The following is a 1,019,892-nucleotide window of genomic DNA, read 5'->3' on the forward strand; positions in this document are numbered from 1 at the left end:
CTGGGGGTTGGCCGGCCCGGCCAGGCGCGGCGCTGGGGGGCGGGTTTCGGCAGCGCGGCACTGGGGAGGGGTGTTACGGCGGGGCGGCGCTCTTTTTTTTGCCTGGGGCAGCAAAAAAGTTAGACCCGTCCCTGATGGTGCTAAGGTTTTTTTTAAAGCCATCCTTACATCCTTGTGACTCTGCACTATTGTTAACACTGGAGTGGCCCCTGGCCTAATTTACGCAGACATGAGGCGCTGTCCGAGTTACAACAGCCTGTGCCCTGCTGCTTCTGGGTGACTGGGCTGCCCAGAATTTCTACAGTGCTGTTATGCTATCTCACTTTTGGCACGGCCTTCCCATCCTTAACCTCTACTATGCACCCTATCCCAGAGCTTGTGACAGGGTCCTCTAAGGACAGCTAGTTGCTGTCTTCCTCAGTTCTTACACCAGGAGAATTCTGTACTGGCTGGATCCAGAGCTTAAGACTCCTTTTATGCCAATCCAGCCCTTTTACCCAACATAATGGGGTCAGAAGGGAGGTGAGAATCTCACCCAATATGTATTAGAACAGACCATAAAACGCAAAAAAAAATTAATTAAATTTCCAAGCTATGTTTTTGCAGAGTTCAAAATGGGACCATTTTTAAAAAATCATTTTTGCATTTTGGGGTTTTTCCCCTTTCTCTCTTTCTATTTTTTTCCTTTTTGCTGCATAGTGAAATAATATGAATATCCAGACTATTTTTTCAGATTTTCATTTTCTTCTCTAACTTTTAAAAACGTCTTCACCTTCATAATAGTTAGAAGGTGGACAAGAGGAGGGAGAGAGGAAAAAATGAGGGGTGAAAAACCTCACAACAAAATTGATTTACATTCACTGGCAAAAAAGGAAACGAAAATACTTTCCCTCTTTTTTTCCCCACATGGGAAAAGTGAACTTGGTTGGTTGTAATGGAATAGTGAAATAAGTAACCATTTCTCTTTTGAAAAAACAAAAATGACGCACAGTAATCACAGTTTTAGGGGGTGGGGGGAATTAAAATAGAGGGGTTTTTGTTCCCTTCCACATACATTTTCTCTCAATTATCTCCAAGAGAGAGAAGGGAATTTTACAATTGTGAAATGAGAATTCTTTTGGGGGAAAGACTTTTTTCATTGAAAATGAATTTTTCCCCACACAAAAATGTGTTTGATTAAACTGTTTTTTGTTTTTTTGTTTTTTGTTTTTACAAACTTCTCATAAAAAAAATTCCAACCATCTCTATCATCTGTCTTTTTTCCTTCCACTCAGACAGGCAGGGGAAGGATGTGGGGAGATGGAGACAACTTTTATGGGGAGGAGTTAAAGGTAAGGGGGACAGCCTAAGGGGGAGTGCGGTTGCTGGGCAACAGGTAGCCTGGAGATCACTGGAATAAACCTGGAAGAAGGGCTGCTATAGGGTTACATTAACTCCTGCTTCTTTTCCCATTAGTTTTTGACTCTCAGGACAGTTCTGCCCTGGCTTTTCCCATCCCTGGCCTTCTGCTCCCTCTAAGGGCCCACAGGAACTTCTCCAGTTACATGCATGAGCTCCTTCCTACCCATGCCTGTGGGGCAATGAGGCTGCTGCCTCTGAGCCACTCTAGAGGTCTGGGAAGTGTCATGGGAAGCAGAGGATGCTTGCTCAACACTAATGCTTTGCAACAAGGTTGCTCTCCTATCCCTCTCAAAATATAATCCCATCCTGGCTTCCTGCAGCCAGCCCAAATGAGAAGAGAGGGTTAAAACAATTGACCACTCACCCCTTCCATACAGTGCAGCTTGTCTGGGGAGTCAGAAGGTAAGATCTGCATTTCTTCCTCAGAGTCTACCAACTGGTTCTTCTCTGCAGGAAGCCCCTAGACCCTGTACTTTTTATCTCCCTTCATAGCTGCCTTCCTCTGGAAGCCTTGGCTTTAAAGGCTTCCCTGTTCATGAGGTGTTGCCCTCAGCTGCCTCTGGCAGCAATAACAGTGGATAAGAATAGTGTCATGGTAGGCCTTTATCAGGAGCTTCTCCCCTTTCCTTCTAGTCAACTCTGTGGCACTTTCCAGACTTGCTTGAAGGAGGATTATGTAGAGTGGATGAGGAAAGGGGAACATTAAATGGTATGGAGAAAAAAGGAAACCCAACTCCACCGCTAATTCCACTTCACTACAAAAGCACATCTCTCTTCAGATAAAAACAGTTTTCTCCAAGCTTGTCAATTTTTTCTATTTGATGACCACATGTAAGTCTATAGAGATGCAGAGTGAAATGAGGAGAGTTCATTTCACTGTGGGGAGCTCAATGGGTGTTTTCTGTAAGGTCATCAGACATCCTTGAAAGATTTTTGGAGGGAAAATGACATGAGGGGAACCATGGGAAGCATGAAAGAAGAATTAATATAATAACACAATGGTTCTTTGCTAGCATACTTGTCCTCCCACTGACTGGCGGTTCAAATCCCACAGCATGGTTTGGGCTCGTAACCAGTGTTGTCTAGGGCTGGTTGAAAATTTTCCATCAAAACTGTTTACTAAAAGAGAAGTTGGGGAATTTATTTATTTATTTTGCTAAACTAGCCTTTCACAGAGAGTGTCTGCTTTGCATGGATTTTTTCCCCCCAACAATATTGGGAACCAAAAAATTATAGGTTGTCAGCTGAATGCCAAAACCTTTCAATTCAATTCTGAAATGCCACTGCATGGGAGTTGTAGTTTGCATTGCCTCATGCTCCCAATCTTCTTTAAGGGCCAGGCTTTCCAGCCAGTCTTCACCTTCCATGGTGTACCTCCTACCCTCACCAACAAGGAGAGACCATGGTACATCATGTAGTCCACCGAGGGAGTCTGTAATTGTTACTCATGGATACCTTCGGCATAATAGTACTGTACCATATGCAACTAAATAATATTTTATGTTTTATAGAATAGACAGAGTTCAGACAGCTAATAGGGCCCTTCAGCTGGGAAACCTTAAAAATGCAAATTGTTAAAATCCTTAGCCCTGAAGCAGAGAGAGAGAGACTCAGTGTCTGTAGGGGAGCACACTAGATTTCATTCCCAGATGCTATTGGGATAAGTTTAAGTCTGCCTAAGACTTGAGGAAAATAAGACTAAGCTTTAGGTAAGAAAATATGCATATAGGCTTCCTGCTGTTTAACCCTTTTATTTCCAATTTCTATATGTCAGGGGTGGCTGAACTTACTGACCCTCCGAGACAATCTTCAGAAGTTCGAGAGATGGGGCGCACCTGCCGGGACTTGGGGCTCCAACCATGCAAAATGCACCTGCTGGGGCTTCAGCCCTGCTCCTCCTGAAGCCCTGAGCCCTAGCAGGCGTGCCCTGAGACACACACCCTGTGGGGCAGAAGTCCTCTAAACTCCCCCCAGTCTGGTAGGTGGAGAATGGGAGGAATGTGAGGGGGGGCCTGCAAGCTGCACTTTAATTGTAAAAGAGCCGCATGTGGCTTGCGGGCTGTGGTTTGGTCACCCTTGTTGTATGCCTATGGATAAATAAATAATACTTTGCTTTGAAGAAGCTGTTCTGAGTCACTGCATTTTCCTAATGGCCACAGCTCCTGAAGGCACCCAACCCAGCTGGGGCTGCTGAGGAAACATACCCAGTAACCTGGGGTGCTGTAGCCTTGAGACTTAGTCGAAAAGTGGAAAGAATCATGGGAGTCCTCTCTGAGAGAAGTGCAGGTGCTGGGCCTATTGTTTGGAAAAGGTGGCCATGGGAAGACAGAGAGGACAAAGATGTGGATAACCCAGAACCATAACACTAGATATACACCGGATTTGGCTAAAATTCCTTGGTATTTGGAAGATGTTTAGAATAATGGATGATGATAGTGATTTGGATAATTGAGGTTTTATTGATTGAAACTTTGAAAAAAGCAAACACTAAAACTGAAGATGAGAAGAAACACTCAATTTTATAGGTTTCAGAGTAGCAGCCGTGTTAGTCTGTATCCGCAAAAAGAACAGGAGTATTTGTGGCTCCTTAGAGACTAATAAATTTATTAGAGCATAATTTTATAATAGATCCTAAACTATGAAGTGGAAAGGTGTGTGATGCATATATCCTTTGGAGAGGGAAGGAATATAGGGAACAGGAATGGTAGAGCTAAATTTTCACAAGAGAACTTGAGGACTAGAGCAAGTGATGTGTGTCTGTATAATAGTCTTAGCTTAAGGAAGGGCAAGTTCATCTTCAGGCGCACTTTTGCAGACTATAGGGTTGTCATGCCAGTACCCTTGCAGACCCTGGGGCAGATGTGCAGTCCAATAAAGCACTCCCAACCGCAAGATGAAAGGAGTGGAGCGCACGGAGTGTACAATTTTAGTAGAGAGGCTGTTGGCAGGCATGCAGGCAATCCATCAATCCACCACCAGATAAGCGAGTGTGTGACTTTTTTACAAAGGCTTAGGGCAGGTGAGTAAGGCAGGCAACAAGTTGGCAGCTAAGCCTATCGCTCTATGTTGAAAAAAAAAATCCCTCCAGCACCACTAAGATGTACTTTGTTTTAGTTCAGTGTGATGGGGTGCGCTTTCTACACTGGCCCTGAAAGAGCCAAATTAGGCCAGGTGGGCCCAAACAGCTGCAAATGGGGGAGCTTTAGGCTGGAGGCAGCTAATAAGAGAGAAGCTCACCTGTGAGGGACAGGTGGGGGTTCTACAAAAGACAGGAAATTGGAAGCTTCCAGGGGGGCTCCAGGGAAGGAAGCTGTAGTCATTCCGGGGGGATTGTAGAGATGAGTTGCCTGAAGTTACTCCCTGGGAGGAGGGAGTGAAGGGACTGGCAAACCCAGAGAAGTGGGGAAGGTCAGAAGATACTGAAGTGCCTCAGAGAAAGGCAGCAAGGGGCAGGGAATGGACCTTGGCTGCTGTGTATGGCAGTGTTTTTCAAACCGTGGGTCGTGACCCACTACTGGGTTGCAGCATGTAAGGAGCTGGGTCGCCTTGCTCCGGTCAGCACTGCTGACTGGGATGTTTAAAGCCCCGGTGGCGGTGCTGCCCAGCTAAGGCAGGCTAGTGCCTACCTTTTCCGACACCGCGCTGTGCCCCGGAAGTGGCCAGCAGCGGGTCCGGCTTGTAGGCAGGGGGGCCATGGGGCTCCACGCACTGCTCCCGCCTCGAGCACCAGCTCCACACTCCCATTGGCCGGTTGCCGGCCGATGGGAACTGGGCGGCAGCGCCTGCTGGCGAGAGTTGCACAGAGCCGCTTGCGTACCTCCGCCTAGGAGCCAGACCTGCTGCTGTCTGCTTCCGGGACACAGCACGGTCTGCAGTGCACCTGGGCTGCGCTGCTGACTGGGAGCCGCTGGGAGCCTGCACCCCAAACCCCTCATTCCCAGCCCAGAGCCCTGACCCCCTCTCATACCCCTGCCCCAGCCCAGAGCCCCCTCCCACAACCTGAACCCCCTCATTCCTGGCCCCACCCTGTAGTCCTCACCCCCAACCCTGAGCCCCTACCACACCCCCTCATCCCCAACTCCGTTGTATCACGGGCATCAACAATTTTCTTCAACTGGGTCCTCAGGAATAAAGTTTGAATACCACTGGCGTAGGGAGTCCCAAAGCAGGAACCCAGAGTAGAGTGTGAGCCTGGGTGCCCCTGCCAGTCACTGTGGGAGTGGCACCATGAGGCAGTGAAGCAGAAGACTGTTTGAGACACACTCCCACTCCACAATAGTGACCTGGCCATAGGGCTGAGTCAGGAAGAGGATACTGCGGTTACTGGAATGAGAGAAGCGCTGCAGAGGAGAAACTGATGGGGTGGAATGGCTGGAAGGGGTGTCTGCCTGATGGAGCTAATCCACTGAACTGCTAGGAGGCTGTGCCATTCATCGGGGAGTAGGGCAACCCCGTCACATCCACTTACCTGCCAGTGTGTGACAAACTAAACATGATTCAAGACCCAAATATAGTGACAGCTGACAAAAACAACAGGAAGTAAAAGATTTAAGGGTGAATTCTGACAATATCACAGGCACATCTAGATGTTAGGAATGACAGCTGTTACCTAATCACTGAGAGTTAACAATGCTTTCCAAGGAACTTTTTGTATGAAGACCTCTTAACATTTTAAATTATAAATATGCAGGAAAGATGGTGTGAGACCACAGCCTGTCTCTGAACTGAGGCCAGTCGAATTCCTAGTACTCCAGTCAGGAGACATTCCTTGCATTTTCAGCAGAACCTGAAATAGATTTCAGTTAATATGAAATGCAAAGCAATACAGAGTAGAATGATTGCACTGGTCTGTAATGCAGTTAAGTGTTTCCAATACCCGTTTTTCTTATTAAAAAGAGCCTTTTCTAAGCACCCAGGTGGAGATCACAGGATAAGTAGATGTGTAATGTATTACACACACTATTCCACTAGGCATATTCTATTACAGGTGAGAGGGGCTTGGAAATGGAGTCTTCCAGGTCAATGCATTTCCATTTGAGAGAAACTGTTTTATAATTAAGATTGTATCAGCATTTCCATTACAAACCTCTGTTTTAAAACTCACTCTAGAACTAAACTTGGCTTAACAGCTCTCTGTCTAGAAGCAACCTGTTTTTTCAGATTTAAAAAGAAAACTCCAGTGTAGGCATTCTGAAGTTAGACCAGAGTAATGCCAAATTAGACGTTTGTGGTAAGGCTGAATCATGAACATTTACGCATACGCAGTAACTTTTCGAGAAGGTTGATCAGGTACATGAGGGATGAAGATGCTAAATATCTGCTACTGTGTACCTGCTACACAGGTAGGGGCCTCAGCAGAGACAGATGCATCCTGGAGGTGAATGCCTGGGTGCGAGGATGGTGTCGCCAGGAGGGCTTCGGCTTCCTTGACCACAGGATGCTGTTCCAGGAAGGACTGCTAAGCAGAGATGGGGTCCACCTATAGAGGAAGGGGAAGAGCATATTTGGCTACAGGCTGGCTAACCTAGTGAGGAGGGCTTTAAACTAGGTTCAACAGGGGCAGGTGACCAAAGCCCACAGGTAAGTCAAAAACATGGAGACCTGGGAGAAGGGTTGGAATCTGGGGGGAGCATGGGCTGTTATAGCAGAAATAAGGGAGAGACAAGACAGAGCTGCGGGGGGGGGGGTGTCAAATCAGTATCTTAGATGTCTGTATACTAATGTGAGTAGTGTAGGGAATAAGCAGGAAGAACTTGAAATGCTTGTAAATAAACACAACTATGAGATAGTTGGCATCACAGAGACCTGGAGGGATAATACGCATGACTGGAATATTGGTACAGAAGGGTACAGCTTTCTCAGGAAGGACGGGCAGGGAAAAAAGGGAGGAGGTGTTGCCTTATATATTAAAAATGAATGCACTTGGACTAAGGTTGAGATAGAAATAAGAGGCAGACTTGTTGAAGGTCTCTGGGTAAGGATAAAAGGGGTAAAAAACAAGGGTGATGTCATGGTAGGGGTCTACTACAGACCACCTAACCAGGAAGAAGAGGTGGATGAGGCTTTTTTTAAAAACAACTAACAAAATCATCCAAAGCACAGGACTTGGTGGTGATGGGGGACTTCAATTACCCAGACATCTGTTGGGAAAATAACACAGCAGGGCACAGATTATCAAACAAGTTCTTGGAATGTATTGGAGACAATTTTTTATTTCAGAAGGTGGAGAAAGATAGTAGGGGGAGGCTGTTCTAGATTTGATTTTGACGAATAGGGAAGAACTGGTTGAGAATTTGAAAGTGGAAGGCAACTTGGGTGAAAGGGATCATGAAATGGTAGAGTTCATGATTCTAAGGACTGGTAGGAGGGAGAACAGCACAATAAAGACAATGGATTTCAAGAAGGCAGACTTTAGCAAACTCGGAGTTGGTAGGTAAAATCCCATGGGAAGCAAGTCTACAGGGAAAAACAATTGAAGACAGCTGGCAGTTTTTCAGACATTATTAAGGGCACAAGAGCAAACTATCCCACTGCATAGGAAAGATAGGAAGAATGGCAAGAGACCACCCTGGGTTAACCAGGAGATCTTCAATGATCTAAAACTCAAAAAGAGTCCTACAAAAAGTGGAAAATTGGTCAAATTACAAAGGATGAATATAAACAAATAACACAAGTATGTAGGGACAAAATTAGAAAGGCCAAGGCACAAAACGAGATCAAACTAGCTAGGGACATAAAGGGTAACAAGAAAACATTCTACAAATACATTAGAAGCAAGAGGAAGACCAAGGACAGAGTAGGCCCATTACTCAATGAGGGGTGGAAAAGACAATAACAGAAAATGTGGAAATGGCAGAGGTGCTTAATGACTTCTTTGTTTCAGTTTTCACCAAGAAGGTTGCAGGCAATTGGACGTCTAACATAGTGAATGCCAGTGAAAATGAGGTAGGATCAGAGTCTAAAATAGGAAAAGAACAAGTCAAAAATTACACAAGTTAGATGTCTTCAAATCACTGGGGCTTGATGAAATCCATCCTAGAATACTCAAGGAGCTGACTGAGGAGATATCTGAGCCATTAGCAATTATCTTTGAAAAGTCATGGAAGACGGGACATTCCAGAAGACTGGAAAGGGGGATATATAGTGCCCATCTGTGACGGTACCTCCCATAAGGCTTTATGGAAATATGCTTAGAATGTGTTTTATGCTACATATGCCATGTAACATATCTCAAAGGTTATGATCTACTGAATCTATTAATCCTATTTGTATGCATGTATCATTTTTGTATTCAAAGTTATGAATATTGGCTTGATTTCTAAATAACCTTAGTAGAGCATTTGGTCAGTTCCTGGAGAAAGGAATGCTGAACTTAAGTACCTAATCAAGAGACAGTTAAAGGACAATGAATCTTGGAATGCTCCAATCCACATAAGAAGTCTACCTGAGGACGTTCAAGGTAGCATGTGACCCATGGCTGCTACCTGGTAAGAAACTGTGAGTCATGCATGGACATGTGACTTGCCCAGGTGACTCCATCTTGAAGCTGGACTTTGCAGAGGAGTGAGGAAGGGGTCTTTTGGTTTAAGTTGGACATTAGGAAAAACTTCCTATCTGTCAGAGTGGTTAAGCACTGGATTAAATTACCTAGGGAGGTTGTGGAATCTCCATTATTGGGGATTTTTAAGAGCAGGTTGGACAAACACCTGTCAGGGATGGTCTAGATAATACTTAGTCCTACCTTGAGTGCAGGGGACTGGACTAGATGACCTCTTGATGTCCCTTCCAGTTCTATGATTCTATGATTCTACTATCTTGACACTGCTAGAAAATTCAAAAGACAGGTGAGAAGCAGTGATGAGGGAGAAACCTCAAAACTTAAATATTTTCATGCCTCTTGTGTTCCCGCCAGCTCAGCAGCATAGGGCTGAGTCAGTATTCATGCATAAAGCCTCCATGAAACAGCCAAGATGCTGCAGGTGTCAGTATTGTAAATTCATAGATAATACCTGTAACAAAGTAAGTACTCCCCCAAAATGGTGAAAGAGGGCAGTAGGCTTCTATGGGAGATGAAAAATTGATTGTCTGGCTATTATTGTCATTTAAAGATCTCTTAGCGCTTTTTGAAACAGTAATTATACTGGAAAAATGGTATAACTTAATAGTAATAATAATTACCACCTTGTCCTGACCAAATATTAATGTGGGTAACTGTATCCTTAAATTCACTCTGCTGTTTTAGTTGGGTTAAGCTTTTCACTTGCTATCCAAAAGACTTTGAAGTTTTTCTCTGCATCGTCGCAGTTGCTCCATTTCACTTTGGAGGCATTTGCAACTCATTGAAAGTAAGGCTGGACTCATGGTCAGCCTAGTTCAATTTCCTACTCTGCCAGACTTCGTGTGACCCTGGGCTAGGTGCTTTTGAAAATTTTACATTAGTCTCTCTGTGCCTCAGCTCTCCATCTGTAAAATGTGGATGATAGCACTTCCCTAACTAACTCTTGTGTTAAGGATAAATACATTAAAATTGTGACATTCTCACATAATAGGCTAATGAGAGGGTCCCATTATCAGTACTTAAGATAAGTAGATATCTCAGTTTGTGATTTCTTGTATATAGTTAGTCTTTTGGTGTGTGACACATTTGGTGGTCCCTTGAGATGAAAGGAGCTATACAAGTTTAAAAATTGTATTAAAGTTCATGTTTAAAATTAAATATACACAAGTTAAGAGGGAAGGTACTGTACAGCTGGGGTCTGGCTTGAGTTATGAGGGATTACAGGTATCGGTTATAAGAATGAAGAGATACATACATATCACATAACCAGCATAGACCCAGATTAGGGTGCGGGAGTTTTTAGAGCGTCAGTGGATAAGTGGGCTCAGGTACGCCACCCATGGAATGTATTAAGAGTCCAAGTCAGTATCGGTGTAGTGAATAAGTACATGGGTGGGGTGCGTCCCTTGGTTCGTCAGGGAAGGAAGTGAGTTATTTCCCTGGTCGGCGGTCTCAATTACTCAATGTGGTATTGACGGTGTCCTGTGATGTGTTCAGTATCTATGTCTCTGGACCACTGCTATACTCAGCCCTTAACATATATGTCCATTTTGGCTGATGTCTCTATGTTATATACATACTCAATAAACCTTGTCCACCACTCTATGCACCTTGACTTTCAATTCTTTATTAATTGTGAGAGAGATGCTTAGGAAAACTTTGAGGAAACATTTTTTTCTGCAGAATTTGCTGTTAAATAGAAATTGAAATGTTCTTGGAGGGTTGAATTGTTTGAATTAAATTCCACCAGAAACCTGCCTGGTTTCTTGCTAGTCCACCTAGGTTCCCTAAGTTGCCTGAATGCCCATCTGGCAGGTTGTCACCATTGTGGGCAGCTTGGGAAGCCTCAGAAATGTTCAGATGAAAATTTTGGAACTTTTGGCTTCTTCCCACATTAGAATGAAACCAAATTTTGAAATCTTGAAATCCTCCATTAAATTGAATTACTGCAATCTACCTAGCTCTAATTCTTTGTGTTTTCTCCAAGAAGTTAAAGATTTGCATAATAAATAATCCAATGTCCTTTGGTGTTGAAACCAAGTGGAAGTTCAGATTCAGTATTGTTTTATAATTTAAGATGCCATCAACACCTTCCCTTGATTGGGTCCCAGCTTTACACCAGAGACCCAATCTCCGTGTTTAATCTAAAAGTTAACAGTTTGCACAGGATGCCTTTTTCTAATTTGTAAAGCAGCCAGAGATTCAACCTTTACATAAAAGGTACTGAATAAATCCATCTGGCTGTTAATGGCACTATAGTATGGGGAACACAAGATAATACTGACAATTGTCCTCAATTTATCTGTATTCCAGAAATGTTGAGGTTATGCCCTGTGTCAAGTGAGTGTCAATGCATTTTGAGTTGGAAATCTGTAGGGACTGTAAAATATGTAAACTTTGTTTTCTTCTTTAGGAAATATTTCTGTAACTGTTGAGGAATTAAACCAGAGGTCTAATCTATAAAGTCAATTCAAATGGCTAGTCACTCTGAACTGCTTATCTTAGAAATTTGCTTAAGAACTTTAAAAGGATTGTAAATATAATCATTGAATATTTTGAGATGTTGAGCATTTGCTAAGTTCAAAAGGCATAATTTATTTATTTTGAATGTGTGTTCTGAAAGCCTGTGTGGGGTGAGCCAGAAAGGCCAGATCTAAGCGGGAAGTAAATTCCATAAAAAGTTGAAAAATTGCTTTAAACATTAAAAAGCAGAAATGTACTGATCAGTACTTGTGCTTAGAAATACTATCCACTGTAACTACTGTCATAGTAATGCACCAACATGAGTGTTGCCTGCCAGCAGACCGCATCGGAGATCCAACATATTGCTTAAAGCCATAGTAGATCTGAGTCTGACCCCAAAAGTTTTCAAATTTGAGTGTGGTCCTAGGCAATTATCTCATGTACGCTATCAAAGGAGTGGCTAGTGCTCTGATTATCCACAGAACACACAAAGCTATCACTTGTAGCTAGGAAATAAGTCCTAGCATTTGTCTGATGAAAGGGAATGTACAAGCGCTGAAGCATGTGAGTGCTAAGTTATCAAGGTGGCTGAAAGCTCAATAGTTAGAACAGCCTCTTAAAATTTTTGAACTTAATGAAAGATCCTCAATTATAAAGCTCTCTGCCTTTGACACTTCAGTATCCATCTCCATTTTCTCTTTCTTTACAGAGAGACAGTGATTAAAGATTCATTCTAAACATAAAACAAGTGATCAATGGCAGCTGGCAGTTGCCATTGTTCCTTTCTCTGAAAGGTTTACAGTGCGTGTGAGGAGCAGCAAAGCTTGAACAATGAGTGGCTGGGTTAGGTTCTGCTTTTGCTTTTGCTTATACTGTACACAGTGTATCTTTTTATTTTTCATATTTATCTCACAGAGATGAGACTTTGGAGTTTGAGAGTTTGGCATTGACAGTTCCAGAAAAGATGTGATGCAAGAGCGAAACCAAACTTTTAATTCAGTGAATTTGTTTAAAACAGAACAAACTGGCTGTATTTTTAATCAAATTTGTCATTAGCAGTCTTGCCAACCCAAGCATTCAGAAACCATGAGTCAGAGCCCCCAAAATAATTGAGACTGGCTTAAAAGTAATGAGAACAAAATAATACTATTTTGGCAGTTCTATTTGCCTTCTGGTCTTTTGAGCCTTTTGGTTTTGCTTTTCCAAGCTTTTCTCTGTAACCATGAAGACTGGAGGCTTACTTTGTTCTTTAACGGAAAGCTGAGATTCTCACATAATGACTCCAAGAACTGGGACCTGATGAAAAAAACAAAGTTGTAATGAAAAAGGTGCCGGGGCTCAAGCTAGCCAGCCAGAGAGTGGCGGCTCCTGGCCAGGCATCCAGCTTTGAAGGCAGCACCGTCACCAGCAGCAGCAGCGCAGAAGTAAGGGTGGCATGATATGGTGTATTGCCGTCCTTATTTCTGTGCTGCTGCTGGTGGCAGCACTGCCTTCAGAGCGGGACAGCCAGAGAGTGGTGGCTGCAGGCCAGGACCCCAGAGGTGCTGGGGCTAGGAACTGCCAAGCCTATAGGTGCCAGGGCTCAGCCCCAGCACAAATTAAGTACTGATTTTCATGTATTGGTTTTTAAATATGAGTGTTCCTATAAGTTCACACGTGTAAGACACTAGTATTCTATTCTAGTTCTTGAACAAGTAAATCTGCTCTTGGCAACACAGATAGTTGGTTTTATGTTTCAGTTCTTCTCTATCCTCTTAACCAAACCCTAAGCAGAGGGCACAAGATCTTCTTCCCTTTTGTACTATCCCATTTAAAGCTTCAGTGCCTTAGAGCTGGTTAGTAGTTGTGGTAAAGTAGTGGTCCACAGTAATGGTGCCAGTCAAGAATATTAGCTCTTCAGGGCATGGAAAAGTTGTAAATTACTGTGTAAAGCATGATGGAAAATTTATATAAAGATTTTTCATCACTTTTAGTCCAGATTTTTTTTGGAGGGGGGACCCACAAATAGGCATCCAGATAAGTAGCCTGAATTTCAAAAGTTCGGAGAGCCCAGAAGCTTCCATTGTCAGTGAGAGAAACTGGCTGCTTGGCCTTTAAGAAAATTAGCATCTATGGGTTTAGGAACATAAACGAAGGCTTGTATTTGTGAAAATCTTGGCCTTGGAGAATGTCACTTGAATTTCTCCCTATGTAAAGAATCTGTTGTTTCCTTTTGTCTCATAATAGTCTGATAGTGGCTGCCAACGCTTTATGTTGCATGTATACTGCTATCACTTGTTAGTGTCCAAAGCACAAGATGGTTAAAAAACACCTTTCCCATTTTATCCCATGGAACTGACTGCTACCTTCCAGATGTACATGTACAATTCTCTTAAGGTTTTAAGAGAAGGTATTTCTTTTGCTCATAATAAAAGTCCAAAGTAGGTGATGAGCAAAGTTCCATCCAACTATAAAAGTAAGAGTTGTGTTATTACTGTATTAAAATGTGCTGCCTATGCAACTCCCAAGGAAGGTACAACTGAAGCAAGATATTGTTTAAAAATATTTAAACGGATTCACACTTGTGATAGGGTTTATAGGCCTTACACAGATGAGGAGGGGGCCAGAGAGGGCCTAGCAGCACGGCTAACCCCATTCCTCTGGCGCTGTCAATCAGTCAGCAGCATGGGGGAGCAGGATTGCTGTAAGCAGCAGACTGCAGGAGTGACTTACTCCTGAAGCTGTGGAGGGAACTCCTAGGAAGGAGCCTTCACCCTGATGCTGAGGAGCGTGCAGTGGCAAGGCACTCCCAGGGTAAGGCAGACAGGCTGATCCTGTCCCAGCCAGAGTGATTTCCCCAAATCCATTGTGCTGGGGCTGGATCGTTGCCAGCACTGCAGATTCGCTGCTCCCGCCCTCCACCCCCCTTTCTGGGACTTCAGGGAGTGTGTGTCCCTGGAGGTGAGGAGGCTTGTGACTTTCATTTTGATCCCCCAGCCAGAGAGACTTAAGGAGGCTCACAAAGGGCAAATAGTAGGAAAGTGGGACCGGGTTGTGACCACCCAGTGTAGCTAAGTGGTCAGGTTCCCCCTGCTTCCCTTGAGGAAGGAACCACCAGGGACTCCATTACAGCACCAGATAACCTCATTGAGTTAAAAAGCCATGTTACTTTAGTATTCATGAGCACAGCATTGCAGAATACTGTTATCTAAACTACTTTTAGGATCTTAAAACATTGGAGATATTTGAGTGTAGGTCAATGAGGATCAAATAACATCCTATCAATCCTTACGACATATAAGCTGAGAGAGAATTTGCTGTGTGCTTGCTCACACAAATTGGGCACATAGCATACGCTGACTTGTACAGCAAAAGCTAGAGTGCGCTACACAAGTTTCACTGAGAAACGCAGTTCTCAATTTTTAATTCTCAGAAATGCAGCGATGCAGCTGAGGGCATAATGTTAAGCAGCTTAAGGTAAATGAGAAGGCTAAAGGAGACCAAAAAAAGATGATATCCATGCCAGAGGAACTCTCATTTAACTGCATTTTTGCATTATGTTCACACCGAAGTGGCCTGCAGCACTATTTTGCATCAGAAACTAGTCTCATAGAAGAAGCCCTTGTAGTCCTACGAAGATGACCTACCATGAAGTTGGAGGGGAATGTATTCTAGATGTCAAAGCATAACTGTGTGTGTCTCTATTGCCTTCCATCACTTACAGTACTTGCCTACCCAGAGAAGATAGGGGCATGGAAGAGTTTTGTATTTAGATAGCATTCTGTCTTTTGGAAACATAACACTTGTAAACTGTTTTGGTAAGATGCGACAGTTCTTTAACACCAGTTGCAATGGCCCCATTTTAGATTCTTACTTTTTATTTGAGCTAATCTCCTATATTTGCTGCTACTAGATGCACATTTTGTCTGCTTCCAGCCCTTCTGGTAAAGGAAGAAATAGAAATTCCTGCTATACATGAGCTATGTAAGGGCTAAATGTTGTTGTAATATGCGTGCATCTGCTTGGCTTTGATTGAAATCCTGTGCTGTTTCTACAACCCTTCATTCCTTGCAGGATTCTCCATCCTCCCAACTAAAATATAAGGATTTCCATAAATTCTTTTGCCAAAGAGTTTCAGTATGTAGAAACAGCAAAGGAGGAAGTGAACATGAAGAAGTTGGCTGGATGGTTACCATCTTGGTAACTTGCTGAGTGCTAGTCAAACGATTACTATGCAAGCTAAAGTTCCTCCTTTCCCCCAAATAGATGACATCAGTGCTGTCAGTTGTTTTAACATGGTATGCAATCATAGGTAGCTAAAGCTAGTGGTAATGAATGCATACCAACATGTTTCATACTTTCTTACTACTCACAAGAACGAAGCATCCATTAAAGGGGTGAATAGATGTTGTGATATGCATTTGCAATCCACAATAATACTGTATCCAAAGCTAGGTAGACCAACCTCAACATGCCTATTTTAAGGATACCATACTAGTAGTAGTATGCGTTAGTTTGTGATTGTGTGAAATCTCCAGCATTGATACTCGCACACTTCCCATTCAATAAATGGGAAAATCCATGTCTGGGAAAATCCCCATCAAGAGTTGTGATAGGTATGGTATGTCTCATGGTAAAGTAGATGAGCATTCTGTGAGGTATTAAAATAATTCTGGATCTTTGTTTGAAGACAGGAAGGTAGTGTGCAAACAGAATAAAGTCCAGATCAGTTATATATATTCTAGGTGCTTTCCAGGAATCAGTTTCACAAAGCTGCAAACAGCTATGAACAATTTTAGCTGGAAGAATTTAATCAGAAAAATGAATGGTAATTGGGTATTATTTAAGAACACTTTACTAGCTGACCAAAAAAAAAACCACAATTGAAGAAGGCCATATTGATTTAAAAACTGGCCTGGTTTAGAGGGGAAGTCAAGGCAGCTATAAAATAATGTAACCTGGGTACAAGCAGACGATGTGTTTTAGTATGGCTAATTGTCAATATCTAGTAACAAAGAAGGTAAGCTATACTAATGGATGGGGACTCGAGTCTGGGAAGCAGTGACTCTAAAAAGAGATGGGAGTTGTGGTGGATAATCAGCTGAACCTGAGCTCCCTCTGATGCTGTAGCCCAAAGGCCTAATGCATGAACAAGGGAATCTTGAGTAGGAGTAGAGAGGTTCTTTTGCCTTTGTATCTGGCAATGGTGTGACTGCTGCTGGAATACTGTGCCTGGTTCTGGTGTCCATAGTTGAAGAAGGATGCCAATAAATTGGAGAGGGTTCAGAGAAGAGCCACATGAATGATTTAAGGATTAGAAAACGTGCCTTATAGGGCTAGACTGAAAGAGCTCAGTCTGCTTAACGTAACAAAGAGATGGTTAAGGGTGACTTTATCACAGTTTATTAAGTACCTACCTGGGAAACAAATGTTTGACAAAGGGTTCTTCAATCTAGCTGATATCTAGCTGGTATAACACAGTCCAGTGGCTTAGAGGCAACCCCCATATTTCTGCCAGTGCTGAACTGCACTTGCCCTGCTCAGCCTGCTGGTGGGGAAGGAGGGCTCTGTGTCTCCCCTCAGCACATTTCCGGCTCACTCGGCCCCTCCTCCCGGCAGCCAAGCCTGGGCAGGGAGCGGAGGGGGTGCTATGGAGCCGCTTCTCATGCCGGCTGACTCGGCTCAGGGTCCCTGCCTCTGTGCAGCGTGGCAGCTGCCTGCAAGAGTGTCCAGCTGGGGAGGCACCAGCAACCCACACCCTTCACTCCCCACCCAGCACAGCTGTCGGCAGGGGCGGCTCCAGGCACGAGCGCACCAAGCACCTGCCTGGGGCGGCAAGCCGCGGGGGGCAGTGTGCCGGTCGCCATGAGGGCGGCAATCAGGCTGCCTTCGGCGGCATGCCTGCGGGAGGTCTGCCAGTCCCGCGGCTTCGGTGGCAATTTGGCGGCGGGTATGCTGAAGGTGCAGGACCGGCAGACCTCCAGCAGCCATGCCGCTGAATCCGCGTTACCAGCGGACCTCCCGCAGGCATGCTGCCGAAAGCTGCCTGACTGCCGTGCTTGGGGCGGCAAAATACATAGAGCCGCCCCTGGCTGCCGGGGACAGGCTCTGAGTGAGCCAGAAACGTGCCAGAGAGAGGAGCAGCGGGAGGACAGAGACCCCCCTGCAGGCAACTCTGTTGGGGAACAGTGCGGCGGCCCCATGCTGGACACAGGATGGGGGGTTGCTGGGGAAGGTGTCAGGAGCAGGGTCCCTCTGTTCAGCCAGAGGTAGGGGCATTGCCTGTGCCCCTCCCGCAGCTGAGGTGTCCGCAAAGGCATGGGAGCTCCAGGGAGACACTGGTGCTGAGAGTTGCCCCAGCCTGGACCAGAGGCACGTGCTCCCTGCTCCTGTGGCCCCAGGAGTCAGCGGGATTGGCTGCCCTGGCCCAGGGAGATGGAAGCTTCCTCCCAGAGGTGGCACAGCACCTCCCCCCCTTTACATTGTACCTCCCCACTACCAGCAGGTGCGAGTCATCTCTGTCATGGCTGGAAGTTGAAGCTAGACAAATTCAGATGGGAAATAAGGGGTAATTTTTCTAACAGTGAGGGTAATTAACCACTGGAACAACTTAACAAGGGCCATGGTGAATTCTCCATCACTGACCATTTTAAAATCCAGATTGGATGTTTTTCTAAAAGATCTGCTCTCGGAATTATTTTGGGGAAGTTCTCGGGCCTGTGTGATATGCAAGTTCAGATTAGCTGATGGCAATGGTCCCTTCTGGCCTTGGAATCTATGAATCATAACACACGTCCCTATTGAAATAAAAGAGATCCCTTCTTTCTATAACGATCTGGAGATGAAGAATTCAGGTGAAGGACATTTAGGTAAGTTACGAAGCTTATTGCCATATCCCCTACCATCCTCTGGCAGGTGTATAACTTTGTGTTGAGACATGTTTTTGATGCTTCGTTGCTATCACTCTTTTCAAAATTTCTTTCCAGTAGTGACTTGTCTGTAGCCCTTCTTGGAAAAGAGACATACTAAACATTTTCATCATAACCCCAGGGTACCAGTTTCTTGAAACAGCTTAGCATTATTGTATTTGTATAGTATTCAATTTGCTTTCAGGTGCCAAGCCTGCTTTTTACTTCTTTGCAAACAGAAAAATAGAACACATTTAAATGTCACTCTTCACTTGACTTTTTGAGACCCATTTTGTTGCTTTTAACTAGCACAGTAAATAATCTCTGCAGTTTGATGTCCTGTATTACTGTCAGGGAGAGGGATGCCCAGTGTAAGCTTTCAATTTGAGGAACACAACTAAGCTCCTTATAGAAGAGACTGCTTTTTATGTATTTATTTTTAAATTTGCCGTTAGTGAATTTATTCCTTGAGAAATATGATGGCTTGGCAGTTCTAGAGCTGCCAGCCCTGTTTATCCAGAGAGGATAGCTTAACAGACACAGCCTCCGGTCTGAAACACCTACCCCCCTGAATCCACAGTTCAAACCCTAGCATGGGCAATTGAGCCTTTCATCCTACCAAGGCAGAAAAATTAAATTTCATGCTATTCACTTGGTGAGGGTCTTCAGATGTTATCTGCTTTTTGGTAGTTTGTATTGCAGGAGTTTGCCATGGTGCCTTTGTCCAACATTTTCCTTTCCCTTTTATATTGTGTTGTGTGCAATTCACCCGTTGGTTACTACCTTGACTGTGTTTGAATGAAGCAGTGTGCAAGTAGTTTGAAAACTTCTTGATGAAAGCTGCTGTACAAATGCAACATATACGGTAACTATCCACGGGATATGGACATTAGGGATAGTAACAGCACAAGCTGCCCTTTGCAGGCACTGTGATTAGCCCTGCCATGGAGGGATCTATTTATAGGAAGTAACTTCCATGCCTGTTCCCTCTTAGGCCTTTCTACTGCGGCCATCAGCAAATGTGCTAGTGTGGTGATGGTTTTGTATTGTGAATGCATGTTCATTTCATATAGGCCAATTGATATTCATTAGGGACTTGAACCTGCTCTCAATGAAGTCAATAGCTAATTTTGCATTGAGTTCAGTGAAAGCAGGATCAGGGAAAGATGGAAGCAACTTTTCATAGACAACTAACCTCAGCTGGGCATGAATTTGTGGTGACCTGGCAGTGAAAATGAGTGAACCACTGAGTTATTCTTGGTCATGGTGTGGGTAGAGGGTAAGAAAGTAGTAGGGCTGGTGGACTCAGGATATAGGTACTAATATAGGGGCAGAGTCAAGTGGCTCATCCAAGTCTTAACTGAAGTACATTTTCCTAGGGGGCTGATGGTCTTTTGTTGCCGTTTTGAGAGAGAAATAGCTGTGTGCTTTTTGAGGACTTCATTCAAAAAATAAGCAAGCAAATATAAAACTAAACAGGCATGTCACACTAAATTACTGTAACTTCGCTACATTTATTAAAATAAAATACAATAATCTAATCAAGGTGACAACTGGAATTAAGTCAACAAGTTCACAATGGCATTGAGTGGGATCACCACCAATTGATCAAGTCATCAAATGAATGCAGGAGATAATCAGATCATGAGGTCAATGCAATATGTGGTCAGTCTATGCATATACTAACCCTGGAAGCTTAAGGAGACCTGGTTTCTTTCTCAGCTCTTGAAGTATTACCCAGACCCCTTTTAAAGTACCACTCGGTGATGTACTTGGCTGTCTTCCCTCACAGTGAATTCCCTGCTTTTAATACAGGAGTGATCACAGCTCGTGATTCCCTTTACAAGCAGAGTGGTTTGATGGTGATGCTTTTAATAACCCAGAGGTATGCAGTGTGGTCTCAGGTACAACCTGCTTAGAATTTGGGTTACTAAATAATTAATGGTGTTTTCCTAATACCAGTTTTTATGCACATACAGTTAGTTAAACAGACATACACATTCACACCTTAAAAAGTGTTAGAAAAATCAATAATAATAGTTGTGAGCATCCCCAAGACTATATCAACATAAGGAAACACAAGAAAAGGAATCTCCTCTCCTGCTCACTGCATCTATGGAACATCAGAGGCAGGATCTGCAGTTCAGGGGATCTTGATGTTAAAAGTCAAGGTGAATGTGGAAGATGTCATCTTCCCCTCTGGACACCAGAAGACTGAAAACAGATTGATTACCCCTACTTTCCCTGGGCTAGTCCTAAATAAAGAGGAGATTAAGATGACCACAGAACGTGTTAGCCTGTCCAGCTAGTTGCTCTGAGGAAGCTGGTTGGCCAGTGTAAGGTGTTGTCTCTGACAGGAACTGTGGTCATTTTGGTCTCCTCTTTACTTAGGACTAGCCCTGGGAAAGTAGGGACATGAGCCTTTTTTTGTCTTCTGGGGGCCAGAGGGGAAGGTGACATTTTCTGCGTTTACCTTGATTTTTAAGGTTGCAATTCTAGCTGGTTACACCCAATGGCACCTTCCCAGAGGTTCTCTATGCAATTCAAGGCATCAAAAGTCTTGCACACCAACAGCGTGGTCAAATGCTGAGCAGGAGTGAGCTGGCTTGACGACCGACCTTTATTTAATTTGGAAAGCTCCCCTTTTCAACTGGCAGTTTTTACAATACCCATCTTAGACCTCAAGCGTGTGATTACTCCAAAAATACCAAAACCCTGGGATCAATAGGAGAGAATTCCAAAGAAACCACTTCAACCTTCTCCTTTGGAGTTAAGAGTTAATGGATGCAGCTGGCTCCAAGTCTACAGAGGCTTTGCCACCTTTGTGGACATGACTTACGGGCCAAAGAAAACTGTCATCGGTTCTCACCCACTCACACATCTCACTCTCTCAGCATGTCTCTGAGGGCCTCCTAGCCACAGTAAGGAATTAGGGAACTGACAGTTTGTGGCTTAGCGTGGGTGAAAGGTTGCCTTGCGTTGACAGTGTCTAAAGGCATGGCTGCTTTTAAGATTCCTTTAATATAAATCTCTTTGAAGCTAAAGCAAATTAAAGTTTATACATGCTGTGCCATGCTCATCCCTCACCATGTCCTGATCCTGTACAGTGGAATGCAGATTTCATTCATTAAATACAAGTGAGTTCAGTGACTTCTCCATATAATTTCTAGCCCTCTATAACTGCTCTGTTTCTGACTGCCAGTATACCATTGTACCATTAGAAGACTGACTAGAACAAATGAGACATACTGTTGGGGGCGGAGGAGGAATTATCTGTGTTTTCACTAAATGTTCCAATCCTTAGAGGGCTGCAATACAGAAGCAATAGCCAAAAGATATTAATATACATTCATCACTGTCTCATACTACAGGTGGAATTAAAATCATGGATGCGCTGTTGAACTAAATCTGAAAACAAACATGGTACCTGCCTACACAAGTGCCTTTAATCAGATTTTTAAGCAGTAATTTCCCCTCTGTTGATATTCACCCCTTCTTGTCAACTGTTGAGAATAGGCCACTTCCACCTTGATTGAATTGGCCTCGTTAGCACTGACCCCCGACTTGGTAAGGCAACTCCCATCTTTTCATGTGCTGTAATATATATACTGCTTCCTGTATTTTTCACTCCATGCATCTGATGAAGTGGGTTTTAGCCCACGAAAGCTTATGCCCAAATAAATTTGTTTGTCTGTAAGGTGCCACAAGGACTCCTCGTTGTTTTTGCTGATACAGACTAATATGGCTACCACTCTGAACCTTTAATCAGATTGTTAGCTGATGCTTAAAACTGTTCACAGGATGGGAAGTTTGTGATTTTTCTTTAGGAATTTTTCTCCCTGTAACTTTATTAAATTTCATTGAGTGGCTCTGAACTGCTGGTACTGGGGACAAAAGAAGGGGTGGCTACCAATAACTGAGACATGGGCCCAGTGCACTAACTATTCACCTCTTGATTCCTGAAATGAAATCCTGGTCTTGGACTCAAGTGAAAATGAGTGCTGTAGTGTTAGCTTAGTTTCCCATATGTCCACATCATTAACTCATCCCTTGCCGTTGGGGTATAATGGACAATCTTGTGCAGGGCTGGCTCCAGCTTTTTTGCTGACCCAAGTGGTGAAGAGAAAAAAAAAAAAAAAAGCCGTGATTGGCGGCACTTCGGCGGCTGCTCTACAGCGCCACTTCATCCTTCGGCGGCAATTCAGCGGCTGGTCCTTCCCTCCGAGAGGGACTGAGGGACCCGCCGCCAAAGACCCAGATGTGCCGCCCCCTTCCATGGGCCACCCCAAGCACCAACTTGCTGCACTGGTGCCTGGAGCCGGCCCTGATCTTGTGAACACGGGATCTGTAACTGAACCAATTTACCAGCATTCCAATAGTTGCGTGTCACCTCTGTGTATGCTGAAGCCCAGCCAGAGGTGTTCAAGCAGCAGCCGGCAAGCTCCCTTCACTGCCATGTGCTCTCCAGAATGAAATTGGTCTACACTTTAATCCCCAGAAGTGACCTACGCAGGGGCAAGTGGCAAGAGATCATAAGGAAACTTGTGTTGCCTTTGCCTTCATCATGGATAAACTAAGACCTTCTGTAAGCATTAAAATTTGCTAGGGAGAAAAAGAACAGCTGGGGAAAATACAGCTGAGCTATCCATAAGCATGTTGTTTGGGGGATTGGGTATAACCTCACTGAAGATAGTAAGTGTAACAGCTGTCCTTCATTCAAGATAAATGTAATAAGCCATAAAGTTCCTTTATTGAATAGATAGCTGAAACAATAGGTGTCACCACTAGAAACACAGGCCACAGCAAGGCTAGTGAGGAAATTGAGCTAGGTGGGCAGGTTTGACTAGGGGCCGAATGCGAAGGCAGGGCACTGGGTATTGCTGTAGGAGGCTGTGTGAGAGAGAAGCAGCAGCAAACACCACAGAAGCATACAAAGAAGGCAGTAAGGAAGCCCCAGAGACACCAGAGAAGCTCTTGTAGCATGACCCTGAGAAAAAGCTGAGAGCACGCTTAGTGCACTGGCTATAAAAGGGCTTGGAACTGGGAGAAAAGATTTCTACATGTTCAGCAAAAGAGGACTTTATGTACATTCTTAATAAACAAACAGGATTGTATCAAAAATGCCTGATTCCATCATTTTCTCCTCCTAATGGAAGTGACTTGCAAGATTCTGAATACTGTCTAACAGCTTGGGTCAAAAGGAGTAATTATCAGAAAGATACAGGGATTCAGGCTGTCCAAGGAGGACTGCATTCCTTTTAGAAGAGAAGGTTGAGGGGAACTCCTCCTAAGGCCCGAAAAATGGAGGTCATAGGCACAATAAGGTTGTTGAATCAATGTCAAAATGTAGGAAGCAGTCGTCTAAGGGAGGAAACCGTGGCTTTGGCTTGAAGTGTGCGGCGACAGTTCTGTTCCTAGCTCTGCCATTGACTTGCTGTGTGAATATAGGCAGGTCACTTATTGTTTCTTTGCCTCAGTTTATATGAGTAAAAAATTAACATACTGAAATAGGCATGTAGTATTTGCTATTTCACTGGGGTATTGAAGCATAATTCATATGTGTAAAGTACTTTGAGATCCTCAAGATGGAAGGTTCTTAATAAATGTAAAGTATAATAACAAGTGAATGAGTTAAATGCTGAAGGAATCTACGTGGAAGATTTCTCCATAGTTGATTTATGGATAGGGTGACCAGATGTCTCGTTTTTAAAGGGACAGTCCTGTTTTTGGGGACTTTTTCTTATATAGGTACCTATTACCCCCCCACCCCCATCCCGTTTTTTCACAGTTGCTATCTGGTCACCCTATCTGTGGAACAACCAAGCAAATGCAATGACACAAGTTTGAAAGTGTTCAATGTTCTAGACAAGTATTTGGAAAGACAAGTGAGCTCCAACAACTAAAGACAGACATATTGGGGGATAGACTTAGCTGGATTGCATAACCCTTTTCTGTCTTAAGTCCTCTCTATGTCTGTTTCTAAGCATTTTAGCAAAAATGTGAACACTAGACCATCCAAACCACATTCTGTGCACATTTTACAACATGAATGACTGCACCACACCTTTAAGTGGGGGAAAGAGCGTGGGGGGGGGTGTTGTCGAGCTTGCCGGGGGAGAGGGAATAGGGCTTTATGGGCAGTGGGAGTGGGGGTTATGAGGCTCAGAAGCTTCTGCAAAAAGGGGATTGGGTCAGTGTGGTGACGCTGACTTATCCCTAGGGACCGGAAGGATTGGGGAGTTCACAAAATGCAAGCCCTGAGGGAGAAGCCCCTTTTTCCCAGACCTAAGGTGACCAGATGTCCCGTTTTTAAAGGGACAGTCCTGTTTTTTGGGACTTTTTCTTATATAGGCACCTATTCTCCCCCCACCCCCCCCCGTTTTTTTCACAGTTGCTATCTGGTCACCCTACCCAGACCAGGTGGAGCAGCACCTGCCCTCCCTCCCCTTGAGGTGGCAAAAATACCAGGTTTGGTCCGGACCTGTGTGGGCATTGCACTAGCCGCTCCTTTTTAGGGGAGCTGGGAAGATTGGCCTTGGTGGGTTCGAGTTTTTTTCACCTTCCCTACAGTGGGTTCAGGGAGGACTTTGTTATGGTGAGTAGGGAAGGGCGTTAGACTATGATGTCACAGCTCATTATGCAAGTGTGGGGCAGATGTCCAGTGCAGGTACATACACCGTGAAGCTATACAGTGATTGGATAAATGGTTTGCTAAAGGACTTAAAAAACGAAGTGTTGGTTAAAGGTGCAGAGCCGGGGAGGGTTCAGGGCTCTTATGACTGGTATGGCAGGGAGCCAACCCTCTTTCTTATAGCAGTGGGTTGGCTGGGGGACCTGAATGAAAAAAGGGGGGGCTGGTGGAAGCCCCCCAGGTAGTTATTGAATGAACAAGGAGTTACCTGCCCTGTACACTTTTATCTGCTGGGTAGACCCAGATATCTAATAATAAAGTTGCAGCCTGATTAAAATCATATCAAATGTCACTTTCAGGATAGCTGGCCCATGTTCGCAAGAAATTTCCAGTCCCATCACCTTATTACTTACTTTGGTAGTATGAAGAATAGCTTTGCCTGTTAGCTGAACAGCCCTAAAGGCCATCCAGACTCTGTTCTTTTACAAGAGACCTCAAATGGCAAATTTTCAATTTGAATAGGCCACTAAATCAACAACAGGAAGTGTAAAATCGATCCACTCTCATATATGGAGAAGATATGAGCGAAAAAGCGGTTGAATCTAAATAAGAGTATGACATTAAGAATTTTTCACGAGCAATACAGATTGTAGGATTTTTAGGTAAGTGGGTAAAAGCACCCTTTTAATATCCAATAGTAATGGCAATGTATGTTAAGGTCTCTGCTACCTGGTTTAAAGAAGGAAAATACCTGAGTAAACTAAGGTAGAATTAATTCCTAAGTAACAGAACAGTGTGCATCAAGGCTTACTTGTTGAATGCACAAAGTGACATGTGACTTGACAATTCAAATGTTCAATTGATAGTTAATTCAGAACCAAGAGGTAATGACTTCGATCCTGATACCCAAACTGAATTTTCATGTATCAATTATTGTGTTAGCCAGAGACTGGGAGCCAACACTTCAAAAGGCTCAACAGCAGTAGTTGCTGTTTAGTAGAGACTAAACCTGTCTCTGTGCAGGAGCGGCGCCAGGGTTTTTGGCGCCCTAGGCAGGGGTCCTTCCGCGCTCCCGGTCGTCGTCGGCAATTCTGCGGTGGGGGGGTCCTTCCGCGCTCCCGGTCTTCGGGGCACTTCGGCGGCAGGTCTCGGAGCGAGTGAAGGACCCGCCGCAGAATTGCCGCCGAAGACCCGGAGCGCGGAAGGACCCCCCGCCGCTGAATTGCCGCCGAAGGCGGCAAAATGCCGCCCCCCCCCCAAATCCTAGTGCCCTAGGAGACCGCCTAGGTCGCCTAAATGGAAGCGCCGGCCCTGTCTGTGCAGTTCCTTCTTTGTTCTGAGATTAAATAATACACACACAGATTTAATATAGCATTAAGCAAAGCTCAAGTTTTGAGGAGTGGAGCCATTTCCAGTTACTGAAGTCACTTTGGTTGACATTTGAATAATTATCTACAAAATTTCTAAGAAAAGTGTGATTTCTATCTTTGGGTCAGTCTTGACATCTAAGCAATAGCCAGGCCTCTTGCAAAAGGAGCTTGAATTTGCATGGTTCAGAAATTCTGCAGTATACCCTAGAAGATTCCTGTATCTATAACCCACATTCTTTAATGTGTAGGTAGTCATTATCATTGATGGACAATTTCCATGTCTCATACAGGCTTCCCAACAAGAATAATTTGGATCAAAAGTACCACTCTTACAAGTCTTCAAGCTAGAGGTAATGAACAAGGCTGGTGTTGGCCTATTGGCCACTTTTAGCAAGCAGATTGACTTCTTTATCTGAAACACATTATTAATTACTGTTTGTATTATGGTAGTTAGCTCCTAGAGGTCCCAATCAGGGATTAGGGCCCCATTGTGGTAGTCACTGTTCACATACATTAAAAGAAGGCTCTGCCCCAAGGAACTTAAAATCAATGTGTAAAATGAGAGACAAAAGGTGGATACAAGAAACAGACGGAGGAATACACAGTAACAATTGGATGATTGTAAGTGTAATATACAATGGTCACGGCATACTAAAAGCCTTGCTATCATCCAGTGTTTTGTAGGAATCGTGGCAGAAATGACTTTTAAGGAGAGATTTGAAGATTAGTATAGTATACACTAAACCTCAGACACCTGTGACAGCTGGGAACTGACAGGAGACAACTCATACATCAAATCCACAAGACAAAAACGATTTTAAATGAATTGCTGTGCTATCAATTTAGTGAGGTGAGATGGAAGCTGGAAACTGGCTGGATTTACCCTCTGCCCTATATTTTATTTGTGTAAACAATATACAAAACGTTTTAGCAAATGTGGATATCTGTTTCAGCTCCAGAGATGATGGCCCCATTTTCAGTGGGTTTCACACTTGTCCGAGCTGAGCCTGGTACTTGCACACACACACGTCAATTTGTTTATGGCGAAGCAGAATGGTGTGTGTGTGCAAAATGGATGTGACACCTCTAAGTCTTAATAGAAATTGTATGTTTAATAATGGGCTCAAATTCTGCATCCTTGCAGCTACTTAACACCCCCACCCCCATAACTATGTCACAATTTTGGTTTGGATATCTGGCTCAAAGAAAGACTAAGAGAACATCTGTGCATAACTTAATTATGAGTGACTTATCAAATTTGCATCCAAAATACAAAATCGATTGCTTGGACTTCTCCTCCTATAGGATTTCACCTCCTTGCACCCAGCTCCCAAAACAGCATATTATATTTAACAAAATTCTAAATGTGTCTGTATAGAATTCATAAGTTTTGATGTTGGGGGAAAAAAAGATCAGGTCTTCCCAGGCCCCAAATGCTGTTTACAAATAACAGCCAACGGTGAACCTTCAGGCTATGCCCACAGACATTTAAAGTAGGGCTGTCAATTAATTTGCAGTTAACTCATGTGATTAACTCAAAAAAATTAATCACGTTTAAAAAAATTAATCACGATTAATCACAGTTTTAATTGCACTGTTAAACAATAGAAAACCAATTGAAATTTAGTAAATATTTTTGGATGTTTTTCTACATTTTCAAATATATTGATTTAAATTACAACACAGAATACAAAGTGTACAGTGCTCACTTTATAGTATTATTTTTATTACAAATATTTGCATTGTAAAAATGATAAAAGTAATAGTATCTTTCAATTCACCTCATACAAGTACCATAATGCAGTCTCTTTATCGCGAAAGTGCAACTTACAAATGTGATTTTTTTGTTACATAACTGCACTCAAAAACAAAACAATGTAAAACTTTAGAGCCTACAAGTCCACTCAGTCTTCCTTCTTATTCAGCCAGTCACACAGACAAACAAGTTTGTTTATATTTACGGGAGATAATACTGCCAGCTTCTTATTTACAATGTCACCTGAAAGTGAGAACAGGCGTTCGCATGGCACTGTTGTAGCCGGCATTGCAAGGTATTTGTGTGCCAGATATGCTAAACATTCGTATGTCCCTTCATGCTTTGGCCACCATTCCAAAGGACATGCTTCCATGCTAATGATGCTTGTTAAAAAATTACATTTTGTCTGAAATCCTTGGGGGAGAATATTATGTCTCTTGCTCTGTTTCGCCATATTCTGCCATGTATTTCATATTATAGCAGTCTTGGATGATGACCCTGCACATGTTCTTTTTAAGAACACTTTCATTGCAGATTTGACAAAATGCAAAGAAGGTACCAATGTGATATTTCTAAAGATAGCTACAGCACTCGACCGAAGGTTTAAGAATCTGACGCGCCTTCCAAAATCTGAGAGAGACGAGGTGTGGAGCATGCTTTCAGAAGTCTTAAAAGAGCAACACTCTGATGCGGAAACTACAGAACCCGAACCACCAAAAAAGAAAATCAACCTTCTGCTGGTGGCATCTGACTCAGATGATGAAAGTGAACATGCGTCAGTCTGCACAGCTTTGGATCTTTATTGAGCAGAACCCATCATCAGCCTGGACTCGTGACCTCTGGAATGGTGGTTGAAGATGAAGGGACACATGAATCTTTAGCACATCTGGCACATAATTATCTTGCAACGCTGGCTACGACAGTGCCATGTGAACGCCTGTTCTCACTTTCAGGTGATGTAAACAAAAAGCGGACAGCATTATCTCCTGCAAATGTAAATTAAACTTGTTTGTCTGAGTTTGACTGGCTGAACCAAGAAGTAGGACTGAGTGGACTTGTAGGCTCTGAAGTTCTACATTGTTTTATTTTTGAATGCAATTATTTTTTGCACATAATTCTATATTTGTAACTTCAACTTTCATGATAAAGAGATTGCATTGCAGTACCTGTATGAGGTGAATTGAAAAACACTATTTCTTTTGTTTTTTACAGCACAATTACTTGTAATAAAAATAAATATAAAGTGAGCACTGTACACTTTGTATTTTGTTGTGATTGAAATCAATATATTTGAAAATGTAGAAAAAAATCCAAAAATATTTAAATAAATGGTATTCTATTATTGTTTCAGTGCGATTAATCACGATTAATTTTTTAAATCGCTTGACAGCCCTAATTTAAAGTGATTTGAGTTATTTCATGGCCAATAGCCCATAAATTATAGGGTGAAACTGATGAGTTTGTGCAAGATTCCTTGAAGAAGATAGGAGAATAACCTTATAATAAAGGAGAACGTAAAAAGATGAGAGAGGAAATATATTACTGTGTCACAGAACAGGCCAACAACTTATGATTCTTCTGTAAATAAATAATTGCATCTTATCTATGAGCCAAGCAACCACCAAATTTACATTTTAAATGGGCAAAAATTGATTTAGTCTTCTTTCTGGGTGCATGCATGTTATTCTTCATTAATGTTAATAGAAGTTTTGTGCACTCATCAAGAAGAAATGTAAACCCACAGTTGTGGTGGCCAGATGTTTTAGACATTATCCACAGGACAACCTTTTAAACTAGACTTGAAACTTTGTTTTGGTTTAAATTTCCATGAGTGTGTATGTGAAAGTAGTAGACTTTGGTTACAAGAAGGAGCCCAGTCTTAAGATATCAGGGTTGGAAGGGACCTCAGGAGGTCATCTAGTCTAACCCCTTGCTCAGAGCAAAACCAATCCGCAGACAGATTTTTGCCCTAGATCCCTAAATAGCCCCCTCAAGGATTGAACTCACAACCCTGGGTTTAGCAGGTCAATGCTCAAACCACTGAGCTATCCCACCCAGTCTCTTACTGTGTAAAGGTCAATTAGAAGGATATAATCATCACTGTGTCAGCATTTCATGCTGTTGTACAAAATGTTTGTTTCTTCTGCAAAGTGAGTGTCGACACATGATGTGAGGAAATCATCTTTTTATGTGTGCCTGGCTTTTCCTTGCTCTTCTCTACAACTGGCTGTAAAAGATGCATAAAAGCTCATCTGTGTGAAAGAGAAATTATTTTTCTTTTGTTTCATTGAGAGAGAACTGCTACTCTCTCTGCTACCTCCCAAATAATGAATCAGGAAGTTTGTACAACCCAATTCTACAATATTAATCTCCAGCGAACACAGCACTTTGGTCACTTGCATCTTTTTATATTCATCAGTTGTCATGCTTGCATCCACTTTAAGTTGTTTTTAAAAATACCCCCCCCCCAAAAAAAAACACAACCCCCCCCCCCCAAAACCCTCCATTTGGCCAAAGTCTTGCATGCTATCTGTACATGCTGGACTGCAAGGTGATTCATGAACACGATCAAGCATTTAGTTCAAGCTGTACAATTAGCAAGTTGTAAAAACACGTTGATATGTAATAAACACTTTAAAATGAAGCGTAAGCCATTATCTCAAGGCGTTGGTGTCCGTTGCTTAAACCATATGTTCTATGAAGGAGAAAGTTATCACGAAAAGTGGTTGCCAAGATTTTTTCTCTGGAAGTGAGAAATACTCTGTACAGATTTATGTGCAGTCCAGTTCTACAGGTACGCAGCAGCCCACCCAGCTGCTTAATTCTCCTGCACCCTAACCTTGTGCATCACGATTCCGTTCCAGAACTGCCCATTTTAGCTCTGGGAGACAACAATTGTAACTTAAATTTTCAAATTTAAGCACTTTCAAGTGTCTTTACACACAGATACTAATTTTAATAGATAAGAACGATAGTGCCTCTTTCCCAAAATGTTCTTTCCCCATTAAGTGACTGTGTGCAACTGGCTAACATTTGAAGCCAATATTTCTATCATACTCTGAATCAAAAAGGAGATATTTGTTTGTGACTATTAACACACTCACTTTGGGAGAACTGCCCTGGTAGGAGGGATCTTGCATTTTATTATTGCATAACAATGGGAAAGAGAGACAGTTCCTGAAAATAAATGAGTGAAGAGAGAGCTATATCCCTATAGTCCACATTTTCTCAAGGCTGTGATGATCTAAAGGCAAGTGATAACCTTGAGCTACTGCACAGGCTAGATAAGAATTTTGGAGATAAAGTAACTATTTCTGCCTTGACAAATGGAGCTGTCCCCGCAGTCCCAGGTAAAATCACAGAGTTAGAAGGGACCGCAAGAGTCATTTAGTCTAACCTCATGCCAAGATGCAGCATTTGTTGTGTCTAAACCATCCAAGACAGATGGCTATCCAGCCTCCTCTTTGAAAATCTCCAGTGTAGGAGCTTCCACAACCTCCCTAGGCAATCTGTTCCATTGTCCTCCTGTTCTTACAGTTAGCAAGATTTTCCTGAGATTTAATCTAAATCTGTCATGCTGTAGTTTGAGCCCATTGCCTCTTGTCCTGCTCTCTGTGGCAAGAGAACAACTTTCCTCCATCTTTTTTATGGCAGCCTTTCAAGTATTTGGAGACTGCTATCATGTCTTCCTTTAATCTCCTCTTTTCCAAACTAAACATACCCAGTTCCTTCAGCCTTTGCTCATATGGCTTGCATTCCATCCCTTTGATCATCTTTGTTGCTCACATCTGGATCCTTAGATTTCACACATGTATGTATTTGTAATATAATTTAAAAAAATGCAAAACCAAAAAGAGGTTAGCTGGTTGCTTTTTCCTAACATAATGGTATTAACCTATGCTTGGTAATTGAATACCAGGAATAAAAGGTACTCAACCTTTGCCATTGAGACCCCAAGGGGTTGTTTTATCCATTACTAATCCTTATATTAAAAAATTGCTGTAAGTTGCTCATTACTATTTCCAGTGATGCTTCCTCAAGCTCGGAACAACACCACATGGACTTGCAGAAGAGCTAACTCCTCCTACAAGAGCTAACATCTTCCAGGACCTTGTAGTTACAAGCAAGGCAAACACAGTCCATTCTCTATATCTGGATATCAATAAAAGGGCCGGACATTTAGAGTGAGGAATAGCACTGATGTAAAGCTGAAGTGGTTAAAATTCAAATACTTTTTCAAAATGTATCATGGGTTTTTGGTGTTTTACCTGATCTTTATTGTTATTACATATATTAGTGATCACATTTTTCCCATTGTTTCTATTTTTCTCCTAAGTGTTTGGTTATGGTGGGGAGGAGGAGGGAAGCCATAGTGTTGGAGGATTACATGTTCTCTTATAGCTACCAGAGTATGTGTCTTAAAGAAGAAATGGCTTGAATGATGCCAGCATTTGGTCCAGCAGTGAAGGAATGTGCTTGACACACTAAAAACGGTTAATAGACTTTTGGCTTGGTGGAGGAGAGAAGGAAGAGTTGGGGAAGTTTAACATGTCACCTGTTCCCAGGAACTGAGGCATCAGAGATTGGTTTGAATGTTTGTGGCTATGATGGTGAAGAGGAATTGGGAAGAAAAGGATCAGAGTTGCAGGATTTCAGAGGATGGGTAAAGATGGTGTTTGTGGAATTTAGAAGTATTTGATTGAGTTTAGAGCAGAGGTCCCTAAACTGTGGGCCGCGTCCCCCTACGGGGAACAGAGGAACTTTCGGGGGAGGGGCACAGCGGAGTCCGGGATAAACACCATGGGGTTAGGGGGAGGAAGTACCACCCAGCTCAGCTCCGCCCACAGCCCCGTTCCTGGCTCCCAGCTCCACCCGCAGACCCAGTCCCAGCTTCACCTGTGGTCCTAGCCTCTGCCCCCTTACCCCTGTCTGGGTCCCCCAACCCTGGAGCCGCAGCCCTGGGTGCAGTTAGGTAATGGGGGACAAAATACTGAAAAGTTTGGGGACCACTGGTTTAGAGAGTAGGGACAGAGTGAAAATGGAGGAAAAAAGCTTAGTGTTTTGTAATCATACACAAGTTTCAGCGCTTGGGTTCAGATACTGTAACTTGTAAATTTGTCTCTGCTCCCAAGTGGAGACACATTCAAGTTATGACCTCATCAAAAGAGAAAATGCTAATATAGCTGCTGGCAAGGTAGTTAGGACCTCTTGTGTGGAGTACATGAAAAAAATACCTGGTATAGGATCTCATAACTGAGGTTGATCATCATGGATGAGTGAGGAGATTAATGTCAGAAGACATGAACCACCATTGTGTATTTGTACTGTTTGTGCATGGGCTCAGAGTATGTATTTTGATTTTTCTCTGACTCTTCTGCAACACTGAATCTGTTCTGAATGAGAATGCTGGAGAATTAAGTGATTGGATTGTGTCCAAATAAAGGTTATGAATACTGTTAGCTCATGTGTTGTTAGTGTAAAACTTGATCATTGCTGTAATAGTAATACATGTGGAGAAGTATTAGCCTAGAAATAATTACAGAAAGGTCCTGAAAACTCTCAAATTCACATAGGAAGGGGAAGATGTCTGTTGAATAGGAACTTGATATCACTCTGCAATGCACAACAAGTGGAATTTATTCTTCAAGACTGTTTATTATATTTGAAATATTGGCATGGGATGACTCCAATTTTTTAAAGTTAATCATCTGTTTAATTCTATTATCCTATCTCCTTGGGTTTTATTTTTATAAAGGTATTTTGGGACTGACCCTGGGACTCCTTTCACAGGCAAAATTCTCATTAAAACTAATGGGAGTTTTGCTTGTGACAGGACTGCTGGATTTAGCTTAAGATTTAACCTCCTGGTATATTAAAACTGTTATCATTAAGCAGTATGTCATCTGGGTTCTAAGGATTTATATTTCATTAAATCAACCACTCTATACCACAAGCAATTAGTTTTTTTTTTTTAAGTAAATGAGACTAGGATAAGACAAAAACTATCTTTATAATGGACCCAGAAGAGACGCTACAGTCCAAACACCCCTGAACTTTGGCTTGGATTCCAATTTTATTCCAGATCTGAGTTTTGTGGCTCAGGCCCATCTTTAATAATAATGGAAAGGACCTATCATGTTTTGAGCCAGCAGAGAAAGTAGAAACCCTAATACAATAGAGACGCTGACACTAGCAGTGCGGATACATAAGAAATATTGATCAAGAATATCATGCTAGTTTGTGTTCTCCTAAGCAAGAAAAACATTCTTTTTTTCCAGATGGGAAAGGACAAAAATTGGTAGAGGGAGAAACTATATTTCCCGGTTTCTAGAGCTAGTTGGGACTTTTCCAATGAACATTTTAGTTGGAAAATGCAAAACCTAAACTGTTGGCAGGAAAGAGTCAGTTTTGATGAATCTCCTGATACAAAAAAGTTTGAGATTTTAGAAATGGGATTTTTTAAACCAAGTTCTTTGTTTTTCAATATGAGGCAACTTGTTTTGAAATGATAATTAATTAATCAAAAAGTTTCATTTTGATTTTGATCTTAAGCTGATCCAAAATTATTTTCAGATTCGTTCATAAAAGTTTTGGAAGTTTCAATTTTGTCCCAATTTGGTATGTGGAAAATATTTCAAAAATCTGAAACTCTTGTGGAGCTGAAAAACTATAAAAACTATTTCCTATCCAGCTTCTAGAAGCAGATTACTAACAATGGGGTGAGCAATACACACAGATGGTTGGGAGAAGTACACGAGTCCTTTTTGAAACCATAAATAAAGATGAAGTAATCTGGAAATGTCTTGTTTTTATGCAAATACTCACTAAGGGCCTGATCATGGAGGTGTTTCTATTCAGTGTATGTTTCTCAACATAAGCAGTGCGATGCTAGGTAATAGTGAAATACAAAAGTAGGTAAGTACTGCATTTAACAGTAGGGAAATGGGAAGATGCAAATAGGAGGCATTTCTTATTACTGTCCCTAAAATAGTTGGGTCTATTCTGAGGTACCATTGCTCCCATAGGGATCTATCTGTATAGGTGTGGTTGCAGGTCTGGCACTTAAGCCATAACACATTGATTTTGTTAGTCTAGCTCTTTCCCTTACCAGTAACGGTTTTCTCTTATGCTTTTCTAAAGTATGGGGGGAAAGCGTACAGCAATAAAGTCTGGATTATGGACAATAATAAATAGCAAAGTAGATACTTGGGAGTAAAATCTGATCTAATTAAGCTAGACTGCATCTGGTTTTCAGTTTCACCTCTGGTGACACCATACTCCTCTGAGCAAGAAGTTCTGGTTGGCTTATCCTCTGAAAAGGTTTTTTAACAAATGCAATATTATGCATGTAAGAGGAACTTTAAAACATGTAATTTTATTCAATATATGATCTTACCAGTTATGGTTTTATGCAGAATATCCAGGAGCCTTTCCAGTATGGTGTGACTATATGGTAAAGTAACTTGGAACAGGAGGCAATAGATTTACCCATAGCTATATATTTCCTAATTAAAAATCTGAGGTCAAAATACTTTGGTGACTTTCAAATCATCATTTTGTAATCATTGTTCCTCAATTTTGGGGTTAACATAGGCATTACTATATTCTGAATTTTCAAATGCAATAAATTAAACATCCGCTGCACGGTTTAAAAAAAAAATCTGATAAGGTGCAAACTTCCATTAAATAATGCCCACAGCAGATTTAACTGCCTTTGGCTTTGCCTCCAGCTTTGAGACTGTCCAACTGTTGATACCCAATGAGTGCACATTTCCATGGTTTTTAGAACATTAATATGCCAAAATGCATATACAACCAATTTGAGTATATTGGATAAAATAAGTTACCTAACTTTCTTACGAGAAACCCAAACAGTGAATTTACCTAATTATACTGAAATGGAATCTCCAGCCAATCAGAGTGAGCAGTTGCTGTCGAGTTACTGATAGAGAGCTGTACAGTTTTTTTCCTGTTTGTCAATTCCATACAGTCTGATTGGTGTGTTTCAGTTGCATAATTGTTATATGGTGATTTCTGAATTAATATGTAGTATGTGAATCGGTGTAATTTAGCAGGCATGAATGCCAATCAGAATGCAGAGGGATGATTTTCATTGCTGTACTGTCACTTCTGAATAACCATAACTTGGGAATCTACAGATCTCTTGATTCTGGCTAGTGTAATCTTTCTGCTGCGATTGATCCTGTACTCAGATTTTCAGAGCCTAAACACTACATCATCTTAGAGAGAAGGGAGGGAGGATGGGACCCAAAAAGCAAAGAAAATGGCCTCTAACCACAGGTTAAAAAAACCCTCCCAAACAGACTTTGCTTTTTCTTCCCATTCCTCTCTCTCCATCCCAGCTTCCCCCATATCCACGTTCCCCACATCTCTAGAATAACTGTCACTTATTAGTATTTTCAAATCCTGTTGTAAAACATGCACATATCAGTTCTGGGGACAAGAACCTTGGTTACCTGTAAAGAGGGAAGGGGTCAGACAGTAGAGAAGGAGGAATGGAGTGTGTGGCCTAATTGTTTATTTCCCTCCTCTCTTTGACTTACGACTTCCTAAGATACCTGTGAGAAATGTTATATATCAAGTATTCACTACTTAGAAAGATGAAATAAAAGATGAAAAAGGCATTGAAACCCCCCTAATGTCCTAAACTGGGCTGCTGTGCTGGATTACACTCTGCCAGGCTGAGTTACAGCACACTTCTGACATGCTTCTGTTAATCATAGTAACTGAGGAGTTCTTTGCTTGAACTCCTTGTTTCAAACCCTGGTGCATCAGCAGTTGCTAAGTGAGCTTCCGAAGTGACATTTTGTCTTAACTTTTGTATTTTATGATTACATCGTAAATCTCTCCCCAAACCCCAACCTCCTTTATTCTTTGTGTAAAATTTGGCTCATTTTTACAAGTGGCCATAATGAAACTCATTAGTATTGGTAAGACTTAGCTGCTGCAGGCTTCCTTAGAGCAAAGCCATACTAATGCTGGCTACTATTCCATTGGCGTGTGCTCTTCATTAATGCAAGGTCATTTCCACTTCCTTCTCTCATTTCTCCCTATGGCAATGCTTCCCCCAGTAGGTCATCTGGGGGGGGGGGAGTTCTCCCCCTTTTTCTTGATGTGCTGTGGTGTTATAAAATTAAAGAATCCTGTCTCCTAAGTAATAGCTACCAGCACACCCCTAGTCCCAATCTAGTGTCGTTTCTATTTAAACAGGAGCCTATCTACTTAAGACATACGAGCCAAAGCGTAACATCCCGCCTTTCCCAGTAAAGCCCTAGGAAATTAATGGACTTTGCAGAGTGGCCTGAAGGCTATCAAAGTTGTGTTCCATTGGACCCAGGTAAGGAGACTGAGTGCCAAATTAAAAAGTCTCCTGGCTGAAAATGCCATGCCACCAGCCAACCCTCGCTTCCAAGACAGGGCTTGTAGCTCAAGCACATCCTCTGCACACAGCTCTGGCAGTGTCACATAGGCGCGGCGGCAGTCACTGGGACAGCACTGTCATTCAGGGCTTCTTTGCTTTAACAGCACGTAAGCTAATACGTAAGCAGTCTAGAGGCAGACCTTGAACCACAGGTGTGACGTGCTCTGCGTCAAGCTCCACTGAGAGAGCAAACTGCTGCATTGTACATTAGTTCAATTTTCCAAATGGTCTTGAGGTGTAACACATGGAAGCAGAGTAATCTCAATGTGACTGCAGTGTGGATAACTGCAGTGAGGTCTGCATCTGAAAAAAAAGTCTGCACCCTTCTCAATAAGCAGAGGTCAAAAAGCAGTGCTGGCCTCCAGTAGCAGCTGAGGCATTTAACATTATTTCACCTTTGTGATCAATGGTGGGGTGCATTTCCCTAATCAAAGGAACTGATATCACCACCACAGGTTGCTTTCGCCATCCTACAAGCTTTACCTCAGTCTGACCAGGGGACAGCCTCAGCCAGTTGGCTTTTTCAATTGTCCATTTCAGCCAGATATTGAGTCAAACCCTCAACTATTCCCGTTTGGCCAGGTGAGATGCAGGCAGAGCTGAGTGCCACCAACATTAGAGCTCACAGTTTGTTACCCTCCTGACTTCCTTGTATGTGCGTGCAACAGAAGAGGTGACCACAACACACTCCTGCAATACCCCTCTTGGGAGAGCCATTAGGGCAGAAGAGCAATTTCCAACACACGGCCCCTCTGGCACATCTCAGAAAGAAGGGATGGGATCCACTTGTGCAACTCCGTTTCCCCTGCAATGGATTATAGGCTTGCCACCAATGTGGACATGATCAGTGGTATTAAAAGCAGCTGACACACCTAGAAGAATCTGCATGAACATGTGAGGTGAAAACCTGGCCCCCACTAAATTCAATGGCAAAATTTCTTTGATTTGAATGGAGCCAGGATGTCACCCGTGTTCTTCATCTGCATGAGGAAATCATTGATCATTCCAACAAGCACAGCTTCAGGCCAGGGCAGGCACCAGGCACCCAAGCACATGCTTGGGGCGGCACCTGGTAAGGGGCGGCGGGGGGAGCGCCGCGCGGCGCGGCATTCCGCGGGGGGCGGGCTCCGGCGGCGCGGCGCTCGGCGGGGGGGGTGGTGCGGCGTTCGGCGGGGGGGCGGCGCGGGCGCGGCGCTGGGGGGGGGGGGGGGTGTTCCGGCGGTGCTCGGCGGGGGGCGGGGGCGGGCTCGGGCTCCGGCGGCGCGTGGCGTGGCGCTGGGGGGGTGTTCCAGCGGCGCTCGGCGGGGGGGGCGGGCTCCGGTGGCACGGCGCTCGGGGTTCCGGGGGCGGGCTCCAGCGGCGCGGCGCTCGGCGGGGGGGTTCGGGGGGCGGCGCTTTTTTTTTGCTGCTTGGGGCAGCAAAAAAGTTAGAGCCGGCCCTGCTTCAGGCACACACAATCCTGAAATCAAACTGACTGAGGTCAAAGAGACGATACTTGGATTGAGGACTCCAGATATTGCCATAGATGCTTTGCCTTAATCTTTACAAAAAGCTTTGGCCAAAAATGCATGTTTTTCTATAGTTTGAGATCATCCATTTCAAAAGACGACAAAGCAGCTGGCTGCTTATCTTCGCAGAATAGATGTGTAAAGCAAAGGTTGGAAATGGTGGTGACATGGTGAACTGTTTGCACCACCTTTGCATTTGTGAGTGCCCTGGTTGGACTGGACAGACTAAATACAAGGGGATTGGTTTCACTTGAGTTAATATTTTGAATTCAACTAGTGAAGCAACTTTTGCATGGAACTCAAGGAACTTTAATGCCTTGTTCAGGCATTGTTTACTTGACAGGCTAAAAACCGCTCCACAGCTTGAGCTCCTAGAGGACAAAATTTGTTTCATACCTTGAGGGTATACAATCCCAGGTCAGCAGATGGCCCTATGATTATTATTTCCAACCTGTCTTACCTGACCATTCCTTCCCTGTATGAACAGCTGTTTCATTCACTTCAGTGCAACCCAGCCGGATGGGCTATTTTTCTTCTGCCCTTTTCTTTGCACATTACATAAATCTTTTTTTTCTTTTTGACCTGGCCTGCAGTTCCATCCACCTGTGCATGCCTTGAGCAATATATAACTTTTGCCAGCTTTGCTTGCCTTTACGAGCTACAGCTTTTTAAACCACACTTTTTTTCAATACTGCTGAATTGGCACATTAATTGTGTCCAGTTTATGGTTTTCAATTTTAATATAGTGTCACAATTTCAGATCCTTAGTTGTTCTCAAGATAGGAAAGGCAAGGATTAAGGTTGCTCGTGCATAATTAAATTAGTCCCTGGTGTGTTAGTATTATACATATAATTACATGATTGCATACCATTTTTTCACAGGGCCCCTGCCTCATTCAGTGTGCAGGATGGATAGTGCTCACTGAATAAGTAGCATGGGCCATACCTTATTTACTGCACACTAGTCAAATCCTGCTCTGAATACAGACTTATTTCCTCATGGGCTTTTTTATGGTGCTTATCAATTGTAGCATCAGCATCCTTCACAGATATTAATCTATCTTCATAACACTTGTGTGAGAGAAGGTGGTGGTATTATTCATGTTTTGCAGATGAGAAACTGAGCCACAGACCCTAATATCAAAAGCATACATTAATCTTGGGCACCCAATTTGAGACACTTAGGAGCCGATTTTCCAAAATATTTCACATGATATAGTGTTTTATAATGTTCAAAGCACAGCACCTGTTGCAGCTGCAAGTGCTCAGCACGTCTGCAAATCAGACCCCAGGTGTCCAGTCAGGCACCCATAAAATGAGGAACACAATGAGTGACCACCTGTGGAAATTTCCAGTGACTTGCCCAGCATCACATAGGAACTTAGTAGCAGAGATAAGGATAGAATCCAATTCTCCAGGGACACATTCAAATGCTTCAACTGTGAGGCCCTCGTTTCTCTTCCTGCAATCCCCTGCTTCATTCACTACACACAATCAAATTTCTGCAACAAATAAGGCAAGGATCCTACAGACAACTGCCTCCTTCACTATACAACCCTAATTGATTCCCTGGGCACTGCCCATTCTCTATACATGATCACATAATTAAAAGGCTGTCTTAGAAAGCATATTCACAGTGGGGCTGAATTAAGGATCCATGGACATTTCCTAATTTTTGAGTGTTCGACTTGGCATCCTTAATGTTTCTTTAATGTAGTTTTTAATATGTAATTATCTGTTTTTATAAATACAAATTTAAAAAATAAAAATTCGATCATGTCGAGCCTGCTGATTCACCTATGATTCATCAGGGATATAAACTTTAGGTCTTGAGCTAACTGATAGCAGTAGTAGGTTGTCATCTATGTGGGCCAGCCAGTAAAGGGAGATGAGGCACACATTTTGACAGTGACTTTCGCTGCTGTTTGCTGCCAGAAGAGGATGCTGAGACTCAGAAGTCTTGGATTCTATTCCTGATTCTGAGAGGTGTACTCTAATGCTTCCAGAGCCTTCTTCTAGTGCCTCTAGCTTAGCTTGACCACTTCTGCCCCGGTGCCTCCAGTCTGTCCTTTGCCCAATCTCAGCCTTACCTTGGCCCAGCACCAGTCTCTCTTCCCCCTACCATTCCTTGTCTCAGGATCCCCCCTTTGAGGAACTGCTCTTCGCCCACCTACCTGCCAATCAGCCTACTTCTGCTTCTCTTCCTCCTCACTGTGTGGGCACCAACTGGGGGAGAACTGAGAATGCAGGAGAGACTTTCCTGCTCTGTTCCTGTGCCTGGCACCACAGCCAGGGCCGGCTCCAGGCACCAGCTTGTCAAGCAGGTGCTTGGGGCAGCTGCTCCGGAGAGGGGCGGCATGTCCAGGTATTCGGCGGCAATTCGGCCGACGGTCCCTCACTCCGCCTGGGAGCGAAGGACCTCCCGCCGAATTGCTGCTGCAGATCGCGATCGCGGCTTTTTTTTGTTTTGGCTGCTTGGGGCGGCCAAAACCCTGGAGCCGGCCCTGACCACAGCAGCACTTGACAGGGAAAGTCCGGTTTGGCCCCTGCAGCCTTGGCTGAAGCATGCTTAGTCTCTCTGTGGGATGATGCATGCTCATCTTGGTTGCCATGCAGGAGTTGGTTGGGAATGAAGAATGCTCAGTGCAGATAGAATCTTGGGAGAATTTAGCTGCTATACACTCGACTGAGCTTGTGCAGACTGCTTTTGATTGGAGGCTTATAACGTGACAAATTTGTGTGAATTTTCACAAGGACAGAAGGAGAGCTATCCCTGACATCAAGGCAAACTCCTTGCCAAATTCCAAGTCCCTGCTCCAGAGCATGGAAGCACTAAAGCTTGTCAACAAAACAGTTGTATGAAATTTAATATGCACAAAACATATTTTTTTCCATTACCATATTCTCTGCTTAGCTGTTTTTGCTGAAGTTTATAATAAAATTCAGCTGGAGGCTAACAACCAGCATGGGACATTTCAACCTGCATGGTTTGTCTAGCAAAAGGTAGAAACAACTGAAAACAGGGTCTTCTAACGGAAGTGTTTGGCAACCTTAACTAAAGGCAATATTACCTGAGCAGCCTCTAATAATGCCTATTTCATTAACTTCTTACTGTCACTTTCTTGAGACTTCGCAGAATCCCTCTGACATCCTCATGTACATGTTGAAGAGAACAGGTGACCAAGACACAAACTCCTGACATACTCCACCTGGGAGAGCCCTTAGGGCAAAAGAGCAATTACCCAATAGTACCAGGCCATTATTCACTGATCTCAATTGATCCCCAGATACTCATGTTGTGATATAATTGCTATCCGACATTACATTGATCTTCAGGGTTATTTTTTGTTGTGAACTCTTACTATCTGTGTGGGGTTTTTTGGGGGGGAAGAGGGATCCACATTAAATGCTTTGCTGTAGAACCTTTATCCACTTGCAAACTCTGGCAGCAATTGCTTTTATGTAACTTGAACCGCAAATAAGGATATATTTGATACAAACTAATCCTAAAAAAGGGCCTGATGAAGAGTTATAATCTTCTTTCTTCTGAGAGTTTAGCGGAGTCCCACATTAAATATCAGCCTGTACTGCCCCACTTGTGCTACGTAAATAATAAGGAAAAATAATTAGCAACCATGCTAATAAAAACCCGAAAAAGCCCAGCTTCTGATTTTAATCCCGGTCTTGTCTCAGCATCTACGGTGACTTGGACAGCACCAGACGTACGCTACTTTACTGACCCTAATTTTGTACCGCGGTTAAAAGTATGTGTGCACATAAAACCCCATGAAATTCAAAATAACTGACAAGTTTGAGGCCTAAAAGACAGTATGGGAAACAAGGGATAGAAAGCTTTCCAGAAAGGTCTCGGAGGAGCAGTCAGCATAATTTAATATATATAATGTGTGTGTGTGGGAGGCTACATATATTAAAAATTCTATCCACATCTCTGCTTCTCTTACATTTAGAGACATGAGTATGAAATAGGGAGGTAGCCCTGACTGTGAAACGTTATGTTTGAAATATAATGTAGTGGAGAGAAACACACAAGTTTTTATAGATGATTTAACCAGGGGACTTAAAAGTGTTACTGAATATTTTTATAGTAAATTGAGAGGTAAAAAAATATAAATTTGTGTCTCAGGCACCAATGGACAAACTCAGCAGTCTTGTGCTGTGTATAACTCTTTTTGGAAGACAGACTGGTAAAGATAGAAAATTAATTATACATAATATGAACAAGAAAGTTGAAAGAAACAAGTTTATCTATGTTGATTAATAAGTTGAATTTTGGAGAGGCGTGGACATACATCATGAAAGTGAAATCTGTTTGCAGAACAGGGTCAGTAACCCTGCATAGTCCCCACAGATGAAGCATCCAGCATGTGTTGAGGTTTTTAAGTGTAATGTTAGCTGGTCAGGTAGCGCAGTCTCTTCTCTCTGAAGCCACATGAATAGAAAGAAAATGATTTCCAGTATTCTTCGAGGAATGACCTGGATTTAAATTTCTGTGACTGATGGACTATACAAGCCCCACACTGAGCAATACAGGGCTAATGAGCTATTGTGGGCCCACTACACCTGTGAGAGATGTCAGACTTGGAGGGAGTTTAAAAAGGGGAAGCACTGCACAGTGGTGGCAGACCAGAGAGAAGTTTAGGCCTCCAGTCCTCAACTCCTGGAGCAAGGACTGGCTGAAGGTAAGAGCTCCTTGAACTACTGCTGCCTGATGGCTCTACCCGGAAGGGAGGGAAGGCCTAATGTTGATCTACTTTTGATGGGACTCTTCTTCCATATTAGTCTGTGAGCCTAGTTGGGGCTACAGCTTCACAGAAGCCCTCTGAAGAAAGAGATCCTTCCCATACATTCCCATTGGCATTCATCCAAGAGTTCTGAAAGAACTCAAATGTGAAGTTGCGGAACTATTAACTAAGGTTTGTAACCTGTCCATTAAATCGGCTTCTGTACCCAATGACTAGAAGTTAGCTAATGTAACGCCAATATTTAAAAAGGGCTCTAGAGGTGATCCCAGCAATTACAGACCGGTAAGTCTAACGTCAGTACCGGGCAAATCAGTCGAAACAATAGTTAAGAATAAAATTGTCAGACACATAGAAAAACATAAACTGTTGAGCAATAGTCAACATGGTTTCTGTAAAGGGAAATCATGTCTTACTAATCTATTAGAGTTCTTAGAAGGGGTCAACAAACATGTGGACAAGGGGGATCCAGTGGACATAGTGTACTTAGATTTCCAGAAAGCCTTTGACAAGGTCCCTCACCAAAGGCTCTTACGTAAATTAAGCTGTCATGGGATAAAAGGGAAGGTCCTTTCATGGATTGAGAACTGGTTAAAAGACAGGGAACAAAGGGTAGGAATTAATGGTAAATTCTCAGAATGGAGAGGGGTAACTAGTGGTGTTCCCCAAGGGTCAGTCCTCGGACCAATCCTATTCAACTTATTCATAAATGATCTGGAGAAAGGGGTAAACAGTGAGGTCACAAAGTTAGCAGATGATACTAAACTGCTCAAGATAGTTAAGACCGAAGCAGACTGTGAAGAACTTCAAAAAGATCTCACAAAACTAAGTGATTGGGCAACAAAATGGCAAATGAAATTTAATGTGGATAAATGTAAAGTAATGCACATTGGAAAAAATAACCCCAACTATACATACAATATGATGGGGGCTAATTTAGCTACAACGAGTCAGGAAAAAGATCTTGGAGTCGTGGATAGTTCTCTGAAGACGTCCACGCAGTGTGCAGAGGCGGTCAAAAAAAGCAAACAGGATGTTAGGAATCATTAAAAAGGGGATAGAGAATAAGACTGAGAATATATTATTGCCCTTATATAAATCAATGGTACGCCCACATCTCAAATACTGCGTACAGATGTGGTCTCCTCATTTCAAAAAAGATATACTGGCACTAGAAAAGGTTCAGAAAAGGGCAACTAAAATGATTAGGGGTTTGGAACGGGTCCCATATGAGGAGAGATTAAAGAGGCTAGGACTCTTCAGCTTAAAAAAGAGGAGACTAAGGGGGGGATATGATAGAGGTATATAAAATCATGAGTGAAGTGGATAAGGAAAAGTTATTTACTTATTCCCATAATACAAGAACTAGGGGTCACCAAATGAAATTAATAGGCAGCAGGTTTAAAACAAACAAAAGGAAGTTCTTCTTCACACAGTGCACAGTAAACTTGTGGAACTCCTTACCTGAGGAGGTTGTGAAGGCTAGGACTATAACAGCGTTTAAAAGAGAACTGGATAAATTCATGGAGGTTAAGTCCATTAATGGTTATTAGCCAGGATGGGTAAGGAATGGTGTCCCTAGCCTCTGTTTGTCAGAGGGTGGAGATGGATGGCAGGAGAGAGATCACTTGATCATTGCCTGTTAGGTTCACTCCCTCTGGGGCACCTGGCATTGGCCACTGTCGGTAGACAGTATACTGGGCTAGATGGACCTTTGGTCTGACCCGGTACGGCCGTTCTTATACCCTTGGGACAATTCGTGTGCGTTGATTGCTTTTTGTGTTAGTTGACAACCCTGAAAGGGGTGGACTGTTCAGGGTTGAGCAGGAAGACTGAGTTTCTTATAACTGGACTGGTGTGGTGGAACACCCAAATGTCACAGAATAGAGGTTGGGTGAATAACAATATAGGCCCTGTCCTGTATACCCTACATATACAAATCTCCCATCAACCTGTAGAGAAGATGTATATGCTGAAGACAAGCATGATTTAGACCTGTGGAAATAACTTACTTAAGTTTATTTCTTTTGGTCTTTGTACATTTTTTTCCTGTGCTACCTTGTTAAAGGGCAAACTCCACTGTCTTCTGTGACTCTAATAGTGTAAGAAGGCCATAAACATTGCCCTAGCATGCTTTAAATTGGCAGATCCTGAAAGTTTGAACTGTGCCTATCATTATAAGGGAAAGGTGAAATAACTCAAAATATTCCCACTGCAGTTCTAAAGCCTATTGTCCAGGCTGAGAATCTGAAATGCAACCTCCCACCTTGAACAATAACTTCTGGGTGACTCACAGGAGATTGAGATTTTACTAGACTTGTACAAAAATGTCACAAATTGCTTTCAATTGTCCAAGAGAGAACTCAGAATGAGAAACAAATGGTTTTCTAAAACAGTTTAGATAGCGAGTTGGCTGGCTAGGGGTCATATCCTGCAGATCCAAGACTGGGAGTCCAGAGAGAAGGGTTTCATTCTAAGCTCTGCTGCTGACTTGCTGTATGATCTTGGGCAAGTCAGTTTCTTTGTTGGAAAGTGAATAGTTTCCTGGTCCACAGTTTCTCTTCCTATTAGATTTTCCTGAATTAGATGGCTGTATGTAAGGATTCCCCTAGAGTGCTGCTACTGTGTAGTCAAATTTCAGGCTTGGTTGCAAGACACATGATGGGATGTAGACCCCTCACAAGGCCTGAGGGTGTTAAGGTGGCTAGCTGGGCCAATTAACTGTTTAGGCTGCACCTGGAGGAGGGGCCAGGGAGCAATGAGGGCTAATTAAAGAGGAAGCTCAGCTAGACAAGAACAGGACTGCTTGTTATGGCATCCCTTGGCTGGAACCCACTGTAGAGGGCAGGCCTGGGTTCCCCTATCAGCCACTGAGGAAGTGGCACCGTTAAAGGGCAGTGAAAGAGAAGACTGCCAGGGACAGTGAGTCCTGAGAAAATTTGATGCATGCAATTTCGCTGGAAGGGGAAAAAACACAGTGACCTGGCTGGATCCAAGCCACGAAGATGGGGCAGTCAAGTCTACAGAGCACAAGACTGGGAGAGTGATACAGAGCAACCATAGGAAGGGTCATTGGCCCAGCAGAGTTAATCCCCAGACACAACCCGAAGGAGGCGCTCCAGCTGTGAGTAGAGCGCCTCATGACATCATGGAACTGAGAACACAAAAGTGACTGGAATGGTGCCCTGTTATGTAACCTCTATGCCAGGGTGGGCAAACTACGGCCCGCGGGCCGGATCCAGCCCCTCAGGGCTTTGGATCCAGCCCATGGGATTGCCATCCCAGTCCGGGAAGCAGCCGGTACCACGTCCCTGCGCCCCTAGGGGAGGGGAGGCAGAGGGCTCCGTGCGCTGCTCTTGCCTGTGGGTACCTCCCCTGAAGCTCCCATTGGCCGGGAACGGGGCACTGCGGCCAATGGGAGCTTCGGGGGAGGTACCCAGCATGCAGAGCCCTCTGCCCCCCTCCCCCAGGGGCTGCAGGGACGTGGTGCCAGCCGCTTCCCGGAGCAGCACAGGGCCGGGCCCAGGGCAGAGAACCCTGCCCTGGCCCGCTGCACGCCATTGCCACCCCAGCCACTCCAGGCAAGCAGCACTGTGCCAGAGTCCGCAGCCCAATCCCCTGCCCTGAGCCCCCTGCTGCACCCCTCCTGCACCCCACACCCCAGCCCTGAGCCCCCGCTGCACCTCGCACCCCTCCTGCACTACTGCCCTGAGCCGCCTCCCACACTGCATCCCCTCCTGCACCCCAACCCCATTCCCTGAGCACCCTTGTGCACCCTGCACCCCTCCTCTGCCCCAACCCCTTGCCCTGAGCCCCTTCCTGCACACTGCACCCCCTCCCACACCCCGCATCCCCTCCCACACCCTAACCCCCCGCCCCAGCCCTACATTCATGGCCCTGCATGCTATTTCCCCACCCAGATGTGGCCCTCGGGCCAAAAAGTTTGCCCACCCCTGCTCTGTGCTCACCGTACCTTTTGTCATAGCTATTAACTTTTCTGACAAAATCATATTTCTCCTGCTGTTAGCCCTGTAGAGCAAATACAGCTAGGACAGAACCCAGGTTCCAGTTTGACAATTCTGCTGATGATGCATGAGGCAGCTGTGTTCCAACTGCAGAAGCTTTTGCCAGTGATAACACAGGAGGCAGAGAAAGCAGCCTGATTTTGAGCATCCATGCTGAGTTTGCTGTTCTGACAAGTTGGGCATGGAGGGGGAATATATTTGGATTTTAAAACTGAGTTAAGTTGATATGGAAATCATTGAAAGAGGGGGGTGGGGAAGTATGAAAGCTCACTACTGAAGGTTGATTTCAGTCACTTTTCTTACTAGCATTATATTTCAAACTTGCATCAGCTGGGAGAAGGAAAAAAAAAACACTAAACTTGATATACCTCATGCCTTGGTTTTGGTTTTAAAGCCACAAATCAAAACTTATCTTCAGTGCATGCTACTCAAAAAATTTCATCTGGAAGCTAAAATATTATGACAATGTATAGGGCACGTTGTCCCTTCATATATGATGATCTAGAATAGTACCAATTTTCTTGCTATTGGGTTTGGTATATTGTAAGGCACTGCACTTGGCTTCGTACTCCTCTCAGCCCCATGGAGCCCCCTCATTTTTAGTGAGAATCCTCATTTTAAAGAAGCCGACTCTGAGGGTTTCCTGACGTATACAATTTCAGGAGCTGATCTAGTTAGTTCTGTTTCATTTAGTAAACTAATCACACGTATCCTAGGTATTTCTAATGGGTCCTGTGATATCTAGTGTTTTTCAAGTAAAAGATGTGGGAAAGATGCATGTATGTATGTGTGCGCCCTTTGGGGGGCACTTAAATTTTCAAATATTCACCACCATTCTCTTGATTACAAGTACTATAGCTTTGTGAGACAAGTTCTCCTCTCCCTAGAGACTATCGTTTGTGTCACAGCCATTCCTGTTTTGTGGTATGACATGCTATCCTGGCACGAGGGGAAAATATTCTTCACTCATCAGTGGTCTCTGTCAAAAGAGTTGCAAAAACAGATAGAGAAATTCTTCTCGGAGGCAGTCGAACTTGTTTGTGGCAATTTGGAATTGTGAGAGGGAGATACGATACTGTTTGCCTTTTATGCATTTTACTTAGGGGGAAAAAACCACACCGAAAATAGCTCTGCAGCTCATGGATTTTCTGAACATCTTCCATCCAACTATCCTTCAGTGTTAGGACTTTACAGAGCTTATTGGAATGTCCAATGCAGGAAACAAAGCAGACAATGTGTTTTCTTTGTTTGGGACACACTGGGGTGCTCAGATAAGACACAGTTCAGTGAAATACAAAGTAGATGAAGTCAGAAAGCAGACCGGAGGTCTATTTACTTATTCACGAATTGAAAGTGTTTGGGCAAGTAGCAATCCTTTTGTAGAGTTGGCATGTGTCTGAGACACCTGGGTTATAAGAGGTGATTTTTAGTTATGCCCTCAATGCCTAATTTAAAAACACAAGACTCCATTGCATCTGCTTTTCAAGTATACGGAATGTTAAAATCCTTGTGATTTTGTCATTAACTGAAATTCTCTTCTTTTTTTTTTCCTGGCACTGTCAGAGGTTTAACTGAAAACATGTGGACATTGTGTCAGCTTGGAGCTTCCCCTTTTCTCTTCCAGAGCAAGGGGAGTGGTGGTGGATAGTGATAGGAGTCACACTATGTCCAGCTTCTGTTCTTCCTCCTCCCACCCCCTCCATTTTACTTGCTGTGGTTGTGGTGGGGAGAATCCTCCACACTGGGTGGAAGTCTCCTTATTTTCTCTCTGTTCTGTCTGACTGGCCAGCTGTGATTTCTTTGTTCTGTTCTTTTTTGTAAGGAGCCTAATTGGAAGGTTTCACAGCCCTAGTTATGCTCCGCCTGCTTGGATACTCAGACTGCAGTGTTTGGATCCCAGCACTGGACTCAGGTGCTTTTAAGCTTCCCTTGGTCTGAGTAATCTCCAGCACCGTATCTTTCTATGGTCTACTTCCTAAGCATAGCCATACTATCTGTTACCTCTTCTGGAAGTGGGACCTCATAGTTCAGCTGTCCTAGTTCCCCAGGATCAGTGCTGAACTCCCCCAAGACACCCCAGTAGCTTAAGCACACTCTTTCCTAGGTTCCCAGCCTTGCAGGCACTCTGGTTTAGAGCTTACACCTTCGGGGACATGTGATAGACATAGATTTGCAGAAGGATTTCTTAAAACAATCACCCTTTTTACTTTAAACAGCACAAGACCCGAAGAAGAACTCTGTATAAGCTCGAAAGCTTGTCTCTCTCACAAACCAAAATTGGTCCAATAAAAGATATTACCTCAACCATCTTGTCTTTGATAGCCTGGGATCAACATGGCTACAACAACACTACGTAGCACAAGAGATACACTGATCTAGGCAAAACAACAAACACCTGTACGCTATTATCTGCCTCAGTTTCCTCACCACTTTCGAGCATTCTTGAGGACCTGGTCAGCATCTTCTAAGGAGTTGAGTATCTTTCCTCTCCTCTTTTCCACTTGCACATGTCTTCTCTTCCAGAATATGGAGTCTTTCTTCTTGGCCTATGCAGTCAATGTTCTCCAACTCCTTTGACAGTCAAAAAGGTTCCCCCTCATTCCAGGTACCTGCCCCTTTGTTCCTCCAAGTCCCGTTCACAACTTTTCAGTCTTTTTGTTTGTAAAGGATGTCAACGCCTCAGTCTTTGTTCCCCTTCTTTTGAAATTCCAGTCCTTCTCCTTTAGCGATCAGGTTTCCCTGGGCTTCAGACATCCATTGTTCTATTCATGCACAGCCTATTAACCTGTTGATGATAGCTCTTAATGAGAATCAAATTCAGAGAAAGACATTCAGGCACCACTTCCCTCCCCTAAGCACCAGGAGTATAAGGTAAGAATATAGTACAAATAACTGGGCTTCACTGCCCTGCCCACTTTGACCCCAAAACCCTCTGTCCCAGTTGAAGTGAACACCACCTGTATTGAGGGCTGCCCAAAAGTGTGTGTGTGTGTGTGTGTGTGTGTGTGAGAGAGAGAGAGCAGTTTGCCCTTCGGCCCCCATTTGAGAAGACCCTCAAACCAAGTGATGTTGTGACTCCATAGATGGAGAGGCAGATGGGCCAAACCTGAGTAGTTCTGGATCTCACTTGAGCCACTTGAAATGTCGGGAGTAGGAAATTAATCTTAAGGGCTTAAACACACAGTTGATAATATCAAACAGTAGAGATAAGAGTGAGTGTTAGATCCTGGGAGGAGATGTTGAATAGAGCCAGATGCAGACAGATCCCTGCAGGATCCCACTCTATATGCCCTTCCAGCCTGGCTATGAACCATTGATAACTGCTCTGAGTATGGTTTTCCAACCAGTTGTACACCCACCTTCTGGTATGTTCGTCAATATTTCCCTAGTTTTTGCTTATGAAAAGGCCATGTGAGACCTACTAAAGTCAAGATATATCACATCTATTGCTTCCTCACTCTCCACAAGGATTGTTACCCTGTCAGTGAATGAGGAGAGGATGATTACACATGATTTCTTCTTGACAAATCCATGCTGATTGTTAATTATCACCATATTATTTCTAGGTGCTTACAAATTGATTGTTTGCTCCATTATCTTTCTGGATGCTGAAGTTAAGCTGGTCGATCACACACACACACTCTCTCTCTCTCTCTCTCTCTCATGTTAATAAATGGCTATTTTTATATGCAGCTTCCTGGCCTTGAATTTATCCATCCTTCTGAAACCAGTGGGGGTAGTGGGTTCTTGGTATAGGTCTAAGAATGCTATTGATTTTTACTTGTATCCTCTTTATTGTTCTGATATTCTTTTATAGAAATACTACAACACATGGTCTTATTTTTAATAGCTATTTAACCCCTTGGATTCTGCAGGTTGGCCAAAATCTCTTTACAATGAGACATAACACTGGGAAATCTCATCACAAACATTACTAAGGAAGATAAATGTGCACATCTTGGGAAGTACACGTTATGGGCCCCTTGCACTTTGTTATGCCTTCATGTGGCATAAGGATACATGAGACCTTGTGAGAGCAAGAAAAGGGAGAACTAGCTTGAAACTCATCCCTGTTCCTAACCAGTGTCATCTCAGTAATATTCACCCTCTCTAGAAGATCTGTTCTACATACACAATTAACAAGGACATTGGAATTTAATATAAATTCAATATACATAACTTTTTCTTCATCCATTGATCTGGATTGCTTATCAAATAATTGTACCTCCAATAAAAATATTTGCTAATGATTCTTATCTTCGTTACAAAAAGCTTTATCAGCCATCTTTTATAAACACAGCAGTGGCAGCCTAAACCAAGATTCACATTATATAACTTCACTTATATAGTAAAATGAAAAATTCAGATTAGAAATGGACATTGCACTAGAGAAAAACCATACGGAAGGCTCTTTTGAAATGCCTCTCTCGTGGCAGCTAGGACTGTTGAAATTAAAACTGCAACCGCCCTGACTTTCATGGAGTTGTCTATTATCCCACAAACCTATTATTGGACACTAGCAGCATCCCAAAGTATCTAAAGGTCAACATGCAATCACAACATGAAGTTATGTGGCTATGCAGTGACAATCTTCATGATTTTATTGTAGAAGTCACAGTGGAAAAACCAGCAAACAAAGCGAGGATGGAGGGAAAGGTTAAAAACAGAATGTCAGCATGACATTTCAATAGAAATTGATTGCTTTTAGTGGCTTGCTTTAGTAGTTTAAGTTATTTTAAACTATTTTTCTTGTCGCTTTATAATACTAAAACACAAATATGAAACCATGCAATAAAAACTAATAATGAAAACATTAATACAGGAGGTGAATAAGAGACTCTTAAACTAAGTATTTTGTTGAAGTTTCAGATACTTTGAACTACTTTTAATGAATATTAATGGGAATGGGACATAGGGTTATAAAACCAGGAAACCAAACTTTAGAAAGATAAGAATTTAACACAAAATCTTATTAAAAATAATTGATGCGAATGTAATAATGCATTTCCAAGTCTTTAAGAGAAAAAAATTTCTCTTTGAATTTAAGGTCAGGGTAGTTACCCTCTTAAATGCCAGCTCAGCCACTGTTGTACCATTTCTAGCTCCCATTAAGCATTGAAAATGTATCTTAGGAAGCTTTCCATTTCCTTAATTTAGTTCTGTTAACAGGGAGCAAAAGTCAAAAGGGGCATGTACTAGCTGAACTGCTATTTGAACTCAATGATGGTAACCTGAATAACATGGAACAAGCAAGCTACTAGGAATAGTGTATTATCCCATGTATATGTAATGTCATTAAACTGGAATAGAAATTTTTAGACAAAGACTAGAAATAAAATGCAACATCTGTCTAAGCTCTGTTACCTTAACCACCAATATAACAGAAACCCTTTTACTTGGCTTTGCACAAAGGATTAGAATTTTAACTAGATAGAGTTCTTACTCCCAGTATCTACATGTGTCTATGGCCAAATACACTCTGCACTGATAGTTGGGGGTGTGGGAATGACTTATGAATGAGATGAAGGATCTATGGTTTAATGGAGGAACAGCACAGTGGCCTTGGCAGGGCCGGCTCTAACTTTTTTGCTGCCCCAAGCAGCAAAAAAAAGCGCCACCCCCCGAACCCCCCCGCCGAGTGCCGCGCCGCTGGAGCCCACCCCCCCCCACCGAGCGCCCCTGGAACCCCGAGCGCCGCGCCCCGCCGAGTGCCGCGCTGCCGGAACACCCCCCCCCCCGCCGAGCGCCGCGCCCCGCGCCGCCCCCCCACCGAGCACCGCGCCGCCGGAGCCCGCCCCCCCCTGAAGAATGCCGCGCCGCGCCGCGCTCCCCCCGCCGCCCCTTACCAGGTGCTGCCCCAAGCATGTGCTTGGGTGCCTGGAGCCGGCCCTGGGCCTTGGGGATGACCATCTCTCTGAAGCTACAGCAGGAATCACGAAGCAGCCAGTTACCCTGGCACTCCATATACAAACAGAAGAGAATTCCTTCCCTTCTGCACACTTCCCCCAAGTGGATGGTACTAGGTCCAATGCCAGCCATTCAGACTGTGTTCTGAGGCCAAGTTTTGGAAACAGCTAATAGAAGGTTTTATGCTATAAATACTGCCCACCTGCCCAGAGACTGGATATGCTTGTACCTATAAATCATGACCAATATTTTTGAGCTTTAGTCCTGAAATCCTTGGGCCGAATATTTGTGACAAAAATACCCTGTTTAGAGGATACTTTCCAAGAGTCCTCAAGTGGAACTCATTACCTGGAAACTTAGTTCCTTCTCTCTCACTCACAAGTTTAGGGTTACCCTGACTGCATCAAGTGTTGCATGGTTATGAGCTGTAAATAAGTTTGCAGCTTCCATTTGGGGGATCTTCTTTCTCATTTTCCTGCTAGAACCCTCAAAGTAAAGTATAGCAGACTAACAAATATACCAAGAACAACAAGACAAGCACTTGCTCAAATAATATCAGCTTTGATTGATTAATTCCCAGCATTTTCATGCTTTACCGGGGCATTTCTGAGGGGCCTTATTCTTATAATTCCTTACAGCAATTTTACACTGACTGACTTCATTGTAGTTGTTCCAGAGTTACACCATCGAGAGATCAGAACCAAACACCCATAGGGTTAGGCCTCATCTAAATTAGTTGCTGATGTGAAACTAATTAGGGATTAATTGGCTAATATCTAAAAATTATGGATTAGTGTTTATATAGTTCAGTGCTTTGAAAATGTAAGTTGCTGTATAAGTACGATTATTTGTCAACGAATAGTGTTTCTATTGCTCTTAATTACTGACTGCATACTGTAGTCTCTGCCACCTACATGTTTCTTCATGGTCCCTTCTGTCTGTATAGTCACTGATTACGGATCAGATCATCCCATCTCATAGAAGAGTTCAGAGAGGAAAAGGGAAGCATTTATGGGGAAGTATCTGCATCTCACAACTAGAGCTGTAAGGGAGAGTCCGTCCCCCCCTACAGCCCAGAACGGATGAGTGTCCGGCAGGGGTACACCTGTTGTCATAACTATAAAGGGAAGGGTAACAGCCCTCCTGTGTACCATACTATAATCCCTCCTGGCCAGAGACACCAAAATCCTTTTACCTGTTTCCCCACTCTGAACTTTAGGGTACAGATGTGGGGGCCTGCATGAAAACTTCTAAACTTAACTACCAGCTTAGATCTGGTCCACTGCCACCACTCCCAATGTGCTATTTCCCTTCCCTGGATAGCCTTGAGAGACTCTTCACCAATTCCCTGGTGAATACAGATCCAAACCCCTTGGATCTTAAAACAAGGAGAAATTAACCATCCCCCCTCCTCTCTCCCACCAACTCCTGGTGTATCAAGATCCAACCCCCTTTGATCCAAAAAAACAGGGAAAATCAATCAGGTTTTTAAAAAGAAGGCTTTTAATTAAAGAAAAAGGTAAAAATCATCTCTGTAAAATCAGGATGGAAAATAACTTTACAGGGTAATCAAACTTAAAGAGCCCAGAGGACCCCCCTCTAGGCTTAGGTTCAAAGTTACAGCAAACAGAGGTAAACACCCTAGTAAAAGGTACATTTACAAGTTGAGAAAACAAAGATAAAAACTACCACGCCTTGCCTGGCTGTACTTACAAGTTTGAAATATGAGAGCCTGGATTGATGTCTGGTCCCTCTTAGTCCCAAGAGCGAACAACCACCAAAACAAAGAGCCCAAACAAAAACCTTCCGCCACCAAGATTTGAAAGTATCTTGTCCCCTTATTGGTCCTTTGGGTCAGGTGTCAGCCAGGTTACCTGAGCTTCTTAACCCTTTAAAGGTAAAAGGATTTTGGTGTCTCTGGCCAGGAGGGATTATAGTATGGTACACTGGAGGGCTGTTACCCTTCCCTTTATAGTTATAACATCTGTGAAATCACAAGATGCAAAGATTTCACTCACTCCCTAACCATATAGGGAACAGGGCCCTCTCCAATATTCTGACACTTCCCTTCTTCATTGGCTCTTTCCTCCCAAACCCTCACCCCTTCAAAGATGGATAGATAGCACAGAAAGGGAGTTTAGGGTGTTTGGCACATTAACTCTTGTGCAGATGAGAGATGTGTATGTTCTGCCTACCTAAAATTCTCACCCTAGTTCTACAGGGATAAGGTATTCACTTCTTGCACTAAACTGTTAAGCAGTGTTAATTTGCACTCTCAAAGAGCTGGCTGTGTTTCAATGGTTTTCATTAATTAAGTCATTCCTATGATGAGTTTTCAACCTAAATGTGTGCCCTCATCTTGCACTAAACTTTTAAGCAGTATGATTATTAGTTAATTAAGGTCAGAAAATGAAAGCATTGGGCCAGACCTGGTGGTGGTGAGATTCTCGCTCTTCTTTCCATAATTAAGGAAGAGTTGTAAGAGTGCATAGGCTTTTTTTTTTTTTTAAGTCACGCTAGGTGTGATTTAACAACATGGACTAGGTACATACAACTAGTGAAAACCCAAGATCAATTAATACAAAATAAATCAGATTTAGGTTTAGAACAACTTTTCAAGCTTTATAGACTACCCTGCACCAGTCCAAAGTCTTAAAGCAGTAGACCATAGCAATATTACATAGTGATATTGCTGAGCACACTTAAGACATGCCAACACTGCAGAAATGTTTATTAAAGGTAGCACTTTACCCCAAATTCCCTTCTTGAAAATCTTTTAGTTTGTTGAAAACTCTGACAAATGAGCAAAAGAAAATCTTGTGGTAAATAACTTTTCATAGGAAGAAAATGCTGGTATCTAAAGCTTTTTTTTTTTTTTAAACAAAAAATACCTTTTTCCAGTATTGGCAAACTCAAGATTCCAAAAACAATCAAATCTTTAGCAAGGAAAAATATTTGAAAAATGTTAAGGACAGTTACATGCTAGAACAGACCATACCCAAGAAAACTTCCTTAAACAGGAGAATTCCTACAGAACAACAGCTAAAGCAGACTCATGCCAAGTCCCCTATTGTTTCCAAGTTACACAAATAAACTAGCAACCCAGTAATGAAAGTATCTCAGATAATTTACACACAATGAGCTCCTGAGTCACACTTCTGAGTCTTCCTCTTGCCACAACAGTGAGCTCTGAACTAGCCCACAGCATACTGTTTGTAAGCACTCTGATTAATTCAATCAAACGATTTCAGATGGCTGCAGTTTCAACAACAGATTTGTTCCCTTGACAATAAGCTGACATGATATAGACCCCCATACAAGACAATTTCAAGGCACTGTTGTAGAAAACAACAGTTTGATACAATATTCCTCCTCAACCTTATAGTGAGCAATGCAACTACCAACAACTGTGCAGACCTACAAATGATCAGGTGATGTGTGTGTTAAATGAGGATAGTGTTAACAACATATGCAAAATGTTCATTTTGTCTGTGCTACTTTGTATTTTTATGGCAGAGCCCTTGCTTATATTGCCATATCAGTGGGGACCAACAGGTACCAGAGCTCAGAATCCGCAATGGAAAGCTGCACAAAAAGGACTGATCCTGACAGAAAAATTTACATTAATGACAAACTTCATCGAAGACGATATAAATAGCTAATTTGCCAAACTCTCCTTTCATAAGCTATCAAAACTGTGTGCGCCAGGGTATTTGTTCCCCACTCCGGGAAGCCCTACTGCCTTGGTGCACCTCCCCCGAAGAATGTGTCCTGGCCTGGGGAAGGGAGTTTACACCTGCAAGAGCTGCCTATGCAGGCCACCCAGGATCATCAGTAGGCAAAACCAGTGAGAAGTGGGCCTCCCTCCACTAGAAGGGCTTGGAGCAGACAGAAGGCAATCAGGGCCCAACATATGCAATACAAAGGGCTGCCTGCTTCTGCATAGGGTCAGTTCTTGGTTGGGATGGGGAGGGCTTTGACTGCACCTTTTTGACTGATGTCAAGTATCAGAGGGGTAGACGTGTTAGTCTGAATCTGTAAAAAGCAACAGAGGGTCCTGTGGCACCTTTGAGACTAACTTCTGTTAGTCTCAAAGGTGCCACAGGACCCTCTGTTGCTTTTTGACTGAGTTAACAGAAGGCGGTTTTGTTTACACCTTGTGGAATTGAAAGTCCAAGTCACCACATTGAGTCTGGACCTCAGTTTAAGTGCTGTAAAAATTAAAGGGAGCTTGCTTCAGGAGGTGTTCTGTTGGTTCAGCTGAACCCATGACGCTTACCAATAAGGAAATGGTGAAAGGCTAGAAATACTGTTTAAGCTTTTAGGGTCTGAATGCAAAGGCTAAACAATTCATATCCCATTTAAATTATACTTCCAGTGGAAGAAGCAACCTAACTAAATAAATGTAGCAAAAGGATCTCATTTAAGAACAGACAGCAGGATATTTAAATCTGTGGCCCCATGCCTCCATTGTCTCTTGTTGATTTTTGTGATCTACCATTCAGTTTACCTAAATGTATTCATCTCTAACAAAACTAGTATAATTAAATAACTGAGCTCTGAAATGCTTAGTCATGAAACTGATGTTGTGGAAAACTGGATACATGTTAAGGAGTTGAATCCCCAACACCATTTGAAGCTTTTTGCAAGATACCCTATGTTGTCTCTACTGCAGGGTTTTAATCACACATTTTAAAAGGCAGTGGCACATGTTTGAGTGCTCCAGTATCTGTTAACCATCTACTAAGCATCCAAGTGTATTGCTATTAGTCATCCACAGGCCTTTTTCTCAGAAGCTCTTGTCTTTATGGCTGTCTCTACACTATGCTAATTATGCCTTACTGACAAAGCCACACTAGTATTGAACATGGTTAGCTGTAAAAGTAGGCAAGGATGAGATCCATTCAGCTAGCACTGTTTCAGTAACCACTATTAATGACTAAGACTTATCAGCAATGGGTGTTTGTCCAGTACAGACAGAGACTCAGGTTTTGTCTATGTACCCTGCTTGGGAGTGCCACTATTATTCCTGCTTGTAGTGAAGTCAGAGTGGCTTCAACTTAGGGTATGTCTACACTACGAAATTAGGTCGAATTTATAGAAGCCGGTTTTATACAGTCGATTGTGTGTGTCCCCACATAAAATGCTCTAAGTGCATTAAGTCGGCGGACCGCGTCCACAGTACCGAGCCTAGCATCGACTTCCGGAGCGTTGCACTGTGGGTAGCTATCCCACAGTTCCCGCAGTCTCCGCCGCCCATTGGAATTCTGGGTTGAGATCCCAATGCCTGATGATGCAAAAACAGTGTCGCGGGGGGTTCTGGGTACATGTTGTCAGGCCCCTCCCCCTTCATCAGAGCAACGGCAGACAATCGATTTGCGCCTTTTTACCTGGGTTACCTGTGCAGACAACATACCATGGCAAGCATGGAGCCCGCTCAGCTCAGCTCAGCTCAGCTCACTGTCACCATATGTCATCTGGGTGCCGGCAGATGTGGTACTGCATTGCTACACAGCAGCAGCTAATTGCCTTTTGGCAGTAGACGGTGCAGTATGACTGGTAGCCGTCATCGGCTATCTGGGTGCTGGCAGATGTGGGGCTGCATTGCTATACAGCAGCAGCTCCTTGCCTTTTGGCAGTAGATGGTGTATTATGACTGGTATCCATCGTCGTCTTATTTCTCAGTGAGTTCGATCAGAGGCACCTGGGCAGACATGTTTTGTCTCCTGGAGACTCAGTCCTGCCGGCAGTCCTATTGAACTGTCTTGACGATGATAGCTAGCAGTCGTAGTACAGCATCTTCTGCCAAGCACCCAGAAGATGCTGATGGCTAGGAGTCATGCTGCACCGTCTGCTGCCAGCTTAAGATGTAAAAAATAGATGGATCAGATTTGTTCTGTATTCATTTGCTTCCCCCTCCCTCCGTGAAATCAACGGCCTGCTAAACCCAGGGTTTTGAGTTCAATCTTTGGGGGGGCCATTCTGTGTGACAGTTGTTTGTGTTTCTCCCTGACGCACAAACACCTTTGTTGATTTTAATTCCTTGTACCTGTAAGCCATGTCATCACTCGCCCCCCCTCCCTCCATCAGACAATAGTTTCGCGCCTTTTTTCAGCCCAGACGCCATAGCACTGGGATCATGGAGCCCGCTCAGATCACCGCGGCAATTATGAGCACTATGAACACCATGCGCATTGTCCTGGAGTATATGCAGAGCCAGAACATGCCAAAGCAAAACCAGGCGAGGAGGCAATTGCAGCGCGGCGACGAGAGTGATGAGGAAATTGACATGGACATAGACCTCTCACAAAGTACAGGCCCCAGCAATGTGCAAATCATGGTGTTACTGGGGCAGGTTCATGCCGTGGAACGCCAATTCTGGGCCCGGGAAACAAGCACAGACTGGTGGGACCTCATCGTGTTGCAGGTGTGGGACAATTCCCAGTGGCTGCGAAACTTTTGCATGCGTAAGGGCACTTTCATGGAACTTTGTGACTTGCTTTCCCCTGCCCTGAAGTGGCAGAATACCAGGATGAGAGCAGCCCTCACAGTTGAGAAAGCGAGTGGCGATAGCCCTGTGGAAGCTTGCAATGCCAGACAGCTACCGGTCAGTCGGGAATCAATTTGGAGTGGGCAAATCTACTGTGGGGGCTGCTGTGATCCAAGTAGCCAACGCAATCAAAGACCTGCTGATATCAAGGGTAGTGACTCTGGGAAATGTGCAGGTCATAGTGGATGGCTTTGCTGCAATGGGATTCCCAAACTGTGGTGGGGTGATAGACAGAACCCATATCCCTATCTTGTCACCGGAGCACCAAGCCACCGAGTACATAAACCGCAAGGGGTACTTTTCAATGCTGCTGCAAGCCCTGGTGGATCACAAGGGACGTTTCACTAACATCAATGTGGGATGGCCGGGAAAGGTACATGATGCTCGCATCTTCAGGAACTCTGGTCTGTTTCAAAAGCTGGAGGAAGGGACTTTCTTCCCAGACCAGAAAATAACCGTTGGGGATGTTGAAATGCCTATCATTATCCTTGGAGACCCAGCCTACCCCTTAATGCCATGGCTCATGAAGCCGTACACAGGCAGCCTGGACAGTAGTCAGGACCTGTTCAACTATAGGCTGAGCAAGTGCCGAATGGTGGTGGAATGTGCATTTGGACATTTAAAAGCGCGCTGGCGCAGCTTACTGACTCAGATAGATCTCAGCGAAGCCAATATTCCAATTGTTATTGCTGCTTGCTGTGCACTCCACAATATCTGTGAGAGTAAGGGGGAGACATTTATGTCGGGGTGGGAGGTTGAGGCAAATTACGCGCAGCCAGACACCAGGGCAGTTAGAAGAGTACAGCAGGGTGCGGTGCGCATCAGAGAAGCTTTGAAAACCAGTTTTGTGACTGGCCAGGCTACGGTGTGAAACTTCTGTTTTGTTTCTCCTTGATGAACCCTCCGCCCCCCCCCCCCCCCGGTTCACTCTACTTCCCTGTAAACTAGCCCCCCTCCCTTCCCCCCTTCGAGTACCACTTGCAGAGGCAATAAAGTCATTGTTACTTCACATTCATGCATTCTTTATTAATTCATCACACAACTAGGGGGATAACTGCCAAGGTAGCCCGGGAGGGGTGGGGAGGAGGGAAAGAAAAGGACACACTGCAGTTTAAAACTTTAACTCTTACTGAAGGCCAGCCTTCTGATGCTCGGGCAATCATCTGGGGTGGAGTGACTGGGTGGCCGGAGGCCCCCCCCCACCGCGTTCTTGGGCGTCTGGGTGAGGAGGCTATGGAACTTGGGGAGGAGGGCTGTTGGTTACACAGGGGCTGTAGCGGTGGTCTCTGCTCCTGCTGCCTTTCCTGCAGCTCAACCATACGCTAGAGCATATCAGTTTGATGCTCCAGCAGCCAGAGCATCGACTCTTGCCTTCTGTCAGCAAGCTGACGCCACCTATCCTCTTCAGCCCGCCACTTGCTCTCTTCAGCCCGCGATTCAGCCCGCCACCTCTCCTCTCATTCATATTGTGCTTTTTTGCACTCTGACATTGACTGCCTCCACACATTCTGCTGTGTTCTGTCAGCGTGGGAGGACATCTGGAGCTCTGAGAACATATCATCCCGAGTCCGCCGTTTTCTCCTTCTAATCTTCACTAGCCTCTGTGAAGGAGAAACATTTGCAGCTGGTGGAGGAGAAGGGAGAGGTGGTTAAAAAAGACACATTTTAGAGAACAATGGGTACACTCTTTCACGTTAAATTTTGCTGTTCACATTACACAGCACATGTGCTTTCGTTACAAGGTCGCATTTTTCCTCTTATATTGAGGGCCTGCCGGTTTGGTGTGAGAGATCACTCACGCAGTGCCAGGCAACAGATTTCGGCTTGCAGGCAGCCATGGTAAGCCACAGTCTTTTGGCTTTTTTAACCTTCTTAACATGTGGGAATGGTTTCAAACAGTAGCGCCCTCATTTCCCATACCAAGCACCCGTTGGGTTGGCCATTTAAAATGGGTTTGCAATGTAAAAGGAGGGGCTGCGGTTTCCGGGTTAACATGCAGCACAAACCCAGCTACCCCCCCCCCCCACACACACCCAATTCTCTGGGATGATCACTTCACCCCTCCCCCCCACCGCGTGGCTAACATCGGGGAACATTTCTGTTCAGCCGAGCAGGAACGGGCACCTCTGAATGTCCCCTTAATAAAATCACCCCATTTCAACCAGGTGACAGTGAATGATATCACTCTCCTGAGGATAACAAAGAGAGATAAGGAATGGATGTTGTCTGCATGCCAGCAAACACCGGGACCATACGCTGCCATGATTTGTTATGCAATGATTCCAGACTACGTGCTACTGGCCTGGTGTGGTAAAGTGTCCTACCATGGCGGACGGGATAAGGCAGCTCTCCCCAGAAACCTTTTGCAAAGGCTTTGGGAGTACATGAAGGAGAGCTTTCTGGAGATGTCCCTGGAGGATTTCCGCTCCATCCCCATACACGTTAACAGACTTTTCCAGTAGCTGTACTGGCCGTGATTGCCAGGGCAAATTAATTATTAATCATTAAACACGCTTGCTTTTAAACCATGTGTAATATTTACAAAGGTACACTCACCAGAGGTCCCTTGTGCGCCCTCCGGGTCTGGGAGCACGCCTTGGGTGAGTTCGGGGGTTACTGGTTCCAGGTCCAGGGTGATGAACATATCCTGGCTGTTGGGGAAACCGGTTTCTCCGCTTCCTTGCTGTGAGCTATCTTCATTGTCTTCATCATCATCTTCCTCATACCCCGAAACCGCTTCCCTGTTGCGTGATTCTCCATTGATGGAGTCAAAGCACATGGTTGGGGTAGTGGTGGCTGCACCCCCTAGCATCGCATGCAGCTCCGCGTAGAAGCGGCATGTTTGCGGCTCTGCCCCGGACCTTCCGTTTGCCTCTCTGGCTTTGTGGTAGGCTTGCCTTAGCTCCTTAATTTTCACGCGGCACTGCTGTGCGTCCCTGTTATGGCCTCTGTCCTTCATGGCCTTTGAGACTTTTTCTAATATTTTGCCATTTCGTTTACTGCTACGGAGTTCAGCTAGCACTGATTCGTCTCCCCATATGGCAAGCAGATCCCGTACCTCCCGTTCTGTCCATGCTGGAGCTCTTTTGCGATCCTGGGACTCCATCATGGTTACCTGTGCTGATGAGCTCTGCGTGGTCACCTGTGCTCTCCACGCTGGGCAAACAGGAAATGAAATTCAAAAGTTCGCGGGGCTTTTCCTGTCTACCTGGTCAGTGCATCTGAATTGAGAGTGCTGTCCAGAGCGGTTACAATGAAGCACTGTGGGATAGCTCCCGGAGGCCAATAACGTTGAATTCCGTCCACATTACCCCAAATCCTACCCACAAAGGCCGATTTTAGCGCTAATCCCCTCGTCGGAGGTGGAGTAAAGAAACCAGTTTAAAGGGCCCTTTAAGTCAAAAAAAGGGCTTCGTCGTGTGGACGTGTCCAGGCTTAATTCGATTTAACGCTGCTAAATTCGACCTAAACTCGTAGTGTAGACCAGGCCTTACAGGCAGAAGTGGTCCCCTTAAGGCAGAAAAAAAAATTGTTAGAAGTAACAAAATATGGAGTGCCTGGGCTGTGAGATTTTACTAGTGTGCCAAGGGAAGCAAAAGTATTATGGAATATCCCCAGATCAGCTATTGGGTGTAGCAGTTCAGATAAAACTGCAAGTCCCCCTCTTCCCCCCCAAATGGATAAATACCACAAAATTTCTGTTCAGTTTCCAAGCTAGGCCACTTAGGTTTGGGGGATTTGTTTTTTTTAAACTTTGTTTCCCTAACTACACCCACTTAGATGGTCTCTTCCCACACAAAGCCAGAGTGTGAATCTGTTTTCTCATGGGAGCAAGCTTGGCAGCTAGGACACTAGATCCTCCTTTCCTGGCAAGGGCTACCTTTGTCTGTTGCCTGTGCCATACTGTTACCTTGGCACTATTGGCACTTGGAAGATTGTGTTACTGGATCCTTCCCATTTGACTCATAGATAGAGGGTTAGTCATAGACTACTTAAAGACTTTTTAACATCTGGGCTCACCCACTGTTTTCTAGAACACTGGTGGATGGTTTCACTTCCCCTGCATGACTGCAGCCATCAAAACACACACACACACTCACACACACACTCTTTTCATTGCAAAGCACACAACACCTTTAATCTATATATGTTCATTCCCCATAGAATGTAAGATGCAATAGGAATTGTGTAATGAGAATGCAGAAGGTGTGAAAACTCATGTGTGTTGCTCATTAATTAGTCAAGTCCCCAGCTGTCTTCCTCATCCAAGGCTGCTAGCTGGCTGTTTTAGGATTTTTTTGCAAAGGGAAACTTGCACCATGCACCGAGCTTGCGTTAAAAAGGATTTTGTGTCTGCAGTATTTTACTTGTACCTCTCAGTATTCAATGCCTCTGATCAATGTCTCCTGTGCTAAAGCTCCATGGAAAGCTTTGGAGAACTTCCTGGTCACATGGTGCTGACGGCTCCTTTGTTTCTGCTCAAAACTGCACTAAGGTATAGATGAAAAGATAAATGATATTAGGGAATTCATGTATCTGCACAGGAAACTGCTGTTTCCATAGGGATGTTATGAGTATGAGAAGGAAGAAGGATGGCTCGTATACATATGAATATCAAAGGAAATGGTCCATGAGACAATTGTTATACAATGATATGGTTAACCCTTTTTAAAAAACAAAAAACAAAAAAACCTCTATTGATTTATATTACAATCATGCTTGCAGACCCCAATTGTCATCAGTCCAGTTGTGCTAGGCACTACACAAACAGATAGTAAGAGACAGTCCATGCCCCGAAGAGCTCACGGTCATCATCATCCCAGCTCATCAGTAAATCTCAGAGCACTTTACAAAGGAGGTCAGTTTCATTGACTGGCAAAGAGTCAGAGTAAGGCAGTATTATTCCCATTTAATAGATAGAAAAATAAGGCAGAGGTGGGAAGTGATTTGCCCCAAAGTTGCACAGTGTCTGTAGCAGAGACAAAAAGTTAATCCAGATCTCAGAGATCCAGTCCAGTGCCTTAACCAAGAGACTACTGTTCCTCTTTGGCCTCAAACAATTTCATTGTTAACTATAATTACTGATTTATACACAATTGTTAAAATTCCTTAAAACAGGATACAAAGTGGCATTGATAGTAGGCTGGTTCCTTTATCATTGTGTGTGTGGGATTATATACACAACACCCGCACCCATTATAGTTTTCATGGTAAGGGCTGTTTCCTGATCCAAATAAATACTCAGCTTTCTTTAATGGTAATTGCAAAAGTCACCATTGACATTCACAGACTTCTCACGAACCTTTTATTTTTAATCAAAACCACACACACAGTAGAAATTAATCCAAAATTAAGCAGGGCACTTTGCTGAGACATGTCTTTCTGCAAAGTAAACGAAGCTTAATTGCTCTCTTTTTAAGCCTACCATTGATAAAGGCCTACCCAACCTGTAAGGGTACCATTCAGAAATGCTTTTCAATTGTTTAGGTCTTCTTCTTTTACCAAATTTGTATGAAGGACAATCTTGAGCCATCTGGTGCCTATTTAATTTTTAACCACCTCTCACTTGGAATATTTATTTCTTTATACTTATTTTGTCTTAACAAATTGGCCATAAGCTAAACCGCACCATCTGTGACTTCCAGTAAATACAACTGTTACTAATGAAATTACCCAGCTTCATCATTTTGATTTAAATGCTTTGCCTGCTTTTTCTATGACCTTTCATTGCTTGCCATCAAATAACAGCTTTCACACATTTAGATACATGTTCATGTAGGTCAGGCTTCAGGAATAAATCTTATCTGTGAATCTGAAGAAGCTTGGCCAAGCTTGCTCAGCAGGTTGGCATAAGAGACCACAGCCAGGGCCATGCTAAGAAATCATTATGGCATTTGTGCCCATCCAGCTAGGGGCTCGAACACTGTGTGTGTATCATGCTCCAGGGCAGATCCCCTGCCATGTGACCAATTGGTCACTGTTCCTTGTTTCCTTGCCTCCCATTTGTTAGACTGACTGTATTAATGATTCTAGAAGCTGAAGGCCATTCTTTTGGCTCCTCATTCTCACTTTCAATAAAAGGACTCATTTGACCAGATTGAGCAACAGTAAAGTCACAACAAAGATTTGGAATCTTACCTTAGGAAAAGTGTACCATGAATATGGGACATACATAAAGGGAAGAGATGTTTAATGACAGTTAAATATGAGTTTTTGCAAACATTTATATTGTACTTCTCAAATAGTTTCCTGTGTGATTAATATGTACATACAGGAATCAATTCATCCTCCCCCTGAATCACCAGCTCCAATCCCTTCAGCACGCTGGTGTTTCCTTGTAGGTCTCTCATCCATGCACTGAGTATGTTACCATAGGCAGTGATCATCTTGTGACATCTAATGACATTGCAGCCTGAGCTGCCATTGCTACACTCAGAGATTTGATCCAGTCGTCACCTCTGTGGATGCACATTCACTCAAAAAAATCAGCCACTGAAAATTGTTGTGTGGCTGATGTGACAAAGAGTGGCTAGCACAACACAAACTTTTACAAAAACACACAATGATCCAGGTTCAGCTACTATAGAAATTGTCCATGCTATACACAGAAAGAACACTCGTATATAGTTTCCTGCTTGGATACCATGGAGCTAACAGAACAAAGTCTCAGCTAGTGTAAATCTGGTGAAGCCAGTGGAACTAATCAAATTTACATTAGATGAGGATCTGGTGTCAATAATATCAAACCTGAGAATGCAGTAAAGTTCTGCAATGGAGGGCCTCCTTGTGGTTGGATCTGGGAATTAGCTCTTTTCAGGTCAGATGCCCCCGGTTGCTTACACCAGCCCACCCCTCTCCAAGACACGGTGCTCCCGCTTTGGGAGGGAGCCCTCCTGTCAGATCGCTGGATAGTCCTCCCCTTCTAGGTTATCCAAGTCCCACTTGATCCACTGTCCACATGCCTTTTCAGACAGTCTGCTGATCAAAGGCCAGGTCCTGTGCCATTTTCCCAGCATCTGGTAGGGGAACCAGGCACACCCCCTACTCCAGATTCCAGTCCAGTGACCCTATGTCCATCAACAAGAGTCTGCTCATGCCCAGGACCTGTCGCTACTCCCATGGACTTCTTCCTAACTTATAGGCCCCCACCTCTAACTTAGAGGCCCCCACCTCTGGGTTTACCGGTCCAAACACCCTTCTTCCAGAGACTAATTGTAGACTCCTCCTTCTCTCTTTCCAGACATCATAGCCTCAAAGAAACCTCCCAGGGAGTGACTGCAAACTACTGCCCCTGCAGTCCCCTTCTGGTCTCCACTTCATCCCGTCATACAGGCCCAACCTGCCCCTTCTCAGATGAACTTCATCTTCCATTAGGCTTTATTGAGCCATGGCAGTCCAGGTGCAGTATATAAGGTCAATTGATCTAATTTAACCTACTCTGCCTTATGTGGGGTGTACACCCCATCACGAGCTCATGAAACCAGATGCATGTGGAATAGGAAAATAAACTGAAGAGTTCATTCTGATTGCTCTTTCAGTTACCCCAAATCAAGGTGTAGAACTATGAAGCACAGGTAAATCACTGCGTATTTTAAATCAAGGCATAGGAGTTTGAACAGACCAGCATGGTAAATAAGCTCCTCTTCAACAGTGACAACAAAAGCCTTTAGAAACTTGAAAACCTCAGAAGAGCTTAAATAAAATGAATTGTGGGTTTGAAATTTGACAACTTCTCCTCTGAAGCTGTGTCAGAGTGGATATAGAGATATTATATTGTAAAATGAAAGGTCTTAAAAATTGCCTTCTCTGTGTTCCTCTACTCTCATTAGCAGGTGTCAATTCTGATCACCACAGTGAGCCGAAATTTGAGCCAATGCTTCAGTTTTGTACATATAAAATTGCATACACAAATGGGCCATGTCTATTTAACTACAAATCTCCCTTATATTCAGCCTGCTCCTCTTCTCATTGGATTCATTTAGGGATGTTGTAATCTACTGTTTACATCACTGCTGTTCAGGCTGAGACAAAGGGTTATGATATCACAAAAATGTAACTCTTGGTAATTTTACTAAATGAACCAGGCTAGAGGGCTCATCAGCAAGTAGGCGGGTTATGTTTCTACAGGGATACCATGGTAGTCAGATGGATAAAGGGCAAACACCTAAGGGAAGATGGCGTTACAATGGAGTTTTTGATAAAATATAAAGGTTTGTCAGACTGAGGCAGGGCTTGTGTAAAGAATATGTCTGGGGAAGGTGAATCACCTCTGTAACATTGCACTTGTCTCGCTTAGATTTCCAAGAAGGCTGTGGATGCCAGCTAGACTTCACTCATGACAGCACCATGCTCCCTTGCCAGTTTTCAGCAAAATATATATTGTTAAACATGCTGTTCACCAAACTGCAGTCCACGGGAGTTGCAGGTGCTCTTAGAATTTGGCCTATACGTACTGAATTCATTTTCACTAGCGCAGCCAAAGTTCAATGCTTAATAAGCACAATATTTACAATAATCAATAATTAATTACACTGAATCCAACAAGTGTTTTTCTTTTCAGCGTTAGATTCCACAGCATTGAGGAGTTGAACCACTATTCTGAATTTTATGAAAAATAGCAGAAAGCAAGGATAATTTTTCTTCAAGTGCACTGTAAAGAAGATATCTTGCTGGAATATGACTTCTGGCAGCAGAACATGCTCCGTGATATCTGAAGACATGAATATTTTAGTATCAGAGGGGTAGCCGTGTTAATCTGTATCCACAAAAACAACGAGGAGTCCGGTGGCACCTTAAAGACTAACAGATTTATTTGGGCATACATCTGAAGAAGTGGGTTTTTTACCCACGAAAAAATAAATAACCCAAATAAATCTGTTAGTCTTTAAGGTGCCACCGGACTCCTCATTGTTTTTATTAATATTTTAAAGTTTCAAATCTATTTAGAGACAAAACTGCAAGGGCAACAGTATGGACAGCATTGTTCATCTGGAGAGACTTCTGAGAGTCAGCAGTAAGTTTAGTATTCAGCCTGTGGGAACAGTTAAGGCTGGTCAGAATGAAGGGTGATATATTGCTGCTAGTGGATCGACTTGCTGTGTGTATATTTACAGCACACAAATCCTGTGATCTAGAAAATGAAAAATTCCAGCAAAGAGGACCCCCGATACCTATTAAATATGCTTGAAAGTATTTTAGATATGTAATGTACAGTATACAAAGAAAGCCCGAATATTTAGGCTGCAGATGTCTTGTAGATTTTGAATTAGTTTCCTATTATACATATATACACACTTGCAATTGGATGATCACAAAAATTCATGACTTTCCTTCCACAGCACCATTTTGTATTTGAGTTGAATATTCAAGAGAAAATTGTACTTGCACAGCTATTCATGAAAAGTGAATTTTAAGATTACAGACTAAAGCACTGTAATTGATAACATTATATTTTACATGGGATGGAACGCAACAAGAGGAAAAGGGCTCCCAAATCAACTTGCAAAGCCCAAGCACAAAGACAATTAGACCCTTCACAGCTAAGACTATTCATGTTCGTTCCATAACTGTGTGTCAACAATTGTAGTTATAACAGAAAATTGCAATGCAATTTGGTATATTTTATTACATGGAACTCTGCTTACCCTAAAAAGATAAGGTTCCCTAACCCCCCTGTTAGAGCCAGACACACATGCAGTTAAACATGCCTGAATGATTACGATGCGGTCAAATTTTTACATCATAACAGCATACTACATTCAATATGAGATTTCAGATGTAAACTCATTCAGCTCAGAGATCTGACAACTGCATGTATTTTCTAGGTGTGAAGAGAACATTATATAGGGTATATTAGAAATCGTTAATCTATTTTATCAGATATACCTCCAAGAGTCTCAGTGTTGCACTGTTCTCTTCACTGTCTCCTGATGTCTGACAGCTATATGTATCCAATCAGTGAACAAATACCCTGGCACCAATCACAACTAACAAATATATCTTGAAATTTGTATATCAAATGTATACAGACAATTGTTTATAATGAACCCACAGAAAAAAGAGCTTCACAAAAAGGTGTTAAATAACTTTGAATGATTTAGAGGAAATCAGATTCAAATATTTCATAAGCAGTAGAAAGGGGCTAAGTTTGTTGAGAAAATTATTTCATAATCTTTATTATACAACAACTGTTGTCATTCCATGGTCTGTCGAACACTAGTGGTCTGTGGTGCCCTTCTTGGGGTTTCACATGATGAAACAGTGGAGAGTTGGACTGATGGGAGGGAAAGAGGGTCTATTGAGGTGACTTCTGTTATGAAACATTCTGTTATGAAACCCGTTCTACAAGGCACACAGTGTTCTATCATCAACGAAACCACAACACACACCCCTTCTAATTAAATTCACATTACACAATGCCCAGCCAGAATTGTTTTACACAGAAACCATTAAAGTAGAGAGGTTTATACAGGCATCAAGAGGTTTTGAGGTGGAACAAAAAAAGGGCGCAAAGACTTGTTTGTTTATATGTGCATGTAACAGGATGACTGGGTTCCTCCATTGACCCACCCTAGGTTGGAACCCTGCAGATAAATGCTAGTTGATTCTACTGATCCATTGCAACAGGAGCTGCATTTTAACTCCACCCCACCTATGAGAGGGTAGGGGTGTGTGAAGCCCTTTGAGGTCCCCCGCTGGAGGCCTCATGGTCCTACCCCCCCCCCCAGGAGAGGAGCAGTGAAGGTGGGTCCTCCAGGCCTGCGTAGAAAGGGTTTAGGGAAGCAGCCAATCAGAGCACAGCAGGCTCCGACAAAAGGAGCTACAGGGCTTGAGCAGGTCAGTTCCTGACTGGGACCTGTGTGGTAAGGAAGGGTGCTCTGCCCTGGTCACAGGAGCTTGAGAGATAAGCAAAAGTTGAGTTCTGACTGCATTTTGCTCTTTGCAAGGAGAGAGCAGACTTGAGAACTATAATCATAAAGTAATAACTGAGACATGAGAGAAGAAGCCCAGGGAAAACAATAGCAGCTAATTGAAGGAGTTGAAGGGAGCAGTATGTGACAGCTGTTCAGAGGATTCCTGGGTTCGGACCTGGGATAGTGGGCAGTCCTGGGTTCCCCCCACCGGCCAGTGAAGACCCCGGTGAGGGCTGACCAGGCCCAGAGATGGGGCTGAAGATCCTGGTGAGGACTAACCATTTGTTGAACTTTGTTACCCCAGAAGGGGTTCATCGATTATTGACTGTGTGACTTGGCCAAAGGGTTGAGCCATGGAAGACCCGCCCATCAAGGGCAACGACCTACAGGGGGTGCCAGAACCAAAAAAAAGGTTACAGCATCAAACCCAGCCCACAAGAGGCACTGACGAGAGGTGAGTATGCCCCGTCACAGGCTGTTTCAATGAGTGGAAGGTATTGAGTCCAAGACAGAGGTTTCTGCAGAGAAACTCTAAGAACAGCTAAGATTATAGAGGAAATTAAGGCTAAGAATGAAAGATTTTTGTTATTTGAGGTAGCGGTAAAGAAAATCCAGGGTAAGTTTGGACTAAATACATAGTGGGGACTCTGCTGTTATGATCGCTGTTGGAGCATGAGACAGTTTTGAGGCACCAGGGGGCTGAAGTATAACCAAGCATTATAGTGAAACACACAGCAAACTAGTTCAAATATCTAGTGATAATTCACAATAGCATTTTTTTTCCAGATTGTTCTTACTTAAAGTTCCATTTAAAATCCCAGTCTAAGCAGAATTTTAATACTTATCAAAACTGCCATACAATTTTATTTGCAATCCCATTAAGGGAGAGATATATGTTAATTGTTGCAAAGTTATAAAGGCCCTTAAATTACAGTTACTTAACTAGTTGAAGCAGCTGGGCTTGCTAAAACAACAGGAAGTAATCTGTTAAATGCTGACAGTGGTCGTGAAACTGATATTTTATTTAGATGTCCTTGCAGCATAGAGAGAAAGATCTGAAATCATGTTTATAGTCTGCATGCAATAGAAATATAAGCAATGGTGTATATTTTGGCAGGTAGTGTTGAGATTTAGTTGTAGTAATTCAGAGTGTTGCTTCAGGGCCTCTATGTTGCTTTGGGCATAAAGCTGTATTATAAATTATAGCACACAAAGCTGAATCTGACCTACCAGTTGGTGCATAATAAACTGACTTAATTCTGAATATTAACTACATATTGTGGCCTTAAGGTTTTCTGCTCTCTAATTGTAGCACTGAATTATACAAGAATCTTTCTCTTGGGTGAAACCTATATATATATCTATATAAATTTCTCAGTCATAATACTATACAGAAAGGAACAGTTGCAATAGATAACACTGGGAGAATATATTAATCTTAAATATTTGTTATTGTATGCAGATTAAGATAAGTGTTGAATATTGCTAAGTACGTGAGGCAATTTTTGAAACTTGGTGGTGGTATTTTTGTCTTGTTGAAGTGTCAGGACCCGAATAAATCATTTGAATACCCGGAGAACATTAGCAGTGATGATTATGAACAGAGAAAATGTCCTGATTATAATTGTACAGTATTTCAGGTTGTGTCAGAACCTGTTTTATGAATTAGTATTTTAATAGATTCTAACTTGGCTTTAAAACTTTGCCCTAAGCTGAACTATACCATAAACTATTTCAGCCCTGGTGAAAATATTTTTTTGCTGATTTTCTTTAAAATAGTTTAACTAGATGTTTTTTTTAATTTCATTTCAAGTGAAGAGCTTTTTGCTATGGACCAATAGTACATATTAGCATAGCTGGTAACATATTCTTCCACTAGTAAAGCTAGAGGAATAGATAGTTTCCATGTGATGCTGAAGACAGAGAATGTTTCTTCAAGTGATGACTCCTATGTTTCACTGTGGGTACACGTCCGCTCCATGCATTTGAGACCCAAAGATTCTTGCTAGCAGTGTCCTTTGGTCTGTGCCTGTACCCCTCTCCTCCTCGTACTCTGAACCAAGGTCATAAGGAGTGGTGTGGACCAATCACCTCTCCAGTTCCTTTCTGCTGCCCATGGTCTGAGATTGAAGCTCTTCACTGTCTGCAGCATTAGCTAGCTTCTTCAGTCTAACTGTTATCTGTATATAGTTTTTAGATCATAGTTTTAGATAAGTATAGTTTTTAGTGGTCAGAGTTTCGGGGCTCCGCTTACCTGAACACCTTCCCCTGTATGGGATGACTAATATGCCCCAAATCCCATGATTCAACAACTGTGTATCCTGCCCTTGGGGCTTCCTGGTCAAAAATGACCACCTCAAGAACCTCTTATTGACTCTGGGAAGCTCACATCTCCACAAAGTGCAGCATTTGCCAACACTTTCCTTGCCAAACTCATCAAGCCCATGAATATAGGCTGTGAAGATTCCTAATGGATTGTGCTATGAGGCCCCAGTCAGGCCCTGGCCCATCAGCTCCCTCCTTCTCCATACATCGGGCAGAGGCACTGAGAAGGGCTCCAGGGCTGATAGGATTAGATCAAAGGACACCTTCAAACAGGAGTGTGAGGAGGTAGGAAACACTCACAAAAATTAGAGAGATCCTCCTCCACATCCTCAGTCAAGAACAGGACATCTTCTCCGACACCCTCCAAGCTGGGTGAGATGCTGTGCCCTGGTATAGGAGAGTCAGGAGCTCACAAGGACCACAATACTGTTCTTCTAGTTCCAAAGGACAAAAGTGCCCTGAAATGCATGCTATCTACAGGCGTGGGACTGTCCCAGGTACCAGGGAGGGAAAAACAGTGGAAACCTCCTACCCTGAGGGCACTGATCCACTATGTAAAGGAGTTGCCTGTATCGAAGACCAGGACAAAATCAACACTGCCAGTGCCACCAAAAGAAAGGAGTCTGTCCTGCTCCTTTGTGTCATGGGATAGATACACCGCCCCTGAGGACATTGCCTTCTGTGTTGCTGGAATCCCTGTAGTGGAACGAGCAGCTGACGGCGGAGCAAGTGGCTGACAGAGCAGCTGGCAGAGTGAGTGGGCAGCAGAGCGGCCAATAGCGGAGCAAGCAACCAACAGCAGTGTGAGCAACCAACTTGCTCTGCCAGCTGCTCCACAAACAAAACCTGGACAAACTAGTCTCTGTCCCCCACAGGTATGGGCTTCTCTCTCCTGGTGGGATTACAAAGATGTAGTATGGGTGAGTGGCGGGGTATCTCTTTCATATCTCTCCCTCCCACAAAAAAAAAGATCACCGAGAACTCCCTACTAGGGTGGGGAGTCTACCTGGACAAAGAGGTAATGCAAAGTACATGGACCCTCCAAGGATACCCGTTACACATAACCCCCCTGGAGCTATGGGCAGTATGAGACCTGCAAACTATTCATACAGTTTGTTCAGACCTTGCATGTCCAATTCATGTCACACAACATGACAGCTGTGTCTTACATCAGCACTCAAGGAAGAGTAAGATCCATCCCTCTTTGACGTCCCTCTTCTGGAAATCTGCAGAGTGGCAATGTATGGCTCTGTTTATACCTTTATGAAACATTATGACTTGGTGCAGACTTCTTCAGCTGATAGAGGACTATTCTGCTGAAGGATGCAATCAGTGGTACAGCAGGGGTCCTCGCACTCTCCCCTCCAATGAACACTGTTTGTGAATCACCCATATAGTAGAGTGCACATAGGGACCATCGCTCTTAGAAGAAAAAAACGTTTCTAACCTTGTGCAGTTACTGAAATTCTTTTGAGATGTGTGGTCCCTGTCTGTATTCCATTATCCACCCTCCTTCCCCTCTGCTGTGAAGCCTTATCCTAGGACATTCATGGTGGAAAGGTAACTAGAGAAGCGGTTGGTCCTCACTGCCCCTTTATACCCTCAATTTGGAGCACAAGGAGGAGAGGGGCCTGGGCACAGACCAATGGACACTGCTAGCAAGAATCTTCCAGTCTGAGGTGCATAGATGCATGCTAGTGCACAGTGGAATACAGATAGGGACTACACATTTTTAAGAACTCCAGTTACTGTATGAAAGAAAAATATTACTGCAAGAAGCTTAAAAAAACTGTAAAGAAGTTAGGTACTTACTAAAGTGACAGAGAAACTGGGTAAGAGTGTTGGTGCCAATTAAGATTTGTTAAAATATATACTAGAAATAAAGCTAATAAACTAATAGCAGCATTCTGTTAGAGCCTTGGGGATCATCTTTATTTGTCATTCCCATAACTTAGCATCTAACTCTTCAGGTCTTCTGAAATAGAGGACAGCAGTGAAAATGGGAACCCAACCCGCACACTTTCTATCTTAGTATGGATTGGTTCTGATGCTATGATTAGATAACTGTTGAAATATTTGTGATTCAAAACCTTTCTTCTTAAAGAAGATTATTATTATTTGCCTTGTGGTAGCACCTAGGAGCCTTAGTTATGGACCAGGACCCCGTTGTGCTATGTGCTGTACAAACACAGGACAAAACCACGGTCCCTGCCCTAACGGGTTTACAATCTAATCGGCAGTTTATTACCAAAGGTGGCCAAAACACACACTAAGAGTATTATTTGTAAGAAATTAATTTCCCTTAGTAAATGATTCACCAACCAATCCTGATTTTTAGGATAAGGACATGGGAACAGACATGTATGCTGAGGTATGATTAAATACAAAGATGCTCAGGCCTGCCCGGGTATCCTGGCTGCTGAAAGCCAAAGTACCCGTTCCCCCTCCTGCATGCAGGGAGGTAGGAGAGATGAGATATGGGAAATCCCAGGCTGTTTGTGGCATGCAAGCATATCCCCTAGCTGTGCAATGTCATGCTCTGGGCCCAGGCCCAAATAGCCCACTGGGGTTCAGGGATCTCGCATCAGGTCCTTTTTTAATCCCTCAGCTGCACTGGAATCCAGAGCCGTAACTAAGCATTTTAGTGCCCAGGGCGAGCAAGCATACTGGCCCCCCCGACTGTTTTATTCATCACTTTTTCCACCAAGAGGTGACTCATGGGGGGGTGCATGTGGGTCATGTGCCCCCCCAGATTTTTTGGTTGTGACCCACCTAGTCCAGACAGGCTGGGGGGCCTGCTGAGGTGAGTTGGGGTGGAGGTGATGCTCCCTCCCTGAGCTCTGCCACATGGGGCTTTATGTATCTCCTCTGTTTCTGCCCATTTTTTCACACCAGCAGCTTGGCGCCATGGGCTGCTGCCTCACTCACACCACCCTGGTTATGGCCCTGCTGGAATCTGCCAAACTTGTGAGAGTGCAATTTAAACTCTCAAAACCAAGTGTCTGAGGTGCTGGATAGAAAGTGAAAACACCCACACAGCAATTTACCTATTTTGCCAAATGGGAGAAATCCCCTCCAGTCTCCAAACACTTGATAACCAGACTAACCCCTGACCTCATAAGAGGCCCATCTCACTAGAAAGGGTTGGGGCTGGAACAGAACCCAAAATGGCTACTCCCCAGCAGCAAGAGCAGAGTCCAAAATGGCTACTCACAAACAGAAGCTAGTACTTCTGTGGGCATGACAGGCTTTTTTACCTGTAACCATGTGGGATAGGCCTCCCCACTGCACTGGGAGTAAGGGGAAGAGCGAACAAGAAAGAAGCAGCATCCTCCTTCCTTCCACATTATGCTCATGCTGCAGGGAGGGATGTACATGTCTCTGTTTCCATGTCTGCATGCTTTTAGCCCCATCCACTCCTGTTCTCCAGGATTTTCTCATCCACCTCTCCACTACCCAGAGGGTGTGAGAAGTGGGATGTCCCCATTGCTTCTGGATCCATCAAAGACACATCCTGGCTAGCGAGGTGAGGATTGTTTCTAAGCATCTGCTAAGCAGTTTGAATAAATAATAGGTAGGCTTGGAAAGATTAGATTTTTTTCTGGTCAATGTTGGTAAACATTAATTTCATCATACACACCCCAACGAAAAAATCCTTCAATCAATACTCTCAATTTACAGATGGGGGAAGTAAGAAAAGTGCTGCTTGAAAACTTGTTAGAATTTGATTTAGGGATAATTACTTTCTATATTTTTGACTTGTGATGTTGATAACTTGTTTTAGTGGGTATAAAGCTTTAACTTTTTGAATCTCAGTGTCTACTGTCATTAAAAGCATCAAAAAGTCCTGTGGCACCTTATAGACTAACAGACGTATACGGATACGTCTGTTAGTCTATAAGGTGCCACAGGACTCTTTGCTGCTTTTACAGATCCAGACTAACACGGCTACCCCTTTGATACTGTCATTAAATAATTGTCTGATTGCACCCCATAATCTCCTTCAAGTTTGGAAATTTAAATTGATAATCTAAAAAACAATTAAAAATAAACACTGCCATTACCTGTCAAAATGTTTAAAAAAAGATTGAATTCTGCCAAGCCTACCTATGGGCAATCTCAAACAATTCACTTGCAACTATTTGAAATTCATTTTTGCATATAGTGTAACTGCCCACCAAAGTGATCAGGAGAATAACAAATTGTGAATTTCCAGTCCAACTTTCTGAGGAACACTAAAATTAATTGAAATTTCAGATATGAGAACATTTTCATGAATACCCAGCAGTGGTCAGAATACTTGTGAATAACCAATATGCCCTTGTGAGTCATAGCAAACTAAACTTTAGTTTGTAGAAAACATTGTTGAATCAGCTTTTAACTATTTGTGAAAAAGAGACCCAGATAGTACTTTTTCCTTTCCTTAACTTCTTACAATATTTTGCCAGGAAATATAACCTATTGCGATATTATGGTCTTGTTTTGAGTAGTGCCTTGGTGAGAAGCATATGACAAGCAGCAATATACCCCGTCATTTTGAGGCACATCATCCATCATAAATATTTAAAACAATTATTAATCAAAATAGCTGTATACATGCTTCAGGTGATCAGCAACCAAAGCCTTAAGAACTCTGATTTTTAAATTGGCTTTTGTAGTCTTTTTCCCTGCCCCTTCTTGCAGATGGGATAATCACAGGCTACCTGCTATGATCTAAGATTCCTTCTATCAGCAGCCAAGTTGTCATCTTGAAATTTCAAACTTCTTAAGGAGTTGCACTTATTTGTAGGCCTCATGGATGTTGGAATTTTTCGAGAAGATGCTTGGCTCTGAGAATTAGCATTATGAACTATGGTCTTGAGGCTCTGTGTGAGGATCCATGAGTCTCGAACCCAGATCCACTGGTCTGGAATCTGGGTCCACGGGTTCTCAGGCAATCATTGCATCCCACCTGCCATCTGGCAACTTGCTAGTAATTAGAAGGCTGAGTAGCTAATGGAAAACTGGCCCCACCAGGGGCACCACTCACGGGTTTCATGATTGGAGGAGTGCCAGGCCCCACTGATGGTCCAGCGGCACAGTTTAAGCCAGAAGGAGGCACAGGAAGTCTGGACAACAGGGTCAATTCCTTGCTGGCTGCTACATAGAACCCTGCCTTTTTGTCTTGTTCCTCTTTCCTGCCTTGTTCCTGATCTAGGGGGGTCTCCAACTCGAGCTTTGACTCTAGGCTCAACTCTCTCTTGCTCGCCTCCCGACTCTGGCTCTGACCCTTGGCTCAGCTCCTGACTCTGGCCACTAGGGCTGACCACCCCAGCCTCAGTCGCAACACCTTGAGAATTCTTTGTACGTAGAGGGGAATAGAAAAAGATGCATGAAGAAAAAGCTTATTCTTACTTGATTCTTAACAGAAACTTGAACATGTTGTTATTTAAAACCAAAATATTTTGGGTGGGTAGTAATGCAGAGTCCAGCTGTCCATTCACTGAATTTTAAAGTCTCATCTGAAACTCTGTCTCTACCTTGAGAAAATGAAAAGCACTCAGTTCTGCTTGGAATATCAGTTTGCAGTTCCAGATATTTCAGACCTGAAGCTTAGACCTGTACTAAACTTCAGGTGAAGTTCTGCAATGGGAACAACATAAAGCGGGTAGTGATTTCTCATCTTGACTACTTCCTGTCAGGCAGGTTTGTTGGTTGGTTTGTTCTTTTATTATGTGCTGACAATTGCATGGTGTAAGAAAATAACAAGTGATATCTATAGCTTATGATCCAGGCTTCATGTGCTCTTATGTATATCTTAAAATATAATTGTAAAGTTTCTAATAGTGGGGCTGTTTACCACATGTTTGCATTGGACTAGGTTTTGAGTAAGGTAATATCCTGAGTGAAAGAGGGAGGCTATCCCACTGTTGCATAGTATGTTGTGTAATGTGTTGCTCAGAATATGTCATTGCTAGCCAGTGATTTAGGTGCTGAAGTACCTGTATCCTTGAAAAGCCCCAATGAGCTGCTGTGGAAGCTGGGTACTGTATTTATTAAAAAGTCTAGGTACAGGTTTTATCGCAGTTGTGGGAGTTTATTATTGAAACGATCTCCCAGGCAGGGACACAAATTTGCAATTTTGATCTGTAAGAGGGACATGAAAAGAAGCATTGTTGAGGTCAGTTGTAGGAAGCCAGCCACCTGGCTGTAAAAACATGTTAGTTTAGACCAGTGGTTATCAACCAAGGGTTCATGTACTGCTGGGAGTATGCAGAGGTCTTCCAGGGGGTACATCATCTCATCTAGATATTTGCTTAGTTTTACAACAGGCTACTGAAAAAGCACTAGCAAAGTCAGTACAAACTAAAATTTCATACAGATTATGACTTATTTACACTGCTCTATATACTATATACTGAAATGAATGTACAATATTTATATTCCAATTTATTTAATAATTATGGTAATGAGAATATAAGCAATTTTTCAGTAATAGTGTGCTGGGACACTTTTGTATGTTGTAAGTAAGGGTATGTCTACACTACCTGCCAGATCAGCAGGTAGCGATCAATCTCTCGGGGATTGATTTATCGCGTGTAGTGTAGACGCGATAAATGGATCCCCGATCGATCCATTGCTACCTGCCGATCCGGCGGGTAGTGTAGATGTACCCTTAGTGAGGTGAAATTTGGCATACGCAAAACAAATCAGCCTTCTGAAAGTGGTACAGTAGTCTGGAAAGGCTGAGAACTACTCATCTAGATCAGTGGTTCTCAAAGCCGGTCCGCCGCTTGTTCAGGGAAAGCCTCTGGTGGGCCGGGCCTGTTTGTTTATCTGCTGCGTCCGCAGGTTTGGCCGATCGCGGCTCCCATTGGCCGCGGTTTGCCACTCCAAGCCAAAGGGGGCTGCGGGAAGCGGCGCGGGCCGAGGGTTGTGCTGGCCGCCCTTCCTGCAGTCCCCATTGGCTTGGAGCGGCGAACCGTAGCCAGTGGGAGCCGTTATCGGCCGAACCTGCGGACGCGGCCGGTAAACAAACCGGCCCGGCCTGCCAGGGGCTTTCCTTGAACAAGCGGCGGACCGGCTTTGAGAACCACTGATCTAGATCACTTGTGAACACACTGAATAAAGCGTTTGTTTTGGAATGGAATGGAATTTTTGTGTGTGTGACTCAAATGCACCCTGAAAATAGGTCCCAGCCTACAGAAAGGGAGAAAAAATGAAATGTGAATGAAGTTAAAAGTAAAAAAGCAAGAAACACACTCACAAGCGAGAACAATAGAGGGACACTGGGGCTGTGGTTAACAATTTGCACAGCCTTCCAAACCCATCTGAGTTTGAGTTAAGCATTCTTTAAAATGCAACCAAGTTAACAAACTTTTAACCCATATGGGCTAAAGCTCTAGTTTGTAAAGCCATAAGATCCAACCTTGCAAGGTCAATGGGTATGAGGGTTATCAGCCCTGCAGATAATCAGGCTTATAATTCCGATCAGGTGTTTTAAGGAGCCATACAAGTTCCCTAGCAACCTCTCCTGAAGGAAGATAGACCTCTACCAAAGGCCGTGGCTTAACTTATTCAGAAACCCAGGTAGCTCTGCTAAGTATTCTTACTGGACATGTGCGCCAAATTAGGCCTGCTCACTCACTCCTATCTGTAATCATGACTTGGTTCTGTATTTTGGAGTAAGAAAACTATTCACCGTTGTGCATCTCCTGATGGAAGTTTTGCCAAACAGCAAAACATCCCCAGACCACTGATGAAATTGTGACACCTTCGTGATGATGGGAGTTCTTGAAGTTAACTTTTTGAAGAATCCAAATATTAAACCCACTAGAACTAAGTGAGCCTGGGCAAATAAAATTAACTGTAAATTTCTAGACCAGGGGTCGGCAACCTACAGCACGTGTGCCAAACACGGCACACGAGCCGATTTTGAGTGGCACGCTGCCTGCCCGGTGAGAGGAGGAGGAGGGGCGGAGAGGCCGGAAAGCGCCACGCTGGGGGAAGAAGCGGGGGAGGAGGGAAGCTTGGCTGCCACAGGACCAAGCTTCTGCCTCCTGCCCCAGCAGGGGAGAGCAGTGGGGGGGGTCCCAACCCCCTGCCCCCCTCAGCCCCCCCCCGCCCACCGCTCTCCCCTGCGGGGGCAGGAGGCAGAAGCTTGGTCCTGCGGCAGCCAAGCTTCCCCCCTCCCCCGCTTCTTCCCACAGCATGGTGCATTCCGGCCCCTCGTCCTCCCCCTCCCTCTCCCTGCCGGCGATGGCCCTTGCGAGGGGGAGGGGGAGCGGAGCAGAGCCGAGCGGCAGCGTGCTCGCTGCTCCATAGAGCAGGCAGAGAGAGGTAGGGACGGGCCTGGGGGAAGGGGGTGGAACAGGGCATATCCCTCCCAGCCCCCTGCCATGAGCCGCTCAGGGCAGGGGGCTGGGAGCACCCCCACGAGCCAAGCACCCCAGCCTTCTGCCCTGCACCCCCCCCACACCTCCAAGCCCTCTGCCCTGATCCCCCCCCACACCCAGCCTTCTGCCCTGCACCCCCACACCCGCCAGCCTTTTGCCCTGACCCCTGAATCCCCCCACACCCCCAGCCTTCTGCCCTGAACCCCCCACATCCCCACTGCCCTCTGCCCTGACCTCTGAACCCCCCCCCCAGTCTTCTGCCCTGACCCCTGAACCCCCCCCCCCCAGGTCTGGGGTCCCGGCTGCCGGCCCCTTGCCAGCTGGCGTCCCGGCCACAGGCCCTGCTCAGCCCGCTGCAGACCTAGGTGAACAGAACCCCAGGCTGGAAGCGGGCTGAGCAGGCTGGTGGCATAAGATCAGCATTTTAATTTAATTTTAAATGAAGCTTCTTAAACATTTTGAAAACCTTGTTTACTTTACATACAACAATAGTTTAGTTATATGATATAGACTTAGAGAGAGACACCTTCTAAAAAACGTTAACATGTATTACCGGCACGCGAAACCTTAAATTAAAGTGAATAAATGAAGACTCGGCACAGCACTTCTGAAAGGTTGCCTACCCCTGTTCTAGACCAAGAGGCTTTGGAGACAAGTTTTTGCAGAGGTTAAATTTCACCCATTTTAAAATCTCGTAACCTTAACCAATTAGCCTGAAATGTGTAATTGCCCCGGGTCCCATCCTCAAATCCTCCTGTGAATGGAGAACTCACAGGGGCATTTGAGCCAAAGGGAATGCTTAAGGGGTGATAAAAATAATTAAAATAGAAAGCTTCACACAGTGGCAACTACAGAGAAACTGTTTTCTCTTCTCATTTAAAAGCAGCAGGCTTTTAAAATTTCAGTTAGAACAACTGGGAGAAATTTAAGTGAGGATATTGATTAATGATCTGTTCAATTATGGAACCAAGTTACTTAGGGATAGCTTAAGTTTCAAGATATTACACAAACATATATGTACGCATATGTATATAAAATGTAAGCTGTTTAGAGGATGGTGTAGCAATTTGATACTCTGAGCCCAGATGGAGCTGCAAAGATAAGGAAGTGTCAGACAGATCATCTGTATTTGTAAATCGTCCATCTGCAGAGAGGAAGTACTTGAACCTACTTTTCAGCTAGCCTTATTTTTGATATTGGCAAAAATAGAAAGCATTAACTGGCATCAGGTTGGGAGTTTCTGTAAATTCTCTTCAATAACTGTTATACAGTTTTAATCTTGTTTACTTCTTTATAGGCCAAAACAAAAGAAGCTTATTGGGGACCTGGAACTATGTGTTATGTATGCATTGCATTTAGCATGCTGTGAGCCTTACTGTAGCAAAAACAAATAATGTCTGTATTGTGCATGCGTGGTCTGCGGTTACAGGGAGGCACCAGATGGCGGTATTATAGATAACCTCACTAGTTCTGTTCAGCTGAATATAGAGCAGTGGCTCTCAAACTTTTTTACTGGTGACCCCTTTCACATAGCAAGACTCTGAGTGTGACACCCCCGCCCTATAAATTAAAAACACTTTTTAATATATTTAACACCATTATAAATGCTGGCGGCAAAGCGGGGTTTGGGGTAGAGCTCGTGACCCCCCCCATGTAATAACCTCGCGATCCCCAGTTTGAGAACCCCTGATATAGAGAATGAGAAACAAATGCTTTAATGGGGGTTGTGGCCAATTTCATCTACCTATTTATAGTTGGATTTTTACAACTTTTCACATTCTCTTTCACTTTGCAGCTCATGGGCAGTTCAGTTTATCCCATTTTTGCCACCTGCTTTCCTTTTGTTCTTTGGTTTGTTGCTTGCCGGCTTGTACATGTAACAATACCCTGTGGCTGGGTCACTGAACACAGGACCTCTGGATCTAAAAGCACTAGTTTAAACTGCTTGGGCTAAACAGTCACAAACATTTACTCTTTGAGTTTTTCCTTCTGTACACTGCTTTCTCTTTAGACATGAGATTGTGCCATTTCATGTTTCCTAGCTGTGTCTACTGCTTTATTTAAATCACGCTCAGGAGCGATTAAAGAAATGCATTTTCTTTTAAATACATGTAAAATGAATGCCATATCTACTTCTCCAAGTGATATTAAATCTACTCTGGACAAATCTAGGATTTTTAACATGCCAGCTATTCACTTGGCCCCAATCCTGCCACATGCTGAGCATCTTGTGAGAGGTGCTGATCTGCCTGAGCGCTCTCTGAAGCTGACATGTCCTGAGGATGCGCAGCAATTTACAGGACTGGCCACTTAAAGGGAAGAATGTTCCAGTCCTGTATAATATGATCTCTGCTTTCAAAAAGTAAGAATGGCACTTACTCATTCCAAACTGCATTGTATGCCTGCCTTTTTTTGCAACCTCTGGTAATATGCCAATACACAGAATGGCAACTGGAAATATTTCTTTTTCATGGATTTGCTATAATGCTTCATGAAATCATGCAATAAATATAGACCATGCAATTTTGTTTGGTGCTTTTGTGTATGCTTTTCTTTAGGGCAGCCCCTAGACGTTTTTGAGGCAGATTTAAAATGGTTAGTAATTGCCATTTGGGAGTGATAAAATGAGAGTAGGTGGTACTCTTTAAAAACATTGACTGGGCATGTGGTATTCAAACAGTTAACCTTAAAGCCAGTATGATTGTATAGTACCCCTCACAATGGGGCACGATCACAATTCTGGCCTTTGAGTACTACCACCATACAAATAACACTAATGGTAGTTCATTTTTTAACTTAGGAAGGCTGCTGGCATTGGCTTTATATAGCATGTTTAAATCAACCAGATATGAACCCTTAATCAGAACTGTTCATGGAGTGAAGGGCTAATCAGCATAAACCAGAATAACAAAAATCAGACCCTGTATTTATTTATATACAAAAATAATGAAGCATTAAGGAAGGACACTTGGAATATTTTTTCTTTCAGTAAAGTGCACTTACTCAACTTTTCTTAAACAAAAACAGTTATGCACAAATGCAAGGTAACCTTAAAGACAGTATGATTCAAAACTATACATAGTAGCATAAAATATAGGAACCAAAAAAGTAATCAAAGAATGACATGCAAATGCTTTGCAAAAACCAAGTCATGGACACCACCTCATTCTTCCGCCTCCCAGTACCTCCTTAGCAGTCTCGTGTATCTCTCATTTTGTAAAATTGTGTTCCTCCAGATAAGACATGCATTTATTTCCATATTATCTTCATTTTTATCTTTATTATTTGTATCCAATAGTACCCAAAGATTGCACTAGGTGCTGCACTAAACCATAGGAAGAGACAGTCCTTGCCCCCAAAGAGCTTGCAGGCTAAATAGTCAAGATAGGTTAAACGGGAAATAGAGGAGAAGGGATGTGACCAGAGTGCCACAGCATATCAGTGGGATTGCTGGGAATAGAATCCAGGTCTTCTAAATCCAATCCCATCAATAGACAACACAGCCTCAATTTTATGAGTAAGATATTCATAAGAAGCAACATACTATTCTTTTTTTTAAAAAAGGAATATAAGAGATTTTCTGTCTTCTAAGGAACAATCTCTTTGCATAACAAAGGGCAATTTCACTTCCTTTAAAAATACTTTGTAGCCTTATGAGTTGAAGAACAATCCTGCAGCAAATATTCTGAGTTGATTGCTAATTTATGAGGCCATGCTATTTCTACAGTATAACATGTGAACAAAAATTTGTTGTAGTAGGACATGACAATTAGTGTGTGAAAATTTACATCGCTGTTTCCCAAACGGCACCCTCATATCATTGTCTGCAGTGTTGTTGTAGCTGTGTCAGTCCCAGGGTATTAGAGACACAAGGTGGGTGAGGCAATATCTTTTATTGGACCAACTTCTGTTGGTGAGAGACAGACAAGCTTTCGAGCTTACACAGAGCTATCTCATCAACAGAAGCGCGAAGCTGCGGAAAAGCCTATGGTTCTTAGCCGTAATGGATGGAACCATTTGGAAGGTGGCTTGGCTTTTTATTGTATGGTAGGATCCAGACTATGATTGTGGACAATTGTTCGTATATCTCAAACTTTCTCTTCTGTGAGACACCATAGGGCGATATCATAGGCACACCCTGCTTTTTTACATTGTCCCAAGAACTTCTGTTTGGCACACCTTGAGTGTACCTTTTTTCATATCATTCTGTTTGGATGTTTGTCACTATACAAGGTTTGTTCAATATGTAGTGCTGTATTAAGTAGAATTTGTGTTTTGTTCACCAGGGAAAAGCAGTTCAGTGAATAAGTGTTCACTGTGATGAACAATGTTTGGAGTGAACAGAGAAGCTGAGTAGAGTGTAGACATTATCAAAGCTGTTTCTTCAGAGTAAATGTTAATGACAGTGCCCAGGAGTGCACGATAAACTCATTAGAACAATAAGTTGCAAAAAAAAAAAAAAAAGGCCACTCTGAAAAGTGCTTATATGTTGAGTCAGAAGCTGTCAATTATTTTTAAAATTTACTTTTCTCATTTGCATGACTATTTTGCAACCGTAAAGTGTCACCACAATATGGTCATTTTATTAATTATAAAAATTTCCATATGAAATGTTACTAGAATTTCTTGTAAATGTTACTAGAATTGCTTCCCCTTTCACAAACCTTCACAAACAAACAGGTTTTTATGAGGAAAAGTAATTTCTTGTGAATAATCCACCCTAGCTGCATTCAGGGCCGGCTCCAGGCACCAGCCCACCAAGCTGGTGCTTGGGGCGGCACCTGGAGGGGGGCGGCGCAGCGCAGCGCTCCGTCCCGAGAGCGGAGCCCCGGCCGGGCTCGCCGCCCTCCCCCCGGCGCTGCCTCTGGCCGCCGGGGAGAGAGCGGAGCCCCGGCCGGGCTCGCCGCCCTCCCCCCGGCGCTGCCTCTGGCCGCCGGGGAGAGAGCGGAGCCCCGGCCGGGCTCGCCGCCCTCCCCCCGGCGCTGCCTCTGGCCGCCAGGGAGAGAGCGGAGCCCCGGCCGGGCTCGCCGCCCTCCCCCCGGCGCTGCCTCTGGCCGCCGGGGAGAGAGCGGAGCCCCGGCCGGGCTCGCCGCCCTCCCCCCGGCGCTGCCTCTGGCCGCCGGGGAGAGAGCGGAGCCCCGGCCGGGCTTGCTGCCCTCCCCCTGGCGCTCTGGCCGCCGGGAAGAGCGGAGCCCCGGCGGGGCTCGCCGCCCTCCCCCCAGCGCAGCCCCTGGCCCCCGGGGAGAGCGGAGCCCCGGCGGGGCTCGCCGCCCTCCCCCCGGCGCTCTGGCCCCCGGGGAGAGCGGAGCCCCGGTGGGGCTCGCTGCCCTCCCCCCCGGCGCTCTGGCCGCCGGGGCTCCGCTCTCCCCTGCGGGGCTCGCCGCCCTCCCCTGCCGGGGGGAGGCGGCAGGAGGCTTTTTTGCCTGGGGCGGCAAAAAAGCCAGAGCCGGCCCTGGCTGCATTAATGATTAAAATGATAAAACATGTACTTCTAATCTCAGCAAAGAGTAAAGATTTAAATAAGGAATTCTAGGCTACTCAGGATATTAGATACATTACATATATTATTAAAAAATAATAGAGACAAATTCATAAGGGAGAATAGAATCATAACAATTGGGCATTCGTTGTAGGAGGGAAAGAAATTACCTTTTCCTTTTAGATACACAGCGTGATTTCAGACCTGTAAGCCAGGTTGCTGAAATACAAATTTAGATGCATGGAACTTGACAGAGATGACAGATTTTCACATCTGGAAAACCGGATAATAACAACAATTCAGTTCATGTAGAAGGAATGAAAATTATGTTTTCAATTTTGATGCATGGCAGGAGCTCTAGATGAGCAGATACAAACTTCAGTTTGTATGAGTTGACTATTTTTAAAAAAAAGTGACAGGAAAGAAATAATAGTTGGGGGAAATTGCCTTTTGTTGACTTCAGAAAGAAATCTTATGACTTTTTTCCCCCTTTGCTGCTAGCAATGTAGATCATATGTAGTATGGTAAGTGATTAGTTCCCTCCAGCCACTTGATAAACTGCAAGGTGACTGAAATGCTAACATATCTAAGCCTATCAAGCAGCAAATTAACCAATTTGTTGTATACACTGCACATGTGCACCTGCTAATTCAAAACGCTGATGCATCAAAGAGAATCTAGGCTGCCCAAAGAAGTAAGCTCTGGCCCATTTCTTTGATACGTGACTTGTTCTAACTTTGATGTTACTAAATAATTTTTTTCTATTCACTTTTAATTTGAACAATAATGGTTTATGACTTGAGTGCTACCTGTGATTTCCACTGTGCTGAGGATCATTGCAACACATATGCCCCAAATATAGGGAAAATATAGACATCAAAGGAAAACCACAGGAGGATGTGAGCAGCATCTTAGAAAAAACAAAGAGTTAGAACAAAAAAAAACTGTAGGTAAGGATAAGCTCACTTAAAATGTCATAGACTGTGTATATTTAATACAGTAAAAGTGACATTTTTTTCAGCTTAAAACATGTGAATAGGAAAAATTGCAGCCATAATAAATATTGTATGAAAAACTGTCAAATAACATTAAAGCCTTGACAAACCCAGGAAAACAGGGAACTTCAGTTGATGCTGCCACTGTACTTTTTGTACAGCCTTCTACCCTTGTTCTACATGCAGAACTCACCAACTTCAATAGGAGTTTAGCATACAGGGTGGATGAACTCAGATGCCACAGTGATGCATGTGTGAATAGACTAGCCCACGGCCCAGTTACATCATTATGGATACATGGTATTACAACACACCTGCTCTGTAATTCCAGGGCATGACATGATGGCAGGCTGAGAATGGAGAATTAAAAAAAGAAGCCAAACTACTAACAATTATTTCAAAAGTAGTTAAGTGCCTAACAATTTGTCACAAAAGTGGTTATAGATATAAAATCAGTGCTATGGTGCGATGGTGGGGGCAGTAGAAGAGGTGAGACTTGCAGAAGGGCTAAATAAAACAGCTATTGCAGGAGATGACCCCAGTGTGAGCTGGACTTAATGACACTGTAAATCACACCATCGATGCTTCAGACTAGGGCTGTCACGTGATTAAACAAATTAATTGTGATTAAACAATAATAGAATACCAATTAAATTAAATATTTTTGCATGTTTTTCTACATTTTCAAATATATCGATTTCAATCCAACACAAAATTTCAGAGGGGTAGCCGTGTTAGTCTGTATCGGTAAAAACAACGAGGAGTCCTTGTGGCACCTTAGAGACTAACAAATTTAGTTGGACATAACCTTTCATGGGCTATAACCCACTTCATCAGATGCATGGAGTGGAAAATACAGTAAGCAGGTATAAATATACAGCACATGAAAAGATGGGAGTTGCCTTACCAAGTGGGGGGTCAGTGCTAATGAGGCCAATTCAATTAGGGTGGATGAGGCCCATTCCCAACAGTTGACAAGATGGGGTGAGTATCAACAGAGGGGAAATTATTTTTTGTAGTGACCCAGCCACTCCCAGTCTTTATTCAGGCCTAATTTGATGGTGTCAAGTTTGCAAATTAATTCCAGTTCTGCAGTATCTCACTGAAGTCTGTTTTTGGATCTCTTGTGTGGACTGGTCCAGGCTAAGGTTGATGGTGAGGTGGAAATTGTTGAAATCCTGGTGGAATTCCTCAAGGGCCTTCTTCCCATGGATCCAGATGATGAAGAGGTCATCAGTGTAGTGCAAGGAGAGTAGGGGCGCTAGGGGACGAGAGCTGAGGAAGCGCTATTCTAAGTCAGACATAAAAATGTTGGCATACTGTGGGGCTATGTGGGTACCCATAGCAGTGCCGCTGACTTGAAGGTATAAATCGTCCCCAAATCTGAGATAGTTGTGGGTGAGGACAAAGTCACAAAGCTCAGCCACTAGGTTTGCCGTGACATTAATCAGGGATACTGTTCCTGACGGCTTGTAGTCCATCTTTGTGTGGAATGTTGGTGTAGAGGGCTTCTACATCCATTGTGGCTAGGATGGTGTTTTCTGGAAGATTGCCAATGGATTGTAGTTTCCTCAGGAAGTCAGTAGTGTCTTGAAGATAGCTGGGAGTGCTGGTAGCGTAGGGCCTGAGGAGAGAGTCCATATAGTCAGACAATCCTGCTGTCAGGGTGCCAATGCCTGAGGTGATGGGGCATCCAGGATTCCCAGGTTTATGGATCTTGGGTAGCAGCTAGAATACCCCTGGTCGGGGCTTTCGGGGTGTGTCTGTGTAGATTTGTTCCTGTGCTTCTTTAGGGAGTTTCTTGAGCAGATGGTGCAGTTTCTTTTGGTAACCCTCAGTGGGATCAGAGGGTAATGGCCTGTAGAATGTAGTGTCAGAGAGTTGCCTAGCAGCCTCTCGTTCATACTCTGACCTATTCATGATGACTATAGCACTTCCTTTATCAACCTTTTTGATTATAATGTCAGAGTTGTTTCTGAGGCTGTGGATGGCGTTGTGTTCTTCACGGCTGAGGTAATGGGGCAAGTGATGCTGCTTTTCCACAATTTCAGCTCATGCCCATCGGCAGAAACACTCTATGTAGAAGTCCAGTCTGTTGTTTCGACCGTCAGGAGTCCATGCAGAATCCTTCTTGTAGCGTTTCTGTGGGTTAGTGTGCTGTTCACTGGTGTGGTGGAAATATTCCTTGAGTTGGAGATGATGAAAGTAGGATTCCAGGTCACCGCACAACTGTATCATGTTTGTGGGGGTGGTGGGGCAGAAGGAGAGGCCCCGAGATAGGACAGACTCTTCTGCTGCACCAAGAGTATAGCTGGCTAGATTAACAATAGTGTTGGGTGAGTTAAGGGTACCACTGTTGTGGCCCCTTGTGACATGCAGGAGTTTAGATAGTTTAGTGTCCTTTTTCCTCTGTAGAGAAGCAAAGTGTGTGTTGTAAATGGCTTGTCTAGTTTTTGTAAAGTCCAGCCACGAGGAAGTTTGTGTGGAAAGTTGGTTTTCTATGAGAATCTCCAGTTTTGAGAGCTCACTCTTGATCTTCTCCTGTTTGCTGTATAGGATGTTGATCAGGTGGTTCCGCAGTTTCTTTGGGAGTGTGTGGCATAATTTCTCCTCTTTCATGCTCCAGCCTCTATCCTGCTCAAGCCTCTGGACTATAAACTTATACTAATGGGAGCATTCTAACCAACAGACTGAGGACCTTCCATTGATTTGGAAGCAACCAGAGACTTATCAAGCCAGCAGTTTATTCCATCACTGCTACAAGCGTGAACCAAGAACTCTGCAATTACTGAAGTCTCTCTTTATCCCCGTTAACCTTGACAAGAATGGAAATGTGAAATCAACCAGTAATAAATGTGAATAAAGAGGCAGACGGCAATGTGATATATACCATCATGTCCCAGCAATGCCCCTCTGCCATGTATATTGGCCAAACCGGACAGTCTCTACGCAAAAGAATAAATGGACACAAATCAGACATCAATAATTGTGACATTCAAAAACCAGTAGGAGAGCACTTCAATCTCCCTGGGCACTCAGTAACAGACTTAAAAGTGGCCATTCTTCAACAAAAAAACTTCAATTGGTATTCTATTGTTTAACAGTGCGATTAATCATGATTAATTTTTTAAATCGCGATAAAAATTTTTGAGTTAATCGTGTGAATTAACGGCGGTTAATTGACAGCCCTACTTTAGACACTTAAATAATGAACATAGAATAGATAATGATCGCCTATGGGCTCTAAAGCAGATGTTACTTTCAAATATAATACTGTAGTTTTATAATAAGCTCCCTTTTAGTTAAACTAGACAAGCCCCATGTGGGTTGGTACGCGACTGAGAGGCTGGGTGGAATGATTGTGTGTCAGCCCAAGCACATATGCTTGCAGAGAAATTTTTATGGTATTTTATAGTTCAAAATTGCACATTAGTTTGGGATAGTCTTTGGAAAGCAGTCTGGTTGAAGGTTTGAACATAACTTCCAGAACTCCGGCAGAGTAGCTCATACCATATTCTCAGTGCCAATGGTCATGTTATCCATCTTAGCTGATTACACTGAAATGAATGAAGTGCTTATATTATAAATAAAAAGAAATTAAGAATGTCTTTGATCTTTCTTTTCACTTCTTCACAAACAAAGAATTAAACCTTTCCAGAAGTCTAAGACCAGCTTGGCATTCTTTATACTTAACATAATAGCAAACATATTACACCATTTTTGATTTCCATTCTAATTATATTTATGGACGTTAAAATCCTTTTCTTTCAAAGGACTCCATGCATATGCATCTTGGAAAACTTTGACTTTTGTTTTTGCTCCCTTTTCCCTTTCTTCCTCTTCAGCAATTAGCCTTTTGCTTTTTCCCCTGTACCTATTAATAGCCTTTGTATTCTATCATTTTAACCTTAAAAAGCTAATTAAAAATAGAAAGCATGCTTTCAAAGCATTGAATTACAAAGTGCAATGGTTCACTGTTTAGATGGATTATGATAAAAATGAGACTCAACATCAATTTTAAGGCAGCAAGGAGAAAGTAAATAAAATAATTGACATGTATTTTAGTGTCCTTGTTCTTTAAAAAAACACCACACTGTTCTTCATGGTTTCAACAGTGATACTCAAGATATTTACTCTACTATATAGTCTTGTTTTAATGTAAGGATGGATAGGGTAGTGAAGGCAGAAAGCAGATGGGAGAGAGGCTTTTTCTTTTGCTCTCCTACACCTCTAGAATTCACTCCAAAGTCAATGAGTTGTGTACACATATCTGACAGTAGGGCTGTGTCCTGTATTTTTCTGTAAAAAATCTGACTATTGTCCTAAAGCCTGTTTAACGATTAAGGACTAGGTTTTTAAAGCTGTTTAAAATTTCTAAAGCTGCTGCATTCACTGTTGCAACACCTAACTGATTTAGGAGTCTAAATGTCATTTTCAAATGGATTCAGGCAATTACGAGCCTAAATCCCACTGACTGGACTTTACACTCAAGTGCCTAAATCCTGTTTGAAAATGAGATTTAGGCTCCTAAATCAGTTACGCGTTGAGAAGCTGAGTGCAGCAATGCCTAAATATCTTTAAAAATCTGGGGCTAATAATCATACATTCTCGGGCTGTTTTAATCCATTTATTTTCCAAAATAGTGAATGTTTAAGGACCAATTGCTTTTCTGAATTAAGCCGATTAATAGTCTATTCAGTGAAATATGAAACTGCCGTGATACAGTTAAGCCCAAGCACCCAGATTCTCCCTTGAATTGCTGACTGAGCAATTGTCACATCACTACTCTGCATGGGTGTTTAGATAAGTTCCTCCGGTGTTACCCACTGTGAGGGAAAGAACTTAGCATTGCTGTGTGCCACCTCATCAGACAGAGCTCTGTACTGCTTTACATTCTTACCACCCCCCAGTCTTACTTGGCACATAAAGTTGTTGAAATTTCCTGTCTGTGCTGTCATAAAACCCAGTGCAGCTACCAGGGCTGGGTTTCAAAGTCTCACTCTCTAGGTAGAGCCAGTTTGACAAAGCTGACTGCCGAATTCTTCACTTTATATATCGTGGATCACTGTGTTGTAATTCAATCTGAAGTATTTTCCTGCCATTAAGAATACAGTCTATCCATAGACCAGATTTCAACAGAAGCTGCGTGAGGTAGTGTGTTCGGTCACAGAACCATATATTTGTTCTCTTTCTGTTGGTATACTGTGTTAAAAGTAAAGTGCATGTTATAAAGGAGATTATAAAAGACCAGAAATGAGTTGGAAGCTGAAATATAAATAATTTCCTTTACTACCAAATCTGTATCCCAAAGGGCCTATCACAATCTGTCTCCACAAATGCTTTAGAGAGTTAAGTAATAAAGTTACAAAGTTAAAATGAAAGTGGAGGGAGAGAAATTGCATATAAGTAAGGGAGAAAAGCCTTTTGATGCTGGATTTTTCAGACTCAAAACTTAGATGAATGAGGACTGAGCTTCCTTAGACTGCTTTGGAATACAGTACATGAACTCTATCGGAAAGTATAAGGACATATTCAATGTAACCTTCACATCTGCAGTTTTTGAGTAAGCTGCTTGCTAATAATGTGGAAAACTTCAAACTGTCTCCAAGTATTAAAGCATCAAGCCAAATGGAAACGGAATGACTTATTAAGATGTTAGCACTATGTAAGTGACCTCCTTGATGTGACATTTGTTTGGCAGAAGAAGCACGTCCAGCAGATGTTTAGTATTAAAATCTGTTTGAGAGGCAGCCTTTCTGTAGGAGACAACTGCAGGAAAACTTCTATACAACAGGCTCCCTGCCCCCAACAAATACTAATAAACCAATATATAGCGGCAGATGATGGTTGGGTCCCTTTGATTGAAGTGTGGAATTGAGAGCTTGGATTTTGGGTTTCTGCTCCTGGTTCCATCATAAACTTCCTATGTGACCTTGGGGAAGTCACGTAACCTCTTTGAGCCTCAGTTTCCATACCTGTAAAATGGGATTTTGTTTTACCTTACTGGGGTATTAAAACTTAATTAATAATTTTTATAAAGTGATTTGACATCCTCTGATGAGAAGTAATAGTGTTTGTGAACCATTACATAGATATGTCTTTGCTTGAAGGGCATTCTTGTGACAGCAGTAATATTTCCTGTCCTGTGGCGAAAAGCGGACAATGCATAGCCTTTGCCTCTCCAAAGAGTCTCTTACTAAGTAGAATAGATGACCAGAGCACAATGTAACTTATGTATCCCTAAAACATAAATAAATAAAAGTTGAAACTGTTTAGTTTTCTCTCTTGATTAGGAAATGACTCTATTGAACAGGTCATTCCACTCTCATTTCATTGGTTCTGTATATTCCCATGGGGCTACAGTTGCCTGACATATTTGCATATGAAAGAGTTTAAGTATGTTAGTAAAAATGTTTTTTTTCACATCTTTGGAGTGTTCTCCACATGTGCAGACTGCAAGCTGCAAAAACCCACGTAAAGTAGATATGATATTACTTTGGATGGAGCTCCATGTCCAATGACAATATTAACAGGTTGAGTCTTGATGTCTTCTGATTACTCTTTAAATGTGGCTCAGTACTTTCCAGTGCTATGACTTTACTACTCTGAGTGCACACATAGGGAGAATCTACTTTGACAATTAAAAGATCAAGCTTGCCTGATTATCCCACAATTAGTTTTTGGGCTGTGGATATTAAGTAATTAAAAATAAAAGCTTCTTTCTGGATTAGAGAGTAGATATTAAGTGACTATAATAGAGACTAGGGAAAGTCTTTTGTTGTACCTGGGCAAATGAGTTAGCATAAAAACACAAAACAAATTTTGCCTGTGTTTCAATATGAAATATTCCTGCTTCATAGGTATTTCATGCACATTTAACTTTAGGGCTGTGAAACAGCCCACAAGGGAAGGATAAACATTTTCATGTGAAAACATTTTATTTTTCACACAGCTCAGCTAAGAATGACATCAAGGAAACATGATGGCTCCCCAAAGAAGTAGATTGGACACCAATGACTGTAGTGTAATCACTTCCAGACAGAGCGACAGCTTGACAATGCCATTGATAATCAGCCTCATGCTAGAGATGGTGACAGTGGGAATTCTTTGTGGGTATTTCCCCTCTGTATGATTTTGTCGCATGTGGGCAGATTATTTCTGAAGGTATTGAGTATTCTTTCCAAAAAATCTAGCAATTGTGAAAGTTCCACTAAATTCCTAAAATATAATTTAGTGAAGTTTGTTATCAAAGTATCTGCATCTTGGTTGGCCGCCTTCAAGTGGATGAACTGAGGAGTGTGAGAATCAGAAATGGTCATGAAGTCACTCTTAAGGGTCTTATTAAATGCACCATATTTCTGCGTAATCTCGTATGCAAATATAAATTCATCTACTATCTCTATATTGACAACTGACAAATCTACCTCTCTACTCCTACGTTGTCTTCTTCTGTCCAAAATAAATTTTCAGCCTGTATCTTTGACATCTCTTTTGTGGATGCCTATCAGAGCAAGCTCAACATGGCTAACTCAGAGTTCTTAATCTCCTCTCCTCATCTCTTTTTTCCTCAGGCCTATAACCTGGGTGTCATCTTCAACTTGGACCTCCATCTTGATCCTCACATTCAGGCTATGCCTAAATCTTGCAGATTTTCTTGGCATAACATCTCTAAGATGCATCCTTTCCTATTCATCCATGAAGCTAAAATGCTCATCCAGGCTCTTGTGATCTCATATCTCGATTACTGCAACATCGTTTTGTCAGGCCTTGACAAATGTTATCTTTCCCAGCCTATAACCAGAATGTTGCCACAAAGGTGATTGTCCTAACCTGTTCCTTTGACTAGGTCAACCCTGCCCCAGCTATCACTCCTCTTTAGCATCAAACATAAAGTACACCTTTTCACTATCAAGGTTCTTCACAAACTATCCCTGTCCTATTAATTCACTATCAAAAATGCCAAATCTTGCCCTCAATCCATCCATGATGCCAGCCTCCACTGCCCACTTGTTCAACTTTCAAACATGCTCCTTTGTGCTTTCTCCCTTGCTTCCCCTCATGCTAGAGAGGAGCTCCTGTAAACCTCTGCAAAGCGACTTCATTATTCTCTAACAAATCCTGCCTTAAACTCTCATTTTCTGATGTCTACAAAAAAATTGACAACTGTTAGGTCACTTGTGTGCTGACACGCTGGCCAATATTGTCTTGGTTCCTTGTATTCCTGCATCTGTCTGTCTGTCTCCATCTGTTGTCTCTTGTCTGTTCTTTGTCAGGGACTGTATTTATATGTTTCTGTACAGTGCCTAGTGCAATGGGGTCCTGGTCCATGATGAGGGCTTCTAGGTGACACTGCAGTGCTGATAATAGTAATAATTGCCCTGTCTTAGTTTATTTCACCTGAGAGTTTAAGTAGGTACAAGATAATTGTGTATTAATAAATCCAGTTAGTGAAACCATCACTGAATATAATGTTGCATTCCCTGATTGGAATGTAAAATTCCAAATGTAAATATACTAGGAAAAAATACATTTGAAAATGTGGGTCTGGTTCAGTATGGCTTCTCTACACTGCACTATTAAGGGATGTGCATACCACCACTTTTATCTGGCTCCAGGGAGATGACCCCACTAAACTGAGATGTTCTACTGGTATAGAGCCAACATAAAGTCTTCTCCACACCCTATCTCCCTGTTTCCAGCCTTTGCTGCATAGACCTCTTATACTGACACCTGACAGTGTAAGCTAAAGCAGCCTTTGGACTGTGATTTGCCCTGCCCACAGTGGTTTCAGAATGCAACAGTTTCATGCAACGTTCGTGCACAAACCTGTCTAGGTTTGTGTGACATGCTCCTTGCTTGTAACTGGGCAGTTGGTTCATGGTATCACAGATTTAAAAAGACACTACGATTTTAAGTTCAAATATTACCTGTCTCAAAATTACTGGGTCAGGACAACCATCTGGAATGTAAAAATACTCACTCAAAACTGAGAAATTAGTGATTTAGTTTTAAGTCTTGTTTTGTGCTCCCTCTGCTGGTACCACAGCTAAATGAGAAATGATTCCAAGAGCCATCCTTTTCATCAATCAATGATGCTCTTGTACAAAGATACTTTGGCATAACAGGTGATCTGTATTCTGGAGCCTGAAGCTGAGGTTGTAGTTAAAATGAAGTTACGTGAATTGAAGTTCCTTTTAAAAAAAAAATGATGTGAGGGGGATGAGAGGTTGGAAATTGGAGTAGCCAAATGGAAAAGGACCAAATTAGTACAAGAAAAATGTTTGTAAAATTATTACAAGTGATAGGTTAAGCGGGGATTGCAAATTATTTTAAAATTACTTGGTAGAATCACTTTCTGTTTCACTGTACTGTTGGAATGTAACTATGGTACTTCAACTTAATCTTCAGCTGCTGGATAATTAATCATTGGCATTAGAGAGATGTTGACCTTAGAGTGACATACTCTGCACTTGATCCACATGCAGAGATATTTTTGAATGTTTGACTCGAGGACAGCCTATGCGGGAGAGAATTAAATCTAAAGCAGAGCTCAGTCTCCATGTAGAACACTATTGAATGTCTATGGACAGTTATTAGGTCTAGTCCTGGTTCCTTAATGTTCCTCTTGTTCTGCAGGGGATTTATTGCAGGGCGGGAAATCTCATTGAATAGCATCGAGACTCTGCCTAAATAAATAACCCCCCTTCAGCATGGCAAGTGCACCATTTAAGGCTACAGGACTGTAGACACTTTCATGCCACACTGGTACTTCTTGCTGTCCAGACACGTTGCCCTTACCTGCCCTAAGTACCTGTAACTGCCTACATGGTGCTCCTGATCTTTTGTATTTTATTTATAAGCTTCTCTGTGGTACTATGCTGATGTGCATCTTGCAAACAAGGCTGAAAAAATTATTAGTACATCCCTGTGAGGTAGTGACATACTATTACTATCCTTATTTTACAAGTAGGAAAACTGGAGGCTCAAAGAGAATCAAGTAATAGAGGAAATTTCTGGCAGAGCCAGAAATAAAACTCCTATCACTCAGAGTTTGTCACTTTTTGGATCAGACCAATATCTTGTCTCTCACAATGGCCCAGGTGCTTCAGAGAATGGTGCAAGAAACTGTTCTGACAGTTATAAATACCTTGCTCATCAGAAAAGTTACTTCCTAGCCCCATTAGCCAGCAATTACAGACCGGTAAGTCTAACGTCAGTACCGGGCAAATTAGTTGAAACAATCGTAAAGAATAAAATCGTCAGACACATAGAAGAACATAACTTGTTGGGCAAAAGTCAACATGGTTTCTGTAAAGGGAAATCATGTCTTACTAATCTATTAGAGTTCTTTGAAGGGGCAACAAACATGTGGACAAGGGGGATCCAGTGGACATAGTATACTTAGATTTCCAGAAAGCCTTTGACAACGTCCCTCACCAAAGGCTCTTATGTAAATTAAGTTGTCATGGATTGAGAACTGGTTAAAAGACAGGGAACAAAGAGTAGGAATAAATGGTAAATTTTCAGAATGGAGAGGGGTAATTAGTGGTGTTCCCCAAGGGTCAGTCCTAGGACCAATCCTATTCAACTTATTCATAAATGATCTGGAGAAACGGGTAAACAGTGAGGTGGCAAAGTTTGCAGATGATACTAAACTGCTCAAGATAGTTAAGACCGAAGCAGACTGTGAAGAACTTCAAAAAGATCTCACAAAACTAAGTGATTGGGCAACAAAATGGCAAATGAAATTTAATGTGGATAAATGTAAAGTAATGCACATTGGAAAAAATAACCCCAACTGTACATACAATATGATGGGGGCTAATTTAGCTACCACTAATCAGGAAAGAGATCTTGGAGTCATCGTGGATAGTTCTCTGAAGACGTTCACACAATGTGCAGCGGCAGTCAAAAAAGCAAACAGGATGTTAGGAATCATTAAAAAAGGGATAGAGAATAAGACAGAGAATATCTTATTGCCCTTATATAAATCCATGGTACGCCCACATCTTGAATACTGCATACAGATGTGGTCTCCTCATCTCAAAAAAGATATACTGGCATTAGAAAAAGTTCAGAAAAGGGCAACTAAAATGATTAGGGGCTTGGAACGGATCCCATATGAGGAGAGATTAAAGAGGCTAGGACTTTTCAGCTTGGAAAAGAGGAGACTAAGGGGGGATATGATAGAGGTATATACAATCATGAGTGGTGTGGAGAAAGTGAATAAGGAAAAGTTAATTACATGTTCCTATAATATAAGAACTAGGGGGCAACAAATGAAATTAATGGGCAGCAGGTTTAAAACAAATAAAAGGAAGTTCTTCTTCACACAGCGCATGGTCAACCTGTGGAACTCCTTGCCTGAGGAGGTTGTGAAGGCTAGGACAATAACAGCATTTAAAAGAGAACTAGATAAATTCATGGAGGTTAAGTCCATTAATGGCTATTAGCCAGGATGTGTAAGGAATGGTGTCACTCCCTCTGGGGCACCTGGCATTGGCCACTGTCGGTAGACAGGATACTGGGCTGGATGGCCCTTTGGTCTGACCCAGTATGGCCGTTCTTATGTTCTTATGTTGGTGTATGCCTTGAAGCATGAGGGTTTATGTCAGAGACAAAAGTCTTGATGATTTTCAATATGGATATTCTTTATAGCCTTTCTTGAATTTTGCTAAACTCAGCCTGTCTTTGTAGCAGTAAGATCCATAGGCTAATTGTGAGTCATATAGGAAAGTATTTCCTTTTATCTGTTTAGAGTTTGTCAGCATTCATTTTCATTGAATATTTCCTCATTCTTCTATTCATTCTCATATAATAAAAGTTCCTGACCTGTTTTCTCTATGCTGTTCATTATTTTGTATACTTTTATTACATCCCCTCACATCATCTCTTTCCAATCAATTTTTATTTTGAGTTTTATAATCTTTGTGACAAGTATCAGGGGGTAGCCGTGTTAGTCTGTAGCCACAAAAACAACAAGGAGTCTGGTGGCACCTTAAAGACTAACAGATTTATTTGGGCATAAGCTTTCATGGGTAAAACCCACTTCTTCAGATGCATGGAATGAAAATTACAGACCTTTGTGAATCTTTGTGATCATTCTCACTGTTAGCTGAAATAGAGGAGGTACAAGTAGGTAAATCCTTGAGAACTGAACACAATATTCCAGGTGAGGCCATCCCCTTGATTTATATGATGGAATTAGAATATTTTCCAATACATTTTCTGTCATCTTCCTTATGTATATTAACTTTGTTTACCTTTTTGACCACAGCTACAAGCTTGGCAGAGGTCTTCACTGAGCTGTCCATAGTTATGCCCAGGTCTTTTCCTGAGGTGCTACAGTTAATTTAGAGCCCAGTAAGGTGCCTGAGTAATTCAAATTACTCCCTGTAATATGCATTATTATGCATTTGCCAACACTGAATTTTATTTGCCAACATGTTGACCATTCACCTAGCTTGGACAGGTCTCTCTAAAGTTCATCACACTCTTCTCCAGTCTTAACTAACCTAAATAATTTGTCATCTGCATATTTCCCATTTCACTGCTTATTCCATTTTCCAGATCACAGATGGGTAGACTGGGCAGAGTGAGAATATCTGAGCAGATAGGAACCCAGGTTGGGGAATAGTTATCAGGCTGATGTTGGCTCAGGTTTGGGAACTTGTAGTGATATCTGTATGGCTAAGAAGTGGGTAGGGGAGCATATCCTCAGTTCCCCTCCCCGTCCATTTTGACCACTGTGTAGAAGAAGGGTCCCTATGACCATTCGGTACTATACCTGCTTTGTTTCAATTCCCTTTTCTCAGGTTCAGCATATAGCCCTTCTACCACTAGACGCAGAGCTTCATTGACACCAATGTTGTCCGAATGGCTTTTCTCCTATTTTCTAACTAATGGAGTTGAGAGCCCTGAGACAGCTTGTCGTTGTGTTCATCAGCCATAAATATAAATATGCCACACTCACCTTGATTTCATGGAGGACAACTGCACAAAAGCAATTCAATGACTCAAGACTCTATCAAAGCAATCCTCTGAGTTATCATGCTAGGATTTACTGTTGTGCTTATCAGGACATTATAATTCAGTTTTCATTATTTTTTGTTTATAAACAATGATTTATGACACTACAGCACTTGTTCTATTGATACTGCATTGTTACTTTTGAGAACATTTCTTCAAGCTTGTAGACCTCCCAGCAGTGCAATAAAGATTGTATAGATAATGGAACTGGAATTGATAGAGACCTTTGAACTTACTAGCTGCTATCACTACAAAGTTTGGTATGACAAATGGTTAAGGTCGGCAGTGTAAAACCAGGAATGATGAATAATTAAAGCTAATAAAAGACTTGACCTGACTCCCAATGAAGGCATTGGCCGTGTTTCTATCCATTTCAATGGGAGTTGGAGAGGCCGTAAAGGTATTGACTGAAGATCAATACTTCTTTGTAAGCTAAATGAAGAATCCAGTTAAAATAATATCCCAGCAATACCTTGATTCTAAATCTATTCACAATTGATTTAAAAGTATTACTTTTTTGTTTGAGTAACAATTTCATGGCACAAGCTTCAGATTTTCTCCTCTCTTGTATTCAATTCATGACCATTAGTACAGGAAGCATCCTGAATTATGCCTACTGAAGATGATCTTATACAGTTGGATCCCTTAAATGTACTTAAAGCAACAGACACTGGTTTATTTTAATCCAGCTGCTTCTAGAGATTGTAAAGAGAATCCTTTTGCTGACAGGTGGCAGAAAAAAAAATCACAACTATGCTCAGGTTTTATTAAAAGTGCTTTATAGGTGTAACTACCCTAGTTGGATCGCACAGTAAATCTGCATATTAGACCTACAAGAGTCTCTTAATTATTAAAATATTGCATTATAATATTAAAAAGTAGTATGAGGAAAGTCTGTAAAAGTAACTCACAAAAAATGACCCTGTTAGGTTGTTCAGCAGTTCAAGTTTAATTACAACTAGAGGAAGGATCATAAACCATCAAAATAGACACTTGACATGCTTAGAAGGCAGCTTACTAAATATAAACATGTTCCCAGACAAAAACCTTTCATTTTGTTAAAAGAAAGGAAAACTTAAGTTGCAGTCAAAAATTTTTTTAAGTGTTGCAATGCACAACTGGTATCCACTGAACAACCCTACTCGTGTGCCACTTGCAGAGCAACTAGAAACTGAGTAACACTTACGCATAATTCAGTCTAAGTTTAGATCAGTTTCTGCCTCCACTACTTTCTCCTCAAAAGAGTCTTACTCTTCACTGTACAGTGGTTGCAAATACTCCAGTTGTCTTGATGTAGATATATTTTGCCATGTAATGAGTTGAAATCCAGAATAAATTCCTGGTCACAAAGGGTGAATATGTTGCCAATCATAAAAAGGCAAGTAGATGGAAAGCAAGTACCTCTATATCTATAAACCGCCCTCCTAAATGATCTTAAGATGGTTACATAGGTTATACTCAATATGTACACACATTACAGAATTTTACGGCTTGCTAAGCGGGGGTTACCCCATGGAGATATGTCAAACATCACGTAGTTCTGGAATGTTTATCATTTATTACTTCAAATTTTAAAATTACACCTATATGTGGTACTCAGTGGGAATTTTGCCTATATAGTACAGAATCGGGCCCCACGGTAAAAATGTTTAGAATTAAATACATAAAGAGTAATCTAAAATTGATGGCCATAGTACAACACACAACAGGCCTATCACCTTGTACTGCACAATGTTTACAGTAAATACTGGAGTATATAAAGTCTATCAAGGAGCTAATACTCATGGGATGAAAGGGTCGGTTTCAAATGAAACTGCTGATGGAACCTAAGTATTAACATGGATTACCAACATGGATCACCTTGGGGTGACATGAGGTGATATTTTCACTAGTTAATTATAATTAAAAAATTACTGTGGGACAGAGTGTGATACCTCTGCGCACACTGAATTTATTCTATGAGTTGTCCCATTAAGGTCAATAGACTATATATGGAGTAAGCTACCCCTTCATATCCATAAGAATATCAAAATTTGGCTCTATCTACTTAAACAGCTAGAGTCTAGATTTCTTTGTTTGTAGTTTGTTGCCAAATAGGATTTTTAGTGTTGTGGGAAATACTAGGACTTTAGTTATTGAGAAACTTCTGACAGCTGCTTGTTCAGTGACGGGTATTTATTTCCCATCAATATTGTAGAGTGCCCCCATTTGCACAAGTAAACATTAACAGTATAAGGTTAGAATGGTGTTTAATCACTGGATTTGAAGTCATTCGTTATGAGAAGGCCTTACGGGTGCTCTGTAGTAAAAATTTCATTAAGCAAGTCACTCTGAGACTTGACTTAGCTTCCCAGAAGTTATTTAGAAGGGGGAGTGTCGAGGAGATGCATATGGTGGTGCCACTGGAGCCATGGAAATGCCATCCTTTTACTATTGCTGCTTCCTATTTATTAAGAAAAACTTTGCTTCTGTTAATGTCTTGAATCTCATACAATCCCTTAATATGTGTGAGTGAGAGAGAGAGAGGGAGAGAGAGAAGAGAGAATGCCTAATTTTCGGTCTTTGTTATAATAAATTCTGGTATCAGCCATTTAGTCCTTGGCAAATTTAGGTTAGGAGATTGTGCCAAGCTCTCCCTTTCTCTTAAATATTTACATTAATTTTCTGGTTTTTTTTTACTGTCAGAGGTGACAGCACATTCTTCTTAGTTGTTTGTAGCTTACTTTGAAACAAATACCTGAGAGTTTGGGCTTGACACCATTGCTGCTAGACAGCTCACTTTGGGATTTTTTTTTTTATGAGTGCTCTTGAAGGGGGGACAAGAATTCTCCAAAAATCATCAGTGGCATGATCATTCCCCACATAGGTGGAGAGGTGTTGCACGTACCACTGCCTTGATCGACCCCTGGCCTGAGAGTAGGATTTGGTGATGGTGAAACTATCTGTTCCACCTTGTATTTAGCTGTGACACTCTGAGTATCTGTCCCAGACCTGAAGAAGAGCTCAGCATAGCTTGCAAGCTTGTCTCTTTCACCAACAGAAGTTGGTCCAATAAAAAAATTACCTCCCCCATCTTATGTCTCTAGCTGCTACATGGTCATTTCTGAAGAGGTAGGAACTCTCTTGGGATAGATGGTGCATTCAACCTATGCAGAGCATTGCTGGTGCACTCAAATCTAATCTGAACATTTCAGTGCCAGCCCATTGCTTGCTACTTAAGATTTTGGTCTTAAAAATCTTTCTAATAGGCATTAACCAGATGTTTCAACTACAGCTACACAGATGTGTATGAATACAGAATAAACTTTATCTTCTTTTCCCTCTTTCCCCCCCCCAAAAAAAAAGTTTTCTTGGCAGAGAAGACGTTATGTTGTAAAAAGCTTGAGTGAGTTGTGAAAAGCTTTATATTACTTACTAGGAGAAGCTTGTCTCTGCAGCACTTGTATGCTCCTTTGGTTATTTTTACTCGCAAAGAGCTTTTTCCCCCCATTCTTCAGCTGCTGGACAAGATGGTGTTCATTTGGCTTCAGTTCTGACACAAGATAAATGAGCTTTGGGCCCTCAGTGATTCACTCTGGCTGCCAGAGGGTTCCAAAATAGCAAACTATTTTTCATAACCGCAATGTGATATGAAGTGAGTTGCAGCAGGTGCGCTAACATACACCACAGCCGTCTGTGGAGTGGGGAATTCATTAAGTTTCCTTGTTTGTCCAAAAAGAGTCACCTTTCTCAGTGACTAGTGTTTTGTCTTTGCTGGGTTAAGAGCCTCTCATGACACTGGGTAGAGCATTCATTTGGGTTAGGTAACGATGTGATTGCTGCTACAGCAAGTGCGTATTTTAAATGATGATGTGTATTTAATTTGTCCAATTTGTGAAGAAATGTTCTTATTCAGCAGCATGAACTTTTTACTTTCCTCTTCAATGGTCTTCTGCCTTTTTTCCCAAAAGAGAGAATAAAATGGACTTACTAGTTAGGTGTATATCTCAGGGATCATTTATATATTTGCTGCAAATATAACTTTCTGTGATGCTTTAGAAAAACCTACAGATAAAATTTGAAATAATTGACAAAATGCTCTTGATATTTAGGAATCTTCTTACTTCAGTCCTCCTCCTTTAAATGGAAATCGGGATGTTCTATGCCCTATCAATTCCATGACGTTAAATATGTTTTAGATATTTCTTCGAAGATGAAGTGTTGAACCAAAAGGTACTCTGTAGTTCACCTTGTAAATAGATACAGCTAGGTATTGAAGCACCCTAGAGGAATCCGCTCACAGCTGGGAAACAGGAAGTCTTCAATTCTAATCCAGGTTTTGTCACTAACTCCTTGTCACAAGTCACACATAGACTTTCTGTCTCAGTTTCCCCATTCATAACATGGGGATGATAATGCTTATCCACTTATCAGGGATGTGAAGAACAAGCACTGATCTCTGTGCAGGCAGATGCCTGAGGCTGGCTGGAGCCTCACGGAATTCAGTGGGGTTCCACAGAAACATGGGTCTTGCAGGATTGGGGCTTGAATACAGAATGTTTGTACACTTGTGCAAAGGTGCAAAGCACTATATAAATCCTACAGTGTGGTGATTATTATTTTATTCCAGGTCTTTTCCAGGTGAGAGTTTGTTTAGAAGAAATCTGTAGATAGATGTAAAACATATATATGTTTAAATCTATGAAATATAAATGGGAGGGGGGAGATAAATACAATCAAGTAGTCCATACGCATCTATGCATGTTGTGTAATGGTTATGTGGTAGTATATTGTAACTGAAGGTACAAGACCCAGCCTCCTGCCTTAAAATACATCTTAATCTAGAAACAGCTTTGTTCCCTGCAGAGCCTGAAGTACGTGGTGCGTGAACAAATTAATGCCACTGTTTATTTTGGAGGCCCCAGTCATAAAATACAATTAAATATGTTGCAAATTCTCATATGCTACTTCTAGTTTTCAGTTTGTTTTTTACTGCATTGCAGGGGAGAAACAAGGCTAATGAATTGCTAGAATTTAGCTAACAGAACCTTAACCAAAACAAGTCCCTGTGGTATAAAAACAAGGTTTGCTTTTTGACTATCCAGTGAAGCATGAATATATTTTGCATGTATTCAAGTGCAGCTTTGGTCTTTTGCATAGTGAAGCAGTTGATAAGTGCAACATTACACAGGAAACTCGGGCTAATTGAACTGGTCTTATTGGCAAGTTTTGTTTTGCGATTTCTTAAAAATTCAGAAGAGAATGAAGTTGTAATAGAAAATCATATGCAATAAATCTATTTAACTCTTGGAGCAGCTATGAGTGGGCCTGAAATTCAGTGACTAGCTTCCCAAATAAAGAGTCTTTCCCAGATTTGAAAGACCAGCTATAGTTCAAAGCCAATGGTGCCATAAATTTTGAGATTAGGATTTGCACATGTTCAGTTAGTTTAGTTGAGTGTGGTTTCACAAACAGCATGGTCTAGTCATCAGAACCCAGATTGCCTGACTGTCAGTCCTATGATTTCTTAGCATTGACACTGACCAAGGACTTGGATAATATGGCAATGGGCATGTGTATAAAAACCTGTATACACAGATTTCCCACGTGACCGTGGACAAGTAACGTAACCTTTTCTGGGCTGCAGTTGCCTTACTGGTGAGTTGAGGATACTGCTTCCTTACACTGAGAAGGGGCTCAGGTTACTCGATAGGAAAAGTTGGGCTTGTCCCATTTTTGCTACTTTCTGATGTATGAAAAAGGCTTGAAAGGTTTTCACTTCTCCCTGCCCCCCATTTTATTAGAAATTCAGATCCCAATATTTCTGTGGTGACTAGTTAGCATAACAGCAATATAAGAGAGAAGAGACTTGAAAACTAGCCAACTGAGGGGAAGCAGATTTTTATTTACCGGTAATTTATTTAATTAAGTTATTCATTAGAATGTTTTAAACAGTTTCATGTCAGTGTTAGACATTTGTGAGTAGGGGGTTGGAAGACATCTTTGGTATAGATACATCACCCTGTTCTTTCAGTTAAGGTATGAGAGATCACGGTAAACATTATGTTGTTACTTTAACCAGCATAGTGTTAAACTATCCTATGGCGAAGTCTTGCAAAAGCCTGGCTTGCCTTCCGTATTCTGTTTGGTAGTTCTTGATCTAGGAAACTGTCACTTGAGATGATGCTGTCCAGGGATGTAAAGTGGCTGACATTCTGTAGTTTTCTACCACTGACAGTAATTTTTGGCTAAGTGCTAATGGGGCTGGTTGGAAGAGGTCTTAAGTTTTTTCTAGGCTGATGGTGAGTCTGAACTATTCAGCTGCTTCTGACTGCCTCCTGCCAGGCACTCTGGCCAATCTCCAGAAGAAGACTTTGGATTTTTTCTGGCCAGGGCTGCAGTGGGTCTCTACGGGAAAGGATGGCAGACAGGGCCTGCTCTGCCTCTGCAGTCAGGTCCAAGTTTTCTGTCTCCAGGCGCTGCAGAGACTCCTTCATGGAGCAGGTAGTCCGGCGAGGAGCGCGTTGGTGCATGCCTTCCTCCACTACCTCCGAGGGTTCCAATACGACCGGCAGCTCCTCTGTCTCCACCTAAGGGGTCACCCGTGAGACCTTTCCAAGCTGCCAATCTTTTACCCAGACCTCCTCAGGACCTGGAAGCTAATATGAGTGACCTAGTCAGTGGCAGTCACCGAGGGCGAGGACCTCCTCACAGAGCTCCTGCTACACAGCCCTCAGCTCAGTGTGCAGATGGCGGAGTTTCCCTTGGTATGCCAGAGACTGGTCCTGGCTGGCACCACCAGGATCAGAGACATCCTGGACTATGACCAGAGGGACTGGGTGGACCCTGTGGTGCTTGTTTGGCACATAGGGCTCTCCACCCCTCATGTGCTCTGTTGTGTACTCCAGGAGGTGAGGGCAGCCTTATCGCATGCCTCTCGCATTTTCCTTGAGTGGGTCCTGCAGAAGGGTTCTCTCTGCCCTCTCCTCACCCTGCCCCTACAGACCGTACCATCAGGCCTCTCCCCACAAGCTTCCCCAGCCACACCCATCCATCATCTAAACTGTGAGACATGCAGCCAGTCCATCTCCAAGCCACGCCCAAGAAACAAGTCCTTGTTCATGCTCCGCACCTTTCACTTCCTCACCCTTGTATCGCACCCTGACACCAATTGGGAGGACCTCTGATCACCCAAGGAGGACGAGTAACCCCGGTGAGCTAATCCATATTTCGTTCTGGTCCCACGGCCTGCCAGGGATATTAGTTGGTGGTCCTTCATGGAGCCATGAGCATGGGTGTGTACCTGGCCTGGTTCATTACCTCCCCCAACTCCTGCTCCTTCTGAGGTGAGAGAGAGACCCTAGCACACACTTATATCAAATGCACCAGGTTGCAGCCCCTTTTCCGGCTCCTCCAGAACTTCATCCTCTGGTTCTGGCTGCACTTCTCCCCACATCTCCTGCTTTGCTTGCACCTCACCCGTGGCCCCATAAAGTCGCAAGACCTCCTCATCAACTTCCTCCTGGCACTGGCCATCCACCATACCAGGAGGAGGCAGCTGGACCAGGGGTGCTCTGAGACAGTGGGGTATACATCCAATCCTCCCTCAAATCACATCTCCGAGCAGAGTTCCTCTGGGCCGTGTCCCCTGGCTCCCTGGATGCCTTTGAGGAGTAGTGGGTGCTATCCAGGTTCTCTGCTCAGGGTCCCCCTCTGGCTCCCTGATTTTATACTTGTGACCCTCTCTTACGTCCCTGTTTTTCATTTGTTGTTCCTCATAATCATTTGATGCCTGGGTCCTGTGGCTTCTCCCATTATGCAGGGGGAGGGGCCTCTAAATGTGTGTGGGTGGAAGCCCACCCATCTCCAGTGCTTCAATAGGTGCCTCTGAGAACCTGTCAAGGATAAGCTATAGGTCACTTTCATTATGACTAAAGTACAATCATTTGCAAAAAGGGCTTTGCATGGGAGTTCCTCAAGGACTTTTGTCTTTGTAGTAATCTTTTGGAGACTGAAGAGTTTCCCATCAGTTCTGTACCTTATGTAGATGCCCTTTTGAAGGTTTTTTAGTTGCGTAATTCACAATGGCTGCTTAGCCCTGGTCTACACTGGGGCGGGGGGGGGGTCAACCTAAGATACGCCGACTTCAGCTACGCGAATAGCATAGCTGAAGTCGGCATATCTTAGGTCAACTTACCTGGCCATGAGGACGGTGGCGAGTCAACCACTGCCGCTCCCCCGTCGACTCCACTTCCGCCTCTCACAAGCTGGAGTTCCGGAGTCGACGGGGAGCGCGGTCAGGGATCGATTTATCCGCGTCTAGACGAGACGCGTTAAATCGATCCCCGATAGATTGATCACTACCCGCCGATCCGGCATGTAGTGAAGACCTGCCCTAAGAAGAGACCAAAGAGGACTGGTCAGGGCCGGTGCAAGGATGTTTCCCGCCCTAGGCGAAACTTCCACCTTGCGCCCTCCCCCCTCTCTGAGCCCTGCGGCAGCTCCCCACCCCCCCTCCACCCTGAGGCGCCCCCCCCACGGCAGCACCCCACCCCGCCCTCCGCCCTGAGGCGCCCTTCCCCCTGCGGCAGCTCCCCACCCCCCCTCCGCCCTGTGGTGCCCCCCCTGCGGCAGCTCCCAACCCCCCTGCCCTAAGGCTCCCCCGCGTGGCAGCTCCCCACCCCCACTTCCACCCTGAGGCGCCTCCCCCATGGCAGCTCCCCCCCGGCCTGGGGAGCCATGTGGCAGCTCCCCACCCCAGCTCACCTCTGCTCTGCCCCCTCCCCAAGCCCTGCGGCAGCTCCCCACACCCCCCCCCCTCCGCCCTGAGGCGCCCCCGCCTGCGGCTGCTCCCGACCCCCCCCACCCTGAGCCCCCCCCCCCCTCCGGCAGCTCCCCACCCCCCCGCCCTATGGTGTCCCCCCCGCGGCAGCTTCCCACCCCTGCCCGGTGAGCCACGCGGCAGCTCCCCACCCCAGCTCACCTCTGTTCCGCCCCCTCCCCAAGCCCTGCGGCAGCTCCCCACACCCCCCTCCGCCCTGAGGCACCCCCCCCCCGGGGCAGCTGCCCCCCGGCCCGGGGAGCCGTACGGCAGCTCCCCACCCCAGCTTACCTCTGCTCCGCCTCCTCCCGGAGCACGCTGTTGCTGCTCCACTTCTCCAGCCTCCCAGGCTTGCGGTGCCAATCAGCTGTTTGGCGCCGCAAGCCTGGGAGGGAGAGAAGCAGAGCGGGGCGGCGTGCTCAGGGGAGGAGGCGGAGCAGAGGTGAGCTGGGGCGGGGAGTGGTTCCCCTGTGTGCTGCCCCCCCTTACTTGCCGCAGGAGGCCCTCCCCATGCCCCCCTGCCCCAGCTCACCTCCACTCCACTGCCGCTCTGGAGTGCGCTTTTGTCCGCCCCCAACCACTTGGCGCCCTAGGCAGCCGCCTAGTTTGCCTAGTGGTTGCACTGGCCCTGAGACTGGTGCAAGCACACAGCCTTGTTTCACCCCACTGGAAATAGGGAATGGTTAAGAGAGGTCACCATCTGAGAACAGCTGGCCAGTCATGTCTTTGTGAAATTGACATGATGTTCAAGAATTTGGTGGGGCACCCAAACTTTTTTAGGATTTTCCAGAGGCCTTTTCTGCTCATAGTGTCAAATGCTCTTTTTAGATCATTGAAGACAGCATGCAGTTCCATACTTTCTTCAGTTCATTTTTCTTGAAGCTGTCTCAAAATGAAAATTTCAACTGTGGTGCTCCAACCTGATCTAAATCCACCCTGAGTCTTTGGTAGAAGCCTCTCTGGTACTCTTTTGACAAGCCAATTGAGTAAAATAAGAGTGCAGTTTTCATTACCTGCAGAGAGCAGAGAGGTACGTCGGTAGCTGCCACTGTCAGATTTGTTGCTTTTATTTTTGTATAGTGTAGCTATGATTGCATCTTTGAAATCGTGGGAAATGTGCTCAGATTCCCAGATATCCTTAATAATGTGATGTAGATAGTTGACAGTTTGGGGGCCTTCAAGATTAAAGATTTCAGCTGGTATGCTATCTTTGCCTGGTGATTTACCTGACTTCATTTGTTTGAGAGCTTTTTGCACTTCCTCAATAGTAGGTACTTTTATCATGTATGGGGTGCAGGGTTAGTTCCTTGAGCACCTGGGAGTTGACAGTAAAGTGCTCCACCCATATTTCGGAGATGCCTCTCTTGATCTTGATTAAGGTGGATCCATCTGAACTCTTTTGTGGAGCTGGTCCCAATTTCAAAGGGCCATAAATGGCCTTTAGGGAGTCATAAAATAACTTTGTTATTATATTGTTGTAATACACATATGGGGCATAGGGCTGTGTGCCCTGTGAATGAGGATTGCCTCCTATTTTTTATTTTATTTAATCTTTTAGTAATAAATTCCCAGATTTGACAATACTGCTTTTTATTAATTGGGGATCCCAGGCATGTCACTTGTGCATACCCAGGTAGGTTCCAAACAGGCTACTGTTACCATACAACAAGGCCTGAGTGGAAAGCTTAGGTCCTTTCATGTTGATATCTATTCTGCTTATGCTGCTGTGTATTTACAAACAATCAAAACAAAAAGCTCTCCTTGTTTCCTTTAAACAGAGAAATATAATTGCAAACATAAATAGTTTGTCCCTCTTCTGTTCATTGATCTAGCACTTTCCATCCAAGGATCTCATAGCCCTTTCTCTACTCCCTGTATGTGTTTCTCCTTTTGCAATCATTGTCGTCTGTGGGTCCATCCGCCTCCTGCCTCTTGCCCATGGAGAAAGGGAACAGGAATTACAGGGAGCATCTCTCTCCTTTTTCTAGGCAGCAGCAGGTGCTTGGAGGGGAAGCAAGCATATGTATTCTCATGCATCACAGGGGGACAGGTTTCTCTCTCTGTGAGCAAAATCCTTGGACTTCAACATTTTCTACTATGCAGACATGGTAGCCAGTTTCCAGTTGTCTACAGTATTCTAATATTCAACCAATTTTTTCCCCAAACCTGGCCTACTTAGTGAAGGTCTGCATATACGTATGTAAAAGATAGAATTTGGCCAAAGCTATTTAGTCGACATATCTCTCTGCTTGAGACCTCTTCATCATGACATACAATAATCTCATTTGGTGTATGCTATGGAGAGATTGCAATGCAGATCTCATTTAATGTTATACGTTTTGTCTAAAATATGAAATCCTGCATGGTTCTATTATGAAGTCAATCTCCCTCCACTCCATCTTCATCATAATGCAGCCTCTGCTCCCCACCTCATCCTTTGTTCATAACCATACAGGGCAAGATACATCATTGTAGCATTTACTATTTGGAAGGCAGAGCACACACCATTTTCTGCGCCCAGTTGTGCTCTTAGATTGGAAACAATGCCACCTGCAGCTCTAAATACCCTGCACTCTCATTATAACACCATCCTTTAAACCCAATCATTTTAGGAGTTATCAAAAGGTGTTATTACAGAAGTACCTACTGTAGTTAATGTTGTGTCAGCACTTTCATTTTGAAGCACTATTTATTGGAGTTACGGCGAGACCATCAAAATTATTCTGGGAAGGCATTTTGATGTAGAAGATTGCTCAATGTGTGAGGGGAATTTGATTTTAAAAGGGCTCTATCGAATGGTACTAAACTTAATATGAACAGCAATGTTTTTATTAATTGTTTTAAATTTAAATGAGCAAAGAGATTTGGGGGATTTAAGCAGCTAAGCAGTCCCCTGCGGGGTAGGAAATCTAAACAGACCAGAATTGTGCATCAGAAGGAAAGAGCACCCTCGTTCCTCCCAACAAAGACAGGATGAAGCACTAGAGGACGTGAACTTAATGGAGCAATCTCAAATCACCAGAAGGGATAAAGTAGATCTTAGAGATCTTGTCTAATTTCTGTGATCCGCAAAGTGAAAAAGGACATACACCAAAGTTAAAATGAGCAGTCTAAGTCCATTGAGTATAGTCAAATGCAAGCAGTGTAGACATAGAAGTAATGGTGGCATTTAAATCGGTAAGGAAGATGTTCAATAAGAAAACAGAGAGGTTATTTTCAAGAAATTGATTATGCTATTGGCACTGATGATTTAACTACTTTCCAGAAACTTAGGAACCAACTGGCCTTGTGCTCATGTCAATGAACAGAGATCAAAACCAATGTTTTTCAAGTGTGTCCTTGCACAGTGTATGTGGACATACACATTAAGCATAGGCATTCATGATGCTCATACAAGATTGGGGCAGAGTTCTGGGTGCTCAAGACTATTTGGGCACTCTTAACCCCAACTTGAGTTGGGAAATTTTTCTGCCTTAATCTTGCTCACATAAAATTTCACATGCATGTAGACACACATGCTTTTGAAAATTTGGCTCAGATATCCCTGTTGATAATATTGGATCTAATATCAGCCTTTGGCACTGTTGATTATAAGGTGCTGCTCATTCACCTACATTAACAAGTAATCTTCAGTGGAATCATTTTTAGAAGGCTTAATTCATTGCTCTGACAGATTCCATGAGATGTGTGTAATTAATTACTCCCCTTGCTCAAGGTCTCTGAGGCCCTGGGATGGGAAAGGGGGCGGAAATGTCAGACATTAAGAGCTGAGATGTCCTTGGTATGCTCATGGAATCCAGGGCTATGTCTCTTTTTTAACAAGCTTGGATGGGGAAAGTGTTCTTGCTTTCTCACTGTCTGGCTGTGGCAGGGACTTGATGATGATAACTTGCTGGTTAAGTCTCAAGCCAGGTAGATGGAGATGATGCTCATTTAACAAAAGCCATTTCTATCTGTAAATACTTGGGAGATACTCAGAGGTCATGGTGAGGTGAGCCATATGAGTACCTGGATGGATATGAAAGCACCTAAAAGGCTGCTGGCATGTTGAAAATAAATAATAGCAATAGTAATAACAATAACAGGCAGGTATTTTGAGGAGCTGATGGACAGGGACCCCAAACTTTGTTAAAAGTTTATCCACCAAGTAGCATACAACCTTGGGGTCCTACAAGACCCCTTTCTACTCATTATATCCCTAATAGCTGTGGCTGAAAATGATTTTTTTCATATTTGCCAAACCAGGAAAATGTATTTTCCTCCAGAATCCATCCCTAGCTATGGTTATCGATATCTGTCACCTCCAGAATAGACTACTGCAATACATTCTTTTTGGTCTTCCCCTGAGGGACATCCAGAAGCTATATATAGAATGTTGTGGACCAATAACAGCAGATTACACTAGTATTCTGCACCTTTCCCCCACTGCCAATCTAGTACCAGTAGTAGTAGATTGTCTCTTGGGTATCTGGCATAACTATTGTGAGTTGAAGTTATTTTGGATTATGGACATCAAGGCTGAATTGGTAGGGGCAAGGGGCTAGGCATTCTCTAAGAGTGTCCTCCACCATGGAATGTATTCTGGATGAACATCCATTGTAGCCAAGTCTCAGCAGTTTCTGTTTGGGATTGCATCTCTGTACAGTCTTTCTTTCCTGACTCTTATGTCCTGGCTGGCCACCCTGGCACAATCAGGGTTCGGTTTCCTTATTTTAAGTTGTTTCAGAAAAAGTGAAGAGGAGGGTATTGTTCCAGATTTTGAGAGACGTTTATCAATTGTAATATGTAAAGAATACCTACATATTGCAGTGATGGGTTTGTTAAAAATATACATAATACAGTTATAAATTATGCCCTCAGATCCGCGAGTATCCAGTCCCTCCCACTGAGGTCAATGCAAGTTGCATGCATGTATCGGAGAGCACAACTTGGCCCTTGGTTTCCTAATCTGCAAGTGATCTGAGTGCTGAAAAAAATTAATGGGAATTGAGCCTTCTTGTGATCATAATGCAAATATGGCTTGAATATAAATAAAAAAACTCTGGGCCTATTGTTTCTTAGGAATAAATTCCATGGCAAAGTTAGTGCCAAAGTTAGTGTTTATGCATTAAATTTGTTTGACTAATATGAGCACATCCTAGATTTTTAATCTTCATTCTGAATTTCCTTTCCTTGTAAATTTTAATAGGAAACAAGACAGATGAGCTGCAGACTAAAATAATGTCGTTCTTCTGTCCTTAACTCTTCCAGTTGTACTTAAACCTCAAAACATATTAAGGAGCATGGTGAATTAGAGAGCACTGAGAAATAACTATAAAATCATGACAATTCTCTTCAGTCTCAACAAATGACATTTCAAAATGTGATACTGAAAGACTATTGCAGAGTGGTTTTCCCATCCTGAACTCTCTCTTCCAGGCTCTTTACAGAGTTGTTCCTTTAAACAGGTTTCAGGTACATTTTCTCATTACCTCGCAATAATGCGGAGGTTCAGGAAGTGTGGTACGTGGTCTATAGTGTTTTACTGAGAGCTGGGCTGGTCGGATGCTGCTGCCTGTCATTTGTTTTTTGTTTGGCTGAGGGAAAGGCAGATGGAAGGGGGAACAAGAATAGGGCAATGGGCTGGGAGGCAGGAGAGCAGGTTCCATTCCCAGTTCTGCCACTGCTGTGTGACTTTGAGCAATCACTGCACCCCTCTCGGCCTCTGTTTACCATCCCATTCTGTCTTCTCTAAACACTTTGGGGGCAGACACTAATTCTGTGTGTCTGGCCATCACCCTAAGCAAAGCCAACCTCCTTTCTGAGGCTGTTGCACTACAGGAGAAAAGCCCTATGCCCATTTTTTTGGTACAAAGAGGACAAGTGAAAGTACAAGAGGAGACGGGGTGCCACTAATTCCACTAATGGGAATGGACTGGAACGGGGGGCATAACATCCTTTCTGGAGACTTGCCTTTGTGCTCTCAGTGATACCAACTGACTCCACAACAAAACCAGCTTATTAAAGGAAGGACAGAGTTTCTCCCTGCTCCCTCCTGTGTGAAACTCTCATCAACAACCACCACCATCACCCACCAACTGGTCCTTTTAAAATGTTGCAACCTGAGTCCCACATGGGCGCTGCCAACCTTTTTATTTGTATTAGTATTATTATAACGGTGAGCAGCTGTAATTGAAGTTATCAAACTAGGTGAACAAGTTAGCAAAACAACCCCTCCTCAGCAATTCCCATTATACCTCCCATTGCCTAAGGGCGGACCACACACTGGCGTGATGGATGTGTGGCCGATCGGCTATTCTTTCTCACCTTGCCTCCTCAGTCTTTTTCATTGTTGTTGTTTTTAACCCACCATGTGTTGTTGATGTGCCTGAAATGATCACAAAGGTGTCGGAGACATACATATTATCCTTATCATCATTGCTAAAAAAAGGTGCTTTTTTTACCTGTGGGTAACCAGCGTAGCATGAGTTATCCCCAGATTAAAAAACACAGTAAAGAAGACAAGGTGTTTTACCTTGAACTGGTGGTAAAATGAGACAAGGTCAGCATGGTATCTCCCCATCTGTGGTGACCTCATCTAGTGCCTTGTCTTCACTGTGTTTTTCACCTGGGGATAGCTCACACATGGCAGTTACACAGAGGTAAAAAATGCACCTTTTTTTAGCAGAGAAATGAGGCATAACAATTCTGCAGCAGTAACTATCTGCACGGTATATAATATAATCTCTAAACTAGTGGGGCTCCCTTGCTCAAGAGCAGCATGTAGCTCTTGCCGGGTGTGTAACTTTTGGGTGTTCCACTTGATGTATCAGGGAGTAGGGGACAAACTAATCAAATGGGAGTGGTGGAATTTCCTTCTACCCTATAGGGGATGATAGAAAGGAATTGCTGGGGTCTTTCTATAGCTAAGAGTGCAGTGCCTCTCCTATCTGATAAGTCGGATGAGAGGAGGAGCAGGAAAGATTCCTTTGTCTCTATCCTTCTCCCTCAGCCAGGAGGCTAAAGGAAAGAGGGTAAAGTCTCCTCTTTCCCATCAACAAAGGATCACAGGCACTGGAGATGGCAGAGACCATTTAGACCATCCAGTCCAGGTCCTTGCAGATGTAGAGTTCTTCCCTACAGTAGTTTTTCCATAGTCTCATAAGAGCTTGAGATGGAAAAAGGCCTATTGGAGATAAAAATGAGAAAGGAGGGAGAACTCCTCTCTCCACACATCCAGGACTATTTGAGGAGAGAGAATCCCAGCTGTCAAGTGATACTGCATGATTGTATTTGTGCAACGTTGTGATAACACTTAAATCATGATGCAAGGTTAGGAGGGATTATGATGTGTCATTCCAGCTGTTAAACGTTGAGTACCACTGATCTAAACAATAGCACAATTGTCTGTAATGTTAGACAGTATTGGCTGCCCAAAAATGTAGTTAAGTTTGACTGGCGGTGACTCTTCCAGAATAGCAGATGTGTGTGTGTATATATACGTAAACCTCAGAAAACCAGAAAACAGTGTTCAGGTACTCGCGAGCCCTACCCTGCAACCTTAACTCTGCCCTCTTTGGTGTTGTTTTGTCTACGGGGGAAAAAAAGGGGGTGTCTTACCACATATCAGCTAACAAAATTAACCTCATTTTCACCATTGGCCCTATCTATCCTTGAGCAACACAAAGCACAGCAATTTTCAAGACAATCCAAGTAAGTGTGTGGAATTTAGAGAACTTAGAGATAAATCAGCAGTTCAACAGTAAGCGAGTCTCAACCTTAACTAGACTAGGGCAGTAGTACCATTATAATATCAAGTTGTACATAAGACTGGTCACCAAACACATTCTTTCCATGCTGGTTCTACTAGCAGAGTTTTATCTAATGCTCTTTACAACTATGTTACAAAGAAACCACATGGACGCAGTTAGGCCCCAAATAACTGTTCGCTAACTATTCTCAAATACGCAAGGCCTAGCAGCATACATACTATTGCGCTGACTGGTTTACGGCAGCTTCTAAAACCTAGAACACAGCGAGGCCCACTAGAAAGCTCACAAACTCTTTAAATAAAGGTATACTGCCCTATTCCTAGATCCTAAGAGTAAAAAGGAAATGGTAGAGGAAGTTCAGAAGCCAACTAGATCTATTCCTAGTGTAAAATGTTGTCCTGTATTTAGTTACTAAAGTTATGTCTACACTAGAAACGTACGTCGACCTATATTGGTGCAGTGGTGCATGTCCACAGTACCCTCCTTGGGTTGGTGGTGAGCGTCCTCACCTGGAGCTCTTCCACTGACCTAAGAGGGATAGTGTGGGGAGCAGAGAGCCTGGTCTCTCAGCCTCGCTGGCAGCATCCTGCTGAGAGCCCAGCTGCCCCAGAGGCTCCTGGGCTCCGGGAGGGCTTCCCGAGCGGGGTCTCTCTCCCCTCCCTGCCATGAACTTGACAAGACAGCCAAGAGCTTATATAAGGGACACACTGTCTACGGAGACACTGAGTCACCCTAACTACAGTGACATAAGCCTTATGCCTCTCGTGGAGGTGGAGTTATGCCTGTGTAGTAGGGCACTTAGGGCTGGTCTACACTAATGCTGTAAGTCGACCTAAGTTACGCTAGTTCAATTATGTGACTTGCGTAACTGAAGTCGACATAACTTAGGTCAACTTACAGCGGTGTCTACACTGCACTATGTTGATGGGAAATCCTCTCCCGTCAACATAGCTTCCGCCTCTCGGGGAGGTGGAGTACTGATGTAGATGGGAGAGCGCTCTCCCATCGACTTAGTGTGTCTTCACCAGACCCGCTAAATCGACCCCTCTGCAGCAATCTCAGTGGTGCTGATTTAGCCAGTAGCGTAGACATCGCCTTACATCAGTGGGAGGAAGGCTGTAGTGTAGACACTTATATAATTAGGTCGACATAAGCTGCCTTATGTAGACCTAACTGTAGTGTAGACCAGCCTGAAGGCCTACTTGTGCACCTATAAAAAGGAATAAGAGCACTTTTGTCCCCCAGAAGCTCCCATAGTTCTGTGAGACAATATTTCAGAGTCTACCCTATTAATAAAAACCCACATGAGGCAATTCTGTCTTTGAAATGTCAAAATATATAGATCATTTGGCTTTGCTTTTTGTATGTTTTATTTTCAAATACCCTCCTCTGTGATGCTCTGGGTTTTTGAATGTGAAAAATAGTTTTTACCTGCCAACAAAGCTATAAAACACACAAAGAAATGTTTTGCCTGGTAAATGCATGTGAAAATGATTAATTATACTTAGCAGAAAATCTGTTAGAGAATTCAGACCACAGGTGCATGTGCGTTTTCTCTTCCTACTTTCAGACATGCTCTCACATTCCCTGATGTTCTTGTCTCTCTAATTCCTCCTCCACTCAGTGAGTGTTACTGTACGTGAGCAGTGAAGGATTTCTTGGGGCAAAATTGTCCTGTAGTACAGATTTCTCTCTCTCTCCCTCTTCCCATCTCTCCCTGTTTGTGGTCTCAGAGTAATGTGCAGCAACAGCTGAGCTGTTTTTCTGAACTTCCTATATTGTTTAGTCATTTTCTCAATTTTGTTTTTTCACAAAGTTGTTGCATTTCCAGACATGGATTCAGCTCCTGAGCTTGTGTAATTAACTACAAAAACCTGTTCTAATTTGACACACTCTCTCACCATCTGTCTACATTGCAGTTGAAGCCCAGGGTTTGAATTCTGGCTAAAGCCTAACCCCGCTTTCATTTACACACAAATTGCAATAACCCAGTGCTTGGACCCATGGTCTCAGGACCCCATGGGGATGAAGGTCAAGTCTGAGTCAAGCTGGGACCCAGGTTTAAGCCCTATTGTTTTGCAGTTTGGATGCAGCCCACTGGACTCATGCTCTGGGAGTCTGCCAAAAGTATCCCATGGGACAACTTTCTTTGTGCTCAAGTTTTCCCACAAAGAGCAAGAGCAACCACATTTTGGGAGGGTGGTAGGAAGTCTGGGATATGGATGGCTGGACTCGGGCCCACATAATGCAGTGTAGACACTGGAGCCCTAGGTTGGGACCCACAGTTCAACAATTCCTAATCAAGGGTTACAAATGAGTATGGATGCTCAAACCCTTGGTAAACAAACCCAGGGTCTGCTAACTTGAGTTCTACTAAACCAGAGTTTACATTGCAGTGTAGACAGACCATCAGTCTCTTCTCTTTTTGAGTTAAAACATCCTGCCCCTCTGCCCTCAGAATTATGGGCAAAAATCTACTCACAACTCACCCATATTGCAGCCAACAAATTTATAGATTTGCAATTCAACAGCAAATGTATTGTGAGGGGCAGGATAATATACTTGTCAGAGTGTGTGTTGCTGTTATGGATTTAGATATTCCCACTTTCTCATGCTGAATGTTGTTTGCTCTTTCTCTGTTTCCAGCAAGGTCAGTTATCCACTGCTAGCAGTACCCTATAGGCCCTAAAATATAAAGCTATTGTGGCAAAAAATTTTTTTATAAATCAGTGCCTAAAGTTAAGTTCCTAAATCTACATTTATGCTCTTTAATAAATGGCCTGATGTTCCAGTCTGAACTTGGGACGCAACGAAAATCAGTGGGAACTGCTTGGATGCTCAGCAGTTTGGTAAATGAGGCCACTTATTTAAGAGTCTCTAAATAAATAGTTATGAAAATTTTGGTGTAAGAAGGAGTAAATGAAGTCCTGACATTAAGAGGCACAAAAATGGAGACAGATTTCCTAAATTAACTCTTTTTAGGCATTTTTAAATTACTGTAGTTTCCTGGCAAGAAAGGAATAAGATCTCCTCTCCATAGGAAATACATTCAAACATTGGAGTGGTAGTGTCACTTCAAATATTTGCTATTGGGACATGCTATATTAAAATATTCAAGTAACTTCCCTTAATTTCCTCTATCTTATTTTGAAACAGTCTGCTTTTTTTGGAGGGGCCTGTTTTCTCCAACAGGCATCCTCAACAGCTTAATTTTTCATGGCTATGTGTCTTCTTAGAGTATAAGGGATGTTTGAATGAAGGCACAGTATTGATCTTGCTTACCTCTGAATGCTCATATCAACCAGTTTAGGCTTACAGCTGAATCAATAAGGGCTTGAGACAGTGAAGAGCATTAAGGAAGACCGTTTCAGATGAATGTTTTTCTTCTCACTTATTTTTAAAGAAACTAGTATATGGTTCCAGGCAGCTGGCAAATTAGTTAGTCTCTCTCTTTGTGAGGAGAAAAGGTTCAGAGTAATGACTCAGTAAATGAATATGTTAATTCTCACTTCATTGTGAACTTGAATGTGACATGAAAGCAAAGAGTAACAAGTATCTGAGACATTGTGACATGGTTCAGTGGTTGGGGCATGGAAAATTGGAGGATGTTAGACCTGGGGTCTCTTTCTTGCTCAGCTACTGACTTGCTTTGTGGCTAAGAGCAAGTCACTTAACCTGTCTGCCTCAGTTTCCTCATGTCATAATGATACTCGCCATCTCCTTTGAAGTTCTTTGCAATCTCTAGAAGAAAAATGCTAAATATCATTATATGCTGCCCAAGCATGGAAAGGACTGGAAATAGTATTTGTAACCAGTGACAACGTCCTCGTGTTCTGTTGCACATGAGGCCCCCGTTCAGCAAAATACTTATGCACATTCTTAACTTTAATGTATCTTTTGAACATCTGTGGTACATGAGTAATCCCATCTCTGTTAACATAAGTTACTCATATGCTTAGCTCAAGCCACATGCTTAAGTTCTTTGCTAAACTGGGCCCATTACCTACTGAGCTAAGTGGGCTTCTGAGGAGTTAAATGATTATTTTTATAGATCCACATGAAAGCACCTGCTAAACTGTCAATACATATTTTAAGTACTTTAAAAACTGAAGAATAAGAGGGATGTTGTCTATTCATTTCGTGACGAAAAGGAAATAAATAGTTTGGGATCAATAAAGCCTAAATTCTCCCCCGCACCTTATTTAAGATACAACAAAGCCAACAGCCATGGTATCTCTTCATTCACTGTCAATGAGCAAAGAACAGGAGATGTGTCCCAGTAGTTGGGCCTTGTAGCGGAATGGACACCTGCTCCTGCCCTGAGGGGTTTAAAACAGCCCTAGGAGAAGGCTGTTGCAGGGAGAAGCAACTACCTAGGCTGATTGGGGAAGTAGCCGCAGCTGGGCCACGCCCCAATCAGGCCTCAGCTGGCCTGTATAAAGAGGCTGGGAGCCAAAAGCTCAGCAGTCTCTCCCTGCACTTAGAGAGAGAAGGGCCTGGCTGTAGGGAGTAGAGACAGGGTACCCGAGTGGAGCAGGGCTGGGGAGCTCTAGCCTAGAAAGCCTCAGGCTGTGGCCTAGCATTGGGCTAAGGGGTACTGGGGGTGCAGAGGGCAGCCCAGAGGTAGGCTGAGGCAGCAGATCCAAATCCTCCTTGCCAGTGACGAGTAGGCTGATACTGCAGTCTGCCCCAGGTGTGGGGCTAGATGATGACTGGCAGTAGCCTTACACTGAGGTGAGGTGGGATTAGTGGGTGGGGGTTCCTCTTGGTGGGGAGACCCAGAGAGAGATTGGGGTACTGCCAGGGGGGCAGCACCCAAGTCAAGGGCACTGGGGTCTGGGAGGGCCATGGGGGGCCAACAGGTGGGACACCTGGCCTGCAGAGGGTGCTCTGGATGCTGGTGAGCTAATTCCCGAGATGACCAGCAGGAGGCGCCGCAGGGGTGAGTCTGACCCCTTACAGGCCTCAACTTTTTACTCTCTGTTAAAATACAGACATGATCTAAAACCCTTAGACAAGACAGAATACCTTCTCAACTTTACTAGATGTGATGGTGCAAAATGAAATATTGTGGGCTTCCTGGCTGAAAATATAGTAGCCAACACTACAGAGCAGCTGCTAGAAAACTGAGTGGGAAAGTGGTAAAATGTATTCTGAGTTAGCTGTAGTGTAGCATCTAAATGTTTTTTTAAAAGGGAGGAAGGATTGAAGAACTTTCCCAAGGTGAATGATTTTGTAGATTATTGATTTGGGCAGCAGTTTATTTAAACATTAAAACTCTGAATGAAGCAAGTTACCCTGAAGAAAAATGTCAGGTGTAGAACTTGTTCCAGCTAACTGTTCAGCCTCTGAGGACTTTGTAAACTGTCCAGATATATTTATTAAAGACAATACTTTCTTGAGGAAAAAATAGATTTCCCCCCCTCCAGAGTACACCAGAGTATTTTCTGAAGTGAATGTTTGAAGTTAGTGGTTTGTTGCCATCACAGTTATAGTAACTCTGTATTGTGGTTGCTTCAACATACCAAAAAAACTTTGTTTTCAAGTCAATGGCATTAGAGGGAAAAAAGGAAAACTTAAACTTGTATCAATAAATAGCAACAGTTGTACTGTGGGCACTGAAAGGAATTACTAGGACAGTGCACCAGGCTGCTGTGATATGTGGATACTATACTAATCGTATGTAGATAGGGCATATCATCCAAAGATGTAGCATTGGTGGTAAGCAGCATCATTAGTTTTATGGACTGGTTGAAAATGAAGGCACTAGAATCTTGAACTCTTATTCAGAGTTACGTTGAAGAAATAAAATCAAGGCAATTTAGTATTGAAAGGGATTTGGGGACAGCCAAGTGAATATCTGTTCTTTATTCCACTGAGGATCAAATGTTGGTCCCTGACCACAGCTGGGCAAAGGGGAACTGGATCCTCAACTTGGAGCTAGCGAATGGAGAAGTACTCATGTAGGCTTTCTGTGGTTGCTGCTGCATTATACCGCTTCATAAGCCCCCACATCCAATATTCAGTCTTTAGACACTGATTTTGGCTATTGAGCAGTATTCATGCTATGTGTCTGCTCTGACACAAATTGACCAGCTGTGGGCCTGCTGCTAAGACCACTGTCAAGCTATAAAATCAATGGAACTTCTGCCTCAGTGAGGGCTGAAAGATTAGTTCCTATGGCTCAATTCCTCAAATATATTTAGGCACCTAAATTTCATCAATTTCAATAGGAGTTAGGTGCCTAAACACACTTGAAGATCTGCGCCTATGTGGGTTTTTTAATGTGACAGCCATGTACTTCATCTGCACTTTAGAATATCAAAATCTAACCTCCAAACTTTCAAGTATTTGCATTGCTGGATTAGCCACACACACTTCCCATGAAAGCCGAGAGGAGTCTGAATCACATTTCTTTAAGAACATAGGGGCTTAATGTTCAAAGATTCTGAAGGGACCCATCATAGTCACAGGGTGGGGTGTGGAAGACTTGAGTGAACTCACTGTACCTCTTCACAGTGTGATTATAAGAGCTGGGGTTTTTTCCAGTGCTGTATGTTCCTAACTGCTGCAACTCTTAATTGTGTAATAGTTGTAAAGTAATTTGAGAGAATCTGATAAAAGATGCTACATGCTATTTTAATGTGCAAATTATTACTATTAATAGAAGCCTTGGGTCTTCAGGACTATGAGTCTGGCACTCTTCATACACAATAAATTTACTTAACAGTTGCAAGATCCAGTCATTTTAAAAAATTGCCTATGTGAGTACTTACACAATTGTGATATGAGCCACTAAGATATGATGTCAACATTGGTACTTCTCTACCTTTTTTTTTTTTTTCTTTTCTTTGTATCTTTTCTTTGGGGTTCAAAAAAGAACTAGATAAATTCCTGGAGGATAGGTCCATCAATGGCTATTAGCCAGGATGAGCAGGGATGGCATCCCTAGCCTCTGTTGCCAGAAGCTGGGAATGAGCGAAAGGGAATGGATCACTTGATTACCTGTTTTTTCCGTCTGGGGCACCTGGCATTGGCCACTGTAAGAAGACAGAATATTGGCCTAGATGGACCTTTGGTCTGACCCAGTGTGATGTTCCCCTGGTGTTATCGGGACTGGTGATCTGCTACGTCACTCCAATCCTTGACTCTGGGAGCCAGCCTTACCCTGCTCTGCTGTGAGAACCCCCACTCCTGGGCTGCTGATGGCTAAATATACCGGCATTCTCTAGCTGCCTTAAACTTCTCTGGAGCAGTGCTGAGCAGCCAGAGTATACTGGCAAATTAAGGTGGATTTACAGCTGCTTTGTTTCACCAAATAGCAGTGAAAAGCAGATAGTCCATACACCTTGATTTCTCTCTCCCTCCCTCCCGCACTCCACATTCCCCTGGGCTGGCCGCACACACAGTTACACAACATAGGTTATCTCTCCCTCCTGGCCGCTGATAGATTTGGTGCCACAGATAGCTTTTGAAAAGAAGTATTTAGGATTAATGGTAATCTCCCTCCCGACCCCCATCCCCCCGCCATAGCTAAAAGTTTGTCAGCAGAGGCTAGTGCATAAAGTCTTCCCCAGCAGAGAAAATCAAAGAATTGTCCCCCTTAAATATGGCCCCAAAGACCGTGAAACCAGCAAAGATGGTGGGTACCTATTGTGTTAGGACACTCAATCCCACTGAGAACAAGATGTCTTTCTCAAAAGCCCACCTGAGAGCAGTCTGAAAACCACAGCTGTCATTTTGAAAGAGGGTGGTTCTTGTGGAATTCTCTGTAGAAGACCATTACTCTTCAGCCTCTGCTGAAGAAGAAACTTTCACTTTTGAAGAATAATGGGGAAAATTTCCATTAATCCTAAAACAAACAAACAAAATGTAGCTCATGCGTAAGATTTCAGTGAGCTGAATCTATTTGGTAAGTTTGAAAAACCTACCTCCTGTTGTTAAAATCATTTGGGGGGGTGTCTGACATGGGATGCTAAATTTTTTCAAGGACCTATTTTTAATTGAACTCCAAGCTAATTAAGAGATTTATTTGGAAACTCAGTGCTGAAAGATTAAGTACTGTAATCTAAGAGTAGATGCACTGTGGCATTCTTACATAAAGAGGTTGAATCCCTGCTTTCAGTGCTAAACCCAATTTATTCTTAATTATGGATCCTCACTTGATTCCTCCATAATTATTAATGTTACAATAGAGTCTAAAGGCACCAAGAGATAAGAGGCCCCAGTGTGCTAAGAGCTGGACAAACATATAAGACCGTCCCTGCCCCAAAAAGCACAGGAAGAGGGGTGGAATGACTTGGCCAATGACACACAGTCAGTGGCTGAGCCAGGATTAGAACACAAGGTTTCATAGCACCAATGCAGTCTAGTGCCCCTGTCTTGTGGACTACGTGGGTGCCCCTTAATGCATTCAGACGGCACTTATATTTCTTTCCAGGTTATGGTATAACAAGAAGGTTTTTCTTTCGGTTTGATTCTCCCTTCCCAACCTGTCTTACTCTGTAGTTGTTGTTTTTTCCTCAGTGAAGTTGCTCGTTTATACAGATATGATAGCAAAATCTGGCCCATTATTTTAAATGGGCCTCCAAGAAGATGAAGAAATGCCAAAAAATTACATTTCCCCCCATCTTTCTCTATGCAGGAAGCAGGATGTAGACTTATTAAAATCCCACAACTGAATTCACTTAAAATATCCTAGCAAGGGGGAGTTTGTCTGACAGGCCAATTCTAGAAAACGTCTATTGTCTAACTCATTAAGACACATTTTTGACAGGCTGGATCTTATTTAAGCTCAGTGTTTTATACACAAGCTAATAATTTAATTTTCTTCCAGTGAAATGAAATATGCTGAGGGGCGGGGGAACATGACTGGAAAACATGAACAAAAAAAAGCTAGCAGTTCAGTGTTAAGTTGAAACAAGTTTGAGACAGCAGTCATTTTGTCTGGGGGAAAAATATGTTCCAGGCTAAATAGATATACAGGGCCTCAGCCCAGGAGCACGTACTTTGTTTGTGTTTTACAGATTGTAAAAATCATGAGCGCTGCCGTTTCTGTGTAAAACAGAACCTAGAACCACTTTCCTCCTTCTAACTAAAACAAAACCCTTTTTATTTTCAATAAAAGTAGTTAGAAGAAAACAACAAACGATACAGCAGCATAATATGACAACTCACCATCCAGTTAGAGGTTAGATTCTGGCACCCTTTCCACATTTGAAACAAATGGTTTAGAAATCTAAATTCTCAATAGTCTCCAAGATAGTGAGGTTTTAGTAGGAATTGCTGTGTACATGCAGTAAGTAGATGGAGATGTAATACATAGCCTATAGTAAAGATAAAATCCTGGCTCTCTTACATGCCCTGGACATATTGGGGTCGGGAAGGGTAAGACTTCAGAGAGCCTTTTCATTTCCCTGACACGTATTAATGCAGGGGCCTGGTTATGAGATACCTAGCAAGTGTCATGCATCTAGGCAGCCCCATCACAATCCTGCAGCACAGACTGAGTGTCACCCATTCCGCCGGGCTACAGGAATGGCCTGCAATTGCTGCTGAGCAGGTATCCAAACTGCCCCTGCTGGAGGCAGGGAGTTGCTGACACTGCTCTACAGCCAAAATGCTTCTGAAATAAATGTAGTCAAACTTTACTAATTCGGGGTCGCTGAGAACGAAAATGATGCTTAAAATTGTTGATTGGCTCTAGTTTTCAAGATATGCTATTGGGTCAGTATATACGACCCTTGACTTGGGAATGGCAGAGGATAAGTGAGTTATAAAGGGAAGGGATCTCAATTTAAACCAGAAATGACTAAAATACATCTTTGACTGGGTTTGGACAGTACTTGCTTTTTAGGCAAAACAATGAATGATGCAATCTGAAGCTGGTATTGCGTCATACATGATATGAATTGCATCATGTTATTCCTAGAAGTCATGGATATGCAATCATAACGAAGCTTACATCACTCTGCTGAACAAATTGCCCTATATCAGCTCTAGAAATCATACAGTGTCGTGCTCTCTTATTTGTCAGTGTTTGATTTTGCAAAGGGACACATTTCTGTTTAGCCAAAGTGAGCAGAGATGCCTCGTACTTGTGTGAACAGTGCAGATAACTTCTGCTATGTTTGTGGTGAAGTGACTTTTGCATCACAAAAGCGCAGTATAACCACTATGGTTAAGAAAGCCTATCACCTTTATTTTGGCTGCAAAATTGGAGATCAGGACAAGAGGTGGGCCCCACACATATGCTGCAACACTTGGGCAACAAATCTTCGCCAGTGGTTGAACAGGAAAAGGAAATCCTATGCCTTTTGCAGTGCCAATGATTTGGAGAGAGCCAACAGATCATACCAGCAATTGTTACTTCTGCATGGTGCCTCCAGTTGGGAAAGGTGTGTCAAAGAAGAAAAAGTGGACTGTGCATAACATTCCATCAGCTATACGCCCAGTACCCCACGGAGAAGGACTGCCGGTTCCTGATGCACCAGAATCATTCTCACTTGAGTCAGACGAGGAAGAGGAACAGGATGAAACTTCTGGTCCTGAACCATCAATGTCACAGGACCCACATTTTCTCCCATCCTCCTCCTCTGAACCACACCTCATAACACAAGGTGAACTGAAAGACCTTGTCAGGGATTTGGAACTACCCAAGAGTAAGGCAGAGCTGTTGGGCTCCAGACTACAGCAGTGGAATCTCCTGGCAGGTGATGTTAGGGTTTCCATGTTCCATGACCGTCAAAAGGATCTTGTCCCATTCTTCTTCATGGAAGGTGATCTTGAAGCCTGCAACAACATCGATGGTGTGATGGCAGCCCTCAACATCGTTCACTCATAGACTCATAGATTTTAAGGTCAGAAGGGACCATTGTGGTCATCTAGTCTGACCTCCCGCATGATGCAGGCCACAAAAGCTGACCCACCCACTTTCCCTTAACTCAGCTGTTGAAGTCTGCAGATCGTGATATAAAGACTTCAAGTCGCAGAGAATCCTCCAGCTTGCGACCCCTGCCCTATGCTGCGGAGGAAGGCGAAAAACCTCCAGGGCCTCTGCCAATCTACCCTGGAGGAAAATTCCTTCCCAACCCCAAATATGGCGATCAGTAGAACCCCGAGCATACAGGCAAGAATCTCCAGCCGGACCCTCATTTTACCAGCGATGGCACGTTATTGCCTAATTGACTGACTAAAATCACGTTATCCCATCAAACCATTCCCTCCATGAACTTATCTAGCCTAATCTTGAAGCCAGGGAGGTCTTTCGCCCCCACCGTTTCCCTCGGAAGGCTGTTCCAAAATTTCACCCCTCTGACGGTTAGAAACCTTCGTCTAATTTCAAGCCTAAACTTCCCCATGGCCAGTTTATATCCATTCGTTCTCGTGTCCACATTAGTACTGAGCTGAAATAATTCCTCTCCCTCCCTGGATCACGATCCAGATGACTGGAGACTGTTCATTGATTCATCGAAGACGAGTCTTAAAGCTGTTTTACTGCATAATAGCAATGTTTTGCCATCAATTCCAGTTGGTCATGCAGTCCATATGAAGGAAACTTATGACAACATGAAACAACTTTTGAGGTGCATAAACTTTGACCAACATCAGTGGCAGCTTTGTGGCGATTTGAAGGTTGTTGCTCTCTTGCTTGGTCTGCAGACTGGATACACAAAGTACTGCTGTTTTCTCTGCGAATGGGATAGTCGTGCAAGAGATTCCCACTACATCAAGAAAGATTGGCCACTCCGACAGTCATTGGAGCCTGGGAGGAAAAGTGTTCAGCATCCACCACTTGTTGAATCAAGGAAGATTTTGTTACCACCTTTACACATCAAGCTGGGTCTGATGAAGAACTTTGTCAAGCCTTTGACAAAACACAAGCAGCTTTCAAGTACCTCCGTGGAAAATTTCCAAGGTTAAGTGAAGCTAAGATAAAGGAAGGTCTTTTTGTTGGTCCTCAGATTCGTGAACTTCTTCGAGATGATGCATTTGACCATGCACTGCGTGGCAAGGAAAAGACGGCATGGAAAGCCTTCCAGTTAGTGGCAATAAATTTTCTCGGAAACAACAAAGCAGACAACTACAGGTTGTTGGTGGAAAACCTCCTCAAGGCATACAAAAGCCTTGGTTGCAACATGTCACTAAAGATACATTTTTTTGCACTCTCATCTAGATTTTTTTCCACCGAACTGCGGAGCAGTGAGCGACGAGCACGGCGAGCGATTTCACCAGGACATTGCAACAATGAAGAAACGCCATCAGGGCAAATGGAGCCCATCAATGCTTGCAGACTATTGCTGGACAGTGACAAGAGATGCTCCATTTAATCAGGGCCGGCTCCAGGCACCAGCCCACCAAGCTTGTGCTTGGGGCAGCACCTGGAGGGGGGCGGCGCGGCGCTCCCGCTCTCTCCGCCGGGGAGAGCGGAGCCCCGGACGGGCTCGCCGCCCTGCCCCCAGCGGTCTGGCTGCTGGGGAGAGCGGAGCCCCGGCCGGGCTCACCGCCCTCCCCTGCCGTGCTGGGGGGGGGGGGGGGGGCGGCGGGAGGCTTTTTTGCCTGGGGCGGCAAAAAAGCCAGAGCCGGCCCTGCATTTAATGAATACAAGAGACAAACCAAGAAGCGCCGAGTAGACACTGAATAGGACTAAACTATGTACATAATAGTTTTTTGCCTTTTGTTTCATAATAAATTTTATTTATATAACCCTTTTGCTGATTTTTAAAGTGTTACATAAACAGGACAGGTGAAATATCATGTAAAGCAACCATAAACACATGAAAAGACCTAGGTTTACAATTTATCATTAAAACTCTATCTACACAATATACATAGACATAAAATGTAAAAACTTAAATATCTTAGAAACAGTAGCCAATCCGTTGTTTTAATTGTCATATTTGAATTCAGCACATCAAAATACATAATAAATAGCACATTTTATCTCTGAAGCAGACGACTTCTCAAATTGTAGACCAGTGTGAGAGGAGGAGGCAAATGGAGACAGCAGGGATAGGTTGGGGGGGACTGAGTACATGTCCCAGGCTTTCCTAACCAGCAACCAATAAGTTCCCCATCCGGACACTCCTGGCCCCCTCAACTATCTGTCCCCCTCTCTCCTCAGCCACCAGCTCCAGCTACCAAACAGCCCCTTCCCAACTGTCCTCTTGAACACATCAACAAACCTACTTTTTCCCAAGAACACCCATTCAGCTGCTCCCTTTACTCAATTTCTATCCTTAGCTACCTCCAGAAACCCTGCTTCCCTTAGCTGCCATCCTCTTTCCCCCACCACCCTCTCACTCCCCTAGTGCTCCCATCTTCCGACCAGACACCCTTGCAAATCAAACTGCCCTGACTTTCTCCCCACAACAGTCCTATACCTGTCAGCTTCCACACAGCTGCCATATTCTGGGCAGCTCCATAACCGACCCCCACCATTGCTTGAGGCAGAGTGTATTGTCCTTAGGCTGGAGTTTTATAGTCTGTTTATATTTGCATGTTGGAAAAATTATAATTAGTCTGCATATTAACAAATATTTTGCATAAAACACAAAACTTGGCAGATGTGAATGAAGAGCATGAGATATGGTGCTCTAGATATCTCCCTTCCTTTGAACCATCTTCACTCCCCTGCACCCGCTCCTCACCTGCACTCCCACAGCATGCATCATATTAGAATAGCCAGAATTTGGTCCTGAATTTATTATGCAGATATAGTGGTGTTATATATGTGCACTGCATACTGTGTGAGAATGCATAAACCTATATGGTTTAGGTCCTGGTTATCCCAGAAACAGCATCTCTCCTCATGCTCTATTCCAACAAATGAAATCTGCTACGGTGCTAGATTTATCCCATGTTAAAAAACCAAAACACACACAAGCATGCCTTAGTTGTTAAGGTCACTTACGTTAATTTCCTTCCCATGCAATCACTAAAAATCCAGGACCACTATCCTGACCAGCCTCAACTCTTATTACTGCCACCCCACCTCAAAACACTTCAGCTCCATAGCAAACTCCCAATCCCTGCCACCATAGATCCACCATAGTGCTCATATCCAACTGATCAAAATAGCATTTAAATACATAAACTCAACTCCAGCCTCAGCAAAATTGTAATCTTACAGACACTTTTACTCTAGAAGTGTATCTATAATGTGTTATTACTACCTAAGAAAAGCCTTGGATTTGTAATGATGATAACTAATATATTCTGAAGTGGGATCACTTCACACCGCATCACTAGAATGGAATCCCCTCTGGGGTAGAATGCAGTGTCTATCTGAGAGTGCACAGCAACACTACATAAGTTTAGCACATGAAATAGAGATACTGTATCTCTCAAACTTGATTTCGAAGTGGGCTAGGAAATGGGGGTTACCATCTCTGTTTGTAGAAAAATAAAATTACCATTGGTACTTTAATGACCTCATGTGAATGGCATTTAAGTTGCAGTTGATCCAAAAGGTAGTGGACACTGGATTTGCTATTCTGCTGGGGTGCTGATTCAGTAATGACTCAACACGAAGGTTGCAATCTACCTCCCCAATGCTTCCTACAGCATCTTGAGTTTTCTGTGAGGTCTTGGGTTCAAATACTGTCCCACCCCAGCCCTGCCTCTCTTGTGAGAGAGTCTGTTTACTAGTTAGTCTTATGAAAAAGGAGGAACATGGGTAGAGTGCCTAAAATCAGGAGCAGCTCTAACTCCATAAATATTATAGCCTGCAGATAAGCTGCCAAAAGATGTTTTACACTTCTGAAGTAGTTTTAAAAATTGCAACTCCTACTATTCTGTTTCCAAGTTTTAAAAAGATGGATTTGTTCAATTACAACACTTTTTTCTGAGGAAAATAATGGCAAATCAAGTCATGTAATGTATCTCATCATAAATTTCAAAAATTATACTGTTTCAATCACATCCCTGCTATAAATTTTAAGAATAATTATTCATCTCTTTTGCTGAGTAGGAGGAGAAGGTCTGACTGTCCTTGGGAAGAATCAACAATGCTTCAAGAGACTCTGTTCTAACTCTTCATGGACTTGAGCCATGATGATGAGAACCTAAACATGGGTGTGTTTGGAATCAGGGTTCTGGGTTAGGCCCATCACATAGGCAGTCCTAACCACAGCATTTAAATCTGAAACTGCATTTGAAGATTTGCAAAGATCAGTGGTTACGTCTGATTCAAATTCATGTCAATTTATAACTAATATCAGGTTGTCTGATGCAAGTGGGTTTGTAGTCTATTTTTCCTATATGCCCTCAGTGAAACCAAGAAGGTTTCTTCCCATATTCCCATCTTTTAACCCTCCCACAGCAAAAAAAGTGATCAGACTGTGGTCTGCATCTCCCAAAGGCAGAAAGGACTGGAATCTGACAGTGCATGGGCACTCCCTCTCCTCAGGGACTCGCTCAGCCTAGAAAGTGGGAAAGCAAAGTTCAGGCCTGAACCAGAATCTCCCACAAGACAGTTCAGAGTCCTAGAAACCTGAGTCAGCCTCAGACTTGAGTTTTCAGTGGAGACCTCTACTTTATACTGATTTTAACATGCTTGTTGAGTTTTAAGTGGCACAATCAGTATTGTCAATATTCGCTGGTAAGTACTAGGCACAGTAAAAACCCAACTTCTAGTTAAATAGAAAGGGGTTTGCCTACATGAAATGGAGACAGTTTCAATTTTTATGGGTAAAAAGAAAATAAATGCTATTATGTACTACCCATTTGTCACATTTAAATATGATGTATTAGGACCATGGCCCTTTGAATAGCAAGTATGCAGCTGTGCAAATAGCCACATTATTTGCCCTTGTCAGGTTGCATCAGTCAAAACAAAAATGTGGCCTTCTACGCCTGAGTTGCTCTGCCCGCTTTTGTGATTCCCTTGTTTGTTCCTATGCTGTTGGCCATAAAAGGATAGAGTGGGAGCCAGTCAGAGGAAACTTTATCCATACTGAGGACAGCAGCAAGGGCAAGAATCAATAGCCAACTTTTCCCGACCTTTACTGTGTGGATACAATGCTGTTTCTACTGACCTGGACTGGCTGGGTTACTATTAGGAGCAGCATGCCATTGATAAACTGCTTCCCTCCTATGGGCCTTGAGAGCTCCGTCAGAGAGGGGACAGTAGATAGCACAGCAAGAGCCATGATGCTTGCAGTGAGGGGAGGCTGGAAGATGGCTGCTACTGTGCAGCTGCAAGGGACTCCACCAATGGCTGCACAATAGCTTCTCAAGCAGCAGGGGAAAGGGTTCATTGCAGATCCACAGGTGTGATAGGTTGTGCCCCTTCCTCACTCAACAACCTGAAACCTCTCCCACTTCCTGGACAATTGCCAGGACACTCTGACGCCGGCCAGCAGTTTCCTGGCTTCTCTGCTGAAATGGTTTCCTGAATCAGGGCCATAAGAACTGCAGCGGGTTTCTACATGGAAGGGATTATCCACAGGGCCAGTGCAAGGAAGTTTGGCGCCCTAGGCGAAACTTCCATCTTGCGCCCCCCCGCCTCCCAGCCCTGCGGCAGCTCCCCGCCCCCCCCCCCCGCCCTGAGGCGCGCCCCCCCCCCGTGGCAGCTCCCCCTTGCCCTGAGGCGCCCCCACCCCCAAATTTGGGTCTGGACAAGAGACAAAAGCAGCAGAGTCCCTGCCTCAAGGAGTTTACAACACATGAAGGTTTATTGATAATGATCTATTTTTGCCCCCATATCTACCCTGGTTGAACTCCCAGCCCTAAGTCTAGGACCACACCCTGCTCCTACACCGGAGCAAGTGCTGCTCCGGATTTACTCCAGTGTCCTGAGCTCCCCCACCCATTGCCTGGCCCTGGTGCAGAGGGTGAGTGGCTGCTGTCTCTGGGAAGGGTCTTTGGCAGGTGGCAGCCAGGGGCAGAGGACAGGAGCGGGAGCCCGGAGCAGGGCAGTGCCATGTGAACGTGCTGCCTTCGGAGTAAGGGGTGGGCGCAGGATGCTCTCACCTGTCTCCGGCAGGTTGCTCAGCACAAACTCCTTGGCCGCAGCCACGTCCCGCTCCCGGGTGACATCCAGCGGCAGTACCCGCAGGTGGCCGAAGCCGGAGGTGGCTTCCTGCAGCAGCCGCTGCGCCCCTTCCCTGCCCGGGCAAAGGCAGCCGGCGAAGACTGTGAAGTCCAGGCGGTGTAGGCGCAGCGCCAGCAGGTGCCCGAAGCCGCTGTTGCAGCTGGTGATGAGCACCGCCCGGCCGGCGGGCTGCAGCGCTGCCTGCCGCAGGAGCCTGGCCAGCAGCGCCAGGGCCAGCAGCGCCAGGGCCAGCAGCAGCGTGGTCGCTTCCCACATGGTGGCTGCGCAGGAGCGGTGCCAGGGTTTTTGCGGCCCCCTAGGTGGGGGGTCCTTCCACGCTCCTAGTCTTCGGGGCACTTTGGCGGCGGGTCCCAGAGCAAGTGAAGGACCCGCCGCAGAATTGCCGCAGAAGACCCGGAGCGCGGAAGGACCCCCGCCGCAGAATTGACGCCGAGGGCGGCAAAATGGCGCCCCCCCAAATCCTGGCGCCCTAGGCGACCGCCTAGGTCACCTAAATGGAAGCACCGGCCCTGATTATCCAGCTTCAAGCCCCCATTTCAGCAAAGGACTGAAGCACATGCTTAACTTGAAAGATGTACTGGAGCCCATTGACTTCAGAAGAACTTAAAGCGTGTTTTTGAAGTGCTTTTCCAAACAGGGATGCTTTCCTGAATTGTGGCCAGAATGAATAGATCTCAGAGTTAAATAAGTTCTAGTAGAATGGCTACCCATCTTCCACCTAAATATAGCTTTGAACTAAAAGCAGAGAAGTTAAGCTATCATGAAAGCTAGGCTGTTCTTACTATTTGGGAAGGTGGGGAGTAAGAAAGTAAAAATGTGCAAGTTTAACCAAAAAAAGCATACGGCATCCTTATGTCACATCTAACCATTTTTTTTAATGTAGGGAATAAAAAATTGCTTAGGTTGATCACTCATGTCTACAAACTTACAAGTGAATTTTGAGTTATCCAGCCAAAACCAAACAGAATTAAAAACCCAGTATAAAAATCACAAATTGAATTGGTTGGCTATATTTCTCCTTCAGTATCTCAGACATCAGTGATGATTAGGGGCTAATAAATCCTTCAATATTATCCCACATGTATTCTAGTGTGGAAATATTACTTTACGAGTTAAATGACCTCAAATGAGCCATTATAAACAGGCATAGTGGCAAGAAGGTTTCATTTCACTTTGCGTTCTCAGCCCCTTGGTTACTGTTGCTTGGAATGTAAAAGTATCTGGAATTCCATGAGTTTTCCAGTAAAGTTTGTACACTTTCTTTGCTGTACAACTGTATAGCCCAGTTTTCTGCAGCTTGGTCCATTTTCATTTTTATTTGCTGGATATTTGTTTTGCTCCTCATGTCTACTTCTTCCAGAGCAGGTTTTTGAATGATAGCATAATGTGAACTGTGGGTCTTCTGCCACTGTATTAAGGTGCTTTCATCTGTAGTTAATATGGAAATCACATGTAGCATAATTTAGTCATGGTTTCTGTTTGCTGTAGGCAAGTTGCAGGGGATATAGCCATAACTGCATATTTCAGGGTTCATCACATGGTCTTGAGAGATGTGGGGGAAGCTTGGTAAACTCAGGACCAATCGGGCGGGCTTCTGCAGTCCACCCCTGCCCAAATTCTGCCCATTCCCCGTGCACAGTGGAAGCATAGCAGAGCATTCTAGACTGCCTTGTAGTGAGGGGGAGGAGTTGAGATGCTGAATACCCTTCACTGGTATTAATTTCAGTGGGAGTTGGTTTCTCTCAGTCTTTTCCTGGATTGGTCCTCACTCAGTAGTGAAACCAAGTCCAGATGTTTGGAACAGCTCTTCCCAATTACACTGTAAATATTTCAACATATTGCCACCACTAGTTTTATAAAACTAATGCTATCATTCCAGTTTCACTGGCTTGGGGATCCTCTATCATAGATTTCAGATAAGCACTGAACAGCAATATGGATGACCATTTGTTTAGTATTATCTCTTGAGGTCCCTTCCAACTCTACATTTCTATGATTGTGTCTCCAGTTGTACATCTATATAAACTGTAAGCAAAATGGAGTTTATTATGGGTGGATTATTCTTGCAAACACAATGGCTGGGTCTACCCTAGCGTACTTGTGCTAATATATCCAAGCAAGGCTACCAATCTTTCAACTCCTCTGGTAAAATTGGGAATGCTAGAGTAGACTGGGTTCTAGGCAATCACAGCACTGTGTTGTCTAAACCGCATCACTGCAAGTTTACGCAGTATGGTGATTAAAATTCTAGCAGCTGTCTGGAGCCCTGTCTATGCTGGCGCTACTGCTGTTGCTATGATCAGTGATAAGTGAAATGGTGGCTAGCAAGAGGGGGAAATTTTATACCACAGGCAAGACTACATTGTCGCATTCTGACCTCCCTTAAACTAGTTTTAGACCATTGTAGCTCCATGGACTGTGAATTACTTCTGACGTATGCCAGTGTAAATAATTGGAACAAAACGGTTGGATTTATTATACCACCCTAAATGGTAGATGATTACCAGAGCTGAGCAAATAATTTATTTTTCAAATGAAAACTGAATGTTTAAGTTTACAAAACAAAAAATTGGGAAGAAAAAAAAAAAAAGCTTGTTTGAGTCAAACAAAACATTTTGAATGTCAGTTTGAATTGACATTTTCTATATGGACTGGTTTGACATTTTCTAAAATTGTTTTCAGGGGTGTTTTGGGTGGGGGATGGTTTTTTGTTTTTTCGTTGGTTTGTTTGTTTTTTTTGAGCAAAATTATTTACCAGATTTGACCCAAATTCTCAAATGGTTCTGGTGCCCCCAAAATGCATATTTTGGTGAATTTACTGTTGGCCAAAATAATTTTGCCCAGCTGTACTAATAATCACAAAAAAATTAACAGCAGACATTTCCGATTACCTCAGACCAGTTACACTGGATTGACATTGCTGTATCTGAGAGCACAATCAGACTTGGAGTATGTGTAGAATTTTTCAATGTTTCTTGACATTTATTGTGTGTGTTTGTTTGTTTTTTCTTAATTTGTTACTCTAAATGTTTCTCAATTAAACAAAATAACCCCAAATTACTGATTTATTTGCTAGCATTATTTTTCCTTACCTTTCTTCAGTCTGTTTAATCTTTGCATAGACTGATTTATCTTCCCCACTTCCATTTTAATTCCTCTATCTCACACTTGGCTACCTAAGTAAAACATTTCCCCCTTTGGGATTTCATAGCCGCTTGATTCAGAATTTCACTTTTATGAAAAACCTTTAAAACATCATGGATAATCAAATGAAATGATGAAATAGTCCCCTAAGGAAAAACATACTTCAATTTGTAAAATATTCCCTCCAGATGTCTTAGAAAATGTTCCCTCTCCTCATGCAATTCCCACTAGCAGTACAACATGCTTTGCATTTGTAGATCATTTTACTAAGTGATAGGCATTAGAACTCTTTAAAAACTCCATAATCTTTCACTTGCACTCTGTTTCACCTAAGGGATTTCTTTTGGGGACAGTTACCCTCAGAGATGGGAGTGGATACAAATCTGTTTTTTACGCTAGACTAAGTGCTGCTACATAGAGCCATATTTTCAAAGGGCTGCCTTAGATATGCAAATCAGGTAATTTTACATGCAAATAAGTAGACCAGTACTCACTTTATTTGTGAATATTAATATGAGGGGTTGTTCTTGCATATGTTGCCAGTGCAGTTAAGGGGGTTCTTTTGAAAACCTGGCCCATACACCTTAGCTGCATGGTTGGATGTATGAATGCAAGTGTTTCAGATCTGATGCATGTCTTAGAATATGAATAGTTTAAGTAAAGCAGCACAGTGTAGAGTGAGACCAAATTAAAACCCTAGAAACAAATGCTGAATCCATTTTTTTTAAATCTCAGACCTGTATATCAGGCAGAACACTGGCTCTGGACACTCCAGAATTTGGCAGTTTAAATTCTAGATGTCAAACTAACCTTTGCAAATATTGTGGAGTATTCAAAGTCAGTGACCAAGTCTGGCCCTTTATAGAATATCCCTGATTTTCAGTAAATTCAGACCCAAAACTCAGACTTGTTCCAATCTGGAGTTTTGGGTTCAGGCCCATCCTTGTCATGTAATAAGCCTGTTCATAATCTAGGAAGTTGGAAACTACCAAATTAAAGCTCTCATTGTCTCGATAGCTGCATACCCTGCAGATGCTCTGGGAGCTGCAATGTGGCTCTGTAATTCTGATTTTGGTCCTACACAGCTTCCAAGACTCGTCTGCTGGACGGGGGCTCCACCATCTCATATCTGGCAGATAACAATGTGCTGAGGATTCAGGCCCATTATGGATGGATAAAGTTTAAGCCTTACTTGGACATTTGCATACTTAGTTATTTTAATGTAAAAAGTGAAATTTTGCAAGCTAGCAATACAATAACTTACCTATCGGTGTAAAAATCTGACATCATGCTTTACAAATCAGTGACACATATGGCCTGGTCCCGAGAGGTCCTGAATTCCCTTATTTCCCATTGACTTTGGATCAAAGCAAGTAACAGACAGCAGAAAGAAAAGATCCTATTCAATATCAACCTCCTTGGCTAGCTCCATAAAAGAAAAACAACCCCACAGAAATACGTTTGCTGTGTCTGAGTGTATATGTTAACCTGTGTATTACAGAGTTGTAATAGATCTAATTGGGCAGGCATTAGCAGTAGTAGCTGAACGTAGGATTTTTGTCTAGTGGGAAAGTACAACGGGGAATTGCAACTGTATTGGTCACATCCCTAGTAGTGAAATGATGCATTTCTGTAGTGGTTCAGCGGCAGGGTTCCTCCCACTCCGGGTCCATGGGAAGCCAGTTGGCCTCACTACGTCGCTGGACGTTGCCTATCATGGGGAATTAGCAGCGCAGCAAGAGTCTCTAACTCGGGCCTGTAGTCAGAGGCTGAGCAACAAACGCAGTTAGCCCAAGCCCTCATGCTGGGTGAGGTAATGAGTCTATAGCTCAGGCCTGCTTCAGGGCTGAGCAGCAAGCACAGTTAGGGCCACAAAGGTCTAGGGTTCGGGCCTGTGGTCAGGGCCGAGCAGCAAGGGGTTTGGGCATCCTAGCTCCGGCGGATGGTTGACAAACACTGGCTCCTTGGCCTAGAGAGGGAGAGACTGGTACCCCAGGGTTGGGGTGGCGGCGGGGGTGCAGGCCCACATACTCCACTGCACCTCGGCCCAGGGCCCTAACAGTGGCAGCGGGATTTGCCACTGGGTCAGCGGGGATCCTGACCGCAACACGCTGACCTATGTTCAGGCAGTGCTGCAGCCAGACAAGGGTGAGCTGTCCCATGGCCACTTCCTAACTCCCCCTCGGGTTGTACCTGTGTCTGTAGAGGGTTGTCCAGATCATCCGGGTAGAAGGCCCGTGGTAGTGCTGGCAGCTCCTTTGCGGTCGGGTCAGCATACGGCTCTGGCCAGTCCTCAGGTCCCCAGGGGCCAGCAGCAGTCTCCCAACTTGGGAGCAAGCAGGAGGCATCTGGCTCCTCCAGCAGCTGCAGCCCAACTGAGCTTTCAAACCCGTCTTTTATACTTCTTGTCCTGCCCACTGACTTCCAGCGGGAGGGGTGAGCATGGCCTGGCTCTGCCCAGCAGGCTCAGTGAGGGGTTCCCCCCCCCTCTGGGTCCATGGGAGGCCACTCTGCCTCACTACAATTTCCTATGTTCTTGTGTTTCTGAGTATATATCAAGAGTGCCCAGAGTGCTCCCTTTGGTTGTGGAGTTCATATAAAACCAAATTGTAAATATATAGTACTATTAGTTACACACACGCATCATAATGTAGGGATGCATATGTGTATGTGCACGTGCCCACATACTCACACATATTTCCCTCACTGTTCTGCTTTGGCTAGATCTACCACCTTTCAAGAGTTGACTTATTTCGGGTAGTGTCCCCTAGCTGTGAATTTGATGCACACCCTCTCTTCCTAAGCAGAACATGTTTAATGACAAGTGTGTTATGGGAGAATTGTGGCCTCCAGATCGGGGCATGGAGGGAGCTCTCCGTACACAGATTTACCCCTCTTCCATTAAGAAAGAGGTGAATAGGGCAGCTAAGACAAGGGAAACAGAGGCCCCTGTCAGGCTCAAGACTCAGGCCCAAGCCTCTAGGGTCGCTGTATTGGGTAGCCTGAGAGAAGCACAATACCCATGGTATTTCTGAGTGAAGGTGCATATATAATTCTAGATCAGCCCTACACACAAGATACCAGTTTCTATCAGACATGCCAAACCCGTGGAAAAAACACAGAGATTGGGCTTGGTTTTGGCTTAATTGGCTTGTGAGTTGCTTGTTGGCTAGTTTTTGGTTTGTAGCTTGTTGCTTGTTTGGCTTGTACCTTGTTGCTTGTTGTAGCTTGTTGCTTCTTTTTTTTGATCGGCTCTCGGTAAGCAGGGGCAAGGGGCAAGCAGGGGCGAGAGTCGGGGTGCACAGCGGGCCTTCCACAGTCCCAGAGTGCATGCCGGGGGGATCTAGTCACATAGAGTGTTGGGTTCTTAGGGATTTACTTGTTTTGGCCTTGTTTTCAAATGGGATTAGTTTGATTTTTGGCTTATTGTGAAAGTCGGGGTGCTTATTTACCATGTGAAAGTTGGCAACTATGGTTTCTATATATGGACTTTGGATGCAGTACGTTCATCTTTACAGAGCTCTCTGAATTCTTTGTCATACTGACACCTGCCAACAAACATACTTGCTTGACCATATACTTTTTGTATAGACTTCCCTATAGTTAATGGAAACTGTCAGTTAGTTTTGACTCAAAGTGAGAAGGCTGAACTCTGGTCAGTTACCTAGGTGTAAGTTTGGGTGAGCAGAATGTACCCAGGTTTTGTATTGAAAGAGTTTGCCATAATTGCAAAAAAAAAGTTGAAGTAATATTTGTTGGCATTTAAACTTTTCCCTGCATGCCAACCAGCGTGGTGCACAAGATCCAAACTCACTCACCTATTTTAGTGTTTGAAGCAGAGTGAAATGTAAATAACAGACAATCAGCATGAAGCATGACAAGGGACTTTTAATAATTTATTATAATACAACTTCCTCTAATAAACAAATGCTTTATTAAGATAGGGTTTTTTTTTTAAATCCACAAATGAGTGGGGGGTAGATTATACAAGGTCAAAGTCTAATTGTGTGAGTCTCATAAGGCTATAAAAGGTGCTCTCAACCCCTATTGATCCATAAGAAGGAAAGGCTAAGAATTAGATGCAATAGGTATTTCCTGCAGGCTGGGATTATTGTGTCTTCACTATTGCTGAACTAGTCTCTTTGCTGTCTTTCTTCAGAACCTGGTGATTTGTGCAGTTGATGGGATGGGAGAGGACTGCTCTCCCACTAGGAAATGTTCCAGATAGATGAGCCAAAGGTCAGGTCTACACTACAAATTTATATCAGTATAATCCACACCCATGTGCGACGTAGTTATACCAACCTAACCCTCCATGTAGACAGCACTGTATTGACTACCATCTCTCACGTAGGCAGATTAACTACACCGATGGGAGAGCTCTGTCCCCTTGGCATAGGGAGTGTCTTCACTTAAGCACTACAGCCGCGCTGATGCAGCATTTAAAGTGTAGCTGTGCCCTAAATCTAACAGTGCCCTTGTGTTACTAAGAGGAAAGAAAACAAAGTTTGTCACATTTAGCTGCCTTTTCCTACTGTGACTAGTGCTTAAGGAAGGTCTTTAGCCATCTCTGCTGTACCCTTAATCACACTGTCAAATGCCATAGAGGTTGCAATATGATTTGGAGACATTTCCTGTGTTTACATCTCATCATTCATGGAAGCTAGAGGGATCTCTGTTCCCACTCTGCGGTATATACAGCAGATTGATCACTCTAGCATCTGAGCACAAACTGAGATGCAGCCAATCCACTGAAGTATCTTACAGATACCATTAGATGTGATTATTGCCCGAAGATAAAATAGGAAGGGACCTAGGCTCTCAAAGTGTATCCACCACCCTCCCTCAGGGCAGCAGGCCTCCAAGGGAATAGCTAGCCTGTTGTATGGAAAAGAGACAGCATGGGCACCCTCCCATCCTCACCATGTTCCCTTTGGATGTTTAAGGTCTCAATCTTACAGTGCACGATGGGTGTGGGAGACTTTCATGGGATCCAGGAAGGAAAGGCTAAGTCATGGAGTCACTGTTCCCTGCATTCTCTGCCACCCTTTCACTATATCCACGTGTTCTCCCTTATGAAGGCTGAACTGGCAGGGAGCAGTGGGGCTTTAAGTTAATAATAGTACTGTCACTATGGTCTGTGTAGTACCTTTAAAACAAAGCAGAAAAGACTGAGGTGAATGGAGCTGCACTTACAGCCCCACCTTGTATTCTCCTTCCCTTGTTTATATAGCTATTTGTTCCCTTCCTAGAGTTGTTGGGTTCATGCTTTCTGAAATGAGAGGCTAGCAGCTGAAATCAAAATCACTGTCTTGACTTCTCACCATAAAAGTTGTTCAATCTCAATATGGCTGTTTGAATTCAATCGGTCACACAACCGGACACACTTCCCAAAATAAGTCAGCTGGCCAATCCTCCAAGGTGACGTCCACCCTCTTCTTCTCTGAAGACCAATAGCAATGGCCCAGCATCTTGCAGGGAGGACCCAGAGTAAGGGCCTCATCCTCCTGAAAGTGGAAGTGATCACTTGTCTTCTCTGGCTATAAGAGAAACCACTAGTTATTGTCCCTAGTGTTGTGCCCGTGTGTCAGGGGTTTCACTATTCTTTATATTGTAGTAGCACCTAAGAAATCCAGGTCTCCGTTGTGCTAGGAGCTGTACAAATACAGGACAAAAAGAGGGTCCCTGCCCCAAAAAGCTTACAAGGTAAGCATAAGACAACAGGTGGGTACAGACCGACAGGATCACAAGATAACAGCTAAGGCTTAATTTAACCATTAATTGAAGGTTTTTCTGTTTCCTGGGCTAGTATCTTTGTAATCACTGAGTTCCTACCCCAATTCTGAACTACCCACTCGCCAAACCAAAGAGAGTCATGCTTTCTGGGTTTTGGTTATTAATAAAAAATATTAATCCCAAAATACTACCGGAAGCTCCAGGCTAAGCTTTCCCTTCAGGTTTTGCAGCTCCTAGGGTTTGTTTCCCCAAGGTCTGCTTGTCCTAAACCCTAGTTTCCTTCATCGCTATGAAGGATGCTCCCACCTCATTTATATCCACGTGTGACAGCACACCAGCTATGCTAGTGTGTCAGCAGAACCTACTTAACACTTTCCCTGCAGGATCAACAACAACTAACAGGCGCGGGTATTTCAAGCAAACACTGCCAGCCTGTTACACACTTATATTTATCTACAATAGTTCCTCCAGGTAGAGTCATTAGGTAGGTTGATCATACGTGATGCCCAAGATTTGTGATCTCAGAGGCCTTGGAGAATCTCTGACTTGAACCTTCACTTCATCTCAGCAGAGTAATTAAAGAAGTGAATGCAGATAATGATGTACATGTAAATATAGTGTCTAAACACTTATCTTGGATTTTGTCACAGCTTGAAATATATAACTAGCCCGCTGCTTCCAGTTCTCAGCTGCACTATCATTTTATTTAGCTGTTTGTTAGTCTCCTATGCTATTTACAGACACTTGGATACTACAGCTCAGCTTCCAGTGTGGTTCTGCTCATTGTCATCATAAGTTTATATTAAAGCAGGACAGTCACTAACTGATTTCTTATATCACAACTCCAGTAAAGCTGTGCACGTCTAAGGCTATTACTGTAATAATCAAAGATCAACATTTTCAACGATGGATTCTTAAAGTCAGACACATATCCGTACTTAGACACCTAAATATGGGGCCTGGTTTCCACTGGAACTGAGCACCTGCAACTTCCTCTTAAAGTTAGAGTGAGTTGTCGGTGCTTAACAACTTTTGTTAATTAGGTACTATACTTTAGGAACTTCAGTTTGAAAATTGCAACTCAGCATGTTTTAAAATAAGAGGCTGACAGTGAAAAGCAATTTGAAAATAAGGGGTCAGAACTGTGATCGGCACTTGAGAAACAAGCATGAGCCCTGAACAAAAATTCATTATGTTCTAAATTAAGAGAAAATTAGCCTGGAAGTTATGCAATAAAAGTTGAGCACTCTAGATTAATAGAGGGTTTTTTTTTGTTAGTCTTTCCCATGTAACTCTCCTGTTAAGTGAACATTCACAATGGAAACAGTCTAGAGTATCCTATTGTTTCTGGTCATGCCACACCATCTCTTTACATTGGTCTCTATTTGCAGAATTACCCAGCTGAGTGATTAACAAAAACAATAGGTAAAATATATTGTGTACAGCAGAACCAATGTATATGTGTTGGCAAACAACTACTATGAGTTTAGCTTGACTTCTTAAGTAAAACTATTAATTACATGTTATTGTGCTGCACATTGATGAATTTCTTTGTGGTAGAAGAATTGTGCACATTTCGCTTGATATTAAAGCCTTTTCTCTTTGATGGTGGTAGTTAAAAAACAAAGACAAAATATGACTGTCAGAACTGAGGTTTGTTTTTTTTTCCTGAGAAGACATAATTTATAAATTAGAAGCAGTATGTCTAAGCTAAGAATAAGCTGGCAGGTGGTCTTCTGAACTATGGTATGAATTTTGTCAAATATGATATGAAAAACATCATCTTTTCCCAGAAGAATGAGTGTTTTTTCTAGTTTCTTCACATCACTCAGAGCCTGAGCCTGCAATCTTTCTTCACTCATGAGTAATCTTTACTCACTGGAGTCAGTAGGACTGCTCCTGTGAATAAAGATTTCGGAGACTAAGCTTTTGGTTCACATTTAAGACTAAACTTAAGCCCATTTTGGCTTCAGCAGTTAGCCAGAATTCAGGTCCGGGAAGGGGTATTTCCATTAGGATGAGAAATCAATTATGTGGGCCAGGCCTATTCTAGGTATAATCTTGGTTATTTACAAAAAATGTACATAAAGTCCTGTTTGCCTGAACACAGTGGAAACAAACAGAAGCAGGCAATGTCCTTGCTCAGAAATCCCCACGTCTGCCCCTCCAATGAGCTCTGTACTACAGAAGTTCTGTGTCTCTGCTTCCCCTTAGGGTCACTACCCATCCTGGCTGTCTGCCTCTGACACACTCAGGCTACATCTACATGTTTGTGAGTGTATAGGATTGTATGTGTACTTTTCTGCCATAACCCTCCTATTGTCCACATCTGTAGCCCTGAAGGACAATATAGTGTGGGAAAGCTAGCATGCATGAGGGGTGTGAGTATGTACATGACCCTGTACCTATTTCATAGTGCAATATGGACAGGAACAAGGGGTGTGTAATGAGTTACATGTATCAATAGTCCTCCAGTGCCATCCCCATAATGCATTGAACCCTTTGCTGCCTGACCCTTACCCAAAGTTATAAAGGTCCCCCCCCCACACACACACACACACCATTGCCAGTGATAGTAGAGACCTGAACTGAGCATTGAAGATCAGTTCTTCCTTGAACTGTATTGATGAGCACTAGCAATCATGGATCATGTTCCAAGAGCTGCCTCCTGGTCTGTGGAGCATACCTGGATGCTGATCAGTATGTGGCCGAGTGCACTGTCCTCCATGACTTCGCCCATACCAGCAGGAACATACCGCTGTACCAGGAGATTGTGTGGAAGGTGAAGGAGGCAAGCACTCACCAGACTCCATCCCACCACAGGATGCTGTGCTGAAGGGTGAACAACTCTACCAATCACTCCAGCAGGAGATCTAGTTGGACTGAGTGCTCTCACGGGCTGAGAGTACTGAGTCTGAAATGACTCATGACCTCCTCCTCAAACCTGCTGTGCTCCTCATATGGTGGGACACCAATGAGGGGCAGGGTGAGGAGGCAGCCCGCACCTTGCAGGAAGTCCCGGAGGAAGCCCTGGGAGACCCGGAAGAAGAGGAGTACATTATTCTGTACTTCTACCTGGTGGACGTGGTTGAGGACAGCCCCCTAAGGAGCCTGAAGATGACACTGAGCCACGGCAGGAAACAGATTCCAAAGCCATTAAGTTACAATAGTCCCACACACTCCCTGGCAATATCCCCTCTTGTTCCAATAATATATGCCTCAAGCTGGCTCCCCACCACACCACATGGTCCCTGAGCAAGACAAGGCTGTAAAGCAGTTATTTAATTGAAGTCCCATGAACCACTGTGTCTGTGCATTCCTTGGCCAGCACTCTGAACAATGCTAGGCCCTGGGACCTGTGGACCAGTGGGGGAGGGATGGCTGAAGGAAGGGAGGGGCAGGTTCTGAAAGATTTAACCTATGGAGCCTATGCCAGCATAGCCCCCTAGTGTAGACACAGCAATAGAAGACGTTTCTGTGCAGTGTAGGAACACCACCTCCTTGAATGACGTTAGCTATGCTGAAAAAAGCACTCTTCTGTCAGAGCAGCTGCATCTAAACTAGGGGTTTTGTTGGCATTTGTCAATCAGTGGTGTGTTTTTCACACCCTTGATCAACATAGCAAAGCAATAAGTTTTAAGTGTAGATCTAGCCACAGTCTGCAACTGATATTTTAGCCCCTGAATTTCAACAAGGGAAACCCCTGTTAATATTTCTAGGTTTTGCTCTAGTTTGCTATTATCTTGGACAGTCACCATCTTTGTTTGCAGTTACATACAGTTTTTACTATAGAGAGAGCCTTGAAAGCCTCCAAGAGTGCTCGTCCCACCCATTGGTTTTAACAAGGTCAGTGTCCTCTAGGTGGCAGCCCATAAAGCGCTATTCATTCTATGAAGTCTGGTTGGGTTTAGGTGTATGACGTAATAATGATCCAATAGGGCAATGATAATCTAATACCTCAGTTGAGCTCGCCAAAAAAGCGTGTAGAATATTTAGTTATTCACAAAAGGCCTAATCCAATTATTTAAAGACTTCCATTGATTAGGGTTGTGCCCTGAATTCAGAAAAGTGAGCATGTAGTAGTTTAAACTTACTGTGTTGTTTGACATTTCCCATTCTAAAGTACCAGAGAAACATTCTCTGAGCAGGCATTACTTATTTTTGTGAATATGCGTCGTTTAGCCAGATATACCACTATACTCTGCTTAAAAGAAGTGTCCGTTTCATAATGTATAATATAACATAATATAAAATATAATGGTATATAATAGTGTTAAGAACCAGGAATAAGAACAGAAGAATCCATTTAATGTCAAGCAAGAATGCACATGGATATTGATGAATATTGCTTTACCACCCAGTCAGCCAATCCTGGTGCAGTTGCAAGATTAAGATTAAGATGTTACTGTCTTTGAGGAACAGTGCCATTGATTAACAGCCAAAGGTGTGGCCTGCTTTCCATGCCCTACTCCTCAATCCTATGTTCTAGGAAGACAAGTAAAATGGTTGGTGGTGGTTTTCAGACAACCACTATAAACTGGGCAACATTTAAAACATACCACAGCACCAAAAATCACCCTGGCCTGGTATTAATCCCAATTTAAGGTATGGAAACAGCTTCCCTTAAAGCAAATACAGCCCTATCTAACACATCCCAATGCTGTAAATCCTAAAAAGTCCTGAGACCCAAATTTAAAAAATAAAACAAACCAAGGTGCTTTTTTCCATGGTTGCAGGTGATACGGAGAGTCCAGAGAATGTCTTTCTCAAATGTGTAGTTAAAACATCCTCCATCCATGAATTGGATCAAGTTTGACACTTTCTGGTTGTTAGCATTGCTCTTGTAGCCATGTTGGTCCTAAGATATGTGAGAAAAAAGGTGAGTGAGGTAATATCTTTTATTGGACCACCTTCTGTTGGTGAAAAACTCAGAGAAAAGCTTTTGAGCTCCACAGAGCTCTTCTTTGGGTTTGGGAAAGGTACTCAGAGCATCACAGCTAAATACAAGGTGGAACAGATCCTTGTGTTTTACAGTCTGGTCAAATAAAAGATATTACTTCACCCACCTTGTCTCTTTCCTGGTTGTCAGGCTGAATATCCAAACTTTAAGAGTTTGAATGTACCTCTGTAGAAGTTGTCCCCTCGTTTTCTCTCTTTCCCCCCCCCACCCCCCCCGCCATCCGAAGCAGTAAAATATTTGATTGGTGGATTTTTTAATCTTTGTTAATTTGAAGGTTTGCTTCTCATTACCTTGCACTTTACTGCTGTTTCCTCTAAAACCCAATTTTAGCCTGGCTGACTTCAGTGTCTGAATCACAGTCTGAAGCTTTGCGGTTTGTTCCCAATTCCTGCAGCAGAAGATTGCACTTTAAATAGCTTTGTTGTTCCTCTATTTCATCAAGGAGCTGAGTTAGGTTTCCTGATCTGTTGTTGGGTGCTTGTTCCTTGTGGTTGCACACGATGACGTTTCATGGTACAAAGTTCTTTTTGCTGCTTGTATTCTGTCTTGGTACTGATACATTCAGGATTTAAAACAGAATAATATATCAGATCAGTGGCTTTACAATCTTTTATCTAAAAGTTTATTAAAATTACAGGTGGCTGAAATTTTTCATCCCCAGGTGTTTTGATGAAAAATAGCTTCTCCCCCCCCCCCATATATGAATTTTAAATGAACATTTAAATTTCTTTCAAAAATTTCTATTTTGGAATGAAAAAGTTGACGATTTTTTTAAAGGGATCGCCCCCCTTTCTTTCAATGCCCACCCAATGCCCCTGCACCAACACATATACAAACACATACACTCCTTTTCTAGTGGCAAAACAGAACACCAAAAAAAGGTGTGGAGCAGGGGTAGGCAACCTATGGCACGCATGCCGAAGGCGGCATGCGAGCTGATTTTCAGTGGCACTCACACTGCCCAGCTCCTGGCCACCAGTCCGGGGGACTCTGCATTTTAATTTAATTTTAAATTAAGCTTCTTAAACATTTTAAAAACCTTATTTACTTTACATACAGCAACAGTTTAGTTATATATTATAGACTTAGAGAAAGAGACCTTCTAAAAATGTTAAAATGTATTACTGGCACACGAAACCTTAAATTAGAGTGAATAAATGAAGACTCGGCACACCACTTCTGAAAGGTTGCCGACCCCTGGTGTGGAGAATGAAGAGAAGGAGGGAAATCACCCAAACCAGAAAATATGAATGGAAAACTTGGGGAGGGAAAGCATTACCACAAAATATATTTAATGTGTTTCAATGAACTCTTGTTAAAATTAGCTGAAAGTATAATATTGTGGCATCAGTATCTCTGAGCTTTGTGTGGCACCTCTGCCCTCCTCTTGATATTTTTAGCACTACTTCTCCTTTTATGTCTTTCTGTTCTTCCCAGGTGAGGTTGCATTATAGGACAAAGTACCTTTCTCTGTGACTCTCCTGTTTTCCACTGCCCTTTAGTGGCTCTTGGCACTTTTCCTTGAAGCACTAAAATGAGTTTTACCGGTATCCAAGCTTCAGGCACCATACTGCCAGAAGTCTCTCATGACACTGGGGATCACAGGAGCTACAAAGAACTCTGAGTTCTTTTGAGAGGCATGATTATGCAGTGGTTGTCATGCTTTGTGTCTTTACGCTGTGTGTTTTCGTGCTACTAAGGGAGAGGTGAATGGGGAAAGAGTTAATGTCAGCTCTAGAGCCATGAGAACAGACAGAGTCCTAGCAGCATACATTGCCTGGGGCCAGGCTCCCACTTGGCATCTCTGGTGTTGTTGCCTTTGCTAATCCCTTTTGGGTTGGCTGCATGTGGTCCCAGTGTAGAGTAAAAGAGTGGAGTGACCTTCCACCTCTGTTAGAGGTTGTTAGCTAAAGACAGTTAAAATGGCAGTACTGTTAATATTGCAATCATCCTGATAAAGGGATTGGAGGTCATACCTGAGACACTTGAGCTAATTGGGTGCTGTGGAATTCACAAAGGAGAGACAGATTAAAACCTGAATCACATGAACCCTCATTTAGATACCACTGCAGAATAGGCAGAGTGTTCTCTGCCCACCCCACCCTCTATTTATCTTTTGCTCAGAAAATGTTGTTGAATTTTAAGAACAGCTATCAAACATGCATAGACAATATTGAAAAATTCAGTCACCGAATAATACATCTTCAAAAAGAAAAATGTTACCAGGATTATGTCCTGTTATAAGATATTTTCCATCACCAAATATGAAGAGCTCTTGCATTTTCTAGTCTAAAGTCTTGTGGTCATTCCAATGTTATCTTGTATTGTCCCAATCCAGTAACAGTAAAAGCTGTTTTTTTTCTTGTTTTGCCAATTAGTGCATGTTTGATAGGGAAGCTGGCTGTTGGTTAAAGCATGTTTCTGGGTTGTTTATCCTAAGATAATAGCCCAGGCTAACAAGATGCTGAGTTATCACATATGGAAAAATAATTCATAGTGAATTAAATATGAAAGAATGGAGTAAATCTTCTGACTCTCAAATATTTAGAGTTAGTTTTGTCTTATTTAAAGCCAGTTGGGTCAACAAAATTGCATAAAGATGGTTTGATATAACAGGTATATGTTTTTTTTAATCCTTCTCATGATGAAAATTACATGTTTGGACCTTACACATATCATGAAAAGATAATTTCTGTATTAGAAAATACTGTTAGTTGATTACTGTTAACGTTGAGCTTTGACGACCAAAGTTATCCCTAGAGTAACTCCCCTGACTTCAGTGAATTTACATCAGGTATGAATTTGGTCCAGTGACTTTATGTGAGCAATCTAACTGGAATGTGTGGCCCTTAAACTTGCTATGAATTCCACATGGAGCTGCACATTCTGTTCATAGCAGGACCAGGACCTAAAATTGTTGCTAAATTCATTGATAAGTGTCTCTTCAACCGGTCTTTCTGCACTGGTAAGAGGATTCAGAAATATATTTGAACCAGTGAGTATTCTCTACATTGAAGATGTACAAATTTGCAAAACAAAATCAATCTTACTGCTCTTCAGGGTTCTGATAGTGGTCATTCCACATTACAGTTATCTTCTGGATGACATAAATTCACCACTCCTTGTGAAGAATATTGAAGAAAAAAATTAAACTTTCTCTTACTGTAAGTGTATTATTTGGGGTTTATATATATTTAAATTTTGTCTGTTGCAAGTGCAATAACATGTCTGAAATAGAGAAAGTGATATTGTTATAAGAACATCTAGCAACCATTCAATATGCTAACTGGATTAGTCAGGTAAAGTTAATGGCTTGAAAATTCAATTTTCAATGGTACTTCATTTTTTCTTTTTTAAAGAAATTTCTTTTTGCAAGTACTTAAAGATGAATTTACTTTTAAATAATGGGACTAAATCTACCAGCGAGAGTACTATAAAGCCAACACGCTTGTGGGTATTAAATCATCTTTATGCAGTTTTTATGGTGTCCATTTGATGCAATGCAATGCAAAAAAAACAAACAAACCCCAAACAAAACAAAATTGAGATCTGGAGACTTGAGACTAAGCCAGAAGATTTAAACATCCACTTTCCTATTTTATTTCATTTTTCCATGCTTTACTCCCATTGTAAATCATCTTTTCATAGGAAACATCAGATGGCTCACATTTATTAGTAATATTGAGGTGGCTCTTTTTTTTTTTTTTAAAGACTGTCTGGGAGGATTTCAATAAGGAAACAGTTAAGGACTCAGCTGCATTCTCATATTTTAAAGGGCATGCAGTAAATTGAGAAGGAGAAAACTACAGCATGTTAATGGCATGTATTTATAGTATGGAGATTCTGCCTTACAGTATTTTCACTGTATTTCTGAGAATCTCTTCTATCAGTTGTTGTATCTACAGAGTGAACATTTTTCTGTCAATTTTTTTTAGTGAAATGGCATTTTATTTTTAGATGAAAGACCCACTGAGCCCCATCTGCCAGAGTGGTGAAACCCAGCGGAACAGCAACAGCACATCAGAATAGGTAACACTGTTTGTCTAGAATTCAGCAAACTATTTCTCACAGCCAACCCATGACTTTGTGAATGGGGCAGCAGACAAGGGGTTATATGAACTCACGTACGTTGGAGCACAAACATGTCACAGCTGATTTTAATCCTTAAGCCACTTTTTGTTTTGAAGGTTCTTGTTTGATGCAAGTACCTAAATTTAGCCATATTTTTGTCAGCTAGAAACTATGTTACAGAAAAGAAGGCTAGCAAATCTCAGCAATGTCACACTTTATTAGTCATGCAAGCACTTAAAAGCAAGGTTGGACACATAATTCCAGAGATTTGTGGTGGCAGTTCTTTAAAAATGCCACATTGAGCCTTTTAGGATTTGCCTCCTGAAACTGGACAAGTTATAGCATTAAATTTTATGAACAATGCAGCTTTTTTATGTTTGGAAAAAAGAATATTTAAATCCCAAAGAAAACCTCAGCTGGTGATGCGTGCTCCTTTTTGCTACGACATTGAGTCCATCACATTTTCTATCAAGTTCAAAGGAAGAAAAATTTTATTTTCTGATACTTTGCTATCTTACTTGGGTAACTTATATAGACTGTCAATGCAGGTTGAGTTACACAAATAAGCTAAACTGAACCCTGGCATCAAGTTTTAAACATTCTCCCTCTATATTTTTTTAGTCTGGCTATCTGTCATTGTTGCATTGTTCTATTCATAATGTTAGAGGCCAGAAGACATGCTATGCTGTTAGACAGCAGTTTCAGATACTGCAGCTCTAAAAAGGAGCTTAAAAGCACAAAGCAGTTCTGTTGCTTCTATGTCAAGTAAGGATGTATTAAAATGAATAAATAAAATAATAGTGCCATGTCTATCATTTTGAGTTGCCCACCATGGTGAGTGCAAAGGAGAATAGCTAATCAGATGTTTTTATTTTTTTCTTTATCCTGTCCTGTCTTTTTAAGTTCTCTTAAGGTTACACAGAATTGATATTAGAGATTTAAAATCACAGGCTCACCAAATATCTCCAGCCCCAATGTCCTTGAGCCTATTATTTCTTTCCATTACATAATGTGCTGCTATTTAACCAAAGAGAGGTAGTGAGCATGCTAACAAACAGCAATATAACAAATAGAATAAAAAGGGGGGGAGATAGCAATTGATATCAATTTTCTGCACTTCATAACTTCCAATTTATAAGGGAAGTTAAGGACATCAGGGAAAAATCTCTGGCTGGCAGGGCAAAGGGCAATAGGGAGTTTTTAAACGATATTAGGAACAAAAGAAATCCTAGCAATGGTATAGACCCATGACTAGATGGAGATGATAAAACTTGTTAATGATGTAGAAAAGGCAGCAGTGTTCCATCAATATTTTTGTTCAGTATTTGGAAGGAAACAGGATGATGTACTGGAATTATGAGGATGATGAAGTACTTTGCAGCCCATTAGTAACTGAAAAGAATGTTAGACCACAGTGGGCTAACATTTTAAAATCAGCAGGCCCAGAAAGCTTGCATCAAAGAGTTCTCTCAGAAGATGTCGGGCCTGCTGATGTTAATTTGTAATCAACTTGGAATATCTAGGAAATTCCAGAAGACTCAAAGAGTGCTAATGTTGTGCCAATATTCTGAAAGGACAAGCAGGATGACCAGGGTAATTATACACTGGTTAACCTGACATCAGTCCTGGGCAAAATAATGGAAAAAAATATACAGGATTCAACTGATGCCAGTCAACATGGTTTTATGGAAAACAGATCTTGTCAAACCTGATTTCATTCTTTGATGAGATTGTGTTTGGTTGATAAAGGTAATTGTGTAGATGTAATATACATAGATTTTTGTAAGGTGTTTGACTTAATACTGCCTGACACTCTGATTAAAAAATTAGCACTATAGAATATTAATAGAGCACACATTAAATGCATTAAGTACCGGACTGATAAATCTTTAAAGGTAGTTGTCAATGGGGAATCATCACTGAATCGGGGTGTTTCTAGTGGGATTCTGCAGGGATCGGTAAGAGGCCTGATGCTATTGAGCATTTTTATCAATGATCTGGAAGTAAGTATAAAATCACTGCTGATAAAACGTGCAGATGAGACACAGATTGGTTGAATGGTTAATAATAAAGAGTACAGAGGATGATCTGCCTCTCTCAGTAAATTGGGCCTATTTACATTTGATTGTATTAAAACACATTTGGTTTGACGTTTAAACATCTAGGAACAAGGAATGCAGGCCAAACCTACAGAAAGGGGGACTGTATCCTGGATAGCTGCAGCTCTGAAAAGGCTTTAGGGGTTATATTGGACAAACAACTGAATGTGAGCTCCAGTGTGATGCTGTGGCAAAAAGAACTAATGCAATTATTGGATGTATAAACAGGGAAGTAGAGAGGTGATTTTTACTTCTCTATACGACATTAGTGAGACAATATTAGAATACTGCATCCAGTACTGGTGACCACACTTTAAAAAAAATATTGAAAAACTGGAGCAGGTGCAAAGAAGAGGCACAAAAACTGTGCGTCTGGAGAAAACAACTTACAACAAGAGACTTAGGGCTTGTCTACACAGCAAGTTAGTGCATGGCAAGCCAGGATGTGACTCTACAGTGCACTAGCTTGCTGTACCCTCACGGGACATGTGGAACCTGTAATAGCACACTGAAAGTTCCTATAGAAGTACATCAAACCACACAGTTGAACTTGTAGTGTGCTGAAGCAGGGTCCACAAGGCCATTTTCACTATATTGGAACAATACGTTGGGATGACAAGGAGAGCCACAAAATGTAAAGCCATGCACATGGAGGACAAAATGAACAATATAAAAGCTATAAATACAGATCAGGACATGGGAATAAAGGACTTGTCAACGGTAACTAAATTATGATGACACTGGGCCAAATTCATGAATATCGAACAATTAAATTCAATTTTTTTTACCCCTTCCCCAGTGATAGGACTAAGGCTTCCACTTTCACATAGTATTCTGTTCCAAAAACTGCAACTATGAAACATCAGCATCAGAGAATTGCACTTAACGTGGTTCCCAGTAACAGATTTACAAAGGCAGCACAATGTGAAGTTGTAGGGAATTGAAGCCTTGAGGCTGTTATCAGCATCCCTTGATCCCTACCTGGTTACAGAACCTCATCTTTCTGTGCCAAATCCCATTAGGATACCCCAAAATGACAGATGGCTGTGCCTAGCTGCCATTCGGCACAGATGTGATCCCAGTTTTTGGATAAACAATAGAGTTTGTATGTAGTAACCTAAATTTTCCTGGCATAAATGTAATGAATGCCATGATACAAGTAATGCAGGTGGTTAGTTGTCTGTTTGGGGGGCTTTTTTATATTGTGAATCAGGGCTTTTGTACATGAGAAAGTTATCTCATTATAAGGTAATGTGTGAATTTTAAACCCCCATAGTTAAAGCAGTTTAACCCCCTGTGTAGATACTCTTACTCTGGCATGAGTGACTTTTCTTTTTTCCAATTTAGCTTATGTCACTTTTGGAAGCAATTTAAACTAAGCTGCCAAAAGCCATTCATATTCTAGAATAAGAATGTCCACACAGGTACTCTTACCAGTATTATTATAACTGGTGAAACTTTTCCATGTAGACAAGCCCTCCATTTAAAAAAAAAAAATTATTCAACTAATTGTTAGTAAATGTTTCATCATGTTGTAAATATAGGGTTCTTAAAAATATGGCAAACTGGCCCAGCTAGTGTGTAATAATCTAGTCTTCTCCATCATACAGTTGATAAATAGTGGATGTTAATACAAAATAATCATTGACTACACCATGGTCAAAGTGCCTTGCTGTTATAGGATCATATTGTGACTCTTAACCATGGCTCTGGCTGGCGACCAGGGTGGACCTGTGTGATGTCAGCAGGAGCACTACAGAGGGATTGTGCCTTCTTCATACCTCACTTTCTTGGAGTCTTTTACCCCAGGGCATTAGCAATGGATGGTTCCTATGATTGGAAGGGTGCAAGGTCTGTGATTTATGGCTGGAGGACACTTCATGCTTTCTCTGCTTACCTTTTACATCCACCCAGCTGCCAACCACAATCTGGCTACTGTGTGGTATTTGCCCACTTTCTAATGGCAAGTGCTTGTAGTAGAGCTTATTCTGTAAGGGGACAAATACACACTTAAGAGCACATGGCCCAGACTCTCAAAGTGACTAGTGATTTTGGGTGTTCAAGCTGAAACACCTTAAAGGGACTTCCTTTTCCAAAAATGCTGAACCACTTGACCTCTGAAAATCAGACCTCTTTAAGGTGTCTCGGCTTGTACACACAAAATCACTAGTCACTTTGAAAATTTAGGCCAAATGTGAATATTCATCAAAACACAAAATATTGTGCATGTGTTATACATGTATCTTACTTTTGCATTTGATGTTCAAATGGAACTCGCCTGTTTCTAGTATCTAGATGTGAATCCTGTTTAACTGCAGAAGTAAAGCTCTTCATTTTACTCTCAAAAAGATAATGCACAGCTTACACAGGTAGCATACAAACTCAGAATGCATGCAACAAATAAATGAGAAGAGTTGTTTTCAGAAATACAGTTTGCTACAGAATTAAGATGGAAAAGTTGTGCTTTCTGGGAAAGATGAGAAATATTATTTCTTAAGGGAATTGACAAAGGAGCCCTGCTGTTATTGAAGATGATGGAAATTTTCAGTCAATTCAGTGGGGAAGAATTAGGTCCTAAATAAGATACTGAAAACAGTAGTCAATGAATCCCAGTAGTGGCTGACTGTGCTAGGGGACCAAACTTTAATATTTCCCCACCAGTAAAATATGGGGAAATGATAATTTCTTAGCTCAGCACAGAAATACTTACCAATTGATTTCTGCAGCTCTGTTGTGAACAGTTGGACATGCTTGTTAACTTTCAAATAAGTCAAATAAACCTTCCATTTACCAAAGCAACCATTTCTGGACTTCACTCCTTTTGAAAAGGAAGAATGTAGAACCATGCTACCAGCCAATGTACATGGCCAAAATCGTAGTTGTGGGCTCTGCTGATGAAGTATTTGAGTCCAATCCCGCTCCAAAATGAAATAATACAGGAAAACTTGAAGGACTGTGCATTGTAATATACTTAAAAAAACAAAAAACAAAACAGAACAAACTTTTAGTTCTGCGTTGTCATTGTCCCTATATGTAGTGCACTTCAGGCTGTGCATGTGTTCCATGCATCAAGGCCAGAGATTTTTCCCTTGAGGTGTCTGTCTGGTCTGCACATGCACACCTGCTTGCATCATGCTCTGCACTGAGGGAATAAAGGGGGCTGCCGGACCACCACCAGCTTAGTTTTTTCTTACTGCTTGTAGTCTAGGATGGAGTGTTGACTTCTTCCGCCTTTCTCTGTAAATAATTTTTAAAAGTCTTTTTTAAAGTTCATAGTAAGCTATTTTTTTGGTAGAGTGAGTTAGGAGATAGTTTTAGGGATTCGATTCCCTACTTTTGGAAACCCTCTCGCCAGGCCAGGGAGCTGTTGCTGTTAACTCCCTTCCCCAACCTTCCTATGATTGCAGGAGAGCATATCAAGGATCTTCAACTTAAAAAATTGCATGAAGTAACCCAAACCTTTCACGATCATGGACTTCCATGAAACCTGCTTGTCTTGCCTGGGGAAAACTCACATCCCTTCTAGGTTCAGTATCTGCAGGTTTTTCCTGAGTAGGACTAAGCAGTCCAGGGAGTTTGGGCTCTAAAATTTCTTCATGGAGAAAGACATGAAGGCAAGAACAACCTCTGACTGGGGAGACACCCCTGTATGTTGGCCTGAAGGAAGTAAGAGTGGCCCTTTTTTGGTCCTGGATAGCTCAATTCCTACACTCCCACCACTGGCTCTGAGAGACTCAGGAGAACAGAGACAGAGCAAATACACTATTCCCATAAGGACAAGAGGGAAGGCTCCCCATCCAAGCCCTCTAAAAGGAACAGAAATACCCATCTCCTACGAAGTCATGCTCCAAGGCGGGACCATCTGGTTCCAGGAAGAGCCGGAGTGGGAGTTTCTGCAGAACCAAAACCTTCACTGGTACCACCAGATCCAGCGCTCTCTACAAGCTATGGAAATGACTCAACATTGGCTTGCTTCCTGGCTCCAGAACACTTTCTATTACTCCTGGAACCAGAGTCACCTTTCCTTTCAAGACTTCAGTGTCTGGTCCCAGGACTTCAGCCAGTACCGGTATCACTACAGTACTCCACTCTGCTCCTGTCTACAAGTAAGGGTCAAGCCAGACTGTCACTGGTACTGTCAATGAGTAGAGACAAGTCTTCACCACCTCCTCGGATACCAGTGGCTTCTCCACTAGATCTGGGCTCTGAATAGTCAAAGTCGGAACAGGTCTGTAACAGACACCCACTCCCAAACTATCCCCCAGGGAGCACCTGGAGGGGATTGAGCCCAGATGGGACATCAGGAGTCTCCAGGGTATCTCGCTACTCTCATTCAAGAGAATATCCCCCTCTACAGCCAGTAGTACCCATCACCCTGGGGCCCTGCAGTGAGGGGAATATGAGATTCCACAGTGGCAGTACTGGGCCTTGAAGATTCTCAAGACTACTGCCCAATATGCCCACCTTGTAACACAAGGAACTCAAGCAGATCTAGGGCTCCAAGAGTAGAGGAGGGACGTCTTCAGCCTCCTAAAGAGGCCCAACTTCAGCAGCATTAGCAGACAAGCAACAGGAACAAGAGGAATCTATGCTTGTGACCTCTTCTCTTTTTCCCCAGATGAGGTTGAGGTTCCAGCTTCCCCACCATGCCTTGGTGATCCTAAAGCCTTCAGAGTCACTTCAGATCCCCATGGAAGCAGTTCAGGAGGCACCATGCAAACTGCTGGATATCTTGCATAGCTTGGCTCTGAGTATAGTAGCACTTCCTAGTAATGTGGCTATCCTCAAACCTGCCAGGGCCCACTGGCAGACACCTGCCATGATCCCACCAGTATCTATGTGGACTGAAAAGATGTATCTTGTACCAGCAAAAAGGTTGGAGTACTATTCGCTCACCCACCTCCCAAAGCATTGGTAGTGTCAGTGGCCACCGAGCATAGCAGACGGAGACAACTCAAGGCCATGCCACATAAGAAAGGCATTTTTCTCAGCCTCCCTGCAGTTTCAAGTCTCAAACTGCTAAGCTCTGATGGCCAAGTATGATTTTATCATCTGAAAGATTGGCAAAGCCAGCCAATCAGGTGCCCCAGTATGTTAGAGACTAGTTCCAGGCCCTGACTGATGAAAGAAATCTGGCGATGAAATCAACACTTCATACTGGCTTGGACATAGCAGACATGGTGGCAAGGTCCATGCTGACTGCTGGTGTGATGAGACTTTCATTGTGACACTCCTTTTTGGGAATCTCTAAGGAGGTTCAAGCTGGCAGAGGACCTTCCATTTGAGTGTGATGCTCTGTTCACTGCAAAGACGGATGAGTGTCTCCACTCATAAAGAGACTTCCAAGCCACATTGCAATCGCTGGGTATTTACACACCTTCACTCAAGAAGAAATCCAGTAAGCCGCAATTTAGATGACCAGCCCTTACATACTTTTTATCTTCAGAAACAGTATGTTAGCATCAAAGGACAAACAGAAAGGGTGCATGAGGTCAACAATCTTTCACTTCCCAACCACTACCACTCTCAAAACCAGCATTTTCATTGGACCTTTGAGAACCACACACAATTTGTCCCTCTGGATCTGTACAACCCCTATGGTATTTCCCCTCCGATTGAAGGCTGAATTTCCAACTACCTATTTGCCTGGATGCAAACCATGTTGAACAGATAGGGTACACCATCCAGTTCTCTTCCATCCCCAGTCCCCACCCCCTGTCCTCCTTCAGGGACCCATTTCACAAGAGGATTATTCTGCAGGAGGTAGAGGTTCTCCTTGAACTGGAAGCAATAGAACTAGAATCTCCCGCAGCAACAGAAATGGGTTTATACTTGAAGTACTTCCTCATCTCCAAGAGGACAGGGAGATAGAGACCCATTCTGGACCTCATGGAACTGAACAATTTCATCCGCTGTGTAGCATTCAGAATGGTGACCTGCCATCCATCCATAGAGCCAGACAATTGGTTCACAGCTGTCTGTCTCAAAGATGCCTACTTTCATGTGGACATTCATCCAGCACACAGGAGATTTCTAAGATTTCTGGTGGGCCCCTTTGGGCTCTGAGTGGTGCTAAAAGCATTTACCAATGTGCTGTTGGTGGTGGCAACTCACTTTCATTGACAAGGGACAATAGCTTTATTTAGCTGATTGGCTCCTGAAGAGACAATCACACCAAGAAACAAGAGAAGCAACCACTGTACTTCTAGATCGCTTTGAGATATTGGGTCTCAGAGTGAACCTAGAGAATTCCACCCTGGAACCCTCACAGTGAATAGAATGTATTGGGGGAAGGCTGGATACTGTAACGGCCAGGGCATACTTACCAGACAACTGCTTCCTTTCCATCATTGGGCTTATAAAGTGAATCCATACAAGCTGTAGTTTCTGTGCTGACCTGCATGGCACTTCGGGGTTATATAGCCCCAAGTACTTATGTGACACTGTTTGCGAAGCTTCACCTGAGATGTCTACAAGCCTAGTTGTGGATTATCTATACTCTAGCAAACATAGTCTTGACTTGCAAGTTTCTAATTCCCCAAAGGGTCTTAGCCTCCGTTACTTGTTGGGAGGACAGAGGAAAGGTATATGTGGGGGCACTGTTCAGCTTCCCAGTTCCAACAAAGACTATAACCACAGATGCTTCCCTCTTAGGGTGAGGAGCATGCATGGAGGGACAAGTTTCCCAAAGAAAGTGGTCCCCTCAGAAGTCTATGCTTCACATCAATGTGTAGGAGCTAAGAGCTGTCCGATTGGTCTGTAAACAATTCCCTCTTGCATCTGTAGCCAGTCAATCCAGGTGTTATCAGATGCTATCATGGCGTCTATTATATCAACAAGTACAGAAGAGCACACTCTTCACAGCTCTGCATGGAGGCTGTTGCACTTTGGAACTGATAGATTCTCATTTAGGTTACCCTGACTCCTACCAAGGGTGTGCAACACCTTGGCAGATTATCTGAGCAGACATTTCTCCACAGAACACAAGTGAGCGCTGTACAGTCCAACTCTCCAGGAGGTGTTTCAGGTGTGGTATCTCCCATCCACAGATCTCTTCATGTCCCATGTGAACATGTGCAAGGAGTTTTGCTCCAGGAGGGTTGCAGCCCAGCCTCTCTGGGTGATGTGTTTCTCATGCAATGGTCAGGAGCTTTGCAACACCCATTTCCCCAAATTACCTTATTACTTCAACTGTTGAGGAAAATAAGATAAGACAAAGTACAAATTATCCTTATAGCACCAGGCTGGGCCCCCACAATTCTGGTACACTATGCGTCTGCAACCAACCTCCCCTCTGCCTTCCTTTGATACATCAACTATTAACCCAGGACCAATGATGGACTTGCCACCCGAACCAAGCCATGCTTCACCTGATGACATGGTATTTGGATGGATGTCAGAGATAGAAAAGGTCTGTTCAGCTGATGTCCGGGTTATCCTGAGAAGCAGTAAGAAATGTTACGAAAAAAAGTGCAAAAGATTTGTTTTGATGTGACCAGTGAGGAAGCTCTCCTTTTATGGGCAAAAATTCCAGATGTACTACTAGACTACCTCTTTCTCTTAAAATCCTGGGGGCTGCCTAGTAGTTCCCTCAGGCTACACGTGGCAGTCATCCATGTGTTTCATCTACCAGTAGACACCTATTCTGTATTTTCCTACCCTGTCAGTGCCCACTTCTTGAAGGTATGATTCAAGTCTTCCTTCTGGTGGCAAAGTCTGTACCAGCCAGGGACTTGAACCTTGTTTTAGCAACCCTGACTAAGTCACTTTTCAAGCCTCTGGCATCCTGCCCTCTACGTCTCTCTATGAAGGGACAATACAAATGTCTACACTTGTAGACAAGTTATTACAAGGGGAGTGACCTATCTCTTTGGTTTTTCAGAGGAGTAATCTAGGAAAACAAAATTACAAGGGAATCTGGAAACATTGCCTCAAACTGTCAAATTCAATACACTGCTGATATTTTAAAATCTATGATGAGTGCCACAATATCATGCTGATATTGCTGGTAGAGTACAGTATATAATCAAGGTTGTTACATGTGAGTATAGCAAGGTTCTCATCAGGCAGTACAAAGATAAAATACCCATTAAGAAGAACTTAAAAATCTAAAGCCCCTGTTCTGCAATGTGTTCTGTACAAGTTAATGACTTACTTGTGGTCCTGTTTGGTCGTATAAATGGACCATAAGTTCATGGCAAGATTGGGCCATAAAAAACAAGTGATATATAAAGGATGTCGAAGGGTACAATCAAACTTAGTATTTATACAAATGTGCACAATTTCTGTTTCTTGTTGCTTTTTTGAAGGAACAGAAGGCAGTGGACGGGAGGGTTACAATAATGCAAGACTGGAGCCTTCAAGGGCTGGGATGGGAATTTTGGTGTCCTAGCAGAGTGAAAAGGACAATCTTACAAATGTTATGGAGCAAGAAGCAGCAAGATTTGAATTTTGGTTCCCCAGATACTCAAATAGTTTACTCCACTTCTGCTGTGACCCCCTTTGGGGGTAGGTTATGAAATGATATAAGGTATATGCAAATCTGTGCCATATATCTGAAAAACAAAATAAAAGAAAATCAATTGATCTGTCCCTCCCTACTATGTAGATCAGCATCATGCTTGTAGTATGAATACATACACACAACACAGCAGAATTCTGGGACACAATGGACAAGCATAAACCAGCCATCTGTGATGTCCAAGAAATGCAGCGGGGAATGGGAGGGGAGAGAGAGAGTTTGAAATCACATAGGTGTGGAATGCTCTTTGACCCCTAATGTTTGGAATAAAGGAGCACATAAAACTTGCCCATATATTTAGCTACCTTTAAGAAAAACAAACAAACAAACAAAACACCTTGCTGGTCATGTTGAACTCGTACTCTCCTTAATGTTACAACAGCACAAAATATCTTTAGAGCCATGTAAAACGTTTTGTATTTGATTTCCAGCCTGGTTGGAATCCCAGCCTCACTTTTGGTGACTGCTATTTCGCAGGCACAAATTAGCATTTATTGAGCTAGCTATCTGAAATACAGGCTCAGACAGATCTCTGAAAGGTATCACACTGCACCCACAACTATTTACTTATGCACAGTGCAGGCTCCAGAAGGGAGGCTAGGCTTTTTAAATTTGAGCTCACATGTGTCAAGTAGAAGAAACAGAGACAAACTGCTTCCTGACTTTTTTAAAAAATACAGAGCAGTTTCAAGTTTCACAGTAATGAAACACAGCACACACACTTTAATAGCCATCCTGCTTAACAAAATGACTCCAAAACAAGAGTATAGTGAGGAGCAGCAGAAATATAATGCCTTTTTTAAAAAAGCAGCTGGCTCTTATTGACGTGATCAGCTGCACTCAGACTCATAAGAGAGAACTTGAACAGAGGAAAATCTCTGACCTACAATTTGAAGAAAATGTTGGGGTTGTAGTGGAAAAAACTTGGCTTATTAGCTTTATTAATTGGAATACTTAGGTTGTTTAGATTGAGCATTTTAAAGTGTTGTTTTGTTGCTTGTTATTAAAACTTGACCATGTAATTTAAAGAAGTTTGTGGATGATTTCCTGGCCTCTGATGGGATTGTCCTGTCTAGATATTCTTAAATCAGCCCTGCCAAAGTAAACTTAGTTTGGGGTTTCTTCCAATACTTGTAAAGTATCATTTTTGGTTGTTGGAATGCACCAGGTTTGACCAAGAGTCAGGTATTTTAAAAACATTTCCCCAAAACTTCCAGAATTGTGTTTAACCACCCCACCCTCCTACAAGGTATTGCTTTCTCCCGCATATTGTTCTACTTTGTTAAAAACCTCCAGTTTACTTTTTGGGAATTAAGTATCCAAACACTTCCAGCAAATGGTTACAGTTTTGATTAGCCTCAAACGCCACCAAATTTGGATCCAGACTCAGATTCTGAAAACCTCAAATTGTGAAGCTCTTCAGAGCTGGAGTTGTGAATGGCCCGATCTAAACTATTTTTTTCCTTAAATGTTAAAGCAAATGAATTGAATACTCAGTCCTGTAATCCTTTTTGGTGAGCATACATACACACCCCTATTACATGGTTATCACAAACTAAGAAGAGCAATTTTTGTGAGCGCCTGTTTACAAGATAATACTGCATGTCACAGCATCACAGTTATCAGCTACACAGCTCATTTCAGCTATACTTGACTCGTCACCATGGTATCCGAAAGCTTCTGAACTGACATGGCTTTTTTGTAGGAGGCCTTTTACAAGTATAAAGCAATTCAGAAATATTTTTAATTCTGTCATTTGAACCAAACTGAAGTACTTAAAAAATATTGAACCCTGTCTATGGATGATTTTTACCCAGCTACGAAGTATTTCATGCTTAGAGCATGCATCATACTGAAACTTTTAGGTTAATATACTTGTAATGTATTTTCAATACATGTATGCAGTACAAGCATTCTGAGCTGCCAACAGATGGTGCTGGTGTGACTTACACTTATCTTGCCCAATATGCAAATCTAGCTTCAGGCAAAGGGTTTTAGGGCTTACCTCTGTGCACATAGTTATGAAGCATCATGAATTGATAGCAGGAGATTGTTGTTAGGATTTTGTCAGGTTTTTAAGGGATTTCAGATAGCTGTGTTGTGCCCAGAGAAAAGTGCTAGAAAGCAGGTAGGGTTAGTATTGGGAATGGCCTTAGGGGTTTTGATCCTAGGAGAAGCATAAGCACATATATATAAAAACCCAGTATGTGCTCTCGCTGAATATCACTAGTTTTCCTCTATCTCTACACACCCTTAATTTCCTCTAGTCTTCTCTTCCCTACCTGCGACCACCCTAATGCACCAGGGGAATTTGCCACAGCATACCTATCTGTGTGGCTTTTGGGTCTCTGGTGATGCCCCTGCATGAATGAGGAAGCCAGGGGATGGAGTTTTCAAAACCTAAAGTGGAGGTTTGGGGAGTAGATGGCACCCTGCAGAGACAGGTGTGTTAGAGTCTGGGGCCTATATAGCTGCACTGGTCTAAGGGTGCCACAGGTAAGCGTAGCCTGTTAAATCATCCAGACTTTGTGTTTGGAGCTACAGGGAGAAGGATTGGGTGGGACAAAGGGAAGAAGACTGTGACACCCATGTCACTCAGTGGAATCTTAGCCCAGTAATTCATTTATACATATGTAGCTTCACTCCAGAAATTAGTTACCAATGGCAGTACCGAGTCTCATGGGAGTTGTACTTGTTTTGTAGCTGCACAGTGCAGCTAAGTTGGAACTTTGGTACTGTCATGAACACTGACAACAGGAAGGGAAGATGCTTGTAACTTTAGCATGCTTTTTCCTCCGCTATTGTCCTGTTCAGTTTCATATGGCTCTGATACACATGGTAGTTGTATCTTGATGCTACCTTTAGTAAAATAATCTACAGAAAAGCTTGAAGGTGAATAACTCCCATCCATCATTGGATAGTATCTTACTATACCATTCATTAGAGTGGTTAGATAGTATTGGGTATTAATTCCAAAAGTACTGTGAGAAAAATGCATTAATTTATTTAATCCATCAGAAAGTATCATTTATGGGAGTTCTCTTTACAATTAAAAAAACCTTCAACCCATTACAATTGTTATATTTACATGTTTTATATATTTTAAAAAAATATTTGATTTTGGTGCAATTGATCAGAATAAATAGAAGGAGAGATGCATTTGTAGTCTTATTCTCTTTGAGATAAAATTGCTAAATGCATCAGTGATGATGTTTTTGAAAGTGAATGTAGAGAACATTCTGAATTAAATATTCATGTTTAAGCTTTTATAGGCAATCCAAATAAAGCTTTTGTGTTTTTTTTCCACTAAACAAAGCAGGCTTAATTTTACTCAGCCAAATTTAACAGGTTTTGGCTCAGTAGGTACTAAACTGTGGTTTTATGGGGAAAAGTGCTAGTAGTCTATGATCTTAACTCTGTTGTACAACTCAGAAGGGCAGGGCCAAGATGGCTTAATCTGAGCTATGCACCTCTCAAGCTGCAGAGGTTATACTGCTGTACACCTTGCCCCCAAACTGCACCAGTCCCCAGTGGATCATCCAGCAGTCCAGGATAATTGAAATGCAGAGCACTCCAGTCACATACCCTTTCCTCCTCAGTAAAACGGGACGGTGGTGGTGACCCGCATAGGACTATTACTGTAGCCCTACACCAGGGAAATGCACCTGCACTAGGAATGTTCTTGGTTCCTGCCTTCCAAGAGGAGTGGCATCAAGAGCTCAGAATGCAGTCCTGAATCAGGGCCCGTCTGTTAATTGCTTTCAAAATGGAACAGCAAGTGGTAAACCTTCCTAGGAATGCTGTTAGTTACAAGCATGGTTAACATAGTTAATTAATTACAAATGATGTATGCAATTATTACTGAGAAAAGGAACTTAAAAGCATAAAAACTAATGAGGAAAGGAACTACAGGAGCACAAACTCCAAAGACATCAGTTATCGTTCTTCACTGATATTCTTCACATTAAATTGTGAATGTTTTTACCCAATAAATGTCTGACTTTCAGAAACATGCAGATATATGACTAGCTTGAAAAATCATACACAAGAAACAGATAGGAAGAGCCTTTCAATTTTTGTCTTCATGGTGCATATACCTTAATGATACCCTGCTATGAGACAGAATGTTTGGTATCTGGTTGTACTGAATTATTTGAATAAGCTACGATCAAACAATGGTGGTTTATAATACAGGGGTATTTAGTTATAATTATAACTTTAATTATATTGAGGAATGGTACAAATGTCTTTCTCGCTTTCCTTCTTTTAAAATCTGAATGCCATTAAACATTTGAACCTGGATTGAAATTATAAAATCATCACAAAATTAATAAAACAAACAAGCTTGTGATTTAAATATCTTCCACCCAACTTTTCTCGGGAGTGGTGGGTAATTTTATACTTAAAAAACAAGTGGGAGTTGCTTGAATTTGAAAGTAATGAAGTTAAATTACCTTTTAGTACTCAATCATAATTAAACCTTGAATATCTGATAGCCTAGCCTCAGCAGCAAACGTGACTGTCCAAGTTTGCCTGAAATGTGCCTCACTTGTAGATTGTAGACCCTAGATCCATAAACTATAACATGCCATGAAAAAAATAATCAACCAGTTCAAAATGTTCAAAAATAATGAGTTAAGCCCCACAAAATCATGATTGGCTTAAATCATGTGATTTAAAACGAAATGGGTTTGTTTATTTGCCTCTGTTATTTCAGGTTTAGGGTTCAAATTGTCAAGCTTTCTCCAGCACAGAAGGCCTAGAAACTTTTCTTTTAGATGAAAGCTGAGATTCTCTCATAGTTACAGGACTCCAGTAGCTGGGGCTTCGAGAGACTCCAAATATCACACAACTCTCAATAAAAACTGAGAGAGTTGGTAAACCACTTCAAATAATACTTTTGAGGGTAGTGTATATATATATATATATATATATATATATATATATATATATATATATATATATATATATATAATGTGTGTGTGTGTGTGTGTGTGTATGTGTGTGTGACATTAAAATAAACTGCTCACAAAGTTACCAAGTTTTTGATTTTAATATAAAGCTAAATCTACTTTTATAAATATTCCAGTATGTCTTCATAATAGATCTGCCAGCCCTGAAAGAGCAACATCACACAATCCAGCTATATATATAATTAGTTTTACTTGATTAATATAAAAGAGAAGCACAGTACAGAAAACTGGTGGTATTCTCTTTGCTGCTGTTAGGAGTGTGCTTGGATAGGAAGAAAGCGGATACACTGGTGGTACAGCTACACTGGAATGAGAGACCTGCAGCACGGCTGCCCCTGGCCTGGGTCAGCTGACTTGGGATCATGGGGCTCGGACTGTGGGTCTAAACATTGCTGTGTAGACGTTCGGGCTCTGAGGCCTCCCCCGATGTGGGGTTCTAGACCCTGGGCTCCAGCCCAAGCCCAAATGTCTACACTGCAATTAAACATCCCCATAGCCCAAACCCCACAAGCCCAAGTCAGTTGACACAGGGCACTTATGGGTGTTTAATTGCAGTGTTGGCATCCGAAAGTGAACAAAACCACCAAAAACTTGAAGGTAATTATAACTAGCAATACCAAATACACATGTAGGGTGAAATTCACCTCTGAGAAGAAGGGGCACACTCAGGGCTTATGCACCACTTAACTTCCATGTAAATATTCAAATTAGGATTTCATATTTTTTTTTTAAGTTGCATTAAAAAGACTAGGGATCTTAATTTTCTTCTCATCCATAAGATGGCAGTTAGCAGGAAAGGCTCAGTGTCCAAACTGAAAGACTGCTTGCGTGTTTGCATATTCTAAAGCTGCAGCTTTGGTTGGTTTGTTATTTATTTATTGCCCAGTGTGCTAAGAACACCATACGAGCAAATAAAGAAGCAAGGTCACTGTTGTAAGGAGTTTACAAGCTAAACTGACAATGAACATGGGATAAGAACTGATAGGATTTTTTTCTTGCAGAAAATTTCAACTTTTTGGCAAAAAATGGAAGTATTTTGGCTGTAAACTGCAATATTTCAGCTGAGAGCCAAAATAGTTCAATTTGGAAATGCTGCCGCAGTGCCTCCTGTGAACTGTACTTGAGGAACTTCATATTCCTCTTGGTCTTCTACATGCTGGGATTCCTGGTCGGTCTGTATCTCCCAAGATGCACTATGGTCTCTCATCTTAGTGAAAGGAAGCAGTGTATCATGGGATAACCAATCCAACTGTGGGATCTGACCCATAGAAGAGAATGGGGACATGAGGAAACCAAACTACAACTCCCATGAGTCACTGCTGTGGCATTTCCAAATCAAAATATTTGTTGTTGGGCATTCAGTTTTTTCATGACAAACTGAAACTTTCCTTGGAAACAAGATACTTCTATTGATCAAATTTGGTCAAAAACAGTTATCTGACAAAACAATTTTGACAGAAAAGTTTTGGTAATGGGATGTTATGTGGGATGCAACAAAAGCAAGCTGATCCAGATGTGGAGATTGGAAAGTATTTTTTTTTTACTTATTTAAAAATGTAATGTGTTGTAAAGTCTTCCTCACCATGGTAAGTGGAGTTAATAGGCTTTGTGGAAATATATTGTAATGATTAGGAAGAAGAGTTATACCACTTGGATGGAGCAAAGGGGCTAGGTCAGGGGTCGGCAACGTTCGGCACGTGGCTCGCCAGGGTAAGCACCCTAGCGGGCCGGGCCAGTTTATTTACCTGCTGACGCGGCAGGTTCGGCCGATCGCGGCCCCCTCTGGCCGCGGTTCACCGTCCCGGGCCAATGGGGGCGGCGGGAAGTAGCGCGGGCTGAGGGATGTGCTGGCCGCGGCTTCCCGCCACCCCCATTGGCCTGGGACGGCGAACCGCAGCCAGTGGGGGCCGCGATCGGCCGAACCTGCCGCATCAGCAGGTAAATAAACTGGCCCGGCCCGCTAGGGTGCTTACCCTGGCGAGCCGTGTGCCGAACATTGCCGACCCCTGGGCTAGGTGAAGAATGGAAATGGACAAGAGCAAAGAAACAGGCAGACATTAAGTTGCAATTCCAGGGCAAGGACAAAGATAAATTTCCTACACCATGTCCTTTCTAATGAATGAAATAACAGGTTCACTCAGCTGCCTTATACCAGTGGTTCTCAACCAGGGGTATGCATATCTCTGCGGATACGCAGAGGTCTTCTAGGGGGTAAATCAACTCATCTAGATATTTGCCTGGTTTTACAACAGGCTACATAAAAGCACTAGCGAAGTCAGTACAAACTAAAATTTCATACAGACATTGACTTGTTTCTACCGCTTTATATACTATACACTGAAATATAAGTACAATATTTATATCAAATTGATTTATTTTATAATTATATGGTAAAATGAGAAAGTAAGCAATTTTTCAGTACTAGTGTGCTGGGACACTTGTATTTTTATGTCTGATTTTATTAGCAATTAGTTTTTAGGTGAGATGAAACTTGGGGGGAAGGGGAGTACAGAAGACAAATCAAACTCCTGAAAGGAGTATGGTAGTCTGGAAAGGTTGAGAGCCACTGCCCTAGACAAGCAGATTAGATTGATGATGGTGGCTTGCTGTGAAGCAGTTAACAATTTTGGCCTTGAAGTGGTTTATATACAGGCTTCAAAGCTGACATGCTAAAGCAAAGAATGGGAGGCCAAGGCACTTCTCTATGTAATACTGTTTTAAAGTCTGTTCTGTTGCAGATGCAAAAAGAAATGTTTGCCATCTTCTCAACGAGAACGGCTATAACTTGTTCTTTTTAGTGAAAATTGAGATTCTGTCTTGCTCTGGAGGGAGGTCTTCAGGAAAACCTTTAGTTCATAGATTATATGGGTTTTCTGAATGCACGGGGTTTTACTTTCCTAGGCTTCAGTTCATCATGGCCAAAAGAAACTGCAGGCTGACAGTTGTCTGTCTCTTGTGCTGTGTTACTCTGACATTCAAGCTGTCTGTTTTCCATTCAGTTGCACTGTGAGTCTGACATGAGCACTTGGTAAAGAAAATAGGAACTGTTAAGAACCTGATGCTCATAACATCCATCCAGTGGAGGGTTGCTCCTGGCATCAGGTGGTCAGGTTCAAAAGATCAGCCTCTTATAACAATGCTATGCCATTTTTAGCCTCTGATGCATAGTAATAGGTTGGCAACTGACTGTGATAGGATTATAGGACTTCTGGGTGAATCGTACAGTGTGTTCCTTTACTGTGCACTATATTACACTATAATATTCAATAAATATACTATTGAAAAGCTGAACATTCTTTTCCACTTGATATTAACAAAAAGACAGCTTACCGTACATTAAAGGACAGATCACATCATTATGTGATCAGTAGTTGTCTACAGACTTTGGTACAACATTGAAAGAACAGGGTATATAGGTTCAGTACTTCTTGTGCCATGCTTTTGAAATAACTGATGGCTATTAGGTGCTTGATTACTTTCTTTTTAATGAATTCCATCATGTTCGGAAATAAAGTATTAAATGAAGAATGTAAAGCTTCTTTGCCTTTGCTGTTCAATTGTAAAGAAATGAAATTGCCTGCTCCCCCCCCCCTTTTTTGTGGGGGGGATGCAGGGGGTAAGTGTTCCGCAACCTGAATGCTACAAAAAGTATTGTCAATGTATGCATATAATGTGATATACTAATATTACTTGAAATGCGAGGGCAAAATTAATACTGCTGGTACCGTGGTTAAGGTGTGTGATGAATTATATCTCAAGCATTTGAAGCATTTTTTTATACACCAGATCTGAGCACTTTTACACTTCACACCGGCCGGTATTTAAAAATGATTGATTAAACTGACATTATCTGAGAAGACTGCCACTGCGCTATTCTGCCATGTCACAGGAACAATATCTCAATTTAATAGAATAGATGGCAAGTTACAAAACTACCAGGTTTATATCCTTCTGAATTAAGTTGGAAAAACATACACAACCTTCCAGCTAGTAATTGTGTAGGGGTAAGGAGGGGGAAGTCTCAAAGAGGAGAAGAGAGGGGAGGGATTGAAGGATGAATATGGTACAACAAACAGATGTGGCAATTTGTTTTATAACATAGTCAGAAAATGCTACTTAAAATATCTCATTTGTATTCTGTGTCAATGTAATAGATGTAAATCTTTCAGTGAGTTATTAAATACAGTATACATTTGTGTTGGCAAGTACAAAAAGCACATGATCCATGAAAAGGTCACAGTGATTTTTTAGGGGTGAATGATGGGATTTTCTGGACTTGTTCAGAGTAGCCTCACATTTTAGTTAATTTGTTCTCTGCCTTTCCCTTTGACATTTTATTGCTTCATAGGTGGGTTTTTTTTTTTTTTTTTTTTTTTTTTAAGTTCTCATCATACACATCATGGTAACTGATCAGTGAAATATCTGCTATTGAAACTTGCTTGCTGTATAAAATAGTGATATGTCACAAATAGGGCAATTGTAAAATCCCCAAAGTCTTCTAGTGAATTTCCTGAGAAATAGCAGGTAATAGAGGACCTAAGGCCTGATCCAGAGAGTTGGTGAGTACTTGCAGCTCTGATTGAGGAATGAGAATTATAGGATCAGGTCTTTATTACATCAAGAGGACAGTTGACTTCAATGGGACTACATGGGCATAGGCAGAGTTTGGCCAATCTTTATAAAGAACAGGAAGAACATATTTTCAAATTATTCTGGAAAAGGTGTAAAATTGGTCATCCGATAACAGTTTTAAATTATCTAATTATTTAAATTATTATTATTTTAAATTTAAATTTTACGTTCCATAAATATGATGACTGCTAGGGACAAGAGTAACTACTAATAAAAAGAATTAAGGGAAGCACATATTTTAATGTCTGTATGTCTTACATGAGGAGTTCTATAGATAACATGGGGAACAAATTTCTTTTGTTTGCTAGTAGGTATTGACTTCTGTTCTGCAGAAGGTCTGGTTATGTGGACCAATTCTTGACTCAGAATTCAGTTCCTGTTTCTTTCACACGTTTGTCTGCTGACTTCTGAGCTGAAGCATTCTACATCATCTATTTTTCTAGAATGTGGTGCCTCTAGGAATGATTTTATTTCATGGAGAAGAAAATAGCATTCAGCTATGGTGAAATATAGGCACAGATCCTGCCTGTATAGGTTCTTATATGGCCTCTATCACTGTAGTATTTAGTAAAATATTGGCATCACCCAGAAATGACCGTGTATTTCCATATTAGGACATAACTCTCACTTCATCATTCAAACCTGTAACAATTTGATTTTGCTGAAAAGTCTTTGGAATAGCTTTTATTTTTAATAGCAAAAATATGTCCTTTTAAAGTATTCTGCCTAATAATGAGCTTATAGATCAGTTAATCTGCAATCTATACTGTGATTTATTTCAGTATCTGCACATTTGTTAATATCAGTAGCTGTCCCATTCTATCTTACTTATTTGATTCACTGCATCCATTATCATTTGAAATCTCACTTAAAAGGATTAATACTCTGAACTCTAATTTTTGATATAGTCCGAGAAGTTCATCTCCAGACTTCAGAACCCTTGTGGAAAGAATCAAAACAATCACACAAAGCTCTTTGACAGACCCAAAGTTTGAATTTTCTGGGAGCTGCTGCCTTTTGCTCTCTTGGCTGCCATGCAGGAAGTTATGACACCTTTAAGATCACACAGCAAGATAGAAATCAGATGCAGTTAAAATCCCAAACTGGCCTTGTTTCCAGTCCTTTGCTCTAACCATTGGACAGTGCAGACTCGCTTGTGGGTATCATATCTTGCTTGGTAGCTACTATGTGAATTTTATGCTGCAAGTTATATCTTTTTCTTTTAACTTTACTAAATGTTGAAAGTATGCACACATAGTTGTCCACGTCTCTCTCTGCCTTACTTGCTGGTTCATAATACTGTATTCCCGAAACCCCAAAATCCATCTCCCTTGAGCTTGAGAAGCTGAAGACTTCAGAAGTGATTCTTTATCCTGCATGAGTAATAGTGTGTCTATATATACATATCTGTGTGTTTATGTGTGTCTCTGTGTGTATACGCATTACTGTGTTCTGCAGTAGTTGTCTAAAAGAGCATAATTTACAGTAATACTGCATCATATGGGGCTATTTATATTTAATGGTGTAGCCTGACCTATAGATTATGTATTGATTATATTGATTACTTAAGAATTCCCAGTTATCACTTTGAGGGTTGATAGGTTCTTGTCCCAAGATCAGGTCCAGTATTATGAAAATTACTATATAGTTGGGAACTCCGAGGTGCATGGTTGCAAAACTCATACTACAGGAACTCTTCTATATTTACAATAATGTATTAATACATGTAGCAAAGTCACAAACACTCCAGCTCAATAAGGTAAATAGAAATAATACAGAATGTACATCTAAACATCCATACTTTCCACATTCCTTGCAGAACAACCTGAAATGTTAGCCATTATCTTCCTCTTCACCATCACCTTCCTCATCATCATTTGAAGCCATCATTCTGGCACCTCCCAAGGGCTACATTTTTCTCTTCTACTGCCCACAGGCTTGGATACAACTTTATAATATTTTACGCTGACACCACTATGGCTAATGCATATTCAGTAAGGGTTTCTCCCCTCTTCCTTAGACTCATAGACTCAAAGGTCAGAAGGGACCAATATGACCATCTAGTCTGACCTCCCGCATGATGCAGGCCACAAAAGCTGACCCACCCACTCCTGGAATAATTCTCTCCCTTGACTCAGCTGTTGAAGTCCCCAAATCATGATTTGAAGACTTCAAGTCGCATAGAATCCTCCAGCCAGCGACCCCTGCCCCATGCTGCGGAGGAAGGCGAAAAACCTCCAGGGCCTTTGCCAATCTACCCTGGAGGAAAATTCCTTCCCAACCCCAAATATGGCGATCAGCAGAACCCCGAGCATGCGGGCAAGATTCTCCAGCCAGACCCGCATTGACCATTGATACTAATTACCTGTGATGGCACGTTATTGACCTATTGACTAAAATCACGTTATCCCATCAAACCATCCCCTCCATAAACTTATCAAGCTTAATCTTAAAGCCAGAGAGATCTTTCGCCCCCACCGTGTCCCTCGGAAGGGTGTTCCAGAACTTCACCCCTCTGACGGTTAGAAACCGTCATCTAATTTCAAGCCTAAACTTCCCGACGGCCAGTTTATATCCATTTGTTCTCGTGTCCACATTAGTACTGAGCTGAAATAATTCCTCTCCCTCCCTGGTATTTATCCCTCTGATATATTTAAAGAGAGCAATCATATCCCCTCTCAGCCTTCTTTTGGTTAGGGTAAACAAACCAAGCTCCTCGAGTCTCCTTTCATACGACAGGTTTTCCATTCCTCGGATCATCCTAGTGGCCCTTCTCTGCACCCGTTCCAGTTTGAGTTCATCCTTTTTAAACATGGGAGACCAGAACTGCACACAGTACTCCAAATGAGGTCTCACCAGTGCCTTGTATAACGGAAGCAGCACCTCCTTATCCCTACTAGAAATACCTTGCCTAATGCATCCCAAGACCGCATTAGCTTTTTTCACGGCCACATCACATTGCCGACTCATAGTCATCCTGCGATCAACCAGGACTCCGAGGTCCTTCTCCTCCTCCGTTACTTCTAACCGATGCCTCCCCAGCTTATAACTAAAATTCTTGTTAGTCATCCCTAAATGCATCACCTTACACTTTTCACTATTGAATTTCATCCTATTACTATTACTCCAATTTACAAGGTCATCCAAGTCTCCCTGCAGGATATCCCGATCCTTCTCCGAATTGGCAATACCTCCCAACTTTGTGTCATCCGCAAACTTTATCAGCCCAATCCTACATTCGGTTCCGAGGTCAGTAATAAATAGATTAAATAAAATCGGACCCAAAACCGAACCGTGAGGAACCCCACTGGTGACCTCCTTCCAACCTGACAGCTCACCTTTCAGTACTACCCGCTGCAGTCTCCCCTTTAACCAGTTCTTTATCCACCTCTGGATTTTCATATCGATCCCCATCTTTTCCAATTTAACCAATAATTCCTCATGAGGTACCGTATCAAACGCTTTACTGAAATCGAGGTATATTAGATCCACCGCATTTCCTTTATCTAAAAAATCTGTTACTTTCTCAAAGAAGGAGATCAGGTTGGTTTGGCATGATCTGCCTTTCGTAAAGCCATGTTGTAATTTGTCCCAATTGCCATTGACCTCAAGGTCATTAACTACTTTCTCCTTCAAAAATTTTTCCAAGACCTTGCATATTACAGATGTTAAACTAACAGGCCTGTAGTTACCCGGGTCACTTTTTCTCCCCTTCTTGAAAATAGGAACCACATTAGCTATTCTCCAGTCCAACGGTACCACCCCCGAGTTTACAGATTCATTAAAAATTATTGCTAATTATTGCTTGCAATTTCTCGCGCCAGTTCCTTTAATATTCTCGGATGAAGATCATCCGGTCCGCCCGATTTAGTCCCGTTAAGCTGTTCGAGTTTGGCTTCTACCTCGGATACGGTAATGTCAACCCCCCCTCCTTTATTCCCCTCTGTCACGCTACCTATATTCCTAAACCCTTCATTAGCCTCATTAAAGACCGATGCAAAATATTCGTTTAGACATTGTGCCATGCCCAGATTATCCTTAATCTCCACTCCATCTACAGTCTTCAGCGGTCCCACTTCTTCTTTCTTTGTTTTCTTCCTATTTATATGGCTATAAAACCTCTTGCTATTGGTTTTAATTCCCCTCGCAAGGTCCAACTCTACACTGCTTTTGGCCTTTCTCACTCCATCTCTACATGCTCTGACCTCAATAAGGTAGGTTTCTTTGTCGATCCCTCCCCTCTTTCACTCTTTGTACGCTTTCTGTTTTTTCTTAATCACCCCTCTGAGACACTCATTCATCCAGCTCGGTCTAAATCTCCTGCCTATGATCCGTTTTCCCTTTCTCGGGATACAGGCCTCCGACAGCTCCTGCAACTTCAACTTGAAATAATCCCAGGAGCCTTCTGCCTTATTTGTATTTCCTCATCCTATAATGTTGAGGTTTCGTCCTTCTATAGGTTAATATATTAACTTATTATCATATACATCAGGGGCCGGCAACGTTCGGCACGCGGCTCTCCAGGGTAAGCACCCTGGCGGGCCGGGCCAGTTTTATTTACCTGCTGACGCGGCAGGTTCGGCCGATCGCGGCCCCGACTGGCCGCGGTTTGCCGTCCCGGGCCAATGGGGGCGGCAAGAAGCCGCGGCCAGCACATCGCTCGCCCGCGCCACTTCTCGCTGCCCCCATTGGCCCGGGATGGCGAACTGCGGCCAGTGGGGGCCGCGATCGGCCGAACCTGCCACGTCAGCAGGTAAATAAAACTGGCCCGGCCCGCCAGGGTGCCTACCCTGGCGAGCCGCGTGCCAAACGTTGCTGACCCCTGATATACATCAATTAGTTGTCATGGCACTCTTGCAGTTGGATGTTCTTTCCAAAAGTTTCCAAAAGCTGGTGTAAGCTTGTGTTTCTATGGTTGGCTGATATCATTATGGACCACATAGGATATAGGCTCGTAAGTTCCTTGCATTGCTGCTGAATATAATAAAGACAGAATAACAACTTAAGGCAAGGCAGTGAATATAATAAAGGCAAGCTAGTCCTATGGGCTACAATGGTTATACAATAGAACTCAGGACTAAGAGCTAATGTTTACCCTAGCTGTCAGTCCCTGACTTAGAAAGACCTGGGAATTGAGTGGATATGGTCCAGATAACTCAGGAGCCCTGTTTGTTCTCCATGTAACATCCTAGTCTCATAATTATCTTATTTCATCATTCTCTATGCATTCCTTCTATCTGTTCTCTGACTAAACCAATGAACTCTCTTTCGCCTCTTCAGTTCTCCTTCTTTTTCATGTTCATTTTATTTTAAAAGCTAATATTCTCTTTTCTTTCCTCCTTTGTTGGACTTGGGTTGTGATTGGTGCAAGAACTTTCCATTGTGAACTCCCGCATTAGCTTGTTTTTTTCCTGAGATTTTGATGCGACTCTGCTGGAGTCCCTTCACAGTCATGTTTTACAATATGAGTGTCCCATCTGGCCCAGCTAATATTTCAACTTAATCGGTCTGCTGAGCATGGTGGCAGCAGCAAAGGGTATTACAAAGACTGGAAAACCAATTGAAGTACAGTTATCCTCTGAAAAGTTACTTAAAATAAAGCATCGTGGGGTTCCACACTTATTTTCTCTTAATGACTTTGTCAGTTCTGTTCACTTTACAAATCACATAATGACTTTTTTCCCCCTACTGGCTGACTCCAGTGACTGAATAGTTTAGTGCTACTGTATCTCATAGATAAAGGAGTTAAATAACTCACATATTAGAAGCCTATATTCTTGCTGCTGACGTTCCTGGGTTTGATCCCCACTGATAACTCCAGGGTACCTATGTGTATGTGTGTGTCCGTGGCATGTGACAAAATTAGCTGTGTGGACTTGGGAAGCTCTTTGTTTCTCTTACTAATTTCAAATGTAATTCAGCAATCACTTGCTAGATACCTTGGCTAAGATTCTTACCCTGATACAGGCCCCATTCACCTGGAGCTGTAGAAAAGCCAGGTTTATATCTTTAATGAGAAAGGGGAAGAGAGAAAATGATCGGAAGCATAGTCTTGTGGTTATGGCACTGCACTTAGAGTCGGGAGATTTGAGTGCAGTTCCTCACTCGACACAGTCTCCTTGTGTGACCTTGGGCAAGTCACTTAATCTCCTAGTGTAAGTCTTAGCTGTTTAGATTCTAAGCTCTTTGGCACAGGAACAGTTTCTTACTACGTACGTACAGCATTTAGCACAATCTGACCTGCCTGGGCCCTATGTGCTACTGTAATACAGAAAATAATAACAACAGAACTAGAATTTAAACATTTAAATCTGAGTTAAGGGTGTCTGTGCAAACAATGGGGGGCTCACACATAAACTCAGCAAACTGGACCGAGGATTGACCATCAATCCATGCCTTTTCTGCCTCACAACGTCCTCCCTAGTATTACTGGTCTTTCCTTCAGAATTCAGTGGACAGTTAGGTTACTGATGTGCGTTTCCCAATAAAATCCGGCAGGCTCTTATCAAGTTGACTTGGCTCTGCAATAATAATGATGAACCTCTTTTATAGCTGTTTTCATCAGTACATGTCACAATGCTTTGCAAAGGTGGTAAGTGTCATTTATAATGCAAGAAACTATTGACTCAGTAACGTCAACAGATAGGGTGTGTGAGATGGTGTCAGTTTTACATAGCTACCTTTTTGGCCATCACTACCATTAGCTGAATGGGAAGGAAACAATGTATTGTGTACACTTTAGCAGGAATAGAATCCAGGGCCTTTTAAGGTGTGGGACTTTTTCACTGGGAATAAATGAGTAACTCCAGTAGCTGTTAGCAGTAGTGGGCCTTCATGCTCTATGTGGACTGGCCATTAGAACGCAACTCGTTGCACAGTTACCCCAAGGATATAATCCAGATGGTGTTTACACCAATATTAAAATGCTAATCCCTACCAGCCCTATATTATGTAAGACCCCAGCATACAAGAAAGATAAAGCAAGCTGCAGGGAATAGGCTAAATATTACCATTTTTAAACTATGTAAATGATTGGGAAAGATAAACACCAGCAATGTACTCCTTTTCTGTATACCTTTCAAAGCAGAGAATTAGCCCAAAGTAAATTTAGCAGATAAAACAAGTATTAGTATTTTTGTACATTTCCTATTCCTGCTGCTGCAATAAGATATTTTTAAGTCCCTAAAATGTGTAGCATTGGCCCTAATGAATATTCTTATGGAAGCTCAAAAATATTTAATAGAATACTATGGTATGTAGTTCTGCATACAGATGTATTATCATAACATTAACAATTATTCTCATTCCAATTCAAGTGACATTTAAACATGCTTAATCCTGAATCTTTATGCATTATTTTACAGATCACTAAAACAGATGCAAGCAAATGTACTGTAAACTGCAGATTTTATGTCCCCAACTTTTGGGCTATGTCGTAATTTGCTTTGTTTTCACCACCAGCTTCATTCACTGCTTTAGTTTATATCACTTTTTCACTAGCTGTTTGTCACATATTTTTAATTTCCAACTGCACTTACTATAAAGCAATAATGATCATGAGGAGGAGGAGTAAATACGTTTCTTGGTCTTTCTGAAGCTCAGGATCATTTTCTCTTTCGTTATATAGTTCCAGTCTTCAAGAAACATATCCTTAATCTTAAAGAAATGTTCAGTATTGGCTGTACACAAACAGCAAATCTTTCTTCCCATTTCATACTCAAAGATAATAAGCTGATTCACACTGCTTGAAGCAGCAAAGTATGAAACTGGACTAGGTTGCATTTTACAGCTTAATCTATTATATATTTTGTTCTCCTTTTAAAAAAGATTCATGGCCACTTAAATGTACGTGTGTACATAGAGTAAGTATTTTATGTAGTTATATTTCTTTTACTGATTAGAGGTCTTGTTTTTCTGAATCTGAAACCAAAAATAAGGCTTTTTAAAAAAAATTAGAAAGAGCATACTAAATGGGGAGAGACTGTATCAAAATGAAGCAAACTGTCAGGAATCTATTCATATAAGTAGTTTTTAGCAAAAACAGGATATCAAGGAATACTGTCAACTATATTTGGCATTTCTGGAGCAGGAAAAATGTGGGTGCTTCATTAAAGACCAGCATAGTGAAAAGGGAAAGAGAATGTTGAGCCTCTATCAGGAATGTCCTTGAAATGAATATAGGTGATCTGAAAGGTATGGTCATATCATTGTGGTATTGTGTAATATCTTCAACAACAACAACAACATTATTTCTTTGTTTAAAGAGCAGTAAGCTGTAAATAATCTATGGGAATGTTGAAATGCCATGCACAAAATTATTTTTGATCAAAGTGAAGACCATAAAATATTAATCTTTTTAATACACATGAAATTAAACATAGTGAAAACCATATTTAGATCCTTTTGTGTCCCCTCACCACATAATAATGATTTAAAAAATATATCCTGGCCAGAGTTCTAAAGATGATTTTAGATTATCAGATATAAAATGGCCAATTTTAAAATTGTACTTAATCAAATAATTTATGCAACAAAGCATACCTGTGTATCTCTTCTCCAACTACACACAATAAAACCATAAACACTAATCTTTATGAAGAAACAGTAATATTTAGTAAATATTCTGTATCAAGAGCCCACTACTGCATGCTCAGTCTTCCATTTTTCTTGCTTTCCCAAAACTACTATGAAAGCTAGTGAACGTGGAATTGCAGGGTCAGCCTCCAAAATGACACTCAATAGAAAATGTTCCACCAATGCAGTGTGGTGGCATTGTAAATTTAAAATCTAAATGTCTAACAGATGTATTTGGTATTTAAGCAAAGGCTTTTTAAGCCTAGTGAACCTATCTCTTAAAGACTAGTTTCCTTTTTGAAGGCGAGGGGGAAAGAATGTTCTGCCTGCGGAAAAGGTGTGTTGCAGTAGCTATTCTCTGGGTTGCCATGAGGCCAGGAGCGACCATAACACACTCATTCTTGTAGTGGATACTAGGTGTATGGTAAAGATAACCCTTCCTGGCATATAGCATGCTGTTGGTTCTGCTTTTCTTCTGATCCTTTGAGAAGGACTGAGTTTGTGAAATAATGGGGGGTGTTCCATCCTCCTGATTGCAGATGATGTAAGGTACATTGATGTTGGCCAAATTGTGGGTGTCAGGGGGGTAAAAAAAGGCTGAGAAGGCAGCCAAGAATGAAGGCTTGGCTAAAGACCATAACTGAATGCTTAAAAGCCCCTCTCTCCAGCTCTGCTGTGGGGTGGGGGGAAAGAAGAGCATTACTTTTTTTATTGTGTTCCTTGTCTGGTGCTGCTTTTCTCTTTCTCCTTTTCTGTGCCATGCCACACAGAACCCCTTGAGCATGTTAAAGAAGCCAAAATTGAAACTACAATGGGGGGGAAATAGTGTGTCCAGTCCCCATGGTGTGGTGAATTGGCCCAAAAGCTAATACCACCCATATGCAGAATGAGGCGCTTGCTGCTGCAAGCCTTTGTTTCGTTGCCAGTGTTATATTCAGTCCTACGGATACCATTCCTGAAAACATCTCCCAAACACCAGCTGTAAATGCAGTTACTAAATGCCCACATCATAAAAGCACTTCTAAATGCAAATGGCCCAGTTTTCTTTTGTATATAAAACCATGGGGTGGGGAGTGTGTATAAATCATTTTCAGTTTGGTTATGATTGATGGACTGTCCTCCGTACCAGAGGGGAAATAGAAAAGAAGGAAGTCAAAGCCTCTGATTTCTGTTTCAGTGACAGCCAGGCACATACATCTGTGCACAGAATTTGGCACTCCGTAAGGCTGAATTTGCCAAACCAACCCAAGCAATTGGTGTAACAGGGCTCTCCTGAAATGCATGGAAAAAAGACAGTAAAGCTCTGTTGATCTGAACAGAATGAGATGTAAGGAACGTATTTAGATAACAACCAGGGTTATCTTGAAGGTTAATGTAGGTTATCCAAGTAAGTTATCCATCAGGGTTAAATTGGTGTCTTTGCAATGCAAATGATGCTTGTAAGGGAGACTTGACTGATGATGTTATTTATTTGGATTTTGTTAATGGCCAAAGGCCCCATTGTGCTAACACATAGGAAGACATGGATTCCCAACTTCAGAGTCCTTACAATATAATTCCAGACATTGCTCAGTTCACTCAAGTGCTAACAATAAGGAAGCTAAGAGAGGCAGAAGAAGGGTTACGGGCATAATAATGTAAAAAGATATGACTGTAATATTAGTTATTGTCAGCATCATACTATGTGGTTTGGGCACAGAGGAAACTACTTAACACACATACACATCTGGGAAACATATTGACTGGTGGTGGTTATGGGAAGGGGAGAAAAGAGCTACTGTCTTGGTTTTGTCATGACCTTTTGTTTGGTGTTGTATTAACAACAATACGGGTACTTAGAGCCCTGGCTAGTCATTGTCAATACTGACAATCCAGAGTGTTTCAATATCATGAGCCAGGCCCCAAAAATCATGACATTGGTTTGAAAATCTTGAAATGTAAAAAAAAAATACATTTTTGATTTCCTTTACTTACTTTCTGGTATTTGTTATGCATTGGGATGGCATTTTCAAGCTTTTCTCCACAATAATAATGGCTAGAAATTTGAGCACTTTTTAAAATGAACGTTGAAATCCGAGCATTTTCACATCATTCCAGGAGCACAAATATTGCAAGGCTTACAATAAAATCATGAGAGTTGGCACCACTGCATTAGTGTTGCATTTAAATAGACCACTGCAAGGTTCAGGGATTGCTGATGAGAGTTCCATGCTGCCATTGGGGAGAGGCAGTCTTGCCAACTCCCTCCCCCCACACACACATCTTTTTTAACATGCAGTGTTTGGAAAGATGGGGAGAAAGTATATAGCGGAGAGAAATAAAAAAAAACAAATAATGTTAGCGCAATCTCTAAATGTTTTGTATAGATGATTGTTAGAGCTGGATGGAAAATTATTTTTTTTCTGCTGAAAATGTTGACAAAAATAAAAAAAAAAGTCTTATTCAAAATTTTCTATGAAAATTGTGACTTCTTGACAAAAAAATAAAAAACTGACAAATGAAAACAAGCACAACGTTGGGTTTTTTTGGAAATGTTGTTGTGGTGCCTCAAGGGAGTTGTAGTTTGGGGTCTGATTCCCCATTTTCCTCTCTGGGCTGAGCTTCCATGGTGCGCTGTTGTCTCCCCTCTTGCTGAGGTGCTATGGTGTGTCAACTTCAGAGTTGTTGTTCGGCTAGGAAGCCCACTCATGGAGAACAGGGGCATGTATTGCCCAAACTTCAACTCCCAAGAGGCACCACAGTGACGCTTCAAGAAAATTCTGTTCAGGCATTTTTGCCAATGCCAGGGACATTTCTGAAGCAGGGGCGGCTCTAGCTTTTTTGCTGCCCCAAGCACGGCAGGCAGGCTGCCTTCGGCGGCGCGCCTGCGGGAGGTCCGCCGGTCCCGCGGATTCGGGGCCATGCCTACGGGAGGTCCGCCGGTCCTGCGCGGCTTTGGCGTACCCGCCGCCGAAGCCGCGGGACCGGCGGACCTCCCGCAGGCATGCCGCCAAAGGCTGCCTGACTGCCGCCCTTGCAGGGACCGGCAGGGCGCCCCCCGCGGCTTGCCGCCCCAGGCACGCGCTTGGAGCGCTGGTGCCTGGAGCTGCTGCTCTTCTGAAGAGAAATTTTTGGTTTGGAGCCAAAGGTTACTGCATTTCAGATGAAAAACAAACACTTTTCAGTTTGGGGGAGGGGTGTTAGCTTTTTGATGAAAAGTTCATTTTCTGCAGGAAGGGGATTCTTTTTGTGAAATGTGTAGTTTAGTCCAAAAAAATCTGATGGAAAATTTTCCACTTGCCATAGTGTTCATACCTGAATAGTTCTTCAAAAACAAATACACACTGTCTTCACCTATTCTACCTCACTGCCCTAACCCCCACCACTACCTCCCTGTGCACTGATCAGATTATGAACCATCACCTATTTCTAAAACCAAACTTCAGTCAACTGTTTAAAAAGTTTAGACAAGTTTGGAGGGAATATTTTTTTTGCTTCCAGTTTCTGTCTGTAAAGAAAGAGCCTGCTCTCCTAAAATTTACAGCCCAATTTCTTAATCTCAAAAGCTTGTATAGTTGGAGTAAGCATCTGACCTGTTGGATGCTTATCTAAACTGAACCAGATCATTTCAAGCTTTACCTGCTGGTGATCGGGTATATATCTCTGAATGTCACACCTACACTTTAACACTTCTGCAGATGCCTGTTTTGAAGGGCAAAGAAAATAGATACCAAAACTCTTTTATAAAGTAACAAAATCCAAAACAAAGTTAAAGCATGATCCTTAGTTTTAAGGGGAAGGGAGTTCAAAAGGAAATACTTGAAATAGCCTCTTTGACTTTAATGAGCTAGGAAAGGCAGCATTAGAAGACGCAGGGTTCACGTTACTCACTTTACCCGAAAGCTCATGCTCCTATATGTCTGTTAGTCTATAAGGTGCCACAGGACGCTTTGCTGCTTTTACAGATCCAGACTAACACGGCTACCCCTTTGATACTTTACTCATATTGAAGCCAGCGGGAGCTTTGCCTTCTTGTGAGCATTTTCTTGTGGATAGGTTGCTGGATCAGAAGTCAGAAGTCCTAGGTTCTGTCACTGGCTCTGCCACTGATCTGTTGTATGAGCTTGGACAAGTCACTTTCTTCAACAATTTCTCTCCCTCTTTGGTACTGACAAATAATTATTGCCTCTTTTGTTATTGTCTTGATTTAATTGTCAAGTAGCCCCAGGTTTTGTGTCCTCATCAAGGCACCCTAGTAATTAGTAATGTGCACCATGGCTATCTAAACTTACCTCCACGGTCATAGTACCTAGAACTAGTCAGGACATTTTCATTGGAATGGTTTTTCTGATAGAAAATGCCCTTTTTGCAAAATCTGAATTTTCCGTATCAAAATATTTCAGTTTTCAGGAAAATCAAAATGATGGGTTCCTCAGCTGCCCAGACGGAGAAAGGTCTTGTCATCTTCACTTCCTGCTCACAGTCAGAAAGTGAGATGGACAGAAGTCTTCAGGAGGGTTGCCAAGACTTAGTCCCTTGACTCTTTGCCTCTCTGGTTCTCGGGCTAGAGAGAGAGAGAGATGGGGTGCTCCTCCTCCCTCTTTTCCCGTCTCCAGCTCTGGGGCGGAAGAGGCTGAGCACCCCAGCTCTCTGCTTCTCCAGCAGCCAAAGTGAAATTGACAGGAGTCGACCAGGCGGGCACCTGGGAAACCAAAGAAATCCATTTTCGGGACTCCCAAGATGGATCCTTTTCTTGAAATCCCTTCCTGTGAAACATTTTGCGGTTTTGACTTTTTTTAGCCTGGTTTGGGACAACTTTTTTTTTTTTTCCCCCAAAAATGTGAGATTTTTCATGGCAAGGGATTTCCATTTTCTGGCCTGTTCTCACAGTGACCCAGTGATAGAACATGGCATTGCTTTGTCCTTTAAAGGACTGCTATAGTTCCATTTGCAGCAGTTGTCTCCCCTGTACTATTCACTTTCAGATCCAAAAACAGAAAATCCTATTGCAGATTTTCATTTTGTGTTTGTAGAAATAAATTTTACAGCTGTTTTTTTTTTGTTTTCATAAAACTCAGTTTTTTAAATAATACCCATTATTTAAATGGGTATTTCTTTTCACATCACAGCCAGACAGTGACAAAGGAATTGTACAGGTGTCTCTCACTGAGACAATGTAATTGTTAAGTTTGCTGGCATCCTGCTTGCTTAGTCTCTGTCAAGACAGACAGCAGTATGAAGTGTTACTTGAGCGAGAGTTTTTCACACCCAGCAAATGGCTAAGAGTGTCTGTAGCTGGGACACTAGCAGCTGTCAGTGCAGAATTTGAGATCTGGTGAACTGAGATCTTTGCTATCCCCTGGGCTGTTTGTCTTTGGCCTTCTGTAACTTTCCTCATCTGATTTATAATGGTTTGTGAGATAGATGCTACTTGAGCAAATCTTTTCTTGTTTGTACACAAGCTGGCTGTGTAACTAGCCAAGACTGTAGCAGCCTCATCAACCTCTGTCTGTGGCCCAACAACACTAGAGTGAGACAGAGCACCACACTGAGTGGGTGTGGGTTACCCCTGCTACATACTTGACGGACCAGTTGGTAAACTGCGCTGCCTGACAGAGTACAAGTACATGTATTGGGACTCGCTACTCAGTGACTTGTCCCTGTGCTATAGCACGAGGGGAAGAGAAGGCACAAGGATCTTTTCCCCACCTCGCATCTTGTACTGCACAATCGCAACCCTTGTGTTTCCTGAGTGCAAGAGCTGGTTCTGGTAGCTCCCAATACACCCAAAGGAGGTACAGTGAGGATGCAGTCAGAGCCCAGCTCTTCCTCCTCCCCTGTCCTTGACCATGAGAACTGAACTCGTAGTAGGAGAGAGCACGTTTTCATGGGGTGGAAAAATTAAGAGTTGAGTGCTTCCTCAGAGCCTCAAAAGGGATTCTGGCTGACTTATTTGGACACTGGGAAAAAGCTGGTCATGAAGTTTCTAGAGGGACTTTGCTGCTTCTCACCAGCTGAAGCACACTCTCAAGCTTAAATAGCATGTGCACATAATAATGTGATGTCCTGGTCCGCAGCAATTAAATTTTCAGCTTTTGCAACAGCAAGCAAACAGAAGAACCCAATAAGTTTTTTAACTGAATGATTCTCAGTAATGTAGGATACACTGAGACCCAGTGTGTATTTAGCTGCTTTGTTTTGATCACACTAACAATCAGTAATGGTCGATATTTTCCCTCACAAATAGCTGCTGCATTTTCTGAAAGTGTTTTAGTGGTAAGGTCCCATTGGGAGGTGGTGCATCACAGTGATTTCAAAAAGGCTCAACTTGACCAGTCAGATTGTAGTTTTGGAGAGTTGATGGCCCAGCCCTGCTAGTGCATGAGAAGTCCCAAACCTGCTCTCTTTCATCCTGTAATCTTATTCTTAGCCCATAACCTGAAACTTCATTGAGGCCTTTTGTCATCTTCTGCTCATTTTTTAAATCTGGCTCAAATTTGTTGACAAGTTCTATTAGACCGGGAAAAATTACCATCAATATTATGAAATCACCTGAAGACAGGGTGTCCTGCTGAGCACTGCCTAATAGCAAATAGCTGCTCCACCATGCTTTCCTGGTACTGTTTTCCCATTTTAGTAACCTTTGATTGTGGCTGTCGCTTTTGCAAGGCTTATAAAGGCTGATTTCTAGCTCCAACTATGTGTGCATATCTCCCTATGTTGTCTGTATGCTTAGGCAATCACTCATGTTGACATAAAATTTCCCTTGTTCTTCCAGGTGAGAGACCCTCTAGTCATTACATTAATTTGAACAGTTTAAGAATGATCAACAGCAAAAGCAGAAAACATCATTTCTTATTTTAAATAAACAATTCATCTTCTTACAATGGCTACCCCCACCACTTGAGTTTCTTACATATTACGCCATAAATTTATGCTTTCAATAAGCTATAACCTCGTGGATATTTCATAATTCTTTGGATTGCATCCTTGGCAACAATTCTGATTTCCAGCTTGGCATTAATTATGCTGTCCAAGTAGCTGTGATCAGATGGATGGGGTTGTGATCAGATGTAGGTAACATAGTTTGAACATCACTATTATGGGAGATATCTTTCAGTAAACCAGTGGAAAAAAATCTTCCTCTCTCCATGTTGGATTGTTCTTTTGTTCCTTAACAATATGGATGTTGTTAGATTTCAGCAAAGCACATTTTTTATCAGCAGCAAATGGGAGAAAGGAATCAGAAATCATAGGGGATGCTAAACTTCCTTAGGGTGACCAGATGTCCTGATTTTATAGGGACAGTCCCGATTTTGGGGGCTTTTTCTTATATAGGCTCCTATTACCCCCCACCCCCGTCCCGATTTTTTACACTTGCTATCTGGTCACCCTAAACTTCTTTCATATGATTTCAGTGCTTCCTCTGTCCTATTCTTCTCCCAGTAGTTTATTCTTACTGCAAAGATCCTTTTTTGATGTTTTAGAAATGAGTTTCATTCAGTCTTAATCTTCTGAAAGTATTTTTTTAAATGATTTCTTTTCCATCTCTGATTTTAGGATTATTTTCTCATGTAACTAACATTGTCCAAAGAAGCCAGTCTATTCGATCTCTCTAGGAATGGGTGGAGCCCCATGTCTCAACAAAACAAAACAAAAATGCAGGTCTACAAAAGAACAAGATCAAATAATTACAGGGGGAGAGAGAATGCACAAACAGGGATTGAAATACAGGTCATAAATTCAAAATCAGGGGACACAAAGGGGATACGAAGCAGAGAACCTCAGACAACACCCACTGCTCTGAGAGATAATCTAGGGAATTGGTGGATGCCACCCGAAGGAACTCTGCCCAATATGAGACTGAAGGAATGATGGGAAATAGGCCTGGCAGTTTGTCCTCATATCGTGTATATCATGAGTAAACACAGTGCAAGCTGACATTGCCCTGACAATGAGCTCTCCCCTTCCTTGGAGAAAGGGCCTTCAGAAACGAGAGGGTAATTAACGCCTTCATAGCCAATGCTGAAAGTCCCGGAAACATGTGCAGGTTCATCTCCTCTGATCTACTAAAGAGACACTCTGAATTATTTTAATAGTTTTGTACACAAGTCTTGGCTCCAGTCATTGATTTAAATGTACAATGTCTTGCCAACAATATTCGGAGAGATATCGGGAGGCGGGAGGGAGTTCTTATGAATAAGATACAACCCCTTTCAAATAAATTCAACATTAATAGCTTATCTCCTACCACCAATTACTTAAAAGCAACAGGATGTTTTGAGACAAGTATTGAATTATTATCAAAATGTCTCAGTCTCTCAACTCACACTTTGACACATTCTATAGGGAATTTATTTCTTTAGCCAGAGGTATGGAATTGAGGATTCCACTCAGTAACTTCCCACTCAAGTTATAGATTTTCTGTTGGAGAAAATAAAAACATACTCATATACAGCTATAATTAAAATGTGTGGCTGTGTTTTGGCATCTGTTCTTTCTTTTGATTAAAGATTTCAAATAAATAATAATAAGGGCAGTGTTTATGACTACAGCTAGTTTTGGGTAGTGATTTACAGTTTGGGAGGCTGGTATTACTATATTCCTTTAAAATCTATAAGAATAGTTCTTTACTAAATGGTTCACAAAATGTAACTATTTTATGGGCTCTGGCCTGGGTTTCTAGAGTATCTGAATCTAAACGTACAGTAACTCGTCACTTAAAGTCGTCCCGGTTAACGTTGTTTCGTTGTTAAGTTGCTGATCAATTAGGGAACATGCTCGTTTAAAGTTGTGCAATGCTCCCTTCTAATGCCATTTGGCAGCCGCCTGCTATGTCCACTGCTTGCAGGAAGAGCAGCCCGTTGGAGCTAGCTGGTGGGGGCTTGGAACCAGGGTGGACCGGCAACCCCCTATCAGCTCCCCCTATCAGCTCCCCGCTCCCCTAAGTTCCCTGTGCAGCAGCTGCCCAGCAGGCTATCAATTGCCGGCAGTTCAGCTGTCCCTCCCCCCACTGCCATGTGCTGCTCCTGCCCTCTGCCTTGGAGCTGCTCCCCGAGACTCCTGCTTGCTGTGTGGGGGGGGGGAGGAGAGAAAGGGGGGCTGTCAGGGTGTCCCCCTCCCCCCGCTTCTGCACCCTGCTTACCCCATCTTCCATAGAGCAGGGGGGACAGACGACAGGGCTCAGGATGGAGGGAGCTTGCTGGCAGCAGCTGCGGTCTCAGCAAGCTGATCTAATTAACAAGGCAGTGTACTTAAGAGTAGGGTCAGTGTACTTAAAGGGGAAATGTGCATCTCTCTCTCACACACACACACACACACACACACACACACACACACACACACACACACACACACACGGTGTGTGTCTCTGTCTCTGTCTGCGATGCTGTCTCCCCTCCTTCCATTCCTGCTGCCTTGTAGAGTGTGAGAGTTAACCCTTGAGGGCTCAGCCAATTGCTAGTTCATCATTTAGCAGCAAGGCATTCCCTGGGAAATATCCCACCCTCTGACTCCTCCACCTCAGCCAAGCTTCACAATTATCATCACTGTGTACCAGTATTAAATTGTTTGTTTAAAACTTATACTGTGTGTGTGTGTGTGTGTGTGTGTGTGTGTGTGTATATATATATATATATATATATATATAGTCTTTTGTCTGGTGAAAAAAATTCCCTGGAACCTAACCCCCTCATTTACATTAATTCTTATGGGGAAATTGGATTCGCTTAACATCGTTTCGCTTAAAGTCGCATTTTTCAGGAACATAACTACAACGTTAAGTGAGGAGTTACTATATTAAATCAGACTAATTATGACTAATTCCTAAAAGGTATCAAATGTTGACACAAATTCAGCATTATTAAGGTGGAAATTTTCAAAGGCACAGTTAGGTACTTAACTTAACCCATTGTGCATTTGAAAAATGCCCTTTAAATTCTGAATCAGTATTGTCTCATTGGAGCATGGTTTTTCACTACCTATTTAGACAAAACTAAGATCTCAGAAACAATGATAAAATATTCCTTATAACTTTTACAGCCGGGCAAGTAATGGGCAAAATCTTTATTGAATATTTCAGTTTTGAAATTGATTCACTTTGGAGTTGGTACCTTTTTAGTGTCATTTTCCTCCAACATTTGAGTTATCAGTTTGAATGTCACAAATTGTAGTGGCACTGTTAGCACACACATTTTAAAGCTTTCTATTGTATTTGAAAGTGCGTTGCATGCTCACCTGATCAAATAGTAAATACCATTTGACATATCTGACAAATCACAGCTAAGTAACACAGCTCAGAGTTTGATTATTCAGGATCCACAGAAATATGTGATAAGATATTCATCACATTCGAATAAGGACTATATATGAGGAAATAATGATCTTTTCATTGGTAGTCTATGAAGTGGAAGAGGCTGAATTCAATGAATAAGTTACTTGCTGTGAATTACTTGCTTAGCTCAGAAAACAATGTTGAATCTTTAAAAAGCAGCACTAAATTCTTGGGTGAATGGAATTTTAAAAGCATCTGGTTTGGATGTATCTGTATTAAGTTCTTTGACCAAATGTGAATGTTTCTTCCAGTAATGCACTAATGAGAAGAAAAAAACTTAAATCTCTAAGGGCAAATCCTGATCCCATTGAAGGGGGGAGGGATAGCTCAGTGGGGGGGGAGGGATAGCTCAGTGGTTTGAGCATTGGCCTGCTAAACCCAGGGTTGTGAGTTCAATCCTTGAGGGGGCCACTTGGGGATCTGGGGCAAAAATCAGTACTTGGTCCTGCTAGTGAAGGCAGGGGGCTGGACTCGATGACCTTTCAAGGTCCCTTCCAGTTCTAGGAGATAGGATATCTCCATTAATTTATTTTTATTTTATTTAAGTCAATGGGAGTTTTGCCATTGACTTAAATAGGAACAAAATTCTGCTGTAATTGTATTGCAGCAGCTGGATGGTGTGGGTAGCAAATTTCCCAACTGTTTTACTGGAAGCCAAGAAGGCAGATTCTTTCAAATAAGCTCCCCATACATCTAGGTTCTATGTGGTACCACTAACTGCATGCTATAAGTCAGAGACTAACTGCCAGAAAGATTGACATTACATAGGGTATGTCTTCACTACCTGCCGGATCGGCGGGTAGTAACCGATCTATCGGGGATAGATCCCCGAACGCGCTCCCCGTCGACTCCGGAACTCCTCCAGAGCGAGAGGTGGTAGTGGTGTCGACGGGGGAGCCGCGGCCGTCAGTCCTGCGCCGTGAGGACCCAAGGTAAATCGATCTAAGATACATCAACTTCAGCTATGCTATTCACGTAGCTGAAGTTGCGTATCTTAGATCGATTTCCCCCCCCCCAGTGTAGACCAGCCCATAGTGCCTAAATTCCTTTTAGTTACTGTAGTGAATTTACATTTTCAGAACGTTTCCAGTTGCAGAATTCACAGATGCAGGAGCCTAGTGATAGGAATGTTTTATTGCTATGCAAGCTAAGACTATGAAGAAGGTAGTATATTAAGAGCTCTAATGCTGCAGGGCATCAGATGATGCCTTTCATAGTTTATGTAAGAACCCTGCTCCTTCTGTAGAGTGCTGCATAACTGGCTGGGGTGACTGTAGAGGAGTTTGCCCTAGTCAGTGGCCACTGTCAAAACAGGCTACTAAAGCAGATGGACCAGTACTCTGATCCAGAAAGATAATTTCTGTCTTAACTATCCATCCCTTCACTCCCACACGCTGTGCATACTGTATCTGTGTACCTTTTTGTTGTTAAAGACATAATACCCAGCTCTTGTATAGCATTTTTCATGAGCAGATCTCAAAGTGCTTCTACAGAAATGGAAACTGAGGCACAGAATAGGGAAATTACTTGCCCAAGGTCACCTAGCCAGCCAGAGGTGGAGCCAGGAATAAAACCCATGTTTCCCCATCCCAGGCCGGTACTTTATCCATTAGGCCACATTCCTCTGTGTTCTAGACATGTGGATGTTGGGGTAGAGAAGACTATGATCTGGAGTCATCATTTTACTCAAATTTTCATGTCACTTCTTCAATGTTCTGTTTTTTCTTTTAAATCCAGTTAGATATTACTTCAGTTGTTTGTTATAGCTGTTTTCAAGCAAGGTTGATGCTAAATGACAATACTTAAATATAGATCTAAACTCCATGTCTGAAAAGAGAGAATTTTTTTTTTAACACAGTTTTGGCCCTCAGGTTCTTAAATCAATTTTGTCTGGTTATAGCTTTTAATTTATATGTACTGAGTGTTCCAACCTCACGTATTTTGAGCATAAGATATAGAATGAGCGTTCAATCTAAAAATGTAGATTCATTGCTATGACTCAGAGAAACTGAATTACCATATCATAAAGTCCTGGTAATCTGTCTTTCCCAGGGCACCTACAGTTTTCACCATCTGCTCATATCGATTTTTTCCCTTTGCCAACTATAGTAGTCAGCTCTTTGAGACAGTGTTTTTTTTTATTGTTTTACAGATCTGGGATCATATGATGGGCATAGAAACAGGCAGAAGATGCACCAGAAGTCTTTCCAACATCAACTACTGTATCCTCATATTTAAGAGAACATTATGCTCTGTGTGTTGCTCATCCAAAGCTTCCTACATTGTGGTTTGTAGATGAGCTAGCTTCATGTGGCTTCTCTGATTGTTCGTCTCTGGGAGCCATCTTGTTTTAGAATGCACAATTCCTGAGAGCTCAAGATGCCACTTTGTGCCCTTTCTATGTGCTCTTCTGGGGCTGGAGAATATCTTACAGCATGTGGACTTCATCATATTCCAATGTCCTGTGCTAGATCGGACTGGGAATACCTTTATGGTATTGGGAAATGCCTTTTGGGAAATGCCACTGCAGCACTTTCAAAACTTAAAAAAAAAAAAAAAATTTAGCTGCCTTATTATGGAAGTAATTTTACAAATCTTCCTTAAAATATTGTCTCTTAGTGTATCAGTGTCGTAGCCCCTTTAAAGTGAGGTGCCTCTACCAATGGTCAGAGGGGAGAAGTCATCACCTCAGTAGGTGGTAACTGTACCCTTTCGTGCGTAGCTGCCACTGAACCAAAGCATCTCTGCTGATGTCCTATTGGTATTTGGAGGCTAATGGGGTTTGGTTGGGTTTCAGATGCCTCTAAGAAATAAAGCCATTATGCCCTTGGATCACTCTAATTGTAGCCAATTTGGACATGAGCTTTTTTTGCCCGAGTCACCCTTCATCTTCTTTGTAGCTATCCAGTCAGAAATTGAGATGAATTCACCAATACTTCTACATTCCTTATGTTCACCCTACTTGAAGGACGGTTTTTATTGGGGAGAATTTTAACTTCATGTTGACAAGTATATTACATCCACATGTGTAAGAGTTTGCACCAGAAGTGCTTACACACTCATTGAATCCGTTCACAAATCAAAATCCTGGGACTTGACTGCTGAATAGCAACTAATCAACACAGTTTGATTAGTGAACATGTAACACTAACGCTTGAATAATCCAGATTTGGGAAAAATAGTCTACAAATAATTGAATCATTTTCAATAATGAAAAAAATCAAGGAAATTGTGGTCTGCTTGTGGTTATTTTTGCAAAGAGAGGCCACATTTATTCTATTATTCCCTCAGTTCTAGTTAATTTTATTATACAGCTATTATGTGAAAGTTTGTGCCATGTAAACTAGAAGACATTTCAAGAAAGGAATAGTTAAATAAATACGGTGAAATAGGTGCAATTTGCTTTTTTGTCATTTTCCTTTCCAAGCAGAAGAATTCACCTATCACTTGGGTCAACTTTGCCTCAGGCAAATACTTTCATTGTTGGTGGTGGTGGTGTTTTTTTTGTTGTTGTTGTTTTTGTTTTTTTTACTTTCATAGCAGAAAGTGCATCAGTGATAGAGGTGCAGGTTAAAGATGGAATTCAATTTGCTATGCAGTGACGGTTACCAGAGCTCAGTGTCACAGCCAGGGAAATGTGGCAGGCAAGGTCATGTAGGCCTTGAAAGAAAAATAAAAAAAAAATACTAAATAGAATTCACTAAACAGAGTTGTTTTTAAAAATATTTGGCAGGAGACATTCATGGAGTCGTTAAGGTTAACTCTCTATTCTAAATCCAATTATTACCAGCTTAGATGATGCTGTATCCTCATCTTACTTTAGTTCTCTTCTACTCTAAAGTTTGCCTTTTTGAGCTTTGTTTGTACTTCATGGATTTTGGAAACTCTCTGTTTTACTGGCCCATATTTCTTTTGTGCAAAACTCCTGTGACATCTATGCAAAATTGTCTTGGAAAATGTATCGGCCCAGACACACAATATTCTGTCCTACCTCTTGATGATGGTTGATAAAATGAATGTCTCAATCACCGAATAAATGTTTGTTACTAGTACTTTTGCAAGGCTGGAGTACAGTACATAGACAATACAATACATAGACGCCAATCTCCTGAGTTGCAGGCTTTAATAGCATGTTAAAATACTAAAACTTCTAAATTCCAACACAAAAATTCTGCTCTGTAAGTACATACTGAACCCTGAAAATTGTACTGAGCAACAAATACCAAATGACATGGGACAAAGGAAACCAATGAGACAGATTCTCCAGCTATGATTATAAGGGTATGTCTACACTACGAAATTAGGTCAATTTTATAGAAGTTGATTTTTAGAAAACGATTTTATACAGTCGATTGTGTATGTCCCCACTAAGCGCATTAAGTTGACAGAGTGCGTCCTCACTACCGTGGCTAGCATCGACTCACGGTTCCAGCCGAATGGCTAGTCTACACTACCCGCCCGGATCGGCGGGTAGAAATCGATCTCTCGGGGATCGATTTATCGCGTCTCATCTAGACGGATAAATCAATCCCCGAAACGACGCCGCTTACTCCCACCTCGTCAGGAGGAGTAAGCGCCGTCGACGGGGGAGCCGCAGCGGTCGATTTGCCGCCGTCCTCACAGCAGGATGGCACTAGGGGGACCATAAGGGAAAATAGAAACAGACAGGAGTTGCGAATACAGGGAACAGGGGATAGATTGGTAGATCGCACTGTCACCAGGCAAAGGCAGGTTTATGTGATTGGGGACTCCTTACTGAGGAGGTTAGACAGGCCTGTGACCAGGGCGGACCCAGAGAACAGAAGGGTGTGCTGTCTACCGGGAGCTAAGATACGGGATGTGGACCTGCAGTTGAAAAGGATCCTAAAAGGATCCTTGATCATCCTTCACGTAGGAACGAATGACACGGCTAGGTTCTCACTAGAGAGAATCAAGGGAGATTATGCCAGGCTGGGGAAGACGCTTAAGGAAGTCGAGGCTCAGATTATCTTCAGTGGGATTCTGCCTGTTCCTAGAGAAGGACAGCAAAGGGCTGACAGAATTGGGAGGATAAATAGCTGGCTAAGGGAGTGGTGCTATAAGGAGGGCTTTGGGATGTATGGCCACTGGGAGGCTTTCGGGGACAGACAGCTGTTCTCGCGGGATGGACTTCACCTGAGTAGGGAAGGAAATAGACTTCTGGGAGGGAGGCTGGCTCGTCTCATCAAAAGGGCTTTAAACTAGGAATTTGGGGGAGACGGTTGGGAGATGTCCAGTTAATCTCCACGCCAGATTCAAACACTGAAAAGGAGGGTGAAGAGATAAGCACAGATATAGGTAGGGGTAAGGGATTAGACATAAGAAGGAGGGGGAGGATGGACAGTACGGGGTCCGTACCAAATTGCATAACTAATGGGAGAAAGGATAAACAGCATACAGTAAGATGTTTATACACCAATGCAAGAAGCCTAGGTAACAAAATGGAGGAATTGGAGCTCCTGGTCCAAGATATGAAACCGGATATTGTAGGAATAACCGAAACATGGTGGAACGGTAGTCATGACTGGAGTACAGGTATGGAAGGGTATGTGCTATTTAGGAATGACCGGAACAAAGGTAAAGGTGGGGGAGTGGCATTGTATGTCAATAATGAGGTAAACTGTAAAGAAATAATAACTGATGGAATGGATAAGACAAAGTCTGTCTGGGCAATAATCACACTGGGTAAAAGAACTACTACAGCCTCCCCTGGGATAGTGCTTAGGGTGTGCTATAGACCACCGGGATCTAGCCTGGAAGCAGACAGAGAACTATTTAATGTTTTTAGGGAAGTAAAAACTAATAAGAACTGTGTAATCATGGGAGACTTTAACTTCCCGGATATAGACTGGGGAACAAATGCTAGTAACAATAATAGGGCTCAGATGTTCCTAGACATGCTAGCAGATGAATTCCTTCATCAAGTAGTAGCTGAACCGACGAGGGGGGATGCCATTTTAGATTTGGTTTTGGTGAGTAGTGAGGACCTCGTTGAGGAAATGGTTGTAGGGGACAACCTTGGCTCGAGTGACCATGAGCTAATTCAGTTCAAACTAAATGGAAGGATTAACAGAATTAAAACTGTGACTAAGGTTTACGATTTCAGAAAGGCCAACTTTAATAAATTAAGGCAACTACTTAGGGAAGTGGATTGGGCTAACATATTTAGGAATCTAAAGGCAGATGGCGCCTGGGATTATTTCAAGTTGAAGTTGCATGAGCTGTCCGAGGCCTGTATCCCGAGAAAGGGAAAACGGTTAGTAGGCAGGAGATTTAGACCTAGCTGGATGACCGAGCGTCTCAAAGGGGAGATTAAGAAAAAACAGAAAGCGTACAAAGAATGGAAGAGGGGAGGGATCAGCAAGGAAACCTACCTTATTGAGGTCAGAGCATGTAGAGATGCAGTGAGAAAGGCCAAAAGCCGTGTAGAGTTGGACCTTGCGAGGGGAATTAAAACCAATAGTAAGAGGTTTTACAGCCATATAAATAGGAAGAAAACAAAGAAAGAGGAAGTGGGACCGCTGAAGAATGTACATGGAGTGGAGATTAAGGATAATCTAGGCATGGCAGAATATCTAAATGAATATTTTGCATCGGTCTTTAATAAGGCTAATGAAGGGCTTAGGAATAGAGGCAGCAGGACAGAGGGGAATAAAGGAGGGGGGGTTGACATTACCGTATCAGAGGTGGAAGCCAAACTTGAACAGCTAAACGGGACTAAATCGGGCGGACCAGATGATCTTCAACCTAGAATATTGAAGGAACTGGCGCGAGAAATTGCAAGCAATAATTAGCAATAATTTTTAATGAATCTGTAAACTCGGGGGTGGTACCGTTGGACTGGAGAATAGCTAATGTGGTTCCTATTTTCAAGAAGGGGAGAAAAAGTGACCCGGGTAACTACAGGCCTGTTAGTTTAACATCTGTAATATGCAAGGTCTTGGAAAAAATTTTGAAGGAGAAAGTAGTTAAGGACCTTGAGGTGAATGGCAGTTGGGACAAATTACAGCATGGGTTTACGAAAGGCAGATCGTGCCAAACCAACCTGATCTCCTTCTTTGAGAAAGTAACAGACTTTCTAGATAAAGGAAATGTGGTGGATCTAATTTACCTCGATTTTAGTAAAGCGTTTGATACAGTACCGCATGAGGAATTATTGGTTAAATTGGAAAAGATGGGGATCGATATGAAAATCCAGAGGTGGATAAAGAACTGGTTAAAGGGGAGACTGCAGCGGGTAGTACTGAAAGGTGAGCTGTCAGGTTGGAAGGAGGTCACCAGTGGGGTTCCTCAAGGTTCGGTTTTGGGTCCGATTTTATTTAATCTATTTATTACTGACCTCGGAACCGAATGTAGGATTGGGCTGATAAAGTTTGCGGATGACACAAAGTTGGGAGGTATTGCCAATTCGGAGAAGGATCGGGATATCCTGCAGGGAGACTTGGATGACCTTGTAAATTGGAGTAATAGTAATAGGATGAAATTTAATAGTGAGAAGTGTAAGGTGATGCAATTAGGGATGCCTAACAAGAATTTTAGTTATAAGCTGGGGACGCATCGGTTGGAAGTAACGGAGGAGGAGAAGGACCTCAGAGTCCTGGTTGACCGCAGGATGACTATGAGTCGGCAATGTGACGTGGCCATGAAAAAAGCTAATGTGGTCTTGGGATGCATTAGGCGAGGTATTTCTAGTAGGGACAAGGAGGTGCTGCTTCTGTTATACAAGGCACTGGTGAGACCTCATTTGGAGTACTGTGTGCAGTTCTGGTCTCCTATGTTTAAAAAGGATGAACTCAAACTGGAACGGGTACAGAGAAGGGCCACTAGGATGATCCGAGGAATGGAAAACCTTTCCTATGAAAGGAGACTCGAGGAGCTCAGTTTGTTTAGCCTAACCAAAAGAAGGCTGAGGGGGGATATGATTGCTCTCTTTAAATATATCAGAGGGATAAATACCAGGGAGGGAGAGGAATTATTTCAGCTCAGTACTAATGTGGACACGAGAACAAATGGATATAAACTGGCTGTGGGGAAGTTTAGGCTTGAAATTAGATGAAGGTTTCTAACCATCAGAGGGGTGAAATTTTGGAACAGCCTTCCGAGGGAAACAGTGGGGGCGAAAGACCTCTCTGGCTTTAAGATTAGGCTAGATAAGTTTATGGAGGGAATGGTTTGATGGGATAACGTGATTTTAGTCAATTAGGCAATAACGTGCCATCGCTGGTAAAATGAGGGTCCGGCTGGAGAATCTTGCCTGTATGCTCGGGGTTCTACTGATCGCCATATTTGGGGTCGGGAAGGAATTTTCCTCCAGGGTAGATTGGCAGAGGCCCTGGAGGTTTTTCGCCTTCCTCCGCAGCATGGGGCAGGGGTCCCAAGCTGGAGGATTCTCTGCGACTTGAAGTCTTTAAATCACGATCTGGAGACTTCAACAGCTGAGTTAAGGGAAAGTGGGTGGGTCAGCTTTTGTGGCCTGCATCATGCGGGAGGTCAGACTAGATGACCATAATGGTCCCTTCTGACCTTAAAGTCTATGAGTCTATGAATAGGATACGCCGAATTCAGCTACGCTATTCGCGTACCTGAATTTGCGTATCTTAAATCGACCCCCCCCCCTTAGTGTAGACCTAGCCTAAGTCCGAATGTCTACACCACAATTAAACAGCCTGTTAGCACAAGCCCCTCAAGCCTGAGTCAGCTGGTACAGGCCAGCAGCAGGTTTTGAATTGCCGTGTAGATGTACCCTTAGAGCACCGATGCTCTGTGGAGCCATGCATAATGGTTCACATAATGATACATTTGGTGAACCAACCTGACAGTGGCTGACTGGTGTCCTCAGAGGAGAGATGGGTCCCACAAGAGAATCTCTGTGTTGCTAAGAGGCTCTCGGGGGGTGGGGTAGAGTTCCTGCATTAAGCAGTTAGACAAGGATTCCCAGGTTTGCCTTAACAATTGTCTCCTTTAGGATTTATGATAAAAAAATTAAAAACCCAAAACCTATGGGACGTACTGCAGGAAAACTTTTCTGTGTATATATTTTAAAAGAAGAGCATAAGAGCCTTTCTAGTGCTCTTTGGGGAAAAACACTTCATATAGCCAAAAATAAAATATCTTAAAAAATAAATGCCAAAAAGAGAGTATGAAAATATGACTACCATTCACACCTAGTATTAATGATTTAAAACAAGCAGGGAAAGGAAAGTATTAATTATCTATGGAATTACTTATTATCCAGGGACTCTAAACTAGCTCATGGAAAGTATCTCATGTATCACTCCTAACTTCTATATAACACTTTTCATCAGTAGGTGTCAAAGCACATTGCAAAGGAGGTCAGTATCTTTACCCCTATTTTACAGATGGAGAAACTGAGGTACAGAGAACACAGTGACTTGCCCAAGGTCAGTAGCGGAGATAGGAATAGACTCGAGGCCTCCTAAGTCCCAATTCATTGCTCTAGCTAATAGGCACCATTTCCTCCATTTTAATATAAAAAATATTTAGCATGGAAGCCTCTTCTCATGAAATCAATTCCCCCTCCCCATACACAGATGAGAACTGTAACTGTCAGTTGGAGCTATGCTAACTGGAACTGTGATTTGTTCATTGTAGTGCATTTGTATAATTGGAGATTTTCATGCCTTTTCAGCATCTGAGCTTCATTATCTGAGTTGACTGTGGATCAAGTGCCCGAGGCACTTCCTGCAGCAGGGCCAAAAGCAACGTAAGGGCTGTAGTTCTGATCCATAGAAAAATAAGAGTGACAAACTCTGCACGGGAGGATTCCATGTTTCTATGAAAGCTGCCCAAACTTTTGCTGTTCAACATGTTTGGTGAGGGTGGTGGTTATAAACTTGTTGAACAGTGAGTCTCAACTCTATTCCTCCTTATGCTTGGTAGTGATTGTATGCAAACCAGCTGTACTGGAGATCTGGCTACTCAGTGAGCGTGAGGTTTCTGTTTGTTCTCTGCGTTGTGAATGAAGTTTTTGTTCATACTGCTCAACTTACATCATTCTCCCAGGCAATTCTCTTTGTGGGTTTTGCTGTTGCTGTACCTAGATTCTTGTCTGCCCTATATCTGAGAGAGGGAGAAAAACAAGAGGTCTCTACAGAAAAAAATAGAGCAGCATTTCAAACAAAGGGACATAAAGCTTACCAGAATCACATGCTGATACTTCCCAAGAAAAAACATGGGGAAACAATTAAAACATGAACCATTTCACAGTTGGGGGAGGGGGAGGAACTTGCACCAATGTTTTTTAAAGAAGCAAACAAATTCTGGGAAATATGTGCCTAGCACATTTAAGTGCCATAAAGACTAATGTAAAGATCCAGTGATACCAATCCATCTGCATTTTATTTAAAAATAAAGTGAGGAGGACAACCCTTGGGATAAGCATGTTCTGCGGAACATTCTGGCAGAGATGCATTGATACTGGAGGCACTGGTTCAAGTAGCTCTGCTGGAGCTCCTACTGCTGTAGGGGTGAGAAATAGGATGCCAAAGTGTGGGGAGGGTCAGACACACCTGGGATGTGGATGTCTCGATGTGGCGAGGGTACACAGTGGGGCTGCCAGAGATTGGACTGTAATGGGGAGGGCATAAGTAAAAGGTATTAACATTAGAGATATTTTTCTACAATATGAAATCTCTGCCCTTTACCCTTTCAAGACAAATGTATTGAATCCCAGGGATTTTGTCATATGGGTGGGAAGTCAGACAGTTGAGAGTTTAAATCATGAGACTCTGTCTGCTCTGCATGGACATGGGAGATTTCCATATCTCTTTTAATATGCATCTAGATTTGTCCACTTTTCATTGGACAGAATTTCACTTCAGTCCATTTGGGTTGAATTCCAACCCAGAGATGGCTCTATATCAGTACTTCTGTATAGATAGAGACAGTACTTTCTCTAGTGCTTTGTGATCATTCAAAATGAAAGGCAATATATTAAGATAAAATAGCATTTATTTTAATTGATTCTGACTCTAAAGAGATTAGAATTCCATCAAGTGAAGGTTTGTCAGATATATGGGTAACTTTACAAGAAGTACAATGTGTAATACTGCAATAGAAAACTTTCCATTTTCTTAATTTTATTTTGTTTGTCAATACGTAGAGTGTATTGAAATCACCTCATTTATGATTATATGGAATAGTCAATTATTCTAATAGTGTTGTCATTTCTTATTGGAGAACAATTGACAGTTCATAGTCCATAGACAAAAATCTATTCTTCCTAGGAATGACTGGAAAAAAGGGAGAGACTATCAGTATTCAGTGCCTTCCATTCTTGTTGGCTTAGTAATATTTGTCTGAATCTGTAACTCTGGGGGTTGGTGTATGTGAGGGGGGCAGGAGTATTGAGAGAGATCTGGAAATGAAAAAGCTTAGGCAAGCATGGCATTAAGAGCAGACAAAACTATAGGTCAGTGGCTGGCAGATGGTATTGTGAGCTGAGGAGGCTGAAGGCAGATGGCACTGACAGCGTGGACAAGGCAGAAATTTTGGCTACAGAAAGGGAGCTTTGGAAAGATATTAGATGTCTGTCTATCCTGATGATTTCACTGTTGAACTTGGACATACTACATGTTTTTGACCAGACATATTCAAGAGATAGAGAAGGGGACAAGCTTCACTGGTATAGAAAGGGAAAGGGGCATAAAACAGGGAAAGGAGGGCTTTGTAGTTTGGCTAGTGCCTTACCAAAGGCTGACCATTCATTGGCTGTAAGTAACAAGAAAGACTATGTAACTGACATGTAACTTTATGATTACCAGTGAAGATCCTTCTGTCTCCTTCCCTGTTACTGAACTAATTACACTTTCCTTATGCAACACTAGCAAATGAAATCATTCCAATTATTCACATTTCTTTCTTTTCATTTATCTGTGTTTCCTTTTGTGCCATGCAATCTTTCTCCTCATCCCCTGTGATGGTGTCTGTCACACTTTCATTTGCAACACAATTTCCTCTTTGGCAGCTTGTTCATTCTTCTGATTAGCTTAGAGCCTACAACAAAATTCTGACTAAGGTACTGGATATGATCAGTGTGAATGTGTACATAACTCCGAATGTGTGTGTGTATAATAGTCTACTTGGATTTCCATGGTGACAGGTGACCTAAGAACCTAGGTAGATGATAAGTATGTGAACACAGATATTTCAAAAGCCAAATGCTTTTAGATATGAATTAGGAATAAGGGAAACAGTTCATATAAAATAAGAACCCTCCTGAAATGTCATCCAGATGCAAACCATAGTTTTTAAGGTTCAAAATTGTTTGTTCTGTTGATTTTGTTTTTTTGTGCACCTCAAAATGTTAAAATATCAACAAAGCAGGTATTAGGGAAGGTACAAAGAATTTCATTAGGGAATGTTGGTTGGTTGGTTTGTGTCTTTCCCCCCTCCCCCCCCCCCCCCCATTAGACTTTTAGGTCAAAGAGTCAGGGGTTTCAGAAAAGCAGTTAGATTATTGGCTGGGTGCTGATCATGTTACATGTTGGTATTCTAGGTGGCTTTAGGGGGAGGGGAGGGGGAAAGTGCTGCCTGGAGAAAAAAAATTAGGCCGCTCACTCAAAAATGCTGAGGTCAACTCAGGAAACTGTCCCGAAACAGAGGAGTTTGGATCCAAATCTCAATTTATACAAAGTTCAGTGGAGTTGTAAATTGTCATTCTTGTTAGGATTTCCCTCGCAGAGATGGGCCTGAGCCAAAATGTTTGAATTCAGACCCGAGCTTCCTTAGATCTTAAGGACCTGCACCTGAACTGGAAAACCAGATCCATCTCTACTTTTGAGGTTCACCTATCACTACTATGAACTTGCTCCCCTGGGTGTCATGATAATAGGTAACAGAATCTTTCAAGAGCTCTACTTACAGCCAATAAGTAACTCTTGCTTTGCCTCATTATCCCTGCTGAAAGAAATGTTACAGCTGCAATTGTTTGTTGCTTTACAAATTACAAATATACTGTAAGCATTAACGTTCTGTGGGACTCAGACAGCACCAGCTATTTACAATATTCTCCTTCTGAAATACAGTTTGAATTTAATGTTGGTACAATCCCTTTGTTGTTGTTATCTTCCCAAGCTTTTCCCGACTCTCTCTAAGTTGGCAATATGGCTTTAATTGAAACTTATTGACTACAGTGATAATTGCAGTACCTGAGAAGTGTAGTTCACACTAAGAATATCTTGTTAAGTTGGCTGGCTTCTTCATGACAAGTATGGAACTTCAAAACTTTACTTTGCAAAAGAAAAGTACTAAATAGCAGTAGAACCATTGTAAGAATAGTATTAATAATTGTGTGAATGTTACATAAACAGGAATATATACTGCAGTGGTAAACATAAAAAAGTCAACCTTTGCTGGCCATTATATGTCAGTAGTATGTCTGATATTACGGAATGTCCCAATATTAATAATAGGGAATACTTTAGTATTTAGTGGGTAACCACTGATTAATGCTGACTTATTGTGGGGACCAATGTAGTGTAGAATTATGAAGTCAGTGGATAGATTTTCAAAGGAGCTGAGCTCCCTCTTAAGCAATTAAAGGCGCTCATTTAAGCAATTAAATCAAGTGGCCAGATTTACAGGCGTACTCAGCAGCTCATACTGGGAACAACAGACGCTGTTGGGTCCTGAGATCTTCTGAAAATCTGGCCTTCTCTTCCTCCATCTAAAACCCTTTCACCTTACCACTTTTTATTTCAAAGAGCGGACTGAAAGTTTGGAAATGCCGATGCAAAAGTTGTAGTATCGTCTATTCCATTTACAATCTCTGCTGGTGATGCTCAGAGTTGATAAATACAAAGTAAATGTTTATGCAATACATAATCTTGAGAACTATTTACATCAACAAGAGTCTGGAGAACCATGCATGTGTCAAATTCTGCAGAGTTTAAGTACCAGGCAGTCATCAAGTCACCATTCCCTGCTGTCCATTCTCAGCTTTGGCAATCAGAGGCTAGGGACACTCAGACCATAGGGATGCATGCCTGACCATCTGGGCTAACAGCCATTGATGGACCTATCCTCCATAAATTTATCTAGTCCCTTTTTTGAATCCCATAATAGTTTTGGCTTTCACAACATCCCCTGGTAATGAGTTCCACAGGTTGACTGTGTGTTGTGTGAATTACTTTCTTTTTTTTAAAACCTGCTGTGTATTAAATTAATTGGTTGACCCTTGGTTCTAGTGTTATATTTACTTTCTCCACACCACTCATGATTTTTTAGACCTCTATCATATCCCTTCTTAGTCTTCTCTCTTCCAAGCTGGAAAGAACCAGTCTTTTTAATCTCTCCTCATACAGAAGCTGTACATTATCCTTAATTATTTTTGTTGCCCTTCTCTGTACCTATTCCATTTCTAATGTATCTTTTTTGAGATGGGGTGAACAAATCTGCATGCCGCATTCAAGGTGTAGGCATACCATGGATTTATATAGTGACATTATGATCATTTCTTATTATCTATCCCTTTCCTAATGGTTCCTAACATTGTTAGCTTTTTTGACTGCTGCTGCACATTGAGTGGATATTTTCAGAGAATTATCCACAGTGACTCCAAGACCTCTTTCTTGAGTGGTAACAGCTAAGTTAGATCCCATCGTTTTGTATGTATAGTTGAGATTGTTTTCCAATGTTGCATCTATCAACACTGAATTTCATTTGCCATTTTGTTGCCCAGTCACTCAGTTTTGTGAGATCCCTTTTTAACTCTTCGCGGTCTGCCTTGGATTTAACTATCTTGAGTAATTTCGTATCTTGTATTGTCTCTGAAGCCTTTTTTAAAACAATTGGCATCACATTAGCTATCCTCCAGTCATCTGGTACAGAAGCTGATTTAAATGATAGGTTATATACCATAGTTAGTAGTTCTGTAATTTCATATTTCAGTTCATTCAGAACTCTTGAGTGAATACCATCAGGTCCTGGTGATTTATTACTGTTTAATGTATCAATTTGTTCCAAAATCTCCTCTACTGACGCCTCAATCTGGGACAGTTCCTCAGATTTGTCACCTAAAAAGAATGGCTCATGTATGGGAATCTCCCTCACATCCTCTGCAGTGAAGACTGATGCAAATCATTCATTTAGCATCTCCACAATGGCCTTATCTTCCTTGAGTGCTCCTTTAGCACCTTGATCATCCAATGGCCCCTCTGGTTGTTTGTCAGTCTTCCTGCTTCTGATATATTTAACAAACAATTTGCTGTTAGTTTTTGAATCTTTGGTTAGCTACTCTTCAAATTCTTTTTTGGCCTGCCTAATTATACTTTTACATGTGACTTGCCAGAGTTTATGCTCCTTTTAATTTTCCTCAGTAGGATTTCATTTCCAATTTTTAAAGGATGCCTTTTTTTTTTTTTTTTTTTTTTTGCCTCTAACCATTTCTTTTACTTGTATTTAGCCATGGTGGCACTTTTGGTCCTCTTACTATGTGAAGTCTTTCTCACGCTTGTACTGACAGAACTCAGAAGTGCAGAAACAAGTAAAAAAACTGCAAAAAATAAATGTATCACCTTTTAAAAGGCTCAGTTTGGATACTGGGAGAAAGTGTGGGGTTCTTTATATGAATTGTGTAGCCCATCCCTACATGGAATAATATGAGTTTTACTTTCCATGGCTTCACACACAATGTATTTGCAAGTGTTAATTCACTGTGAAAATTCTGCTTACATAATGCCACTTAAAAATTTGGCAGGTGGCCCTGAAGCCCAGCTGTGGTTCTGAACCCAGACTTCAGTGATAATGCTTTAGCCTGTGATTGGCTGACATTTTAAATTTGGAGTAGAACAGGAAGGTGCTCACAAGCTGGCAGGGTGAAATCTGTGTGTTTTGCTTTATTAATGAAAACTATGCATGAACTGGAAAAATTCCTGATATTTCACCAAATCAAAATCTGAAATGAAACTTCACCCTACAACAGACAGGGAAGAGAATGAGCCATAGAAACAAATTTAGCTTGAAACTCTTTCCAAGATTTTGCTGATCACTAGGGAGGGGGAACTTCTAAAGGTTGGGAGATAGGTTTGGTTTGAGCATTCATAGGGTTCGATACAATATCTAATTAAAGTATTCAACACATTTAAGCCTGAAAAACTGGGGTATAAAACTGGCTTTCTGAGTTATTTTCAGTGCTTCCTGTCGTTCTTAGAAAATCCTTTTTCTCCTAGTATTTTGGCACTTTCTCATTCCAATCCTGGCTGCAAACAAAAAGTATATCACACAAGCAGAACTTGTCCTTTGACATTTAGCTCCCATCCTCACCGCATTAAGCAACTGTGCATGCTGCTTTAAGGCTGAAAAACTCAGCCAGGTTTTGCCTTTTTGTGAAACTTAGCTCTTCATTTTCACTTTCTATCCGTACTTTACACAACTGTATTTCAGCTGATCTTTGAAAACCGCCGGCCTCCTCTTTTTTTACCTTCTGGTGTCAATCTTGATTTTCTGTTGTTGAATTGTACATAACAAGAATATTTAGTTCTTCTTCGAGTGCTTGCTCATATCGATTCCAATTAGGTGTGCGTGCGCCGCGTGCACGATCGTCGGAGAATTTTCTACCCTAGCAACACCCGGTGGGTCGGCTGTGGAGCCCCCTGGAGTAGCGCCTTCATGGCGCTGGATATATACCCCAGCCGACCCAGCGCCCCCTAAATTCCTTCTTACTGCCCGTGACGGTCGTTGGAACTGTGGAGCGCGGCATAGCTGTTCTCCACTCTCCCTAGCTTTACTCGTTAGTTCTTGTAGATAGTTGTTGGTTATATTCTTTAGATTAGTAGTTCGTTGTTAACAGTTTTGTAGAGTAGTTTTAAATAGTTAGCGGGGGTTAAGGGGGCTATTATCCCCCCTTTTCCCCCCGTCGCGCAGCCGGGCTCATGCACAAGGCTCCTGGCTTTAAGCCGTGCGCGACCTGTGCTAAGCCTATGCCAACGGGAGACCCTCACGACTCTTGTCTGAAGTGTTTAGGGGAGTCTCACCAGACGGACAAGTGTAAGATCTGCAAGGCTTTCAGGCCCAGGACCAAAAAGGAGCAGGACTTTAGACTTAAGCAGCTCCTTATGGAGGCGGCACTTAGCCCAGATCTCCCTTCGGCGCGCCAAGTTCCGGCACCGAGTGCCTCGGTGCGCAGCGCCCCAGCAGCACCCTCCAGTACTGCACCGCGAGCAGATGCAGATAAGGCCCCACGGCACCGTCCTCCCTTGGCACCGCGTCCGCCGCAAGCCCCTCGGCGCCGTTCCCTGTCTCCGGGACATAAAAGACCCCATAAGACCCAGGACGCTGCCGTCCAACAGGCACCGGCTCCCCCCGCACCGGTGGTAGAGCCGCGTCCGGCTTCGGAGCGCCAGAGGGTGCAGGCTTCGTCAACACCGTTGACTCCGGCACCGGTTGTAGGGCCGTTGAGTCCGGTGCGGACTGGCTCACTGTCTCATCCTGTGGTTGAGCCCTGTCTCCCTTCTACACCGGAGACTTTTGCAACGGCGAAAGACCTCATCGCCCTCACGGAGCCGGCGCCGTCTCAGCCCGCGGCACCGCATCCCCTTCGCACGGTGCAATCCAGGGGCAAGCCTGCCCTGATACACCCCCCATCTCCGAGCGTGGACTCGCGGCACCGCTCCGGGTCTCGGAGCAGGTCCCGATGCCGCTCGCAGTCCCGGCACCGATCTTCATCTCGGCGCCGGTCGTACTCGCAGCCCAGATCTTCCTCCTGGCACCGGTCTACTTCTCGGCACTGACCTGAGCATCGGTACCGGTCAGAGTCCAGACGCAGTTCCCGGCACCGGTATGAGCGCCGCTCCCGTTCGCGAGGCCGCTCCCGGCACCGAGTCTACAGACGGTCTTCGTCTTCGCGATCCAGATCTGGATCCTGGTACCGGCATGGCCATCGGCACCATTCTCGATCCCAGTACCGCTCACCGGCACCGCGCAGAGACCGCTCGCCTGTGGACCGGCACCGCTCGGCACCGTACCAGGACGAGCCCCTGCAACCACGCTCGGCACCGCCCTGGCCCTCAAGATCGGCGTCTCGCTCGTCGGAAGGGGCTTCCTGATCAGCATACCCTGCTCAGGGTCAGGCTGCAGACAACTTGGGTCATTGGCAGGAGGAGGCAGAGGACCCTAGACAGGACCCTGCACATTGGTCCTTCTGGACCCCATGGGCATATCACCAAGCTCAAGGGGCTCCACCAGCGGCCTCTCGCTCGGCACACTCTGAGCCCAGGGTACCTGAGGCCACCATCTCCCGGCCCCCCCCAGGGGGCATGGAGGCTCCAGTGCTGACACCCACGCAGGCCCCAGACCCCAGTGTAGGGGATCCTGCACATCAGGGACCCTTGGAGCCGGACCCTCATCTGGATCCTTTACCCCCTGAGGCACCCTTCTCATCCTCCCCAGATGAGGCGGTGGCGGGTACAACATCCTCAGGCCCAATAGACCTCTGTGCCCACCAAGACTTGTTGCGTAGGGTGGCACGGAACATGGACCTACAGGCTGAGGAGATAGTGGAGGTGGAGGACCCGGTGGTGAGCATCCTCTCAGCTGATGCCGCATCCCGGGTGGCGTTGCCCATTATTCGTACAATCCAGGCTAACGCTAATGCCATATGGCAAACCCCGGCCTCCATCCCTCCCACTGCCAGAGGTGTAGAGAGGAAGTACTTTGTCCCCTCTAAAGACCATGAGTACCTCTATACACACCCTCCGCCGTGTTCACTAGTAGTCTCCTCAGTAAACGCAAGAGAGCATCATGGTCAGCAGGCAGCAGCGCCCAAATCGAAGGACGCCAAACACTTCGATTTGTTTGGGCGCAAGGTTTACTCAGCGGGGAGTCTGCAGCTCAGAGCCGCAAACCAACAGGCGCTCTTGAGTCAGTACAATTACAACTCATGGAATTCCATGGGTAAATTTAAAGAGTTGGTCCCCCAGGACTCGAGGGAAGAGTTCGGGGCCCTAGTGGAGGAAGCTAAAAAGGTGGCTAGGACCTCCTTGCAGGCCTCCCTGGACATAGCGGACTCCGCCGCCAGGACACTAGCGTCTGGGATAGCCATGAGACGCGTCTCCTGGCTCCAGGTTTCAGGGTTACCGCCAGAACTGCAGCAGACCCTGCAAGATCTGCCGTTCAAGGGCCAGGGGTTGTTCTCGGACAAGACGGACTCTCGGTTGCAGAGCCTCAAGGACTCCAGAACCATCATGCGCTCCCTGGGGATGCATGTCCCAGGTCCCCAGCACAGGCCCTTTAGGCCCCAGCCACAAAGGTTCTACCCTCCTCCTCCTTGTCCGAGACAGGACTTCCCCAGAAGGCGGGGACGAGGTGGTAGACGGAGGTCGACCGGCCCCCAACCCGGTCAGAACCAAGGCCCTCCTAGACCACCTTCAGGACATAGGCAAAATTTTTGAAGGTGCGCTCGAGAACGGCATGCCAGCCACTACCCAGGATCCATTTCCTTTCTTTCGGGATCGCCTCTCCCGTTTCCACTGTGCTTGGTCCCTTATAACCTCGGACCGTTGGGTCCTTCGCACGGTGGAGTGGGGATACGCTCTCCAGTTTTCTTCGTTCCCCCCCCCACCCCTCCTCCCCGTCCCTCTTCAGGGACCCTTCTCACGAGCATCTCCTTACACAGGAGGTTTTTGGGCTCCTCTCTATGGGGGCCATAGAGGAGGTTCCGCCAGAGTTAAGGGGCAAGGGGTTTTACTCCCACTACTTCCTGATCCCCAAAGCAAAAGGGGGTCTGCGACCCATTTTAGACTTACGCGGACTCAACAAATTCATAGTAAAGTTAAAGTTCCGCATGGTCTCCTTGGGGACCATCATCCCTTCCCTGGTTCCTGGAGACTGGTATGCCGCCCTCGACATGAAGGACACATATTTTCATATAGCAATCTACCCCCCACACAGGCGCTTCCTTCGATTTGTAGTAAACAATGTGCACTACCAATTTGCCGTCCTTCCCTTCGGCTTGTCCGCGGCTCCGAGAGTGTTCACCAAATGTATGGCTGTCGTGGCAGCATACCTTCGTTGACAAAAGATACAGGTGTTCCGGTATCTAGACGACTGGCTGGTGCGCAGCCGCACCAGGGAGCAAGTTCAAGCTCACGTCCAGATAATACTACAAACATTCCACGAGTTAGGCATTCTGCTCAACAAAGAAAAGTCCACTCTGGAGCCAACCCAGAGAATAGAGTTTATTGGGGCAGTCTTAGACTCCAGACTCGCCCGAGCTCTTCTACCAGACACTCGGTTTCACACCATCACAAACATCATCCACGGACTCCAGGTCTTCCTGATCACCACAATAAGGACGTGCCTCGGCCTGTTGGGACACATGGCCTCTTGCACTTACGTAACCAGGCATGCCAGACTTCGGCTTCGCCAACTTCAGGCCTGGGTATCTTTGGTGTACCGTCCTTATCGGGACAACCTGAACATGGTGGTCACGGTTCCGAACTCGGTCTTGACCTCTCTCACCTGGTGGCTGGATCACAAGGCGGTTTGCGCAGGAGTGCCATTTCACGCCCCACAACCCTCCCTGCACCTGGTCACGGATGCTTCATCTCTAGGTTGGGTCGCTCACCTCGGGGAGCACCATACCCAGGGCCTGTGGACCGCATCCCAACTAGCTCTGCACATCAATGTTCGAGAGCTGATGGCGGTGCGCCTAGCCTGTCAGGCATTTCTCGGTCTCCTACATGGCCGTTGTGTGTCAGTCCTCACAGACAACACCACGGCCATGTTCTACATCAACAAGCAAGGAGGAGCCCGGTTGTCTCTCCTATGCCAAGAGGCCATTCGCCTGTGGGAGTTCTGCATTGCCCACTTGATACACCTCATGGCATCGTTCCTCCCTGGAGTCCAGAACACTCTAGCGGACCGTCTCAGCAGATCCTTCCAGACGCACGAGTGGTCGATTCGCCCGGATATCATCCATTCCATCTTCCAGAGGTGGGGATTTCCCCAGGTCGACCTGTTCGCCTCACGAGCCAACAGGAAGTGCCACGTGTTCTGCTCCCTCCAAGGGCGATCTCCAGGCTCCCTGTCGGACGCTTTCCTCCTATCGTGGAGAGACCAGCTGTTCTACGCTTTCCCTCCATTCCCACTGGTCCACAGGGTACTGCTCAAGCTACGCAGAGACAAGGCACGTATGATTCTAGTCGCTCCAGCTTGGCCAAGACAGCACTGGTACACCATGCTTCTGGAGCTATTGGTACAAACTCCGATCACGCTTCCCTTGTGCCCAGACTTGATCTCTCAGGACCACAGCCGACTCTGTCACCCCAACCTGCAATCGCTCCACCTTACGGCATGGATGCTCCATGGCTGAATCGGGCAGAGCTACGATGCTCACATCCCGTGCAACAGATTCTGCTGGGAAGTAGGAAGCCCTCTACACGGACCACTTACTTAGCTAAGTGGAAGCGTTTCTCCTGTTGGTGCGAGCAGCGAGCCACGCCCCCCTTGCAGGTGTCAATTCCACTTATCCTTGAATATCTCCTATCCCTAAAACAGCAGGGCTTGGCGATATCTTCGGTCAGGGTTCACCTGGCCGCTATATCGGCGTTCCACCCAGGAGAACACGCTTCCTCTGTCTTCTCTAACCCGATGGTCGTCAGATTCCTCAAGGGCTTACACCGTCTATACCCACAGCAACATCAACCGGTTCCGGCGTGGGATCTTAACCTGGTTCTCTCCAAGCTCACAGGGCCCCCGTTCAAGCCATTGGCTACCTGCTCACTCCTTTACCTATCTTGGAAGACAGCCTTCCTTGTAGCCATCACTTCAGCAAGGCGTGTTTCTGAAATCAGGGCGCTCACGTCTGAGCCTCCATACACAGTCTTCCATAAAGACAAGGTGCAGCTTCGCCCCCACCCTGCCTTTCTTTCCAAGGTGGTATCAGCTTTTCATGTGAACCAGGATATATTTCTCCCGGTCTTCCATCCTAAGCCACACGCCACGTGCCAAGACCAGCGTATGCACTCCTTGGACGTACGCAGGGCCCTTGCTTTCTATATTGAGCGTACGAAGCCGTTTAGGAAGATGACGCAACTCTTCGTTGCAGTGGCCGACCGGATGAAAGGCTTACCGGTCTCCTCGCAACGTCTCTCCTCTTGGATCACGTCCTGCATTCGTGCTTGCTACGACCTGGCCGGTGCCCCAACGCCACGCCTCACCGCCCACTCCACGAGGGCCCAAGCCTCCTCAACTGCCTTCCTGGCTCACGTCCCGATCCAGGACATTTGTAGAGCGGTGGTTTGGTCATTGGTCCACACCTTCGCCGCTCACTTTGCGCTTGTACAGCAGTCTAGAAACGATGCTGCATTCGGATCAGCGGTTTTGCACTCAGCGATGTCTCACTCTGACCCCACCGCCTAGGTAAGGCTTGGTAGCCACCTACTTGGAATCGATATGAGCAAGCACTCGAAGAAGAAAAAACGGTTACTCACCTTTGTAACTGTTGTTCTTCGAGATGTGTTGCTCATATCCATTCCAAACCTGCCCCCCTTCCCCACTGTCGGAGTAGCCGGCAAGAAGGAACTGAGGGGGTGCTGGGTCGGCTGGGGTATATATCCAGCGCCATGAAGGCGCCACTCCAGGGGGCTCCACAGCCGACCTACCGGGTGTTGCTAGGGTAGAAAATTCTCCGACGATCGTGCACGCGGCGTGCGCACACCTAATTGGAATGGATATGAGCAACACATCTCGAAGAACAACAGTTACAAAGGTGAGTAACCGTTTTTTTTCACTTAGAAATAAGTTCCAGTTGATTTTTATTTCATTTTAAATGTTGACTTTTAAAAGATGGAGGGACTTTTCTTACCATTAAAATGTAATGAAAGTCCATATTTGGAATTACAAATATAAAATCAATGCAATATCATTAATAAGCTAACCTTTAGGAAAAACACCATAACATTTTTGGTTTGTTTAGTATGATTGAGAGTATAATAAAAGGAATTAAAGAAATGTCAGTCTAATAAAGTTCAGAGGAGTGGTGTGAATTATTCATAACAAAATGCTACTCAGAATTCAAAGGTTTTTCATGTTAATTCACAAATGATTCAATTGGGAAAATTTTGCAGTAGTGCTGATGTGCAAATTCTCAAAAAACTGAAACTAACTAATATTTAGTGAATTGGCCAACTCTGGAGGTAAAAATGGACCCATTTTTTCAAGAATAAATGTCTTTTGCACCAAATACATATGACAATAAACCCACATGTCTGAATACTTGAAATGCAAAAATACATTATGAACTATCCATTTTGTAGTAATGGGAAATAAAGCATAATTTCGGTAAAGTGAAAGCATGTGACATAAATTGGTGGGTATTGCAGCTCATCTCTGGAAAAAAAATTGTGAATGTTGCAGAGCTTTAATTATTAGCTAACTAGATTCAAGATGGATCTGTATGTAAGCAAAACAATAGACAAAAAGAGTATTATGCAGAGCACAGCATGCCTCTAGCCACTGTTTGTTCCATTTCATTTGCAGCTACTCATAACAAGATGCTAGTTTAGCTTGGCATATATATACATCATTATTTTATAATTCAAGTAATGATTCTAGATTTTGCAATACAAAATTCTGCTATAGGTCAGGAATATATACAATATTCAATATACATGATATATATTGTATATATTGTATATACTGTATAAAATAATTCTTCTGAGTAAAGTTTAGAATCTGGTGACTGCCAATTTCTCTCTAATAAATTATTTCTGGTTTATATTTCATTGCAATAGATTAGATTTTTAAACTGAAATAAATTTTGTAGCTGAAATTCCTGAGCGAAGAGAACTTTGTGATTTGTTTATAAAATGCTGATAATATACACATACTTAATTCATTCAACTATCTTCATAAAGATTCAAATAACACTTGAAATCGCTGGGATTCATAATATTTAGGATTACTAAATTCCATGCTATTATCTAAACTATTATTTAAACTCTGCAAGATGTATCTGTAGAATCTTTGAGTCCAGAACTTTGTCTTCAAGGTTCAGTCATCAAAGTGCTAGTAAAGTAATATGTATTGTGAACATGGATATTTTGTGCATTGTGATGGAATAGAATTTTTCTCTAAGGCTAGGTCTACACTGCAGCGGGGGTCCGACCTAAGATACGCAACTTCAGCTACGTGAATACCGTAGCTGAAGTTGCGTATTTTAGGTCGGCTTACCTGGCGGTGAGGACGCGGGAAAGTCGACCGCTGCCGCGCCGCCGCCGACTCCGCTGCCGCCTCCTGCCGAGGTGGATTTCCGGAGTCGACGGCAGAGCGATCAGGGATCGATTTTACCGCGTCTTCACTAGACGCGGTAAGTCGATCCCCGATAAACCGATTGCTACCCGCCGGATCGGCGGGTAGTGAAGACAAAGCCTAAGATATTGCATTGGTGAAGTTCATGGACCTCATCCTGCAGCTCTTATGTAACTTGGCCGATCACATATGACAAACTGGGGGAGGAGGAGGTTCTCTTAATCTGTTTCCACCCCATTTCCTGCATTTTTGTGTGTGTCCATTTCAATTGTAAACTCTTTAGGACAGAGACCCTGAGCAGGCATTTTTGTTTCTAAAGCACCTACTACACTGTAAACACTTCACAAATATAGCTAACATCTTTCTACTGATAAGTACAACTTAATTCCACCCTGAAATCTTGGTGATATATATTATTTTTAAATTAAATAACTTTAGAAATGTATGCATTGTTTTTTTCATCCCAGTGTAAGCAATTTTGTAGACGACATGGCACATATGAAAGAATCCTATTGCTTTGTGCAACTACTGAGGGTGTTTATTTGTAGAACAAATGGCATGTATAGCTCATCAAACATACATTTGTAATCACACTTGAAATTCAGTAGCATATTCCTGCTGCATGTCAGCACTCAGAAATATAAATTGACCTCTCTGGAATGGCTCACATAAATTCTTAAGAAAACCACCAGAGAAAAAGGATGTCGTTTTCAACCAAGATGCACCTATCAGAGAAGAAACTTTGCTGCAGCAGAAACAGTCACAAAACCTCACTGATGTGCTGGAGAGGTGGATTTTCTTCTCCTTCCCCCCTTAAAATCAGTTATATGGAGATGGGGGCCATATGGATGATCTCATACAAAAAATGAACACGTGGCAGACCATAACCATAAAACCCAGAGAGAGAAACTAACAGGCTAATGAGGAATGGGAGGAAGAGTTGTATCACAAGTTATAGCCTGTGTATGGAGAGGAAAGGACCTCATGAGGACAAGGGTCATACCTTGGCACTGAAGTGCTAAGCTCTCATTGCTGCATAGTGAGTGTATATCAGGATATTGGTGTAATAGAAAATAAATCCAGCGATGACTGGAAGTCTGGTAATGACCCTAGCTCCTAGATTTGAGCACTTTTTCTCACCCTGCTCCCCCCATTTCTGCATTGTTTCCCAACTGTTCTCTATTTTACCATGTTCATGGTTAGCAGAGGCAATATGGAAGTAATTCACTGTACTTATTATCTCTGGGGTTTCTGTGGTGATGGTTTGGACAGCAAGCTGTTGGTTACTTGTTACTTTTCTGCTGCTAGGTGAACAGCATGACAGGGAAACCATAGAGTGAGCATCGGGCCGACACTTCTCCCAACTTTTATGACATGGTCCTTCTTTTCCCCAGCCCCAGGGGCCTCAGGGCTGGCTCCTCAGAGCAGTCTTTCAAAGTCAGAAACCCAGAAGCAAGAATGGTGGAGGCTTATGTGAAGGGTTGCCCCCAGGGTGCCACCTGGAATTGGGGTATCACTGAGCCCTCTGACCCACCAGCCTGGGCTCCCTCCCTCTCACACTGTGCTGCTGTGACAAGCTGCAAAGCCCTCCAAGCTTGCATTTTCACCACCATTCACACAGGTAGGGACACACCCAGCTGCAGTTACATGCAGGCACTGTAACCACCAGCCTCCCAGGCAAGGACCCCAGAGCAGTACCATCCTGCCCTGGTCAAATCTGGCCAGTATATGGTTTAATACCTGGTCCGCCTCTCCCTCAGTGTGAAGAGGACCATGCACACTTGTGGTAACCAAGCTGAGATTTTCCCCAGACTTAGTCAAACACACACTGGTTTGGATTAAAACATAAAATAAGTTTATTAACTACAAAAGATAGATTTTAAGTGATTATAGGTGATAGCAAACAGATCAAAGCAGATTACTTAGTAAATAAACAAAAACGCAAACTGATCTGAACATACTAGCTGAATTAGCAAATTCTCACTCTGAGTGATAAACAGGCTGGCAGATTCTTAAGGCGGTGGGTGAAATTTTCCTGGGGAACATATCCTAATTATATGACAGTGGTGAATAAGGGGTGCCAGGGTATCACAGCTTAAACTCCAAACTACTCAAGAAGGGGTAATGAGGTAAAGAATAAACTTTTGAAAGTAGAATGAAAAGAAATAGTCTGTATGACTGCAAGAAAGTAATCTGTCATAACTTGAAATTTGTGCTATCCCCAATGGAATCAGGATGGCCTGCGCTTGTGAAAGGGGTATTAAATTGTGATCGTATTTTAGATTCACTGTAAATGTAGGTGAAAGGTGAAATGTATTCATGTCTGTTTTAAATGGTACTATTCTGGAATGTTAAGCAATATTCAGCTCCTATGAGCTAAGCACTGTACGTATACATACTAAATTCTGTAATTAAAAACAATTGCCAGTATAAATAGAGCAATACTACATTTTATGCATCTACATTAAAATAGTGAGCTGTGACAAACTTGGAAAATAAGCCACAAATATCCCAAACACCCGCTGACAACACAACTGCCTTATTATTTGGTTAGCCACATAAGTGCACATGATGCTTTATAAAGAAGTACGAAGATAGGATCCCTGCTCTGAGGGACTAGCTTTTTCCTGTTAGACTGAAGCACAATAAAAGAGCAACAGACTATAGTGAGCAAGTGGGACTTGTCTGGAATGCGCGTCACACTGAGATACGCATCTTTCCCAAATATCTGCCTTGCCAGTCATTACCTATATCTCTTGGAGGCCTAGTTCCAGTTTCTAGTGTTCGCAAAGTAAGACTACCACAATTACACAATGGAAGACTAGATGTCAGTGTTATCTTAAGTCCTGACTGAGATTTATAAACACAGATGGGGAAGGGACATGATCAAATTCACTATCATAACTGTCTGGCAAAGAGTCATGAAAAAATCTGACACTTTCTCCTTTCTTTATTGCCTGGCTAATGCTGTCAAGGGAAGGTCATCTGACTCCTACCCATCAGTACAGGAAGGTGATAAATGTGTCAGATCAGATTTTGTGCTATCTTCCCCCTTGTAAACACTTTCTTTTGCTGTTCGTTGAGTTGTTTTTTTGTTTTGTTTTGTTTCGTTTTCATATTTTTTCTCTATATCAGGAAAGTAGTTGAAACATGAGAATTTCCACACACACCCTCATTAAGCATTTTGATTTATGTTGAAACTTGCATGTACTGTGTTTGTTTATTTTTTGCATAGGCTGACATAGTGGATGCACAACCCAGAGTTGGAGTGTGAGCTCTATCAATGGAGGGAAGTTGCAGGAGGGAATGTTTTTTCCAGTGCAGTTTTCCTGCTTAGACTCAAAGTCACATTGACAGGCTTAGAAGGGGCGCAGCATCTATTTGTGCGCGTTCAATAGACAAATTGTGGTCATTTTGGGGTGGGAGGGTGTTTCAGGGGAACAGTGGTGTTTTGTTTTGGAGAAATGAAAATACTGAGTCAGGAAATAATGAGACAAGTTATCTCCTGTGCTAAGGCACTGCTTGGGGTATCAGGAATCCACTCCCAGCTTCCTGATTCTCAGGTCCAGGTCTGGCCCCAACACCACCTGGAGTACTACTGGGCAGTTTCTAATTCTCTGATTGGCTCCAGGAACTGTAATTTACCCCATGATAGTGCAGGATTTGCTTAGTGCAAAGGGAGATTCTCCCTGCCCTGCTATATCCTCAGCACACTTCCTATGCCAGAAAGCAGGAGAGTTGCAGACTCCAGCTGCAGTATGTATTTCTGCTGGCCATTTTGAGATGCCATATGCATAGTCCAAAGAGTCCATGTCAAGCCTTGAGAATCTGGCCTTAAGAATCTGGGCAAGAATTAAAGGAATACCTGTCCTAGAAGCTTCTGGAAAAGTTGCCTTAAAAAAATTAACCCATTCATGGCCACTTCACAATGTTTGGTGGAAAAAGAGCAGATGCCTTGTCACTTGAAGGCAGCGAGACCTACAATAAGGTGTAAATAGAGCAGCGTAACGGGTACATTAGCATGTTTGTTTGTGGGTTGAGGGTCTTGTTTTAAAAGGTACAGTGGAAAAAAAACAATTGAAGAATATGGAAAGCTTTCCGTTGTCTTTGGAACAGACTGCAAATGATTGAATGTGTTGGGATAAAAGAGAATAAATATTTAAATCTGCTTTGCAAAATTTTAATCAATCATTCACCTGGGTGAGTATTTTTTTGATGAGCAAGTAAAATACCATTAAATGTTTTTATCATCAACATGGCAAAAGGAGTCTGAATAAAGCGTCTTAGATGTTGAATTCTCATGACAACTTTACAAGGTTGATTTAAAGCCACTGTGTGCTTTAGCCAATCAAAAGTTGAAAAATTTCAAACTTTCTCGCTTTTTTATTCTATTAGAAAGTTCATATGTTTATAATAGATTTCAAGCTGGGGAGGAAGTGTGCATCTATGGATAAGGGCTTGGGACAGCAGGCTTCTATCCTTGCCTCTGTGTGCCTCTGGTTCCCCTCCTGCCATTTCTCTAGTTAAGACTCTAAACTTTTCAAAGTAGCGACTATCTCTTACAGTGCCTAGCACAATGGGGCCTCCTATGGTTACCATAATACAAACCAGTGTACCTTCTTTTGAACTTGATTCCACAACAAACAAAAGAGAAAAGTTGGAGAAGCTGTCTGAGGGGGTCCCTTGAAATAACAACAAAACCTCTCTGAAATAACAGCATTAATCATCACATTTGGGGATTGATAAATCTAATAACCAGGCAAAGAAGTCTGAAAATGTTGTGGTTCAAGCATGCTAAGAAATTTTAACTGCTTTACTTAATTAATTAATTACTTTCATTTTGAATTCTCTGCCACGTGCCTGGCTGCCTCTTTTCTTTTCCATTTTTTTTTCACTTTCTCACATTTTGAAGGCTACTGGGTTGTTGTTGGAGGGTGGGGGGGCAGTTTATTTTTTGGTTTTGGCATTATAGAGAACACTAAAACTCATTCTTAGAAAAAAATGAAAGTTTTTCCCTTATGAAGGGTAATCTCTTATTATCCTGACCTTCCTGATTATGCCCTTGGAGAAAATATTGAGGGCTACTTGAACTGTAACATCTCCAATGGAGACCAATTTTTCAGGCTCATCGTTGTAGTCATTCATCAGCTTCAATGAGGGAATCCTGACTTCTGGTGCCTTAGAGGTAATATGTCACTGGAGTGAAAGTGCTATTAAAGGGCTTTGCGGCAAATCTGCTATAGGAGTTTTCATGTATTAAACAGCTGTTTTAAAATTTATTTCAAATTTTCATAAGGATCCTCTCAGGTCACGGTTGTATGTTATTTTATGGTGGAAATAAAACTGTCTAGTCAGTGTGAGTCTAAAGGAACATGTTTCATTTTGTCCTGTGCTCTGAAGAAGCACATTAGAATCAAGAGGATTTCAAAGGTCTGTATTAGTGCATAGTGAAACTATTATTAATGGTGAGTTAGTTATTACTGGAAAAAGCATTCATGACCATTTGTTCAAATAAATTGTGTGTTTTCTTTGATGGTATTCACAGCATCTTCTATTCACTTCACACAAACAATTATATGAGTGAGTTTTTGTTTGCAATAATACTTCTGGAAAGAGAATTTTGAAATTACTTAGTCACGTAAATATTTGGGGCAAAGTTTGTGTCGGCCATCTTGAATGTAATAATCTGAATAATCTGAGTAATCATGAAATCAAGGCCCTGTTTGAACTACAACCTTTGGCTGACACAAGAGACGTCAGCATAAAGCTGCTGCTGCAGTTAGTACATTGCTTGTGTGCCTGCATACTTGGCTCCTTGCTTCAGTGCTGCACATACTTACCAGGAGTGCTTGTATTAATGCACAGCACAGTGCAACATGGGTAGTACCCCAGTCTGAAGCCCACCATCATCCAGCGCACTATTTTGGCAATGCTTGGTGAGGCAGAAATGAGTTGCATAAGGGTGACTAGTAGCAAGGGCTCAGCTTGCCAGAGTGCAACTGTCTCCATCCTATGTCATCTAGATCCCATAACTTTTGTGCCTCTTTAAAAAATCCCATGAATCCACACCGACCTCCTTGCTGTCAAGGTGGCTGTTATACACCAGCCACCTTGACAGCACCAAGGAAAGATTCAACTACAAACATTCAGCAGGTGCAAAATGACAGCTGAATGAGCTTCTGGTAGATTGAAGGGACACCGGCACTGTTTACTCACAAGAATGGATCTCAGTGGGGGGGTGGGGGGGAACATCCCAATTGTTGTAGCTGCCTGCTGCATCCTGCACAATATTCATGAAGCACAGAGGGAAAAGTTGCTGATAGGTAGAGGGCAGAGGTGGAGCGTCTGTCTGCTGAGTTTGAACAATGGTTTGAACAACGGGCCATTATCAGAGCTCGATACAGACCAATACAGCTCTGGGATACTTTGAAAAAGCACTTTAACAGTGAGCCACAGTAATGCATTGTGGTGTACTTTGCTCTGCCTGGCCCTGCTGTTTCGGGCTCTGTTAGGAATTGTGTGGTACTTGGAGCACATCTATGAATTTAACACTGTCGATGCACCGATTAATGTTGCGGTGCTTGCTGTACATTCATTATTATTACACTGTTTGTCACTGATCCTATGAGTTGAGTCACACTGTGAAGTAACAAGTAAGTGGGTGCTTTGAGAACTGCTAGGCACTCTACAGCATGTGTTGGGAATTATAAAGATGAAATATTTTCCAAATAGAATTTTATTCAGTAACAAAACCAGTGCAAAAATCTGTTCAATTTAAAAGCAAGTACATTACAACTTTATATATTAATGGAACAGAATTTAAGAAAGGGAAAGAAAATTCATGTCCATTTTAGCTACACATACAGCAACCGTGGGTCCGTTTAAGTGAAGCTGTGGTTACCCTTACCATTCCCTAGTGTGGAGTGGGTGGGAAAGGAATTTGGCTCCTGATGCCACATGGAATGTTGAGAGGGTGGGGCTGAAGGGAGGTGCTGTAATGGAGTTGTCCCTGGACTGCAAAGGGAGGTGAGTCTGTGGTTGTTGAACCTGTAGGACCAGACGAGTCTGCAGCATCTGTGTTTGCTGCTGGATAAGCCCCATTATGTCCTGGTGCATCTCTCTCTTCTTTTCCTGCTGGGACCCCTGGGACTTTCTCCTGCCTGCTCTTTCTTTCTGCATATAGACTCCAATGTTTACCTTCTAGGCCCTTTGATCACGGTGTCATACAGCACTGGCTTGCAGGATCCCACTGAATATCATCCCAAGTCCTCTGTTTTCTCCTCCTCATCTGGTTCAGGCGTTCCAAGGATGTGGAGGGGGTGCTCCTGAAGACTGCAATGGCAGCAGCTACAGATAAAACACACAGAGGTAACATTGTCCGTGTTGTTGCATTGGGAAACAAAAGTTAAGGTTCAGAATGCCCTTCCCTTGCTCCCCTAAAGTTTTACACAAGACATAATTATTGACACTTCTGCTTTGGAAGTGGACTCTTCTGTTGGTAAGAAAGACAAGCTTTCGAGCTTATACAACTTGAACTCTCTGTAAGCTCAAAAACTTGTCTCTCTCACCAATAGAAGTTGGTCCAATAAAAGATATCTCTCCCACCTTGTCTCTCTAATCTCTGCTGAAGTCAATGTTTGTGCACATACTGATATCAGCATGTAGAACAGTTTCTCAAACTGGGGCCGCCGCTTGTGTAGGGAAAGCCCTTGGCGGGCCGGGCCGGTTTGTTTACCTGCCCCATCTGCAGGTCCGGCCGATCGCGGCTCCCACTGGCCGCAGTTCGCTGCTCCAGGCCAATGGGGGCTGCGGGAAGCAGCAGCCAGTACGTCCCTCGGCCCACACCACTTCCAGCAGCCCCCATTGGCCTGGAGCAGCGAACTGCAGCCAGTGGGAGCCGTGATCAGACGGACCTGCAGACAGGGTAGATAAACAAACCGGCCCAGCCCTCCAGGGGCTTTCCCTACACAGGCGGCAGCCCCAGTTTGAGAAACACTGATGTAGAATGACTTCTCTTCTCCCTTTTAATCCTATCCATTAAAACAGTGTGTCTACTGCTGCTTTGTATACCCAACCCCACTTGTACTCATGGTGGATTTTGAACCTGAGACCCAAGGTGCTAAAGGCATATGTTTCTACCACTTGAGCCATAGCAGTCCATTAGTGGACCAGCCATTTGTAGGATCAAAGATGCACACTCTCATAGTATGGGTTGTGAATGTTTGTGAGTACGAGTGTGTTCACAAAACATTCTTGCAAACAGTATTTGTCAAAGTCTACATATTATATCTAAGCAGCTAATATAATTTTAATGTCATAAGTCAACATTTCTGTCAAGGCTTTAATGGGTTATTTGGTTCTTCACACAAATTATTAGTAACATTCTGCTATATGTTTAAATGCATCAGCCTTAGAAAATTATGGCTAGGCATCAGGGTTGGGGTCTGCACTTGGGTGCATGGTTGCTGGTACATAAAATTTACTTGGCTAGATATACCCTGTAAGGTTATCGGCGGGTAAAATATATAGTATTTGGTAACCTCCCAGTGCTTACAGAAGATTATAATTACTATATGAAAGTTTGAAAGAAAACCTTGAACATTACAGCATAACAAAGCATATTGGACAAAAATCCACATAATTAATTAATTAATTTTAGAGTGTGACATGCAAGACAAAATATATGGCAATTCAATTCAGAAGTCAAGAACTCATCAGAAAGGGAGGAATAGAGCCAACCAGAGCTGGATGATGGAAGAGCAGTAGCACTGAATAATTTATGAAACAACACAGCAGAGTACATGTACTGGTCGGAAGCCTCTTTAAAGCCTTATTAATAGATGACAAAGTTCAATCAATTCTGCTATTAATGAGTCTTTAGAAAGAAGGATGTTGGAGAATGTGTTTGTGATGCAGAATAAAGAATTAATATGAGTTAAAAGGTCAAGTATCTCTCACATCAAATATGAATGATCAGGAACAAAAAAAACGCAGGACAAGTATATGGTTGATAAAACATAAGGTAGCAAAGGCAAATGTGGCCTTTATTATAGCTTTGATTGTTTAAGGGTCTGTCTACGGTGTTGCTAAGGTGTTTATAAACTCTGCTAAAACCTGTCCAACAAGTTCTCAACCCAAAGGAATACAAAACAAAGTGTAACGTAGAATAAATGTGGGTACAGTACTCATAGGTGAAATCGACATACAGGAACTTTACATACAAGTTTTCTTAGGGATAGAAATCCAGATTGTTACAAATGCGTGTCCCTCAAAATCTGAGACAAGCCAATAGAAAATGGTATCCAGGAAAAGCCTAGAGAGCCCAGCAGCAAAATAGTCATGTGACAGATCCACAGGCAAATCCAAAGCCACTTGAGTCTACCACGAAAGAAGATGTTGCTGCTAAAATGTCTTCTGCAGCATGGCATTCAGAGCCTCTGAGTGCTGTCCAGAGACAGTGGGGAGAAACTACATACCCTGAGGAGGTGAACAGCAGTTAATCAGAAGATTTACTTGTAAACTAAAATCCAAATTATTGAAAACAGTTGAGCAGAGGATTTTGATTAGGAATTCAAGATATTTTTGCTTATGATGAAATGATACTTTGAAATAAATTTACAAATCTGTGTATACCTGCCATAGGCATGCAAATATCTATGGTTTCTGCAAACCCAATGTTGTATCCACACCCATCTACAGATGCATGAGGAATGAAATTAAAAACACACATTGGCCTAAATCAAGCGTGAACACATGTAGTTGTGTGCTTATGATTTTGAAAATATGGCCCATTATTATCAGTCTGAAATTGGACTCTGGTTTAACTATATGCTGACCTCAGTGTCTGTGAGAATGGGTTTTGTACTTGATTCAGGAAAATGGAACCTGTGGAGTCTTCAAAGTTTTTGCTAACCAGAACAATGTTTGTGACAGTAGCGGAGCTAGGAGTGGAAATTTGTATGGGCCCTGACTTTCGGGTGAGCGGGCAATGTCAGGCTTTGTCTATCACCCAAATCTCCACTCCTAGCTATGCCACTGGCCTGCAGGCAGGGGGCTGGCGGCCAGGGGAAGGGAAGGGAGCCAGGCAGAGGAGAGCACGGAAGCGTGGAGGAGGACAGGTAGGAGTAGGCCATGCACATGTGCGTCCAAGGCCACTGTATGGGGGGGGGGGGGCAGATTAACCCACCACCACCCAAAACAAAAACCAGCCACTTTTTATTGATATTTTGCAGACTTTGGGAACCTAAAAGGAGAAATCTATTATGTTGCAGCATTGACCGTTTCGCAGGGTGAGAGTGGATAGTATCAACCTTTTGGTGCCACTTATGTATGGAGATATACCTATCTCATAGAACTGGAAGGGACCCCAAAAAGGTCATTGAGTCCAGCCCCTTGCCTTCACTAGCAGGACCAAGTACTGATTTTTGCCCCAGATCCCTAAGTGGCCCCCTCAAGGATTGAACTCACAACCCTGGGTTTAGCAGGCCAATGCTCAAACCACTGAGCTATCCCTTGGTGGCTCCTGTCACAGTGAGGATGGGGATGTTGTTGACACAGTTACTGCAGTCCTGGGGAGAGCTATAGAGTAGCCCAGGCAGGTGGAGTGTGTGTCTGGCAAGAGGGAGAGAGGGGGTGCAGGAGAGAGAGGGGGAGTGATGGCCGTGGTTTCCTCCAGCCTGGGAGCTCGGCTCCTCCCATTGTGCTGTGCCACTGCCTGCCAAGAGGGCTCCGTGCTGCTCCTGTCCGACCCGCCTGCAGGTGAATTGAAAGTCATTGGCGAGGAGGGAAGGACGCAAGCTGCTGGGTGTCCCCTGCTCAAATTTGGGTGGGCCGGGATGCTAAGTGGGTGGACCGCAGCCCACCCAGGCCCATCTGTAGCTATGCCCCTGGTTTGTGATCTGGAGTGCAACAGGAGGTCAGACCGTCACCGGATGAATTCTATATGATGTGAGGCAATGTCATGGGCTGAATCAATATCCACTCACGTAGCAGTGCTTACACTCCCAACAAGGGGAACTTTGAGAGGGGGAGTGTGTGAGGTTGGACAAAAATGGAGAAATGTGTTGATGGAACTGGATTTCAATACCAATTTACCTGGCAAATGCTTTGGGACCAAATGTGCCTTTAGACATGCATTGGTTTATTCCTGAGAGGGAATTAAAGTGAAGTTTTGATGTGAGTCCAAAACATTTAATTTAGGGGGACCAAATCCTTTTGGCCTTACTCAAATGAACAATCTCATTGGTTTCAAGTCTGGCCTGCTGGGGTTGACCATGTATCTGAAAGATTCTGCAAGCCTCCCAAATCTCTCTGAATTTCTGTATGAGTGTCTTGTGTAATTCAGAGGCTGGAATTACAAAAGGGAGAATGGTGTAGATAGAGACTCATAACTAACCGTTGCAAAACTCAGGTTTACAATTACCACTCTAAATAAATGGGAGGTTGAACGTGACCTCCCCTTCCAATAGTCAGAGTCCTTGCTGGACATTATGGTTTATTTAAAATCAATCAGTGCTTTACAGACCAGGAAAGTTTGGTCTGCCTGAGAGCCTGCAATCTGATTTTAGTTTTGAACATGACACGGGAGTGGGACAAGACAAAAAGCAGGTTAAATGGTGGGAAAGGACAAGCAAGTAAACTGAATAGGGGAGTGAGCCTTTCTGTGAGCAGTTGGAATGGGAATCCTGGGGGCTGTATGTTGGTTGGCACTGAGCTGGAGCACAAAGGCCTTTGTAACCCACTTACCAGACCACAATTTCTCTCTAAAATGGGGTGAGTGAGTGGAGTTGCTGTGGCAGCATTTGGAGAGCACTGAGGATCAGCCAAATCTGGCTCCATCAGCGCAGTGCAGGAAGAAAGTTCATTCAAATATGACAATGGTGAGTTGATGGTGATACAGCCCAAAACCACGAGGCCCTTTACAGATGAATATTAACTGTACCTGAAAGCAAATAGGAAATTAGTACAATCTATGACACACAGGTACAACGTTCTCCCTTTGGCCATCCACTTGAGTTTGTAGCAGATTTGAAATTCTTATGGTGAATTTTTAGTAGATTTGAAATTTTTCAGCAGCTTCCTTTAAATTAAACAATGGGAGAGTTTTTTAAAATAATGTATGCAAATGAACAGCCAATTAGAGCAGTAGTCCCGAGTCTGTTATTTGGATAGTATTTGAAGTTTATTTGACACGGTCCTTTTGTTCTCAGTTTTTGATATGACACAGATTGACGTCCACAATGGACAGATCGCTGCAATGTAGAAATTACCATGGAAAAACAAGAAGTTCGGGCAGCTGAGCAGAGAGTATTTGGGGACTTACCGGCACTTGTTGTGGTGTAAGGAGTAATTTGGGATTCTGGAGTAAGCGCATTAGCTGGATGTTTCCACTATAAACACTGAAATAGTTAACAATGTAGGTTTCAGGCTTAACACCCCCACTGAAATATATGTATAGTTCATATTGATCTGTGCTATTGTTTCAGGCAGTCTACAGACTTGGAAGAGAACATAGCATGGGTTTCCACTTAGTTAATGTTTTCAAGGTTATCTTTGCAACCAGGAAAAACTAGGCCAGGTGCACACAACAAATTTTTGCCAGTATGCCTATGTCTATCAGGGTTGTTGATGAGGGATTATTTCTGATTGACATAATTATGCTAGTGAAAGCCCCTAGTGCAGACATAGTTATACCAGAAAAACTGTGCATTTGCAGGTATATCTTATTTCACCTGAGTGGGGTGGGGGTACACCTTCCTTGGCTGACAGTCGTTAAAAGTCGGTGTCTGGTTTTTGGGTCTTCCATTGTTTCTTAAGTGTGCCCCATTCATATGAGTTGATTCCATTCAGTTCTTGATGGTGTATTTGCATCCCACCCATGCACACATTTGCCTACGTGATTCAAAAAACCATCTCTTATTCCCTGTGGCCCAGAGGAGAAATTAACCCCTTCACACTCGGTGGCAATACAGACTGAGTGGGTAAACCGAGTCACTTGGCTTGTTCATAAAATATTACAAACATTTCAACATTCTCCACATCAGTGAAGTGCTCCTAATATAGACCTAGCTTTGTGTGTGTGTGTGTGTGTGCGTGCGCACATTCGTGTGCTCACATTCTGGTGCAGTCTGTGGCAAAGGGTGGATTTCTTTCATTACAAAATACACAAGGTCCTGCCTGCGGCCCACTCCATTAAGAAGGTGGGCATTCTGCACCAGCTGAAGTTTCAAGGTTTTATGGGATAGTGGATGTAGAGTAGTGAAGCAATCCTGTAAGTGGGGGGGGGGGGGGGGGAGGGTGCAGGGAAAGAAGAAGCAGGAATGCATAGTTAATTGTGGCCAGGTGGATATTGGAAAGATGTTTGCAGTCCTGATGCTAAGAGTAGATGGGAAAAGTCACTTAGGTGAAGAAAACCTCTTCCTGTAACTGAAGTCTGTTTCAGGATCATACATTAATCCTGGCTTTAGGTGGAGTAATACTTTGGAGCAGCTGTGGATGAGTAACCAATAGCAGCTGGCTGCCAAGATGTGTCTTTAACACATATATGTGCTAATGTAAATGACCTAATGCATTTCTAAGCACTCAAAAACATTATGTGGATTTGGGAAAACCCCTGAAATTTTAATTCCATAAGCAAAATATTATTTTGGCAGTGGATGACAGAAATAATCCCGCTCCCCTATGTTTCATACTTTTGAAATTGAAATTAGTGTACAGTCATTTTCCAGCCAGTACTGAAATTTCACAAGAGAACCATTTGAGTATGTGTCAACTGAAGTATACAGGGCAGCAAAGAATTTTGCATGAACTTGGAAATTGCAGTTTTCTGGGAAATGTGAATTAGAATGAAGTTGACTTTTGACCTGTTTTTGGAGCATCTCACTTGAGAAAAGAGAACAGAGTGGAAATAGTGAAAAGGGGGAAAAACTGAAAAGGGGGGTGACAACATTTTGTGGCTTGTGCTAATCAAGTCACAGTTATGTTACATGCCTAAATTTTGGGGCTGTGGCCTGCCAGGAGGCTGTGTCATGTCACACTTAGTTTATAGGTCCTCTCTCAGGGTTTAGAGTTTGGCTTTTGAGCAGTCAGCATGTAGTGCATCTGCTACAAGAAGAAAAGAAAAGTGTATATAAAGCTCTGTGACTGTATTTGGGTATAGCCCTAGTATGTTAGCAACTCAAATTCAGGGATACTAGTCCCTACAAGAAATCTGAACCTAACTGAAGATCATAGGGATGGGATTATGAATTGTTACAACAGATGGATATTATCAGGGATGCTGGTTTGGTTGATAAACTATGGGGAATCCTCAAATAGGGAAACATTGTTTTTGCTGCTCTTTTTTTTGTCAGAGTAATGTGTGTCATAAGTAGCTAATACTTCATTTTTGAACATGTATTTGTTTAAATAACTGGAACATGACCCTGTTTACGTAGGATTTTAATACAATGAGAATAGTGCAACATCATTTAGAAATCTTAAGGGCTTTAGGCATTAATAACATAATGCTGTACCTGTAGCAGAAGCATGAGGCATAACAGGCCACAAGAATTAGTTCAGGGGTCTGACTTAGGATCCAGGGAGGACTAGCCCTTCCCTGTGCTGCACAGTTGTGGCTCCTGGGGCTTTTATGCCATGGAGATATGCCAACAACATCTAAGTAGATTCATCGATTCCAAGGCCCGGAGGGACCATTGTGATCACCAATACATTAATGAAGTTTCTGCAAACTTGTCCCAAAAGTTTAGACCAGATTTCAAATACATCCTCAGGGATATCTTGACATATTTATAATATCTGAAGGGGCTTGTTCTTAGGGGAAGCACAGCTTGAGGAATGGCACTTTTTCACACTAAAAAAGTATTATATACTAATGAGACCTATATTAAATATCTGAATATCAACTCTTTTTTATAAATGACTGAAGAGACGGTTTGTAGACACGTAATTGGAAGGAAAAGAAGAATATTGGAAAACTATTCAATCAGATACAAAAGGATTGCTTAGGTACCTGAGTGGCAAATAGAAGGCAGCTGTATTAATGCAGATCTTCTAGCAGAATGAGCTACGATGTGAGGAATAAAAGGAGAAACATGATTATTTCTGATTCTCAGTCTTTGTCCTTGGTTTTGTGTAGCACAATGGTCAAAAAAAGTGAGAGAGCGAAATGTCTGAGTTGTTGCAGAAAAAAAGCCAATGCTTAATTGGAATTTACATTAAAGAAGGCAAGAAAGAAGCTATGGGTAGTGAATGCTTCTGCTTGTAGAGTAGAGTGAAATATTTGCAGCTAAACTGAACACACGTTAAATATTCCTCTCTTTCCAAACTCTCCAAAATCCCACCCTGTATTTTCACAGGCACCCAACTCCCACTGACTTTCACTGGCAATTGGGCAACTCCCTATCTCCTTGGAAATCCTAGCCACAGTGATTAAAAAGTATTTTCTCTATTATTTGTTCACCCACTTATAGTAAAGGGTGTTAACCAGGATGACTTGAGCTATTCTGCCTGTTCTACTCACATAGGCTTTGGGGCCAGATTTGCCCACCAGATCACTGCAAATCCAGATGCTGGGCCACCAAAGTAGGAAATTCTCCCGGGGGAGACTGTTTCAGTACAAAATTGCAGCAATTTCTTTTCTGGCAAGTGACATAGCCAGGGGAGCAATGTGCTGACTGACTGAGTCTCCTTAGAGAGACACGGTGGGTGAAGTAATATCTTCTATTGGATCAACTTCTATTGGTGAGAGAGACAAGCTTTCAAGCTACACAGAGCTCTTCTTCAGGTCTGGGAAAGGTAATAAGAGTATCACAGCTAAATACAAGATCAAACAGATAGTTTAGCATAAGTAGTTTATACACATTCTACAGGACCATTCAAGGTGTGGTCCATTAACACTACTGCAGTCATAGGACAAAAATGGGGGTTAGTGGGTTACAGATTGTTGTAATAAGCCATAAATCCAGTGTCTTTATTAAGACCATTATTTTTAGCATCTAGCAAAGTTATGAATTTAAACTCCCAGGCTTGTCTTTTGAAAGCATTGTGCAGGTTTCCTTTGAGGATGATAGGTCAGAAACAGAGTGATCACTTTTTATGAAATGTCTTCACCCACGGGTGATAGGGTGTTTTTGTCTTTTTTCATTTTCCTGTGTGAATTCATTCAAGAGTGTAGTTATTGTCTGGTTTCACCCATATAGTTGTTATTGGGGCATTTAGTGCACTGGATAAGGTACACCACATGTTGTGATAGGTGTGTGCAGGATCCATGGATCTTGAAAGGTGTATCATGGAGGGAGTTCATCATTGTGGCAGTGGAGATATGTCTGCAGGTTTTCCATCTGTTGTTCTGGGAGGGTCTGGTGCTGCTTTGAGTTGGTGTGTCCTGGTCTGTAGGGAGCTTACTTCTGATGACGAGCTTGGACAGGTTGCGGGGGGCGGGAGTTGTTCGAAGGCCAGAAGAGAGGGTTCAAGAACGGTGAGGCTCTTACTGACTTGTAGCACAAACCCTGAAGAACTGAATCCCTCATTCAGTGTGTAGGCCCCTTTTGGTTCAAAACTTCGATTGGCACCTATGCCAAGCAGAGTGAATCTGGTCCTTGTGTCTGTAACAGTACATAATTGAGGCCTGACTAGCCACAGTCTTGCTTAATTCCCCCTTGAGTTGAGGGAACTAATTGAATGAAGTTTATTGCCTTGGTTTAATCCCCTTGATTTTCAGACAGGGAACTGATTGTGGCTTCCTCTACTTATTGAGTTTCCTTTTTAGTATTAGATTCTAAAACTAAATGTGCTGCTGCTTATTACCACAATGGCATTTGAACCCAGCCCCCTGAGAAATACCAGAGTTCTCTTCTCTTAAACTGAGGCAGGAGGGGGGAGACTCCTCACAAAATGAAGAGGGTGAATAGCACAGAAATAGCTTTATAGTCTCACACTTTGTCTTGCACAACTCTTTTCTCCCCAAGAGTCACCATTATCAAGGTATCGCATTATGCTGTCCACTTCCCAAGCACACAGTTCTGTTCGCAGGTCTCAAAGAGGTGCCACTCAAGAATCCAAAACTAGTTGTCCGTAGTTAACCAGGATGATTAGTCAGTCAGCAAATTTACTTGCCTGAACAAGAGACTGTGATACAAGTTGTTGCCGGGATTATGAGGTGGCTGCTGTTGCCACTATGTCTGGAAATCCTGTTACATAAGTACACTGTTACAGAGCAGTTAGCAATGGCAAGAAGGAGCAGTAGAGTTGGCTGATTTTCAAAAGTTATTCAACCAAAAAAGAACAGTATTTTTGGAAAACTTTGGAAAACTTCTGGTAGTTTTCACTGTGGGGAATGTTATATCTCTCTTGATGATCACAACAGGCAGGTGGACAAATTTGTTGAATTATTGTCTCTATACATGTGAGCACCCAGTGGGTTATCTTTGAAGGAGGAAACTTTGAGAGAGAAGAGGAGGAGGGTTAGTACTCGAGGGCAGGATGCCGGGCTGTGCATATGCAACTTCAGGATGCCACATACTGTGTGACAATCTTTTGCACAGTCTGAGGCAGTCTGAGTGGGTGCCCAGTTCTCCTCCCTGAGAGGCCACAGACACTGGGCTGGGTACAGTGCATGACGGTGGGTAGCCTGCTTTGTGCCAGGCCAGCCAAATATAATTGTGTATATAATGATTCCTGTCTTTCAAAGCTAGAGAATGCACAGCTGCTCCAATATCTATGAGCATATTTCAAGGAAAAACTGTCTCCTTTTTCTTCGCAAGTGAGAGAGACAGAGATCGAGCCTCTGTCTGAAACTTCACGACAAAGTTCCATTTTGGGAGCGTGAAACCATCCTAAGTGAAACAGGAAAAAATGTTTACCATGGAGCCATGCTAATTAGCTTGTAAGGCATGTCGAAAACCTAAGGTGCTATAGAATGCTAAGAATCAAGTGGCTTTGCATATTACTCCATGTGGCTCTTCACTGGCATTTCAAGAAGACTCTGTTCAACTTGATGACAGTTGTCCCAGGAAGTGGCAAATTCAAATGAGGACAAATGGAGAGATGCACACACAAGTGTTAGAGACACTGACTGTCACCTGGCTTGTCAAAATCAGTGACAGACATTGAATAGCTCAACTTGGGTTGAGTTCTAAGCAATGCAACTTTTGTAAAGCTATTTGGATTAATAGTAACTATTTACTTACAGCAAACTTGTTTGTCGTCCCTCACCCCACCCGCTGGCTAAATCCCACCCATGGTGAATGATGCATTCTCTTCAACAGGAATCCTGGTAAAAGCAGGAATCCTCACAGTGAACCAGTGTGTGATGCTCTGTGATGCATGGTTTGCTTGTCCTCTAAGTAGGAGCAAAGTTCCCGCAGGCAGCCAGGTGGTGGTGTTTTGCCCAAGGATCTCACAGGCTACATAGGCAGGACATAAGACAGCAAAGCAGGGCAAGCAATCTGTGGAGTATGGAAACTATGAGGGTTACATCATATAGAACTATTTAATGTATACATCTTATGAGTTTTCTTATGAGCTGGATATATGGTTCTAGGTGTTGTAGATGATGGAAATAATCCCATAAAATATCATGTGTTAGTCCTGTAGTTTGATGGAACAAAGTTTGGCAAGTGGACAGGCGTATACATCCTTCCTCTAATGTATACCTCTACCCCGATATAACGCTGTCCTCGGGAGCCAAAAAATCTTACCGTGTTATAGGTGAAACCGCGTTATATCGAACTTGCTTTGATCCGCCGGAGTGCGCAGCCCTGCCCCCCCAGAGCACTGCATTATATCCGAATTCGTGTTATATCGGGTCGCGTTATATCAGGGTAGAGGTGTATCACTTTTCCTTTGGGGTTGTAGTTCCTTGGTGAATTAGCCAGGTGTGATTCCCAGTGCACAAAGGTGTTACCATAGAGGAATTCTACCTAACTCGCTCTGGGGCAGAGGTGGGGAAACAACTCCTTTACCCCTTGCACATCAGTGTAGCAGAGAACAGGTGTCAGCCCTAAATGTGTGTTATTGTTTTGTGAATCTTGATGTACGGGTTATGCTACAGCTTTATTGCATTCGTACAGTACTGTATAAAGAGGTAATGGAAAGCTCTGATCATGTGCCCCAGCTTGAGCTCTGCTTATCATATTTAAAAACAGACATTTCCCTAAGGTATCAGAGAACAGAAATAATACTGTATTTTATAGAGTGAGAAAATGAAGTTTCCAGTGAGAATGCTTAAAAAGCTCCAGAGATATTACTGAATTTACTGGTATTCCCCTTTATAAGTATAAAGAATCCTCTGAAACCTCATGACCTCTCCAACCCAGAATGAATTTTTTATGTGCGTATACTGTAGGCTACTTGAAAACAGCATTCTCCCTCTTAGCAACCTCTTTGTCCATTAAAAGTTGAAGTAATAGAAATAATGATGAAGTTGGACTGATTTACTTCTTTCTTGTAAAGTTATGATATTTGCAAATAACAAAATCAGAATTGGAAAGAGAAATATAGGAGCCTGAACTTACCATAAATGTGATTGAATAGTTATTACCAAGAGGCATTGATGTAATGAGTTTGAATATTCTCCAAACAGTTCCAACATTCTTATGAAAAATTTAAGGAAATACCATGTTGAGCACTTTCAAATGTATTATAAAAAACCTCCAATAAAATCAGACGGAAGCTAACTGAAAAATCTCTTACAATATAACAATAACAGTCCTTTCTACATGCCTATAGTACTATGCAGTTGGTTGGCAGTTTTTTAGGGAAGAAGAAGGTGGAAAATACTAGCTTTCTTATTATGAACATTAAATTAGAAACCTGTTTTTCAGTGGTTGCTACTTACTTGACATCCTGACAGGCCCCTTTTTCATGCTGCACTATTAAATAAAATAAAACAAAGAGAAGGAAACATTATTTTTGTTCATCTCTCTACATGATCCCAAGGTGCTCAGTAAGTGCCTCCCTTTGGTACTTCTAAGTTAACATGCTAAAACTATAAATAATGCTTTTACTGTTCAGTTGAGCCCTTCTTTAATTATGGAGAGACACTAGTTTCTCCATAGTTAAAATGGGAAGCTAGCTTGATTTTTTTGACCTGTAACAATGCTTTGCACTTCTGTAGCGCTCTCCATAAGAGCACCTCCACAAGCTTGACAATCATTAACAAATTTAGCCTGCCAGCTCTCCTGTGAGGTAGATAAGTACTGCATTAGCATTGCTAGTTTACAAATGGGGAAACTGAGAGGTCTGATTATTGCTGCTATACAGTATGGAAAGGCACTTCCCAAAACATACCCGAGACATGCTTGCCCTGAAGAGATTATAACCTAATTAAATACATTACAAAAGAAATGGATGCAAGAGAACAAAGGGGGTGGGTTGAGTGAAAGGAGCACATGGTTACAATATCACTTGGTTGCTTTGAGAGTGGGGTACACATGTCAGTACTCAAGTTCTGAATTTTGTTTGGCGAGAGAGTGGTTTTTAGCTGCTGTGGTCTTTGCAAAATTAAAAAAAGAGAATTAGGAGATGGGTGAGAAACAGAATAGACCAGGATGTAGTGAGGTTGGGCAGCTGAGGGGCCACAGTGATAGAAAAGTTGTAGGATGAAGGAAGATCATCCATCAATGGCAGTAGAGCAAATGAGAAAAAAAGTCCAGAGTCCTAGGTTTAACGTTGGATGAATATGATATCTGGAGGTTCTGAAAGTCACTCTGAATCTGGGTAGAGCTGGAATTCCCTGATTTATTCCATGTAACTTCGTAGCTAGTACTGGCTGCTTTAGTGAAAGAGCTCTGAGGATGCATGGCTTCCCCAAAGTTCACCCCCACATGCTGACCTTGGCAGGAGCTGCTGCCCATTGAATGGGGAAGGAGAGGCTGCTAAGTGGAATCTTGTCCTTGGCTCCCCTCTAGTTCAGACCTACCCTTGGTATCCTCAGATTTCTTGAGCCTTGGAGTTGGAAAATTACCCTTTAAATGATGTTCCTTTTCCAGATTACTCTGAGATATCTAGCATAGAAGAAATAAATTGGTTTGTGATGAGATCAGTTATACGGCCTGTGGAAGCATCTGTAATCCCTCTTCTGCAAGCAGAATCCTTTTGCAATGTTTCCAGCTCTGTGATTTTATCATGACCCTTATGATATTTGGTGTATTCCTTAAGTTTTTAAGGAGCGTGTGATTAGGTGACAGTCTCAGTTTGCATTTTTTAAAATAAATATTAGCCTTCAAGGTTCCAGAGAAAAGCTAAGAAAATCTGACCCAAGGGTATCACAAAGATTCACAAAACAGAAGGTAAATAAAAAGAATCTAAAATATATACATATATTTTTTTAATCTCATGATTTTTTAATGCTTGGGGCTGGCAATACTCCTTTTGGATTGTTGCTGGATTGTCACATACAGGGGCACCCATTTGGATTGGATGAAAATGGTCACACATGTTTGCTTTGCTGCTTGTACTTTTGCAGTATGTTGTACCTTTGGCACCAACTGATGTTTCAGGTGCTTTTCGATATCAATACAGCTTCATTCTGTACCTGAAGAGTGCTCACTGAGTTCCCTGGGTTATAGAATCAGTCCCTTACCACCATGGTTTGATTCTATGCTAGGTTAAATACAGAGCTGCCTTTAAAGGCTCTGTAAACTACTTAAGCCTTCAGTACCATTATCAGTATGTGCTGATAAATTTCTCTAGGAGCTTGAGTGCTACATTTTAGTTTTCTACTGTAACATGCTACTGGGTTTTAAAATACACAGAGGGTTGATCTTTCTCTCAAAGTGAAGGTCTTGCAACAGAACTTAAATTATTATGTAGTATTGCATGTGTATATGAAGGAGAGAACAGACCCTTATCTAATTTGTCCAAAAAACAAGTGACTATTCTGCAACTAAGAAGTCTGGTCACTAGCACCACTTAATGTCAAATGCTTCTCCATCATATGATTTAAAGGACTATAGTACACTCGATAATTGTATTGGCAGGAAGCATTTGTATTTCTATGAAGCATGTGTGTTTTGCATTCAGGAGTATACCTTAACATTGCTCTTAGAAGGATTGTCATTTTTAAAATATGTTTTGTCCTGCTTTTGAAACACATTTAATCTTTTCCCCATTAATCTGCTTTCCCTAAACCTTTCCCTAATTCTTCTTCGAGGATTCCCCACCTGCTGTGCAAGCTACACAACATAGTGAATCTAATCATGTCTGGAATTATTTTATCATTTTAATCCATATTTTTGTATTATTTGCTTTCCAAAGTCTTAGATATAAATTGTACTGTGCTAAGCAATGGTGGGAGTTAGTCTCTTTCTGAAAAGGCTATGATTATGTAGATAAGATAATAAATTGATTATGTTCTGGAATATAGTGTTAGCCTTCCATGTAAGCTAAGCTTGATTCTTAGATTTGTTGAATTTATTTTAGACTTCAAATTGTACTTCCATTGAGCAACAACCCCCTCCCCCGTGCATTTAATTGTTAATATTAAGAAGGTTTGCTTTAATATTTAAAACATTTTCTGTCATAGACTCCACGCTATTGTCACTTTGAATTTGTTCATGCTGTGTTCATATACATTTTTTTCATATGTTTTTTTCTGGGAAGCTTTATAAAATAATTAAAATGAAGACAACGACATTGCCTATTTTCTCAAAAATTATTAATAGCACTAATTTAACTTACTTAGGTACAAAACATAATATCTTGGCTTCAAATAACACAGGAAACCAGTCTTAATTCAAATTAAGGGCTATATACTGGGCCAGACTTGGATTTTTGATGGGAATACTCTGGATTTTTGATGGTGTAACAGAGATTAGAGTTTGGTCCAATGTCCCCAATTCTTCTGCATGGAACTCCCGTTATATATGCTGAACAAGCGCATTATTCAGTTTACATTTTTGCATGATGGGAAGGGCAGATTCCTTGTGGCTTTGACTTACAACATATAACAACAAGGCTGTTGCTCCTGTATTACTTTGATATGTGATGTTTTCCTTATGGGCACCAGGTAATATGAAACACCTAAAATAAAATTATATATAGATACCTAAGCTTTTGCTATTAACAGCAGTTCTGGTGCAGGTGTCATAAAGAAATAGCCCTGGAGGCTCCGTACTGTTTCCTTCAATAGATTTCACTGTGGTTCCAGGGTAATTTACTCATTCAAGGTTGTCTTTTTTTTCCTCTACTTTTTATATCAGCTGAAGGAATGCTCAGCAACTTTAGCTACTGATCATCCATGTAAGTATAAAGGTCTAGTACTGCTCCTTCTGATGTGTTTTATAAAATATAACTTAGCAAAATCCTCCTGTAAACTCATCACTAACACACTGTAAACAGTTTGTAAAGGCCTATGATTTCTGCTATTTTAATTCTGAGTGGGGCATTAGGGGTCCAGCCACATTTCATTATCCATCTGAATAAGTTTTTCAATTTAGAGCTCTCTGCCTAACAATGAGCACTAAATTATGACTAGATTCTTTCCCTGCCTAGTGGGAACACTAAATAGATAAATAAAAATCATTGCAGAATAATTGTAGGTGCTGTGGGCTCAACGCCAAACCAGGCCATTTCAGCCTTTGAGCCTTGTCTGTCTGTTTTTTTCCCCATCGTAATAGGGTATTCAATTATAATCTTTTCTGTGCGTGCACAGTGGAGGTTTGCATACAATGGCCTAGGGGCATTATTAATCTCAATGCATTTGGAGAGTGAATGAAAGACTAAAGGGTTAGGGGGCAAATCTCTTTCCCTTAAAGCTGTATTCATCACTTAGGGTCTTTTTCAAATTGTACTCTTCCCCACCCCCCACCCCTACCCCCCACCCTTCCTTGGAGCGTAAGCTGGAAATGACTCCAGAAGTTACAGGACAATGAAAGCATTAGCACAGGGATTATGGATCTTCATGTTCACGGGGGGGGGGGGGCCTGCTCCTGGCAGCAGGGTATGGAGGTTTAAATGCACCACTGAACTAGTGCTTCCTACTGGATAATGAGTCAACAACAGTATAATTCAGTGACAGAGCTTTCTGTGCTAATAAGGGGGTGCACTAGGTAATTTCTAGAGTGGGGCAAATAATAGATCGTTGCATAAATGCCTAAATAGAATTCATAGCAAATAACATATTCCACTAATTTTGCTTATTATAGTTCAAAAACTGCCTTACAGCAGCTTATGATTTTCTTGAATTTATTAATTACTCAAAATTATCTGAATACTTTCTGTGCATAATTCTTAGATTGCATATGGCTTGTGAGCACTTCATTGTAAGAGTCCAAAGTTAGCAATATGGGGTGATATTTTCAAAAGCACCATAGCAATTGGAAGCAGAAGATCCCATTGGAAGTCATTGCCACCCCTGAAACTGTATGGGCTGGTTTTGACTGGACATGTATGTCACATCATATGTGCTTTCTTTGCCTGTCTAAAAGAAAACAAATTAGAATCCGGTTTCACCACTAATCATAGAATCATAAAACTGGAAGGGGCCTCGAGAGATCATCTAGTCCAGTCCCCTGCACTCATGGCAGGACTAAGTATTATCTAGACCATTCCTGACAGGTGTTTGTCTAACTCGCTCTTAAAAATCTCCAATGATGGAGATTCCACAACCTCCCTGGGCAATTTATTCCAGTGTTTTTCCTAATGTCCAACCCATTGCTTCTTGTCCTATCCTCAGAGGTTAAGAAAAACAATTTGTTTTCCTCCTCCTTGTAACAACCTTTTACATACTTGAAAACTGTTATCATGTCCCCTCTCAGTATTCTCTTTTCCAGACTAAACAAACCCAACTTTTTCAATCTTCCCTCATAGGTCATGTTTTCTAGACCTTTAATAATTTTTGTCACTCTTCTCTGGACTCTCTCCAGTTTGTCCACATCCTTCCAGAAATGTGGCACCCAGAACTGGACACAATACTCCAGCTGAGGCCTAATCGGAGCGGAGTAGAGCAGAAGAATTACTTCTCGTGTCTTGCTTACAACACTCCTGCTAATACATCCCAGAATGATGTTCGCTTTTTTTGCAACAGTGTTACACTGTTGACTCATATTTAGTTTGTGGTCCACTATGACCCCCAAATCCCTTTCCATGGTACACCCTCCTAGGCAGTCATTTCCCCATTTTGTATGTGTGCAACTGATTGTTCCTTCCTAAATGGAGTACTTTGCATTAGTCCTTATTGAATTTCATCCTGTTTACTTCAGACCATTTCTCCAGTTTGTCCAGGTCATTTTGAATTTTAATCCTATCCACCAAAGCACTTGCAACCCCTCCCAACTTAGTATTGTCTGCAAACTTTATAAGTGTACTCCGTATGCCATTATCTAAATCATTGATGAAGATATTAAACAGAACCAGACCCAGAACTGATCCCTGACGGACCCCACTCGTTATGCCCTTCCAGCATGACTGTGAAACACTGATAACTACTCTCTGGGAATGGTTTTTCAACCAGTTTTGCACACATCTTATAATAGCTCCATCTAGGTTGCATTCCCCTAGTTTGTTTATGAGAAGGTCATGCAAGACAGTATCAAAAACTTTACTAAAGTCAAGATAGACCACGTCTACCGCTCCCACGCTTCCCCCATCCACAAGCTTGTTACCCTGTCAAAGAAAGCTATCAAGTTGGTTTGACATGATTTGTTTTTGACAAATCCATGCTGACTGTTACTTATCACCTTATTATCTTCTAGATGTTTGCAAATTGATTGCTTAATTATTTGCTCCATTATCTTTCTGGGTACAGAAGTTAAACTGACTGGTCTGTAATTCCCAGGGTTGTCCTAATTTCCCTTTTTATAGATTGGCACTATATTTGCCCTTTTCCACACTTCTGGAATCTCTCCCGTCTTCCATGACTTTTCAAAGATAATCGCTAATGGCTCAGATATCTCCTCTGTCAGCTCCTTGAGTATTGTGGGATGCATTTCATCAGGCCCTGGTGACTGGAAGACATCTAATTTGTCCAAGTAATTTTTAACTTGTTCTTTCCCTATTTTAGCTCTTTTGATCCTACCTCATTTTCATTGGCATTCACTATGTTACACATCCAATCACCACCAACCTTCTTGGTGAAAACCGAAACAAAGAGGTCATTAAGTACCTCTGCCATTTCCACATTTTCTGTTGTTATTTCCCCCCCCTCATTGAGTAACGGGCCTACCCTGTCCTTAGTCTTCCTCTTGCTTCTAATGTATTTGTAGAAAGTATTCTTGTTACCCTTTATGTCTCTAGCTAGTTTGATCTCGTTTTGTGCCTTGGCCTTTCTAATTTTGTCCCTACATACTTGTGTTACTTGTTTATATTCATCCTTTGTAATTTGATCTAGTTTCCACTTTTTGTAGGACTATTTTTGATTCTAAGATCATTGAAGATCTCCTGGTTAAGCCAGGGTGATCTCTTGCCATACTTCCTATCTTTCCTGTGCACTGGGATAGTTTGCTCTTGTGTCCTTAATAATGTCTCTTTGAAAAACTGCCAACTGTCTTCTATTGTTTTTCCCCTTAGACTTTCTTCCCATGGGCTCTTACCTACCAACTCATTGAAATCCATTGTCTTCATTTTGCTGTTCTCCTTCCTACCATTCCTTAGAATCATGAACTCTATCATTTCATGATCACTTTCACCCAAGCTGCCTTCCACTTTCAAATTCTCAACCAGTTTCTCCCTATTTGTCAAAATCAAATCTAGAACAGCCTCTCCCCTAGTAGATGTCTCCACCTTCTGAAATAAAAAATTATCTCCAATACATTCCAAGAACTTATTGGATAATCTGTGCCCTGCTGTTATTTTTCCAACAGGTGCTTGGGTAGTTGAAGTCCCCCATCACCTCCAAGTCCTGTGCTTTGGATGATTTTGTTAGTTGTTTAAAAAAAGCCTCATCCACCTCTTCTTCCTGGTTAGGTGGTCTGTAGTAGACCCCTACCATGACATCATCCTTGTTTTTTACCCCTTTTATCCTTACCCAGAGACTTTCAACAAGTCTGTCTTCTATTTCCATTTCAACCCTCAGTCCGAGTATATACATTTTTAATATATAAGGCAACACCTCCTCCCATTTTAGCCTGCCTGTCCTTCCTGAGCAAGCTGTACTCTTCTGTACCAATATTCCAGTCATGCATATTATCCCCTCTATGTCTCTGTGATGCCAACTGTTTCATAGTTGTTTATTTATGAGCATTTTGAGTTCTTCCTGTTTGTTCCCCATATTTCTCACCTTAGTATACAGATATCTAAGATACTGATTTGATTTCCCCCTCCAGTTCTGTCTTGTCTCTCCTTTATTCCTTCTATAACAGCCCTTGCTCCCCCCAAATTCCAAACCTACTCCCGGGTCTCCATGTTCTTGACTTACCTGTGGGCTTTGGTCACCTGTCCCCTTCTAAGCTAGTTTAAAGCCCTCCTCACTAGGTTAGCCAGTCTGTATTCAAATATGCTCTTCCCCTTCCTCAATCGTGGACCCCATCTCTGCTTAGCAGTCCTTCTTCTTGGAACAACATCCCGTGGTCAAGGAAGCCGAAGCCCTCCTGATGACACCATCTTCACAGTCAGGCATTCACCTCCAGGATGCATCTGTCTCTGCCTGAGCCCCTACCCTTGATCGGAAGTATCGAAGAGAACACCACCTGCGCTCCAAACTCCTTCACCCGTACTCCCAGAGCCCTGTAGTCACTTCTGATCTAATGAGGGTCATATCTTGCAGTATCATTAGTGTCCACATGTATGAGTAGCATGTGGTAGTAGTCAGAGGGCCAGATGATCCTCAACAATCCCTCCATAACATCTCGCATACGGGCCCCTGGCAGGCAGCAGTGCCTTCCGGGATGCCATGTCAGGGCGACAGATGGGTGCCTCCATCCCCCTCAGAAGAGAGTCACCAACCACCACTACCCTATGTTTCCTCCTCGGAGTGGTGGCTGCAATCCTCCCAGCCTTGGGGGTACGTGGCTTCTCCTCCTCCTTTGGGGGTGATTCCTCATCACTCGTTGCAAAGGCAGCATATCAGTTTTCCATCACCATGGTGGGTGGGTTGCGAGTAGTGGTGGAGCACTGCGTGCTGCCAGGAGTAACCGGCTGCCAGTGCCCTCCCTGTGACAGAGCCTTATCCTCCTCCCTCAGTGGTGTGACAGCAGTCCTCGCTAGCTGGATAGCGTCCTCAGCCTTGGATGTCTCCATGTGAATACTCTTGAGGAATTCCTCGTGGGCACGGATGCTCCTCAGCCTAGCCACCTCCCCCTGTAGCTCTCCCACCTGCTTCCTGAGAGATTCCACCAGCAGGCACCTTTCGCACTGGATGGTCCCCCCAGCCGGCTTTCTGAGAGTGGGGAATGCAGTCCACAGTCTCTGCAAATCCACACCAGGATCTGGGTAGAGGCATCCACGATTAGGTTGTCTGTCTGGATACAGGTGCAGGTGGAGAAGACAGGAGCAGCGTTGGCACTGGCAATGCGGCCCTTCCTAATCATAGCGACTATATTACAACTCCCTCCTTCAAACTGCCCTGTTTGCAGTCCCCTGTTTGCTAGCTCCCCTTGGTCACTGAGCCTCTGGCTTTTAAGGCCTTCTCTCCGAGGTCAGCCCTACCCCCTTATTAATCACAGAGGGGGAGGGTGATCACAAGGCTGATTGAGGCTGATCAAAGATGATCAATGATGATCCAGGGAACAAAGGCTCCAACAGTCCCCAGACACACAATCTCAACTGATCCAGTAACTGAAATAACTGAAATAACCTGAAAGAGAAAGAAACACACAAACAGCCAAACAAACTCACTCACCCCAAAGTTAGTACTCTCACCTTGTTCATTCAGCAGGGGAATCTCCTTCTTCCCCTCTCAAACTCCCCTGTTTGCGGTGAACTCAAGTTCATGAATTCAAAGATGACTCTGAATTTTCTATAACAATGGCTTAGGGGGTTGGATAAATCATTTGGGGGAACTGGCTGCTTCTACAGAGTTCAGGGGTGTTTGGATGCAGGATTTGGGCCAATTTCTAACAAACTTGGTAGGGATGTAAGTAAAGAAAACTGATGAGAGGTGAACGAATAATAAATGTAGAGTAGTTAGTAGTTTGGGATTTTTATTACTTAATTTCCACATTACATTTTTTCTTACCAAAGAAATGATTCTTCACCATGCATTAGCTGAAAACACAATGCAGTTTGTACAGGCGACCATCATTAGTAGAAACCTTCCCAAAACATTGAGTAAAATGTTTCTCCTTCTTTATTAAGCTACTGATTATTGTTATCAGGCCTGAGAGTGCTTTAAATAAATCTTAGTGTTGCTTAAAGGAGGTTTCAACATATATTGAACTTACATGGGAACAGTAAAGATAAGGGAATAATGATTTCTCTATCTCTTTGTTTTACTTTGGATATTTTTCTGAATATCAAGGCCTGGACTTTTTGTTAAACAATTTTGACTGAAGGTTTGTGACTGAAATTGATCTAGTTCAGTGTGTTGAAGAGGTGGGGAAGGATTCTGGATACTTCTGAACATAAGTCTTTCCACATACACGTCGTGACCCCAACTGGAGTGCCCTCCTGCTGCAGATCGTATCATGACAGGCATGCCTGCCTCAGTTTCCCCTTTGAGGGATTTCCCCTTGTAAATCTACTTCAGGGTCTCTTGCTTAAATAATGTCCCTCTACGAGGCTGGATTATTACCAAACAGCTCATTGAATTATCAACAAAAGACGCAGACATAGTCTATTTCCCACACCCAGTGGAAACAGTCCTCAAAACCCCATTCTTCCCAGTGGGCATCCCAACCAGACCCTCCATTGGGAATCCTTCCATGCCACAGTCCAGTGTCTTCTGCCATACCTTGGTTCTTTGTCGGTCCTCTTCTCTCCTTCTGCCACGACAGCCGCCCCGGTTCTTCCAGCTGAAATGAAACCCCCTTTTCCCAGCAGGAACCTTCACAGCCTTTCTGCTGGGAGCTCATCCTTGGAACATTCCTCACTGTTCCCCTGGGTCCTTCTCTCTGGCACGGAGAAGTCAGTGGATAACCCTCTCCACTGCTCCCCTGCCTTCAGACCTCTGCGGCCCTCAGCTTCAGCTCCCTGGCTTAGAACTGGTAGGTAGGCATTTCCCTCTGCTGCTGCTCCTGCCTCCAGCCCTGGGTCTCTGCCTTGGGGAGGTCAGCCAGCAAACCCCTCTTCCTGCTCGCCTTGCCTTCAGCATTCCCCCAGTAAACACCTTCCAGCTCCGGCAGCCAGTGCCAGGTTTACAGTGGCGCCAGTGACGCCATGGAGCTGGGCCCATGCTCAGAAGGGGCCCCAGCCTGCTCTGCTTGCACTGTGCCCTGAGATCCCACCAGCCCGCTGGCTCCCCCCACCCTGCCCACCACTTGCTCCTCTCGGCCTACCCTCCAGCCGGCCAAGGGCTCCTCTTCACTCCCTGGCCCCATCCGCCGGCTTCTCTCTGCCCCCTGGCCAGACCCCAGTGCACTTCCAGCTTCGGGTAGTCTCTGCTTCCCACCACCTGTGGGGCCCCACCTGTCTCCCCGGAGCTGAGCCGCCTGGGACTGGTGCAGAAGCCTGGCCAGTCTCTGCCAGTTGTGAGGGGGACAGTGTGGGGGCCTTGACTGGGCCCCTCTAGGTGAGTGGGTCCTGAGGGAACCCGGACGGGGCAGGCCCTGGCCTGGCTGATTGCACCACTCCCGAGGGGCCGGAGCGATTCCCCGCCCTGGGACCAGCCCTGGCTGCACTGGCAGCTTAGCTTGGCAGACAGTTGCCTCCCAGCAGGGCCAGTGAGAGCGGCCGGGAGGCAGGGCATGGGGGAGTGGGTGTCTGGAGGGCCTTCGGGGGTGGGGGTCCTGGGCTGTGAGGAGGTGGGGAAAACCTGTGTGTGCTGGGGCACTAGGGAGTGGGGGGTTTGTGTGGGGTGCTGGGAGTTGTGGTGGGGCTGGTGGCAGGGGGGCGCTGGGCAGGGGTGGTGTTGTGCAGGGCGCTGTGCATTTGTGGCAGGGTCTGGGGGGCGCTGGATATAGTGGGTCCAGGAGGGCTCTGGCCATAGGGAATCGGGGGGATGTTCCAGTATTGGGGAGGGGGGCTGTGTGGCATGGCATGGGCCCACCCCTGAGGGGAAGGGGCATGCTTGCTGCACAGGGCTGGGCGGGCCACTGTGCGTCTGGCAACTGCCAGTTTGTAAATAGTGCCCTCACACTGGGCTGGGTGGAGCAGGGCCGCCGCTGCCATGCCATGCCCCTGGCCAGCCGCTCACTTAGAGACTGACCCCCATGCACCATGCTCCATTGCCCCCATGGGGGCCCACAAATATGTTGGGTGCCAGGCCCACAAAAGGTTAATCCGGCTCTGCCAGCAGCTCTCCTCTGCCCTTCCTGATTCTCACTCAGGCAGCTCTGATCACTTGCTGTGCCCCACCCCCCGCTTCTCTGATTCTCCCATATCATTTTATAGCCCCAGGTGCTGCTCTGCCCTCTTAACTGGCCAAGTGGGAGCACCTGTTCTGGCACAGGGGCGCTGGACCTACTTCATTTATAGGGGCCAGCCACCTTGTGATGCATACACTACTAGTTTTCTGTTGTTGAACTGTACGGTGCAGCTCTCTAAGTATTCACAGTTGTATCTCTTGCGTGACTTTGTGTAGCTTCATGGGATAGCCACTAACCAGGGCTATTAGACAAGAATGGATGTTAATAAGCCTTGACCACACTGAATCTTTGGTGTGCAAAATTCATGGGCACGTTCCTCATTGAAAGCACACAATTTAATTTCAGAGGCTAAGATTTTCAAGGAGCCTAGGAGTTCAATGGGATATGGATGCCTACCTCCCTAAGGCTCCTTGGAAAATCCCAGCTTCACAGTTTAGCTCCCTATCCTGTCTATACATGGTGCTACAGTAGAAAAACAGTAGAAGCTGTTTTAGTTGATAATTTATTACACACATGCAGTAGGTCCTGGGCTCCACGGAAAAAGTTGTTGCTCAGTATTTTGAAGGGTCTTTCCTTTTCAAACACCATACATAGACTAGGTCGTTGCCTCCCCCCATGTACCTCTTCAGTGCTTCCCCCTTCTTCTGAAAATGAACTTGCTCAGAGCTTCCCTAAATGCCCTAGTAAGGGTTAGGTAGTTTCCAGACTGACAGTGATACAGGGAAGATCCTGAAAGGCCCCTGTGACAGAGGGTAAGGAGTGAGTACCTATTGAGAAGCTGGGGAAGGGTGGGTGCAAGCCTGCCCTCATCTAAAGGCCCCTCCTCCAGCCTAAGGGGAGGAGCTGCTGAACCCAGCTCTTAACTGGAATTGGGGGACAACCAATGAAAAACAGGGACGGGAGTGAGGGTCACAGGTTCAAAATCAGGAATCCAGAAGTGGACACGAAGCAGCGAACCCCGGACAGCACTCACTGCTCCTCAGAGGCATCCAGGGAGCCAGCGATGCAACCCAGATGAATTCTGCCTGGATACGTGAGCCAAGGGAGGAGTGAAAATAGGCCCTACAGTCACAGAGCATCTCCTTGTCCAGCATCCTCCTACTGCAGTGTTTCCCAAACTTGGGACACCGTTTGTGATGGGAAAGCCCCTGGCAGGCCGGGCCGGTTTGTTTACTTGCTGCGTCCGCAGGTCCGGCTGATCGCAGCTCCCACTGGCCGCGGTTCACTGCTCCAGGCCAATGGGAGTGGCGGGAAGTGGCGGCCAGTACGTCCCTCGGCCCGCACCACTTCCAGCAGCTCCCATTGGCCTGGAGCAGCGAACCGCGGCCAGTGGAAGCTGCGATCGGCCAGACCTGCGGACGCAGCAGGTAAACAAACTGGCCAGGCCGGCCAGGGGCTTTCCCTACACAAGCGCCGTCCCAAATTTGGGAAACACTGTCCTACTGGTATGATGGATGGCCACCTTGCCAGAACCAGGAGGAGGTTGACGAGAAGGTTCTCGCAACTTCATAGGGTCATGGATGGGATTTGCGTAAATCTGAAGATGCGGGGGAAAGTGCAGCCAGAACCTAAGGAGAAGGTTCTGGAGGAGCCAGAAAAGGGGCTGCAACCTGGCACACTCAAGGTAGATGTGTGCCAGGGTCTCCCTTACGCCTCAGAAGGGCCAGGCGTCCAGGAGGGGGGTAAACAGCACCAGGTACCTGTCTGTGCTCACAGCTCCATGAAGGAACCATCTGGCCATGGGAGCAGGGTGGAATACAGACTGGTCCGCCAGGGTTACTCACCTTCCACAGGTGGTAGGAGGTCCCGCCACTTGGAATCAGGAGGCAGGAGCCTGATGACAAGGTCCAGAGGGCCAGGGTAAGAGGCGGGCAGGGAGAACCCTCCTGTAGGACCTGTTCAAGGAAGATGCGAGAGGCAGGCGGTAAGGCTGCCCTCACCTCCTGGAGTATGCGCCAGGTCCCATACCATGAGGAGCATGTCATTGGCATATGCTGACAGGAACACCCATGTCTGTGGCTCATGGAGCACCAACCCCATCAACTTCCTGTGGAGAAGACAGAGGAAGAGCTCAATAGCCAAAGTGTACAGTTGGCCTGACAGCAGACAGCCTTGATGCACCCCTTGCCTGAAGCTGACAGGTTCAGTCAAGGTACAGTTGAGCTTGCCCAGACACTCCGTGGAAGTGTTCAGCACCTAAAGAAAGCCCACAAACCAGAGCCCAAAGCTGAATGCTCGCAGAGTGCCCAGGAGATACCCATAGTCCACCCTGTCCAATGCCTTCTCCTGGTCCAGGGACAGGAGGGTGAACGACAGACCATCCCTATACCTGAGTGTAGGAGATCCCTGACCCAATAAAGATTATCAAAGATGGTACGGCCTGAGACAGTGTAGGTCTGGTTGGGATGAACCACATCCGCCAGCACGGACCCCAGCTGCAGCAAGATGATCTTCGCTACAACCTTGTAGTCTGTGCGGAGGAGCAAGATAGGACATCAATTCCAAAGGTCACAGAGGTCCCCCATCTTGGGCAGCAGGTCAAGCATGGCTCACCTGCATGACAGGAGGAGCACCCCGCTCCCCAAAGACTCAGTCCAGACGATGGCGAGGTCCCAGCCAAGGATGTCCAAGAATGCGTGGTAGATCTCCACAGTCAGTCCGTCGATGCCTGGGGTTTATTGGTGGGCATCAGACAGAGGGCTTCTGAGAACTCAGCCAGAGTGAGAGGCAGCTCCAGCAAGTACCGGTTGTGTGTGCTGACTGTTGGGAATCCGTCCCAGAGCACCCCGCATTGGTCAGAGCCAGGGAGAAGAGGCTGGCTTAGAATGCCCTGGCCTGACCTGCATCTCCACAGGATCTGTGAGGGGGTCCTGTCCCCTGCCAGGAGGCAGGTGAGGTGCTTCTTGGCCCCCCTCCTTTTCTCTAGGACATAGAAGAAGCTGGAGCCACAATCCATCTCCCTCTCTTTGCATTCTCTTAACCTTCCTTTCAGTGGCTTTCCCTTCACCCAAAGGTGTTAAGGCCATCTGCTCTATTAATCTCTTTCACCACACCTTCCACCTAACCCTCTAGAATGGGTAGCTCATTCCTCTGTTCTTTCTACCTCCTATTATGTAAGGGAAGGAAAGGAATGGTATTGCACTCTCCTGACCAGCCACTCCCACCCCACTCAGAGGTGATTAATGTTGGAAGTGACCCCTTTTTCTTTCACTATCCCCGATCCACTACAGAGAGAAGGGGTCCATCTATTGAAATGTTAATACAGTAGATCTTTTGGCAGAGTTCAGAACATATTTATGGACCCTTTGCCTGATCTTAATTTATAGTTTCAATGGCAGACCCCAAGAGGGCTTGGATCTAGGAATCCATGGTCAATATATCTATGGTTGTAGAGTATGAACTGAATGACCTCGCTCACCACCATGACAGTGTGACGTGACACTTGCATCTCCTCTGGCAAGTAGGGCAAATGTAAAAAAAATCAGGGATCCCAGACGGAGTTAGCTGCTATGCTGAAACCGGTCTCCTAATGGAACAACATGAAGATTGTGTGTGTTCAATATTGCATTCAGTTTTTTTACATAACTAATTAAAATCCAAATCTTCTCTTTGTCCCTGGAAAATTACTGAAAAATTCAAGAAGAAAAATCAACAAGTTTTCCTATAACAAATTAAATTACTCTGTAGCCCCAGAACATTTTACAGTCAGTACTGCCCCCTGAGAAATCATCCTTCTGAAATATTGATGACATGAAGAATGCTAATGTTGTAGAAAATATTAACTATTATTGCAGACTACAAACGAATTAGATATATAATTTAGGTCATAAGCCAGAATATGGTCTTCTAATATCTATTGCATGTTTTTCAATCATGAACTGCTTTTATATTACTTATATTCTGTTTTGATTTTAGAGAAAATATTTTTAAAAGTATACAGCTTCACCAAAAATTATACAATGTTACCAAATCTACAGACCTCTGAATGTTGTTGTCTAAAGTGTAGATGCTGTGATACTGTGCCAAACACTTCTATATGTAATTTTAGCTGTCAGCATGCTAGAAGCATCGTCAGCTGGAGAAGGATTATGACCTTTTCTTATTCTGTTCAATGAATTTGGTTCTAAGCCTCACTCTTAGCATTACAAAACTACTTGTTCGCCTTCTCCCAATCTTCCCATGCAAGTCCAGTGCTCGCTTTGAGAAGATGGCCATCTATACCACCGCCTCAAAACACAAGGTAGTATTTACCATGACTTGCAGTGAACTCAGTCCTTTCCACCTGTCTTATACTCTGGAAATCTTAAAATGATTATTCACATTTCAAGACTATCTTCTCAATAAAATCTCTCAAAACTGTAAAGCTCACTTGGCATATCCAAGTGGTAACCTTGAGGGAATTCCCGTTCTTATGTTGCCTCGCTAGTGGGGTTTTTTTTTAGGGAGGTTTATCCATGTGAGTGATACAGGATGGTTCTAACTCAACTACAAGAATAGAAATTATATTTTAAATGAGTAAACCATCCTCAGTCATGTTACTTAACCTCCATGTGGGAAGATATGGGTGTAGCTTTGTTAGCATGGCTGCATCTACTAACAAAGAATGACTTTTTAAAAACTTATGTGTGGTTCCATACTCAATCACAGTGACTATAAAGCTTGCAGACTTCCTCACTGAAAGTCTTCATGCCTGACTACTAGTAAACCAGGATTATACAGTATCTGATTTAACCTGGATAATACTTTAACAGTGTCTTCTGCATAAAAGCTTTAACATTTCACATCAAGACTGTGATTTACTTACCATCTGCTCAGAGGTCTGTCATCAACAGAAATGATTTCTGATTCCCTTCAGATGACTGGAATTTGGCAGGGTTCTGGTAAACAGTCTATAACCTTGAAGATGAGGAGCATACAGTAACTCACACATATCAATTAACCTTTTAAAGTGGCTTAATTGACTCTCTCTAAATGAAGTCTGCAAGTCCGCCAGGTTTTTCATGACTTTCTACACGAGTCAGAGAGAAAACATTCAGTGAGACCTGAAGGGCAATGAGAAAATTTCATCACTGTTTTGTCTTCACTGTCTTCTGGTCCTTCCCCAAAAATCATCCTTAAGGTACTTGTTTTCCCTTATATCTGTCTTCCTCAAGATTGCTGCAGTGGACAAAGTTTATGGTGAGTCCTTTTGGAAATTTTGTCCTGGGAATACAAATGTTTGGCAGAAAGTCATAAGCAACTTCACTGGCTATTTTGTGGAACCAAATTGGTCCAATAAAGTAGGAAGAATAATTTGGGCTCAGTTTCTGACTGTGGCTTTGAACAAACCACTTGACCTTGCTCCCCAATCTACCAAACTTTAATAATAGTCTGATGTTTCAAGAGGTATAATAATTTAATACTATATATTTCCCAGGGTGTCAAGCTGAAAAGCAGAAAGGAAATGAATGTCTTCTGCTTAAGTTTAAAGAACAAAGGAATGTTTCTGTGCAGGGAACTGCAGAAAGATTATGCTAAATGGTGGCCCAAGACTTATGTTTAGATACTCGTCAGACAAACAAGCCAATATTAGATGGCTTCATTTAAGGCATAAGAGCAGAAGGAGTGGCCAGAAAATAAGAGACTGTAGCTTAGACCAAAATTCCAAATGTAAGGCAAGAAAAGCTCCATCAATCTGACTGGCATCCAGTAGTTCATCAAGGTAGAACTGTAGTTAGACTTCTTTCGTGCCAGTCAAAATTGCAGCTGTATTTGGTACTAGATGTACTTGATTAAATAATAAAAGGGTGTACAGAAGAGTGGCCAACTACCCCATAGCAGCACATCCACTTAGATACTATGCTGGACTATTTATAGGGCAAATGTTTTTGATTTCAGTAGATGCCCATTCTAAATGGCCTGAGGTATCTTTTATCAATTCAACTAGTTCAGTGCAGTGTAAGTGCAGTGTAAAGACTCCCATTTTCAAGGACACGGGTTCCTGAACAGATTGTAAATGACAGTTGAACTCAATGGATATGCTTAATCCTGAGTACAGTTTTCCTGAGAAGCTAAATTACAAAAACTAAAGCCCTTTTTACTTCTCCACAGATTGAATTCTGTCTACATTTCACAGTCTCTGCTCAGGGAACAGAATGGGAGACCTTGGCCAAACATCCATTGAGGAAGAAGCTGCAGAATAGGGAATAGCACTGCTACCACAAATTACCAATCTTCAGTGATCCTTAATCTCAATCATTTTAAGTGCTATTTTACCTGAAAATGAATGTATTTATTCCTTCAGATGTGTTTTTTTCACTTTATGGTCATATAAAAAAGACAAGGCATTCAGAATCTAGCAGCCAGCACTCCACACCTATCAGGAGGTGTGCAGAATCTGAGCACGAAATGATATTAGATATACTGATTTCTCTGAGATTTCACTGGGATTTTAACCTAGAGTCTCTTGCATCTTAAGTGAGGCTCAGACCCCAGGGCAGCAGGCCAGCTATACACAGGCACACTAGAATGATTTTAGCTTTGATAATATTCAAGTAGCAGAAAAGGGGCTTTCTGATAAAAATCTGAACTTCTCCACTAAGTCTCAAGTTTTATATTACATGCTTTCCCTAAACAATAACAACAACAATCCTCCAACTGTCTTATTTTATTATTTACCACAGTCAGATTTGGGACAATCCAAAATATGACTAACATTACCATGAGAAGAATCTGAAGATGGAAAATACGATGCATCCTTGTTAAATCTCACAGTACCGGTCCATACTACTTCATACTGCCAAAATGAGAATGCTCAGGTGAATGCTGAGTAAGGCGAGGCTACACAGTGAAATGGTATGAGCCATGATGCAGGTAGCCCTTATCATGGAAAAGTTGAAGGAGTATTGGTAACTGAGAAGGCTGGGTCATATGAGATGATGAGATTGGGATATGTTGGCCAGAAAGTACAAGACCTAATAGTCACAGGACAAAGACAACAAGACCTAGAAAAAGGTGGTTTGAGACCCTGAAGGAGAATATGAAGAAGATTGATATTAGCTTGGAAGACACACTTGACAAGAATGCTTGGACGTGAAGAGCAAGATCACCAACCCCAATTGACTGGACAAGCCAAAAGTGGTGAAGAATGCAATCCATTGTAATAATCCACTACAGAGGCATGTACTTCAGTTTATACTCAGTACAATAACAGGAAGTGACTAAGCAAAACCAGGAAGGATTTTTTACTAGGCACAAAGATAACCTTCTAGCTTGGTTAACCCACCACAGAAAATTCAATCAGCCCCTTGCAAGAGGTGTAGTGAAGATCTGACGGCTGTTGAGCTAACTTCTACCTATTACATCACGTGTCTTTTGCCTTGTGGGTTCTTACCTGTTGGTAAGTACCTCTAGTACCTGCTTAGAGGTACCTTATAGTGCAGTGTGCTTGTTAAGCTCCAAACTACATACTAGGAGGATTTCCAGGCATGCTGCATGTGCTGGGTCATGTCCCAGAGCTACCAAATTCAAAATAGCCAACAATAGTAGACTCAGCACTGTCTCTGCTGACAGAATGGAAGAGAGAACAGAGTCAACCTCAGACTCTTGCTGAAAGGATTGCAGAGAGATAGTTTAACTAACCCAAATAGCCAAAACTCATGATAAAAGACTTTCATAGTGGGTGGAGGACATAGAACCTACCTTTAAAGCCTTAAGCAAATGGCAATGCCTAGCCTCTCATCTCCAGGGTGTTACTCCCTGGGGTGACATAGAGGAAGACTCCACTACTGCAAAGTGTGTGTGTGTGTGCGCACACGCGTGCAGAAAGAAGGGCTCAGGAAGAAGGCCTTCTCAAATATTCAAAGACTTGTCAAGATGGCTGGGTGCTTATTCACAGTGCATACTCCAAGGCTTACCCATCATTAGGAAATGATGACTTTTAGACTTAGTCTTTTAGACTAAGTAGGAGTTCTAATTAAGGCACTTTATTATTATTTTATTACAGTATCATCTAGAGATTGGGGGCCCCAGTGTGTGAGGCAATGTACAAACACATGGCAAGAGATAGGGCTTAAAGTCTAAATAAACAAGACTGACAAAGGGTAGGAGAAAGGTTATCTCTATTTTCTCAGATGGCAAACGGAGGCACACAAGAGCTCGGTGTCAGAACTGAGAACTGGACCTAGATTTTCAGTGCCAGCCCAGTAATTTAGCCACAGGACTATCCTTTCTCTCTACTTGTATGCAGCTAGAATCACTCTGAATGCAAGAGAAGATGCCTTTCTAAATGCTTAATACTCCAAAACATTCTGCAATAATCTCTGGGGTGGAGTTATCAAGATTAGAATTTGGACGTCAATGTTTAATGACATTCTGCACAATATACAGTAATTGAATTCTATATTAAAAATTTAAGCTGAATTACATAACTTTAAATGGAATCCAGGTGCAGTAACAACTTTTTGCATTGTTTATATGAATTCCAGACTATGTATCAGCACTGCAATTAATCCATAATGAGGACTGGCATACAACACCATAATGACTCTAAAGAAGTCATAAAGTATTGTGGTATTCATTAGCTTTTTCTGTAGTGCTCGTGATTGACATAGTGAATTTCTTTTTACTGCAAATTGATTTGAGGTATCCATTAATGAATGTCACCTTGCTACTGATGGGTGTTTAAAAGAAGCCACTCTGAAGATATATTATGCTTGAAACCCTTAAAGGAACGTGTCTATTACTGCACAAATAGAGTTTGCAAGTATCTGTTTGTATTCTGAACCACTGTTAGCTGCTTAGACTGTGAATGTGACTCTTTGTTTATGGACACTTGTGAGAACAGGTTTGTGTTTATCTATGTGGGAAATGATGGTACTTTGTATGAATGGCTGTATGTGTACATAAACAATACTGTGCACGAGAGAGAGAGAGAGTGTTTTTGCCGTTTATTGTTCATCATTTCTTATTCTTGTATTTAAATAGTTTCAGTGATCCAGTCAGAGAGGAGAAACAATGCTTTGTGACCCAGCTGTCAAACATGTGCAGCACAAACAGTCTCCGTGAATGCTCCAAGAATAACCTGTAAAGCTGTAAAATGTTCAAAATCTTTGGTAAATAGTTTGGAATAACTAATATATTTTGAGGTAAGCAGTATCAGTTTGGGAACAGAAAAAAAGTTAAATTCATAAGAAACTTATTGGAAACAAGTAATTCAACAAGCTGTTGTCTGAATAAAGCACCTTAACTCATATTGATCTTGAATTGTACTCGGGTGCCTAACTCCCTTAGGCTCATTTGAAAATCTTAGTCCTAATCTTGACTAGGTACTTCTAGTTCAGCATGTGACAAAGTGCTTGATGATGTTGTAGAAGTGCAATAAAAATAGATGGATATGGAGAATCCTAGAAAGAAAACGGAACATACAGTCATAAATCCGGCCTCTCTTTGTGAGAAAGGAGAATCAGATTAGGGGGACAGTTTTTCTTTAAATGAAAGTTTAGAACAAACAATATCTTAAATTATCTTGCTCCCACTTATATCTCTGCCCTTGTTTTTCTAGGTGCTCAATCTCTAGGTTCTTCACAAGTCTTCCTTCAACTCAGTCTCCCACCCTTGTCTTTATGTTTCCTACCATGCTGCCCACCATGCATCGAACCCACTATCTTCTCAGTCTTCAGGTGGTCTCCTCTCTCCTCCTTGGAACCTCTGCAAACAATCCCTTCTCCCTTCTGATCACTAACAGTCCTCATGCCACGCCTCCTCCAAGCTGTTCTCCTGTTTTACCTTTTCTTTAGATTGTAAATTCTTCAGGGCAGAGATCATGCCACACTTAAGTTTGTAAAGTGTTACATAAATACAGTGCTATATAAATGTTTTGTAATAATAATAGAAAATCATCCAGGTAGGATAATATGAAATCTCAGGTTTAGGGAGTAAATCTACACAGTGGGTCAGATCCTCTATCACAATCTGGCACTTCGAGCTGCCTGAGTGGTGCAAAGGAGCAGGCCCGCTGACAGCAATTCCGGGCCCCAAAGGCAGAACAGTCAATGGGCCTCCTGGAAAGGGATGGCCTGGCGTGGCATCGCCATATGGGTGTGGAGCTGGACCACGTGTGGCAGCTCGTGCACGCACACATAAGCTGTGCCTGCATGGACGCGGTCCACCTGACATTTGGGCTGTGCTGCATCTGTGCTGGCTAGTGCCCAGCAAGCTGCCGGCTGCACTAATGGGCGCGCTCTTCCAGCCAGGGCCGGATTAACCTTTTGTGGGCCCAGTGCCAAACATATTTGTGGGCCCCCATGGGGGCAATGGAGCATGGCGCAGGGAGGTCAGTACCTGGAGCGAGGGGCCGGCCAGGGGCAATGGGACAGGGCATGGCATGGTGGGGCCAGCCCCGCTCCACCCAGCCCAGTGCGAGGGCACTGTTTACAAATCAACAGCTGCCAGATGCACACTGGCCCACCTGGCCCAGTGTGCTTTCAGTATGCCCCTTCCCTCAGGGGCCGTGCCACACAGCCCCCGCACCCAAAAGCGCCCGACTCCCTATGCCCAGCATCCCCACGCTCCGAGACCTCCCCACAGAACCCACCACCACAAATGCACAGAACCCTATCATAGAAGATTAGGGTTGGAAGAGACCTCAGGAGGTCATCTAGTCCAACCCCCTGCTCAAAGCAGGACCAACCCCAACTAAATCATCCCAGCCAGGGCTTTGTCAAGCCGGGCCTTAGAAACCTCCAAGGATGGAGATTCCACCACCTCCCTAGGTAACCCTTTCCAGTGCTTCACCACCCTCCTAGTGAAATAGTTTTGCCTGATATCCAACCTAGACCTCCCCCACTGCAACTTGAGACCATCGCTCCTTGTTCTGTCATTTGCCACCACTGCGAACAGCCTAGCTCCATTCTCTTTGGAACGCCCCTTCAGGTAGTTGAAGGCTGCTATTAAATTCCCCCTCACTCTTCTCTTCTCCAGACTAAATAACCCCAGTTCCCTCAGCCTCTCCTCCATAAGTCATGTGCCCCAGCCCCCTAATAATTTTTGTTGCCCTCTGATAGACTCTCTCCAATTTGTCCACATCCTTTCTGTAGTGGGGGTCCCAAAACTGGACACAGTACTCCAGATGTGGCCTCACCAATGCCGAATAGAGGGGAATGATCACTTCCCTCGATCTGCGAGCAATGCTCCTACTAATGCAGCCCAATATGCCGTTAGCCTTCTTGGCAACAAGGGCACACTGCTGACTCATATCCAGCTTCTCGTCCACTGTAATCCCCAGGTCCTTTTCTGCAGAACTCCCTTTTCTGCACCCCGCACACCACCACCCCTGCCCAGAGCCCACCACGCCCGCCCACAGCCCCACCACAACTGCCTAGCACCCCACACAGAACCCCCACTCCCTAGCACTCCAACACACAGAGATCTGGGCCATAGCAAGAGATGCCCATAGAGCCCAGGCTGCTGTGGGGACTCCTGGATCCTCCACCATGAGGGTCACCAGCAGAGAGAGGTAATGCAAGGAGTAGGCTGCGGGAGACAGGAGCTCCTGGAAGGAGGTGGGTTTATAGGCCCATGGGCCAGGGGGACTAGGCGTTTTGGAAGGGTGGGAAGCTTCAGTTTCAGATTTTGCTCCAGGCCCACCCCCCCAACTTCTGTGCTTAACACCACAAGGAACACTAAAACTGACCAGCTACATGGGGCACCAGGATGGAAACACAACTCACCACAGCATAGAGATGTGAGTCTCTGTGTCACTAGCCACACACACACAGAATTCCTTCTTCCTGTTCACTTGAACTTAAAACAACTGCTTCCCATTAGGTCCTTGCACTATTTATATTTTCCAGAGGAAGATCTGCAGGTCCTGGTTTCATACACTTGCACCTCAGTGACATTAATAATGTCACTTAGTTAATAACACCACCTTACCAGCCCCCCTGAGTGAGAGACAGCACGTAGTTGTGCTTCCTTGTGTTCATATCAGGTACTGAATTGTGACTCAATCAGTATTTTGTCTTTTCCTCCCCTCCCTCTTGCTCCGCTCAGGGAAATAAGCTCCACCAGCCCTTTTTCTGGCACAACTTACTTCCCCCAAACATGCTGTCTGCCCTGCACTCCCCTTCCTCTCTCTCCATGTGCAGAATTGTAAGGTGATGCCTTTCTGATCTCTTACTTCTCACTGTGGGCACAATGTAGGCAGCCCACATCTTGGAAAAGGGCTGCCCACATAAAGAAGTGGAATTTCTACACTCCTCATGTATCCTTTGCTGAATTCGGGTACAGCCTTGGAGCCAATTATATTAACATTTATTCTTATTAGTACAATTGCTAGAAAGCAGAAACAGCAGAGGACTAACAAATGCCATCTCTTCCTCATCACCTTTTTTCTAGTTTCATATTTAACACCTTCCTCCCCCACCCCACCCCCGCTAAGAAAAAGTAGCGAGGCTAGAACTAACCTGTTTCCCTCATGCCTGCATTCTTTACTCAGGGCCAAATCTCCTTTGAAATCAATGGGAGTTGTTTGTCCTAGAACCTGTTTCCCCCTGCCCACACCGCAGCTTCTGCCAGGGCTCCGGGGCTTCCCCGCCTGGCACGGCATCTACTGGGGCTCAGGGCTTCCCTCCACCCTGCCCTGTGGTGTCTGCCTGGGCTGGGGCTTTCCCTCGCCCGCCTACGCACCTGCCTGGCGCGGCTTCTGCCAGGGCACCCAGGCGAGCTTGGGGCTTCTTCCGCCCCGTGGCTTTGGCTGTCTATCTGCTGGGGTGCCCAGTTTTTCGGGGGCCCCAAATTGGCCGGGGGTGGCCTGGGCATGGGCCCCATTGGCCTGGGCATTAATCTTCATGGCTCCCAGTCCCTCGCAGCACCCGCTGCCCCATGCCAGTTCCTACCTGGTTGATCTCCCAGGGGCTGGAGTGAAGCCCTCCCACCCCTCAGCCAACCAGCGGGCAGGCCGAGAGGAGCAAGCGGTGGGCGGGGAGAGGGGACAGGCAGGTGGGGCTTCTGCTCCCCTCCCTTTTTTTTTTTTAAAGTCCCGTCTGTGCTGCAGCGGCGGCAGTTGGGGGCCCCCGGGCCCTTTTAAATCGCACAGGCCCCTGGGCAATTGCCCCTTTTGCCCCTCCACCCGTCAGCGGACCTGCAAATGAGCTAAGCATTGCCTCAGCATAAACACAGCCAAGTATTGCCTCAGCATAGAGAGTTAGTCAGGGGAAGGAGGAGGCATGAGTGGAGGGAGCTCAGCTCCACTTTACTGATCCTCAACTGATATATAGTTCTTTTGGGATCTTATGCTGATAGCATAAATTAGAGCAGCCATAAGGCTGCTCTAACTCCATGTTGGGCCAATGCAGATAAGTTTCAGACACAGGGAGATGTAACCAGCTATTGGATGCCCCGTCCTTCTCCTATTTGCCTGCACATTGAGTGGAGTTCTGGTGCAGGAAAGAATCTGCACCACCATCTCTTTTAATATTCTAATAGTCTTCTTGGGTCTTAGAGATACAACAGGGTAATTATTTCCTAAGCACCTTGTGACATTGCACTCCATATGATTTTATGAAAATATGCTAATAAGTGTGAATATAATGTAACTGGAATATGCTTCATGCAAAAGGTCTCTTGTAAGGTATCATTACAAAGCTTATAATCTACTGAGTGTGTTCATCCTATTTGTATGAATGTATCATTCTTGTATCTGAAACTAGGAATATAAAATATAACTCTGAGGTCCTATTGTAGTTATGCAAAGTGTGGGCCATTAATGGTAGTTTAGACTCTTGATGGCTCCCATCAACTAGGACAATTGACTGTAGATGGTTCTGTTTACTTGCAAGCCATCCTGTGAGTCAGGCTGGGAAGAATGAAGGCTTGGGGTATCCCAGGACATGTGACCATGTCACCTGGTACTGGAATCCATCTTAAACCTGGTGTTTTTCCAGTTAGAAGGAGCTGTGGGGACCCAGAGAGACAAAAGGTTTCCACCTTGTGCCAAAGGTATATAAGGGGGTGGAACAGAACAAAGGAGGCTGCAGTCATGAGAAATCCCCTAGCTACCACCTGAGCTGGAACAAGGACTGTATCAGGGGAAAGGATTGGGCCCAAACTAGAAAGAAGTCTAGTCTGTGAAAGAAGCTCATTGGAACATCTCTGAGGGTGAGGTTTCATCTGTAATCGGTTTCTTACTGTATTGGGCTTAGACTTGGATGTTTTTGTTTTATTTTGCTTGGTAATTTACTTTGTTCTGTCTGTTATTACTTGAAACCACTTAAATCCTACTTTTTATATTTAATAAAATCACTTTTGCTTATAAATTAACCCAGAGTAAGTAATTAATTCCTGGGGGAGCAAACAGCTGTGCATATCTCTCGATCAGTGTTATAGAGGGCGGATAATTTATGAGTTTACCCTGTATAAGCTTTATACAGAGTAAAACAGATTTATTCAGGGTTTGGATCCCATTGGGTACTGGGTTTCTGGGTGCTAGAGACAGGAGCACTTCGTAAGCTGTTTTCAGTTAAGTCTGCAGCTTTAGGGGGCTGTGGTTCAGACCTGGGTCTGTGTTTGCAGCAGGCTAGTGTATCTGGCTCAACAAGACAGGGTACTGAAGTCCCAAGTTGGCAGGGAAAACGGGCTCAGAGGTAGTCTCAGCACATCAGGTGGCAGTCCCAAGGAGGTCTCTGTGACCCAACCCGTCACACACCTAACATTCTTTAAATACATTTTTTTCTATTTAATTTTCTAAATAGCTAATAATCTTTATCAAATGTCCTAGGTAGGTTTCCCCAATTTACTTTTTCATTTGAAAGACTCTTGCAATCTCCAGAGCTCCAGTAGTATTAGCTGTTTTTATTGAACATTTGGACACCAACCCAGTTTCTACTTCACCTTCAAATGAGGTGATCTTCTGTTTAAAGTCCTCCATTGATCTTCTCTCTTTTTAAAATTTCTCCAAAATGCATGAGAACAGCCTGAAAATATATAAATTAGGCTTGTAGAAAATTCCCCTTTCTCTGCCAAAAAGGCATATCCAGAAGGTAATGCAATCCAGTCATGAAGCTTGGGGTAAGTACTTGCTATCTTAACTATTTATAACATTTCTGCTACTTTTTTGTGATCTAAATACTAATCTCTGAATCTTGTGTTGCACTTCACAAAGTGATTTCTGTCCAGTGGGTGACTTTTAAACCCAAGTACAGGATTAGAATAATGGAAATTTTGAAATTTTGGTTTGGTAGGGTTTTTTTGCAGTATTCAATGCTTTCTTTTCATTTAACTCTTGCAACTCTAACTTCTGCTTTATTTGCAATTTTGAGATGTTACTTGCACATCAAAACCATGAACAAATTTCATGCAAGTTATGCGAAAACCATCTTCATTCAGAAAATGGGTCTGTTAAATGTAATTTCTGCAGAAGTGAGTCAAATTTTGCATAAGGAAAAAATCTTCCATTCTGGCTAGTTTCACATTTTTTCCTCATTAATTTTTTGCACACTTCCAGCATAATCAAAATCTATCATGGGCAGTGAGTAACATTCTGTTTACAGAAAAATTCCTTTTTAAATTTTGTTGGGAGAATGTATTCTTCACTTGCCTCATTGTGTAAAGCTGCTGATACAGAATCAAAATGGTATTCACCGCCTCTTTAGAGGTAGGGAGTAAGAGCATCTCTCTAATCTCCTTGGTATTCTTCTGGTTTAAGGATATATAAACTTAATGATGCTGTTACTGTATAGTATGGATTTTGATATGCTTCATGGAAAGGACAGGAAGAGGTTGTCAAATATAGTGTTGCTCCTCAGTCACACTTGGTTTCAAGGAAGACTTCTGAAACAAAGTATAATAACATCACTGTATTTCAAAGGAGAATTAAACAAAGCATTAACAAAAGGTGCCACAAAAAAGGCAGCAAAAAGCAAGTAGGGACAGGAATGCACAAATAAAAAATTGGGGAGAAAAAACACCAAGTAGATATTAACGTCTGGGTTCATTTCAGATGAAGAAGCTCAAACTATCTTGGAATGTGTTCTAAAGAAAGTTTTCAGTTCTCTCTAATATATGCTGTTTTATTACAATCCAAAACTCTAGGTGTGGCTGGGAACAAATATGATTGTACTAACAAGGCAGCTCCAACGAGGTAATCTGGGACTAATCAACTCAATAGGCGTTAAAGTAACACAATGATGGTTCTCAGGGTATAGGGCCAGTGAAAGTAAATGACACTGAGAATATTACATTGCAGAGAAGTCCCACTATAAACGTCTCAAGAAACAATTCAAAGTGCAATTATGATTCTCCATTGCCATGGATGCTTGTGTAAGCGGGAGAATGGTTCCGCTATTGTGGGGAACTTTCCTGGCTTCTGCACTACCCCGGTGAAGTGGGCTAGCGAAAGGATCTGAGTCCTCGCTCCCACTCCCTTTACCCAGAGGCCGTCCTGCCCTTGAGGGCTCCCCTTCCACTCTCCTGTCTGGCAGAGTCCTCGTAACCCCAACAAGGCTGGGCCACTGAATGTTAGTAAGGGGGCAACAGTCCCCTTACACTTGGGTCTTCACTTATATCACTAAGACAAGGACCCTACTTAAAATCTTAATGAGACCAAAAAACAGACTATGGGGTGAGGGAAGGCATGTTTCAGGTATGTGACATGCCTGGATTATGTTTGTCATGTGTTGTACCTCCAGTGTATCTTTAATAATATTTTATAATTCATATTTATAACTGGTATTGAAGGCAAGAGAGTAGGAGAAGACTGTTAGTGCCAGAGAGGAAAAAAAGCCAAAATAAATTATTCTAGGTGCAACTTAAGGAGGCCACTAAGCAGCCTGGCACACAGGAGAGGGAAAGGAAGCTATTGCAGGAATAGGGACGTGCTGGATAAAGGGGTAGTAACTTCCAGTGAAGAGCCTAGTCAGAGAATCTGATGACCGAGCACATGGCTAGGACTGGGTTTAAGAGAATGGGCTTGATTCTCTTCTGTTAGTCCAATACCAGTATAAACCTGTAAATCATTGATGTTATTCCATCCTTAAACTCATGTGGGTCCAGTAGATGTAGCTTTTCATTAGTCACATATAATCCTGGAGAGCCTTATTACACTTAACAAAATAAACAATAATAAAGATCACTCAGTTTGATAACCAGAAGATTTAAAACATCTGTTTGCGGGCAATAATGTTGGCCGGCAGCAATTTAAGATTAGGTAGGTGAGCAAATTGCTCTACACCATAAATTGAGCTAACTTAGTTCAGTGCCTCATAGCAGTAAATGAAGCATTAGAGGGATTGCTAAAGTATGTAAGGCCCAAGAGGTGATAGTTCAAATTTACAAGAGGCTGGATGAAGAAGCCTGTATGTTAAAGGCAATTGACTATTTTATCCTTGTTAACAATAGAAAGAACAGTAAATAATTGAAGTCTGGTGGGCTAAAACTAATAAAGCAAGCTATCAGAAATACAGCTAATTAAACAAGATAGAAAAATCGGCACTGAAGTAAAGTAACCTATGATAAAATCAATTTTAGCAACATGAGCTGCCAAGAAGAGAGAGATTTCAACCTTAATTTTAAAAAGATGCAGTTTAAGTAGCACATGGTGCCTTGGTGATGGAGGCGTTTAACACTTAAAATATGGCAGCTAGAGGTTTTTGCTTCATGCATCTTTCAGGCAATCTCTGGGACAGGGAGAAGATGTAATCCTACATAGTATAGAATACAACCAGGGACAGGAATACTTAAAATATTGGTAAAATGTGCCAGACCATGACTGTGTATTCCTGATTTGTGCTACAAGTAAACAAAGCAATTTTTTAATCTATTCATTGACTTTGTTGCAACTGATGGAAAGACTTTGCAATCAGCGAAATATGTTCCAATCATTACTTTCTCAACAGAAATGGAGCAGCAGCCTGTACCAGCTGGAGACTTTGCAGAGCCCTGTTGTGCAAACCAGCCAATAAAGAATTACAGTAATCTAATCCTGAAGGAGAGACGAAAGTGTAAATTGCCTTTTCAAAGTTTCCTGAGATGGAAATGACAACCGCTTGGCAATGGCCTTTTCAAATGGTAGCAAGATGATCTCGCTGTGGAGATGAAATACTTCTCAAAGGTCTAACGTGAATCTCAAACATTTCTGATGACTGAGAAAATAACTTGATTGCAAACTGAAGAATTGTTTGGTGAAGAAAAAAGCTTCTATGAACTTCGCAGCTGAGAAGCAGCATATCTGTCTTGTCCAGATGGACTGGACATCCACCAAGAATGATGCTAGCACTCATGTTACATGGCATGTATGTCTATGAGAATTATACACAAGTATTAGAGATAGGCAAACTCTGTGCACTGCCTGCTTAGTGACTCACCCACTTCCTTGCTGGAATCTAACATGGATTTCCTCTCTCTCTAGTGTAAAGCGTTCATCACTGAACAACTTCTTTGGGCTGAGAAAGGAAGTTCCTCTCAGGATTCACTTGGATATCAGCAACTACAGAGCAAGAAAAAAATATCAGGTCTCGTGGCCTCCATTCTGTGCAGACTTTTGGGCTGAGCATTTGGGCAATTTGTTATCCTTGTTATCTGGATGACACAGATAAAAACCCCATCTTGAAAATTTTTCTTTTAATATTTTGTTGTTTGTAATGTGATTTTTCATCCTCGTTCAGAGTGTTTTTAAGAGTGGATGTTCCATCTAATGCAATGATCAGGCCCCTCTGGCCACTGTTGGGAGATTTATTATTAGAATTTTACACGTGTTTGGTCTGAGGGTGTGAGGAATAGGCAGCAACACTAAATAATTATTTAGTATAACCAACAAGGCAAACATCCAGAAGTCACTAAAAAACCTCACTGAAGATTAACTACTTTCTGAGACATCTCTCTAATGATGTGGATATTACTCAATAAAATTTGTAGTAACTGATGTATAATGTAGAAACTATTGCAAAAAAATCAATCTGGAATTGGCAAGGGAGTTGTTCTATGCTGAATAAGGGGCAAACTGATCCTAGTATAACTCCACTGAAGTTATTCACTCCAAGTAATTAATTGTCTGAAAATTTTAATTTAATTTAATTAATTGTCTAAAATACTTTAAGGGTATTTGTGTAGATGTAGATTCTTTCACACTTAAAAAGAACAGTCAGCTTGTAAATCAAATTTCCGCTGGAACCATTTTGTAACTGCAATTGTTACATGCAGCTCCTAAGATTATGGCTCTTTCACTGGCTTGTCAATTTGCATCATTCTCATGCACTACTTTGGGGGGGAGCTTCCCTGCATGTTTTTTCCTCAGGCTTAGGAAAAAAGGGTGTTCCAAGTAACATTCAGCAAAGCTGAAACTTTGAAGACAGGTGTGTTCGCAGAGAGAGAGCGGGGGAAGGAGAACTGGGCCTAAGCATGTCTGATGATGGTATGCTCAGGTTTGCCCAGGTGTTGCATCCAAAAATTTATTTTAAAAAAATTGTAATGTTCAAGTGAATTGATCCTGTGAGATCTTGAAGAGCCAAGGATGGGTCAGTATCTGAAATAATGCATAATAACTTGGGAAGTTAATAACTATGGAGGATGGATGTTAGAACGGCAACTACATACCAATAAGTCAAGGAGTCCATTTTACATAATACGTAAATACACTTCAATTCTGCTTGCTTTTTAATTTTACCATGCATTCCAACATTCTGGAAGTAAGTAGGCATGTGATGGGGTGTACTCCCCACACGGGTCCTGAGAAAATTAATTAAGCCCAATTAACCTATTGATGCCACATGGAGGAGGAGCCAGGGAACAGGGCTTGATTAATCAGACATGAGGCTCAGCTGGACAGGAACAGGAGGGGCCTGTATAAAGCCAAGTAGCTGGCAACTGAAGGGGATGAAGGAAGGTGTGTTGGGACTATAGAGGGCAGTCCACAGTTACTTCCGGTGAGGAGGGAGTTGGGAGGCTGGCAAACCCAAAGATGGGGGAAGCCAAGAAGGTAGGAGAAGGCTAATAGGAAAAGCAGCAAGGAAAAGGAGTGCAGACGTTGGCTGCTGATTAGAGGACCCCTGAACTGGAACCCAGAGTAGAGGGTGAGCCTGGGTTCCCCGACCAGCCACTGGAGATGTGGCACAGACCAGGCAGAGGACAGTGGACTGCCTGGGATGATTTGTTCTGGAAAGACTTTGTTAACCTTCTCCTGGCCCCCCGAAAGAGGAACTATGTAGAGACCCAGCCAGAGGGCTGAGTCACGAAGAGGAGGCTGCAGTTCCTGGATCAAGAGGGGTCTAGAGGGTGAGAGGACAATGGGAGAGTCACTGCCAGAGGAGGGACCAGCGCCTGGCCGGAGCTAATCCCCAAAGCGACCAGGATGAGGCGCCATCATCAGTGAGTGGACCCCATGACAAGGCATTATTTCAGCCTGAAGTTAAAATTTACATCTGTATTTCCAATGCTATCTTTCATGGGCCAGCATAAAATCCTGGCAGCATGTCTTCCTTTGAGAGCTTCTCCTACCAACATAGCTACCGCCTCTCATGGAGGTAGATTTATTATGCCGACGGGAGAGCTCTCTCCCATTGGCATAGGGTGCAGCTGAACCAATGTAGCACATATTGTGTAAACTAACCCTTAGTCTGTAGGAAATAAAAGGCACAGAAAGATGAAAGATCTATCAAGATACAGAAGAAATGAGGATGAGAGGAGAGAAAAGAATGACAGCTGAGAAAAAAACTTTCATCTTATCTGTGAGATGTTATCTTATAGAAAACCTGTTTTTTGAATCCATGAATAAATGGTAATTTTGCTGGACCTGACCTCACCTGCTGCCTGCCCCAGATACAACCTGTTTGGTTGCTTATGTATATCCTCTGTGTGTGTTTATAGACAGAGTTGGCAGTAATGCTCAAGTTAAGATTGACTAACACTTTCTATTATTCACCAGACAATAACTATTAAGGTTGAAATTTTCCATGCTCATCTCTGACTCAGATTCTTTTTGGCAAACTTTCAGCAAAATGATTGTCATTTCTAGGAATGATATAGGGGACAAATATATTTATTTGCTCAGGTGTATTCTTACGGTTTTGCTCGGAATTTTTATCACTCCATGCTTAGGAGCAGGAACTTCAAACTTGATAAGAGGGCCATCCTGGGGTCAGAGGTCATTTGTTGTTCCCATAAAAATCCACTCAAATCTGGCCATACTACAAGTCTTAGAAAATTGCTATTTGCACGTGTTTGGTAGGGGCTTGTTAGAGTTGGTCAGCAAAATTCCCCCTAAGATTCTTTCTGTTGAGTGTGCTCCAGTCTCTGAGAACTCAGTGAATATGCTGCAGGGAGCAGGACTTTCACTGCAGTTGATTCTCCTAGATGCCAGGTGCTGCTGGACACAGGAATTAAGAGCAAAGATGCTGCCTCTGCTGTGTTCTTAATGATCGCCCAGCTGATGAGCAGGTAGCATAAAGAAGAAAGGACAACCTCATTGGAAAGCAGAGAGGTGGGGAACAGAGAGAGAGAGAGAAGAGGAATAGAATCATAGAATATCAAGGTTGGAAGGGACCTCAGGAGATCATCTAGTCCAACCCCCTGCTCAAAGCAGGACCAATTCCCAGACAGATTTTTGCCCCAGATCCCTAAGTGGCCCCCCTCAAGGATTGAACTCACAACCTTGGGTTTAGCAGGCCAATGCTCAAACCACTGAGCTATCCCTCCCCCCTTGTGCAATATATTGGAAGAGATGGGGCAGAAGGATCTGCAAGCACTAGAGCAAACTCTCCTCCAGAGTCTGCAAGTATCTTTGAAACCAACTGGCAAAATGTCTTATTCCCCCTCTAGTGGGTGGTCCAAATAGAGAGAAACTTGCTACTGCTGCCAATTACTCCATTAAGTCAAGCAGACAAGAGGTCTATGATGTGGATCTAAAGGCTGCAACCCTGCTTATGACCCATGCTGAGGGGCAATATGATTCCCCATGACAGAATTTTGTGGGGAGTGGGATTCAGTTTATAAAAAATTCAGAAATCACATACAAACATCTGTTAAAAGAACATAAGGTTACCCATACAATCTTTATTCATTTCCCCCCCCCCTTGTGCAAGTGCATTATGAGACAGTCTTTAATTCCATGATCACAAGATCCCTGCCTCATACTGTGCACGATATAGACCTGCTCTGGGTTATGTTGTGAAGGAGCCTGTTGTCTGTAAGACCCCTGCTTTGTTTGTTCCAGAAGCTGGAAGGTGTGTAGTGAATAAAGTAGAGGACTGGAAGAAGAGAAAGTACGGTCTCATGGTTAAGACAATTGTACGCTGCCCTGGGAAGTTGGATTCTATCCTTGCCCGTGCTACAGAACTCCTGTGTGATACTAGACAAGTCACTTAAACCAAACTCATCACAGGTGGTCACTTGTTGCATGTTCCTCATGTTCTAGGTGCCCAACTTTTTGAAACACCTCACCCCTGCGGTGCTAAACACTAAAAACTGCAATTGAAATCAAAGGGAACTGCACTTTGAATGTAAAATGTGCTGAGTACTCTGAAAAATCACATTGTAGGTATCTCAAAATGGGAACCCAAAGTAAACTAACATTTGACAATTTTGTCATTAATCTCCTTCTGCCTCAGGTCCCATCTGTAAAATGGGGTAATAATACCATATTCCTTTCCAGGGGTGTTGTGAAGATAAATTCATTAATGAGCACCATACAAAAATCCATAAGGAAATTAATAATTCTGCATTCAGTGCAGGGTTTAAATGGCATACAGCAAATAAGGTCTGATGGCACACATTGAATAATAAGGATAAAAAGAAATATTAAATGACTCAGAGGTCCAGTGGAAAGAAGACATGTGTAGCTAAAGTCATACAAACAAGGGGGGCTGAATTAAGTGGCATTTCCCTACTTTTGAGTGCTTCACTTTGCAGCTTTACACTCTTCGAACCGTTTCGGTTTGGGTTTGGGTGGTTGGTTGTTTAATAAATCACCTTAATTTTGGACTAAAAATCTGAACAGTAGCAAAAAGGTGGTACTGTAGAGGAACACTGTGTAAATTAAAATTTGGCCCCAAATTATGATTTTTGCTAAAACAAGCTTTTATAAAACCTAAAATGCATGATTCCTTTCAAAATTCCTATTGAAAGACTGGTTTTAAAAGTTTTCTGCAGTGTTTGCAACCCAGACATGACAGTACTAAGAACTTTGAAAATGAACAATAACCATACTTGAAACTTTGACTAAGGGCCTATCTAAACACAAAGTTCTAATACTTTACCTGTACTTGTCTGATAAAGAGGTACAGACCCCCTAGAGTGGATGCAATTATAATGGTATGTGTAGCTTTTTACAGTATGGTAAAAAAAATTACACTCCTACCTGACATGATAGTGGTATAAGAACTGTGTAGCCCAGGCCTAAATGTCCAAGATGAATAAATAGTGAAAAGTAAAGTAGATTTTTAAAAATCTTCCATGCTTGGTGGAGCAGGTGCTGAGGTCCACCCAGTGCAGGATTAGAGCCCTTAATTTACATTAGGTGGGGCCGACCCTGTAAACCCTCATTCATGTGAGTAGTTCTTAACAGGACCACCTCCTCTGAGCAAGGATTTATGCCAATGATTTTTATATTGAATATTTGAATGCATTACAACTAACAAAACAAAGTGCCGTGGAACTGCTGGTACTTCTTGCTTTTGGTTGGGTTGATAATACAGAGAAAAGAACCTTTCTTACAGTAATTCAGTGCTTCTGGGTGGAACTCAGAAGTGTAGGTATGTGGTTAAAAATAACTTAATTAATATTCAGTGTTTTTAATGCCTTTAAAAAGTTTCAGTTCCTGTCTGATTTCAGAAGAGCTATTACCATCCTTCCTCTTGCAAGATCCTTGTCCATTTCTGAACATGTTCATGAGGTTTAAAGCCTCAGTGTATTCAAACTTTTATTAAATATGGTAGATCAAGAAGCTTTCTTCAGAAATATTATCTGGTAGAGACAGTGCAAGACAACTAACCGCCAGAATTAATGTTACTCTATGAGTTACATTAGCTGACTGAGTGCTTCAGCTTGAGATGTAAGTGAGCTTTTACTTTTGATATTTCTATTTATCTGAAAACAGAAGCACCTTGTAGTATACTTCATAAAGTTCTTCCTGGTTTGTTATCCATGTAAAGGACTACAAATGTCACAGCAGCAACTTGCTTTTGTAACACGAAATGGGGTGAGATGTGGCTGTGGTGAGAATGTTATGCATTATAGAACATCCCAGCCACCTGCATGTGCATGAGGTGCTCTAAAACAGAAATGTGCAAAGTAGTGCTTGGCCTACCAAATCAAAGTTCTATGGAAAGGATAATACATTTTACCGTTCTTGGGAATACAAAGTTGACTAATAACCTACGCAAGGAAAAAGAAACAAAACCACAACGCCCTGAGAGATGAATGCAAGGAGTGCTGTTTTTTCTACAGTTCTTTGAAGAGTATTTTAGACAAGATTTTACAGTGTTCATAATCTTGGACTTTTTAAAAGGAATGGGGAATGGATTGATTGGCATGGTGTGTTTGTTTTAAGTAGGTAGACTTGAATCAGAAAGTTAGGGAAAATTCAGATCCAAAAAGTTTGGGGGTGGGAGTGTTCAAAGGTTTTGCTTCATCCCATTGGGGATAGGAATAAACTATCTGAACTAATCTGGGTATTTGTTATCTTAAATTTGGAAAGAACAAGGAATTTAACTTGGATCATGTTGAAGTATGGGTTGGGACTGGGCAGTTTAGTGTGTTTTGTATTATGTATTGTATATTGTGCTGTTTTTTGATGCTTCATGGGTTTGAGATTTGTGCTATTAAAAAAAAGTGGTATCCGATTTTGTGAGATTCTGAGCCCTCAACTCCCATTAATTCAGTAGGAGCTGAAGGTGTTCAGCTGCAGGATTGACCCCAATCTCTATTTCTAAGATTGGATTGAATGTCAATGAGGTAACTTAAGCCATGTACAGTGATGTAGGATATATCTGAGCAATTCCTTATCCATTTGCACTTTGACTGTGACTCCTTGAAAAAATGTTGCATATTAATGCATTAAGCACTCCCAGAAGTAGTTCTCTCCAAGGAAACTGTATCAGGCAGGAATGAATTAAGAAAAAATACAGCAGGCAGCGTCAGCATCAGGAAGAAAAGCAGCAAGGTCAAGACCAATTGCAGGAGACAAAGTTGAGTTTCTCATGAAATGTTTCCATTGTAAAGTGTTAGGATATTGCAGAACATTAACTATATATGTAATATGTATGTTGCATTCTTTCTAGTTTCCAACTGGAAACATTTTAGGGTCATTCCTCCCTAAATAAGAATTCTTTATCATATAGGGCTTGTAGCAAATGGGTAAGATACCAGAAGGAAAATGCATTTACTTAATTAATTTTTGGGTCTGGTTGTATTCCCATTAAAGTTAATTGCAGAGCTCCTATTGATTTCAGAGAAACCTAGATCAGGCCCACAAAAGATGCTTCCTAAGAAGGAGAAACCAGTTTTATAAGCAATATACAAAAACTGATCATATTAATTTTAGCAACAAATTAAATTAAAAACCTTTAAAATGTATTAGCAAAATCTAATGTTAAACATGGCTGAATTCTGTGCAAAATAAGGAATCTAAAACTGTTTACATTTTTAAATTTCATATTATTAATTTTATACATTTTTCTATGGATGATTTTTTCTGGCAGAAATATACACAAAAATACATGAATACTGGAGACTATTTGTGAAAATCAAACTCTGAATGCATAAACATGAGATTTTGTATCAGAAAGCTTCTACAGACAACACAGCTCAGATATCAAATAGTCTCTTATGCATAAACAATTCACTTAGACCAATAATTATTTGTTCGAATTGTAGAGTGAATATTTTAGAATAATAAATTCATTTGAGGAAATTGAAATCTGCTTATGGACAACTTGAAAAAAAAAGAATTATTTGACTGCCCTAACACTCCCATATATATATAACTAGAGCTATATGATCCTTTTGCAGTGATACCCAAAAACCACCTGAAAATCAGCTAGCTTTGGGTTCACAGGTGGGGGTGGGAGGAATCCAAGTGGGCCTTATAAATGTTTGGCACAACTTAAAGCCATACATGTCTATCTGCTAAGACCCAAATGTGAGATGCAGACCCAAAGTGCAAGAAGCAAAAGAAAAAAAATAGTCATACAGAAAATGTAAAATGTCATGATTCCTTCCCTTAGTGTAAATAACCTCATATAATGTCAGTTTTATTATTGTTTTACACATATAATTTTCAACAGTGGGGGAATGACACATTTTGGTGGTACATGGGTAACTTGGAGAATAAAATGAATGACATAGACTATCAGGGTTGGATGGGACCTTGGGAAGTCATCTAGTCCAAGCCCCTGCTCAAAGCAGGCCCAATCCCCAGACAGATTTTTGCCCCAGAGCCCTAAATGGCCTCCTCAAGGACTGAACTCACAACAGTGGGTTTAGCAGGCCAATGCTCAAACCACTGAGCTATCCCTCCCCTCAGGTGCCAGACTGGGGGGGGACACTACTAGGACCCAGAGTGTAGAAAATTGTGTCTGCTCCTGGTGCATATGTATTCTCTCTGCTCTAGATGCACAGAGATGGAGGAGTGCTGTGCTGGAGGAAGGAGGTCACAAGAGACATAACAGGCAGGCAGGAGAAAAGGTGAGAGGGAATAACAGAAAGCAGCAGGAGCTGCAGGGAGAGAGAGGAGGAGGAGCCTCTTATGTACCTCTCTAGCACCCCCAGGAGACTGGACTGATTAACACCAGCTTCTCAGGGAGCTTCCTGCTGCTTCCCTGAACCCACTTGAGGAGAACAGGCAATCAACTGAAGTAGTAGGAGCCAGTTAGGCCCTTAAGACACTGATATCTTCCCTCACTCAGGCCCTGCTACCAGCCTGCTTATTTGTCCCCTTCAATTGAGTGTTGAGAGCCACTATAGCTGGCACAGAACAGCAGTCATGAGTGAAAGAAGAAAACGCCCCTCTGGGGCAGCATTCAGAAAAAGAAAGAAAGCAAAGGAAGCTTTTCTATCTAAGCAGGAAGGAGCTCTCCTGAGATACATAGACTGGACTGCACACCTGACATCAGCCATACAGAACAAATATCCCTGCAATGGCGACTGTCAGAGAGCATTTTCTAGAATTTATTGACATTGATGATACTACAGGAGCTGATATGACAAATGTGCTTCTTAAAAAGCTGGAAGATACAGGAATTGCGATAGCTGACATGAGAGGTCAGGCCTACCATAATGGTGCCAAGATAAGAGGAAAGAACAGAGGAGTGCATGGCTCCGAGAGTTAAACCCTCGAGCTTTTTTTTGTCCCATGCAGTTCTCTTTCATTGAACTTGGTGGTCAGTGATGCAGCATCAGCTTTTAGTAAGGCAGCTGAATTTTTTAATGTAATTCAAAGCATTTATGTATTTTTCTCTGCAACTCATCGATGGCAAATTTTGAAGCAACATCTGGGAACATGCTCTCTGATACTGAAACCACTGAGTGCCACACGATGAGAAAGTTGAGTGGAGGCGATAAAGCCTAACAAACACCAAATTGGGAAGATAGATGATGCCATAGTTCCCATTATGTAGGCTAATGCTATGACAGGAACTGTTCGTGGGAGAACAGTGGCAGAGGGAAATGGAATCACCAGAAACATACATAACTTCAAATTTCTGTGTGGCTTAGTGTTGTGGCATGACCTACTATTGTAAGCAAGAGACTCCAAGGTGTTGACCTTGATATATCTGGAGCAATGGAACAACTGGACAAAGCAAAGCCATATCTACAGTCTTACCAGTCAGATGAGGGATTTCAAAACGTTCTGAAGAGTGCATAGAAGTTGGCAGAGGAACTTCACACTGAAGCTATTTTCCCACCCATTCAAGAATACAAGAGTCACCGAAGAAGAAGACATTTTGATTACGAGGCACGGGATAATCCCATAAGAGACCTCAAACAACAATTCAAAGTTGAATTCTTTAACAAAGTGCTAGATTGTGCAATACAGTCAGTTGAAGAACGTTTCATGCAGCTCAAGGAACACAGCAGTATATTTGGGATGTTGTATGATATTCCAAAACTCCTCACTATACCTGAAGAAGACCTACACTAGCAATGCAGGGCACTAGAGACAGTGTTGACACATGATGACATGCACGATATTGATGCAAGTGATTTAGGTGATGAACTGAAAGCCCTTTCAAGATACATTTCAGAAGGATCAACTCCAAAGGCTGTTCTGAAATATATGTGCACAAATAAGATGAGCACCCTCTTTCCAAATGCTTTTGTTGCTCTGCGCATACTTCTAACACTTCCTGTAACAGTTGCAAGTGGACAACGCAGCTTCTCCAAGCTGAAGTTAATAAAAACACATCTGCGCTCCACAATGACACAGGAGAGGCTGGTCAGCCTTGCAACCATCTCAACAGAGCATGAGCTGGCCCGGACTGTGGACCTTCAGCAGGAAGCAGTTCAAATCTTTGCAACCACTTTAATTATTCAAACAGATAAAAATGCCAGTGTTTACTATGCAGATAAGAAAAGTTACATTTGCTGTTCAGGTGTTTGAAAGTTAAGTGTTACTTAAAATTTTTGAACCAGGCATTTTAAGTTGTTAGTTCTCCTTTATTGGGGTAGGTAGCAGAGCAGTACCATGAGAGGAGTAGAACAGGAAGAAGGCAGAATTGAGACCTTTCAAAGTTTTGGCCCAAGCAAGGGGGCATGGGGGCGACATTTGAGCTCCCCGCCTCAGATGCCAAAATGTTGTGGGCCAGCCCTGTGAGGTGGAACTGAGTGCTCAGGACCTCAGAAATTAAGCCCTTTGAGTCTGGATGAGTTGTAGTTCACAATGAGGAAGAAGAACAAACCAAAGGGGAAACATGTAGAATCTCTCTCTTTAGCACCTCCCCCTTTCATCGGCTGCTTAGCTGACAGGCCTGCAGACTTCCTATATTTAAAGGTATGGTGCTATCCAATTTGTTGTATGGGTGTGAGATCTAGATTTGGTACAGGCATCACATCAAGCTTCTAGATAAGGTTCATTTATGACACCTGCATGCCTCAAATAGCAGCATAAAGTTACCAATAATGAGAGCTTGGAAAACAGCCACTCCAAGGAATTGAAGACATGCTCATTGCATTACAGCTACGCTGGGCTGGTCATGGGTTGAGGATGGATGACACCAGAATGCCAAAGCAGTTGCTGTATGGCAAACTGAAAGTGGGTACCCACACGTGAGGCATCCAGAAGAAATGCTTCAAGGACACTTTGAAGCATAACGTGAAGCAATGCAACATTGACATCAACAGCTGGAAGTTGTCAGCAAGAGATAGATCAGGCTGGCGAGGAACAGTCAGCGATGGGGTTATTCAGTTTGAGATTAATCACTGGATGGCTCTTGAGGCACAGAGGCTGAGTCATAAACAACGGCAGATTCAGTGGGCACAGTCAGTTATCCCTTCCTCAACACTGAGCTACATATGCGCTCAATCCAGAAAGGACTACCACTCCTGCATCAGCTTTTTTAGGCACAATCATACTCGCAAGGTCTAATACCATCATCTGCAACATCTTCAGTGATGAAGGGCAACAATAGTCGATAATAGAACATACACTATGGTGCTTCCTTCTGGTTTTGATATGCAACTTACACCCTGCTTTATTTATAAGGTGAATTGAGAGAAACTGCATTATTAATTTTTCTCTTCTACTCTCTGAATAGGTTTGTCATTGTTACTTTCTCTACTATACATAGCCTCTCAGCCTCAAAGCAGTTTTAAGCAGCAGAAGCGCATAAATTATTTATTGTGTATATATGTAAAAATTGAGGTGTGAAAAATCCCGTGAATGCCAGTCAAATTAACTGGGTAACTTAAAGCAAGTATGTACTTGCATAACCTATTTTATATTATTAAAAATAATGGAGCTAGCCTTGACTTCTTAAAAATGTTAATAAAATTGCTAACTATATACTTTGCAGCTTGTTATAAATGACAAATATTGAGATTTTTTTTTTAATTAAGCACTTAACACTTTTTATACATTCTCAACAAGATTATTATAGGGAGAAACATTTATCAGTACAAAAAAATAAGGCTAGGGTGTAATGTAAACCAGAAACAAGCAAGGGCATTCTAAGATGAGACTGCCCCATAACTCTGTGCCTAAACTCTGGAGGATCCATTATCATTACAGTTAGGGTTGCTGGACCATATTATATATGCTCAGAGGTTCAGCTGTAACTAATACAATAGTTAGTAACCATTTAGTAGCTGTGGAGTAAATGGAGAGCTGTCAACTGGTGGAACGACTCAACAATGACCCAACCCAACTGCAATGAGTAAGACTCTTTTAAAAATTATTTTGGGTAGGGATTGTATCTCGGTTACATGTGTATATAGTGGCTAGCACAATACAGCCTTATGGGCTACTGCAACATGAATAATAAAAGTTTATATGTACTAATAATGAAGGAAAATAAAACAATTTATTTAGCGTGTGCATAGTCGTCTAGCCGAGCGATGGCATCTTCAGTGGCGTGATGCAGGTCTTCTAGGCCACCGCTGACCCTAGTCAGCAGGCATCCATCGACAATGTGCGTCATCGTCTGTATTGCACCGCAGCTGCGCAAAGAGGTGTCACAAAAGCCCCAGCGATACTGGTTGGCTGCATAGAGACCTTGCCCGGTCTTGAACCTGTTCAACAGGGACCACTGATGACGGGGCAGGTCAAAACCAGGCGGGCAGATTGTGGGGTCGGCGACGAGGGACTGGTTAGGGATTATAACAGATATCCATTCCTCTCGCCAGAGTGTTTCCACCTACCATCCTGGCGTGGCGGATGAGACCATAATGGGCAACATGATGGCAAACGTGCAGCTGGTGGTTTAAAAAGGTCATTGTGCAGAGGCAGGCTTGGGTTGGCGCATACTTACTCCAGGAACTTGCCAGTGGCAACTTCTCGTCTGATATGAGAAGGAGCAATATTGCTCAGAACTGGAAGCCATGGGAGTGGAGTTGGATGCAGGGTGGCGGCATGTAACTGCGTATCCATCAATTTGGTGTGTAACGATCGACTCCAAACTGGTGCACAGTACTCCCCCACCGAATACGAGGTGGCAAGAGCTGACGGCAGAGTTGGAGCACTGGCACCCCATGACGAACCTGCCAGTTTACTAAGAAGATTGTTACACATCTTAACTTTAGCTGCTGTCTTCTTCAGGTGGGCATGGTAACTCAGTGTGCGGTCTAAGGTCACACCTAGACAGACCGGTTCTACTTCATGCTTCACCTTCTGACCATTCAGATAAACATTCAGTTCTCGGGTTGCACTGGTATGATGAAGATGGAACAAACTGGAGACTGTTTTTATGAAGCTTGGCTGGAGGCACCAAGTCTTACAGAAGTCAGCTAACTTTACCATGTCCCGGTTTAAGGTGGCATCAAGCTCGTGAAACGTCCAGGCCTGGGTACTGCAACAGATGTCGTCTGCGTAAATGAACTTTTGTGACTCCGTTGTTGGCAGGTCATTCATGTAAAGGTTGAATAGGGCTGGAGAAAGCACAGAGCCCTGGGGTAACCCATTGCTCTGTCGTTTCCAAGCACTTGTCTTCTCCCCCATATGAACTCTGAACTGTCTGTCATGGAGGAACAGTTCAATGATGCCTGTGACCCAAGGTAGCAGGACCCGTGATACCTTCACAAGCAGGCCAGTGTGCCATACCGTAACATACGCTGCTGTTAGATCGATGAAAACAGCACCTAATTTCAAGTTTCTCTGGAAGCCATTTTCAACAAATGTGGTCAGCGCGAGACATTGGTAAAACAATGAAAAAGTGAACAGAAAACTGTAGAATAGGGTGACCAGATGTCCCGATTTTATAGGGACAGTCCCAATTTTTGGGTCTTTTTCTTATATAGGCTTCTATTATCCCCTACCCCCGTCCCGATTTTTCAAATTTGCTGTCTGGTCACCCTGCTGTAGAAGGTGGAGTGGTGAACTCAGTCCGTTGGTTTCTAGATTGGAGATTTACCCTTGAATATTCTCGCCACTCTTACAGCTGTTGGTTTTTGTTTTTTTTTTGGAGGGTATATGTGAGGGGAGTACTGAGCTGGAGTTAGTCTCTTCTTATCCAGGACCAAGCCATGCTTCTGCAGCCTATCACAGCCCTATAATTTATTTAGCTTATTTTGGGAAAAATTGTTCTTTTCCAAGTATTATTATGGCCTACCATTAATGTCATTATCAGCCAGTAATTGTAAATTATACAGCAGCTTTCACATGAGAGTCCAAAGCACCCATACAACTACAGAAACTGATTACAAATGATATAGAGCAGTGGTTCTCAACCAGGAGTATGCATAGCATACTGGATACAATAGATGTTTTCCAGGGGGGTACATCAACTCATCTAGATATTTGCCTAGTTTTACAACAGGCCACATAAAAAGCACTAGCAAAGTCAGTACAAACTAAAATTTCATACAAACAATGACTTGTTTATTCTGCTCTATATACAATACACTAAAATTTATATTTATATTCCAATTGATTTCTTTTATAATTCTATGGAAAAAATGAAAAAGTAAGGAATTTTTCAATAATAGTCTGCTGTGATACTTTTTTTTTATTTTTATGTCTGATTTTGTAAACAAATAGTTTTTAAGTGAGGTGAAGCGTGGGGGTATGCAAGACAAATCAGACTCCTGAAAAGGGTACAGTAGTCTGGAAAGGTTGAGAGCCACTGATATAGAGCAGTTACTTCACCCATCACTGAAATGCAGCAGCCCCAGGGATGGAAGTTGGCAGTACTCTTCCATCAGTGTACACCAATAACACTGATCTATAATTTTTGAGAAGTCGTCTGCTTCAGAGATAAAATGTGCTATTTATTATGTATTTTGATTTGCTGAATTCAAATATGACAATTAAAACAACTGATTGGCTACTGTTTCTAAGATATTTAAGTTTTTACATTTTATGTCTATGTATATTGTGTAGATAGTAGAGTTTTAATCATAAATTGTAAACCTAGGTCTTTTCATGTGTTTATGGTTGCTTTACATGATAATATTTCACCTGTCCTTTTTATGTAACACTTTAAAAATCAGCAAAAGGGTTATATAAATACAATTTATTATGAAACAAAAGGCAAAAAACTATTATGCACATAGTTTAGTCCTATTCAGTGTCTACTCGGCGCTTCTTGGCTTGTCTCTTGTATTCATTAAATGGAGCATCTCTTGTCACTGTCCAGCAATAGTCTGCAAGCATTGATGGGCTCCATTTGCCCTGATAGCGTTTCTCCATTGTTGCAATGTCCTGGTGAAATCGCTCGCCATGCTCGTCGCTCACTGCTCCGCAGTTCGGTGGGGGAAAAAATCTAGATGAGAGTGCAAAAAATGTATCTTTAGTGACATGTTGCAACCAAGGCTTTTGTATGCCTTGAGGAGGTTTTCCACCAACAACTTGTAGTTGTCTGCCTTGTTGTTTCTGAGAAAATTTATTGCCACTAACTGGAAGGCTTTCCATGCCGTCTTTTCCTTGCCACGCAGTGCATGGACAAATGCATCATCTGGAAGAAGTTCACGAATCTGAGGACCAACAAAGACACCTTCCTTTATCTTAGCTTCACTTAACCTTGGAAATTTTCCACGGAGGTACTTGAAAGCTGCTTGTGTTTTGTCAATGGCCTTGACAAAGTTCTTCATCAGCCAGCTTAATGTGTAAGGGTGGTAACAAAATCTTCCTTGATTCAACAAGTGGTGGATGCTGAACACTTTTCCTCCCAGGCTCCAATGATTGTCGGAGTGGCCAATCTTTCTTGATGTAGTGGGAATCTCTTGCATGACTATCCCATTCGCAGAGAAAACAGCAGTACTTTGTGTATCCAGTCTGCAGACCAAGCAAGAGAGCAACAACCTTCAAATCGCCACAAAGCTGCCACTGATGTTGGTCATAGTTTATGCACCTCAAAAGTTGTTTCATGTTGTCATACGTTTCCTTCATATGGACTGCATGACCAACTGGAAAAGATGGCAAAACATTGCCATTATGCAGTAAAACAGCTTTAAGACTCGTCTTCGATGAATCAATGAACAGTCTCCACTCATCTGGATTGTGAACGATGTTGAGGGCTGACATCACACCATCGATGTTGTTGCAGGCTACAAGATCACCTTCCATGAAGAAGAATGGGACAAGATCCTTTTGACGGTCACGGAACATGGAAACCCTAACATCACCTGCCAGGAGATTCCACTGCTGTAGTCTGGAGCCCAACAGCTCTGCCTTACTCTTGGGTAGTTCCAAATCTCTGACAAGGTCATTCAGTTCACCTTGTGTTATGAGGTGTGGTTCAGAGGAGGAGGATGGGAGAAAATGTGGGTCCTGTGACATTGATGGTTCAGGACCAGAAGTTTCATCCTCTTCCTCTTCCTCTTCTGACTCAAGTGAGAATGATTCTGGTGCATCAGGAACTGGCAGTCCTTCTCCGTGGGGTACTGGGCGTATAGCTGATGGAATGTTTGGATAATGCACAGTCCACTTTTTCTTCTTTGACACACCTTTCCCAACTGGAGGCACCATGCAGAAGTAACAATTGCTGGTATGATCTGTTGGCTCTCTCCAAATCATTGGCACTGCAAAAGGCATAGATTTCCTTTTCCTGTTCAACCACTGGCGAAGATTTGTTGCACAAGTGTTGCAGCATATGTGTGGGGCCCACCTCTTGTCCTGATCTCCAATTTTGCAGCCAAAATAAAGGTGATAGGCTTTCTTAACCATAGTGGTTATACTGCGCTTTTGTGATGCAAAAGTCACTTCACCACAAACATAGCAGAAGTTATCTGCACTGTTCACACAAGTACGAGGCATCTCTGCTCACTTTGGCTAAACAGAAATGTGTCCCTTTGCAAAATCAAACACTGACAAATAAGAGAGCACGACACTGTGTGATTTCTAGAGCTGATATAGGGCAATTTGTTCAGCAGAGTGATGTAAGCTTCGTTATGATTGCATCATCCATGACTTCTAGGAATAACATGATGCAATTCATATCATGTATGACACAATACCAGCTTCAGATTGCATCATTCACTGTTTTGCCTAAAAAGCAAGTACTGTCCAAACCCAGTCATAGATTTATTCATAGATCCAGTCAAAGATGTATTTTAGTCATTTCTGGTTTAAATTGAGATCCCTTCCCTTTATAACTCACTTATCCTCCGCCATTCCCAAGTCAAGGGTCGTATATACTGACCCAATAGCATATCTTGAAAACTAGAGCCAATCAACAATTTTAAGCATCATTTTCGTTCTCAGTGACCCAGAATTAGTAAAGTTTGACTACATTTATTTCAGAAGCATTTTGGCTGTAGAGCAGTGTAATATATAATTCTTCTGGACACAGAACAATGCTTTCCCCTGAAGGAGAATATTGGGTAAGTGAATCATTTACCCAATCAGAGTTTAGTTAGGACGTTGAAACTCAAATGCTTAAGTAGACATGTTTGGATTCCACAAGGAGTGCAGTATAAATGTCCTTAATGCCTAGACACTTCACCCTCTGTGCTTGTGAAAAGGCCCTGGGGATTGTTGATGACCACAGACAATGAGAACTTTAACTTTCATCTCATGTTGATGTGGGGGAGTGGCCAGAGAATAGCTCCAAGAATGATTAAAGGATTAGAACACATGCCCATGATAGACTCAAGGAGCTCAAGCTTAAAAAAGTGAAGATTAAAGGGTGACTTGATCACCATCTATAAGTACGTACATGGGGAACAAAAACGTTATCATGGGCTCTTCAAGCTAGCAGAAAAAGGTTTAACAAGGACAAACGGATGGAAGTTGAAGCTAGACAAATTCAAACTGGAAATAAGGTGCTTAACCCTGAGGGTTATTAAACACTAGAACAATTTACTGAGGGGTGTGGTCAATTCTCCATCACTGGCCATATTTAAATTAAGATTGGAGGTTTTTCTAAAATATCTGTGCTAGTTCAAACAAATTACCTTGTGGGAGCTCTAGGACTTGTGTTATGGTGGAAGCCAGACTAGATGATCAAAATGGGCTCTTCGGGCTTTAGAATTTATAAGTCTTATGATCAGTTACCGCCATCAGAGCCTAGAAACCAAAAACAGCGGCTCATCTTTCGAACTGTTTGTTATGGGAACTGTAGTGAGGCACACGGTGGGCCCCTCTGGTTTCGGCCCCTGTTGCCCTCTCCAATCAGTCAGGAATGCCTCAGCTTGATGCAAAACCAGTGTTCTTTATTTACAGTTGTTTTCCCACCACCCCTTTCCACCTATGTACAGGTTTCGCAGCCAACTTTGCCAAGTGCAGGCCTTGCCAGCAACAGACCAGAAGGCTCCCGGTTCCCACCTCCCCCCATGCCTGGCCTTTCTCTTCCCTCTTTCCTCCATTCCTTCTGGCTTCCTCCCAGCCTTTATAGCCCTGGCTAATGAGGCTGGCAGGTGCTGCCCGTTACCATAGACACAGGGCTATCCAACCAGCCCCAATCAAGGGATTGGGGCTGGAGTGACAGGGGCTGATTAAGTGCTTCTCACTCAGCCAGGGCCGGCTCCAGCATTTCTGCCGCCCCAAGCAAAAAAAAAAAAAAAAAAAAAAAGCCGCGATCAGCAGTTCAGCGACAGGTCCTTCGCTCCTAGAGGGAGTGAGGGACCTGCCGCCCCCGAATTGCCGCAGGTGCTGCCCCTCTCCCTTGGCCGCCCCAAGCACCTGCTTGTTAAGTTGGTGCCTGGAGCCGGCCCTGCACTCAGCACCCTGTCACAGGAATGTTAGGGGCCAAATTTTGCCTGGTTTGCATGTATGGAGCCCCAGTAAAGTCAATATGGTCACATGAGCGAAAATAAGAGCAGAATTTATGTTTATAACTTGAAGGCTCCACTCTACTCTGTAGAACTTAATATCGTAGTGACTGACTACTATAAAGAACTCCATACACAGAGTGGCAATCACCCCGTCACCTCTACCTTTCTAAGCACAATCCAGGCAAGAATTTTTGTGTCATTTTTTTTTTGCTTTGTGAGCTACTGTTTTATTAAATATAGCTTTTCCCACTGTATTTTGCAGTAGCTGCAATTTCCTAGTGCTTTTAAGATGTAGCCCCACGTACATGACACTGCAGTAATCCAGTCTTCCAAGTGACAAAGATATTGAATAATTGTGTCAAGGTCCACATCCAAAAGATAAGGTTGAAACCTTGTTGCAAATCACCAGTGATTAAAAATATTCTTTGCAGCTGTTGCTATTTGGACATCCAGAGCTTCTAGAATCCAAAAAGATCCCCTAGTTGTGAAGCCAAGTAAGCAGCAGTACCCTGCTCATCTCAGTTGTAGGTGCTGACATCTCTGCTGTTTCTTCTAGTTTCTTTCCCCAAATCCCACATTTCCTTGCCCAAAGCTGCCCTGTATTAGACGTTCCATACATTTACCAGCTGCTGTGTCCGGTATCTTCTCTCAAGGGTGAAGAATGTTATCTGATCATGACCCTGCATTGCAATTCATGCTGTTTAAGCAAGGTCAGTGCCTAATGAAGTCTATATTATTGATTGATTTTTATTATGGAGAAGCTCTCTCTGATTTTGCATGTGTAGCTAAGACCTGGTCTCTACTGATAGATTATTAGCCTGTATGACTGTGGATGGTACTCTGTTCGATCTGAATTGAGAGAGGGTCATGGATGGTTTGCTTGTACCTGGCCTTAATTGGAGAAGGTCTACGGTACCTCCAGAACCGCAACATGACTCTTCCTCTTTCCTTTTCAGCATACTGTGACTGACTTTCCTTCCTTTGCTCTGCAACAATATTTTAAAGCACATAGCCTCTTCCTCAACCAGTATATTTAATAAAAATATTACACACACAATAAAAATGAACACATATAAAGTTATTTGCACCAAAGCAAATTAGAAATGAATAGAACTGAAAGAATTACTAAATAAAACTTCTATTAAATTAATAGAAAACAAAATTTGAATAAGCGAAAAAGTGAAGCTATTTCACATACAGTCTTCTACCATAACAGTTTAACTCATAGATGGAGTCTAAATGACTTAGGTGCTTTTGAAAATTTTATTCTGTATTTAATTGTGTCTCTCAGTCCCATTTTCAAAAGCAACCTCGAAGCCTTTTTTGAAATGGGACTTGGACACTTCTGGAAATGTTACTCCATGGTTTGCAAACAACCAGAATCACTATCACCACCCAAAAATGAATTTATAGTTTTCATTCCTAACAAGAGTGACACAAATAATATACCTTTATATGAATTACATGAACATCCTTTATCCTGATCTTCTAGTGCCAGAGATTGTCCCAATGCAGTCTAGAATTATCAAGATGGGAGAAAAGAGAAACCTCTTCTGATTTAAAAAGTCAAAATTTGGTAGGAAATAAAATATTAGTATCAATCCCCAAAGAAATGAGAATTTTTGAGCAACTTTTTCTTTGGGCTTAGGTAGCTTGAGTAATATCTAGGAAAATAAGTATTTTCTCCTCTTGATTCAAACTATTTCCCTGATACATCCAAACTTTACTCATAATGTGATCTACATTCTGACCAAAATAAACAGCAATATATGAGTTAGTTGACACACTGTGCCTTACCCAATTGTCATTTACACCAAACTGGCATAAGTCCATTGATTTGACTGTATTTATTCCTGATTTACACAAGTGGAACTGAGAACAAAATTACTGTTGAGTTACTGCATGGTTCTGTTGAGAAAGATGCAGAATTAAAAGGAAGCATAAATATATTTGATATCTGCAAAGACAGATAATACTTCCTCCAGAAAGGAGACTGTAGCAAAAGAATGAAGGTTTTACAGAGAACATCTCCATTACTCCTCCTAGGGAGACATAATGCTTGATGATCTCCCCAAACTATTTTCCATTTTCTCTGTTTTGATTATAACTGCTTTTCCTTTGTGAGCACCAAAATCCACCATTTCCCCTCCAAGTTTTTAAGATCCCTCGTCAGCTTGCAATCCCACCTGCCGCTTCCAGGGACCTAAATGGTGCATAGAATTTGTGTGGGCCTTCTGAGCAGATTTTGCCTCCTGTGAATATTCAACAGATGAAAAATTCTCCATTACTTCAGCTTTTTTATTTTTAGGGCATCGTTTTAGAGACATCTTAACAAAAAGTAGCGGAAAGCATCCAAAACACCCACTCTAATTAAAGTATGGAAAAAGAGCTACCTTTGAGCTCATGAAGTGTAATTAAATTCAGTGCTTCTTAAAAGCGTATATGTAGAGTAAAATAAAATAGAAAGCAATATGCTAATCACTAAAGCATCCATCAGCCCATATCCCTATAGCCCTATACTTTCTTAGAACTTCTTAAAGACCAAGAGTGATTCAAAATTACCCTTGAAAGTCCTCAGCTGGAGTATCCGTCTAAGCAGAAACATAAAAGGGGGTTGCAGCAGATCAATTGGGTAACACCCCAGCTCAGCAGTTCCACTTCACCCCTCTGAGCGCTTCAGTAGCAGAAAACTTGTCAAACAGCAACTCAAACACAGCCCATCTCATTAGCACAAGTCCCCAATGAAACATCAATTGGGCAGGCAGCAGATTCACCAGTTCCTGCTCCTCAGCATCTTCAGCTTGATAAATCAATATGTAGCTTAAAAGTTATCCTGGCTGGACAATACCAAAAATAAGACATCACCTCCTTAATTCAATGCTTAGGCCACTGTAATATTAGGCTGACCATAGTTACTGTACATATTTTTTTCTAACATTAGTGTGACAATCAGGGTCCAAACACAACCAGGGGAGAACAGGGGCTGAACACCAAAGAGTAAGCAATTGAATCAACTGGTTGCATACATTGATATTGTGTATAAAAATATGTCGTCAGGTCTTTTATGAAAGCTTGTAATGTTCTGTACTTGGTCATTATGAGATAGACGTACGACTGTCGTTATGACTGTATGTATTTGTGCATGTTTAGAGCTGTGCTGCAACATTCAGCTCCACCTCACAGAAGGGCAATGAAGCAGTCAGGCAATGTGAAAACTGATCAAAGGGGAAGGTGCAAAGCATGCTAGACTGTTAAACCTTTTGTTTATTTTTACCCCAAGCAGGTCGCAAACTGTGTGGAGTGCCGCTGCCCAAGGGAACTGATAACCATGGGCTGTTTTCACATCTCTGGGGGTAACAAACCATAGGGGGAAAAGTGCAAGTGTCTGGTAGTAAAGAACTTGGGGTAGATGGACTTTGGGGACACATGGGACTGGAAGGGTTGTTTGGGTCCCCCTGTAAGGAGTAACTGGGCTCGTGAGAGCCAGGGTCGGACCTGATGCTTGTGGACTGGCTAATGGTGTCAGGGCTCTGAGCCATAGCAGCATAGCATTAAGGCACCCAAAGTTACATGGCAAGTGGTGACAAAGCTCCTTAGTGGTCTGGGTCATGCCCAAAATGCCACAAATAGAAACCTAGATGGTGTATGGCTTAGGCCCTACTAACCTGAGATTTCTTTCTCTCACTGTGTCATTCCACCACATTCAGCATCACTCTATGCGCAAGCTGAAGCCCCACTGGATATGGGAGAAGGGCTACTCTCTGTGCGTTCTCTGGGAGGACATTCCAGACCTTCGTTTGTAATATTCCCAACTGGGGACTTTCAGGGTGTGCTGCAAAACTCCTTCCCCCTGCCAGCCTCCCCGCCCCCAGGTATTTGAGAACAGTCTCTGGATTGCAAGGGTGGGGAATTGCTGAAGTGGAAGGGAGCAATGGAAGTTGTGAAATTGCCTGGTTTGCTAGTTATAGGTTATATTGCATTTTGCTGCTGTACTTCTTGGGTCTCAGGTTTTTTTGTGTTATTAAGTAATGTTGCAGATAGGTGACCTCTTTAGCATTTTCTGTGAATCTAAGGGTATGTCTACACTACGAGGGTAGTTCGATTTCTCTTAAATCGAAAATGTAGAATCGATATTGCAAAGTCGAACGTGTGTGTCCACACTAAGGACAGTAATTCGACTTTGTGAGTCCACACTAACGGGGAAAGCGTCGACATTGGAAGCGGTGCACTGTGGGCAGCTATCCCACAGTTCCCGCAGTCCCCGCTGCCCATTGGAATTCTGGGTCGAGCCGCCAATGCCTTCTGGGTAAAAAAAAAAGGGTCAAGGGTGCTTTTGGGTAATTGTCGTCATCCGTCCGTCACTACCGCCCTCCCTCCCTCCCTGAAAGCGCCGGCGGGAAATCAGTTCGCGCAATTTTCCGGTCAGTGACAGCGCGAACGCCACAGCACTGCGAGCATGGAGCCCGCTGCGACCATCGCTGCAGTTGTGGCCGTTGTCAACGCCTCGCAGCTTATCATCCACCTTTCCCAGAGGCAGATGCAGATAAATCAGGCGAGGAGGCTACGGCACCGCGGTGAGGGCCTGAAGTCTGAGAGTAGCACAGACCTGTCAGAAAGCACGGGACCCAGCGCCGAGGACATCACGGTGGCAATGGGTCATGTGGATGTTGTGGAACGGCGATTCTGGGCACGGGAAACAAGCACGGACTGGTGGGACCGCATAGTGCTGCAGGTCTGGGACGAATCCCAGTGGCTGCGAAACTTTCGCATGCGGAAGGGGACTTTCCTTGAACTTTGTGAGTTGCTGTCCCCTGCCCTGAAGCGCAAGGACACCCGGATGCGAGCAGCCCTGACTGTCCAGAAGCGAGTGGCCATAGCCCTCTGGAAGCTTGCAACGCCAGACAGCTACCGGTCTGTCGCGAACCAGTTTGGCGTGGGCAAATCTACCGTGGGGGTTGTTGTGATGCAAGTAGCCAACGCAATCGTTAAGGTACTGCTCTCAAAGGTAGTGACCCTGGGAAACGTGGAGGTCATCATAGATGGCTTCGCCACGATGGGATTCCCAAACTGCGGTGGGGCTATAGATGGAACTCACATCCCTATCCTGGGACCGGAGCACCAGGCCAGCCAGTACATTAACAGAAAGGGCTACTTTTCAATGGTGCTGCAAGCACTGGTGGACCATCGGGGACGTTTTACAAACATCAACGTCGGATGGCCGGGCAAGGTTCATGACGCTCGCGTCTTCAGGAACTCTGGTCTGTTTAGACGGCTGCAGGAAGGTATTTACTTCCCGGACCACAAAATAAGTCTTGGGGATGTGGAGATGCCTACAGTGATCCTTGGGGACCCAGCCTACCCGCTAATGCCCTGGCTCATGAAGCCCTATACTGGCGCCCTGGACACTGAAAAAGAACTGTTCAACTACCGGCTGAGCAAGTGCAGAATGGTGGTGGAGTGTGCTTTTGGCCGTCTCAAGGGGAGATGGAGAAGCTTACTGACTCGCTGTGATCTCAGCGAAACCAATATCCCCATTGTTATAGCAGCTTGCTGTGTGCTCCACAATCTCTGTGAGAGCAAGGGGGAGACCTTTATGGAGGGGTGGGAGGTTGAGGCAAATAGCCTGGCATCTGATTACGCCCAGCCAGACAGCCGGGCGATTAGAAGAGCCCAGCGGGACGCGCTGTGCATCCGGGAGGCTTTGAAAGCTAGGTTCCACAGTGAGCAGGGTAACCAGTGACTTTTAAGGTTCTGTACAGACAAGCTGAACCTGCCCCCGTTTCTTTACCCAGTTAATGTTGACTATCCTCTCCAGTTACAGACCCCCTCCACCCCCTTCCAAAAAAATAAAATCAGTTTTATTTTGTTAATGAACACCGTTGTCTTTATTACTGTTTTCGCGGGAATGTTTTAAACCGGGGATGCAGACTGTGGTGGGGAGCGGGTGTAGTGTACTGATGCAAATGATCCTTCTAAACTCCAGGAATGACAGGATTCGCAGTGGCGGACTGGTTGTTTCAACGGAGCCTGCCAGCCCTCCTGAGCGGGACTGCGTGTATGTGGGGGCTATGTGACTTTATGGCAGGGGGAGGAGGGTTACAGATCCCCTGCTGCGTGGCTCTGTGATCCAGGACAAGGACCGCTGCATAAGATCTGTAACTGCCCTCCCCCGCCACAAAGTCACAGAGCAACCCCCCACCCCACGCACAGAACATGAAAACCACCTCCCAGACTGACCAGGGTAACTAGTCACTGCACTGTGTACGTGCCCTGCTGCTGGACCTGCCCCCGCCTCTGTACCCTGCTAAAGGTGACTGTCCTGTCCAATTACCAAGCCCCTTCCCCCCCTTCAGACAGACTCTCCCACAAAAGAACATGATTGAAACAGTAATGAACAGAAACGTATTTTTTATTAACAACCACACATGAAACTGGGGGGTGAAACTTGGACGGGGGCTTGGGTGAGGCGGGCAGGAAAGGACTTTTCAAATTTTGGGGAATGACAGCCTTCTGGTGCTTGAGCAGTCTGCAGGGGTCGAGTGAGAGTTTTCACGGACTCTGCCGCCCCTCCTTCTTTGGACTTTGGGCGAGGGGGGTATGGGACTTGGTGGCGGGGGAGTGCGGTTACTGATAGACTGCAGCGGGGCTCTGTCCTCCTGCCTCCGTTCCTGCAGAACATCAACAAGGCGCCGGAGCGTGTCCGTTTGCTCCCTCAGAAGTCCAAGCAGCATTTGAGTCGCCTGCTGGTCTTCCTGCCGCCACCTCTCCTAACGTTCCATGTGTGTCCGGTGCATTTGGGACAAATTCTCCCTCAAATGGTTCTGCTGTGCTGCCTGGGCTCGGGAGCAGCCCATTAGTTCTGAGAACATGTCCTCTCGCGTCTTCTTCTTTCTCCGCCTAATGTGCACTAGCCTCTGGGAGTGTGATGCCAGGCTGGGTTGGGAGACAGTCGCAGATGTGGCTGTGGGAATGAGAAAAAGGTAGTGAATTCCTCCGAAACATACATGTAGTTGTGAACAAAGAACATAGTCTTTCTCTGTGAACAAGACCATGCACCGCACCTATCACATGTGCACTCAGGACAAGGTCGAATTTTCGGACCTCGCCTTCAGTGCCTGGGGTCTTGCACTGCCGATCTGGGAAGTGGAGCAGGACACCGGAATTTCTGTAGCAGGCAGACATGGTAAGCCGTAGACTTGTGGCTGCTTAAAACTTTAGTAGTACCACTGGCCTCCATTCACATTGAAAGCAATGCCAGTCTCTGCTGCCAGCAATCGGCCAAGCATGAACTCTGGCCCTGTCCCACCCCCTCGCGGATGTCCCAGGGAAAGATCCCTGTATGCTGCCCCTCTCCCGCCTCCACCGCATGGCTGTAAACCAGCGGTTACAGTTCTGTAAAGGAACTTGCAAGCAGTCCCAATACTAACAGTCCCCTACCTAATTCAAAGCAGGTCATCATGAGCGACATAACAATAATGAGGATCTCGGACAGCGATAAGGAAAGGATGCTTTGGGAAAGCCTGCAAAGACCAGGGCCCTATGCCGCCATGCTGTGCAAGGCAATGATCCCGGAGTACTTGAGGATCTCCTGGCGCGGGAACGTCTCCTACTTCGGAGGACCCAATAAGGCCGCTCTCCCCAGGAACCTGATGAACAGGCTTTCCCATTACCTCCAGGAGAGCTTCCTCGAGATGTCCGTGGAGGATTTCAGCTCTATCCCCGGACATATAGACCGGATTTTAATATAGCTGCAGTGGCAGGGACTAAAGAGTGGAGCAGCTTGGGCAGCAGAATCATGCACAACCGGACACTGTTAGATTTTTTTTAAATAGTTGGAACTGAATACTTAAGCGCCCAGGGTAAAGAAATCATGAAGAACACATTGTTCTTATTCTTAATATTCCAGTTTTGTTAAAAATAAATGTTTAGATGTTTAAAACACTTACTGCTTGATCCTTCCCCTGAATCTGTGTCCGGGTTAAATGCTGGGGAGGGTTGGTAGGGGATCTCTGTAAGGGTGATGAAGAGCTCCTGGCTGTCGGGGAAATCAGCTTGGTAAGCGCTGTCGACTGCCTCGTCCTCCTCATCTCCTTTCTCATCTTCCCCGTCCGCTAACATGTCCGAGGAAGCGGCCGTCGACAATATCCCATCCTCAGAGTCCACGGTCAGTGGTGGGGTAGTGGTGGCGGCCGCACCTAGGATGGAATGCAGTGCCTCGTAGAAACGGGATGTGTGGGGCTGGGCTCCGGATCGTCCGTTTGCCTCTTTGGTCTTCTGGTAGCCTTGTCTCAGCTCCTTGATTTTCGCGCGGCACTGCGTTGCATCCCGGCTGTATCCTCTCTCTGCCATGGCTTTAGAGATCTTCTCATAGATCTTTGCGTTCCGTCTTTTGGAGCGCAGCTCGGAAAGCACGGACTCATCGCCCCACACAGAGATCAGATCCAAGACTTCCCAATCAGTCCATGCTGGGGCCCTCTTTCTATTCTGGGATTGCACGGCCATCTCTGCTGGAGAGCTCTGCATCGGTGCCAGTGCTGCTGAGCTCGCCACGATGTCCAAACAGGAAATGAGATTCAAACTGCCCAGACAGGAAAAGGAATTCAAATTTTCCCGGGGCTTTTCCTGTGTGGCTGGTCAGAGCATCCGAGCTGGACTGCTGTCCAGAGCGTCAACAGAGTGGTGCACTGTGGGATAGCTCCCGGAGCTATTACCGTCGATTTCCATCCACACCAAGCCTAGGTAACAAAATGGAGGAATTGGAGCTCCTGGTCCAAGAAATGAAACCTGATATCATAGGAATAACCGAAACATGGTGGAACTGTAGTCATGACTGGAGTACAGGTATGGAAGGGTATGTGCTGTTTAGGAATGACCGGAAAAAAGGTAAAGGTGGGGGTGTGGCACTGTATGTCAATAATGAGCGAAAATGTAAAGAAATAATAAGTGATGGAATGGATAAGACAGAGTCTGTCTGGGCAATGATTACACTGGGTAAAAGAACTACTAGAGCCTCCCCTGAGATACTGCTTGGGCTGTGCTATAGACCGCCGGGATCTAGCCTGGATGCGGACAGAGAACTATTTAATGTTTTTAAGGAAGTAAAAACTAATAAGAGCTGTGTAATCATGGGGGACTTTAACTTCCCGGACATAGATTGGGGAACAAATGCTAGTAACAATAATAGGGCTCAGATGTTCCTAGACGTGCTAGCAGATGAATTCCTTCATCAAGTAGTAGCTGAACCGACGAGGGGGGATGCCATTTTAGATTTGGTGCTGGTGAGTAGTGAGGACCTCGTTGAGGAAATGGTAGTAGGGGACAACCTTGGCTCGAGTGACCATGAGCTAATTCGGTTTAAACTAAATGGAAGGATTAACAGAAATAAAACTGTGACTAAGGTTTACGATTTCAAAAAGGCCAACTTTAATAAATTAAGGCAACTACTTAGGGAAGTGGATTGGGCTAACATACTTAGAGAGCTAAAGGCAGATGAGGCCTGGGATTATTTCAAGCTGAAGTTGCACGAGCTGTCCGAGGCCTGTATCCCGAGAAAGGGGAAACGGTTAGTAGGCAGGAGAATTAGACCTAGCTGGATGAGCGGGCGTCTCAAAGGGGCGATTAAGAAAAAACAGAAAGCGTACAAAGAATGGAAGAGGGGACAGATCGGCAAGGAAACCTACCTTATTGAGGTCAGAGCATGTAGGGATGCGGTGAGAAAGGCCAAAAGCCGTGTAGAGTTGGACCTCGCGAGGGGAATTAAATCCAATAGTAAGAGGTTTTATAGCCATATAAATAGGAAGAAAACAAAGAAAGAGGAAGTGGGACCGCTGAAGCATGTAGATGGAGTGGAGATTAAGGATAATCTAGGCATGGCACAATATCTAAATGAATATTTTGCGTCGGTGTTTAATAAGGCTAATGAAGGGCTTAGGAATAGAGGGAGCGGGACAGAGGGGAATAAAGGAGGGGCGATTGCAATTACAGTATCAGAGGTGGAAGCCAAACTTGACCAGCTAAATGGGACTAAATCGGGCGGACCGGATGATCTCCATCCTAGAATATTGAAGGAGCTGGCGCGAGAAATTGCAAGCCCCTTGGCGATAATTTTTAATAAATCTGTAAACTCGGGGGTGGTACCGATGGACTGGAAAATAGCTAATGTGGTTCCTATTTTTAAGAAGGGGAAAAAAAGTGACCCGGGTAACTACAGGCCTGTTAGTTTAACTTCTGTAGTATGCAAGGTCTTGGAAAAAATTTTGAAGGAAAAAGTAGTTAAGGACCTTGAGGTGAATGGCAATTGGGACAAATTACAACATGGGTTTACGAAAGGAAGATCGTGCCAAACCAACTTGATCTCCTTCTTTGAGAAAGTAACAGACCTTCTAGATAAAGGAAATGCGGTGGATCTAATTTACCTCGATTTTAGTAAAGCGTTTGATACTGTGCCGCACGAGGAATTATTGGTTAAATTGGAAAAGATGGGGATCGATATGAAATTCCAGAGGTGGATAAAGAACTGGTTAAAGGGGAGACTGCAGCGGGTAGTACTGAAAGGTGAACTGTCGGGTTGGACGGAGGTCACCAGTGCGGTTCCTCAAGGTTCGGTTTTGGGTCCGATTTTATTCAATCTATTCGTTACTGACCTCGGAACCGAATGTAGGAGTGGGCTGATAAAGTTTGCGGATGACACAAAGTTGGGAGGTATTGCCAATTCGGAGAAGGATCGGGATATTCTGCAGGGAGACTTGGATGACCTTGTAAATTGGAGTAACAATAATAGGATGAGATTTAATAGTGAGAAGTGTAAGGTGATGCATTTAGGGATGACTAATAAGAATTTTAGTTATAAGTTAGGGACGCATAGGTTGGAAGTGACGGAGGAGGAGAAGGACCTCGGAGTCCTGGTTGATCGCAGGATGACTATGAGTCGGCAATGTGACGTGGCTGTGAAAAAAGCTAATGCGATTTTGGGATGCGTTAGGCGAGGTATTTCTAGTAGGGACAGGGAGGTGCTGCTTCCGTTATACAAGGCGCTGGTGAGACCTCATTTGGAGTACTGTGTGCAGTTCTGGTCTCCTATGTTTAAAAAGGATGAACTCAAACTGGAACAGGTACAGAGAAGGGCCACTAGGATGATCCGAGGAATGGAAAACCTTTCCTATGAAAGGAGACTCGAGGAGCTCGGTTTGTTTAGCCTAACCAAAAGAAGGCTGAGGGGGGATATGATTGCTCTCTTTAAATATATCAAAGGGATTAATACCAAGGAGGGAGAGGAATTATTTCAGCTCAGTAGTAATGTGGACACGAGAACGAATGGATATAAACTGGCCGTGGGGAAATTTAGGCTTGAAATTAGAAGAAGGTTTCTAACCGTCAGAGGGGTGAAATTTTGGAACAGCCTTCCGAGGGAAACGGTGGGGGCGAAAGACCTTTCTGGCTTCAAGATTAGGCTTGATAAGTTTATGGAGGGAATGGTTTGAAGGGATAACGTGATTTTAGTCAATTAGGCATTAACGTGCCATCGCGGGTAAAATGAGGGTCCGGCTGTAGAATCTTGCCTGTATGCTCGGGGTTCTGCAGATCGCCATATTTGGGGTCGGGAAGGAATTTTCCTCCAGGGTAGATTGGCAGAGGCCCTGGAGGTTTTTCGCCTTCCTCCGCAGCATAGGGCAGGGGTCGCAGGCTGGAAGATTCTGTTGTGGGTGGGTCAGCTTTTGTGGCCTGCATCATGCGGGAGGTCAGACTAGATGACCATATTGGTCCCTTCTGACCTTAAAGTCTATGAGTCTATAATTCGATATGGCCATGTCGAATTTAGCGCTACTCCCCTCGTTGGGGAGGAGTACAGAAGTCGAATTTAAGAGACCTCTATGTCGAACTAAATAGCCTCGTGGTGTGGACGGGTGCAGGGTTAATTCGATGTAACGGCGCTAAATTCGACATAAACGCCTAGTGTAGACCAGGCCTAAGGAAATAACAACATTCTTCTGGTGCGTGCAGCTTCCCACAGTCAGTCTAAGGTCACTAGTGGAGACTGGCAGAGGGAGCAGCAGCTGCCTTGTTAAGGCGCTTCTATGAGCGTGCACACATTCTAAAATTGCAGTTTCTGGGGTAGAGCAGGAAGGGGCCAGTGAAAAGTTTGCATGTCTAACTGCAATTTTTCTCTCGATCTTTTCTAACAGAACAGAAGCTTGGCATTATAACAAATGCCACGGTAAACTGAACTACTGTATATGCACAGCTCTGAATGATTCCGCCTATACTTTGCAAACAGCTAGTAATTTGCATGACTACTTGGGCCATTGCAGAATTTTGTTCACTAGCTTCATCTCTTCGGTGCTTTTTATGTGTCTTAATATTTTTGTAGGTTTCTTCTAACTACAATATGGACTTACCTTTTTGTAGCCCCAGCTACTCTGAGCTCTAGAATGCTTTTCCTTCAGTGATTAGATATTTGAATTTTTACCACCTTTGTCAACTGGTGCTAGTGAGGTTATACACATAATAGTATGGACTTACAAATGCTTGATGCTCATGCCTTATGGAAACAGGTACACCACCTTGTGAGCTATCTGTGTTAAGATCGTGCTAAAACATGGTTGTGATTTCTGACAAGCAAAGAACCAGCTGCAGTAGTGACACAGTCAGTGACCAAACAATGTAAAATTTCACAGTTTCTCCATAATTAGTGTAGCTAAAATAGAAATGTTAAATGTGGTACTTTAAGTTCAGAAATATTGACACAATAGTCAACCCCACCTCTTTGAATAATGGGCTATGACATCACTGTTCCAGTTGAGATTGGAAGTAAAATAAAGAAGAAAATAAAAGAACAAAGAAAAAGAAATCCTCTGCAACCACAAAGCATCCCTGGCACTGATGAGTCAGGATTAATGTCCTGTAATGGTAAGGAGAGAGGTTCCAACTGGAGCCCCACCGCTTTTTGTATCTCCATTCAGGGTCCATATGGAACTGACTTAGTAATTAGTCAGGCAGCCAAGTTTCTGCTGAACAAGTCAAAAAGGCCTATTCCACATCCTGAAGGCCTGCATACTGTTTAGGCATCTTTAGTTTCAAAGGGTCAACACTGGCATGCTACAAAAGACATCTTTAAGGGAAGTTTGTCTAGAATTTTGACAGATGTTGTTATGTAGCTTAATTCCTATTTAGATTGTAAACTCATTTTGTTCTGTAAATTTCCTTACAGTTAAAGCACATTATTCTGTCAGATACAATTTCAGTCTCTTCCAGTGAGAGAGGAAACCTTGGGTCAGATTCATCAAAAAGGGATAACAGATTGTTTTAAGGTGTTGCATTCTAATGAATAACTGGCTCTTATTCATTATTTATCTACTTCAGAAGTTTTACGAATAGCTTGAAAGCTAATTACTGAATTTCTCTATTTGTGGAGAAAGTGCTTTAAGAAAGTAGAGCCAGGTGAATACCCTCCCCAGTACTAAAGTATGGCTGAATCTTAACATTAAGAACAGAGCAAAACATAAGAGAAACAATAGCTTACCACCCCCCAGGAAAGTCAGGAAGACTTAACTTCTTCAGAACCCCAGGTGGGTATGTCTGTCTATCTGTTTGTCTGTCAGTCAGTCTGTTCCCCACAGACAGCTCTCTGATGTCTGGCCACAGAGAGACTTTTTTAATTCAGAGGTTCTCAACTGGGGAAGTGCATCAAACTTTCTAGGGTGGCATGGCAAGCCGAGCCAAATTGCCTGCTGGCCTGAGGATGGAGGACAGGCTGCAGTTTGTGCTCTGAATGAATCCCAGGGCTGTTTCACAGAGCCCCACCCTCACAGGAAAGCCACAATTAGCCTGTGGTTTTGTCAATCACCGTAGCTCTGGGACGGAGGGAGCTCCCCATGAGCCTGTGACAGGGAGTTCTGACCCAGGTGAGTGGGGAAAGGGACTTCTGGACTAGGGGGCAGGTGGTAGAACAGGAAACCTCACCCCTCCCAGGAGAATTTGCTCCATGTGGCCTCCCCTTCCTCATCCTCTCTCTGACTGCTCCACTGTCCCTAGAGGCAGGGGCCATGGACAGATGATTGAGGGTAAAGGGCACAGCCAGGACATTCGCAGCTGGGGCACTGCCAGGTGGGGTTGGGGCAGTATGGAGGTGGAGGCAAGTGCTGCCAGCTGATCTGGGGGGGTTTAGGAAGTGGGGGCACTGCCGGGTGTGAGGGCACTGTCAGGTGAATTGGAGGGGGGAGCCTGGGGACTGGGGGGCAGTGCTGAATGGTGTAGGATATAACAACAACACATGCTCCTAAAATAGATGGATTTTTAAGGTTAAAATGTAAATATCAAAGAGCTGCCAGGGGCCAAGTGGCCCCTGGACTCCCGCTGAAAGTTGCCCTCCCCCAGTGAAATCTGAAATGGCAGCCTTGCCCTCTGTCATGACTTGGGGAGGAAGAGGGAGGCTCCAATTAATTTTAATAAAATGCTAAGCTGGGGCATGATTCAAAAGAGATTGAGAAAAACTGTTTTAAGTGTTTGTGGACCTTTTGATCTGTTTGCTCCCAGCATTGACCAACCGAGTCTTGTAACGTGGCTGGCGCATGGAAATAGTGCCTTCACAGCTGATAGCTCAGGCATTGTCCTTTACTGACCCTCCAGGTCTTTACCAGGAGGTTGCTTATGTAGGTTACCTTCCTGCTTGTTTCCTAATAGCACTGCTATTAAACTAAACCAAATATGCATCCAGTAAGCATAATACATGTTTAGAACCTTGCTAAATAAGGGCTTAAATATTTTCTATGATTTTCTATTTCAGTCATCAACAGAAGGACACAAGTACATTGCTATAGCATTCTAAAGTGATTGGTAAAATGTTCCATTCCATTCCATTGTGTTGTATAAAGACTGAATCTTCTCAAGATTGGTCAAAATGTTTCCCTAAAATTAAACTCTTAAGCCAAACTGAGCCCAGAATTTCACTCCTTATTTAGACAAAACTCTTTTTCCCCCCAATCAATGGAGAGTCTTGCCTAAGTAAGGAGGGCAAGATTGAACCCCTTTAAAGTACAAACCAATGCAAATCTTTTGGATAAGTTACTTAGCAGGTTCTCAATGTGTGCATTCAACACGACCAGGGCTGGCTCCAGGCACCAGCAAACCAAGCAGGTGCTTGGGGCGGCACATTTTCAGGGGCGGCATTCCAGCCAGCCTTTTTTTTTTTTGCGCTTGTGGCAGCAAAAGCCTAGAGCCGGCCCTGGCAGCAGCAGTGCGTCCTGCACGGGGGGCGCCCTGGGGCCGCTGCGGTTCGCGTTGGGGAGCAGCGCCCACACCTTATGGCCGGGCGGGCTCCGAGCATGGGACACTCGGGCTGGGGGCCGCCCCACGGGGCACATGGAGCCGCCTGCAGGTGCCGCAGGGTGGCCGCCCCCCAGCGCCACAGCCGGGGCTGGGTGAAGCGGCCCGAGCCACCCAGGGACTGCGGCAGGGCAGCCAGGAACAGCAGCAGCAGCGGGGCTATAGTGGGAACCGGTGCCCGGAGCGCTGTCGTGCGGGGCCCACATCCCGCTCTCCGGGGCCCCGCTCCCTCTGGGGCTGCCCTGCCCCAGCTCCTCAGCCCTCTGCTGGGCGGTCCCCTGGCTCTGCCGTCCTGGGTCCTGGCCGGTCCTGGAGGCGGGAGCCCTAGCTGGAGGGACCCTGGGCTGAGGCGCAGGCCGGGAGCCCCGCTGCCTACCCTGAGCCTGCCAGCGCAGGACCGGCTGGAGGCGAGGGGGAAAGCGGGCGGAGTCAGCACTGGTGGGGAGGAGAGCCCAGCGCTGGGGCAGCAGGGGAGTGTGGGAGGAGGGAGAGCCCAGGGGTTGGGGCGATAGGGGGTGCGGGTGGGGGGGAGAACCCAGCTCTGGGGCGGCAGGGGGTGCGGGTGGCGGGGGGAGAGCCCAGGGCTGGGGCAGCAGGGAGGTGCGGGGGGAGCCCAGGGCTGAGGTAGGGGGCAGCCAAAATTTTTTTTGCTTGGGGTGGCAAAAAACCTAGAGCCAGCCCTGAACATGACACGCTGAAGTCTTATTCCTCCGCTGCTGTAAATCACCATAACTCCATTAACCTCAAATGTTTGGGTACCTACATTATTTGCATGCCCCCCACATCAGATGTGTGTGCACACAAATATTGATTGTTTATGGCCAAATGGGGCGCACTGACATCTGTTTGCCTGATTTGGGAGAGGAAATACCTTTTCATGAACAAATCCAAATTTCTGGGTATGCAAAACCTAGGGCACTTAGTTTTGGGCTTGGCAATGTAGAGCCCAGATTGAGAGAGAAGGACATTCATTTGAAAACATAATGTGAAGTATGAGGAAATGTTAAGAGAGCACGTGTATTAAAAATGCCCAGTTTTCAACCATTCTTTAAAAAATTAAGGATTCTTCACTAATCATTCTGTATGTACTTTCCAAAAATAGATTTTTCCTAAAGATTTTATGACCAATTTAGGACCCATTCCAACATATCTTTCCTCGTGGGAATAAGGTTTTGTGGAATTGGGGTCTTAAAAAAGATATTCTCATCCAAATTCCATAGTTCTGTGGAAAAACCTACTACGGTAATCAACAGATTCATTTGGGTCAAAAACAGAGCTGAGCTGTTTACTTATCTTTAATTATAAGCGGTTAAACAAGGAGAACAGACTTGCAGTTCTTACTGAACTTTAAAAAGATGTGGTTTGTGTAAGCTGAAAATTAATAAGGGATTTTTAATTCCAACATCCCAGGCCAAGTCTGTTTATTCCCCAAGGAAAGGGGAGGGCTATGAGATCAGGTCAGAAGGAATATAAACTTTGTATTACACAAAGCTGACACTTTGAGCACCAGTGCATAGCAAGAGTCCATTTTGTGGGGTTTTTTTAATTTATTTTGTGGTAGAGCCCAATTTTTATTTATGTTGTGGTAGAGCCCAAAAGCCACATTCAGGATTGGGAGGCTCCATTGTGTCACATAGAGGAAGGCAAGGTTCCTGAATATCACCTGAACACTTTCAAGTAGAAAAATATTAACAGTAATTTGGTGGCAGGCACAAAATGACTCCCCTTTGCCTTGTTTATTTAGTTGGAATGATTTATTAGCGAATACTATTAATTTCAGGAGAACGTCATACTTTTTACCCCTCCCTCTTCTCCATTTTTATTAGAGGGACAAAAAAAATTCACAACAAAAGGCATATTACTTATTCTGAGTGTTTTGGCATATTGAAAATGGGATTATTTTGCCAAAACTTCACAACATTTTGTCTTATTTTGGAGGTGGGGGATTGAAAATGGAAACCTTTTAAAACTGACAGACTAAATGGACACATTTCATAAGGCAAGATTTTGAAGCTATTTTTCCTGTTGGAAATGTAAAGTTTCACATATTCTCAAAATGAAAATATCTGATTCCAAAGAAACACAATTGTTGAGGGTTGCAAAATCACTGACGGCAACTTTTTCTGTATCATATATTCACATATCACAGTTTCAAACACTTCCATCTATGAAGAGCTTCACCACTACCTCTGGGAAATGAATAAAAGAACTTAAAACATATTTGTGATTTAGCTTAATCTTCTAACATGCACCTATTGAAAACCTCTTAGTAGATCTGTGTTTTCCATTGTTGTTGCAAGTATATATTGATTATGCCTCAATTTAATTGAAAGCAACAAAGCCTTGCATGGAATTAGTCCTTAAGTGAGCGAACATTTTTTTCCCTTTGAAAATTATCCAGTGAGCACATGCAAAATGCATCTTCATACGGTTTTGTGACAATGCTATAATTTATCCTTCACTTGAATATTTAATATCAACATGAAGGTCTCATGAAGCTATAAATCAGGGCTCAGGAAAGGCTGAACAGAAGCCCCAGTGGTGTAAGTACTGGGAAAATGTCAATGCAAGTCTACAGATGATATACAATATGAGGCAAGGCAAAATGATGTCAGTGTAAAGTGAATAGCTTAACAACTGTTGAACTTTCTTAACTATTTGTTTAGAGTATTGGATATCTGAAGGTGAGGGCAAATACTGGAATCCATGCTAAGGTGAGAACAATAGTATAATGTTGTCACTTAAAGTTTGACTTCTCTGAGTGAGTAATGGGAAGTCCGTGTTGATGAATTTATGTGAGCAGTGGCAAAAAAATGTTGGGGGGAAAAGTCTATGGCTGTTTTATTATGAATGTAACCATGGGCAAACTTATTCTTATTAATGGCTATAGCTTTATAATGCCAGGCAAAAATTAGAGTCTATCTTTAGATAGGTAATGAGTTGACTTTAATTCACCCATTGAGTTGTCACCTTAGTAGAATTTTCTGCATTTTTATCTTTAAGGGTTTTCCCTGAGCTGCTGCTTTGCAGTACCTTTGACTGATAGCTACATTTCTACAATATAAACAAATAGAATATGGGAAACTTCTTCATTGCAGAAGCAATGTAAGCATAGAAGTCCCACTCAGAAAGCCTCTCATGCAGTACGGAAGATAGGATAGCAAAAGCATAGCACATAATCTGGTACACTTGAAGAGCTCAAATGGAAAAGTATCTTGAGGTTCTTTCTTTTCCTTTACAAGTTCAGTTCAACTGTATGGGTAACCCTAAAATGTCTCTATCACAGTATTCAAACATAAGCTAAAACAAACTTGTGTAGGGAAAGGTTTTTTTATTCTGCATATAAAAGCTGAAAGCCAACTATTTTTTTAAATGAGAATGTCTGAGCTATGTTAATGGGAGTTTTCTGCATAGTTTGTTTTTACTTTTAAGTAATGACTTTAGCTGTAAGAAAAGTGATGATTCCCTCTAGAGGGAAAAAAAAAGAAGAAACCTAACTTTCCTATTTAACTGCATTGACATTGTGTTCTTGGAAAGGTTTTTCTACTGCATATAACTGGGTTCTCTTTAGTGGAGGGTGGTAAACCCACACTGACAATTTTGAAGAGAACTCTGTCTGTGTTCTTTGAATCAGAGTAATGAAGACTTAAAGAAACAGTGAGTTATTTTTACATTTAATTTGCATAATTCAAGATGTAACAAGAGTCCCATCAGATGAGTAGCTCAAGATAGTTATTTTGTTACCAATCTTTTCCAGCTTCTTGAAATTAAAGTTGATATACGATTACCCCCAAAAAACAAAACAAAAAAAACCCTAGAAAATATTTAAAACTAAACCTGAGGCCTTTGTTAGAGTTTCTCCTTCGACTGGTATGGGGGGAAGAAGGGACCGGATATGCTGCCATCTGGTTTCTGTCTTTGTCTTTGTCTTCGATTTCTACGGTTTATTGTCATTTAGATAATTATTCCAAAATAGATTCTTTATTTGGTTATTTATTCATTTGTTGTGATAGGTGTTGGCTTCATGGCCCTAGACATACAAGTTGGTCATTTATTCAATGGTATGGCTAGGTCCTTCACCCCACTCTATCCCTAAAGCTGGCTCAGCTGGCCCAGTAGATGATTCCTCCTGCCTAAGGGTGTCCTTGGACAGCCCCGGTACAGGAGATGCATTCAGTCAATAGGATATATGACCAGAACTTCTCTATGTTCCACGGATGCTTGGCCCTGGAATTTCCTCTTGGGGAGCTGTTCTAATTTACAGCAGAGTCCTGGGCCAATCCAGGTTTGTTCTGGGGCCACAAATGTGCTTTAAAGCTACTTTTACACATCTTGGCCAGACTGGAGGATCTGGCCCAAAGATGTGAGCCATCAGACACCTCCTAAGGACCAAAATCATCGTCTGAACCATAACTGTACAGCATCACTCTGGCCTACTGTTTATGGCCCATCAATTCGCAGAGCACACATTCTGAATTTGAAGGTTTTGAAGGACCAACTCCAGGGATGAGAGAGTAGTTGCATCCTGATTTCTAAGGAAGACTTGGAGCCTATGCTGAGAATATTAATAAGGGGTCTGGTTTTCATGATGTGGACATATGTCTACTGGGAATTGGACCGAAGTCACCGACTCTTTGTATGTAGGCTATCAAGCAGCCACTAGATACTTCATTACACACTAGGCATATAGAAAACATCATGGTGAAAACAAATCACAGGAATCCTGCCTGTTTTCTTACTATTATAACTGTCGTTATGTATGGTCAGTAGCTACTTTCCTCTTCTCTCACTCATCTCTATACATGGGAGAAAATAACCTTCTTTTCCTGCCTTGTAAACCTTCGACACACTGGAATTATTATATCTATTATGAGTGAGTCTTCCTCCTTGCAAGCACAGATTTGTGGGTGTGAGTGTGCGCATGCGTGCACTGCCTGATGCTTCAGACTCAGAACATGCATGCAATGTATTTATCATCTAAAAGTAACAAACACAAGGAACCCTGACATTAATAGTATCTTATATGGTAATGCACTGCCTGCAGATCCTTTAGGTTGTCAGTACATGAAGAACTCCCTGTTCATATCCTCCTCCCCACCCCCACCCCCGCAAAAGTTTTCTAACTACCTGAAAGCCTGGTAACAAGACCTGATTGCATACTGTAGCTCATGTCAGCTGTGTGAAACTAGAGCAAAAATAATCAGATGATCACTCAAATAACGAAGCCCAGTTGCTTGACTTTGGCATCTCACTAGGTAAGAATATATATGTTTATTTCCAGTGCAAATGTAATGACTGAGTGGATTTTCCATTTTACGTTTCAGATGCAGTCTTCCTATGTGCTGTTTCCCTGGCTCTAACCTGGTGAGGTTAAGTTCTCTAAAAGTTACATAGAACGGAGGACATATATTTTCAATAACTTTTGCCCTGCTAGATGACCTTTGCACACAGTGGATAGCTTCCTTCTTTTATTTTAAAAAAATGTATATTTTACTAGCTACCATGTTCAATAAATTAAATTAAGCCCAATATTATGTAAAAGCTGAATAATTAATTAAAATTAAAATTGCAGTTTTCAACTCTGTCTTTGTGACATAATTCAATTTTAATGCTAATCTAAACCCCAACATCTCAGTTTTGTGCTTGTGCTGAAGAGACTGATGGGGAGTGTAATTTTTTGGTTCAGACATTAGGAGTGCAATTTCTAAAGTTTTAGGCTAGCTGAAACACAAAATACTGTTAATGAAGAGGACTCAGTGGGGGGGTGGGAGGGCAGGCTTGCCTCCTCAACATCATCCCCATCCCCAATAGGAACCCATAAAAGCCCCTCTGCCAGAGCTCTACAGGTTTGTGACTTCAGGTAGGTTGAAAAGTGCAGTTGTTTCTTTTTAATAGTCTTTCTTTTCATACGCCTCGGAAATTCCAGGTACATTCTGTGGAGAATATTAAGGTTGTGCAGTTAAGCAACAGATTCAGGAAATACCAAAACTACCACTAAGTGTTTAGTCTTCACTCTGCCTCCTTGGGTGGATGCATTACAACATGGCCTATGGAATTATTGCCTTGATTACATATGTATATGCTGTTTTTCGAGCAATACAATGTAAAGTACCATTTTTACAGCCTTACATTATATGCAGGACTAGGAATACTGATGAAGATATACACTAATCTTTCTGCTTTTACATACTGTTGGTTTATCAATGTAAAGTTTTTCTTATTTTGAATACAACTGAACTTTCCAAGTGAGTTTGAACTATTTGAGTTTTTAAGATCTCCCCTGTAACAGTGCGGACTCACCCCGCAAAGAAAAAGTAACTTGGAACACATTGACTCTCTGATAAGATATTTAGGAGGAGTATCACTGGCAAAGCTCAATGGGAGCATGATAGGCACTCAGTACAATTTGAGAAATATATGCATAGGTAATGCTAAGAACTCTATTATGACAATGCAGCTACTTTTCCTATATCCCAGCTTTAAATCCCCTCAAAAGTTTGCTAGCCCAACTATATTTTGCAAAAACCTTTGTACAAAAGGTGCTAATTATCATTCAGACTTAATGGGTATGCCAACTATTTGAATTACATAACAACACTGCATTTGGGGAAATGGCTAGTCAACGGAAACTGTGTTAAAACTAAGATATATGAAAGGGATTTAATTAAAAACAAACAATAACAATTAAAACTTAAATAGAGTTTGAGCTCTGAAATCTTTTAGAAATGGCCTCTCTTTTTCTGGTCTTCATTAAAATACCTAATTTTTCCCTCTTCTAAGGAGAAAAAATTCATACTTTAAGATTTTCTTATCCATGCCTCACTTGGTTCATCTGATAGTTTGGGTTTGACAAAAGCTGTATTGCTCTTCACAATTCAATTAGCTCAACTTTGTGGGAGGAAGAGTCATAGAGTCATAGACTTTAAGATCAGAAGGGACCATTATGATCTTCTAGTCCAGGGGTCGGCAACCTTTCAGAAGTGGTGTGCTGAGTCTTCATTTATTCACTCTAATTTAAGGTTTTGCGTGCCAGTAATACATTTTAACATTTTTAGAAGGTCTCTTTCTATAAGTCTATAATATATAACTAAACTGTTGTTGTATGTAAAGTATATAAGGTTTTTAAAATGTTTAAGAAGCTTCATTTAAAATTAAGTTAAAATGCAGAGCTCCCCGGACCGGTGGCCAGGACCCGGGCAGTGTGAGTGCCACTGAAAATCAGCTTGAGGGCCGCCTTCAGCATGTGTGCCATAGGTTGCCTACCCTGGTCTAGTCTGACCTCCTGCACAACGCAGGCCACAGAATCTCACCCACCCATTCCTGTAATAAACCCCTAACCTAGGTCTGAGCTGTTGAAGTCCTCAAATCATGGTTTAAAGACTTCAAGGTGCAGAGAAACTTCCAGCAAGTGACCCTTGCCCCATGCTGCAGAGGAAGGCGAAAAAACCCCAGGGCCTCTGCCAATCTGCCCTGGAGGAAAATTCCTTCCCAACCCCAAATATGGTGATCAGCTAAACCCTCAGCATGTGGGCAAGACTCACCAGCCAGACACCCAGGAAATAATTTTCTGTAGTAACTCAGATCCCACCCCATCTAACAGTCCATCACAGGCCATTGGGCATATTTACCGCTAATAGTCAAAGATCAATTAATTGCCAAAATTAGGCTATCCCATCATACCATCCCCTCCACAAACGTATCAAGTTTAGTCTTGAAGCCAGATATGTCTTTTGCCCCCACTGCTCCCCTTGGAAGGCTGTTCCAGAACTTCACTCCTCTGATGGTTAGAAACCTTCATCTAATTTCAAGTCTAAACTTCCTGATGGCCAGTTATACCCATTTGTTCTTGTGTCCACATTGGTACTGAGCTTAAATAATTCCTCTCCCTCCCTGGTATTTATCCCTCTGATATATTTGTAGAGAGCAATCATATCTCCCCTCAGGCTTCTTTTGGTTAGGCTAAACAAGCTAAGCTCTTTGAGTCTCCTTTCATAAGACAGGTTTTCCATTCCTCGGATCATCCCAGTAGCCCTTCTCTGTACCTGTTTCAGTTTGAATTCATCCTTCTTAAACATGGGAGACCAGAACTGCACACAGTATTCCAGATGAGGTCTCACCAGTGCCTTGTATAATGGTACTAACATCTTATCTCTACTGGAAATACCTCGCCTGATGCATCCCAAGACCGCATTAGCTTTTTTCACGGCCATATCACATTGGCAGCTCATAGTCATGCTGTGATCAACCAATACTCCAAGGTCCTTCTCCTCCTCTTACTTCCAACTGATGCATCCCCAGTTTATAACAAAAATTCTTGTTATTAATTCCTAAATGCATGACCTTGAACTTTTCACTATTAAATTTCATCCTATTACTGTTACTCCAGTTTACAAAGTCATCCAGATCTTCCTGTATGATATCCCGGTCCTTCTCTGTATTGGCAATACCTCCCAGCTTTGTCATCCGCAAACTTTATTAGCACACTCCCACTTTTTGTGCCAAGAGGCTTGTCTCCAATTGTATGGAACCTCATAAAGCTGCTCAGTTTCCTACAGGATGATATTCAGTAATTTATGAACAAATTGCAGGAAAACAGCAGTGAAAGAAAAGGTATTGAGAAAGCCAACTGTGGGAGACAGAGATGACTGTGCCATTTCCCTTACTTCAGTGAGAAAGGCTATTGGTCTGTTAGAAATACGTTGATGTTGTTACTGTTCACCCTTTACATCAGAAGATATTGAATGTGAATATGGTCACTAGTATATTGATGCGTGCTAAAGAACGAATTTGGTTTACATATTCTCTGTTTCAGCCATTTTCAGAAATAAATGAGGAATCCAGTAAGGATCCAAATCCAAACTGCAGGAGCGGGAAGTGAAAGTAGTGGCTTATCAAGCAATGAGCTTGTTGAAGGAAGACTAGTGGGTTATACTGTGAGTTTGCAGGGCATAGAGGAGACTACTGCAAAAAAGAATCTAACCAGTGACTTCTGCTGAGCTGTATCTGAGGCCAGCAGCCCACACTTCTGCTTCATTTAGGGGCTGAGGAAAGAGCACCCATCATTATATAAATGATATTTAGTTACATTTGTAGGTGTTCATGTATAGTTACCAATACAAATGAAGAGGCTTTAATAATTTAGTCACAATGCTTCTCCCTACCCCTTTACATTGCTCTCCTTTTATTTTCCAATTTTTTCTCCTTTATCCTAGAGCAGATGTTTAAAATTCTGCTAAAGTAATGTCTTATTTAATTACTGGCAAATGTTTGAGTTCCAGACATGTAACCAGCATTTTTTGCTAGAGATTAGTGGGTTGGGTAAGTTACAGAAAGTTGTTTTCAGGTACAGACAGGTAGCAGATATTTCATGTGGAAGCCATGTCTGCTATTGTAATTGCAATGCCAACTTTAACCAGCAAAACAATTTCAATTAAGTTATATAAATCATTAAAATACACACCTGAGGATATGGCAGCAAAGAATGGCTGCACACAATGCAAGTGCTTATTTTAAGAGGGAATTATGTAAAGGTGAGTATATCCTTAGTATTGCCAAGATAAATTCATATAGTCGTCTCCATATGAACTGACGCATTTGAAGACCCATCACAGGTCCCTCTCCATCAATGACTGAAATTAGCTTCTCCTGACTATCTACTACTCTCCCCCACCATCTCCAACATCTAACTCCTTTCCTGCAATCCTTGTCATCTCTCCGGCTTTGCAACCTGTAGAAACCCACCTCCTGATACGCACTGGGAAGCTAATAGGATGCAGCCAATGAGCAGTTCCCTAAGCAGGGAAAGGATAAGGCTGGCTAGAGCCCATCCTGTGCTTTGGCCTGATCTCATTGGAGTACAGTGGGAACACAGAAGGAAGTTGTGGGACAGTGCAGTAGCTGGTGTGTGAGTATACAATAGTGTGGCATTCCTTAAAGTTAAAGCATCTAAATGGCTGCATTAGTCATGTAGCGTTATGTGGCTCAAATTCAGAATGTGTGTTCTGCGAATTGATGGGCCATAAACAGTAGGCCAGGGTGATGCTGTCTAGTTATTGTTCAAATGATGATTTTAGTCCTTAGGAGGTGTCTGGTTGCCAAACTTTGGCCTGCCCCACCCTATAGCTGCTGATGATACATGCTGCCTGTTGTGTTTGATGGCTACATGCATTATTCCTTCTCTGTCAGTTATGCTACTATGTCACCACCTTGACAGTGTACCTACATTATTTCACACTGTGGATGTGCATTGCTCCAACACCTGTGGGTTCATTTCTGTGTTCTGCAGACATTGTTCCAATAATTAATATATGCAGTGATACTTGGATTACACAATTTCTTCCCAAAATGAATGATAGTTTATGCAAAGGTCCCAACTTCTCTGACATAGCATCTACAAAATCAGCAGCAAAATGCATGCAATTTTATTTTTTATATATCTTGCTATGAGAAATATGCCATTACAGAAAGTTGTCAGGGGTGGTCCTGGGTTTAGTGGGGCCACAGGGAAATAACATCTGCAGGAACTTATGTAGCGCCTTCTCCAACCAAACATTTCTCCCCACCTTCCTCTGCATACATATCTGTGCCAGCAACACCATCTCACCTGTTTAAAGAAGTTCCCTGGACCATAGAGAAGGATCCTGGCTTCCTACATGGTCCTGACAACCACAAATGGAAGAGGAATTTAACGTTCAGTACAAAGCATGAGACAGGTCATTCAGGGAACTGATTTTTCTGCCATGGCTCATTTCCACAAGTATCTGAAAGGCCTACAGATAGAGAACTGGGGGTGGCTTGGGGCTTAGCGCATGGTGTGTTGTGTGGTGAGGAGGACTACTCGGGGCTCTATAAGTAGTGTGACCATATTTACCAAAGTAAAATTGGGACACCTCTCAGAGCTGGCCTGAGCTGCCTGGCATCACCGCTCGCCTGAGCCCCCCCTCCCATCCTACGCAGAGCTATCCTGAGCCACCTGGTGTTGCTGCTTGCCCAAACTCCATGCTACCCAGGACTGGGGCTGATTGCCTGAGCCTCGCACTGCCCTGGGCTGACTGCCTGAGCCTCGCCGCCCAGTGTCTCATGTCGCCACTGGCCTCCCTAAATGTTCCTCCATGCCCCCCTAAGGGGGAACAGCCCACTCTTTGGGCAAAAGTGGGCATTTGTTCTTGTCAACTGATCAGAGCAACTTGCAACTGGCGAGACCAAATGGGACAAATGCCCACGTTTGCCAAAAAAGTCAGGACACGGTTTTAAAAAAGGGACTGTCCTGACCAAAACTGTATGTATGGTCACTTTATCTATAAGTCACATGGGTCTAAGGCTGGCTATGGGCCTAGTGATACTTAATGTACCTAGAGCTGGCTGAAACAGGAATTTTGGTTCATAAAAAATGTTGGTATTTTGCAATTTGCTTTTGTTCTGAATCGGGACAAAAGCCAATTGACTTGAAATTTCTTGTGAACTGAAGACCCTTGAAAATTTTGTTTTGGAAACAGTGAAAAATGGTGTTCCCAAAAGGAAATCTTTGGAAACAGCCGGGAATCCGGGACTGGCAATGGAAATTTGCTTGTGTTTTTACTAAAGTTTCATCAAATTTGTAGTAGATTTGGCCAACAGTTTGTTTCAGCAAATCAGCACTTTTGGAAAAAAACATTGTTTTCTTGGGAAATTTCTGACCAACTCTAATTATATCACTATATATAAATCCGGCTGGCCACTTGACCTTAGGGATTGACAGTGTGGGGGAATGTTTATTAGAATAATGTACCTCTGCTCTTCTCCCTCTTCAAATCCATTTCTTTTCTTTCCCCATTGCCACCTTTGCTTCTTTCCTAATACTCCTTTCCTTTCAGTCACTGAAATCCAGTGCTGCTGGCACTATTGGTAGAGGGACTTATGTGGGATCCAAAAATAGGCTTTTTTATTGTTCCTAATTATTTTCACTAATCTTGAGAAAATAATACTGGTCCTGCCAGTGCAATATCAGCTCAAAATGTAGCCCTCCTTCCATCAGGTCTTTGCTTTGTTTAAGGATATTTGGCTGTAGCTTAAGCCTTCCCTAGGGAATGATGAAGTTGCAGGCAGACAACTTCACTTGGGTAGTCACAAAATCGGTCAGAGAAGCATGGAAATGGTGTCTAAGGGTTCCTGGGGAAGAAGAGAGGTGTATGTGTCTGTGTCTGTGGCCTCCCACTGACCTTGTGTATGCGGTAGTGAAGTGGGCTCAGCTGCTTGCTTGTTTGTTCCATGCTAGAGCTTGCAAGATCAACAAGGGCTGCTTGATAGCAGCCTAGTTAGGGAGCTAATTTGAGCAATAATCTGTTTCAGTGCCCCTGACATAATGCCCCATAGTCTGACTGCAGTAATGGTTGTTTCTCCCCAATTATATAAAATGTGAGGAAGCTCCTGCTGCTATTGTTTCTCTGACACTGAAATTAGGTTCTCCCGAGGCTTTGTCTTCTGTTTTTACTGAGCAACAGGGCCGCCTTTTCCATTTCTTGTGTGGATGTTTCTGAAACACTCCAGTAAAGAGATATTGCCTTTTGAGCTGTTACTTTAGGCTCTAGCCCTGCCTTAGCTGATTCTTGCTCCTAGTGAGTTAGAGAGGAGAGGTGGTGTTGAGAGAGAATCTCTCTTGTGCATTAATTCAAATCCCTGTTACAAACACTAGCATTTTCTCCTCTGGTCTGTTTCCCCTTATTTTTAGTTTTTGAAGAAACCTCATTTTCCAACAACCAAACCCTACTGTACATTGTCCTACCATAGCCTTCAATGCCACACTCTCTTCTTTTTTCTCCCCTAAAAGGAACACAATAACTTTTTGATTTGTTTAGTTTTGCAAGCAGAAAAAATGAACGCTACATGAAAAATATTTATCCATAAATAGGATGAGTGTATTCAATCTCTGTTTGCGTGTGTGTGTGTACATATATATATATATATATATATATATATATATAAATAATCAACAAACAAAGATCCCTGGTTATTGAAAGTACACCTCTACCCCGATAGAACGCTGTCCTCGGGAGCCAAAAAATCTTAGTGCGTTATAGGTGAAACCGCGTTATATCGAACTTGCTTAGATCCGCTGGAGCACGCAGCCCCGCCCTCCTGGAGCACTGCTTTACTGTGTTATATCCGAATTCGTGTTATATCAGGTCGCGTTATATCGGGGTAGAGGTGTATATGGTATTCTAAAAGCATCGTGTCCTGCAAACACTCATGTGCGTAATCCTTACCCTCAGATGTAGTCCCATTGTATCCAGTGCTGGTGAAAGGCATTGGTTTGATAGTCTTGAGGACTGAAGTCCTCTTTTTCTGAACAAGGCAAGCTTCCCAACATACATTGCCTTGTCAGCAGGCCTCAACCTGGATCTGGGAGGTGGGAGAAACTTTTGTTAGGGGTAACAGGTGGTTCAGTTTCTGTGGTGTATGCAATTCTTAGTTTCTTTTCTGAGTCTGCCAGTTAGTAAAAAGAGAGTCATGATGTAGGAAGTTGCAACTCAAACCCACTAAACTTGCACCATAGAGGGGCCACCAAACATCCATTAGATCGGAACAACTTCTGATCCCTACTAAGCTGAGCTGGTCTCAGAATGGTGATGCAAGTGAAAAAGCTTTATAGCCTTTGGGGGCAATGAATGGTGAGGTTATTAAATAAAGTTCTGACCTTCTGGAGTTTATGCATTCTCTGGGAACAAAGGCAAAATCGTTCTTATGCTGCTCTCTGTCTCCTCTTAACATACACTACAATCTCAGTTCAGCCCCATGGTATGTTTGCATTGGGATATGTTTTTCCCCCCCCTGCATAGGTGGTCAGCGGGTTTAAACCCAGGACCTTCAGATCCACAGCCAAGATATTTTACACGTGAGCTAAAAGAACAACCGGCAGTAGAGTAGGATGTTGTCCAATTTCTGAACAGGGCCCTAGAGCTGTACATGTCAAACAGCATGTCATAGAACATGAGAGACAGTTGTGAATGTTGGCTGTTGGGATTCATGGGTTCTTTTCCAGGCTCTGATGCAGGGCATGGTGTAGTGGTTGGACTAATGCTTACAAACAGTATACCCAAGCACATAGATTTGTCACTTTGAGCCTGAAAGGCAGTTTGGCTGAGATTTGCCTGTCATAGTCGAGGTGTGTTTTGTTCCCAATTCTGGCTACTGTGGTTGTGTAAAACTCATGTTATCTTGTAAAAGAGGGTGATTGATAGTTGTCTGCTTTCTGGGATGGGGAATACAGGGGACTCGCATCTTACGCGGGGGTTAGGTTCTAATGTCAGCGCGTAAGGTGAAAATCGTGTATAGTCAAAATTACCCTTGAAAAATCCTTTAAATCGCCCATAAAATACAGTATACTGTACATGGTTTTGTGTATACAACCCTGTACAGTAATACTGTATGTATAAATGTATAATGTATACAGTAATGTACAGTATATAATAAAGGGTACATATGCAAAATATAATTTTACAGTATTTTTAATTACATAAAAGAGAGAGAGAGAGAGATGGAAGAATGAAAGAATAAAAAAGGAAAACAGTAAACCTAACCACTCCATTCATCCTGGACATTCTTGCTAGTCTACGACGACTATGATAGTGGTGATACGATGACTATGACAATGGTGATGTGATGACGATGATTAGTACAGCGCCCGTATGTTGAACGATGAGACGATGAAGATGGGTGCTGTACACACTCCGATGATTAGTCTTCCTCTTCCCCTGATAACACTATTGGAGGGGTCATCAGGGCTTGATGTCGATCCAGGAGACGGAGGTGACGGAGAGCGAGTCGTAGACGAAGTGGTTGATTCTGGTTCAGCTTGAGAAATTGATTGCGTAGGCTAATCTGCTGCTGGTTGTTTTTCTTGAAAAACATGGTGATCAGCAACTGTTGCTGTTGTCTCTTGAGCTGCTCAAACATTTCTTGATATGGTCTCAAATCGTCTGTAATACTACGTGTGATTTTGAGGCTTTGTTCCATAGAGGGATCGTATCCAGAAATTAAATCATTCAAGTGTTTTGCTGCTTGGAACACTTCAGCAAATTTACCTTTTAGGGCACGGGGATTTGTAGCCCTGTAGAGCAAGCCCGGCTTTATTAAATGCCCAGCCACATTGCCACAAAACAACACAGTCACACGGTCTTTAGCTGCTTTGAAGCCAGGGGCTTGTCTTTCTGATTTCGAAGTGTAAGTGCGGTTAGGCATTTTTTTTCCAGAAGAGCCCAGTCTCAACAGCATTAAAAACTTGTTCCGGAAGATAGCCCTTTTCTTCTATGATTTTCTTTAATTGTTCGGGGTAGGCTTTTGCTGCCTCTTCATTGGCAGATGCAGCTTCACCAGTAATCTGCACGTTTTTGAGGTTGAAGCGGTTCCTAAAACTGTTAAGCCAACCTTGCCTGGCTTTGAATTCCTTCTCATCAGAAGGCTGTCCCTCTTCGGCAGGAGGTTTGAACAGCGCGTAGAGGCTAAGAGCCTTTTCTCACAACGTGTTGCCATCGATAGGCACATGTTTATGGTTCATGTCTTCCAGCCCTAAGTTTAATGCCTTTTCAGTCTTCACTAAAGTCTTATCACGCACCTGGCTCGTCACCTTAGCAGTTATTGGAGCACTTGATGCCACGGCTTGATGAATTTCTCTCTCTTGAATCTTGATGGCACGGATGCTAGATTCGTTGCGGCCATATTTATGCGCCATGTTGGAGACTGACATATCGTCTCTCAATAAGTCCAATACAGCCAGTTTTTCTTCCAGCGTTGGAACAGATTGCTGTTTCTTCGGTTGAGCACCAGATGAAGTAGTTGGCTTGTGTTTAGGGGTCATGTTGTACGAAAAATACGTATCTTTAAACACTAGAATCACACTCAGTGCGGTGAGATGCTCACACTATGAGAGGGAACTGAGATCGACAGAGGGAACAGCAGATTCACGTCTCTCATCTCACGCTCACTCCGGGGCATACGCTCATTGAGTGGAATGGTGGGCGGAATCGCCCGCACTACTGTATTTAAATTGTTATTTTTCTTTTTTTTTGCCGCGCGCGTATAGTTGAATTCACGTAAGTTAAATGCGCGTATGATGCGACTCCACTGTATGAGGCCTTGGTCAGTAATAAAGGTTATGATGAGCAGCAGAAATATATTTTAGAAGAAATGAGACTGCAACTTATGGTCTTCTAGCTCCCAACTGTTGGCACCTTCCCCTAGGCTAAAAGGTATTTCACTGGAAAGTGTCTTAATTTGGTGTATGTGAGAGAAGGGGATGGGGACTGTGTGAGATTTTGCTTGTTGTGCAGGTGTGTGCCAGAGCTGCTAAATGGGTGAGTCTCACATGAGTTGTGCGACACCTGCCCCACCTGGCATGCCCTGCTGCTGCTTCAGCACCTATCCTGGCAAGGAAGTCTCTGCTGTGGTGGCTTTTCCTCTTCCAGGGGCCCTCGCTGGAAAGGGGGAGGGCACAACAGAGTGGGTGACCATGTCCAGGAGCCCTGGAAGGTATGGGGGGGGGAAGAGGACCTGGTACAGGGGGAGGTAGTGATGGGACTTCATTCCCCCCCCCCCCACACACACACACAGACTGGCAGCTGCTGCAGCAGCCTCAGCCTCATGCCCTGCTAGCAGGGAGCTGGGGACCTAAATCTCAAGGGAGGCTATTCCTGCTCAGGCCCTGGGGAGGGAAGCTGCCAGGGGGGTGGCAGGGTGCACTCTGCCCAGTGCTGGATTTCCCCTCCCCTGTCCCACTTCACCCCGCTACTGCCTCAGCCCTGGGCCCTGTCCGGGGAGGAGGGAATTGCCCGAACCCCTGGGGAGAGGGGGGGCTTTGCTGGGGGCCATTCCTGGCCGAGCCCGTGGGGGCGGGACACGCGTGGTACCAAGGGGAGCAGCCCGCTCCCTGACCCACAAGCCGGGTGCCTTGGCCTGGGCGTGTCCCCGCCGGCGGTGCAGCGAGAGCCCCCCGCCCCCCGTGTCGGGGCTGGGCAGCCCGCGCCGCGCGTGGCGGCGAAGGCGGGGGGACGCGGGGCTCTCGCTAGCGCTGCCTGTGGTCACAGCCCGGCGCGCTCGCCTCCCATCCGGCTCCGACTCGCGCTCTCCCCGCTGCAGCCGCCGCCGCCGCCGACCATAGAGTCGCGCTGCAAACAGAAGATAGAGGGAGTGCAGGAGCTCGCCATCTCCAAGCCATCTACAGCGGGAAAAACATGGAGTCCGCTCCGGCAGCCCCCGATCCAGCCGCCACCGAGCCGGGCAGCAGCGTCTCCGAGCCGGCCGCCGGCGCCAGGGACACCCCGGTCAACCTGGAGCCTGCCCGGAAAAGCGAAGCGCCGGCTCCAGTCCGCAGGCAGAGCTACTCCAGCAGCAGCGGCAGCAGAGGTAGGGAGACTTGGGGAAGGGGGAGCGCTGGGATAGGGAGGGTGGGAATAGAGAGAGGGGGGTAGGAGAGAAGGGCGAAATGCAGCAATTAAACCACCGGGGATAAACCAGGGGATATATTGGGAGCTGGGCACAAAAAAGCAACTCCCCACTCCATGAAATCTGGCAAACTTTTACAGCTCCTTTTAATTGCTGAGGGAGGAGGGACAGACCGGAGGAAAAATATTGAAAGAGAGAGAGGGCTGCTCGGTGCTTTCCCGTTTCCCCGTTTATCGCCTGCAAAACTCAGATGGGAACTATGCCCCTGAAATTACATAATTAAAACACAAAACAACCCCCCAGCAGGATCATTAGAATTCAAGAAAACAAACTTTTAAAGCTGCAGTGTCCTTCTCCCTCACCCTTTCCTTTTCTCCCTGCTTTTGACAGTTTCTTCTCTGATGTGTTGAGGTTTGTTGTTGGAATGGGGGAGTTTTATGTGATCTCGCTGATTAATTAGGAGGTTGCCGATCTGCGATTTACTGCTCCACTCTTTCGCATGCTGTGTTTTTTTAATTTGTTTCTTCGGTGTGTTTAAAAAAAAAATCCCTCCCAAAAGTTGATGCTGATGCTCTCCTGGCGTTTCTTGAAGGTGCACAACTTTGCAGAGAAGGCTCTTCCTGATCTCATGGATTTTCCTCCCCTCCACCCCCAGTCACAAGATATTGCAAACAAATTTTAAAAAGCCTTTAATTGCTGGTTTAATGATGACCTAAGCATTCTCATGATACAAACCGCATGTTTAATGTACGGGCAGCGAGAAACGTGTGCTGGCCAGTTTAAGTTCGGCATTGTTTATAGCATTACCTGTCCACTTTTACTGAAAGTAACGACAGCATTGTATGCTAACTGTTCGCTACTGTAGAGGGAGGGAGAGACCCGCTGCCCCCCTTTCCCCATTGCACAGGAGCGGTTAAAGTCGATGGGTTTTAAATATATTTAGGGTTTGTGGGGGGGGGGGGGGGGGAAGCGAGAGGGACAAAAATGCCGCTTTAATTCCCGCTGTCAATAATTTATAAATCGCTGCTATTATCCAGGGGGAACTGACTCGGCAGGATCGTTGGGTGATGGGTGGAAACTAAATAAAAATACATATACTGATCTGTTAAAGAAATGACAGCCAGGCTGGCGCACACAGTCCTCGCATGGCTCCGGGGTCCTGTGCCAGCTGCCGGCTGATTGCAGGGAGTCGGGGAACGTTTTCAGGTGGTGCGGGGGAAAAGCCGATTCCTCCCGGAGTGTGTGATTTTTGTTGTTGTTGTTTGGAATATGGCTGATCATGTGTTGGCTTGTGTTTTACAGTATTTTTCCCATTTTGGCCACGCCCCCTTTCCAGGCAGCTTCCCACTCAGGGAATCCGAGTACAGTAAAAGCCAGCAAGATGACACACGCTGAAACATTTAATTAGAGGCAATTTCCGAATAATGACCGCGCAGTTATGCAAATGCACGGGGGAGGAGGGTGGTGAGGAAGAGCTGGCTCTGGAGAAGACGGGAAGATGGGGAAGGTTTTTGTGTGCAGAAAGCTTTTGGCTGCAAAGAATATATTTAGAGCTTGAGACAGTGGATTTGGAATGCAAGCCGATTATGTAACAAGGTTAATCAGAACCACTAGAGAAAATTTCCTTAATAATGCTAAGGAGTTTTCTGAATGTTTTCAAAGCGGCCGTAGTTTGTGGTTGTTACACAACCTCCCCCTCCTCAGTTGCTTCAATCTGCTTTAATTGTCATTGCTGGCATATAATGACTTTTAGGGGTGGGAGGGGTGGGGAGAGAGGGATGGCAACCTTCAGATTAGTCTTGCGATGTTGTAACTTTTAGACCTTACATTATGTAATGGACTACTAGTAAGGTATGTATGTATCCAAAGGGGAGATGGCAATATTTCTGATGATGAGGGTGATTCTGAATCGTTTAGGCTTTGCTACCGCTAACCTGCTGACCCATATGTCCCTCCTCCCCCTTGTGTAGCATTAAATAAGGGAGGGGGGGGGGGTTAAACACACACACACTGCACGCAAGCACTAGGTTATGTAACAATCTGAATGAAAAAAACGAAGGTCAGTGATGGAAGCATCCATGCAGCAATGCAATACCAAAAGCCCCTGGAAATTGTCTTTAGAGTCTTTAATATCTGAGAGAATGTATGCTTTTTTAGGGACAATAATTGTTTGTGCCTTGTAGGGGGTGAGGGTATGGATAGGAATGATTTAAAGAAGGAAACTGTTTTGGGTTTAGGGATGATGTAATGGAGTTGGTAGGAAATACAAATCTGCTCCTAGATTGCAAACAGTAAGAAAATTGGAGCTGGCATTCAGGATTAATGTTGCATAAATTACAGTATTGAAAATAAGTTGACCTATACGCTAGGTGATTATGCCTTTCTAATATTTAAAAGGTGAAGGTCTGTAACTTTGCAAGAAAATACCAGAGAATTGTAATTAACGTTTTTAGCCTGTTTGAAAGCAGGACGTAGATGGAGACATTGGGTGAAATTGAGGCACCTGACTTGTGATTTATTTATTTATTTAAACCTGAGGCTGGTTTAATGCTTTTTTCATATCAAGGGAAAATATATTATATGGAAATCTTCTTGACATTGGGATGACCTCGCAATGCATGACTAGCACATGTATGCGTACAGGTAAAAAGAATAGCCCTGTAACACAGGTAAATTCCAAATCATGTGTTCGTGTACATGTTCAACACATCAACTAATCTCTTAGGTTGTTATCCCGCAATGTGCTCCATGGAGGCAGATCCAGACACACATGCAGGTCAGTTTGCAGAATTGGTACCCAGAAAAGCATTCCTTGATTTTTAAATCAATAAAGTTAAGACACTGGAAATATTTCTTCTGTATCATCTATTTTAGAAGCTGCTACTGTTGCAAACCTGTACTCAGGGCTGTGCAGCTAAACTAGCTGTTCTTAACAGGGAATTTGAGAAAATAAAGAATTGAAGAAAAGGGTAGTCGATGAGACTCTGGGAAAAAAAAGATGGTGAGAGGTTAGATTCTTAACTGCAGCTTTAATTACTGTAACATTTGAAATACTGTATCTCTTGATACATCTTATATATCTGGCATGTCAGATCCCTAAATAGCTTTATTTTATTTTTACTTTTGCTAACGGGTGGGTATTTTTACTTTTGTTCTAAGGGGTCGGTGTTTATTATAACAATTAATTCTTGTGCTTTTAGATATCAAAAGCAGTTGCAAAGCAAGTAGTATTATAAAAGTGTGTGTGTGACTGAGAGAGAGATCACCTGTGGACTGGTGGTATTGAGTAATGTTATTGAGTAGTGTGGAAGAATAATGACACACTAGGTTGAAAAAAGTGGCCAACAGTCAGATAAAAAGCCTGATATTTTCAAATAAAGATGTTGTTGTCACCTCCTCTAGTTGTTTATTTTAACCTAAGGGCAGTAGATTTCCAGTTTTCCATTAGGTTAAACTCTAATCCATACGTGTTTGTACAGATGTTCTCAGATGTCTTCATAGCATGCACTGACTTCATTGACTACTTTGCACACCCTAGTCACAATTGCATATACCACTTCCGTTTTCATCTGCAGTCATAGAATATTCCTAAGGCAACTACAGCTGTTGCTTACATGTAAAGTAATATTAGGAGAGTATTTTAGATATATATAATATATAAATTATTGAGCATCTGGAAACAAAGAGAAGCCAGAATCATGTGACCAGCCAGCTGTTTGTGGATCATCAGGAAGTGCTCCACACACCACAGTCTAAGATTCTCAGTGTTATTACCTCCTTCTAAAAATGAACATATTTGAAAAAATGATAACAAATGTTGGACTGGGCTCTCTGTTATCCCATCAAAGCTTAAATGCTGCGTTTTCATTTTTTAAATCTGAAATATCAGTTGTCCTAATTTCAGGAGCCAAGTTCTTGTTCTCTAGGCTTTTTTCTCACCTTTTGTCATCTATAATATGTCAATCAACTGCAGTAGTTTTCCAAGGGCTGCCGAGGGGCTTGTGTTGTACTGTCCTGAAGTTTCTCCCCTGTCTGTCTATCAGACCTAGGACTAGAAAGCAAAATATTATTTTTTCTTTTCTGGGCTGTTACTCTGTTTTTTTGCACTGTCAGTAAGTGGGGGGTGCGGGGGGGAAAGATGTTTCCTCTCTGTTGAGAGAAGATACAGAAATTGTTTAGTAAAATTTCCTATTCATGTCCCCCAATGCATTTTTCAGGTATCTTGTTAGGAAAGTTGAACATTTTAAAGGCAGCATTCATGTTGTTGGAGGACATTGTATTAAATGTTTTGTGGTGGTGATTGCCGTACTTCTTTGAACAGAAAGCTATACGCACATAGGAGGCAGTTTCCTGAACCCTTACTGATGAATATTGAGTGTCTGCTTGCATTTCCCAATCCCTTGTTGGGACTTGGGTTTTTGTTGTCACCACTTGAGACTAATGATATCCTGATTTTTATTGTATTTAATTTTTTGCACTGTGCTGTGAGTAATTTGATTATAACATCAATGAATAGTGGCATCAGCCCTTTATTTCACAGCTCCATCTGCAGTTGCACACTTAGCAAATATTTCAGATGTTCTAAACAGAATATTTGTGATTTAACAAAATTTGTCAGTTTAGTGCGTGATCTTTGCATTTTCAAGTTTTGAGTATTCTCTTTAAATTTTCAGAACACTTTTCTCACACCGAGTGCTGTTCTGGAAGCACTGCTTCTGATTTAGGACTATAGATTTGCCTGTTGGGTAAATGAGATGTACTATGAAGCATCTGAAAGAAAACCCCAATCATTTAGTTTTAAACCTTCGTAGCATAAGAGCAATAATACCACTTTTGCATTATTTTCTCAGGATCAGTCCTGTTCCCTTGTTGCAATAAAACCATAACTTAGTCTTTTATGTTATTGACTTGAAAAGTATCTCAGTGGCTCGTAAACCAGTAAAGAACACATTTGGTAATGGAGATTAATTGGCAATATGACTATTATAGCTCAGGTTATAGAACTATATTTGAGTGGTAGGACAGTTTTGGCTGTTGAAAGTTGTCTGATTTTTTTCTGCTGTTTGTTTCCAACTGTAAAGAAATTTGGCCTTGGGAAAATATGGAGTAACTCCATTGAGGTTTATGGAGTAACTCCATTGAGGTTAATGGAGTTAGTCCAGATTTACCCAACTGCAATGAAGAGAAGAATCTAGCCCTAAGGTTTTATAATGTCTAAAATTAACCTTAAAATGATTTCATTATCAATACTTAAGATTGAGTATTTTGAGTTATTTAAGGTTGTAAGATAATGGGTCCAAAAAACTGGGAAGTGAAAGTACTCTGGGGAAAAATATTAAAATTCATTAAAATATGTTGATAAATGATAGATTTAATATGTTTGAGAAAGAGAAACTGGTACCACCAAGTTCAGCACGCATAATTAATTTAAAAGTTTCAGTTAGCTTTAATATTGTTTGTTAATTTTGACGTTTATCAACAAATTTGGGTAAATGCCTTAAGTGTAACCTATATAATAGAATCAATGTCTTTCAGTTTAAAATAATTATGAAATAATTGTTCTAAAGTACTTCTTGGTTTTTTTTTTTAAATACATTTTTCTTTATGTTAGGCTTGGTGCTGACTGTATTAAGGACTGGGTTTAAAAACCATAGGTATATTGCATTTTGAACATAATTGAAATGGAAAAAAGGAAGGGAAATGCACTTCCTTTTTTAAACAAAATTCCTAAAATCACTTTATATTTTTTAAGTTCATTAGGTATATTTTAAGTGATTATTTTGGCAAGTTCAGACACAGTTACTGTATATTTCACCAAAAAAGGGGGTACATTTAGATAATGCAAAATATTTCTTAGTTAGAAAACATTGTGTGTAATTTTTGCTACCTGTTTGGGGTGTGAACTTTCTGCTGCCGCTTCAGTTTTTTTGAGTAGCATAGAATGAAATTGAGTAAATTTCGCATGTGTTGAAAATATTTTAATATGGTACATTTCTGTTGTTCGTTGTGGTGCAGTCGTGTTTTAGAGGTTGAGTTTCAAATTTCTCAAATGATGGGGCTTTCACCACTTACCTTGGGAAACCCTTCAACACTGTGTCATGTTTTCCTGATACTCTGTTTAACATATCTTTCATCCCATTTGTCCTCATCTTTTTCATTTGAACCTCAATTTTTCTCACTGCATGCTATTCCATTCCTCCTCCTTAGTCATCGTTCATGTCTTTTAAAAATATTTACTCAGGCATCAGTCCATCTCACTCTAACTCTCTCCCCCCACCCCAAACTCCTTCCAATTGGGCAATAAATAAGAGAGATTTCCTTTTGTCACCTACAAGAAATTCAAACTCAGCAGAGAAACCACCCCTGTCAATCTGATAGCTGCCAAGTTGTGTGCAGCTCCATTTGTGACATTTCTCATGAATGACAGAAGTCACTGATTGGGGCAGGGTGCGTGGGATGGGGGGAAGTAGTCGCATTAGCGCATGGACATGGCAATGGGGGTGTGTGATAGGTGGGGGGCTAGGGATGCTGGGGTGCCTGAAAGGTGGAAAGGTTGCTGATGTGTCTGGTATGGGCGGGTGCAGGTGACAGCTTCGGACCCAGTGTCCCGCACCCACAAGCGATGTGGGTAGTTGCAGGTGTTTATCTGAAGAGGGTATCTGGGTGGAAGAATCTTGGGCCAGTATTCTGTCCTTCTTTTGCCTTCTGTCCTTGCCAGCTGCTGCCATTGCCATCTTTTGCTGCTGTCTCCTCCTCTTCCTCTATTCGGATCTAGGGGAACTGCTGTTGCTGGCTGTGAGGAGCAATTGCAGGCCATCCCTTCAGTCCAGTGGATATATGAGGATCCAGCTGGGTTGCGAGGATGCATGCAGGACTGCCAGATATGGCTGAATTCTGTTCTAGAAACCTAGCTTGCAGTGATGCAGGTGTCTCTACTCATGATGGTGTTGTATTGCAATGTCTGATGCAGTGTCATGGTAGAATTACTTGATCCATGGACAAGAAAAAAAGTTATTAGAAGAGGGATTTGTAAATTATGTCGGAATGTAACAGTCTCCCTAAAGTTTCCTCTGTGAAACCTTCATTTCCCCAAAAACTACATAAATTCAAAGCTTAGCCCTACGTCTTCAGAAAGTTAATGAATTTTTCAAGTTAGCATGGGACCAATTTTGAGTGAAAATCGGCCAATGGAAAATTCAGTTTCACAAAGTTCTGATGGGTGAAATGGGTGAAACTTGCAAATTCTAACCAAATTTCACATTTTTTATTTTTTGGGTTTGTTTTAATACTGGTTGTCCATTCTCCCTAACTGAAAGTGAAGAGGAGGTTGGCATGAACTTTTGTGAGATCTGAACTTCCACACTGAGCACTGCTCTCTCTGTCTACAAACTTCAGTTGAACACTTCAGCATACCTGTTATTGGTCTGTGCTGATGCACCACTACCTACTGTTATGCGTTTATGTCAATAGGAGTTACATATGTAAATTACGTCTTCTTTATGAAGTTGCTATTTGTGTGTGCTTGTGTTATAACACTTTAAATCTCCTAGTTATTCCTGCCCTAATAGCATCTTTCCTTTGGAAGGCTCCTCAGGTACTTTAAACACTGTACTGCTATCAGGAACAACTTCAATTGTTGTTGAAATCCAGTCACTTCTTGTGTGGAATTTGAAAGCTATATAATAGCACAGATAGGACAGGAAGTGAAGAATACCATCCCTGGCTGGAACACCGAAGGAGTTTAGCTAGCTAGAATGTAGTTACCCAGTCAAGACACTGGGATGAACAGCTGTATTCCTGTGGAAGAAGTCTTAGCAATCTTCCATGACTGTGTATGTTATTACATCTCACCAGAAAGACAGAACTTCTAGCAGCACAGTACACTCTAACATCAGTAATCAGTGCTGTCTCAGATGGAAGAGTGCTGTCTACTAAATCATGACTACTAGTTCTGTAAGCTTCTTTGGATATGTCTGCATTCATTCACTGAGCAACTCCAAGCCTGACTGGGTTTTGAGACCTGACAACATTGAAGCTGGAAGTGGTATGTCTGCAGGTCCTGCTTTCATTGACTTTATTAAACAGATTTCTATGCAAAGTTACTTTCTTTAATAGCGTGGTACAAAGCATGGTACTAAATGCCCTGATATTACCAGAGGCTTTAAGAAGCTTGTCATGAAGCATGTGTTGATGTTAAAGCAATGTGATTTTTTTCTTTTTTGGGGTATGGGGAAAGTCTGTGGCTGTTACCCAACCTACTTAATTTCTTCTTCTCGCATAAGCCCTCTTCCCCCCAACCCCCCAAATAATCACATAAACAGAAGCTTCTGCAGTTAAGGGACAACAGTTAAAATTCACGCTCAACCAAATGTACATAAATGATCCAGTACTGGTGTCCCACTGTGGAGTCTTTCATTTGTAATTTAATCTAACAATTTCCATACACTTCTAAAGCAGCACACTATGAAACTGGCAACTTCTGAGAAATTGCTGTGCTGTTACAAACAGTGTTTGAGCTGGCATTATAGCAGCATGAATAGATGGTGCGATGGAGAACAAAGTTAGTGGCTGAACCAGAGCTGAGAGAAATTGCTAGCAGAAGGTGAGAAAGCAGAGTTGGATTATGATAACCTCCCTTGTAGAATCAAATTAAATCTTGTTAAAGGTTTTATTGATCTTAGTTTGTAGTTGTACCATGCATTTACCGCACATAGGTACATGAGATTAATGAGGCAGATGTTCTGATCCAGGAGTGAAAAACTACAGTGCTGCTGTTTTTAAAATGTTTTATTTTGTACATGTTGTAGGATAGTTTATGTTTATGCACTTTAATTCCATGCCCACTCAAATATGTTGGAGGCATCTAATATGTAGCAATAATGGAAATACAGTTAAAATGTAAGAACATAATATTATACTAAAATGTGTTTGAGCAGTAAGCACCCATTTTCTCTAATTTGTATTTCCCAGAGACAGTCAGAATTTGTAGTATACAGCAGTATTCTCATAGGAAGAGAGTGTCTGTGTAAAGAATAATGTATGTATATCTGATCATGTGGAGCTAGCTTTTGAAGGTAGTACATGCACACTGTCTGATCTGTTGCCCCTAGCTCCATAGCTTCCCAGAGTAGACATCATTGCACACAGTGGGAATCACTAGTAGATGCATGCTTTTAGATATTTTAGATCTCACTATGCATTAAATGCTTAATGAAATACATTACAACTTACCAGTTGCCATAAAAAAAATTGGCTTGAAGGGAAAAAAAAAAGTGTGTGTGTGTGTGTTTGTGTGTGAAACCAATGGAAAAAAGTAAACCTTGATATGCAGTGGGGTATATGGGATATGCTTGAGTACAACTTTTGGTATCTGAGCCATCACCTACCTACCCAATGGAAATTAAGATTTGGCAGCATTTAGAGGGCAGTTTGTCTGTGTACATGTGCAGTAAGGTATAAACAGGCTGCTGAAACACACATACAGTTGTGGACATGGTGGGGAAAATGAAATTATGTATTAATAGAGTTTTACTTGACTGCTTTGACACTGGTACAAGGTCTGTGATATCAAGAATAAAATCAAGGCCAAGGCTTGTGAAACACAGGTTGTAGGATTTCCCCCCTCTCCCCGTCATATGAGTGTGAGAGTATTTTAAATTGAGATTTTTCCTTTTTGATCACCTGTGAATGGAAAACAGTGGCTATTCGTATGGAACTTACAAACTGATAGACTATTTTGCCAAGCAAAGTCTGTCAGTTGTGCACCAGTGATTGCCAAGTACTACTGTAAGTAAGGACAGAGAGAAATGGTTTTAACTATGCTTTTGAAAGAAGACTCGGAATTTGCTAAGACAAGCTAATATACAACTTTTGTTAATACTTTTCTTGAAGTCATAAATCTGTCAGCACAAAACATACTCTAAAACCTGTGTATATTAAAAAATAAAATGAAACAAATCCCAAAGAAAATGGGGTGTACCAGAAAGTCTTCTCTCCACGCATAATGTTTTATGTGCATAATTTTAGATAAGAGTTTTGTTAGTCATTTGCAGTGTGGAAGTTGCAGATAGTTGGCCTTGAAAGTAATATAGGACCAAAAAGTGATCTTTTTAAAATTTCTAATCGGGTAATGAATGTACTCTAGATTTTTAACATCTGATGTTGAACCACAGTGTGCTGAGACAATAAATATAATTTATGTTGGATCTAGCTAAAAACAGATGTAGCAACTATTTCCATGGCTGTTCCCTGGTGCTGATACACAGAAAAATTGTAAATGAAAAAACCGCACAGTAATTTCAAACTCTGTTAAATACACGCGCGCTCTCTCTCTCTCTCTCTCTCTTTCCAAGTAATTGGCTGACCATTAGGAAAGTACAAAACAAACAGCAAAAGAGATGTTATTTTAATACTTCTAAGACCCTGTTTATAAGCAACAGATAACTTTAAAAAATATTTGAAAATGTCCCATTAAATATCCTCTTGATTTTTATTACTGTGTCGGTGGTGACATTTTATTTCATATTGAAATCGCAGTATACTTCCTTAACCGTATTAACCATAATTCCATGGAAAATCAGTGTGCAGGAGATCCAACTTCTGGTTAGTAGTTGGTCATGCAGTACCAACGTGAAAACAAATCTTGGCTTCTAGATTGGGAGTGTTTTACATTCCTAACTAGGGCTTCAATCCTGCAAACGCTTAAGCACATGCTTAACTTCATGCACGGTGAGCTGCCCCACTGAAGTCAGTGGCACCACTCACAATGTGTAAAGTTAAGCATGTCCATTGATGTTTGTAGGATAGAGGCTGAGGTCTGCTACTAGTTAAGAATCACACTTTAAAGTAATTTTGGGGAAATAACAAGCTTCTGAGTAACATGAACAAGTGTTTGGAAAACAGGTGAATTGTATTTTATTTCATGGGTTTGTAACTACTTTGCAGGACCTACTGTTATCATGCCATAATACTGCCTCCCTGATAGTACTGTGCCTCTGGTGCTGGTATTGTTATACAATAAGGAAGGATTGTGTTATGGTATAGGATGTAGAACCTGAATTGTGCTTGTGTAACACTATTTATGGTATTTGACTATTGGCCAGTTTTTTGTTTCAGGGAAGTCCTGTCCCCTTTGCTCCAAGAAGGCAGAAGAAAGGCTGTTTCTGTTTTCTGACTGGAGAGACAGGCTGCAGAGAGCCCAGAGGGATTCTGCATCCACTCAGACCCTGTGGCTGTGGAGCAGAGTGCCCTAATGGTGCTGTGAGCTCAAACGCACAAGGAGGGTTTGCAGACAGGTTGGGGGCATAGCCAGTGAATCTGTCCATTGCATGGCTCCATTGACTTGAAACGCTGTGTAGGAGGCAGTGAAGGGAAGCAGGCTCCATACAAAATTGCCCCAGGAATGACTTGGCTGCTGAGGCAACCCAGTTAGTTGGGTTCTGTTCCTCCAGAATTTCCCTCATGGAGCAAAGCTTGCTTGTGCAGTGTTTGCTCCATACAACAGGTTTTGGCCTGGAGGGCTTAATTCTGCCCTGGCATGTGCATCCACAGTTCTGGGGATAGAACCTGACAAAACACTTCTGCTTTATCTCTTTCATTTTTTCAGGTGGGTGGGTTATTTCTAAAGACCTATTTTTTCCAAACTCATCTGTACGATTACATACTTTGCATCTTTTTAAAAAATGTTTGGCTCTGGTTTTTGAGCTATTTGCAGTTGTTCATGCTTTTGACCATATAACTTCTCACTAAAAGGACCATGTCCCACTGAGCAGTGTCTCAAGGATATCCTAGCTATGGTGAATATCAGTATTTTAACAAGCCCTTACAAAGCAAAGCCTGCCTCCATTGGATCAGTGCGGCGATAGGCTACTCCACTCCCGAAAGAACATTTGGTTTCTCTCTCAAACCACATTCGCCTGCATCCCAGCTAGTTGGGGAGGGGAAGCTCATTGCAATAGTGTGAACGAGACATAAAGATACTGGGCAGACCCAGACTGAACAGCTCAGCATGTGGGCTGTCAGAATTTGCTTACTTTAATTGGAACTGGTGCATTTTGCCCCTCTGACAGGCTTCTCTGTCTTTGCCTACGTCTACACTAGAAGCACTACAGGGACATAGCAGCAGCGCTGCGGTTACACTGCTTTGTGCTGACACTTACTACAGCTGTGGAAGGTTTTTTTCCATTGCTATAGTAAATCCACCCCTTCAAGAGGCAGTATCTAGGTCAGAGGAAGAAGTCTACTTCTATCAGGGATATATGGGTGTCTATACTGGGGCTTAGGTTGGCTTAATTGTATCTCTCAGCTGTAGCCTTAGGCGTGTCAGAGGCAGGCAAGCTGGCTTACATCTCCCAACCCACCTCTTATCCTTCTCTGCCAAGCTTGAAACTGCAAGAGTGGTTTGCCTGGGATCTTTCGGTTGCTGCCTCTCCTCTGCACTCCCCCTGCCTATCCTGCCGCCTCCTCCTTTTCTCAGCAGAGGCTGCAGAACTAGGATGTCTTCAGGGACTTAGATAAAGGGTGGTCAGTTGTTGGGTAGGGGCATGTGCGAGCCTTTCTGGTACCTCTGAAAGATGCTCAGAAAATATTTGCTGAGCTGCTTGTCTCCACCTGTGGCAGTCCTGGCAGAGCTTTGAGACAGTGCACACTGGAGGCGTTTGAGAGGGTGAGAGAGAATTAGAACAGCCAGCAGTAGGAAAACTTGGGTTATGGGCAAGGGAACCATGAGAGAGCAACAGCGTGATTGTGGGATGGTATTGGAGAAGCCAGGACACCCGAGAGAGGGTATTGAAAAGGCCCAAAGGAAGCTAAGAGTATAGAACAGTGTGTGACGGATTGTCACCCCTGCAGTGCAGTCGGGGAGCTGTGGGGACCACTGCGCCCCCCTAAGACACACAAGTGGGTTTGGGGACACAGCCAGCCTCACCCAGGCCTTGTTATCACCCAACACTACAGCAGGTGCTGCCGCTCACCCAAAATGGGCTACCTGAGTGCAACCAGCAGACAGCAGCCAATTTCTCAGCTCCCTAGGCATGCGCCCCCGTCCTGTGGAGTAGAAACCCAAAATTGTACCGTCTTGCACTGCACAGAGATTGGTACAATGTAAGCTCGTAGAGTTTGCCCCTCCCTTAATGTGGAGAGGAAATGCAACAGCCCCAGCCCCTGCTCCTTGAGCTAAGATTCCCAAGCACTTCACTCCAAACTTACTGGTTAAGATAATGCATAAAACACGTTTATGAACTACAAAAGATTTTAAGTGATAGCAAACAGATCAAAACAGATTACCTAGTAAATAAACAAAAATGCAAAGTAAATTTAACATCCTAGAAGGACAGGATTTGAATTAACAATCTCTCACCCTGACTGATGATTAGGGCTGTCAAGCGATTAAAAAAATTAATCGTGATTAATTGTGTGATTAATTGCACTGTTAATAATAGAATACCATTTAAATATTTTTGGATGTTTTCTACCTTTTAAAATATATTGATTTCAATTACAACACATAATACAATGTGTACAGGGCTCACTTTATATTTATTTTGATTACAAGTATTTGTACTATTAAAAAAAACAAAAATAGTATTTTTTCAATTCAACTAATACAAGTACTGTAGTGCAATCTGTTTATCATGAAAGTTCAACTTACAATTATAGAATTATGTATAATTATGTAAAAAACAACAACCCTGCATTCAAAAACAAAACAATACAAAATTTTAGAGCCTGTAAGTCCACTCAGTCCTACTTCTTGTTCAGCTAATCGCTCAGACAAACAAGTTTGTTTACATTTGCAGGAGATAATGCTGCCCACTTCTTATTTACAATATTACCTGAAAGTGAGAACAGGTGTTCTCATGGCACTGTTGTAGCTGGTGTCGCAAGATATTTACATGTCAGATGCGCTAAAGATTCATATGTGCCTTCATACTTCAACCACCATTCCAGGGGACATGCGTCCATGCTGATGACTGGTTCTGCTCAATAACAATCCAAAGCAGTGTGGACCGACGCATGTTCCTTTTCATTATCTGAGTCAGATGCCACCAGCAGAAGGTTGATTTTCTTTTTTGGTGGTTCAGGTTCTGTAGTTTCCACATAGGAGTGTTGCTCTTTTAAGACTTCTGAAAGCATGCTCCACACCTCGTCCCTCTCGGATTTTGGAAGATACTTCAGATTCTTAAACCTTGGGTCAAGTGCTGCAGTTATCATTAGTAATCTCACATTGGTACCTTCTTTGCGTTTTGTCAAATCTGAAGTGAAAGTGTTCTTAAAATGAACAACATGTGGTGGATCATCATCCAGGACTGCTATAACATGAAATATATGGCAGACTGTGGGTAAAATAGAGCCAGAGAGATACAATTCTGCCCCAAGGAGTTCAGTCACAAATTTAATTAACGCATTATTTTTTTTAACGAGTGTCATCAGCATGGAAGCATGTCTTCTGGACTGTTGGCCGAAGCATGAAGGGGCATACGAATGTTTAGCATATCTGGCATGTAAATACCTTGCAATGCCGACTACAAAAGTCCCATGAGAACGCCTATTTTCACTTTCTGGTGACGTAAATAAGAAGTGGGCAGCATTATCTCCCATAAATGTAAACAAACTTGTTTGTCTTAGCGATTGGCTGAACGAGAAGTAGGATTGAGTGGACTTGTAGGCTCTAAAGTTTTGCATTGTTTTGTTGTTGAGTGCAGTTATGTAACAAAAAAAATCTACATTTGTAAGTTGCACTTTCACGATAAAGAGATTGCACTACAGTACTTGTATGAGGTGAATTGAAAAATACTATTTCTTTTGTTTATCATTTTTACAGTGCAAATATTTGTAATAAAAATTATACATTTTGATTTCAATTACAACACAGAATACAATATATATGAAAATGTAGAAAAACATCCAAACTATTTAATAAATTTCAATTGGTATTCTGTTGTTTAACAGTGTGGTTAATCGCGATTGACTCAAAAAAATTAATTGCTGTTAAAAAAATGAATGTGAGTTAACTGCGATTAATGGACAGCCCTACTCATGATACAGGCAGGCTTGCAGATTCTCAAGGCACAAGATGCACTTGCTTTGCAGTATCCCCACCCCTGTTCCAAGTCCTTTTCTTTTGGAGCTTCTCCTAGGTGCTCAGTTTTGGGGGAGTGAAGAACAATCAGTGATGTCACTCTCTGCCTAATATAGCATTAGCACATGGTGGGAACCCTTTGTTCCAAACTTAGTTTCCAGACCAGCTTGTGGAAAAACACACACCCTCAAAATGGAGTCCAGAGTCATGTGGGCTGGTCATGTGCCCTTGGAGAGTCATAGCAGCCTTTGTTTACAAGCTGGCCAAACTGTCCACAGGAAGGCTCACCAGGCAGGGGGAAAGCTTTTCCTAAGGCCTATTGTTTTCCCTAATGACCCATTACCCTATTGGGCCCTTCACAACCAACTATTTAGACTGGAAAAACAACGAGGAGTCCGGTGGCACCTTAAAGACTAATAGATTTATTTGGGCATAAGCTTTCCTGGGTAAAAAGCTCACTTCTTCAGATGCATAGAGTGAAAATTACAGATGCAGGCAATATACTGACACATGAAGAGAAGGGAGTTACCTTACAAGTGGAGAACCAGTGTTGACAGGGCCAATCAATCAGGGTGGATGTGGTCCATTCCCAATAATTGATGAGGAGATGTCAATACCAAGAGAGGGGAAATTGCTTCTGTAGTGAGCCACTCCCAGTCCCTATTCAAGCCCAAATTAATGGTGTTAAATTTGCAAATGAATTGTAGCTCTGCAGTTTCTCTCTGAAGTCTGTTTTTGAAGTTTTTTGTTGTTGAAGTATGGCTACTTTTAAATCTGTTACAGAATGTCCACAGAGATTGAAGTGTTCTCCTACTGGCTTTTGTATGTTACCATTCCTGATGTCTGAGGTAGGCCAGTGCTCGCTTATAGACAGCCCCTCAACCTGAAGCAAATACTCACCAGCAGCTACACACCACAGAAACACTAACCAGGAACCAATCTCTGTAACTAACCCCGTTGCCTACTCTGTCCCCATATCTACTCTAGCAATACCATCAGAGGACCCATTCACCTGCACATCTACTAATGTGATACATTCCATCATGTGCCAGCAATGCCCCTCTGCCATGTACATTGGCCAAACCAGACAGTCTCTACGTAAAAGAATAAATGGACACAAATCAGACATTGTGGGACTGCAGCCCAGGCCCCCGAGCCCCACTACCTGGGGCTGAAGCCAAAGCCTGAGCAAGTTAGTGTCACGGTGCCCCCTATGCAGTGTGGGGCCCTGGGCAATTGCCCTTCTTACCCACCCCCTAACACCGGCCCTGGCTTTTATATGCAGAAAAAACAGTTGTTGTGGCACAGCTGGGCCATGTAGTTTTTATAGCGGGGGGGGGGGGGGGAGCGGGGAGCGGGGCTCAGAAAGCAAAAGGTTGAGAACTCCTGGCATAGAGAACTGAGGAATGGAGATGGCACTGGATTGACTGGGGAAGCAGAGGGAATTGGAGAAGCTGAGGCATCTATTAAAAAAAAAAAAAAATTCAATTGATCCATTGCCTCTGCACAGCTCTCATTTTGTAAATGATGACCTTGTCTTTACTCTGAAGTGCAACAGAATGTGCTTTAATGCATGATGAGGTCTCAAATACTTGCTGCTTACAGCTTTGCTCCAGCACCCCATTGTTTCCAATGAGCTTTGACTAAATGCTTTCACTGTAGATATTGTGCTAACGTGTTATATGAATTATTTGTCTTATCACAGTGCTGGGAAATTAGAGGCCCTTTCCCACAGAGTGTTAAGCAGATTAAAATGAAAGGCTGTTTTTATGGTCCAGGAGCAATGCAAATATTAGGAAAATATTTTGTTGTGATCTAACAGTAGGGTGCTGTAAGACGGCTTTATGAGCAAATGCATTTTGTAACCTAAAAGCTGAGATCAGCCCCCAAGGTTCCTTCAAAGATATTTTTATTTTATTCTCTGGTGCTTCTTAAAGCAAAGGGAAAGGTTTAGGATTGGGTGATACTTGTTGGATGACTTTTTTGTTGTCTTTTCAGATTTTGCTTTTTTTGGCAGCAGTTCAGGTAGTTCTTCCGAACCTTCTCAGTAAGTTAAGGCCAGATCCATCCTCTTCCATTAGGCCATGCTCATTTCCCCCTCCCCCCGGAAAGTATAGTGGAGCCTAGTACTAGCTGTGTTTTGTTGTTGTTTTTAAGAGAGCTCTGAACAGAAACCATTTAAAACCTAGTGAAGAGATGGTTCTGCTGAACTACAGACTAAATCCAATATTTTTGTTACTCCAGCTACTCTATTACTTGAATGGATCTGCCCCATGTGCTACCCCTTTGCTTATGGGTGTGGGTAGAATATAATCTTACTTTCAGTGATATTTTATATTCGTCTACTTAGTCTAATCTTATTGTTAGTGTCTCAAAGGATCTTTAGTGTCTTAGACATTTATATTTTAGCTACTCCTCTCTGCAGTATTTGGTACAAAAATGGTCTAAAGCTATAATGAAATTTCTGCAGGTAGTGGGAGGGAGGGCAGGAAATGAAGTCACTGTGCAGATATTTAAGATACAATGAATTTTGTATTGCCTTAGAGCAATAGTTTTAATTATAAGACCAATACTATTGTATTACGCACAGTAGGGGACAGAGTAATGATAGCATGTTAGAGTTAAGGTTGCACATTTCCTAACCTCAATTCTTAACTAGGGGATAACTTTGTTTTCCCTCCTCTTCTTCTACTCTCCCCCTTTCCCTCCTCCCCCGGGTGTGGGAAATAAAAACAATATATATTTGTGTGTGTGTGTGTGTGTGTGTGTGTGTATTGTATGTGTGTTTGTAACATCGCCATGTGGGGGTCTTCTGAGTAGTTTTCCAACTTTTCTTGGCCTTAGAAAGGCCAGAACGTATCTCTTAAAACTTTTGACTGGTGGTTTTTTTTTTTACAAGGCTTTCATTTTTCAATATTTTGTTTTAAGCATGAATATCTCTGCTCACAATAGTTATTTCATAAAAACACTGTGGAACACACACTGTATTTAAGGTACTGCCTTAACAAATGGCATCTTAGTGTTTTACCCACGTAAAGAAAACGTGGTCACACAGAGGAATAAAGAGAGCCCTTAGAAGGATATAGACATGATCATAAATTCAGGTTATGCATCGTTAGTGGACCTGGCTCATGAATATTCCAAATGACAAAGTGCATGTTCCTTAGAATTTGTTTAACACTTCACATGGTGAAGAAACTGTGAATGTAGGTACTGCAGAGAGTGCAGGGCACTTCCTGGAACAACATATTCAATCCTCTGGATAGTGGGCTTCCACAGAATTAATGTATACAAAGGGGTAGTGGAAGCATTTTGAAAAATTCAAAGCAGCACTATTGAGGTTGCTCAACAGCAATGAATTAAATTGCTAATGGCAGGTGGTGGGATTGAGCCTACTCACTTACAGCATTTGATTTGTCTGTAGGTACATTTCTTGTAGGAAGCTGCAGGTGCCACGGCCCTACTTTATATGAACCCTCATTTGCAGGGTTACAAGTCCCCACTTGGTAGACTCAGACAGTCTGATCAAACTGCTGCCGCTTCAAAAGAATGCTAGGGACACTGAGCCCCACCAATGGTAGAGTGATGTTCATTGCTCTTCTTACAGTGTGCCGTGCTATGCAGTGTGTGTGGTTTCATGATTACTGGGAGCTCTGTTCAATGCAAACACACTGTTGAATCAGGATGTCTGCTACTTTTTCAAGGCCCTGGTTCAGGCATGTCACAAGTTTCCCTCCTGAAAACTCCTCCACTCTTCCCAAACCATCCCCCTCCCCCTCCAAACTACAAACATATTGCCTATAGTGTTTTCTTCAACCCATTGTCAGACTGAGCCTCTCATGGCATAAGAGCTTGGAGCAGGTGATGAATCTTTGGACCCCAATGAATGGGTTGATTTTCTGGGGACGCTGAGGTAGGTGGGTCAGATTTGCTTGAATCAGCTCTTCCAAGTCGACTTTCTGCCACTAAGATTCACTGCCTAGGTTCTGCTGATGGAACCCAGGCAGTGAATCGCGCTTGTGAATAGATGAGTCTGGGAATGGGGACAATAGAATTCTACATTCACTCTTCTTCCTACCCTGCTTCTGAGCTTAATTTATTATTAATAAATTATGGCTGAGATCACATATCTGTATGATATTTGGAAGGACAGGGGGTTTGTTTGCATTGAGGAAGTGGGAGAAGTAGGAACTGCATCTTGTACCTAAGTATTTTAAAGCTAAATAAGGACATTAATATGATCAAATGTGAGCACCTGTATTTTACCCAGTGATTATTCCATCATGCCCAACAACATAAGTTTGAATAAATCCTTTCTTGCAGAAAGACATTCAATCTTAATTTAAAGACTCCAAGTGATGGAGAATTGACTACATGCCTGGGTAATCTGGTCCAATGATTAATACCTCACTATTAAAATGTGCATTTTATTTCCAGTTTGAATTTTGTTGATGTGCACTTCCAGCCAATGGATTTGGCTGGTAGATTAAAGAGTCCTCAAAAGTCTCAGGAGAACCAACGTGTATCCTTTTGACTGTATATTTTCTCCAGCTTCTCTCATTCCGACTACTTTCTGAATTAAAATTCCCTTCTTTTGAAAAAGAAATGTTTTCTGAAACTTGTTTTTTCACTTTTACAATACACACAAACACCTTGTCCTTTTGAACTAGTCAAAAGGACATGCATTGCTTCTCAAAAGCCTTAAAATGCTTCTGCTGCTTTTCTGTCTGGGTCTTGCTAACGCAAACTATTGTCAGATAGTATGTGTTAAATCTGCAGTGAAACCATTGATTTCTCTTTTTCTTTTTTGGAAGGATGAGAGTGGGATAAAGGGGAGGAGATCAGAATCTTAACCCTTATCCGTCCTAAAATAATAGTAAATAAGCATTCAGAAAGGGTGTGAAATCATTTTTTTAACATCTAAATAAAAGATATATAAAATATTTTGTTGCAAAGTAGTAGCAGAACAGTCTCAGCTAGATTTTTCCAAAGAGCTCAGCAGTTCCCATTGTTTTCAAAGTAAAGTTTTAAGTGAAATATTTTTATTCCTGCAAGAGGGGGCAAGGAAGTATTAGGAAAGTAAAGATCTACTTGATTGGTATGTACACTGGTACTATCGTTGTTCTCAATGAGTGCTGCTAGATGCTGAGGACTCTTGAAAATCTGTACCCAATTTTATTTTCAAAATGTAAGAGATGGGTTTTGGAAAGGAAGATAGAGGTATCAAATTTATAGAACTATGCTCCATTTATTAGCCAATAAAAAGCCCACGTATAGAGATTTCATTCAAATGCAGGACTCTGGCATATAACAAGAGTCTTTTTATTAAATAATTTAATAACAGTAAAGAAAGCTTTAGAAAAATAACAAATGCAAGGGATGTGGTATCCTATTAGCAAAGATCATCTCCCAGGCTGGTTTTTTTAATTGACAAAATTATAACAAATGATGGACCATTGGGTTCAACATGTTGTAATGACCAATTAATGGAAACAGGTTTTACTTCAGAAAATTGATGTGGCAAACAACTAGAGCAGATGCAAGTACATTGACAAATTGCTAAATTGATGTACTGTAGTGCTGCTTCTGAAAGACAAACAGCTGCGCAGGTTTTTTTGGTAAGTGGTTTTTTTTTTTTTTTTTTTTTTTTTTTTGCACTATCAGGATAAGTGCTGGTGATGCCACTAAGCCAAATATTAGTCTAGTAGATGTTTATTTTACTAATTTGTTGCATGTTCTGTTAATACATTTGAAAGTGTAATAGACGAAGCATTTCCTTTCACTGTGCACTAACAAAGACTATGGGGTTCATCTGCGTCTCGTGTTGGAGTTGTGTTTCTCTTCCCTGTTTTGTCTCTTCCTAGTTGTTCATATTTCAGTTCTCTCACCCTCAGGTGCTTCTTATTTATTTATTCTTAAACATCTTGTTCCCCAATTTACAGGGAAGGTTGTTTTTCAGCACGAGTAAACTTCTTGATAGTATAACAAAATTTAGCTTTGCTCCCTGCTGTCCTAACTAGCTTCCTTCTGGGTAGACAAAAACACACGGATTTGACAAGTAACTTTGGCTGATTGTTAAAAGCAAGCTATGATTATGAAATGGCAGTATGCACTACCAATTCTGAATAGTAAAGAGGTATTATCTGCTGTTCCTTGGAAAAACAACTCCAGCTCCAATCAATACTTGAATAACAGGAGTTATTAGTGGAATTATTCTTGAAGATGCCTTGGCCATACAATTAGGGTTTTTTGCTAGGGATCTGACCTATTGGCTTTTTTTCTATTTTCCAGACTCACAATATGGGGGGAGAGGAGGCTGTTTTTCTGTAGTAGAATCCCTTAGATTGTATTTTACACCCCATAAAAGTAAGTACTGGATGCAGAATAATTGTAAAAGGCAATTTTGGATTAAATTCTATGGCCCAATGGAATTTAATAGGTGAAACGGAGAATGGAATTTAGCCCAGTGCATATGAAGTCTGGCTTGAACATCATATACTTGGGAGTCATGATAATGAACACGACAATGAGTCTGAGGAGCTCCATGAATATTTCATGATTTTTCGCTTGTTTGTCATTTTATTTTGACAACTGTAAAAAGTAAAAGTGGTACCAGATCCTTTCTTTAAATGTTGGCTCTGGGTATATTAAATGTATTACACTATAAAATAGACATGAAATACAAATAATAGAATGCAACACAGACCTCTTGATTCCTATAGTGCAAAATCAACAATTGCTTTCAAATGAGCTCCTTAATAGCAAAAGCTGTGCTTTTCTACGATCCTTGGCACATTACAGGATCATAAATCATGACCCTGTAATGTACTGCCAGGTTACTTTAAAGAAATCTTATTTCTAGCACACTTGCTGTGCATGTTGTATCTGACTCTGTTCTGTTTTTAGATGTCAGAATATTTGTTATTAAAGTAAAAAAAGTCACTGAATATGGACTCTCTTCTTAGCATCTTAGTTATCAGGACTGAATTAAAGAGCACTCGTCACTGTTAGACAGGGAATGTTAATAACCAAAGTTATTGCTGAAGATGTAATCTGATATGGGACATACAAGTCCTTCAGAACTCAATATGGAAACCATCCTGGGGCAGAAACATTCTGCTTTTTACACCAGATAATTGCCCTATCATCCTTGTAAATTATATTGAGAAGTATAAAGTCTATGAAGCCAAATACTACAGGCAGGAAAGTAGAAAGAGTCCTTTTGAATCTTAGGTAGTTGAAGCAGAAATCCTGTAGAGTCAGTAAGTGTTCCCCTCTAGTCTGAGGGGTGGCAGTCTGAGAGCAGTGTTTGTGTGACAACTAATTAATGAGCTAATTAAAGGGACTCAAAAAATGGGTTGGGAAAGAGACGGAGATGGGAGGACCTGTCCTGGGAGACTTCTGATGCATGGAAATCAGATGAGTGAGTTTTATGTACTCTACAGGTTTTGAGATTGCTCAGGTGTTTAATTTTGACTGTAGATACTATGAGCCATATGTCCATGACTCTGGACTGCAATATTTTATTGAGAGTCATAAGCACGATAAAATAAATCCAGCCTCCTTGAAGATGGTTTATTCAGTCATCTAATCTGCTCAGAAAGTCTGGGTTTACAGTAGCACTGATCCCCATCTCTTCCATAGCAGTCATGAAGTCCTAATCATTTACCTGTTGGCTTGTAAGGAAACTATTACTGTATTATTCACTTTCAACAGGATACTCTTTCTAAGGGTATCCATAGGAAAGAGTACTAGAAGCTAATAAACAATGCCCTGTATTGCTTCACTTTCCACAGTATAACTTTCATAGGGTGCTGTAATGAGACTATTTTTCAGACATGCATGCTTGATACTCTCCCATCCAGATTATAGAATGCAATTTAGATCACCTAACAGTGATGTCAATTCATAGTTGAACGTTCAGAATGGGTGAACTAATCTGGGGGGCTCCTTTCCCCAACTCACAAACCTTCACTGTAAAGTTAAATTGAAACCAAATCAAACTTGTACTGAGATTTAAAAAAAAGTTTATTTTTTTCATTATTTTCTCACATCTTTTGCATTTTTGGGGTTCAGGACTGAAAGTGTAAGTGCCAAATGTCAAGAGTGAGTTGTCAAGTTATTTCCAGCCCAAGTTTTGCAGATATAAGGTGTTTGGATAAGTTAGATAAATTTTGTGTATGTACTGGTATTTGCCAATGCTTATGCAAACTGAACCTGCACTCTCTCTGAACACTGTATCTTGAAACTGATCCATCTTTTGTGTTAATGATGATACTAATAATAGTAAAGAAATTGTGTTGTGTTACTTTACTATTCCTTTCATATGTTGTCTCGTTCTTTAGTTTTTGTCTTGAGTTGTAAACTCTTCTGAGCAGGGAATCTGTCTTTGTTTTGCATAGCGCCATCTGTGTATACCTGTGTTGCTATAAAAATTAGCAATGTAAGGTAGGCTCCCCGATCCTTGTATATGTCCCCAAATAAATGGCAGAATTTCCAAAAGTGCTAGGCATTGTCAACACTCCAGTCAAGTTAGGTGCTCCTGATTTGCTCTTAGTGACAGAAGACCAAGTTCTTGGTAATGCAGACAGAGTCCTTCCTTTCTCATAAATGGCAGACATTCCTTACAGGTTTGATACAGTACTCGCAGTCACATCATTCTCACAATTATCCACTATTAAATTATGGCATCAGAGTCTGGGGGGGTGCACTGGGCACACCTTTCTTAGGAGACTTAGGTTAAAAACTGGTTTAGGTCATAAAAGAAATTACTGATATAAACTGAGATACCAGCCCCCTTCCCCTGCCACAAATGTCTCTATATTGGGAAATATTTTGGATTAAACAAAATGGAAGGATGTTTCCAGTTGTGTGTGTGTGTGTGTGTGTGTGTGTGTGTGTGTGTGTGAGAGAGAGAGAGAGAGAAAACTTAAATTCCTAATGGTGGTTTTCAGGACCCATAACACTGCTCTACAGCCAAAATGCTTCTGAAATAAATGTAGTCAAACTTTACTAATTCTGGGTCACTGAGAACGAAAATGATGCTTAAAATTGTTGATTGGCTCTAGTTTTCAAGATATGCTATTGGGTCAGTATATACGACCCTTGACTTGGGAATGGCGGAGGATAAGTGAGTTATAAAGGGAAGGGATCTCAATTTAAACCAGAAATGACTAAAATACATCTTTGACTGGATCTATGAATAAATCTATGACTGGGTTTGGACAGTACTTGCTTTTTAGGCAAAACAGTGAATGATGCAATCTGAAGCTGGTATTGTGTCATACATGATATGAATTGCATCATGTTATTCCTAGAAGTCATGGATGATGCAATCATAACGAAGCTTACATCACTCTGCTGAACAAATTGCCCTATATCAGCTCTAGAAATCACACAGTGTCGTGCTCTCTTATTTGTCAGTGTTTGATTTTGCAAAGGGACACATTTCTGTTTAGCCAAAGTGAGCAGAGATGCCTCGTACTTGTGTGAACAGTGCAGATAACTTCTGGTATGTTTGTGGTGAAGTGACTTTTGCATCACAAAAGCGCAGTATAACCACTATGGTTAAGAAAGCCTATCACCTTTATTTTGGCTGCAAAATTGGAGATCAGGACAAGAGGTGGGCCCCACACATATGCTGCAACACTTGGGCAACAAATCTTCGCCAGTGGTTGAACAGGAAAAGGAAATCTATGCCTTTTGCAGTGCCAATGATTTGGAGAGAGCCAACAGATCATACCAGCAATTGTTACTTCTGCATGGTGCCTCCAGTTGGGAAAGGTGTGTCAAAGAAGAAAAAGTGGACTGTGCATTATCCAAACATTCCATCAGCTATACGCCCAGTACCCCACGGAGAAGGACTGCCGGTTCCTGATGTACCAGAATCATTCTCACTTGAGTCAGAAGAGGAAGAGGATGAAACTTCTGGTCCTGAACCATCAATGTCACAGGACCCACATTTTCTCCCATCCTCCTCCTCTGAACCACACCTCATAACACAAGGTGAACTGAATGACCTTGTCAGGGAATTGGAACTACCCAAGAGGAAGGCAGAGCTGTTGGGCTCCAGACTACAGCAGTGGAATCTCCTGGCAGGTGATGTTAGGGTTTCCATGTTTCGTGACCGTCAAAAGGATCTTGTCCCATTCTTCTTCATGGAAGGTGTTCTTGTAGCCTGCAACAACATCGATGGTGTGATGGCAGATGAGTGGAGACTGTTCATTGATTCATCCAAGACGAGTCTTAAAGCTGTTTTACTGCATATTGGCAATGTTTTGCCATCAATTCCAGTTGGTCATGCAGTCCATATGAAGGAAACCTATGACAACATGAAACAACTTTTGAGGTGCATAAACTATGACCAACATCAGTGGCAGCTTTGTGGCGATTTGAAGGTTGTTGCTCTCTTGCTTGGTCTGCAGACTGGATACACAAAGTACTGCTGTTTTCTCTGCGAATGGGATAGTCGTGCAAGAGATTCCCACTACATCAAGAAAGATTGGCCACTCCGACAGTCATTGGAGCCTGGGAGGAAAAGTGTTCAGCATCCACCACTTGTTGAATCAAGGAAGATTTTGTTACCACCCTTACACATCAAGCTGGGTCTGATGAAGAACTTTGTCAAGGCCATTGACAAAACACAAGCAGCTTTCAAGTACCTCCGTGGAAAATTTCCAAGGTTAAGTGAAGCTAAGATAAAGGAAGGTGTCTTTGTTGGTCCTCAGATTTGTGAACTTCTTCGAGATGATGCATTTGACCATGCACTGCGTGGCAAGGAAAAGACGGCATGGAAAGCCTTCCAGTTAGTGGCAATAAATTTTCTCGGAAACAACAAGGCAGACAACTACAAGTTGTTGGTGGAAAACCTCCTCAAGGCATACAAAAGCCTTGGTTGCAACATGTCACTAAAGATACATTTTTTGCACTCTCATCTAGATTTTTTTCCACCGAACTGCGGAGCAGTGAGCAACGAGCACGGCGAGCAATTTCACCGGGACATTGCAACAATGGAGAAACGCTATCAGGGCAAATGGAGCCCATCAATGCTTGCAGACTATTGCTGGACAGTGACAAGAGATGCTCCATTTAATGAATACAAGAGACAAGCCAAGAAGCGCCGAGTAGACACTGAATAGGACTAAACTATGTACATAATAGTTTTTTGCCGTTTGTTTCATAATACATTTTATTTATATAACCCTTTTGCTGATTTTTAAAGTGTTACATAAACAGGACAGGTGAAATATTATCATGTAAAGCAACCATAAACACATGAAAAGACCTAGGTTTACAATTTATGATTAAAACTCTACTATCTACACAATATACATAGACATAAAATGTAAAAACTTAAATATCTTAGAAACAGTAGCCAATCAGTTGTTTTAATTGTCATATTTGAATTCAGCACATCAAAATACATAATAAATAGCACATTTTATCTCTGAAGCAGACGACTTCTCAAAAATTGTATACCAGTGTAATTAAGGTACACTTGTACAGCTGCCATTGGAGTCGATGCATGCACATCTAAGGACAAAATCTGGCCCTTTATTCCCATATGTTGTGTCACAGATGCTAGTGAGCGCCCCTTCCTGTCACCCACCAGGGCTGCTGCTTGGGGAATCCAAGCCCTGTGTTTTGGATCCCCTGAGGTGTGTTAAATTCCTGGAGCCTGAACAAAGTCCAGCCACTGCCCCAATCTTGGGGTACCTAGGCATACTCTCAGGGTGCAGACCCTCTGTGTGTTTGAACCTGGTGTCCCACCACTTAGCCCCCCTGGAGAGCAGCATTGACCCGTTAGACTCCTCAGTACTTAAACACACCCCTCTTCCAGAACGCCAACAAAGAGGTGTGAAGCTTCTGATTTACAGTTTAACATCTCAGGGGCACGCAGCAATTGTGAAGGAGTTAACACACACATATTTGGTACAGTATAACAACTTTATGCTCTTTTATCCTTATTCATATAATACACAGGAGAGTATAGATGAGAGAAAACAGCAAAACATCCTAACGGCAGCGTCCCTCATTAGTTCACCCCTCCCTTGGCAGTCCTTGGGGGATCATCTGTGTTCTGTCAGGCCTGCAGGGTCCTCTGCCCCCTTGCTTACCCTGCCCCTGCAGTAGCTTCCCTCATCCTAATCTGGTGCAAAACAGCTCTCTCCTCCAGTTCTCTCCTTTATAGACTCCTGCTGGGGTTATCTGCTTCTTTTGTTCTCCGAACTAGAGCAAAGTCACTGACCAAGGTATTTTACTTTGAATAGAGGATCGCTGTGAGTTGATTGCTCACCATTGGCTCTGGCCTGGCAGACATGACACAATCCTGCTAATTGAGGGTTGGTCCACGTACATGTCGTCTTCCCATGACACACTAATTTAATGGTACAATTTCATGCAATCTTCCACAATTCAGAAGTGGTTCCGAGGACCCCCAAATCATCATATAATGTAGAAACAAATCATGGGGATTAATATTTATATTTACTATATTTTAACAGTTTGCGGTTTCTATGTAATTAGAATAATTATTCTATTTGAAATTTCCATTTTTTCCTTTAAAGCACCAAAACCTCTCCACTTTTGTCTCTCCCTATTTCTGTTCCTCCTAAGAATGAATAGTTTTGCACTGTAAACACTCATGGGTTGATCGACTTTAAAGATTGGTAGATCATGACCAGGTGCCCCGGCAAGTTGTAAAGCTGAGACTGCTAAATTTACTTGGCAACTTTGTTTTAAAACAAGGAAAAAGTAGCTTTGAAAGAGAGACTGCTTTATGTGGGTTAGTTCCATGTGTATTTCAAGGGCTTGAGAACTTATTGAAGAAACTACAATTGTGGAATTAATTTTCAATGATTTACGACTTGAGCTAGCTGCCAAAGAGTTTACTTAGGTAAGTGTGGATGCTAAGGATGAAGGGGAAAGGGAACGAAAAGATGGAGAAGAGAGCCCTATATTATGTTACAAGTTTATTTCCCTTGCCTTCCATCTCCTTCTGCAGACTCTTAAGCAACCTCCTTGTCAGTTTGTTTTTCAACTACCTTTTCCTAACCTGAATTTCAGCTTTTGTTTTCCATGTAACCATGGAATTCTTGTAACCTGGATTAAAGATGAAAAGAGCTAATTTGTCTGTCTTGCTGGGCTAAATTAATCTTTAATTTGCCTTTGCTTAGTTGCAGCCCCATAAATGGTCTCACCCGACTTTTAGAGAAGCTTAAAGATCACTAGATACATGTAACTTCATGGTACATTTAAGAAAACCCCAAAGTCTTGAGTTGTTTCACCTACCTTTGATTTAAGATGATGAGGTTGAAACAGTTGATGGGTTGTAATGTGGATACAAAATTCATTCTGACCTGGTTGCATATTCTCGTTAATATGGAAATCTTAAGGATTTTTCTCTCCCCCACCTTTGGATCCAAGGATTATTTATATTTCCCCGCCCCCTTTCATAGCACCAGTGATGGCAGTCATTGCTGAGTATGATGCTGCGTCTGTAACTGAGGGGTTGGTTACAGTTACATGTATATCCATCCACCAGTTTAGTTCTGCAAAGTAGCTTTAATTCTTTCATTTTTACCACTACAGATAGAACACAAATCTGTGAATTTTCCAGCAATCACATGGCATCCTACACCTCCACTCTAATTGGTAAATTACCTGACTAGATCTGCTGAGAACTGAAACTAAAGCTTCACCCAGGGCAGCATTATCTGCTTTCTCCTGTTTGCACTGCATTCTTCTGTTATGCCACAATATAACGCTCACAATGAAAAACTGTATCTAAAGCAGAAGAATCACTTCAAAATTTATTCTAGTTTTGAGGCTTGCAGTATGGATTTAATTTACCATGAAAATGTTTTTCTTTTTATTTCATTGCTATCAAAGTGAGAAATGTATCTGTCTCTCCCCGCCTCCCCATATTCAGAGGAATGGGATTGTGCTGTGTAGTTTCAATGTATGTGTTGAATTTTAGGGCCATTGAAGATTTAATTCAGGAATGATTTAATTAGGGATCCAGAGAACTGGATTCAACTTATCCTTAAGTGTTGACTGTCCTGGGAGATGCTCTGGCAGATGGTTAGTTCAAAGTGAGTTTACCTTGGGCTCAGTTGCTTTAGACTGACAGCTTTTTTTACTCAATTAAATGAGACAACTGTCAAAAGAACAGACTCTGAGTTGATGCAAATAACTATGCAGCACTGATAAAGCTTAAATGTGTTCCTTGAGTCAGCTGAAACTGTCAGGTGCTTTCAGTAACTAGTTCAGCCAGCCAAAAAGGCACACTGGTATGCAAAAAGAAAATGTTAGGAGGCACCTAAAAATAAAACAAGCCTGGGTTTGTGTTACCTTTCTTTCTTGGTTTCATTTGTTACATACTAGTATGGAATGTTGGGGTTCTGTTGTATTTTTTTGCACTTGCTTTTGAGCCCTTTTAAGTAAGTTACATCAGGATTCATTTACTTACCTTGTGGAGTTTATTTTTTGTTAGGGTGCACAAATGCCTTGGGGTGCAAGTGCATAAAGATGAGCTATTAATAATAACAATAATAATAATAATATCCTTTTTATTGCTGTTATGTCAGACAGTCCTTAACCTAAGTCCCTTGTCTGTGAATTTTCAGTTGATTCCAAATGAATTAATTTTATTCCCCAGCAATTATAGCCAAAAACTATGATGTATGCAGCTAAAATCCAGTCCTTCCCCGACCCTTAGAAATGAACTAAAATTTTTTTTCCAGGTGCTGATTCTTAACAGTAAGTCAGCCCCCAGGGTTTGTGGTTTCTACTGTCCAGTCCCTACATCCTCCCTCTCAGATCAGATCAGCCTTACTGCTGGGATCTGCTTCTGTTCATGACTTGAGTTCTCTGCACCAGATTTTGCTCCAGGAGGAATAACAGTGGAAATTTAGCAGATAAAGTGGTAGGCCAAGTGCTGCTGTTGAGCAAGGGGGAAGCCAGCTGTTTGGCTTTGAACTGAAGATGAGCTGCTGTCCTCTGAAGATCCTGTTGTCTCCAGGTTGTGAGAGGAAAGGCCGAGGTCATCTTGCTGAGTGGGAAATTAGGGGAAGTGAGAGAACCAAGGGCTGCAGGAGAGAAGTCTCAAAATGGGGTGAGGGGTGTGTGGGGGTCTTGGCTTGTGTGTGGAATCCACTGTCTCTGGATGTTGAAGTGGGGTGTGGCTGAAATTACTCTTATAAGGTTGAATAAGCGTTTATACTAGTGGATGCTTATCCAAACCATAGTTTCCCCATTAGTGTTGTACACTGACTGAGCATGGACAGCAGTTGAGTTAGTGTAATAAAAAAGCAAGCTCTTGCTCCCACAACTCTGCCTGGAAATTTCAGTTGAGAAAAGGCAAAAGCCATTTTATTTTTTAAAGGCTATATCATTTCTTCAAGGGAAAAGGGGATGGGTTCATGCTGCCGATATCAGATGGGGAAGATCCTCTAGTTCACATTTTGTATGCCCTCGGAATGCTGCTCATGCCACATTTATGACTATTAACTCTCCATAGGCTGTAGCGATGACATAGAATGGTGGCCAATAAACAGATTTGCTTGCAGGGCTGCATATTTTTATAAATGGAGAAGTTTGTCTGGCTGGTATAGGATTTGACTGAGAGAATCCAGTGTAGCCGTGCAAGTCAGAGGATCCTTTAATACATGTTTATAGAAATGTACCAGGAAAATTTTTATAAATGCAGTAACATTCTTCAATAAAATACCTGCCCAACATGGGAGGTCGGAGCACTTGTTTCCAGCTCATGCCTCACAATGTATCACAGGCATTCAGCTCTCCAGTATATAACTATACAGCTTATGTGTTATTACTTATGTATGAACCAGGGAATGAGACCTTGAATGTTCCTCTTTGGATACATCCTACTTGTCAGCCTGATGCCAACTCCCTGATTTACTGTGTAACAGCTTTGAGAATTCTTGTCTCACGGAATTACATTTTCCTGTTTCTCTCATGCTCTACAGTAAACCCGTGTTAGAACTATGTGCTAGAAAAAATAGAATTGTACAATATATACAGTAGATTTTATAAAGGAAATTTAATCTCTCTAATAGTTAGGAGGAATATATTTAAAACTTCAATCTCCCTGGCTAAGATAGACTCCAAGACCAGTGAATGCCAAGTGACTTGCAGGACTCATCCTGAGTGGTGGAGAGTGGTCTCAGATCAGGGTTCAGGGGAAAAAAAGACTCCTCCCAGAATAAAGCCCAGTCCGTGAGTTCTGTAAGTTTTTTACAGGTTTTGAACTTCAGTAGATAAATTTTATATGAACATAATTTTTATATTAGAGCCATTAAGATTTATTATCAGTCAGTGAATGAAAATGTTAACTACTCTGACAGGTAAAGAAGAAGTGATGAGAACATCAGAGAAGCCGAGAGGGAAAGGGGAGAATGTGAAATCCTCGGTAACTGGGGCGAGGGGTGTAGCTTCTGGATCATCAGTATACGAATGTCTGATTCAATATGCCTGAAATTGAAAGAGGTGGTAGGAATGGAGCGATAAAATGGAGAAAAAGGTAATGCTACTAGTTAAAATGTAAGAACTGACATGAGTTAAGTGGTAAGGATTTGTGGTCATTTTAAAAATAAAAAGCAGAAAATCATTTGAGCCCAGCACAGGCTGAAGAAGTTGACATGTGCCTGATTGAACATAATCCTGAGTTCCTTTCTTTTTTTTCTAGCATTTTCATTAGAGGTCCATATTTCTTTCCCAAATTTTTCAAAGGAGACTGAATCACAGTTCATTGTAGTAAAATGTTAGAAATGAAAACAAGGAAGAAATGACTTAAATAATTTTGTCAAATTTTAGAAAACCTGCATTATTGTCCAGCTAGCTCTCCATGAAACAAACATGTTTTTAACACATTTGGATTGGTTTGACTGAAACCTCATAATAGGTTAATTGCTGAAAAGAGCATCTAGGCCTACCACTCATGTCTCTGCCTTTAGATCCTAGTACACTCTAATCTATCTAATTATTAGCTTCAGGACTTGATTATTGTCTACTTATGTTTTATTTATGGAATTGCAGGTTATTCATTTTGGGCAATATATATATACCTGTTTGAGTAATAAATATATTTGCATCACATAGCATGTGTTTTCCATTTCATTTGGTAAAACTTTGGATTTTTTCCATTTTATTTTCTGGAAGAAAAATAGTGATATTTCTTTTGGGTTGGGTAAAATCACAATGCCAGTGGCAACTCCCAGAAAAGCTGTCATACCTGCCTCAAGAGTGCAACATCATTCTGATAGGCAAAGGGACATCCACAGATGGCTGTCTTTAAAATATACTAAATCATATGTAGATGGATCCTTGGTACATCCTTTCATAATGCCTTGATCAGGAGGTTTTAGCTTGTGATTTTTTTTTTTTAAGCACAGTTACTTTGAATACTTTTCCTTTGGAACAGATTAATGTAAAGATACCATGGCATTTTCTATTCTAAACTGCACATATCGGAACATTGTATTAATGACAAGACTCCTTACTGCTCTTGAAAAAGGGAATGCATGTGTTAGTGGAACATTGCAGTGTTTCATAGACTGAAGAGTCCAAGGGACCCTGGTGATCTGGAATGCTGGATAAAAGATAAGGATGGAAAAGTGCCCTCAGGTATGTCTGTGGGACACCTTAGCTGGTCATCTAAGGTAGAATTGTAATCACATGTGTTCCTGCACTTACACTAAGGCCCTATTACCCTGCTAGAGCAGCGTAAAAAGGCCTTAAAATGATAAGAGAATCAGGTGCATGTATGTTTAAGTCTATTTCAACTGTGGGTTTTTGTATACAGTCTGTACTTCCTTTCCTTTAATGTTCATCTCCATACTTATACATTTTTGACTTTTTTTTTTTACTGTAATGTTATTGTTTGGGTTACATGTGTGCATTTGAGTGCTAACTAGCCAACTTCAGTTAAAGGTAACCCAGTGTTTTGTCTGGTAATAAATAAAATAAAGAAAAGAGACTCACAGAGATTAGCCATAACTCTGTCATTGGGATGTGCTAGTTGTAAGTGCTAAAGCAGTTTCATAACAATGCTAATAGTATACTCCTGTTCTCATTATAAAGCTCCCTGTTATGACATATTCTCTATACAAGTGCTTACACTTTGGCTCATAACTGTATTAAACCCCATAAGTATCTATATTGCCAACGCCTGCTGTTTGAATGCAGGTGGAGGGAAATGTGGCCAGCTTCGTAAATGAACAACCGTGCTCTTGTCAGGATTCATTGTTCTCAAACTTGCTATTAGAATGGCTAATGCGACCGTGTTTCTGTGACAAGCAGAATGTTGCCTTACAAAACGCGATGTCTGAGTGACCTATCTGATTCTTTCCGTGGAACCTCTGCCCTCCCCCATCACAAACAAACAGGGTGATATGTCTTTAAATTTCTATTATTTCACATGGCCTTCTCTAGCAACAGATCTCTGTCCTGAACCTGCAAAGTTAAATTTACCCAGAATGACAACTGTATACTCAGGGTTTAGTTACATAACAGCAGTTGCTGCGTTTCACGTTGCACTAATCCAAATACACTGATAAAACGGCCCATGAAAAAGCTGTCTGTTTTCAAGGTATTTACATAGGTGATAGGATAATGTGCCTTTTAATTTTCCTTTTACATTGTCAAAATTATGCCCATTATCTTGCATTTTGTGCTGTCCGGTGACTTATTTAAGATTTTAATTGTTAAATTAGCAGATGAGTGATACATAATTTTGTTTATACATTTTTTCACCTGACAGAATAAATTATGTCCCTTCCCCCATACACGCTTAATACCATTACCTGATCCTTTATGGTGCTGCAAGAGGGAAAAAATGCACTTCAGCTTTTGTATACTGTTGTGGGACTACTCTTAACACTGTTCATATGGAGAAGTTTCAAAACAGCACTGGGAAGAGCATCCCTGGACTACAGTTTCAAAAAGTTACATCTGGGTGCTCAGAAGTCATGGTGGTCATATAATCTATTGAGTATTCTATTATTTATAGGTTATGGCTCAAAATTTTGAACACTACTGAGATTGTGCGCCAGTCAGTTCTGTTTGTGAGCGCACACCTTCCAATTCCAATGTTTGCTCCAAATTTTCATTTGTTTAATCAGATGACAAGCCCTCCCTTGCACTCCTGATGTCGATGAAATGTTCTAGGGGTGTACAGAGTTGGGTTTTGGATTCATGCAGCTTGAGGTTGGTTTGTCTTCTCTTCCCTAAGGCTTCCCCTTCTCCATTCCTGCATCCTTGCTGAGTCTATAGTTGCCTTTCTCACCCCACTGATGCCTTGAACTCCTCTTCGGTGGTGGTGGTTTTATTTGTTTTGTCCTAACGTTGTGCTTGGCACTTGTACAGGAAACAAAAATAAAGACTGTCCATGCTATTAAGAGCTTGCAGGCTGAAGGACTGTACCTTAGATGATCCCATGTGAATGATGTCTCTAGTCTCTGGCAATGTGCCCATGGTCTGCAGTGGGGCCTGGCAGTGCTCCATTAGAATCTCTCATGCTCTAGTGCACAGTGTACTGTTAGGCTAACTTCATAAGGAAAGCCACAGAGTGTGAGAGAGAGCTGAGCACAACTGTGTCAGGGGCCCAGGATAAAATTGCAGGCACACTGTCTTAGGCAAGACCTCCCATGCTACGATCACTAGGGGATAGGTCTTGGGTGTCATGAAGGGAAGTCTCAGGAGGATGAGGAGAGGGAACTTAAAGCCAAGTTGTGGGGCTATTGGAGTTTTCCATAAGCCTGACAGCATAACACAGACGTGGAAGTGGATAGGCACGTGCTAATATTTAGGAAACGGTCATTGGCTACTCAGATTTATTCATATCTTTGAATACAAAAGCAATGTTGGGTGCTATGAATGAGAGCACTTCAGGCAAATGGACACCTCAGAAAAACTTCAATTAAATGTCCAGAACTTTCTCTCACTGTTTGTTTAAATACAATTTACCTGTGTTGATAAGCATAAATAACAGGAATTAATGACTGAAAGTCAAATGTTCAGGTATTATTAATATTGATTTGGTAACAAATCATGTGCACAGGCCTTACAAAGTAACGTTGAGTTAAATAGACATGCATTGGTCTTGGATAGCATACATTGACATAATTACCCTGAACATGTTACATGCTGACCTATGAGCTAATAGCCATTATACACCTCTTCTTTACATATAGGCTTTTTATTTAGGGATCAGTGAATGTTTTTATTTACAAACTAAAATTCCATATGGTTACGTTGGCATTGATAGTATCATCCCTGGAAAAGAACACATGGTTCACAGCCCTTGTACTTACCTGTGGACATCACCTTGGCTGGAAGGATAGGTGAACTCAGGTCCCTCGTGGCTGATCCATCATTAGCAATGTTCCCATAAAAAACGAAGTCTCGCCATGTCTACACCCAAAATTCACTCCTAAGCTAGTTTCAGATTTTCATATAAAACTGTCAATTCACTTACCTATATTTCTTCTGAAGCCTCATGTCTCTTGCGAGCTGAGGAGACTTCATTCCCTCGACATGCAATGAACATTGGCATTTTACTTGCAAATAACTAAACTAATTAGAAAATCATGTGGACTGTTCGTTACTATAGCAGAACGAGTCCAAGGTCAAGTTATTTAATCTGAATATCTCTAAGTCTAAGTGGACTTCTGACTGTATCCTCGTCGATCCATTGACACAGCTTCCTCCCCCACACTAGGAGAGGACTGCCTTTACGAGGGCACAGGGGTCCTTTCAAGAGGTATTCCTGCTTGATGTTTGCAGGGTATCTACTTGGAGTTCCATCCTCACATTCTTGAGACATTAGGCCTTCGTCCTGGACTCCTCCACTAACCCATCAATTGGGACAGCAGTTTTACAAATAGCTATACCTCCTGTATCCTTACACCCTCCTCCGTTCTGAGTACTGCTAGTCAGTCACCCACCATGGGCATACACTTAGGGACCAGCACTCAAAGACGAAAGGGAAGTTACTTACCTTATTGCAATTGGAGTTCTTTGAGATGTGTGGGCCGTCTCTGTTCTGCTAGCTGCCCTCGTTCCCCTCTGCTTGGATTATGACTCAATTCACAGTAGAGAAAGAACTGAAGAGGAGGTTGGTCCACTCCGCCCCTCATATCCTCAAGGCAGAGCATGAGGAGAGGAGGGTCACAGGCATGGACCAACAGACGCTGCTTGCAAGAATCCTCCAGTCCCAAGGGCCTGGAGTGCATGTGTACCCACAGTGGAATACATCTAGGGACTGCACATCTCCAAGAACTCTACTTACAATAAAAGGGAAGCTTACTTATTCTCTGTTCTCAGTGAGCACACGTTTACCCTCCCATTCATATTAATAGACATTGCACACATGCAGCAACTAAGGTATCAACAGACTCTTTAGCTTCTGTCTTTGATTTTTTATTTTACTGAGATTTCAAGTGCTTCATACCGTTACTTGTGCTCCAGCATGAAATTCCATGTAAGCAGTCCTTTTAGTGACATTTCATTATTACTAGTTCCAGTCATAGCCAGAACTTGGACTCAGGAGAATGTAGGGGAAAGGAAAAAAGTAATCCAAACGATATGAATCTAATAAAAAGTTTTGTTTAACTTTGGAGTGAGGTTTTTGTTCATTCATGTCTGTCCAAACTCATTCAACTCTACCTAATAAATTTACAAATCCAGTGCTGCAGGAGCAAATTTATAATGAGCAATTTGGACTTTAAAATGAAACATCCCAAATAGTAGAACAATATAGATTCAAGTCCAAAATGCATCAAGAGCAGAATCAATTGATTTCACGATTTTGCTCCCAAAAGAGGGCAGGAAAACAAAAGGGGGAAATAAGTCATGGGCTTGCTCCCTCTCTGAGGGTATGAGAGGGATGTGATTCTCAAAGATAACACCACTTTTGGCTCTTCCAGGGAGTCTTGTATGTGTTGGGGTTTAGATTATAAACTTCCCAAGACCATGATTCTCTTTGTGTTCCGTGTAACACTGAGTGCCGTGGAGGCACTTAAGGGAGATTTTCTAAGGCACAAAAAGATACACAACTATTGACAACAAACTTTTATTTATGCCTGTGAAACCACTTCCTCCTAAATAAATGCATTTATTATTTGTTATTGAGAATGGAATTGTGTGTAGCCTAATGTTCGAGTTCTAAAATGTGGTGCTGTGGGTTGGTGCAGTTTTTCTTCACTGTTTTGTAGCTGAGCAAGTAGCGCTAGCATTGGGAGGTTTTTTTTTTGTTTTTTTTCCGACAAGCTGACCGTCCTTATGTTATTCTTATGAGGTATCAGAATGTGAAGTTACCTGTATAACTCTCACGTTGTTATAGCTGAAATAATAGTACAGGCTCTTTGACTTTGTGTATTGAAGTTTCCTTGAATTTTGTGGATGTCTGAAAACAAATATAGTCCTTTCTCTTTCTCACTTCCCCCATTTTAAGGTTAGTTTTCTTTAGGGTATCTCCTCATGCCTGCTGATCTGATAAAGCTGACTTAATTAAAAATATTACCATTGGATCATACGGTTCTTTCTGAGTTAGATCCATAAGGGTCCTTCTCCACTGGGAAATTATTTACTTCAGAACTTGAGAGGATAGCCTTGGCTGTCTTTTGTTTAACATTGCTGCTTTAAAGCTTTCTACCAGATAAATATTTTTCCAGGTCCTTTATTGCAAGTGCACTGTTACTCTGAGATAACCATGTGATAGCTGAGTTGTACAGGATGGACTGTAGAATGTTGTTCTGACTGGACAGTTGTATTGCAAAGGAGACATAACTATGTATTTTAGGAGTTGAGGTATGGACCCAGTCTCTGTAGATCTCTCTCATTCTCCTTTTAACAATTCCCCAATGGCTTGATTGTAGGAACCGTGCAAGATCTTTGTATACTGACGTAATTTCCCCCCCTTTTTCGAGGGGGGAAAAATAAAGCAGTTATCCTCTTCCATCTTATCTGCCAATTTCATATAAGGGCAGTGATCCTGATCTGCTTGAGGTGTAGCATGAAGTATTTTTTGCATCCTAGTGAAATAGGCTATTGTGTTTCAGATTGGGGGAGGCAGGGCAGAATGCTGTAATGGAGTCATAGAACTTTGTGGTATTCTAGTGTGGGAGAGGATGCAGTGTGGCCTAGTGAGTAGGACACGAGACTTGCAGTCAGGAGATCTGAGTTCTGTTCCTAGCTCTGCCACTAAACTATCATGTCACTTTGGGTGAGTCACTTCACCTCCATGCCCTGGTTTCCCTTCTTATCCTTTGTCTATCTTCTTTTGTTTAACCTGTATGCTCTTTGGGACAAGGACTGTCACTTACTATGGCTAGCGCAATCCGTGGATGTGGTTGGGACCTCTCTGCACTACTTGGATACAAATAATAAATAATGATGATAATAGTATTGCATATCTTCTGATTATACTGATACATTACTTCAGCAGGAATTAATTCTTTCAGCATGTGTATGTACATTACTCTTTGATCTTAGTGTGCCTAAACAAAGACAAAAGGGGGTTTATTAAACATGTTAGCTAACATGTTTTAACTGAATCATTAGTAAACCTTCTTGTAGACAGGGCAAGTTGTATTCTACCATATTTTAGCCGGTTGAAGTGAACCCTTCAACCATCTAATGTGTTAAAATACAACTTGCCCTGTCTGTGCTAGGGTTATAAAATGTGGTCATTTTTATCCTATTTAAGACATACCATAGGAAATGGGGCATTCCATGCATACCTTGAATAATGGGCACAACTCACCTTTATTCTCTCTCTCCTTCCTTTTAAAAGCTGTAATTCACAGGATAATAGGATTTGCTGGCAATAGACACTATTTGATGCTAAGATTCTGGTCAACTGAACAAGACTGTATTTGGGAATAACAGTAATGATAACTTCTGTTTCCTGAAGCATGCAATTTAATTCCGTTGCTTCCACCTATATTATTGTGCACAAAAATAAATACGGTTCTTTCTCAGAACATTATTTTAAGGTGGTCACTTGATGCTGATTCCAGCTTTGAGGCCAAATCCTGCTCACTTCACTCATGCAAGCAACCCCATTAAAGTGAGAAATGTGAACAGGCTTTGTCCCCCAATCTTGTCTATTTTTGTTCTCATGGGACGTGACTGCTGTAGCTCAGACTATGTTAAATGCTAGCATGTAGGGAGCATTATTTTTCATGATGCTCCCTCCCTCATAATTAAAATTCATGAGCAGTTCCCCAGAGAGCCACCTGAGGTAACTTAGTCTTTTCAGCATGCCATTAATATACAGGAACACTGTAGACAGACATTTGGCTGTGTTCACTTTTCCTCACTCTTCCCTGGCTGGCCGCCTGTACGTGTTATGAAACAGAACAACCGAAATCTGGACAATTTATATTTCGGTATTGACGGGATAGTCTCTCTTCCCCTGTCACTTCACATTAAGGACCTGCCACTAATAAAACTAATTAATAACTGTTGGCTCTGCACAGAATAGTTGAACTCCCTAAAGCTGGCACTGTGCCACTACAGCTTTTGAAAGAAGTGTTTCATCTTAGTCAGGGACAGGATGAATATTTCTCCACACTTCTAATTGGACAAAGTGCCTTTCAAATTCCCTGCCATTTCGAAGATAGCAGATAAGTAGGCTATAGACACACCAGATAGGATCACCTCTCCATAGTCCTGAGATAGGAAATGAGTGTGAGATGGGAAGAACTATGGTTTCTTTTCTCGTTTCCCCACCATAATAGCATCAGGATGGGGCAAAAGCTGAATATGACTCACAATACATACCTGTTTATCCTAACCAGGCTTTTCATCTTCAAATCCCTCTTCTCTGCTGTCCTTCTGCTCGTGGCAGAAAGGCAGACCATAGTGGCATTGGCGATCTGGGATGTCATTGCAGATATGTTTGTATCCAAGCTGATCTCTTTTAAAAATGTGAATGTGGTACTGGCTGACAGCTCTGAAGGCTCAAGTCCTCTATCAGGTCCAGCATGGGCAGCTGTGATGCTTTCCTGACATCGCTCCCACCAGTGTGCTTAATCCTGAAGGACCAGTGCTAGAGGGAATACAGTTTTAAATGGAGCTGGCCAGAGAATTTCTGTCAAAGAAATTTTGATGAAAAACATAGCGCTCTGTGTGTGTGTGTGTGTGTGTGTGTGCAAAACAACCACTTTGAATTTTCTGAGTTATTCTAGCCCTAAAGCTTCTATGTGTATGCAGGCCTCAAGCTTCCTTGTCTGTTCAGTCCTTGGTCTTTCTGCTGAATCTACCAATTGCGGTGGGTGATGATTTTTAAAATGAATTTATTTTTGAGGGGAAGGTTACAGAGGGGAAAGGTTACAGGCATGTTGGAAGAACTGAAGAGAATCCATAGTAGGGGTAATACTGTACTGATATTAATATCCCGTCACGTACAGAATACGTGAGCTCCTTGCTTTTCTTTCCTACCAGTTTACTGTCAACATAAGAGACTTCTCATTTATCATAGAATCAAAGAATCATAGGGCTAGAAGGAACCGCAAGGGTCATCGAGTCTAACCCCCTGCCAAGATGCAGGATTTGTTGTGTCTAAACCTTCCAAGATAGATGGCTACCCAGCCTCCTTTTGAAAACCTCCAGTGAAGGAGCTTCCACGACCTCCCTAGGCAGTCTGTTCCATTGTCCTACTGTTCTTACGGTTAGGAAGTTTTTCCTGAGATTTAATCTAAATCTGCTGTGCTGTTGTTTTGAACCCATTGCCTCTTGATTTGCCCTCTGTGGCAAGAGAACAACTTTCCTCCATCTTTTTTATGGCAGCCTTTCAAGTATTTGAAGACTGCTATCATGTCCCCCTTAATCTCCTCTTTTCCAAACTAAACATACCCAGTTCCTTCAGCCTTTGCTCAAATGGCTTGCATTCCATCCCTTTGATCATCTTTGTCACTCACCTCTGGATCCTTTCCAGTTTTTCTACATCCTTCTATACACTGGTGACCAAAACTGCAGAGTACTTCAGCTGAAGCCTAGCCAGCGGTACTGTCATGTCCCATGATTTGCATGCTATGCCTCTGTTAACGCAACCTAAAATTGCATTTGCTTTTTTTTTTTTTTTTTTGCAACAGCATACACTGTTGACTCATTTTGATGTTGTGATCCACTGCAACTCCCAGATGCTTCGTGCAGTGCTGCTGCCAAGCCACTTATCCCCCATTCTTTATTGGTGCATTTGGTTTTTCTTCCCTAAGTGTAGCACTTTACATTTGTCTTTGTTGAATTTCATTATTAATAATGTGACATAAATGTGCATGGTGCTTCACCAACAAAGATGAATTGTCTATCAGCAGGAACTTTCTGTGTAAGTTAAACAAAGAAAACTGGAGGAGGTGACAAACGCTGAGATGGGGGATGGAAAAGGATGACAACAGTAAGAACATCCGATAGCTTAAGTGGGTAATGTGCACATGTGAAGTTTTGGTAAATTTTGGGGGTCCTACGATTAATACACAGGAATACATTATCTAGGCTGTGTTCACTTTGCCTCACACCTCTCATCATTCCCAATGCTACAGCTCCAGAGGGTGTAACTAACATGATTCAGGTTCTAGAACATAAAGGCAAGGAGAGCTTTAGTCTAACAATAATGGCTCTGTCATCAGGAGGGAAAACATTGGCAAATAGATGGAAAAAAGCAATCATTCTATAAAGCTCTCTCTGTCCTTATTATCATTGACATGCTAACAGATGTGAGGCAGTTACAATCAAATTCTAATCTTTTATACCGATGCAGATCTGGAGTTATTACATTGACTCTAGTAAAGTTATTTTGGATTTTTACCAGTGTAACTGTGAGCAAAATTTGCCTCCTGGTTTTGTTGCCTAATAAACTTGTAAGGCTCAAATACTAAATGAATGAAAGGACAGCAGCAATCCACACAGACATTCTAATGGTCCTGGAAAAGTAACTGCTGTGTTAAGTTCTATATCATGCTGTCAAAAAAAAAATATGAGTCCCTAAATCCCAGCTATATTTCTTCCCTTGTCTCACTCCTCCAATACTCCTCCTTGACTTTATGCCTTAATCTTTTTCAGCGGAGCAGCCAGTTGGCAGCCTCATGGTCCCAGAAAATATAGCTTTTCCCAGCATAAATAAGAGAGTGGCTGGAATAATAACGGATACTTCTTACTCAAGAAGCTTTCATGTATTGCCATCTCCCTCAATTTAGTCAGGAATAAGGACATGGAAGAGGACCATGTCTCTAACAGGGTAACGTATCTTGCATTGAGCGAGCTGCTCCCGGCATTCTATCCTGGTCTCTGAAGTGAGAGAGACTGCACAAGTGGGATGCTTTGGGCATTACCCGGACCACTAAGGGGTTCTGTCACTGCCTGCCTTGTACCCTGGGGATGCCTTAATGCTGTGCTACTATGGCTCAGATGCCTGACACTAGTAGCCTGCCAACAAGCACAGAGTCTCACCCTGGCTTCCACCAGTCTAGTTACTCCTTTCAGAGTGACACCAATAGCCCTTGCAAGTCCCAAGTCTCCCCAAATCTGTCCTTCCTAAGTTCTTAAGTACTGTTCTTCTCTGGTCCGTCAGCCCTGGAGGTGTGAAGCTAGCCCCCCCAGTTATCAGTTCACTGTGGCACGCATGCTCCCCACATAGTTTGCACAGTAGAGACCTGCTTGAGGTAAAAATAAACAGTTTATTTAATAGAAAACTCACAGATGAAATAGTAAGGGAGAGCAAACATACAAGCTATGCAGTAAATAAATATAAAGGTTCAACCTCAGGCTTTACACTGGCATATTAGATAAAATCCATTTTCTAAAACAAGTTACTTATGACTTTTGAACATTTTTGCAGAGTACCCCCTAGCTAAAGGGGGATCCACTGTTTCATGGACCGCTTCCCTCCTAGAGACTGTCCCTCAGTTTCAGGCTGCCTTTGACTTCAAACACTTTCCATTTTAAAAGGGTTTGCTGGGTTTTTTCCTTCAGTCACTATAGATATTCAAAGTGGGGAAATCCCCGGTTGTTTCAATGTCTTTCCATTAACTTTTTCGGTCCATCATTGCCTTTTCCTGGGTTGTACAACTGATCATTACTTGAGTCTGGCTTTTCTGTAAAGACCTATCTTGGGAGCTGCATTATCGTGTCTGATCACTCCCTGTCCTGCTGTGAGGTGGAGCTGATGTGTGTACATATGTACATACACACAAACCCCCACACACCCAGAGCCTCTATACATATCTCATAATGATTTTGAAAGCCTGTAATGTTCTCAATTTAATAAAAGACCTTACTTGACATATTTCTTTGCACAATAACATTATATACAATTGCTTATTCTTTGGAATGCAAGTTCCCTGTTTTCCCCTTGTAGCATGTGGACCCTGATTGTCACAAATGTAGGGAAAGCAGGATTTGACCCTATATTTTCAGTGTATGTGATCAATATTTTGCTTCAGATTTATTCTTCTGTCTTCTGTTTTTCCTCTTGGGGATTCCAGTTCTACACACAGACTTTTTTTTTCATTTCTAAATTAAACAAGTAGTCATTTTTTTCATAGCAATAATTAAACTGGGCTGCCTTTTCCACCAGGGAGCCTTTATGATCTGGGCTGGTTCAGGTTTTTCCAGGTAGTGATCAAACAGTTCATTAGTTAAAAAAATACTTTAAAGGCATTATAACCAATAGCAATATAGTGTGTAAATAAATGAAAGACAGAGCTGTGTGGTCGGTGAATTACCGCTAGTGTCACAAGTCATCCAGCAAACAAATGGAGGAACTGGTTGTCTGAGATCAGTTCTGGAAAGATTGATAACAGGGAATTAATTGTGCTGGAGGGACTGGAAGGACAACCGTGAAGGAACTGCAGGTGGCAAAGTGAACCAGGCATTTAAGGAACATCCAGGGAAATTCAGTAGGCTGGATTACAGGAACCAGGAACTGGACTCATGAAGCCAAAGGAGCTGTGGGAACCAGAGCATCAGTTGGACTTGGGGCTTTTGCAGCGAGGCTTGATTTTGTCCATATTGAAATTGGATTCATTTGATAATGTATTGGATTATCTGAGTCTCTCTCTTTCTGTCAACGTGCTTAATTCCAAAATTACAAATGTATTTTAAAAAAATGTATCAGGACAATGCCAGCCAGATTAAAGACCCTATTTCAAAAAGAGTTGGAGGTTAACATTTATGTGTGTGTGAGAGAGAAATATTTATAGGAAATGCACATTACCCCTCTCTGTGCAAAATCATCAGCATACAGATGAATTACTCAGTATGATTACAGTATTGACATCACTAGCTTCACTTTGGGCTTCTCTTTAGAGGATTGGTAATAACTTCCACTAAAATCCTCAGCTAGATCAAGCTGACAAAGCAAATGCTTTAATTCTGTATTACATTGTACTGTGTTGCAGTAGAATTTAAGGGCTTGTCTACATGGCACTGCAGTCCAGACTGTGGGGGTGTGAATTATAGAGTGTCTTTGAAGTGTTGCCCAATAATTACCCTGTATAGGCCCAGCTGATGTGAACTAAAGCATACCTAGTTTGTGGTAATGTAGTCCTGTTTGGAATGGGAGTATGTTAGTGCAAACTAGACACCTCTTAGTTCGCACCAGCTGGGTCTGCACAGGGTACTTACAGTGCAACACTTCAGAGCGCTCTACAATTCACACCCTCCCCCCAGAGTCCGGACTGCGGCGCCGTATAGATAAGCCCTAGGTCTTAAGTACAGTGGCTCTTAATATTTAAACAATAGTTTCAATCTTTAACATATGATATCAAATAATGCAGATCACTTTTTCTGTGGTGTTTCTAGTACAGGGTGATTCAGGACTAGTGTACCCAGTCAGTGGAGGAAAGTGACTTTGGGTGGTTTGTGATGGAAGAGTGAGAGCACAGCAGCGTAGGGGATGATAGCCTCAAGAGTGGTGAGGAGGAGGAGGAACTGCTAATATTAATTAATACTCATTTAAACCTAAATGAGTACACTCATCACAATTATGGGAGTACTATATTTTCAAAGGTATAACTACTAAGATGCTATCTCTTAATTTACTGAATTTGAATGGCCCTGGTCTGTGTTTATGGTTCTAAAAGTGTTCTTTGGGCTTGGCACTTAATGACCTACTTAATCCGCTTCCCTGCCAGCATTTATCCTTAACATACAAATTCTTCCTCTGCTTAGCTAATGAAAATGCGTTGTTTATCAGCAATGAACATGTCATTTAAAACTAGGTGACAAAGTCTGATTGGCTATGGGGCACATTTGCAGAACTCTTAGACTTGGCAATGATTTCTCAGACCTATCTAATTCCTTTCTTCATTGCCTTTCTAACTTGCATCCTCACACTGCTCAACAGCTGGTTTTGGACATTATTTCTCACTGCCTCTGATTCTTGACTACTTGGCCCTTTTCTCTGGTTCCGTGCTGAGTTCAGGATGCTTTGTTCACCTTAGTAGTAGAGCTGGGCACACTGGATCCAAACCTTTGGTAGTTAATATTTGGGTCTGAATGTCATGGCTTTGGCCAGTCTCTGCTTGCTATACAGTACGTTTAATGACATTGTTTCATAAATTGCTCTGAAAAGATACAAATCTGAATATACTGGGCGGAGTGTGTGGTTTTTCATTTATTTTTAAATCAAATTTTCAAAGCCATTATAAGCCTCCTGTATTATATCAGAATCAGCGAGGTGGAGTATTTTCTGGTTTGGGAGTTTGTTCTTTTCCTAACCATTTAACTTGGTGAATATGGAATGGCACCTTTGTAGTAAAACTGTCCTAGATGCATCTTGACATACAGGGTGTGCACTCCTTTTAGTTTACATCTCATAAAGTAGAAAAGCCTGAGTTTAACAGTGCAGCTGAATGACATTGTCCTTGTGGGCATAGCACTCCAATGCCATGTCTTATTAGGATCCCAGGAGACAGATATCATGCATGTCTCTAACCAGAATTTTGAGTGGGAACTTTGATACAGTTAAATTCTTAAAATCCTGTTACTTGAGAATGGTGGTGTAAAGCATATAAACTTGTACATGATTAGTAGTTAAAAATGATAGTGTTTTATGGTGCAGTCCTAACAAGCCTGTCAAAAGGTACAGAATTTGGAAAAATTATTTTTTTTGTGCACCAGAGGAAAAATTATAGGGCCAGATCCTGCTTGCTTTATTCCTAATAGTCCCACTGGGGCTACTCGGGGAAGAAGACAGACAAAAATTGTTTTGTATACAGTAGTGCAGTGAATCCTTTCATATTTGTTTCCTTATCAGGTACTCATTTTAAAGACAGCTGTTCCACTGAGCCAAAAGGTGAAGTAGAATAGAAAATTAAATTGAAACACTAGTCTGTGTGTCCAGCACGTCACGCGTTCTGTACACGTAACTGGAGTATAGTTCAAAAACATCATGTCAATTTAATTTTTATTGTAATTTTAATTTGAAATTAAAAGAAAATAAGTAATTAAAATAGAGCTTTCTTATTAAGATATGCCTGTGAAAGTTTGATACTTCTTGTTGAAACAGTATCAATTCTTGCAGATTTTCAGTGACTTTCTTTTCGCCTTTTTTGAGGCTTAAAAGTATTATTCAATATTGAGACTCATTTGCAATTTAAACTTACATAGAATTATAGCATTGAGAGAGAGAAAATCAAAATCTGACTCATTTTTTGCAGTTCACTCACTGGTTGATGAAGGAGCAATGTGGACTTCAATTTCTACACATACATTATATCTGTAAGAATCCCTTTCTGCCTACGGTATGTTGTAGGATTCATTCATCAAAGATAAAACACTTCATGCTCCTGTTACATTAGATGACGATTAAAATATACAGTGCATCCATATTGTCTAAATAAGTTGTGCAAGAAGAAACGTTGAGTAACAGGATTATAAATCAAGTAGGTACATTTCTACAGACTCCATAGCAAATAAAAACTCCACAGGATCATATCTTTAGCTTTGGTTTTGTCCCAAAATAAATCATTTGAAAGATAAATGTAGACTATAAAAAATATCATATAAATTGCTAATTCTGAATGTTTCAGTAGTCTATATTACTAGAAGTTGAAAGTCATGGCATATGCCACTGGAAATGTAATTTTTCTGAAGTTTGCAATAAGGTCATAGATCTCACATGGACCTAGGGGTTGTGGGAATTTGGGCTTTCTTTTTATATTTGTCAAATAATTACTATATTTCCTTTGGTATTTGCTAATTTTTCTTGTTGAAAACAGCTAGAATTGAAAATTTCTCGTTCCTTTTTTTTAAAGTCATACAGTGTGACTGTTTCTGCGTATTTATGGCCCTGTTACAGTCTGGAATAGTACATACAGAAATGAAAAGAGTTAATCTGAAACTCAGTCATCTTAGTAGTTGCAGTATTGTTGTATGGTTGGATTTGTTGGTCTTGAAATTGCTTAAGTAGAACCAAATGGTTCTAAACAGTTATTATGGGCCAGCTCGTTTGTGCTACCCTTAGACAAATTTAATTGAATCAAGATTTGTGTGTGTGTGTGTGAGAAAGAGAGAGAGAGAGAGAGAGAGAGAGAAGGCTGCCCTATCTGGGGTGCCCCCCTGCAGTAGGTCTCAGCTTTACAAGGACGCCTGCTGAGTTTTCCTTCCTCTAGAGTCCCCAGAAATAGTTCCCAGACTCTCTCCAAGTATAAATATAGCCCTTGTGGGGTTCATTTATTACAAAAGTCCCACAACCCAAGTTGAGATTTCCCTCAAACAGTATGTACAGCATGCAGCTCCAGTCTCCCTCACCCTGCCCCAGCTCCGCAGCACGGACCTCTCCTGCAGGAAACCACACCCCTGCCCCGAGCTTCTCTGCTGGGAGCATTTTAGCCAGGAGAGCATCCCTCATTCCCTCTGGCCCTCTCATGACTCCCCTGGGTCCAGCTCTCTGGCGCTGGCAATGTCAATGGGTAAGCTCCTCTGCTGCTACCCTAGAGCCTTCTGACCCTGGCTATATGGCTTGGGGATGCCAGCCAGCAAACCCCTCTTGCTGCTGTCCTGCCTTCAGCCTTCCCCCAGGAACCGCCATCTGCTTCTTTCCAGGACCACCTCTAGGCCCCTGGTTTCTGGCAGCTCTTGTCTGCTCTGACTCATTGGGACTCCTCCTGGCTTCCTTCAGGGACATTAACCTACTGGATCTCTGAAACTTTACAGACCCCAGCAGCTACCTTTCCTAAATTGGCCCAAAATGGGAGCACCTGCGCTGGCCCAGGGGAGCTGGACTTACTTCATTTATAGGGGCCAATCACCCTAGGACAGAGTGATATTTATGTTATTCCCAGAAGTGCATCATATAAATGTAGTATGGACTAATCTGCACACAGGATATGTGGCTGCTGACAGTAACCTCTCATGCAGTATATTTCTGTAAATATCAGAGCAAGACACAGCAAGTCTGTGAATCGATTGTGATAGATGAGGTATGGACCAGGACACTGGGGGTATATATCTGAGCTTGAGGACACTGGATTATACTTCCTCTTAATAGTAAAAAAAAAAAAAAAAAAAAAAAGGATTTTTAACAATCAGATTGGAAACATAAGGCTGGGACCTTTTTTTGTTTTACACTTCATCTGATGGCCTTTACCCCCATTAGCACACGGTTCGCATGCAATGCCTCTAGTTCTTTAGCATTTGGCTCTAGCGGTATATTGGATATAATGCAATTGTCGTCTAGACTAGGGTTCAAAATGTATACCTTACTGATCCACAGCAATGTCCCCAGTGGAATTATTCCAGGACATTAGTGTAACTCTGGATTTTATTAGGTTAAAATAATTTTCAAGACCTTTCGTGATCAATGCTAGCTTGTTAATTATAGGGACAATAGCCGGTAAAGTCACCATATGCCAACCTGTATTACACAGTTACACGGAGCTCTTGTATTCTCAGAATGGGGAAACTCTAGTAATCTCCGATACTACTGTGTGGTCACTAGCAAATGCTAACTTTAATATCAGCTGTATGGTGTTTTTAGTATGCTGTGTATTTTGGCTCTTGGTTCATTATGGCAATACAAAACATACCGAACAGTACAGAGTATAACGAACCTACATGATGATTGATTGGCATTTGATCTCTTATCTAATATTCAGAACAATATGTATGTTTAACAAATACAAATCAGGTCTAAAAGCAAGTATTCATCTATGTTAACCAAAAATTATGGGGTTTGATCATATGTTTAGTTTTCTGTAGAAACTGTATCAGTACATGTATGGAAGATACCCCTATTTTATCCTACAACCTAATTCTTTCAGGAATACTTCATATAATTTCCTTTTCCACAATAACCTCTCTGCATCCTCCCGTTTCTGAACTGTTTTTCTTTGTTTTGCGTTAGCGTTGTTTATCTAAGGACCCCGTTCCCTGTTGTTAACTTTAAGCATGCGTGTACATAACTGCAGGATCGTGGCCTTAGGTTGCAAACCCTGAACAGTAAGGAATGTACTATACTCTTTGTTATCACTGTTATTTTGCAGTGCTGTTTGAGATCCACAGAGCAGGTCTGAGGATAAAAAACTATTAAAATAGGGTGTTCAGATAGTCAAACCAACAAAAACCCTCAAGCCCTTCAATTTATCCATTTAGCTAACGAAAGGGCTGGGAACATAAAAACAGGATCCCACTGAATGGAGGCATCTTATCAAAGACCAGCACAGGTGGAAATAGTCTGGCGAGCCAGCTAGTATAGAGTAGGCTGAGTTCAATTTAATAATAGTGACAAATAAGAAGATTGGACGTTATGGCAGAATTTTTGTAAGACACGTTGATCACTTTGATCTATTAGATGATGGGAATGGTTTCAGAGCCAACTAATTAGAATTTTTGTTTCAAACAGAAATAGAAACTGCAATTTTACTTATTCCTTCCTCAATTTGAGTTCAAGTGTGTTTGCGAGGAATATTTAGATACGTGCAGCCATGTTAAGCGGTCATTCCTGAATATAGGACTTTCCATGGTCCTGCATGGAAGTGAAACACCTGAGCTTCTGGATGGTCACTTAAATGACTGTACAGACTCTGTCCAATAGATAAAATATAAAGATCCCTATCACTGTGCTAGCCAAAACCTCAGGCAGGAATAAACAGAGGATAGTGAATTCCAGTTGAAAAATATAAACAATCTCATTGGGTGAAATGTTGAACGTACTCAAGTTAGCGGGAGTTTTGCCTCTGACTTCAGTGGAGTCAGGACTTCACCCACTGAGGCCTGGTCTACACTACAAACATACGTCGGTATGAATACGTTCCTCAGGGGTGTGAAAAATGCATACCCCTGAGTGAAGCAGTTATGTCGACCTAACCCCTGGTGTAGACAGTGCTGTGTCAATGGGATGGCTTCTCCCATCAACGTAATAGCAGCGTTTTAAGTGTAGACCTGCCCTGAGTTAGTGTTCATTCGCATCAGAGTGAATCTGAGACACAAGTTCTCAACGAGGGTGGAACATTGAACTAACAAGTGACAATAAAATGTATTTATATACTGACAAATTGCCTTGCATGTTTACATTTTTTCCCACTGCAATATGTTGAGGCAGAGATTAAGTTTAAAAATAGCAGGTGTGAGCAGATTGGACCTTGTGAGGATATATCAGGGTCATTTTGAAGTAATGGTTTATATACTCTAAGCAATAGGCCTTACCCACTCTCAGAAAAGTCAGTGACAACATATGTTGACTTAATTTAATGTAGTGTCCTTTTAACTAGATTGTAAAGCCTCATTTAGAGCCTTTATGAATGACACTTTTCTGTTTGCAGTTTCAGTTAAGTTTGCACAAAAGTGCAAAAATGGTCTCTTAAGATGCCAGGAAGCGAGTTGGTTTCATAAAGCCACTTACTTTAAATGCAGTTTTTATAATTGGTAATTTGTTTTCTGATACTTCCGGTAACAGCTGATCCTTACACTCCTGCAACAAGGGGGTAATAGAATATGTAGATATTGTTTTTGTTATCTTGTATATGGCATAGTATTGTACAGAATATGCAGAGTATAAAAATAATGTATTTTTTTTAAGATAAGCCCCAGACGCTGAATATTCAGTTTCCTTGTCAGAAATTTGGACTAAGTTACTGTGGTTCCTGTCACATCTTTTCATTTCGATCCTTCATCCTTTAGTCTGCATTGTTCTCATAAGATGCTACACACTGTAAATAGTCCCCTGTGCAAAGCTTAAAATCCTCATCTGCAGCCAACCAAGATATGCTAATATGTTCATGTTTCAGTCAGGCAGGGTTATATCTAAATACCCCCACTGCAATGGTGTAGTCATGTTGATGTGATCCAGAGTGGTGTTCTAGGAACTGTTTTACAGTTGGTTGAAGGCAGCTGCCATGTCTAAATGGAAAGGTGTATGTTGGCGTTCCTTGAATGCATTCCTTTCCTCTCCCCGGAGGAGGTACTGTAGGGTTATTTAAGTGTTACCAGGGAGAGATTTTTGATGCAGTAAAAGTTTTAGAGAGATAGTGATGATTTGATAAAAATGCCATATGCTCATAACTGTTCTTGTTCTTATTTTGTCATGTCAAGGGTTGACTATTTAACTCTGAGTATGAGTTCCCTAAGGGCACGTCTTCACTAGCAATGTTAAAGCGTGGCATAACGCTGGGAGAGAGCTCTCCCAGCGCTATAAAAAAACCACCTCCACAAGGGGACTAGCTACCAGCGCTGGGGTGTGTTTTTTCACACCCCTGAGCAAGAAAGTTGCAGCGCTGTAAAGTGCCAGTGTAGACAAGCCCTTGTGCTATCATTTAAGGGGAAGCTAGAATTTGATCTCAGCACTCCAGATCTGAAACTTTCTCTGTTGAAGTCACATATTGATTATAAAGTAATTTTCTTGGCTTACTGATTCAATGTGAAGCCAATGTATCTTTCCGACTTCCTATTTTAGAATGTTTGTCTGTGTCTGTCTGGTCTTTTTGAGAGCTGTGATTATTGGCTTACTGATTTGTTTTATTTTTAACCAGGAATTACTTGGGTAAGGACTTCTATGTGCTTTGTTTGAGCAATCCACTTAAACGTAACACTTGCGGAGGGGGGAAGCAATTTTTTAAGTTCAACACTCGATGTTGGTGTGTGATAAAACTTTGAATCTTGATCTGCTGCTAGATCTTTAGGTAAAGATCATGTCCATATGTGTCCCCTACAATATAGTTTATCCATGTAAGTGGCATTAAGATTCTGCCTTGAACCCAGGTATAAAAGCAAACAAATTTGTAATACTGAAACATCTTCCATAATACCCCATCCCTCTTTACTCCTTGTTTGCTGAGTTCTTAACTTGTGTATAAAGGGACTGAAAATGTTCTAAGGAGCTGCCTGTGCAGTAACTTTGTGCATGTGTTTCACACCCATTTGCACACTGGCGGTCCTCAGAATTGTAACTCGTGCAACCACTAAGAGTGTACAAATCCCATTGTCCTTTGTCTAACACTAGGGATATTTGGACATCACACTTTCTCCTTCCATTAGGACACATTGCGGCTACTTTTTCCTTTGCTGCCTTCTTTTGCTAAACTCTCTCCGTCAGTTTCTCATTGGGGACGAAATTAAAGAAGTAACTCTAATTGTGTCTAGGGTGCTTTTACCACTGCATCATTACTGAAATAGTATTTTGCAGCTCAAAACCTGAGTCCCATAATTGAGAAGAGGAAGATGATGAGAAAGAGAGAGACTTCAGTGCTCATCTCCCAGGCTGCTGTTCTGTTATGGGAAAAGTTATTCAGCTACATCCCCATCTGTAAATTGAGTAATACCACTGCCCTCCCTCCCAGGGGTATTGTAAGGATAAACACATTGAAGATTCTCAGGTGCTTGCATACTATGGCAATAGCAAGCATAGAACTATGTAAGATACATAGATGCTCCTCTTGCTGAAGCATCAGAAGAGGCAAAAAATAGGAACAGTTTTATTGCCTTAGAATAGTGGGCTGTAAATGCTGAGAGTCGCACCATTACCGCAGTACTTGTGTCTGCTTGGCAAGAGATGGGTTGTGTCTCACTGGGTAGAGGCAGGCTTTAGTTCAGTTGAAATTCGAACTTCAGCTTCCTGGAACATGTTCACCTGGAATGTTTACATGAGCAATATTTCCCAGCTGGAGCAGAGCTTGTATCCACTCTCCCCACCTGCTCATTCTACTGCTGTAGTTTTAGCCACTTATTAATCCCCATAATTTGGTCTGTCTTCTATATTGCTCCTTCTGTGGCGTCTGCCACTGTCTCCACACCATGGTCTTCGAGCCCAGTGAGCCACTTCCCTTCTTTAAACATCATGATAAAAAGCATCCTTTGCTCTTTAGTCTACAGTGGGACTCTTTGTGTGCATGTAAAGAACACAGGTGGGGGAAATAAAGTGCATTGCATTGCATTCTTCCTGGGACTTCTGTGCTGCATATTACTCTTTCTGTAGTTGATGTTGGAGGGACCACTCCCAATGCCAAGGGGAAGAGATGGGAGGATTCCCACTCCTACACTCAGAACTTTAAGGGTGAAGTCCATGCATGCACTGTGGATTCTGTGCTTTTCTCAGATTACACAATGCAATGTGGATAGGTTGCACTGAACCAGAGTCTGTTTGGCTCTTATGCCAGTGTGCAATGTGGCCAGGAAGAGCTCGAGGAACTTCCCTTTTACCTTGTGAATGTTAGCCCTTGTAAGAGCCAAGCAGATATGCAGTCCCTGTGCTTAGGGGAAATCAGGGACTGTTCAGTTCCTACTCCCCTGGTACCAGCTTGCATATGGGAGCAGACTGTACCCCATGAAGGTATGTAGTAGAATTCATACTCCCCTTGTGTGCTGGGAAGTTCAAGGAGGCGCTCTACAGACTGACTCTCCATGCTTCCTCTGGGATGCTGCAGCCTCATGTTGCGCTCTCTCTCAGGGCTCTGCATGCCTGACATGATCTATCCCTTTAGGAGCAATTCCCCCTCTTTTTAAAAAAGCCATAAGGAAGAGCAATTCAAATGAGCACAGCTTAAGCCAGTGGATAATACAGACGCCCCCCCCCCCCCGGGTTACGCAAACCCAACTTACGCAAATCCGCACTTACGGGAAAAAGTTCCGTAAGCTAGAAATAGTTGTTTTATTGTTTTGTTTGGTTTTTTGCATAATGGTCGGGTTTACGTTTCCGACTTACGCAAAATTCGAGTTACACAAGGCGTTCCAGAACAGAAAGCTTGAGTAAGTTGGGGAACGTCTTAGTTACCATGGAACACCTTCCAAAGAGCATTATTTGATATGAGCTTTGGCTTAACTAGTAATATAATGTTCACTATAATATGGTGCAGAGAGGACTTGCTGTTTCAAGGAGACATATTTCTGGGCATACCAAACAACTCTTTCATAGGTTCAGTGGTTTTAAAATATTAGCTTTTTAAATGTGTCCCATGTTAAATATCTGGCCTGGTGCCTGGAAAGTGTTCTTGCACCATGGAATCATGAATCCCTGGGTTAGGTAAAGATTTAAGCACTTATAGGCTCCTACTTGTTAAGTATCTTTCATGCATATTAAATGCATACATTCCAAAAAAAATGTGATCTTTTAATGCTGTTTAAAAACATGTCTGCTTTTTGCCTATATTCTAGGCAATACAGTAGATATGTAACTTTTAAAATGGTGTTTTTGACACAATTGAATAAATTCCATGGTTGTGCAATAAACTCGAGATGCTTTGTATTTAGTACATCCAAGTGTAACTGCATTTTTTTTTTATTGGGTGGTGTGGGGCAAAGAAAGCAAAAATTCGCTAAGCTAAGGCTTATCATTTATTTAACTGCGGGAATGCATGCACAATGCCGCTATCTGTCAAATGGACACTCTTTGCAAATCTAGAGACCTTCCCTTTCATTGCATATAACTTAAGCAACAACGATGAGAGCATTGAACAAGGAGCTCTTTCATTATTACAGTGTCTCATCAAAAAAGAAAGAATCAAACTTAGCTAAAACTCCATGTTAGTTTTCTTTTAAAATATTAATATAATATAAAGAAGGATAAACTTCATATAAATGTGTGAAAATGTACATGGTCGATGATACATCAGTGTAAAATATATGATCTGAGAATGACTATCTTCTGCTTTTCCCATAGCCAGTATAGCGAGAAGAGATTTAATTAATGTGATCATTATTCCCTTCAAAAAAAAAAATAAGTGTGATATTATCTAGTGTTACTGAACACCACATTAGGGTTTCAGACTGTAGAGGTTCTTGAGTTGAAGATACCCTCTGTGACAAGCTTTTATATGCATATTAAGAAAGACCAGCTTCTCACAGGTCAGCTAATTTGCTAATTACTCAGCATTCAGATCAGGTATTTGCAGTGAAATTAGCATGCGACAAAGAACATTTTTGAAAGGGTTTTCTGATGGGAAAACCGGTCAGAGTTTAAAGTAACATTTAAAAACATGAAAGCAGTTTGCTGGGGTTTAGATTTTCAGTTCCATTGTATGTGGCTGCTACAAGGAGGAGGGAAAAATCAAACTTTGGAAAAAGGGCAAGAGAGGATTCAGAATAGTGAGAAGAATGATTTGCTTTGAGGCTATGGCATGAAAATAATGGTACCTTCCTAGAGATTATAAAACTTCTCTTAGCCCTTCTGTCCATATCCCTAACCCTTGTGCAGGGGCAAAAGGAGATGGAGAAGCAGACTCCACCTCCCTAGCTGGAAGGAACAGAAAAGGTCAGTGCCCTGGGATTCCCAACCCCCAGGTAGGTGGAAATGGAGATCATCAATAGCTGGGAGAAGGAAGAATCCTTGGAGAAGGGGAGAGAAGAGGACACCCAGCTTGATCAGGTTACTATGGGACTGTTCTCCGGAGGACTTACCCCATCAAGTTAAGCACATGGGAGTGGGATGGGGGAGCTACTGTCCATGGTGTAAATCTGTCTTCTGGATGAGGACTCTTGCCATCTCTTGTGGTTCTAGCATCTTTGTTTGGAGCCCTGACTTGGTTTCAAAACACATCCTCAGCTGTTACGGTATTATTGCTAATTCCTGATCATTATTGTTGTTGAAGAAAAGATTCTGAATTTTGTTTCTTTCCAGCTGAAGAAGCAACCCAGACGTTGTTAGCTAACAATGCAGACAGCACCATCATCCCGCTATCCCAGTGCCGGGGTGAGATTAACCCCTGGATGGAAAATCTAATCCTAGCAAGACATAGTTCATGTTGGTGGGACAGGAGAAGCCACTTTGAAGAACTACCCAAAGCTATAACCCCTCTTTCCCTGGAAGATGTCTCCTTTCTCATGGCCCGGATGGTGGTATGCAGCCTGAGTTTTACAGGATCACACTCTGCTCCTGCCTACCTCTATAGTGACGGTGCCTTTTCACCCTCTTCAGCTGTCCAGGAAGCAGTGCCTGTACCTTTCAGCTGTGAACGTGGCCATGTCGATCCATCTGTTCATCATAACCAGGCTCAGCTGCTTCTCTTAACTTCATCTAGGGATGGAAAGGGAGGTGATGAGAAAGTTCCAGGTGGTTCACCCTTTAGCAGCCCAGTGGCTACGTTACCCAGGGTGACAAAAACACATCACTGAATGGTTATTTGTGTGACATTGGCCGCCCTTTTGGATACCAGATTGTAATCAAGATCCTGATAATTATACTCAATGTGCTGGGCCCCATTTAATTCAGTGATTCTTTCTGCAGAACCTACCACAACCGCTGTGCTTTATTAGGGTGCTGGAGCTGTTGGTGCCCAGGATGAAGCTCATAGGGGCAAAGGAAGAGGGCTTTCTCAGCTGCTGAGGCTCAACTATGAAATTGTCTTCCACCACACAGGTCAAGATAACATCTTGCCACCTTCTGAATTTAATGTGAGACCTGCCTCTTTGCAAACACCTTCCTACCATAGCAACTGTAAGGAGTGGTCTGAAGATGAGTTAATGAAACCTTCTTTGAAACTCAAACAAGCTATGCAACTTTAATGCTGTATAAGGAGTTGGGAAAGGAGGAAAACAAAGCCCTTTGAGACTGTTTGTTGATTTAGATTCTGAGCACCAACAAAATTACATCAACTAATAGTTACATTAGAGCTATTTAAATAAAATCAAATATGAATGTATTTACATTTTATCTAAATTTCAAACCTTTTGGATCTTTTTTTTCAGCTGGCCTAAAACAAGCCTCTAATTTTGCATCCACAGCATTGCATGCATGTGCAATGGTGTCTTCCAATCATGTGATTGGATGCTAGCTTTCCAATATGTGTATGCAAATAGCCATTTGCATTTACAAAACTGACATGCATACAAACACTTCCACACACATTTATGTGCCACAACTGAAAATTTAGGGAAATTACATAAAACCAAGCCTACAGAAAATGATTCAGTGCCCATCTTATGGCCACAGTTCACACCCAAGCATACGTGCACACATATGGTAAGCTGTATTTATAGCTAATACAGTTTTAAGGGCTTTTCAACATATGGGCACTAGATGAGTGTTCTCTTGAGATGTATTGTACTGAAAAAGAATCACATCAGGTACAGATCAGAAAAAAATAATGATTTGCTTCCAAACCTCAGTGGAAAAACTGCCAGACACTATTGTCAGTTGTATCTCTTTGATCTGTTGTTTCTTCTGGCACCCTGCTTTGGATCACCACTGCACCCACAAAAAATCCAAGAAAGCTGATGGCTTTTCAACAGGAAGGGGGAAAAAGTGGGCAGTTAAATTGTTCATCACTATAGTACTTGCTAATGATTTCTGTATAGTACCGTAATGAGTAGTTGAGAGTAATACTGTGTGTACCCACAATAAATTGCTTCCAGATCTGGTAATTACCACATTTTTGGCATTCTGCCAACTTGGTAATGAATTATTATGCTGTGTCCTCATGTTATACCTTTCCCATATGGAAGATTTCCTTCCCATCTTGGGTGACAGTGACATAGAGTGGATAAATGATGCCTGGATACATAAGCTAATATTAGGAGCAGTAGCTCTGATAGGTTGCAGTGAGTTAGACATCCTTTGCAACACTCTTCATCTATCCTGTCTGACTCTTTTTTCTTCTTCTTTTTTTCCCCCCTTGGTATCTTCCGACATGGTGTTACCCTGACTTTGGCACATTTGTTTTGTTGTCAAAAACCGTACAGGAACTCCTCGCTTAACGTTGTAGTTATGTTCCTGAAAAATGCGACTTTAAGCGAAACGATGTTAAGCTAATCCAATTTCCCCATAAGAATTAATGTAAATAGGGGGGGTTAGGTTCCAGGGAAATTTTTTTCACCAGACAAAAAACTACATATTATATAGATATACACACAGTATACATTTTAAACAAACAATTTAATACTGTTCACAGCTATTGATGATTGTGAAGCTTGGTTGAGGTAGTGAAGTTAGAGGGTGGAAGAAGAAGGGATATTTCCCAGGGAATGCCTTGCTGCTAAATGATGAACTAGCACTCGGCTGAGCCCTCAAGGGTTAACACATTATTGTTAATGTAGCCTCTCATCAAGGCAGCACGAACAGGAGGGAGGGGAGACAGCAAAGCAGACAGAGACAGACACCACCTTGTGTGTGGGAGAGAGAAAGAGATACACGCTGCCCCTTTAAGTAAGCTGACCCACTCTTAAGTGCATTGTCTTTTTAAGTGGATCATGAAGTTGAGAGAGTAGTTGCTGCCCCAAGCTCTCTCTGTCTCTCTCTGTCCATGTCCCCTCCCTGCTCTATATGGAGAAGGGGTAAGCGGGGTGCAGGAGCAGGGGGAGGAGGACACCCTGACAGCCCCCTCCTTCTCCCCCTGCACAGCAAGCAGGAGTCTCTAGGAGCAGCTCCAAGGCAGAGGGCAGGAGCAGCACATGGCAGTGGGGGAAGGACAGCTGAACGGCTGCAGCACAGGGAACTTAGGGGAGCGGGGAGCTGATAGGGGGAGCTGAAAGGGGGGCTGCCGGTCCACCCTGGTTCCAAGCCCCCACCAGCTAGCTCCAACGGGCTGCTCTTCCTGCAAGCAGTGGACAAAGCAGGCGGCTGCCAAACGACGTTAGAAGGGAGCATTGCACAACTTTAACTGAGCATGTTCCCTAATTGATCAGCAACGTAACAACGTTAACTGGGACGACTTTAAGTGAGGAGTTACTGTACTACAAGGTAAACACCCACTGTATTGATCCTCTGAAGAAAGGAATACAGCAGCGTCCTGTCAGCCTCAGAAGTGATGCTTGAGTCTTTGGAATATGTGGGAGAAAGTACGCTTCACGTTTGTTGGAGATGACCTTACTGGTGAAGGGATGGATGCCAGAAAATTCAGAGTTCACCTTCAGTTCAGATAGGCCCAGAAGAATTAAGCATTTGTTGGAGCCCCAAGAGCAGAATTTAACCCAGTGTTTACCTTTAACATTCCTTCCATTCTGCTGACTGCAAGTGGTGGCTTTTCTTTTAGGCAAGAGAAAAGTGGAAAGACCTGAAGAGGCTTTACCTCACTTATGTGAGCTGTTCCTACATGTATAATTTAACACCAGGCTCTATGTATAATTTAACATGTGGAATAAGCCTAACATTTGAATTGCACAAGTGGAACACTTCAGCTTACAAAGGCAGATTACTTTCTGCTGCAGAAGTTCAGTTTCTTAAATAAAATTAATCTCTTCCAGGCACTCGCAAATGCTACTGAAACCCAAAGGCAATGATTGCCTGACCTACATGTCACTCCAATAGTGGCTGCAGGACCAATGTGCCTTGTGAACTGATACCTGCATCACAACTGAGCCCTCACTTTTGTCCTGCAAACTGAGCCAGTTATTAATAGCTCTTTTAATAGTGTCCTAAGTGTATAGTGGTGCTTTTCCAACCCACCGGAATTCAGGCTCCTGCTTCAAAGAGCTTATAGTATAAATGAAATAGATAACCAGGAAGACAGCTCAAAGGGAACAGTTGGAAAAGATACAAGGGCGGGAGGAGGAGGATACAATGCAGCTCTCATGAGAGCAGATCCAATGTTCATTTTTTTGTTTTGAATTTTTGTTTGTTAATTAGGAGTTACAATAGTTTACTCCTTGTAAACTGGAGTAAACTATTACTCCAGTTTACAGGGTCACTATTTTTACTCTTAGGAGCAGATAGGCCCAGAGCAGAGATCAGTGAGCTGATTGACAGGAGTGGGGAGATGTTTTTAGTGTACCTGGGGAAGGAAAGCTGTTCTAGGCACTATGAGTGGCATAGAAATAATGCTTGTGAGGAGACTTTGGATCAGATGATAAGCTGGTGTAATTAAGTTTAGCTCTGTTGACTTTGATAGAGCTATGCCACTTTATTCCAGCTGAGGTTTTGGCCCAAAGGGGGCAGTAAGGAGCGGCCTCTGAGGGTGTGAGGAGAGAGGAACACATCTTATAAACTTAAGCCCTTTGCTTAACATTGACCTTTCAGTCTTCATGCACATTACTCCTCTTATTCTAATATACTGACAGATCCTGTACCTTAGTAAAAACGAGGAGTCCTTGTGGCACCTTAGAGACTAACACATTTATTGGGCATAAGCTTTTGTGGGCTAGAACCCACTTCATCAGATGCATGGAGTGGAAAATACAGGTGCAGGTATAAATACATGAAAAAATGTGAGTTGCCTTACCAAGTGTGAGGTCAGTCTAATCAGACAATTCAATTGATAGCAGAATACCAAGGGAGGAAAAATAACTTTTGAAGTGGTAATGAGAGTGGCCCATTTCAGACAGTTAGAATCATAGACTTTTTAAGGTCAGAAGGGACCATTATGATCGTCTAGTCTGACCTGCACAATGCAGGCCACAGAATCTCACCCACTCATTCCTGTAACAAACCCCTAACCTATGTCTGAGCTATTGATGTCCTCAAAGACTTCAAGGTGCAGAGAATCCTCCAGCAAGTGACCCTTGCCCCACGCTGCAGAGGAAGGCGAAAAACCCCCAGGGCCTCTGCCAATCTGCCCTGGAGGAAAATTCCTTCCCAACCCCAAATATGGTGATCAGCTAAACTCTCAGCATGTGGGCAAGACTCACCAGCCAGACACCCAGGAAAGAATTCTCTGTAGTACCTCAGATCCCATCCCTTCTAACATCCCATCACAGGGCATGGGGCATATTTACCGCTAATAGTCAAAGATCAATTAATTGCCAAAATTAGGCTATCCCATCATACCATCCCCTCCATAAACTTATCAAGCTTAGTCTTGAAGCCAGATATGTCTCTTGCCCCCACTGCTCCCCTTGGAAGGCTGTTCCAGAACTTCACTCCTCTGATGGTTAGAAACCTTCGTCTAATTTCAAGTCTAAACTTCCTGATGGCCAGTTTATATCCATTTGTTCTTATGTCCACATTGGTACTGAGCTTAAATAATTCCTCTCCCTCACTACAAATATATCAGAGGGATAAATACCAGAGAGCAATCATATCTCCCCTCAGCTTTCTTTTGGTTAGACTAAACAAACCAAGCTCTTTGAGTCTCCTTTCATAAGACAGGTTTTCCATTCCTCGGATCATCCTAGTAGCCCTTCTCTGTACCTGTTCCAGTTTGAATTCATCCTTCTTAAACATGGGAGACCAGAACTGCACACAGTATTCCAGATGAGGTCTCACCAGTGCCTTGTATAACGGTACTAACATCTCCTTATCTCTAGTGGAAATACCTCACCTGATGCATCCCAAGACCGCATTAGCTTTTTTCATGGCCATATCACATCGGCGGCTCATAGTCATGCTGTGATCAACCAATACTCCGAGGTCTTTCTCCTCCTCTGTTATTTCTAACTGATGCGTCCCCAGCTTATAACAAAAATTCTTGTTATTAATCCCTAAATGCATGACCTTGCACTTTTCACTATTAAATTTCATCCTATTACTATTACTCCAGTTTACAAGGTCATCCAGATCCTCCTGTATGATATCCTGGTCCTTCTCTGTATTGGCAATACCTCCCAGTTTTATGTCATCCGCAAACTTTATTAGCACATTCCCACTTTTTGCCAAGGTCAGTAATAAAAAAAGATAAAATAAGATTGGTCCCAAAACCGATCCTTGAGGAACTCCACTAGTAACCTCCCTCCAGCCTCACAGTTCACCTTTCAGTATGACCCGTTGTAGTCTCCCCTTTAACCAGTTCCTTATCCATCTTTCAATTTTCATATTGATCCCCATCTTTTCCAATTTAACTAATAATTCCCCATGTGGAACTGTATCAAATGCCTTACTGAAATCGAGGTAAATTAGATCCACTGCGTTTCCTTTGTCTAAAAGGTCTGTTACCTTCTGAAAGAAGGAGATCAGGTTTGTTTGGCACAATCTACCTTTTGTAAAACCATGTTGTATTTTGTCCCAATTACCATGACCTCAATGTCCTTAACTGCTTTCTCCTTCAAAAAATTTTCCAAGACCTTGCATACTACAGATGTCAAACTAACAGGCCTGTCATTACCTGGATCACTTTCCCCCCCCCTTTCTTAAAAAGAGGAACTATGTTAGCAATTCTCCAGTCATATGGTACAACCCCTGAGTTTACAGATTCATTAAAAATTCTTGCTACTGGGCTTGCAATTTCATGTGCCAGTTCCTTTAATATTCTTGGATGAAGATTACCTGGGACCCCCGATTTAGTCCCATTAAGCTGTTCGAGTTTGGCTTCTACCTCGGATGTGGTTTCTCAAACTTTTGTACTGCTGACCCCTTTTACATAGCAAGCCTCTGAATGCGACCCCCCCTTATCAATTAAAAGCACTTTTTAATGTATTTAGCACCATTATAAATGCTGGAGGCAAAGTGGGGTTTGGGGTGGAGGCTGACAACTCGCAACCCCCCATGTAATAGCCTCGCGACCCCCTGAGGGGTTCTGACCCCCAGTTTGAGAACCCCTGATCTACCTCCATATCCGCATTCCCATTTGCCATCCTACCATTATCCCTAAGCTCCTCATTAGCCTCATTAAAGACTGAGGCAAAGTATTTGTTTAAATATTGGGCATGCCTAGTTTATCCTTAACTCCATCCTCAGTGTTTAGTGGTCCCACTTCTTCTTTCTTTGTTTTCTTCTTATTTATATGGCTATAGAACCTTTTACTATTGGTTTTAATTCCCTTTGCAAGGTCCAACTCTACATGGCTTTTTGACCTTTTTCACTTTATCCCTACATTTTCTGACCTCAATAAGGTAGCTTTCCTAGCTGATCCCTCCCATCTTCCACTCCTTGTAAGCTTTCTGCTTTTTCTTAATCATGTCTCTGAGATGCTTGCTCATCCAGCTTGGTCTACAACTCCTGCCTATGAATTTTTCCCCCTTTCTTGGGATGCAGGCTTCTGATAGTTTCTGCAACTTTGACTTGAAGTAATTCCAGGCCTCCTCCACTTTTAGATCCACAAGTTCTTCAGTCCAATCCACTTCCCTAACTAATTTCCTTAATTTTTTAAAGTTAGCCCTTTTGAAATCAAAAACCCTAGTCACAGATCTATTTTTGTTTATCCTTCCATTTAGTTTGAACTGAATTAGCTCATGATCGCTCGAACCAAGGTTGTCCCCTACAACCATTTCTTCTATGAGGTCCTCACTACTCACCAAAACCAAATCTAAAATGGCTTCCCCTTTTGTTGGTTCAGCAACTACTTGGTGAAGGAATCCATCAGCTATTGCATCAAGGAAAATCTGAGCCCTATTATTGTTCCATCCTTCCCTCTCCACTCCTTTCTGACATAAGGGTGTCTGCAACAGAACTGCTAGTGACACAGACAATGCAAAAATAGACGCAAATCTTTATTTAAGACTCCCTTGTAAAAGAAAACGGAGCCTGGAACAACATGAAGGGATAATTCATGGTGATTGCTGTTGATCAGACCCACAGTCTGTCTTGCCGTTCTGCAAAAGTTTGCTTCCTACCTGTTTGCTCATCTCCAGTGCTTTTTTTTTTCTTAATAGAAAAAAATAATTGGGTCATTTTGTGTTGTTCTGTGGTTTGGCCGAAACACTTGTTCGTTGCAATTTGGAACTGTTCATGTGCTGTCTGTCAATGGTCCTTGCTTTGACTTTTTGGTTTAGCTATTGCTTCTAAGACCTGAGTCCTGGTTTCAGTATTTCCCTGTAATGGCTGATGCCATCACTTCCATTGGCTATAGTCCTTACACTGCTTTAGATAACAGTGATATCACCAATGGAGGAAGAAACACAGAAGAAAATTGAACTTGGGTCATGTCAGCTTACTGAAGGAGGAACTCCTCTTTAAAACGACTTTTTTTTTTTTTAATTGAAGTTGTGGAGAATTCACAAGGTCCATGGCAGCAGGAGGCGTGTAAAATAACTAAGTACCAAAGGAATTTCATGTACCTGTGTAGGCCAAGTACTGTGCACTCTGATCACACTAAATTCCCATTGAAGTCAACAGAAGTTCTGCATGAGGAAGCTGAACAGAATTAGGCCATATATGAAGTATAAAGCTGGCAGTAATTGTAATGTTCAGGTTTGGAGTTTTGTGTGTGTTCTTCTCTTTTCGTTGTGTGCAGGGAAGAGGGCTAAAGAAAACTTTCAATGATGTACATTTTTTAAATAGATTACAAAATGAAGGCGCTATTTGGCATCCTTTGTGCACCCAGAATTCCCAGTGAACCACTTAGGAACCTGGGCCTGCAAGTCCTTATTAATATGAGTATTCAATGGATTTCTCACATAAACTTAGGACTTCATAGACTGTGATATAAGATATAAGGGGAGATATAAGACTTGACATCTGTGGGCCTAGAATATGAGTGAAAGTTTGCAGTGACAGGCTCTTGTCTTTTAAAACTATACCTATTTTTTCCCAATTTGGGATTTTAAACAGTTTTAGTATTTTATTTATTTTGGAGTATTTTAGTTATTGTTTCCAGGGACAGGCTATTGAATGGAAAGCCATATGTTAGATTCCACATAAAGAAAACTGAATAGCAACATTATATGTGAAGTGGTTTCAACATTACATGAATGCAGTACCAGGTGAGTAAATTTCAGGTTTGAGTTCATTGTCCCCATTAGAGTTGATAGGATCCTGAAATCTTGCATCACAGGATACTAAGAAGAAAATAGTAACCAATATATTTGAAGGACATCTAAGTGGTATGAGTTGCCCAGTGGTCTCTTGCAGAAGATTGCTTTGGTTGCTGAATGATAGGTACAACAGAAGTGCACTCAGTGGGCTTGTGGGTGATCTGTAGTAAAATGAAATGAGACTTCTTTTTAATCTGGCATCTTCACAGATTACTCTTCTTTTCAAAAAAATGTACACATGAATTGGTAGGGGAGAAAGTTTTGTGCATTTGGAGAAAATCCCAGATCATATGTCTTGGATTTGGCTAATCATATGCCAAAGCTTGTGATCCAGTTACACTTTGGTTTTAGATTAACACAATTTTGGAGTCGATTTACAAACAGATCTTAGTGTGAAGTGTTCATTATTCACTGCTGTTCTGGCCTGAATTAATTATCTTAATTATGGCTTTTCTCCCTCTGTTATTTTTCAGGTATCCTACAGAGTGCAAATTTATAGCCTGATAGAAACATTTCATTTGTATTTCAGCCCATGTCTATATGTATCTTTCTTAGACTGGGGTGAGCTACAGAGATGTGGTTGGGAATTGCAATCAAAGCAATTAGAATGAATGTTCTTAATAGCTAATGATAGGCAGTTGAGGGGGGGGAGGAATGCTGCTTTTCGGAGGAGGAGGAGAGTGAAGAAATGACCTTGAACCTTTAATGTGCACTGTTGCTGCATGTAGTAAGTGTAAGAATAAACAGCAATACTGTCAATTACTAAATAATTTGGAAATAAAATGCAAATGAAAATCCAGAAGTATAGAATTTGTTTAAATTGAAGATCTTTTTAGTTTAACAGAACACCTTTAAAACATGCTAATGTTATGAACGTTATACCAGCCTCACAAAATTATCAGTTTAGTTCACCATGACGACAGATACTGAAGACACTGATATTTTGCTTGCCCAACCAGATTCCATCCATACTGGTTGCACAGTGTTTCCACCAATTTGAAAGATTTTACCAGTTTGAAAGAGATTTCCTGTATGTCAAATGCCAAATCCCACCAGAACTGGTCAAAACCCTAAAACTGTGGTCAAAACCCTAAAACTGGTAGAAGTGTGTGTGTGTGTGTGTGTGTGTGTGTGTGTGTGTGTGTAACCCAGAACTCATCTGTCAAAAATTACTCTTCAGGAGTTTGTAGAATTTTACACTGCTGACACATCATCCATACAACGCAATGTATGTCTGGGTCAGTACTGCAAAACTCTACTTGCCTGTTTGCCCAGAGCAAGGAATTTAGGCAGAGAAATAAAATATTGGCGTTTTCATGATCAGTTGTCATGATGAAGGATGGATGAGCATATTTTTTGTTTGGCTAGTAAACTCTGACAACTTGGTAAGGTTGGTATAATGTCCATGATATTATAATGTTTTATAGTATAGAGATAATATAATGTATTATACACGTACATATGCATTATATATCTACACATAGGACAATGTTTACAATTATGGCTTTTGTCTGATTAATTTTGCTATGATACTCCCTGTTCTCGATATAGATTGCATAGGGAATACCATGGTGATGCTGATGACTTGCAAACTACAGCTGTAAAGTTTTTATAATGGCAAAATGAAACCAATCCATTTCTCATAGGCTTTTTACATTCTCTTCATAATGTGCTGTTTCTAGTTTAGTGCACAGTAATGTGTATATTCTAGTTCTTTACTTAGAGTCAGTGAAACATCTTGCTGACGCTCTTCCATTAACCTTGCCTGGCTGGAGCTAATGGTGGCATCATATAATATTTTGCTATTGATTCCCTCCTTCCTCTCCCCAAATTGCCACATCAACACACAGGGTGAATAGCTATTTTAAAATACCTGTTAGGATTAAAAACTATAGATAAAGGGTGCTGACAATTTCCCCTTTATTTTCCCCTTTTGGATGTAAGCTATTTCTGCAGCCGTTTAACCTCCTGCAGGGAAGGGTGGCAAGTAGCAACCTTTTGGGTCTCTTTTCAGTATAGAAAGTGCAGTCAAGCCAACAGGCCAGCTTCGTTGACGTCCTTATGCAGCACATCGTGTTAACCAGTTTTCCAAAATCTAATTGACGTTTGCTGTATGACACAGTTTAGCCAAGTAGCAGATCAAACCCACAGCCTCTTTTGCTGGAATTTACTCTAAGCGCAGTATATTAGATTTGATGTTGTAATTGTGGTACCAGCTATTGAACTAGTTGGTGCCTTCTCTCCCCAGGGCCGGCCCACAACATTTTGGCACCTGAGGCAGGGAGCTCAAATAAGGCCCCCATGCCCCCTCACTTGGCCAGAACTTTGAAAGATCTCAATTCTGCCTTCTTCCTGTTCTACTCCTCTCATGGCACTGCTCTGCTACCTACCTCAATAAAGGAGAACTAACAACTTAAAATGCCTTGTTCAAACACTTAACTTTCAAACGCCTGAACAGCAAATGTAACTATTCCTGTCTGCATAGTAAACACTGGCATTTTTATGTGTTTGAATAATCAAAGTGGTGCTTTCCGTGCCTCCTTGGTTGCAAAGATTTGAACTGCTTCCTGAAGGTCCACAGTCTGGGCCAGCTCATGCTCTATTGAGATGGTTGCAAGGCTGACCAGCCTCTCCTGTGTCATTGTGGAGCGTAGATGTGTTTTTATTAACTTCAGATTGGAGAAGCTGCGTTCTCCACTGGCAACTGTTACAGGAAGTGTTAGAAGTATGCACAGAACAACAAAAGCTTTTGGAAAGAGGGTGGTCATCTTATTTGTGCACATATATTCCAGAATAGCCTTTGGAGTTGATCCTGCTGAAATGTATCTTGAAAGGGCTTTCAGTTCATCACCTAAATCACTCGCATCAATATCATGCATATCAACACTGTCTCTAGTGTCCCACATTGCTTGTGTAGGTCTTCTTCAGGTATAGTGAGGAGTTTTGGAATATCATACAATATCCCAAATATACTGCTGTGTTCCTTGAGCTGCATGAAACGTTCTTCAACTGACTGTATTGCACAATCTAGCATCTGGTTAAATAATTCAACTTTGAATTGTTGTTTGGGGTCGCTTATGGGATTATCCCGTGCCTCGTAATCAAAATGTCTTCTTCTTTGGAGACTCTTGTATTCTTGAATGGGTGGGAAAATAGCTTCAGTGTGAAGTTCCTCTGCCAATTTCTGTGCACTCTTCAGAACATTTTGAAATCCCTCATCTGACTGGTAAGACTGTAGATATGGCTTTGCTTTGTCCAGTTGTTCCATTGCTCCAGATATATCAAGGTCAACACCTTGGAGTCTCTTGCTTACAATAGTAGGTCATGTCACAACACTAAGCCACACAGAAATTTGAAGTTATGTATGTTTCTGGTGATTCCATTTCCCTCTGTCACTGTTCTCCCACGAACAGTTCCTGTCATAGCATTATCCTTCATAATGGGAACTATGGCATCATCTATCTTCCCAATTTGGTGTTTGATAGGCTTTATCGCCACCACTCGACTTTCCCATCGTGTGGCACTCAGTGGTTTCAGTGTCAGAGAGGATGTTCCCAGATGTTGCTTCAAAATTTGCCATCATGAGTTGATGCAGAGAAAAATACATAGATGCTTTGAATTACATTAAAAAATCCAGCAGCCTCACTAGAAGCTGATGCTGCATCACTGACCACCAAGTTCAATTAATGAGAACTGCATGGGACAAAAGAAGCTCGAGGGTTTAACTCTCGGATCCGTGTCTGCACTCCTCTGTTCTTTCCTCTCATGTTGGCACCATTATCGTAATCCTGACCTCTCATGTCAGCTATCGCAATTCCTGTATCTTCCAGCTTTTTAAGAAGCACATTTGTCATACCAGCTCCTGTAGTATCATCAATGTCAATAAATTCTAGAAAATGCTCTCTGACAGTCACCATTGCAGGGACATTTTCACTAGGTTCTGTTGTTGTTGTTGTTGTTGTTGTTACAAAACGCACCATTAAAGTAATTTGTTCTGTAAGGCTCATGTCAGGTGTGCAGTCCAGAATAACAGAGTAATATCTTGCTGACTTCAGATATGTCACAATCTTCTGTTTGACTTTTGTTGCCAGTAACTGTATGATCTCATTTTGAATTGTTTTTTCAAGGTAGTGGTGTGTGTACATTTCTTGGGTGGTGACTCTTCTTAGATGCTCCTGGAGTACAGCATCAAATTCAGTCATCAGCTCCACAATTTTAAGGAAGTTTCCATTGTTTGGCACATACAGCTGATCTGAAGTGCCACGCAGTGCTAAGTTTTGGGTAGCAAGCATTCTCACAATGGCAATGAGCCTTTTCAGAACATTTTGCCAGTAAAGAGACTCTGGTGCAATCTTCTCTTGATGCTGATCATCTATGGTGGCCTTTAACCTTAGTCTCAGCTCAAGCTCTTTCCAACTATGGAATTATCTGATGATTTGCTGCCTTCTCATGGCATGCCAGATTTCTAGCCAGATTTTTCCAGTCCTTTGTTCCTGTAGAACCCAATGTGGCTGGAACATTAGACTGGAAGAGTTTGCAACAAAAACAGTATGCAGCATTCTGGGTTTTTGAGTACATAAGCCATGGCCTCTCCACTTTCTCACCATTGGTGATTTCACACCAGTAATGTGTTGGATGGAAACTTCTATTTTCATTGTCTTTGGGGAGCATGAAGTTTTTCACTTGCTGTGGCCCATGCAGTACAAGGAAGTCCCTCAGACTACTGCTCAAGTGGGTCCACAGTCCTGGATCATCTAGACTTAAGGAACTAAACTCAGCAGCAGCTGTTTCTTGTGCCTCCACCACACTCTTCTCTGATCTACACTTTTCTTCAGGAATGTGCATGGTTACATCCATTTGAGTTGGAGATATGGATGCTGCAGTAGCTGCTAGGTCACCTGTACTCTGACTAACAGGAAGATCAGGCATCTCCTCATCACTTACATCTTCACTGGGGCTGGAAGGCTCACTGTGAATATTTGTGTCTATGTATCTCAGGAGAGCTCCTTCCTGCTTAGATAGAAAAGCTTCCTTTGCTTGCTTTCTTTTTCTGAATGCTGCCCCAGAGGGGCGTTTTCTTCTTTCATTCATGACTGCTGTTCTGTGCCAGCTATAGTGGCTCTCAACACTCAATTGAAGGGGACAAATACGCAGGCTGGTAGCAGGGCCTGAGTGAGGGAAGATACATGTCTTAAGGGCCTAGCTGGCTCCTACCACTTCAGTTGACTGCCTGTTCTCCTCAAGTGGGTTCAGGGAAGCAGCAGGAAGCTTCCTGAGAAGCTGGTGTTAATCAGTCTAGTCTCCTGGGGGTGCTAGAGAGGTACATAAGAGGCTCCTCCTCCTCCTCTCTCTCCCTGCAGCTCCTGCTGCTTTCTGTTATTCCCTCTCACCTTTTCTCCTGCCTGCCTGTTATGTCTCTTGTGCCCTCCTTCCTCCAGCACAGCACTCCACCATCTCTGTGTATCTAGAGCAGAGAGAATACATATGCACCAGCAGCAAACACAATTTTCTACACTCTGGGTCCTAGTGGCGCCCCACCCCCAGTCTGGCACCTGAGGCAGCTGCCTCAGTTCGCCTCATGGTAAGGCCAGACCTGTCTCTCCCCCATGCTTCTTCTAGTCATCCTAGACTGCTTCCAAAGGGATCTGTATAGATACTCACTGTGACTTGTAATGGAAGGGTAGGAAAGAAGAGCACTTAGCCTGGGTGACTGAAAATGCCTTCCCTGTGGCGTTTGCTCTGTGCAGATGCAACACCAAGATCTCTTCCACCCCTCCTGGTGACAACTCGCAATTCACCATGGCTGAAATCCCCTGGACGTTTGGAACGTGTGACTGTGAATCCCAGCCCTGTGATCAGAAGGCTCTCTATAGCTTTCAAAACAAACAAAAGAGTGGCTGAAATGTGTGCTGGTGTATCAGATTCAAAGTGATATGTTTGTCTACTGGGCCTTCTCCAAGCTGTGGAGGAAAAAATAGAACAAGATTGGTTTTTCCATATTTTTTCCCTATAGCCCCCAAAAGACTTCATGACAGAGATGTCTTCTCTAATCTTTTCTATCTAGTCTGTGTTCTCTGCTTCCCCTCCTCCTTTCCTTCTGTTTCACAGCCTCTCTCCTTTGACAGAACACTAGTTTTATTCTCTAGCTCCCTGTTTAGCCCACATGGGTGTCTAGCCAGTGCCCCAGCCCCAGCTAATACATTAGAGTTTGAAGAAATGTATAACAGCAGGTAGCAAGTGACTGGTGACAGTGTGACATATTGACTTAATATCTTGTGTAATGTGATATGAAGGATGTGCCTTTTGGTGTGTATTTTCATTTTAATTATTTTTGTTGGGTGCCTTAGACAGACACTTGTAGGCAGTTCTGAGTAATTGTCTGAAATCATTAACATGTTTATTAAATAAGGAAGCAGAGTGCATTATCTGATGAATCAATTATGTAAATGCACAAAAAGCATAAGAGATGAATCTTTAACTGTTGCTGAACTGCATCCATTTTCCTAAATTATAGATGAAAGTGTTTTCTGCCTGTATGTGCGCCTTTGTGGTGATAATCTCCATGTTACTCCCTTAGAGCTTAGAGTAACAGCAATTAATTGGTGATATTGTGCAGGAAGAGGGCATTTCTGTTGTACAGTAATGAACATCAGTGTGCATACATCCTTTCTATAGAGGGCTAACAGATGGTCTGGAGTGAAGAACAAAAATAATCTCATCTGAAGGGTCTGGATGACGTGATAAACTGACAGTGAAACTCCAGCAATTTATTCTCTCATCTGGACGCTGGGAAAATCTATGACTCTAGCCTTGTTAGCAATATGTTCTCTTTTGGGTCACTTATGATAAAAAATGCCCCCTGCAAATCCACCTGTCCTCAGATCAAAACCAAAAGGTTTCTTGATCACTGTGCACCCAGAAAATTCACCTCCTTCATTTAAAGCCCAAGTAAATGGCAGGTGGGTAAGGGACTGTGTGGAGTTGGAGAAGTACAACTATCCTACTCCCACCCATATCCAGTCCATCTCTACTCCAGAGATGAGAGGATGGCCTTTTTGACTACGAGGCTGGTCTTTTTGGGACTCCAACGATTGGAGTCGTCTTGTTTTTCTGCAGGTTGCCTGTGTGAACTGGGGCAAATCACTTAACTTCACTTAATGGGAAGAATGGCACATCCTTACTGCAAAGGTGTGTATGTGGAGATAGGCAACTTCATGTTTGTGAGGCACTCAGAGGCTACAGCGATGGGGGCATAGCAAAAGCTTAAAAGGCAGACAGGTTCATGGCAGACAGTTGTGTTCTTCCACAACTGTCCCTGGGCTGGAGTAGAGGCTGTTGCTCCCATACATTCTCAGAGGTCACCATTGGTGGGAGGTGAAGGAGACCTGTCTCCTGCTGGCAACCTAGTATTTTGCTGATATCCTTCTGGTACTCCCTACAACTGTGCCTATTGAGTTTTGCCTCTATGATTATATGCAGAGGATTGTGGAATCTGGATCTGTGTAATCCTGGACGCAGTAGCAGAATTAGCCCCACCCCCAAAGTACCCTTGAATGGAGGCCGACAGAGAGCTGATGCAGTATACTCATCTGCCCACGGTAGGAGTTGCAGAGTCCACTTGCAGTGCCCATTTTGCAGCCCCCTGTTCACGCCCAATCCCCATAAAGGAGAGCTGCCTCGGGGACTTTCTGCAGTCCCTACTCCCTAGATGAATTTTATCCTTGGAGCAAGTTAACTCAGTTTATTCGCATTGGTTTTACTCCTTACCCAGTACTGAATGCAGATGTCTATTCAGTTTGTGTAAGAATTTTAAGTGGGTACTTCTGTTGGTAGTTGTGGCTGATGTAGCCACATACAACCCTTACACAAACTGAATGGAATGGTTTTGCACATCAGATCTGGTTACTAACTCAAGGTTGTTTCCAGCTCTTGAAGGCCAGCAGTTTCTCTCTGTCTCCCAATCCTGACAGCTAGCATGAGGGGGAGGAGCCTTGTATCCATGGCTGTCTTGAAGGACTGTGCCCTGCAATGGCATTAGGCTATGCATTGCCAAAGTTCACTTGGCATAAAATCAACAGCCATGTTCCGTAGCTTAAACTTAAGAACTGCAGTGCTGTGTTGCCATGTTACTCCGCTTTCAAATCAGGATTGTGTATTGTAGTGTAGGGCAGTGCATTTAAGTAGGTCTAAAATGGTTACTGTCTGTTGGAAGAATTTATGGGGTGCCATCCCTGTGGTGCCAGGGAATCTTACTGGCTTAGCTGGAGTGAGTAAAGATCTTAATGTGGCTGAATGTAAGATCCTTTGGCTTCTGCTGAAATTTTACTTATAAAATCTCATTTAAAAACAGTCCCTTTCCTGGAATTCCCAGTGCTTAAGTAACAGAACATTACGTGTGTCATGTTTATTAATTGTCAAGATTTAATCAATCATAACAGAACTAACAGACGTGTCTGGTTGAGTTGAAAGATGAAGATGGAAGAGCTAACAGATATCACTCAGGAGCGAAGAGATGCCAGAAGAGATGACAAATGTGGCTGGACGTGCGCAGGGAAAGATTGCGGGGGGGGGGGGGGCGGTCTGGAAAACACAGTCCCAGATGCTCAGTGGTGGCCTCAGGGAAGCAATATTAAGCCTTGTACATATTTAGAAAAATGAAAGAATATGTAAAATGAACAGGCTGAAGATTGTCGTATAACAGTGGAGGAATCTATTTTGTACTTGGGGAAAAGGCCAACTTGCAAATGAGAAGTAAATGAGATGACATAGTAAGGATTGTAGTAGCGGGGGGAGTGCTATTAACAGTCAGGGCTTTGTTTTTGTTCATGTTTTTGTTTTAAAATCGACAGACACAATACAACTGAAAATAGTGAATTTGTGTATGTCTGTAATTGTGATCTTACTTCTGGTCGTGCTTCACCATTTACAGAATCGTGAAGGTCCTGGCTAAGGTGCTGATCCTACAGGCAGCGGCTTGTGAGCAGACTTCTATATCCATGCAGAGGTTTGAGACGAGTGAGGCTCCAGTGTTAAGGCACTAGCCTAGGACCTGGGAGACTTTTGTTTTCAGTTTCCTGCTCCACTCAAGACTTTGGGCAAGTCACTTAGCCTCTCCATGCCCTAGTTCCCCATTTGCAAAGTGGGGTGATATCATGTCCCTATCTTACGGGGTGTTCTGAGCACAAATACATTAAAGACTGTGAAGCGCTCAGATACTATGCTAATGCTGGCCATATGAGTACCTTAGGTAGATGCAAAACTCATTGCAGGATTAAAGCCTAATTTATTGACAACTTAAAATAATCATATTAAAATATCCCTTTCAATGTGTTTTAAATTATTATACTGGCATACTTTAAAACTCCTTATTTAATGTTTATATCACCCTCTGCCTGGGACGTTAAAGTAGATGGTGGGTTCATTTCATTTCTGTTTGTAAATGGTGGTTTCTATGCACTAGCACAATACCACTGAGTTTGCATTTCCAGTACCTAAAATAGTTTTTCATTCAGTTGTTAAAAATAATAATGAAAATATTTATACTCTTAGTGAGTATGATAAAACAGCTCCCCACCCCCACACAATAGTTTTCTTACCAAAACCTGAAATTTGAGCCCAGGCTATTAAAAGGCCCTTTTCAAAATAATCAAAGATTTTAACATAATCATGCAAATGTATATACTTCAGACGGTGGTACTGTAGGTATGGTGTTTTTGTAAATGTTGGTTCAGAAAGTCTGCAGTACTCCCCCTCCTTTATGCTATAAATACATCTTTGTGAGGAAGCTGAAAATGTGGCTATAATATTTTGAAACTGGTTATAACTTTTTGATACATCTCTTGGCTTTCAAGATGAAAGGATTTACTCATAGAATTTACACTTCTCTGATGTGATTAAAAACAGATAGGTGTACCGTAAATAGAATATGCTGTGTATGAAGGTAGGTACAGTTTGGTGTTCTGAGCAGAAGGTTTCTCTTTGTGAAAAACAGCTTTTATTGACAAGCAGGTTGTCACAATTTTCAGTAGTGCCTCCTTTCATTTATTATTCATTATGGGAGATTAAATAGTGTAATTCAGGCATAAACTGGCAGCAGACGCTAATAAGCCATAACCCCTGAGAAAATAAGAAAGCAGCGAAAATATTGAGGGCGTGATGGGAAATGCTGGAAATATATTTTTTAGAAAATATCAAAATTATCTCTGTTTTATTCCTTCTTTGTTTGCCTGCCTGTCTGTTATATTTACCCTTGTAGTTGGATCAGACATATGTGAGGGACAGTTTGTGTGTGTGCAGCGTACTGCCTAATGTATTTTGTACCACTGTTCTCTGGAGATATAGGGTTGCCAACCCTCCTGGATTGGCCTGCAGTCTCCTGGGATCAGCCTCAATCTCCCGGAGGCTACTGCAACCAATCTGGGAGATTTTAATAGCCTGCTAAAAGTCTGGTGGCACAGCGGGGCTAAGGCAAACTCCCTATCTGCTCTGGCTCCGCGCAACTTTGGGAAGCGACTGGCACATCCCTCTGGCTCCTAGGGGCAGCCATCGGGTCTGTGCGCACTGCCCCCCGTCCCGAGCGCTGACTCCACAGCTCCCATTGGCTGGGAACCATGGCCAATGGGAGCTGTGAGGGCAGTGCCTGCAGGCAGGGGCAGTGCGCAGAGCCGCCTGACCGCTCCTGAGCCTCAGAGTCAAACATGCCGGTTGCTTCTGGGAGCCGCCTCAAGTAAGTGCCGCCCGGCTGGAGCGCACACCCCTCACCCCCCTACTGCACCCAACCCCCCTGCCCCAGCCCTGAGGGCCTACCCAGCCCGGTGAAAGTGAGTGAGGGTGGGGGAGAGCGAGCGATGGAGGGAGGGAGGATGGAGTGAGCGGGGGGTGGGGCCTCGGAGGAGGGGCGAGGCAGGGGAGTGGCCTCGGGGAAGGGGGCATGGCAAGGGTGTTTAGGTTTGTGCGATTATGCAGTTGGCATCCCTACGTGGAAAACAGAATGTCAGACCTGCCCAAGTGCCTTTAACCATATTGTCTAATAATGTCTGGCCCATATAATAATACCTCATGTAACTACATCTAACATTCTCCATTAGCTCATTTGAGTGGGCCTATGTTTTTTGGAGAGGACGGTCTAGAGTTTTTCCCCGTTGTTGATTGTGGGGGTCGATAGGCCATGGTGTTTGGTATAAATAATGACTGTGAAGTCCTGTGCGGCCACAGATTTGTTGCAGTCTCTGTGTGCATATAGATAGATATATTTATAGAAGAATCACAGTAATGTGAGAAATAAGCCTTTGAAGTGTCAAGCCAAATATTCTGGGGGGAATAAAAGATTTCTTGTCTACATCAGAAGCTTGCATTTCATGTAGAGCTATCTCATTTTGCCCAAAACATTTCCCCACGGGTTAGGAGAGCTGAAAATAATAATAACGGGGGGGAGCAGCAAACATCTTCCCTGAAATGTTTTTGTGTTGTTTTATCTTACAGTTTCTTTCTTTCCACCAGTCCTTTCCCTCATTTATTTCCCATCCTGCCCTACAAAAGAATTCTGTAATCAGGAAAGCAGAGCTGTGTTGCTGCCCTCCCTGAGCCAATACCCCTGCAGGTCCTAGGCTGGTAAGAAATGGGTAACGAGGAAGGGTGAGGCTCTTGGCTTTTTCTGATGGGTGGACATATCAGATCCTCAATGTGCTTGGGGTTCAAGTACTGGGTCGTTGTGAGATGATGTCCAGGATGGTTACATGTTTCCCAGTAAGTTGTCAGCACAGCTGCTGCTTCCATGAAACCAGCCGAACCCTAGCGTAGTTTTATTGGTTTCCCGTTAGAAAAGAAAAGGGAAAGGACATGTAGGAACTTGAAAAAAAAAAGAAGTGTGGGGTGATCTTTTTAGACTGCCTCTATTAAGGCAGCCTGAATGATTTTTGGGTTATCACAGATATAAACCAAGATACAGTGGTGGCAGTGATTTGCAGTCAGAGCAAAATGTAATAGATTAAGATGGCTCCTGAAATTAACTCTTTAGTTCATTGTAATGCTTTTATAGACTGTAGTAATACATGAAGGTCATTCTCACCAAGAATTGTTTCAGAACATCTTTGCAGGTTTTGCTAAAGGTGCTTTTAAAAAATCTCTAGTAAATGTTATAAAGGAAGACCAATGTTTTGTGTATACAGGTGTGCAAAATGTAACTCTACTTTCTCTAGTGTATTTGTACAGTACCTGGCATGATTTGCCCCAATCCCAACTTGAAGCATCTACGTGTTGCTGCAATACAAATTAATAGTAGTAATGCCCTGGATCTGCAGAGTACACCACCACAACAAAGACCTTAAAAACAGAAATTTGCAAATAGTTTGTGGTGATGTTATGAAGTTGAAGCTCTCTTTGTTTTTTTGGCCATAGACAATTTGCCATTTATTAGGCAACCTATATCAGTCCTCTGATTCTGTCCATCCCCTTTTGTGATTAATGAAGAGTGCATCATGAACCTAGATGACTTTTTAAAATGAAATAAAAACCACAAGTTATTCCATATAAAAACATAATTTATATACTTCTGTGTCGCTGATTTCATAGGAATGTTGCCTTCTGAGGCTTTTGCATGCTGAAATGATGCAAGGTTACGTGGTAAGATGTATGATCCATTGAAAGAGCATTTGTGACCTGAGGTATTTAGAGTCGCTTAATATAAACAAAATATGTGAAATTTAGCCAGGCTAAGAATTCACCAGTTTGTTGTGAAATGTATTCAAAATCCATTATTTCATATCAACTGATGTCCATTAAGTGTGTGATCGTTTTTATCCTGTTCTTAGATGGTATTGGCAAAATAACTGCAGTTATTAAGATTCTTGTTTACTGTTCAGAGGATTTAATGATCTTACATTTACATTAGAAGTCATGTATCACTACCTATTGCTTAATCGTCATCAATACACATCATGGATACTTTTATATAAAACTATTGCTATGCTGACTTAATAGAATGTAAATTGTTTGTGTGAGCAAGAGTATGGATTTAAGAAAATGTTTAAATGCTCAAATGAAGTTTCATTTTGCCTTAAGGCTCAATGAGAATAAGTGTTTAATCTCTTCATATAACTTGCATGTTTGGAATGGGCTTGCACTTTGGCATTTGAATAGACGTGCACTGCTGTAGGTAAATGTTAGCATGCAGCAGGAACTGCAGGCAGAGAGACTGGCTGCCAAAAACAGGCATTTTTCAAATGTATTGCGATAGTTTTGAATAGGAACTGAGATGATCTTTAACAATCTTAAAGAAGCGAGTAGCAATAGATGAAAGACTGCCTATTGGTTAACAGCATTTGGCCAAATATCAAGACCAAATTGGGAAGTAGAACTTATAATTTAAATTACAGCCTATTTTATATTGAAATATGTGTTAAGAATTCTTTTTAATTACAGGATGTTAAAGCTTCAAAAATTAATATTCTTCAAAGTAAGTCAGAGTAAAATAACTGCAGACTTAGCTGAGCCTCAGCTTCATTAAAACTGCTCAAACGGCTGATGGAGCCCTAATAAATTTTGTTCAAAGATAGAGATCTTTGAAAATTCTCTGCAAATCTAACTATTAGCTTTGATACTCCCTAATTGGATGTTGCTATCTCTGCTCATGTTGACCAGCGAATTGCATCCATAATAGGAGGTTGCAAATGTATAGCCTGATCCCATTGTCCTGAAATTAGCAAAATCCCGAGGATTAAAAGATCCATTTTGAAAGCTCTTTGAAGCAATATCTTATAGGAGAAAAGCGCAAACAAGTATTTTGTCTAATATGGGCAAATGTATGAAATCTATTTTTGGGGTTAAACTGGAATCACAGATGTTCTAACAGAATCAAATCATCAATGAGGGCAAAGGTACCTAAATTATTGACAGTAAATTCTATGTGCTCATTGGGTAAGAATCGTTAGCATTAAATGCAACTTGTAAATCACAGGTTTTTTTTTTTTAATTTTCTTTCTCTTCTCTTTTTTTGTGATATAATTATTGATGCTGTTTTTTCTCAAAAGGTGAGAGGATTTTTTCCTACAAAGTAAAATCAATAACCAATTTTAAATACGGAGTATCACCATCTTGAGAGCTAGCAATAGCGCATAGACCATGGAGAAGCATAGACAGTTAGTATTTATTTTCATAAACTGCAGTGTATAGGGCAGAGCCATGATAGGGGTTGCATTATGTCATCCACTGGAGGAAAAATCAGGTCAATTATTCCTTTCTTGAAGATTGTCTATTCAGGCTCTATCATTTGCAGTACAAGAGCATTTTGCATTATTTTCAAGGTCTATCCTTTGGTTTGGGGAGCTGTTACTTTCAGGACCTACATCTGCCCATTATCCTTTTGATGACCATGAGCCAGCATAGACAGCAGATACAAGGGCAGTGTATTGCTTTGTCTCCCAAGTGACTTGAAGGCTTTTGAAAGTTTTACCCTAAAATCCATGTGTATGTGCCTACCTAACTTTCAGAAGTGCTCAGAACAGATCCCAGTAGGCTGGTGTAGCTAAGTTTTCCCCTCCACCTCATATGTGTGCGCATGTTATAAACCAGGTGTACTTACAATGCCAGAAAGGGTCCTGCAAGCCTGATCGCTTCATCTGAGCTATCCCGTGCAGTTGTGGACCTAGCTTAGATCCAAAAATGGAATGGGTCTTTTTTTAAATTTGGTTTGGAAGAAGTCAGAATCCTTTGAGAACTTTTCCTCCATGACTTAAGATCAAGATGGTGGAAATATTGTAAAAATAATGGATTTCTTTCATTTGGGTCTGAAATTTTGCAAGAACAGTATATAGATCTTAATCATTGTTGAACTCTATTTCTGACTTTGCACTCCATCAACCCCCAAGCCCTGTGCTTAATCAGAATTTGGATATGACCATCATCTCCTTGGCATTCCTTCAGTTACTAGTGATACTTACTCTTTCAATAGTGGATATGTTCAGTCTCTGTTCTTAAATGACATTCCACAACATTTTCTCATGTATGATGTCCCACCCAGTCTTTAACTGGCATATTTATTCTATATACCCCAGAATAACTACTCTGAATTGTGTGAAATAATTTTAGTATTTTTTTTGTTACAATGTCATGAGAGATGATAAATTTCATGCAATCACTGAAAAATAACAGGCAAAGATGTGCAGAATTTCACCATCATTTGAATGAGAAGCTACACTTGGGACTTTGCTTGTATCTGAGCTCCTTAGCGCTATCATTAGTATTAATGTTTGACCTTAGGCACTTTGATGTTGAGAGAGGTTGTTTAATACAAAACATTAACAGGTAACCCCTGTGATTTGTAGGTGTAAATACAAAATACTATAATATTTTGTGTTGAAATTCATTCCTGCATCCAGCACAGAAGTTTTATGTAAGGCCTTCCTTGTCAATTCAGTCTTTAACATGGGGACTGAGGCCCTTGTACGGTTCTTCTGTACTGGAATGAATTTTATCTTTGGAGAAATTATCTGGAGTGAAAATGGATGTATGTTCAGAGAACTACTGTTTTCATTTGGAAATATGGATTTTATAGGGTCAGACACCTTGCATAGAATCAATAGAATAAAAATGGGTGTAGAAATACTTAGCTCCCTAATGGAAATTTTAGGAGTAATTAATATTTGTTCAGTGCTTTGTAGGTTCTTTGTTGTTGTTGTTTGTTTTTATTTTCAAATTAGCTACTCCCATGAAAAAGAGTTTTGTTCATTTTAACGTGTTTCTTATGAGTTGTTCTTTTATCCCTATCTCTCCCATTTCTTCCCCAAGGAGATAAATTGTCACTTCATCCTTCTGAAGGAGTTTCTTCACGTTTAAGGTGGGGGGATTGTCTGAGAGCCGGAGGAAAAAATAGACTTGCATTATTTCCATGAAGATTTGTAAAAGTGCCAAATGTATGTTCTGATTTTATGCCCAGCTGGAAAGCCATTTAGTGTTAGAGACATATGAATTCTCAGATTATTCATTGTATCATTTTAACCCATTTTAATTCATAATGCTAAGTGATTTAAAAAAACCCTGTGAATGTGAATTCTGCCTGATATCCTCGTTGGCTTTTCTCCCCCATTCGTTAGCATCACAAATGAGTTGCTCTGTGCTCCAAATATTCTTCATGCTTCTATCCTTTACTGTCTATTGGTATCTGTACGAATCATGAAGCCAAAACTCGTTTTAAAGCTACTTGCCTTATGGCAAGGTGCTCTGAAGGTCAGTGCATTTCTTGTAGCATCATCACTTGAATTTCCCCCGTTGTTGTCGATCATTTAATCAACATCCTGGTTTTGTAGGAATGATTCTTCCTTTGGAGAGTGGGATGGTATCTTATGCTTGAATGTTTAAAAATAAAATTAGGATTCAATAAATGGATCTGTGAAGATTTTCCCAATTTCAAAAAAATAATTAAAAAAACCCCTTATGTCTAGATAGATCTTGGGGATTGGACCTGGCAACCTAATTACATTGATACACAAGAGGAAGCATGGAGTTTAGTGGTTAATGTATAGGTGTGAGAGGTAGGAAATTAGGGTTCTGTACCCACCTCAGTCACAGATGTACTGTGTTTCCATGGACAAGTCACTCAATCCCTCTATCCCTGTTATGTCAGTTAATTAATGTTTGTAAAGTGCTTTGAGGTCCTATGATAGAAAGTACTATGTAAGCACAAAGTGGCGGTAGTCGTATTAAAGAAGACAACAGGGCTTAATGAACAAATAATGAAATAATTTGTAAAATGTCAAAGGCCTGCAATGTTAAATCAGATTAAAATAAAATAAAATTTACTGTTCCTATCGATTATTTCCAGAAACTTAATCAAAGGGGAAAATAGGTATAGCTATATAAGATTTGACATATTTCACATGTGTTTTCTCATATATACTTGTTTTTCTCCTAACTTCTGTAAAGATTTTTGAATTATAAAAATGAAGCTGGTTGTTTGAATTTGGAAGATTTTGTATACAGTACTGTCCTGATAATCCCCTTAGCAATTATCACTCCAGAACATACTGTCTTGTACAATGTGCAACATGGAGTGTCTCTTTTCATTTATAGAGATATTCTTCACATCAGACAAAACCCTATGCCTGTAATCCTTAGTAGATCCCTGTTTCATCAGTGACACACTCAGCGTTTCATTTGTTTAATCATTTGAATGACGAACATTTAATATTCTTCACTTGTCATTTTCTGAAGTAAATTGGCTGGTAATAGCCATATTAAATCTACTTAGTCATGAGAACCAGATCTGGTACCTGGAGCCACCCTGGGAGGCCTTGTTGAGTGCAGATTTGAGGTTGGAGGGCACAGTCAGGATACCTGTGAAACCAGGTCTGAGACTCTGATTTTATTGCTGTGTGGAGAATGCCCCTGCCATACTTTTCCTGGGTAAGTGTCTAAAGCTGTAATATTTTTATAATTGGATTTTAATGGTCATCTGATTTTTTTTTTAATTTGCTAGTGCCAAAGGGGCAGTGATGTAAATGAAATTCTGCATCTTGCTGGGTAATTTATACAGAACAAAGGAAAGTACACTGAGACAATGAACCAAGGGATACAACCTGTCTCTGCTTGTGCAGGGGCCCTCTTGCAGTGGAACTGATGTGTCCTGCTGCATGAGGCACTGTGCGCTCTCTCTGCCCCCCCACCCAATGGATTCTAACCCTGCGGGGGTTCCTGTGTGTCAGTATGCCGTTGGGGTTTGAGGTTGAGCTACGGAGGGATGGAGAGGGACCAGAGGATCCATGATGCTGGGACTCCTCCATTCTCTCTTTGCCCTTTACGGAGGCAGCTCCTGCCATTCGGCTGGATGAAGTTACTTGCTGCAGAGCATGCCTTGGTGAGGAGAGAACTTTTCCCCTGCTTCCCTCATGAGGAGTTTCCCAGCATCCAGCTGGGTTACCTTGGGTGGATGCAGGATTTTGGTCTGTTGTGTGTTAATATATTGCTTTATCCAAAACTCTGTAGTCTGGTTAATTAATTTATTGTTTTCATTTAGATCCTTCTGAATAAACCGATCAGACTTATTGAAAGTTTTCCCCATCATTGTTAAGGATCAAAACTCTGGATCCACACACCCCAAATTTGGGTAGAGTTCAGGTATGGATCTAAATTTAGGTCCTTTGGCCCATCTCTAATTAATACTCTTCTTTATTAAACACTCTGGGTGCTCATCACTTATGAAAATCAGGCCACACATTCTGGAGCCTAAATATTGATTAGGAGCCTAACATTAGGCACCAGTTTTTGAAAACAGTCACTCTTATGGCTAATTCAGCTTCAACAGAGCAAGAGAAGCATTTTGCTTCTGTCAGAAGTGCGGCTTGCATGCTCTTTGGTAACTGAGACTGGGGAACTTGGTGAACACTCAAGTAAGAGGGAAAAGGTAGTCAGTCTCCCCCATCACCCTCTCCTGAGATACTCAGCCCCCACTGTCATGATAAAAGCACTGTTCATGCTAGGGTTGAAACAGTGCTAGCAGTAACTGTGTTTAAACATGCCTCTGGTGCCAATGATGGATAGCACTGCAGGAAAAGTGTAACTTTCGCAGTGGTCTCAAACTGTCCCTTGTTTAACCAAGCTGGGAGAAGAAGTATTGAAGAAACTGTTAAAGAATTGGACTGGGTTAGATGTTAAGTAAGGGATGTGGGTTAAGGTGCAAATTAGGGGAGAGAGGGGATTTTTTTTTAAATATAAGAGAGGTGAAGGGAATAGTAAAAAAAGAAGGCAGGAAGAGATGAAAAAGTAGGAAGAGAGAAACCAAGGCAAGGTGAGAAAAATGTGAAATGGAACCAAAATAGACTCTGGTTTTCAGAGTTAAAGATGACAGAAATTAAAGTAGCTATTCATCTCTTCAGCTTGGCTGAATACAGAGGAGTGGAAAAGCTAAGGTCACTTTAAAGGGTAGGTCAGCAGTGTGACTTCATTGTTCTGTGCTCTTGCTGCAATGTAAGAGCCTGGAAAAAAGGAGCAAGATGAATTGAAGACTGGAATATATAGTACCTTTAAAAGAACAAAAAGATTCTGCTGATTCAGCATGAAACATGAGCAGAGATGCCTTAAAATGAATCCATTTTATTCATACTTTTGTAATACTCACCATGCAAGGGATGGATACCCCTTCAACTATATTATCATGAACTGCCCCATAGGAACATGGGAATTACAATATTGGAGCAGACCAGTGGTCCATTCAGTCCCATTTTTATCCTGACCATGACCAGTAGCAGCTTTTTCAAAAGGAAGTGCAAGAAAACCCAACATGGGTCAGTAATGGAATAGCTTGCCCACAGGTGAAATTTTTCCCCATCACTTAAAGGTTGGCTTATGCCCTGAAGCATGAGGTTTTATCTCCCTTCCATATTTGCGTAATCTTGTGTAATAGAACTGCGGAAGTCTAATCCCTTTTGAATTTTGCTGCGCTATGGCCTCACTGGTGTGTGTGTTATCGCTTTCCCATGCCCTGTGGCTGTCTTTTCTATTTAGATAGTGAGCTCTTTGGGGCAGGGACTGTTTGCTACCCTGTGTTTGTACATTCCTAAGACAACATTAAAACACATTTCTTTTTCTTACATGTGTGTATAGACAGACAATCTGATATTTGGAAACAAATGCAGTTTCGCAAGAGCAATGGAAAAATATACAGTAGTTCATTTTAGGGCATGACCATTTTCCCATTTGAAGTTACTGGGGAAATGATTGGGCCCTTCATGTAATTCCTCAATATATGTCACTGTAGATCTCAGGTTTTTCAACACAAGAAAGTTCATAGTAAAAATTAGACAACTTGGTATTTCACGAAAGGATTTGATTCTGAGTAGGGTGGTTCCGTACACTTGTAGCTACATTGAGTTCTGGTTTCCAAAATATCCTGAAGTCTACACAGGAGCCACTGGCTTTATGTGACATACACATGTGTTCTATATTTCCAGCCCAACTGGGGAATTGAGGGCTTAAAAATAAACATCTTGGAATTTGGCTATGAAAAGCAAACAATGATGAATCAAGGTAGATATTAGCCAATGCTCACACTTCCAATAATGTTGAGACTGTTATCCAGGGAAGTGCGAAATGAACCACTTTAGTTCTTGTGGGCAGTTTCTGTTGTACAAGTGTTTTAAAAGTAGATTTGATTGAATCTTGCTGTTTGAAAATGCTGCCTTAATCTTTTGTCAAGGACTTTTTAAACATTAAAAATGTTACTTCAGCATTACTTTGATGTTTCATCATGTGTATATTGTGACGTTGTTCAGTCTATGTGGTTTTATAAAAATATGATAATAAGTGAATATAATGTAATTGGGATATGCTTCATGCAAAAGGTCTCTTGTAAGGTATCATTACAAAGCTTATAATCTACTGAGAGTGATCATCCTATTTGTATAAATGTACCACTCTTGTATCTAAAACTAGAAATACAAAATATAACTCTGAGGGCCTATTGTAATTATGCAAAGTGTGGGCCATTAATGGTGGTTTTGGAATCTTGATGACTCCCATTAACCAGGACCATTGTCTGCAGATGGCTGTGTTTTACCTGTGAGTCTTCCTGTATACATATGTGCTGGCAAGTGGGTAATGAAGTCTTGCAGTGACATAAAATTGATACACTTTTGGCCACTTACTGAAGGGGGCAGTCTCCCATTGGGCATTGACATTCCATGGTAGTTAGAGGATTTGCATAATGCTGTCCTCAAATGCACACATTGTGACTTTTTTTTAAAAATTGAGTTCATATTTCTCCCAGCTCTGGAGGTTTCAATACCTGCATATTAAAATGAAAAGGTTAAATAAAGGAAAATGCCAAACCTCCTCAGAGGTTGTAACCATGTAACTTTCATACATTTTCTTTGGAGTCTTGGCTTCAGGACTTATTACTTACTATGGCAGGGCACATCAGAATGAACATCTGAAGGTCTAAGTTACAGCAGTAGTAGATGCCCCACTCTGAGGCATGGTCTTTCTGCTCACCCTTCACAGTATACTGATGCACATTGTTTGCCAGACACTGTCTGACCAGCTAAAAGTAGTAACTCTGTCCTCTGGTTTTCTCCCAAATAAGCAAAGTCAAGTAAAATTGCTTTTAAAAATTTGAAAGTTGCAAAGCCAGATCTATTTTTTTCTATTAATTGGTAACTCTGGAGAACATACAGTTCTGTATACAGTATGTTAATGATCTGCATTTATCTGTGTCAGATATTTTAATATTCATCTTGTTTGAACTCTCTTGCTTTTGTTAGTCTGGACTGTTTTCCTTACTTTCCCCGCTCATGTTAAAGGCTATATAGAAGCATCCAAATTGTCATTTTTGGGTTTTACAGTGTGTAGAGAATTTTGAGCACTTAGGTCTATCTGATGCCTTGTTTTTTTGAGAGTTTTTTTTTAAATAGATAAAAACATAATTAAAAAAAAACTTAATAAGACAAACAAGAAAATGTGGAATATATTATAAAGCTTCATCAAAGCTTGTTGAGGAAATCCTGAATATGAGTAGTTTCTGGGAGTATAAATAGAATTCACTGTGATTAAACTATCACTATATGGTAAGCCTAGGAAAAAGTAAATGCTTACAGCAATGGAGGAACATCATGTTAGCCTAAAAAGCCAATGAAAACAACCATTGAAAGCTGGCTAGCAGTTGCTACTATTTTTTGTAATAATACACTTTCTTCAGTAAGAAGAGTTCTATATTTCTCACACAGTGTGAATAACATCCTGTACATCCTGTTTTCTGTCTCTCTTGCAATGACCACAAACTTTAATTCAAACCTTCCTCATCCATTGTCTACTAACTTTTTTTCAATATCTGATTTCAGTGATACTATATTTCAAAAGAAAATGTGTGTGTATGTTGGGGGGGGGGAATGTTGGTGAGAGTGGTTATCTGGCTTTCATCTCTCCTTACAAATGGTGGAAAGATTTTTCCAAGCAGTGTTGGACTCCTGTTTCCTTTTCGTTTGTCACTTCATAGATCAGTTAAGCTTTCATCAGTTGTCAGATTTCCTGGATGAAATGAAACTGGTGAAGTACAGAGTGACTGGCCAGACTTGTGAAACCCTCAGCATTCTTCAGGAGTCAACAAGCCAATGGTCAGGGGAAATGGAGGCCGAGGCCCTGGTGAAAATCATAAACTGGAACTGAAATAGAAGGGCTGTAGACAATTGTTTCATGAACAGTAGATTACCAAGGAGGAAGAAGCTGAACAAGTGGTGGTTGGTAAGGATGTGTGTCCCAAATCAAATGCACTCTTTCCCTGCCTTTTCTTGGCACCAGACGTTCTTGCAACCCTCCTGGTTTTAACTTGAAAGAGAACTTTGAGGAAAAGGGAAGAGATATTTCACAATGTCCTGTCTGCAGAAGAAACCACAGGAATTGATCCCGTCAAAAGTTGATATCAGGAAAATGAGAGAAACTTACTTTTTAGTTGGTTATAGTTCAGAGTGGATGTGGTCTGTTCAACATATGGACTGGGTGGCAGTGTCTATGCAGCATGGTTTGCAATGTCTATTCGAACTTCAGTAGGAGAAAACAAAATATAGGCATCCTTTTTGGGTTTGCAAAATGGTATAATCCCTCTGCTGAGATGTTAAATATATGAAGGACCCTCTCCTGGATTGTAATGAGAGACAGTCAAAAGTACAGACACAGTTGACTAATCATAGAGATTTCAGAAATAGATGTTGGGTCATGACCATCCTGACCTTTCCATGTTCCTGAATAGGAGGGAAGTCGCAGCTAAATGGGATGGGGGTTCTGGGATAAAATAAAGGATAGTGTTATGAAAAAGGCTGAAAACCCCTGGTTTAGGTACTCCAACATTGGACAAGAAACATGGCAATTTCTCATTTCAATGTAGGCAATCTCTGGTCAGAAAGGAATTGATTATAAAGAGGGAATGTGAAAGGAGCAGAAAATAATGGACACAGGTTTTTCCCCCCCCTTCTCATATCCTTTCCTCTCACTACTACTGGGCAATTTGGAACTAGAAGAGAACTGTGTGTCTGTTAAATGCTGTTCTATTTCATAAGAGGCAAGAATTCCAGTTCTTGGGTCATGCAGTACTCTGTTAGCTAGCTAGTGTAAGGGCCTTAGTGTTCCAACTCACCGGTACTGAAGGAGTAATTGCACAGTGTTGCGATGTCTCAGACTCCAAGTAAAATATTATTTATGTAGGTAGATGCGTAGTATATAATTGGATGAGGTTAAGGAGAGAGAAGATCTCTCGAAATTCTTGGTGGTTATGACCACATCATCAATACTGCAGTCTATTAAAATGAGAATCTGTTTCATAAGAGTGACATTCATCACTTTCCTTGTTCATGCAAAGAAGGAAAAGCCCAACCAGACTTGACATACAGGAAATTAAGAGACCATGAAGGTGTGTCTGAGGAAGGCCTAGACACCCCCAACTCCAGTAATATTATTTAGTTGATTTAAAGGTATATTTCTCCCCCAGCACCACCTTAATGTATGTCCTTTTGGGCCCCAGTCAGCGTAGTATCATCAGGACAGAACATGACACCAGCACAGGATAAAATTCCATTTCTTAAACTCTGTATTCCTTATTCAAGCAACATCCTCATTAACGTATCCCATGGGCCAATTCCTACAGTACTTGGACCTTGGTCAGTCAAATCTCCCCGTAGCTTCAATGAGGATTGCATTAGCAGGAGTGTTGTAAGCAAGACACGAGAAGTAATTTTTCCTCTCTACTCTGTGCTGATTAGGCCTCAACTGGAGTACTGTGTCCAGTTCTGGGCGCCACATTTCAGGAAAGATGTGGAAAAACTGGAGAAAGTCCAGAAAAAAGCAACATAAATGTTTAAAGGTCTAGAAAACATGACCTATAAGGGAAGATTGAAAAAATTGGGTTTATTTAGTTTGGAAAAGAGAAGACTGAGAGGGGACATAACAGTTTTCAAGTACATAAAAGGTTGTTACAAGGAGGAGAGAGAAGAATTGTTCTTCTTAACCTCTGAGGATAGGACAAGAAGCAATGGGCTTAAATTGCAGCAAGGGAGGTTTAGGTTGGACATTAGGAAAAACTTCCTAACTGTCAGGGTAGTTAAGCACTGGAATAAATTGCCTAGGGAGGTTGTGGAATCTCCATCTTTGGAGATTTTTAAGAGCAGGTTAGACAAACACCTGTCAGGAATGGTTTAAATAATACTTAGTGCTGCCATGAGTGCAGGGGACTGGACTAGATGATCTCTTGAGGTCCCTTCCAGTCCTATGATTCTATGATTTTACCCTAAATTTGTACTGTAGCATGAGGTTTCTGTCCTGAACCTTGGCTGCTTTTCTGAAAATTATTCCAGCTGTACTAGAATGCTGTGTCCATAATGTTTCATTGTGAGATACAGAGTTCCCGCTATTTTAACACATTTTACAGTACAATGTCTTTCTTCAAATGGGAGTCCAAGGAATGTTTTAGTCTTTGAAGCTGAAATATTTTGGCATTGCACTGGGAGATGAATTACTATGATTTCCAAGGGTAATGTTACTGCTTGGGAAAAATCACGCCCTTAAAATGAAGAGTTAGGTGATTAATCAATGGGCATTCCAACCACTCCATACTATGTATCTCATTATCTTGTGGGTCAGAATTCAGTAACCACCTCCTTCCCAATAGTGCTTCCATCAAAGGGCAGAAAAAAATCAGAGGGGAAAATATGCAAACTATTATTCATTTAATATTCAATTAATTTCAATTGAGCAGCACTTTATACACCTAAAAGTGCATAGCTGCTTTCATTTAAAAGAGACAGTTGCTATGTTGATGTGGTGGGCAGACAGTTTGAGGCTAGCACTGCTCAGGGAAAAATGGACCATGTTTGGAAATTCCAGAGTTTCAGAGAAGGAAAGTAACCATCACCAAGTTTTGATGCTCAGAATACTTGACTTCTGTCAGAGAAAACAAATGATTTTCTTGAAGTATTCCCACTTCAGAAAGACTTTTTGCACACCAACACTCAAAATGATGTCTTGGCCAAATCAGCATTTTGTGGGTTGCGTGGTTATTTGGGTGAAATCCCCTATGTGCTTTAGGCTGACAGGGTCTTCAGTGTAATATTGGTGGCCCACTGTTGCACCTGCTTTAGGGCTATTCCTTGTAAGCCTTTTCTCATTAGTTGATAATTTGTCTGTTTTCTGATTTGTTTGTAAATGATTACTGGTACTTGTTGATTTTGTTGTGGCTGCCTTTGTAATCATTGCTCAGCACTTAGCTATTAAGTGCCACACACAAATGAGTAAAATGTAGTGTAAGATTTAGTTCACATAGAATATGAAAGAAAAAAGATTATCTTCTGATTACATGTTCATAGAGGAATAATACCTGTTACAGGGCGAGCTAAACTTTAGACCCCATTTATAGTCGTCCTTCAGTGCACCCAGGTTTTGCTACCTTCTCCTCTGTCTGGGTGGAACCACATGGTCCTACTGCTGAATCTCTGGGTTGCAGCAGCAGACCCCTCTCCCCCTGTTTCCCACTGGTGTTAACATGTTAACAGGCCCATGTGGTTTTTGGCATCTGTTTCTGTGATTATGAACCAAATATATTGTTGCTTAGCAGAAGCCCTTCCTTTCTTTGGTGTAAAATACAGTGGTCGAATTTTTTTTTTCCAGCTGTTGCCAAACCCTGGTATGTGAGATCAAAGATTTTCCCTAGTATACGAAATAGTTATTAACCCTGGTATCTCTTGACAAATCTGACTTTTCATTATGACCGCTGTAGTAATAATGAGAGAGCCTGTGTATAGCCCTCCAGGGCTCTGTGACAGCATGCTGGGCTGTAGGCATACCTTACTAGGACCTCATATGCTGTCTAAGAATGCATGTCAGCAGAAAAATAGCTACTGAGACACTAATGCAAATAACTTGTTTCTAGCAACTCACTGAGGTCAATGTTGATTCTTATTTTTTTAATCTCAAAGCAATAAATACTCTACTAATTGTAAATATAGCATGCACACACAATTTGCATGACACCAAATATTGATTGCTGTGCAGTTTTCTGTTAAATGCCATATTAATTTAATACTTTTTCAGTAATGGAAACAACGCAAATGTGAAAATCTAGCCTTTTTTCCCTACTGAATTGTCGGTTACCATCTGCCTTTTTTTCTGTCTTTGTTAAAGGGGGGAGTTTAAATTTGTAACTGAAATGTAATTAATATGTAATTGGGTTAGGGTTGTCATTTAAAATCTTTGCCATTATTTTTCACCTGTAAATTGTGTGTGAGGGTGGGACAAGGGAAAGGGAGTGTCACAAAGTGAGAGAAGATACAGAATGGGAAAGGCAATGAAATCTCTTCCCCATCTTGTTCTAATGATCAGAACTCCCCGACAATGAACCAACCATATTTGATATTGTTGGGGTTAAACCTATTGCTTTTAGAGGTAAAAATGTGCATTCCTGGGAATGACAAGGTGGGCGAGGTAATATCTTTTATTGGACCAACTTCTGTTGGTGAGAAAGCTGTGTATAAGCTCAAAAGCTTGTCTCTCTCACCATCAGAAGTTGGTCCAATAAAAGATACTTCCTCAGCCACTTCTCTAATATTACCTCTCTAATGCCCTGGGACCAACGCAGCTACAACACTGCATATGTTCCTGGGAGTGGCATTTAATGTATGTATTTATAGAAAATATACCATAGCTGCACTGACGGTAATGAAATGGATCTCCCTGAAACAGGGATGATGTCCTCACACGTAACGAATGCCACGGTGAAAGGTAATGAACAAATCCTATTCCACACGGACATGCTACAGTGTCCTTTCTGGTTCTAACATACAGTATCTATGACTCTGGCGTCGTTAAACTGTCCCTAGATTTTGGCCAAGGCTGCCATTATATTCATAACTTGCATTTATAATTGTGCCTTTGATCCCCAGCATCCCAGAGTTCTTTAACAGATATAGGAATGGGCTCCAATCCTCCAAACAGCTACAAGTGGGCACAGAGGTTCTCCTGTCTGGTGCGTTTATCCACACTGGGGCCATGGTTTGTAGTCACTACCAATGCACAGTAAGCAGAATTTGCCCAATAGAGGTGGACGTTCTTGATAGTGCATGGAAGCAGAAAGGAGAAGAGATAAAGAAAAGGGAAGAGCATGGTAATATTTTTATAGAGATGCTTGAAGAGATCCCATCTTGAGTGGGTGTGTCCAATTCCCCTCCGTCCCCCGCCTGCCCCTTTAATGTTTTTTAGATTAACTGGTAAAATGTATTTACCTTTTCAGAGTAAGATATCTGTAAAATTAGTGAGCGACTGCTAGACCCTTGATAAGTTTGCTGATGAACTATATAGAATTAAGTTGAGCAGTTTCCAAGTTCAAAGTTTTCATCAAGGAACTCAACATATTCTGGACAAAACTTTTAGGGGAAAAATAACATGAGGGTGACAGAAGAATTCCAAAGCTCTTTGAAGTTCTTTATCAACTAATTCCAACTAAGAACAGCTATATGTACACTGTTTTTTTCTATCCATTTATCATCTACCTAACAAGCTTGTGGCATATATGTATATTTGTCTAGGAATCAGAGACAAATGTTTAGAAAGTCTATCGGGAATCCAATTAATCAATTTGATTCATTACATTACTTAGTAGTAGTGATGGCTGAGCCTCAAAAGGTTTGCCATTTTCTCTGCCTAAAGTTCAGTGGATTCCAAGCCATAACACGGAGATTAATATCTTAACTTTTCTTATCCAAAGAAATTGTCAAATGTCTCTAAAGATTGCAGCTAGACTGAGAACAGCTTTTTTTTCTTTTCTCTGTGTTATCGATTCTGCCTGAAGCTGAAACAGAAAGAGGATAGAAACACAAAAATAAAGGTGAGGGGGGATTTTAGTAAAGGTTTGGGTCCTTTTCAAATTTTATGAGGCCATTTACATAGTCTTTTATTTTGTCTCTTCACCCACCCCTACTTAACTGCTTGTAGAGATCTTTGAAATTCTATTACTTTATTCATTAGAGATTTGCCTGCTATTTTCCTCTCTCTCTCTTTGTCTCTTTGGGATTCTGTGAACTTTTTTCCTGTACGCTGTGCCAACAGCAGATTTTGTCTGAGTGTTCTTTTCCTCATTAACATGAATCGAAGTGAGACGTCAGAAACCCCGGGACCATTTGCAATGACAGGACACTGCCAATGCTTTTTTCTTTTATAGCCCATAGGAATAAAACTATGCAAAGCATCATTTCATTATTCACATTATGATAACCTGCATAAGTTACGGATCATAAGCTAGGGAAATCATTTTCATGCTGTCCATTGTCACATAACCAAAGTTAAAATTTTGAGAGGAAAAACAAAAAAGAAAAAACTCTAATGATACCACTAGTAGTTTTTTGGCGTGTCAGTTTCTCTCCAATAAGTTTCTCAATTTAACATGTTAGTGTGCATAGATGAAGTGGAGATAAGCGATGTGTCTTTTTAAATTTTTGCATATATTGAAATTGGTACGTATGTTTTCTGATGATGATGAGATGTTCTGGGACTAGATCCAATGCCCATTGAAGCTAATGGATGCCCTATATTGACTTCATTTGGCATTGGATTAGGCCCTAATGACCTGATTCAGCAAAGCACTTTAAGCATGTACATATGTCCACTGACTTGAGAAAATGCTTAGTCAAACATACACTTAAGTGCTCTGCTGAATTGGGACCCTAGTACACAAGATGAAATAAATATTCATTTTAGTAAATTAGTCAAGTATTCACTTGCAAAACTAATTAAAAAAAACATAATTATTTGTTGATAAATAATTTAACAACCTTGCTGTGCAGTAGCTTTAAAAGGTCACTGTCTGATTGGTTTGTGTGTTTGTTTTATTTAAAAATATATATATTTTCAGTTGGGGCCTCCCTACTCACTGTGCTTAAAGGTTGTGCCTTTATAGTATCTCCCTGGGAGAGTTTACACAGTCCTGAGTGAGTTGCAGTCTCTAGCATTGGGTAAGGCCATGTCTAAACTACAGACTGTGGCCAATGCAAGTTATGTAGGCATAAAGCCACCACAGTTAGTATATTGCTCTTGTACATGCATACTTGGCTCCTTGCGTTGGTGCTGCATGTGCTCACCTGGAGTGCTTGTGTTGATGCACAGTGTGGTGCACCATGGGTAAGTATCCCAGTGTGCAACTCACCACTGTCCAGCACACTGTCTTTTGGGAAGTTTTGGCAATGCGTTGTGGAGCAGAAACGAGTCGTGCAATGGGGACTGGGAACAGAGGGTCAAGTTCATATCGTGCAACTTTCTCCATCCCATAATGTCATCTAGGTCCCATAATTCTCATGCCTTTTTAAAAAAAACCCACTCGCATGGCCCTCCTCACTGGCTGTCATCTCTGGCAGAAGCATGGAACCTTGCACAGTTCTGCACTATTGTCATGAGCATTGCAAGCACAGGATGCATGATCCCATGGTATTTGCAGAGCCGCAAAGAGAAGTGAATCAGTGGGGAATATGATGATTTCTTGGAAGCCAGATTTCTGTGGGAAATAGTGAAAACCAGTTCAAAGTAGTTGTTGGCATTCACAGAGTGCTTCTTCTGGGCCTTAGAAATGAGCACTGACTGGTGGGATCGCATCATAATTTAGGTTTGTGATGACAAGCAGTGTCTGTAGAACTTACAGCTATGCAAGCCACATTCCTGGATCTGTGCACTGAGCTTGCCCCATCCCTCCAATGCAGGGACACCAGAATGAGATCAGCGCTGTCAGTGGAGAAGCTAGTGGTAATCATACTGTCTAAACTTGCAATGCTGGATTGCTGTTGGTCAGTGGGCAATCATTTTAGAGTTGGACAATGTGCTGTGGGAGTCGTTGTCATGCAAGTGCTCAGGACCATTAATTATCTCCTGCTACGCAGTACTGTGACTCTCCGTCATATGCAGGACATAGTGGATGGATTTGCAGCAAAGGGGTTCCTGAATTGTGGGGGATCAATAGATGGTGCACACATCCCTATTTTGGCACCAGTCCACCTTGATCCTGAGTATACCAATGGAAAGGGCTACTTTTCAATGGTTATGCAAGTGTGGTGGATCACCGGAGGTGCTTCACAGACATCAATGTTGGATGGTGAGAGAAGGTGCATGATGCTCATATCTTTAAGAAAACAGGACTGTTCAGAAAGGTGAAAGCAGAGACTTTCTTTCTCGACCGGTGACTTAAGACTGATGAGGTTGAAATGCCAATAGAGATCCTGGGGGACCCACCTACCCCTTGCTCCTTTGTGAGCTGAACACCAGCCACCTCGACAGCACCCAGGAAAGATTCAATTACTGGCTCAGCAGGTGCAGAGTGACAGCTGAATGCGCATTTGGTAGGTTGAAGGGACACTGGCACGGGTTTACTCACAAGATTGGATCTCAGTGAAAAAAATCCCAGTGGTTATAGTTATTGCTTTGTCCTGCAAAGCAACTATATATCTGTGAAGCAAAGGGGGAAGAGTCACAGCTGGGTTGGAGGTTGGAGGAGGAGCAGCTGCCTGCAGAGTTTGAGTGAACAGCCAGAAACAATGGCTATTAGAGCTCAACACAGAGTTTTGAGGCTGAAGGAGGCCTTGAAAGAGCATTTTAACTATGATTCATGATAATGTGTTGTGGGTGGACTGTGCTCTGCCTTGCCCTGGAATTTGGGAGCCTGTTAGGAACTATGTGTTGGATGTTGTATATTTATGATAGTTACACTGTGTGACTGTGTGTGTGAGTTCTGTCACATTGTATAATAACAAGTAAGTAGGTGCTTCCAATATTGCTAGTCATTCTGCAGCATATGTTGTGAACTAATAAAGATGAATTATTTTCCAAAAAATATAATTTTATTGAGTAACACAACCAGTGCAAAACAAATCTGTGCAATTTTAAAAGCAGATACATAAAAAAACTTAATAAATTAATAGAACAGAGCTTAACAAGGGGAGTGAACATTCATGTCCATTTTGGTTATGCATACAGCAACCGTGGCTCTCCTAGATGAGTGTATGTGAAGCTGTGGTTGTCCTTACTGTCCCCCATTGTAGAGTGTTAGGTGTAGGGATCCGGCCCCTACTGTCACATGGCATGTTGAAGGGAGGTGCAGGGAAGTGCTGAAATGGAGTTCTCCAGGGGCTGCAAAGGGATGTGAGCCTGGGTGTGGCATTACACCCCATATTCTTCATAGTAATATTATGATATGTGTATGGCATAATTATGATGTATTTTGTGCAAGATAAGGCATGTGAGATATCATTGGAAAGGTTATGATTCACTGAATATGATTATCGTATTTGTATGTATGTATCATTTTTGTATCTGAAGTTAGGAATATTGTCTGTGAACCTATTACAAAGGTTTTACACCTGGGGAACACACACTAGACAGAATGCAATCAGTCTAGATTGCTGTCTGGAAAGGGCCAGTAGGAAGAACAATAGGTCTTAGAAGATGCTAATCTTTTACTGGGAAGGCCTTCCTAGGCAAGCCTTCTTGGGGATGCTGCAAACAGACTTTGCATGGTCATGTGATCAAGTCACCTGGTACTGGACTCCGTGATAATATTAGTACTTTTCCACTGACCGGGGGTGAGAATCACACTGGAAGACAAAAGTTTCCTGCCATATATAGAACCTATTTAAGGCAGGGGAGTGACATAATCAGGGTTGGTTCTTCACTGAATCCCTGCCCAAGATGACTGCTGTAAGTATCTAAGAAAAAGACTGAAGGGAGTGGAAAAAGACTGAGCCCAGACTGGAAGGTTGTCTAGCCTGTGAATGAAATATCTGAAGTTTTAAGCTGCAGCCAAGTGCAGCTGGCCTTCAAGAATCTCTGCAATATGCCTAAAACAACATTTAGGGTGAGATATTACTACTTGTAACCTGTTTCTTTAGTATCTTAAAGCTTAGATTGCGTGTTTGTTTTATTTGCTGGGTAATCTGCTTTGATCTGTTTGCTGTCCCTTATAATCACTTAACATCTGTCTTTGTAGTTAATAAACTTATTTTGTTTTGTCTAAAACCAGTGTGTGTGGAAATTATAACTTTGGGGCAGAAAGCTGTGCATATCCCTCTCCACATTGAGGGAGGGGTGAATTTCATGAGCTAACCCTGTATAGTTCTCTGTGCAGCGCAAGACGGTACAATTTTGGATTTACCCTTTAGAGGGGTGTGCACTTGAGTACTGGGCAATTCCTAAGCTGAGTCTTCCCATCCAGAGCTGATCTCAGCATCTGCGTGTATAGTTGCAGCTGGGTGTGTCTCTACCTGTGTGGTGAAAAAGCAAGCTTGGAGAGCTTGGCAACTTGTCACAGCAGCACAATGTAAAGGGGAATCCAGGCTGGTGGGTCAGGTGGGCTCAGTGGTACCCCAGTTCCAAGTGGCACTCCGGCAGGGAACCTGTCACACCGGGATTGTTGAACCTGTAGGTGCACAGGAGTCTGCAGCATCTGTTTTTGCTGCTGTAGAAGCCCCATTATGTCCTGGTGCATTTCCCTGTCCTTTTTCTGCTTCTTTCTCCTCTCCACTCTTTCCTTCTCAAGGCTGTCTGCAATGTTCACCCTCCGGGCCCATTGCTTATGGTCTGATGCAGCACTGGCTTGCCTGACTGGCACCATTTTCCACAGGTGGTGGTGATTTTAGCTGATATCTTGCTCCTGAAGGTAGCAAAGGCACAGAGAGCACAGCTGCTGCTGGTGTCCTGAAGCTGCCCGGGCCTGTATGCCACTAGTCTGTGTACTGCAATGATGCCTGCTAAAGTTCTCGCAGACTGGCATGGGAAAATGTCCTCACATGGAGGAAGTAATAGGGCTGCCAAAGCTAGAAATGTTTAGGAGAGGATTGCAGAGTACCTCCATGAAAGTTTCATTGAGATCTCTCAGGTGTATTCAAGGAACATCCTTGTGTACATAAACAAACTGCTCCCCAACCTATAGGGAAATGAAAAGCAGATAACTCCACCTCTCTTTGTACCGCTACCTCTTCTAATACAAGTAAATGAAAAGTTAATAGTGCTGCCCTGCAAAAGTGGAGATGCCATCACTGTAATGGGAAATATATTGACACATTTACCTGAGGTTCCTTCGCCTGCATTGGGCTTGGCAGTACGTGACTGCTGGGACTGACTGGTCTGTGATGGAGTCTCAAACAGGTCCTAGCTGGCGGCATAGTTGGACTTGCCAGTCACATGCTTCTCATTCTTGTCCTCGCTGTATCCACAGTGGGCCACCAAGTATGGCATGAATCTCTTTATAAATGCAGCAGGTCTGTGGCTCAGCACTGGATTGACTGTTGGCCTGCCGCAGTTCCTTCACTGTCACACAGCCCTACTGCTGATCCCTGTCGTACCCCATCTCCTATATTCCCCAAGCAATCGGCTCATAGGTGTGCACATTTCTATGGCTGGTGCATAGCTGTGCCTGCACTGCCTCTTATCAACAGGCCCAGGAGAAATCTCCTGTCTACTCCAGGCCAGAGCGCATCTGGAGCACGGAGCTGGCATGGTCGGCTGAGCAATTGCACACGACAGTGGAGAGCTGCTAAGTGCTTGCCAAGCTGGATGATCAGAGAAAGCATTTGAAATATGTATGGGGTTTTAAAGTGTGTATGGGGGGGCCAGATTTTTTGGTCTCTATGACCCCTGGGCAGTGGTATTTGTGACAGTGTACCCCATAAGGCTTTATGGGGTGTGTGTGCTCATAAATGTATGTATGATATAACTGGAACATGCCATGTAACATATCTATGTAAAGGTTATGAACTACTGGTTATGTTCATCCTAGTTGTATGCAGGCACCATTTGTGTGTTCAAAGTTATGAACATTGGCTGTATAATTGCTTGATTTCTAAATAGCCTTAGTTAGAACATTTGGTCACTTCTTGGGAAAGGAATGTGCAAATTAAGTGCTGAATCAGGAAGCACTTAAGAGACAAAAGAGCTTGGAAGACTCCAATCCACATAAGAAGTCTACCTGAGGATGTTCAAGGTAGCATGTGGGTAATGGCTGCTACCTGCAAGTCCTGAGTCATGCATGGGCATGTGACTTGCCCATGTGATTCCGAATCTCCATTTTGTGACTGGATTCTACACAGGGTGAGCATTGGGTCTCCACCCACAAGAGAGTCTGTTTAAACCCCTGGGAGACCCCTCCATTTTGTCTTCAGCTGGCTAAAGAAGGAGCCTCTCCACCCCTCCAGGATACTTGAAGGAAACTGGAACAAAGGACAGTAACTACAGGGGGTCTGAGTGATTGCTGGACCCAGGCTAGAAGGAGATTAGTCTGTAAAGGGGAGCATTCTGGAACTGGTGAGGATCTTATTTGTATTTAGTTTGATTAGACATAGATTTGTGCTTTTTATTTTATTTTGCTTGGTGACTTACTTTGTTCTGTCTGTTACTACTTGGAACCACTTAAATCCTACTTTCTGTATTTAATAAAATCACTTTTTACTTATTAATTAACTCAGAGTATGTATTAATACCTGGGGGAGCAAACAACTGTGCATATCTCTCTGTGTTATAGAGGGCGAACAATTTATGAGTTTACCCTGCATAAGCTTTATACAGGGTAAAACGGATTTATTTGGGTTTAGACCTCATTGGGAGTTGGGCATCTGAGTGCTAAAGACAAGCACACTTCTGTGAGCTGTTTTCTGATAAACCTGCAGCTTTGGGGCAAGTAATTCAGACCCTGGATCTGTGTTGGAGCAGACGGGAGTGTCTGGCTCAGCAAGACAGGGTGCTGGAGTCCTGAGCTGGCAGGGAAAATAGGAACAGGGGTGTGGCACATCAGTTGGCAGCTCCCAGGGGGGGTTTCTGTGATCCAACCCGTCACAGTATTCACAATTTTGACCAGAGTGGTCATTGTGTGATGGCTGCTGGAGGACTGTGAGGGTCGATATAAATAATGCAGCCTCTACATTTGCACTGCGTCGACTGCAGCACATTGACCATGGCTCAGTGCCATTTGGGAACTTGGTGTTACTGTGTAACTGTAACGGGGCACTTACATCGGTGTGGGGGGGGGAAATTATGTAGAAGCATGTGTAACTAGGTCGACACAGGGCGCTTTCATTGACCTAACTTGGTAGTGTAGATCAGGCCTCTGGGAATGCCACTGGTGAAACTAGAAAGAAGTTTGAAGGGTCATGGCTTGGTAGGGTTGCCAACTGTCTAATTGCACAGACCCAAACACCGTTGTCCTGCCCCTTCTCTGAGGCTCTCCCCCAACTCACTCCATCCCTCCTCCCTCCATCTCCTGCTCTCCCCCACCCTCACTCACTTTCACCAGGCTGGGGCAGAGGGTTGGAGTGCAGGGCGGGGGGCAGGCTCTGGGAGGGAGTTTGGGTGCAGGAGGGGGTGAGGGTTGCGTGCTTTGGGAGGGAGTTTGGGTGTGGGGTGAGGGCTCTGGGCTGGGGCAGGGCGTTGGGGTGTGGGAGGGTTGAGGGGCGTGGTCTCCAGCTGGGTGGCGCTTACCTCGGATGGCTCCCAAAAGCAACTTTGGCAGCAGCTCCTTGGTGGGGGGGAAGAGGGCAGGGGGTCTCCGTGCCCTGCTTTTGGGCACAGTTCCCGGCCAATGGAAGCTGGGGAGTCGGCACTCGGGGTGGGGGCAGTCTGCGGAGACCCCCTGCCCATCCCCACCCCTCCCCCGGGGATGCAGGGACGTGCCGGCCACTTCCGGGATTGGCGCGGAGCCAGGGCAGGCCTTAGCCCCGCTGCGCCGCTGGACTTTTAGCGCCAAAAATCTCCCAGTTTGGCTTCAGTGGCCTCCAGGAGATAGAGCCTGATTCCGGGAGACTCCCGGCAAAACTGGGAAGATTGGTAACCCTATGGCTTGGTGGTAATGAGTCTATTGCCAGTAAACATGGTTTCCTGAATATACTAAGTTTCAACATTAGTTCAGAATAACTTTCTCTTACAGCAAACCACGTGGTTTGACATGCACAATTAGGGCAAATTAGGGTGTGAATTTAAAGGGCAATAGCTGTTCTGAAATAACTCTTCTGTGGACACTCATTCCAGAATAGGTATTCCAGTCAGTTTCCAAGTGTAGACAAGCCCTTACGGAACCTTATTATATTAAATGTATGTTTTAAGTAGTCTATTTACATAAGAAAGGAGGCGTGGGATGATCACATCTCTTGGCATTTCCAGCGACTGACCTACATTGATAATGAAGGCAGGCAAAGCACAAACCAGATGCCAGGTGATGCACACAAACCTCTAACCATTGTTTAAAATTCGATGGAGTTTCATGAAGTGTTTTGAATCATTTTATGATTGCCCACAGTCTTAGAATAATCCAGAAATGTGCCCATGTATGATGGATGTAGATTAGCCTGGTCATAAGATACTCTATTACCTTGTTTTAAAGTGCAATTTTTTCTCTGCAATGGAAAGCTTTAACAGGTGAGGATAAACTTTCCTTGAATGCCCTCAAGGCCTTGTTAGATCCCTCAGTATGTAAACATATATGTCATTTTTCTTTTGGGAAAACAGGCTAGACTGTTTGCAAACACCTTGAAACCTAAGTGAAATCTTGAAACTTTAAGATAGAATGCATCCACTTACTAGGAATCTTTTGACTGATGCCAGATCCATAGCATCAGTCATGTGTCTTCCATTAAAGATGGCTGTGTGGCGGTGTGCTGCATTGGGTGGAAGTTCTCATAAAGGTTTCATGCATTTATTATATTGATGGAGTCAGAGCTGTTCTTCGTTAAAGCCCAATTTTTATGTTACATCAAATGAACTTATCAAAAGTGCTCAAACTTATGAATAGAAGCCGTAGTCAAAATGAGCAAGGAGAGAACAGAAATTCTGGATTTCAAAGGTGCTGTGCACTCTCAGCTCCCACTGACTTCTACTAGAGCTGCAGGTGCTCAGCCCCTCTTAGGTTTTTGCTCTTTGAGCTTGATCACCAAAAATAACTGGAAAAAAACAGGTGCGAAGGTTTTCAAGTGAAGTATCTCTTCCCTCCTCCCATAATTTTGGCATTTCCTAACATCTGAATCCTTGATTTTGAACCTTAACATTGTTTCAATACGTTTTGATTTGTTTGTGTGTATAATAGTAAATAAAACGAAGCGGTTATTAGACAGATACTTTGTCTTTTTCGGGACTAAGACAGGATAAGTAGTTTAATCTGAATTTTGTAATTGCATTCTGGAAGCATGTCTGTGAGTCAGCACACCTGGGTTCTATTCCTGGGTTCTGCTGGTGATCTGCTGTATGAGCTTAGGCCAGTCACTTCACCTCTCTGCCCCTTTGTTTCCCTTCCCACCTTTTGCATTGTCTGTTTAGAGCAGTGTTTCCCAAACTTGGGACGCCGCTTGTGTAGGGAAAGCCCCTGGCGGGCCAGGCCGGTTTGTTTACCTGCTGCGTCCGCAGGTTCGGCCGATCGTGGCTCCCACTGGTCGCGGTTCGCTGCTCCAGGTGAATGGGAGCTGCTGGAAGCAGCGCGGGCCAAGGGACATACTGGCCACTGCTTCCAGCAGCTCCCATTGGCCTGGAGCAGCGAACCGCGGCCAGTGGGAGCCGCGATCGGCCGAATCTGTGGACGTGGCAAATAAACAAACCGGCCCAGCCTGCCAGGGGCTTTCCCTACACAAACGGCGTCCCAAGTTTGGGAAACACTGGTTTAGATTATAAACTTGTCATGGCAGTGACTGCTTCTCACTAGTGTTTGTATAGAAGCTAGCACAATGGGAGCCTGATTTCAGATGAGGACTCTAGGTGCCACTGTAATATAAATGAAGGCTTCGTTTTCACAAAAAAACCTGGGGTAGAAATCTTGGCCCATTTGGTCTTGACGTCACTAGGAAAAAAGGCCTGTTCTTACCTTACATTAGCTAACGTGGTAGACAAGGCAGTTTGTAGCTTTCACACATATTAGCAGGTCAGCCTAATAATGGGTGAAAGCTATGAACTGCCTTCATTAGAAATTTATCAGGTGTTAGTTACCTCGGGGTAAGAACACACCTTTTTTCCCTATATAAGGCACCCCATTGAAGTTGATGGTGGAACTCTCATTGATTTCAGTAGGGCCAGGATTTCACCTCAGGTTTGGCTCTCATGTTGGGTTTGTCTTGCCAGAAGTAATGGGTTATAAATATGGGATATTTCCATTTAATCTGACCTTGCATCAAGAGAAGTACTGGAATTCTTCCTTGGGACCTGGCCATGGTTTAATAACAGGCTGGCTAGACCTAGCTGCATAGAAAATAGACTTTGAGTCAATGGAAGCCGTACTCCTTTTTGAGAGTCAGAGCAACAAACAACCTTTTCTTTAAATAAATAAAAATAAATGAAGAATAAAAGAAAGCTCATTCTGTCTCTAGCTAACCCTGCAGATCAATTGTTACCCCTTCACCTCACAACTGCAGGTAGACTGTTTTGGCTTAGGCAAAACTATTTTTGCTCATTATAAGGGTAATTTAAGTAAATTGGAGATGTTAGAAGTTTTCTCTATGCTTGTCAGAGTTTATATTGGATGCAAACTGACGGCGCCTACAGGCTGTGGGGCTAATCATAGAAGAAATCACCTAAGTGGGTTTGTTAATTTTCTTGGTTCCCTTGGTGATCTGTCTGCATAGCATGAAGTTCTTCAATCTGACTCAGGGAACAGAAGGATATTTTTTGCATTGCTGACCGTGACAAGGGAGTGCAGGTTTTGAAATTAGGAGGCATAGAAAGTTGACAGGTAAACAGAAAAGAAGGTAGAATGTCTGGGATTCGTTGCCTGCTGCTAAATCTTCAAAGCAGTGATTTGAAATGTACATATTTCTTTGTTACTCCTAGGCAGAAATAAGCTTTTTAAAAAAATGGAGAGCATGGTTGAATATAATTGTGCTTAGTTTAAAAAAGAAATTGAAATGAATTAGCATAATGTTCAATAGAAAAAACAGAGAAAAAAAATCACCTTTTCCATCAAATTTGTTAAGATCTAAGAGAGTTTGATGTCCCTTTTTTAGATTCATAAAACACACTGTACTTGCAAAGTGGTATTTCAGGGAGGTTGCAAGGCAAATTCAGCAAGTTTAAATGAAAGGAATTTAATCTCCTCTTGCATGCAAATGATTTGGAGTTGCAATGTTCGCAGAGTCCTTTGTTTGTGTCCCAGTGATTTCTGGGCACAGGTTTTTGAGGTGTCTGGAGAGCCAGTATTTTATAAATGTGAAGGGAATTGAAATATGCTACATGATGCCCTGCACCTAGTATTGTACTTCTAGAGAGTCATTCAGGATAGTTTTCAGCAAACACATGCAGAATGTTTAAAGTGTCAACAAGTCTCTAAATTGGAGGAAATTAGCAGCGTATTTAGCAGTCTCCTCACATTGTTCTTCCTAGATGGAAGTATTGTTCAATATTAAAGATTAAAACTAAAACAAAACATAACCAAGAGCTCTGTTACTATAACTCTAAATGTCATGCATCCCATACATAAAGTATTTCTCAGCTTAATTATGGAACTTCTGGATTTCAAGAAATCCATTATAGGTGCAGGAGGGGTGGCCCTCCAGGGATAGATGTAAAGGTGTTTCATGCCAACAACAAGGAATTGTTGGGGATACTAATTGCTATGAAGGATTTAAAAAAAAAACAAAATAAAGAAAGGACAGGGAAAAAGTCAGCAAGATGTAAGGAAAGAAAACAAAAGATGATTTGAGTCCTGCCAAGAAAATTAGTAGTGGAGTGGGATCATTTTGTGTGTGTGTGTGTGTGTGTATATACATACGCACACACACACAAAATGATCCCACTCCACTATGAGTGGGATCATTCATATATATATATATGATGGTGGGGTTTAACGGTTTTATCTGTACTCATTTGCCAGACTCTAACAAACCTCCATTCCACATGTATGAACTGCAGTTTTTGTTTCTGAAACGGCAGAATCATTTTAGCTGAAACTCTTCCCCTCTCGCTTCTCTACACCCCCCTCCAAAAAAAAAGTCAAAACAAAAATCAGCCTGAGGCAGACACCCAGTATGGAAAATTTCACTCTGAATGGTTAATGTTTGACAAAGTTTTAAGATCTCTTTTCTTTTGCTTTTAGGGAGCTTTAACTATAGATGATGTCCACACCACCTATAATTCCTACCCTAGTCTACCACTGCTTATCTTGGCAGTTCTCCTACCATCTTCTGTTCTCAATCTTTGTATCAAACCAACCTTTTTCTGGGTGCTAAGAGCCACTCTTTTTATCTTTCACACTAGTCTCCACAACAATCCTGTGTGTGTGTGTATTGCCACATAGAGACATGGAATCCATGTGATACACTGAAAATAAGAATATTATCCCTGTAATAAGAAAGAAACTAATGAAACACAATGATTTTTGGCATATACTGAAGCTGTCAGACTTCACCATGCAGGGAAGGTAGCCTTGAAGTTAAAGGGTAAATGGCATTAAGGGAGATAGGCTGAGTAAGGAGCTGAAAGCAAGTGAGCCAGGGTTCCCCTGTAATGGTCCCGATGTTACTGAACAGCAGATGATGCAGTGCACAGCTTGAGGTAGGACTTTGATTTTTTTTTGAGGAGGAGGATAGTTACATGCTCAGTGGGGAGAGGAATGAAAGATCACATCTCACCGTTTTGGTGCCATTTGGAAGGATTTACATTGGCTAGCTCCAGCATTACTGTTTGCCAGGGTTCATCTTGTCGAGTTGTCCCAGGAGGAAAGAGTGTTGGGGCCCATTTACCAAGGGCCTCCTTTTTTACCTGTGGGAAAGAAACTTCATTGTAAAGCCCACTCCTATGTCTTACCCAGCAACTCTCTGGCAAAAAACTAGTTAAAACTTACTTTGCCAGGTTTCAGGAGTGGCTGGATGTTTACAGAGATGGTCACAAATTTTAGATTCACATCTCAACTTCCCTCAAGTTCAGGGTGATGTTATGGATCCAGAGTTTTTGTTCAGCCCACTATAAATATTTTATTTATTTATATTACCGTAGTACCCTAGGAGCTTGGATACAAAGGTCCCCAGTTGGAGTCTATTTGGAACTGGGCCTTTTAGTTTAAGCCAATCTTTATTTATTTTTTTCATTTTGCAAACTAAATGTAATAATGGGTGGTGTGTGAGAAAAGGTACAAGCATAATGTCCAGAGAGCTGTTTGGAACTGAAAGATCAGTTTGCAGCTCCCACGACTGATAAACATATCAGTCAGCTTCATCAAAGAGTTTATAGACAAGTAGCCTTGACTTGCAATCTCTGTGTCCTGTGGGAAGACCCTACTTTATTCCAGACTGAACTGAAGTAGGAATACATGCTTCTCTTCCCTAGACACCTTTTACTGTTTGGGGTATTTGACAAAAAATAACAGTGAAAAACAATGTTTGAATATTGCACCTTTAGCAAGTACTCTGTGAGGTAAAAATCCAAAGCTGGCAATAGTATTAGGGGATTAAATGAACCACTACTGAGGATTTGGCTAAACCCCAAAGGTTTAAATTGCTCACCAGAACAAGGAAGGTGAAGGGGAGATTATTCCACTCCGTCACTGCCCCAACACATTCACACAGAGACAGCACTGCACACGTGGCAAAGTGGATCATGGAGTGTAGGTGATTTTCCTCTGACTCAGGCATGGTACACTGCTGAAGGCAGAATACAGAGTTTATGGATCAATGGTCTGATACAGACTAGCAAATTCTAGGTTCCTACACTCCATTCCAATTGGCTGCCCATTTGTCAGGATATAATCCTAACTATTCCACAACTGGATATATTATGCCACAGAAGGCAGAGAGAAACAAAATAAGATATTTTGAACTTCTTTTTAAGCTTGAAAAACACGCTGGTTCGGAGTCATAGTCCAATGTCGTCTTCTGCATTTTGCCCATAGTTTTGGGTCACAGCTCAGGGAGGACAATTCCAAAAATCTTGCAGCTCCCAAATCAGAACTAGCTTCTGCCGGATCAAGGGGTTGAAGGCCCTTCTGTACCCTTCCTTCCCACCTATTTGTGGTCAAATGTCTAGATATTGCTTTTGGAGCTGATTGAAAACACCGAAACCACAGTGTAAGATTTTAAGAGTGTAGCTGGAGTGGACCAAAGCCCCTATACTCCTCTCTGCTGCCATTGTCAAAAGAAATGAGCTGTGAGCAGATGCCGTCAAACTATGTCCCCTAAAAAAGCCTAAATGACATTTTCTTCTTTTCCAGAGGAAGAACTTTCTCTTTGTACAGTGTGTCAAGTTCCAAAGCCTCAAGCTTCAGCTGAGCCTAATGCCAGTGTCATTAAATGAATCTGTTTTCAGTTACTTATCTATTTCTGCTTGAATGTGGGGATCGTTCTCCTCATGTCTGTTCATTATCCTCTGCGTGTCTGCTCCCATCTGCTGACTTTCCCAAATTAGTTGTGGCTTGTTCCTAGAGATGGGGATTTGTTAGGGTGAGCTTTATAAAAATGCCTTTGGTGTTCTTCTAACGGGGGGAAAAGAATAAGAAAAGAAGAAATCCCAAAGGCAGCCAGAGATAAAGATCACCCAGTGAAGGGATAAAAATGAACAATGCCTCCTTCAGTGAGCCTAAAAATACAGTACTTCCCTCTCACATGTGCTTTAGTTATTGAAATAACAACTTGATTGTACAATGCCAGAATTATTATGGCCTCAAGAAAATACAAAGTCTAGGAACTTTATACAAGATGCCAGGTCAGAGGAAACATAACTTCAAGTTTAAATTAGATCCAATATTCTCAGTAAAGAAATGTGTGTGTATAACATAGAAGGAAGGATGGTCTGGTGGTTAAAGCATTGGGCTGGGATTCAGAAGGTCCTAGCTCTGCAACAGACTTCTTTTGTGACCTTGGGCAAGTTGCTTAATCTGTCTGTGTCTCAGTTCCCTGGCATTTTTTTAAAGTAACATGAGAATGAAAATCCTTTGCTAACTCGTGGGCAAGTGGTGAAGATAAATTGATTGGTCTTGAGTTGCTCATGTAAATGAGATTTTGGATGTATTGCTGACAATAGCCATGATTTACATGGAAAGAGACAGAGGAAAGGATGTGGAACTGAAGGAGATGGGTGGGGGGGGAGAGGGAAGGAACAAAGAGTTTGAATTTTCTTCCGATGAGATATTGAAGGAGCAAATCCGGTTTGCTCCCTTCATTACAGATCCTATGGAACTCTTCGACACCCCATTTAGCAAGCTGCTTATGCACATGCCCCACTGCAGCCATGTGAATAGTTTCATTGGTTGCAAAAGGATCTTTACTCACAAAGAGTTGGGCATGTGTTTAAGTAGTTGCTGAGTTGGAGTGCCAAAGAGCACCCATCCCCACTGCTTTGTGACAAGTTATATCCAGTAGTACCCTGTGTCCTGCACTTTCAGGTGAAGTCGGGTGATATAAGGCACTGTGGGCTAGCTCCTCAGCTAGAATAAATCAGCTTAGCTCCGCAGAACTTAACGGAATTACACTGATTTACATCAGCTGGGGATCTGGCCCTATATAAATAGAAACTAGCTGCTCATTGGTTAAAGAACAAATTACCCCCCAATCATATTTGCTTGTGATTTTTTTTTCTTGACTCCATTGTAAGACTTGCACTGTGCTAGTGGTGGTGATTTTATCAAGTTATCTCAAAAGATCATCCTGCTCAGCTAGAAGGGGAGATCGGAGGAGCAGGTATGCAAGAGGCTTTGGTGTGTTTTTTGGGGAGGAGAGGGCCGTTTTACACTTTAATGCCAGTATTTCCTAACTGATTTCAGGCTGGGGAGCGGCGTTCTCTGAGGCAATGACTTTGTTAGTTCACTGACGCAATAGTGTACGTATTGTACTAGCTTATTTAGCAAAGGACTGGAGGGGGAACCTTGGAGTGGTTTCTTTTTAGAAGGTCAATTATGTCAATTTCTAGATTTTTATTTTTTTAAATCACTATATCCAAGTAGATAATGTTTAGGCATAGCCAGTCAACGTTTCTCAATCCAGGCTGAGGGCAGGTCTACACTAGAAGCACCGATGCAGCTGCGTTGATATAGCGTGTCTGGTGAAGATGCTCTATGCCAATGGGAGAGCGCTCTCCCAACAGCATAATTCCTCCACCTCCGCAAGAGGCGGAAACAATCTACCACCCACGTAATCTCCAGCTGACATAGTGCCAGTGTGGATAGCACTGAGGTCACTGTAACTTGCGTCGCTCTGGGTGTGTGTGTGTGTCTTTTTCACACCTATGAGCGACAGAAGTTAGATCGACTTAAGTGGTAACGAAGACCTGCTCTGAGATCATAAAGCAACATATCCAGCCGAAAAAACAGGCTTTCCTAATGGCAGACACTGCAACTAATTGTTCATCCTAGGTAAGGATAAGCCCCTTTTTACTGTTTCTCTGATGATGGCTTTTTGTTTCCTGCTACAAGCAAATCTAATTTGCAAGTGAAAAATTTCATTATAACTGAAGTTGCCTGCAAGGGAATTAAAGCCCAGCACATTCAGAAGAGTTCAGCAGAACATACAATTGCCTTTTAAACAAAAGATTTACGATCCCAATTCGCAATTAAAATAACAATTGCTCTTAAGTGGTGCTTATTATTTTTAAAAGGGTAGACGTTCCAACAATAGCATTCAAAGGGAATAAGTCAGCTTGTGAGCAAAACATACGGTAAGTAATTGGCAAAGCTCACTTAATATTTCTTGTTTGCTATCCAAGAGCTATTCACAATGCCACTGTAGCAGTATGTTGTTGGTACAACAATGCTGACAGTTTTCTGAGATGAAAAGGAAGAGAATGGAATAAATCGCACACATTTCACCACACTGTCTGATAACACTGCAAGACTGAGCACTGCTAGTACCTGTGTTACTTCAAATTGCTCTGTTATATTAATTAATCCTTTCTCTGCTGACCTCTGCTGCAGTTTCTGTACAATAGCAGGATGTGGCTTGTTGCCCTTTGAAAAGATGAGGCTACGGTAGGTGATATCTCTGGTGTATGGGGCAGCATAGGAGGTGCACTGTATCCAGTACATGATGTAAATTAAGCAACATAAAATTGGTTAATATATTCTGTGGGGGCTGGCACTCCTTGTGGTAGGAGTACAGACTAATGGATGGAAATATCTGAAAGGCATACTGTGACTGAGAGGACAGTCACAGTACGCCAGGGGCATGTCATAAATACACCTTTCCAGTTTTGTTTTTTATATATTTTTCTAAATGTAGGTTGTTGAAGAAGGGTGTTGGATTTTGTTTTTATTTTTCGCCAATATAACATTACTGGTGGGTTAGGAAGACATTTCACCAGGAAGAAACTACTCACCCGAGTTAGGATTTCTTACTTATGAGCTATCATGTGAGATTTGAATGCTTCCTGGTTGGGGAGGACATAGTAATTTCACATGGTATAGGGCCCTATCTTGCACATGGTGTGGGATTCCCCTCCAAACACACACGCTTCAAAATTTAAAAAATCCTTTTAATTTACTCTGTCTTGTAATAAACCATGCAGTCGGCAAGTCAAGGTTATGACTGTGTATCTGCCCTTTGAGTTGTAATGTTCTGCATCTGTGCAACACAACACAGTGGAGAACATACAAAAGGGTCATGGGTATCTGGGTGTAGATTGGTGAAGAAAGGGACTAGGAATAATAGGAAAGTGTAACTGCTTCCTGAAGATACAGTACTCCATATCAGAGCCACTTTAGTGACAAGGAAATGCTCCTGTACCTAACAAAAAAAAAAGTCCACATTGAGGAATATAATCTGTTCCAGAGAGTGTTAAGATTTGGATATATCTAGTTTGAGATATATAGAACTATAATTTAAAACATTTATTGTATGTTACTTTAAAGATCTTGGAAAGACTCTTGTTCAGGAATACAGAAAAATTCACCTCAGAATATAATCCATTAACTCTGTTACTTTTAGTGGCCTCTGTTTCTTTTTGCCATTATCTAGAAAGCTCCAGTGACTAACATACATGAGTCCTGCTTTCCTGAATAATCTCTACTCTAGAGACACACTCAGGGTTAAATTTTCAGTTGGTTTTAACCCAGCAGTTCAGTGTGCTTATTTTGTGTGCATACCTGTTTGCTTTGCAGAGAGTTAGGAATCTACTTTTAGAAGGCCATGTTTTGCAACATTTCACTCATTGGCAAAGAGAAGTCTTAACATTTTATTTTATTCTTTATTCAAGAGGCTCTTTTTTGACCTGTAAATTTAGGGGTTTGCTGAGAAACTGACTCTAAAGGAAAACAATGTGTGCACAGGAAGGAGATCTAAATGGCTTTTGGTATGTTGGTTTCAATAGAGAGAAAGAAAAGGGCTCAGGAAGTGATAGCATTACAAGGTTTCAAAGGCAACTGTCCTGACTCTAACCTTTTTGCATATTTAATATTGTGCGGTGGACTGCTTTGTGTAGACAAGACAAAATATTGGTCTTGCTTTTGTCCTCAAAGGATCACTTTGATTCCTTACACCGTATTTCCAGTGAGGTTGCAAATTGCTTCCACTGTGATGCAACCTTGGTGTGACGGCACTTTGGATGTCTGCCCTAAACCTATTATGAATTTATATTTCCATCTGGAGCTCAGACTTGCAATGTTAGGCTGCCAAGGCTGTATTCAGTGTCGGTTCCATCAAGCATCAACAGTCCTTTAGTTATCTGATCAAATAAATTGATGGACCACTGAATCATAAGACTTACCTGATGCTGTTTAATGTCCACCTGTCCCCAGCAGGTAATTGTTCAGAGCTTTAAATGTTTACTGTTGAGCTTTGAACTCTGGTGCATACCTCAGGCATATGAATTATATGCCATAAAGGAGGGAAACCAGAGTTGAAAGGTTAATAATGAAAATCTAACATTTTGTTTAGTCTCTGATTACCTTGTGCACGTTCCTGATCTTAGAGGCTCGCACCCAAATCTCCTCTAGCTGCACAATTGCCATCTGGCTTCCTCCTGTGGTTTTACCACTCAAGCAGGAGGAAAGCCTGTTAGGAAACGCAGTCCAGTTTCTAACCAATGGGAGCTTGAGGCATAGGTGCTGGAACTAGAGGTGCTGCCGCACCCCCTGGCTTGAAGTGGTTTCCAGCATCTACAGGGTTTACAGTTTGGTTCAATGGCTCTCAGCACCCCCACTGTACAAATTGTTCCACCCTATGGCTTGAACCTTTTACCTGTGGCTTTGTGAAATGCCATATTTCATTCCTCTCCCTCTGCTCTTACTCTGTATCCGGGATTGCTCTCTTCTGACAGAGGGCAGCTCTAGCTGTACAGAGAGGAAAAGTTCATGGGATGTCACAATCTGGTTGACAGCAGGAATTAGGCTTTCTCTAGAATTCTGCATCCTGTCACTTCGGTGAGACGGGGGGATTGGCACAGTAGCAATGGGAAACGACCTGCTAGAGTTGCAGTCTCCACGGAGGCGCCTGCCAAGGTATGGGTGCTGTTTATAAACTTTAGGTAAATGACCCTTCCAACATGAGAGTGGGAAACATTGTTCAGTATTGTAAGACAGGCTCCCCACATGCCAGTGTGTCTTAATACCACTGAACCACCCGTCTACCAATGCTTTCCCTGTACACTTAAAAGTTAATTTGTGTAGGCCACTATTAAAATCATCCCAATTGCTTTTACAAGCCAGTAATATTACTGTGGGTTGGTTCAGAATAGCATGGTAATGCTGTCCATGTGCAAAGACAAAACTGAAGATTTTAGTGGCAACCCCTTTTGTAAGCAATGATAAGAACAAAATACTGCGGGCCTACTATCTACCGCTGAAAACTCTTCATACTTCCTGAACTCTACGTGCATTACTACATATTTCATCTAAGAGCTACAAAGGAAAAAATGTGTTAAGACCAATTTTATATCTTATTGTTTTAATATAAATTTACAGCATATAGAGTAGCAAACCCTTGAGGGACTACAGTAAAGACCAGAAGGGCTAACTGAATTGTATGCATCATGCTTAATGCTCATTTTGGAGCTGTTGCACTGCATTCTGAGAACTCTTAACAAAAAACATGTACAGTATGTTTTCATATTATGTTCCACAGGGATTTTACTTTACCTTTGGAATTATGGTTTCATAATCAGTGTATGCAAATCAGTCACCCATCTGGGATGGTTTTGACTAGGCATTTAAAAATACTGAAAGCAAGTATTTCCATTATGGGCTAGTTACCTGCAAATTTTCATTATAAAAAGATAAGCGATAGGGGAACTGAATGCTTCAGATGCTTGGTAGTTTGATACATTGTGTGGTCTCTCTAAGGTGCAATATTGAATCTTTCCCAATTAGATTATGCATGAAAATTCATAATTCATGAATAGCTGTTCAGACCCTGTGTGAAATGAGCTCCTTATCTTTGTCCAGTTCTTAGTGGACAGGTGTTGGCATTACAAGCGCCATAACTGGGTAATACTCAGAACCCTAGTTGGTTGTCCCAGCAGAAGATCCAAAGGTATGTAGAATGGACTGCCCCTTCCATTCCTAATTGTGGTTCCTCTAAATCAGAGTTGAAGTATGTTATTGGGAAGATAAAAGGGAATCTTGCACTGCCATTACTCATGCTATATGTCCTGGGTGAATAAGAAGTGGGCTTCACTGTCTAGCATTCTCATTGTGGTACCTTTCCTGAGCACTCTGAGTTTTTAAAAATGAAATAGGAAATCAAAATAGAAAATATTTAGAAATAATTGTGCATAATATTCCATTGTGTGGGTATTTGGCAAATGCAGAAATATCATTGATCATGATTGATTAAAAATTCTCTTTGGAAGAACTAGCCTATTTAGAAATGTTATCCCACTAGGAAATCAGACAGGTTTAAGGTACCTAGCATCATGCCTGGGAAAAGCCATATTTTCCCACTGCTTGTATAAGTGACAGGTATCGTTTTGGAGATGGAACAATTAACATTTCTAATCACTGTCTGGAAAACGCGATTCATTTTCAGAATATTGAAATCTCCCTTCAGCTTCGCTGCTCTTCCCCTTCACTGGAAAGCCAATGTCCTTTCCTATTCCCCTGGCATTTCAGCTGTTCATCTCTAGTAAGTAACTGCAGCTTGTGCTGCTGTCAGTTTTGTTTATCTCTTGACTGTCTATTTACACATCTGTCTTATTATGGCACTTGAAGTATGACTAGGCAATTTCTTTCCTTGTGAAAAGTGGAAATGCTTTGTCTTTGTTTTATAAACACTGATTGTGTTCTTTACCACTGGGGATTGCCATCAACTCTACGCTCTCAAACTCCTCTTGGGACTAGAGAGTTTTTAAAGCTAATACAGTCTTCTCTTTTGTAGTGCCCTCAGCCTTAGGAGCTCAAATCTCCCCCCACACACTAAGGAATTATTTTTTCTGGTGAGCAAGGGAAGCGTTCTCCCCATTTTGCAGGTGGGGAAACTGAGATACAACAGTATTAAGCAACTTGCTCAAGGAAGATTGTGGGAGATCTACTAAACCAGTTGGATAATGGAACCAAGCACCATCCTTTCTTTGCTTCATATTCTCTCTCTTCTCTGACTTAAAAAGAAATCTATATCGATACATGTAGTTATATCTTTGTAGTGTGTGTGAATGCATATTTACCTATAGCTATAATAATTTACTATATGGCACTGCAGGTGGGATTGGAATCTTCACTTGACCACTATCCAGTTTACACTTTTATAAAGCAAGCACAGCTCTCTGGCCGTTTGCTTTAAAGAGGTGTCTGAAGCAGAAAGCAAATTCTGCAAAAAGCACACAGAGTGGATGGCGTATAGCTGACTTGCATGAAGAAAATGTTCCTTCACCTCAAATAGCCCTGCAGGTTCTGAGTCTGATTACGATGAGCTGCACACTCTGTCCTAACACTTGGGTAGAGCTGTTAGCCCTCACGTTAAATAGGAATTTCAAGTTTGGTTTAATAGTGTTGAGAGTCAGCATTATCCTAGTCCTGCAGGAATGGATGTATGGAGCTAAACAATATAGGTGACTATACATTTACCATTGCCATGGCAACTTCAGATGATGATTTATTAAGCTGCATTTTTTTCACATTCCAGACAATGCATTTCTGTTGGTCTGAGCTCTCCAGAGAATTTATTTCTTTCAGCTCCCCAGAGAATATTTTTTTTAAAAGTACAGAACAATGGGGACACGTTTATAGCTACCTTTTGACATGAAGGTGGAGTCATTAGTTGTTGCTGTTATTAGGTCATTAATAAATAAACTTGTAGCAGTCAGTTGGTTATCACTTACAACTGCAACACAAATCCAGTGACTCTAACATAGCAATTAGGAATAAAGGACCAAAGGAAGAGAAACAGTGTCAAAGAGATAGTATTAATAGAACATAAGACACTTCAGGAACAGAGAGAGACCTTTTGGCCCAGCTCGGCTGTTTCATTTTATTGATCTCCAGCCCTCTGTCCTGCTTTCTTTCCTATGTAGCTATCTCTTCCAGCTTAAAGCTTGTGCTATCTGTTTCCATAGCCACCACTCGGCTACTAATGCCATATAATGATTACTACAATAGTGTCATGGCCGTTTGCCAGCCTGCATGGGAATAGCTCCATTGAGCTCAATGGAACTTCTTGCATGCGTAATGTTACTCGTGTGCACAGGGCTGGAGTCTTGGTGTTCACAATGACCATAGTGGTCCTTGCAAGCCCTCCTGTAGCAGTGTTTGGGGAAGAAGGCAGCAGCCTTCTTCTTGTCTGTGCCCTAGTATGCACTCCATTCACTGCCTTCCTTTAGAGGCAAGGCTACTTTGCTCACTCTGGAGTGCCAGCCAGCTACAGTCCCAAATAAGGCTCCAAACACAAATGCATTTGTCTGAGACAAAATGATATTTTATATTCAGTTGTACAGACACAGAGAGAAACTCCCTGAAGAATAAAGGATGGTGGCTACACAACCCAGAGAAATTACAGGAGCTTACCAATAGAATGGCCTTCCCTTGGTGACAGAATATTGAAATATTAAATGGAGCCTCCCACAGCAGAAAAGCATTCTTGCCCTCTCTCATATTGAAGAAGTGTCCCGCAGAAAATCTCAGTAGTGTACCGTAGTGTGTCAGTATTCATTTGAGCAGAACCTGCTTTGTGGTTTGGTTGGCTCTTGAAGTCCAAGTCGCTAAGAGCATTAGGACATTACATCATTTAAACATTAGACACTTCTCTAAAAAAAACATTTCAAAGGGATTTTTTTTCCAGGTACAGTAGTGGTTCTCAGGCAACTTGTTTGATGCATGTCTTGACTGGTGAAGTGGGCATCTCCCAACTGGCACTGCTGGATATCAGTAAATTTTGTTTAGATGCACATTATTTAAATAGATCAAGATAAACAAAAACTGTATTACTTGGACCTACTTGTGACAATTATTCTTGTTTATGCCTAATTTTATTATTATTTAAGTTACGCCCCCCTGCCAGGTGACAGTTATGCATTTATACGTGTGTGTGTGTGTGTGTGTGTGCGCGCGTGCGTGTGCGTGTGTGTGCATGCAGACAGATAACATAGTTTCTTTCTGTATCTAATGTTTTGTTGTTTGGGTTAGTCCCTCCTGTAAGGAAGTGGCAGAAGCACAGCCTGAGGCTGCCCAGATATATTCTCTAATCACATTGAAGTTCTTTCATTTTGTCCTGTCCCCATGGTAGCAATCGGACATACAGCAGTTCTCTTGGAGAAACATTTTTTTCCCCTTGCCAAGTAGCATACTGCACGTGTGACAAGCAACCGTGATCATTTTAAGGTGAGAGTATTTGGCATGATTTGTTTACCAAAAGCATTATTAAAGAGCTAATAAGTGAAATAGCTACCGGGTTACCAGAAAAGCATTGATGAGCAAAACAGGAGTTTTGTCATAAATGTCTGGGCCCTACTCTCACTTACACTCAGGTCCCTTTATACTGCTGTGGCAGTGTAAATGAGCCTTAAAATGGGAGTACATTAAAGTTAATTTAAAGTCCCTTCACATGGCTAGAGCAATATACAGTTGCCTTATTTGTGAGGGTCTTTCTTGACTTCAGAGAGAGCGTGGGCTCTTACCTGGGTATTCCTTCTAACCCCTCTCCTGTCCACACACACAAACATCCTACCTGAAATGGGTGGTGCTTTCAACCCAGGCTACCTAGGGTTTTGGTTTAGAGCCCCAGTTCTGCTTTCATTTAGGATGGTGACCCTCCCTTTTTCCAGTGTAAATGCAGGCTAAATCGCTCGAGTGCTGATAGTCCTCCAATGCCCTCCCACAATTCCCCCAGTAAAAAAATTCTCCCAGAATTCACTTGGAAAGAATTCATAACGTTGCAACTTGTGACAGCACAAAGAATCATGGGATAAGCCATTTGAAATCCTAGTGACACACACAGAGGAGTGCAGTTGCAGTACCAATGAGAACACACTAACTTGACTATGGCTTTGCAGTGTGACTGCTCACATCTGAGCTAGGCTGGTGCTCAGAGCTAGGCCGGTGCTGATTACCCACGCTAATTCTGCAGTAAATAAGATTCAGGCCCCTAGTTTTCAAGCAGATAGCTGATTTATAAACCTGATTACTCCTGGGAGAATTCTGCATCACTCTGCATGTGCAGAATTCATGTCCCCTGCAGATTTCTTTGCTTCCCTGCAGATAAATGACTTTTGATGGGGAAGCAAAGGGAAGCCACAAAAGCAGTCATGCGCTCCTCCCCAGCAGCTCAGGCAGGTCAGTTCAGGTGCTTGAAGCAGCCAGTAGAGACATAAATCACCTCAGGGAGGGGCTGGGCAGTTGTGTGTGTGTGTGTGTGTGTGTGTGAGAGAGAGAGATACTCTATCCCTCTTGCTTGCTATTATGGCACATTTGGCGTGGAGGGGCAGGGCTTTGGGGTGTTTCTGAGTTGGTAGGTTTGGGGCAGGCTCTGTCTCCTCAAGCAGATCAGAAAGTAGCAGCCTGCCTGCTTAGTGAACTGTTCCCATTGTCTTTGTGACTTCCCCCAGGAGTATAAAGGTGTAAATAGGCTCCTTTACATGGCCAGAGTGGTGTAAAGGACAGTATGGCCTTATAAATGCTTATGGTGCTTTAGTGATTAGAACTGGTCTAAATTTTTGGACTGAAAAAAAAATCCTATCAAAATGTGCTCCATGAACTGTTTGTTACCTTTCTGGAGATGGCCAATAGCCAAAATAAATTGTGAATTTGATTCCCCAGCCCTCACTTGCTTTTCAGTTGCCTATGATGTAACACTGAGCATATGCCTGCATATTTTTGTTGAATAATAACTAGAAATAAAGGGTCAAACCTAGCTACATTACTATCAGACAAATGGGGTTTGGGGATTTCCTCCAGTGCTCCCCACTCCCATTCTCCATCCATTGTATTGTAGTTTAAATAAATTACCAAAATAACTGAAACCAGTGTAATTATATTGCTTTATTTTGACAAATAAAATATGCAGAATTTTTAAATATTGTGCACGGACTTTTTAATTTTTTGGTGCAGAATTTTTAATATTTTGGTGCAGAATTCCCCCAGGAGTAAAACCTGGTGAACAAGCTCTTTTGTCTATGTTGAATAATGTTTTGCTCCTCTATTATATGTTGTATTTAGGAGTGATCACAAAGTGAATGGTTTGAACTGTTGTATTATAGTAACACCAGCCTACTGTTGCTGTTAGTTTTGTTCCTGGTTAAAAAGTTTATGTGAATTTGGACATTTTATAGGATGGAAAAAAATGTTCTGATGTTTCTGGTTGGCTGGTTTTTGTTTTGGTTTTTGCATTTCTTCAGTGACAAAAAATGACTTCACTTTTTCAGACTTGAATACGGTGATATGACTGAACAGTGATATAAATAAGTTAATTCTCAGCTATTGGCAAGGGCTCTGCAACCCCATTCACACTGAATCTGAAAAATACATTCAATAAATTAGTTAGCTACTGTATGTAACATCTCTTTGTGACATATATGCTCTTCTATTTGTCAATGTCACAAGATTCAGGATTTTTTTCTATATTTTGCTAGACTCTCAGTTAAAACCCCCACTTATTTACAAGTAGCATTTTCAAAGATAATGATATTGGGAACTCAAGTCCCATTGAACGTCAGTGAGATTTGTGATTGTGAATCATTTAGCCACCTTTGAAAAATTTCACCCTGCATCATCGAAATAAGTATAACATTACTATCAGAACTGGGCTTAGTTTTTACAATTTGGATAACATTTTCTGAATATATTTACATTTTAAATTTTGTTTACCAGCTCTATAAAGGGATTGCAAAACAGCAGACATATTTCATGAAAAAAGCACATGAAAAATTTTCGACTTTTTTCAACAGTTCCATGAAGGGGAGCAGGAAATATTTTTTTGTACTTCAATTAAGATTAGTACTGATGTATCAATGCTTTCTGCAATATTCATATGCTGCAATATTTGCTTCCCTTTTACATTACGTGGACCTGAATTACCTTAAGAACTTTGCCACCTGCGGAATGATTGCTGCCAAAAGAAGGGATCTCTTGTGCATCTCTAAACAGTTGCTTATTTGTTGATTTATATCAGTTGGCTTTTCACAGCTATGTCCAGTTTGTATGCAAGTATCTCGACTAGATGTCCCAGTTTATCTATGTATGTCCAGTGTAGAAGAGTTGAGAATCAAGGTCATAGATTAAAAATAATAAGGTAATATTCTTTAATTTTAAAAAAAGGAATTCTAGCATAATGTATTACAATGAAAAAGTGACTTTGCCTGTCCCAGCCAATGCTGTACTGGCACTTCCCAGAACCAGTACCTGTTGAGGAATGAACAAGAAATTCTTGCTTCTGGCACTGATTGTTCAGTGATGTGATTGGTGGCATCAGTGCACAGGGCTGCTGAAACAAATTTCTATTAAGTATGTGGGATACAGGGCTTAATTTGTGCCAAGGCTTGCCAGGGCTTAGCCCTGGCATCTCTAGGCTTGGCAGTTCATAGGCCTGGCACCTCTGGGCTTGCTGCATCCGTTATGAATGTAAAACAATTGCATGAGCCCCAGCACCTCTTTCGTTACAAATTAAGTGCTGGTGGGATGGCAGAGCAGAATGGGAGAAAGGAACAGTTCGCCTACTACCTCTGTCTTTTAAAATCCTTCTTTGCCTGCTGTAAAATCCGACTGGCCTCCCTGTGTAGCGGAATGGCTTCAATAATAAATAAATAAATACATTTTTTAAAAGGTAGTGCCCCAGAGGATCTCTGTCTGAATTTAGCAGCTGGGGATCCGCCGTTCCACCATTATCATTATGTCAGTGCAATCACTGGGAATTGCTGCTGAGGATTTAGAGAGGCTTGGGGATAATTCAGCCAGCCAGGAAGAAGAAAAAAATCCCATAAACAGATTGTTAAAACTACTGGCAGAAGACAAACAATGCAAAAAAGGAACGTTGTCTGTGGAAGAGAAAGTGCTTTAATCTCTGAATAGATTAATATATTTTAGGTTTTAAGGCCAGAAGGGAACATTATGATTATCTAGTCTGACTTCATGCATAACGCCAGCCATAAAATTTCACTCCGTAATTCCTGCATCAACCCTGTAGATTTTTATTTCCACCTGGAGGGCTTCCCTGGAATTTGAACCCAGAACTTGTACTTACCAGCACAAGCAAGAACCACACCCCAAGGCTGCCAGCAGCTGAATAGGTAGTGTACGTTTCAGAAAGGTCAGTTGCTAAAATATATTTCACGAAGTTGTAAACTCATTGAAATATAACTGTTCTGCTATGGACATCTGGCCCCTAGAACAGTCCACACTTCTTCCAGTAGTTCCATTCCTCACACTTGTGAACAAAATGTTTACATCAGGTAATATATACAGTCAACCTCCTGCCATACTTCTATCATTCCTTGAGCTGTATGATAAGTTGGCAGTATAATGCTATCCATTTAAGCAAGAATGAAAAGCATAGTTCAAATTTGCTTTGCCTTGGTGACATAATGTGGGATTAGTGAACAAATATTGGCGAATGTCTCAATCTCTTTCCCCAGAAACCATACAGTATACATTGCTTTTTTGTACAATGACTCATCACTCTTATCAAACCATTCCATGCAATAACATGCTTGGAAGCAGTCACAGTTATAGTGGTGTAGGGGGAGAGATTTGTGCTCTGAAACAGCTGGCAGTGGCTGCATAGCAAGGTGTGGTGTTATAGTGCAAAATCTGGTGGTGGCATGGCCTGTTATAGTGTATGGGTATATATATGCCATAAGAATATATCAATAATGTGCAAGTTGTACAATGATCTCATGTGTCTACCCCAGGGACAGAGTAAGGCACAAAGTTGAGTTCTTTATTAGATATCAAGAATGAAATTCTGGCTCAATTGAAGTCAATGGGAGCTGTAGCCTTGACATGGATGGAGCCAGGATTTCACTTCAAATATGTATATTATATAACTAAAACTTGGTTTAAAAAAAAGACCCATATCAGTCAGATGAGGATGAGAGAGATTCATGAGAGATGTGAAAGGATGAGCATTAAAAAAAAAAAAAAGAAAAATAGTAAGAGAAGAATGTTTTACAGCAGGGTGATAGTGGGTGCAAAGTGAATTCTGCTGTTTTGAAGGCATTTCACATGGGTATGTAGACAATAATAGATTCCTTCCTCTTGCAGGACTTACTCAAGAGTTTATTAGATTAAAATAAAAGGTCTGTGTACTGTGGGCAGTATCTTTGTATTACAAGTGTAGTGGTTAGAAGTGTTGGTAGAAGTACATTTTTCCATCAGTGCTGAAAATAACAGCATTTATGTGTTGACTTTATAGCAAACAATATGGCTAGGTTTTTTTTAACCTTCAGAGCTTTTAGAAACTTCTTCAAGGATAATTTTTTTTCTCATTTCCCTGAAAATTTCCCCCCTTGAAAGCAGCTTGGCATAAGGGGCAAAAACTGTAGTTAAATGTGACTGTAATATTTCAGTCTTACACGAGTCCAAATGAGCCCTTAAGTTTGGCATTTCTCTGTGTTAAGTATGTTTGGAAATGAACTTTTGACATTGAGAAATCCCAAGTCCTGGTACTAATGGGTTAACAAATGACAGGTATCTGTATGAGCCCAAGGTGAAGAGAAATTGGGTGGGTGAATGGCATTGCTGTTTTCTGGTGCTGTTAAATCTAAAATGAGATGAACAGATTTTTCCAACCATTGCAAAATCTGGAGTCCTCATGAGTTCTGTGTTTAATAACACTTGCTCTAGAAAACCTATATATGTACCAAAGCTGGCTTGTATTGAAATGTAAACTAGGAAGCCAGCCTGGTTTGAAAGCTCAACAAACAAATAGATCTTGCTCTACTTAGGAGTGTGGTTTCATGTTGGCACTTCAGGGTTGCTTGAGGATTCCTGCAATTCCTTACTTCTTCATGTGAAATGGCTTGTTCCATCCAGCTAAGACCAAGAGAGAGGCCAGAGTGGCGAAATATATGCATAGTATATAGCTTGGTGCTGAATGAATAAAGGAATTGCATGCAATAGCTTATGTCTTTTACTATCTTCCTTGGTGCCTGTCTCCCAGAGTTCTGGGAAGTGTTCAGATTATTTTCTTTCATATTGACAAAAAGATGCTGCAGAAAATTTTACTGATTACACAGGATGCCAGAGCTGTGGGGCTAATGATGATGTGTAGCCTCCAGTGTAGCAAAGCTTACAGAATTCCAGAACCCCTAGAGTGTATATCTATCACGGTTTTAGTTTGAATTCTGCACACACAGTGATCAGTCTGTTTCCCCCCTTTGCTCCTCCATCCACAACATTTCATCAATCAATCAGTATGATCTTTCACACACTGGGTAAATAAAAAGCTGTGATAGAAGCACATAAATGGTGGTAAAGGACATTCAGTAGCAGAAAGGCTGCAAGGCAATGGTTGCAGTGGTCGAAGGTGGCTGCAATATCCCATTTAAAAATGGGTCAGCAGTGCCTAAAAAGTTTCCAGCACTGGTCCTTGGAAGAAGTGTGACATGGGCATGTGCAATTTGCATCACAGTGCATGTTGGATCTGAGAGTTCTTTCCCCAAAGCTCCAACCCCAAATCAGTCATATGGTTATTGAGCCTTGCACAGAAGTGTGTCTCTCATTGATTTCAATGGATGTTGCAAGGCTAAATTCACAGGCACTGCTCTGAAAGGATAACTGTAGAACTTGTATATGCTGAGGCTGGAGATAGCACATTCCCTGCGTCAGTACAGAGGTAGCTTTGCTATAAAAAAAAAAATTCACATCAGCAAAATTTTCACTCTGCTAAATCCTTGATGAGTAATTTCTGCATCTGAGTCCTTGCAGTAAGGCATGGAATTATTCCTAAACAGCAAATAGAATAAAAAACAAATTGATGGTGTTTATGCCTCCTCCTCAGCTCTCACCTCTGTTTGACCATTACCAGCCTGTTAATTTTTTACTGTCTAAAAAACATTGGTCTAGTCTGTATGCTGGCTGTGAGCTATTTCAAATTTTGTTAGGCAACTCTAGTGCCAATTTTGGTACCAATTAAAATGGATTTGGGGAATGGGGCAGAAGCTTGGCCAACAGTTGCTTCCTGCATTCAAGCTTACTCCTTCTCTGTTGCTCTGTAGGGGAAGGGAGGGCATAAAATAAAATAAATGCCATCACTTGATGAGGCCTGTTTGAAGCTGGCTGTTCCTTAGCAATTTGGCGTGTATGAAAATTCCTGGAGCTTGATGAAAGCTAGTGGCTGAAGTGTGGTAGAAGGGGACAGACGTCAGCGGTCTGGAGACAACTGGATCGAATTACTCATGTCGTTTCCCTGGTGTAAGGCTTGTGGAAGTTGCTCCCTGCTGCCTTTGTTTTGTCTTCAAAGGATGATTTAGAATAAAAGATCTATATGGCATGGCTACTTGTAATGTAATGACAAGAGTAATACTTGTACAGCTCTGCATGTAATAAAAAGAAATCAAGAGAGATTTTCTATATTGAAAAAGATAAGCCCTATAAACTGGGTGACTTGGGGTGTTTGAGTATATGCTGCTGTTAGATGTTTGGCTGCATGTATGTGTTCTTTCAGCATGCTGTCCCAGCTCTGCGCAGACAGCTGGTATGGCAGACCTTGAGCGAACTGCCCAATGACCACAAGATCTGTTAAAGTACGAAGGCGCCTGGCCAGGTTTATTGTCGACAAGGCACAGTCCTATTATCTCGCAGACTCTACAGGACCACTAATACATGTATGTCCATTACAATGGACCAGCACAGTCAATGGTGGGACTGTCCGTCCCCCCCACCTCCAAGGCCACACAAAGACACTCCTTCTGAGATGCCTCTTTATACACCAATACAAACAAGTTATGTACTGCCCCTCTGATGTAGTTAGGTGCCACCCCCTGATGTAGTTAGTTACTGCCCCTTCAGACATAGCTAACCACCACCCATTACCTTATACCTGTTGGTTCAATTAAAACATCTCTATCCATCAGCGTGTTCCTGTTATATTTTGGAGAATGTGTTGGTATCAAGGTATTCTGGTACCATCCTTCTGGAATATATACACCTCTACCCCGATATAACGCGACCCGATATAACAAGAATTCGGATATAACGCGGTAAAGCAGTGCTCCGGGGGGACGGGGCTGCGCACTCCGGCGGATCAAAGCAAGTTCGATATAACGCGGTTTCACCAGTAAGATTTTTTGGCTCCCGAGGACAGCGTTATATCGGGGTAGAGGTGTATGCATGCATGGCCTGTGCCTAGCACTTCTTAGGAATGTGTATTTCTGCAATATCAGACCTATTCTTGCCAGGTTCTGTGAGCAGGCCCTGCCTAGCTCACAGCCTGACTTTGCTTTATATTAGCAAACCTTTGACCACTACTTGAGCCCAGGCCTCAGGCCTTTAATACAAGGGCTTATGTTTCAGGTCCTCTTCCTACTCCATATGCCACAGTCTTTCATTCTACCCAAACATGTTTTCCCCTTTCTATAATGGAGCTAAGCATTAATTTTTTCTGAATAAAATCACCCTTGTCTGACATCTTGCATCTTGCACCTTCTTGCATCTGAAGAAGTGAGGTTCTTACCCACGAAAGCTTATGCTCCCAATACTTCTGTTAGTCTTAAAGGTGCCACAGGACCCTCTGTTCCTTGTCTGACAGTTCATTGTCACTGAGGCCATCTACAGAACGGTTGCTTCATACAGTAGCTTTTGTTTTCCCTATTATTGTGACTGTCAACCATGTAGCTATAATGCAGATGCCTTTCAGTGCATTAGTGATTGATAGTGCCTAGAGTCATGTTTTCAAAGGCAGGAAAAGTGTACATATAGGCAACCACCCATATTTGTTGTACTTAAATACATACATGTGCAAACTGGGTAACTGCACCCAAATATCTGCTAGCAGATGCATGAGATTGCCCTCAGCTGAGAAGCATGACATTTCCTCTGGATGGATACTTGTGACAATAGGAGTATAGGTTGTTTAAACATTTAACTGGAGATAACATGACAGTGATATAGGTAACCATATAATTACCACGGTTTCTCATCGTCGCCATGCAGTTTATGTAAAATATCATGCGGCATTTTTCAGTAAATACGGGATGTAGCTGATTTATTGCATTTTCACATCTCAGTCACTTCAGGGACAAATCAGGTGGTGATGCAATAGTAGTTCAAATAAATAACTGCTGGGATTGGTACAGCACCAAGTCTTTTCGTGAGAAATATTTTCTGATGACAGGGTTGATGAAAGTGCTACAGCCATCAAACACTTACCAGCTATGAAAAGTATACTATATATGGTTATTGCTGTATATAGGGAACATTTCTATCCCTTCTGTTATTCTTCATTGCTTATTTTTGTCCCCCATTTCATACCTCCTCTTTAGCACTTGAACCTTAAAGTTCAATCTGTTGTGCTGTTACATGTTTTTCAAAGGTGTTGGCACAAAAAAAACAAAAAACAAAAAAAACCCTGATACTGATGCACGGCAGTAGGAATTGCTATAAGAACAGCCATAATGGGACAGAGCAATGGTACATCTAGCTCAGTATTCTGTCTTCCAACCGAAGCATCTGGCACTGGCCATTGTTGGATGACAGGATACTGGGCTAGATTGACCATTGGTCTGACTCAGTATGGCCGTTCTTATGGATTCCTGGATCCTCTTAACAATTACTTCTATATCAGTGGCTTTCAACCTGTGGTTGATGAAGGTAACTGATACTTAGACTTTTGTAAGGTGTTTGACTTGTACCCCGTGACATTCTGATTAAAAATCAGATTAAATCTGATTTAAAATCAAATTATATAATATCAGTACACTTTAAATGGATTAAGAACTAGCTAACTGATAGATCTCAAAAAATAGTTAATAGGGAATCATCATGAAATGGGGATATTTCTAGTGGGGTTCCACAGGGATCAGTACTAGACCATGACGGTATTCAACATCTTGAGCAACGGTCTGGAAGTAAACAGAAAACCATTGCTGATAATGACACAACGTTTGGGAGAGAGGTAACGGTGGGGACAAGTCACTGATATAGAACAATTTGGACCATTCGGTAATCTGGGCCCATTCAAACTAAATACATTGACACAAATGCAAAGTTACATCTAGGAATAGAGAATGCAGGCCACACCTACAGAATGGGAGACTGTACCTGGACAGCTGCAACTCTGAAAAGGATCTAGGGGTCATAGAAGACAAGCAGCTCAACATGAGCTCCCAATGCGATGCTGTGGTAAAAAGGGCTAATGTGATTTTTGGATATATAAACGGGAGCAGTGATGAGTAGGGAGGTGATTTTATTTCTGCATACAGCCTGGGTGAGACTGATGATGGATACTACTTACTGTTCTAGAGTCCACATTTTAAAAGGAATGTTGAAAAATTGGAGAGGGTGAAGAAAAGAGCTACCAAAATTATTAGAGGGCTGGAGAATATGCTTTACGATGAGAGACTTAAAGAGCTTAAACTGTTCGTAATCTTGCCTTAGACTTTAGTTCCTCCTGTGCCGCTGACACATCAGGGAGTCTGGTCCCACCACTGATTATGATCATTTTTGAGTTGTGATAATTCTTCCCAGGTGATGCCAGTGCATTCAGCATCCTCTGTCTCTGTCTTCTGCCAGTTCTTCCTTATCCTTTCTTGCGTTCTCTTTCTTCCCTTGGGTGCCACTTATCAAAACGAAGATCGAGAGGTGACTTGATTTGTGTGTAAATACCTTCAGGGAAAGAAAATGCTGGATATTAAAGGGCTTTTTAATCTAGCAGAAAAAGGCAAAACACGAACCAATGGCTGGAAGCTGAAGCCAGACAAATTCAAATTCGGAGGTCACAGTGTCTGCAAATGGGTCAGAACTGAAAGTGTCAATCTCAGGTCAGACTCTCAGAAAACAGGGCAGACCCTCCAAACTGGTGGTATACTCTAGAATTAGATTTAACCAAACTAGCAACAAATCTGTGCACCTGGTTCACTATACTAACTTACCATGGAGTCACAGCCAGGACCCATAGACACTCCCGCCTATATTACCACCTGGACTTAATGATGAACAGTTATTAAAACCAAAAATCATCACACTGGTTACTCCCAGCCCCAAAGGGTCAGTCACTTACCCCAGGTCAAGGTATACTTCAGATCTCACCAAAGACAACACTGAAGCCAATTTCTTTAGTAAATTAAACTAAAGATTTATTAGCTAAGAAAGAGAAATGAGAGTTATTGAGAGGTTAAAGCAGGTAAATACTGGTGAATTAAAGTTTGTATGTCCGATATGATAGCAGAGGTGTACTAATTTGCTGGTTTCCAATAGTTTCTCAGGGTTACCTAGAATGGCTCTAGGGATCTCGGGATGCTCAGAACTCCAGCCTGTCAGAAGTCATCAGTCCAGAGATGAAAGCTATTCATAAGAACGGCCATACTGGGTCAGACCAAAGGTCCATCAAGGCCAGTATCCTGTCCTCTGACAGTGGCCAATGGCAGGTGCCCCAAGGGGAATGAACAGACAGGTTATCATCAAGTGATCCATGCCCTGTCACCCAATCCCAGCTTCTGACAAACAGAGGCTAGTGACACATTCCTTCCCATCCTATCTAATAGCCATTGATGGACCTTGAATCTATCCATGAATCTATCTAGCTTCCTTTTGAACCCTGTTATAATATTGGCCTTCACAACACCTTCTGGCAAGGAGTTCCAGAGGTTGACAGTGCGTTGCGTGAAAAAATACTTTCTTGTGTTTGTTTTAAACCTGCTACCTATTAATTTCATTTGATGGCCCCTTGTTCTTGTATTATGAGAAGGAGTAAATAATACTTCCTTATTTACTTTCTCTATACCACTCATGATTTTATAGACCTCTATCATATCCCCCCTTAGTCATCTCTTTTCCAAGCTGAAAAGTCCCAGTCCTCATACGGAAGCCGTTCTATACCCCCAATCATTTTTGTTGCCCTTGTGGGTTTTGATGAGTAGCAGCTGCCGATTGGGCTGTGAATGTCTATTTTTGAACACGAAAGGACCCTTGCTTCAAAGTTAACATTCTACTTCCTGTGCATACACAAGTAATCCAGTTACAGTGATATAAATAATGGAATTGCCAGCCATTCATTACAATAGGAATAGGTAACTGAAAAAACGACAGATAACATTCATTAGTTTTCAGGAAGTCTACACATCAAGGAAATTCTCATTGTAATGCTAACAGAAACGTTGGATGTAGGGTTATTTAAGCAAAGAGTATACATATATAATGCAAATTAACAGGTTACAGATATGTGAAGACAGTAGCACTAACATTTCTTTGTACTATTCTAACAGACAAGTGAATTGGCTTGATCCCATTAGAGTGTCTTTTGGCATTCTTTTGTTCCTATCAGCACAAGTGAATGGGCCTATGTCTACTAGCCCACTTAACATCTCTTTGATACCCACACACAAGTGAATTGGTATGCTTAACACTTCTTTGAGGTTTTGACCTGAGCTAGCTAGCTGTCAGTGCCACATAGGAATTAGGTACAATTTTTTAATTAACCACTGGAACAAACTACGAAGGAAAGAGGTTAATTCTTCATCTCTGGATGTTTTCAAATTGTGATTGGATGGCTTCTTGAAAGATATGCTTAGCCAAATATAAGCTACTGGGCTCCGTACAGGAGGTAATTGGGTGAAAGTTAGTGAACTGTGTTACATAGGATGTCAGACAACATGATCTACTCTCTTCTGGCCTTAAAGTCATAGAATCATAGAATAGAATCATAGAATATCAGGGCTGGAAGGGACCGCAGGAGGTCATCTAGTCCAACCCCCTGCTCAAAGCAGGACCTCCTGCCAAAAGCATAGTCAAGTCTATGACTTGATGAATGCCTAACAGTGGTAAATGCTATACAACTGTGTTTGCAGTCTTTGCATTTTTGGAATGATGGTGTGTTTAAGATTACATATGCTGTGCTCTCAGTTTTAGGCACTATTAAGCACTTAACAGGATGAAGGGCTGGGAGGGAGGCTGATTGGGTAGGCAGCCGCAGGTGTGGCCACACCCAATTAGGGTCCAGCTGGCCCTGATAAAAGGGCTGGGAGCTAGGCAGGCGGAGACTCACTCCACTGGTGGAGTGGGAAGGACTTGGCTGGAGAGGGGTATCCCAAACAGAGCAGTGCTGGGGAAGGACAGGCAGAGCTGGGGAACTCTGAGAAAAGGGGTTAGATGAAGACTGGCAGTCGGTCACTGAGGCAAGGTGGGCTTCGGGAAATTGGGGTTCCCTGGGGGGGGGAGGTTCCCTGAGTGTGGGGGCACCACGGGCTGGGAGGGACGTGGGGCCTGAACTAAAGGGTGGTACTAGAAAAGGGAGAAGCAGGCAGCAGCAAGGGAGACACTGGCCAGCAGGAGGCGCTCCAAAGCTGGAAGAGCTAATTCCCAGACCAACTAGCAGGAGGCGCCGCGGCGATGAGTGCGCGCCATGCTACAGGGAGATAAATGCACTGGAAACCCTATTACTGGCATTCATGGATGTCCAAAGTTAATACTAAGCACACTTGCAAGGGCTATTTAATATTGTAGCCTTGGACAATATTTGATTGTCGTGATTTATTCTTGGTAGTCTGCATTTATCAAGCAAAATAGGGAGCCTGATGTTCAGATTTTAATTAGTATTTGTACAACCCCTAGCACAATGGGGTGCTGAACCTGGTACCTGTCTCTGGGGTCTACTTCAATACAAATAATAAATGTTGGTGTTGTTCTTGACGTATCCAATTTCTATAATGCAGGAATTATTGTTGCAATATTTTGTGAAGAGACCAAAGGAAATACCGATTGCCACCCAGTTAAATTGGAAGCGTGCATTTGTCCCTTCCCTTTGGAAAATGAGTTCAGTCTGGTGACTGTATAATGTGGTGGTTTAGTGCTTCTGATTTATTTTAGGAGAGTGGGATAAATCATTAGTTGACTACAGTTGTGTCTGAGTGTTGAATTGAGGTTGTTGATCAGATGCATCATGTTCTTCTTCGAGAGATGTCCCTGTGGGTGCTCCACTCCAGGTGTTGGTGCGTCCCTGCGCCTTCGCTCGGCGATTTTTACAGCAGTACTCGTACCGGTCGCGTATGTACAGAGTCTGCCTCCCCCCCACCCCCCCACCCCCCGCTCTGAGTGTACCTTAATACACTCCTCAATTCCTTCTCTACCGTCCCCGGCCTGAGATGGAGCTCAGCAGACTCATTAGAGAATTTCTTCTCTCCCTTGTTCAACTTTTTCCTCTCTTAGTTTAGCTTACCAATATTAGTTAGGTACCCTTTTCCCTTCCCTTCCCTTCCTTTCTCTTGTAAAAACAAAACAAAACAAAACAAAAAAAACCCTTTTTGTTCCTGTCACCGCCGCCACTTCCGACATGCCTGGCTCTCCAGGTTTTAAGCGCTGCTCTAACTGTAATGATGCCATCCCTCTTTCAGATGGCCACTCTAAATGTATTAAATGTTTGAGGGAGTCCCACATCCCCCCCCAAATGTGCCCACTGCAGCAAGTTGAAATCCAGGGCATGCAAAGACAGGGAGCTGTGGTTAAAACTACTCCTGCTGCAAAAATCTCTCGGACCAGCCTCAGACCCGGGCTCTGACTCTGCTGTACACCGCAGCCCCCTCGCTTCAAAGAGACAAAAGAAAACTTCAAAAAAAATCAGTCTCTCTCACCCGCAAAGGGTATTCTCAGGGACATGCCTTCTCCAGGTACTGCTTCCCTCCCCACGCTCCCCCGGCTGAGTACCTTTGATGCGCTGGGTTCCTCCAGCACTGCGCGAAACCTGCCTGTGGCTGCGGCGGTCACAGTCGCACTAACTTCCAGTGGCGAGGCTTCAGGCTTTCAGTTGCCTGCTTCTCACACGGCACCGTTCGGCACCACAATGGAAGCGGTGCTGACGCATACTAGCCTGCCTAACCCGCCGCAGGCTCCTCTCACTCTCCCGGCACCGTCAGCCTTTGAGCTAGCCAGCAGTGACAGAACGCTCAGGACATGGGTGCAGAGGAATCCCTCCTCACAACAAATTCCTCTTGCGCAGCCCTCCCCTCACAGAGGCACTGTGGCATCGCAGTTCACACACTCAAGGGACTCCTGGTGTCACCTATCTTGTAGTCATCCCTACTTAACACCTACTTCTCTCCGGACACTCAGGCAAGGTCCGCATAGCTTTCCTCCAGTGATGAGGAATCTGGGCTGCAGGGAGAATTTTCACCTTATCAGATCTCCCGTCCACAGACCCCAGTCAAGAGAGGTCATAGAAAAGCTGCCTCGTCCTACTCCGAGGGTCCTGCCCCATGGTGCATGAACCCCTGAATGGCACTACCCATGTCCTTCCCACCACAGTGGCAATATTGGGCTCCATGGGCTCCTTATATTCGGGACCACACTCGTTATACCACTGCAGCTAGGTGTGAGACCGGCTCGGTCCCATCAGCTGACGACCCTACCACTGACTCCAGATGCCAGGCAGCCCTGTCACCACCGCAAGAGCAAGCACGGCCTGCCTCTAACCTGGTAGAACCAGTTGTTCCGCCTGATGAAGCATTGCTTCCTCCTCCCCAGACGTTTTCGGATGACTTCTCAAAATGTCAAGACCTGTTTAAAAGAGTTGCCAATGAACTACAAATTAACCTGGAGGAAGTCCCTGAACAGCAGCATGAGCTAACCGGCATCCTGCAGCCCTCTTCTTCTTCTAGAAGTGCATTACCCCCAATGCAGCCCTTTTAGAACCTGCCAAGGCCATTTGGCAAACCCAGGCTGGAAGCCTGCCTACCTGTAAGAGAGCGGACCGAAAGTACTTTATTCCTTCCAAGGGCTCGGAATTCCTGTTTACTCACCCAGCGCCAAACTCGCAGTTAACCAAAAGAACAAACACCAGTTTCCCCACTCCACCCCTTCCAACAAGGACAGTAAGCGATTAGATCTGCTTGGACGTAAGGTATACGCTTCTTCCACGTTGCAGTTTTGCATTGGTAATTATATAGCTATTCTAGCAAAGAACGACCACAAAAATTACAATAAATTCATGGACTTTCTTTTCTTCTGGAATGTTATCAATAAACAACAATTTACAGCCATAGTTTCTGATGGACAAATCATCTCCCGCACTGCTCTTCAAGCTGCCCTTGATGTGGCCAATACTGCGGCACAGTCCACTGCCGCGGCACAGTCCACTGCCACAGCAGTCGTGATGCATCGAGGGTCATGGCTCTTGTCCTCTTCCTTTCCCCGGGAGGTCCAGAGTACCATTGAGGATCTCCCCTTCGATGGTGACAAACTGTTTGCCTCCACCACAAATGACGTACTCCATTCCATGAAGGACTCCAGGGCAACTCTCCGGTCTCTAGGAATTCAAACCCATATAACCAGAAGGCGACAATATAGATATCAGCCTTACCAGCGACCACGCTACCCCACATACACCCAGCAATTCCATAAATCTCACGAGCAATAGCAACAACAGCAACGCCAGAGACCCAGATACCAACGCTGGTGTCCTAACTCCTCGGCAGCGTCTCAACCCCCTCCGACCAATACGCAAATTTGAAGACTTGGTCGAGGATATAGAAAACAATATTCCCACTTCAGCGCTTACACCGCCTGCCCCTATTTTTGGTCACCGCCTACGCCCATTCTCCCATCAATGGCGAAATATTACCACTGACAAGTGGGCTTTAGAGGTCACCACAGTTGGCTATTCCATCCCTTTCCTCTCCCTGCCTCCCACCCACCCACCCTCCCCGTCCCGCTCCGGTTCTCCACAGAGTTCTGACAAAGATATGAACAGATGGTGCCACGGTAATTCTGATTGCCCTGTCGTGGCCCAGACAACCGTGGCTTCCGTTCCTCACCAGAATGTCAATTTGCCCACCGATTTCATTGCCCCTCATTCTGAACCTCCTATCGCAGCAACACAGCCGATTTCCTCACCCCAACCTGTCCATGCTTCACCTCAAAGCATGGTTCCTACATGGTTCTCCCAAAACAAACTAGCATGCTCTTAACAGGTTCAAAGAGTGCTGCTACATAGCAGAACACAATCTACTCACACCACATATCTCCAAAAGTGGAAGCGATTCACACAATGGTGTTCAACTAAACAACTTCCTCCTGCTTCTGCACTTCTTCCACCGATACTTGACTACTTATTAGATCTTAAGCAATCTGGCCTTTCTTTCAGCTCCATCAAAGTCCACTTAGCTGCTATTACAACTTTTTATGACAAGCTCGACGATACCTCTGTGTTTGCTCCAATCACCAAATATTATCTCAAAGGGCTCCAATCCCTATACCCAGACATTAAACCTCCTACTCCTCCATGGGACCTTCACGTAGTATTATCCTGCTTAACTCAACAACCATTCGAGCCCCTAGCCACTTGCTCCCTCTTACACCTCTCTATGAAAACAGCATTCTTAGTGGCAATCACCTCTGCCAGATGTGCAGGAGAAATAGCAGCTCTCATGGCAGACCCACCTTATACACTATTTTTAAAGGACAAAGTTACCCTCCGACTACACCCCAAATTTCTTCCAAAGGTGCATTCGTCATTCCACATTAATGAGCCGATACACCTACCAACCTTTTTTCCTAAACCACATGCAAACACTTTTGAATCCACAATGCATACGTTAGATGTACGCAGGGCTTTGTCCTTCTATTTGGATAGAACCAAGCCCTTTAGGAACTCTTCTAGACTCTTTGTCTCCATCGCGGAACGCTCCAAAGGGACACCTATTTCTACCCAGAGACTTTCAAACTGGATTTCTGAGTGTATCCGACTGTGCTATCAGATAAAGAAAGTTACACCTAGATCTGTGGCTACCTCCGTGGCTTTTCTACGCAAAGTTCCTCTTGGCTGACATCTGTAAAGCGGCCACTTGGACTTCTGAACTCACGTTTGTTAAGCATTATGCCCTTATTCAAGGCCCTCTCTCTGATACAGGATTAGGCAGAGCTTCTTGGCTCTCTGTGAGCTGAGGGGTGAAAACATTATCTACTGCATTCCTACCAAATCCGAAGTCCCTACCTCCTTGAGATACACTGCTTTTCAGTCACCTGGAGTGGAGCACCCACAGGGATATCTCTCTCTCGAAGAGGAAGTTACTCACCTGTGCAGTAACTGACATTCTTCGAGATGAGTGTCCCTGTGGGTGCTCCACTACCCACCCTCCTCCACTACCCACCCTCCAACTCCTTTGGAGTTGGGGCGGCCTCCGTTGTAGAGAAGGAACTGAGGAGACCGGTCGCACACGCGTACTATTACGGCACACTCAGAGCGGGGGGGCAGGCTCTGCGCATGGGCGACTGATACGAGTACTGCTGTAAAAATCTCCGAGCGAAGGCGCAGGTACGCACCGACACCTGGAGTGGAGTACCCACAAGGACATCTGGAGTGGAGCACCCACAGGGACACTCATCTCGAAGAACGTCAGTTACTGCACAGGGTGAGTAACCTCCTCTTTTGCGGGGAGGGATTTTTTGGTCTATTTGTGAAAATTCAATAAAATATTAATGTTCAAAATGGACCGGGGAGCCAATGTTTAAAATAATAAATTATGATAATTAACTTCTCCAGTAGCAAAAAGGAAAGAAACGGGGAGTGAGGGAGGGGACCAAATGAAAGGTAAATAGATTTTAATTCTGGTATGTTTGATGTCCACCCCTCAGACCTTTTCACATTCTATAGGTAACTGTCTCTTTATGGTAAGGAATCTGATAAGTTATGTTGAGTATATTCCTTTAAGTTCTAGTAGAGAGCTGTGAGGCAAAGCAAAGATCTTCTTGTGCATCTCTAGTTAAATCTATGAGCTGTCTTGTTGTCCAAAAGATGCCTAGTAAGTGAGTTACATAAATACAAGACGTTTCATTGGGAATAGGGAATTGTCTCTTCAGCAGTATCTTGGAACAGTACAGAGTATGGCAATGTGACTGAACTATGTTGCTCGTGTTGACTTATGTTCTGATGCTCATATGTCACCCTTACTATTTCTAGTTCCAAAATTTAGTAACAAAAATAAAAGCATGGCACAAAATTTCTCCTAGCATTACATACTGACAGCAATTTCTGCTGATGGAACTGCAGGAGGACTATTGCAGCTGAAGTCCAAGGTCTCTGAGAGTAGCTCAGGGATCGGCAACCTTTGTCCCGCGGCCCGCCAGGGTAAGCACCCCAGCGGGCCAGGCCGGTTTGTTTACCTGCTGCGTCCTTGGCCCGCGCCGCTTCCTGCAGCCCCCATTAGCCTGGAGCGGCGAACCGCGGCCAGTGGGAGCCGCGATCAGCTGAACCTGTGGACGCAGCAGGTAAACAAACTGGCCCGGCCCGCCGGGGTGCTTACCCTGGCGGGCCGCGGGACAAAGGTTGCCGATCCCTGGAGTAGCTGAAAGAGCCTTCATATTCATTAAAACTATTTTAGAACAGCTTTTATTTGTGAGTGAACAATAGAATATTTCTCCACATAAAAATTAAATTATAATTTGTGCTTTGATTAATATAGTAATGAAATAAATTTTCCTTTTTCTTTACCTGTGTTGTACTTTGCAGAGTTATAAAAGACAAAACAATTGTCCCTCCCACTTTCTCGTTGGTTATCCTCACCTTAATTACACCCAGGCACCACATTGCATTCCTGTTTGTGCTAGTTTGTTTCTGTAGTCCAGAAAGATTTAATCAGAATGTGCCCATTTTGCTCTCTCTCTCTCTCTCTCTCAAAATATAAAGTGCAAATTCTTATGCTGCATTTGGGGCTGAGGAGGAGGAGCCCTAAGCAGCAGAGGTGGTGTGCTTCTGCTATGCAAGGGGACAGGCAGGCTTTCATTGGATGTTCTGCAAAGTGCTTTGGGAATGGTGCAGAGCTCAGCATTCAAGGTGAGGGTGATGGTTCTGTTGATATGTGCCTCATCCCATCTTGTCCCCCACACAAAAGGTGGCGCCCTGGACATTTGAGGACCCTTATAGTGGTAGCAGAGAGGTGGCTTTTAATCTACTTTTAGAGGTCAGCAATATTTGCCCCATATCTACAGAGATTGGAGGTCAGCATCATGACTCAGGCTGTTAAGATAGTCAACCTGATAGCCTACAGTGAAAAACAAACAATTCACTATCTGGCTCAGTTATTTGAGACTGGAATTTATATTATTGTACGAAACATAGTGTCTTCTGAAGATAAATTAATTTGTTAGACTGCTAATGTGTTTGTTTCCTAAAGAACAGACATTGGCTCAATGTTAATTCACCTAATTCAAAGTCAAGCACAAAAAATGCACAAAAGGAATCTAGGTTTAGTACTGGGCTGACCCGACACTTTGCTTACAAATGAATAGGTTTCTACAATTAGTTAAATTATTTTGCCTTGCAAGAGCAATTGATCATTTCTGAATAACACCTCTGATGTGCCTGAAGGGGGTATTCAGTGCACCTGAAATGGGGACAAAAAAAGTTTCTTTTCTTCACAAACTAAATTGCAGTCCCTAGGGGAAGGAAGGTAATCTTTAAGGTATTATTGGTTCTGAAGCAGATGTTCAATCCTTGGGGATATGTGTTGTCCTGGGTCTAATGTTGAACAGATTTTTCCTACCAATGGAGTTTTTGTTGTTGGGTTTTTTTAACACTTAAGAAGGTCTTCTTCTGTAAATTACAAAAATTGGTATAAAAGTTGCTTTTTAAGTCAAATGCGGTTTCTGAGCTCCAAGGGCTGACAGCTGTTCTAGTTTTGCTTGGGGACATTTTCACAATGTGGATTAATCAATGTTATGAACTGGGTCCATGGGGTTTTGGGAATGTAATTGGTTTCAGATGACACTTTGCTAGTCAATCTGTGAAACAGCCGAATGTTGACACAGCTGAACAATTCCAGCTGTTTCCACTCGCCCCTTCTTCCCTCCCTGGACGCTACATCCTTTTTCCTCTCTCTCATCTCCCCTTTCTCATTGTGACTTTGCTAAACAAATTTATCTTCTTTTCTGGCATTTTTCTCTGCTTTGGTTTCCCTTCTCTTCCCAGCATGCCTTCAAAAATATATGATTCTGGGAATGTTTTCTGACATCCACCTTTATCATTTTAATCTTTGTTTTGTTTTACAGCAATTGACTGGTTGCTTTGTTGGAAGGAATACAATTAGATCTCTGAGTGTTTGGAGGCAGGTATATTTGTACTTCAAAAGTGGCTGAATAACCTTTTTCTAATTTTTTTTAAAATTGAAGGTGGATGATGAAAGAAATGGAAGGAAATGTACTGTACAGGGTATTTTATTGCTTCATTCAAGGCTTTGCTGTTACCTCTTTACCAACCAGTCTAATGTCTGATTCCCTGAAGCAGCAACAGACATGATTCTGTCAGGTGTCAGTCTTGTTGCTTGAGAGTTTTGTGACTAGTAGAAAGAACAGACCATGTGTCCTGGGGTATTAGGGGTTGATACACTTTTGAGGGTGAGAGTCTTAAATCACTTTAGTGGTTTTCATTTTTAGGACTCTTTATTTTTAACCCCACTTTCTTGCTCCACGCCACACATAGGTGATATTAACCCCAGATGTGCAATCCCACCCCTTCTTCCAGTCCTGGGTTTTCCAAGGGAGAAAGCCAGTCTTTAGTTAAGATGTGAAGTGAGTTAGAGAGTTGATGAAGCAGAGCAGTAAACAAAAGCTATGTCATATTGCAAGAACTGCAGGGGTGAAGGCACTTGCACCAACAGAGGCCATATCATGTGTGGGGCCAGAAAGCTGTGTGAGAAAGTAGAGGGGAGGAAATCGAGGGGAGCAAGGTGTGTGAGGTAGGTTAGTACAAGCCTCTAGAAATTTTTAAAACAAGGAATTCCAGCAGTTTAACTAGTTCCTGAAATGAATGGGGATTTAGTGGTCTTTGAGGATGGGTAGATATGGCTTTGCAGCTTCGTATATGCAATAAGGCTGGCAGCAGCTTTCTTGTATGCTGGAGTCTGGAGAACTGAGATTTGGGTGGCAGGGTGAAGCGGGAGCTATGACTATTCTAATATTCTCATGGTTTCATTAATGGCTGCAGTGATGGTGATTTCTTTCATTATTTCACCGAGGCAAAGTCAGAAACCTCTAGAGAAAGGACATGTGCTCTCTCTATGTGTTTATATACCGCCTCCAATAGCAGATCGTTCTAATATAAAACTTAAATTAAAAATTTCCAAAATCTATTTTCTTCTGACAGGATTTAGCTCAGCTACATTATTAAAGTAGCAAAGAGCACCTCCATATATAATACTGAAACTTGGTAAGCTGAGTATAGTACAGCATTTCTCAGTAAATAATGTAACGACTGATAAATTAGCATCCCTACGTGGATTCTGCACCATTATTCCAACCTTATGAAACTCTATCTGAGAATAGGATCCTGTAGCCAGCTACTAAGAACAGCCTTCTGTGGAAAATGAACAATATTTAAAACTTATAATAGGAAAACTGAGTTTGTATAAATGTCTTTGTGTGTGTATATGTGTATAAATATTAATTTATGGGAACGTACAATCTATTGTGCATCCCAGGAGGAAAACTTAAGTACCATTGGTCTACATAAATGGTATTTTTAGGGACTCCGAATGATGCGTGTGATAAGAATAATACCACATTAGTATTTTTTTACAGTGTATACAGAAATATACAGATCTGTGGACCACAGACCAAGAAATGTACATAATTGTACATTGACTTATGTCATTTTCATCTGCATTCTTTAAGAGCATTCTGTAAGAATGTCTCTCTATACAAAACACCAGTGCTGAGGAGGAAGGACGGTCTTTGGATTAGACACTGGGACTCAGGAGGTTTGGGTTCAATTCCTGGTTCAGCCATGGGCTTCTTGGGTGATTTTGAGCAAGTCACTTCGCCTCTTTGTGCCTCAGTTCCCCATCTGTGAAATGGGATGATAATGCCTTCCTTCTGCTTCCTTCTCCTCCTCTTTTGTCTGCCTGGACTGTATCAATAGTTCCTGCCCCAAGGATCTGTCTCTTACTAACAGTTTTTAAAAGTCTTCACTGACTAAGCAGGAAGTGAAATGACTATTAATATTGTAGTATATTGAAAATGCATGGCAGGGTGGTTTGATAACATCACAATCAAACATCTGCAACAAGCTACAGTGAAAGTCCTGTAAATTTATCCTTTCTTTTTTTTTTAATATTTAGAATGAGTTTTTGCATACCTAGGTATAGACAACTGTTGAAGACATAAATGCACATCAGGTATTTGTGCATGTAACTTAATGCATAACTATACTAGCAACTCAGCCTGTGGACTTAATTAGATTTTACACAAACTATATTCCAAAATATTTTGACAAATCCTGTACATACACTTTCTCTTCCTACCCCTCAGCCATACCAGGATTCAATTCAGTATCATCATTGTGCTTCCCCAAAAGCAGAAAGTTGGGAGGGAAGACGAGTTGAAGATTAATCCTATGCTAAACCGGAAGGAAAGTTGGTAGCGCTTCTTATGATTAAACAAAAGTAAATGTAACAAGAACATACATCATGCTCTTCACTCTATATACTTTTTTCATCCTCATTTAGATGGTCCATAAATGGTTCCTGTAGTTTCTTAACATATCCCCCTTCTGTTCTGCCTTATGTATACCGCTCTTTCATACCAAGTCATCCATAGAACTGGAGTTCTGGAGGTGCAGAAATAGAATGCAGGCAAACATTAAGTGGCAGGAGGTTCCATTCTACTCTATTATGTGGCCAAATGAGTATCTTCTCACTTTGCTAAGTGGTTTATAATCTTTGTTTATAGTATTTTAACAAATGTCCTACTGTTTTGCTTTCGTAGCCCAATGAATTTCATTACTAGCTATTTTCGTGGTTAACTACACACACACACACACACACACACACACACACACACACACACACACACACACACACACACACACACACACAAAAACAAAAGCGGGAACAGAAAAGCAGAATCTTAGAGTGATGTATAATACAATGTTGTCAAATGTCTAGCTTGACCATATTGATGTCACTAGTTAAATACAGCTGAAAGCAAAGTTTATCATACACTTGGTCTCATATTGCATTCTCTGGCATGCTGAGTGAAAAGTAATCTCAGCAAAAGTATCTGCTGAAAGTACTCAGTCCTTTGAATAGATGAAGAAATATATGCTCTCATTCTCTTCACACAGCAGATCCTTGTTTTTTCTCAGTGAATCAGAGGCATAGAGTTTAAAGCGGGAAGGGACCACCAGATGGTCTAGGCTGACCTCCTGCATATCACAGGCCACCAACACCACCAAGACCCCCACACTAATGCTAACAACTGAAATTACACCAAAATATTACAGCACAAAGGAGTCTAGACTATGTCTGTGTGCCATGGCCAGAAAATAGGAGGGACCGAGGTGCACCACAATGGCAGAGAATTGGTTGAAATATACCCCAATAATCCTGTCAAGCAATCTGTACCCACATGCTGCAGGGGAAGCTGAAAATCCCAAAGGTCACTGCCAGTCTGACCTGGGGGGAAATTCCTTCCTGATCCCACATATAGCCATCAGTTACACCTGGAGCATGTGACCCACTGTGAATTACTATTACTTGGCAAATTAGGAATTAAGTCAATGAACAATCATTCAAAGGCAAGGAAAATGCATCACCACATACTTGGGTTAATTTATTTTAACATATGTAGTTTAAATTATTTATAATAATGCACAGCATTCTGTAGTATTTTCTGCAAATATAACCTTAGGCATCTCCACAACTCTCTGCCGTTGAAGCTTTGAGAACTCTGATACATCAAACAAACAAATACAACCAAAACCAGCTCTCAAGACATTTGCCAACCACAAACGTGATGCCTTTGTTTGTATGTTGTATTCCTGACCTCTTGGTCAGTCTTCCCTGTTTAGACACCAGTCTCAAAATCAGATCTGTGGGGTAGGAGAGGACCCTCATGCTCTGATGGAGCCTCCTAGGAGTGAATGGGGCTCCTTGCAGGCGCAGTAGGCCAAATTTTCAATAGAGGCTAATGATTTGGGTTGTCCAACATGACGCATCCTCAAAGGGATTTGATTTTCAGAGGGCAGGTCCTCAGGGCTTTCTGACAATTAGGCTCCATTCAAAGTGTCTCAAGTTTGACAGTCAAAAGTGTAGAAACCAAAATCATTAAAGAAAATGAAAGCCAGAGATCTTTCCATTCACATCACCTGCCGGACCAGGACCTTGCAGTGTATACTCTTTGGGACTGCAACTGCATCTTACTATGTATTTTTATATCATCTAATATAATGGCACCTTGATTCTGAGTAAGGGCCTTTGGGCACTGTCACAGTGCTAATAATAATAGGAGGAGATGGGCAGAGACAGAGTGGAGTTATTTAAATCCAAGCGATTTAAATCATTGGTTTTAATCATGATTTAAATCAGCAAGAAGGAAAGCTTGATTTCAACCATGAATTTAAATTGTGCTTTGCATTTGTGCTTTGGTTACGTTCCTAAAGAAAGGTTGATTTTCGTTGATTGGTAACCATTAAAACATGTTGATTTGCAGGTTACATTTTTATTATGTTTGAAAATGGTGCATGGTGCATTTCTCGTTTTACTAGTTAAATGTTAATTAGTTAATTTTTTACTTGTGATTTGTGTCAGGATCTATTAGGATGAAAATTCAATTAAAGTGTACAAACCTGCATTTTAATTTTGTTTATTAAATAAAACTAACTTAAATGTTCTGGATACAAAAGAAAAAAAGTTTATCAAAACATGTTTTGCATTTAAAACTAACTGATTTAGTAAACAAAGGACATATTATCTGTAGTTAGTGATTTGTTTTGTTTCTGATTTGTTTCTGGTCATGAAGCTTTTAGAACCAGTAGATCTAGTTTTTATTCATAGATTGGAAGAGTAGAACAATCTTTCCTGCTTTTTCAACTCCCAATTGGTTTCTTAACTTGGGGGAAGGGATAGCTCAGTGGTTTGAGCATTGGCCTGCTAAACCCAGGGTTGTGAGTTCAATCCTTGAGGGGGCCACTTGGGGATCTGGGGCAAAATCAGTACTTGGTCCTGCTAGTGAAGGCAGGGGGCTGGACTCGATGACCTTTCAAGGTCCCTTCCAGTTCTAGGAGATGGGATATCTCCATTTATTAACTATTAACTTTGAATGAGCTAGTCATTTAACTGAACTATTTGGATGAACTGAAATGAAGAAAATAGTCTCTTTGCACCTTGAGAAGAGGCTGCTGCTGTGAAAAGCTAGTTTAGCACTTCGACAACTCTGGTTCCATATGCTTTAATCAGTGACTTCCACCAGTTCAGTGGTTTGACTATATTTAGAACTTGGCAGCAAACATGTACTGCTTAATATTTTTTTTAATCACATTTAAATTATTTTGATAGATTATAGTAATTTTAGGCCATAACCTAGGTTGCCAGTTTCAAATTTAATTTTAAATTTAATTTTAAATAGGTTTATTTCTTAAAAAACTGTATTTAGTTTAAATAGAATAAAATTGATCTTTTACTTTAAATCGATTTTTATCCATTATAGGCTGAGAACAGCTATAATGGCTGTATACAGATTAGTGAAAATTCTTGGTATTTTAAACATAAGAGTGTATGGAGGCATCTGGAATGGTGTTTGGAGATAGTAAATTGTCTGTCTAATCACATATTTGCACACCATTTACCCATGTTCATAAGATGTTACTCTTACCTTCTGTCTCTCCATGAGTTTTGCATGAGTGAAGACTGTTGGACTGTCATACTTTTATGGTAAATCTATATTATAGATTTACTTTTATTTATTTATTTTGGAGGCATTTTTAATCACAATATATTAGCATTTCAAAATAATCCAGATGGAACCTTTTGCATATTAAGGAAGATGTTTTGTGCTGTCATGCACCTCACTTCAATCATTTATATCACTTCTTGTAAAGCAGTATGTCCCTATAGTTTACAATGAGCTGTTACAGCTAACATATACTACCTGTATCTTTGTAGATGACATGGATTTGCATAAGATTTGCATGTAGATACATAAATTCACGTACAATTTTTGCATCACATCTGCATCTGTTTAGTCGTGAGGGAGAATGTTCCTGTACTGACTTGTGTGTTATCAGTAACCAGGCTCATGATTATTGAGGTTGTGTTACCACACCACCCTATACAAATATCATACATGTGCATTTTAAGGACTCTTGCATTTGAAAATGGTAGAGGTATAATTCAATGATTAGAAGGTGATGAAATGTCAATCTGTTAACTGCAAAGAAAATTATACCAAGTTATGTGTTCAAGCGTCTTACCCATTGCATAAATAAAGAGGTTTAGCCATCTCGGGTTACCTAATACAACTTGGCCTGGGGCTGTACGGTTTGTAAAGTGATCTAAAAACAGTAATGGTAAAAAGAGCATTAGAAGGAAGCAATCCTAATTCTTTTGTGCAGAGGCATTTCATTATTCACCCCACGTATTAAAGAACTTAGTGAATGCAGCAGCTTGATATTAGTTGACCTTTTTAAAAATTAGTGCATTTTTTAAAGTGGATTTAAACGTATTGTGTGAAAGAGTTGTAAGTATCTGTTCATTTACAATGTTTAGACTAAATATTGTGGCACCTTTTAATATGCAAGGAAAGGCTTTTTCATGTCTTCCCCTCCACCCCCCGCATCAGTGTTTAAAAAAAACAAACAGAAAAAAATACCAGAAACCGTTATTAGGAATCTCAGGAATTTTTGATCCATAATATCAGAAAAGTCATTAGCTCCCCTTGTGTGCATGATGAATTATTAGAGAAACAAGGCAGGTGAGGTAATATCTTTTATTGGACCAACTTAAAAGATATTATCTCACCCACCTTGTCTCTCTAGTATTGGGGACCAACACAGGTACAACTAAACTGCACACCCTGAAATATTGGTGTTTTAGAGAGGAAAGGGTTCCTAATTATGCTGTTACTGCTTATTCAGCTCACACTGCATTTATTTTGAGGAGACTGTTATTCTGTGAGTTGGTAGTGCTCTCACTACCAGGCCACAAGGTCCTCTGCTCCCATTTCCCAGCATTACTTGGGCTCTGTGCTGACCTGGTGCCATTCTGTGCTATCGGGCTCTGCCTTGTTAGTGCAGCTTTCAGGTGAGACATGGAACTGAATTTCCCTAGTGTTCTAGCCCAGTGTTTGCCAAAGGAAGGCAGCAGGTGTTGGAGCTTCCCTATGAGTGGGAGCAGGTGGGGACCCAAATCAGCAGTCTCACATCACTTTGGTGTTGCTCTTGCTCAACTTGGTCAGCGCTGGAGGGTCATGAATGGGACACTGAACAGCTAGTGGCTCTGGCTACTTTACAGGAGGCATGGGCAGCCATGTGTTTTGAGGCAGATGTTTCCCGCAGGTGCCCATGGGAGCAGAGCCTGACAACACAGTCAGTTCCTCTACTGCATCCTCAGTAGTGGACTCCTTCTTTGGCTTTACAAGATTTTCTACTGCTGCAAGCCCCTCTTTCCCTATAGTCCAAGGGGATGTGGCATGCTCACCTAAGTGAAGCCAGGCAAGGGTGAAGTGACTTGAAATCAAAACCAGCAATAAGAACTCGCAAGCCTTAAAATAGCCAGAGGAAGAGCCTAATCTTGCAGAGTTCCTAATACCCTCAGCAACATTGGAAGTGGGGTTGCCAGGCATTTGGTTTTCAACCAGAACGCCCAGTCGAAAGGGACCCTGGCAGCTCTGGTCAGCACTGCTGACTGGACTGCTAAAAGTTTGATTGGCGGCGCAGCAGGACTAAGGCAGGGACTCCCTGCCTGCCCTGCCTCTGTGCGGCTCCTGGAAGCGCCCGGCATGTCCGGCTCCATGTCGCAGCCAGTGGGAGCTGTGGAGGCGGCACTTACAGGCATGGGCAGCACACAGAGCCACCTGGCCCCTCCACTTAAGAGCCGGATATGCCGGCCGCTTCTGGAAGCCACCTGAGGTAAGCACCGCCTGGCCAGAACCCGCACCCCAACCCCCTCCCCCATCCTAACTCCCTCCCAGAGCCTGCACCCTCACCTCTCCCGCACTCCACCCCCCTGCCCCAGCCCTGAGCCCCCCCCCCCACACCCAAACTCCATCCCGGAGCCTGCACCCCCTCCTGCATCCCAACCCCCCGCCCTAGCCCTGAGACACCTCTTGCACCCCAAGCCCCTCATCCCCAGCCCCACCCCAGAGCCCACAGCCCGAGCCAGAGCCCTCCCCCCTCCGGCACCCCAACCCAGAGCCCAGTGAAAGTGAGTGAGGGTAGGGGGAGAGTGAGCGACGAACAGGGCTGGCTTTAGCAAGTGCGGGCCCCGATTCGTGGGTCTTGTACTCACCAGGCGGCGCTCTGAGTCTGCAGCGGCACTTTGGATTGCCGCGCTCTGGCCAGGGTTGCGGGGCCACGGGGTTGCTGGCTCCGGCCGGTGCTCCGACCAGGGAGCGGGGCCACGGGACTTGCAGGGCTCGGGCCAGCGCTCCGGCCAGGGGAGCAGGGCCGCGAGGCTTGCAGGGCTCGGGCCAGCGCTCCGGCCAGGGGAGCAGGGCCGCGAGGCTTGCAGGGCTCGGGCCGGCGCTCCGGCCGGGGGAGCGGGGCCGCAGGGCTTGCCGGGCTCGGGCCGGCGCTCCGGCCGGCGCTCCGGCCGGGGGAGCGGGGCCGCGGGGCCGCGGGGCTTGCCGGGCTCGGGCCGGCGCTTCGGCCGGGGGAGCGGGGCCGCGGGGCTTGCCGGGCTCGGGCCGGCGCTTCGGCCGGGGGAACGGGGTCGCGGGGCTTGCCGGGCTCGGGCCGGCGCTCCGGCCGGGGGAACGGGGCCGCGGGGCTTGCCGGGCTCGGGCCGGCGCTCCGGCCGGGGGAGCGGGGCCGTGGGGCTTGCCGCGCTCCGGCCAGGGGAGCGGGGCCCTCTTAGGTGCGGGGCCCGATTCCGGGGAATCGGCGGAATCGGCCTAAAGCCGGCTCTGGCGACGGAGGGAGGGAGGATGGAGTGAGCAGGAGTGGCTATTACCTTTGCTGAGCAATAGCAGAATGCAGGGCCTTGCCTGTCAGTATCCAATTTGGAACAGAAACTGGAGATGTCTCATGTTTTTTTTAAGTGTAGTTTTTTTATTTACAAAATGTACACAAGACTTGTTTCCTTGAACCAGGGTGGTAATAAATTGTACATGATTTAAAGGGTCAGGCACCACTGCTCTGTCTCCAGAAGCAGCTGTCTTGTTCCCCCCCTTCTACCCCTCCACCCCCCCAGGGCTTCACATAAATCTGACTGCTTAATGAACTCTGTGACATTTTCCTCCCTCAGCCCTTTCACATTTCACCTGGAAAACTCCTAGTCCAAGGATGCTCACAGAGGCCACATGCCCTGGAAGGGTGAACCTACCCTCCTTTTGTGCAGCTGCTTTTCCATGCAAAGGAAGTTCAGCAAGGACTACTGGCAAAGACCCTAAGCCACCACACAACAACCCTTAATGACTCTGTGTACGGTTACTGCATGGCATATTTAGCTCTTTCTGTTGAGAATTTGAGTTTCACCCTCAGTGCTTATACATCAATGGCCTGTAATGTGCAAGACGTTAGCACTTGCTTTTTTCCAGAAGGGGATGGTTCTCCTGCTGATGTGGAAACTAAGGGCTTGTCTACACTACTGAGTTAGATACAGACTTACTACATTGCTCAGGGCTGTAACAAATACGGACAGTGCTGGAAGAATGCTTTCTGTTGCTGTAGTAAGTGTCAATACTACAGGACTACAATAGCGCAGCTGCAGTGCCACAGATCTGCCACTGTAGCGTTTCTAGTGTAGACATACCCAAAGGCTTGATTTACACTTAAAAGTTAGGTCGACACATCTGTGTTGGTCAGGGATGTGAAAAATCCACACCCCTGACCAACACAGCTATGCTGAGCCAATCCCCAGTATAGAACATAACTGTATTGAAGGAAGAACGCTTTGGTCAATGAAGCTAGTGTCATTTTGTTGGTATAGGCGGCATGTGCATTATGGGGTTATGCCGGCATAGCTACAGAGACAAGTTATGCTGGTATAGTTTCCATAGTGTAGACATGACAAGATGGAGAATATTTATCTTTTTTTGTGTCTGTGTTTTAACAATCTCACCATCAAGTTTAACATTTTCCTTCCTCCTCTTGTCTTATAACCCTGAAAAACAAAAATTGGGAGGAGATGTTCTGTTTGATGCAGAGGTTTTTAATGTACAAACAACCATGTTCTTCCTATGCAGAGTGGTTTACATCTTTTCTTTTGGTCGATGAAACCACACCCCATAACTACTCTGCTGACACAAACCCTGAGATAGCTGTGGCTCAGTAGATCTTTCTTGTTCCATTGAAGTTGGTGCTTTTTGATCCAGATAAATGAAGCTCAAGGTAGGGGAATCACTATTGGTGGGAGGAAGTGGGGTAAGAATTAGCTACCTCCTCTAAGCACTTGCATCTCTGGCTAGCTTCTGAGCCCCCCTCTTGCTTCCTCTGTGTCTATTGTTAGTGGCTGCAAAAGGAATTTGAGAAATATATAATTTTTCCCCGTAATGTGAGATCTTATGGCTCTTTTTTGAAGCCAAGTTCAGATAGATTTAAGCAGATTCAGAAGAGAGACCAGTTAAAATTTTTTTCGTTTTTCAAGAGGTTCACTTAATTTCTCATGCTCTGGATTTGAGGTGAGAAGTTGCCCCCTGTGGAGATTCCTGGCGGGCTATTTAAGATTTTATTTCATGAAGGAAGTTCAGATGTGGTGGAACCTGGATTATTCTGTGTGAAGGAAGCTATGCATAACTTGAAGGTAGCAGCAAATGTAACGTGTCCCCTCCCCTAGCATGTTTCCCCCCCATGTATTTAGTAGCAGATCGTAAATATTACTAGTCTGTATATGTTACAAACACCAGTGTCTCTTGAGGAAAGCTAGATTGGTATATTTGGCCAGGGAAAACAAAGCAGTAGTAAAACCCGAGTGTCACAGCTGGGCCCCGTTCCCCTCTGGAAGGACACCAGTCTGTTGTGGGCAGACCAAACCACTGATCCCACCTGCTCCTAAGCCAACCGGGTCTGGGCAGAGCCAGGTGACAGTTCTTAACAATCTGGGTCTCAAAGGCATGCACCCTGATCCTGACCCCATGTCTGCCCCTCTTCCTGGGAATGTGGGGCTCTGCAGTCTGGCCACTGGAAAACCCAGAACACATGCCTCAGCCCTCCTGAACCCTCAGTTGCTTACATACATTCCCTGAGACTCCCACATTTCTGTGGGCACACAGAGCTTCTCAATTAACCCCTTCAGGGACAATGTGGCAGGCTGGCAAGCAAAGAATTAGAGGCTTAGCAAAGGAATTTCTTACCCACAGACATTTTACTTTTAAACAGCTATGGAGTGTTTGGAAAACAACGAACAGTCCTGAATGCACCCTTGTGAGTCTAATCTCACCGCACCTGAGAGTCCTGGGTTTGATCAGTGTCCATAGGTAGTCCTTCATTCCTTTCCTCTGTGGGGGCCTAGTCTTCTGGCATGATGGTGGTAGTTTGTCCCCTTTCCACAGAGAACCCCCTTCCTTCATGGGTGGTGGGTATCATAGGCTGGGGGAGGCTATGCCTCCCCAAACAGCCAGGCATAGCCCTGCCCACGCTCCACCCCAGCCCCACCCCGCTTCCTGCTTGGCGTGGCTCCACTAGTCTCCATGGCCCCAGCTCGGGCCACGCCTGCACCACCCATCCTCCTGATGGGGCTGGGGAGGCTGGGGCCGTGCCACCTGCCCTCCTGACGCTCTGGGGCTGAGCGGGGAGGGCTGGGGCCAGTAGCCTGGGGCCCTCTGGGCTCCTGTGGGGGGCACAGAAGGGGCAGGGCTTGGGAGGAAGGGGCGGGGCTGGGGGCTAGCCTCCCGCAGGTGGTGGTTCACATGCTGCCCATGCCTTCCTTATTTATTGTCTCTTACCACTTTGGTCAGGTAACCAGCAGGAAAAATTGCAGATCTCCAGCCATGTGCTCTAGCTGGGGAATTCCAGTTCCTGTGCAGAGAATTCATTGCTCGGGTGGGGGGGTTGTTACTTGATTATTGAGAGACAATCAGAGTTGATGACCCTAGACTGATCTCTCATATTTTCTCAGAAATAGTTATTATACTAAGTGTCAAGCTGCTACTGCAAACTGGGTTTACTAACTTTCAGCGGAGATTTCAGTACAGCAAGAGGGTAGTAATTATTTCAGAAGATGACATTGAGAGTATTGAAGGGAAGGGAATATTGATATATTTATAGTGATCCCTGTAATTAAACCTGTCTGAACCATTTTGCTTGACCTTCTGCAGTGATCTTGTGCACATGTAGTTGAAGTAGGTTTGTTAGTCTTTTTGTTTTTTCTTGTGTTTGGCCAGATTCTGTTGTATGTTGCATGGCAGTGTTTTGTCACAGTAATATTTAATGACAACACTGTCCTTGTGAAATTACCAAGTGTGATAACATTAAATCATCACATATGAAAAACATAGCTTTTTAAATGCCTTTATGAAATTGCATGCAGACAGTCTCCAGTTTGATTTGATGTTTCTGATTTGGTAAAAGTCAGAATAATTGGTTAGCTTGAAAACTCTGTCTGGAAATCTGTCTAAGGTCCATTCTGGTCCTACAAAGCAGGGCATCCTTTGAAAAAGGTCAGGTAGTTAAAGAAATAAACATCAGAAAGATAGACTGAATAACAGGAAAGCAAAGGGACAGTGGGGGGAAAAAGGAACAGAAAACTAACATCTATTCTAGACTTGATTTTACAACTGTATTGTACTATTTACCATTAAATGTGGTATCTACGGGAAAATATTAATTAGTAATTGACAATCCAGTGCAAGAAAGAGACCACTGACTTACAAAAATTATACATAGATGAAAATTACCTAACTGTGTTTGGAAATTTGTACTACAAGTGAGATAGTAATGTCCTGTGTCTGATTTGCATGGTGCAAGCATCATAACTGCAACTATGCAAAATGTTTGCAACCAAAGTAGAGATGAACCTAAATCAGAACATCAGAATGGATCTGTCCTGAACTTTGTGGAAGCTGGATTTGTATCCAGACTCGTATCTTTATTTGAAGCTTTCTTGCATTAATGCACCTTCCATCTTAGCCAGTGACAGTTAAGGAAACAAAATAAAGGTGCAGAAATGGTCAGTGTCTGAGAATGGATTGAGAATATTCCAAATTGTCAGGCTACCAGGGAGAGACTTTTGAATCACATTATTGCACTGCAGTCTCCTCCTCTTCAGAGGAGGGTATCTTTATTTTTTACTTTTATTTTTTTGTTTATTGCAGAACTCTAACTAAAGGTATGTCTAAGGCATTGAAGCTGAAGAGAGAGACTAAATGGTACCAGTTAAATTTTAATGTATTATGGCCTGACAGTGAGAAATAATATTCTTTGCCTTTTATCCTGAATTTCCCTTTTGACTTGTGTATTACCCCTCCCCCGATCCCCAGCAGTAACGAAGTGTAAAAGATTGAATTAAATCCTAGTTAGAATGACTTTGCTTTAAATAGTGGAATATCTCAGATCTCATTCTTTTTCTTTTCTCTCTCTCTCTCTGTCTAGTCTACAGAGACTTGGCAGTTTCAGGTACCCTTGGGTGTTCAAAGGTAGATCAGACTGTGTCAGGGCTGCCTTTGATGTTTTTACCTCCAAAAATGTCATATAACAACCTGCTCTGTTATTTCACATTAAATGTGAAAGATTCACTAAAAGGTTAATTTCAACTCCTGTTGAGTTTTATTCCATTAAAGTCGATGCCTTTTCAAGGATGCACCCAGAAAATTATTGGAAGAAAGAGAGGAGGGGTTAGTTGTAAGTTTCCACTGCGTATACACAGACACACACGACAGTCCCCAGGCATGCACACAATACTCTCAAAAGCCCAGGCCACCAACACGTGCATATACTGTCCTACCCAATAGAGGCACTCACAAACACCACCCCACATCACCCCCACCAATATGGCCAGCATGCATGACTGACCAACGGCGCATGCTACCCTAATGCCCCACACTCCCCATCAACACATGAACACTCACGACCACTGCCATTACCTCATCAACATGCTGACAGCCCTGTACTACCCCCACCAGTGCCACCGCCCCAGGAATGCACATAGCGACATCACAGCTCCCACAGCCGAACTCAGGAGCACGCCACCCACCATCACACTCTCGCTTGTCACTGCTGCACACCTGCATTCTAAGTGCATGGAACCGTGTACCCTTGTCACCACAGCCTCATGCCATCCCTCCCCCCGCCCCCATATCTTGTATTCTATACTGAAGGGAGGCTTAGAGGGCATTTGCAGGAACACTCATTTGTGAGGCTGAACAGAAATTTGTTACAATAGGACTGAAACAATCACTTACAGTAACCTGTCCTGGTACATCTTTTGCTTCTTCAGCTTGGTCTCTCCTTTCGCTACAGAGTTTGGCTTGGCCTCGATTTGCCCACAACCCCCCTTTGTATTTCACTCACTGACTGAATATGATATCTAGATTACAAATAAACTTATAAAAAATACCTACTGCACTGTTCATCACTTAGTTTGTTTTCTTTTTTAACCATTATATAGGACCAAGACAAAAAAGTATTTTGTTTTCTGCTGTGAAAGCCAGCAGATATTGCACAAATTAACACCACACTTTTTTTTTTATGGTTTATGGACCATTAATGGCTCTTCATGAAGCACTTTGAGAACCAGCCAGGTTATGAGGGAGTAGGAGAAAAGCTTTCTCCGTTAGATGATTATTTTTAAAAGGAGTGACCTTTGGAATGATTAGGTTGGAGAATTGGTGTACTAAGAAACCCATAATGAAGATGCTGGTGCACAGATAAAGCCATGTTAAGTTCCATTGTGGTTATCAGAAAAAAAAAAAAAAAAAAACCAACAAACCCACCAGTGTTAAAGAAAGCAGGATAGATTTAATAGGAGAGGACAATGTGGGCTAAATCTTTAAAAAGACAGGGACAGTTTTAAATATCTATCCTGCTTTTAAGTGTTGACTTGTACAAAGTTATTACAAATATGGGGAATAATGTGAACATTTCTGCTATTCCAGTTTCGTTCCCATTAAACTGAATCTGAGTAGACTTGTGAAGAAATGCTACATCTTCATACACAAACCACTCTATAGTTTTCATGGGCAAGTGGAATACAATAGATTTTCTAAGGAACAATGCCTTTTCAAAAAATATATGCACTGGGAACGCAAAACATAAATTACAAAAGCAAATTTAATTTTAAAGCACTTTTTGTTGCAAAAATACATTTTCTGTCAATCAGACAGTATAATAATATACTTTAAGGAGCGCTCTGAATGAATGTTTAAAGCATAATGTGCATATCCCATGCAAGATGCAGGTAATGCTTTGAAGTTGCATCATGTTTTATTTTAACTCTTTCTAAAAGAATAAATGTATTTATATATTTTCCTATATTAAAATAAAAAGTGCAGTTTAAGGCACTTACAAATGGACAGGGTCCTTCCTGCCCCCTTCCTCCCCAAAAAGAAAAAAACCCACATCTCGGTATATACTTTGTGAACTTGATCTCTTGTTCTCTTGCTCTTTTCTGTACAAAACCATTCTGTAACAGAGCAGCAAAGAATCAAGTGACTCCGATGAGTGCCATCACATTTATATCACATCAGGGGCAAGGGTTACCTGATTCATCAAGCTGTGTTTTTATGAATCCACCATATTTCCTTTAGCTTTAATATATTGAGTGTCTCAATCACCAGGCTGTTGTGTTTTCCCATGTGAACCCTAATCATATGAAAACAGAAGGTACATAGTTGAGACAACTTGTAATTTAATTGGGGTATGAAGCTGGAGGACAGAATGAACAATTGGGTGGTTTTGGTCAGCTTGAAATCAGGCTGCATTTCAGGCAGAACAAGAGAAAAAAATCAGATTTTTACTGGGATGAATTAGAAAAGCTTTGAGCCAAAATTCCCAGACATATAAGTGATTTAGTAGCATAAGTCCCATTTTCAAAAGCAACCTAAGAGCCTAAGTCTCATTGCAAGTCATTTGGATTTAGGCTTCAAAGGGTATGTCTATACCACAATGTAAGCGTAGGGTTAGTGGAACTCGAGTCAGAGGACCTGGGTTAGAGAACCCAGGGCTTGAGTGTCTGCACTGATTGTCAACCCTAGGTTAAGAATTTTCTAACCTGGTCTCAAACCCAGTGCTCCAAAATCCACAGTGGAATACACAGACCCAAATCTAACCAACCACATCCCAGACTTCTTAGCACCCTCCCGAAATGTGGCCGCTTTGGTCCTTTATTCATTGTTCACTGTGTGAAAACTTGACTGTCCAGAGGACAAAGAAAGTCGGTCTGTAGGATTATGAAGTATTTTTGGCAGATTCCAGAGCACAAATCCAGCAATAGGGCTTGAACTCTGGATCCCAGCTTGACTCAGGCTCGGCCTCTTCACTCTCATGGGGTCCTGAGATCCTGGGTCTGAGCCCTGGGTTAGTGTAACTTGTGTGTAAATGGAATGAGGGTTAGGCTTGAGCCTGAGTTCAAACCCTGGGCTTACACTACAGTGTAGACATACGCTAAATGCCTAAGTCACACAACTTTTTGAAAATTTGGCTCCTGCGTTTTCCTGTGGCTTAATCCGGTACACTGTGTGATCTCCTCCACTGTTGGTCACCTACATTATCAACTTAGCCTACTACATTCCACTGAAATCAGTTGAAGAAAGGGGTCTATTCTGTTTGGTCCATTCAGCTGTCTAAATGGGGTGTTTTGCCTAGATGTATCTGGAAAATGTAATGGCATCCCAGGAGGCAGGTGTACTGTGAATACTCTCTAATGCTATTTTAAAATAACCAGTCTAATAAAGGATTTGAAATAAATCAGCAAAAGAGCAAATTTTATTGTGCAAAAGAGCAAATTTTATTGTTCAAATGATAGCAGTTGTCATGCACAATAGATGATGAAACTCATCAATTTAAAAATCATTTTTACTACTTCTATCTCATAAAACCTATGTAGGTTTTGTAGGAAGATATAAAAATATGTACAGTAGCATATCTTTGCTATTTTACTCTTCGTCTGACAGTTAATAAAATACCTGCAAGTTCTAATTCTGAAAATTAATGGTCCAATCTGTCACATTTATTATGACATATGTAGTAATGGCTGATCTTTTCAGTCTCATAGTACGAACAGTGTTAATTGCACTGATATAAACTTCGTTGATAGCGGTGCAAACAGTAATATTATTGCATGTACGCTTCTATAATTTAGGACTGACAACATCATGCCTAACTAGCCATCTTGCTTTTGAATTATTTGCAGATTGCTCAGTGAAGCTGTTGGCAGAGCAATAGCCTAATGCTATTGTAGTTTCTGCTGAGGAGAAAATTAAGTCCTATTGGTCCTGTGCCCATCCTGCAAGAGGCTCACTGAGTGTTTAGAGAGTGAGTAGGAGAGATTCTGAACGTTTGGAAAAGCAACAAACCTTCTATTTAGACCACCCATGAAAAGGTTCTGTACTGCCAACTTTTATTTTTGCCTTTTCCTTGCCATCATACCACCATTTATATTGAGCTCTCATCAGATGGGTCAGTATTTGGATGCAGGACCTCCAGGGAATACTAAGTTGCTGCAGGACGTGTAATGCTAATGAATGAACAAGTGGCGTCCTCTTCTTGTGAATCAGTGATGAATGCTCCAATATGTTGTTTGGAGGCACAGTAGTGCTGGATGGGTTTTTTTTAAATGATTAAAAACAAAGTCCTAACCAGTTCTGGCTACTAACCCTCACCTCCTCCCACTCCCCCCCTCCCCCCCCAAAAAAAACGATGGCACTTCTCACAAGTGTTTGGATTGTTGATCCTGGTATTCTAACTTGTGTAGTGTCCTTCTGCTTGCCTGAAAACCTTCCATTAAGGTTCAAGTGTGGGAAAAGTCATTCTTCCCTTCCTGTCTTCACACTGTCATGTCATGCCTCTGTGCACTGTTAAACAGCTACTGTGTTCCACCCCAGTGCCGTTTGAAGTAATTCCTGTTCAGAAATAATTTAGACATGTGCCTCAGTTACAAAGTTAGAATCCAGATTTTGTATAGTTCAGGGTATTTATATGTGGGATTTTGGTTTAGTTGGTTACTTAGAGCCCAGCCCTGAAAATTCAGACCCATATCTAAAGTCAGGGTGTTTTTAGATCCTGCATATTTATTTTGGATACATCTCTAATATAGTTTTTACTCTGTATCTCCTTGTGAAGCTAATTAGGATCCTTTGTGATGGGGCTATTTTTGATATGCACGGAGAAGAAAATGACTACCTATTGTGTGTGAGAGAATCTCTGCAGGGTATAAAGAGAATAAACCAAAGTCATAAATAGGTGACTTACTTATGGGGAAACATCCCCCTTTGTGAAGTAAGCAGAGCAACGGCCCTAGTGGTGTTAGCTTGATTCTGCCTTCTTGTTTGTTTGTTTTGTTTGTGTGAGTGTGATTTGCCCTCCATATCTGCCTTAGTTCTGCCTTTGATTTATTTGAAGCTCAAAGGTTATTCCTACTGATGTGAAGATTCCCCCTTGTTGGGGAGCTGTAGCAGCTTCTTGGTGCTGTTTGTTTAGTAGATTATGCATGTGACTGTACAATATGTAAAGAAAATCTTTTGAGAATTGTCTTTTGCTGACACCTTTCTTGAGCTTCAATCTTTCTTTTTTCCAGAGGCTTATTTCCCAGTGTCTCCTAAAAACTTCTTTCTTCCATAAGATAATTTCCCCATAGGATAAGCCTGGATGATTCCTGCTGTTAATAGTAAAACACTGCCACTGCTCAAGGGCTGAGAACTTCTAAATTCTAAATGTTTGTCAGGTATGCTAAACATCAGGTTCAGCACTGCAGTCTTATGAGTTCTCATTTTGGGATGAGAACAGTACATAACAAATATCACTAGGTGGCATAACCACCCTGGTATACCACCCGTGTTAAACCGCACTTGTAACAATTGTTTGTGTCTTTGATTGTAGTCTGAAATAATTTCTGTTCAAAAGATAGTATATTCTGGTCCTTTATAAAACTCTCTTAAAAGAGAATCACTGGACTGACTCTACAATGGAAAAAAGCAAGTAGGCTAGTGTATGCAGTCATATGAAAGTTCTAGCTTTTTGAGCTCAACATATTTCTCTTAATATATCACAAGCTAATGCAGAGAAAGTGCTGAGAAATAAATATTTTTCTTTCCTTTTCTTGCATGCTTGAAAAAGCATTCTCCAACGATTTCTTGAAAAGGTCTTTCTACCAAAAGTTAGGTTTATTCTTTCTTTAAAATTATTAGGGAAAGTCTTGTACATTTCAACCTGGCTTTGACATACAAATTCACTAGAGTGAATCAGCACATAAACTCATAGAGCAAAGCACTTAAAAGTTTGAGCACCAAAAAGATGCTTAAGTTCATCCCTCAAGTTAAAGCATCAGCTGAATTGTTTTCTTAGATCGGGGCCTTAGTGAAAATGTATTTATAATGAAAATAGTATTGAAAAATTTCTTCATGGGAAGTGGTTTCTGTATTGATTGTGGCAGGAAATCCGCCTTTCTGAAACCTGGAGAGAGGTAAAAATAAAGTATATAATGTATGGTATGTGAAATGTGTATGGATCTAAATTACATTTACTTGATTTTTATTTAAATGTAATTTTTAAAGTAAATAGTACTTTATTTAGAAATATAGACTTGAATAAAATGAGGTATTTCTACTGTTTAAAATATTTTCTCTGAAACGTGATCCATATTGCAAGTATTTTTGCACCATAGCAAGAAGTTAGTTGTCTGAAAGAGTGCAACCAAGTTCACTTTTCAGATATGTGCACTCATCTCCCACATTCGTGAAGAAGAACACAGTTTTGGCTTTGAGTTTATGATAAAGGTTTTGCAGTATTTGTTCACAAGTGAGTGACGAACTTTCAAGTGAGTGGTGACAAAAATGGAATCTTGCGCAAGTCGTGCATTTAACACATCTGTTCGATAAGGGGGCACATCAAAGATAAAACTGAAATATTTGAAACAAATCAACCTTTCAATATCTGATATTATGGAAACTGAAAGAATTTTAAAAGATTACTTTTCACCTTTTGAAGTTGACCTTTTTTCACCTGGAGAGCAACAATAGGGTGGGTCAGCTTCATTTCAATCATTTCACATTTTGGTTCTGTGCTCCTTACAATGCTTGTGAGTTTGGGTTGCAAAACTATAGAGAATGTTTGTATCCGTTTCTTTGAAACTATAACAAACAAACTTGCAACTCTTTTGTTGATATTAAAAAAAAAAAACTAAGCTAAGGACCTACATCCAATTGAAAGTATCCCTTTGAGCTGATGAACTGGTGCTATGTGCACAGTGCCTTCCGTCAAGGGAAATACTTAATTTTTTTAAAAAACAAGAACAAAAATGATCCTGGAGATGCAAGACAACCACGTAGTTCCAGCAAATACAGTTGCTGTTTTCATTAATTCAGTTTCAGTCATTCTCAATGTATGTTGTCATGTGACATGAAAAGTTTTACCATCCTGATGCTATCAACTGAATAAAGCTATTCCCAGAATCTGATTGGTGAGGAAGTGGTGGAGCCTGTATTGTTGGAGGTGAAGGGATGGGATTGCAAGCTCAGTTCAGCCGTGTGATACATGATGGAGAGAGAATAACCTCTTCTTCATATTTAAGGTTGCAGCCACAGTCCCATTATAAGGCTGAACTGATTCCCCCTTGTAACTCTGAAAAGAGGGGAAAGAAATCCTTATACTTTCAAATATACCTCTACCTCGATATATCGCTGTCCTCGGGAGCCAAAAAATTTTACCACGTTATTGGTGAAACCACGTTATATCGAACTTGCTTTGATCCACCGGAGTGTGCAGCCCCGCCTCCCTGGAGCACTGCTTTACCGCGTTATATCCGAATTCGTGTTATATCGGGTCGCGTTATATTGGGGTAGAGGTGTATGTAGTGTTCAAGGCTCACTGACAACTGGAACATTTTCTGAATGTCTTCATTGAATTTGAGCAAATGCTTCTTGATCTCCTTTTTGAAATATTTGCAGTGTCTGACGTTTCTTTGTATTCCTCAATCAGCCAAACAAAATCAATTCACACGAGGAAATAGAACTTCAATCACATACTTAAATTTAAGCACGTGCGTAAGTGCTTTGCTGGAGTGGGTTGAATCCATGGGTAGCTTTCAACACTGGATGATGCAAGAGGCAGTTTTCGAGGGTTGTGATAGTAAGATATTTAAGAGATTGCCATTATTTGAAAACTAGACATGATTCTCAGTCAACTGTAATAACAAAGGGGGAAAAACTGATGCGGGAGAATATTTTCATCATGGAGTTCAGAGCCCATCTCAAGCTACCTTTCAAAAGTGAAAGAAAATTTCAGGATCAGATAAAATGACTCTTCCTTTCAGCATGCTTCATCAAAATGCTCCTTTGGCTTGGCATTCTCTAGATGGTAACAGAGGAACAGAGCTGAAAACTTGCCAGAGGTTACATAGGAATCATCTGACAGCTGGACACACAGTCCTGCTATACAATGTAGTAGATACATACCTTATCCAATGAGCACATGAAAGTTGGTTCAAATCACAATTGTAATATCCTAATTCTCACTGTTCTTTGTTTAGTGCTTTCAGATCTACAGATGAGAAAGCAGTAGATATGTGCAGGTCATTATTAGTAGTCTTTTTTTTTTCTTCCGAGAGATGTAACCAACACTCAGGGAAGTTCAGGGACTTAGTTGAGGGCGCATTGCACCCTAATGAGCTAGGCATGGGCTATGGAATTAAGAACTGTGCATTCTAGTCTTGTGCTGAGACCTAGGCCCTGATCATAGAAACATTTGTTTGTACTTATCTTTATGCAAGTTAATGGGATTACTAGTGTGTGTAAAGTTAAACATATGTGTGTTTTCACAATTGGGGCATTAATTTGCTGAGACTTTTTACCAGTCTTTGGAAAGAAGATAGCCTGCACTTTTCATGTGTATTCACAGTGTAGCTGTCTTGGCAAGTGCACTCTGCTCTGGGAGCCATCATTAGTTTGGGCTGCACCAGTCACTGCTTTATTTTATTTTTTTTTATAATCCACTGGCACATTGTGTCCAAAGATCAGGGCACAATGCGGCCCCGATCTTGGTCAAACCCTATGCACTATTGTAATAGTTACGATGAATAACAATAATTAAGAAGGGTGATTGAACCTAAGATTGGTGATGGCAGCCTCATGCTGACAAGGAAAATGAATGTTACAACAAACTTTTTGAAATAAAAGCCAGTGAAGTTAATTAACTAACTAACTAATGAAGTTAGTTAACTTCATTGGCTTTTATTACCTAATTCTTCTTCAGAACTGGGTGCTAAGCATCCAACAAAGGTAGGAGGTTCTTTGCCTGTCATTGGGAATGAAGAAATATACCTTAAGATTTTGTCAAAATATAGAGCATATGAGAGGTTTTCTGGATGGTTTTGGTTTCTTTAATCCAGATATCTGCTTTTAAAATAGTTTCAAAATTCTTATATTAAAGAGACATAAAAGCAAACGGATGGGAATAACATTGTCAGTAGCGAGAACATTTGTAATGAGATGCTGGACAACAGAATGTGTACTTTTGATGTCAGAATAGATTAGGGATCTGAATACATTAATGTTCTTAGAACGTATTACTAATCAACTTGGAGGTCAGGCGGAGACATTTAAGATGATCTGAGACCCATATTTGAGCTTACAATTAATATTTCTGTGTTATATTGTGTACAATATTTGTTTCTATTTCTTTGTGAGATTTACCTCCATAGGAATACAGTTTTATACTGCCACATTGGCACAAAAGTATATTTTATGTAGATTTTGTAAATCACTTAAGAAATAAATGGAAATGTGTGAATCTAGTGACCAGGAAAGGTCTCATACTGATGGCTCAGACACTGGAGATCTTTCTGTCCACAACTAGTAAAGGACTGGAAGTTTAATTCATGTAACTGCACACTTTCTACACATACATTTATTACTTATGAATTCTATAAAATAATTAAAATAGCATTAATTATATTGGGGGCAATGGCATTCAGTGCTGTCTATAACAAACTTTCAGGCCATCTGGTCTTCCTAGCTAATCATTAATGTTCTGTGTCTAGAGAGCTGTTTCTTAACTAAACTAGAGACTGTCCAAGTGGAAACCCCAAATCTGAGCACTTCTGAATTCAGTGAGCATTGGCTCCGAATCAGATTGTGAGGTTCTGACCCATCTCTAACTAAGTCATGAATATGAAGACCAGATCCCACCCTAATCGTAGGTTCTAGGGCTCCTGTGGGCTTCCCATGTAGAAGAGGTTTAGTTGTTGAAGGGGATTTTTATGGCTCACGCTGGGACTGACATCACAGCCACCCATAGTACAGAACTGATGAAATGCTGAGCACTGCACATGCCAGCAGTTCCCTCCTGTCAGGCACTCTAATTAGAAGCAGGTTGGGTTCCTTGGCTGTGATGCACAGGAGGTTTGTGCAGGCAGAGGTTTGCTGAAATCAAGATGTGAAAATAAAGACATCCGGAGGGAAAATGGTCTTCAGACCAGCTCTTCCCCATGCAGTATGGAGAACCCCTTACTTTGTTGGGTGTCTTCCTGCTCTCTTTGTAGTTGAATATGTCACAATAATAGATTTTTTTGTGTTAGTGCTTCCACTGGTGGTATATTGACCACCTAGTGGTCCTTTTTGCTATCTCATGTATGTCCCTTTTTAACACGTCTTGAAAGCTGCCTCTATCTCACCAGTGTTCTGTCCAGTTTTCCCTATCTGATCATGCAAAGTAGCTTGCCAAGGCCATGTACCAAGTCGGTGGGAGCTCAGAAATATAGACCAGGACTTCTGATTCCAGTCTCCAGTACTAACCGCAGGTCTTGTTGTCGTCTCTAAGGAGGTGCAATTCTGGCAGCATGATTCCCACATTGAAGCTTAGTACCTTCCACAATCAGAATGAAAAATTACAGTGGCCTGAGGTTTTGGCTCGAAAGGTTGTCTCTCTCACCAACAGAAGTTGGTCCAATAAAAGACATCACCTCACCCACCTTGTCTTTCCCTCTCTCATGGAAAATTAAGAAACAGACAGAGGAATTCATTTTGCAGTGCTCACCAAACAATCCAAGTGTTAAACACTCTTTAAAAATGATCCTGCTGGACAAGAGAGGCACTTGGATTGTCAGTTCAGTCTTGCCAGAGTGCAGTTGGAAAAAGAAAGACAACTCCAAGTGCAACTAATCATCCCCTGTGTTTTGTTACTGCATCCCTGAGTGGGTTAGGGAAAAAGGGAGGTTATTCCAGATGAAGCAGCCTTTCTTCTTTCCTCTCTACCCTGAAATGGTCAGGTTTAGGCGAGCCATCTGCTTCCACTTCTTACATTAAAAATTAGTGGGCCGTGCCGTGTAGCACATTGCAAAACCCAGCTGGAGGAATCCTTGGAGTGAAAATATACAAAAGCACTTGTGTTCCCTGTGATGATTCTCATTTGAGAGGCAGAATTACACACAAGCAAGTACAAAAATTCAGAATTAGCACATGTCCTGAGCCCAGTTGTTTTTGCTTTGACTTATCATGAACCTGTGAGGTTTGCTAAAGTTCAGCTAAACGTGACTCAGAGGAAAGGGTGCCAACTAGCTGTCCACCACCACCATCTCTTCATACATCCATTCACATTCTGTCATTCACCAAAGTTTTCTTTGTTAACCCTGCAAGTTACTCCTAGATGTCAAGCAACTCAGAGCTGTATGGGAAGACAAGACGTTTTTATTTTTGTAGTGTTTCTCATGCCACAATCCCCACCTACGAGGCATGGGACACCTGCGTTAAGGCACCGATCTCTGTACTCACGGTACTGTGGGGCCTCCCTGCAGACATTGCCACGGTGCAGGTCACCTTCGCACAGGCAGTCTCCCTGGCATCGATCCACTCGGTTGCAGGATCGTTCCTGGTCATGGCACTGGTCTCCAACTCCCTGGTACTGCTGTTCAGGCAGGCACCGATCCTTGTCCTTTCCTTACTGGTCACCGACGAGGGTCAGTCGGCAGACTCAGGCCTCTACAGCTCTGTCCTGGTCGCCGGAAGGGCCATGGTCTGAGTCGGAGGGGGAGTTCAGCCCTTCACCAAGGAAAGGTGTGGTTTCTGCGGGGTGGCGGCATGGCAGCAGAGACAGTTGCCTGCTTAGTGTCAGTACTGGAACCAGTGGGGTGTATCTGTTATGCCGGTCTCGTATTCCCACCATTCCTCCCTGGCCGCATCGGACGAACCACTGCCGGCATTGGAATTGGAGCACAGTGCTGAATCCGACACCGGGGCAACACAGCAGGCTCGGACACCCAAGGAGCCATCCCCAGACAAGGAGGGGAAGCTGCCCCTCCCCCTGTGGTGCAGTCATCATTGTCATTTCTGGACGAAGTGGTGGCGTGTCAATCCCAAATGAGCAACCCCCCCAACGACTTCAAGGAGCACCAGGACCTCCTCAAAAGGGTAGCTGCCAATCTGAAGTTGGAGGTTGAGGAGCTAGCAAGGGAATCTGATGACCTCTTTAACGTTATATCCACCACCACCCCAGCCCAGGTTGTGCTGCCCTTCCACCCAGGGGTTCTTAAAATTGCTAAATCAGTATGACAGACCCCCTCTTCCATTCTGCCTAGCTCCAAGAAGGCGGAAAAGAAGTACTATGTCCCTGCAAAGGGATTTGAATACCTACATACTCACCCTCCAGCAGGGTCCTTGGTCATATCTGCTGTCAATGAGAGGGCAGGCAGGGCAAGCCGAGTGGCACACCAAAAAATTAAGATGCCAAGAGGCTGGATTTGTTTGGCATGAAAAAAATTTCGACAGCCAGCCTGCAATTTCGGGTGTCTAGGCAGGTACATCTTCAACCTGTGGGACGCCATCAGCAAGTTAAAGGAGGCCCTTCCACAGGACCACGTTGGTGGAGGAAGACAGAGCAGTAGTGAGAGGTGCCCTCTAGATGGCCTGGAAAGGGATTCACTTGTTGGTCCTCGGATAAAGGTATTCGGCCCGAGTGGGCCTTGTTGCAGTTGACCCTGGACTACCTTCTGCATCTCATGCTCCAAGGCCTGTCCCTTTCATCTATTAAAGTCCATTTAGCTGCTATTTCGGCCTTCCATCTGCTGCCTGAGGGCAGGTCGGTTTTCACCCAAGACGTGATGGCCAGGTTCATCAAGGGCCTCGAGCGCCTCTACCCGCACGTCAGGGACCCTGTCCCTCCGTGGGACCTGAATCTTGTGTTGTCCCGACTCACAGGACACCCCCACCTCCACCCAGCCTTCGAGCCTCTGGCTTCCTGCTCTCTCCTTCTCCTTTCCTGGAAGGTTGCATTTTTGGTCTCAATAATTTCAGCCCATAGGGTCTCTGAGATTAGGGCACTTACCTTGGAACAGTCTTTTACAAGGACACAGCCCAGCTGTGGCCACACCCGGCCTTCCTGCCCAAGGTGGTCTCACAGTTTCATACAGGCCAAGACATTTATTTACCTGTCTTTTTTCCAAAGCTGCATAAGTCGGAGGAGGCGCGTCAGCTGCATTCCCTAGATGTCAGAAGGGCACTAGCCTTCAGCATTGAAAGGACCAAGCCATTCCGCAAATCGACGCAATTGTTCATTGCAGTGGCTGACAGGATGAAAGGTCGTCCAGTGTCCGCTCAAATAATTTCTTCTTGAATCACTGCCTGCATTCTCTGGTATGGTCAGGTAAAGGTGCCACCCTGGGCGATCGTAACCGCCCATTCAACCAGGGCTCAAGCCTCTTCGGCAGCTTTCCTAACTCAAGTGCTGATCCAGGACATCTGTAGGGCAGTCAGCTGGTCATCTGTCCACACGTTCACGTCCCATTATGCGCTTTTCCAACAGGCCCGGGATGATGCTGGCTTCGGTAGAGCAGTGTTACAAGCTGCAAGACCGTGAACTCCAAGCCCACCTCTGAGGATACTGCTTGCTAGTCACCTAGAATGGAATCAACATGAGCAAGCGCTCGAAGAAGGAAAAATGGTGACCTACCTTTTTCGTAACTGTTGATTTTCAAGGTGTGTTGCTCATGTTCATTCCATTACCCGCTCTCCTGCCCCTCTGTCAGAGTTGCCGGCAAGAGGGAGCTGAGAGGGCGTAGAGTCGGTGGTACCTGATATACTGGGGGCGCCATAGTCGATCCTACGGATACCGCTAAGGCAAAAATCTCCAACAACTGTGCACCTGGGCACGCAAAAATCTGGAATGGAATGGACATGAGTAACACATCTCAAAGAACAACAGTTACGAAAAAGGTAGGTCACCGTTTTTTCTCTTCTAGCTCACAACTGTTGCCTATCACTTTGGTGTGTGAGCTCTGAGAGGCACCTAGAAGGTTTACTCTGTACTAGTGAGCTCACTTTATTTCCCTCATAGTTTAACAGAATTATAAAAAAATGTCTTCTAGCCATCAAACCTTCAGAATGTGCAACTAAAAACCAAATCATATTTTGAGCATATGTGATCTTCACTAAGTGAAATCTTTCTGTGGGGTATCTTTGAAACCCTTCATTCAGAATCCCTTTTAAAATCTATCAAGGCAGTGGGTGCGGGGGGGAGAAGAGAAAATATTTAACAACTAATTCAATAAACAGGTCATAAAAAGGTTATGTGAGACAGGAGAACAGAAGGGAGGAAAAACAGTAATGGTTCTGTTATATGCCTCCGTCCCCAATTACTGAGCTATCACCATCTCTTCCCAGACAGTGAGAGAGAGAGAAATTAATTTCCTGTGGCTGACCAATTACACACATACTTTTGTACAAAACAAGTTTTGAGAAATAAATTATTTAAGATTGCTAGCAGCACTTCCTTTCCCCTCTCTCGCTGCAGCAAAGCTTGCTAGCTGTTGGCATCTATATCTCTGTTGATTTGATCAGAACCCATCTGAAAATGACCAGCCTTACCCCGAAGCCTAAAAATAAAGAACCTCTCAAAAACATCTTTAAAATTTTCAGTTGAAACACAGATTGTCTGGCTTCGATATTGGAAAACAATGATAGGGATGCTCTTATATTGGCATTTCTGTCTCATCCTAAAGGGTCCTCAGCCTGGCTTCTAAAATTGTGTCCATCATATTTCATGTGAATAATTCTGGATTTGTGTTTGCAAAACACCTCTGTGTATGCAGATTGGGAGATTTGGGGTCTAGATACCTACATAGTGCATTGAACACAGACAGGACTGCAAATCCAGAGACTGAGTTTGGTTTCCAGCTCAGCCACTAGCTTTGAGTGTCCCTGAATAAGTCCTTTAACTTCTTTGTGCTTCAGCTACCTTGTTTATAACATGAGGATAATAATGCTTTACCCAGCCTTGTAATGTGCTTTGAGACTTGCGCAGTTTTGGGTTGGCACTTAAAGCTGCAAGTCTACTGCTAACATTCACATCTTACATATTTGAAAACGCGCATTCTAACACTAACGAACTTCTTCAGTCATTCTGTTGATGGCTAAATCTCTGCTCGCACTAATCAGTGCATTTGGATAGACAGCGTTCAAGTTTGTGCTTTTAGGTAGCTTACTTGCAAGCACTGGGAGTGAAACAGAGCCAGAAAAACTCATTGTAAAAAGTAAGTGACTCCACATACTTTATAAACCTCTGTCAGCTCATCAGCATTGTTGTTTAGAGATGAGCCCATGCTGCAGAATTTGGACCCAGATCTAAACATTCCCAATGTTTGGGGGCATTTGAATCTGGGTTCCTGGTTTGAACTCAGAAAGAATGTATTAATATAGAATTAGGATAATTTAGGTTAAAATAAGGGTATCATGCCAAGTGAGGAAGAATAAGAAGGTATTTAAGGATGATAACGCCTGCCTAGAAAATACAATTTGAGGTTATGTACTTTAAACTTCCGATATTGAGTCCAGAGAGGCTGAGCAGTATAGATGGATAGGAAAGACCATATCTTAAGAAAAGATATGCAGAAAAAATCTGCAAGATTTAAACATAGGCTAGATGTGAGGACCTGGAGGGAGGTCTGAGTTGAAGATGACACCCAGGTTACAGGTCTCATTGGCAAGCAGGGATGGTAGTGGTGGTCATAGTGGTCAAGAAAGAAGGTAACTGAGAGGGACTAAGATGAAAAACCATGTTGAGCTGGAACTGGCAGCTAGACATCCACTGGGAGGAGTCAGAGACAGAAGCTGGAATTTTACCTTAATCAGAAGGAGACAGTTTGGAGTACACAGGTAGATATGTGAGTCATCAGCGTAGAGATGGTAGTTGCACTTGTGTTTGTGGATGAGGCATGGAAGCCAGAGGAAGACAAAATGTCAAGTGGAGGAACATGGTCGACGGAGTCGTAGGCAACTGACTGGTCAAGGGGGATGAGGATGGACTACTGGTTCTGAGCTTTTGGCCAGGAAAAGGTTATTAGAGACGTTGGTGAGAGTGATTTCAGTGGAGTGCAAGGGGTGGACGGGGTCTAGGAGGAAATTGGAAGAGAGGAACTCCAGAGTATGAGTTTAAACAGTGTTGAATGACCATAGAAATGACAGGGAGAAGGGAAAGGGGGTGGTAGTTGGAGAGGCAGCAGTGGTTTTTTAAAATGGGAAGGACTAAAGCATGCTTGTATAGTGAGGTGAAAGAGCTGAGAAGAGAGAATGGGATGGTAAGGAGAAGAGTAAGGGAAAGAATAAGATTCGGCACAAAGGGGATGGGATGGGATGGAGTCACTGGGGCAAATTAAGAGGTTAGAAGAACAGAGAATAAATGGCTGTAATCTGTGATGGGGGAGAAGAGGAGGTGAGGCAAGGGGAAGGTCATGTCATATTTTGTCAGTTTTCTCTTAGAAGAAATGAACACATTTCTGTGCAGAGAAAGAAGTGGAGGCAGGAGGAGGGGAGGGTTTGAGTGAATCAAGGGTGGCAAAAAGGTGGAGGGATTATGGGCACAGGATTCAGTTAAGTTAGAGAAGTAGAGTTCTCTAGCTAGGAAGATGGCAGACCTGAAAGAAGAGAACATGGATTTATAGTGGAGGAAGTCAGTCTGGTCATGGGATTTCTGCTGAAGATGTTCCACAGTGGGAGAGCATGAGTGGAGGAAACAGATTTCGGGGGTTAGCCAGGGCAGAGGGTTGGCAGGTGGACCTTGTGATGGGAGCGAGGGGCAAAAGAGTCAGACATGGAGGAGATTGGCAACAACCATATTGGTGGAAGAAAGTAGGAAGGAACAGGGATGAGAAGGCTGAGAGCAGACAAGAAGTCATATGTGCTGCCACAGTCAATTCACCTGTCCCTTTTATAATGGGGATGGGGAGGAAAGAAAACCCAAAGATTCTTTGCTCACTGGCCAAAAATGACTCTCCCTAAGAGTGGGCTAGTGGAATTTTGCAAGGTTTCCCGAACCTTAAAAGCTATGATATTATATGTTATATTTCTGCATGTGCATAGTTTCTAAAGTCTTTAGATTGTAATAAGTTGCAGTGTCAGGAAGTATGAGTGCTATTCATTCTTAGGTGTTAGTAACTGGTGTTGTGGCTCCTCACTCCAGATTCTTTATCTTCACTCTTTTACACTGCCGACAATGTGAATGCTGCACCTTTAAATCTTAGACCTGCAAGAGAAGTCGAGTAGGTCTTGTTTCTAGATGTCAAAATGTTCTCTTCTGATCTGACCATTCCAGGAAGAAGTTTGTTGAAAGTGTGACTGACTGACATAATGACTGATTGGCTGATAACAGCTGCTGACAGTGATTGATTGAGTGCAAAATTATCTGTTCTCGTTACTCTTGAAATTGAATTCAGATTGGTTCTATCATAGCGTTACCATGGAGATGGCAACCTGCTGTAGCAGGTGACTGTAGCTGGATTGTGCACTGTGATCGATACCTACTTCCTGTGCAGGTCTGGAGATGTTATTAAAAATTGGTTAGGTGAGAAAAAAGATACTTATTATTTTTAAGTTCATTCTGCTTTTTTCTTTAGTGCCAAACATTTAAAATGTAGAGTTTCACAAAGTTTGATTCGTGACTAAAAAGTTTGAGTAGAATTTAATAGTGTTGAAATGAAGAGGGCATATGGAAATTTAATAGGCTAACTTAATATTTAGTCAAAAAGTCAATAGCGTTTAATACAAAGGATGTCATCTTCTATATGTTTTTAATCTTCTATGGTTCTGTCATATGTTAAATTCAATAGGATGTTTAAAACAATATAGGTTATCATTTTTAATCAATTCTCTTGGACTTTTCCATGAGTGTAAGTGACCTGCTAGAAGTCAATGTGTAGTTAAGGGATATTTGTATGTCAATAATATAAAATGATCAAGTTACAGTAATATATTTGAACTTTTATCTATTTAACTTTCTACCAAGGATTTCAAAGTGCTTGACAATTATTAGTTGATTATTCCTCACAACAGTTCCTGTAAGGTGCAGAAGATTATTATACCCATCTCACAGAAGAGTAAAATGAGGCTCAAAGTTCTTGAGTGCGTTTTTATAAGGAAACTCCCACTCTGCAAATGCAGTATTCTAATATCTAGGCCATCTTCCCTTCGATTAATAACTGCCATTTTCCCCTGAAAAAGGAATAAAGCAGTAAGTGAATTTACAAGCCAGTAGAGATTTTGATATATAATTTCAATACAGTAAAGATCTTTGAGTGCCTGTTCCCCACAAGTCAACTCTGCTCACTTAAAATAAAAAAGGAAAATAAAAAGGGATGAGCATGTTTCCTCTGAGCAGCTGTCATCTGAATAAAAAAAATAGCTTTTTATTAAATCTCCAGTACCTCATCCATGGTCCCCGCAGACTTAGTGTTATATCAATAAATTCAGACTCAGAGACCAAGGAATTAAAATCCATTCCTGAAGCTGATCATCTTTTTGACAGAATACATCACATTATCTCAGTGTTTTTTCTTTAAAAAGTTAGTCTTTCTGTAAAGGCATCTGGCTTGCTCAAAGCTCGCAGCCATATAACTGATAGTGTGTTAACATATTTCTTTCCTTTAAGTAGGCATTTCTGTACCCTATGACAGTTGTAAAAGAGGTTGTGGGAGTACAAGTTGCAAAACGATCTGTACGTTGATGACAGATAGACAAATAGTCTATATAAAGAAAGATCTGACCCGGATCTTTGTCCAGAATGTGATCCAAGCTATATTTGAGTATCAAAATGCAAGGTTAACTTTTCTGTTTAAAAACCTGTGTGCTTTCCTGCTTTGTAGGAGATCAGAAGGGAAAATACTTAAATATAATGCTAAATGCTTTTAATTGCAAGGAATTTATTGCAGTAAGTACTGATAATTATCACTATCTTCCATATATATAAGCTCTCTATGGATGGCCATGGCATTGTGTAAAGGTGCAAAAACGTAGCCTCTGCCTTAGAAGCATACAGTCTAAAGGTGTGAGTAGGCTGCTCTACAGAACAAAGAAATAGAGAACAGTGTGTGCAAAGTAGGCTCTTGCAGCTGGAATGCTACAGGTGTGACTTCAGGAGTGTTTTCAAAGAGGAGTTAGGATACATTTATTGGAAGGTTAGTCCCAAGTGCAAGGGATATACACAGGAAGGTATGAAGTTTTCAACTGGTGAAGGAGCAACAGAGCAGTTGAAACAGAGCACGTGAGCCATGAAAACTTGCCGAGTCATCAAGTTCTTCTAACATTTTTGGCCATAATTTCTCTCACAGAAGGCCACATAAATTTCAGTTGATGATTCACGTTTCTGTCACTAAAAGATAAAATAAGATGTTGAGTCGGAGAGTCCAGAAACTTCCTTTCCCAACTAAATTAGTGCTCTTGGCTTTTTGTATTTACTTTCTGGAGTCTAGATCCTTATGTGGTGGAAGTCAGTGTAGCCCAGTTGGTGTCAGTGGTGCTGCACACATTTACTGGAGCTGAAGACTTGGTTTGGAGGTTGTTTAGTTCTACTTCTAAAGAGATGGTCCCAATCCAAAACAGTGGGGTTGAATGCTTGGAAATTTGGAGTTAGAGCTGGGGTTTAGAATCTTAACCCAGATTCAGATTTTATAGGAGTTCCTTGTCTTGCTGGGCCAAACTAAAATCCCAGCTCCAAACACCACCAGTTGTTAGAGGTTTTAACTGCAAAATTAATTTTGTTGCTTGGGCCTATCTAATTTTTTTTTTTTTAATTTAACAGCCCATCTCACCATTTTGCTTGTAGCACTCTGCTCCTTGGATATAGCAATATCTCTGTCTAAAAACAGCTTCTATTTGATATGCATGTTGTTTTCTTTATAATGTCTGTAAGTACCTGTGATGGCAATGGATAAACAGCTAGCAAGCTATCTGAAACGTGCTATATTTTGCCAGGAAAATTACATTCAATCCGCCATTTTGTTCTTTGTAGCATTTTAATTAAGAACTCCAGTGAAGTTATTTGAAAAGTGAAAATCCTTTTTATTCTTTCTCTCTCTCTCAAAAAATGAGGCATACGACATTGTCAAAATATTTGCCTACAGATTTGGAAGCTTGTAGCTACTCTGACAGACCAGAACAATGGTCATTAAATGAGAAATAAATGCAATAAAGTATGCATGCACATTCTCTATGACAGACAGAAGTGGGGAAAAATTAGCTGTTGTGAAAACAGTATTTTCAACTGTCCCAAGCTGACTTCAGATCTGGAAATTACTTTCTGGGCTTATTTTTTATACTTTGCCTGGAAGTGAAATCTCCAGAAACAAATTTATAAGCGTTGGCTTAACTACTTTATTTTTTCCTGACTAACTTGTTGTTCAGCACCGTTATTTACAGGGCACTCTGCCATCTGAAGTTCTTATCGACAGTTGACTTCATTACAGAATATTTGCAAATCCATGTGATTAAAAAAACAGAGATGGACCCAGATCAAACCCTAGATCTGAGCACTCTTGGGGGTTAGGGAATTTTGCATTTAGATCTGAACTATGTTTCTTTGGCACATCTTTAGTAACCACTCGATATTCTGATTACAGGGCGGATATGCAGACTTCTTTATACATGGGGCTAAATTCTGCCCTAAATTACATTGCAGTCATCTGAAGTTGGAATTTGAGCTATTCCACTTTGCTGATGTTCCGGTTACTCAGCCAAGGCATGAGAAATTTAAAAAATCTGTTTTACTAAGAAAAATGGAATTTATTCAATATTTCCTTCGCTGTGGGATATGTGTATGTGCATGTGTATAAATACAAACTCATGCTACACATACGATCTCTATCCTATCTATCTATAGTATGTACGTGTAAATAGATCACAGGTATTGACTGGAGTGTGATAGCTGTTGCCCCTCTGGTTTAAAAAGTGACCATTAACAATATTACTTATTAGAGTGCACATTTCACATCTCTCCCTAGTATTGTTTTCCACTAAAAGCCAGGAAGACAATGAATATATATTCTGTTAAATCTTTTTGACGAAAAGTATAAGCTGTTAATGCTGGTTTTGCTGATGAAACGCTACATGGTGTTTAAAACTATGAGCCCATGCATGATCCCATAAAAAGTCAAAGCAATGCATTTAAAGGGGAAATGAAATATATAGCACTTCATGTGTGCTAAATGTACAGTAGTGCAATATATTGTACACCTCTACCTCGATATAACGCTGTCCTCGGGAGCCAAAAAATCTTACCGCGTTATAGGTGAAACTGCGTTATATCGAACTTGCTTTGATCCGCCGGAGTGCACAGCCCCGCCCCCCCGGAGCACTGTTTTACCGCGTTATAGCCGAAGTCGTGTTATATCAGGTCGCGTTATATCGGGGTAGAGGTGTATTATAGAAGGTTTTCCTATAGAAAAGAGACAATATGATCTGTACTAAACAATCCAGATTAAAACTGGTTTAAAAATCAGTTAACAATTATTTCTGGCTCTGTACTAGTGTGGGCAGCTCCACGCATCTTCTGGAGTGTATCAGTCAATCAGTTTGCTGTACGTGTGACTAGCTATTTAAAGGCCCAGTTCTGCAAAATACTGAGTGTCTCCAGATAGGGACCTTAATGGGAATTGGAGGAGTTCACTGCCTTGTATTTCAGGTTTTAAGTAAGTTCAGGTCTCAATGGCTTTACTGCAAGGCTTGGTTAAGGTGCTGAAGTCTTCATGAACACTGTACTTGGATATTTGTTTGAGTAATGAATTTTTATGGGGAAATAGACAATGTGTTCTAGTGGATAGCCCCAGGGAATGGGGCTCAGGAGAGCTTTTATTCTGCCCCCTGCTGGGCAAGTCATTTTGCCTCTCTGTGCCTCAGTTTCCCCAATTATAAAATGGAGATGATTCACTTACCTCCTCTGTGAAGCACTTTGAGATTTGCTAATGAAAAGGGTTAGATAAGAGCTAGGTATTATTCTTAGATTATTTATTTGTTTACTACAAGACTCAAGGAGACTCCTACCACTGTTTTCTTTCATTAAAACCTATCTCCAAATCCTGGTGTCAAGGAAATCGGAAGACTATTTATATAGTAATCACCCAAATGCAGCTGTGTGTAGAACAGGATTCAATATGTTAGGCAACAGCTGTAATAGAGGTTTATGTTCCTTCAGTTTGTAAAGGAGGGCATGGCTGAGTGCCTGTTGTAGACAATGCCGTACTAGGTAGTGATTTTATAAATGGTGTATGGTCGTGACTTCAGGGGCATGGGGTCCTTTGGGGAATGCAATATTTATTGTTATTCCAAGGTTTGCAAGATGCAAGGCATATTAAATGCTCTTATTAGCCTGTTCTGCACAGTCAGAATTGCCGAGCTAGAAGCTTCCCTCTGTGTATTTGGAGCTTTGGGTGTTGCATCTGATGCCACAGTCTTTGCTTTAGATTATTTATGGCATTTTTGGTTAGTTTGTTTAATTATCTGTAAAGGGTTGGCACAATTGGTTATAGGTGATGTGCGAGGCACTGTATGGATTCTCTTCTGAATTTTGTACCGTTGCAAATGTATGTTTTGTTAACCTCTCCATTAACTAAACTGTTCTTCCTGGATATGGAGTATGCTAAGCCTGACAGCATGTATCTTACCTGAAGTGGTGTCCTTTTCCCAGGGCACAAAAAGGACATTGCTTAAGGTAAAGGCTTTCCATGTGATCAGCTAGAAAATCACTTTCCTTCTGCAACTCTCTACTTGTGGAGAAATGCTTCTTTCTACAACAGCTAAATCAGATCTGATACCAAAGTTAAAAACATCTGGAAAGTATATTTATAGTGCTTGGGAGAAATACAAAAATGTTGGTCATTAATTGAAATTAGAGACTTTTGTCACATATGAAAAACTATAGTGGGCATAGACTATGCAGCATTTAGCATAAATTCTGGTATTTCTTTTAACTGTCTTAATGTGTTCTTGATTATGGGGTAAATCCCCATGGATTCATTTGGGTAAAAAAAAAAAAAAATACTTTCATAAGCTCTTCATAATGCCCTCTTCTTTCCTTTGAGCTTTTGATCCTCAGTGAACTAATTAATAATGTTGAAATGTAGAATGGCACTCATGCTCCTAATGTCAGAAATGGGATGAGAGTCTGAGCTTGATGCTGCATGGATTGAAGTCATTGTCAAAACTCTTGTTAATTTCATTTTGAGCAAGATTGGGCCCAATTACACCAACTTCAGCCTTGATAGAACATCATTTTAGCTGAGTCTCCAATGGAGTAAGCATGGTCTGTTATGAGGACTCTGTTTGTTTGAAGCACCAGCTCTTGAGATTGATAATCTTGGCCTTTCTCACTCTGTTTCTAACCTTCCTTTTTAATGAAAAACGTTGAGCTTGAATTTGGTTTGGACACAGCCTTCCAAACCTTGATGATTGTCCGGAACACTTTGGTCTGCAAAATGGTAGCTAAATCTGATTTTCTCACAGTATTTTGTAACATTATTTATAATCTCACTTTAGTATATGACCGTTTCATATACATGAATCGAATATTCTTAACATGCCTGTAAAGTGGGAAAGTATAATTTGTTCCCATTCTTGTAGTTGGAAACTAAACAGGAGACTGAGAATATATTTTCAAATTTAGGTGCTACGTTAGGTGGCTTGATTTTCAGTGGTGCTGGGCACCCATAGCTCATGATGACTTCACTGTGTGTTCACATATATTGTGCATGCTCAACCCCTCTGAAAATCAAACCATTTATTTAGGTGCCTAACTTAGAATCATAGAATATCAGGGTTGGAAGGGACCTCAGGAGGTCATCTAGTTCAACCCCCTGCTCAAAGCAGGACCAATCCCTAACTAAATCATCCCAGCCAGGGCTTGGTCAAGCCTGACCTTAAAAACCTCTAAGGAAGGAGATTCCACCACCTCCCTAGGTAACCCTTTCCAGTGCTTACCACCCTCCTAGTGAAAACGTTTTTCCTAATATCCAACCTAGACCTCCCCCACTGCAACTTGAGACCATTACTCCTTGTTCTGTCACTTAAAACTTACTTTAAAACACTTTAAACACCCAAATAAAAAAAAATGTTGGCATAAGTGACTTGCCCTAATTCAAAGAGGAATCTGTAGCAGAGCAGGGAACAGAATTCCTGTCTCCTTGAATCCAGTATGTATACCACAAGATCATCCCAAATTCCACCTCCTTTCCAGAAGTTCAGTGATAAGCTAAAATAATAAATAAGGGTGTGTGTGTGGTGGGGGGGGGGGGGGGGGGGGGGATGGCCCTTTCTCAACTTTACAGTTCATTTGGTTCAGATCGTAGTTTCTCTCCACCAGTTCAGCTAGCTTGTAGGAATGGAATTGTAGCAAAGCAAAATGACTTCTATTAATTTTTTTTAATCAGTAAAATTAAGCTGAGGGCCAACTGAAAGGCTGTGGTTTTACTGAAATAACATATCTAATTAGCTTAGGGCTAAATAGCTAATGCCAGTCAAGGATTTTGAATTTATGATTGGGCTCAATGTACAAAGCACTTAAATATTCTGTCATAGTTAGCTATTTGAAGTTTAGGGACCTTATACAACTGTATCTAAAAGGCAACCTCCCCCCAAAAATTAATACTTGAGATTTTACATTAATATTCCTAAATATTAGAACTTATGGTAGAGTTACTGCAGTTTTCTGAGTCATTCCTGAATAATACCATATTATTTTTTGTGTAAGGATAGGAAGATTGAATATTTTGGGATGGTTAATTTCTTCATTTTTCTGATCCTCACATATAAGCATTCAGTATTGACATCAATTAAATCTTACATAAAGTCTAAAAAAATACAGTATATAATATTATTGAAATTCTAATTATTGCAGTTTTCTGATAGGATACAGCAAACGTAGAAGGCTGCATATATTTGGAGACTTAAAACCTTTTGAACTCCTGCTGTTGGATTCGTAATCTACGTAGCTGCTTCCTTAAACTTTATAAAAACTGGAGCCTGATGATTCAGGAGGGAGAAGCAAAAGTGGACAATTTTAACAATGATGGATGTGTTGCTAGGGAGTAAAATTAAATGGCTGATAATAATTGTGGTAGCTTACAAAGAATGATGTTATTTACTAAAGCTCCATTTTGCATGTAATCAGATGTCTATTCCCGTGAGTTCTGTCATAATTCATATTCCACTTTAATGTGTCTGGAAAATTTGATTCTTTCTGTACATGTATTATTTTTAGGATGTTATGTTTCCTTGGTGCATACACAATGAGCCCAAAATCCTGTAGGAATGTGTTTAATTTGAAAGTTTTATCCTCTGGGCCTGGTTAATTCAAATACAAGGCTATGAACATTGCTTTGGTGCCTTAAAGAATGCAGGAATGGCAAATTATGTGCACAAAGGCAACTGAGAACCAGTGTTTCGTTGATGTGTTTAGTGAAAGGTGCTGGTTTTCTGAATATCTCTTTTCTGCCTCTACTGTACTCACTTATTTCCTATATTAATTCTCCAGCCTAATAAACTGAAGTTATCAGTGCTTTATAACTTGGCATTATAGTGGTCCACTTCACAGGCATTCTTTTGTCCAGAGCAGTGGTACACATGATGGATGAATGTGCCGCCTTTGACCTGATAGCTAGTGAAACACATTGTCCATGATATATTTCTAAGGTTTTTAAAGATAAAAGAAGCATCTGAAATTTGGCCAATAATTTTTTTGATGCACTCTGTTTTTGAAAGATGGATATTCATACATGCTGAGCGAGTCTGCTCTTCCACCATTTCTTGGAGATGTAAACTCTGTGTTTGCCTCTGTGGAGCTGCTAACCAGGCAGAGAAATGAAAGGCTTTTTTTTTTTTTTTAATATCCTGCGCAGCGTATGCAGGATGTTAGGTCTGGCTTGGACTGGGCTTATATGGTGACTCCATTTTTTTCCTCATAGTAGTAGCAAAATAGATATATGGGAACTATAGGCTAAGATGGAGAGGGAACAAGAAATTTAAAATAATTTTTAAATTGTACAGTATGGAATTCATAAGCTTTTGGTCAGAGAAATTGGGCAGTCACCAGGGACAATGGGAACTGAGTGTTAATTTTCTAAAGAGCACAAACACCAGTTGAATACCCAGATTATCCCAGATGTGTGCCATAATGTAGGAAAGGTGGTATTTGAAGTCAGCTGCTGGTCAGGAAAGGGAAAGGCCTCCAGGCCAGCCCATCTAGAAGACAGCTTCAGATAAGTGTGTGGGGAGGGGAAATGGGGAGGAGCTTTTAGCTAGAGATGCCCGAGGCTCAGCATCATCCAGGCATCACTGGGATGGCAAACACCAGGGAGGAAAGGGATGATATCACTCCAAAGAGCGCGAGCAACAATTCCATGAGCTCCATCTCCCTTTCCTCCAAAGATGTGGTGCAGATGGGGTGGATTCATACCCCTCCCCTGAGCATAACTGGTGGGGCCTTCATTTTTCCTCCTGCAGGCTCTAAAGCACTGGGGACTGGGAGCTTCAGTCCTCTTTCCGCCAGAGAGGAGGGAGTGAGTGGATGTTTCTCTTCGTCCCACTTCGATATTTGCGTAATCTTTGGCTCACCAATTACCATGAATATAAAGGTTTCAAGCAAATTAATTGTGAACCCTCTGAATAAAAGAGAAGGAAGGAGAACAAGATCTGTGGATATGATCAGGGATGTAAACACATATACTAATACTACTAATGTGTAAACAGCCCCTATCTGATTATAACAACCTGGGCCAAATCCTGCTGTTACTATTCAGCGTGGATTCTGGTAAAGCTCCCACTGAAGTATACTTAGCACTTATAAAGAACCCAGCTGTGATAAGTGCTTAGTCCCCATCTCGTCTCCCACCCCCCGCGAACTAGCTGAGCATCCTTACTTCTCATTGAAATTAGTGGGAATTGAAGGCACTCAGCACCTTGGAGGAGGTGCTTAGCACCTCACAAGTGAAGATCCCCATCTCTTTTACAATCCAGCCCTGCTTTATGAACTCAGTGGCCAAACTTGCAGTGACCTCACCAGGCCCTTATTGAGAAAGGCCAAGCCTTATATTTCTTGCTCTACTTTTCCACCCAGTCCAAACCTCACCTGGTCCAGCACATTTCAATGAAGTGAAATGATCTGTCCTTATTTCTAGCTTTCAGATATTGCCACATATTATGATGTGGCAATCTCTCATCATTTAAAACCTAAAAGGACTGAAGAGAATAAAACAGCTTTGCAGTTATTCATATTCTGGTCTTAATATAAAGGAAGGTACAAGGTTTGGAGGAAAAATAATTAAATAAGATATTCATTTTTGGTACTATGCATTCCTCAGCTTGGCAGAAATCAGAGGGGAAAGAATTAGGTTTTTTTCTTCTTAAAAATGTATACTGGGATTTCTAGCTTAAATTTGTTTTGCTGAGACTTTGGAGTCAAGTTTTATATATAGTTTTTGATGTAGGACCTAATTAGGCCCTCTACATCTTAATACTTTCTGCTACATCTGCATTAAAGATAGCATTGCATACATTTGCATGCAATTTACATTAAAAAGTTAGCCATGCTGTATGCAATAATCATTTTAACTGAGTACCATTGACAGCCAATATTGTGAATAAGCATAGAAAATATGTGTCACTCACAATGCATGTGGTGTTCTGTCTTCAGAAATGTGGGGGTTTTTAGTGCTGTAAATTCATTAGGATATTTCAGGACAACCATTGTTGTTAATCTAACAAAGCAGTAAGAACAGCTTAAAGGCTTATAATTCCACACCAAACTGAGTGGAGATGGGCACAAGCCAAAAAGTTTGGAGCCAGATCAAAACTTTCCCCAAATTTGAAGGTGTTCATTCTGCTCCAGGTAAAGGTGTCAGTCACGAAATTCCATCTGGATTTAAACTCCAAAGGAATTCTTTATTGGGGCTTTGGTTCAGCATTTTGGTTTGGTTGTAAGATCTAAACTTCTACAAGAAAGAAGCCTGTGTGAGGGTTTTGCGTGGTGTTTGCTCTTTGTGATTTTGTTTGGGTTTTTTCTATGTACAAAAGATGTAGTTTTATTACAGTACTTTTTTCCAGAATATGGAGCTGCTAATTGACAGAAATGGGAAAATTTAAGTTCAGAATATTTCTTTGGTTCTATTTTTTTTATCTACCTCAAATCAAGAGAAAATTGTACAAATATCAAGAAGTCAGAGAAAGAAACAGAACAAATTACCTAACAGGACAAATAATCATTGTATTTCTGGGTTTATGCAAAGCCATGCAACCCAAGAGATGCAGATTTACATCTTGAATAGTCTATTTAAAGAGCACTGGGGCAGAAGTGCCAGTATTTTACCCAGCAAAACCATGTCTGCTTTTTTGCTTAAGGGATCAACATTTTTTATTTTATGATTAGGATGATGTCAACTTTCTCAGACTCTCATAAAAAAGGCATGAAAACAGCTTCGACTCAGCTAGTGATTAGGCTAGTAAAGATCACACAGAGGCAGATTCTTTTTAGACAGACTTCAGATCTGATTCTATCACTGACTGGAACTAGAAAGTGACTTTCATACTCCAGATGAGTCACATAGACCAATAGAGTGAAATATTAATTTATGTCTCTGCTGTTAAGTAATAGGAAAAATTAAGACTAATGAACAAAACTTCTACAATTTCCCTCTGATCTGCTGATGGATAATAGAGCCTTTCTCCATTTACTTGCTTTGATATTTCCTTTTTTCTATATATTTGTTCCATATACAGCTGTCACAAACAGACAGGGTCTGAGGTTTACTTGGAGGTCTGCAGTGTGATGAGTATGGACTTCATCCTGCGCCATTAAAGTTAATCGAACTTCCATTCATTTAAATGGGAGCAGGTTCAAGTTGTATAAGGCCGGGTGCTCTTGAAGATGCATCTTCAAGATGGTAACAGATAATCCCACCATATCCCAGCTGGGTGACAAGGTAGCCTGAAATGCCTAATAGTTTAAGGCCTGTGCCATGACATCATTAAGACTACTCATATATTTAAAGTTAGGCACATGTTAAAGTGCCTTGTTGAACTGAAGCCTAAAGCAGCCATCTGCTCTTGATCCATTAGTGGGAGACAATTCCAACGAGGGCACAGTTCCAGTAGTGGGAGAAGATACCTGCCAAATGTAGTTCCATTAGCACATTTAGGCCTGGTCTATACTTGAAAGTGATACGGGTAAAACTGTGAGTTGGAGGTTGTGATTTTTTTTTGCTGGTATAGTTATACTGGCATAAGCCTTGATGTGGATGTAGTTACACTGCTATAAAGGTACCTTATACCAGTATCGTGTATTACATGTCCTGAACTGGAATAAACTACACTGTTATAAGCATTTTTATAACTGTGATCACCCTAGTAGGGGGTGGGGTTTGCCTCTCTGTAGTGAAAGTGGCAAAACTTTCTAGTGCAGACAAGACTTTGGATGATTTATATGCACAGAATGGTGCGACTTTAATAATAATAATAATTAATAATAACCTTTGTATTTTCAAAGTACTTTGGATTGTCAGTGTTATTGAAATACTAATGTTAAATGTCCTATGAAAAATATGAAGGTACATAAAGATTATCCCCACTTTACAGATGGAGAAGAGATACAGAGACCTAGAGAGTTGCTCAGGGCAAGTCAATGGTAGGGGGGAGGATTAGAACGCAGGACCTTGACTCCTACTCGAATGCTCTTTCCTCTAGGCCACTCTACCTCTCTGAAGACCATAGAACAATTACATGAACTCTACAACTGACATTTTAGCCTGTGAAGGCTAAACTAGTACACTGCCGTGCAGCTGAACTCAGGTTCTGAGTTTGTTTCAATACAGAATATTTCCTTTGTGCCAGGGGATCAGTTTGATTGAAAAGAGCTCTGATTTTGCTGTTGTAAAAATCACTTCATTGTGGGTAAGCAGTTGGCTTCCTGGTTCATAATAGTAAACATATTTTTATATAGCCACTTTTTATCCAAGAATATCAAGGAGCATTTTCCAAAACATTAATTTTTTCAAAGATCCCTCTGTGGTAGGTGACTATTGCTATTATATGCATTGTGCAGTTACATAAACTGAGTAACGCAGCAGTTAAGTTACTGTTGTCAGGAGTTCACATGTCCAGGTAGTATGCAACGGAGGTTGACATTGAACCCAGGAGTCTTTTGCTAGACAGAAGTCATTTTATACCATAAGAACTTTTCCATTGAAGAGAGGCAAGGTGGGTGAGGTAATATATTTTATTGGACCAACTTCTGTTGGTGAGAAAGACATGCTTTCAAGGTAACATATTACTTCACCCACTTTGTCTTTCTGTTCAAGTGCATTTTTAAGTTGTGTGAATTGTTTAAAAATAATGTCTGAAATGAGTTGTATATTTCTATACTTGCTGAAGTATAAGCTCAGTTTTAAAATTCATGAACTCTTAAGTGCCCTCAATTTGGAGAGTTCTTTGACCAGGTACAATTTCTGCTTTAATATTTACAGATAGATGTACTAGTTCTCTTGATGATGGTAATTAATGTGCTGTTTATATCCTATTATGTGGGGTTTAACAAGCTGGATGGTAGTCTATGGATCCTGCACTTGTCTTAAATACCAAGAAACTAAAGCATGAGAATAATGCAGAAAATGGAGCATAACAAATTAATGTTTTACGAACGAGAATCTTTCAGATAAATAAAACCTTATAATAAACAGATGTTATTGGAAAACAGCTCCCATTTAGGCACCTAAATATGTGGTTAGACTTGCAGAAGAACTCAACTTGCTAAGTGATGGGCTCTTTAGAAAATCTGGTCTTATTAGTTTTTTAAATGGGAGCTAAGGTTTTTTGAATATCTGGCTCCCCCACCTCTACTCCCTTCACAGCCCTGAGCTTTTGAAAATCCAGTTGACGGTATATTCACAAATACTTAGCACATAGTCTGTCACATAGACTGATGTATGCTTGGCCTCAGCAGAAGGATTCCATGCACATATTGCAATACATACGACATGTAGAACTCCATTGAATTGACTGAAAATTATGAACTTGGAGGGGACTGCCGGATTGGGGCTGCAGAGCCTTAGTCTAAGAAAGTGCATACAATACAGCTGTAATGGAAAGTCAGAGAATGCTTGAAAGTGCTTTGCTGTTAAATTCATGCTCTGACGTGATAAAAGCAGCTTAAGCGTGGAGCGGTGTAAAATACTTTCCAGCCTGTACATTGTAAGTTAAGCAGTGTATTTTATAAGACAATTAAATGTGTTTTACTGAGTTTTTTTTAGCCACTTAGTGCTCTGAATTGTGATATCCTTAGGGGTTTTTTTTAATTAAATTTGAAAAGTGAATTGTTCTAAAATTTAACAGCAAGAGGAAATGACTTCTAAAGCTGAATTCAGGAAATGAGATAGATCTGTAGTTTATTACATTTATTGATCTTTGAGGAAGAGTCTCAAAATACCTTGCATTTTGCTGTACACTTTAGTTACTTACAGTTGAGATAACTGTTAAATTTCATTTGGAGATGAATTAGCAGTTTCCTGCAGTGAATCGGTTTGTTAATCTGCATGGCTTTATTTCTGTTACTTTCTCCAGGGGATGCAAAGTATCTACTAGGAACCATGGACTCTTCGTCACAGCCTGATGTGGCCTTTGCTGTCCAGGTTTTTCAGCATGTGTAGCCAAGCAAACCTGAAACCCAAACTGGCAACAGGGTTATTGGCTGTCTTTTGATAGTCTGCCTGAAAACCATGGGGGAAAGGACATGGCTATAAAGGAATTTTGGTTTTCTTGATTATTAACAGGTAAACAGTGCAAAATGACTCTCTTCAATGGGATTTCTTCTACGTAATGAGGATGGTTAGGGGCCAAATTTGGCTCTGGTAGAAGGCCAGTGAAATCAGTGCGGCTAAGCCAGAGGTGTGTAGAGAGGACAGAGTTCTTTTAAATATCTACTTTCTGCTCATGAGTTTTGCATTCTGTTAGTCTCGCTGAGATTAGGTAAAGACCTTGACCTCACTTAACCATGAGAGCCATTATCCTGGATCTAATCTACTTTTTCTCATTTTCTAGAAGGTGAGGGATTTTTGTGTGATGTTGTCCAAGCTCAGTGGCACAAAGTTTATGGCAAAACAGCTAATTTACTTTGTTTTTGCAAGGGCTTTAGGGGCATCAGGATTGTTAAACAATAGCTGATAGAAGAGCATACTTGGGAGTTGGCTTTAAAGGTCTCTGGTGAATCCTTGCACCTTTCACTACCCTTTGGGAGCTATTTGAGAAAATTTCCATGTCCAGCTGTCATGGTCATTGACACATTTGTTGGGACCCCAGACCTGGTTGAAGCATAAATGCCCTTGAGGAGGCGAAAAGGTCACAGACTTACTCTAAAAACAAAATAAAAAAAATCATCATGCATGCCCCAAAAGAGTGGAAATTCTTCTTGATACATTATTTCTCATTGTTAGTGGATGTTTTTATGTCTTCCATATTTTAAAGGTAAATTAATCTTTCCCCTGTCAAGAAGCACTGTCAACAAGAGAGCAGGAGCATAACAAGTAATTTAAATCATGGAAGAAAATGTCAAAAATAGAAAAAATGGAATTCTTCTGTGCTTCAAAGTGCCTGGCTGAGAAGGTTTTTAAAGTAGAAAACTCTCTTCCGCCATGCCTTGTGATACCTGTGAGCAGAGGTCCTGCAAGATAAGGATTTTAGTGGAGTTCTGTAACATAGGAAGATACATCATCTCATACCTTGTATCTTATATCTTTTAGGTTCTTTTAGAAAGGACTTCCTACTAACCTTTAACCAACAGGAGTGCAGCTCAAATAAATAAGGGCAAGGGTATCTGGTGAAAATATTGAGTGGGAGTAGAAGTTGCAGAAACATAAACATCCAGAAGGGCACAGTAACCTCATTCTTGTCAAAAGCAGGAAAATGCATCTATTTTTCTCGTTAACCAACCATTGCGCCCTTCTTTATATTATTGGAACATAGAAATTACCACACCAAACTGGGCCAGTAGTCCATCTAGTCCAGTGATCAGTCTCTGATGCAGCCACTAGCAGATGCTTTAGAGAAAGATGCAAACAAAACAAAACAAAACAAAAAAAACCCAAACCCTGTAGTTGATAGTTATGGGAATAATTGACCATCGGAAGTTACTTGCCAAACTCTGGCATTTAGTGACTGGTTTATGCCCTTAAGCATGAGGGGTTATACATGCCCCTTATCCATTTTATCCTGTCTCAAGTAAGAGAGGATGTTCTTATTAGCCATGTCAATATCTCCTATTTTTGAGTTCTCTTAATGCTCTAGCCCTCAATATCTTGTGGCAATGAGTTCCACATGTTAATTATGTGTTATATAAAAATATATTTCCTTCCGCCAGTTTTAAATCTGTTCTCTTTCTGTTCCATTGAATTTTCCTTTTTCTTTCCCTTTGTGAGAGGGGAAAACAGGACCGCATGATTTACCATTCATTGTTTCATATACCTCTGTTTTGTACCCTCTTGTTCATCTCCTCTATAAACAAAAGAATCCGAGTCTTTGCAATCATATCCAAGGATTCCCATGTTAGTTACCTGCCTAGAATCTGTTTTCTTTCTACTGTATTTTTAGGCCTGGACTGAATGCACTGTTCAAGGTGAGGGAATACCATTAATTTACAGGGACATAATATTTCTCATGTTCTATTTTTATCACTATTAAAAAATGTGCAAAAACACATCAATGTTTACTCCTTGTTGTTTCCCCCTAATCCCAGCCCCATCTTATTTACCTTCTCCATATGCTACCTTGTTTCTTCCTATGAACTTCCTTTGGTCTCTAAACACCCTTGTCGCCTCCTTCTTTATGGTTTTTATGTTTGCTTATTCCTTCTTTCTTATCCTTTTCCCCCTTTCTCTCCCCCTTCTGAATCCACCCATCTATATAGCAAAGGGGCTTGTAGGACTCCCCTCACTATAATATCGGAGTGCCTCAGTCTTTCATGTAGCTATCATCACAACACCACTGTGAGATAGGGAAGAGCTACTATCCCATTTTACAGATGGGGAACTAAGGCACAGAGAAGCAAAGTGATTTGCCCAGGGTCACACTGGAAGTCTATGGTGCAGCAGGGAATTGAAGTTAGTTCTCTCAAGTCCTAGGCTAGTGCCCTAACCATTGGATCATCTTGTCTGTCCATTCCTCCTCTCTCCCCAGCACTCACCCCTACCTGTCTGCTCTCACTTCTCACCTGAATGCTCCATGCCACCCTTATGCACACATGCACTCACCCTACCTCATGTGCACACACTGAGGGCTTGTCTACATTACCCTCAGGATCGACGCGCAGCGATCGATCCAACGGGGGTCGATTTATCACGTCTAGTGAAGATGCAATAAATTGACTGCCGAATGTTCTCCCGTCGACTCTGGTACTCCACCGGAGTGAGAGGCGCAGGTGGAGTTGGCGGGGGAGCGTCAGCAGTCGACTCACCGCAGTGAAGACACTGCGGTGAGTAGATCTAAGTACGTTGACTTCAGCTACGTTATTTACGTAGCTGAAGTTGCGTAACTTAGATCGATCCCCCTCCCAGTGTAGACCAGACCTAAGTGGCAACGCCACTTCACTCTAATCACTTCTCCCAAGGTGGAGACTGGGGCCCAGGCCTAAGGAGCAGCCTGCTGAAACTATGGAGGCTAGGGTTTGAGGAGCAGCCTTCGTTGATCAGGAAGAGACAGCACCACTACCGGCCATAAAGGAGAGACCTCTGACTGGCTGCAGGACGCCATTCTGTGCTGCTGCAATTTTCAGTCAACCCTTGGGAGCTAGGGCCAGGTTCTTCAAAACAGTGGTTGATGTTTTTCCTGGCTCTCATGGCATAAGCCCAGCAATGGGAGCACTTCTTGTACAGCCAGTCTGAGGGAATGATTCCATACATCAGCTGCCTGTGAAGATGAGGGCTGTCTTCTTAATGTTGAGAAATATCCTTAGTTCTGTACTATTGCCTTGGAGGCATTTATTTAAGAAATGTCTTTTCCAGCAAATAAAAGAAGGCAAGATAAGCATTGTTTGCTGCCAAGGGAGTGTTATCTAGCAGTTAGAGTCAGGATTCCTGTTTTTTAATAACAGCTCTGTCACAGGTTTGCTGTGTGACCATGAGAAAGTCCTGAACCTCTCTCTGCATTTGATACCTTGCAGTTTCTGCATTTGTAAAAATGTGTGAGTAATATCTGCCTCTCCCTGTGCTAGTGTTGAAGCTTAATTAGTTGATGTTTACAAGGCCTTTAAGATCAACAGAATAAAGGTTGCTATGTAAGTTCACCATTTTATATTGTTTGAAGTTAATTGGAACGATTATGCACAGTGATGCACAGAAGGAAACTAATCCCTTCTGAGAATGGTCAGTATTTGCTTTTGCTGACCTTCTTTCCCAACCCCACAGGCCTGTGGAGAAGCACAGCCTAATGGTGTAGGATGAACATGTACAGGTATTCATACAAACGTCTAGTGTAATTATGACGCTGATAAAAAGATTAATGGTAAACTCAAGATGCAACAATTAGAGCACTTTGTGTTTCTTCCCTTTGCTAATGGCTGTTACCACAGCTAACTTGAATTTTCTCCTCTGTTAAACAATTGAGACCATTCACAAAGCTGCAACTTAGAGTGGATCAGTGTACTGATGTCGACTGTTGTTTGATTTTTTGAAATCTGGCACTTTTAGTGCAGTCAACTGACTTTGTCTTAATTCTCATTTTGAGAGACAGACCATTTTGTTGCAGACATGCCAGTTATCAGAGTTTCTCCCAGGCACTCCAGATTTAATGCAGTTTCCGGAGTTGAAAAGCATCTTCGTGGTCTTGCTTTGGGGATCTGTGTCATCTTTGTCCAGCTGTTTTTTTCAATTATTATTAGAATGATAAATAAAACTCCTATAAATAGCAAATGTCCAGTTCTCTAATGTTGGGAACATTTTTCTCTTATGCACTTTGATTTTTCTATGTTCTTATGCAAAATATAGCGAGAGTATGAGCATTAGAAAGCAAAACAAAGTTCATTTATCAAATTTGTTACCTAAGTGGAACATAAACATCTGATACTTGAATGCTCCAACTAGCACTAAAGTATACAGATGTTCTCTGTGGTGGTTTGACCATCCACATTCAAATTTTTTTGCCTGTGTTGAAGATATCTGTATTCAATAATAGAGCCAACAGCCTATTGTGCTCTTCCAGTCTGAAAGTTAGGGAAGTCACAGGTGCTGGCATATCTACCGGACTTACTGGTACCATATCAGCTTCCTGGGTTGAAGTCAAAAGACTTTGTCATTAATAAAAACATCTACCACCTAGTAAGGAGTATATAGTGCTCACCATTGGACAGTCAGCATTTATGAGCCCTTATTAACTATACAATGATAAGGGCCGCCGAGAGCGGGTTCGGGCCCTGGTGAAAAAAAAAATTCGGGCCCCCCAGCAAGGGCGGACTGGCTAAACAGGGCAGACGAGAGTGGGGGGAAGCTGGGGAAGCCGGGCCCAGAATTTTTTCAGGCCCCCCAGCAAGGGTGGACCGGCTAAACAGGGCCGACGAGAGGGGGGGGAAGCCAGGCCCCGGGCCCCCTTCCGGACCACTGGGCCCCAGTAATTTGTACTGGCTTCCCCCCCTCTCATCGGCCCTGACAATGATATGTGAGACTGCAGTTACTTCCTACTCTTAGAACAGGAGAAACTATGGTGTTAGAGGGTCCTGTGGCACCTTTAAGACTAACAGAAGTATTGGGAGCATAAGCTTTCGTGGGTAAGAACCTCACTTCTTCAGATGCAAGTAATGGAAATCTCCAGAGGCAGGTATAAATCAGTATGGAGATAACGAGGTTAGTTCAATCAGGGAGGGTGAGGTGCTCTGCTAGCAGTTGAGGTGTGAACACCAAGGGAGGAGAAACTGCTTCTGTAGTTGGATAGCCATTCACAGTCTTTGTTTAATCCTGATCTGATGGTGTCAAATTTGCAAATGAACTGGAGCTCAGCAGTTTCTCTTTGGAGTCTGGTCCTGAAGTTTTTTTGCTGTAAGATGGCTACCTTTACATCTGCTATTGTGTGGCCAGGGAGGTTGAAGTGTTCTCCTACAGGTTTTTGTATATTGCCATTCCTGATATCTGACTTGTGTCCATTTATCCTCTTGCGTAGTGACTGTCCAGTTTGGCCAATGTACATAGCAGAGGGGCATTGTTGGCACATGATGGCATATATAACATTGGTGGACGTGCAGGTGAATGAGCTGGTGATGTTGTAGCTGATCTGGTTAGGTCCTGTGATGGTGTTGCTGGTGTAGATATGTGGGCAGAGTTGGCATCGAGGTTTGTTTCATGGGTTGGTTCCTGAGTTAGAGTTGTTATGGTGCGGTGTATGGTTGCTGGTGAGAATATGCTTAAGGTTGGCGGGTTGTCTGTGGGCGAGGACTGGCCTGCCTCCCAAGGTCTGTGAAAGTGAGGGATCATTGTCCAGAATGGGTTGTAGATCACTGATGATGCGTTGGAGAGGTTTAAGCGGAGGACTGTAGGTGATGGCCAGTGGAGTTCTGTTGGTTTCTTTTTTGGGCCTGTCTTGTAGCAGGAGGCTTCTGGGTACACGTCTGGCTCTGTTGATTTGTTTCTTTATTTCCTTGTGTGGGTATCGTAGTTTTGAGAATGCTTAAAGGTGCCACAGGACCCTCTGTTGCTTTTTACAGATTCAGACTAACACGGCTACCCCTCTGATACATGGTGTTAGAGATACTTATACGTGATAAGTGTTTTCAAATGTTGACTTTCTAATGGCAACTTCTATATAGGACTTACCCATAGTTCACATAAGCAGCAGGCTTACCAATTGTTAATTCAGGGTAAGCATTATATGGAAATGGAAACTTTCCTCCCCATTATGATACCAACCCTCTAATTCCTCCTGTATTTCATTGTTTTCACACATTCAGAGACCCCTACAATGCTCAAGAGTAAATTAGCCGGATTCCCCCTGCTGTTTCTATTGAATTGAGTTAATAATATAATGAGTTGATTGTTGAATTAAACAAAATAAAGCTTGCCATGTGGCTGCAATACCACTGAGATTGCATTATTTCCCCCTATAACTTGTCTCCTAACTGTTGGTTTGTGGCTTTAATGGTTCAGACTATGCGTCTGTCTAACATGTGTAACTTGCTTCATAGTATTTTCATTTGGAGACAGAAATGGTTATAAAGTGAGGTGGCTGTGACTCAAAAGCCAACAGTTTTATCAGCAAGAAATTACTTCCCATATGGATTTCTTGCTTTGCGCGTGCGCGCACCATGCAAATCCTCAAGGCATTCAGTAGCTTGCGTAATGTGTATTAATTTCTCTCTTGCTGCTTTGCAAAGAGTGTGTTGACTAAGTGGTTGTGGCTCAGGTCATCTGCATATTGAACTCATTTGCCATTTGTTCATGTTAACACAGAACTGCTTTGGGAAGAGATTAGGCTATGTGCCGTATTTAGCAATGTCAAAATGTTCGTGGAAACACAGTAATATTTTGGGACGGGATTAGGCCATGGCCTTATCTAGCAATATCCACACCTATCTGTTCAACATATGTATCCTGTAAACTCCCCCTCCCCCCTTTGCCAGTTCCCTTCATACCCCAAAAAATTCTTGTCTAACTTTAAAAAAAATGTTCTTCTAGTTGCACCTTGTGTTACTTCTATGACTCCTTAACACCCATTCATTATCCATAACCTCCCTTACTGCCCAGATAAGACAATGGGCTAGTTTGTATGATCATGTCTCCTTTAAGTGGCTAACCCCAAAGACTACCTAGAAAGGAACTTGCTACTTTCTCACATTAAAGGAATTTTCCTTGAGTTAAAGTGATAGAGCCCTGAGTTTTTGGTGTTGATCATCATAGGATCAGTCTCTATTGATGACCATGTTGTTTGCATCAGATGTATGTCGCTACAGAGGTGTTATGCTGGATTCTTTCTTGGCTTCAGTTCATGCCCTCTTGTGTTTTAGCCCATTATGTTCTGGAGTATTTTCATGAGTGACATACCAGGGTACAGTCCAGACCAATGAGTAGCTGTGTCACCCCTACAGGATGCCCTTTATCATGCCTTGCTGCTGTAGTTTCCAATCTGGACTGCTCACAAACAGCCACCAGCATTTAAAAGTCACTTCCAACTTTGTCTGTGTGTGCACTGCAGCCAGCCAGCCGCACCTTGGCTCTTACCAGCCTTTAAGACTACCACAGGGTGACCCCAACATCCTTCCAGTCCCAATTTCCCCTCCACCCCACAAACATATATTCTGTACTTTCCAGTCCTCTGCTGGACAGCACAAATATATTGAGTGTTATTCCTTTAAGGGAATAATATGCACACAACTTGTTACCCAGACACTTCAACTTGAACACTCTGTATTAGATAAAACAATTAAAAAAGTTTATTAACTACAAAGAGAGAGATTTTAAGTGAGTACATGTAATGAGTAAGGCTGTGATTTAGTCACGGATGTCACGTATTTCGTGACTTCCAAAGACCTCCATGACTTCAGCCAGCCCTGGCTGGGAGCTGCAGGGTCCCCCCTCCTGCAGCCCATGGCCACCGCGGGCAGCAGGGGGGACCCCCGCCACTCCCCACCACCCTGGGCAGCCCAGGGACCCCTGGAGCTCCCGGCCTCCATGGAGGCAGGGGGAACCCTTGGAGTTCGGAGTCGCCAGCGGAGGGGGGACCCTGGAGCTACTAGCCCACTCGCAGCTGTCCAGGCTCCTCATTTTATCATGGATATTTTTAGTAAAAGTCAGGGACAGGTCACGAACTTCCGTGAATTTTTCTTTATTGCCCATGACCTGTCCCTGACTTTTACTAAAAATATCCGTGACAAAATCTTAGCCTTAGTAATGAGGCATAAAAGTCAGAACTAGTTACAAGAAAAATAAAGATAAAATACTTCCTAGGGCCTAACTTAAACTATGTTAGATTCAAAGCCAAGTGTTCTCACCACATGCTTTCAGCAATCTTACTGACCAAACTCCTTAGGTCTGGACCCCTCCCACATAGTCCAATGGCTGCTTCCTTTGTCTCTTCAGCTGCAGTGAATGCGATAGGCAGCAGGGTGAGAGGGGGGTGCTTTGGGGTGTTTATCCCTCCTTTTTATAGTTTCAGTCCCCCTCTTGAAAAACATTTCCAGCTGATATCCAGGAGACAGAGTCTGTGTGGAAGGATATTCCCTGCTGGGTTTTTCCACCTGTTTGAACTTCCTTTGTTTTCCCTCCCTGCTTGATGACTCTGTTTACTGCTTAAATGCAAATTAACGCAAGCACACATTCCTTCCTTTGTTTGGGACACACCTGACTTTGTCTGGACAGTTGCTGTGGGGTTTGGAACATGTGTTAATAACATCATACAGGGGAATCTTATAATTTCACATACAGTGTTGCCACACACATTTTATACTCCTGAGGGAATTCTGCACCAAAAATTAAAAGTTCTGCATACAATATTTTAAAATTCTGCAAGTTTTATTTGTCAATAAATAAATGTGGAGGCTTCAGCATGGCAGTGGGGAGTACAGGCCACTGGCTGTACAGAGGTGGGAGATCACCTAGGGACAGACAGGGGGCTCTGTTCACTGCCCCTCCAGAGGCGCTGTCCCCACAGCTCCCATTGGCTGGGAACCACGGCCAATGGGAGCTGCAGGGGCAGCACTTGCGGACGGAGCAGTGCGCAGAGCTGCCTGACCGTGCCTCTGCATGGGAGCCGGAGAGGGGACATGCCGCTACTTCCGGGAGCTTCCCCAAGCCCCTCATTCCCGGCCCAACCCCAGAGTCTGAACCCCCAGCTGGAGCCCTCAGCCCTCTGAACCCCAACCCCCTGCCCCAGCCTGGAACCCCCTCCCGCACTCCGAACCCCTCAGCCCCAGCCCAGAACCCCCTCCCGCAGCCTGAACTCCTAATTTCTGGTCCCACCCTGGAACCCGCATCCCCAGCCCAGAGCACGTACCCCCTCCCACACTCCAAACCCCTGCCTCAGCCCGGAACCCCAACCCATACTCCAAACCCTTCAGCTCCACCCTACCACCCGGAGCACCCTCCTGCACCCCAAACCCCTCATTCCTGGCCCCACCCCAGAGCCCACACCCCCAGTTGGAGCCCTCACCTCCTCCCGCATCCCAACCCAGCCTCAGCCCGGAGCTCCCTCCCACACCCTGCACTTCTCATTTCTGGCCTGACCCCAGAGGCTGCACCCCCAGCCGGAGCCCTCACCCTCACCCTCTCCCGTACCCCAACCCCCTGCTCCAGCTCAGTGAAAATGAGTGAGTGAGGGTGGGGAGAGCGAGTGACAGAGGGAGGGGGATGGAGTGAGCGGAGGACAGGGCCTCGGAGGAGGGACGGGGCAAGGGTGTTCGGTTTTGTGCGAGTAGAAAGTTGGCAGCCCAACCCCGAAACACCCTGGGGCTCTGCCCCTCCACTCCAGACGTTCCAGGTGTGGGGCAGGCAGGCTCAACCAGGCAGGATCCAAGTGTGGAGAGGCTCAATGTGGGGAGATCCAGGTGTGGGGGTGAGAGGGTTCTGTGTGGGGCAATCTGGGTGTGGGTGGGTTAGTGCGGGGTCCAGGTGTGGAGGGGAGTTGGATGCACAGACGCTCATTGGGGAGGGTGTTCCAGGTGCAGGGGCAATGGGACTCTGCAGGGGGTTCCTGGTGAAGGTGATTGGGGCTCAACAGTGGGGTCTTGATGTGGGGAGCTCCGCAAGGAGGTCTGGGTGCTGAGGGAGTAGGGCTTGGTGGGCTTGGGGGTAGGTGGCTCATTGGGGTGGTCCAGGTGCAACGGGGTGGGGCTCGTTGAAGTGGGGGTTCGAGTGCAGGGGACTCAGTGAGGAGTGGTCTGGGTGCAGAAGTGGGTCTGGAGGCAGGGGGGCTGGGTGCAGGGCAGCTCCAGATACAGGGGTTGAGGTTCAGTTGGGTGGGGTTTATGTATGGAGGGCTGGTGGGGTTCTAGGTGTACGGGGTGAGGCTTGGTGGGGGGTTCTGGGTACGGGGGGTCTGAATGCACGGGGGTTGGTGAGGGAGATGAGGGAGCAGCTTTCTGTACAGTGGAGGAGCAATAGGGGCAGGAAGCAGGGGAGGATGCTGAGCTTTCTGAAGACGGGGGAGGTTTTTGGGGGTGGGTCTGACCCAGCCCCATTTGCTCCTTGCAGGGGAAGAGGAAGTCCCATTCTCCCGCACCTCCAGCCCAGCTGGGACTAGCAGCTGATCCCAATGCAGGGTAGGAGCCACTGGCTGGGGTGTCCCCAGTCCCATGGTGATTTAACTCTCTGCTGGCTGTTCCAGGTGCCTGAAATTATGTACTTGCACTACTAGGAAGGGTTGTGTGACTGCTCTTGTAGCTTCCCTTTACTTCCCTGTCAGAAAGTCATTTTTCTGCGGGGAAGCAATGAAAACTTCAGGACACATGAATTCTGCACATGCGCAGTGGCGCAGAATTCCCCCAGGAGTAATTTTATCAGGACAATACTGACCAGCAAATGATGAATTTTCATATGATACCTTACAAGGCATATTTTGTAGAAAGATTATTATAATAGTGCTTAGGGTGTGAATACTGGGGTGTGTTCCATCACATGATGACATTCATGTTTATGTCTTTCAGAGATTCTTAGCCTTTAGTCTTGTGCAGGACTGGGGGATGTATGGCTTTGAGTTCTAATTGAAACTCACTCTCTTTTGCATTTTGTTGTGAATTCAAAATGATAGAGGCCATTTGTGGATGTAGATTTCCCTGAAGTTTGTGAGTATTTAGCTCTGGGGCTTTGATTCTGTCTCACCACCAACTAATTCATTAAATTTCTCGCTTTGACCGGTTGAAAACTCTTGTGGTTTAATCTACAATTAACTTTGAGATGTGGGCTTGACAAAGGGAAACTTGCAGGGCATGTCCCCATGTGGATCAAAACCAAAGATGCTGGCACAACCCCCTGTGAAATGAAACTGCTCAGTGACTAACTTCTAATATTCCCCTTAGTCTGTTAGATGAGAATTTATTTAACATTAGCTACACATTAGTTTCATAATATCAATACCATTCTTTCAGGTCTTATTAAAAAAAAAAAAAATCTTCCTTCCACCTCTGAACGGTTCCAGATGACTAATGTATTTTATAAGTTATTTTTCTACCCAGTGAAGAACGTCAACATGTTAAATATATTCTGTAATTTTCCATCTGTTGAGTGGCTCAAACTGTTAATCGTTAACACCAGAAAGGTTGCTATTCCAGCTGGTAAACTGCTCGAAACATTAAACATTTTACAGGAAGTTGCTTTTCCAGCTTCTAAGTGGTTCTAAATGTTAGGATTTTTTTTTAAATTTCTTACAAAAAAGAAAACAGTCCATCTGCACTCAGCTGCTCCAAACTTTCTTAGCATTCTAGACCTGTTTAGATTTTGCTCATGAAGCCAAGTGTGAAATCCATGGCCACAAGGCAAATCCTGCCCCAGAAGCAGGAGATTTGCAGAAGTCATCTTGGAAGCTACCAGCAAATGGAAAAGCAGCAACTGTATATTTAGAAAAGAAAAACCTCTTCAGAAATCTCATTTTAAACTGGGGGTATTTTCAGGCCTTTGGCTGTCTCTAGATAGCTGAAGCCTGTAGTGGCTTGTACTTAGTTAATATTGATTGCACTTGCATTAATAAATTCACAAGCTAAACCAATATAACCAGTTTTAAACTGATATAAGAGCTGTCCACCCAGGCATTTGCACTGGTTCAACTAAGTCAGTTTTTAAAACAGTTTCAGTTGAACTGGGTCAAGTTTTTGGGTAGACAAGGTCTTAGATTATAAACCCTTCAGGCAGGACTCTCTCTTACTATATGTTCATCTAGATAGAGCCCAGCACAGGTGGGGCCTGTAGGTCTTAACATCAATGAAACTGTTTTCTTAGGACAATTCTCTTAATAAGCAATCGGTATGGGAACCACTTGCAGGCTATATATATAAATAGGCTGGTGAATTTTAAGTTATCATTTATATAAATATCTTAATTATGGACTCAAAATTAATGTGGTTTTCAAGCTGCCTTGAAAGTTCTACTTTTTCACTAGCCTCAAACCAGCAAAACAACCCCACCAAGTCCTCCATTCTTGCCATATAAAGCATACTGTGATGTTGCATCGAAATGTGATATTTATTACAATAATGAGACATTATTAAAGTCCTCTATATAAAGCCACAGGAGAACCTTTAAATGTTTGGTGGTGGGGAGCAGTTTCAAGAAGGATCTTAAAGCATGGATGCTTACTGATATGTGGAGACCACCTGTCAGCCCCCGTGACCCTCCCACATACTTCCATCTGGTATGACAGAAGTCATTGGCAAACCCACATCCCCCTCCTGTATCTTTTAGAGAGGCAGTGGCAGGTCTGCACGTTCCCTATAGCCTTTGTGGGTCATACCATCTTTTCTCTTCTTTGACCCATCTGTTTCCTAAGCTTTCCACTTTTATTCCCCTCTGAACCTAGGACCCCTTTTCCCTTTGCCTTATGAGGTCTCCCTCTATCCTTGAATAGGGTCACCCCATTCTCCTCCTCTCCTGCTTTACCCATGGGAGCCTCAAGAAGCTGTTTATGGCTAGTGAGTAAGGTTTCTGATGGTTGCCACTTCCTGTCTCCAGATACCTCTTTCTGTCACAGATGGGGAAACAACATAAGGAATGGAGCAACCTCAGCAGGTGGAGCATTAAAAATGCATCTGGGTAGGAGAGTGGCCATGAAAATGCTGCTCAGTCTCCTCTTCCCATGGCAAAGAGGCAGCAACTGAGGACAGGCCAGTAGATGGAGATCCTGCAAACCAAAGTGGGACTCTTGGCAAGAGTACATAGCAGCATCAAAATACTGCTCAGAGGTATAGATAGGCTCACGTAGTTAAACGGGTGACATCCCGCGCAGATCAGCTTGAGCAATGTGCTGAAAGGAATATCTGATTGTTACTAGAAAACGTGTAGCTATCAGGTAGGGGAAAGGATGGAATAAGAGGAAGAGGGGAGGATCTTAGGAAGAAAAGCCTCTTTCAAGGTCACCTTTTACCAATGTTGGGGATGGGAGATCGAAGAGAGCTCTCATACTGCTTTTGATGGCTGAGGGTTGCTGCAGTGCTGGCAACTCTCTCAGGAATGGTTCAGGAAGATCTGCTGCCATACCTGAGGCAGACACTCATTTATCTGAGACACTGTGCTCTGACTGCTAACAACCAGCTCAAATTGGCTTATTTTTTCACATTTGTCAAGGAGCCAGCTGCATTGGCTCAGCTGTGCCTCTACAAAGAGGGAAGTACAGAACCAGAAGAAGTTTTACAAGTCGTTATTCTTATTCATTTCTCCTCTCTGCACCCGTCTCCTCTTGATTTTTTTTTTAAAACTCAGTTTATATCAAGTTGTCCTTTGTTATTTGGAACTCTGGGAATGTTTTTAGTATATTTCCTTGCAGACAGATACTCCAACATGATTGTATGTCTCTTACTATAGCCCTTGATGAAGATAAGCCATTGTCCCTTTGCTCTCAGATAACACAACCTTGATAACATAATGCCTTTACAACACTGAAAAGGCTTCACCCCCCTAAGGTGGTTGTCATAGGGTTTACTACTCATCAACCTGTGGCCACGTTGGGGGATTAGTTCTCGACCACCCCTACTTCGGTCAGTTACCTGTGGTCTTGCTCCTTCTCTGTGGAATCAGGTTACTCCCTCAGCATAACTCAGGGTGTTCCCTCTTAGTGGCTTGGCCTTTGGCCAGGTCACTATAGTTTTCCCCTTCTAGGGTATCAATATCTCTTTGGACTCACTTTCTCAGGCAGTCTTCTGATCTACTGCCCACACTGTGCCACTTCCTCAGTGACTGGTAGGGGACCTGGGCCCGGCCATTACTCCGGGTTCCATCCACCCCAGGGACCTTATGTCTAGCAACAGCGGGCTATGCAATCCCAGACGCCGTTGCTGTTTCCCTGGCCTGCTTCTCATATCCCTTCCCTATCTCTGGCCCCCCTCTGCATTACAACTGCAGCTTCCTCTGCTTCCTGTGGGTATTTGACCCTTCTCGGGCTCTTGCCAGAGTCTGTAGCCCAAGGCAGGATTCCAAGGTTTACTCTCTCCCTTGATGACCTCCTTCTATCTTGCAAACTATTCTCTTCTTTAGGGAGTGACTGCACCGTTCCTTCCTGAGGACCACTTCCTGGTTGTATGTCACTTGAGTCTGCCCCTGCCCCGCTGGGCTTCATCATCAATCAGCTTTTCAGCTCTGACTCTCTTCCAGGTGCAACCTGTCACAGCATTGATTATCCCTTTTTACACACTCAGGCCTTTTGTGGGATAAACACCCAGCACAATGGTGTTATAAGGTACTGCATGATTTCAATACCATACCCATATATATGGCAGAAAAGACCCCAAGATAGTTGGTGCATTGCTGCCTGTTGGGAACTTTTGATGTCTGTATTACCTAAAGTTTTCTGGAGTGCCATTTTCCCCCCTTCTCCCGAAATCATTCCTGTAAAGGCAACTACCAGCAGAAGTTGTTCCAGGAATAACAATACTGCAGCAACAGAAAAGCTGAGAGGCAAGTGCTGGGATCACCTGGAACTACAGCCAGGTGGGAATGAGATAATATGTGGTGAGTCAAAGAATACTGAAGCTGCGCCAGCTGCTAGCTGCGGTGTGTTTTTATCTATACGTTGCTGGTAGTTGGGCAGAGGGGTAGTGGGCAGAGGTAGTGGGCAGAGGTGTAGTTGACTTATGCATGAGCTTTAGTGGGAGTGCATGGCGATGCTCTTGAGTGGTTGACATTCTTTCTTGGAAAATCGTTTGGAGCAATAATAATAATTAATAAAATATCTAGCTATGACTTTTCATCAGTATATCTCAAAGCATTTGACAAAGGAGGCCAGCATTACTGTTCTCCATTTTAGGGATGGGAAGACAAAGAGGGGAAGTGAGTTGCCTGGGTTACTCAGCAGGCCCGTGGCAGTGCTGGGAATAGAATTCAGGTCTCCTAAGTCCCAGTCCAGTGCTCTATCTACTAGGCCACTCGGCCTCTGCTTGTCCTTGAGTGGTGTGTTGTACCACACAACTCTGTCTCGTTTTCCCTCCTGTTCAATGTAAATGTGGGCTGTTGGGATTACTAGTGATGAGACATCACAGGTCACAATGCTTTCAGTACATTGATACCACCCAGCTGTATATATCTCTCTCTCATCCAACCCATTTACTGCTGCTTAGTGCCTTTTCTAGTGTCTGGTTCAGGTTGGGGCACAAATGAGAGCTATTGGTTAGATGGCTGAAGAAACCTGTGGCTAAAATGTGGATTATGCTGATACACTGAGGGAAGCAATGAGAAGATATGGTGAGAATTTTATCTACCTCTTTGAAAGGTGTGTGCCTGCAAATTCAGAGTTGGCATGCTCAGGTAGTTTTGGTTCTCCAGCTGGTGTTAGCAGCAGCAGTAACCAGGAAGAGTTATTTTCATCTACAGCTGGCCAGAGGAGTGCAACGATTTTTCTGGTTAATGTAAGGATTAATTAGTTTGTTTGCATTATACAGTGATTTGAAGATGTAAAGTGTTATACTCTTGCTACAATTAGGAGAGGAGTTATTCTTAATCGCTTATTTATCTAATATAATGACCTAACCCACCTCTGCTTGGATTGTTGAACGTTTTCACCCATGGATACAAGGTCAAATCTCAGATGGCGTTGAAATATCCATTGATGTTTTAAGTTGGTTTCATTGATGCTGTTTTGGATATTTTAAGCATGGGAGCAGATTTTTTTTTTCTTCAGCACACAAATTCTGAAGCAGGTAGTGCAGATCATCAAAATAAAATCTGCCTTCTTGAGTATTTGTAGTATCAATAAATGTATCTCACAAAACCTTTGTATATATACCAGGTGTACCACCTTGTTCTGCTATCAAAGAATGAGAAGGTTTGGCTGGGTCTCTGCTTGGATGGAAGTCTTACATCACCTGGAAGAAGCAAGTAGTGGTGCTGCTTATTATAGTAGATGGCATTCTTTCCTCTGAATCACTAATGAGTCAATATCCCGGCAAGGAGTTAAGGACCCATGTGCTACTAGAGATGTTCTTGTTGGATGAAAGTGATACCAATTTTTAAAAAGGGCTCCAGAGGTGATCCCAGCAATTACAGGCGGGTAAGCCTGACTTCAGAATCGGGCAAACTTGTTGAAACTATAGTAAAGAACAAAATTGTCAGACACATAGATGAACATTATTTGTTGGGGAAGAGTCAACATGGTGTTTGTAAAGGGAAATTATGTCTCACCAATCTGCTAAAATTCTTTGAGAGGGTCAAAAAGCATGTGGACAAGGGGGATCCAGTGGATATAGTGTACTTAGATTTTCAGAAAGCCTTTGACAAGGTCCCTCACCAAAGGCTCTTAAGCAAAGTAAGCTGTCATGGGATAAGAGGGAAGGTCCTCTCATGGATTGGTAACTCGTTAAAAGATAGGAAACAAAGGATAGGAATAAACGGTCAGTTTTCAGAATGGAGCGAGGTAAATAGTGGTGTCCCCCAGGGGTCTGTACTGGGACCAGTCCTATTTAACATATTCATAAATGGGCCGGAAAAAGGGGTAAACAGTGAGGTGTCAAAATTTGCAGATAATACAAAACTACTGAAGATAGTTAAGTCCCAGGCAGACTGTGAAGAGCTACAAAAGGATCTCTCAAAACTGGGTGACTGGGCAACAAAATGGCAGATGAAGTTCAATGTTGATAAATGCAAACTAATGCACATTGGAAAACATAATCCCAACTATACAAATAAAATGATGGGGTCTAAATTAGCTGTTACCACTCAAGAAAGAGATATTGGTGTCATTGTGGATAGTTCTCTAAAAACATCCACTCAATGTGCAGCCGCAGTCAAAAAAAGTGAACAGAGGGGAGGGATAGCTCAGTGGTTTGAGCATTGGCCTCCTAAACCCAGGGTTGTGAGTTCAATCCTTGAGGGGTCCACTTAGGGATCTGGGGCAAAAATCAGTACTGCTAGTGAAGGCAGGGGGCTGGACTCGATGACCTTTCAAGGTCCCTTCCAGTTCTAGGAGATAGGATATCTCCATTAATTTAATTTAATGTTGGGAACCATTAAGAAAGGGATAGATAATATCATATTGCTTCTATATAAATCCATGGCACGCCCACATCTTGAATACTGCGTGCAGATGTGGTCGCCCCATCTCAAAAAAGATATATTGGAATTGGAAAAGGTTCAGAAAAGGGCAACAAAAATTATTAGGGGTATGGAACTTTCCGTATGAGGAGAGATTAATAAGACTGGGACTTTGCAGCTTGGAAAAGAGACGACTAAGGGGGGGATATGATAGAGGTCTATAAAATCATGACTGCTGTGTAGAAAGTAAACAAGGAAGTGTTATTTACTCCTTCTAGAACTAGGAGTCACCAAATGAAATTAATAGGCAGCAGGTTTAAAACAAACAAAAGGAAGTATTTCTTCACACAATGCACAGTCAACCTGTGGAACTCTTTGCCAGAGGATGTTGTGAAGGCCAAGACTATAACAGGGCTCAAAAAAGAACTAGATTAATTCATGGAGGATAGGTCCCCCAATGGCTATTAGCCAGGATGGGCAGGGAAGGTGTCCCTAGCCTCTGTTTGCCAGAAGGTGGGAATGAGCGACAGGGAATGGATCACTTGATGACTACCTGTTCCGTTCATTCCCTCTGGGGCACCTGGCATTGGCCACTCTCGGAAGACAGGATACTGGGCTAGATGGACCTTTGGTCTGATCCAGTATGGCCATTCTTATGAAAAGACAGGGGAAAGTTAATGGACGTTGCAAGGAACAAATTCAGTGACTCACATATTTTTATCCAGGGAAGAAAATTCCAAACCCACACAGGTTCCGTTCAAATTCTGATCATAAGAAGCTATTAAAGTTTTCCCAAACTTGTATCAATCACTCCAGAAAGGAGAAGTACCCCTTTTGGCTTAGAGGGTAAAGGAGAGGGCTCTGTAGGATCCCACCTACTTTCTAAACATGTTCTCAGATTAATGTGGTAATCTTTTGAAAAGAAACTCTTTTCTTTAAAGCACTGAAACCCCCGACCCACTGTTAACTAGTTAGCTAGTGGTACAACAGACAAAATGGTAGTGCCGACCATGTTTATCTAGATAAACAACTCTTCAGTTGTAAAAATTGCTAGGACAACTAATCATTTGTAGAAGAAAGGTAGTTCATAGGTCTGTGATTGTTTGCAAAGCAAGATTTATCATGCACATATTATTTGTTGCTGGTAATGTAGCTCACATGTCATTCTCATCTACAATAAAGCCCTCATTTTAACATCACACTGAATGATCTTTAGAAAATAGTGTTACAATGAGAAGGGTTGATAATAAGAGTTCCTTCCTGTGGAAAGCACTGTAAATATTGGTACCAACAACTTGGAGATTTATTGGTAATGTAAGGGAATCAAGCTATAAACAAGAGCAATTGTAGAGAGTTCTGTTGTTTTGGGTTGTTGTTTTTTTTTATTCTCTCCATCACCGCAATTCATTTCTTAGCTATTTCTGCATGAGCAGGATAGGGTATGGTGCAAATGTCAGGTTCATGACCTAAAAAGCCCCCCCACACCTTTCATTTAGGCTCCTAATGGCTATTTTATTTAGTTAGTCACAGCAATTGTATCTGCAAATTGAGCTTTCTCTGGATATTTTACCAATAAGCAATAGACACATGATACAGATTTCTTTTACGAAGCACAAATAAAACATGTGCCATCAATGTTAATAGTTATGAAAAACATTAAAAAATATCTTGTTCCAGTAGATTACTGAGGAATCACAATTCACATAATATTTTCTTTGACAGTTATTTTAACATAATATTTAACCTCTTTTTTTTTGAGGGACTTACAGATGTAAAATTGTTAGTGGAGGGGGGAAAAAAGAATGCTGGGAAAATAATGTCTCAGCCCAAGAGAATTATGAGCTGTGAAGTACAGCTCAGTATTGTTGGAAGCATTGGTGGCTAGTCAACAATTTTCCATTAAGTTTTGCTATTGAGTAATGGGAAAATTTTTATGATTTTGGTTTCAAGTGGTTAAGCAGTTAATGAGGTGTTCCTGATGAATTTTTTTTTTAAACCTAAAATTTGGACTGACTGCAAACATACAGGAGATCAGTGATGAAAACACAAAAGTTTTAAAAAATATTCAGACATCTTGCAGTGAAGCAGTAAATTTCTTTGGAAAATAATATTTGTAAATAAGCCATTTTTCTGGTTAATAACCAAGGTGTAACTGAACACTGTTAATTTTCTAAATCACCATTTGTTACCCAGTAGTGATCTAGTTTTGAAGAAACGATTCTAGCTCTTAAAAACATATTTGACAGTCTAGTTTATGTTGTATTTTCAGTTTTGTTTTCCTAACTTGTTGCTAGCACACTGCAGGAGTGGAAAATTGCTCATTTATTGGCTATTAAAGATTGACTTACTAGCCAATCATAACACAGGATGAACGCTGTATGGTTTTAAAGCAACTGCTCAATGAAAATATAGGGACTTCTATAATACCAAGGAAGCTGCTGTATAATATAGACAATGGGAAACGTAAAGTTTACCTCATAGAATGAATAAATGGTTGAATGTATAAGAACCCCTTACTTACCTCAGAGGGTGTTTGTTAGGATTTATTTATATTTGCAGAGCCATTGAAGATGTCAAGTCCTATAAATACTACAATTTATTAATAGTATTGTTATTATAGTAGCTTTATTAAATAGTATTAATAGTATGTGTTTATGAACTAGTATTATTGAATAAAAGTATTATTGAATAAAATACATAAAACAGTATGAAACCATGTGCCAGGAAATGTAGCATTAGAAGGGTGACCTTGAAGTCTCTTTGAGGCTGTCACATTTATCAGGTAACTTTCTCTCTTTCAGCTGACTTTGAAAATGGATACTGTAGTTCAGTGGTTCAAGTCAACATTCTAGCTCATGGATTGTCTTCCCGAAATATGTGGGAAATAAACATTTCTGATATTGGGTGAGAGTAGTGAATATTTCTGTCTTTCCCGTCACTTCCAGAAATAGGTGCTGCCAAATAATATGCAACGACAGACTATATAATCCCGTCTTTCTGTGGTCAGAATCTCAATTGGAATAATAGCTGAGAAGGAACTTTTAATGGCTTAGCTGCGCTTGCCAGAAAGTCTTTTTGAAAGAGTGTTTGAATTTTCCCTGCTCTGCTCTCCACATACATTTCTGTGACTGATTTACCAATCGTTTATTTTAACCCTAGGAAGCAGTAAAGGGTTATTGGGCACTTTCAAACCAAAAACATCTTTTGAAATGTTCGGATATGTAGCTGACAACCTTTCAGGTTTAAAGAGGTGGATTTTACTTCCAAAAATAGAAGCAGACAGAAGACAGAGAAATATTTTATAATACAGTAAGTGACACACTTTCATAAAAATAACAACTTCTTGGAAGCAATATATTTGAAATTTCCAACCAAAAAAGTCTAGCCTTAACTCTAATTTACGCATTTAGACAGATAAATAAAAAGGATTTAAACTCTTTGGTCAACTGAGGCATCATGCACTAAAAATGTTTAAAACTTCAAACAAAGAAAAACTTTCCATTTCTATCTTCACTATTCATTCTAAAAACCCCAGAGGCGCAATTCATTGGAAATTAAGAGGTTTGAAATCTGGATCCAAAGTTTGCATGTTGGGCTCATCTGTATTTCTTAAGAACAAAACAAATCTCACTTAACCTACCACTTACACTGTGGCAGAATACATCTGGGTAGAATATGGCAGTTGTACAACTGACAGCAACAATGGTTTAGGATTTCTTGGGAATTTAGAAAAATACTAAGTTAATAAACTTAGTGCAGCCAGTGTTATTTTTCCAAAACCTAAGCAAGCAGTCATCGAGAGGTAAAACTTCCTGCTGCTAATATTCTAGGACTCTCTTTTTTTTCTATAATGTGTACATATGTGCACAGTATGTTTATATATACTTATATAAATGTTAACTCTGTAATGTCTAATTAGTGTATAAAAGTCCTTTGCTAGTAACTGTAATGATATTCATCATGATGAACTCATGTGTTTTCAAGGTGAATATGATATGCGGCCATAGAAGTTGCATTGTAATTAATCTATCTTCATATGTTGGTCTAAGAGTATCTTTTATTTAAAAGAAAAATAATAGAGTATCAGTTTTGGAAATTCTGGTTTAGCATATTCCATATTTGGAAAGTTTTGCAAAATAGGTAAAATCTCAAATGTTTTCAATATTGACATTTCTGGTCTCTCATCTAGCTAGGTTTTTGTAATGCTTAATCAGACTATTTACCAAATATATTTCATAAGTTACAGTCTCATACCAGAAACTGGCACCTTTTTTGCTTTATGAACATAGGAAATATTATATAGTCTCTCCTTTTGGTACGACGCATGCTGACCTTAAAAATGCCAAGTACTGGAGTTTGTCTCTCAAAAGCCTCTCAAAAATCATAGTTGAAAGATATGACATCCTCATGAGAGATTATAACTGAGCTTCAACAGGACTCGGCTATAGTACAGCCTACAACCTTCACAGCTCACTGAATATAGTTATGCTTCACAGTCCACCTAAGTCAGATGGGGCATGTCCAAATGACCAAAATCAGAGGTGTAACAAAAACAAGGTAGAAGTCTCTGTATGCTGATTGACTAATCCCTTTAAGTACAGTATGTCTCAGCCATGTTGCTTTTATGATTCAGCAGTCAAGATGCTAACTGAATAAATGCCAGCACCAAAAGGTTTTTGTGGGACTTCTGAATACAAAATTTGGGATTTTTTTTAATCTCTCATCATTGCCTGGAAAATTTTTGACACATGATGTAATTTGGAGTTCTGTATAAGGTGCTTGGAGATGAACATATATCCAACAGGACCTCCTAAAATTGACATAGATGTTATCATCGTGTGGATTAATATCTCTCATCTAATGGTAAATGCTCTGTCAGTTTTCAAACTTGAATGTAACTAACTGGAGTAGATCTGTTGAGCAGTTTGCTTCCTTGAATCTACTACTGGATTTTTGAAGTTAGGGGTTAGAAAAATGGACATCGGGAGCTAAACAATTATAACAAAAATGATCCAGTGACTCTGCTGTGAAACACATAGAAACGTTTATTTTAGAGTTAGCAGTTCTGGGAGAGATTGTTGGCATATGTAATTTGGTCATTGAAGAGTTAATTTGCCATAGCTGAATCCTAATTGCTAAAATTAGTGGATATTGTCTATGTAGAATGTGTAGAAATCCAAACAATCCCAACAAATAAAGCTGAGCTTGCAGTTTATATCAGAATCCAAACTATTAAGAATACCTTCCTTCTGTTAATGTAGAGAAATTCCATTCCATATACATACTCCCTCCTTAATCTGGCTTCAGGGATCACAGGAAGAGCTTTGATTGTAAGTAGAACAATGTTAAAGTGAGGCCATGCCTCCCAGTCTGTTAGAGTTCATTCTTTATTTTTAAACAAGTTTTTAAGTGAAAATTTTTAGCAGAAGGTGAGAGATGAGTATCAGTGGAGCCTAATCCTCAAGGCTGAAGGCTGAGAGACTCAGCACCTTTTCAAAGAGAATTGTGGAAGCTATATAGATAATTCCTGCTATTTGTTAAAGGGATCTTTGCACACCTCCCCAAGCACTGCTTTGAAACTTTCCCTGTCAGTGTTATTACTCATGAGGAAATTCTGTGCCAAAAAATTAAAAATTCTGCACCAAAATATTAAAAATTCTGCACACAATATTTTAAAATTCTGCATATTTCATTTGTCAAAATAACACAATATAATCACACCATTTTCAATTATTTGCTGACAAGTATTTTGAAATAAATTACCAAAGTAATTGAAAATGGTATGATTATATTGTTATTGTGTTTCTGTGTTGTTTTGACAAAATATGAAGAATTTTGCAGAATTTTAAATTTTTTGGTGCAGAATTCCCTCAAGAATACCAGGGTTCTGTGTGGTGCAATCTGGGTGTGGGCAACTCCGTGGGGGATCTGGGTGTGAGGGGGAATCTGGATGCACAGGGGCTCCGTGCAGGGTTCTGGATGCAGGGGGAATGGGACTCTGCAGGGGAGTCCAGGTGAAGGTGATAAGGGCTCCAAGGGGGAGTGGGGCTTGGTGGGGTGTGTGGGGGGGATTTCAGGGTGCAGCTGGTTGAAGCTCAGTGGGATGGCAGTCTGGGTGTGGGGGGCTCTCAATACAGGGGTGAGGCTCAACAGGGTGTGGGTTTGGGAGGCTTGGGGGTGGGGCTCCTGATGCAGGGGGCGAGGCTTGGGGGTGGGGGGGTTGGGTGCGGGGGGGCTCAGTGGGGTTTTCTGGGTGTGGGGGAGCTCTTGATGCAGGGGGTGAGGCTTGGCGGTGTGAAGGTTCGGGGAGCTCGGGGGATTCTTGGTGCGGGAGTCTCCTGATGCGGGGGAGGCTTGGTAGGTGGCAGTGCCGGGTGCACAGGTGGGGGGAGGGGTCACTGTACAGGCAGTTGCTCCCCCCTGTCTGCCCAATCCCCATGCATCCAGAACACCCAGAACCCCCCCGCCCCCCGGCCAAGTCTCTCACCCCATGGTGCAGAGCTTCCTGCAGTCAAGGCAAGTTTCTGAGGGTTGATCTGACCCAGCCCTGGCTTCTCTGTGCAGGGGAGGGGAAGGGGGAACTCCGTCTCCATTCTCCTCCTCCTCACACTGTCCCTGGGTGGCCGGGGCACCCCCAGACTCCCCTCCCCCCAGTGATTTACCTCTCCCGGGATGCCCGAACAGATGTGTCTAGCTCAGGGGTGGCCAAGCTGTGGCTCTGGAGCCACATGCAGCTCTTCAGAGGTTAATATGCAACTCCTTGCATAGGCGCCAACTTTCCAATGTGCTACAGGGTGCTCAGTGCTCAACTCCTTGCTCTGCCTCAGGCCCCGGCCCCACTCCCACTCCACTCCTTCCCCCAAGGCCCCCACCCCTTCTCCTGAGTCTGCTGCGCCCTTGCCACCCGCCCCCTCCCCCGCCTCCTCACACCAGAAAATAGCTGATCACGGCGGGTGGGTGGCGCAGGGATGGAGGGTTAGGTGCTGATCGGCGATGCTGCTGGTGGGTGGGAGACACTGGGGGCGGTGGGAAGCTGACAGGGGGCTGCTGATGTGTTACTGTGGCTCTTTGGCAATGCACACTGGTAAATTCTGACTCCTTCTCAGGCGCAGGTTGACCAACCCGGTCTAGCTGCTGGGGAGGGGTGAGTGACCACTGGTGCAACTTCTCTTTGCTTCCCCATAGAAACCATTTGCTGCAAGAAAGCCTGCGGGGAGGTGGAGGGGGGGCATTTTTCTGCTGCGCCACAATGGTGCAGAATTTCCCCAGGAATAGTGTTATTCATAGCAGTTGGTATGTGGAGCTTCTCTATAGTTTGGAGTGATGGTGAACTTCAGCCCTGACCTGTCAGTACGGATAATATTATACAGTAACGGATGAATCTCCTAACATTCTGTAGCTTGAGGGTGAATTTTGAGGTGTCTGTTGACCACAGTTTCCTGCTGAATTGAGAACCTCAAGTTCATTTCAGTTTAATATTATTTCAGATTGCTGTCCAGAATGACTTTACTGATGCAGCTTTGTCCTGTGACTAGAAAGGGCAGGGGAACCTGGAACAAGTTTTGGTTCTTGTTCTATGTGTAAAAGCCATACAGTTTAACAAAACTAAACCTGACTCATGTCATGACATGATGCTAGGGGAGGAGACAGATGTCAGAAAAAGCCACTGGTTTAACTAGCTCTGTTGCCAATAAAGGAAAGTCATGAGATTCTACAGGTTATTTTGTTATCATATTAAGGGCCTAATTCTGCAGTGTGCTGAATGCCTCCAAAGGAGTGTTAAACGCCTCTATTCAGTTGAGACAAAGGGTCCAGCACAATGTCACGTTGATGGGCATGTTGGAATATTAGAAATAAAATGACATGATTATGAATGGGAAAGCTATTTTAGATCAGAGTTAGAGGTTTCTACAATGGGTTTGTTACAATTTCGCTCTCCCTCTCATTCTACTTCGTAATCAGCTAGACTCATGGGAATTAAGGAAGTCTTGGCTTTCCATGTGGAGGGATATGAAACATGGCACATATAAAACTTATTAAAAAAATTAGGAAAACATTTCTTAATCTAAATGGCTATTTTTCAAAGGAAGTCTCCTTAAAGTGGAAATAGCCTGGATACAGCTTGGCATGCTTGACTGATCAGCTGCTAAAGTCTCTAGTGATTGGTGCTCTATGTATACCTGGCTAGCTATTTTTATTTTTCCTGCAGGAAACAAGCAGGGTGATTTTATGGCATTTAACTCAGATACATCCAGTTCTTAAGATGCATGTTCTTCTCTGTTTATTATATTATATAATGATACATGATCGCTTATGGCTGAGCCCTCTTGTAATTTGAATATTTATTAGAAAAGCAAACACATTGACAATCAGCTTGCAATAGAGTCTTCTCTGAAGTCAACCCTGTGAGGCTCAATGTGATGTTTGCATGAGCTCCCATTTCATATTTATTTGCTCTTGTGCTGTTTTGCAGTAATGGAAAAAGTGCTGGGCTAAATTCTGCTCTGCACAGGACCTGCACAACTTGCAGTTAGCCGTGTTAAATAGGCTTTTACCCATGTAAGTGCTAATTTGAGTGCCTAAATATAGGACTTGTGTGTAATGTTTAATAATAATTTTCATTAGCAGATCTCAAAGTGCTTTGCAAAGGAGATCAGTATTGTTATCTCTATTTTCCAAATGGAAAAGCTGAGGCACAGAGAGGTGATGCGGCCACCCTGCAATCTAGTGGCAGGGCTAGGAATAGAATTCAGGTCTCCTGAATCCTAGTCCAGTGCTCTAGCCATTAGGCCACACTGCCTTGCTCAGTTTAGGCACCCACATCCAAAACTGGGACTGTATGGACTAAATTCAGGGCTGGTATATATGAAGTCCTGTTTAACTTCAGAGAGTTACATTTGTGCAGAATTGGGCTTGAAAGGGCCTGATTCACTATGGAATTACTCCAGTTCTATATTGCCATAACTCTCTGGAGTTACATAGGCATGAAACTGGAGTAATAAAATAGTGAATCAGATCCTAAAGGTGGCCTTAAAGAGATGGCTAACTCTGGTTTTTATTTTGTCTCCTCTCTGTTTCCCATCCAGTGTTGTTCCACTCTTACAGATAGTGACATCTGCTGATAGAGCTAAGAGGACAAACTGATACCTGGCTTCCCTGCTGCTAGTGTCACCCACTCCCGGCCATTAATCCAGCTGTGTGCCTGAGTGCTCAGCAAGGCGGATTACTTTGTCTGCATATTTTTGGCTTTCCTCAGTCTGGGTCAATTTACTTGCTAGGTGCGATGAGCCAGAAACTGATTGGTGTAGTGTGCTGCAGCATAAGCCAGCTGAACTTTAATACAAGGCAAAGCATCAATTTGAGAGGTTACTGTGTTTACAGTTCCTCATGCTGGATAAATCATAAGGAACCTAGGCCAAAATAAGCAGCCAGAGGTGTTTTTTTCCCCTCCCTTTGTGGCAAGGTGATTATATTTAAGAGAAGTGCAGGAATTTCCATCTTTCCAGTGAAACCATATGAGAACCTGCTTAGTGCTCCGAAGTGACGGCAAATGCTGAAGTGGAAGAATATTTTCATTCATCTGCACTAATCTTCTTTTACTCCAAGATTTAGAGAGAGAGAGAGGGGAAAAAAATGAGCGGGTGGAATCAGAAAAATCTTAAAAGGTTGGCTTAAGCTTTAGCTTTGCCAGCTCTTTCTCCAGCCAATGAAGGAAGTGCCAGACTTTTGCGTTTGTGGTGGGTGTACTGGGATTTTAATCACTTGAACAGTGACACTTGCAGATTTTATTACAAAATAAATAAATATAAAAAACCTGTAAGTAACAGACTTCAAACACAGTTGTGGTAAAAACAGCAGCAACTTATATCTGAACATAATTGATTGGCTTTATAAACAGACCTATAGGTACGTGTATGAATGGAAAAACCATCAATTAATGATTTTATGTTCAGGATAAAAAGCATAAAAGGTGTCTTGAGTTTTCCTGCTGTTTATGTAATTTATATTTTGTTATGCCATCAAATTAGTGATTGCTTACATTAGCGTGAGCTGTACAGCTCTCCTTGCCACGTAGACAGAGTATACTGAAGGATTAAAATATTTGAGTTATACTTTTTCTTTCCACTTTCCTTCAGCCTATGCAGATGTCACATTTTCAAGGACATTTCCCACTAGTAAAAGATATAATTTCTCACCATTCCCGTCCTGCACTGAATCAGACCTTAAATAACATACTGTCTACTTCATTAATATTCTCTTTCCTATTTGTGGTGCTATTCTTGCTGATATAGCCAGTGCTTCATTTATAAAGGGGGTTTATAACTGGCTCATGAAAATTTTGTTTCGGGGCTGAAACTTTCCATTTAGAAACTCTTTTTTTAAACAACAGTGTTTAGAAAGTAACCGGTTTATAAATGTACTGAAAGCAAAAGAGAGATTTTGCTGGCGGCATATAACAACTAGGGAAGAAAAAAATTGAGAATGGGCAAACTTTGTGGAGTTGCCTTCCCTCTCCTTTACCCAAGGACAGTTCAATTAAAAACATTATCACACTTTTCTACTTGAAGGGAAGCTTGTGCTAGGGAAGCTTGTGCTCGCAATTGATGAACAAGGACACGCACACATTCTCTTCCCGTTCCCCCCAAAAAATGGTTGGCACAATTCAATAGCTCCTACATAGTATGTATTTTGCATTTTATTTGTATTAGAATGTTTTCTCTCTCTCCATCTTATCTTCTTTTATTCATTCTTTCTTCTCTGCTTCTTCTACATTCCATTTCTCATCTTATGTGTCCCAATGTATTTTTCTTTCCTCCTCCTACTTTCTCCAAAGTACAATGCAAACAATACTCTTGGAGTGGGGGTTTTAAGGCCCCCTCGGGTATTTGATTTTAATATTGGACAAAATGATGTCCCCCATCCCTAATAATTCTAAAATGAATAATCCCTGGAGTTTAATGCAACAGAATAGTCAGTGCGGTGATATGTTAATTTGGTTGTGTGTTCATACTGAGTTAGTAAAGCAGTAAATCATCAGCATAAGGATAAGCCATAATATAGGTGTGTAATAAATGTGATACTATAGTATGCCATTTGCGCTGACATTTTTATTTTGCAATTGGCTTTCACTCAAGATGATAGGCAGATGGCCAGATTTGCCCTTTCATTTTTTCCTATTTCAATAAGTCACCTAACTTACTAGCGGAAAATGACATGAAGGTGAGCTTTGGCTTCTACAGCTATTCCAAATTGTAGGTGTAGATCTCGAGCACATGGCCTGCAGGGTCTGCTGCGATACATGATAGAGTCATAGATTCCAAGGCCAGAAGGGACCATTATGGTCATCTATTCTGAGACCTGCTGTATAACATAGAACTTCCCCATAAAAATTCTTAGATAATGATGATAATTCATGATAATTCATTCATTTCTGTGTTTTTAAAAAACACGATCATCTCAGAAAACAAAACAAGCCCCCAAACCTAAAGGTTAGACTGTATTATGCGCTTCAATGGGTAACTCCTTGGGAAGGGGAGGCAAACTCAATGAGAATCCCCTCTCAGATCTGATCGCTGGTCAATCTGACAAGGAGGTGGGGTTTGGCTCTGAGAGTTGTTATGGAGAGCCCTACTCCAGACCCTACAGATGGACTATGTTCCCCTGGTGGCCAGAGCCCTCTGCACACAGGCCCTGTACGTTCATGCTGGCTCTGGCCCTGGTGGTTCTTCACCTACCTGACAGCGCAGCCCCAAACGGAGCCTCACTAGCAGGATCCCGTTGGCCAACAATCCCCATCACCGAGGGGGCTCTCAGGAAAAGATAATGCCACCCTGTATTATCTTACCAGGGAGTTTCCACAGCACGCGAGGAGGGACACAGTGTGCATCCAGTCACTTGCTGTGGGGACAGTTTCCCCCCACAGCCCATTCAGCTCATGCCACCCTCCCTTCCTTTATCTGCCAGCCCCACAGAGAGCCCTATGGAACTCTTAGCACGGGGGAGATGTTGCTAAGAAGATGGCTGCAACCCTCCCTTCTGAATGTGGATCTCTGGGCCACAGTTTGTCACAGCAATAGTAGGAATAATTACATTTGGGAATGTTTTAATTCTGGAAATAAACAGCGAGTGAAATGTGTTGTTTACTTTTATTTCCCACTTACAGCGGGTGAAATAATTTTCTTTTAAGAGGGGGAGAAAAAAGTCAGACGGGGGCAAAAAAAAAATCTTGCTTCTAAACTGTCGTGCAGTGCCAGTAATTACCATGTTCTTGTTGATTAAATCTCCGTTTTCAATATTCAGTTGCTTTCCTTAAAAGCTTTGTCAACCTTTGTTCTGATTTCTTTCTGTTTTAATCTGAATCTTTGTACATTTGGGACAGAATGTCTGAAAGCTTATGTTTTTGCTGGAATAAATAAAAAGGACTAGACCAAGCTGAAGAATCCTGGGGATCTAACAGCAACTTAATAGTTTCACCCCAGATCTCTTTTTCCACCTGTTGTAGTCAATGCTTTTTTTAGTGCAATCATGTTGATTCATTTTTAAAATCATAATAAATTAAAACCTGTGTATTGTTATAATGATAATTTATTCAAGATGGCAGCATCCTCCTACCCAACTTTTGTTTAAGTTCACTTTGTGTAGATATGCCCTCAGTTTCACTGCTTTTCACTGGGACTTAGGATATGTCTACACTACAGTGGGTACAGCGGCACAGCTGAGGCATTGCTGTTGATTTAGATAATCCATTTCTCTGAGAGGCGGTAGCTAGGCTGACAGCATTCTTCTGTCTATCTAGTTTTAGCTACATTGGGGGTTAGGTCAGCATAACTAAATTGCACAGGGCACAACATTTTTCACAGTCCTGAGCAATGTAGCTAGGTCGACCTATGTTTAGGTGTAGACCAGGCCTTAGGCTCCTGAGCAATTTAGGAGCTTAAATGGGACAAACCTTTGAAAATGTTACCTGCTATTGTACTTTCCATCTGTAAAGCACCTCACAAGCACCACATTTAGGCTATGTCTACACTACAGCTGGGATCGACACTCTGAGATCGATCCCCCAGCCATCGATTTAGCGGGTCTAGTGAAGACCCACCAAATCGACTGCAGATCGCTCTCCAGTCGACCCCTGTACTCTACCCCAGACGAGAAGAGTAAGGTAAGTCGACGGGAGAAACTCTCCTGTTGACCCCCCGCGGTGTAGACCCTGCAGTAACTCAACCTAAGGTACGTTAACTCCAGCTACATTATTCACGTAGCTGGAGTTGCGTAGCGTAGGTTGACTTACCGCGGTAGTGTAGACATAGCCTTAGTCTTTGCAACACCTTTGTGAAGTAGGGAAACATTGTAACAAATCCACCGCTAATTTACAATCTTTTTCTGTGTCATTATGAGGCATGTGATGGTCACTTAAAACTTCATGAAGCCAAAGGGCACCAAACTCAGAGCCCCCTCATAATCATAGTATATTCTATTCTTATATGCATAATATAAATGAATTTGGTGGAGGGAGGAGATAATAAAAGCAGCGCTCAGTATTGCATTTCCGTTCTCCATTCTGGTTTATTTTTACAACAGATGGAGCGGAATAGAATTCTGCGTATAAACAACAATAATTACAGGCTACTTTATAGTCATGAAATCCTGGGACGCTTTCTCACGGCGGTTCTCAACATGTAGCACATCAGCTTTCTGAGAGCTTTGTGACATCGGCAAAGTAGTGTGCTGCATTCAGCTATTTAATGGAGCTGACCTCAAACTGAAGCAGTAAAAATACATTTCCTACCCCACCCCCACTTGCCCATGATCATAACGGAATAAATGATGAGCTGGAGTATGGGCTATGGAATTTATCTTGCTTGAGAGAAGTGAATTGTATGACTCACTTGTGGTGTTAATGCTTCTCAGCTGAAAAATAAATTTCATATCTCCTAGAGAGATGTCCTGTCTGCTGTATATTTACATGGTTTGTAGAAGTATGGAAATTTCTTTTTCGCTATTGTTACTTTTAACATTTATTTTAGTGGGAAGCTAGTCTTCGTGGTGAGATCCACTGGAGTTGAAATTTGCAGAGCTACCAACACTGCAAGATAGAGAAAGGAAGAAGCAGCTAACGAATAAGCATGATAGCAGATGAAGCTTGAGATATTTCCTATAATAAGATGAGAAAATATAGTTAGCTAACAATTGGCCTTGAATATGGTTGGAATTAACCATAATGTTAATTACTAATTTGTTTCCAAAATACAGCAGCAGATCTCTTTGTTTTTGTTTGGATTGTCTTGGTTGACAGGTTTGTTTGTTTTGATCCCTGAAATAGTTACCAAGCCTGTTTCTTTCCTACTAAGTATTGCCTCTGGCTGCAGTGACTTAGAGGGAGGAAAACCAGCCTGTTCCTAATGTCTTCTGTGGCAACCACAATACATTGTTTACTTTAATGTGAGGTACTGTAAGGTGAGTGAGTGTTTCTTGAGCGAAAGCCAATAGAAAACCACCACTGCATATGATGCCAACATCTCTTTCTCCTTTCTTGGAGACACGTTGTCCTTACCATCCATGCGGACTTTACTAGCTAGGAACTGTAGCCCTGATTCTGCAGGTGTCCCTGTGCTTAGCTTCACATGTATGAGTAGTCCCTCTGTAGACTATTCCAACATGTAAAGGTAAGCACTTGTGAAAGTATTTGCAGGATTGGTTTGTAACTCATGTACGTTTCCTCTTAAATAAGGGATTATACCTCTTTCAGAACTCAAGTGCCATCAGATAGTGAATGCCATCTGCGTTCTGGTGACATATTACTGTTAATTCCAAAACCACCTCTGTTGACACCTCAATCTGGGACAATTCCTCCAATTTATCACCTGAAAAGAATGGCTTGGGTCTGGGGAACTTCCCTGTATTCTTTGCCGTGAAAACCAATGCAAAGAATTCACTTAGCTTTTCCGCATTGATCTGGTCTTCCTTGAGCGCTCCTTTAGCACCTCGATCATCCAGTGCCACCACTGACTTCTTTGGCAGGTTTCCTGCTTCTGATGTACTTGAAAAAAATTGCTGTTAGTTTTTGTGTCCTTAGCTAGTTGCTCTTCAAATTCTTTCTTGGCCTGCCTTATTATGCTTTTACATGTGACTGGCCAGAGTTTATGCTCTTCTCTATTTCCTCACTAGTATTTCACTTCCAATTTTTAAAGGATGCCTTTTTGCCTCTCACAGCCTGCTTTATTCTGCTCTTTAGTCATAGTGACATTTTTGGTCCTCTTATTGTCGTTGTTTTTTTAATTGAAATATGGGGGCATTGGGGTAAAGAGGTTTGATTGCTTTGGACTAAAGTAACTTATGTACTCAGACTTCTGATCTGAAAAGGAGTAACTTTTAAAGAATTTCAATCATATATTTCTAAAGGTGTGTCTCCACTATAGTAATCAAAATTGTGCTGTAACAGTATATGGTTCTTAAAGGGACACCGTTGAATTCAGTCTAATCCATTTCAAAAGTGTGTGGGTGAGATAGCAGGGTATAATTTGCTTACATAGACAGGGCTTTTAAGGAAATCAGTTTAAATGTTAAAATCAGTTTCAAAGAGTGAAATCTTTATTAATTTATTTTGAAATGCAGTGAAAGATGGGGTAATGGTGAGAATTGGCTATAAATTGCTCAAACTATTCTTTGTTCGATATCACCATTTTAGTACTTTGTCAGAGCTCTGTGAGAGCCTTCAGAATAATCATCATTTTGTTTTTATAGGGCCTGCTTGTTATTGCTTTCTAGGTATCTTAGGGCTTGTCTACACGGGCAAGTTTCTGCGCAGTAAAGCAGCTTTTTGCGCTCGAACTGGAGACGTGTGTACACTGCCAAGCCACATCGTGCACAGAAACTCCTCAGTTGCAGCGCTGCAAAAAAACCACCTCGACGAGAGTCATAAGGCTATTTGCACAGAGGCTCCAGCGCTCTATTGCTTTCTGCGCTGTAATTGGCCTCCGGAGCGGTCCCATAATGCCCCACAGGGCCGCCTGGGAGGAGGGGGGGCAAGTGGGGCAATTTGCCCCGGGCCCCGCAGCGGCCCCCACGAGAGTTTTTCGGGGCCCCTGGAGCGGGGTCCTTCACTCGTTCCGGGGCCCCCGGAAAACTCTCGTGGCGCCCGGGCCCCCGGAGCTTCTTCCGCTCCGGGTCTTCGGCGGCAATTCAGCGGCGGTGGCCCCCCGCCGCCAAAGACCCCAGGCCCCCTGAATCCTCTGGGCGGCCCTGATGCCTCAAGTGACCGCACTGCTCATTGTTTTGAACTCGGCTGCCCAGGAGACATGCGCCCCTCCACTTTCAAAGCAGTTTCTGACAGACCTTGCGTGCTGTGCTGATCTGCTCTGGGACACAAAGCAAACCATTAATGTGGAATGCTCGTGCTGCTGAACACAGAGGAGTGTGTGTGTGTGTGTGTATATGTGTGTGTGTGTGTGTGAGAGAGAGAGAGAGCGCGCGCCCAGGGAGGGAGGCCGGGGCTGATGTCCGGGTTTCCCCCTGCCTCAGGACTGGTTGCTTCCTACTGCTGTCTGAACTTACAAGACAGTGTGCTGACACACTCTCTGTCCCCCAAAACAAACTGTCTCTCTCCCCCACTCCTTCCCCCCCCCCCCAGACTTCAGTTGAAAAGCAGCTGGCAATGTAGTAGGATGCCCATGGAGCAATGGGATTGGGAAACCTGCATCGTGATGCTGTGCCTGTCCCATGAGGCATTGCAAACCCTTCCCAAAGCACCATGCAGCCAGTTGCACAGTGGGATAGCTACCACAATGCACTGCTGTTTTTGCCATTGCAAGAGCTGCTAATGTGGATGCGCTCCAGCATTACAAGGAGCACAGTGTGGACACACAACAGCGGTTTGTCCAGCGTTTTAATAAACGTGGTATAACTTGTGGCACAGAAACTTGCCAGTGTAGACATACGCTTAGTTACATCAACTTTGTGTAAGCTCTAGCTGTCCTGATGTTTTCTGGATCTTGGTTTTCATGGAGGAACAGTGTTTGTGTTGCAGGGAGCAACAGCTCTGTCCACGTATATAGCTATAATTTATAATAGGTAGGAACTAGAAGACTGCATTCATTCCCATGCTTAATTCTCTAGCAAGGGTTGTCAGGAGACATAGAACAAACCATTGTTTCCTGCCTGCTCTGTCCATGTATTTATTCAGAGTTCCATGTTGCCAGATATTGATAGGGTTATTGTTACAGTGAAAAGTGAACATGACTATAAGAACATGTAGCACATTCTAATATTGTAATTCTATTGGTAACCAAAGGGAGATGAAGTTGTTAGATTATTTATTATAAATATGTATAAATAATATCTGGTGGTGCTGTCAGCATAGTGCACAGGAAACTGGGCTCACAAAAGCTGTAAAGAAGAATGTGAGTTTGCTGAAAATACCTCATCCCACAGTGTCAATTTAGTGACTTCCAGAATGACCCCTATTCTCAGTGCAACTAGAATACACAAGTACAAAGTGCTTTCACAAAGCTAATGTGCAGGCCCACTCAGTGTACTATAATACCATCTATTATTCTCTAGAGGCCTTTGTGGACATGATGACAGGGCTATACACAATGCAGGCACTAATGTTTATTTTAAACAGAGCTGAGTGGGTTTCCTTCCTGCTCAGACAAAAGTGTGCACTAAGTTGTATTGGTTCTGGAAGTACAGGAGGTGAAATACATGGGGCAATCTCTGGGTTTAACAGAAACAGCTGACTTGGAGCAACATGGAGTGTGTTAACTCTTAGAGCTAAAGGATGCTCACTGGAAAAATCTTCCATCCCACTGTTATAATTCACCTTAATGAGCAGCGAACAAAAGGTTGTAAAGGACGTTTGTGACTGATTGCTGACAAAGTCACGGTGTACTGCAGCTGGCTAGGCTCCTGCTGGCAAAAGACATAATATATTATTGCTACAGGTCACCTAATGGTAAATGAACACTTACTGCCTCTGCGGCAACTGGATTGATTGTTGTATCCACCTCCGAACAGGCCCTGCTTTGTTTTACAAGTAAATGCATTTGTCCCTGCTGTGTTAGTGTCAGCAGATCAGTTCAAATGCAGTGAGTTCAAAATGAAGATGATGGTGATGTGTGTAGGAGGTAGTCTTAGCCTTTGCACAATTAGCTATATACACACACACACACACATTTTCTTCCAAATGTGATTGCTTGTTCCAAACTCTTGCTAACAGAAATTCTCTTATCCAAGGCAAACATTTACAAAACTGATCCAAATCTGCTTATGCTAACCAAATTTGTTTTGAAGTTCCTTTCAGAAACTTAAAGTGTATGTTCATCTGTGACAGCAAGTGCCTAGGATATCTTTCCTGCATTTAAAGTCATTCTAGGTTAATAGATTTTGTCAAGCAAATGTGTTCTAAGAGACAGCTTGTGGTCTGACAAAAAGGCAGTTGATAGAAAATACTATTTAGCCTTTCTAATACAGATAGACAATGTACAGATGTTAGAGGAGTCCACTAAGAATCAGATTCTGAATTTGTGGAGCCTGAGGGACAGATACTTGGCCCAGCAAAGGTGCCTTTGTACCACCTGAAATGGGAATGAAGAAGTTCTCGGCTGGCATAAAACTGACTTAGCTAGCTCTACACCAGCATCCTACATGTACAGGAGTCATGGCAGGTTGGGGTGGGGGCAACCTAATTGCCTTCTTTGACAGGGTTGTGATATTGCTGGTCGCCTCGATTTTGAGGACAACTTTGACAATCATAGTTTGTACAAGTGGGACTTTGTGTGACTCCATTGACCAAGATGCTGCTGGACTACAGTGCACCCCAGGTCAATGCAGAGCAACCAAAATCTTGACCTGCCAGTGTGCAGGTTCACGACTGAGACTTCCAGCAAAGTCCATCGCCCGTCACTTTTGCCGTCCCCCCATCACTGCAGGACTTGTTAGAATATTGAAGGCTGTGCGAGAATTTTGTTTAAAGTGGATGAGCAGTTGTGCATCAGCTCACACGCTCTCTTGGCCAACAAGACCATTTCCAGTGGCAAAGTGAATCGAGACAACTGAAGGACTTGCTGTCAGCTGATTTATTTTCAGAGTATTCATCTTTTAGACCAGTTGCCCAATTACCCAGGCTAACAAGCCTGATGCGCACAGTCAGAGCCTCATTAGCCAGAGTGTTTTGGATTGAATCCCTCTAGGCCTTCATGGCTACCGTAGGAGCCTGGAGAGCAAAGCTTGCCACCATACTTCACCCTCTACAGGGCAATCCCCTACTTGACCCATTTCCACCATTCCATCATGTAAAGGAGGGTTGGACTTATGGGAGGCAGGGTTTGGGAGTGTTACTGGTTTAGTGGATAGAGGGGAGGTAGTAATGTGATATAGCTTGATATTAGTACGCTATTGACACAGTCCTATGTGATATTCTCAGAAGCAAACTTGGGATATGTGGTCTAGATGAAATTATTATACAGGGGTTGCATAACTGGTTGAAAGACCATACGCAAAGAGCAATTATCAATGGTTCAAACTGGAAGGACATATCTAGTGGGAACCCCTAGGGGTCTGTTTTGAGTCCAGTGCTATTCAACATAATCATTAATGACTTGGACAATGGAGTGGAAATTTGCAGATGACACTGAAGGGTATGCTTGTGTTCATTTTGGATAAATGTGGTTTGCAGGGTGCTTATGCATAGGGAAGCATGCTGTGGCTCACCACCCTGGGAACATTCTAGAAAAGGCCAAGGGGAGGGGGATGAGCTCAACATGTGGAGTGAAGAAGTATAAGCATGTGATGAACAAATCCATATATGGAAAGGTTAAATTTGATTGGTTAAAGATTTGTGTTATGTAACTTGTTACGTAAGTGCCATGTGCTATAAAACAACAATGGGAGGGGCTCCTTGCTGGAGGGACTCTGCCTGATTTTTGTATCAGGGGCTCTTCCTTTGTGCACATTGAATAAAGCCTTGTTGAATTGAATTGAATCGCATCGCATCGCATCGAATTGAAGTCCCTTGATTCTGCTCCAGCATCTGACTCATTGGGAACCACAAAATCCCAACACCACCAAACTGGCAGGGATCACAAATGCTTTGGAGGACAGCATTAAAATTCAAAATGACCTTGACAAATTGCAGAATTGGTCTGAAATCAACAAGATGAAATTCAATAAAGACAACTACAAAGTACCACACTTAGGAAGGAAAACTCAAATGCATAAATATGAAACTGGGAATAACTGGCTAGGTTAACTGCAGAAAAGGATCTTGGGCTATAGTGGATCACAAATTGAATATGAGCCAACAATGTTATGCAGTAGTCAAAAAGACTAATTAGAATTCTGGAGTGTATTAACAGGAATGTGGTATGTAAAACACAGAAGGTAAATGTTCTGCTCTACTTGGCACTGGTGAGGCCTCAGCTGGAGTATTGTGTCCAGTTCTGGGCACCACACTTAAGGAAAGATGTGGAAAAGTTGGAGAGAATCCAGAAGAGAGCAACAGAAATGATAAAAGGTTTAGAAAACCTGACCTTTGAGGAAAGGTTACAGAAACTGGGTATGTTTAGTTTTGAGGAAAAAGAAGACTGCAGGCGGAACTCAATAAATCTTTAAATATGTTAAGGGCTGTTATAAAGAGGACAATGATCAATTGTACTCCATGTCCACTGAAATAAGAACAAGAAGTAATCCGCTTAATCTGCAGTAACAGAGATTAAGATTAGATTGGGGGGAGGGTGGTGGTGGTGAAATCCCCATCAGTGGAGGTTTTTAAGAACAGATTAGACAGACACCTCTCAGGGATGACCTAGGTTTGCTTGCTCCTGTCTCAGGTTTGGGGAGATGGAGTAGATGACCTCTTGAGGCCCCTTCCAGCCCTGCCTTTCTATGATTCTGGGAGTCGAGGATAGGGAGTGCACTGTACTTCAGCAGTCCTCCATGGAGACTTACGTTAGAGCAGTCCTTTGGTGGCTCTGACTTCTATCCAGGGTTAATTTGGTCTCCAGCCAGATCCAGGAACCGGAGAGGTAGAAGAAGTGTTTTAGAACTACTTTTACCTCCCAGTTCCACAGCTGGGCAAAGCACTTTGATAACTGAGCCCTGGGTCTGTTAAGCATGCACTCCCATTAACTCTCCTTGAGACGAGAGATACCATGTTTTGAGGGAAAAGGTCCTAGCTGTAAAAGATTTTACCCCTTAGAACCCTGATGAAATATGAAGTGTATGCACTGTATACGTGTGATGCTATAAATACATGCATATGGGGGGGAGGGTGTATGTGTAGAGAGAGAGACAGATCCCCTGTTGAGTGATAGCCCCTTTGTGCTGCTCATGTGGAGCAAACAAAGGTGCTGTAGCTCCTTTATTGGAGTGGAACTCTCTGCTCCAGTAACTGTCATTGCCGAGCCCTGTGCCATCTGCCCTGTATCTTCCACAGCATGGAACTATCTATAAGTATTGCCAGGGCTAGGCTCAACCCAGAGTCAGGTGGATGGAACCAGCTCTCTGATGTACACTACTCCGTGCCAACCAGAGCTCTGGCACAAAAGAGCCTGACTCATAATATTTAATGTGTGCAGAAGATTAGCCCCCCTGACCTGTACCTCATCGTGGTGGAGGGGTGTAACATCTGAAGTAGGGGATTGCTTATTGGAGCTATGCCATAAGCATGAGGGCTGGTCCGAAATATCATCTTGGGCATTATGTGAGGTGGACAGGTCCAAAGAGAACTCTGTAAATGATGGCCAACACAGGCAGCAAAGATGCAGGGCAGCAGCTGCACCTAGCTACCTGAGGTGAAGGAAGTAGCTGAGAAAGACCCAATGGGGCGGGCCAGTACTGGTAGACCAGGAAAAGGTTTGTGTTACTGCGCCTCCATCTCATCCCAGTGGGAGGAGGTATTCTTGGGACAATCGTTCGCTCTTGCTTTTGATCAACATGAATAACTTAGCACTCAGCACCAAGATTAAATTCCCTGCTCTCCTCTTAGCTGTAGATGCCCTGCCATTGCTGTCTTCCCTTGGCACAAATGTGATAGGCTTGTGCAAAAGCCCCCCGGGGGCCATGCGTCCTCTGATGTCGGCAGGCATGTCTTCAGTAAACCGTGACAGTGTATACAGTCGTAGCTGGGATCTCCGCCAATCCATCAAAATTGCAACTTGGAATGTTGCAACTCTTCACAGGTATGGTCATCAGGTTGCTGTCTCATGCGAAATGGACTATCTTGGCATATCAATCACAAGACTGATGCCATGAGATGGAAGATTCATTACTTCTGTATTCCGGTGGCCCAAACCACTGACACAGGGTAGTGTTATTACTGTGAGGCAAGGCCAAGTCCTCCTTGACAACCTGGATGCCCGTGTCTTCTTGATTACTTATTGCACTTCTTAAACATCGGCACGGTCACCTCACTGTCATAGTAGTCTATGTGCCAACAGAGGAATCTTTTGATTCAGTCAAAGATCATTTCTACGATCAATTGGAATCTCTAGTAAGCATCGCCCCTCCACATGATAATCTCATGCTCCTGGGTGACCTAAATGCAGTTACTGGCTCCCTGTGAATTGGGCTTGAACAGCTTATTGACCATTACATTCAGGTATATCCAACGAAAATTCTTGCCGGTTGCTCACATTCTGCCCCTCTCAGAATCTTTCCATTCTAAGGTCGTGGTTCAAGCGGTAACACATACACCGGATGTCATGGATCTCTCATGACGGTGTCACTCCAAAGGAGATGGACCATATCATCACATGTGATGGGTGTTTCTTCATCTCCTATAAACTGTGGTGCACAATGTGCCACGAACAGAGATCACCACCTAGTGGTGGCGTTGACACTCTGACGAATAAGTAAGCCCTCTGCGATGATGAAGTTTGACATTGATGCACTTCTCTGTGTGCCGGGTTTAGCCAGCAGGTTTTATATCGACGTCAGCAATAGATTCTTGGCTCTAGCTGACCTGCCAGATGATGTTGAGGTTGCCTAGTCTCTGTTCACCTCCATCCTCCACCAATTTGCCGAGCAGATGATCGGCTATAGGCACACATCACGCCATCCATGGCTATCAGAGGAGGCCTTCCAGACCATTAAATTTAAGGCCACAGCCTGCCAGCAAGGTGATAAGTGCTCTCATAATCAGCTGAAGCAAAAGGTCAACACCCTGGCACTCCGCAATCCTGAGGCATATTATAACCAAGTGGTGGATGATGTTGAATTTGGCTTAGCCGAGGAGGCTTAAAACCAGCATTCCGCGTGATCTACAACTTCAGGAGGCAAGAGATAGTCGCTCTTGTCCATGTAAATTGAATGACAACATCCTCTCACTCTGGGTAGAACCGCCCTTCAGCTGCTCCTTCTTCAGAGCTAGATGATTTGGCAGCCACTGTGGTTTCAAACCTATTGTACTGATGCACCAATGTTGGCTGAAGTGCAAACTGAAAAATGGATGCACAGTCAGCACTGATGGCATCCCCCCAGAGCTGCTAAAATGTGCTATTGACCCTGTAGTGGAATCACTTCTGGCCATCTTTTGTCTGGTATGGAGAACTGGAATCTTGCCAGTTGCCTAGAAGGACGGTATTGTGATCTCACTTTATAAGGGACCATACAGTGAATGTAAGAGCTTGTTGTCCATGCCAGGGAAAGTGTTTGTGCATGTTCTGTGTCTAGCACATTTGGAGCCCCTTCTACGTTAGAAATGTTGCCCCCAACAGTCAGGCTTTACAGGTCCACATTAGACGCCATTTTGGCCCTCCACTTGTTGTCGGAGATGCACCATGAGTTCAAGATGCCCCTGCACGTGGTGTATGTTGATCTTAAGGCTGCATTTGATTCAGTTGTTTGAGTTGTGCTATGGAACTTAAAGGGCATAGGTTTTCCAACCACTCAGGTGGACTTGATTAGCGAGCTGCATAATGGAACCACATGTACATCTGGGGACTTGGATGTCGGCACATTTTAAATCTGTATTTAGTGTCAGACGGGGGCTGTGTCTTGGCCCCTGCACTCTTTTGTCAGGCAATGGATTTCATAATGCAGCATTCTGTCAGGTCCATTGGCATTAAGATCAGTTATCTCTCACTCTCAGACCTTGATTATGCTGATGACGTTGTTCTTCTAGTATAGAACCCCAACAAGTTTCATGAGGCACTCCAGCAAATGGAGGAGAAGTCGGCTAAGGTTGGCCTCCATGTTTCGTGGTCAAAGACAAAGCTGCAAAACCTAGTACCAAGTCCACCTGTGACTCCAATCTCTTTGAATAATGAAACTGTCGAAGCAGTTTCCAGCTTTTGCTATTTGAGTTCTATACTCACCAGTTTCTCCAGCTCTCACACGGAGGTGTCTCCATCAGATTGGTATCGCAGCATCTGCCATGAGTTGTTTATAGCGAATATGGAATTAACATAACCTCAGCATGATAACCAATTTTAGGATCTATTCGAGCTGTATCCTCTCCATACTGTTGTACAGTTGTGAAACGTGGACATTATGTCGCTCAGACTGGGCAAAGCTGGAGGCTTTCCAAACAAAATGCCAGCATCGTATATTGGGCATAAAGTGGCATGACTTAATTGTAATCCAGATATTTACGGTCGCTCCCGTTTACAGACTACTGGGGCTATTGTCTGCAGATGGCGTCATGCTTTTCAGACATGTCGTGAGAATGCCACAAGGCATTCCAGTGAACATTGTTCACCGGGTAGCTTGTAACATCTGGGATAAAATTCCACCAACCGAGAGGTGGAGGTGGCCCAGAGGCAGACCCCCTATTACATGGGTTCATCAAGTCTGTTCCGATATTGGGCCATTAAGCCATTGCAGCTGCACAGGAATGGACCAAATGGTGAATGATCGCTATGGCTGACTGTTCGGCTAAGCGTTGAAGAAGAAGCAGTTTCGCCAGAATTTCACATGCAATGGAAGGGACTGAGCATGGTATATTTAGAAACTATATGAACAATAATATGAAACCATCAAATAAATACTGCAACTAAAGTTATATTAAAATATAGTGAGTATGTTGACTTTATCATTAACCTTATTACTAGATGGACACAACAGTGTTATTAGCTATGGTAAATATCACTCTTATACTATATAGATCTTACATAATCCCTTTAACATGAACTACATATGTTCAATAAGATTTATTCTTATGTTAATGATGATATAAATGAATACTTATGATTAATTGCTTCTATTGTAGTGGATCAGGTTGCTGTAGTGGAATATTTGTGAAAAATGAAATTCTTGTGGGGTTATTCACTGGGGTTATTTACTCCTCTTTGTTGTGGCAGGGTGTGTATGTGTATGTAGTTGCCATTAGTATTAATGGGATTTCTGTACATCCAGGGAATGATCTGCTTACCTTTCTCACTTGCTGTACTACCATATAGAAATAAAATGATTTTTTTCTGTATCATTCAAGATACCAGTATTCCTCATTCAGTTATAACAAACTGCTGCTAACTACATAGATTCTCTGTCTATGTCCACTCACTTTCCCCCTCTCACTGAGTTCTTTTCCTTCACCGAACCCCTGGAAGAGGGCAAGCTCTTGGCTATGTAACAGCAGATCAATCTCTCTCTAGAAACTTTCTCCACTAGCTGATCCTTAAATGGCACCATTATGTAAGTTTCACAGGCTGCATCCAAACATTGTAGACGTCTGTTAGGAAAGGTATTTTCAGCATGGAGCAGCTTTTGCAGTAGCTGCCTGTAGGATGCTAGTTAACAAGCGGAGACTTGTTATAACAGATCAATGCAGCCTTTTAGAACAAAGCAAAACAAAAATCTTTGATTGGATCTGTGCCAACGAGAGGCCATTATGACCTACAGCAGTTAATTTGTTTAGTGTGTTGCTGATGTTATGCTAATTAGGTATTTCTTTAGCAGGGAGGCTGTCAGTTGCAAGTTTCAAATGTGCCTTCCTTAACTTCAGAAGAAAAGTGACATGAACATTGCCTGAAAGTGTAAAACCATAAGCTGTCTGTGACTTTCTTTGTGTATGTGTTTTTATCGTCTGCACGAAGCACGCAGAGCGTGCTTGTTCTTACTTTATCTGAAAACCATTGCACGGCATCAGCTCAGCTGTAAATGACCTGAAATATTAGGTCTGTGGTGCCTAGGGCAAAGTGACCATTTTGATGAGGAGAGGTTCTTCGTGTGTGTTTTTGTAAACTAGAAAAATAAATAAAGAGGAAAATAAAGAATTATGAGGGGTAGAGGGTGCAAGAGCTCATTTTAGAGCCTGTAGTTACGACTGGGTTGATCTAGTCCTAGTACTAACTTTATATCTTCTTATAGGGACATTTTCAAGGTTGATAGATCTGCTGACTTTGATTTGGTGTGTAAGGAGAGGTGTGCATCTGATGTCCCTGTATTTCAGGGATGGATGGGTTCTTAGATATGCAGCATATGGATATTTTTGAGAGCTAAGCCTTAGAACTCATTGTCTTATATATGTCCAGAGACCCTCTTCCTCTCTGCATGCTATTGGATAAGTAGTCGTTGCTTTTCTTAGCAGAGCACCATTCATATAGGTGTAAACTGGGTTTTTAAAAAATGTATACCAAAGAAATACATGGCTATAAAGAGATACTAGCTAACCACTCACAAAAGTAGACTGTCTTTCTAAAGATTAGACTGCAAATACTATTTCTGCCCAGTAACAGTTCTAACTTTTGCATCCTCTGTTTCGGTGTTTCTCAATTAGTGGGTTGCAGCCCTCACAGGGGTCACAACAGGCAAATCAGGGATTTGTGAGGCTTTCAAACTGTTACAATTCAAAGCGAAGAAAATCTCACTTGCCCACTCAACACACAGCTTTTCCATTCATTCCATTCCATTCTGTCAACTTCTTGAAACACATGCAAATGAATTTCATACCCGTCTTATGGTTATCTTCTATACATCTCAATTTTTAAGTCCTTTTTAAGCAAATGTAAGGGGGTCGTGAAAATTTTTGACTTCAAAGAAGAGGTCACCAACCTGAAAACCTTGAGAAATACTGCTCAACATCATCTATTTCTGTGTCTGCCAACTCGTGGAGCATTTAGTCACCATGCACACTGGAGACTGGAGCGAGGGTTCCCCCCTATGCAGAGGCAGTTGCTATACCAGGAGAATCAAAACAGCTTACTTCTGTCCACGTTAGTAGGAGCTGTGCTGATCTTGTCAGAGCATTCTTATGTCTTACTGCTCTAAGACAATCCTAGCAGAATAATCACCCAGTTCACCAGTTGTGAAGTGACAGCATTCTGTGCACACAGAAACTGTGTAATTTTTAATTTACTTACCTTTCCATTTTAACAACTAGTAATGTAATTTATTCAGTAAAACTGAATTTAACCCTCTTTGTTCCATCCTTAATGTAGTCCCTAGAGATCAAATATTTAGCTATGTTGATAGGAGAACATCATGGAATCTGAATACTGTTGAGCATGTCTTAATAGATTTCTCTCTTCTTAGCAAAAACTCATGTGGCTCAAAATAGATCTTTGAAGAAATGAATAGGTAGAAAAATCTTTGTCCTTTTCTACCATATGATTCTTTCATGTCAGAGTCAAGTCCTTTGTCGTAATGTTCTAGGAATCAGAGTTTTGCTTTGATTTTTGTGTCATACACATGAAACTATCAGTGCATTTCAGCTGAACTTGAGCGGCCCATTTGCTAGAAATTGGTCTCTGACTTACTTTAAAACCAGCAGAGTTGTGCCAGTACCTATATGGATAGAACTTGGCCCAAGCCTTAAAAATTGGATCCAGATCTGAATTTCAAACCTCATAATGTTTGGAAGTATTGAATCTTCGCTATTGGTTCAGTCCTTTATAGCCAGAAGACCCAGTCGCAAAATTCAAATCCAAGTCAAGGGTGGGCTTGCCCTCCCTTTTACCGGCATCCGTGCCACAAAGATCTGCAAGTGTTTGGATGTGTGGTTTTGGTTCAGGCCTTTCTCTAAAATACTGTTATAACTTTCCTATTATTTGGGGAAATATGAATTGATAACACTGGTCTACAATTTTTGAGAAGTCGTCTGCTTCAGAGATAAAATGTGCTATTTATTATGTATTTTGATGTGCTGAATTCAAATATGACAATTAAAACAACTGTTTCTAAGATATTTAAGTTTTTACATTTTATGTCTATGTATATTGTGTAGATAGTAGAGTTTTAATCATAAATTGTAAACCTAGGTCTTTTCATGTGTTTATGGTTGCTTTAGGTGATAATATTTCACCTGTCCTGTTTATGTAACACTTTAAAAATCAGCAAAAGGGTTATATAAATAAAATTTATTATGAAACAAAAGGCAAAAAACTATTATGTACATAGTTTAGTCCTATTCAGTGTCTACTCGGCGCTTCTTGGCTTGTCTCTTGTATTCATTAAATGGAGCATCTCTTGTCACTGTCCAGCAATAGTCTGCAAGCATTGATGGGCTCCATTTGCCCTGATAGCGTTTCTCCATTGTTGCAATGTCCTGGTGAAATCACTTGCCGTGCTCGTTGCTCACTGCTCCGCAGTGCGGTGGAAAAAAATCTAGATGAGAGTGCAAAAAACGTATCTTTAGTGACATGTTGCAACCAAGGCTTTTGTATGCCTTGAGGAGGTTTTCCACCAACAACCTGTAGTTGTCTGCCTTGTTGTTTCCGAGAAAATTGATTGCCACTAACTGGAAGGCTTTCCATGCCGTCTTTTCCTTGCCACGCAGTGCATGGTCAAATGCATCATCTCGAAGAAGTTCACGAATCTGAGGACCAACAAAGACACCTTCCTTTATCTTAGCTTCACTTAACCTTGGAAATTTTCCACGGAGGTACTTGAAAGCTGCTTGTGTTTTGTCAATGGCCTTGACAAAGTTCTTCATCAAACCCAGCTTGATGTGTAAGGGTGGTAACAAAATCTTCCTTGATTCAACAAGTGGTGGATGCTGAACACTTTTCCTCCCAGGCTCCAATGACTGTCGGAGTGGCCAATCTTTCTTGATGTAGTGGGAATCTCTTGCACGACTATCCCATTCGCAGAGAAAACAGCAGTACTTTGTGTATCCAGTCTGCAGACCAAGCAAGAGAGCAACAACCTTCAAATCGCCACAAAGCTGCCACTGATGTTGGTCATAGTTTGCAAAAGTTGTTTCATGTTGTCATAGGTTTCCTTCATATGGACTGCATGACCAACTGGAATTGATGGCAAAACATCGCCATTATGCAGTAAAACAGCTTTAAGACTCGTCTTCGATGAATCAATTAACAGTCTCCACTCATCTGGATCGTGAACGATGTTGAGGGCTGCCATCACACCATCGATGTTGTTGCAGGCTACAAGATCACCTTCCATGAAGAAGAATGGGACAAGATCCTTTTGACGGTCACGGAACATGGAAACCCTAACATCACCTCCCAGGAGATTCCACTGCTGTAGTCTGGAGCCCAACAGCTCTGCCTTACTCTTGGGTAGTTCCAAATCCCTGACAAGGTCATTCAGTTCACCTTGTGTTATGAGGTGTGGTTCAGAGGAGGAGGATGGGAGAAAATGTGGGTCCTGTGACATTGATGGTTCAGGACCAGAAGTTTCATCCTCTTCCTCTTCCTCGTCTGACTCAAGTGAGAATGATTCTGGTGCATCAGGAACCGGCAGTCCTTCTCCGTGGGGTACTGGGCGTATAGCTTATGGAATGTTTGGATAATGCACAGTCCACTTTTTCTTCTTTGACACACCTTTCCCAACTGGAGACACCATGCAGAAGTAACAATTGCTGGTATGATCTGTTGGCTCTCTCCAAATCATTGGCACTGCAAAAGGCATAGATTTCCTTTTCCTGTTCAACCACTGGCGAAGATTTGTTGCACAAGTGTTACAGCATATGTGTGGGGCCCACCTCTTGTCCTGATCTCCAATTTTGCAGCCAAAATAAAGGTGATAGGCTTTCTTAACCATAGTGGTTATACTGCGCTTTTGTGATGCAAAAGTCACTTCACCACAAACATAGCAGAAGTTATCTGCACTGTTCACACAAATACGAGGCATCTCTGCTCACTTTGGCTAAACAGAAATGTGTCCCTTTGCAAAATCAAACACTGACAAATAAGAGAGCACGACACTGTATGATTTCTAGAGCTGATATAGGGTAATTTGTTCAGCAGAGTGATGTAAGCTTCGTTATGATTGCATCATCCATGACTTCTAGGAATAACATGATGCAATTCATATCATGTATGACGCAATACCAGCTTCAAATTGCATCATTCATTGTTTTGCCTAAAAAGCAAGTACTGTCCAAACCCAGTCATAGATTTATTCATAGATCCAGTCAAAGATGTATTTTAGTCATTTCTGGTTTAAATTGAGATCCCTTCCCTTTATAATTCACTTATCCTCCGCCATTCCCAAGTCAAGGGTCATATATACTGACCCAATAGCATATCTTGAAAACTAGAGCCAATCAACAATTTTAAGCATCATTTTCGTTCTCAGTGACCCAGAATTAGTAAAGTTTGACTACATTTATTTCAGAAGCATTTTGGCTGTAGAGCAGTGTAATGGACCATGGTTTAATCTCAACTGGACTGGTGAAATTCTGGAGTCATTCTACTGTTGGCAATGGAATCATTTCACATTTTTACACCAGTGTAACTAAAAGCAGAATTTGACCCCTAGCTGGGTTTTATGGTGTGCATGTTTTAGCTTATGAAAACTAACTTTTATTCAATTCGTTGTTTAATGGTGTTACCTTAAGAGTCCAAAGATAATTGCAGTGGCCTAATATGAATTAGTCTTGGAAGAGTTTGAGTTTGGATGGGGGAAGCAATGGAAGTCTCCCAAGCCCTGGCCATTTGAGACACCAATCACAGAAGACTGTGCAGATCATTGTGATATCAATCTCCATCCTTGTGTGCTTTGATCTGTAGAGAAAAAGATTGTATTTACACTTTGTCTGCTCTCCATTAAGATGACTGGTGCTATTGTTTAAGGCTCTTTGCAGACTCAGACTGACATTATCGTGTTAACTTTCAAAATGTATACTCAGTGAAAACTATTTCGGCAGCCATAAAGGCTAGAGACTATTATTAAAATAAGAGTGCTTAGATTCTGGAACACAGGCTATCAGCCACAGTGACAAAGTTCCAACTTGCTGAATGGCTGTGAACCCCGAGTTTTTCTTTGAAGCCAATTTCTGGCAATCTGTGGGATGAAGATGGTATTCTTTTGTCGTCTTCTGTGTTGCTCTTCCAATTTAAAGGCTATTGTGATATCAACAGTAACAATATGACTAGGGTTTTTGTGACACCAACATTTAGAATCTTTTATCATGACACTTGTCTCATGCAAATGTGAATCATTTGCAAAGCGGTGACACAAATGACAGTGTCTCAGCCCACAACTTGAGCTACTTCAGACAGAACAGAGGGAGACAAGCCCTTGTCATGAAAAACTAAGATTTTGTTTGTTCTGTAAAGCAGCTGGAATTTAATTTATATTAAGAGATTTGTCCAAGAGAAGAATCCCTCTTATAAAAGACAGTAGTAGCCTTCATTTGGCCCCACCCTTTGGATGCAACTGTGAGAATAGGTGCATAAAATGGGGGCTAAGTAAGAGTGTATCAGTAATAATTACCTAGATGGTTGTTTAACCATGCAGTAAGTAATGAAGTCAGGGACTGTAATGTCACATCAACTGCATTACCTCATTTTCTCCTCTTGCAGACACAGGGAGGTTAAAAATAATGAGCCTGTCTGCCTTTCCCTATACCCCTGAGCACACTGAATCACAAGTACCTTCTTTCTAAAACAAATTTATTTCTTGCTGCCTCCTTCCCAACAAAGACCTGCTTGTGATGAATACCAGACTTCACAGCATATTTGTCAAAGCAGCACACCTGTGAGGGTTCCAGCACAAGATAAATTTTGGCGAGCGGGGGGGAGAGAGGCGGTACCAAGGAGGAATAAATCTTAACATGTTCCACCAGGCTGTGAATGAGCATTCTCCTCACAAGAATCACCCCTCTGACAAGTAATGATAAATTACACTCTTTGTTGACACCTTCATCGGGTTATTTATGGCTCATTAATTGAACCGAAAAGGAGACTTGTAGGCGCAGCAGGGGCACCGTACAATGCTTTTTCCAGTGGGTTGGTGCTCAAAGCAAAGAACAAAAAAGGGGGAGGGAGGGAAGGAGAAGGAAAATGCGTGTTTGTGTCTACTCTGGAAACTGTTAGAGAGAGAAATGAAAGGGGTGAGACAGCAGCAAGAGTCCAGAGCTGGGGCAAGCAAGTCCAGGGCTCCCGGGGGTTCTCCTGTGTACTTCTGAAGTGTTACAGGAGTGTGTATGTTTCTCACCTCTCCCACTTTAGCTCCTCATGTCCCTATGAATTGCCCTGTGTGTTACTGAGCAGTGAAATTGGCATGTCAATAAAGGTGTGGCCTGTCTCCTAGATGGATATAGTGCTCATCTCCCTCTCATCTTTCCTCTTTCTCCTTTGCTCTTTCTGCTGCTCCAGCAACACCCTTGTTGCCAGGTGATGGGATTTTGACATCAGAATGGGTGGAAAGTTATAATTGTGACATCAGAGCAAAATAAATTGGACATTTCCTCACAGACAGACAAGGCTATTCTCTCACTGGATATAGATACATAATTCAGAGATGCTGAGTGTAAGAGTGTGTCCCAGAGCCCCATTCAGAGTTCTGTGGCCAGCTGGGTCTGGTGATCAAGAATCATGTGTCAGCAAGGCAGAGGTGGCACTTCTTCTAAGAAGGAGCCAGTCTAAACCAAGAAGAGAGACCCAAGATAAGGGAAGAATCTGGTTGAGTTTATCTCTGCACCAGCCATGCAGAAGGTACCTGCAGGAAGCAGGAATAGAAACCATAACAGGGGAGAGGCTTTAGGAAAGGCCAGGCAGCAGGTCCTGGCTCTGGGAAGGAATTATAGAGTCCATTACAGATTTGGTGCTGAGCTGATGTTGAACAGTGATGTTATAACAAAGCATACGCCAAGAAAGGATGTTAGTTGACTCACAGGATTCTGTGCAATTATGGGGGATCCAAGAAAGGCATACTGAGGTAGCAGTCATCTGACTGAGGGGATGTAAGTTCTTCACAGGATGCTGTGATCGCTATTTGTGTCAGTCTGTTAATGGGGTGGTATCCGAGATTCTCTGGATGAGAATTTCTCACACTATATTCTCATAGCCCCGCGCCTGCAGTACTCTTCACAAACACGCTGTCTGGGTTTCTTTTCACTTATTGCAGTTGTGGATTTAGTAGTTTCTTAAATCACATTAGAATGAAATGTCTAGTTAGCAGCATGGTATGGAGTAACGGGGCTGGGAGTCAGGAGGCCTGAGTTCTATTCCTGACTTTGCTGGTAACTTGTTCTGTGGCCTTTGTCAAGTCATTTGACTTCTTGATGCTTCGGTTTGTTGTTCTTTAGTAGGGATAATAAAGTCTGTCTTCCCCTTAATCAAAGCCTGAGCAAGCCAGTTTTGTGCAGGGCTATGGAAAGAAAATCCAGTCCTGTGGCTGTGCCCATTCTGGAGCTGTTCCAGTCCTACGGCTGCAATAGCAGATGCAGGATGTGCACATCCCCAGTGGAGGAGCCTACAGTTCACATCCTTGTTATACTCCCCACTCACCTCTGTGCCAGCCTATGTAAGACCTGGTGTTTAGTTTCACTCCAGGTAGTGGGTGTGCCATCCCGCGGATGCCATGGCATTGGATGGGGGGTTTCATGACCCTATACTACGATCAGCAAATGTTACCATTTCTTTTTTACTAGTCTTGTTAAGGGATGCTATTTGGGGAGCTGTGAATATTCTACAATTACCGCTGTTGCTTGGAACAATTGACTGTAATCTTTAGGTGCCATAAAATCACACAGGGTATAGAGCCATGATTGAACCTTGGCGTGATGTGACTATGGACTCAAGCACACCTGAATCTTTATAGACTCACTCAGAGGTGAAAGGGTTTGTATTCCATTATCGGTGCCCTGCATCATCTTGACCCCAGTTACAATTAGACTTTGTACTCACTATGGAGTGTATACTTCTCTCAGAGGATTTTTGTAACTCCTGGTAACATGAATGAGAGAGACAGACTCCACATCAGAAGGAGAATTAGACACCTTTCTGATTTTTCTCTCTCATTTATTTTCTATGAACTGATAATAAAAGAGTTAATAGAGGGTAGAACTCTCAGCTTGGAGACTGTGGAAATATTCTGGCTTTATGGTGGTGCTCCCAGTAATCTTCTAGCAAAATTTGCTCTGTATAAAGTAAAAGTAATCACTTCTAACCCAAAGCCTATTGCAAATACGTTTAGACCTTATTGTTCTTTATTCTACTTCCCAGAGTATCTAAATTTTTATCGGGAAGATGTGGTAGTTCATTTAAATAGTTATTTTTAAACCTTTCTAAAGATATTTTTTATTCCTAATAGAAATATCAATTAACTTCAGTATTGTAAACTCTCTACATTTCTGCTCCAGCTCCTGCTGTTCTCTGGTTTCCTGAATAAGCAATAAATAAAATAAAATAAAAACAAATAAAGAAATAAAAAATATATATTTCTTTCGCCTGTCTCTTTATTTTGCTGCAACTTCATATGTAAAAAAAAAAACAAAGATTAATGGAGATATCCTATCTCCTAGAACTGGAAGGGACCTTGAAAGGTCATCGAGTCCAGCCCACTGCCTTCACTAGCAGGACCAAGTACTGATTTTGCCCTAGATCCCTAAGTGGCCCCCCTCAAGGATTGAACTCACAACCCTGGGTTTAGCAGGCCAATGCTCAAACCACTGAGCTATCACTCCCCCTGTAACAGTGTGATTGTGGTGTGCTGAGGCTGTTGTAAGTTTTCTCAGCGGTTAGGTCTTCTCAAATGTTGATCATGATCTTCCTCAACAATGGAAACTAACAGTCAAGTGCTCTGCCTTTTGCTTTTGGCATCTCTTTAATTTGTACTAAATATGGGGCCTTATTCTAAGGGTGTTCCTAACCATCCAAGTAAATGTGTGTGTAATTTAAATGGGAAATCTAAGATGGTACTCTAGCTTCCTCATTTAACTTTTGCTGGAATCTATCAATTAAAGTAAAAACAAAACTAAACAAAATCCTCTCATAGGGCCAACCTTTCCAAACTTGTGTTCTCATTGATAGCAGTGGCTGCTGGCGGGAGGTCAGCATCTCTAATCAAGTTACTTAATTTAGGTGCCTAAGTATAGATTTAGGCATTTAATGTCTGCCACCTACATTTGAAAATTTTGTCCTAAATCTCCAGCTTCCTGAGATTTTCCTCTCCCCGACTGAAAAGCAGGGAAAGTGAGAGCAAGGAAAAAAAGACAGCCTTACATGATACTTTGTTTTGTAAGGGCACCTCTAATTGTGTCAATAGCGTTCGAGTCTGTAGTAGCCAGTTGTTGGTAATTACATCAGAAATGCCCAGTTTGTACATGGTAATTCCAACTATAATTACCATGAAATTATATAACTACAAATTACCCTGTCATGTGGATGCCCTAAATAAGTATGTACAGTACCTGCTCTGTGATAACAAATTAGAATTACATGGTTGGTTAGTTAGTAGTAATATGAGATTTTCAAGTGGCCAGCCAAGCCAGCTAGTTATGTGGGAGAAAGTGTGTCTCTTTCAGATGCCTTGTTTAGACTTTCTAATGGTACATTTATTTCTTTTCTTACACTTGCTTCTGGAAAAGTTACTCACTTGTTGTTGTTGTTGTTGTAAACCCATCCATTCAGTATTGTATTGAATCATGTGCTTTACCATTGCCAGCTACTGTGCTTGTGTGTGTGGCACTGCAATTGTGGAATAGCGCCTGAGGTTTTTTTTAATCACTGATTTTTAATCAAAGGTGTTAAAGAAAGGCCCCATTGTTTTGCAGTTTTACTGAGGACCAATATGATCATTCAGGGGTAAAAAGGGTTAGTGGGAAAAAATAATTGGGGAGACCATTTTTCTACTCCCTAAGTACAGGTATAAGCTTTTCCTTTTACATCTGATTTTTGTTGCGGAGGGAGGAGAGAGTAGAGGAGTGGAGGGAAGGGAAGGGAAGGGAAATCAGGGATGTAGGAGGTGCATGTCACAAACAAAAGAGAACCTGCCTTCTCAAAGATTTAACAGGCCCTTTCACAGAATGCCGCGATGTAATTCTTTTCTGATTGACAAAATGAGAGAAACATTAATCTTTCTCATTTGGTCTTTTATCTCTCAATATGACAAACAGCAGAAGAAAGACGAACCTGAAGGCTAGATAATGGTGCACTAGCACTAGCAAGTAATTTTGATAGCATGTCTAGACTGGGACTGAAGCACTCCAGAATGTAATCAAACTGCAAAAGTGGGAGCACACTTTACATCAGCCAGAAATTTAATGTTGCTATTAATCTTACTCTGTGATGAGCGGGAGGATCAGCCTTCGATGGATAAAGAACTGCTGAAACATGGTAGACTTGTATTCCAAAAATGTTGTTAAACTTCTTGTAACCATAGCTACAAACAAAGCTATTACGGAAAATGGCTTTGCCATATGAAAGCAATCATTACGTTAACCAGGTATGGGAGGTGAGCGAGGATGGTAAATTGAAAGGAAAATGCATTACATTTTTCCTTGGCTGTATACTCTTTATTTTTTGCAAAATGTGGAAGGTAGTGACACTAAGTCCCAGCAGGTGGCCGAATAAAAAAAAGTTGTTGTATTGCTTTATTTGCAAGTTTGCATTAGCTTCTTGTATTTTGTTTAAAATTCTTTGGATTCTGCTCCGAAACCAGTGGCTTGCTGTGCTGAGACTGTTGAATACTGATTTTATTGTGCAACTGAACTCGTTTTTAAAACCACAGTGGTAGCAGACTTAGTCAATATGTTTGGGATGCTTGTTTCGTGCACGATTCTCTGCTATATTTTAATTTTTAATAATATCTAAGTACCTTAATTACCCAATCTCATATAGGATTGTTGTAGCCCAGAGGTCCTCATGCTTTTTCATTTTGTGGACCACATATCAATAAGAAAATTTTCTCATGAACCCACCTCCTTTCCCAATGGTAGTTGAATAACATCCATGTAAGCAGCTGCTTACTTGTAAAAGTAACGTTAGGAAAGTACACAATTGTGCCTGTATACCTCATGGGTACTATCCCTTTAAGAGCCATTTTTCAATTGCTCTACTAGACCAACTGCACCTCTTACAAATGGGCTTGCTCAACTCCAAGTTAAAGTAATTATCAAGTTTTGGGCCAGTCTACGTTAGCCAGTCTCTCAGGCCTATCCTAACATGAGCTAGGTCGCCTCCTTCTTAGGCAAGATGAAGGATTTCCAAACAGGTGTACAAACTCAGGTGCAAGTTCTAGTCAGAGGTTCTTCCCCTTGTGTCTCCAGAAGAGACCCTTTGAAAGGCAAACCATTATAGGAACAGCAGTTGGTTCCAGCTGAAGTTCTTCTGGTTTCCTAGCATTCACAATAATCCCTTGATTATCAGTTAGGTGCATGCTGGGGCGGTGTGCATTTATAACCTTCACCATAATGGATGTATAACTTCATTCAACATTCGTTAGCAGCTGGAAATGAGGAGTACCAGCACCACATATGACCTGCCAACTTTCCATAGGTCACTGATGGTCCATAGACCATACTTAAAGAACTGCCCATCTCACCATATAAGTTCATTGTTATTTGTGCGTGCGCTTTAGTCTCCATTTCAAGTTGATGTGTCTTGAGTGGATCATAAAAACTTGTATTTGTAATAAAAGGCAGAATACCAGAAATTCCAACACTGAAAATGAAACAATCACAGAAGAATTAATAGTTTTCCTGTTGTTTATTTCCTGACTTCTGCTTTCCTCTTTGTTTTAGATTTGTCCACACTGTAGGACTTTTCTTGGTTCCTACCATATTTTCCAAAAGCAGTAAAGAATTTGCAGGAGATGAAGTTGGAAATATTTTTAAACAAGTGTCCTTTAGACAACTGGAATATTTCAGAACATTTTTCTGAGGGTTCTTGATCATTGTTATTATAATGAATGTATGTAGTCTAGCAGTCAGACAGGTTTTGTGCCTGGCCAAGTGCTTTTTTAATCTCAGCGTGGTCTAGGATTGAATCGGGCATATGCAATTTACTGAAAAACCCGGCATAATTCTTTGGGTTGCTTGTCTAACAGCACGTTGTTGTTAGTCAGTGCTATTGCAGATTCTGTTGTCTGCTACAACAGAAAACTTTATTGGCCATCAAAACCATACTTAGTTTTTGTTACTAGAGCTGGTAAAAAAAAAACCCATGGAAGTTATTCTGAAAAATGTGTCCGTTATCCATAAAAAAAATTGAAATTTTATAACCAGCTTTGTTTATTAACTGCATATAATGTCAGGGTGGCTCTGTTCAGATGCCAGAGTCCTTATTTGGGAGGGTTGCTTTAAAAGTTGCTAGCATCTTGAATGCCAACTATCTTAAACCAGTCCAGACTGTTGCTGCTGTTGATGGTAGTTTAATTTTTTCCCCCCCAGGTTCCAGCTTTGAAATCAGTTGAGTACCAGACCATATACCAGTTTGGAGTATCTAATCCAAACAGATTAAATTACTCCTGCCTAAACATGTCTATGATCACTGATTACAAATTTACAAGTTCTGCCGACATGGGTTCCTGGTTAAACTGCTCCATTTCTAAGGCCTCATTGTTAGAACCACTTTCCTCTTTTTCAGGAGCACTCAGAGAACTATTTCAAAGCCTATACGTTCTAGAGACTATTTATTTCCATGTAGCTACCTGAAGAGAAATCTTTTGATTTCTCTGCTCAGTCTGTGTTACCCTCTGAGGTACTAGTATTTTCTGTGCCCTGGGATATGTCTCATCTGACTGGTTTCCCAACATTTTACCTATACAGATTTAATGGACAGTGTATTAGCTGTATCATGATTCTATGGAAACAGCTGCATAGGACATCCACAATCTGATACTGCTAATGTATTCTTTGGAAATCAAATTGAAAACCTTTCCCATTCCAACAGTTACCAAGCCAGACTATCGGTTCTTTTCTTATTTGCAACACTAAGTTACACCACCAACTCCCAGTGGCACTAATGAGGGGACAAGTGTCTCATTATTTTCCTAAATTTCACTATAACATTGAACCTAAATATCACAAAAGGCAGAGAAATACCTAGGCAATTTGAAGTAAGTTGGTAAGCTGAGATATTCAAATCTTAGGATAAATCTTAATGCAAGGATCCTGGTAAATCAGGTCAGAAATATAAGCAGTGACACTTCAGTACTCTTCCAATTAGTCTCCATAGCTCAAATGACAGATGCTGTCCATTGGAGTATAACAGATTATGTCTGCAAAAAAAAAAATCCATATTGCTCCACAGACGTACATACAATGTATATAATGCCTTGCCATGAATATCGTACTTTTATTAGTATGCTGGGTGATATGACTGTAAGCAGCTAAGAAATTGACTTTATTTTTTCCCTTTGCAAATCAGTTCTGCATCTGAAGGCTACAGATGAATACAGCTGTTCAAATGTGAGCTTTGAAAAAATGTCAAATAGATTTGAATCGGCAGGGCAGGTGAGGTAATATCTGTTATTGGACCAACTTCTGTTGGTGAGAGAGACAAGTAGATTTGTATATCACCTTCATAGGAAACAACTGTTATCTGAGTGTGGCATTGTGACAATGTATGTGCTATACTTCTGTATGAGACTTTTTTGCACTAATTTACTGTGTTTCATGAGATAGTATTTTTTGACCAGCAATGATAGTGTTTTCCTAATAGTTAAGGATTGCCAGAGGTGTCTCTATGGTGCTATACTTCTAATAGTCCTTTGTGTTTTAAAAACAGATGAAAGAGCCAGTTATGTTTATTTAACCGAGAGAATCCTGAATGTGTTGAGGTGGGGACCAGCGTAACTAGCTTCACAGACCCTGATAATGTCCTAGATTATTCCATTCGGAGAAGCTTTATAAACACACTAAACAATGTGTACCCAAGCAAGATGCGGCATTATTGTTCAGTTAGACCAGGTAAATATGGCATATAACCTTTATGTTTCAGAATTAGCTAATGATCTCTGGACACAAGATGGAGGCGTTTAATGGCGTTATTTTTGTTAATAAGAGATTGCTTGGTGCAATAGATACATTTTTTTCGCGTGAGATTGCTCATGATGAATTTCCACTTACATCATCTGGTATCTCAGGATATGTCTTCGCTGCAGAGTTAGCCCAGCTATTACTTAGGTGTTGCCCCTAATCCCCATCCTGTCCACACAAAAAATGCTCTCACCTGAGTTCAGTGGTGCTTTCAACCTGGGCTAGCTGTAGTGTGACCAGATAGCAAGTGTGAAAAATCGGGACAGAGGGTGGGGGGTAATAGGAGCCTATATAAGAAAAAGCCCCAAATATCAGGACTGTCCCTATAAAATTGGGACACCTGCTTGGGGTATAGGCTGGAGCCCGGGTTCCAGTGGTAAACTGGAGCCAGTTCGTGCGAACCGGTTGTTAAATTTTGAAGCCGTTTTAGAACCGGTTGTTAACCCGCTTCCCTGTGAGGATGGGGCGCTGCGGTTTTGATGGGCTCCGGACGGGACGGGAAGTGATGTAATTCCTCCTCCGGCCACCGGGGGCACTGCACTGCGGGAGCCATGTGGGCCGCCGCCTGGCCCTGTTGCTGCTGCTGCTCCCCCGACCCCTGGCCCTGGGGCTCCCGCTGCTGCCTGGTGGGTCCCCGGCTGCTCTGCTGGGCCTGGGCTGCGTCCTGCTGCTCGGGCTGCTCCGAGACGCTCTCCCCGTGAGTACCCGCACCCCCTGCCCGCAGCCAGCCCCTGTCTCCAGCCAGGCCCGCACCTCCTGCCCGCAGCCAGCCCCTGCCGCACCCCCTGCCCTGCCCGCAGCCATCCCCTGCCCTGCCTGCAGCCAGCCCCTGCCACACCCCGTGCCCTGCCCGCAGCCAGCCCCGCTGCCCCTGCCCACAGCCAGCCCCTGCCGCACCGCCCTGCCCACAGTCAGCCCCGCACCCCCTGCCCTGCCCGCAGCCAGCCCCTGCTGCACCCCCTGCCCTAGGGTGACCAGATTACACGAACAAAATATCGGGACACATGGGGGGGCAGGTCCGGAGCGCCGCCGAAGCCAAAAAAAAAAAAAAAAAGCCAAGCCAGAGCGCCGCACCCCCTGCCCTGCCCGCAGCCAGCCCCTGCCGCACCGCCCTGCCCACAGTCAGCCCCGCACCCCCTGCCCTGCCCGCAGCCAGCCCCTGCTGCACCCCCTGCCCTAGGGTGACCAGATTACACGAACAAAATATCGGGACACATGGGGAGGCAGGTCCGGAGCGCCGCCGAAGCCAAAAAAAAAAAAAAAAGCCAAGCCAGAGTGCCGCACCCCCTGCCCTGCCTGCAGCCAGCCCCGCACCCCCTGCCCTGCCTGCAGCCAGCCCCGCACCCCCACCCCCTGCCTGCAGCCAGCCCCTGCCGCACCCCCTGCCCTGCCTGCAGCCAGCCCCTGCCGCACCCCCTGCCCTGCCTGCAGCCAGCCCCTGCCGCACCCCCTGCCCTGCCTGCAGCCAGCCCCGCACCCCCTGCCCTGCCTGCAGCCAGCCCCGCACCCCCTGCCCTGCCTGCAGCCAGCCCCGCACCCCCTGCCCTGCCTGCAGCCAGCCCCGCACCCCCACCCCCTGCCTGCAGCCAGCCCCTGCCGCACCCCCTGCCCTGCCTGCAGCCAGCCCCTGCCGCACCCCCTGCCCTGCCTGCAGCCAGCCCCTGCCGCACCCCCTGCCCTGCCTGCAGCCAGCCCCTGCCGCACCCCCTGCCCTGCCTGCAGCCAGCCCCTGCCGCACCCTCTGCCCTGCCTGCAGCCAGCCCCGCACCCTCTGCCCTGCCTGCAGCCAGCCCCGCACCCCCTGCCCTGCCTGCAGCCAGCCCCGCACCCCCACCCCCTGCCGCACCCGCTGCCCTGTCTCCAGCCAATCCCTGCCACACACCCCGGCCCGAAGCCAGCCAGCCCCGCACTCCTCTGTATCCAGCCCTACCAACCCCTGCCGCACCCCCCTGCGGCCCTGCCCAAAGCCAGCCAGCCCCACACCCCCTGTCTCCAGCCAGCCCCGCACTCCCTTGCCTCCAGCCAACCCCGCACCCCCTTGCCTCCAGCCAACCCTGCACCCTCTGCCCTGCCCGCAGCCAGCCCTGGACCCTGCCTCCAGCTAGCCCTGCCCCACGCCCCTGTCTGCAGCCGGCCCCACGTCCACTGGTGCCCTGCAGTTCCCAGGGCAGTAACCCTGCACACCTGCTTCAATGAGGGGGGCAGGGAGCAGCTGGGACCCACACATGTGCACAGGGTGACCAGACAGCAAGTGTGAAAAATCGGGATGGGGGTGGGGGGTAATAGGAGCCTATATAAGAAAAAGACCCAAAAATCAGGACATCTGGTCACCCTAGACACCCCCAGGGAGTGGCGGGGACCCACACATGTGAAACGGAGCTCATTTCTAGTTCAGGCCCATCTTTTTAAAAAAGAACTTTAGGTAGGGTTACCATACGTCCGTATTTTCCCGGATATGTCAGGCTTTTTGGTTCTTAAATCGCCGTCTGAAGGAATTTTTAAATTCCGGGAAAATACGGACGTATGGTAACCCTATTGGTACAAAAAATACATACTGTGGCACATCCCTTAAATCAGAACTTTTTTTAGGGAACCGGTTGTTAAGATTTTGGCAGCTCATCACTGCTGGCTTCCACTTTCATTTTCACCCACCCACTTTGCAGGGCGGGTGCAAGCTAAATCATGCCAGTGCTGATTGTCCTTCAGTGCTTTCTCAGTTTCCCCCATGTGCCAGAAGGACAGACAAATTTTCCCACAAAGAATCACAAAGGGGAGTGGCTCAGCTTACTGTAGCTATGGGATCTGCCCCCAGAAGTCTTTGTGACAATGATAAAGTAAATCCGATAGGACTTTGCAGTGTGACTGCTTACAGCTGGGATAGGCTAACCCAGATTCTCAGGTCCAGGTGCCAATCTCATGGGCTCATTCTGCAGTGAAGACATACCTACCAAGAGAGGTTGAAAGGTTTGTGAAACAGCTGTAAAGTGCAAGTCTTGTGTGTGCTAATGACAACTGAGTTGTGCAAAGTTACAGCTAGAAAGTGGTTAGTTAATTCACTGACTTTTCACTGTATGCTGCATTTCCAAGCTGGATCAGAGGGGACATTCTTCTAAAAGCTTGTTCCACTGAATACATCAAAGGTTTTTGGTGTGTGTTCATCACCAGTAATCAAATGTTCTGAAATGTCTGTTGGTTTAGTTTTCAGAGTAGCAGCCGTGTTAGTCTGTATCCTCAAAAATAACAGGAGTACTTGTGGCACCTTAGAGACTAACAAATTTATTAGAGCATAAGCTTTCGTGGGCTACAACCCACTTCGGATATGCATCCGAAGAAGTGGGTTGTAGCCCACGAAAGCTTATGCTCTAATAAATTTGTTAGTCTCTAAGGTGCCACAAGTACTCCTGTTATTTTTGTTGGTTTAGTGATGATTTAGAAATGTATCTACAGCCTCTGATTTATTCTGGAGAGTTAAACAATATCAACATATGGCCTCATTGGTTTCAGTATCACAGTATAACACCTTTAGAGTATTTTTTGAATATCAAAGGAATTACTAGAAGCTCAGAAAATATTAATGAGGGGCGTTCATAGTTCAGATAGGTCTTGGAATGTATATCTCTACCACAGCTGCATGACTTCTTGGCCAATACCCTCTGTGGCTTGATAATAACCAAGGCATTTTCAAGCACTAAATGTAGTTTGCTAAATATCAATGAATTTGTTGTTAAACTTTTGCATAATGTCATATTGCTTGTGCACTAACAAGAAAGGAAGAAACCCAGCTTTGTATTACATTAGGAATCTCTTTTCCCAGCATTCTGGCTCAGCATAACAGCTTATATATAAGTGGTTTAAATCACAGAATTGAGATCCTCATATTACTTTGTCCTTTTTTGTGATGGAGATGTGTGACAGAGCATGTAGACCCTGTCTCTGGGCTAGCAGTGAAATTGTTAACCCACCTTTTCCAGGAAGGGCCACAGCAATCTGTACTGATTGCAGAGGCACTCAGGAGGGGGTGGATACAGTTGAAAGGAAGGGGAGGGCTCCCTCCCACTCTCTGTAGGAAGCCAATTGCTGGAAGGCATTGGGGCGGAAGGAGGTGAATAGAAAGAACTGTGAGAGTCTGAGGGGTTGGAAGGGCTGATGAGCACTGGGAAGGTATGTGGACACATCTGTGAAGCCCTGCTAACCAGAGAAGGAACTGGCTGTTCTGTGGGTAGGCCAAGCCAACTGTTTCTTTTCTTTCATGGCTTAATAAATTAGACCCCATACGGGGGAATATTAATTGAATCATATATTGTGTAGTGTGTGAGTATTACTGTGGCTAAGAAGGAGGGGTAACTGAGGTATAGCAGTACACCCTGGCTGGGGAGGGATGAAGTAGCTCAAAGTAATAATGCACTATTCTTTTCCTGTGATGTTAGCCATTTGATTATTGAATGGATTTAGGTAACCGGCTCAAGACCATAAATCGATCTTTCTTAAAACTCACAAATGTAATTCCATGCTCATCCTGGAGGATTTCTCTCCCAATACAATATATTGTATAGCACACGCTTACATGTTGGCAGCAGTGGTGAAGAAGTTGGCAATCACTAAATTACTGCACACGTGTCTGAGAGACTGCAGTGTACAGATAAAAGCAAATAACTGCTGTATTTCCAGGCCATATCCTCTGTTCCACCTCAGTGTATATAGACAGAACGGACAAAACCTAGCAGAGCTGCAGCACTGTGCAATATCCTTCCCTGACTGTATGGACTGGCTTCTGCAGCATGGGAGGGGGCCGGCTGGGGGTATGAAGCAGCTGAGATGGCCACTGTCTGCAGCACCCTATCACTCAAACCTTCTGGACACTGTGGGTAAATTAATGCTCACCTTGGGATTATAAACTTGTCTGCTTTGCCATGCTGTGAATAGGAGCAGTGGCAAGATCCTGAGGCATCACAAAGTCTGGAGGGCTTCTGTGAATCCTGAACGTTGAGCTTGGGGACTCATTTGCCCACTGGATGAAGGTCTTTATTAGCAGGTTTTCCAAGGAAAAGTCTGAAGGATAGAACTTTTAACGGGCTAACAATATATGCAATAAAGCTCTTTAACCTGTTCTGTTCTTTAAGTTGATCACCTTTAGTTTACAGAAGCCTGAAGAGAAGAATTTCTTAGGATGGAGCGGAATATGACACTTCAAATGTATTATGCAAACGAAAGACAGCTGGGGAACTTCTCCAAGTGGGCCCCATTTGAGGTTTGGCATTCAGCACTACAGCTACAATGAAACTGTAATGTTGCAGTTGACAGTTTTGGGTTTCTGTTGATTACATTTGAATAGAAGGATGCTTAGAATTCATCAGCTCAGAATTTACTGGTTCATTTTGTAGCATCTATGGGAAAATTCTCAAAGTCTAGGGATCACTGCAGTATGATTTCAGCTGCCGGCAGGAATTAACTAGCCCAGTATTTATTGATTATTATTTATTTTAAAAGTAGAGCTTCCCTCTCTCAATAACTGCATAATGTTGCAAGTGTGAAAATAAATTTTAATTAGAGGAATGGTAGAATTTTTCATATAGGAAAGATACTAAACAAGAGAGCCCACTGTAAAATCTTTACAGCCTGTTTTGATGATATCACAGTAAAAGGCTTTGACTATGGCAAAAAGAACTTTTGAGAAGAAAAGAATCACTTGTAGATTTGCTTCCATATTTATGACATGCTTCTAAAATATTTATCAGTGTTTCATTGACATTTGTATGAAAACATTTTATATACCCAAAAAATAGATGTGAGATATGAATAATTATCATTTTTTGCCAATGCAGCGCCAACAAGGGAATTCCATCTGAGCGATAATTTGTAAGTTTACTTCCTACAGTCATGTAGAGGTGCAGTGCCTGGATACAGAAAAATATATCTATAAATAAAAATAACCAGTTCTAATCTACACTGCTGAATTTGAGCAGATTTGTTAAAGCTGTGAAAATGCCCATTGACATGCTTAATTTTGCTGAGACAACAAGTCATGTGTAGGAGCGCTAGATAAACTAATAGGCCTATCATCTTTCTCATTCTTGCAGTTGTGTATTTATTAAAATAACAGATTTGCTCCATCCTTTGCCCCAGACCTGCGGCTCTTGACCTTTTTCATCTTGTGAAGCCAAGTTACAACGAACAAAAGTTGCAGTTACTCCCTCCCGTAAAGAAAAGAAGGGTGGTTGCAAACTTTCCTGAACCTGTTTGTGACCACCCAACCATGCCTCAGACCTGATTTCATCTGCACAAGTGCATTATGAGATATGTGGAAGAGTACAGGGATATCAAAAGTGCCTGTGGGAATGGGTGCAGGAGCAGCTGTTGTACACAAACATACCCAGTGCTTTCTCTGTATAAAGCTGTTCTAATGAGCAAAGGCTTTGCCACCTTGTGGTAAATTCAGACCTGTTACCTTTCCTGATTGGGCCAGCATGTCCCTGTTTTTAGCAGCCCCAAACAGCTCCGAGCCTAAAACTACTCTACACAGGATCTTTATGATTAGAATCAGGGGGTATGCACAAATAAATCTGTTAGTCTTTAAGGTGCCACCAGACTCCTTGTTGTTTTTATGATTAGAGTGCTCCAACTCACCCAAGGCCCTAGACTTGGAGCTATGGCTAGCTGAGTGACACTGGGCAGTGCTGTCCCTTGGTTCTGGGGGTTGTTCCACATCCCAACTCCGGCATGAGTTTTGGTATTTGGGCCATTTTGTATGAGAGAATGTCCATTCGTAAACATGTAAATTAGGACATAGCGTCATTTGCATAAACTCTCCACAATTCTGGTGCTGCAGGTTCAGTGGGTGTTAAGCGCATGATTTTGGGAGGCAATTGAGGTTTCAATGGAAGTGGCTATCTCCATTTTAACGACTCTACAAAAAGGATTGCAAATGCTGTAGAATTATTAGAATGTAAATAATATCCAGATTGTTGAAGTTAACACAATCTGGCAGACAACAGAAATAATTTTCACATTACTGTGATATGGTGGAGGACACCAGCATAATGTGGGAGTGATTCTGTAATGCATGTTTAATAGTCAGCAAGACTGATCCTCTAGAACGGGTGGGCAAACAACGGCCCGCGGGCCTGATCCGGCCCACCAGCCGTTTTAAACCAGCCCTCAAGCTCCTGCTGCGGAGCGGAGTCTGGGGCTTGCCCCGCTCCGCCGCTCCAGCCGGGGAGCAGGGTCGGGGGTCGCTCCCTGCGGCTCCCGGAAGCAGCAGCATGTCCCCCCTGCGGCCAATGGGAGCGGCAGGGGTGGTGCCTGTGGATGGGGCAGCACGCAGCAGACCTGTCTGGCCACTCCTCCATGTAGGAGCCAGAGGGGGACATGTCACTGCTTCTGGGAGCTGCTTGAGGTAAGCGCCACCCAGAGCCTGCACCCCTGAGCCACCCTCCCCCCATCCTGCATGCCCCAAGCCCCTGCACCGCAAACCCCTCATCCCCAGCCCCACCCCAGAGCCTGCACCCACAGCCAGAGCCCTCACGCCCCCCCATGCCCCAGCCCTGATCCCCCTCCCGCCCTCTGAACCCCTCGGTTCCAGCCTGGAGCACCCTCCTACACCCTATACCCCTCATCCCCAGCCCCACCCCAGAGCCCTGCCCCCTTCCCCCGCACCCCAGCCCCAATTTCGTGAGCATTCATGGCCCGCCATACAATTTCTTACCCAGATGTGGCCCTCGCCAAAAAGTTTGCCCACCCCTGCTCTAGATACTATGGATCTGAAAGAATCCCTCATTCTGCTTTTCACTGAGACAAATGGAAGTGCTCTTGCTGTGAGCTGTTGTGATTATAACTTCAGGAGAAGGACATTCTCAGGAGACAGCATTTGCCTTGAGTTTGCTCACTGTTGCTACAGTACTAAGAGCTGCCAAAGCACAATACAACATATAAAGCTTTGAATTCAGTCGTTCAGGGTAACCAAATTTTAGAATTGTTCCCATGAGCATTTGCTGCAGAAGTGCTTGCATCTTTGTTCATTGGGCAAAGAATGGAAATAATACCATGTGACTTACCAGTCTAGTACAGCTAAGCAGCACAGCTTTAATCATGAGTACTTAACTCAGTGAGCTGTTTGCGATCTGTCCATTGTTGGTTGGTTGGGCTTTTTAAAATTGCAAAAAGAAAAATTTGAATAACTAGGATTATAAATTTGAGGCACTTGCAATCTTCCATGAACAGCAAAAAGCTAAATTTGTTAGATAAATGATTTACTCACTGAGCTCTACTTTGGAGACGCATTGAATAAGAGTTGGGATTTGGGACCTTTTAGAATTCTGAGCCATTAATGAAAGGAAGTGGCCTTTCATTTTTTTTAAATAACTTTATTTTTGTGTTAGAATTTTAGGGCAAAATAGCACATCAAGTGCTTAACTTTAAGCACATGAGTAATCCCAGTGAAATCAGTGGCACTACTCATGCGCTTATGTGATTTGCTGAACAAGGGTATAAATCTATTTACAGGTAAATTTAAAGATTTGTGCAAAAATGAATTAATAGGACAGGTAGCTACACAGTTTCTTTATATAGTGATGTGCTGTACAGGCAACTGATACAGCATTGTAATGCTCTAGTGTACAGTGGATGCCAATAACAAATGGATACTTATAATGCTCAGTGGTTAAATTTACATCAGATGTATTTTCCATTCTGCATATAGGGAATGCCACAAATATTTTCATAAATAAAAATGCTGTGGTTCAGTAAATGTGTCTGTTTTTTAATGGCCCTACTTCTGACATATAAACCAAACCATTGTTGATTAATGATTGTGGTTTTGCATAATGTGCAGACCCAAAAGATTTCATATATCCAGCTTTGGAAAGGAATTGTTGTGATGAAAAGAAAAGTGGGTGCTGGAAATTATTCAGATGGTTGAAAAACATAAACATTGGCAAATAAGGGGGGTCCATTCATAAACCAAACATGTAAGTTTATCTTGCTGTTGATTAGTGCAAAGTGTCCAATATACAGCAGTTTGCAAACTCCAGTAAGGAGAATGTTTGGGAAAAGCGAGCATATTGTTACAATCCAAGAAGCAGCTGTGAATGTGATCATGCTGGCACATCTCACTGGGCCATCCTCTGTGTGTGGAGAAAATACTGAATTGTTTCTAAACGCTTATTGATTGCAAAGTTATTTCCTTCACAGTAGCTCAGTGTGCAGAGACAGACACTGCATTCTGCTAGTGATATAAATTCAAGTGACAAGTCAGAATGAAAGACTTGTCCAAATGATTTTAAGACAATAAATATGATGGCTCCTCATTGACAGCATGTTAAATATTAATTCTTAAAACTCTGAGTTTTAAAGGCTTTGACATGTGTCAAGATTCTGACTATTTAAAACCAATCGCCTACAAAATTTCCTAGAGACTGAAAGCAAAAGCATTGACTTGTATGTCAAGCAAATAGGACTCTATAGGCTGTATCCCTAAAGAGAACACTGAAATTTAACTTGAAATGTGTTTTTCCAGGCACAGGGTGTGCTATCATATTGAGACTATTATATTAGGCCTGGTCTACACTACAAGGTCAAATTTAGCTGCGTTAGGTCAATTTTATAATGAATGCGTCTACACAACCGACCCCGTTCCGCCGACCTAAAGGGCTTTTAAAATCGACTGCTGTACTCCTCCCCGATGAGGGGAGTAGCGCTAAAATTGACCTTCCTGGGTCGAATTTGGGGTAGTGTAGACGCAGCGCTGTGCAATTCTATGGTATTGGCCTCTGGGAGCTATCCCGGAGTGCTCCAGTGTGACTGCTCTAGACACTTTCAACTCTGATGCACTAGCCAGCTACACAGGAAAAGCCCCGGGAACTTTTGAATTTCATTTCCTGTTTGGTCAGTGTGGCGAGCTCAGCAGCACAGGTGACCATGCAGTCCCCCCAGAATCGCAAACGAGCTCCAGCATGGAGCGAATGGGAGACACTGGATCTGATTGTTGTATGGGGAGAAGAATCTGTGCAGGCAGAACTCCGATCCAGCAGAAGAAATGCTGATACATATGCCAAAATTGCACAGGGCATGGTGGAGAGAGGCTACATCAGGGACACACAGCAGTGCCGCATGAAAATTAAGGAGTTCAGGAAAGCCTACCCAAAGACAAAGGAGGCAAACGGTCACTCTGGATCAGAGCCCCAGATATGACGCTTCTATGATCAGCTGCATGTCATTCTAGGGGGCAGGGCCGGCTCCAGGCACCAGCTTGGCAAGCAGGTGCTTGGGGCGGCCACTCCGGAGAGGGGCGGCAGGTCCAGCTATTCGGCGGCAATTCGGCGGACGGTCCCTCACTCCCGCTGGGAGCGAAGGACCTTCCGCTGAATTGCCGCCGCAGATCGCGATCACGGCTTTTTTTTTTTTGGCTGCTTGGGGCGGCCAAAACCCTGGAGCCGGCCCTGCTGGGGGGGACCCTACCAGTACCCCAACACTCTCCATGGACACCTGCAAGGTGGCAGCCTCATGCAACACGGATGAGGATCTTGTGGAGGAGGAGGAGAATGCGCAATAAGCAAGCGGAGAATCCGTTCTCCCCGGCAGCCAGGACCTTTTCCTCACCCCGGAGCCAACACCCTCCCAGCGCCTATTGTTCCCGGACCCTGAAGGCGGAGAAGGCACCTATGGTGAGTGCACATTTGTAACGACACTACAGGGGTTAAAAGCAATTGTGTTTAATGTTTGATTTGCCCTAAACAATTGAGATGCATTCGCGGCCAGTACAGCTAATGGAAAAGTCTGTTTACGTGTCTGGGGATGGAGCAGGAATCCTCCAGGGACATCTCCATGAAGCTCTCCTGGAGGTACTCTGAAAGCCTTTGCAGAAGGTTTCTGGGGAGGGCTGCCTTATTTCATCCTCCACGGTAGGACACTTTACCACGCCAAGCCAGTAGCAAGTGGTCTGGAATCATTGCAGCACAAAGCACGGCAGTGAATGGTCCTGGGTTTTGGTCACATTCATGAAACATTCGGTCTTTATCTTTCTGGGTCAGCCTCAGGAGAGTGATATCATTCATGGTCACCTGGTTGAAATAGGGGAAGTTTTGTAACGGAACAGTAATCCCCTCTGTTTGGTTATCCCCGACACATTAGACCCCAGGCATGCTGGGCTGTTTGCGCTTGGCTAAAAGGGATCATCCCGGAGAATAGCCACGCTGGGGGGGAAGGGGTGTGCTGCACATCCACCCCAAAACTGCAGCCCCTCCTTTTAAATGGCAATCGCAGCCCCTCCTTTTAAACAGCAAACCCAACTGGCATTGGTTGCTATGGGAAAGGAGGGTGCTGCAGTTTGAAAACATTCCCACATGTTATGAACAAGGAAGAAGCCAACCCCGCATACCCTTTGGCTTACCATGGCTGCCTGCAAACTGAATTCTGTTGCCCAGCCGTGTGTGATGTGTCACCATACCGGCAGGCGCTCAATATAAAGGGTAAAATGTGACCTTGTACCTAAAACACATGTGCTGTCTGCTGTGAAGTGCTTGATTCACTGTGAAAGTCTCCCCCTTTTGTTCTCAGAAATATATCTTCTTTAAAGTCTACTCTCTCTTCCCCCCCCCCCCTGCAGTTGCAAATGCTTCTATGCTCCCCGCATCAACTCCGTCCCTGACGTTATCGCAGATTAGAAGGCGGAAAAAACGCACTAGCGATGACATGTTTTCAGAGCTCATGCAGTCCTCCTGCACTGATAGGGCACAGCTGAATGCATGGAGGCATTCGGTTGCAGAGGCCAGGAAAGCATACAGTGAGCATGATCGGAACACGCAGGAGGAGATGCTGAGGCTAATGGGGAAGCAAACAGACATGATGAGGCATCTGGTGGAGCTGCAGGAAAGGCAACTAGAGTACAGACCCCACTGCATCCATTATGTAACCACCTGCCCTCCTCACCAAATTCCATCTCCTCGCCCAGATGCCCAAGAACGCAGGCGAGGAGGCTCCGGGCACCCTGCCACTCAACTCCAGGGGATGGCCCAAGCAACAGAAGGCTGTCATTCAAACAGCTTTGATTTGTAATGTGGCTACAATAAGCAATGTGGCCTTGTCCTTCCTTCCTCCCCCACCCCACCCCGTTATCAAACCCTTTGTACACCTGGGCTTCCCTTTTACTAGTCAGCGTTGTCAGTGATCTCAAGTTTTTTTAATAAAGAAAGAATGAATGGATTCAGAACATTAGGGACTTTATTTCCTATGCCAGCTGTGGTCGAAGGGGGGGTGAGGGGGATTGGCTTACAGAGATTCACCAAAGGGGGCGGCTTTGCAATAAGGACAAACACACACAACTGTCACACCGTAGCATGGTCAGTCATGAAACAGTTTTTCAAAGCCTCTCTGATGCGCAGCACGCCTCGGTGTGCTCTCCTAATTGCCCTGATGTCTAGCTGTTCAAAATTGGCCACCAGGCGATCTGCCTCTACCTCCCACCCCACCATAAACATCTCCCCCTTACTCTCACAGATATTATGGAGCATACATAAGCAGCAATAACAATGGGAATATTGCTTTTGCTCAGGTCTAACCTACTCAGCAAACTGTGCCAGTGCCCTTTTAAACGTCCAAAGGCACATTCTACCACCATTCCGCACTTGCTCAGACTACAGTTGAACTGCTCCTTACTGCTGTCCAGGCTGCCTGTGTTACGGCTTCATGAGTCATGGGAGCAAGGGATAGGCTGGGTCCCCAAGGTTAACTATTGGCATTTCAACATCCCCAACAGTAATTTTCTGGTCTGGGAAGAAAGTTCCTTATTGCAGCTTTCTGAACAGCCCGGAGTTCTGAAAGGTGCACGATGCTTGCATCTTTCCCGACCATCCCACGTTGATGTCGGTGAAACGGCCCTTGTGATCCACTGGTGCTGATTACAATACCCTGCAATTTATGTACTCTTTGGCAAGGTGTCCGGTGCCAAGATAGGGATATGCGTTCTGTCTATCGCCCCACCACAGTTAGGGAACCCCATTACAGCAAAGCCATCCACTATGACCTGCACATTTCCCAGAGTCACTATTGATCCCCTGGCAACTTGGATCACAGCTGCCCCCATGGTAGATTTGCCCACTCTGAATTGATTCCTGACTGACTGGTAGCATTCCTGTGCTTCAGGGCGGGGGAAAGCAACTCACACAGTTCCATGAGAGTGGCCTTACGCATGCGAAAGTTTCACAGCCACTGGGAATCATCCCATACCTGCAACACTGTGCGGTCCCACCAATCTGCGCTTGTTTGCCAGGCCCAGAATCGGTGTTCCCCTGTATCAACGTGCCCCAATGCTGCCATGATATCCCAATTGCTACATCCCATGCTTTCAGGAACGTCTGTGTCCATGTCCTTTTCACAATCTTCCTCGTGCTGGTGGCTACTAGCTAGGCTCTGCAGATACTGCAGGATAATGCGCGAGGTGTTTGCAATGCTCACAACAGCAGTGTGCAGCTGAGCGGGCTCCATGCTTGCTGTGGTATGGCGTCTGCATGGATCACCCAGGAAAAAAGGCGCAAAATGATTGTTTGCCATTGCTTTCAAGGAGGGAGGGTGGGGAGACTGACGACGTCCCCAAAACCACCAGCGACAATGTTTTTGCCCCATCAGGCATTGGGAGCTTAATCCAGAATTCCAGTGGGCAGCGGGGACTGTGGGATAGCTACCCACAATGCACCATTCCGTGAGTCGATGCTAGCCATGGTATTGAGGACGCACTCGGTCGACCTAATGCACTTAGTGGGGACATGCACAGTCGACTGTATAAAATAGATTGCTAAAGATCGACTTCTATAAAATCGACCTAATTTTGTAGTGTAGACATGCCCTTCGACTAGCTCAAATGTTGTTAATTGTCTTCAATTCATGCTAGGCTGAGGTACCAAAAGATGCTGTCCTGCAGTATAGAAACAACACAGTTAAAAAAAAACAAAAAACAGTCATTTGAAAGAGTTGCCAGCTGCTTCATTTGCCACAAATAGCAGAGCTTATACAAAAAACAAAAAGGGGGAGAAAAAGAATCTGTGCTTCTAAAGGGTGCAGTGTTATTGAGATGGCCCTTTGCAGTGGGAGAATAGTATATATTCTAAGATTTTTCAGATACTAAAACCCATTTACTGCTGTTGAGAAAAATCTCTCTGCCAGAGGATTTAGCTCCCACTAATCCTTAAGTGACTTGTTTTGACAGAGCCTTTATAGAAGATTTTCTCAGTAACTTCTGATTTGCTATAAAAGAGCAATTACTGGTTTGTCCTCCAGCGCCTTTTTGATGCACGTTTATTAATGAAGTTCATGTATGCACAGAAATAGAAGGAGAATCCAATCAGAATTGTTTACTGTGAAAATGCAAGAACATTCGGATTTTCCTGGATCTTCAGTTCTCTTTCTTGTCCTCAGGGTATTGGGAGTCTGGATTTCATTTAGTGTGTCATGTGGCCTTCTCAGCAGACTGTGGAAACTAAGCCTACTTTATGTTTAGAAAGTGCAGTGTAAATAGACAGACATTTTCTTATGTTCTGGGATGAGCCTTGTGATGCATGCCTGCTTTATAGGCATCACGCTATTTTCTCTACCTTCCCTTTTGCACAGGTGGCTTAAAGGCCCTAATTTCAGCGTGGATATTCCCGTTAAAGAGACCATCCATGCCAATGTTTCGGAAATGTCTCTGGGTTGTTTTTTCCTTCCTTTCTGCAGGAGAACGATTTGAAAATCGAACAATGTGACTTCTCTTTTCAAAATCTCAAATGTAGTAATAAACATAGTGGAGGTGAAATAAAGGATGAATGTAGATGATGGTGACTAGGATCCACAGCGGATGCCTGTGTGAGGCTGGTTGAGGTCTCACCGGTGAGAGTAGCCCAGCTCCTCCGTTCAAGGAGGTCTGTGTTTGGATTGCATGTGTGATCAGCTTATAAAATGAACATTGAGAGTGAGGGAATTATATACTTTTTGGTTGCTGCACAGTCTAGAAGTCTATACAGAAAAATCTAGTGGTACAAAAGCCAGTATGTTTTTACCTTGAAACACAAACAAACACAGCACATTTACTTCCAAAGAGTTGCGTGACGTCCATGGAAAGCATTTGGGGTGTTACATGGGGTTTACTCTTCTTTTCCGAGGGACACTATTTCCTTGCTGCTAAACAGGGACACAGTCATAGAATCATAGACGATTAGGGAGGTCATCTAGTCCTACCCCCTGCTCAAAGCAGGACCAACACCATCTAAATCATCCCAGCCAGGGCTTTGTCAAGCCAGGCCTTAAAAACCTCTAAGGATGGAGATTCCACCACCTCCCTAGGTAACTCATTCCAGTGCTTCACCACCCTCCTAGTGAAATAGTGTTTCCTAATATCCAACCTAGACCTCCCCCACTGCAACTTGAGACCACTGCTCCTTGTTCTGTCATCTGCTACCATTGAGACCAGCCGAGCTCCATCCTCTTTGGAGCCCCCCTTCAGGTAGTAGAAGGCTGCTATCAAATCCCCCTCACTCTTCTGCAGACTAAACAAGCCCAGTTCCCTCAGCCTCTCCTCGTAAGTGATGTGCCCCAGCCCCCTGAGAATTTTTGTTGCCCTCCACTGGATTCTCCAATTTTTCCACATCGTTTTTGTTGTGGGGGACACAATACTCCAGATGTGGCCTCACCAGTTCTGAATACAGGAGAATAATCAAGGAAATTCACACTGGTGGCCTTCCCATGGAATTATCTGTAAAAAGAAAAGTAATCATGATAAATGGAAGCATGCAATAGCATTCTGTCCTGAGATGTGTCTCATTAGCTTCTGCAGAAGTCACCAACAGGCATCAGAGGTCGAACTGAGCTTTAGATTTGAATGTTAGCACATTTCATCTTTAAGTACACGTTGTGTGGCAGGAAATAGTGTGAATTTGGGGTGTCGCGTGAGTCTCAAGGAAGCATAGGGCCAGGAAAAGCAATATGTCATGTGAAAGAATAAATTGTCAGGGTGGTAGCACATATTGACCATGAGGAAAATTGTATCAAAGATCCATTTTCAAAAGTGATTTAAGCACTTAGGAGTTCAAGGCTCATTGAAAAATACATTTGAAAATTTTACTCTTAGGATCCTAAATGCTGAAGCAGCTTTTTGAAAATGGAACTTAGGCTTCTAAGCCAGTTAGGCCCTTTTGAAAATGCAACTCTTTGTCAGCTTTTCTATTTTATAGCTCATTCCTAAAGTCACTTTGAGCTTGATTCTCTCTTGTGGCGAAGATCCACTCAGCCCAAGATGTGGGGTGAGAGGGTCACTTGTGGCTGATTCTATAGGTTGGACTGCACCACCCCCAATCCTGAGGTAAGACAAAGCAGTCCCGGACCATGTGCCAGCTAGAATCAGGAGCAGAACTTTGCCTCAGTTCACTCCTTCATGCCAGGATGGAGGGGACTGTTGACACAGAAGCCACCAGCTCACAGATCTCTTTTCCCCAGGTCCCCGCCTCTTTCCAGTCCTGTGGTGATATTCTCAGATGCCTAGTTACTGCCAGAATCTGGCTCCTGGACAGCACAAAGGAGCTGGATCAGAAGAGAGAATCTTGGGGCGGGGGGAGGAGGGGGTGTTGGTCCATATTTGAAAGAAGTTCTATTTGATTTGAGCATACATTCGAGAGAGTTCCTTTTTCCATGTGCAGCCCAGAATCATGCCTCTGAAATCAACTTCTTCCCTAGTGACTTTTGCCTTTGATGCCTGTGGTGTTCATAAGTCCATTAACAAGTTGTCAAGGCTGAATCCCCACTCTGGCACATCGAGGGCAGGAAGTAGGGGCCCGCAAAGATTTTAAAAACGAATACTTGCCACTTCAGGCTTGTATTAAACTCCCAAGGTTACAGCTTGTCTCTGACCTTGGCTCGGTAAACGCTGCCACCACCCAAATGCAAAAAAAACAAAACTTTGGACCCATGAAGAAGCTCTTGGGAATTTCTCCCTGTGGGGTACCCTCAAGCCCTTTCATTCCCCCTCCCCCCCCCCCGGGGAAGAGGTGAGAAAGAAAATGAAGGAGAATAGCTGTGGCTATCAGCTAATCAAACAACATGCACAAACCTTTTAGGACACCAAAAATCCAATCACGTTCTTAAAAAAAGTAAATTTTATTAAAACAAATAGAAAATACATCTGGAACATAGGCATTTGCTAAATTTTAAAAGAGCAATTCCAAAAATTAAGCACCCAAACTAGCTTTCTTGGGGGTTCAGCTTAAAGGTTACAAGCAAACAAAAGCAACAGTGGTTAGCACAGAGGAGATCCACAAGCCAAAATAAAAAATAAACCTGATTGTATTTAACTAAACATTACCTATCCAAATAATTTCTTCTAAGTATGGAAGATGAATTTTCATTCCTGGTTCAAACCTTACACAGTATAGCATTGCTGCTCCATGTTCTTGCAGCCCAGAGAACAATAGACAAAGGGAAAGTTTTTTTCCCAATTTTAAAAAGTTCTAGCCTTCCCACTGGCTCTTTTGGTCAGGTGCCCACTCCTTTTCTTTTACCTGTGGGCTTGTTAACCCTTTACAGGTAAAGCAAGCAGAGAACAGCTACCAAGAGGGATTAACTGGCAGGCTGGGTGTCCATCAAAGGAAGCTATCTCCCCCTTTATTTATCACACAAATGCAGTTGATATGGGGCTTGCTCCTCCTTGTCTTATTCATAGATATACATATGGTTGGGAAAACTGTGTTGAGAAGTTAGTTTTGAATTTGCAAGTCTCCCACACCGCAAATAAATGTGCTGTCAGCAAGTCACAGGTGTTCACAGCATGATGGCGACAAAATGAGATTCTGAGGAGTTTGGTGACATTTCTAATACTGTAATTAATTTGTCTGAAGCACTCTTGTGGTCATCTGTTACATGATGTGCTATTCTTCACTAGTAGTTCTTGATTTCATTAGTTTAACTTCTTTACCTAAAATACCACAAGATGAGTACAGGTTACCTTTCCAGTCTTATTTTTCATCTCAGTTTGCAAAGTCCAGCAATTTCTTGATATTATTTTTACACACACACACACACACACACACACACACACACACACACACACACACACCACAACACAATATAGCTGTTTTTTTTTATTTATTTTGGCAGCATTTTTAAGTGAAAAAAAATAATAGAAAGAGGGAGAAAAGACAGATTTTGCATACTAGTTCTTAATGTGTTACTGCCTCTTACATATGTATCTAATCCCTTTGATTATGTTTAAGCAAAACCAAAACCACATCTGTCTATGCATTTTAAGTGTGTCGATCATTGCGGTATGTAAGCATCTAAATACATTTAAGAGTTTTTTTACCTAGCAAATCAATAAAGACTGATTATATGACAACTAAAGAGGAATGAATAACATATGAACTGTCTTTCCAGTGGAGGAATAAAGAATCAAAACCAGGAAGGACAGATTTCTCTAAGGTGAGAAGATATAAATATCAGAACCATTTATAGCATTCTAATTACTTTTTAATTTCTTTGAAGTGTCTCCAAACTCTGAAAAAAATTCATTTCTCATGGCCTCTGTTCTTTCATGTTTGTGGATTAAACATATTTGGTTGAACTATTTTAATGTTTTTCTGATGAGGAACAAAAGAACACTTTCATGCTATCCAAGCTAAACTAGGGCAAGTGGGTGCCATATATATTTCAACATGAATTTTATTGATTCCCCCATTCTGCTTGGTAGAGACTGTGGATATAGGGTCAGAGAAAATAATAAAGAAACATTATAATATTTAAATGCATATATTACACAGAATTTTTCTCTCTGTCCCATGGTCCTACATCCATACTTTCTCCTAAGCAGAATGCAAAATCAGTAAAGCTCTTGATCCTGCAATGTTTGAGTGGCTAAATGAGGCCTGAACATGCAAACATCTACGTGTGCGTGTTCAATGGGGCTGCTCAAGTTGTAAAGTTCCTCACGTATGTTTGCAGGATCAGAGCATTTGAGTAAATTTCCAGTGGGCCTCCAGTGATGCACACCCCAGATTTGCGGTCATGATCACCTGTGTGCTTGGACATCCCACCCAGTCTGTGTGTAAGTGGGCACTTGAGAACACCTTCTTAAAATGGAATACTGTTTTTCTGTGAGATGGGAGATCAATTGTAATGAACTGAAGGAAGAAGTGGCCACAGAACAGACATTACACAGTCTTGACTTTCAGCAACTTAAACTCTCCTTGTTTTAATTCCTTTTTTGTTCCTTCTATTCCATTCACCTAGCACTGGCTGGCTCTCTTGTCCCTTTAAAACTCTCAGCACTGTTGAAGGGAGACTTCCACTCCACAGCTCCTGCCATCTGAAGCAGCTTACCTCAGGCTCCCTCTGCATAGTAACATACCATCTAGTCTCATATACTCACCTACAAATGTCTCTCTTCTCACTTCCCTTCAAATCTTAATTTCTCTCTCCACTTGCTATTATTTTGTAACATTTAACTGTATCTTTTTACTCAAAAACTTTTTGGGATGTTCTTTGTATGAAAGACAATATAATTATAATCTTTTACTGCAGTCCCCCTGTAGAGGCAGCACTGGACAACATTACTAAAAAACATGAAGAAGTATTATTGCAGTATCAAATTTTTTAATCTAAATGTAAGAATAAAGATTTGTGTTTTAACTCAGGAGTAAGGGCCTTTGCCTAAAACTTTATGCAGATTTTTTTTACATACACTGTAACCTTGACTGCAGTGAGAGTAATTTGTTACTCTCTACTCAGATCAAAACTATGCAAACTACAAAAACCGGAGGGTTTAATCCCCAAAAGGTTTGATTATCCCAGGAAAAAAACTGGAGTTCAGCTGCTGCAAAACTCTTCTAAATCAATGGAATTCTCATCTGGCATTCTCTCTCGACTGGAAGACCAGGGAACTGGGTCCTCTTTGAAGAATTCTTTTGAATAGGAAAACTCACTGGTGTTCTAGCTACTCCCCCTTTCACTAGTTGGGCCACCTGAAAATAGCAAGATCATATCACCAATATATTAATTCTTTACTTCTGGGCCATCTCCCAATCCCATTTTCAAGCAAAAATCGATGAAATTTCTCAGGCTTTCCACAAAATTTGTCCAGTTTCCCTGAATCAAAATGTAATGCGGAACATCTCATTTGGGGGTATATGAATGTCATTTCCAACATTCTGCATAGACTAATTCACTCGTTTAGCATGAGAGGGCTTTAGTCTCATTTGCACTAACCCCCCTTTGGGTGCTTGGCAGCCTGCACTTACTTCAAGGCCCCTTTATAATGCCAGACTGGCATATAGGGCTTTAGTATAAATGAGAATCAGGTCCAGTATTTCTAGCCCGAACACATTTGGACCTGATTTCTCATTTACCCAGTGGCCTGTTTATGCCCCTCTGGGAGTGTGAAGGGGCTGGAAAGTGGTTATAACTGTAATTCACACTAATTTTAAGGGCTCTTTACACTACTGGAACCTTTACCAGTGTAAAGGAACCTTAGTGTAAATGAGAATCACATCCATTTGATGAATCATTGGGAGAGCATCATCTTGAAGGAACAAGTGTTATGATGCTTAATGATTAGCCTTAAGAAGTAGAGAAATATGGGACTTTGGAAGCGCATAATATCATTAAAAGGAATCACTGACTCCTTCAGAATCACTGTTTCTTGCCAGCACTAGAGAAACTAAAGTATCCTGCTTTTTAGAGAGAGCCATAAGTTAAACAAATAAGAACAGAAAAGACACATTGTGAAGTATAACCTGTCAAAGGGTTTGCTGTATTTAAGAGCTGTAGTCACTTTTAAATCTTTCTTTGGGACAGATCTTTTCACCTCTTTTACTGTTGCCAAAGGCCCTTTGGCAACAGGTCCCATGTATTGTCACTGTCAATTGGGGGAAGACTAGAATTTGGGAAGGCTGTGCATATGGTGTACACCATATTGCAACTGATTTATTTTCATACCTTCCTCTCCTGGCTGCCACAGATCGAAACATAAAGAAAAACAGTGTGGAATGTGAAAACTTAAGGGAAAGAAGTGTACTTTACTCGATCTGGTCCAAAATGAGACTGTAAATATTGTTGAAAGTGCACTTGGCAGGTCAGCATGTGATACATAAAAGGTAAACATGAGACTTTTAAAGAGAGACCTGACATTTGGCTCAGAAAGATTCATGTTTAAGTTGAAAGATACTGTATGTATATTAGGTTCCTGGCATATGAGACTTATCTGCAAATAGATAAAGAACTTGTCTATCTTGAATATTGGACAGAACGCTTTGTACTCTTTCCTTGTGTACTATGTGGAAGACTGTAGGTTGGCATGATACACCCAAGTAGACTTACCTCTTGCTCAAGAGATGCATTATTTTCATTTGTTCTTGCACAGAACTTCTGATTTACTTTAAAAAGTAGAGAGGCAGTACTTTTGTGCATTCACTTTGGTTCTTTGGCTATTATATTGTACATTCCAGAACAAACCTGCAAACATAATGACTTGTAGACTGAACTCAGGCCTAAATATTTTTTTGATGAATTAATTTTTCAGTGCACAGTACTTGCTAACATAAGTCTGACCTTGTGAATATGGCTTTCCTGCAAAACCTGAGGATATTACTCATAATCTAGAAAGTGAAATGCTGATATATCCCTTGTTTATGGATTACTGAGGTAGAAGTATAACATTTCTTTGATAAACTTTGACTTCCGTGCCTTATTGTCACCTCATATTGAGAAACTGATTCCTCTTTCTGGAATACAGCCAACCTGTATGAAAAGATGCCCTTGTCCAGAAATAAGAGCCATCGGAGGTTATTAGGGAAAATAAAGAGATTTGAGATGACATAGTTGCAGTCTCAGAAACTTGTTTGGGCTACTGTAGCCTTCAGCAACGTACTCTAAAGGAAGGAAAGAGTCTCTTGCATCTTAGTGCCTGACTGACAAGAAGCCTCTAGTGAGGGATAAACCAGAAAATACTTGGAGCTTCATTTTGGGTAGTTATCCCAGTCTACAAGATCTGATTGCAAATCTGATGAGAATATTGTTTCCCAGCAGATTTCCAGCTGTCCCTGCGTGCAGTCAGACCATAAGTCATGGTTCTTCACATTTGCACTTTCATTCTCTGTCACAAGGCAGAAATGCTGCAGGTTCCAGGAAGAAAAATAGTGGGAAAAGTAGGTAAGGAAATCAAAAAAGTTCAAACCTCTGGCTGCATTTGACTCTAGAAATAAGGAATGGTGTTGGCACTGGGTAAGATTGTGTGTTTGGGTTTTTTTAATTGCTGTTATTTTGAATACCCATTCCTATGTAGAGCCAAAACTTTCCCCACTTTTTAAGGATAAAACTTAATACAAAAATTTCTGGAGGTTCTCACTAGTTCAGATAAGCGTGTCTTCCATTTCCAGAAGTGTTCAAATATCACAAGTAATACTCTTCTCATGGTACGAACAACCAGACACAGGACTGGAAGTATGGGAAATCTCAGGAGAGAGCTGTGCTCTTGGAGAAATTCCAAACCAGTTTTGCAAGCTCAAATATGAGATGAGCCATAAGCATCCAAACTTTTGCGTGCTTATCTGAAGCAAGGCTGAACTCCAAACCTTTTGAATATCTTTGTCTGAAAGATTCTTAAAGTATAATATTTAACTTCATATCTGTGCTTTAATAATTGGGGCCTACAACAGGTCCCCCCCCCCCGCCATAATTAATGATACCAGTCACAAAACATACAGGGCTCTATGCTATATCTAGGACTTCTCTTCTTTGAACATCTCAACTTCAGCTGTGTGAAAACATTTATATCCATGGATATGTATATTGATACTGATGGTCTTCTAATTAAATATTTATACATTGTTAACACACCACAGTCATTACATTGTAATATTTGGCCAATAAAAAATATTATTAATGAGGAAATACATCTCCTAAATACCTGAATGGTGATGTCAATGTGTTGACATAACTGAAATACTGTTTCAAGTGTTTGAAATAATGGAGTTTTAGCTGTAATGCATCCTGTGAATCTCTAAATATATTAACCCCCTTATCGTACATATCATGGGCTCTGCCACATATAACTACAATGAGTAAAGGATGATGGTGTCACGTACTGTGACTCTAACTTTCCTTGCTATTTAGAAGTTTATCAGATTCCCTGTGTGATTGTTTTATAATATTAGTATTTAACATTTTTCTTTTATAACTGGAGTATGAAAATAAATAGCAGTTATTCTTTGTGTGCTGGAATTCTAGCTAGTAAGTGATATATGTTGCCTAAAGTTAGGCTTTGGCTTTTAGTGTAATGAACCTTTCTGCTTCTAACAATTCCAGTCTCACCAATCTCAAGAGGTCAAAAATCATGAGTCAGGCCCCCCAAAAAAGAGATTTTATATAAAATATGAGTTTTTATTTGCTTTCTGGGTTTTGAGACTTTAGAGTGCACTTATGTCACACATTCCAGCTTTTCTCCACAATCATGCGGGCTAGAATCTTAATTTTTTTAAATGAAAGCTGAGATTCTCTCTTAATTACCTAACTCCAGAAGCTGGTGCTTGAAGTAAAACATCAAATATTTTGAGACTTGTGATAAAATTGCAAGAGTTGGCAACAGTCGCATATCAGCAGCCATTTTGTTCTGGAAATACACTGATGCAACTCTGCTATGGTTTATGGAGATTTTCTTTTGTTCTTTCTGGTTGTTTTACTGAAGTCATTTTGGACCGAAAATATATCATTTTAATTTGTGGTAGAAAAATATAACAGTAAGAATGCTAGGTGCTTGGAATAAATAATCCAGAAGATCCCTTCAAACTCCACCATCTATAGGTTCATTTATAACAACTAACTAAATTCAATCCTGGTATTACATCACTTGTCACTCTTTATTTTAACCTAATATAGTCCTACGTGTTACAGAAATTGTCTTAACCTGACTGGAACAGATCACAATGATCCTTTAATTCAGAACAAGTTATCAGCTGTTTAGATTCAGATTCCTTTCTCTTTTATTTGCTATCATTTTAATAGCTTTTGAGCTCAAGTGTATTTTCTCCTGTATGAGGTGAAAGTGATAACCTATTCTCCAAGTGCGCATGTATGGATGCCTCCAACTTCAGCTAATGCACTTTTTATAATTTTCACCCCCTTTTTAAGGTGATTCCCCCATGTAGTGGTGATGACCAGCTTTTTATATGCTTCCTCCTATCTGATGCTGTCTTAATAGAGCTCTGTCATCTCATTGCTGGAGTGTAGCTGCGCTGCGCACTCTGTCATAAGACTGACTGTACAGAAAACCAGTGTGTCAAAACTGCACCTTTTCTTTTGTATTTGTTAGACGATTAATGTTTAATACCCTTCCATTAGAAGATGGCCTCCTATGCCCAGTCATCAGATGTAAAATGGATGGATCATTAGTGTCTCATGAGTGTAAAAAAAAAAAAAAAGTGGGGAAAAATATGATCTAGCTAATTATATTGTATGTCACTCATAGCTTCTCTTAAGAAACCACAAAATCTATCCTTAATCTCTAATGGAGCAGACAATTAGTTCATACTGCAGCTGTAAGGTTGCTTGGGATCAAGGCAAAGGCATTTGAGAACAGCTGTAACATTACATTTGTTAAGATATTCATTTCTCACTTTACCACAAATTACTTGCCCGTGCATCGAGTTAGTCCATAAGCTATTAATTACACAGGACGTATGGAGGCTGTGTTGGGCAGGGACTTTAATTGGGCACTGGTGGGGACAGAGTGGGAGTCAAGGGAAGAAGTTCTCTTATGCAAAAAGTACCCTAGGGTTGTGTCTCAAACCAGCCCTTTTTTTCCCTTCCCTTTCTGTTTAAGGAATGTATCTGGGTGAAAAAGAGGTGGAGGACTTGAAAAACACCTTTGTGAGGTTTACTTGATAAATGGTATTGTTCATAGCTTATGTGGCCATAGTCTCTTAAAGCAAGCAGTGTTCATAAAGCAGTTAATATATCATGTAGATCAAGCCTTCTGGTACTATAGACTTTGTATTGTGAAGTGAATAATAGCTACAGCTTGCTAGGGCAGTGGTTCAATGCGGGTCATGTATTTAGAGCACATTGCTCTTGAGAGCGGAACTCAAAAGCTTAGCAGCAAACTCCCTGAAATCCACTTCAGTGGCCTTGAACAATGTTGACTCAAACTCTGAGCTCTTAAATTCTTAAAACTTTATTTCCTACAATAGCCCCATGCTTCAGAAAACTGGACAGAACCAACATTTAATGGTATTAACCAGAGTTCCATGTTACACCTTCCCTGAGTGTTTTGCCTTTAGAAATTGCTGCTTCTGGGAGTATCGTAACCAAACGACTCAGTCAGCATTTCCACTGCTCAGATGTCGAATCTGAGAGTTTCTGGGAATGTCATTAGCACTGTAGTGTAACCACCCGGGAGTAGTTAGCTGCATAGGTAAATTATTACCCATCTTATATATGAGACATTTGCCACTTTGGGACTTGGAAATATCCTGCAGTTCCTTATCTCTGTGTTATTTTTAAAGTATCAGTTTTGTACCAAAGCTTCCTAGTCCTTCTGTTGCTGTTTTGTTCAAAATACCTTGGGTTGCTGAAAGTGCAGCAAGTGACTGCTTCTATAGAGTTAATTTGACAAGAAATGACTAGTTTTGTATTTTATTACAGAGTCAAGGTGCAAGGAGTAGTTGCATGCTTATCATTTCCCTTGTCTAATCACTTAATGACCTTAGTCTATAAATAAATAAATGGAGATATCCTATCTCCTACAACTGGAAGGGACCTTGAAAGGTCATTGAGTCCAGCCCCCTGCCTTCACTAGCAGGACCAAGTACCAGTTTTGCCCCAGATCCCTAAGTGGCCCCCTTAAGGATTGAACTCACAACTCTGGGTTTAGCAGGCCAATGCTCAAACCACTGAGCTATCCCTCCCCCTAATTTTGAAGGTGGCCAAGCAGAGCAGGGCATTTCTGTGTGCATACTGCTATATTTGAGGACAGTTCTTTTGAATATTTTGATTACCAAAATAAATATTGTTTGCTTATGGCTCTGTCCTAGTATATGTAGCCTGTATAACATCAGGGGATGATCTGAATCTTGTGAAGATTCACAATCCCAGGTGCAAAACCTACTTGCCCACACTTTAGGTGCAGACTGTCAGTACTTCAGAATGTAACTGAAGTGCACAGCTTCTTGGGTTTGGCCACGTAATTGTGGATGAGTAGAACTTTGCAAGACTGAGTTAAATATCCACCAGGTTCTGCTATTTTATAAAATAGTTTGGGTTCACTGTATTAGGGATTTAGATTAAAAAACAACAACAGTAACAAACTTTTTAAGAGTAAAAAAATAAATTTGTTCTTTGTGTCTTAGGAAATTTTTCCAGTGTACTACATCATTTCAGTGGCTGAAGTCGGCACCTAACTGTATGTCTACACTGCAATCAGAGGTATGACTGCAGCTCAGGTGTGCATACCCTTGCTTGTTTTAATCTAGATAGCACGCTAAAATATAGCAGTGAAGCTGCGGGGATGTGGGCTTCAGCACAGGCTGTACAAAGCCTCCTGTAACCATTGGCATGTACTCACATTTCTAGTACATGCCGGGTTCTGTGCCACTATGTCTTCACTGCTATTTTAGCCATGCTAGCTAGACTAAAGCTAGTGCAGGTACCTAAAAGACCGTTTGGCTCCTCTGGCACAATGAAACTGGGACTGAATGACAGAGGATGGATCACTTGATAATTGCCCTGTTCTGTTCAGGGCAGGGCAATTATCAAGTGATCCATCCTCTGTCATTCCCTCTGAAGCATCTGGCTGCGGTCAGAAGACAGAATACTGAGCTAGATGGACCACTGGTCTGACCCAGTATGGCCATTTTTATTTTCTAATGGAACGCCCAACAATGAGAGTAAAGCTTGACTGGGTGGGAGACAAACTTTTTCTGGGAGTGGTCCAAGATTGTGAAATTAACTCTTCCAGGAACTACTGATATCACAATCCTCACCGCTTTCTGCTCTAAGGGTGAGGTGCCTTTCTTTGACCTTGCCTTTCCTAATATAAACCCAAAGCAATGGGTATATTTAAAAAACCCCACTCCACATGCTGCTCCCTCCGAGGAGAGGATAAGAGACCAAACAGCATGTGATATATATGTAGTGCTTAATGCACTACTGGAAAGCACTCAGGTACAGTGTTGATGAGCACAGTATAAAAACCTATATAGAATAGAGAGCCACAGTCACACCCCCAATTGCAGTGTAGGCATATCTTAAGTGTGTTGCCAAGGGAAAATAATTTCATGATAGTTACAATCAAAATATGTTTTCCCCTGCACAAATGAGACACTCTTTTCGAAAGACAACATAATCAAAATACTTTTAAAATGTTACGAAGCATAATTGAACAATTTAGCATGAAGTTGACAGCCACTGAATATGAGCTTTCAGCATCTGAATTGTATTTTCAGAATGGCATCTCGGTGTGGAGAATGTTGTATTGTGGAGATGAACCAAAGTAACGAAGTTGAACAAACAACTGTCAGAGTATGCTACAAGCAGGCTATTAGCTTACAAAAGATATACCAGAGCTAGATAACCAACAAATAGTCTTTCCTAGTCGTTGTAGGTTTCTCCCTCCTTTTCTCACTGTGCATGGTATAATATTTTTCAGATTTGATACTGCACAAATAAATGCAAATAACCTTGTTCATAACAGGCCACACATGAACTTAACTGAAAATGCTCACAGTGTGTTATGCTAATAGAAATCTGGTGAATTTATTCATGCAAGAGGAAGACCAAGGACGGGGTAAGCCTGTTAATGAAGGGGAAAGACAATAAAAGAAAATGTGGAAATGGCAGAAGTACTAAATGACCTTTTGTTTGTTTTCACCAAAAAGGTTAATAGTGATTGGACATCTAACATAGTGAATGCCAGTGAAAATGAGGTAGGATCTGAGGCTAAAATAAGTAAAGAACAAGTTAAAAATTACTTAGACGAGTTAGAGGTCTTTAAATTGGCAGGGCCTGATGAAATATATCCTAGAATACTCAAGGAGCTGACTGAGGACATATCTGAGCCATTAGTGATTATCTTCGAAAACTCATAGAAGAGGGGGAGAGATTTCAGAGAACTGGAAGAGGGCAAATATGGTGCTAATCTATACAAAGGGGAATAAGGACAACAGGGGGAATTACACACCAGTCAGCTTAACTTTAGTACCTGGAAAAATAATGGAACAATTAATCAAGCAATCAGTTTGCAAGCGCCTAGAAGATAATAAGGTGATAAGTAACAGTCAGCATGGATTTGTCAAGAACAAATCATGTCACACCAACCTCATAGATTTCTTTGACAGGGTAACAACCCTAGTGGATGGGGGCAAGTGGTGTGTGGTATTCTTGACTGTAATAAGGCTTTTTGATACTGTCTTGCATGACCTTCTCATAAACAAACTAGAAAAATACAACCTAGATGGATCTACTATAATGTGGGTGCATAACTGGTTGAAAAATCTTTCCCAGAGAGTAGTTATCAGTGGTTCAGTCAAGCTGGAAGGGCATATCAAGTGGGGCCCTGAAGGGATCTGGGTCTGGTTCTGTTCAATATCTTCATCAATAATTTAGACATGTGTCTGACGAAGTGGGTATTCACCCATGAAAGCTTATGCTCCAATACATCTGTTAGTCTTTAAGGTGCCACAGGACTCTTTGCTGCTTTATAAAGTTTGTGGATGAAACCAAGGTGGGAGGGATTGCAAATGCTTTGGATTAAAATTCAAAATAATCTGGACAGACTGGAGAAATGGTCTGACGTAAACAGGATGAAATTCAATAAGGACAAATGCTAAGTACTCCCCTTAGGAAGGATCAATTGCACACATACAAAATGGGAAATGACTGTCTAGGAAGGAGTACTACTGGTTATAATGGATCACAAGGTAAATATGAGTCAACAGTGTAACACTGTTGCAAAAATGCAAACATCATTGCAGGATGTATTAGCAGGAGTGTTGTAAGCAAGACACTAGAAGTAGTTCTTCCCATCTGCTTTGCGCTGACATGGTCTCAACTGGAGTATTGTGTCCAGTTCTGGACACCACATTTCAGGAAGGATGTGGACAAATTGGAGAAAGTCCAGGGGAGAGCAGCAAAAATGATTAAAGGTCTAGAAAACATGACCTATGAGGGAAGATTGAAAAAAATAGGCTTGCTTAATCTAGCGAAGAGAAGGTGGGGGCAGGACAGGATGACATAACAGTTTTCAAGTACATAAGAGGTTGTTACAAGGAGGAGGGAGAAAAATTGTTCTCTTTAACCTCCGAGGATAGGACGAGGCAATAAGCTTAAATAGCAGCAAGGGAGGTTTAGATTGGATATTAGGAAAAACTTCCTAACTGTAAGGGTAGTAAAGCATTGGAATAAATTGCCTAGAGAATCTCCATCGTTGGAGGTTTTTAAGAATAGGTTAGACATACATCTGCTAGGAATGGTCTAGTTCAGGAGTAGGCAACCTATGGCACGCGTGCCGAAGACGGCACGCGAGCTGATTTTCAGTGGCACTCACACTGCCCGGGTCCTGGCCACCAGTCCGGGGGGCTCTGCATTTTATTTTAATTTGAAATGAAGCTTCTTAAACATTTTAAAAACCTTATTTACTTTACATACAAGAATAGTTTAGTTATATATTTTAGACTTATAGAAAGAGACCTTCTGAAAACACAAAATTGTATTACTGGCATGCGAAACCTTAAATTAGAGTGAATAAATGAATGAACTTCTGAAAGGTTGCCGACCCCGGTCTAGTTATTACATAGCCCTGCCTTGAGTGCAGGGCACTGGACTAGATAGATCTCTCGAGGTCCTTTCTAGTTGTACACTTCTATGGTTCACAATGACTATGATGCCATTCTCAAATTTGGGGTACTCTCTGACTAGTAATTTATTAATTCTTTGCACTTCCATAGTGCCTCTCAGCCAAGGAACCCAGCTGGGCCAGGATTTCACTCAAATTGCTTAACAAACATTAACAAGTTAAGTCTCCCATCGCCCTGAAGCTTCAGTGATATATATGAATATCATAGGGATGGCTTCACCTACTACTGAAGTGCAGCAACCTCTGAGGTGGAATGCACAGCTCTTTAACTGCTCATGACAACTGAAACTTGCATGTGTGAGTTTGGGATTTTACTATTTCAAACTGAGGGCTATCCGCTTCTTAATAAATCTGCTTCATTTTACATCATACACATCATATTATGGGAAATACTTATCTGAGAGCAGTATTTCAAACCTCTGTATTGCCAGGGTCAATTTACAGAACAAGAATTTAAAATAAATTTAAAAAGGAAGTGTGGCTGGAGATGCTTCACTGGCATAAGAATAATCCAGTTAATAGTAACTGTGGCTGACTGAAAGGTATAAAGTAGGTTTTATACCTTGCCTGCCTAGTAAATTCAATCTCCATCTACTGTTGGTGCAATATTAAAGATCACCCTCAAAATAAGAAAATTCTCTTGAAATCCGTTTTATTTTTCATGCTTCGAGAGGAAGAAGATTTTGCTCGTATAAATTTAGTGTATTAACTGCTAACAAACAAACCTAAGGAGACTTCTCAAAAGTTGCCCTTTGTTGACTGAGGCCCTGATCCTGCAATTGGTTGCGGGTAGGTGGACTGCTGCATCCATCCAGGGCACAGCAGTCTGCCCTTGTGAGACAAATTGCGGAGTTAGAGTGCAAAAGAGAATACACAACCCTGCTCATGGGCACTGTACTGTCGGGCACACAAGCAATAGCTTTTTGACATGTCTGCTGTGCATTCCAAAAGCATAAGGAAACTCTCCATACTGTGATGTGGGCAATTAACCAAGTCAAAGGAAGGAATATCATCAAATGGGGCTAATGCTTAGCCTACGTAAATTAAGGATCTATCTACATTTTTTCACTAATGCCCCAGTTTCAGGAGTGTATAAAATGAGAATGTAATTGTTTCCAAGCTCAAATGTGACACCTTTTCTTTCCTACCTGCCTACTGAGGCTGAGGAGCTAATTTCTGATCTTGATTGTACCAGTTACATCCAGAGTAACCTGATAAAGTTGGTAGGATACATCCAGATTCACCTTGGTGTAGCTAAGCAGAATTTGGCTATGGGTGGTAACAAACACAAATTAACTCAAACTAGCCTAATTTGTTGAAACTGAAGTTTTATAGGCCATTAGTTGAGAACACTGACTAGTGCCCATTAGTAAAATTAAGCATGGCAGGGTTATTTAATTTGGAAAATTAGCCACACAATGACAATTGGCTCCTGAGAACACTGCAAAGCAGATGCTGATTGCTGCTAATTGTGGATGGTTGGTTTTTTGACTAGGAACACAGAGGGGAAGATTCCATCAAAAGTCTTATGTGGTTGTCATGTGGAGAGATTATATATTCCCCACTGGTTATTAGTTTCTACTAAATAAGTCAGTTGCTGGACTCGTCCCCCATTTCTCCCCTACTAGCCATGCATCCATTTTCACCTGTCTGAAACCCTTTACTGGTCCAGGGAAAAATAAATCACATTTAGTATATTCCCAGGACAGTTTCAAATAAAAAAGGATATCAACATGAAGGACAATTGCAGTGTTGAGCTGTCATCCAGTCCCCACAGGTACCATGAAAAATTGCAGCCAATAAAATAACATTTTTCAAAATGTGACACTACCCTTAAATTTATCTTATACAATAAATGGGTTCTAGAGAGAATTTTAGTCCATTTGAGCTCAAACTATTCTTCAAGACTCAATAACACTGGTCTACAATTTTTGAGAAGTCGTCTGCTTCAGAGATAAAATGTGCTATTTATTATGTATTTTGATGTGCTGAATTCAAATATGACAATTAAAACAACTGATTGGCTACTGTTTCTAAGATATTTAAGTTTTTACATTTTATGTCTATGTATATTGTGTAGATAGTAGAGTTTTAATCATAAATTGTAAACCTAGGTCTTTTCATGTGTTTATGGTTGCTTTACGTGATAATATTTCACCTGTCCTGTTTATGTAACACTTTAAAAATCAGCAAAAGGGTTATATAAATAAAATTTATTATGAAACAAAAGGCAAAAAACTATTATGTACATAGTTTAGTCCTATTCAGTGTCTACTCGGCGCTTCTTGGCTTGTCTCTTGTATTTGTTAAATGGAGCATCTCTTGTCACTGTCCAGCAGTAGTCTGCAAGCATTGATGGGCTCCATTTGCCCTGATAGCATTTCTCCATTGTTGCAATGTCCTGGTGAAATCGCTCGCCGTGCTCGTCACTCACTGCTCCGCAGTTGGGTGGAAAAAAATCTAGATGAGAGTGCAAAAAATGTATCTTTAGTGACATGTTGCAACCAAGGTTTTTGTATGCCTTGAGGAGGTTTTCCACCAACAACCTGTAGTTGTCTGCCTTGTTGTTTCCGAGAAAATTTATTGCCACTAACTGGAAGGCTTTCCATGTCGTCTTTTCCTTGCCACGCAGTGCATGGTCAAATGCATCATCTCGAAGAAGTTCACGAATCTGAGGACCAACAAAGACACCTTCCTTTATCTTAGCGTCACTTAACCTTGGAAATTTTCCACGGAGGTACTTGAAAGCTGCTTGTGTTTTGTCAATGGCCTTGACAAAGTTCTTCATCAGACCCAGCTTGATGTGTAAGGGTGGTAACAAAATCTTCCTTGATTCAACAAGTGGTGGATGCTGAACACTTTTCCTCCCAGGCTCCAATGACTGTCGGAGTGGCCAATCTTTCTTGATGTAGTGGGAATCTCTTGCACGACTATCCCATTCGCAGAGAAAACAGCAGTACTTTGTGTATCCAGTCTGCAGACCAAGCAAGAGAGCAACAACATTCAAATCGCCACAAAGCTGCCACTGAGGTTGGTCATAGTTTATGCACCTCAAAAGTTGTTTCATGTTGTCATAGATTTCCTTCATATGGACTGCATGACCAACTGGAATTGATGGCAAAACATTGCCATTATGCAGTAAAACAGCTTTAAGACTCGTCTTCGATGAATCAATGAACAGTCTCCACTCATCTGGATCGTGAACGATGTTGAGGGCTGCCATCACACCATCGGTGTTGTTGCAGGCTACAAGATCACCTTCCATGAAGAAGTATGGGACAAAATCCTTTTGACGGTCACGGAACATGGAAACCCTAACATCACCTGCCAGGAGATTCCACTGCTGTAGTCTGGAGCCCAACAGCTCTGCCTTACTCTTGGGTAGTTCCAAATCCCTGACAAGGTCATTCAGTTCACCTTGTGTTATGAGGTGTGGTTCAGAGGAGGAGGATGGGAGAAAATGTGGGTCCTGTGCCATTGATGATTCAGGACCAGAAGTTTCATCCTCTTCCTCGTCAGATTCAAGTGAGAATGATTCTGGTGCATCAGGAACCGGCAGTCCTTCTCCGTGGGGTACTGGGCGTATAGCTGATGGAATGTTTGGATAATGCACAGTCCACTTTTTCTTCTTTGACACACCTTTCCCAACTGGAGGCACCATGCAGAAGTAACAATTGCTGGTATGATCTGTTGGCTCTCTCCAAATCATTGGCACTGCAAAAGGCATAGATTTCCTTTTCCTGTTCAACCACTGGCGAAGATTTGTTGCACAAGTGTTGCAGCATATGTGTGGGGCCCATCTCTTGTCCTGATCTCCAATTTTGCAGCCAAAATAAAGGTGATAGGCTTTCTTAACCATAGTGGTTATACTGCGCTTTTGTGATGCAAAAGTCACTTCACCACAAACATAGCAGAAGTTATCTGCACTGTTCACACAAGTACGAGGCATCTCTGCTCACTTTGGCTAAACAGAAATGTGTCCCTTTGCAAAATCAAACACGGACAAATAAGAGAGCACGACACTGTATGATTTCTAGAGCTGATATAGGGCAATTTGTTCAGCAGAGTGATGTAAGCTTCGTTATGATTGCATCATCCATGACTTCTAGGAATAACATGATGCAATTCATATCATGTATGACGCAATACCAGCTTCAGATTGCATCATTCATTGTTTTGCCTAAAAAGCAAGTACTGTCCAAACCCAGTCATAGATTTATTCATAGATCCAGTCAAAGATGTATTTTAGTCATTTCTGGTTTAAATTGAGATCCCTTCCCTTTATAACTCACTTATCCTCCGCCATTCCCAAGTCAAGGGTCGTATATACTGACCCAATAGCATATCTTGAAAACTAGAGCCAGTCAACAATTTTAAGCATCATTTTCGTTCTCAGTGACCCAGAATTAGTAAAGTTTGACTACATTTATTTCAGAAGCATTTTGGCTGTAGAGCAGTGTAATAGATTACAAATGAAATGCATTATTAATTTATAATAGAATAATTGTTTTGCTTCAACGGTTACTTTCAGTAGCTCAGACAGTAATTTTCTCTGCTTCTTTATCATCTTAAAGGTATTTTCCCATAATGAAAAAAAATAAGAAAAAAGTTAAGTGTTTGACTTAACTGCCAAAAGTCATGAAAAGTCAGTGTTAAGGCAGATAGAAATGCAAACCTTAATTCATCCTACTCTGCCTAAGTGTGTCATCAGTAGGGTATGGAGGATCTCCCACTGTTTGAATGTACCTGGTAGAAGACCACAGCAGCTAAATCACTTACTTTGACATGCCAACCTTAGTTAAGGACAGACTTCAACTTTGAATCCTAATTTCATGGACCTTTAGCACAATATTAATGTGGGTTTTGTATGAATTTCCTTGGTTTTGCTTAGCATTGATAAGGAAAAGAAAATCTGTGTGTGTGTATGAAAGCCACAGAATTTGAAAACACCTATTTATGAGCTATGAGTGTATATATATCCCCTGTCCCTGTGCTCCAAGAGCATCATTAACATGAGAGGGATTCACACACCCACATGGAGAGGAGACCTCTGTTATGGTCTATTGTGTAAATATTTTGACAGTCTTTTAGATGAACAGCTAGGGAGCATTTTTTTTCAAGTATATATTAAAATTTTCCTAATAGACTCCACTGGATAGATTGTCATTCATTTACATCTACATCTCTTCGTTGTTACACATTTGTAGTCTTGTGTGTAAATCAGCAGCTAAAGACTTTATTCTAGAATGGATTTTTGGAGAGACACTAATGACTCCTTTGACAGTATTACCGTCCATCATGTCAAGGGTACTTGAGTGCTGTTTACCCTGGGGGTTATTAACAGAATAGATCATCATAGCTTTACACGAGTGTGCCAGGCCTGCATACTAGAAATACTTAGACTTTTTTCTCTACAATAATTTCTATGTGCTATGAAAATGGTTACTGTGGGGTTTAGGTCTTTATGAGAATGGTAATAGAGTGGTGTACTGCATATCAAAGAGAGTTTGTATGAAGGAGTCTGGGTTAACAGGACAGAATCTATTACACAGGGTCCACTAATGTATTACTGAGTGCATAGGTCAATTGCTGTACTTTTATTGGATATAGTCATTATAGCCGTTGAATACATGGTAATAGTGACCTTTTACAGCAACTCTCCCTCTCACCTGGTGGGAGGCAATGGCAGCACAAATAAGGGGCATGAAAAGAGAAAAGCTTAATACAATAAAGCAGGAATGTAACTGAACGGTGACTGAGCATTACTGTGTACAGCTGTGTTTTTCCAGCAGAGTAGGAACACCGCATTGGAATGATTTCTCTGCAGCATGTAAACTAGGTAATGGAAAAGTAGTTGTCGGATTCCTGTGCAGAAAAAGCATTTATGGAATTCTAGGAGCATCCAAGACTGTGTGTTGTCAGGGGTCTAGAGGCCTTGTCCCATTTCCCTCCTTTCATCCCTGCAATCTTTCTTTATCTATGTAGCTAACAGTTCAATAGTTTATTACTGAGGTCCCTATCTGTCATAGGTGTTCTAGCCATGCAAGCTAGTTTTAGTTCTGGATTCTGTTCAGGGTATTTGGCTTTAATCTGTAATTACCGGAATTGGATGATTTCTGGCTACCTATGCAATGGTTTCTCTTCTCATATGGTACCACCAAAGTTGAGATCAGTTGAGGCACTCAAGTGCAGCTTCCTGAAGGGTGACTGATGGCAGGAGTTTTTCAGAGGAGAGCCCTTCTGTGGGTCTGACAGAGTCACTCTGCTGAGTACCATGGAATTGCAAGCTCTCTCTCTTCCTGCAGGCTTTCAAGAAGAGCATGGGGGCTGGGTGAGCGAGAGAGAATGCACGCAGGGCCATGGAGATGGGCATGGAATAAGAACATGAATAGAACAGGATCATCTGTTTCAGATTTATTTGTGAGATTTGTTAGTGTGTGTGTGTGTGTGTGTGTGTGTGTGTGTGTGCGCGCCCAGGGCAGAAGGCCAGACAATTTCATTTTGAAAATTTTAAAAATAAAATAAATTAAAATACTTTATCCTATACTGAAATAGGCTCACCCTTTGCTTTCTCAGCCCCTGGGACAACATTTAAATATGTCTTTCAATCCTTAAATGGACTAATAATGCAGCAGCGTCATTTTGCGCAGAACTTATTTGTTGGTCCTTTTGAGACAGAGAAATTCTAAAGAAAAGAGCTGGATGTTTTATACCAGAGGTACATTTAGAAATGTTGGATTAACTGTTCTGTGCAGTAATTCAATCATAGACCAAAGAGAATCCTATAGCTTCTGAACAAATTCAGTCAAGGAGTCATACTTTCCAGTTCTCTGCTGTATAGAGCCTTTTGCGTTAGAGTTTCTCTGTAATGTACTGCCTTCATTATAGCACTGCATTTGCTGTCTGTGCGGCTGGGGATTGGATTACATATTGGCAAAAGCAATTTTCTTGTGGCTGCCCCCAAGAGGCCTGCATTATAATCTTCTTGGAGGCAGGTGTCTAAAACTAGTGGTCTGAAGGCATTAAAGTGCAGATGTTGTTGGTTGTAGCTCTCTGAACTGCACCCTGCAGGGAAGAAGGCTCTTTCCTGAAGTTATTTATGCAATGAATCTAAAGATGTATTTGATTATTTTACTGTGTTGATACAGACAGCACAAGCTTTTTTAGAAAACACCGTATGAAATATTTCATTTCATGCCATCACATTCCCATCTAGATTCATTCTTCTATTAAAATATTTCTCCATTCAAATATGCTATAGATCATGTAACAAGCTCCTTCTTCTCTTCCATGTTTCTTGGTACTTTTCCCTCCTGACACTGTCCCTTACTAATACAGCTGCTAAAAATTCTGCCTCCTTCAGGTGTAAGGCTGAGGCAGATCTGCTAAGGCAGTGGTATCCAACCTTTTTACGTCTAAGATCACGTAAGGGCACCACAAAATCTACCCCTCTCCTTCCACAAGGCTCCATCCCTTCCCTGAAGCCCACCCCGCTCACTCCATTCCCCCCCCCCATCGCTCGCTCTGTCCCACCCTCACTTACTTTCACTGGGCTGGGGCAGGGCTTTGGGGTTCTAGAGGGGGAGCCAGCTCTGGGCAGGGTCTGAGGGGTTCACAGTGTGGGTGGGGGCTCTGGGCTGAGCCGGGTGCAGGAGTGGGTGAGGGTGCAAGTTCTGGGAGGGAGTTTGGGTGCAGGAGGGGGCTCAGGGCTGGGGCAGGGGCTTGCGGTGCAGGAGGGGGGTCAGGGCCGGGGCAGGAGGTTGGGGTGTACGATGGGGTATGGGATGCTGGCTCTGGGAGGGGGCTCAGGGCTGGGGCAGGGGCTTGGGGTGCAGGAGGGAGTATGGGAGGCTGGCTCTGGGAGGCTGCAGGTTGGGTGGTAGAAGAGAAATGCTGGTCCAGCATAGCTGGGCCTGCTGTACTCATGCTACTCCTGGTCTTAATGCTGCAGAGCCATTCAGAACCTGCCCGTTGAATGGGGCAGCACTTGCCTCGGGTGGCCTCAGCCCCATGCCGCTCCCAGAAGGGACCAATGCGGCTCCGCATGCTACCCCTCTCTGCAGGCACCGCCCCTGCAGCTTCCATTGGCCACAGTTCCCCGTTCCCAGCCAATGGGACCTGCGGGGGTGGTGCTTGCAGGCAGGAGCAGCGTGCGGAGACCCCTGCTCTCTCTTCCTCCAGGGCCGCGGGGCAGTGCTGGCCGCTTCCGGGAGCGGTGTGGGTCTGGGGCAGGCAGGGAGCCTGCCTTAGCGGCAGCCCGCTACACCACCAGAGATCGCAATCGACTGGGAGAGTCCCCAGGATCAACCAGTGGATCACGATCGACCAGTTGGTGACCACTGTGCTAAGAGGAGGACAAAGTGATAGAACAACAATAATATCTAGCCCTTATCTAGTGCTTTTCTTCAGTAGATCTCAAACTGCTTTACAAAGAATGTCAGTATCATTATCCCTGTTTACACGAGGGGAAACTGAGGCACAGAGTTGCAGTGACTTGCCTAAGGTCACCCAGCAGACTAGTGACACAGTTGGGAGTACCTAAACTAACGGGAATATAAATTATGCCCAGCTCTCAAACTGTGTTACATGTCCTGAAGGCTCATTCTCCTCAGCACCTGCTCCACTCACAACTTGTCATTGGTGAAATGATTTTACCTTACATTGCAGGGTGAATCTTATCGGCCATGTTCTTCTACTCACCTGTGAAATCAGATGCTTAGGGCTAGTCTACACTAGAAGCACTACATCGGTGCAGCTGCCCTGATGCCACTGTAGCGCATATGGTGAAAAAACTCTATGCCAAGGGGAGAGAGTTCTCCCATCGGCATAATAACCCCACGTCCAGGAGAGGCAGAGGCTATGTTGGCACTGCCGACGTAGCGCTGTCCATACTGGTGCTTAGGTCGGTATAACTTACATCGCTGGGGGGCGGGTAGGATGTCTTGTTCACACCCCTGAGTGACATATGTTATACCGATATAAGTCGTAGAGTGTACAAACCCAAAATCAGAAGAGTATAGGGAAGACTTACTCGGTGTCGCTATGTATTGATTATGACTCTGTGCCATTTCACCAGCCCATAGAGCTCAGGGCTGCCCAGCGTTCTGCAGTTCCCCTACGTTAAGCAGTGGTGTGACAAGATAGGATAGCCCTCCTAAGTACAACCTCAAAATAGGCCTCCCGTTTCTGTACAGCTTTGAAGTTGCTTCCCCTTTCGCGCTCTGCCCTTTTTCTGCACCCACCCAAAATGTCCGTTCTAGAGCCAAACTCATGCACTCATCATGTTCTGCACTCCCCGATGGGGGTGGGGAATGGGATCCTGGAACTTCCTAGTGGGAGGACAACTGGGCTGGCTGTCCGATTGCTGGAAGGGGGCGCTCATTGCTCCCTTCTTCTTAGAAAACACCCAGGCTTGCTGGCTGCACACTCTTTCCTTCTCTGACAGGAGCCACATTATCTTCCTGATGAGTCCTCCACTAGATTGTCAGGCTCCGAGGTGGTCTGGGGATGATTGCTTTCCCATTCTTGTGTGTCTGTTCATGGTAATGGTAGAGCATCTTGAGGTTCCTGTCTAGCTGGTGCAGAGGGTAATTTCTCTGCTGGAGGATCATGCTATTATTGCCTAGTAAGGATTTTAACTTACCCAGGGTATTTGTGCCAGAGTCACTGAGGCTCATGTCATATTTTATCACCTATATGTGATTCATAAACCATAATTACAGTGCACGCTGCTTACAGTTCCTGATTCCCCACCACCTTGCACCCGGTGTAATCATTTACAGCTGTGTAAAGCAGGTGTGAAATACTACCACCAGTGTTAGTGAATAGAGAATCTGATGGGTAAAATTTCACACCCTTTTCCTGCATTTGTAAATGACTACACAGAGTGAAGGCAGTGGAGAAATGGGCTCTCGGTGTTACAAGTGTAGATGACATTAATTTACATGTAGGCATAGCCATCAAATGGCAGTAATATTAGAGCATCCTGCTTTGTTCATGTTTATTGCACTAGTTATCACATTTTCTCTTCTCTCTGAGTCTCTGAGCATAGCCCAAAAAACCTTCAGAAGAGCGTGCAATAGATGAGCCTTTTCTTTGTGGGAGGGGGGGCTTCTGATGTCCCATTATCAGGGCCAGTGCAACCATTTAGGCGACCTAGGCGCCATTTTGGGGGCGCCATTTTCTTCGGGAGCGACCGTGGCGGCCGGATCTTCGGCCGCCCAGGTCGCCGCCGGCATTTAGGCAGAGGGAGCTGGGGCAGTGGAGTGCGGGGAGGGCCGCCTGCAGCGGGGGGGGGGGGGGGGGGGGCGGCACGCAGGGGAACTCCCCGCCCCAGCTCACCCCTGCCCCGCCTCCTCCCCGAGCACCCCCCCTGCGGCAGCTCCCCCCCGAGACACCCCCCCCCCGCAGCAGCTCCCCACCCTGAGGCACCCCCCACCGCCCCAGCTCGCCTCCTCCCCGAGCACGCCGTCGCTGCTTCACTTCTCCCGCCTCCCAGGCTTGCGGGGGTGGGGGGGGGGCGCGCAAGGTGGAAGTTTCGCCTAGGGCGCGAAACATCCTTCCACCGGCCCTGCCCATTATTGACATAGGGTTACATTGGATATCATCACACACAGAGCCTCACTGATTCTTTCACTCAACCCTATGCAAATATGGGAGGTTGCAGTTTGACAAATTACTTTGACCATTTGGGGGGGGGGGGGAAATGTCACTGAACCAGGTCACCAGGATATGACTCAAAGGGGGATCAGAGTAACAAGGTGGTAGACAAAGAAATGGGGTTTCCTAGTCTGTTTTGTGAAAGAAGGGAAAAGGTGAGATCTCTGTGACACACAGGCCCATTTGGTGGTTTACTACTTTGAGTCAGCAACTCATGTCAGACCTGACATATACACACAGTTGTCATGATATATACCAAAAGGTGGCATGTACTATATCATTGGAAAACTAATATCTTGTGTGATATATGTACGGGTTGTGTCCAAAGAGCTCTTGAAATCACAGAACGTTGGGTCCTTCAGCCAAGGGGATTGAAGTCTCTGGGAACTGAATGTAGGTGAGAAACCTGCTTTGGCAAAGATTGTAACTTGCTAAAATTAAATGTTACTCTAAGAAGCATATTTTTACTTTTGTTTGTTTTTTACCCTTTCTATCTTTATCCCCTATACTTGAACTCACTTAAAAACCTCTCTCTTCTTTGAGTAAATATACTTGTTTTACTTGTACTATAAACCAGTTCAATGCTGTGGTTGAAATAAGAGTGTTTGTCAAATCCCAGTTAAATTAATGAGCTGCAGTGTATTACTCTTTAAAGGAGCAACAAACTTAATAAGGTTCTGTGAGTGCTACAGTCAGGAGGACTGGACCCTGCAGAGCAGATGGTTTGGGGGAAATTGGGGACTGGGAGAGTGTTGACGTCACCCTGCAAAGAGGGCAGGGGAGGCCAGGGTGTGACCTGCACACTTGTCTGCTGGCTATTGGTGTCAGGGATGTGAGCCACTGCACCGTAGCCTTTAAGGCACCCAGAGTTGCAGGGCAGGCAGTGAGGCAGCCTCTTACTTGTTTGGTTTGAACCCCAAAATGTCACAATCTCCTTGGATAGTTATTGCTAGTGCTTTGTTTTATGTTATGTTATGGAGGTTCAAATCTGTCCTCGTGCACATGAAAGCAATTCCCTTCAAAATCACTTTACTACCAGCTTCTATACAGTGCTTGCTATACATTTGTGTTTTCGGGTCTTAAGTGCAAATGAATTTTACTCTGGTTGTCATCACGTTTCAGTCTCGTGTATTGAATAAATTGTTAGTTGGACAGTGTCACCTGTTTTCAATTTCAGAACCTATATTCAGAGGCCAAGTCTGTTGGTATTTGGCTGCACTGCAGTATGTTTTCATGCCAGCATAATACCGATGTTTCTATTGGAAACAAATACAAATACTACAAGAAGTCAGCACCGAGACATATAGTAAACCTTTTCGCAGAATGGATAGTCCTTGTTTATTTCCCTGTCCTTGAAAAGATTGTAAGAGTGGTTCAAGGTGATGTGGATTACAGACAGTCATATGGGAACATGATTTTTGGTAGTGCTCAGAATTAAAATGCTTTTGGCAGCCATCCTTGCTATTTAGACATGATTTCAGTATCTCATTAAGTTCTATGGGTGTGCAGGATTTCGAAGGAGTGCTAGTCTTTGTTCACACCAATTGTGGATTACGCATGTACTGCAAGGGAAGTGTCCTCTCAGCTTTTTTTAAATGAAGAAACCGGGGCTATAGACATGGCCAGTTCAGAAGCTATTTGGCCTTGGCTTAATGGTTGTTAGCTCAGTTGGAACAGCCATCAAATTTGCTTTTGTCTTCTCTGTTATAAAACTGTCATTCTTCAAGCTTACAGATTAATTTAGCATTATGAATGAACTTCTCAGTACAGGATCCCTTTTCAGTGGGTAAAAGGCAGGGCAAGAACTGGAGGTAAAGATGCAGTTGTGGATTTTGCACACTCAAACATGTCTGGACTAATGCCAAAGCAGGCTGTGTATTTCTTGTTATACTATAAATAAACTGAATATAACGTTATCACTACTTGTTTTGGTCAAAGTTTTCGAGTGTGTGTGTGTGTGTGTGTGTGTGTGTGTGTGATGAAACAATTCCAAAAGGACTCAAATTCAGGGATACTAGAAGGCGTGCCTGGTTTACAAGGCCATAGGATGCAGTTACTGAGTGGATAAACTGTCCAGGAACCAGATTATTACTGAGTAAAATAAATCCCTTATAGAAGCTTTGAAAATTCTTCAGATGGCGTGACTGAGTGTGGTGGGGTCTGCAGTTGAGGTCTCTTTAAAACTGCTACAACTTGGGCTGAAATGCCAGCAGAGCTGCAATACATGACTACGGTTGAAGCACCAATATCCCCATCTGATGAGACTAATAAGATCTCCAGAATGTGCTTAACTGCATGAGATCCTGATTTATTATTTTTTAAAGCAAAAGAAAAATATCATTAAAAATTAACTTTTCTAAACACTATGGGCTTGATTGTGACTAAGCTTGCACAGGGTCAGGAGAGAGTGCAAGAAACCATGACCAGGATCTAATCAGACTCGTTGCCCCACAAGGAGTACAAGGATTGATTGTGTCCAGTGCTGATGGTGGAGCTAACCTCCTACAAAGAGGGGAAAGAGGAGAGAGTGCAGGGCTATAACCCACCCACTACACATTAGCTGGTCAATTTGGGCTGGTGCAGTGGGGGAACACACACTTCAGCCTTTCAAAGGGTGTAGCAGACGTTGCTCTGGCTGATGGCTGTGAGTCTGTCTATGGTATGTTTAAAAAAGGCATTTCTTCAACACCAAATAAGCAAGTCATTAAATAATGTAGACATGCTTATGCACCCTCTAAAATGTATTATAGCATAAATATGCTGTAAAACATTCCATGCTGTAGATGAATCGAATGAATGAATGAATATTTATCTCAAGCTTGAAAATGGCTTAGCCTCACACTTGGCCATGGATCTTAGGTGTCATTCATGTTGGACACCTGATTGTGTGTTACTCATTCCATGAAAAACCATGCATAGGCACATGTGATGTGTTTGGTAACATTTTACTGTTTCCCGGAAGCTATGTTAATGGTACTAATAAGTATGAGGCATCAAGTTACAGGTATCTTATAGTTGAGTCACCACTAAGAGCTGACTTGTGTCACCTTATATAAGTGATAGTGACATACAAAAATATGACATGTATAAGTATATATAGTACATGTTAGTATTCAAATCATTAGAGTTGATTGATTAGAATGATGGCACACGTTAACATGCATGTACAGTAATAGTGCACATGCAAACAATATTCCTAATTAACTTGTTTATTGGAAACAAACACACGGAAATGAACAAATAAAATTTGGCTGGATTTCATTGTAACATTGTTGACGGGTTTCTGTTAATCATCTCCTAATCTCTTAAATTCTTGGACTTTTCATTTGCAGCATCTCTCTAATAAAATATAAATACATGTGTTAATATAGTCGCTGAGCCTGTGCAATAACAGTTGGCTTTGGGGAGCTCTTCTTTATCTTCTCATACAACATGAAAGGGAAGGCAGGAGCTCATAAAGCACTGTTGTTTTCCTTTGATACATCTTGCTCCAGGGAGCAGGAAGGAATGTGAAAACAGGTGTCTCACAGATTTCCCCATTCTCATTATATCCTGTTGTACCAGCTCCAGACATCATAAAGCGTAACTATTTGCAGCAGTGATCTAGCTCAGAAAGGCCATTACACATAGGAAGACAACTGTACGAATAGAGCCCAAACTTGACAGTATACACATCTGTGTTTTGGTTGGTTGGAGTTGGGTTGGGGTGTTTTTGTTTACCCTCTTGCGCTGACAAGTTTAAATATTCCAGCCCTGGATGAATTTTACACCCCCAATTTTGTGCATGTAACTCACTCTGTGCAAAACAACCATAGTGCATACAGTATTGTGGCAGTTGGGTGCTCAGCTGCTCTGTCCAAAATCAGGGTCCTAATGCAGATTTTTCCGTGAACCACGAAAAGGGGGTTGAGAGGATAGGCTCCTTTGGACAGCCATAATTGGTCTTGTTTCGAAATAGAGAAGGGTTACTTGTAGGTGGCTGCAAATATAAACCTAGGAGAATATAGTTTCCTTAATCACACAAGTTCTAACCGTGCCATGCTGCAAGCTGAGTGTATGCAAAGAAATATGCAGTGAAAACTGTTCAATATAGAATATGTTGAGAAATACCATAGATAGGAGAGATGTTGCAGGGAAAATTCTTCTAGCTTTGGGGGGATAAATGTTAGTTTTAATTTTCAGGTCATTAGTAGAATGCGGAATTTCATCTGTGTTTTGAATTGAAGAACCTCATTCCTTCCTCAGCTGCAGTGTTGGGACTGCAGTTCTCCAGTCCAAAATACCCCAGAAGAGAAATAAATTAAAGCCTTGTATTTATTTTATTTATATTACAAATATGGAGAGCATAAACATTACTTCACAAAAATATCATCATTTCAGCACAGGCGTAAATATTATGATAGCCAATGAGTATGTAGAAATAAACTTAGGTACACAGAACTCTGTGGACATAACCCATCATTTATACACCAGAGAATCTGATTCTAGTGCATTTCACCATAGTGAAGCTGAGACTGCAAATCCTTGTGGGTTCCAGTTCTGGTGATAGTAAAATTTGGCTTAAAGTGAATGTGTGCCAAGATGCGGGAGGAGGAGCATGCAGCTGTCTTACCCCTTCTGTGACCCCGATTCAACAGCCTATCCCTACTCAGCAATGTACATGCTTAAAATTAAGCATGTGCTTTGCTGAACTGGAAGGAACATTTTAAGTGCATAAATGCTCTGATGAACTGTGGCCTGTGCCACAAATTGTACTATGTCCAAAGCAATGATGCTATAAACAAAATAGCAGTACCCAGTAGCACTCCACTGAAGAATTCGCTGCCACATGTAACGGAAGAACCAAGCACACATGAGCAAGCAAGAAGTGGCTCACACCACAGATAGATTCTATATTAAATCCTGTACGTGTCTGCCAAAGTGAAATAAAATTTTGCTTTGGTTATTAGGGTGACTGTATCAGGGCTCTACTTCTCTCCAGAAGTCTCTCTAGCATGGGATTCCAATAGATGGTCTATGGCCTCCCCACATATTTGTAATTCCCAGTTATGCGTATTATTATTGATGCTATGAATTACTTTTAGGAGAGTGAGTGTTTGGGCATTAAGAGCACAGCAAAGCTGTGTATCTAATTTATGAGGAAACCTACTGCAGCTCCACAGATTGTCAGTGATGTTACTTACATGTTGTGTATTGTGTATGGATACTGTGCAAGTGAATTTGAAATGTATGGGGGGGGGAGGTGAGGGGGCAGGTATGAGAGCTAGAGATCTATCTGCTTTCAGATTACTGCTGGCAAACACTGCAAAGATTTTGATTTTTCAGGGCTGCCTGGAAATCATTTCTCAGTTTTGCTTTATGTGAATTTTTGATTTGGGATTCAAATGACCTTAAAAACTCAAACATATCCCAAGCTGTTGATTTTTGGATGGTTTCATGCATGCACACCCCACCTAGCTTTGTACAATTTCCGTAGATTGGCCCAGGGTCATTAAGAGCTCAACTCTGCTTCATTCAGTTCAGGTTGGTGCACCTTGGCGAACCTTGCCTTTGTTTCAGGTTTGTGATGAAGCATGAAAGCAAGAAATCTAGCCTACTTACAGATCTTGTTGTACAAATCTCTCTCAGCTCCACTCCCAACTCCATTTAAGTTCATTGCATCCATTTCTGTGTGTGCTTGATTTCCAGTAGAGCCTTCATAGAGAGGGGGAGCTCTGTAATGCAGCAAATGGGTTCACATTAAAACAGAGTCATTTCCTGAAACAGAACACACCGCAGAGGCAACTGCAGATCCCTGCCCACTGGCACAAATCCTCCCGAGCGACACTACCAGTCGAGGACATGCATGGTTAGTGCCCTTAATTGTCTTACCAGTTTCTCTTGTCATGAGCTGTTTTTTTCATCCTAGCTATGAGCGTTGCTCTTCTTCATTACTTTCTCACTCAGCGCCTGGCTTAGATTTTTGCTGGAAGATGGTGTAGGTGGTTGTAACTTGCCCAATTAAGTCAGCAACCTTGTAGTCTGTTGTAGAACGTGAAAACTTCTTGTTTTATATCTTGTGACTTTGCTTTATGGAAACGAAGGAGATCAAGTGAAAAGGTCAGGGTCACTCTGTGTTTTAACATTTTTGTTGTTATATTGAGAGCTCCCTAACTACTTTAGGTGTCACAGCTTCAGTCATTTAAGAGGTCGGCTAAAAGCTACAACCCCTGTACAATAAAGCTAAGCAATCATTCTGACCTTTAAAACTGGAGATAATGGCCAAGGTTGTGACATGGTGACCTTTCAGTCCAAAGTGGGCGGTGATAGTTCATTTTCTGTGACATGATTTTGGCTTTTTATTCTTAGCCACTTTTTTTTTTAATTGGAAGTATGTACAGTGTGAATCAGCTTCACCCCCGAACTCTGGTGGCTGTTAGTAATGTGCAAATGTCTGGCGGCACCGCAGTTATAAATGAGCTTGCTCACAAGACCATGCTGCATATCTGCACTAATTGCCCTTGCTGCAGATATAAAGAATTAAGGCTTAGTTTAATCATGAATACTGGCTTTAACAAATGGGCCATTCTTGAATGGCCCAACTCATCATGCAAGTTTCTTAGAGTTTTACAGAGATGGAGGCTCAGATGAAATGTGAGGTGAGTTTAAGATCTGATAAGTCCTCCATCAAGGAGCTCTGATTTGGAGGATCTTATCCTTTTCTGTCTTGTGTTATCTAAATTTGGTGGTTTTTTGAATTTTTAAAACCATAGATTACTGACAGGCAACACCCTCACCCTCCTCCAATCCTGCAAAAAACTCCAGAGGTGTTCAGATCCGGAGTTGGGGTTTGGGTAAACATCTAAACATTACTGATAAAAAAAATGAACAGGCTTTTATTGATTTCTTGATTTTTATCATGCTTCATGCCTTCTCATGATTCACAGCGTAAGTGATCGCCATCTGGGATCAGTAAGAAGACCAAGTGCATCTGTGATAAAGTAGTGCATATGGCTGTGGGGAGGGAGTGATGTTCCTCTGAGGCATCTGGTGCAAGCCACTGTCAGAGACCTGATACCATAGTTAATGTTATTATTTATTTATTAATTTGTATTATCATAGTACAGAGCAGCCCCAGTTGTTGGCTTGTTCCAGGGTGGCAAACCTAATGTTCTTAAAATTAAATCTACTTTTCTGAAGATTCCGCACGACACCCTAGCTAGAAAAAGATCTTTTATTCCCATTCTCTATTAAAAAGATGTCAAATTGCACTCTGCTTTTGGCCCTGTGCCCTATGCAATGCTGTTAGGCCAGGAAAGGCTTTTAGATGGTGCTGTTTTCCTGACCACCTCTGTTGGCCTCCCGGAGTCTATTTTCAATGCAACTATTAATGTCCCCACTGTATTTCTGCTGTAACCTGTTTTCTGGATCAGCAGCATACTAGTGTTTTGGACTCCCTTGTGACTGAACAAATCTCCCCCAACTGGTGATATGGTATTTCTGACAACTAGTGACCAGAAGATTTTCAACAGAGTTTAGAAATTTCTCTTCTATGCCACTCTTTGCTTGAATGGAGCGTCGGAGATTGCCAGCGAGATGGAACGCTATTATGTTAGGCCCTGATGCCGCAATGGCCCGTGCATAGGTCTGTCAAGGCCAGTGGGGCTCTGCCCAAATGCAGGATTCTGCCTACAGTGAGCTCATTGCAGGAATTTGTTGGGAATGAGTGGAGGAAACTCCTTTTCTAATGGTGTCTCCCCTCAGGTTAACTGTACTGTAACTTGTGAACCTCAGCTATTCTGGAAATTAGTTTAGTGCAAGAGCTGTAAAAGTGTGGAGCAAACTGCTGGTGATCTGCTAATAAAGGAAGATTATCCCCATACTTGTGTATGTGACAGGATTTACTTCTGCAAGATGTTCCACCCATCAAGCAAATCTGTCTAGCGGAGTGTTATTGACCACCTGTATCTATTTAGGTATTCTGTGGTCATTGTGGTTGAGTCTGAGCACTTAAATCCAGCTTTTATCAATACTATATATTTATTATTATTATTTGTATTACATACAAATATTCTGCATCATTGCACAATGCAGAATTTGCACAGAATTAATGTTCTACACAGAATTTCATTTTCCCCTGCAAAACTGCTGCTGCAGTGCTGTTGGCTATCACTAGGGGCCGCTGGACCCAGCAGAGCCCAGCTCTCCTGCTTGCAAATACAGTACACTGCTGAGTGGGAGGGACAGCTGGAGGGTTCCAGGCAGCTGCAGTTCCTAGCACGTCCTGAAGGAAGAGGGAGGAAGTGTGGGTGTCTGGGCTGGGGGGCATCAAGCAGCTGGGCTCTGGTGGGTAGGGAATGCGGGAGGCTGGGCTGAGGGTGCCCCATGGCTGGACTCTGGGGAGGAGTGGGTGTGAGTATCTGAGACGAGAGAGGCAGAGTTTTCCTCCAAGATATGCCCAGCTGGCACATCTGACATATCCAGACTGAAGCGTCCAACAAAAGCATAACAGAGAACAGGAATTGGGTTGTGTAGGAGTTTCTTTAACTCTCTGTTCCTGGGGGAATGTTTTTTGTTGTCTGTATTGTTACAGACATAATAGCTGACAGGTATTTTGATATAAATTACCAAAATAATTGAATCTGGTGTGATTATATTATGTTATTTTGACAAATAGAATATGCGATTTTGCAGCATTTTAAAATATTGTGTGTGGAATTTTTATTTTTTTGGCACAGAATTCCCCCAGGAGTAATTACAGTAGATCCTAGAGGCCCCAACTGGGGCCAGCTTGGAGCCTTATTGTGCCACATATTGTAGAAATAAATAGTGAAAGACAGTCCCTCCCATTAAGAGCTTACAATCTAAATAGGCAAGATGGACAAAGGGTGGAAGGGGAAAGAGAGGCACATAGAGGTGAAGTTGTTTGCCCAGCATCACACAACCGACGAGTGGTAGAGCAGAGAATTCCACCAATCTGCCTACTAGAGCATAAGGCCTACTCTGCCCGCCCGTTGTTGAAATAGGATTGGGTCTGAGAATTCTCAAAAAATTCAGACGGACCCACACCTTTCTGGAAAACGCAAAGAGTCTGATTAATTTTACTTTTTTAAAACATCCTTTGTCCTGGCTATCTTTGTACTTCTTGGTTGTGGCTGAGACTGAAACTGGAAGTGTTTAAATGTCTGTGATAAAGGTTCCTCTGACTGTGTTTCCCAGGCAGAAGTAAGGAGCACGTCCAGTCCTTTCAGGCCTGTTCTCAGATACTCAATCCAGACTCAAAAGATTCTGAGCATCTACAATTTTCACCTGTTAGTCCAAACTGATCTGACACTCCAGGCCTTTTGAGTGTCACCTAGTATGAAGTTAGAAAAGTTTTAATGTACGTTTGTACAGAATTTGGTGTCAAATATTATTGTCCTTCTGGAGTCTGCCCCTTCAAAAAGTTCCCCTGTAATGTTAATTGCTAGCTCTTGCCTGTCTATATGGGGGACTTTATGTTGAAAATGTAAGAAAGCACTCTGTTGTAACTCCTTATTACAGTGACAATTTGACAAGAGAAAGTTTGACCATAAAGAGCCCTCTACTGCAGCATCCCAGACAAACTTTGGCTACCTTTCCATTAGGGAGGAAATGTACTTTTATTTCAATTTACTTCACAAGTCCAAATTCTCCTTATTTGCCATGGAACCATGTCACGGATTATACGCTTTTGTTCCTGATGATTCAAGTAATGAAGCTTGCAGGGAAGCTCCATCCGCATCATGTAAGTTCTCCTGGGTTAACAAGAAGTGTGACAATAGCACTCTGCTACTTCCATTGTTTGTACCACATCTTCACACCCACTAACTCAGGAACAGAGTGAATGAAATGTGCTTGGATGCTTTGTGGCAAAAAAAAAAAAAGGAAAAAAAAGAAGCTTTTTGCTACTTCAGAGGAAGCGGTCTTTTTTTATTTGTTGTTTTTGTGTTCACATAATGGTGTTACCCTTGTGCTTCATAGACAAGTATCAAAGGAGGGATCTAGCCAGGAAAAAAATACCCCCGGGATATACACTTTTAGGCCTAGTTTACACTATAAGTATAACTGAATTAGGCATTCCAGTTAAAATACTGTTATTCCTTGATCCATCTGCAACATGGTTAAAATTAGTAGTGTTCCTGTAATCAGGCAAATCCCTGGATTTGTGCACTCACTTAAAATCTTGGCATAGACATCCTAGAAGTGTCTAAGGGACACAGCTATTTTGAGGCCAGCTCTACGCTAGAAAAGGCTTGCTGGTATATCTGTGCCAGCAAAAGTTTCTAGTGTAGCTTTAGCCTGAGTCTGGTAGGGATGTGATTGAAATCTCAGAAGAATGGTCACTCTCAAAGGTTTCAACCCAAGTTGAATACAGAAGTTATTTCCACTAATTTGGGCCTAAGTTTAACAATAACAGCTTGTGATATTTTGACAGCATAAGCACAGTTGAGCTATGGTCAAATCTAAATCTAGCTCTTTGTTCTCAGACCAAATTCTAGCCTAAACCTAATCTGAATCTAAATGTGCTTTCCTCAGCCTATCTACATAAGCCCATTTTACATGTCTTTTTAATTATAAATATATCTTACCTTCTCCTTCCATGCTCAAAAGAAATGACATATTTCACATGCAGCCCAATTCCCTTTATGCCATCATAATCAACTACACATTTTGGGTGTCATCTATTAAGGACCCCATGCAACCCACAACTATACTCCTGCTCCAGTTGGACCCTTTAAATGTTATAGTGAGGTGTTGCTAATGCTAGTGCTTGTATTGAAGTTCAGAATAGCTGTGGATGGTGTTTTTCGTAACAGCCACTGTAAAGAATTTACCACCGGAAACCTTGATTTTACATGTAAGGGGAGTTGGAAGAAGAGGAGAGAGCTACAGTATGGGCCAGATTTTTTCAAAAACGTTGTGTTTAGATTTTCAAGTCCTCGGCACCCAGCATTGGGGCTAGATTTGGAAAAGTGTCCAGCGGTTGCCGTTGTGATCCTTACAGTCAGATTTTCCGAAGAGCTCAATGCCCACCAGGCTGAGTGCTTCTGAAAATCTGGCCACTTATTTTGGTGCTGAAATGAGAGCTGAGCTCTTTGGAAAATCTGACCTTATTGGAGGGGAACAACATGTAATTCTAAAATCAGTTCAGGCAACAAACATGATCTTCTCCTTGATGCTGATCTAAAGCGACAGTTCTGAGAGCAGTGTAGTCTTGAGCCACAATTTTTTTTTAATTGAAATTTTTTGGCTGAGGTGAGTTGCTCTCTGCTGCCCACGGGTGATTATAGTCGTAGGTGTTGCAGTATTATTTCCTCAGCCTGCATGGATCATGCAGCTGCACTTAGACACTATCTGGTTAGACTCTCAGCCACAAACGGTTCAATAAAGGTTAGCCAGATATTTGAGCTTATCAGAGAGAATCATCCCTGCCGTAAAAGCTGCATCTTGACTTGTAACAATAATAGGATTCCAGCAATCTTTATTTTATTATCTCATCTCTTTCATACAAATATAAATGTGGTTAGATTTTAACTGAGAATTGTCAGGCTATAATTTGTGCATGGGTTTACCCACATCATCACGTGATAGCGGTGCAGCATGTTGATCTTGTATGCCTTGCTGAGTCCTGCAGAACAGCTTTCAACCTCTCCGAAACGTTGCATTTTTCCCCCTTTGCTACCCTTAAGTATTTTTATTCCTCCATTAAATGGAAGCAGGTAATGCCGATATGATTATGCTGGAGGGTTGATTGAGGATCACGAGCAATCTTTCATAAAGACTAATCAAATAACATTTTGGACAGCCATTTTTTGATTAGTGTCATTATGACTAATGACATTTGGTTAGTAGTGGGAGGGTTTCATAGCAGGGGTGAGCTAGGTTCTAAATTTCACTTGAAAGAAGGCTTTATATTTTGCTTTTGGATTTAAATCCAGCAGCTAAAAAAAATCTGCTGCTACACTTGAAATTTCTGCAATTATAAAAAGAAAGTCTAGAGGTCAAAGTTTCTGGCATCTTCTTTACAGAGGAAAAAATTTAGATTTTTCTTTAAATATGTAATATATTTTCATATACATATAATAATTACTTTAAAATGTTCCCTTGATTTAAATCAACAATCTGACAAGCTGGTGCTGGAGTATTTTTGTTCTCTGAGTGTGCAAGTTTCTTTCAGACCATGTCACTGCCACCTCTTCTATGTAATAATCTAGACAGTCAGACCTGGCCCCTACACTGTGCATCTCATGTGTCGTTCAGAGGCAGGAATTGACTTTGTAATCACCAGTAGCTCAGAAGTTAAAGGAGGCAGGTTGGTGGTTAAAATGCATGGCAGTCTTGGAAAATTCCAAAACCTTGTCTGGGATCTGAGGATGCTAAGGCCTCTTCCTAGCAAATCTTCAACATTATGCATGTCTGTCATTATAACAACTACTACTACCATTTTTATATCACATTATGGGCCCAAACTTGCTCTGTCCCACCCATCCAGCCCCACTGGAGTCAGTGTGGATGGATCAATGTAACCAACAGCAAAAGCGCTGTGCAACCGTTAATTAATCCTCACACCACCTCTGAGAGGGACTGCAGGCTAACTATTACATACATATGTTTTACATATGGGGAAAATGAAGCTCAGGATCCATTAACAACTTGCTATGAGCCACACAAGGAGACAGTGGCAAAGCCATGATGAAGCCCTCAGGAGTTCCAAACACCCCATCTGTGCTCAATTTTCTATACCCTGCCACCTCTCCTAAAGAAATGGTACGGTGCTTGCACCTGTCCTTTCTAACTTTTCCATTCTCAGTGCAGGGTCTTCGGTAAAGTTCTCATTGGCAGTAACGAAAGTCAGTGGGAGTCAAGCCCATAAGCACAAGTGGCAGCTTAAAAATCAACCCCAATCTCTGAAGCAGTTTGGCTCTGAATGGTAAAATCATTGTAAATTCCATCTAATGTATTTCTTGTCTCATTCGTTTGTACTACAGTAGTGACTAGAGGCCCCGTAGTGTTAGGTTTTCCACAAACACAGAGTTAGGCTCTGCTTCAAAGAGCTCACAATTAAAATACACTAAACCAGTGGTTCCCAAACTTGTTCCGCCGCTTGTGCAGGGAAAGCCCCTGGCAGGCCAGGCCGGTTTGTTTACCTGCCCCGTCTGCAGGTTCGGCCGATCGCGGCTCCCACTGGCCCCAGTTCGCTGCTCCAGGCCAATGGGAGCTGCTGGAAGCAGCGGCCAGTACGTCCCTCGGCCTGTGCCGCTTCCAGCAGCTCCCATTGGCCTGGAGCAGCGAACTGCAGACTGTGGGAGCCGCGATCGGCCGAACCTGCGGACAGGGCAGGTAAACAAACCGGCCCGGCCCGCCAGGGGCTTTCCCTACACAAGCGACGGAACAAGTTTGGGAACCACTGCACTAAACAGGCAAAGGGACATATTATTATCCCATTTAACAGATGGGAAAGTGAGGCACAAATTGTTTAAGTGACTTCGCCAAGGTCAAACAAGTAGTCTGGGAATTGAACCGAGGTCTCTAAAGTGCTAGGTCTCCCTGTCCAGTGCCCGACCCACAAACCAACCTATTCCCTTAATGCTGTTAGAGAAAGAGAGAAGAAACACAAGACCTCTTCTGAAGCATACAGAGGCTTTAATTACATAGAAGCAAATAAAATTTTGCAGAAGTTTGTGAGCACTGTAGCTGCTTTTCTACCCACACCTTCACTTGTGTGTGTGTCTTTTGTATTCATGGACTGACAGCTCTAGAGACCTCTCTTTATCTACAGGAAAAAGTACAGTGTGAACACTGGCAGGGCAGGATTCTTCATGCTTCCTTAGTGTGACTCACCTTCACCTGAAGGGACCACTCACAGGTCAGATGGGGATTCATTCTCCAGGCCCATTCAATAGGTGGCTTCTCTTCTGATTCTGCCAACCGTGCTGCCAACCCTTATGGCAAAACCCCATAGAATTTAATAAAAAAATGATAATTTTTCTTTGTTTTCTGAACTCCCCCCCCCAATTAATTTAATACATAATTTCTGTATCCTTACAGTATTCTGTAGAATGATTTATTTTAAAAAGTTGTAGAAAGGATATTTAATTAAATTCTAAAGTTTTCGGAGTAACATATGAAGCACTGTTTTGATTACATCCCTGTAAAATTGCATTGAACATTTCCACAAGGGAATTAATGCAGCTGTGATTGCATCTGTGACAGTTTTCCATTGGGAAGTGGACTGAGACCATCTTACTTGTGTGCCACCTACCACTTGTCAGATGCTGTTAATTTGATAGCCATGTATTTGACCCAGTAAACCAGAGTTGAAAGGCACCATACCCCAATTCCAATCTTCTGAGTCATAGGTTTTCCCACTACCTATGACATTTTAATGCTGATTCAGTTTTTAAAAAGGGATACAATGTGTATTCCAAATGATTGTAGGTATCTGTGTGTAGAAAAAAAAAATCTTCCTGTGTCAGTCACATCACATTGTTCATATAAAATTATGCAAACTCTGTTTCGAAAATAACCCAAAAGTCAGTGTAACTTTCCATTCCCATTTTGAGACATGAACATGAATGTTTGTGGTTAATTTGTGAACATTAAAATGTTGTTAAAGAAACCATGAGTTTTACCCTGTGTCTGGTGAGTGCCACGTCTTAGCAGGTTGCAGGGAGAGAGCAGCACCTTGCAACCCAAGAAAAGGCAACAATCAGACAGATATCTGAGCCAAAATTTGTCGCATCAGCCTTATTTAATTACACCCCTAGAGTCAACTCTAGACCTTAACATTAATATAGATTAATGTTAATCTATACCAAAATAACTGAGTAAACATATTCACTTCAGTCACATTTATACAGCAACATTTTATTTTAAGCAAACACAGAGCCCGACTGTGGGACCCTCATGTTGGCGATCCATGATTGCTGAATTATTGCCCCCAGTTTCAAATGTGCTATGAGGTAGTGGAGTGCATTGTTTCAGCTCACACTCAGATGTACTGGAGTTGAATGCTCTCTAGTTTTTTATTGTATGGTAACATAATTTCAGTGCATTCTTGTAGGATTCTGTGTTGGTAGAGGTAGCGCTCAGTTGTACAATACAGTGCTCCTCTTGAGTGCGAAGTCTCGTTGCAACTGATAAGTGTTGAATCCTTTGTTCCATTGCCTTCAAGTGCAGGTACCTCAGTCTTTGGTCTATATGCAAAGTAGTCGTTACAGTGTTTGCCATTTTCTTACAGGATAATTGTTTCCAAAGAGCTATACTGTGTACTAATACATAATCCCAACCCAGCTAACTAGGTGGGGAATGAGTTTATAGGAATTTAGTAGTATTCCTTTAAATCATTTGTGAGCCCTCTAGTGGCAATCTCTATATACCATCTGTCAGTAGCCAGCTGGAGCTATAGTATGTTGATTGCTTGGCCTTGAATGTCACCCTTTAGTAGTTGGACAGTGTAAAAAGTTGGATGAGACTGCTACTACTTCCAATCTAAGGACCTGATACAGAGCAACAGGTCAAAATAAAAATTGAGTGAGGAAAGATTGTTGCCAACCCAAGTATTCAAAAATCATGTGTCAGAGCCCGAAAATCATGAGATTTTTAAATAATAATGAATGTTTGGTCTTTTTTATTTGCCTTCTGGGTATTGAGCCTTTGGGGTTTACATTTGAAAGTGTTTCTTTGCCACCACAAGGGCTAGAAACTTACTGTTTTTTAAATAAAAGCCCAGATAGACACAATGTAATTCCAGAAGTTGGGCTTTAAGAAAAACAAGAAGTAATGGGAGACTCACAATTAAACTGTGCAAGCTGGCAACACCATAGAGCAGTGGTTCCCAAACTTGTTCCGCCGCTTGTGCAGGGAAAGCCCCTGGCGGGCCGGGCCGGTTTGTTTACCTGCCCCGTCCGCAGGTTCGGCCGATAGCGGCTCCCACTGACCACGGTTCGCTGCTCCAGGCCAATGGGAGCTGCTGGAAGCAGTGGCCAGTACGTCCCTCAGCCCGCGGCGGAACTATGTTTGGGAACCACTGCCATAGAGGATGAGGATGGGCAAAAGATTTTGTTGGATCAGTCATAGCAGGCAGAGGAGCAAAATGAGTGGAATGGAAGAAAGGGAGCTCAGCAACTCAGAAGGGGTTAAAACTTTGCCCCAACTTTGCTGACAAGATGTAAACTTCAAGGACAATAGCAGCTCTAGCCCACTTCCATTTCAAGCAGTGGAGACTACCCCACCCCTCATTTTGGGAGCAAATATCTGGAGGCGTCAAGGGAATCCTTGTTTTTCTCTCCAGATTCCCAGGTATTACCTCCAGAAAGATTATTCTGATTGATTCATCAGTGTGTCCACCATCCCCTGGTGTTCTATAACCCAAAGTTTGCCACAAACAGGTGCTGTGCTCTGCCCAGCGCAGCAGCTAGCAATGTTACTGGCTAACTAAGAAGGTGTTCGTCTATTTCCGAGTGTGCCTGTGGGTTTCGTTTTGCTTGTTTTTCTCCTCTTTTTCCTGTTTGTAGCTTTTGGTTTATAATCCCAGACACCTCTAAAACATAAAAACACCAACAATGTGCTGATTATTTTCTTTAATGACAAGTGGCCACACCTCAGTTACACGGCAGTTAGAGGAGGGCTTAGCCTCCTACGTGGGGTGGCAGAATTAATAAATTCTTTCGAAGCTTATTTCGGCTGCAATGTTGCAGCTGGTAACAAGTTGGGAAATGAATTTTCCCCTTATTGTTTGCAGAGACAAAGATCATAATGAATCACTTCACCTTTGGTAAGTCTCTACGTTTTTTTCCCCCTCCTCTCCCCCCTATTATTTTTGGTGTTAAACTGTCTTTGATTTTCTTTGAACTTTTGGTGGTGTTACACAGGCAGGTGGGTGGGTTCTTTTCTCTCGTGTGGTGTGACAGAGCAAAGATCGTTATCTTCATTCTTAGAATCAGTGCGCTGCCCAGGGGTTAGGAGTATTCTCTAAAGTTAAAATGATAGCAAAATCCTGCTAAGGAGGTGAAGTTAATTATGCTGCTGCACAGTTCAGCATTTTCTTCTCAAGTCTCAGAGATCTCGTCTTAGATTGTACACGCTTCGAGACAGGGATTGTACTTTATTGTTTTGTACAATAATCACAGTAAAAAAACAACCTATAGATTAAACTATGGATCAGTACGTCACATGTTTGATGAAGAAGACAGCAGAAAAGTAGAAAGTCAAGAAACATCTCTGTTTTCAACTTGAACATGGTGTAAATCTCATTCTCATTTGAGGCTCTAGGCTGCCTTGATCAGGGCTGTGCAGGAAAGGGACTTGGAGGGGTTGTTCTGCAGAGGGAGTCCCCAGGAAGAGTTCTAGTTGACTCAGCCACAGTTGTTCTTGGTTGCTACCAGGGACCACCTGCTGCAGTGGAAGCTCCTCCATCTTGGAAGAGTATATAGCACGTCCTCCCTGTCTGTCCCCAGTTGGTGCAGAGAATGGGGGTTGAGCTAAAAGCTCATGCCTGTCCCATGCCTCCTTGTACCTTTTAAGAAGGCCAGTACAGCCACAGCTGTCCTACTGGAAATTCCATATAAAAAAGTTAAACTGGTTCCAGTGGGCCAATAAGGTTTTGGAAAAGAGCAAGGGATCTTTTGGTTTATTGGTTCCTGGGGCTACTGGTCCTCCCTCCCAATAAACTCACCAGAGACCATTTCAAGGATTCTGAAGGAGTCTACTGGAATATCCACTGAGATCACCGTGCACAGGCTCTGCACTCTCCAGCCATATTGTTGCTATATCCAGTTCATGGTACAAGGGATGAGAAGAGCTACTTGTGCTCTCCTTCCATTCTCAGTTATGCACTTGTGCAATGTGGCTTTAAATCTTCATAACACATATAGACCGAATACTCAATACCTTCCAGGACTGAGCTCTGTGTGTCTTATAGCCTGGGCTGGATTCTCAGCTGCACTAACGTATATCTAGAGCCTCTCCACTGAAGTCTAGGGTATGATTTCAGATTTACAATGCTGTAGCTGAGAATAAAATTTGATCTATACAGTTTTAGCAGCTTTGTTATTTTAATGGCTGTTTCATCCATTATTCTTTAATCTTAATGTAGTTTGATGCCCAGAAAAAATATTGTTCCAGTGGGATAATTAATTTAATCTAAAGGTTTTTTATCATAATTGAATTTCATAATTCAATATTTTCAGTGTTGGAAGTATTTTGCTTTAGTGGCCATTCATTTCAGATGACTGTTTTTTGTTAATCTATACTTGTAGATTTGGGGCAGAAATAGCATTATGGTTTTATCCTTTATGCAACTTCCTCTACTTATTCTCATTATTATATATAGACTGAAGCTTATGATGGGACCTTCCATAGTATACAGTTCACCTACAGTCACAAGCGTCACTGCACTAACACTGATAGTAATTCTTTCTAGCAGTCACTGAACTTTGTGTCTTTACAGTAAATATGTTCATGTACAGGGTAAGGATCCCGATCCGACAGTGTACTTAAGCACTTGCTTAACTCTAAGCATGTGAGTACACCTCTACCCCAATATGACACGAATTCGGATATAACGCGGTAAAGCAGCGCTCCAGGGGGGCGGGGCTGTGCACTCCGGCGGATCAAAGCAAGTTCAATATAATGCGGTTTCACCTATAACGCGGTAAGATTTTTTGGCTCCCGAGGACAGCGTTATATCAGGGTAAAGGTGTAGTTCCATTGAAGTCAGTGGGACTACTCACATTCTTCACTTTTTTGGCTGGATCAAGGCCAGGCCCATGCAGAAATAAGCCCTAAATGTTTTATAGCCTGGGACTGATCCTATTCTCTCTTATCATGGTTTAAATCAGGAGTGATTCAAATGTAAGAGCAGAAGCAGGCCCACTGTATGAGAACCAAATCATCCCCCTGCAGATAGGTACCACTACTAGTCACTCAGCACTACTGTTTTAAACTGTATTTTCATGGGTTAATGATTCAGCTGTAAGAAATCACGCTGAGCTGAAAACTGACATCCACAGTCTGGTTAAACATTTGGCGCCAGATGCTGATCACATGTATCCCTGTGTAAGTCTGGAGTGACTCAATGAAGTCAGTGTAGTTATTCAGTATTTACGGAAGTGCAGTAAGGCTCTGACCTGTTGTTTTATTAGCATGACATTGTGACTAGAGAAGAGGACTGGGAGCAGAACTCACGGATAGTGCTCTTTGCTCAGTCACTGGCCTGCTATGTGATACTGGGCAAGTTAATCTTTGTGGCTCAGTTTGTCCATCTGTAAAATGAGCATAATAGTGGTAGTTAGGCTCATTTAGGGTAGTTGAAAAGTGCTGCAAGTTTTAATTAATATGTAGAGACCCCTTTCAGATCTTTTAGATCAATAGTGTTATATGAGTTCAAATAACTTATATTTAGAGGAAGAAGAGTAATATCTATTGTTGAAATATAATGGGAAGAAAAAGATGATAGTGTCCCTTTAAAAGGTATCAGTAAAATTAGGTCCCCAGGCCAGGAAAGTTCCAGTCTATACCCTTGTCTTCCTCCAATGGGGGGGGGGGGAGGGAAGAGTCATACTCCCTGTTAACTGTCCCTTTGGCGCTTTTGTCAAATGAGTTTTAGTGCAGGAGCTGCTAAAAATATAAGCCAATTTCTTTCTTCATTTAAATATAATGCATACAAGAAGTGTCCTTTAGCACATCAAGCTGGTGCAGGTATCATCAGACCTAGAATAGCAGGAGTTAACATGCCAGTGTCCCTGGTAAAGCTGGGATGTAAATCAAACCACTGAAATCGAGAGTTTGCACTTGTCAGCCTCACAATATAAGATGAGTCTACTCTAGAGGGAATTCCTTTCCTAGGTTTCCTCCTTGAGAGGTTAGGGCAAAAAATTAAACAAATCTCCAGGTAGAGGTGGTGTCATGGTCAGTGTTCTGCAGTTATTTCTGCCTGTCAGACATTATTTGAGTTGCATAATTTTGAACCTTACATTTCTGATTCATGAGTGTTTGTGCATTAGCAGTGTCGGAGACTGGATGACTGAGCAAGATAAATTCCATTTATTTAGATTTGGGGTGGATGGTGGAATATAAGGGTTTTGTTATACTAATTAACGTGAAACATTTTTATATATAATGCTCACAGGTGCACTCTGCAAGATAGGTATATACCACCAGGGCCGGCTCTGGCTTTTTTGCCGTCCTAGGCAAAAAAGGTTTTCGCCGCCCCCCGGCAGGGAGCGCAGCAGGGGAGGGCGCCGAGCCCGGCTGCGGCCCCGCTCTGCTGGGCCGGCTGGAGCGCCGCGGGGAGGGCGGCGAGCCTGGCTGGGGCCCCGCTGTCCCCGACCGGCCGGAGCGCCGGAAGGAGGGCGGCGCTGCGGGCCCGCTCTCTCCGGCCGGCCGGAGACCCGGGGGAGGGCGGCCCCACTCTTCCCGGCCGGCCGGAGCGCCGGGGGGAGGGCGGCGAGCCCGGCCGGGGCCCCGCTCTCCCCGACCAGCCGGAGCGCCGGGAGGAGGGCGGAGAGCCCGTCCGGGGCCCCGCTCTCCCCGGCCAGCCGGAGCGCCGGGGGAGGGCAGAGAGCCCGCTGCGGCTCCGCTCTCCCCGGTGAGCGCCGCCCCCCTCCAGGTGCCGCCCCAAGCACATGCTTGGTAGGCTGGTGCCTGAGCCGGCCCTGTATACCACAAAGTAGTGTGAAATAAATATGAAGATATACTATATGAACAACAGGAAAGAAATTAGTTAACAACTAGTTTTGCTGTTTATTAAGTAAGAACAGAAGCCTTGAACATTTTCAAAATTATCATTTGTGATTTTACCTAATTAGCGAAATAATTTCATCTGGTCTGTGCTGTTAAAAATTGGAAAAATTGCTAGAAATTTAATAAGTAACGTTTTAACCTCCATAATAGATTTTTACAGAAATGTGTTATGTCTCGCTTAGAGCTGATATGACTTTAAGGGACACATTTTAAAAAAGACAGTCATGATCACTGTATGTTTTGTGCGTATTTCTTTTACGCACATCATGACGGCAACGGCATGCCAGCATTAGGGGTTTCAGTCTCTACTTGTGTACACTGGTATTGCTCCACTGACGTATATGGAATTTCCCCTGATTTACTCAGTGAGCATGAGTGAAGAAGCATCCCTCGGCAGTAAAGGAGTGTGCAAAGACGCATTCACAAAAATGTGTATAAATGAGTCTTTGCTTTTTAGAAGTCTGGACCAAATTGAAGATTAATAGGCACATGACTTTTGGGTCCTTACATAATAGGAATGATCAGGAGTCCAAATTTTGCAAAGTTCACCAGTATTTTTAAGGCTGCAGAATTACTCAGTAATATAATGTATGCAGTGTTGTTGTAGCCATGTTGATTCCAGGTTTATAGACAAGGCAGATGTGGTAATACCTTTTATTGGAATAATTTATGTTGGTGAGAGAGACAAACTTTCAAGCTTACACGGAGTTCTTCTAATTTGGGAAACACAAATCAGAGTGTCACAGCTAAATACAAAGTAGAACAGATTGTTTAGCATAAGTAGTTAACATATATTTCAAGGGACGACTCAAGGTGATGTGGCCCGTTAACATCCCTCCAGTCAGAGGGCCCTTTTTTCCCCCCTTCCCCCTTTCCCCCCATGACTGGAGTAGTGTTTACAGGCTGTTTCACCTTGAATGGTTCCTTGAAATATGTGTTAACTATTTATGCCAAACAATCTGTTCCACTTTGTATTTAGCTGTGATACTCGGAGTAGATTTCCCAGACCTAAAGAAGAGCTCTGTATAAACTCAACAACAGAAGTTGGACCAATAAAAGATATCACCTCACCCACCTTGTCTCAATAATATAATGAAACTCCATTGCTGCCCACATGCAAGGAAGAAACATGGGGCCAAAGTCATTCGTAGACGTACTTCACTGACTTCAGATCAATTTGATCCACCATGTCTGCCATTTTAAAATATTTTTTAAAAGTTTAGTCATCCAAGACGATACAGTCACATTAATGCATGTATTTTTTCAGCAGTCTTTCACCAAAACCTTGCCAAAGGCTTCTGGACAAAATGTTGATGTTTGTAATGAAACAGATGGTTTGTTATTTTTAATTTTCTGATAATATTTTTGGAATAATGTTTTGCACTTAAAATTCTGCAGTTCAGTTGCACTGAATATTGCTAGTAATTGTTAAAATATGTGAAAATATCACAATTTAATTCTGAGACGTTTTAACATTGCTGTTTTTAAAAATCAATTTTAAAGTAAAAAGAACAGTAACTTTTAGGTGGATCTGAGGTACAAATGCACACGAAGGGAGCTTAGTCCAGGGTATAGTACTGAAACTCTGGGTTCTTTTCTCTGGGGAGAGTCTGTAAATAGCAACAGTTCTTACCCCACCCTCAATCTAGAGGCAAAGTCAGTTTCCACTTGGACGGAAATAAAGGAAAGAAAGCAGAGTTTAACTAATAATGGAAAAAGCAGCTGTTTTGACCATGATTTTAAGATTTGTCATCACTATCGTTTGACTTCATTGTTTGTGTGAATAATATTTCTCTGGATACAGCACCTAGTACAATAATAATGATGTCTAAACATAAGAAACGGTAACTACATTATTTCCTAAAATTTAATATACTCCAAGGCATTCAAAATGAAATTAAAATCTGTACCTACCCGTTGGGAGCATTTGTGCTCAGCAGAGAGTGCAAACTGACTCGGAGGCATTACACAATGATATAAAACCACCAAAAATAAAGTCAGTGACTGAAAAAAAAAAAAAAAATCTCTATGCCAGGATATTTTGTAAATTTCTCTGGGGAAATCCCACAACCCTTCAAGAAACTTGACCTCATTTGCATGTTCTGATTAAATCACTATCATGCTTTTCTTTTGACTTTGTATAGAGAAGGAGAAAGTAGTTCTCCAGAAAGTCCCAAGAACTTTTTACTATCACACTGTTACTCTTTATGTATAACTTATTCATTGTCAAGTAGTAGCTGTGTACGTTGTTCAATTCCATAGAGGATACATGTCTGGAACACATTATATTAGAGGAAACTTCTCCACATACAGCCCAATTTAATGAAAAGTTCATCAGATCCAGAGTAAATTCCTGAAGGATTTATTAGTTAACTAAACCTTCGGCCTCATTACAGCTGGGATGATATTTCTTTCAAGGACCACAGTTCACGTAGCAGCATAAATCACAAGGATGGAGTATAGGGATGCTCTGTGCTGGAGAGTCATTTTTTTTTTAACCGAATGCCCCCAAGGGAGGGGAAATCTAGAGGTAGAAAAATGAAGTGTGAAACCACTAGTATATTTAGGCATGAGATAATGATCTGCACTGCAGGACTTGGCCATGGGGAAGGCTGTAGTGTTCACTACCCATTAATTGATGTCATGAGGGGCTTGAATAAAGATAAGGAAAGTGTGTGCATATAATATATATAAAACATGCACCACCAGAGAAATGAAGACAAGACTCAATCCCTAACTAAACTGTCATTAATGCCCCATCCTTTGTTTCAAATGCATTTATATCTATAGTTAGTTTTTTTCCATCAGACCCATGGCAGTAAATACAATCCCAAGAAGACATTTGAAGCTGTAGCTGTGGAAGATAGATGAACAGGCTAACCAAACTCTGGCACCTCTGTCCTTTGCAGGAGGCAAACTACTTGGAAAGACAAATAGCCACATTGCAGAAAGTTACCCCTCCCCCAAATGTGACCTGCCCCCAAGTCAGCTAAAGGGGAATGCAGATTGTGTCATAAAGCCTGCTAGTCATTTCCCTCCTACACAGTCTAGATGTAACAGATAGACGACTCCTACAGAGACCAACTGACTAAACAAAAAGAATAGTAGAGGAGGAACAAGGCAAGAAGTCTAACTTCAAAAGAGCAAAGTCCTCTTTATCATTACAGAAATGCAAGCCAAATCCTTGTTCTCTATTTTAGACCGATATCTACACGTGTGTGTGTAACACAGCCACACAGTCATGGTGACCACAGTATACGCTGCCATCCCAGAAGAGTGCTAAGGAGCACTTTACACCACTCCATATGTAAAGAGGTTATCTGAGTTTCTCATTATAAACATGGTACTTATTTAAACAAACCATGCTAGAAAAGTAATTCCTTTAGAATGGGCAAGTAAAGCCAGTTGTCAAGACTAGTTTAGCTATCTGCTAAGTTGCATGCATGACCTTTCCCATTAGAATTTCCCATTAGCTACTGGTCTCAATTGTCTTTCCTCATCACTGCAGAGAATTAAAAAAAAAAACTAAATCAATTTTAATATGAAAGCTATCCAGTTCACAAACAAACTTGTTTCTTGTTGAATACCAAGAGCTACCTCCATGCAAAACTTCATGAAAACTAGATATAATTTACAGTCTTTTATTAAATTAAAGTGAAGAACAACATGGATTTTCCTACATTTAGCTTTACATTTCTTCATTAAACTGTACAAAAATGACTTGTTTGTAATGTCAGTGATTAGATCTATTCTAAAACACAGTAATCGTGAAGTTTTAATGCTTTGTATTGTCAGGGCAATATCCCAGAGTTTTCCTCCTCCTTGGGTACTAGACAATAACAACAGTGCTCCTACTGTAGCCTGGCTTAAGTCACTATCCTGATCCTCAGTATTATAGACTGGGCTGGTAGCACCACCCATTATTAAGGTTGCCCAACATTTTCCATTATAAGACTCTGTTTCCAATTGCTTACAACTTTTCCAAATTATAACTGTTTGGGCTGAAATCTTGCATGCTGGATGATTGCCTCCGGCTGAATTATTTGGAAATTTTCAGCCAAAACAGTTCAGCCATTTCTGAGAATGAGGCTAGGGAAATTATGGTGTTTTGCCCACAATAAAAAATTTCTGTGAAAAACTCTAGTGCACCCATGTTTGGAGCAGGGACTAGAAATTTGGCAAGAGGAGGCCTTTGTGTGAGGGAGGTGCCTTTTGCCATCCCTGTGAAAATCTGCCCAAATTTGGCTGCGTTATAAAAATCACAATTAGTACCTTCTAAGTAGAGTCGTCTTAGGATTTAGCAGCTAAATTCTCCTAATATTGCATCCGCACTGAGCATGCTCAAACTGGGAGCTGACCAGGACTTTTCCAGCAATTGCAGCTCTGGGCAGGGGCTTGGTTACAGAATTGAAAGCAGGAATCCGGTCTCCTCTGTGCTATCAGCAGGGCCGGCTCCAGGCACCAGCTTAACAAGCAGGTGCTTGGGGCGGCCAAGGGAGAGGGGCGGCATGTGCGGCAATTCGGGGGCGGCAGGTCCCTCACTCCCTCTAGGAGCGAAGGAACTGCCGCCGCCGATTGTGGCTTTTTTTTTTTCCCCCCAATTGCCGCCGCCGGTCGCGACTTTTTTTTTTTTTTTTTGCTTGGGGCGGCAGAAATGCTGGAGCCGGCCCTGGCTATCAGGGCCTCCCATGCACATGTCCAGGCAGTATGAAGGAGGAAGCTGTCTGATTCAAATGCAGAGATGACAAGAGCCAGACTTTTTGTGAGGGCAGAGGCAGTCGATTGGGATAAGGATTTGGTAAGGCAGGGGAGGGACTAGGATTGGATGTTGGCAGCTGGAAGAGGGAAACTGGAAAGTGACTGGGAGTTGCTGGACAAGGAGACTGGGATGAGAACCCTGTGGTGTGGAGACTGGGATAGGGTAGGTGAAGAAAATGGGACTGCGATGGGGAGCCTGGGGTGGGAAAGAGACAGAACTTGGACAGTGATGTGTTGGAGGAGACAGGCATTAGCCATCAGGCTTGGGGAATTGGGCAGAAGACTGTGTACCCACTAGAGCACACTCCTCTCCAGAGCCTGGAATGGAAACCAAGTTTCTTGATTTTCACCATTTCTCTGCTGTCAGCAAATATTTGTGAAACCCACTGGCAAAGTATCCCATCCCCTTTTAGTGCTGCTTCTACTTAGAGGGTGACTACCTTCTGCTGCTGTCAAGTACCTCATCAGCGCAAAAGGCAAAGGTTTGTGTGGTGGATCTAAAGGTTCCAACCCTGCTGATGAACCATGCGGGTGTCAATAGGATGTTACATGATGGAATTTCTGAGGGTTTGGGGGTTTTTCTAGTTTTTATTTTGTTTAAACCTAGGAAATCTCTCTCTCTCTGTCTCTCTCTCTCTCTCTCTCTCACACACACACACACACACACACACACACACACACACACACACACACAAACACACACACACAAGAAGGGGGGCCTGTGGGAAAAAATAGTATGTGATTTAAAGACTGTCTCATAACCCGTGTGCATGCTGGACTGAATTAAGGTTGCCCAGACATCCTTAATTCTGGCATTTCCTAACTTTTCAGTGCTTGAATTTGCAATCTGAATAATGTACTTTTAACACAGGGTTGCTGTTGGGGTTTTGCATGTAATATAAATCATAATACTGTGTAATCATAATACATTTTCCAGCTGCAATATGCATGTTTTCTTCTCTCTTGTGCCCCCCCCCCTTTTTTTTTTTTACATTTTGTTTCTTACTGAAAAAATCAAGAACAGACGATTTAGGCTCCTGACAGTTTTGACTTTTCTAAGAAAAGGGAAATGTTCAAAACAGCAGTTCACTGACTAAAATGCTTATTAAAGATGCATTGGCTGCAACCGGGGTTCTTTGGAGATGAGCTATCGAGCTAAATATTCAAATCTGTGCTGGAGGGTTGGAATCCTGTTCACAAGTGAAAGAAGAGGAGTTGTGGCACTTCTCACTCCCATCACTGAAGGGGATTATGGTTTATGTTTTCTCCTACCATCACCATAGTATCACGATGCTCATTATCGTCTGTATTATATTTTGCTCGTAAGAGAGCGGTTGTTTTTTTTTTTTTTTTTTAAGAGTACCTTTCTGCTTTTGCTCTATACGCCGTGATCATGGATGCTACAAGGGGTGGGAAACGGGTGTCCAGTTTCAACTGGAACCACTGTTCCTCATTCAGATGAGGTATCTTTATTTGGGTTGTTGTCAAAGTTACTGTGTATAATGAAGTAATCCATGTGGAGGCGGGTGTTCCTTTGGCTGCCGGAGGAAGAGTTTAATTACCGTGTCAGGGGAAATCAGCAGAACAGACTCTCATGAGTTGGATAGCCTCACTTGCATATTAGGCAGAGGATTATGCTGAAGTAATGATTCATAGTTTTGAAAGAGGTCACAACTTGAACTGTGTGACAATTTTTGCGCCCTAAGTAAATCCAGCATATATATATATTTATATTTTTTGGTCAGAAACAGTTGCTTGACTGCAAATTGTCCCATTCTCCCTCACTCCCAAATACACACATAGGAAAGGGCTTAGCAAGGCCAGAGTCCAGAAAGAAATTGGGTCAGTTTTACAGTTGTAAAGGGATGTATGCAAAAGGATGTATGCATACATCCCTAGTTAAGGGATGTATGCAAGCTGCAAAATTTGAGTCCAGTTCTGGACTTGCCCAAAATGCAAGAAGTGTTTGGCTCTTGGGTATTGGTTTGGGCCCAATTTTAGTGATGTGAAATAAGTGCAAAGCAGCCCACAGGCAATTTTTGACAAGACTGAATGAAGCAAGGGGATCTCTCAATATGACAGAACACATTCCAAGTGACCAAGACTGGTTTTTAAAGCACAATGCCCTGCATTATCCTTGATCAGTTTGTGTAGTACATTCCCTATACAACTCCAGCCTCAGCCCAGCACTGGTTGGGGAAATACAGTAGACCAGAGTGAAGGGCTTAGTGAGGAAGCAGGCTTGAGCAGTACATGACTTCCCTTCCATTTTTCACTCCCGGGATTTATTTTTTCTTTTGTCCTCAAATAATTTTAGTTACAGACAGAAAGGGGTCCTCGTTCCAGGTCCAAGTTGAAGTGACAAGTCCTGTGTATCTTTAAGATATTACATAGCAGTTAGAGAGGGGCTTAAGGGAAGTTTGGATCTGCATGAGAACTAGGTGGCTTGGGCCCAACTCCTAATAAAAATGATAAATTACTAGCAGTGCAGATCCCTATATTCATGAGGAAAATTTATTGGCCTCCTGTGGGATGGATGGAGAGAGAGAGAGATTAAAATGATACAGTTCTAAAGATAAGCTCTTGAATTTGTTGATAAAAACATTAAGACCCAATTGCCTTGGTTCTCCACTAACCCCAGTGATAACCCTGCCGTTAATCAAAATAAAAACACCATTGTTAAAAGCAACAGGCGGGGGAAATCAAGGGTGTGTGATAAATGTAACACCTGAGAGCTCCAGAGAGTTGCGGGCTGTTCCTTTTTCCTGTAAAAGTAAAACTGAATTACACCACAGAAAATCTTTATCTATCGTCACTCCATATGCCCTCTCACATAGCAAGTTTCTGCTGAAGAAAACAAGGAATGAAACCTTGACAGATTTCCTGTCTTCTCTAGAAATGATGCCAATATTTATCCAACAAAATCATCTTTGTAGCCTCTTTCTGGAAGGGTTTTAGAAACACAAATATTGTGTTATCAATTGCAGGTGAATAGTACTGTACTTAGAATTTGAACGATTCAGGGAGAGAGAGAGAGATAGACCTGTCTCATCAGTTTGTTGTGTTCCAAAGAGGATATTGATTTGTGGGTGGTTATTGGTCAACTCTCTCTAGAAACCCTGAGTTGTCATGCATGGCAGCTGCCTGGCATTTTTAAGAATTTATATGTTTGAAACACATGCAATTTAAGTGGACAGAAGGAATATGAGGTTCTGAGATGATTTTTTTTAAGTGCTCATACCATACTTACTATCTCTTCCAACCAGCCAGGTTAGAAAAGGAAAAAAGAAATTAATTTGAGCCCTTCAAACAGGCTGGGAATAGGGGCATTTGAGGTCAGTCTGTTTCACATCTTTATGCCATTAGGTTTTTAAGGCATCTGTAATTCAGATACAGTCCAAATATCCTTTGTTTTTCATTTTTACATTTGGCATGATATTCTGAGCAATTTTCCAGTATGTTGGGGGGCGGGGCATAGGACTTTTGGAGACTGTACTAGAGTATTTCAGAGCCCCAGGGTTCCATTTGTATTCAGAAATATTTAAGCAGCTAAAGTTGTTTTCTTTCTTAATGCCTTGCTTCGTTTTTAGAAAAAAAGAATGTCTTTTCTGCACTGATGTTACATTTTACTCCACTCTGATTAGGCCTCAACTGGAGTATTGTGTCCAGCTCTGGGTGCCATATTTCAGTAAGGATGTGGACAAATTGGAGCGAGTCCAGAAAAGAGCAACAAAAATGATGAAAGGTCTAGAAAGTGTGACCTCTGAGGGAAGATTGAAAAAATTGGGTTTGTTTAGTCTGGAAAAGAGAAGACTGAGAGGGGACATGATAACAGTTTTCAAGTACATAAAAGGTTGTTACAAGGAGGAGGGCGAAAAATTGTTGTTGTTAGCCTCTGAGGATAGGACAAGAAGCAATGGGCTTAAATTGCAGCAAGGGAGGTTTACATTGGACATTAGGAAAACCTTCCTAACTGTCAGGGTGGTTAAGCACTGGAATAAATTGCCCAGGGAGGTTGTGGAATCTCCATCATTGTAGATTTTTAAGAGCAGGTTAGACAAACACCTGTCAGGAATGGTCTAGATAATTAGTCCTGCCACGAGTGCAGGGGACTGGACTAGATTACCTCTCATGGTCCCTTCCAGTTCTATGATTCTTACCGCTAAACCCCTTGGACAGAGTGATGTCTCTATTTTTTATTGCTTATAATGTAGCTAGCAGAGGACATGTATAGAATGCTTTTAATAGCTATAGAATGAGTAACCTATGTAATCTTCCTCAATCCACGGATGAGGCAGTTTTCTTGCCACCTGGAATGACTGAAATTTAAGAACTAGAAGAAATATTTTGCATTTGGAAGGAGGAGATTGAGATGAGTTACTCAAGGGGAAGAGGTAATATGTTCTTCTAGACCTTACATAATAAAGAGGTTTTTTTCTTTCCATCTAACTAATCTGCTCTATCTACCTATTCAATGTATTGGTGTCCGTTCTATGTGTTTATACCATATTTATCATAGTAGCTGAGTGCCAGAACGTAATAAATTAAAGCAACTCAATTTCTGAAGAACACACTTGTTTCTCTGGGGTTATCAGAAGATATCTCATTCAGTATGACTGCACTGATGAATGTCTGGAAACTGATAAGGTTTTTACACATAACCTTTTCAACATGCTAAAGAGAAATTTAATAAATTTAGCAAACCAGAGCTTTCACTGGAAGTTCCAGGTGAATTTTATGCCCCTAGGCAATTGTTAGGGTACCTGCAATTTCTGCTCTTCAAGAAGGCTGAGCTTGCAAATATGTGCTTTACATGCACCCTCCTGTGTCCTGACACCCAGTCACATTAATTCTTCACAGGAGGGGAAGCTGTCCCTCTCTGAACCTCCAAACCTGGTAGCTTGTCGCAGACTTTTTTCCTTTCTAATTTTTTTTTTTTTTTTTTAAGAATTCCAGAAACTGTCATCAGGAAGCTGGTTTTCTCCTAAGATTTCTGAATTCAATTTTGCAGTTCCTTGTGGCTGAAATAGTTAAGATTAACATCCAAACTTCTGGGTGTCTCTGGCTTCTAATCCTTTATCCATCACTAGTTATCCTGCTACTGTGTGATCTGTAACGTCAGCGTCTGTGACAATTACAGGCTTTCCAGCACTACTCCTTGTATGTTTATCTTTGACCAGATTTGTGATATAGAAAACATCATCCTAGCTGTACGCTTCCACAGTCAGGAAGGGAAAGGGCCACACTGTCATGTTACAAACTACTGTTTCAGAAAATAGTGCTTTTGGGGCTTTGCTTGAGTTGCTTTAAGGGGCCCTGATTTTTAGAGGTTGGGTGTTTGGTACTGCCTGAAAAATCAGGCTACTTCAAGATGTCGTTCTGGGCATATATTGGCTTTGGCTTCAGTTTTCAGAAGTTCCTCGTAATTTTGGGTGCCTCAACGTGCCGCTTATTTTCGAAAAGTAAAGAAGTGTCAGGACTACAGGACGAGCCTGGTAGTATGTCAATGTGCAGTTTGCTCCTCTTCGATGGAAGCAGTGTCTCACATCACAGAACACTGACTTGTCTAGAAGATTATAAGTGTTAAGATTAAATACTCAGATGCAAGCTCTGTCCCATCATTTTTGTCTATAAGGATGGTAGGTACTACTTAAGGGACACTGTAAAGAAGAGACCTATGGGGGGGCTGAGAACCCAGAAAGCATCCTCCCACCCCACTGCAAGTGAAAAGGAAGGTTATACTGTACTTGGAGTGAGAGTATCAATTGTGATTAGGATTAACTATGTGGTATTTGTGTTGTTATGTAGCTATTGCTGATTCTGTAGGTAAACACCGACAAAAAGTTATATAAACATATGTGGCGAGACCAACATGCAATACACAATGTGTTAATTTTTTGAATGTGTTAATTTTTTGCTCTCCCAAAGAGTAATCTCTTTTCAGAGAGGCTAGAAACTTGCTGCTAGTTACATTGGACAAAACCTTTGGAAGGAGGTGGACTCCTCATGGAAGCCCAAACCAAACCCATCAAACAGATCATTCTGTTGGGCTAGATTTCTGAAGCAATGACATTTCTAGTAATGACATGGCAAATGTTAATGATTTCAAATGTCTGATGTGTGTTGTAAAGCTTTCAGTGTACCACACAGAAGGGTCAATTTGCTTGTCAGCAACGACACCTTCAGCTGAACCAGTTTATAGACACTGTAAACTGCTTTATTTGAGACCAGCATGTGTCGCATGGCAGTTGTTTGAGTATTGAAAGAATCAGGGAGGAAAGAGGAGGCTCCTCTTTGCTAAACATAGATATGGAAATGTTTATATGCTGTGTGAGAGAGAAATAAAAAAGGCATGTTTCTTTTATATACAACATGAGTATTTCCAAATCTAAGCAGTCTGGCTTCTGAGCACGAAGGGTTAATGCTTTATGTGGAATGTGTGAAAACCTTACATAACTCATTCAGTCTCATCTCATGGGTGTTTCTCTTTCACTCTTCCTGGTTTTAAAAGAAAAGAATACGTAATGAGTTGCTGTGAGATATGATTTTTTCCCATTCGTGTGCAAGAGCTCTGCAGGACCTACCAAGAATCATTTCTCAATTAAGCACAGAACATAAGGCTTAACAAATGCATACAGTTTATATATTTCCCCAACTAGATCGGGGGATGGCCAGGGAAAGTTTAGCTTTGGCAAGAGGCTGAGATACTTTATTTTCCCCACAGCATCTTTTACTCAGCTAGTTTATAAATTCAAAGAGACCATAAGCTCATGTAGACAAAAAACACTGACCTGGCATAGTCTGTCTCATCCTGCACACTGAGCCCCTGTCATATCTCAGAGTTTGAAAGCAGGCAAAGCTTTCTGGTGCTGTCAAAAAAGTCATTTTAGAGAAAAGAAGCAGCATCCTAACTGTCAAGACCAATACTTGCTTCCTCTCAGCCAGTGACGTTTCACTCTTGAAGCCTGCATAGCAATAAACTACCTATTTCAGTCATAAAAAGACAGAAGCCAGATGAAGGGCTAGCAAAACCAGAGGGGAAAAAGGGGGGTGGGGGGAGTGTGCCAATCGGTAGCTGAGAAATTCACTGACAGGTAAGTGAAGTTCTCACAGGTTTCAACTGGCTGAAGAGAAATCACCCATCGGGGAAGGAAGGGACTAGTGAATGACATTCTGAAATGGGTGAACCTCCTTCCAAACTCCAGCTGAAAAAGTTAGATTCCCTTAAGTCAATAAAACTGAGAAGTCACGTGAGAGCAGGTTTAATTTAGCTTGCCACTTACAGTGCTATGTAGAGATGATCCTGAGGTGGGTACTGAATCTTTGAATCACCCCTTCACCAGCTTTGGGGATGGTTGGAGTAGAATCTAAATCCAGATCTGAGCAACATGGCATGGGCTTATACCTACTCCTGAGACAAAGTCAAGGGACAGATGAAAATTAGCATTCACATTAGAGAGCTTTTTCGAGCCATAAGGCTAGATCTGATTCAAAGGATGGGAGTCCCTTCTAGTCTGTTTCTAATGTAGTTGAACCAGTTCTGTGTTTGGTGCTGAGGGGAGGAAAGGTACTGAACCTTCAAAGGAATTTCAGTCTTGTCTTGGAGGGTTTCTTGGTATTTATGCTGCCTTGCTAGTGAAGCTTCACTTGCAAAAAGCTAGAATAATTGGTGTCCATACAGCTGAAATGTGAGAGGACTGGGGAGGTAAAATACACCCCAACACAGAGTCAGAGCTTGGGGCCACAGCATAGCCACCCTGACTTAAACGGGAGATGGCAGCCACAACCACTCCACACAACTTCCACTGTATATTGGAGCAGCAGAACCAGGCAAATGAGGATTCTTTGGTCATTACGCTTCCTGGCCTCTGTCATTGTCCCTGCAGTGTAGGGTATGGGTATCCTTTTCACGGCATGTGAGGGGTGTGGACACAATTCTGCACAACCACACCGCTAATTGGTGCTCCACACGGCCCCAGGGTGGGGTTAAAGTGGCGTGGAGGGTTTGATCTGTCCCTCTCCACAATGAACAAACTTCTCCCTTGCACTTTTACTGTATGGGGTGTGTGTGAAATGACTGAGATGCATCTCTGAGACTTTCCGTAACAGCAACACTGGCATGTTTGTGTGTACACACGAACTCCCAGATTCAATCAAGGGACAGATTTCTATCCTTGCTACCATCAAACACAGAGTTTGCTACAAAAGAGCAATTTTCCTTTGCCACAGACCAAAGTTGTCCCAGTAGGACGCAATGCCTTTTTTGTGTGCAGCAAAATGGCTTTTTCACCTGCCAAAACCGCCCATTTTGTGTGGGAAAGAAGCAAAAGATGTGAGGCAAGAACCACTCATCCATCCTTTTTTTTGCAAAACCAGTGAGAATAGGGATGCAAATTAGTTCACCGTACAGCTCTAATTAGTACCAGCCGTTTTTTCCATTCAGTTACCTTGAGTTAGAAGTCATGTTATCCTTTGAGCTCCTGATGGCTTAATAGCTTAGAATACTCTCTGATAGCAGCTTGATGAGTATGTCATCAAAAGTTAAGTCTATGTATGATCGTTACTACAAAACACTCACTGATTTTAGTTAGGGTTGGTTTTTTAGGGTTATTTTCCTTTTTGTATTTCAAACGGGAGCCAAAAATAAAGTAATCAGCCTTGAGACACTCACTGTAACATATGTTGAAGGACTTCCGTAAAGATAAATCAGGCAATCCAGTAGGATTGGAAAGAGGCAGGGTTTGGATCCAGTTTTAATTGTGATTTATAATACCTCCAATATTCAGGGATGTTTGGATCGGAGGTTTTGGTTTGTATGTGTAGCAGTGGAAGGAAGAGAAGGGAAGATTGTGGTAGAGTAAGCAGAAAATTATTCAGCATTTCCCTGTTATGTTCATTAGGAAGGCAATGTTAGGCACTGAACTAAGTTATATTTCAGTCAAATCTTCATTTCAGTATTTGTAAATAATTAATGTGACATTTTAAATTGACTTGTTTCCAAATGTAGTTATGCTCAATGACTGCATAAATACAATAATGAATTGCACTGCAGAAAAGAGGAACAGCTTAAATGCTGTGGCCTGGTTTGAAATGATTTTTCACTTGCCTTTCAAGGTGAACATCGGTGTTATTAGGTTAACAACTATGCCTGAGGACTCTCCTCAGAAAAGGGAGTCTTCCACTGCAACCAAGACTTCACAGCAGCAGCCGGATTCCTCAGGGAGCAATTCCATGACTGACCAGTACAGTGTAGATTCCCTCTTCTGCCCACTTGGATGTAGTGGGCAGGGAAGCGCAGAAGGCAGTGGTGCAGGAAGGGGGACAACATTTCAAATGTCACAGAGCATTTTAACTATAAAAGCACCAGTAGCAACTTTTCCGGACAGAGAAGCAGGCAAGCCATGCAATTTAACTGGGCCTAAATCCTATCTCTTTAGCAAATCACTGGAAAACCTTTCAAGTCTTACTAAAGCACCTCCAGGGGAAAAAAAGGAAAGAAATATTGAATATTAACAATGTAGTCATCCTCCAGGGCCTCTCAGCTTACTTACACAGGGAGTTGCTTGTGCCAGTGACCTCTTGCACTTCTGGGAACGAAATCCTATGTCGCTCAGCAAAGCAATTGCTAAATGTTTAGAATGTCTGAGGAACTTGAAAAAAATATCATTTTGTTTTAAAAAACAACAACATTCAGACACAAGGAAACTGGAATAGAGCATTAAAAATACTATATTGAACACAGGATGACTTTGAGGGGGGAAAGCAGCAATTTACCTGTGGTACCCCTGGATTATGAGGCTGGAGGAAATGTTGCAACACAACCATATTAAACTCACTTGGTTTCTGGTTTAGATGGAAACTTCAAGTTCGCACCAGGGTTTGCCACTATTCACAAACCTCTTGAGCAAATTTGGACTGATTTATGCTGATGCACTGAATTTGTGTGCAATCCAACTGGTTTTAACATTGGTTTGATCCTGGACAGTTGACTGGAAGGCAGGGGTTAGTGCTTTTGCAGCCAAAGTCTTTATCTGATTAAACTGGTACAATTACTTTAAAAAGCTGGGAACACCTGATCTTGATGGCTATATTTATTTAGATTGATAGGAGTGGACAGCTGATGCTCTGGGAACTGTGGGGTCATAAAACACAACTTAATAGAGCTGGAAGACTTCAGATTTTCACTAGGCTCTGATTGAGTCCACTGAATTTTCCTCCAGCTTATTTATTCAGAGATTGGAATCCCAGTATCTTGCACACCACCCTGCTCTTCAGATTTGCTTTCTGACCACCAATCTGCAAAAAGAAAACACTCTCAGCATTGCTGCTGAATTAAATTCAACCAGATAGGTCTCCCTGCTGCAAAGCAGTGAGTGAGGAGAACTTTTCTGATGTACTCTCTGACACGCTGTCATTCTTTTTCTTTTTTCTTTTAAACTCAGTGAGGAGAAATATTACCATAGCCCCTGACTCCTTTTAGCCAATCAAAGCTCCAGCTTTAATCTTAGCACTCCTTTCCAGCTATGGCATGTAAGGGGCTATTGGTTACAACACACAAGACTATTCTGGGACTGAGATGGGGGAAATAATTTCTCATTGTCTTTCCTTTTCCCCCCTTTCGTTTCTTTTCTTTTCTTTTCTTTTCTTTGGACTGCCACCCTTGCAAATCAATATTTCTGTTTGACGGAGCCATGTTTGATGACAGTTCTACTTATTTGCTTTGCAGTCACTGCAGTAATGCTTTGTCGCTCTGTCAGTATGTAAATTAAACCAAGCCTAGATAGCTTTGTGTTCCTTAATGTTCAACTGATAAAAATTAATGTGGTGTGAAATGAGCATTTTATCTGACTGCAGATACAGTGAGGGAGTTAATTAGACTGGCAGAGTAAAATGTTATTAAACATACAGGGCCCTGATCATCAAGAGCTGGGTGAACCTCAAAACTGAGGGTTTGGGTGGGTGGTGTAATGTAAATGGACTGAGGCAGGCTCAGAGCAAACACACTGAGAATGGTGCACTAGTTAAGCAATAAGACATGACAGACTGAGCAGTAGTGCTGATGAATGCATGCCTTGGGTGTATAGTGTAAGGTACAAGGCAAGCCAAGTGCTTCCAGCATGCTTGGGAAGTGCATTAATCAGAATTAACACATGGTCTGCAGTGTCTTATTGTCATTAAACATCACCACTTCTAAAGTTCAGTATTTGGAAGCAGTTAAATGATCAGTAAGCCAAATAAAATAAAGCCGCAAAACATTTTGTTCAGAACAGTTATTTTAGTGAAAGTTGTTAAGATATTTATTTAGTCTTCCTGGCTGGCCTGCCTTGTAGCAATCACATAGTATCCTATATTTTATTCTATAATAAAAATAATTTGCACTGACAGTGTTATCTTTTATAGTAGGAACTCAATATGCTCCATAGACATTCATTCATCCCTCAGTTCTGCTGTGAAGTAAGTGCTTGTACCCTTTTCACAGATGGGTAAATTTATGTACAGATTAAAAGAGATACAGTGGAATGTTGTTCGTGTGAAGAAGGCCTATCCGAAACAGAATCACTCGCTAACTCTATTTGGGTGTTGTAGATAAGTGAGGGTTAGAAAACTTTCATCCAGCTTTCTGAAGTCTAGTGCCCAAACAAGACACAGCAGGTCCAGCAGGCTTTATGCAGTAAAGTCCAGAGCTTTTTTCATAAACTATTAATAGTTACCTAGAATTAATGCATAATTGAAGACTGTAGACTTTGATGTCTGTACTCAGACTTTTACTCTTCAGGTTGATTACTTCAAACCCTGCAGGGCCAACCCCAAAAGCTTCAGGTGTCCCCATGGATGTCCCATTAATCATGTTTGAAAGACTGGCTAAACTTGCTACAGGCAGAACAGAAAGTCACTTAGTGAGACGAAATATTTGGGATACCAAAACATTCAACCACTGATGGTGTGGGTAACTGTGAAATAGGGTGGCAGAACCCCTGGAGATGATCATTACGTAAGCTACAAAGCTCATCATGCCGCTGATTTGACATCTGCCATTAATTGCTCCATCCATGGGCAATACACTCACTGCAACTTGCAGGCACAATTCAGAGAACCTAAGCTTCTCAACTCAGGCTATCTGAGTAAGTGGTCCAGGGACTCTATGTATTACCAAGGAATGTCCGTCCACATGATGTAAGGTCATATAGTGTTCTCTATTCAGTACTATTTTGCTGTTCCTTTCATTCAAAACTGTGTGTATGTGCATAAGAGGGAGGGGAAGATTGTCTCAACACTTGCATCCAAGCTCTTCGTGCTTCAGCAGTTTGCAGATAAAATCCAAATCCCTACTCCATTTACTTATTCATTTATTTAAAATATTTAGCACATTTCCCTGAAAGTCCCCACCCTATTTTCAACAGAGACTTGATAAAGGAAGCAGAAAGATTGTATTGGTTTCAAAACCCACGCTCTTTTCCCTGAATGTGTCATAATTTTGTGTCACAGCAAGTATAGATCCTTTAGAGAGATGCACATTGGTGTTTATTTCTCATGTGCAAGCAGCTAAAGGCAAACTGTTTGCTGAAAATTCTTGGGTCCAGCAGACAAAAAAAAATAAAAAAATCCACCACACAAATAGATGTACAAAGGGGACAAAGGTGATGTTAGCTAACGTACTAGCCATGCATAAAGTTACCCTGCAGAATGAATGCTGATTCTGTAACATATGTGCTTTGTTATATGGGCTTCATCCTGTAATGTCCTGAGTGCCCTCAATTCCCATTCACCCCAATAGAAATTGAAGATGCTCAAGCACTTTGCGGGATCACCTTTATAAGGTACATTATATTGTATTCTTTGTAGTTAATTCCCATGTGTGCTGCATCTTCTGTGCAGGGTAAGTTAGAACTTGTGCATATAGGAAGGAGGTCAGGATTGCTCATATTTGTCTCTAGACTCTAAACGAATGAGAAATCAAACCTGGATCCCTTGACCCCATCTTCTGTTTTGAAACTTTCCTTATTGGGGACTTAATATCAGCCCCCATCAACTGTAGCAAGCTGTATTTTCTCCTTTCCAACACTGCTTACTGCCAGATCCATTGTTTCTTGCGTATTTGTTCCTTTTCATGATTTGCTTGTTTTGCAACTGAAATGAGTGATGGGTTATTAGGGCCTCAAACTGTCTGGAAGTTCAGTTTGAATAGGCATCTGAAAATACAGATGATTTTTAATGTAACATGAAAATAGCCTTTGCATGGTATTTTAATGCTTCTGTTTCCGGTTTTGACCAGACAACACAAACGCTTGCAAATCTGGGGAGAATAAATTACCAGATTTTTTTTGAACCTCAGAGTTCAGATTTAATTACTGACTTGGATTAAAATTTGGACTGGCTTTAATTTTATTTGAAATGGTTAATCTTGTCCCTATGGACATTTTCTGGGATTTGCAGATTAGATCACTCTGAAATAAAATAGAATCATGACACTGGAGGCTTTGACTACCTCCTAATTACCGGGAAGAACCGATTCTCCTTCAATTAAACTAGTTAATATTAAAGTTACTGTTTATCTTACTTGATCATCTCACTGTATTCCAAGTCATTGGTGGATGGAGGACTTTGCCTTTGTTCAAAACTGTATACATCCTTGCAGCGTCCAAAACTACAGAAACGAATGTCTACTGACTTCCGGCAGTGTTCTGCAGAGCCCATTACCTTCAGGATGTTCTCTCCAACATACTAGACTTCACCATCCTGATTATCCAAACAGGACCATCTGGTTGCTGTTCAGATACCTTTCTGAGAGAAGAACCTCAAATCTTGTCCCCAACCAACTTCCATGAAATATGCAAGAGTTCCAAAAGGAAGGAATAAGTATTCAACCAGTTATGGGTGCAAGAAACAGAGCTGTTCAGTGGTGGAATAGAACTGCTAATACTCTTTTCTTTTCTTTTCTTTTCTTTTCTATGAAATGCAGTGTGCAAAGCTGTTAATGGGCAGCCAGACTTTTACAGATGTCAAAATGAGTCACACTGCAACCCAGATTAGTAGTGACAAAAATTTGTTACAGTGTAACTGTTGTTCAGTGGTGTGAAATAATAAATTGCTTGTTTTAGTCCCATTCTTGGGAGAGAGGACACCCATTCTTGGGTGACCGTGATCCAAAACTCCACCACTCATGGCAGTCCCAGGACTTGTCTATACACGGCACTCAGGAAAACTCACCCAAAATAACGGAATGTGTGAATTTTAAAGTGGATTAGTTAACTCACATGAACCCCTTTGTGGATGCTGTTATTCAGATTAAAGATTAAAGTGACCTTAATTTGATTTAGTTTAGTTCACTTTGGAAACTGAATTACAGCAACTTAAATTCTGAATAAATCCCTGTTTGGACTCTCTTAACGTGGTTTAACTAATGCAGGGGTTCTCAAACTTCATTGCACTGTGACCCCATTCTGACAAAAATTACTCCATGACCCCAGGAGGGGGGACTGAAGCCTGAGCTCGCCCGAGCCCCGCTGCCTCAGGTGGGGGGACGACAAAGCCCAAGCCCGAGCCCCATCACCCTGTGCAGGTGGGCCAAAGGTGAAGCCCAAGGGCTTCAGCCCCCAGCAGAGGGCCTGTAACATGAGCCCTGCCGCCCAGGGCTGAAGCCCTCGGGCGGTGTTGCTTGGGCTTCAGCCCTGGGTCCCAGCAAGTCTAATGCGAGCCCTGGCGACCCCATTAAAAGGGAGTCACGACCCACTTTGGGGTCCTGACCCACAGTTTGAGAACTGCTGAACTAATGCACTTTATACATTAATTTGAATTAACTTTCCTGAGTGTCTCTGTGGAGACAAGCCCTTAGCAGGGAGTTCAGAGATTAAACTACAAAAAATGGTTGTGGGCTAAAGGATCCATAGGGCACAGTGGATTCATTCTCATTTATGCTGAAGTCAGTGGAGTTAGGCTTATTTACACTAGCTCAGGATTATAATGTCTACCTTAGTGGGTATCTCTGGGCAAAGCTTGCTTGGTCTGAATCTTCACAAGAGAGATGTCAGTGATGTTTTATTTCTTACCCCTCTTGAAATCACTGGTGAACTGTTGCAAGAAGCTACTAGTGTAACAAATCTTCAGAGCCTTCGTTCAATTTCTTTCACTCCCCTGTGTCAGAGACTCTGAGTGACAGTTGCTCTATACCATTCTGGTAGGAATGCCAACTTTTTAATCGCATACAAAACTGAACACCCTAGCCCCGCCTCTGCCCCGAGGCCCACCCCCGCTCACTACGTTCCCCCTCCCTCAGTGGCTCGCTCTCCCCCACCCTCACTCACTTTCACTGGGCTGGGGCATGGGGGTGAGGGCTCTAACTGGGGGTGCGGGCTATAGGGTGGGGCCAGAAATGAGGGGCTCGGGGTGCAGGAGGGAGCTCCAGGCTGGGTCAGGGAGTTGGGGTGCGGGAGGGGGTGATGGCTCCGGCAGGGGGGGGGCTCTGGGATGGGCTTGAGGATGAGGGGTTTAGGGTGCAGGATGGGGCTCCAGGCTGGGGGGTGGGGCCGAGGAATTCGGAGTGCAGGAGGGGGCTGCGGGTTGAGGCAGGGGGTTGGGGTGCAGGAGGTGGTATGGACTGTGCGCTGGGGATGTGGGCTCTGGGGTGGGGCCGGAGAGGAGGGGTTTGGGATACAGGAGGGGGCTCCTGGTTTGGGGGGTGCTCAGGGCTGGGGCAGGGGGTTGGGCTCAGAGTTGGGGTGCGGCTTACCTCTGGTGGCTCCTGGTCAGTGGCGCAGCAGGGCTAAGGCAGGCTCCTTGCCTGTCCTGGCACTGCACTGCACTGCATTGCACCCCAGAAGCGGTCAGCAGGTCCAGTGCCTAGGTGGGGGGGCCAAGAAGCTTCACGTGCTGCTCTCGCCTGCAGGCACCGCCCCCCCCAGCTCCCATTGGCCGGGAACCGGCTAATGGGAGTGCAGAGCCAGTGCTTGGAGTGGTGGCAGTGCGCGGAGCCCCGTGGTTCCCCCGCCTAGGAGCCGGACCTGCTGGCCGCTTCCAGGGTGCAGCGCGGTGCCAGGACAGGTAGGGACTAGCCTACCTTAGCCACGCAGCACTGCCAACCGGATTTTTAAAGGCCCGGTCGGCGGTGCAGACCAGAGCCGCCAGGGTCCCTTTTTGACCAGGCGTTCCGGTCGAAAACTGGACACCTGGCAACCCTACGTTCAGGGCTTTCTTCAGTAAGTTAGGTGTCTGTGATTTGGGCTGGGCACGAAAATATTTCAGTTCGCGCACTCCTAATCATCACGTTCAGTTGAGTGACTGCAGAGAATTGTGCTGTATTGTCCATTTGTAGAGTATGGCCTACTGTAGGCAAGTAGCTGAGATCAGCTCATTTCACTTGTTTCACTAGGTTTCTAACCGATTCAAAAAGAGTTGCTCTGCAGGGTTGAAAATGAGAAACAAACCTTTTCAAAATCACAATTGATGAGAAATCTTCAAAGTCTGTTTTTTTAGCATTACATTAATAATGCCTTTGAAACATAGGTTCCTGCGTCTTCGTTTTTCCTTTGTGTGCTCTCCCTCCCCCTATGGGGAGGCATTCAGCTCAGTTGGTTATATAACTGTGACTTGACACTGCAGCCAACTTACCAGTAGCATCAGAGTTCAGCTTATTGAACTGTAGCGAAGTGTGAATTCTCCTTAGTACACTTGCAGTGGTGCTAACTGCTTGAAGAAGCACAGCTAGAGGATAAATAGATGACTTAGTGTTACAGAGCAGCTACATTTAATGCTCTAAGCTGTCGGTTACTGACTTCATGCGGTTTGGAGTATTGGTAAACATGCTGAGCAGAGTACAGCATCTGATCAGTAAAATGAATGACCCTGCTTTGCCAGACTGCATTTAGCCCTTGCCACTATAACTTGGGGTTACTGTACTCAGTATTCAACTCATGGAAGCAGCAGACTCTCTTCTAACAATAAGTCAACAGTATGTGGCCACATAGTGACTAAATTGCAGTGTGGGTTTTTTTCAAAGCCCTAAACCTTAAACTCCGAAGTTGTTCAGTTCAGCCTCATTCAACCTCATTGTTCTGAGCCGAAAATGGAGTTGAGCAGGCAGGACGGTAGCACAGAGATGAACGGTTTGGATTTAAAAGGCATTTTAATAACCGCACACTTTTATTGGCTAATATGGTATTTGATATTAACGAATACGATTAATCTTTATACTGTTTCTAAGGGCTGGTCTACACTAACCCCCCAATTCGAACTAAGATACGCAACTTCAGCTACGTGAATAACATAGCTGAAGTCGACGTATCTTAGTTCGAACTTACCGCGGTCCAGACGCGGCAGGCAGGCTCCCCCGTCGACTGCGCGTACTCCTCTCGCCGAGCAGGAGTACCGGAGTCGATGGCGGGCACTTCTGGGTTCGATTTATCGCATCCAGACAAGACGCGATAAATCGAACCCAGAAGTTCGATTGCTTGCCACCGAACCAGCGGGTAAGTATAGACGTACCCTAAAAGAAACATGGTGGTTGTGGTAACTAAGACGTAGATGCATTTTTTTCTTTAAGAAAAATCTGAGATCCAGCAAATAAAGATGTTAACAATTCTACTTAAAGGAAAATTTATCCTGAAGGTAGCAGTATTTTCCTCATCTTACTTGTGACATGTTCTTGGAAGCAGTGGCAAATATCCTTCTGAAGCAGAGGGCTTACAAGCCTGGAGATCTGGTTCTAGTCCTGTTTTTTTATCTCACAGATGTTCTTGGGTGGGGCACTTAACTTCTCTGTACCTTGCTTTGTCCATATGTAACATTATGGCACAATTATATTTTCCTGTTTCACATTTCTAGTCACGTGAGGTTTCTTAAAACACCACCATTTTAATATACATAACTTAAATATTAGGCCTAAACTACTGGATGATGCCAGTCTAAATAGAAAATATTTCAGTTAACAGGAAAAACAAGGTTTTTTTAATGCATATAGGTGAAAGGTAAATGGATGTGTGTGTCCATGTGCCATGTTGGGAGGTTCTCTTTTTTCCAGTAGGAAGCTTACACTCAGGGACTTGAATTAATTCATATGGGCTTAAAAGCCAAGTTATACCCTGGTACTAGGCAACTGTACCCGATGAAATCAAACCCAGAAAGAAAATAACAAACAGCTAATAGAGTCCAAATGAAAGGCTTTGCTCATTTTAAAGAAAAAAAAATATATTCAGTAATCCAGCCATAGAAGTTGGAGCCATGACTCAGACTCACAGCAATACCAAAATTAATATATGACAGTTTTACTTCTGTGTAAGAGATGGGATTCACTCAAGCATATAACAATTACATATAGAAATACCACTATTATGTTAGTGCCTTTTTTGTCTATTTTATGTTCACAATTTTCTGTAAAGTGAGTTAAACATCAGGAAAATTCAGAGATGAAATCTGGCCACCTTGAATGTGTCCTGCATCTCTGTTGTCTTGCACCTTATGATAATCCTTTATCCCGGCACAAAGTGAATGTATAATGCTATCCACCTGATAGCATTTACTATCCATTTTACTCAGGTAGAAATTACTATAAAAGGTGCAAAGCAGTGGAAAAATCAGACCATGTGAGTTTTGTATTTGAAAGTGGCTGAGATTGTTTGGGTGTGAGTTCTAATCCTAACAAGTGATGGGTGATCTGAAGGGGCCTGATCCTGTGAGCAGCTGAGCATCTTCAACTCCCAAAAATTTCCCTGCAGGTTTAGGAACACCCAGGAGACACTCAGACCTTGCAGGATAAGTAGGGCCCTACCAAATTCACAGTCCATTTTGGTCAATTTCACAGTCATAGAGTTTTAAAAATAATAAATGTAATGATTTTGGCTATTTAAATCTGAAATTTCACAGTGTTGTAATTGTAGAGATCCTAACCCAAAAATAAGTTGGGGGGCCAGAGGGTTATTATAGGGGGGGTTGCAATACTGCTATCCTTACTTCTGCACTGCTGCTGGCGGCGGCTGCCTTCAGAGCTGGGCAGCTGGAGAGCGGCAGCAGCTGGCCAGGAGCCCAGCTCTGAAGGCAGAGCCACCCCCAGCAGCAACGCAGAAACAAGGGTGGCATGGTATGGTATGGTACTGCCACCCTTACTTCTGTGATGTTGCTGGCGGGGCGCTGCCTTCAGAGCTGGGTGCCTGGTCAACAGTTGCCGCTCTCCAGCCACCCAGCTCTGAAGGCAGTGCAGAAGTAAGGGTGGCAATACCGCGACTCCCCTAAAATAACCTTGTGACCCCCTGCAACTCCTTTTGGGGTCAGGACCCCAATTTGAGAAATGCTGGTCTCCCCATGAAATCTGTACAGTGTAGGGTAAAAGCACACAAGACCAGATGTCACGGTCCGTGACGCATTTTTCATGGCCGTGAATTTGGTAGGGCGTTGAGGATAAGGTACAAACTTAGGATATATGATTCAATCTGGAAAAAGCCCCAGATATTTGGATATTGACCCACAGGATTTGGACCTGCAAAGCTGAGCTGTAAATCTCACAAGAACAGGCTATTTCAGAAAATTTTCAGTACCTTCTGCTTCTGGTCATACTAGAAGTGCTGTGGAACAAAGATCCCCATAGTGAGGTTCTTTTGTGCTTCTGACTTCCCACCTGGTCAAATCTAGGAAGTGTGGATTCAGGCAAAAATGATGCATTTTCAACAAATTTTTTTTTTTTACCCTCAAATAAAGGTTCTCCTCAGAGTTGGTTAAAATTTTTAGTGACTGTGAATATGCAGTCTTTTTACTGTCGGAAGGTCTTCCCTCGTCCTTCTGTAACACGTGTGCTTGGGCACTCTTTGGTATACACTGCTGCGCCCAGGGGACCATGCACGTGTATAGAAGCATGATGGGGATGTGTAGATCATATAGCAGGGGTGGCCAGACTTACTGACCCTCCGAGCTGCATACCACAGGCTTCAGAAGTTTGAGAGATGGAGCACACCTGCGGGAGCTCAGGGCTTCAGCCCCATGGGAGGCGCCTGACATGGCTCAGGGTTTCAGCCCCGCTCCTGGTGAAGCCCCAAGCTCCAGCAGGTGCACCCCACAGGGCAGAAACCCCAAGACACCCCTTTCCACTGGGCAGAAGTCTTGACCCCACCACCCCACTGCAAGGCAGAGGTCCTGCGCTCCCCCCCCTCCCAGTTTGGTAGGTGGAGAATGGGGGTGGGCTCTGTGAGCTGCACTTTAACAGTAAAAGAGCCACATGTGACTCGCAAGCCACAGTTTGGCAACCTCTGTCATATAGCATTAAACACTGGGAATTTGGGAGTAGAAGGATTTACTTATCCAGGAAACAGACTACCTTGTCCAGACTCCCCTGCTCTGATCTCTGAAGTGGAAGGAAAGATGCCTACCATTGAGTCCCGTCCTGTGCCACGTGCCCAAGTGGAGGATGGGACCCATCATATGTGCAGAAGTGAGGTTAATTCAATGCACGGGAAAGGCCTAGGCATTCTTTTCTTTGGAGCAGTGATGAGTGGCACCATGTTCTTTAGGAAAGCATGCTATCATTTGAAGGGCAGCGAGGGCTCTATTTCTTGAGATGTTTTTGTAAGAAATATTGTGCAGCTTCACCCAAAGTGACTACCAGCTTCGTCCTTCTAAGCAGCTTGTGGATTAGTGGTATCAGCCAAGAGGTTTTATGTTGAAAGGTTACCTAATTTGTTGGCCTTTTAAGCTTTCTCTTTTTCTCTAAATTGCACTTACTGGTGTCCACTATCGACTCCTCTTGCCTTCTGTAGCTGATTGCAGCAGCTTGTGGTAAGCAAGGAGATTTACCACTCCTGTCTCAGCAGAGCTAAGCTAGTGTAACATGCCAGATCCTCTTGAGACAAGAAATGTGTCTGATAGGTTTTAGCATGTGTCCCATCAGGTGAGCTTCTGATCCCCTTTGCCATTTCTTCTTTTAAAGGAATGCACTGCAAGCAGTGAAACTGCTAATGTACTAAGATATTACGTATGTTGAATGCTCTGACAGGGCCAAGGTGAAAATCAGTAGTCTGTTGCAGTGCAATGGAGAAGATGACATCTAAGTTTGCGAAGGTGTAGAGTACAGACTCCTAGGCATGGCGCAGAGATGCACCCCTGCACTCCAACAGGGGAAAGCAATACTGTGTAGCTTTGGAAAGTCCTACCCTCTGCCTCCACAAAATCCCAGGGGAGGCAAAACATGGAGATGGTTCTGCTAGTCTGCTGTGAATTTTATGGGGCAGAAGTTTGTGTCTAAAGCATTAAACTTAATATGACTTTAATTTCCATCTCTGATTTATCCTGATGTCACTCGCAGTACAATGGCAAAATGCAGACCCTTGTCTGCCACCAGGTATCTGCATAAAATGCATTACAAAGTTAGACTCAACTCTGCTAAATCAGAGACCTGTCCTACAGTTCTTACTCAAGCAGTAAGTCCTTTGGACTTACTTGCCAGCGAAGTCCAAAGGAAATTTTACCTGAATAAAGGCTGCAAGATCGAGCCCATAATGAGTGATAAAAGAGGAGTCGATGAAGAGACACTTCTGTGTGCTTGGGACAGTGTAGGTTTTCTATGTGAATTTGGAAAACAACACTTCTTTGGGAAAAGTTCCATGTATAATAGCATAATCCTCTTTGTTACAGAAACTTCATCACACACCTAAATTAACAAGCTTGTGTTAGCTAAGCTATAAAACAGATCAAAAATCCTTGAAAAATATAGGTCTGTTTTTATTAACTGTATTGATCTCTGGATTACCCTTGTTCCCACAAAATTCAGTTCTTGATCATTGTTTCTTATTGAAGGAATAAACGCTGGTGATATCCATCAATACAGCTTTGCGGCATGGTATGTTTGTGTTGGACTTCTCTTGCTTGAGGCTATACTTGAGTTTTAAGTCAATAGTCTACACAACAGAATCTTGTATTGACTATTGGATTAAACTCAAGTCAATTTATTTTTCTGGGCTCCATATTCAAGGATGTATCAGAGTTAGGCGACGCTCCAGGTGTGCTTTTGTTCGGCTGCATTAACCCATTTGTACTGTTGTGATACTTTTTAAGCCATTCTAATAAAATATGTGCATTGCTGGTAGAGATTATTGGTATATTTATATGTCCTGTTGTGCACATGAGATTGCAATTTGATTCCTGCTACTCCAAAATGCTTTAGAGAAGCCACTGGTAGAGGTAAGTCTCTGGACTTTGATGCAGCTAGCTAGTTTCACTACTCTCCCTTTCCCTTGTCTGCTCTGCAGGCTGAAGATATTTAAAAGAAAAGTGTGCACAACAAGGTTGTTATACCCTAGGAGACAGGCTAGCAAGGCCACAGATTAGCAATAAACAAACCTCTATATGTTGGATTTCTTTTGGCTCAGATATGGATTTGAAATCTGAAATTTCTAACCTTCTATTTTCTGCTCATGAGAACGGATGCGAATTCTGTTGCTGCCTGGATTGGAAATACTGCAAGAATAGCTCTCTCGTATGTTCAAGTTGCATGAAAATGTAATAAATTCAATAAAATAAATGAACAGACCAAAACCCTGATCTTGAAATGATCTCCATGCAGGAATTTACTTCAGTGGGCTCAGCATGGGTCCATCTGCCTGAAGTCAATTGCCGGATGGGGACGAAACTTAACCTTATTCTTTTGAACCTCCCAAAAGGTTCCTGGTCAGGTTCAATCTTCTTTTTAGCCAAACTGGCTTACTTCATACCGAGCGCATATATATGCAGGATACAGTAACTTCCCCAATCCACATTCTGAGGCAAAAGAATCAAACACAATAAAGGGAGCAAGACTTAGCCACAAAATCAAATTTGGGCTTTTTATCTTTAATTGTTGCCATAATAAGCAAGCTTTGAAAGTCTAGGGAGTACCACTGAATGCACTGAAGTATGACAATTCTTCTGTGTCAGTAATTTCAAGCCTAAAGGAGATGACATCCCATGAGCACATTCATCTATTTGTTTCTGTGTTTATTAAATTAAAGCCTACATGAGTTTGAAACAACATACTGTTCATTAATTGCTTTCCTCTTGGGAATATTTTCACTCTGATCCATTGGTCCATTCCTATGTTGACATAAGTGTTAGGGGGGTTTGTTTTTTCCTGTACAAATTGGAAGATAAGCAGCAGAGAATGATTTTTATGTTGGTTATATTTTTTCCAACTCTTCCTAATGTCACACCTGAACAAGTTTTATATATTTATAGAGCTAAATAAAATAAAAATCAATATGTAATGACACGGTCTGGAAAACAAAAAAATCTGTTCTCAGGTTCTTCCACTACAATTTGGAATATCTTATTGGACATGGAGAGGTTGGAGAGTTTCCTGTTATCATCAGTGAGCAATTTTCTCTCACAACTGAGATGATGATGATCATCATCATCATAATTACTTGTTTATTTTGCAGTAGCAGCCAAAGTCTCCCTATCAGGATCAGCGCCTCATTGTGCTAGGCTATGTATAAAGACATATGAAGATAAGAGCCACGCCTCAAAGATTATACGCTCTAAGAAGCTAAATGTCAGACAGAGAGAGAGGATACAGTCAAATTAATTTTTTCATAATATGCAATTTTCTTCCTCTGAGAGTAATAAATATTTCAATGAGTGCAAACTATCTCCATGTGCTCCTCAAGCCTGGCTGATTTTTACAAGCATCATGGCTGAGGTGCATCTTGAGGGTAGGGTAATGGCCTTTGGAATCAGTTCATGGAGGGTATTGGATAAAGGAGGAAAGGAGGAAGCATGCTGGTGTTTATGTGAATAGCTACAAACAGACAATGAGACATGGTAGTGGGACATGAGACTAAGGAACTTGTTTGGCAAGGAAAATGGCAGAGGTGAGGGAGGAGAGAACATATTTGTAGTGGAGGATGTCAACATTATTGCCCAACTTTCTCCAGAGGTATTCAGAGGCATGGGAGAAAAAGTGGATGTTGGGGTAGAGTAAGGATTGGAGTTGGAGGGGCAGACTTTGTGGTGGTAGAGAGTCAAGAAATGAGTCAGCAGAGGGGAGTGAAGTGGCCTGAGAGGGACAGAGGCTATAGTTTCAACCAGGAAAATTGGTTGAAACTATAGTAAAGAACAGAATTATCAGACACATAGATGAACATGATATATTGGGGAAGAGTCAAAATGGCTTTTGTAAAGGGAAATCATGCCTCACCAATATATTAGAATTCTTTGAGGGTGTCAACAAGCATGTGGAAAAGGGTGATCCAGTGGATATAGTATACTTGGATTTTCAGAAAGGTCCCTCACCAAAAGCTCTTAAGCAAAGTAAGCAGTCATGGGATAAGAGAGAATAAGGAAGTGTTATATACTCCTTTACATAACACAGGAACCAGTGGTCACCTAATGGAATTAATAGGCAGCAGGTTTAAAACTAACATAAGGGAGGACTTCTTCACACAGCCAACCTGTGGAACTCATTGCCAGAGGATGTTGTGAAGTCCAAAAGTATAACTGGCTTCAGAAAATAATTAGATAAATTCATGGAGGATAGGTCCATCAATGTCTATTAGACAAGATGGTAAGGGGGACAACCCCATGCTCTGGGTGTCCCTAAACCTCTGAATGCCAGAAGCTGGGACTAGACGAGTGGCGATGGATCACTCAATAAATAGCTCTTTTCTGAAGCATCTGGCACCAGCCACTGTTGGAAGACAAGATACCAGGCTAGATGGACCATTGATCTGACCCAGTGTGGCCATTCTTATGTTCTTAGAGGGGTCATGGACATCAATTGTTTTAGGTCATGGAAGTGTCAACTGCAGCTGGTCCATATTGAAGATGTGAGATGGAGAATGTGGAAACTGAGTGGTCAAAAAGTGATCAATGTATAGTGAAGGTGATGTCCAGTGAGTGACTATTTTGTTGTGTGGAAGAGTTGATTCAACGTTCAAGCTCCAACAAGGATGTGAGCTGCTAATTGGTTGGATGTGGAAATTGAAGTTGCTGAGAATAAGCATCAGTGGGATTGTAACGAGAATAAGAGCCAGGAGTGAGTCAGAGAGGAAGGAAGAGCCAACGGGTAGAAAATTAAGCCACATAAAAAGAGAGAAGAGAAGTCAGGTGATAGCTGACTTAGTTCAATCAGATTAAACAGGACTTCCTGACTGTGGTTAGTATTGGGGGAGCTCCTGGGTGTTCAAGTAAACTGGAAAAACACTGAAAGCCCATCAACATGAGTAAACGTTTCTGTTACAATGGAACTAGAAAATCTATAAAGGAGTGGAAAAAATTAGAAAAAATGTAAGATGGTGACTAGTAGCATGAGCATTTTGAGTCTTAATGTGACATATATCAAAAGATGTCAGTGCACCTGAGTAAAGAAATATCCATTTAGACTGAAGTGTGCATTAAGAAGAGTCCAAGTATAGGATAGGCTTTAGTACTCATAAACAAGAAAATGTGTAAACCTGTTGATCTGATTTCACCTGAACTGCTACCAAAAACTCAAATTGAACTAACTCAAAACTTTTTTGAGGTATGATAAAGTAGGTTTAATTTTTGCTGCCATTGCACTTTCTGATTTTCATCAGGAGCAGAATTGAAAGTACAGAGATAGTTTAAGACCCAGAAATCCAAAAAAGAGTCTGCTGGTGAAAGCAGTTCAAAGAAGCATTGAAACTTTGGGATGCTCCGGATCCAAGCTGAACCTCCAACAGTATTGCCAACCCCAAACATTCAAAAATTAATAGCTAGAATCCCAAAAATTCATTCACATTGGTTTTCACTAGTGTTCTGGGCTTTTTTTCACCTTTTAGGGGGAAGTCACACATTCCCTCAACTTTTCCAGGATTGTATTCTGTGTTTGCATTGCACCTAGCACAGGGGGGCCTGGTCCATGACTAGGGCTTCTTAGTGATATGGTAATACCATTCAATTCAGCCTTAAATATACACAGACAAATGGAAGCCCTCTGGGTCAACCATTCAAGGGTATCCTTTCCAGTCACACTCTCTTATCCCGGGGATATAAGAATCTATCATTCTAGGCCTCTGTATTCTCCTCCCTAGTTAGGCAGATAGGTAGCTACCCCACTCCCATTGTCCCTGCTTATTTTTGCATAGTCTCTCCCCTTACATTCACTTGCCCCCCATGTTTCTCACCCTTTTCCTTGTCCTCCAGTACATCACATTCTCCCTCTCTGCCTCACCACAGTCAGCTTCCTGCTGCCCCATTCCCCTGCAACCTCCTCAGTATGCCCCCTGCTTCCCACATTACTCCAACTTAGCTTCTTGCCCTGTTTCCCAACATTATACCTTGCCCCCCCCCCCCCCCAATCTCATTCTTGGCACTTCAACATTCTCCTTTCCCCTGCCTGGCTGTCAAATGGCCACCAACTTCCTTCAGGGCAACCTGGCTTCAGCGCCACTGGATCCTCACTTTCATCTATGAATTTTAAAGGGACATGCTATCAGTTTTTCTGAAGAGAGCCTGTGGCTTTAGTCCCATTAAAAGCAGTGTGAGACAGTGGCCATTTTGGATAAGAGCAAAACCTTGTGAGCTGAAGGTAGAATTTAAATTCATGAGGACCATTAAAAAAAATCAACTATGAGATTTACAACAAAATTCTAAGAGTTGGCGACACTGTTTATATCCCTTTAGTAATTAGTTAATATGGCTGAGATCCAAAGACTTAAAAAGGCAACTATTATATACACAGTAACCAACTACATTTCTTAATGTGCTAGTGTAAACTGTAGTTAACACACAATCACAGTACATGTTAAGTAATGTCTAATTGGAGCCATTGCATGTATACCTTGTGATACAAATTCTTCTGCTCAATCTATATATGTCCATGAGCAGGTGGAAGATTGGTAATGCGGCATATCAGGAGTACACATTTTTATGAGTCGGTAAAGAAAATAAATTAAGATTCTACAAATTGTGTTAAAGGATTGAAGACGCTTTGCGCTGGACCCGTGGCCCTGACACATACCCTTTGCACCACTCAGGCAGCAGAGAGGGGCAATACAACTGCTACAACTGGGCAACTGAGGATTCTCCCAGTATGGGGGAATTCCTGGTGGCATAGAGCCAGCACAGGCCCCCGTTGTAGGGAGCATACCCATTGCTAGCTATTCTCTGGTAATCCCCAGCTTGTGTGGCCCTCATGGTGACTGTTACCAGCCCTAAGTTAGGGTTACCATATTTCAGCAAGCAAAAAAGAGGACGGGAGGAGCCCCGCCCCTGTCCTGCCCTAGCCCCGCCCCCGTCCTGCCCTAGCCCCGCCCCTGCCCCTCCCACTTCCCCCCCTCAGAACCCCCAACCCAAAACGGCCCGGCAGGCTGGGTAGCAGGGGAGGAGGAGCGGGGGAGGAGTTCCAGACTGCCGGAGGCGATCTGCGAATGCAGGGAGGGAGGGAGTGATCTCAGCTGCAGGGGAGAGGAGGAGGGGCTCTCTGGCTGTCAGAGCCCCATGTAAGTGGCACCATCCGGCCGGCTGCCCTGTTAGCCGCGTGCGCTCTGCATGGGGCGGCGGCGGCGGAGGCGGGGAAGTCCGGACATTTACAAATTCCCCCCGGACGCTATTTTTAGCTCAAAAAGCCGGACATGTCCAGGGGAATCCGGACAAATGGTAACCCTACCCTAAGTTAAAGCATACATATGGATCCTCTAATTGCGTTAGAGGGCAACCTGTGATGGGAAGTGGAAAAAGAGGTGTAATAGCAGCATAACTTCCCCAGTTCAAGTCCTGCCAGATCCAAGAACTGGAGGTCTTTCTTTTGAGGATTTGCTTTTGCAGATTGTGCATCAAGGTGAGAATCAGGTGCCTCCAAACTGAGGGAGTGTTATGTCATGTGAATAAGAAAGTGAGTTCTAAGGTAAACCCTTGCCAATACCTGTTTAAAACCTTACATGAGGCTTTAGTCAGTGAGTTACTGTTCCTTCGAATGATGGAGCCTTATCTGTTCTCTACTCCTCGAGAACTTTCTAGCAGATCCTATGAGAGTAACAAAGAAACTTCATGTCACAAGATTCAGTGCCTGTGTGTTTAAAAAGATGAACTCCTTCAACATGTTGTGGACATGACCCAGGGTTTACCCTTGTTGGAAGGACACTTAGTATTATATTGAACTAATAAGCTTTCCACCACTATGGCAGGTGCAAATAACTTCTCAGGGTTCAATCTGTAGAGCAAGACTGTTGAATTTCTTGAACCTCACCCAACTAATGGCAACCAGACAGGCAGTAACAGCTAACTGGTAGTCCCCAGACCAGTCTCGCTAAGTGATTTGTTCCTTAAAGTTTGGAACATATTTGTTATGGAGAAGCTGACTCACTTTAAGGGCACCTGCAACGCTGATTTGTCATTGAGAAACCTCTCAGGCTCAGCTGAAAAGAATCTGGGAGCCAGAAAACCCAGCCTGTTTCCTCTTTTAAAGTAATACAGTCTCCTGATTTGTAACACATCCTTCTGTCTTTTGAGGTAAGGATGGCAGGCAGCTCCCTTGACTATATCTCCATAGCTTGACACAACTTCCTATTCAGAAATTTGCAAGGTAAGATTGGCTTGCCTGTATACTTAGGTTAGTTCTGAAAATGATACATTTTATATCACTTTCTATTCTTGCTGAGGGGTTAAGCCCTCTAGCTACTCAGGTTTCTCTGTCATTAATTGTTACTTAATTATAAAATGGTTGTTTCTTTAATGCTCAGTTTGCATGAAGCAATTTACAGTCAATAGTAACAATGCCTTATGTGCTATTTTTCTAAGATACTGAATTTACGTGTTTGCCTGGGATTTTAATTTTTTGCAATCTATGTACATACAATAAAAAAATAAAAAGTATGTTCTCTAGTCAAGCTTGCTATTGTGAGTTCTCATTTGGGGAAAAATTAAGAACAAAGTTGTCATAAAAATTGGAGATTTGTATAAGTCCAACCCAGAAAGTTAAGATCTGGGAAAAAATGTAAGTACCCTGATCTCCAGGGTTGGTTCAGCTATTGGGGGCCTGTTGCAAAAATGAGATCCGGTTTGGATTGTGGACTACCCCTAAAATTCAGAGGAATTTGGATCTAGGGGTTTAGTTTTGGGTTGTTTTTAATACATAGTTCTAAAACCCTTGGTGCAGAATTGTCTCCTGGCGAGGTTTCTAGAAGGATGCTCATCACTGTAGTAGCTAACTGTGTCCGGTGTAACTTACCCCATAGAAGAGGGTGGTTGCTTGAGAGAGAAAGGAACCCAACCAAGCAATCTAGTATTATACAGCCCACGTAGGAATTAATAGTACAGGTGGGGGGGAGGCACACAACAGTCTCTATTTTTATTTATTGGTATTACTGTAGCACCTAGGCGCCTCAAGTGATAAATACAGCTTTTGAAAGACTTTTGCAGGCTGGTGCCCTGAACCTACGGAACCTTCTGATGTAGGTCAGCCGTGCATGTTGATCTGCTTGGGGGTCTCAGGAATGAGTGGCCAAATTAAAATAGGAAAAAAGAATATATGACATGAATATTTGGATCCCCCCACCCCAAGTCACTAATAACACGGGGTATGTCAATAAGGCAGCTAGCAGAGATTCCCAGCCAAGGTAGACAGATTCGTGCAAGGGGGGGTTTCAAACTAGCATGCTAAAATTAGCAGTGTGAACGTTCCTGCTCAGGCTCTTAAGCATAAGGGTTTTGGTGGGCTTGAGAGCCTGAACCTGCCGCCTGAGCTGCAGTGTCCACACTGCTAATTTTAGCAGGGCTAAGGCTAGCATGAGTCTGTCTCCCTAGGCTGGGAGGCTCGCTGACATCTGCAGTGTAGACATACCCAAGGACTTACAGAATTAATAAACAATGTGGTAAAAAATTAGTTCATCTGAAAATGTGTGTGTGTGTGTGTTAGATAGCTAAGAGTGTTCTTACCCCAGTGCCAGTAGTAAACTACACTTCTACCCAATCAAAATAGGAAAAGAAAATTGGTGCTATGTCAGCATCTTGGCTGCAAATAAAACTCAAAACAGATTATAGCACATGCTAGGAATACAAACGAAGGTTAGAAATAATGCTTCAGCTGTGAATTCTTCAGGCTGTGGAAATAATAGAGCATAATTTAGTAGAAGAACTAGGGAATCAGCACACACAGGGAAAAAAATGAAAGGAGCAAGAAAAATGCAGGGAAATGGAAATGAGAATGGGGGAAATTTGACGAGTAGCGTTTGTGGTAAATTAATGTACTTACTGTATGGAAGGACCAGAAGAGAGCTAAAGAAGAGTTGGGAACAGTCCTAGAATAAACAAGGCAGTGATTGATTTTGTAAAATGCTCAAACTGAAAGGCCTGAAGAGGATACTAAATGAACAGCAAAATCAGATTGCTAAGTATATTTGTTATGATTGAACCCAATGCAATGTAAGCAAGTGCCCATTCCTATTGTCAGTTTTCTCGGAGCAAAATTAGAACTGCGAGGTCTCATGAAATCAAGCTCACGTTTTGTCACTTATGAAGTACTGTTCTCAGTCTTAGCCCATTATTTACACTAGCAAATGCAGATTTTTTATTTAAATTCTTTTTTTTCTGAGCTTGTTTAATATATGAGGGATGCTCAGTTCAACGTGGGTCTGCTCACTGTTGACGGGGGTTAGTGGTGAAGCAGCACAGGACTGATGTCCTCCTGCTCTCTGTAAGTGTTCATTGTCCAAGGCAAGCACCCCTTTCTGGATGCTTGATGAGGGTGTAGCATACTGCTGCAGATGCACCTGTTGGTGCTGCAGCGGGAATGGGTACAGCACACCTTTAAACAGGTGTGCTGTACCTGTGGTTGGTTAAACTCTGTGGTTGGTACCTGTGCACCTTCTCCACACACCAGCGCCTCCCCCCTGTGCCCTGAGGACTCAGGTCAACAAGGTTCTTAAGCACATACTTAACTATATGCACATGAGTGTAATCCAGCTGAAGCCAATGGGACTATACTCGTGCTTCTAGTTAGGCATGTGTCAAAATACCTTACTTTACTGGGGCCTGAAGGATGAAGCCCAACACATTAAATGGAATGGGAGATGCCAGCCCAAACTTTCAGCTAGGAAAATTGTCTAGGGACTTATGGTCTAAGACATAAAATATATGTCTAGGTACTTCAATGACCTTCATCACCTGAGCACCTGTAATCATCATCAAACTAAGCCCAAATATTCCTGCCTTTCTGTCCTCATTAAGAGCAGTGTGGTTTTATTTAAAAATAATAGACCCATGAGCTTTATTTGTCTCTTTCATTAATCAGAACTAAGGATGGACTAACCAGTGAGGAGTGTCAATGAACAGGCATTGTATCCAAAGGCCTCCCCCTTCCTTTTCCATCCTTTCCTCCCACTAAATAGAATTGATAGCGGGGGGAACCCCTAGCACTTCAGTTCTAGTACAACACAGGGAAGGAGTGACAGGGAAGATGACAAATTGAAAGAGAGGTGTACATTCAGCCTTCAAATGCTGTTTTCTCTCAGCAGCCATTGTGTTAAGAGTCTGAAAGTTAGAATCAGTAAGACGCCTGACGGGAACGGGGACATTCTGAACTAGGGTTTTGTGCATGAAGAGCAGAGTCTTGCAATCCATTAAACAATGAGTTACAATAAAAAGTCTAGATATCACAAAGGCAGGGGATTAATGTACACATATCCACACAGGAAACTTTGATGCTTTCAAATGCTTCCTCGTCATCTGAAAATCAGTCAGCAGGCATCGCCTACATATTTCACAGCAGTCTACATATCTGGACATTTCAGTATGACAGTAGGAAGCCTTTTGAAATGATAGAGAGACATTTTAGTGTAGCTTGCACTCAAAGTTTTAATATCCAGCGTTGTTGTGTTTTTTTATTTTTTTTTTATAAACTGCACTGATCAAGCCAAAGATAACTAATTCTGGAACAATTTATTAAGTTAAATGTCACAGATGAGTAAATAATGTAGCTAAGATCCCCACTGCAGTCCATATGCTAATAATCCTCCCTAGCAACAGTTGTGTACTAGGGAGGCATAGGACGTGATTTCTTCACAGATAATAACAATTACTAGCTGTATCCATTGTATACACTCATTTGGCCTTTATATTTGCTACCCAGATTATTTCACAATTTTTCAAGGGGGCTTTGTTGATGATTGTTCTGCTAAACTGTTTTTTTGGGGGGGGATGGAGAATGGGAGGGGTGTTAAACTATGGGCACTTTAGCTGGCTTCTACCACTCATGGGAGAAATTCTGACCTGAACCACCACTGGGTTTAATTTTGTGTTCGGTGCTTAGTGCACAATATGAGAAATGGAAAATGCTGTCCCAGCTGCATAAGCTAAAATAAACATTAAGCAAAATATCATTCGGAAAATAGTTGGGTTTGTAGCAAAGTTTATATCTAGCAGTAGTTCAAATACTGGATGAAGTCAGGTGTGTAAATGTGTTTGCTGATCTCCTAATTCCATTTTGTGCCCACAATGCAATGACTGCCCAGCTTTCAGGTGCATTGGCAAAACTGCATTGAGAAGCTTGCATAATGGCTGCCCAGGCTAGTCTGTGACGGTTATTGCTTGTATGCTAGTAGTCCTTTATGCTTTTAGTCCCTATCTTTTCTGAGCGTGAAATTTACTCAGATATAACGTAAAAAGAAAATAGAACACCCACAAATTTAAAGGAGGCTCCTCTCATAAGTAAGGAAAACATGTTTTGGCCCTTAAATGAGAATTGGCATTGATCCTAGTCTGTGCAAGTAATGTGATTAGGTGACAGTTCTGGTACGTTGATGGAAAACCTTTAGATGCATGTGGTAATAGGTTTCTGCCTTGATCTTCATTCCTGGGGGCTTTGATCCTGTGGTCTATCACCTTCTCTTAGTTTATGTGCATATTGCCCACTAACATCCAGGGCACGACCAGGGCTGGATTTCCAATTAGGCACAGTATGCTCATGCCTACGGATGCCGGCATTCTAGGGGCTCCTTGCCTCTCTAAAACTGTATGCAACAGAAAGGTCAGCTGTAGCGGGGGGGTGGGGGGGCAGGAATGCTGAAGATGCTGTGCCTAGGGGTGCGTAAGGTGTAAATCCCGCCCTGGGCATGACAGTCTTTTGGCTTTTTTAAATCTTTGTGGAAGGTGCCATGTCATTGGACACAAAATAAAATGTGTCACCCTTGTTTTAATAGCATTGCTGTCAATTAAGTGTAAAATAAAAAGAAGTGATTGTAACAAAAGGTAATGATAGCAAATGTAATGGGGATGGAAGTTGAGATGCAGTAGCTTATGGCAGGTAAAAAGCTATATCAGAGCCTTGTAGAGTGAGTGCAGTATCAGTAAATAAATTAGTAATTCAAGGGAAGTCTTGTTAAAATATTTTTCAAATAAAAGCTTTGTGAGTTTGATTCCTTTTAGCCAGTGAAGTATGGTCTCTAATTAGATTTCTATTCTTGCTGTACATTTCTGAGTCTAGTTGACCCTTTCAGCCTGAGGAGCAAAATTATTTCCAGGCTCTTTAGTTCCAGAGGAATGTCACATTTGTTGCCACAGATAACTTTCATAAACAAGGAAGAAAGTTTAAATGGTCCAGAGACCTGCTTAACCCTCTGCACTAGGCACAGGCTTTATTATTGCTAGTTTGCCTATGGAGTTCTTTCTGGCCCTGCATATCTGGTTGGGTTTTTTTTTGGCATATACACTCTCTCTGAAGTGGATTCCGTACTTGCTCACAGGGATCCTCTGTACTTGCATCTATCTTATGCATTTCTTAATTTCTTTGGGAAATTCTCTATTCTCTCACCTTATTAATGTTAAAGCAAAAAACGAGAATTTCTTTCTTTATTGCTAAAGGCAGCAGAAAAGTGAACTTCTTGGTGGTGTAGCATGCCTTCCCCAGCGAGAGAAAGCTAAATGAGTTCTGAAGTGCTTTCACTCATTGGAAGTGTAATGAGAGACAACCGCTACCCCTTATTAATAACATGCCAGTCACGGTGGGAGTAGCAGACAAAGCCTGCTGGTCGTGTAGCAGCACCATTGCCAGTAGGTAGGCAGCAGAAAATTAAAAAGCTCAAGAGCTGGGAAAACACAGGTAGGAAATTGGGATTCTGAGGTGAAAGGATGTGAAGCCATTCGACTAGGTGAGAAAGAGAGACTGGGACTCTGGTTGGAAAGGAAGGGCCAGTGCTAACTAATGAAGGAGGGGTCAGTAGCAGCATTTGGGGCATGGGCTAGTTATTCCAGGTGCTGTCTCACTTTTATAGCCTGTTCACAGCCCATTAATAAGACTGGGACTTTTCAGCTTGGAAAAGAGATGACTAAAGGGGGATGTGATAGAGGTCTATAAAATCATGACTGGTGTGTAGAAAGTAAATAAGGAAGTGTTATTTACTCCTTCTCATAACACAAGTACTAGGGGCCACCAAATGAAATTAATGGGCAGCAGGTTTAAAACAAACAAAAGGAAATATTTTTTCACACAACGCGCAGTCAACCTGTGGAACTCCTTGCCTGAGGATGTTGTGAAGGCCAAGACTATAACAGGGGTCAAAAAAGAACTAGATAAATTCACAGAGGATAGGTCCATCAATGATTATTAGTCAGGATGGGCAGGGATGGTGTCCCTAGCCTCTGTTTGCCAGAAGCTGGGAATGGGCGACAGGCGATGGATCACTACCTGTTCTGTTCATTCCCTCTGAAGCACCTGGCATTGGCCACTGTCAGAAGACAGGATACTGGGCTAGATGGACCTTTGGTCTGACCCAGTATGGCCGTTCTTATGTTCTTATATGTTCTTATTTATGTGCTCCTTGTTATTCTCACATATTTAATGAAACTGGAATGGTTCTGGGTTCCTTGACACCCCACCTCCAGGAAGGGGTTATCATTTGCCTGACATTGTGTGCCCAAACTGATACATCTAAGACAGTGTCCAGTGTAGGCAGCTTATTGCTCCACTTCTCCCTTCCCACCCTATACAAGCAGCAGGGTGGCATCTCTTCACAGTAAGGTTAGGGTATGCCTAGTGTCCCACCAGTTAGGGAACAAACAGAGAGGGCAAGATACTGGGAGAGGGGCAGTAGCATACTCTCAGTGCAAATTCTAATGGTTTTTATTGAAACATGCTGCTGGCATCCACTTGCAGAATGTCCCAAGTGTTGGTCTCATGGCTGCCTACCCAGAGCTCCCACCCTCTACATGGGAAAAGTTAGAATCAGCCTGCTAGTATTTGCTTAGAGGAGTTACATTTTGAAAGGAAAACACAACTTGGTTTCGTTTACAAATCTAGGCAGCGCCATAGAAAAACGTCTTATTTTTGTTTCTCCCTGTCCTATACATAAAATTTTCCTTAATCTTCAACCCCTGATCTTGAAATCCTTCTGCCTCCCACTTTCACTGCCCCGTGTGCAATTACTTTGAAGACTGCTATGGTGTTTATTAGGTAGTGGGTTTGATGAGGTATGTAGATTTTTTGCACTATTGTTCAAAGACTTGGGACAGGAAATCTGATGGTCAAAATCCTATGCAGTCTGGAACTAGCTGCTTTAGCCTCTGTGGGTGTAGATTTTTTGTTGTTTGTTGCTGTTACCAATTGTATGACTCTGCCTCTGAAGGTTAAGAGACTTGCAGCACAAGAAGCAGAGAACAACTACTTAAAATGTCTGAGCATACAATTAGGCATAGCTATGTCCTTCAAGAATCAGGTAGCAGCAGCTCTAATTGGCTAAACTGCATCTTGAATGTCCTTTTCTAAACTCATTAATGGCAAGAGAAGAAACAGCAGCAGTTTACAACACACCAGTATTGTCCCTCTCGGAGACATAATCTTGGGTCAGCTGTTAGAGAAATTGCAGAGACTATAGAATAAAGCAAGGTGTATTATTATAAACAGCAAAAGCTTCAGATGAAATATCATTCATTAAGTTAATTTGGCTCCGACTGTCTGAGGAAATAAATAAATAAACTGAACCTTGCAGTGGCAATACGTGTATGCACAAATTAAGGGACCACTGCTGCACTCCTACGCAAGCAAACACCCATCGAAGGTGCTGGGAGACTGGTCTGAGGTGCATGTACAGGATCAAGCCCTGTGACCGGGCAAGTTGTTGAGCAATTACTTTTAAAGTAGTTTAAAATGACACTCTCTTGCTTTCTCTCTCTTTTTAAAGTGTGATTACAAAATATCACTACGCAGATTAGGATGCAGTAAAATATTGTAGCACTATCTTCCTGAATGGTTTTGGGATCTTTTTTTTGCATTAGTGCCCAATTCATCATTCCAGTTGTAGTCAGTGGGAGTATACAGAATGCAGGACTGAGTTCCTGATTTCAGATTTGTAAAATCTCTGCCTCTTGAGTCCCGTGCTGTAACAATGCTCGTTTTTGTGTGAGCTGGGATCTGCAGTATGATATCACTGTCATGCTACTGTGCTCCATGAAATGCCTTCAAATGCTGACAAGACATTTGTGCAACACCTTCTCTGAGGATCTCAGAGTACTTTACAAACATAAATTGGACTGTGCGTCACAATGTCTTCAGCTGCAATGTGAAAAGTATTATCACCACTCTTATACAGGTAAGGAATCTGAGGCCCAAATACAAGTGACTTTGTCACAGCAATTCAAGACCGAAGTAGGGACAGAACTCAACAGTTCTGACTCCTTCGTCTTACTCAGAAAGGAAGGAAATGCATTGTGGACACGCTTACAACACACCTCTACCCCGATATAACGCGACCCGATATAACACGAATTCAGATATAACGCGGTAAAGCAGTGCTCCGGGGGGGGGGGGGGGGGTGTGCTCCGGCGGATCAAAGCAAGTTCGATATAACGCGGTTTCACCTATAACGTGGTAAGATTTTTTGGCTCCCGAGGACAGCGTTATATCGGGGTAGAGGTGTAGTTGCTACTAAGCCTTTGAAGCAGGGGTAGGCAACCTATGGCAAGTGTGCCAAAGATGGCACGCAAGCTGATTTTCAGTGGCACTCACACTGCCCTGGTCCTGGCCACCAGTCTGGGGGGGCTCTGCATTTTAATTTAATTTTAAATGAAGCTTCTTAAACATTTTAAAAACCTTATTTACTTTACATACAACAATAATTTAATTATATATTATAGACTTATAGAAAGAGACCTTCTAAAAACGTTAAAATGTATTACTGGCACGCAAAACCTTCAATTAAAGTGAATAAATGAAGTCTCGGCACACCACTTCTGAAAGGTTGCCGACCTCTGCTTTGAAGGCTAAATGCAAATCAAAGGAATATGGAAGGAGTTAAAGCTATGTGTGCAACCCTAATGAAAATACTGTGCCAAGATACCTTGTGGAAAACTGTGGCATTTCAATTCTGCCCATCCATGCATACAATGCTGCAGGCATTTCCCAAGATAATCTATTTCCCCCCCCTAAAGGATGGAAGCACAATTTTGGCTAATCCTTAATTATGCAAAACAGTGGGAATGTTGATAAGGGGTGGGAGGAATGATAGTACATTGGGCCAGAAGATCTTTACCTATCCCTAATTCATCCCCATAGGGATTATGCCAATGTTCTTCAATCCATAGGCTAGCAAAACAGCTAACCAGGCAAAAATGGTCTCTTTGTCTTGTTTCCTGTCGTTTGTGTTTCTAAGGCTATTTACCAACAGATTGTCTTACAGACGTTTGCATCACACAGACACACAAAAATGAATCAAAAAAGCTCTTTAAGATTGAAGGGGCACCAGCGAATAAAGGTGATCACAGTATAGGCAGCTGTAGTCTGCTACCCAGTATTGCCAACCCCAAGGTTTCAAAAATCATGAATGCCAGGCTTCCCTCCTGCCCCCCCCCCCCCAAATCATGAGAGTGTAAAAGAAAAAATTGGTCTTTTTATTTGCCATTTGGTGTTTGGACCTCTGCATTTCCTGTTTTTCATCTTTTAAAGATTTCCTGGAGCTTTCACTCTAGTACCGTTCAAGTCTCCTGGTCAGTTACATGTCACATCCCCATGCATACATCCCAGGTGCCCCATACTTTAAAGGGGCAGCGCATTAAATAAATTGAGTTTCAGACAGACAATTTGCCATCCATAGTACCATATGGTGTCACTTTTCTAGGGATATGCTAAAGTGGTTTAATTGAGAGCAGTGACAGTCTATGGAATGGTCTGATTAAGCATAACAAGGCTTTTTTTTGCTTAGGACCTAAAGGTGCATATTAAATGCAATCTCCAGACTGAAAGACCAATATTTAATGCTCTTAAAAACAGAGCTTGCTCATTAGATACTTGTGGGAATAGCAGCTGCTATTGATTCAGGGTTTTGTTTTTGTTTTCTTTTAGCACTGTATTAATTGGTACAATGGTAGCACCAGCATTGACCTTTGACTCACTTTGACTCAAGGGGGCCCTAGTGATAGTGTTAATGAGCCTGAATATGAAAAGACTGCACTGTAATCTCTTCTTCAAGTTTAAGTAGTAAAATACTGCAGTCTGTAAGACTAATACAGACATGTGGCAAGAATCTTACACACTTTGCAGGCAAAGTTGGAGGAGCCTGGAAGATCGGCAGGCCAAACAGTTGTATATCAAGGAATTTGTAAAGTCTAGGGCCAAGATTTTCTAAAAGACTAGTAATTTGGGGTGCCTCAGTGATGCGATGTCCAAGCAATGACACCTTGAAGAGGCCTGATTTACAGACTGGTGATAGGGTGACCAGATGTCCCGATTTTATAGGGACAGTCCCGATATTTGGGGCTTTGTCTTATATAGGTGCCTATTCCCCCCCCCCCCCCCCCACCCTCGTCCCGATTTTTCATACTTACTATCTGGTCACCCTAACTGGTGAGCACCTTCCCTTATGAAAATCAGACCACTTTACATTGGCTCTAGTTGGTAACCCAGAAATTTAGGCACTGAAAAAATCATTAGTCACTTTTGAAAATCTTGGCCATAGGTCATTCTATGTAGCACCTTGGTATGAAAGATGTGAATGCTTCACTGACAGCTGCTAGGACCGGGAGCCTATGGAATTTATAAGTTGCAGGGGACACCTTAGCATAGAACCAGAATAAAGGAATGTTAAATTGTGCTAGGGCAATTAACAGTCTAAGATCCCCAAACCAAATATTTTCATTTATCTCTATCGCTAAACCCTCCTCCCATGCCCCAAACCCCCACCCCCACACCAAAGAAAACTATAGGGAAAAACTAGCATTAATAAAATATTAAAAGTTAAAATATCATGCATTCAAAATTGAGGAAATCTCCAATGATAATGTCACAATATTAATGTAAGTCATGTAACCTATTGTTTTTCTTCTTAAACATAACACTTAATCTACTGTTGTTTGTTATTAATGTATAGAATAAAGTATATGGTATGTGCAATATTGTAGGAACAACCTTAACATTCGTGTCCAGACTTTTCAATGCTTGATATTTCATCCTGCACATAGCATTTTTGCAATATCTCTTTGTGTGTGTACACACAATACATAGAATAAAGGTGGCCACAGATTAGACTATTGTAATCCAGTGTCATGAAAGACAAACACATTTTATGATTGTAGGGTGACAGCAGAGTAACATGTTTCTTCTTATCTGTAAAGTCTGATTCATACCAACAAGTTGTCTTATCGACAAGTGTGGTAAAGGCAACACACACAACAAATTACAATATATCTGGCGTGAATACCCATGCATTTTATCACAGGATTGTGAAGGTGATGCAGAAGAAAAACAAACCGGGTAGAGCAGGAAAAGTAAGTTTGTAGCCTACACTTTCAGCCTGAGTTCAGTACATTATGGTTGGGTTCTTTTATAATACTTCAGGGGGAAAAAATCAGAACAGTATATGTTTTGGATGATCTTCACCATTCATCTTCATGATCCTCTGACAAGATTCTTGTATAGAGAGTTGCTATCAGGCATTTTGATTTGCTTTTTGTGTGTCTGTGGGGGGGGGGGGGGGCGGGGAACGTGGGTGTTAGGTCCATTAATGAGTGTTGGATCCATTGACATGCATTGACTCAACACAATGGACCAAATACAGTCCTACATTAAGCAGGTGCAATGCCAGTTGACTTCCAAACCCCTTTGTATAATGGGAGTTGAATTCACTGGGGTTTGTGCCACTTAAGCCAGGGCTGAATTTGGCTCCAAAGAGTGAAAGCCAATGTAATGTATGAAAATGCATCCAAATTGTTTATAGGGCATATTACATAGGGGGGAAAAGTATTTGACCTGTCGTTATAATTTGAGTCTACCAAATCCTAAATGCCTAGATTTCTTTTTTAAATGCCACCTGTTTCAGAGTCCTCCCAAACACACACAGTATCATTCTTTCTGTGCAATCCACAGCAGTAGCATCCGAACACACACTACTCCCAGCATTGTGCTGACCTCAACTGATGAAGCTGGCAGGACACAAAGAATGCAGTTTTGGCGTGTCGAGGTACTATAAAGCTGAAGTTGTTAAATTAATAGTGTTACGTAAATTTCAGATCCATTCAAAAACTTGGGGGGAGGGAGGAGGAACCACTGTTTGCAGGTAGAGAAGGACCAATGGGTAGTGAAAGGAGTAATTTACAAATTTCAAAATGGGTTGGCCCAAATTTAACACTATCCAAACAGTGCCTGCAAGTTTCCTTTTAAAAAGCATCTCTATTTTCCAACCCAAGAGTCAATATTTAGTCACTTCCCTTGGTATACAAACATTCAGCAATGATCGCAAACCAACCAGCTCACTGCAGCCAGCTGATCAGTTTAATACATAGGGACAATTTGTTGCTTTCACACATCTGTTAAATGACAAAAATACCAATATAAACAAGATGGTTATAGGTTTCATGTTTTGATACATACCAAATGGTGTCCTGAGTTCTCGAGAAGTTATTTGACTGTTCTCCCGTGAGGTTATCCCTTCTGAGAATCCTCATGTGTGAAGTTGAGTTTACAGGCACACGTACAAAAAATCAAAAATCTGAAGTTATCGAACATACTGATTGGGAATTAAAATATACCACACATGCACCCAGCCCTACACAAGATGTTCTTTACACCAGTGTTTGAAGGGTGCCCATCCCATCTTTGTTAAAAGGAGTGAAAACCGTTACGTGAGTCTTTATGGCAGCCCTGCTGAGAGGAAAATTTGAGGCCTCCTCTACTTAAAAATAAAACTAAAACCTCAAATGATGTCTGTGCTCCAAGTCCTTGCCTCACTCAGCACAGCAGGAAAAAGGAACTCTGTTCCACTGAAAGTCTTTGTACCGTTTTTTTTCGCCCTGCCATCACCTCGGCACTTTCAAATGGAAATGTGTGTTTAGGAGGCTGATTCATCCTGATGGCTTTTAATAGAACCTGGTACAAACTCTTTTCTTTATTTGCTGTCTCTCACTTTAGTTTACAAGGTCAGGTCTGATGTTTTGGTTGTTTTCCCAGCAGTGCTCTACTGACCCACTTTGCCATAATCCCTTGATGTCACTAAAATAAACTGGGGAGGGTGAGATTGAGAACTCAAACAATTTCCTCTGCTGTTGTGCTGTGCTGCAAATTAATTTGATGCTGTTATGTAAGCGTAATCATCCACTCTAATCACATCACAGGGTTGGGAGCCGACAGAAATAACAGAAAGGAACATTCTGGAGAGCAAAAGGTGGCCACTAAAATAGACTGTTCAGTTAGGAACTGGGCTGAAGCACTTCTGGGGCCCAATCCTACTGACACTTGCTCCTGCAGATAGTCCTTACTCACAGCCAATGTGGCAATTTGAGTAATAGTTTGCAGGCTTGAGCTTACTGGGAATGAACAATTCTATCCATGTTATTTCCTTCTCCATCAATCTGCATTTTGGGCCAGATCCTGCAAGGTGCTGAACACTCATGTCCCAACTCAAATCAGTGGGATCCTGGGGCCTCAGCACATTGCAGAATCCTGCCCTTTATGTGTTTATCTGCATCTGTGAAAATCCAGTGCAAGACGCAAAGCTAACTCTCCGACTCCACAGTGTTTCTGATTGTGCAGTCCCTGGGCAGCAAATAAACAAATGTGTAAGAGGGAGAAAATACACAAAGGGGCCTTTGTTGTTTCCTACTCCAATTCCTTTTGGATTTGTGCTGTTGCCAGGGACTCATTAAGAGATTTCTCTGTAGTTCTTTCCCCACCCTTACTACCCTCTTTATCTAGTACCTTGGCAATAGTATTGAAATTAACCCTCAAGTATCAGATCCAGGAAGAAAGATCACTGGGCACAGTCAGCATTTTTTTCCTGCGCATGAGTGTGATGTAAGAAATGCTACCCCCTATTTGCAGATTTCTCTTTCTCCAATGCTCTTAACCCCAATTCGGTGCCCTCCCCATGCGGTCTCTAGCAGAAGCATATGATGTAGAGATGGTCAGGCTGCAGCAAGGGGAACAGCACTACTCAAGGCCGGACCAGCATTTTTTGTACATCCTCAAAATAGGAGAGTTTTTGGTGCACAAAAAATGCAGCGATGGTCCCTCTCTTTAGTCCCAGCCCTACCTCATCCTCTTGAAAATTTGTAGCAAAATCTCACATTTGGAGATGCACAGGAATTTGGGGACCTGGCCTGGCAGAGGTACTGGAAAGCAGCTATGATGCGTGGTCTGCTCCTTTAGCATAACCTGCCTGGCAAACTAAACAGAAAGGGAGAGATTACAAGAGAAAACAATTAATCTGAAGGTTTGATTGGAAACGTTCTGTACTGTCAGTCCTGACACATTGAACCTCTTTGTTCTCATTCCCAGTGTAGATCTGCACAGCAGCATACACATGTTCTTCCTCTTTTTGTTCAACATTATTACACCTCATCCTAAAAAATACCCCACAGTGAAAAGCAATGCACTGCTTGGGCCATCTGAGGCATTGCTACTGTATCTGAGTGCAGGTGAGAGACATAATGAGAACAGTATTTCACCAGAACCTTCTGTGACACAGTAGATTTTTTCCTCAAAGGATCCTCCCAAAGAGCAAATCGCTGTTACTATTCTACCTGCTGTTGCCCAGTTCAGTCATATCCCCACAATAGCACCACAGTTCCTTAGAGCTTGCTACTACTCCTAAGCATGCAGCCTAATTTGTGAAAGTAAAACTAAAAAGGGACTTTCTGGTGCCTCACTCAGCAAGGCCCCATAGTACAGGATGAACCTTGCTGGAGAATGCAGGAAACGGTTGAAATCCAGCTAAATAATCCTCCACAAGAATTTGCAGTGGAGGAAGTGGTGAGATATTGTAGATAAGCAGAAAGTCCAGAGTTAAGAAATAAGACATATTCCACAAAAGTTGTCACAGAATCAAGACACAAAAACAAGAGTAAGTGTTAACAAAACAAAGAAAATGTCACACGGCATCAGACTCTATGAGCTTGTGAGAGAGACCTGGCTTACTTCTGAGAAAATGTGTTGCTGCTATTGACCTTTATATTACCAGCTTAGCTATCTTAAAAGTTCCAAGGTGGAAAAAGTGACGAGTAAACACCTGGGAATTTCAGGAACAGGACAAGGGGAGGATTCAGTGATATTCAGGGGAGGGAGAAGCTATGTAAAACCAGGACAGCTTGGCACCTCGTGGATGGAAATGCATGTATGTGCTGAACAGCAATTGCCATTCCCAAGACCCTGTAATGTTGTAATCAATTTCCTCTGTGCCAACACTTTTTCTATGTACAGAGCAACTCATTACAGTTAAGCTTGCAAACTGAACTGTGTGTGCAGCACAACAGAGCTTTTGTTATGGCCTCAGCAGAGCTATATATTCACTGTGACTGGCCTCCAGCATGCTTCCTCAGTTGGTGTTCTTCTACTGCCTCCGGAAAAATGTTGACGGTCCAAAACTCAGTGCAACATAGTTACGTTTTTAAAAAGAATGGAGCAGCAGCTAATACCACTCAACACGGTGAATACTGAAACTGAAATTATAACATGAGTCTCTATACCGATGGCATTGATTGTGTCTGAGTTAAAAATGAGGTGGTTAGTTACCTGGATGATGAAAAGAGGCTGGTCTACAACTGGGGATTGAATGAGGAAGCCACTGAGATCCAGCCAGAGAGCTGCATTATGCCTAGAGCTGAACACATCACTGAACTAACTACTTGTGGGTAACTCTTGCTGTATTTTTAAGCATTATGTAAAGAATGCAGTGGTAGGTGCTTTATAAATCCTTCTAGTCTGTGAGAAGAGATCCAAGTGTTGCAGGAGATGGGAGATCGAAAGTGTCTCCTACATAGCACTGCCATGGGAACAGTGTCCAGCAGGAGCATTCCGTTAGAGTCCCAATATAGCTGGAATGGAGGAGTAGTCCACCAGAAATGACCTTCTTTCCCCCCCCCTCCCCCGATACACCAGAATCTTTGCAGCTCCTGAAGAATAGAGCGGGCTGCTGTGGTCTCCCCTGGAATCGCTCCGCATGATCAGCACCACCCCACCTGGTACCTTGGAGGTGGGGATATTTTTATTACTAATACTGTATGTTGCTTTACCTGCATCCCTTTCAGCTGCCCTGGGGAGTCAGGGTCAGACACAAGAACAGAACCTAGGAGATGCTACCCCCAACCCTGCTCTGCGAGCACTAGGTATGCTGCTTCTGTGGCGAGATTCTTGCAAATGAAGACTAGAGTGTTGCCTATTTGAAATGTTTTAAATTTTAACAAGTGCTAGATGTAATATGGATGATGTTTAAATCATATATGACTTTTTTGGGAAATCTATATCAATTATAAAATGAAAGGAAAAGCACTAGAACAAAAACCTGTTTCTGTTGTTGCTCCAGAAAGTGACTGCTGAGGCCTGGCTACCTAGATGTGTTTAAAAAAGAAAAAGAATGAAAGGGATGCCTCTTACATTATGGCTCTGTTGCTGAAAGAAATAGGTAGCTGCTGCTGCTTAGCACAATATCCCTTTGCTGGTATCCTGCTACCAGCAATACATTTACTGTACTTTAGAATGAGGAGTAATTTTAGAATGAATATCCTCACCATAGGTTTACAATGAGCAAAATACCACTTAAGATGTAAATGGCTGTGCCTCTAAGGAGATGAAGCATTGTGGAACTAAAGCCATTAAACATTAGTTTTCATATGATGAATTTGAATGCCTGGTAGTTATTGTTATTGTACTGGGTATGTAGGGTCCGATTGTGTCTGGTCCTTCTATGGGTGCCTGGGGAGTGGGTCTAAGGAACCACTTCTGCTCCCCATGTAAGGACCCTTTGTAATGGCCTCCCTCTATCTGGGAAGTACAGGGATTGCTCCCTCAGTGCATCCCAGGAACCACGTTCCCCAGAGGGTCTGAGGAGGAGTGGGCCATGGCCCTCCCTACGTAACAACCCGCAAAGGCCAGGCACACGGAAGTGAATGCACCATGCTGACGATTGGCCGTGTGGCCCTTACCGTGAGGACGCGGGAAAGTCGACCGCTGCCGCGCTGCCGCCGACTCCGCTGCCGCCTCCTGCCGAGGTGGATTTCCGGAGTCGACGGCAGAGCGATCAGGGATCGATTTTACCGCGTCTTCACTAGACGCGGTAAGTCGATCCCCGATAGACCGATTGCTACCCGCCGGATCGGCGGGTAGTGAAGACAAAGCCTCAAAGTACTTATAAGAGAAGTAAAAAAACCCTGCATTAGTGCATATCATTCATCATTGCCATATTTGCTGGCAGCCTGCAGTTTACCAGCTGTGCTGTAATGACTGAGTTTTATTTATGGCAATTATTCAAAGTTGGTTTTAGGGGGATGTACATGAAAAATCAGCAAAGAGATATGGAATATATTTTTAAGTGTGATTTTTAAAAAAAAAACCCTATGTCATGCATAGGACATACATTAGAATTATTTTTTGAAGTTTGAGATATTTTCAGGAAGGGACTTTAAACTGAAGTTACACATTTTTCTCATACTATTCATTCTTCCTGGCTGAATATCGATGGTACACAGGAAATGAGTGGCTTTAAACTGCTCAGAAGAGGAGACGCCAAACCATGGAGTTGTTTAAATGTGGCAGAAAACTTCCAAATCAACAGCAGGCAACTCTTGCAAGTGGAAAAAGTGCAGCAGGTTAACTGTGATTTATTCATGACAATAATGCACTTCGCAGAAAGCAGACACAGTTGTTGCTACAATATTGGGAAAAATTGGCTGAAAAATTAATATTTGCATAGCCATTAGATGGAGAACAGTTATAGAATCTCAAGGGACAGTTATTAACGATAGCTGGCATTTATTTGGTTATGTCTTGTAATGAGATCTCCACTCACTTAGAGACTGAGGTGCCCTTAAGAAACATGAAAACCTCTTTTTGCCACCACCAGCTATTCTCAGCTTTTCCTGCGCTGATGACCATGAAAGCAGAAACCTTCCCTCTGCCTGATGCATCAGGAAGCTAGGGCAGGTTTTCAGTTTCAGTCATTAACACAGCAGGAGAGAGGAAACAGTTGGAAGCAGCATATATTTCCAGTGTGATCGAAGAGAGCTGAACAGGCCACAGTAGGGGCAGAGACTTGCGCATGATTTCCCAAGGTGATTTTGAACACACTTTGCACTTGGTCACACCTGCAAACAACTTTGCTCCCAACAGGTTTAGGTGGGAACTGTTTCTGATCAGTGCTCTACAAACGTTTTCAAACATGGCTGTCTGTGGTAGGTAAGCCCAGTGGGAAGCACTTTTCTATCAGGACTATGACTATGCTGGAATTCTCATGTCTGATCACCCTGTCGGTTGAGTTAAATGGGAGTTCTCCATGTGGTAGTGACAGGAGGAGCAGGCCTCAGAAAAGCAAATTCCCCAGAGGCTAGGTAAAATCCCAAGACTGTCTGGGAACAACATATTGTCTGCATGTACCAAGGGCCAAAAGCAAGCACCATTAAAGTCAGTGGAGTTGCCCAGGTAATTGAAGGCAAAGTCTGGGCATAGAGTATTAAAGCAATTTTTAAGTCATACTGGCTGGATCTGAAAAATAAAAATTCCAGTGACCTTGCTTGCCAGGTCTCTGTTTCAGGTTATTCTAGTTTTCCTTTTTGGGGTTGGAGGTGGAGCAAACTGAGCAAAAGAAAAATGGAAGCACGTATAATAAGAGTTGAGTGCTTCCTCCCTGCATGAGTTTTCAGGAGCCAACTGTATATTACAGTGATGAGTTTATCTACATCTTTAGCAGATAAACTGGGGGATGTAATACTCCCCAGTAGCATGACTGAAGGATTATCAATGTACTTGCCTTTGATCTGGCCTAGGTCAGTAGTGACCAAAAAATCATTATTGTCTGATGGTTGCTTAGTTCCCTTAATTAAATGAATTGGCAATAAAAAGCAAATACCTACTGGGAACTTTAAGAGTGAGCTGACCTGCCAAACACCTGCATTGCAGCCTTATGTGTAAGGACATTTTTGGAAGAAGCCGAGCACAGCAGAGTGAAGATTGTGGTCGTTTTTTCTGCTGCAGTTAGAGTGAAGAACCCTGGCCTCCCAGGGCACAGGAGCCCAGTGATCAGAAGATGAAGGCGGGAGTGGTTGGTGGAGAGGATAGCAGAGAACAGAGAGGGCGAATGTTGTGCATTATATAAACTAGAAAAACAAAACAGCTTGCTTGTGAATGAGGTGTCTTGTGAGTCCATCTGGGACTAGGAAGTCTTGGTAAGAGGCAAATTAATCAGATTCTACTCCTGTAACAACCCATTACAATGGCAGGGGCCTTACATCAGTGGTAGCCTTCTTCTGACAGAGGTACTGTACAGCTTGAGGCAGCACCAAGCAAAGATGAGACCATGGAGCTCACTTGAGAGCAAAGCAGTTAGGGGAAATAAGTGGATCTGTTCAAAAAGTATAATTTTTTTGTGCAACAAGAGCCTTCATTTACCAGGTTTCTACTGAACATTGTAGGACATTACCATATCAAAGGCCTGGGGAAGCTTCTTGCCAGCAGAACTACCAGAATTATTTCATTACAATCTGTATGCTGAAAAAGAGTCTTCCCACCATGGTTTTGATTCTTACGCTGCATAAATATAAAGGCCTTTATTCCTGGTGTGCAGTCTAACAAAGCAATTACTGTTATTTACTCCAGTTCACTCCAGAGAGCCATTTCACAGAGGCTACACTGCTTTTGACAAAGCTTTCACAGTATTGTTACTGGTGCCTTTAATGATTTCTCAGGCTCCGGTTCACATCAAGGCTATGAATGGCTTTTCCAGACAATACTTCGAGCCTTGCGTGTGCTGGAGTTTTTGCATTTTAAATGGACATTCAAAGTTCATGTACTATATCAGTTTTCACTTTACATGCCCCTGGAGCAATTTTGCTTTATTAATCTACTTTTGTGTAAGGTGATTTTTCTTTTGAATTGATAGTCTGCATGTTGTTGTGGTTTGCCGTCTCCTCTGGGAATCTAAGCATTTAACATTACACAGAGAGAGAGTTTAGTGACCCTTGTTTGCATGTTTGATGGTAGTTTAAAAATAGATTCTAAACAAGGGAGCACTTACATGGTCTCAAATATTCCCCTACTGAAAACGGCCTGTGGGGTACAGTAGTTGATTCATTTTATTTTCCATCGTAACCTTTCTCCTCAGGCAGAGTTTCACTTTCAGGTCTATGTTTTGACTGAATGATCAATCAATGGCTGGGTATAAATTATACCTACCTGCAGAAAAAACCTAGCTAATCTCAGCACGGAAGAAAAGAATCACCGGAAGGAGGGGGCAATCACATGAGCATCTTGTGGTGAAATTGGAGGTGATGGTTACTTTTCACCCAAACATTGGAAAGAGTTGAAATGCAAAAGTATTATAAAGGGGAGCAGAAGAACCTACCTTTGGGTTGGGAATATACCCATTTGAGGAAATAATCTTGAAATGAGCAACTTCGAGCAAAGAATTACATGGCAAGAAACTGTCTGCAGATTGTATCTGCAATGATTCTATCTCTTGGTTCCTTTCAGTAGAATAGGTAATGTCATCATCTGCTCATCAGATTAGGTAATCAGTGAGATGACTGAAAATGTTCAAGTGGGGAACTCTGACTCAGGAAACGTTGACTAGTCAACCATGTACAATTCCAAGTCGATCTGTATGAGCCCAGCGGAGATGTTTGTGATGCTATCTGTTAACTGAAGCCTGTTTGAGAGAAGTTGGCCGTAGCTTGCCCTAGTGTTAGGGCTGGCCTTACCATGAGGCAAACTGAGGCGGCCGCCTCAGGTGCCAGACTGTGGGGGGCACCACTAGGACCCAGAGTGTAGAAAATTGTGTCTGCTGCTGGAGCATATGTATTCTCTCTGCTCTAGATACACAGAGATGGTGGAGTGCTGTGCTGGAGGAAGGAGGGCACAAGAGACATAACAGGCAGGCAGGAGAAAAGGTGAGAGGGAATAACAGGGAGCTGCAGGGAGAGAGAGGAGGAGGAGGAGCCTCTTATGTACCTCTCTAGCACCCTGGAGACTGGACTGATTAACACCAGCTTCTCAGGAAGCTTCCTGCTGCTTCCCTGAACCCACTTGAGGAGAACAGGCAGTCAACTGAAGTGGTAGGAGCCAGCTAGGCCCTTAAGACGCTGATATCTTCCCTCACTCAGGCCCTGCTACCAGCCTGCTTATTTGTCCCCTTCAACCGAGTGTTGAAAGCCACTATAGCTGGCACAGAACAGCAGTCATGAGTGAAAGAAGAAAACACCCCTCTGGGGTAGCATTCAGAAAAAGAAAGAAAGCAAAGGAAGCTTTTCTATCTAAGCAGGAAGGAGCTCTCCTGAGATACAAAGGCACAAATGTTCACGGTGAGCCTTCTGGCCCCAGTGAGGATATGAGTAGTGAGGAGATGCCTGATCTTCCAGTTAGTCAGAGTGCACATGACCTGGCAACTACTGCAGCATCCTTATCTCCAACTCAAATGGATGTAACCATGCACATTCCTGAAGAAAAGTGTAGATCAGAGAAGCGTGTGGTGGAGGCGCAAGAAACAGCTGCTGCTGAGTTTAGTTCCTTAAGTCTAGATGATCCAGGATTGTGGACCCACTTGAGCAGTAGCCTGAGGGACTTCCTTGTACTGCATGGGCCACAGCAAGTGAAAAACTTCATGTTCCCCAAAGACAATGAAAACAGAAGTTTTCATCCAACACATTACTGGCGTGAAATCCCCAATGGTGACAAAGTGGAGAGGCCATGGCTTATGTACTCAAAAACCCAGAATGCTGCATACTGTTTTTGTTGCAAACTCTTCCAGTCTAATGTTCCAGCCACATTGGGTTCTACAGGAACAAAGGACTGGAAAAATCTGGCTAGAAATCTGGCATGCCATGAGAAGGCAGCAAATCATCAGAGAGCATTCCATAGGTGGAAAGAGCTTGAGCTGAGACTAAGGTTAAAGGCCACCATAGACGATCAGCATCAAGAGAAGATTACATCAGAGTCTCTTTACTGGCAAAATGTTCTGAAAAGGCTCATTGCCATTGTGAGAATGCTTGCTACCCAAAACCTAGCACTGTGTGGCACTTCAGATCAGCTGTATGTGCCAAACAATGGAAACTTCCTTAAAATTGTGGAGCTGATGGCTGAGTTTGATGCTGTACTCCAGGAGCATCTAAGAAGAGTCACCACCCAAGAAATGTACACACACCACTACCTTGGAAAAACAATTCAAAATGAGATCATAAGGTTACTGGCAACAAAAGTCAAACAGAAGATTGTGGCATATCTGAAGACAGCAAGATATTACTCTGTTATTCTGGACTGCACACCTGACATCAGCCATACGGAACAAATGACTTTAATGATGCGTTTTGTAACAACAACAGAACCTAGTGAAAATGTCCCTGCAATGGTGACTGTCAGAGAGCATTTTCTAGAATTTATTGACATTGATGATACTACAGGAGCCGGTATGACAAATGTGCTTCTTAAAAAGCTGGAAGATACAGGAATTGCGATAGCTGACATGAGAGGTCAGGACTACGATAATGGTGCCAACATGAGAGGAAAGAACAGAGGAATGCAGACACGGATCCGAGAGTTAAACTCTCGGGCTTTTTTTGTCCCAGGCAGTTCTCATTCATTGAACTTGGTGGTCAGTGATGCAGCATCAGCTTCTAGTGAGGCTGCTGAATTTTTTAATGTAATTCAAAGCATCTATGTATTTTTCTCTGCATCAACTCATTGATGGCAAATTTTGAAGCAACATCTGGGAACATCCTCTTTGACACTGAAACCACTGAGTGCCACACGATGGGAAAGTCGAGTGGAGGCGATAAAGCCTATCAAACACCAAATTGGGAAGATAGATGATGCCATAGTTGCCATGATGGAGGATAATGCTATGACAGGAACTGTTCGTGGGAGAACAGTGGCAGAGGGAAATGGAATCACCAGAAACATACATAACTTCAAATTTCTGTGTGGCTTAGTGTTGTGGCATGACCTACTGTTGTAAGCAAGAGACTCCAAGGTGTTGACCTTGATATATCTGGAGCAATGGAACAACTGGACAAAGCAAAACCATATCTACAGTCTTGCCAGTCAGATGAGGGATTTCAAAGTGTTCTGAAGAGTGCACAGAAGTTGGCAGAGGAACTTCACACTGAAGCTATTTTCCCACCCATTCAAGAATACAAGAGTCACCGAAGAAGAAGACATTTTGATTACAAGGCACGGGATAATCCCATAAGAGACCTCAAACAACAATTCAAAGTTGAATTCTTTAACCAGGTGCTAGATTGTGCAATGCAGTCAGTTGAAGAACGTTTCATGCAGCTCAAGGAACACAGCAGTATATTTGGGATGTTGTATGATATTCCAAAACTCCTCACTATACCTGAAGAAGACCTACACCAGCAAAGCAGGGCACTAGAGACAGTGTTGACACATAATGACATGCATGATATTGATGCGAGTGATTTAGGTGATGAACTGAAAGCCCTTTCAAGATACATTTCAGCAGGATCAACTCCAAAGGCTGTTCTGGAATATATGTGCACAAATAAGATGACCACCCTCTTTCCAAATACTTTTTTTGCTCTGTGCATACTTCTAACACTTCCTGTAACAGTTGCCAGTGGAGAATGCAGCTTCTTCAAGCTGAAGTTAATAAAAACACATCTACGCTCCACAATGACATAGGAGAGGCTGGTCGGCCTTGCAACCATCTCAATAGAGCATGAGCTGGCCCAGACTGTGGACCTTCAGCAGGAAGCAGTTCAAATCTTTGCAACCAAGAAGGCATGGAAAGCACCACTTTGATTATTCAAACAGATAAAAATGCCAGTGTTTACTATGCAGACAAGAAAAGTTACATTTGCTGTTCAGGCATTTGAAAGTTAAGTGTTGTAAGTCCTTTGTTGGGGTAGGTAGCAGAGCAGTACCATGAGAGGAATAGAACAGGAAGAAGGCAGAATTGAGATCTTTCAAAGTTTTGGCCCAAGTGAGGGGGTACAAAATCCCCAAGTTATTTGACACAATTCACCTATTTTCCTGGCCATGAACAGATTTTGACTTTCATGAATTCACTTATGATTTGAAAGTATTTGATTGTCTCATGGAAAAATTTTTGCAGATTATGTTTTCAGCATTTATTCAGTATTGCTAACGTGACAGGTTACTTTAGCCACGAGGAATTGTTTCTGTTCCCTGATTGGCTTAGTATATCTGTAATAAAGAAGGGGAAGGCATAATCAAGTCTCTGCACCTTTGAGTCTCTCAGGAATAAGGTATTAAGTTATGAGGAGCTTCTCCAGCAGGAGTAAACACTTTAAAAATGTCCCTTTGCTGGCTCCTGGAGTAAGTCACTTCTAGAAAAATGAGGCTACTGTGGTACATGCTGGAATCTAACTGAATATAGCAAGCGGTAATACATGGATATACATAAAAATGTTACTCTGTATCACCCTTCACTCTTGTTCCTCCACTTATGAGTCAATGTCTTAATCAACAGAAGTTGGCCCGGTAAAAGATAATACCTCACCCAGCAGACCTCTGTTAAAAGAATGTTATTTAGGTTGCAAAGGCAAGCACACAAAATTTAGGATCCCCCAGTTCTTTTCTTAAAGGGAAAGCTTAATCTAGTCAGCAGTAATACATACGTACACATAAAAGTGTTGCACTATATTACCCTTCACTTCTGTTTCTCCACTTTATATAAGTTAATGTTTTAACATTGTCAACTTCTAGTTGCTTCTCAAATATAGTTTGCTTTTTGGTTTTACAAATTTTTGAAGTGGAATTGATAACTGCCCTTTATGGTGGAGTTCTTTTTTGATGGCTGTGAAGGGGGGGGGGGGGGAAATAGCAAGCGTTTGGTGACGGCTACTGCTGCTTCCTGCTGTTTGTGTTACCTTCATCAATGTAATGTTTCAAGGCAGCTGAAATCCTCCCATTTTTGTCAGGGTGACACTGTGTTGTACCAATTGTAGCAAAAGACTCCCATGTCAGGCTCTTGGTGATGGATAATAAAAGGGCTATATTTAGCCATAGTTGCAGAAAACTCCCTGTTGTTTATATTCTGAACTCAAAGCATTTGTCTCCTTAAGCAAGTTCCACCTTGAGGATCCAGGGCAAGAACACCATGCAAAGTGATAATGTAACGGTTCAGCTTTTAATAAGGAAAACTTTCAACCTCATTAGCTGCATGCTGTGAAGGCACAGCTTGGTTGGGTATGCTAGGGGACATGTGTAGCTCAAGGTTCAAAGCTGACCAAAGGTCATTTGGAGATAGCAATTTTTGTGCTTTTGATTTTGTTTCTGATTATTAGCTGCTTACTATTGTTTGTTCTATGATGATGAGAGGGTGGGCAAATGTTAGGAATGACAGGTCCTTAATGAAACCACTGAGCTTTTTTCACTTCACTGCTGCCTGCCTCCTAAAATAACAGGCAAAGAGAAAAACCTGAAAGGTGTGGCAGTTTCCCACAACGAAATCACTTCCGAAGCAGTAAGTGGTTGGAATAAGATGTGGGGAAATGATACCTTTAATAGTAATTACTGTAAGAATATCCCCAACTTTAGCTGCCTGATGGTGTAACGTCCGTAGAAGTTTAATTATCATCGAGCTTAAGAGATCTAAGTTAAGCTCTGCCACCATCAAATCAAATGATCCAGTGATTATATTCACAATTACATGCCTTTTAGCTGTGAAGCGACGATAATACTGTATACATTGCAGTAATATATGTTTATATTAAGGATGTGCAGTCAGATTAAGGTTTCCATTGTACAATGAAAACTGGGGCTGAGATTTTCAAATGGGCCTAAAGCAGTTAGGTAGTTTACTGCCTTCGGTTTGAAATGGGAGTTGAGTACCTAACTCCCAAGCCCCTTTGTAAAGCTCAGTATAAGCTTACACTCTTACCCAAATATTTTGGATGATAAGGGCAGGATTTCCCTCATATCTGAGAGACCTTTCCAGAGGCAAGGTCTACACTGAAAAATGTCGCTGTGCCTTTACACAGTTGCCAGAAACCATGTTAATCAACATAATGCTGAAGTCTGTTTTAGCAGTGAGTTTAGAGCAGGATAAAAGAGTATTCAGTAATGTGCCATCTAAACAGGATTAAACCATCAGTTCTGGGGATAACATTTTGATGTGTAAACCTGACCAGAGAGAGGAGGAAAGTATCACCAGGTGCATGTGTGGCCTACAGTGCTGCTTTACTGGAGCAGTGTGTTGTCCGGCTAGCACAGGGGTGGGCAAACTTTTTGGCCTCAGGGCCACATCGGGGTTCCGAAACTGTATGGAGGGCCAGGTAGGGAAGGCTGTGCCTCCCCAAACAGCCTGCCCCCCGCCCCCTATCCGCCCCCTCCCACTTCCCGCCCCCTGACTGCCCCCCTCAGAACCCCTGACTCATCCAACCCCCCCTGCTCCTTATCCCCTGACTGCCCCCTCCAGGGACTCCCGCCCCCCGGGACCCCACCCTCTATCCAACCCTCCCTGCTCTCTGTCCCCTGACTGCCCCAACCCCTATCCACACCCCCGCCCCGCCAACAGGCCCCCCGGGACTCCCATGCTTATCCAACCGCCCCCTTTTCCCCATCCCCTGACCGCCCCACACCTGAGAAACTCCGCCTCATCCAACCGCCCCCTGTTCCCTGTCCCCTGACTGCCCCCGGAACCCCCTGCCCCTTATCCAACCCCCCCGCTCCCTGCCCCCTTACCATGCCTCTCAGAGCACCAGGACTGGCAGCCACACCGCCCGGAGCCAGCCACGGCACCGTGCAGCCTAGAGCACCAGGGCAGGGTGGCGGCTCTCGCAGCTACGCTACCCGGCAGGAGCTCGCAGCCCCACCACCCAGAGCGCTGGCGGCACGGTGAGCTGAGGCTGCGGGGGAGGGGGGACAGCAGGGTAGGGGCCAGGGACTTGCCTCCCCGGATGGGAGCTCAAGGGATGGGCAGGATGTGGCCCGCAGGCTGTAGTTTGCCCACCTCTGGGCTAGCAGTTGCTGCTGACAGAAGCATACTCACTAGATTTCTGAGAAGCTGATGTGCCTTTAACATATAGCTCAAAACTCTCAGGCCTTGTCTTCACTACTTAATGTATTATTCAACACACCTTTTTTCCTAGTATGACTCAGCCTAGTTGGAATGAAGCCCTCCTTACATTAATTGTCTGGGAATTAATTGAACATTTCGAGCCAAGGAACAAAATAGTTTAGGGGTATTTGAGGGGAGCAAGGGGAAGAGAGGGATTACTCTAGTGTCTCTTCTGAACAAAAAATTCAGTGGGAGATAATGTTTGCCATGGTTTACTTAATCAAGAATCCAAATACAGATGGGGAGCAGACAGTCTTTTGTAATTGGAGTGAATTTACAGGAACAGAATGCAACCAATGCTGAATGAAAACAAGCATTGAAAGTAATGTGAATGCTGTAAATACCTTGCTCTGAAGGCAAATTTCATAAGGAATTGAAATTGCTTGTTCCTAGCCCTCTTTCTATCCTCTCCATTCATCCAGAGTGATTATATATTTCTGGTCCCTGTATATCTCACTCCACGTACCTGGTGTAAAATCACCTGTGCATTTCCATAGTGTCTCTATACCTCAGGTTAGTTTGTTGGGAATATTGATTTTGTTCATGACAGAGCATCCGTCACCAAGGCCTCTTCTTTTGGACCCCACCCGTATTATGTAATCTGGCAGAAACTTGGTTTTGTTTGTAACTCTTTAGAAATAGCATACTAACATGTGCCCAGTTGTCCAGGAACAATATGAGCCCAAGTAGGGATCTGTTATGGAAGGAAAGTATGTGGGGAATTCAGTGTGCTTGCTATAATAATATTCCACATTTATTAAAGTAAATATGAAAGTGCAGATGGAAGTCGTTAAAAAGACCTATGGCCAATTTCAGCTGCTGGCCTGAGAGGGTGCTACCTGAGATATACACCAGCGATTAATTTCCACCACTAGAGAGAGGACTATTTGGGAAAGGAGGAGAATGTGTTCTACCCACGGCTCAAACATAAAATGGAGCCAGCACACTTATTGGAATGTCTGATGACAGAATTATCCAAGAGACTAAATATTTTGTCTTATTTCTTATAGATGAGAGTTAACTGCTGTGTAAAAAGAAGCAACACAAACTAAAATAGCTGTTCAAGAAATGCTGGGAACAATTAGCAATCAAAATGATTGTACGTGTGAAAGTTATTACTGCTAAAAAAGAACTCTAGATCAGGGTTAATTATAAGATGATGCAGTAGTATAATTAGTATTCTTCCTATGGAGGATTATGGTCCTTCTCAATGCTCTTTTTGATTGCCTTCCTCTCTTTTTTAATTTTCTCCTTGTCCTTTTTGATTATCTACCCTGTGACCCTGAGGGCTCCTAAATGTAATGCAATAGAAATAACATTTTAGCGTTAGAGGGTTTTTGTTTTTTTTTTTTTAAGAAAACAGACTGTTAACCTCTTGCTTACCAAAGAATGAGAGACTGACTACTTTTTTCTGAATAAACAGAAGGGAGTTATGGCTTTTGCGGCGCCACCAACAGCAGAAACCATCTCTAATATCCCTGCATTTTCGTGCAGTGGATCTTTTTGCCTATCCCTGAAGCAATCTCTAAGCATCTGTCAGGCATTAGTCTGCATAAGAATGAGCTGAGAGAGAACAGAGAACATCGAATGTATTTTTACTTGGCAAGATGAGATCTAGTGTCCCTTAGAACTCAATATTTTCCAGGCATTCTGAAGGTCCTTGCTATGATCATTAGGTGATAAGATGAGCAATGTGAGTTTAAATGTCCATTATCAATTACCTTTTCTTTATAAGCTTAAAGAGTATTCCTTTTATTATGTAGTGTCCCTTAGGAATATAGGCTGAGATTTTTTCCAAGGGTCTTAATCACTCCACTCCTATGTATTCCCATAGGGGGACTGGGTAGCCAAACTCCATAAATCTTGTTTGAAAATTCTAGACATAAAGTTTATTTCCCTACCATTTTTGTTCTTCTCCCAAATGTATCCAGCATTGTGTTTGGCTGTCTCTCTGGTGCCTAAAATCCCAACATAACTATTTTCTGTATTCCATTCATGACACAATACAACCTTGAACTTACTGTTGTAGTCAACGAATACGCTCATCCCTGGGAAACCTGAGTTATATTAGCAAATGGAGGTGTCAGAGGCGTAGCGAGCGCCCTCCGTACCCTCCGACCGGAGGGGGCCCCTAAAAGTGGCAAAATAAATACCGCATTCCAGTTTCTGCATTGTAAGGGGCCCCACCCGGACATATGTTCGGAGGGGGCCACCGTTCGGAGGGGGCCACGTTCTTTGTTGCTACGGCCCTGGGAGGTGTATTCTGTTAATTCTCTCTGTTTTGCCTATAGCTATCTTGTGATGACATCTCAAATGCTGTACTTCCCTTTTCCTTAATTCGTACTACATGCTGTTATTAATTCAAGGTACCTTCCCTGATCATTGATTTCATTAAAATAAGAGGACATTGGTTCATCGCTGTTTATTAACTTATATCCATTTCAGACAGGATCTTTGAGCTAGAGTTGTGGTCATTAAGACGTTGTCTGAGATGTGGTTACTTTCACGTTGTCTGGTTTTTCCAAGCTTAACATAACTCACTTTCAACTTCAGATATGCAAATAAAGTAAGGCTTTGTCTGCCCTTTGGTTCAACCATTGGAGGCCAGCAACTGGTGAAACAACACATTAAGTGTAAACACCAGGAAGGTACAATATGCTCTGATTAAGCTTACTTCTGCTTGAAACCAGGAAAGCTGGAGAGGTGCTAATCACAACTTTGCTTATCTATACTTGGGGTTTGCAGTAAGTTTACTGAATTGGGGCTAGTCTGAAGAATAGACAAGGCTACACTTATCAGACAATGTCCCCCTCCTTCATCCAGGCCACTGGACAAAAAAAAAAATGCACATTTTTTCAGTTAATTCTCTTTGAAGGGCTAAAGATTGCAGACAACACTTAATATCATTAAGTTTTCCCCTCAGGTTAATTAGCATTTGAATATTTAATAGAAAGGTCAGTGGTTTCTTGCGTTGTCAATAATGCAAGTGAACTGAATTATGTCAGTCCTCAGTGCATTCCAAAGGCAAGATTACAAACAACAAGAAATTCATAAATTCAGATAAAATAATTAAGCATTCTTCCACTGAAGCATTTTGATCCAATCTGTGTGCAGAGTCAGCTTCCGTACATCAGTGCAGATGTACATGGGCCAGCAGAACGTGTGTATTTGTCCCATACAAGTACACTGGGTGACACTTAGGTGGTTGGCATTAATGACCAGCAGGCCAAAATCAAACTGATAGGGCACAGATTGCATTTTAGTGTGATGATGCTAAAATGGTGGTATTTAAAAATACTAGTTGACAAAGTAGAGGAATTAAAATGAAATAGTTTAAGTGTTTAGGAGTACAAGGACTTTCTTGTTTGCATTATACCATATCAAAAGTAGGTCTAATTTGAGGGCTAGCTGATTAAATAGTGTCCCCTTAAAATGTGATATGCAATAAGTTAGTTATAATAAAAATCTAATTAATAGTGATTGGAAGCAAATATTGGAGGTATAAGAACCTGAATAGAATAGAGAATGTTTGTCTTCTTCTGCCCCTAGAAGTGAATGAATGTTAGCATGGAATGGAGCATCTGTACATACTTGATTACTGGAATTGTGCTGTCTGACAAAGGTAATAAATTATTCTTTGTTCTAGAAACAGGTAAGACGCATGGACACTACTTGTACTTGATCTTTTCTGTATGTTGTGAAGCTCTCTATTGGCCCCTCAGTGATAGTGAAATTTGCAAGAGTAATAATATTGTTAAGTAGAGAAAAAAACAACAGGTAGATATTGGTGACAATCCATGTCTCTGGAAATTAGGGAAGAGGTATGGAGAAAAAAGAGACCATGATTTTTAACAAACTGGTCTTATTCTCTCTGTTCTCTCCCAGGGACAGGACTCAGAGACAAGAATAGATTAGTACTCTCTTTTTACCCAGTGTTAGCATACTTGTTTCAGAGGGGAAAGAGACCCCAGAAACGGATCCTAACGTATGAGCCTTTACCTGGGGAAGAGACTCAGAGCATGGTGCATAGCAAGCATGCTCCACAGAGAAAATGGAGAAAAGGCAGCTTGCCTGTCAATTTTCTTTTAGCAAAGCATGCTGGGAAGGGGAGTTGTCTTGTGTCCTTTGTAATGCAGGCCCTTCTACTGTACAGTTAGTTCTTAGAAGAATAGTGTTAAGGAAGGAGTTGTTGTGCAAGGGTTCCAAGGAAAGGGAAACTCGGGGAAGAACATACAGGTGGATTGTGGGAAGGGATATCCTGCGTGGAAAAAAGCACACTTGGTTGTATTTTGGAGACTCATTTAGAGATCAGTATCACTTAATGTTTTTGGGAACTCGTTTAAATGCAAGTAATTGTGTTTGCTGATATAATAAACACTGTTTTGGGGGAAGAAAATTGCTTCATTTCTGCTCTTTATCTCACCCCTTTTATGTCAGACAGGGTATCTTGACTCACTACTGTGAGGGGTGACACTAATGCACAGCACATTATTGGCTGCCTCACTGAAAAGATTCTTAAAATATTTCCCCCCAAGTATTTTAGACCAAAAAGATTGCCGAGGGGGTGGGGGAGAGCTATGACTTTCACAGGCTCTTAAAACCTAGATACATAAGTTAGGGAGAGAGGGGCAAAGAAACATTTCTGATTGCTGGAAAAAGTTATCCAGGACTTGACACATCAGAGCAGAGATCTGGGGAGTGCTGGAAATGAATAGCTTGGCAAGGGAAGGAAGGGCATACGGTGCTGCCTTTATTAACATTTCACAGCTAGAACTGGGTCTGAGCTGTGACATTCTGGATCTGAATTTAGCCAGAGTCCAGGTTCAGGCCCCTCTTGTCTTGCTCTCCACCTCAGCCTCCCCCGCCGCCCCAGTCTTGTGCCTCAGAATGTCATAGCACATTTTGGTCCCTTTGTATTAATTTTTTTAAAAACTGAAAGGAAGAAGGAAAAATTGCATGTTGTTACTGGAATACACCGGCACCAGCTGCGTGTGCTGAGCTTGCAGACTTGTGTTTCTTGGGACTAGAACTCCCTAGTCACTTATTCGTATTCTCTCTTGCTTCCAAAATGAATGATTGCCATTTTTCCTACTTACAAAAAACACCTGCAGCAAAAAAAGCAGAAAGAGAAATGTGGAAACAAAAGCACTTCTTAGATTCTGCATTTTTATTAGCACCAACAAGGAAAGAGACAATCTTTCCATTATTTTCAGGTCTTTGTTCCTGTTAAACTCTGCCAACTAAAACATGAAGCAAATTTCCTAAGTGGTCTGTGAACAGATAGGGTCTTCATGTTTCCCAATACATACAGTATGGTTACTGTGCGAAACCTTGTCTACTTACCTTTAAACTTAAATAATAGAACCCTTGCGCAGTAAGGCTTTAGCGTGAGCTGCTAAGGAGGGAGGTTTCCTGTTCCTACCTCCAGGTGCCTAAGAATCTTAAGCCTCTTATGCTGCTGAGCTGGAACTGAGATCCATCTGGCTTGTTTGTCAGCATGGATCTGCAGAATAGCTCTGCACCTCCACAGAGGGTTCTATGACCTGATATCCACAAATGGGGTTCTGACACTCTGTCAAATTCAGGCCCAGGAAATAATTGGGCTCTAGATGTTCCTTTTAAAAGACATATTGGAAGAACACAAATAAACCATTTACAGCTGTCTTTATACCGTTTAAACAGCTATAAAGGTAAAAATGAGTATAATTTAACAGGAAAGGCAAGTGATTATACAATGTTGTTTAGTTACTGATAACTTAGGGTTGCCAACCCTCCAGGGTTGTGGCGGAGTCTCCAGGAAGTAAAGATTAATCTTTAATTAAAGATTATGTCATGTGATGAAACCTCCAGGAATATGTCCAACCAAACTTGGCAACCCTATCTGGAGGTCTGTACTGATTCTTCCCTTTAAACAGAGAAGCTAATGTAATGTCTTTGGCCTCAGATGTGTCTCCTGTATTGTAGTTGGAGAGCTCGAAGGTTTGTAAACAAACTATATGGAGTGGAACAATACAAGGTTTGGGGAGTAGTTGCATGGAGCAGATTCACAGCTACTCATATGGTCCAACACTCCTCCACCCCACTATGAGGAGGTTTATAGCCAAAAATTAAGCAAAATCGTGGACACAAAGACACAGCCAGGGCCGGCTCTAGGATTTTTGCCGCCCAAGGCAAAAACAATTTTGGCCGCCCCCGCTCCCCCCCCCTCCGTTTTTTAATTACCCCACCCCCGGCCCCGCCTCAACTCCGCCCCTTCCCTGCCTCCTCCCCCCAGGCTCTCAAGCCTAGGAAGGAGGGGGAGAAGCGGCGCCCGCGCCACGGCCACTCGAAGTCTCCCCCTCCCTCCCAGGTTTGAGAGCCTGGGAGGGAGGGGGAGCAGCGGCGCGGGATCTCCCCCTCCCTCCCAGGTTTGAGAGCCTGGGAGGGAGGGGGAGACTCCGAGTGGCAGCGGCGCGCGAAACGGCTGTTTTGCGTGCTGCGGCCGCTCGGGATCTCCCCCTCCCTCCCAGGTTTGAGAGCCTGGGAGGGAGGGCGAGTAGCGGCGCGCGAGCGGCAGCGGAGGTGAGCTAGGGCAGCCGGGGCACATTTTTAGGGGTGGCATTCTGACGCCGGCCATGCCGCCCCTAAAAATGTGCCGCCCCAAGCACCAGCTTGTTTTGCTGGTGCCTAGAGCCGGCCCTGGACACAGCCCAGTGGGCATGAGATCTGCAGAGGTGGATGCAAAGTCTCCATGTGTGCTTATGCTGTAGCCACCTGTTTGCTGTTACTGCAGCAGTTCAGCTGCATTGTGGTGTGGGGTAGGGTCAGAGGGGCCTTCTAAGGCTCTTATGCAGCTGGGTGAATTTCAGAGCGCATGTTTAATATCGCTAGGGTTGTTAGGTGTCCGGTTTCTGACCGGAACGTCTGGTTGAAAAGGGACCCTGGCAACTCCAGTCAGCACCGCTGACCAGGCCGTTAAAAGTCTGATGGGCTGCCCACAGCAGGGCAGGCAGGGTGCCTGCCCAGCTCCGCGTGGCTCCCAGAAAGTTGCCGGCATCTCCCTCTGGCTACTAATCTTAGGGGTGGCCAGGCGGGCTCTGTGCACTGCTCCACCACTCAGTGCCAGCTCCGCAGCGCCCATTGGCCAGGAACTCCAGCCAATAGGATCTGCGGGGGCAGCGCCTGCAGGCAGGGGCAGCGTGCAGAGCCCTCGTGGCTGCGCCTCTGCCTAGGAGACAGAGGGAAATGCTGGCAGCTTCCTGGGAGCTGCCTGAGGTAAGCGCCACCCGAAGCCCACACCCCAAACTCCCTCCTGCATCCCACCCCCCTGCCCCAGCCCAGAGCCTCCTCCTACACTCCAAACCCCTCATCCCCAGCCCCACCGCAGAGCCCCTCCCACAGCCCAACCCCCTGTCCCAGGCCAGAGCCCCTTCCTGCACCCTGAACCCCTATCCCTGGCCCCATTCCAGAGACTGCTCCCCCAGCACAGAGTTCGTACACTCTCCCACATCTCTGCCCCAGCCTGGAGCCCCCTTCCATACCCCGAACCCCTTGGCTACAATCCCCAGCCTGGAGCCCCCTCCTGCAGCCCAAACCCCTCATCTCCGGCCCCGCCCCAGAGCCCGAATCCCCTCCCACACCCCAACCCCCTGCCCCAGCCCTGAGCCCTCTCCTGCACTCCAAACCCTTTGGCCCCAGCCCAGAGCCCCCTCCTGCAACCCAAACCTGTCATCCCCAACCTCACCCCACAGCCCAACCGCCCAGCTGGAGCCCTCACCCCCTCCCAACTCTCTGTCCCAGCCTGGAGCCCCATCCCACACCCTGAACCCCTCATTTCTGGCCCCACTCCGGAGCCTGCACCTCCAGCCCAGAGCCCATACCCCCTCCCACACCCCAACCCCCTGCCCCAGCCTGGAGCCCCCTCCCACACTCCAAACCCCTTGGCCCCAACCCCCAACCTGGAGCCCCCTCCTGCACCCCAAACCCGTCATCTCCAGCCCCAACCCCCAGCTGGAGCCCTCACCCTGTCCTAGCCCGGTGAAAATGAGTGAGTGAGCGAGGGTGGGGGAGAGTGAGCGACAGAGGGAGGGGGGATGGAGTGAGCGGGGGCAGATCTTGGAGAAGGAACAGGTCAGGGGCGGGGCCTCAGAGAAGGGGTAGGGTAAGGGTGTTTGGTTTTCTGCAAATAGAAAGCTGGCAATGTAAATATCGCTCTGTGTCCCAAAGGAATGAGCGCATACATGCAGGGATTGAAAATAGCCATTGAAGCCATGTGTCCACTTAGGGAACAAACCTCTCCTGAAATTCTGTGTGTTCCCGCTGGCAAGGACTTTGTAGGGTGTTTGCCACTGGGGGAGGGGAAGGTGGGAAGCTTTTCTGTGATAGGCATGCTATAGCCAGTGCTATAGCCTGTAGCCAGTGCTTCCTGTCATGGTTCAGCCAGGAATTTGGGAGTCAGTTAAGTAGTAAAATGTTGTCATGTTTTGCTTGGCAGTGTGGACAGATAATTTTTCTTATAGACATGTTATCACAGTGTTATAAAAACCTGCAGCAGTTTTAAACATGGTTCCTAGCCCACTGTCAGCCATGGCATGGTTAGGGCCTGAGGAGTTGTTAACCAGACATGAAACGGAGAAAATATAATATAAAAGACCGTTTTCCCCAAAACGATACTCTATAAAGATAAGGAAGGTTGTTTAAAATAGTAACCACCTAAGCTGGGAAATTACAAAATGACAGCTATTAGTCAGTATTTACTGGCAAGGGGAGACAATAAAAAACCACACATGTTCAATATAGTGCAGCAAGTAAAGTGACTTGGCTTACTAGACAGGATAATAGTGCAAGGATCTGTTCTTCTTGAGATAGTTGCAAGATGGGGACAGAGAACAGTGGGCTGTCTTTTTTATGGGCGTTTGGACATGTATAAAGCTTGTTTAGTTCCTTAGATAATATCCTGAATAGCCTAATAATATGCTGGTTTTACTCTCTCCTGGCATTTTTCTTGCCAAGCCTGAATGCAAAGGATGGCCTGGGTTTTTTTGGGCTGTAACTATGGTGACATACCCTTTTTTTGTGGGAAGAGAACGCTAGTATGATCTTGGATTCTGTATGATTTTGGCAGGTAATATGACATTTTAACAGCAAGATTTGTATATATTCTATATATAATGAGGGAGAATGTCCCACTAAATCAGATAGAGAAAGCTATTGTGCTGCTTAAACAATAAGAACATTAAAAACCCTGATTCACCAGAAAGATCTCTATTCAAAGCACTGAAGCACATCAGTTAGACCTAAAGGTAGGATTCTGTAAGGTGAATCTCCTAACAAGCTAACTTTTCAAAGGTTTTTGTGCTCTAAAGAACATGAAAGCCATGTTTAAAAATGTAAAGGCTTGATATGTTCCAGTTCTGTGGAGCAGCAGAAGGAAGAAGCTTTTTACAGTGTTATGATTCCCCAACCTGCAGCTCTTTAAATTAAGATGTTTATGACAGCTGCTTCCACTTAATGGAATGTACATTGCCTTGGTCATTAATTATTGCTTTTTATTTAGTTATTACTTGTATTCAGTAAGTGCATGTGGTTATAATCCTGCTGTAGTCAGTACAGTAGGGCATCCTTTTCCTCCTGGAAAAAAAATAAAGCTTTATATATCTTTCTAGTGGCTAAGAAATTTGTAGGAACATATTCAACAACAGTAACTTATGGGACTTTTTTCCCCCTGTGGAATTATTTAACTTGGCAGTGATCCATCCACCTTAATCCTTTTCTCACTTTGCAAGCAGTCAGCTCAGATCAAGGGTCCAGTGGGCAGTCTCTGAACTAAGATATTTGCGTTCAGCTTCCAGAACTGGTCTTAAGTGCCTAGTAAACCCTACAGCTTTGGTTTCATTAATTAGAGACTCCCTTTCGTTGATTTGTGAAAAGCATTGGCCAGCACTTGAGCCTCGTATTCCTTCAGCCTGGTAAATATTTATACAATTCCTTTATGATGTTAATTAATGAATGGTGCTCATTTTCCGCTTGTCTAAAACAGGCCCCTTTTCCACATGTTAATGATTTCCTTTTGTGGCCCCTGCCAAATGCAGCAGTTGAGGTAAGAAGAAGGTGGGGCATAGAGGCTCAGGTGAATTTAAATCTAAGGGATCCTAACAGAGCTTTGTGAATTAATGTGTCTCTGAATTTCACTTGGCTGAATTGCTATTTCTTCATTATATTTACAGAGTTCTGACTGCTTGATTGGAAAATGGAAAAAAAGTTGAATAGCAATTATTGATTTAAACTTTAATGTGCTGACTGGCAAGGCTATCATTCAGTATCTGACAGGTAACTAAGTGCTAAATTGTGATGGGAGCGGGTTAGGAATCTATCAGGATACTCACATGAACTCGATCCCTGTCGTATATGAGCCTCTCATAAACATAAGTGCATTTATCCTGAGAATCCTTGTGAGGCAGAGCACCATGATCCCTCTTTTACAGATGGGGAACAGAGTGACTTGCCCAAGGACACACAAGAAGATCTGGTAGAGCCAGATCTCCCAAATCCCAGTTCAATGTCTTAGCAAAAAGACCATCCTTCCTCAGTGATGAGCAAAAAGGGTCACGTTTTCAAAATTCCAGCCTTGAGTGTGCCTATAAAATTGCCCACTCACTTGGGAAAATGTGCAATCAAAAATTCACACACGCTATTGTGCATGAAAATTCCCTGTTTGTACATATAAATGCTGGGTCCAGTGCATGGAGTTTCTTTATGGGAACACCTGAGGAGCTGTTTAGAGAATTTCTCTAGTGCCTTTACTTAAATATCTGATTTATTTTGAATGTGGAAAATACCCAAATGTTACTTTTTTCCTCTTCAACTTTCCTTTCTGCAACCTTTCCTTACCTTTTGAGTCAAGCACTGCTGGCAGTAGCATCCATGCAGCATCACTGAAGAGACAGTATTCCACAGTGTTTAAAACCTGAGCTGCAGCTTCTCAAGGCTTCTTATTTACAACAGAAGTGAGGAGCAGAAAGACAACAAAACATTTTTATGATGACTTTCATTAACTTTCTCCAACTCTGAGCCTGCCATGAAAAACCAGATATATTGTCTACCGACAAAGAATGAGTACGTGGATCGTGACAGGATACCACACAATAAGTCACTGGGTTGCACTGATGTAACACAGTGGACTTTTTCCATTGTGTTGAGTTCACATTTAAAGCAAGGTCTCTCGGAAAGGCAGTTTCAGGATGTGTTTCGTGTTACGTGGGAGGCTTCAGTCTCTTCAAGAATTTTCTTCTTTTTGTTTTTGTATACAAATGGCTTCCCCATAACCTGACTGTAAATGAGCATTGGTAAAGCCATTGCTTAGGCATAGTGTGTATGGGGGGGAGGGGTCAACACCTTAGCCTCACTGTCTCTTAAGGGCAGCGCTTTAACGTGGCTTGTGTGGTCACGGCAGAGTGCTGGGAGAGAGCTCTCCCAGTGCTCTAAAAAAACACCTTCACGAGGGGCATAGCTACCAGCGCTAGTGCACTGTCTATACTGGCACTTTACAGCGCTTAAACTTGCTGCCCTCAGGGGGGTGTTTTTTCACACCCCTGAGTGAGAAAGTTGCAGCACTGTACATTGCCAGTGTAGACAAGCCCTTAAACACTGTTGTACATAGTGGGTTGCAGCAGTGTCGGTCCCAGGATATTAGAGAGACAAGGTAGATGTGGTAATATCTTTTATTGGTGAGAGAGAGAAGCTTTTGAACCACACAGAGCTCTTCTTCAGGTCTGGGAAAGGTACTTGGAGTGTCACAGCTAAATGTAACAGGTTGGGAGGTTGTTTGAAGGCCAGAAGTGGGGGTTCAGGAAAGATTTCTTTCAGGATGGGGTCCCCATTGAGTATAGGTTGTAGTTGGACAGATGTTATTCCAATAAAAGATGCTATCTCACCCACCTTATCTCTCTTAAACAGATTACTACATGTTTTAACTAGTAAGAACTTAAAAACTATTTACTTAGAAATGTCTGCTACAGCCAGGTTCTACCATGCTTAAAATTTAGCTCTATAAGCCATGTGAGTTGCTTGTTCAAAGCATATTCCAAACTATGTCTTTAGTACCAAACAGCTCAGGGGACAATACTGCAACCCTTATATGGTCCTGTTGAATTTAATGGGACTTTGCTTGCATAAGGAGTATAGGAGTAGGCCCTGCAGCACTTTGGAACTCCTCAGCTATTTTACCCTCCTTGGGAGCAATTCAGAAAAAAAACTCTGTTTGATCACTCAGTGCCAAATCTGATTAAAACCAGGTTAGGGAGAAGAAATAATTCTAAAAGTTGGTTGTAATATCCAAGATCCTTGTAAGATTCTCCACTATTCTACATCTCCTGCCTTAGGAGAGGATCATGTCATGTTAAGGGTGGAGTTTTATCCTACCCATTGAATTTCCTGACCTAGGCCTTAATCCTGCATTGTGATCTGCATGGGAGCAGCACTCCACCTCCACGGATCACCAGGCAGGATTGGGGCATTAGTGGATTGAAACTGAAACACAATTTTTTTTTTTTAACACAGGGCTTCTTTGGGTGTTCTGTCTTTTTAAGAATAATTCCAAGGGAGCCAATGCTGCTGTGTAGGGACTTTTAAATCTCCATCTGCTGTGCAAAAAATAATGACTAAAAATCCTTATAAAATTTTTGTAAAATCATTTTCTAAACTAATATCTTGGTCGTATTTGTTTTCCACCAAATACTTCAAATATTGACTATTAGTCTGCCAAGATTTTTAAAGCACAATTTTTGAGTTACCTGAGCACACACAAAAAAAGCTTCTGAAATCAGCGTCATTGTCCTATCAATTCTTTCACCTGTAGTTCCAGCATCTCCCAACAGCTTTGTTTACCTTTTTCACCAGTTTTCCTTGGCACTAACTGGCACCCATGTTGGCAGCTTCAGTAGAAGTCAAGTGTTGAGGCTCAAGTTTAGAAAGTTTAATCACCATAAGCACATACTTCAACTGAGATATTTGCTTAAATGCCTTGAATGAATGGGCCTGAAGACTGAACTCCCTCAGTCTCTCTATTTGAGGGGGGTCTATCATACTATGAGATGAAGCTAATGAACAATGCAAGGACGCTTGCACTGCTGAGGCTTGGGGGATTAAAGAGAACCCTTGTCAATCCAGCAACTTTTGCCAGCACTAAATTTACATATTAAAAAGTTTTTGTTTGTTTTTTTAAATTGGCCCCAGAACAAGTCATCCTACACCCTGTGTTTGCCTGGAGTAAGTTTTTATATGGAAATACCTTTTTGTAAGATAGTACAGAGAAGTTTAGAGTTTGTTGAGCCAATTGATTCTGCGGGGAATGTGCTGAGTTTGAGTAAATATGGAGGGTTTTTACAGCAGCTGAGCAAAGCCCTTTTCTCAGATAAGATACCTTGTCAGTGAAGAGCACCCTTAAATCGAAATGCCTCAAACATCAAATCTCTCCTCCCCCATCCCTTGCCTTGTCCTCCCACGCTCAAATCACCTCCCCTCCGCCCCCCAGTCGGATAGTCCTGATATGATGCCGTTAAAATGAATTTACAGAGTAATGCTCAAAATTCTGCTCTTGGGCTCCAATCACTAGTGTTGTAAATTTGAGATATGTATGTGAAGGAGCCAGGTTATTTCTTCCTCCCACCCCTTGTTTAATTTCCCTGGAGCCCTGAAAATAACTAGTGTGGGATTATTTGGAGATATTCATGTCTTTTTGCAGCTACAGTGCCTTCCTATTGCTCCCAAGCATTTGCAAAAGCTCTCTCTGAGTTCCTTAGGGGAATGCTGTCTACAGGGATCAGAAAGTTTAAGGAAAGAATTAAATGTTCCCGTAGCCACTTTGCCAGTGAAAGGTGATTGGAGATTGATCCTAGCTTCTTCTGGGGGCAAGGGAAGTTCGTATAAAGTGCAGCCATGAACTGAAAAATCTTTTCCTTTAACCACATTTCTCAGATTCTATATAATTGGTTGTTTGCCTTAGTGATGACTGTGAGATACTGAAGTTGGCCCAAATAGGGTATTAATAGCAATATAACAGTAGTAGGCTGCAACTGAAATCAGTACAAACACTTAGTGAGGGACAGTCCCTGTTCTAAATAGCTTACAATCTAAATAGACAAGATACAGGGTCAGAGGAGCAGAGTATATTATTCCCATTTTACAGATAGGAAGCTGAGGCAAAAAAGATTAAATGACTTGCCAAAGGTCATCCAGGAAATCTCTGGCTGAACAAGGAATTGAACTTAGATCTCCTGAGTTCTAAACTATTCATACCACAAAACCGTTCTTATTCTTGAATTATACACCGTTGACATTTAAACCACAAAACTTAAATCTGGCAGGTTCAACCATGCTCTGTAGACCATATCAGCCTGGTGAGGTTGTAGTGCACTGATCTCTTCCGATAGTCCAGTGTGTAAGAAAAGGGATATATAACACAGCTAAGCTCCTGAGGGTTCAGTAGACAGAAGGAAAAGAGGGCAGAGTCAGCTGGAAAAGAGTGTTGGATTTGGGCTGTTTCCTTCACTTTAGTATCAAAATTAGCCTATTTCTGTGCCTAGCTGCTCTGCATATTCCCCATATTTAATGTAAATATTTATTTAAAAGATTCTGCTGAATTTCTTCAAGTTTAAAAAAGTTAAAAAGCTAAAAGCATAAGTGGGTCCTATTGAAAGACTAACCCAGCAATTTAATTCAAAGCCCCTGGGCCATAGTCTGGCTTCAGAAGCACATACCATGGGCCAATTGATTTCACCGTGAAACCTGTGCTCATACCAACAGCAGAGGATAAGACATATTTTATTTGTTACACAAATTTATTACCATGTATTATTATCAGTAATAGCCACCCAATTGCCATTAATAGGATTATAAATCTACTGGTGGACTGGAATGACAGATGCATAGGCCCCCAGCTCCTGTCTTAAGGTGTGCATTGCAGCCCTTTCTGTTCCCACTTTTACGTGTAGTATTTTTAGGACAGCAAACTTTCACTTGATTTAAAATAACACTTCTCCCATCCCCCATGCAGATATTTCACTACTAAAAATAGAGCTTTTATGGCAGACTTTTTGACTTTCCTAATGGATTCTTATTGGTAAAGTGCTGATGGGTCAGTGCAACTGTGTCTGAACTTGTACACTCAGGATTGTCAATGGTATTTTAACCTGGGATTGAGGTTGCAGGATCACTGGAGCTATACTGCAATCTAAGAGAAAATGACATATGTACGATGGTGGCAAATTCAGTCTAAATAATGCAAACAAACAAACCTCCTCACCCCACCAAAGAAAAACTCAGAGTAATACAAAAGGCTCTATATTTTGAAAATATAAATATTAACCTTTTGGGATATTGATTCATTCTGTCTGTAGATATTGATCTTTCTGAGACAGCAAATGTCCCTTTCTATAGATGGTGTAAAAAGGAAAACCACTCACTCTTAAGTTCACATTTGATTTCATTATTTACTGTAGTTCAGATATTTCGGAAACCTTTTTATTATAAAAGGTCAAAAAGATACTTAAGCACTAGAACATTTCATTATCACCTTGCAGTATTTTTCAGACTACTGTAATTTTTTACATGCTGGATTTAAGCACTAGAAGATAATCATCTCAGCAAAGGAGTTAATCTTTTCGACTAATTTCATTGTGCTCAGGGATCTGAAGACATTTTGACTGTACCATGAATTCCCAGCCACGATAACAATGTAGCAGACTTTACACTGCAATATAACGCATCCAAAGGCACATGAAAGTAAAAGATCTGCCAGGACATTTCACCATAAGGAGAAATGCAAAATATAAAAAACTAGTATGGAGAGGAGACATGTATTAACATTTTGTGCCAAAGTCACCCCTTGTGTAACTCCTTGGCTTGAGCAGAGTTAGCTCAAAGATGAATTTAACCCATATTGTCAGTATATGTCGCCTGTAAGAGAATTCCAGTTCACAGCTGGAGACACATCAGATTGATTTTAGCGGGAGTTTTACCTGGGTCAGAACTGCAAAGTTGGACCTAACGTACTATAATATTCAACTGTAATTCTCTCAAGGGTTGTGTTTAAGATCAGTTTCCATTATGTTATGCATTTGTGCTGAAAGAAGCTCAGATGATCAATTAAGCAATAAAAGTGATTTTTTTCTAGTATATGAACATTTTACAATGGAAAAAGAATACTCTTTTTGGATGACAGGCTTTCAGATTGGTCATAGCAGCCTTGCTTTATAGATTAGAAATGGCATTGCACTTCCCAATTTTTATCACCCCTGTTGTGTGCAAAAAAAGTAGTGTTAAACGGTTGTTCAAAAACAATAGCAACAAGTGCAGTGCACAAGATAGCTTAGTGGGAAATACAAATTTGTCAAACTCCTGTCAAGAAATGTAGTTCACATCAGTGGTAACCAGTTTATTCATTTTGCTGGAGTCGACAGAGTTTTCTCTAGGGTGTTTTCCCCTTTCCTGAAATAAGTTTAGTGATTTAAACTGAACTCGCCAGGGAGCTCTGCACTAGAGAAGTCTGAAGTGTTGAAGTGCTACTTGTGCTTTATTCAAGTCTCAATTTTTGCATAAGTCCTCAGCATAGTTCCTTCCCCCTCCTTATTCCCCCCATTCATCCGCAGCTGATCAAGACATAATAGAATCTGCTTCTCTTCCCCAGGAGAGCAAAGCAATGAGAAGTTGAAATTCAACCTCAGTATATTTTGAAATAAAAGGGAACTAGTCTATAAAAGTAAAAAAGTTACCATGGAGAGAGCCTACTAAAAAGGTGCCATTTTTGAGACAGCCAATCTCAGAAGAATAAAGAAAGTCAAATTTACAAGCACATTGCTGATAAAGTATTTGGTTGGGATAAATCAAGCAACACACAAGAAATTGACTTTCTAGATCATAAATACTTCTTGAAAAAAGACCATTCTTCAGAATCTATAATAGAGCCATTGGGCAAAGAGAAAATATTCCTTGCTAAAGAATATTGATTATCTTTTAATTATGCTTAAAATAGTCCCCCAGGTGTAATAAGAAGTTGATGTCCAGTGCTGTTTCCATTTGAAACATCATGGGCCAAACTCATGGATACTATAACCATACTGAAGTCAGTGGGGTTACACCAGAGATCAATTCAGTCCAGTAAACTCTCCCCATATTTTTTTAAAAAAAGATTTCACACTAGAGATAACATTTCCTTATGGAACAGGCCTGTAGTATTTTGAATGACAGAATTTTAAATTCTATAAAAAACTAGTGTCTATAAAAGACTATAAAAAACAACACTGAAAACTCTGTAGCAGGGCTGTAATTATCTATTAAATACTATGGGATGGTTTAAAAAAATTATAGAAAGATTTTAATAAAGAATAAAATCCTAAAATTTTAGACTAATTTCCATAGGTTATTTCTTAATTTTTTTTATTCTTATTGAGCATGCTTTCACAGTGGCCACTGATATTATTTTGCACCCATATTGATTAAATATATACCAGCAGCAGTCACAACGGTTCAACTTTTTTTTTTAAAATCCAGTAATTCAGGATATTTTCCCCATCAACATTTTGCAAAACAAAATATGCAAAATTCAAAGCAAAATGGTGGAGGAGGGAATGCTGGTGATATTGGGAGTCATTCTTTGTATTTTCTGGGAATGTCCCAAATTGAGACTCCTGATGTTAGAAAATTACAACAAGAGTTATCTCCAGAACATAGGCCCAGGGTTCAAATCCAAGCTGTGTGTTGATTAAACAAGTGGTTATTTTTAATATCTTACCCCCTTTTTCAGTGATGTCAGAATGCTTATCTTGTGACACCACAATCATTCTGATGCCTTATGAGCTGGTTGCCAAAGGGAGAAGATAAGGATTTCATTACATAAGCAGAAGGCGTCATGGGGTAGAGGACAGAGTGGGAAACTCCTTACTCTCATACCTTTGTGAATGAAGACTATAGTGTGTTTTTAATCCCAGCTCTGTGGGCTTGAGCAACTTTTATAACTACATTATCTCTTTCCTTGTCTGTAAATTGGGGATAACACTTGGATTTTGAGGATGTTTGCACAGTGCTTTGAAGATGTAAAGCACTGAATAAAGTAAATGCTAAGTATTATTATATCTGCACTAACTGCAAGGAAAGCACACCAAGCATTTCTTGTATAGTTGAATACTTTTCTGATATTGGAGAAATCTTCATATTTTCAAATTTGCTTCAGTGTAACTATAAAATTCCTTCACTGCATTGCTCATATCTTTGCACATGTTACAACTCCACTTGAAAAGTAATGTACTTGCTAGTCAGTCACTACATGCAGTTGTTATGGGTAGCAAAGTTCAATTATAATAATAATAATTTGATTAGAAATTACATAAGAAAGTGGCAAAAAAAAATGTAGTCTGCAAATATACCACCTGGTACTGCATTCCTGTTTTTTGTCAAAAGTTAAGCAGGGCTATACTGGGTCAGTACTTCCTTGGGACATCTCCAAGGACTGCTTGAATGTTAAAATGGAGCTGGTGTCTCAATAGATGGTACACTTCTTCCTTAGACAGTATTGAACCAATGTCTGTGTGTTGTACTAGTTGATATTGGGCTGTTAGAGGTGCCATCTTTCAGGTAACCTGTTCAAGCCACTTGGGCATAGGAGCCAATGATCTTCTACAGCATGGTATTCCTGCTAGACCTGTAGCAAATGGCTTTCCACAGCCACCATAGTATCCAAGCAGTGCTTAGATATGTCTTATATTTACCTATATTGACAAGGAGAAGAATGCAATTGAGAAAACAAGATATGTATTATAAGCTTAGAAACGGCTTGAATATTGGTTTTGGAGGGTGGCAACAACCAGAATTTGGGAGAAAGTTGCTGTTCTCCAAGGCATTACCATGATTAAATTATTAAGACAGTTACCCCATTCTCTCAGCTGTAAAAATATGTTCTTCTGCCCTTTAGCTACTGTGCTGATGAAAGATTTTCTATGCAAAACTTATGTAAAGTTTTCCATCTATGTGAAGTCTTCCCTTATGTACGTTCTTGAAGAGAATGGGGAATCCTTCTGTGCCTATGTGCAATTTGTGTGCACCAGGGTTAATTGAAGAAAATACGCACTGCAGCCAGACTGGAATTCAGCCAGCAATGCAATTGTCTCTTTGATCTGCAACTCTACAACACATCCTAGTACTGTATTTTACAATGGGCTTAATGCCTAAATGTAGTTCTGCTAAGATAACTTCTCAAGGTGAATACCTGACATTGCTTTTATGGACTGAACTGTAAAGTCCTTAACCTCACAACTTAATGAGAACAAAATTAAATACCTGATAAGATTTATCTTGTCAATAGAAGTCAAATGGGAGCACTGTTCAGTTATTTAAAATCTGTTGTTTTCTAATTTATCTATTCTTAGCTGTGTTAGTATGTCACTAACTAAACGATACATATGTGACAGAAATCTGAGAGTTTCTCGTGTTACAAACCTAATTTTTTTCTATTAAACCTTAGATAAAATAGTATGTCAAACTTGGGAAGTATCTTCATCTCAATAAGTAGCACATTTTAAGGACATAGGTCAAGAAAGTAGACAATGTTTTCACCCCTCAGCTCACAGAGAGCCGAGAAGCAACATGGGCCAGGCTCTGGCTGCAAAATTTCAATGTGAATTCTAAACCCCTTGAAAGTTCAAGAGTTTTGAGCTGAGGGGCTTTGGTTAGTTTATTCTAGGGATGGGACAGCTCTGAGATTTGAATTTGGAACCCTGCCCTGTACCACAATGAAGTGTGTGTGTTGGTTCATGCCCAATGAATAGGGCCAGCCACCACCTGAGCACCCCCTCGTGGCCAGGGTGCCTCTGCTGTGTCCGGCTTGTTTTCCCCTTCACCAGGCCTCTTGCAACAAACTCCGCAGTCTCTCTTTCAGTCACAGCCCTTCTTAGGGTCTTTTTTTTTTTTTTTAATTAAATTAATGATGTTCTCAAACAAACACAAAGACAATCTTCTACCCTGGCTTTAGCTGGGCACAGCCCCTCCTTCCTGAGCAACTGTGCCTTCCTCGGGAACCACTGCAGACCCCCATTGCAGCTTCACTCTGCAGACCGCTCATTGCAAGAGCCCCATCCCTGCAGCTTTTTACCCTGGGCCCACCTGGTTCAGCCTAAGTGTGACTTGTCTTGTAATTAGGATTGTTTTAGCCCCAGGCTCTCCAACCCACAAGCAAGCCACCCTTTTGCACCATAGTATAGGAAAACCCTGGTGATTCTGCAGTGTTACCAAAGCTATACAAAGGATAACAATCATCTCTATACCTCCATGCAGTAAAAACACAGCACTCCAGTACTATATCAACAATACCACAAGAAGCTCAAATAAAGGCTACATAGAAATAACCCTTATTTTCAATTCAAACATTGATCATAAAAGTGGATCTTGTCCATTACCATCTTAACTGTGTTCCTTAAGCACCTTGCCATTCATTATTAGTAAACAGAAGGTTAGCAACATACAGCACAACAAATGTACAGAGACATAGTATGGTATTCTACAGATACACGTTATCTCACAGCATCTACCAATTTGCTGTATTTCCAAACCAGTAGATAATTCAGAGGTTAGTTCAAAGAATGTTTTAATCCTTATTCTGAACTCTATGCCAAATCCAATTTCATGTTTATAGTCAATGCTTCCCCTCCTGCTTTTGAATCAAAATGCGTAGTGCTATTTTCCATTTTTATACAGAACTTTCTGTGGCCAGTAAAGGAATACTGGCTTCATTCAAACAGTTTATAATGTTTGCCCGTTATCCTAATTTTGCCCAGTAGTTTGAATGCTACAGAAGCTGAAATATCATTTTGATGTGGATTCCTTTAAAAAACATACTAATGCCTTAATGCTGGATTTCCAGGAGGACTCCCTTTTGCCAGCAGTTGTTCAGTATTTGCAGTAACCACTGGCATCAAGGGACGGAAGAGGTAGCATTTGTATTATGTCATGCAAGAGAATTAGTCTCCCTTTAATTCATTAGTAAATTGTGTTTGATAATCCAATTTAATGGTCAGTGTACAAATTAGATTTCCCATACATAAGCTGTTTCAGAGAACCTACCAATATTTTTATTTTAAATGAGCAAATTTCCTTATTTGAACTGGGAGAAATCCTCTGTCTGTTCAGCGTTCTGACTGTTTTGGGAAACAACAATGGCAATGCTGCTATTTGTGTAGGATAATGAAAGGTGTGTCCTTTACTTGAAACCATTACAATCTCCATGACCCCTAGAATTAAATCTAGAGAAATCCAAGGACACGGGCATATTCGACTAAATCCAGAGAGAGCGCTTAGTTTTCTAATACAGATGAGCCGAACCTGCAGAGTTTGCTTCAACATGCAAAGTTGACCATGTTTTTTGATCCAATTTTTGATTCAACCTCTTATAAAGACTGAGGTTAATTGCATAGATCTGGAGCTGAACTTCCCCACAGTCCTGAAGTGTTCTGTGGTTTTGATTTGGGACTTTCTCTAGCATTAAAGCAAACTTCAGTTCTTCTGACTTTTTAAAGTATTTTGTGTAATGTACATAATGCATTGGACTAAATAAATTAATGTTGCATGTTTTTATGAATCTAGAGAAATGATATTTTACATCAACATGATACATATTTAGTGCCTTTCATCAGGAAGGATCCCAGATACTTGAAGTCAAACTGATATGCCAGTGATGCAGCACCAACATTTACCCTGGAAGTCCACCATACTCTCCATGGCTTCAGGAGGCACTCCTGCAGTCTGCTGCTTAGAGCCTCCTGTGCCTCCCTGTTTCCCTCCAGCTGATTGCAGTTTCCTCCCTTTTAAAGGCCTTCTCCCTATCATACAAGATTGACAGGATCAGAAGGGAAGGGCCAGCCCTACCACCATGGCCTCTCTGGCACCTTCCTCATCTGTGTGGGCTTTATACATCCCATCACAGCCTGTTTCATAACTTTTGAATGCTTGGGGTTGGCACTGCTGTGTACATTAACAGGGCAGTGCAGAGATGCTTGTTCAACTCATTCTGTACTTCTTCTGTGTATTGATGGAAGGCTTCTTTAGACTGCATGATTAAATAAGGTATTGCTTCTAAATGTAACTTTTCATAAATATATGCTGGCATTTTTGTTTTATGCAGAAGGTCAGGGGAACAGTCAGGAAAAGTTAACCTTTTATGATCCAAGATGCAAAAAGAAGCAACTCCCACGGTGTCATCAGAGGAGTAAGACGGGCTATAGGATGTCCAAAATACAACAAATATGTCTGAAATCAAGAAGCTCCCATTGCTTCATAGTATCGAGCTGCTTGTAGTGATATCAAACAGTGAGCTTGCTAAAATTATGCTAATAGTTAAACAATTCACATTTTCTGGAATGTCCTTTTTGTCTAAAATCAGACGAAGTGGAAAGAAAGTGGAACTCTAGTCAATGAATCAAATGAATCAGGAAGGGCCAACCATAAGGACTGATTCCCCTCAGGAAGCTGCACACATTACAGAGCTCCTTGGCTGTATATCTAGTGCAGGTTAAATGAATTGTTCCCATTAGTGAGCTGATAGGACAGCTCCTTTAAATGAAGGAGACTCTGTGCTTTGAATGTCACTGCAAGGAAAAGGTACAGGGCTTATAGAGAGGGTGTCTGTCGCTTGTGGCAATATTTTACTGTCATAATTAAAACTATATAAAATGATGGCTTATAGTAAGACTTACAGTTAGGATAAAATATATAATAAGAAGGCCTCTGTCAGCTTTTAAGAGATGTACGATTTCTTTATGGTTTGTAGCTTATCTTAAGAACAATAGTGGAGGGGTGTGTGTGGATTTATAGAATGCTGTACATTAAACTGAATTCGCTCCCCATAATTGTGTTGCACTGTAAGACTATTTTTAAATCCTCACTTCACGGTTTGCTCAGTCAATTGTGTAATTACTAGTCATTAAAACAAAACTAATTCAAAGTTTTCCTATGAAGCCTCCTGCTGGATCTATGTTCTTTTTTTAGATACAATTCTAAATTGTATTTTACTTTTAATACACTAGGTACAAATAGGGAAAATAAGTTTAGGTCAGCTGTATAGAAATATACACTACGCTGATGGTTGCCATATAAAAATGTAGAGATTTTTTTAATATGTTTTGTCTGTCTGTTTTTTCTTATCTATTTCATTACTTATTTATGGAAGAAAAAGAAAACACTTAAAGGTCTGAAAGACCCTCCTTGAGATAAGGCAAGTCCAAGAAAACAAGTGCCGGACACCAGAAACTGCCTTAAAATTGGGGCTTAGCTCATCAGTTTTCCCAATTAGTTAGACCAGCAGTCTCCATAAAAGGGGAACCAAAGAGTTTAATCCACTCCAGAGGAGCTCTACAGGAGTAAAGCTTGACTCAGTAACTCAAGGGGACATAACTGACCTTAAGTTAACTAGGAGTTAAATCAGTTAAGATCTAGCAAAAATCGCTTTTTTCAAAAATCAGGGTTTCACTGCAATGAAGAAGTGTGAAATGTTGCTTTCATGATCAATACAAGCAGAAGATTTTCTGTGCAGGATCTGACCAGTGTTGAAGTTTCTCCTGCCACTGGCAGTGGCCGATAGCTGATGCTTTATGGGAAGAGTTTTAAAAAAATGTAGCTGGCCAGTTGTCCAGTGTTATATACTGGGGAGAACATTGTGTGCCAACTCTTCTGGTAAATAAAGGGTGTTGTGCATCAGTGTAAACTGTTTTGGTTATCCCTAAGTGCATGTGTGTAATAATTGCATTATCCTAGTACCAAACATTTAAGGTTTGATAGTGACATTTATCTCTAGAGTCAGACTTTTGCCCTCTGGAATTTTGGCTCCTGAGGTGGGACAGTAAGAATTTATGAGGTGGGAATGTTGAGAGCAAATATCAGCAAATGTTCTCGCAGGGTTAGGGTTTCAAAAAGTGAGAGAATAGCCTTTGTAATGACAATGACATTTGTTCTTTTTTTATGCGTATTTGGGGTTTGTGGAGGAACAATAATAGTTTTATTAGCTTTTTCAGAGGTGAAGTCACTTAGAGGTTGTAGGTGCTCAGCCTTTATGAAAAATGAAGTTATTAAATGATGTGCCCAGATCACATAGCAAGTCAGTATCAGAACCAGGAGTGACTTGACTGGGAGTCAGATGGTGTTGCCAGGTGCTTAACACTTGCTTAAATCAGGCCATTAACCTCACCATAAAATGGGGATGATACTCAAACTACTTTTTAAATACTCAGTATTTTTCCATCTGTAGGTCTCATACTATCCCCATTTTACATATGGGGAAGCTGAGGAACAGAGTTTAAGCAATATGTTTGGAGAACCTTGTCTGGGCACAAGGGTGATCTGTATTCCAAATATAGTTGGAATTTTAATAACCACAACAGATCTCCGTTGATAGAAACAAGGCAGGGTGTCGACAGAACTGGCTATAGATATGGGAGACTGGAGTAGAGCAAGCAGGGGCCCTAGATACATGGCTCCCTCCATGCCTTTGGCCCTGCCCTTATATTGTGACGTTGACCACACCCTAGGGTAGTTGTGGCAGGGTGTCTTCCTCTGTTGCAAGGGAGGCATGGACAGTAGCATGGAACTCCCTTCTTTCCCCACCAGGATTGGCAGCAGGAGTCCCTTCTCCTCTTCTGGAGTGGCAGGGACAGAAGGATGGGGGATCCCAGTCCTTACCTCAATTGCTGGGCTCTCTCTGCTTGGGTGGGAATTGTTCCAGGTTGTCTGTTGACATCACTGCAAGGATTACACTTGGTTCACATTTCCAAGCTGTTCTCCCTAACTCTGCGGGTTAGAAACTTGCTTTGAAATAAATAAAGTCAAAAGTGAATTAAGCACTTAGGAGTCTGTGTCTCACTGGATCTTTAGTTCCTAAGTGACATTTGAAAATGGGACTTAAAATTCCTGCATCACTTAGCCTCTTCTGAAAAGGTTACCCAAAGTGCCCAGGCCTTCATCCAGTCCTCAGAAGAGTATGCAGCATTTCCAGTTCAACCAGGGAGTCAAAGTCCTAGATCCTCAGTGGTATTTAGGCATCTAGCTCCATTTGAAATTGAATAGGAGTTAGGCACCTAAGTACCTTTGAGGATCTGAGCCCAAGAGACATTGAGTGCTCCCCCTGTACACCATTCCTTTACAATAAAAAGGCATGAGCTCGCCCTAAATAGAAAAGCTTTGTTTTTGCCATGGTGAGCTGCTGTTCTATCAGTAACAGCTAGACGTCCCCTTTTCTGTATGAGCAAGCTTTAGGAAAGCGAAATCCTTACAAAATATTTTCATGCTCATAATTTCTAAAGTGATTTTTTTTAAAAAGCTTTTATGTAATTATAGAATGCTTGATTGTTCTTATATTCCTGATGGTTTGATGTCTAGTGTATGTTGTCCTTGCAACCCTAGCACATAATTTATTTCTCTTTTGAGTGAACTGTAAGCATTAGTGTCCATTAACAATTTTTGAAACAAAAGTACTTGGAGCACTTTCAGTAATATGTACTGATTATCATTAACTGCTCTTTTGTCCTGGACAAGGACATTGTTTTGTAACATAATTTTGTTTGGTCAGACCTGCTCAGCCTGCATTTACAATACATGTGTGCATTTTACTTTTACCTTGACCATCATAAAAACAGTGCCAAGAAAGATTGTGTGACTTCTTTGAGCCAGGGAGCCCTATGTACTTTATATAACCCATTGTTAAACGTTCTAAAGGAATGTATTCCTGTCTGAGTACATTCCAGTCTATTATTCTGCTTTGCTAGGTTCTCTGCAAGCACCCAAGTGTTATGTATAATCTACCACCTTAATTGCAAGCTTCTAACAATGATAAAGTAAAAGAGAAGTGGAGTGATGGATAGAAACACAGTAGGATCCGGAAGATTGTAATACATTTTCTTTTTGATTTTACACAATACATCAGGCGGGAAGCCTAGAGTTAAAAAGTTTTAATGTTTTTAATTCCATAATGACAGGTTTATAATGTGCCATAAAAACACTAAGTTCCAGAATTTCCCAAAGTTACAATGCTGACTTCCTGATTTTTTGTAACCATGCCATGGATAAACAACTAATGTTGGCTCAAAGATATGAGCTCGTATTATAAAGTCAGTTTAAAGTAATATTAAATAAAGAAAATGAAACATTATCCTGATTGAAGCATTCTGAAGCTCAGTTACATGGTCTGCCATTGATGCCAGGCCTTTCTAAAGACAAATTTTTTGGAACAGTTTTCTCAGAGGTTTAAGAAAACTATATGTAACTACTGCACTCAAGCAAATATTCCCTTGGATGTTTTAGAGAATAATGAATTCTGCCAGATGGGACTTTTTACTTATCATTCTGTACATCAAAGTACAGAAGTTTTCCCCTTGAAATATGGAAAGTTGACAATTGTACAATAGAAGTAATGATCCGAGTTCACAGATTAAGCAATGTTTCATTATGCTTCTTTAGACATTATTTGGGTGGGCAACTCCAAGAAATAGTTTATGATGTATAAAGTGTTTGGGGTTTTTTTATTCTCAAAAGACATTTTTATCTCTGTTTGAAGTTGGCTAGTGAAGGTCATATGGCTAACTGCTTGCAAAATGATATCCTATCCTTGTTGCTAGGTATTCTTCCACAAGTTCATTCCATACAGAAACCTGTTTTTGTAAATATCACCCATAATGGCAAATGATGTGTATATAGTGGGAATGGAAAAACGAGTGTCATATAAACTCTTTTCACTTAAAACAAAATGAAATTGCTTGTTGCCACATAGAGAATTGCATAGCAACTTGACTAGGATTTGGCATTGATTGGGAATGTCCAGTCACACTGCTGAAGTGATAAACACTGTGATAAGGTAATATTGAAACTTTCACTCACTGATAAGCATGTCAATGATGTACTGTGGTATTTTCGTGACATTTCCTTTGCTTTACTTTGAAGTCTGGCCAGTTGAAATCAGGAAATCTTTCTGTATTAGCAACACTGAAGCTGTTTGTTTTTGTTTTAAAATTAGAATGAAAAATTGGCAGTTTAAGACAGTGATAATCACTTTAAGTTGTCACACATTACTTCAGAAAATCACATTGAAAATGAACCCATGTATGTAAAGTGTAACATACTGTAATCTGATTTAAAAATCTGAGTTTTTCTTAAATAACATTTTTAACTGGGGTCAAAGGATTGTGTATATCCCCACTTGTTTACAAAAATAACACCTGGTGCTTTATTTTAGACACATCTTGGAGTTTGGTCCTATGCTGAGTTGTGGATCATCCATGCCATATGCATTTTTCCATTGTATTCCATTTTCCATTCCATTGTACAAATTTAGGGTCCAATCCTGCAAATATTTAGGCCCACAAGTAATCCCATTAAACTTAATGGGATGAATCAGTGAGTAAAGTTGATTATATGCATTAGACTTTGCAGAGTTAGATCCTGAAGTGATCCCATTGATTTCAGTGGAATTGACTGCTTCTGTAAAACTAGTGAGATATGGCCCATAGAATAGAAATAGAAATCTGGACATTAATAGAGTTAGCATTGGCGGTGAATGATGTAAAATTAATGACAGTGCCTAGTTTATGCCTCATATCGACAGATTCTTCAGAGTTATTTGTACATTTCCCTTCATAACACACTTTTAATTGTCTATTTCTAGGAGATTATTATACTTAGGTGGTTAGAATCATTATGCCTTTGTTTTCCTGTCATAATACTAGACAAGATATGCTACAATGACCTAGAAATGCACGGCATATTTATTGTTAAAGCACTGGTTATAATGTATCCTATCTTATTAACTGGTTGGATGTCCCAGTACCTTTGCTGTTCAACATTTCTCCATGTGTAATTATTTATGTGGGAGGAATCTTTACATTTACAAATTTAAAAAATTTTTATTTAAAAATATAATTAAGATTCCTAGTTAATTTTAATCTAATCCTGTTGAAATCAATGGCAAAACTCACATTGATTTCATTTGGACCAAAATTGGTTTCAGTAAAGGCTCAATTAAAATTAATACCTTTGGTTTATACACAGCTAATGCCAGTGTAATGCTGCGGAAGACACCATCATTGACTGCAATCAAGATGATGTATGTTTTTAAACAGATCTAAAAATGTGTGTGTAAAAGATCTTAAGCCTTATTGGCTGCTAATCGGTAATTATTACAGATACATTTGATTAGATAAATATACCACACTTGTTTAAAAATTTTAAGTAGAAAGATATAAACATTGATATTTCCATCAGTGCTTCATGCATCAGGAGAAAGTAGTCCCTTGGTCAGCAAATACAGCTAAGTCTGTTTTGTGCGGTGGCAAACCCTATTGTGATGAGGCTGTGAGTAATCAGAAGTGACAGCATAAGCACTTTCTGTTCAAAGTGATTTTACCGAAAGCATTATTTTCTGAGAAGAGTACACATATGGCTCTCATAATGCTGAAAGAGCACTGATGTATCAATTTATTAGCACTAGAGTTCTGAGAGAGAGTTGCAAATCGTGTTCAAATTAAAGACTCTTTTTTTCCTCTGCATTTGTGATGCAGTAGAATACCCCTAAGATTGTAGGGGCTAGTCAAATAGGCTATGGCAGAGATGAGGGTTTCTATCAAGGAAATGTTAGGCAAGTTCATAGTGATGACTTCTGCAAGGAGCTGTGTGTGCTATTCTGTAGATCAACCAAGAAAATGGAAAATAACAAAGACTTTCTCTCTTGGGGGAAAAATGTGTGTTCTTGATGAGGGCTATAATTTCAAATTCAAGTAAGTAAGGCCTTTAAAAAGATCCAGATATAGAAGTGGGTGCTGCAAAGTATCTACAGATGTATGTAATATGATTTAGATGGTTTGGCCAAAATCAAATTGGGTGCCTTGGCCCCCTCCTCTTTTCTCATACACACTCATAGCCTCAAGTAGCATCTCTATGCTGATGACACATCAATGTGCCTTTCCTTTCCTGACTGGTCTCCGTCCTTCCAATCCCTGTCTGGTATCTTCTCCAAGATGTCCTGACTTCTGCAACCTCCTTCTCTCTGGCCTTTCTGAAAAACGTTGCCCACACTGATCATTTTAAGATGTACCTGTTAACAATATTTTGGTTCACGCTGACTGTGTCATCCCATTCTTTGAATCCTTCCACTTTTATCAAATGAATTGTGTTCGAGTTTCTTCACTCCACCTTCAAGAACTTTCCCAGCTGTGCTCCTCTCTACTTTTCTGCTTATCTCAATATGTTGCTCCCACTTCCCCCTCCTCAATTATGAAAATCAGTGGTGGATCCCTCAGCACTTTTTTCCATTCTGTCCCTTATGTATGGAGCACCCCCCAGCTTTACTCTCTCCTCCTTCACACCCACTTCTGGTGCGGTGCCTGCATGTTATCAGCCATGCCAATGATGGTGAAGTTGTGACACAGTTAAGGAAAGATGACTTTTATTTATTAAATATAAAGCTGTAGGATTACTTTGAACCTTATAAGTAGGTTTTGCAGAATTCAATTATTTTTTATAATTTTAACAGATGATTTTGATGGTTATTTTTAAGCATTTCCCCCCGATTTGTATTTATTTAAATTTTCATGGTTGTGGAAAATTATGGGAGGGAGGCAAACAATAATTATGCAATGACAGTAGACGTTGAGATTCAAAAAGTTATAGCTTGATAGATGCTAAAACAAATTGTCAACATCCTTGTGACAGATAATGTAACTGCATGCAGTATATTTGGGGGAACATGCTGTATGACAGGGGTCGGCAACGTTCAGCACGCGGCTCGCCAGGGAAAGCACCCTGGCGGGCCGGGCCAGTTTATTTACCTGCTGACACGGCAGCTTCGGCCGATCGCGGCCCCCACTCGCCGCGGTTCGCCGTCCCGGGCCAATGGGGGTGGCAAGAAGCGGCGCGGGCCGAGGGATGTGCTGGCCGCGGCTTCCCGACCCCTGCTGTATTACATTTGTGAATCACTGTGGGCCACAGCTTCTCCAGGAACTAAAAACAGGGCCCAGAGACTGACTGGGAACTCCTGCAATGGACCAGAGAGTGGGGGCATAGTAGTGTAACTACCCTGAAACTGTGACTATCACATGTCAAAATATATAAAGTAAATATCCTTAAATCAAACTCTAATAAGTTCTCAAGCTGCATTTTTCTTACTTAGCCCATCTGTAAATTTCAGTTATCATCGAGGGAAATATTTTTTCATATGTTTGTGTGTGTACGGTGTAATCTACATTTAGCAATAAAAATCTAATCTTTTCAAGTCTGCCTATAGCTGTGCAAAAGCTACCTAAGTAATCATATGACCTTATTATTGTTACTCTTGCCTTTCTTCTCAACTTCAAGTCTGTTGTTTGCCATGCTTGTTGCTCAAGGTCTTTGGGGGCAAGGACCGTGCTTCTTATGAGTTTTGTCCAGTAGCTAGGATGTTCAGGGCTTTGTCCTGACAGGGATATTTGTGTGTTGCCACACTAGAAATAAATAATCAAGTTTAGGCACCTGAATAGATGCTGATCACTGAGAACTCCCATTGGCTGCAGTGTTCAGCACTTCTGAGTTAGGTCTCGTCATCAGTTTTGCCAACTTCTGTGATATTTGTTGTTAAAGTCTGGAGTCAGGTTATTGTGAGAATCTCAGCTTTCCTTTAAATTAGTTTCGACCCATTGTGGTTATGGAGAAAATCTTGGAAATGTGAAACCTAAAGGCTGAAAAACCATAAGGTAATTTAAAACTCATATTTTTTTTAAATGCTCGTGATTTTAAGCCAATCTTGTGATTTATTTTTTTTTAGGAGGCCTTAGGGTGACCAGATGCCCCGATTTTATAGGGACAGTCCTGATTTTTGGGTCTTTTTCTTATATAGACTCCTATTACCCCTCACCCCACCCAACCCCACCCCCCGTCCCGATTTTTCACACTTGCTTCTGGTCACCTTAGGAGGCCTGTGCCTCATGATTCTTGAATGCTTGGGGTTGGCAATATTGATTTAATTGTGTGTCAAAATAGGGACACTTCGAAAATGTCGTCTTTAGAGGTCAAGTATAAATTTACAAACAACATCATCTGGTTTTTTTGTGGATTTTTAGAATCCACTTTGTCCCGCTGAGAAGTTCCATAACAAAGTAATAGGGGTAAAATAAAAGCTTACTCTTTCTGTATAAATTTGTTTGGGGGTCAAGGAGATACAGAACTGCCTTACTTTCATACATTGCAAGCAAAGCCAATCCAAGATTTCATTACAGGTCTTAATCATGAACTAAATATTTCAAATACTTGTATTACTTCCAGTAGCCTCTTTCCCCTCTCACAGAATGCCCCCAAAGGAGAGTGAAGCTTAAATAATGAGAGCTCAGAGTATAGCACCAGTTATCTACTAAAGTGGAGACAACATTGTTTATATTCAAGCATGAATTCCGATGACATTTAACAGAGTTAATGTTATCTTTATTTGGTATTATGTATCTTGCCTAGTTCCATTTGTTTTGTTGCATTTTTTAAAATGTCTCAAATTTCACTGGAGCTGGACCATCCCTGCTGACTATCACCACAAGCCTCTTTGGCATAAAAACATCTTTATTACTTCAACAATATATTTAACAGGTTATATCTATTTTGCTTCCAGCTTAGAATAGCAGCCAATAATGCCCATATTCATAAAGCTGTTTATTTGGTTTTAATGAGCATGATCTGCAGCTTGCAGTGAAAAGACAAGTTGAACTTAATGACTATAGCAAATGAATTGCTGTCTTGTTCATATCTTTTCTGTCCAGGTAGGTTGATGTGCATTGGTTGGTATGAGTGTGGGAAAATTCTTTACCATGGGAAATAAACGGTGGGGGCACTCTGAATGTAGTGTTGTGCCTTTTAGAACAGCCACATGTCTCAAAACAGTTTTAACTTGAATAGGCTTTTGGTCAACAAAATCTCAGTGGATACGTAGCTGAGCCTTCATTTATGGGGAGGAGGATGAGGATACAAAATAACATTAAAACATGCACACAAAGAAGGGAGATACTCCTGAATCTAATGTTGAAATCAATGTGACGTTCGTGCCTCTTCTATAGAGGCAGCCGTATGTCTGTGATAAAAAAGTTTAACAATGAAATATGTATCAAAAGAGTTTACACAATGGTGACTTTCCTAACAATGGTATAATTTCTTCCCTCCAGGTATTTCCGTAACAAAGAAGACGCATACATGTAAGTAATACCTTTTGATTTGGTCTTCTCTTACAAATGGAATTCATGGTAGTCTGACTGATGTGCCTCTCAGACTATTACCTGCTTGTCTGATCTGTGGAAGTTCCACTTTACAAACTCTAGTGTGCTTCCCAAGACAGAGTGGTTCAGCCCAGGGATGACATTTCATCAAAATGAGTATGCAGTGTGTGTGTGTTGTGGGGCAGAGGGAGGGAAGGGAAGGGGTTTGAAGAGGCAAGGCAAAGCTCTGGGTTCTGATGTATGTGCCTTTCTAGTCAGCTGGTAACTAGTGTATCCTGAAGCCAAGGGAGAGGACAATTACCTTCTGATCTCCCTTCATTTGTGTGCCTGTTACATATGCGATATGCTTCAAATGAAAACCTATTTTTTAATTTTATTTTAAATCTCCTCCCCCTTTCTGTCCACTAGTCTATAAGTGAGATGATGTTGTGCTTGTGCTTAAGGAGAATTCTGGTTGGAAATGAGACATTTTTCTGTTAGCCATCCATATACACAGCCATAGTAAATGGCATTGTGGGAACTGATGTGGATGTGTGCACTGACTGAATACATATTTACTCCGAGTCCCCCTCGTCACAGACAGCTACTTTTGGGATCAGCCCACATTCTTACTCCACAGTGAGCCAAAAGCTCAGAGCTGAGGAAATGTTACGATTTGTTACTGGGGAGTGATATTATACACTGCAGCGTTCCGAAATCAGAATGTCACGGAAGTCAGGTAGAGTGAAGTGATTGCACTTGCCCACCATTTCACGTATCCATAGAAGGAGGAAAAATTAATGGAGATGGAATTTGATGAATGCCTCGTATTGGTATCATACACGCTGCGATGCAAGACTTGTTAGGATATATTTTAACAAAGACAAGACTTAGAGGTGTGTTTACCACAGCTTCATAGGGTGAAACCAGTTTCATAAAATATCTTACATTAATTTCACTCCTGCTTCATTCATCATTTTAAAATACCCATGTTAAGAAAAAACACGCTTTAAAATCATGTACCACTAAACAATGTCTTATCATATTTAATAAGAGATTTATAGTCTACGGTTTGTTGATACAAGACATTCTGATGTCACGTTGCTTGAAATGTTAAATGTCGCAAACTTGTTTAGAGCACAATGATGGTCCTCTGCATCCTTTTAGTACTAAAGACTCATTTTTAGGGTCAGATTCTCCCATTGGATGTATGGATATGTGGTTCCCATTGACACAAATGGGAACTACACATGGGCATCTGAGGGAAAAATTTGGCCCTTAGCTTTTGGTGAATATTTGAGCTCACAGTGACTGAGATTGACAGTACAGGAGACTGAAGTCCTCTGTATATCCGCAGGCCAGGCAATGTACAGACAGCTTCCTTGCACAGCCTTGCCCATGAGCTCAACCCTGGCCTGGAGGGACCACCCTCTCTAGAGGTGGTAAGTAATTCAGAATTTATGCTAGCTCAGTCCTGGGCCTCTCTTGCGCAGAGGCTAGTGATTGTGCTTACTGTATGTGGTGGTTTGTGACATGGACTCCCAGTCCACCTGGAACTAAGCTGAAACCACCAGACTATATATTTTATATACAGTAGCGCCTTTGACTGACCCGCTGTCAGGAACGCCACTTCTCCATTTTCACTCTGTAGTGCCATATATACACAAAATTATACATTAGCCAGAGACCTGAAGACTGTAGGAAAGACTTTCTTGATCCATGTCAGACTAATAAGGAATTGTCCTCGCTTATGCTTTAATGGATTGTGCGTCTGGGGCCTATTATGGAAAACAGTCTTGTTTTGGAAACCTAATTTGTTGTACTGGATGATTTATGCTAAGTCACTGTTGACAGTGCTGACTAATGATGGCAAAGTGTTGTCTTCTATCAGTAACAGTGAAAGATATTCTGATTGATAGCTTGCAGAAAAGCAAAGCTTTGTTTGTGTTCTATTATGTATATGCTGCTACCGATCACACATATGCCCTATGAACTAGCTCAAGCAGATATTAGAGGCCCTATTCTTTGGCATCATACACATGAAGAAAGATCTACTTGTTTGTAATTTAAAGAGAATTGGCAAAGTGTGGTTCTTACTTTGCACATTGGTACCTAGCAGATGTTTCTATGCACTTCTCTGAAGCATAACAAGCAAGTTGTCTGAGCAATGGAAAGATGAGCTTATCCATTAGGCAAGGATCGGAATAAAATGAGTAATATACAATAGTTGTAATGTAGTCACCATTTGCAGATTCCTTCAGCTTTGATTGAAGTTCCTTGAGAACTAAATGATACTGTGACTAATTCTCTTAAATCAGGAATTGATTCAGACTATGCATCCTTAACAGTTTGTCATAATGCACAGTAAATTTGTCTTTTTTCCTATCATTGCGCAGAAAGCAGCTTAGAGATTAAAATGTCCAGTTGTGGAATAGTGTCAGACAAGCGTAGTTTCATGTTGGTACCCAGATGCAAGAATCACAAAGCAAATCTGAGCTGTTATGGAGCCTAATAATATGCAAATGAAATGACACTCTTCTCTGACAAGCATTTTGTGTATTGACTTATGCCAAATCATTGTGTTTGTATATTTAATCTATTTATCCACAGCATGCTCATCACCATGAGCATAAATTTAACAAAAATAAGACAAGTTAAATAGATTAGGATTTCTCTAAGGAAAATCCAAAAGCATTCTTACAAGCAGCACGTGACGTGGGTGCTGTATGTGATACTATTTAGCGATCCAGCAAAAGTTCACAGTTCTATCAAACTAAATTCTTCCAAGTACAGAGGCATTTGAGTGTGCTGATTGGCTAAAAGCCGGCACTGATTTTAGAAGAAGAGTTCTAATGACTTTCTGACCCAGTTAGAGTCATGTGTTGTAATGTCACTTATTCTAGTAAACGTGCCAGGAAGTTTTGGCTGATTATATGGAACATAGCCATGTTGAACAGCAGATTAGCTCTGTTTGGATATCACCCATTGTGTTGGGTTGGAGTAAATAGTCTTGCTGTGGTAGTCTTCTTGGTATTAGTCTTTGATAAATTCTGTATTAGGTGAAATTTAACTGCTGGGCAAAAGACAGCTAGTTAGTTGAACTCACTTCTGAATCAAATCCTACACAAGTATTCCTGCACATGCAAAATACTGTTGAAGAGCCTTATGTCTCCCATCTATTTAACTAGCTGAATAAAACCCGAGAGATTTAAGCTCTTGCTAGTACAACCTGTCACTAATGCTCTGTGGTTATATCTCACCAAGTAAAAATGCACTATTTCTCTCTAGCAGCTTCTGTAATGTCATCTTTATATTATGTCCTTCAGGAATTTGTGAGTTATGATACTTGAAACCCTACAAGAAAGTGGTGTTCTTCCAAACTTTGCCCACAGAATAAGCTATGTTCACACAAGAGACTGAGGCACTGCTTTCAGGAGATTGAGCACAGGTTCAAAACAGGATGACGCATAGTGTCTCGGCCTCTTGGGCTTGGCTCCTCTTCCTTGGGGCTTGTATGCCCTGCTGGCCTCTGCTAGGCTCCCTGGACTTTGATTTTTCTTGGTTAGGGAAAAAGATGATGATACTTGCTGAAACCTCCCCCATTCCCAACCCCATTGGCACCAAAGTGGCAGGTCCCTTAGAGTAGATTGTGCTGCTCTTCATAAAATGCTCCTCCTCTCCCTTCTTCTATGCCAAGGGTGCGCAAACTATGGCCCATGGGCCACATCTGGCCCACCAGCCGTTTTAATCCGGCCCTTGAGCGCCTGCTGGGGAGCGGAGTCTGGGGCTTGCCCCGCTCCGATGCTCCAGCTGGGGAGCAGGGTCAGGGGCTGCTCCCCGCGGCTCCTGGAAGCAGCAGCATGTCTCCCCTCCGGCTCCTACGCATAGGAGCAGCCAGGGGGCTCTGCCCCAAGCGCCACTCCAGCAGCTCCCATTGTCCGGGAACTGCGGCCAATGGGAGCTGCAGGGGGCGGTGCCTGTGGACAGGGCAGCGCGCAGCAGAGCCGTCTGGCCGCGCCTCCACGTAGGAGCCGGAGGGTGGACATGCTGCTGCTTCCGGGAGCTGCTTGAGGTAAGCGCCACCCGGAGGCTGCACCCCTGAGTCACCCACCCACCTCCCAAACCTCTGCCCCAGCCTGATCCCCCTCCTACACCCCAGAGCCTGCCCCCTAGCCAGAGCCCTCACCCCCTCCCGCACCCCAGCCCCAATTTCATGAGCATTCATGGCCCGCCATATAATTTCTATACCCAGATGTGGCCCTCGTGCCAAAAAGTTTGCCCACCCCTCTTCTATGCTATGAGTAAAGGAACACGCTAAATTCACTTCGATGACAATAATAATAGCTAACACCCACTGAGATGAACTGGGCAGTTCACATTTCCCAGAACTACAGTTTCAGGCTCTTTGGAAACTCAGACAACCATCACTGCATCCGTTACACTGAGCTTACATTTTCAAAACTTTCCTTACTACCATAATAGCTAGAGACCCCTTTTAAAAAATAAAACTTGAAAGTCTGGAGAAAAAGAGGCCTCTGTGCCGCATTTTGTAATGCTGCCTTTTGACTCAAGTCGAGCCATGGAAGTGTAATAAGTGAATATGGTAGCATTTCACCTCTAGCAACTTGAATTCAGTTCTTACCATATTCCGTGAAAATTACTTAAGTGGCCACAGTGCAGATACTTGCTGAGATGTCTCCATACTTTTTTCATGGTTGGTGATGCTTATTCAGTGAAATAGCTTGTCCTGTATTGGTTCAGAGTCGGAGCTTGTCTACACTTGGCAATGTACTGGAATAGCTATTGCAGAATAATTCTAGAATAACTATTTCAATATAAGACCCCATGTGGATACTCCTGTTCTAGAATAGGAATGTCACAGTGGGTCTTGTTAGGAAATAGTTATTCTGGAATAACGGTTTCCAAATGTAGACAAGCCCTTAGTTTTCCAGTGTTAGTTGCGGAATATTTTCAAAACACTGGGTGCTAATTTGAAAGAGCATGAGCTCCTGTTCAATAGCTAAATCAGGTGAAGACTATGTGAGTCTCACACGATTTGGTTAACGAAGGCATTCACAAACCAAACAAGCAGTTTGGTTAACAAAAATGGAAGTGAATCAACCCCTGCAGATTTGGTTAATGGAGTTCCCCATCCAGCTCCTTCCTAGCCCCATAGAGGCCACCTCTCTGTGCTTTACGGTACCATCCCCACGATAAGTTCTGGCATTAGTCCTACACCAGTTTTACATTAGGCTCTGACTCAGAGAAGTACTTAAGCATTGACTTCAGTAGGATTTAAGCACATAGTTAACTTCAAGCATGTGTTTAAGGGATGCTTTCCTGAATTGGGTCCTTAATATCTTCAGGCCTCAGAGGATGTTAAAAAGAGGGCATGGCTTGTCAGAGAGTGAGGGAGGACAGCTTTGCGGTAGGCTCATCAGCTGTCTAGATGTTCAAATAATCTTAAATCATAGTCACCAAACTTTTGCAAGCAGACTGAGGTTTCCAGTTCCGTTTGATTCAAAAGGTCAGGCAATTTATCTACACTAGTCCTCTTTCTTCTTCCATGTGTCCCTCTTATACTATACATGTTACCATACTGTCCTCATTCTGATCACAACATTGGTGGACTTCCCTATCTTATGATTGTTTCTTTAAATGTAGTAATTATGTAATTGTGCTAAAGGGAAAAAGAGAACAAAGAATTGATCTTTACTGCTCAGACTTATGAATACCTAGTACATAAATTACACTTTTGCTTACTTTACACTCTGCTTTTGTATGCCAACTAGAGTAAGTAAAAATACACTTTCCCTCACAAAGTGGGAACAGGCAGAAAATTGATGGTTAACAGTATCTGCTGTTAGTGACTATGCCTCTAGAGAACAGGTGACAAACTAAACCCTGCCCCTGGGGCCAATAAAAAAAGCTGTTTGGTCCCCTGTGTGTAACTTCCTAATAACTTAACTGGGCAGCCTTAAGAGCCCTTGGAGGCTTTTCTGCCAGCACGCTCCCTCTCTTTGTTAAGAATGCTTATTAAAAATGGTTTTATAATGAAGTTGCCTCAAATAGCAGCTACTTTCCTGTTTGTCCTTGAAGCACTGTTTGCCCTGCTGAAGAATCCTAGAGACAACTATCTAGGGCTTTTCTCCTTGTTAAAAACTTTTTTCTAGACTTTGAATTCTTGTGGGAGCCAGGGGACACCTGTTCTTCACCAGCTGGTTATGTAAGTTTAATTTGTTTTTGAAGCTGTCATAGGGCAATGTTTGGTTTTAGTGCACTGACCGGTAATCAATCAGTTTTATTCTCTCCCAGATACAGTAGCCTGTCAATGGTTGTTTGTTGCGAAAGAGAGAGAGTGTGTGTAAAAGCTAAGTCTTCTTCTCTCCATAGATGGGTAAAACACTGAATACTGGGGCAGAGATAGTGAAGCACACTCCTTCATGCATGAACTGAGCCTTTTGATTAACAGAGGATTCCTCCCGCCAGCTAAGGAAGTGGAATAAGAGGATATTTAAATGATTGATTATTAATTTTTTTGGTGAGCATGAGGCTGGGAGCACAATGACAGCAACTGGGCTTGGATGTGTGGCTTTCATCAAGGATAGCAAGAGGTTCAGATGTGTGTTGGGACCCTGCTATCTCTATTCTCTACACAGCTGCTATGTGTTTGAATGAGGGTAGGCTCCTGGTTAGACTCCACCTCACCAGCAGGCAGAGTTGGCTGAGCTCAGACATTAAACGTACTTTGTGGTTTCTGCAAGAATGGCGCAACAGGCAAGCCATGTGCATGGCCTAGGAGAATTCTGGCTGAGTCTGTTAGAATTCCTACCTGGGACTCCAGCTACAGTGCAGCCACTTCTTACTTCTCCAGCAGTTCTGCTGGTATATAGAGCAGCATCTAGCCATGTGTGACTTTTGGCTCTGAACATAGGTTTGCTACCCCCTCTTACTGTGCTTTCTGATAGCAGGGATCTCTGGTGGATGCTGTACCATGGATCTTGTTTGTCTTGTCTGCAGAGCACCAGATGCGCTAGAGTAAGCTGAGTAGCTACTAACAAACTGGGATGCAGATGAAATTTGGCAAGTCAGGACTCTAATCAGCGTCTAGCAGAGGAATTATTAGTATTAGTATGTCCCTTAGAGGTACCGTTTGGCTACATATGGAAATTCAGACAGGAAAAGTAGGTGAAATGAAACTCCTAAATTGTGCAGCATTTTATCCATAGGTAAATTCTGACCCACTCTTCAACTCTAATATACACTAATGGAGATTATAAATTAATAAGATCCATTTCTGTTTCACACTTCATTTATTTCACTGTAGGGCTGTGTGAAGTGTATAATATGGGTGTAGACCTTTCTTCAATATTGTCTTATTATTGAAAGGATGGATTTGGAGCTGCTGTTTTAAAGACCAAATAGCTGATGACTTCTGGCTATGAATGCCTAAGCTGTTGGAAGCCATTATTCAGGAAGATGTTCAGAAAACAACTAACAGAATTAATTTTACACTGTCTTCAGCCCGAGGTAGTAAATGCTTTAGGAATCCCTTCCATTCTACAGTCAATTGCCCAAAAAGCAATTGTAATAAGTCAGGGGCCATTCGTTCATTGCACAATACTATGGCTGTGTAGTACCTCTCTGCCAGAGTAATCTCTCAGAATACTGCAGTGACACTGTTGGCCCCTTATTCCTTTTGTTTCAGTAATTCCTAGGGAAGACTGCTTTATATGAAACACATTGAAGTGGAGCCTGGACATTACTTATATCTGTGCTCTGCACTCTAGCAAAGAAACTGCAGGCCTGATCCAAATTCCATTGAAGCCACTGGAAAGACTCCCATTGACTTGAACGGGCTTGGATCAGCCCCCAAAACACCAGCAAGGAGGTAACTTAAAAAAAAAAAAGAGTGTGTCTCCTAGCTTTAGACTTCATGCTGTTCTTGTTAGAAATGAGTGTCTCCAACTTGGTACTAGTAGCAGCCACACACAATTTCAGTATTGTGGTTAGAGAAAAAAAAGTACGTGTGGTGGGAGGAAGGGAGGGTTGAATTCAGAGTTCAGCATAGGTGCTATTCTATATACTTTAAAATTCTAATCAAACTCTGAAAACACCTGAGTTTACAAGTGGCAGGCAGTCACGGGGGATGAAATACCATTTCCAGCTTGAAGGGTTTGCTAGTAAACAGACAGTGTGGAGTTCTCCAAATCTGTTTTTGGCATTCTTGTTACTTTGCAATGTGACCACTGCGAAAACTAATAGGCAGCGTCAGTGTTTGTGGCTTGCTGCTTTCGTAACTAGCTGAGAGAGGTAGAGCAGAGTACAAGATGGCATGCCGTGGTTCTGAATAGCCCCAAGTACACTGGGTAGCTTTAACTTCACAGGCAGAGAAATGCCACAACACTGAATGCAGCCGTATCAGTATGGTCTCAAAATGCTCGTGTTCTCCTTGAGCCTGGTCCAGTCCCATTCAAGTAAATGGCAAAACTCCCATTGACTTCACTGCTGCAGGAACAGAATTCAAGTGCAGATGTAAAACTGACTGGAGTCGACCAAAGCATTCACATGGCCTCCTTTTTCACCTTTGTGTAGGGATGAGTCTGAGCTGTTATGTGCGCCTCACATCCAAGTGCACAAGGGGTTTGGTCCATTATAAAATTATGGGCCAGACAGAAAGTTTGGATCCAGAAATCTACTTGTTCAAAGACCCTTAGCCTGATTCTTCTCCTACAGAATATGAGCTGCAGCCACTGGAGTTAGGGGGAGTTGCTGGTACCCTCTGTGGAAGGGATGAGAACAGTCCATCCTCAGGGTTTCTTGCTCTTGGCCTGTCTCTAATTTTATGCTCCTGCACAGAGGCGCTCTTTGTAAGACAGCAGCACATTTACTCCCAGTGGGGAGGAAAGGCTTTTCCAACACTTGCCTTTACGTTGTGTGTGGAGGGTTATTTTGCTGCAGTAAAGTTAATCGTACAAAACTTCTGGAAAAACTAGCACAGGATAGGGATGAGAAGAGCCATTTGATTTCTGCCTTATGCACTGATGGAGCAGGGATGATTATGAAAGTTCAACTATAATGACTCTCAAACAAGGTGGGTCAGAGAGACTGCTCCCAGATTGGTCTCTGAACAAAAAAGAGCGCATTTTATTATCTGGATTCTGAAACCAATGGCTGTGTTCATATAGTGGTATGTTGTTAGACTTACTGTCAGAATTGCTCAGACGTTGGCTGAGGCAGGAGCGTATCCAAGCTGGAGCTGGGGCTGGCTAGCATGGAAACAGGCATGGGCTGGAGCGAGAGCAGGAGCAAAGACCAGCTGGAACATGAACAGTCTATCACAACTACTAAACAATGGGAATGCTCCCAGCCAGACAGTGATGTTGAGTAGACTGGAGAGACTGCTCCACTTAGCCATCTACATACCTGCCTTGGGTTTACCTGGGTGGGTCCTCACCATGAATTGGCTGAACCCTGATTGAATAGAGAGGGGCCTATCACAAGACCTGCAGGCAGTTACCTCTGAAAACTCAACACACTTTCTGGCTCATGGATGACTCGTCAGGTTCAGGGCGGCTCAGGGATGACTCATCACACTTGCGCCCTCCCCACTCTGAGACAGCTATTGAACCTGACAGGTTGTTTTTTCAATGTATGTTGATGTCTAACCCTCCTATTGGAAGCTGTTGCAGCCATTCTCTGGAAATATTAACCTGAAATCACTTAAAACTTTGTTCTAACCAGGGGACACATTTTCTATTAAGCTAATCTAGAGGGCATCACTGTGACAGATCAGTTAAACTGTTTTATGATTCCTATCAAATATAGACTAGAATTAACATTGAGAACAAATGATATAATCATGTGAAACCCTTGTCTTTAAAAGTAATCTTTACTGGTCATGATTACATCACCCACTAAGACAATTAACATGTCAAATGCAAGGTTATTAATGCCAGCACAAAAGGAAGGCAACCTTGAGACCAGGGAGGGTGTATTTGGGTAGGAAAATGCAAAGGAGGAACAGGAAAACAGGGACTGGAACAGTTTAGCCACCAAACTCTCTACAATCCTGATGGAATCTGGGGACAGAACCCCAGAAACACCATGGAGGGGTGGTGATAAAAAGGAGTGTATAATGATAAACCCAGCACAAACAATCAAGCAAAGTAATAACAGGAATGAGAGTCAGATATGGATACTATGAAAGAATCAAGTCTTTGAAAGGCTGAACATCTGAAAGAGTCAGGAGGAAGACAGGAGAAAATAGTCTCTGAAAACCTAAGGCTGTTACTTCCATACAACTGATTCAAGATGTGCCTGCAGAGCTCTTGCTGAGTTTTACAGACTTTCTTTGTGTTAATCTGATTTTCTCTATTGCTTTTAAGACCATTTTAGTGTTTTGGTTTTGAGGTAAAATGTCTCTGTGGTACGTTCCTCTCATCTCTTGTGAGAGGCATTTGGGGAGAAAATGGTACATCTCCTGGAGTTCTTGGTTGAGGCAGCTTGGCAAGCCCCTTAAAAGTGTTGCCCCGTTACAGACTGCAGTCAGTAAGGGTGCAGTGAATGCCTCTGAATGGCAAGTGACAGGAATAATAGATCAAATGTTAGTGACAGATGCTTTGGGCTAAGTCTAACGGGGCCTCTAACAGGCTTCTTATATTTGCATCCGTGATTTAACATGTAACTTGGGAAGATGGGCACCTACTTACCCAAACTGCATGCTCATATGTGATAACTGCATGCAAAATTCTGGGCACAGGTATACTGGTTGCTATTAGAAAATATGGCCATCATTGCTACTTTATTATAGATGATTGCTTTAATTTCCTCTGACATTTTAATAGCAGTGTTTTAACATTAAAGCAGAGGGAGAACAAATACAGCTGTTCTCATGTTATGACAACTAAGTGTTAAACACACAAAATAAAGTCTAATTTTTCTGCAGTTCTATAATAAATCCTTTTGGGTCAATTGCAAAACACAGTTAAAATATAGTTGTTTTGCAGGTGATCAATAACATATTCATCTGACTTCTAGAATAGAGTCACAATAGTGAAATAAGATTCCTTCTGAATATCAGCTGATCTCCATGTGCAGTATGATTTGTTATAACTTTATTTTTTAGCTATTTTCTCTTCATTTTTTAAGTATTAAAACATCCATTCCTGCACTATGCATCAGCTGTTCCTGTATTGCAAATAAACAAAATTGCATTGATTTTAAGCCTCGGTGAGATGTAAGACAATGTCTGAAGACTACATGAATTATCTCACTGTTCGTACAAGTCTATAAGAAATTCCATTGTATTATATACTGTGTTTAATTAACATGGGTATTTTACAAAATTGGATTTTCTGATACAAACATTATTGAATTCCATTACATTCAAATCCATAGTACAACACCAACCCTTGAAGCTTTTGTTCCAGGTTGAATCCAGAACAGGAGTGAGTCTTATTTTCTGGTCACAAATGTCAGAAGACCCTTCAACACCTAATTTCTTCCTATTATAAGTAAAAAAACCTCACAAAAGCAGCTCACAAGATTTTTTTTATTTTCCCGAACCTAAACCATAGGTCCGATTTGGCCTGGAACCCAGATGGTCACCTCATCTTCATGAAGTGCATTGGCGTCTGGTTCTGGACTTTTGGTTCAACCTTTTAAGAGCAATATGCTCCCCTTCCCACCAAAACCAGGTTTGTGGGGGTAAAGGGGTTGTATCTGGGATTTTGGAACATTGCTTATCATGAGCCTCTGGCTCCCATTGAAGTCAATGGTAAAACTCTTGACTTTCAATAGGAGTAAGATAGGATCCTGTGACATTACCCAGGGTACAGTCTGTGTCCCCTCAATTTCTCCAGCCTAGGGTACCTTTTACACTGCTTTGCTGTGAGATCAATCACTCCTGGTCTGCTCAAACACAGTCTCCTGCATGTAAATTACTCTCAGCTATGGCCCGCCACTCTTGAATTGCACTGCAGAGCAACACCAGCAAATTCCTAGTCCCAGGCTTTCTCCCAGAAATGTGCGTTTGGTACTGCCCAGCCCTCTCCTGGACAATACAAGCTTGTATAAAGTCCGTCATTTATTATTAGAAAATGATATGCACAAATCTTATTATCTCAAATGGAGTTTCCCACATTTCAGTCCAAATGCACTGATCTCGATAAAACAATAAAACAAGTTTATTAACTACAGAAAGATAAATTTTAAGTGGTTACAAGTAATGAGGCATAAATGGGAATGGGTTACAAAGAAATAAAAGGTTCAACGCAATTAACATCTAATTTACCAAGCTAGGTGAATTCAAAGCAGAAGTCTCTCCCACCTCATTTTTTATCACTCTTACAGGCTGAATTCCTTTCTGCCAGGTTCCCTCTCCAGTCCAATGATGCTTCCTTTGTCCTTCAAGTGTTGTTGATGCCATGAGTAGAGATGAAGGAAGAGATATCCTGGGGCATCTGTTCCCCATTCTTATACCCTGGGCTGGCTCCAGCATTTCTGCCGCCCCAAGAAAAAAAAAAAAGCCGCGATCGCAATCACGACCGGCGGCGGCAATTGGGGGAGAAAAAAAAAAGCCGCGATCGGCGGCGGCAGTTCAGCGGCAGGTCCTTCGCTCCTAGAGGGAGTGAGGGACCTGCCGCCCCCAAATTGCCGCACATGCCGCCCCTCTCCCTTGGCCGCCCCAAGTACCTGCTTGTTAAGCTGGTGCCTGGAGCCGGCCCTGCTTATACCTTTTCATTTTCTTTGAGAATCATCTCCAGCTGGGGTTCGGAAGACAGAAAATATGTGGGGATAGGAATCTCCAGCTCTTTCTTTGCCCAGATGTAAATTTCTTGCTCACACCCTTTTTCCTGCCAAAGAATGGCTGCTTAAAGATGTGATAGTCCACTTGATTTGTTTGACACCTGGCTGAGGCCTTTTGTCTCTGAGGGACTGGTTTGTGGCTGCTTTCCCAGATTTGAAATACCGGGTATGTCTTAGTAACATCATACAGTAGAATCTTATAACTTTACATACAATATTGCTACACATATTTTACCAGAACAATAAAAATCAGTAAATCCTGAGTTTTCAGATGATACCTTGCAAGGCAAAGTTTGTACAAAAGTTATTATGGTCTTGAAAAAGGGTGGACATACCCTGAATGAGTAACTCCAGAATGCATAAGCAATGGAATAAAGATGTGCAATGTGTAGATCATATATTAACTTCTATATTTTTTTCAGATGGGGGAGACTGGAAGTTTTGCACATTCTTCCATTAACTACACTGAGCCACACAAAAAAATAACTAATTGTTGCAGCTGCGATAAATAATACGTATTGAGACTTTTTTACTCTCTGGTCAGGCATCTAGAGTGCTAGTTTCATGTTGGGAAGAAAACACCTTCAATCAGCTGCAGCAAGTTATTTCAGATACTTGTAACAACTTATCCAACTGAACAACAGAATGGACACACCCTCGAAGCACACTTCCTCCCCTCTCTGAAAGGTGTTTACCACTGACTTCAAAAGGCTGCACACAACAATGGTGCTAATCTAGCAGTTTTCTGGAAATTCAAATCAGACCTCCTTTAATCTCTGCATGCACCCTGCTCACTGGAGGCGGGGGAACACTCTGGGGTTCTCAGGTTTCAGAAAACCAGAATGTGGACTGAAGCCATTCAGAGATTTCCTTCTAGATATAGTGAGTGACCAACCTTCCTGCCAAGTGTTTATGTGAAGAAGCTGATTCCTTATCTTTGTTATTGCTACTTTACAGATATGAAGGTGTGATATTAGCTGACTGTTGAAACAACTCTCACAGATAAGAGAAGCTTCCTGTTCCATCTCTTAACATATCTCTTCCTCTGGCCCCCTTTTCCTTTGCCCTCCCTCTATTGCCTGCTTGCAGATGGGAAATTCATGTAGCCTACCATACTTACTCCAGCTTTGCTTCCATTTAAATTGAATGAAAATGGGCACCTGGGAAGATATAATCCTAATTGCCGTTAAAGGACAAGGGTGGGCTTGAATGCCCTGATGAGAAACATAGTATATTAACTAAAAGAATATTTAGGGAAACAAATTTAGCAGTTTACACCTGACAACATCATCTGTCAGCAAACATTCTCCTCATCCCATGTTAATCTGCTGTTGTCCCTTGACAGAATAGCAGATTGTACAAGGTAATTTAAAGTGGGAGTTCATCTTGTGTTTTACAAATCAGCTGCTTTTCTTACTCAAATGGAGGGATTCAAGAAGCCCCTGGAGTGTGCAAAGAGTTTGGCCTACAGAAGCCACAATGTATGTAACCATATAGCCAAACTAAATCTGAACTGTCCCTTTTTTATTAGAAATGGGCTAACCAGCTCAAAATAATACTCAGCTTTTGAGGTTTAACCCTCCTCCCTTATCCCCAACGCACATTTTTCAGTTAGCTTGGTTTTTGTTTTTAATTATTTTTCAGTTTTCTGTGTCTGCACTCTTGTTCCAGTCAGGACCAGAAGCAAAAGCGCAAACTCTTGCAAGGTTTCTACTACTCAGGAGATTTGCAGCCAAATTCTACAGGCATGATATGGTCAGATATTTGAGTGCATGTTGAATCATAAAGAATCTTCTAAACCTTTGGAGGCTCACCCTTCATGAGTTTGTTAGAGCATTGTAAATTATACACCTGTTTCAGGGGCTACAGTCTGGCTTTACTCTTTTGTTAAGGACTCACTCCCTTAATTCTCTTCAATACACATTGTCAAGATTTGCATCTGTTTAGATGGAGGTTTGTACAAGAAATCTAATTTGGCCCTGAACAAAAGACTAACATAATTTTGCCTCTATTAGCATAATAAGGAATCCAGGGTGATCAATAAAGTACAGTTCATCCAGTCCACATACCCACAAATAAAACTATCAGTAACCGGTCTTTTCCCATCTCTGATTTCTATGATTGTTGGCCAGGAAATCTGGATTCTATTCCCAGTAAGGCACAAACTTGCATAATGACATTGGGCTAGCCACTTAACCTCTCTTCCTCAGTTTCCCCGAGTGTAAATGGGGATAATTATCTATCACACAGGAGTTACAAGGCTTAAATATTTAAAGTGTTTTGAGATTATCAGATGGGAGGTGCTATGGAAGTGTTTAAAATAGAATAGCAAACAGCAGAATCAGTGGTAGGCCATATCAGATATAACAAGCTCTTATGAACGGAATGTCATTTGGGACATGGTGCCTAAATTGAATATGGCAGTTAATTTTTTAAAATTCACTGGGCCAGATACTTTAATTTCAGAGAAGTTCTGCCAGTTTATATCAGCATCTATACCACTAGCTGTAACTTGGTTCATCCAGGTGGATGGTGAAGTAATACAGTTCCTTTTTAATGCAACAGTCTCAGCAAGCAAAATGAAACTGCTTCTTAATTTTTCCTAGAAAAAAAATTTCCATTATTGTACCCATGATTTCAGTGTGAGAGTCACATGAATGTCCATTATGTAACTTTGCTATGCATTACTGCCAGTAAGCAGCTGTCTAGGAAAACACATGCTTCTAAATGCCTCTCAAGGAAATTAACATGGTTCCTTAACCTATGGGCATATATAACAGGCACAGCACCGCCACTGTCCCACTGTGATGAAAAGGGAAAGGCTATTGGACTACTTGCCTGTTCTCTCAGTTACACATTGCTTCTCCCATCTGTATAATATTAAACACTAGAGAAAAGAGTCTGATCCAGTGCCTGTTGAAGACCATAATCAAGTCCCATTGATGTCACTGGTGCAGTTTTTCCTTTTGTGCTCCAAATGCATAACTCTAGATTCATTTTTTTCAATTTGATGCACAATAGAAAACATGAATAACTAGAGTAGTTTGCAGCATGCCTGCATATGTACCAGAAGAGAGAGATTTTTCAGGGTATATCTTCAAATAAAAGGTGTGTTCTTAAACTGAGTTAGCTAACAGTTGAAAATAGCAACAACTCTGCTATTTGCTCTGGTTAGCAGCTTATGTTAAAGCCTATAGTGGAGCCTGGAGTTGAACTAAAGCTGCTAACCTGAGTTAAAAGACTTCACTGTTATTTTGACCCGAGTTAGCTAACCTGAGTTAGGAAGACCCCTCTTTTTGCAGTGTAGACATACCCTCAGACTGAACAGGAAAAATAATCTACGTTGCTGACCTTGAATTAAAGGCCAATATGGAATCCACTTGTATAGTAAATTTTCTGGGTTCCAGGTTGCCTAATGTGAAATTTATGTCAGGGATGAAACAGGTTGATCCAGGCATTTTTTTTAAGGAGAAGAGGCCACCTGTTTAATTTACTTATTTGCAAAATAGTAATAGAGAAACTATATATAGTTTGCATGATTCTTCAATTCCTCCTTCACTTAGGGCCTGATCCAAAGACTATTGAAATCTATGGATAGATTTGACTTAAATGGACTTTGGATTAGGCTTCCCGTAGAAGTCATGTTTTAGAGTTAATAATAATAATAGGAGTAAGAAGTATTGTGCTTAGTGTTAAGCAGCCTTTGCTTTGTGCTTCCCCTAAATTTTCTGCATAGCAAGATTTGCCTGAAGAGGGAATCTGCCATATATATTTTTTTTTAAATGGAGATATCCTATCTCCTAGAACTGGAAGGGACCTTGAAAGATCATCGAGTCCAGCCCCCTGCCTTCACTAGCAGGACCAAGTACTGATTTTCCCCCCAGATCCCTGAGTGGCCCCCTCAAAAATTGAACTCACAACCCTGGGTTTAGCAGGCCAATGCTCAAACCACTGAGTTATCCCTCCCCGCAGGGTGCATCCCAAGCTAAAATCCAGCAATGTGAAAAGTCTTACAGCAAATAAACCATGCTACAGATTTGAACTAAAAATTTCAAACTTAGATTTCTAAAATTAGTCATCTGAACCCATCATTAGACAGCCTGAGAAAGTGTCAAGATTAAGATTTCTTTCTCAGAATGTTAGATATCAAATTAGGTTAGTAAAGAACTAATCTACTAGTTCATCTAGTCCATCCTGCTGTCCCTACAGTACAATATAGGTGATGTTTGTACATTAGATTATGTTAATGAGATAAGCCAGAATTAGGAGAAATGGATTGGTTTAGTATTTGCAGGATTTGGCTTTGGGTTTAGCAAACAGCAGTTATACGTTGAATTATTGAGTATTAGTTTGACATTGGCAAATAGATGTAAAGTTTCAACACCCACTAAAAAGCTTTTTTTTTTTTTTTGGTCTGGACTCCCATCCCTCCAGCTTCCTTTTCAGCAACTGTCATCAAATACACATCTATTATAGGATCAATACATTTTCAGGGTGCAAAATTAGTTTGTCCAAAGCAAAAAAAAACAGCTTAATCCAAAATACTAATTTTAAGTAGCATACCCAAAAATAACACTTAATAATTGTTGTTTCATAGCTGTGTGATTAATCCAGAAGACATTTTTAATTAACTGTTTTAATAGTTTTAGCACAAGCTAGTCTTCCATACTTTTAGCTTCTGTTGTCATTTAGACTTAAGGCAATTAAATGGGCAACCTCTTTGGTTGATTTTTATCAAGAAATATGCTTGCCATATCTTTTGTTCATATCAGTCTTCATAATTTATTTATTTGTCTTGGCAACTTTTGTTACACTAACTTAGAGCTATAGGGTGATAAAGACAAAGGGAAAAAATCGTCCAAAAAAGGAAGAATTGCAGCTTATTTACAATTTATCTGCGTAGATATTTTGTGCAGATCCTTTGTATTTGCACTGATCATACAGTAGGTAGGGAGAGGAGCAATAGGTTCATCTGGTTGCATGCACCAAGAAATCGCAACAAAAATGGAGAGGTAGCAGAGTAAAGGCTCCATCCTACAAGGTGCTGAGTGCTCTGGCCCTGATTCAGCAAAGCACTTAAGCTCATGCTTAATTTCAAGTACAACGTAGACCATGCTTAACTTGCATGCTTAAAGTTAAGCATGTGCTTAAGTGCTTTGCTGGATCAGGGCCAAAGCACTCAGCATCTTGCAGAATAGCACCCTAAGAGCATTGCTGTAGGAATCTTCCTAGAACAGTAGCTACAGTAGATTTATATCAGATACTTTTCATAATCCTAATACTCTGATTTTTTTAATATTCCACTATCACTTGTTATATAACTTTCCCCCTATCCCATTTTCATGGTTGTGCCAAGAAATCCACTTTTGTTCTCCCTCACAAGAATTTTACCACTAGGGAAAGAAGATACTTGTAAGTGCTGGACAAAGACATGTTGATTGGCACATGGATAAGAGAAAGACTGTAGGCCCAGTCTTGAGCCCAGTAGAGTCATCGCCAGAACTTCACTGAGAGCAGGATCATGCTCCGTAGCAAGCTACTGCTCTTAACTTCTCATCTGCAGCACAAATTACCCCTTAGGAATTCTCATGAATAGGGGAAAAAACAAAACCTCATGCAGTAGGGACTGTTTGCCATTTGTATATAATATAATACAGCCTTCCCAATGCATGTTGATACAACTTGTATATTGCACCACTCCATAGTGCATTCTCTCTAAATATTTTCTATTATAACATACAACCCTTCTGTCTTTAAATGCTTTTAAATAAAAGTACTTTCCAAAAGTATCCTTATCCCAATTTTCTTTAAAGTAAAGATGGTCCTATTTACACCCTCAGTAGATTCACCACAAGTGTAAAAGGCAGAATTTCTCCACTCCCACTATGTATTTTGCTGGCGAGTGTGCTTGTTATACAGAGAAGCTGTTTAATTCCAGCCATGTGTTTCATGGAAACAAACATGTACAACACATTGTATTTCTATAAAAACACAAGCTTATTAATTGGCAAACATTTTATGTTTTCATGACAGTCATCCTGAAATTGGCAAGTTAACTGTATCGGAGCATTTTATGAAATAAACTTAAACTGCCATATCATGTGTATTCAGATAGGAAAAGGTCTGAAGTCCCACACTCAAAGGAAGAGAAATAAGGCTTTTGTCAATTAGCAGACAGCGAGAAATTTAAGAGTGTTTGTTTACGAGGCTTCTGTTAAGATAACAGGAGCTCTTAATCTGAATATCCTCAGACATTAAAAGACGATAAGGAGGTGGCTTCAATGTCAAGACAAAGAATTCATTTGTGCTTACTAAGGGCTGGCTATAAATATCAGTGCTTCCTGGTGGAGCTTGAGCTGTCTGTGCACATTTGACTTCATCACTCAGCTCATGCATTACAGAAATCGCTTAAAAAAAAAAAAAAGGAAACTGGGGAGAAAATGGCTCTACATGACTCAACACACTGTAGGCTACTGGAGCTGACTGATCTTAAGGACTGTAGCAAGGGTTTTGGCATTGCCTAACCATTGGGGAATTGTAACTGCAGGTTCTTGGATCAGATTGTAACAGGCTGAAAAATTACTTTCAAAGTGGTTTGTGTCTGCTAGAACAGAAAGCCTACTGGGTAACATTCTTAGCAACAAAGTACCGTGTCACTGGGGTAGAACATGCTGAATGAACTGTGGTTATCAATAACTGGGCCTTGTTATGGGGAAACTACAATAATATCAAAGCTTGCCATAAATTCACCAGCGGGTATTTTGGGTATCAGACTGTTAGAGAGTAAGTAAGAAAAGTAAGATGCATATAAAACGAAGACCACGCAAGAGGAATAACAAAGAGAATTTCATCTTCACTGCCATAAAAAGGGAAATATTTGTACCAAACAAAAATAAAGCAAAGCCACATGTTTTGCATTAATATTGTTCATTGTCCAATGTATTGCTTTTTACAAGTGCAGAGATAACATTTTACCACAATACTGACGTTTTTGGTACCAGAGAAGGCAAAGAGAATATTTACTTTGAAAATAAGAAACTAAAATCAGCTTCTCTTTTTTAAATTGTTCTGTGTTTCATAGTGCTGATGTTACTAGTGTGATTACATTGTCACAGGATGTATTTAAAATGCATGCAAAAATGTTTATGCATAAATTGCACATGCATATATTGTGATTGTATATGCAGTCAAGGCTACCTGAACATGGCATTATAAATTAAAGCTCTAGCTGTTAGCCTGTACAAGCATTTACTGTTTGTGTGGGGAATGATGCATGCACATGGACAGATTGACTGAGCTATATTTTCACTTAGAGAACATACAAACAGCCATGATATATTTCTTTTCTATGAGACATTTTATGCACCACTTCTCTATAATACAGTGGATCAAATCAGAGCCGTAACTAGGTATTTTTGTGCCCGAGGCAAGAATTTAAAATTGTGCCCTCCCCCAGGGCAGGCTCTTCGGTGGCAATTCGGCGGCGGGTCCCTCAGTCCCTCTCGGAGGGAAGGGCCTGCCGCCGAATTGCCGCCAAAGAATGAATGAAGGGGCGGTGGGAGAGCCTGTGATTTTGGGGGGTCAACTCATGATTTTTGACTTCTTGGGCTGGTAATGTTGCTTCCAAGATGGTCTTTGGTTCCAGTCCAGTTCCAATCCAGAGAGAGATTCACAGGTTAAGAGAGGAGGGAGGTGCTGGATATCAGCAGTGGCCACTAGGGATCAGCATGTGTCCTGAGAATGCTGGGAGTTCAGGTTTGCAGGGCAGGATCAGGGGTGGCAGGTTTGTAGAAAATTTGGTGCCCAGAACCTGCCCCCACCCAAACTCCGCCCCTCCACCCGCCCAAGGCTCTTCTGGGAGGGAGTTTGGTTGAGGGAGGAGGTCTGGGGTACAGGCCCTAGGCTGGGGCAGGAGATTGGGGTGCAGGGTGCCGGCTCTGGGAGGGACTTTGGGGATGGGAGAGGTGCAGAGGGATGGGGTGCAGGGGTGAGGACAGTGGGTTGTGGCTGCAGATGAGGCCCAGAGCTCCACCCACATGGAACAAGCTGCAGGATCTGAGCCTTACACTCCCTTCCATGAGCACCATGTTTAAACACAACTTCCTGGAAGTTTAACTTCTGTCTTTGTGTTCATCTTCCCGGCAGCTCAAACCGTAGTTAATGATAGACATCCACCTTGCTGACAAGCTTAATGTTCCATGAAATCCTAGCCCTCAGGGCACATGCTGGTTATTTATTGTTACACACATAAACACAAAGCAGATAGTAAATTTGTCAATTTCAGATTTTGGTGACTGAAATGGGTGTTTGAAAGTCTGATGGGGTAGTGAATGTTTATAGACATTGCCTAGCAGCCATTTTTCATTTCATGGTACTACTATATACTGTAGATATACCCATGGATACCATGCAGCAGGCTCCACCGGCGGTGCTTTCTTGCAATTGTTTGTATTTGGGATCTTAAGCATTGGTGTTTGGGTTTAACTTGGGAAGGGGATGTGTCATGTGTCAGTATTGAACGTCACTGAATTTTAAGGCATGACTAACGATACATTATTTGATAATGAACCAGGATGGCAAGCTCACCTGAACTGCACTGGACTGGTGACATAGTAGTGAAATACTTTTTCCCCTTTGTCTCCCTGAAAGTTGCTGATTCTCTTGGTCTAACAGAATAATAGAGTGAAAACCTGGATTCTTAGCCTTGGCTAAAGGGCTGGGAGTAAGTATCGTGGGTATCTAGCAACGTGTCTCTCATTTAACATTAATGGGAGCTGTGCCACTAACTCCCTACTGCACATTTCAAATATACTCTTTAGTATCAGCGATGGATAAACCTAAAAGGTACCAGACGGAAATGCCCAGAAGTCCAGATGGTGGTGATCTCTGAATAGGGATGGAAATTTCATAGGGGAATAATGGTTGTACACCATCTGTCTTTTTCTCCCTCAAGTCTCCTTGCTTTTTCCAACACCTACATATGATCTGACCGCTTAGAGCTAGCTCACAAGACCACCACCCAGTTTATGTGTCAATAGTAGCTGATGCCCAGAATAAGTGATAGTCCTGCAAGAAGCAAGCTGGTCTCTCCCTTCCCTCTCCTCCCCCACAGAGTAAACTGATCATATTTTCAGTGTGAAAATATGGGACAGCCTGGGGGGTGTCATGACATCTGCACAAAAGGAGCCAACAAGGACATAGTTTATATAGATGTCCAACAATCCTTTAGTATGCTATGCTGGGCACTAGTCTCTGAGGAGTAACTGTATAATCATATTGATATTGCCTCATTCAGAATTAACCTGTCATTAAAGACTTTTGGTGATGCACTTTGCATACCACTTTACCAGAGCAAGATTTGTTATTTCAAGTTATTTCATCCTTTCTCCTTTGCTGTGTTTTCTTTGTATTTCTATTGTATAGGATATCAGGCTCAGGAACACCAAACTTGCTCCAAAATATAGCAGAAGTGGCTGGAGTGAAAAGATATTTCCACAAGGCCTATTAATTTTACCATAAGTTGGATATTGGCATACTTGTGAAAAAAGAATATTTTAATGTCGTTGGTGTATCATAGAAAAAGCATTTTCCTTTGGGGTATAGGATGGCCATTGAAATTAGGGACGTTACATGATTTTCTCATGTACACATTTGAGTCCTAAGCATTGTATTCCTTCACCACACTATATACTTGTTGCAAAGGTTCACTTTATGACACTATGTTGGTCTCTGTTAGTCTTTAATTAAGACTGTCTACCAGTTGTGAGCCAGGAGGCTAGAGACATCTCAGGGAATTTTGATTTCTCTTATCTTCTGTGATTTCAGGAGCTAAAATCTGACTTTTCTAATTTGATTGTCAACTACCCTCAAATTCATAAATACCATATGTCTTTGATACCCCAAATTTACTGCAGCTACCTTAGAGAAACCCAGATTCATAACAATCTGACACTGAAAGTACAAAACAAAGTACAAATGTATCTTGGAGGAGCTTTGTGTAAACCTCATAAGCAATTTTGTTAGCTATTGAATATTGTGACCTGCACAAGAGTTTTTGTCTAGTTATTCAAGGGTCAAGTGAGAGGGGAAACTCAAGTAATGAAATATAATGTTTCTCAGAGTTCTATCTACATGGAATATAGCTGTCTTTTCATCTGGGTTTTACATGCTTACTTGAAGATATCTGCTCTATGTTTGACTTTCATGTTTCCTTTCCTTAACAGTACATTCATTTAATCCAAAAGTGAAGATGTTAAATGGTAAAAAAGTAGGAAGAGTAATTCTACTTCACATAGAATCAGAGAATTTGATGGCCAAGGTCACACAGATGGCAAAGATGGCTTTAGAATCCAGGATCCTTCTCTCTCCGTCCCCTACATCAACAGCTGGTGCACAATGCCAATGAGCCTCTCATTTTACATTGTTATTGCAGTGATTTAACCAGGCGAACCTCTCAGCAAAGCGGCGACAATATTTTCCTGACAATCAACACAGTGTTTCCATGTATAATGAAAGTACCAGTTTTATTTCACACTCCAGCAGTCAACTTCTTGTGACCTACTGCCTAAATCAATTACCTCTTAAGTAAAAAGCGTCAAAGAGTCCTATCTTTGTTGCTTTTTACAGATCCAGACTAACACGGCTACCCCTCTGATACTTGCTACCTCTTAAGTGTGAGTTAACCTTCCCATGTGATCCTACTTTCCCTCCAGCTTCATTGTAACCTCATTTGCCTATCTACACTAAACCTATTGTTTCATACCTAAGTTGTTGTACTCGGAGATTTATCCATCTCTGAGTGTGCTATGTTGTGTTTCCATTGATGGGCATCCCCATTGCCCAGGCATCTGTGCACACTATCTCTGTGTACACTGATTCTGCTCGATGAAGCCTCTCTCCACCCCACTCGTGTCTGCATACAGGAGAGCAAACAGCATGTGCTCATGGTTTTCCTTTCCTTTCCACTCTAATTTGTGGGAGCACATTGTTCTGTAAATCATCAGGCACAGCAGAACGATTAGCCACAAAGTTGCAGAATCTGAAAGATGATTAATCAGACAACATTAACTTGTGCTGATGATACTACTCAGTGAATTATGAGTAGTCTCCAAGGGCAATACATCTACCCGCTGCTTGCCTTCTAAAACCAGTGTCCCCAGAGTCCCCTCAATGGTTGCCCACTCTGGCACATATATCCCCCATCCAAACTCCAGAGACATACAGCTGTTGAGTACAATCAAACCATGGCACACTTGAATTTAGCAGTTCATGAGAACTCTCAGACCTTCCAAATGCAGGCCTGAAATCTTCCAAGCCTTTTTCTGAGATTGGGCTGAAACTTTTAAAGCATCTTCATTCAATCCGGAGGCACAGTGGAAAAAATGCTGGGCTAATGCTAATGTCCCAAACCAAACGCCTGATTATCAACCCCACAAAAACCACTTTCAAGCGTCAACCTACCCTGGAAACAATGGTCCACACTGAATCATTTCAGAACATCATGTGGCAGAGGCTGTCATCTTTTACATCACTGGAAGATGAGAGACAACACCCAGTATGATGATGGACACCAGTCACAAACTATGGACCACATTGTAAATGAGTACCTGCTTTGATTGTTTGCTGGTGGTATCTCAGGCTAGTGTAGCCACTCTAAGCCAATGGGAGAGAGCTCTCCCGTCAACTTAATTAATCTACCCCCTACAAGCAGCGGCAGCTATGTCGGCTGGAGAAGCTCTCCTGCTGACACAATGCTGTTCACACCAGTGCTTAGGTCAGTGTAACTTATGTCGCTCAGGGGCGTGGCTTATTCAAACCCCTGAGCAACGTAAGTTAATATTGACATAAGTGGTAGTGTAGACATAGCCTCAGACTTAGACCATCCCACTTCTGAAACTATTCACTGACTCACTAATCTGGACTTGGTTCTTTGAACATTTCTTTCATATGGCAAGAGAGGTGATTAGCAGAGTCCCATCCTTCTCTGGCTCAAATGCACCAGGGAACTTAAGATCTCTGCTGAACCAGAGTTTTGTCTGCCATATTACCAGGTGCACTGAGCCATTTGTAATGGTGTTTCAGAGTGTGCATCAGTTATTTGAATATTAGTGGCTCCAAAATAAGTCCCTATCTGCTTCACGGAACAGGTTTATGTTTTCAAAGAAGCCCAAAGTTAAAATCATAAGCCAGTTTGCTTGTTCTAAACCATTATCCCACAAGTTGACCCCTCTGTTCAGTTAATCTCTAAAACCCTGTCCATGTTATAATTTAAACCATGCCAGGAAAGCCATCTATAGTTGCTACTAGTAGGTTTCTAGCATGGTTTCCTCAAAGAATGTGATAGGATTTTTTTCTGAGAACTCTGCTATAAAAACCAGGTCCTATCTACACTTCAAGAAGACACACTAGCGTGCCGTAGTTAATGCTATTTTCATTTTTGTACCCTTGTTCATCTCTAGGTCTCTGAGAGTTTTATACGGAGGCAGTGAAGTATCCCCATTGTAAGATGGGGAAGTTGAGGCACTGTGAGGCTAGATTACTCACTCAAGGTCACACAGCAAGTCAGTGGCTGATGTGGGAAAAGAGCTTGGGTCTGACTCCTACTTGAGTGTCCTATGCACTGCATGACGCTACCTCTGTAGTAGATGCTATCTGGATGTCCATGCATAGGAAATACATGACTTTATAGCTGTGGTTTAGTTTACAAAAATGTTTTTTTTGGTGGAAACTTTATCCATGAAGTGACCACAAGATCTGAACTTATGTAGGGTAGGCAAATGTTCTGAAACTAAACTCATTATAACTGTGCAGGTGTTATCCATGTTGCTACCCTAGTACAAGGCTCCACAGCTGTTTTGAGCATCTTGTCAATGAAACCTTGTCAGAGCAAATCCAATAGACATGTTCTACTGCTGCAGCCATGGGAGTGGCTCCCAACCTGGCTAACTCTAGTGTAGCTGCAACAATAGGAATCTTTTGTAAATGTATCTTAAGGTAGACAAGGCTAAAGCAGTTATGCACACTACTGTACATGGTAGTTTCTATGTGTACTCCCAATGGTCTGTACCTAAGACCTCACCTTTAAGGAAACTAGTCTTTTTGTGTGCAAGGATTTCTCCAAAGTCAACTCAGGTGCACAATTTTTGAGGGAGAAAATGAGCTTGTAGAAACTTACAAAGGATGTTTTCCATGAAGCTAAGGGCTTGTTAACATGCATCAGCAGGGTACATATGGATGGTAGGAATGTGGCAGGCTAGTGCGAGGTAGATTCACACCTTAGTTTGCTGCAATCCAAGGCCTTGGCTACACTGGCGCTGTACAGCGCTGCAACTTGCTGCGCTCAGAGGTGTGAAAATGTCCCCCCTCGAGCGCAGCGAGTACAGCGCTGTAAAGCGCCAGTGTAATCAGAGCCTGCAGCGCTGCACGCTCGCTCGCAGCGCTGCAAGCTATTCCCCTCGGAGAGGTGGAGTACATACAGTGCTGCGAGAGAGCTCTCGCAGCGCTGGTGGCGCGACTACACTCACGCTTCACAGCGCTGCTGCGGAAGCGCTGGGAAGTCCCTAGTGTAGCCAAGGCCTAATTGTTTGTGTAGACAAGATGTAAGTACTCTGAAAGCTTCTGTTATGCTTAAGATCACTTTAGAAGGCTAGCACTGGAGAGACGTGAAAATGAATACCTTTCAAAAGGCTTTCCTCAAAATCTTAAAAAGTCAATGTAATTTCCAAATAAAATGTTTAAAAGATCTAAGTACAGGCAAATGGGAAGTTAATCCAAAATTTATAGAGTATATCAGGGCACTAATAATAGTGAAAATAGTTGCCAAGTCTTAATTTACACAGTATTCTGAAATTTTCCTCTGATATTTCCAGATCATCCCACAAATTGATTTGACACCCTCTGTTTAGCTACTAAAAGCCCATTACAGAAAGGGTTGGTCTTAGTTTAGTACTCATTTTTAGTAGGATCATATAGGTTCTGTTTAGTGTTACAATAGCTTTTCCCAACCCCCTACTCCCTCTCCCCATTAACTCATTAAAGGGTCATTAAGAAGCATCACCTGGAGTGCTGACTATGAAAAGAGACAAAGAAAAGGGACAAAGATAAACACAAATGGAGGGGCTAAGAAGGTTCATTCTACAGTAAGATTATAATTGTTGCCTCAATTAACCCATTGTTACCTGAAACAAAATCACTGAAACTGATTGTGTGGCTGTCCAAACAGGAGTCCATCATTTCATAAGATCCATCACCTTACCAGGAACATGGGCTCTTGGAGCAATCCTGCTTTACTAGAAGTGGCGGGTTAAGAAGTCAGCATGTTGGGAAGTCTCGAATCCCTTCTACTGCAGGCTCTTGTGCTTCTTATTTTTCAGAGGACATTGCCAGGGAGGAGAACATGCTGTCTGAAGCAGGAGTTCTCAACCTTTTTCTTTCTGAGGCCTCCCCAACATGCTATAAAAATTCCATGGCCCAGCTGTGCCACAACAACTGGTTTTCGGCATATAAAAGCAGGCCAGCTTTAAGGGGTAACAAGCAGGGCAATTGCCCGGAGCCCCATGCCACAGGGGGCCCTGTGAATCTAAGTTGCTCAGGCTTCGGCTTCAGCCCTGGGTGGCAGGGTTTGGAGCCCCGACCTTCAGCCCCAGGAGGTGGGGTTTCGGCTTTCTGCCCTGGACCCCAGCAAGTCTAATGCCTGCCCTGCTTGGCGGACCCCCGAAACCTGCTCATGGCCCCCAGTGGGCCCCGGAACCATGGTTGAGAACCACTGCTCTAAAGGACTGTGAATGAGGGAAAACTTGTGAACATATACGGGCAGGGGCTTGGAGTGACTCACCTGCTTGGAAAAAGGCCTTTGTCTGTGTATTAAAGACTTTGGGGATCAAGACCAGTAATCACTTTGAGAAATTAGGCTATTATTATTATTATTATGTATTGGTGTAATAGACATCCCTTTTCTTAGACTGCTCTGCCTCTGTTCGTCTTTATCCTACTACTTTCCTCACAGGCAGGGTGATAGGATTCACCGCTGTGGCTAGTAACAGGGTATAACCAGGAAGACACTAACTGGAGAGCAAAGCTAAAGGAAGCTGATCAACTAAGGGAAAAGGGATTTTTTAGTGAGATAGAGCTGGTGACACTTACGTACCCTCAATTGACTGACTAACCTTCTGGATAAAGGAGAGTCGTGTTAAAGCCTCACCATTCCCTACTCATTAGTCCAGCTGTAAGAGCTAACAATATACAACCCCTGAAAACCCCAGTATGTGCTCCAGCAAAATCAGCCATGGCTTTCCCAATTTGTTTTAGGGTAAAAAGCCAATCAGGCTTTTTTTCCCCTTTAAAGTCAGATATCCTTTATACACCACAAAATAGTGAAAAGGGCCCAACTGTTAAAAAAAAAAAAAAATCCCTCAAAGGTCACCTGTGACTCTGGCCATTATTCTTTTTGCCAGTCAGATAATTACTCACTCTCAATTGCTGTGCCTGCCCTAGAACCAGTTAATGAATGCTGCATGATAAAGGGAAGTAGGCAGCTGGATAACACCAGTACCGCTGAGGAAGAGTGCTTCACTTAAGTAGGAGATAATGAGCATGAAAACTTGTTTGCCTAAATACCACCATCCCTTCCCTCCTCAGCGTGGTCCAACCCCCAGCTCCTGCATCTTGGCCACTCTTCCTTTCTTAGTCATTCCCATTTTGTCCTTGATTAACCGGCAAGGGTAAGGCCATTAAAAGGAAAAGGCAACCTCGTCAAGGGGAAAAGCTGGAGGATCCACACAGTGAAGCATCCTCCCCTTCCTCACAGCCCAGCTCTAAGCATCTTTGCCTTCTCTGTGTGCTGTTGTGCAGCTTCCCGCTGGAAGAGGATTCTGTGGAGAGAGTAGTCACTGCTCCTCTGCGACCTCTGAATCCTTCTCCTTCCCTGTGTCTTGTTCCCTCCTTCCTCAACAGAACTGCACCAGGTCCAATGCCAGGGGTCACATCACACCATACCATTGGGGGTCAGGACAGGAATTGTCCTTAATAGCAGCCTAAAGAACTCTGAGAACCAAGGAAATTGTCTTATGTCTTCCATCTCCAGTGCCACCGCCTGCATTGAATATTCTAGACAAGTATTCTAGACAAGTCTCAGGATATGCATCGGAAATGTGCACCTGTCACAGTCAAGTTTAATGGCCCTGATACTAAAAATAAGTTAATATATCACATTATTGTCCAAGTTGGGATTTTCAAGAGAAAAGTACAAATAAAATATCTCCCATGCCTAGCAGCAGCTCTGAAATTGCAATTTTGGGGTGATCGTGCATCTGCATTATTGAAGCAGGCACTAAGTCATCAAGTGATCAGTGTTCTGCAAAGTCATAGCGGTAGAGACAAATGACTAGGTGACAGGAACTATTAAAAAGCAAGCTGGGGGCCATGAAATACGTTGTGTGTTTCGTTAACCTGCTTGACACATAGGAAGGAAATGGTGTCTGAAGGGTTCTGCGCTTACTAACCAAAGCATTAATCACATAGATATGGCAAAGAGTGAGTTAGTGAGATGGTTATCAGGGACTCAGAACAAGATTTGACTTCATGTAGTGACTTTCTTGAATCTCGGCCAAAATGATGTAAGCTGGAATTTTCAAAGGAATCTATAGTGTCCCACTCTCACTGAATTCCAGTGGGATTTAGGTACATATTTCTCTATGAAAAACTCCACCTTAATCTTTTAAAAGTGTATATAACATTTGAAATGGCAGATGTCACAACCTGAACAGCTTCCAGCCAGAGATGTGATAGGAACATAATGTACACTAGCAAGTACAGGCAAGCAATAACTCCAGAATCTCTGCCAAAAAGCTAATGAGAGCACATTTGACCATAGCCCTTTCTCCAACTTCGGCAAGGGAATATCTGTTTCCAGTTGTCTTATGTTCACCAACTATGAAATGGAGGTATAAAAGCAACTGCCCCTGTATGAGGAACTAAAGGGCAAATTATCAAAGGTTGTTTGATCGGTAAGGCGTGAAGATTGAATGCACTCCTCCTCGTACTGGACACACCCTGTGTTGCATATAGAAGTAGGTATTTTGCATGAAAAAATGGACTGATGGCATGTGCCCATGTCCACAGTTGGCCAATGGGAGGACATGTTTTGTGAATCCCATCTACTGGGATATTTGAAAAAACCCACACAAACTATAATTCCATATGAGTAATAGTTAAATGTAGTTGCCAATGAACCGTGAAGAGATTCTGTCAGGTCCAAATCCCATATATGTAAAAATAAACCCACAAAAGGGCCTCAGATCCACCGTACTAATGGGCCATGCTCTTCCACATCTTTTGGAAGCATTGGTCCTTCATGACCCATTCTGCCTGTGGCTGCACGTTACCCTCTCTCCTTGAGTGAAAGACAGGCATGGAATGGGAGTTAATGTTACATCCACAAGGCTCCACCCTGAGCTTGCCCCAAAGAGGCATCCCCCCACACAAGCTGCTGAGCCTTGACCCTGTGAAGAGGGGCTTATGTGAAATCCAGTGCAAGATGTGATTTAGGGAACAGAAGAGCTTGTAGCAAAGAGGCTCCTCCTCCTCTTGAGTTCACATCCCATCTCCTTCCACTGTCACTCCTTTTGCCTAGGTCAGGGGTCTCCAAACTACGGCCCGCAGGCCGGATCCGGCCCAGGGCTTCCATTTGTCCGGCCCTCCAACCAACAGGGGAGAAGTGAACAGGCACACCAAGCAGGCAGGGGGAGGGGCTGCCGGCAGCAGCTCACATGGGGGGGTAGCTCAGCTGAGCTGTGCGGAGGGGTGAGTGCCCCCGGGAGCCAATGTCCCCCCAAAAGGGGAGCCAACTTAGGGGAGAGTTGCTGCTGCAGCCAAGCAGGCACAGACCCCTGCCTTAGAGTAAAAATACAAGCTAGATGCTTAATTACATCTCCAATAAATGGAATAAAGAAGATGGAAATTAACACTTTCATAATGGTTAAATTTTAACTACAGCACTAATAGAACCAAACAGTATTTGTATGATACAAATGTGTGAGTTTTTAGAAATAAAATAAAAAAAAATGTGAAATTATTTTTAATGTATTGACAACTATTTTGTGTGATTTCACAGTATCTGCATCGATTAACTTTTATACCTGATTTAGAATTTAATGCAACACTGACACAGTAGAGTAGTGCTGTTTTTTAACAATTTTGCATATATTTGCATATATTTAATTTCTTTCACAGTCGCTTCGGCCCGCGAAGCCCCTTCAAAAATCTAATATGGCCCTCGTCTCATAAAGTTTGGAGACCCCCTGGCCTAGGTGAAGACAAGCATTGGGCCCTACGTCCCAACTCAGAGATATCTCCCCCAGAGTAAGAATTAAAGGATTTATAACAGCATTGTGAAGTTAAACATACCGTGTACAATGATAACTCTTTCTTTATGTGCTGACAGTGAGTCTGGTGCTGCATCAGACACAAGAAACATACTGTTCTGGCTTGAAGAGTGCACAAAGTAAACAAGCCATAGTAGAGATGAGGCACTTGGAAACCACAGGCATGAATGACTAGGAATTCTACAAAAGTCCTACTGTACAGTTCTTTTCCCAAATTAGGATTGTCCGGAGTGGGATGTAGGCTTCACACTTTCAGCTGGGCACACTCCTAAGGCTGCTGTTGCAATCAAGAGCTAAGAGTTGGATATCACTCTTCTACCATGGACCAACCATTGTCTTGAGCACTTTGAAGGTGGGGCACAGATACTGCAAAAGGGCAGAGGACCAGTCTTGATGATCCATTCTTGGAGGCTGGTGGAAAGAACCAACAAACTGCCAGGCAGCCTAGAGGAAAAGGTCTGTTCATCAGAGTGACCCCATTGATAGTCTGGTAGAACGCTCTAATCTTTTTATCTCCACTCTTGATACAATGGCCCCCAAATGTCCTCTCTGCCAGCTTTGTCACTGTAGGTCACAGGACTGGCAGCAGAAATAAGAGGGAAGAGGATACTCTTGGTTTCTGCAGAACATCATAGCTCATAATTGTACTTTAGAAAGCATTTGAGTGTAGGACCATTCAACTACAAGCACAAGAAAACTTATGAACATCTTAGTCTCCCTACCCCATTGCTTGTTACCTCTCTAAACTTACACTGGAAGATCTTCAGGGCAGGGGTGTGTTTTTAAATGGCATAGCACACTTCAAATGCTATATAAGATTCTCCTGAGGGCACTCTGTGCCAAAAAACTAAAAATTCTGCAATTTTTATTTGTCAATAAATGCAGAGGCTCCAGCATGGCAGTGGGAAGCACAGGCCACTGTCTATATGAAGATGGAAAATCACCCTTCAGCCTCCCCACCCCCGGGACATGAACTCAGTGGTGAGGCTGCACCCGACCCTAACACAGCACAAGGCCTGAGCCTGCCCCATAAACACCCTGGGGCTCAGCCTTTCTGCACCACGTGCACCAGGTGTGGGTCAGGCAGGCTCAACCAGGCAGGATCCAAGTGTTGAGGGGGCTTGTTGGGGGGGTTCCAGGTGCAGGGGCAATGGGACTCTGCAGGGGCTTCCAGGTGAAAGTGGTTGGGGCTCAGCAGAGGGGACTGGTTGTAGGGGTCTCGGCAGGGGGGTCTGGGTGCTGGGGGAGTAGGACTTTGTGGGGTGGGGGTCTGGGTGCAGCTAGTTGGGGGTCAGTGGCATGGGGGTCTGGATGTGGGGGCTCAGGGTGGTGCAGGGGTGTGGGGCTCATCAGGTGGGGGTTTGAGTGCAGGGAGCTCAGTGGGGGTGGTCTGGGTGCAGGACTGGGGGGACGGAATTAGGGGGTCTGGGTGCAAGGGGGCTCCAGATGCAGGGGTTGAAATTCAGTGGGGTAGGGTTTGGCTATGGAGGGCTAAAGGGGTTCTGGGTGTATGGAGTGAGGTGTGGCGGGGGTGTCTGGGTATGGGAGGTCCAGATGCACAGGGGTTGGGTGGATTGAAGAGCAGCTCTCCATACAGTGACCCCTTCCCCCGCAGCTGAGGAACGATGGGGGCAGGAAGCAGGGGAGGATGCTGAGCTTCTTGCAGCTGAGGGAGGTTTCTGGGGGTGGGTCTGACACAGCCCCCACCACTCCTTGCAGGGGAAGAGGAAGTCCTGTCCTCTCCTGCCTCTAGCCCAGCCGGGACTAGCAGCTGATCCCGGGTCAGGGTAGGAGCCACTGGCTGGGGTGTCCCCAGCCCTGAGGTGATTTACCTCTCTGCCAGCTGCTCCAGGTCCCTGAAACAATGTACCTGTGCAGCTAGGGAGTGGTGTGTGACTGCTCTTGCAGTTTCCCTTTGCTTCCCTGTCAGAAAGTCATTTTTATGCAAGGAAACAAAGAAATCTGTTTCAGAGTAGCAGCCATGTTAGTCTGTATCCGCAAAAAGAACAGGAATACTCGTGGCACCTTAGAGACTAACACATTTATTTGAGCCCACGAAAGCTTATGCTCAAATAAATTTGTTAGTCTCTAAGGTGCCACAAGTACTCCTGTTCTTTTTTTAAAGAAATCTGTGGGGAACATGAATTCTGTGCACACGCAGTGGCGCAGAATTCCCCCCAGGAGTAAAATAGGAATCAACTACTTCAAGGCCAAAGAAAGTTTTGGTGAGTTGGATATTGAACTACAAATATAACAGAGCAAAATTTCATCCTCTGCCCCATACAGTCGGTCTTAAACTCTTTGGCATGCCCCTTTAAATGCTCTCATTTTGAATGTAACACACTATTGGTCCATATGGAGTTAATTTTCCAAGGCTTATGGATGTGCAGGAACAGTGATAAACCTTGAATTTATAGGGATCACCATTAAGGTCTTTCCCTCTCCTGCTATTTGATTTACATCTACAAGAATCATTCCCAGAAGGAATTCAACTAGATTTATTGTCCAGATTTGTAATTTAATTGATGGTTGTTTACACAAGTATCCCTGCCAAAATAAGGTGATTTGGCAGTCCTGTGGAATATAAAGGTTAAATGTATTGATTTAATCTCTCTCTGGGAGAGTTAATCTTTTTGTGGCCATGAATCGTCATTTTTGTTCTTATGCGCATAGGAGCTGTATTTACATAGGTTTAATTTAATTCTGTCCATCCCATGCTGTAAGTGGAAGATTATCCTTTCATGTAGTTATCATTTGCTAGAATAAGTGTTCTTGAACTCTCAGGCAAACACTTTGTTAATGAGTCTTGAATTCCCAAAGGTACTAATTCTCATGATCTTTCAATATGATAAGTACCAAAGCTGGTTAAACACTAGAGATTCTATTCTCCCACTGAAGTGTAAACTCCACTAATATTAACAGGAATAAGTCACATTGGGGAATTTTACCCTTATGGTTTCAAATCAGTAATACCAGTTATAATATACAGATACTCATAACTGAATCATATATATAATGCAGTGGTTCCCAAACTGGGGTTCGTGAACCCCTGGGGGTTTGTGAAATGTTACTATACTATACTACTAAGCTATACTATAGCTCTGTCTTGGGGAAAAATTCCCTAATGGCGGACAGAGCTGTCCCTAGGGACCCCAGGCAGCACGGGACCAGCAGCCCGGAGCCCCTGGACTTCCAAGAGCTAAGCAGATCAAAGTAAGCACATCTATCACACTGAGGAGATTTAAACTTCAAGACTCCTTATAAGAAATGGAAAGGGAGGTGGAAATTTTATAGGCAGATAGTATTGTTTTTAAAAGTATTATGAAGAATAAGTTTAAGCTTTGTTGTAATGTGTGTTGTTTGCTTGAACTGCTCAAGACCGGAATGCTTGTATAAGAACTCTTTGAGTTGGCTTCTTAGATACCTTCATGCTGTTTCACATCTGATACTTCTTGATGAAACATAGGAGCCTTGTCTTATAACAAGCTTATTCAAAGTGATGCAAGCTACGAAAGTGAGATCTTGGAGGAGTGTTGCCGTTTTCATAATGTAATAAAAATACTGTAATGATAAATAATAATTAATAATAAATAGTGTGTAATAAGCATGTCATAAAAACAAATTTTATATTTCCAAGATCACTGCTTTTATAATTTATACTCAGGTAAAGGAGAAAATCCCTGGAAATATTCATTTTTAGGAGGGGGTTCGCGAGACTTGACATTTTGGTGAAAGGGGTTTACAGGTTGTTAAAGTTTGGGAACCACTGATATAATGTATATACAGGATAGCTATTTGAACATGAAAGATCAGCTTATTACAATCTCAGAGTAAAAAGTGGATCTCTTGAGCATTGTGAATATTGAACCAGAATTAGGAATGTTATTTTCAGAGATTCTGTGTGATGAAAATCGCAGGTAATTTTTTCCCCACTTAGCAATAGGTCTGTTTGCGTTTGGATTTGTGGTATTCTTGTTGCCACTAAGCGAACTGAATAGCAACTGGAACGCTTTGGCTGAAGTTTTGTTCTTTCACCTGGTTTTTAGTAGGGATGGGCCTGGACCAAAACCTCTGGTTTGAACACCCCAACTTCTGGGTAGCCAGGATCTGAACTTACAACTAGCCCCTAACCATGTAATGGGCTAGACCACTACTCTGGAGCCAAATGTACCCAAAGGGGGAATTTTGTATCCACATCTGAACATGCAGCATCAACTCTTCTGTTTCTTTTTCTGCTTTAACGTCTTTCATCAGTATTATTTCCCAAATTTATCTACTACATGTGTTAGTTGTTTACTTCCATATTCACTATAATTTCTCCCCTCTATGCCTCTTATGGATTAGAACAGGAAATCCCATAATGTGGACTATATTTTTTAGTAGAAAAATTGTCTCGTGGACCATTTGCCATCAGGCAACATCCCTGTGACAGCTCCAATAATGGAAGAGTAACACTGAGAAAGCATTTGTGTATTTAAGCTATTAAGAGACTTGTACTTCTTGGGAGAGGGATAAATCCCCCTGTCTAGTTTTGCTTATCATCTTATATCCCCTCACCTCTGTCCTGCTCCGCTGGAAATGAGGAGAGCCAGAAGCATGTGAGCAGTCAACTGTCCTTTTACCACCAACCAGTAATCTGTGGGATCACAATTTGGGAACTGCTGGATTAGAACCATAGAGCCAAATTCATTCCTGCTGCAAATCAACTGATTACAGTGGAATTAGATCAGGAGTGAATCTGGCCCATTATGATTGAAGGAAGAATGTTATCTTCATCCATTTCCCCTCCAGGCTAAATGACTCTTTCCTCCTAACGCTTTGATTCATTGTTTAACAAGTGATCCATCTTCCTTCCAAAGTCTGAGCATGTAGCTACTTCCTCTTATTTATATGTTTCTTTCTCCCAATTCCTGCAAGGCTTATATTTTAACGCTAAATCTTTTGCCCAAGGGTTAATTATTATCCTTATAGACCTGTAAGGAATTAGTCACATATTTGGGGTCTCAGTTTTGTGATTAGTACTCAAAGGATGTATTGTTGGACATATTGTTGATAGTTAAAAAGCCAAGATCGAATAACCACAGGAATTTACTCCCTTTATGGAAAATCTAGCATGATTTCTTTCGTATGGCAATACCAAAATGTGTCATCTGGCATACCCACCTAAAACGCTTATAACCATATAAAATGAATGGCTTTCAGGAATTGGATTTAAACACAGACATAATATTTTCCATCAGTTAGACACTGAGAAACCCCAGACATACAGCGCTGCAAGTGAAATTAGATATCTTGGGAAGCCAATACCAAATGGAAACCTAATATGTGGGATCCTGACTCAGTCACCACTCCCTTAACTTCTTACCCTCCCCAAAATATATTTGGATACATTAGTTTATATAAATGTAGTAATGTTATACCCAGTAAACATGCACAGATTGAATCGTACCAGCTGCACTAAATGTAGCCATCGAAACGCAGCTATAAGCCAGCCAAAACATAATGCATATTTACCTGTTTTACCAAGTTACCACAGATGTACCGCACTACCATTTTGTGGAATCAATTCAGCAAGCTGTGCATTATTTATAAAAGGAGAAATACTGAATCTATGGTAAGCCTTCTGCAATAGTCGCTCGGTATATGGGGAATTTAAATAGGACTGAGTAATCATGGATTTGCTGCTATACTATTGCCTGCAGTGGTTACCTCTGACCGAAGGAAATGCCACGAGAGTCAAAATAAGAAGGTGCCCCTACTAGCCTTTTCGTGCATTGAAATATTTTCCTGCTTCATTTCACTCCCTCTGGGACAGCAAATGAAATGGAGTATTTTTAACAATGTTCTTTGCATGTATGTCACACTGAGTAGCTTATAAAATCCTTTTGAACGTTTTTTACTCTTTTTGGTGGCTTTGTTCAAAAGGTACTTCCTACCCCCACCTCCAAATGCTCTGGCTGATTCCGCCTTTGGGTACCAAAACTGGCACATAATTGTTTGTGTTCAAACCAGGTAGTTGGGAGCTCAGCTGAAGAGTTGAGTATGCAGATATGGTCCTGCAAGGTAGCTTGTCTCAGATGCAAACTGAAGTGACTGCTTCTCAGTGCAGGATACAGCGCAGTGTATATGATAAAGGAAGTGGCTTCTGAACGCTGGAACAGTTTTGCAGGCTGGGCTTGCAATAATACCAGGTTCAAAATGGCAGCGCAAAAGGTAACTTTCACAAAATTACTTTTACTTTCTCTTGTCATATTAAAATGGCAAAGAAATATTAAATTTACAGAAAGTGCCATTATACACTGTAAAACTGAGGAGGAACTCAAAACACAGCATTTCTTCTTCCTTATTTCCACATCACATTTGCTCACTTTAAAAGCCAAGCAATGATTTTTCTAACTGCAAACAGGAAACTTCACCAGTAACAGATTCCAGAATCTGAATTTAGCTGGCAGTTCTGTTTGATGTAGACGACAATCCAGGCTATATTGGTTGTACAGGGTTAGCAGGACAGACTCTCTAGTTCGTGGCATTCAAGTAAACAGACTGTGTGGTTCTAAAATACACAGGGGCAGAGAAGATTATTCAACCAGTTGCATTCTGAGTCGTTTCTGGCTACACAATTAGGAAGAAAGATAGCTCTGTTTCCTTTCCCAAATCATTCATATAAACAAGTCAGGTAACATGCCAATTATTACTTTAATGAAGCGCAACAAGGATGCCAAACAAGCAGCTTTTGAGGCTCCTGCATGATGTTGTTATGGGAAATGTTTGTACTAGTTTGTTAGATAATAGGTGTAGTTTGAAGTAGGAACATCTAGTTCTCTTCAATCCACTCCCTTTCAAACTGTGCACCATTTGGGTGTGGACATGTAATATGGAAATCTATAGCTCGGCAAACTTGAAACTGTTGACAAGATTTTATGAAGCAACAAAACTTTTCCATGGATTTTCTTCTGCTTTTGGATCATTAGTGCAGCACAAGCCTGGCAGAAACAGGGGATTGAGGAGAATGTTTTCAAAATGTACAATCTTAATGAAGGACTGGATTTTTTTTGTAAGCAAAAAGTTTGATCTAACAAAGAGATACTGTGTACTTAAAACCAAATGCAAAATTACTTGTGGATTAGTTGTATATAAAAGTGAATTTTAAACCAGTACATGTTGAATGGACTAGTCACGTTCTTTAAAAGTGCACCTGCAGCACTGCAAGCTCAAGTATTTTTATGCAAGTTGCCTTTTTGTACAAGCTGCCTAAAATGATTGCACACCTACCTGACTGACACATCCAACTATAGCTTAGACGGAAAAATGCATCTGCAAAATTTCAGTGTTAGGAGCTGGGGTTTGGGATGCCCAGTAATTAAGGCCCCGTTTGCTCTTATGTAGTTTATTTTGATGGATCAATGGAGATGCCACCCTCTTATTTTGGAAGGGCGGGACTCCTTTCTGCAGAAGATGCTGGGGATTTCAGCCATAGGCCTCTGGGTCCCCAGAGATCAACCAGAGGCCTCTTGCCTCAGCACTTTTGCCTGGTCTCACTGCAGGTTCCTTTCCCCCTTGTCAACAGAGTTTCTGCTTTCCTTGACCATTGGCTGACCCAGACATTCTCTGAGGGATGTAACTTTCCTATCTAGGATGTAGCTTCCAGCCCTGCTCTGTATGGATGGATCAGTTAAGCAAATGATCAGCAAGCAGAGTTTACTATTCCTGTTCATGGCTGAAAATGCCTTTAAAACTAGCAAACCCTTTTAAAAATAATCTTTTATGAAATATTCTTAAGCTGATGGAGTGCAGTATAGAGGAGGAGTTTAACGGCTTGTTCTTTATCACCATAAAATTACTGTCCTCGGGAGAGGATACCAAACGATGCCTCTGTTGAACAAAGATTATCTACCTATCCAATCACCCTGCACCACAAGCATTTAAAACTCCGATTTCCTCAGGCAGACAGTTGGCTCAGACATAGTGTACCTGTAGTTTCCCTTCTTTCCTGTGTCTTTTCACAGAACTTGGTTTCCACAACAAGTGCCTTTCAAAGATGTTGTAGTTCAATAAAATTGCTCTGTAGTCCTTTGTTTTATAAAGGAGCTCTCCTATTAACTCACTGTTGAATAACTTACAACCTCAGGCCTATCTGAATTCTACTCAGAACCACAATATCTCATTGCAGACCACTTGTTACCTTCTGAACACTCTGCAGGCTTCCACTATTGCCTTTCTGATTTCAAGTGTTACTTCCTCTACTATATATCCTGCTCATATTCGAACCAAACGTTCTACCTTGAACAGCAAATGGCTGTCCATATTTCTCAAGGCACTTTCCCATCCATACTGACTAGGAGCTGGTCAAAAAATGGGGAATTTTTTCCATTAAAAATTTTCACAGCCCTTTTCTCTTTTCCAAAGCGTTTGTGTCTGTAACTAGGCAACTAATGTCCTTGTTTTCTGTGCACCACACCTTTCAATTTCTAAAATCTGCCTGGTTAAAGAGACACCACCCATTTTTATTATCAGTGTTGCTGCAGCCTGTACAGAAGGGACAAACACACACACTCTGTTCCTAATCTAAACACAAGTCATCCAGATGCATAGTATATGCTTAGTCTTTGGATATGGGGGAAAACAAATGCCAAGCACCAATCATCCCACTTTGGAAATATCAGTGGTAGTTTGATCAGTGTAGGTAGGAGATATTAATTCATTTGAAGAAATCAAGTGGTGTTAATGATGCAACGTCACACACTTATTTTGACAGTGACATTAGAGGACACACACCCATCAGGTGGACTTGATTAACCATTTCATTTAGATGAGATTTAGATAAGGTTCAGCCCTCTACTCTTAAACTCTCCTGCCTCCATCTCTATTGTACAACTTCAGAGTTTAAAAAAAAAAGTACATGTATGAAACTGAAGAGGGTGTATTGCAGCATAAGTGAATAGAGACATTCATACTACATAATTCTTTGTGATAGAGAAAAATAATCTGGAATCTACCAAATAACCTCTTTTAAGATGCAAAAGAGACTGTGACTCTCTTAAATATCTTTGCTCAGTTTAGTGTTTTGTTGATACCTAATCTGGTACTGTGGGGGTATAGAGGGACTATAATACGATTCCCCTCACTCTGGCATTTGCATGCACCTTGCACATCACTAGGTAGTAACTGGGGTGCCTGCTGTCCTTGCTGGTACTTTTCTGTTTGTTTCTTCATTTCCATCATCTTGCGGAACAATTTACTTCTGTTTCTGGTGAGATTCTTCATCATGCAGAACAGAGAGCATTCAGCTGCTCATGTTACTGTTGTCCTTTAAGTTTGTTTGTATATCTTTGCTGTATTTTGGATCATGTCAAGAATCTGTCAGATACACTAGCAGTGAGCAGCTGTAACATGACAGAGCACTGGCTTGCGTAACTTTGGAGGATTGCTGCTTATCCAGTATTGCGTTACATGAAAGAGAATTTTTATATGAGACCTTATTATGGTGAGGACCAGCTAATGCCAAGCACAGGCTTCTCTAGCTTGCTCTTCAGTTCATTCTTGAGAAGATAGAAATTAAAGGACCTAAGTGGCTGGGTGTGAAACAGTCTGACTCTCTAGCTAACCAAAAAGAAACATTTGATTCTTTTGGGGGTGGGGGTGAATATCCCTAACAAACTATCTGAGTGTTTTCACTTGAGATGAGAACTCTACAAACACATTCGGCCAAATGTTGTCTTTGTCACATGTGTGCATCTCCATGTACTTCAGTGGGCAGAATTGCATTATCTGTGGATACTTCTAGATCTGTATCATTGAGAGTTCGGTTGTGATGGGGCAAGATTTTATGCCCAAACCGAGGAGACACTAAGACTTACCTTTTAAAAAAATACCACTATTTCAGCATATGCAAACCGAGGCCTGGTCTACAATGAGGTAGAAACACCTAGTGCAGACACCATCTCAGTTTTAGTTAGTTTCAGACAGTGACACATTGGCTGCAATCTGAATGTAGACGAGGTCAAAGGCCCAGATTCTGCAAGCAGCTCCCTGCAGGCTGATGACTCCTGCTCTGCGCTCAGTGCAGGACTGGGGCCATAATGCTTTCTTCAGGGAAATGAATTTTTCCTTCCAAATTTGTAATTTTAAGATTTGGTTTTTCCCCTACTGCATCTTGAAAATGTGTAGCAACCATATGTGATCCATAAGGATTGCCAGAAACCCGCTGTATTTGGCAATGGTATTTATTTGCCGCAGCCCACAGTTTGGGAAACCCTGTTCTAAGGGGCACCGCTATGGTGGGGATGCATCATGACTGCAAGGTTCCCTCCCAGAAGTACCAGAAGATTTGGCACAGATCCTTTAGTTGCTGTTGATATCCCTGGTCTAGATCAATATTTGGGGAAAAACCCACACAGGGCACTGGAAATGTCTCGAGGTTCTCCTCAGAGTTTAAACCAGATTATTCCTTCATTGTGTGGTTGTTTGTACCCTTGTGGAACAACCAGCGGATCCATGCCCAAGATGCATTGTTTCCCTCCTTTCCCCTCCACCCTCTGCAAAGATCTTTAAGAAATCTCAGAGGAGCCACGGGAGGCCAGCGCCATCCATAAAAAGGGCCTGAGCTTCTGTACTTCTTCCCCCTGGTCCCTCTGGAGCCTCACTGCCGAGACACACACCCATAGGTTAAGTGTTAACTTAAATTCTTCCCTCTCCACCTCCAATGAGGGAGTACCAAGGGCATCAGTTTTTAAGGAGGCCCTGGCTTAAGGCACCAGTCCCTTTGTATAGATCAACAGCATCATGGAGAACTTACCATGGAGACCAGGAGCAGTAAATGCAGTACAGTACATGCTTCAGCTCCCAGGAAGATCTGGCTATTCCCTTGTCTGCACAGATGAAAGGGAGGATTTAGATCATGATTAATTCAGTCATCGTTCTTGAGTGTAACGTACAATGACTCTTCAGGATAACTAGCCATATTCTCACTATACTCCCTTCTATCATCGTAAAAACACATAGTCTTCTTAATCTTTTTGGCCTTTTGACTGAATATGCTTGTGTGTAGAAATGAACTTCAATGGTGTCTACTCACAATCCAGATTTCACTGTAAATCAGGCAGGACCAGAATTCTCCGAGGAGTGGCTTGACCACAGATCTATTGACAAATACCTTTATAATGAAGGGAACTGCAGATATTTGCCTAGTTTTAGCAAATGTCTGAGTCAGCTGCCAAATGCTCTGATCTGTGCTCCTGTAGTGTCGCTTGGTCTTAAGTATAAAGTGCCATGATTTTGATGACTCCCATTTATTTTATGCCTGTTTTCACTGTACAGTGTGTCATAGTACAGTTTAGTAAATCTAACAGAGATGTTCAGAAGACCCAAGATGTCCTGATAATTTTTATCAAATATTCTCTCCTTGAACACAAAGCTGAGACTCAGAGAGGCTTTTCGCACTTTGCATTGTTCAATAACGTGCTGTGGGAAGATGCGATCTCTAACCAATTGCTTCTGTCAAAATCCCCTTTGGTTTTTCTCCACGTGTCTCCTCTATGTGATCTTTAGCATGATTAAGAAAAAATGTTGAAAAAGACTTTGCTGGGTGCAATAGGGTGAGTCCTCTCCAGTTTCCACATTGAGCTAGGTTGACCTTCTTTTGCAGTTTCACAGTGGCATTTCTGTTCCTATTTGATAGCAATTCCTGTTCTTTTCCGATTGTGCTGCATATCTTCAGCAGTGCTTCAAAAGCTTTGTCCTTAGAACAGTTTAGCATTTTGGTGTTGATCTCATCACCACCTCTGGACTTTAGTTATTCTCCACCTCCTTTGATGGCTTTTTTCAGTTCTTCTATTGTAAGTGATCCAGCTTCCACTTTCATCTCAGGTATTTGTTCAGAAATGGTGTTATCTATTCATTCAGCACATTCTAGCCGTTCAGTCATCTGCAGAAGAGTTCATTTCCATGCCTTCTCTAGCTTTTCCTCAACGGCAGATAGTCTACCACTTTGTCTTTGATCAGTGAATTGTTGAGGTTCTTCTTGCTGCCATCATTTAACGAAGAAATTTAACATATCTTTATCTTCGGAAGCCTTTTCTGCTAATTCACTTTTTATTGGCATGTCTCCTGTCTTGTTTGGTAGTGGTTTTCTCAAGCATTTTGTCATATAATCTTGTTTTTCATTGTTTTATATGCATCTCTTACTGCTTCTCCTGATAATTATTCAGCTTTCCGACATATTTCAAAACACCCAGTTCTTTTATATGTAGTCCTCAGGAGTGCAGGTGAGCCAACGTACTGAACCAAATCCTGTTTGCCTTAAACATGGGAGTAGTATTATTGATTTCAATGATTAGTTTTATGTTTAACCATTTTGTGTTTAATACAAGATATATACAAGCACACTGTTTTATAGCAGCTATGATGGTATGTGATAGCTAAGGCTGCAAATCAGTTGCAATCGAAACCTTTTGTTTTCATTCAGTCAGCTTTCTGAAACTTTCATCTTTGCGGCTGAAATATGTCACGTACATAGGACGAGTAGCAGGGATTAAAAATAGTGTTGATGTATAAGTGGTGGAAAGCAGGTATGAAAGAAAAAAGGAACAAGTTAGATGAACATGTATTTAACATTGTGAGTGGAAACTGTGTGTGCTGTCTCTGTTCCAGGACTGAATGTTGCTCATTCTATACCTAAAAATAGTGTGACTTTGTGAGGAAGCATTTTTTTATCTGGTGGATTTTACCAAACTGGTGGTCATTCAAAAACTGTTCAGAGATTTTAATGTTAGTAAGAGTTCAGTTGTTGGCCAAAGAGAAAGTAGAACTGTTAAAAGTGCATGAAAAATGCAGTTTATACCATGATTCCACAATTTATCGCATAGATTGTACCATCATGTATGTATCTTCCCCATGTGTGGTTTAACATCCAGTAATGAATGGAACCATAAAGGCTACAAACACGTGCTTTATGACACTGTGGAATGGGAAATCCCGCCTTTATAATAGGATAACTCCTTTGGTCACCTGGTAGATTGTAAAACATAGACTCTTATAATTACAACAATATTATGTATATATTTTTTCTGAATTTTAGAGGTTTCCAATATTTGTCCATTTTTTTTCTCTTCCTCTTCAGACCCATACAGTTGGAGTCATGTTAATAAGGCAACTTAGCTTTACAGGCTAAGAGATATAAAACATAGTACCCGTTTAAAAAAAAAACCCTCTAAAATATTCACAAAACATTTTTTTTTTTTGGAAAAATTTGCAGTATAAAACAATATATGTCTGCAGTGATATAAACTTTTTATGGGCACTCACTTGGGATGATCTGCATAACTTATTCATGGATTTGCCACTTGTGAGTAAGCAGCCATGCAGTTGATGTTAATCAAACCTTTATTCAACACCACACCCAGGGCCTGATCCAAATTCCATAGAATTCAATGGGAGTGCTTCTTTTGACTTCCATGGGCTTTGGATCAGACCCCAAGGGAGAGACAAGCATGATGGTGTCATGTGGTTAACATGTCCAAATCAGGTAACTGTGTGCAGTGTCCTCTGATGCACCTAACTGAAAATCAAGCATACGCTGTTCATTTATCAGGTAGAATTGCACATGCTAGGGGACAGACAAATAAGTTCTTTAACTAAATGCAGTAAAAAATGCTACCTCGGTTACTATTTTTATTATAATATGAAAATCATTCAGTACTCTTCAATTAATAATTAACAGAATGATTTAAAAGACTGAGTATAATTTTAAATAATATTTGGACATTTTAAAAATGTCTTAAAGTCCAAGCGCATCCACAAGCAGTAGTTTGCAAAGTACATCCTTGCAGTACATTTGCTTTGAAACCAAGGTATTTGTGTTTAATACTGGGATGTGTGTTAGAATCTGAATACAGTTGTGAGCCAGAGTTCTGCTGCTGCTGTGTTAGAGGTAACCCCCTCTCAGCCCCCCAAGTTATAACAGCCTTAAAGTGAGGATTAACTGTGTCTTAAATTAGCCTTGATTCTATTAACTGTCCCTCCTCTTTCATGTTCTGGAAAGGGATACGGGGAAGGAATGTCATAATGTTTCTGTATTCTCTGACAAGCCTTTCAGTATCCCTGTCAAAGATCATTTAAAATTGAATTGAAATAATCAGAAATGATGTGCCTATGTGAAAAATACTTGGCGAATTCCATTCTGTCAGATAAAGGTATGCTAATGAGTTTTAAATCCTGAGTTCGGAATGATTCTTATCAAGCAAGCAACAGTAGTTCATTCTAAATTATTAAGATAAGAAATGAGACATTTATAAGTACTTTCCATGGCTTGTTTCTAAATACATAAAATAAAAATTGCTGTCTCTAGCTAACTTAATATAAATTTCGGTTGGGAAACGAGATAGGTTTTATATGAAGCAATGCATCATTCACTGTAGGTGGTCTGCCTTATATGCTCCGCTTTGTAATCAAATGCATCAACTTAGAATCTTTCTTTCTTTCTTGCTTGCTTTCTGAAAAAGGTTATACTATGCAGGTATTCTCTTCAGAACTTGGTAAACAATATTCCCTAATAATTAGCTTCCTTTGTCAGTGAATCATCTTGTTATTTTGCATCCACTAAAGACTAATATCCTTCAACGGTATCACTTTATCATGTTTTATAATCGTAATTATTCAAGGGAATGATCTGTATAGATTTCATGCCCAGTAACTGTATCATTGTTTGTGCAGCTTATTTGTCATTGTACGTAGCCAGGTAGCCTTTTGTTTGTTTCATTCAATATTTGGGGGCTTTTTTAAAAATAAAATCATTAAAGTTTATTATATCCTTGATGCTTTAAAAGCTATAATTAGCTGTCACTTGGAAAGTGTTTCATACAAGACCTTCATCTGCTTATCATTTATTTTTTATTTTTCACTAAGAGCAATGTACAGTAATAAGTTTTCTTCTGTAAATTACAAAATCTGGTCCGGTATAGGAGGGCGACTTGAATGAAGACTCCAGGGCTGGGCATGAAGTTTTATTACAGCAGTAAGAACAGGAGTACTTGTGGCACCTTAGAGACTAACAAATTTATTAGAGCATAAGCTTTCGTGGGCTACAGCCCACTTCTTCGGATGCATATAGAGTGAAACATATTGAGGAGATATATATACACACATACAGAGAGCATGAACAGGTGGGAGTTGTCTTACCAACTCTGAGAGGAATTGGCCTCTCAGAGTTGGTAAGACAACTCCCACCTGTTCATGCTCTCTGTATGTGTGTATATATATCTCCTCAATATGTTTCACTCTATATGCATCCGAAGAAGTGGGCTGTAGCCCACGAAAGCTTATGCTCTAATAAATTTGTTAGTCTCTAAGGTGCCACAAGTACTCCTGTTCTTTTTGTGGATACAGACTAACACGGCTGCTACTCTGAAACCTATTACAGCAGTAGTATTTGATCCATGAAAAACAGTTTGCCTGTTGCCAACAGAGGTAAGGGATGGAAGATATGAACAGTGATATAACTGTATGTCATTAAAGGCACTTCTAGCCTTGCCAAAATTCATTAACATTTTAGAGATCAGAATTAATCTGTGGGAGGAACTGAAGGGAATGAGTTACACGCAGTGCCTAAGATGTGTCCAGTCGTAAGTATTTTGCTTCAAGAATGGGAGTCAGAGAAGCTTAGAACCTCATGTTAAGTGGTTTAAAAAATAATGCTGGAGAGCAGCATTAAATTAAACTTCAATTATTTTAGAGAGCATATTTGGTATTAAACTTATGTTTTGTATCAGAACATGAAAATATGCCTTAATTGTTTTCATCCTAGCACAAATATTCTTCAATGCAATGCTGTATAAATAATGTATATGCTCATGGGAGCAAGGAATATGCTGCTCATCAGACAATGTCAACTTAGATGAATTCTGTCCGGTAAGCTGTAGTTTAAATGTGAGCAGTAAAACCACTATTGACATGTGGCACAACTGACTGAAATGTCAATAGTTATAAAAAGAGTATTTCATAACGCAGAATAATTGATTAGTTTGCTTGACTGGACAGAAACATCTATTTTCCAATGAAAGCAAAATAATTTCCATATTTGTTCTCAGAGCACTAACAGTAGAGAAAACTGATTTGTCCAAATGAAGCCTCGAAAATAAGGAGAGTTTTTGTCACATATAATGGCTGGATGGATAAGGCATGACTTGAGGGAATCAAAACACTGGCATAGAGTTTAGATTAAATTTGCCCAAACTGGAAAGAAGTGAGCGGGCAAATATTGTGTATTTAGGGGTAGATTCTGTAGCCTTTACTCACCTAAGTAGTCTCAGTGAGACGACTGAGAGTAAGTGCTAGTCATTGTGGGCAAAGAAAAGTTGCACATTCAGAGTTCTTTCCAGCTGCACCTATGTAATTCTCTAGGCACACTGAATTAAAGATACAATTTTTAAATATATCAAACAATGTTGAAGACAGATATATTAAAAAATCCCAGTTTCAAAGCAGATACCTTCTGCTCAGTCCCACTTCCCACCACCCGTATCACTCCCTTTCATCTATGGAAAAACAAGTAGCTGGCACCATATCTAAAGGTAAGGATATGTTTTGCTGTTAGCCTTCTCCCATTGAAAGGAAATGTTACATCCAGCATCTCAGGTAATTGCAACTCCTATATTACCATATGAGGAAAGAAGTGGTCTATCAAGCTGCCAAGACTTGAACCTTCTTGGCTTTGCAGGTCAAAACCAACTCCTTGAACTTCAGTCGCTAGCCAGTGCAGATCATAGAGCACTGCAATGATGTGCTCTTGGAGAGAAATGCTACTTAATCATTGGGCTTCTGGATTTCAAACTAGATGCCTGAATAGCCTGAAGATGTACCACTATGTAACCTAACCATGAAGTGCCAAGCTATACTGAGGACCACATTCAACCATAAGATGCAATCTCTTTGCCAAGGACAGATGATAAAAAGCATGCTGAGCAACTGCTTCTACAGAAACAGCTAGGGACCAGTAACACCCTCGTCTGTGAACCATGGAATAAAATGGCAGGCAGACTCCATCAAGTGAGACTACTGATATAATTTCTACCATTGCTTCCCCGCTCTATGTACGTTATCTCAGTCTTGTCTAATGAATGCTCATCCATATCTCATTCTCTGTTACACATAGCACAGGCAGGTTTGTAAATATAGACCTGAATGTCTCTGGTGTACTGGAGACACTGTAACCAGATGTCACTTCCTCTCTAACCCTCTTCATTCCAATACATGTGTTGAAAAAAAGGGATAACCACACAGAACCCTGTGCTGTACCCTATGCTAGAGAGTCTTCAGGCGGGTAAACAATTCTCCAATACTACTCTGGGATCTCTCAGAAAGAAGGGGACAGGGGCACTCAAACAACTCCAGAGCCTCGTGCTAGGAGTCCAGATACATTATAGACATGCTGATGTCTTTTCAGCATGGATACTTATTTTCATCCATCATCGGGAGGATAGTTGATAGATAATCAACCAACATTATCAGAGTTGTTTCCATACTATAGCTATGCCTCAAACCAAGGTGGCTAGAGTCAAAAGGACTTGAAGATTCCAGGAAGTTCTGGAATTGCTTCACTACAATCTACTCAATTTTCCTTCAAAGTGTGAGCTTTGAGGCAGAGTGCTTTTTTCGAGAGACAGTCTGGGTCGACAGGTGACTCCAGGAAAAAGGGTCTAACAATTGGATCTTGCCATTTCTTATGGAGAAATCAATAATCAACTCCAACAATAGCCTTACACCTCTCCAATTCTCCGCAAGCAGCACAGGTCATGTGATTGTTGAGATGGTGTGTAATTGTGAGTGAAGGGAGGTGATCCAGTTGCTGGTAAGGGTGAGCAATCTACAAGATAATATTTAAAATGTGGTTGACTTCAGAACCACAGCAGAGAAACACTGTGAGCTCAAGCAAGGACTCTGCAGTGCAGCAGAATGACCAATACTAGTTGCATCTTAACCCCAACCTAGGGCTCTCATATATCTTATCAAATGCAGCTTGATACATTTGTTGGTAATCTCTCTATAATTTCATGGTCTGATATGCATTCAGTGACTGCTGATCAGTCATAATCTTAACCTCAGTATACTTTGGAATTAAAGTGATTAGGAAGACATCTTACATTTGGAGACACAGCAAATGTGTGATGTCCTTTCAATGGTTTTCAAGGTTGGAGGAGTTTGGGTGACAATAAATTTGACTAGAACTTTCAAACCTTTCACTGCCAACATCATATCTAGCTGATTATAATGATAATGACTTTGTAGACTTACATTTCATCTAGAAGCATTCCAAAGCATTTGCAAACTCCGTGTCTGTCTTTATTTTATTTCACCAACCGCAGAACTGCAGCAGCTGTTTAACAGAGCACAGCAACAATGAAATAGTTCAAGAAAGGAAGTGAATAATAATGTACCTCAATAAAAATAGTGGGGGAGTTCACAAAATGGCTTGATTGTGACATATAGCCAGTCTCTCACTGGGAGTAGTATGAAAGCACACTGCACCAATAAGAACTCTGGGACATGCTGTGTTTGAAGCAAGGTAGTATGGCAGTTTAGGAGTACTAGTGTCCATTATAAATAACAACAAAAGAGGTACCTGAGCTGGGATGACCAATGCTATATTCAGCTTTACTGATTAACTGCTTGTAGTGCTGCAAATAAATCAGTTGAGTTAAAATGTTAGCAAAAGCTGCAGAGAAATTAATCTTGAGATTTAGGGACTATCATTCTCCCTCCATGTATATCGTCTATAGCAGGGGTTCTCAACCTTTTTCTTTCTGACCCCCTCCCCCCCCAACATGCTGTAAAAACTCCACGGCCCACACGTGCCACCACAACTGTTTCTCTGCATATAAAAACCAGAGCCGGCATTAGGGGGTAGCAATTGCCCAGGGTCCCATGCCACAGGGGGGGCCCTCACAACTAAGCTGCTCAGGCTTTGGCTTCAGGCCCTGGGTGGTGGGGCTCAGGGAAGTGGGGCTTTTGTTTTTTGCCTTGGGCCCCACTGAGTCTAATGCCAGCCCTGCTTGGCGGACCCCCTGGAACCTGCTCGCGGCCCACCAGGGGGCCTCGGACCCCTGGTTGAGAACTGCTGGTGTATAGGAATTGGATAGTGTCCCTTTAAATAGTGAGCACCACTAGGGGGCTAACAACTGAGAGCAGCAGTGTAGCTAGGCATTCTATGTGTGTCTGTTTAAAACATGTTTATTTGGACCCCACTGTGACCATGTGGGTTTTTTTCCATATAATCATTGCTGTGTAAGGAGTAAAAGACATAAGAAAGTGGATTTCCAATGTTTGGAATTAGTTATGCATTATAATGGTTGCCAGAATTCTCTGTACTAAACTCCTAATCTACCAGTATTCTGCCAGTGCTTATCTCCAGAAACTGCTTATATTTACCCTTCATTAGTGATAGCCCTTCCCCAAAGTTTTGGCCAAAAGTGGTTAGGTTTAGAGCTGCTTAAAAATGGGGAAACAATGTTTGTAAAAGTTTGCAATTTCAAATTGTTTCCAATTCACTAGTAGAAAGAAGCCCATTTTTGCCCAATTTTTGGATACTTTTATGAAAAGTTAAAATTTATTTATATTTTTATCAATCTGTTTTGAAATCACTGAAGTTTTAAATTTACTGAAGACCTCTTTTTCTTACTTAAAAACTGGGTTTTCAATAAACTAATAATTTTGTTAATCATTAATAAAAATATGTGAAAACATCAAGGAAAAATGAAAAAATAAAATTCATGTCACCAATCTGTGATGAAAACTTCAGGCTATTTTTTCAATAAAAAACTTTTCATAAGAAAAAGTTAGCTCTAGGTGAGTTTTAAACACGGTCCATACATTTTTTCTCTGCTGACATCTAAAGTACATAGATCTGGGGCCATTTTATTTAATGCTGTTTATACCACACTTGTTCTGGAATAAACAAGGTTCTCATCTAAATGTAACAGAGGCAGCATGCAGTAATTTGATTACAAGAGGATTTACATACTGTAATATAGATAGCATTGCTATAGAATTTAGTAAATGGATCTCCCAATGGTTTACAAATATTAGCTTCTTATCACCCCCTGTGGTATAGAATCATAGAATATCAGGGTTGGAAGGACCTCAGGAGGTCATCTAGTCCAACCTGCTGCTCAAAGCAGGACCAATCCCTAACTAAATCCCCAAATGGCCCCCTCAAGTTTTGAGCTCACAACCTTAGGTTTAGCAGGCCAGTGCTCAAACCACTAAGCTATCCCTCCCGACCGCCCTAGATATTATACCTAGTTCACATATGGATAAAGTGAGGCACAGGAAAGTTAAAGGCCAGGTTGTGGCTGGCCATTGCTCAGGCGCACAAGAGAAGGTCAGATTGTAAATGGGTATCTACTGTGGAAGGTCCAGACTCAGTTATGCTCCTTCATTGCTCCCTTTACAGAACACACCACCCCGGAAGTGGTTAGCTGCAAAGAAGGGGTCATGTTACTTTTCTTGAAGGCATGTGCTGATGAGTATATACATCTTTAGGGTACCAACAGTGGTTGAGGGAGAGTCACTCCTGAGCTTGACCTAATTAATACAGCTACACGCCATCCACAGAGCAACAGCTGAGTTCCAAGTGACCTGTACATGTGTACACCATAAGTGGGAGGGATGAGAATAGAGCCCAAGAGTCCTGATCCACAGTCTCCCTCCTTATCTCCTCCATCCTCTCCTCCCAGTCTTTAGTGTAAACCATATACAGGATCATTAATGTGGTCTCGATACCTTCATGTGGTCTTTGGATCCATAAACGAATGAATGAATTACATCTAATCATGTGTGTCATTTCTCCTGTATGACAAATGTATGGATATTTAAAATATTTTAATCTTAATATTTATTAATATTCATCAAGTAGTAATAATCCAAGCATAATGTAATGTAAGTTTCTGATACCTGAAAAGTGTTCTTCATATTACTTAATTGATTCAGGTTTGAGAAATTGCTTATATGAAAAAGTGAGAATACATTCTGGTCAAGTAAACTGTAATGCTGAGTTAACTGTTATATGACTGTCACTGTGGGAACAGGATATGAAAAATGACAGCAAATAAGGTATTTTTCTTGCTATTCATATGTTGACTAAATTCATGTAATGCTCTGTACAATTACTGTAATACTCTTGGTTAAAAAACAGAAGTCAGTTTTGGATTGGATGATCAGAATGAGGCATCTGGAAGACACAAAGGTAACTGGATAATACTGGATATGTGTGTAGGTTAAACACTGACTATGTAGACTAGAAAAACAGAATTCTGAAGATGGTTTTAGATGGGAATTTCATATGAAAGTATAGAATACAGTGGAAAAAAAAAGTCTGCTTCCCTCAGGTGTGTGGTATTGACATTCTAAAGCTTTAAGATATAAAGATAGGTATTATATTCATCATTTAAAATGTCTAATAGCTAACCTTTGGTAAATGAATGAAGCAAATATTCTATGTAGGAATAAAAATTTGTGTTGACTACTTATTACTGGAGCCATTTAGCACATCAGATGTCATTGCAGATTATCAGTTTCATTTCAGTTGGACTGGAAATAAATACAGATCAGTAATAATGTAAGGCTATGTACCTTAAGGTTAAATATTTGACATCCAGACTGGTGCTAATGGACTATGACATTTTTCAAGCCTAGGTCTGACATTACTTGTTGTGTCAGAATGAAATGTTTGTCTAACTCGACATTACAATACATTAAGACATTCTTTCTTTCTACACTGTAAGTTATCCTAGTACATTTAAATTTCAAAGTGTGGAGGCATCAAACAACTGACCCAAATGTAAAAGAAACTTTTTCCAGAGTCTGAAAAGTTATAAACAACATAGTAACAGAACTTGATCCAGTCCAACATGTCTTGTATGATTTCTGTTCAGTGTATCATGAGTTAAACATGTGTTTTATAGGTGAAGTACTATGAAGAACAACATAATTTGGGGTGGTATTCTTCCACCCTTGCTCATTGAGTAGTACCTTATTCTGCTTGTTGAAAAGTAAGGCTCTACTTAATGAAAGTAAGGATGGCAAAATGGATCAAATGATGTATGCCAAAGATAGGAAACCTAATTCTAGCATCACTGTATCAGTCCAGTTCTTCTAGTTATGATTTTTTTAAACAATGAAGATATAAAAAGTCAAAACATTGCATTAATGTGACTTGAATGGCCAAGCTGATAAATGGCTAGGTATACCTGAGTGGCTTATAATCACATGTAAAGAATACCATAATGTATTGTGCCCTTTATTAAAATATATAATAATAATCCATTATGGGACATTTACTAGAGTATGATGCGTATACCTTCATCTCTTAAATGTTCTCTCAAATGAGGCTATGGGTCGCTTGCTGGAGGATTCTCTACTACTTGAAGTCTTTAAATCATGATTTGGGGACTTCAACAGCTGAGTCAAGGGAGAGAATTATTCCAAGAGTGGGTGGGTCAGCTTTTGTGGCCTGCATCATGCGGGAGGTCAGACTAGATGATCATAATGGTCCCTTCTGACCTTAAAGTCTATGAGTCTATGAGGTCTTTATTTCAAACATTTAGATGTTCCCTTTGTCCCTGGTCTGTCTTTATGTAATTTTTCAAGCTTATGTGCTAGCTTCATTATTAAAGAGACAAGGTGGGTGAGGTAATACCTTTTACTGGACCAGCTTCTGTTGGTGAGAGAGACAAGCACTCTATGTAGCAGGAAAGCTTGTCTCTCTCACCAACAGAATGTGGTCCAGTAAAAGAGATTACCTCACCCACCTTGTCTATCTAATATCCTGGGACCCACACAGCTACAATACCACTGCAGACAGCTTCATTATTGTCATTGTTCTTCTATTATATACATTATAGTGCAGGGGTAGGAAAACTTTTTGGCCTGAGGGCCACATCTGGGAATAGAAATTGTATGGAGGGCCATGAATGCTCACAAAATTGGGGTTGGGGTGCGGGAGGGGGTGAGGACTCTGGTTGGGGGTGTGGGCTCTGGGGTGGGGCTGAGGATGAGGAGTTTGGAGTGTAGGAGGGTGCTCTGGGCTGGGACCGAGGGGTTTGGAGTGTAGGAGAGTGCTCTGGGCTGTGACCGAGGGGTTCGGAGGGCGGGAAGGGGATCAGGGCTGGGGCAGGGGTGCAGGAAGGGATGCAGGTTCCAGCTGGGGGTGCGGGATCTGGGGTGAGGCTGGGGATGAGGGGTTTGGGGTGCAGGAGGGTGCTCCAGGCTGGGATCGAGGGATTTGGAGAGCGGGAGGGGGATCAGGGCTGGGGCAGAGGGTTGGGGCCTGGGGAGAGGCTCAGGGGTGCAGGCTCCAAGCAGCGCTTACCTCAAGTGGCTCCCGGAAGCAGTGGCATGTCCCTTCTCCGACTCCTACTCAGAGGCGCAGCCAGGCAGCTCTGCACGCTGCCCCATCTACAGGCACTGCCCCTGCAGCTCCCATTGGAGTGCCGGAGGGAGTCATTGGAGCACGTAGGAGCCGGAGTGGGTCCATGCCTCGGCTTCTGGGAGCCGCGTGGAGTGGCCCCCGACCCTGTGCCCCGGCTAGAGCGCCACAGTGGCCCCCGACCCAGCATTCTGGCTGGAGAGCCGGAGCGAGGCTAAGCCGCACGGTGTGGCCCCCGACCTGGTGCCCCGGCTGGAGCACCAAAGTGGGGCAAGCCCTAGACCCCATTCCCCAGAGGGAGCTCACGGGCCGGCTTAGGCCCATGGGCTGTAGTTTGCCCACCCCAGTTATAGTGTATCTATGCACTACTTTACTCTTATTTGGGGAATTTCTCTGCTCCCATTACTAGGGCAAGATTAAGCAAAATGAATGTTCTTGCTAATACAATTTTCCTCAGAGTGTACTTGAATAAGTTGAATTTGTGTGTGTGTGTGTGTGTGTCTAGAGTGTACATATCAAAGCTGCAAAATTTAAATTTAATGTGAACAGATAGACAGTATGGTGACAGCTATTGCTATTCAGAATATTGAAAACATCCAATGATAGAATTATGCTTCATCCATTTTACAGTAAATTCTGTGGGAATATTGAACCCATCATAGAATATACTTAAAATGGAAACGTTCAGTTTGATCAACTTCTAAATCAATAACCAATAAATCTATAGTTTTGTCATGCTGTGACCTATTCTTAATATAAGATGTTATTTTTCAGTTCAAAATACAATCCTTTGGAAAAGTGTAAACAGGAACAGAGATCAAGTGAAAGGCAGCGCAAGCTGCGTTTTGCTTGGAAATACACCATCAGGTACTCAGATGTGATGTTTTTTAATGTAGTTCTGTTCAATTATGTATGTGCTTGCCACAACTGAAAACACAGACCCTATATTGAGAACATCTGCCCTTCATTGAATCACAACCTAATAATTGCTGCTTTTAGTTTCCCATAAGGCCAGGTGCCCGAGAGAAAGGCCATTTTCCCTCCATCAGTGTCTTGGTTTAACACTACAGCACTTAAGTTTCACAAAGGGCAGAGAGGGTTAGAGCTCTGAAAATCCTAAGCACTGCCCCTGCCTTGATGATCAACGTTCAGCATAATGCCAAAGTGGCTCGTTTGGAAGCTATTTGCAGGAGACACTAGCATATTCAAGTATCACAGGGGTAGCCTTGTCAGTCTGTATCCACAAAAACAAGGAGGAGTCCAGTGCCACTTTAAAGACTAACAGATTTATTGGGGCATAAGCTTTGATGAGTAAAAAAACCCCATTCTTCAGATGCATGGAGTGAAAATTACAGATACAGGTGCCATGCATCTGAAGAACTGGGTTTTTTACCCACGAAAGTTTATGCCCAAATAAACCTGTTATTTTTTAAGGTGCCACTGGACCCCCTCGTTGTTTTAGCGCATTTAGTGCAATGTAACCTGTCCTGAAAGGGCGCTCGCCACAGCCCTTCTCTTAAGCACCTCCCGCAAAGTAGCCCTAATTCCAGTATAGACTCTCGTGGCAGACGTAGAGTCCAGCTCTGACCCGTGGCCGGTCAGTTGTGGGGGGTGGGTTGGACGCTTTCCCCCCTAAGCCAGCGGTTGGCGCGGGCGGCTTGTTTTAGCGCAGGGCAGGGCTCCCTGCTGCTGGCGTGCATGGGGCGAGCTGGCTGTGCAGGCGCGCGGCTCGCTCGCTGCCCGCCGGCTGCTGAAGTTGGAGAGCCCGGAGCGCTCGTGCTCCGGGTGTTTTCGGGCAGGGGGAGGGGGCCGGGCGCGCGGCGGCCGTTGGAGATGGAGCGAGCCCCGGAGAGCCCCCGCGCGCCCCGTGCCGAGGAGGCGGTGCTGCCGCCTCTCTGCCTGTGACTGGCCGGCGGCGCTGCCTCTCAGCCCCGGCAGGGCGGGGAGGAGGCGAGCGGTGTAAACAAGGAGGGAGGGGGGCTGGCTTGATGTCAGCGGGTCACATGGAGTCTCATATGGGCCGGGGGAAGGAGGCGGTGGCAGGCTGTCAGCTGGCAGGCAGCAGATGCTGCTGAGGCGGTGGTACAAGAAGAGGGGCCCTGCCAGCGCGCACCCAGCCCATCCCGCCCGCCCTCGGTGCTCTGCTCCCCGCCGTGTCGCCCCTGACAAATGATGTGTTTTGTGATCGCCGCGATGAAAGGTAGGCGCAGCCCTGAGACGAGCCGCCGCGCCGCGCGGGGATGGGCGCTCGCCCCGCCGGGATGGGCGCTCGCCCCGCCGGGATGGGCGCTCGCCCCGCCGGGGAGCTGGGCGCACGGGGCCGGCCGGCGAGCGGGTGTGCTGGGGGATCGGGGCGGGGAGTGCCACGGGCAGCTCTCGGGTGGTCGAGTTGCTTGTGACTTGTTCGCCTTCCCGAGGCTTTGCCTCGGCTTGGGTGGCTGAGGGGGGGAGTTGGTGGGGCTAGTCCCGTGCCCAGGGAGCGCTGCTCGGCGCGACGATCCCGTGCTGGCTCCTCAGGGGTGATCGCCCTTTGGAGCTGGTGCTGCTTCACCGTGCCCCTCTGACCCACCCTAGGACAGACCTTGCTGAGAGGTTCCGCTTGGCGTCTCCCCTTGCCGAACGCATCTGCGATCGGTGTGACACCCCCCCCCCCCCCCCCCCGGCAGCCTGCAAATTCCGGGTTGCTGTGTGGAGGGTATATCCCCTAGCGCCTGCCCTGCTTCTGGACTGGCTCGTCAGTTACCTTTCTCGGCGAGGGGGACCCGTCTGGGCCAGTTACTGCAGAACGGCGGCTATTTCTTATTAATCCTTACAGCTGAAGTAGCTCACACTGGAGTGTGTCATCTACCGCTTCTTTTGGTGTTTGCTTTTGGTTTGATTTAGAGCTAATCACGTAGTGAAAGTGACCAGGCACGTGCGGAGAGGTTCCTTTTTTGGTTTTTCCCAGACCAGCTGTGTGCTTAGAGAACTGAACTTTATACTTCTACATAAAAGTTGGAGGATAAGCGAGAGCTTATCTGCCCACATGATTTGCAGAGGGAGAGGTTATGATTAACATGGTTGGGATTGTATAAAGCAGAGACATGCTGCATAATCCTTATAAAATCTGTCTCTAAAATTTTACAGGAAAACATACTTCTGATAGAAAGGAAGAGAGAGTGTGTGGTGTCCTGTAGACAGTTTGTGTGGGTAAAAATGACAGGCTCAAAAAGCTGTACATTTTTAATGAGGTTTTGGTTTGAAAGGAAAAGTGAGCATTATGAAATGACACTTGAAAATCTGACACTTTCTCTGCTTTCAAATCCCAGTCCTTCCTGAGGGACAATGAAGGATTGGGGAGAGTCAGAGGAAGTTTTTTGATGAGAAATGAAAAGTTTAAAGGTATGTTTTCAAATAATTTGTGGTGTTTTCTAATATAATGGGATCCACAGATAAACTATGCACTGCAGCATATTTTTAAATCAAGAAAACAATAAAAAGCACATATTTAAACATTGTAACCGTTCTATTTAACTAGGACCTTCTTTCTCTGTAATCCAGTCTTTGTAAATTTATTAATTTAGTTTCCCAACTAAAAATACTAAGCCTTTTTTTTGTACATGGATCTCGTTTAAAAAGGAACTATTTGAAATTGAATATTTAATGATGATCCTATTAGAGACTGAAATGTATGCTTGGTTGTGTCTTTTACTTTGCAAATGCACTATGTGAAAGACACCAGTGTGCAGTGGAATTTACAGTTGCTAAGCTTCTGACTCTCTTTTTAACAGAGAAGACTAGGTAAATAGAAAGATAGTACTATCCATTAATCATTAGCATCTCTAAATTAGGTTGACAATAGACTGTAACCAGGTTGATCCAAAATATTTGTTTCTGTGACAAAAATAGTATAATTTGAGAGTGATTTATAGGGATTTATAACAACTCTTCAAAACTCTGCAAGTTGTACTGACAAAATACTGTTTTTACGTATCCCTCTGCAAACATGTAACCAAATAGGAAAAACTGAATGCATACTGAGGAATATATCTTTAGGATATAAATCACTTAAGAATGCTTTTGGAAGAAACATAATGGAACATTGTAAGATGATGTTGAAAAACTCAGCGTCTGAACTCCAGAGTTATCTACTTCCCTGGTTTTTGGGCTTCATTAAGCAATTTTCCATATAGATGTAAAACTGTTAAAGCTTAGCTTTTGTGCTTACAGAATGTGGTTATAAAATGGTTTTATTTCATAACTATTTGGGTTGATGTTTGCTCTTTTTGTAATGCGAGGCATATTATTTCTCTCTTAAGTTTAATTGAAAGTTCACAGTAATCTTTTATCTATCAATAAGTGTATTCATTACTTTAACAGTTTTTCACTAGTGACTTTTGTATGGTTTGTTGGATAAGCTTCAATAATAGGAAATGTATTTTAATATTACCCTCTTTTGGTATTGAAGGTTTCAGTGTACAGATGTATTTTGCTTTTGTGTTGCTATTACCAAAGTGTTGTTCCATATTAACATTGACAAATAGATTAATCAAAATCACTATTTTTTTTCTTTCCAAAGCCCATAGCTCTTGCCTACACATTTGTCTTGGGTGACCTCTGGCTGCCGTGAAATAATAGATCCACAGTATTGTGCTTTAAGAGAAGTAGACCAGAAGCACTGGGAATACAGTTTTTGTATGAGCTCAAATGTACACGGGAGAAACAGAATAAGTCTAGTGATTAGAATATTTTATTTAGTCCTGATGCTGTAATATCACTTTGGAGATATGTGATCATTTATAGTTGCTGTGAAGTTAAGGTGAAGAAAATGATGGTTTGTGGGAGAATGTGAAATGTTACAAATTTCCGAACCAGATTTTTTTAAAAGTGACGCAGAAACATATTAAATTCTTCCCTTCTGTTCTTCAATTCTGATTACTCAAATTGACTTCATACGAAAAGAATTGTGTGTGATTGTATTTTTCATGCAAAACAAATGCTCTGTCAAACATAATTTATTTCATTCTGAAATATACAGAGATTTCTAATGTGTGTATATAGGGATTTGGAAGAATTAAAAAATATGGTTAACTGTCAGCATGTTGATAGCTACACTGGTACATTCAAATAACTTGTAAGCCAAGGCACAGCCAATGAAAAGGATGGATTATGTCATTAAGATAGGTTGCCCTATGTGAAATGTAACTTTCTGGTTTCAGCTTGAGGGGAAAGCTTTCTATTTTTGGAAATAAGCAGCTGTGAAACATTTCTGTCCATGATGTTAGAGGAAATATTTTGTGGATTGACTGATTTTTTTTTTTAATTTTTATGCATCTCCACAAACTTTTAAAAGTTGATTAAGCAAATCTTGTAATGTATGAATATACTCAGGCTATATTTTTTTATTTAAGAAAAGAGTGCAGTTTTAAGTATTTGTCTTATACCTCTGTTTAAAAAAAGAAATAAGACATGCTTTTCCTGAGTAGATTAATCCTTGGGTGAATCTGAATATTTGTTGTTCCTGATCCTACGCACATTAGCATTTTGCCGTTGACTTGACCAGGAGCAGGACTCGGTAAAATACTCTGCACCAGATTTGTCTCATTGACAAAATGTCATAACTAGGAATGGTTCCAAGCCAACTGTGCTGAATTTGGCTTTCACAGCCACTTTGGGATAACTTTGTACAAGTGAAAATGACTATCTACGGTGCAGGGCAGTGGTGAATCAGGCCCAGTGTTAAAGGGAGTTTAGAGTGCTAGTACGCTACTGAAAGTGCTTAGCTGGTAGTATCATAAGGCCCCTACATAGTAGAGTTCTGCATGCTGGACAAATTAGTATAGCTTCAGTAAAAACGACCCTACAAGTATTTTAGTAGGTTTGGGTTGGAGATTCACAAATAGAGGATCCTAAAGGTATGTGGGACATTAAGTGTATAATTTTTCCAACTTCTTTGTATTGGACATATATTTATTAGTAACAAAACACTGAAGCACTTCATATAAATTATTGGTACAGACTTTTACTGTTCAGGCATAAAAAATACAAAGCAGAATTTAAAACAAACAAGCAAAAACTCCTGGGTTAAATCAGTTGTAATATTGTTAGAAATCAAATAAGTGTTAAGAGTTTATGGTTTAACCATGGAAAGATATGGCTCTGATTTTGGGTGGCATATATATATATATATATATATATAGATAGAGAGAGAGAGAGGATAGATCTTTGAGCGTGTGTACTGTTAGTGATTTTAAAGTATTATCCATTTAAATAAATACGTTTTATTGAAGGCCCGTGGGTTTTCTTATTAGTGCCGATGTTTGTTTTTGTTTAATGGCTGCCTGTCGTAGCACAATCTGTGTATATTTGTTGACAGGATCTTAGTGTTCCCTGAGCTTCCTTTGCTTCTGCTGACTACAATACCCTTTGTTTCACAAGATTGGGCCCAACAGGCTAGCTGAACTGATCACTGTGGTTGAGCTTTCCTGAAGCTATCGAGTCTGACCTCTTGAGAAGTTCTCAGTCACATTTGTTGGCATTGACCTACTGACTATGAGGCCTTTCTGGAAGGAGGATGTGTTCTTTGCTAGTAAACCACTATGTACGAGTAAATTTTAGATTTTTACGCCTGTTTTAACTTGCTATGCAACTTTACTGCTGATGGAAAGTCAAAGCCTGCTCTAGCGAGCACTCTAATACAGAACTCCTGTTGACATCAATGGGAGTGCCACATGTGGAGTGGTGGCAGGATCAGGCCCATGGAATTGGCAGCTGAGAGTTTGTCTATTTTCTTGGAATATTAATGAATATAGCTGTTCTGACAGATCTTCATTTACCTAAGTCAACATACTTGTTACATTATGTTGGCAGTGCCAGACTGATCTTGAGGTTTGTCCTTGACATTTCATTTTCGGGCGCTCTGAAAGACTATAGGAGTCTTCCAAAAAAAAAAAAAAGCTGCTGGTGGTGATGGTGAAATCTGTATTGTGCCTGATTTTGTGTAAAATTCATAGAAGGCATCTTGCACCATACAAATCTCACTTGAGAACTGATCCCACAAGGTGCAGAGCAGCCTAGGCTCCTGTTGAAGTCAACGGCAATTGCAGGCGCTGATCTTCTTGCAGGATCAGTCTCCTGAATGATATTGAACGATAAAAACATTAGCCTGTTTAAACTGGCTGACAATAGAAAGACAATACACCATTTTAAAAATAATGATTTGGGGATTATTCTGAACGGTCATATGAAATTCAGCCTATTTATGGGGAATCTGTGCAAGGACCTCCATGCTGCACAAACATCAATGAATGATGTCATTCAGCATGGGCAGGGAGGTGGGAATGCAGGGGCCATGCACTAAAGCATCTTGGAGGTGGTCTACATGCCAACTCAGAGGGCAACTTGGAGGCAAGCTCATGTAGTAAATCCAGTGGCCTGGTATGGGGTTGGTGAGGAACTGCTACTGCAGCATGTAGTCCAGAGAACTGGTCACAGAGACTGCAATTTAGCTTTGTTGCCTGGCCTTAGGATAGATAGGTGAATATCTGTTTGTATTATTTTATTTTTATTGCAGTAGTGCTTAAATACACTTACAATATAAGTTTTCATTCCTCATTCTCCCCTCCTCCCCCCATGCAAGACTTCCATATAGAATCATATTTCTCAGGCTTTATGTATTATTTGAAAAATTCACCTTTGGAGTTTTAAATCCTCTCTCTGGGAGTGTTGGGTATATTACCAGCAATATAGTATTGGAAATGTTCACTGTTGTATGTTAATTGAGTATATAACAAGTGCGTTAATGTAATGTAAAGTGTTTCAGTGTTACTACCAGCAAGAATTCTTATTTTTCCTTTTCCATATGGATGTGTTTGTTTAAAAAATAGGATTGTTTTTCATAAAATAAAAAAGAAATCAAACTGCATTAAGGAGAATGTGGCTACTCTATCTCTTTCTCCAGTAGGTAAATGCAGCTCTGTTCTTTGGTGACTTTGTAAATTACCTATCTAGTGTTAGAGACACTTGGGATGCAGTATGTTCTTCCTTTGCATTCTCATGAGATAAGCTTTTGTAGGCTGCAAAATAACTCCATGTGTCAGGCAAGCTCCTGGAAAGAATTAGTTAAATTACTACAAGAGCAGTCAGTCTAGTTGCATTTAAAACAAAAATTATTTTGCTCATCTTCATTTGCAGTGAGAGCAGAACTTAAATATTCACCTTTCTCCTATTTATCCTGTAGTTGTAATTTGCAATTACAACTGATAATTCTAGAGATCAAGCAAGTGGCTAATTTTCTCCTTTCATTATTTGGCTTTTCTTTGAGGACTGATATCTAAGGACTGAGGGACCTGCACATACTGATGGTGCTGAACTGTTGCCTTTTTAAGTTCTGGTTTTAATTTTAAAACAATTAGAAACTGTCAGTTTGGATATATTTGGGCCCCAAATAGTGTTAAGTGAGATGTTACATGGTCCTCATGTTGGGGCAGACCTCCTTAGGTACATCTCACCATGAAGAGTTGTTATCAGACTAAAAGGTGAATGTATTGCATGCCAGTTTCTGCTTAAACACAGGACTAAAAAGATAAGTAAAATATCTTCTTAGGATATCTAGCAAGGGGGCTGCTGTTCTCTTTTACTATGCAGTGTTTGAAAGGGGTCCTTAACTGATGTTAATAAATGCTGCAATCTGCTTTCTATTCTTCCTGCTGGGGACTATCTATTTTGTGCTACAGAAAGATCAGCAGAAGTTAGTTTCGGGTGCTCTGTATAGTTTCTGCTGTTGTCCCTAAAATCTAAGCCTTGGATTTAGATATGAAGGCTAGATGGTGCCTTTTAAGGTGCACCCTCAGCAGGAGCTTCTTCAGGCATTGGATGTGAGGCAGTTGTAAGTCACAAGGGCTGTTGGGGAGCAAGGGTGTGAGCAATTCTTGCTGTGCCTCTCTACAGAGTACAGCAATCAGTTTGGACCAACTCCATTGGGTAGTCAATGAGTGATGGAGCCATGGCCCCACCCCTCTCCACTTCCTTTCAGGGAGACTAATGTAGCTAGTGGCATTAGCCTTGAGCAGTCCTTGCACTCGCTGAGCTCAAGGACAGGGGTTGTGGCCCAGATCCTCAAAGGTATTTAGGCACTTGACTCCCAGGGAAATTAATACCTTTGAGTATCTGGGCCTGTATGCACACATAGGTCCAGACAGCACCTGGCCCCCCGTTTCCATTTTTAAAAACAGGGCTATTTGCCCTCACTCTTCAAAAACCCAGTGAAACTAATGGAGCTTTTCATATCTTTCCTTAATGGTGCCATGGAAAACTGTCTCCATACTGTGTGGAACTAATGGATACACAGAAAACTCAAGGTCAACATCCCCAAATCTCAGGGCATTTCTGGATTGTAAGTTAGCCCTTCCAGACAGTTCACCATGCTACACTTGCACCCTAAACCCATTCTATGGGAGATGGGGGCATAAAGTTGAAGTCTGTGCTCTAGGAAAAGATATTAACATCTACACATGCATGTCCACTGGGTCACTAGGCATGGTGGAGCTGCATCCCAGTTTCAGAACCTTCAGCCTTTACAACAGCCCTCTCCAAAAATTGCTGGAGCTCCCACCACATGGTATTAGTATGTAGGGGCTCTGCAGCATGCTTCCATCACCCTTTGGTAAGCCAGGCCAGTGTTCTACCTGCATTCCGGTCAAACCTAACAAAATTTCTCATTGCTGACAACAGTTGTTGGTGGACACAGTTTGTCATGGTTTGTACATGCAATGGTCAGCTGCACCCATTGCTGATTCCCATTAGTGTACAGCAGGGGTAAAATCCTGGCCCTATTGAAGTCAATGGTCCTTTTGCCATGGACTTCAAGGGAGTCAGGATTTCACCCGATGACTTCATCTCCCTTCTGTGTTGCATAATAGTAGCATAGAAACTACTAGTCCTTCTGGTTGTGTGACTATAGCCTTTGGGCTTTTTGTCATGCTATTTACACAGCCAGCTAGTCTAAAATCAATGCCAAGAGAGGTATAATAATCCAGCCCTCATTTTAAGAATGTTGATTTCTAACTTAATTAAAACTACTTAAATGTAAATACGTCCAACCTCTTCACTATTGAACAATGCAAGTAATATATCTAGCATGGTTATAATATATGGTGTCTGCCATGTAATTATTGTGTAATGTTTGTGTTCTCAGAAATACAGTGCAGTTTATTGCCACTGAAACATGGAACGAGGGTCTTCATAAAACTGCTCCAATTAGCCTTTATTTTTAAATTTTGGAAGAAACTGATCATTCTCAAATACAAAAACAAATCAAACTTCATGTGTAATCTTGACATATATTCAAATTGGTGCTTGTCACAGAGAATGTAATTAATCAGATACTCTGATTGATTACAACTGCCCCAGTGTTGCACATTGATACTTAAATTTGAGAGGATTCATTCTAATGAACACCAAAATGGAGCTGTATCTATGAAACAAGATCTCATGGAGTCTTTCATTCATGCGTAGTCCAGTATCTGGTAAATAGCTGCTGAACCATGACGAAAAATAAGGGAAAGGTCCTTGGGTTATCTGAATGCCTTATAAACATATATTCCTAGGTAATGTGCTTCTTGTTTGGTGTCCTTTTCCTTCAGCGTATTTATGTAATTTATAAAACAATAATAATAAAAAAGCCCATTTAACTTACAACAAATCAAACAAATCCTGGGAACGACGCAGCTGAGTGCCAGGCTATTGCCATGGCTGCTGCTTCTTATCCCTATAGATAGGGCCCTACCAAATTCACAGCCATGAAAAATGTGTCACAGACCATGAAATCTGGTCTTTTGGGTGCTTTTACCCTATACTATATGGATTTCATGGGGGAGACCAGCGTCTCTCAAATTGGGGGTTCTGACCCAAAAGACAGTTGCAGAGGGGTCACAAGGTTATTTTAGGGGGGCTGTGGTATTGTCACCCTTCTGCGCTGCCTTCAGAGCTGAGTGGCCAGAGAGCAGCGGCTATTGGCCAGGCACCCAGCTCTGAAGGTGGCGCCCCGCCAGCAACAGTGGAGAAGTAAAGGTGGCTGTACCATACCATACCATGCCACCCTTATTTCTGCACTGCTTCCTTCAGAGCTGGGCAGCCGGAGAGTGTTGGTTGCTAACTGAGGGCCCAGCTCTGCAGGCAGTAGCACAGAAGTAAAGGTGGCCATACCATACCATGTCATCCATACTTCTGCGCTGCTGCTGGTGGCAACTCTGTCTTCAGAGGTGGGCTCCCAGCCAGCAGATGCTGCTCAGCTCCACAAGCAGCGCCACCGCCAGCAGCAGCACAGAAGTAAGGGTAGCAATAACCCCCCTCCCCCCACCCTCCCACAATAACCTTTGTGATCCCCCCACAACTCCTTTTTTGGTCAGGACCTCTACAATAACACCACCATGACATTTCAGATTTAAATAGCTGAAATCATGAAATTTACGATTTTTAAAATTCTATGACTGTGAATTGACCAAAATGGACTGTGAATTTGGTAGGGCCCTACCTATAGAGGCCAAGGTACAGGGTGTTAAATTCTGCAATGTCACCTCTGCCTCATCTACCCTGGAGATTAAGCGGTAGGCCTCAGGGAATTAGGGTTCCTCTACATAGAGATGGATGGATTTTGTTAAACCAGAGCCAAAGGCTAGATGGGTGTGCTTACTGCAGTTTAAAATCAGGCTTATTTTGATTTAGCTAAAGTCTATTAAACTGGTTTTAAGTTAAATCAAAATAAGACATTCTTAAACTAAAATAAGAGCGTTCACAGAGTTGAGTTAAATCAGCTGAACTGTAGGCATCCCACCTCCCCACTTCACTTCCACAGAGGGTTAAGAGAAGGCGAGGGGAAGGATAGGGACGGGGGAGGGGGGGTGTGCACACGCACACACATGCACAAGGCATCAGATTTCCTACCCCTCCCACCAAATCCCTGAAACCAGAGTTTGATATAGCAAATATTTTTCCCTAATCCTAGTATCATTTGTAGTTGTTTGTATTGCATTAGAACCTAGAGGCATCCAATTGGGGATTAAGGTCCCCTTCTGCTAGGCAGCATATGCAGACACCACTAGAAGGCAATCCTTGCCTTAGAGTTTATACTATACTCTTAATGCTCAGATAGATACGCCTGGAACTTGCAGACATGAGGTGACATTTGATTTGGTTCTTGTCCTTAACCTCTTCCCACCTCTCAACCCCCGAACTTACCAGGGGAGGTGATGTGAACTGCATTCAGTCCCCACTATTCCCAATGGAGGATGAATTTTCTCTAAGCACATGATGCTCCAGTCTCCACTTTGCCTGAAGCACAAACTCCAGATATGGAATGGATGGCCAGCCAAAGATGTGTTGTTTGTTGTCATCACAATAATTAATTAGTGCAGAGAGATTCATGTGCTTTTATTCTGACTTTCATTAGAGCCGTGTGAATTGCTTTACTGGGTTAAAAGAAACACTGACCTGTTGGCATTCTATGTTAATAAGCAACACTAACGTTTAAAGTTAACGAATGCATTTTCCCCTCAGTTAAATGAATCTACACTTATTTGTCTGTATTTGATTTGCCACAGAGCAGTTATTGTGTAAAACAAAATTTCTAGCTGTTGTGACCGTTCAGCAATTAATACACCAAGCTTCTGCACTGCATAAAACCTTTTCTTCTCGGCATCCTTTGCCTAGAAATACATTTTTTCCCTCTCATTGAATTGGGCCTTTCATATTTACTTTGGATACATTTATGTGTTAGATGTTATATTAATAGTGAATGTCGGAGAATGTGAATGAAATAGAAGCTATCCTTTGATACTGAGTTTAAAACAGCAGCCTGAAGTGCTGAGGAATCTGGAGAAAATGTCTTCCAAACCGCACTATAATGGCTCTGCTGCACAAAGAGGACAAAATTGTGGGAGAAGCTCCAGAGTAGCTGGGATTACATTTATCTTTGGTTTTTGTTCAAAGGATAAGTCCTAATAATTTATACTTACATAAGATGCATTGTACCAGACTCTGGATAGTTTTTCTTGTACTGCGAGTGCATTGCTCTATTAACAGATACATTTGGCTAAAACATGAGAATACGATGCACATTTATAATTGCCGGGTAGATTATTGCATCAACAGGTTATTAAAAAACAAGTTCTATAAACAGCTATAAATCTTCCATTTGGGTATCGTGATCTAATAAGTGAGATGGAAATATGGGCCCTCTGTTATCTAAGAGCTGAGCAGCCTCTGACTGGGGATTGCCATGTCTGGCACAATATCTTCCTCCCTGAGAATTTCCAGGTGCACTGCAGGGAGCTTGGAGTTGTAGAGGGCAGTTTTCTATGGTCCAGTGGCAACAGATGTCATGGTGTTGCACTGTGGTGGCTCACAGCAGTGAGGAGTGGGAGAAGAGCTATGTGAAGGGGGCCAGTCCTCCACTGTGCCCTTCTCCACTGGCCCCCAAATTCCATGGGCATGAAAATGGCACCACCCTCCCCTTGCCTCCTACAGCTTCCACCTAAAAGGATGTTTTTTGGAAACTCCATGACATCACCAATGAGGAGTTACCTAACCCACTTCCGCTCTCCTCTTGTTGGTTTCTCCGGTGCATGAGATGGTCAAGGCCGTGACTAGTAGTTTTTATTACTAAACTGGCAAATGTTTTTGTGCAGTGGAAGTCTCGCTGCTGGAGATTTCCATAGTGATATCTGCAATGTAATTTCTTTCATCTTACTTTCCTCTCCCTCCTCCACAACCTGAATGATTAAGCCATAAAATGGGTTTAATCACTTAACAAATATCACTTTAAAACTAGTTAGTTTGGCTGTTCAAAATGTTTTTTTACTTCTATTCCCCCCTCAAATGACAATATTTATCTTTGTTAAAGTTAAAACAGACAAATATAAAGGCCATTGTAAAGTAGAGACCTTGTGAATGTCTCCAAAGAATTATTTTTTAATGGTTGAGGTAAAACCCTTTAAAATGTGTGTAAGAGGGTCCAGACTCACCCCTGCAGCGCCTCCTGCTGGTCATCCAGGGAATTAGCTCACCAGCCTCTGGAGCACCCTCTGCAGGCCAGTGATCCGCCTTGTCCTCTGCCCTGGCCCCCGTGTCCCTCCCAGGACCCCGGTGCCCCTTGCCCTGGGTGTTGCCCCCTGGCAGTACCCACACACACGCTAGGTCTCCCCTCCCAGGGGAACCCCCACCCACTAACCCCACCTCACCTCAGGATAAGGCCACTGCCAGTCACCAGCTAGCCCCCATTGTCTGGGGCAGACTGCAGTATAGGCCACTCATCATCGGCAAGGTTGGGTTTGGACCTGCTGCCTTGGCCTATCCCTGGGTTTCCCTCTGCAACCCCCAGTACCCCTTGGCCAATTACCAGGCCACAGCCTGGGGCTATCCAGGCTGGAGCTCCCCAGCCCTGCTCCACTACAGGTACCCTGTCTAGCTCCCTGCAGCCAGGCCCTTCTCTCTCTAAAGGCAGAGAGAGACTCCTTGGCCTCTGGCTCCCAGCCTTTTTATAGGGGCCAGCTGGGGCCTGATTGGGGCGTGGACCAGCTGGGGCTACTTCCCCAATCAGCCCAGTAGCTTTTCCCTTTGCCCCAGCCCTCTGCCAGGGCTGTTTTAAACCCCTGAGGCAGGAGCGGGGTAGCCACCCCGCTACAATGTGCTTTAAAATGAAAACCCTGACACAGACATCACAACGGCAGTTCTGAAGTGCACCATGGTAATATAATACTTTCCCCAAAACTCTGGCTTGTAAAGTAGGTGCCATAGTGAAATGTGAATATTGAGAAGTGAAAATGACTGTCAGCTCTTCTTGTAAACATGTAGTTACAATAAAGTCTAAAAGTTCAACATCAGAGAGATCGCTGCTTACTTTGTGGCAGACTTTCACATCAAAGAGCAAATACAGGACAAAAGAAACTGTATAGAGATACAGATAGCTTTTCACCCAGGTCCTCATGGGAAAGTACAGAGAGCTCCTTTTATAACATGAAAAATCCCTGATTCATCTTTATTTCTGAATTATGAAAAAAATAAAGGTGTATAAAGTAAGAATGAAGAACTCAACCAAAGAGTCCAGTCCTGTCAACTTATATGGGTATGAGTAACTTAACTCACAGGATTTCAGTGTTACAACTCACATGAGCAAATTTACTCAAGTGTATATGTCTGCAGGTTTGGGACCTAAATTATGACATTGGCAATAAATGGGGGGAAATTAGGCAAAAAGTACATAAAGTACATGAACGAAAGTTACTGCTAAATGTCTCCTTGGTATAAAATAATAGCAGCTTTTATTTAAAAGTAGCTTTCTATATGCATTCTTAGTTATAATTCCAGCTAATATTAGGCACAATTCAGCCAAAAATATGTCCAGCTTCCACACCACAAAAGCCCACACAAGCCGACTTTTTCTTTTTCTGAGGTTCTGCAGCATGGAAGCTGGATGTAATTTTTGCTGACTCAGACTTCTGGTATCTATCAGTTCAGACTTTCTATTCTGTATTTACATTAATAAAGAAGTGCCTTACTTTCTAGCTTTAGGAGACCTAATATTATGCATCGAAAAACACATGTCCAATTTCACAACAAAGAGGAGTTTTTTTGCATGAAAACTCCATTGCTTGACTAGTGTGAACCGTTTTAAATAGCTGGTTTTGTTTTCATATTAAAGTCAATGGAAGCTTTGCCATCAGCTTCAGTGGGACCTCCTAAAAACTACATCACTGCACCTGAAATAGTTCTCGTTTCTTTTTTTTCCCCCGTTGTCAATGAAGAGTTTTGGTGGACTATAGAGATAAGTCTGAACCCTAAAATTTAGGTCTGGATCCAAATCTGAAATCCCCAAGTTTAGGTGTTCTTGGATCTAATGTTTTTCTTCCAGAGCTAAACATACTTAACAGATTTCATGCAGTCATTAAGAAATACAAAGAGTTTTCTTAAAAACCCTAGGGAAACCTGAGTAAAAATACTACCATGAAATTAAATGATATGCTAGTGCAGTAATAAAAGTGCATCAGTAAACATGTAAGAGCCTAAGAACTGTTGGGAATTGTGTGAAGACATCAAGGCTTGGAAATAACAGTAAGGCATCTCAGGGGGAACCAACATTTGCATCTGGTGAAAGGACATAAAATTCTCTATAAGGGAACTGATGCCAGGGGAAACATCAAGACTCAGATTGGAGTTTAGGAACAATATTATGAGCAATGAAACAATTGCAGGCAAGCTTAGCGTTACTGTTTATGGTATCTCTTAGGACTTTCATAGAATCATAGACTTTAAGGTCAGAAGGGACCATTATGATTGTCTAGTCTGACCTTCTGCACAACGCAGGCCACAGAATCTCACCCACCCACTCCTGTATCAAACCCCTAACCTATGTCTGAGCTATTGAAGTCTTCAAATCGTGGTTTAAAGACTTCAAGGTGCAGAGAATCCTCCAGCAAGTGACCTGTGCCCCACGCTGCAGAGGAAGGCGAAAACCCCCAGGGCCTCTGCCAATCTGCCCTGGAGGAAAATTCCTTCCCGACCCCAAATATGGCGATCAGCTAAACCCTAAGCATGTGGGCAAGATTCACCAGCCAGACACTCAGGAAAGAATTCTCTGTAGTACCTCAGATCCCACCCCATTTAACATCCCATCACAGGCCATTGGGCATATTTACTGCTAATAATCAAAGATCAATTAATTGCCAAAATTAGGCTATTCCATCAGACCATCCCCTCCATAAACTTATCAAGCTTAGTCTTGAAGCCAGATATGTCTTTTGCCCCCACTGCTCCCCTTGGAAGGCTGTTCCAGAACTTCACTCCTCTGATGGTTAGAAACCTTCATCTAATTTCAAGTCTAAACTTCCTGCTGGCCAGTTTATATCCATTTGTTCTTATGTCCACATTGGTACTGAACTTAAATAATTCCTCTCCCTCCCTGGTATTTATCCCTTTGATATAGTTATAGAGAGCAATCATATCTCCCCTCAGGCTTCTTTTGGTAAGACTAAACAAGCTAAGCTCTTTGAGTCTCCTTTCATAAGAGATTATGCATCCGAAGAAGTGGGTTGTAGCCCACGAAAGCTTATGCTCTAATAAATTTGTTAGTCTCTAAGGTGCCACAAGTACTCCTGTTATTTTTGCAGATACAGACTAACACGGCTGCTACTCTGAAACCTTTCATAAGAGAGGTTTTCCATTCCTCGGATCATCCTAGTAGCCCTTCTCTGTACCTGTTCCAGTTTGAATTCATCCTTCTTAAACATGGGAGACCAGAACTGCACACAGTATTCCAGATGAGGTCTCACCAGTGCCTTGTATAACGGTACTAACACCTCCTTATCTCTAGTGGAAATACCTCGCCTGATGCATCCCAAGACCGCATTAGCTTTTTTCACGGCCATATCACGTTGGCGGCTCATAGTCATCCTGTGATCAACCAATACTCCAAGATCCTTCTCCTCCTCTGTTACTTCCAACTGATGCGTCCCCAGCTTATAACAAAAATTCTTGTTATTAATCCCTAAATGCGTGACCTTGTACTTTTCACTATTAAATTTCATCCTATTACTATTACTCCAGTTTACAAGGTCATCCAGATCTTCCTGTATGATATCCCGGTCCTTCTCTGTATTGGCAATACCTCCCAGCTTTGTGTCATCCACAAACTTTATTAGCACATTCCCACTTTTTGCCAAGGTCAGTAATAAAAAAGATTAAATAAGATTGGTCCCAAAACCGATCCTTGAGGAACTCCACTAGTAACCTCCCTCCAGCCTCACAGTTCACCTTTCAGTATGACCCGTTGTAGTCTCCCCTTTAACCAGTTCCTTATCCATCTTTCAATTTTCATATTGATCCCCATCTTTTCCAATTTAGCTAATAATTCCCCATGTGGAACCGTATCAAATGCCTTACTGAAATCGAGGTAAATTAGATCCACTGCGTTTCCTTTGTCTAAAAGATCTGTTACCTTCTGAAAGAAGGAGATCAGGTTGGTTTGGCACAATCTACCTTTTGTAAAACCATGTTGTATTTTGTCCCAATTACCATTGACCTCAATGTCCTTAACTACTTTCTCCTTCAAAAATTTTTCCAAGACCTTGCATACTACAGATGTCAAACTAACAGGCCTGTAGTTACCTGGATCACTTTTTTCCCCTTTCTTAAAAAGAGGAACTATGTTAGCACTTCTCCAGTCATACGGTACAACCCCTGAGTTTACAGATTCATTAAAAATTCTTGCTTAATGGGCTTGCAATTTCATGTGCCAGTTCCTTTAATATTCTTGGATGAAGATTATCTGGGCCCCCCCGATTTAGTCCCATTAAGCTGTTCGCGTTTGGCTTCTACCTTGGATGTGGTAATATCTACCTCCATATCCTCATTCCCATTTGTCATCCTACCATTATCCCTAAGATCCTCATTAGCCTCATTAAAGACTGAGGCAAAGTATTTGTTTAGATATTGGGCTATGCCTAGATTATCCTTAACCTCCACTCCATCCTCCGTGATTAACGGTCCCACTTCTTCTTTCTTTGTTTACTTCTTATTTATATGGCTATAGAACCTTTTACTATTGGTTTTAATTCCCTTTGCAAGGTCCAACTCTACATGGCTTTTGGCCTTTCTCACTTTATCCCTACATGTTCTGACTTCAATAAGGTAGCTTTCCTTGCTGATCCCTCCCATCTTCCACTCCTTGTAGGCATTCTGCTTTTTCTTAATCACCTCTCTGAGATGCTTGCTCATCCAGCCTGGTCTGCAACCTCGTGCCTGTGAATTTTTTCCCCTTTCTTGGGATGCAGGCTTCTGATAGTTTCTGCAACTTTGACTTGAAGTAATTCCAGGCCTCCTCTGCTTTTAGATCCACAAGTTCTTCAGTCCAATCCACTTCCCTAACTAATTTCCTTAATTTTTTAAAGTTAGCCCTTTTGAAATCAAAAACCCTAGTCACAGATCTATTTTTGTTTATCCTTCCATTTAGTTTGAACTGAATTAGCTCATGATCGCTCGAACCAAGGTTGTCCCCTACAACCATTTCTTCTATGAGGTCCTCACTACTCACCAAAACCAAATCTAAAATGGCGTCCCCTCTTGTTGGTTCAGCAACTACTTGGTGAAGGAATCCATCAGCTATCACATCCAGGAAAATCTGAGCCCTACTTGTCCTCCAGTCTATATCTGGGAAGTTAAAGTCTCCTATAATCACACAATTCCCGTTAGTATTTACTTCATTAAAAACATTAAAGAGGTCTCTGTCCATATCCAAATCAGATCCTGGTGGTCTATAGCGCACCCCAATCACTATCCCAGGGGAGGCTCTAGTACCTTTCTTCCGCAATGTGATTTTTGCCCAGACAGACTCTGTCTTATCCATTCCATCACTTCTAATTTCTTTACAGTCTACCTCATCATTGATATACAATGCTACTCTACCACCTTTGCCTTTATTTTTGTCTTTCCTAAACAGCACATACCCTTCAATACCTGTACTCCAGTCATGACTACTATTCCACTATGTTTCTGTTATCCCTATAATATCTGGTTTCACTTCCTGCATCAGTAACTCTAGTTCCTCCATTTTGTTACCTAGGCTCCTCGTATTGGTGTACAAACATCTTAATTTTTGCTGTTTGGCTTCGCTCACATTCTTTACCTGATTAGGCACAGACATTCTACCGCCAGTATCACCTATTAGACTGGTATCTACACTACCCTTCCTCCTTATGTCCATTCTCCTACCCATGGCTGTATCATTTCTTACTTCGTTTTCTTCCTTCTCAATGTTAAAATCCGGCGTGGAGATTACCTGGACATCTCCCAACCATCTCCCCCAATTCCTAGTTTAAAGCTCTCTTAATCAGTTGTGCCAGCCTCCATCCTAGAAGTCTATTTCCCTCCCAGTCCATCCTGAGAGAACAGTCCTCTGTCCATGAATGCCTCCCAGTGGCCATACATCCCAAAGCCCTCTTTATAGCACCACTGCCTGAGCTATCTGTTAGTCGTCATAATCTTGTCACACCTTTGTTGCCCTTCTCTAGGAACAGGCAGAATCCCACTGAAGATCACCTGAGCCTCGATTTCCTTAAGCGTCTTCCCCAGTCTGGCATAGTCTCCCTTGATATGTTCCAGCGAGATTCTAGCTGTATCATTTGTTCCCACATGAAGGACAATCAGTGGATTCTTTCCCGCTCCCGTTAGGATCCTTTTCAGCCTCAGGTCCACATCCCGTATCTTAGCATCCGGCAGACAGCACACCCTTCTGTTCTCTGGATCAGCTCTGGTTACAGGCCTGTCTATTCTTCTCAGTAAGGAGTCCCCAGTCATGTAGACCTGCCTTTTCCTGGTGATGGTGTGATTCTCCGGTCTATCCCCTGTTCCCTCTGGCTGCAAGTCCTCTCGATTCCTATTCTCCCTTGCAATCCTCTGCAACCCATCCCGTATCCCCTGGGGCTCATATTTGGTGTTGTTATCTCCATTGACTCTTCCCCTCTTCTTATAGGACTAGCTGCTCTTCTCTTCTTCCTTGCCCTCTCACCCTCAGTGACCACCTGCTGTGCCCCTTCTTCATTTTCCAACTCCGCAAACCTGTTCCTGAGCTCTATTTCTCCTTCACTAGCCTGTTTTTTCCTTTGCCTGGTTCTCCTAGTCACATGCTTCCACTGTCCAACTTTCCTCACCCAGCAGTCTCCCCTCATAGTTCTTTGGTCCTGCTTCCATCTGCAAGTCTGAGCTTTTCCCTTCAGCCTCCTCATGTCTTTGCTCCATTATCTGCTCGAACCCCCTTCTAAATTCAACCAGAGTTTCCACCTGCATCTCCAGTCCTCGGATCTTTTCTTCCATCAGCTCTATCAGGCGGCACTTCATGCAGACAAAACTCTTTTCAGGACCCCCTCCAGGATCATGTACATGCCGCAGCTTCCACATCCAGTCATCTTCCACTGCTTGGGTCACTACCACTGCTGCCTTTATATCTATCATAGCCTTCCCTCCTAAATCCTGTAAGTCTTCTCCTCCAACAGAACTCCCACTCAGACTCCCCTGTTTACAGCTCTGTTTGCTGGCTCCTGTGCCGCTGCAGCTGTCTGCTAGTTTTGAGAGGGTATAGTGGGTTATACTGACATATTTATAAAAGCAGTATTGAGTAAGTGCTATTAAAATGTTCCATCTGGTAGCATTATGCTTTAAATAAAATGAATCTTTTTTAATAATTAAGTTGTCTCTGAAATATTGAATAGGATCCTTGATTTGGGCTGCTGTTTGTCTTGGATGCTTTGACATACTCCAGGTAGTTGTCTGTTTGTGAATAGTCTGTAAGTTAATATAGAGCAAGATCCTCTGAACAACATTTCTGTTGGCAACATTCAGGGTTGTCTACAAAATGACCCCCCAAAAGTGAAGCTATAATGTAGGTAGAAACCATCAATGTAGGTTACACGGCATGTGGATGAGTAAGGCTCTGCAGTTATTGAGTTTAAAACCTTGGGTGAAATACTTTGATGTAATTCCATAGACTTCTATAGAATTTATGCCAGTGAAGCATTTGACTCAGGGAGTATGTCACTAACTTACTAACTTCATTCGGGAAAATTTTACTTTTTATTATTTGATAAAAATGTGTCAAATATATTCTTTTAACAGGTTTATTTCTTTTTATATATCAATAACAATCTTCTGTTTGACTTTTGTTGCCAGTTCGCCTCATGGCAAGGCCAGCCCTGTTAACAACTTCTTGTCATCAAAATGTTTTTAAAGAAAATCCTTCACCCTAGTTCTGAGATATTCTAGTTAATGTGACTTAATCTTTGATGGAGCAGTACTGGTCCCCTTCTTTCTATTGAAATACTTCTTTAGGAAAGTGCTAGAGAAAAAATAAATGCAGGAATCCACAGTTTAGCATTTTCTCTTGTGACTGATTTCCCATTGTGTGAGGTTAACCATTTTTTGTTTTTGGTGGGGTTAGGTTTCTCACCAAGGACGGATGTGAACTCCTTGCAGTGCTACAAAAAAGTTCACATTTGAATTAGTGTTAACAGATTGAGTGGGCAACATGCTCAGCTGTCCAGGTTATCAAACTGGGGGCTACAGCTGGAGCTGTAGGGTCAGATCCTTAGTTGGTATAAATCAAGATAACACCATTGAAATCAAAAGTGACACTGATCTACATCCGCTGAAGATTTGGCCCCTTGAATCTAAGTGACTTTTTAATCACCAAATGCTTATTTTGGTGGAAAGAGAGTGTGAAATCCTGGATGGCCCTGTGTTCTTTCAAAGCAAAGGCACATAGGTAATCCAGATTACAAAGAGAACCAGACTTCAAACTTAATCACAAAATATACTGTGGGGGAAATGCACTTATTGAATTTTTTATTTATCAGTAATACTCTGAGCTTCCATAGTGGCTTCTGTCCAAGGATCTCAACCCATTTAACAAATGTTAATGAACCAAGCTCAAGTGACTAGTGAGGTTTTGGTTTGTTTGTTTGGTGCCTGTCTTGAGAAGTCTTTAGACACTGACTTTCAGGAAGTGCTGTTCACCCATCCGCTGAAAATCAGATACCTTTAAGGTGTCTTAAGGTCAGCACCTAAAAATGGAGGCACCCAGAATCATTTGTCAGTTGAGAAAATGTTGCAAGTTCCCCAACAGCCCTGAAAGGTAAGTATTAGTACCCATTTCAGAGATGAAGAACCTGTGCTCCAGGCAGGCCAAGTGATTTGGTCAAAGGCGTAGGTCCCAGCTTGCTTGCTGCCAGTCCAGTGCCTTTCATCAGAATTGTCCATCCTTCCAATTACTGCTAATTTCACTTTGAGATTGATACAAATTGGGAAGGTGCCCAATTAATAGTTAAATCCATTACAGACACTATCAGTAGAAGAACCCTAAGATTTTATTAAGCTCCAGCATGTGTCCACTCACTTCTTCCCTCTAAAAATGAACCATTCTGTATGTCCAGTGCTTCAGAAGCTGCAACAGTAGAAATGGGTAAAGCACTTCAGACCAGGTCTCCATTTGAATTTTACATCGCCTCTCAGAAGTTGTGTGTTGTACCACAATCTTTTCCAAAGGATTAAAGCGGTCATCAACTTGACCTCAAATCAGAAGAATTTATTTTCCTGGGAAGTACAAGATAATTGTTGTCACAAATCCCTTTCTGCACCTCTATTCACTTTTGTCTGTACTTCCTTTAGTTCTTGGAGGTGCTTCCTATTACTGAGGGCATGTCTTCACTAGCAATATTAAAGTGCTGCCACGGCAGCGCTTTAACATGGCTGTGTAGTCGTGGCACCAGTGCTGAGAGAGAGCTCTCCCAGCGCTGTAAAAAGACTACCTCCACAAGAGGAGTAGCTACCAGCGCTGGGAGTGTGGTGCACTGTCTACACTGCTACTTTACAGCTCTGAAACTTGCAGTGCTCAGGAGGTTGTTTTTTCACACCCCTGAGCGAGAAAGTTGCAGCGCTATAAAGTGGCAGGTAGATAAGGCCTTAGGGTATGCCTATGCTTTGAGCATAGGTTGAAGTGTAGATATACCCTTAATCATGGAACCAAAGATGGTTCCTCTTCATTCAAGGATGGTATGTAATATGTGCCACAACTCTAATAATATAATAAACTGATTGTTCCCTTTTTGGACACAAGTTAGTAAAGAATTTAGGGCCATCTGTAGAGCTATACATATTTACACCATTTTAGGCTATGTCCTTTTATGCTGAAAACAGGAATAAGAACAACATAATCCAAGGCAGTTTATCACAAACTGCTGGATTAAAAGGCATCTCCCATCAAGAAAACTAGCTTTAAGGTTTTCATTTATTTTCAGGAAACATCCAGTACAATATATTATAAATATACTTTAGAAATTAAAAGGGTTTCATGTTAAATGGAAAAATATCTGCTGCACAAAGGAAATGACAAATATGTGTTAGCTCGAGTACTAAATAAAGTCCACGTACTTGTAAATAATTGGGACAGTCAAGTTAAATAACTAGCTTGAAATATTTTAAAGCATTTTGAAGCATTGTTGACTGGAAATCATTGCATTTTTAATGACAGAGGCGGTGAATTACAATGGTTATGAAATTTATCAGAAACCTCTAGACCTAGATATTGTTTGTTAGCTGTTAGGTGACATGAATGGTAATGTTTTAAAACACAGTATGTTGCATAAATAGTCTTAGATGAAAGAAAGACCTCCAGTTTGTACGGTATGTCTCCAGTGTGAGGCTTTGAATAGCTGTCCTGCCACCATCTAGAGTGGGATTGTGCCATCCGTCTGTGCTGTGTTCATTTATTGATGAAAGTCCACACACCCCCCACACACAAAGCTAGCATAAACAGGCTTTGTGTGGGAAACCATGAGGGGACAGAAATCCACCCCAACCCATGGGCACAGGACAAGTCTGCACCATCTCTGTCTGACTGTTGTGCTAGGCTCTGAACGAGAACAGGAGCTCTGACCCCTGAGCAGCTTTTTATAGTACTGCCCATCCCCATCCTCTCACCCACATCCAATCCCCCTCCAAATTGGCCTATACTGAGCTAGCAAAGGGTCCAGATCTACTGAGGGAAGGGGGTGTAGAATCCCCCATCCTTAAGTTCCTGATCAGCTGTCCACTTTTCACTAGCAGAAACACATTGGTCTGACTGAGTTGTGGGCCTTCTTCAGACCCTGTGCTGCTAGGGGAATTTCATCCTTATGTAAATGGACTCAGTATAAACAATGAAAGGGTACAACTTCATTTGATGTCCACTGTTGAGGGACATCATCTCTTCACCACAGTGAAGTGATTTATCAAAGTGATTTTTACTCCCCTTTGCCAGGAAAAGGGGAGCTCAAAGGAGTAAAGTAATCTTTAACTTTCAATAAAACCTTATAGAACCTGAGTTTATTCATTGTTATAAAAAGCACAGCCCAGTCAGAATTCAGGAACAAAACAAAGCTGTATTACTTTGCTGTGCGCATAGGCTCTGTGTATGGTTGTGAATATAAATATTTATTCTTTTCACTAGGTTCCTGAACCCACCTAAAATTAATTCTAGATATAGTATGCAGCCTAGACTCTCTCTGTGGGGTTGCATTCCTACATAAAACATCATTAACAATAGGCAAATATATGTATGTTCTTGCTTGCCTATCTTTTTCTGACAAAAACATCTTGATATAATGAAGGCTTTTAAAAATATCTTTGGTTTTATTATAAAAGGATTTGTCTGTGTAGGGATCTGTTAGGGATAGTAGATTGACAGATTCTATAATGGTTTTGCAGTCTCGAGTTTTCCCTTCTTGTTATAAATTGATACAGTGAGTTTATTATGACGCTGTGACAATATGATGGGTTAAGAAGCTGTATTGACTTTTATCTAGGAGAGAGCGGATTGTTTTTTTTCCAAGGGCTGCAGATCAGTTGATGTTCTTACAAAAAGTATACCTTGAAAGGAGGCAAGAATCTCTCCTCTTTGATACTTGTCTGTCTATTCCGATTGGTGTTACACTGTGCTTTAAAATTAAAAGTTTTGTTAAAGCTTGTAGTCCTTTTCAAAGTGATGACGGTTGAGACAAAATAGCTGAGTTAGAATTCATGTGTTTATCCAAGCCTGTTAAAATAAGAATTAATGTTGACTGTGCTAGTGGCACAGTTTTAGTACAGGTTATAGAGAAGTCCACCATTTGAATTTTCTGTAGAGAAATTTCACAATATGCATCTGAGTTATGATTAATAACTGGATAGATATAAATACTGATGGCCAAATAGTGTTGAACTAATTCCATTTTGTAATAATTTTTTAAGATGAGCTGTATATAATTAAACAAAAGAGACATCAAATGACCTTGAATAAAAATGACAACAGAACTTTTGTGGGGAGGTTTTTGTACCTCTTGAGCTATGAACAATGAGTGGTTTTCTATCAATGGTATTAATGGAAACTTGGTTATGCATTGATACACTGCAAAGACAACCAACTTTTTAAAAAAGGATTAACACACTTAGTGATTTTTGCGTTTATTATATCAATGTTTTGGTTTTGCAATAGAATCTCTGATGGTGCAGTAATCATATTACAGAGTACACAAAAACAAGAACATTTTATAACCAATCCACTAATTCTTGTCAGATTGGTAAACATCAAGGTAAACTTTCTCAGATGTGTTTTTAATGGGGATAAGTGGTGTGCTCCATCCAAGCAACTTAATGCAAGAAAGAGAATCAAATGCTTTGACACCTGCTCCCAAAATCTATTAATACATAAATTCTAAGAAGCTAAACATAAAGTATTAATGCACCAATGATCAACAACTAAAAGCTTGATGTAACAAAAACTCCAGTTGAAAGAGATACCAATTAAGTTATGTATCACGGGTCTCTGCACTACAGAAAAGTGTGAGACTAATTTTTGAGAGAGTGTCTCAGCTCTTCTTGAAACAGTGGGCCATGTCCCCTTCCACTTGCTACTGCATATGATATGTGCGCAAATGACAGCAATAGTTTATGTGGTAACATTAGGAAAATAATCTACTTTTTAGCTGCCTGGTAATGCAGTTTGTAGCTTGAGGCCAGGGGCCCCCCCTATAATCTGACAGTTCTATGTAGAGTGCCACTGCACCACAGTTTGAAACATCTGTGTTAGATGATATTGGGAATAAAATAGATTGAGGTCCTGCTTTTTAAGCATGCTGAGCACTCTCCAAACCAATTGCGGGCTGTAGGAGATGCAGGTGCTCAGCTCCTCTGAAAATCACTTTTTCAGTTGGCTGATTGATATCACTGATGGCTTCTTGCAAAAGGGCTACTCACATGAGCAAGTGATTTGTAATACTGAGCCTTTTATTGCACTACTGTTAAAGTGATTCCTTTGTATGTTTTCAAGATTGTAACTTACAAGATGTTAAAACAGTGCTCGTTGCTTAGCCAAGGCCGTGAAGACAGGCCCAATTGTTGTTGTTGTTTTTCAACGAGGATTGATATAATCCCATTCCATATTGAGATTAATGTCTCTTCTGGCATATGTTTGTGATATATGTTATGGTAATTTTGACTAAATGTTTTGCAATTCTCTTTCCTTTGGTGTGTAGATTCACAGGGCTTCTTTTTCAATCACTTTCACTTCCTCCCCATTCATATTAACATTCTTCAGTTGTAATTCACTTTCTTGTACTCTTCTTACAGTCAACCTCTGTTCAAAGCATACTGCCAGTCCCACTGCTTAATTCCATTTTTAGCATCAGTAGGAGTAACAACCCAATCTATACATCTCATGCTCTTTGTTAGATCCTGATCAGCATGTACCCTTCATAGCCAGCTATGTTTTGCATCTTCATCCTGCTACCATATTAACAAAGAGAATGAAAGATAGTTGTATAGGACATCTCTCTAGACATCATCATTCTAACTCAGTTCTTATAGAGGTCTTTGTTACTTTAGTATTGTTATATAATAGCTCTAAGCTCTACGGAAGGTTATGACAACTGGAAGAAACCATATCTCCAGATGGGCTTTAATTGTCTTTCCAATGTACCAAAATTCACATTTGGTCCATAGAGCTGCATTGTTTTCTAAAACTTTTCTGTTTTTATTACTACCTTTTGGCACTTTTTGCAGGGGACACCATCAACACTTTCATTGGCACACTCAATAAGCGCTTAAATTTGTTCCTGCATGACCCGTTAATTTGCAGAAAGATTGTTGCTCTCGGCTTCTGGATGCTGAAGAAAAGAGGTGTGAAAATATTCTACCATGAAAGAGCACAGCTGCTGCAATATCCTCAGTATTTTTTTAAAAATAAGCTCCCTACGTACTTACAAAATAATCTGGTCAAAATTTAGATACTTAGTTTGACGACTGAATCAAAAACTGCTTTTAAGAATGAGGCAACATAGATTTAATCACAGGGTCAATCAGAACTCTGCTTCGCTCACAGATCACTTAAATAAATGAAAAATTATCAAAATTAACTAAATAATAATATATGGAGATATACCTATCTCATAGAACTGGAAGAGACCCCAAAAGGTCATCGAGTCCAGCCCCCTGCCTTCACTAGCAGGACCAAGTACTGATTTTGCCCCTGATCCCTAAGTGGCCCCCTCAAGAATTGAACTCATAACCCTGGGTTTAGCAGGCCAATGCTCAAACCACTGAGCTATGCTTTATCCCAACTAGCATGAGGTGAAAGTCTGCTACGCACACACACTAACAAATTGCTTTACAAATCACAGCTACAGTTCCCCTAATGCCTTGCAGTATTAAAAAACCCAAAATTACAATGAAGTCACACATTATATATTGTGATTGGACAAACCACAAAATGACCGGGAACAACCAAAAATACACGAGAAGATATAATTTCTATTATAGCTCCTTGGGTGAAGGATTTCCTTTTTGTTTTGTCTTGTACAGCACCTAGCACGGTAGGGCCTAGGGCTCCTAGGTACTACCATGATAATAATAGCAAAACTAAGGATATATATGAGTAGGACCTACCTACTGTTTCCTCTTCTCCCTTGCCCAAGAAATCATACAAAAAAGTTAATGTAATCCTTAAAATATTCTGTAGTCTGGGATGAGGGTGGTGCTAATAATGTTGGCTATTGTTTTAATGCAGTAGCCAAGAAAGGTTGAATAGGATATCAAAATAACCCTTAGGAAACAATTATGCAGTTCTCAAAGCAAAGCTGAAAGCTGTTAACCTGGCTCCCCAGTCCAGGTGGCACTAACACTGCCCCCAAAGTCTGGTCCAGGCACTCTTTCTCAGAGCTTCAGCTTTATTTCTTTACAATAAAATAGTTCAACACAAGCTCCAGAGATTAAACCCAGTTTTTCCCCCCCTGAACCAGGGCCTATCTGTTCCCTACAGGTTCCCACTTTCCTGAAAGCCAACCTACTTGCTATCACTCTCCACCCCAACTGGAGCACTCCTTAGCTTTTATAATCATCTGATCATTCTCACCTGGTAGGTAGCAGATTAGTTACAGGTGAGACTGGGCCCAACTCCCCTTAAAGAGCCAGCCAGTTTGGAGAATTTGAGAGTTCACAGATCTATCCCAGTTCCTCTTTTGGAAAAGGTTGAAACATTCCATGAAATGCTCAGTATAGTGCAGAAATCAAAAAGAAATGTATCTCCCAACATAGATTATCCTCCCCGTGCTTAAATCAACTGGGCAGCTTGATACCAATCAGTGCTTCTGAGGCTGGAACATTTGTAATAAGGAAAAGTTTTCATTTTGGCATAAGATTGGCTTCCTTTAAATTGTGGTCATGATCTGATAACCTTTTATTGTGTTATCTGCTTCATTGTATACTTAATATGGGCGAGGGTATGGGAAACATGGGGCAGATACAAATGTAAATGAGTGATATGCCCTTCTAAATCTTTGGATTGTGTAGTTTGGTGCATTCCTGCTTTCACCAACTCACTCTTCCCTAAATGCTAGGCAGATAGAATAGTCAGTGGGGTACAAGCATGGAGCACTTATGGCTGTGGTTCTGGTGCATGGAGGATCTTGCTCTGATTTGACATTACTATATTAATAGGCAAAACAGTTTTCTAAGTTTTGTGGGGGTTTTCTTTTTTAAGTATATTCCACCAAAATCTGCTGAGTGTTACCATGAAATTGGCCAGTTAGATAGACTTATCTCAAATGTCACAGAAAATTGAACTGGTAACTCCTGACAACAGTACTGTACTGCCAACTCTCATACTTTTATCACAAAGAAGTGATATCTAACTGCATATTCCACTTAACCATGGGGAGGATAATCTCTGCTGGCAGAATCATGTCTTCTTTCTTGCTGTTGTACTAAGCACATTGTGGAAAACTTGAACCTTCTTCCTTCAAGCCCCAACTTCTGGAGTCATGTGAATATGTCAGAACCTCAGCTTTCGTTTAAATAATGTTCCTAGCCCTTGTGGTTGCAGAGAAAAGTTTGGAAATGTGAACTGAAGAAGCTCAAAAACCAGGAAATAAATTACATCCCTCCAACTTATATTTAAAAACTCATGATTTTTTAAGCCAGTCTCATGACTTTTGGTGCATTACGCGTGATTTTTGAATGCCTACGTGCTGGCAATACCGTGAAGAAAAGTGGGACAAGAGAACATAAATGGTAGTTGCAGTAGGAATAATGGCTACAAGCTTAGCGAGGTTTAGTTTGTACACAGTGCTTGATTTTTAATACTAATTTCAAAAAGCCATGATATTTTCAAATCATGTTTATACATGCACCACTGGGATAAAGGTAAGATATACTATTTGCGGCTAAAGCTTGAGCCAAATCCCATTGAAATCAATGGGAGTCTTTACACTGACTTAACAGGTTCTCAATCAGAACTCTGTGCATACTAAATAATCAAATAAGGTTATTTATAGTTTGGAAAATATTGCCACATTTGTCCAGGAACTAGAAACTTACCATACCTTTAAGATAAAGTCATGGGAGAGCAAAAGGACACCTCATACTAGAAGTGTGAAAATCCCTCCCTTTCTAGAAGGAGGTCCAGTAACAGAGTACTTCTATCTGATCGAATGCATGGCTACATGGAGAAAGGCCTCCTCCCTTCATATGGCTTATTTGAATCTTCTGTGCTTCCTCCACATAAGTTATGCCAGTGTGGATAGTCAGGAATTTCCACACCCCTAAGCTCAGTGACTCCAGAGCAAAAAAGAACTAGGTAAGTTCATGGATGGGCAGGGATGGCGTCCCTAGCCTCTGTTTGCCAGAAGCTGGGAATGGGTGACAGGGATGGATCACTTGATGATTACCTGTTCTGTTCATTCCCTCTGGGGCACCTGGCATTGGCCACTGTCGGAAGACAGGATACTGGGCTAGATGGACCTTTGATCTGACCCAGTATGGCCGTTATGTTCTTAAAATAGTCGGAATGATTTGAGAGTTGCCCTTTGAAAGGGGACCCATTAGAGCCTGAGATATGTGATGCACCTGCCACCTTTAGAAATCCAGGGTTAGACCATCGCAAGAAAAAAAATGAGTGGGTGCTTTTGGGATGGGTACCACAAATTTGTATTGTCTACTTTAGAAGTGGCTTTTATCCAGTTTCTTTCATCAAGGAATATTACCCCTGATGTGTAAGAGAAATCTAACATCTCTCTCTTTCTGGTTTATAATTATTTATGTCTTTTGCATTTAAGGACAAAATATTAAATTTGATGGACCAAATTCCTTCTAGAGGTAATCAGGCTAGAGCTCCATTGAAATCCAATGCCACTGAGTCCCTTTACATCAGACGGTACTTTCCCCAAGTACTTTCCTGTACTTTACTAGAGTTCCACTCATGCTGTTTCATAATTTTTAATTATTGGAGCTGAGGTCCTTGCATATGGAAAAGGGAATTCAAATTGTTGGTGTGAGGGATCTTCCGTCCCTCATCTGAGGTCATTTGAGGGTGCAGGTGAATACACATTTCTACAAATGTAATAGGGCGCTATTCCCCTGAAATAAGCAAAAGTGCCTTTGATTTTATACACAAGAAATGTATTGTTTTTAAACAAACTTGGAAGCATAAAAATTCTGTACATGTTTCTTTTCAGGGTTTCATTAACATTTCAGCAGAAGCTTCTCCATCATCTTTTGCACTGCTTATTGTAGGCTGATTTAATATCCTCTCTGTGCAAACACAAAAGAAAAGGAGGCCATGCTCTCCTGAGCTTTGATTGAGAAGTATAAAAATGTGCAGTTCCACATCTCTTCTAAGGACGTCCTTATTGTTCAGCGATTTGCAGGACAATGAAATGATAATGTTTATAGTACGATATATGAAATGGGGAAAGTGAGTTCATTGCTTTACTGTAACCATTTGTCAGTCTTGGTTTGTGTCTTTTACAATTAAAGATGGAAATGAATATTTTGTTTCCATAACAATTAAGCTAGTATGTTTTGTAGAACTAGTTTTTACATGGAAATATTTGTACATTTCCTTAACAGAAACAAAGCATAGAATGCTGCAACCAAGCACAAATGTTTTAATAACATGCTATTAACTTTCAAGTTATATAGTAACTTTGAATATTGTGGCCACAAACGTAGTAATTATCCTTTACTTGTTTATATCCTTTGATTTTTGTTTGAATTTAGTTGACACTTAAAAGGACAGTGTTCTTTTAAGTTAAATCATGTATTTAAACTTTTGTTCTTGCTTATAATATAAATTTAAAAAAACAATTCTTCCAATTATGTAGTTTGTTTTTCACTATTCAGTTGTTGGAGTGGGGGGGGAAAGAGTGTTATTTGTCTTTACCAAGTCAGTGAGTATAGGCACTTAGTATATTTTTGCTTCCGTTTATAGTCTATTTCTAGTCAATTTCACTTTCTGATTTTCACACACCAGCATAATATTGCAACAAAACTTTCCAGATTGGTGTTTACGCCGTGCTATTATTAGCATTGTAGGAGAATGTGGTGATTATTTTAAATAGACTATTTTAATTTAAAAAAAATATTTCAAGGAACTATTTTTGTTGGTCTTAGACTTGTAAAAACTTACTTCTGCAAAATGTAAATTTGACCTATCTTAGGGCAGGTCTACACTTACTTCCTGGTCCAGCCGTAAGCAATCGATCTTCTGGGATCGATTTATCGCGTCTTGTCTAGACGCGATAAATCGATCCCGGATCGATCCCGGAAGTGCTCGCCGTCAATGCCGGTACTCCAGCTCGGCAAGAGGAGTACGCGGCATCGACGGGGGAGCCTGCCTGCCGCGTCTGGACCCGCGGTAAGTTCGAACTAAGGTACTTAGAATTCAGCTACGTTATTAACGTAGCTGAATTTGCGTACCTTAGTTCAAAGTGGGGGGTTAGTGTGGACCAGGCCTATGTCCCCCAAGCTTTTTAGGCTGGCTCCATATTGATTTTAAAGGAGATGCAAAAGAATGCTAGTGATTCCTATTTTATGGATTTGAGGTTCAGGAATGGTTTGAATGCTGAGGGGGGGAACCTTATGAATTAGGTGTAAGAGTTGAGAAACTTTTTTAACTGACTTATTGTGTGACCTTGGGCAAGTCACTTAACCTCTGAACCTCAAATTCCCATTTGTAAAATGAGGATAGTTATATAACTATTATATAATAATAATAATAATTAATAATAATAATAAATATAATACCTATCCTGTAAAGCTCTTTTCATCTTTAGATTTCAAAGTGGTTTACAAAGGAGGTCAGTATTGTATTCCCATTGTAAAGATGAGGAAACTGAGACACAGGGAGGGAAGTGTCTTGCCCAAGGAGGCCAGTGGCAGAGCCTGGTTTTCTAAGTGGTATAGAATTGCAAAGTATATTAAAGACAGTGAATGGCAGAGGTAAGACTAGAACTCAGGATCTCTTGGCTCCCTACTCTGTGCTTGATCCAGTAGTGGTGGTGTTGGTGTGTGTGCGCATGTGCCAATTGTTACTGGATTATATAAGCAATTCACTTACATGCATTAATGTATCCGCACAACACCACCAAGAGTATTACCCTTATTTGAGAGATAGAGGACAGAGGGTCAGAATAAGTAACTTGGCCATGGCCACACAGGAAGCCTGTGGCAAAGCCAGTGATCCAAGCTAGAACTGAGAGTCCTATTTCACTGCCTTAACCACAAGACTTTCCTTCTTTTATTTTAATTAAAAATAAAAGCCAAACAAAAACAGAGGCAGCACAAAAAATTGAGTCTTGAAATAGCTTGTAAACTGTACTCGCCCTTCTGTCTGTAGGAACTATAAGGATCTGCTTTAGCAGCCCATTAGTACTTATATATTCCCATTGATTTAACCAAAGACTGCATAGTTGTATGAAGTTCTTGCCTGCCTTGTATTTCAGTGATATCAAGTGCAAATCCTGATGGGCTTATAGTTCTATTTATGCAGTTTATATTATTTGTATTACCATAGCACCTACAAGCCTTAGTCATAGATCAGAACCCCATTGTGCTAGGTGATGTACAAACACATAACAAAAAGACAGTCTCTGCCCCAAAGAATTGACAATGTAAGTAAGGGATTGTCTACACTTACCGGAGGATCAACGCTGCGGTGATTGATGCATCGGCGGTCGATTTAGTTGGTCTAGTGAAGACCCGCTAAATCGACCACCGATCACTCTCCCATCAACTCCTGTACTCCACCTGATCAAGAAGAGTAAGGGGAGTCAATGGGAGAGCATCTCCAGTCAACATCACATAGTGTGGACCCCGCGGTAAGTAGATCTAAGCTACGTCGATTTGAGTTACGCTATTCACGTAACTCAAATTGTGTAGCTTAGATCAACTTTTCCCTTTAGTGTGGACAAGGCCTAAGTGTAGAACAAGAGACAACAGATGGGTATAGACAGATTGGGAACTACAAGGAAACAGTTGGACAATATTGGTTGGCATGATAGGCAGTGGTGTCAGCACACCAATAGCCTAACTGTTAAGGTTTTTGCACGTGTCATGGCAAAAGAGAGTTTTGAGGAATGATTTGAAGGAATGACATAGGTTTGTGTGAAAATTTATGGGACAAACATATGGGGCAGACTGGGAGAAAGCCCTGAAGTGCTTTGTTTGAAAATTTAACAAATGGGCAGAGGGGGCTGACATCATGGGCCGATCAGAAGGCAGCACTGAAAGTTTGAGAGCAAATAAGGGCTGTTAGGTAGGGTGCGGAGTGACTGTGCACGACCTTTAAAGTGAATACAGGAAACTAAGTTTGATGTGATAGAGACCAGGGTGCCAGTGGAGGGATTCAAAGAGAGGGATGACATGGTTAAAGCAACAGACTAGTTAAATGATCTTTGCTGGGTGACAATCCCAAGAGTTCAAAATCAGGAGTCAGATTCCAAAAAAATCATAAGCTTGGCACACCAAACATGAGAGGGGTTTTTTTTTTCTTTCCAAAATTGGGTTCTTTCCTTCTGGTTTTTGAGTCTGAAGGTTCGTATTTTCTGTTTTTCCTGTGCAACCATGAGGGCTCTTTAATGTAGCAGACAAAGGCATAACAAGATCCAGTGTCTGAATATCTGTCTATTTAAGGTGTTTATATGACCCACATTACACCAGTATCTGAGCACCTTATAATCTTTAATGTATTTTTCCTCACAACACCCCTGTGAGTTAGGTAAGTGCTTTTACCTCCATTTGATGGCTGGGGACCTGAGACACAGAGAGGCTAAGTGACTTGCCAAAGGTCACACAAGAAGTCTGTGGTGAAGCAGGGAATTGGACCCTGAACTCCCAAGTCCTAAACTAATGCTCTAGCCACTGGACTATCCTTCCTCTCATTCTGCTTTACAAAGTTAGACAAATTCAGATTAGAAATAAAGGACTTTTTTTTAACCATTAGGGTTACAAACCTTCCGAACAACTGACCTATGGGTGGGGCACATTCTCCGTCACTTGATGTCTTTATTTCAGGATTGGTGGTTGTTCTAAAAAAGATCCTGTCGCATAACCAGTAGTTACAGGCTTGATGCAGGAAGCACTTGGTGAAATTCTGTGGCTGTGTTATGCAGAAAGTCAGACCAGATGATCATAATGGCCTCAAATCTATGAATCTATAAACTTTTCCTCACACTAAAATCGTCACACTGATTGTTAGGGGTGAGGCATGTCTCATCTGGCCCTCGCCCACTCCTCAGATGTTGGGGAGTTTCCTCCACTCTGATTATGGAAAGGGGTGTAGTATTTTCTGTCATGTAGCCAGTAGCAGGTCCATGTGCACCAGTGTCCTATCAGTAGAGCCATGAGCGGATACACAAATGAGTATCTGCATCCGATCCACTATCCGCAAAAATTATCTGCTGATATCTGCATCCGCGGATTTGCAGGGCACTACACTGGGGGCTGGGCTGAGGCTCCAAGGCTTCCCCCCTGCCGGAGCCCGGTCGGGGAGAGCCGCGGGCAGCTGTGGGGAGCACGCACAGAGTCGTGGACCCTCCACCTGCCCTCAGCCGGGCGGGGAACCTGGGGGGATGGGGACACAGCCGGGTACTGCTCTCAGTCCCCCTGCCGCCCACACTGCCTGCAGGTGGAAGGTCCGCCACGGCTCCCGACTCCCCGGCTGGGCTCCATGCTGGCCTGGCCAGGAGAAGGGAGGAGACCAGTGGAGCTGCCCGGGGGCTGCTCAGGCCTCCCACACAGTGTCCCAGCCCCCTGGCCAGGGCAAGTGGAGAGGCCCAGGCTCCCCACAGCTGCCAGTGCAGTGCTCCTGGACCCAGCTCTAGCTGGGGGGGGAGGGGGACTTGGAGTCCCCAGCCCAGTATCCCTGCCCGCCCAGGGCAGGTGGGACGATCTGTGCCATGGTTCCTCACAGCTGCCCGCCCGGGTCTTACCATCAGAACCCTGTGTGGATACAAAATTTGTATCCGCATCCACGCTGCTATCCACAGAAATGGTTCATGGATATAAAGCAGATACCCGCGGATTTGCAAGGCTCTACCTTTCAGGTTAGAGATACGGAGGGGGACAATCTGTCCGTTAAGTGTTATAAAGCCAAATTAATTATTTGCTCAAATATCTTTCCACAATGCAGTTACTTTTGCACACACACAGGGCACTTAGTTGCAATTCCTCATGACAGGAGGTTTGTGACTGGAAATTGAGCCAGAGCTATTTCATTACATGGATGTCCACCCACAAAATAAATTAACAGTGGACTCTTTGTCCCTTACCGTCAAGTAACTAGCACTTACTCTGGTTCATTATGTAAGAAAGTAATCCAGCAAAAACAACATGTTGACTCTTCTGCCCCTCCCTATTACCCAGCCACTGCGCCTTCTCATCTATTCTAGCAAGTTACTTATTTAGACCTCATCCTAACCAGTAGCTTAGCCACTAGACATCCTTCTATCCTCCTTCTCTTCTTCAGTTCTTGTTATCCCAAACAAAAAGCCACATTTACCATTTGAATCACTTATCTTTTGCCCCATCTCCCCCCCCCACACACACACACTGTTTAATTGATCAGAATACGAATTGTACATTCCCTCCCAACGCCCTTCTCAGGAATGTAAAAAAAGTCAAGATTAAACCTTACAGTAACCCTGCCCTGCTTCTGGTTCTCTCACTGTTTGGAGTCTGGATTGCACATTTTGAATTCTTAACCATGTTCAAAAAATCTGCACAAGGAATGGCTAAGCAGTGTGATGGGCAGCTAAGACTTGCGGAGCTCAAGGAAACTGTGGGAACACTACAGCCCTGATCCGGCAAACACTTACAGCTTGTCTGCATGGAAAGTTTTACCAGTATAATTACCCCAGTATTGTTAAGCTGCTATAACTCCCTGTGTGGACATTCTCATTCCAGAATAAGATTTTCTTTCTTCAGCTTATTTTATACCACTTCCAAAGTGACATAAGCTAAAGCAGAAAAAGGCCCTATTATACTAGAATAAGGTTTTCTATCTATATAATCCATCTCCCAATGCAGTAGTAGCTAGATTGACGGAGGGTTTGTTGACCTGGCTGCATTTACAGTAGGGTTTAGGTCAGTTTAACTACAGCACTCAGGGGTGTGAATTTTTTACATCCTTGAGCACCGAACCTATGTTGACCTAACTTTTAAGTGCAGACCAGGCTTAAGAGTGTCAACATGGGAAGTTGTACCACTATTTTAAAATAACATATGATACCGGTATAACTTCTCATGTTGACAAGCTCTTACACATGCACCTAACTTCTGCTCTTGGGTATTCCCACTGAAATCAAGGAGAATGCTCCCATGGCTAAAGTCAAGCATGTGAAAGTGTTTACCGGGCTGAGGCTTAGGAGTGATTTTCCCCCATGTCCCTAGAGTGCCTACCTGCAGTAGGACATGGTGACAAATATTAACTTGCTGTGGCTTTTATATAAAAATGTCTCGGGCAGCAGGAGAAACCCTTTGTTCTGCTGATAGCTTTCTTTAAAAGGTAATGTTTAAAACAGGCAGTTTCCAGATTGTTACTCTGATCTGTATTTTAGCCACCAAACAGAGGGCCATATTGAACCCTGCTCCTTGACTTGAATGGCAGTTTCAGGTGAGTAGGACTTAAAGATAAAGTGTAGAATGTGGGCCTCAGACTGATTAAATTATAAACCAAAAAAATGTAAGCAGGGATTCCGGCCTTGCTAACAACTCCGCTGCTTATGAATAAGGCAGGAAGAAGGATGAAAGGGGAAATGCAAATATCTTCCTTTACAAGATAAGCAAAGTGTTTTCCTGATTTAAGAAACCACTTTAAGAGAAAATGAAACATGTTTTTCAGTCTCTGGCAGGGAGAATTTTTCAAGCAGTGGGAGTATTCCTTCCACCTCAAGTAACTGCCACGTGACAGGGCCAAAAGTAGTTTAAAAGCTATAAAGCTTTGGGGTGGGACTAAAGCAGCAGAGACCCTGAGACTCTTCTGGTCTTTGTGATAGATCTCCACAGTTCATCGTCTCTGAGTTGTGGAAGAAACACAGGGCCTCTTTGGGAAGTGCAAGAATATGGACAGATGGACTGTGTAGCTACATAGTCCATGTTGGGAGAGGGAGCAGTGAGTGGCCTATCTCCAATGCTACTGCCACCCATACTGGACAGTTCCCGGGACCCAGCCTAGCTTCAGAGGTACCCAAGTTCAATCATCTCATAGGTCTTGCTAGCAACCCCTGTTTTTTTGCCTAGAGGGTTAAGATTTATACATTAGTCATTTTGATTTTTTTCCCTTCCACCCCGTAGATGCAGACTATAGTCATGTAGCATAACTGCAATTACTTTGCTTCAATAGTAACTTAATATGAAACCGATTTTAACACAGTCACTAATTTCTTTGAAGCCAGTGTTGGCAATTATGAAATAGATTAGACATTGGCAAGATCTTACAGAATAATTACAGGCTTCCTAAAGTAGTACAGTATAAATAATTACAGGTTTTAAAGTGTTATTGTGAGCAGAAATTTATACTGAAATTTCATCTTGCTCTTTGAAGCAGGGTATCATAACTCTCACCACGCCACTGCAAATGTTTGGCTTTCTGGAGTCTGGACAGCAGAATGTACCCTTTTCTTTTATTGTACAGCAAATGTTCTATGGTACTTTTATTTAAATTGGTATATAATTGAAATCTAATTGGACACTAGGGGCTAAAGCCTCCACTGGTATAGATCATTGTACCTCCATTAAAGTCAATGTAGCTATGTTGATCTACACCAGCTGAGGATGTGAAGCAGCTATCTGGTTGTAGTATAGGCATTATTAAAGAAGAGAGGCAATGGTAATAGTTCTGTTTTGAAAATTACACTCATGGCATTGTCAAAGATAATTACATCCGTTAATATGTAGCCAGGCGAATAAAGGGGAAAAAAATCAGTACAGCTGTTTCTTTTAGCTGAGTGTTTCAATTCCCACTGTGCTTTGCTACCATTGTTGAGGAACTCATGCAAATAGGGTCATCTTGTTGTGGTTTTAATTTCTTAGCACCTCTGTACTTGTCTATTCCCCTCTAAGTAAGCGAGCACAGATTCATATTTGTTTCTATTCAGTATGCCAGTGTCTCGGACCAGATTCGTATCTATTTGAGCAGTGTAAATTCAGAGTAATTCCACTATCTTCACTGGAGCTAGTCCAAATTTACACTGCTATAACTTTTCTGTAGTTACCAACAACCCCTAAAACATTTTTTTCTCCTTCCTTGGTGGATTTTCCACATACACCAAGGTTTGTGAAGTATCTGTTTTTCTATGTTTTCCCTGTATCATTCAGGGAAATCATGATTTGAAAGAGATTGATGCACTTAACCATTGAAGCTTTCGATGGATCATTACCATGCATGTTATTTCAAATAAACTATTTGGTTATTAACATGCGACAGCGCTCTGTCTCTTTGGAGAATCAAGTGGCAAATTGAGCAAGACAATAACTCTCTACTTCTCAAAATGTTTTTTACTAGTCTAGGATTTGGCATGCCTGGTTACTCCAAGTCTGCTTTTCTTCTGGATGCTGCATTGAGGAAGACAGGAATCTTTGGGCCTGAACTTCGCCAATAATCCATCTGTTAGGTTTGTTTCTGCACTATGCTTGAAAGCCTGCTGGCACCCCTCCTCCCCAGTTATCTGCAGGTTTCACTTGTCCCCTGATAGCTCAGGGTAATCAGGGTTGCACTGTAAATATTTTTGAGACTAGGCATGTGGGAGTGCTAGTTAAATGTTTTGGACCTTTATCAAGAACAATGTAGCAACTGTGTTTAAGTCATTTCTAAACAAACAATTTTGAATTGTTTATTGATGTTTATTCTCCTCTCATCTTCTGGCAAAGGTAGAATACAAGCTGGAAAATAAGCATCACAAGTAGCAAGAGAATAGTGAGTACATTTACCTACAAAGATATGGTCTCGTTGGTAAAGAACAGGATGGGGAAATCAGGAGATTTCGATCTTATTCCTGGCTTTGACTGACTCACTGTGTGACCTTCTTCAAGTCACTTAACTACTTTGTGACTCAGCTTCCCCATCTGTAAAATGGCAATAATATTATTTACCTCCTTGGCCAAGTGAGGTCTAGCTCATTAACGACTGTAAAGTGCTTTGATGTATTTGAATGGAAAGGAGGATTATAGTAGTGCACCTACTGTTTTGTATTCGTCTCGACTGACTTTTTATCAGTTGTCATTTGTTATAGCAAACACAAACCAAATGCAGGTAGTAAACATCCACTTCTACCCAACTGGATTTGTATCACATTTTTTTTTTAATTTGGTTTTGATCACATGAAACAATAGTTGAACTCAATTCCTAAAGCATTTACCTACAGAATGGGCTTAGTGACATCTGGCATTTACCTACAGAATGGGCTTAGTGACATCGCTCTTACAATGTCTTTGTCCCTGGGTTGGGCAGGGTCCTTTCCTGGCTCCCTGGTCCAGAGTTCTTTGGGGGGGGGGGGTGTCTCAGCTGACTCTGGGTCAGATCTCTGACACTCTGGATGCTGGTCTCTGCAGGGCTAGAACTGAGCCATGCAGCAGTTCAGACTCCCTTTGTGGGGAGGAAGAGTTAATCAGACTCCCTGGGCTCTGCTTCTCTCTCCACTCCAGTCCCCCCAACTCAAAGCTCATAATTGAAAATGAATCCAGATCCTGCCTCTGAGTCAGGCTGTCCCCTCCCGCTGAGGGGGCTGAGCACCCTGATTCATCATTGATCCAGCATACTATTTATCTACAGCATCCCATGCAGAAGCCTCCCTATAGGCTTCAACAGGAGTTTCTTATCCATTCTATCCCACCCCTGGCTCCAGAGATGTTGGGAAATAGCACCAGAGGGCTCGGGTAGTTGTAGTCTATAGTGTAGGAGCCACAGAGGCTGAGTCCAGAGTTCAGGAACTGCAAATTCCAAGCAGGGGTACACATCGTGCAGCCCGGTGTCATTTCCCAGTGTAGACAAGTCCTCAGTTACATACTAGTCCCCCTCAAGCTATAGGTGGGATGAAAAACTGAAGTAATTTTGAAAGCATCAAAACATATTAGCAGCAACTAGGCAGTAGATCAGCTGATATTTAATTGCTCGCTGTCATTTTAATCCATGCTGAGGTCATACTGGTAACGCTATTATGCATTGTGCTTCCTGCTCTTTTGTTAGAAAGAGGTAGGATCGCAAAGATAATGGGTGAAGGCACTGGACCATTCACAGCAATAATTTCTAAATGCTGGTGATAAATAGGCAGGCAAAGTTGTAGACTTATCAGTGAGGAGATATTAGTGCTTTGAATACTCTCAGCACAGATGCAGTTATCACTTAATTGACTTTACCTTAGGGAACACTTGAAAAATCTCTTCACAATCATAAAGGAAAAACTTTTGCACTTAGTCCATAGCAGTCCTATATTCTGAGGCTATTATACTAATGGAGTTACAACAGAGAAGGGGAGAGCATACCACAGATCTGCTGCGGCACAAACAAGAACACCAGAATTAGTGTCTTGTTGCATCAATATATGGGCCCTTTCTACAGTAACTCCTTACTTAAAATCGTCCAGGTTAACGTAGTTACATTGCTGATCAATTAGAGAACATGATCGTTTAAAGTTGCGCAATGCTCCCTTAGAACCTCATTTGGCAGCTGCCTGCTTTGTCCACTGCTTGCAGGATCCTCTGTAAGAGCAGCCCCTCCTTGTTGGGATTAGAACCAGGGAGGGGGGGCGGCAGCCCCCCTCAGCTCCCCTAAATTCCCTGTAAGGTATGTGGCTCAGCAGCTGCCCAGCATCAGTTCAGCTGTCCCTCCCCCCATTGCCATGCTGCTCCTGACCTGGCCTCTGCCTTGGAGCTGCTCCCTGGAGCTTCCTGCTTGCTGGGGGAGGGGAAGATAGGGGTGCTGATATCAGGATGTCCCCCTGCTCCTGCCCCCAACCCCCGCTCCGTACCCCCTCTCCACAAAGCAGAGGAGGGGACAGGGCTCCGGGACAGAAGGGAGGGAGCTTGCTGGAAGCTGTTGCTTCCTGACTGAACGGGCTGATCTGCTTAAAAGGGCAACGTACTTGAAGTGGGCTCAGTGTACTTAAAGGGGCAATGCACGTCTCTCGCTCTCACTCATGCATGCACCCCCCAGCACTTTGGAAAGTCAGCACCTGTGCAGGCATGCATGTGCTGTCAGGAGGAGGGAGTGGTGTGCTCCAGCTGGATAGCATGGGCTCATCATCCTGTTCAATTTTTGCAGGGAAGTGTTTGCAGTGACTGCCCTGCATCTATTTTGTTTCCTCCCTCCTGCCACAGTCCATGCTGCCTTGTAGAGTGTGAGGCTACATTAACAACAGCGTATTAACCCTTGAGTGCTCAGCCGAATGCTAGTTCATCATTTAGCAGCAAGGCATTCCCTGGGAAATATTCCACCCTCTTACTCTAGGACCTCAACCAAGCTTTACAATCATTCATTGCTGTGTACAGCATTAAACTGTTTGTTTAAAATTGTTTAAAACTTATACTGTATAGGTATATAATATCTTTTTTCTGGTGAAAAAAATTTCCCTGGAACCTAACCCCCGCTATTTACATTAATTCGTATGGGGAAATTGGATTCGCTTAACATCGTTGTGCATAAAGTCGCATTTTTCAGGAACATAACTACAACGTTAAGTGAGGAGTTACCGTATATAAGAACTCTCACAAATGAACACCTTTGGCTTGATTCGTCGCTGTTCTCTCAGAATTCCACTGACATCAAGGGAGCTAAACTGGAGTGAACCTGGAATGCCACAGTGCTGAATTGGGCCCATTGTTTCTAGAGATCCCTGATTCCTGGGACACTGCAGGCTCCCCCTAATAGTAGAGGCAGAGTAAGGCTGGTGGGATGCCCAGAACATGTAGCTACCAGTTCCAGCAGAAGGCCCAGATCCATGCAAACAGGATCATATCCTGCAGATGCTCTCAACCCACCTGTAAACCCTGTCATTCGCTCCCCAAATACCCTAGGAATCTGTGGCTGCCTTGTTGCCTTCCATGGCATGTAAAAGCCACAGAGGGAATTTGTGCTCAACTGCTCCCTTGAGAGGGAAACATGATGTGAAGAGTGCCCATTTACCAACTGCGCACGTGGCTGGCTGGCTACACCTGTCACAGCTGCTCGGTGTCCAGCTTGTACCATTGGCATCGGAGGGGCTAGATGTGCCTGTGTGGTAGGATTGGGAGGGCAGGCACATATAAGGTGGCCATTCATGCATCCCCAGAATACTGGACATTCCAGTGCTTCTGAAAATGGGGTGACCCTATCCCACCAGAGGTCATGCCACATGGGGGTAGAGTGGCACATCTTCAAAATGGCATCCCCCATCTGTGATACCACCAAAACCACATCTGGTTTTGTCTCAGTACCAGGCAGGGGACAAACCATTTAAAAACAGGACTGTCTGCTTAAAACCAGAGAAAAACCTAGGCCCGTATCCCCCATTCTTCCTGTCATGTTGCCCAGCAGAAGGGGAGGGTATACACTCCTAATAGCCACTTTTCTAATCTTAGTTTTCAATCCTATATTGGTCAGAATTAAAGGTGAATATTTTGAATTTTGTAGAACTTTTGTGGACATAAGATTATTTGCAATTGTGGACTATTCACTGTAATGAAAGCTCCTATTTCCTGTACCAAAAGCAGTTGAGACATAGGGAGCAGTGTCTGGTAATGCAAGTCTGGCTAAGAGAGGTGAAAACATTATCTACTTATCTGAATAAGGAGGGCTGGTTGTGTGAATAATTGTGTTGGAGAGTGAGCCCCATTATTTATTATCTTGCAGGTTCATAGCTAAAAGTGACCAGTCATTTGGGGACTGATGTCATTAAAAACCTCAGACTCAACACAGTTGTCTCTCTGGGAAAGACACTAATTTTGTTTTGCATTCATTTTAAAATTTCCCTTTTAAAACATTCGGATTTTATTGGTATTGTTCTTTCGACAATGTTGATTGCTACAGCCATTATTTCAAGGCTTAATTTTTCATTTTTGTTAAAGTAAGATTTGGCTTAAGGCAAAATGCGTAAGGGAATGGAATTAGTATGTCCATTTTCTTCCAACCTCAAATAAATACATAAAAGGGTTTTAACAACTTTAAATTGGATTTTGGAGTGTCAGCTGACTTTAATAGCCTGTGTACACAAATAAAACCAGTAGAGCTGATTATTGTTCCTGGGCTCTGAGATACACTTATGTAATCATTAATCTTGTCACCTCTGTATCTAAAGCAGATTATGATGGCACTGTCATTTTGAAGTGTTAAATATGTTAAACTTAACTTTAGTTTACCTATATTCATAATGCAGATGTCCTGTGACTAAGGATCTGTAATAATGAGGATCTTATAAGTTTCAGCAGTATATTAGTATGCTGCTGCTGCTGTAGAATTTGACCTTAGATACATTTTGATGCAACATAAAATATTCATATATGAAAATACCTTGGAAATGTATGGTTCTATTTTTTTTTTCAAATTCAAATCATCAGTATAACTAATATTGAACAGCAACCAGATCTGTTTTATCCACACTCTGAGGTGGTTTTATCATTCACAGACAGGAAATTAAATGCTGTAAAGTGGGTGTGCAAAACAAGAATTTATGATGGATACCGGTAGATTGTAGCACCATACTCTAATTATGGTTGCAGAACAGTTTCCATTAGCATCTCCTCTTTTTCAGAGGCTTATAATTTTCTAAACCATTCTGTTTTTTAGGAGGGGGAGGAGATGAAATTTTCCATGCTTGGTCTCACAGATGATTTCTCAGCTTTGAACATAGCCATTTTGGAGATATGGTAGAGTGGGGGGAGGAGAACCACAGAAAAAGGTCTACAGCAAAAACATCTGAATTTTGCAACTTGGCATGGACATTATTCTAATGGGCAGCTGTGCAAGTACATGGTTTAAAGAAAGCATTCTGAAATGAGCTGTAACCTATAAGTGATGGAAAACTCACATCTGAGCACGCACAGTGGATATCTGAGCAGTTTTCTTTAAACACAGCCTATGGAACTCCCATCCACTTGTACATCACATTGCACCTTCTGCCTGCTAATTTCCTAGATCCATGAACTGCTGCTTTCAGGGTATTGCTGGGAAAATTTGAATGTGGCAAATTGAAACCGCATTATATTGAACTTGCTTTGATCCACCGGAGTGCGCAGCCCCGCCCCCCTCCCCCCCGGAGCACTGCTTTACCGTGTTATATCCGAATTCATGATATATCGGGTCGCGTTATATTGGGGTAGAGGTGTATAGGAGAAAATGTCTTGTAATGGTCATCCTAGAACAGTGGTTCCCAAACTTTAACAACCTGTGTACCCCTTTCACTAAAATGTCAAGTCTTGTGAACCCCCTCTTAAAAATAATATTTCCAGGGATTTTCTCCTTTACCTGAGTATAAATTATAAAAGCAGTGATCTTGGAAATATAATTTTTTTTGTGACATGCTTATTACACACTATGTATTATTAATTATTATTTATAATTACAGTATTTTTATTGCATTATGAAAACGGCAACACTCTTCCAAGATTTCACTTTCGTAGCTTGTATCGCTTTGAATAAGCCTGTTATAAGACAAGGCTCCTATGTTTCATCAAGGAGTATCAGATGTGAAACAGCATGAAGGTATTTAAGAAGCCAACTCAAAGAGTTCCTCCTACACAAGCATTCAGGTCTTGAGCAGTCCAGGCAAACAACACATGTTACAACAAAGCTTAAACTTGTTCTTCATAATAATTTTAAAAACAATACTAGCTGCCTATTTAATTTTAAAAACAGCAAAAAATATCAACCTTCAAGACTCCTTATAAGAAATGGAAAGGGAGGTGAAGTCTCCTCAGTGTGATAGATCTGCTTGCTTTGATCTGCTTAGCTCTTGGAAGTCTAGGGGCTCCGGGCTGCTGGTCCCGTGCTGCCTGGGGTCCCTAGGGACAGCTCTGTCCGCCATTAGGGAATTTTCCCCCGAGAACCCCCTGTAACATTTCACGAACCCCCAGGGGTTCACGAACCCCAGTTTGGGAACCACTGTCTTAGAATATGGAAAGGAGACTAAGTGCTGCAAGAGTTAAGGATATGTGAAAGGTTTTCAGATGTGATATTGAAATACCATACATGGTAGATTGAATTTACAGTCATACATATTATCTTTAATAGAATTATCTTGGGTCACATGCTCTAGCCAAGTCCTAGATTGTTCTTTCCACCATTCCAGTCTCTCCTAAAACCCTGTGTGAATGTTCCCCATGGAAGTAGGCTCAGCAGGGCTGAGGCTGGAGGGCTGAGGAGTTGCTGCTCCCAAGCATTCTTCTTTTACTGGGCACAAATATCTACAGTATTAACCTAGGCTTTGCATCAGCATCACCCTCCGAGCAGAGCTCCTGCAGGAGTCATACTGTATGGGGGCAGTGAGGGGGGAATAGTCAGGAGGGTGCACAGAAGCTATTCAGAGGCAGAGTATGACCACTAGGGAAGATGACGGGGACATTATCCATCACATCAATATTTCAGTCTCTGGGGACGATATTGCTCCAACAAGCAAAGAGCTCATCCTGTGAAGGAAGAAAGCAGCCCTCTATGGGGATAAAAGTAATATTATTCATTTGAAAGGTGTTGGACCTTAGAGGAGGAGTTGGGTTTGAGTTCCCATGAAACTAGAGATGGTCCATAACCAAATGTCTCTCAGAAAAGGAGTAGTCACCACAGTTGCCAACTTTCACGTGGTAAATAAGCACCCCGACTTTCACAATAAGCCAAAAATCAAGCTAATCCCATTTCAAAACAAGCCAATCCCTAAGAACCCCAACACTGTATGTGACTAGATCCCTCCGGTATGCAGTCTGGAACTGTAGTGGGCCCGCTGTGCACCCCTGACTCTCTCTCTCAAACCAACCCCCCCCCCCCCCGCCCCTGTTTGCCTCTGTTTGCCAGGAGCCGATCAAAAAAAAAAAAAGGGAGCAACAAGCTACAAGCTAAAAACTAGCCAACAAGTAACTCACAAGCCAATTAAGCCAAAAACAAGCCCAATTTCTGCGTTTTTTTCCGCAGGTTTGGCATGAGGTTTAAGCTTCTCTTCCCACTGTCCAATATGCATTGACTGCAGTGACATCTACAGGTTAAGAAATGCACAAGAGCTGCAAATTATCCTGTTGCTTATAGATGTCAATAGAATTTTATAGATACATTTTTCTTTCCCTTCAGATGGAGAAAACATCTATTATAATCAACATTTTTGGTGCTTGCCACTAGAAACTAAGTAGGTAACTGACTGCAATAGCTGTGGATTTGGCATCCTCTGAAATAGTTGTCTCGCTATTTAATTAAGGGACCTGTTTACATTTCCTATGAAAAGGCAAAGCAGCATAGGTGCACTAGAGATGATGCTAATGAAAAACACACTTTTTTATCTTTATTAGTGGTAAAGGGATTAATATAAGGAGATGGTGCATAGACTTGGGTAGAGTAGACAGCTCTGATGATCCTAATTTGTTGATTATTTTTAACATTGATGTGCTTTTAATAGCCAAGTATTATAGGAAGCCCAACGTACAGAATAAATGCCCAGAACTTTTTACCACAAATGGACCCAGGAAGATCTGTTTAGAGGGAGAGAAGTTGAGTGATAGTGAGTGGAAACTTTTTGACTATTCTGAGACTTTGAGCCTATGTTTGGTTGTTATTGTACATCTATTAGATGAATCACTTTAATATGAAAATTTAAACTAGAAAGAGTATATCTTTGTATGAGAAACTAATTGTGCCACTTGGCATGCAACATCAAAGGAAAACTTTTTAATGACATCAAGTTCCCATGCAGCCAAAATAAAGGAAAATATTTTTTAAATGCAGATGTAGTCACTTCAGTTTGGAAGAACTCCTTGTCTCGGTGAGATGGTTTCTCTGCTCATTTTACTTATAAAAGGTAAATTCAGATTTTAGAGTGGGTTTTCATCAAAGCTCAGCTCTCTTGTGAGGAAGTGGCTTATATGCCATCTGTGGTTGACAAGCTTTTAACATAATCACTCAAAGTAGCACTTCTGAGTGCTCCAAGGAACACATCCTGCCATTCTCTCTGAGGCAAAATCCCCAATGAAGTCTCTATGCCCTAGCAAAGGCACTGGAGAAAGCCAAGTCATGATAAAGTGTTCTATTTAAAGGGATACTACCTTGATTGTGATCCCATCTGTTTAATTTTACCTTCTGGATTCTGGAAATTACCACTAAACTGGTATATGACTTAGCCTAATGGTACGTGTAAACAAATTAATGCATACATGTTATGATTGAGGAATAGGGATGCAACAGTTTGTTAAACACACTCAGCTTTTTAAACAATATTCTGCAGTGTTATTAACTATAAAAGTGTGCATGTGCAAAGGATGCAAAAGGTGGAACTACCGACAATGCAGATCATGTTTTAGCCTCATTAATACTGACACGTATTTTTAACAATTCAGGAGCCTAACTGTCACCTTGTTAGCATTAATAAATTTAGCTGAACTTGTTAATAATGTTGACACAATATTGCAAGCTGATTAGCTTTCCCACCTGCTTTTTTCTAGTAACAGTAGGTGTCATTTGATTTTTGCTAGTGCAGATAGTAATAAGGCTATTGAACTGAGGTGTAATTTTGCAAACAGATAACACAAATGTACGTGGCTCTTTTGAAGAAAAAGCAGCCACATTTAATGTTTTATATACAGGGCCGGCTCCAGCTTTTTTGCCGCCCCAAGCAGCGAGAAAAAAAAAAAAAAAGATAAAGTCGCGATCGGCGGCACTTCGGCAGCAGCTCTACCACACTGCTTCATTCTTCGGCTGCAATTCGGCGGCCGGTCCTTCCCTCCAAGAGGGACTGAGGGACTTGCCGCCGAAGACCCAGACGTGCCGCCCCTTTCCATTGGCCGCCCCAAGCACCTGCTTCCTTCGCTGGTGCCTGGAGCCGGCCCTGTTTGTATAGTTAAGAGATGAACATTAGACATTTTTTAAGTACCCTTCCCACCACACTATGAAATGCTGGTGTAAGACACCCTATGAAGCAAACCTAGCATAATTTAACTGCCAACTATATTTAACTTCATAATCCTGCATATGGCACGATTGTACACCTTTTGGGTGGAGGCTACAACTGTTGCTTCTTAAGTATAGTTAAATAATGATTTAGAAGCATGCTTGCCACATGTAAAAAAAGCCATTAAAATAAAGATCAGTATAGTGAGATGTGATATTTCTGGCAGATTTGTTAAACGTTTGCTTAAAATTTTAAAAGTACTAGGTAAATTCTTCTTTTCTCTTTTAGGTGGTGGGAAAACACAGAATTTAAAAATGTTCCCATAAATAAATGTGTTTGTTGAGGACAAGAAGCTTGGGGAAAGTGATGTGGATGTAATGAAATGAGAATTTCACCAGCTAATGGTAGAAAATCCAGCCTAAAACATGAGATAAATTCTGCTCTGGGTTAATCCATGAAAGTATGGAAATTTTTTTGTTTGATTTATTTTTATTTTTATTTTTGGAGGCGGGAGGGAGAGCCTTTCTTCAAAACGAAGAAAGAAACTTCTCTATTTTCTGGTTTTTTATTGAAAAAAATAATTTTTTTCAGTTTTTCTTCTAAAAATGGAACGCATTAGTGTTGTGTGGTTTTTTTTTTCAAAACAAAACAAAAAAAAATTTCCAAGAAAAATACTTACCATTGTCCAAACAGCTGGTCAAATGGCATTATTCCAGATTTACACTGCGGGTGCTAAATCTGGCTTTCCTATCCCTTTCCATTGTCGCTAGCAAAAGAGAAACCAACATGCAGAGCCCATTCAGTACACGTTACTTCTTTGAATGCACGAGAAAAATAAACTATGAAAACTTCACAATCCCCCAGCTAGATAAAAGACATAAGGAGACACACACTGCCTCAAGATCAGAAGTCTTCAGGGTACCACTCCTCAGAGCACAGGAGCATAGGCCTACCAGCTCATTTTTTGGACAGAAAATATGGATTGGCGTCTCCTAGCAGTAGAACACCATAGTATACAGCATATGACAATGGGACCATACAAGTATCCCTGCTATATGTGCTCATCTTCACAAGTGACCAAGGTTAGTGGTTATCTCCAAAAAGAAATTAGGTATGACTAAAGTTCTATGAACCTTAGAGTCCTGTAACATCATCCAGCCTGGGTCAACTTCATTTGCTGGCTGCTTACTGAATAAAGGCAGTAGCAACTCTGAACAGAAACTTTATTTAGAGAAGCTGCTGTTCACCATTCTCAAGTGCTGTTACAATAAGCTGAACTTGGGTTTACTTTTTAAAAAAAACAAACATTTTTCATTACATGTAAATTGGGATGTTTGTGCATCTAAATAGTTAATATTGCCGTGTCAATGGCAGTATTTTATGGCTATGTAATTATGTTCCCAAATCTTGTTTGTTAAATGTAAAAAAATATAGCTAACACGGTAGCTGAAATTCTAGACTTCAGATACCTTGCAGCAGTGTTGTGCATGTCCATGGTACGTTTGATCCAAGCATCTCAAAGCACCTTAGAAGCAGGAAAAGGGCAAATAGCCTGTTGGGGGGAGAATTCATTTCCAACTGGAGCCCAATAAAGCTCCCTAGTGCACGTCCCAGTTTATTTAGCTATGCACCAGTGTGATGGGATAGCTTGCCCCCTTAACGGTAAGTGGTTCCTAGTAGTCAGCCCATCCTTGTGATGAGGTGTTGCCCTTTAACATTCTGAAAGGTCTGACATATATACCTAGGAGACCTAGGAGATATTGATAATGAGGAAGTGGTCTGGGAAATAAGTGGTTCTTGGGAGGAAATCCCATCACTGTGACTTTAAGGGCTCAAGATCCGAAGCCTTGCAGAGAGGGCAGGGGGAGACTGTCCATTCACCCAAACAATGGGGGTGAGTTGGGAGAAGGGGAAGGATGAACATAAATGCTGCTTCCTCCCTCATGGCAGGGCAGACTCTAGCAGGAGAAGGCTGTCCTGTGTACTCTGAGTACTAATTGGGGAAAGGGGCCAGCTGAGAAAGAAGCTGGCTAACTTACAACCCGGCTCTGATGAGGAGAGCTGGGGCCTCCTATTTAAGCAGGGCTAGAGAGACTGAAAGGTAACCCAAAAGGGACTGGGAAGAGGGTAGGCTCCAGAGAAACCACAAAGGTCAGAAAAGCCTTTTGTTTGGACTTATTATCCTGAAAGGGGATTGAACTCCGTGACCCTGCTGGATGGCTGAGCAATGTAAACCCTGGGAGAGAGAGAAAACCCTGGGACAGGAGGAGGAAACTTGAGGAAGGGAGTACCTGCAGTGCCACACATAGCAGGCACCACAGGGCAGTCACACCCCCATGGCAACCATGTATAGGATTTAACAGTAAAGACTAATAAGGCTCAAGATATTTGTTTGGGGTAGAGAATTATCATTTCCATTATACAGGAAGGGAAATGGAGGCACAGACTGATGTCCAAATTAACACAGCAGGACAGCACTGAAATCAGAAATAGAATGCCCATCTCCTGAACTGCTGTCCTAGCCAATGTTAACTCTGATTTAGGATAAGCACATTGTTGCCATTTCTTAAATGAGGCTGTACAATGTATTTTTTCTGATTATGAAGACCTGTTTTACTGAAATGGTATTTAGAATCATGCTGCATATTGAACATACCCCGTTTCTGTTCCACTCCCATTCATGCCTTGGATGGCCCATACAGTTAATTTAAAAGTAAAAGAAAGGGCCAGAATTGTTAAACATGTTTGATTCACAAATGTGTGCTATTCAGGCTCTGGAGAAAGTCTCCCAGCTCTGTTTTGTATGAGAAGGCAACAGGTTACAGGATGATCCTGCCATTTTATTAAACTTGGAAGCCTTTTTTTACCTTGTTGAAATAGTCAAACCAGTCTTAAAATACCTTGGCTTTGGCACGCACCGGGCCTTGCATGGGAGGACCTCTCCCCTTCTCCTTTCTCTGCTCTTTTCCCCCTCTCCCATTTGCAGTAATTTTAGTTCATTTATTTTGTAACTGCAGTGAAGTAATGATTATGCTACATGCTGTGGTTGGTGACTGCATCATCTTCTCCGTCGGGGACAGGGGCAGAATCTGTGATCACAGCTGGTAATTGAGTTTTTTGTTATGCCGGGTATGTTGTCTTATCCTCAAAAAATGTTACAAGATGAGTATCCTTAAATACCATCTTGTTATGTTATTAAAATATACACTAAAAGATTAATCTAAAGAATTAATTGTTCTTAAATGTCCATCTTCTATATTTTCATGCATTTCACAAAGCTGTGATTTTTTTTTTTAAAGCACACTTTACAGCTAGTGAAGAGATTTTTCCGAGGAAATTGCTTTCAAATAACCAATGGAACACTTTTATACACACACACACACACACACACACACACACACGCACACGTGTATAGCACGCTTAAAAAAAAAAAAAGCGCAGCTATATATATACCCCTGCAGTCCTTCACAAGATCATGATGAATGGAAAGTAGAAATAAACAAATGTACTGTATTTTGTGTCCAGCAAGTCAGTGAAGTTAAAGTAAACAGTCTAGCAATGAAGGCTTGATTCAAGACTAGATGCTTTGATAACAGGCCAGATCTTCAGCTGGTGTACACTGTCATAATTCCATTGACTAAAATGGCGCTAGGTTGATTTACATCAGCTGAGGATCTGGTCCAGTGCTTCTTATGAATAGCTGTGTTTTCTGCTTGCATGCTGCTGTCTAAGTTGGGAAAACCAAAATGTGAACTATCTTTTCTTATCTGTTTAGTTCATGTCATTCTTGGTCTTTCCAAAACAAATGTTTGACTGCACTTTAAGAAATTGTTATTGACTTCAAATACTCTTGAGCAATAACCATCTTTGTCTCTTCCCAATAGAAAAACAAACATTGTCTAAAACTTCATTATAAACAGCTAGTTGGGGGAGACTTTTAAAACTTGCATGGTTAATGTTTTAAACTGTTTGCCTGTGTACCTTAGGTGCCAGCATTTTCATTGTTGGCTGTCCTTGCACATCTGTGCTCATGTACCCAGCAGTGTCATACAGGTTCTCTGAATGTGACAGTCCTAATCCTTCCTTAGGTATAGACTTGACACTTAGTTGATTGCTGTTGTATTCCAGCCTGCAATGTGGTGGCTTCATAATGTGACTACTGTTCAATGCAAGAGCCATCTCTACCTGTCATGCCCTCAGCAAGCATTTGAGAAGAACATCTAGTTTTCAGATGCAAATTAGATTGCACTTTTTTCTCTTTATGGCAGCAGCCAACTGTGGGTGGCAGAGGCGCTGCTGTTTAGTTCATGACAGGTGTCTGCTGCATAATACAAAAATCCTTATATTCAGCCACCGTGTCCAGTTTTGTGTGTGTAACTAACTGTGCCTTCAAAGCAAACAGGCACTTGTACAGGGGCTTAAAAAGATATAATGTTTTTATCCTTTCTCAGTGCCATCAGTTGCGTTCATAAAATCAATGAATGGCTTGAAGTCCAATGGAAGTGTGTCTGAACATAAGGATAAAAGTCAAGGTGTCTTTCACATGTATGCATGACATACCAAAGTAGCATTGGTGCAAGAGGGAAGAAATTAGCTCAAGTCGAGGTAAAACCAAGAAAATGGGGAGAGCTAGGAGCAAGATGAAAATCATTTACAGTTAGACAGCTTATCAAGAGGTAGCAAACTCTATGCAAATGAGTTCTCCCACAACACCTTGTTCAGTAGTTATTAACTGCTTTGTGTTGCCCACACAATTCCATGTGTCTGAAGATCAAGTCAACCCATGGTTGGCTCAGTTATGGACTATAAGGATGAGGAAAGGGACGAACTTTGTACCCCCTCTACCAAATGCTTTCCACTTAATTTTGATTTAAGGTAACTGCTTGTCTTCCCTGTGTGTTTGTGACTGTCCTAGAAGGTTGTGCTATTTTATCTTATAAGAGAATCTGCTTTTACACAGTTGTTTTTTTTAATTATTGAAAGTATTATTTGTAGAAGAAAAATTGGTCCAGCCATTTGTAATGTTTAGCAGATGCTCTGGCAACTTAAAATTTTCCAGCAGTTAGTCAACTGAACAGATCAGTTAAAAGACACCACCACAACCACCACCACCACCACCACAACAACAAAAACTTATTTAAAAAGCAGTAATTATGCACCTTATGGAATCAGACCATTTTTCATATAGTCTGCAATTACTCTATCAAGTTTCTTAATTCAGTAACAAAGCTTGAGCTACTTAAATTTTTATGTTGCATCTTGTGATGTAATATAGATCAATACACCACAAGATGATGGGCATGGTACAAGATACCAGGATGATGGGCATGGTACAAGAACCTAAATGAAAGAGCATAGTTGCCCTGTGGCACACTCAAATCAGGCTATTAGAGGCAGAAGGACTTAAATTTTCAGCAACAATTAATTTTGTGGGCCCAAATTGTGCCAGAAAAAAGATGAGGCCAGGACTCCATCCTTCTAAAAATTTTACCCCTTTACTGTTTATCCATCTACATACTTTCATACTCTTAGTGGCCTTCTGACAGGGTCCCAGCAACGTTCAGGCACAAGGAGTTTAAGCTGGGCAAGAGCCTTTCTTCCTCATATTTTGTTTTTAATTAATGCTTTGATTCTCTTGATTCCACCCATTTACCACACCCATTGACTTCAGTGGAGTTGTACCTCCGTACCTGAGTAGAATTTGGCCCAGTAAGTTTCTGTCAAAACAAATAGCATGTGTTCTAACAAAGCTGCTATAGCCATTTACATAGCCCTAGAATGAATGAGGTTTTAAATAGCTTAATGTATCTGAACAGTCAGATGGTCGCTTAACTAAATGTAACATATTGACGAAATTTGTGGAGCTGTGCTGCCACTAGCTTTTGGTTTATTGAAACTGCAGATGTTTGGAGGAGAGAAATTAGCAGCTGAGCTGAATTACTTAGGGTGCATGACAGAGCAAATTGTTTAGGTAATGAAGCTGAAAATGCAGGGGGATTAGAATATTATATAGTAAAATTGTTCCTTGTTAATTCAGTTTGTGCTCCGATTTTGTTGCCTTAAACAGCACATTACACGAACCTTCCTTGTTTGTGTCAATGAATATGTATGAGTCCTAATTTAATCAATATACTTATAAAACAGCAGTAGCAATGTGTAGCACAAATCGCAGCCTTTCAGAAGCAGGTTATTTCAGTTTATATACTTAACACAGTTTAACGCCCTATTTGAATGTGTGGGGTAAGGAAATTCTGCACAGTCTGTAAAGTAGAAAACATCTAACTCAGATACAGGGAAGGATTTTTCATTATTGTTAAATATTTATTATGTAGAGGAAGAAGCTTTTTTGGGTAAGGCACTGGACTGGGACTCTGGAGATTTGGGTTCAATTCCTGACTCTGCTGTGAACTTGTCACCTTGTGCAGCCTTGAACAAGTCACAGAAGTGTCAGTCTAGCAACTTTGACCATGAGAGTAGTCCCAATGATGTAAATTGGACTATTTATGTGCTTGAAGTAAAGCACATGCATAAGAACTTTGCAGGATCAGAGCCAAGGTGCTTAGCGCTTTGCAAGATTGAGCGCGTAGGCTCCAATTCAACAAAGCAATTAAGCATGTGCTTAAATCCATATCTACTCAGCAAAGCAGGAATCAATGCCACAGGAGTATGTGCACAAAACTAATCACTACCACTGCCTGGAAAATTGGTTTCCCCCCCACCCACATAAAATTTTTCCCATCCAGAGATTCTATTTTTCCGCAGGAAATTCTGAACCTCTGCAAAAGGGTTGGAGGCAGAGGTGAAAGTAAGCTGGTACGCCCCGGTACGGCGTACCGGCAAGAGACGGTTTGCCATACCGGGGCGGTCCGGCTTCCCCAGGGGGCAATTTAAAGGGCCTGGGGCTCCCAGCAGGGGCTAGAGCCCCAGGCCCTTTAAATTGCCACCAGAGCCCCACTGCTGGAGCCCTGGGGTAGGGCTGCAGGGCTCTGGGGGCTATTTAAAAAGACCGGGGCTCCCGCTGCTTCTACCGCCCCGGCCCTTTAAATAGCCCTCGGAGCCCAGAGGTAGCGGGAGGCTCCAGAGGCTATTTAAAAGGCCCGGGGCTCCAGCTGCCTCTGCCGCCCTGGTCCTTTAAATAGCCGCTGGAGCCCCGTCGCTTCCCCAGGGCTCCCGCGGCTATTTACAGGGCCGGGGCGGTAGAAACAGGGGAGCCCCAGGCCCTTTAAATAGCCCCCGGAGCCCTGGGCTGCTGCTGCTACCCCGGGGGGGGGAGGGGGCAGTTACCTTACAGGGTGGGCTGGGGCTGGCTCTGACTCCCTCAGCCACCCACCTTCCGTCCTAGGCCCTGCCCCTTCCAGTGGCCAGAGCTGGCCCCAGCGTACCAGTAAGTCACTGGACTTACTTTCACCTCTGGTTGGAGGTGAGAACGTTTTCCTACATTTTTGTTTACAACTCTTTCAAGTCACTATACAGTTGGGAAATAGTAAGTGTGTGGGGAGAAAGAAACCGCTTTTAAAAGTGACCCTTTCACTTTTCCTTCTCTCTGCAATCAACACTTTAACTTGTCTCACTTTTGCCAGTTGGAAAACAGTCAAAACGTGTGTAGGAGCCCCTACAATTTTGAAATGAAAACTTCTGAAAAAAATTTAGAATTTGTTTCCAGAAATTTTTTGTTCTGAAAAACTTTTGGAACTTTTGGAATTTGTCAAATGAAATTTTTTGCAGAAAAATTTTGTTTTCAACAAAACCCCATTTTTCCACAGAAAAAAACTTTCTACCGGTTCTATTGATAACATACTTAGGTGTTTTGCTGAATCAGAGCCTTAATCTGTTACTCAGTTTCCCATTCATAAAAGGGAATAATGCTTCCTTTGTCTGTCTTGTCTTAAACTGTAAGAATTTGGGGCAAGGGCTGTCTCTTGCAGTGTGTAGCATAATCAGGCTCTGGTCTTGGTTTGGGCCTCTCCACAGGATAGCACAAATAATAAAATGTAAAACTTGTAAAGAACTGTAAATTTACACAGCTCTTCACAAATGTAGAGTTAGATTCCATCCCTACCCTGAAGAGTTTACAATCTATCTGACCAATAAAAGGCACAGGACAGTATTTCATTCGAGGGAAGGATGTGAGAATTAATAAGGGAGGGGTGATTACCTGGAGAAGAATAAATGGTCAGTTTTCAGAATGGAGAGAGGTAAATAGTGGTGTCCCCCAGGGGTCTGTACAGGGCCCAGTCCTGTTTAACATATTCATAAATGATCTGGGAAAAGGATAAACAGTGAGGTGGCAAAATTTTCAGATACAAAACTACTCAAGATAGGTAAGTCCCAGGCAGACTGTGAAGAGCTACAAAAGGATCTCTCAAAACTGGGTGACTGGGCAACAAAATGGCAGATGAAATTCAATGTTGATAAATGCAAAGTACTGCACATTGGAAAACATAATCCCAACTATACATATAAAATTATGGGGTTTAAATTAGCTGATACCACTCAAGAAAGAGATCTTGGAGTCATTGTGGATAGTTCTCTGAAAACACCCACTCAGTGTGCAGCAGCAGTCAAAAAAAGTGAACAGAATGTTGGGAATCATTAAGAAAGGGATAGATAATAAGACAGAAAATATCCTGTTACCTCTATATAAATCCATGGTACACCCACATCTTGAATACTGCATGCAGATGTGGTTGCCCATCTTAAAAAAGATATATTGGACTGGAAAAGGTTTAGAAAAGGGCAACAAAAATTATTAGGGCTGCTGTATGAGGAAAGATTAATATGACTGGGACTTTTCAGCTTGGAAAAGAGATGACTAAGGGCAGATATGATAGAGGTTTATAAAATCATGACTGGTGTGGAGAAAGTAAATAAGGAAGTGTTATTTACTCCATCTCAGAACACAAGAACTAGGAGCCACCAAATGAAATTAATAGGCAGCAGATTTAAAATAGACAAAAGGAAGTATTTTTTCACACAGCGCACAGTCAACCTGTGGAACTCCTTGCCAGAGGATGTTGTGAAGGCCAAAAGTATAACAGGGTTCAAAAAAGAACTAGATAAATTCATGGAGGATAGGTCCATCAATGGCTATTAGCCGAGATGGACAGGGATGGTGTCCCTAGCCTCTGTTTGCCAGAAGCTGGGAATGGGTGAAAGGCGATGGATCACTTGATGATTACCTGTTCTGTTCATTCGCTCTGGGGCACCTGGCATTGTCCACTGTCGGAAGACAGGATACTAGGCTAGATGGACCTTTGTCTGTCCCAGTATGGCCCTTCTTATGTTCTTATAAGAAATGGGTTTAGGGGAGGGACTGTGAGAGAGGGTTCTTGGCAGAGAAGTGCAGGGAGACTGTTCCAGACCTGGACAGAAGGAAGGAATGAAGCACAGAGTGGGAGGAGATGAAGGGAGGCTTTTTGAGTATAGGCAGCTCACAAAGATGCCAATTAGTGCTGATTTTGGTTGTCTGTTGGGAGTGTGCATTTGGAATTAGGCTAAAACAAACATAATTTTATTTTTGAAAACGCAAATATAAAGAAACTGTACCAACCAAAACAGATGTCAAAGAGGTAATGTAGCCAGTCAATAAAACATCCACATCAAAACATCAGGGATGGATGGGAAAGGAGTGTCCAGTAGTTAGGGCACTTGCCTGCCACTTGGGAGACACTGAGTCAATTCACTGATCTGCCACAGATTTTCTGTATGATCTTGGACAAGTCACTTGGCCTCTCTGTGCCTCCATTTCCCAACTGTAAAACAGGGATAATAGTACTGCCACCTCACAGGGGTGTTATGAGGATGAAGACATTAGACTGTGAGGTACTCAGACACTAATGTGATGGGGACAGTATAAATACCACAGATATTCAGAAGTACTGCCTCTTTCCCTCAATGGCCACTTGGTGTTCTCAAGAGTTATTTCTGCAGTGGCCTGTTGTGCTACTCAGGTGACTGCCAGCTTGAGCCTGTATTTGGGAATCTTGGTGTGTGGCTTGGGTTTTTTAATTCAGTTTCTGGGTGGGAGTGTGCCACTTTCTTCTGCACAGGACACTTTCAGTATGGTTCTGGAACATGTTTTTTTCCACAATATGAAATATTCTTAGTATACTAATCTACCAATACTAACTATGTCTGTCACCTTGGTATCCATAGCTGTTTCTAAGCAACCACAAGAGTTTTATTTTTTCTCCAATTCATATGGAAGAAATAATTTTGTTCATGCATGAACCAAAATCAGTCTGAGCACCACCCTGGGAGACTGGAATTGTAAATTATAATTTAGGCTAATTCTAGCTTAAAACATGAATTACAGTATTTTATATAACCTGAAAAAAAAAACCTACTGTATAAAGATGTGTAAGCACTAAACAGACACAATTAACATTAATAGTGCAGAAAACTTTGAAACTGGGAATGTGAGTAACTCAAGTTGTAACATATTTTTGACATGCAAAAGTGTTTCCCATGTGTCTTGTTTGCATATGAACAAGATTTTAGCAAGTGCATATTTGCATGTCAAAGTTGAAAATGAGAGAGAAGATGCCATATTTTCACCCTTATAAGAAAAACATGTAGCTTATGTACAGGCAGTTTGCATTCACTAGCCATAAAGTAGCTGTGACCTTTAATAATTTTACAGAAGGTATATGAACTTGTTACAGGGTTCTGTTTTAATATTGATTTGCAAAAGCAACCACTTAAAGCAGTAATTGATCTTATGTCTTTCCCTGCGTTAATTTTAATACAATTATTGGTTGTGGCAATCCCAAGCAATTTATGCTTCAGAGCTTCCTTCTACTGAATTGTAGCTCAAAAGTTAAAAGTAAAGGTTAAGTATTAAATGTTGTGTGATAATTGAAACTAAGTGTACTAAAGATAATCTACTCTATGACAAGTTCAGAGTTCTAAAAACATATCTAATTTGGTGCCACTACCCTTATCCATAATGATCAGTAAATGCTTCCGTGCCCAGGGTCTAACTATTTCCCTTCTTGTGTTTTATGTAAATTCCATTTCATTATCGCAGTAGGACATTCCAGACAATGCATTTTAGGCTAATTATTGCCCTTTTTAGACTATTCATCACTTAGCCTCAGGCTAGTATTGTGAAGGCATGTTACATTTCTCCAGAAACAAATTGCAAATGTCCTCTTGCTTAACAATTTGTAAAGAAATAACTATTGCATGCTTAAACTTCAGATGAGACTTTATGCATTAGTGATAACATACAAACAGCCTATTACATCAGTTTCTACAAGTAACAACATGGCAATAACATATACAGAAGTGGAGTATTAAATATATATTGAGGTTTATCTGTCCAGTTGAGTCTTATCTATTGACTGGCAACACTAGTTCGAATAGGATGTTAACTCACAACAGCAGGGAAGAAAGTGGGTCTTACGTTTCAGGTACAGAAGTGGGAGCTGGATGATTTATTCCTGAAGTTGTCTTAGAATTTTTGTGTTGTTATTAGGCCAGTTACTTAATATCCGTGCCTCAGTTTCCTGTGTGTAAAATAAGCATAATGCTATGTCACCTGTTGTGAGGTGCTTCCGTCATGAACGTTTGTGAGGTGCTCAGATGCTGTAGTAATTACTAATGCATATAATACATTAATAAAATAATATAAATTAACACTTGGTAGCTTCCTCCCCTGTTGTTTTCAGTGTGTGAGCGGAACAGCAAAGTGAAATAAAGACGCTTGTATGGAGGGTACAAGCAAGCCTGCAGAGCTTTCAGAGGTCCTGAATCCTAATATGACTTTCATTTCAGCCTGTCATTATAACTGCCCCAGGAAAATTGTGGGATTAAATGTCTGGAAGTAGGAGGTGCCCAGGATAGAATCAGTTGCACACAGTGCCCCACTGTGTGAAAATGTTTGAGAACCACTGGTACAGAAATGTCAGTAAAGAAGCTGTGTAGTTGCATAGCTGCTGGTGCTGCTTTCTGAGCTTAGCATAGTAGCTAGTGTTCAAATCATGGGAGCAAGTCACTATTCCTCAGTAGTTGCTTCGTTTACTGCATTTTATATGGATTGGGGAATATTCTAATTTGCCAGATGCCTGTAATAAATTTAAGACATGTTCATTTAATGTTTTCTGGTCCTTAAAATAACATGCCTGACCCTAAACTGTGAGGCTCCCTATTGCATGCAAGTGGATCAGAGAGAAAAATTGACATTGCTTGCTTAACAACTATTCATTTCACACTATTGGTGTTCAAAGTGCTTAACAGTACATAGAACAATACACAATCTCTAATGAGAAAAGCAGACACATTTACCATATGAACCCATGCTGAGAAAAAAGGCTAAGGTACCCCCAAACATATTGTGATGTAATGTACTTTGAGGTTTACTGTTGGACAGCTATAAATTCAACAAAGTTAATATAAAGTCTCTCAGAGGTAATCAGGCAATGTGTTAATGGATTTTAAACTCCTCATTGGAGATTAACTGCTCTTCTGATAGTAAATTATGGTAAGAAACCTCATTGTATCTTGGAAAAACTCCATTGGAAATTGTGAGAAATTTATGGATGGAGCAGCCAAGTTTAATTGATGAAGCCTGATCCCACAACATTGCACAAACCAGTCTCAGAATTTTGGGAGACAAAGCATACAAGGCAACAGCGCTCAGGTACACACTATTTTATAAAAAATGCACGCTTGCACACACACACAAAGTAAATTGGACTTCTGAACTGTGAAACACTACCGATACCTGGTGAAAAGTCCTGCCTGAAAGAGACTTTGTTAGTAATAGAACCTTTCGAAGGATGCAAACCACATACACTGGTGGAGTTTGAGGATGTATTCCGAGGTACTTACACAGAACAGACTCCCTGGTAATGTGTGTTACTTGCCCGGGTGGGCACCTTATGAACTTTGAGATATGCTGAAAGAGCTTCATAGCATGATAAACTTAATTCTAATTGCTGTTCAGTAAAGAAGTATTGCTTTCATAGAGTTCATCTGTGGTCCTTTCTCAAGAAAGGGAGAGAAATACAAAGACAGAAGAGAAGTTATACTCCAGTGCACCTAGAGTACTGCCATATTTTCCTCCCTTCTTCAGTCTCAGGGTGTTAATACACAAATTATTAATAATAAACATTCAATCTAAATTTTTTGTGAAGTTGAGATCCTTCATTTAAAATGCTACCAGTATTTCCCATATTTATCTGTGTATAAACTGGTCAATAGTGTAGACTAGATGGCCGTGACACTTGTGTGTAAAGTGTTACATTCATATCATGGATTTTCAGCCAGGACAAGCTTTATACCTTTTGTAACAATTCTGAGGAAAGGAGATTTGAGGATACCTTTTAGTATTTAGTTCTTCAGCCAAAATGTGAACTCCCCAGTTCTTTTTGGCTTTGAAATGCTGATCCTAGCCTTCTTGTGGGTTCTTAAACACCTTCTCAAATGACCCATTTTAATAACCTGAAAGCTATTATATAACGAGCAGCCATAATTTAGTCCAAGGCTCTAGGGGGACCCTCACAGTTCAGCAATGAATAGTTAATGCAGTATAATGTTTAGTAGGTTATTAGTTTTCACTGTACAAATGCTGATCAGGGAACGCTTTTATAAGGTGTTTAAAAGAAAATGTAATTAACTGGTTGCGTGCTTCTGTTGCAGCTCAAATTGAAATTATTCCATGCAAGATCTGTGGAGACAAATCATCAGGAATCCATTATGGTGTCATTACATGTGAAGGCTGCAAGGTAAGCTTCGGGAAAAAAATTAAGTCTTAAAACATCTGTGTTTATCCATTTGAGTTTGAGTCTTTCATTTTCTAAATATCAAATTTTGTTTTGCTGTGAAGTTGATTATGTTTGATTGATAAAACTAGTAAAAAAATGGGGAACAAGTTTTAAAATACAGTTTAAGCATAAGCTTTGGCTCCTAGGTGATTTTTTTCTAAGCCCTTGGGAGAGCTTCCAAAATCACAGGACTTCCTGTTGTGCTATGGATGTGATAGGTTCCTTTATTATCAAACTGACACTGAATGAATAGAAGAAGAGTAGAAAGATGAGTCCTTTCCAGCAGGCCACAATGAATCTGTTTTATGGATTCACTTGGATAGAATTTGTGGTTTTCTTGATTTTTGGATTTTTTTGGTAAGTTGCAAAGAAACCTAGTCAAAGGGTGTTAGTTGAGATCTCAGGCTTTTAAGTTTCCATTTGTAAATGTGTGTTTGTAATTTACTGGACTGACTTGTACGTATATTTTATCCCGCATAGAAAACAGCATGAGATGAAAAAATTGTATGGGGTGTAGTTTTTGTATTAAAGATATAAAAACCTTCCTGCTGGCAAAAAAAAATGTTCACTGTGGTGCAATTCATTGCCGTGTGAGGTTTAGGCTTGGATTTTTTTTTCTCCTGAAGTTGAATCTTCAATAACTCCACTAAAATAAAATTTCAGTAGCAGTGTTAACCCTCTGTTCGGTGTCAATTTCTTTCAACAAAGATTTAAATTCATTCAGCATTAATGTTGATACCTGTCTGGCTATACTGCAAATACACACACACACGTGCGTGCGCGCGACCTGGTCCTGACACATTGCGTACATCCCCGCTGCAGGCTTGCTTTGCAGGCATCATTCTCTCACGCGAGTACCTTCTTCTGTCACTCGAGTACTAATGGGTTTTCCACCTTTAACCCACATTTCAAAGGATAAGAGATTACTCTTGCCATTTCTTTCCCAAGCTGCTTGCCTGCTTCCCTTGCTGGGCACATGTAACTGCAACTACCTTCAGAGATTAGGCTCCTGTCTTTGTGCTAGACAGAGATTCATCCTGGGCTCTTCCAGACAGGATTTTAGCTTTTTTGCTCTGACTAACTCTTCCGTCTAGCAGCAGCGCTGGTAAGGAGAGATTTCTGGAAGGGGATCATAATGGAAGCTCGGCATTTCCCAAGTTCAGTGCTTCCTCGGTGATGGGCTCTGCTAAATATCTTCATCCATTTTATCCTGATGAAGCTTCTGTCCACCACTGAGCAGCTTCAGGATTCAAGGGCAAGCTTCATAAGAGAGAAGGGAAGGGTCGCATACCTTGGCCAAGACTGCTGCTTTGACAGGCTCATTTTGTCCTAGATATATGATATTGGGGAAGGCCAAAGCCATGATGCCTGAATACTGCCTTACTGTGTCACAGTTATCGTTGCCCCTCTTCATCACTTACCTTAGGAATCAGCCAGTCATTTTCAGCCAAAGGGCAACTCTGATGTGCAGTGTGAAAAACCAGGTGGTTGCTCTACTCTATTCAAATCACACTCTTTATTTTTGATAGGGACAGCCATGCACACCAGCAGCCCTGAGCAAGTGACTTTGTGTTTCATATCTTCATCTTAGTGCTCCTCCCCATCCCATCATCCAGACCTAGAAATTTAGAGCATCAGTTAGCTTGGTTCTTTCTAATTTCTTTACACAGCTTACATTCAGCTTGCCACCCAGTCTCCAGCCACATCTCTCAAAGTCTAAGGTCTTGCAGGAGTTCAGAGAGAAATTCTAAAAGAAAGTCAATGTGCTTCACATTATTACGGACAGTCTGCAGTATTCCTAGGTTCTCAGCCAGATATCGCTGCTGTGCAGTTCCAACTTGAGATAGGGACAGGAAGAGGACAAGAGATTCCTCCCATCTCCAAAATATCAAACCCAAAAAGGGAACAAACACTAGAAAGAGCTACAATGAGTTTAATCTCTTGGGGGATGTGTTAATCACTCCAAGCATTCATCCAGGTCATCAGCTGAAGAGGGTCCATTTCTATGTTCATCCTTTTATCTGGTCTCCTTTTCCTGTACGAAGAGTTGAGGTTCATGAATTTTATTGACTACACCCTAACAAGCATAAACCCTGACCCTCAGCTCCCTCTAGCCCAAGACTCTCTATACGTGAGCATAGGAAGAAGGGGAAAGCCATTTTCCTAATGCCTGAATCTCTGTTGGAGATTCTGGATACCAGTGGATTCCAGGACATAGAAGAAAAGATCCCATCAACAGGGCTGTAGAGGAACCATACTAATAGGTTCAGCCGGACAAATCTTTCAAACTCTCCTTGGACCACAATGTCTGCTTCATTTCTTTAGATAATCCAAAATCTGTGTCATCACAGGAATATCAGCAGACTAAAGATACTATTCTTGACATGGCTTCCCCTCCATACTGCGAAGTTCTATTGGCTCATGATCACTACCCACTTGGAAGATTGGCAAATGTTTTCTTCTCCCAGGTTGGTACTGCTTCAGACAAATGGGCTTTCTAAGAGAGCAGGGACCAGGCATAGAATCCCAAAATGCTCCCTCTCTTACCCTCTTGTCTTTTCTCCCTCCTCAGGACACCAGTAATTGGCAAGTAGTGCTGGACAGTTCCATGGAACATGTCATCACCCTCGGGTTCATTATTCCATTTTCAGTGAAAAAGCAGGGTTTTTTTTGTTTGTTTGTTTGTTTGTTTTGGAGGGAGGGTGGAGACTAAAAACAAAAAACAGTAAGCTTAGCCCAGTATTTGTCCTGTCCAGATGGAGTACAGCAGTAGTCAAGGTTTTTTTTCCTGAATGAAGACACTGGCTATTCTAATGCAAGAGAAAACCCCTTCATGTGATCAATCAACCTCACGAAGGTCTGTACTCTGGTGTACCTATGTCCCCAGTGCTACCTGAGAGATGAAGTCAAGAAAGCCACAACCAATTATAGTCATTGTACATCTCAAGTTGTCCCAAGGTGCGTGGTTATCCTGACATCCACTTTGAGACCAGTACCTCTATGGTTTCTTATCAAAGTCTTATTCATGTGAAGAAGCAGCACTTTGACACTCTATCTTAGTTTTCCATAGAATATCAAGTCAAGCACAAGGGCTCTGTCCTTATTTTCAAGGCTGTCAATGGTCTGAGCACAGGATATCTAAAAGATCACCTAAAGCTCCAGGATGAAGATTATGGTCAACCACTCCACTCCTCTGGCTCAATGGAACTTTCTGCTGTAAGGGTAAAGCTAGTGTTCAGGAGACAGAGCTTCCTTGGGAGCTGGTTGCAGACTTGGGAACAAATTCCCACAGGAACTAAGGATGATCACAAACCTCACCACCTTCCAAGTACAAGGTGCATTTCTTTGACCTGCTTTCTCTAACATAAACATGTAGCAGGCGTGTATGTATGAAAAAAGAACCACACTGCACACACAATCCAATCTCCCATTGGGAAGAGGATGAAAGCAAACAAGCCACACATAATATAGTAGGCAGATTGCCTAATGCACTGTGGAAAGGTCCTCCGATTCTATGGTGAAGAAGATGGTATGAGAACCAATATAAAACAGAACTGTCCAGATCTTCAAGACTCACAATATTGTCAATGACCAGAATTGCTCCTCCGTCCAGTCTGAGAAGTTCATTCACCTAGGAGTTCTTGGGCAAACCTCCACAAGAGGAGCTTTTGGCGAAGCTGGCAGGTCTCACTTTACCAGTGCTTTCAGCTAGTACGTGCATGGCCATCTGCATGGAGACAGTACTCTGGGCAATTCTGCTTCTCCTCCTCTGCAAGATCCCCTGATCAACCATTGGAACTCACCTGAGCAGACATAAGTTCATCCATTGAGAATCCCTCCATCAGAATGGCTTTTCCACCTTTAACTAACGTAAATCCCTCACTTATCAAAGGACAAGGAGGTCCCTGTCTGAACCTCCAACAATCAGAATAATGACAGATGCCAGCCTGACAGTGGGGAGTGTAAATGGAGTCCCATATGGGTCAGGCAAATGGTTTCCCCTGGTCTCCTATGCAGTGAAGAATGCAAAACTTAATCTGCCTTTGAGAATCCAACCAGGTCAGCTAAGCTAATGGCGGGGAAAGCAAAAGCAGCCCTCCCCCCCAATAAAACAAAGGCCCAAACAACAAAGTGAGGGATGTTCTCCTGTTCTTGGAGCATCAGGACCATAGGATAACTATGTACAGCCAGGACAACTAAGCCTACACGCACTTGAAGCAGGTGAATAATATCCCACTTACCTCATTCATGTCCTTCACTCATTCTTGGTTTTGGGGTTAAAATGAAATATCGTGTCTGCTAGGTATCTGACACTCTGCGTGTGTTCATATATTTCTCTTCTTAAAAAAGAATGGCACTCATGGAGTTCAAATCTTCCTAACCTTGGTGGGGATGACTGTGTTCAGAGTGTAAATGATCATGGCTTTAAAAGTGTTTAAAATCCTGTGCTGTGGCAGATGTAAAGGTAAAGAAGGATTTTGTTTGTGTTACACTCTTCCACAGTAGAAGCAACAAAGTCTCACTGAAGAGAGCTATTTCAGGTGGGGGACAACTTGGTGTATCTTGGCTTCTCTCAATGTGAAACAGTTAGGTACTATTTCCCCACAGTGTGTATTCCAACCTTTTTGTGGCTGTAATCACTGCAATTTTATATGTTCTTATACTACTCTTCACATAATCTAACCTTTGATTTTAAAAAATACCCTAAGTTTGAGTTGTTTCACACACTGCTTTGATGGTGCAGCTATTAAGGTAGTGGTCCCAGTCCTGCACTGTGATTCTCGGGTAGACTCTTGTACTAGTTCAAAATCCCAGTGAAGTCAATGAGGTTCCACATGGGTGCAAAAATCCATCCATGTGCATCAGATTGCAGAATCATGGCCCTAAATGATCATTAAGTGAACAGAAGTGCTGCTACCCTCTCAAGCCAGTCTTGTGGGAAATGATCTCCAATAGCAGCAGCGAAGTTGGATGGTTTCTTCTCTCTCACTCTTTTCACCCCAGTGTGGTGGGAACTTCAAAGCCAAAATGGGATTGTTTAAATGTTAACATTATTAAACACAGGACATTTATTTTATTTTCTAATTTAAAAAATAAAAGGAAATTAAACGCAAACATCTACGCTAATGTAGCATTAAGATTCCACATTTGAAACCACAAAAAAGCTGGGGAGAGCAAAAGTTAAGATTCCAATAGCAATGTTAACTTGGCCTAATTCCCCTTTGCAGTGCTGTAATTATTACATTTAATAATACTTAGTAGTCTTTTCTGTTCAGTTTTCAAACTTTTTTTATTATATCCTTTGGCATTTTTAATGAAGCCAAGTTAATGCTACTCAGGAATCTTTCATTTCCTAACTTCTTGTGATTTTAGCTGTTCTACCTTAATCTAGTGATCTATATTTAATATTTATTTGTGTTTTACAAAGAAATAAAAACCTCACTGAACATTTGCAAGCCTCCTGCCTCTTACTTGGGCTTAAATGCCTCTTTAAAAAAAACACCCTCTTTTTTTTAACCAAAAAATGAATTTCCTCATCTGTCTATTGCTAATCTCCTCTGTGAAAGTTAATGTACAAAACACATTTGAGGGTGAAGGGAAGAAAGTACCCCTCTCTGTAATACTTTCAATTGTCATTGTTTGGTTTGTTGAGACAGAACTGAATTTTCATTTGTGATTAGTAAATACAATCCTTGAAAATCTGTTGGGTACCATCATTAGAAGAGGGAGAATGATTGAGTGCATCATCTCCAGCTTTGTCCCTAAACAGAGAAACTATTTTCAGGTACTACTTGATATTCTAAATTTAATTCCTGAATAGTTTTTGAAGACTTATAGTGAAATACTTTGATATTAGGAAACAAAATTTTGAATATGAATAGGGTTAGAAGGATTATTTATCATCGGTAAATATCAGTAAACGTCAATTTCATCGGACGTATAAATTGAAAAAAATATCTCCATCGATAATAATCCAAATTTACACACAGGCAAAATAAGATAAAAATGATGCCTGAGAATTTAGAGTTTGATTTAAGGATAAATACTTTGTATATTTTGATGTGAGATGTTGACAATTTGTGTTTTAACTGTTACAAAACTTTAAACTTTTGAATTTAACATCTGTCATTAAATACATGTCTGACACACAAACACACACATTATTTCCCACAGCGGTGAAAATGTAAATTGAAAAATGCTTAGAAATAAAGATTGATATCCGCTGAAATTATGAAAAAATAAAAATCGAGATTTGCCATGCCTAGTTCTGAACTATGCCTTTAGAGGTGTGGATACAACTAGTTTCAGGCCACTCTCCTTACTGGAATGCATACATTCAGTTTCATAACACCTTTCACATAGGGCACTTGAGGGCATTTCTTGTACTTTCAGAAGTTTAAAGGCACTCAGCCCTCACTCTCTTGGCACTCTTCAAAGCTGTGAGAGAGTCTTGTTTCGTTAAAAAATACAACTGGAGCATTCCTGTTGTTCCTTTGAAGGAGAATACTTTCGTTTTTCTTTTCACGTGGACTTCAATTTATGCATGAATCCAACTAGTTCTAAGTTCTCCGATTATAAAATCTTTTTTTGTTTGTTTTTTACTTAACTCTGAGGGTCACATTGACTTTGCCTATATTTGCCTTTAAATCCTGTGGGGGTTTTTTCCTTTTTTTTTTTTCCTTTTTTTTTTTTTTAAATATTGTACTGTTCTGCCTAAACCAGTTTCCAATAAAAACTGGTGAGCTGTTATGGATGGAACCTAATCATATTACAAACTGGGTTTATCAGGAGCTTTGTATAAACTGATAAAGGCACTGTAGGAAAACCTGTCTTGAATGTAATTATTACCAGTTTTGGTTTTTGCATTTGTTTCCAGAGCTGTTAAACCCTTAATCTCTATTAACAAATACTTACCCAAAAATCTTTCCCCTTGAAATCTAAAAAATAATTTAGTTGTCATAAAATGGTTACAAGTACAGTTGGAATATTTTCATCCTTTTCATATAACAATTATCTCTTGTTATGTTTTTAAAAGAAATTTGAAGAGAGTTTGATTTAAAATCAGAAAGGATTTCCCCCCCCCCCCAAATTGTTAGTTGCTGAGAATATTGCAAAACTTAATGATACGTGGATGTCTCTAAGTATTAGCCATAAATCATGGGATTATGAATAAGTCTTAGTTGTCACAGGCCTGTATATAATCATTCCAAAACGTCTGTCATTAGTATGCAGCAAGGCAGCTGTCAGCTGTTTTCTTGTAATTAAACAGCCAATGAGCAGCTAATTAAGACATATGTGTATACAGAAGTGGAAGAGGGTAAGCTAATGAACTGTAGGAATCAATTCATTAAATGAAAATTGTCAAAAGACCAAAACATGAGATCAGCATTTCAGCCTGTGCATAGCTGGGAAGGGAACCTATAAGGTGAGATTTGTGACATCAGGGAAGCACAATTGAATTTCTCCCCTCCTAAAGAAGGAACCTAAACCAACATTTCTATAATACCCAGCCATTAAATAGTAAAGTTATTGAAACTATTAATAGGTTTGGTGAAAACTGCTATTTACATTTCAAAGTTGCTTTTTTAACAAGCTTGTATCCAAGCTGACAAGCAGATGAAAAGTTCCCCTACACTTTTTTTTTCCAAACTTGATTTTTTGGCACTCTATGAAAAAACATACAGTGTGCTGTGTATAAACAGGAATTTGAAAGGCAGAGATGAAACTAATGTTCAATTCTGCTCCTCTCTGTTCTGCTAGAACTATTTTAATCTATGTATGCAAAAAGAGACTTTAGGATGAGATTCTGGCATCATTTGAAGTTGATGGGAGTTTTATATTGACTTCGGCGAGGCCAGCATTTCACCTTTGGTGCAAACGATGTAGTACCAGCAAACCCTGAACCAAGTTGTGCTCTCAGTGACACCATTGTGAGCTTTTAGGGTCAGGATTTGTCACTTATTTTATATCTTTGTACGATGCCTTGCACAATGGGGCTTGTAGAGGGGTCAGTCACCAGCTAGTGCACCCCCTCATGACCAAGCACGGTGCAGCAGCCACTTCGACCCTGGAGCCCCTTGTTGACAGCCCCCTCCAAAACTGTGATTGTTTGACCCTTCTCACAACTCAGCCCTCCAGCCAGGTCACTTATAGTTCACACCCTTTCTAGCATAGTTGAGAGTCCAGCAAACAGAGTCTAATGGCCTGAGGCTGGGTCTTCAGCCTCACCCTGGGCTCAATAGTCCTTTCTCCCTTGAGTCAGGAGGGCTTTTACATCCCTTTACCTGCGGGCAGGTATGGGAACCCAGGGCCTCTTTCTCCTCTCCTCTGGGTTCCAGCTCAGGGACCCTGTAGTAAGTAGATAAGGTCTGCTTCCTCAGGCTACATCTACACTACAGGGGGGGGTCGATTTAAGATAAGCAAATTCAGCTACGCGAATAGCGTAGCTGAATTCGACGTATCGCAGCCGACTTACCCCGCTGTGAGGACGGCGGCAAAATCGACCTCCGCGGCTTCCCGTCGACGGCTCTTACTCCCGCCTTCGTTGGTGGAGTAAGAGCGTCGATTCGGGGATCTATTGTCGCGTCCTGACGGGACGCGATAAATCGATCCCCGAGAGGTCGATTTCTACCCGCCGATTCAGGCGGGTAGTGTAGACCAGGCCAGACTCACTGCTCTTCCCCTGGTTCTGGCTCCTTGCACCATTTCCTGCCAGTTTGTAACTGATACAGTCCCCCTCAGGCTCACTGCCAGCCTTCTCCTGCCTGGTCTGCAGGCTCTTATCCCAACTGTTGATGATCCATCAGTTAGGTTCAGTTGAGGAGCTATCCACACTGTCTCTTGACCCTTTGGTGGTTGTGACAGGATGGAGTTTATACCCTCCATCACAGGACCTAACTTGGCTATGGCGTTTAGGCGCCACCACAACATAAATGATAGTAACAGTAATTCTGAGAGCATATGGCTTCTAGCTGGCCTCCATCAAAATTGTAACTGTATATTCTATTTTTCCTCCACACCCCTGCTTTCCCTGCAGGAATATCATGACTAACTCAACGCCTTTGACAAGACAGTGCAGATTGTACAAGAGCAATGTATATAGTTGTGTTGTGTTTTCAAAGAAAATTCCAAAGGACTGTAATTGCTTGTAACAGCTCTTTGATGTTAGGGTTTTCACACATACATTTGTAATAATGTGAGTCCAAAGGGTTAAAGAATTCTAAGATAATTGGCAAAAATATATAATTAAGACCCTGGTCATTTTTAAACAAAAAACAAAACCCCACTCAGGTCAAATTTGGCTTTTTTTTTTTTTTTGGTTTGTCCATCATTAATTACAACCAAAACCCCCGATCAGAACATTCCTGAGCTCTGGGGAAGTTTGGATCTATTTCTGAAAGTTGTAACTTGGGCTTTGCTGTACTTTAAATGCTGTTGTTGTTTTCAGCAGACACACATAGTATATAGCACAGTTGATCTTTAAAAGCATTACACTGCATTCATCGGGTGTAAACAGAAAATGCTTTTAAAAGTCCCAGTTGTAGATGGCATGGTTCTTTAGGCAGTTCTGCACTGTTGAAATCTAGTTGCAAGCTGTAACTTAGGTGATAAATTGTACACAAAAATGTACTCGGCAGATATGTCTCTAGGACAAATCTAGAAAGAGCAAAAAGCGTAGTAGTTTCTCAGTTACAATATTGAAAAATAACCCTCTGCTTGAAACCAATCCTCAGTAGCCATCTACAGACCTTCCCTATATAAAAAGGCTAACTGTTAATGTAGCCACCCACAACAAATTGTCTGCTTGCCCAAATTAAGGACTTACCCAAAAGAAGGCTATCTTTCTTCCAGTTGCATACAGGGCCAGATTAACCCATCACTGGGCCCTACGAAAACACAATAGTGGGTCTCTCTAGTGGACAGCTAAACTAGATGCTCTAGCAGTAGGAACGCATTTGTATTAACCCCATCCTGACCAGCACAGCTGCGCTAGTGATCTGTTAACACCAGCACAAGGGGCTCCTGCGGCAGGGATGTTGCTTAGTTAACTCTCTCCTATCCAGATCAATTTGTGACTGGCTCCTGCTGCACAGACACTCCCCTATTTAACTCCTTCAGGGCTGCCCCGTCCCACCCCGGACTCTCCGCTGCCCCTCTACAGTTCCTCCTGAGCAAGGAGCCCTGGTGCAGGAGCTGGCCCCCCACAAAGTGGCAAGGAGGAGCAATCCTGGCTGCCCCACTTCCAACTCAGGTTTGGCTTGGCCACCCATTTGTCATGACGAAGGGGTGGCCAGGCCAAATTTGAGTGAGTGGTATTGCGACCTGGTTGATGGGGTCACTGCACTACTCAGTTTGGACCCCACTCCCTACTAATTTGGGCCCCAGGCATGTGCCTAGTTTGTTCATGTTGTTAATTCAGCCACGATTGAATGGCCACTCTTGTTGAGCTATTGATCAAGTTGCCTTGCAGGATCCCAGTGGCTGGCAGTAGGAGATAAAGACATAGCACAGTTCATGTACCAGGACAAACATTAATGCACCTACGAGAATGGGCAGTATGGGGAACTGGCTGCTCTAGGGGTCTGATAATAGGAGATGGGGAACCTTTCATCTCTGTCACCAGTAAAGTTGATATCCAGCCCAGGGAGTCCTGGTCCCATTTTCTAGTGGGTATCTACTTGCACCCTTACTAGGAGTGTTACTAACAATGCCAGTGAGCATGGAAACTGAGCTATCTTCTTTGTCACTCCAGTGAGGGTTCATTCATGTTGTCAGGATGGTATTTGGAAACTTGCACTGTCAGGGCCCTGGGCTTCAACTATCCTTCAGATAATGAAAGGGCTTCAGGGCAGTTTCCAGTGATGTCGGTTCGGCATTATTCATTACAAATGTGTGAATAACTGATTTTTTGGTTTCCTGTCAGTTCTGAAAATTCACACACCAACTTTGGGTCAACCAAAAACCAAAATTGTTCAGAATTTTCTGTGAATTGGAAATTAGAAAAAAAATGTCTTCAGGTCAAACAAAATTTCTTCAGGTCAAACTTCTGTTTAGTTTCCAGGCATTTTTAAACCATATATATAGATAAAAGCAACAAAAATGAAGGGCAGGAACTGGTCTCTGCCCAACCCCATCCCCACATGAGTGCCTCACCAGTGGGCTGTTCTGAGGTGAGTCTCTCTTTCATTCTCTCCTATTGAAGCAGTTCCACTTTGTAAAAATACTTAAATGTTAATTGGGCCAGAGAGAGAGAGTGAAAATGACTCCATAGCCTAGTGGTTAAGGCACCTGGGAGAGGGACACCTAAGTTCCAGTCCCTGCTCAAATAAATGTTTAAGTATGTTATTAAATTTACAATGGGATTTATATCTGAAAAATCAAAACACTTCATTTTGGAAATGTTAAAATGAACTGTTTTAACATTCCCCACACCCCAAAAAACAATTTTTTGACTGAAACAATTCACCAGAATTGACACAAATTTGTAAAATGTTTTAAGACGAGCCTAAATCTGCCAAAAAAAAAAAAAGGTTTTGGCTGAAAAATGTCATCCATCTCTACTGTTCACAAACACTAAATTCACTTATTTGAAATTCACTTATTGAAGAAACAACAAGGGTCAGAATAAAGAGAGGCGTGACTGATTAGAAACAGTACTACAACACTGCAGGGCTGAGGGAAGGAACCTTCAGCTCCCACTTATTTTTTTTTTCAGTATGAGGGCATCTGCAGTCAGCTACTCTTAGATATAAGGGGAATAGCTGATGTAGGACTCTGTCCTCACCTCTCCATAGGTTTGGTACACGTGACTTTGCATTGTGCATTGACTTAGGGCAGTGTTTCCCAAACTTGGGACGCCGCTTGTGTAGGGAAAGCCCCTGTCGGGCCGGGCCGGTTTGTTTACCTGCCGCATCCGCAGATCCGTCCGATCGCGGCTCCCACTGGCCATGGTTCGCTGCTCCAGGCCAATGGGAGCTGCTGGAAGCAGCGGCCAGCACATCCCTCGGCCCGTGCCACTTCCAGCAGCTCCCATTGGCCTGGAGCAGCGAACCATGTCCAGTGGGAGCCGCGATCGGACGGACTTGCGGACGCGGCAGGTAAACAAACCGGCCCAGCTCGACAGGGGATTTCCCTACACAAGCGGCATCCCAAGTTTGGGAAACACTGACTTAGAGTCATGTTCTTGTCTGCAAGAGACCGGCTGGGAAGTTGCTTCCTTGTCATCAGGGGCGGCTCTAGCTTTTTTGCCGCCACAAGCACGGCAGGCAGGCTGCTTTTGGCGGCATGCCTGTGGGAGGTCCCCGGTCCCACGGATTCGGCAGCATGCCTGCGGGAGGTCCGCCGGTCCCACAGCTTTGGCGTACCCGCTGCCGAATTGCCACTGAAACCGTGGGACTGGCGGACCTTCCGCAGGCAAGCCACCGAAGGCTCCCTGACTGCCGCCGTCACAGCAACCAGCAGGCCGCCCCCTGCAGCTTGCCGCCCCAGGCACGCGCTTGGAGCGCTGGTGCCTGGAGCCGCTGCTGCTTGTCATGCAGAATTTCTCCATTCTGTTTGTCTCACTTGCTTATACACCAGGTGCATGTGCCAAGGCACTTTAGGATTTGGGCTTCAAATAATTAAAACATTGGTCAAGATCCAACAATAATTAAAGGGTGCCTAGCCTTTCTGAGGAATTATTTTCTCTGCAACACTGTTCATTAGTCCATTATGTGGTAACGTGAAACTAAAATACTGAGTTAGCATATCTGAAATGCCTCTTTATGATGACAGCACCACTTCAGAACCCTTGTGAAGCAGGTATTACACACTCCCATGCATGCACATTTATGAGTGGGAAGTCTGAGACAGAGAGATGAAGTGAACTGGCCAGGATCTCAAGGTGAGCCAATGACAGAGTGGGGAATTGAACCAAAGAGCCCTGATAACCAGGACTATGTTGTAACCACTGCCCAGCCTCTCACTGTTTTTAACATTTTCTTGCGGATGTGACCCTGGTGACTGTCCATTACAGAGAGTTCAGGAGAACAGGAAACACCTCACTGAGTGAAAGAACTCACTTTAGCAACAAACTAGAAAATCCACCATTTCCCCCTCCCCATAATGAGTTGATCACATTCCTGACTGAAGGAAGCTCTGACCATCTACCTCCATTTTCTTCCTGCCTTAGACACACACACTTGCCCATGCATACGCACTCGGCTACACACACACCGCTATGATTACACATCAAGGTCTGTCATCCTCCCATCCAAAAAGGACAGAATGGGATGTCAAAACAATGGCTTAATCTGCCAGTGAGGTAGCTGTAGGATGCTGCATTGCACTCCCTGTCCCTGTGGTCTGAATGTGCTGTCCCTGCTGAGCCAGGAAGAACAGAGAATGGCACCTAGATTTTTCCATGGCAGTGAAAAACACCTCTGCTAGGACACTGCCTGGCCAGGAAATCTGATCTTGAAACGCTTTCACTTAATCAAAAAGGATTGTTACATTTGTGTTACAAAAGTATATTAGAGTATCTCTGAAAATAAAAAAGAAATGTGTAAACACTTCCTGCCTCAGATTATTTTTTCATTTAAAGTTTTTTTTTTAGAAAAGAATTTTTTTTTCTCAGGGAAAAAAAGTTAGCTCTTTAATGTAATGAATGGGCTCCTCTTAAACGCAATTTTCCATTAAGTGTGAATACCATTCAGAATCTTGCCTATGGTGTCATATGAATCCAGTGACTAATAGCATCGTGTATTTTGCAATTCTATCGCAGGGCTTTTTCAGGAGGAGTCAGCAAAGCAATGCCACGTACTCCTGTCCTCGTCAGAAGAACTGTTTGATTGACCGAACTAGTAGAAACCGCTGCCAACACTGTCGATTGCAGAAATGCCTTGCTGTGGGGATGTCTCGAGATGGTGAGCACTGCTAGTCCAGGATTGGCATGTGAAAAATAATATTTAGTACGATGCCTGCTCAAACAAATCCTAATGTAGGACTTTAAAATTACTGAATGCTATGTTCATATCTGAGAATACCCAGTGGCTTTTATATACTGTATTCTATAATGAAAATCTGTCAGCGCTATCAGAGAGCTAAACAGTTACTTGATTTCCCCCCCCCCCCTCATTTGCTATAGTTGCTTGTCCCTGGTCACACTATGAAGATGCCATTTTTAGTCTAACTGTCCTAACATTTGCTCTGTGTGTTTATTACACCCAGATTCTTACCGTTCCAAGTAAAACTCTAATCATTAGATCTGCGTAGACCCGAATTATTTACAATTCACGAATGAGTCAAATATTTGGATATGTACAATCTGTGAGAATGGAAGAGTAAAGTTGTAGAATGAAAATACTTAAAATATTTTTTCTTGGCAAAGAGACAGAGAAACCTTATATCTTCCTTTAAACAGGACAGTCAATGTCTTCCTAAGACAAAATGTTAAGTGCTTTCCATACTAAACCCACCTTGTATGCATGCATGACACCTTGTATGCAATACAATGGACAGGCAATATTTCACGTAACACATTTTAAGGACATTACAGAATATAAGACCAGATTCGCAACTGATGTAAATGAGTGCATCTCCATTGATTTCATTGGAGCTGCAGCCACATTGACCAGCTGAGGATCTGGCTCAGTCTTTTCTCAGTTAATATTGTCAGCAATGTCCCACGTCCATAATCCCAAATGTTCTGAAAACGATGTGCTGCTCTGTGCACATAATAAATGGGACCCTACTCCCTTTGACTTACTTTTCGTGTGGAATTAAATGCCTGACTGTTATTTAAAATCTCTAATGGTTGGTCTCATAAGTGGCTAGGTTTCTTGGAGTTGTTTGGCCTGCTACAGAAACACACGTGCTGATAGTCTTCTTCCCAAAAACATGAAGCCTTTATAGCTGATATAGGTCCCAGAAAATGTATAGCATGTTCTTAGGAACTGCTGTCATATGCAAAACTACTGATGCCAAGCCAACACATGTCTTTTGCTTCTGATTTTAATGTGCAAGTTCACAAGTCATGAATATGTCTTTTCATGCAGCATACTTATCTTGTGGATTTATTTACTATTAATCATTGAGTAAATGTCTTTGTTTATCACACTGACCGACTTGGAACACTAATAAATGTCTGTTGTCGTAAGTTGGCTCTATAGCTTTTCCATGCACCTCAGTCCTGATTTCTAAAAAACTTGCTATTTGAGCCTCTTCTGGGCAGAGCCCACCAGTTTATACCTAATCATATGTTGGCTACACTTATATGTGTACATGCAATAGGAATTGTGCTACTGGTGTCATACCATCAAATTTCATTTTTAATTGCCATCCAACAGTGATGAGATCTGATTGCCTGGATGTTGTAACTCTGACATCTGTGGAGGTGAACCTGGAATGAATATGATCTATTATCTATACAGTTGGAGAGCTAATGAACTATCAAAATAACAATAAAAGCAAATGGTTAAATTAAATGTTTTACTAAAACTGCCATTTAAAGAATATAAGATGTAGCAGGAAGTGTGGTAGTTAAGTTGTGAGTTTCCTGTAGGTACCTGGAGATATTTGCACAGATCTAGGTTTTCGTAATGTGTTCATCACTGGGATCTAAGTTCTCAGGATGGTTATGGTGCAGTGGTGATGTATGGAAATAAAGTGTGTTTTGTGTATATATTTCAGCTGTAAAGTTTGGTCGAATGTCAAAAAAACAGAGGGACAGCTTGTACGCAGAGGTGCAGAAACATCGAATGCAGCAGCAACAGCGAGATCACCAACAGCAACCTGGAGAGGCAGAACCACTGACACCAACATACAGTATCACCACCAATGGGCTAACAGAGCTACATGATGACCTCAGTAATTACATTGATGGGCATACCCCTGAAGGTAGCAAAGCAGACTCTGCAGTTAGCAGCTTCTACTTAGACATACAACCTTCTCCAGATCAGTCGGGTCTTGATATTAATGGAATCAAACCAGAACCAATATGTGACTACACACCAGCATCGGGCTTCTTCCCTTATTGTTCTTTTACAAATGGGGAGACCTCGCCAACTGTGTCCATGGCAGAATTAGGTAATAAGAGAGAAAAGTTTCCATTGTAATTGCTTTAATAATACCCTTTGGATTCAGAGTAACACATTTAGCCTTCTGTGAATGCTGCTCTAAAATTACACACAGCCTTGCTGTTTTGGTAAAGCTGTAAGAACTGTTCCATGAAGCGCTCAGCACCCTGAACTTCAGCTGGCAGTTGATGGCACTCAGCACCATACAGAATCAGACCAGCAAATCCCACTGGCTCCTTGCTGGTGGGATTTGGGTGGTTTCCCCTGGTTTAGAATCCTATTGGAGGTGGGGTGAATCACGAATGCTGGCAGTTAGATAAAATCATTTTTAGAACTGGGCAAATAATATTCCTTGAGTAATTTATTTGATGAAGAACAGCATCATTTTTTTTTAATTATCAGACTAATATTTTCCCCATCTCTACTCTATTTTCCAGCATAAAATGAATAGGCCTGATTCTCTACTATTTTGGAGTCATTTGCACCTGTGACATATGGGTCCAGAATGCTATTCTGATTTGATGGCTTTTTATACCCAGTTTACTCGGGTGACTCCAGAAAGTATGAAGTAGAGGAGAATCTGGTCCCAAATTCATTAGGGAATGAATTCTAGGAAGTTCTGTTAATTTCCCTAGGGCCCTTATAACGACAGCTTTACTTAGCATGTTCTGCCCTACATTTTTCTCCCTGAATGTCTTCTTGAGTACTGAACTCCACAAACGTACTTTAGTGACGTGTCTTAAGAAGGGCTCTGTAAGGTGGTTTGCCAGCATTACACAAGTGGTTTTTAAATCCCGGTTTGCTTAATTGAGCAACCAGTGGTTTTAAAATACCTGTTTTGTTTATTTCTGTAACATTCATGCTAAATACTCATTTACAACATCACTAAAAGTAAAACAGTCTATTTGGAAAATATCATATTCTTTGACAAATCAGCATAACACAAGTTTGATTTCCCCCTCCCTATTTTTCTTAATAGGGGCATCTTGCATGAAAACAGGTTTTTTGTTACTCCTGTTTGAAGTCCTCCTCCTCTGCTTGTGGAATCCAGTTCTCTGCAGCGCAGTTTGTTGTGACATTACAACCAGAGGATTATGTCCCTGTTTCAATTCAAATAATTTGAGTCTTAGATAAGTAAAAATGAGAAGAAGAAATCTGAAAATAAAGGTTATGCCAGCAGCTTTGTCTCAGTCAAATGGTTTTGTGTGTGTGTTTTCATGGGTGATTATTAAAGGATAACCCGACAAAGGCAAGGGAATTGAAGGCTAGCTCATCCTAAGTGAGATGCTGAGTTTGGAGCCTGGCTTAAAGTAGTGGTTTATTACTTTACTTATCTTTTAAACTGGTTTGTAATATGGTTTGGCTGGCCAACATGGAAGGGCCAAACACTGTAATAACCATATTTAAGTATTTTCCAATCTAGGGTCCCTGTTCATGAAAGTATGTAAGCACGTGATTAAATACTTTCCTGAACTGAGGCCTAGATTTGTGCTTAGCCCCTCTATCAAATCTAGCCCAGTGTATCTTGCAAATACATCCCCCTCCCCGAGCTGTCAGATGTTGTGACTAGGTTCTAATGTTGTTTTTAAGGGTATATATGTATGAAATTGCTGCTGGAGCATATGAAAGCTGTGGTGGCAACAACCACTTTATACCCTATGTTGTGTAATTTAGATGGTGCATATGATCAGCTTTTATTGAAGGTTGTAATTTAAACCTTTATTGAATTTTCTTGCTCTTGAGAAAGGGCTTCAATTAGTCCATTTAGCATGATGTGAAACAACCTGTTTTGTGGTGTGAGTTTACTATTTAAATAATTTTTCAAACAAAGAAACACAGCTTTCACAGAAAAGCTGACTCAAGGGGCCTTAAAAGGGGAGTTATGGATGACCATTCAGATCATTTTAGGGCCAGAGGTTCATGGTGGTTTAGCCAGAGAAAGCACTGATTGCAAAACTGTGCAAGTAGGGGGACCAGGATTTTGCTCTTTGATAGATCTGTTTCTATGTGCTTAAATAAGGATGGGCAGGGAGGTAGGTTGCACGTCTAAGGGCACATTTTTTAGGCGTCTGCCTTTGAAAAACCTCCTCCCAAATATGTACAAATTAGTTATTGATAAGCCATTCAGATGTGTTTTAACAAAGCATATTGGCAAAAGAAGGATGGCCTCTAGAATGAATATATTGTATGTAAACCTCCATCACGTCGAAATGGCTACACTACTACTTTAAAACTAAGGAAAATTTGAGACATCATTTGTATAATTTTTTATCTTGGTTCCCTAAAAAGTGTATTCTCTACCAAGATTTATTTTTAAAAAATCATCCCTAGAGAAAAGAAACTTGCCAAGGAGGCAGCCTCTATGATACAGTGTCCCAGCTGATATCTCGAAGGATGGGTCCCCTATACCTTACATTCCTTTTTAAAGAAAACATTTCTCTTATTTCAAATGTTCATGGATTTAGTTCTATGCCGGTTTGACAGCCCTGGCGAGAAATGCTGTTTATTCATGAAGCAGCTTACAGCACCAGCAGGACTGTCATCACCCCACCTCCACTAATGTGCCTCCACCCTAAACTGATGGGCCCATTGACTCCTGGGCCACTCTTCTGTGGCTCCTAGTAAGGAGTTCAGTTTTTTGCCCAGTTCCCCAGGCAGGTTTCCATCTCAGTAAAAACACCAAGACCATCAGCTAGTACAGTACATTACATCGAGAGCAAGGTGAAACTCTGAGTTTGCCGATCACAAGGCTTTCTCAAGTTTCCACGGAGCTTTACCTTTACATAGTTTCAGATGGGTTTTCCTCCCTTAAAACCTATTTGGCAATCATTGCTCCTGGAGAGAGGAGCTGTTTCTCTCAAATCTCAATATGCCTACTTCAGCCCAGGTTCACCCAGACATCTTAACTAAGCTTTAAGTTGGTAATGAACTAATAACAGAGCAAATCTACCAGTTTTTGTTCATTATTGAAAATTTCCTATAGCTGCACTTGTGAACCAGTAACATACGTAAATGGGTGTACACTGCCCTCTACTGGATGGTCTCCGACCACTGTGGGAGCACTCTCAGAGCTATTAGGTATGTATACACTGCAGGAGTATTTTAATTTAATTTAAATCAGGGTGATTTAATCTAGCTAGTTTGGATACCAATAGCAGTAAGCTGCAGCAGCCCACTTACTCACGTGGCTAGCCCGCACTAAAGTCCATGCTGCTGTGGTTCAACTGTTATTGGTGTCTGGACTAGCTAGATTAAAGCTAGCTTGGGTATATCTACATGTGCTGCAATCACACCTCCAGGTGCAGTATAAATAGCCCCTTACAGTATGTCTACGCTGCAGCGGGGAGCATGCCTCCCAGCCCAGGTAGACAGACTCGCACTAGCTCTGCTTGAGCTAGCGCACTAAAAATAGAAGTGTGGATGTTGCAGCAAGGACTGGGGCTCGGGGTGGTCACCTGTGTCCCAAGTCTGCCCAACCCCCTTGGTCCAAGCTCAGGTGGCTAGCCTGAGCTGCTTCTCTGCCACAACGTCCACACTGCTCCCAGCTCCAGTATAGACATACCCTTAGGGACCAGGATTTTTTTTCTTTACTTGTATCTTTTTGCAAACGTCCTAAAATATTTTTCAAAAGGATAATCCAAGGAGCTATTGAAACTATCAGAAAATAGATTAAGGTTCTTTTCATAATAACTAAAGTTTCTAATCGTAATTTCTGCAGTTCACTCTTCTGCTGGACAGAAATCACACAGGGATAGCTTTGCTCTTTTAATGCATGCCTCTTCTTGCTCTTCCTTCTAGAACATCTTGCACAGAATATTTCAAAGTCACACATGGAAACTTGCCAGTACTTGAGAGAAGAGCTACAGCAGATAACATGGCAGACTTTTCTGCAGGAAGAAATTGAGAACTACCAGAACAAGGTATAATAAAATACTGTCTTTAGACCTTCTCGGGTTTTTTAAAGCTGTTAATCTTATAACATTCAGTTAACTGTTAAATTCAGCGTTTTCAATTTTTTTCTATTTCCAGTAGGAAATTTTGGTTGGTTTGTATGCAGGAGAGAAGTATGTACCCTGCACCTTTAACTTGTCACTAGTAATAAGCTGGAATGAAAAGTCGCAAGTGGGTAGTGATTTCTCTGGATCTCGCATGTGGGGTTTTTACAGGTGTGGCACATACTCCTGGTTACCTATGCTTAAAGAACAAGGGGTTAGAAAGACCGAGCCAGTGAGTACCACTCCTAAATGGTAGAATGAGTCTCTGGATTAGTGAAATGAGTGCTCCCTACAGCTAGGTCCTGTTTACATTTCTGTTGCTTAATTTGTGGTGTACCCAGGCACCAAAAATCCTTAAGATTAAGAAAAACTAGAAGGGCCAGACTCAGAAACCCCAGGTTCTTGTCACCCATGTCATACTGCTGAACATATATAGGAGGACATGTGGGCTGTGTTGTCCTCTGTGATCAAGCTGTATCAATAAATGGCCTAGTATCTTAATGCTGTATTTCAAATCCCAAGTGCTCAAACATCATGAGTCAGATCCCAAAAAATCATGAATTTAATTTAAAAACCATAAGATTTGGGTCTTGGTATTTTTCTTCTGGTTTTTGAATGTTTCATTTTCATGTTTTCAAGCTTTTCTCCACAACCTGGAGGGGTAGAAACTTTCTTTTTTTAAATGAGATCTGAGATTCTCTTAGAATGGCCTGACTCCAGGAGCTAGTGCTTTAAGAAATGTATCAAGTATCATGAGACTACTGTTAAAATCTTGAAAGCTGGCAATACTGTTAATAAAGCTGAGGTTCGGATAAAAGGTTAGCTGGGTCAGACTCAATCAACAGCCTACATGCAAACTGATGTGCAATTTGATATTACCCTTGGGTCCATTTCAACATTGCTGCTTTCCCGGATTCTCTTTTAGTGTATGTGTTTTGGAGTATTTGTGCATTTTATTTGTATTTTTTTAAATGTATTTTTTGTTTGTGCATTTGGTCCCTGCCTTGTGTAAGGGGAGATGTACAGTTATGCTGCCCTGGGAGAAACCTTGGGAAGAAACTGACTATCAGCCAACTGGAATGAGGGCAGTCTAGTCTAATTGTTGGAGAAGGCGGCAGGCCTAGTGTTCAGGGTCAGAACTGTAGTCAGTAGCCAGGGTCAAGCTGGAGCCTGTAGTCAGAAGCCAGAGCCAAGGGTCAAATCAGAGGGCAAGAACTGGAGCAGGAACTGGAGTCTCAGGCAAGACTAGGTGCAAGACAGGAGCAGCAGGAACCATGTAACAGGAGCAGGCACAGTTGTGGGCATGAGCATTGCAAAGTCAGCGAGGAGCTGCTGCTGCTGGCTTAGAAGCCAGCCTCGACAGTCGATCAGGTTGCGTGGCTAATCAAGCAGCCTGCTGCAGGCCAGCTGTACTGATGGGGGGAGGGAGGGCTCGAGACTAGCTCTGCTGTAGGCCCTCATTCCTGACACTGGCTTTCTGAGTCATTCTTCCATTCCTGCTCCTCGCGCTTGGGGACAAACCCCGTCTCTGCCTGCATGGTGGGTGCACAGACTGCACAAACCCTGTACAGCTCCGTGTGGAGAGGGAGTCATGGCCATCCCCCTGCCCCTTTGAGAGGGATGTGAGCTCCCATGGATGCAGAGAGGGAGCAGTATCTGCACTCCCATGAGCTTAGGATCATTCTACTTCTAGCCCTAACCAGTAGTATAATACTCATAGACTGTGCAGCCAGAAGGCACCATCATGATCACCTAGTCTGACCTCCTGCAAGCTCCTGAAGTCTCCTTGCGTAAGGTAGATTCTTCATTCTTCTGAGCATCCTGTAGTCCTTCTCTGCATCTGTTCCAGTTTGAATTCATCTTTCTTAAACATGGGAGACCAGAACTGGACTTAGTATTCTAGATGAGGTCTCAACAGTGCCTTGTATAATGGTAATAACACTTCCTTATCTCTACTGGAAATACCTTGGCTGATGCATCCTAGGATCGCATTAGCCTTTTTCATAATCACGTCTGATAATAGACTTGCTATATTGGTCATTCTCCTCCTCTGTTGCTTCCAGCTGATACATCCTCAGCTTACAGCAAAAATTGTTGTTGTTAGTCCCTAAGTAAATGACCTTGCACTTCACACTATTAAATTTCATTCCCATTTCTATTACTTCTGTTTTCTAGGTCATCCAAATCTTCTTGTATGATATTCTGATCCTCCTCCATATTGGCAATACCTCCCAACTTTGTGTCATCTGCAAATTTTATTAGCTCATTTCCACTTTTTTTTGCCAAGATCATTAATGAAAATGTTAAATAATATCAGTCCCAAGACCAGTCCTTGAGGAACTCAACTAGTAACCTCTTTCTAGCCTGATAGTTCATCTTTCAGCACGACTCATTGTAGTCTCCCCTTTAATCAGTTCCTTACCCACCTTTTGATTCTTGTATTAATCTCCATCTTCTCCAGTTTAATAATTTCCCATGTGGAACTGCATCAAATGCTCTACTGCAATCCAGGTAGATTCGATCTATTGCAGTTCCTTTGTCTCGAAAATTAGTTATCTTCTCAAAGAAAGAGATTGGATTGGTCTGGCACAATCTACCTTTTGTAAACCCATGTTGTATTTTATCCCAATTACTGTTTATCTGTATGTCCTTAACTACTCTCTCTTTCAAAATTTGTTCCAAGACCTTGCATATAATTGAGGTCAAACTAACTGGCCTGTAGTTTCCCAGATCACTTTTTTTTTTTCCTTTCTCAAATATAGGTACTGTATTTGCAATTCTCCAGTCATAGGGTATTGCTTCCAAGTTTACAGACTGATTAAAATTCCTTGCTATTCGGCTTGTAATTTCATGTGCCAGTTCCTTTAATATTCTTGGATGGAGATTATCTGGGCTACGCAATATGGTCCCATTAAGCTGTTTGAGTTTGCCTGCCATCTCACATGTGGTAGATTCTACTTCCAAATCCTTGTTCCCATTAGCCACCCTGCCACTGCCCCCAAGCTCCTCCATTACCCATGTTAAAAACTAAGGCAAAGCATTAATTTAGGTGTTGGGTCAAATCTAAATTCTTTAATCTCTACCCCATCCTCAGTGCTTAGTGGTCCCACTTTTTTCCCTTTGTTTTCTTTTTATTTATATGGCTAAAGAAACTTTTACTCTTGGTAAAGGATTCAACCCTTCTGCCAGCTCAGCTGCACTGGCCAGAGTTTTGGGAAGTGCAGCAGAGGCTCTGCCCACCATTTGATGGGTGTGGGAAGGGAAGGATTACCCAATGCTTTGCACTTCCAGCCACAGTGCAAGGAGGCTGCACCAGGGAATGAAGTGTCTTATTCCTGTTTTCATTCCTGCATGACAATATAGGGCCATGCTGTAATCTGGCTCCTAAATTGCACTGGCTGCTTAATATGTAATGCGGAGGGTTAATTGTTATTTAATTGTTATTTAAGATAGTGCATTTCTGTTTGGAGATTAAAATCCTAGAACTGGGTGTAAGGATTCCTGGTTTCTGTTTACAGTTTTGCATTTGAGTCACTCTGCAACTGTGGGCAAGTCACTTAATTTCACAGTGCCTCGGTGTACCTGTACAGTGGGGAGCACAATGCTGTCCTCCTCAAAGGGGTTTTGTGATGCGTAATTAGCGTTTGTATTTCCATAGCACCTTCCATCTGAATGTCACAAAGCACTTACTAGTGAAACAGTTCTTGGGAAGTACTATTAAACCCACTTCTGTTTAGATAAATATTTCTTGTGTTCTCTGCAGCATGTCTATCATATTAAAAAGTCCCAGTTTTTACACTACATAGGTAGTTTCATTCTAAATTATTGAGACGCTTGTGGTGCAAATGACTGGTTACCAATGCCATAAATAATATGGGATTATATATATTTTAAGATCCCCTTGTTATTTGATTTAAATTCAGTAGGAAACAGAGTACTTGGTAAGAAGCATGGAATTACTTTTGAGAGCTTAGTTATGTCTGTTGGGTCCAGTTCTGCCTTCTGTTGCATGCATACAAATCCAGTATAAATCATTGGAAGCAGTACCCAGGCATCTGAGGGGAGAATTTGTCTCTTGAGACAAGAAGTCCCAGCCTAGATCTTACGGCCAACAGTAAATGAGTGCTGCACGTATACATATGCCTCTAAGAAGCTCGTTTACCCTCTCCACCTCCTAAATTATACTCATGAACGCTGGCGAGGTTTGGGGGCTCTGCTTTGCTTTTCAACTTCATTTTCCTTTATGAAAAGGAGCTTACACAAGCTTGAATAGTGATTTATCCCTTTCTCTTCAACAGCAGAGGGAGGTAATGTGGCAGTTATGTGCAGTCAAAATAACAGAAGCTATACAGTATGTCGTGGAGTTTGCCAAACGCATTGATGGCTTTATGGAACTGTGTCAAAATGATCAAATCGTGCTTTTAAAAGCAGGTATGTTGGTGAATTCTGAGGCCTGCTTCTAACGAGCTTTTAACCTAGGGAAATGCTATGTAAGTAAAATGATTGAAGCCAGTTTTGACTTCAGATATTTCCTTGTGTTTCTTTCAGTACAACCTAACAAGGTTTATAGCTCTTTCCTTGGATACATGTGTTCATCTTAGATGTTCTGGATGGAAGCGTATGTATGTATCTGTGTGGAGCTTCCATTAGAAACAGTGGAAGTATTGAGTGGGTACAAATGACTGGGTCGAGCACATAAAATAGATTTCTGATTTGTTTTGATAACAGTGAATAGCTCTTTTCCAGGTAAAAGTTCAGACTTTGTTATAGGGAAGGTATTATAGAAATGACGTGGTTTACAAATAAATGGTTAAGTTCTTATATGTTCACCAGTGTAAATCCAATTTAATTGCCTTGACTTCAGTGGAGGTACACTGGATTTATTCTGATATAACTAACTTTAGAGATTTCTTTTAATGCTCATGGTAAATCAAACCATTCTCAGTTGTAATTGCAGAACCACTACAGTACTGGACCTATATTGAATGCACTCTATATTACATTTTAAAATCCCTTTTTAAAAAGTTCTTCCATTTTGCTCTTTGTAACTGAAATCCCTATTAAAATAATCAAATCTGGGTATTGTTTGCATTTAGGATCTTTAGAGGTTGTGTTTATCAGAATGTGCCGTGCCTTTGACTCCCAAAACAACACAGTGTACTTTGACGGCAAGTACGCTAGCCCAGATGTTTTCAAGTCACTAGGTAAGAAAATCTCAAGTACTCTGTATAAAAACAAGTAGAAAAGAGGTTAGAAACTGAAAGCGGACCATATACAAAAAATAGACTGGGACTTAAACACTGTGTTAGGTATACAAAGGGAAAAGTTTAAAGGTAACTCAAAATCTAGATAGTCTTGGATTGCTTATTATGGAAAGTACTATGTATGGGTCCACTTCTTAAAGTTGGCTGACTAAATTTGGGGACCAGTTGAGTTCAATGGAAATTGAAATCATGTAACAGAATGCAGAATTGGGCCTTGGTGTTCAGATCAGGCACCCAGATATCTGTTTTAAACAGGTCAGTACTAATTTGAATATGCATCCAGTTTAGGCACACAGATTTGATAACTGGAGTAATATTTGCTATATTCTAACTATACAGAAAAGCAGGTTCTTGGGTGAATTTGGACACCACAATGTTATCCTTCCAAAGCTGCCGGTCTTCTTTTTAATCTTTCAAGAACATATATACACAAAGATGAAAATAACATTGCTGGGAGATTATTGGCAGTAGATCACTTGAATAAAAAATTGATTTTTTTTCAATTTCCCAGTAATTTGCCATTTTGACCTTTTTGTGTATATTTTTGTCAATTTTATCTGGGAGATACTATTAAGTTTGTATATGGGGTGTAAACTGGATAAGATAACATAATGTGCTGAAGGATAAAATGGCAGTGAAGAACTGGCTGTATCATTTTACAGATATTCTGCACCTATTTAAAATGCCCAAAGGTACAAAGTATGGACATGAACAGTTCAGATAGTAATATTGTATGTGGTCTTCTAGCTGGACTCCACTGAAATATACTTTCAACCTTAACCTTTTAAATTTGTTCTCCATGAGCATCAAAAAACTCTAAATCAGGTTGGTGTATAAGACTGCGGGGGAAAGCCCTGTTCCAACAAATCTTCCAAGGCCCTCTAAAGCGGGGCTCCCCTCCTGCAGATTGTAGGAAGCATGTATGATAGTGGTGGTAATCTGAGTTATACCTGCATGGCATATGGGGGTGGAAGGGAAAGGAAGAAGAGATGGAGAGGCGCCTATCCACATTAAAATCTTGCAGTACTCTGCTTTTCTCTGCCCTCCTCTCTTTCCGTATGTTCCCTGTGCATACACCCTATATGCCTCCCTCAGTTCCCTGCACCTTCTTCCATGGCTGTCTCCTTCATCCTATTTCATTTGCCCTCTATGTTTTTGGGTTCCCCTGCACTCCACTTCATCACTATTTTCCTGCCCCATTAGTGTCTTGTCTCCTCTGCATGTTCCTCCTCCTCTTGGATCTTCTAGAGCTAGTCCCATTTTGAGGCTGGGAGCCATGCCTACCCCAGTTCATGTCCGCTAGGTCCCCAACCCATTATATCCATGCTTTTCCCCATACTGCTGTCCCACCCTATTCCCCCCCTCTCACCCCCCGGGTCTCCTCTCTCTTCCTTCCTCCTTTTCCTGCCTCACCCTCTGGCATTACCCAGTAGCTGGAGTCAGATGGAGGTCATTTTATTTTTATGAACATATATAGTACAGTTGCTCTTGATACACTTTAAAACAACTCCTTATGCATTTTCCTGCACCCCCTCCCAAAAATACCAAAGGCACTTCCTTCATCAATAAAACAAAACCAATTTTAAATTTTTAGGCCAAGTCATTTGGAGATCAAGTCAGCCCAAAATTTTTTAGATATTTGGCAAGTGTAGTGGTAGTTTATGTCTATGAAATGACTTTAAGTTATAAAATGATCTTCTTTTCACCAAATTTACCAGAAAAAGATACAAAACTTCAGGAAGATTGGGGAAAGTTGGAGGTGTATAAAAATGGCTCATAATGGGCTACTAGCTTCAACTTTATGATGCAACTACCACCAATCCATACTTCTTTAAAGAGAGGAGCCTTGGTCTTGTAGGGTATTTCACATCCATTAGCCTCCGCCCTTAGAGTAAAATAACTGTCCCATCACTTTGAAGCAGTCTCATCAGAAATCCTGAATGATACGTACCTTCCTTTTGGCAGGTTGTGAAGACTTCATTAGTTTTGTGTTTGAATTTGGAAAGAGCTTATGTTCTATGCACCTGACAGAAGATGAGATTGCTTTGTTTTCTGCATTTGTTTTAATGTCTGCAGGTAAGATGTAAAATATCACTCTACATTTGTTTGATGGAATCTAGTGATTCTTTTATTATGGAGTATGCCTCAATGATAATCTGGTAGGCAACCCGTAAGCATGTAATGTAATCACCTTCTTGTATGCCCCTTCCCTAATCATTTCCTACTCTGGATTTTACTTTAACAAATATATTTAAAGGTGGGTGCTAGGGTAATTTTGCTGAAACGATTCATCCTAATATATGCCCACATTTTGTTGCCCTTAGTCTGTGTTGAGTAGTCCCATTGAAACTAATGGATCTCCTCGAGGAGCAAGGTATTACCATGTGAATAAGGGTGGCAGGTGTCCCCTGATTTGCAGAATGGTAGCTACATTATCATGCCATTTGGCAGCTCAAGAGTATTTAGTGTTGTGTTTTCTTAGTGCAAGAACCACAGAATTGTTTGGTTCTGCCACCTTAGCGATGTCAGATATAATGCTCCTTGTTTGCCAAGAAGTGCACAGGAACGATTTCTTTTAAATATGCTTTTCTTAAAACTATTTGTTTCTATTGTTTTCTGTGCGTCAAAAAGAAAACCTTGCAACAAAGATCCTTTGGTTAGTCATTCATTACATAATATCATCGTCTCCAGGATGAAAATATTGCTAGCTTAATTTTGTAATACAGTCTTATTAGCATGTGACACATTAACAAATATGGTTCAAGCTTGCTGAGATCCTCTTATACTTCCTGTATAAAACTCCATTGGAATGGAAGGGAGGTTGGCAACAGGAAAGATGAATGTAGCATAGGCTCTAGAACATTTCTTTGCATATTGTGATGCCAGTGTGCAATACCAGAAATATTCACTTCCTTTACATTTAGATCGTTCATGGCTTCAGGAGAAGGTAAAAATCGAAAAACTCCAACAGAAGATTCAGCTAGCACTTCAGCATGTCCTGCAGAAGAATCACCGAGAAGATGGAATTCTAACAAAGGTGAGCACCAAAAACTGTGCCTTATCCTCTGAACATGAAAGCATTCTACACTAGTAACAGCAGCATAATTACTGTCTGACTAACAGCTCTCATCGGTCCTTTGCATCCCTCTCCTTTTCTAGACTTGCTTGTTCAAAATCCAGCCTGCCTAGTTTCAACCACTTCCTAACAGAACCCAGAAGGGGAAAGAAAAGGTTGAGGTAGAGGGCAGAGAGAACTAGAGGGGTTAGAGAAATGTAATTTTAACTTTGAGCTTCATGAAAAGCCGTCAAGTGTCTCCTCTCTTTATACCTTCCCTCTCTGTTCCCCCAACTACCCCAGTGAATGTTTCTGCCACACAGGTTACTATTTCAGCCCTACTACAGAAATGGAATTAGGCCCCAAAAAATCCCTGCTGTTTAATGATTTCCTCTCTTTGAATCAAACAAGCAAGTGCATCTTTAAGCTGCTAAAATTCATCTTTAAGAAAAACAATCAAGGTAAACTAGAAGTGGTTGATCCTAAAAGCAAAATCAGCAGAGAGCCTGTTTTGTGTATGACTGTATTTTTCTTGTGTGTTTTTTTTCCCCAGTTAATATGCAAAGTGTCTACTTTAAGAGCACTGTGTGGACGACATACAGAAAAACTTATGGCATTTAAAGCAATATACCCAGACATTGTGCGACTTCATTTTCCTCCATTGTACAAGGAGTTGTTCACTTCAGAATTTGAGCCAGCAATGCAAATTGATGGGTAAATATATCACCTAAGCACTTCTAGAATGTCTGAAGTACAAACATTAAAAATAAAGAAAAAAAAAAGAAAACCAAGACACTTTATATGGCCCTGCACAGACCTAGGGAGCCAACACACTGCACATCTTTTGGCGGTCGGGGTCAGGCAAAGGATGGGAAACAATGAAACAAAGTTGAACTTGTTTTTCTCATGCATATGATTTCCATTATGCCTACAAATATGGACCCTTTTTCTGTCTCGACTTCTCAATCTTTGACCTCTGTTTACACAGAATGAGGGTACTAAACTCAGAAGGTTTCTTTTTCCTTGTAGTTCACTGCCCACAGACTTTCAACAGAACAATCAATTTGTTGATCACAGCAGAGTCCAGCGACTGGTGTGTACTGCAGAGGTTTCAGCATCAGTTTGCACAACTTGCTCATTGTTTCATGAAGGACGAATTTTTTCATCTACCATTGATTGCCAGTAGGCAGAATGGCACGAAAAGGGTCCATAGCAATAGCAACAATAGCATTATAATATATTACAGGGTAAATGGGCATGAAGACTATATATAGCAAAAGAGATATTGTTTATATATTGTTTTAATTAATATAAAAAGTAGTTACTGGTATAGCTTTTCTTGTTGAATTGATAAGGCACTTTCATTTTGCACCTTTTTCTTTAAATTAAATGCTAGCGTGTTCATTGTCGTGTTGCATGTGCACCAGAAATTCAAGTTTAACTGAAAAGGTTTGGAAGGTACTGGTACATTAGAAGGTATTTATGCTGCTGTTTTCAACATTACTTTTCAAGAGAGGCTGGTCACATCCTGAAAAGATTACATTGATTTTTAGAGTCTGAAAACGATGAAAATTTTCTAAAATCAAATTAGCTTTTCAGCTGCTTTTTAAAGGGTGCTTTTATTTTTATACACAACCCAAAAGTTTCAAATCTGGGTGTTTAAAATTGCACGTCTAAATCCATATTTAGACTCTGAAATAAAAAACCCTGATTTTCAAAAGTGCCAAGCACCCACAGCCAAAAATTTGCTGAGCATCTGCAGGTCAATCACAGCTGCAAGTGTGAAGCACCCTTGAAAATCGGGCCATTAATTGTGGTGTATAAATATGGGTATGGATGCCCAACCCTATGAACCTATGTTTGAAAATGTTGACCAGAGTGCAATATATACACAAAACAATTTGTGTATGTTATATACACTGTTACATACTTTTAAACTCCACATGGTAAACAATGCACTTAAAGCAAAAGCCTAGTCCCATTGACGTCACTGAGAATTTTGTTACTGACTTCAGCAGGCTGTTTTCCAAGATCCAGCAATTTTATCCAGCACAGCACAACAGAGAAGTCCTTTGCTTTTAGAGCACATATGTATGGCTCTAGAAACAGCTAGGTTTATTTGGAAAGAAGCACTCTCTAAGGCTTATCAAATAAGTGCAAACTGATAAAATAAAGGCACAATCCTTTTGATAGAAAGCAGGCATTTTATATTCTACATAAAGCCTGGAAATCATGAGAGTGGACTATAGAATGAGCAGTAAGATGATAAACCTATGTTGTGTAATTCCAAAAATGATTGTGATCCATGCATTAAACTAATAAGGGGCCAAAGTTTGCAGTCTTTACTTATGCAAATTACCATTTCCTTTACGAGGAGTTTTGCCTGAATATGGATGGCAGAATTTTGTCCCAAAGGAGAAGAAAAAATATTAAACTAATTCTGAATGAGAGAGCCATTTTAAACAACATTAAGGATAAGTTATCTAGCTTGGACGAGAAGGGAGCCCTCCCCATATTTATTTGGAAGAGTAGTTTTAGGGTTGCAGTCTGATCTTCCAGCTCAATTGAACCAGAATGTTAATCCAGGAATTCTTCTTCGGCTAACTCTGCCCTCAGTCAGCCAATGGAAAGCCCGTTTCTGCCTCAGTGTCATTCCCATGGTACTTCTGAGATTAGATGAAGCCTGACAGGAGTGTAGACAATTTCTGTTATATATGGGTAGCCAGAGATAAAATATCATAATATACCCACTGAATATCACTTTAATGAGTCATTTTGGACTAAATTTATCCACTTATTATAAAGTGAGATGTACAATCTGTTCAAAATTCAGTTTTCTTTCTTTATTAATGCAATCCCTAAATGTTTAGTCCCCGGTTGTCTACGCCCGTGTCAGAAGTGTTATGCAGCTGTGGCTTGCCTGAAATGGAATTTAACAGTCACTGCAAAGCTGGAACCGCCCCCTTTGAATTGGAAGCAACTGGGATGTTGAATTGGGGCTACATGGGAGCAAAGTGAAACTTTGCATTTTTCCATATAGACAGTTTCTTAAAGTTATTGTTAACATATTGGAGTAGCACCTCAGGGCTATCACCATATTCTGCTAGGCACTGTAGAAAGATATAATAAAGGCAGCTCACGCCCCAAAGACCTTATGGTGCTCCAAAATATGAATAACTTTATTTTCTAAGGTTGGTGTTAGTATAAGATCACGTTGTAATTGTTTTTACACTACCCATCCAGCCCCTGCTCCTTTTCCTATGATCACTTTTTTTTCTTTTTAGTGTAGGAAGGAGATAGGGAGAGCGATTTAAATAAAAGATTTTGATGTGTGACTAATCTGTGTGGTAAAGTGTGTGTATATATATATATATATATATATATATATATATATATATATATATATATATATATATATAAATACCTAAATAACTTCCCAGGTAAACCTACTTAATCCTTTTTTTCTTTAAAACCGAAATGGCAGTAATGGTATATTTACCTGGACAAATTGGAGCCTCAGTACTTTAACAATTAATAGCAGTCATTTCAACACGTTGTGTTAAAGGGACACTGCCAACTTGAATGTTAATAAAATTTAAGATTTTTGTCTTTCAAATTCATTTTTTATAGAGTACATTTTAAAATAGCATTGCCTGTTGTTATTTTATTAAAATTCGTAAGGTTTTTATGCTTCTCTGTTCATTGAGGTTAATAAGGGCCTTTTCAGCAAAGTAGAAACTTTGGAAAACAGTGAAATTGTGCATTTGACCGTTTTTTGTATATAGACAAAGTAAACTAATAAGACCGAGGAATATTTTTTCACTAACATTTCATTTATAGTCACTGTAGTTGTTGTAAGTAACTATTATGAAAAAACCCCCTCAAAACAGATGATTTTCAAGTTGACTGTGTCTCTTTAAATCTACGGGGCCTAATGCTCCTCTCACACTGTGTTAACTGAGGAGTAATTGGAGGAGATGGAGCTACACTGATGTAAAACTGTTGTAAGGGGAGAATTAGGATAATGGGTTATTATGGGCAAAATAAAGTGCTCCCTTTTTTATAATTTGAACATCTCTCACTTAGGCTTGAATTGTTGCATTTAACCAGTGACCCACACTGAGGTCTGTATGGAGCTGCTACACTCTAATGCAGTGTTTCCCAAACTTGGGACGTCGCTTGTGTAGGGAAAGCCCCTGGCGGGCCGGGCCGGTTTGTTTACCTGCCGCGTCCGCAGGTCCGGCTGATCGCGGCTCCCACTGGCCGCAGTTCGCCGCTCCGGGCCAATGGGAGCTGCTGGCATGGGCCGAGGGAGGTACTGGCCGCCGCTTCCAGCCAAACCTGCGGACGCGACAGGTAAACAAACCTGTCCTGCCTGCCAGGGGCTTTCCCTACACAAGCGGCGTCCCAAGTTTGGGAAACACTGCTCTAATGGATTGTGCCTCTGATGGCACAGTCTGCTCCCTAGTGTCCCTGCCCTGCTCTGTTAGCTGACAGAGATGGGACAATGCTTCATCTTCTCTACACTGCTTCACAGTGATGTGCCCATGGAGACTTAGGGAGAAGTCCCTGTACTTTCATGAATGCAAAGGCTGGAGTTATGAGTGGGCATTGTCAAAGAGCATGGAGGAGTATGGCGTACGCCCTTCATTCCCTCCTGCATGCCCCCAACAAGGGTCATTCACCATCCAGGATTCAATCCAGAGCCCCTTACAGTCAATGCAAGGAGCTTTGGATTGAGACCCTAATCTTTAAAATGACCCAGAAAAATCTCCCTGCTAAAAACAGTCAAATATATCTCTCAGTTCTTATTAGTTTGCGTTTTCTGGAATCATTGTTTACTTTATTGGAATAACTAGCCTGATGTGGCATTTCCATTCTGATCTTTGTATTTGTGGATTTAGTTTTAAAGCAGACGTTTTACTAACAAAAGATTTCTGAATGTGACCAGCCTCAGGTGCTAGCCCCTTAAAGATCAACTAAACTTAATTCCAGTGTCAGCTAATGGATAGCTATGTAAGACTTGATCTTTTCCAGAGAGTGAGAGACAAACCCTGTTTTTGACAGTAAGTAAGGTAACCATGCTAAATATTTTGGGCCTTTTTCTCAGTCATTACCTTGTTCTTTTTTTTCTGGTAAACAGTACTTTACCTGGTCTGTGAGTGCAAACAGATGGTATGTTTGACATCTAGCTACTAGATGCAACTCATTGGGAACACAAAATTGCAGGAGCAATTATGTTTGCACCAGAAGCCAAGTAGAGGCCTAACTGAAAGCCGAATAACTTGTGGTCTGATTTTCGTAGCTCTCACTGTCTTTAGTGGGAGCTGCTGAGTGCTCAGCACCTTGTAAAATCAGGCCATTAGTGATGGCAGATTTTTTTTCTGAGGATAACAGGGCGGTAGATGTACTTAAAGACTACTGCTGCCAAAGAGCCTTTTTGTGAGGGGATGTTGAATGATTCTAAAAATATAGCTAATCATAATGAATCGACAGTATAGGAACAGGACATTGGCAGATGACTTATGTCTGTTAAGAACATCTGAGAGTAGGGCCTAAGACCAGAAGTTCAGCAGTATATCAAGTTGAAATACACATTCATGCTCCATGAATGAATGTCAGATGTATGAAACTTTCAGAGTCTTCCCAACTCACTACCACACAAAAAAAATGTGAAATTACAGAGAATAGCTGAAGATATTGGAATAATTATTCCTCTTAAGTGAGCTGTTCCTTATAATTTGTAAAGAAATTGTCTTGGGTTGTTGGCATCTATCCAGTTTTCTGTTCTAAGGCACAGAAACATTCTCAAGCTTTCTTATAGAAGAGGTACTACTGTACAGCATCAGTTGGGCCACTCTGGTGTACTTTTGTGACTGATACTGTTCATCTTTTTAATAACTATTGGATGAGGTGATGTGAGATGCTGTTTTTAAGTTTGGTTTTTCTTTATAAAACTTATGTATCATAGTATGGATACCAAGGTCTGAGTGTGTGTGTGTGTGCGTGTGTGCACGCATGCATGAATGTGTGTGCGTCTGCTTCTAGGCTGTTCAGTGTCAGTGGAATAAAAAAAATGTATTCAAAATACTTAACTCAAAAATAGAAGGTGGAAAAAAGATTTATTCTATACAAAGCCTTGTCTGGACCACTTTAGAGAGACTTCTATTTTTTTAGCCCTTCTATAAATATTTGATGGCACTTGAAATATTCCTGCAATAAAATGTGATTTGTGTAAAGATTAAAAAAAAAAGATTTTGTAATGTGAAACAATGAAAGAAAGTAATGTAATTTTTCTAAAAAACAAAAACAAAAAACAAATGAACGAACTTTGTATTATTTTGTTGATGGAATTTGTCTATTTGTCTTTGGAAAACTTTTTATTTCATTGAATGTGCCATAGTAGAGGTGTCGGGGGGGGGGTTGTTTTATTTCCTCCTTTTTTTTAAAAAAGTTTTTAATGAAAGGAATATAGCTATTTGTGTTACGACATTCCAAAATGCGAGACGACATAGCAGAATCATGATTACAAGGATTGATTAGTAAGCTTTGATCATTGTTGCTTTTTTGCACATGTTCTTCATTCCTCTATAGTGCAATATGTACATAGAGCACTTGCGGGTGTAACCTTATCCCTCAGGGAAAAATACATATTTGTACAGGATTTTTTTTACTTTTTTTTTTTTTCTTAAGGAATGTCGATTGAATCACTTGTTTGTTGTCGAGGGGCAGCCAGATAATAATCCTAAAGCCACTGTCATAAAAATTAATTGTTTAATCATTTTGTGCCCTTCTTTTATTTAAAAAGAGAAATAAAAGTTATTTTCTGACAGTTCTTTGTGCTGATTGGTGACAAAAAGGGTAAATAAATAAGCACCTTATGATTGACTTAACTGTGAATGACAATCCATCTTGTTATCAACAATAGAAGCCCTATTATTTCAGAGTTGGGTTTAAGAGTCAGAAACTAATGTGCTCAGGGATCAACTAAAACTCTTCAACAGGGTGGCCAGTACTACTGGGACAAATTGCTTTTTGAAAAATATATCATCATCCCTCCAAGGCACAAGTGAACTGTGTAGAACTCTTATGTGTCTAAACTCTCCATGTGTGCCTCATTTGAGTTTCCAGCCCATTGCTCATCAGTCTTATTTAATGAAAAATTAAAGAAAGGAAGGAATAGAACTTTAAAAATCATACTGAATTTTGTAAACATTCTTGGGAAACAAATCATTATTCAAATTTCATTTCAGGACCCACTGTTTACCATTTTTTAATCATAGGAGTGTTTATGTCAAGTTGAACTTCAGTGTTTTGTAACAAAAAATGAATCTTCGATGTTTAAATTATAATTATCAAAGAGAACTCAGTTTTTCATATGCACTATGAGTGGAAATGCTATGATTATTCAATCTTTACATTGAGTCACATAGCACAGAACACCATTCATACCAGAAGAACAAGTTATTAGACCTTCCTGCTGTTGCTCTATGTGCTTCACTGTAAACCAAAAATATGTCATTTAAAGAAGCACTGTAGCTACCTACATCTTTGCATTTCCACATCTAAGTCTTACAGCAATTGCAGTAGTAGCCGGAAACAGAAAAGTCTAATCTGTCAGTGCCAAAACTCTATGGATTTAGTGTAAGATTTTTCAAATATGTCTATATTGGGTTCTGGAAGCCCTGAAGTATTGATGAAGTTGCTTTGCTTTGCTTTCTTTTGTACCTAAAATAAAAGCAAGTAGAAGATGATTAAGGTAAGCAATTACAAAAACAATGGGCAAGATTTTGAGACTCTTTAACCAGAGCAAGAAGAGTGATTTCTCAAAATCTTACCTATGTGATTTAAATTGTTCTTTTAAAAAGCATCATTTCTCCAGTTTCATGGGAGTTTTCATTTTTCCTTTGCTCGTATAACACAAATCCCAATTCTACATTTATGTAAAGAAATAAATCTAGTGAAATCTGACTTAAGTAACCACTCTACAAGCTTATGCAGTTGATTTTCTAATGCATGCAGGTTTAGTTTTAAGACAGGAAATTGCCTAATAAGGTTGGTCTCTTGATCAGTTCTCATTCTCTTTTATTTTTGTTAGAAGAGAATCCCTACTGCTGATCCTAAACATGTAAAGACTAAGATAGAGGTCTAAAAATATTTATTGAAATGGTTGACATCCTTCTGTTGATATTTGCAAATCATTCACAACATTCTGTTCAATGTGTACAGTTTACAAGATAAATCTTTTCTCTATATTTCGGTGCTCCAGACATTGGTGCATGTATTTTCCTGGACCCTCTGATGATAACAGGGTAAACAATGGATTTTTTGATTCGTTAGCAATTTTGAGCTGTCGGGGGGGGGGGGGGGGAATTGTTTGGGTTAGACCTACAATGGAAATGTTTTGACATTTTTGGCAAATCAAAACGTTTTTAAAAATTGTTACGATGTCAAGTGTTTTAAAATGTTTGAATATTTTAAAATAAAATTAAAACAAATTTCAAAAGTCATTTTCAAACTGAGACAATTTTTTTTCAGATATGTCAAAACATTTGGATTAAAAAAAAAAAAATCCAAAGCAAACAATGCAACCAAATCAACATGCGTTCACAAAACAAGTCTGCATATTTCTCCAAAAAAAAGTTTGGGTCAAAAAAATTTGCCCAGCTCTACTAATGATTGGCTTAGACCCTTCCCTAGCCTTCAGAGTTAGGGATCCTTAAACTGATATAGAAACCGGGTTACTACTAAAACTGGGCACATCGTTTGTAATGAATCATTTATTCTACAGTTTAGCTCTGTATTTGAGTCTCCCACAGGCAGATAATGGATTTTATCAATATTAGTTGTAGGAAAAAATTACTGTATAATATTCTGAAATAATTAGTGATAAGGAGTTTTCTCTGAGTATTCAATATTTGAAATTTTAGCTGTGCTGGCTGGTTTTGATTGTGACACCTAGGACACATAGTATATTTATTTTCCCTAATTGGAAGAGTGCACCCCTTAGAATTGGATTTTTATGATTAATTAATATTTATTATTTTACAATTCACCTTCTATGAACATGTTTGAATATTAGTGTGACATTTGCTTGAATATTCCTGCCACTTAAATGATTTGGTGGAATATTCGGGGAAAGCAAACATACAAGGAAGCCAAATGCAATAGAAAAAACTAATTTTAAAAACTGAAATAACCATTTATAGAAAAATGGTGGTAGTATTTGCTCAGCTCCCATTACTGTGTACCATAGCAGCCCAATATAATGCTGTTAAGATACTGGGTAGAGGAGGAAAATATGTAACATTTAATAAAAGGATACTTGCTAGTATCTACTCCATTCTTTGAACTTTATTTATTCAGGTATTTAAAGGAATTTTAACAACACAATAAAAGCTGTATTCTACCTTTATATTCCATATGTGGAATTACCAGTGACAGAGGGGTTTTTTTGCCTTTATTAGAGGTAGAATATAGCAATAACCTTCTAGAGCAATAAGTATACTCTATCCACATATGAAATAAAACATGATGCCACATTAAATGTTTAGCCCCTTTACATTGTGAAAATAAAAATGTATGAAATATTCTGACTATGCAGGCAATCAGTATACACTCTTTACATTTAGATTTTGCTGCCACATTATTCACTTCGATATCTTCCCTCATAATCTCATTATCTTTTGGAGCTGCACTTCACAAGAAAGTTGTTTGGCATAATATATATGACATCAGACTTTATTTTTAGGCAATATCCGCATACTTTCCGTGTTTATATCTGCTGAATATACTGATTTTCCCCTAAACTATCTTAATATAGATGCATAAATTTTACAAGCACTTGCAATCTCTTTAATTATATGATACCTAAATGCAGAGAATTCATAAGCAATACAGTGAATTTTATTTCACAAAAGGCATATGTACTGTAAATATCTTTCTAAATCCCAATGTTTCCTCATTTTTTGTGTTTAATTTTGAAACAATTTATAGAACAGTGGTAAATATTTTGACTATTAGGACATTAGCTGGCTGCTTCTTTATATGTAACTGTATTGTCTGCCTGCTCCTTTTATGGAGATGTGTTTTTGTATTGGATGTTTGGGCCAATGGGAGGCTTCAAGCTACAGTGTATTTTCCCAATTTAAATATATTTAACATATGACAAACCCCAGACAAGGCTTTTTAAAATGTATAAAGAACTGCAGTGTTAGGAGGTTTATTTGCTAACTGATTTCAATGTTGTCCATTTTTATGGCACCTTTAACAATATTCTTGTTTCCAAAGTACAAAAAAAAAGGTTAAAAATACTCTAGCCATAATTGAATGTCAAGCAATAAAAACAAATGACTTTTTGTGCATAGATTTAAAAAGAAATACAAATTTTAGACATCTGCATGTAAATGCAATCTCTTGTTTACTGCTTTCTTAAACTTGAGCAACTGATTCCTTATTTTACTACTAATTTAAGGACTTGTAATGGCCTGTAAACATTTTCTCTTGCTCTGTTCTTTCAACTTTATCTTTGTCTCTGCTTTTGAGTCATAATATTTAATGTTGTTCTGCTCACCTCTATACAGTTAACTTTTTTGCTTTCATTCTGTATAAAGTTATGCTATAAACAGCCTACACAGTGCAAATATTTATCTGTTTATCAAATACCACATTATGCTGTATAATATCTGTTTTACTATATAATCTATTTTAGACATAGCTGTTTAGAACTAGAGTGTGCTATTTTTGTGTTTTTTTTCTGATGTGTGGTGCTAGATAAGTTACTTTTGTGAACAAAAAACAAACCCCTTTTATTCCTAGATAATACCACCTTGGGTCTTGTTAATTTCACTGAGTATAATATATATATATATATATATATATATATATATATATATATATATATATATATAAAAACTACATATGCCCAACGAGTACCTGTATCAGAGTACTAGATTTGGGACATGTTTTTTCTCTTTAAATACATAGTATCATTATATAAATTATTCTGTAGTATATTTAATGAGGAGAAAATTACTTCAACAGTATAGATATTTGATATCAAATATTTTTCTATGTTCATATTATGATAAATGTGCTTTGTCCTGTTTATTGTCCATTGTGTTGCTAAAATGCTTTCACTGTATATCACATCATACGAAAAATATGTAGCCAGTTCCCCAGTATAAAATGCTGTCTAGTTTAAGGGTTGAAGTAGGTAGTTATTTGGCTTGTTGAGAGATCTCTTTTCCAGTTAGTCCATGTGAGACATATAGACCTAAACCTACTAAGTGCTGGGTGCCTTCTACCCCCTAAATCTAACAGGATTTGAGGGCACTCACCATTCCAGAAGTCACATGATCATGCCTAATTCCAGTTATTGTCAGTTATGGGAATGTTCGGTAAATCTTTCATGAAACATTGATATCCAAATTCTGACCTTATATATGCATATGTGATTCTCATTAAAACCACACGTGCATGTTCAAGGATGGACTTTGACACCTAAAGTTAATGCAAAAATGGAGTTTGTGGAACTCAGTCAGTCATAGAACTTGATATTTTCTTAATTTTTATACATACCTTTATTTATCTAGAAATCATACTTCTTGGAGTTACTCTTCGCTTCAGCTCTCTCCTCCCACGAATACTGTCATTTAAATTCTTACAAAATTGATGGATATCAAATATCTGAGGTAATTAACCTTTTTAAATATTTATTAGAATTTTTCTGTAATATTACTGAATTTATAAGATCTTTAGCAAAGATTTTTGAGCAATTTATTAAAGACAATGTTTCTGTTTACTACACTTTTTGATAACGGAAGGTAGTGAATTTTAAAGCCATGATTCTTGGCTTCCATGCACTGCTTTTGTACCCTCAATCCAAGGGGGAAAATTTTTTTTTTTTTTTTACAGTAACATACTATTGTCCTGAAAATAAATACAAACTTTACTGCACCATGGGTATATTTTCATAAGTAGAAAGTTTAATTGCAAACACTATCAGGACAATTACTTTTAAAACCTCTTCAGAGTTAGTCTTATTTAAATACAAGCCATGATGATTTTATTTCTAAATCCCTTGTTGATTCACATCACCTTTTGATACTTTCAAACAGCAATCAGTGGAGGATCTCTTAATTTTTTTATCTACTAACATATACATCATAAACTTTATGCTAGGAAAATGTTCTCCCTGATTGTTTAGGTTTAGTTGTTATATAAATTATGCAAAACCCTCTGGTTATATTTTCTCCTGTAACTAAATGTTTAAAATAAAGAGACCAGAATAAGTGCTGATTACAAAGTGTTGGTTTGATGATTAAGCACATGAACTTCACAAACCTCATTGAGTAATACACTCAGTTTTCTGTAAATACATGCAAGTTTAAATGAAATTATACTGTACATGTAAATGTGTACAGTATGTAAAAATTCCTTTTCTAGACACAATAAAAGTATAAGCCATCAAGAGAAATGTTAAAATGGTATTGTACTAAAACTTTGCTAATGATCTTTACCCATTATCACCTAACTTTTCACTTTCTTGAATCTTCTTTTAAACTCACTCTTACAATAGTCTGCTTATATTCAACAGTTTATTTTACTCTGAGTCCTGAAAAAAGTATTTTGATTCATTTTGTAAATACAACTGTAAAAATAAGAGATTTAATGTTGTCTTTTAAATACTCCAATTTTCATTCTAATATGAATGTTGTTATATTGTACTTAGAAACTTGTACCTTTAATATTACATTACCTTTATTAAGTGCATTGAACACATCAATTTTAGATGTGCTTTATGTACTGTTATCCTGTAATAAAAGTTTCAGCTTCTAATGGAAACACTTGTCTTATTATTTTTTGACATTAGGATCATATTCATTTTCTGCATTGTGTTACGTGTTAAATTTATTCTTTGGTGGCTGTACAGAGGTACAATCCACATGGTGGATTTTGTTGAACAAATAAACCTCTATAAAATTTGTTAGTATTCAACCCTTTGACATTGACAGGCATAGTAAAGAATCCAGGTGCACGTCTTTACCCCCTAAATTATTAGATACATATAGACTCAACAATAACAACATCAAGGATGTTAGCAGCGTGAGAGTGAACACTTGTGAGGATTGGAATCCAAGAGTCTGCTATCCTAGAACAGTACTGGCATGTAATGAAGAGGTTGTCTGTCCAGGTTCAGGTATATAGATATTGCATTGTGGAGAAACCACTGCACACAAAAAACTACCTTAAAAGAACATTATTAAATTAAGCACTGAATTGTTGGAAATGCCAGGATTACTGTTGCCTCTGCAAGTTTAATTCAGCCCCCTTGTGTGTATCCATTATGACACTGTCTTTAATTACATGATCGCATGGTATTTTTTCCACAGGATCCCAACCACATTCAGTACAGAGGATGGATGCTATTCAATATTTAGTTTTCTCCTTGTTTAATGTGTGACCCATGCCTTTATTTACTGCACACTATCCAAACCCTGCTCTGAAGACAGAATTATTAATTTCCTCATAGGCTTTTCTATAGTATCTGAGTGCTTCAAAAAATGTGTGTCTGTGTGTGTGTGTATTTATTTCACAACACTTCTGTGAGATGAGAGGGTATTATTATCCCCCTTTTACACATATGGAACTGACTGAGGCACAGAGAGATTAAGGTCAGAAATATCTACTAATTTTGGGTGCCTAATTTGAGACATTTAGAACCTGATTTTTCAAAGTACTTAGCATATGTTCAGAGTTCAGCTCCCAAGATTTCAGTTGCAGCTGTGAGTGCTCAGCACTTTTGCAAATCAGAACCCAGGATATCACGCCAGGCACCAAGAAATTGAGCCATTTGTGACCACCTGTGAAAAGTTTGGTTTAAGTGGCTTGCCCAGCATCACCAAGGAACTTCGTGGCAGAGGCAAGGATAGAATCTAACGCTCCAGAGCAGCATTTAATCACTTTAACCATTTTTTGTGTGCAATTCTCTGTGCAATCCTCATTTATTACAAACCTTCATTTCTGCAACAAATGATGCATGAGTCCCACAGACAACAATCTGCTTCACTACATAACCCTGAGTCATCCTCAGAGCAGGTCCATTCTGTGCACTGAATGAGACAGGGGTCCTATGGAAAAAATAGTATGTGATCCTGGAATTATAGACTGTGCTAATGAATACTCACAAGGCCCAAGGCTCAGATCCTCACAGCACTAAGGCTCCTAACTTCTATTGAAATTGATGGAAGCTAGGAGTTCAAACACTTTTGAAGATCTGGGCCAAGAAGGTCAAGATAATCTTGCACAGAGTTGAAATGTGGAGTAGCTGGTCATCTTTCCTCTGACCAGGCCCAAGACTGAAATAACAGGCTGGTTCCAGTAAAATATGATGTATATTAACAGAGCTTTGTAGGGGAAGCTTTGGCAGTTGAGGCATTTACTTACTCTAGCTAGTGCTATTAGTGCCTGATTCTGCATCATTGAAGTGCGTGGGGGTTTAACCGAGTCTGTGATTCAAAAGACTCCAGCTGAGTCAAAATTCATGTTATTCCAGTGAAAGAAATAACTCTATGTAAATCAGGCCTTTTGAAATCATAAAATATGATTATGGGGGACTTGAACAGGATTGAAATTGTAAAAGGATTTCTGATTTCTAGCTCAGAGAATAAATGGGTCAGACTGCACTTTGCAGTAGGCCAGTGGTTCCCAACATTTCTGTTGGCTGCACCCTTGTGCTGGGATGAATTAATGGATGCTTCTCCACTCTACCCTGCAGTTCTTCCTCTCACAGGTTCCCGTGTTCCATTATTATTATTTAATCAGCTATTATGGTAGTGCTTACAGGACAACCAAGAATGGTGGTCCAAAGTGCTAAGCATTGGACAGAGTAGTAGACAGTGCTTGCCCTGAAAAGTTTACAGTCTAAATAAAAGACACACATGAAGGGCAGGGAAAGGGATATAATCCATATACAATGTGATAGCAGCAAATGTCACTTAGTTCCATTATTTCATGTTTGGGTGGGTTTAGTTAGGCAGGGATAAGCTAGATGGTAAGGTGAGAGGGGACACTGAAGAGGGGACTATATGAAAGGCAAATATGGAGCAAGGCTGAGTTGAAGAGACTGTAAGGGAAAGGGGGAGAGAGAGTTGGAGAAAACAGCCAATCGGGCAGAGGAGAGACTATCCCATTAAAACTAGAGTAAGCTGACATCATCAGTGTCCATACTATCCATGACTGAGCTGAGTGCTGTCTGAGCAGCAGACCTAGGAAAGCTTGGGTTAGTAGGATCCTGCCTGCACTTCCAACTATGTACATCAGAGTTGTACTTGTTGCCATATAAATTAAGGAATAGTAGAGAAGAGGGAAGGCAGACAGGCCAAGTACCTTTGAAGCCTACCATTTTACTCACGGCAGTAAGAGTAGGGGCAGACTGAATCTGGAATCACATACTTTTCCTTTCCTCTGAGTTGTATCCCTGACCTCTGCATTAGTCTGGTTCTGTATGTACAGACAAGTCTGATGGTTACAAGGTGCTGTCAGAGGATCAGTGTTTTATGGGGGCACTCACTCCCACTGGGGACAATGGGAAGTGGTGGTCATTTTGAAAGAACATTTTTGCAAAGGGCAGCCTGTAATCGCACACCCGTTAATAATGGAAAGATGGTAGCCATTCTTAAAAAGAGCAATTCTTCATGGAATTCACTATAAAACAGCAGTTCTCAACCGGGGATCTGTAGCCCACCGGGGGCCCACAGCTGGTTTCAGGGGGGCCGTGATCCCTGAGCCCCAGTGCCCTGCAGAGCAGAAGCCGCAAGCCCATGAGCAGAGTTGGGTGGGGGCATGGAGGGGCCTTCAGTGCCTTAACCAGCGTGGGGCAGTCCCAGGGCAGCTCCACACACATACCCCTCCTGCTCTCTCCCCTGAGGCCACATGCCTCTGGCCAGGTCAGGTCAGGGTGGCTGCTGCTCTCTGGTTGGTTCCATGGAGTAGGCAGCTGTGGCGCTCCCAGTCTCCTGGTGCCCAGGGCTGAGGCTGCTCCTCAGCTCCCCGCCCCCTTTGACTGCTCGCACCCGGTAAGAGCCACGCGGATGGCTAGACCCGACTCCGGGGCTGGCAGAGCCCTTGGGGAGTAGCAACCATGAGGGAGGGGGGCCTCCTGACCCACAGCCCCTACCTAAGCCCCTCCCTACAACCTGAGCTACACCCCTGCCTGCATCCTGCGCTACCCCCGCCCCACACACAGCCCCTAGCTACCCCTCTCCCAGCACCCTGAGCTACACCCCTACCTGCGCAGAGACCCTAGTTCAGGGGTTCTCACAACAAATTTTTTGGCGGCCTCAGAGTGTGACCACCAACTCTTGCTGGTGGCCGCACTGACACTTTTTCCTAAAATACTTGATTAACTTTAAGAAAAACAAATAAATGGTACATATACACAGCCACATCACTGTAATTTATTCATGTAGGGTTTTTTTGCAGACTCAATAATAAAAATATTACTGTGAAAAGTGACATTTGTATATTTGTTAATATCAATCACTTTTCACAGGACACTTAGTAACTATTTGCATGTTTAATATCACTTTTCTCAGCAAGTCCCAGGACAAATTAAGCCCTGGATGGGAGGGGAAGCAATCATAGGTGGCGGCAGTGAGGGACATGGTGGGATGGATGTTGGCTGGGGAGGCAGTGGGGTCCAGGGTGATGGAGAGGGGGGTATGGATGCGGGGCCAAGAGAGAGGAGGGTGGGTGGTGAGCCCCACAGCTGTGCGGATGGAATTGGGGGTTGGTACCCACAGCTGTGCGGCTGGAACTGGGGGTTGCTACCCGCTGCTGTGCAGCCGGGGGGGGGGTCAGTGCCCGGAGCTAGGGGCAGGAGCTGCACGGCCAGGGAGAGGGTCAGTGTCCACGCTTAGAGCAAGAGCTGCACTGCTGGGGCAGGGAGTTGGAGCCCAGGGCCAGTGCCTACCACCGCATGGGCAGAGCCCGAAGCTGGGTGCTGGAGCTGGGGCCCACGTGGCCGGATCCGGGGGGCAGTGCCCACTGCCATGAGGCTGAAACTAGCACCTGCTGCTGTGTGCCCGGGAATCAGCGCCTGCTGCTGCATGCCTGGGGCCGGGGATTGGCGCCTGCTGCTGCGCGCCCGGGGTCGGCACCTGCCACACGGCTGGGAGTACAAATCGGCACCCGGGGTTGTCGGCCAGGACTGGGGATTGGTGCCCGGGGCTGGTGGCTGCTGCCGGGTTGGTGGTCGGTGCTCAGGACCAGCAGCTGCCGCCAGGGTTGGGGCCCGTAGCCTGTGCATTGTGGCCAGAGATGGGGATGGGAGCCTGCCACCACATGGCCAGGGGTCAGCTCCCAAAACCCTGCAGCCGGAGTCAGGTGTTGGTGCCTGAAGCTCCATGGCTGGAGCCCTGGTCCGTGCAGCCAGGCTCCTTAAGTCCCACCACTGGAGCCCGCCTCCCAACCACCCCAGGGCTAAAGCCCAAGCCTCATTGCCACCACCCTCCCCAACCCCGCACCCCCAAGTAGAGAACTCACTGTGCTCCTGTAGCGTTGTGCCGCACCTGTCTCCAGGGGCCATGCAGGGCTGCGCAACCAGGAGGAACAGGGAGGGAGGGGCAGATGCTTTGCGGCCTCCCGCATCACCACTCAGGAAGCTGTCATAACCGCAGGGAAACCTCCTGACATTTGAGAAACCCTGCCTGCCTGCACACAGCCCAAAGCTACCTTCTCCCTACACCCTGAGCTACACCCCTGCCTGCACACAGCTCCTAACTACCACCTGCCTGCACCCTGAGCGGTTTTCAAACTTTTTGAGCTGAGCCCCCTCCTTTGAGTTATAATTTTTGATTGCACCTCCAACCCACACAGGCTGGGTGGCTTGCTGAGGTGAGTCAGTGGGGTTTAGGTGGTGCTCCCTCCCTGGACCCCGCTGTGCGGAGCTGGCCTAAACCCTGCCCAGCCCTGCCCCAACAAAACAGAAGTCAAACTATGCCTATGCCTGAGGGCCCCCACACCCACCAGAACGCTGATTCTCCCTCTGGATGGGCTGGGGTGGGTGGGTGGGTTATAGCGTGTTGGGGGGGAACCTCCGAAAGAAAATGGATGAGAACCCCTGCAAGTATAGAAGAATGTTATTGCTCAGCCTGTACTGAAGAGGAAACTTTCAGATATGAAGAATAATAGGAAAAAATGACTATTAATTTTAAAAAGTTGAAATTTAGCTTATGCACAAGATTGCAGTGAGTTTTAACTACATAGGAAGTTGAAAGAGTTGTATTATTCCATTATTAACAAAGAAATGGGCAGACACAGAATGGTAAATTTCTTTTAAATTTAAATTCTTTTAAATTCTTCTGGTAAGTTAATTTTACAATTAATTTAAACTCCTACCTATAATGAATTTACCTGTAAGTTCTCAGAAAATTCTCTCTGTATTCAAAGCCTAAGTGCTGCAATATTAGGACAGAGATGCACTCTTCTCTATGCATAGTGGATGATTCTTTGCTGATTTCTTACAGGTGGGGCTGCTGAGCTGGCTCTGGGGAAAATTAAAAGGTTGTGGCATCAGGGAGTGCTTGTAGGAAAGGGAGCACGGGTGCCAGAACAGTGGGGGTCAGAGGGTCATGGGCCTCCCACTTTTTACCGGCCATAAGGATGAACAACCAGAGTGGGGGAAGGGAGTTTCTTGGGAGGAAGAGATGGTGCAGGAGCGGGGCCTCGGGGGCAGGCCCTTGGGGGAAGGGGCAGCAAGGAGGGATGGAGCCACAGTTCGGGTGCCAGTTGCCCCCTACTGTTAGGAAGCTTAAAATCACAGAATCATAGAATATCAGGGTTGGAAGGGACCTCAGGAGGTCATCTAGTCCAACCCCCTGCTCAAAGCAGGACCAATCCCCAGACAGATTTTTACCCCAGTTCCCTAAATGGCCCCCTCAAGGATTGAACTCACAACCCTGGGTTTAGCAGGCCAATGCTCAAACCACTGAGCTATCCCTCCTCCAAAAAACATTCAAGTCAATTGTGTAGGAAAGTAAATCCTCATTTACTAAGAGCTCAAACCTTAACTGTTTTAATTCTGTACTTGCTTAAACAAAACGCCGTCCCTGAAAGGAAGTCAAGGGAAGAAAGAGGATCATATGTGGTGGGTACAATATGCCAGGGGAGGCTAAGCCTGCACTCCGCCTCTTCCAATCCCTGCTCTGCCCCCTCCCACCGCTGCCTGGGTGAGTCCCTCCTCTCCTCCACTCCACCCCCCCTACCCCCTCAGCCCCCACCTGCCGCATCCCTCCTCTCAGGCCTGCCAACAGGGGGGAGGGACGGCGCAGGAAGCAACTAACCAGGGGCATGGGCGATTTAAAGGGGCCCCCGGCTGCTGCTGGCAGTGGGGCTAAGGCAGGCTTCCTGCCCATCCTTGCTCTGCCGCTCACGAACCCAGCCGGCATGTCCCTGCGGCCCCTGGGGAGGGGGTATCTGTGCGCTGGCCCCACCCCGAGCGCCAACTCCGCAGCTCCCATTGGCTGGGAACTGCGACCAGTGGGAGCTGCAGGGGCGGTGCCTGCAGGCAGCGGCGCCCAGATATCCCCTGGCACCCCACCTAGGAGACACTGCCAGAGGGGTGTGCCGGTCGTTTCTGGGAGCCGCCTGAGTTAAGTGCTGCCCCCCTGACCCTCTCCTGTACCCTAACTCCCTGCCCCAACCTAGAGCCCGACCCCTCACCTCCTCCCGCACCCAAACTCCCTTCCAGAGCCTGCACCCCTCACCCAAACATCCTCCTGGAGCCCAACCCTTCACCCCCTCCCGCACCCAATCCTCTGCCCCAGCCTGGTGAAAGTGAGTGAGGGTGGGGGACAGCGACAGAGAGAGGGGGGATGGAGTGAGCAGGGGGCGGGGACTCAGAGGAGGGGTGGGACAGGGGCATGGTCTCAGGGAAGGGGCAGGCAGGGGGTAGGGCAATGGTCTTTGGGTTCACTCGTTTAGACAGTTGGCAACCTTACTGGGTGGGCATATGGAAGCCCTGACCGTGCTAGAAGAGCGTGCCCAGCAGCGCAGGCGGCAGTCAGCACAGACGCAGCACCGCCCAAATGTCAGGCAGATTGCGTCCACGTGGGCATGGCTTGTGCGTGCGTGGGGGCCCAGTGACTGTTCTGCCCTGGGGCCCGGAATTGCTGTGGGTGGGCGTGCCTCCTTTCCTCCACCCCCCCCCCCCCCACCTGCCATGTACCTCCTCTCCCCGGCTCACACACCCCCTCCTCCAGGCTGGGCCGGATGCCCAGAGGCGCCCTTTGCCCTGAGATCCAGGTGGCCACCCAGGACAGCTGAAACACACAGCCCAGCCCCTTCTTGGAGGGGGACGGGGTGGAGGTAGGTCTCCCCTCAGCGGCTTGGGTGGAGGGGGGGGCAGACACAGGGTTGCCAAGTCTCGTGAGAACAAAAACTGGCGCTATCTTTAAAAATAAGCCCAACACATTTCAGAAGGAAGGTAGTGGGGATGTTATACAAATTCCATTTTTAGTAGTTCTAATTTTGTTGCATACAACATTAAGTTACGCATTACAAATATTAAAATAATAAATGTGTGTACACTCATGTTATTAAAAAAGGTCATCCTCCCTCTCTCCATCCCCCGGGGTCTCTTGCCTCCACGTGGTACAGTTCTGTGTTGAACGGTTGAAGCGCATCCCAAGTGTGGGACAAAAAATTGTGGCTGTGTAAAGTGGGCGGGCCAAAAAGTTCATGAATTTGGTGTGTTTTCCCAGGGCTGCACAGAGGATTCAGGGGGCCTGGGGTCTTCGGCAGCGGGGGTCCTTCCGCTCCGGGTCTTTGGGGCACTTCGGCAGTGGGTTCCCGAGCGAGTGAAGGACCCGCTGCCAAATTGCTGCCGAAGACCCGGAGCGGAAGGAGCTCTGGGTCTTCGGCAGCGGATCCTTCACTCGATCCGGGTGTGTTCGGCGGCACTGAAGGACCCGCTGCCGAAGACCCGCCGAAAACTCTCGTGGGGGCCCCTGCGGGGCCCGGGGCAAATTGCCCCATTTGCCCCCGCTCTGGGCGGCCCTGTGTTTTCCTAACTGAAGGGGAGGGGGGACGGGTAAGTGCCTGTGCAGGGACCCAAACCCACGCCCACAGGGTACACCCGTTTTAAACTAACTGTGCTTTGAAATCACCGAGTACAAAAAAGCCCAAATAAGCAACCTCCAAATAAAACAAGCCCAAAGCCCTGCAACTCGCTGGCGATCAAAGCGCCTTTTAAATAAAAAAAGTAGCCCAGACTTAGCCACGCTGCGGGGTCGTGTAGCTCAGAGCCACCCGGTATCGCCCATCCCCTTGCTGCTGAGCTCGTGTAACCACGCTGCTGCTGCTGTTAAGCAAGCTTGGGCCGGAGTCCACACCTGAGAGCCGCCCCCACGCCCCTGCTCTGTCTCCCGGGCCGAGCCGCTCGGGGAGGGAACTCCCTCCCGTGAATCCCCGCCCCCGCAGCGTCCCTGAGTGAAGGGGGTGGGATTCTCTACCCGGGCCTGCAATGTAGGCGCCGCTCGCTCTGCCCACACCAAAGATGGCCGCTCACGCAGCTGCAGTTGCTGCTCGAGCTCCTGCTCTGGTTGGCTGCCTCAGCCACGTGAGCCCGCGCTGTGCTGATTGGGTAGCGCACTGAGGGAGGTAGGGAGGGGGTCGTGGAAGGGGCAGTTTGCCGTTGCCGGGAGGAGGAGCACGCGCCCCTTCGGGGAGTAGCGCAGCTAAGATGGAGGCCGGTGAGAAGCGGCTCACCTGGTGAGTAGGTGTAGTTCTGCCCTGGGGCTGGGGGGCTCAGGCCCTGCTGAGGTCGGGTCTCCCCCGGCGCGGTGCTGTGTGCAGAGCGGGGGCACAAACCCCTGCTGCGCTGACTGTCCCCAGCGTGTGCGCGCGTCGGGGGGACGGGGCCCCTCTGATAGGCCGCCGCACCGTAGTGGGGTCGTGTAGCTCAGAGCCTCTGCGAGCCACCCGGTATCGCCCATCCCCTTGCTGCTGAGCTCGTGTAACCAACGCGCCATCGCTGTAGCCTCGGAGATTCCCCACTCGCTGCTTCCACATCGCCTTTCCCGCTGCCCAGGTGCTCGGGGTCCCCGCCCTTGGCCCGCTGGTGTGGACGGGGCAGAGGCGATCGCTGGAACCACCGCGTGCTCTGACCCCCGGCCCGCTGTTGTGTAGCGAGGGGTCTGGGTAAGAACTAATTAAAGTCTGATCCCCTGCAGTAGGAGCTGCCTGCCTCGTTGTTGTCCCCGCGATCGCCTACAAATAAAACTGAAACCGTTAACAACTGAAAAGCGCTAATGCGGAGCAGGCAATGCAGTAGTCAAAACGCCAGCACCCTGTCTGTACTATAACTCTCTTCCCTCGGGAGCAGTGGTGGGAAATCTCGGGCGGGGGAGTCCATGGACACAGCAGTGCAATCTAGCAAGGGATGGGACTGGGAGCTAGTCAATTCAGAGGCTCTGCTTCAAGCAATACCTACATTATCCCTGATCTGTGATAGGTGCTGGACACATCTGGGGTCACATATTAAAAATAATACACCTCTACCCCGATATAACGCGACCCACTATAACACGAATTCGGGTATAACACGGTAAAGCAGTGCTCCGGGGGGGTGGGGATGCGCACTCCGGCGGATCAAAACAAGTTCGATATAACGCAGTTTCACCTATAACATGGTAAGATTTTTTGGCTCCCGAGGACAGTGTTATATCGAGGTAGAGGTGTATCTTTGTCTTTCTCTCCTTCATTCCACCTGCATCTTTCACATAGGGAAGGGGTTTGGTCAGCAGTTAATTGAACTAATGCTGCAATACTAATGCCCCTATAATAATTTTATATAATGTTTTAAATTGTCATTTATTAATACAGCACATAGATGTGCCAGTGATTTTTGCAGATAAATAAAATGAGATTATTTCCCTAATGAGCTTACATTTTACAGCCTTGATACTGCAAAGAGTTGTGCAAGTGCTTGACTGTAAACATATTCATAAGCCTTTGCAAGACCAAGGTTCATACCTACAAATGCTTGACAAATTTTATGTTTCATGAAGAAATCACCCACTAATGAAATACAACCACCACTCAGATGAAAAATAGGATGTGTTTAATATGTCAGACCAACACTACACGGTAGGACAAGAAGTTTAGGACAAAAATTGAAAAAATACCTTATCTGGTTGAGATTACCAGACATATTTTAAATAGGTGGATTGTAATTACCCTTGATGCAGTATGGTTATTTAGCATGTAGTGGAGGAGAGAGGAAGAAATTATAATTATTTGCATTACTTTTATTCAGAAGAATCCTAAAGTACTTTATAAATGTACAGTGTGGGGGCACAGAGCCATGACTGTCACCAGTGTGTGTGTGTTGGGGGGAGTGGGTCCCTCTGACATGCTGCCGCACTGCAGCTCGCAGTGGCTATTCAACAGTGCAGGAAGATTCAACATTGTCAAAACTTTTTTTCCATATTATTTTCCAAATGGAATTCCAGTAAAATTGACCCAACTTTGTGAAGTGTTTTGATTCGAATCACAATATTCCGACAAAATATGGCTCCATAAATTTTCTCTGACCAGCTCAAGAAATTTACCCCATCCTATCTGTAAACTTTCTTTTGAATAGTGCGGAACAAGTTCATTTTAATGTTGAAATGAAACATTAGGTTAGCTATATCCCTCTGAGGAGGAGGAGGAGAGTGTGAACATTATAGATAACATTCTTCCCCTTTTTCACACAGAATTATATATACCTTATTTCTTAGTGATTCAAAGAATCATTTTTCAAATTCTGAGAGTTTGGTCACTCAGACATTGTCCTTAAGTTGGTGTCAGTAGTCAATGTTGTGTTTTGTGTGATTGAACTGTTGTCTCTTTTTTTAAAAAAACAGGAATGTTTCACCAAAAAATGGTGTTGAAGTATTTTTCTCACGAGACATTTGTGAAAAATATTCCTTGTCTCCAACTATCTCTGAACTGTGGATTTTGTCAAACAAGTAAGTATTTTCTTTCAGCTGTTGTGAGTGTTCTCCCTGTTGCCTGTCTGCTTCCTTTCAAAACATGCTTTTTTCCCCTCTTATTTTAATTGAAAAACAAAACAGCAAGGGTGGGGGGAACTTTGTTACCCAACATGTGAGGAAACTCATTGGTTTGACAGATACGCACTGGTCTCTGCCCTCTTTCTTGGGACCTCGTAAAGCAGGAGACCTCCTGGGGCCTTGGGTAGTGATCTGATTCTCTGCTTCCTCACTGATACCAAAGAAGAAAAACTTAAGCAAAACTCCTTTCACTGGCAACTTCCAAAGATCCTGCTTCCTGTGGCCTAATATATTTGGTGAGGCTGGCTGTGTCCCACTCGCTGACTCTCTATCTCATTTGGAGAAGGCTGGTGATGTTGTCTGAGTTAGAATCCCATTCATTCATGTCTTTTAAATCCATTTCTCTGTCTTCTGTCTATTCATGTCTCAAATAATTCTTTGAGGGGGTCAACAAGCATGTGGGCAAGTGGGGGTTCAGTGGATATAGTGTACTTAAATTTTCAGAAAGCCTTTGACTAGGTCACTCACCAAAGGCTCTTCGGCAAAGTAAGCTGTCATGACCTAATAGGGAACGTCCTCTCATGGATTGGTAACTGGTTAAAAGATAGGAAACAAAGGGTAGGAATAAATGGTCAGTTTTCAGAATAGAGAGAAGTAAATAGTGGTGTTCCCCAGGGATCTGTACTGGGACCAGTCCTATTCAACATATTCATAAATGATCTGGAAAAAGGGGTAACACAGTGTGGTGGCAAAATTTGCAGATGATACAAAACTACTCAAGATAGTTAAGTCCCAAGCAGACCGTGAAGAGCTACGAAAGTATCTCTCAAAACTGGGTGATTGGGCAGCAAAATGGCAGATGAAATTCAATGTTGATAAATGCAAAGTAACGAACATTGGGAAACATAATCCCAACTATACATATAAAATGATAGGGGTCTAAATTAGCTGTTACCACTTAAGAAAGAGATCTTGGAGTTATTGTGGATAGTTCTCTGAAAACACCCACTCGGTGTGCAGTGGCAATAAAAAAAAAGCCAGCAGAATGTTGGGAATCATTAAGAAAGGGATAATAAGACAGAAAATATCCTATTGCCTCTATATAAATCCATGTTACGCCCACATCTTGAACACTGCGTGCAGATGTGGTCGCCCCATCTCCACACAAAAAAAAGATATTTTGGACTAGAAAAAGTTCAGAAAAGGGCAACAAAAATGATTAGGAGTATGGAACGGCTGCTGTATGAGGAGAGATTAATAAAACTGGGACTTTTCAGCTTGTAAAAGAGATGACTAAGAGGGGGGATATGATAGAGGTCTATAAAATCATGACTGGTGTGGAGAAAGTAAATAAGGAAGTGTTATTTACTCCTCATAACACAAGAACTAGGGGTCACCAAATGAAATTAATAGGCAGCAGGTTTAAAACAAACAAAAGGAAGTATTTTGCCAGAGGATGTTGTGAAGGCCAAGACTATAACAGGGTTCAGAAAAGAACTAGATAAATTTGTGGAGGATAGGTCCATCAATGGCTATTAGCCAGGATGGGCAGGGATGGTGTCCCTAGCCTCTGTTTGCCAGAAGCTGGGAATGGACAACAGGAGATGGATCACTTGATGATTACCTGTTCTGTTCATGTCCTCTGGGGCACCTGGCATTGGTCACTGTCGGAAGACAGGCTATTGGGCAAAATGGACCTTAGGTCTGACCCAGTATGGCCGTTCTTATGCCTATTTACATAGATCCAGCAGTATGCTAGGCGCTTTATAGGCAAGGTCACTGTCTTAAAGAGCAGCTAAGCTAAACAAACTACATTTAGCAGAAAAATGGGAAATGGGTTGCAATAAAAAGCAGCAATGATATTGGCACACATGCTGTTAATTCCACAACTTTTGTTTCTTGTTGTTATTTTGCTAACACTTGTTGAAAGTAGGACTAGCATTTGTAAGGCTTAAGGGAGTTTTCATGCTATATGTCAGAGCACTGGATTCCAAATGAACAGAATACAGATTTGAGGTCAGTGTTTTGAGAGGTGTTTAGTACATTAAGGCAATGTGACAGTCTGCCCTCTTTTCAGTAAACTGAGTATACGTGTTGCTTTTTAATCCATTTCTCTGTCTTCTGACACTTTGTTTAATTTTTTTTATAGGATAAGTAATGTATTTTTTTTTTAAAAAAACTGAATGTGTTTCAGAAACCAAATAATTACAGGAATATGTATAGTTTAAATATTTTAGCTCAATAGATACTAAACCAACTGCTTGTAAATCAGTTCCTTCATTTACATATATATGTCAAGACCTGAGATCAGGTTTCTCTGCCTGTAGTCGCTTTTGTGGAGTATAGTTGTCCTAGTCAATCCTTGACCTGTCACTATATTGTGCTGTGACTCTGCCCAGTAGGACTTGGACTGATGCTATCTGTCACATAGGCAGATAGAACCATCCTGTAGGAAGTACTTGCATTTCCCAAGACCTTGATGAAATTCAGCACTGACCGCCAATGAAATACCGTATATACTCGTTCATAAACTGACATTTTTGGTAAAAAAAGTGAAGCATCAAAGAGCGGAGGTTGGCTTATCAATGGGTCTACACCAAAATTTGATGATTTTAAGCACTATTGAGTTATTGAATTGAATATCTAATACACTGTTTTGTTTACCTGGAGCGTTCGCAGGCACAGAGCCCCTCAGCTCCCAGTGGCCACAGTTCGCCGTTCCCAGCCAATGGGAGCCGCAGGAAGTGGCGTCCAGCACGTCCCTCAGCCTGCGCCGCTTCCCACAGTTCCCATTGGCTGGAAACAGCAAACCGTGGCCACTGGGAGTTGAAGGACTCCATGCCTGCGGACGCTCCAGGTAAACAAAACGTCCCGACCTGCCAGCGGCTTACCGTGATGGGCCGGGAGCCAAAGTTTGCCGACCCCTGTTGGAGATCGCTGATGATGGAACGTCAATTCTGGATTCGCTTCTTTAAAAATGTGCTAAAATTTTATTTTTACTTAAATTGTATATTTGTTGTTATAATTGAGATAAAAAGTTTTTTAATATAAATAAAACATATGGATATCGATTATACAATTTTTCTTAGTTCATGTCCATGTAAACAAAGCACTTAAAAACATGTGCTTCCCTAAAGTTCAATTTTCCTAGTATTAGCTGTTTGCTTTTCCTAGTATTCTACTACAGAACTATATTATAATTATTTTTATAGCGCGTATTTATATTGATCGTAAAATAACTTATTGATGTCAATACTGCAGCCTTTTAAAGTTGCAAAGGCTTTGTTTAGTGGACTAGATTGGCTTGAAATGAATGCTAAAAGAGCAGTGCTGCAGATCTGCTTCACTTTTGACCCATGCATTTCACAAAATGCTACACCTTACAAGCCAATCAGAAAAATACAATGAACGATAATACTATGGCACTGGTGTCAGTCCGCTACTGTGTAATTTGATCTCTTCATGCATTTCTACCAATGGACCTCGTAAGTCTCGAGCCAATCTAAAAATATAACGCGCAGAATGGATGGAATCGGTAATAAAATTTAAATAGCCTGTTATCGCCGCATCTACAGGGCTGCTTTGAAATAAACAAAGAACAATAATAATTTGACAGTGATAAAGCAGATGACATTCCTATATAAAGTCCTACAAAATCTATAACTAAATTATTATTTTCTAAGATTTTCATACTAGTATTTAAAATGAACAACGGTGAAATCAAAAGAAAATGGTTTGTTTATCACGCAGCGTTCAAACTTGTTGAATATGCAGCAGCAAACAATAATTGTGCCGCTGCTCGTGACTTCTGTATCAATGAGAAGCAAGTAAGAGACTGGCGAAAAAATAAAACAATACTAAAAGACATGCCAAGAAGCAAGAAAAAATGTTCAACGAGGTGCGCTTCATTTCCTGAGCTGGAGATAGATCTCAAAGATTGGGTTGTTGAATGTCGACAAAATGGGTACGTTGTCATTAGAACTGGAATTCGTCTGCATACTCTGCAAATGTCGAAAGATGACAAATACAAGTCAGTAAAGCTGTCAGTGTTTGTCGCATCAGCGGGTTGGTATACTCGCTTCATGAACTGTCATGGTCTCTGTCTTCGTCAGCGAACAAATATAGCGCAAAAGCTGCCGAGAGATCTAGAAGAAAAAATCAACTCTTTCCAAAGGTTTATTATAAAACATCGAAAAGAATATGCATTTAAGCTGTCACAAATAGGAAATATGGATGAAACACCGATGACATTCGATCTCTCGAGCAACAGAACGGTAACCGTTGTTGGTAGAAAAAACAGTTAATTAAAACCACTGGCCATGAAAAAATCCATTTTATGATGGTTTTATCATGTTTGGCCAATGGATCAAAGCTCCCTCCTGTTGTTGATTTTAAAAGAAAAACCTTGCCTAAAAATATGAAATTTCCTGCTCATGTCACTGTACGTGCACATGAAAAGGGATGGATGGATGAAAGTGGGACTATTGAATGGCTGGGAAAAAGTGTGGAATAAGAGACCAGGAGCACTTTTCAAGAAACCTGCTATGCTCGTTTGGGACATGTTCAGGGCACACAAGATGGATGAGGTGAAAAATGTGGCCAAAAAAATGAAAACTACTTTGGCTGTAATATCTGGAGGCTTAACTTCTGTTCTACAACTGCTTGATGTCTGCCTGAACAAACCCTTTAAAGACAGGCTATGCAAAATGTGATCTGAATGGATGTGCTCAGGCATGGTGAAGTTGACAGAAGGCGGGAATCTTATGAAGCCTGAAATCAGTCTGGACGCCCAGTGCGTCAAGGACGAGTGTGAGTCCATTCCCTCAGAAAGGATAGAAAAATAATTTCAGAAATGCTGTATCAGCAATGCATTTGATGGGTCGGAAGACGATGCCATATTTGATGATGACACAACAGAGGCTGATGATAAGGAATCGGAGTCTGAAGATGACACTGCCAACTCTATAATGACAAAGCAAGTGCAGCTGTGACTGAAGCAGAGTTTAATGAACTGTTTGGTGAATCGGAGACTTATTCGGACTTTGAAGGATTTCAAGACTTTTTAAATAAGTACCTTAGAACAATATGAGACTTTAAAATCAGTAAATGGGTATTTAAAACATTGACTGTAATTTTGAAGGTGAATACATATTTGTTCAGTTATTAGAATAACAGGTTTTTCGTTAGATTACATTAAAATAATTCTAGCAAAACTTTGGAGTGTTTTCTTGTGACGCCAGTTTTTAAAATATAGCAGGGGTCGGTAAACTTTGGCTCCCGGCCCGTCAGGGTAAGCCATTGGCAGGTCAGGATGTTTTGTTTACCTGGAGTGTCCGCTGGCACTAGGGTGACCAGATGTCCCGATTTTATAGGGACAGTCCCGATTTTGGGGTCTTTTTCTTATATAGGCTCCTATTACCCCCTACCCCCAGTCCCTATTTTTCATACTTGCTGTCTGGCCACCCTAGCTGGCATGGAGCCCCTCAGCTCCCAGTGGCTGCGGTTTGCCGTTCCCAGCCAATGGGAGCTGCAGGAAGCAGCGCAGTCTGAGGGATGTGCTGGCCGCCACTTCCTGCAGCTCCCATTGGCTGGGAACGGAGAACCACGGCCACTGGAGCTGAGGGGCTCCGTGCCTGTGAATGCTCCAGGTAAACAAAATGTCCAGGCCCGCTAGCGGCTTACCCTGACAGGCTGGGAGCCAAAGTTTGCCAACCCCTGGAATATAGGGTCAGCTTATGAAAGGGTCATACAGCCATTTTTACCTATCCATCTTGTGGGGTTGACTTATAAACGAACAGGCTAATGAATGAGTATATAGGGTACTCGGTATGCAGAAAGCAGTCTTTTGAGCCAGGCGGTTCCCTAATTTCTTTTTTGCCTAAATTCAATTTTAAATTTTAATAAAATGACTACCAAGACAAATTCGGTGCTGCGGGGTGGAGGAAGGAGTGTGTGGAGAGGTATTAGAGGATGAGACAGGGATGAGACTTACAGAATTGCTGTGATCAGGGGAGTTTGGACTTTGGAGAAATAACTCATTGCAAATGGGAAATATTCTGTTCTTTTCCAGATATTCCAGGAATTTGTGAATCTCTTTATATAGGGACCCCTGATAATATTTAACTGAGATTCCGCTCTTCTATTCCCTCCCCATCGAAGCTGTAGCTGAGAAGAGGGTGGATTGCATAAAATGAAGGGGGAAATTTTAAACCGTCAGCTTAAATAAAGTATAACTGCAAATATGAATGGAAAGGCCCTGTTGGATTATTTTGGTATGCACCCTGATGAAGATTTTGACAGCACTGCACAGTGAAATAATTTTGAAGTGCTGCCATTTAATTCTGTGCTGAATGTAGCCAATTTAAACTGCTAGAATTTTTTGACATTCCTACATTGGCAAATCTGAGTCAGCATCTTGTCGCTGCTGCAGCTTAATTAAATTTGCCAGTTTGTGCCACAAGGATGGACATATTCTTATATTCAGTGAGACAGCTGTGAAGTAGTATTAAGAGTTGCAGACGTGGTACTGTTAGGTATGAATAGCTCTTGTGACATTTTCTAGTGCTGAAATCAAATCACTAAAATATGTTTTTCCAAGATCAGCAGTTAATGTTCATTTTGTTAACCTAAAATGTGCTCATTTTTAAGCATAGGTATTGTAAATACATAAGGGCTAAGTAAGCCTTCTTATACTGAAGTTGTTTTAAGATCCAATCTTATTACATACCTTGCTTCCTGTTGCTAGGACCATTTCCTCCTCCATGCCTCTCCTTCTCGTGTCCAGCCAGTGTTATCTTGCTTTAGTAACTGATTCCAGTACTGTTTAGTATTCTAAATGGAGCTCTCAATAGTGTGCTTCATTCTTGGGAAAAATCTTCTCTGCAATCTGGACTTTCCCTGCTGTTAAAATCATATGTCTTCCATTTTAAAAGAGGCTTCAGTGTCGAGTACTTCCCTTTTACTATCATAACTTTGGTTCAGGAGTAAGTGAGGCCTAGCTGATTGATTATAAGTTGTTGACACGTAGTTTAACAAACATAAGTAACACTCAAAGTGGCGTCAGACCCTGCCAGAACAACAGATGCAAAACATGTAGACCAATGATATTCAGATCTCTGTGGTTCAGAAGCCAAATTAGTGGTCAATATTACCCAAAAGAGCCACAGTAGTGTGAATTCATTGTTTCATTCACTATTATATCTATAATTCTCACAGCAAAATGACTGATAAAGTATTCTACAATTGGTTAATAACATAACAAAAATATCCTGATTGGTTAATAACTTAGATTGGTTAATAATTAAATCAGTGTTTTAATATCATCTGCTGCAAAGAGCCACAGGAGACACATTAAAGAGCCACTTGCAGCTCCTGAGCCTCGTTCTGAGTATCACTACTGTAGATAATCAGCACCTCTCACAACATACCTTTCAAGATCTATGGGTCCTACATATGCCTATAATATGTGGTGTACCTCATTCGGTGCACTAAATGTCCCAATAACAGTTATATGGGTGAAACAAAACAATCACTACGCTCTTGAATGAACTCGCACAGAAAAAGGATAAAAGACAAAAACATCATAATCACCTGTGGGTGAATGCTTTTCACAAAGTGATCACTATATCTGATCTGTCAGTTTGCATCCTCAAAGGCAGCCTGCACAACACCTTAAAAGACGAACCTGGGAGCTTACATTCATAATGTTTCTAGATGCTAATAATCATGGAATGAATAGAAACACTGGATTTATGGCTTATAACAATCTATAGCCCACTAATCCCCCATCCCCTCAGCTTTTTTTTTCTCCTATGACTAGAGAGGTTTTAACAAGCCTCTTCACTTTGAATGGTCTTTCGAAATAGGTGTTAATTACTTATGTCTTGCATCAACCTAGCTGTGGAAGTGTCTTCACTTAAATTTGGGTCCTGCTGGCATATATCGACTTAACACCACCTCCCGGAGCAACGTAGGGTTTGTCTTCACTGGCAAGTTTTGTCGATGAAACTAATATCAACATGAAAAAATCAACAAAAGCAAAGTCGCCAAAGCGAGTCTACATTTGCTCCCTCTGTCAATAGATTGTGTCCACGTTTGGGCCACCATTGTTGACAGCATGAGCAATGCACTGTGGGTATGTATCCCACAGTGCCTGGTGACACCATCTGTCACTAGGTGTTGTGGGAAGGCGGAAATGGAGCGCGGCGCATTCTGGGACGTGCAAAATGTCCCATCATGCACCACTTTGTTTCCCAGCCCTCCAATGGTTTCTGGCTTCCTTTCGTGTCATTCTGGCTTTCCTTTCGCGCCGTTTTTCCAACTGTCAGTCTTTGCAGTTTGCGCCAGCATCTGCAGTGAGAGAGGATGGATCCTGCACTTCTCTCCTATGCGCTGTTAACTGTTGTGAGGACATTGCGCAAGGCAGCAGAGTTACTCACAGAGTTACTGAGAGAGGATGAATCGCAGGCACCCGAATGTGATATGAACAGCAGCAACTTATCAGTGCTTTTGGCATTCAAAGAGCAGCTGCATATGGTAGACCGTCGCTTTTGGGCTAGGGAAAATTGATTGGTGGGATCGCATTGTCATGCAGGTGTGGGATGACGACCAGTGGGTACAGAACTTTAGGATGCGTAAAGCAACCTTCATGGAGCTATGTGCTGAGCTGGCCCCCGACCTGCAGCACAAGAACACCAGAATGAGAGCTGCCCTTTCAGTAGAGAAGCGTGTTGCAATCACTGTGTGGATGATGGTGAATCCAGACTGCTACCGGTCAGTTGCAAATCAATTTGGAGTGGGGAAGTCCACTGTTGGGGCTGTATTAATCCAAGTGTTCAGGGCAGTCAATCATATCCTGCTGCGGAGGACTGTGACTCTGGGAAATGTGCATGAAATAGTGAATGGCTTTGCAGTGATGGGTTTCCCTAACTGTGGCAGGGCGATTGATGGCACACACATTCCAATTTTACCGCCAGACCACTTTGCCTCTGAATACATCAATAGGAAGGGATACTTCTCCATGGTGCTGCAGGCGCTTGTGGATCACCAGGGGGGTTTCACGGACATAAATGCCGGTCTGGAAAGGTGCATGACACACGCATCCTCAGGAGCATTGGCCTGTACACAAAGCTGCAGGCAGAAACTTTCTTTCCAGACCACAAGATCACAGTGGGGGATGTGGAAATGCCCATAGTAATCCTGGGAGACCCGACTTATCCCTTACAGCCCTGGCTCCTGAAACCTTACACAGGGCACCTGGACAGCAGCAAGGAGCGTTTTCACAACAGGTTCGGCAGGTGCCGCATAGTAGTCAAATGTGCCTTTGGCCGTTTGAAAGCTCGCTGGAGGTGTTTAAATGGCAGGCTAGACCTTACGGAGGATAATATTCCCGTGGTCATAGCCGCGTGCTGCACTTTGCATAATCTGTGTGAATCTAAGGGTAAAATGTTTGCTCAGGTGTGGAGCACTGAGGCAGAGCGCTTGGCTGCACCATTTGAACAGCCAGATGCTAGGGCTGTCAGAGGAGTCCAGGGGGCTGCTATTAATATCAGAGAGGCTTTGAGGAATCACTTTGACAATGAGGGGCACTAACACATGTCTGCTTTGGAGTTGCTTCCCTGGTGTGTCCATGTATAATTTTGGGCCTCAAGATCCATGCAACAAAATGCTTTAGAAGCCTGTTTCCGAGAGTGAATTGATTGCTTTATGCTTTTGTAGAACACAGAATAAAAACTCTGTAGCATTATATACCTTAGCCTTTATTTATTGTTAAAAAGGGTAAAATCTCACAACTGTGTGTAGCTCCAGCTATCATTGTGCAAGCTGTGAGAGGGGGTGGAGTGCTGGGGAAACTCAGGAGTGCTTTTCAATTCCCTACACAAGCCGCAGCAACTTACCCAGCGTCTCATCTGCTTCCTGCTCCACATAGAGCACTTCTGGAGTGGAGTAAAGTTCTTGGCTGCCTGCCCCACCGGGCGACCCTGCTGGGAGCTCCACATCCTCTTCTAGCTTCACTTCTTCATCCAGAATTTCAGCCTCCAGCTTACCCCCTCTTTCTGCTGCCTCCGAAGTATCCACGGGGCTATCGGTAGGGTGACCAGGTGTCCAGATTTTATAGGGACAGTCCCTATTTTTGGGTCTTTTTCTTATATAGGCTCCTATTACCCCTATTAAGCTCACATGGGAAGCCAGCAAGCAGGAAATGAGATTTAAAATTCCCAGGGCTTGCAACGGGGAGGGGTGGGTTGCCTACAGGGTAGCAGAGTTCAAACCATTGACCAGAGCGGCTGCATGGGAATTGTGGGACACTTTCTGGAGGCCAGTAAAATTGGGGGGGGAAAGCGTGGTGTCTACACTGGCTGTTTGTCGACAGTAAAGGGAGGGGAAAAGACAAAAGTCTCTCACAAGGGTGGAAGTTTTTTGTCGCCAAAACAGCATTTTATTTTTTTTTCTACAAAAGTCCCATTGCAGTGTGTAAGCTATCGCTGCGTAGAGTCTGTCAATATAATTAGGTTGATGCAGTGTCAGTGTAGATGCTGAGTTGCTTAAATTGACTGTTACGGGCCTTCAGGAGCTGTCCCAGAATGCCCAAAAATGACAGTACGATTGATACAAATGCTCTTGGCGAGGATGCACACTGCCAACACAAGGAGTTAAGCTTACAAAAACACAAGCAGTTGAATAGCTTTGGTGGCTATATGCTGACGTAAGTTAATTTGACATAATTTTGTAGTATAAACCTGGCCTAAGCTAGAGAACCTGTCTCTCTGACTAACAGAAGTTGGTCCAGTAAATGATATTCCCTCACCCATCTTGTGTCTGTAATACCTGTGACCAACACGGCTACAACAACATTGTCTACATAAGTAGCAGATAGCAGATGAGGAAATGAGGCCTCATTCATAGTGAAGACCTTTCCAGAACAAAGAGGACCTGTGTTTTGTGATTGGCTCTCTCATCTAGAAATCCAGTGTAACAAGTTATTATACGTGATGTTTCCTGGAAAAGTGGAGTTGATCCAGTACAAATAATGACCACGTTTTTCTTCTTTTGAAATCAGTGGTGAAACTCCCATCAGTCCTAGGATTTGGCTGTCTAAAGCACAGAATAATAAAATATAGATGGGGGTATGGTGTTATAACACCATTGTTCTATTAATTATGATTAAGCCTGTGAGTTTGTCACCGAGGTTATGGAAGATTCTGTGACCTCCGTGTCTTCTGCAGTGGCCAGTTCACCTGGCTCAGGAGCAGCTTAGGCAGCTTCTGTGCCAGGTGCACTGGTCGCTGCTGGGGCAGTCTTGGGCCACCGCGCCCTCACCCCCATCCCAGCAGCAGGGTTTGGGTGTGGGAGGGGACAGGGGGTTGGGGCACGGGATGGGGTGAGATGGGCTCTGGGTGCAGCTCTCATTGGCCATGGTTCCCGGAGTCCCCCCAGGTAAACGCCACCCAGAGCCCGCCTCACCCCCTCCCATGCCCCAAGCCTCTGCCCCCTCCCACACCCAAACTCTGCTGCTGCTGGGGGGGAGGGCGCAGAGCCAGATAGGGAGCCTGCACCCGCAGGGGTCCCGGGCTGCCCGCCCACCCCCTCTCCTCCTCCCCAGCACCAGTGAGGGGATCTCGGGCTGTGTGCCGCTGCCTGTCCCCTCCTCCCCCTGCACACAGCCAGGCCTCCCTCCCCCAGCACCCGTGGAACCCCTGCAAATTTTATTCACTGGTATTTTTAGTAACAGTCATGGACCGGTCAGGGGCCATGAATTTTTGTTGACTTTTACTAAAAGTACCCGTGAATAAAATGTAGCCTTAATTTGCCCAATGATTGGAAATCTTAAAGTCTTCCATGACTGTCAGCATCAATTTTCTCAAATACAAGTCTTCATATGAAAAGTGTAAGTTGTAAGTTTTTTCACTTACTACTATTCTTTCAGACATAAAGAAGAAAATGTAGAGGCATCAGTAAACTCTGTAGAAGATGCGAAAACATTTAACACACAGGCTGCAGCTCCAGCTGAGGAGGAAGTTAAACCCACAGCTGATGATAATCCTTTTCCAGAGCCCAGAATCCCCTATCCTTATGTCTCTAGTCTAACTGAGAAGGAGCAGAAAACATATTTATATCTAATGACTAAGTTTTCAAAAAAGCCTGCATCCTACCAATTCATTGCAAAACATCAAAGAGAATATTCCCAGTATTTGGTAAGTGTTAAAATTGTCTTTTCTCCTAATATTCCTTGCTGTAATAATCCAAGGAAAATTTTCTAAAAGTCATTTGTAGATTAAAAATTTGATTGTAATAATTATAAGTCCTTAAACATTTTCAATTCCGACATGTTTTATCTCCCCAACAATGACATTTGATTTTTTTTTTAAAGGTAACTAAAAATGTACATTGTTATTTTACTGAGGCTTTTTTACTGAGAATTTTTTAGGATAGTTGATGTCACGTTACTCTAAAAACATAGTTGAATAGTTGCCTTGACGCCTCCTGCTTTCCTGTCCCTAAGTCAGTTGCTATGATGGTAGTTATAGGAGGAATTCAAGTGATGAATTGACCATAAAATAAGTAGTAAGCGGAGGACACACATGTAGAATTTCATAATGTCATGGACAAATGTTTTAACTGTATTAGAAGTTAGATACATCATGATGGCTGCGTCCTTCTGTGATGGGTGGATTAGGTCCGGAGGCCCACATCCCACCCCAGAAAAGGACAGTAGAGAGGTCCCTCAAGCTGCTTAGAGCAGCTGTGTGAGAAGCAGCCAATCAGGGCCCAGCAATCTAATATAAGAAGAGCTGCAGGGCCAGAGCAAGATCAGTTCCTTGCTAGAGCTGGAGGAGAGTGGATGGTGCGTCTGGTTGGCTGAGGGAGCTACAGGACCTCGGGCAAAGCAATGCTGGCAGAGGGTTGGGGGGGAGGACGCGACGGATCTCCAGCCTGGCTCCAGGCCTGATAAGTCTTCAAATATGTTAAGGACTGTTATAAAGAGGATGGTGATCAATTGTTCTCCATGTCCACTGAAGGTAGGACAAGAAATGATGGGTTTAATCTGTAACAAGGGAGATTTAGATTAGATACCAGGAAAAACATTCTAACCATAAAGATAGTTAAGCACTTCTAAGGGAGGTGGAATCCCCATCATTGGAATGCTCATCATTGGAGGCTTTTCAGGTTAGAGACACACTGCCGCAGTGGTCTAGGTGTTCTTGATCCTGCCTCTTGAGGTTCCTTCCAACCCCACATTTCTATGATTCTATATGCTGATTATATTTTAGGCTGCATCCCATAATACAAGACTCACTCATTAACACCATTGGAGACCTTCATCTTGACCTTCAGTACTTGACATAGCAAGTAGTCTACTCACTGGAGTAGAAATGCACAAATATTCACTCTTTTAGTTCTTAGCAAAAATTTGAGTCCTGTAAGTGGCATTAACTGATTCATTGGCTGTGGCTATTGCTCTGTTACATTGATGGTCCTGCGATTCCTTGTTTATGGCAATTCCATTCTCTTATGTTGTGACAATGGATATATCTACATTAGAAAAATTAGACCCATTTTTTTCAGCAACAAGGCTAGTGTGCTATTGTTAGTAGCAGTGTAAGTGCTAAGGTAGACCGGGCTCATGTCAACTTGCTCTGACAATGCCCATGCTTCACTCTCCTTGGTTAAACTAATATTTGTTGCAGGGAGGAAGCTTCTTTTCTTAAGGAAATAGACTCCAATCCTGTAAGCTTCTTTTGTGTTGACTTCAGTGGAGGTGTCAGTGTAGAATATCTAGTGAGATCTGGGCCATAATGTCTTCAGTTCTTCACCGAGATACCTGCATTGCCTTTCTAGACATGTCACTTCTTGTAGGATTTAAATAACCTACTGGATGCTTTGTAAATATGCAGTGAGATGTGTAAATCCATCCTTTATAATAATGGTTTACATTTACAATTACATTTAAATTATGGGGGAGGGTATTTTTTGTTTGTTTTTTCTTGCTATCTTCAAAATGGGACCTTGTGTGTGTGTCTTCTTTCTTGTTACAGCAAATGAAAGAATTTCTGAACAGTGAAATTGCAGAATTTTTGAAATTTGCACAAAATGCAGCCAAGAGTTGTGTTCAGGATTATGATACCATCTCTGAGGATGCACTGCTTTATACTGAGGTAACAGAAATGTTTGTGCATTCATTCATTCATTGAATAAATAGATGAAAATATGGGGGGGGGGAGAAAATAACATACTAGCCAGGGATGAGCAGATGTACACAATATAAATTCAGTAAACTGAGGTAATTGAATATAAATAAATAAATGTAGTTTGCTATCAATGAAGCATGCGGCAGCAGCTGGGGCTCCCCCGTTAAGCAGGCCCATCAAACCCTCACCCTAACAAGCCCTACCCCCCCACACACCTGGACCCCTCTGACAAGCCCCCCACACCCAGACCCCCACCCCACTGAGCCTCAGTCAGCTGCACCTGGACCCCCCCACGAAGCCCACACACACAAAAAGCTGCCACGCCCCATCTCCCCTCACCCAGCCCCCCATCCTGAGCCCCAACTACCATCACCTGGATCCCCTGCAGAGCCCCATTGCCCCTGCACCCAGAACCCCCCAACGAGCCCCTGTGCTTCCAGATCTCCCACTGAGCCTCCCGTACCCAGATTGCCCCACACAGAAACCTCTCGCTCCATACCTGGATCCCCCTCACACTAAGCCCCTCCCCACTTGGATCCTGTTAGGCTGAGCCTTCCCAGCCACACCTGGTGTGTCTGGCACAGCGGGGCAGGGCCCCAAGGTGTTTCTGGGGCAGGCCCAGCCCTTGCACTGGGGCAGGTGCAGCCTCACTGCCGAGTCCCTGTACAGGGGGAGGTGGGAGCTTCAGGGTGATCTCACACCTCAATGCAGCCAGTGGCCTGTGCTCCACACTGCCATGCTGGAGCCACATTTATTTATTGACCAATAAAATTTGCAGAACTTTAAAATATTGTGCACATAATTTTTAGTTTTTTGGCACAGAATTCCCCCTGGAGTATGAGATAAGACCTTGTTATACCTCCTTGGACTCACTCAAAATCACTATAATAGAAAAATGAAGGCAATGTTATCTATCTGATGTCATAGTGAAGTAGGGTGAAGGCAGCCCTCTGTTAGTTCTCAGGTATTTTCTGTTACAATGGTACATATTCCTTTAGAACTGTTTAAATAGTGAATGGCAAAAATAAGAGCATCATAAGAATATGAAGGTCAAGAGCTGAATTTCTGCCTTATTCCTGCACTTATCTTCCCCCCCGCCACCACTCCACCCACCCAGGCCCTGAATATGAAATTGGCAAATTGTAACACTGCGGAGTCACCCCTGCAGCACCTCCTGCTGGTCGTCTCGGGAATTAGCTCATTCCAGCTCCGGAGCGCCCTCTGCAGGCTGGTGATCCGCCTGTCCTCTGGCCCCCGTGTCCCTCCCAGGACCCCGGTGCCCTTGTCTTGGGTGCTGCCCCCCTGGCAGTACCCCACTTTCTCTGGGTTTCCCCACCCACTATCCCCACTTCACCTCAGTTTTGGCTACTGCCCAGTCTCCATCTAGCCCCCATTCACTGGGGCAGACTGCAGTATCAGCCACTCATCATAGGCAAAGGGGTTTGGACTGGCTGCCTTTACCCACCCTCAGGCTGCCCCTCTGCAAGCCCAATACCTAGGTGGGCCTAAGACTAGGCCCTGCAGCCTGGGGAGTTGCTGGCCTAGGGCTTCCCAGCTCCGAAGGCCTTTCCCCAGCCCTGCCTCACTCTAGGTCCCCAGGTGAGTTCCCCAGCAGCCAGGCCTGTCTCTCTCTCTCTCCAGTCAAAGAGGGACTCCTACCTCTGGCTTCCCTGGTCTTATAAGGTCCAGTTGCTTGGTTTGGGGTGTGGCCCCAGCTGCAGCCACTTCCCCAATCAGCCAGGGTTTTACTCCCTTGCCCAGCCCCAGCCCTTTGCAGGGCTTTTCCAGCCCTCCAGGGCTGGAGCGGGTGCTCACCCCGCTACACAAATATAAATTTTAATTAAAAGTTATTTATTAGAGATGAAGTGGAGAAAGTACTATAAAATAAAACATTTTGATAATTGTGTATATTTCTGGTAGTGACTTACCTTGACATGAAATAGCCTATTATTGTGTTAGAATGGTAAACTTTTCCAGATGGAAAATGTTTTACTTTCTGTCTTATAGCATAGAGCACTGGCTTGGTCCATACATAATAATTATAATATTTGTTAGTGAGTAGTTACTTCAGCTAAATTTGGTAATGAGGCTGATCTTATTTCACCTTAAAATTTTTGTGCTTTGCAATTTCTAGTACACAAGACAGATTTGTTCTGTAGTTGAGAAATAGTTTGGGTAAACACAATGATTAGAATCCCATTCTACATTATAGCTTTGTTGTTTCAGAAAAGAAACAATAAGGAATAAAAACACGAATTTGTTTAAAATTGAGATTTGCCTTCATTTGTTATATACCTTGTTATATATTGTCTATTGTTGCATTTTGTGTCCTTTTTTTTAAACAGAGGACCCTACACCTGGTCACAAAATGTGGCTTCATTCCTCCATGTCTTTTAGTCTGTGATTTATATTTAACAAAATTACTTGCCTCCAGTCATCTTTGAAGCAGCAATTGTGGACAGAGAATGGAATAATTTTTAGTAGGTGCAAGTAATGAATTACTAAAGTCCCCGAGTACATGATGTGAAACTAGTGTAATTTGTCTCCGCATCCAGGGTTCATGTGCAAATGAATGTGTTTCCACAGGGGACATTCCCCTACTCTTTACCCTTGCATCCTTCACCTGAAGCCTACATAAAATAGGTACCATGAAAAAGGAATGATTAACGGTGTTTCAGAGTCCAACTAGAAGGCTGAGCCTACAAAGAAAGTTGCTTATTTGCTGAAAGACTTAACTAGTTCAGTGCAAACTGATAGGCCTAAACATATATTTACAGATTGGTGTCTGAATAAAAATCATACTTTTAAGTACCCCTTTTGCCATCATATACTGTATCAACAGTGATTATTACAGCTCCATAGACTTATTGTATTAGTAGTAATAAATATTAATTTGCATTCTACCCAAAACTCAAAAAGTTTTCTGAGAGCTTTTCCCTCACTGTGTAAATTCCAGTACAACAGAACAACAAATGTTACCTATGGATCTTAAATACCACGATCACAGGTGACTTAGCTGGCTTCTTAAAGAAGAAAAAAAAACACGTTGGAATTATTTTTTAAAGGCTTTTAAAATTGGGAAAAATGTGTGGGAGATAGGAGGAGTACCTTAATCTGTTTCCCTGCTTTTGTTTGTTCCTGCCTCATCCTCTGCAGAACCCCCAAAACAAGATCTTAGGAACTTTTAGCCACTTTTCAAATTATCAACTCATGTTATTTTATGCAGTGGAAAAACAGCCAAAAAAAAAACAAAAACCCTATTTTGTTTTGTGTTTGTACAGAGCCTAGCGTTCTGAGGCCCTGGTACATGACTGGGGCATGTAGGTGCTACCGCAATACAAATAGTAACTGACTAAGATTTTCCACTCCATACTGTTTTTTCTTATCAAGACCTGTTTCATTTCCCTAAAACAACATTTCACCTGTACCAGTAGTCTTTGGTTCTACAATACTTCCGAGCTTTCTGGATCAGAGTAATCTATAATGTGGTAAGGTACCAAATGCTTTTATGATAAATTACAGAATATATTTTCTTCTACTCTATTCTGCCAATTGATTGTTCAGAATACTGATCTAGACAATCCTTTCTTAAATAAACCCATACTGATCTCTACCTTTAATAATTTTCACACTTACAGATCTTTCCCCTAGGGAACTAGGCCTGCAGATGTTTAATTTTTCTCTATACTCCCTTAATCCCTTACTAAATATGGAAAACCAAATTAGTTCTTTTAATACTGCCTCTAGTCTTAAAACCAATGTATAACTTAGCCAAAGGCTTTCATATTCCCTTACTTGTTCCTTCCGAATTTTGGAATGTAATTCTTCCAAGCTTGACATGTTTCCACATTTTATAATTATAATGGCTTAATTATCTACTTTCAGCAATCACACACGCCCCATGCAGAGAATCATGTCCCATTATCTGGTAGCAGCTTATTTTCTGCTACCTTTATAAAGAACGGTATGATGGTATAATGTAGCCTCGCGCATTTTACAGTTGAAGAAACTGAGGCCTGAGAAATCTAAGACCAGCCTGAAAATGTGGTCCTTATACAAACTCCTGTTTTTGTAGTTGCAAATGGGTAAGTGCAGTTAAGGTGATTTAGTAGTTTCAGTACCTGATTTGTGGGCATAATCAAATACTTAGACTTCCAGGTGACCTTAATTGCATTTGTGCCCACAATTTGTGGATATTTCTGAAGACCAATTTTTAAAAATCTGGACCCAGTGATTTGCCATGGACCACACAGTGACCCAGTACCAGATCCAAGAATAGAATCTACATCTTGCAACTTCCATTCCTGTCTCTTAACCATAAGATATTCCCTCTGTCTCTCTAGGCTCTTATCTATTGTTTCCTCCATCACATTGTTATTTGAGCACCTACCCATCTCCTTTCTGTGGCAGTGCTTTAAGAAAAACAAGTAGCCTCCTACCAACCTCATTTTTTCCTTTTTCCTCTCGTCACAATTTGTTAAACTGAATTCTAAAGAAGAATAAAGAAATATTTTTAACAAATCCATTCGCAGAAATGGATGAAATAAAAGTTCTTTCTTGTAGCTAAAAATACAGGCAGATGTAACTTTTGCAGCAGCATTCTAATTTTTATGAAACTGTTATGGTATTGATACATAAGCTATGTAACATCCTTTTTTTTTTTTTTTTTTTTTTTTTTCCTTTAGCAATTTCTAAGTGCTTGTATTGGACATGTAAAGAAGTACCCTGAATTTTACATTCTCCATGAAATCACCAGTATCATGGGAGGCAAATTTAGCACAGAGTTGACCTTGAAGCTGGAGAAAAATCTACTTGCATTGGTAACATCTCTCTCTCATAAAATTTTCTGATAACTTGAATTAAACATGCATTACATTATGTAATGCTACACTGATTGAGATCATTCTTCCATGCTTGGACTATAGGTTACAACTTGCAAGACACATTGCTTAGGTCAGGGGTGGGCAAACTTTTTGGGGCCACATTGGGGTTGCGAGACAGTATAGAGGGTCGGATAGGGAAGGCTGTGCCCCTCGAAACAGCCTGCTCCCCGCCTCCTATTTGCCCCCTCCCACTTCCGACCCCCTGACTGCCCCCCCTCAGGACCCCCGACCCATCCAATGCCCCCTGCTGCTTGTCCCCTGACCGTCCCCTCCTGGGATCCCCACCCCTAACCGCCCCCCTGGGACCCCACCCCCTATCCACCACCCCCCCAGCCCCTTTCATAATGTGGCCCTGCGAACATGGGCGGAGGACTCAGGAGGAGCAGGGGCAGCCGTGCAGCCGGAGAGAAGTAGCGGTTTCCCCTTCAAAGTGCCGCTTCTCTCCGGCCGGGTGTGCAGCCTCCTGGTGCTCCTCCTGAGTTCTCCGTCCGCGTTCCCCACACTCCCGCCACCCACACCGCCCGCCTGCTCCCCTGCAGTGCAGCCCCTCCCCCCTGTGGGGGGTGTGCTGGTGCTGAGCTGCCCGAGTGCCCGGCCCTGGGTCCCCCTGTTGGTGGGGGGGCCCATGCTAGGGCACCCTGTGTTCATTGGCAAATCTGCCCCTGAGCTGCGCTGCCCGGCCGGAGCCAGCCACACTGCTGGCACGGCGAGCTGAGGCTGCGGGGGAGGAAGGACAGCGGGGGAGGGGCCGGGGCCGGCCGGGAGCTCAGGGGCTGGGCAGGATGGCCCTGTGGGCCGTAGTTTGCCCACCTCTGGCTTAGGTAATAAGTAAATTATCTTGGGGACTGGAAGATAACAATTCTATATGAATATTTCTAAAATATGAGAATCATAAAATTTTAGAGGGAATTTATGTAAACAATATTTTCAACCTAAAAAATCTAATATAAAATCCCAACACTGATGCCAATAAATGTCTGATACTGCTTTATTTTATTCAAGGGAAAGGCAAGTTTTGTTAAAGTATTGTCACCTGCCATGTATATGCAACTACAGCTATCCGTAGATTATAAAACTGCAGCATCTGTTGCAACTCCAGAACAGAAAGCTTCTGCTATGCACGATGTGAGTAACAATTGTTGTTCTAATGTATGTAATAATGTAATTCACATCATTCTTTTTAGTGGTGCATGATCAATGTAGCGTTTCTGTTTAAAAATGGTAGGATGATTGTTGTAAGTTTGAAATAGCACTAACAGTCTGATCCGATGCTGACTGCAGTAAATTCCATTCACTTCAATAGACATTGGATGAGGCCCTTAGAATGTTACATGTCGGCTATCTGTAACCTCTAATGAATTTAGATAGAGCTATTGTTTGCAGTACTCTGGTTAAGGATTTATTTTTGTATTAATTTAAAATTATCTTTTTTGTATTAAAATATCAATATATATGTAATGAAAAGAGTTTGATTATACAAAAAAGTACTAAGTGTGTGTGTGAGAGAGAGAGAAATGTGTTGGGTTTTTTGGGGTTTTTTTTTTAAAGCATCATGCAGCTGTTTATTGCTTTTCTTTGTTCCTTTTTTTTTTTTTTCCCCTGGTAATTTTTTGTGCTACAAGATGTATGTACAGGATTCAGAGAACACTTTTAGGGTCTTGCCTTAAAGTTTCTTTGATTCTGAACTTCAACATTAATGTTGTATTTGAATATTTGTTTTCAGATATTTTTTTATTCAGTAATTTAAAAAAAAACTGGATATTGAAATTAACTTGTTTTTGCTTGTTAATGTTTAAAATGTCACTGTTAATTTCTTTTTTTCATTAATTTGTTTCAGGACATTAGTTTGGATCCAAATGCTGAAAAACTTGCTTTAAAATATTGTCCACAAATAGTTTTAAATAGTCAGTCATTATTTACTTTGTTGAATAATCATGGACTAAACTATAAGGAACAGTGGGAAATACCAGTTTCTGTTAAAATGATCACTGTTGCAGGTACAGTATGTTTTTGTTCACAGGGTTTGTGGTTTCTATAGTCACTTTTCCAGAGGTACACAGATAAGAGAATTTGAAAATCCTTATTGTCCAAATAGTCTTTCCCTACTTATGCATACTTATGCTTGTACATTGATTCCCTGTGACAATATGAATTATTAGTCAAATAATATGTGCTTTCTGTTGTCGTTGTTATAAGATTACTTAGGTGTTTCTTTTGCACTCCACCGCTATCGTTGTAGTTGAGGATTCTTTTTAATGGTCTCAGATCTAACTTCTCAGTAATCATACTACGTTAACCCTTCTACTTAATTAATCTAAGTGTGCAGGAAAAAATTACAAGTTAAAAAAAAGCTTTGTTTCTTAATGAGGGAATGGTAATTATGTTTCAGATAGAGCATTTAGGATCTTTAAGTTTTGTCAAATCAGCTTGCATAAACACACACAGACCAACAAAAAGAAGACAAGAGAAGGGAAAAATAAGAAAATAGTGCTCCTTTTCTGGTCTGGTGGTAGATGGGGGTAGTCATTTTAGACAGCTTCATGATGGGGCTGTGGCTCTTTCCTTAGGCATACAGAGTCTGGTCCATGGTAAACTCTGATTGGAAAGGGTGGATTAGAGGCACAATCTCATAGCTAGGTGTAGTTTCCCCCTTTTTCTTGGTGACAGGAACCAGTGGCACTGCCATCAGAATGTTAAGGCAAAACCAAGTCTATGACCTAGGGGTCATTGGTAAAATCTGAGAAATTCCTTGTCCTCAAGTCAATCGGCATAGCATTCGTGACTAGGATCAGAAAATAAAGAAAAGCAAAGGAAAATATGAATACAAAATAAAACCAACAAAAGCAGAGAGAGGGATAAGCTTAGGCCCTAGACTCGATCGGCCCATAGAAAATTAGTAGGCTGTTCACAACAGTCTTTCCAGAGGTTTATAGTAGCTTTTCTAACTGATTTAGGAGCCTAAATCTCATTTTCAAAGGGGATTGAAGCACTTTTTGGCTTCCAAGTGTTTAAATCCTTTTTGAAAATGAGACTGAGCCCTGGTTGATACTACAGAGTTGGGTTGACATAAGGCAGCTTATATCGACCTAGCTCTGTAAGCATCCACAGTAAAATGTAGCTCCCATCTATGTAATTCGCCCACTACAACGACTTAATAACTCTACCTCTGTGAGAGGTGTAGCGCTTAGGTCGATGTAGTTAGGTCGATTCAGTGTCCGTGTAGATACTGCGTTGCTTACGTCGACTGTTGCCTTTCAGAAGCCTTCCTGCAACGTTAACTGACAGTTAAATTGGTGCAAGCACTGCTGGTGAGCACGTGCATCACTGACACAAGAAGCGTAGCGTGGACATGCAAAAGCAATTTAATTACTGCGGTGACTGTATCTCAACGTAACTTAAGGTTCACTTAATTTTGTAATGTAGACATACCTTAGGCTCCTGAATCAGTTAAGTGTTGCAATTTTGTGTGCACTAAATGCCTAAATACCTTTAAAAGTTTGGGCCTAAATCAATTACACTCACTCTGTTAGAAGTAGCCCAAGTCATTTGATCCTATTGTCATGACCAATCTCAGTGTTTAAAACAGTGGTTTTCAGCCTGTCGTTTGCAGGCCTTCGGGGTCCACAGACTGTCTAAGATTTCCAAAGGGGTCCACACCTTCATTCAAAAATGTGTACGGGTCTGCAGATAAAAAAGGGTTGAGAACCACTGGTTTAAAATAAGGCTGCTTCATACACGTGGCACATCTATCATTTCAATGTCATTTTAGAAAGTCTACAGGATTTGTTCTTCTCAAGGCTATGTATGTTGCTCTTCCTTGCAAATGAACACCTACAAAAATTATGTTCCAAAACTTGAGAATTTTTGACTCAGATATTGTTTCCATTGTGTTTGATCATTTTGAAAAGCAAAAACCAATGACTGAAAATGGATTCATCAATGTACCCAGACATACTGTAATCAGATTAAAAAACAAAACAAAACATGGATGTGACTTAACATCTCCTATCATCATCTTCAGTGAAAATGGTTTAATGTGTGTCTGATATATTTTTGTCAACTGTAAAAGTGCTGTTATGGTCAATAAATTGACTGTAATGGCATACCTTAATATTCACCATGTCTCCACAGTGTTTTCTGTGTGCTTATTTTTCTGACTGAAATAGTTTTTTCCTCCTGTTAGCCCTATGGAACCAATACACCACTGTCATGGTGACCTATATTGATTGTAGCAACAGTATACACCAATACCTATCTCAGGTAATTCCATTAAGTGAAAGCTATTAACTATATCAAGGAACAGCAAGACTCCTTCTGATGAAGCAGAAGGGGTGTGGGGGGGGGAGGAAATCTTGTGATTTTATTTGAGAGGTGCCATCCCATCCCATAAAAGCCATTAGTTGTCTGAGAATTACTTTTCAGTGTTTCAAACATGATCTGCATGTTTGGGTTTTTCTTTCATTTTAAAAAAAGAAGTCAGGGAGCATGAAAATTCAACTATTTTTTTTTTATAGCTGTGATTTTGGTACTTCATGAGGAAGCAGCCATCTAGGATGCAGGTATCATGGCCTTTCTGCTCAATATTATTATTCTTTTCAGTTAAAAATCAATTCAGTTAATGTAGTTTGGCTGGAGTTATTAATTTATTCCATAAATTCATTTAAGGAAAACATGATGAGGCAGTTTTCTATAATAATCTGGAAATGAGCCAAGAAGGAAATTTCTTGTTTTATAAAGAAAAAAGGTCCAATTTCATTGCAATTATCATAAAAAGTAAACTTAAAAAAACCAAGCTACTGCAGTTAATCCTCTGTTCTCAAGGAGAGAAACTGATAGCAAAGTCATCTGATAGATTTTTAGACCTTGTCCTACCTCGTTACTGAGAATAGTAACGACCTCTAGAGATATTGCAATTAACATTGAGTTTGGACATGCTATTTTATATCCCGTTATTGCAATGAAATGCCCTCCTTGTGTTTTAAAATTGTAAGCTGTGCCCTTTGTGACGTAAGCAAATGTGTTCCTTGCAAAGTTTATAAAATATAGTAAGGTAGAGATGGTATCAAAGAATTGACTGAATAATAAGGGAGCTTCAGAAAAACATTTACTATAGTTTTATAAAACAAATTAGTAAAAACTTCCTGGAATTGAAAGGGCCAGTGTTACAATGTACTGTTATATAAATAAATTAGGTTAGTAGAAGACACTCCTGCCAGTAGAAAACACAAAAAACTGGTAATTTAGTCTAAACTAGGGTGGTTAAACAATTAAAAAAAAATTAATCGCATTTTAATCGCGTGATTTTAAAAAAAAGTAATTGCATTTTAATCGTGCTGTTGAACAATAATAGAATACCATTTATTTAAATATTTTTGGATGTTTTCTACATTTTCAAATATATTGATTTCAATTACAACACAGAATACAAAGTGTACAGTGCTCACTTTATATTTTTGATTACATGTATTTGGACTGTAAAAAAACAAAAGAAATAGTATTTTTCAGTTCACCTAATACAAGGACTGTAGTGCAATCTCTTTATCATGAAAGTTGAATTTAAAAATGTAGAATTATGTACCAAAAAAATTGCATTAAAAAATAAAACAATGTAAAATTTTAGAGCCTGAAGTCCATTCAGTCCTACTTCTTGTTCAGCCGATCGCTCAGACAAACAAGTTTGTTTGCATTTGCAGGAGATAATGCTGCCCGCTGCTTGTTTACAGTGTCACCTGAAAGTGAGAACAGGCATTCTCATAGCTCTGTTGTAGCTGGCGTCGCAAGATATTTATGTGCCAGATGTGCTAAAGATTCATATATCCCTTCATGCTTCAACCACCATTCCAGAGGACATGCGTCCATGCTGATGACGGGTTCTGCTCGATAACAATCCAAAGCAGTGCAGACAGACACATGTTCATTTTCATTATCTGAGTCTGCCACCAGCAGAAGGTTGATTTTCTTTTTTTGGTGGTTCGGGTTCTGTGGTTTCCGCATCGGTGTGTTACTCTTTTAAGACTTCTGAAAGCATGCTCCACACCTCGTCTCTCTCAGGTTTTGGAAGGCACTTCAGATTCTTAAATCTTGAGTTGAATGCTGTAGCTATCTTTAGAAATTTCACATTGGTATCTTCTTTGCATTTTGTCAACTTTGCAGTGAAAGTGTTCTTAAAATGAACAACATGTGCTGGGTCATCATCCGAGACTGCTATAACATGAAATATATGGCAGAATGCGAGTAAAGCATAGCAGGGGACATACAGTTCTCCCCCAAGGAGTTCAGTCACAAATTTAATTAACGCATTATTTTTTTAATGAGCGTCATCTGCATGGAAGCATGTCTTTTGGAATGGTGGCCAAAGCATGAAGGAGCATACAAATGTTTGGCATATCTGGTATATAAATACCTTGCAGTGCCGGCTACAAAAGTGCCATTCAAATGCTTGTTCTCACTTTCTGGTGACATCGTAAATAAGAAGAGGGCTGAACAAGAAGTAGGACTGAGTGGACTTCCTGAAGTTTTACATTGTTTTGTTTTTGAGTAGGCTTCTGTTTCTGTATGCTTTTGTTTTCCATAGGCTCTGAAGTGTTACATTGTTTTGTTTTTGAATGCAGTTATGTAACCAAAAAAAATCTACATTTGTAAGTTGCACTTTCAAGACAGAGATTGCAATACAGGTGCACATACAGGTATGAGGTGAATTGAAAAATACTATTTTTTGTTTATAATTTTTACAGTGCAAATATTTATAATAAAAAATAATATACACTTTAATTTCAATTACAACACAGAATACAATATAAATGAAAATGTAGAAAAACATCCACAATATTTAATAAATTTCAAAACTGCGATTAATCGCGATTAATTTTTTTGAGTTAATTGCGTGAGTTAACTGCAATTAAACAGCCCTAGTCTAAATCAGTTAAGTCATGCAAATACAAATATTTTTGTTGCCAGATGAATCCTGGTAGGAGTTTGAATATAGGCTTCCCCATTTTTCTACGTCTACTACCTTCTGACCATTTTTTCACTTTGTTTTCTCCAGTTTTTAAAGAAGTTAAAATGTTGTCTTAATAAGTCAGTGGATTGTGAATTGATGGTGATATGGAATCTCAAAATTTGGTGTGAATAAAAAAAAATGTTTTTTCTTCAGTATTTCTTGAATACTCGAGACAAATAATTGGGAGTCAGGTGGGCAGGGCAATACTTCATCCCACCTCCCGTTACAGTTGCTAACCAAGGGCTTTTACTTAGCTCTCAGCAAGCCGGGGTGTCAATCTATCCCACAGCAGTCTACTGTACATTGTGTTCATATGGACCCTGGTGCTGTGCACTAAAAAAGTTCCTTGGTGTGTTTTAATCTACTCCCATTTCAAAGTGGGATAGATCAAAGTGCACTACAGAAGGTTTTGTTCTCAGCACCACGTGGACACTTAGGCTATGGCTACACTACAGTGCTTACAGTGGCACAGCTGCACCAATGTAGCTACGCTGCTGTAGCGCTGCTAGTGCAGACACTCTAAGCCGACGGGAGAGAGCGCTGCCATCAACTTAATTACTCCAGCCCCCACGAGGGGCAGTAGCTATGTCAGTGGGAGAAGCTTTCTCCTGGCACTTAGGTCAGTATAACTTACGTTGCTCAAAGAGGTGGCTTATGTTTCTCAGGGATGTGAATAACTTATACTGACTTAAGCTGCAGTGTGTACATAGCTTTAGTGTGCAATGAGCTGGTGCAGGGTAGATTCACACCTTAGCTTGCTATATAATAAGTGTTCATGTAAACAAGCCCTGATAATGGGAATTCCATACCAGGGAGGGAGTTGGCAAGAGGGGATTGGAAGAAGTGAATACAAACATTTGCAAATTTCATGTATTTGTTTATGAAGCATAATTGTCTTGTTTGTAACTGTTTGACTCAGTGCATACCTATTTGATGGTTTTCACTTTAATCTGCAGAATGCTAAATTAACACTTTATCACATAAAAGGCTCCCATCATGTGTGATGTTATTAAGAGGGTGGTCTTAGTCTCTGAAATAACCAAACTCTTCAGTATACTTTTTTTGTTTAAAGTGTGTGCCCTACCTTCAAATGATTTTGTAAAGATTAATTTCACTGATTTCCCCCCCCCCCCCCCCTGTAAAATTAACTACATTTTCAAGGGTATCAACATAATCTGAAGACAGTGGAGTCTATGATATGAATGTTGCACTTAAGGCAAAGTCTAAAAACAGGAGGGCATTACAGCTGACTGTGGCTAAGGATATAGTTTAGGTTGCTGAACATTCCTTGCTGGTAATGAGACATGAAATGGAAAAAACCAAGCTTGACACTCAGAGCCCTAGATCAGTTTGTGGGGCTGGCAGTTGGAGAAAACATCTTTTTTTATTTGCAAACTGAATATATTTGATATGGGAATCGGTGAGAGATAATGAATGTGAAACCCCAAAATGCTAATTTTACAAATTAACTTTTCAGGATAGAGCAGCACTTTAAATAATATGTGAAACTGAAGTAAACTGTCAACATATTTCATATTACTGCCATGGGGTCCTGATAAATTTCACTTTTCTTAGATGTATTTGTTCCCCAATGAATAAGCAATAGAAAGGAATGTAAAATGGTTTTGAACACAAGTTGGAGGGATGAAGTTTAATATTTAAATTGCCTAATGATTTTTCTTTAGAATATGGGAAACATAAACCCTTTCCTCCTCTTAAAAGGTGCCAAACCAGTCAAAGTGATTTATATTGACTCACCACTCCCAAAAAAAGAGATGACAGTGAGAGAGAAGAACCAAATTTTTCATGAAATCCCGCTGAACTCTCTGATGTCCAAAAATTCAATTATTCCAGTCTCTGCTGTGTTGATGGACAATCCATTTGAGGAAAATATGTTTCAGTGGAACGTATGTAGCTGTCTGTCTTTTCAAAAATATGCTAGCTTATTTCCTTGATCTTTGTGTTCTGCAGTGATATTGGGGGGAAAACAAGGTTCTCTCCATTATTATCACTGAATTATGGAGGGTTTTTTTTTTTTTTTTTAATGTATCTCTCTCTTCTTAAATGCTTCTATCCAATTTAGGCTGGTTACTGATGTGTGCCCTCTTTAAATATATTTGTTTGTGTGCCTTGCATAGGTGGCAGTTTTCATATTGTTTGTTCCCTTTACTCATATTTTGAAAGGCTCTTGTGACTCTTAGCTTTAGAGGTGTTTTATACATAAATTACTGAAATATTTTTCTTTCGGTCTTCAAAATAATGTCTGGTGGGTACAACATTTTGTGCATCTCTGTTGCATTGGATTTAGCAATTTGTTTTACTTTGGTATGATGCACTTTATTGTTGATTAATTTTTCTTTGTTATATGAAGATGCCTCCTGATGCTTGTCAATTAAGGAGGACTCCGACTCTGGACCACATGGATCTAGACTTTGACAATGATGTCACAGAATTGGAGACCTTTGGAGCAGCATCTAAGCCCTTGAAGACATCCAAAACGGAAAATACTCCTGCTAACGTATGTAAAACTCTATCAGACAAGCTAAAAATAGAGAAACAGTTGGTAACTACTGTAAGCGATGGTGCTGAGGAGGGAACAAGTAAAGTTAATGAGCAAGGATTTTCAGCATGTAGTAATGTGCAGAATGTGAACAAGACACAGCTGCCATCATCGAATGGTGATGTCGGGTGGACTGATTCTGAAGAAAATTCCTCATTTAAAGGCCTCGATTCAGATGAAGTTGAGTTAAATGATGAGCAACATGGTACGGCCACAAACAAAGTATTGGACACTTGTACAAAGTTAAGTACTTCGGCTAAAACTGATAGTTTCAAGAGAGAATCTGAAGTTACAGAAGTAAATGAGACTCCCATTTCTTTTTGCAATAGTGATACTGATGAAGAACGTTTGATTATTGACACAGAATGTAAAAGTGGGGAATATTGCAAAGCAGCTGTGTTCAGTTCTAATCCAAATCCTGTAGCAGATATACCTAAATCACCCTCCCCGATACACACTTCATCAAGTAGCTTGGCTAACTCTTCAGAGAGCCCAGACCAGGAAAAAACTGCTTCCAAAAAACCTTTCAAAAGACTGTCTAAAGAATTTGACCCCCTTGGACAAATTTTGAAAATGCAAACTGAACTCCTTAAGCCGCCTTCCCCAAAAGCTCCTGAGCAGCCACTGGTGAATTGTGATAAAAGTTCTAATCCTACACCAAGCCTTGTGCCACCACCTTCAAAACCTACTGTAGCTTCCAGCATGGAACCTGCTGCAAACACAAGCAGCTTACCTAAACTTACATGGACTTCACATTTTCAGGGAGGTCCAAAGGGTAAGTGTTGCATTTAGTGTATTCAAAATTAGAAGGAGAATTTGATAAGGCAGCCACAGAAGCCTTAATTCAGTCCTGTTGAAAGCACTAGCCGTAGCAAATATGTTAATTTTTGAGGGTGGAGGAGAGGTGATGGAGCTTGGAATAGCACTTTGTTGTGTGTGAGAGATAACGAAAATCTTGGATGCTCTGCTTAAATGCAGAAAATGTGCAGAAAATCTTTGTAGCTATATTGATCCTTGATGGAAAATGTCTAAAGAAGGTAAAATTTTATTTGATTTATTTTACTATTGAGCCAGCAAAAAAAAGGTTACAGTACCTAAGCTTTCAGGCCAAGAAGGGACCCTGTCTTTCAACAGCTTCTCAAGCATTGGGGGGACTTCAAATATTGTGTAGTGTCACACATGGTCCATTAAAATGGCCATATTATTTGTAAAATATATTGAAATACATTTATTCTCTACCTCATTTATATCTTCACTAAAAATCTAGGACCTGATTATCATTTGTGCAAATGAGAATTACTCCCTGTCATTGCATCACTGCCCCATGTGCATTTTTGTGGCAGAACACAGTGCTGTAGCCTCTCTGCCTCAGTTTTCCTGACAGAGTTTAGAGTCCAGTTCGGTGGTTTATGTGACTCAGCCCTCTGGCCAGCTCATTCCAAAAGTTCAAACCCCTTTTAGGGTAGCAGAGTCTGAAGTCCCAGTACAAACCAAAGGAGTCTTTCTCCCAGTAGGGCTTAATTCTCTGCTTCTTTTGGGGTTATTTGTCTGTCCATCCTCTGGTCTCAGCTCTAAGTCCCTGCACCCCTTTCCTTCAGGTAGGACATCTCTTCTGTGGCCTGGCTTAACAACCATCAGCAAGTCACAGGTCCTTCCAGAGTGTTCTTTCCTCTTTTTATGTTCCATTCAATGCAAAATGGTGGAAGGTGGTTTGCTTTACAGTATCAAGTGCTACTTTTCAGTCCCAAAGAAGTTGTCTAATCCTTTTGTGGTGAAAATAAATGGAGGGTGAAGTTTGGGTATTTGTGACCAAAGAAGGAGATGAGTATTTTACAACTTGTAGTCAATAGGACATCGTTTTTCTCTTCTTACTTCTGGTGTTAATGCTCCTGGCCATTGTGCCAGCAAGCCAGGATCAGCTGAGTAATGAAAGGGGAAACCCTATAACTAAGAAGCAAGGGATAGAGGGAGGCAGTGGTTGAAAGTTAGCTCTCTGAGTGGTGCTGGAAATAGTAAAAGGAAGGAAACCTGGGGAAACTTTCAGTTAAACTGAAATGAGGGTTTAAAAGGTAGTTTCATTGAGACCATTTTTATTTATTTATTTTTATTTATTTAAATTCATATTTTCTTCATCACTCTAAGCGTATTCTTAGCCTTCCAGCTCAGGATGTAATTCCCAGCTCAAGGAGACATACCCATGCTAGCTCTGATCAGCCTAGGGTGTTAAAAAAATAGAAGTGTAGCTGCAGCATCAGAGATGCTGGGTACAAACACAGGGCAGCTAGCCCTCGTGCCACCACAGCTGCTCTTCTGATTTTAGCACGCTATCTCAATCAGAGTGGGTGGTATATCTTCTCGACCTGGGAATTACACCCTCAGGTGTTCACACATGCCCTCAAACAGAGGGGTACAAATTTGTTCTCTTAGTATCTTGGCTTTCACACAGTAAAAATATCGAATTCAGGTGTTTGGCACTTAAAACTTTGATTTCTCTAGCTACACCAGCAAACCAATGCTGCTGGAGAAGTTAGAGTACTTGTGCTTCCAAATGAAAGAATGGCAGTCCTAAAGTGTTCAGTAAACCATTTGAGGTGATTCAAAATTATACGGTAATTCTGACAAACCTCCATACATTTCTGTATCCTTTTTGGCAGCAGGCCTGGAGCAGGTATTTCCACCTTTCCTATCTGTTACTCCTCCTTCAGATAGATGATCGATAATTATCCTCAGAAATGTTTATATTTCTGTTTTTATTTTTTAAACTCTATTAAAGGCATCATAAAAGAGATGCTGAATGAAGTTTTACTTACCTACCTAAAATTTAAGTTTTGGGTCCTGAACAGGCTGACGGGCCCTTTAACAAAGGTTCTTTTAAAATCTCTTTAAAATGTACAGGTATAGGTTTAAACTTGATTTTGAAGAACTGGATGCGATAGTTCATCCAGGCTACACTTGGCCCAGAGATACAGGGGCAAATGTAGGTTTGTATGCCATCTCACAGCTCCTCAGTTTTGGGGTCAGTTAAGCATCTAGCGCTACTACATGGAGGTAATTCTTAGGAGGCATCATAAATGGATTTTTTTTTTTTTTTTTTTTGGCCCTTTTGTGCCACCAGTGGATGGGCTGACTATCTGGCCTGGGTGTATGCAGGATGTCAGCATTTGAAATATGCAGTGTAGTTGTAGCTGTGTGAGTACCAGCGTATTAGAAAAGATGGGTGTGACGTTCCCCTGGTGTTATCTGGATCTGGTGATCTGCTAGGTCACTCCAGTCCTTGACTCTGGAAGCCAGCATTCCCCTGCTCTGCTGTGAGAACCCCCACTCCTGGGCTGTTCACGCACAGCCTCTGGCATGTAAGCTGCTTGGATTGTGCAACCGAATGACACTAGCCAATATCTCCGGTCCCAGACACAACCCTAGGAACCTCCGTCTTGCAGTGTCCAGTTATGCCTGCTAGATGCTGCAAGCTTATATGAGTTTGTCAGTTTAGCAAGAAATTGATATGTACCATGCTTGTTATCCCAAGGGGAGTCTCTGACACACTTCAAACCAAATGCACTGCTTCAGGTAGAATAAACAAACATATTTATTAACTATAAAGATAGATTTTAAGTGATTATAAGTCAAAACGTAAGTCGCATTTGGTCAAATGAAATAAAACCAAAACGCATTCTAAGCTGATCTCAACACTTTCACTGCCCTTACAAACTTAGATGCTTCTCACCACAGGTTGGCTGGTTGCCCTTCAGCCAGGCTCTCCCCTTTGATCAGCGCTTCAGTCGCTTGGTGGTGATGTCTGTAGATGGAGGTGGAAGAGAGAGGAAGAGCATGGCAAACGTCTCTCCCTTTTATCATGTTCTTTCTTCCCTCTTGGCTTTGCCCTCCTCCCCCTTCAGGGTCAGGTGAGCATTACCTCATCGCAGTCCCAAACTGACCAAAGGAAGTGGGGTGACTCACTCGAGAGTCCAACAGATCCTTTGTTGTTGCCTAGGCCAGTGTCCTTTGTTCCTGTGAACTGCCCCTCTGCTCTTGGGGAGTTTTTGCCTTAAGCCATGAGGACACATTTTCAGCATCATAACTATATACATGAAATTACAACCCATAATATTACTATAACAACAATTACTATAACATTACCATAACAACAATGCTCAGTGCATCATGAGCCTTCCGAAGACACCCAGCATGACAAACTTTGCATTGGATACCACACAATCATTTTACAAGGATGAACATGGGGGTGCTGGGTGTTTTCCCCCAAGGTACAGAACGTCACAATGAGTGAGGTAATACCTTTTATTGGACCAACTTCTGTTGGTCAGGGAGACATCTGAAAGTCAGCTTCCTTAGTTTGAAGCATAAATAGGTTAAAAATCAAATCCAATAACATCTTGCCACGTACATGGTGTTTCACAAAATTATACACTAGTTTAGTAGCTTCTGGATTCAGAAGCCCAAAAATGTCTTTATTTTGGTTATGAAACCTGAAAAGAAATAGAGGCAAAGAACTACAGGTCATATGCACTGATGGAAATGAAAGCAGTTAATCTAGAAGACCTACATTGAGAGATGGCAGCTACCAAAACACCATTGTGGCTGTGTTTTGAACCCATCAAAAATTATGTATTATTCTAAATCTATATAGGTCCAAGAAAGACATCCAGTTTTATTAATTGCAATTCTGCATTTTAGAATTCAAGTAGATGCATTTTAAACCACACTGACAATGAGCTTCTGACAATAAGAGTTCCCGTACCCATGCAACCCTGGCACTTTTTTTAGGTCTTTTACTCTTTTTAAGCCTGTAGCACTTGCCCTCAGCCATGGGTTTGGTCTCCTACCTACTATGATTCTAGCTGTGTACTGTATTCTAAATCTTTTCTCTCTCAATCCTAGTAAATCACAGAATTAAATTCACATTCACTAACCTCTTCTGATTCCACAGATGATGATAGTATTTGGGACAGAATCTGCCATGTTACAGCAGTGTAGATTCAGAGTAACTACTTTATCTTCAGTGGAGTTATTCCAGGTGTCCACTGGTGCAACAGAGGTCAGATTCTGATTCTACATTTGTATAAGAACAGCAGCCTAATGTTCTGTCTGCATAAGAATAGCTGTGACTAGGGTAAAATATATGCAAATATTTAGTATACTTTTATGATTGGTGCATGAAATTTTCTATGTTTAGTTTATCTAGAAATACATAGCAAGCGACCCCTCTGATAAGACAGTTTTGCAAATCTCTTACTAAAAAGATAAAATACAATAAATGTTTTATTCTACTCTGAGGGGGAAAAAATCTAATTCCTGCCTTGTAAAGACTGTTATTTTTTGTTTTATTTATTTTCAAAAGGATTGCTCCCAACTGAACTTAAGATGCTTGTTGAAGACCAGTCAGAATACACAGCTCCTCAGGATGGCAATCTTGTATATAAATTGTTCAGTCTGGATGATCTGCTGTTACTCGTGCGTTGCAGTGTAGAAAAAGTAAGGACAGAGCCACGATCCTGTAATAAAAGACAAATCAGAAAGGTAAATATCCTGCTTTTGGCACCTTTTACATATGTGCTTGACTGAAACTTGTTCCATTAACAGAACTTTTATTTAAAGTGCACTAAGGAGATAAAGGTGTTGCCTCAAGCGCTACTGTATTGTTTACACACACTTATTCCTATAATGTATTTAATCCAGTCCTCACTAATACATACTTTCGTATTTTGTTCATTTCTGTAACTGTCCAATTTCTATCCATTGAGCAATTATTTTCTGTAGGGGGAGAGGCAAGGATTAATTTTGACTTGTGTAGCCCCATTTGGTTCATGCAGTTAAGTACTTTTGGGTCTGATCCTTCACTACTTACTGCGGTGACACTCCCACAATGGGAATTTGGTCTCATTAAAGCACGCAATGTAATGTCCTGTTGGGAAAGATAGGCCCCATCCTACAAACAATGCTCTTCGTGTTACCTATCCATTTCTGATCTTTCAGATGTTCATATTTAGGACACAGTTGTTTCTTGAGATTTATGAACCTAGAGTCTTTTCAGTTTTTATTGATGTTAGGCTAACTGCATGTTTGATTTTTGAATGCTGTTTTGTTGGTGTGATTGCAAATTTATCGTCCTCATACTCCCAAATATGGAGTACGAGTAGAATTGCCAACTTTCTAATGCACAAAACCGAACACCCCTGCTCTGCCCCTTCCCTGAGGTCCCGCCCCTGCTTGATCCGTCCCCCCTCACTCATTCACTTTCACCGGGCTGAGGGCTCTGGCTGGGGGTGTGGGCTCTGGGGTGGGGCCAGGTATGAGGGGTTTGGGGTGTGGGAGAGGGCTGGGGCAGGGGATTGGGGTGCAGGGGGGGAAAGGCTCTGGGCTGGGGATAAGAACATAAGAACGGCCGTACCGGGTCAGACCAAAGGTCCATCTAGCCCAGTGTCCTGTCTACCGACAGTGGCCAATGCCAGGTGCCCCAGAGGGAGTGGACCTAACAGGTAATGATCAAGTGATCTCTCTCCTGCCATCTATCTCCATCCTCTGACAAACAGAGGCTAGGGACATCATTCCTTACCAATCCTGGCTAATAGCCATTAATGGACTTAACCACCATGAATTTATCCAGTTCTCTTTTAAACGCTGTTATAGTCCTAGCCTTCACAACCTCTTCAGGTAAGGAGTTCCACAAGTTGACTGTGCGCTGCGTGAAGAAGAACTTCCTTGTATTTGTTTTAAACCTGCTGCCTATTAAGGTTTAAAACAAATGCTGGCTTTGGATGTGGCCAGAAATGAGGGGTTCAGGTTGTGAGAGAGGGCAGGGGGTTGGGGTGCAGGGGGGGGGTGAGGGCTCCAGCTCTGGGGGTGTGGGTTCAGGGGTGGGCGGGAACTCCAGGCTAGCGCAGGGAGTTAGGGTGTGGGAGGGAGTGCAGAGTTCCGGCGGAGCTTACCGTGGCTTCTGGAAGCGGCTGCCAGGTCCCTGCGGCCCCATGGCGCACGGGCAGCCAAGGAGGCTCTGCACGCTGCTCCTGACCCCGTAGGCGCTACCCCCATAGTTCCCATTGGTCGCAGTTCCCAGCCAGTGGGAGTTGCGGAGCCGGCTCTCGGGGCGGGGGCTGTGCGCGTGGAGCCTCCCTGGCCGACCATGTGCCTAGGGGCCACAGGGACTTGACAGCTGCTTCTGGGAGCCACACGGACAGGGAGCCTGCCTTAGCCCTGGGCGCCCGCTGCACTGCCGACCAGACTTTTAACAGCCCACTAGGCAGTGCCGACTGGAGCCGCCAGTCGCTTTTTGACCGGGCGTTCCAGTTGAAAATAGGATGCCTGGCAACCCTAAGTATAAGCACTGTACTGGTTGGAGCAAGGAGGCTATGAGGAGGGAATGTAGTACATAAAGGGCAATTTTGTGACTTAAGCATAGGATCAGAAGCATAGGATCAGAAGCATAGGATCAGAAGTTAGGAGATCGCGGCTCTATTGCTCGTGCTTTCACACTTTGTGTGACCTTGAGCAAGTCAGTTAATCTCAACTGTACGCTCAGTTGCCACACTTGTAAAATGGAAATAATTATAATTACCTCACAAGAGTTGTGGGAATATTAGTATTTGTAAGTTGCATTTAGATCCTAGGAAGATGATGCAGAAATGCAAAGTATCAGGGGGTAACCGTGTTAGTCTGTATCCACAAAAACAACGAGGAGTCCGGTGGCACCTTAAAGACTAACAGATTTATTTGGGCAATAATTTTTGTGGATTAAAAAAAACACTTCTGCATCTGAAGTAGTGGATTTTTTACCCACAAAAGCTTATGCCCAAATAAATCTGTTCGTCTTTAAGGTGCCACCAGACTCCTCGTAGAAATGCAAAGGACTCTTATTTTATGCATCATATTAAAAAACAAAAAAAACACTACAATGTTTAGGTTCCAAAATCAAGCACTCAAAAGTTAGGAATTGCATGTGTACAAGAGGGCTGAATTAAGGTTGCATAGGTACCCCTTAATTCTGGCATTTCTTAAATTTTTTAGTGTTTGACTTTGCAACCTTAAAATTCTTTTACCTTTTTGTGAAAAATATAATTGACTTAAAAAAAAAAAAAAAAAAGTGAACTGAAACACCCCCTCCCCCCAAAACAGAGCACATCAACCAGAAATTCCCTGATGTGGAACTGTACTGACCCTCACATGGGTCATCAGCAGGGTTGGGACCTTTAGATCCACAGCATAAACATCTTGACCACTGCAGCTAATGGAGTAACTGGGAGGAGTAGGGTGTTCTCTGTGAGATAGATACTAGATGGGGAGTATGAGACACCTCTGTTGCCAGCCCCAGACAAACCTGTGCTGAGCATGTGCAAATTATGATTTTCAAAAGCTTATAATTTAGCAAAATTTAAGAAAATTTTCATGAAGAGAGCAAAAGGTACCTCTCTGGCATCAGAGTGACCTGCCTGCCAAATTTCAAGTCCCTGCTACAAAGCATGTAAGTGTGTTTTAACTTAAGAAAAACAACACATTTCCCCCCAAACCCATTCTTGGAAATGCTTCAACCGTTCATGCTGAAATTTGAAAAGAAAAGTCAGCATGAAGCAGACACAGAAAATTGCAGCTGATTGGTTCAAATTCGGCAAAGTTATAAGCAAATGAAACCAGGGTCTTGTAATCGAAAGTATTAAGCAACCTTAACGATAAGCATTGCTGCCAGCCCTGCCTATATTTCAGTAGAGGTCCTTGGTTTCCCTGTGATAAAATTGGAGTAGGGTTTTCACTAAAACATCAGGGAACCCCGCCTTCTGCTTTTTTTATGCTATGGCAGATCCCTCATGTAAATCTATAGAATGCTCACTCCTCCTTCCTTTTGCATCTTGGTGAGGAGAGGGGGGGCGGGGGGGGGGAGGAAACTGCACTGGCAGATGAAACACATTGTAACAGACCTAGCAGCACCACCAGGGGAGCCTTTATATTGCTAGAATTGGAGAGGAGGTGGCGGTAACCCTGGGTGGTATTGATACTGGTATATTAGGTCAGGGGTTCTCAAGCTTGTTCTTTCTGGACCCCCCCCCCCACACACACACACATACACACATTCTATAAAAACTCCACGGTCCACCTGTGCCACAACTGTTTTTCTGCATATAAAAGCCATGGCTGCTGTTAGTGGGTAGCAAGCAGAGGAATTGCCAAGGCACAATGCCACAGGGGGCCCTACGAAGCTAAGATGCTCAGGCTTTGGCTTCTGCCCCGCATGGCAGGGCTTTCTGCCCTGGGCTTGGGCTTGGGCTTTCTGCCCTGGGCCCCATCAGCTCTAACGCCAGCTCTGCTCTCTGGTTTATTTGGCGGACCCCCTGAGACCTGCTCATAGACTCCTAAGGCCTCGTTGAGAACCGATGTATTAGGTGATATTGAATGAAATGAAGTAGGGAGAAAAATTTTAAGTGGCATTTTCTCATGTCACTCCTACAATGCTTTGTCGCGTCTTTTTTTTTCTGTACTTTGCCAATCAAAGATAAAGGTAGTCATGATGGTTTGGGAGCAATGGTCCCAAACTGCTAGAAAGACTGGAGGAGGCCGTAGAGTTTCCCAGAACACAAAGAGGGATGATAGGAGGTTCTGGTTTGCAGGTGGGCCAGAAGATCATATCTCTGTTTCCAGAAGGCCCACAGACCCACTTCGTTCTGTTAAAAAAGCTGCTATGAAATGTTTCACAGCAGATTGTTGCACTTGAGAAACAAAAGTCTATCTTAGTAGCATGGGAATTCCTAATATTCCAGTGTAGACTTTGCCTAGCTGGGAATCAAAAACTTACTCTGAAATTATATGGGGATTCCTGTGCTTTGAGTAGATCCTCTAGTCTTTCATTTAATGAACTTGGCATGTTACCTCATGCCTGAAAACACATACAGTTTGTGAGACTCTTGGAATATGTGAGCATATTGCCTATCTCTGTTAATGCAGAATTCAGTCTCCATTATGATTTGATTATTCCCCAAGGTACACTGATCAGTATGTTATTTGGAGGAATTATCGCTGTTTAGATACTAACTCATTTCTTGTAAATGCTTGTAAGTAACTACCTAATACATTGCTTAAATCCTGATGATGACTGTTTTTTGCTTGTTGCTAGGGTATTGCACATTTTCCCTCAAGCTTTGAGGGACAATAGTGTTGGGGGGAGGTTTATGTTAACAGAGGTTTTAACACGTTTCCCTAAAAAGGATAATTTTTTGAAGTGTAAGCGTTGATTTTGGGATTTACGAGATTTTAGTATTTGCACTCAATTTCAAATCTTAAAAATTAATAATTACTTTATACTAATAGTGGAGGAGCCTTCCATGGGAAGGTCAACATGTAGATTGAAGACTTCTAACATCTCATTTTGTCAGCTCTTCAGGGCTTCTGCTTTCATTCACAATCATAATTATGAGCTTTGTTATTTATTAATAGTTGTACTTCCATCTGCTGAAATTTAAAGCTGTGCGTACAAACGCTAAACTTCTGAAAGAATTTTAGGGTTGGGGGGGAAGCTTTATTTCCATTCATTGTAGATAAAAGGAAAACTGATGTTCTATGTATTTTAAACACAAAATGTTAGTGTTTAAAATGGAAATTATATTTTTGGATTTTAAATGTGGTTTTGGTATACAATATGTATGGCATTTTCCTTTCCCTCTAATAGGTTAATTCAGAAATAGAACAATTGTCTAATTTTTCTTGAATTCCTGGAGATGGCAGCAGATCATAGAGACGTAATAACTGTACCTAATTATTAGATTGTAGTTTGCTTATACATAAAAGCTTACTTAGATTCATTTTTCTATTTCTTATATTTTTCACCTTTCTTTAATATAATATTTGTTTAAATTTACAGTGTTTCATGTAAAATGTTCTGTTGTACCAAAATCCTGTGTAATTATTTCTCTTGCTTCTTGAGTGAGTGATACTTAGAAGCCTGTGATGATTGTCAAATACTAAAAAGTAATTAAGGAGCTGTAATAACATGTAGATAATTAATGGCCTTTTCGCTGATATTATTTTTACTTACAGCATACTCCAGTTTACATATTGCCAAAAGTAGAATATCAAGCCTATTATGGAGTAGAAGCTCTTACAGAAAGTGAAATATGTCGGTTGTGGACAGAGAGCTTGTTGCATTCTAAATGCTCATTTTATGTTGGTAAGTTTGTGTATATTCTTGTCCAATGCTCAGACATACAAATTAATTGTACCTGTGATTTTAATCACAAGAATGGTGTTTTTCTTAATTTGGTTACTGATTTATTCACTTATGGCCTCTTAGTTTATTACTTTGCTATTACCTATTGCAATTTCAACCACAATGTTAAAGATGCTTGTTAACAAAACAGTATTTACATATTGCAATGAGAGATTAGGTGTTTGGCTAAGATGATATTGAGTCATTTGGTTTGATGTTATAGTGAGGGAAAAGTTAAAGTGCCAAAATTTTTTTTTTTTTTTTAAAGTGAGATGAGCAATACTTCCTGTATGTTCAACCCATTGATGATGAATAAAAGGAGAATGAAATAAAAGGCAAGGGAATTTGAATAAGTTCTATCATTGAATCCGCCTTCCTCTTCTAAGCTCTAGCCTTTGTGAGTGAGACTGTGTCATAGCAAACAGAATTTCCCCTTTGACCTCGCTCTATCCCAGACATTGTGACTCACATATTTAATTTTAATATGTCAAAGTTTAAAAAAAAAAAAACACAATTGCAAGAGCAATTCCTGCTTTTTTCTGAAACTGCTTGTTCCACTTTAAACACTTCATGTGCAAAAGTTTTCATTCAGGTAATTACAAAAACTGAAAATATTGTACAGTTTCAAAAATATAAGGAACTGGGAATAATTTTCTTGTTTGTGGTTTTGCTGCATTCTGTACAAACATTTTGTAACCTTTCTTTACTATTTCTGTGTTTTAAAATTGTGAAACACTAAACATCTTTAAGAGATTGCATTGAATGTAGAATATTAGGATTTCAGTTGTCTTGTTATCTGTAAGCAAAAGCTCCTAACATGAGGGAGAGAGTATCAGATCACATAGTAGACAAAAACTTCTAGTTTTATCTGTAATTTTCCCCCAGAAGACTTGAACATTGAACTACCTTACCTAGAATAACAAAGCATTTTCCGCCAAGCGATTGCTCCTACTTCAGATGAAAAAATGTTCAACTAACAGTGTGCTAGTCCCCACCCATGTCTATCTGACGCCTGTGGTCTTATTTCCCAATATGCCTTGTGATTAGAAACAACCCTGACTAAAAGGGGCTCAATATTCTCTGTCCTCTAACATGTGAAAAAGAAGGGGAGGAGCCACTTCTGGTTGAAATGGCATGGGAGGAATGGAATGGGAGGAATGCATCAGTAAAGAGAGAGCTTGTGGAAAAATACAAATCTTCAGTGGGAGATATAGTGGATGTAGTTTGGAACTTAGAAAATAGGAGGAGGTTAAAGCCAGGGTGACAGCCTGGGAATACTTAGGACTTAATTTTGTAGAGGTGTGGCTTTCTCAAAACGCTTGTCTCTCCAGGAACCACAAACAGCTCTTACAAAGGAAAAAATGTCTAATGCTTTGTTCATGATTGTACAATTAAAATTTTGAAATCAGGAAATGCAAAACTTAAACTTCCTACAACACAGTTAACGTGGCCATGGGGCATATCCTGTGAATAGAAACGTAGTTTTTGTTAAGTGTTTATTTCAATAACAGAAAATACTACATATATGTAGAGCTGGCTGGGAAAAAAAATCCCTTTCTGCAAATATTTTAATGTTTTGTCCCACTTTGGCAAGAAACTTTCTCAAAAGTATCAGAAATGTCACATTTTCCATGGAAAGTGTTTTAAAGAAAACGTCTGTTTCAGGAGAACCAAAATGGAATTTTTTGCTTTCCCAGCCACCCACAGGGTGAAATTGACAAGAGCCATTCCAGTCTGGCTGCTGGAGAGGCAGAGGCCCTGGAACCGTGGGTCCTCTTCCTCCGAGCCAAACGCTCTGGGTGTAGGGAGGCAGAGCACCCGGCCCTGGGCATCTCTGACCTCCAGAGCTATAGAGAGGCAGGGAAGTAGAGCTGTGCCTCTCCCTTCCCCAGAGTTGCAGGAAGAAGCTTGCCTGTGTTTTGACTAAACTTTTGTCAAATCTGTAATAGCCAGGTCTTACATATATATGCAATGTGGCCCACATTAACGTAACGAGGATCCCTAACTAAGATTTATAGGTCATTTTTATATTGGTAACTTGCTGCTAGCTAATAAATAGGGCAATTTACAGCAGATGTGATGTCTACTTTGTTCAAAAATGTATTTTTAAATGAGTTTGGCACTCAGCTTTTGGTCAGAGAAATCCTGTTTGTACAGAGAATGAATGTTCTACCGTTAGGACTGCTTCATTTTCCTGTTGTAGAAAAAGCTTGTCTTATTTTGTTAGTTTCTATAGCAACTGTTGTGGCCTGTGGTTCCAGTTGTTCTCTGAGTTTATCCCTTTTAGGTGGTTCTCTCCTCCACCACCACCCTTTTCCAGCCTCCCCCCCACACACATAACAGCTTCATAGCAAAAGATTTTGTATTTGTCTCTTAGAGCTGCTGAGTTATTTTTATCCTAACCTTTACATACAAACTTCCCTTTTTATCCTAATCTTAAAAGTATAGAGTGAAATCTAGTTAATTTTTTAAAAAGTAACCCTCACGTCTGAATTCACCGTTCAATTTTAATGGGTTTTACTACCACATTTTCCTATTTTAATTGTTTTTTTTCTTCTCTCTCCATTGCTATGTGTAGAAACCCCACAAATGGGAAAATAAATGACTATGGGCATAATTCTACTCACGCGAGTAGTCTCTGTGGACTATGCTTCTGAGTAAATTTATGCATATAGGCTTGGGTGTTTTCAAAGGGGCCTAAGAGAGTTAGGTGGAAAGTCAGTTGGAAAGTTTCCATTGAAAGTCAGTTGGAAAGTTGAGCGCTTCACTTCCATAGACCTTTTTAAAATCATGGTTGTAAGGGTTTAAAGGATCAGTTCCTAGGCAGGGGAAACAATTAAACTGATTGTACATAGAGTGCTGTCATATTCATCAAGTAAACAAAAAAAGAAAATATTCTGTCACTAATCTTTCATCTATAGTAATTCTAGATGGCAGTTGTAATAGTAGGTAGACACACACAGACATAAATTGACAGAATCCCTTTAACCTTCCTGCAAAAGAACATTGATCACTTTCTATATTCTTCTGCTTCACTGTGGGAAATAAACCTAGAGTGTTGCACTTTTGGATTGTTTTTGCTATGACTAAAAGTGTTTTGGAAGACTGTTAGTGAAATTCTGTCTATCGGGTTACATTTCTAGTAGCATGTAGCATTGAGGTAAAAATAGTGTTTGCTCTGAAACATGACTGCCAGTCCTAATGATACTAATACCCTCTTTAAGATACTTTGTAATTTAAAATATATGATAAACTACTAGCATGATACTGGCAACCATCCTCTTCCTGGGAGTGATACCAGAAAATAAAAGATGTCAATATGCCTACTTCCATGAAATAAGGGCGTTCCCTTTCTGTAGTATGCTTCCTTCTTCTGTCTGTCTACACAGAAGCTCTTCCATGGAAGTTCGGCAGGGTTATAGCTTTGGTGGGGTCTGAGAGGGCAGTGAAGCCAGCATGTTGGCTGTTGATTCTCACCTTCTCTAACCTGTGGGGGAGAAACAGTTCAAGTGATACAGTAGTTTTCCTCTTTGTGTCGTGGGATCCCAGGACAACCACAATGCAGTTAGCATAACTATTTAAAACCAATAAAATGGAACAATAAAGACTGATTTTTGCAGCTTGTGTCCAACCTAAATGTACACGTTTGTCTGCCGGCTTTGATGACTTTAAGCTAGAGCTTTATGTGTATGTATAATATATTGATATTGGAGTACTGGTTCCCTTGGAACCTACTGTATACATGGTTCCTGGCCTCTTCCCATAATGAAATGTGCTCGGTTTCATCTTGTTGGCTGAGAAATAATTTAAGTTTCAGCCTGAAAAAGATGAGTGTATCTGCACTTTATGTTCAATGCAAATCTAAGCCATAATGCCTTGGCAACATTAACATTATTGCTTTGTAGTTATGTAAACGTTGATAGGCACTTAAAATGAGTAAAGTGCTATTGAGATTCTGATATGATGTAGGCTGATTACTTTGTTTACCTTTAAATACTTGCAAATTTGCTTTCGTTTAGGTTGAAGGCCTATGCAAAGCCCTCTGTGTTCCTTGACCCCCACAGGACTCTATACTGTGGGGAGTGGGATTGATGGATCAATGGCATAGAATAAGGGATTTCAACTCACCTCTCTGTGCGAAGGGGAGCCTTGAGGTAGGCCAGAGTGAGGTCAATTGAATCTGTGCAGTCACTATTGCAGGGGTACACTGCAGTGGCTGCATAGACACACACTGATGTGCAGTTGCTCCAGGTTTGCAACAAAGCAAACTATCTCTGTATCATGTGTTTCCAAAGAGAGACACTCATGCTTGCTGTGAGCACAGTAAATAAAGTTGAGATCAGCTCCCTTGGTTTAAAATGGGAGCTGTTGTTTCTCAGCTGATAAAAAGGTAAAAAAATTTAGTTGTCTCCTTTCTTGTCATTCCTTTATGGTGTATTAAGGTATTTTCAGGCCTTCATAAGTACCTAGATAAAAGCTAATAAAAAAGACTAGGTTACTATTTTCCCGAGTCAAATGAGAGCAGCTCTGTGCCAGTTGTCCTCTTACAGTTTCTAATACATTAAAAATAATGACGTCTATTCAATAATCTTCCACAACATCAAATAATGGATTACCTAATGTTTGGCATTGAATGTAAAATAACTGGGATGAGCAATTTGAATATAATGGTTGTTTTAAAATTCCTTGGTTCTACAAGTGCAGATTTGTAATGAGCTTGTGAAGTCCACAAAATATATAATATTTTCTCTTGCTCTCCCATGGAAGCTAGAATGAGAGGGGGTTTTCCAGGAAGGAGCTCTCTCAATATGTTGTCTTGGGCCAGTGGATCTGATTGACTAGCCAACCCTCACCATTCTCCTGACCTGCTCTTGTTTAAAATTTGACAAGCCGGGAAGTTTGAATCACTGGTTTACATCTGTGTCAAAGTGGTCTTTTAGCATTTTTAGCAAGATTGTTGTCACCAATGGCAAACTCAGACTTGCAAATTACAATTTTTCAAATAAGAAAAATCCAGATAGAAAAGGGAAACAGGAACCCAGGTGTTTGGATTACACAATGAGGAGTTCAGTATAAAAGCAAACATAGATATAACCCAAGAGGAAAAGCCCACATAGTCTGTAAAGTGCTGAAACATAATAATTCTCATCACAAAACAGTTTGTTTGAAACTGACAAGTCAAGCTATGGTGCTTGGGAGAAGCTCTCTGTAAACATCTGCAAAACTAACTTAGTATCCTCTCTCAAAACCTTCCTTAAAACTCTACTTTGTTGTGAGGTCTACAAAAAACTTGGCAATGGTTAGACTGCTGTTTCCCTGAGATTATTGCTTATTGTACTGACCAATATTGTCTTGCTGTTTCCTTGTACTCCCTTGTTGGTATGTCTGTTTCTGTCTGTCTTATACTTAGATGGTATGTGGGACTGGAACTGTCTTTTTGCTGTATGATTATACAGCCCCTGGTACAATGAGGTCCTGGTCCATGACTGGGGCTCCTAGCCACTATGATAATAAAAATAATAAGTTTAATGCAGAATACCCAAAACACCATCACAAAAATGAGCACGGTCACAGTCAGTGGGAACTCCATCAGGATTTTAGAGGCAGGATATGGCTGGTTAATAAGTGCAGCCCACCTGCTCCTGAGATTGTTTAACTGGCCAGATTTTTAGATTTTGTTTTCTGTCCAGCATAGTTCGGAAGTACAGGCCTGAGCATGGACATCTATATTTAGAGAAAACTTACAGCAATATAGAGTTTCATTTTCAAATACTTACTTATACAGAGTGCGTTAATGGTTAGAAATGCTTTTTACCTGATTGACTTTTTCAGATAAGTAAAACTTGTAACATTGTCTTTTAAATTGGATTTGGCTTCTACACACACATTTAATAAAGTCTTTTCTTACCAGATTTGTTCCCTCGTGCTATTTCTTTACTGAAGAGATTCAATTAATAATTTTTTTTTTCAGGACATATTGATGCCTTTACGTCAAAGCTCATTATGCTTGAAGAGATTTCTCCAGAACGGTTAAGAGAAAAATTTGGATTATTTAAGTAAGTAAACTTTATTGTCATAATTTTTAAAAAATCAAGATGAAACAGCTTCAGAATTAACAAAATTGACTTTTCCAAGTCATTTCTTATGATTGATCTTAATCTGTAAGTGGCAAAGCTCCCACTGAGTGTAAGTGGAACCATGCTTTCATCCTTTTGCTTTAGTTTAAAATTTAGAATAGGACTCCCAAATGCTTTGTTTAGTGTGATGGCCAAGATTTCCAGTCACAACTAATGACTTTGGGTGCCTCTGTTTATTAGATGAGCAACTTGAGTCATCTTTAAAGGACCTGATTATCAAAACATTACTTACTGAAAATCAGATCCCTTCAGGGTGTCTCAAATTGCGTTCCCAAAATCACTTGTCACTTTTGAAAATCTTGGCTTATAAATTTACCTTCTGTGAATTTTCTATCCACAGGCCTGCAAATCCATTAAATATATTTCGACATATCTTGAAGAAAGTGATTGAGTAAGTAATTTTTACTGTTAAATATTTATTGCAGTAACACCCAGAAGCTCCAAAGATCATTTTTTTTCTTTTGTAACGTGATTGTCTACCCTTCTGCTGTACTTTCTATTTTAACTTCGATAATACAGTTATAAATAAACTGTAAAGCATTTAGGGTTACTTTTTATGTACAAAAGATAGGGTACAAAATAAGAATTTGATCCTACAAGCCCCCTTACTCAAGAGTAGACCTTCCTCAGACAGTAAATCCCACTGGCACTTCTCACTTCACTGAGTTTGCAGGATTGGGCTCTAACATTATTGGTGCTTCAAGGGCACATTTACACTTTGCTTTGCTAACCTTTTGCTTGTGCTGGAACTGATTGTTGTTTTTTATCCCCCTCCAGGGCTTCACTTGTCCTTACTTATAGTTGCACAGTTTTTCTCCATATGTCTTCACAGGTTCTCTGCGGTTTTGTTCTCTACTTTATTTTGCTCTATTTAACTGCTAAAATTTTCTCAGGCTGTTAGCCACTTTGGAAATATGAAATTTGTTTCATAAAGCCAGTTTCTTGCCATGCATGTATGTGAAGCATCTTACTTTACATTCTAAATTTTGAGCTTCGCGGTTTTTGGGTCCAATCTTATGACATGACATGGGGAATTGGTAGAGCCTTTACTTTCTATAAACCTACATAATCCTGGGTGGATTAAAAAAGATTCCAGTGTATGTATTCATGATTATACTTTCATCATTGTGCTTTCTAATGATTTATGTGCTTTGCTGAATAGGGATGGATTTTAGCATGTGCTTAAGTGCTTAGCTGAATCAGGGCCTAAATAATTAATGATAATAGTACACAAATGGAAGATAAATTAGCATTTTCAGCCATACATTTTTTAATTCCTTAGTTTATAAACAGGTTGCAGATTATATACGTTATTTAGGTGTAAAGTTAAATATTAGATACTTTGATGCCCCACTGTGTCAGCTATGTTCTCCTTTCTTTTTTAACAAGTCTTTATCCAGCAGAAGCCATTTACTGTTTTTACCATCTCTGATTATGAACAGATTAAATGGTTGGACTAAGAAGCAAAAATACTTTTTGTTTTATTTACTCTACCTTTTAGTAAGTCTTGAATTTTGATTTGTGATGTGACTGTGCTTTAGTTTGCAGGAGGGCTCTTACTTATTGACTCATGCTTCAGGAGATTCATCAGTTGCAATCTACCAGAGCTGTCTTGGGAAAGTGACCAGAGCATCATATAATTTACATAAAGCTCACTGCAGTCTGCCTAATATACCTTCCACCCTCTCCGTTCCATGGGTACCATTAGATCCCAACCTTCCTTTACCCTATCACGCTAATCACGGAAGAGTCCCATGCACCTTTCCACCTAGACCCCAAGAAACTATGAGAAAACAGAAGGTAAGTAACCACACTAAATGCAAATAAATGTGTTGGCTGAGTTGAAATAAGCAAATTTGCTGCATAGGTTACAGATAGCTTACTAGTCTGTCACCTTTGGGCTTAAGATACTTAGTTGAAAAATTCATTCCACAGCCCTCAAGTGTACAGAACACACTGCAGGAATAACAAATTCACTTACCTAGAACTAGTCCTGCTTATTTAATGAGTAACTAGAATTAGCTGGTATTCCAGGTACGCCATCATGATTGACATGGATTTTTAAAACATGGCTCTTTCACAGTTTGGTGTTGAAGTTATATCTAGCAAAGTTCTGAAGTGAAGCTTTGCTCGCTGAATTTGCGTGGGCTAACAATACTTGCTGACAGTGTAAGGGGTGAGCCAGGTTCTTCGCTAGGAGCATCCATAGCTGGTGTAGCAACATTCTGCAAGCACAACTAAATAGGGACTAAAATGTTTGCAGCAAGGACTCCCTCCTAATTTTGGCTCTGGAGGTGGATTTTTGTGCTGTCCTTTTTGGTCGCTTTTTCCCCTCAAACTATCTCAGGAGGGTGGGTTGGTTTTTTTGGTTTTTTTTTTTTTTAAACAAAAGTTTACGTAACTGTTCCTCTTCCCATATTGATTTCACTGATACCCTGATTTGCTTCTTTTGGGAAGGGAGAGCCTCTGGATATATACTCTGGTTTTTGTTTTTATAAAGAGCATTTGCAGAAACAACAGTATCTCTGTTCCACAAAGAAGAAAAAATCCCCCAACCTAGTTCCCGAAGTGTGTAAGATCAAGAGAGCCAAATTCTCATCAACATATTGCAGATATAATAGCTTGTTGCCTGCTTCTGGTCCCACATAACTCCATTGCCTTTGAAGAAATTCTAATTACAATTTAGGTGGCTTTTTAAGATGAGCCTTAGGTAAAGGGCGTTACTCAAATTCTCATTCCTAAACTATGTCCTTTTAAACAGTGAAATAATCATGGAAATGGCTACCTTTATTTTTATACAAGGCTATTTTTAAAATAAGAGCCATATGTCAGTCCTTGTCTGAAGGCATATGATTTACTTTTTATTTAGGAAAATATGATTATGGTCTCTCAGACATAAACATAATTGTATTTGAGTGGCTTGTTCCTTTTTAGTAAAAATGAACAACTTCACGCAGTGTGTGTTTTCTGTTACTTCACAGACTAAGTTAGCATGAAGATATACATTTTAATAAGTTTGTTAGAAATTAATTTTACCAAAGAATTTATCAGACTGGGAAAATGACCATGTCTTCTAAAATTAAACCACAAGTAAACTGATTTAGTGTAACACAATGTTAAACTTATATTGAACTGGTTATCTAGGTCTGGAGAAGCCTCTGATGGAATTTGTCAGAGTCCCAACCTATAGGGCAGTGAGTAAACAATGCATTTCGCAAACTGTGAAAATTTCCACTGACAAAGCCAAACTGTTAACTCTAATACTTTGTACAAATGCTGTGACATTTTAAAAAGTAAAGAATATCCAAACAGTATTTCTGGTAGCTTAGTTTGTTCCTTTTTTTTTTCAAGGGGTTCCTTAGATTAATCTATTGTATAAATGTGACATAATCTTAAGGACTGCTCTGTGGGCTAGATGTAGCTGGCAATTTTCTGAATATAAGCCTCTAGATACTTAGGTTTAAAGTTTAATGCAGATTGAAGTAGCTAATACTTTTTTTTTCTTTTTTTTCTCCCCAATGCTTCTAGATGAATTGGGCAAAAGCACACACAGACACACCCAACAATGAAAAGCCAGTATCCATGGAAACAAAAAGCAATCCCTTGCCAGCTAAGCCTGTTAGAAATGAAGGTGTGGCTGCAAAGAAACTGAAGAAAAATAATGGCAAACAAGCAAATAAGATGAAAAAGTGGAAAAAGAAATAAAAGCAAACTCAAGCAAAGCAGGAATAGCTTAGCCACAGTGAGAAAACATGGATTGGAAAAAGCACAAGACAAACAAAGAGCTTATTTTTCTTAATACTTTAGAGAAGCCAGAATGCCCTGGCAGAGGAGAGCTGCACAGCCATGTTGAGGAAGGTTGTGAAATGCTACGATCCCTTAACCCTTTCTTAACTCACTGAATGCAACTCAAATGTGAACATCTTATTTTAAGTTAGCACACGAGAAGAAAAGTCAAGTGTCTACAATTAAGACCTCTGGACAAAAGTAACCATCATAACTGCTTTTGTTTTTTATAATAAAACTATAATTTGAGAAAAGAAACTAACACCAATACTCAATATTACATAAAGATGAAAAAGTATTTTTTTCCAATTGTCTTGATTCTTTTTCCAGTTTGTTGCAGATGTGTATTTTTGATATTATTATTTGAATTGTGTACTGGTTGTAAATGTAAAACACAGCATCAGCAGTTTTAATTAAATTAGTTCATGTTATTAAAAAAGCAGGGTGTGTTGTGCCCAGTTTGAAAAGGAAATATTACCCCTGAGAATAAGGCATGCTCCTTCTAGGGTTGTGTAGTTAATGGCTTTTGATGAGCAACATTTGTTATGTTTGCAGAAGCTTTGTGTCTTTCAAATTCCATTATTGATATACCTGTTGGCATAGTGTCCTAGTGAGCATTACGGTACACCACAGTATAAGAAAGTTAAAATTAACTTCCGTGTTTTCTCAAGGTTAGTTTTTGGCATTAAATTCTTTCCAAAACTTTAAATCCTTAAGAGCCAGTATGTTGTTAATGTAGTACTGAATGACTACAGCCTCAGTCCTGTGTCTTTTCGCAGGCAGACCCCTGTCGAAGTCAGTAGGGCTCCATGTAAGCACAGAAAGTTTCGCCCATATGCAACAAGTTGCAGGGTGAGCGCTTTAGTCATTATTACAGAGACAAGCCAGACATTTGCTGTGGCTCAGCAGTTCGCTTGTAGTTTGGGAGCCACGCTGAAAGGGGTGAGTTCAGACAAAGATTCAGCGAGGAAAATTTTTGGCTAGCATTTATGGGTGTGACTACATGTTTTCTGTTTGAGTGAATATCAGTAAAATTGCTGTTTTGTAAAATGCTAAAAAATTAGATTATAAATTCCAATGCACCACAAATTGATTGTCAACATACATAGTTTATGTAAATAATTTATAAACGTTCATTATTGTCAAAGGAAAGTTTTATGCACTCTGACTACTATATATCATAGTGCCCTCAAGGTTTTATGAAATAGGCAAATTGCAGGCCAGAGTTCAAAACTGAAAATTATGATTGCTAAATAATATGCTATGTATGAAGGGTTTTCGATTGCTGCCTATAACTAATTAGTATGGGTTTTATCCTGAGAGCTGTTCAGCTACTCCTGAATTCTCAGGATAAGGAATGTAAACTTTTTTTTTTTTTTTTTTTTTTTAATGACTGAGCTCTTTTATAGGCCTTGATTGTGTTCATTGGGGTTGTTCATGTACACAAAGTACTCACATGCCGGATCAGGGCCTTAGTTAGCGATGAGTTTGTTCAAAATGTTTTGTTTGTATATTATGTAAGTTAACTGCACCTTTATGTTCAAAGTTGTTCTACTCAAATGTATTGTATACAAATATATTTTAATATCCTGTAAAGATGAATAAAATATTTAGTTTTAGTGGGTTATATATATTTATTTTTAAATCTTAGTGACATGTTAAAGAAACAGGTTTTAAAGCAGTGCTGATTGGCAAATGTGCATTAAAAACTATCTTCTGTGAAATATAAAATATTTTGTAATTTACCAATATTGTTCTATTTTATTTATATCTTTATTTACCTTCTGTTAACTCCCCAGACATTGCTTCAGTTGTTCCTTTTAGATGCAATATGTTAACAAGGAGCAACATATTTGATAGAGTGATTTGCTAAATAATGAATATTAGATTCTGATTCAAAATCATGAATCCATTTTGTGACTTCCCATGGAGAAGTGTTTTGCTTATGAGTTATGTGCCAGATAACTGAGGGTGGGGATCCAAAGCATAGTTTTCAGCATAAAAGTAAAAATTGTACTATAACAACCAAGGAATTTGGTCTTTGGACACAGACCTTTTAACTTCATGCTGAGTTTGCCCTAATATCTGGGTGTCTGAAAGGCTTAACCTTTCAAGTCTCATAATATATTGTGGGCAATCCCAGTTATTATACAGTTAAAATGGACAGGAATCTAAAGGTTAAATGAGTACCCATTATATCATTTGTATGTACTGTTACATTTAAAATTTCAGATTCAGATCAAACTTGGACTCTACAAACTGTTCCTGATTAACTGGGTCTGTGTAGTTTGCCCTCTCTGATTAGGACGAATTAGGTGTTTGTGTTCCCTGGTTCTGTTCACACCCATGCTTTTAGCAAGCTTCATTAAATGTGTGGAATGCCTCTTCCCAGAGATGTAGATCTTTGAGTGGCCAACATAGTGGGTGAAATTTGGGATTAAACTAGAGTATCAGTGCTTCAACTAATGGCACAACAAGCTTCCCACCAGGGAGGAAAGCTGTTGTCCTATTTGATCCTGGATTTGCCAAAACTAATAATCTTGGGGGACTTCAGCATATAGGCAGAGGAGAGATTTGGTGCATTGGCGCAGGACAGTATGACTCTCGAGTCAGCCTTGGGTAATGCACCTGTAGTCTTGGGCATTACTTATACAGGTAGATTCACTTTTGAATCTATCTTGATCTGCACTGACATAGAAAGCAATGTGAATGCCATCTTGATCACCCATAGTGACCCCGTTCAGGTCAGGGCTGCAGGACCAAAACCAGCAACAACCCTGTTTTGTAATTTTCCATAGGAGTCCATTGGATCCTTTTGGAATCCCAACCCCAACTGGATTATCTAGGAATTACTGTGAGGCAAATAGTAATTCCAAAACGGTTTGGGGAGCAAAATCATCCTTCCTTTGGATAGCAGCATTGGCAGCCTGGTAGGGCAGTGTTTTTCAACCTTTTGTCATTTGCAGACCCCTAAAAAAAACTTCAAATGCAGGGGCAGATCTCTTTGGGTATCTTAGACATAGGTTGAAACCTACTGCAGACCACAGGTTGAAAACCACTGTGTTAGGGCATTAATACAGTCTACTATCCACAACCATAAATGGTCTGGCCCTCAAGAACCCACAGTAAAGATTTCTATGGTTTATCAATGACCAGTGAAAGATGAAACAAGAAAGGAGGACAGTGAAAATCTAGAATGGATTCATTTCTTTAACAAAAAGTATTTTAAAATTCTCTGTCATGGCTGTGGTAAAGATTCAGCTCCATGTCCTCCACTATGGCATCAGTGAAGTTCTGCCATTGGAACAACACTTTATCCTGTGTGCACAAAAGTCATTGTTGATGAGGACTACACAGTAGATTGCTCAGAAATAATATAGTTATTTCTCTAATTACAGGAAATTGTGTACAAAAATAACTCTCAAGATTAGACTAGATTAATCAAAATGCAAACATAACAGGAACTGAAAGCCTAAGTGAGCTTCTGGCTTCAGCTCTAGTTTCTCGTTTCAATTTAACATTTTAGAGAAAGTGTTTAGGAGAATTTCTTAAGGAAAATAAGTATTTGTAAAATAGATTTCAACCAACCCAAAAACAGACTGGTTATGGTGCTGTGTACTCAGCTACTGCTGTGGGCTGTTTTCATGGTAGTAACCAAACCATGGTAGGGAAGATGAATGAAGAGAAGAGTTTGTTGATTCTGTGAGGATACTACCAACTCTTAAATTCCAAATCCTAATCCAGAGTAGAATGTAGTGAGAAGCAGTGTTTACTGGTTAGAGAAGGGATTTGTGAAGTAAAGTAAGTATTCCTGCAATCCAAGTCTTGGTTTTTACTAGTGACTTGCTTTGTGAACATGAGCCATAACCTTTAGGGCCAAATTTTGAAAGGGTCTTACGCTTTGAACTTGCCACTTTGTGCCCAGAATAGATTATGGATATGTGTTATTAAAATTTAGATAACTCCAATTTGTGGATTCACATTTGGTTACTGCTCCCTGTCAATGCGTATGTCATCTAAATTCTTATAACAGCATTCATCACCTGGGTATCTCAGTCGGTTTGGCTCTCCCTCAATGGGCTTTGGGTAACTTCAGTTGATTTTTCAGTGATCTGGCATCTGTTTAGTTCATGGGTGGTAGACTTTTAACCAGCCCCTCGCTAGGGCAGATGGAAACAGTAAATAGTCAATGTATCATTTCATCTTGGCCACCTCAGGACTTCTACTACCTTATAGGTCAAGGTCAGCTGGAGAAAAGAGGTTCTCTGTCTTTTAAACAGAGACATGTGGTGAGCTATTTGGCCATTGATTAGCGTGGGAAAGGGCCTATGAATAGGTAAGATCTTCCTCTTCAGTTTTTTTTTACAATAAAATATTTTTTTTCTCCTCCTCCTCCTCCAATTTATGAGGTTAGGTTTTCACATTGTGTAAGCATGTAGGTTTTGCCATACTGGATCAGACCACTGGGCTTTCAAATCTAGTAGGTTCCCTTCACTAGTGACTATTACTTGGTGCTTCCAAACAAGATGAAAATGTAGCTGGCCAGTTGTGCATTGCTGGGTGAGGGGTGGGCTATCAGTTTACATCTGGAAGCATAAGATTTTATTAGTCCCCTTTCTTAGCATGCATAACCCTAATGGCTATTGTTCATAAAATGCACTTTCCCCTCTTCAACTCCTGCAATAGCAAGCAATCTCAAACATTATCGCAGCATTTACCACATATTGGTGGAGACACTATGGACCTCCTCCTTTCCTATATATGATTGTCCGGGGCTCCTCCCTTCCTCTTGGCAATTGCAAAACACCCCCATGGCAATGACAGAAATTGTTCATGTGCAAAAAAAATTAGGAAAGTATTTAAATATTTTTCCACTGTCTTTTAATGCAGTTTAGCAGCTGGAATCAAGGAAGAGAGCCAGCACCATATGACCAGAAAGCTCCCCAGAGATCACAGTTTGGGAACCTCCCACGCAGTAAAGGCCACTGGTTAATGATGTGCTGTTTGAAGAGGTATTTCCTTTTGTTCTCAATTTATTTGCCATCCAGTTGAAGTAACCCTTTTTTATCAAAAGAAGAAAATCGTCAGTTCAGACACTATCCTTCAGCATATTTAATACTGTCCTCCACTTTCGTCTCCTCTAGCTTTTCTCATAGCTAAATGAATGTACCTTTTGCAGTCTCTCATCTTCTGGAAGTCCCACTATATCTGTAATATCCCTCTAAAGCAGGGGTGGGCAAACGACAGCCCGGGGGTCACATCTGGCCCTTCAGATGTTTCAATCTGGCCCTCGAGCTCCTGCAGGGGAGCAGGGTCCGAGGCTTGTCCCACTCTGGTGCTCCAGCTGGGTAGTGGGGGCTTGCCCTGCTCTGTGCATGCCGTGGCTCTGCACGGCTCCTGGAAGCAGTGGCATGTCCCCGCTCCGGCTCCTATGCGTAGGGGAAGCCAGCGGGCTCTACATGCTGCCCCATCCCAAGTGCTGCCCGCACAGCTCCCATTGGCCAGGAACCACGGCCAATGGGAGTTGCAGGGTCAGCACCTGCGGACGGGGCAGCATTCAGAGCTACCTGGCCGCATCTCCACATAGGATCTGGAGGGGGGACATGCCGCTGCTTCCAGGAGGTGCTTGAGGTAAGCGCCACCCAGAGCCTGCACCCCTGAGCCCACGCCCCAACCCCCTGCCCCAGCCCTGATCCCCTTCCTACCCTCCGAACTCCTTGGTTCCAGCCCAGAGCACCCTCCTGCACCCCCAACCCCTCATCCCCAGCCCCACCCCAGAGCCCTCACTCCCCCCCCCTTGCTCCTGAACCCAACCGACTGCCCCAGCCCGGAGTCCCGTCCCACACCCCGAACTCCTCATTTCTGGCCCCACTCCCCCAGCCAGAGCCCTCACCCCCTCCCGCACCCCAACCCCCAATTTCATGAGCATTCATGGCCCGCCATACAATTTCCATACCCAGATGTGGCCCTCTGGCCAAAAGGTTTGCCCACCCCTGCTCTAAAGTGTCCCTTTGAGGAGTTGCTAAATGACCTATATCTTTTCTAAGTGATATTGAACACAGTATATCTCATAAGAACATGCCATTGCTAGATATGTCCTCTTATTTCTTCTCGCTTAATGCCCCCTAGCATAGTGTTGCTATTGTTTTTAAACTGTTGCTAAAATGTATTTGTCTGACTGTCCACAATGATTCTCAATTTTTTTTCCCCATGAAAGTTCAGAGTCACTAACCTATACCAGAATTACTAGATTATTTTTGCAAATGTGCATTACTATATACTTATCCAAGTTACATTTCAAATGTGGGGGCACAAAACAGACTTAAAGCCAGCCTAAATGGTCAGCTAAGGATGTATTACCCTTGTACGTCAGATCTTCCACTACTTGTCGTGCCCAGCATAGAGGGGGTCCATCGAGGAAACGGTTGACAGGAGCGCCTCAGTATTCCAGCAATTACCAATTGTCAGATTGACCCTTGGGAGAACCGTTGCAGATGGGCATAATTTAGAGAAGCCATGAGACTGTTTCTAAGTTGCAAACCAGCCCCTAGTTGGCCCTAGAACATGCAGGGCATAAAGGTAGCTTGCAGGTACCTTTGCCCTTCCCTCACCCCTTCATGGATCCTGTTCCGAGCAGAGCTCATCTGGACTCCTGGATTGAGCCCTCTGGTGGTTTTTGTTTTGTTTTGTTTAAGCTAATGGAAACAATTTCATGTCATCAGCAAACTCTAACTCTGTCTTCCACACCATTTAAAAATAATTAAATGGGATTGGTCCTGGCCAAGCCCCTGGGGTTCCTCACTTTTAATCATTTTCCTCTCTAAGGAGCCGGTCAGTATACTAGTGTAGGAAAAAGTGCCTTGAAGACAAAGTGGGAGTTTTGTATGAAGTATAATACTAGAGATAATTAAAAATAAAATTATATGAAGACCTTAACTCAAGAACTGTTCATATTTATGTGTGAGCATTGATTGATTTGTTTTTTATTAAAAAATACAGGGCATTTTTTAAATTGAGATTGGTAGTAAAGCCTGTGAAATAGCATCACCAGAGGAAAGGGGAAGGGGCACATTTTTCACTACAGAATCTAACAACTTGTCCCTGGTTCCTCATATATAGTAAATTAGCTCACAATTAGAGCAGGGTGGAATTTATTTGGCAAATAGTTTATTTGTTGAAAAATGCAACTTCGTTTGACCCAAAACTGTTTGCAGATTGGTGTCCAGTACACTGAACAGTTTCTACTGAACCAAAAAATCAAAATGTTGGTGTTGAAATGAATCAGTGGTGGTGGTGCCTTCTTTGTAACTTTTAGCCCAGTAGTTAGGACGCTCTTCTTGGATGTGGGGGAGACAGCTTCAATTCATGTGGAGAAGGGCTTGGACTTGAGTCTCCCATGTTGCAGGAGGTTGCCCTTGTCACTGGGCTATGGGATATTCTGGAATGGGGCTTTCTCAATCTTTCTTGTAGGAGCTGTTTCACTTGGTGTAAATAATTAAATAGTAATTATAGCCGGGATTTCAACTGGATGTTCTACATGTTAGGTGAGTACCCTAATCACCAGGCTACAGAGTTACTCTCACTCTTTTCCTAGCCCAATGCCTATTCATTGCCAATCATTGCCTATTCATAGTCAGTCATTCATGAAATGTTTTGTTCGATCTGACTCGAAATGTTTTATGCCTTCTCAATTTGCCAAAAAACTTCGGGGGGGGGGGGGGGAGAATTCTGGTTGACCTGAAGTGAAACTTTTTTCCAATTTTTTAGAATTGCTAGCAAACCAAAAAAAGCCATTATTTAGCCAACTCTCCTCCCAACACCTTTTTGACAAATAGCCTGTTCTAGATATGTACCTTTCAGTACTTAATATTGTCAGAACATAATGGAGGGAGACTCCTTAATCTTCAGTTGAGTAATACTCTTCTTCATGGAAGTCAAAAGAATCAATACACTAATTTTCTTTCCCAGGAATATGTCCAAATCAACCAGCCCCACTCCCTTGGATGATGGCATGGGTCCAGCTGCGGCTCTATAGATGTATAAAAAAAGGCTATTTATTCCAAGAACCATATGATTAAATCTGTTTTATTAAAACTTGTGCCAGAGCATCAGCCTATATAGTCTCCCACATACAGGTGAGATTTTTCTGTAATAAGATGGTGCAATTATCTAGGAGCATGATACAACCTGTCTAGGTCTCCAAATTGAAGTGTGCAGCTTTTATTTCTGCATTCCCTTAGGTGCTGCCATTGTAGTAGTAGTTGTGCAGAAAGGGGCTTAGGAAGGCTGTGGTAGTATCCCATACCCAGTACTATACTAATCTAAAATGTTGAAAAATCATCAGATTGGGGGAGGGAAAGAGGGGGAGTCTAGGTTCTTTTTCACCTTTTGGGTTCTGAGCATTTAGGGTCGTGTTTTCAGGCTTTTCTCTACAACTATGAGGACTAGAATCTTCTTTAAAAATGAAAGCTGAGATTCTCACATAATTATAGGATTCCAGGAGTGTGGCTTTTAGAAATACACCAAATATCATGAGACTCTCCATAAAATTGCGGGAGTTGGCAATGCTGCACACCTCCATGATGATGTAATCAATCCCTCTGCACCAACCAGCGTGCATTACGAGGATCATGCAATCAATGGAGTGTGCATAACTAAAAGGAGCAGGTGTGGGAGGAATAGTGGAATATTCCTCTGAAAAATCAGCATCCCAGATCATGGAAGTTAGGCCAAGTAAGCTGTCATTAATTGTTTCTTACACAGCTAGTGCAACCCATTGAGGACTCTCAGGACTATAAGTATTAGTGAGAAACCTGGGTCAAACTGCCATGCTGCCATTGATGTGCTGCTGGTGTTGGTGAGAAGGTCACAAAGTGCAGAGGCATCTCAGCTGTGCATGCCTCCCTGCCCTTCCACAATATCCCCGTCCTGTGTTTTTAGTGGGATCATGCAGCATAATTAGTCCCCCTCTGCTATCCTGGATTTTCCCTAGTAAATTCTCCCCTTCGGCATATATTTACATGGAAGGTAGAGAACACGGCCTTTTGAATTTAATGCAAATACTTAAGTGCAGCTGCTAATGATGATTGCTGCCAAATTTCCTCTATGATCAATATTCCTAATGCAATTTACCAGAACCCATTTAAAACCATCAACAGGATAAGAAGATGATAAATAAACACTTCGGAAATAAATTTAACTGCTGAAAATCAGTTTTAAAATAATTGTTCTAGCAGTAAAATAAATCACTTTCTATTTCATGTATTTATGAATTCATAGCTCCTTTGTAGACTTGAAGGTTCGTTTATCTCATATCTCTGTGAACTACATAAATGTCATCCTAACCAGTGAACATGTCAGTACCTGCAGAGCTCCACCTACCATACTTCTGAGCAAGTAGAGTTGTTCTTTCAAGGACAAAATATAGGAATGAATTGTGAAAATGTTTCCCACGGACTCAAGTGGTTTTTCAACTAGCTCTGTCCATAATATGTGTTCTCAGTTGGCACCTGATGAGCTTTTACTGGAATGCAGTTTAGATAACAGTTTGAATTCAAACATTAAAAAGAGCATCAAAAATAACCTCCACCACATCTCCTTATGCACAAAGAATGCAGACTATCCTCATTGAGAATCACCTGACCATACAAACACCTATTTAATTCAGATTCTTTTATATATAATGTACCCAGTACCATAGGTGTGCATCGTATACAGGTCTATTCTGGTAGCTACACAAAAGGAACATGAATTACCTTAGTGTAAATCTGAGGCTGTCTACACTTGCCATTGAACATGGTTAAATGTGCATTGTGCCATAACCCCCCTATTGACCAAATATGAAGCATGTTCCTGAAGGAGAGCACACAATAAGTAAGCTAGCATGCCTGAGTGGTGTTGGTATGTACATGCTGGAGAAAGAGGAGCATCTGATTCTGCACTTCTACCTGGCAGACCCAGAACCACTGCAGGAACCAGAATCCAAGGTTGGTAAATTTTGCCATGATTCTCCCTACTCCCACTTCCTGGAAATATCCCCTCCTCCTGCTCCAGTGATACATGCCTGAAACCAGCCTTCAGTCCACTCTTGACATGGTCCCAAGCAACACATGGCTGAAAATCAGTGATTGTATTGAAATCTCGATGAACTATTGTAAAGCATTTAGAGGAAGCTATAACAAAGATTATTAACGAGCAGTTACTATGCCCCTGTGTCTCTGTATTTCTCAGCCAACAGTTTTGCAGGGATAGTCCCTGAGCCATGCAGACCAGAGAGAAAGGGAGGGAGGGAGAAAGAAAGAAGCCAGTCAGTGATGAGAACTGTCACTTTGGCATCTTTCACAAGCACTAAGTGTGTGTGTCTGTGTGTGTAAACAAAGTTGGTCTGTCTCTCTTCACCAATTAAGATATGAACCCCATGTCATGTCTCATATCATCTGTGAATCCAAAGAACAGCTGTAAACATGAAAGGTTCCCCTCCATGCCAACTCTACAGCCTGACAAGATAAAGAATAGTACAGTGTCCTTTGACTTTTACGTATGTAATCACATCCCTATTGGTTTGACAGCTTGTATCTCTGCAGCCATGCCTTGGAACTGCTGGTCCCTTAACCCTATTTGCCCACAAAAGTATCCTCAAGTCTTTCTTTGGGACAGCTTCAGAGGAAAGATGACAGCTGTCTCTCCATGTCCACTCTGTAGCTCTGGTGTCACTTGCACCTCCCTGCCTCCCTTAAGAGGTCAGAAATCAGTTCCTTTTAGGAACACCAGCCAGTCCCCCGGATACAACAGTCAAAAACATTCCAGCTCAGATAAAGGCATTTCTTAGAGGTTTACAAAAGAGAAGACACTAATGAAATACATTAAATATTACACACAGGCTATGTAACCATGCAGTCATTCATGCCAACCCTGCACTTAGGTTACAGACGATTTGTATGTTTATCTGGCCCACTATCTGGCAGAAATCTCTTGGGCTAGATCTCAAAACTGCACCTCCGCTCCAAGAGTGCAGGTCTCACTCTGCTTGACAGAAATGTTGCTAATGACTACTCCAGTGGTTTGACACCCTCCTTCATTGAATGTCCTGGCTTCTTAGACACCAAGTTAGCTATACCTTGCTTCAGCTTTGATCTTGCTTGCTACCTCCCAACGCTGACCCTGCCTTTTATATGCAGAAAAACGTTGTGGCACAGGTGGGCTTTGGAGTTTTTATAGCATGTGGGAGGAGGGTTCAAAAAGAGAGGTTGAGAACCCCTGACCTAGGCATCAGAGATAGTAAATAGGAAACGGAGATTTGTGGCAAGTGTTTTAGGCCTGTCTGTATGTAGTCTGGTTTAGTGATATATTTATTAGTTACTTTGTCAAATATTGATGATGAAATTGTGGGGTTATAGTTTCAAAAGGGCCTAAGGCAGTTACACTCTCAACTCCCATTGTGTTTTGGTGGGAGTTAGGCACCAAACTCTGTTAGGCTCTTTTGGAAAGACAGTATAAATATCTAACGTCTGATATCTACTCTGCCATCTAAGGGCTTGTCTACACTTACAGGGCTGCAGTGGAACCACTGTAGCACTTAGTGAAGATGCTACCTATGCTGAACGGAGAGCTGCTCCCATCGGCATAGATACTCCACCTCCCCAAGAGACAGTAGCTATGTCGATGGGAGAAGCCCTCCTGTTGACATAACCCCTGGTGCAGACTGTGCTAAATTGGTATTACGTCGCTGAGGGGGTGTGGATTTTCTACATCCCTGAGCGACGCAGTTATACTGACATCAGTTAGTAGAGTAGCTGAATATCAGGGGATATTGGTTAACATGGCATCTCTTGCTACCCAATAAAGGACTGAAAGGGGCCAAGTTTCAGCCTGCTCTGTAACCATAATAGTTGGATAAAACAACTTTTAAATGAGCAATATACAAAACCATCAATGAAATGGAGGGGTTTGAATCCATATGGAACCTGATTTTGGAAGCTGCCAAGGGAAAAGGACTTCTAAAATTTCTACTGAGGGAGGAAAAAGTGTAGAAAATATGAGACGTCAGAGTGTAATGACCTTTTTTGATAAAGGGCACAGAAGACACTTAGTGGGATAATGTACTCTTTGAATTTGTTAAATTAAAATCTGATTTGAATACACTTCTTTAAGTAGTTACCCCTTTGGTGACAGTGTTTGCTAAAGGAATATTTATTTGTCGAATTGTTAATTTTAAGCTCTTTGGGACAAGGACCATCTTTCTGTTCCATGTGGTCCACAATTTCATAGAATCATAGAATATCAGGGTGGAAGGGACTTCAGGAGGTCATCTAGTCCAACCCCCTGCTCAAAGCAGGACCTAATCCCAACTAAATCATCCCAACCAGGGCTTTGTCAAGCCTGACCTTAAAAACCTCTAAGGAAGGAGATTCCACCACCTCCCTAGGTAACCTATTCCAGTGCTTCACCACCCTCCTAGTGAAAAAGTTTTTCCTAATATCCAACCTAAACCTCCCCCACTGCAACTTGAGACCATTACTCCTTGTTCTGTCATCTGGTACCACTGAGAACAGTCTAGATCCATCCTCTTTGGAACCCCCTTTCAGGTAGTTGAAAGCAGCTATCAAATCCCCCCTCATTCTTCTCTTCTGCAGACTAAACAATCCCAGTTCCCTCAGCCTCTCCTCATAACTCATGTGCTCCAGCCCCCTAATAATTTGTGTTGCCCTCTGCTGGACTCTTTCCAATTTTTCCACATCCTTCTTGTAGTGTGGGGCCCAAAACTGGACACAGTACTCCAGGTGAGGCCTCACCAATGTCGAATAGAGGGGAACGATCACGTCCCTCGATTTGCTGGCAATGCCCCTACTTATACAGCCCAAAATGCCATTAGCCTTCTTGGCAACAAGGGCACACTGTTGACTCATATCCAGCTTCTCGTCCACTGTAACCCCTAGGTCCTTTTCTGGAGAACTGCTGCCTAGCCACTCGGTCCCTAGTCTGTAACAGTGCATGGGATTCTTCCGTCCTAAGTGCAGGACTCTGCACTTGTCCTTGTTGAACCTCATCAGGTTTCTTTTGGCCCAATCTTCTAATTTGTCTAGGTCCCTCTGTATCCTATCCCTACCCTCCAGCGTATCTACCACTCCTCCCAGTTTAGTGTCATCTGCAAACTTGCTGAGAGTGCAGTCCATGCCATCTTCCATATCATTAATGAAGATATTGAACAAAACCGGCCCCAGGACCGACCCTTGGGGCACTCTGCTTGAAACCGGCTGCCAACTAGACATGGAGCTGTTGATCACTACCCGTTGAGCCTGACAATCTAGCCAGCTTTCTATCCACCTTACAGTCCATTCATCCAGACCATACTTCATTAACTTGCTGGCAAGAATACTGTGGGAGACCGTATCAAAAGCTTTGCTAAAGTCAAGGAATAACACATCCACCGCTTTCCCCTCATCCACAGACCCAGTTATCTCCTCATAGAAGGCAATTAGGTTAGTCAGGCATGACTTGCCCTTGGTGAATCCATGCTGACTGTTCCTGATCACTTTCCTCTCCTTGAAGTGCTTCAGAATTGATTCCTTGAGGACCTGCTCCATGATTTTTCCAGGGACTGAGGTGAGGCTGACTGGCCTGTAGTTCCCCGGATCCTCTCTTCCTTTTTTTAAAGATGGGCACTACATTAGCCTTTTTCCAGTCATCCGGGACCTCCCCCGATCGCCATGAATTTTCAAAGATAATGGCCAATGGCTCTGCAATCACCTCCGCCAACTCCTTTAGCACCCTCGGATGCAGCGCATCCAGCCCCATGGACTTGTGCTCGTCCAGTTTTTCTAAATAGTCCCGAACCACTTCTTTCTCCACAGAGGGCTGGTCACCTTCTCCCCATACTGTGCCGCCCAGTGCAGCAGTCTGGGAGCTGACCTTGTTCATGAAGACAGAGGCAAAAAAAATCATTGAGTACATTAGCTTTTTCCACAACCTCTGTCACTAGGTTGCCTCCCTCATTCAGTAAGGGGCCCACACATTCCTTGACTTTCTTCTTGTTGCTAACATACCTGAAGAAACCCTTCTTGTTACTCTTAACATCTCTTGCTAGCTGCAACTCCAAGTGTGATTTGGCCTTCCTGATTTCACTCCTGCATGCCTGAGCAATATTTTTATACTCCTCCCTGGTCATTTGTCCAATCTTCCACTTCTTGTAAGCTTGGACTCCTAGGCATGACCACAATATAAATAAAAAACCTGAGCATCACTTTTATTCAGTTTTGGTAGAGCACAGAACAGGAAAAGGGTATACATGGTGTAGGTGGTGAGATGCATATGTTTGTGGAGCTTATACCATTAAAAATGTATGGATTTCCCTGTGTATATAAAAATGTTTGGGGAAAAAAGTGGGACAAGTTGATTATATTTATTATATTATATTCCTTCTGTAATTTAGGTTTTTTGGCGGGGTGTGCACATGCCTGTTTGTGTGTGAGAGAGAGATCGTAGAAGAAGTTCAACAATCTTTGTATCTGAAAAGTTTCAACAGAATGTATTTAATCAACATCAGTTTAGGCTCTGGTTATCACTGCATTGCCTCAACAATGCTTGATTTGCAATTACTTTTCTTGAGTGATATCCTCTAGATCTTGAAACCAAAAAGAAACCTCTCTCTTTGTCTGAAAAGCAAAGTGAAAAAATGTTACACCAAAGAGGTTTGCTTGTTGTAATACTATAGTGTTGCTTGTCAGTGGTGATCTTTTAATCTCTGTGATGTTTGTGTGTGTGGGCGTGTTGTTTTGTTTTGTTTTTTGAAGGGGCATGTTAGAGGTAGATCTGTCAATCTTAAGTATTGATACAGGACAGTTGCTACAGTATATAGGTACTGATATATAGTTGTTTCATGCATTTCACTGGGAAAGAATGTCTTGTCTAAGTATTGTTTAAAATGAGTTTGAACCTGATACTTAACTACATTCCTTGAACATTACAAGACCATTGCTCCAAATCAGTAGGAGTTACAACCTTCCCACCCTTTGGCAGGGAGCCGTTGTTTATCCAAACTATAACATTGGCTATACTGTGAGTCACTGAAATGGAAGAGTAGGTTGCAGGTAGGGTGACCAGATGTCCCGATTTTATAGGGACAGTCCCGATTTTGGGGGCTTTTTCTTATATAGGCACCTATTACTCCCCACCCCCGTCCCGGTTTTTCACACTTGCTATCTGGTCACCCTACTTGCAGGTAAGCAGTAGTACAGAAATAGAGCTGATTTTCTGTGACAACTTTCTAAGGAGAAAATCTCTTAAAAGTTTTCTGAAGCTTCCATCTTCTAGTGTTGCTCCTATGCCATTCCCTAGGAACAGCAAGTTGTGGAGTAGCTATACATGCTGTTTCCACCACAATTGCTGCTGCCGCCAAAGGCCCGGTTTGCACTAGGAACATTTTTTCCCTAATTTCCCACTGTTGCTAACACTGGTGTCAGCAACTCAGGGGAACGCTAGTGGAGCCAGGCAGCTGGCTGCTGCCAACATTTTAAGTACTCTGTCATTTAATCCTGCTCACAACCTAATTGTGATGGTGCTTAAAACACAGGCAGAAGCAGTAGTCCATCTACACTAGGGGCTTGTGTATATGAACACTTAGTTTGCGACAAGCTGGGGTGTAAATCTACCTTGCACTAGCCTGCTCTAGACACACTAAGTGTCTGTGTGGGCCCTGCAGCCGCACAGAAAAAGTTCCCTAATGGGCTTTGATCTGTCCCATTTTGAAACTGGAGTAGTTTCAAGAGCAGTTAGGGAACTTTTACTGTGTGGCAGCACAGCAAAATGCCTAACAGTGATAATACCAGAGCTGAATCAGTCTCAGCAATGGTGGAAGAGTTTTGAAAAAATGTCCCTATTGTCTTTGGGACACAAGTCAGTAAAAATATTCAGATTCAGGCAGAATAACTAGTCTCTGCCTCCCAATGACACGCTGAGGCTGCTTAGTGGATTTCCCCCCTTTCAGTGTGTGATTTTCTTTTTATACTTAAAGTGGTGTAATGGATTGGACCAGCCCCCTGAAGGCAGCCAGATATTTTGCTTTAGAAGGGAGTGTCAGGAAATCCTCCTGTATTCAGGAAGTTAACTGAAACATGGTTACACACAATAGGAATGCTTGTTTGTGTATCCTGTGACTGTTTCATTCACTCTGTGTAGACAGTTAGTTCAGTCACACTATCAGTTCTTGGTATTTAGCAAGTGTGTTTTTATTTCTGTCTGCATGTGTATGTAGGCAACCTCTAACCTCTGTAGGACTAGACTAGTAGGTCCATGTTACATAATGAAAGACCAAATAGCTGGACATTGATTGGTGTTTCAATTTAGAAATCAACTGAACTCAGTTCAGTGTGCTCAGAAAACTATAAAGCCTATCTTTAAATATTTGTGATAAATGAAGGGCAGTAACATATGTAGCAAATTGTAGTAAGGTTTGGGTGGGGTTCATTCATAGTGTATATCCTACACTGCATGTGTAAACATAGTGCTAATCCCACACTGTGTGTCTGTTAGCACTGGACAATCAGCCTAGTGGGATTTAGCCATAATGAGTCAAGGAATGGCGATTTTAGCAATCCAGTGTGTACAATGTTGCCTTGAAACAGCTTTACTATTATTAGCCTGTGTCTATATTTAATAGAGCTTTTTCCTCATTGAAACTGCACCTGTAATTATAGTCCTAGCATGCATGCTTCTTTGGCACCATTGGCAGGTGTTCCTAGGAAGTGGGCAGAGCACTCCCTTCCCTTAAATCAGATCCCACTCCCCCTAGACATTACTCTGTATCTGGAAGGACCTTTCTGGGGGGAAAAGAGCCAAACATTTACACCTGGATTGTGAACTCAAAGGAGGGGAGCATGGGGGAATTTCCAGTGATGATAGACAAGAGAGGGAGTAGAAAGGCTTTGGGAAGAAAGATGAAGTTCAGCTGAGTTCCACTTGGTGGGATATCCAGGAAGTTCTGTCACGAGATACAATCAGAAAGATGACAATGAACAGAACAGAGAAGTATATCTGCAAGTAGTCACCATAGAGGAGGTAGCAGAAGACATGCCCAGGGATAAGGGTGCACTGGGAGATAAGGAGAAAGCTAAGAACACACCAGCAGAGAGTGGGAGGGAGGAGGAAGAGGTCTTTTACTAACTACCAAAAATGTTGGCTCCCAAGATCCAAAGAAGTGTTTGTAAAGCACTTTGAGATCCTCCAGTGAGAGGCACTAAATAAGTACAGATGTGAGATCTGTATCTCATCAATGTTAGAGAAGCTGTATCTCAGACAACATCTGGCCAAAGTGGGTGGACTTAACTAAGGAAAATTGGTCCTAATGTATCATACAAAACTGGTGAATCTTGAAGCAAGTTGTTGGGTGTAATTTATTCCATTGCCTTGATGGAATAATTTATGCCTTTGATCACCTTCACTTCTGGAGAATTCTCAGGCTCCATGAGTTAACACATTTTTCAATAAAATGCAAATGCACATCCTATCACTGAGCAATATCAGGTGGATCTGTAGTGCTGCCTTAAAGATCAAAGGCAACACAGCAGGCCAAGAGCCATGGTATGGATGAACGGGGTAGAGTGCTGATCAGCCAAGATCTCTGGCAAATGGCTCTCTTCTTGTGGACCTCTGCTTTTCAGTGGACTTCCCAGCCACCAGCTGACCATTTCATTTCTCTCATTAGGTTTATCTGCCAGAGGGGGGCAGATGGCAGTGCAAAGCTGGCCAGTGGCCATGGAACTCTGCAGTGCTTTAATTTCATACAGCATACATCCCCTTCAGCGGTAGCTGTGGTGTAAGTAAGTGTCTAGGATAGTTTACATAGGTGTTGTGGAAATATAAAATGTAGTATTGTTAGAAGTGTTTCTGATGTACTGGATTATCTTTAACCTCAACCCGTTAGGAAAGCAAAGCAAAACCACAACGCTGAATTCACATAACAGCTAGAATAAAATTTCAGGACAATGAAGTTCTGCTACAACATGATTTTGTTTGGTTGAAGAGTCACGTCAGACAATCCCAAAGGCAACCTCTATACACTCTGAAGTTGCAGGAGCTTGAGGGATTCAGCTATTATTATTTATCATTTCATAGATTTCGAGGCCAAAACTGACCATTGTGATCATCTAGTCTGACTTATAACACAGACCATAGAATTTCCCAAAAATAATTCCTTTTGAATTAGAGCATTTTTTTTTAATTCCAATCTTGATTTAAAAATTGCTTCTGATGGAGAATCCACCACGATTCTTGTTCCTGTGGTTAATTGCTCTCACTTTGACAAATTATGTCTTATTTCCCGTCTGAATTTTTTGAGTTTCAACTTCAGCCATTGGATCGTGAAGCCCCAACTGATATTCAGGCCCTATTGTGCTAGGTGCTGTACAAACATATAGTAAGAGGCAGTCTCTGCTCTGAAGAATTTACGGTCTAAATAGAAAAGACAAACAAAAAGTGGGAGGGGGAGAGAGGCACCGAGAGATGAAGTGACTTGCCTAAGGTCACACAGCAAATCAGTAGCAGAGCCAGAAATAGCCCCAAAGTCTCCTAACTCCCAGTCCAGTGTCCTGTCCACTAGAGGACACTGCCTCCCATGTGCCCAGATATAAATGGAGTTCTATTTCTATGATACAAACCTAACTCCACCTGCATTTATTTCTTACTATAATGATGAATTCCTTAAAATATACAAATGAGAGTATGTGAGATCTATCTTACAGACAAGATCTTTCCCAAGGATAATTATAGCCCTTTAAAGGGGAGCATTTTAAGTAAATTGAATTCTGAGCAGAGCATGACTTGTGCACAGGAATTACATTGCACAGAAAAGAACTCATCCCATTGATTAGCTTGTTCGGTGGAGCACCGAACACGATGTCTGGCTCCACTGTATTGAGTTAGATAAAAGATGGCTTTGATGTACAATGTACTATCCAAACATGCAGCAGAGTTACAATTCTATAAGACTTCTAGTGTGTAAATCTGTCAGAGTTGGTCCGGCAAGAAGGAACCGAGGGTGGGGGGAGCGTGCGGCTCCCCTTATAGCATTCTATAGAGGCGCCACACTAGGGATCGCAGCAGCGCTCCCCCTATGGGTACTGGTAAGGGAAAAACTTCCGGCACCGGTGCATGTGGCGAGCACGCACACCTACTGTGGAATAGACATGAGCAACACATCTCGAAGAACGCCAGTTATGGAACAGGTAATTGTCCTTTACAAAAGCATAGTTCTAATAATGCTTAGTGATTCAACATCATTCCTCTGGCAACTGCCTTGTTGAAGCTTAAACTAATAAATGTATGACTCTAATGAAAGATTATTATAAAATTTATATAACATTAGTAACAAAATCCTATGCCATTTCACACTCCTTTCCTTCCTTGTCTGCCAAATGACCTCTGTCTCTCTCAATGCCTCTTTAAAATACAGTTCTGCGAAGTCTTTTTAGTGTGAATGCACCAAACTTTAACTGGATGATTGTAAGGCTATGTCTACACTACGGACCTTACAGCGGCACTGCTGTAAGGTGTGCTGTGGTGTTGCTCTATGCTGGTGGAAGAGAGCTCTCCTAACGGTATAATTAAACCACTCCAACGAGTGGTGGTAGCTATGTGGTTGGGAGATGCTCTCCCATGAACATAGTGCAGCCCACACTGGCACTTTTGTTGAAGAAACTTTTGTCGGTCAGGAGTGTGGTTTTTTTCACACCCGTGACCTATAGAAGTGTAGACATGGCGTAAAAGACTTTGAGAATAGAACTTAATCACTTGCATAACGGGCCTCATCATGCTGTTACCTAGCAGCTCTGTGTTCTTGGGGAACCAGGGTGCAGTACCCACCCGGTCCTCTCAGATGTGCTCTGTTAGTGTGTGTTCGTCTGATTCTGGGGCTGGAAGAACCCAGTCCTGGGGAACTTAGGTCCTGCAGGATAGCTCCAGTGGGAGGGAACCTGCAGCAGGGAGAAGTAGAGCTCGTATGAGAACACAAGTGACACATTGATAGAAGTACAGACCCCCCCCCCAAAAGAGTAACCCTAATAAATGAGCATACCCCAAAGTAACAGGCAAAGCTGGTAACAATGCGGTAAGTGTTACTCCTATAGCTAAATCATCGGTTAGCAACTTTGTGGCCTAGAGCACTGGAGTGGGACTATTGTGACCTGGGTTCTAGTCCCAGCTGAGCTGGTGATCTTGGGCAAGTCAGCGCCAACTTGTGCCTCAGTTTCCTCATATGTAAAATGGGTATACCTAGCCTGACATCCTTTATAAAGTACTTTGTAAGCTATGGATGGAAAGTGCTCTCTAAGAGCAGGGCATTCTAAAGAATAGCCTGGTGAACTCCTTGAGGGTGGAGGGAGACTGTCTCCCCCTCTGTGCTTCACACAGCAGGCACCAGCTGAGGGTACTCAGTGCATGGTTCAGATCTAGGGGTGACACCGCCCGAGTGCCCTGACGTGTATTGGAGACGTGCCTTTCCTGTGAGAGGCTGCAGTGCGCTGGAGAGAAGGGGAGGCTGTGCAGCCTGGACACGATCGAGATTTAGCTCAGGAACAAAGAGTGCCAATTGACCGTAACTCCTCTGCAGCCCAAACCAACCAACGGGCTGGGGCAGTAGGAGGCGAGGGCTCGATGCTGTGTAATGCGCACCCTATCTGCGGGCAGCTACCACCCCCTCCCCTTCCCCTTCCCGCCCTGCCCGAGGTTGCTAAACCCTGGTGTGCCCAGCCAGCGTGAGTCAAAAGGCAGATGAGTCAGAGGCAGCCTGGGGTGGGTGGGGCGCCTCTCGTCAGGCTGCCGCAGGCTGGGTGAGGGGCGGGGGAGAGGCTGGGGAGTGCCAGGGGGTGGGACTAGGCTAGACTGTAGATGTGGCTCTGTACAAAATCCCCACCCAAGCTACCATCATCCTCCCTCTCTGAGTCCTGAGGAGCCCGGCGCAGCCTGTGCCTTGCCCCAGGTAAGTGCCCCCCTCCCCCTGCTTGGCTGCCAATGCTACCCCCTGCAGGGGGGCTAGCACCGCCTGGGCATTCACTAGGTGCGAGCGCGGGGGGGCGAGGGGGGTTAGCTAAGAAAAGCTCCCCGGGGGACTGCAGCTGAACGAGGCGGCTCCTTTTGCAGACGTTGTTTCTGAAAGTTTTTGTATTTGAAACAGACTCGCTGAGCAAAGCTCTCGGAGCAAGAAAGTTTCCCTGCCTAGTATCTGCAGGGGAGCTGGGCAGTGTAGGGCTAGGAAAAGCACAGCAGTTTCCTCTGCTTCTGACGTGCAAGATGAAACTTATTTTAAGGGGGCCAGGAGGAGGTTTAAGGTAACTGTAGCTGGCGGTGAATTCCAGGGAGAGGGGCTGCATAAAACAGCCTTAGGAGGCAGTAACTAGCACCTGTAATAAAGTAATTAACACAATTGCTTATGCTGCAAATACCAGAAGCTTTGCTAGACTGTTAGATGCCATGGCTGTTAATCAGAGAATTAGCCAGACTGCAATGTTGGGTGTGGCCTCGAGCGGGTAGAGTGTCTCTTCCCCCTCCCCGTTTTGGTGTTTTTTTTTTTTTTTTTTTTTTAAATTTTTGCTGCACTGTTCTTCCCCCTCCCCCCCCCCCCCTTTAAGGTAATTCTCAGTGTTTTGTTGCACATTCCGGTGGTTTCAGATGATCAGATCAAGTCCTGTTTTTAAACTTGTTAGTATGAAACTACCATATTGATATCTCAACATTATCCTTTTCTGGGGTGGAGAAAAAGGAGGTTCGTTTAATAACCCCTACCAGGAGGAGTTGGTCCCAAACTACTAAGAAGTCACTTAAGAACTAACTCTCTTTTCTTCCCCTGTTAAAGTACATTAAGGCTGTTTGAATGAATGAGTGGTTTTGCCATAGGTAAGATTCACTTTTCGACCAGAAGCTTTGCAGAGAAGATTTATTTTAGACAATCAGCTGAGCTTTTAACTTTCAGTTTAAATGCAAGTTTCATTCAGATATAACTAAGCTAATGTTAGACACAACAGAACAAAGTGTGACCCTGGTGCATAACCTGAGTAAATGGGCCCCACTTGTGGGGCTCTGGGTTACAGAAAATGGAATACTCACTCTTGCTTTCTCAGGGCGTGGTGGAGCAGTACTACTGCAGCTATTCTAGCAATTTCTGCCCCTACAGTCTTCCTATATAGGTAGCTTTAGATAATGACTCTCCATAGCTGAGCCTCACTTCTCCTCTTATACCTTCTTCCCCCCCACCACGCAGATATATGTGCTGTCTGCCATGGAGCACTGTAGTGTGGCTGAGGTGCAGTTCTGTTTTATGCCCCATTTCCCTCCCATTAGCAAAATTGCTGAGGTTGTGCTGCTCTTTGGGCCTTGTGGGTAGGTTTTGCACTACCCCTGCTGTCCGTGGGCAAGGACTATAACTGGAGGAATACTAGGGTGCTTTCAGGGAGGCCATGTACAGATTTGGCTCATTACTGGACAGTTACAGTACAGTTTAGGATTCACTAGTCATAAAACTATTGAAACCGTATGCATTAGGACTCTGAATAAAGAGCACTTTTGTACGTGGAAATAAATGAAGACTGAAAGAGGTAACAATAATTACTCAAGGTTAATGTTCTATGCCATTGAGAGAGTTCAGCTGAAAGATGCACTTAGTCCTATATGTGGACACTGCCTGCTTGTCCGTTTACTAAGGCTACGTCTACACTACCCGCCTGAATCGGCGGGTAGAAATCTATCTCTCGGGGATCGAATTATCGCGTCTCGTCGGGACGCAACAATCGATCCCCGAATCGACGCTTGTACTCCACCAGCGGAGGTAGGAGTAAGCGCCGTCGACGGGGGAGCCGCGGAGGTCGATTTGCCGCCGTCCTCACAGCAGGGTAAGTTGGCTCCGATATGTCGAATTCAGCTACGCTATTCGCGTAGCTGAATTTGCGTATCTTAAATCAACCCCCTCCCCCCGTAGTGAGGACGTAGCCTAGTTAAGTGGGCTCTGCAGGGTAGGTCTGGGGTAGGACAGAGATTTCCTTCTTGGGTTGATGTTGCAGGATTTGTGTTACTTCTGTTGCTTGGTTTGGTGGTACTGAACAGCCCCAGTGAGTGTATTTTTCTAGTTGCTCTTTTATGGAATGGTTTTTAATAGGTTTTCCTGCAGAATCTCAGGAATATTCTATTTTAAATATAGATCTAGAGAAGTCCTAGCTTTACTGTTGGTTAAGCACTCATGTATGGTATAGGCAATTGGCATATTCCTGAAATGGAACATCTATAGCCCCTGGTTTATGTAGTATTGACCCCTGGAAGAGAGTGAGTCTTAAAATATTGTGCATTGTTAATAGATCAAAATAATGTTTTTCACATCTGGCCTATGAAATCTTTTCCTTTCAAGTTTAATCAATTCATGGCCCAGACAGGGCCTTCATTTGCCCTCCTAAGCTCTGGGGCGCAGCTTGGGGACACAGCCTGATCTGCTGTATTTCCAGTTACCATCGTGTTCAAATAAATGACTTTCGGTCCTTGTTCTATTCAGTTCAAAGACATTCTGTTCCTTTACTTTTTTGTGGTACTTTTCTTCCTCCTCCACACTTTCCCCTAGCCGCTGGAGCAAAGCTCCTCTGTTGCCACACCCTGTCTTGGTTGGAAGACTTAAACCAAATGGGCTCTTGTTTGCAAGAGCTTCCATTCTTCTATTCTCTATTTCTTTGCTCCATAAGCCTGGGAACACCGTTCGCTGTCATCCATAAAAGTGGAGCACGTTTTCAGGCTAGGACAATAGGTTAGCTGTCTCCTCACATGATGATTGCTGCTTGTTTAGTTAACATCAGGCATTTTTTTCCCTGGAACCTATGCATGTTTTCTTTCATGACACATCTGAACTGTGCTTAGAAACCAAGAGATCTGAGGCTGTCTCTAAATCAACATTAGCTGCTATAGCATTATCACCAAATTGCCTGATGGTTGTTACGTCGGTGAGGGATCAGACACAGACCAATAACAGTGTGGGCAATTGACCTGCAAGTATCTGAACTGTGTCTTCTCTCAGCAAAGAATAACTGAGATCTCTCACTTCTCTGTGTATTATTAAAATAAAAAAATAGTGGAATTCTGATTCAGGATCGCATGATAGCCTTCTGAAGAAAAACAAATTGCTTGGGCTTGTCTACAAGTATGGAGTCTTAAAGGTTTGGGAATAGAGGCCCAGCTTCCTTCCAGTTTAAGAAAAAGCAAGACTGTGCATGTGGTTTTTATTTTAAATACATCCAAATCCAAACAGTATTAGTCAGAACTTCACCAGTAACAAGGGGGTTTACTTGAGGACCGTGAGAGTATCTTGACAGAAATGGGGCCAAAATTCTAATGAAGGAACTTGTGACTATCTACACATTTATTCTGTAATTGAAGATCTTTCTCTGCAACCTTGATTTTACAGAAATCCCCATTATGCTGCCAGTTTTCTTTTGATCTGCACTAAACCTGGTTCTGATTGGCTTTTGGTTGCTATAGCATTATTTGGTAACTCCATGACCATACCATTTTCATCTGTACAAGAGGGTGTGTTAGCTCAGTTACTGGACTCCGTTCAAGTTTTCTGTTCCAACAAGCCTGATTCAATGTGGTTTTTATTTGATTTAGAAATGGCAGGCTTGCAAAAAGCTGTCTGGCAACTGTTGCTGTGTGAAAGACTATACTGCAAATGCATTCACTTCAGCTTTCAGTGGAGCTTTTTAGTTCTTTGTGGCATGCAAGACCAGAGGATTTCTTAGTCACATGTCTTGAAGATGCTCTAAAATTGATCATCAGTACAAAGATTGCCTTGTTTGTAACATTTACTTTTATTAAGAAAGAACAAGTACTTTAGCTTTCATAATGTAACTGCCATACCACAATCCTCATGATTAAGGCTTGTGCAAGACCTTAAGGCTTTCTCTCTGTTGCCTCTTTTTAGAGGGTTGGACCTGGATTGTTCTGGATTTCTGTCCTGAGACTGATTATTTCAATGCAGTTGATGTTATCCCAAACTTCCTCCCTTAAATACTATATCTTAATTATTCCATAGGCAAATGAGTGGAGTTTAAACTTTGTTCTTTTCTCACCTAGATTGCTACGGACGATTTAAGGATTCTTAATGTTCTGGGTGCTTATAAGCATACAAGCTTTACAGACACTTAACACAAGCTAGGACAGGTTAGATATGGATGAGATTACAGTAGCTATGTTAAGTGAAATAATACACCAGTGTTCCTACTATTTACTGGTATAACAATTAATAGTGTGACAAAGTCCCTCCTCTATCTTGGTGGGTCCTGCGCTTAGTGGTGGATTTTCTTGCCTCAGAGATTCACCATGTGGGTTGGGGAACAGCCCAGAGACCTTCCCCTCTGGAAGAACCCACAGTCCAGGTCAATTGGGAGGTTTGGGGGGAACCCAGGCCCACCCTCTACTCCGGGTTCCAGCCCAGGGCCCTGTGGACTGCAGCTGTCTATAGTGCCTCCTGTAACATCTGCATGACAGCTACAACTCCCTGGGCTACTTCCCCATGGCATCCTCCAAACACCTTCCTTATTCTCACCACAGGACCTTCCTCCTGGTGTCTGATAACGCTTGTGCTCCTCAGTCCTCCAGCAGCACACCCTCACTCTCAGCTCCTTGCACCTCTTGCTCCCAGCTCCTCACGCTCACACCACAAACTGAAGTGAGCTCCTTTTAAAACCCAGGTGCCCTGATTAGCCTGCCTTAATTGATTCTAGCAGTTTCTTCTTAATTGGCTCCAGGTGTCCTAATTAGCCTGCCTGCCTTAACTGGTGCTAGCAGGTTCCTGATTACTCTAGTGCAGCCCCTGCTCTGATCACTCAGGGAACAGAAAACTACTCATCCAGTGACCAGTATATTTGCCCTCTACCAGACTCCTGTACCCCACTGGTCTGGGTCTGTCACAATACGTTTTCTAATTTAAAAAGGACTGATACCTGGAGTACATACTGTACAGCATTCCATTTGATATTGTTTTATCAAAGACATTGATGGGAAATAAGACAAGTTTGGAAGGAAGGGAAAATAATTCTTCACGGTTACAAAATTGTAACCATCACAATAAGCAAATCTAGCCTGGACAGCTGTAGAACAGCTGGGGCAGTTCTGTTCAGTTCTGTCTTTAACTCAAGCAATGTAGAAGAAAAAGCATTTGACAAGTAGGGGGGGCTGAAGAAAAATAAACATTCATGATGTCGTCTCCTTAGCCAAATATAATACTGTCGCTAACAATATGGTGTTTGGGGGGATATGGGCAGACGTAGGTTTTATTTTTGTATTAAAAAATATAAAGCCTTATTTCTTACCTTATGTAACTTATTACACTGGGCTCCCTTTTTCAGCAATACCATATAATACTGCAAAGGTATCTAGGGACCAATGCTTATTTTCTTTTGAATGTTTTCCTGACAAGATCATCATGTTCTTTAGCAGCACCGGCTGATTGTATCTGCTCATCCCATCTTTTGATGACCCTGCGTGACAGAGAGGGTTGTTCTTTGCTTGGTATCGACTCTTAGAACTCTCATCTGCTTTCAAGAGAGCCACACTTGGAAACTGGGTACTGTATTGTAAGGGGTTGGGATATACTAGCTCAAGGATGAGGGAGAGTTTCCAGCAATTTGGAAGTGGATGAGAATTCTTCTAGAGGGAGTCCCACTGCATATCTCTCCTGTTTGGAACTCCTGGACCCTCTCAGCTGAGCTGCCTCTCAGCGATTGGCTCCCCATCTGACTCTTGAGTGCGGTGCTGGCAGTTGGAAGACTGACTGAAAGGACGTGGGCAGGGTAGGGTGTCTGGGAGCAGGGAGATGGTTTGGGGGAGTGAGGTAATGGGAAGGGGAGAACTGGCAGCAGGAGCATTGCTGAGGACTCAAGAGGGAGGGAGGGAGGAATTCAGAGTGAGGTTGAATATATTCTCGTTCAGTTTTTTGGTCCGGTGTACTGAGGACAAATATCCTGATCCTATGTGTGCTAAATTTGTGCATGCGGGTGATGTACAGGCAATGCTATTGGTCTAAACATACAAATGTCTAGTTTCCAACACCTTAACATTGCGTAATGCCTAAGATTAGTGGTATTAGCAGGGGAACATTTCTCACCTATTAGCAGAAATGCCTCTGTCTAATCTAGCTAGTTCCTTTTCCCTGTTTGACATTTCCACTAGATTTCTTGGTGCTGGAGTCCTTAGAAGGCAACCTTCAATTTTAACTGATGAAATAGTTAATGCTTATTTCAGTGGCACCATCAGAAGGTGACACAAATGGCTACATTTCTCTCCTTGCTAGTGGAATTTGGGAGCGCCTACCTTCCTGCCAGAATTTCAGGAATGCAGTGATGTTGCCCAAATCCTCCCGTTTACACCCCTTGAAAAAATTCTCCTCCTCCTCCTCTTACTCTTACTCATGATGATTTAGGACCCTCCCAGTCAAACAATACTACTGCCCAGGCAAAGAGACTAAACTTGTCAGGGAAAAATGGTATAGTGGCATCAGCTTGTCCAATTGAAATGTTCATTTTTGTAGTTTATAGGATCTATGCACATTAGGCTTATTTTTCATACATCTGGAAGTCTGATCCTATTAGATGCTTAAAAAACAATATTCTTTGGAACTTTAAAAATTTCAGCAAGCTTAGTTTCCATCACCAAGTATTTCTGAGAAGGAAGTTGTTGCCTTGGCTATGATGTGAAATGGATAAGCTTTTTGGCCACGGAAGCTATGCCCCACAATGATGCAGATTATCTTACTCCATTGCATTGTTCCTTTTGGGGTCTGTATTTTGATGGGGTCCTTATTATTTGTGATCAGATACTCATGCTGCTAATCACTACAGGTCTGTCTCATCTTACGCGGGGGTTCCGTTCCGCGGTTAGCGCATAAAGCAAAAACCGCGTATAGTCAAAATTCCATTGAGTTCAATGGCGGGCGGAATTGCCCGCACTACAGGTATAGTATTACAATTGTTGTTTTTCTCTTTTTTTCCCCCCGACCGCGTAAAGTTGAAATCGCACATGTTAAATGTGCGTAAGATGCCACAGACCTGTATTTGTACCCCTGGCTTGTAATTTTTATTTTTTTAGTAGCAATATTAGAAACTGTTTAGCCACTCAAATGCAAAGTAGAAAAGTTAGGCAAGTGTTCTGGCTCAAGTGTTCCAGATCAAATAACATCAGCTGCTTCTGTAAAATACAAATAACTTAAATTCACAGAGGCCATTTCAAGACTTGTGATTGAGGAATTTAGCCTCTGAGTTGCAGATCATTCGCCTAAAGCAGTTGTTTTAAATTGCTTTTTGGCAGATGTCTGGGCCGACTCAGGGTACAGTTTCTCTAAAGGAAATTTGTTGATACTAAAAAAAAAAAAAAAAAAAGTTAATCCGTGTCTGTGTGTTCAAAAAATCATTAATCTAATATCCTTAGTGTGGTGGTAGTCTAGTAAAGCAGTCATTAATTAGAGTCATGACTCAGATCAGATTTTTAGGAAATGGCCCTCAGTTGATGAGTGGTATTGATTTTGAAATGTGTTTGAGGGTTTTTTGGTTTTTGGGTGGTGGTTTGTTTTTGGTTTTGTTTTTTTTGGTAGGAGTTCTTTGACTTACTGGAGACCTGACAAGTCTGGTTTCTTTGCCTGGGTAGTAGTATTGTTTGACTGGGATGGTCCCAAATCATCATGAGGAGGAGAATTTTTTTTTGAGGGGTGTAAACGGGAGGAATTTAGGCAACATCACTGCATTCCTGAAACTTATTGACTGAAATTTAAAAGTGGATTTAAAAGTGGACATCAGCAAAAGTGATTAGAGTAAAAATAGTCACTTACTGCCATATAGGAGAGTGAAGACCAATTCCTATCCAGTTGTGATGTGTGCCATTTACGTTATACTCTTGAGATACTCCCTTACTTGTTACTTCAGCTCTTGCTGCAGGGGTGGCCAACCTGTGGCTCGGAGCCACACGCGACTCTTCAGAAGTTAATATGCGGCTCCTTGTATAGGCACTGACTCCGGGACTGGAGCTGCAGGCGTAGGGTTACCATACGTCCTCTTTTTCCCGGACATGTCCGGCTTTTCGGCACTCAAACCCCCGTCCGGGGGGAATTGCCAAAAAGCCGAACATGTCCGGGAAAATGGCGGCTCTGCTCCTCCCCTGACTCTTCGGCTCTGTTTAAGAGCTGAGCCGCCCGAGCGCTATGGGCTTCAGGCAGCCCCCTTGCCTCCGGACCCCAGCCGCTGGCCGGGCACTTCCCCTCCCGGGCTCCGGCGGCACAGGGTCCGGAGGCACGGGGGCTGCCCGAAGCCGGTAGCGCTCGGGCAGCTCAGCTCTTAAACAGAGCCGAAGAGTCAGGGGAGGAGCAGAGCCTCCAGCGGCGGCGGCTCTGCTCCTCCCCGACTCTTCGGCTCTGTTTAAGAGCCGAGCGCTACGGGCTTTGGGCAGCCCCCATACCTCCGGACCCTGCGCCGCCGGAGCCTGGGAGGGGAAGTGCCCGGCTGGGAGCGCAGGGTCCGGAGGCACGGGGGCTGCCCGAAGCCGGTAGCGCTCGGGCGGCTCAGCTCTTAAACAGAGCCGAAGAGTCAGGGGAGGAGCAGAGCCTCCAGCCGCAGCTGCTCTGCTCCTCCCCGACTCTTCGGCTCTGTTTAAGAGCCGAGCTGCCCGAGCGCTATGGGCTTCAGGCAGCCCCCTTGCCTCCGGACCCTGCGCTGCTGGGCGGGCACTTCCCCGCCCGGGCTCCGGCGGCGCAGGGTCCGGAGGCACGGGGGCTGCCCGAAGCCGGTAGCGCTCGGGCAGCCCGGCTCTTAAACAGAGCCAAAGAGTCAGCGGAGGAGCAGAGCCTCCGCGGCTCTGCTCCTCCCCTGACTCTTAAACAGAGCCGGGCTGCCCGAGCGCTACCGGCTTCGGGCAGCCCCCATGCCTCCGGACCCTGCGCCGCCGGAGCCCCGGAGGGGAAGTGCCCGGCTGGGGGCGCAGGGTCCGGAGGCAAGGGGGCTGCCCGAAGCCCAAGCGCTACCGGCTTCACGGTTTGCCAGGCAGCCTCCAGACCCTGTGCCCCCGGCTGGGCGCTTCCCCTCCCGGGCTCCAGCTGCGCTGGGCAAGCGCCGGCCGGGGGCGCAGGGTCTGGGGGCTGCCCGGCAAACTGTGAAGCCGGTAGCGCTCGGGCAGCCCTTTCCTCGTGGCTGGGAGTGGGAGGGAGGAGGGGGCGGGGAAGGGGCGGAGTTGGGGCGGGGCTGGGGGTGGGGAAATGGGCGGGGCCAGGGCCCGTGGAGGGTCCTCTTTTTTTATTTAATAGATATGGTAACCCTATGCAGGCGCCAACTTCCCAATGTGCCGGGGAGTGCTCGCTGCTCAACCCCGGCTCTGCCACAGGCCCTGCCCCCACTCCACACCCTCCCCTGAGCCTGCCATGCCTTCACTCTTGCCCCTCCCCCCCAGCCTCCTGCATGCCACGGAACAGCTGACTGGGAGGGAGGGGGAGGTGCTGATCAGCGGGGCTGCCGGTGGGTGGGAGGTGCTGGGAATGGGGGGGGGGGTGTGTTTTGACGAGGGACTGCTGACTTATTACTGTGGCTCTTTGGCAATGTACATTGGTAAATTCTGGCCCCTTCTCAGGCTCAGGTTGGCCTGCCCTGTTTTGCTGGATTGTCCCAACTTCGGTGTGATGGTATAACAGGACTAGTTTAATTGCTGTAGCGTGTTGGTAAAAAAAAAAAATGTTTACGAAGTTTCTTTCTCTTTTTTTTTTTTTTTTTTCCCCCCTCCAGTTTCCTTTCAAGATGTCCACGGTTCATGAAATTCTAGGCAAGCTCAGCCTTGAGGGAGATGTAAGTATCACTGAGGAGCTAGAAAAGAGATTTGGTATGACTTTCTCTTAAATGCCTGTCTTGTTTCCTTTCCAAGATGCCTTTGTTAGGGTTGAGACTGAACTGTACTGATTGTAAGGTGAGGCTATAAGACTCCACATACTTGAACTGACCCAGACTAAAAGCTAGGTCGGTGATACTCCATCTCTGGTGCTAGAGACATATGTGACCCATAGGGCACCACCCACATCTTTTGAGGAGTCCCGGGATTTAATTAAGGCTTCTCCAAAGCTGATGGTGTGGTACTGGTGCTGCTTGACATGTTAAACACAGGGAACACTGAGCAGACAGACAAGAGTTGGTGTGACTCCTCCCTGCCTCTCCAAATGGACAAGAGCATTAGAAGCAGGAAGGGGAGAGAAATGCCCCCATAGTTTACGCCGTCCAAACAATGAGAGGTGGAGAAGAAAGAGAAAAAGATGGAGATTGGGCCAATTCCAGAGTTGGTGTATAAGTGGTGTGAGTTAGAGCTGGTCAGGAAATGGCTTTTTTTCCTGCATAATTTTTTGATGAAACTGGAAACGTTTTCATTTATGTCAGAAATGCTCAGCTTTTTTGTTGAAAAAACAAAAAAAATTTGAAAAACTGAAATTTTTCAGTTTTTGGTTACTGAAAGTTGAAGATTAGAAAAATGTTCAATTTTGGTGGGTTTTTTGGGTCAAAACACCAGATTTATTCCCCCCCCCCCAAAAAAAATTCCATTCTCTCCCCCAAAGTCATTTTCTGTACAAAACAAAACAATTCCCTGCTCCGCGCCCCCCTCTCTCCCGCCCCCACGTACAAGAGTTCGGACAATATTCTACCAGGTCTAGCATGAGGCCATGGATGTTAGCTTACCCCATGTCTGCATTTGTCCTAGGGTATTAGTGGAGCAGTCCCAGAGAGCCACCTGTGGCTTTCATGTGTGCTCCATGATTCAGTTGCAATGGTACATGATGATATTATGACAGTGTAATAGCAGAATATTGTGCCATGAATTTGTGGTTGCCTATGATTGTAATCAGGGAGGAAGTGAATCCCAGCTCTGCAGTTCTGACTACCTTCTTCTGGCTGGGTACATTTTCATGGCTGGTACTTGCAGAGCTGTATTGGGTAACCACAAACTTTTTTTTTGCCTATTTTTTGGTGCTTGCTCCTAATGCAAGTAAGCAGTAGAGCTGGGTTAATACTGCAAAAATATTCAGTTGACTCATAAAAGAAACTTCCTTTGGCCATTCACATCTAACCAATACAACTGAAATCCTAAATCATAGCAGAGAATTGTCAAGTCAAACCAAACATTAAAATTAACCCTCAACTAGACCCCACCCAAATCAGGTAATTTCAAGTAATGAATACTGTGACACTTCTTGGGGTTGTGAGGCACCTTGCTACCATCTGCCCTTAGTGTGAGAGAGCCTTGTCTGTGCTTGCTCTAGGTCAGTCCTGACTCCACTGGTCTTGGTCAACACAATGCTCCCCTCCCTACACAGACTCTGCTGTCTCTCTGCAGGTTATGGATAGGATGTTCCAACCCCTGAGCCCTCTGAGCATCTCGATTGAGTGTCCAGCCCCTGGTCCACTGGCTACTCACAATATTCAGAGATTTGCTGCTCCCAAAGAAGCAGCACACCCCAGTTTCACTGAGATCACTTACTCAGAGCACTGCTCCGCTTAACACACTGCACTTAGGTATCTTTATAGTGAAAACAAGCAGCAGTTTATTTAATAAAGAGAAAAAATTCAAATGATGTCAAGCAGAAGTAATGGAAACATGTAAAATTCATTGGCTGCATTCTAGAACCTAGACTTAATGAATATTTTCATTTCTTATAGATCAAGGGTCCCCCCAAAATCCTTCCAATGTTTTTTCAACTAGACCTGGATGTGTTCGTTTGTTTGTTTGTTTATTTATTTATTTATTTATTTATCATGAGACAAAATGTGCTGCCAGCTTCTCTGAAGGCTCCTGGGTGTCTCTTTGCAACCCCCGATATACCAAAACAGTCCTTTGATCTTTATTCATCAGCCAGATACCCTCTTGCTCTGTACTCCTTCGTATAGATTTCACAATCGCTTGTCGATTTCACAATCTTGATTATCTGGTGGCTCAGTACGTAAATAGACTCATTGTGAGCCACAATGACCAGACAGAAAGATAAACATCTACTGCCCACTGCCTGAACAGAACCTGTCGAAGGAGTGTCACCTCCTGGTGACCTACCTCTAATTTCAAGGCTTCAAGAACGTAATTTCCAGTGTAGATACGTAACTTCTTAAATGTTATCCATACAGATGTTTCACAATGATTAGGATGACTAGTGAGCTGCTGTCTCTCAGAGACCTCACATGCCACCTTTGGGGACTTATTGTGCATTTAACTGACCCAGAGGATCCCTGTAAAACTCTGTGCATACTCTATGCCCTCTGCCAGTTGGCATCAAGAAGTCTCTGGTTCATGAGGATTTTATGCTGCTCTCAAATATTCCACAAGCACTAAAAGAGGCTAGAACAGTTGAATAAATTGTTGAATTTTAATTATTTGCGCTGGTCAACCCGGTAGAGCAATTCAGCCAGTTAGCTAACACTAACAAACCAAATAAGTCTTTCCTGCACTCATTTCCCCCAAAGGGATATTTGCCTCTTGGGGTGTGCAGAGGGCACTATTTACACCAAAAGGAACGGAACAGATTGGTCTGATGTGGTCCAGACAGTGATATTTGTGCCTGTTGCCTCAGACCTGTAGGGAGAAAAGGTTTTTCTATATATGAAAGTTAAACCAGAATAAGGGAAATGTGACTTCAAAGTGAATTAACTGTTCCTGATTAACTCTGTGTGGAAACTTATTCCAGATTTAAGCATGCCTTATTCCAAATTAGCTTAACCCACAAAACTAAGGGCTTGTCTTCACTACCCGCCCAGATCGGTGGGTAGAAATCGATCTCTCTGGGATCGATTTATCGAGTCTCGTCGGGACGCGATAATCGATCCCCGAATCGACGCGCGTACTCCACCAGCCCAGGTAGGAGTAAGCGCCGTCGACGGGGGAGCCGCGGCGGTCGATTTGCCACCGTCCTCACAGCGGGGTAAGTCGGATCAGATACGTCAAATTCAGCTACGCTATTCCCGTAGCTGAATTTGCGTATCTGAAATCGATCTCTCCCCCCCCCCTCCCCCCGGTAATGTAGACGTAGCCTAATTTAGAATAAGGCACTTGAATTCTGGAATAAGAGCATCCACATGTGGAGTTAATCAGGAATAGCTATTCAGAATAACTCCCTGCGTAGACAAACCTTTTATGAGGAGGCCCTCTTGGTCAAAGGCATAATAACGCCCATCTCCGAAGCAACTGCTCTTAAGGATGGTCCTGGTTTCTCCTGTGGAACTTGATTCGGCTGCTCTCTCCAGCCCTACAGTATCTCAGTCTTATCCTATATATGCTCTGGAAGGAGGAAGCTGAGCTGAAGTTAACTCCATGACTGCTGGTAGAGTCTGTGTCCTACCACAAAGTTTTCAGCGGCAGCTTTGTCTTGTGGTTAGGGGAGAGCACTGGGAGTCAAGAAACCTGGATTCTATTCATGACTCTGCCACTGACTCAATGTGACTTTCAGCGAGTTGTTTAGGCCACCGTTTTCAAAAGTGACTATTGATTTTGGGTTCCCAGTGTCAGCTATCTTTAAGAGACCCTGATTTTTGACAAATGTTGAGCACCCTCCCCCACTGAGAATTAGGCTCCTTGAAGATTTCTCAATCTGGGCACCCAAAAACTGAGGCACTCAGTATTACTAATCACTTCTGAAATGTTGGCCTTAACCTCATTTCCCCCTTTGTAATGCACTACCTTTGTGAAGCATTTGGCGATCCACAGTTGAAAGGCACTGTATAAGTGAAAAGCATTATTTCATTCTCTGCTTTGGTCTTACTCAAACTGCCCATGTTGCTTACACTTTAGGGCTGAAATTCTACCATTGGATGCATGAGCAAGACACCTGTTAAACTCAATGGAAAGTCAGTGGGAACTACTTGCATATCCAAGGGCAGCATATGGCTTTGCGTGCCTGAGCAATTCAGGAAGAAACATTCCTGAAACTTAAATGGGCCCTATTTTTTCTCCATTGCAGATACCATTTGTCAGCATAATATTCTGTTCCAATGACTCTCACAATGCATAGGGAGGGAATGAGATACCAAAGTGCCATCTCTCACCTTGCTTTTTCAAATCTAACTCTCCCAGGCTAGCTGTACCAGGTTATCCAACTATGCCAAGTTAATCAGCTGAAACCTTCAAATGTGTATTGTGTAACATATGGGCTTTGTGGTAGGAATCTTTCAGGCACACAGATTTCTCCAGGAGTGCATTAAGCTTTTCCATTTACTGTTGTTGGCAGTTAAATGTATAGATTCTGGGAAATCATGCATCCTGTGGTGTGGCTCTGGGCCAAATTCTGACTGCTTTGATTGAAAGGGCTGTTAATAGTAGGGACAAAAATGGGTGTTTCTTTTCCATAATGTTTTTGCTTCCCTGTCTCTGCAGTGTAGCTCAGATTTTCAAAGGAGGGCACAGTGTGTATGCCAGTGTTTTTTATCCTGGGTAGATAGTTGTGCGGGTATCACATCTGTGGACAACTTCAGTGATGCCTTGTATACATGTCCTTCTTTAACAATTTGACCTTAAAGCAGTGGTTCTCAACAAGGGGTACATGTACCCCTTTGGGTATGCAGAAGTCTTCCAGTGGGTAGGTACATCAACTCATCTAGATATTTACCTAGTTTTACAACAGGCTACATAAAAAGCACTAGTGAAGTCAGTACAAATTTCATACAATGACTTGCTTATACTGCTCTAGATACTATATGCTGAAATGTACAATATTTATATTCAAGTTGATTTATTTTATAATTATATGGTAAAAATGAGAGTGTGAGAAAGTAAGCAATTTGTCAGTAATACTGTACTGCTTTTATATTTTTATCTCCAGTTTTGTAAGCAAGTAGTTTTTAAGTGAGGGGAAACTTGGGGTACGCAAGACAAACCAGACACCTGAAAGGGGTACAGTGGTCTGGAAAGGTTGAGAGCTTAAAGAGTTTGAAGGTACAAAGGAAGTAAGTGTCTTAAGTGTTGAAAACCTTTGTCTATTATGTGAGCCCCCTGCTGGTGAATTTGGGTAGAAATCAGGCCCCAGGCATTTCAAAGTTCCCTGTGTGATTACTGGGGTTCTTTCAAGATGCAATATACCCTGAAAATAATGAGAAATTTTTTGATCCTGTAAAATCCATCAGCTATGTAGAGCACAGAATTTGGTCCACTGTACATAACTTATTCACTACTAATTCTGATTGCCTCCTCCACCATAGTATTATGAGTGATAGTCTGCCTTCAATTCATATCAGCTGTCAATTTGAATTTTCCAGGTTTTTGTCATTTTGACTCAACTCTTTTTTTTAAATTTTTCCATACGGACTTTATGGAATGAATTTCTTTGAATTCTAGCCAGCACAATTTGTTAAGGTTTTTAACATTTTAACTTTAATGGGTGAATTGTCCTCAGAATTACAGTGTGATTTCCACCCCCAGTAGTGATATGCCCATTTGTGTGTGCTTTCTCTAATGCCAGATGCACGGCTGCGGGCGGATTTGTGGAACAGTAATACATTCAGAAGGTCAAATGCAGTGGCTCTTAGCTGAATTCCAGTTATATTAATAGGTTGTCCACGTGTGCATATTGGGGGGCGGGGAAATATGACCCAATGATACTTTACCTTTTGGGAATAATACATTAACCACAAGCTAAGTGTAAGACTTTAATTTTGCTTTTTTTTTAAATCTCAGCATTCTCTTCCTCCGAGCGCATATGCCACTGTCAAGGCATACGCCAACTTTGATGCTGACAGAGATGCTGCAGCCATTGAAACAGCCATCAAGACGAAAGGTAGGGGAAATAGGTCTCTCTCTCTCTCTCTCTCTCTCTGCCATTATACTTGCAAATGATAGAGCTGATATAATATGGATAGGCGCTGGGTATCTTGACCTACCACTTACTGTCCTTAATCCAGGGCATTTATTTTGGGTGTTCTTCATGACTTGCGCTATTGAAATCTTGGCAGAGAAAGACTTAAGACTGCCAGTAGAACAGTCTTAGAAGGAGAATGAAGTTTTGTAATTAAATCTGAATGTTTTTAGCAAAGGAAGGTTGGGCTAGTCTATAAAAATCCACATTTTCTTCCCAAGGATTAATCTGAACTTTGAAAAAAATGATTAAACCGATTAAAATGTGCATTTAAATCTTTTGTCTTCTAGGATAAGGAATTCATTTTTTCCATAGAAAAATGGTCTAATATTTTGAAATGTTGGGTGTAAAAGTAAAAGGACCCAATTGGAAAGTGTGATACAGCAATGGAAACAATAACATCATTTTATTGTTGCATAATTTGATGATTCATTATTTGCATTCAGTTAGCACGTGGTGGTCCCAACTGATTGTAGGGCCCAGTCATGCTAGGGGCTGTACAACTGTATAGTGGGAGACTGCCCCAGCCCCCAAAGAATTTACAATAGAAATTAAGAAGAGGTCACACAGCAGATCTCTGACAGAGCTGGGAATGGAACCCTGGTCTTGTGACTCCGTCTAGTGTCGTGTCCATTGCCTCTACAAAATATTACAGCATTGAAAATGGCCCTTTATGTGGTTACCACATCCCTGAGTATAATTAAATCTCTGAACTGGACTTTTTCCGTTCAGATATTCTAACTTTGATAATAGGTGACCATGCCTAATCAGAGCAGTAAATAGCAAATGGTCAAGATGCTGAAATGTTACTGTATCGTAGGCCCTGCCTGTGCTCCTCCTCCAACTTCTACCTGAGTTAGTAACAAGTTTGTTGTTTGGTTAGCTCTGACCATGGCCACGAGGGTAATAGCTGTACCCCAGTCTTACAGTTCGCTGCTGATGGGTGTGGTGGCATGCACAAACTAAACAGATTGCAGGATCAGGGCCTTGGTTAGTAACTGTGGTAGGTAGCCATGCGTCCCCTTTATTAGAGAGCCCACTGCAGTACGATTGTCTTCCAGTAATTGATTACTGTTCTTTTGCTGTGTCCTAACGGTGCCTGTGTAACCAGTTTGACAGGTTTTCCGTCTTCCCTGCTCTCTGCGCAAGAAGGCGTTCAAGGCTGCTGGTTAGGGCTGGTTGAAATTTTTCCATTGAAACTGTTTTTAATGGAAAATTAGATTTTCAATAGTGCTGGTGGTGTTGTAACAAATGTCTACTTTTTGCAGAAAAATTAGAATCAGTCTCCAAAAAAAAAAAAAAAGTCCTGGAAACCAAAATATTTTCATCTGTAGTGCCTCATGGGAGTTGTCGTTTGGGTGCTTCGTGCCAGTGTTCTCTATGGACCAAGCTCCACAGCTGCACTTCATGTCCCATAATGTACAGTGATCATCTGAATACTCTGATGCACTATCTTCCCCCCACGAAGAGGGGAGACTGTTGCATTATGGGAGTAGTCATCCCACTGGAGATCCCAGTTTACAATGGAGAACGGGGATCATGATGCACCTGAACTGCAACTCGTGTTACAGTGGCATTTCAATGTTGAAATATTTCAGTTTTTGGCTGAAGTAATTTTTCAGCTTTTCACCAAAAACTCAACATTTTCCCACAGAGAAAACCCCTTTTTCCAACCACCTCTGCTGTTGGTGCCTCTCAGTGTCTTGCAGGCATTCTATCCCTGCAGAGGCACCGTGGAGTAGTTGCCCAGGTTTTCACAGAATGCAGATACAAATGCAGCTAGGCAGCATGGTATTTTTGTTGTGGGGAAAAGAACTGCCTTGTGGACACAACACCCTGTCATCCCAAACTGGTTACAAAAATACTCCATTATACCCATAGCGTGGACATGTAGGGCAGTAGAAACTCGGTCTCATTCTCCTTCATAACAAAGAAAGGGTGTGGTTAATATTCCAGAGTCTCCTCCGCTCAGGATCAGAAAACAGAGTTGGGTGTGGCTGGAATTGCTGAGGTTTTGCCAAGAAGCTAGAACAGAGAGGCATTAATAAAAGCTGAGCCATTTATCATCTGAAGGAAATGCTGAGTTTTATGAATCTGAACAAAGTCCTCTTTTTATTCCTCCGCCTTGTGTCCAGGAAACGTAACGAATGATGGGATTAAACCATTGCCTGTTCCTCACAGCATGACATTTCTATGCGAGGGAAACTTTCTTTTAAAAAGTTACAAGGGTTATTTTGTAATTAACCATCATAAAAAACAAAACACTGCCACCAGATGACAACACACAGGGAGAAATAATAATTTCCCTTTCTCTAAGAGCTCATCCTACAAAAGTAGGAGTGGATTTTTTTAAATCTGAAATTCACATTTGTTTTTAAAACAAACAAAGCAAGCTTCTTACATGGGAGGCTGATGAAGGGTACATGGCCCTGCTGTGTATGTGTGTAGTTTTGTCTAGCTTTAATCAATATTTTGCAGTGCTGACTATAGGGCAACTCTTAACATTTCAAAAGCCTTCTGGATAAAGACATTTACTCTAGCATATCAAGCTGTTAATTATTCTAATTTCCATTAAATATCCTGAGAAATGGAAGGGCTTGTCCTGTCAAGAAAAGCCAAGCTAATGTTCGTTCACTTTCTTTCAACTAGAATAATCAATTTGCTGAATTTGTTTTGACGATCTGGGGAACACACCTGCTTAACTGTAACAAAAGTAGTGCCTGATCCTGCAGATACAGAAATAATAAGGAAACATACTCATACGTATAAGTGTTTGCAGGATTGGGCTCATATCTGTTATCCAGAAGTTGTCACTCATGGTAATAATGTGTGGACTTCTAAATGGAGACTCTGGTTTTGATGTTGACTGTTCCATTGTAAGGACAATTACCCAAAGAGAACATGCCTAAGGGAGATAAAGCACAAGAATTCTGAAAACCCTATCTTTAAAGTTCCATTTCTTTGTAGTTTGATTACTTGAATATGGCGCTTGGGCTCTTGTTACTGCAGAAGACCAGTAGAATTTCCATTTGCCAATTCTCTAAACATGTTTGTTTGCCATGGTATGTCTGCCAGACAAGAAATGACCTAATAGAAAAACCAGTGTAATGACAGTATTAGGAATTACTTCTGCAAGCAAACAATGGAAAAGATTTGTGGGATTTTCCAGATCTTTAATAAGAAAGACTGATCAATATTTATACGCTGATAAACCTGCAGGCACCTATATGAACTTGTTTCCACCAAGTATCACTGATATTTATGTGTATCAATAATTATTGTTTGTATAGTGCTTTGAATGTATAAAATGCTGTATAAATGGATCATGGAATTGAAAGAATAATTCTATATATTCTATTTGGATTGTTTTAAGATGAGCAGAAAGCTGCAGCTTTCATAATAGACTATAAATAGCTAAGCAAACAACTGGATTATGTAGGTAACTAAGAATTCAAATGCACCACTCATGTTGTCCAGTTCAATAAAGCATGGAAAGTTAAAGTGGAGATTGCCCATCATGTTTCTGGCTTGAGAGTATACAGAAGAGGATTCATTGCATCTAAACCCACACCTTTCTTTTTGATCCCAGCGCCTGGACAACGGTACTAGTGTGAGAATGTTGTGATAATTTTATAATTCTTGGGATGCCCTTTTACCTTGTAATTATTTCATAGCAGTACTTTTGAGATTGCCTCCCTTAGAGCTTGACAAATTCTGTTAGGAAACATCTGGGTGTGATTTTGGCACTGGAGTTCTTTTTCTTCCTTTTTTTTCTTTTTCTTTATTTCCACCCTCCCCCCAATCTTCTTTTGTTAAGGAATTAGAATGCAACGGTAAACCACTGTCAACCAATCTGAAAACTCACTACAACTAGTCCAGTTGTTGCCTAAAAATCCAAGCAACATGAATCACACAGCCGTAGTTCTCTAATTTGGAGGTAATTTATCCTACCTCTGTCTTCCTCCTAAATCAAAAACATGTGTTTTTTAATCTATAGAATGCATGCACCTTCTGTAGATTACAGTATCCAAATAGCATAGCACAAGCATTTCATCTTTCTGATTAACAACTCAACTTTTAGGCCTATATGTATCCACTCTGGGATTTACCTTCTGGTAGAAACGCTGGAGTGTATCCACTAGAAACTGAGCAAATCCATGCAAAAATATGACTGAGCATGTAAGTGTTTGTTGCTCTAAATCTCTGATTGCCCTTGGATTAAATGCATAGAGTGCACAGCACAACTGTGGATAGTTTGCCATACAAGTCCAAAAACCTAGAGAAGAAAAACCATCTAAAATAGAAAAGAATGAATCCAGATTACATAAAATGACTTGTAATTAACTGCAACACAAGCCCAGAGTTAGCATAAATGCCAGTAAACTGATTACCTCTGGCTTATTCCCAGTACAACTGTGTAATAGGACATGTTTATTACAGAGGCCAGGCTTCAATTTTGTTACAGTATTCATTTTGTTAGGAAAGGACTGAGGAAATCATTTGGGACCTTACCATGTACAATGTAGGGGTTGGCATAGAGCTTCGTAGAAAATTGGCCAAGTACGTCTGCCTGCTGATGCATGGCTGCACATGTTACATTGGATAATACAGGTATCCAAACCTAGATACCTAGATGTGCATTCAGAAAGTCAGGATAGAGAAAAACATATAATAACTTGCACTGAATGTCCATATTCTTTTTAATTAGCAAAGTATGCTTACTATTTGTGTGTGCGTGTGTATATATAATGCACACATACCTGTTTAGTTCATGAAAATGTGTTGTGTTGTATCTATGCATACTTACAATTCAGAACAGGTAATGGAGTTGGGTGAAAAATTAATAAATTCATAACACAAATTTTTCCTTTTTTCCTTTTGAGAATTGTGCATAGTGACTAACTGTTTCTTGAAAATAATTTTGCTGAATAATTCTTGTTCTTTGGCATACTTGTGAGCAGTTGGTTTTGACGTTTAAAATTCATACTATGACGGACTTGTAACCTAAGTAACATGAGATATTTCTGTTCTTTTATTGGATGAACAGATATCTTACAGTTCTTTGTGTGAAAGTGCTCACAGAATAAGCATTCAATGCATTAATCTTTTCCAGAAACCAGAGGAGTGACTGTGTCACCCAATACCTAGATTTTTCCAGAAGATTGTATTCTGTATGTGGATAGTCCTGCATGCCTGTGCATGTTAATGGTATTCTTAATGTGTGAGAATAAAAGCTTAAAGGAAACGTCCTTTGACGTGGATTTATGAAAATCCAGCCTAGCGTGTTCTGGGAGATACTCCCTGATATCTACAAAACTGCATAGAAATATATTTGTTCAGAGTGTTAATAGTAGCAGCAAAGAGATGCAGCGCTGTAATATACCTCACGGAGAGAACCCTACAAAGCAAAATACAACAGGAGAAATCCTGGCCATGTTGAAGTCAAAGGCAAAACTCCCATTGACTTCAATGGGGCCAGGATTTCTCCCAAGAATTATAAAACTATACACCTCACCATTCAAATCGGCTAGTCCCAAAACAGTTCAAGGAGCCTTGGGGCCACATTTACAAAAATATTTAGGTGCCTAAAGCTATAGTCAAAATAGTAATGCTTCCTATGTACTTTGTATGGTGTAGTCATCCGATTGTCATGAAATAACACACTGGAGGCATAGAGTTAGCACCAACTTACTTGCAAACCTGAATTTATTTATTTATAGTATTGCATTTTAGGTTTAATGCCAAAACAGCATCACCGAGTGCCTTCATTAACATACTAGCTTTCTCATTGGTTCACATTACCCTTAACAATTATGAATGTCATTCCTATTTTCCCTTATCCTCCTATAAACATAAAATTTCTCATTCTTATATAGCTGTTATTTAGAAAATCACATAAACTGGGTGCCATCTGTGGTGCATTGCTAGCTTTTAAAGCAATTTGGCTAACCTTGTGTTTATTTATTTCCATCTCTATCTATTTGCCCCCCATCCAACCAGAGTTACCAAATTGATCTTTGTACCTACCCATATGAGAGCTGAAACCATGGTAGCAATGGCTGTGTTTAAACAAGGTGGTTACTGGGAGTGCAGTTTCCCGACTGGGGTAGACCATTTATTTGTTTTCCCTGTAGAAGTATGGCTATGTGGGTGCACAGTTCTCTGAAAAATCATCCCTTCTCAGCACTGTTATTGCTAGCGTGGATTCAACCATGGTTTGGGTAGCTGTACAAAGCCTTTTTTTTTTTATTTGAAGTACTTAAAAGTTGAAGGGTTGCTGTCAAAACTGGTAAGCCTGGACAAAGTCCCATAGTCAAAGACCTACTTTCAGGACTATAGAGATATAGTCCCCTGCCATTCCATCCAGGCTGTCCTTGAAAATTAAAGGCAAAGCTAAGATTCATGATAAATAAACTGATGCACTTATGCTGCCTCCTGCTGTAAGCGCCCCACAACTTTTTGCTGGGGAGACAATCCAAATATCTGCTGGCTTTTCTGGTACCTAGATGCTTATCAAGATAAGCCAATTCATAAGTGGCCCTTTTAAAAGCCACAAAAAAAGGGGGGGGGCAAATATAAGTCAATCTGTTCATTTACACAGCTGAGGTTTTTACTTCCTCCTTTCTTGCTGATTAAGCTACAACGCTGAAGTCACAATGGCAGCAGCAAGCCCACTTGTATGAAAGAAAAATTATCAGTAGGTGAAAAGAATATTTTTTTTGTCATAAAGAGTTAAAATTTTCAACTTGAAAATGTCTGTTTTCTGAGCCTGGAAGGAGTTGTCATGCTAGAAAAAAAGTACAGTATCAAAAGTAACATTAGCAACTCTGCTTGTTACTCACGGGTAGAAATATACAAGCAAAATATGCGCAGCAAAAATAAGTTTGCTTTTAATGAAGATTGAAGGAAACAAGCTTTAACTTCCAGAGCTTTAGTGAGCAGCCAAGTGAGATCAGCCCTTCTGCCCCACCCTGTGTTAGCAAATGTGAGTCAGTATCCTGTTCAGAGCCGTTATTAGCTTCATACTTCCCTGCGCTGAAGTGCAAGCATGCATTTTCCATGAAATGCCAGAGCAATGAATAGACTTGTGTTTCCATCCCCAGAGCATGTGAACAGGAAACTTTAACGTGAATATTTGTGGCTTTTGTTCTGTCACTTTTCTAACGCTTGCAGACTTTATTTGTCCAGTTTCAAATGCCAGGATTAAAGCTTTGTTTCATTAAACAGTTTTAGAGGTTGGTTGAGTGCTGCAGTGAATCACTGGCTGAGCAGAAGCGGACACAGTGTGCTGCTATGCCCAGTCTTGCAAGGAAGCTTTATTTCTTAACTGAGGTTAGCAAACACACAGAACAACAGTCTTTTAATTCACTCCTTAGCCTGAGGCCTCCCAGGGGTCTCTGGCATGCCTGCTCCAGGCAGCTTCCCTGTCGGTTAGCTCTGCTCCTTACCTGGAACACCAGCCCCAGGGCTGCTTCCCTGGTCCCTTGCTCCAGGGACCCGCCACAAGAACTTTTCCTACACTGGGGCAGTGAGTTGCGTTAGGAAACAGTCACGTTTAAAAACACATTGGCTAGTTGTGGGTAACTCAGTTAGTACGTATTTGTCTCTACAACATGCCAAAAGGTTTTTAACAACGATAGTTAAAATGCGTTAACACGCTTTTTACTGCAACTCATTTTTCCCAATGTAGACCAAGCCTGTGTGAGTAAGAGGAAGAGAGCTGATTTTATCTGCCTGGGCTATTAGCTCATAATAGAATCTGAAAATGATTGCACCGGTTTAGCAAGCCTGGTATCTTGTCACTTGGATCAGTTACTGACTTTGTTCTTTCCCTGGTGGAAAAAATGGAGTCAGGAAAAAGAGAGAGAGAGAAGGAGCCTGAGTGTTCTGAGCTAGACTGATTGTTCAGGTCTGCAGCAAAAGGTGAAATGGCCACATTATCTCTCTCCTAAGAAGCTGAAAAGAGCTTGCCCAAGACTGTCTACATATATCAAACCAAGAAGTCAGTGCGGCTAAACTTGATGCGGAGCAGGTTGCTAAACCTCACCTTAATGGCAGGCTGCTGGGAGTGTGCCGTACCCTGCCTCACTTGGCAGTTGAGCCTCAAAGGGATAACTTCCCAGGGATTTTTGTCCTTGGATGTGCACTTCAAAGTAGAAGGGGAGAAAGCAGCCTATGATCTGCAGCCATGAACTGTCGTCACTCTCTCTCAGAGCCCTGTTGAAGCAAGAGTTTCTCCACACGTGAGTAAGGAATGCAGCTTGTGGATTTAATTGTAGAATCAGGGCTGAACAGTGAACAGATCGCCTTTTATTGGGACTTGTTGGGCTTAGAATAAACACAGAGTTGATCAGTTTGAATTACTGCACCAAGCAGGGTAAGTGGTGGTGTAGATTGCAGTGCTTGCATCTCGGTCAGTCAAAGAGCTCCTCTGTTAGGTCATCAGTTAAATGCATTCCAGAACTATGCAGTGTCATTGTAGCCATGTCGGTCCCAGGATATTAGAGAGACAAAGTTGGGGAGATAAGATCTTTTATTGGACCAACTGCTGCTGGTGAGAGAAACCAACTTTTGAGCCATTACCTCACCCACCTTGGCATTCTGGAACTGTAATTCTAATCTAATGAGAGTTGACACGTCGTGAACTTCCAATGTGGACACTTCACTGAGCTTGGTGATTTCAGGAATCGGAAATGAAAAAGCAGCCTTCCTTCCTTCTCCCACTGGCGCAGAACAGAGATCCTAGGGAGTTGGGTGGTGGGGTAACAGTAGTCAGAGACGACAGTTTAGCAGTGACGGGCCTTATCTTTGTCATCCTTCAAGCTAAACTGGAAGTGAATGGAGTAGTGTGTAAAGTTTGGAAACTGTCTCATGCTACCCATTTTTCACAAGAATCTGACTCCTTGGGAATCCTGAAAGATAAGGTCGTTGTGTTCCGCTGGCAGGTGAGAACGTTGTAGTGTTACTAAGCTACAGCGCTGCTACGAGGAAACAAGTTGCGTGCAGGATACCCAAGGAATGTTGTGGGTTGTTTTTTTTTCAGTGTAATTTTAAAAAGTAAAACAATGGAAGCAGGAGAAAAGCCAATGTAAGGAAAGTGCCCTGTTTGTTTTGGCTTGTAGAAGTTCCCCTTAATTGTCTTTTGTAGACAGCAGCATTTGTATAATTTTATTTTCTCAGGCTTTCCCTCTGTGTCAGATGCTGCATCTCGGTGGGTATTTGCTGGGTCAATAATTCTGAGAGAACACTCAGAGAATGATTGTTACTAGCTAGATTTTCCAGAGAGTGGGTGTGTTCTGTATGTAACTACAGTTCTGTTCTATAGTCTCCTATTTGTATTACAGACACCATTGCATGCACCATAATGTGCACAATTATGTAGGAAGCTATTTATAATACTGTTTTGGAAAACTGAGCATAGTAAGTACTTTGGTCCTATTTTTCAAACCTAGCATCTAAGTGAGAGCAACCCGATTCTGAATATGGGCTCACAAATTGACACACAACTCCCAATAAATACCTATTTTACATATCACAGATCCGATTTGAGTGTCCAAATGCAGAACTGTGCCCCAGTTTTAGACACTTAGGTTTAAAAATTGGATTCTCTGTATGTAGCTTTGCCTCTTCTAAGCCCCAGCCTCTCAATCGGATAATACAGCTACAAAAGGCATCATTACATCCATGACTAGGAACAAATAAACAGCCACTGGAACTCAATCAAATGAAAACTTTAGCATGTTGTTGGAACATAACACTGTGAGCACCTTTTTGACTCCCTTTCTGGCTGTCTGGCCATGTATATACTATGCTACTATTTTCTGGTTGGAAGAATTTGATATCTGGATATTTCCTACAACTGTAACATTCTGCTTCTGTCTTTCTTTGAGTGGCAGGTCCAGACAGCTATGCTTAATCAGTACTGTACATCTGATATAAATGGACAGTTTATCTAGGGACTGTCTTGCAGCTGAATTGTATTAGGGACACAATTAAATGGGTGTTGGACATTTTGGGGGTGGATTGGTAAATATTTTCTGCTTCATACAATCTAATTCAGGTTGAAATAGGTATTATTTCTCCTCTATAAACCAGCTGTTCTTATTAAAGGGAGGTGGAGTGTGAAAATTTAAATTAGAGATGCAAGATTCTGAACTGAAAACAAGGTTTCACTTAAACAACAATATATCTTTACCCCAGGCCTTGTGAAAATTTGACCGCTTACCATTATTGGATCAGAATGCCTTAACTAACCTAACCTCTACAGATCAGTTCAGATCCACTCAGCATCAAAAATGTGACTGCACCAACTCTCTTTTTCCATGAAAATCTCATTAATCCCTTGTTCCCTGGCAGCTCCAGTACTTTTTGTTAATGATAGTGTGGTGGTCTTTCTTTTTATTCCTAATGACTGGTGGCTAATGTTTTTTAAACAACTGTTTCTTTTGTCCTGTAGAGGTTGGATCACTGTGCATGCAAAGACCTTCATCTTTACATGAAGAGATCCACCAAAAAAATTAGTTGGGACAAAGTTAGTGCTTAGTGACTGTAATGTAAATACTGATTTTTCTGTTCGAGTGAAGTATTCAAAGAGTTAATGCAAGGAAGCCCCCAGGCATCTGTTGTGTTTGAATACATTAATAATCAATTATTTAAATCCTATTGATTGGCAACGTAAAAGCATGGTAAACGGGGTTAACTGCAGTTCAGCTTTCCGCCTCCTCCTCTTTTTCAGCTGTTTAGGGGAAGGGCTATGGACCTGATCCTAAGCCCATTGAAGTCCGTGAGAACTGTGGCAATTCATTTCATTGGGCTTTGGACTGGGATGTATAAGAGAGTCTGTTTGCAAGGCAGAGGGGTGAGAGCCCTTTGGGAAGGTCAGGCTCCATGCTAACACTGTGGGTCTACTACCAGAGCACGGAGTGTTGGCTGGTCCAATGTAGGTTCTGTTGGCAGGCAGTGAATCCAGCCCTGTATGTGGAGCTTAGCTGTTAATGAATCCAAATTCTCCTCTGTATTGTACACACACTGCTCTGGAAACCTCCATTTCAAATGTTACTAAAATGTCACTGTTTTGTAGCTCAATTGCTAAAAAAGATAGACTGGATAACTGAGCATCTTCTAGGGCAGGGGTAGGCAACCTTTCAGAAGTGGTGTGCCGAGTCTTCATTTATTCACTTTAATTTAAGGTTTCGCGTGCCGGTAATACATGTTAACGTTTTTTAGAAGGTGTCTCTCTCTAAGTCTATATTATATAACTAAACTATTGTTGTATGTAAAGTAAACAAGGTTTTCAAAATGTTTAAGAAGCTTCATTTAAAATTAAATTAAAATGCTGATCTTACGCCGCCAGCCTGCTCAGCCCGCTTCCAGCCTGGGGTTCTGTTCACCTAGGTCTGCAGCGGGCTGAGCAGGGCCTGTGGCCGGGACGCTGGCTGGCAAGGGGCTGGCAGCTGGGACCCCAGACCTGGGGGGGGGGGGGTTCAGGGGTCAGGGCAGAGGGTGCAGGGCAGAAGGCTGGGTGTGTGGGGGGGGTTCAGAGGTCAGGGCAGAGGGCAGTGGGGATGTGGGGGGTTCAGGGCAGAAGGCCGGGGGTGTGGGGGGATTCAGGGGTCAGGGCAGAGGGCTGGGGGGGTGTGGGGGTACAGGGCAGAAGGCTGGGTGTTGAGGGGGGACTCGAGGTCAGGACAGAGGGCTGGCAGTGGGTGGAGGTGCAGGGCAGAAGGCTGGGTGTGTGGGGGGGGTTCAGGGCAGAGGGCTGGGGTGTGTGTGGAGGTGCAGGGCAGAAGGCTGGGTGTTGGGGGGGGACTCGAGGTCAGGACAGAGGGCTGGCAGTGGGTGGAGGTGCAGGGCAGAAGGCTGGGTGTGGGGGGGGGGGGGTTCAGGGCAGAGGGCTGGGGTGTGTGTGGAGGTGCAGGGCAGAAGGCTGGGTGTTGGGGGCAACTTGAGGTCAGGGCAGAGGGCTGGGGGGTGTGGAGGTGCAGGGCAGAAGGCTGGGTGTTGGGGGGAGGTCAGGGCAGAGGGCTTGGGGGGGTGTGGAGGTGCAGGGCAGAAGGCTGGGTGTTGGGGCGACTCGAGGTCAGGGCAGAGGGCTGGGGTGTGTGTGGTGGTGCAGGGCAGAAGGCTGGGTGTGGGGGGGTTCAGGGCAGAGGGCTGGGGGGTGTGTGGGACGTGCAGGGCAGAAGGCTGGGGTGCTCGGCTCGTGGGGGTGCTCTCAGCCCCCTGCCCTGAGGGGCTCATGGCAGGGGGCTGGGAGGGATATGCTCTGTCCCTACCCCTCTCTGCCTGCTCTACGGAGCAGAGAGCATGCTGCCGCTCAGCTCTGCTCCGCTCCCCCTCCCCCTCGCAAAGGCCATCGCCAGCAGGGAGAGGGAGGGGGAGCAGGAGGAGGAGAGGCCGGAACGCACCAAGCTGTGGGAAGACGTGTGTGTGGGGGAAGCTTGGCTGCCGCAGGACCAAGCTTCTGCCTCCTTCCCCCGCAGGGGAGAGTTGTGGGCGGGGGGGGGGGGGGAGGGCTGAGTGGGGCCGGGACCCTCCCCCCACCGCTCTCCTCTGCCGGGGCAGGAGGCAGAAGCTTGGTCCTGCGGCAGCCAAGCTTCCCTCCTCCCAAGCTTCTTCCCCCAGCGTGGCGCTTTCCGGCCCCTCCGCCCCTCCTCCTCCTCCTCTCACCGGGCAGGCAGCATGCCACTCAAAATTGGCTCACGTGCCGTGTTTGGCACGCGTGCCGTAGGTTGCCGACCCCTGTTCTAGGGCAAAACCTTAGCCTGCGTCTCCTAGTGACAGTTTCAGGAAGCAATGTGTATATATCGCTCCGGCCAGTAGCTATCCAAGGGTATGAAAATGTTATTAAAGCTAATGTTAAAATGATATAATACACAGGTTGAGAAAAGAGTGTCTGTACATTTGGGTATAGTTCTAGAGTATCCACAAATACAAAGGTGGTTATTAAAAGTCATATGATGCATACAGTACATAGCAGCAATAACCCACATTTAGGGGCTAGTCTACACTTACCGGGTAGTTCGACGGCTGCGGATCGAAGTTCCGAGTTCGATTTATCGCGTCTGGTGTGGACGCGATAAATCGAACCAGGAAGTGATCCCCGTCGACTGCGGTACTCCAGCTAGACGAGAGGAGTACCGCGAAGTCGACGGGGGAGCCTGCCTGCCGCGTGTGGACCGCGTCTGAACCGCGGTAAGTTCGAAGTAAGGTATGTCGAATTCAGCTACGTTATTCACGTAGCTGAATTTGCGTACCTTACTTCGACTTGGGGGGTAAGTGTAGACCAAGCCTAGGTGAATAAATTTAAGACTACAATTTAGATATTAGTATCCAAATCTACACTGCAATGTAAGCCCCAGGCTAGTAGAACTGAGCAGACCCGTGGTTTGTTAACCTGGGGCTTGAGTGTTCATGCTCATTTGTAACCCCAGGTTAGGAATTGTTGAATTCTGGGTCCCAACTTGGAACTCCAGCATATGCTCTGCATGATGCGGGCCCAAGTCCAACCATCCACATCCCAGACTTCCTAGCGCCTTCCCAAAATGTGGCTGCTCTTGCTCTTTGTGGTGCAGTGTCGGAAAACTTGACTGTCCAGAGGACAAAAGAAAATCAGCCCATAGGATTGTGGGATACTTTTGGTGGACTTGCAGGGTATGTCTACCCTGCAATTAGACACCCATGCCTGGCCTGTGTCAGCTGACTCATGCTCGCTGGGCTCGGGCTATGGTGCTGTTTAATTGAGGTGTAGACTTTTGGGCGTGATCTTGAGCCAGAGCTCTGGAGCCCTCCCCACCTACACTGCAGAGCAATTGGCTTGCACTCTGGGTCCCAGCTTGACTTGGGCTCAGACCCTCCACCCCTGTAGGGTCCTGGGTCCAAACCCTGGATTAGTGTGATTTGTGTTTAGACAGAAGGGGAGTTGGGCTTGAGCCTGAGTTTGACCCTGGGCTTACATTGCAGTGTAGACATACAGGGGCCATAGCCTTTTGAGTCTCTGGGCTGCTGAAAAAAAGGGAAGGTGTGGCCTTTCTTCTAATCACTGTGTTTGGAATATTTGTGAAGTGCCCGGGGTGAACTGGAAAAATAACTGGTTTATTAAGAAACCTAATTGAAATTGCTGAATTGAAACTACATGAGCAGGCTGTAATTAATTGCATTTCACATCACTTTTACAGGAAATACTCTCACATGACTTTCCTAGCAGGAGACTGAGTGACACACACTCAACCAAGCAGGAGATAGAAGTAGCACGTCATCTTTGCGTTCCAGGGCCAGTTTTTCAAACAGGTGCATGCCTGAGTGCACCCACGTTTCGAAGTCCATGCACAGATAGATTTGCACACATTATATGTGCACTTGTTTTGAAAACTGGTGCTGTCATTGGCTGCACTTACTATGAGGGCAGGACGTTATTGATACTAATGAAGCCCATTGTGGGTGTTGCATACACTACACTTCTAGCAAATGATACTATTTTAATAACTAAGAGACTGGTGCAAGAAGGGATTCTCAGTAATCCTTTGCCTTATATCTTTGTAGGTGTGGATGAACTCACCATCATCAACATTTTGACAAACCGCAGCAATGAACAGAGGCAGGATATCGCCTTTGCCTATCAGAGGAGAACTAAAAAGGTACCGAGAGCATCGAGACTGGTTTATGATTGGTACTATTCTTCACATGCGTACTTAGGTTTGAAGTGATCATACTGTAATTGATTTCACTGAGAGGACCACTTGCTTTTACCGTGGCTGAGCTTGGATCGAGATAGTCTGAGAAACAGCTGGTGACGGTTGATGCACTACTCCTGTAGGTATTCTAAAGTACCAGGAGTGCTGCTGATGGGGATATGCTACCATCGCTCTAAAGCCAATCTTATTGCAGGCAGGTTATGACACCGTTGGAAGTAAAAGCTGTGCCTCTGCTGCCAGATTTCCAGGGTTGCTAAGCATGCACACCTGTAACTGAAATCCCCTGGAGATGGAGTTCTTTGCACCTCCAAACATCAAGCCCAGTGTTTTAACACAGCCAATCATGTTCTCCTCAGTAGCGTAGCTAGGAGGGAGTGGGGCAGCGGCCGCTCTCCCACTGAGCACAAGTGGCGCCTTTTAAATTTTTTGGTGCCTTTTTAATTTTTACTCACCCGGCGGCGCTCCTTGTGTCTTCGGCGGCACTGAAGGACCTGCTGCCGAAATGCTGCCGAAGACCCGCGGAGTGAGTGAAGGTCCCACTGCTGAGGTGCCGCCGAAGACCCGGAGTGCCGCCCGGTCAGTAAAAGCACCGCCGGGTGAGTAAAAGCGCTGCAGCGGGTGGCGCCTTTTTTTGGGATCGCTCCCCCTGTTCCCTCCACCTGGCTACGCCACTGGTTCTCCTATGTTGCAATGTCATTCTAAGCAGTGTCCATTGTGTGCGTAGCAGTATATGTGCTTGGGCGTGTGAAAATCCTTTTTGTTCAAGTGATTCCTGACATTCTGGGACCCAGTGAAAGGGAGAGGAACTGAGGGAAGATTATGCATGTTCACGTAGCTTAGCGGAAGGAAACTCTTCCAGCTTTCATTCACAAAGTCCGTCTAAATGACGACTGCAATCAGTTATGCAGTGAATCTTACAGATACTGAACAAAGTCAGCTCACCGGCTAAATTATCACCAGCTGTTATCCTGACAAGACTATCCAGTGTACCAAGCTGTTGATGAAAAGGAACCTGTAAAATATGTATCGCTGTCTGTAAAATGAGCCTTGCTAGCGGGGAGCTGAGAGATGTTCTCTTGAACAAGTTTTAAAATCTTACTCTAATTGAAGTTTTATGCCCACATAAAAGAAGGAAAAACATGTATAGATTCCCGTTGGGTTCTAACGGCTGTATCTCTTTCAGATTTGTCAGACACCAGATAGAAGCCCTGAAATCTCAGCTGAAACCAAATACAAATCCAGAGTTACGTTTTTGAAATTCACAAACTTTTGTGCATTCCCAATTTAGGTACCCACAGACTCTATTGAGTATGTGCAAGTTGGGTGTGCGCGCACACACAGCTGAGTGTAACCCCCATCTTGTGCAAGGGCATCAGGATAGCTGTAGTTATAAGATGGACCCTGAATAGTAAGGCTTGAAGCTCTGTTAAAAATATGCCAAAGTTCTGAAATCATGTAGGCGATCTTCAGAATTTTTATCCAAATGTTGATTCCCTTCACTTATCTTCTCCCTTTCCCAGCCCACAAGCATGCTAAAGATACCAGTTAAAAGATGGGATCGCATAGGTGCCAAAGGTAAAATGGCCTGTGGAAACAATGGAAACTAAGAGAACAGACCTTCCAATGCAACTGTGAAAACAAATGAGTCAGTGTTAAGAGAGCAGGAAACAGCACATGAATTCATGCATCCTGTCTGATGACTCAGGGCTCCCCCTGCCCAGTGCTCTCTAGGGATATTCTCATGTGGATTTCCTTGGAGACCGCTTATATTGCTAAAGTAGAGTCCCTCCTAAGGTGGGGTTGGTACATCATGCATGCTGTGGCCTGTTGCTTACAGCAGAGGTCCTCAAACTTCTGTTAATAGTATAGATCTCTGTTTTAAAGGGTGTGTCTCATGATCCCACCTCCCTTCCCATTCATGAAAACTCAAACCCTGTTTGGACCCTCTTTCTCTTGGGGACCAGCATCCCTTACCCATGTAGCTGCTAAATCCTCCCTTTCCAGATGTGTTATGGGAGTTGGCCAAAGCTGCCTAGGGCCTTGTCTGTGTATGTCTTTGCACAGAGCTCTGCAGCCCCTGCCCATTGTAACCCTATAGGGAATCCATTCGCCAACAGTTGTTCGGGATTGTGCTGCCATATTCTAATAATTTGGAAAATTTTGCTGGTTGTAAGTGTGAGATTTAATAATGAGCAGCTTGGCACGTGTTTGCTTCCTGCTGTTTCCCTTTGGGTTCACTTCTAGCAGTGGCATAGAATGGCAGGAAGGATCCCCTACTGGATATGTGGGAATTATGCTGCTGCTAGCAGATCTTACCACTGTCTCCCTACAATTCCATCACTGCAGTTAGAAATAAGGATGTAGACAGAGTAATTTCCAGCCCTTCCATTAGCATTTTATCCCAAACCAGGACTGTACTAATCTACCTTTGGCTCAAGTGAACGAACACTTGTCCTGTTCTCCTAAAGGATCTATGATGAACAGCTAGCTGGAGATCTCTCAAAGATAGACCCCAGACCCGTAAACTCACTTAAACTGGCACCTACAGTGTGCATAACACACAGCTTTTGCTGGAAAAGAGACTTTCTGGCTTCACAGCAGATTCTCATGGTCAGCTAAAAGCTCTGTTTTCCTGAGCCCAACTGGTCAGGAAATGCCAGTAGCATTGAATGAAGCTCCCTGAGCTAAGGGATCACTTACTGTAAGCAGCATAGAACATTATTGATACTTCTCACTACATCCGGTTAGGGAGCTTCACGTATGATAGACTTAGTCCCCAGCACTTCATATACCTAGCCGTGGTGCTCGCAACCACTTCTTCTGGTAATGATGGCGTGTGCAGGTTTATGGCATCATTGCACTTGGCTCACTGCTTTGAAGCTGTGTGTAAAATGGCTGGAAGATGTTTAGATGCACTCCTTTTGAGAGAAGAGCTATAAAATGAAACATTAATGCACTTAACTCTGGTCCCCATAGGAGTGTTGATGTGCACTTCACGTGTCAGTGTTACCCTGAAATCATGCCTGGTTTGTTGCTTCCAACACTGAAGCAGAAATTTGCTTAAAGGTAACTAAGGGTATGTGTACATGGTGCAGCAAAGCAAACTGGAGGGGTGTTTTCTAGCTGCCCTGTGTTAACACCTGCTGGTGCGATCTAATAGGTGCTCGTTTGTGTCAACATAATCCTATTTGGAACAGGATTCCCAACTAGGTGCCTTTTAGAGTGCACCAGGAGTGTCTACATGGGGAAATTCGAGCATTCTACAAATCACACCCTTCTAGTGTGCTTTGCCAGTGCCATGTAGACAAGCCCAAAGTTGGAAAGCCAAGGGAAGAGGAAAGAAATTAACACTCCCAAACTCATTTGAATTAAACTGTTTTTTCTAATCTCATTGCATTGGGTTGTATGCTTTTTAACCTTTACACTGAAATGCAAAGATTAGACGTCACACAAAGTTAATTGGAATCGATCATACTCTACTGGAATGGATTAGAGAGGAGTGCATTGTCTGCACTGTGTAATCTGAAGTGAAAGAGCTGTTTTCATGCACACACAACGGACTAATGCACCTCAAGTATGGCTAGTGGAGTTAAACATGTGTCAGATTGAAGGAGAAAATAATCCAAAAGACTCCTGTTGATTATTTCTTTCATTGGTCACCTTGCAGTGCGTAGGACTGCTGGCCTGTGTCTCCCCCAGCCCAAGACAGATTAACACTACCCCCAAAGTCTGTTCAGGCCCAGGCCCAGGCTTAGTCTTCAACCATAAAACTCACAAATTTACACCAAAACAAAGCAGTTTGCCTGACCAAAGCAGGTTGCAGGGGGCTAGAGCCCTCGCCTCTTACGTTGTGCCCCAACTTGCTTTGTGTAGCTCTCGCCCTCTCAAGTGAGCCACTTACTAGCTTTTATAGTCACTTGATCAGTCTCAACTAGGAGTCACAGGGGAGGCTGGGCCCAGTTTGCAGAAGAGGGTGTTTTGAGTGATTGGTGTAATGGATTCCTTTGTGAGCCAAGCCAACAGATGTGGAAGTGAGCTGAAGTGTTTTGGCTCTTTCTGACTGTCTGAGCTGAGCTTCTGCAGAACTTGGTTGAGGTCATAATGGCCTTTCTTTTGTTTCCTTTTTACCAAAACTTGTTCATATGAGACCTCTAATAGCTGCAATGAACCCAACTGTGTCCTTTTGAGAACTCCAAATTAGGGAAGTTACTGACTGACTTTGCGTCCAAAACTGATTATAAGGATTTGGTGTTTCTTAACTGCATGGCAGTGCAACTAATCTGTGTCATTAAAATAAGACCTGAAAATGATAAGATACTGTGAACTCTAAGCTGTAGCTCCCTGAGTTTCACCGCATCCTAGGAAATGGACACAACTGCCTCTATTTATTATTCTCTCTAGCAGTGCGGGTTGGTGCAGATTGGTGATAATTTCCTTTAAAGAGGTGAAGGAAACTCCGCTTGCCCCATTTTTCCTCTCTAGGCTTCACTGAAGAGCCTGTCTTCTGTTTCCTTGTCCGCTTTCCAGGAAAAGCAGTAACAATCTTGGAGATTCACAATCACTGAAGGCAGAATTGTCTGGAGGTCAAAAATGAGCTTTAATCATTTTCTCCTTTTATTTTTTTAAAGGATCTTGCTGCAGCACTGAAGTCAGCTCTCTCAGGTCACCTGGAGGCAGTGATTTTGGGCCTGTTGAAGACACCGGCTCAGTATGATGCTTCTGAACTGAAAGCTGCCATGAAGGTAAATGAGCATTGAAATTAAAGTTGCTCCAAGTAAGTCTGTCATCATCCTTTGGAATTGCTACCTAAGGCCATGATTTTAAAAAATGGCCACATATTTTTCAGTGCTACAGTTTTCAGGTGTCCAACGTAAGGCACCCAAAATCAGTATCCACTAGTTAAATTCTTGGGCCAGGTGAGATTTTTCATCTAAATGTTTGTCACTTATTTTTTAAAAATAACTTTGAAGAATGAACATGAAGCTAAGGACATAACTGATCAGCTGCTTTGAATGGGCACCTGTACAAGAGCTCCTGGAAAGCAAACTACTTTCCCGATTGCATTTCTGCATTTAAAAAAAAAAAAAGTGTTTACAGTATTAAAACAAAATAGAGAAGTTGTTAGCGAGAGCCCAAAACTCCTGTGATAGAACATAAATCATTTCCAATTACTGGGTCACATCACTGATTGTGAGAGAGTCTCTCATACCTAGTCCTTTCCCTCCATAGAATCTGAACACAAGGACACATAAGTCATATTTCTTATGCACCCCTAGGAGCCTCTGAAAGGATGGCTTTGAAAACTGACTCTAACTTTGTGCACATGCAAAAAAATTGTGAACACCTACCAGTGCCAGGATTTGCTTTTAAAATCCTACAAGAAAACTCATGTTTTGGCTTTAATATTTCTAAATGTCACTTAAATTTTTGTATGCAATGTAGTTGTAGCCATTTAGGCCCCAGGATATTAGAGAGACAAGGTGAGTGAGCTAATGTCTTTTATTGAACAACTTCTGTTGGTGAAAGAGACAAGCTTTCGAGCTACACAGAACTCTTCTTCAGGTCTGGGAAAGGAACTCCCAGCATCACAGCAAAATGCAAGGTGGTGCAGATTGTTTAGCATAAGAAGTTAGACCCTATTGTGAGCATAGGCGCCGACTTTACCCGGCACTGGTGGGTGCTCTCGACCCCCCGCCCCCACTCCGCCCCTTTCCAGCTCCCATTCCAACCCCTTCCCCAAATCCCCGGGCACGCCTCCTCTCCCCTCCTCCCCCCCAGCGCGCTGCATTTCCCCTCCTCCCCAGCAAGCCTGGGAGGGAGGGAGGAGAAGCGGAGCAGTGGCGCACTCAGGGGAGGAGGCGGAGCGGAGGTGAGCTGGGGGGCCGCGGAGAGCACCAATTTTTTCCCTGTGGGTGCTCCAGCGCCTATGATTGCGAGGGACCATTCAAGGTAGAGTGGCCCAGCTCTTCATTTCCTAGACCTGAAGAAGAGCTCTGTGTGGCTCGAAAGCTTGTCTCTCTCAACAACAGAAGTTGTTCCAGCAAAAGATATTACCTCACCCACCTTCTCACTTAAATTTTTGATATTCTTGTTTAGGTAAATTTGGGGGTTTTTAATTTTTTTTCCACTAATTTAAAAAAAAAATTGTGTGAACAATTTATATTAAAGTTGGAAGCAAGAGACTGAACTAGTTAACAGACATCCTCGCTCATAGAAAAATGTCAGATACAGGTAATAACAAAACCATTTAATAAATCGGAGTCAAAAGTTGGTTCTTTTGGACAATCAAATGCTGCCCTCTGCTGGCTGAAATAGATACGGTCTGTATTTTATTCCACATCATATATATAGATGCTTGGTTTTCATTCTGTCTTCTGATTATTTATATGTCTGTAATTATGGACAGTCACTGTCCCAGTACTGTATTTGTAACCAGAAGATCAGGCTGCAAAGCTCTCACCAGAATCACTGCTTGTGGCATTGTGCAGTTGTTATACTTTCAGTTGAGTACTTATGTCCTCTTCATACGCTCATATGTCCAGCTCTTCCACTGAATCAAAGCTTGATATCCTGAGCCTGCTGTTAGAGTTTTCAGCGGTGGTTGTTAAATGCTGCCATTCATGAATGAGCTTTAATTTGGCTTGACTCATTAGGTTTTTTTTTTTTTATTTGAAGCTTGTTTAATAAGCCAAATCCAAGGAGAATCTTAGATGAGAAAAGAAGAAATCCCCACAAAATTTATTCATAAAAAATCATTATCATGTTCACTGAAAAATATTTATGGGGAAATCAAATACATAAAATCCCCCATAATGACTAGCACAGAGAAAAATTACCACAAAAGAAGAGAGGGTGAGAGCAATTTTTGGTATTAATCCTCATATTGGACCAAAAATCACTCAGTTATTTCTGTATTGGCGTCTTGGAGACCCCTCGTATGTCAAAATTGGGAAGAAAAACAAACAAACACATGGGATGCAATTAAAATAGACACTGTTGTAACCAGTGAACTATGAACAAGTTAAAACTCTCCTAGATTCAGCAGCACACTGCACAGTGCTTGTGTTGGGGGCGAAGTGTCCCCATGATCAAATGCATTCTAAAATAAACCACATACTATACAGGTATCAGAGTCTAACTGACTCCATGTTTAGACAATAAAAATAGATAGCAACAGTAACAATATAAAAGCCACAAACACATTGAAGAGGCATTAATGACCTAATACTTTGAACAAATAGGTGACATGTTCTGAACATACAAAGTGTCTACCCTTTGCACATTTTGCTGTGCTTTTCTGTCTCGTTCTCTGGAACAGATGCAACTCTCACGCTGTCTGGAGTGGCTCATGACCGTGTATGCCTATCTCCGGGCAGATGACCCAAACTGGTGGTGTGTTTTGTAAATAGATTTCACCAAGCCATTAACAAATGTGAGCTTCTTTAGTGACTTCTGGTTTTCTATAGCCAAAAACCAAAACCAAAAACCCCAAACAGGTAGGGTGATAAAAACCAGTGTGGAAAGCTTGATCTCATCCTACTTTGAGAATACCTAATGTATGAAGAGGCACAGGTTTGGCATGGGAAATTTGTGTTTACATTTTGTATGCATTGGGGTCAGATATACTCCAATACATTAGAAGGGCTATAAACAGTCTTGGTCTAATAAACTTCTTTGGATATGTTTAGCCTCGGATATCACTATCTTATAAACAAGGAGCACCAACAAATTGCCATGCACAGGGCCAAATGTTCAGTTCTGGCTTTAAATTAGCCTTAAAATGCAAGTGCAACTCTTTTTGTATGGATGAAATCCATGTTTGCCCATGTAAACAGGCATGTACATGCACAGATCAGGCAGATGGGCCTCAAACTCATTTATTTGTGCTGGCACATGCAGGTTTTGGATGGTTTTTTTTTTGTTGTTTAACCCATAAATAGGATGCAAGCAAAAATTAAGATGATTTGTTAAGCTGGCTGAAGATTTGCCCCACAAAGCCTCCTGGAGTTTCAGCATTAAGGGTACTTTTTCTAAAGATCTTGAGAGTTTGAAACAGGGGGGAAAGTCCTGTTACTATGTATAGCCTGTTTTATTCCAGAAAAAGACTAATGTTGAGAATTAGTTTGTGGTAACTACAGTATTATCACAATTCCATCCCCCCCCCCCCCACACACACCTCCCCCAAAAAGAGTGTTTATATGAACATCAATATATTTGAAAGCAAACAAAAATATACTAAGTATTTTTGTTATTAATCTCTACTCCTTCCCCAGACATTTATTAGAACAAACCTAGTGAGGAGATTTTCCTGTTTCTGTTGTGTGAGCCTTTTTGTAAATCGTTTGGTATTAGATTCTTCTTGTTTCTTCTATTATTAAAGAAGCGCTTACAGAATGGTGGGTTTCTTCATAATTTACTCCATTTTTTAGATGTAAAATAATGCAGTGTGAGAAGTCTCTTCCTGGGGTTTTGACCTGTAGACAGATGACCTTTGACTCTTCTGCGTGGCTCAGGCTAGAGTATACCCCGACTCAGAAAAGACAGTAAGAGGATCAAAAGCATGCCACCTAAGTAATGGAATCTGTTAGAGGCAAAAAGGCATCCTGTAAAATTTTGGAAGTCCTATCCTAATGGGGATAATAGGAAGGTGCACAAACTCCAGCAGGTTCAGTGTAAAAAATATAATAAGGCAGGGCAAGAAAGAATTTGAGAAGCAACTTGCTAAAGATGCAGAAACTAATGGTAAGAATTATTTTAAGTTTATCAGAAGCAGGAAGTCACTAGATGACCAAGATGTTAAAGGAGTACTCTAGAAAGACAAGGCCATTGCAGAGAAGTAGACAAGGTTTTAGAACACATTGCTAAATTAAATGATAAGACGTCACTAGGACCAGATGGCATTCATCCCAGAGATTTGAAGGAACTCAAATACAAAATTGAAGAGCTACTAATTGTAGTATGTAGCCTATTGCTAAAACCAGCCTCTGTACCATTCTAGCAGTCTGCTCATTTTTAGTGTCAAATGAAAACTTACCTGTGTTTCAGGGTTTGGGGACTGATGAAGATACTCTCATTGAGATCATCTGCTCCAGGACAAACCAGGAGCTTTGTGAAATTAACAAAGTCTACAGGGAAAGTAAGTATGTGTTAGTGTTTTCAACACAGTGAACTTAGGCCCTTCCATTTTCTCCTTTTGGATGAGTGATGGGAAAGTTTGGAAAACTTTTAACCATTGGCTTTCCTGGGGATTCTCATTATCCCTAGTGTTTTGGTCAAATACAACGGGCAAAGGTATTTATGCTGGCATAACTGATGAAGTTTTCATTGTAATTGAACATGACCTGGACAAGCTGCTTACCATAAATACTGTATCTAAGACCTTATGATTTATGGACCCACACATGTCAATGGAGCCCAGGATTTCACCCATTGCCTGCCCTTTCTAATAACCAACTATGCACAAATTAAGGCGCCATGATGGCTAGCTGGAATTATGGCTTCCAAATGTTGTTTTCACTTAACCTTTTTGCCTTGAAATTAACTTGAATCCCAGAAGCATTTTCCATGGAGGAAGAAATTTGTCTTTCAAGGTTTGGTGCCTTGGAATTAACTGCAGACCTTGTAGTAAACAAGTATCCACCAATCATTTCTCTCATGTGAAAACAGCCACAATAATCTGTTTTCTACTTTTATTGTAAGGAAGACCGAGTCAGAGTAAGTGAGAGCAAAATCTTACTCATAGATTCTGTCCATGTTGAGCAGCTGAATTCCATCAAGTCCATGGAGCACGTGTACCCCACCTGTCCTCCAGAGCTGGCCCAGCCCTGCTGCCCCCACCTATGCACCCTCCAGAGACGCCTCGCCCAGATTTGCCTTGGGGCTGCCACCCCCAGCAGCCTGTTGGTTCTTGTCTCACTTCTTCGATCTCTGCACTTTCACAGCTGTAACTCACCCAATAGCCAGGCTCCTCCATACCTCACACCACATGCCCTGACTGGGAGCCCCTGGCAAGACGCATGGGGCGAGCTTCCATCTCTTGTCCAATGTGCACCCCCGGCATCTCTCCCTGCCTCCCCACCAGGCGGCAGCAGGAGCCTCTTCACCTTAAAGCCAAATCATCTGCAAAGCCAAGCCAATTGCAATGGACCCCTGTCTGTCTGTCTCGATGGCTAGTAACCACCGTGCCAGCACAGCAGAACTTCGCCCCTGCCGCACACAGGCACCTCCTCAGCCCAGGGGCTGCACACACCTGGCTTGGCCCGAACTCTTTTCTCTCCTGCTCCTGTTTCAGTGCATCCAGATGTGCTTCATCAGCTGCACTGAGATTTGGCTTTTCTCTCTGTCTCTCTCAGTGCTCTGCAGTGATGCAGGCAGATGTTTCCTTTCAGTTGTTCACACATTTGTACTCCAATATTCTGTGATCTGCAAGGAATGGCTGATAAATGGCAGAGACACCAGCCCCTGGCTTCCCCCACTCCACTGTCTCTTGCATCTGCCAGGCTTTTGAACTCCTGAAGTGCTTTGTAACGAGAGGCTGCCTCCTCACTAGCCCTCCCATGGCCTGTTATGTTCGTTTAGATGGGATATGGGGGCCCAAAGATGTTGACCAAAGCGAGGGAAAGTAGCAGCCTTATAGCAATGCAGAAAATTGCTACTCTAATAAGAAATAAAATGTTTTAGTGCCAGGCCAGAAACACAGACAGCACTCCTGTATTTAAGCATAGGTATTTAAACTATGGTTATTTTGCATAAAATTGTTTCTTAGCTGCAAGCAGTCTAAAAAAATCGGTGATTGATTATCTGAATCTGCTGTAATAAAACACTCACTCAAGAGCCTAGGTGTGGTGTGGTTGTGTTTAAATAATAAGTGCTTGCAAAACAAGCCTGGATGGCAGAGCCTTGCCTACACCAGGGATCCCACCAGTGCTACTCTTGGTACAACCTGTTGCTGTGTTTTAATAGACTAGCCGGTTATTCGTATATGTCTTCCCAATACAGTATCTAAAGTAACTTGCAGCTATCATCCCTCCAGTTGACCTTGATGAGGTATGGAGTAATGTTTGTGGGTCAGCAGTAAATAGAAAAGTATTTGCTGTGTTCTAGTGTACAAGACAGAACTGGAAAAGGACATTGTGTCTGACACCTCTGGTGACTTCCGCAAGCTAATGGTTTCCCTGGCAAAGGTAAGATATTCTGAGTCGGTATGTGTTTTTCTCTGTCTAGTTTTCCTTATTCCGTCATGTTTCTCAGTCCACTCACCAGCTGTGGCAGGTCACGTACATTGATTGTGACTAGCTGTATCAGAAATCCAACCACCTGACTGATAGCTAGTTTGGATTCATGTGCATCGTCACTGCATAACTGACAATTTGAAAGAACGTGATGCAGATATTGAATGACAATGCAATTTGACGAGAAAGTAACTAACATAACTGCGCTTTGTAATGGAGATGGAGCATGTTGTAATGCTCATTTGGCAAATGTAGGCTAACATGAACCAAGAGAAAAAATGTAGATAGCAGCTTGCACTGTTTCAATTCCGATACATTTGCTAAATGTTTGTTCTTCTTGTTTAAAGGGTAAAAGGTCTGAGGACACTTCTGTGATTGATTATGAGCTGATTGACATAGATGCTAGGGTAAGTGCTGGTGATGAGTGGTAACTGAACTCCCCAAAGTGTACTATCTTTTAAAATAAATCTTGCAAAACTCTGAATAGACAATATAAAAATGTTGCTTACTTTTTCACATAGAGAGAGGTGCATATATTCCCTAGCATGTTATGGACATAATATTGGTTTCAGCACCACTTATGATCGTGATAGCTCAGCCATTTCCATGTAGGGGCTCCCTTTCCCACCGACACCCATACACAGCTGTCTTATTGCTTCCATGGATACCATGACAAAAAGAGACTTCCTAGTGGAGTTTCATAATAGGGCGGTGGTCCCTGCTGAGATTCAAAAATGATGGTGCCCAGATGATTCCAAGAGAGAATCTGGAGAAATCTTTCTTTTAATGAATTTCATTTGACAGTTTTATGTAAATGTCCCATTCACCTGTCACCATTAAACCCAGGACCTGACTGTTCTCTGGGAGGTCAAGAGTAACTTCACTGATGTCAATGGAATTATAGTAATGTAACACCTTTGTTAGTTGAGAATCAGGTCTGTAAGTCCGTTACTTCTGTATGCATTCCCCTAAGTGGTTAGGTTAAGTATGTGTCTACACTTAACCTCCCCCTCTGATTTGGCTCTAGTAGGACTTGTTTTCTGAGAGATCCTATAGCTTTGCAATGCTCCTTCATTTTATCCCTGGTGGCTAAAATAGCACTTTTTATTCTAACCACAGGACCTCTACGATGCTGGTGTGAAGAGGAAGGGAACTGATGTTCCTAAGTGGATTAATATTATGACTGAAAGGAGCATTCCCCACCTCCAGAAAGGTACTGTTGAAAGAAAAAAAAATTCCATAGCAGGGAGTTAGAAGGAGATGGTCGTTGCTTGGTTGCAATAATGATTTAATCAAGCGTAAGAATCCAGGAAACAGGAAGATGTTTGTGAAAAGTTGATCTGCTGAGCCATGACTATTTGAAAAGAAATACGTTTGTATCTCTAGAGTAAATACATTAATGTCCCTATTCGAACATGCATACACACCCAGCAGCAGATCTTAAAAGCTACACTTTCAAAATTGGTCTCTAAATTCACTCCTGCAATCTTGCACAAAGGCCTACATTTAGGCTCACAATTGCCGTATGTAAACATCACACATGTAAAGCTTATGTCAGTGGATCTCAAGAGTGGCCTCTGGTGTTTACATAACAACCGTCCAGGAAACTCCTTTGAGAGGTTCTTTTATTTCTGAGGGCCTAAATTCCACAGTGCGAAGTAGATGGAGATTGGACCAATATCTATCCGATGGACGGTCTGTCACAGTGATTTTTCATATATCCTAGTGAGAAAACCAAGCTAATACATAGTGACATTTTCCCAAATCATTGATTAATTGAGAACTTCCTGATTTGTATCTGTTCATTCACAGATATGAAAATGAGGTAGCATAGTATCTAGATATTGGTGGTCAAACTTCTTAATGTCCCCTGGCCCCTCTTTAGTTGCACTGTGCAGTTTTTTGTGCACACAATCTTTCTGCCCCCCTGAATTTTTGTGTACAACTCAGGTACACTTCTGTTCTTTTAATTGTTTTCTTCCTTATTATAGTGTTTGAGAGGTACAAGAGCTACAGCCCTTATGATATGTTGGAGAGCATCAAGAAGGAGGTCAAGGGAGACCTGGAAGTTGCCTTCCTTAATCTTGGTAAGTAAACCGTCGTTAAGGTTATTAAGAATGGCTTTCAGTGAAACATTTCCAAGGCTCTCGCAATCTACTTGCTGAGATGAGGCAGAACCCAGCTGTTTAAAGTGGATGAGCTGGTGTTTGTTCATCTCCAGTTTATAATCTTCAGTGGAGACTGAATTGTTCCTTCAGCTCTTTGTAAAAAGGGGGTATTATAGCTCCAATCTGATGCATTAAATATTTGCTTGGGGTTTGTTCTTTGGAAACCTGGAGGGTTGAAAAAGATTGGAGAGAGTGGGTGGCTGGAAGGGGGGATGTGTTTGTTGCAGTGAAGCCAGTCCATGGATTTTGGAGACTAGAAAATGGAGGTTGATTTAGGACTGTATTCTGTGAAATGGACAGGAATGTAGGGGTGAATATGAGGTTTGGATTGTGGAATGAGTTTGAGGTGGTGGCATTTTGGTGGAGGGAAGTTATGGCAGTGGGATATTTGTTTCAGATACACTGAGTTGATAGAAATTATGGTAGAGCCAGGCTCTTGTTTAAGACAAGAAATGAAGAAAAGCCAAAAACATTAAGAGGAAATCTATTTGGGTGTCATCTGCATTAACATTTTCAGAGAGAATGTGACCAGAATGTGTTAGACAAGTAGAATATGGGTCAAAGACTGAATCCTGGGGGGACACCATTGTGAGATGTGATAGCAGTTTGAGGAGAGAAAATACTTTATTTGATTTTAGGGAGCTGGGGTTACACTGCAAACCTTCCTTGGTACAGTTACTTAAACATATTAACTTCTAGGTAACAAATGTTTCAGACACAAATCATTTGTCTCTGGGGTTTTGTTGGCTGGTTTGGTTTTTTGGGAGTGGGAAGCCATATCTTTTTGAAAACCCTCTCCTAGTTCAACTATCAGATCTATAAAGGAGGAGTCTAAGCCATTTTAGTTTGCAGATCTGAGTGTCTGCAGTATGTTTAACCAATAATATGTTCTTCACTTTGCAGTCCAGTGTATTCAGAACAAGCAGTTGTATTTTGCTGACCGATTGTACGACTCCATGAAGGTAGGGTGGACTAAAGAAGGCCTTGTTTCTTAGTACTGAATTTTTTTGCTCCTCTTCATAGTCTAACTACATTTTAATCTTTAGTCTCCATGACGTCTATGATTGTTTAGATGGCACTCGAATGCCTACTGATGGCATCATGGCTGGCCGCCTTCAAAAGAATGCTTTAAGAATTATATGCATAGAGAAATTAATCTAATGCATCTTGTCCATTCATGTCAGCAGACATATTCAATGCAAAAAATAATAGACTAATGGCACCTGCTTGCAAAAGTAGAACAGAAAGCATTCTAACAGTAAGAACCCACAACAAATGTTATTTCAAATCTGCTATTGTCATCAAAGTGTAGACCAGTGGTGAACATCAGTTAGTTTTTCCACACCCATCTCTCATGTGCATGTTTTCCCTTAGGCCAGGAATGTATACCTTGATGAAATATTAGTGTTCACTTTTTCCAGAATAAACTTAGTCTGGAGTTTCTGGGTTAAGCAGCAATTAATGTAAAGGAAAGTGACAAAAGCTAGAGTTACTTAGGTAAACTGGGAGTGCAGATGAACAGATAGAACAAAGCTTGACACTCAAATTAAGTACAAGCTATAGCCCAATCCGACTCCCATTGAAGTGAATGAGAAATGTATCTGGCCCATAGGTAGGTAGGAGTCAGAAGAGACACCATGCACAGAATACATAGCAAGAGAAAGTGAGCATAGGAATGGAGTAATGAAACTTTGGAAAGTACATGACTACAACCCAGCGGTTACCAGAATTTTGGGATGTGAAAATGCAGGCAGTGAACACAAGTCACAAGAAATTGTTTTAGAGTGCCATTACATGTTAGATCACCTTTGTGTCCTGGTTCGGTCATCATACTGTAGAGAAGGTGCCCAAGGAAGAAACAAGATTGATTAAAAGAGGAGGAGGATTATTTTATGTAAGAAGGCTATAAAAACTCTGTTATCTAGAGAGAGAATTGTTAAGCAAGTATGAGTGAAACTTTCCAGATGCCAAAGAAATTACTGACAAGTCTCTTTGAACTGATGGTTAAACCTTAGGACTCTCAGACCCATGTGCTTTAAATTGGTTCAATGGAACATTGTCAAGTGGTTAGGATTCAGATTGACTCAGCTGTAACTTAAAATTGTTATAATGTTTGGGGGGATGCCCTTTGGAGACTAAATATTTTTTTTAATTGCTGCACTGAAATACAATCACTGTCATCATTTTGGGGAGGTGACATTGAAGTAGAGTGCTTTTGCAAGTTCTAGAGTAACAGTTAATTAGCCTTCACTGAACTAAGAAGAAACTGTGAATTAAACACACACCCACACCCCAGAAATAAAACCCTATTAAAACAAAGCGATAAATTGCATGCACTATTCTCCCCATGGGGAGAGAATGAGAGACCACATGGGACAAATGTTAGCCATATGGTATAATGCATTACTGGAAAGTGCTTAGATAAGGTGATGAGGGTGGTGTAAGAAACTATAGACTAGAGTGAATAGAGAGCAAAGCCAGTACCCTGCTACAGTACAAGTTCCTGCAGCAGCTCTCGGTGTCCCAATGCTGGTGTCTAAAGATGTAAATGTACTGCTTCTGCTGTAATGGAAAATGCACAATAATATATTGGCCAAATGGAGGAAAATAAGTATTGTTTGGAAAATAAGCTTGATCCTCAGGTTTTTAGGAGGGCGTTGTGAATGCAGAAAGAAGTAATTGATTGTGACCTTTTCCTGCAGCAATGTACAGCTCATCGGTAGATTCTCTCCCTCCTTACAAGACACTGGTTCTCTTTTGTTTTTTACTTCACCATACTACAGCTCTCAATGTAAATCTGTTTTTAGGGCAAAGGAACCCGTGATAAGATCCTGATCAGGATTATGGTCTCCCGCTCGGAGGTTGATATGCTGAAAATTAAGAGTGAATTCAAGAGGAAATATGGAAAATCCCTCTATTATTTCATCCAGGTAAATCACAAAGCTCCTTGTTATAATCAGTGTATGGGATTTTCAGAAGCACTCAGCATTAGTCTAATTGCACCCACTGAAGTCAATGGGAATTTTATCACTGGCTTCAGTGGGAGCAGTTAGATCAATGCCGAGCACTTCTGAAAATCCCACCCTTCGCTTTTAGCTGCTGTACAGTCGGAGAGTCTAGCCAGCAAAATTATATGCAGATTTTAGGCTGTGTATGCTGACTGTGCATCAGTCTGTGGGAAAATGTCCACATCCGTGGGGAAAAGCTGGGTCTTCCCAGAAAGCCAAACAGAAAAAAATAGCCACCGACTACTTTGGAGCTGCGCAAGGTGAAGAGGTCATGTAAATTCCTGCCTGATTCCAGGCTGTGCTGTCTGTGGAAGTCACCGTAGGCCTAGAGCTAGAGTAACCGCTGTCTGTGGCCCATGAGGAGTGGGGGAAGATAAGTCTCTAGCCATTTTTTTCCTTCATAAATATTAGATGGAGAACCGGGGACTTGGTTTCCCTGGTTAGTGGCTCACAGCAGCAGCGGCCCGTGCCTCTGATCAGCTACAGACACGGACACACAGACACACAGACACACACCTCAACGTCCTTCCCCCACCCAATATTTGTATGAGTGGTGCCTGGCAATGGGGTGAATTGAAGTCAGAATCCTGAGTCCAACAAGCCCATTCTTTTACCCTCAATGGAATTCTGAAACAAGATGTCAGTTCTGGGTGAAGTGGCCCCTTCTGAGATGACTTCTGCTACGCACCACCCACCCATGCCACTCCTGCATTATTCGTGCACTCTCATACAGCATTCTCTGAGACTCTGGCCCTGGGAGTTATGCTGGTGGCAGCATAAAGCTGAAATAAGTATGTGGGTGCTGGTTTCCAAAAGGGGAAGTACCCTCTCGGAGTAGCCAATGGTGGTCCCAGCTGTGGAGCCGCCACAGAGACAGTTTGGGGCCAGATAGTCCTTTACATTTTGTTGTTCAGTGCCCATCCACTTTTCACTACAGGGTGGGCAGCGATGTGGCTGACTACATCTTATGTTCTTGGTTCATATACAGGGGGAGTTTCCCTATCCCTCTTTACTGGCAGAGAGAGCAAACATCTTTCATTTACGCTGAGTCTCCTAAGAAAAGGCCATATATTTATATTGGGGAGTGACATACAATGTAATCCATTAGGGACTAGATGGATATTAAACTGGTTCACACAAGGATTCTAACCACTACTTAGATATTAAATTTTAGCATTCTGTTATGGCTGTGTATTCTGGGTAAATGCCCATAGCAATGGGAGCACAGTCTGCTAGAACTCACAGGTCACCATTTTATGTCAGCCCAACAATAGGGCCCAAAATATTGTTAGGCTGCGCCAGCTCTGCAATAGACTTACTGGGTTGCCTCAAGCAAGTCACTTACTTTTTCTGTGCCTCTGCTCCCCATGGAGCTAGAGGGTTGGAGAAAAGGCGGTATCGCTATCCATCTGGTCTATTTAGACTGTAAGAGTGTTAGGACAGGAACTGATTCTTACTCTACATATGCATAGTAAAGATCAGTTCCTGTCCTAAAGCTCTTACAGTCTGTTAGATTCTATGGCCTTGTCTACACTTAAAATGCTACGGTGGCTCAGCTGTAGCACTGCCTGCTCTGACAGGATGGATTCCGCCATCGCTGTAGTTAATCCACCTCCCTGAGAGGCAGTATCTAAATTGATGGAAGAATTTTTCCATGGACCTAGCACTGTTTACACAGGGAATTAGGTTGGCTTAACTGTGCTACTGAGGGGCCATGGATTTTTCACACCCCTGACTGACTTAGTTTAAATGACCTAATTTTCTAGTGTAGACCAGGCCCCTTTCATGAATACTGCATTGTTTTCTTATTGATTGTATTCCAAATAAGACCGGGCTCTATCCGGTGTTCAGGAAAAGGGAAGAGCTGTGCAATTCCAAATCCTTTGACTTAGAATGGTAGAAATGTTTTGTGTTTTGCTTAATTGAACCAAATTGGAGAGGGGGTGGGCAGATGAGGGTTTGATAAAGAAGCCTTTCCGCCAGGAGATTACTGATTCAAATCTGCCCCAGGTTGGCAGTGATCAGAAGAGGTTAGTGAATAGCTAATAGATGGTAACCATAGGACAGAACTGAACCATGTCCCTTTGCGCTCTGCCCTTAGGTTGTTAATTTTATACCAAGGTTCCCCTTACTGGTCCCACTTTTATCATGGTTCATGCCAAACCCTATAGAAAACTTCAGCTTACAAATAGACTCCTACTTGAACTTTGTCCTGCAAGTCCATGGTAGAGTGCAGTCACCCTGGGACTTCATGTAACCTTCATTGCTTCATAAAGTTTCATTTTATTTTTTCTTCCCTCATGTTGCAGCAAGATACAAAGGGCGACTACCAGAGGGCGCTGCTGAACCTGTGTGGAGGAGAGGATTGAAAACTGTGACCAAAGAAATCCATGTCCACAGATGTGCTTTTCTGCTCTTCATCTTCCTGTAATCCTCGAAATCCTGTAATTCTCAACTTGCCTAGCTAACTTGAATTTGCCTCTGTATTTGCAAGACTGATGGTATTGTTTGCTTTCTTGTACTTCTCTAGATGACAATGCATTGCTTGGCTTTACCAAAGTTCTTATAAGCAAAAGGCCAGAGAAATGACCATTCCAAGGATAAAAAGTTGAAATGTGTTTGTGAAAGACTCTGCCTTCTTATTATAAAGTTTCTGTTAAAATACAAATAAAACTGAATTTTTACTTTAAGAAAACAGGTCTTTCTCTTGGGTGCCTTGTTTCATAGCATAGGTTGGTGTGTAAACAACCATTGTTCTTTACCTGCTTTATTTTCTCTGTGGAATCGTCTCCATGTTACCCTGGATGAGCAATATTCATGCTAGATCAGAGGCAGTTTGAGATCCAATGTCTCATGATGATGTTGATCTAAAAACAGGAGCTTTATACCGCGAATTATTCGGGGGGGAGAGAGTAGGAGGGTTCTAGAAAATATTTCAGAGGAAGATCCAACAATCTGCAGAGGGTCAGACCATGTAGGAATGAAAACTGAGGTTTTTTTACATTTGGTTTCAAATGCCCCTCTTGAGCTGGGAGCATTCAGTGAGTAAGTCTAATCTTGACACTTTTCTCTTTCTCTTTAACACGTCCATGTCTAATTTTAAAGGGGAGCATGCCCTATTTTTCAGATTATTCTGAATTCATTTAGGAAAAAAACTGTCCCATACTGGATTGCAGGCAGAGCTACAGTCAGTGGTTAATTTCCTTGGTATTCTTGATCTGGAGGCGCTTTCTGGCCTTCCTTCTGGTCCCCTTTGACACACCTCAAGCGGTAAAATTAAATCCAGTAGGGTAAACTGCAGAGTGAGTAGGCATCAGAAACCAAATCATGTTAGTTTCTACATTTTATCAAACCTGACTTGTAATTAATTAATAGCTAACTTTCTTCTATTTCCTCTCTCTTGTTTTCATAAACGTTTGTAACTCACTTCCCCCATCCAGCAGGCTCTGCTTTATTTCAGTTCTAACATTTTCTAAACTGTCAATGTTGCAACCCAATTGTCAATAAGTGCAACGGGTTTCCAGGCTTGAGGGAGATTCTGGGTCAGATTTTTCCGAACAGGGAGCAAGGACTACTTGTGTCAGGATCAGGCCCTCTCTACACCTCTCATTTAGCTCTGACCCCAACCTCAGATCCTTACATTGATGCCCTAACTCCAGGAAAGCAAAGTAAAACATTTGGCTGGATGCACAGTTGTAATTCGGGGAGAGGGGTGTGTCACTGAGGGGGCCCTCTGGGATTGGGGTCACTGGCCGCCCTGCTTCTGACAACTGGGCTTCACCCCCCATCCTGAGTGGGACCAAGCCCAGCTGAGCCCAGAAACGGAATGCACAGACAGTCATGTGGCCCCCACAGAACAACTGCCCCAATCAGAGGGGGCCAAACATTTCCACCACAGGGAACCACTCTGTAAAGCAGCCACCATGCTCACATGGACAAGGGGGAAAGTTGAGGGGTCAGAGGAAACATTGGAGGGGCTGTCGGTCACTCTGCTTGGGGAGCAGGAGAATGGGGGTATCAAGGACTGGGGAAGGGGGAATGTGGGGGTGGTTGAATGGGAGTCAGTCAGGATTAGGGATAGAGCTCTGCATGGAAAGCGAGGGGAGCTACTGAGACTAGGGGCACAGCTGGCTCCAGACTGGGAACGGGGGTCCTGATGCTTCACAGCTGTCTTGCCAGGGGTAGCTGCTCCCAGCCCCCGCCTGCTCCTCAGCCCAATCACAGGCGCAGCGGTGGCCGCTCCAGCCTCTCCAGCTCCTTCTCTTGCCTCCACGCCCAGCAGCCAGGCCGGGCCGGAGTCACCAGCCCAGCTCTGTAGCGCTCGCAGTCTCTGCCCCGGGGCACCAGGGAAGTTCTGAGCAGCACATGGTGACGTGCAGTATGTGGAAGGTTGCTGCGCAGCCACATGGTTTGCAGGGAATGCTGGTGTGAAGTGAGAGGGCCAAAGCACAGCTGCCCGGCACCTTGACTATGACAGACGTGAGCTAATGCCTAAAAGGAGCTGGGGCCCTGGCCTGCCCTCCTGCACTCCTCCAGCCTCAGAAGGGCCCACGATAGCAGACTTTAAAAACAGAAACACTTTTGGGTCAGAAAAGCTATTTTCTAGCACCGTTTTAAGGTTTTCATGACGCATTTTGGGCCTCATTTTATCCCTCCCTCCCCAGGGCACGATTCCTTGCTTTGGATGCTTCTCTTCCTACCAGCTGGAGCCTTTGTCCTTTATACCAGTATAACTACATCTATGCTAGGGAACTATACCACTGTAACTATATCGGTAAAAATATCACAGCTCTTACCACCCTGTTATACAGATACAAAAGCTGTGTAGGCAATGGGCTCCAACCCTGCAATGATGCACTGGGCCCCTTCTGGCCACAGGGAGCTTTATAGGGAGGGGATCCCCAGTATGTATCTCAGTGCAGGTTCAGGGCTTAACCCTGTATACTCTTTGGATGCCGTTGTATACAATTATACACTTCTCAGCAGAGAGGGCCCAAGCCTGGTGTGTGTGTGTTTGTGTGTGCGCCCGGAGCGGGGAGGGGGGTGTAATACAAATATTAAATAGTTGTAATAGCTGCTAAGGGAGGACTTAGGTTCTCCTGTGTCCCTCAGATGTTACCTGACCTGTAGTCTTATTGCAAAGACTGTTCTACTCCCTGGAGATAATTTAAGATTTTTTTTTTTTTAAATCAACCTTTCTGAAAGGCGACGATGCGCCAGAAACAGCAGCTCGGTTCATGTTGCTGTTAAAGCATGAAGCAGTTTTTCTTGCTGACATACAGTTGGCTTTACACAGAGCTGAAGATTTGGTGTGGAAACACTGTCTGCAACTGCCAAAATTCAGCTGCAATCTCGGCATCCGCATGCACAAATGTAATATTTTTTTCAGGAGCACTTCCAATTTAGTGCTTGATGAAGCATTGTCAATGACACCTGTTTACAAAAACACCTTTCCTTCTAGATTTGTACATTAAAACTACTTGTCGAGACAGCAATTCACTAACTTAATATAATTAGATAAGTCAGCGCGATAAACTTTGCTTTCTCAAATGTAGTCCTATAAAAGAAATCAGATGGCAGACATTTTTCCAGTCAATGGAATGAGCAACTAGAATTTGATGGCTAACATGTTCTGCTTCACTGCAAGAGGATATTCAAAATTCCCCTCTCTGGAATTTCCATTTAAGTGGTTAATGAGAAGCAAAGTTAAATAAACCTATGTGATTTAGAAGGCCAGTGTCATTTTGTCTGAACATGGAGCAGAAATAAAAGCAGTCGTGAAAACAAGACCCCCCCGTTTCAAAAAGGCCAAGAACCGACTGCCCCAAGCATCTTTAGTTTAATGCAGGTTTTCTTTTCCTAAAGCATCTTTCTCAGTGTTTGAGTGAAGAGAAAAAAAAAAAGTCCAAACACAGTCAGACTTTACATATGTTAGTATAAAAAAAGCTTTAATTAAATATATACAAATATTTTAGCTTCCTTTTAAGTGCTGGTATGTTTGAGTACAAACCTAAAAATCCTAGCAAAACTCCCATTGACATCGATGGGGCCAGGATTATCCATGATGGCAGTTTTTTCTCGCTGTGTTTCTTTCACAGATAAACAGTCAGGCCAATTTTCAAAGGTATTTAGGCACCCAATGAGATTTATCTGTATCTTTAGGTGCCTAAGTACCTTTGAAAATCTGGCCATCAGTCCTTACTCTTTCAAGCCGTTACTCAAGTGACCAAACGCTTGTCTACACTGGCCTACGGGGTGTGAATAGCAGGGCATGGCAAAGCACTGCGCTATAACTCCCCCATGTGGACATTGCAGGCATGAACTAAAAGGGGCCTTGTTTGTTTTAATATAGTTCTCATCAAACAGGATTACATTACTATGGAGTAGGACCCTTTCAGTTTGCACCCGCAGTGTCCACTCAGGGGTGTTACAGCGCAGCATTTTCACGTGCACTGCTATTCCCACCCCCGGTAGTCCCAATTGCGGGGCAGTGTAGACAAGCCATTAGTGGCTTGAGCAAATGGTTGAAAGAGGGCAGGGCAGGTGAGGAGTTCCAGTGAAGTCAGATCTCCTGCAGGTGGACAGAGTGGAGTAACACAGGAGATTGATGGCCCAATCAGGCACTCAGGGCAAATCGGGAAAACTATCTAAAAGAGCTACCTGGGAGTAGGTATAGGCTGGAGTCATTAGAGGCTGCTTGCTAGAGGAAGGCTTGAAAAAACCCCCAACATGTTAGGTTTACTGCTTAGATCATCTCATATTATCATGAGAAATATGGGTTAGTTGGTAACTCTACAGTCTTAGGGGCTAGGCTAGCTCCCCTATATGCAATAGGCATTCTGCCTTTGATGTCAGCATTCTACTGCAATAGCCCACTGTTGTTAATGTCCACGTTCTCTGGTGAGGTACCCAGTGCTGAGGCAAGTGTTTTTCACTCTTATTTTTCCTCTAAGCCTTACTCAGGGTGCTGTTAGGTTAAGAGTGCTAAAATACTTGCAAGTTTTTTATTGGTGTCCAATCACAATGGTGTGTCACTGCTGTTTGACGTAGATGTGATGGGGCATTTGCCCCAAACTGACCTGTAAGGGTTAATAGAGCCTTAGGGAGGCTGCCTGAAAAGCAGCCAATAGGAGGGGGAGCCTGTCAGGGCCTGGCAGATCCATATAAGAAGAGCTACAGGACAGAGCAGGGTCAGTAGCTACCTGGAGCTCAAGGAGGGAAAATCAGGCTCCTAGTAAGAAGGAAGGAGCACCAACACCTTGTACAGGACAGTGCTACTAGCAGAGACTGGGGAAGTTAAAGAGAGCTCCTGGCTGGCTACTAAAACTGGCATTCTGAGGCCCTGAGGTAAGGGGAAAGAAGGTGCTAGGGCTATGGCTTAGGGAAATGTACTGAGATGTTGGAGTGGATGTAGCACATAGCTGCCATCTACAGAGTCCCTGGGATGGGATCTGGGTGTTGGTCCCCTGCCCTTTGCCACTGAGAAAGTGGCTGGGCTGTTGGACTGCAGTACTGGCCTCTGGAAGAGGGGCAAGCAGACTGTGGCACAGCTGGAGGGCTGTGTCATGAAGAGGATGCCATAGTCCTTGGAGTGATGTGGGTCCAGGAGCAGAAGTGACAGTGGGTGAGACACTGCTGGCCTGTGAAGTTGATCCCCAAGATGACCAGCAGGATGCACTAGCGTGGTGAGTGGCGCCCCATCACAATAAGTATGCTTATTTGTGGCTCATGGCTCTGTCTGTCTAGGTGTTTACAGAGCTCCCATTCTTGTACTTTGTGAGCGCCTCAGGGCCAGGTGCCTAAATACTTTTGAAGATCTGGGCCTCAGGTAGTAAGTAAATCATGATCACAATTCCCTGGTAAGGCAGAGGTGGTAACCCAATTTTACAAATGGAAAACTGAGCCACAGAGGGCTAGAGTGGCTTGGTAAGGAGACCAGACATGCATGGCTTAGTCAAGAACCAGACCCAGATTTCTGAGTCCCGGTGCCTACACTGCAAGTTTGACCTAAATCAACATCTACTTCTTACATTAAACAAAAGTAGACCTTTCTTGCTATCAGGTCTCCAAATGGTTTAAGTTATGCCTTGTTGTGAAGGAGCAGGATTTTTCTGCACTGTGTGGGCAGGAGCCGCTTTCCACTGCTTGCCCCTTAGTTCTTCAGGTTTGATTTTTGCTGAGTGCAGTGGGCACTGATGAGGCCTACAGGAGAAATGTCAGCTAGGAACTGTTTTCTCCAATTTATATACAGGAGCCCCAGAAACTGACCTGTTTCCCTCTAGGGACAAATATTTGTATTCAAATAATACTCTTGGAACCACAGCTTGGTGTTGTCAAGACCCTTGGGGGCATGACACACAAACCAACAACTTGATCCAAAATTGCAACTCATTGTTGGAGATGCATTTTTAGCAGTTGCTCACAAGAGGGAGCTCAGAGAAAGCTTCAAGCTTTCACTATCTTAAAAAAGAAATATAAATAAATCGTGAACTCTGGTCTCCACAAACATTTACATTTTCAGACTCTTGACTAACCTTTTCTAAAGCTTAATGTAAAAAAAAAAATACTCTTTCAACTTAATACTTTCCCCAGAATGTAAAATTAAAGCCACGTTTAGTGGGAATAACTACCCCGGATACTGATAATTGATCTTTCTGACTCTAGTGTAAATTATAGGGTTTGGAGGTTCATTCTAAACATTTTTGTGTTGCTCAAAAACAAGAGGGTTTTATAAACATCCCTTTAAAAAGCAAGTTAATAATGGCCCTAGCTACAAAGGGACTCCCCCCCCGCAACAAGAAGTCTTTGGAGGAAATGTTTTTGGTCCTAACAATTATTTGAGGCTTGCTGATGGAAACCGGTTCTTTCAAAAGGATTCTCATTCTTGCTTTCTCAGTGGGAAATTAAACCCATCTTCACTTCTTTTGCTGTATTCATATTAGCAGTCGAGGGTTTAATTGCTAACAGCTGAACGTCCTTTGCACTTCTGCAGTCTTTACTGATAATAAAATAATTAGAATAATTTATGTGCACATGTGCTATTAAAGTGAGTTGGCTAAAGAAGATGTCCTGATTTTATAGGGACAGTCCCGATTTTGGGGTCTTTTTCTTATATAGGCTTCTATTACCCCCCCCCCTGCCCTGATTTTTTCACACTTGCTGTCTAGTCACCCTAGTTCAAATTATTCATGGATGTTAAGGTGCTTTGCCTCCCCACTCAGTGACATGTTTATGCTCAGGAAACCCTTTTTTAGTAGAGAGAAATAATTCATTTAATTAGGTGGAGTGACTTGGTTATGTAGGTTAGTGTCTTAATGAAGATACCCATTGAGCTGCATCTTTTCATTGTGGCTTTTTAAAGATAATTGTACTTATTTCTTAATGGGAAACTCACATTTCACAGCTCAAAAAGGCTGATCAAAAGTACAGGTAGGTTAAGTGTACTGTGTGGTTTCCTAATGTAATGGCTGTCTAAATAATCTTGCCAGAAAGCAAAATTCTATGAACATACTATTTTATACATCCTTATTTTAAGGTAATAGTTTACTCTTAAACTGGTTGTATTAAGAGGGCTAGATTTCAAACCAACTTTTTGAACATATAGATAAAACTGTCCCCTGAAGATCTAATTTTTGTTTGCTTTTATTTTTTGCAAATGATCTGTTTGGGTGTGGCACCTTCTAACCTATGAATGAATTGTTCTCCCTTTTAAGGTAGTCTGAAAGAAAAAAAATGTGAGTACTTGTAAAATATTAGTGTATGTGGAGAGTTTTTAATTATTTTCAGAAAATATAAACTTGATATTACTTTTATTGGCTTTTCATAGTTATTACAAAATGTGCCTCAATACATTTTATCTTACTGGGGTAAATCTAATAAGCTTATCAATTCATTTATTATATGTATCTCTAAGTAAATCAGTAATGCAACAGATACCTGTTTTAGTATACTCTGTAATGCTATAATTTTAAAAATATCTGTGCTAGAAGAATAAAGGCTCTTATGTGAGTTAGAGGATTTTTTATTGTAAAGCTAATTCTGAACTCTCTGTCCCCAGTGGAACAGGGTATTCCCTTGGGGGAGGAAGGGAGAAGTAGTGTTTTTAAAAAAAAAAAAAAAAATTAATTGCTTAGTTGTTCTAGACAGTGTATATTACAATTGACTGATTACTAGAAGATTGCTCTCAGACTATTTGCAAACCTATAGTTTGTGAATATATTCTTAATCACAAAATGAAATGCTGGTTTAATATCCTCTACTTTCAAGAAGAATACCCTTTCTGGAAAGGGCTTGGGGTGGGGGAGCTGCAGGGGGACAGTAAAACAGCTTGATAAGTTAATATTAGATCTGTGGGGTTGGTTTGCTTTTTAAAGCAAAAAACCCCACCAGTTGGTTGATATTTTCTGGTTACACTCAAAGCTTGAATGTTAAAAGATTTTAAGTGGGAGGAGGGGAAGCTGTTCCTCCTCTCTTTCCTAGACTAATTTATTTTAACAAGCAAACTGTGTTGGCCCATCAGTGCAAGACCTGCCTGGGTGACAAGTGGTACTGTGGGGGTGTGTGTGTGGGGGGGGGTGGGGGTGGGGGAGGAGCATGTGGAAGAGATTGAAAACCTAATAAAGTGGGATTTGGCTTAATAAACAAATGAAGGTGTGGATAAGAATATTTTTAGCCCGGGCATTGTTTTATTTGTTAAGTCATAAGCATTTGGGTGCTGCATAAGATATAGCTTATCAGTACAGAGAGTAGTACCAGTTTAACTGAAAGTGGGATTTTAAACTGATCTAGTTCAACCAAAGCAAAAGGCAAATTGAGTTAGTATCCAGTTAAACCAAAGTAAATTAGGAACAGTTTCAGTTAAACCGCACAGGGGTTTACAGCAGTTGATCTAAACCAGTGCAAATTTGTGTGTTGGGTAGGCAGGGTCTGGGTAGTGAGGGTCTGGCAATGTAACTTTCTACCACTTGCAATCCCATTGATGTTAATGGGTGTACTCTTGATGCTAAACACAACTCCCATAAGTGTTTGCAGGATTGGACTCACAATTTAAAAACACTTACAGAACGGAGCTTGTGCTGACCAAGATCTAGAGCAAATGCTAATGCACAGATAAAATACAATAAAAACTATAACTGCAGTATGAGTTTAAGAGCTCTTGTTCTGTCCTTTATTTGAACAATATTGTCCCATTCAAACAGTATTGTGTCACTTTTGTTTTAGTTCATGCTTGGCAGGTTAGAACCCCTCCTACAACTGGTATGAATCATACATTTAGAAAGCACATTAGCTGTTTCTAATATTTTTCTGGATGCTTAAACAGAAATAAGCTTTCCGCCTACCTCTGTTTTTATAACTGTATGTTTGGTGATTTGGAAAAGACCTGATGTAATGTTTGGCTTTTTCTGGTATAAGAGTGTGGAATGAACAGTGCAGAAGGGAGTTGGATGAAATATCACTGAATCTGAGCAACATTCATTCCCAGCACTGAGAAATACTGTTTTGTGTGCCCCCCCCCCCCCACAAGTGTGTATAACCAAGTATTTATTTCGGCAATATTTCTGCCACATGCATCCTTTTTCTATTTCATTCCTATAATGGGCAAATTAACCTCCAGTTCTTGTGAACTTTACTGTCTGAACAAGAATCAGCTTTTGTACAACAGAATACAATTCTTTGTTCAGTTCAGAGTGCTCCTCTTTTTATTGGGTATTTTAGGTCTTACAAATCTGTATGTTTGATCCTAAATTTACTGAGATATTAACTGTCCTATGTGCACTTCGGCATAGAAATGTAGGGCTGTAAAGAATCTTGAGGTCATAATGCAGAATATTAGCCTTCTTCCAACATTGTTGGCTCATATTCAATTTGTGATCCTACTATAACCCCCAGATCCTTTTCAGCACTACCACCACCATCTTGCCATTTATTCCCCATTTTGTAATTGTGCATTTGATTTCCCGCCCCCCCCCCCCCGCCCCCTCTTAAGTGTAGGCATAACACACTCAGTCATATCTACACTGGGGAAATGCATCATGTTAGAAAGCATGTTAACTAATGTGCTGTTCAACATGACTTAGCATCAATTGTATAACAGGACAAGTTGTGCCTAAAAATGTCAGCTGGTCAGCCCTACAGGAAATCAGCTAATACATTGTAAAGCAGAACTGTACTTGTTTTTTACTGTAGGCAAAAGTACATGTTAACACCCTTTCTAACAGGATACATCTTCCAGTGTAACCAAGACTACATGTTTTAGTATTAAGACTGTTTTAGACACTAATAATCAATGTAAACTCATCAATTTGGAGGTAGCAAGATCTTATTAAAACACGCATCTGAGAATCCAGGTTCTTGGAGTCTATTTCCCACTTTGTCCTAGGGCTTGCTATGTGACCTTGGGTGAGTCACTTATCCTGTCTGTCTCAGTTGCTCCATGCGAAAAATTGAGATAATGTTCGTCTTTGTGAAGCTTCTAGCAATCTCAGAGTAAGTGTTTTACAAATCAAACTGATTCCAGTTGTGGTGCTAATTGTTAATAATGGCCTATATACCCTTTCATTCTCAGGTCATAGGTTTAGCTCCAGCTAAGGTCTGTAGTAACTGTAATGACTGTCAGTCATCTTTTGACTTGAACTGTTTCTGTGATTTAGTTTTACAGCCTCAGTCCAATTCTCAATGAAAAGGACTTAAATGCTTGAATGTGTGCCTACTACGCATGTATGTACTTCTGCCCCTCCCTAACTTGCACAGTTGGGCTTTTGATATGGTTTTGAGAATTTGGAACCATGTATTTAAAAGCAACAACCAGGGCCGGCTCCAGCATTTCTGCCGCCTCAAGCAAAAAAAAAAAGCCGCGATCGGCGGCGGCAGTTCAGCGGCAGGTCCTTCGCTCCTAGAGGGAGTGAGGGACCTGCCGTCCCCGAATTGCCGCAGGTGCCGCCCCTCTCCCTTGGCTGCCCCAAGCACCTGCTTGTTAAGCTGGTGCCTGGAGCCGGCCCTGGCAACAACACAAATTGCACTGAGTAGTGACCCTGTTGGCAGTCTCACCAGAGAGGTCAGGAATTGAATGAATATGTAAGCTACACTTCCCACTCTTCCCTAAAGATCACCCCTCCAGAGCAGGGCATTATGGGGAAGTTTGCACTGTTATCAGGGCCGGCATGTCCAGCTATTCGGCAGACAGTCCCTCGCTCCGGCTCAGAGCGAAGGACCTCCTGCCGAATTGCTGCCGCAGATCGCGATCGCGGCTTTTTTTTGCTGCTTGGGGCGGCCAAAACCCTGGAGCCGGCCCTGACTGTTATATTGATGTTGCACACATTGGAGATCATCAAGACAAACATAATTTATGCTGCATTGTTTCATAACATCAGGTGTGAAGCAGGCATGACTGGCATACACCAAGCAGTATTAACCCACACAAAATGGGCATTACTCGGCAAAGTAGGGGAGATGTGCCCTAATAGGGAAATAGGCGTAGAGTTCCACTGAAGGGTTGTACCATACTATTGAACAAATCAGGAAGTGTGAGCTCCAACAAGAGTTGAGGGAGACTAGAAGATGCTTTTAGGCAAAGATGAGGTCATTTGTCTGTCTTTTTAATTTAGATAGACATAATAGGCAAGACTTTCAGCTGGTTTCCACAGCATCATGTGTGCCATAGTTAGCAGCCACAAAACTACATGCAAATCCTCACTTATGTGCTCCAACTGAAAATATGGCCCAAGCTCTATTCCTCACACTCTTCAGCAAGAACTATAACATCTTGCATTTAACTAGGTTGCAGGTACTGTGTATGGTTCTCCAGGTTGTCGCTCTTTTCACTTGCGCAGAACAAAAAACCGGGAAAGTTAAATTCTGTAAGGCCCTGATACGAAGTCCGTGGAAAGACTGTCTAAGGCTAGGTCTACACTACAGCGGGGGTCCGACCTAAGATACGCAACTTCAGCTACGTGAATACCGTAGCTGAAGTTGCGTATTTTAGGTCGGCTTACCTAGCGGTGAGGACGCGGGAAAGTCGACCGCTGCCGCCGACTCCGCTGCCGCCTCCTGCCGAGGTGGATTTCCGGAGTAGACGGCAGAGCGATCAGGGATCGATTTTACCGCGTCTTCACTAGACGCGGTAAGTCGATCCCCGAAAAACCGATTGCTACCCGCCGGATCGGCGGGTAGTGAAGACAAAGCCATAGATTTCAATGGGCTTTGGATCAGGCCCTAAAAAGCAGAAAAGGAAGATTTTTTGTGCTCCCCAGGGCCCATTCATTGCTGAAGGAGGTACTGAAGCACTCTGCATTGTGCTAGTGTATAGATTTGCTGTTAAAACATTCAGAGGATAATTAAACTACTTCATATTCAGTATAAAAGTTTCCAGGTGGGTTTTGTGGTACCAAGGGTAGTGATACATCTTCAGAAAGAAAGTCAAACAAATGTCATGGTAGCAGACGCTTCTGCTACAAACGCTGCTTGGTTTAACTTAAAATTTGTCATTTATTGAAAATATTAATGAGAACATAACCTTTAGTGATGCTTCATCTTTTATTCGCAATAGAAGAAAAAAATAGAGTAAAGGGAAATAAAATAGTACTTTGTTAGGTCAGGGGATAGATTTTATGCTTCTGCTAACTGATAAAATAATCATAAAGATCAGAGTGCCTGCCTCCTATCTCTTCCTTTTTTTCCCCCCTGTGTATATTGAACAAGCCCCTCTTTGTGGTAGTTAGACCCATGGGAACTCACCAAAATACCAGGCCCCTTTTGTTCAGGGGTATCAAGTCAGCTGTTTAGATCAAGAAGAGTATAGGGGATGCTTCTGGTGCAGAAATTAAACAGTTGGGAGAGGACTAAATAGAATGGGTGCTTGACATGTGCAAATAGGGCATTTGCTCACGAGGGATTCCAGAGCTATGTTGTGAGCTAATTCAAGGCACAGGGAAAGTGTTAAGTAAACTGGGTATTAGCATTTTACCAGGAGTGGAATATGCAGGCAAAAGATCTTGAACTTGAGGAACTATGACAGGTGGTGTCTGACATTAATTTAGCATGCCAGTGTTCAGATTTATTCAAAGAGGAAGTGATGTCTGTCTGAGGGCTCTTTGGTAAAATACGGTTGGCAACCTTGGTCAGGGAAATCAAATCTTGTACATTCCATAAACAGGAAATTCAGGTAGGTCCCAACCAGCAAAGCACTTAAATGTATGTGTAACTTGGAGCACCTGAGTAATCCTATTGGTCTAATCTGGGACTGAAATGCTTCAAATGATGCACATTGTTAGATGTTTGTTTAACCCCCAGCAGTCTTTTTGGAAGCCAGTCTTCTGCCCATGGATTTGATTCTAATTAGCATTCTTGGGCACCTTTTTTCGAGAATTCACCCTGTCCTACTAGTGTGTGGTGTGTTGCTGAATATACTGTTCTTTTTAATTATACAAACGTCACAAGGCTGACACAGATCAAGAAAACTGCATTGCTCATCAAAAGGACAATTATTTTTATGCAACTGGTGGAATTGAGGGCAAATTGGTGGTGATTCAGGTCATTTTTAAGCACCTTCTGCTCCCACTCCTGCACTCTTTATTAGTGTGGGTTTTTTTTTTTTTTTTTTTTTTTTTTTTTTTACTAAAAGCATAAAATGGAGAAGATACAAATCAGCCATGTCTGTTGCTGTTGAAGTATGTATAATATGGTCCATTTTTTATACGTAAGGATGCAGAAAGCAGTTTGTGATCCAAGTTTTCTATCATAAGCAAACGAGGGAATATGATGTAGATGACTATAAGGTGTGTAAACAAGTGGTTGAAAGACTGTGCACAAAGTAGTTATCAATGGTTGCTTGTCAAATAAGGCTAGTGTATCTACTGGGGTCCTGCAGGTATTGGTCCTGGGTCTAGGGCCGGTGCTACCATTAAGGCAAACTAGGCGGTTGCCTAGGGCGCCAAGATTTGGGGGCGCCAAAAAGCGATGCCCCCAACTTTTTTTCTTTTTTTTTCTTTTTTTTTTTAATAGTGTTCCTGGGCTGGGCTGCCGGCGGCACGGTGACACGTGCGGCTCAGACTCCCTCTCCTAGCGTGGGGGGCGGGGGGCGCCTCAGGGCAGCTGGAGTACTGTGTCCAGTTCTGGGTACCATACCTTAAGAAAGTTGTGGACAAATTGAGGAGAGCAACAGCAATGATAAAAGGCTTAGAAAACCTGACCTATGAGGAAAAACAAAACAAAAACAAAAAAACCCCTAGGTATGTTTAGTCTTGTGGGAGGGAGGAAGACTGGCGGTGGGGGCAGATAAGTCTTTAAATATGTTAAGGGCTGTTAGAGGATGGTGATCAATTGTTCTCCATGTCCACTGATGGTAGGACAACAAGTAATGGCTTCAAGTGCAGTAAGGGAAATTTACGTTAGATATTAGGAGAATCTTTCTTACTGTTAAGGTAGGTAAGCTCTGGAATAGGTTACTAAGGAAACTAGTGGAATCCCCGTCATTGGAGGTTTTTAAGAGCAGGTTAAACAAATGCCTTCCAGGGATGGTCCAGGTATTCTTGGTGCTGCCTTAGTGGAGGGGGATTGGATTAGATAGGGTGACCAGATGTCCCGATTTTATAGGGACAGTCCCGATATTTGGGGCTTTTTCTTATATAGGCTCCTATTACCCCCCCCCCCCTTGTCCCAATTTTTCACACTTGCTGTCTGGTCACCCTAGGATTAGATGACCTCTTGAGGTCCCTTCAAGCCCTATATTCCTGTGATTCCATAATCTTTGCCTGATAGAATCCTTCAAGTGATAAAAGCTGATAGACCATTCTGCTACAATGTGGCTCTATTAATAGACTGGATTCCAAACACCTTTGTTGGATTAAATATGCTACGACAGGATCTTTGTTTCCATGTCTGAGTCATTCCAGTGGACAGTGCACACCCACAGATAGAGTATTTCTGCTGTTCCATGCTGTGAAGTGTCTGCACTTCATGGCTTTAATTTAAAGCCAATGAGTAGCCTGAGTGTGATGCTTGTAATGATCATAGGATTGGCAGCAGGGGGAAATAGTAAGAATAATATTTTACATATTTTTATTTTTCCTTTCATCCCATGAGATCCTGGAGCACTTTTAAAGCTACAGTGGAACCTGCTTATAATGAAGGGGAGTGAAAGTCCGGAGTTGCTTTAGTGCATTTCAGTGGGCTTTTGTTATTTGTCACTCTGCTTATGGAGACTGCTTTGCCCCAGAGGTGTTAAGTGCTGTTATCACCTTCTCCCACTTGGTGAGGAGAAACAAAGGGCAAGTATCCACTACCAAATTAAGCTGAACTAAGATACAGCCACTGCAGTAACTAAATAGTTTTTGTGTGTCCACACCACGCTTCTTGTGGTGTTGATGTGTGTCCTCACCAGGAATATTTTCACCAATTTAACTGTCAGTGTGGGGCATTGTGGGATGGTTTCTGAAAGGCAGCGACAGTCAATGTAAGCAATGCACTACACTGACACTGCAACGACCTAACTACATTGCTACACCTCTCTCAGAGGTGGAGTTACTAAGGGCATGGCTACACTTGCAAGTTAGAGCACATTAAAGCAGCCCCATGTGCTCTAACTCACAACCCTTCCACACTGGCAAGGCACTCCACCTCGGCAAGTGGAATAACATTTGATGCGCCCCCATTGGAGCGCTGCGGCACCAGTGTGGACGCCCTGGTCTGTTAATGCGTTCTGATCGGCCTCCAGAAATGTCCCACAATGCCTGTTCTAGACACTCTGGTCATCAGTTTGAACTCTACTGCCCTGCCCTCAGGTGACCAACCATCAGACCCACCCTTTAAATTCTCTGTGAATTTTGAAAATCCCCTTCCTGTTTGCTCAGCCAGGCATGGAATGCTCTCAGCGAATCTTTCCAGGTGACCATGCCTCCATACGCCAGGCAATCCCCAATATGGAGCAATGGTGAGGTGCTGGACCTCATCAGTGTTTGGGGGGAGGAAGCTGTCCAGTCCCAGCTGCGCTTCAGCCGTAGGAATTACAATACCTTCGGGCAGATATCGAGGGACATGATGGAAAGGGGCCATGACCAGGAGCACTGCAGTGCAGGGTTAAAGTGAAGGAGTTGCAGAATGCCTACTGCAAAGCCTGCGAGGCAAACCGCCATTCCCTTGCTGCCCCCGTGACCTGACGTTTCTACAAAGAGCTGGACGTAATACTTGGGGGCAGCCCCACCTCCACTCAGAGTACCACCATGGACACTTCAGAGCCCAGTTCAACAAGGCAGGAGGAGGAGGAGCAAAGCGGGAGCGAGGGTGCTGAGGCGGAGGAAGACAATCCCGAAATCCCTAGATGCATGCAGCCAGGAGCTGCTCTCAAGCCAGGAGGAAGGTAACCCGTCACGGCGGCCAGTGTTTGGGGAAGGGCAAACACCAGAGGACGTGCCCAATAAGTGGCTTTCATTTTGGGAAGGAAATTGTTCAGGGTGGTCTCTTGGAGCAAGGAGGGTTAGGGCTGCATGCATGCCTAGATGCGGAATAGGGCATTGATGTGCTCTCGCACATCATGGTAATTGGCCTCAGTGATCTCTTCAAAGGTCTCAGCCAGAACTTGGGCAATGCGCTTGTGCAGGTTTCTTGGGAGAGCCACTGTGGTCCTTGTCCCAGTCAGGCTAACATGTCCGCGCCACTGTGCCCTGAGGGGCAGGGGGACCATTGCTGCACACAGGCAAGCTGCATATGGGCCAGAGCAGAAGCCGCATTGTTGTAGAAGACCCTTCCTTGCTTCCCAGGTCACCCTCAGCAGTGAGATCTTCCAGGACAAACTCCTGTGTAAAATATGGGGACAGTGTTCAGTACAGGGGCCCCCTGCAGCTGTTGGCTCTCCCCAAGGCACAGAAACCCAGAGGACAGTACAGCCATGAAACAGTCATTCCCCCGGACCTTGTGCATACTCACCATTTTGGGGATCCCGTGGGTTATGTACGCTCGCTTTGGGGTGGGCAAATTATGCTATTTTGTAGACTGTGCTTGCCCTCCTTAAGTACAGGGGAATCATTGCTCTGTCTGGTGTGAACAATGCTGCCTCTGTTAACTGTTGCATTTTGCCTTTACAGATGCAACCTTGAGATCTCAGCCGTCTGTGTTATCACTGGCCGAAAGGCTGCAAAGACAAAGGAAGAGGCCACATAGAAGCAAAGACATGCTGCATGAAGTAATGCAGCAGTTGCTTAACGAGAATCTAAAAGCACAGGAGTGGAGGGAGAGTGAAAGGAGGATCTGACAACAGAATGTGGATCGCCGGCACAAAAGCATGGAGCTCCAGCAGCAAAGCATGGATCGGCTGATAAGCGTCATGGAGCACCAAGCGGACTCGATCCAGGCGCTTGTAGCCATGCAGGCGGAGTACTACCGCCCCCGCAGCCCTTGTTCCAAAACTCTTTCGCTTGTGCCCCCATGTCACCTCCAACCCAGTTTCCCCAACATCCAGGTTCTTATTGCCACCAGCTGCCTCCAACACCTGTAGTTTCACCACCCAGCCCTGCAAACTACGACCCTTACCCACTGCACTCAACCCCTATCACCATGCAGTACAGCCATCCTGAAGTGCAGCACTCACTGCACAGCACTCCAGACAGGAAGGCTGAGTATAACAGGACATACGCAAATCTGTAATTGTACCGTTCTCCATCCCACCCCCTTGCCCTTTCTGTTTCCAAAGCAGTTGTTTGTTTTCAATATATGGGGTTTTTTTGGCCTTGAAAACATTCTTTATTATTGCATAAAGTAAAAGATACCTTAGCCCAGGAAAGCAACAGGCACTGCAAGTAAGTGTAGCAAACCGATTCCTTCTAACATTGGAACCACTGCACTTTACTCCCATGCAGGGCACCAGACGTTACTGGTGGCTTTCGGCCTCAAAATGCTCCCTTAAGGCATCCCTAATCCGTGCAGCCCCACACTGGGCCCCTCTAATAGCCCTGCTCTCTGGCTGTTCAAATTCAGCCTCCAGGTGTTGAACCTCCGAGGTCCGTGCCTGAGTGAAGCTTTCACCCTTCCCTTCACAAATGTTATGGAGGGTACAGGATGTGGATATAACAGCAGGGATGCTGTCATCGGCCAGGTCCTGCTTACCATACAGAGAGCGCCAGCTGCCCTTTAAATGGCCAAAAGCACACTCCACAGTCATTCTGCATCAGCTCAGCCTGTTGTTGAACTGCTCTTTGCTGCTGTCAAGGCTCCCTGTGTAGGGTTTCATGAGCCATGGCATTAAAGGGTAGGTGGGCTCTCCAAGGATCACAATGGGCATTTTGACTTCACCTACGGTGATCTTCTGGTCTGGGGAAAAAGTCCCGGCTTGCAGCTTCCTGAACAGGCCCGTGTTTCAAAAGACGCGTGCGACATGCACCTTTCCAGACCAGCCTGCGTTAATGTCCATGAAACGCCCACAGTGATCCACAAGCGCCTGGAGAACCATAGAGAAATACCCCTTGCGATTAATATACTCAGAGGCTAGGTGGGCTGGTGCCAGAATTGGAATGCGTCCCATCTATCGCCCCTCCACAGTTAGGGAAACCCATTTGTGCAAAGCCAGCCACAATGTCATGCACGTTACCCAGAGTCATGGTTCTTCTGAGCAGGATGCGATTAATGGCCCTGCAAACGTGCATCAACACAATTCCAATGGTCGACTTTCCCACTCCAAACTGGTTAGCGACCGATTGGTAGCTGTCTGGAATTGCCAGCTTCCAGATTGCAATAGCCACCCGCTTCTCCACCGTCAGGGCAGCTCTCCATCTCATGTCCTTGCACTGCAGGGTGGGGGCAAGCTCATCACACTGTCCCATGAAAGTGGCTTTTCTCATCCAAAAGTTCTGCAGCCACTGCTCATCATCCCAGACTTGCATGATGATGTGATCCCACCACTCAGTGCTTGTTTCCCGAGCCCAAAAGCAGCATTCTGTGGTGGTGAGCATGTCCATGAA

The 1,019,892-nt window shown here is 42.3% G+C and overlaps 3 protein-coding genes across 4 annotated transcripts; all 3 read left to right on the forward strand.

Annotated features, from left to right (window-relative positions):
* Nucleotides 1-317,044: 317,044 nt before the first annotated feature.
* RORA (RAR related orphan receptor A) lies at nt 317,045-858,354 on the forward strand. Its single transcript, XM_065411766.1, has 12 exons — nt 317,045-317,216; nt 710,980-711,009; nt 828,675-828,760; nt 842,562-842,703; nt 844,469-844,864; nt 848,653-848,774; nt 853,148-853,280; nt 853,946-854,053; nt 856,079-856,189; nt 857,038-857,150; nt 857,722-857,882; nt 858,198-858,354. The coding sequence occupies exons 1-12, from the start codon at nt 317,045-317,047 to the stop codon at nt 858,352-858,354; spliced, it is 1,731 nt and encodes a 576-aa protein (XP_065267838.1).
* Nucleotides 858,355-878,809: 20,455 nt separating this feature from the next.
* Nucleotides 878,810-930,904, forward strand: ICE2 (interactor of little elongation complex ELL subunit 2). The gene is made up of 15 exons (XM_065411857.1): nt 878,810-878,942; nt 881,081-881,185; nt 893,154-893,421; nt 895,264-895,383; nt 900,102-900,236; nt 901,302-901,424; nt 902,137-902,296; nt 909,022-909,206; nt 909,671-910,634; nt 915,216-915,394; nt 920,894-921,023; nt 927,034-927,118; nt 927,540-927,590; nt 928,741-928,999; nt 930,728-930,904. The coding sequence occupies exons 1-15, from the start codon at nt 878,914-878,916 to the stop codon at nt 930,902-930,904; spliced, it is 2,970 nt and encodes a 989-aa protein (XP_065267929.1). The 5' UTR covers nt 878,810-878,913.
* Nucleotides 930,905-951,877: 20,973 nt separating this feature from the next.
* On the forward strand, nt 951,878-1,001,632 carry ANXA2 (annexin A2). Of its 2 annotated transcripts, XM_065411794.1 has the most exons (13): nt 951,878-951,953; nt 961,762-961,821; nt 967,670-967,769; nt 982,389-982,483; nt 987,169-987,282; nt 991,586-991,676; nt 993,644-993,723; nt 994,119-994,178; nt 994,891-994,984; nt 995,763-995,858; nt 996,843-996,901; nt 998,747-998,869; nt 1,001,257-1,001,632. In XM_065411794.1, the coding sequence occupies exons 2-13, from the start codon at nt 961,774-961,776 to the stop codon at nt 1,001,314-1,001,316; spliced, it is 1,020 nt and encodes a 339-aa protein (XP_065267866.1). In that variant the 5' UTR covers nt 951,878-951,953; nt 961,762-961,773; the 3' UTR covers nt 1,001,317-1,001,632. The 2 variants fall into 2 exon arrangements, with proteins under 2 accessions (XP_065267866.1, XP_065267865.1); XM_065411793.1 differs by lacking the exon at nt 1,001,257-1,001,632 and having other exon boundaries at nt 998,747-998,992.
* Nucleotides 1,001,633-1,019,892: the final 18,260 nt, after the last annotated feature.

Source organism: Emys orbicularis, chromosome 10, assembly GCF_028017835.1.
Source record: "Emys orbicularis isolate rEmyOrb1 chromosome 10, rEmyOrb1.hap1, whole genome shotgun sequence".
Lineage (NCBI taxonomy): Eukaryota > Metazoa > Chordata > Testudines > Emydidae > Emys > Emys orbicularis.

Bases quoted from the DNA above. Each gene is read 5' to 3' on its own strand.
- RORA (XM_065411766.1), top strand. From the start codon at position 317,045: ATGGAGTCCGCTCCGGCAGCCCCCGATCCAGCCGCCACCGAGCCGGGC. The intron at 842,704-844,468 runs GTGAGCACTGCT...TATATATTTCAG, and splicing joins TGTGGGGATGTCTCGAGATG to CTGTAAAGTTTGGTCGAATG. The intron at 844,865-848,652 runs GTAATAAGAGAG...TCTTCCTTCTAG, and splicing joins TGTGTCCATGGCAGAATTAG to AACATCTTGCACAGAATATT.
- ICE2 (XM_065411857.1), top strand. From the start codon at position 878,914: ATGGAGGCCGGTGAGAAGCGGCTCACCTG. The intron at 910,635-915,215 runs GTAAGTGTTGCA...TATTTTCAAAAG, and splicing joins TTTTCAGGGAGGTCCAAAGG to GATTGCTCCCAACTGAACTT. The intron at 915,395-920,893 runs GTAAATATCCTG...TTTTACTTACAG, and splicing joins ATAAAAGACAAATCAGAAAG to CATACTCCAGTTTACATATT.
- ANXA2 (XM_065411793.1), top strand. From the start codon at position 961,774: ATGTCCACGGTTCATGAAATTCTAGGCAAGCTCAGCCTTGAGGGAGAT. The intron at 991,677-993,643 runs GTAAGTATGTGT...GCTGTGTTCTAG, and splicing joins TAACAAAGTCTACAGGGAAA to TGTACAAGACAGAACTGGAA. The intron at 994,179-994,890 runs GTAAGTGCTGGT...TTCTAACCACAG, and splicing joins TGATTGACATAGATGCTAGG to GACCTCTACGATGCTGGTGT.